Below are 1,153,433 nucleotides of genomic sequence, written 5' to 3' on the forward strand. Positions count from 1 at the left end.
TTATTCACTTCCAATTATAACCAGTTTTCAAATGTGTTGTACCTTCATTTTCTCATTGTTTACATTTTTATTGTACACATCTGTTTTAAAAAGTCAAAGAATTTGAGAAACAAACAAGTGTACTGAGGATTTTAAAAATGGATTACTTAATTTCCGTTCAGCAACTTAGATGGTTATTTTTGCTTCCAGCTCATGTGTGTTTGTGTTCCGCTACTTGACTTTCCCTTTATCTATCTTCATGCCTTCTCTAGTTACCAGATGCTAACACAGCCATGTGAATGCTGCCTAACTCAGAGCAGTAAACACAGCCACCGTGCTTGGAAATAAATACTTTGAATATTGTACAGGCACATATTTCAACAAAGACAAAATTATCAGGTGCCTCCCACTAGAATTAACAGATGACTTTTTTTGGATCTTTTTCTGAACACAGAAAATTTCTGAGTTTAACTTCTTCATTTAAAGAGCATACATTTTTGTAATGTTCATCTTAATATTCCTCATCTATTTGACTTGTAAAATATTGTTTTATATAAAATTTTACCAAATATAAATTATATGAATATTAACATAACTTATTTGTTTTTCAGAAACAATTATTAGAGAGAATTATTCATGGAACTGTAAAATATTTTGAAACAGAGGAATCAAGGGACTCTCATATTTATATATGAATGAATAATGCATATTTTATTTTTTCCAGTAAAATATCTCTTTCTAATGAGTAAATTACCAAATTTATTTGTAATACATATAACATTTCATAATTTAGATGCAGTAAATCAGAAGCTTGTGAAAACTGTTATTTTATATTCAAACAATTTAGAAAAAGAAAAAGCAATTTGAAGAATTCAACTAATTGGGTATTGTTTTTTTTTTTATAATTTGAGTCACTTATAAGTATTATAAACACAGAATTTGACATGCTTTGATATCACATACATAATACATATATATATTACATGTATGTGTATATACATATATATGTCATCTTTTATGGTGTATATATATGTGTGTATACACACACACACATATATAGTAGAACCTATTCAGATAATCTATGTGTGGCTGGACACACTTAATGCCCATTTTAATTAACGTCATTGCCATCTATTCTATGTTCTTAGAGTTGCTTCTAGTCTCTCAGGGCCTCAGGTTCTTTCTTGTTTGAGGGAGACACTTCACCAGACAATCTCATATTATCAAATGAATTAAAGTCACAAGAAAATAATTCTTAATTCTTTATAAAGAAAACTTTGTAATATATCAAACTAACCAATAATGGGTTATTTTGTTGTTAGAAAGAATATCTTGACCAGAAATATATCCAAACTGTCTAAATTATGGTATTTAGCTGTTAAATCTCTCTTCTGATCTCACGTTAGCCATTCAGTATTGCTCTATAAATGAGAGAGCTTCTCAATCTCAGAAGAGTTGGAGAGGTTACATTGCTGGTAAGTAGTCTGAACTCACAATTCTCTGTGACCCAAAACATATAAGATTAATTTGTTCCTCCCTGATCCTGATTTAGAAATCAAACAAAGTCAGTATATGAACTATACCTATAATTTCCATTTTTAAACTTCTCTCAAGACAATCATATCATGTCTGAATATTTCTTATAACTAATTTAAAGAAAGATAAAACCTCTCTTTCAAAAGTAAAAATTAAAAAAAAAAGAAAGCCCACTGATGCAATCTCTACAGGGAAATCTTTAGCAGAAGACATTTAAGTTTATATATTGACAGGGTCAAGGAGAACTGTAAACTACATGAAAATGCCAGTTTGGGAGCAGAATAATAAGGCAAAAAGATAGTTGAGTGATTTACAAATGAGATGTGAGATTAGATAATTTAGCGTATTCTAATAAAGAGCTCTCATAGACTTAGAATTAAAGTTTTACTTTGTAGGAAACCAGAGAAGTACAGTCACATTTCAGTGGAAAAGATGACATACTTTCAATGTACAGAGTTGATGATTTTCTTTTTACAAAAGCATTCTAGGTATGTACTCCAAACATGGTATCTAATATTCTGTGTGTCATATACTTTATTTCTATTTTGATTCTAAAATCTGCTATCTCTAGCCATGATTCTACAACTTATTTTAAATAAATTATTCTTTAGAATTGTATAAAAGTTTGAAATATTTAAAAAATAGTTCAATGCATGACTTCAGAAAATTATATACATATTATTTAGAGCATATCCTTTCAGGTTACCAGATCCTAGCCTTTTGTGGTCTTTGACTCAATTTATTATTTTGTGTAATGTGGATAATAGTTGTGGATAAGTGTTTTCTATAAACATACAAATAACATTGAGTTGGTGGAGTTTCAATTGACTTTACCACCTTTGATGGTTAACATTGAATGTCAACTAGAGTGGATTGAAGGATGCGAAGTATTGTTCTAGGTGCGTCTGTGAAGGTGTTGTCAGAGGAGATTAACATTTGAGTCAGCGGACTGGGAGAGGCAGAGCCACTCTCAATCTGGGTGGGAACCATCTAATCAGCTGCCAGAGTGACTAGGATAAAAGCAGGCAAAGGAAAATGGAAGACCAGACTGGTTGAGTCTTTTGGCCTCCATCTTTCTCCTGGGATGGATGTTTCCCACCCTCAAACATCAGACTCCAAGTTCTTTGGCCTTTGGACTCACACCAGTGGTTTTCCAGGGGCTCTAGGGCCTTCAGCCACAGACTGAAGGATGTGCTATCTGCTTCCTTACTTTTGAGGTTTTGAGACTCAAGACTAGCTTCCTGGCTCCTCAGCTCGTGGGACTTCAGCTTGTTATTGTGTGAGTCAATTCTTCTAATAAACTCCCCTTCATATGTTCATCTATTCTATTTGGTTTTTTTTCCCTTTAGAAAACCCTGACTAATAAAGATTTTGGTGCCAGAAGTGGAGCCCAAAAGAAGAGAAGGCCCTGCAACAGGTCCAGGCTTCTGTGCAAGCTGCTCTGCCACTTGGGCCATATGACCCAGCAGTTGCAATGGAGCTTGATGTGTCAATGGCAGATAGAGATGCTGTTTGGAGCCTTTGGCAGACCCCACTAGGTGAATAACAGCAGACACCTCTAGGTTTTTGGATCAACCCATGCCCTCTTCTGCAAATAACTACCCTCCTTTTGAAAGACAGTTCTTGGCCTGTTACTGGGCTTTGGTAGAAACTGAACTTTTGACAATGGGTCATCAAGTCACCATGTGACCTGAACTGCCTATCATAAACTGGGTGATTCTTAATCCGTCTGGCCATAAAGTGGGGCATGTATGACAGAATTCAATTATCAAATGGAAGTGGTATATACGTGATTGGGCTCAAGCAGTTCTTCTGGGCACAAGTAAGTTACATGATGAAGTGGCTCAAATACCCATGGTCTCCACTCCTGCCACCCTGTTTTCTTTCCCCCAGGCTGGACTGATGGCCTCATGGGTAATTCCCTACAATCGGTTGACAGAGGAAGAAAAGACAAGGGCCTGGTTCACAAATGACCCTGCACGATATGCAGGCACCACCCAAAAGTGGACAACCTCAGGACTATAACCCCTTTCTAGGACATCCTTGAAGAACAGTGGTGAAGGGAAATCTTCCCAGTGGGCAGAACTTCAAGCAGTGCACCTGTTTGTACACTTTGCTTGGAAGGAGAAGGAGACATAGGCAGATGTGCAATTACATACTGATTCATAGGATATTGCCAATCGTTTGTCTGGATGGTCAAGGACTTGGAAGAAGCAGGATTGGAAAATTGGTGACAAAAAAATTTGAGGAAGAGGTATATGGATGGACCTCTCTGAGTGCTCAAAAACTGTTAAGATATTTGTATCCCACGTGAGTGCTCACCAATGGGTGACCTCAGCAGAGAAGGATCTTAATAATCAAATGGACAGAATGACTCATTCTGTGGCCACCACTCAAGTTAATTTCCCAGTGACCCTTGCCATTGCCCAATGGGCTCATTAACAAAGCAACCATATGACAGTGACAGAGGTTATATATGGGCTCAGTAACATGGACTTCTGCTCACTAAGGCAGGCCTGGCAACAGCCACTGATGTGTGCCCAATTTGCCAGCAGCAGGAACCAACACTGAGTCCTTGATATGGCATCATTCCTCAGGGTGATCAGCCAGCTACTTGGTGACAGATTAATTATATTGAATATCTTCCATCATAGAAAGGGCAGCAGTTTGTCCTCATCAGAATAGACACTGCAGATATGGGTTTGCCTATTCTGTGTGCAATGCTTCTTCCAAACTACGATCTGTGGACTCATGGAATGCCTATCTACTATAATGGTATTACACATAGCATTGTCTCTGACCAAGGCACTCACTTTATGGCTAAAGAAGTGTTTCAGTGGGCTCATGCTCATGGATTTCACTGGTCTTACCATGTTCCCCATGACCCTGAAGCAGCTGGATTGATAGAAGGGTGAAATGACCTTTTGAAATCACAGTTACAACACCATCCAGGTGACAGTCCTTTGCAGGACTGAAGCAAAGTTTTCCAGAAGGCTGTGTATGCTCTGAATCAGCTTCTAATATATGGTACTGTTTCTCCCATAGCCAGTATTCACGTGAGAGCCAGACTCACCCTCAATCTGGGTAGGCACCATCTAATCAGCTGCCAGCCTGGCTAAGATAAAAGCAAATAGAGGAAAGTGGAAGGACTAGATTGGCTAAGACTTCAGGCCTCCATCTTTCTCCCATGCTGTGTGCCTCCTACACTCAAATATCAGACTCCAAATTCTTCAACTTTTGGACATTTCGACTGAAACCATTGCTTTTCAAGGGGCTCTCAGGCTTTCAGTCACGGACCGAAGGCTGACTATCAGCTTTCCCACTTTTGAGGTTTTGGGAGTCAGACTGTCTTCCTAGCTCCTCAGCTTGTGAACAGCCTATTGTGGGGCTTCACATTGTGATTGTGTGAGTCAGTTCTCCTAATAAACTGCTTCATATATGTATCTATCCTGTTAGTTCTGTCCCTTAGAGAATCCTGAAAAACACACCCCCTGAAAAAATTGACTCTTCCTTTGAGTTTTCTGAAACAATTTCCTCATTAACTATGTTTCAAAATCTTTAATGTGTACTTATTTTATATTTTGTGAATCATCGTCTAGATTTTGAGATTTCCTTCTATTCATAATGAAAATATATGGACTGCTGAATCTGTTTAGTTTCTATAGCAGATTCTGATAATACATTTCAATTAATAAGATATCATGGTTATTCATAGCTTCTATAAAACCATGACCACACATTACAAACAATCCCATCTATTGCTTCACTAGGCAGTTAATTGAAAAGTCTTTAATATTCAGCCATGAAAGTATAAATCAAGATCTCAAGATCTTGCCTTTATTTTGATTTATTGATATATTCATTTATTTTTATTTTTATTTTTTTGAGACAGTCTGGTTCTGTCCCTAAGGATGGAGTGCAGTGAAGTGCTCTCGGCTCACTGCAACCTCTGGCTCTCAGGTTCAAGCAATTCTCATGCCTCAGTCTTCGAAGTAGCTGGCCTTACAGACCTGTGCCACCACACCCTGCTAATTTTTTGAATTTTTAGTAGAGACAGGATTTCACCATGTTGTTCAGTCTGGTCTTGAATTCCTGAGCTCAAGTGATCTGCCTGTATCGACCTCCCAAAGTTATAGGATTACAGGTGTGAGCTACCGTGCCCAGCCTTGCCTTTATTTTATTAGTAAAATTATTCTTAAATAATTTTATGAGCATTTGTTTTAAGAAGATCTTTTCCAGAAAATTCACATAATTTGGGACTATAAAATATTTATTATATTATAGAGCATAGTCTCATAGACTTAGAAACTGGAAGAGAACTTTCTTTTGTACTCTCTCTGCAGCATATATACTACTGTGTCTTTCAAGCTATGGTTTAAGTAATGGTGTCAGTTACTGAAATGCTAGAAAGGACTAATGAGGCAGGTTAAACCAGGTATATCATAGCTGTATATCAATATTATTCAAGCATTTTATTTAAAATTGTTATTTTAAGGTTGTGCCATGTATGTGTGCAACCCAAATAAGCGGAGTTCTTTTTTGTACATTGCCTAATCTTATGCAATTTTGCAAGTTAGCAGAACATAAGATTTTCATGTGGAATTCATTATTGGGAAACTTTCTTGCCCCTGTGTTCTTTATAGTTGTCTGAGGAAACACCAAAAATTGAAGGTTGCTGAATTGAATGTATCCAGTCTTTAAATTCCTGAGCGCTAACCTCAGATGAGCCATTTATGTGGCTTGTTAATCTACTACATTTCCTTAGTCCATTAACTTTTGTATTCTAAGACTCTGCTTCATTAGTTCTTATCTCATGTCAAACCTTCAATATTTTCTCCTTCATCCTCGCACTCCATCGATGACCTCACTTCTCAATTTGCAGAAAAAACAAACAAACAACAGCATTTGACACAGTTGTGTCTCTCCTCCTAGAAACACTTTATTCTTTTGAATTTCAGTGTTTCATCCTCTCTTGATTTTGCTCCAATCTCACTGGCCTTTTTTTCTTAGTATTTTTTGATGACTCTGCTTCATCAACCTGACATTTAAATGATCGAATGCCTCAGAATTCCATCTTTAACATTTACCTTCTCTTTTCTAAATAGCACACATCATTGATGACCTCTTTTCATCATATGATTGTAAATTTTTATTATTATAAAAACCTTTAAATATTTTATAATATACATTGTAGTGCATTTTATATATTATGGTATATTTGATTTTATATAATATATGGTATTTTGTAGTTAAACATGTAGTTAAACATATATAATATATGGCATTTTGTAGTTAAACACTAAAACATGGTTAGTGTTCAAATTTAACTTAAATCATTCTCTTTACTTGATACTGCATAGGCCTTTCACATTTAAGATGTCTAAACTTAAATTTCTAAAACGTCTCCATTAAATCTGTCCACTGACATTCTTCCTCAGAAATTTAGGTAAGTTTGAACCCAATCACTAATCCATTCCCAACAATGATTACATAAAAAAAATAAATAAATAAAGCAAATAACATCATCCATATTCCAAACTGACAGAACAATAAGGAGACTCCATCAAAAAAAAAAAAAGACAATGTATTTTTTCACCAAACATTTTACTAATAGAATCCTGAATTTTGTTAAATAGCAAGATTGAAACAGCTCTCCTCAGATTATGTTGACACAGCTCATGTAGCAGTAAAGGAGGGAAGAGATGCTAGCTCTTCACATCCGTAGATTTCTAAGAGTCTCTTGTGTCAACCCATGTAATCTGAAGACAGAGAAGCAAAATTAATGAGAGGATTTACATTGACACGTTTCCAACTCTCTTCAATTCATCTTGTTTTCAAAAGAAATAGACTAATTGCAACAAAGTTTTGCTCCTGAAATAGTTTTAACCTTTTTGTATTAAAGCTAACATAAATAAAAATTCCAAATTAAAATGAAATGTAGAAAGGGTGTTCCAGGTTTAGCTAACTCTTTGAGCTTCAGATGGATGTCCTTAGGCAAAGCTCATAACTTTTTATGAAAGAAAAGATGAATCTTCTCTGTTTGTAGAGCAATTGCAAAGCAAATATTTGAGCGACAGTATTCTATGTGGGGTTGTTTTACCTACCTAGTTTTGTCTGAAATAGGGCAGATAAACATTTAAAAAATGTTTCTCTTAATATTTACTTGCCAGGTTTTTTAAATATATAACTGAATGGTAGCATACAAATATTTAAAAATCCATTTAAGTGATGCAAAAGGCAAAATACAGACTTGATTATCAATAAGTGGTGTTTTGTTTCTCATGGATGACTTACAAGTGTTCTGTGAGACAAGAATACAAATCATTTCACATTTTACATCATTCATCACGTGCTTTAGTGTAATGACCAATAGAAAGTCTGAACCAATGTTTCCTAAACTGTTCTCAGTAGCATAGTGTCCCATGAGCTGTTCATAGGTGTTCTGAGAGACTTAGTTTATCAGATAATTTCATAAACATTGAGCATTGTATTACTCCTTTTGGAATACCTCTAAACGTATTAGTATATAAAGACTTTAAAATGTCATGCTGTTTAAAAATGATATAAGATTATTTAACTTTGTGTGGCTATGTATATTATTTTAGGAGAGCCTCTTATAATATTACTGGTAGTCCTTTCTCCCATGTTGGGGCTAAAATAATGGGGACACACTCCATGTGAGCTTAGCTTAAAGAGGAATTGCTAGTGGTTGACCAAACCTGGTATATGAAGGAGAACCATATTTTGAGAAGAAATAAAGAGAAGGTTGAAATGGACCAATCATTTCCTTCCTGGAAATAAATTCTGTGAATTATTTATTGTGTTAATTTTCTATATTACATGACAAATTGCCATAGATTTAGGAGCTTAAAATGAGATGTGCATTCACTATCTCACAGGTTCTTTCAGTCAGGAGTCTGGATTTGGCTTAACTGAGTCCTGTGCTTAGAGTGTGAGAGGACTGCAGTCAAGGTGTTGACTGGTTCTGGGGTCTGATTTGAGGCTAAACCAGGAAAGGATCTGCTTCTCAGGTCTCCCAGGTACTTGCAGAATTTCTTTCTTTGCAGCCATAAAATCCGTGGCTTCTTTGAAGCCAACAATGGAGAAAAAGACTCAGCAAGATGGACAGTTCACTCTTACGTAATTAAGCATGATTAGTCATGTACATACTATCATCTTGCTGCATTCCATTAGTTAAAAATAAGTCACAGGTTCTACTTCAGCAGAGGATATCACCCAAAATCACAAATACCAGGAAGCGAGCATCATAGAGGCTGCTTTAAAACTGTTTGGCCACGTTAATTAATTGTATAAGATTCAAAGAAGGAAATATCTATAAAAATTTTTACTTTTTTTTTCTCAAAAGCAGCCATATGTTTATTTTTTTGTATTGAAATCTGTAAAATAAGAGCTTTGCTATCACCTGCCATGATTTATGCAGTTCATTAATATGCATCATAACACAATATATTATAGGATAGAATAGTCAGGTGGTAGTTCATCCTTGTTTTAGAATAAAAAACAAAACCGTGTCTCAGCCTAAAATCTCCTTAAGCTGATAAGCAACTTCAGCAAAGTCTCAGAATACAAAATCAAGGTGCAAAAATCATAAGCATTCCTATTCACCAATAATAGACAGAGAGCCCAATCATGAGTGAACTCCTATTCACAATTGCCACAAAAAGAATCCAACTTACAGAGGATGCGAAGGACCTCTTCAAGGAGAACTACAAACCACTGCTCAATGAAATAAAAGAGGACACAAATGGAAAAACATTCCATGATCATAGATACGAAGAATCAATATCATGAAAATGACCAGAATGCTCAAAGTAATTTATAGATTCAATGCTATCCCCATCAAGCTACCATTGACTTTCTTTGCAGAATTAGAAAAACAAACAAACAAACAAACAAACAAGAAAAAACACTGCTTTAAATTTCATGTGGACCAAAAAAGAGCCCTTATAGCTAAGACAATCCTAAGCAAAAAAACAAAGCTGGAGGCATCATGCTACCTGAATTCAAGGTATACTACAAGGCTACAGTAACCAAAATAGATATATAGAACAATGGAACAGAATAGAAGCCTCAGAAGTAACACCACGCATCTACAATCATCTGATCTTTGACAAAACTGACACAAACAAGCAATGGGGAAAAGATTCCCTACTTAATGAATGGTGTTGGAAAAACTGGCTAGCCATATGCAGCAAACTGAAACTGGATGCCTATCTTACACCTTATACAAAAATTAACTCAAGATGCATTAAATAATTAAACATAAGACCTAAAACCATAAAAATCCTAGAAGAAAACCGAAGCAATACCATTCAGGACATAGGTATGGGCAAAGACTTCATGATTAAAACACAAAAAGCAATTGCACTAAAACTGACAAATGTGATCTAATTAAACTAAAGAGCTTCTGCACAGCAAAAGAAACTATCATTAGATAGTTGCCTGATCTAACTATCATTAGAACAGGCAACCTACAGAATGGAAGAAAAGTTTTGCAATCTATCCATCTGACAAAGGGCTAACATCCAGAATCTACAAGGAACTTAAACAAATTTACAAGAAAAAAAACTAACAACCCCATCAAAATGTGGATGAAGGATATGAACAGACACTTCTCAAAAGAAGAAAGACATTTACGTGGCCATAAACACATGGGAAGAAGCTCATCATCACTGGTCATCAGAGAAATGCAAATCAAAACCACAACAAGATACCATCGCACGCCAGTCAGAATGGTGATCATTAAAAGTAAGAAAACAACAGATGTTGGAGAGTATGTGGAAAAACAGAAACGCTTTTACACTGTTGGTAGAAGTATAAATTAGTTCAACCATGGTGGAAGACAGTGTGGGAATTCCTCAAGGACCTAGAACTAGAAATACCATTTGACCCAGCAATCCCATTACTGGGTATATACCCAAAAGTTTATAAATCATTCTTCTATAAAGACACATACATACGTATGTTTATTGCAGCACTATTGACCATAGCAAAGACTTGGAACCAACCCAAATGCCCACCAATGTTAGACTCGATAAAGGAAATGTGGCACATTTACACCATGGAATACTATGCAGCCATATAAAAGAATAAGTCATGTCCTTTGCAAGGACATGGATTAAGCTGGAAACCGTCATTCTCAACAAACTAACACAGGAACAGAAAACCAACCACTGCTTGTTCTCACTCATAAGTGGGAGTTGAGCAATAAGAATATATGGGTGCAGGGAGGGGAACATCACACACCAAGGCCTGTTGGGGGTGGGGGGCAAGGGGAAGGACAGCATTATGAGAAATACCTAATGTAGATGACGGGTTGATGGGTGCAGCAAACCACCATGGCACGTGTATACCTATGTAACAAACCTGCATGTTCTGCACATGTATCCCAGAGCTTAAAGTATAATTAAAAAAAAAGAAAATGTAAATGTATGTTGCAAAAGGATATAGCTTGTAAATGAAGAGGTCAGAGTATCCAGCAACATGTTCTGTCTATAAAATAAAATAATGCTGCTCAGCATTGGCTACTGAGTATCATTGATCCTTCACCTGGTAGAATTTTATATCAATACAAGTATCACTCTATTTTTCTTTTAAAAAATAACATTTTATTTAATTTAGGTATAATTGCTTAATGAACTACCAATTTTGTGGAATACCTTAACTATAATTAGTTTGTATATTAATCATAATTATACATTTGTGTTTATAATATGTTGTTTAAATAAAATAGTATAAATAACAAGAATGTCTTTATTACATAAGAGTATCAGCTTGTCCTTCAGAATATATTCTACAGGACAACAGTATATTTTTGAGAAGGGCATGTTCAGCTTTCTTTTTCAAAATAAGATGAAAATTTGACAATAGAAAAAGAGACTTTCTAGTTGCTTGCACTAATTAATTAAGTAATACCTGCCTAGCATGTATTGCACTTGTCTGGGGCTATTTATGCAGCTAACTTGAGTACATGATTTACCTTTTTGGTGCACATTGAGTTAAACATTTATAATAGGAAAAAAGTATTAACACGTTCAAGAAATGGACAAGAAATATGTTTGGAGAAGAGAAGATGATTTTGTATCCAGATTTATTGTTCATTTGTATGAATTTTCATAGTCATTTTTTTGTTATGCTTCTTTTTCCATAGGTTTTAGTATTTCTTGACTTTCTGACTCCTTAAAAGGCAAGTTAGTAAAAGCATTCTGGTTGATTTTTCTATTTAAAATGTTCAACTGGGGGGCTCACTCTGTGATTCAAGTTTGGTGTTTGAGAAGAAACTAACTTGAAATCAGGCCAACTGTACTGAAGGGCTTCTGACCAAAAACGCCGTGCTCGTTGCACAGATGAAGGTTGAAAACTCACATGGTGTGCTTAGTGCCCACCAATCTTCTCCACTGCTCTTGTTACACCCTGCTTCTTGCAGTATAGACATTCAAAATTTTACATGAGAATATCTTACTTGGAGCAAATGCACGCCACATTTTAGCATATTACACGAACACAAATTCACAAAGATTGACTATGTTACATAACAGTTTTTCAGCTTTGACTTTTTTGACATTTTGAACCAGGTGGTGTGTGTGGAGGGGAGGGGGGAGACAGAGACAGAGAGAGAGAGAGAAAGAGAGAGAGAGAGAGAGAAAAAGAGATGGGGCTGTCCTGAAAATTATAGGACAGATAATTGGATTCTTGTCATCTACTTACTAGATGCCACTCGTGATTCTCAGTTACGATAACCAAAAAAAGTTTAGTCATTGTCAAATGTCCCCTGTGGAGAAAACTCCCCTAAAATAGAAAACCACTCTGCTATAGAGAATATGCTATTAAATATCTAAAATATACATACATCTAAGAAAAATGAAACTGAGAGTAAAGAGCTAATGGCTGGAAAAATGACTTTAATACATTAAAATGGTTATGATAAAATGAATAAAGTGTGTAAAAGTGTTTAATGCAGTACTGCTCAAGTAGGAAAGATTCTATCTATATTATTTGGTTGCAAAAATTAAAATGTTATAAGGATGAATACTATCTAAAAAATGCTAAAAACCTCATTAAAATAATAAAATACAAATAGAATTGTAAGATATCATGAAGTAAAGGTAAAATTTGTGAGTTACAGATCAAAGTGTTCATAATAGAGGGAGATGATGATGATTCATATCTCAGGATAAAGTGAATAAACAAACCCATATAATCCCTTTTTATTGTTGTTTTCAATGACTCAATTTCCAAGCAAGGATAATACTTTTTCTCTATATAAGTGATCTACCAGGTGAGGCTTCTCTTCATTTGTCAATGCTTTAACAAAAATGCATCAGCACTTTGCTTCATGGCAAATTTAAAATTGCTATCTCATTTACATATCATGTTTTACAATGTTGGATTATTTTTAGTTCAACAGGAGAGAATAAATTTCTCTTGATATGATTACTATTATTTCCTTGAGCACTTATGAAAATTTGGAGATATTTGATTCATTTTCACAGCACTTGCTCAGGAATGGCTAAAATTGATCAGAAAAAAATACGTTTTTTAAATAGGTATATTTAAATATATTACATTAGTAGTTGTGATGGTTATTACTGAGTGTCAAATTGATTGGACTGAAGGATCCAAAGTATTGATACTGGCCAGGAAAGGTGGCTGAAGCCTGTAATCCCAGCACTTTGGGAGGCTGAGGAAGATGGATCACGAGGTCAAGAGTTTGAGACCAGCCTGGCCAACCTGGTGAAACCCCGTCTCTACTAAAAATACAAAAATTAGCTGGGCGTGGTGGTGCGTGCCTGTAATCCCAGTTGCTGGGTAGGTTGAGGCAGGAGAATGGCTTGAACCCAGGAGGCAGAGGTTACAGTGAGCTGAGATTGTGCCACTGCACCCCAGCCTGGGTGACAGAGCAAGACTCCATCTCAAAAAAAAAAAAAAAAAAAAAGGTATTGATCCTGAGTATGTCTGTGAAGGTGTTTCCAAAGGAGATTAACATTTGAGACAGTGGGCTAGAAAATCCTTGCTTAATTTGGGTGGGCATCTTCTAATCAGCTGCCAGTGTGGCGAGAATATAAAGCCAGACAGAAAAATGTGAAAAGACTAGACTGGTTTAGCCTCCCAGCATACATAGTTTAATTAGATCCCATTTGTCAATTTTGGCTTTTGTTGCCATTGCTTTTGGTGTTTTAGACATGAAGTCCTTGCCCGTACCTATGTCTTGAATGGTATTACCTAGGTTTCCTTCTAGGATTTTTATGGTATTAGGTCTAATATTTAAGTCTCTAATCTACCTTGAATTAATTTTCGTATGAGGAGTAAGGAAAGGATCCAGTTTCAGCTTTCGACTTATGGCTAGCCAATTTTCCCAGCACCACTTATTAAATAGGGAATCCTTTCCCCATTTCTTGTTTTTGTCAGGTTTGTCAAAGATCAGATGGCTGTAGATGCCTGTCCTACAAAAGACCCTGCAGGAAGCACTAAACATGGAAAGGAACAACTGGTACCAACCATTGCAAAAACATGCCAAAACGTAAAGACCATCGATGCTAGGAAGACACTGCATCAACTAATGAACGAAATAACCAGCTAATATCATAATGACATGATCAAGTTCCCACATAATAATATTAACCTTAAATGCTAATGGACTAAATGGTCCAATTAAAAGACACAGACTGGCAAATTGGATAAAGAGTCAAGACCCATCAGTTTGCTATATTCAGGAGACCCATCTCACATGCAGAGACACACATAGTCTCAAAATAAAGGGATGGAGGAAGATCTACCAAGCAAATGGAGAACAAACAAAAAGCAGGGGTTGCAATACTAGTCTATGATAAAACAGACTTTAAACCATCAAAGATCAAAAGAGACAAAGAAGGCCATTATATAATGGTAAAGGGATCAATTCAACAGGAAGAGCTAACTATCCTAAATATATATGCACCCAATACAGGAGCATCCAGATTCATAAAGCAAGTCCTTAGAGACTTACAAAGAGACTTAGACTTCCATACAATAATAATGGGAGACTTCAATACCCCACTGTCAACATTAGACAGTTCAACGAGACAGAAAGTTAACAAGGATATCCAGGAATTGAACTCAACTCTGCACCAAGCAAACCTAATAGACATATACAGAACTCTCCACCCCAAATCAACAGAATATACATTCTTCTCAGCACCACATCGCACTTATTCCAAAATTGACTACATAGTTGGAAGTAAAGCACTCCTCAGCAAATGTGCAAGAACAGAAATTATAACAAACTGTCTCTCAGACCACAGTGCAATCAAACTAGAACTCAGGACTAAGAAACTCAATCAAAACCGCTCAGCTACATGGAAACTGAACAACCTGCTCCTGAATGACTACCGGGTACATAACGAAATGAAGGCAGAAATAAAGATATTCTTTTAAACCAGTGAGAACAAAGATACAACATACCAGAATGTCTGGGACACATTTAAGGCAGTGTGTAGAGGGAAATTTACAGCACTAAATGCCCACAAGAGAAAACAGGAAAGATCTAAAATTGACATCCTAATATAACAATTAAAAGAACTAGAGAAGCAAGAGCAAACACATTCAAAAGCTAACAGAAGGCAAGAAATAACTAAGATCAGAGAAGAACTGAAGGAGATAGAGACACAAAAAACTCTCCAAAAAATCAATGAATCCTGGAGTTGGTTTTTTGAAAAGATCAACAAAATTGACAGACCACTAGCAAGACTAATAAAGAAGAAAAGAGAGAAGAATCAAATAGACGCAATAAAAAATGATAAAGGGGATATCACCACTGACCCCACAGAAATACAAACTACCATCAGAGAATACTATAAACACCTCTACACAAATAAACTAGAAAATCTAGAAGAAATTGATAATTTCCTGGACACTTACGCTCTCCCAAGATTAAACCAGGAAGAAGTTGAATCCCTGAATAGACCAATAGCAGGCTCTGAAAATGAGGCAATAATTAATAGCCTAACAACAAAAAAAACTCCAGGACCAGACGGATTCACAGCTGAATTCTACCAGAGGTACAAGGAAGAGCTGGTACCATTCCTTCTGAAACTATTCCAATCAATAGAAAAAGAGAGAATCCTCCCTAACTCATTTTATGAGGCCAACATCATCCTGATACCAAAGCCTGGCAGAGACACAACAAAAAAAGAGAATTTTAGACGAATATCCCTGATGAACATCTATGCAAAAATCCTCAATAAAATACTGGCAAACCGGATCTAGCAGCACATCAAAAAGCTTATCCACCATGATCAAGTGGGCTTCATCCCTGGAACGCAAGGCTGGTTCAACATATGCAAATCAATAAACATAATCCAGCATATAAACAGAACCAAAGACAAAAACCACGTGATTATCTCCATAGATGCAGAAAAGGCCTTTGACAAAATTCAACAGCCCTTCATGCTAAAAACTCTCAATAAATTCGGTATTGATGGAACGTATCTCAAAATAATAAGAGCTATTTGTGACAAACCCACAACCAATATCATACTGAATGGGCAAAAACTGGAAGCATTCCCTTTGAAAACTGGCACAAGACAGGGATGCCCTCTCTCACCACTCCTATTCAACATAGTGTTGGAAGTTCTGGCTAGGGCAATCAGGCAAGAGAAAGAAATAAAGGGTATTCAGTTAGGAAAATAAGAAGTCAAATTGTCCTTGTTTGCAGATGACATGATTGTATATTTAGAAAACCCCATCATCTCAGCCCAAAATCTCCTTAAGCTGACAAGCAACTTCAGCAAAGTCTCAGGATACAAAATTAATGTGCAAAAATCACAAGCATTCTTATACACCAGTAAGAGACAAACAGAGAGCCAAATCATGAATGAACTTCCATTCACAATTGCTTCAAAGAGAATCAAATACCTAGGAATCCAACTTACAAGGGATATGAAGGACCTCTTCAAGGAGAAGAGGAATAAAAGGGGAGAAACAACTGCTCAGTAAAATAAAAGAGGACACAAACAAATGGAAGAACATACCATGCTCATGGATAGAAAGAATCAATATCATGAAAATGGCCATACTACCCAAGGTAATTTATAGATTCAATGCCATCCCCATCAAGCTACCAATGAGTTTCTTCACAGAATTGGAAAAAAACTGCTTTAAAGTTCATATGGAATCAAAAAAGAGCCCACATTGTCAAGACAATCCTAAGTCAAAAGAACAAAGCTGGAGGCATCACGCTACCTGACTTCAAACTATACTACAAGGCTACAGTAACCAAAACATCATGGTACTGGTACTAAAACAGAGATATATACCAATGGAACAGAACAGAGTCCTCAGAAATAATACCCGTGCAGTATTTTTAAAAGACAATTTAACTGTGAAGATGATTTTAACATCTTGAGTCCATTTACTATGTATGTTTTTTTGGGGACTTAATGATTAAGAACTTCCACAAACTTAGCAAGATTTGAAGATTTTATGTTTAAGTGATGAAATATTTGTCAAAGATTAATAATATCCATCTTCTTTTGCTACTATCCCCTTGAATATTTTCTTTTTTAATAGAATTCTTCTGATTGTCTTTATTTCTTCTTTATCAAAATAATACCAAGGGCATAATTTTAGGAGTCAGGTACTTTTATAAATTTATTATAGAAAAAAAGTAACTTCTATCCTTATGACTTTTAACATTTAATACCCATTTTTTTTTCTTGGCTGTTTTATCTATTTACCAACATATTATTTTTTAAAAAATGTTTATAATGTTAGGTCTTCATTTTCTGTTGTAGATATCTACTATTTTCCTACCAGGAGAGATAACGACTTACTTCTTTTTATCTCGTTGTTTTCACATTTCCAAAATGTTTATCATTTTTTGTTAATTACTTGTCAATGATTACATATTTGTGACTATATAAACAGTATTTCCCACTAACACATGATGTGCATTTTTTAAGCTCATCATTTAGTTTCTCTTAGAGTTCATAATTATCTCACTTTTCATTTTCTTTATAAAGCAAATAATTAACTCTTATGGAAGTGTAATTCTCCTTTTAAGACATTAAAATAAGGAAATATGTTAGTTTTATTTTTTGACTTGTAAACAACTCTTAGAACTCAAATTTTTCCCTTCCAATTTGGAGAGTATTATTTCTAGTTTTGTCTTCAGTTATTTTCCTAATCTTTCCCTTTATCTTCTGAATTATCTTCCTTTCTCTTCATTGTTGGATTCCATATCTTCCTCTAATGATTTGTCATTTTTGTGGAATACACAAACATCCAGCTACCAGAGACTTTGCATGTCTGAAAGGGACTTTATTATACCTTTCAATGTATTTCACCCATTTGTTATTGTTCATTTGTTGTGCTCTGGCATTTTTTTAGGTCTCTATACCAGTGCATAAGGGTTTATTCTTATTGGGCATTTGAGTGATATAAGTCTTGTCAATCAGCTCTGTAAATTTTCTGCTGTTATTACTTTGATAATTGTATCCTCTTTTTTTATTTTTTGTTTTAATTCTTTGGAGAATTTCAACTTTACCTTCCAGTGTTTTCATTGATTTAGTTTCAGTGATATTTTATCTTTCAGAGGATAATATATTTCTATACATAAAATTCTTCTAGTCCTTTTGGCTTTTTTCTCTGTGTTCCCTTTTCATTCTTAGGTTTATTCCATTGTTTTCTTGATCTATTCCATTTAATAATCTACTCTCAAATATCTGCATTCCATATATTATATACACAAACATCTGTGGGTACTATATAAAGAAATATTATATACACCACTATATATCTCTGTTTGCATATATAGAGATCACATTTTTATTGAAGAAAAATGTTACATGAATATGTAAATCACAATTGTATAGTTCACTGTATTTTCACAAGCTGAACATATTAAGGTAACCAAAACTCAGATGAAGAAGCAGAATTTTACTACTACCCTTGAAACTTTATCGAATGCATATAAATGAATTCATGAGGGAGAAGGCAAGATGGCTGACTAGACAAAGCCAGGTGGAACGGTTCTCACTAAGGGATGAAGATGACTAGCATGCTACTAATAGGTCTTCAGAGGGAAGGCATCCAGAGTGGATGAATCAAAGACACAAGATCCAGGAAAATGGGCGAGCTGAACTGGCAAGAAACAGCTAGCTCTGACCACACGTCTATGGAACTCTGGCAGAAGAGACCCCTCAACCGCCAGGGACAATTGAGTTGGCAGGAAGAGCTGCTTAGAGAAGTGGTAGGGGCAGTAAGCCAGCCAATATGGAGGAGCCCAGAAAGTTTTGTGTAGGAGTATCTGTAGTGGAGCATGGCCAGGGAAAGTCATCCTCCTAGTCCCTACTTTCTCCCATAGAAAACATCAGCCCTAGGGGAACAGCTGGTCCTGAATGCTCCAGGGCTATCTTGCAGATCAGATGGAGCTGGTCTAACCCGAGCACCCTTTGGTCTGCTGGCCACTCCCAGTGCTCAAACTTGGTCATGCCTGCTTGCAGGGTATCCTTTGGTGCCCTGGGAGTCCCCACCATAGCTTCTGCACTGGCAAGCAGAGAGCTCTAGCAGGACGGTACCTACAGCCATGCACCAGCTCGCCCACTCTGTCCCCATAATGCAGCTTCTTTTGAGCTGATGTTTTGGATTCTACTTTTAGATATAAAAATTGTGAATATCTTCTTTCAACCTATGAGATTTTTTTCACTAATTTTGTTATTTGTTTATATTTTAGAATAAAAAAATGTTTCTTGGACATGATGAATATCTTCATTCTCTGTTTTGGTAGTGAGGGTACAAGTGTGGCTTGCAGCCACACTGCAAAACTCCACAAGACACAAGTCTATGGAGTTTGAATTAACTGTGTGTTCTGGTAGCTATGGGAAATACAGTAAGCAGAAATTATGCCTTTTATTATAACAGCACTTCTCTTATTTGTTGAGTTCAGGGAAGCATTCCTACTATCTTCAGGGACACATTCCCCTATGTGTCTGTGTTTCCAAAAGCAGAGTCCCTGTATTCCAATAATTTCAAAAGCAAATTGTCATTCTTTTACTCTTACGAGGGACACCTGTTATGATCGTATATGTTTGGCAGAAAAGCATCTGGATTTCTAAATGCTACTTACATAAAACTATTAAACAAGTATATTTAAGTTCAACTGTCATGATTCTATTCCAGCTGTTAATGTTCCTGATAGTGTTAATCTTGTAAGCCTTCTAGTTTTCCACAGTAAAAATGCTTTTTATGGTTTTCTTCTTGCAGCAATGAGTTTTCAGTTTTTTCACTGAGAAACAAAAATTAATTCATTTTTTCTAATCTTAAAAAATCTGTTTATTTTTGTCATTTAACAGGGACTTAAGAGGAAAGAGCAAAATTCTCTAATGTTTATTTTTCAAATTTTTACCAATGACAGGATTACCATTTTTCCATTGTCTCTTGTTCACAACTGTATACCTAAATAATTATGTTCATTAGGAAAATATGTTTTGTATTACACACATATATATGCATATATAATTATATATATAAAACAATCTGCAATCTGCAGATTAGAATAAAATATCATGCTCTGAATTGTAGATTTAATTTTCATTTATATCTAGAAGTCACTTAAATATAATAGCATGCTAATATATTGACATATCAATAATTAGAATTGTCATTATAGCAATTTCGGGTACAAGCTGCAGAATAGTCACATGAAAGTTTAAGAAGACTCTGCCTGTTCTTTGTATATTAAAAAGTCCAGAGTATCTTTAGTTACCATTTACTCCATGAACGCATAGAACTCTTCCTATTTCAAAGGTAATTCTTCAAGTACTCTCTAAAAATACATTTCAATATGTAAAATATTTTAAAACGTGATATAATCTAAACTAATGAACACCTTTAGTTACTATATTATAGAAGGATACATAAACGTAATACATTAGAATTTTTTAAATAAAAAAACTTCAAAGATGCATCTAAAAGAATATTAAATGTTTTGTAAAAAGAGATTTACTTGGAGATCTGTGTTCTTATTTGCATAATGATTAACACCAAGTTTTATTTACAAATGCAATGAGTATGAAAGGGAAACAAGATATACAGTTTTATTATTTATAATTATATGAATATTTATTTTGAAACCAATGTAATGTCCTGCATGCCTCATATAAAGTATAAAATACCTTACTTTAAAAATAGACTACTTGAATCATCTTTCAAGATGCAAAATATGCTCCTTTGTGTACAATGAACGAAGCATCTCCATACCCTCTTATGTGACAAGATAGTTTTTTCCCATTCACACTATCTACATATATCCATATTAATGGTTATGGACATCCATTATATTTGTTTACTGCATACATTTGATATACTCAGGACCATTTTCCTTGCCCCTCCAGAGCAATGAGTGTTACAATGTAGTTGATGACAAGGTAGAACAGATTAATTCTCAGTGGGAATAAACATAGCATAAAAGGATGACTACGTGACACAGTGGGCTGTACCTGATGCAGGTATGGCTCTCACATACTTCCTATGTGTCACATACTGTTAGCTGATATCATCCCCCCTCCTAAATAAAACAACAACAAGAAATATTTTTTAAAAGTCATCATGGGTCCTAATATTCCTAAATTCTAAATAGTTTGACCTTACTGAATATGGCTACAACAGAAAGTCCCTATCTAAGACATATTATTTTTTTTAAAAAATGTTAATCTCCAAGGAATACAGAGAGAAACAGAGATAATAACGACTGTAAGTAGGGAGATATATTAATTACAATATGAGTTCCTACTAGGACACTAACAAAAATGAGAAGGAAGAACTAGAAATGATAGATATTATGAAGGAAGTATCAACACACTTTTAATCATTTAAAACAATAATAATTACAAGGAAATTCATCTTTTTCCAATGTGATTTCCACTCTTAAGATAAGTTCATGATATTTGTCATTTTTGTTCATGGCTAAATTTTTGGATCACACTCGATAATTTGTCATCTTAGTCATTTAATATACAGCTCTACACTTCTAGGTAGCAATGTTGTCAGTTTCAAATCAATTTCTAGTTTTTTTGGCTTTTTTATGGGACACTAAATTAGAATGTGTTATTGTTAGTAGTGTTGAACACTGTCAGGTTGTTGAATATCCAATGGTTTCTATTTAATGTTTCATTAAAATAAATTTTCTTATCAAAAAGACATCTTTATGAAGATAAATTGTCTCCATTTGTACAAGACATTTGTATATGATCTTATATATAGAAAACCCTAAAGACTCCAACAAAAAAACTGTTAGAAGTAATAAATTGATTCAGCAAATGTACAGCATACAATATCAGTAGACAAAATTTATAGTATTTCTATACATTAACAATGAAGTACCAAAAATATAAAAAAGAGTTTTACTTATTTTTGGTGCTATTTAAATAAACTTTATTTAAATAATGTCAAAAAATATAAAACACTTATGAATAAATTTAACCAAGGAAGCGAAAGACCTGAACAGTGAGAATCAGAAAACAATGATGAGAAAAAATAAGACACAAATAAATGGAAAACATCACACGTTCACAGATTAGGACAATTAATATTGTTAAAATGTCTATGGCTACCCAAAATTATATACAAATTCCATGCATTACCTACCAAAAATACAACAACAGTTTTTGCAATAATAGAAAAAATTCTGAAGTTTGTTTGGAACAACAAAAGGTTGTGAAAAACCAAAGCAATCATAAACAAAAAGAACAAAGCTGGAAGTGATCTTGACATATAATACAAAGCTATAGTAATTAAAACAGCATGATCCTGGCATAAAAACAGATATATAAACCAATGGAACAAAATAGAGAGCTTATAAATAAATCCATGCATGTACAGTAAATTGATTTTTGACAAAGTTACCAACAACACAAATGGAGAAATGGCAGTCCCTTAAATTAGTAGAACTGGGACACTTCAATATGCACATGAAGAAAACAATATTGGACCTTTTTCTCACCCCGTATACAAAATCAATTCCAAATGTATTGTAGAATTAAATATAAGACATGAAACTAAAACTATTACAACAATACATGGGGGAAAGGCTTCTTGGCATTAGTCTTGGCAAATATATTTTGCATATAATATCAAAAGCACAGTAAGCAGAGGCAACAAATAGACAATGAGATTGTATATTATATCAAACTAAAAAGATTCTGGACAGAAAAAAGAAAACAAATCAACAGAGTAAAGATAAACTACAGAATGGAAGAAAATATTTGCAAACTATATCTTCGATAAGGAGTTAAAATCCAAAATAAATAATGAACCAAACTACCCAGTGGCCAGAAGATATTCTAAAAAAATGAGCAAGGCACCTTAATAGACATTTCTCAAAAAAGAAATATAAATGACCAACAATTATATGATGACATAACCAACATCACTAATTAATCAGGAAAATGCAAATTAAAGCCACATTGAGCTACCACCTCTAACCTGCTAGAATGACTATATCAAAAAGACAAAATTTAACAGGTGTTAGTGGGGATTTGGAGGAAAGGGAACTCATACACTGTTGGTGGGAAAGTAAATTAGTACAGCCATTATAGAAACCAGTATGGAGGTTCCTCAAAAAATTAAAAATAGAAATACTATATGATTCATCAATCTAACTACTGGGTATATATCCTAGGGAATGAAATCAGTATGCCAAAGAGATATCTACACTCTCTTGCTTATTGTAACACTATCCACCATAGCTTAGTAATGGAAGCCACCTAAGTGTCTCTCAATGGACAAATGGATAAGGAAATTGTGCTATGTATACACAATGGCATACTACTCATTCTCAAAAAATAATGCAATCCTGTCATTTATAGACAGTAAGAATGAAATTAGAGGACATTATGCTTAGTGCAATGAGCTAGACAGAAAGAAAAATATTGCATGATCTCACTTATGCAGATTAAAAATCTGCATTCATAGAAATAGAATGATGGTTACCAGGATTGGGACAGGGAAGTGGCACAGGGAGATGTTGGTCAAATAATACAAAGCTTTAGTTAGACAGAAAGAATAAATCTTGGACATTTATAGTACACATTCCTTGACTATAGTTAATAAATGTTATAATTGAAATTGTTAAGAGAGTAATTTGAAATGTTCTCATCACAAAAACATAAGTATATGAGGTATTTGATATGTTAACTAGCTTGATTTAATTATCCACAATGTATACAAATATCAAAATATTTCATCATATACCATAAATACATTGCTTGTATTTGTCAATTAAATACAAAAATAAATTACATAGATTTCTATTACAAATTGAGCATTTGTATGTGACTTTGAACTAGTGTGGTCACTTTGTCTCTCATAATAGCCTTAGTTCTTTTCCTTTGAAAATAGGAGTAGGAATAATCTACTTCTCCAGATTTCTACCTCAATTGTATAAAATACTCCCTTTAATGTATTCAACATATTACCTTGGAACATAGATAATGTTTATTAATTATAGAAATGATTATTACCATTAATAATCATTAATAAGTTTATATTCCACAGCAACCCTTCAGAAAGGCTCTTTACACTGAATATTATTAATAATTTAAGAATATGATTAAAGTTGTATAGTCAAATAATTTTAATTTGAATAAAGTTAAAAAGAATTATTGTTAAAACCTATGAAGATTTCTAGAATCACTAATATGCTGAGATGTTGTGACCATCTATCTCAGAAGAATTTTTATTTGCAGCAGTTCCTAAACATATTTGACTACTTAATACTGGCAGAGGTGGGGGTGTTTATCTGAAGAATTGCATTCTATGGATTTATACTTCATAATATGCTGCTTCATAATTACTGTCCTCACCTTTTCATCCTAAGTACATTTCCCAGCTCAGGTTTAATTAAATGTGGACATCTTCAACTTATGATGCTTAAGGGCCTATCAATTCATTTATCATGTAAATTTAAGCTACTTTAGAATGGTTGTACATGGAGCATATTTAGTCATTTTGGCCAATTTATGTGAAAATTAACATCTTTATTCATATATCTTGATACATTTTTTCCACAGTTTTCATTATCTTTAACACATAAGCCCTATTTTAAGACAGTTGCAATAAAACCAATATAATGTTGTATATTAAATAAAAAACAGTTTTTATTCTCAACTAGAATTGAATATTGAGAATTGCCTTTTATAAAGCAAAAGCTCAAAGAGATGTGATTGTTCACTTTAAGAAACATTTATGTGCTAAATGTTTCACTCGAAACACCCTTTTAACTTTTTGGCCTCATTTTTCAAACCTCAAAACTATTCATCTTGTATATGACCACAGAGAGAGTGGCAATGAAATCACACCATTAAAACCAAGACCCAGTAATTAATTTTAAGTGCTTAATTTGTCAAATAAAAGTCACCATTGAATCTATAAAAACATAACTAAACAAAGATGAATTAACTTAGTTGTGAAGAAGTTTCTTGGAGGCAGGAAAGTGATTGTAACACTAAATCATCATTTAAAATATAAACGATTTAAGGATGTGTTCCAGTAAACAATGAAATACAAGTCCATCCTTAAGAATATTGTACAATTTCAAAAACACCAATATAGTGCTTTGTATTTGGTCCAAAATTATTACTCATGGTAGTATTTTTGCAATATCAGGTTGTTGAGAAAGAAAAAACAGTAAAAATAAACTGATGTTCATCCTGTATTTTCACCATTTAAAAATCCATGTGTCCCCAGCAATTTATCTAATCTCCGAAAGTTCAATTCTAATTATTTCTTTGAGACAAGGTCTCATTCTATGGCCCACACTGGAAGGCAATGGCACGATCAAGCTAACTATAGCCTTGACCTCCTGGGTTCAAGCAATCCTCTCACCTCAGCCTCCCAAATATCTGGAACTACAAACTCATGTCACCACTCCGGGTTAATTTACTTTTATTTTTTGTAGAAAGGGGGTCTTGCTATGTTGCACAGACTGGTCTTGATCCCTACCCTCAAACCTTCCTCCCACCTCAGCCTCCCAGGGTGCTGGGATTATATGCATGAGCCATCACATTGGGCTTAGTTTCTAGGAGTTGCAATAAATAACATATTTTCCATAAGGTGATTAAGAGATTTAAAAGACATAATCCATTAAAATGTCTAACATGTATCCTCTTACTGTGTTTCTTAAAAAATATATATAATTTTTGGAAAAAAAAGATTATGCATATCCACTTCACTTTTTATTTAATTATTTATATCTTTGATTTGAAAATTATGTTTATGAGAAAAGTTCAATTATTTAAAAGGGATGTAATAACTGTATGGTAGTAGAAATGGAATTTAGATTTTTAAATAATCTTCTAGGCCAGAGATCAGATTATGTATGAAAAAAAGGAAGTTGTAAATTAAAAAGGGAGTTTTATTATGTTTAGGGTCTTAACTTTTTGGAAGAATGCATTTAACTGTTTACTATGCGGAGCTTTTTAAAAATTTATTTACAGATATTTGTTTTTAAATTGTTTATCTTAAAGAATAAAAAGTTGAGTGCATTGTAATTTATGTTATTCAGAGGATTGATTAAATGGAAGTCTAGATGATTAGGTTACAAAATAAGCATTTCTACTTATATTTTCCATTTGTAGGTGAATATATTTCATACTAACACTGCTCTTTTTGTGCTTATCATAAATTTGCATTTTAAAACACTATAAGCTATGCCACCAAATGAAATGAATAAATTTTAACAAAGATTGCCTGTAAATGTTTAACTAAATGTATTATATAGTGCTTCCATAAGTGTTGCTTTTCAAAATAGAGAATTTTGTGATTTCACCATTTTAATAATAAAATGTAAGCTGATTGTACATTAATTTAAAGTGTATTTACTTAGATAAAACATTGCTATTTTTGAATAGTCTAATACTTTTATATCTCATTTTTCTGGCAAATTAATCAAGAAAGAGCCCAGTATATCTTTTCATTAAGGAAGATTATGTTGGAAATCAATTTTCTTAAAGTCCCACGATCTATTATTAAATATATTTGGGCCGGGCGCGGTGGCTCAAGCCTGTAATCCCAGCACTTTGGGAGGCCGAGACGGGCAGATCACGACGTCAGGAGGTTGAAACCATCCTGGCTAACACGGTGAAACCCGTCTCTACTAAAAAATACAAAAATTAAAAAACTAGCTGGGCGAGGCGGCGGGCGCCTGTAGTCCCAGCTACTCGGGAGGCTGAGGCAGGAGAATGGCGTAAACCTGGGAGGCGGAGCTTGCAGTGAGCTAAGATCCGGCCACTGCACTCCAGCCTGGGCGACAGAGCGAGACTCCGTCTCAAAAAAAAAAAAAAAAAAAAAAAAAAAAAAATTAAATATATTTGAAAATGTCTCTAAAGAATAGAAGAAATACATTTTAATGTGATGACTGCATGTATTATCAATTTTTTATTTGTTTTCTTCCTGCTCTAGGTAACTGTTGATGTAACTATAGTTTTAAAGCAAATTGTTACTAAAATGTTGGCATTTTAATAATTGCATTTCAAAATTGTGTTTCAAATGTTCATCGCTGTAGTCATTCTCACCTGTGGCCTTCAATGGAAGAGTAACAAATGCTAACTGTACAGGTTTTTATACAGGTCTGCAATGTAAAAAGGTAATCCAAGTTTTTTCAGTTCTGTATTAAGTGGAGAGTAGGGAAGAAAAAAATGCCGTTCTGTAAATCTGCATTTTTAAAGTATTCAGTAAAATGTTAGCTTTACTGAATCTCTGACTTAGAAGAAAAAACGAATAATGGGTAGGAGACCTACCCATCTTTTGTTCATTGGCTGAAGGCCCTATAACAAGATAGAGTAGCAGGAGAAAAGTGTGTACATATTTCTGACCTGCCCCTGAAGCAGGTCGTACAATTCTCAGGTGAGAGGTGTCCTCCTCTATACCGAGAGGAGAACAACATCCTTGTAGACAAAGACAAAGGAACACAGAGAGGAATCTGAACCAGCAATCCTTGCTAAATTTTCTCCAGTTTCCTACGCTTATGACCTTCTTCAGGGATAAGTCAGAAATTATTTTCTGCACATGCTGTTTCTCAGATTCCTTCAGCTAGCATACTCAAAATGTCAAGGTGCCATGCTTTGGGGTAGTATGTCCTGAACTCCATCAGGAGCATGAACATGGACACACTCCAGATGAGAAATAATCACAAATCATAGTTTTTATGGCCACAATTTTTATGCCAATCCCAGAGAGCAACAACTTACGTAGTTAAATGTCAGATATCTTTCGTGCAGTCATAAAATACTGTGGTTCGAAAGTGATTTTCAATATCAGATTCATGGTTTCCTTTAGCACTTTCATACAAAATTAGAATACTTTTTCTAATTTCAGTACGGTTAAAATTTTAGTAGAGGTTCTCCTTGACCGTAGCTTTTTAAATCTGTATTTTTAAAGTATTCAGTAAAATGTTAGCTTTACTGAATCTCTGACTTAGAAGAAAAACAAATAATAAAAGGGCAAAACCACTATTTTGCCCTTAAGGAATGACTATTCCATCAATAAGCAACAGATAAAACAAAACAAAACAGAAAGTATCACCAGAACACTATAGTACAATAGATGACATCTTTGTATGTCTGAGGAAATAAATACAAATGCAAAACTTAATTCACTGAAACTCCTGTAGGTTTGAAAAATTCATCTCAGATGCTGTTATCATAAACTTTCCTTTTCAAATTCTCACATTTAGAAAGCTCTTACAGACTAAGATGTGAGCCCTCTAAGAGGCCTAGATGTTCAGTACTTATTAAGACTGTCTTAATAAGAAAGCATCAATTTGTATTACCATACTATGTCTGTGAGAGTGTGTGTATGTGTGTGTGTGTGAGAGAGACAGAGAGAAAGAGAGAAGGAAGGAAGGAAAGAAGGAAGGAAGGAAGGAAGGAAGGAAGGAAGGAAGGAAGGAAGGAAGGAAGGAAGGAAGGAAGGAGAAGAAAGAAGGAGGGAAGGAAGAAAGGAAAGGAAGGAAGGGAAGGAGGGAGGGAGGGAAGGAACGAAGGAAGGGAAGGAAGGAAGGAAGGAAGGAAGGAAGGAAGGAAGGAAGGAAGGAAGGAAGGGAGTGTATGTAACTGTTGCTTCTTCCTGACATTATTATTTTATTGTTACTGTTATTCTTCCCCCTTAGTACACTTTCTCTGTCTGGGAATCTTCATTATCTTTTACAATTCATTTTTACCATTGCTACCCTGGAGACTCTTTCTCACCTTCTTTATTGATATTTACTACTACAGTATTTTTCTTAACATTTTGTTCATAATTACTGTGTTACTTAGCACATTGAATAGTAGTGATCTGTTTTATAGGTCTGTTTCTAACTCACACTCCCAACAGTGCTTGCATTAAAAGTATAGATTGCACTTTATTTCTGTATACACTCCACATAGCAAGGGCTTGACACATATTAGCACTCTAACTATATTCACGCCAGAGAAAACCCATTGTTCACATACTCTGTGATGCTCAGTTTACCCCATGTTTATTTTAAGGGAGGAAAGCAATATAGTCTTTTAAGGGTATTTTTCAACCAATTTGATGACATTCACACTTCTTTTCATTGAACACCTGCAGCAAAGGTCAACTGCAACATAAATTGAGCTTTGATCCCAACAATATCAGAAATCAAACTCTTCACTTTTTTACAGTTATAACTGGAAAACGTCTTAATTGTGATGTTGATTAATACACAACCCAAAGGGGAAAAAAAGTAAAAAATGCCAAATACTTCTACATCACAATTTGTGACAAAATCCTATAGGGAATAGAGATAAAATGAGATTAATTTATAAACATGAATACTCTGGGGAATAATCTTATTTCATGTTTATTACATGGAAAAGAAAACTTCAAACAAATCCCTGGTGATTGTGAGCAGTTACACTACCTTTTTCCATTGTGTCTTTTTCACCTAGCCATTTGTATGGCACTTCATCCAAATATACTAACATAAAGCATCGGACTTGACCACTGTTCATCCTTCATCATCTTCTGCAACCTCACAGAGCAATAAACCATTCATGATATCCCTAAAGTAGTTCAACCAGGATATCAAATCTTAAAATGGTAACATGGACAGAGTAACATGGTAAAATAGAAGGATCTGATGGCAGCTGAACAGTTTGGAATCATCTTTAAGTTTTGGACTTTTTAACTTGTTTTTTTTTTTTTTCTTTAATTTGTTGTTATACTTCAGGATGCAATATGTTATGAGGATTTCTTGGATAAATAATACTTGTGTTATTTTTATATACAAGACAACTTTTCAGTCAACTCAGTCACCTCTGTGACTCTAATTAAAAGAGAAAATAGGTTTCAGCAATTGGTATATAGGGAAGGTCACTTGATTTTTTTCACCTTTCTTCACTGCCTGAAAAGTAAGTGGCCTTAACTATATTTCTTTCCTCGAAATTTGAAAGTGCTTAATACTTTAGAAGTGTGCAAGCAGCATTTACAATTACAATTCTACAACATTTGTAATATTTTGTGTCAGCAGTTACATAGCAGACAAGATCACAGTTCCTTTGAATTTCACTAGCTGCTTGTTTCTTGCTCCAGTGCTTCCTTAAGTTCATATCATCAGCAATCTAAATGTATTTACAATAGCTAATTTTTAATATTAATTAAATTTTAAGGAGCAGAACATTTAGCATAGGGAAATAAGCATTATTTAGTGTTTCTTTAGCCCAATATAACGTCTTATGGATTCGGTTTAAGACTTTTTGGAATAATCTCATTCACCTCTCAAGACAATAGTGAGGGCAATGTGGAATTTTAATCTAAATGGCAAATTTGAGGCAGGTATAAAACTCTCACCATAAATAGACCCATCCTGGAGATAATCAGATTAATCACTAAGTTAAAAAAATAGGAAGTGAGAAACTCAAAGGAGTAAGAATATCATCTTTTAAAATGAGAATCTCTATTGAGATCATCAAATTGATAATAGAGAGTATTATATATAATAATCTAATACTGTATATAATCTAATATTCAGAAACATAGTATGTTCTTTTTAACGTGGCAGTGATTTACTGTCCATGTATATCCTGCTTAGAGTTTTTGGAGTAATTTTTACTCTGGAGTCTTCCTGGCATTTGCTTTAGTAAGTGAGATATTTAACAGTGTTGCTTAAAGGCCCACTCTACAGATCAGTGCGCCAGGTGAAAAAGCAGCATATGCAATAAAGTAGAAGACAGAGAACGAAGGCATATAATCAAACAAGAACTTAAAATAAAGTATTCAACAAATAATTTGTCTCCTGAGTTTGTAACTTACAGAAAAATAAGAATATGGTAAGGGTAATTAAAATGATTTGTTTTTTCTGTTTATGAAGGGAGAAGAGACTATAGTCCTCTCCTTTTTTTTTTTTTTTGGAGACATAGTGAATCTGAGTTTTTACTCTAACTCTTGGGATTGAAATAAATCTCTCTAGGGATTAAGACCAGTTTCCAGTTTTTACAATGAAGAGGTATCACCAAGGTCCTAGTTAAATGACTTATAGATTTATAAAAATGTATTTCCAGAATTAGCTCCTAAGTGTTTTAGGAATACTGCCACAAAAAAGAATCCCTTTGATTTGTTGAAGTTATTATTCTTCCTCCTATATTGCTATATGAAATGTGTGACATTTTGTTCTAGCTTTGTAGTTGCTTTCATGCCAACTTACATGCATATAAATCTGCTAGTGCTAGTATTAAACTGTCTTTTGTCTCCTATATTGGTATAGAAGGGTCTTCTGCTAGTAGGAGTATTTTACATTCTCAGCATACACACACTCACATACACACGTACATATACGCATGCACACCTAAGAGGACATAAAGGGGGAATCGTGGTAAATTTTAAGTTGAAATATTATAGAGATAAATACATAATTGCTAAAAGAACACAAATTGAATCTGCTTAGACTTAGATTAGCAATTCTCAAATTGTGTATCCTGAGATAAGGAGATTGAAAGTATTTCTATGATCAAATTATTTTGGGGGTGATTCCTTCCTTCCATTCTATATGTTTTAATTTTTACAATGTGTATTAACATATGAATATCTTTGCAATAAAGAAAATATTCCGGATCATTTTTTATGTTTATAAATATATTCACTACTGACACATTTTCTAAGCATATAGCCAATTTACATATCTTAGAAATGCCTTCTTCTGAATTACTTTTTTTGAAACACTGACCTTGCTAGAATAAACGAAGGAAGAAAGATTAATGCATGGCAGAAACTTCGGAGACTGTTAAGATTGAAAGAGGTATGGCGATAGCAAATGAATGTGATAGCCAATTCTAGGCAAGCATAAAACTCTTACCATAGTTTGAAGAGTGCAGGAAGATACGTCTCTTTCTCTCTGTCTTTCTCTCTCTCTTTCTCTCTCTCTCTCTCTCTCTCTCTCTCTCTCTGTGTGTGTGTGTGTGTGTGTGTTATAACAAACAGGCATATCCTGGAGACAATCAGATTAATCATTAAGTTTAAACAATGGGAAGAGAGAAACTCAAAGGGTTTTGTGAAGAAAATAATAATTAGAATAAGCTATACACTAAATGTAAAAAAATAAAATAAAAATTTCCAAATGCAACAGCACTACTGATGACAATGTCACCAGTCACTCAAATAGAGAAATGCTGGGAGAGAGGGGTGGGAAATGGGTATCATTAATGGAGACAAAAATATAGTTAGATACAATGGATAAGATCTAGCATTAGACTGCACGACAGGGTGACTACAGTAAGCCATACTTTGTTGTACATTTTATAATAACCAGGATAGTACAACTGGGATATTCAAAATACAAAGAAATGATGAATGTTTGAAGTGATGTATATCCCATTTACCCTGATATGATTATTATACATTGTATGCCTGTATCAAAATATCTTATGTACCCCCAAAATATATACACCTATTATCTACTCATATAATAAAAGTAGAAATTAATGGAGAAATTCTGTAACAGATTTAGATAACATTCATATATAATACATTTTATTAACAAATCTGTGTCATGATATCATTTTTTCAGACGTAGTGTAGTTGAATACAATAATTAAGCAAAAAGAGTAATCTTAAGAGCTAGAACTATTAAGCAAAACCTTAGAGAACTGTAGTCTCAGGCATTTAATCTATAAGGAAAGGATATATTTATTAAGGGACCTCTTCCTCTGAGTACTTTGGTTCTTTGCATGTCTTTTTTCATAAAAAATAGAGACGAGGTGTAGTGTAAATCAGTCAGTCCTAAGAGCAGGACAGCTCATAAGTTGTAGACTTGCTAATATAACAAAGATCTCTAATTGTAAATGTCTGTGAGGTTTACTATATTCACAGTTACTCTCAGCACAAATGAAATGGAAAGTAGGTAAACATAGAATTAAAGAAGTATTTAAATAGAAACTAAAATCTAAGAAATTTAAGAATTTTACTTAAGAATTTTAAGAAGTATTTAAATAAAAAAATCTAAGAAAATCTAAGAACATTGACTAAGTGCAATGATTGGAATGTGTTCCTACCAAAACTCCAGGGTTGAAACTTAATCCCCAGTGAAACAGTCTTGGAAGATAGAGACTTTTGGGAGGTGTTTGTATCACATAGGCTCTGCCCTCATGAATGGGTTAATGCCTTTATAAAAGGGCTTGATGGAAGTTGTTTGCTCCTTCTTTACCCTTGTGCCTTCTGCCATGTGAGGATCCAGCTTTCCTCTCCTCCACAGAACTCCTTCCTTCTGCAGCATTCAAAGCGCCATCTTCAAAGCAAAGAGCAGCCCTCACCAAACATTGAACCTTTCCTTGCCTTGATCTTAAATTCCCAGGCTCCAGAACTGTGAAAAATATTTTTTTGTTCTTTGTAAATTACTCAGTTTCAAGTATATTTTTATAGCAGCATAACATGGTCTAAGACACCAATATATTTAAATAGATTACTTATACTTTTTAAAAGGTATTTTTCTCATTAAAAAATTGCTAATATGGGTTGCTCATAACAGATTACTTGTTTCTCATTATGATGTGCTCTTGCCAAATAACTTATAAAATTAAAAATATGTTTCAGAATGATTTAAAAATTAAACTGACTTTGAATTTACAGTCACTAAATTTTTCAAAAGTATAACTTTTATATAAATGTGGACTATTAAAGTAAATTTAAACTCATATAAACATATATTTCTCTATAACTCTTACTACATGTATCTTTACTTTTTCATATGCTCTTAATAAATTATAGTAAACATAAAATTAGTATTATACAAAATTATTTGTTATTTAAATTAACCAAAGTAGAGGGAATATGGTGTTGTTAATGCTTCCAATCAACCAATCAAGATTCAATAAAGATTGCATATTTTCACTTACATTAAAGCAAGGTAAATTCTAGTTGATTTAAGAGCATATTGGTGAGTATTAGAATACACTTCACAGTCATTTTTTAAAAATAATTGTTCACTAATGGGGGTCATCATTCATTTGCAAAGGGTACTTGAAAGAAAGTTTTAAATTAGGTGAAGTTTTCTTCCAGTTTACAGAGCAACTCGTTTTGTAATTTATTCCCATTCCCTCCTTTTTTGTCCAGGTCACCAAGTACCCTCTTGCTGTCTTTAATGCTTCCTCTGCAAAATAACTCATTCTCTTGAGTTGCTACTATTCTTTTATTTTTTAATAGACCTTTATCCTTTAAAACCCGTCCTGTCCATCAGTGAAGTGTTACAGAATAATGTTAGCTGGGGTTCAAGGGGAAGGAAGAAATATCTAAATGGTAAAATCCAAGATATCAGAGGCAAGTTATTGGAAAATAATTTTGGAAATATGTATTAGGCTTTTCAGTTCCTAATAGATTATTGAATGCAGAGTACCCCAAAATCTTCCAGGATTTTTTAGTGTCTTTTGGGAGTTTGGGCAAAAAATGAAAACCATAATCAAAGCAGCTACCTCTCGGTGGTGTAATCTTCATGTTGAAGATTTTGGAAAGTTTCTGCCTCATTGATATTTCCTTTCACAGTAGATATGCACCATTGTCCTTGATTGCTTTTTCTGAAATTCTTTGATTAGAATTACTCCTAAGAGCTAAACCATGAATACATGCACCCACTTATTTGGAAGCTGTTAACAGCTTCCAGAAACAAACAAGCAAACAAGTAATCTGCTTATTCATAGTAGAGAAATTGTGCCAGCACCTTGTTGGATAATTCACTGGCTACTGAGGATATGAACACAAATATTCTTTAAACAACATCTCTCTATAAATACCTTTAAGACTAATTCATATTTGGCAGTCAACCTTAATGTGGACTGTTTATTTAGAAATCTAATTTCTGCTTAATATGTATATTTCTACATACAAGTCATAGTAATGGTGTAAAGCAAACAATTAATGTGAAACTTCTGCACAGACACTCATTAAAGACTTGAAAGCCATGTGCGTATTTTTTTTTTTTTATAGACAGGACAGGATGATTAAAAGAACAAGTAGAAATTCATTGACTGAGCTAATATCATTATTTTTAGGATGAAAGGTTAACATGCTATATAAGAAAGTGGTCATTTGCATGTGATAGTAACTGCAGAAGACAGTCCCTGTGGAGTTTGGCAGAATGCCTCATATTCAGAAGACATTTAGCTTTGATTCAAACTTTGAAAGAAAAAATGGGATAGCTCTTTTTTTTTTTCTCAAGTATGCTTCTTAACTATGGTTATTATCTTAAGGATGATTTACTCTGATCATAGAATACATTTTAGTAGCAAATTGGTTGATCTGAAGAGATGTTTTTTCAAGGTGGTTTATTCACTGGTTGGGGAATATTTCAAGAGTCAATCTGGAAAATATTCAGACCTTACATCTAAAGACTAGCTTAAACTCATCGCCTGTTAAAAACATAGAGACATAAGAATTTAGGCATTCTGAATTTTATAATTAGACTATAATATTTACTATTAGAAAAGTAATGAATAAAATTAATGACAACCTACTAAAATGCATGTAAATCAAACTCTCAGTCTAAGTTCTGTGTAATAGTGCAGTGTTTGGAAATTGAAAGCATCTTTGTTCATAATCTCACAATAATAATTTAGACACTTTTTTATAAAATATAGATACAAGAAAAATGGAAATAATGTTATTCTCATTGCTTTGTTTAGTTGAATTATATCTGAAAATGAAGCATACAAATATCAAATGTTGAGGAGAGACTCAGAAATGGTGGCACTTTAAAAACATTGTCAAGTTTCAAAGATGACTTGATGATGTAAATGGGTTCTGGGTTGTTATTTTAATAAAAATATCAAAATACAAGTTTTAAAAGAAAATAAGAGATTATATTTTCCCATTTCTTCTTGGAAGATTTTTTTTTCAAATTAGAGAACTTAGAAAATGTGGTGTTTGTCACTACATAGGCACACATACACAAGCAACTTTAAAATATTATTTTTCTTTGTTGTCTTTATAATGTGATGTATAGACTGTCTTGAATACTAACTTTAGAAGGCATAATAACATTGTACATACATTTAGTAACAATGATGCTTATGGTCAAGGCAAGAGGTGCATCCAATGCATTATAGAGTGAAGTTTGAAAGAATAAAACTGTGTATCCCCCCTCATGCAGCTTACCCCAAGTTTAATGCTACAAATACTACTCTTGCAACATTTCTCCAAAGTGTAAATTAAGGATTCCCAACAAATGAGAAAAGGGCCTCAGGACTGGTTCTTATTTTCATCCTTTTGGTTACTATATGCCCAGTGAAACCAAGGACAGGGTAGGAAAATGGGAGAATTAGCAGGTGTCTTTGATGGCTCTCCTAGTTTTGAAGACATAATAACAAAATAGTCCCATTGTTTGTGACTGTCTTAAAGGTTACTACAAGTGAGAATTTACTTCTGGGTATCTTAGAATTTCTGTAAGTTTTAATTGAGGTTCATTTGACAATATATATGCCCATGTTGTTCTGTATTTTATTCTCTGGGTTGCATTCTGGGGCAGTGGTACACAGAGCACACAAACAAGAAGTCTGTTTCTTAGGGTAGGTTAAACTTTTGTCTGTTTCAAAATGTTAAAGTTTTCTAGGATAAAATAAGTCAGAGGAGATGTGTGTCTTCTTACTATGAGTGACAGCAGGATTTGGATGTTTTCTCAGAAAAGCAACAGGAAATAGGCTAAAGGGTTTCTTTTAGCTCACCTTCAAGCCAGTCTAGAGAATGGCCCAAATAATCACACACATGTACATTTAATTTGTACCCAGCTACTTCAGCACTAGTTGACCCATGCTTAACAACAACCCAAGTAAATTAGACAAAGTAAAATGAATATATTGAAACGTTATACTCCCTTTACAGGTGCCTCTTATGTTGGTATTAATCAAATAATTTTAATATCTGTATATATACGAATGTATGTGTGTGTATATACTTGTGTGTGTGTGTGTATATATATATAGATATTTGCACATGAACTTAGCATATCAATCTATCTTTATGTTTCACTGGGTTGATGACAAAAATGTAAGAGAGACTGTTAGGGAAACACAGATTGTGTGAGTAATATGAAATTCTGCATCTGTAATCCTGTATAGCTGTGTTTGTAAAGGCAGGTAATTGGTTTAGGTTTTATTTGGTTTCCAGTTCAAACATCTCTTTCTGCCTTGAAGTTATTCTGAAATGATAAATTTCTTTATTTTGATTATGCTCTTTCCTAGCTAGAGTTGATATAAATCCCATATCCCCTTAAGAGCTAATTTTTCCAGAATTATATTAGCCCATTAATGATCTACACTTCTGGTTCCCTATGAAACTGATATCTTTAGAGACATATATTGAAATGACTGTATCACATAAATTGACCTGGTAATTTACATATTATTTTAAATTATTTATGCACAATTTTAAGACAACTGAGTAGCCCATTTTGTATTAAGATAAAATATATTCATGTTAATACTAGCAAAAATCTCTCAAATTTATCCATTTTGAAGATTACTTGTAAATCTATTGTACGTATGGATAATGAGAGAATGGCCACTATGCCATACAGTATGTTTAACCAGATTACATTTATGTTCTAGTTTATTACTGATTAGTTCATGTTCATTAGTTCATGTTATGTTCAAGAGTTTTAAGTCTATTAACTCATGTTTAAAAACACAGATAATCAATTTCAGTAAGCCTGAATTTAATCCTTACAACATTTATTCAGTGTTAGCACAAAGCTGTGGTTATGGAATTATATGTAAGCTAAAATAAAGAAGTTTACATTTCCAATTCTGACTATCTTACCTGGAAACTGAAAACAATGCACATTTCAGGTTCCTTTTTAAATTTCTTTAGGACTGCTAAATAGAGGAAGTCTATATATGCTTGGATACATTGACCCCAAATTTTGTCATTCTTCAACTTCCCTCTCTTTTATAGTCTCTCTCTCTATATATATTCCAAACACTTAAACATGCAAATTTGATCCTTGCAAGTGTCCAATCTCTGCTCTTCCTTCCACCATCACACCCATCTAAATTCAATTGATTATCAAATATTTACTGATTCTAAATAATACAAAATAATAAAACCTCTTAAACGTACTTGGTCTTTGGCACTGCTGCTTTTCCTCCTCTACAATTTTACTTACACTACAAAGGCCTCTTGATCAGTCTTTTTACATATAATTTATTTGATTCCTAACCCATCTTCTGCATGGTCAAGGATTATATTAATTAGGTAATATACATGTGCAAACAAATATCCTGGCTGTAATCGGCTATTCATACTTACCCAACATACCATATTGTGGTATCTGTTGTAATACAACATATTTATTCCTCAAAATCTCCCAGAATTATATCTAAAAACAATAAGTTGAAAAGTTGGAATAGCCCATTCAAAATGTGTGCCATTAATAATCAGAATACTAGCCCAAGCAACATAATTCTAATAAAATATTGATAGAAAAAAAGGTAAGGTACAATTACCAATAAAGAAAGCAGAAGTAAATATAATAATTTCATTTAAAAAGGTGACAGTAGCTTCATGAAGAGTATTAAAAAAGAATTCATGTCTTTGAATTGTGGAGACAATGGCAACATTCAGAAAAAAATATGTAAGATTTTGGCAAGATTCCCTACAGCTGGCATATGACCAATCGTGGCCAAGAGGAAGAATAGGATAAGTATGAATGTCCTGGCCCTGGAGAATTTTACTGGGTTAGAGACTCATTATCACTTGTTATTTCTTGATGTGAGAATCATAACTTCTGTGTTATGCTGACAAATTTCCCTCGTCTATCACTCATGAGCTAATTAATATTACAAGAATGTGCTATAGCAGAATGGACTGTATATCAGTACATGGTCTTCCTAACACCCAGGATTCATTTCCCCTGCTCTTAACCAGACAAAGATTTGTTCAAATGAATCTCTATGATGTCTTCATATATCTACAATAAAAATAGTATTTTCTGTGCATCCATTCATTTTTGTTACTCTTTTATTAGAATCAGCATATGTCACTTAAAATGTTTATTTGATAATTTTGTTAGATTTAAATTCTTGCTTATTAGGATGTTTTAGTAATTCTCAGTCTATGATCTCGTTGACTATTAAGATGCCTTCTACACTGGGAAAAATTCAGTGAAATGTAAATAAATTTTAACTCAACATACTTTAATTCTTTTAATAGACTGTCCTTTGTTTGTTGTTTTGGTTTCTAGCCATTTGCTCTATAAACCTGAGATCCTAACAGCTGACATTCTAAGTAACAATATCTGAGTTAATAATGACTCTAGGAGGAAGAAAAACCTAGCATTGTTTCTTACTGCTATAACTGCACCATTGAACATCTGAAGCAGCTGTTCATCTGCCAGCAAAGAAGGTATATACATATACTTCTTATCCAAGGCTGAAGAGTTGCAGGCCCACTGATGTGAAAACAGTACAGGATTCATTAACAATGCATTCAGCCCAAATTTTGGCAACACATCCTAAAATAACTATGGAGGACATTTTGTAATTAGAAAAAAATTTACACCAGGACCAGAGACAAGGTAGCATCGAGCAATTAAATAATTACTTCTGAAATCAAGGTACAGCAGAGGATTACTAGAGTTGAATTCTCCATGTTAATGTTGTCTTTAGCAAGGTATAAAACAGGAGGTACCCTGGCGATAGATAGGTAGGTGAGTAGAGTGCTTTTTGTAATTTTATATATCAATGTTTATTCATAAATTCTAAAACAGAATATTTTATCTATTTTCTCTAAAGCAATAGAAATTATAGCTAAATTAAGCTATCAGTCTGCAGCAATATGATATAAAACGTATCAAAGTTTAATTTAAGAAATGTTATTGCACTGAGAATACTGGCTATGCTGTATTTAAGATGTTTCTATTCTTGAAACTTACCCACAGTTTAATTTTTTGATGAAACATGATTTCTTCGTGTTTATTTTATAAGGAGGAAGTTGATATGAGGCTATAATGTCGATGTTTCAGAAGAGTAGAAAGAAAACTGAAAGAGGAAATTAGGTATAAGGGTCCAAACATTTCTTTTTCTTCTTTGTTGACAGATACTAAATTTTTCAAAAATTGAGAAAATAATTGTTAGATATTTACTGAAAATGTATCTGTTTCAAATAGTTTATGGGCATATCTGGCTGAATTCTAAACTTCACAAACTTACTATTTAATATAACCTCAACATTATGAGTTTTCTTTATGAAAGCAAATTTAAATGTTTCAAGTTAATATTATAGAAAGTAAATTTTCTAAATAAAATAGGTAGAATAGTTACTATAAGATATAAGATTACACAGAAAACTGTTGACTGAAAGAACAGAAATACATTTCACCTACATATTAACCTTTATATTTTTGTTTCTAATTTTTAATTTGCTTAATCATTCTCTGTATTTCATAATAAAAATATAGCCCGTTTATATAATCAGCATGGCCTAATTCATACAGGTTGAAATCATATTATCAAAGACATATTTTTATTTGTCCTTAAAAATAAGCAAGCTGAGATGTGTTGATTTTTCACTGAGTGTTTTTCAATGTCTCAACATATTTTCAACTGCATTGCAAGGCAGGACATGAAGAATAACTTCGCAGAAAATAAAGAACATCCAGTATAGTAATTATATTACTCAATGACAGAGAAATACAGGAGCAGTGGATAATGTATGATACTAGAAAAGTTGGTAATTGCTAGAGTATACTGCATTCTGTATATTTATTGGCTCAAATTCAAATATGACCTAGCTATCATAAGGAAGGATCTACATTTTAAAGTACTTTACAATCAACATAACAAACTTTATGAATTCAGTCCTTACCTATTTTTCCTCTCTTTGTAGCAAAGTTTCAAAGTGGCAGACCACAGAGCATATGCAGAAAAGAGGAAAAGCTATTTTACTAGAATTTACCAAGTAAAATGATTTTTTTATTACTCTTACCTCTCATCTGTTGTACTACAACTCTAACCAGTTTAGACATTTTTTGTGTGTGTTTGTTTGCTTATTTGTTTTTGAGACAGAGTGTTGCTCTGTCACCCAAGCTGGAGTGCAGTGGCATGATCTCAGCTCACTGCAACCTCCACCTCCTGAGTTCAAGAGACTCTCCCACCTCACCCTCCTAAGTAGTAGGGACTACAGGTGTGCGACACCACAGCTGGCTAATTTTTGTTATGTTTTTGTTTTTTGGTAGAGATGGAGTTTCACCATGTTGACCAGGCTTGTCTCCAACTCCTGACCTCAAGCAATTCGCCCACCTTGGCCTCCCAGAGTGCTGGGATTACAGACGGGAGCCACTGCACTCAGCCAGTTTAGACATCTTTCTTCTTTACTTCATTGATTTTTTTGAAATGTAACTGCAGTTTCAATATCCAAGAAAATTCATTATTAATATTTTTTTTTAGACAGGGCGTCACTCTGCTACTGAGGCTGGAGGGCAGTGGCATGATCTCAGCTCACTGCAACCTCTGCCTCCCGGGTTCAAGCAATTATCTACCTCAGCCTCCTGAGTTCTGGGATTACAATCGTCTGCCACCATGCCCGGCTAATTTTTATATTTTTAATAGATACGGGGTTTCACCATGCTGTCCATACTGGTGTTGAACTCCTGACCTCATGATCTACCCTCCTCGGCCTCCCAAAGTACTGGGATTACAGGTGTGAGCCACTGTGCCCAGCCAGAAAATTTTATTTGTTTATTGTTACTCTTGACCAGTTCATGACAATTTTGAAAAAATAATAAAGAGTTAATTCTAAAATGTGTATGGAATATTAAGGGACCCCAATATCCAAAATTATCTTGAAATAGAAGAGCAAATGTGGAGGACTCACTTTTTCTAATTTTAAAACTTAATACAAACTTACAATAATCAAAGTCATGTGATATTTGCACAAGGATAGACATAGATCTATGAAATAAAATAGGACAAAAATAAACCCTCATACATATGGTCAATTGATTTCTGACAAGGGTGCCATGAACATTCAATAGGACAAGGAAATATTTTTTCTTAACAAATGATACTGGAAAAAGTGAATATCCACATGCAAAAGAATGGAATTGAACTTTTTCTTTATACAAAAATTAACTCGAATGTGTTGAAGACTTAAATGTAAATGTTGAATTTCTAATACTCTTTGAAGGAAACACACAGGGAAACAGCTTTGAGATGTTGAATTTGGCATGGATTTTTAGGATATGACATCAAAAGCACATGCAATAAAAAAATGAACTTTATAAAAATTTATAATTTGTGCACTAAAAGGTGACATCTAAACATATCTAAAACATATATATATATATATACAATCTCTATTTAGCTTTAACAAAAAATAAAATTCTGATACATGTTGCATCAATGAACTTTGACTATATCATGCTAAACAAGACAGATACAAAAGGATAAGTACTGTATACTTCCAGTCATAAGAGGTGCCTAAAATATGATAGACAAATTAAAATAGAAAATAGAAGAATGGTTGGTCCCCAGAACCTGGGGACAAATAATAATTAGAATTATTATTTGATGGGAATGGAGTTTTAGCTCAGGATGACTAAAAAGTATTGGAGATCAATAGTGGCAGTGGTGGCAAAACAATATGAATGTATGCCGTTGAATTGTACACTTAAAAACATACACTACTAAGTTCTATATTATGTATATTTACCAAAATAAGATAATTGAGTGTTAAAGATAATAATTATATAATATTTGATTTAAAAATAAATATGCAATTAAAATGCATACTTGTATACTATTGCAGACTAATAATAACTAATGCATACTAATTATATGCATACTAATAGTAACTAATAATCTGAAAACAAACCAAATGACCTTTAATGGAAATGGCTAAATTGTGGTATATTCATATAATAGAATACTACTCAGCAATAAAAACAAATTTATTATCTATATATAGAATGACAAGCATAAATTACAAAGAAATTATGTCTAGTGAAAGAAACCAGAATAAAGATCATCCAACATGTAGAATTTTATTTTATAAATGCTAGAAAATGCAAACTAATCTAAAGTAACCAAAGGGGTTACTTCTGTTATCCCTACTCTTGCCTAGAGATGTGGCAGTGGAGTTCTGCAGCAGGGTGGAGTGATTACAAAGCAGCACAAAGAAATGTTCAGGGATGAAAGATACGTACATCATATTCATGGACTGTTAAAATTTAATGTACATACTGTGAAAGGAAAATATATCTCAAGACCCCAGAATCACTAAGCCAAATAAACAGAAAAGTCAGGCTGAAAACTGTGGAGGGCAAACCTCCCTCTCATTCTGTTCCTAAAAAAGATAGCTACAAATAAAAATGCTACATACTCTCCTTATAATTTGTCCACAAGGAAATTCCTTGTGGACAACATCTGATTGCCTCCTTTGGAAAGGCTAATCAGAAACTCAAAGGAATGCAATCGTTTGTCTCTTATCTACCTATGACCTGGAAGCCCCTCCCTGCTTTGAATTGTCTCGCCTTTCCAGACAAAACCAGTGAACATCTTACATATGTCAATTGATGTCTCATGTCTTCCAAAAATGTATAAAGCCAAGCTGTGCCCCAACCACCTTGGTCACATGTCATCTGGACCTCTTGAGACTGTGTCACAAGTGTATCCTTATTCTTGAAAAAATAAACATTCTATATTGAATGAGACCTGTCTTAGATTTTTTAGGTTCACAATACTAACTACATGGGGATATTCTGAAAGTATAGATTCTAACTCAGTTGGTCTGCATTGGGACCTGAGTTTCTAAATTTCTAATAATCTCTCAGGTTATGCCAAAACTGTTTCTCCTAACACTGCACTTTGAGTAGCAAGGCCATATTACAGTACTTCACAACCTATCTGAGAGAAAGGTCAGATTTTATTAAAAAAAAAAATTCAAACAATTATATACTGATACAAATGAAATAAAAGCAAAGATATAGAAGTATAAGCCCATGTTATTGAATGCGACAGAGATAACATATTCTGTCAAATTACCATTAAAATTTCTAATTCCATACTCAACATTTGTGCAGGTTAGTTGTGATGACAGTTTATGGTTGGATGTTAACCCATAGCCCACACTTTCAGAATCACTGCTCTATTGAGTGTTGAGAATAATGGTAATTTGTAGCACAGTATAATTTTTTTTTTCTTCCTGAAAGCAATCAGTATCCACATTAAGGTTAGAAATTATTTTAATGGTACACTATAAGTATTGCTTCAGGCTTTATGTTTTATCAGTGTGGCATCTGTGTCTCCTGATTCACAAAGCTAGCATTTGACTTGGTAAATATGTATTCAATAAATATTGGTTGAATTATTAACATTGCACAGTGACAGGCTAAGCTTGTCCAACTTGAGGCTCAAAGGCTGCATGTGATCCAGGACAGTGGCTTTAAATGCAGCTTAACACCAATTTGTAAACTTTCTTAAAACATATATATATATATTTTTTGCATTTTGTCTTGTTCTTTTTAGTTCATTAGTTATTATTAGTGTTAGTGTATTTTATATGTGGCTCAAGAGAATTCTTCTTCCAATGTGGCCAAGGGAAACCAAAAGATTGGGAAATCCTGGTGGTGTTATCTCTGGCAGGTATCTGAGTTACTGGTGGTGAATCCATATGGGTCTGCAGCAACCTCAATTCTTGCCTCCTCAGAAGAAAGGATTTGACTGAGAAGCATAAGGCAGTAGAGGAGATGGAGGCAAATTTTAGAGCAAGAGTAAAAGTTTATTAAAAAGTTTTAGGGCATGAATGAAAAGAAAGTAAAATATAATACACTTGGAAGAGGGCCAAGAGGGCATGTTGGAGGTCAACTGCCCTGTTTGACCCTGGACCTAGAGTTTCACATGGTGGCCTACTTCCAGCATCTTGCATCCCTTTTCCAGTGGAATGTCCCCAGAAGGTCATATACCAGTTAAACCCTGCTATTTTGCCTCTTAATGAGCATGATTGAGCCCAGTCGCCCAGTTCCTGAGGTTTTATTGGGAAGCTGCCAATCACCAGTTTCAGGAGTTTTTATCTATTGGGAAACTGCCTTTTCCTGTCACTGGCTGTGAACAGCTATTATTTTAGAGAAGCAGTGTGATTACTGCCTGACCATCACCTGATGGTGGCCTGACATTCCCACTGGGGTGGGGGTAGCCATCTCCTGCCCTGCTCATGCAGGGCATGAGTAGGACTATAGTAGGTAACCTTACTCAGCTACCTACTGTAACAGTGGTTGTGATACTGATACAGTAATTGAGAAGAAATTACTTAGATAGTAAGGGTATAGGAGTCCTCAGTAAGGCTTTTCTTTTTAATAAAAAGTAGTCCCAAATTATTTTTCTTTCTAAGCATTAAAGAGCAGCCTATAAAATCGAGCTGTACACATAGATACCAGCAGTTGTGCCAATCATGTTCAAGATGGTCACTCCATCCTCCCTTCTCTTTGTTGGCCACATATACAGTAAGAAGCAGACAGATGGCACTGATCAACTGGAAAGTCCATTTGCATAATAAGATGACCAGCCTTCTCCACACACTATGTAGACATCATACTTGATCAAACCAATCTGTGAGCCCCATGTAAATCAGACATCACCTTCTCTAGGCTTACAAAATCTTCTGCAGTCCACTGCCTCCCTTTTTTTTTTTTTTTTTTTTTTTTTTGGACGTCTCTCTCTCTCTTTCTTGCAAGGAGCTGCTCTCCTCTCTCCTTTCTTCTGTCTATTAAACTTTCCACTCCCTAATCCACCCACATGTGTCCATGTCCTGAATTCTTTCTCAGCATGTGACAGCATAACCCAGGGTATATACCCCAGATAGTATAGCTGCTTTATGATGGGGGGCACATTCAATATACCAAAGTAAAACATTCATCGAAACAGTGAGTAGAGGAGTAGACACCAACTTTGTCTCTTCATTCCAAGGCTCTTGGCCTCCATTTCAGGTCTTACACGGAGGACTTACCCATTGCGTGAGGCTGGAAGAAGTCCTGGGGCAACTGAGGTTTACTGGCTGAGACTACCCCCAGTATTATCCAAAGACTTCTAGACTGACCTGAGCCTCCGACTGTCCCAATGGGGTGTCAGCAACAGGATCTCCAACTTTCCTATACTAATTTCCTCCTTTCCTGATCATGACCATCATATCTCTTATCCTCTCTGTGTATGAAATGTATGGGAAGTTTTACAGTTCAGGGAAGTAATTTTGTCTGGCAAGTTCAGGGAATGTTGTAACTGGGTACATAGCTCAAGGGAAATTCTTTGTGAATTTCTAGAAACAGAGGACTCCCCCTGCCACAGTGAGCATCTCTCCCTCTCAGCCCTTGGCCTGGAGAGCACATGGCATGTCAAGGTAACTCTGCCCACCGTCTGGAGAGCACATGGTGTCTTAAGGTCAACTGTGCCACCTAGTGGAATAGGGATCCTCTCCATGAGGAACATTGTCGGTCCTTTAACAAAATACCCCAGCTTCAAATTTCTCTCCCCTGTTTGCACATTTCTACTGGAAACCAGGCTTCATGCTGCTTCTGTAAACGAGAAAATTCTATCTTCAACAATTAGGAGTAAAATATCCTCCAAAGCCAAATTTTAGTCTTGATACTGTCCCATCAGCAAGAAAATGTCCATTTGGTTTTTAAGTTCGTTTAAGGCACCCATTCTGCCTTTAACTAGAGTGGTACTCAATTTGGAAGTTAACTGGAACCATCTCTAAGGGTAAACACTTCAGCACAGGACATAATAGGAGGATAGAGAGTTCAATCTAGTATGAATCCTCCATTAAAGAGGCCTTTCCCAACTATTACATAGTTTTTCTTGAGATCCATTTTTTAGGGAGCCAGGAAGGTCACACAAGTCTAGGAAGTCAAAGGGAAATTACAGGCAGAGGACTAGAGCCACGTGGGTGAGCGTGAATAGCCCCAATTGCTTAGTGTCTCTAGTTCGATGGCTGGAGGCCATGCCTGCAAGCATGAGTGGCACATTCAACAAGAGGTCAAGACTCAGGAACCATGGAGGGAAAACATCAGGGGGAATGCCTCTTCTGTCTTCCTATCTACCCTGGGTCACACAAAAAGTAAGGAGACTAAAGGGATGCCATTTTCTCACTTATCTTTCTAGATGGATGCCATCTTCAGTCTGCTATTCCTGGGAGTGCATTATGAAGCATAAGGACTACTTTGACCCTGGAACATTGAAGAAAAGCCAGCTTTTTTTTTTTTTCCACAAGGACATGACATTTTTACTAGACCTTTTCAAGTGTTACAAAATCAACCCAGCCCTTTTAGCAATCATATAGGGCAGTACCAAAGAGAATAATTCCCCAAAATTAGAGAAGCAACTTCCAGGGGAACTATATGAGGGTGCCCCTTGTTTGGGGCCCCTTCAAGCTCCCTTGTCATTAAGGACCTTGGGTAAATAAAGGGAGACTTAGGCCGATTTTCTAATGACCCTGATGGGTACATAGAAGCTTTCCAAAATTTAACTCAGGTATTTCACCTCTTATGGAGGCATGTTACGCTTCTCCTAAGTCACACCCTAACTTCAGCTGAGAAGCAGGCAGATCTGCAGGTAGCAGAGAAATTCAGAGATGAGCAATATGTCTCTTACAGTAGGCTTAAAAGGAAAAGAGGAAATAGGGAGAGCAAAGAAATAGGGAAAACACCATTCCCAATAGGACCAGAGGCAATACCTCTTGAAAACCCTAACTGGGACCCACAGACTTTTCTACAGTGTTTTTCCTTCTTTAACAGTTTAAAATGGCTCTTTCATAATGATCTTCCAACCTGGGAAAAGTTAATTTCCCCAAACCTTAAAATGCTTGGCTTAGAGTAGAGCTAGGGAGAACGGAACCCAGAAGCCTGATATGCTGGCAAAAGGGTAAAAGTTTTTTATTGTTGTTGTTATTGTTTGTTTGTTTATCAGTCAATCTTTTGATTCCTATGTAAACTGGCAAAAGGGATAAGCAAGGACAGATTGGGGCTGGAAATAAAATGAATTTGGTTGGGTTGGATTTCTTTCACTATCTCAGTCACAATATTGTGATGATGGTTTCAAAAGCTGCCTATCAACCCTTTTAAAATACCTCATACAGTGGTAGTTAAATCATAACCTAATTAAGGCTTATTGGTTTCTCTTGTGAGGTTAGTTTTTGTAAAATTCAAAAGCTGAAAATCTTAACTGCTGGCATGGCTAAAGTCTAGTAAAAAAGGGATTTAAAAGGATTATCTTAAAGAGTGCTCAGCTTAATTAAAAGTGAATTTTGTTTTTCTCTTCTTGGATCTTTTTTTTTAATTCTCAGTTGACTGAATTATTTTTCTCCTTTTTTTTTTTTTTTTTTTTTTTTGGTCTTGCCACTCTTAATGCATGCATGAGAGGTCTTAAGATAACTTCTGTTAGCATGGAACTCCTTGGGAAAAACAGAGGAGGTGCCACAGACCCTGTTTTGGGGAAAAAAAAAATTGTTTCTCCCTTAAAACCCCAGGAATTAGATATTTGGTTCTCAGAATCAAAGGCTCTGTGTCTGTTTTTCATTGTGTTATAGGACCATTTTGAGTTTTGGAGTTATCAAGTTACTTCATAGTATGAAAGAGCTCTGGTGTGTAGAAAATACACTTTAAGGGATAACTAACAGTAGTTATAAATCAGGGAAGCATGCTGGTTGGCCATCTAAAAGATATTAAAACAGCCCCATCCCCCACTGAGAGATGAGAGTCCCATGAGGGATGGGCTGATTACAAAATTAGCTGATTGGCTTCTGGTTGCCTTTCTATGAAATACATGGTAGAAGCACTGCACTGTGTTCTCCCATAGTATCTCTCTACTTTTGGGGATCCAAAATCCAGTACAAAGAGGCGCCTTTAATTTTAGGGATCTGTCTAATTAAGCCCTAAAAATGCATGCTACCTGGCCCTATTCCTCCAAAGGCTCCACCTTGAAGTCAGTAATCCAATTAAGAAACTGGCAAATGAAAAAATCTTACAAGTGTTGAATCTTCTGTCTGTTTGTGTCGCTATATATGTGTTATGTATAATGTCTCTAAAAAGAGCTCAAATTGTTTGGTTTAAAGAAAAACACTTAAATAAAATGTTTTTAATTCACATGACTTTGTCTTTAAGAAATAAAATTAGTCTTAAGAATTATTGGTAAAATGCAAGTATAATCAAAATGCAAATAGGTGTCTATATTATACAACTTAGATACTAGGTTTGCTAAATGTTCCAAGGTTGTATACTGCCTGCTTTACAGATACATAAGTCTTGGTACAGGTGGGGTTAGACACTGGAAAGGGTCATAATTTATCTGTGCTTCTGTCTGGGTCCCAGACTCCACACCAGGTATATAATGAAAATTCCTTATTAACCAGATTTTTCATCAAAACTAAAAGTTGCTAAGAGTTAACACTGCAACATGTATTTGAGATCACTGTACAGTTTTATATGCAACGTATATGAAAAGAGTGAAATGCTTCTTTAGTAAAAGATTTTAAGAAAGCATAGAAATATACTTTTTGCCCAGGGATGAGGGATTAGGTTAAACTTTATAAGATAGAGCTGGAGGTTTAAGCAAGTTATAGAAAGATTGTACTAATTAATCTTGCAAAAATGTGTGAGCATTAACTAAATTCAAAAGGGTGTTATATGGTCTTTTCATAAGTTGAGCATTGAAATAAAAGCATAACAAGGTTGTCTTGAGATAGTAACCTGCCCTTTAGCAAAAGGGTTTGTAAAGATTTCACCTCATGGTCAAATTATTTAAGATTAAATGGAATAATCTATAAGGTTTCACTTAAACAAATTAGAGTTCACATAAATAAACTAATACAAGGGCAAAACTTGACTTTAAACAGAATTTTTATCTAATAGTAAAGGCTAATGAAAAGTTTTTGTCTTTTGAGTCATCATTTTGTAAAAAATAAATGATTGATGACAATTTGGAATTCCATTTTATAACATCACATGTTTTAAATCTCTTACATTTAGCAGGCATCCCAAAATCAAATGTCAAGTTTCAAAAGTTTCTTTCCTGATGCCTGGCTTTCTGAATGGTTCAGAGGGCCCCTAAAACATTCAGAAAAGAGGTGATCAGGATTATTTGACATGCTTAGTCACATGAGATTATCAAAATGATGCCCAATCTTCTTTAAGTTATATTTTGGTGAATAATACTAATATATGTTTCAAAATTGTATGGAATTTCTAAAATTCTAATGTCTATTATACGCTATCAATCATAGTTAAAAGTAAAGTTATTGTAAGCCATGGAGATAACTATTTTTTTCTGTCAGTCATGTTCTTAACTCTAAATACCCTGGAAATTTTGTCATTCACAGACAATTTTTGTATTGCTTTTTCCTTCTCAAAAGATGGGTTATAATCAAGCTATATTAAGGACTTTTATAGGTGTTCTCAAATGTAGGTTTTTAATAGCTTTGAAGATTGTAACATTGGAATAGAAAAATATTGCATGGGACTCATGAAGAACTGAAATATTCACAAATGTCAAGCAAAACAAGAGTTAACTAAATGGACTGTACTTGGGAGGCTGAGGCGGGAGAATGGCGTGAACCCGGGAGGCGGAGCTTGCAGTGAGCCGAGATCACGCCACTGCACTCCAGCCTGGGAGACACAGCGAGACTCCGTCTCAAAAAAAAAAAAAAACTAAATGGACTGCACTCAAAAAACTAAGGCAATATTTTTAAACTTTTTCTTGGCTGACCTTTGTTTTGTTTTTCAGAGTTAAGGAAATTTATTTTGAATTATTTATGAGCATTAATAACTAAGTAAGTAAGTAACCAAGTAAGTTAAGTTATACTGCCTAGAGCATGTTTATTTCTCTCTGCCTAGTTCCTCTAGAATTTGGAAACTATCAGTAAGCACTTTTAACTTATGGCAATATAGTTGTTTCCATCAGTGTAATAAGAATCCTTTTTTTTTTCAACACGACACAATTAGAAAAAATGGTCACTTCATCAAGGCTTTGACTGGAAGGGTATGCTTCCATTTAAGGAGTTAATCTTGACTTGCAGAGCTGACAAATGTCCCATGGTGTCAAGTGGCCTCTTACCTAGTCTACACAGTTCCCATACAGCGTTCCTAACCTGTGGTCAGAAAAGAACATCACTTTCTAACAGGTCTAGGATCTCAAAGTTTATCTTGGAATCTTAAGAGAAAAAGATCACCCAAATCACATTTATTTGAGTATAAAAACCCATGACTGGGCTCAACTGTAAGAAGTCTTATCTGAGATTCCTTGTAAAACAGAGTTCCATCAACGGCAATCCAAAAGACCTATGTAGAAATAACCATTCTTGTTGCACTTTAAGCAAATAATAAGGCCAAGTATAAGACTTAATTTTATTATACAAACAACCAAGTCCTATCATAATGTGTTTTTACCAAGAATGAGTACTGGAGAGAGAAATTATGTTCTAAAGCTTATCATACATTTGTCATTAAATCCTAGACTCATTAATTGTTTTTAAACTTTTTGCCTACCTTTTAGACTTATTCCTGTGAATTAAGTGGTGATCTCCTGAAGCTTGTAAGAAACAAAAAGGGATGGGTAATGCAAATATCTGGATCAATATGCTAGTTCTGGGCAATTATCCTGCAAATTCTGCCAGATAATGAAAGTGAATAGGATACCCATAAACTGGAGCTTTCTTTATTTGACAAATTAAAACCAGGGAACTTCACAGACCCCAAAAGGGAAATTGTATGTCTCAGCAAGTGAAATTTTAGACAGAAATAATCCACTACATCACCCATGCAGGAATTGCTACAGTTACTCTACTATTTGCAGTGGAGCTTTAGATGGTAGCACCTTCTAACTGATATATTGGACACAGAGTTTCCATTGCTGTAGTATTTTGCTTAATTATTATCCTTATAGCAAGGATAATAGTCACCAGCACAAAGGAAGCATAAAAGTTCTCCTATCACTGAGTCTGCTAGAATATGTTATTGGGTTTGCTAATATGTCACACCCTGGCTAAGCAAAGGAGATTATAAAAGAAAGAGATTTTATATAAGAAAGAGTCTTATATGGCAAATAATTTTCCTGAAGAGAATAGTTGGTTGTTTAAAAGAGGGATGTTTAGGACAAGTCAGAAGGTTTAAGCATGTCTCAGATGGTCTGTGGAAGTCATGAAGGGATTGATAAGTGGAGGAAAGATTTAGCCGAGGTTGACATTAAAGTTACTCTAGCCACCAAAATCCAATGCCTCATATTCTAAAAAGAATGTTACTTTTATATTAATGTTTCAGCAGCATCTGGTGGGGGCAAACCAATATCACAACCCATTTGAATGACTGAAAGCATTCAAATCAAACCCCAAATGGTGCTACAGACTGAATCACATATGGACACACCTTTCTTCTAAGGACCTTAGATCAACCCAGTAGGAACCCTAGCTGCTATTCCCCACACAACACCCCTTTTAAGCAGGAAGTAGTCAGAAAGAGTCATCATCCAATACCCTAAAAGCAGTTAAGGTTATCACTCCAGAAAGGGAATTCTATAGTGAAACAGGCAAGCATGCTAGGCCTTACAGAAATCTGATGGATTTGTTAATATCACATAAGGCAGCAAAGTGAGGAGAAGACACTCAACTTTTATTTCTTCATATAGCATTTACACTGTCTAGCTAAGAAAATGTTATTGTGAAGGTTTACCTCTTGTCTCCAGGGCCCTTACCCGGTAGAGTTACAACGATGGCCTCTATTCTTTTACACAGCCATTGACCATAGCAAATTTATTCCTAGTTAAGCAATCAATTAATAGTGGAGTAACAAAATTGATCACATTCAAAAATTATGCTATGCCTGGAGTAGAAGCCTGTGTTGCCCTTCCCTCTCTATGCAGAAATCTTGGTAAAGTGGGACCTTCTCCATTCCATGCCCAGGCATAATTCCAAGTACTCAGTGCACCCACTTGACTAGACTGGGAGCCTGAGCCACTCCTCCCTTTAGATGCAGAGATCTTGGTGCAGTGGCACCTTCTCTGCTTTACGCCTTGTGACATCTGCAGGCATTTGGAGCTCCACTCTTCTAGATTGGGAGTTTAGGTTACCCCCACTCCCTGGACAGAGAACTTGGAAGAGCAGAGGTTTAGCCACTCCACACCTTGGAACATCTCCAGATGCTTGGCAATTCCTCCCCAGAGCCTTCCTTTGAGCTCATGCTCATGCCTGCCATTGAGACATGTAGCTAATCCTGCCCAGTCCCATCCTGCCCAGCTTCATCCTAAAACCCCCAACTGGAACTTCGAAGGAATCTCAGACCACAGTGCATTCCACAGGACAGCCTATTGCCTGAGGCAACAGAGAGCTTTTCAGGGTAAACAAAGATCAAGTACGTACCTATCTGTGTCAGCAATAGCCGGCTCTTATCTGTAAGCACCACCTACTGGCCTGGAGGTTGAACTACATAATCCAATCAAAAATTCACTGACACAATAGGGAACAAGGTAAACTTCCTGAGACTGCTGCCACCGCAGCCCCACAGGAGGCAGTGAGTCTGCTCACATACCGGTACATCAATACTAAAACCAGAATTTGAGAAAACCCCCATACAAAAGCAGTTTATACCCAAGAAACATGCCATTGAAAGCATCCAGAAACAAAACCGAAGACTCTACACAACACATATTATAATCACACTCTAGGGGGAAATAATTCTCATCCAAATGAAAGTGAGTTTAGAATTAAGAAAAGAAAGTTCATCCAGATGCAAATAAGTCAGAGAAACAATTTTAGAAGTATGAAGAACAGTGGTATGACACCCTCAAGGGATCACTCTAGCTCTCCAGCAAAAGATTCTAAACAAAATAAAATATTTGAAATACCAGATAAAGCATGAAACATATTGATTTTAAAGAAGGTTAATGGGATCCAACAGAATGCTGAAAACTAACAAATACATTAGAAAAATAGTTAAGAATATAAAAAAGAGGTAGTTATGTTTTAAAAATATAAAACTTCTGAAAATGAAAAAAAAAAATTATTGATGGAATTACACAATACAGTTGAAAGCCTTCACAGTAACCAAGACAAAAAAGAAGAAAGAATTTTAAAGCTAGAGGACATGTCTTTTGAATTAACCCAATCAAATAAAAATAATTTTTTAATTCACAAAACTTTCAAAGAATATGGGATTACATAAACTGTCCAAAGCTATGAGGAATACATATTCCAGAGAAATAAGAAAGAATACAAAGTATGGAAATCCTATTTGAGGGACTAATTCAGGAAAACTTCCTTGGTCTTGATAGAGGTCTAGACATCCAGATACAAAAAGCTCAGATAACTCCTGGAGACATACTTCAAGATGAGCTTCACCAAGGCACATGGTTATCAGGCTATTCAAAGTCTACATGAAGAAAAATGTCCTAAAAGCAGCAAGAGAGAAGTGTCTAATCACTTATAATGGAAATCTCATCAGCCTAACAGTGAACTTCCCAAAGAAACTTTTTAAGGCAGAAAATATTAGAGTTTTATTGAGAGTCTTTTTATAGAAAAAAAAAAAAATGCCAGCCAAGAATTTTGTATCCTGATAAACTAAGCTTCAAAAATGATTGAGAAATAAAGTCTTTCCTAGACAAGTACATACCAAGGGAATTTGTCACCACTAAGCTAGACACACAGAAAATCCTCAAAGGAGTTCTAAACATGAAAACAGAAGGAAACATTTATCATCATAAAACATGTGAAAGTATAAAACTCACAAATCTTATGAAACAATTGCACAATCAAGACTACAAAGCATCTAGATAATAACATTATGACAGGAACAAAAACTCTCTTATTGATACTAATTTTAAACATACGTAATATAAATGGACTAAATACTTCACTAAAAGTTATAGGGTTGAAGAATGAATAAGAAAGCAAAATCCAAGAATATACTACATACAAGAAAATCATCCAGCTGGTAAAGAATTTTACAGACTCAAAGAAGTGGACAAAAATATTCTATGCAAACCGAAACCAAAAGTGAGTAGGAGTAGCTGTATTTATATCAAATAAAACAGACTTTAAATTGACAACAGTAAAAACACAAAGAAGATCCTTATGTAATGATAAAGAGATCCATTCATTAGGAAGATATAACAATTACAAATATATGTTCCCTTAATACTGTAGCAGTGAGATTAAAAAAAACACTGTAAGTAAGAAAAGAGATAGATAGCAATACAATAATAGTGGGGGCCTGCAATATGTCACTGAAAGCACTAGACAGATCATTGAAGTAGAAAGTCAATGAAGAAACTCTGGACTTAAATTGCACTCTAGACCAAATGGACATAACAGATATTTACAGAATGTTCTTCTTTACAATAATAGAATGTATATTTTTCTCACCTACAAGCGCAACATTTTATAAAATTGATCATATGCTAGACCACAAGGCAAGTCTTTACAAATTTTAAGAAAACTGGAATCATATCAAATATCTTCTTGTGACACAGTGAAATAAAATTAATGCTTAATTTAATAATAATAATAGTAATAATAAAAGTTATTCTATCCTAATCCTATGCAAATAACTTCCCAGAAAAAAATAACTAAAAACTGCATGTATCATAATATTTTCTGCCTTGGTAATGCCTACATGATGTTAAGTATCAAAATGGTCAAATGAAAAAGAAAATTAGACCAAGTTACAAAGATGGATACAGCTATTCCATCCTTAGCATCTAAGCAACTGAGGTTATAGTTAATAAAATGCAGTTATGGAGGTTTTTCATTTCACTTTGATATAAACTTCTCAACATCAAAATATGTGAAAGTAAATTTTCATTATTTGCTTTCCAGACAAAATATCTGAACTGAATACATTGTCACATGTCTTTTGTACTATAAAAAATATTTTTTCAGTTTCTTTTCTTTTTTTTTTTTTTTTCCTGAGACGGAGTTACGCTCTATCGCCCAGACTGGAGGGCAGCGGCGTGATCTACACACTGCAAGCTCTGCCTCTGGGGTTCACGCCATTCACATTCCTCAGCCTCCCAGGTAGCTGAGACTACAAGCGCTAGGCCACACCCAGCTAATTTTTTTGTATTTTTAGTAGAGACAGAGTTTCACCGTGCTAGCCAGATGGTCTCCATCTACTGATCTCATGATCCGCCCGCCTCGGCCTCCCAAATTTCTGGGATTACAGGCGTAAGCCACCAAGCCAGGCCTCACTTTTTTTTTTTTTTTTTTTTTTTTTAAGAATACTTTTTTTTATTAGTATTATTTTACTTTAAGTTCTTGGATATGTGTGCAGAACGTGCAGGTTTTTTACATAGTTATACATGTGCCCTAGTGGTTTGCTGCACCCATCAACCCGTCATCTAGGTTTTAAGACCCGCATGCATTAGATGTTTGTTGTAATAGTCTCCCTCTCCTTGCCCCAACACCTTGGACAGGCCCCAGTGTATAATGTTTCCCTCCCTGTATCCATGTGTTCTCCTTGTTCAACTCCCACTTATGAGTGAGAACGTGTGGTGTTTGGTTTTTTTGTCTTTGTGATAGTTTCCTCAGAATGATGGTTTCCAGCTCACCCCATCCCTGAAAAGGACGTTAACTCATTCTTTTTTATGACTGCATAGTATTCCATGGTTTTTTTGTGCCACATTTTCTTTTCTTTTTTTTTTTTTTTATTATACTTTATGTTCTAGGGCACATGTGCACAACGTGCAGGTTTGTTACATATGTATACATGTACCATGTTGGTGTGCTGCACCCATTAACTCGTCACTTACATTAGGTATATCTCCTAATGCTATCCCTCCCCCTTCCCCTACCCCACAACAGGCCCCAATGTGTGATATTCCTCTTCCTGTGTCCAAGCGTTCTCATTGTCCAGTCCATCAATGATGGGCATTTGAGTTGGTTCCAAGTCTTTGTTATTGTAAATAGTGCTGCAATAAACATATGTGTGCATTTGTCTTTATAGTAAAATGATTTATAATCCTTTGGGTATATACCCAGTAATGGGATTGCCAGATCAAATGGTACTTCTGGTTCTAAATCCTTAAGGAATTGCCACACTGCCTTCCACAATGGATGAACAAATTTACACTTCCACCAACAGTGTAAAAGTGTTCCCATTTCTCCACATCCTCTCCAGCATCTGCTCACAACATTTTAGAACCTTGCCTTGTCTACTACATTTACTGAGATATATTCTAGATCTATTCTTAGCTGCAGCTTTGATTTTCTATAATTCCAGTCTTTTCACATTTCCTTAGTTACTTAATTGCTCTATTGTGAGCTGACCAGCAGGGTAGTAAAATAAAGCATTTTACTATTTTATATATTTTTTATTTTGTCATTTTATCAAGATAATAGATGGCTTTAAAAAGCCAGCAAATTTAGAAAAAGAGTTAACAGTGTTCTTGCTCAGTTGTTCTTCAAAGATTTACATGTCATAAATTAATGACAGTGTCTAGTAGCAAGAAAGGAATTGTAGGACATATTTTCTTTTTCTATTAAGACAAATATCATGTAATTTAGCAAACTTTGTCTTACTCCACAGTATTGAGTCTCAAAAATTGTGGGTAAACTGAAATTTACCATGAAACTGGGATTATACATTTTAGATTGCAATTTATGTTATTAAATAACCAAATAGCATGCACGCTATGTTTCAGACAGTTTAAAATACTTCCTTTGCTTAAGATAATTAACAGAAGTCCTATAAAAGAAATGGAATAGAACAAATAATTTGATTGACTAAATATGCACATACGTATTCCTTACTCTAATATATATATATATACTTATTGTAATCATTTTTAGTGTTAATGTCTAAAATCAAAGAAAAATTTGGTTAAGATATTTCTTTGATAACTCCATAACTGTATTTTTATATTAGAGACTTAAAAGCTGTAATTACAGTTAAACAAATAGCATTTTAATTAATTAACAGTTGACACTATGCAAAATCTGTTCTGTTCATCGGTGGACCAAAGAGATGAGTTGTAAAATGATAGAGGACATTAGTTTCCTAATGCACAGTGTATATTGAATGTTTAATAGTTTGGAGGATGTTTTGACATTATTTTCGACAACATTGTAGCTATCTATTCATGCACTGACTCTCTCTTTCTCCAGAACCCTTTATTAGTGAATGTGCATAACTAAAAGTATCTTCCCATTTACTTTACTTTCTTCACATTTTCATAATTCTTCAACAAGTTACAATATTTATCGTAATTATAATTATTTTAAATATTATCTATTTTAACTATGAAACAAGTATAAAGAATATAATCCAACAATCACATAAATGGTCAAAATTAGTGAATATATATATATATTTATTTATCCTATTAACTTCAGATTTTGTAGTACACAGAAAAAAATAAAAGACATTTTTTATAACTTACCTTGATTCATTTTCATTCCTTCCTTTCTAACTATATTATTAATTTATTTAATGATATAGTATTATTTTGTAAGATTCTTCTTTAAGCTTATATCTATATTACGTAGTAATAATTTATATTACTTTATCTATATTTACGTTTTTGCATCTATATTAACACAGATGAATTTTATCTCATCTTTTGGATTACAATTTATTTTACTGGATCTCTCTTCATATTTCCATATTCCATCTAATGAACTTATAAATTTTTTTGTTTTATTTTTTATCATTACAAAGAGTGATCCAATCAACATTCCTATAAAAATTTTCTACTGCATAATTATAAAAGTTTATCTAGGTTATATATTTAGAACTATAAATAGATTCAGACATTAAAACATTTTAAATGATTTTAGATACCTCTAACATACTGCACAGTGGTTGTACCAATTTACTCTCTCACCAACAGGTAATTAAAGTTTCTATTTTCCCAAAAGCTTTCCAGGGTGGGCACTGTGGTGTGCACCTGTAGTCCCATCTACTCCAGAGGCTGAGGCAGGAGGATCGCTTGATCTCAGGAGTTCAAAGCTGCAGTGAGCTATGATGGTGCCACCACTCTTTCAGGCAGGGAGACAGAGCAAGACCCTATCTTGAAAATTTTAAATAAAATTTAAGAAAACAAAACAAAGACAAAAACTTTCCAATACTTACTATTTTGTTTGGTGTCTTACTATTGCTATACTTAATGGGAATAAAATTGTATCTATGTCAACATGTTTTTTCCACACCACTTTTCTAATGACTGAGAAGACTTGGCACCTTTAAAATGCTTATTTTCTGTTCCTAATTATTTTTCTGTATGTATTTCGGTCATATTATTTTATATTTGTCTATTGAATGACTTATTTTTAGGGATTTATTGGAATTCTTTATACACTGTGGATATTAATTATCTTCATTTTATGAGAAACCTACACTAAAAATCAGCTGTTATCTTTTAACAAAGATTAAAGTGTAACCTTTATTTAACAGACCCAAAATGTCTATTTACTGCTTTTCCTGCTATTGAAAAGATCCATAAAAAGTAGAATTATTAGTTTTGCTTGTTTTCAGGGCACTTTCACCAAAATTTCAACAATAGCTCCTGGATGCACAGGAATGAATTCATTGTGTACTAACTCTGCTCCACATCCTGTCTATAATCAGGTATGTAGCGGTAGTGGGAGGGCTCTGCGTTAACAGTTGTGGGAAGAGAGCACTTTAGAGGTTACCTGGATACAAGCCTTCCCTACTGAGCAGAAGTAATTGATTCTGTATTAGTTGTTTTATGAAGCTGTAGGGCATGCACCCTACCAACAACTCAGCTGTAACCTGGAGCTTTTCTACTTAACTTTTTCACATCCCCTATGTGTGGACTATATAAACATTTTCTTCAGTGAGTTCCGAAATGTTTTAAATACCTTTCTGAGTGCTGGAGTTTTATGGAAGCAGACACTACAATTCTTTTAATAGAGAATTATCTTATGACCTATTTGCCACATTGGTACACAAAGCTTCACAGAATATAAACAAATTAAAAATATGATTCATTTTAATTACTGAAACTTCAGTCACTTATAAATGTGTAAAAGTGATTTTTATGAAATTGTCCTAATATTTAAAATATTGTACTGCTTGGCAAATACAATTTTTTGTAAAATAAATGAAAGGAAATAGGTCAAAAGTGAGTACAATTCCTCAATTTATCTGTTCTTCTCTAACACATACGTAATGATTTGAAAATAGTAATAATAAAGTATTCTAGAATATTGACTAAAGAGAGATATTTTATCTGGCTGTGAGAGGATAAACTAATATGCTGTGATTGTGGAAATTACAGTTTTGTTTCTTGTGTCAAGGTTTTGCTTGAAAAGTTACTTGTAAACACCCTTTAATCCTCTGGGGTATGCTAGACTTTCATCCTTTCAGAACCTCATTATTGCCATCTTCTTCCATGTTCCAGGTTTTCTGCAAACGTTGAGATCAAATTGAATTACAATTTGAGACTCAGTCTACCAAAACATGACAATTTGGTCTCAGAGGTTTCAGACAAAATACATTAGATATTCTGCAGTGTGTTTTGTGCTGTCAAGTTAAGGCCAAATATTCCAGGGTGTTAAAACTCCATGACTAAAATATTGATGAGATTTCGCCTCCAAGTCCTTGTGTAACCATCTCAAATTACTTTGCCATTTCACTGTCTATAGAGTTGTCATGTGGTTATAGGACACTCTTTCCAGAACTTTCCAGATGACTTTTACCATCATGTTTTGGAACACAAAATAGTTGGATGCAAAGAGTATATGCTATTTCTTCATTATTGTAGAACAGTTATCTGTGCAACTTTCCATAGGAGGAGGTCAAAGAAGACGTTTCAACTGTTGTCATTGCTACAAGTATGTGTTATAAACTAGATATATTCAAATTTGGTTTCAACTTTATTATACAAATTTAAGTGTTTCCAATTCATTATTATTATAATTATTCATATATTCCTGAATTTTAAAACAAACTACTGAATCTTATAATAAGAAGTTGTTCTGTTCTTTGGCTGTGTGGTTTTTTTTTTTAACTGTTGTACCACTGACTGTGTTTTCTGGTTATTTTTTAGCAAGCATAATTTCTGTATGCTTCTACTTACATAATGATACATCCGTTAACTTTCTTCAAAATAATCTGATACATATTGAACAAGATAAACAAATTTAATATCATAGTGGGAATTTATTATTTGCTTGTTTAATATTTTCCATATTTTAAACAATGAGTCTGAACATTTCCATGTTCTTTGGTTCAGTAATTTTAGTTTAAAAATAAGAAAATTTTTTTATTATTATACTTTAAGTTCTAGGGTACATATGCACAATGTACAGGTTTGTTACATATGCATACATGTGTCATGCTGGTTGGCTGCACCCACTGACTCGTCATTTACATTACGTATTTCTCCTAATGCTATCCCTCCCTCTACCCCCAAACCATGACAGGCCCCGAGGTGTGATATTCCCTGCCCTGTGTCCAAGTGTTCTCATTGTTCAATTCCCACCTATGAGTGAGAACATGTGGTGTTTGATTTTCTATCCTTGTGATAGTTTGCACAGAATGATGGTTTCCAGCTGCATCCATATCCCTGCAAAGGACATGAACTCACCCTTTTTTATGGCTGCATAATATTCCATGGTGTATATGTGCCACATTTAATCCAGCCTATCACTAATGAGCATTTGGGTTGGTTCCAAGTCTTTGCTATTGTCCATAGTGCAGCAATAAATATATGTGTGCATGTGTCTTTATAGTAACATGATTTATCATCCTTTGGGTATCTACCCAGTATTGGGATTGCTGCGTCAAATGGTATTTCTAGTTCTAGATCCTTGAGGAATCGCTACACTGTCTTCCACAATGGTTGAACTAGTTTACACTTTCACCAACAGTGTAAAAGCATTCCTATTTCTCCACATCCCCTCCAGCATCTGTTGTTTCTTGACTTTTTAATGATCACCATTCTAACTGGTGTGTGATGGTATCACATTGTGGTTTTGATTTGCATTTCTCTGATGACTGGTAATGATGAGCATTTTTTCATGTGTCTTGGCTGCATGAATGTCTTCTTTTGAGAAGTGTCTGTTCATATCCTTTGACCACTTTTTGATGGGGTTGTTTGTATTTTTTTCTTGTAAATTTGTTTAAGTTCTTTGTAGATTCTGGATATTAACCCTTTGTCAGATGGATAGATTGCAAAAATTTTATCTCGTTCTGTAGGTTGCCTGTTCACTCCGATGGTAGTTTCTTTTGCTGTGCAGAACCTCTTTAGTTTAATTATATCCCATTTGTCTATTTTTGCTTTTGTTGCCATTGCTTTTGGTGTTTTAATCATGAAGTCCTTACCCATGCCTATGTCCTGAACGGTATTGCCTAGGTTTTCTTCTAGGGTTTTTATGGTTTTAGGTCTAATATTTAAGTATTTAATCCATCTTGAATTAAGTTTTATACAAGGTTTAAGGAAGGGATCCAGTTTCAGCTTTCTACGTATGGCTAGCCAGTTTTCCCAGCACCATTTGTAAAATAGGGAATTCTTTCCCCATTGCTTGTTTTTGTCAGATTTGTCAAATATCAGATGATTGTAGATGTGTGGTGTTATTTCTGAGGCCTCTGTTCCGTTCCATTGGTCTGTATATCTGTTTTTGTATCAGTACCATGCTGTTTTGGTTACTGTAACCTTGTAGTATAGTTTGAAGTTAGGTAGCATGATGCCTCCAACTTTGTTCTTTTGGCTTACAATTGTCTTGGCAATGTGGGCTCTTTTTTGTTCCATATGAACTTTAAAGTAGTTTTTTTCCAATTATGTGAAGAAAGTGATTGGTAACTTGATGGGATGGCATTGAGTCTATAAATTACCTCGGGCAGTATGGCCATTTTCACAATATTGATTATTCCTATCCATGAACATGGAATGTTCTTCCATTTATTTGTGTCCTCTTTCATTTCATTGAGCAGTGGTTTGTAGTTCTCCTTGAAGAAGTCCTTCACAAACCTTGTAAGTTGGATTCCTAAGTATTTTCTTCTCTTTGTAGCAGTTGTGAATGGGAGTTCACTCATGACTTGGCTCTCTGTTTGTTGTTTTTGATTTATAGGAATGCTTGTGATATTTGCACATTGATTTTGTATCCTGAGATTTTGCTGAAATTGCTTATCAGCTTAGGGAGACTTGTGGCTGAGATGATGAGGCTTTCTAAACATACAATCATATCATCTGCAAACAGGGACAATTTGACTCCCTTTTCCTAATTGAATACCGTTTGTTTCTTCCTCTTGCCTGACTGCCCTGACCAGAACTTCCAACACTATGTTGTATAGGAGTGGTAAGAGAGGGCATCCTTGTCTTGTGCCATTTTCTAAGGGAATACTTCCAGGTTTGCCCATTCAGTATGATATTGGCTGTGGGTTTTTCATAAATAGCTCTTATTATTTTGAGATACATTCCATCAATACCTAGTTTACTGAGAGTTTTTAGCATGAAGGGGTGTTGAATTTTGTCAAAGGCCTTTTCTGCATCTCTTGAGATAATCATATGGTTTTTGTCGTTGGTTCTGTTTATGTGATGGATTATGTTTATTTATTTGCATATGTTGAACCAGCCTTGCATGCAAGGGACAAAGCTGACTTGATTGTGGTGGATACGTTTTTTGATGTGCTGCTGGATTCGGTTTGCCAGTATTTTATTTAGGATTTTCGCATCGACATTCATCAGAGTTATTGGTTTAAAATTTTCCTTTTTTATTGTGTCTTTGCTATGTATCGGTATCAGGATGACACTAGCCTCATAAGATGAGTTAGGGAGGATTCCCTCTTTTTCTACTGATAGGAATAGTTTCAGAAGGAATGGTATCAGCTCCTCTTTGTACCTGTGGTAGAGTTTGGCTGTGAATCCATCTGGTCCTGGACTTTTTTTGGTTGGTAGGCTATTAATTATTGCCTGAATTTCAGAGCCTGTTATTGATCTATTCATAGACTCAACTTCTTCTTGGTTTAGACCTTGGAGGGTGTACGTGCCCAGGAATTTATCCATTTCTTCTAGGTTTTCTAGTTTATTTGCATAGAGGTGTTTATAGTATTCTCTAATGGTCGTTTTTATTTCTGTGGGATCGGTGGTGATATCCCCTTTATCATTTTTTATTGTGTCTATTTCATTCTTCTCTCTTTCCTTCTTTATTAGTCTTGTAGTGATCTATCACTTTTGTTGCTCTTTTCAAAAAATCAGCTCCTGGATTCATTGATTTTTTGAAGGGATTTTTGTGTCTCTATCTCCCTCAGTTCTGCTGTCATCTTAGTTATTTCTTGCCTTCTGTCAGCTTTTGAATTTGTTTACTCTTGCTTCTCTAATTCTTTTAATTGTGGTGTTAAGGTGTCAATTTTAGATCTTTCTGCTTTTTCTTGTGGTCATTTAGTGCTATACATTTCCCTCTGCGTACACTTTAAATGTGTCCCAGAGATTCTGGTACATTGTTTCTTTGTTCTCATTGATTTCAAAGAATATCTTTATGTCTGCTTCATTTCATTATGTACCCAGTAGTCACTCAGGAGCAGGTTGTTCAGTTTCCATGCAATTGTGTGGTTTTCAGTGAGTTTCTTAATCCTGAGGTCTAATTTGATTGTACTGTGGTCTGAGAGACAGATTGTTGTGAGTTCTGTTCTTTTACATTTGTTGAGGAGTGCTTTACTTCCAACTATGTGATCAATTTTGGAATAAGTGCGATGTGGTGCTAAGAAGAATCTATATTCTGTTAATTTGGGGTGTAGAGTTCTGTAGACGTCTATTATGTCTGCTGGTTGCAGAGCTGAGTTCAAGTCCTGGATATCCTTGTTAACCTTCTGTCTCATTGATCTGTCTAATATTGATAATGGGATGTTAGTATCTCCCATTATTGTGTGGGAGTCTAAGTCTCTTCGTAGGTCTCTAAGGACTTGCTTTATGAATCTGGGTGCTCTTGTATTGGGTGCATATATATTTAGGATAGTTAACTCTTCTTGTTGAATTGATCCCTTTACTATTATGCAATGCCCTTCTTTGTCTTTTTTGATCTTTGTTGGTTTAACAGCTGTTTATCAGAGACTAAAATTGCAATCCTTTTTTTTTTTTTTTGCTTTCCATTTGCATGGTAGATCTTCCTCCATCTGTTTATTTTGAGCCTATGTGTGTCTCTGCACGTGAAATGGGTCTCCTGAATACAGCACACTGATGGGTCTTGACTCTTTATCCAATTTGCCAGTCTGTGTCTTTAATTGGGGCATTTAGCCCATTTACATTTAAGGTTAATATTGTTATGTGTGAATTTGATCCTGTCATTATGATGTTAGCTAGTTATTTTGCCCGTTAGTTGATGCAGTTTCTTCCTAGCCTCGATGGACTTTACAATTTATCATGTTTTTTCAGTGACTGGTACTAGTTGTTCCTTTCCATGTTTAGTGCTTCCTTCAGTAGCTCTTGTAAGGCAGGCTTGGTGCTGACAAAATCTCTCAGCATTTGCTTGTCTGTAAAGGATTTTATTTCACCTTCACATATGAAGGTTAGTTTGACTGGGTATGAAATTCTGGGTTGAAAATGCTTTTTCTTTAAGAATGGTCAATATTAGCCCCCACTCTCTTCTGGCTTCTAGATTTTCTGCCAAGATATTCACTGTTGGTCTGATGGGCTTCCCTTTATGTGTAACCCAATGTTTCTCTCTGGCTGCCCTTAACATTTTTTCCTTCATTTCAACCTTGATAAATCTGATAATTATGTGTCTTGGGGATTACGCCTCTCAAGGAGTATCTTTGTAGTGGCCTCTGTATTTCCTCAATTTGAATGTTTACCTGCCTTGTTAGATTGGGGAGTTCTCTTGGATAATATTCTGAAGAGTGTTTTCCAACTTGGTTCCATCCTCCCTGTCACTTTCAGGTACACCAAGCAAACATAGATTTGGTCTTGTCACATAGTCTCATATTTCTTGGAGGCTTTGTTCGTTGCTTTTTACTCACTTTTCTCTAACCTTCTCCTCTAGCTTTATTTCATTCATTTAATCTTCAATCACTGATACTATTTCTTCCACTTGATCGAATCGGCTATTGAAGCTTGTGCGTGTGTCACGTAGTTCTCATGCCATGGTTTTCAACTCCATCAGGTCTTTTAAGGTCTTCTCTATGCTGTTTATTCTAGTTAGCCATTCTTCAAATCTTTTTTCAAGTTTTTTAGATTCCTTGCAATGGGTTCCAACATCCTCCTTTAGTTCCAAGAAGTTTGTTATTACCAATCTTCTGAAGCCTACTTCTGTCAGCTCATCAAAGTCATTCTCCATCCAGTTTTGTTCCATTGATGGCAAGAAGCTGCAATTCTTTGGAGGAGAAGAGGCATTCTGGTTTTTAGTATTTTCACTTTTCTGCTCTTGTTTCTCCCCATGTTTGTGGTTTTTATCTACCTTTGGTCTTTGATGTTGGTGACCTACAGATGTCCTTTGATGTGGATGTCCTTTTTGTTGATGTTGATGCTATTCCTTCCTGTTTGTTAGTTTTCCTTCTAACAGTCAAGTCCCTCAGCTGTGAGTTTATTGGAGTTTGCTTGAGGTCCACTCCAGACCCTGTTTGCCTGAATATCACCATAGGAGGCTGCAGAACAGCAAATATTGCAGAAGAGTAACTATTGTTGCCTGATCCTTCCTCTGGAACTTTGTCCCAGAGGGGCACCTGCCTGTATGAGGTTCAGTCCTCTGCTACTGGGAGGTGTCTCCCAGTTAGGCTACACAGGGCGGTGGGGGTGGTCAGGGACCCACTTGAGGAGGCAGTCTCTCCGTTCTCTGAGCTCAAACACTGTGCTGGGAGAACCAGTGCTCTCTTCAGAGCTGTCAGACAGGCATGTGTAAGACTGCAGAAGTTTCTGCTGCCTTTTGTTAAACTATATCCTGCCCCCAGAGGTGGACTCTACAGAGGCAACAGGCCTTGCTGAGCTGTAGTGGGTTCTGCCCAGTTTGACCTTCCCTGGCTGCTTTGTTTACCTCCTCAAACCTCAGCAATGGTGGACTCCCCTCCCTCTGTCAGGCTGCTGCCTCACAGGTCGATCTCAGACTGCTGCACTAGCTAGCAGTGAGCAAGGCTCCGTGGGTGTGGGACCTGCTGAGTCAGGTGCGGGATATAATGTCCCGGTGTGCCATTTGCTAAGACCATTGGAAAAGCATAGTATTAAGGTGGGGGGTGTCCTGATTTTCCCGATAGAATCTGTCACGGCTTCCCTTGGCTAGGAAAGGGAAATCCCCTGACCCTTTGCGCTTCCCAGGTGAGGAAATGCCCTGCCCTGCTTTGGCTTGCCCTCTGTGGGCTGCAAACACTGTCCAACCAGTCCCAATGAAATGAACCAGGTACCTCAGTTGTAAATGCAGAAATCACCCATCTTCTGCATCGATCATGCTGGGAGCTGCAGACCGGAGCTGTTCCTGTTTGGCCGTCTTGGTGAAAATTAATGTTTTTAATATAAAGAATTGTTGCTCCCTAGAGCAAGAATTGTTGAATATAGACTAGCGTATCTTCCTGCTTTATATCTATATTAATGTATGAAAAAATAAACAAAACAGTAAGCAAAATACTTCAGATAAGATTTCACAAGTCATAGTAGAATAATTATTCAGAGGCTTTTCTACCTGAACTGAGTGGTCTAAGTAGTTGTTTTATCAGTAAACTTAAAAGCTCTTCTAAGCAAGAAAACATGACAAATAATATAAGAATACCTGACATTTTCATTTAGAATTAAAAGATGCATAAATAGTAATTAATTAACCAGCCTAGTGGTGTGAAGTTTAGTCTTCACTTAGAATATATTTTGCATGAATAAGATTCTATCATTTTTTTTACAAAGCCCATAATTGCAATAAATGAGACTTATGACTTCTGGTCACAATGTCTAAAAAATAAATGAAAACTTAATTAATGAAACAAATTGTGTGCAGAATCCCTCATTTTTAAAAAAAATGTTTTAAAACTATCTTATTCTCCTTCAGTAGATTTTTGAACTGTTCACTTTTATTAAACATAAAACATTTTATAAAAAAGTGTGATTTCCCTTCATATATTTTATCATTTTTATATTAAATGCCATAACAATTATATTTAAGTACTATAATAATTTCAGGTGGCATAAACACATTTGGGTATAAATATAACTGATTTTTGGTAATCTTAAATCTGGTTCTTGTGACTATATGAATTCATAAAAGAACTGTAGTATTCCACTAACTACAACAGTGCATTGTCCTTGAGCACTGTCAGTGTTTTTCATAGGAACTTAAACTATATGATAATCAGAAGAGTGTTAAATAAACTGAATAATTATTTTTTGAGTATAGTACTCAATTTAAAAAAAAATGTATTTCTAGATTCATGAATGGCAGTTTTTTCCCAGGCATCAGTATTTAATAGAATTAGCATTTTTGTTTGAAACTGTTTAAAAATTTCATCAGGGCTAACCAAATTTAGTAAATATTTTCCACTATGCCAGTAGTTGCAGGAATGTGACCTTGTTTTATTCCTAGCAATTGATATTGACTGAAATACTCGGTGAACAGTTGCAGGAAGCATATTCAATTCTGCTAGGGCCAAAAGACTCTGGGGGATTAGTTCCCTAGCCTAAAAGCCCAGAGTGAGCAGGGTGTTACATTTCAGACTGTTGCCCCAAATCCCACATAAGCCTTTATACTGCCATGCTCTCATGAACTGCTCAACACTGATGATTTCTCCAGGGTTTGGGGTAAAGAGTCAGCTGCAGAACGTGTTGTCACATACAAATGGGAATAGCAAGATATCATGTGAGTTTCTGTTTGATACAAGAAGATACAGAGTGTTCTTTTGAACTTAAATACCTTGAAATTAATTCCTCTTATTTTTGAGGGTAGAAACAATGGTATTACCAATGATCATCTAATGATAATCTAATTTTATAGGCTGTTGTTCCAACTGGTTATCCTCAACACAACACTCTCAACATGCTTCCAGGGATGCCTAGACATGTTGTACACCTGCTAATGAAGAATTCTGGTCTATCATGGCAGAAAATAAGTCAGGATCAACTATAACGCCCTCCTGGCTATTATGACTTCCAACGGGGCATGACTGCTGCACCCCAGCCACCTGCTTGATACCAAATATTCCATTATATGAACCCTACAATTCCGAATGCTGGCACTTTCCACCAGCTTTGAAATGGGGGACAAGAAAAAAATTATTCCTACTGCTATAGTCTCTTATTTCAGTACCAAACAGTGCCTCTTTTGTTCCAGCATCTTACAAAGAGGATTTAGGGAAGCATATTATTCCATTTTTACATATAACCTTATGTATCCATGGGATTAAAGCATGAATCAGCTCAGAGGCTGACAATGGAGACAATCCAAATGACATGCAGCAAGTCATTCTGACAGCTGGCACTTTATGAATGGACTGGCCTTAAAAGGAAAATGAGAATCAGAGTTAAAAATTGGCCTGTATCTTTTAAGCCATCAGATGCTAGATAGTCCACTCACATTGATAATAATGTACCCAATGTGATGATAGATCACATTCCTTTATCCTAATGCCATTAAAAGTTCATTTTATCTCTTTTGTGCCTTTTGTGTAAGACGATATTAAAATAAAGCTCAAACTGGAAAGTACACATTATCACATACTTAGTACTGATTATACACTCATAAATCAAATTTTTAATTGTGTTTGCTTTCACGTTGATCTACTACAGGAGGCAGAGATTTTAGTTTAAGTGGTTTTATTAAATATAGTTCATATGAGTTCACTCTGCACATGCCAAAGTTTCTGGTACAAATTCTGAGAAGCACTGAGCCAGATTCTAGATTGTGCTTAACTAGACAAAGGCCAACATGAGAGGCTTCTTGGGAATTAGCCAGTGTTTCTTTGTCAGATCTAATATACTGAGTTTATTAATTTGACTGCTTCATTTAAAATTTTCTAATACCAGGTCTCTCATTATTCCTTCACATTGTGAATTTTATATAACCTGCCCTACTGGAAATTTGGAAGTCCATTGCCCTTTTACCTGTTTTCTTAATAGGTCCATTCCTTATGTCTCCATTGTACATTGGATTCAGGGATAGAAATAGCTCTGTTAGTTGACATTTGCTTTTGTAAAATTTGCTGGTGACTCTGTCTCTCTCTACGTGAAAAATCTTGACAGCACTTTTTGTTTTTTGAGATTCAGGTGAGTAATTATATAGAGACCCTTCTCTCAGGTTACCCTATGTAAAGGTGCCACAATTTACACTTAGGATCAGATGGATACTAACACATGAGCCTGCCATTTATTCCTTTCTCCATGGCTAACCAGCAAAAGTTTTAGAATATTGGATCTGCTTTTCTTATTGTTGAAATCCCTAGCTTCTTCTTTCTCACTTGAGTGATTTCATCTTAGAAATAGCCAGATAAATAGAAATAGCTTAGCTAAATTAGCCATGGGTGCTAATTTATCTCTCCTAATTTGTTTTTAAAAAAATGAGTTCTAGCTTCCAGAATAAAATGAAGATTTTGAATACCAAAAGAGAATTACATTATAAATAATTGGTCTTGATTTTGGACTCTACAAAGACCAAAAGATAAATGTCTGAAGGCTAAAAGATAAATTGCTGCATTTGAAGTCACAAGACCTAGGTTACAACAGTGGCTCTGTTATTAATGAACTGTTTGATGCTAGAAAGTCACTTTAACTCTCTAGAGCTCACTGATCTCATCTGTAATGAGGTTGGGTTCAAGCAGTATTTTTCAAGTCAAATTTTATTTTAGTGTGGTAAATGATTTAAATTATGTACCAGAAATCCTATGAGAGAAGTATTAATAGAAAAAAATGGAGATAAAAAAGAAGAAACATTTGTTTTCTTTGATTCACAGACAATGGGTAAAGAAGGACTAAACTACATAGTCTATTCAGCATTTTACAAAGGTAAACTAGAATTTTATGTCACTACTGATCCATTATTATCCTTTCATGCATAATAAATTATGTGAACGTCTATTGACTTACCCACATTCTCTCATATTCTTTTTTTAAACAAAAGAAAGCCACTTGAAAAAGACCTTTTGAAATCACCGATAATCAAGTTCATAATCATATAACGGAATATAAAATTCACACTGGTTTCAAATTCATAACTTTGTTCTCCTACACATTGTGTCTTAAATAAATAAGTCAATAGATAGATGGCCAAACTCCATTATGTGTAACATATTTTAGAGGTTTTATTAACAAGTATATTTGTCATTCAGAATTTTCTTTTCAGTTTGTTAAATGCAACACAAATTAAACACACATTATAAAATCTATCTGCAATATATCAATATTTACACAAGATGTTATAACACAGACATACTAGTGATTTTAAGAGATAAGATCTAAACAATGACTTGGAATTACACAGTCAATGTAATATCAATGACAATTATAATGATCCCAGGATTCCATAACGTATTCATTGTTCATATGTATTATAAACATTTCTGTTATCTTTTTGGGTTTTTTTGGTAGGGGCATCTGTTTTCTTTTGTTTGTTTTAGGTAGGGCATTAATATCTAAGTACGTTTATCCATGTTAATTTAGCTTACACAAGTACTCTCACTGCCATGGGTACTGATTTATCTCCTTAATTCACTGATCTTTTTCCATCCTTCCTATTTGTATCATAAAGACACCATTGAGAAAGCAATGTAAGCTATCAATCATTCTGCCTTGAAGAGAATATATTTTGTCTAATTGCAATGGAAAGTCTAATTGATTACTTCAGTGTGGATGCAGTTCATACTCAGTGAAATAGACATACATGGAAACACATCTCTAAGGAATCATTGGCATCACAATATCACCAGGGAACTTGGTTGATTGGGACTTTTGCTCATTGGCTATGGTGAGGATTCTGATTCTTGAACAGATCATTTTGATTCCTTCTGTCGTACAGACTATATACATAACCATTGCCAGTTAACATTACTGGGATATATAAATAGCAGTACTCACGAAAGGAACAGAAAGTACGCATGGATAGGTCAATGTAAATCTATCTGTGCTGACAGCAGATAATGAAATGCATATAAATTTTTAGCACCAGAAAGAGCTTTATATATCAACACCTTCCTCATTTTACAGATGAGAAAATTCAAATTTGGAGACACTGAGATACTCTTGGTCAGACAGCTAATTAGGGGCAAGAGCAAGATGAAATCCCTGGTCTCCTGATTCTCAGTCAGTTGCTTTTTCCACTTCACTTGCTGCATGTTTTATTGACAATGGATAAGAGGAACTTAAGTCTTAGCGTGTGAAGTAACACCTTACAATTAACCATGAGTATTTCTTTCCGGTTTTCTTTATTATTTAGGTATAAACATTATTAAAGCAAAATAAAGTTTTGGATGTTGTTTACAAACTAAATCACATAGAAAGATTGGGGACAGTCTTTTCTTATTATGTAGGCTGTTAAGTTGTACATAAATTCAAATCTTGTCGCTTCAAGAATACATAATTGACCGCGAATCTAGTCAAATGTTCAATGAACTTAATACAACAGTCTAATGCGGGATTCTCCTCTCTCTCCCTCCTGCTATACTCCACTCTTTGCTAAATTTCAGAGCATGTTGAAATACAGAATAATGTGGCCTTTTCCCTTTGTTTCACTAAATTATTTTCTTTGATCTTGGTGCCTCCCTAGCATTTCTCTCTACTTCTTATCCTCCTATTCTGGAGTAAGCAATGGAAGAGAATTACAAACTGGTGAATGTCCCAAGGCTCTTCCTGTTTACCTACTGCAAACTTGATAGATGCATGCAGCCAGAGTAGATGTCCTTTCCCGACCTCTTAAGTTGAGGAAGCTATACTTCCAGGAAATACAAGGTTCTTTTACACACTATGCCCTTCATCCCCCATTTTTAAGGATGAGCACATCTCCTGCTTAAAGGCTCATTTATGTTCCACTTTAGCTAGTGCAAAATTATTCTTTGGCTGAAAATTTGAAACAAATTATGATACAACTACTTTTCCCTGGAAAACAATTATGTCTGGGTACCTAATAAAAGGGTGTCTAAATGGAAAAGTAGCTGGCGAGGTTACCATACTTTTCTGCATCTAAGGTGTTGCATAAGCAAGAAGCTACCTTCCAAAGTAATTTTAATTATAGTAAGGTAGCTCATACCATTAAGTGATTTTCAAGTCTCTTGGGAAATCTCAGATATATGAATTTAAATTTTGTCTTTCCTTTTAGTTACTCTTTTGTCTTCCTTTTCTAATGCTTCTTATATCTGTTCTAGTTCTCAGGTGGTAATGGTATACAAAATATCCAGAAGATTAAATAGCAAGATTCCTTTACTGGAAAGACAATTTACCGTGTTTTTTTTTTTTCCTTCATAGTTCTTCTAATTTATTATATTTTTCTTTGCCACCATATATCCTTCTTCTTATCTCCTCGCTGTTTTCACCTTATTTCATTATTTTATTTCTCCAGTCCCTGTAATCACTTGTTTTACTTGCTTGGTTACTTTTTTTCTAAAAACCTACAAACTTTGATTAATACAAATAGGAGTGGAAAAACCTGCAGTGGCACTGAAAAAATGCACAAGTCCATTTTAGATCATCCCTTAAGCAAAGTTATTTTGTAAGAGAATTTAGCAACAATAATTAAAGATGTAGAATATTTCTAATAAGCCAAGAAATGAATGCCACAATTTTGGAAAATATATATATTTTAAATAATATTTCAGTTTTAAAAAAAATAAAATGGCATTTGAAGCTATTTGAAACCTGCTTTCAGTAGCTTCTTTAAAGATGACTTGGTAACAGTAAGTTTTCTTACAGCAAGGTGTGCTGAAACCCAGGCACTGCGTGCAGAAATGTATAACATAACAAATTAAAATGAAAAGTAGGATTTGAATATCCATCTGATTATACACAGATGAAAAATTTGTTTGCTGGAATATGGTAAGTATGATGCAGTCAATACAGTGTAAAATATATGTAATAAAAAAAGAGATGTGCATGCATAAGTACACAAAGTCAGAAAGGAGTCTCAGGAGCTTATCCTGAGGAAGTTAAAAGAATTCTATTTTCTATTCATTCATTGCATGATTTATTATAACCGTTCTATAGAGAAGCACCCAACAGAGAAACTGTGGTTAAAGTTAGCTTGTTGTTTCCAACGTGAATTCCCCGTTTTGAATGATTTATAACACTTTTGCTTTTCCCTGAAACTTGGCATATAGGTTCTTAAACTCTGAATCATTATTTCCTCAAGTTTAATTTACATAAGGTTAGCTTTTCTTTTTTTTTGCTATCAGACAGAGAAACACACACACAAAGAGTCACATGGGGATATCACAAATTCAAGTTTCTGTAAAAGGGCAGCTGCCAATGGGAAGCAGATAATGACTGTCATATAAGAATCCTTTTAAAAATCCCTGCTGGACAAAATGAGTTTGTGGAGTGTTCTAGGGCAATTTAGTTAAAAACCAGCTTCTGATTTCAGTCAATGGAGCATATTTCAGAACGAAATTTGCAGCACTGCTACAATAATTATAATTTAAGACATCTAGAACTACAAAAATAAAATATAATATTAATTCTCTCTCTCTAAAAATAGTGACTTGCTCAAAAGTTCAAAGTATTACAGTTCTTTTGAAAAACTGTGAGTTGACTCTAGTATTGTTTCGTTTACTTTGAAATGTTTTCTTATTTTTTTTCTCCAGAAAATTATGTTTCACATTTAGGATCATGTAGAAACAAATATGAATACAAATAAAAATTTATAAAAAAAAGATTTTTTTACTTTCTATTGAAGCTCAGTATTTTGCACAAATCAAGTGCCATAAGTGTATCCATGGAACTTACTTTTTATATGAATAAATGTATCTTAGTTAAAATACTTAATTAGATATTTATGTTGACTTTGAGAACTGTGTGTAGCATATTTTTACATGTAAATAATTTGAGATTATATAGTTGATAAGGTTACGCTGTGTCGCCCACCTACAATCTCATCTTGAATTATAATACCCAAGTATGGACCAAGTAGAGGTAATTGGATCATGGGGATGGTTTTCCCCATGTTGTTCTCTTGATAGTGAGTGAGTCTTATGAGATCTGATGGTTTATAAGCATCTGCCATTTTCCCTGCTTCCACTCACACTGTCCTGCTGCCCTGTGAAGATGGTGTCTACTTCTCCTTTGTCTTCATCCATAATTGTAAGTTTCCTGAGGCCTCCCAAGCTATGTGGAAATATGAATCAGACACCTCTTTCCTTTATAAATCACCCAGTCTTGAGTATTTCCTCATAGCAGTGTGAGAATGGACTAATACAATAAGGTTTTGAAATACATGCATTCCCTTCTACGAGTTGAACCACCCTTTTTCAGTCTCTGTTGCTGTCTTTACCTGTTGTGTCCCTTCTTTACATCTCTATTCTTAGAGCTGTCCTAGGCTCTCTTCTATTATTTATCTAACTGATCCTCTTGAGTAAGCTAGAGGATTGCTACCTTTTATTGATTTCTCTTGATATCTTAATATTGATAACTCCTGAATTTATGATACAGTTGGTCTCACCCTTGCATTTTATGCCACCATACCATGTGGCCTAATGTACACATTTATCTGAAGGGTCCATAGTACCTGAAACTCAACTGGATCAGAACTGAATTATTTATGTTTGTTCTCCAAAATCTACCCCACCACACTTATTTTTATAAGGTGTGTGAAAATTATAATTTTTCTTTCCTTTTTTTTTTTTTTTTTTTTTTTTGAGATGGAGTCTCACTCTGTCACCCAGGCTGGAATGCAGTGGCATGATCTCGGCTCGCTGCAACTTCGATCTCCTGGGTTCAAGCTATTCTACCTCAGCCTCCCTAGTAACTGGGATTACAGGTGCACATCACCACCGATGGTTAATTTTGGGTATTTTTAGTAGAGAAGGGGTTTCGCCCTGTTGTCAAGGCTGCTCTTGAACTCCTGATCTGAAGAGATCCACATGCCTTCGCCTCCCAAATTGCTGGGATTACAGGTGTGAGCTGCCATGCAGGGCCCAAATATATTTTTTTATTGTGTTTTTCAGGTTATTCATCTGAGCATTTCTGTTTCTGAGTAAATTTTCTATAATTAGAATTTAATAGAAAACATTTCTAAAATATAAATTAGTATGATTCTTTAGTATCTATGTGAACCTTGGCATACACCAACCTCACTATATCATCTTATAATTGAATATTTGTATATCTATCCATCTATATATATATGTGTGTGTGTATATATATACACATATATATATATATATTTCTGAATATATTCTGGGTGCCTAGAATGTACTCAATTCAGAACATATGCTCAAGAAATTTTTGTTGCATGAAAACGTTTAATATGAAAACATCCTAATAGTTTTAATTATATATTTAAAAACTTTTAATTGTTTCAGCAATTTTTATTAGATTTTATATTTGTCTACATGATTTATTAGAATTATTTTTATTTTTTACTATTTGTCAATGATATTAATATTTTATTGAGTAATAAAAAGGGAGTCATGTAAATTATGGCAACTCAAATTTATGAATGACTAAGTTAATTCTCAACAAAAACAATAACATTTTATTCTACTGTCCCTGTTATCTTATTCGAACCCTACAGATAACTAACTGCGCTTATTCCACTCTTACAATCCATTCCTCATTATTTCACCAAAAATATATATCTCCTTCTTATTTAGTAGAGATGAGGTTTGAATGTATTGATCTATTTTTAGAGAATTGACATATAGAAATATTACATTTTCTGACTTACAAACATGGTCTATCTATGGGTTTACTTGTTGTCTTTCATTTTACTCAGAACTATTTTGCACTGTGGAGATCTTTTATGTCTTCTGTCAGATTTTTTGCATATTCCTATTGTTTCTGGCTATTGTATATAGTACGACTTTTACAATGTTATTTTCTTTTTTCTTTTTTTTTTAATATTTATCTTGTATCCTCCAACATTGTTAAGCTCAATTATTAATTCTATTTTGTGGATTTAATTAATAAGTTATTTTTTGGATTTTTACAGATTTTTAAATAGAAGATTATATTGTTGGCAAAGAAAGACTTGATCTTCTCAGTCTTCTTTTAGAATTTGAATGCTTTTTATTTCTTCTTGCTTCATTGTACGATGTAACTGTCCTAGTATAATGTTGAATGGAAGCAGCATGAGTAGACATCTCTGTGCTTTTTTTAACCTTAGTTTACACTCAGTCTTTTACAATTAAATATGATATATGATACTAACTATAGAATATTTATTAATGTGATTTATAGGGTTAAAACAATTTTTTTATTCCTAATAGCTGCAAGTTTTAATCAGTGATAAATGTTGGATTCTCTAAAATGTCTTCATCTATAATGATGTCATTTTTAGTTTTGTAATATGGTGACTTACATTAATTTTTAAATTTATAACAACTTTTCATTCTTATTATAAAGGAATCTTGATCACAATATATTATATTTCATTTATTTTTGGATTAAAGCATTTAAAATTCTGTTAAGAATTTTTGCATCTATATTTAGGAGAGATATTGATCCGAAGTTTAGTCTCTTCTAAAAACTCTGTCTGCTTTTACATCAAGATAAAACTGGCCCCTTAAAATTTGTTGGGAAGTATTTAATCATCTTTACATTAATGGAAAAGTTTATGTATAATTTGTGGTATTAATCTTACACATATTTGGAAGAATTCATCAGTGAAATTTTTTGTGTATTGAGATTTTTTATCAGGAAGCTTTAGACTGCAAATTTTTTTAGCACATATTTGGCTATTTTTTTTAGTACATATTTTGCTAAAGATTATGTTTACCTTTTTTAGTGAGCTTTACTTGCTTTTGTGTCTTTCAAAGTATCTCTTCATTTATTCGAAGTTGTTAAATGTCATAAAGTTGTACAAAATATTCTCCTATCATTATTTTAATATCTGAAAACTCTGTAATGATTTTACCTATCTTATTTCTGAAATAAGGAATATTTGGAAAATATTCTCTTTTTCACTCCTCTCTCAGACTCATTAGAAATTGACATACATCGATTTTATTTATCTTTTCAAAGTATGGCTTTTGGATTTCATTGAATTTTCTTAATTACTTTTCATTTTCTATTTCAAATATTTCTGTTATGATCTTAATTCTTCTTCTGCTGCTGCTGCTTATATTGACTTTATATGCACTTATTTTTCTAGTTTCTTAAGTGAATCTTGATGTTATTGATTTGATAGCTTTCTTATTTTCTAGTAAAGATATTAAGTGATACAAACATTCCCCTAAGGTATGGCTTTAATAACACTCTACAAATTGTGATATATTGAAGTTTAATTTTCATTCACTTTAACATACTAATTCTCTTTCAAATTTCTGGGTTTTTTTTTCCCATAGACCATTTAAAAGAGTGTCATTTGGTTTCCAAATTTTTAGTTATTTTTTATGAGTATTTTAAATATATTTAACTGAATTTTATCTCAATCGGAGAAAAAATTTGTATAATTTGAGTCTTTCAAAATTTACTGAGACTTGCATTATGACCCCAAAAATATTTTATCAATGTAAATGTTCCATGTGCACTAAAAATAAATATATATCCTGCTATATTTGAGCGACGTGTTCTATATATAACAACTGAATCAAATTGATAGTGTTTTCAAAGTCATCTATATTGTATTTATTGATAATCTCATTATTTGTCCTATTAATTATTAAAGAAAATATATTGGTTAAAATTTCATAAAATTATTTGATTTGTCTATTTCCTTTTGCAGGTCTCTTCGTTGTTCCTTTTTAATTTTCTTGATGTTCTGTTATTAGGACTGTAGATATTTAGAACTGTTGTATCTTTTTAATCAATTACTCCTTATATTTTCATGCCATTATTTTCTTTATTACTGGTAATAATCTTACCTGTGAAGTCTACTTTGATTGATATTAACACAGGTATTCTAGTTTTCCACTGCTTCATGTTAGTATGGTAATATCTTTCCCCATCCTCCACTTTTAACTTATTTGCATTTTTTATATTTAAACCACAGGTAGGCAATGTATAGTTGATTCATCTTTTTTAACCAAACTGAAAATATAGATCTCCTAATAGAATGTTTAGATCATTTGCATTTGTTGTAATTATTAGTGAAGTTAGGTTAAATTTACCATCTTCCTCTTTTTGCTTTGACCCATATGAGTTTCGGAAAAAGAGGAGACACATAGAAACATGAATGGCATCTATAATTCCACCATCTAGTGAGAAATACATTTATAGCTTTGGTGCAATCATTTTATTCCTTGATTACAAGTATATACAGAAAAAATATATTCACCTTCGTACTACCACATAATTTTTAAAATTAAGTCCAAATTTTATTAACATAAATAATGCTACAAACAACAGTCTTTCATGTAATTTATAACTTTCATGTCTACTTATTTCTTAGGATAAATTCTTTAATGCTAAGTTACTACTCAAAACTTTGAACTTTCTAAATTGCGCAAGATTTATCTTTATTAAAATATAAAGAAGAAAAACAATACCTTCAGCATTTTGGGACATAAAATATCTAATTGTTTACAATTGTTTCTATTGTTTATATTGGCCATTGATAGATAGATGATAGATAGATAGATAGATAGATAGATAGATAGATAGATAGATAAATTCATGCTTTCCAGGACATTTTTTCTCTTTGATATTTTGACATATTTTTTCCACTCCAAAAATGTGTCTCATTAATTTGTTAAAACATTCAGAGTGTATATTTGCTATAAATAATTTACTGTTTTTAGCTTCATTTGACTACTCATTTTACTTTTGGCTCAGAAATATACATACATTATGCAATAATATATATTATTCCTTTATTACTTTTCCTCTTGTTTCAATTCCCTGAATGTACATTCCTATAAATGTAGCTCATAATTAATTCTTTTTGTTTATTTGTTTGTTTGTATTTTTTAATATTGGTAACACATTTTGCTCATAAGACCACTCTGAACTTAGTTTTAGTATTAGGTATCAAATAAAGCATAAATGTATCGACTGTATTTATTAATCTACTAACTAACCTTTTAAAATTGCCCTTTACTTACTAAAAAGCCTCTTTTTTCTTTACAATGCATGAGATAATTTTGATTTTTTCCAACAATTCTTAGTCAAACAGCACATATTTTATTTATTTGTAATTCCTTGTTAATATTAAACTAAAGCAGACTCAAGTCACTCTTGGACTTTTTGTACAATTAACCATATACTTTACCAACTATATTATATGTTTTTCACCATTTTCAACTCCTTCCTGGCTACAGTGCATAGTGTCAGATATCAATTTCAAAAGTGGTGAGACTGCTGACTCTATTTGAGGCTTAAGCTTAAGGATGCATGGAAAAAAATAACCAGTGGTTGTTATGAATATTCAAATCAACTATGAGATCTGGAGAAAGGAGTTGGGATGTGAAAATAATACAAGAAAAAAATATCTGAACTCTCAACTCTTCCGGGTCTGTACGCTGGAGGATAATCACTTTGTAAACCCTGATTTATCTGATTCAAGAATTCGCATCGGCATTCTTGTTATCCTCCATGGTCATTTTCTTAATATCAGTCTTCTACTTATTTGCAATTTTCTCAATCCTCTTAAATATATGGTTTCTTATTGCTTTAATCGGTAATTTAATAGCAGCTCATTTACAGTGTAACATTCACTATAGAATCTGGGCTCTGCATTTATTCTCCATCATATTCAGCTCACCTTCAAGGGCTTGAGTGATTTTACAGCTTACGTAGGTAACCTATTTAAAACCGTATTCTCGTGTTATTTCTTGAACTCCAATGACTAACTCTTTATGGCCACATTATGAACATTTAAAAAATATAGATCTAATATAAGTCTGGATCCACAGAATTATGTCTACAACTTCTCCATACAGTTCTCTATTGATGAATGATATGGTTTGACTCTGTGTCTCCACCCAAATCTCGTACTGATTTTTAATTCTCACGTGTCAGGGAAGGAACCTGGTGAGAAGTGACTGGATAATGGGAGCTAGTTCCCCAATTCTGTCCTAATGATAGTGAGTGAATTCTCACAAGATGTGGTGGTTTAAAAGTGTTTGTCAGTTCCCCTCTTGCTCTGTCTCTCCTGTTGTCACGTAAGAAGTGCTTTGCTTCCCCTTCACGTTCTGCCATGATTGTAAGTTTCCTGAGGCTTCCCCAGCCATGTGGAACTGTGAGTCAATTAAAACTCCTTTCTTTATATATTACCCAGTCTCAGGTAGTATATTTAGAGTAGTGTGAGAACAGACTAATACAATGGTGTTCTCTCTGCACTTATTTTTCAGTCATTGAAATTTTCTTTTCTATATTCTTTCCTGTTATCTGCTTCTATCACATTTTCTCTTACATTCAGCTTAAATTTTGCTCTATTTTCTGACATGATTCTGTGATACTCCAGCATCCTGGAGCCATTTTCTTTACTAGTCTCTACTTCAAGGGCCCTGTACCTATGCTAAACCCTGTTATTTGTCTCCTCTGTTCCTGTATGATGTAGAAATACAGTCAAATAGATAAATAGATTGATTTTTCATAGAGATACAGTTTCAAACATCAGCAAAGACTTCAATGCCAATTATCAACCTGTTTACTTTTCCTTGGTCATCCATGATATGCTTTCCCTATGATAATCATCCTAAACCTTAGTAAATCTTCCTAAGTGCCATATCTTATCTCCACTCTATCATTCACAGCAGACAACTGTGCTTTCTAGAATATGGAGAAAATTAGGAATAATAATGTTATCCTTTAATGTCCATCTTTGTATGCACAGAAAAAATATCAATTTTTCAGGCCCACTGCTAACCATCTTCTGCTCAGTGGGCATTTGCTACTCTACTTTAAAGGTAATCTGTGAGGAAATTGAAATCATATTTCTATGGATGATGTGAAATAGCTTGCAGTTCATGTGTTAGAATTGAAATATGGAAATAAAGGATACACAATATACTGCTAACAGTAATCTTTCTCTTCTCTTACATAAAGTTGAATACACAATTTAGAATTCCATATGCATTACCCATCTTATTTCTCATAAATGATTACAAAAGAAATATAATTTTGGAGATGAAGCAAGAAGAAGGAGTAGATTTGACTCAGCCACCCCACTGAGCCTCTCCAGATGATAGCCAATGTCTCAGGCCTTGATCCTCTTATGTAGTCAAGAGAAACATTCAGCTGGAATAGTCTATTGTTAGGTGATCCACCTTTTTTTCTCAAATCTGGCTGTAATTAATCGTATTTAGAGTTATTTTCTGCAAGGTAAGGAAGCACATTTAATTGTAGTTCCAAATTTATACTTTTTTCTCTTCGTTATTGCATATTTCAATGCAATAGTTAATGAAAGCAAACAGACATATTTAGCTTACCAAAATACAAACTCAGAAGTCAGAGATTTGTCCTTTAAGTTATAGAAAATGCAATTTTAATTTTATATTAATTTGCTCATACTAGTCTTTGGATGATCTTACTGAATCACCAGATAATTATTTATAATTATCAGTCATGCATTATTTATAAATAAAAGAAAACAATATTCTCAGACTAGTGTTACTTTAAGTAGAGTAAATTTAAGTAGATATTTGTTGATTCAGTTTTATATGGATTTATGTTCAATTTGATTTATTTATAGAATTAGGTAAAAAATTTATCATCCTATTTTTAAAAGACATTGAAACCAACCATAACTACTATTTTGGAGACATGTAGAATAGTGGCTTTTACAGAGATCCAGGATCCATATTCTGTTCTCAGCTGAATGACCAACCAACTATTACCTTAAGTCAAATGATCTCTAGAGAACTCTGTTTTTTTATGAACAAAATCAGAAAGTTACATGGAAAATCACTCTGGTCTTCTTCAGGTCTACTATCCTATGAATACATTGACTTAAATGTCCCGGATGTAATAGTACCATCAATACCTGAGGGCACTGCAAAGAATACAAGTGTTGTTTCCTGGCATCGCATCCAAAAACACAGTATAACCAGTTAAAGTGCAGGAGGTTTTGATTATGTGTAATATTTATTTTGTTTCAGTCATAAAGATTCTAAGTTTCTTTATTCTCTGATGCTGCTATAGTGATAGAAACTCAGAAATAATTTATTATGTTCTGCATTATTTATAGAAGCAATTTTCCTTTTCTGACTTAAAAAGGTAAAGGCTAAAAAGTACTACACATAATACTTAAGCACCAGTAGGAAATATCTAATGTCAAATCACTAATACAATAATTATATTTTCATTAAAATAAGCCTAATATAGAACTTAGTATCTAAGTTTTAGCATATTAATAACTTCTGAGAATTTAATTAATATTCAGTAATTTTAATTTGATTCATAAAATGCAATATTTAAAATACCTATATAACCAAGTAAACATAATATATTTCCAGAAGACAATCGCGTGATGTCATAGCATGCATAGGTAAAAGATGTATTCAAAATGCAATACAGGTAAAAAGATATCATAAAAGAATTATGAATGTGATTTCAGATTCCACATTGCAACCAATCTTTAGGAAAATATCACTTGTCAAAGCCAGCATAATATAAAATAAGAACACCCATAGTTATATAAACATATTGTTTAAATACTTCTCTCTTTTTTATACCTGTGTAATACTGAACTTTTTTTATACTATGCAACCAAATATATTGCAACACAATGAATGCATAAGAAATATGAGAATCTAGCTGTTATTATTAAGTCACAAATTAAAGAGATTTGTAAAACCTAAAGCAATGCCACAAAACATAAAATATAAAGCCTATAGTATTTATGTTAACGTGAAGTGAAATTATATTGCTTTATTTATTTATTTATTTAGAGACAGACTCTCACATCGATGTCCAGGGTGGAGTGCAGTGTCAGGATCACAGCTCACTGCAGCCTCAACTTACCAGTCTCAGGTAATTCTCCCACCTCAGCCACACAAATACATGAGACTACAGGAGCGTGACACTACCCCTGGCTAATTTCTTGTATTTTTTTGTAGAGACAGAGTTTCATCATGTTACCCAGGCTGATCTTGAGCTCCTGGGATCAAGTAACATGCTGGCTTTGGCTTCCCAAAGTGCTGGGATTACAGTCGTGAGCCACTGCACCTGTCCTGCTATATTTAAATGAATTAATTATGATATTTATAATTTTGTCATTTTTGTTTTCTAAATATTAATATATGATACTTATAGACAAAAGCTCTTGGATGATCTATGTTTTTTAAACAATATAAAGAGATCTTGAAACCAATAAATTTCAGAACCATTGGCCTTTATATTTTATATGTAGTGAAGTAGTAAATGTGAAGAGTACAAATCAAGGAGCCTGACATATACTTAAGGGTACCATGCATATTGCTTATAATTTTGAAATATATAAAAATGAATAAATAGAAATTTCACTAAGACGTTATCATTTGCTATCTTTGCCTAATAAGATTAAAATTTAATTACGTATTAAAATAAGCTTTGTTTATGGTTTTCCACATTTTCTTTTCAATACCCAAACGCCTTTCCACTGTACACAACTATGAAATCAGATAAAACATATGATGCTACTCTTTTCAGGCTGTGGACTACACCAAGATTCCCTAGAGAAAGAAATTTCATGTGACAAGCCCTGTGCCATTCAAGGCGTAGAGAACTGGTGGGTGAGTAGAGCACATTGGCCACACTGATGTGAAGCAGAAGTGTTCAGAAGAAGAAGCAAATGAAATGACCAGTCTCTGTAGAGCAGATAATTGAAATGGAAAGACCTGGTGATGAGAATACCCCAGATAGCTATGGAAGGTGTCTCTACAAATCTTTAGCAATGAACTGAGGCGTGCATGCCCAGCACAAGACCTCCCAAAGCTTATCAGATGTGTGAGGCTATGGGATTGAAAATGGAACAGAAATATGTGCGACAGTTGCACACGGTATTTGAGGAGGAACAGAGCTGGGGAACTTCCTAGCTCAGGGTATTTTGAGGTGGAGAAATATTCTCAATATCACAAAATAACTCTGGTATCCATCTGAGATAACAGCAAATCTGGTCTTAGGGATAATAACCACACCCTAGAATAGAACTTAAACTATACTGGCCCCAACATAAGCTAAAATCAAGCCTTGGCAAGATACATAAACAAAAGGTTAGAGATTAGTCCTGCCAAATTGGAAGGATTTAAGAACACAATGATTTCCTTAGATCTTCACTAAGAAGCACTAGGCATAAAACTAAAACTACAAACTTCCAAGGTAATCATCCAACAATTTAACTATTTACTGAGGTTAAGAATCTTCAGAAGACAATAACATAATCTAATCTCTATTGTGTATTAACTATAATTTCCAGTGTTCAATCAAAAATCACTATACGTAGAAAACAACTGGAAACTGTGAGATTTACAGGCAAGAAAAAATGTAGGACAATACAACTCATGGCAAAAGGCCTAATGTTGAATTTAGCAGATAAGAACTCTAGGAAAATTTTGTGGCAAGACAGAGAGAGAGAGAGAGAGAGAGAGAGAGAGAGAATGTATACATATATATATACACACACACACATACACACACAAACACTCCAAGTATGCGCATGCATATGTACACTCCAAACAGAATAAACAGAATAAAACCCCAAACAAGATCGTAATGAATCGAGCCTAGACAAATTAGAATATATACATATATATGCATATCCATATGTAAACACATGGAAACACACACATACTCTATTATTACTAAATATATTTATATGTATATATGCATATATAGTAAAAGTGTATTCAAAATAATAAACAAAAATTGTTTAATTGTTAAGAAATATGTTTTTAGGCCAGGCACGGTGGCTCATGCCTGTAATCCCAGCACTCTGGAAGGCCGAGGTGGGCTCAAGTTCAGGAGATCGAGACCATCCTGGCTAACATGGTGAAACCCCGTCTCTACTAAAAATAGAAAACATTAGCCGGGTGCGGTGGCGGGCACCTGTAGTCCCAGCTCCTTGGGAGGCTGAGGCAGGAGAATGGCATGAACCCGGGAGGCAGAGGTTGCAGTGAGACGAGATCGCGCCACTGCACTCCAGCCTGGGTGACAGAGCGAGACTCCATCTCAAAAAAACAACAAAAACAACAACAACGACAAAATAAAAAAATATATATATGTTTTTAATGAGTGCAGATGGGACATTTTAGCATAGAATTGTAAACTTCAACTACAAAAAAGAAACAAATTTTAGAAATGTAAAATGTCTAGAAAACGATAATGACAGTATTTGATAGGCTTCAAAACTTATTGAAGGTGATATATCAAGCATTTGAAGGAAGAGCAACATAAATTATCCAATTTGAACAACAGATTGAACAAGAAGATGTGAAGCCACAGGCATGTGTTTACAATATCAAACTTTCTAACATAGACAAAATAGTATCCTAGACAGAAAAGTATGTTTAAGAAAACATGAATGTTTGAATAAATAATATTCAGGGTCCCCAAATTTGATGAAAAACAGTAACCCAAAGACCCAAGAAACTCAGCAAACTCCAAATAGAATAAAAATAAAATGCATTAAGCCCAGACAGATTAAAAACAAACTTCTGAAAATTAAAGATAAGAAGACAATCTTCAAAGTAGCAAGACTGGGAGAAGAGCTCATTGGACATAAGAAATCGAGAATAATAATGATTACTGTTTTTCCATCAGAAATAATGGGATTTTGAAAACATCTCTATGAAGTGCTTTGGAGTAGACATTAAAACAAGATTCTGAATCAATGATATCCAGTAAAATACAAGAATTTGTCAGCAGCAGCTTACTATTCCTTTATTCCACTTACAGAAGAGACTTATTTTTATTTATTATTTTTTTCCCCCAGTATTCTGAAAACACTGCCACTGGTTTACATGGACTTTTTTCCTATCATTATTATTATTTTTTTTTTTCAGAATACAATAATCATGTTGACTACAGAGGAGAAAACTCCTCCTGATTAAAACAAGAAAAGGAAAAAAGCATGGCTATTTTTCCCTCACCACCATAGAGAATGCTATTCCCAATCCAAAGACAGAATTTGGCTAAATAATACCTCATTTCTGAGAAATATCTTTTCAGTCAACTGCAGTCAAGTTCATTTAACTTGTTTATTTAGGATCATAGACTGGTGAGAGAAATGTGTAGACTAGTATTTCTTTTTAGTAACTTTTGCTTGATTTTCTAGGTTATGAGAGTATAACATGTGTGAAATCATGAATACCACTCTAAAATTATTACACTTGTGTTTACATGTGAAATAACCATATTTTTCTGGAGGCTAAAAAGTATATTTATATAGTATGCAATTTTTAATCTTGTCAAAAATTTTTTGTCAAACTGTTTATATAGAGTATATATAAATATAAAAAGATATTAAACATGAAACAAATGTAATGAGTTTCACACCATTTTCAAAATTTACCCCAAATATAGAGGTTTACATTTAGAATTGTTTAACTTGATTTCTATTTTGATTAATGCAATAAGTTTATCTGTTGCTATATTTAAAGTGTTGAATACATATTATAGTTTCTAATTTTTTAAGCTTTAGCAATAAAACTTTAAATTTGAAAACAAACCAGTGGTAAGATATGAGAATAATACCTATAATTTATTCTTTTATATTATTTTCCTTTCAAAGTTTTAAAATTTTTTTCTGATATTTATTTAGTGCTCTATCAATACTCCATTTATGATTTTCCTTCTTTATAAGTTCATTTGCTTTAATTTATGCTTTGAATATTATGTAGCTGGATTTAGGTTTCACAACTATATAAAATGAAGTAAATCATTCAGACTCATCATGAGCTGTATGTTCATAGCTCATAGCTTGAGTTCATTTAATTCAAAACTTATTTTTTTAAACATATGGTGACTTGATTTTTAAAGTAATTTTTTTTGTCTATTTTATGGCAATGTTTAAATCAGTAAGCTTAAGTAAATTATCTGTAAATGCACCTCAACAAATTGAACTGGAAAATAAGAAATTCATGCTTTAAATAAACCATTTGTTAGATTGATAGTATTAGCCACATATCTATCAAGTCTCTGTTTTACTCTGTGCGCTTTAGACACAGCAATGCTGATTCATCATGGAAGGAAGAATATTAAATGCATTTCTTCTTTGCTGACAGGATGAATGTAACACTTTTTACTAGTTTTATTTAAACACATCAATATAGAGAAAATATTTCAATGGATTTTAGCTGTTTTATCTGCAAACGTTCTGAATACATGAGAGGTTGGGGTGGATAGGGCCCACTATGAATATTAGGTGAAAATGTCGAAATGTTGATTTTTTTTTTGAGGTGGCATCTCTTTCTGTCGCCCAGGCTGGTGGACAATGGCGCTATCCTGGCTGACTGCAACCTCCTGCTCCCCGGTTCAAGCGATTCTTCCATTTCAGCCTCCCGAGTAGATGGGATTACAGGCACCCACCATCATGCCTGGCTAATATTTGTATTTTTAGTAGAGACGGGATTTCACCATGGTGGCCAGGGTGGTCTTGAATTCCTGACCTCAGGTGATCCACCCACCTCGGCTCCCCAAAGTGCTGGGTTTACAGGCATGAGCTATCGTGCCAGGCAGAAAATGTTGATTTTGATGTGAGTGTGATCATATCAGCCCATTAGGATATGCAAACACAACTTACAGGGAAATTAAAGGCTGTTGATATGATAGACAAGGGTTCCTGATGCATTCTCTTGATGTTCTGAGAACTTTTAGTAATAACTGAAAGTGAAAAAGTGTTGTCAATTGAGATCTGAAGTAATAATCAAGACAGGGAAAAAGAGAAGCTTTTTTATTTTTAACTGAAAAGTCTATTAACTGGCAAAGCCAGATGCTATAGATTAAGCACACAGCTAGACTAAATCAGCAATTCTCTTTGTTAAAACACCTTCTCTTTTCTGAGCCCTTTTGCTAATGCTGTCAAAAACTTCCTGATGTTAAAAATTTTGAATAAATAATTACTTTATAGATTGTGTACTTGTAATTTATTTAGGTGACTGTCAGAGATGGAAGGGTTATGAATTTGTACCAAGTTATCCATCTGTTACCTTGTAGAAAACAGTATTTTTATTAGGCTTTTATTCTTCCAGTCCTTAATCCAAAACAATGTCATGACATCTCATCTTTCTCTGAGAAAGTGAATATCATGGACAATAGGAATTGAAATTCAGATCACACTTCCTTCTTGGCTTATTTAAGGTCTTCAGTTTCTGATGTATTTACTAAAATTTCTTCTCTCTTTTAGTTCACTAATTACCAGAGACTGCTGGGCTGGCAGAGCTTTCATGTGATTGAAAGATTGTTTTCAGTGGCAAGAAACAAACCAGTCAAGAGAAAGCTGGGTTTTGCTGTGACAGGCATTGTTTAATTTAGCTCTCTGTGGCTTCCAGAAAATTCTCCTTGTTCTGTTATGTTGTAAAGATTACCCTCCTGGAAACATGAGGGAGAAGGAAGGAAATTTCACTTCTGGTTGGTTAGTCTTCCACACAAAAAGTAACCTATACTTTCCTGGGTATTTGTTTTAGCTTGATTATGTGGCTTTTAAGTTACTGGTTTGATCTAAGCCTCCTTGATCTGATGGATTCATATTATTGATTTTATTCAAAATACAGCTGTGAGGCCTATGCATTCATTCACATGGGTAGAGAGAGAAAAAAAAAAGTCAGTGCTATAAAGTACAGTATAAACAGAAATACAAACATGAAGTAGATACATGTATTACTTAAGAAGCAGAATGGCAATTGCTTCCTTTAAAGGGAAGAGGTAGATAGAAGATTTTTATATTTCCATAGTTATATATATGTATATATATGTAAATGTATATATATGTATATATATGTAAATGTATATATATATATTTACAATTTTGAGTTCTTTGTGTGGAAACTTAAAAAACACAAACAAATACCTAAACTTGAAAAATCAAGAAAGAGAAGCATAATCATATTATCTAGACCCTTGGGGATAATGACTCAATAAAATCATAAATATTTAAGAGTTGGATAGAGATAATGAGTAAGGAAGGTATGATTAACTTTTCATTGACCTGTATATATTCTTTCACCAATATCACACTGTCTTTATTACTGCAGCTGTATAAAAATCTTGACATCAACAAGCACAAGACCTTCTACTTTTTTGTTGTTGTTGTTGTTGTTGTTGTTTTGTAGTATTGTATTGGTTAATCAAGGTTGTTTATCTTTCCATATAAACAATAGAATAATTGTGTTGGTATTTATAAAATAGCTTCCTAGGGTTTTTTGCTTACAATGCATTAAATCTATGGATTAAGTTGGAAAGATATACTGACAATATTGATTATTCTAATCTATGAATATGTACTATTTCTTATTTAAAGCTTATTTGACGTATTTTATCAGAGTTTTATAGTTTTTCATATATAAGTTTTGCAAGTGTTTTGTAAAATTTATGTCTGTTTCATTTCTTGGTGCATTTTGTAAATGTCACTGTACGTTTGTTTTTTACATTTCAAATTTTAATTTCAATTTTTATTGCTGGCGTACAGAAAAGTAATTGCTTTTTGTATAGGAACCTACATTCTGCAACTTCGTTATACTCACAGGATTTTTTTTTTTATTCTTTCTTTGAAATCCAAATAGCTAATCACGTCATCTGTGAACAAACACAGCTTTACTTCTCCTTATTAAATTTCATACTTCCTATTTCCTTTTCTTATTGCACTAGGTATGACTTCTAGTACAATGTTGAATAGAGTGATGAGAGAGGATATCCTTCCTTGCCTTGGTGCTAATGTTAGAGAGAAAGCATCTAATTTTTCACTATTAAGTATGATGTTAATTGTGTATTTTTCATAGACTCCCTTTAAGTTAAAGAAACTATCTTAACTCCTAATTTAATGAGGGTTTTTATTTTGAATGTGTGCTGGATTTTGTAGGTGTATTTTTCCATTAATTGATATGAATAGATAACTTTTCTTCATTTGTCTGTTTATGTGGTGAATTACAATGATCAATTTTCAAACTTTGAACCAGTCTAGCTGTAATATACATGTAATAAATCCTAGTTGCTGATAATACATACTTTTAAATTACATATTTATGTTTAATTTGCTATTTTTTGAAGATTTCTTCATCTCTATTCATGAGAGATATTTATCTTTTCCTTTTCGGTGATGTTTTTATCAAGTTTTACGATAAGAATAATCTGGATTTATTAATTGAGTCAAGAAGTTTTTCTCTAGTTTTCATTTCTTGGAAAAAAATCACATAGAATTGGTATCCTTACTTTTTGGTAAAATTCACCATTGAAATTATGTAGGCCTAGTGATTTCTTTTTCGAAAAGTTATTTGTTATAAATTAAATTTTCTTCATAGAAATAAGCCTATTTATATTAACTATTTATTCTCATGTGAATTGCAGTAGTTTGTGTTTTTGAAGGAATTGATCCGTGTCATCTATGTCATCAAAATTGTGAGCATAGAATTGTTGGTAGTATTCCTTGATTACCATTTTAATGTGTATAACATCCGAGTGATGACCACTTTTTTTCTGATATTTGTTGCTTTCATTCTCTCCTTTTGTTCTTACACCTGGCTAATGAAAGTTGATCGATTTTATTGAGTTTTTTTCAAAGAACAAGTTTTGATCTGTTGATTTTCTTATTTTTATTTTTTGTTTACAACTCCATTGGTTTCTGTTCTAATTTTATTATTTATTTTATTTTGCTCAGTTTTGTCTTAAATTGTTCTTCTTTCTGTAATTTCCTAAAGTGAAAACTAAGATTATTGATTTTGGATTATTTTCTTTTTTTCTCTGATATATACATTTAATACCGTCAATCTTCCTCTAAGCACTTTTTAATGAGTCTCACAGGTTCTAAAAACTTGGATCATCATTTCGTTCAAAATAATTGAACATTTTTTCCTACAACTTTTTGTTTGACCCATGTATTATTTAGAAATGTGATATTTAATTTCCATTTGGGTAGTTTTTCTACTTTTTTTTTAATTTTTGATTTCTAGTTTAATCATATTATAGTCTAACAGTATATTTTTATGATTTCTGTTCTTTTAAATTTGTTGAGATTTGTTATATGGCCTAAAATTGGTCTATGTTGGTGAGTGTTCCATATGCTTTTGTGTGCCTTTTAATATGCCTTCTAATTTTTTTGTTGACTTCCAGACATGATATATCAGAAAATAAGAGCTTAAGTAATTAGGCCTTTAGTGTTAGGTTTTATGTTTACTTCACTACAAATCAAGCTGCATTTAATATTTGCCATAGTAATAGGTGCCAGACATTTCAACCCTTTAAATTTTTCTAGTACCCTTATTTTTGTCTTCAGTACCTTCTTTGGGATTTCCTAAGAACTCCTCCTTACTTAGGGTCTGTCTCACAGGTTTTAAGTTGTAATCTACTGGTATGTTTTGTTTTGTTTTGTTTTGCTGTTTTGAGACAGAGTATCACTCTGTTGCCTAGGCTGGGGTGCAGTGGCACAATCTCGGCTCACTGCAACCTCCACCTCCCAGGTTCAAGCAATTCTCCTGCCTCGGCCTCCCAGGTAGTTGAAACTACAAGTGCACATCACTTCACTAGGCTAATTTTTGTATTTTTAGTAGATACGGGGTTTCACCATGTTGGTCATGCTGTTCTTGAACTCCTGACCTCAAGTGATCCACCTGCCTGGGCCTCCCAAAGTGCTGGGATTGCAAGCATGAGTTGCCACACCCAGCCTGTAATCCACTGCTATAGAACCCTATTGATGTGAGAGTATGATGTTGCGGGGAAAAAAAGTGATTTCTTATTTTAGGTAAAATCTCAGTTTTATAGAAGACTTGTCTACCTGGGCAGAGTCCTTCATAAGTGATTTTTTGCTTGGGTTTTTTTTTTTTTTTTTTTTAAGCTTTTTTTTTCCTTTTCTGGTGACACAGGAGGTTACAGGGGCTAAAGTCTTGTAACTTCCCTCTAGAGAGGATGAAGTTTTGGTAGAGACCTTTCTCTGGAGGGTACGCCTTTGTTGTTTAATAGCTCTCTGGATGTATTTCACAACCTTTCTTTCTTTCTTTCTTTTCTTTTCTTTCTTTCTTTCTTTCTTTCTTTCTTTCTTTCTTTCTTTCTTTCTTTCTTTCTTTCTTTCTTTCTCTTTCTTTCTTTTATTTCTTTCTTTCTTTCTTTTCCTCCTTTCTTTCTTTCTCTTTCTTTCTTTCTTTCTTTTTTCTTTCTTTCTTTCTCTCTTTCTCTCTGTCTTTCTTTCTTTTACCTTCTTCCTTCTTCCTCCTTCTTTCCTTCCCTCCCTCCCCCTCCTTTCCTTTCCTTTCCTTTCCTTTCCTTTCCTTTCCTTTCCTTTCCTTTCCTTTCCTTTCCTTTCCTTTCCTTTCCTTTCCTTTCCTTTCCTTTCCTTTCCTTTCCTTTCCTTTCCTTGTACCACATGAGGTATCTTACTTGGCTCTTCAACATAAGAAACTGTGAGGCTGCTGGATATAAATCCTTGAATGTGTGGTGATCCCTATGACTATAGCTTCCATCAGATTCTTATTCTCTCATAAGACCTTAGTCTCCAGCAATTTGTCAAAATTACCATTCAAGTGTTTCTACCACTTTATGGCCCCAGTTGTGCATGCTCACAGATGTTGACTCTGACTCTCTTCCAAATTTTGGCATGGTGATTTTAACTTGAGATTTCAGTTTTCCGGTGGATACAAAAGTCATTGTTCTGTTTTTATTATTATATGCATGGTATTAATAACTCTCAAGCTCTTTAAACAGCAGAAACCCCAGGTCTTAAAATAACTTTTTCTACTTTTAGACTACCTGATCTGTTATAATTTTATTTGTAAGAATACATTTGAAAGAGGATAAGTGTAACTACAGGATAAACAGATGATGTAACATATGTTTGGAGAGAGAAAGTCATATGAAAAAATATTGATAATTTATTTTTTGCTTCAATTTGTCCTGCATGTTATAGGAAATGTGTATTGTAGTCTTAGTTTTTCTACTGGTTATCTGTGTGAATTTCGGCAAGTTACAAAATATATCCTGGTCTCTGTTTTCTCATTTATAAAATGAGTCACTTAGATGAGATAATTCTAAAATGTTTTCTAGCTATAAATTTTTAGCTTATTTGATATATAAAAGAGCCATCACTGACAATATTTATTTATTAATTCATGTATTTAATGTGTATTAATTGATTTTTAATTCTGAGCTAAGTTAAACATCATCGTGAAGCACATTGTTTACTTAGAATGCATATTATATTGCAAAGAGACAGCACATAAAGAAGTAAAAAACATTGGGAGGGAGTTTAAGAAATTTTTAATTTACTTTAAAAACACTTTTAATTTTTATTTATTTATTTATTTATTTATTTTTGAGTCGAAGTCTCACTCTGTCACCCAGGCTGGAGTGCAATGGTGTGATCTCGGCTCACTGCAACCTCCACTTCCTGGACTCAAGAAATTCCCATGCCTCAGTATGCTGAGTAGCTGGGATTACAGACACCCACCACCACACCCAGCTAATTTTTGTATTTTTAGTAAAGATGGGATTTCACTATGTTGGCCAGACTGGTCTTGAAATTCTGACCTTGTGAACTGCCCACCTCGGCCTCCCAAAGTGCTGGGATCATAGGCATGAGCCACCGCACCAGGCCTAATTTTTATTTTTAATTGTAAATTGACATGTTAGTTTGTATATATTCATGGGCTAAGAAATGTTGTTAATACTTATGAATTTAATGTGAAGTAATGAAATCAAGTGAATTAACATACCCATTATATCAAATGCTTATCTTTTTTTGTGGGGAAAATATTTGAAATTTACTCTCTTGGAGATTTTGAAATGCACAATACAATACGATTTACTATATTCATCATGCTATACAATATATCTCCAAGAAAAAGAAATGTATTTTTTTATTTGAGGCTCTGTATCCTTTGACCATCATCTCCCTATTCCCTTTGCCTCCTGCCTCTCATAGTCACCAATGTACTCTCTGTTCTTTTGAGTTTGATGATTTTAGATTTTACAAAAAAAACTGAGAACCTGTAGTATATGTCTTATATCACTTAATATTATTCTACAATTATATCACTTAATAATATTCTACAATTCCATCCATGTTGTTTGTTACAAAGAACAATATATCTTCTTTTTTAAGAGTTTTAAAATACTTTTTCATTTTTTTTTCTTTTTTCTTTTTTTTTTTTTTTTTTGAGACAGTCTCGCTCTGTCCCCCAGGCTGGAGTGCAGTGGCACGATCTCGGCTCACTGCAAGCTCCGTCTCCTGGGTTCAGGCCATTCTCCTGCCTCAGCATCCCACGTAGCTGGGACTACAGGCGCCTGCCACCGCGCCCAGCTAATTTTTTGTATTTTTAGTAGAGACGGGGTTTCACCGTGGTCTCGATCTCCTGACCTTGTGATCCACTCGCCTCGGCCTCCCAAAGTGCTGGGATTACAGGCGTGAGCCGCCGCGCCTGGCCTAAAATACTTTTTCAAGACATATATATATACACACACATTGTATACGCATGCATACAATGTATTCATATATATACACACACATACGTACAATGCGGTACTATTGAATGTGAATATATACATAACACTACATTATATATATATACACATACACACACACACACACACACACACACACACACACCATATTATCTTTATCTATTTATCTGTTGATGGACACTTAGGTTGATTTCATATCTTGGCTATTGTAAATAATACTGCAAATAATGTGGGAGTGCAGATATGTCTTTTACATACTAACTTCAAATCTTTGCCTAAATACCCAGAAGTGGGGTTGCTGTATCACATGGTAATTTTATTTTTAGTTTTTTGAGATATCTTCATTAGTCTAAACTAAACTTCAAATGATTAGTTTTCATTAATGGCTGTACTAATTTACAATCCCACCAACAGTGTACAAGTCTCCCTCTTCTATACATTCTCACCAAAAGTTGTGATTTTTTTTTTTTTTTTTTTTTTTTTTTTTTGCCTTCTTGGTAATAGCCATTCTGACAGGTGTGGTATATTATCTCATTGTTATTTTAATTTGATTTTTTTGTAATGATTAGTGATGTTGAGCATTTTTTCATATGTCTGTTGGCCATATGTATGTCTTCTTTTGTAAAGTATTTATTCAGGTCCCTTGCCTATTTTTTAACTGGATAGTTTCTATTATATAGAGTTATTTGTGTTCCTTCCTTATTTTTTATATTAACCCTTTATCAAATGTATGGCTTGCAAATAGTTTCTCCTGATCTGTCATTTGTTTCTCCACTCTGTTGTTTACTTGCTGTGCAAAGCTTTTCAGTTTCATGTAATTCCATTTGTCTATTTTTGCTTTCATTTGCCTGCACTTTTAGTATAAAATCTAAACAAATTATTGCCCAAACCAACATCGTGTCATTTTTCTGCTGTGTTTTCTTCTAATAGTTATACAATTTCAGGTGTTACATTCACATATTTAATCTATTTCGAGTTTGTTTCTTTTATGATGTTAGAGAAGGGTCCTTAACTCTTCTGCATATAGATATCCAGTTTCTTCAACATCATTCATTAGAGTGTTCTTTTCCCATTTTATATCCAGGGTATTTTCAGTGAAGCTCAAACCATACAAATATATGTTCATTTCTATGATAGCTGTTTTTTCTTTGGTCAATGAATTGATGTTTATGGCAGCATCATACTGTTTTATTTTCTATAGCTTTGTATTACAGTTTGAAATCAAACAATGTGATTCCTTCAGCTTTGTTTTTTTTCTTTCTCTTATAATTTTCTGGGATATTTGGGGTTTTGTGTAATTCCATGTAAATTTTAGAATTATTTATTCTATATCTATAAAAAATGACATTGGAATTTTGATAAGGATTGTATTTAATCTGTTTATTGCTTTGGTAGTATGGATATTTTAATGATACTATTGTTTTTCAATCTATGAACATGGAATATCTTTCCATTTATTTGTATCTTCTTCAATTATTTTCTTTTTATTTTATTTTGTAATTATGTATTTATTTAATTATTTTTTGAAGGGGTTTCACTCTTGTTGCCGAGGTTGGAGTGCAATGGTGCCATCTCAGCTCACTGCAACCTTTGCCTCTGGCTCAAGAGATTCTCCTGCCTCAGTCTCTGGAGCAGGTGGGATTACAGGTGTCCATCATCGTACCTGGCTAATTTTCTGTATTTTTAGTAGAGATGGGGTTTCACCATGTTGGCCAGACTGGTCTTGAACTCCTGACCTCATGTGATCCACTCACTTCAGCCTCCCAAAGTGCTGGGATTACAGGAATCAGCCACTGTGCCCAGCCTTCTTCAATCATTTTCATTACTGTTTTATAATTTTCAGTCTACAGATACTTTACCTTCATGATTAAATTTATTCCTAAATATTTTATTCTTCTTGTAGCTATTATAGATTAGATTGTTTTCTTGATTTCTTAGAATTTTTTTGTCAGAAACACTAGTGACTTTCACATGTTGATTTGGTATCCCTTACATTTGCTGTATCTATTTATTAGTTCTGACAGGTTTTTTTTTTTTTTTTTTTTTTTTTTGGTGGAATATTTAGGGTTTGCTATACACAGAATCATGTCCTCTGCAAACAACAAAAATTTCACTTTCTTTTCTATTTGCATGCCTTTATTTCCTTATCTTGACAACTGCTCTGATGATGACTTCCAATATTACCTTGAATGGAAGTTGTAAGAGTAAATATCCACGTCTTCTTCTGGATCTTGGAGGAAAGAAATAAGTGAAAGCGTTCTTTTTCCAAATACATTAAAATGTCATATTTTAAAATATAGTAAATTCAGTGTGATACAATAATGCTTAATTGGGACAAGGATACAGATGTTCATTGATATCATATCATTTATATGATAATCTGGGCAGTCAAAGAAGCTATTACAATGGAGAAAAAATGTGGACTGAAGCCTACATGACAAGAAAAAGCCAGCAAGGCAGTTAGGAATACATCATACCTGACAGAAAGATCATCAGGACTAAAAGCTCCACCTTGGAAATAATTTTAATATTTTTTGTAAAACAACAAAAACAAAACAAACAAACAAATGAAAAGCAAAATTCATCTGGCTAAAAAAGAGAGAAATGGCAGAAAATGAGTCAAGATAAATAACCAAGAACCAGTTCATATATAACCTATTGTCCATAATATAAATTTGGTTTTAAATCTAGGTACAAGGGCGATCTATTGGAACAGACCAAAAAAAAAAAAAAAAAAAAAAAAAATCTAAGCTATTTTAGTCTGGGCAAGAGAAGACAGTAGAGTGAATTGGGGAGTATAAAAAGGGACAGCAAAATGTGAATGGTGCCGATATCAGTTTTAGAATTAGAGGATACAGTCATTTTGAATTTGAGTGATGAGGAAAGGAGAAGTGATAAATAATTTCTAAGTTGTTGTCTTGAGCAGTTTGGTAGATTCTTGTGCCATTAAATGAGATATGATGACAAGGAAGAGAAGTAAATTCGGGAGGAAATAAACTTCTGTTTGAGCTATATTCAGTTTGTGATTTCTTTAGACATCAAAAGAAAAATGAGAGCTGTGAAATCCGTAAAAACATTGGCAGCTATTTTACAAGGTGAGGTTGCCTAGGGGAAGAACATCAATGAGCAACAAAGGATAGAGGATTGTGATCAAAATGTAAAGATCTCTACTGTAAAAACATTTGAAATAAACATGAGGAAAAAATATATATTGCAAGAGCTCCATTGCAGAGAAGTGAAGTATAGGGCAGACGTGGTAATTATGCATGAACACAGCATAGATATCTGGGAAAATAAGATAGAACTCAGAACTAAAAGACCTAAAATAAAGACTGAACATGAAGAGGTAAAGGAACTGTTACTAAGCCAGAATAAATATGTTCAAGTTTAAATTAGAGTGGTATACAACCAACTCCAACAAATAAAAGAAACAAATTCAAAAAGAGACTAAATAAAAATGATTTACAAAGTTATACATAAAGCTACTGTTTTAGACAGACACAACTTCCTACTAAAAATGGCTACTTTGCCTCTTAAAATGAGTAAGGAGACTGAGGAAGTCACCCTGGATCTTCACAGAAAGAACCATGTGAGCCATTTATGGAAGAATGAGTTCACATTTGTAAAAAGGACACCTACGCTAAAAACTCTGTTACTTTTATCAAGCTTAAATCAGTACCTTTCATTCCTTAAATTAACATTTAAGACAACATTATTTCTTTCTCATGGCCACTTATTTACATGAACCTGATTTTGCTTCTCAGTTATAAATAAAGAAGTTTGGAATGTGTGAGGTAATTCACTGAAACACCTTCATTTTCTTAAATAGATCAGGTGCAAGGCAATAGCTGTATTAAAGTCACATAGCTAGTTAGTGGAAAATTTTATTTTAGGACTCCTAATTCACCATATTCTGACTCTTTGTACTAGGACCTTTTAAATATAGGAAAAATTAGAAAGAAAAGAAATTTGCTTATGCCCTTTATAAAAATGTATTTATACGAATCACTCATTAATATTGGTTTATACATGATTTATCTTATTTTTATTAAAATAAAAATCCATTTATATGAAGCAATAAGTCATATAAAATAAAAGATATTTTCTTTGATTAAAGGTTAATATTTAACTTTTAAAAAATGTTACTTTGATAAAATGAGTGGCTTAATAGTGCCATAATTTTCTAACAATCTATTTAATATGGTTTTATTTTTATAACTTTTTTATTGTGCTGGTATTTTTGAGTGAAGCATATATCTTCGAAGACATCTTTTTTTGTGGGTGGGTACTAAAATAAATCAATTGCAAGAGGGCACTTTTGACTTTTATTTGAAAACCTCTTTTTTGAAAACTGCTATTCTTTATTCTATATTTGATATTCATCAATACTTTGTGAAATGATTTATGTATCTAAGGCCCCAAGGATGGGATTCATACATACGTTTTGCTGAAGCAAACGGCAACTTCCTAAGAACACAATGTTGATGTATGAAAAATTTTTATCCTAACTCTATGAAACCTAGAAGGCAGAATTTTCTCAGACTTACTTCACCCCACAAAACCTGCACGTAATTTTCATGGTTAGGAATGTAGGAAGTGATTCATCCTGTCAAACCTATTGAGTTATTTTCTAGAAAGGCATGCCTACATCAGCTTGTCAAGCACAGCATATCTAAGTACTGAAACTGTTTATCCATGCAGTCTTTTGTGACAAGGGAAATTATGAGCATATTTTGTAAATTCTACTTTTAAATATTCAATACAGCAGAAATAGAGTAATTAACCATTCCTGGAATAATATTTTCCTTAGCACGTCAGTATTATGTTAACATTTTTTATTAATGAGTTACAGCCTTTATTTAATAAATGTGACTCTCATCATCCACAATACTTGAGATTGACTGGGTTGCAGCTTATACAGGGCTCTCCACTTTTTTAGGAAATTAATTATTATTGTGTGGTTCAAAATACACAGCTTGATAGCACTTTGTTTCTTTTATATTTATTTATTTTAGTTGACAATAAAAATTACATTTATTATGTGCCAACATTATGTTTTGAAGTAGATATATACTGTGGAGTGGCTAAATTGAGCTAACTAACATATCTATTACCTCATAAGCTCATTTTTTGTAGTGAGAACAATTAAAATCTACTCTCTCAACAATATTCATTAATACAATACCATTTTATTAACTATAAACACTATTTCTTATTCCACATAGTTCAAATTGTTACAAGGTAATAAAGGACTCTGGATATCAGTAGAATTATTTTTAAAAATGCATAACTTTTTTGTGGTGTTTATAGATCTGAGTCTATGTTTATGTTGTCTAAATAAGTTTCATGAACATGATAATGACAACAAAAGTTGTACTAGAATTAAAGTTATGTGACTACTAATGTATTAATGTGGCATCAACTATTGCAACAGGAGTTATTAAAGAAATTATATTTGAAGCTACACAAAGACTGAATGGGAGAGAAAAATAATTGGAGATAAGATAAATAGAACAATGAACATTAACAGTTCAGGGTATTTGTAGGTGTGCAAGAATTGTGAACACTTACATCACAGAATATTTTATAGTTTTCAAAAATACCTGGCCAGTGATATTAATCAAATAAGAAAAGTAATGTTTAACTAAGTATCAGGAGAGCAGATTCTAGTATTTCACTGCACTGAGATTATGTGCAGTATTATATGAGTATATGATCATGAGTATTATATGCATAGTCATCTAAAAAAAAATTTTAAAGGTCCTGCAAATGTCTAAGGTCTATGAAAATCTAAAAGTTTGCAATAAAAATGTTCATGTTTAACTTTCAAGAAAAATGAGTTATTTCTAGGAAGCCCTCATTCCCTTGAGAAAAATAATTATTGTGGATTCAGGCAATGTGGATATAGTCGTTCCAGGCAAAGACAAGGTCCTAGATTTCAGAAAGCTCACATTCCCAATTGCAAGCACAATTACATAGCTCATTATCCAGTTATAATTATGGGAAATGTTCCTCATTCATTCTCATTCAGTGTGTATATATTAAGTGTCTATTTTGTGTCAGACTCTTGGTCAGTGCTAGAGACAAAATGTTAAGCCAAAGCAAACATAGTTCTCATTTTCACTGAAGACAAAGACTAGTGAATTTGAACTGTATTAACCAGCTCATTACACAAATAAGCACAAAAATGCAAACTGAGTTGTTATGACTTAATGAAACATAATTTATAAAAGTATATTAACAGCAACAAAAGCAGAATGATAGTCTGTGGTGCTCAGGAAGTTTTCCTGAAGTAAGTGACACAGGCTGTATGATTAGATTTTAATGACACAAAGGTAGGGCCATTAGCAAAAAAATTGCAAGACTATAAGCAAAGTCCCCCTGATGAGCAGGAACATAGCACATTGAAGAAACTTGTAAAATGGCATTGGATGTGGAGGTAAATAATTTTAAAAGTAAATGTAAATGATATCAGAGTGTGAAACTAACTTGGTGGATGACATTGAGAGGGAGTAGCTTTAAATCAGTGAGAAAATGAATAGAAACATACAAATAACATTCCGGAGGAAGAAATAATTTTCAAAAGATTTGAGGTCTAAAAACACTGAATACATGAAAGAATGACTACGTACCTAGAACGGTGACTCCCAATCAAAATGATATGCTCCTCAGGGGACATTAGTCAATGACTGGGAACATTTATCACACCTACAGGGAATGCTACAGGTGAGGAGAGGCAGAGATGCTCTTAAATATTCTATGATGCACAAGATAAGCCCCGACAACAAAAAATTATCTGGTTCAAAACATCAGTATTTCTGAGGTGGTAAAACCATGATCTAGAAAGTTGAGAACTAGAGAAATATGAATAGGAAATGTGGCTGGAGAGTTAAGTAACAACTACATTGATATGGTCTGCCTCTCTGTCCCCACCCAAATCTTATTTTAAGTGGTAATCTGAATTGTAATCCCCACGTGTTGGTGGAGGGAGCTTATGGAAGGTGATTAGATCACAGGGGTAGTTTTCCCATGCTGTTCTCATGATAGTGAGTGAGTTCTCATGAGACCTGATGGTTTTATAAGGAATTTTTCTCCATTTCAGTATGCACTTCTCCTTCCTGCCACCATGTGAAGAAAGACATGTTTTCTTCCCCTTCAACCATGAGTGTAAGTTTTCTAGGACCTCCCCAGTCCTGCAGATTTGTGAGTCAATTAAACATCTTTCCATTATTAATTACCCAGTCTCAGACAGTTATTTATAGCAGTGTGAGAATAGACTAATACACACATAATTTTAGAATTTATAGTCAGTGCAATGGGAAAATATTGAAGAATAGTGTGTAAAGAAGTGACATAGTGATAATCACATTTTGAAACAATTTGACTAGTATTGGGAATGGATTACAGCAGAGGAAGATATGGACACAGAAATATTATAGCGTGTTGTACTAACTAATGCATGTAATAACTAAAAATAGATAAATCAAAATTTAGTACTAGTGGAGATGGAGGAAAATAGTCAGATTGAAAAGATATTTAAGAAGGTGTAGGGTGATCGGATCAGGGGCTAAGGGAGAAAGAATGACTTCCACGTTTTTCACATGAGCAGCTGGACAGCTGGTGCTGGTGTTTCCTAAACCAAGAATTCCAGGAAACTTGAATACCGGCTTCAAGGTAAGTTGGCCTGCTCATGTGCTTCTCTTGAAAACCTGGACAGATGGAAATAGAACAAAATAAAATTTTGTGCAGGCCATTCGGAATAGTCCTGATATGAATAATTCAACTTAATTAAGTTATAGCTCTTTTGATTTCAAGAGGCAGAAATTTACCCATGTTCATATACTTACTTAATTCAAATATCCAGAAATTTATAAGAGCATTTAATTTTTCTTCTACTTAAACTTTTTATTGCTGTCCCCAAGTCTCTTAAGTTTTTATGTCTATAGTTTAAATTGTTAATATGACAAAAATTTTAGTATCTGTAAACTTCAAACTCAAATTTTTAGGAAATACAATTTGATTAGCTAATTGTGAATAACTTTTTTACTCCTCACCTAATCAACTGTGGTTAGCATGGCTGGGTCATATAGAAAACACATAATTGCGGCAGTTCACTCCCATTGATGTAAATGTAGGTCTAAAAAGGGAAGATTCTGGGTTGAGTGGGTTTCACAAAATTATCCACTATAATATTCTCCATTGTCTGCCCAATCAACGTTTTTTTATATCTAGAGATAATTTGAACTTCAGATAACTGAATTATATATTGTGCAATGAAAAACACACTCTCCCTTCCCTAATGTCATTTCTATATATTGTATGCGAATGTAATGCCACAGAACCAGTAAATTCATATGACATCTTCCCTATATAATGCCCTGTATTTCCCGAGTTGATCCAGTTAATAGAAATCAGTAACAAGTGTGGTTAATAATATATATTTTAAATGTTTCTATCAGACCCTTGTTTTGTATCATTTCAGATCATCATGGCCACACTTCTCTCTTATCCTTATTAGGAATGAAGTGATGACTTTCATGGAGGCACAAACCAGCTACATGGAATTTTTATATACGACTGCACATGCACTCACATGCACCCTCAGAATAGATCATAGAAATGAATTGCATAGCACCTCTGACACTCAATTCTTCTCTGCAAGGAGAAGGACTCTTATATTTAGCTTCAGTCAGTTGTTCTTACCTGATACAGTCAACTGTAGACTAGGTTCTATAGTATAACAGGACTTCTGAGGCTTCTCATTTTGGAAGGAGCGGGTATGGAAATAGGAACAACACATTTCTCAGGGGGAAAAAAAGTCATCCTTTTCTGGGAAAGCATTCAAGAATAAGCCTCTAATAGCCCAGGATGTCAGAAATAGAATATCATTTTACTTAAACAAGCACAAAATATTTTATCTATTACATTAGATATTAACATATGTTTTTCTGCTCAAATAAGTGAGGACTGATTGTGAGATGTGAACTTAATTTTATTTTATGAAAATATGTTTAAAACTTGATTTAGGACATTTAGACAATTGTGTCTGATTCTACTTACGTTCAAAAATGTAATCAAACCTACAAATAAAAATAAAATTTATTATGTGTGTAGCCAATAATACCAGAATTATATAATAATATATTTTTTAATCCTAAAAATATTCATATGGGATGTACTTTGGAGTTATTATTTTGTAAGAAAAAACTAAAGATATATGTCAGGAGTTTTCAAGAGGAATGAATTAGTGCAAATTCTGAGTAGTAGTTTTGCAAGCTGGATCTTTGGCACTCTTTTTCTCTCATCACTTTTATTTGTATTATTTTATGCCCATGCAGAGATCAATAATTCATAAATGGTGCTGACACTAGAAATTTTTCAACTTTCATAAAACTAAGTGCTTTGTGCATGTTGATAACACAATTTTATAATCACCTGCCATATATTTTCAGATGTCCTAGTTAAAGACGTACTAAGTTGTTGAAAATTTTAGTTTCACCATGCACATCAAATATATTGAAATGTTTCACTATTTGAATTAGCTGTTTTGTTTAGATTATATCAAACTTTGCTCTATTTTTTTTAAATACAGATTTGACATAATTGGCTTTCTGCAGTCAAAGTTATACTCTGCAAAGTCAAATTAACCCTTATATTCTAGAAGAAAGAAGTATGCCGAGTGTGGTGTCTCATGACTGTAATCCTAGCATTATGGGAGGTTGAGGCAGGAGGATCTCTTGAGGCCTAGAGTTCAAAACCAGCCTGGTCAACACAATGAGACCCCCATCTCTACAAAAGAAAAAAGTAAAAGTTAGCAAGGCATGGTGGTGTGTTACTGTAGTCCTAGCTACTAGGAAGGTTGAGGCAGAAGGATTGCTTGAGCCTGGGGGTTTGAGGTTATATCGAACCCTGATTATGCCACTGCACTCCAGCCTAGGTGACAGAAAAAAAAAAAAATCTCAATTAAAGAAAAAAGAGCTCAGAAAACAATTTATCATATCACTTCTGGCTTGGAAGAATTCATACAATTTTCATATTTCATTGCTTTATCCAGAATCTTGTTTTCAACTGATAATAGTGAGTTTTGTTTTGTTTCTGTAGTTTTTTTACTGTAGCCTTGTCACTGCATTTTTAACTGAATTTGTTTTAAGCATATCACTGGTAGATTTAAAATTTTATCAACACTGAAAAAAAGCAGGAAAAATCAAGGAAGCATGAGTTGACTTCTTTATGGATGCAGAGAAAAAACCTAAGAACAGATGATCCTTTGGGTCAAAGCAGAAGAAAGGATTCACTCATGCCTTTGTGTTTTATAAAACAGTATAAATAGCAAGACTCTCTGTGATTTTATTGAGATCATAATTTATAAACACAAATATCTATTGAGGCCAAGTATGCACTATATTGAGGAAATTGAACAAGTACATGTGAGGAAGAAATAGCTAGCATCCTCAGAATCATGAATAGTGCTTGTCAGACGGAAGGACCAACTAGCTGCTTTCTTCTACTTGTTCTTGATGTGGTCATCTGTTTCAATATTTTCAAAAAAGACAGAAATTTAAAATTTTCTACAGCATTTATAGATTATAAATGCCAACTGTTAATTGTTTTCTTTTCCTTTGTTTTTCTTTCATTTTCTTATTTTATTTCCCCTTCTTTTTTCTTCTTTTTCCTTTTATATTTTCTCCTTTCATTCCTTCATTCTTTCTTTCACCAGTATGTTCCAGGCTAAACACAAAATTTATAACAAAAATGTAGACAAAATAATTCAGCAAAATATTTTGTTTAATCATTGAGAGAATTCAGTGTTGATCATTAAAACAATGAGAAAATTATATAACTAATTGTTCACACAATTTAGTTAAAAGTTGTGATGACAGCAAACATCAATACATTTTTTGTATGGCTTAAAGGTTTAGGCATCATGTTGGCCTTCAGTAAACACTCTAACAATTAATCACTAGGTGTTTTGCTTGTCTTGATCACCATTCAGTTCACAAATTATCTCTTTCTTACTTCATTCTCCACACTTCTCTTCGTTGCAACCAGAAACAAGTTTAAATTATCAGTCTTTCATTATATTTATTCCAATTAGTGTTTTGCAAATACCTCTGATTCAGATTCATTAAGGAATAGATAGAGAGCTCATATTTCCAATACTCACCACTGAGTCTACTCTACTTACTATAGTGGAAGCCCTAGAGATAGGAGCCAGGTTATTAGATCTAAAGCTCTTAAGAGCATTGCATGTGCAGGTAGGTGTGGGATCTATTTTATTAGAGAAGTGTGTTATTCTGGTCATCTACTGATGAATTACTTTATAAATTACAAATAAACTGTAAAAACCATATTCATATTTTAGCCCTATTAAATGTAATATATTACATTATAAAACAATAATTTTGAAAGAAAACAATAATAAACAATGAAATTCAACTTCTAGGAACACTGCAATGTACATAAATTAATGTATATTTTAGATATATTTACATATTTCTCAGATTTGTATAGCTATGTCCTTGTGGCATTTACAATTTTAAATCAAGGATCCTGAATATCCAAAACAACTCTGAAAAAGAAGAAGAAAGTTGAAAATCTCATATTTTCTTACTTCAAAACTTACTATAAAAGTACAGTAATCAAAACTATGTGGTACTGGTATAAAGACAGACACATAGATCAATAGAATAGATTGAGAGACCAGTAGGCTGGATAGGGTGGCTCATGCCTGTAATTCAAATACTTAAGGAGGCTGAGGTGGGCCGATCACCTGAGGTCAGGAATTTGAGACCAGCCTGCCAAATATGGCGAAACCCTCTCTCTACTAAAAATACAAAAATTAGTTAGGTGTGGTGGCACTCACCTGTAATTCCAACTTCTTGGGAGGCTGAAGCACGAGAATCACTTGAATTACTGAGTTGGAGGCTGTAATGAGCCAAGATGGTACCAAGAATTTAAAGACTGGATATAAAACTTCACATATATTGTCAAATATTTTCCACAAGAATGTCAAGATGATTATTCTGTAAGAAATAGTTTCTATAATAAATTTTCTTGAGAAAACTGCATATCTACATATAAAATAATTAAATTGGCTGCTTAGCTTATAACTTTTAATAAAATAACTGAAAAATAGATCAAAATCTAACATAGACAGCCCAGATATAGGCCTACACATTTATAGTCAATAGATCCTTGACAAAAGTACCCAAAACTCACAATAAATAAAGGACAGTATCTTCAGTAAATCGTGTTGGGAAAACTGGATAATTGCATACAGAAGAATGGAATTGAACCCCTATCTCACCTTATACAAAAATCAACTCAAAATGTATAAAGACTTAAAGCTAAGACCCCAAAGTATAGAACTACTAGAAGAAACATTGAGGAAAAAAAAAAAAAAAAAAAAAAAAAAAAACAAAACTTGACTTGGTGTAGGCACCTGATATTTTTGGATATGATTCAAGAAGCACAGGGAACAAAAGCAAAGATAGCTAAATGAGAGTATATGAAACTAAAAAGCTTCTGTACAGTGAAGGAAATAACCAACAGAAAAAAGAGCAGCCTAAGAAATGGAAGAAAATATTTTCAAACTATACATCATATAAGGGGTTAATATTCAAAACATATAAGAAGTTCATACAATTCAATATCAATAAACAAACTGATTTAAACATAGGGAAGATACCTAAATAGACATTTTTTTTTTCAAATAATACATACAAATAGCTACTAAGTGTATGACAAAATGTTTAACATCAGTAATGCAAGTCAAAACTACAATGAGATGCTGCTTTGCATCTGCTATAATGGTGATAATCAAAAACACAAAAGGTAAGTGTTGGTAAGGATGTGGACAAAAGATAACTCTTTTACATTTTTACTTGGAATGTACATTAGCACAGCCATTATAAAAAGGCAGCATGGAGGTTCCTCAAAAAATAACAATAGAATTAACATTTGATCCAGGATTCCCACTTCTCTGTGTGTGTGTGTGTGTATATATATGTGTGTGTGTGTGTGTGTGTGTGTATATATATATATACACACACAAAGAAATGAAATCATTATGTCAAAGAAATACCTATACCTCTGTGTTCATTGCATAATTCACAATAGCCAACATATGGAATCAATGTAAGTATCTGCATTAGTCTGTTTTTGCATTGCTAAAATGTATGAAAATAGATATTTATAAGAAAAGAGGATTAATTGGCTCATGGTTCCTCAGGATGTACAGGAAGTATAGTGGCTTTTGCTTCTGAGGAGTCCTCAGGAACCTTACAATCATGGTGGAAGGCAAAGGATAAGCAAAATGTCTCACATGGCCAGAGCAGAAGGAAGAGAGAGAGGAAGGAAGTGCTATATACTTTCAAACAACCAGATCTCATGATAACTCACTCACTCACTCACTCACTCACTACCATGAGAACAGAATCAAGAGTATGGGGCTAAACCATTCATAAGAATTATTCCCCCTTGACTCAATCACCTTCTATCATGCCCCACTTACACACTGGGGATTAAAACTGAACATGAAATTTGGGTGGATATACAGATTCAAGTGATATAATTCTGACCCTGGACCTTCCCAAAACTCATGTCCTTCTCACATTGCAAAAGCCAATCATACCTTCCTGACAATCTCCCAAAGTCTTAACTTATTTCAGTATTAACTCAAATTTCAAAGCCCAAAATTTCATCTGAGACAAGGTAAGTTCCTTTTGCCTATCAGCCTGTAAAATTAAAAACAAATTAGTTACTTCCAATATACAGTACAGGTATAGGCATTTGGTAGATACTCCTATTGCAAAAGGGAGAAATGAGCCTAAAGAAAAGGGTTACAGCCCTCATGCAAGTCCAAAACCCAGCAGGGCAGTCGTTAGATCTGAAAGCTCCAAAATAATCTTTGAGTCCATGTCCCATATCCAGGGCACACCTATACAAGTGGTGGGCTCCCGAAACCTTGGTCACCTCTGCTCCTCTGGCTTTCCAGGGTTCAACTCCCACAGCTGTTCTCAAGGGCTGGTGTTAAGTGCCTTTGGCTTTTCCAGGCACAGGGTGCAAGCTGCTAATGGATCTACCACTCCAGAGATAGAAGGACAGTGGCCCTTTTCTCACTAGTCAGTGCCCCAACAGGGATTCTGTGTGGGGGTTCCCTCCCTATATTTCCCCCCATCACTGCCTTAGTAGAATTTCTCTGTGAGGGCTCCACCCCTGCAGTATGGTTCTGCCTGGAGATCCAGGCTTTTCCATGCATCCACTGAAAACTAGACAGGCTCCTAAGCCTTAGCCTTTGTACTCTGTGCATTTATAGGCTTAAAAATATGTGAAAGCTGTCAAGGCTCACAGTTTTTACCATCTGAGCTATACCTAGGCCCCTTTTAGCCACATCTGAAGCTGGAGCAGCTGGGATGTAAGTAGGGTCCTAAGGATACATGGGATAGCAGAGCCCTTGGCCTGACTCAGGAAACCATTCTTCCCTCCTAGGTCTCTGAACCTGTTGTGTGACAGGCTGCCATGAAGGTCTCTTAAATGCCTTCAAGGACTTTTTTCCCATTACCTTGGCTATTAACATTTGGACCCTCTTTACTTATGCAAATATCCCCAGTCTGCTTGAATTACTCCCCTGGAAACTTTTTTTTTTTCCTACAACATGGCCAGGAAGCAAATTTTCCAAACTCTTATACTCTGCTTCCTTTTTAAATGTGTTCCAGTTTCATTTCATTTTTTTTGCTTATGTATATGAACATAGGTTGTTAGAAGTAGCCTGGCCACATCTTGAACTTTTTGCTGCTTAGAAATTTCTTCTGTCATATATTTTAAATCATCTCTCTCAAGTTCAAAGTTTTCCAGATCCCTAGGGCAGGGGCAGAATGCCACCAGGTTCTTTGCTAATGCATAACAAAATTGACCTTTGTTCCAGTTATCAGTAAGTTCCTCATTTGCATCTGAGACCTCCTCAACCTGGACTTTATTTTCCACATCACTATCAGAATTTTGATCATAACAAATTAAGAAATCTCTAGGAAGTTACAAACTTTCCCTCATTTACCTGTCTTTTTTGAGCCCCCCAAACTATTCCAATCTCTGCCTGTTACCCAGTTCCAAAGCTGCTTCCACATTTTCAATATCTTTAGAACTATACCTTACTCCTCAGTACCAATAATTTGTATTAGTCCATTCTCTCATTGGTATAAATAAATGCCTTAGACTTGATAATTTATTTAAAAAAGGATTTAGTTGGCTCATGGTTCTGCAGGCTGTACATGGCAGCTTACAATCATGGTGAAGGCAAATGAGAGTCAAGACATCTCACATGGCCAGAGCAGGAGGAAGAAAGAGAGCAGGCAGTGCTACACACTTTTAAAAAAATCAGATCTCATGATAATTTACTCACTCACTATCATGAGAATAGCCCCAAGGGGATAGCTCTAATCCTTCCGTGAGAACTCTGCCCCTTGATCCAATTACCTCCTACCCAGCCCTACCTCCAACATTGGAGATTACAACTGAACATGAGTGGGAACAGAGATCCAAAGTATATTAGTGTCCATTGATGGATGAATGGATAAAAAAATTGTGAAATATACATATACATACACAATGGATCTACCACTCCAGAGTCTGAAGGACAGTAGCCCTTTTCTCACTAGGCAGTGACCCAGCAGGGATTCTGTGTGGGCGTTCCCACCCCACATTTCCCCTCCTCACTGCCTTAGTAGAAGTTCTCTGTGAGGGCTCCACCCCTGCAATAGGGTTCTGCCTGGAGATCCAGGCTTTTCCAGGATATATACACTGAAAACTAGTGTGTGTGTGTGTGTGTGTGTGTGTGTATACATATATAAAAAATATAGCATATATATATATATATCACAAACTCACACAATGGAATGTTATTAAACCTTACTGAAGAATGAAATTCTGTCATTTGTGACAACATAGGTAAACCTAGAAGATATTATACTAAGTGAAATATACCAACCACTGAAAGACAAATACTGCATGACCTCACTAACATGTGGAATTTAGGAGTGCTGAACTTGTAGAATAAGAGCATAGAAATGTAATTTCCAAGTGTTGAAGTGGAGATATGAGCTGAAGGAAAGCTAAGAATGACTGATCAAAGAAAACAGGGTTTCAGTGAGACAGGATGAATATAGTCTGAAGATCTATTTTAGAGCATGGTGACTATAGTTAATAATAGTATATCATATTTAAAAAGTGTTAATATATAAGACTTGAATTCTAGCATTCATGGCAATGTGTGTATGTGCCTACAGCAAATAGAAAATATGAACTCTATTATTTAAAAACAATTACCTTTATTTTATTTTATTTCTCTCCTCCACTTCCTCTTCATTCTCCTCCTCTTTCTCCTCCTACTTCTTATATATTTTAATTATGTCATTTTTCCATATGTTAAAAAATAAATGAAGTAATGTGTTATTTTTCTACACACAAAAATTAAAATTTTCATTCTAAAGCACTGAAATTACACCCAGATAATACTTTTTATCATTAAGGGTATACAAATGTGATGGTATAATGATTATATTTTGCCTGTATGTTTTTACATTGAATGAAAATAGTATTTCATTGGATCAATTTTAATTATTTCCAATAAAAATTTCAAATCTCATGATTTTACTTACAGCACAAAGTAAAAATAAAAGGATTTTTGCATATCACCTTAACATTTTAATGTACTTTAATAAGGTTCTAATTTATTACTCAAGGTTTTGCTTTATAAAGTACCAAATGTATTATTGTGCTCTTAATAAAATTAGTGATTGTTGTTTGTAATAGTTTATTCATGACACTAAATTTGGTAACTTTATTTAGGCAATTACATTAACCTGCTTTAAATTGTATCTTTTTACCTTTTAACTCAAGTTCTGAATTTCTTAAGATATCATAATAAAAGAGAACCAACGAGTATGGGTTTTTCAAGACTCTTTTGGCTTTTAATCCAGAATGTGCCTCTTATTAGTGATCTTGTATCAGTTACTTTTATGTTCTGCAACTCATATTCTCCCTTTCCCACACATGTTCAAAGTTGGAAAATCATTGATAGCTACATAATTTTCAAGGGCGTGTTACATATATACAGTGATCTCTCAGTATCCATCTGGGATGGGTTCTAGAAGTTTCTGCAGATATCCAAATCCAGAAATGCTAAAGTCCCTCATATAAAATGGTGCCGTATTTACATATACCCTATGGACTTCCTCTTGCACAGTTTAAATCATTTTTAGATCACTTATAATGTCTCGTACCACTCTAAGTGGTATGTAAATAGTTGTTACACTGTATTTTTTAGGGAATAATGACAAGGGGAAAATGTCTGCCCATGTTCAATATAGACGTGTTTTTTAGAAACATTTTCTATCTGCTGTTCGTTGAATCAATGGATATAGAACCCATGGATATAGGAAATTGACTATTTGAGATTAGACAGCCTCTCCTCAGTATTCAAGAGACAAGATGGAGAAAGACAATTAAGGTCAAGATCAGAACCTTGATTAGCTAGAGAAGTATTCTTAAAGTACACCAAAATTAAAGCCTGGTCTATTTTAACAAATCAGTCATTTAAAACCAAGGTTAGAGATCATGGTTGGGTCAGGTTGAAATTCTTGAAACAAGCACATTTTTAAAAAGAAGGAAAAGATGTGAGATTCGCCACTGAAGTTAAAATGCTAGAAAAAGAGGGTGGAAATATAATTCCACATATATGTACATATTTATTAAAAACCTGTCATTCACAATGGTTTTACAGATTCCATGGGAACACATGGTTCTTCATTATAAGGAGCTTTAACCATATGGTGAATGAAAGGTTGAATCCAGTTCTTCAGCCTAGGGTATGAGAGATTAAGTAGCAGCCACTGGAACAGGCTATTTAAATGTCAAGCAAGATAAGACTTGGGTAAATGACTGGAATAATAGACAGGGGGCAGCAGTGAACAAATGGAGCATCACATTTAGCCAACTGCTCTCCATGTCTGTGAGTTGTAAGTTAGTGATACTTCAGGGTAAGTAAAGTGTGAGTTGGTTAGATAAAAGACAGTATTTTTTGTCTAAGAAAGGAACTGCTCGTAATATTTTCCTTTTAGTTTCTGGCACACGTATTAACATTGATATACATATATTATAATCCATGAATATGGATTTTTCAAGATTCTTTTGGCTTTTAATCCAGAACCTGCCTCTGGATTTTAGCTTATGTATGGCTAAAATCCTCAAATATATTGGATCATTTATTCTAACTTAGATGTCAAAAGAGGTACTTTTTATTTCTCCCCCATCCACCTTTGGGATTTTGTTAAAACAAGTTGGAGGACAAAAGTGTGTGTTCAGTTAACATTTTTTATGCTCTGTGTTTATATGCCCTTTTTCCAAAATTAGATAACCAAATTGAATTAAATGTATAACTATGCAATCAGCTTCTTCTGGTTATCCTCGCACATTCCCCCATGATCCAAATTTTCCTACATCTACATTTCTCCACTGATGTAATTCCACTCTGAAAATGAAAGCTGTATACCCTAAATGAAAACATGGTTCAACTGAAATAAAATAAAAATAAAATTCAAGTTAATAAGTGTAATATTGTTTTATTTCAAAAAAGGAAATATTTCTCTTTTATTTAATCTACCAATTTTTCAAGAAAAATAAAAATATTTAATATATTGTATAAATTATATACTTTTAAATATTTTTTCTGCTTCATCATGGTAACAAACATTGGTTAAACATGTATATATATGATGTGAAAAAAATAAAATTTAAAAGCTGTTGGAATCACAATAATCACTTTAAGCTTTGAGAAAAATGTTACTGCAATCTGTGTCACATGTAGTTAAAATTTCTATTCTCAGATTATAGATTAAGTTGTTTTCTAATTTGTTTTGTTCTGTACAATGACTAGAGGGAATTAAAAGAAGTCAAGGACGAAAACCTCCTATCTTCTTAGTTAGTAACCCTTGTTATAGATTAACTTTCCCTTTGTTATTTTACTTAGCTTAGACCAGATAACAGAAAACATATGACTATTACACTTTCTGTTAAATAGGTTAAATATACCCTTCCCAAAAAGAAACACTGCCTGTAACAAATCAAATTGCTATACGTATATTCCAACCTTGTATGAATAATGTAGCCCTGTTGAAAATTCTTGTTTCTGACTACATAAATGAAATTTTAACTTTTCTACTTTGAAACACTGATTCTTGGAGTAGTGTTTCCAGCTGGTCCATTCTCACACTTCACTTGAATAGACTCTCTTTGAATTAGATTCTGCTTCCTTTGATTATTTTAGGTTGACATTACACACACACACACACACACACACACATATACATGTTTTAACCTTGCTTCAGAATAGTATCCTTTGACATCCACAGGGGATTGGTTCCAGGAATCCTCATGCATACCAAAATCCATGGATGCTCATGCCCTTACATACATAAAATAGTATGTTATATGCATATAACTCAAGCACATTCTCTCACATACTTTAAATCAACACTATTATTACTTATCATACCTAATACAATAAAATGCTATGTTAGTATTTATACTGTGTTGGTTTTTAAATTTGAGTTATTTTTAATTGTTTTTTTAAATATATATATATATATACACACACACACACGCATATATATATATTATACTTTAAGTTCTGGGGTACATGTGCAGAATGTGCAGTTTTGATACATAGTTATACACATGCCATCATGGTTTGCTGCACCCTTCAACCTGACATCTACTGTCCCTCCCCTAGCCCCTCAAACCCAAACAGGCCCTAGTGTGAGATGTGTCCATGTGTTCTCATTGTTCAAGTCCCACTTAATGAGTGAGAACACGAGGTGTTTGGTTTTCTGTTTCTGTGTTAGTTTGTTGAGAATGATGGCTTCCAGCAAAGGACACAAACTCATCCTTTTTTATGACTTCATAGTATTCCATGGTGTATATGTGCCACATTTTCTTTATCCATTCTATCATTGATGGACATTTGGGTTGGTTCCAAGTCTTTGCTATTGTGAACAGTGCTGGAATAAACATAACGTGTGCATGTGTCTTATAGTAGAATGATTTATAGTCCTTTGGGTATATACCCAGTAATGGGATTGCTGGGTCAAATAGTATTTCTAGTTCTAGATCCTTGAGGAATCTGCACACTGTGTTTCACAATGGTTGAACTAATTTACACTCCCAGTGTAAAAGCATTCCTATTTCTCCACATCTTCTCCAGTGTTTGTTGTTTCCTGACTTGTTAACAATTGCCATTCTAACTAATGGTATCTCATTATGGTTTTGATTTGCATTTCTCTAATGACCAGTGATGATGAGCGTTTTTTCATACATTTGTTGGCCACATAATTGTCCTTTTTTGAGAAATGTCTGTTCATATCTTGCCCACTTTTTGATTTTTTTTCTCTTGTACATTTGTAAATTCTTTGTAGATTCTGGATATTAGCCCTTTGTCAGATATATAGATAGCAAAAATTTTCTCCCATTTTGTAGGTTGCCTGTTTATTCTGATGATAGTTTCTTTTGTTGTGCAGATGCTCTTTAGTTTAATTAGATCCCATATGTCAATTTTGGCTTTTGTTGCCATTGCTTTTGGTGTTTTAGATATGAAATCATTGCCTATGCATATGTCCTGAATGGTATTGCTTAGGTTTTCTTCTGGGTTTTTTTATGGTTTTAGGTCTTACATTTAAGTCTTTAATCCTTCTTGAATTAATTTTTGTATAAGATGTAAGGAATGGATCCAGTTTCAGTTTTCTGCATATGGCTAGCCAGTTTTCCCAACACCATTTATTAAATAGGGAATCCTTTACCCATTGCTTCTTTGTGTCAGCTTTGTCAAAGGTAAGATCGTTGTAGATGTGTGGTGTTATTTCTGAAGTCTCTACTCTGTTCCTTTTAGTCTATATATCTGTTTTGGTACCAGTATCATGCTGTTCTGGTTACTGTAGCTTTGTAGTATAGTTTGAAGTCAGATAGCATGATGCCTCCAGCTTTGTTCTTTTTGCTTAGGATGGTCTTGGCTATGCAGGCTATTTTCTGGTTCCATATGAAGTTTAAAGTAGTTTTTTCCTATTCTTTGAAGAAAGTCAATGGTAGCTTGATGGGGATAGCATTTAATCTATAAACTACTTTGGGAAGTATGGCCACTTTCAGGGTATTGATTCTTCCTGTCTATGAACGTGGAATGCTTTTCCATTTGTTTGTGTTCTCTTTTATTTCCTTGAGCAGTGGTTTGTAGCTCTCCTTGAAGAGTTCTTCACATCCTAAGTAAGTTGTATTCCTAGGTATTTTATTCTCTTTGTAGCAATTCTGCATGGGAATTTACTCATGATTTGGCTCTCTGTTTGTCTGTTATTGGTTTATAGGAATGCTTATGATTTTTGTACATTGATTTTGTATTCTGAGACTTTGCTGAAGTTGCTTATCAGCTTAAGGAGATTTGGGGCTGAGACTATGTGGTTTTCTAAATATACAATCATGTCATCTGCAAACAGGGACAATTTGACTTCCTCTTTTCCTATTTGAATACTCTGCATTTCTTTCCCTTGCCTGATTGCCCTGGCCAGAACTTCCAATACTATGTTGAATAGGAGTGGTGAGGGAGGGCATCCTTTTCTTGTGCTGGTTTTCAAAGGGAATGCTTCCTGCTTTTGCCCATTCAGTATGATATTGGCTGTGGGTGTGTCAGAAATATCTCTTATTATTTTGAGCTATGTTCCATCGATACCTAGCTTATTGAGATTTTTTAGCAGGAAGGGGTATTGAATTTTGTCAAAGGCCTTTTCTACATCTATTGAGATATTCATGTGGTTTTTGTCATTGGTTCTGTTTATTTGATGGATTATATTTATTTATTTGCATATGTTGATCCAGACTTGCATCCCTGGGATGAAGCCGACTTGTTCGTGTTGGATAAGCTTTTTGATGTGCTGCTGGATTTGATTTGCCGGAAATTTTTTGAGGATTTTCGCATAGATGTTCATCAGTGATGTTGGACTAAAATTTTCTTTGTTTATTCTCTCTCTGCAAGGTTTTGGTATCAGGATGATGCTGGCCTCATAAAATGAGTTAGGGAGGATTCCCTCTTTTTCTATTGTTTGGAATCATTTCAGAAGAAATGGTACCAGCTCCTCTTTGTACCTCTCATAGAATTCAGCTGTGAACTGTTCTGGTCCTGGAGTTTATTTGGTTGGTAGGCTATTAATTACTGCCTCAATTTCAGATCTTGTTATTTGTCTATTTAAGGATTTGATTTCTTCCTGCTTTAGATTTGGGAGGGTGTATGTGTCTTGGAATTTATCCTTTTCTTCTAGATTTTCTAGTTTATTTGCATAGAGGTGTTTATAGTATTCTCTGATGGTAGCTTTTATTTCTGTGGGATCAGTGGTGATATCCTCCATATCATTTTTTATTGCATCTATTTGATTCTTTCCTCTTTTCTTCTTTATTCTTCTGGCTAGCAGTCTACCTCTTTTGTTGATTTTTTTTTTTTTTTTTCTCAGAAAACCAGCTCCTGGATTCATTGATTTTTTTGAATTGTTTTTCATGTCTCTATCTCCTTCAGTTCTGCTCTAATCTTAGTTATTTGTTGTCTTCTGCAAGCTTTTGAATTTGTTTGCTCTTGCTTCTCTAGTTCTTTTAATTTTGAGGTTAGGTTGTCGATTTTAGATCTTTCTTGCTTTCTCTTGTGGGGATTTAGTGCTATAAATTTCCCTCTAGAGACTGCTTTAAATGTGTCCCAGAGAATCTGGTACGTTGTATCTTTGTTCTCACTGGTTTCAAAGAACACCTTTATTTCTGCCTTCATTTCATTATTTACCAAGTAGTCATTCAGTTATCCATAATTGTTTCAGTCTACAGATATGGATCCTGTGGATGAAGAGAACCAAATGTACCTACTATTTGTTTCCCTGTCCCACACACAAGGTAGCTGGTTGCCTACTTTTTCCTAACTATCACATTCTGAATGTATTATCTTATGAGCCTTTCAATCAAACAAATGCCTTTTATTTGTCCTACAATTTTCCAAAGGCAGAGTTTAAAAATATTTTAAAATCTCACTTGGAATTTCTTTCAGCTACAAGTCTATGGCTTTTAAAATGAAACATACATAGAAAATCATACTAGGAAGTACTGATTAGCTCTGTTAACTTTAAGACTGTGGTGAACTTATGTCTAACTATGAAACCAAGCCTTCTGGTATAGTATCTGTCAGTGTAAAAGGAATTTATTTTAGATATTTTTCTACATTATACTTAATATTATAAATAAAACAAATAAATGCCTAATCCCAACTATCCAACTTTGGTATACTTTCTTTTTTTGGTATATTTTCTTTTTTTTGTAAATTATTTTCTACATTATGCTGATATATGTGTTAAATACATAGAATCTAACTAGGTTTTAAAAGAATAAATGATATATGACATAGATGACTCAACCATGAATTAATTTTACTTTTTAAACCAATTTTGAGTTCACTTTAAGTTTCCTTTACATAAGTAGACATATACCTAGTTATCAAGGTAAATACAAATATACCAATTTTATACATCAATAGTGTGGGTACATTTCTGCTACAGTAAATATTTTATATAATTAGTAATATGTATTCCATGTGTATATTTCAAGCATTTTTATCCAAATTTATCTTCCCTTGGTCATCACTAATTTTTATACCATATACTTGTAACAAAAATGCTGATCAACTGGATCATTTTTCACAGAAGAAAGCTTCACGAGAAATTAGCATATGTTAGAAGAAGAAAAACAGAGAGAATACAATGAGGAACATTTTGTTTGTGAGGAAGATTAGAATTTAATTCTTCAAAACTGTCAGAGCCTCTACTCTATGGTAGCTTTCAGAATACAATTCGATTTTTCATTTATTTTAACACTTTTTCTACTCTCCTGAGAAAGACAACTATTTATATTTTTATATTCGACTAATATATAGTTCACAGACGTCATTTCTTTGAGGTTCTTCACGATGTTGTGAGTCAGGAAGCTTAACATTTTTGGCTACGTTTAAGTGATATATTGAAACTAACTTGTACTGACCTATGAACACAAGCTAAGGGTAAATAAAGCAGGACCTAGAATTATTATTATTTTATGTTTTGGCATAAGTGTTGAGTGATCTTTTCGTTTTTTAGCATTGCAGTGGAGAGTCAAGAATATAAACCACTAACATAATGCATCTCTTGCATGGTTTCAGGTACAAATAAGTAAAGTGTGTTGACTTTTTCTTTTTCCACTTCCCTTTTTAATCTTGCCTCCCAAATGGCTGTTAGGGATGCATATTTCATCCCTGATTCCACAGATCTTGTTCCATCATCATATTTACATTGCTGTAATATCTTGCTAACTGTACTGATAGCATTTTCCTCTTTCTTTATTTAGTCCATTCTTCACATTTCAGAAACAATAATTTTTTCTCACATTTCAATTCAGTAGATGTTCATAATTGGTATAATGAAATCCAACCATTCTCCCGAAATCTGAAAATATGTCTGTTATGCCCTTTAAAACAGATTGAATGTCAAGCAGAATATATCTATACAAACACACACAAGATATATAATATATATACTGCCTCCTCTAATATCAGTAGTGCTATGATTCTTTTCATGAAATACTTCTTTTTTTCCAACAAGTTTTAGTGGACAACCCATATACCTAAAGTTAATTCAAATTGTTTATTTTATATGACTTAGAAAAAATAGTTTAGTAAAAATAGAAAACTAAAATTTTATATTAAATATTAGATAAATCAGCATTGGAAAAAAAACACCGCATAGAGTTATTGGTGTAATTGTAATTACTCGTTACATTACATTATTCAGATTTAGATAAAATACATTTATACCTCCTGTGTTATGCCAAATATAAACAAGAATTTAAAATCATTTAAAAGGAAATAATGAATATTAGATTTATTGTGCAATGTCTTTTCTTACACACACAGTTGCAATAGCAATGACACATTGGTAAATTTCTAAAGCAATTGAATTTACTATACACAAAATAATATTTGAATATTTTAGAAAACCTAGAACAGACTATAATGACCAGTAAAGCAGTTCCAACCACTAAAGAAAAAAAAATACATTTTTGTTGAATTATACAGTGCAAGGCATTTTGCATTATTTTCCTTTAGAGACTCATGTCTAAGTTGCATAGATGAAAAATAAACTTCTGTAGCATCTGTCTGTTAGAGGCAAATATACTACTATAGTTTTTAATTTGTGAAACAACACAGCAGGCCAAAAATGTAAACTAGGTAAAAATTAAGAGTAAGATAAACTATTCATTCCTCTTACCCTTGATAGAATGAAATTGCAAATACATACATAAGCAAATGAATAGTTATAAACGTAAGATTGACTTTGTAAAAGATGAATATTTCTTCTGAAATCTATCCAAAATAAATATTGTTTTTAGTTTAGTCTCTGGAATAAAAATGTTTCAACAATTTTAAGATTTAGACAAAGCCATCTGGGCTCTTCTCCTCCCCTTTTTTTCTCCAGGAAGCTCTGCTACATAAACTTCTGTAGTGGACAACATGAGGTAACACCCAGATTGAAATTCAGGAGTGGTACACCCAGTTTCTACAAGGACAGCTCTCAGCTGCTAGCCTCTCCTTCAAATATAGATGAAGAAAGACACCTTGCCCAGGGTGATGATTTCTTCATGAGATGGCTTTCTTCCAATGAGTGATTAATATTGAGATATAAAAGCCCAACCTTCTTACTTCAACTTGAGACAGCTTTGAGGTATCATCCCAGCATCAGAGCTACCAATAAGCACAGCTGAGGCCCTTGTATGGGAGGACTGCAGCCCATACTGAGTCCTGCTTCCTCCGATCCCTTCCACAAGTATTTATACCTAGAACACGCTCCAATAAACTGCCTGCATACTAACATCCATCTCCTAGGTTGTTTCTCAAGAAGTCAAACAAAAAACTCACCCCTTTTTGTACATTCCTTCACATAGTCTTAGTATGCATAATTCAAAGAATATATATTTTAGAGTAAGCTAGTCCTTTAGAGTCCAAGCTCTGTAGGGCCTGCAGTAACATGCAGTTGCCCCAGAAATACTAAACTAATGAAGTAGTTTTTTCCAAAATGTATGGAAACTAACCAATAAAGCAATAGTTTTATTATAATAATAAGTATTATTCTCTAATATGGGACATCTGTTGCTAAGTACTTGAAAATCAATGTATTATCTATTTACTACTCTGTTAAAATTAATTGTTAGGATTAGTGAAGTACTGAGAAAACAACAAAAATCGGTTTTGTTTCTGTTTCTTTGAGACAGAGTCTCACTGTCGTCCAGTCTGGAGTGCAGTGGCAGTGATCCCAGCTCACTGCAAACTCTGCCTCTCTGGTGATAGCTATGCTTCAGCCACCAGAGTAGCTAGAATTACAAACTAGAGATGAGTATTTGTCATGTTGCCCAGGCTGGTCTTGAATTTCTGGCCTCATGTAATCTGCCAGCCATGGCCTCCCAAAGTGCTGGGATTACAGGTGTGAGCGACCACTCCCGGCCCAAAAGAGGATTTTAATTATGAATTTGTTACTAACTAAATATGTCGCCTTGGGCAGCCACTTAATTTCTGTAGATTTCAATCTTCTCTTTAATAAAATGAATGTTTAAACCAAAATAGTATGTCTTCTTTCAAGAAAAGTCTGGCAGGAGAAGGATAATCCATAATAAGAGATGAATACAAAAAAAAAAAAAAATACATCCACATGTTCAGACAAATGATAGTTTGTTGATTCTAAATATCATAAAAAGAAAGCTTTGATTATGGTTAGAAATAGTGAAAGTTTCCATGTGAGCACTGTGGTTGATATTCTATAGTATAGAACTGTCATTCAAAAGTAAAACACCCAGTTTCAGGATCAAATTCTCCAGTCTCCTGGTATCGAGGTTAGCTATGGAAGTAACTTTCCTTTGAGGAAAAGTGAAATATTGTATTTGTGGAATCAGATTTTAAGTATCTGTTGCACTTTCTCCAAATTTTCTCTTCTCTTCTGGCTAGATGAAGAGATTGACAAGGCCTTAAGGGAAGCTGGACCACACAATGAAAGGAGCTGGGATCCTGGATCATCGTGTGGATAAAGGCAGCCTGCCAACAAGACACTGATACTGTATTGTTAACTATGAAGTAGACTTTTCTTGTTACTAAACTACTGCCATTTTGTTCTGTGATAGTGATTATTCTAGCAACAGTCATTACCAGAGTGAAGTTTAATATTATTTATTTCAAAATGTTTCCCCTTCGATCCCTGCTTCCCTTTAGATTATACATGCCCTGAGATAGTTCATTACATAAAATAAAATTCAGCCGGCAATTATCTGTAAACTACCAAAATATGGCATTATTCTATTATTTTATATGCATGACAAGCACTGGCACCTTCTTGATCTAGTTATATCACTTATTAAACATTAGTGCCATATACCATTTTGTAGCATTTTAAAATCTAAATTATTGCAATCTGTCAATACACAAAAACTATATCATAATAAAATATGCACACTTTTCCATTCTGTAAATTTGTTAGTTTCCTTCTGAGATGTACATATTAAAAAGAATGTGATGAATTAGCAGAAATACAAGAAAATCTGCCAATAATATAACAGTTTAGAAATAAAACCAATCAGAAAATGCTTAAATAATTAAATTTTATTCCAATTCATTAGGGAAAAATTGGCTTGAGAGAAAATTTAACATAATATTAAATTACATAATAGATTTGATGAACATGATTGATAATAAAGTAGTTGATGAATTAAATGGAAATCATGAGAAATTTGATTTGCTAAATATTCTGCATTTAAAAATAAAAACAGTTGAACTTAGTGTTAACTAGCTTTTAGGTTTTAGAAATCATTAATTTCTCCTTTCAGCAATTAGTACTTGCTATGTATCAAACACTATGTTTATCAGTTGGAGAACAAAAATTATTAGACTTGGCCCCTGTCATAAACAGCTCTCATTCTAAGAAGAAATAAAATAGTAAGTCTATAAAATAGAAACAGGGGCTAAAGGTAGTTGAAAAGCATCAGGCAATCATCTCTTCTCTCTACCTTCCTGCCATTCCTGCATAACCCACGTTATTCTTCAGAATGATATTTTTAAAAGTTAATCACTTTATTTCATGCCTTGAAATACATCCCCTAATAATTAGTACCTAATTGTTTCTCACTGGGCTTAAAACGGTTTCAACACTGCTTTCTCTCTCCTGACAGCCTTATGAGATTGCTTCTGCCTAAGTTCCCTCCTTATCTAACACTATCCTCCCTCTTACCCTCTAGACACTTTGGGTTTCTTTCTGTTTTCACATACATCAAATATACCTTATGCTCTTAGGAACTGCTGTTTCCTCTGCCTGGGTTTTCCATTTCTCAAATCTTTGTATGGCCAATTGGTCCTTTAACTCTAAACATTAAGATGTCAGTTCCAATGATGCTGCACAGAACTATTGTATAGACCATCCTCTCTAAAGTTTATCAGTTTTCTAATGACCTTTATATTTTACTATTTTTAGATCTTTGTAGCTTTTGTTACTCTGTAAAAATATATTTATATGCATTTTTTTACTTCTTTGTGACTTGACCCTCTCTATTAAAATTTAATTTTTATGATAAGCAAGACTTGGTATCTATGTCTTACTGCTTTATCTTCAACAATGAGAATCATTCTTGGTGTATATATTAACTGCTTTAAAAATTGTTGAATTTTAAATGAATGAGTGAGGACAAAATTATAAACCAGATTGAGTATGGGTTGAGTCTTGAAGGGTGAGTAGACTCTAACCAAAAATAGATTCCTCCTTAGTAAATAATAACAATGCATCAATATTATTTTATTAAATGTTACAAACGCATTATACTGATGTATAATGTTAATGACAAGGTGAAACTGGGTATGGGACATACAGACACTGAGTTTATTGTATATGTACAACTGTTCTAAAAAGTAACACCTACTTACAGGACAGTGTCACATAAAAATGCAAAAACGATGTGTCACCGTCAGGATCCAGCCCAAGCTGAAGACCGAGGGGAGTAGGTGGATGAGCGGGGGCAACTGAAAAACACTCAAGGAATCCTAGAGAGTTTTGACATGGCTTTACTCTTCACCCCCCGCCCCCAATTCTTTTTTTAATTCACTTTTTTCTCTGCATGTAAGTCCAGGAAAAGTGTGAAGACCCATGTCAAAACTCTTTACGATTCCTCGAGTGTTCTTTCAGCTGCCCACCACTCATCCACCCACTCCCCTCAGTCCTCAGTTTGAGCTGGAACCCGACACTTGGTGTGGCATTTGGCGTAGTTGGCAGGATCCCAAGCTGGGTGAGCCTTCAGTCCTCACTGATTCTGGATTAACCATGTGGCCACAACATGGGTTGTGGCACCCCAGTGGCAGCTGTGCTGCAAGGATGGGTTCTGGTGGAAACCTCGGCGGCAGTAGATGGATCCCGCATGAGCATGGAGAAGGCGCTGAAGCAGCTGGAAGCACAGAGTACTGAGTAGAAGTGAGTTTTTGCCGGTGGAATAGGGTGGGGATTTTTGACTGCCCTATGAGAAATACACACCCAGTCCCTAAGGGATGAGCAGAGGTAAGGGTCTTCCAGGCACAGGAGGGGTTCCTGGAAGCCCAGCTACACAGCTCAGAAAAATAGTTAGAAGCTGCCATGAATGGAGACCTCCAGGTGCAGGTGGGGCACCTGGAGGCCGGGCTACAGAACTTGGAAAAAAAAAATAGAGGCTGCTGTGAATGCAGGCCTGGGGCCATTGTCTCTGCTGGAGACCTCCACTCGGTCTGATACTGAGGAGGCCATTGGCGGGAACAAGAGATCCGTGCCATAAAAAGGGAGAAGATACCCCAGCCACAGGGGGGCCCCCATGAGAGAAAATGGTGCCCCAGTGAGAGACATTCTCACAGATGTGAATAGATTTGATTTTGGCTGGGATGGACTAACAGAAAATCAATAACCAGGCCAATGAAGTATTCTTAACTTTGTGGAAACTGTTGTCTCTGGAGCAACAATTCCAGAAAATGCCCAAGGGGGAGAAGAACATTGCTGCATGACCCAGTCCCGCCTGGGTACTCCGGCTCAAAGACTAAGTGCTGCAGCCAGGCGGGGTTGTAAAGCCTTTCTGTTTGATAAGGGAACTGGTCAAGGTGCCCAGCTTGGGGGAACACTGGACAACCAGAGGGCACATGTGGAGTTAGCAATCCACTGATTCCTCACCAATGTACAGCAAGTGCTGGCACTGGTAGACATCAGCACAGGTATATTCTGGGAGTGGACATTTTACACGATTTGGAAGCTGTGCCGTCTATCACGGACTTGAGGGACCTGTTGATGACAGAATTGGGATGGTATCACTATGTGGTGGACTTGGCTAACGCATTTTTTTTTTCCTACAGAGCAAGGAACAGTTTGCCTTCATGGGAGGGCAACAGTGGACTTTTACAGCGTTGTCTCAAGGCTATGTGCATAGGACCACCATGTTATGGTCTTGCTAATGATATTATCCTAACCTCTGATTCTCTTGCAGATTTAGAAGTGGCAATGTTCCCCTGGCCTAGAACTAAGATAGTATGGCTGAGACTGCCTTCCTGGAAGCCAGATGGTCTATTCAGCAGGCACAAGCCCTACAGGTAGTTGACCAGGGGCACCCATTTGAGCCGGATGTGCCTGTGACCACAGATGGTTTCAGCTGGGGCGTGTGGCAGCACACAGAGGGCTTAAGAACACCAGTAGGCTTTTGGTCCCAGCTATGGAAGGGAGCTGAGCTCTGGTATTCATTAAAAGATAAACAATTGGTAACTGCATATGCTGCCTTTCAGGCTCATGAGAGCATGGCATGATGGGCTACAGTCATCGTGCGGATGACTTACCAGATACTGGGATGGGTGCATTGATGGATAATGACCCCTGGACTGGAAAAGCAGTTAGTAACTGCATATGCTGCCTTTCAGGCTCATGAGAGCATGGCATGATGGGCTACAGTCATCATGCGGATGACTTACCTGATACTGGATGGGTGCATTCATGGATAATGATCCCCTGAACTGGGAAAGCAGTTAGTAACTGCATATGCTGCCCTTCAGGCTCATGAGAGCATGGCAGAATGGGCTACAGTGGTCATTCATATGACTTACCCATTAGCAGGATGGGGGCGTTCACAGATAATGACCCTGTGGACTAGGGCACCACAGACATCCACTTGGGCAACATAGGGCACCTGCTTAGAGCAGTGAAGTACTCTGAATGCAAATCCTTTAGCAACAGAGCTGCAAGAGGTCTTGGGACCTGTAGTTTTAATGCAATTTAAGGCCATAGGGCCTAAGGCCATGGGACCTGAGGCACCCCTAGACCCTGAGCTTTCACCATTTAAGGAAGGGTGTCCCCCCATTCTCCATGGGGCATGGTACACAGATGGGTCCAGCCATGGTGCTACTGCTGCCTGGACCACTGCTGCAGTCGAACTTAGTACTAATTACCAAATGGTTTGAAGCTGGATGTGGACGAAGTAGCCAATGGGCTGAATTCAGAGCCATATGAATTGTGATCACGAAGGAGGTGACACCTATGTTAATCTGCACCAATAGCTGCGCAGTTTATCAAGGCTTAACCTTGTGGTTAACTACTTAGAAGTTACAAAAGTGGTTAGTCACTGGCCCATGTGGGGCCAGGACATGTGGCAAGACCTATGGGAGGAAGGATGAACTCCTTCAACCAGGTATGGGGACAAACAGTAAGCTTTTGTTGCCTGCCCCAACACCCCTAAAGGTAGAGGAACAAGAAACCTGGCTTAATATATAAAGTGACATTGGGGTAAAGTCACCATGGGGTGGTTGCTGACATATGTCTGACCTGTGTGTCTGGGGACTGTGTGTGAAGTTTGTGTATCAGGCCTGTGTTCCCAGAGCTTGTGTATCAGGTCTGTGTTCCCAGAGCTTATGTGTCAGGTTTATGCGTCAAGCCTTGTGTTGGGCCTGTGTGCCCAAAACCTATGTATCAGGCCTCTATGTCAGACTTGCGTGTCCAAGGCCTGTGTCTCTCTTGGCCTAGCGGTTAGAGTGTAAGAAAAATGGAAGTACTGTGGGCAGGAATAGGCCACGGCAGGCATGTGGTCCAGCATGACTCAGTGGGTTTGGAGTACAGGCACACAACTCTGCACATTATGTAACCACAACATGTGGGCACATTATGTAACCACACCACATGAGGTAAATTAGGTGATCACCCATATGAGCTCATGCTTGGCTCAGAGCCACTATTGTTTGTAGAAGGTACAATTACCCTGCCTTAGCTGTATATATGGCTCTCGCTCACGTCCATAGAGAAAGTGAAGTCATGTCGAAACCATCTGTGATTCCTTGAGTGTTTTTCCAGCTACCTGCCACTTGCCCAACAACTCCTCTTGGACCTCAGTTAGAACCTGATAGGGTGGTGGAAATACAGTTTCACAGCAAAAGATAAAATGATGTGAGGATATCTCCAACCACTTTGATACAAAAATCTCATGTTATTGGTTTATGCAGGTAAGAATATAGGCTGTTTACAGTTGGACTCCTCAGGAGTGGATACTGAGATGAAGGTTCATGTGATAAGGAGAGAGTAGGAATTATTTCTAGGATAACTAATAGTAGAATAGAGAAGCAGGACTGGGAAGGAAAGGACATAGAAGGGTGGATCATCAAGCAAAGTCTCCTGGAAGGTAAGTTTGACTCGATCCTGCAGAGAAGATGTGGAAATAATGTGGGCCACCTTTTAGAAGATTCATAGGAAAGGCAGCAGCTGAAATATTTACATGGCACAGCACTCAGTTACTACTTTAGCCAGACTTAGGTAAGATCAGGTGCTCTAAATTCCCCAAAATCTTCAACTAGGGTGAGGCAGGCAAGTCCTTGCAGCCTGAGTGCTCCTTCAGAGAAAGACATAGGGGCTGGTTGTTGGAAGTAGAAGCATTCTGAAAGTTGGAGATAGTAAAGGAGTCTAAACAGACCTTTATGGAACACTGAGACTGAGTTGATTGCTAGAGTCAAATCTCTGTATTAATTACTTTAATCCTGGTTCAGTTCTGGACAATGTATGTTATTTTAGGAGTAAGGTTCCTAGTAATATCAACTTGTTTAGGTCCAGTTGGTTTTGTCCTCTGAATTACCTTAGTTGTACAACTGTAGTAATACATGTTTATTTTGCTGAGTTAACAGTTGTTATATTTTAGAGTGCATCAGCTTGTTGTACTCTATTTCTTGAGTTTCTAATTTAGTAGAGTTAGGTTAAGGCCTAGAATTTGTATTTACAAGAGTTTCTCAGGTCATGCTTATGCTGCTGATCTGAGACATCACCATTCCTCTTTATATTTGGAAATATATAAATATTCTCAACATATGTTTCCTGAGTATTTTTCATATATGAACATAATCATCTTGTATATAGAAGATAATTGGTCTTTGTGAATTATGAAGTCTTAAAATGTTCCATCATATTAAATACTCATTTGATTTTAATCATCGGAATATATTTTATATTTTTAATATACTCTTAATAAATGATTGCTTATCTTTTTGTTTTATTTTTACAAATATCTTGTCATTATTTAAGAAACATAAGTAAATGTAAGAGCTAAATAAATACATTTGTCCTATTGAAAAAATGACAGACACTTGGGTTATATTTGTTTGCTCTGGTACACACATAAGAAAGCATAAACCAATAAGAATATACACCACAAGAAAAAGAAAGATTAAACAATTTAATTTTTAATTCCTCCTTGAAATTACAGCATCTTGATATATATGAATTTTTGTATTGCTCTATTAGGTAATACATTTTCGATAAATTCTTAGATTAGGAGAATCAGTGAATTCATGCAGCATTTCATTTGCTCTTGGAATATTGAGTAAAGTTCTGTTTCAGATCAAAAATAACACAGTAAACTGTAATCTGTGTATAAAAAAATTCATAAATCAAAATGCCTAAATATAATTGTCCACTTTAAAATATCCTAGGCTTCAGAGGTGAGATCCAATATTTCTTACAAAAAATTACTTAAACAATTCTACTTACTTTAAAATGAAAATGACTGTGGTGAGGCCGGGAGCAATGGCTCACTCCTATAATCCCAGCACTTTGGGAGGCCAAGGCAGGCGGATCACGAGGTCAGGAGATTGAGACCACCCTGGGTAACACAGTGAAACTCTGTCTCTACTAAACATACAAAGAAATTAGTCGGGCGTGGTGACGGGCACCTGTAGTCCCAGCTACTGGGGAGGCTGAGGCCGGATAATGGCGTGAATCCAGGAGGTAGAGCTTGTAGTGAGCCGAGATCGCACCACTGCACTCCAGCCTAGGCAACAAAGCGAGACTCTGTCTCCAAAAAAAAAAAAAAAAAAAAAAAAAAAATGTGGTGAACTCATCAATATATATTTGTATAACAAAGTATAACAAAACTGCCGTAGAGCTACATCTTACAGGGAGCTTTCCATGAACCTACGTTGGTTATTTGGGTATTAAGTTATTTTAGGTTAACTATGGGAATGATGTATATTTCATAAAGTAATCTTGTTCTTTTATTGGTCTGACTCATTGTAACATTTTCCTCTTCAGCAGTAGTTCTGATTATGTGGTCTATACTTACTTCAGTGGCAGGCTTTAATTCTTTTTTTATTCTCCAGAAGTAACTGAATACTGACATTTATTTTTATTAATGTTTATAAAACATTAATAAAATATATTATTAGTTCTGGTATATATTATTAGAATATCTTAGAATTGCTGTATGATTGCACTTTTCACCACAATTCCCAATATTTAACTTCAACTTTAAGTCGCTACTCTTAATTCTCTATATTATCAAACAGATAGTCATTTATTCTGAGGAGGCACTGATCATCCTTCAATGTTTTTCATAGGCGGAAAGAAACACAGTTTTAGGGAAGTACCACATACTACAAAGAATATTAGAAAAATAGAATTAACATAAAAATCATAATCACTATCTAAAAGTCAGTTTAAAATTTCCATTATTTAAATATCAATACTTGTGTACTCTTCAGCATTTAAAAAGAAGCTAGTAAAACATAAAAACGTAAGGTTTTTGAAGATCCAGGTCTATTGCACTAGAGGTAATCCAAGGAATCTCAGTGACCTAAAACACATTCCCAGCTAAAAGCATCAGCTCACGTTCTTTAGGTATACTGTCTGGCCCTGGACCGATATATGGATTGAGAGATTGCAATATGCATCAATTAGCAGGGTATCTTGAGGAAACTGCAGAGTGCATTTAGCTGCTACAGCTGGCAGAACTGACCTGTACAGCTTATTACCACAGTAGAGAAATTTTCTCTGGCCCCACTGCCCTCAGTGAGAAATGTCTAATAACAGGATCCACTTTGTTTCACTGAGAAATGAGGATTTTACCTATAACATACAAATATACACAGTAAATTCCTTCATGAGGAATTACAGAGAAAACCACCTCCATTCCAGTTTGGCAATCACACATTTGAACTTTGATTACACATTGAATATTGAATTGCAATGTTCCCTGATAGCCTTCTACCTTCAACACTTTGAAATTTAGACTTTTTCTTTTTTTTTCAATAACATACTCTTTTTTAATTTATTATTTATTTATTATTATTATTATTTTTTTTTTCTGTAACCCATGTCCTTATTTAGTCTGAATCTCTTCTTAACACTTATTGTCAAACCCTCCCAGTTTTTCCAAGTTACTAATTACTGCTCACCCTTCTGGCTTTTATTTTCAATATATATGGCTAGCCAAAGTTGCTCCTTCCCACACCCTGGACTACTCTTCTCAGCCCATCCCATCACTCATTAACCAATTACAAACTGCTTCTCCCTAGCATTATTGATATGATGTAAACTAGATCCAGATAGAAACATAAAAAGATTTTGATCAGGTTAGACAGAAGGATGTGAAGATAGGAGGCTTTCCACAGGCTACTTTGGAGACTGGGCCTGTGAATTTGAGCTAAAAAGAAAAACAAGTGCTTAGAAAGGAACAGAATATATAAAGAAGAAAGCAGTGCTTAGTTGAAGGAGCTCACATTGTGTGTTTTAATAATACTTCTTATTTAAAGGGTTGATCAATGGGCAAAAAGCTACAGTTAGGTAGAAAGAATAAGTTCTGGTGTTCTACTGCACAGTAGGATGACTGAAGTTAACAATATTGTATATTTCAAAATGGCTAGAAGGTTTTGAATGTTCTCAACACAAAGAAATGCCAAATATTTAAGATGCTGGTTATGCTAATGACTCAGATTTGATCACTGCACAATCTATACATGTATTAAAGCATCATGTTGTACCCTAGAATTATGTACAATTATTATGTAACATAGACAATTTTAAAAATAATAAGTTTTGAATTATATTCAAGAAGATTTTTTTAAAAGTTAGCCTTGCACGGTAGTATGCCCCTGTGGCCCCAGCTACTTGGGAGGCAGATGTGGGAGGACTGCTTGAGCCCTGGAGATTAAGGCTGGTGTAAGCTATAATGACACTACTGCACTCCAATCTGGGCGACAGACGCAGTCTCCGAAAAAAAAAAAAAAAAAAAAAGAGTAAAAGGTAGGCTTCTGTTCTCCATAAATAATCATTATTCATAATTTTCCTTGCTGCTTTGAGAAATGTACGGATATAGAAGTCTTTATTCTTTCAACAGGAATGTTGATGAAATTATAATACATATAATGTCAAACTAACATTTTTATACCCCAAGGATATTTTTATATTACTATATATACACATATACTGTATTCTATTTAATGGGTAACATGTATTCCATTATAGTGTGGTTCATAATTATTTAGCCAGTTACATATTAATAAGTTGTTTCTAGTTTTTTTTTCTCTCTTCAATAAAATAAATGCTGTATAGAAGATCCTTACCCTGAGCATATCCACAGAATAAATTCCTAGAAGCTTATTTGCTGGGACCAAAAATTATGTCTATTGCAAAGGACTTTATGATCGTTTACACCACTCAGATTTTCTCACAAATGGTCCTGGGCATTGAGTTCTCAGCTTAACATCACCCTCTCAGACCTTTATGAACAACATGGTAATTTTTGGTTCTCTGTTAATATGTTACTCATTGTCTTTTGTGTTTTCTGCCACCAGAATGTGGGTCCCATGAGAACAGAGACATTTTTAGACTTCTTCACCATCAGTAGGTACACAGTAGGCAGTCCAAAAATAGTTGCTACATAAGTAAACATTAATATTAGTATCATGATAACATTTCATGACATTTTGTTTACTAATAAAGAAACAATAAACAGAACTGTGGAGTGTTTTTGAATCTTGGTCCTTGGACCCGTTTATTTATTCTGTAAGTGACTTTATGTAGGTCTATTCCTTTAAGTAGCATTTATATGTATGTGACTCCTACAAACATATTTCTAACCCAAATAAAAATGATATCCCTTTAAGAATTCCTAAAGAATAAATTCTAGAATCTATGTAACCACTTCTTGTCACTTTCATTACTAATATGCTTGTACAAACTATAATTTCTCATCTGAGTTACTAAAGAGCCCTTAAATTAGTCTCTCTGATCTACTCTTATTCTTTTAAAATCTGCTCTGCTCTCGAATCAGCAACCATCAGATAATTTTTAAGCATAGGTCAAGTAATATCGTTCCTCTTCCAAACATCAAAGTGAACATTATACCAGTAATAACTCACATTGACATTTGTGTCCCTGGATATGATACTACGAGAAGGGCACATCAGCTCTCTCTTATTTTTCCCCAAAATTCATAACCTTGATCTAATAATGACAAAACACCAGTCAAACCAAAATTGAGTGACATTCTACAAACTATCTTACCAGTACTTACCAAATGTACCACGGTCATAAAAGAAAATGAAAACCAGACAAATTATTACAGCTTGGAGATGACTAAAGACACACAACAACTGAATGCAAGATGATATAATGAATTGCTTCCTGAAACAGAAAATACATATTCATTTAAAGATGGATAAATTGGAATAAAGTCCGTACCTTAGTTAATAGTATTATGCTAACAATAATTTCTTAATTTTGACAAATGTACTATAGCTATTTAACATTAAAAAAAAGGTATGTGGAAAAGTTCTATCTTTACAATTATTTTGTAAATCTAAATTTATTTCAAAACAATAATATTAAAAATAATTTTGTGCCTTTACTTTTCACTTATAAAAAGAAAATGGAGTCTCATTGCACCCACAGTTGCTGCCTCGCTCCACTTGCCTTTCCCCAGCATCTCTTACCAACCTTTTGATTCATTTCTCCTCACTCGTTTGATCACTGTGCTCAACCAACATCCTTGATTTTTTTTTAATTGAGAAATTCAGGCCTCAGGGCATTTGCACTTGTTTTGCGATCTATTTCCTCAATTTTCCACAAGGTTTTCTTTCTCAGATGTCTGAGCAGGTCTCTGCTGAAAAGTAACCTAAGAGTAAATCTTTCCCTGACTATCTTTCAAAAAGTACCTCGCCCAATCACTCCACTAGCAGTCACAATTTTACTCACCCTCCTTTATTTTTCTTTATAGCAACAGTCAATATCTAAATAGAAATTGATTTATGTGTATATTTATTGTTTTTTTCCCACTGTTCTGTGAGACCAATAACTTGGTTTAGTCACTACTATTTATTTTCACCTTTTAGAATTTTCTCTGGTATGTAATAAATAATAAATATTTGTTAAATATATAAGTAAAATAACAAACTAGTTTGGCTGGTAAATTATTGAGAAGAATAATACATTTAAAATTATAAATAGTTTTTTTTCACTTCAACATTAAGCATTCCAATTTATCTAGTAGATACATAGTTGGAAACATTCATTTTTCCAAAAGAGCTTAAAACATAAAGTTATATTTATGTCATATACCTAAAGGAACAATTAATATAACTAAAGGGTTCAAACTAGTGTCTATAGTATAATGTAGCTTTAATAATTATTTATAGAAAAAATGAGTGAATTAACAAATAAACTTTCTTTAAAATATTGGTACAATTTTTCTTCTTGAACTCTCAAGAGTATAATTTCTGGTCCATTTATTTATCTTATGTAGAGTTCTAATGGATAGGCAAATTTCAAAATGTAGGAAATAAAGTCAATAGCAACAGTAATTCATGAAAATTCTCTCTCATTAACAGCTGTTTTACTGCAGGTAAACATAAGATGCTTTTAAAATAATGTTTTTTAGGATGTCACTCTTAAGAATAATGTTTGCAGGTATAATGAACCAAATAATTAATTGTTTACCAACTTCTCTAGTTATTATTTTATGATCCCAAAGGAAGTTCTATGTCATCCTGAAAGCCAGTCATTGATCAGGATTTAAATAGTATGACATCACACTGGGAGGTAAAAGCATATTGTATCCGTAAGAGGTTTTAGTATACTCTAGAGTTACTTCGGGATCACAAAGTAATTAGCCAATAATGTTAAAAAGTTATGGCTAATTTAACTAATGGTTAATGGAGCCTAGTTAAACTGCCAGAGTGGATGAGCCCAGAGAGACTTTGTGCAGAAACACACATTAAAATGAGGGTCCTTTATCTCCTTCTAGAGTGTAATCGGTATCTGGAATGATGGGTTCTCATTTTAATAATATGCCAAAAATATGGTTTTTAAAATACTTTTAAAATGTAAGTGTGAATAGTTACTAACAAAAAGACAGAGAGTTGTCACTGAGTGTATCATATAGATCAAAAAACCGTTCTCAGGTAATCCCTAAGAAAGCATCTCTTTCTGTGACTACTAGGGTAAATGGAACACTAATAAATATAAATAAGATTCTTCTTTCCTCTACAGTTTTAATATAAAGCAATAACTATATTTATGATTCATGGAATAAAAGTAAAATGTAATTAAATGAACCAATGGTCAAAATGAAATGAAATGAAAAGGGATATAGAGAAGATAGATTTGCAGAAGTAAGGTTTCCAAAAAGGTTAGAAAAAATGGCAATGTCTTCTAAATAACAGTTTTGAAGATCCTATCTAAAGGGCAATGCACCATTCTTTATGAGCTTCATGTTTTATTCATTTAATGGTTTGAGCTTATAGAAAAAAAAATTCACAAAGCTAATGTTATAGAATAGATCCTTTACTGCAGGAAAACTCAGCTTCCTACTGTGAGAAATTCACTTGTTTTCAAAGTACCAAATGTAAGTAATGTATGAACAAATTGACTTACAGACCAAAGACAAAAGAAAAAACTCTACACAACAGAAAAAGCCTTTAATGCATCAGGCTATGTAAGCAAGTTTGGGATGATTCTAGTTCACCAGGAGGAATTTCTTATTATCCGTATGTGGAATACAACTTGACAAATTTATTATGATTAAAAATATTGAGAGCAACTAGCATAACCACCACATTTGAAATAATAAAAGGATCTGCTTGGGTCTCTAGTTTCCACCATGAAAATAGGCAATGACAAAACTTCAACTTAACGTATAAAAGGAATAGTATTTTCAATGACATGGCAGGATTCAAATTACAAATAGTAAATAAATCAGAACTTTTTCCAAAGTCATAATACAATCTTTTAAACTTTAATAGAGTTAGTCAAAAATAATTTTATAAAAAATGTAAAATACAAACAACATATAATTCATTTCCACATGGAAATCATATATTTATGTAGTCGAACTTTGCTGATTATGTACAATTAAAAAAGCTCTATGTCAAGCACTGTGGAGCAGTGGACAGTAATGTTTTTAATTTCCATTGTGGATAAGAAAAAATTACATATATTATAAAATTATAATGTAGTCATATAGATACATATATATTTTTACAAATTATACTATAGTAAGTTTAATATAGGGTCAGCCTGTAAAAAGTACTAATATGGAGCCCAAATTTGCTCTCAGATTACAGTTAAGGAGAGGTTGATTCCAACAGGGAGAAACTGCAAAGCCATTTAAAGTAGGTGGACTTTAAAGTAGATGGGGTAGGATTTTAAAAGTATAATATCATGGGAAAGATATATTAGGTTATTTGAACAACGTCTCATCCACTCATTCATTTAACAAGATAAGTAGGAAATGCCTATTCCTAGGGAGTAGAGTGTACACTAGAGATGCAAAAACAAATTAGAAAAGATATTTGCACTTAAAGTAATCATAGTTGAGAGAAAATGGCAGACAAATCAAAACTAAGCAGTGTGACATTTTCATTTCAATCATAAAATTACATGCAAACTATTACTAGTGGATAGAGGTGAAGATCATAACCAAGCTTCAAGATGTCTAATTAGATTTTCAGAGGATTAATAGGAGTTAGACAAGTTAAATAAATTGGTTCAAATACCAGGCAGAGGAAACCAAAGACACAGTCAGTTTAACATGATATAGTCAACAATGTAAGAAATCTGATGTTAATGGAGCAGAGATTATATGTCATGTGGCTTTGAGAAACAAGATGGGAGGGATAGGTGTGGGAAAGACCATCCTGTAGCTTCCTGTAGGTTAGTAGATGTGAGGTGCACAAGGATGCAAGTGCTCATTTAACATGAGAAGGTGTACAGTTTAGTTAGTCAGGTGAAATGCTCCACTTGATGCCGAAGTCAGTGTGATTCTCCAACACCACCTTTATTCATTAAATGACTATCCTGGCATTGGTTGTCTTTTGTACCCTTTTTGGATAAAAATTACAGTATCCACTGTGATTCTCAATAAATACTTGAGAATAAGTGAATATTAGTATAATAAACGCTGAGATATTAGTTGGAGTTGTTTTTTTTTTTTTTTTCCTGGCCAATTGCAGATGAACAAATAATTTTAAAATCTCAGTGATCTATAATAAAGCATTATTTCACAATCCTGGGGCTAAACACCAGCTGTGGTCAGTTGATCGTATCAGTCTTGGGTAGACACAACGGGTTTAAGGTTGGGTTTAAGTTGTGCCCTGTCAATGCAGACAATATTGATCCCAAGAGGATAAAAGTTGGTTCTTGGTTTGTGTGTGTAGTATTAGATATTATAATAATTTTTGATCTTCCAAAAAACCATGATATAGACACAAAGACATGGTATATCTATTAAATCAAAATTTTATGGGGTGGGGGCAGTGGGAAGGCAATTCAGAATTTAAAAAAAAAAAAAAAAAAAAAGATGTCCAAAATGTCTTCGTTGAGGGGAGGAAATACTGTAAAACAAGGTACAGAAACACTGGCTTAGGTTTTTCCAAGTAGCCTCATTCTATGATCCAAAGTGAAGGTGCAATGTCTACCCACAGCATGCTTTTCCTTCAGGCAGAGATCAGAAACACTGAAAAGCCAAGCCAAATCATTCACGCACACTGAAAGCAAGCTTCTGTGTGCTTTGTTTCTGCTCACTCTCCATTACAGAAAACAAATCACAGCCTGAAATTTAATGAAGTATGTTTACCCTACTTGTTCTAGTAGGAGACATTGCAAATTCAAAAGGCAAAGGCTGTGTGTGTATACTAGTGTTATAACCATGACTAGAGAGGGGAATACAATAATCTAATGTAACACAGATGAATTCTGAAGTTGTACAATGAGTATAAACAACCTACAATGGTGCCAATCTTTAGCACAAGTATTTGGGATAACAATCAAAAACTGAGGCTGAAATTTATAAAACAAAGAAGAGTTACTTTGAGCAACTTTTTCTCCTTGAACTTGCATTCTAACTCACTGAACAAATTGCTTGCTAGTTAGCATAGACAGCATTTTGACTTTATTGAGCTTTTATGTAAGATCTGAAACATTTGCAAAATCTCTGTTTTAAGCTGCACTAAATATTTAGGAGATAAATGACGTAAACAGAATATAAGAGCCCATGGAGCTTAATTTTATTAGCAGTTTTATTATTTAAAAACATATTATCAGAAAATGTCTATGGATAGTATGTTTCTATGGCTGAAATAATCATACCAGTATGGATAAATTACTATGAAATGATATCAGCAATAAAGTTACTGGATAGTTTGCTCTTGTATAATGGCAGTAACATCATCACTAAGTTCTTCATCAATAGGGTGGAAATAAATACTTCATAGTCTATAAACTATAAAAGACCAGTCAAGATGTATATATTAATGAAAAGCAGCTGAAAGAAAGGATCATTAACTTCACTTATAAAAATGGTGAAGCATTTTCACTGTGGACTTGGAAAAAGTCATTCATTATTAAAGTGAACATTTAAGCTATTCTAAATAAATATTAATAATGATAATAATGGCTACATCTACAATACCAAAGTATCTTAGGAATTAAAACAGGATGAAACTAAGAAACAAACAAACAAACAAGAGTAACTTTTGTTTCCTTCAAATAAACAGCTCTGATGGGGAAATTAACAAACTAAAAGTTCTTTGAAATCAGTCAATAGCTGTGAGTTAGAATGTGGTTAATCATGTAGGCTCTAATGTCATTTGCCTAGGTTTACATCTTAATTCTATTTAATTAGTCATGGAAAACTTCACTTACTTCATCTAACACTGAAGAGAAAGTATTCAATAAGTATTGTTTATTCTTATTTAATTGCTATCCTCAAATCTTCTGGAACAGATTTCAAAAACTGTCTCTGTGGAAAAAAAAAAAAAAAAGAAAAAGAAAAAAAACACATATTAAGTATTTTCAGCTTTGCAGGACACAGGGTTGATCACAATTACTCGACTCTGTCATTGTAATGTGAAAGCAGTTCAGCCAGCTCCGTCTGATGTTATATTTCAACTTCACTATAAATACTACCAGCAAATACTACCCTTTTACTCTCAAAATTATTGATTATTTGATTAGCAGCTATTCCCCCACCAAACTATCTTGTTTAGGTATGCTTAGTATTGTGCTTCAATTTTCCAAAGGAATAATTATTAAAACTAATTCATTGTATATTCCAGCAAGAAGTTAGTTGTTCTATGAAATATGTGCTCCCTCTTATATAGTGGAGAAAGGTTCCTGGAAAGAAGATGTCTAGTCAGAGATTATTTTTCTTCGCCAAGTTCCATGTGGACATACGATTGATTTTTAAATCAACAGATTGTGAATTCAATCTATGTGGGCAACTTACAAGGCTGACACATAAAAATTTCCTCATATACTTCTTTTGAAAAGTCTGGGTAACACATTCCAAGGTAACCCAGGAAAATACACTTGGAAGACTGCAGCACCTCCAGAGTCCAAATGACTGAGCAGAGCCTCTCTGCCAAAGGGCAGGAATATTCATATTGGACTATTGGATCAGTCAACAATATACTTTTATATTTTAAAACACCTGAAATTTAAAAGTTTATTTGTTACTACAGCACATATTAAAATAACTAATTGACAATTTACTACTGGGCAGTGAGCCCATTCATAATAAAACATTAATGTGTGTAGTATGGGCTTGGAAGTCAGGTGGTAGTCCCTGAAAAAGATCTAAAAAAATGTAAAAGATGAAGTGCCTGCTATGTGAGTAGCTCTAGAAGAAATAACTGAAAGCTATAATGTTAGTACATATTAATTACTTCCCATGAATTACCGAAAGACAAGCTAAGGCAAACTATTTGTTAACAGAAATGAAATTAAGTAGATCAACCAGAAATTCTGTTTTAAAAAATGCACTCTAAAAACTAACTGGCAAATCATGAGGTGATAAAAGGTGTTGAATTAAAAAAGAAAAATAAAAACACATCCTGTTAATTTTTTTCAGTTGGACAAAATGTTAAATAAATTCCACTTTTTTCCCAAAGTCTATTGTTTCAGATGCTTACAAGGTATCTGCTACTAAGCTACAGGCCCAAAGTAGCAAATAAATAATCATGCTTCAGAATTGTGTCTAGGAAAAGGAAAAAAAAAAAAAAAAAAAAGACATGAAGGATATAGAAACTTAGCCCACTTTATTGTTTTCAGTGACTAAGAATCAAGAGATGTTAATTACCACAATTTCAGCAATTACTCTTTACATGCATCTTTATTTTCATTACTGGTAAAAAGGATACCGACATATAGTTTATGATGTTTGGTTGTAATAAAGTGAGGAATTCCATTTTGTGATTATTTAGGAGATGAAGTTATCTGCTAGGTGAAGGAAAACAGTGGCTTAGTATATCTGAGAAGAGTAGAAAATACAGACATGACTACTATGTAGAAAAGGAGACAGTTAAATTGAAATAATAAAAATTTTAGCTCCTTATCATGGAGTGACTGGCTCTGATGTGAGGCTATGGGTTTGTGGAGATATCTTTATATTAATGGTGTGTGTTGAGAATCAACAGCCTCTCTGTCAGCACAGAAAAGGAAATCACTGGCTTGTTTTGAATTGGTGTTTTCCCAGGCAAATATGAGGAAAAAATGTGAGGCCAGAGACAAGAGAGCAGGGGAGATTGCAATGTTGACATAAAAATGGATCAAGTGAAATAACCCTGAAGTTGAAATTAGATACAGATGGAAGGGAAGATATGAGTAAATTTATAAGTAAGCAAGACTCAAAGCAGTCATAATTCTGTAAAAAGTAAATCATAATTCTGTAAAAAGTAAACAGTGTATTTGATACAATATAGAAGCTAAATGGAAGGATAAAAGATTGTGATCAGAAAATAAGCTTGGCTGATTTCAGATGAATAACATTTCTTTAATGTTACCCAAGGGTGTAAGTTTATGGATCTGAAAGTGGTTTGAGCAGAAAGAAAGGTGACCCCTTTCTTATATCTGTAGGACATCGAGGCAAGAAAGAATGAGCACCATGAGAGTGACCTGAGCACCCATGCTTTATTATTCTTCATCCCAAGAGTCAACTGATTTGACAGCATGAAATTAAAAATGATAACAAACTTACTGTAACAGAAAAATGAGTAAGAGGCATAACAGTAGATTAGTGATCCCCAAAATTTATGAAAGACACATATGAAGGATTTTTGCTCAATAGAAGAGACATGAAAGATGATTTCATGCACACGAAGGTGCTGTGGTTGAGGTGGGAGCCAATCTGACTGAGAGCTCATGTAAACTCAGTAGTTACATATTTGTTCTCTTCTTTGCCCACTCCCCTCCTCAACACTTCAATGCAGAGTGAAAGGCAGCCTGGCATTTGCATTTAACCCAGTCAAAACCCCGAAGGTATTAATAATTTGAAAGCACTGCCAAAAGAGAACTGGTGTTTCTGATAAAAAGTAGGTAATCCTGCAAAAGAAGACTATCTTCCCATCGAAACATTTGAAAAAGAGCTGAGATTAAATGATCTTACCAATATGCAAGACAGCCCTAGCTAGCCTTCTCTTCAGTAAGAGATGTATGGTGGGGAAAGACAAAAATACACAAAAGAAAAGGAAATCTATAAGATTTAGCCACAATACTCAGCATAGTCTGTCATTATTTAATACATTAGCAAAGAAAATAACATCTAAGAGAAAATAAAGATCATTTATTAAAAATAACCTATAGAAAACCAAATTAAATTTTACAAGATATTGCCTTCAAAAAATCGGGAGATTAACAAGAAAAAGGATAATTTAATCACAGGGCAAGAAAAAGCTCTTAAAATTAAAAACGTTTACTGAAAACATCAATATATGAGTTAACTAATAGTCATTTCACAATGAAAATGTACCTAGCTAGTGAAGTAGAAATAAAGAAGGTATGCTACACCTTAAAAATCTTATTTTTTTATAGTGAGAAGCAATAGATATTTTTAAATTTTAAGTTACAGTGGAAATAAAAATAAGTAAAAATTGAATTTTTAAAAAATAGTGTATCAAGTAAATCTAAAGAGCAGAAGGGTAGGTTTGAAGACTATCCATATCTATTATAAACATTTTTGTATCATTTAATAGAAACAGAATGGCATAGAGGACCTCTGTTGTCACACATGTTTTTTCTGAGGCCCTAAAGCTGAAGACACTGAGTGGTAAGTACCCATTCATATTCAAATTTTCATGAGATTGTTTAGTGATGCATAGGATCCATTGGATAGTTATCTGATTCTTAGCCCATCACCCACTTTCTGGTTAGGAGAAAAAGAAGATGAAAATAAAAAGCAATTCAAAAGTAAGGAGACTATTAATGTTCTTGTTGGACAGATGCATCCTTTGCAAATATTTTCTCCCATTCTGTAAGCTGTCTTTTCACTGTGTTTGTTATTTCCTTTCCTGTGCAGAAGCTTTTTAGTTGGATGTAATTTAATTTTTTCTGTATTTTGCTTTTGTTGTTCATGCTTTTGAGGTCTAATTCAAAACATCCTTCTCCATGTTATGTATTATTTCCCCTATGTTTTCTTCTAGTAGTTTTTTTTTTTTTTTTCTCATTTCAGGTCTTACATTTAAATATTGAATTTATTTTGAGTTGATTTTTGTATATGATGAGAAATAGGAGTCTAACTTCATTCTTCCACATGTGGATATTAAATTTTCCCAATTCCATTTATTGAAGAGACCGTCTTTTCTATATAGTACATTGTTGGCACCTCTGTTGAAAGTCAGTTAGTTGTGGATTTGATTCAGGACAAGGAAGCCCCCAAACTGGGACTTAGTTCAGATGTCTTGGCTTCTCCCAGGAAAGAATTCAAGGGCGAGCTGATGGCGGTGTTAAACAGCAACTTTCACTGAAGCGTCACTGTAAACAGAGGTACTGCTCCTTGTGGAGCAGGGCTACCCCATAGGCTGTGTGTCCACAGTAGCACTTCAGAGGCAGTGCTGCAGTGATATTTATACCCTCTTTTAATTACATAAAAATTAAGGGGTGGTTTGTGCAGAAATGTCTAGGAAAAAAGGTAGTAATTTTCAGGTTGTTGGGTCATTGCCATGGAAAGGGATGGGGACTTCCGGATATTGGCATGACAATGGCAAATTGACATGGCACACTGGTGGGCATGCCTTATGGGGAGGTGCTTCTGCTCTGGACCTGTTTCAGCTAGTCCTCGGTTTGATCCAATGTCAGAACCCCACCTTTGAGTGGAGTCCTACCTCCTACCTCAGATGTATTTCTGTGTTCTCTATCCTATTGCATTGGTCTATGTGTCTATTTTTATGCCAGTACCATCCTATTTTGATTACTGTAGCTTTGCAGTATTCTTTGAAGTCAGGTAGTGTGATGCCTCCAGCTTTGTTTATTTTGCTCAAGATTGCTTCTGCTATTCACAATCTTTTGGGTTGTCACCCAAGGAAAGAAAACCAGTATGTCAAAGAGATATCTGCACTCCCATTTCTATTGCAGCACTATTTACAGTAAGCAAGATATGGAATCAACCTAAGTGTCCATCAATATATGAATGTTATAGAAAAGGTAGTTATATATACCACATTTCCACATATAAACAAAATACTTTTAGCCATAAAAAAGGAGAAAATGTTGTCATTTGCAGCAACATGGATGAAACCTGAGATCATTACATTAAGTGAAATAAGCCAGGCACAGAAAAATACTGCATGATCTCATTCATATGTGGAATCTGAAGATGTGTATCCCATAGAAGTGGACAGTCATATAATAATTACTAGAGTCTTGGGAGGGTAATAGGAAGGATAGGGAGATTGGTCAATGTATACAAAGTAATTGTTAGATAGGAGGAACACATTCTGGTGTTTTATTTTATACTTAGGTTGACTATGGTTAGCAATGTTGTATATTTTAAAGTAGCTAGAAAATATAATTTTTTTAATGTTCTCATGACAAAAATATGGTAATTATATGATGTAATGGATATGCTAAATAATTTGATCTGATTCTTATACCATGTATACATGTATCAAAACATCACACTCTACCCCATAAATATATACAATTATCATGTGTCAATTAAAAATATTTTTTAAGTATGGGAATATCTTAAAGAATCACCAGCAGATCAATTCTTTTTTACAGAATTCTAGCATAAAATGTCTTCTCTCCAGGGTAGAAATATAGTGATGTTTCACTTCAACAGTTTAACTCAAAAAGAAGATGAGTCCAAGAGTTTGCTTAACTGAAAATGACTGGATTTGTCTAGCAAATGGGACTGGATTCTTGTCTCTGCATGGATGTTGAGCTGTAGAAACCTGTATACCATAATAATTTACTACCCTTGCTGAGTAGCTGAGAGTGTTTTAAGACTATTATTCATGCACCCTAGGCTTTGGAAGCTACTATGAGTGACTCTCAGTAAGAAAAATCCTAAAGATGAGAAGCTGTCTAGAGCTGCTGAGGATACTAGGTTAAAAGAGAAATCAGGAAAGAGCCTTACCTCTCTTTCAGAATTTCATCAATTTTGCAATGGACTTAGTGGACACCGGAGAAGGAAGCCAGACTGAGGCATCTTGACAGGAACCAACAAAAGGGCTGCCTAATGCGGTGAAGAAACCATGAAGAAAATGCTTCTGTGATTTGTGCTATTAGAGGCAGAACTGAAGAAGTATCACAAGAGGATATCCAGAAAATGTTTTTCCCACTTTAGGAAATGGTGCGATTATTCACTTACTATCCCTTACCAAGAGTCTGAGGAACCAACAAACAGCCTATGAGAGAAGGAGACAGCATTTTGGGTGGGAGTGTTATGTGGAGAACACCATTCAAGAGTATAGAATCACATGTCAAATGGGACCTCATGTTTCCCTTTTCCCTCTCTGTTCTATCCTGTTCTTGGGGGACCCAGAAGAAACTAGAACAGTAGGGGGAAAGGAATGAATGAACAGGAAAAAAGGACAGGTCATTTGATATTTATTATCACCATAAATTTGGGAGCCTGGGCCAGTCCAGAGCAGAAGAAGAAATGTGAAGATTTAAATGAGATATGAGATAAAAGTATGATTTACACTGGACTGAGTTTCTTCACACCTGAACGAGATCTAGAATTTTTTGATGGGACACAAGTTTCTTCCTTTGCTTGGTTGGTGTTGGAAAAGAGGGAAACCAAACAGTGATTAAGATAGGGTGTCAAACCCCATTTCACATCAAGTAACAGTCTTAGGAGTTTTATATCCTTTGACGATGAAGCAGCTTCTACATTTATAAACATTGAAACTCTGAAATCTTACATTTGAGTTTGTGTTGAACCATTTTGTTTCCTTTAAATGTTACTTTTGACTCTTTTGATCTTAAATACATTATTCATTCTCTAGATGTTTTGAGCCAGGCTTTGTATTTACATTATTCATAGCTTCCCAATTTATCCTTTTTTATCTTTCATATTCTTTCAATTAGCTGATTCCCTAGATTTATCATTCATCAAAATAGGAATAAAAGTGCTACATTGACAATTGTGTGTGTGTGTGTGTGTGTGTGTGTGTATTGTATTTGTGTGTTCCTAACTTTGAAAGTCATTCATGTGTTAGAAAAGATTTAAAGGACACTAAATTTAGCCAGCAATACTATTATAATTATTATTTTGATATCAATCCTTAGTTCTAACCGTTGTATCTCTCATCACTAGAACTTACTGTTGCATGTTTTCAGATCAGTTTTATTTATCTATCCATTGATTCAACATATATTTGGTAAACTTCTTGTCACCACATGTGATACCAGGTAAACCAAGAGAAACATTACTGCTATTATATAAAGGAAGTCAATAAACAAAAGGTAATAATTACAAACATGTTTTAAAAGAGTTTGTCATTTTAGACAAGAAAATAAAAAAAAAATTAACAAAACATTTTGAAGGCAGAAAACACATATATCAGATACTTGGTGGTTAGGGTCATTTTTGCTCCCCATAAGACAGATAATGTATATATTCAGCAAACACATACTAAGGGTTGTCTTAGTTTGTTTTGTGCTGCTGTAACAGAATACCTAAAACTGGGTCATTTATAGAACATAGATTTATTTCTTGTAGTTCTGAGTCTAAGAAGTCCAGGATCTAGGGACTATGTGTGGTGAGGGCTTTCTGCTGTGCCATCACATGATGGAAGGCATCACATGATGGAAGGCATCACATGCTAAGAGAGCACGTGAGAGAAGGAGAATACAGAATTCCTTTTAGGCAAACCCACTCTCACAATAATGAACTCCCTCCTGAGATATATTAATCCATTCATGAAAGCAGATCCCTTATGACACAGTCATCTCTCATAGGCCTCACTTCTCAATATTGTTGCTTTGGGGATTACATTTCCAACACATGCACTTGGGGGCACACATTCAACCTATGGCAGTGACTCCGAATAACTCAGATAGAAGGAGCCAAAACACAATGTGTCTTTCATCTTAGTCTATTTAGTCCCTATTTGGTTTAATTTTCTGACGAAAGAGAAATTGGAAATATACATTATTTATAACACAGTGATAATCCTGACTTTAGTGGCATTACTACAAGTCAGATCAAAGCCAATACATAGGAATTTCAAAAATAAAACATATTCACGAATTTTAAATAAAATACTTGAAATAAGCACAGTAGAATATGTTTATATTTGAGAATATTTGAGATCATGAACATTAAATTTCATCATATTTTTGGAAGGAGATATTGATCCAATTATTTATTGGAATAGAAGCCTCCTCCACTATTTGCTGATGTTCACATTTATAAAACTTGATCAAGCAGGTAGTAGTAAACACTTCCTGTATTCTATGTTGCACATGAAGTTTGTCTGAGCACATTTATCTAACCTTAATATATCTCCCATCAAGTTTATATTTTTAAAATCCAGATGAGCATTTTTGAAGGAATCAGGTCTTTATTTCCATTATTGAAGGAATTGGATCTTTATTTTTCTCAATCCCTTGGAAAGTTTAGGAAAATAATTTGCTCATATTTCCCAGATATTGACTAGTACCTTTCATTTTGCCTTTGTTTTTTAGAATAGTTCGGCCTTCTCTGATTTAATGTGGTTTTTACTCTCCTGCCTGGATGAAATTTTAGTAGTTTTTAATTTATCTGTTTTAATAATAATCATGGAGAAAACATTATTAAATATAACAAATATTAGGCTTATCTCCACAATAATTTAGCCATTTAAGCCATGCATATTTTGTATATTTTCATCTGCATCTCAGAAAATAAATCACTATCATAAAATCATATGTAGAAAAACACACAAGCATCTTAAATGGTAGTCATTTCTATCACAGTTTTTGAAAACCAAGAAAACTGAACAGCAAATAATATCTTTTGAGTTAGATAAACATATACTGCAGAAGTTTCCAAAATCTTTACCCTAATTTGAATTGATTTAAAATTTACAGTGGGAAGAACTCTTCTAATAATATACAGACTCCATGTAAAGGATGTAAAAAATGAAGTGAGTCCTATGAGTTCATATCACAATGCTTTGCTCTTTTAGTCTGCATTTGAGCATTCTCTGATAAATGGTACTAATTATGTTTATTGATGCACGTATATACTAATGAATATTATCTGTGGTCTTACACATACCTGGCATAGGAAAGATACTTCTTCCTACTCCTTACACAGAGGATTTGGTTTTACAAACTCGTGTTCTACACTGATGTGAGTAGAGAGGGCAGAACCAGTATTTCCTTTCATAATGGAAAGACACACGTGCATGTGTGCACACTCGTGCACATACACACAAACACACACATGCAAATACATATGCACACTTCATGATCAGTGTGATTGTCATTGAAAACATAGGCTGGACTAAGAAATTGAAATTTTCAAACCCAAATTTGTCCTCCTTGGAATGTTTTACCTACCGACTCTCCGTATTTAATTTGTACCTTAACCTCAGTCTATGTTCTCTCTTTTAAAGGTGGAAGATTAAACATGTAGACAAAAGGAAAAGGAAGTGGAGGAGAAGGAGAAGGAAAAATCTGAGAAACAGAGGTCTTATATCAGTGAGGTAAAATCTAACATTGCTTATTGTTATTTGAATAAAAAAGAATTGCGCAGAGTAACAAACAAATACAAAACAATTCAAAGCAAAATAAACACATTTGAATCCTCTTTCAGCCTCCTGGTACCCAAAATTTCTTCCTACCTTTAAGCACAGTTACCTCTAATTTTAATAAAAGCTAAAAATCACTTTGAGAAGTAGAAATATTCAAGTTCTATATCTTTACATGTGTATTTTTCTGTATGTATATTACATTTCACTATAAACTTTAAAGAAAACTATGTGAGACAGATTCTACATAGTGATATTATATTTAGTAACATCATTTCTCAATGTGTTTACAAATTCTCTCAATAATACTAAATATACATCGAATGTGTAAATTTTTTTAAAATTATCACTAAAACGTGTCCATGTATCTTATTATGTAGAATTTTTATCTACTTGCTTGTTACGTGTTAGTTTATTTCTACTTGTTTTGTGGCTTCAAAGTGTAAGTTCTCAAATTGGCTTCATGTAATCAGGAGCCAGAATACTCAGCTGACTACACTCTGTACTTTATAAGGTTTGCCAATGTTAAAATTATTATACGTGTACTTTTACCTCAATACATTTTAAATCTTCATTTATTTTCTAGTTTACGTTTCATCATTGGGATTTAGCAAGCTCCATGACTTGAAATAAATCACTGAGTCTCAAGTGTCCAAATAAAAGTAGAAGGAAAGATAAATTGCTTTCTTTTGATGTTAAGATGTTTCAGAAAACAGAGCTGCCAATTATTATTATTATTATTATTATTATTATTATTATTATTTTGACTCCTGTCCTAATGTGATAGATAGACACTACCACCTCAGCTTCAGGTGTAAGCCACTATGCCTAGCAAATATTATCTTTTGAATATTTGTCTTTCTTCCTGTAAATGACATAATGAGAACGTTCTCTGAGAAATTTAATTGGTAAACAAAATACAACAAAACTCATTCTCACAGGCAAATTTTTAACATATGTAAATAAAATCACAATTTTGTATGTCTCAATATAAACAATAGAGTTTCAATATTTGACATAATAAGATTAGATTTTCAAATAGCAAGAGAGAAATTCTGTTATTTAAACAATTTCAAAATAACGATTTATTCATTTTTAGTGAGCATGGAAGAAAAGATTAAACTGACTAGTTATCAAAAAATAAAAAGTAAAACTGTATCAATAGTAGGATATTAAATTTAAAATATTGCATATTTTTATATTATTGTGGTTAAAAGATACATATTTTATTAGTGAAAGTGCTAAGCCAATACAATAATTTTGAAAAGCAATTTTAAATTTGCATATGCAATTATATATTTTTTTAATTTCGCGCTAATTATAGACTTACAATAATTTTTTATAACAACTTGTAGCAATATATTTTAAGAGCTATCAAGTTTCTCTATGCCTTGATCCACTAATTTCACTGTATTAACATTTACCATTGGGAAATATAATAAGCAGAGAAACAAAATCAGTGAATATATCCATGCCAATATAATTGATAGTAGCTACAATTTGGAACACAAAGATAAGTGCAAAAATATACTTTTAAATAGATTCAATATATATGTAATTAAAAAAACAATTCTGAAGGCTGCAGAATGAGGAAAATTCTTATGATATATTAAGTATAATTTTTAAACTAAAATGACACTACTATTATCATAACAGCTATGGAAATATGCATAACCTAGGATAAGAATAGGACAGGAAGGTAAAACTATACACTTATTTGTTAGGTTCTTGCTTTCTTTTTTTTCCTGTAATATAAATTGCAAATATCATCAGAGACAAAATCTACTGAGTGGCTGTATTTTAACAAGTGCTATATTTATATTATAACATTTTATTGATGCTCAGCTAAGGATGAATATTAAAATTATAACTGACAACAGCTTGTTTTTTTCTTCCTTAATGGGATATACAATTCTGGTTAATTTTCAATTGATGGGAATTTGGATTAAGAGAAATATTGCCTGTGGTTTATTCATTATTTTTAGTAAAATAAGTGAGCCTCAGAATGATTTACTATTTTACGCAAGATTTCATAGTCAGTTATATGGCAGAAATGATATGTGAATCCAGTCATATCTAATTTCAAAGCCCTCTATTTGTCCACCAAGAACAACTGTGAAATAAATAAATCTGTGTAATAGATTCCATAGACTATTTTATCAAGAAGACATACAGGACCCGCCAGTGTGAGTGATATTTGTATCTGTAACCTTTTATCTGTAGGTCCGAGGCATTTTCCTCTCAGCACACACATGTGCACACACTTAGACACACGCAGACACTCACACACTAAATATACTTTTGTGCATATTTTAATCATTATTTTGAAGGCAAGTTGAGAAAAGTATGCCAGAAGGCTGCTGATCACACACATTTTTTAAAAATATTGTGTGATTCTTATTTATTTTATTCATTGCAAATTGCACATGCTCATACTTCCATATTTCTACTTATAAGTGTCTTAGTACTGCAATAATGCTATTTTTAAAAGCAAAACCCACTTTAAAGAATTGTCACTTAACTAATAGAGTATCTTCTTAAACATTGACTTTTTTATTTGTGTTTGCTACCACAGCAACTTTGGTATATCTTTATTAAGATATTTATAGATTTGAATCGTAATAATTATTTTGTCTATTTTTGTTTTTGTTTTTTTGAAGAGGGCGAAATGCTCACTCACCCACAAGCGATGACAGCAAAAAGATGCTCAATACATACAAATTAAGTGAAATAATAATATTAGATGTTAATGTGCCTAACATTGGACTGCTTCATGCCTAATTTCAGTATGATATTATAACCTCAACCAAATATAAAACTAAATACAACAAGTTTTGAAATTTATGTCTTTGGCGAAGTCTCTTAAAGGCAAGGATGAAGCAGAAATTCCGCACAACATACAGCAAAACTTTCAAAAAATAATATTTTCTATCTTGTTCCAAATTCCCACAAAGCATACGTGTTGATAATGATCATTTCTCTCTGGGTTAAACTCTAACTTACGCTATACTTTTCTCCATATAACTTAATCTCTTCCTGATTCATTATCCCTTTTGTGTGCTCTAGAAGAATCCTGCGTTTTTTAAAATGTAAATTAATCTAGTATGTCTTTCTAATTTTATTCTACCAAAACAAATAAAATAAATGTACTTAAAAAGTTTAGATAACCAGTAGGAAAAAAAAAAAAAATCTCAGAAATCTCTCAGTGTGTAAAACTAGAAATGTGCTAATTTTTTATTTATTTTTTCTAAGTCACAGAATGCATACCAAATAAATAGATTGTGCTATACACCTTTTATTTCCTTTGATTTTTAGTCCTAATTTGAAGGGATCTTATAAATTCATGAAAAACCCTAGAATATATTTCTTTTCTCTAACAAGGTGCCCAGTAAGGAGAAGTTGTCTTGTTCTATTTTGTTTTATATATTATTGTCGTCAATGTGGATTTTTATGGAGGAAAGGAGCTCTACCAGCTTTGGAAGTGACTTTGTTTCAGTAAAATTACACTTTAGAAGCCAAAAGCACAGTGTTTAATTATTTGAAAAACAGTGCAAAGACAATCTGGAACCTGAAAACTGAACTAATCGTTTTTAATATAGTAAATTGTGTTTATATGTGATTTCCGATATTAAACATTAGAAGTATATTTCTCTCCAAAATAGATTTGGACTAGACTACTGTTTTCGTTCACATAAATTTACATTAATTTTTAAAAACTCAAACATCTAACGATGTATTCTAAAATTTTAGGGTTACTGTATTTTGGGGCATGGAGTTTAACCACATCCTATAGCTGGATGTAAGAATGTTTGCTGATGTATTTATAATATATTTCTCCTGGCATCATAACTGTTAGCACTGTCATTTTTTACTCCTACTCCTGCTGGCTCTCAGATTGAAGAAAGAAAAGACGTTCTACCTCTGGAAAGTGAGTGCTGCATATAAGGCAAAATATGTCCAAGGGGCATGAGGGCTAGCCCCTGGACATTTCTTATTAGGCGGCATGAGCTAGCCCTCACATATAAAAACTTGTTCAAACTAATAAAGTTATAAGCCTAAGATTTTAGGGCCATTTGATGGCTTGTACTCTGTCATCTTAGCAAAACTACATTCCCCAAAATTCCCTTGACTGAATAGTTCTGGTTTAGAATTGGCAACAACAACAACAACAACAAAAATACGTGCAGGTCTCGGAAAGTAGAAGGAATTAGAAACCATTAGGCTATCAGGGTTGGTGTGGGCATACAATGCCACTGAAGTTCACACACATCTCTGATATACCAGTTTCAAAGTGACATGTATGCTCAGCTATGTGATAGAATTCAGGAACAGTTCACTCATTCCATCAACACTAGAGGCAGCTAGAAACCAATGTGGGTTTCAGGTTGTTTTTGCTCTCTCCAATTCATGTCGAGCTTTTCTTTCCAACTGTCAGCCATGAAGGCTTATTGCAACTTCAGCAGCAACAATCTGCCATGCTTTTCTTTGCCTATCTTTTCTTTCGTACAAAGCTTAATCTCTATAAAACATGCTTTCTTCCTTATCATCAGTGGTGGTTCTGCTTTCCTAATGAAATCCTGACTGGCATATGTTTGTGGGATAGTAGGACAGGCAGCTATGCTCAGCTTTCTATTTTTTATTGTTTCGGAAATTTATACAATGTTTTAAATATACAATATGACCTTAACAAAACTTCTAGGAAGTTAAGGGAAGCAGCTTGATTCATATGTGAAGTGAAAAGTACAGACAATTCCAATTGCCTGGAGTTAAAGGTTAAGAAGTTCTGCTAAGTGGTTTGATAGCTTCAGTTAGCAACATGGAGAGTTTATGAAAGGAGAGGCAATAAGAAAGTATGAACATAGATTTGAAATACCTATAGGTGCTTTTATTAGTTTTCTATTGATGCTATAAGAAATCACTACATATTTAGTGGCATAAGAAACAAAAAAATATTATTTTACAGATACAGAAGTCCTACACAGGTTTCACTGTATGGTGACACATCAAGGTATCAGCCAGGCCATGCTCCTTCTGAAGGCTGTAGGAGGAAATCAGTTTCCTCCCTTTTCAATTTCTATAAGCATCCACGTCTTTGGTATATTAGAATGTTCTTGCATTACTGTAAGGAAATTCCTGAGGCCAGGTAATTTATAAAGAAAAAGGTTTATTTGGTCTCACAGTTCTGTAGGCTGTGCATGAAGCATAGTGCCAGCATCTGCTTCGGGTGAGGGCCTCAGGAAGCTTACAATCATGCATGAAGGTAAAGGGGAATGCACATGTTATGTGGCGAGAGAGGGAGCAAGAGAGAGAAGAGAGAGTTCCAAAACTCCTTCAAACAACCAGACCTTGCATGAACTAACTGAGCAAAAACACATTTATTACCAAAGAGATGATGCTAAACCATTCATTAGGGCTCCCTCCTATGATCCAATCGCCCTCCCGCTAGGCACTGCCTCCAATATTGGGATCACAGTTCAACATGAAATTTGTAGGAGACAATATCCAAACCATATCACTTTCCATATGCCCCTCTTCAGTCATCTTCAAAGCCAGATATGTTGGATCTTCCTCTGACTTAAACCAGAAAAAGTTTTTCCCTTTGGAGCATCCATGTGATTAGATTGGCCAACCTGGATAAACTCAGATAATCTTCCCATCTCGAGATCTTTAACCTTGTTCACACCTACAGAGACCCTTTGCCATGTAAAGTAGCGTTTCTTCAGGTTTCGAAGAGTAGGATGTAGACACCTTTGGGGTAGGGAGGAATTATTCTGCCTATCACAGTGTTCAAAGGATTCATATAAACCATTTATGATGAAAAAAATCTTAGAGAAACGCTAGAATTCTTATCTGTCATAGAAGACTTATGCTTTGGATATACTCTGCTTTGAAATCTAATAAAAGTAGGAACTTAGACTTGAAAATTAACTTAAAAATTAGCAATAGTTGTTTTGTTTTGTTTTCAGGTTTTTTTTTTTTTCCCTAAATGGGGAGATATTTATTATTTTATGTTGTTTTCATTATTGCTTTAAGTGTATAGTGTAAACGTGCTTCAAGTCTTGAATGAGATTATAAAATCAGGGAAGTGAAGGAATTAAATGTTTAAAAATATTACCCATATTTCCATATAAAACCCTGTTTTATGTAAGTCAAAGAAAAGTAGTTAGTATTATCTTAATATTTTTGTATATTTCAATTATTTATACTTGTATGAACCTAGTTAATGAAAAGCTTTTTATTTGTTCTTAATTCAAGAGAATTAATATTGTGCATATATTTGTAAATTCTGGGGCATTAGTTATAATAAGAATGTTACATTCATAATGAGCAGTTATTTTTATAATCTGCTCTAACCTACGTTTGCCACTTTAAGGGGATAAACACATTCATCTACCAAGTAAATTGTAAGTCTTATATAATTTTGAACTCAACAGTTCTTGGATGATAACTTTTAAAACAAATGTATATATATCCCTCTTTAGTCAACAGAAAGAGTCTTAATTGAATTTCATAGTGAAGAAATGTAAAATAAATGTGATTTTAATTTAAAATTTTAGGTAAATGACATGCAAACAACTTCCAATTTTCTTTAATAGCATTCCAGAGTTTTGCAATCTCAAAAAATATTGGGTCAATCAATTATTCATGGAAAATTTCACTTTAAGTACTTTAAGACATATGATTTAAACTAACAATTCACAAAAATCTGAAACAACGCATTTGAGGCCTGTTATATTTTTCCAAATATAAATTATCTCTTTTATTTTTTTCCAATAATGCCCTGAGATAGGTATTAAATGCAACATTGTACAAATGATTACTATGAGACTCTAGAGTTTAATAAAGCTGTTCAGACCCAGAATTCTAATGACTTTAAACCTGGTGACTTTCTTCCCACATAAACCATTTTAATTTTTCTAAGGAGAATCTGTTATGAGCTGTCAGTCTGTAGCTCCTGCAGAGGCTTTGCTTCCTTTCTGGCATTCTTCTCTCATCCACTAGATGAAAGGAAGATGTATTTGCTTTCTGTTTATAGTATGTTACTCCTCTTATGCTATGTTTGTCTTCATCTCCAAATTACTCATTGGATACCTCTGGGTCCTGAGTCATCTAACAAAATACACTTTGTGTAGATAATTTTTTTTTTATCTTCTTAAAACTATTTTAATGCACATATTTAACTAAAAATTCCCTTCCCAGTGGATTTATAATATGCTACTGAGAGTTCAATAAATGAGAAACTTGCTATTCATCAAGGTAACTTAATTTTTTAAAATTTTACTTTAAGTTCTGGGATGCATGTGCTGAATATAAAAGTTTGTTACATAGATATACATGAGCCGTGATGGTTTGCTGCACCCATCGACCCATCATCCAGGTTTTATGCCCTGCATGCTTTAGGTATTTGTCCTAATGCTCTCCTTCCCCTTGCTCCCACCCCCTGAAACACCCCCATGTGTGATGTTCCCCTCCCTGTGTCCATGTGTTCTCATTGTTCTACTCCCACTTATAAATGAGAACAAAGGGTATTTGGTTTTCTGTTTCTGTGTTAGTTTGCTGAGGATGATGGTTTCCAGTTTCAACAATGTTTCTGCAAAAAACATGAACTCATTCTTTTTATGGCTGCATAGCATTCCGTGATATATATGTACCATATTTTCTTTATCCAACCTGTCCTTGATGGACATTTGGGTTGGTTCCAAGTCTTTGCTATTGTAAATAGTGCAGCAATCAACATATGGGTGCATGTGTCCTTATAGTAGAATGATTTAATATCTTTTGGTTATATACCCAGTAATGGGATTGCTGGGTCAAATGTTACTTCTGGTTTAGATCCTTGAGGAATTGCCACGCTGTCTTCCACAATTGTTGAACTAATTTACACTTCCACCAACACTGTAAAAGTGTTCTTATTCTCCACAGCCTCACCAACATCTGTTGTCTCCTGCTTTTTTAATTATCACTATCCTAACTGGCATGTGATGGTATCTCATTGTGGTTTTGATTTACATTTCTCTAATGACTAGTGATGATGAGCTTTTTCTTATGTTTGCCACATAAATGTCTTCTTTTGAGAAGTGTCTGTTCATATCCTTTGCCTACTTTTTGATCGGGTTTTGCTTTTTCTTGTAAACTTGTTTAAGTTTCTTGTAGATTCTGGATATTAGACCTTTGTCAGATGGATAGGTTGCAAAATTTTCCCCCTATTCATAGGTTGCCTCTTCACTCAGATTATAGTTTATTTTGCCATGCAGAAGCAGTTTAGTTTAATTAGAACCCATTTGTCAATTTTGGCTTTCATTGCAATTGCTTTTGGTGTTTTAGTCCTGAAGTCTTTGTCCAAGCCTATGTCCAGAATGATATTGCGTAGATTTTCTTCTAGGGTTTTTATGCCTTTAGGGTTTACATTTAAGTCTTTAATGCATCTTGAGTTATTTGTGTATAAGTTGTGAGTAAGGAGTACAGTTTCAGTTTTCTGCATATAGCTAGCCTGTTTTCCCAGCACCATTTATTAAATAGGGAATCTTTTCCCCATTGCTTGTTTTTGTCAGGTTTGTCGAAGATCAGATGGTTGCAAATGTGTGGTGTTATTTCTGAGGCCTCTGTTCTGTTCCATTGGTCTATATGTCTGTTTTGATACCAGTACCATGCTGTTTTGGTTACTGTAGCCTCATAGTATAGTCTGAAGTCAGGTAGTATTATGCCTCCAGCTTTGTTCCTTTTGCTTAGGATTGGCTTGGTTATACGGGTTCTTTTTTGGTTCCATATGAAGTGTAATTTTTTTTTTTTTTTTCTAATTCTGTGAAGAAAGTCAGTGGTACCTTGATGTGAATAGTATCAAATCTATAAAGTACTTTGGACGATATAGGAATGCTTGTGATTTTTGCACATTAATTTTATATCCTGAGACTTTGCTGCAGTTGCTTATCGGCTTAAGGAGTTTTGGGGCTGAGACAACGGGGTTTTCTAAATATACAATCATGTCATCTGCAAACAGAGACAATTTGATTTCTTCTCTTTCTATTTGAATACCTTTTATTTCTTTTTCTTGCCTGATTGCCCTGGCCAGATCTTCCCATACTATGTTGAATAGGAGTGTTGAGAGAGGGAATCCTTTTCTTGTGCCAGTTTTCAAAGGGAATGCTTCCAGGTTTTCCCCATTCAGTATGATATTGGATATGGGTTTGTCATAAAAAGCTCTTGTTATTTTGAGATAGGTTTGATCGATATCTAGTGTATTGAGAGTTTTTAGTACGAAGGGATGTTGTGGCCTTTTATTAAAGGCCTTTTCTGTGTCTATTGAGGTAATCATGTATTTTTTTGTCATTGATTCTGTTTATGTGACAGATTACATTTATTGATTTGCATATGTTGAAGCAGCCTTGCCTCCCAGGGATGAAGTCGACTTGATCGTGGTGGATAAGCTTTTTAATGTGCTATTGGATTTGGTGTGCCAGTATTTTATTGAGGATTTTTGCATCGATGTTCATCAGGGATATTGGCCTGAAATTTTCGTTGTTTGTTGTTGTTGTTGTTGTTGTTGTTGTTGTGTCTCTGCTAGGTTTTGGTATCAGGATGAGGCTGACCTCATAAAATGAGTTAGGGAGGAGTCACTTTTTCTATCGTTTAGAGTAGTTTCAGGAAGGAATGGCACCAGCTCCTCTTTGTACCTCAGATGGAATTTGACTGTGAATCTGTCTTGTCCCAGGGTTTTTTTTGGCTGGTAGGATATTAATTACTGCCTCAATTTCAGATCTTGTTATTGGTCTAGTCAGGGATTTGACTTCTTCCTGGTTTATCCTTGGGAGGTTGTATGTGTCCAGGAATTTATCCATGTCTTCTAGACTTTCTAGTTTATTTGCAGAGAGGTATTTATAGTATTCTTTGATGGTAGTTTCTATGTCTGTGGGATCAGTAGTGATATCCCCTTTATCATTTTTTACTGTGTCTGTTTGATTCTTTTCTTTTCTTCTGTCTTAGTCTAGCTAGTGGTCTATTTATTTTTTTCATTTTTTGAACCAAAAAAAACAGTTCTTGGATTCATTGATTTTTTCGAGGATTTTTTTTTTTTTTTTTTTTTTTTTGAGACTGAGTCTGGCTCTGTTGCCCAGGCTGGAGTGCAGTGGCCGGATCTCAGCTCACTGCAAACTCCGCCTCCCGGGTTTACGCCATTCTCCTGCCTCAGCCTCCGGAGTAGCTGGGACCACAGGCGCCCGCCACCTCGCCCGGCTAGTTTTTTGTATTTTGTAGTAGAGACGGGGTTTCACCGTGTTAGCCAGGATGGTCTCGATCTCCTGACCTTGTGATCCGCCCGTCTCAGCCTCCCAAAGTGCTGGGATTACAGGCTTGAGCCACCGTGCCCGGCTGAGGTTTTTTTTTTTTTTTAAATTTTTTCATTTCTCTATCTCCTTCAGTTCTGCTCTGATCTTAGTTATTTCTTGTCTTCTGCTAGCTTTTGAATTTGTTTGCACTTGCTTCTCTGGTTCTTTTAATTGTGATGTTTGTGTGGTGATTTCAGATCATTCCAGCTTTCTGACATGGGTATTTAGTGCTATAAATTTCCCTCTTAACACTGCTTTAGCTGTGTACCAGAGATTCTTGTATGTGTTATCTTAGTTCTCATTGGTTTCAAATAACTTCTTTATTTCTGTGTTAATTTTGTTATTTACCCGGTAGTCATTCAGGAGCAAGATGTTCAATTTCCATCTAGTTGTGTGGTTTTGAGTGAGTTTCTTAATCCTGAGTTCTAATTTGTTAGACTGTGGTCTGAGAGACTGTTTTTTATTATTTCCATTCTTTTGTGTTTGCTGAGGAGTTTTTTACTTCCAATTGCATGGTCAATTTTAGAATAACTGTGATGTGGTGTTGATAATTATGTATATTCTGTTGATTCGGGCTGGAGACTTCTATAGATGCCTATTAGGTCTATATGTCCATAGCTGAGTTTAAGTTCTGAATATCCTTGTTACTTTTCTGCCTCACTGATCTGTCTAATATTGACAGTGGGGAATTAAAATCTCCCACTATTATTGTGTGGGAGTCTAAGTCTCTTCGTAGGTCTCTAAGAATCTGGATGCTCCTGTATTGGGTGCATGCATATTTAGGATAATTAGCTCTTCTTGTTGCATTGATCCCTTTACCGTTATGTAATGACCTATTCTGTCTTTTTTGATCTTTGTTAGCTTAAAGTCTGTTTTATCAGAGACTAAAATTACACCCTCTGCTTTTTTTTTTTTTTTTTCTTTCCGTTGCTTGGTAAATATTCCTCCATAATTTATTTTGGGTCTGTGTGTTTGCATGTGAGATTGGTCTCCTGAATACAGCACATGGATGGGTCTTGACTCTTTATCCAATTTGCCAGTCTGTATATTTTAATTAGGACATTTATCTCATTCCATTTAAGGTTAATATTGTTATGTGTGAACATGATCCTGTCATCATGATGCTAGCTGCTTATTTCTCTCAATAGTTGATGCAGTGTCTTCATGGTGTCATTCGTCTTTATATTTTGGTGTGTTTTTGTAGTGGCTGGTACCAATTTTTCCTTTTCCTATTCAGTGCTTCCTTCAGGAGTAGTACTTGTTACAAGTGACAAAATACCTCACCATTCACTCGTTTGGATAAAATCATTTTTTCTTTTCTAGGAAACTCACAATGACTTTATATCACATTGTTAAAAAAATATGGATGCATTTTACATTACTCAAAATGTATTAGATTTAAATATTATATGAAATAATTTTAAATAAATTGGCAGATACATATAATGGAATATTATTTAAATTTTAAATAAACTGGCATATACATACATATATATATATGAATATTATTTAACCAAAAAATGAAATAAATCCTGACATTTGTGACAGCATGGGTCAACCTGGAGGGCATTATACTAAGAGAAATTTGTCAGAGTACAGGAAGACAAATGCTATATAATCACATTAATATGTGGAATCTAAAGAAGTCTAATTCATGAAAACAGAGAGGAGAATGGTGGTTTCCAAGGGCTGGGAGGTGGGGGAAAAGGGAGGTCTTGGTGAAAAGGCACACACTTTATTTAGAAGGTAAATAAATTCTGGGGATATAATATACAACATGGTGACTGTAGCTAATAATTTTGCAAAAAAGAAAATATTTCTTTTCTGAATCTATACAGAAAGTTTGCTGACCCTTATATAGTACTTCTGAGAATCAGTTAAAAGATAAAAGAACAAAGAATATGAGGCTTCAGTGGCATACAAAACTCCACATGTCTTTTGGAATAATAAAACATAACCTATTCACTCATCTTTTCTACTGGACTGCAGTCTACAAGCTAACATTTAACTTCATACCACATGAGCTTTAATCAAATAGTAAATTGCATTTCAAATACCCCTATCTACTCCTGAATTATTATCTGGTCCTTGGGTATTCTTATTAACCATTGCCTCAGTAGATCATTGAAAGAACGTAATGTACTCTTTTTTGATTTCCAAGTTTGGGATAATTTTTCTTAATGCCACTGAAGTAAAAAATTCAATCAATCTTGAATCTCAATCAAGATTCAATCAAATTTAATCTTCTGGTTTCTGGTTTCTACTCTGTTATCTAATCATATCTGTGTCCTAATTTCATTATAATTGGTTTTGAAGGCAGTTGCTAAGGCACATACCAAATGTATAAAACATAGTATCATAAAAATGTTCATAGACATGATTCTTTCTTATCATTTTACTTTTCCATTCCTTGGGATATGACACTACCTTTAAACTGCTGGCACTTATTTTATTCTTCATAATGTAGAGTTATTTGCTGCAGGTACGGTTTTCTTATTAGGCTGTAATACTTTGCATCGTAGCAGAGTCCACTATTGTTACTGATTACTGCTTATTAAATTAGGTAGATCTTTAATGCACACTGAATTAAGTTTTGTAGATTTTTTGGTAAATAATCCTGCATCATATGAAGTAGAGACTTCATATGACAATATGTCTCTACTTGAGAAGTAGAGACTTCTCAAGTCTCTACTTCAATTACTTTAAGACAAGGTTACATGTATTTGAAAAACTTTAACATCTTCCAAAGATATTTTTCTCTTATGTTACATGTAAAAATATTTTATCATCTTTGTGCTGCCTACTGAAGTGGAAACATTCTAAAAATGTCTTTTTAAATATCATACCTCTTAAAGCAACAGAAATCATATTTGACCCTCTTTGCATTGCTGAAGCAAATACTACTATATTAGTTAGTTTCCATATTGCTATAAAGAACTTCCCAAGGCTGGGTAATTTATAAAGATGTTTAATTTACTCACAGTTTAACATGGCTGGGAAGGCCTCAGGAAAAATGCAATCATAGTGGAAGGTAAAGAGTAAGCAAGGCAGCTTCTTCACAAGGTAGGAAGAAAGAATGCCAGCAGGAAGGAAGAATGCCAAGCAAAGGAGGAAAAGTCCCTTATAAACAACTACAACAACAAATCAGATCTCTTTAATATCATACATCTATTGAACTGATAATTCCTTCAACTGAATCTTCATAGGAATTTATTGGCCCATCCTATTTTCAAGAATAGAACCCCAAAAGTCAAATTATTTGCTTAGTTCTGTGGGTCAAAATGGAGAGCCAGAAGAACTCCTCTGTCATTTACCTGTGGTTCTATTTAGTATCGATGGAGGGTTAATATCAAAATTAGACTCTTTCTGAGGTGGAATATTAGGTCAGATTGAAAGAGAAAGACTAAATGGGTGTATCAAGTAAGAGGATATGTGAAATAAGAATCAGAAGCAAAATCTAGGCAATAAGACATGAGGGCTTGAAGAAACAGAGGAGAGTAGGTTAGAATAAGTAAATGCATGCGATAAACTCCATTGATGTGGAAAGGAGTGTGACACAGAAAGTTTAAGGTTTGCTATTTAGTCTGTATAGGAGGGGGGTGTGTGTGTGTGTGTGTGTGTGTGTGTGTGTGTGTGTGTAATTGAAATGGAAAACATTGTAATATTATAGAAGTTTCCATAAAAATATATCTTGAATTAGTGGCAGGGGCTAGGAAAAATAGCGGGGGGGATATTACATATAGTGTATTTAAAAAGAAAATAATCACATCAAACACTAACAGAAAGTGAACAAGCTAGAAGCAGAGAAGAGGCATCAATAATGTACTGAAGGAAAAATAAAGAACTAACCTAAAATTCTGTATTCAAAAAGTATCTTAAAAACAATGTCTATTTGATTTTCGAGAGAAACAGGTGCTACAAATATTTGTTGCCAGAAGACCTGAACTGTAAGAAATATCCAAGTAAGTTCTACAAGCAAAAATGGCATTGCACCCAACGAGACTCGAATCTACTCAAATAAATGAAGAACGCTAAAAGCTGTAAAAAGTGAAGGTAAACATCATGCTTATTTTAATTGCGCTAACGGATAACTGACAATCTAAAGAAACAAACGGTAATATATTTTGGGATTCACAGCATATAAACGTAAACTACATGACTGCCCTGGGTGTAAGTTTGTCCCTTCACTTTCTAACTGAGTAAATCTTGGACAATTTATGGAACCTTCCCCATTTCAGTTTCCTTGTCCTTCAAATGGAAATGAGAATGGTATCTACCTCACAGGACTATTGCCAGAATAAAATGAGTTAACAAATATGAATATTGTGAAAGCACCACTTCATGTTCAGTAAACTCAAGAAATTATGGTTTATATTAATATTCTTTAGTATTATTTTATTACAGGGAATAAAATGGGAGATTAAACCAAAGTATGTTGAAGACCATGTTATAAAAGTCATAAATCCTTAAATTCATACAGATTTTTCACTAAAACAATGGTTCTACTATTACCATGACTACTTGGCAATATTTTTTATAAACAGTTTTCAAGGCTCGACTTTCAGTGCCACTGAGATAATATGTCTAGGATAGAGCCCATTAATTTTTAAAACAAAACATACATAGTTGATTATAATGTAGTCTGCTACCATCCTTGATAAAACACTGTACTTCTAATAGTTAAGGACCATGTTGTTTGTTTTTTGTCATGTGTTCTCCAACTCCTCCCATAATTCTTGGCACAGAACAAACACTCAAAATTCTTCTTTAACTATTTGAATGAAAAGAGAGGTGGAAGGAGAAAGAAAAAGAGAGAAAAAATACTAAGATACATGTACAAATAAGATTGTGTACATGTAGAAAACTCAGTATAATAATATCAACACACTTTTGTCTATATGCTACCACTACCGAAACTGAACAACAGTTATTGATATGAAAAATGAATTTGCCAATTTACAATATCATACACTGGGGAGAATAGAATCAGGACTCAAGTGACCTTAAATAGGGAGAATAGAACCACGACCCAAGTGACACTAAATTAACTGGATTACTTATAAAAAGAATGTGCTGTATCTGTCAGTTAATAGCTAATGTAAAATTCATTGAAATGCTGTAGTATACTTATTTCCTTTGTAATTTAATCAGAAGTTATTTTTTCATATTTTAACAACAACAATGCAGGACACATATAGAGAATAAGGAACAGGTATATATTAAAGCAGTCATATTTCTTAGAGAAGCTGAGATTTAACAATAAATGCAATATTTATGTTATTATCATTTGGACAAACTGCATCGCCATTACCTGTAGAAGTAAATCTCTTGCCGTGATAGATCTTCCTCTTTTAAGATTCATTAGCACTTTACCCTTCTTTTGAAATCACTCATTTTACTTTAACAATTCTTTAAAAGATGTGTCATTTAACAAACTGCTAGTGAAATATTTATAGAAAACATAAACATCTTATTTGTAGCAATGTCCCTAGCTCTAACAGAGTGCTGGTACGTAGGAAACCCTAAATAAATATTTGTTAATTAAATAATTAACTAAATTAATTAACAGTCTTTGTGATTGGAATCTTTAGTTTTAAAAGTAAGGTCATACAATGTGTATGTGCAGTAGATTGACTTCATTGCAGTGACTTTTAGAATGATTCTGAAACTGTTTAGCTACATTGTGCTTCAGACCTAACTTTTTAAAAATGTAATTTCAAATTTTATTTTGTATTCAGGGAACACATGTGCAGGTTAGTTACAGGGATATAGTGTGGTGCTAAGGTTTGGGGTACAAATGATTCCATCATACAAGTAGTAAGCAGAGTAGCCAACAGGTAGTTTTTCAACCCTTGCCCCATCCCTCTCTACTATCTCTAGTAGTCTCCAAGTCTAGTAGTTTTGTTCCTATCTTTATGTTCATGTGTACCCAATGTTAAGTTCTCAATATAAGTGAGAATACGTGGTATTTGATTTTCTGTTTTGCATTAATTCACTTAGGATAATGGCCTCCATTTCCATCCATGTTGCTGCCAAGAACATAACTTTAAAGAGGATCTTTATTATTGTTCATAAACTTAATTTGGAATTAGACATAAGTTGAAGCCATTGACATCTTTTAGAGGGCTTTGATGTGTTTATAAATGCATGAGGAAAATTATATTGGAAGCAGTATTAGATGAGGATGAGAGGTTGATTTCAGTTTCCTGTGAATAAATCCAGTTCCTCAGATATGAGATAGAATGAATGTCAAGTCATAGGAATACTTTAGAGAGACCTGAATGTTTAGGCAATTTCATAAAAATTGAGGGAAACTGGCTCAATCCTCTGTGGAAAGTGTAGTGAATCTACTGCAAAACTGTTGATGAATGACCAAAGGAGATGTATGTAAAGAAAGAGAAAAACCTTTGTTTATATGTAGAAATGAAGCAGTAACAAACAGTAATGCAGGAATAGTGGAAGCTTAAGAATAATGGACTTTGATGTTTATTAAGTTACTAGTATTCAAATTCCTTTATTCATTTGGAAAATAAAATAAAAAATGATTGAGCTCTTATTGTGATTAAGGAACTGAAATTTATAGAATTAAATGCCATTAATATAGAATTAAATGCTATATGTATATTTACATTTTTTTAGAAGCACAATTCAAAGTAAATATATGTACCATCAGAAAATTGTACTACGGTCTGTGTAGATAAGAAGTAATGGAATTATTGGTGCATGTCATTGCGTATACTCCCCTGCAAACCACTCAGATGCACCTTTCTGTCTGCTTTTTTCTTGTTACAGGGAACTTCAGAAGTATCATTCAAGAACCAATTTATAGATTTATAAACTTTTATGGCAGGAATGGACCTTCGAGGTTACCCACTTCACCCCTTGGTTATAGATTTCTCTGACTTTGAATAGGCATCAATAAAAGTATCTGCTGGCTTTGCCTCTCTCACACTCAAATAGCACTCATGCAGTGGAGACCTGATCATTAAGAAACACATACATTTTGTCACCTCTTTCATGTGAAAGAATTTCAGCAATGCAATGTAAATGACCTTGAACAAAATGAAAATTTGGGAGAAGAAAATAATTTTGCATTAGCAATCTTAAACTATCCTTCCTCCGCACACTCAAAACAAAGAAAAATAGAAAACCTCTACATCAAAATCCCTAAGTATCCATATTGCATATGCCCTCTAAATTGAATTAGCTACTTTGCCATCATAGATAAAAATCTGCTAAGACTTTATCCTAAATTCCCTTTGGCACCAGATACTGATTACCTTGAAATAATTTATGCAACTTTTTTCTTTTTTTTTAATCAGTGACTGTAGTAGGAGGATATATTTTGCTCTTTTGGATTACTATCTGTGGTTATTTTTGTTCCTTTCAATAAAATTAGATACTGAGAAACACAGCATTTTTTAAAATATCATATGGATATTCTGAATTTAAGAATTAGTGATTATTTTAACTCTCCCTCCACCATCTCACCAGGAAGCAAATGTTCCTATTATTGACAGAACAAATTTGTGGTTTTGGTCACCATCATATTTTCAGGGAAAGCTCTCTGTGTTCTTGTATACCGAGATCCAGCATGTGAAAGTTCATGTCTGTACTACATTCTTCCTAATATACCAGAACAAAACCTGAGAAGGATGAAAACAAGTAACTTCTTAAAATTATTTCCTGAAATTCATTCATATTCTGCTAAATTTGGGTATACACCCAAAAGATGGAAAAACAGCAATTATTTATTTGTTAATTATATGACTCAACATCATCCAGGAGTATGGGGAATTAGTAATTTTAAATGTGCCCTTTTCTTTTAGAAGCACACTAGTATCTATCTTATTTCTCACAACAATATGCAAACCAGTATACATGTGAAATACAGTAATATGTAGAACAGGCATCTCCGTTGCTTGGATTCATCTCCTCCTTGGATTCCCACAAAAATAACCACAGTTAAAATATTTTTCAACTTCTGCCTAAATATCCTATAAATATTCTTTAAACTTCATTCATTGTACAATTTTTTTTTTATTTTTGTACATCCCTTGGAAAACCACATATTCTTTGTTATTAGGATTTGAATTTTTATCATATTTATATTCCTATGTGTCTAACATAGTGCCTGACATGTAGTTGAAAATGAGTTTGTGCTAGTGAAAAAAAAAATACATGAATTTATACTATAATGTTGTGAAAAGATTAATCTATCAATACCACCTGATTAGTTTATCAATGATCCCTAAAAAAACAATATTTCTTCCTGTCCAACATTACCTTCTCCCTGTGTGTTTTGAATCCCATTCATCACTGCTCCTCGAGAAATTTTTCTATGAAGAGCATACTTTCACACAAATAAATGATAAATGTTTGAGAGTATGGATATGCTAATTACCCTGATCTGATCAATATATATTATATGTACTGAAACATCACTTTGTACCCATGAATAAGTACGAAAAACAAAATTATAAAAGAACTCCCTCTCTCTGCTAGCTCTTAAATTGCTCTCTTTTCAGCTTAATCTTTATAATATTTTAAATGTTAATATCTTTTTTCATATGAAAGGCTAAGATGAATTGCAAAAACGAAAGAAGAAAGAAACAGAAAGGAATGATGAAAAACTTCTGGACGTATACTGTTGATGATTGCACAATGATGTATATATACTTAATGTCACTGAACTGAGCACTTTAGCATTGTTACAATGGTAAATTTTATATTATGCATATTTTAACACAATAAAAACAAGCCTATATATTTATTGTTATTTTTCATTGTAATAAAGCCAATTTGTTTAAAGTATGTATGGTACTGAAGAAGTTCCAGTCACTGTGCATGTCACTGAAAATCTACACATATTACTAATTGATTTCCAAAGAAGAAATCAGGTATATGGTTTTATACAGGGGTTTGAATGTGGCAAGAGTTTGATCTGGTTATATTGTTGGTGTTCACTTAATAATTTAAGAAATAAAGTAAGTACCTGAAGTCTGTCCAAAAGAGAGACACTATAATAATGAGAAAATTGCAAACCATGGCAGGGAGAAACAGCTGCAGTACCCCCATTTGATTACCCTGCCTTAGTGTGGATACGATGAATTGTCTTTAAATAGAAAAGTGCTGTCATGTGGAGGAATAATTAAACTTGACAAAGGTAACCATGCAGGGCAAAACTAAAATCAATAGGTCAAAGTTATGAGAGGACAAATTTTAAATCTCAGAAAATGAGGTGAGCTTCCTTAAGAACAGTGATTTCCTAATCACCAAAGAAAATGCAAGAAATATATTAAGCAAAAATGTGTTAAAGACACAATACATGCATAACATAAAAAGTAGGCCTGAAGATTCTCGAACAGACTTTCGTATCTGGAGATTCAATAGATCTGTGAACTTTCAACAGCTGATGATTTAAGCTTCTTTCCTCTGAAAAGAAAAGGCACAATGCATTTTACTGTTTAAAATTACTAGTTTTAAAATTTCATGTAAAATAAAATAAAAATAATTTATGCAAAATCCCTTTTAATGGATTTGAAAAATTTGTTTATACTGAATGCAATAATATCTGCTGAATACAGCATTTCGTTTTGCCCTGCTCCACTCTTAAACATGCATACATGTATACACACACATGCATATATACGCACATACATATGCACATATATAAAGGTAAACAGGGTAGTTAGAAGTTAATAATGTGGCCAGTTATACCTATTGGTGTAGAAGTTTCATTTAAAACTGTCCCCTGTTATCCATAAAAGATAAGTTCCAAGACTGCTAGTGATTGTCTGAAATCAAAGATGGTAGTAAATTCAATGGCCTTTATGTTTCTGCTTATGTTTTCCATCCATACATTTAATGTACTTTTCCTCTTAACTAAGTACTTACCACACACTGTGGCTATAACTTTTTCAGTTTAAGGTAGCAACAGCAAAACTCGCATGAATTTCTTTTTCCTTTTTCACAATTTCATGGGTAGAAGATTTGTTCCTACCACAGGTCTTAGCAACCTCAGAATATAATTTTTTTTTTCTTTCCTCATGAAGTCAAGAACCTTCACCTTTTCACTTAAAGAAAGCATTTTCTGGCTTCTCTTTTGCATACCCAAATTGCCAGCATCACTATTACTGCACTTTGGGGCCATTACTAAATAAGTAAGGGTTCGTTGAACACAAGCAGTGTGATACTGCAAAGGCCAATTTGATAATGGAGTCAGATACCAAGTAACTAACGAGTGAGTGGCATATACAGTATGGGTACTCAGAACCAAGGGATGATTCACCTCCTGAGCAAGACGGAGCCGGTCACTGTGAGATTTCATCATGCTACTCAGAATAGCGTGAAATTTCAAACTACTATGTTAATTTCTGCAATTTTTCCTATAATATTTTTGGACCACAGTTGACCACAGGTCATTGAAATTAGGGAAAGCAAAAAGTACAGATAAGGGGAAACTACTATATATGCACAATATCAATAACTATGAGAAAAGAATTAAGCTCTTTTATTACCAAAGAAAAGAAAAATGGATATTTTCTCCTAGAAAACACAGAATTTGGAGTTTCAATTTCATTCAGAGAAGACTTGGTAAAACAAAATGGCAATCGAAGCAATATTCAGCCTTCACCAAGAGAGTAGCAGTAACGTGGACTAAACCTGTTTTCCTTAGGCAACGTGTCTCAGTTGTTAGCTTAAGTACAATATTAAATGATGGCACTAATGTAGTTGTTCAGAATATCCAGTATGGATTCCTGGAATTGTCTAATATATCCAGTATGGACTATTGAAATTGTCCAGTATGTAATGAAAAACTAAAAACATTACATTGAAAGAGAAACATGCTGAAAAGTAATTAAAACTATAATCAATACTAATCTCCCTATTAATTGTCTGCTTAAGACAGGCAAATTACAAACAACTCATTTTTTTCAATCTCATTGAAAGTTGTATCTTTATGATTATGTCCCTGTAATATCTCACATTTACTTACACTTACAATTATTGTTGTTCTAATTTACTAAAATGACTTATTTCAGTGCTAGAATTAATTTCTTAAAGTTTACTGCAGCAATGCCTAATAACATTCTCATAAATCTAAAGATATGTTTGAACATTGTGTGTGTAAGGCTATTGTGAAAACATCAACTTAAATTTGCCAGTTTTAGCAGCTCAAAGATAATCTGAAGAAGGTAAAATAGGAAAAAGTTCCTCAATACATCTACATTGACTTCACATCAAAGGTCAGAATAAAAACCTGCATCATGAAAATTAACATGGCAAAATCAAGGTGGGAATTGCAATCTTTTCAGCTAGCAATCAATTTCTCTATAAACATGAAAAGAATGCAGAACAATAGAGCAGGGAGAAAAAATATTCTGGTCATCACACAATCTAGTTCAACATTAAAAAACAATAGCAATTCCTAACACTTTTCCAAACCATAACAATGAAGGAGCAGTCAGGAAATGTTCCTTGTTTCATGTTTGCAGCTACAGCAAAGCATTAGCCAGTGAAGCTGAGATGTGACAATAAAAACTTAAAAGAAGAAATGACAAGTATGATTTTGAAGAAATCATGTATTTGCCTAGAAGATAAAGAAGGATCACAATCTAATTTAAACCCCCATACTTTGAGCCAATTTATCATCATGTTTATTTTCCAAAACAAAGCATATGAAAGAAGTTCTCAAATCCAAGTGTTAGATTGAGTGAAATAGTAGATACCACAAAATTAGGCACAGTTTGAGGTTAAAATATTAGACAAATGAAATTTCAAGAGCATGTTAAACTGCAAACAGGAATCAACAATCTATTGCCCATAGTCAAGCTGCCTTTGTTAATACAGTTGCATTGGGATACAGCCATGTCCGTGTGTTTACATCTTGTGAACGGCTGTTTTTGATTATAGTAGTAGAGTGGAAGATTTGTGACAGAGATCCGACGGCCTGCAAAGCTGAAAATGTTTACTATTTGCCTCTTTAAGGAAATATTGCCTTCTACTTCAAATAATATCATTTTTTAAATGGACGTTGACTGACATGTATACAGATATATACAAGCTCACTTGTCTACTTATAAGAAAAGCATAACTTTTTTTTTGTTTTACACAGAGCCAGTGTATATTGGTTTACAGAGAACCAGACTACAGGAACATAGTAAGGACAATTATCCTTTTCCCATTGACTATTCAGAATTTTATAAATATCCACAGTGAAATTCCATATATTATGCACATGCCTTTAAACTACATTAGTAATGTTTGTTTTCTTCTTACTCTCCCTTATATTTGTCTCACATCTATGCACTCCTTATTTGTGTCTGAGTATTAGAATTAGAAATTGAGATACCTCAATGAATAGGATGGTCAAATCAGACTCACAAGAATTGGAGTCTTACTGAGTATCAATCTATGCTAATAATTTCAAGAATACATTTAATCACAAGGCACAGGAAGCGGTCTGGGATGTCAAAGTAGCTCCCTGTGCTCTTTTTTCCACATTAGAATATACTTTAGCCCAAATTAGCGTATGCAATCTGTAAGTGATGTATATAGACATCACACAGAAGGAAGCTATTTTGGTCAAAAAGCATCTGCGTTTTATACTTCAAAGTTTAGCTTTTGTGATATTTTCCAGGTAGTTGAGCAATAAATCCTGCTAAAAGCATATCCTATAGAGCAGACCCTCTACTGAAAAATTGCATAAGGCTTTTGCATTTTTGTGTTTACCAGAAAGTTTGTCAATGGCTTATTTAAAAAGATTTGACATTATTTGCTTTCTTTCTTGATGATCCCCCCCACAAAGAAGATAATGATCTGTAGTCATGCTGATAACACTTTGTTTATAACAATGTAAGCTATATTTATAGAACTAAGAGTATCATTATTTGGCTATACATATCAAATTTGGGAACTGAGATTGATCCTAGGAACAAACTTAAAAGTGAAACACACAGCACTGACTTCTTGAATTCTGATTCAAACACAAATACATGTAAATACACATATCTATAACTTTTTCTAGCAAACTTTGAACAGCATTTGTTTATTTAAAACAAGAATCCTTCCAGCACTCTGGAGAAAAGTTCAATACAAATTGGACCTAAAATCCCTAATAAGCAATGGAATAAAAACCAAAGGATTTCAAACAATCCTAAACCAAATGTGAGAAGCACTGATCATTTGTGCATGTCTAGTGTCCAATTTAAAATGAGAAATTGTTTTGAATCTTGTAGATATAGACTCAGCCATGAAAATAGCAGTTTTGCTCAATTGCCCTGAAAAAATGAAGAAATCACTTGAAAAAATAAAAGATTAAGCCAGAGTGCTATGAATAAATTGTTAATAATTGTTATGGGAATTGATTGGCTCATAAACGCTTCACTCTATCATATTAACCACTTACTTCTGAGGAAGGTTTAAGTCCCATAAAATAGTTTTCATTTAATTGCTAGAGCTAGTAAAGAAATAGGCTGGGAAGGCAGAATATATCTGGGAAGAAAAATGAAGCTTACTTTATGCACATTAACCAGGAAGAAGAAGCAGAAAGAGGAGGAAAAGAATGAAAGTGAGAAGGAAGGAGAGGGACACATTTAGCACTACACTGGCTCTTGGATGGTGGGAGACATAATAAATAATAAAAAAATAAAAACAAGTTTTTCAAAATTTTTACTATAAAATTTTAAAGCAACATTATAATATTTTATTATAAGATTATTCTATGAGATTATGAAGATATCACCTGCTGTTTTCTTCTGTTGCAATTATGTAACTTTAAAAAGATGTTTCTGAATATATAGCGTCTCTAGATTTCAGCTGGTTTTTGAATATAAGGTGTCACTGCTAGAGTTGCAGTTAAGTGTGAATCATCATTCTAGAGAAAGAGTTTAGACTCTATAGCCAATGTGTCCTGAAACATCACCTGATCTATCACTTACCTACTGGATATCCTTGATTTAATTTCTCAACTACTCCCACCCTCAAAATATGTTTCTCGATGAATACAAAAAGAGCCACAAGAAAATCCAGAAATAAAAACATGGCTGTAGGTCAAGAAACTTGGCCTAGAATTTTATGAAACTTGTAGGAACTAGCAAGCAGAAAATAAAGATACAATTTTGCACATGCATAGTTAAAATATTTTAGTATGCTTTTTAAAATTTTTATTTTTATTTTCCCAAGTTGTTAGATCAATGTTTATAGGTATCTCCTATAGCCTAAAACAACTTTAGTGTAGAAAATAGTATTTATGCCACCTAGACTAAAGAAAGGACTTAAATTTGCTTGAAATGAGTAACAGTATGCATGTTAAGAAAACAAGGGTAATAGAAACAAGATAAAAATAATAGCTCTTATTGAATGCCCTAGATAGTTATATCACTTATTAAAGAGGGTCACTAGATAACATTAGGAAAAGAAATATAGTGTTATCTATTTGTTAGAATTTATGATTACTTGTGTTTTCAAAATGATAAACACCTTTTAACAACATGAAACACAATGCTGTTTAGAAATCATTCAAATAATGATTTAAATAAAAATAATTATTTAAATATGACAGTGCCATTATAAGTATAACTGACTTGTCTCACTTTGTTATTTGGAATACACATATCAATCAAAATGAATCTAAATTTTCCTCTGCCTAGATTGGCAAAGGGCAGAGATCTTTATTAATTACAAAAGCTAGCCCTTATTATTTTTGTCTACAGAAGAAGTCAACAGGAGACTCTAGTTTCCTGACCAAACAGCTCATTTTCTGAAAAACCAGTCAAAATTAGCTCACTCAGCAGTTTGATGGAAGGTTCTGTTGCACCACAATAATCACTGTGTCATGGTGAGCTAAACAAACAAACAAGGATACAAACAAAATGGGAATTGCTTTGGTCAAGGTTTACTACCATCCCTATTTCTAAACATTTTTAAAAATTTTTAATCGGGAAGATGTCATTTTTCCCAGAGTTATATTCAACTGAGCTATTTCAGAATTAAACTGTATATGCGGCCCCGTGTGTCATTTTTATGACAATTTCTTCAACGTTGTTATTCCGAATCCATATTCTGCAAGTCATCCAAAGTGCCAAGATGTTTAGTTCGGAGGTATTTCACATCAATTGCATGCTTAACACATACCAGCTAGTCCTAGAACAATTCAAAGCCTAATGGTAGCTCAGTTTATTACTCGGTGATTTATATTCTTTAATTATGCTCAGCCCCTTTGCCTTTTTGTATTGATTTCAGAGACGCCAACTCGGGTTATGAGAATTCTTCTGGTCATTGGTGATTTGATTCTATATAAGGCTTCAATCATAGGTCTGAATAATGTATTTCTGAAAGTGTTACCTTAAGAATTTAGAATACTTTGGCAAGAAGACTCCAAGCAGAGAATACCGTGGATGTGACTGTTTTCCTTAGGCAAAGCTGTTTTGTAGTACCACTGCCATCATGGCATTCCCTCTGCTTTGGGATCTTTAATTCTGTGTCATCTGAAATAGTCTAGATTATACACTAAATGCTGGAACCCAAAATGCTTCAATAGACTCAAGAAATACTCTTGAAACTTTCTTTCTTGCGTGTTCCCTCAATTTTTAAACTGTGCAGATAGACTATCATGTCAACACCATCTGTATCTGAAAAGCTTTCCTTGTGTTATTTTAAAACTAATGATACAAACTGACACATTGTGTTAGTCCTTTTGGGTTGCTGTAACAAAAATACCATAGACTGGTTAGTTTATAAGCCACCGGAATTTATTTCTCACCTTTCTGAAGGCTGAGAGGTATTAGATCAAAGGGCAGACAGATTCAGTGCCTGGTGAGGGCCTGCTTCCTTGTTCATGAAAAACTGTTTTCTGTTTTCTGTGTCCTCGCATGGCAGAAGGGGCAAGGAAGCTCCCTTGTGGCACTTTTATAAGGGACACTAATTCCATTCACGAGGGCTCCTTCTTCATGACCTAATTATTTACCAAAGGCTCTATCTCCTAATACAGTAACATCGGGGGTCAGAATTTCAACATACAAATATTCAGGGGAAACATCCTATCTACATCATATGTTTTCCGTCCTTCTATTAATAGTGATACTTTAAGTCTAATGTCCAAAACAGACCACAATAGATAAGATAAACTGGAGTTATACCTAAAGACATTTCATGTAGCCTCTAAAAATGAGTGTATACCTGAAGGGAAAGATTAAGTGATTCCTGAATAAACACATTTTTAAAAACAGTCTGTTATGGTTCAAATGGAGCTTTTTACATAAACCAAAAGGCATATACTTGGTTTTGTTCTTACGATCCTGTCAGTTTTCAGCTTCACTCATTTTCTTTCACCAAATTGGTATTCAGTGGTCTCTATAATAATCCCATTCTTGTCATACTGTTTTCAGTTGTAAAAGACTGGCATTATAAAGCTCTTGTCTTATAGCCTAGGCTAAACTTTTCTTTAATAAATCACATGACTATATTTAAGGTTTTAATGAAAAGGCTAAAATACAAGTGACTATTGCCTCTTTCCTTTTCCAGATGAACAGAGGAAACGTTACATATTTCCTCATCAGGATTTTGTTTCTTTAACCTCCTTCCATCCTCCCACACTCAAGCACATTAGCCATGTTCCATGATTTCAAACGTGATGACTTGCATCCCCAGACTGCAGAGATAGAAAATTTTCTATCTTGTTTTTCAGAATAATTCTCTCTCTCTCTCTCTCTCTCTTTTTTTTTTTTTTTTCTGTTTTGTTATGTGCCTGAATCGCCACTATTGCCATGGTTAGTAGTGACTAGCTTTGCTGGTATAATTTTGTTGCTATTTTTTTTTCCCTTTATTCAATTGACTTCATTCCAATATATTTTTTAATTAGCTCTTTTCCATCTCCAGCTGCTTCTCCTGCATATTTTACTTTCCACCAAAAAGGGCTAACTTTCATACATATTAAATCCCAATATTTATTTTTACCTATGAAAAATTTCATACTTCATCTCTTGTATGTGATATTTGGGCTTTTAAGCTTATTGGTTCTTTTAGATTGTTTAATTCATTGCTCACAAATCGCATTTTTAATTACAAAAGATCTTTGTGCTTTTAGGTTTTGTTTGTTTGTTTGTTTATTTGTTTGAGACAGAGTCTCTGTCGCCAGACCGGAGTGCAGAGGCTCAATCTCGGCTCACTGCAACCTCAGACTCCCGGGTTCAAGCAATTTTCCTGTCTCAGTCTCCAGAGTAGTTGGCACTACAGGCACACACCACCACGTGCAGCAAATTTTTTTATTTTTTTTAGTAGAGATGGGGTTTCACCGTGTTGGCCAGGATGGTCTCGATCTCTTGACCTCGTGATCCACCCTCCTCAGCCTGCCAAAGTGCTGGGATTACACGCGTGAACCACAGTGACTGGACTAGTTTGATTGTTCATTTTTAAATTTTGAGGCTGATGATATATTGGAAAATTACGTTTCCCAAAAGCCTTGTCTCTGAATTAGACATACTTCAAAAAGAGCCTCCAGTATAACAAAAATAGATGCATTTTCAGCATAATATAATCCATATTCATTTTCTGACTTGAGCATTCTTTTTGATTAAATTGAGACAGGTGGTAACTTTAATCACTAGTCATTATATATTCATCACATAGTATTTCACTAACATTTTTGTAACAGGTCATGATTAGAAGTATTTCATTTTTTTTTTTTCATTCACAATTCAATAAATGTTACTCATCATTGCTCAGGGAAATATTTAATCTAAGAACAGTGTTACTCAATGAATAGATGAATGAGCTCTAATTTTGTTCATCATAATTTATTTGTGCATACTTAGAAGCAGGAAAGTACACATACACAGGGCAAAAAAATTACTTTAACATTGGACAATGTTACTTAAATGTCAAAATTCAAATTATGAAGGAATATCTAAAAAACTTATTGTGTAAATTATTTTTTGTCTGGAATTTGAGTAGTTATATAACATATGATAATAAGAAAAAAAGACTTATAAATAAAATGAATAATCTGAGGTAAACAGTAACAAGCTTCCTAAATGTATTTCCAAATACGCTTTCATAAAAATAAAACAGAGTGAATATTAGCTTTCCAGAATTAGTAATAGTGAATTAATAAAATTATCATTTAAATATACATAATTCAATAAATGCAAGGAAGAGTGTGGATTATCATAACTATTTGTAAGGTGAAAATAAAATAACAGAGCATCTTTATCATGTGATAACTTAGCAGCTTCCCTTTGATGCTAAAAGTAGAGTTAACTTCTCTTCTCCACTTGTATTTGAAGAACAAGTGAAGATAATACTGACCTTCTGATTTAGATGAGAAAGACTGAGGAGATACCCAGAGAGGAATCAAAGTGATCTCTCAAGTTTTTAAGAACCCATCAATTCCAAATCTAGGTCCCACTCTCAGAGGAAAGTTGAGGGATAAAATCAAATAAAAAAATATATATTAATAGCAACCTTCTTGTTAAATATATTTTTTCTATTCAAAATATTGGAAGTTTTCATCTTCTTTAAAGTGAAAAAAAATTAGGAGAAACAATATAGTTTTCACATTTTCTGAGGAAATGACATCTTCCTGGGTCACTCTTGGTATAAATGTATTTTGTTAAGTAGTATTTTAATCACAACTTAATAAGTCAAATGAATTGAAAACATATCTGATGTATGAAGTCACAATTAGGTTTAAAAAACAAAACATGAAAAAGGGAAGACTTTTCCAAAAAGGCATCTTACATTGTTTAATTTTTTAAAAAAATCACAGGTAAAAATATGCAATTTCTTTAAGCTAGCCACTTTAGTAATAAATGGCAAATCAATTTAGTGTAGAAACTAGAAATGGACCCAAACCGAAAACAAATAAGGGAACAAATGAATAATTTTACAGCACCATGGGACATCTCTGGAGTAGTAGCTACAGGACATGTTATATAAAATGTGTATTTTCATATAGCTAGTGGAATGACAAAGTGAGTAGTTAAATTAGAATCACATAAGTAATAATCTCAAAACACCAAGGGAGTATTTTGTTGCAATTAGTGATGCAAGTTCAATAATTGAGCAGGCATAAGAGTGTTAAGAAAATAGATGGGGAACATGCTAGTTCACCCTAAAGATCAAGTATGTCTAGCATTCATGGTGCTCTATCACAATATATGTGTTGCTAAGGATTTAAAGATATGGTAATTCATGGAGGATCTTATGTTTGATTGTACCATCACTGTGGATATTTTAATATTTAATGTAAGTTGATAGTCTAATATCACAATGTAAATGCCCATGTGGCAAGCATAGCAGATAATGTGGTTGCTTTAAGCTGCAATAGTAGTATGTATTATTCATTCTTTAATAGAAAAAGAAACAGTCAAATTATCTGCTTCTAAGGGAAAACTAAATGCCAGATAACATTTATCTTGCAAAACCTCTTGTTGAAGTGTGGCACAGAATTTAAGTTGCTCATTAGTCTTTTATTAGGGTAATCCAGGTTTCTTGCTATGGGGCAGACAACAGGATGTAGAAGTTTAAAAGACATTATTTTTCTATCACTAATAGACAAACACTTAATACATAATGCACTTAACATACAATGATTTACACAAATTACCCCCGGTTTCATTCCCAGCAGACATATCTTGGCATCTCATGAAAACAGAGATTGGAACATCTGCGCTATTACTGAACAAATCTCTTCCTAGAAGTTGCTCTGTAGCAATACCATATGGAGAAAATGTTTTCACATTTCTTTCATTCATTAGACATTACATTAAAAAATTTGTACAATTACTAAGAAGGAATACAGGATGAAACAAATCTGCTTGTAACATATTTACAGGCATCGTTCAGAGATATTGTAGGGTCAGTTCCAGACCACTGCAATTAAGCAATTATTTCAATAAAATGAGTCACAAAGATGTATTGTCTTCCCAGTGAATATGAAAGTTATTTTTACATTATATTATAGTCTGTTAAGTTTGCATTGACATTATATCTAAAAAGCAAGGTATATTCCTTAATTTGAAAATACTTCTATTGCTAGGAAATGCTAACAATCGTCTAAGCCTTTAAAGAGTTTTAATCTTTTTGCCAGCGGAGAGTCTTGCCTCAATGTTGATGGCTACTGACTGATCATAGTGGTGGTTACTGAAAGGTGGAGTGGCTGTGGCAATTTCCTAAAATAAGACAAAAATGGAGTTTTCCACATCTATTTACTTTTCCGTTTACAGAAGATTTCTATGTAGCCAGCAATGTTTGATAGCATTTTACCCATACCAGAACTTCTTCCAAAATTGGAGTTGATTATTTCAAATTCTGCCACTGCCTTATCAACTAAGTTTATGGAATATTCTAAACCCTTTGTTGATATTTTAAAATCATTCATAGCATCTTCCTCAGGAGTAGATTTCATCTCAGGAAACCACTTTTGTTTCTCATCTATACAAAGCAATTTATTTCCATTCAAGTTTTATCATGGGATTCAGCAATTCAGTCGCATCTTCAGGCTCCATTTCTAATTCTGGTTTTCTTGCTATTTCCACCACATCTGCAGTGACTTCCTCCATGGAAATGTTGAATGCCTCAAAGTCATCTATGAGGGTTGGAATCAACTTCTTCTAAACTCCTGTTAATGTGGACATTTTGATGTCTTCTCTTGAGTTACAGATGTTCTTAGTGATCTCTAGAATGATGTATCCTTTCCAGAATGTTTTCAATTTACTTTGCTCGAATTCATCAGATAAATCACTATCTATGGCAGGCATAGCCTTGAAAAACCTATTTCTTAAATAATAAAAGTTCAAAGTCAAAATTACTTCTTGATGCATGGACTGTAGAATAGATGTTGTATTAGCAGTCATGAAAACATTAATCTTCTTGTATATATACACAATGCTATCTATCTCTCTATCAATCATCTATTTAGCTACAGAGCTCTTGGGTTGCCAAATACATTGCCAATGAGCAGTAATATTTTCAAAGAAATCTTATGAGCAGTAGGTCTCAACAGTGGATTTAAAATAATCAATAAACAATGCTATAAACAGATGTGTTATCATTCAGGGTTTGTTGTTCCATTTATAAAGGGCAGGCAGAGTCAATTTAGAGTAATTCTTAAAGGCCTTAGGATTCTCAAACCAATAAATGAGTATTGGCTTCAACTTAATGTTACCATATGCATTAGCCCCTAACAAGAGAGTCAGTCTGTCCTTTGAAGCTCTAAGGTGAGGCATTGACTTCTTTCTAGCTTCAAAAGTCTTAGATTGACTATTCTTCACTATAAGGCTGTTTTTTTTCTATATTGTGAATCTTTTGTATAGTGTAGCCACATTCATTAGCTATCTTAATTAGCTCCTTTGGGTATCTTGAAGCTTCAATTGCACTTTTATGTTATGAAAATACCTTCCTTTTTTTTTTTTTTAATTATACTTTAAGTTCTAGGGTACATGTGCACAACATGCAGGTTTGTTACACATGTATACATGTGCCATGTTGGTGTGCTGCACCCATTAACTCATCATTTACATTAGGTATATCTCCTAATGCTATCTCTCCTCCCTCCACCTACCCCACAGCAGGCCCTGGTGTGTGATGTTCCCCACCCTGTGTCCAAGTATTCTCATTGTTCAATTCCCACTTCTGAGTGAGAAAACGCGGTGTTTGGTATTCTGTCTTTGCGATAGTTTGCTCAGAATGATGGTTTCCAGCTTCATGCATGTCCCTACAAAGGATATGAACTTGTCCTTTTTTATGGCTGCATAGTTTTCCATGGTGTATATGTGCCACATTTTCTTAATCTAGTCTACCATTGATGGACATTTGTGTTGGTTCCAAGTCTTTGATATTGTGAATAGTGCTACAATAAATATATATGTGCATGTGTCTTTATAGCAGCATGATTTACACTCCTTTGGTATATACCCAGCAATGGGATGGCTGGGTCAAATGGTATTTCTAGTTCCAGATCCTTGAGGAATCCCCACACTGTCTTTCACAATGATTGAACTAGTTTACACTCCCACCAACAGTGTAAAAGTGTTCCTATTTCTCCACATCCTCTCCAGCATCTGTAGCTTCCTGACTTTTTAATGATCACCATTCTAACTGGTGTGAGATGGTATCTCACTGCGGTTTTGATTTGCATTTCTCTGATGACCAGTGATGATGAGCATTTTTTCACGTGTCTGTTGGCTGCATAAATGTCTTCTTTTGAGCAGTGTCTGTTCATAACCTTTGCCCACTTTTTGATGGGGTTGTTGGGTTTTTTCTCTTAAATTTGTTTAAATTCTTTGTAGATTCTAGATATTAGCCCTTTGTCAGATGGGTAGATTGTAAAAATTTTTTCTCATTCTGTAGGTTGCCTGTTCACTCTGATGGTAGTTTGTTTTGCTGTGTGGAAACTCTTCCGTTTAATTAGATCCCATTTGTCTATTTTGGCTTTTGTTGCCATTGCTTTTGGTGTTTTAGTCATGAAGTCCTTGCCCATGCCTATGTTCTGAATGGTATTGCCTAGGTTTTCTTCTATGGTTTTTATGGTTTTAGGTCTAACATTTAAGTCTTTAATCCATCTGTAATTAATTTTTGTATAAGGTGTAAGGAAGGGATCCCGTTTCAGCTTTCTACATATGGCTAGTTAGTTTTCCCAGCACCATTTATTAAGTAGGGAATCCGGCCAGACGTGGTGGCTCATGCCTGTAATCCCAGCACTTTAGGAGGCTGAGGTGGGCGGATCACAAGGTCAGGAGATTGAGACCATTCTGGCTAACTTGGTGAAACACCTTCTTTACTGAAAATACAATAGCCAGGTGTGGTAGCTGGCGCCTGTAGTCCCAGCTACCCAGGAGACTGAGGCAGGAGAATGACGTGAACCCAGGAGGTGGAGCTTGCAGTGAGCCGAGATCGCGCCACTGCACTCCAGCCTGGGAGACAGAGTGAGACTCCATCTCAAAAACAAAAAAGAAATAAAGAAAGAAATAAAAATAAGGAATCTTTTTACCATTTTTTGCTTTTGTCAGGTTAGTCAAAGATCAGATGGTTGTAGATGTGTGGTATTATTTCTGAGGGCTGTGTTCTGTTCCATTCGTCTATATCTCTGTTTTGGTACCAGTACCATGGTGTTTTGGTTACTGTAGCCTTGTAGTATAGTTTGAAGTCAGGTAACATGATGGCTCTAGCTTTGTTCTTTTTGCTTAGTATTGTCTTGGCAATGCAGGCTCTTTTTTGGTTCCATATGAACTTTAAAGTAGTTTTTTCCAATTCTGTGAAGAAAGTCATTGGTACCTTGATGGGGATGGCATTGAATGTATAAATTACCTTGGGAAGTATGGCCATTTTCACGATATTGACTCTTCCTATCCATGAGCATGGAATGTTCTTCCATTCGTTTGTGTCCTCTTTTATTTCGTTGAGCAGTGGTTTGTTGTTCTCCTTGAAGAGGTCCTTCACATTCCTTGTAAATTGGATTCCTAGGTATTTTATTCTCTTTGAAGCAATTGTGATGGGAGTTCACTCATGATTTGGCTCTCTGTTTGTCTGTTATTGGTGTATAGGAAACATGTGATATTTGCACATTGATTTTGTATCCTGAGACTGCTGAAGTTGCTTATCAGCTTAAGGAGATTTTGGGTTGAGACCATGGGATTTTCTAAATATACAATCATGTCATCTTCAAATAGGGACAATTTGACTTCCTCTTTTTCTGAGTACTCTTTATTTCTTTCTCCTGCCTGATTGCACTTGCCAGAACTTCCAACACTATGTTGTAATAGGAGTGGTGATAGAGGGCATCCCTGTCTTGTGCCAGTTTTCAAAGGGAATGCTTCCAGTTTTTGTCCATTCAGTATGATATTGGCTGTGGGTTTGTCATAAATAGCTCTTATTATTTTGAGATACGTCCCATCAATACCTAGTTTAATGAGAGTTTTTAGCATGAAGCACTGTTGAATTTTGTTGAAGGCCTTTTCTGCATCTATTGAGATAATCATGTGGTTTTTGTCATTGGTTCTGTTTATGTGATGGATTACGTTTATTGATTTGTGTATGTTCAACCAACCTGGCATCCCAGAGATGAAGACAACTTGATCATGGAGGATAAGCTTCTTGATGTGCTTCTGTATTCAGTTTGCCAGTATTTTATTGAAGACTTTGCATTGATGTTCATCAGGGATATTGGTCTAAAATTCTCTTTTCTTGTTGTGTCTCTGCAAGGCTTTGGTATCAGGATGATGCTGGCCTCATAAAATGAGTTAGGGAGGATTCCCTCTTTTTCTGTTGATTGGAATATTTTCAGAAGGAATGGTACCAGCTCTTCTTTGTACCTCTGGTATAATTCGGCTGTGAATCCATGTGTTCCTGGACTTTTTTTGGTTGGTAGGCTGTTAATTATTGCCTCAATTTCAGAGCCTGTTATTGGTCTATTCAGGGACACAACTTCTTCCTGGTTTAGTCTTGGGAGGGTGTATGTATCCAGGAATTTATCCATTTCTTCTAGATTTTCTGGTTTATTTGCATAGAGGTATTTATAGTATTCTCTGATGGTAGTTTGTATTTCTGTGGGATTGGTGATGATATCCCCTCTATCAGTTTTTATTACATCTATTTTATTCTTCTCTCTTTTCTTCTTTATTAGTCTTGCTAGGAGTCTATCAATTTTGTTGATCTTTAAAAAAAAAAAAAAAAACAGCTCCTGGATTCATTGATTTATTGAAGGGTTTTTTGTGTCTATCTCTCTTTAACTCTCATGAACCAACTTCTGCTAGCTTTAAACTTTTCTTCTTCAGTTTGCTCGCCTCTTTCAGCCTCATTGAATTGAAGAGTTCAAGATTAGGCTTTGCTTTACAGAATGTTGTGGCTGATTTGATCTTCTATCCAGACTACTGAAACTTTCCCCACTTCAGCAGTAAGGCTGTTTAACTTATTTATTACTTGTGTGTTCACTGGAGTTAACTTCTAATTTCCTTCAATGTTTTTTTTTTTTTCCTTTGCATTCACAACTTTGCTGCTTGAAACAAAAGGCCTAGCTTTCAGCCTGAAAACTCAAAAAAGACTGAGGAAGGCATGTCAAAACCCTGTCCTGGCCTTCACATGCCCTCTTCAATAAGTTTAACCATTTCTACCTTTCACAATTTTGACTTTAATTTTTAGACAGGGTTTTGCCCGGTTGATAAAGCTGGAGCACAATGACATGAACAGGGCTCACTGCAGCCCTGACCTCCTGGGTTCACGTGGTCCTCCCAACTCAGTTTCCTGAGTAGCTGAGACCACAGGCGTGTGCCACCACACCCATTTAATTTGGTTTATTTATTTATTTATTTATTTATTTACTGTAGAGACAGGACCTCAGGTATGTTTCCCAGCCTGGTCTTGAACTCCTGGGCTCAAGCAATCCTGCTGCCTTGGCCTTCCAAAGTGCTGGGATTCATCATAAGCCACCACACCCAGCGCATTTCTAGCTTTTGATGTAACGTGTGAGACGTAACTCTTTCTGTCACTGGAACACTTACAGGCCATTGTAGGGTTATTAATTGACCTAATATCAACATTGTTATGTCTCAGGTAATAGAGAGGCCTGAGGAGAGGGAGAGAGACAGAGGAATGATTTGTTAGTGGAGCAGTCGGACACATTCAACATTTATCAATTAAGTTTGCCATCTTTAAAGTGCATAGTTTGTGGCACCCCAAAACAATTCCAATAGTAATATCAGAGATCACTGATCACAGATGACTAAAATAGATATAATATTAATAAATATGCCTGAAATATTACAATAATCATCCAATGTGACACAAAGACATAAAGTGAGCACATGCTGTTGAAAATGGCACTGATAGACTTGATCCAATGCAGGGTTGCCACAAACCTTCAATCTCTGAAAAATGCCATATCCATAAAGTGCAATAAAGCAAAGTGTAATAAAACAAGTTATTTCTACATCCATTTATTTTCTTGGTGTTAATATGAATAGGCTATCATTTTCAACACTTTTGTATTTATTATTTGCAAAAATATAGACTCTTCATGTCCAGAAAAAAATTACAAAATATAAAGATGAAAAGTGATATAACATCTGCTATGGGCCAAGCACTGCTCCAACCATTTTAAATATAATAATTCATTTAATCAACACCTGAAATAGGTAGTCATTTCCTCTCTTGTAACTATGTGGAACCTGAGGCATGCAGAGACTAAGTAAGCTAATAACCGAGAGCAACAGCAGGCAAGTCTATGTTTTTGACTACCATGTATTTGCTTGAAATTAATAGAATGTTAATAAGTAATCAAATGAAATTCATATTTTATATAAAATAAAATGAATTACCATTTTATTGACACTGATAAATACGTGTATGTATATATCTATCTTTAAAATTATATCATTCAATAGTAAATATTAAAACCCAATATTTTTTTACAAGTTATCTTCCAATTATTTGGTCAAATCCTGATTTTATTAAAAATTGCATGCATAAACTTATCTTCCTAAATATTTCTAGAATATGTAAGTATTTATTCATGAAGTCTATCAAAACATCTCTTTTGATGATTCAAACAATAACTTTATAGAGTGATTACATACAGTATAGAGTTGTGCTTAATTTGGCTTAATTAAAACAATGTTAGTTTTCACATTTCTGATGAGCAGTCTCATGCGTTAGAAGTATCAAAAGAAGCTTCAAATTATAATTAACCAATGTCTATAGTCTTTATGTTGGTCTGTGAATTAAGTTTTTCTTTGCTCCATCATTCACAAGTGAAAAAATATTTCATTGTCAATACTTGCACACAGTGATTTTTCTGTAGTATCTTTTAGCCATTATCTGCATCTGGGTATAGGCACATATGATAAAAGAAGGCATGGGTTATTAAAGTCTCTTCTGATAGCATGTCTATCTTGAACTTTTCACATCCAAGAGAGAATCTCTCAATAGTGTAAAGACTATGTTTCTGAATATGAAATTATTTCAGAGTGGTTTGAGCTGAAAATAAAATACAATGAGCAAAAGCATACATTGTTGGAAACCAATGTTTCTCACAATTCAGTGAAAACAATTTGATGAATATAAATTGTCTTTTGATAATTCAAATTACTGAGCTTTACTATAGACATTTGAAGTCATAGGACCATGAATCTTCAAGGATATCTTACAAGGATACCAGGTAATTCTGATACAAGTTGTCCAGGAACTATGTTTCAAGAACACTTCACCTGACTCATATCTCTCAGTATATGTAACTCCCTAGTTCCTGATTTTAATGATGCCCATATATATTGTACAGACTACAGTAAGTGTTAGATATTCCTTGATGCTTGAAATTAAGCCTATAACTGACTTTACCATTCCCTCACTCTTGATGGAATTTAGTGGAACATTATACTATGTGCTTAGTCTGACAAGGACAAAGTGGCAAAACTACGAGCCAAACAACTACCAAGTTATCGTAATGATCAATTCAGGGATCACAAGTCTTTATGTCCCCTTACTGCAAAATAACTGATTTCTGACTTCTCTTTCTGGTGTGCACTCTGGTGGCCATTTCTGGTAGCATTGATGAAAACCCAGCTTTCCCACCTGCAAATCCAGTAGCAGCATGATATTCTCACTGTAACAAATGTCTCTTGTAAGTAAAAGTAATTAATCTTCTAAATGACATGTGTTTTTGATTATTGCAATTGTAGCTGTTGTTGCCAGTATTATATTTATTTGTATTTGATAGGCCTAAAAGAAGAAAAATTTACCTTTTGTTCCAGAGAGGAAGGAATCAATAAGAATCTGAGATCCACTGAGTCTAAAATAGATAAATCTCCATTGTGAGCTTTCTAAAGAGGTTGCCAAATTGCCATCACATTGCCTATTTGTGAGAAATATTGTTCAAGTTTGCTGGAAATTAGCAAAAGCAATTTAATATAAATGAAAGAAAAGTAGGAGAAGTACATTTACTAGATTTTACTATTTTCAGAAATTATTTTTGGTGGGCAGCTCTTATTTAATTCAGAATTGTTCCATAGAAAAGAAACATAACTCATGTACATGAATTTGGAAAAACAAATTTTCTGTCTGTAACAAATATAAAAATTTAGAATTAGAAACATTGAATTGTAACTAAAAAGGCTCTTTGATTCTCCTCTTCCTCTTACTCATCATCGTAATGAAAAGGTAAGCCTAAATATCTCTAACTTAATTTGAGCAACTCTATGTATGTATGTACATAGGTAGATAGGTATGCATCTATCTATCTATCTATCTATCTATCTATCTATCTATCTATCTATCTAATCTATCATGTTTGCTTTTTCCAGTAAACATAATGAAGAAGGGCTCAATTTGTTCCTGGTTGTCATAGAATATTTTTTCTATTTTGGAAAGGAGTTAGACCTCTATAAGTCCCTTGTAACATCAACATTCTTTGGGTTAATGACCCTTCTCCATTCATGATCATACATCATTTGGGTCTTGCAAGAGTGTCAGTTAAACAGAGTGTATCAGTTAAGCACAATTAAGCTCAATAGAGCTTCCATAATTTCCAATTTCCTGCTTACCATCCAGAAATAAATATGATCAGAAATAACAGTGTCCCTCTCTCTCTGTCTCTTTTTTTCTCTCTCTCTTCCTTTTGCTTTAAAAGTTTATATATATATATGCATAATATATATGTATATATATTATGCATTTTACTAACAAAATCTTTACCTACCAAATATTTCTGTAACAAAATCTTTAAAAATTCAGATAAAGTTAAATGTATACTTGAAGAAGATACCTCCAGCCACCTCTCCCGTTCACCTTCACCCTTCTCTTCAGGATTTTTATTAACATTAACAACAAAGGTATTCTCATTATTCAGAGTCTTTTACACCTCATAGCTAGAGATTGTCTTGGGATAAAATTATCTGTTGCAAAGCATGTAGCCTATACTAAGTGTTAATCTTGTTTTCCCTAGTAAACAGGTTACTTTCAATAAAGTGAAATACTAAAGTTGAGTTACATCTGACATAAAATTTCTATAGAAAATGCACATTCTCTGAAGGATGTTTTATTAATACCATATGCTTATCATCAAAATCTAGGTTTGCCTTTGTTAGATTCATGTGTAAAGTTATGTAGGCAGAGGAAAGAGTGATATATACTCCTATACTGAAATATATCAGTTTTTGAAGAATATGAGAGATTGAAAATTGTGGTGTATTTGTGAATTAGAATTTTTGATTTTTGGTAATTTTCTGAGAGTGGGGAGTAGGGTAGTGAGTTCTAATTTGCATTTAAATAGCTCACCAAAAATAAGGTCACCTGATTCAAATTTATTTTCATTCAGTTCTATTATAAAACCAGACAGATCAGACCTAAATATTTACAGCTGTTATGATATTTAGAAAGCCACAAGTATTTTAAATGTTTGTAAAATTGCTATGCATCCTATCCCATACACATGTTAGTTTCAAAGCTAAAATAGTGATCTTATTTTTTTACACAATTGAGGTGACTATTTAATTATTGAATTGGTCCAAAAATAGATGGTTGAGTAGAACTGAGAATGACCTTCATGCAATCATAATGACTTAAGTGTAGTCTCAAGAAGGAAAAAACAAGAAAAATTAAAAAGAAAAATCATTTATTAAAGAATTACAATTTAATTAATATCATTTATTTTACCTGAGGAAATTTTGTTGATGGTTGGAATGCTTGTATAATCTAGAGAGCCTCAAAGAATAGTATCTCTGTTACTATTAGAGGGAAAGACCACTCAGTTGACAAAATATTTTGTTTTGTATATCTCTATGAAACAGATCCACATACATCAGACTATGGTGACTAGAGGGTAATTGGTATTAAGATTACACACAACCTTGATTGTGGTGATGGTATCATGAGTATTTGCATATGTTCAAGCTCATCGAGATGTGTACATTAAATGTGTAAAATTGCTGGAAATCTGGGGAAAAATATTTTCTAGTTTGTTTCCCTTGTTCTGATTCTATGGTTATCAAACAGGTCTTAGTGACTTTTTACTTACCCTTCAAGACAGAATAAGCTGAATAGAGACACAAATTGCCTAGTTTAGCTTTCATTTATATTTCTCACCCTAACTTAATAATCCACCTTCCAGTTTGTGCATTCACATAGTGTATGTCTGGTACATGAGTCAGTTCCCTTAAACTTATTAAACCCTGAGCCCATTGAATTTATAAATTTCTATGTCTGCTTTGAATGACTCAAACTAAAATTACCACATCCTGATCAGTGTCTGAGTGGCCAGCTGGTTTCTTTTTTAAGATCTTCATGAATTTCTCTCTAATTTTTACATAAGGTAGGTATGGAAATAAAAGGTCAGTGATTTGTTATGTCAGTACTATCTAAGAGTCTTGGCTCGACACAAATATATAGATTAATATCAGAAGGAATTTGGGCCAGAGAATAGCCAGATCACAGGGTTCAAAGAAATAATTGGTAAAAGGAGTTAAGAGCAGTTAGAAATCAGGGAAATATGTAGATACTGATAACAGGAAAAAAGAAAGTGAGCAAAAAGTAGATAAAACATCAGAGGTTAGGGAAAAAGTTATGGGCTGTAAGTCTAAAAGACTCCATCCTTGACAGAAGAAAGGAGAATGCTTATATTGAGTTAGAAAGTTAGATCTGAATCAAGAGTGATAGTCACCACACTAAATTTAGCAAAAATATGACTGGAAGAGGAGTTAGAGTGGGTAGTTTTCAGGGTAAGAGTTTCTTAGAAAGATGGCGTGTAAGTACTGGGGTTAAGGATAATATTTGTCTAAAAAGTGAGGGATGATAGCATCCACATATATTATTCATTTATTGCCATATTTTCCCTGTAGAAACCACTCATTCATTGATTGTACTGTGATGAGTACCTCCAAACCTCAATGTAGTTTAAGAGGGAAGAGATAAAGTGCCAACTCAGTGTTTTTCCTACTTGTGTAAGTTACAAATAGAAAAAATAGTTTGACCAAGAGCTAGAAATTAAAATCATCGCAAGATTAGAGATGAAAAGATAAAGAAAAACAAAAACTCAATGACATATCTGTCAAAAAATGAGCATTGTGATCTACTGTGATATGCTTAATCTTTAAATTGGAGTATTCTTTAATCTAAAGTAATCTAGCTTTTTATAATTGTGACCTTCAAAATTTACAGCTAGTTGAAACTTATTAATTTGTTTATTTATTTGATTATCTTTTAAAGTCAAGGTGTTAATCTCTATGATAGAGATTAAGGATATCAATACAGAGAAAAATAATTAGAGATTGTTGAATGTTAAATTTTTTACAAGACTTTAGGATTTGGTATTGAGGCATAAAAATAAATCAATGAGAACTTGAATCTGCAGTTTTTCCTCCATCATTATTCTAGCTAGCGTAGTGATTATTTTGAAATCTTATCATTTTATAGATAAATACATGAATTAAATGAACTCTCATATTTAAAAAGAAAAAGTGTTTTACATGTCATCTAAGGCAATAGTCTACACTCAATACTATCCTCTTCCTTCTCTAGACAGGCAATATCAAATATTCCCTGTATGACTCAACAGTTACTTCCTTTTCTCCCCATTGCTTTCTTTCACCTTTCCTTCAGCAAATATTTATTTTCTCTGTGAAGCGTGCTTAGTGTTGAGGACATAAATATAAATATCATATGGTTGCCATCATCAGGGATCTTAGGGCCTTACTGTAAGGGAAGATATACATACATATTGTAATAGTTACAAGAAAGAATGGGACAAAACTAAGAGAGTTAGTCATTCTACTTGGAGACTCCAGCAGAGGCCACAGCTTAGATGAGCTTATAAGTATGCTAAATATAAAATAGGAGATGACTTTTTTTTTTGGAGCAGACAAGAAAGCAGACAAAGGCCAAAGAAACAGGTGTGAGAGAGGATGTGTTCATTGAACAACAAATAATTGGTTTTCCTGAGAACAGAAGATTCCCAGAAGTATCTGAGAGATGAAGCTGGAAGTAAGCAGAAGCGTATGAAGGAGAGATCCATATATTCCCTGAGAATCTCATTTTACCCCTTACACCTTGCAGATTCAGTGACAAGTGTTAGGCATAGAAATGTCATCATCATGCTGTCAATGCTTAAAGGCTAATTTGGAGGGCCGAATTAAGGAAATCTGAGATCAGGGTCATATTTTCACAATTCAGGGAAAAGATGATATGGCTTGACCCAAAGCAGGCTTTGTAGCTTCCTATTTACCAATTCAAACTTGATTTGAACCTTTGAATTAATATGAGTTACTGCTATTTTTGGTTAATTCAATTCATTGACATCTAAATACATGCAGATTAAATAAGGGAAGAGTCAAGCTACAAGAGCTGAGGGCCACTTCAATGTAACTTCTGTTGATATTGTATTTTGATTTTCCCAGCCATAGATTTCCTCTGTCTTTTCATTATTAATCCCCTCTATGCCCCTGTATTCTGCCTTTATTTTTAATAACATAGGATTTTCTTCAACATATTTATATAAACAAGAAAACAAGGAAAAATATATCTTAAACTGAATTAATATTTCTTCTTTTTAAAAAACTGAGCATAAAGAGATTTGACAATTGCATTCATTCATGCACTAACCCCCGCAAAAGAAGATATAGACTGTTTCCACAACTCTAAATAATTCTTTTGTACCTCTTTTCAGTCAATCCTCTGAAAAGACAATTACATTCTGATTTTTCTAATATAGATTATTTTTGCCTACAGTTAGACCATCTATAAACTGAATCAGATGTGTATATTCTTTTGTATTTGACTTCTTGCATTCAAAAATGTTTTAGAAATTCATCCATATTTTCGCATGCACCAGTAAACACTCTTTTCTTGTTCAGTGGTATTCCATTGTATAATTATATCACAATGTGCTTATCCTTTTTTCTGATAATGGCCACATGAGTTAAGCTCTAAGATGTTATAAATGAAGCACTTTGGGACATTGCTGTACAAAGATGATATAAACATATTTTCATTTTATTTCTCTTGGATAAATTCCTTACATTGAAATTGCAGAAATAAAAGATGAATGTATGTCTAAATGCCAGAGAGTTCCCCAAAGTGATTGAAGCATTGTACACTACCATCAAAAATATATGAGAATTCCATTTTTTTCATATTCTTTCCATCATTTGTATTGTCATTTTTTTTTTCTTTTTAGACATTTTAATGGGTATAAAATAGTGCCACATTGTAGTTTTTACTTCCCTGAAAACTAATAATGGAACCTTTTTATTGTTAATTCTTATATGTTGCATATTTTAATTGAATTATTTGACTTTTATATTTAGGATACAATTTCTAAATGGATATATGAATTGCAAACATTTGTTCTCATCTGTGTCTTGCCTGTTAATATTCTTTACAGTGTTTTTTTAGAAAACTACCATATATAATTTTGCTGAACTTTAATGTATGCTTTTTCTTAATAACTCATGCTTTTGTAACCTAAAAATGTTGCTACCTCCTAGCTAGAATTTGTATTCTATTAAACATTTAAAAGTCATTGATTATTTCTCCTACTTTATCTAGTCTATTTTTAAATAAATTAAATATATTCTTCATTTCTGACATTATATTGTTTTATTTCAGACATTTCTATTTAGTTTTTTTTTAGAATTTTCATTTCTTCGCTGAGAGTATTTTGGCTTTCACAAATATTGTTCATCTTTTCCACTAGATCCCTTCATGTATTTTTTATAGTTTAAGGCAGGTGTGTCCAATCTTCTAGCTTCCCTGAGCTGCATTGCAAGAACTGTCTTGGGCCACATGTAAAATACACTAACTATAGCTGATGAGCTATTAAAAAAAATAGAATTGCAAAAGAAATTCCATAATGTTTTAAGAAAGTTTACGAATTTGTGTTGAGTTGCATTCAAAGCTGTCCTGGGGCACATGTGGCCTGCAGACTGTGGGTTGAATGAGCTTGATTTAAGGTTTTTCATTTATCTTTCTAGGTTATATTCTCTAGTTCCATTGAGTTACTTTTTAGTGAATGCTAAACATTGATGCCGTTTTTTTTTTTTTTTTTTTTTTTTTTACCAGACTCCCATGGTAGAGGAGAACTATTAATCTAATCTATCGTTGAGCTGGATCTTGGCTTTTTGACAACTATTTAGAAATGATTACCAGTGATAGTAAATGTTTCGAGGACACTATTAAGAGCTTCTCTTCGATAAGGCTTGGGATCTGAGTACAAGCTGGATTACGGAAATATCTATATGCTTTATAGTTCACCCGCAGCATCCTAAATCAGGAGAGAACTAGGCTTTCCAGCAAGACAGCCAGTTTTGATGGTCACCAGAATGTTCTCCCTGTTCTCCAGTTCAGCCCAGATTTTTTTGTCATGCTGTTTTGCACCAGGCTGTTGGAAGAATGTCGCTGGGTACTTGGGTAAAGCCAAGGGTCTCTTTCAGGGATGTCTGTCAGCATTCCTAGTCTGCCTTGACTTTTAGCCCACTATCCTCAGGATCTCTGTTAACACCAGCAGCAAAAAGTGGGCAGATTGGGTTCAGATTCACACTGTGAGGAGAGGTCGTTAGTATCCTAATTCACCAGCGCCCCAACACATGAATGTAAAATGTTTGTTAAAATTAGATTGCTCTCTCCTTAAACTCCTCTATGGTACTTTTCTTTTCTGTTCACCTCTCTGCCAAAAGTGGAGAGGTACACTGGGTTCTTCTCTCTTAGAAAGAGGTTGTCACTTTCTTAAATTTCATTTATTTATGTTTCCTTGCATTGATTCCTATTTGATTTTAAACATAATTTAGAAATAATGACGATGATGAGATTTACTCACTTTGTTCTAATTGTTAGTAGAAATGATGGTCTGTTAAAACTTTCTACATCCTAACCACAAGCCAAAGCCTGTTTTCTTTCATACCTGTATATTAAAAACCAATAAATAACTCTGTAGTGAATGTTAAGGAATAATTTGTTTCACAATTAACAAATATATACATTCATGTATTTGACTGAAGAAAACCTGTTACCTATAATCTATAGCAGATGTGTATAAATGCCAGAGTAATGCATCATTATTTCCATAAGAACAAATCTTCAAATTTTCTGTTTTCTTAAGAACAAGAACAATTTTCAAGGTGAAATTATGCATGTTATATGGCATTACATTGCAGCCAAAGACGCTGTGTACCTGTCAGTTGCCCTGCTAATACCTTCCGAAAAGCTGTCTATAACAACATTTATTTTGTTTTACAAAAGGAAAAGACAAGCAGCAAAGAAAACATAACATTAGTGTCACATTAGTGTAGGGTTTGCCATGCTCTTTCAAAAAGAGTATTTTATTTTCTAGTTAGAGACAACAAAGGGCACATATGATTGTTTTAATTTCACTGTGGAGAAAGTATGGCCTGGTCAGGTTACAGTACTTTCTCAAGGTCATAGCTAGCAGAAGGAGGTATAATAACAGGAATTTAAATAGTCGTAATTAACTCTTCTGAGACAGCCAAGTGAAGAATAAATGAAGGGAATCTGCAATGTTTAATAACTCTAAACATGATTTGTGTGTTTTAAAGGACTTCGTTTATTAAAACAAGTGAAAGTATTTCTGTTATTGATTTATATTTGGCTCTCAATCAGTAAACTTGTCTGATGGCTTTAATAGAAGAGATATAAGTAATTACCTAATGTGTTAGGAAAAGATAAATGGAAAAAAAATATGACTTCCTTTTCCTATATATCTATTGATTTTAACAATGAGAGCTATTTCATCTCTGTCTACTAATTGAACCCCACTCCAGAAGACAAGAGGAATAATTAAACAGAATAACAATAATAACAACAAAAACCTGTCAATACTACTACTCTGAATTTGAGAATTTTGAGTCATTTGAATGTTTGGGAGGCATGCCTAAAATACATAATTATTTTGTTTTGAGTAAATAGATTGATTATTATTTGAATTTATGCTCTAGATGTTTATTGTACTTTAGAAAGAGTGTATATGAATTATAAAATACTACTTTGTTCATAACTCTGTTTAGAAACTATATCATCACATTTTCACATTTCTGTCATTAACTAAAGGATCAGACTACCGATCAGAGATTACAAGAAGTTGAAAAAGGCCTAATCTCCTAGTAATACACTCAAACTATAGGTGTGTGAGTATCACTAAAATAACTAATAAATGACTATTACTTTCAAATAACATTTTTATAATGCATATGTACTAAGTTTATTTGAGATCGTTTTGTAAGGAAGGTGATTTTATTATTATCCTGGTTTTATAGAAGAGAAAACTGAGATACAGAATATAAAGTGAGTATCACTTTCATACAACTTGTAAGTTGAAAATTCAAGACTACTCCCATTTTTCTGATCCTAATTCTTGTTTCCCCAAAGAGATTTTACAAAAGGTAATACCACCTTTTGTTCATTGTGCTACTTAGACCACTTAATTTGCATACCATCCCTCTTCTAAACAAACTTTTTGGCAGTAAAATAACTACTTGGAATGTAGTTAGAGCATACCCTAGTTTATAGTAGTGCAAGTTGAAAAATACCTGAGAATATATATATATTTTTAATACCAATTCTGATATCCTAGAAACTCTGATTTAATTTAGTTGTGTTGTCTTGATTGCTGGCATTTTTAAAGCTCTGTAGGTTTGTTAACTTCAAGGAGTAGAGAGAGATGAGAACTATGGTTTAGGAGCCAGAAGTTAGTATCAAGTTTATTTCTTTATTTGTTGACTCTTTCTATCTATACGCAGTAATAGCTCCACTCACATAACTAGTCCTACCTCAACCACTTCATTTCCATGTGTGAAAAAGTAATAAATTACATATTATTTAATATGGGGACTTATTTTCATGATTAAGTACTTACATTATTTCTCATTGTTTTGGAAGTGTTTAAAGAGCAATTCCTTCTTTGATTCCAAGGGAGATATATTTCTGTTTTGGTTTGTTCTTATTCTTGTGCTTGCTAATACTTTGGGCTGTAGATTTTGTAGTTTATGTATGTGAAGAGAAAGAAAATGATGAAAAAAAAACATATTTCTAGGGGAATTAGGAAGGTCTAGATATTAAGTTATGAGGAAGGAAATGTTGTGGCCTAAGCCAAGGGAGCCTGAAAGATTTAAGTGAGATATCTGAAAGACTTACTTACAAGTCTCATTGTTTGGAAAATTTAGTAACACTGGGGGCTAATGAGATATTACGGTAAGGATTACAGAATAGTTGTCTAGACATTGCTCAGCCTTCCCTGGAGAGACTACCCTATCTCTTGTCCACAGCTATATCGTCAGAGGCCTTCGAACCAGAGCGACTCCATTTTGAGTGAGGGCTAGGAAACTGAGGCTGAGACTTGCCAGGCTGCATTTTCAGAAAGTTAGGCATTCCTAGCCTCTGTATGTTTACAGTTAAGGAAGCAAATTAATAACGGTTATAAACAAACCCAGTCTTGGGAGTGTGCAGGTATCCCAATATTTGGAGAAGAAAGGCATTCCTAATTTTGCTTTAAAGATAATAATATTAATTCTTGCAAAATATAGTAATTAAAAAACATTAAGCCTTTATCACAAACCCATGTAGCGGAACTCATCTCCCCACATACACAAGCATTGTACCCAGGGTAGATGCGTTCCTCCTCTTACTTTCAGAAACATCCTACTCTGTCTATGGAGTAGCTGTCTTTTCACCACTTTACTTTCTTAATAAACCTGATTTTGCTTTGCACTGTGGACTTGCCCTGAATTATTTCTTGAGTGAGATTGAAGAACTCTCTCTAGGGATCTAGATTGGGACCCCTTTCCTGTAACAATATTAGTTGATTTCCTTTTCTGCCTCATACAGTAAATTTACTTTTTATAATATCTAGTCCTTTCACTATTGATTCAAAATATAAAATGTACTGTCTAATTAAATATTACTGCAGTTCTGAAACATACATATTTTGTGGCCATTTTTTGGATAAGTAATCTAACTTGCTTAGGCAGATAAAATAGCTTTAAAAGGTTATGCCAATTTCATTGCGGATTCATTGACTCTGAAGTTCACTATCATTCAAACATATTAACATTACAAAGTTGTTTAAATTTTACTTATATTTTTAATAATTAATTTGTTATTCTACAATAGTAGAAAGCTTCCTCTTATTTTCAAACTTTTATTTTAGGTTCAAAGCATACATTTCCAGATTTGTTACATGAATAGATTGTGTGTTGTGGAGGTTTGGTGTACAGATTATTTTGCCACCCAGGTGATAAGCATAGTACCTGAGAGGTAGTTTTTCAGTATCCATTCTCTTCCTAACCTGAACCCTCAAGTAGGTCCTAGTGTCTACTCTTCCCTTCTCTGCATCCATGTCTAACCAATTTTTAGCTCCCACTTACAAGTGAGAATATGTGGTATTTGGTTTTCTGTTCCTGTGTTAATTTAATTAGGATAATGGCCTTCAGCTCCATCCATGTTGCTGTAAAGGACATGATTTTGTTCTTTTTTATGACTGCGTAGTATTCTGTCCTGTATATATACGAGATTTTCTTTATGTGGTCTACCACTGATGGGCATCTAGATCTAGATTGATGGCATGTCTTTCCTATTGTGAATGGTACTGCAATGAACATATACGAGCATCCATCTTTAGGGTAGAATGATTATTTTCCTTTGGGTATATACTCAATAATGAGACTGTTCAGTTGAATAATAGTTCTATATTATGTTCTTTTAAAAATCTCCAGACTGATTTTCACAGTGGCTGAAGTAATTTACATTCCTACCCGCAAGTTATGTGTTTCCTTTCCTCTGCAACCTTACTGGCATCTGTTATTTTTTCACTTTCTAGTAATAACTATTCTGACTAGTGTGAGATGGTATTTCATTGTGGTTTAATTTGCATTTCCTTAATGACTAGTGATATTAAGCATTTTTTTCATATGCTTATTGACCACATGTATGTGCTTTGAGAAATGTCTTTTCATGTCCTTTGCTGATGCTGTAATGGGGCTATTTGTTTTTTGTCTGTTAATTTGCTTAAATTCCTTACAGATTCTGGATGTTACAACTTTGTCAGATGCAGAGTTTGCAAATGTTTTCTTCTATTCAGTAGGTTTTCTGTTTACTCTGTTAAAAGTTTCTTTTGCTATGTAGAAGCTCTTAAGTTTCACTTGTCAAATTTTGGTTTTTTTGCAATTGCTTTTGGAGCCTTCCTTATGAAGTCTTTGCCAGAGCCTATGTCCAAAATGGTAGTTCCTAGATTTTCTTCTAGAACATTTACAATTACAGGCTTTATTTTTAAGTCTTTAATCCATCTTGAGTTGATTTGTCTATATGGTGAAATGTAGGAGTCTAGTTTCAATCTTCTGCATATGGCCAGCCTGTTATCCCAGCACCATTTATTTAATAGGGAGTCCTTTCTGCATTGCTTGTTATTGCCAGTTTTGTCTGGGTTCTTGTTATTGTCAATTTTTCTGGGTTCTCTAACCTGTTCCATTGGTCTATGTGCCTGTTTTTATATCACGCTTTTTAGTTACTGTAGCCTTGTATTATAGTTGAAGTCAGGAATATGATGCCTCCAGCTTTGTTCTTTTTGCTTAGGATTGCCTTGGCTATCTGGAATCTTTTTTGGTTCCAAATAAATTTTAGGATAGTTTCATATAGCTGTAAAAAAATGTCATTGGTAATTTGATAAGAATAGCACTATATCTATACATTGCTTTGGGCAATATTACCATCTTAGCAATATTGATTCTTCCTATCTATGGACATTGAATGTTTTTCCATTTATTTGGGTTATCTTTGATTTCTTTCAGAAGTATTTTGTAATTCTTGTTGTAGAGGACTTTCACCTCCTTGGTTAGATATATTTTTAGATGTTTTATTCTTTTTGTGGCTATTGTGAATGGGATTGTGTTCTTGATTTGACTCTCAGTTTGAAGGTTATTATGTAAAGAAATGCTACTAATTTTGAACACTCACTTTGTATCCAGAAACTTTGCTTAAGTTATTAGATCTAGAAACTTTTAAAAGTGCATTCATGGAACAATATTTTGTGGGATGTTAATTAATCTTTTGGGATGATTCTTTGGTTGTGTTAGAAATTCCCAATGCCTATAGCAGAGCTGTAAAATATTCCACAGTAAAAGGTTTTAATTTTGTTTTAGCTTTACAGAATATTGAATCACATTTGTAAAAAATAGTTTGGAAGCTTCCCTCAGGGGGAAAAAACATTTTTCTTTCGTCTTACCGTTCCTTGACAAATATGTTAGCCAAGTCTACTTCTGCAAGAGACAGTCTATCTAGTTCCTGATAGTACCTGGTGTTATAGTCCATCCAGCCTCCTCCTTTGTGATTAGATCAACATGGTAACTCCATAATAATTTTATTACTGTTATTGATATCCATTTGACTCCTGTCATCTTCTTTTACCTATAACTCCTCCTACCCATGGAGAGCCTTGAGATTCTCAATTTACTGACTTTTATTTGATTCTTTCTATGCTTTATGTGATTGGTGAGCATTTATTTATTTATTACTTACCACTATCCCAGATACTTTGAAATACTTGTGAGCTTAAAAAGTTAAAAACGTAAGGTTTATTCTATACAAAATAAAGGAGGTATAGTGGAAAAATAGATCCATTAAAAGACAAGAATGTAAAACAAGGCCAATTAAAACAGAGATTCAGTGAAGGCTTTGCAGATGAGGTAATGACTCAAACTGAAACTGACATATAAATTAAAATGCCAAGTTATAGGTTTGAGGAATATGGGTGGAGGAAAGAGAACAGAAAAGATAGATGAGAGAAAGAGATAAAGAAAAAGGTCAAGAGAAGGAAGGAGATTTTACTGTAATATAAATAAGTGGAATGTGGAAATATATGATATTTCAACATAAATATAGGAGTAATAGAAAGCAAGGGATAATAAATAATCTTGTTGTGTTATAAAGTGGACCTCTGAGATTTCTGTCTTTCTTGTATCTGTTCTTTTTGTGTGTGTGATAACATCACCCAGCTATCTTTTAGAAAATTTCTCCTCCCCTTTGTTACATCTACTAATTATGGAAGACCCTTCTACCCAGAAAACTTAAATCATGACAAACTATTTCCTTCTCAGTTATAAAGCAAAACATATATTATTTTCCTTCAATAATTTTGAAATATAAAGACATTATATCAGAGCTAAGTATAGCAATGATCTCTGGCACACAGTAAAAGCCTGGAAGAATGATGACAAAAATATTGTTAACACATTTTTTCCTTTCTATCATCATCATTATTATAATAAAACATAACAATAAAATCAATTAGTATTATTACTGGCACTAAATTGAATTTGTATTAGATTTATGTAACTTGGAATTAATGGTATCCAGAAAAACTTACCACACAAGGTCATAGTATTAAGAGATGGGGCTCATAGGAGGTATTTACGTAAAGGAGTGAGCCATCACAAATAGGATTACTGTCTTTTTAAAAGAGGCCCCGGCCGGGCGCGGTGGCTCACACCTGTAATCCCAGCACTTTGGGAGGCTGAGGCGGGCGGATCACAAGGTCAAGAGATTGAGACCATCCTGGCTAACACGGTGAAATCTCGTCTCTACTAAAAATACAAAAAACTAGCCGGGCGTGGTCGTGGGCGCCTGTAGTCCCAGCTGCTCAGGAGGCTGAGGCAGGAGAATGGCGTGAACCCGGGAGGCGGAGCTTACAGTGAGCCGAGATCGCGCCACTGCACTCCAGCCTGGGCGACAGAGCGAGATTCCGTCTCAAAAAACAAAACAAAAAAGCCCCAAAGAGTTCCCTGTTTCTTCTGGCGTGAGGACACAGTAAGAAGATAGTCATCTATGAACCAGAAAGTGAGCCCTCACCAGGCAGAGACTGCCAGCGCCTTATTCTTGGATTTCTCAGCCTCCAGGGAGATAAGAAATATATATGTTTTGTGTTTATAAGCCACCCAGTCTATGACATTTTGTCAAAGCAGCCTTAATGAACCAAAACAATGGATTAGAGAGTAAAATTGTAAACCAGATCCCTAAGACCATCTGATGTGGAAGATGGCTTCACTATTGAGCGTTATACATTGGGTATTCTAGTGACCCAGGATTGTCTTTGAAATTAAAACGAAAAACATGAATTCTATTTTTCTGATGCTGCCTTAGCCTAAAAAATACAATTGATACCTTTTCCCACGTACAACTTTTGCCCCTCAAGCTGCCAGACTCCAAGAATCCCACTCTTCTTAAAACAATACCCGATTTTTAAAATTACATTTCGGATTTGAACGTTTTCCTTAAAAAAAACTTCCTACCCAAATTTTAGAAGTCGAGAGACATTTAAAATTAGTCTATTTCCCCATTACACATTGGTAAATTATGGAAAACAATGCCTAAAAAATAATTGAAGAGAATTTTGAAATCAAATCATAAAGTGCCCCATAATGTCAATTTTCACTGTTTGCCCTCTTTACTAGATTCTATTTTTCCTCTCTAAATCTTGAATAGCCTTTAGAAATTTTCTCTTCACCCACTATTCCACAATTTATTTACTTAAAATAGCTAATAAGGAAGTTTACACATTATTTAATTTGGTTGAGTGATTAATTCCTTGACTTTTTAAATCTCCTTTTAAAAAAAAATTATTAAAACGAGCAGAAAGGATTGGACATACTATTTCTTGGGAACCTTCAGTCAATAATGATTATTTTTTCCAGTGAGGAAAGACTCAAGAGAGAAGGTGTCTACATGTTTTCTCCTTTTATAAGCTAAAATATTTGAACTATATATGATGAGGAATTGAGATTATTATTCTATTCCATCTTTAAAAATTCCATAGAAAGCTAGGAGAAGTTGTGAATATGTTTCTGGGGTTAGATAACAAATCATTACAAAGAAAGATGGTAAACTGAGGGTAAATATAACATTTTATGTATTTCCAAATTCCTGGTGCCTGTTGTTATGCACAGACAACATCTATTGTTCAATATAAATGTATTGAATTACCTTCATACAAATTCTAGACAAGAGTCTCATTACACATTATTTGTATTGTTCTAAGACTTCATAATATGAATAGAATTTCTGCACTAGTTATTTTAGTAGGTCTGTGCCTATTAACAATGATACTCAATTCAGTTTTCCATTAAATTGGTGACTCAAAGTTTGGTTTCCTCCCAGCTGTGCTTTCATTACATTATAATTTTACATTTCAATCCAGTTATCTTTGAATTTAATTTCTACTATACAACATTATAAAGCAGCATAGAACAATTTCATTTACAAATTAAAAAGCATCTTAAGGCGCCACGAAGATATGAAATTCTCAAAATGAGTAGAAAACATCTTTAATCAAATTGCAGATGATAGCAAATAATTTGTCCCAGTATCTTTTATACTTACAACACTGTTATTTCTAAAATGAAACAAAATAAATTAAATGAATGGCCTAAGAAAAACTTAATGGAATAAATAAATTAAAAAAAATTCAAACCAAAAAACTATACTTCTTATTGGATATTTTTATATTAACTATCAACTCAGAACTGACATGCTAGAATTATTTTAAAAATGTGTAATTCAAATAGACAATTAAACTAATTTCACATTGACTTTGCTTTTATAAAAATATTTTCTGTGTTCTATGAAATTCTTCCAATTAACATTGAAGAGTACAAGAAAAAAACAGACTGACTCTATAAATTTCAGATAATTAGTATCGTCCAAAATGCTGTGGTATTATTTATTGATCTCAAATTATAGACTAGTAAATAAAAGATTAAGATCCTGTTTTCATTTTTATTTATATTTGGGTTTCATATCTATGCCTTCAAACTGTATAAAGATTTCTACTTATTAAAGTCGATTTTAGGAGTATCTTATATTCATAAAACTTTCTCACACAAATCTGGTTTAATTATATTTATTCATATCTTATTCAACTAATGCTAAAAAGAGCCACAACGACAGACTAAAATCCTGCATATGCTAGAGCAGATCAATTATTCAGAATGTTGGTCTCCTTTATAGAGGAGAAAACTGTATATAAAACTATAAGAGAAATTATAATTTGTAGACAAAAGTGAGGTAAAAGAAAAAACTTATTCTCATGGAATTTAATCAGCAATCAGAGCAAAAGGAGGCAACAGATCTCTGTGTAAAGTAAGTGACTTTCCAGAAATCATGAAGAACAAGAGGAAATATGGGATTAGAGGATATTGTTTCTGCTACCCTATTAGGCTTACACATATAAAATTAGAACAGTGCTTCTTAGCATTTTATTATGATAATTCCTTTCTACTCTTAAAAATTTTAGAGGACCAGAAAAATTACTTCTTAATGTGGTTATATTTTTATCAACTAAAAATTGAAGAAATACTTAACCTTCTATAAAATTAAATAAATATAACTTATATTATATGAATATATAATAATATAAATACAACATAAATATAAATTAAATACAAATAAAGAAAATTTAGCATATTTATATACTGATTTATTTAAAAATAAAAGCAGTAAGTCCATTACATGCTTAAATACTGTTATATTTTATAAAAAATAATTTTTTTGGCTGAGTACAGTGACTCATGCCTGTAATCCCAGAACTTTGGGAGGCCGAGGTGGGATGATCATGATTTCAGGAGTTTGAGACCAGCCTGGCCAACATGGTGAAATCCCATCTCTACTAAAAATACAAAAATTATCTGGGCGTGGTGGTGCACACTTGTAATCCCAGCTATTGGGGAGGCTGAGGCAGGAGAATGCCTTGAACCCAGGAGGTGAAGGTTGCAGTAAACTGAGATCATCCACGCAGCACTCCAGCTTGTGTGACAGAGCAAGACTCCATCTCAAAAAATATATATATATATTTTTTTTTTTCAAAATTAAAAAATAGTTTGGAAATGGAGGAGTGGTGTTTTGTAGTTTTCTAAATCTGTTTAATGTCTGTATTAGTAGAAAATAACTTTATTATTTTACCTGCTTTTTCAATTTTCTGTGCTATGTGGCATGAGTTAGACTCTGGGAAACTCTATCTTATATTTGTCAAAAATGACTGTAAAAGGCAAAAATAAAGTATCAATATTATAATAAAAATAGTTTTTATCTATGTACCAAGGAAAGCATATAAAAGGAACCCCTAGGGGTCCCTGGAACACACTGAGAACTTAGATAATTGGTTTTCAACACTGATTGCCATGACAATTAGGAGTAAGCCTTGAAAAGATATAGATGCTCTAGACAATTCCTCAGAACAATTGATTTAATTGGTTTGCAGAAAGATCTGGACATAAGTAGTTGTGAAATCTCCAGGGAGTTTCTCATATGCAACTAGGATTAAGACTGATAAATTGTGTAATGAGACATGTCTTCATCTTAGTATTTTTTCATCTTTATAAATTTAGATAATCATCTATTTCCTCTTTAGGATTTTATTTTGTGGGATTATAGATATTTAAAATATACATTTTATTTAATATAAAATTAGATACTACTACAAACGTACTGGTGAAAGATTGTTCCAATGACACAATTGTGCTCAGTGAATAAATAAGAAAAAAATACTTTTTACAGATATAGAAATGAATGATTTGCCAGTCAAATAAAAAATCTAAAGTTTGTTCAGCATGGCCAGAAAAAATAAGTCAGACGGAAGTACAGTTCTTTCTTGTGATTTAAATTATAAGGATGTTTCCATGGCAGAAAAAAAAATGACAAGTAGCTGATAAAGACAATTGTGCGCTAGCATTTTCACTCACAGCAGAAAGAGGAAAGAAAATACATATTCAGTCCATGAGTCTTTGCTGTCTATTAGGGCCCATATTTTTGTAGATATATTCCAGCATGAGAGATAACATGTCTTTTGAATATAAGATGTAAGGTAGGTGCAGTAAAGCCATGATTTCTCTTTTCTAACATATACAATGATTAATTAATTATTCATAAGGTTTGTATACCTAAAAACTGAAGCATCATTATTAATCTGAATTTTCTATCATTATCAAAACACAGCATTTCTGACAATTAGTTTCTATTCCTTATTCAGACCCTGCCTCTCTGTAAAAGCAATTTTATTGATTCAGAACTCTTGTTCTCAAGGGCCTAAGAACATCGATGAATCTTAGTTGGTGGTGATCATTTTTTTCCTCCAGGGGACGTTTGTTATAAACAAAGGCATTTTCTTATGGGGACGGGGAAGGCAGCTGCTAGTGCATCCAATATGTAGAAGTCAAGGATGCTGCTAAACCTCCTGTGATGCACAGGACATCACCTCCACTTTCAACAAATCCATTACCTGTCCCAAGATATCATTAGTGCAAAGGTTGAGAAGCTTGCATTAGATGATATACTGTACTAACAATTCTTGTCTTGTCAGAAGTTCCTTGTGGACATGTAAAACCACTAAGTAGTTTGATTCAATAATATAGTTCAGTTCCATTCATTTCCAAGTGAATATGATAATTTAAAAAGATTATTAGAAAATGCTTAGAGATTAACCCAGTAGCAGTGACTTTTGGGGAAACTGAATGATATATTAGAGGATCATTCAAAGAAATATTTTCTTATCATATTATTTTAAACTTTGAGCTTTACTTAACAATACATTTCTTTCTATAGTACAATTGAATACTTTTATGTTATTAACTATTTTATAATTATATTGCAAATAGCAAACTGTTCATAATAGAGTGTAGGAGATATGTAGCTCTTTGACTTTCAAGATGAATTTGACTATAACTGTCTTCTACATAAAAATAATAAATAGTATATTATATACTATGATTGGAGAGACACTCAGAAACATGCCTACAAGGAAACTATTATCCTTGCAGTCCTGTTCTAAAAGTTGTCATTCCATTATTTTTATCAAGTATTTAACGGACCAGGCTTCCAGAATTTCCATATAATGGCAAGTACTCCACAGAGAGAGAGAGAGAGAGAGAGAGAGAGAAAGAAATGCAAATTTATTGTCATTTTATGATTGCTTAGATGGTCATCTACAAATGCCCTTGTGTAATGAGGAATAATTTTTCTAAATAAGTGCAAAGGAACTCTAGTAAGCTGGGTTAGGAAATGGAAGAGTAGAGACTTAGTGGACACTGATAAACACCCTTATCTACACTTATCATTATTTCAAAAGCTAAACTATTTTCCCTTCAGATAATACATTATCTTCGAGTCAAAGGATCAAAATTGGTGTACAGAGGATTGCTATTTGTTGAAAAAAATCATACATGCAAAACTCATTTGAAATTGATCCAATTAAAACTGGCAGAAATACTGTATGTGACAGTACACTCGAAGCCCTATTATACTATATATAGGAGACCAGCGATTAGCTGATTCAAGTAGTTAAAGGAAAGAACTATTAAAACTTAATAGGTATTGAAGTCATTTGAGATAATTAAGGTAGCAAAACGTTAAAAATTGGTATATATTTTAGACATTGTATTTTTTAAGAGCATACAGTCATGTTCATTCGCTATTCTTTTATGTAGTACCAAATCTTTCAGCTAGAGTAAAAATGAACCTGTAAGCTTTATGTCTTGAATAAAGTATACCCAAATGTATCATATACAATTGTCACTCATTTTTAAAAGTGAAATCATAATTTAAAGACACTTAAGAAGCAACTTAGTACAGTATTTTTCTAAATTTTCTTCAGTGTTTTTTCTAATCATTCTTAGTTGTCTAACCCATACTTTGATATTGATGTATTGATACTGATGTTATTCACCTTATTGAAATGGATGACATCAATAAACTTGAAGACCTATATAACCGACACTTGACAAGTAAAACCTCAAGTAGTCATTGCAGGGTTAGTGTATCTTAAAAAAATGATTAGTTTGTATTATCTTGGCAAATGAGTTAAAAATGAGGGTAAATTATATCATTTATATACTAACTTTTAGAATATAGAAAACATTAATGGTTGAGCTATTATGGGTTTTTGTATACTATATATAATTTATGAGATGTACATCATTTTTACATATTTTTCCTTTTAAAATATATCAACAGCCTTGTATGCAATTTTGATCAATTTTTCAGTGTCACTTCCAAAACTTCATGATATTTCTTGACTTTGATACAGATGTATATTGAATATTATATATTTACAACATCTTTAAATAAACTAAAAATTAAACATTTGGCAGACTGGATGGAGATAGACATGGGTCTGATTTTTGAGTGGGGATTCTATTGATCTGCAAAGAAGACTACACCCACAAGAAACAAAGACATGATAGTTACTCCACTTTTACCAGTAGTAGAAAACACAAGGTCAGACACAGTCTTCAAGCTTATCACTCAGCAAAAACGTCTGTTGTCTTACCTTCAGCCATCAGTTCATTTCTCATCTCTCTTACTTGGGTTTTAAGAAAATCCTAGAGCCCACGAGAATGGTGAAGCGTCATGTCTGAATGTGCAATGTTTGAAATGACAGCAAGTATCTTTCCGTCTTCAAAGCTGGGATGGAGTGGTTCAAGGGATCCACATATATGGACACTAAGAATGCCTATTTGAAAGAAAAACTGACATTTAATTATCCTTTTAGATGGTTATTAGGTGGCAGATTATGGGGGTCTGTATGTGTGCTACCATCAAAATGAGGCTAATCCTTGTGAGAGAGTTGTTGGAGCAATTGACAAATTGTATAGGAGTTTGGAACCTAAGTGTAGAGAAAGGTACTTTCTTCTTGACTTGAATTTTTGGACATGAAAAGGCTTTTGTGGCAGCTTACAGCAGAGAAAAAATAGTGTGTCTGGAAAGAAGACTTGGCAACTCTATGCTCTAAAGCCCTTAGAAATTTCAGAAGATGACTTCAATATTTCCCTGTGATTTCATACAAGGAAATACATAAATCACATGGCTAGGTAATAAGACGGAATAAATATAAATGCCCATATATTTTTTGTTATTTCAATAGCTTTTGGGGTACAAGTGGTTTTTGATTACATGGATGAATTATATAGTGGTGAATTCTTAGATTTTAGTGTACTCATTAGAAACTGTTCCTTCCAGAAAAGGGGCTGAGGTTATGTGACATGCCTGGGATTCATGAAAGACTTCATTTGGCTGGCTTTTTCTGAGAATGTCCATATTAGGGGTTGCAGGTAAAATAATAATAATAATAATAATAATAATAATAATAATAAAATCCTTAACACAAATATCCTAAAAAATCGTGCCAACCTTTAAATTGGCTAGTCATTTTGGAAGAGAACATTAGCTTCAAGTGGATCCAAGAAAAATACAGTGAAATCAAGAAGCACACCCTTCACCACCACAGTTAGCAAGAGACTTTAAGAAAATTCCTGTCTCCCCCTCCTCATCCCTATTTCCAGTCACAGAGAAGCACGAAGAAGGGCTTGTGCCAGAGAAAGGCATAAAAATATATCATTAGATATTTCACCTGAATTGTATGGGACTAGAATTTTCATAAATAAAATCAATACAAAGTTATATGAATTGTCTAGCTTGCTTTGTAGTGATTGAAAAGGGTAATTTGATAGACCACAGCTAAAAGCAGTAATTGTTGGAAAACAATATCATATTTAAATTATTTTCCCACTGATTTGAGAGTGCTTAATAAACCAATTACTAATTTCAGAGTTAGAAGAAGGGACATATTTTAGTGGAAATACATTTATAAATTCTCAGTTATTAGTGAGTATTTTTGTCTTATGGTGACTTTAATTTCCCTCTGTAATATCATAACTATGAATACTTTGTTAATAAACACTTAGATAGCATCAACCTTTGTTATATTTTGGGTTACTGTACCTGCCTGGATATTTCAGGTTACCATATTCATTGCTTTTCTCTTATTGAACCAAATTGTAGTTATAACTATTTACATTTTCATGACATTATTAGATTAAAAATTTAAAGGAACAACAGCTTTTGAAATTTTGATATTTTAGAGTGAGAAAATATTCTACCATACGGGATGAGTGGCGTTAAACGGATTATTTAAAATTAAGAAATGTGCTTCAGAATGGGTGCAATGGCTCACGCTTGTAATCCCAGCACTTTGGGAGGCCAAGGACAATGGATCACCTGAGGTTGGGAGTTCAAGACCAGTCTGGTCAACATAATGAAACCTCATCTTCACTAAATATACAAAAATTAGCTAGGTGTGGTGGTGCACACCTGTAATCCCAGCTACTCAGGAGACTGATGCAGAAAAATCCTTTGAACCTGAGAGGTGGAAGTTACAGTGAGCTGAGATTGTGCAACTGCACTCCAGACTGGGTGACAGAGCAAGACTCTGTCAAAATAATAATAATAATAATAATAATAATAAAATAAAAGGTGTTTCAGAGAATAAGTCTATGGTAAGTTGCAAATGTTATTGTTTATGTTCTCTAAATCATTACATGGTTTCATGGAGCATAAGTTTACAAATTTCTAAGTGACATTTAAACCAGTACAATTTACTGAAAATATTAAATTTTCTTTGGGATGTATCTTTCTATCGTAAGCATGAAACTGTATGCCATCCATCATCAACGTTTTTGGAAAACCTACTATGACAGGTACTATTTTAAACAGTGGTGATGTTATTGCTATCTAGAGGAAAGCCAGCAAAATAATGAATTAACTGAATATAGTTAAGTATATCCTATCAGAAAAGTATAATTAGAAACATAAAACCAGAGAACACATCTCAAACTCAGCCTTGACATTTTAGGCTTTGAGAAAAAAAAAAAAAAAAATGATGAGTTAGCTGAGTTTTTTTTTTTTTTTTTTTTTTTGAGACGGAGTCTCACTGTGTCTCCCAGGCTGGAGTGCAGTGGCGTGATCTCGGCTCACTGCAAGCTCCACCTCCCGGGTTCACGCCATTCTCCCGCCTCAGCCTCCCAAGTAGCTGGAACTACAGGCGCCCGCCACCACGCCCGGCTAGTTTTTTGTATTTTTAGTAGAGACGGGGTTTCACCATGTTAGCCAGGATAGTCTCGATCTCCTGACCTCGTGATCCACCCGCCTCGGCCTCCCAAAGTGCTGGGATTACAGGCTTGAGCCACCGCGCCCGGCCTAGCTGAGTTTTTAATAAGAAAGAGTTTGGCAGATAATTCAAGCTGGTTAAGGATTTTCCATTAAGCATGCACAAAGCTGGTAGCAAAGAGATTTGTGTGTATTCACAATACATGTGTTTGTTTGGATGCTTGTGTAGCTCTTTTGAGGTTTTAAATGAGAAGGTAGCCAGCTCATAAGTCTTTCCTGCTATGCAAAAATAAATCTCTTATAGCTCTTTATATGAACTTCTAGGAAAGTGTTATATATTTCTCTAAGCATAGTAGAAGAAACCATTATTGGCCAAGGAGGAGCCCATAGTCTCTTTAGCAGTCAGTAGAACAACTTTCAGCATGTGGAAATATTGCATGCAGGTAATTCCCTAGTTCAGGCTTGGCAGATTAAACAAATACTTTATTTGGAAGGAATACTTATACAGACAGGTAATAATCATCATCACATTCTTTATAGAATATGCTTTATCTCTGAGATGATTCATATTAATAACTTACCATAGGTCAAATTAATCATGAGAAAATATTTAGAGTATAGCCTTGTCATCTAATTATTTCATGTTGATGTAGCAGTACAAAAGATATGTGTTGTTATATTCTATAGTTTACACATTCAGCAAAATATCGGATATTATTATTTATCTTTCAAAATAGCAATAAGTATTGGAAACATATATCATGTTTTTGTGTATTCATTAATAAAATATATATTAGAACTTGTAAAATGCTACTTTGCTCTAGTTTGCCAACGACAAAAAAAGAAAAGTAAAAAAAAGGAAAGAAAAGGTTTTCTTATTTTACTTTTATATGAAACGAAATACAATTTTTTAGATATAAAAATGTTCTTTCCTTTATGTTAAAGAAGAGGTGGATATAGGGGTGCAAGATTTAGCAAATTAAAGTATAAGCATGGGCTATATAATATTTGGTGAATAGATACACTACAAAAATGATTCTTATTAGTCTGAAATTCAAATTTAACAGTGTTTTACCTAACAATATTAACAGTTTATATCAAAAGGGTAAATAACTTAGATTTTTGTTAATCATTGTAATGTGCTTTGAGTGATAAACCTGTTTTTATTTTTCCTTTCATTATCTACATTAGTTTCCAGTTTAACCCTAAAAGCAATATTTACATCAAATAGTTCAAAGTTTATGAAATATTGAAATTAAATCATTCATAATTTTTAAATATCAATACAACATATAATCAAATTGAAACATTTTGCTAAATTATTTATATATTTTTAAGTTTTATTTTTTAACCTTCAATATTTAGAAACTGCCTTTTCATTCAATTTTTGTGTAAATATGTAAAACATTTATGAGATGTTGAAGTCAAATCTATGAAACAAGATCTATTTAGAGTAGATTACTTTCTGTCTCTATTCCTTCAGGCGTAGTTCTTTCCTCTCCCTGTAGATAACTATATTTTTAATTAAAATTTTGCTTATTTCTCAATTAAAAATAAGCATTCTCACACATATACACACATATATTTATTTATATCCTTTCCTCTCTTTTAGACAGTTGCATATCATATTCACTTTTTGTTCACTTGTTTTTTTTCTATTAATGTGTCCTAGTTTAATCATTTAATGTCAGTATATGAAAAGATTACTTATTGTTGTTTGTTTTTAAAGCTTTATTCAGGCATGATCGGTATCTAAGAAACTGCAAATATTTAATATGTACATTTTAATGAGTCTGGACATATGCATAAACCAGTGATTCCACTGTCACAGGATCTTTCAGGTGCTGCTTTGCCAGCTGGAAACCTCTGTGTCTGGTGCCACCTCTGCTTGAGTTTCACTCACACTCACCGAGTTTGTTCCACCCACTTGGCTCAGCAGGCTGTGCTCAGCTCATGATACCAGCCCAAATCCCACACCCACCAAGGGTGAGCCAGGTGCAGAGTGGCAAGGGGTCTGTGAGTCAGCAAGCATGAGGTCCAGCCATTATGCACAGCCAGGGGTGCCAACTGCTATGGCAGGGGCAGGCAGCTCCAGGCACAGGCAAAGGTGCCAGCTCCATGCAAAGCTATGTCTGGGCCAGATGTAGCACAGGCAGCTTCTGCCATGGGCATTGACATTTGGACAAGGAAAATGTGGTTGTGCCAGAAAACTCAGAGAGGCCAGCAACTGTGGAGCCCCGAGGGGTGAGGGAGGACGTGTTACAACTCTCTCATTCCTGCTGCCCATAGCACAGTGAATTGAGGAGTGGGCATGTTTCAGTTATTTGTGTTACAGCTCGTTCACTCCCCCTGCCCCGCTCAGGCCCATGGCTCCTGGGCTAGCCCAGTCCTGCTGCTACTTCCTGTCATGTGGGGTGACTGCCTGATGCCAGCGGAGGGCCGAACGGCTATAGTGTTACACCTCTGGCTTGGGGAATTCCGAGGTCTGGGACTTCAGAAGTGTTGCTTGTCTTCACTCCCACAGCCTGACAAATGAGAGCGTGGCACCACCTGCAGCTCAGTGAACCAATCAGGAATGTGTTACAGCCCTTTTTGCTACCACCACAGCTCAGCAAGCTAGCAAGGAAGTATTACACCCCTTTTCACATTCACCATTTGGTGGGTTCCAAGTCCGTCCCATGTCCATTAAGAATAAAGTTGCATGGACAACTGGAGAGTAAGCAAGGCAGAGAAGAGCTTTATTGAGTGACAAAACAGCTCTTGGTAGGGAGGAGACCCAAAGTGGGTATCTCCTATCCACAGCCAGGTAGAGCTGATGTGTGGCTAAGTCCAGGGTTTTTATAGGCTCAGAATAAAGGAAGTTCATGCTGATTTGTCCTGGAATGGGTCTGAAAAAAGCACCATCTGACTGGCCAAAAGGCATCAAGGAAGTCCCCACTCTGGGTTGTGAATTCCACCCAGAACTGGCAGCCCTGCCCCTAGGCTTCAGGATATTACTGGCTTGAAAGTCAAGCTTCACCAGAGACCCACCCCTTTCTACCTAGGGACCTGTCTGCCTCCTACAGCCTTCATCAGTCTCCCCTAGGAAGAGGTATATCTAACTGCCCTTAGGATAGGGATGATGACCACTCTTAACCCCTTCATGCTGACAGGGTGTGTTGTTTTGAGAAAATAGCAGTCAGAGCTCTCTCAGAGGCCTATCTAAGGGTCCCTGGTAAAAAGAGCCATTGTCTGAGGCTGCACTTGCATAATCATTTGGAGTTTGATGACCTCTAGGCGAGAAGAAACAAATTTTACAAGAAGTTTAAGTATGCATGGACTAAATATGAGTATTATACCTAGAGGAGCTAACACGAAAAATCTGCTGCCAAAGATGACAGAAATAAAAAGTAAAATAGACTAAACATTCTGAAAACAATGTTGTGGCTACAGCGGTTTCACCCTGGTGAAATAAATTAAATCTTGTATGGGGCAGTTAAACTTTAAAAGAGAAATAACTGCATGGGGGAGTAGATAGTCCCTTGGGAGTTCATGACTAAGGTGTCCTTGACAAAGATGCCTTATGGTGAGGAACAGAACAAAGGTGAGAACAGCAAGCATAGGTGAGACTCTAAAGAGGATATCTATGGAATGTTAATTATTGGCACTTAGCTTTTGTAATTTTTAGCCTGAGGTCTCTGATTTCTTCTCATGGGTACTTTAGGTGCTCTTCTGGGTCAACAGAGGTAATTCTTTCAGTTTCCCAGGGATTTATTCAAGTACAATGAATCAAAAAAATGTATTTCAGTGATCTTTACTGTGGTAGGAGTAGAAAGAAATACAATCTAAAGTATCTCCCACTCTGAGCCTAGAGAGAGAAAAAGGGAGGGAAAGTGCCTTTACCAGTACTAAGTTCCCTGGTGATATGGTTTGGCTCTATGATCTCACCCAAATCTCATCTTGAATTGTACTTCCATAATTCCCCCATGTTGTGGGAGAGACCTGCTGGGAGATAATTTGCATCATGGGTGAGGTTTCCCCCATACTGTTTCTCATGGTAGTGAATAAGTCTCATAAGATCTGAGGGTTTTATCAGGGGTTTCTGCTTTTTCACCTTCCTGATTTTCTCTTGTCGCCACCATGTAAGAAGTTCCTTTCACCTCCCACCATGATTCTGAGGCCTCTCCAGCCATGTGGAACTGTAAGTCCAATTAAACCTCTTTTTCTTCCCAGGCTCTGGTATGTCTTTATCAGCGGCATGAAAACCAGCTAATGTAGTAAATTGATACCAGTAGAGTGGGGGCATTGCTTAAAAGATACCCCAAAATGTGGAAGCAACTTTGGAACTGGGTAACTGGCAGAGGTTGGAACAGCTTGGAGGGCTCAGAAAAAGACAGGAAAATTGGGAAAGTTTAGAACTTCCTAGAGATTTATTGAATGGGTTTGACAAAAAATACTGATAATGATATGGACAATGAAATCCAGGCTGAGGTGGTTTCAGAGGGGTATGAGGAACATGTTAGAAACTGGAGCAAAGGTGACTCTTGTTATGTTTTATAAAGAGACTGGTGACACTTTGCCACTTCCCTAGAGATTTGGAACTTTGAACTTTGAACCTGAATAAGGAATTTTGAACCTGAAAGAGATGATTTAGGGTATCTGTTGGAATAAATTCCTAAGCAATACAAAGCATTCAAGAGGTGACTTGGGTGCAGTTAAAGGCATTTAGTTTTGAAAGGAAAGCAGAGCATAAAAGCAAAAATATTGTAGCCTGACAATGTGATAGAAAAGAAAACCCAATTTTCTGATGAGAAATTCAAGCTGCCTGGAGATATTTGCATATCTAACAATGAGTCAAATGTGAATCACCAGGACAATGAAGAAAATGTCTCCAGGTCATGTCAGAAACTTTTGCAGCAGCCTCTCTCATCACAGACCCGGAAGTCTAGGAGGAAAAAAAAAATGGTTTTGTGGACACAGCTCGGGGTCCTTATGCTGTGTGCAGTCTAGGGACTTGGTTCCCTGCATTACAGATGCTCCAGCTGTGGCTGAAAGGGGCCAATGCAGATCTCAGGCTGTGGCTTCAGAGGGTGCAAGCCCCATGCCTTGGAAGCTTCCATGTGGTGTTGAGCCTGCGGGTGCACAGAATTAAAGAACTGGCATTTTGGAACCTCCATCTAGATTTCAGAAGATGAATAGAAATTCCCAGATGTCCAGGCAGAAGTTTGGCAGTGCAGAAAAGAAATATGGGGTTGGAACCCCCACAAAGAGTTTATACTAGGGCACCACCTAGTGGAGCTGTAAGAAGAGGGCCACCATCTTCCACGTACAGGTGGAATGGTAGATCCATCTACAGCTTACACCATGTGCAAGGGGCTGTTCTTTCTTTTGCACTACATAAAAATTAAATGTAAATTAACTTTTAGAACATAAACTATTGCAGAATAAGGAAACTCCTTAAATAACCCTGAAGATGAGATAAAGTAAAATTCTATGATATATGATACAGAAAGATAATAATGAAACATCACCTATGAAACCTAGATTAACCAAAAAAAGTTAACAAAAGCAAATCTATGTTTTAATTATTAAACAAGATATTATTGATTTAAACTGAACCAAATATTACAAGAAGGAACTAAAACTAATCTGTGAAAATTAGAATGTGGGAATTAATTAAGCTAAGAGAAGAAATTAATGAGTTATAAACAGAAATAAGGTCTAATGTGTAAGTGTAGTGAAGAACTTAATAAAAATCAACCATAAAAGAGTCAAAATTAGATGCTAACAAAATGGAAATTTAATTTTATAAAAAGGGAGACAAAAATAACATTGTTAAAATATAGAAATGTATTCTAATACATTTTTGTGAAGTAGATATTTTCTTAAAACTTTTGACATAATAACTAAGAAACCTAAACAGAAATATAACCACAAAAAGACTGCTTTAAAAGAAACTTAAAAAAGAATGTCAATGAGTGCTACTGAAGCAACTACCAGGTGTCTTAGTCAGTTTGGGCTACTATGACAAAAACATCATGGGCTGATTTGCTTAAAACACACTTCTCATGTTTTTAAAGGCTGGGAAGTCCAACATCAATGCACCAGTTTATTCAATTTTTTATGGAGGCTCTTTTCCAGTTTGCAGAATGAAGCCTGCTTGTCACAGATAGAGAAAACACTAGTCTCATTTTCTTTTTACACAGACAATCATCATGGAGTCTCCGGCCTTATGACTTTATCTAAACCTAACTACCTTCCAAAGACCCCACTTTCTAATATACTCTCTCAGCACCTTGGGAGTTAGGCTTTCGACATGAGAATTTGGGGGGAACACAAATATTCAGTCCACAACAGAAAGTAAATTATTTATCACAAAAAGTCTTTCTCTTAAGAACAGTTTACTCGTATGTTATAAAGTAGATTTTGACCTGAAAAACTGATAAGATTATGAATTAATTTTATGACACCAGCATAACAATAATGCCAGAAAATACATATATAAATTAGGAAAGCATAGAATAAACATTTTCCCTTATTTATAAATGAAAACAGATTCAAGGTAATCTTCTAGCATATTTAATATGCAGTATTTTTAAATTAAAATATAACAACATTAAATATTCTTTATTTTAAAAAGGTAAACCTTGTTGGGTATTGTAAAATCAGTTAATTTATTTCCACACAGCAATGGGCCACATAATTTTTTTTTTTCTTCAAACATGAGAAAAGCTTGTGGAATGCATTTGTATTTATCTAACATAATAAATAAAATATTCTTCAATGTAATAGACTATGCTAATATCTACAGGTAATTCCCTAGCATGATTGCCAGTAAAATATTAAAAATTAAGAATGTCCTTAATCACTCACATTATTCAACATTTTTATGAAAATCCTAGAATGTGATGTATAAGAAGCTCCTATATGTATTCAATATTTTTATTATGTATTTACTAAATATGTATTATTATGTTGAATATATAATATTGAATTTAAAATTGACTTTATAAATATAATATTGAATTTATAAATATATAATGTGTATTAATAAATTACATGATAAAATATATTATTGAATATATATTATATCTATTTACTATGTATGGTATATATAATACATATATATCTAACATATAGTATTCAATATATATTATTTTATATTTTCTTAATATATAGTAAATGTACATATTTAATATATATTTTGAATACAATTCATTATATAGAATATGTATAGAATATATATTATACTTTGAATATATATTTTGTGTGTATCTACACATATATATGGTAAACAATCTCACCTCACTGAAAAGTGGAAAAAATATTCATGATAATTTTGTGAAATTGGCTGCTTAGAAAGTATCTCACCACTAGTAATCATGAAATACAAATTACATTTAAAAAGGAATAGCATTTCACACTGATTATTTTTACACAATTTCAAATCTGACAGTAAAATTGAAATCTGGGGAGAGGTTCAATGATAAGAACCTTAAAACTTATTTTGCAAATGTAGTTTACACAACCATTTTGGAAAACTGAATGGCAATATCTAATAAAGTTGAAAGATATTGCATTGATGAATATATAGGTCCTACTGCTTACCAAACACAAAACATATCATTGACTTAAGTAAGAGTGCTTATTTTTTTCACATAACTATCCAGGCATAAGCAGCCTGGGGTCTGGATCACAGATTCTCTTAGGACTCCACCACTCCTCAGGAGAGGCCAACATCCTCATATTCCAAGATGCAGAAGATATGTAAAGCAACATATTGAAAACACTGGAGAACAGCCAATTTATCATGGCATTTTAGAGGGCAGCATCATATTTAACAAAATTTAACATATTATCTTAGTGTTAACTTTGGCTCACATTCTAGAATTTAACTTTAAAGAAAATAATTACCATTTTTATGTAGAATAATAAGAAAAGAATCCAATACAATATCCTATGAAGACTTTATGAATTAAAATTTTATGAATTAAAAAAATTGAATTCAATTTATCTTTTAATATCATAAGCACATATTCTTAATCACAAATATTATTAATTTGTTTTCTACCTCTCCATTTATATTTTGCTTTAATATCTAGCAGTTTAGTACTTTTCATTTTTAATTTCCCTTAAGTAATGTAATAATGGCAATATTAAAAATGCTGAATCATGAACTTGGTTGTATTAAATGTTAATTATATTAAAGAAATGAATTTCGTATTTTTAATATAATCACAATATTAATTTTCCTGACTTATTTTATTTTACTATTAAATTATAGGCCTTCTAGTTCAGATGTTATTGCAGTTTGAATATTGTTATGTCCTGTATAATTAGTTATGCCACAGAGTAGGAACCACTGGCTATATTCTTAATATATAATTAACCATTTCTGCTTAAAATATATTAATATGTATTCAAAATACATATATTATATTTTTATATCAAGAAGTTATTTGAAAACATCCAATTCATACCCAATATATTTCCAATTAGATCTTGATATTTTTGCATTAAATTCATTTATATTTTTTCTTAATACTATCTAAACACTGTAAAATATACATTAACATTTGCATCATAATACTATTTTTTATAAATAGCATTTTAAAAAGTTAAAGGTAATTTAACAGTGGATTAAATATTATGTAAAATTACATTTAGTATATTCTATAAGTTTTTATATCTTTCATTAAATTAATAAAAAGAGCTTATAACTAATATATAATTTAATGGTCTGTCACTTTTTTAACAGAGAAATATCAATAGGAAAACAGAGATTCTTTCTACACAGTCAGAATTAATTGTTTTTTGATATCAAGTTTTTGGAAAAATTTATTTTTCTTCTACTAAGTGACTCAGTTCTAAAAAATGTTAGCATGACCAGGTGGAAAAAGTAAAAAAAAAAAAAAAAAGAAATACTTGTTGATTTTTTTTTAAATGTCAAATAAACATTACTTATCAACAATACATAAATAATTAATTTATATATTTTGAAGCAGAAGTTTATAAATCCCAAATCTATGTTAAGATGTGCTCAGTACTGAGACTCTGGTATATCTGGCCTTGTCTGGTGGACTGCTTGGGCTAAGTATAGCTGGAAATTTAGGTACAGTTCCTATTTTATAGAAAACATCAAACTTAAGATTACAATATCTGAGTTTTTTAGGGGTAAGAATAACCTCAATACACCAGGCACAGTGGGTGATGCCAGTAATCCCAGAACTTTGAGGGGTTTAGGTGGGAGGATCCCTTGAAACTGGGAGTTTGAGACCAGACTGGGCAACACAGTGAGACCTTGTCCCTAAAAACAAGAAAGTGAACACACACAGGAATAAACTCAATAAAGCCTAGCAACTGAAGCAAGCAAAGATTCTTTACAAATTTAGAATTCATGTTTAAGGGAAGTAGTGGAGCTACAAATATAATACTAAGCATGTCCATGGGACTAAAATAATTGGGAAGCTCTGGAACACAAGAAACAGCATTGTTTGAGTACTTGCAAAGTGAAATTTAGACAGGAATGAACAATTTGTATTTTGCCACAAACGGAACCCATACACGTGCATACAAGTGTGTCTGTGTATATGTATGCATGTATGGGTATATGTATATACATATGCACATGTGTGTGTAGATACATACACATATGTATATATGTTCATATATACGTATATATGTTTGTAAACACACACATGCATAATATCATTAAATTTTGGCTTAAATAATCCAAAGCAACCTGGCTTGCAACATAAGTGATGATTCCATTCTTTTGTTGGTAGTGAGAAGTCAGGCCTATGTATGACTATTGTGATTGCAAATTAGCTTGTGGTGGCAAGTGGCTCTTGGCCTTCATGGATCAAAAAATGCCCAAAGAGAACATATTAATTAAAATAATCAGAGAAAAACAGGAAGGAAAAAAACCATAACATATAGTAGCTGAGAATACTTGTTTATGAAAAAAAAATTCTATGGAATCTCAAAAATGATTCTACAATTTTGATGTTCTTGCAATAAAGAACAGGTTGACAAGCTAGAGAAGTTATTATTTCCTGTTATGCCTTCCCTCCCCCTGCTCCATTACCCTAGTTATAGCCCCATTTTTCTTCAATGTAAATAAAGAAGAAAGTGTAAAAATCATAGCTTTAAGTATATGAGCTAATGAAGTGGCTGCTGTGTGTACTGGGGAGAGTGTATGAATATTAACCACTTCTAATGTGCTTATGATTTGTTAATTATTTCATTTGGCCTATATCTTTCGTTTTAATATACAAACAGGGATAGGAAATAATGTAATAGTTTGAAAGTTGGAAGTGAAACTTTTGCAATTGCTAAATGTCTTGAAATATTGTCTCATTAGCTGAAGTCTGGAGAAAGTATTCTGTTTAATGATACAAGGTGGAAGAAGAGGAACGTTTTATATCTGTGTCTGAGATTTGGATGGCAAAATAAATCCTCTGACAATGTGTGATGTTTCTAATATAGGTTTGGTGTTTGAATTCGTAATACCCCTGTAGCATAGGAACTAAGAGAAAAATAAACTAAAATTTAAAAATTGTATTTCGGGGGTGAAACTTATGAATGTGAAGAAGAAAGAAAGAAAAATTATTACAAAGAAAAATACAGTCAAACCAAGCTACACAGAATTTCCAATGAAAACACTTCTGTGAGTTGGATTACAAATAAATATAAAAAATACAGTAGGAAAACATTTACTTTTGAGTAAGATTTGCAGGTTATAGAGTTTTAGATGATAAAGCAAACTGTTAGAATGTCTGAAATAAGTAGGTGTAAATAAGCAAAGATATTTAAAAAGTTAGGTCCACAATAAAGACAAAACATTATTGCAAAATAAATAGAAAAAAATTGAGAAGTTACTAATAAACACAAAATAAAAAACTTCCGGAAGTGTGTTTGTGTGTGTGTGAAGCTATACAAAAATAAGCACTAATGCATTAACAGAAGTTATCTCTAGATAATGGACTATATGTTTTTATAGATATATTTGTATACTTTTGTATGTTCTAATTTTACGCAATCCAGTGCTTCTGTAATTGTAAAATCATATTAAAATGTACATTAAAGAGTATTTCATTTTCACGTGTTAAAAGTATAAAAAACGTACCTTTAGGAAAAAATAAATAGAACTAAAATATCAGAAGAAATGTAACATATAAGACCAAAGAGAATTTAAGCATTCTAAGTAGTGATGGGCAGGAGCTAGAATATACCTGCTCATGAGAGCCAGTTTTTCATATCTCTTCTCAGCATTCAGAGAAATAACATTGGTGGCTTAAAATATGTAACAGTGGAAATGTTTACACCACATACTTATCAGGGCTTTAATTTGTTTATGTATTTATTTATTGCAATAACATAAAAATATGAGTTTTTATAGATGGATTACCAGCAAAGTTCTAGGACAATGGCTTTTGGATTATTGTTTTTGGTAAAATGGGCTAAAGATATGGATTTACCCAAAACTTAATTATGATTCTAAAAGACCTAGAGTAAATGCTAAGTTAAAGATTATATATATATATATGAATACATATAATCACATACATATTTACATATATTCTCTCTATATGTATATATATTCTAATTTATTGGAAGAAAAAATACATTAGAAAAAAATTCAGTCAACTCAAATAAGAAAAGCGTGAAGTTAAATGAAGAAACAGAAAGTAAGTAAATTGTACTCAGTAAAATGATAGTTTTGTTTCAGAAATCACGATAAATATAAATGGACTAAACTGTCTCATTTTATAAAAGAAGTTTCCACACCAGATAATAAAATAAAATTATAAAGTGCAGCATTTATAATATTATAATATTTATAATAGAGGGACACAGATAGATGGATAATATGTGTTAAAAATTTTTACCAGCAAATATTAACAAAATGAAAAAATTAAAATTTTTTTTAAATTTTTTAATTTTAACAAAATTTTAAAAATCACTATATTTATAACACCAAAATGGGCAATAGAAGAAAAATGCTGCCTGAGACATACGGGATTATATCACAATGTAACATGCTTTGGTTACTGAAAAGGGATAATTCTTCTAAGTTCTCTACGTCTGATAACATGTGCTCAAATATATATAAATCAAAAGTGAGCACAATTACAAGGAAAACTGATGTCCAATATCATACTGTAAAAAATTATACATATCTTAATAGATTTAGGCTGACAAGCAATCATTTGTGACAGAGTCATTCTTTTTAGATTGGCAGTACAAATAACTAATTAATGCACACAAAAATGCTAAAATACTAAATATAAAAGTGAGATGAAAGAACATCAATGGGATATTAATTCTAATATCAAAAGTCTGGTGTGCCTATATTTTACCATGCAAAGTAAAAATCATTTTTGTGTTTAAAGAAGCATTTGTGAATTATGATTGAAAGAATGATTTACCAATAATATATAACAATTATAAATTTGTATATACATCATGAAATAGTCTCAGAATAAATCAAGCAAAATTTGAAAAAATATGAAATTATTTTTTAATTTATAATTATAGTGGGAGTTTTGAACCTATTTTCACCATAACTTATAGAGCAACAAAAAACTGTTAGTCTATGCAATGTGAATAGCATAATTATAAAGCATAACATAATGACTGTGTGAAGATCGGTGCAACCAATGCTTAGAAAATAACTATTATGTGAAAATACCCATAGGACATTTATATATTCCAGAGAAAGAAGAGGGGAGCCATGTGCTACTACTTTCAAACCCCAAGAATCATCAGCTATTTGGAAACTACCTGAAAGACAGAGAAAATAACACGATTACAAATAAAATAAATTATTCTGAATAAAATATTCAAGTAACAGTAAAGCTTTTTAAACAATCAAATTTTTCTTATTTGCATTCAGAGAGAGTTGAGAGGATAGCACCACCATACAAAATGTTGATGATTTGAAAATAAAATAATCAGTTAACAACAATGAAGACTATATTCAAAAGTTGACTCAATTAACAGAGGAGTCTGTGCAAACAGATTAGACAATAAAACTATTAGGATAATAAATAAGAGACAATTAACAGAAAAGTATTATACATAATCAGGGAAAATACAGTAGTACAATAAAATAAGATAGGAAAATATAAAAAGGTAAAAAAGTGGTTCAAGACAGAAAATAAAATAAGTATATGTTGCTCAGGTCACTTTTAATCAATATTTTTAGATAACTTTTTTTCATAATTTCAGTTATAAAGATAATATCTGAAATTTCAGTCCCCTCTTAGAACTTGAGTAAATATAAAGTTTTAAATATCTGAATTACTTAAATTTTATTAATCATTTTATTTGCAACAAAACGGTAAGATTTTTTATACTTATCACAATTCTATTGATTTTTAGAAGATAAATATTAGGTTTTTATTTTATGGAAGATTCTTTAAATTCTAAAATAAAATACTTACATGAATAGGTAAATTTTATTTCCAACCAGTATACAGTAATGTATTAACTTTTGATGTTTCTATTTAATATTTAACATTCAGAAAATTATTTTAAGCAAAATATATAATTTTTAGCTGCCAAAGGTTAATTTATAAGAAAAAACATTATCTATTTTATGCACTTTACATATGAACTTCAGTTATTACATTACAAATGACAATATCCTACAATTTCTATAGTAAATTTAAATGAGGTACATGAAATGCTGAAAGATTTTCAATTATATTTTCCAGATATTAAATTGAAAATGCTTATCAATTTCATTTAACCTTTGATCTGTATCTATCCTTAATGAGTGGTTTATTTGCTATTATGAATAGCAAAGCTACACTGAATTGAGCTATTAGTCTGTATTTATATTCAGGAAACTTAGTCATTTTTATATTTTTATAAAAATGATATAAAATTAATATATTTAAAAATATTTTGTCAACTATGTAGCTTTATAAAAGTGTGATTGAGTTCTCATTTTAAAACAAATAATCTTATGACTATAAGTATTATAGATTGAGTGCAATATAAACATTTAAATTTTTTTCTATTGCTATGCTAGTCATAACTCAACAGGCAATGCAGCTCTATTTTTAAAAAACTTAAAAACAAAGTTAAAAATGTAAAAATGTTTTGTGCTTCTTGTTTACTTAGTGACGAGGTAAGATATTTTACAAATTTGCATTTGACAACTAATTTTGCTTAATAAAATAAATATGCATTATCAATTCACTGTGTACACTGAAAACATAATTTCTCAATCATCATTTGTAAAACACATCCAACCATTTTAGATTGATTAGATTAGTATTTTAATAAGCAATTGTTCATTTAGGCACACAGTTCAAATGACAACAACAATGCTTCAGGAGCTACAATTTGTTTTGGTTTGTTGTTGATTTTAACTGAATTTTAATGTTTATTATTGAATCATTTACAGAATAACATTTATTTTTTGTTTAATGTAAGTACAGACTTTACTTATTTTCTACTTTTTTTGTATGATTTAAACTTTATATAATCTCTCAAGTGTTTCCCTTTTATTCTCTGTATTCCCTTTCTTATTTGTTTTTGAAAAATGAAGCTTTGTTCATTGAAAAAAAATTGAGGAATAGAAAAAAATCTTCTTTTGAAAAATTAGTGTATAATTAACTTATTTGCAAATTGAGACTGTTAAAAAACCAGGAGTTAGTAAAAAAACAATCTATGTTTTGAGTGTTTTTCTTTACTAAAATTTATCAGGAAGAAAATGAAAACAATAGCTAATTAAAAAGTAATGATTATAAAAATAAGTAAGCATTTCAATATATTTAATTAATTCAAGTTTCACAAAGGTTTAAAAATTAAAGACTAAATTTGCTCAGAGAGTAAGTAAAAACGTTGGCTTCTATTAGCTGGTGAGTAAAATGCTGTTAGCTCATCTTAATTGACAAATGACCTACTGCTCTGAGCCTGTGCTGTTAGGAACTAATGCCTTCAAAACCACAAACTTTTAAGAAAATATATCCTCAAATGTGTGTTATAGTTTTTGGCTCTATGGAAAAAAGACCACAATAATGAGGAATAGGCAATTAGCCATTAAGAACTTGGTTCTAGCTTTTCAGGTTATTACATTTTCAATGCATTCATAATTTTGTACCAACAATACTCCTGTTCACAAATTAGAATATATGTAAATGAGGTAATAGCTGGTATTCTAATAAAAGGAAGAGGAGTAAAATCACTCAATATTATCATCAGTTTTTTGGTTTTTGTTTTTCTTCTTTCTGGGATGGCAGGACAGAATAGTGTGTGGAGAGTCACACTGTGAACTTTTGAGGTTTCTAAACTCTTAGATTTCTCTTCTAAGCCAAGAACATTAATCATTCTTAGGTTTGGCCATTTTACATAATCCCATAATTCTTGCAGACTTTGTTCATTTCTTAAAAATTATTTTGTTTGTTTGTTTCTGTTTGATTGGGTTAATTCAAAACCTTGTCTTCTGGCTTTGAAATTCTTTATTCTGTTTGTTCTAGTCTATTGTTGAAACATTCCACTGTACTTTGTATTTTCCTAAACATGTTTTTCATTTCCAGAAGTTCTGATAGATTTTTCTTTATGATCTCTATTTTTCTGGGAAGTTTTTTATTTATATCATGATATTTTTAATTTATTTAAGTTGGTTTTTATCTTTCTCTAGTATCTCCTCGGGTACCTTAGTAATCAATTTTTTGAATTCATTATCTGGCAATTCATAGATTTCTTTTTCGGGAACACACAAATTTATGTAACAGTTACCACTAGACCTAGGAAAAGAGATAAACAGCAGCATAATAATAGTGAGGAAATTCAATACTCCACTGACAGCACTAAACAGATTATCAAGATAGAAAGTTCACAAAGAAACAATGAATTTAAATTATACCCTAAAATAAATGGACTTAACAGAACATTCTACCCAACAACTGCAGAATATACATTCCTCTCCTCAGCACATGAATCATTATCCAAGATAGACCATATGATAGGCCACAAAACCAGTCTCACTAAATTTTAAAAAAACTAGATTATATCAAGTACATTCTCAGACCACAGTGTAATATAACTGAAAATCAACTGCAAAAAGAACACTCAAATCTATACAGATACCTAGAAATTAAGTAATCTGCTCTTGAATTATCTTTGAGTGAACAATGTAATCAAGATGAAAACTAAAAAAACTTTTGAAATGAATGATAATAGTAACAAAATTTAACAAAACCTCTGCCATACAGTAAAGCAATGCTAAGATGAAATAATTCATAGTATTAAATGCCTACATCAAAATGTCTGAGAGAGCGCAAAGAGACAAGCTAATGTGACACTTAACGGAACTACAGAAACAAGAACAAAGTAAACCCAAACCGAGCAAAGGAAAAATAACAAAGATAAGAACAGAACTGAATGAAATTGAAACCAAAAAAAGCAAAAGATAATTGAAACAGAAAGCTGGTTCTTTGATAAGACAAACAGAATTGATAGACCAACGATTAGCAGCAACAAAAAATCCAAATAAGGGAAACAAGAAATGTAACTGAGATATTACAAACAATACCACAGAAATACAAAAGATCATTCAAAGCTACTATGAACACCTTTATGTGCCAAACTGAACAATCTGGAGGACATAGATAAATTTCTGAAAACATACAACTCTCATAGATGAAACCGGGGAGAAATACAAACCCTTACCAGACTAATAACAAGCGGCAAGATGGAATCAGCAAAAAAAAAAAAAAAAAAAAAAATAGACAACAAAAAAAGTCCAGGACCGGATGAATTAACAGCTGAATTCTATTAGACATTCAAAGAAGAATCGGTATTAATCCTACTGAAACTATTTAGGATTGTGATATTTTCCTGAAGGACTAGTCTTTTATCACTATACAATGTCCTTCTTTGTCTTTTTTAACTGCTGTTGTTTTAAAGTCCTTTTCGTCTGATATAAGAATAGCTACTTCTGCTCCATTTTGGTGTCCTTTGCATGGAATTTTTTTTCCACACCTATACCTTAAGTTTATTTGAGTCCTTCTGTGTTAGGTGAATCTCTTAAAGAAACCAGATATTTGGTTGGTGAATGCTTACCCGTTCTGCCATTCTGTATCTTTTATGTGGAGCATTTAGGCCATTCACACGCAATGTTACTATTCAGATGTGAGGTACTATTGTATACATTTAACTATTTGTTGCTCGAATACCTTGTGTTTCTTTTTCTTCCATTGTGTTATTGTGTTATAGGCTGTGTAAGATTTATGTTTTAAGGAGGTTCTATTTTGATGTATTTTGAGGGTTTTTTTTTCAAGATTTAGAACTCTTTCTAGCATTTCTTTTATTGCTTACTTGGTAGTGGCAAATTCAGCATTTGTTTGAAAAAGACTATATCTTTCCTTGATTTTTGAAGCTTAGTTTTCCTGGTTAGCAAATTCTTAGCTGATAATTGTTTTGTTTAAGGAGGCTTAAGATAGGAGCCTAATTCGTTCTATCTTATAGGATTTCTGCTGAGAAATCTGCTGTTAATTTGATAGGTTTTCCTTTATAGGTTACCTAATACTCTTGCCTCACAGCTCTTAAGATTCTTTCCTTTATCTTGATTTTAGATATCCTGATGACCATATGCCTAGGTGATAATGTTTTTGTGATGAATTTCCCAAGTGTTCTTTCAGCTTCTTATATTTGAATGTTTAGATCTCTAGCAAGACCTGGAAAGTTTTCCTCTCTTATTCTCTGAAACACGATTTTCAAACTTTTAGATTACTTTTCTTTCTTGGGAACACCAATTCTTCTTAGGTTTGGTCATTCAACATATCCCCAAACTTCTTGGAAACTTTGTTCTTTTTTTTTTTTTTTTTTTTTTTTTTTTTTTTTTTTTTGAGACGGGAGTCTCGCTCTATCGCCCAGGCTGGAGTGCAGTGGCGGGATCTCAGCTCACTGCAAGCTCCGCCTCCCGGGTTTAGGCCATTCTCCTGCCTCAGCCTCCCGAGTAGCTGGGACTACAGGCACTGGCCACCACACCCGGCTAGTTTTTTTTGTATTTTTTTTTTTTAGTAGAGACGGGGGTTTCACCGGGTTAGCCAGTATCCTCTCGATTTCCTGATCTCGTGATCCGCCCGTCTCGGCCTCCCAAAGTGCTGGGATTACAGGCTTGAGCCACCGCGCCCGACTCTTTTTTCTTTTTCTTTGTTGGATTGTGTTAATACAAAGGCCTTGTCATTTATCTCTGAAGTTCTTTCTACTTGTTTGATTCTATTACTGACACTTCCTAGTGTATTTTGTACTTCTCTAAGTGTGCCTTTCATTTGCAGAAGTTGTTTTTTTTTTTATTTATATCATCTATTCCCCTGTGTATTTTTCCATTTATATCCTGCATTACTTTTTACAATTCTTTACGTTGGATTTTAATAATTGACCTTCTGAGTTCTTTTCCAGGCAAATTATAGACTTTTTTTGTGGTTTGGATCCATTGCTGGTGAACTAGTGTGATCTTTTGAGGGTGTTTAAGAATCTTGTTTTGCCATATTGCCAGAATAGTTTTTCTGGTTTTATTTTATTTGAGTAGACTATGTCAAAGGAAAGATCTGGGGCTCAAGCACAGTTGTTCAGATTTTTCAGTCCAATGGGGTGCCCCGTTAATGTGTTCTCTTCTCTCTCCTAGGGATGAAGCTTTCTAAGAGACAGACTGCAGTGATTTTTATTGGTCTTTTGGATCCACTCACCCAGCGGAGCTACCGGGTTCTGTGCTGGTCCTGGGGAGTGTTTGCAGAGTCCTGTCATGTGATCCATCTTCATGTCTCTCAGCTATGGATACAGAACATGCTCTGTTGGAGGTAGCAGGGGAATGAAGTGGACTTTGTGAGGGTCCTTGATTGTAGTTTTGTTTACTGCACTCGTTTTATGGAATGCTGGTTGTGCTGGCAATGAAGTTATCACATGGACAGACTCAGAACCTCTAGTTAAATAGCATGTTACAGATGGTGGAATTCACTGTTGCTTTCTTTTTTTCTTGGAGGACCACTATTCTTCTTTCAATTGCTGTAATGGCTTGATTTGGTTGGCCTCCAGTGCAGAGGTGGCACTTTCAAGAGAGCATCAGCTGCAGTAGTATGGGGAGATACAAGTTTCTTCCAAGATCACCTGGATAAGTATTTGGTTTTCTCAGGTGGTGAGGAGGGCCGTAGATCTTCCATGAGATTATATTTTTGCCTTCAGCTACCAGGGTAGGTGGAGAAAGGCCATCAGGTTTAACCAGGGTTAGGAGTGTCTGAGCTCAGACTCAGACAATGGAATTACATACTCCTTTCCAAGGGGTATGTACGGAGGTCCGACCCCTTGCCCTGCCTGAGTTGCAGTTACCTTTTTCCGGGTTCCTAGAGCCAGAGTGTATAAAGCTCTTGGATCTCTGTGCATGCCTGAACAGCTGCTCTGCTCAGAGTACATGCAGCTCTATGTGTCAGACCAAAGGCCCTGGTAAAGTAGGTTCATGAGGGAATCTCCTGACCTGAGGGTTGCAAAGATCCATGGGAGAAGTGTGGTTTCCTGGGGTTGCCCATTCACTCACCACTTCTTTGGGCAGGTGGAGGTTTTCTTGGCTCCCTGTCACTCCTAGATGGGCCATCACCCTGCTCTGCTTTTCTCTGTTCTCTGTGGGTCGAGGTGTTTTCCTGATAAGTTGAATGCAAGTACCTGGATGTTTCAATTGAAGGTGCTATATTTACTTGTCCCTTTCATTTCTCTCCATGAGAGCCATGCACTATAGCTGCTTCTAGCCTGCCACCTTGGCCCCACTTACTGTATTCTTTTTGTGTCACTTCATGGGCATATCATAGCTGGCATCATATGAGAGGCTAGTAGGGGAGTTAGAGTTTATATTTCCGCTGCTAGGGGTCATAATGATCAAAAGGCTCATATAGTTCTCAGTATCCAAGGAAGTTAGGAATCTAGATTTAGAGATGAGGACAAGCAAATTATTTGAAATCTTGTCACACAGGAAAAACAGACTGACATAAATCTGAGTTCTGTACTCTTACACATGGCTTATCTGCTTTGCCTAGAGTATACGGTGTATACATTCCAATGTGTACACATTCCAAAATGTGTATAATCCTTAATCTTTAGAATAGTTAATTAGTTTCATATCATAGATAAAGCCACAAAAAGTTTCTACTAAGCTTTTCTTCCATTTACATTCATAACATTCTATGAAAAAAAAAAATTCGAGCAGCCACCATCAAAGGTTTGAAAGAAATTCTCTTGTTCTTTACTTTTATAACTTAAAATATACTACAAAAAATACCCAGTGATTGTAACCACATAAATCAGTCTCTAAAGAGATTTATTAATTTAATTATAATATTTAATAATACATTTAGAAAAATAAGCACTGATTTAATTGCAAGGCAATTCCTGTAGTGTGAATTTGAAGTCTGAGTGTTTTCAAACTCTTCTAGTCACACAATTTATTTCTAGAGCAAACATGAATTGAGTTCATATTAAGTTAGCCACAAGAAATGCCTGATATTTTTTCATTTTTGACATATAGAAATGGCAATTTTCTATTGTTAAACTAATGGAATGTGCTAGGTATTTTGCTAAATAATGAAGACAACAAGCCAGAAAATTATGACCCTTTACTCCTGGAACTCAAAAGTTAGAGGGGAAATAGACATGTAAATAAATCTTAACAACTACTTTCCAGCTGCTTCATTGCTCTTAAGGTTAGGAGGAGCAAGCAGGATCTGAAGATAATAAACTCTTTTTCTTTATTCTTATGCCAGATTTCAAAATATACTCTCGCATTATGCTTTCTCAATATTACAAAAAGAGAAACATCTCAATTAATGTTGCTTCATTCAGGAGATCATGTAGAATTGACAATGTTCAAAAAGATATGGATCTCTCACCACTTTTTCTCATCTCAATAAAAGAACCACCTTTCTGCTTTGCTCATGTCAATATATGGGGCTATCAATGGTTCTTTCTTTTTGGGTTATACCCAAGATAATACACTCCTATGAAAAATACTAGCAGAATATTTTCTGGGTACAATATCTCACCTCCTCCATCAGCACCACATTAGCACAATCTGCTAAATTTTTACTTAGGTAATTGCAATAACCTTCCAATTTGTCTCCATTATTCATACAAAAACCAAGGTAATAGTATAACTTTTCTGTTGCAACAATCTAAGAGATACCAATAAAACCTAGAATAAAAAGCAAAGGAGATGATCAGGGCCTATTAAAGGACACCCCTCCCACTTACTCCCTACACTCTAGCTATGCTGGCTATGTTTTTGTTTTTGTTTTTGTTTTTGTTTTTTTCTCTTCTCAAATACAACCGTGACTTTCCATTTGAGGAACTTTACACATATTGTTTACTCTGTTTAGATTACTCTCCCAAAAAGATTTGCACATTGTCTCTCACTTCACTAGGTTTCTGCTCAGTTGTCACATCTTCAGACCTGTCTTTCTAAACAGCACCTTCTATTGCTCTATAATTGCATTACAGATCAAAGATAGAGGACACCTAGTTTAATTTGAAGTTCATATAACCAATAAATATTTCATATCAAATTTTTGGTATAATTTCCAAGTGTTTTATGATAGGTTTATATGGCATGGGACCTTCTTATACTAAAAATTTAACATTTTTCTGAAATTCAAATTTAATTGTGAATCTTGTGGCTTGATTGGCTAATACTGGCATCTCAACAAAATATATTCTTTGTAGAATTTCACCTACATGATATATTATAAAGGTATTTGCTTAGGCAATTGTTTTGTTGCATTCTGAGCAAATGCTCAGAACCTAGAACAGAAACTATCACATAAGAAATGCTTGGCAAATATTTGTTGAGGCAAGGAAGAAATCATTGTGTCTGTGTGAGTGTGGTGTGTGTATGTGCGTGTGTGTGTGTGGTTGATTACATGTGTATGTTTCACATTTGCAAAAATGTCTAGAAGACGAAGCTAGAAAAAATATTTTCTTCCAGTGCAGACTAGGCAGTTTTTACAAGTGACTCATTGAGCTCTGTGGAAATTGAAACATGAGAAGAAGTAATTGCAAAAGACATTAGAAATTAAGCAAGTTAGGGCAGGTTAGAAAACTTTATAAGGATGCATAAAATAATCAGCTTCAGTAGGTGAAGACTTTGAAGCAACATTGCTTATGATTGAAGATGATTCAGAATGCAAACCTGGTTCCTTTAAGAAGTAACCGCTCTACAACTTGACAAAGAAATTATAATTTTTATTTTTTCCCAAATCTTTCCTATTTTCGATGATAGCATAATTTTAACTATCTGGACTTTAGCAACCAATATATTTTCAATAGTATAACCCCTGCTGGGTCGATTCTGTGTGATGAGTACAAATGAAATTCTGGCAACTAATAAAAGGCCTCAAAGGTGCTGGCTACATTCGGGTAAAGTAACCAGTGGTGATGAGATTTACTGGGTCCTACATAATGGAAGAAGGTAAAGAATATAAGATGTGTATTTAGATTAAACTTAATGATTTTCATGATTCAAACCACAAGTCTGCAATATAATTATATCTATAAAGCATTAAAATATATTTATTATATGTATGAATATTATACATAAATATATATTACTATATATTATATGTAATTATATTCTATATTACACATAATGGCATATATAACATATTATGATATAATATGTTAAATAGCAAAATATAATAATTATAATATATGTTAATATAATTATAGTATAACATTATAATTATAATATGTTATATATTTATAGATAATGTGATTACATATTATCATTATGTGGATTATTTAAAAATAATAAATATGTAATAGTACATATATGTTATATATAATATATATTTTAACTGATAACATTATATATATTATCTATATATTATCATCATTGTGCAGATTATTTTTAAATAATAAATAACCATGAAAAAAGTGCCCTCTATTGTATCTGTCATTCCCTGTGCAATAATAGCACCACAGAAGATGCTATTAGGAAACAGGGTCTGGGGAAAAAAAAAAATGACAAGTAAGAGGCAGGACTAACTTGCAGGTCTCACTGTGATGGACAGAACGTTGTGTGAAGACTCACGTTGTTAACTTTTGCTCCAAGAACTACTGCAGGAACATACCAGGACATCTGAAAGAATACATGGACCCTTTGAAAGAAGTGGCTTGTCACTGCAAACTCCACGTGACAGCTGAAAAACTGTAAGTGCCCAAAGTGTGAGAGGGAGAAAGTCCACCTCCAAACATACATTGCCTTTGGAGAACTTGAAAATCCAGATAATGGAAGAAGAATTTACCTAGAACTGGAATGAATTCAGAAAGCTGAGTACAATATAAAAGAAGCAGCAGCAATGGGAAGAGTAGGCACTTCCAGTTAACAGGAAAGCTCAAGAAGCCATTTCTGACTTTATCTCACAGAGGTCCTTGGGGAGGGCTACCAGTGGAATTAGGGAAGGCCCACAGGGAGATAGAAACTTTCACTTGAATGTTGTAACAAATTCGACCAAGCATGAATTTTTCTGGGCAGAGTCTGGGAGGAGGCGAATAGGAAGTGCAGATATCAGCTCAGAACCTGTGGCAGGTGGGGAGAGTGGAGCCTGAAAGTCCTGCTTGCTTTCTCAGTGGAGAGACATGTAGCCTGGGGCAAGGTCTCAGCCCTTCTCACCAGCTGTCTATAAATAAATTTGATGCTGTTGGTGGAACATTGTGAGAGTGAGACTGACCCTTGTTGCCTGGATGGGAGCTGGGTGAGACCTGTCACTGTTGGTTTTTCCTAAGTTCCCTGGTGATGTGGATGATGCAGTAGAGGGAACCATAATCCCCCCTGCGAACATAATTCCATTATTTTTCTTACAAGAAAAAAAAAAATCCAATGGTTAGCAACTTCAAAGACTGAGGTAGATAAACCCACCAAAATGAAAAAGAAAGGCTGCAAGAATGCTAAAAACTCAAAAAGCCAGAGTGCCCTCTTTCCTCCAAATAACTGCATTACCTCTCCAGCAAGTATTCAGAACTGGGCGGAGGCTGACATAGTTAAAATGACAGGAGTGGACTTCAGAATGAGGATAAAATTGATCTTCACTGAGCTAAAGGAGCATGTTGTAACTCAATGCAAGCAAGCTAAAACTCATGATAAAATATTGCAGGAGCTGACAGACAAATAGCCAGTATAGAAAAGAGCATAACCAACTTGATAGAGCTGAAAAACACAATACAAGAAGGTCATAATGCGATAAGAAGTATTAATAGCAGAATAGATCAAATGGAGAAAAGAATCCTGGAGCTTGAAGACTCTCTTTCTGAAATAAGACAGCCAGAAAAGAATAGAGAAAAAAGAATTTAAAAGAATGAATAAAGCCTCTGAGAAATATGTGACTATGTAAAGAGACTGAATATGTGACTGATTGTTGTACCTGAAAGAGATGTAAAGAATGGAACCAATCTGGAAAATATATTTCAGAATATCATCTATGAGAACTTCCCCAACCTAGCTAGACAGGTCAACATTCACATTCAGGAAATGCAGAGAACTCCAGTAAGATACTCCACAAGAAGATCATCCCCAAGACACATCATCATCAGATTATCTGAGGTTGAAATTCAAAAGAAACAAACAAACAAAAAAAATTAAGGGCAGCCAGAGAGAAAGGCCAGATCACCTACAAAGAGAAGCTCATTGGACTAACAATACAACTCTCAGCAGAAACCCTGAAAGCAAGTCAGAAGAGATTGGAGCACAATATTTAACATTCTTAAAGAAAATAATTTTCAACCCAGAATTTCATATCCAGCCAAAATAAGCTTCATAAAAGAAGAAATAAGATCCTTTCCAGACAAGGAAATGTTGAGGAGTCTGTAACCATCAGCCTGCCTTACAAGAGCTTCTGAAAGAAGCACTAAATATGGAAAGAAATAACTATTACCAGCCAATATAAAAACACACTGAAGTACATGGACCAATGACGCTATGAAACAACCACATAAACAAGTCTGCAAAATAACCAGCTAGCATCATGATGACAGGATAAAATCCACACATAACAATACTAATCGTGAATGTAAATGGGCTACTTGCCCTAATTAAAAGACACAGAATGGCAAGCTAGATAAAAGATCCAATGCTACGCTATCTTCAAGATACCTATCTCACATGCAATGATACACATAGGCTCAAAATAAAGGGACAGAGAAAAATTCACCAAGTAAATGAAAAACAAAAAAAAGCAGGGGTTGCCAACTTAGTTTCTGGCAAAAACAGACTTTAACCCAACGAAGATTTAAAAAGATAAAGAAGGTCATTACATAATAGTAAGAGGTTCAATTAAACAAAAAGAGTTAACTATCCTAAATATATGTGCACCTGACACATTCATAAAACAAGTTATTAGAGACCTTCAAAGAAACTTAGACTCCCACACAATAATAGGGAGATTTTAACAACCCACTGACAATGTTAGACAGATCTTCAAGACAGAAAATTAACAAAGGTATTCAGTACTTGAACTCGTCTCTGGATCAAATGGACCTGATAGATATCTACAGAACTCTCCACCCAAAACCAACAGAATATACATTCTTCTCATCACCACATGACCCATACTCTAAAATTGATTACATAATCAGAAGTAAAACACTTTTCAGCAAATGAAAAATAACTGAAATTTTAACATACAGTTTCTCAGACCACAGCACAATCAAATTAGAAATTAACACTAAGAAATTCACTCAAAACCATACAATCACGTGGAAATTGAATAACCCGTCCTGTATGACTTTTGGGTAAGTAATGAAATTAAGGCAGAATTTGAAAAGTTATTTGAACCTAATGAGAACAAAGATACAGTGTACCAGAATCTCTGGAACATAGCTAAGGCAGTGATAAGAGTGAAATGTATAGTACTAAATGCCCACATTAAAAAGCTGGGAAGATCTCAAGTTAACAACCTAATGTAACAACTAAAAGAACTAGAGAACCGAGAGAAAACAAATCCCAAAGCTAGCAGAAGACAAGAAATCACTAAAATCAGATCTAAACTGAAAGAGACAGAAACACACAAAACCATTAAAAAGATCAATGAAACTGAGGGATAGTTTTTGAAAAAAATAATAAAATAGACCACTAACTACACTAATAAGGAAGAAAAGAGAAGATTCAAATAAACACAATCAGAAATGATAAGGGGAGTATTACCACTGACACTGCAGAAACACAAACAACCATCAGAGAATGTTATAAACACCTCTATGCATATAAACTAGAAAATCTAGAACATATGGATAGATTCCTGGACACATACAACCTCCCAAGACTGAACCAGGAAGAAACTGAATTCCTGAAGAGACCACTAATGAGTTCTGAAATTGAGGCAGTAGTAAATAGCCTACCAATCAATAAAAGCCCAGGACCAGATGGATTCACAGCTGAATTCTACCACATGTACAATGAAAAGTTAGTACCACCCCTACTAAAACTATTTCAAAAAAACCGAACAGGAACGACTCGTCCTTAACTCAGTCTATGTGGCCCACGTCATCCTGATACCAAAACTTGGCTGAGATACAAAAATCAAAAAAAAAGGAAACTTCAGGACAATATCCTTGATGAACATTGATGCAAAAATCCTCAATAAAACACTGGCAAACTGAATCCAGCAGCACATCAAAAATCTTATCCACCATGATCAAGTAGGTTTCATTCTTGGGATGTAAAGTTGGTTCAACATACACAAATCAATAAATGTAACTCATCACACACACGCACACACATAAACTAAAGATAAAAAACACATGATTATCTCAATAGATGCAGAAAAGACTGTTGAAAAAATTCAGCAGCCTTTTAAAAACTCTCAACAAACTAAGTATTGAAAGAACATAAATCAAAATAATAAAAGTTATCTATGACAAACCCACAGCCAACAAACCCACAGCCATTTTTGCTGAATGAACAAAAACTAGAAGGATCCCTGTTGAAAAACAGCACAAATCAAGGATTCCCCTCTCTCATCATTTATATTTAACATAGTATTGGAAGTTCTGGCCAGACCAATCAGGCAAGAGAAAGAAATGAAGGGCATTTAAATGGGAAGAGAGGAAGTCAATCTATTTGTTTGCAGATGACATCATCTTATATCTAGAAAACTCCATTGTCTTAGCGCAAAATCTTCTTAAACTCATAAACAACATCATCAAAGTCTCAGGATACAAAATAAATGTCCAAAAGTTGCTAGCATTTGTATGGATCGACGACAGTCAAACCAAGAGCCAAATCATGAATTAACTCCCATTTATAACTGCCACACACACAAAATAAAATATCTAAAGAATACGACTAATGAGGGAAGTAAAAGATCTCTACAAGGAGAACTACTGATACAGGAGTTAAGAGGAAATCATTTAGGCAGATAGTAAGGGTATGGGAGTCCTTGGTAAGGCTTTTCTTTTTAATAAAAAGCAGGCCAAAATCATTTTCTAACAAAGAGCAGCCTGTAAAGTCAAGCTACGGACATAGACAAGCGAGCTGGGAGCTTGCATAGGTGAATGCCGGCAGGAACTAGAGACTAGAGATGTTGAAGTTGGGGGCTCCATCTTCCCTACTCTGCCAGCCATGTGAAAAGTAAGAAGCAGACAAGATGGCACAGATCAACTGGAAAGCCCATTTGCATAATAAGATTCGGGTGGAGTGACCAGCCTTTCCTGCATGCCATGTAAACGTCATACCTGATGTAACCAATCTGTGAGCCTTACGTAAATCAGACACTGTCTCCTCAAACCAGACTATAAAATCCAGTGCATCCACTGTCAGCTTATCCTTTCTGCTCGGAGAAGCAGCTCTCTCTCTAATTTTATTATAATTAAATAATTAATTTTACTATATATTTTTTTTCTCTGTGATATACTCTGATATGATAAATTTATCAATCTTTCTCTTATGAATGGTGATTTTGGTGTTAGTCTAGGAACTGTTTCCCTACTCTTAAAGTCTGAAGATCTTCTCTTAGGTTTGTTTTCTAAAAATTACATCATTTTACCTTTTATATTTAAATCTATGATTCATTTTGAGTCAATTTTTGTAAAAGTTGTGAGATTCAATGCAGTCTTTTGACGGTGGATATGTAATTTTTCTAGCAATCTTTGCTAAGACTACCTTTTCTTCATCAAATTATTTTTGTATTTTTATCAAAAGTCAGTTGGACATATTTCTATGGGTCTGTATCTCGGTTCAATATTCTGTTCCACTGACTTATATATGTGTCCTTTTCCTATTACTACACTGTATTAATTACTATGTTTTAATCTTCAGTGTTGGGCAGGGTGATTTATTTTACTTTCTTGTTCTTTTTACAAGATAGCTTTAGCTGTCCTAGGACTTATGCTTCTGGATATATATTTTAGAACGCATTTCAATTCCTAAAAAAAAAAAAGATGGAATTTTGATAAAAAGTACACTAAACCTATAAATCAATTTGGTAAGAATTGACATTTTTGTAATATTGTGCCTTCCAATCCATGCATATGGTGTGTTACTTGAATTATTTAGGATTTCTTTGATCTCTTTCATCAGAATTTTGTAATTTTCAGGATACAGATCCTGTACATATTTTGTTAGAATTGTGCCAAAGTATTTAATTTTCTTTAGAGAAACTGTTAATTGTATTGTTTTTAATTTTGGTTTTTATTTGCTTGTAAATAAAAGTTTGATTGTTAAGTGTATTGATCTTGTTATTGTGACCGAGTTAAACTTACTTATTAGTATTGAGATACTTGCTTTTGTTTTTGTAGATTCTTTAAGATTTTCTATGTAGACAATAAGTGACATCTGGAAATAGAGATCATTGTTATGTGTTTCTTTATAATATATATGTTTTTTATTTATTTTTCTTGGCTTATTGTACTAACTAGAAATTCTAGTATTATTTTGATAAGAGTGGTAAGAACAGACATTCTTACCTTATTCTTGATCTTAGGGAGTAAGCATTTAGCTTTTTACTTTTTTTTTTTTTTTTTTTTTTTGAGACGGAGTCTGGCTCTGTCACCCAGGCTGGAGTGCAGTGGCGCGATCTCGGCTCACTGCAAGCTCCGCCTCCCGGTTTTACGCCATTCTCCTGCCTCAGCCTCCCGAGTAGCTGGGACTACAGGCGCCCGCCACCTCGCCCGGCTAGTTTTTTGTATTTTTTAGTAGAGACGGGGTTTCACCGTGTTAGCCAGGATGGTCTCGATCTCCTGACCTCGTGATCCGCCCGTCTCGGCCTCCCAAAGTGCTGAGATTACAGGCTTGAGCCACCGCGCCTGGCCAGCTTTTTACTTTTAAGTATGATTTTAGTTGTAGATTTTTACAAAACACTCTTTACCAAGTTGAGATCATTGCCTATGTTCCTAACTTACTAAAAGTTTTTATCATGAGTGTTCAATTTTATGAAATGCTTTTTCTGAATTAATTAATAAGGTCATAAGATTTTTCTTCTTTAGCCTGATGTAAATTACAATGATTGATCTTTGAATGCTGAACTTGACATGCTTACCTGAAATAAATTACTCTTGGTCATAAAGTACAATTCTTTTTATATATTATGAAAATTAGTTTGCTATTTTTTAAATGTCATTTTTTTAATTCAAGTTTTGTTCTGGTTCCAAAGATTTATAAAACATATGATTGTGTTTTGTTTGAGTATTTTTCATTCAATTAAAAATGCATTAACGTCCTGAGTTTTATAATTGTAATGTGTTTTTTTACATCTGTAAGCTACATTTTAGACTGAAGTTCTGGTTTATGTTTCTATGGCACTTTTTATTTTGAAATATAAAACATTGTTTTACCTCATGTCTGAAGTTAAGTAATTAAATATATTTTTTTGATCCACTGCCTTTTGATTGTTCCTTTCTCCACCTCCTTCCCTTTTCTCTTTCCGCATGCCCTCCTTGCCTTATTACTTAAGTTGTTTCTATCATTCAAATTACATTTGATAATTGAAGCATATGTAAAATTATAGCATGTAAGGCTCAGAGCACATGTAAGATCATATCAAGAGTAAATAGGAAGTAAAACAAGACCATAGCAATTTAAAACATATCAAGAGAAGAATGTGCTTGCTTTTACAAAATTTATATATTTTTTATTTTACAAGTCTGTTTCCTTTTTCAGATTGCTGTCAACAGGATGGCCCAGAGACAGTAAGTGAATATATGAGAAAATATATGAGAAGAGACAAAAAGGCATAAAGATATTAATAGGCCAGAAATAAAATATATATTCTTCTTCAGCCTCACGTGGGCTACGGTCAGTCTGCTATAGCTTAGGGATCAGATGAAAGGTACAGAGATATCAATCTTGTTTTTAAATACCCTTACTTGCTCCAAGAAGTTCTGGCATCCATTCTTCAGTGAAGACTAAATATGTGACAAGTGTGAACTTTAAAAGCAAAATATTTTCAAGTTTTCAAGTGTATTAAAAATGTCTGAACAAATTCTAAAAGTTCAGCTTTAGATAACTCAAAATGACTTAATGAAATTTTACTAACCTTTCCAAATATTGTACCTCAAAGCTGAGAGGAGGAATGAAAAATTTTGGCTTAAAGGGTAATATTTCAAGAAAAGTATAAATGCTTGAAAGTAAGGGCTGTAAAAATGTGTGTATAAATGTTTTTTTCAAACATAGCTACAGTTGTCTTTCCAGAAGTATTTGTTAATTAATTGAATCCAAAACTATTAAGCTTTTTTTTTACATAAACATGGAATTTGTTTTCATATTGACACTTTATAAATGGTTTATTAACTGTTTAATCAGATATCTCAATAAAAGACGGATGAGGGATCAATGTAGTAATTTGTACTGCAATTAAATATTAATATTAGCTATAAATAGAATATTTGTTAAGAATAGTGTGATTACTATGTATAATTTTATGTTATATAAATAATAGTATATAAAAATTGCAGTCATGTGCCACAGAATGATGTTTCAGTTGATGATGGACTACATAAGTAACAACAGTCCCATATGATATAATGGAGCCCAAAAACTTGTTTGGCCTAGTGACATCATAGCCATTGTAACATCATAGAGCAATTACTTAATTTTTGTATACATTTAAGTGTAGTCTGAGTGTACAATGCTTACAAAACCTACAAAAGTATACAGTAGTGTCTTAGGCCTTTGCATTCATTCACCACTTAGCCACCAAGAGCAATTTTCAGCTTTGCAAATTTCATTCATGGTAAGTGCTCCATACAGGTGTACCATTTGTAAAAATCACTGATACCATATTTTACTCTACTTGTTTTATGTTTACATAGGTTTAGATACACAAATATTGATAGCAGCAGTGACCAATCTGGAACAGCCACTGCGAATATGCGAGCTGCAGTGGGGGAGGCACAGCCAGGGTTGCATGTTCCTCAGAGTCATAAGGAGCTGGGAACAGGCAAGAGTCCTGCCCCCTACCAAATAGGCAAGTCAAGATTCCCATGCTCCTGGGCACAGCCACAGACACCCAGCTTCAGCTCCAGACCCCAGCATCCCCGCACTTTGAGAGACCCAGGAAGCCCCTTGCCCTTGCCGCAGGCTGGAAAGTGCCTGCTGCTACTCCCCGGCCTCTTCCTGCCCCAAGCGCCCACTCTGATTTCAAAGCAAAGTTGTGGCTGAGCCCAGGAGCATGCGGCCCTGGCTGGTTATGCATGTGTTCAGGGCAGCCCCCACATGCCAGCCCCCTGCCGCCTCGGCCTCCTCCAGACTTTAGGTGTTAACAAATACGGGAGGGAGACCGAGGTGGGGGGGGTGAGGGTGTCTTGGCGTGGGCCTGCAGGCGCCCCTTGGAACAAACAGCCTGGGTGCCTGGATGGCATGTTGATTGCAGCAGGAGGCAGACAGGTTTCTGAGCAGAAAGGGGCAGGTTCCAGGTGAAACCTCACCTTTAATCCAGGGACGGCTTGAAGCCTAGGGGCAGGCTGGGCTACCAGTTCTGGGTGGAGTCCATGGCCTGGAGCTAGAACTTAGGGTGCTTCACGCCCCGCCCCCCGCCCATGGACCAATCAGCATGTGCTTCCTCCCTTCTGCGCCCATAACTGTGGACTCAGCCAAACTTGGATAAATGTCAGGACTACCAGCTGTATGAAGGAGCTACCCACCAGAAGTCTCCTCTCTGCCAAGAGCTGGATACTTGTCAGTATGATGTGCCTGTGGAAAGGAGCTACCCATTATGGGTCTCTTGAGAGCTGTCCTGACACTCAGTGAAGCTCCTCTCTGCCTTGCTTACCCTCCAGTTGTCCACATACCTCATCCTTCCTGGACACGTGACAAAAACTCAGGACCTGCCAAATGGCAAGACTGAAAGAGCTTGGACAACAAGAAGGAGAGAAGAGCTACAGCTCTACTGGGCACCCAGACATTGGCGCTCCCCGTGGCAGGGCTGTGACATGCTGTAACACAGTCTTTGGGACTTGCAGTTCCTGGAGTCTTTGAGCTTTTGGGCGTCATTTTGTTTCCCTTGTTCAGATGCTGGTGCCTGCAGCGAAAGCTGCTTGTAGTATGTCTGGTCCAGTGCAGCCTCGCATGAAGCTAGTGCCTGTGCTGGCGCCCCTGGTGCTGCCTGCCCCACCAAAGCTGGAATCCCTGGCTGTGTGCATTGGCCGCACCCCATGCTTGCTTGCTCACACACCCCTCACCACTCTGCACCTGGCTCGCCTTTTACTGGCATAGGATCCAGGCCAGTAGCACAAGTCAAACACAGCTTGCTGGGCCCAGTGTGTGGAACAAGACCAACGAGCGCAAGCAAAACTCAAGCAGAGGTGCCGTCAGCCACAGGTTGTAAAACAATTAGAAAATTAAAACATGCAATATTTTTGTTTCATTGAAATATTTTTTGTACTTATGTAGTCCCCATCTTCAAAGCCTCAAGTAACTGAAGAAAATTAAATAAATGCCAGGTCTATCTAATTTAAAATGAGTTCAATATTGATTAAACATTGCAATTCCATTAAAAATTCTAACTAGTCAAATACTTCATTTAATGAAAACTACAAATTTGGTAACACAATTAGAAATATCTATTTAATTTATCCAAGTTCGTTACTTGGATGCCGAGACCACCTCGGTCGGGGAGACCCTAACACAGCGGCCCTAGAGGAATTAAAGAAACACACAGAAATATAGCGGTGTGGAGTGGGAAATCAGGGGTCTCACAACCTTCAGAGCTGAGAGCCTCGAACAGAGATTTACCCATGTATTTATTGACAGCAAGCCAGTGATAAGCACTGTTTCTCAAGATTACAGATTAACTAAAAGTATTCCTTACTGGAAACAAAGGGATGGGCCAAAATAAAGGGATGGGCTCTGGATAGTCATCTGCAGCAGAAGCGTGTTCTTAAGGCACAGATCATCAAGTTATTGTTTGTGATTTAAGAACGCCTTTAAGCGGTTTTCCGCCCTGGGTGGGCCGGGTATGCCTTGCCCTCATTCCGGTAAACCCACAGCCTTCTAGTGTGGGTGTCATGGCCATCACGAACATGTCACAGTGCTGCAGACATTTTGTTTATGGCCAGTTTTTGGACCAGTTTATGGCCAGATTTTGGAGGCCTATTCCCAACACTTGGGGATCAAATTTTAGATTTTGATTTACATAACATTGAAGAAAAGATTCTTCGCTATCTAGTCTCCAGTTCCAGTCCTTCCACCTTAGTCCTGACCAACTTCTGAAATTTTAATAACCTTAAGATCAAACTTTCTGTCTTTAGACTATTCATGAATCATCTTTTAAACACTATTAATGGAGCTCTTTTAATTATGAGCCAACACTTACTGAATCTAGCAGCTATAATTTGCATTTTACTTAGCAAGTGATGTGCTGGAGCTAGCCCTAACTGAGTCATAAGGGATGACTTTGACATTTTTTTTCCAATTTTCCTATTTGGTGGCATGAAAGTGTGAACTTGAAATTGATCATGCTGAGGAAATTAACACCACAGACATCAGCAAATAGTACAAAACTGAGATTTTTGCCCACTCTCTGGTGAACTAACTGCTAAATATTTACTGTCACATCATTGCTTATAGCGCTTCATAAACTGATCCTACCACATTCACATCTAAAGTTGAAGATAATTTAGGATTTTGGTATGTATTGTAATTTCTTTATTCTTTGTGACTTGGGAAAAAATATAAGATTTCTTACAATTCTGCAGCCTATTCTTTGTTTTTGTCACATTGCTTTGCTGACTTTATCTCACAAACCACAGTTCCTTTCATTCCAGTGTTTGTACTATTGCTTCCCCAGTCCAAGAAGTTTAACATTTAAACTTACACAGATCCGCATTCTTACACATGCGCACACACACACACACACACACACACAGCCTGTCTGGTGTGCATGACAATACACTAGAAAAAGCTGAGATTTAGTGATCAAAATAAATTGAGTTTAAATCACTACTCTATCACATACTAACATAAATGTTGAAGATAATTCTATTTTTTATGAAAGAGAAATACAATTATAGGGTTAATAGGGTGGTTGTGAAGGACAAATGAGAGAATATATTCAAATGTCTTATGTGCCTTAATACTATCTGGCCCATGATCATTTCCAAATCATTTTTGTTATTTTCTCCTTTCGTTAACAATCAACAATATGGTATATCACTTGATATAGTTTGGATGTGTGTCCCCGCCCAAATTCATGTCAAATTTTAATCCTCAATGTGGGAGAAGGACCTGGTGGGAGGTGACTTGATCATGACAGTGAACTTCCCTCTTGCTGTTCTCATAATAATGGGTAAGTTCTCAGGAGATCTGATTGTTTAAAAGTGTGTAGCAACTCCCCCTTCTCTCTCTTTCTCCTTCTCCAGCCATGTAAGACGTGCCTGCTTCCCCTTCACCTTAAGTCATTATTGTAAGTTTCCTGAGGCCTCCCCTATGGAACTGAGAGCCAACTAAGTCTCTTTGCTTTATAAATTACCCTGTTTCAGGTATTTCTTTCTTTCTTTCATTTTTTCTTTTTTTTTTTTTTTTGAGACGGAGTCTCGCTCTGTCACTGAGGCTGGAGTGCAGTGGCACAATCTCGGCTCACTGTAAGCTCTGCCTCCCAGGTTCAGGCCATTCTCCTGCTTCAGCCTCCCAAGTAACTGAGACTACAGGTGCCTGCCACCACGCCCGGCTAATTATTTGTATTTTTTAGTAGAGACAGGGTTTCACCATGTTAGCCAGGATGGTCTCAATTTCCTGATCTCGTGATCCAATTGCCTCGGCCTCCGAAAGTGCTAGGATTACAGGCGTGAGCCACCGCACCTGGTCAGTTTCAGGTATTTCTTTACAGCACTGTGAGAAGGAACTAATACATCACCCGTCAATAACATAAAATTGCAATTTTTTAAAAATCACCTTTTTGAAAAAGTTTTAGAGAAACTTACACAAACATTTTCCAAGCTATGACACTTTATCTCTTTTGCCATTAAACATTTGGTTATATTAGTAGTAATCCTGACTGTTTTCAATCTCCACTATCTCCATCATGTATAGACATGAAAGATATTACTTCCTATAAACAAACTCAAAAGAGGAAACAGGTGAAAACAGCCTGTCATTATTGTGAACATAGGAATCTAGAAGTGATAATTAACAAATATTATGATCCAAATATACATATATATTTCTAAAGACATGTGCTAACAAGAAATCTTGTATAGAATGCATTGAATTCAACCTCATGTTGCAATCAGTTCTTCAAAACTATTGCTTTAATATAGACTTAGATTATCATTGTCAGCAGCTCAACAATTCAGAACATTTTCACATATAAGAATCTCTCTTATTTATTACAACCTCCTTTGAATAATATAATCGTTTTTCTTATAAGGAAAAAAAATGGTGCATCAGAGCTTCAGGGGTGCAAATAGCTAAGAACATAAGAACTAAAGTATCTTTTCTTTCACTCTTTTGCCTTGATATTTATTTTAAGAAATCGGGATTCAAAGGTAAAATTGATCTCTACTTCTTTTCACATAGCCAATTTTGATTTGTACAAAGACCCCATTCGATTTCTACATATACATACTGACATCAATTGCTAATGGTATTCTCTGCATATCCTTGGCACAATGACAATTTAATTGTCACAGAGGCAAGCACATACCTAAGCTTGTCATCCAAACAGCCAGGCTTCTCATCGGCTGGTTCTTTGGGGTTGGGACATATTAGGGAAACAACATTTTATCTTGCATACCAGATGCTGTCTCTTACAGAAATATGACAGCATCATTTCTTAAACTCAAAAGCCAGGTCAAGGTCCCAAAATATCATCTGGCTTATATTACCTTTAGTAAATGTTTTTCTTTTAACTATAGAACCTTAAATGATTAATCAATCTTCAAGTGATTACATTGGAATGCTGTCACCTGATATAGATGATAAGTCATCATAGTTGAATGAGGGAAAGGGAAGATTGCATTCAGAATATTTCCACTTAGGATATAAATATTTATCTGAGCTTCATCCTCTGGCCCCAATGGGGCCTTTGCCTCTATTCTATTTTTATGTTTATTTTGATAACAATACAACACAATACACTTAAATAATACAGTTAAATGATAGAGATTCTTCTAAATAGTTTAAATGTCATTCTCACGCATATTGGAGTAAAATTTTAAATCTGAAATACCCTGAATCTCCTGAGACAAATCCAAATTTGCATGAAAGTTCAGATGTCAGACTTCTTAACTCAGATAGAAGTGTTTCTACTAGGAAAGTTGTAGCAGCAGATAGAATTATTTCCAAGACACAGGCATCTTGAAAAATATCTTTGTATGTGAGAAATCAAAACCTTGTCTTTTGACCAAGAATTTACATTCTAGATTTATTTTACTCCTCTTTATGTTTTTAGATCACTTAAAAAATGATGTCATAAGTAACCTTAGTGACAGCCCATGTTGTTTTTCACCACAAAAGCAAAGATTTTGAGCATCATAATTTTCTAGAATATGACAGAATAAAACTGTCTTTGATGAAATTTTTTTGAAGAAGAAAACAAATTATTTTCCAAACAAACAACTTAAATCAAAACTTTGTGTAAGCTTTTATTTCTTTTTAAAACTTTAATGTAGAAATGTTGGGGGGTTACAAATGATGTTACCATCAATACAGTTATGAGTTTAATGTACATATTCTGTATCAGAATATTCAGAAATACAAATTTCAGTTCATTTGGCATTGGTTTGTGAAGTATTTAGGGATTCTAAATAATTTTATAATTTATAATTTTCATTTGATAAGTTGATGGTTGAGATAACAGGTTGACACTTTTATTTTAAAAAGATTACAAGTAATCTTTGTGGGGATATATCTCTGGACGAGTCTTACTCCAACATTGAGACATGTCTCAGGATGGCTATTTTTCATGCACCCCTGGGTATCAAGCCCTGCAGTATGCCAGTCACTGCACTGCACCAGTTGATATGGCTATGAAGTTGCAAACAAATGATGTTTCTGCCCTGCTAGAGTTTGCATTCTGTTGGAGATGAGGAGTAGATAATTTAAAAATAAAATAAATACATATTTTGTGACATAATTGTAAGTGCTATTGAGTAAAATGAGTTAACAAGACGTGAGGTGTCATGTCAGATTTCTAATTTATATAGGATGATAAGGGAGATGATACTGATAAAGATGGAAATTAAAGAGAGATAATGAATTAAGAGTGAGCTTTGTGATAACTGGAGGGAGCACCCACTAGGCAAAAGAATACCTCTAAGAAAGAGCCAGGAGGTCAGCTGTAGCTTGAAGAAAAAGAACATTGATGAGAGAGGTAGAAAATGCGGTCAGAGAAATAGCCAGGGTCCAGACAATATTGAGTCTTGTGCTCTGTTGTAAGGCCATAGGTCTATGGTGACAGAAATGATACTGTATGCCATTAGACATCCTAGAGTGGAATTTACTCCAAGTCCAAAATGACAACAACAAAAACAGTCATAGATTCAGGCTCGCTTTAGGGGAATATTATTGAATTCTTATAATCCTTGATGTGAGAACAGCCTTCTTATTTTGGTGGATGTGGAATGGCCAGTATTAACACAGGCCTGCTGTGTGCTACAGCAGTAGCAGTGTGAGTACTTAGCAGCAAGCATTACAGAGGACCTGGTGGGGGGCAGCAGGTAAAAGATAGGCGTCTCTGCCAGAGTAAGGAAGAATAAAGAATCTCAGAGACTTATTGAACTGGGATCTAGAGACAAAGACCGTGTTCTTAAGGCTTGGGCTGTACCTTCACAAGTAGCATGATAAAGGACAACAGAATCTCATTTATTTCATCACTATTGCAAATATCATTCAATTTTACTTTTCTATTAGCTTTGTCCTGGACTGAAGAATATTTAACTCCAAGTGGTAATTTTTCATTAATAGCTCACCTTAATATGAAAATGAATTATAGCTATGGCTTGGGAGGAAGGCAAAAATGTTTTTGCTAGAAATAATGCCCCATCACACAGGAAAAATCTACTAATATAGACAGCAGCAATGTCAGAAGGCACAATGTTCTTTGTTAACAGGCTCCTTCTTACCTGGTCTATTCACTGAGAAATAGCTTCTCAATTTCTGTGATATAGGCCTTTCCCATATCCCTTTTTACATTACCATTTTGGTGTCCACTTATTTAGTTTCTATTTATGATTTTGTTGTAATTTTATTTTAGTGTGATTCCTGCTGCTAGATGTTTTGGCATAGGCTGCCTGTTCCTTCCAGGAATGTGCCAGATTTTATCCAGGAAATCTCATTAAAGATTTCAACAATGGCAATTTGGTAGTTTTCAAAACTGAATTAAGAATATTTATAGATTAATTTTCTCTTCTACATCTAGGTCCAATTCAGTAAGTTGAATTTAAGAAAGAAGCATGGAAGAGAATTTTGTGGCTAATATAATGACAAATGTCTTCGATAAATGGTTCATTCAAAATCCTGCGCATTTTCTGCTATAACATTTTCTAATGTCATCAAGGCCTATCAACTACCTCTGTGGATAAATAAAGTTCAAAATTATCATTGTATTATTTTCTACAAAACAATATTACATACCATTTCTGACTTCAATAAGATATTCTAGAAAATATTTACATTCCTCCCCTTCACATTTATTTCTTATCATTTACTAAGGCCAACACATGCGTGATGAAAATAAGTCTTAGTTGTTAAAAAATTTCAAACATTTATTTTTATCAATTTATGTATATTAAAGCAGAATAAGGACTGACATCTTTTGAAGTTGGGAGGGTAAAACCTAACTATTGTAAAAGTATTGCTATTGTACACTAGAATCATGTGAGTCTACCACCTTTGACCTATATAAACTGTAATTTCATACAATTAAACCAACATAGAATAAAATGATGTGATAATATCAGTCTTATGCTTTTCAGTCTGGAATCCTATTTAGCATAGTAAGATGCTTTCATTAAGTACTAATCCAGGAATTTTTATGCATGTTTTATAGTAAGAACTATCTTTCAAAGGCATCTTACCTCCAAGACCAATAAATATATGCAACAGGGGTGCTGCAGTTCTCACAAAGAGAAACCCTAGAATCCTAATTGCCAGAATCTCCTTCTCTCTCTCTACTTAGTAATCACAGAAATGATTGAGGGAAGGTAACTTGAAATAATTTATCTAGTACTTTAAACTCATTTTACAAATTATAAGTGAGATTCCAAAGTACTCACTTGGAATCTGGTCTCGTCTAAATCTGGTCTAAAACTGACTAGAACAGATTTATAAAACATATCAATGGCTGACTAATAAATAAAATATAAGCTGGCTGGGCGTAGTGGCTCACACTTGTAATCCCAGCACTTTGGGAGGCCGAGGTGGGTGGATCAACTGTGGTCAGGAGTTCCAGACTAGCCTGGTCCACATGGCAAAACCCTGTCTCTACTAAAAATAGGAAAAATTAGCCAGGCGTGGTGGTGGGCGCCTGTAATCCCAGCTACTCGGGAGGCTGAGACAGGAGAATCGCTTGAACCTGGGAGGCAGAGGTTGCACTGAGCTGAGATGGTGCCACTGCACTCCAGCCTGGGCTACAGAGCGAGACTCAACCTCAGAAAAAAAAAAAAATATATATATATATATGTGTGTGTGTGTGTGTGTGTATACACACACACATAACCCTTATAATTTATTCACTAAATGTCTCAAAAGTATGTATCTCACAGCCATTCAGGTTTTTTCTGTTATCTGTAAATTTACATATCAGAATGCCAAGATATAAAAATACCCTTGAAAGACCATGCAGCCAGTTACAATTTGCATACTTTATTCTCATGTTGCTATTTTACACAGTGTTTGAGTACACTACCTGCTTATTTTTATTATCTTTTTTAACTTGGCAGTGATGAGTTGATGGTTTGGAAATATGTGTTATGAATGTTATTTCATAGTAAAGTATAGTTAATCATTGCAGAAGTGTGTCACCAAAGCTTTTTGAGAAATAATTGGTTTACAGCACTAGAAAATATTTCCCAAGCCTTGGAATCTTGAGATCAATTAGATTAGAAAAAGGTATCAATATATTTTCCAATTAATTCCCTCAGACATGAGCAGTTTAAAAGAGAACATGGGTATCATTTAAACTCAATCTGGGCATTGTATAAATTAACTTGGAAGACAGAATTGTAATATAACTCTAAAGAAGTTAAAAGAAAAAGATATTGACTTGGCTTCTAATCAAAGAGGCTACCCTCTAAACTCTTAAATATAGATAGTTTACTATATTAATATTCTGCTTGTATTAAAACAAAATCACAACAATTTGCTAGGTCTCTGGAGAGCTAACAAGCCAACAACCTGGGAGTCAATCACATTATCTTCTCTCCTTTATTTCAAACCTTTCTCTCTTTTCAGATAGTCTGTGTGATCTAGACTTTGTGTAAAGTAATGGAATACATATCTAAGCCACATTCTCAAACTTATGTTTACTGCAATAAATCTGATTACTATATTACTTCTATGCTGACTTTAAATATCTTTAAAGTTATAAGAGAGAATATGAGTGAAGAGAGAATACAATACAGAATTCCAAAGATAATACATGTTTTGTCTTGTAATTTAGTATATGACATCTATTTATCCCTCTCGTATATCAACTACATAGGAAATACGTTGTCTGTGAATTTCCCTAATAATATTTTGCCTTGTACAAGTGAATTCTACATATATTTGGATAATAATCAAACATTTACTAGGAAATATGCTACAAATACTTTAAGTACCCAGTGCCTTTTTTTTTTTTTTTTTTTTTTTTAGCATTTTTCTCTCTAAACAATTTTTTTTGAGGGGGCGGGGCATGGAAATCAAAGAAACAATCATCTGGAAAATGTGGTCAACCAAGCAAACACTATTTATGAAGAGATTCAAATTTAAGCACCTTTTGTTTGAAATCATTATCTGTGCACTGCACAGTCCTCTGAAAACAGTGATATCCTCTGCAGATATCCTTTTGTGACAAACCCCCTCCAAAGCTTTTGTTGCAGTGGTTTGGTACTGGGGTCCTCTCACCTGACAGGCCATCATCCGGTTTGTCAGGACACCTTTATGGCTTAACCCCTACCACTTCTTCTTGTCCCAGGAAAAACCCAAAGCCTATCTATTGATCTGCTGCCTTATTTCTTTCCTTTGCTTTTGTCTCCAGCCAGTCTCCTGCATTACAGAGGAAAGGCAGGCATCAGCTGCCCCCCACACACTAGGTCAGTGTTTCTCAAATTCTACATGGAGGAAATAACTAAATTTTTTCTCTTTTATTAAATTTCAAGGATCACAAACCATATTTATGTAAAATGCAATGAAAATAAATTACCAGAAAAATGAAAGGAAACATTAAAAAAGGTATCAATATAATCCTTATTCTTTATTACAATTAGACACAACAGACATTCTTAAATTGCCAATGTTTACATTCAATGTCTCTACTATTTAAGCAGTTCAGGGACCACCCTTTGGGTAGCACTGCTCTAAGAGGCAAATGTCAGGTCCTCCTGTGAACCCTTTGAATATACTACAGTGGGCTGATAGAACTCTGCAGAGTAGAAAGCATCAAACCTAGAGGTGAGATGACAATGACCCTTTTTTGTCCTCATTCTCTATGGGTGCTTCTCATCCCCAGTCCCTACTTCATGAAAGCATATCCCACTTAGTGGAAACCTCTGTATTTTGATGACTCTAATTCTCTTTTTGAAGTCCTGGTCTTTTGTGAGTTGGAAGTGGGTGATGCGGGGTAGTATAACTATCATTTAAAAAATTTAGCATGTATTGTTCCAGCAGCTTTTAATAAAGTGATGTTTCTTATCAATTTTCTCCAATTTGGAGCTTCTACAAAAGTCACAAAAATAAGATCACATTCACTGTCCAATTACATTAGTATAAAATTAAAACACCTTTAAAAAGCCTTCTTATCTCTACCCTCATTATGTCTTTAGCTAATCTAAAAATTTAGTTAGTTAAATATAATTTTTTTAAAGAAGAAAATAAGTGATTAATAAATACTGGAAACTTTACTTAAATTTGAAACATATGTGTACATTCTTTCATTTTTTTGGCATATGGTCAAGGCCATTCCTTTGATTATATGTCCACTGAGCATTATTTCCTACTTTCATTTTTCCATGACATTCAACCCTATAATTATCGAAAATATCTAATTACTGTAAGAATCACAAGGTTTGGAAAGTAAATTTATTTTCAGGTTAAAACTCCACTAGTAGAAGCGGTCATATATTGGCATCTAAAGAAAGGTCTACTTGTCAAATAGTTTGTATATTAGTGTTCTCTGAGTGTCATAGGTTTATTTAATATTGTTCTCATGAGATCTGATGGTTTTATAAGGGGCTTTTCCCCCTTTGGTTGGCACTTACCCTGCCTGCCACCCTGTGAAGAAGGTGCCTTTTTTTCCCTTTGCCTTCCGCCATGATTGTAAGTTTCCTGAGGCCTTACCAGCCATGTGGAATTGAGTCAATTAAACCTTTTTTCTTTATAAATTACCCAGCCTTGGGTATGTTTTCATAGCATCAGGAGAACAAACTAATACAGTAGTCCATCTTGGCATGGAATCTTTTCAAGCTGCCACCTTAGCTATGCCTTCAAAGGCTATTCAATTGTTATATTAGGCTGGCAACTTCCGGGTTCTGAATGTAATGGTTATGAGCCCATTGCTCCATCTTCTTTGATAGATATAATCCCTTATCCTGAAATACTGTGATTTAGTATATTTGTCAGGAGATCAAATACGATATTCCTTGGATTAGCAGTGCTGCCTGAGAAGACACACCCATAACCACAATGTCTGCAAATTCCAGTCAAGACAAATATCCACATCTCCCAAGATAGAAGTGCTTTAATATAATAAACTTTCCACCAACTTTTGGATGTCTTCCAGAAAAATGATACCTGATCAAGGACGCAGAGCTGGTCTCTATTATTGACACTGGTACATTCAGCAGCTATGGTATTTAGACCATGGTGAATAGACTACTCAACGGCCTGCTCCTGCCCAGCCTTCATCCCTGCCTACATGACTCCTCTGTTCATGCTCACCATACCAGAATGGATATGGCTGATGAAAAAGACTAATATCAAAAAAAATAAAAATAAAAATTTAAAAAACAAGTACATATGGTGGCTTGTGCCTGTAATCTCAGCAATTTGGGAGGCTGAGTCAGGCAGATCACCTGAGGTCAAGGGTTCAAGACCAGTGTGACAAACTTGGTGAAACCCCATCTCTATTAAGAATACAAAAATTCGCTGGGTATGGAGGCTGAGGCAGGAGAATCACTCGAACTTGAGAGGCGGAGGTTTCAGTGAGCTGAGATCGTGTCACTGCACTCTGGCCTGGGCAACACAATGAGACTTCATCTCAAAAATAAAATAAAATAATATAAAATAAGTATTACTACTTGATTGTCTGACACCTTGTGAAGGATGGATGATCTTTGATAAATATTAACATGCAGTATAGAATCTTCACACCTTATGCTCACTCCCACAGACACATTTACAAGCTTCTTCCCCAGACCTCAGATCTTTCTTTTTTATGGCCTCTAACCAACTAACCAAATTGTTTGCCATCCCTCATGAATCTATCTATATTTTTAACTAGGCCACTTCCCTTTCCACACACAGTAGATGATCATGTGCAACTGTTGAAGCCTGGCCCAAGGAGAGGGTTTTCTTTAACTGCAGAGCAACTCTACAGTAGGGCTACAGTTTAATCGACATCAGTTTTTAGCTGTTATACACGTACCTATCTGACTCATTTGAGAATCTAGCCTACTTCTTCTGTCAACTGGACATAAGAGACCCATCCATCTGAACATAGGTATGAACTGAAAGAGAGGCATCAAGTAGTGATGTGGTGGTTAGGGTTTTTTCTTTTGTTATTTATTTATTTTTAGCTGGAGTCTCGCTCTGTTGCCCACACTGGAATGCAGTGGCACGATCACGGCCCACTGCAACCTTCACCTCCAGGGTTCAAGTGATTCTCCTGCCTCAGCCTCCCGAGTAGCTGGAACTACCGGTGTGTGCAACCACATCCAGCTAATTTTTTGTATTTTTAAAAGAGACGGGGTTTCACTGTGTTAGCCAGGATGGTCTTGATCTCCTGACCTCATGATCTGCCCACCTCGGCCTCCCAAAGTGCTGGGATTGCAGGCATGAGCCACCTGGCGCAGTCGGTGGTTAGGGTTTTAACCTACACAGCTTATATGTGTCATCTGGCCTTAATTATGTTTGATCTCATACATATATGCATCTTCCAATAGATTTATGTGAGCCTACCCAACTTCCTAAATTCATGAATATTAGGCAGTTTTGCCTATGTGGTTATAATATATCCTGTGGTGAGATGCTCCATCTTACCAGGATCCAGTAGCTATCCAGGAACTCTTTTATGAATATTATATAGCTCCCCACAGATACTTTTAATACAGTAATTTTCAAACTTTTTAACCTAGAAACTCTTCACCATCTTAAAAATCCTCAAGAACACTAAAGAGTTTGTGTTTATGTGGATGACATAGTTATAGGCATATACATATAGATGTAGATGTAGGTATGTTCTTTTCATTAGAAATTAAAATTAAGAAATTAAAACATATCTATTCTATAATTAATTTAAAATAATGATAGCAAACTTATTACATGTTACCACAAATAATGGGTTCATGAAAAGTAACTATACTTTCCAAAAAAATTTAATGATATGAGGGGCCTTGTTTCACATTTTTGTGAACATTTTTTATCTGGTTTATTAGATGATAGTTGGATTCTTGTATCAGCTACTACATAACTCTGCTGTTATATAATGTCTTCATTAAAGTATATAAGAAATATCTAGTCTCACAATATTTAGTTCAAAAAGGAAGAATATTTTAGTGGTCTTTTCATATAATTTTGGATATTCTGCTTTGATCCTATATCAAAATTCAAGTTGCAGTTTTTCAAAGCTAAGTTGAAACATGGAGCATGGCACAATGTTAATGACATTCCATACATGGTTCTATAATGTTATGAAATGAGCACTTAGAAAAATAATAATACAATGAGTTATTTAATGAGATATTTCAACTGTTAAGATATTCCATTATACAATATAAAAACTCTCATTAATTCATATCATGATTGATCTCATTGGAAATTTTTTGGACTATTAGGAAGCTATCAAGTTCATAGTTTGAGATACAAATTTCACAAAACTCTTAATTTTCATTTGAACTGTCAATTGTTATGATTGTTAATAAGAAATGCTAATTATTTTTTCAGGTCTGAAAAATGTCATATGATAATATTAGTTCAAATGGCTGCAAAGTAATTATAATATTGTGTACATAGTTAAACAAGTTATAAGAAAGAGTTGTAATATAGGCAACTATATTTTAATACTGTTATTACATAATATATTTTTAAAAATCAAGAAATATAAGCAGTTGATATAAATACATTTAGATCTATAACATACAAATTCTGAATAAACACGTAATGTAGTTGAATTCACAAATAACTAAACAATACATGTAAATGTCCATCTACACACACACACATACACAACATGAATATGGAAGATTCACATACTGGTGTGAATTTTGAGAAAATTTGAGACTTTTAGAGGAATTAAAAAAAAATTGTTCCAAAGCAAGTTCAAAATTTGTGTCAAACTCTTTATTCAATTTGATCCATTGATTATTTGAAGAAGTCAATATATTAAAAATTTGACACTGTTATATTTGTTCAATATTAACATGAGAGAATATTATACAGTCTTTGGAAACATTACTTTTTCAGTAGGTAAATTGTTCATTGTATTTGCACGTATGTGTGGAAAATAAAGCACCTTATCAAATATCACCTCCTCAGAGAAATCCTCTGATATACATAACAGTCATCCATAACCAGCCTTGTCACCTATTTTATGTTTCTTCTAGTCAAAATGTGTTTCTCACCCAATGAAAATGAGGTGAAATATCAAAACATTTTCCTCGCTCAATTAAATTTAGTTTCCATGAAAAAATATGTTATGTATTTTTCACCCTGTTTACTAAGCAGACATTCAGAACCTGGCATATTGGGGTCATTCAACAGGTAATTGTCATATTTATGAATAACTGAAAATTAACAGGATATAAGGGAGGGATAAACTTTTCTCATGCTATCATTTTCTGAGGGTTTTTTTGGCAAATTATTCTTCCAATGTTTCCTATTGTAATCACAAAATTACATGTTTGAGGAAGAATAATCTGGAAAAGACATTCAGTATCTAAGGTTTTATTTTCTTCTGTTTTACTTTTTTACTTACTGTCAAATTAAAAATTATTCTAGCACTTAATGTAAGGGCTATTTGATAATACAGTGATTCCATATTCAAAATAGGCAATTAAAGTATTTTGGTGTTTACTCAATTTCTACTGTTTTCATTATTGTTTTTGTTTATTTTTTTATAGCAGACAATCCCTGTGGCATGAAGACAAGATTCTCTATAGCTCTAGAATTGACCTTCTCAGTATGCTTTCTAGAATGTGAATTTATTATTGATTGATAAAACTGTGCTAGAGCATTTTTACGACCTAAAGCACTGTTCTTTTTTACTGTGCTTTACGCTATGGTAGTTTTACTGAAAAAAATCCCAGATGGCACTGAGGCCCATTGTTAATTACCAAAAACACTGTCACATAAAGGATGAAATTTCACACAAATTGACAAGCATTCTTGTTTTAGCTGTCTGGTCAAGCGGGAAAATGTTCAGATTCGTTTGCTACTTTGCTATAATCATTTCTTTTAAGAAGATCACAAGATTATTTTTTAGTTATCATGAACACAAAATTCTACCCTTAAGTGTGTCTTCGATATCCAGAGCAAAGAAAAGAATGTCTCAAGTTTATATGGCCATCTGCCATTTCAGCATTCAAGTTTTGATCTGTTACCCCCTTTAGAACACCATGTTTCACTCTCCCCTAACTTCTATAGGAACCATAATTGTCCTGTATGTTAAGCTGCATGAAGTGGGGAAAATATCAATATACTAAAAGTGATCTGCCTCATTCCCTCCAGAATTTCCATCATTTTATGAGCTCTGAGTTGTGAAGACAATGAAACATAGTGAAGTTTTTGTCAATTCTAGTCAGTTGCCTTGGGAGTGTTTCTCACCCTTAGTCATATTGGCTTTTTTGTCCAGGTGATTCTTTTTTGTGGCATCTTGTCCTATGGATTGCAGGATGTTTAGAAGCATCTCTGACCTCTACAGATTAAAAGCACTAGCACTCACCCTCTTATGACAACCAGAAATGACTCTAGACACTGATTGCCAAACGTTCCATGAACGGCAAAATCCATTCCCCTCCAGTTGAGAATGGCAGTTTTAGGGATTAAAACAAAACATTCAACAATAACCATCATGACAAAAACATTTGATAATAACTAGATCCCCCCAAATAAGGACAAAAATCGCTTAAAAGAAGTGCCATTGCTATGTCTTAGCTAAAGCATTCCTCAAGCGACGGAACAAACTACAGAAACAAGCGTCCTGGTTTTTAAACTTTAATGAGCATTCTCATTATCAAAATTCTTTAAACCCCACTTCTAAGAAACTCTGACTAAACAGTTTTTTAGTGGAGCCTGTCATAAGGGTTAGAAAGACTCAAAATAAAGAATAATGAAGACAATCCCAGATAGAATGGAAGGTTCAGAAAAAAAAAAATGCTCTACTTTTGTGGGAAGAAAGAAGGCCTTTTTTTTTTTTTTTTTTTCTATACACAAAAATGTCTCAACAAATAGCTTTAGCCTGTATTTCTGTGGAATTAAATGCTTACTTACATCCCTGAGGTAATTTAGAAGTACAAGCCATGCACAAACAATGAACAAAATCTTTGTGTGGAAAATTGTGGCTGTTACCTCAAGTGGTAGTTTTAAATAAGGTTCTCTTGACCACATTGAAAATAACAGACGCTGAATTGGCTTTGATACAAAAGATTAGTTAGAAGCTATATCTAGTCATTGCAATGGATTTTGATGTTAAAAATGTGTAACTGAGTATAGCATTGGCCAAGTTATTTTTTTCCATAGGACATGAAACCTATAGAGGCTTTATATTGATTTTGCCTTGCCATTTTCAGGAAAACTTAACACTACATCAGGAAGTGTTCACTGTTCCTTTTCAAACCTCTGCTGACACAATCTCATCAGCTCTTTGCAAACAGTGATTGCCAGACACAATCATTTCTGTCAGCTGAATAAGGAGTTCTTTTGAAAGAAACATTACCCAAATTGTTCCTTTCATGCTTCTTTTTCAAGCAAATACTTAGACTTAAATTTCAACAAAGATAACCAAGGCAACACTGAAGTGGATTTTTTGTAAGATATTGGATGAAAATTGTAGGAAGTGTTTTCATTCTGCAAGGTGTTATTTCAAATTAGTAGTTTTGTTAAAAGGCAAACCCCATGAAGGCAGGGCTGCTTTTGATCTGTTTTGTTTACTGCTATGCCCCAGCAAATAAAACAGTTCCTAATGCCTGAAACATGGTGAATAAATATTTATTAAATGCACAAATAAACAGAAACTCAGTGTGTTGAAATTAAGATGAGTGAACAATTCAAACTTTTCCTCAAGCATTTCTGAATAGATATAACTATAGATAAATACATCTTGTTTTTCCCTAAGGCCAATCCTTGAATTTGTGCCCATCTCCTTCTCATCTACCCAAAACATTTAATTTCCCCTCTCCCTCATGCTTCAGCATTGTTTTTCCTCTCTAGTAGAACATCAAGCTGGCACACATATAAGCTTTTTTATGTCCTACTTGAAAAAGAAAACTGCTTGTTATAAAAACTCTCTTTCATTCTTGCTTCATTCTCCAATAAACTTCATTTTCTCTTTCTCTTTACAAAAAGCAGTGTCTGCATTTTAAATTTTAATTCCTCCCTGTCTATTTCCTCTTGAACCTTTTCCAAAAAAAATTTGCCCTATGAGTTCACTGAAAGTGCTCATGTTTAGGTCAATAAGGTCATGTTAAGGTCAATTAAGTTAAGGACCTTAACTGAATATGCAGTTCTCAATTCTCACCTGACTTGATTCATCAGAAGCATTTGACAAAATTGATTACTGTTTATCTAAAAACATTATTTATTTGACTTCTCATATGCAGAATTACTGTTCCTTACCTTTGGTGATTTCTTCTCAATCTTCTTTTCTTGATTCTTCTCATCTATTTAAACTGTTAGATTTGGAATGCCCTAAGTCTCAGTTCACGGATTTCTTTATTTATTTATTTGCTTTCACTCTTAAATCTCATCTATTTTCCTGGCCTTGAATACCACTGATATTGTCTACATTTTTATAAACAACAAAGATCTTCCTTATGAATTCCACGCTGCCTAGCGGGAATGCCCACCAAGAGCCTGCCTAAGTTCAGCTAAACTTTTGAACTCATAAGACCGTCTTAGCCTTCAGTTGACATCAGCCTACACAAAACAATGTAACACAGTTACCATAGCTTGCTATCAGGAGCCTTATTTCTTCCTTATCTGCAGATGTCCTAGTAGCAATTTTTTTTTTTTTTTTTTTTTTTTTTTTTTGAGACAGAGTCTCGCTCTGTCACCCAGACTGGAGTGCAGTGGCCCGATCTTGGCTCACTGCAAGCTCCGCCTCCCGGGTTCACGCCATTCTGCTACCTCAGCATCCCAAATAGCTGGGACTACAGGTGCCTGCCACCATACCCAGCTAATTTTGTTTCTGTATTTTTAGCAGAGACAGGGTTTCACCGTGTTAGCCAGGATGGTCTCAATCTCCGAACCTGGTGATCCACCTGCCTCAGCCATTTGTAACACTATCAGCATATTATTCTCACCAGGTTCTCAGGGAAACAGAAGTAGAGAGCAAAACAAAAGTCAAATTCTTTTTCCAAACAGGAAAACATTAGCTAACCCGTTTCTACAGTATCAGACTGCCTGCTTTACATTTCTCTCCGGAGGTAGATCACAAAGTTAGCTTAAACTTAACATTTCCAAAGTTAACATTTTTCCCCCACCAGAAAGTAAACAAACTAACAAACAGCTAAGCCAAACAAAAGACATAGCAACCTAAAGACTGCTGCTTCTACAGTCTTGCATACTGCGTTCACGGAAAGCCCATGCTTTCAGCTTTGCAACTTAAAAACTCAAAACCTCCTTGGTTTTCTGTTTTTCTCATAACTCATATTCAGTGGGGAAACATATTCTATTAGCTTTATCTTCAAAACAAATCCAGAATTCAATCACGTTTCATAATGTCTGTTTTGCCTGGATGCTTACAATATCATACTAACTGATCTTTTACTCCACCCTTCTCCTTCAGTGTGTTGGAGACATGGTGACCACAGTGATTACTTTATAGTTATCTCACTCTCCTCAGAAGGTTCTGGTCGCTTCCCATGTCACTCAGAGTAAAATCCAAAGTTCTAAAAATGACTTTCAAGGCCCTGGGGAAAAATGCCTTCACAATGTCTTTAGAGTTCTAATTTTGGCCATAATAAAGATTGAAATAATAGGGCTGCATACAGCTAATTAAAATAGAGGAGCCACTAGGTACTCTTTGAGGTCAGATGGCCTCATAATACATGTATGAATCATCTCTGCAGCCAAACTTGAAATATTTCTGAGAATACTGAGCGTACATTGCTGAAGATAGAATTTTATCTTGCGGGGTCAGCAATAAAGCTTTTATATCCACATGGTCTGTAAAGGTAATTTTCTGAGGGGCAAGCAGATTGTTTCAGCTTCTGATCTAAAACTAGGCTTTCTTCACATAGCAGAAAACAATGATGTATCTATGGGCTTCCATAGAAACCATGACATATTGTAAGTATGGACTCCATTATTTTCTGCATGTCGATCTTAATGAACTATTGCTGGAGAGAACACCCAGCCTCTGACAATCCACCTATGACTAGGTTACATTGTATATACTATATCATGAGCATTTTTCATGTCGATACATAAACTGAACAGTAGAATTCTACCTGACTGAACAATTCACTTGGTATGATTTGTTGTGACCTGTCTACATGAGTCTCTAGCAATGGATGTCTTAATGAGCCACAGCAAATTGGATGAGCCAATTCGTAGTTGTTTTCACTTACTGTACCCATGACCTCAATTAAAGTTATAGATTGCTTCTAAGCATTGCTCATTGGTAGTGACTCAAACAATAGCATAAAATGTCCTCATTAATCCCTTGATCAAATTGAGAACATATATATATATATATCAGGCATTTCTGCACTGAAGGTATTACTTTACCTATGGAGATATTGCATAATTTGATTGACTGTAATTGTTGCCATCTGCATTCAATTATCTAATTAGTAATTGCTACCACGTATGCTACCAATTACATTAAAAAACTAGCAGTGCTTTAAACCCTTCATTCAAAACTGTCACTGAATTTCAGAATGTTGCAGTGTTTACTTGAAAAACACATCCTCAATTGCTATATATATATATATATACCCTAGGATAAGTAATAATAAAAAAGTTAACCTAATATTTAGTTCACATAAAAGTATTGAAAACAAAAATTGAAAATAAAATTGGTAAAGAAAAACACATATAAAAATAAACTTTAAATCAATCTCAATGTCACATTAACAATCTATAACACAAAGGTTTCACCGCTTTTAACTATAAAAGAAAATTAAGGAGTTACTAGAATATCACGGTTTTATTTTTTAATCATTCATTTATTGAATGAAAATTGAGAACAATTTTATACAAAATACTGAATTTAAAGATCATAGTTAGAAAAGATAAAAGACAATTTTGTCTATAATATAGATGACTCCAATGTACACAATTAAGTTACAAACTATAATGTAATAACTTGAAAGAATTAGTGACAAAGATTCTCTCCTTGACTGAACTCTTCTTAGGTTCATCTGAACTATCTTCTCAAGTCAGCTATGACTTTTGCGCTTTCATGTTCACCTCTGCATTGTCCAATTTAAATCAGTTTAACAGGAATTTCTCATCTCCCATATCCAATCACCCTCCGTATCTAATCAGGTTTCTCACCCGCCACCGTTCCCCAGGTGATATCTGACCATGCTGACATGATTTTAGTATGAATTCTGTTGTCTATTTAGCCAGAATCCCCACTTACCCCTCATGTTTTATCTTGTGAATTTTCCATCCACGGTCCCTCACCCAGTTCCTTGGCTATAATTTGCCATTTTCCTTGCTGTTCAAAGTTGGGCCAGATTTTTCTTTCCTAATACAAAACTTCACAGTAGTTGTCTCCCTGTGTACCTATCACAATAGTCCTCATTAAATAAAGTTTACCTTCGCAGGCATTAACAAGTATCATGATTATTTTTTTTCAGCACTGCTAAGCACTATTATCATTATAGTAAAGATCAGTTTTAGTTCTGTAGAGAAATACACAATTAAACTGATGGTGCAAAAGTTCAATTCATTCTTGAAGAATACATAAGATTACTTAGAAATAGGGGTAAATGAAGGTTGCTCCATGCAGAGAAAATAGCAAGAACATGGGTGATCAGTTTACATAAGTGATAGTGAACCACGTGTTCAGGCCAACATCTTAACATGCCATTCAAACAATAAAATTTTGACAGTCTACAAATAAAATACTGATTGTTATAAAGGTTTCTCTTCTTTATTTACACAGTGTTTTGGGAAAATATGAAAAATACACAGTTGACATTTTGAAGTCCAGTACAATGTATAATACAAAACCTAATGATTGTCAAAACTCCTTGGGAACAGTGACATAGATTCTTTTTTATTTAGTTTAAATATTTTTTTTTCTTTTTTGTTGGCATCTACTTATATAATTCTAGTATATTATAGCTTTACTATTTGACTCCATTATTTCTCCATTCTAATACATATTTTATGCAACTTCCTGATTAATTATTTTGAAAATAATTTATGCAGATTATATTTATAGAAAAACTAATTATTAATCACCTACTGTGTGGCAGCTTCTTTGTTAAGTACTGGGAGAATCATGACCCTTGTGGACCATTTGTTGTGCAATTTGAACTATGCCAATTGTCCTAAGCAAAAAACCAAAATGGCTTTTTTTTTTTTTTTTTTTTTTTGCCTAGTGCAATATTTTCCAAAATGTATTCCATACTAAATCAGAATACTCTGGAAATGTGTATTTTTAACAAGTTCATTGAGTATCTTCCTAAAAGCATGTTGAAGAAAAATGCCTATTGGTTCTACTTCATTTACTGTTTCATCTAAATTAATATATATAATTCACTTATAGTGCTTTTTTAACTCATCTCTTCAAATCACTATCAAGGGGTGAAATACTTGTATGCACACTTCATTCAATCCAACCATCACAGACCCCAACCTTTCCTTTTTAATATTATTACCTAGTCTTCAAAAACTAGCTCAGGTAAAATCTGTTCATCATAATTTTCCTTACATAATTAAGGCTAAACTAGACCTTTGCACATTTTAGACTTTTATATACAATGAGGCATGACAATATGTTGTCTATATTAATAAAAAAAATCCAATGTCTGTATTGGTAAATGGTTTTAAAAATCAGTGTGTAAATTCCAGCGAAAGATAAAGGTGAAAGATGATGCTGAATGTCTTATATAGACAGGAATGATAGGACTGAATAGCAATCACTTGGTTCTACAACAAGTAAAGTTCTTATGCTTGATAATGAATATTAAATGGTAATCTACATTCTTAATTGGCCCTAGATTCCTAGAGCCAGTTGCTTTGCACAACAGCAAAACAAGATAGTACAAGATTAAATTCAAATAGAACCTTCTAACATAAACAGAAATGTATTAAACACAAAGCAGGAGAAAAATTAAAGGAAGCACTCCATTTGAGGATAATGAGGCAAAATTTCAAGTAGTCTGGAAGAGCAAAAATAGTGAAAAGCCTAAGGGCGCTGCTATGGATTTAACTGTGTCCTCCCGAATTCCTATTTTGGAGCCCTAACCCACAATGTGATTTTATTTGGGGAAAAGGCTGTTATGAGATACTTGGAATTAGACCTGGTCATGAGGGTGGGATCCTCATGATGGCACCCTCATGATGGAATCAGTGTCTTTTTGAGAAGAAACGGCAGAGAACATGAATTCCAGCTTTCACTCTCTCTTCCTGTCCTTCTCTACCTCTCTATTTCTCCCTATATATTTTTCTCTCTCTCTGCCATGTGAGGACACAGCAAGAAGAGGGTCTGCAAACCAGGAATAGGGACTTCATCAAAATATGACAATGCTGGCACCTTGACCCCGGACTTCCAGCCTCCAGAACTGTGAGAAAATAAATTTCTGTGGTATAAACTATCCAGTCAGTGAAAGCTTGTTATGACAACCTAGAAATAGTAATATAGGTATATGCAACTCAGGACATTCCAGGATGAGCCCCTATTTCAACTGTGCCATATGCTCTTTAAGATAAAATCATTAAACCAAAACTAGATAACACCCATAGACAAAACTACTCCAGACGCTGTAAGAAAAAATTATTACCTGAATGGAACGGGGAGAAAAAGTATCTCATTGGACATTAGGAGAGACACACTTTCAATTAGAAAGGAACTGCAGAAAATCATGGCGCAATGATGCTGTATCTTTAACATCAAACCAGAAAACAAACTGAAAATTCGTTTATACTCTGATAACAGATTAACATGTATTAAGTTCTTGAATGTTCTGCAGAAAAGTATTAGAATAAGAATATATTTGAATTGTCAATGTTTTTGCTCTTATCTCAAAGTGCAAACCACATAGTAACACCTTCGGTCAAGTTTTAATGCCTTTAAATTATAATTTAATTTGTGTTACTGAAATATTTCTTATAAATGACACAAGGTGCTATTTCCATTTATTTCTTCAATATTAGTAGGTTAACATTTGATGTTTAGTTTTACCTCTGAAACAAAACAGATGTTTGCTAAAGTGTACATAAAATTTAAAGCCTCATACACTGTAAGGAAATGTTGTTTTAATTATTATAAAACTGTTTTCAGAGGTAAAGTTGCCTTTGTGAGTAAAAATTACATATAACGACATCTAAATTATCCTACTTTTTCTAAAGACAAAGAGCAGCTTATGGTGGAAATCTTATGAAAAATATCTGAAGGTAAAGCACAAGATAATAAATGAGGCTCTAAAAATGCTATATCCTGATTACAACTTCTGATATTTTGCCCAGGATTTGAAAGAATCTAAAATATGCACAACCATGCAGTCAGCATTATTTCTTGCAGAAGAAATAAGTCATCTCCAGTTGGAAAAGTGATACAAATAAGTATAGGAGCTATAAATCATGTATTCTGTTAAGAGAAACAACTCTAGGGAGGCTGGAAATATACTCTATTTGGAGAGACAAATTAAGTGCATGGGTTGAAATAATTGATAATGTTTCTCCCATATTTAATGGGTTTATTTTTCACGTGACAATCCAAAGAAAATATGATTCCTTTTGGTCTGTTTTTTTTATACAGCATTTTTCATTTGTTGTAATCATGTGTGTTAGAGCTTTTCACCTTTATGCATCATGTCTTATGAAAGTGTATTGACTGGATAGTATCAAAATGAAACAAGTATTATGTCCATGAGTCAAAATAAATTGAATTAGAACAAATTGTGCTTGTTGAAAAATTGCTCATTCCTAAAGTAAGCGAGGCTGCAAAAGGAAAAAAGGGTAGTGGGGTGGGGAGTGTATTGTAACAAATAAATTCTACACTCGTGAATATGTTGAAGTTAAATTCTAAACTTGATGAATCTGAAAACAATGTTGGAACAAGTTACGTGGGAAATGACCTCTTGAACTAAATTATAAAAGGAGAATAAAGAGAGAGAAAATTATTAACATTGTATTTATGTAAACTTATTTTTACATTGATTTGTTCCTCCTTTCTAACTGGAGGCAAGTTTTAACTAGTAACTAGTAACGTACAAATATGAGAAGTCTAGTTTATTTATTTATTTATTTATTTATTTATTTATTTTGGCCCAAAGACACCCAAAGCTAATTATCAATATTTTGCTCTTACTCTGAGGTGTTCATTTTACTTTAGTTCAACACTTCACTGTCATTAAATAATGACCTGAATAATTCAAGAGCCAGGTAGATCAAGAAGTTTGTAAAAATTTTCTATATTTTGGCAATTAAGCTACCTCTTCCCCAGATTACACACTTGATTAAATCGTGGCAGAAAAACATTTTTTTCTCCAATTGATGAGGCCATATTCATGCTATATCTTTTATTATAAGAAATAAAATAATTATTTTTTAGACTAATGCGGTTTTCTGGCAAAGCTTAATAAAATTTTCTTTATCAACTACTTCGGCAAATCAAAAACATTAGAAAAAATCTGAGTAAAATTATAAAAAATTATCTAAATATTGCTTAATTGGCAGTGGGTTTGAGGGCAAGTATTGGTAGATGTGTGTGGTCCATGCATATTTGTGTATGTTTTAAAGAGGAATTAGAAGAAAAGAGGAAAACGACTTATGGAGGTATGTACTACTGAATACAATTTTAAAATTCAAATTTTTAATCACTTTATTTCATACATAAGAGGGACATAAATAGCTTAAACAACTTGCAGTTTGTAAGTACTTAGTTTTGTACTTAGTTTTCTACTCTCTAATGGTTTTCAAAAACAACTGAATTTTACCAAAACAATACTGGAAAAAGACCTCATGAAAAGCACTGTCTTGAATGAAGACACTTACCTAATATCCTCTGTCCCTAATGTATTTAAGAAAAGAAAAGATAGGAAAGTGGCTGGGCTTTGTTTTTTTTACATCAGCTTAACTTTGAAATAAATAACTCTTTTCATTTAGACTTTTAATTTATTTATTACAGTTTGGTTTAATTAACTAATTCTACAGGAACATTAAGGAATCATGACAGGATATTACTAAAAGTATCAGGGAATTACATATTGCTAAGGAATGATAGTAGCCACCATGAAGTGGCCATGCTCAAATCTCTTCCCATAACCACCTAATTTCTTTGCAAGGGGTTTTTGCTGTGTTTTATTTCAGTGCACTGACATTTTCAAATTTGCCACATAATATTAAATGACTGCAAGTTGCTTTATTCCTGATAAGAAAGTGTACCAGTAAATTAGGAAACACTGGGTTAAGAAACCATGTGAGGCACTTCCTAGCAATGCTTTATGCATCTGCTTGCTGCTGGAACTGAGTGGAGAGTTTGTAATCTCCTACACTAGTGCTTTACTTATTTTTGTCTTTTACATTGTTTTTATTATTGATTATTAAAATATATTCATTAAAATTCACTCTGTAGTGTATAGTTCTATGGGCTGGGCAAATGCACAGTATGTGCCCATCAATATAGGCATGATAAAAAAGAGTTTCATTACATTGAAAATTTTTCTGTGCATTCCATTTGCAGTCAAATGCTGCCCCTTCTTTTTACCGCTGGCAACCACCAATCTACTTTCAGTCCCTATAGTTTTGCCATTTTTAGAATGCCAGACAAATATAATCAGATGGTATATCGCCTTTTGGGTTTTGTTCCTTGCACTTAGCAAAATGCATGCTGGTGCTTGTATCAATAATCTACTACTTTTTATTGCTATAAATTATTCTAGTGTATGCATGTATCAGTTTATATAATCAGTGGTTGAATGACATATGGTTTTTGTGTTTCCAGATTGATTATAAATAAAGCTTCTGTAAACATTTAAATACAGATTTGTGTGTGTAAATATACATTTTCATTTTATCTCCAGCAAATATCCTGGAGTAGATTTGAGTTACATGTTCAGTGTGTATTAATTTTGCAACAAACTACAAAACTACTTTCCAAAGTGGCTGTATAGTTTTGCACTCCTGTCAGCAAAGTAGAAGGGTTTCAGGTATTTTGCATCCTTGCAAGTCCTTGGCATTTGGCTTTAGTCATTTTATAATTGTGTATTAGCATTTTATTGTTATTTGTATTTTTTTATTTTCCTAAAAATTTATATTGTTTAGTGTTATTGTGAGTGTGAGACTGATACTTTTCTAGCTCTCTGTTCTGATACATGCCAGAATTCTTCAAATGTTGCTTTTAACTGTTTTCTTAATGCAAAACATGACAATAAAGTTTGTGTAAAGAGAAGTTCAGCATTTAAAACATGATTAGACCTTTAAATTAATGTTGATAAACATTTAAACTGATAATATCATCAAGAGTCAGAAGGTTATGTTTTGTCATTATTTCTGATGTGAGGATATTTGTGATATACTTAATCTTATGTTATAATTGTTCATTTAAAAAAATTCCCCAGCTATAGCAAAAGTATACATGAGCATTTTACTCTGATAAAGAAGTTGAAAGTCACCAGATAAAATATGGCTCGGATCCAAACCCGGAGAGCAAGCCAAATAAACTACAAAATCAAAGTTAAAAAAAATCCATTAAAGAAAAACACAGAAACTTAAATGAACTAAATTCCAGGAAATAACATCCCTCTCCCAGGAAAGAACAGACCTGTGGCTTAATGATTGGAGAGGAAGGAGTTTGATTCTTCATTTAGAGAGGAAATGCCTGTGTACAGATGTTATTATTTCAGATCTTCAAATAATTATAAGAATTAGTAATTATTATTGCCAGGTGGCAGAAAATGAAGTCGGAATCCACAATCTTTGGCATTACTGTATTTTAGAAATAAAATGGAAAGTGAAAACAAATACCATTTGCAATAATTTTAAAAGCATATCAAATTGCTCTGAAAAATATAATAAAATATGTTCAAGATCTATGCACTAATACAACATATTGCTTAGAGATGTTAAAGAAGACCTAAATAATGCTGACTTACACATGGCATATGGGATGTACTTGGTTTGAAAGACGCAGTAAGTTTGAGTCATCCATTCTTCCCAGGAATATTTATGGTTTCCATGCAATCTCAATAAAAATACTAGCAGACTTTTGAAGAAATTTATATGCTAGTATTAAAATTTATGTAAAAATGTAAATATTTAAAGGAACCCAAATAATCCTTAAAAGGAACAAAAAGATGTAAGTCTTACTTAATCTAAGTTAAAAATTAACTATAAAGTTATAATAATCAAGGAAACTTATTATTCATGAAAGAATAGACCAAAGATCTATGAACAGAATAGATTCCAAAAATAAATCTGAAGATTTATAGTTAGCTAATTTTTGACTAAAATGTCAGGTCAACTTAATGAGGAAGATAAAGTACTTTTTAAATTTAGTACTGAAAAAATTGCCTGTCTCTAGTAACATAATAAATAAGCATAAAGTAAATGCTCTGTCCTGCTCTATACACAAAAAGTAATTTGAGATAGATTATAGTGCTAAATGTAAATACTAGAAAATAATTTTAGAATAAGCAAGATAATATATTTGAAGACTTTGGCTAGGCAAACATTTCTTAGATAAAACATAAAAAGCACTAAAAATTGATTAGATTTTATTAGAGTTAAAATTTTTCTGTTCATTAAATGACATCTAAAGGTAATTGAATAGAAAAATTATACACTGAATTTGTTTTCATAAATGCAACTTTTAAAACCCTTTAATCCATAAGATACGAAGAATCAAACTAAATGCCCATCAATGACAGATTGGATAAAGAAAATATGGCATATATACTCCATGGAATGCTATGCAGTCTTGAAAAATGAGATAATGTCCTTTGATGGAACATGAATGGAGCTGGAGGCCATTATCCCTAGCAAACTAATGCAGGAACAACAACAAGAAAAACAAATTCCACATGTTCTCAGTTATAAATGGGAACTAAATGATGAGAACACATGGACACAGAGAGGAAAATGGACATGGGGCCTACTGGAGGAGGAGGGAGAGGATCAGAAGAAACAACTATTGGATATTAAGCTTTGTACCTGGGTGACAAAATAATCTGTACAACAAACCCCTGTGACACGACTTTCCCTATGTAACAAACTGGCACCTGTATCCCTGAACCTAAAATTGATGTTTTTTTAAAAAAAAAATTTAAAAATTCTTAAAATGTAATGAGAACAAAAAATTCAGGTGAAGCTGGTTAGATTTAAACGGGCACTTTAACCAAAGAACTTGTATGAATGACAAAAAATTTATGAAAAGGTATTTTGTTATTTAGTTCATCAAGAAAATACAAATTAAAATCACAATGAGATACTACTAATCTCCTACTAGAATGGCAAACATAAAAAGGATAGACAATTTTTAAATGGTCTGAATTTTGAAATGTTTTCTAGAATATGGATCCACCATAACACTCATAATTTGCCGATGGGTATATTTCATTATGTAGCTATTTGGATAACTGTTTGGCAGTTTCTAATAAAAACAAACACGAATACAGCCAATAATTTATCAGTATTTACACCAGGAATTTTTAAAAAGTCAATGAAACAACTTGGGAAATAGTAGATACAACAGACTTATTTTTAATAGCACTAGACTAAAAACAACTTTAATTTGCATCATCAGGATGATGAACACATCCTGTTTTAGTCATAACTGAAATATTACTCAAATATTAAAAGGTATGAATTAATGTTACAAGATGAGTAGTTTCAAATATAGTATGTTAAGCAAAAGAAGCCAGACACAAAAAGCCAGATTGTTATTTCAAGGACGTTAAATCTAAGAACAGGCAAAATTAATCTATAGTTTTAGGAATATGAAATTATTTTCTTCTTGTAGAGTACAGAAGAAATAGACTGAAAGAAACAAGATATATCTCTGGGAATATGGAAATGCCCTATCTCTTGTTTTGAGTCGTGGCTACATTAGGTTATACAACTATTAAAATTTGCCAAACCAAAAGGTGAAATATGCATATTTTATTTTATGTATTTTAAAATATTTTAAACGTTAATGAAATAAAACATATTTGCAAAAAACAAAAACAAAACAATAATTGTGCTCTTATTAGCCTTTTGTTTTGCTGTTGTACTTCAATTTTGGAAATGTGTCTCCACCAGTAAGATTATTATCTTTAAATCTTATTTGTAGAGTGTTTCTGCGTATATGACAGATCATTATCTTCAACAGACCATCTTTGTAAAGTCTGATTTATTTTATGTTTTCTAGTTTTATTTTATTTCTAATTGGCAGATAATAATTATACATATTTATGGGGTACAATGTGATGTTTCTATACATGTATTCACTGTGGAATGATCAAATCATTAAGACATTTAAAATTGAGCTTAAAATTTTATTTTCAAAATTAACTCCCTTTAATCAATTCTTTACACAATTCCTTGGCTGGTGGGGGAGGGGAAGGATCAGAAAGTATAATTAGCACAATTTTTAGTTGTAGGCATTAGGATTAAACTGTTTCTTAAATCTGATTTAAATATTACATATTTTTCTTCTTTTTTTTTTTTTTTTTTTTGAGACGGAGTCTCGCTCTGTCACCAGGTTGGAATGCAGTGTGCAGTGGCACAATCTCAGTTCACTGCAGCCTCCACCTCCCAGGTTCAGGCAATTCTCCTGACTCAACCTCCCGAATAGCTGGGACTACAGGCTTGCGCCACCACACCTGGCTAATTTTTGTATTTTTAGTAGAGACGAGGTTTCACTATGTTGGCCAGGATGGTCTTGATCTCCTGACTTTGTGATATGCCAGCCTCAGCCTCCCAAAGAGCTGGTATTACAGGCATGAGCAACTATGCCTGGCCCATAATTGCAAACTTTGATTACCAGATTCACTGATTGAGTCCCTCTTCTAATGTTTCGTGTTTATATTTCTTTGGCTTGTTTCTTTCCCCTCACATCCTCAACTATACTCTTATTGATTATAGTGATAGTATATCAATTTCTGTTTCCCTTATTACCTGATCAGAATAAATGACATATGTTATAAGCTAAATTTATTTAGTGTTAAGTACTCAAGGATTTAAATAGAATAATGTAATATATGAATAATATAATATTTATCTATCTTCAGTGATTTCTTAAAAATTTCAGTGTTATCTTTCCAGGCATTTTTGACAATGGCAGTTTATTAATTTTTATTTTGATTGTCTTAGTGTAGAACACTTGGTCACAATGATAGGGTCTAAGGACTTGATGTTTCTCTATGAACATTTTATCTTAAATAAGTGTGTAATTTTATGACACATAGCATAGGATGACTATGTGTGTGTGTTGAAGAGGGTGGAATATGGAGATTTGTGAGGAGGGCAGCATTTGTCTCCAGGGTTCCTATGTTTTCCTGGCAGGGAACCCAGCTGCCTGCAGCTGTGGTCTTTACAACTTTTGGTCTAAAGTGAAAAAAAGAATAATTTTGAAATCCCATATGAACATGTCAGGAATAAATGATGACTGTACTAGGCCATATGATCTACCATTCTCAAAGGTCAAGGGGGTATTACTATGATTCATGTTCTTGCTGAACACACATAGCTTTCTCAAGGAGTAGTTCTGAAAGCAAAAGCATCACAAAGAAGAGTGATAAAGGAATCAAAAATACAGGAATCAAAAAAGAAGGATTGATGAGCAGATTAACCATGGATGTACACTATTAAGGATGTTTTCTAGAGGAAGCATCTGCTATTTTTCTGTGTCCTCTGATTTTTATTAAAATCCTTGTTCTTATGTACTCTGGCCCCTCTCTTGCCTTTTAGCTTCGTTCTACTTGGGTTTGGAGAAAACTCTCCTCTTCAGAGCTCGGTATCACTGGATTCCTGATAAATTTGGCCAGTGGAAGACACTGAGGGGGAATTGGCCAACCGAGGAAAGGGAGAAGACAGAATGTCTCTCCTTCTGTTTTTGCCTCTCCTAAACTCACTTCATCATCTCTGAGGCTCTGGCTTCCATGAGCAAGGCTTATCAAATTTCTAGCTTCTGTTGGATAATCTTGGCACCTGGGCATTAGTAACACTGCCTGACTTACTAGTTTCTCCATTCTAAAATGGTAGACACCTTTGCTGCCAATCTCACCATAGTTGTTAATCTCAAGATCACTTCACAGTCCCATTTGGTTTAATATAATAGTTCTTTTATCAAGTATAGTAATTTCAAAGAATTAAATGTCCTATTTTTCTGATTAGATTGTGACTTGCATCTATTTTATTCTATCAGAATCTTCACCATTCTTCAATGTCCACCTTAAATGCTTTTCTTGTTTTTTATTAAAAAAAAAAGTATGGCCGGGCGCGGTGGCTCACGCCTGTAATCCCAGCACTTTGGGAGGCCGAGGAGGGCGGATCACAAGGTCAGGAGATCGAGACCACGGTGAAACCCCGTCTCTACTAAAAATACAAAAAAAAAAAAAAAATTAGCCGGGCGCGGTTGTGGGCGCCTGTAGTCCCAGCTACTCGGGAGGCTGAGGCAGGAGAATGGCGTGAACCCGGGAGGCGGAGCTTGCAGTGAGGCGAGATCGCGCCACTGCACTCCAGCCTGGGTGACAGAGCGAGACTCCGTCTCAAAAAAAATAAATAAATAAAATAAAATAAAATAAAATAAATAAAAAAGTCAACTCTCTTTAATACTTTGTTCTTCTATTTATACTCAACAATCTCATATTGATGGTAGTTTCATACAAGCTTGTCTATTTTAAATGGCTATTTGTAGAGAACTATGTCTCATTTATCTTCGTATCTCCCAATGTGCAAAAATGTCGAAGATGTAACATCTCTCCCACTCTGCATTCTCACACGTATTATGTAACTGACAAATGTTTGTTGCAGTGAAGTAAAATAGATATACAGGATGTGCTATGTCATAGCTGAAAAAAATAGAAAAAAAAACACTAAATTTGGGATTTCTTGAAGATAGAGACAGTTATAAACTGGATTATGGCAAATTTTCCATTAATGTATTAATATAATTTGTACCATAATTTTGCCTGGAATATTGCTGGTTTATGCATATTTCCCTGTCTAATTAAGTACTTCATTTCATTCTCTAAGGTATCTAATTTTGGACAATAAAAGTATACATTATCAGAGTTATAACCTAGACTACCAAATACAATAAAAAAATAGTTTATATACACCAAATAATATATTTACCTCTTTTTTTTTTCTTTTTCTTGAGATGGACTTTCGCTCTTGTTGCCCAGGCTGAAGTGCGATGGCACGATCTCAGCTCACTGCAACCTCCACCTGTCAGGTTCAAGCAATTCTCATGCCTCAATCTCCTGAGTAGCTGGGGTTACAGGGCCCCCACATTATCCCTGGCTAATTTTTGTATTTTTAGTAGGGACGGGGTTTCACCATGTTGGCCAGATTTGTCTCAAACTCCTCACCTCAGGCCATCCACCTGCCTCGGCCTCCCTAGTGCTGGGAATACAGGTGTGAGCCACCACGCACAGCCTCAAATAATATTTTTAAAATCATGAGGCCCAGGACCAAGTTCAAGAATGAAGAATGAGAAAAGAAATGACTTATAGGGTTTCTTATTTGTTCTTTTTCAAGACTTTTGAGGCTGTTAAATAAATGAACCTGAGTAAATTGAACTGAGAGACTCAAATTATCACTGTAAATAATTCTTATAAAGAATGTCTCCTCATCACAGTAAGCTGGAATTGTGTACTTCCCTGACAAGTATATGGTAGATGATGACTCAGGCTGAGATGGAACATTGGAAAAATAATAAATAAGAGAAAATGGGCAGTGAGCATCAGACAATGGGAGAATCTGCTTACCTAATGAGGCATGGGTAGTCAGACAGAGGCAAGGCAAAGAACGGCAAGTGCAGGTACTCACTTCTATAAATATAATTACCATATTCAATAAGCTTCCTTAAGATGCACACTAATATTCTAGTAAAAACCACTATGTTACATTCAAGGTTTTTCTTTCACCCCTTAAGCTGGAAAGCAACTGGAGGCTCACACTTCCTGAAAATTAATCTTGAACTATCATCGCTGGGAATTAAGCAGATTTCAGTCATTCAACACAGATTGATTGCCTACAAAAAAGATTAGTATGATGCTAAATGCCTGGTATAGAGTGTTGAATGAAGCAGGCATGATATCTGCCCTTTTAAAACTTTACAACTCTTGAAAAAATAGTAATTAAACCAAAAAGCAAAGCAACATATGTGAATATAGAATGTTAAACTTCCCTTTGCATTTACTTTCAGTTTTTAACCTTCACAGAGCATGTTTAGAATGCCATTCAGATTTAGGGATGAGAATAATGAAATTAGAATCATTTTTCAAGCTAGTGCTACTTCTGCGTGGACCCAGTTTATTACATAGTTCCTTATTATGAGCTGTGACCTTGAGTTTACAGAAAGAAGGAAAGGAGAAAAAAAAATCATTTAGAAATATCCTGGCTGTATTACGAATTCACAGAAGGAATTAAAATCAATGAAAGTTATTGGCAAAAAAGAATACAGTGATAAAGATTTCCCAGGCTTCTACATGAAGTCAGAATGAACATTAAGAACAACAGCAGCCAACATCTGCCATGGTACTCCCTGGTTGTCTGAAGTCATAAAGAAACAGAAGACTATTTTAAGATACAATTTGATGTAAATAATATGTCCTTTGCTCAGAGTCAAAAATGATGTATCTAGATTTAAACAATAACAAGGAGACAGTTGTTTCAGGAAGCAAAGCTAATGAGAGATGATAATTAATTTTTATGCTTGTTACTAACAAAGTTAATTTTACCTTTATCAGCCTTCATCCCCACCCCCCTACCTTTCCACTCAAACATCAATCTTACAACTTCTAGCTTTACCAGCAAATTTCAGAATATCTGCAGGGCAAAAATTTCTGAATTTAATTTACTCAAGGCTATTCAAAGACAAACTCAGGGAGTTGGACCTCAAATCTCTCTTCTATTACATCTGGATGATGAGGTTTATTTAGAACTCCGAAAACAGAATACCATGAAATTAGATCCTGTGCTCTGAAAGTTCTGAACTTTTTATTGCCAGGTTAAAATTGGTAAGAGTTAGCTCTTGAGTACCAGATAAAAAGTGAATCTTCATGGATCTTAACTCAATTTGTATAGTTAGTTTCTCCACTGGATTATTCCACCCCTTTAAATCTCTTCACCCCTATAAAATTGTCTCTGACCATTTCATCCCACAGCACCTTACTTTGTCATGGATCAAGTAGCTAGTTTTTACCATATTGTATGGCACCTAAAATGTACTACTCATTTTGCCTATATATCATGTTGTACTCACTGCTGTTTCATATATGACAAATTAATTTCAAGTAAAATAGAACCCATTATTTCTAGTTTTTAGGCTTTCTGTTAACTTATTAAACAGGTGGATTAATATTTTTGCCCAGTTTTTGAAATATAAACACGAACTCATTTACTTTCCTTCTTCAAGTTTTACTTTAATCACTCAGAAATTGTACTAATTTCATCTTTCTCTGCATCTGATTTATGAAATAAAGTATTTGTTTTCAGATCTGACTTGATGTAATATAAGGATAGTGGATTAGTTGGTATAAACAATGATCCATCAATTTTGTAATCATATAAATAATTAAAGACATATTTATGTTTTATTGATAACTGTTAAGTATTTAAATAGCTGTGCTTTCACTTATTCGGCACATCTAAATCATGGTAATTTTTTTTTAGTTTTTTGGTACAAGAAAAGTTTTTTTTTTTTCTTTTCATTCTTCTTCCCAGATGAGAAATTGATTTGAAAGTATACATGGACAACTGTATGAAAGCATTGGAGAGACACATGAATATGGTCACAGTTTCTTCAACTAATGCAGAAATGTCAAATTTTTTTTTCTAAAAGCAAAGCAAGCAGCAAAAAGGAAAAAAAAAAAATTTAAGTTGTTACAGTCATAGTTAGCAACTAACTTGGCAAACACTGTTTATATCAGATGTTCATGCATGGTTGATCATGCAGATGTTCATGCATGATTTATGGCAGCAAATTTGCAAAAAAATTGTTTATTTGGCCTAAACTTGCTTTCATAATAATTTTCATGTCTAATTGTAGGATAGAAGAAGGGTGTTTTCTTGTTTAGTAAAAAATATTTTAATATATTTTACCTTTATTTCATTTTATTACTTTGCTACAATTACTAAATTTATAAAATGTCCAGGCCAAGCATGGTAGTTCATGCCTGTAATCCTAGCACTTTGGGAGGCATAGGCAGGAGGACCACTTGAGGTCAGAAGTTCAAGATCAGCCTGGGCAAAACAATGAGACAGCATCTCTACAGAGAATTAAAAAATTACTTGGATGTGGTGGTGTACTCCTAGGTACTTGAGAGGCTGAGGTGAAAGGATCATTTGAGCCCAGGAGCTTGAGGTTGCACTGAGCTGTGATCCTACCCCTGCACTCCAGCCTAGGACTCTGTCTCATAAAACAAAAAGTTTTATTCCATGGAGACATTTTGTTGTTACTAGGTTTGCACTATGAAGTTAGAATTATAAATATGTCATAATTGTACAGCATATTTAGCAGGATTACGAATACATATATTTAAATTATATTTTATTTATTTTGAGAAAATTGTAACTTACAAATGGATAGGTGCATGGGCTGGGTGCAATGACTCATGACTGCAATACTAGCACTTTGGGAGGCAGAGGCAGGAGGATCACTTGAGGCCAGGACTTGGAGACCAGCCTAGGCAACAAAGTGAGACCTCTGTCTCTACAGAAAAATAAAAATTAGCCAAGCAGGATTACCTGTGCCTGTAGTTCCAGCTACTCAGGAGGCTGAGGTGGAAGGATTGCTTGAGCTCAGGAGGTCAAGGCTGTAGTGAGCGGTGATCATGCCACTCTACTCCAGCCCAGGTGACAGAGCCAGACCCTATCTCAAAAAAAAAAAAAAAAAAAAAGAGTAAGCAGAGTAAGCAGGCTATTTTTTTCAGCACTTTTGCTGGAAAGGAAAATTTATGTTGAAATATGACAACCAAGAAAATCTGTAAGATTTTGCTCAATGGACAAAGAGCTCAAATGTCTGCTTGACATGATTTACCTTGATCCTTCTGGGTATCACATAATGGAGTGTTCTTAGTGCTATTTGAGCAGATTGTAAGCTTAAATTGTTTTTGTTTGTAATTACTCTCATCCAGCTGTGGATAATCAAAAAGATAACCAATGGGAGAAGGTGCCAGCTCTCCTAGTATAATTCACCCTGTAAGGAACAGAAATTGTATTGAATGGAAGGGTTGCAACATCCAGGCTATAATTGCATACTATTGAATTACAGTCTCTACTAGACTTCTTTTCCATGGGAGTTCATGTGATTGAAGAACCTCACTAGAGTTGACGAAGTTGAAGAATCTGTCCAGATTTCTTTACTTACATCCAAAGCTTATTGGAATGACCAGATGGATATTTCTGCATTTAGATGGGTCATAGTCTTTGGAAATGTATTTCACAGAATGTCATTCATTTTTTAATTAGTACTTGAGTGTGTTATATGTTTATGGGAAAGGATATTAGACACGCCTTACTAAATACATAAAACAAGCAAAGTATGGGTAACTGGAATAAAATATGGCTATCAGTTCACTAACTCATTTTGTTTTCCTTTTTTTTTCAACCTAGCAATCACTAAAATCTAGATTTACTAAATAACATTGAATTTTCTCATACTCTGGAGTAGATGACACAGTGGAAACCAAATCTTTCCAAAATAAATTTGCAAGCAAAAATAGCCATTAAGATTTTTTTCTACTAAAAACATTGATATATTGACTATTATATTCCACTCTTAAAAATCACAGCCTGGGATTTTCAACTCAAAAAAAAAAAAAAAAAAAAGCATTAACAAACCAACATAGTAACACTTTAAATATTTAATAAAGTTGAAACAACTAAGGGAGAAATTTTCTGGAATTCATTTCTTGTGTGTTCATTCTGGATTATAAACCATGATTATATAGTTCCATTTTAATTTTGAATTCCAGATTTAATGCAGGATTGGGTGATGCAGATATCAGCTGAAGATGAAAAAAATCATTTCTAACAGTAATAATTTATCTCAATGAACCTTGTTACTGCTGTTAATTTTGTGTATCAGTCTGGTATTATGGAAAGTTCATGAACATTGTTGCTAATCAGAGCTTAGTTCCACTTCTGGCTCTGCCTTTTTTAAAATGACTTTCCTCCTCCTCTTGTTCAAATTTTCTTCCTCATTACTGAGTTTCCCCAATGTGACATGGACATACTACCATCCTTTTTTTAAAAAAATATATATATTTTTGTAAAGATTAAATTAGATAAGGTATTTTAAATGTCAGATCTAAAATAGACTTTAAGCAAATAACAATGTCTTTTTGTGTTGTTTCTTTAAAATGTATGTGTATATTTAACAATTAAATTCAAGTCATTAGTTTGTTTCCAGATGTTGTTAGAGGTTAAAGTTTCCAATCAGTTTGTTAATGACCAGTGTAATTTATATTTAATAGATACATTTAAAAGTTCCCATTGTCCCTGGACACAGTTGTTGATATTCAATAGCTGCTGAGAAAACGATGCAGACAAGAACGGAGGAATGGGACATTGCCAGTCGGGAAGTGAGCTACGGTGTGTATAGGACTAGTGTCTCCATTGTAATGAAGGCATCGACTTATTCAGCTAATGTTAATAATAAATCCCAGAGAATCGGTATATTCAGAATTTTATGAATGAGCTTTGCATTTACATGATACTTCCATGCCTGAATTAAAAGTCATCCCATTTGTGAAAAAGGTGGTGTGTGGGAAGTCAAACTGTTGTTCTTTTTAGGTAGAAATCAACATTATTAACAACAACAACTGAATGTATTGGAAGTTTAGTAATTTTCCATTAAAGTGTAAAGCAATCAATGATCAAGAAAACTTGAGATTGAGCCAGTTAGGCTTTTTCAACATTTAGTTTGTTTTCCCTTCCGTAGCCCTTTTTTTATTCTGAGTGCATAGATGATGTAAGTGGCAGTATGCAAATCTCCTCCTCTGAGAGCTGTAATTCAGTGCAGTGTATAATTGCAGTGTCCATCTGGCACAGTCCCACAAAAGCACATGTAGCAGTTTAGTTATAAAAATGTTCAGGTGACAGAATGCCAGATGTTTTACATGGTTGTCATCTTTGAATTTCCTTTCATTTTATCACCTAACAGAACCTCAGTATAATGACCTTCGTGTTCATGAATTTTTTTACATTTTCTTTTGACCTCTGAAGCATCAGAAAAATAAGCACAGTAAATAATTAGGGTAGAATATGCATAAGTATAGGTATATATCCTACATGGTGTATAAATTATATAGAATATTACATTATAGCAAAGCCTTCTTTAATATTTTATTTTTGTATGTATTTAGCTATCATATTTAACTATGGTCTTCCTTAGATGAGGATGTAAAATGATATTCAATGTGGTAAATAGTTTCTCATGTTTTGGTTCACTCTTGTAAATCCATGTGAGTCTGGATAATCATAACAGCAAAATATAGAGTAAGTCTTGAATCTGGATTCTACGAAGTCCTCATTCTTTTCTTTTCACTGTTATTTTTGTGATTACTACAGAGGAATGTTTTATACCTTTGGCCAACTTTAAGAACCAGATCTCTGCAATGCTTACCACTCCTTAGTTAGTCTGAATCTTTGTGTCAGTCAGTAATGCATAGAGAAGGTTCCCTGAAAAAAAAAAGAAAAAAAAAAAAAAAAAAAAAAAAAAACTGCATTGTTTTTAATGGAAAATAACTAGCTGCTTTAAAAACAAGGACAAATTGTCCAACAATAATTGTAATCTATGGCTCTGGGTGTTTTGATCAGCAGGAATATATCTAGGGTATGTCTAACTTTAGAGGGTTTCCTAATTAATAATAGTGATGCAGCACTTTTGATAAAGTGTTTAATGCTGAAACTCTTGCTCTAAAATTAATTCTTCATTTGGACATAAAATTCAACTTGAAGGACTTTTGGTTATATAAAATTTCTGAATGTTTTTTATACCTTTCATTTCTTTAGACTGCAAATGGTGGCTGCAGAATTCACTGAAACGTTGAACTTAAAATGTTGTAGCAGTCAAAGAAAACACTGCTGAATTTACTGATTGTTTCTCAAGAATCTATCACCCTGAATATCAGATACTGGTTGATAAAAGGAGTTGCTGCTGCCCTATCATTGTAAGCAGAAAAAAAAAAAAAAAAAAAAAAGTTTTATATGCAATAGTCAAGAGCTTTAATAGTAGTGGACCGTGATTTTGTTCTTAGAGAGAAATATTTTAGATGAGGAGTTAGATCTTTCCTTTCTCTCATGTCCAGTAGTCAAACTCCTTAGATATAGAATCACTAGCTTCCTGGCGTATGAATATTTCTCTCACATTTCTCATTAGTTGCCAAACAGAGCAGAATGACTTGGGGAACTTGGGGAGATCAATTTGTCTACATATTGTGCTTCTTAATTTGAATGCTTACAATTGCCATGAATATTTGAAGAAAAATAATCCTTTGGTATGAAATACATCTCTGACCAAGTATTATTTCTCAAACAATATTTGTTGAGATAAATGCATTTATTTTTACATAAATAATAAAATGTGTCAAAATATTAATTAGCAGTTATACAGAGTATTGCAATAGCTTCCTGTTTTGTAAAATTGCACATTATATCTTTCATTTATTGTAAGAGTTAGTGTGTAGAGAAACTTCAACCTGGGGCACATGAATATTCACCCAGAGAAATTTCAATGTGGGCCAAATGATAATCCATTGTCGATTAACATGCTTTATGTACCTATAGAATACATTAGGCTAACACCCATTTGATCATTGTGAAACTGGAGATGACTGATTTTATTCCAATTAATAAAAACTGACTTTGTTATAGAAGTTGACTAATCATAAGTACATATATACTCTAGTACTTTCGGAATTCATCTTGAGAAAAAGACTGATTTATTCAATTAGAATAAAGTAGCTTTCAGAAGTATGTGACATGGGACAAAAATTAAAACCTAAGGAAGCAAAGGCTTAAAGCTTGATATTAGGGTCTTGTAAAGGATCAGTCCGACAAATTAAAAACAGAAACTTTTGGCCGGGCGCAGTGGCTCACCCCTGTAATTCCAGCACTTTGGAAGGCTAAGGAGGACAGATCACGAGGTCAGGAGTTCGAGACCAGCCTGGCCAAAATGGTGAAACCCTGTCTCTACTAAAAATACAAAAAGTTAGTCAGGTGTGGTGACGTGCGCCTGTAGTCCCAGCTACTGAGGAGGCTGAGGCAGGAGAACTGATTGAACCCAGGAGACAGAGGTTTCAGTGAGCCGAGATCGCACCATTGCACTCCAGTCTGAGCGACAGGGCGAGACTTCTTCTCAAAAAAAAAAAAAAAAAAAAAGAGAGACACTTTCTTCAAGGCAGCAGGATTGCCCATAAAGACTCTCCTGTTTGGGGCTAACACACAGTGTTTGAAGACTAAAAAGGGCCATTTTAAAGCATTATACATTTTACACAACAAGAAATTAAGAATCTAGAATATGTCCCCACTTGCCCAGATTACATAGATATTATTGATGGAATTAAAGTGGAGCCTAGTAAAACCAGTACAGATTCTAGTACACTCTCTACCAAAGTATACACTGTTATGTACAAAAACAAGTGAAGAAAAAAGAAATAAGACTCAAAATGGATTCATATCAAGCCTACTGTATGTAAGAGGTAACATTAAGTGTGGTTAAGGAATAAAGGCACAAAAAGCCTGAAATAAGCAACATTTGAAAAGGCAAATGAAAACTTGATAGGGTAACTATTAAAGTAACTCTTCATATACAACAAAAATCTTCTTACGACTGACCTGTAATATATCAGTTACCATTTGTCAGAGAAAAACAATATTGATTTTACTATTCCACATTCCTTTATATATGCAGATTGTGAGGACAAACACATCCCCTTTTCTCCAGGTATTTTCAATAAAATTTCCAGTGTTCACAGATCCACATAATCAAAAACAAATGTACATTCACTTCTTATAACATGCTTTTCGTATTATAAAATTATATTTTTGGTCTGGTTGTAGATGAATTCATAGCTGAAATTGTTTTTTACCAATATTACAACTAATGACTCTAGAAAGACCATAATTTCTTACATCTATTTATATAATATTGTGGCAAATATTTGTGTGTATGTAGGGGTGTGTGTGTGCGTGTGTGTGTGTGTGTGTGTGTACATGTTGATATTTCAAAATTGTTAACCTGACGTTCACTAAAATGTATTTCTTGCAGTTATATTGTATTTCTTTGGAGGCAAATAATTTTAAATATTGATATAGTACAAATATAGGTTAGTTTGAATCTTGTTAGGTGTTAAATATAGTTGAGAACAGTGTTGTCTAGAAACATAATTATGCTGAATATTAATGTATCAAAATTCTTAATCTGATTCATTACTGGGTGAAGAAAGAAAACTCATCAAAGTAATTTCTTTTTTCTAAAGAAAATGAAGCACAATCCTACAAGATTAAAAATGTTGTGTAAGAAAACACACAGAAGAATTTAAATCATATTAAATGTTTAAACGCGTTCAAACATACCTCAAAACATATGTTCTGCAATGAAATTTTGCATGTTTAAACAAGGTATAATCATTAAAATACAATTAAAATCATGTCATAACATAAAAGAAAAGCTACCATAAGGATATTGTGAGTAGTATTAGGTGCCAGATTTACCTGAAAAAATTCTCATCATTCTTTATCTTCAGCAGTAGAATATGGGCACTAGGGAAATTGCTATGTGTTTTTTTTCATCTGTCATCTAAACCATTGACACAAGGGCAAAATGTAACAAGTGGGAACACCTTATGGACTTGGAAACTTTGTGGAGTTTCAGTTTTATAAAGCTAAAAATAAATTGTTAGTGACACACAAAAGCATGACAGTCCTGTTTTTATTTGTGCCTTGTTTCAAGCAAAATTTAAAATGTAAGCTTAACCAAAGTACGTCAGTTAGCACTGTAACAAAAAGACTTTTCAAAGAGGTATTAATTTTGTTAGATTTAATTGTTACCTAAAGAAGTCTACTGCCATCATTCATTCAGCTTTCTTATCCTTATAAAATGAAATGGATAGCAAAAGAAAAGAGGATATAAGGAAAGAAAGAAGAGAGGGAGTGAAAGTTTCTTATTCCATTTGCACTGTTCTAAAGGAATACCAGAGGCTGGGTAATTTATAAAGAAAATAAGTTTATTTGGTTCACAATTCTTCAGACTCACCATGCTGGCAAGAAGCATGGTGCCAGCATCTGCTTCTGGTGAAGGTTTCCTGAAATTTCCATTCATGGTGGAAAGCAAGGAAAGCAGGCATGATTTGGCAGTGGAAGAAAGCAAGAGATGGGAGGAGGTGCCAGACTCTTTTTAACAGTCTGTTCTTCCAGGAACTATTAGAGCAAGGATTCATTCATTACCACAAAGATGACACCAAACTATTCATGAGGAATTCACCGCCATGATCCAAACACACCTCACCAGACCTCACCTCCAACGCTAGGTATTAAATATCAACAGGAGATTTGGAAGGGACAAATATCCAAACCATATCAGAAGGAGTAAGGAAGGAAGGCAGATTTAGCATATATGATTTGAGTAGGTGTCTTGGGGGAAACTTCAAAATCAATAACTTTCTAAGTCTAAGGTTAATACCAAAAATAGAGCATCAAGCAGACCTGAGGTTTCTGGTAGATTAAAATATGCATCTATCCATGGAAAGTGATTTACCCAACAAAAGTTTAAATTTGAAAAAGTAGACTTCTAAACATTATTATTACCAATGTAAAAACAAATATAAACAAACTGCAAGAGCCAAAACTTAAGCAAATAATAGAATGGGAAGAAAGCAAATTAAAAGGATCTAACCATGATCAAAATGCTTGAAATAATTGTCAAAAATGATTCTGAATGCCTCCTTTAAATTTAAAACTATTATATTATTGTGTAGCAGGAGAGATTGCATATAGGATGGGAAATACTTTCTGTGGAATCAACTACGTTCCCAGTTGTCTTGAATTTTAGTGAATCATTAAAATTCTTTTTGTTTTATGTTTTCAGATATGTACCTTTTTCATAGCTCTATTCCTTTGGTTAAAATGTGTCGTGAGAAGTCCTTTTAGTTTTAAGCTAGGAAAAATAAGTTTCTTGGAGTCATCAGCAACCCAAAAAGGTCTAGATATGAAGAGAATTGAATGAGGATTTCTCAGACAGTCATGAACACATTAGATTTATCAAACCTAGAACTGAATAATTTGAACAGCTTCAGAACTTGATTCTTCATCTAAATTCAGGATGTGGGAGGAAAATACTCATTAGTCTACAATATGAGTTAACTAGATGAATTGAGTGGCAGCATAAAATTAAAAAAAGCTGAAGTAATTTTAATATGAGAATATTTTACATGTAATTGAAGATGTGCTCTGCTCCTATTACTGTGAAGGAAACTGCCTACATGGCTTGTCCTATCAAGTATGCAGAATGAAAATATTTGTCAGCATTTGTCAACAAAGAGCACAAAATGCACAGACATGCATACACATTTAAGAGCAACACAAATTTGTTTTACTGATACATATTTCAATATACTTAAAATGTTTGAATCAGTAATTCTAAAAACCGATTTTTTATTGAATTTTATGGGAAATACTTAAATATCATATTTATTAAAAAATATAAAGTTTAACATTTAATTTTTCCACATATATGTACACATATGCCAATACCACAAACCTACACATACACACACACACACACCACACACAAAATACATTCACTTACCTTACAAGATCATATGCATCAATAGAAGAATTAGCAAATAGAGGGTGCATTTCTCTCAAACACTTTATCATAAATTCCAATGGATATATCAAACAAATGGGACTGGTTTGGTATGCTTAATTTTGAACATACAGTGCCATATTCAAATGGAAAGTGGCAAAAAATGAGCAAAATTCAGAGAGAAGCATTATTCATTGTGTTCTACAAGGTGCTGTGCTGGACAATATATTTATTATCTCACTGGTCCCATCATTAAAATATTGATAACTTACATTACAAGTCTGTTTGATTCTTCTGTATAGTAAAGACTACAATATTTTGATAACATCTGTCTTAATTTATTTTAGAGTTAAGAAAATGCTACATTCCATTTCCATAGTTAAAACAAGCTACACGTTTCTTGTGTTATATTGCATCAAGTTTTCTGAATAACAATAGTCCTAACAGATGCCTTATGGAAAAATTATTGGCTGTAGTCATATAACTTAAAAACATCATAATAAACACATTTCTTGGAAATTCAAAGTGAATATTTGTGTTTTGAAAGATCTGAGGAGGTGCGGTGGCTCACACCTGTAATCCCAGCACTTTGGGGGGCCAAGGCACGTGAATGACGAGGTCAGGAGATCGAGACCATCCTAGATAACACGGTGAAATCCTGTCTCTACTAAAACTACAAAAAATTAGCCAGACGTGGTGGTGGGCGCCTGTAGTCCCAGCTACTCAGGAGGCTGAGTCAGGAGAATTGAGTGAACCCAGGAGGGAGCTTCCAGTGAGCCGAGATCACGCTACTGCACTCCAGCCTGGGCGACAGAGAGAGACTCCGTCTAAAAAAAAAAAAAAAATCTGAGGAAATATGTTTTAAAATATTTATTTATATCATAAAGCTCTTCTTTGCGCTAATTCTTTCTTTTTTTAAAAAAAAAACAACAACATTTTAAAGATTCTTCAGAATAACTGTTTTAAACTGTACAAAGTTTGTGGACAAAGACATCATCATATTTATATATAAATAAACTTTTTCTTACATGGGAAATAACAGGTTTTAATTAAGCTTTTACTGAACAAATAGAACATTTAAATGACGCGTTTTATCTTCATGAAACTTCATGAAGCATCTATTACCCTAACCAGTCCTCACACATAATTGTGAAGCTCACCATTGTATTTCACACCTAGCTGTCTATTTTGTGATGCATCTTCTGTTAGAAATCTTCACCAATATCCTTCAACTGAGTATCATGTCATTTTTCTACATTCTAATGAAGCATCACTTTCATCTTTAAAGCACTTTTTGATAACTGCCTGCACCCTCTCACCCACAAAGTTTAATTATCTCCATAACTCTTTTTCTGTACTTTGTGGTATTCAATGCTTCTATGCCTACACACATACACAAATACACAATAGTTTATTTATTATTTACATATTTATTATTTACATATATATACAGACATATGTAGAGAAAAAAACTTTAAGAAATAAGATGAATAACAAATTTCAGATATATGTTTTCTTCCACATATTCTATATTTTTAGGTTTTACTGTACTATTATACTTTTTATTTCAGTTTTTAATGAGGTGCAAGGTATGGACAGAGATTCAGTTTTCTGCATAAGGATGTCCAATATTTTAAATAGGACTCACAATGACACATAACTATGCTCTGAGTTACTATCTTAACATTGTTGAAGCTTTCAATCTATGAACATGGTACACCTCTATGTTCATATGGGTCTTTTTAAATTTTTTTGTCATTAATTTTTAGTGTTCAGTATAGAATTCCTGAGCACATTTTGTTAGCTTATACTTAACAAACTCGTGTTATTCCAATATGTTATATAATTCAATTAGATTTATGATACTGGGAAAGAGTTAATATATAAATAATGCATTTTAAAAAATTAACTTCAATTGTTCATTGTTAACATAAAGAAAAAGTGTGTTTTCTTTATATTTGCTCTATATCAATGCCTACCTAAATTATGAGTTTATAGACATTTCTTTATTGGTTCCCATATGATTATCCACGTAGCTCTCTCTCTTCTACAAATAAAGACAGTTTTCTCTTTTCCTTAACAATCTGGAAGTTCATATTTTTAGCTTATTGGACATCATAAGAGTGTCAGTATAATGCTAATTAGAAGTGGTAGGAATAGATACCCTTGCCTTGTTTTCAGTTTTAATTATAAAAAGTATTTCATCTTTTATCAGTAGTTTTGATATTAGCTGTAGATTTGTGATGTTATTTATAATGTTAAGGAATTTCTATCCCTACTTTGCTGAGAGTATTAATCAGAAATAGTGTTGAGTTTTGTCAAATATTTGTATACATTAATTGAGACACTTATACCACTTTTTCTTTAATCTGTTCATATGATATTTTGAAGGCTTTCAAAAGTTAAATTACCTTTACATTACCAGAATAATCCCCATTTGATCTTTGTATATTTTATTTTTATACATTGCTGGATTCTACTTGCTACAAGAGTGTATTTGTTAGATTCTATTCTTTTCTTGATGATGTTTGCTTCCACGTTTATGAATAACATATAATTTTACATTTTTATAATTACTTGATTTCATTTTAAAATCAATAGTGGTTTCACAAAAACAGTTTCTGAAGAATTACTCTAATTTCTTTTCAAAATATTTTGTAGAATTCATTGGTGAAACGATCTTGCCCAGGAATTTTCTTTTATAGAAAGGTTTAGCTATTTTAGCTGTGAATTAATGACTTTAACAGACTTAAGACCATTGAAGTGCTCTCACTCGCTCTCTCTTTCTCTCACTTTTTGAATGAACACTCCTTTTCAAGAAATTAAACCATAGTAAGTTGTAGAATTAGTTAGCATAAATTATTTCATATTTTTTATGATCTTTTTACTCTCTATGGTGTTTGTAGTTATATTCCCTTTTTCATTTATTGGGTTCTTAAGTAATTGTCTTTATAATTTTTTTAGAGGTTTTGGTTGTAATCGTCAGTGAAATATATAGGCTGTGGTGAGCTTACCTCACCGTTTAGAAGCAGAACCACGGCTTTTAATTTTTATGTCAACAAATGTATCTGTTATTTATGCCTTTTGTGTTCCCATTGTGTTTAAGAAGTCCTCAAGAAACATAATTCAGCTCAACATTCAGTTCAGTACATTATTTAAAATATATGTTAAGTTAGCTAATAGATTAGATGAATACACATGAAATGTTTTCTAAGTCAAAAATTGCTTATGCATCTTTTTTTTCATTTAAGGAATAGTTTTTCTATAAATAATTTATATGGCTGTTTGAACCTATAGACGTTTTGAATTATTTTATATTTGTTGATGTAAAAACTGTAGTAGTTTAATAGATACAATTTAATTTTCTAATAAAAATAATATAAAATACTAGCTTTCTTAATATATCTGTGTCTATAAAATGGACACTTCAGAGCATTTAAAATATAAATTACTGGTCCCAAAGTTTTTAAAAATTTTTTATTGGATTCGTAATTGTAGATTCCAGGATGAGCCACTGGTTTTTCCAATATTTTATATAATTCAATTAGATTTATAATACTGGGAAAGAGTTAATATATTAAAATCTTTTTGATATCTTTAGGTATCATAATTCTATAAGTCCACATGGTAATTAACTAATTATAAGCTGTCAGCATATGATTGCTGACATTTGTAATATTTTGTAATTACATAATTTGGCATGATTACAATTATAAAAAGGATACATGGTAATTGACTAGAATTACTTTTAGTTTTTCAGAAACACAAAATTGTGTTCTATATTAAGACAAGGAATAAAATGTAGAACATTTGGTTCTATCTGAACAGCTATTTGAAAAAAAAATGATAGTACTTAAAATGTAGTTAATTAGATTTTTTATTTGTATTTATATAATATCTTAATATGTTTCATTTAATATTATATTTACCTGATTCTGTTGAAATATATGGAACATAATTATTTAATATAGAGGCAACATTATTCTTTGCTTTGACTTTTTTTATTTTAGTAACTAAGTTATTTTGCATCTTAGTGAAATAAATGAACCAAAAAAAGTGACAAAGAGTGAATTTCTGGACATAATTGCAAGTTTATTATTCACTGATAAAATTCAAAGTTCACTAATAATAAAACATAAGATTTCCTATACACATATTACCTGATCTTTGTTCTTATATGTTTGATGAAGGGGATAGTATGCTTTGTGAACAAAAGAAGTTAATATGAAAAAGCATGCTGTATACAAAAGTGAGCTTATAATTCTGACATGCAGATTTATAGAGACCAGAAATAGCAAAAATTGGTGATTTTACTAAAATAATACTTAATTCTCTTTAAAGAAACAAGTAAAAAACTACAGTATTTTATTTTTATAGAATGTTTTAATTTCTGATCAAAGTAATTATAACTGGTGTTCTTTTTTTCTTTAAAGGTTTATTGCAGCCAGTAAAACTGAAATTCTCTCTTAATCTCTCCCCACCATCAATCCTATAAATCACTCAAAAGAAGATGTAAAACTGGCATTTATTTAGCTCTTATTCTGTATCAGACAATATCTTTAGTACTCTGAATTCCTCATCTCAGTGACAGTAAATTCTTACCTTTTCCACTACACTGCCCTTCTTTGACCTATCACCTAATTCAGTAACGATTACAGAGGTATTTTTCATTGATAAAATTATACAGAAATTATATGCATTATTAATAGATATATAATAAAAATGTCATTTAATTTACATCACAATTCACTTATGTTGTTAAAGTCTAATTTTTAAATGTTATTCGCTAAGAGCATATATTTTATTTCATTAAAATTTTTAAAAATAGTTAAATATATGTGTGATGGCTGCAATGAATGAAACTGGAGCATTTTTCAATCTGTTGTTTTAAATAAACACTAGATTCATACAACACTCAATTGCACAATTATTGAATATAGCCAGAGGTTTTCAATTTAGAAATAAGGCAATTTTTAAGAATGCATATGAAAGTCAACTACAGACAGTGTTTTATCTTATAGTTCATAATAGACCCATTTTTTGATCTCAGCAATGGACTTAGTTTAAGTTATATAAGCAACAGAACCTTTTAGAGTAGATGAAAAATTGATCAGAGAAAACAATCATGACCTTACAATCCTCTTAAATTGCCTGCCTGTGTTTTCATTTGTTTGTTTTGTGTGTGTGTGTTTGTGGTTTCTTTTTAATATTTATTTAAAGGACAGAAAGCCCCTTTTGAGCAGCTCTGCTCCTGAAGGCAAGTCACCAAATGTGATGGTTGCTGGGAAACGATTGTATTAAAATTATGGTATTGAAAGTCAAACTTTCAGCCCATGAACACACAACAATAACAGAAAGAAAAATATAATACGGAATCCAGGGCTTCAAAATGTAAGTTAGTAAAAAACATAGTTTAATATAGGAGATTATTTTCTTTATTTTAATGCAGTATTTGTAATCTTTAAAACACATTATCTCTTGACAATTAAACAATTTTACCTTTTTTACTAACATAGTTATTGTAAAAGAGTTAATTTTACTGTAATGATGTCAATTAGGTTAATGAGATATTAATATCATAATTCTAACAAATGATGAATAATGGAATTGTTGAAATCTTTGTTTCCCTTAAAGGATAGTGATTTTATTGAAAATAGTAAAAAAAAGAATATTACCTCTAGAAAACTATTTTTTAAATAGTATTATAATTGACTATATGAAATTACTTATCTCATTTAGACACATTATATTCTAGAATATTTTGAATATGAAATTTTCAAACTTTTCCAGAGACTCTGCATGAATTTTGAAAGAGGGAACTGGTAAAGGAAGACAAGCTATACCTCTGTGATTTAGGTTTTTAGAAATAATTTTCTAATGTTGAAAAATGGGATTGAGACTTTTATTGGAGAAATGTGGAATAGATACAATATTTTCATTTTTTTAAATTTTTTTTGCTACATACAACGAAACTCCCCAGACATTTTACGTAAAGCAAGCAAAGCAGAAAATGTGAGACAAAATAAATAAATAAATAAATGCCTAGGGACCTAGAGAGAGCAGGACTTGCACAACAAGGTAGAGAATTCCCTGTGTTTTTATATTTTTTTCTTCATATGTTCCAGACTTGGATCTGAAGAAGTTGGTAACCTGAGAACATTAATAAGCATAGACAAAATAAGTGTCAACCAAAGGCTATTCTCTCTGACAAAAGGATCAGGAAAGAATTAGGTTAGCAGACACAAACGTTTAGACAATAACCTCTTTACGCTAGCCAACCACTGAAGAAAAACTATGGCTCCACCCACAAACACATCAGCAAAGATCAAACAGGGAACCTACATATTTACCCTTACTAAACTGTAATGACATACTTGAACATCTCACTGGGGCACTGTCAAAGAAGATGAAGTCTGGACTTTTATCTCCTTCAGTCAATAACAAGGCCACCATCAGTAGTGTCACTAAAAATCATGTATGGATCTTGAAATCCCACCATCAGTCATCATAATGAGGCTTTTCATCCCTCCTTTGAGGGGTGGTATCAAAGAAGGTCTAATCTAGAGTTAAGTCATTCAACCATTGCCCAGTTGTAATGGCTGCACACTCAACATAGTATCAGTGGATACTAAATGAGAGATAGTCTCCAATCTCTACCCAGTAATAATGAGGAGCCCCATATCTAAGAATCCAGGGCAGCCTAGTGAGGAGACGGGGCTTCTACCTCTATCTGGCAGGAATTATGTGGCATTTCCAATCTCCTGTTGAAGTGAGACATCAGTGAAGGTCAGCTACAAAAGAAGGTTTAATTAATACCCAGAATTCCAGAACACAATACACAAATCTCTGTGCTGCAATCAGAAATTACTTGTTGGACCAAGAATAAGAGAGTCTCAAAATCAATGTAAAAGGACAATCAACACATGAAACACCAAGAAGATAGAGATGTTAGAATTATCTGTCAAAGTTTTTAAAGTAGTTATGGTAAAAAATGCTTTAGCAAATAATTATGAACAGATTTGGGGTGGGGAGGGAAGCTTCAGCAAAGAATTGGAAAGTCTAAATAAAGCAATGAAAGATATAAAGAAAGATTAAATAAAAATTTTAGAACCCAAAACTATTTTAAAGAATAAAATGTTTGGTGGATAGGTTCAAGGGCAGAATACAGGTGATATAAGAAAAAAAAAAAAAAAAAAAAAAAAAAAAACAGAAAATAGAGCAATAGACATTACCCAATCAGAATAACAGAGAGAAAACAGACTGAGAACAAAATGAACAGAGCCTCAAAGAACTCTAGGAGTATAACAAAAGATCGATAATATATGTCATTGAAGTCACAGAAGCAGAAAAGAAAGACGGTGGAACTTTAAAAGTACTCTGAAATATAGTAAATGAAAAGTTTCCACATTTGACAAGCAAATCAAGCAACATATTCAATAAAATGAGTGAATACCAAACCCAAAGATAATCCAAACCAAGATGCCTCATAATTGAATACCTGAAAATAAAGATACATAAAAATGACAGACAAAATAGAGAAAAAACAATGTGAGTGATGGCTGACTTCACATCAGAAGCTATGAATGCCAGAAAAAAGTGGAATATATTTCAAGTGCTTAATGAAAAGAAATATCAACCCCAAAACATACACAAAACAAAAACAGTCTTCTGAAACGAAGGGGAAAGAAAAATATTGTTTTAGGAAAAAAAATAAAAACCTAAGATAACTTATTACCAACAGAATTATCCCAAAAGAATTGCTGAAGGAAATTAAACCAAAAATAAGTTAAAAAGAAGACAACTTAGAACATCAGTAAGGAAAACAGAACATGATAAGAACACTGCATTTAAGTAAACCTCTTGAGGTCTCTAGAGTACATTAGGTGTTTTTTGTTTTTTAGATTTTTTTTTTTTTTGAGGCAGAGTCTCACTGTCACCCAGGTTGGAGTGCAGTGGCGTGATCTCGGCTCACTGAAACCTCCACCTCTCAAGTTCAAGCGATTCTCCTGTCTCAGCCTCCCATGTAGCTGGGATTACAGGTTAAAGCAAAATTTTTGAAAATTGGCTAAAATAGTTCTAATTGATGTAGCAAAAATATTTGACAATTATTTTATAACCCGGAGAGGATAAAGGGATACAAAAAGAGATAACATTTTTACACTTCACTTAAATTGAAAATATGCCAATAACAGTATAGTGTGATAAATAATGTATATGTTTAACATCTAGGTCCACCAATAAACAAGCTATACAAAGAAATACACTAAAAACCTTATAAATAAATAAATATAAAATTAAAACTAAGTTAAATAAAATAGCAGACTTAGGCTTAATGTATGAATAATTACATTATATGTAAGTCATATAAATGCACTACTGAAAATGTGTGAATCATCAGTGTATTTTAAAATATCACCCAACGCTATGCTATCTACAATAAATTTACTTCAAATATAACACCATAGGTAGCTTAAAAGTAAAATGATGGGAAAAGATGTATCAAGCAAACATTAATCAAAAAGAAAAGAATCTATAGTAATAATATGTAAAGCAGAATTCAGAGTAAAGAAAATTACCAGAGGCAAAGAAGAATATTGCCTGTGATAAAAGGGCTTATAAAAGCAGAGCGTTTCTCGGCCTGACACAGTGGCTCAGACCTATAATCTCAGCATTTTGGGAGGCCAAGGTGGGCATATCACCTGAGGTCAGAAGTTTGAGAACAGCCTGGCCAACAAGGTGAAACCCCAACTCTACTAAAAATGCAACAATTACCCCGGCATGATGGTGTGCACCAATAATCCCAGCTACCCAGGAGGCTGAGGCAGGAAAATTGCTGGAACCTGGGAGTGGGAGGTTACAGTGAGCCGAGATCACACCACTTTATTCCAGCCTGGGTGACAGAGCAAGACTCCGTCTCAAAAGAAAAAAAAAAAAAAAAAAAGTGTTTATCAAGGGTTCAATGTGTGCACTAGAATACAGCACTGCAAAATATTTGAGACAAAAGCTGACAGAACTGAGAGAAAAGGCAGGTTCACAATTATACTGAATTGACTCTATATAAACTAACTTTCTTCTCTTAACAATTGATAGAACAGCTTGACAAAAGTCATCAGAAATATAGAAGAACACAATAGCACCATCAAACAACTGAATCTAATCAAAATGTATAGGACACTCCAACAGCAGCAGAACATATGCTCATTTCATATGCCTGTAAGACATTTACCAAAATAGACCTACCAGAGGCCATAAAACAAATTTCAAAACATTTTAAATAATTGAAATTATATAGCGTATGTTTGCTGACCACAAGTTAAGCAAACTAATAAAACAGAAAGATAATAGGAAACTCTCTAAACTCTTGGTAACTGAAAAGCAAAATTCTAAATAAAGGTTGAAAATCCCTAATCTGAAAATACAAAATCTGAAATGCTCTAAAAGCTGAAACCTTTGAAAGTCAACATGACACAACAAGTTGAAAATTTCACACTTGACCTCATGTGACTGGTCACAGTTAAAATTGTTTCATACACAAAATTATTTTAAAATGTTGTATAAAATTACTTTAAGTCTATGTCTATAAGATGCATATGAAACATAAATGAATTTTTGTGCTGAGACTTGGGTACTATCCCCAAGATATCTCATTATGTATATGCAAATATTCCAAAATATGAAAAACTCTGAAATCTGAAACATTTCTGGTCCCAAGAATTTTGGATAAGCGATACTCAGCCTGTAATCTATAGATTTAAAAAAAATTTGGACACAACTGAAGCAGGATTGAGAAGATAGTTAGAACAAAATTCATATATTAGAAAAAAACGAGAAGTCTCAGATCAATAATTTAAGCTCTTACTTCAATAATCTAAAAAAAAGGAAGAACATAAACTTTAAGCAAGCAGGCAAAGGGAATAAGATCAAAGCAGAAAATAATAAAATTGAAATCAGGCTGGGAACAGTGGCTCATGCCTGCAATCCCGTCACTTTGGGAGGCCAGGCGGTAGATGACCTGAAGTCAGGAATGAGAGACCAGCCAAACCAATATGGTGAAACCTGCTCTCTACTAAAAACACACACAAAAAAATGAGCCAGGCATGGTGGCTGGTGCCTGTAATCCCAGCTACTAGGCAGGTTAAGGCAGGAGAATAGCTTGAACCCAGCAGGCGAAGGTTGCAGCGAGCCTAGATCACTCCATTGAACACACTCCAGCCTAAGTGACAGCACGAGACTAAATCTCAAAAATAAATAAATAAAATAAAGCAGAAAAATATAAAGAAAATTAATTAAACAAAAAGACAATTCTTTGAAAAGATTAATAAAATTGACAAACTTCTAGACAGAGTGGTAAAGTAAAAAAGGGAAAAAAATACACACTGCTAATTATGAGAAATGCCTTTTTTTGGATTCTTCTGATTTCTGGCTGCTTCATTTTCTTTTCATGAATCATGACCAAATTCTACTGTTGATGTTTTAATGAGTCTGAAATTTGAACTTTTAAATGATTTAGGCTATAATATTTTTAATATTAATTCAGTCTTATGTCATTAAGTTGTATTCATTAAACATTTATATATTTTTACTTGTTTGCTTATATAAATAATACATGTGCATATAGAAATACAAATTCAAGCTGGGCGCGGTGGCTCAAGCCTGTAATCCCAGCACTTTGGGAGGCCGAGATGGGCGGATCACAAGGTCAGGAGATCGAGACCAGCCTGGCTAATACGGTGAAACCCCGTCTCTACTAAAAAATACAAAAAACTAGCCGGGTGAGGTGGCGGGCGCCTGTAGTCCCAGCTACTCGGGAGGCTGAGGCAGGAGAATGGCATAGACCCGGGAGGCGGAGCTTGCAGTGAGCTGAGATGCGGCCACTGCACTCCAGCCTGGGCGACAGAGCGAGACTCCGTCTCAAAAAAAAAAAAAAGAAAAAAAAAACAGAAATACAAATTCAAATAATATGTTACTATTCAAAATATATGGTAAAATTTCCCTCCCTTACCTTATTTCCCAATTCCACAAGTAACTTATCAAGAACAAAAAGAAAGAGAAAGGACTAGTTTTACTACACATCAACATTGGTTTTAAAGCTCTGGTAGTTGACAGTTTTCCACGTAGGTCAAAAGAGACCAAATAAGCAATAAAATAAAATAGAAAAAAGGTCCTCAAACTTTTTGATTCCAAGATTGATTTATAATTTTAGGACGTTATTGAGGAAGTCGAGGGGCTTTATTTTTACTTCTATATTTACTACAGTCTAAATTAAATTAGAAAAAATAGAAATAATTAGTTGCTAATTTCAAAATAAAATTAAAAAGTAAAATTTAAATTTAAAATGTATTTTTAAATAACAAAATTAAATCTATAATATTATCAGCAGCATTCTTATGAAAAATGTTTTCCCAAACAAGCAAAAAATCCAAACTAGTTTTAATGTTTCTGGTCTATTTAATGTCTAGCTTAATAGAAGGCAGTGGAATTTTTATATCGGCTTCTGCATTTAAAAAGTTTCTGTGTGTTGTTTTGTTGGACATATGTGAAGAATATCTGGGTTTACCATCTTATGCAATTAGAAAAAAAAAAGCTTTTTTCAGATATTTGAGAATAATCTACTTTGTAACCATAGCAAAATATGGCCAAGGGTAGTTTCTGAATGACTTAATAAAGTGTGTATCTTAAACTGTATGTTAGTATCTATCATAGTAGTGGACAAGTTCAGCTTGTGAAAGTTGTCATTCCTGAAGTAAATCACACATAAATACCTTCTCATTAGATTATCAGTTTCCTATCCAACCTGAAGATGAGCTCAGGACTCCTACAATTTCCATAATAATAGGAGGACTAAGACAATAAATAACTGAGGTTCAAGGAAGGTCTATAATGTGTCCAAAGTAACACAAATAATAAAAAGCTGCCATTCAAACTCAATTACATATCTCTAAATTCTCCCCATAATCACATTTATATTCTACCTTCTTGTAGCCAACTTGTTTCTAAATATTGCTTTAAAGAAAATCAGTGAAATAAAACATTTAAAAAAAAAAAAAAAAAAGAATGCATGCTCTGGTCGTCATGGTGAGGCACATCCCAGTAATCCCAGAACTTTAGGATGCTTCAGTGGAAGGACTGCCTGAAGCCAGGAGTTCACCCTAGGCAACATAGTGAGACCTCATCTCTACAAAAAGATTAAAAACTAGCTGGGCATGGTGGCATACTTCTGTAGTCCTAGCTACTTGGGAGGCTGAGGCAGGAGAATTGCTTAAACCCAGGAGTTCCAGGCTGCAGTGAGATATAATAACGCCACTGCCCTCCAGCCTGGTCAACAGAGTGAGACCCTGTCTCAAAAGACAAACAACAAAAATGCATGTTCCTCTAAAATTCACAAAACTAAGTTGAATTTATAATGCTGGAGTTACAAAATATATCTACAAATACAGGAAGACTTCCTCTATGAAAGGAAATGAGACAAAATTAAAGAAAAAACTGGAAGCAGAAATTTACAATACTGCAGCAGCCACTTCCATCTGGCTTGCAACTTTTCATTATTTGTGAAACAAAACTGGAGTGCTCTCACAGTAACTGAAATACAGTTTTTGTTTTTTGTTGTTTGTTTGTTTGTTTGTTTTGAGAAAGAGTCTTGCTTTGTTGCCCAGGCTGGAGCACAGTGGCACAATCTCAGTTCACTGCAACCTCTGTCTCCCAGGTTCAAGTAATTCTCCTGCGTCAGCCGTCTGAGTAGCTGGGACTACAGGCACGTGCCACCACACCTGGCTAATTTTTGTGTATTTTTAGTAGAGATGGGGTTTCACCCATATTGGCCAGACTGGTATCGAACTCCTGACCTCAAGTGATCCACCCACCTCAGCCTCCAAAAGTGCTGGTATCATAGATGTGAGCCACTGTGCTGGGCCTGAAATATAGTTTTTCAATATTTCCCTGTAACAGGTATATTCTGTAAAACAAAATAAACAGTGTTTAATAGATTTCCTATTTCAAAGCATAAAGAATTCTAAATTTAGAATTTTAAAGTAAAAGATTGACTAGTTCACCTTAATTGCCTCTAGATACATTTCTTGCCATTACTTAATAGAATGCAATTATTTTAAATAACATGACAGGTCCTTGTGAATTGTTAATTTCTCCCCTCTACTCAGTAACTATAACTTGCCTCTACTCTCTTTAAACAGGACATTTAGATTTACATTTCCACTATATTGAGGTGTATGTAAACATTTGAAAAGATCGGTGCCATCAGATAACATAATGTAAATCTAAATAATTTATTACAATATCTACACATACGCACACAATCATTATCACACTCATCCATGGAATCATTGTAAATCTTACTTCCTTTATATCTTTTGTAAATAATTAACAAAAAGGTAAATAGAACATGTATATTATATCTCATTTACTTTTACTAATATTTCTATGAAGTTTTAATATAATATAAACATTTTACCTTTTCAAACTTCTAGATACTGTTTCACTATATGAACCACATACTGTCAGTGCACAAATACATAAAGAGTACAATAGCATGCACAAACCTAATTCATTATTCATGAATCTGTTAATTAGCCAATCCCCAAACAGGTTTACGCTAGCACATTGGTGGGGCAGGGCTAGAGTGAAGTGGAACAGTAGAAGCAAAAAAAAAAAATTTTTTTAATGTAAGCATATACACATAGTATATGTGCGATAAAAATAATTTAAAATTACATACAACTGGAGTTTATTACAGTCAAAAACTAAAGCAACTATTTTTAGCAAATATGAAAATTATTCGCAAAGGTGATTTTACATGAATCATAATTACAGGTAAAAAGCTGTATTCATTCTCTGTCTAGCTCAGACACCTGGATGTGTCATTTCCATTACTTTGCTACCAGAGCCATCAAATCTCTTTGCAGTCACGCTTGCAAACAGAAATGATGGAAACTAGCAACATGACATGAGTATTATCTTTGTCAGAGTTCAATAAGAGAAACAGAGTAACTTGTGGCTCATTTAGTAACTGGACTTTGCACAGATGTTCCAGCTGGTTATGTGAGTCTGCATATACTACTGCTTCTATTTCTGGTGTGGGAAATGAGTACTGGCAAAGCAAGTGATCAGGAAGAGAAGATGGACATGAGGCAAGACAAAGAAAAAAAAAACTGCACTGTAAAGATAAGCTGGAAACAAAGAGGAAAAGATAGGAACCATATGGGTTTCTGTTTTCCTCCGGACCTCTAACTTTGATGATGGGGGCATCCTTCAAAAGAAACTCATGATACTCTTCATGGAGATAAAGGCATTGTTGCCCCAGAAGTAAAAGAAGATTAAGAAAGATTTAGCAGGTTCTGAGGAAGATACAGGCCTAGATGCTACCTCACACCAATAAAGGAAATTGACATATAAGTGTCAGTGTGTGAGTAGTACACTGACCTTCTGATGTATAACCGTTTTCATTCTACCTTTAAAATTTTGTCCAAAATGTATCTGTGGTTCATGTTAACACAAAATTATTGGCAGAAGGAAATGTGGGGAAAGAGTAGTTTCTACTTATCTAAACTGATACGATACAAACGTTAACATACTCAATTTTCTGTTTTACTACCTTATGCAGTGATAGCTGTGCACTGTGCACTGCAGGAAGAAACATCCGATGACATAGTTTGTGTGGCATGTATGGTGTCTAAACTTCACTGTGTGCCCGTCACCTTTATATCACTGGCCTCATTTATCTTTCCACAAACCCACAGAAGTTGTTGTTTCCTTTATACATTATTAAATTGTATGGACATTTTCCTCAACCCTACTTTCAATTCAACAACAACAGAAAAATGACCTTGATTGTTACTTTCTAAATGAAAAATGGTTATCAGAAATGAACTCAAATTTTCCTCCCCAGCACCTACAAACTTATCAATGTCTGGCAAATCACTGTATCACATCTTTCAGGAAAGTACCTTTCTTCTCCGGCTGAAATTTTATTTCTTGAGATTTTTTCCTAAAAATTTCATTCTTCTTTTTTTTCGAGTCTCTGATCTTCAGTTAAACACTACCAGTCCTGAATTATATCAATAGGGAATACTATAGTTGCCCTAGGATAACTTGCACTAGGAAATATATTTTTAATTTTTTTCATTGCCTATGCTCTTATAACACTATCATTTGTCAGAATTCAAGAATGCCACCTTCTAGCTAAAATATCTCTAAAGACTATCTGCTATTGATCAAGTTAAGTATAAATTACTCTGTCTGCTGCTTAGGACTCTCTACAATATTGCCACCACACAGGTTCATGGACTTCTCTTCAGGTGTATATTTCACACTTGCTAGTCAAAATAATCATGCTGTTCATGAGATATGGCTCATGTTTTTGTTTTGTTTTTCTCATCATTATCTTTGTTATTGCTATTGCTCCAAAGTTTATTTTTACAACCAAGAAATGTTTGAATGCAAACAAAGTGGTACATACTGCTGGGAATACAAAATAAACAGGACAAATATGTTGCCACAAACGAGGTAACTATCCAATTACAAGATATTTGTGAAAGCAGTTATTATTTGTAGGAATAATTGCCATCATATAAGTACATAATGGTGGGAAAAAAAAATACAGAGAAAAAGAAATGCCCTAATTTTCCTAGAGGGGAAGGAAGGGGTGAAGAAGGCTTAGTAGACTAGCTAACACTTAAGCTAAGTAGTAAGTGATAATTCTAGTTTAGCAAGCAAGCAAAGTGGTGACAGACAGATTAGTGGGGAATGCTTTTTCTTGTAATTTATATATCAAGTAATACTTACCTCAGGTGCTTTTTCCATGTTATCAATCCAATAAATATTCTGCCTATGTTGATCTCTTGTGGTTTGGTGTTTATGGTGTTTATATAACCTTTTAACATGTGGTACCACTTGTCTATCCTCCTACTTGTATTTTGGAAATAGCAAAGCTCCTTGTATCTATTACTGGCTCAAAAAAGATTTAATAATGGCTATTGTTTGGATATGATTTACTTGTCTCCACCAAAACTCATGTTGAAATTTGAACCCTAAGGTGGCAGTGTTGGAAGTTGGGTCTAGTGGTAGGTGTTTGAAACATGAGAGCAGATTCCTCATGGATGACTTGGCACTGTTCTTGCAGTAGTGAATTAGTTCTTGCTCAGGGGAGAACAGATTAGCTTTCTCAGAAATGGATTAGCTCCTGCAAGAATGAGTTGTTCTAAACCCAGGATACTCCTTGGGTTTTCTCTCTTTGCATGTATCTGTTTCCCCTTTGACTTTCTCTGCCGTGTTATGTCTCAACATGAAAGCCCTCACCAGAAGCCAGGGACATGTCCTCAAAGATTTTAGCCTGTAGAACCGTGAGCTAGATAAACCTCTTCTCTTTATAAATTACCCAATCTTCAGGTATTCTGTTGCAGTGTTAGAAGCAGATAATTGGTGTCGCCAAGAAAAGTCAGCAGGGAGACAAAGATCTCCCAGCAAGGCAATCCCGTGTTCCTTGCCAGCAGTCTTGCCACAAGAGCACACCAAACAAAGGGGGTAAAAATATTTATATCTGACACATCCGGACCATACTGCTGTGTCCTGATTCCATTGGCTGGAATAGGACCTCACAGTCTAAGCTGTACCTGGTTGGCTAAAGGTTTAAAACTTTTCTTAAAGAGATAATAGCTGAGAAGAACAAAGGAGGAAGTTGCTTATGAAAAGACTTAGAAAAGTAATAACATTCCCAAATAAGGATGGGGCATAGGCTGAGAGCTGGGACATGCCTGTGAGCACATCCAGCACAGATATCTTGATTAAAGTAGAAGGACATAGAATGTATTATGCGCCTGTGAGCATGTCTGGCATAAAGTTCGTCTTTAAAAGAAACGATTATTTCTAACACTTACCATTTATTCCTTAACAAGAAGGGAAACTTCGAAGAGGAACTTTTACTTTCTACATATAGGAACACAAAATGATTTAAAACAATACTGTATTTCTTTGAAAAATTTGCCATAATATTATTTTCAAATATCAATTTCTGTTTTATAAGTAAATTATGCCACGTGTGGAATGTAATCTATATAATAGGACTCAGCCCAAAGGTAATCTAAATTGATTACATTGCTCTTCCAGAGGTCAGTTAGCCTAAGAAAGACAACTTTGAGAGAGAAACTGAGAAGTACTTTAATGGAATGAGCAGAGTTTCTTCCTACAGCCTGGAACTCATAACATCAGGACCAGCCCTGTATGTCTTCATTACCCTTCAGAAGCTTCAATGTGAGAAAGCAGTGTTTTGTTTGCCTTGTTTCAGTACAAAATTCAGTAATAATCATTAAAAACTGCTAAATGTGTTTTATTTATTAGAGTTGGGTTTATAGAAAATTTGTGAAGGTTAAAGTTCAGCAAACCTTATCTAAATGGGGCTCTTGTCAATGTATGAGAATCCTTGAAATGGGTGTAAAGGACTATATATTTAAAAGCCCCGGTTGGTCAACATTGCTGTGTCTTTCCATCCGTATGTCCTCATTATCTAATTTCTCCTTAGAATTGGAAAGGATCACGTTTTTTAGGGATACGGCTAAAGATAATTTATGTTGGGGGTACATTTTGATGATTTTAGTGGGATATCCTTATGTAGCTCATGGTCACTTCAATGAGTAGTTACTGTCACTGTCACTTCAATGAAGTTACTGCTACTGCTAGTGAGATGGCTTCCAGAATACCCTTGCCACTCATCCAATCAGCTTACTCAGTATCTTCTAAAAAGGTAGCAGAGAATAAACGTTTTTTTTTTTTTTAATCTCAATATGTTCTAAATTTCATTTTAAGTATTTGTGAGTTGTAGAATAAACAAGATCTGAAAGGTACAGAGTCAATAACTAGCCTATGGAAACTTTTTTCCAATCATCAGGCATATAAAGCTGTAACAAGATTAGGTTCCCATCAAGACCTAGACAAATTGGAAGTTCTCTCCTGATAGAAAAATACAACTCAAAGGCTGTGTGCAGTGGCTCACGCCTGTAATCCCAGCAGTTTGGGAGGCCGAGGCGGGTGGATCACAAGGTCAGGAGATCGAGACCATCCTGGCTAACACGGTGAAACCCCATCTCTACTAAAAATACAAAAGAAATTAGCTGGGCGTGGTGGCAGGCGCTTGTAGTCCCAGCTGCTGGGGAGGCTGAGGAAGGAGAGTGATGTGAACCCGGGAGGCGGAGCTTGCAGTGAGCCAAAATCATGCCTCTGCACTCCAGCCTGGGTGACAGAGCAAGACTCTGTCTTAAAAAAAAAAAAAAAATCAGAAATGCAGTATATAGTACTGTGAACACACCACATATTTCTTTTCTTTTTCTTCGAATTTCCTGAAATAAAATGGGTACATTTCCCATGTTAGGTTACATATGGAGCAAAATATCACATAGTGATTATGTTGGTGTGTAAAGTTACATATTTTATGTAACCCAAGGTTTGAGGATTATTTTACAGTGTCTGAGAAATTTTTTTTCCTGATTAACTAGGATGATTATAGAAGACACACTCAAACTGTCATTGAGACATCAAAATGATCCAAATAATAAGTGTTCCACCCACAAGAAAACTTCTATGCATAATTACCAGGAATTCAATACATTATAATATTTATTTACGACTGGGCATTGTGGCTCAGGCGGGAAGATCACCATGTCAAGAGATTAAGACCATCCTGGTCAACATGGTGAAACCCCATCTCTACTAAAAATACAAAAAATAGCTGGGTGTGTGTGGTGGTGCATGCCTGTAGTTCCAGCTACTCGGGAGGCTGAAGCAGGAGAATCACTTGAATCCGGGAGGCAGAAGTTGCAGTAAGCCAAGATTGTGCCCCTGCACTCCAGCCTGGTGACAGAGCAAGACTCCATCTCAAAATATAATAAATAAATAAATAACTTCTTGTAATCCCAGCTACACAGGAAGCTGAGGCAGGGACAATTGCTTGAACCTGGGAGGCAGAGGGGGCAGTGAGCAGAAATCATTCCACTGCACTCCAGCCTGGGTGACAGAGCTAGACTCTGTCTCAAAAAATAGAAGAAGAATTTACTCTCAATAACTTAATACAATTCAGTTTAATTTTAAGATTCATTACCATTGTTCCTTTTAATTAATTTATAATTAATTTTGTATGCCTTTTCAGAATTATTTTCAGAATTCAAATATCAGCAAAATGAAGTATATGAGTGGCAAATAAATACATCTAAATGTAAAGAAAATCTTATGGTATTTTTCATCTTTGAAATATTCTTATTTTTTTGAATTCCTTTCACACCATAAAATAAGCATTCATAAATAGACTACTTTTATATTTTAAATTTTGAAGCATTTTATTCTATTTTCCTTTCCTTTTTTTTTATTCTGTGTGTGTGTGTGTGTGTTATTGTTGTTTGAGATAAGGTCTTACTCTGTCACTCAGGCTACATTGCAGTGGCAGGATGATGGCTCACTGCAGCCTCAACTTCCCTTAAGCGATCCTCACCACTCAGCCTCCTAAGTAGTTGGGACAACAGGTGTGTGCCACCATGCCCAGCTAATTTGTTGATGTTTTGTAGAGTTATATTCTCGCTATGTTGCTGAGACTGGTCTCAAATTCCTGGTCTCAAGTGACCCTCCTGCTTTGACCTCCTGAAGTGTTAAAATTACAAGCATGAGCCACTGCACCTGGCCCATTTTACTCTAAAAGAACTCCCACAAATTACATTAGCTGTAGTTCCACAAAATCTTAATCTGTCTCTGCCAATTATATATGTTTTCTATCCGGTATTTATAAAATTGTTTTTGTAAATTTGACTGACATGTTGGTTCTATTAAAATAGTGAATAAAAAGCTTATAGTAACCCCAGATGGTTAAGAGATGTTAAAGTATTTGCATATCAAATGGCTATTAATTCATTTGACAGATCTGATCATTATTTTTCTAAAATGCTAAGGAGAAAAGCAATCATAGAATGAAAATAAAAGAGAAACACATACAACTTTTTGTGTAATTTATCTGAATTATGTATGGGTCTTTAGCTTGATCTTAATTCAGAAAAATTATGTAAATCATAGTATTGGTTACTATTGAATGATCCTTAGAAAAATACTCTATTTAAAAGTTAAAGAAATATTATATATATATTAAGCAGGTAGAATATTAAAAAGTTAAAATGCTTGAATTATAAAAGGTTGAATAGATTATTTTTTCATACTATACTGGGCTTTTTATTTTATAATCAAGTATAAATTATTATCATTTTCATGCTTCCAATAAAATATTTTTCTCTATTCTTAATGTGAAAAGCAATGTCTAATTGTTTAATTTCTTTTATTTTCTATGAAACCTGAAGAAGCAGCTCACTTGATAGTAAAAATGGCTTAAGCTATGAGTAATGGGGTCTAATTTTCTCACAACTAAGACTTAGAAGGGTTAACAATTCAAAACTGAATCTGCAACTTACCAAAAATTGCTCATTTCTATTGCTCCATATATATTTCATTATGCTGACCTACTTATGACATCAACTTGAAGAAAGAACTATAAAAAAATACACCTATCCAGCAGAAAGAAGCATTACATTTAAAAGTACTATTAAGTTCAAGAAGGTTTTATCAGAGGAGTTGTAAGGGATAATTTAAAAATATGAAAATAGGTCAAGAATAGGACATTAAATAAAGATAACAATTCTTTTTTAAGAATGTGCTTTCATTGGAAGATTTCAAACTATGGCACACAGAGCAATCAAAGAAGTCTTTCAAAAATTAAATGTATTGAACAAGCATTCTTTAAAAATATACCTATCCATAAACAAAATAATCCAGACATCAATTATAATCTCAGCTGTGCTGCACCTACGTCTCTCTTTGTATCACCTCATTTATTGAATAACTTGTTACTCACTTCTCTGTCAGTTTTGCTTTTGATCCTGAGCATTTCTATAACACTAACTTTTATTGACTCCAACAATATCTAAATTTTCAAGGATTTAATTTTACAGCACTTACTGACTACTGTATTTTGTGACTATAAACGGCATCTTACAAATGGTTTTTCAATATTCATAATTAAATATGCAGTTCAGAGATCTTGACCCCCAGATATTATGCTGGAACTTGTCATGACAACACAAGTCATTTAACTCCTCCAGGTTTCAGATTCTCTCAAATGTAAAAGGAAAGTGTTGGCTTAGAACAGAAGAGACACTGTCAATTCTTTAGAAGACACATTTTTAACAATTTTAAATAGCATTAAATTATCAGTAAGTAAATTAAATGCTATCTATCAATCTTTGATTAATCATAAATCTTTCAGTTTACTGTTCTTCCTGCATGGTACCACTTGTTAGAAATCAAGTGACTAGACAAAAGTCTCTGCAATTTTTTACATGTGGCAGACATTATCAGTGCCCTGCTCAGATCACATCTAATCCCGTTTACCATTTTCTCAGACTCATTCCCCAGCTTAAGTATGCTGTCGTTACTGTTCTTGAGCTGAGATTCTTTTCAGAGAACTATTCCTATGCTCCTGTAGCCACTTAGCCAACAAAGACCAGAACCTGGAAGGTTTATTATTCTCCCTGCAGCAATCCAGTAAACGTGTATTCAGTCATTGACCAATCAATAACTGATATGATAGTCATTCTGCTACATCTCTATAGGAACAAACCTTAAGGAAAGATTTTCCTACAAAGATAGACTGCAGTTGATATTTTAACTGAAATGGAACCCTTGCTTTTTGTCTTCCTCCTTTTACTCTACTTTTTCCATTCTTCAACAGCTTTTCTTAAGGTAATTTATCTAATAAGTCAGTTACATGACACTTGTCTTAAGCTTTGCTTCTGAGCAATTTGAACTTAGTCACCATACTTTATATTCATTCATTTATCTCTTTCACTTATTTATAACAAATAGCTTAATCTCATCAAGCCTCTGGACTACAAACTTTCTGAAGACTTTGAAGGTTCAGATTTTATTACTTATGTTTTAGGACTTGCTTAAAGAGGTTTACCTGACAGTTGATCGTTATCAATACATTCTATTGCCATTGGTATTGTTATTGTGTTTTATTTGCACTTATATATTTTGTTATTTTTAATTTGTAGGTTATTTAAATTATAGAGTTAATTCTCAGTAAGAGTTGTAAAAACTGTGGGTATGTTATTTGGTCTGTATTTCAACTATGTAACTAAAAATAGTACTGATAATTGCATCGAATGTAAATGCAATGTGGTGGACACACACCAGAGAATGTTTTCAGTTATAGAAACAAAGATTAGGGGTAATGCACGGAAAGATGAGCAGATCTTAAAAACACAGTTGTTGAAAACAGAACAGAAAAAAACAAGATAAACAGACAATAGTAAAATAATATTTAGAGATTGATCCGTATTAAACAATACCTATTTTACAGAAGACAGAAAAAGACATGCAAATAGACATCCATTAAGATATTAGAATAATTATTTATGGGGTAGAGGTGGGAAGGGGAGAAAATAGAATTGATCAATCCATTAGCCAATCAATCAATAAAATAACAGAACAAATTATGCAGACCAGTGATAAAATTAGGTCATTAACTGAGTGATCTAATTAACTTAACTTTCTTCATCTGAAGTTCAACTGGACAACATTAAATCAGAGCAATTTGCTAGAGTTGAGGGGGGTGAAATAAAAAGACAATGAGAAAAATGCGATGAGAACAAAAAACAAGCATAAATTAATTTAAAATATATTTTCTTCAACTACTTGTTATGGTCTCAATTGTATCCCCACAAATTTGTATGTTGAAGACCTAACTCCCAATGGGACTATGTTTGCATATAGGGCCTTTAAATGATAATTAAGGTTAAATGAGGTCATAAGGGTTGAACCTCAATCAATTAATAGGACTGGTGTTTTTATAGGAAGATGAAAAGACGCCAGGAGCTCATTCGCAGATGAATGGCTAAATGGGGCCAAAGTAGACAGAAGGCAGCAATCTGCAAGCCAAGGTGAAAGGCCTCTTAGGAATCATACCCCACTTGCACCTTAATGTTGGTCTTCCAGTCTCCAGATTTGGGAAATAATATATTTATGTTAAGTAAGCCACCCATTCTGTGATACTCTGTTATGGAAGTCCTAGCTAACTAATATACCACTTAATTTCAAATTATTGCTGGGTCTTTTCCTGAACTCTCAAACTTTCTGATTAATTAGAATAAAATGAGGGTAACACTTTCTAAAATTATTCAGTTGACTTTTCTCTTTCATATTTCACCATATAATGTATTTGTCTTTCTCAGCCAAGATACCTATGTGCCTTAGGATGTAGAGTTTTTGGTGAGAGAAATGACATTGGGAGTGTGAGTGATTAGTCCTGATGTAACTAAAACACTAAGCAAAATAAGAATTAATGTTCGGCTTTTGTTTACTAAAAGAGTGTATTAGTGTAGAAACAGCAATCTCTTTGAAAGTGAAGCCTTATTAAAAGAACAGCATTTTCTGAATAGTATTACTACAGTTTCAATTTAGCATGCTGTAAGCTAGTTCTGCCTAGCTTGATATAACATTTTATGACACAAGAAAAAAATATGATTTAACTAAATAAATTACCTCTCCCACCCAGTTCTGTGGGACAGTGAAATGGGGATGGAAATAAAAATTGAGGCAATAAGTCAGGGGTACATATATGGCTACATGCTATAGGAGGAGATCCCAGAGACACAAGTGAGAAAGAGGGAGGGAACTGGACAAGTTTTTGTCTGGATTCTCATTTAAGAATCTTTAGGCAACTTTATTGAAGGCTTCCCCTTCACTTCTTCAGTGGTAGACAAACACCTATAGTATGCTCTGTGTGTGTGTGTGTGTGTGTGTGTGTGTGTGTGTGAGAGAGAGAGAGAGAGAGGTAGGGGGGAGAAACCAAGGAAAAGAGAGAGAGGAGAGAGAGAGAGATTACACAGGAAAGCCTGAGTTTTTTGTTTGTTTGTTTGTTTGTTTTTCCTTCATTTTCCAAATAGAGCAAAACACATTTACATGTTCTATGTGCTTGAAGGAACTATGCTGAGAACATTGCAGTAGAGCTGATTGTCACAGTGGCAGCTAAGTGACCCTGTAGCCTAGGCCAGTTGAGTATACCACCCAAGGCCAAAAAACAAATAAAAGTCCATTACATGTCAAGATCAGTTAAAGCTGAAGAAGTTCCATCATGTCCCAGATGATCGCCAATAGATCATGGAAGAGCTGAGAGAAAGACAAGATGAATATCTTCTAATTATGCAATTTGACTCCAGCCACCAGAAGAAAACCCATGAGTGAAATCTAAGCACCTCATGCAAGAGTTATCAACCCAATAAGCAGAACACTAAGGACTACGAAGTCACTTTCTAGTCCTACTCTCTTCAGTCACTGAATATTGAGAATTTTAACTAAAAAAAGATTGAATTATCTAAAATACTGTAGCTCTATAAAAAAACACATCAGATATTAAAAATAAGAAACTACATTTATTATACTAATTTGTGTAGCATATATGTACATTTCTAATTTCAGTACAAAACTTTTCTCAATTATTAAAGAGAATGCTATGAAAAACCTTCCCATAAGAAAAAAGAAGATATGAGCTACAAATGTAGAGAAAACGTTTAATTGCCTATACTTGTTTTACTATTATTATGATTATCATTGCATTATTATAATTATTTGGTTTTGTGGCTGAATGTGAATACACAAATCTCTTGGAAAAAGTGTCTGTTAAGTATGTAAATCCTACACAAAGGCACTCAGTTCTAAATTAGTAATGTAAATTTTACAAAAGAACAAATAATTGAATGGTTCACTAAAAGTATCTTGGTGTATATGTTGTTACTGGAGAAAGAGATTTGTTTTAGCTGAGTGCGAAGTGGGCCCTAAATAATATGGATATTGCTTCAATTTTTCACAGCCAAACAACTTTTAAAAATACGTTTATCTAAGACAAAACAAAAAAATGGTTAACAACAACAATAAAAAACTATTAGAACTATCCCCAAAGAGAAATTTCAAGTGCTTAAAAGTAGCTTTTAAATTACCTAACAATTATCCACAAAATAAGGGCAAATTGATGTTTACTAATTCATTTCTTATTATATGGCTATTTTAAAAAGATTCTTAATTCAAAAGAGGAAGCACATAATGTATTACAAAGGATGTCACTTAATTTGAGTACTCCCTGGGGAAGGTGGAGAGCATGATTATTCTAACAAGCAATTAATCAGACTATAATCAACTGTTATTTCATTTTAAATGTTGTAGATACCGTGTATCAGTTTATTATTTACTAGTAAATTGAAGGAGCTTTGAAGGATATGTTGATATTTTAAGTATTTCTCAATGTAACTGATTATAAGTTGATAGAATTTTGAATCCTAAAGGAATGTAGAGGACATTTAGCCTCTAACAACCTCACTATTGAGAACGTCTTCTTCAGAACTCCTGACAGTCATTTAATTTTGTGAATAACTCCGTTAAGTGGGATTACAGTCTTATCTCTTCATTTATCTGTTAGTTTGTTCATTTTTTCCTTTCTCCTTTTTTCATTCTTTCTTATGTATTATTTCTGCAAATGTATATTGACTGCCCTCTCTTTCAGAAAGTGACTAAAAATTAAATATGAAGATAAAAACTTATCTGGTTTATAGTGCCTTGTATTTTAGGATGCAAGATACAAAATACATCAAGCACATTCAAGACAAAGTAATGAATATTACAGGATGTCTAATTAGCAAACGATTTCCTAGAGTGTTATCTAAGTTAACCTCTAAAGATGAGAATTATATAGGCAAAAGGGAAATTAAAACTGTTCTTACTTTTTTTCTTCCTTACTACTCCCCAGAAATTATTTTTCCTTTTAAGCATCATAAAAGAAACAGGTATTCACTTTTTTAAGAAACATCTAATTTAATTGAAAAAGTCAGTTTGTAGATTTAATAAAATTTGTCCCTGGAAGCTCTTAATTCTCATTTTTTCTTATGGGATAATTCACAAATATGTGTACCTCTTAAGATGATACTACTTCAAATACTCAGTATCTTTGTCTCCCTATATTAGTTTGGTAGTTTGCCAGGGCTGCCTTAACAAAATATCATATACTGGATGGCTTAAATATCGGAAATTTATTTTCTTTCAGTTCTGGAGACGGGAAGTCCAACATCAAAGTATTAGAAGGTTTTTTTTCCTCTGAAGCCTAGTCTCTTGGCTTGCATGTAGTTACCTTCTTGCTGCTTTGTACTCATATGGTTGTTCCTCGGTTTGTGAGAATCCCTGACACCTCTTCCTCTTCTAAGGACACCTCTCTTCTCATATTGGATTATATCCCCACCAAGGAGTCTCATTTTAAGTTAATCACCTTTTCAGTGAACCCATATACAAATATTATTATATCTTGAAGTACTTGGATTTGAACTTCACCCTGTGAAATTTGGAGAAACATAGTTTATCTAATATCAGTCTCAATTTTCTTTCCTGCAGGTTACATCTCCATTTCTACAGTCATTTCTGTTAGGACTTTAAGGACTTTTTTTTTTTTTTTTTTTTTTTTTCCAATGCAGCTACTTCTTCTGGACACGTTTTCTTTTGCTGGTGTCTGATTTAGGCATAACTGTAGGCAGGAATCCGAACAAGAGTTAATGATTGATGTTGAGGGGGCATATAACCACAGGTAAGTGTTATGGGAGTAAGTGTATAGGCATGATTTCCGTTAGACTTGATTTGAAACATTTTTCAGCAAAAATAACACGTAAAAGATCAGCAAGTGAATTGGCTTCATCTGGAAAACAGCAAGTACAACAACATTGTATGGAGCACGTACTGATTTCATAATACCTGCATTTGTGCTTGGCATATCATGAATATGCAAAAATTAAGTACGTTCTTCTTTTCTTTTTCTCTAGTGTGGCTGCAAGTGTATCATGTTTTCCCTAATAATTAAGACAAAATCCTCTCATTCCCCATCTTATTTAAATAACTGTTTCCAAGTCAAACCTTTCCAAGTTTAAATATATTTCATTTTCTTTTGTAATTTTAAGGGAAAATTTTCTTCTTTAAAATGTTTTCACCAGTATTTTATATTAAAATTTATGTTGTATGTCTTTGCTGCAGTACTGACTAAAAATTACAAATTTATACCCACACATATGTCTGTACATGTAAAATCATGACCTAATTTTGTTCTCAAGATAAAATCCTTATGGCTTTGGACCATAGGCTGCCCTGAAAATCCAATTTACATTATTAATAATAGAGCTTTTCAGAGTTTTAATACAACAAAATGAAACTATCAAATCATATTGAAATTCTACCAATATTTTAAAAATATAATAATAATAATGTCTTTGTAGACATCCTTTTTTAAAAAATTAAGACATACAATGTAAAAGTAACTTTATAAAATACTTGGTAACATTGTTTTATAATACAATAAATTTGTTTAACAGATCTTGTGCTGGTTTTAATTTTAAATGTCATCTTATCAGAATGTTTCTAATTTTTAAATTATTATCACACCATATAATTTTGCCAGATATTAGCATCAAGTTCATTAATTTTTTTTTTTTTTTTTCATTTTGAGTAATAGAAGAAAGTTTGCATAATCTTGTGATAAAAAGTTATTTACGGCCGGGCACGGTGGCTCAAGCCTGTAATCTCAGCACTTTGGGAGGCCGAGACGGGCGGATCACGAGGTCAGGAGATCGAGACCATCCTGGCTAACATGGTGAAACACCGTCTCCACTAAAAAAATATAAAAAACTAGCCGGGCGAGGTGGCGGGAGCCTGTAGTCCCAGCTACTCGGGAGGCTGAGGCAGGAGAACGGCGTAAACCCGGGAGGCGGAGCTTGCAGTGAGCTGAGATCCGGCTGCTGCACTCCAGCCTGGGCGACAGAGCGAGACTCCGCCTCAAAAAAAAAAAAAAAAAAAAAGTTATTTACAAAACTTTTATAAAAGTGTTTTAATTCATCTTTCCTTCTTGACAATCTATTTCTGGTATTGCCTAATATTTGACTGTATTTTATTATTAATACCACTCTTTGGAGACAGAAGACATAAAGTGATATACAGTATAATCCTCCTGGATAACAATTCTTTTATTGCTCTGGGTGATGATAAGTTTTATGTGTCAACTTGATTGGGCCACAAGGTAACCACATATTTGATTAATATGATTATGTGCATATCTTTGAAGATGTTTGTAGATGAAATTAACATTCAAATTGATAGACTGAATAAAGCAGATTGTCCTCCCAAATATAAGTTGGCCCAATCCAATCTGTTCAAATTATGAATAAAAATAAAATGCTGAGTAAGAAAGAATTTGCTCTCTCTGCTTGTCTCTTAGTCAAGACATCAATCTTCTACTGCCTTCAGTCTCAGACCCAGCTTTCTATTTACCCCATCAGCTCCTCTGGTTCTTAAGCCTTTGGACTTGGAGTGGAACATATATAATCACTTCTCTTTTTACTCAGGGTCTTCAGATTCAGTTGGAACTATGCCATCAGCTGTCCTAGGTCTCCAGCTTACTGACTGCAGGCCTTAGGACTTCTCAGCCCGTATAATTTCATACAGCAATTCTTTATAATAAATATCTCTATATATGTTTTGGTACTGAGAGTGGTTCTATAGGAATATAATGTTAAAATAAATTTTCTTAATTGGTTCTGTGGTTTCTGGAATTGGTTCTTTAATGTGACTAGATTGAAAGATACCAATTACTCTATTTCAAACAGTGAAAAAAAAAAAAAGCAGTGATAGTCCATAACACAATCTGGCAATAGAGGAATAGAGATATGCAAAATATTTCCACGGAACATTCTTAATCCACCCTTATAAGCTTGGAGCTTGATGTCTGCATACATGATACTTGTGAATATTTTTGGAAAATGAATAAATATAGTTTGTCAATTGATCATATTGTCATTGAACAAAATGGTAAAATAAGAGAACAAGCTAAGAGATTTGAATTCCCAGCTCAAACCTTCCATAAGTAACCCGAAAGTTTATTTGCATGCCCTGAAAGGAGATCCTTATAGCCAGAGGGCTAAAATGACTGAAAATCAAATGCCAAATCTCATCCTATGACTGACTGAATAACAAAGTAACTTTAATTCCCAGCCTGGCAGGGTGTCTCCTGTTAAATGAGGACATTAATTGGGAAACAATGGGAACCTGTAAATCTCATTATGGGAAGACCTTGAAGAAGCTATAAGTTATTTAGAGAAAAATCACTACTCTCTGTAAATTGGAATTTACAGTAGTAAATAAGTCACTGAACTGATAAACCTAAATGAAGTGAGAACAATTGGATTCTAGGGTGGTAGGAGTCAGATAAAGGGACAGTTTTCAGCAACCAAAGGCGAGGTGTGTGTAGTTACTATAATGGGACAGCATAGTCAAAGCAGCAATCAGAATAGTCTGACTCAAACAGATGGACAGCATTGCCATATGGATATAGATAGAAAACCTATCACATAATACTTCATTTGTATAAACAAAAACTTCTAGGTCAAATAAACAAAAGTCTAGCTTGAATCAATAAAACAGAAAGTCATGGCCCCTCAATCAGTTTCTAGCCTTGAGCCGGAAGACTTAGCACCCAGAACCCCTTGAAAACCAGGAAGGCAACCTCCAACTCCCGAGTGTGGGTAGGCCTCATTCAATAAGTTTAAGATTTGAATACAATCAAAAGGTTGAATAAGGAGAATTCAGTTTTCCTGCCTGTCTTCAAGCTGTTTCATTGTTCTTTTTCCGCCCTTAGACTTGGACTCAGAGTGTAATATACTTTCTGCAACTACAGATCTTGAAACTGCTAAGGTTCCATAATTATCAGAGTGATTTCCTTGTAATAAACATCTTTATACTTATAGTCTATTTATCTATCATATATCCTATTGGTTCTGTTTATCTAAAGAACTCTGACAGCTTCTATTCTCATATTCTCAGGAATCTATGGTCTAACAAGCAACCAATAAAGACTAAAGTTTACTGCACAAGGGTAGTATCTAAAGATGTAAAAAAACAAGTTTAATGACCATTGAGAGACTGAAGAATTATTCTTCCTAGAAAAGACAGATGAAAGAGAAATTGAGTATTTATACCACTGTATTTTTCTATCATTTGTTAAAAGTATATATTCAAATCTAAGCATTTCCTATTTATTCTTTGTGCTGCTTCTTACTCCAAACATACAGAGAAATATTCCATAATGACTCTAACATCTTTTATGAATCTCATTTATTTAATAATTAAGCTTAAAATTGTTTTTCAGGGTTATGCTAATTTTTGTACCTATATGTGTTTCTATATTTCTTATTTTATTCTGAGAAAATAACTAACATAGTCAAATGAATGAGTTCCTTGGGGACCCACACAGGAAAGAACTAAGAAATAAAATATCATTTGAGCATATGTACATACATCTCTAAACACATTAAAAAAGTTTGATAGGAGAAATTCTAGATGACTGTAATATGCAATATTTTGTTTATTTATGCATAGAAGAAAGAAAAAAATGTAGTAATCTAGAATCCTGTATCCAGCAAAATTAACCTTAAAGCATAAAGCAAAAATAAAAGGCTTCTGAGACAAAAATTGACAGAATTTATTACCAGCAGAACAGACGTGAGCAACACCAAATGTTAAAATAATTTCCTTAGACAGACAGTAAATAATATAGAGGAGAAACTCCTGATTTTTAATCTATGTAAAAACAAAGATCATAATAAATAAAGGTAAATACATAAAGAAAGTAAATAAATAAATAAATAAAATAAAAGTAAATATACATGCACATAAATATATATACATATATGCAACTTTTAAAAATTTTTAATTGACTAGAAGACAACTGCTTATTTAAAATAATGTTAAAAACAAGGTAGTAGCGGAGGGGGGCGGAGCAAGATGGCTGAATAGGAACAGCTCCAGTCTCCAACTCCCAGCGCGAGCGACACAGAAGACAGGTGATTTCTGCATTTTCAACTGAGGTACTGGGTTCATCTCACTGGGGAGTGCCGGACGATCGGTGCTGGTCAGCTGCTGCAGCCCGACCAGCGAGAGCTGAAGCAGGGCGAGGCATTGCCTCACCTGGGAAGTGCAAGGGGGAAGGAAATCCCTTTTCCTAGCCAGGGGAACTGAGACACACAACACCTGGAAAATCGGGTAACTCCCACCCCATTACTGCACTTTAAGCAAACAGGCACACCAGGAGATCATATCCCACACCTGGCCGGGAGGGTCCCACGCCCACAGGGCCTCCCTCATTGCTAGCACAGCAGTCTGTGATCTACCGGCAAGGCAGCAGCAAGGCTGGGGGAGGGGCGCCCGCCATTGCTGAGGCTTAAGTAGGTAAACAAAGCTGCTGGGAAGCTCGAACTGGGTGGAGTTCACAGCAGCTCAAGGAAACCTGCCTGTCTCTGTAGACTCCACCTCTGGGGACAGGGCACAGTAAACAATAACAAAAGCAGCAGAATCCTCTGCAGATGCAAACGACTCTGTCTGACAGCTTTGAAGAGAGCAGTGGATCTCCCAACACAGAGGTTGGGATCTGAGAAGGGACAGACTCCCTGCTCAAGTGGGTCCCTGACCCCTGAGTAGCCTAACTGGGAGACATCCCCCACTAGGGGCAGTCTGACACCCCACACCTCACAGGGTGGAGTAAACCCCTGAGAGGAAGCTTCCAAAGCAAGAATCAGACAGGTACACTCGCTGTTCAGCAATATTCTATCTTCTGCAGCCTCTGCTGCTGATACCCAGGCAAACAGGGTCTGGAGTGGACCTCAAGCAATCTCCACCAGACCTACAGCTGAGGGTCCTGACTGTTAGAAGGAAAACTATCAAACAGGAAGGACACCTACACCAAAACCCCATCAGTACATCACCATCATCAAAGACCAGAGGCAGATAAAACCACAAAGATGGGGAAAAAGCAGGGCAGAAAAGCTGGAAATTCAAAAAATAAGAGCGCATCTCCCCCGGCAAAGGAGCGCAGCTCATCGCCAGCAACGGATCAAAGCTGGACGGAGAATGACTTTGACGAGATGAGAGAAGAAGGCTTCAGTCCATCAAATTTCTCAGAGCTAAAGGAGGAATTACGTACCCAGCGCAAAGAAACTAAAAATCTTGAAAAAAAAGTGGAAGAATTGATGGCTAGAGTAATTAATGCAGAGAAGGTCATAAATGAAGAGCCATTATGCAATTATAATTTAAATTTAATAAATTATCTAAATGTAAATAAATTTAAATTTGAGGAAACATACAAATTTAAAACATGGATGTGCCTAACATCAGTGTGTCAAAATATATGAGACAAAAAACAATAGAGTTTAAAGTAGAAGTAGACTGTTCAATTACTATTAATCTAGACTTTAATTTCCCTGTGTCAGGAATTGACAGATCAAGCATGCATAAAATCAGTAAAGATATAGATAAGTTGAACAGTACTATTAATCAACTTTAATTTTTAAAATACTCCACCCGACAATGGCAAAATTTACATTCTCTTCAAGCTCTCATAAAACATTAATTATGATAGACCATATTCTGGGTCTTAACTAATTTAAAAAGTAGATATCATGGAAAGCATGCTCTCAAACTACAGAAAAATTAACTATAAACAACAGAAATATGGCTACAGGACCCTTAAATATTTGATAATTAAGCAATTCATTTCTAAATAACACATGGGTCAAAGAAGTCTCAAGATAAATTTTTAGAATAGTTTGAACTATATGAAAACAAAATATAACTCATCAAATACATAAAATGTTAATCAGTGCCTAAATGGAAATGTAGCTAACTAAATGCACATATTAGAAATTCTAAACAAACTGTTAGCAAATCATATGTAACAATGTATAAAAAATTATATGTCAAAATCAAGTGGGCTTTAATTCAGGCATGCAAGGCTGGCTCAGGATATGAAAAAGCTTTGACAGAATTCAATAATTATTTGTTTTATACTTAGAGCAAACTAGAAATACATGGGAACTTGCCCAACCTGCTTAAAAATATATAGAAATGTAGGATATATTTTATCTATAGTTCTAACTATATATATTGTTTCCTATAGAAATATAAATATACATAACTATATACATAGTTACATACAGCAATATTTATAGTTATATATATAGATACATGAATTAGTATATATACATCTATTTCCATACCTTCTCAGCTAAAACACTTGGAAGCAACAACACCCCACTAATCATGACCACACCTAGCACCCAGAACTGTTTTCAATATATGTTTCAACAAAATAAACTGTGGCTCCTTGGAGGAATAGCTGATTGTAAGATTAAGGCAGGAAACACATAAAAAATGATTAGAGTATATTGCAGTGTCAGAAAGCAAAACAGAAGTACAGACACACACACTTACACACAAATACACACACAATAATGGGAGTATATCAAAAGTACACAGATGGGAGCCAAATGAATAAAACCTCTACATGGCTATATTAGTCTGTTCTCATGCTGCTCTGGAGAAATATCTGAGACTGGGTCATTTATAAAGGAAAGAGTTTTAACCGACTCAGTTTTGCATGGCTGGGGAGGCCTCAGAAAACATACAATCATGGCAGAAAGGGAAAGAAAACACATACTTCTTCACATGGCAGCAGGACAGAAAAGTGCAGAGCAAAGGGCAGAAGAGCTCCTTATAAAATCATCAGATCTCGCGAGAATGCACTCACTGTCACAAGAACAGCATGGAGGTAACCACCCCCATGATTCAATTACCACACACCAGTCTATTTGCTAAAACACAACAATCATCAACTTTGCTCCAGTTCCCAAGTTCCTCATCTCCATCTAAGACCGCCTCAGCCTGGACTTCAATGTCCTTATCACAATCAGCATTTCCATCAAAGTTATTCAATAGGTCCTAGGAAGTTCCAAACTTTTTCTCATCTTCCTGTCTTCTGAGCCCTCCAAGTCTCTATGAAGTTCCAAAATTTCTCACATTTTTCTGCCTTCTTCTGAGTCCTCCAAACTGTTCCAACCTCTACCTGTTACCAAGTTCCAAAGTCACTTCATTTTTGTGTATCCTTATCGCAGTGCTTCATTCGCTGGGGTACCAATTCATTGTGTTAGTCTGTTCTCACACTGCTATGAAGAAATACCCAAGACTAGGTAATTTATAAAGGAAAGAGATTTAATTGACTCACAGTTAAGCACGGCTCGCAAGGCCTCAGGAAACCTACAATCATGGCGGAAGTAATCACATCCTTCTCACATGGCAGAAGGAGAGAGAACTGCTGAGCTAAAGGGGGAATGTCCCTTATAAAACCATGAGATCTTGTGAGAACTCACTCACTATAATGAGAGCTGCATGAGGGTAACTGACCCAATGATTCAATTACCCCGACTGGGTCTCTTCCACAACATGTGGAGATTATGAGAACTACAATTTATGATGAGATTTGGTTCGGGACACAGCCAAACCACATCAATGGCCAAAGCTGGAACAATTTGGACAACAAAATAAAATGTCCATTAGTTTATATTGTTACTTTAAAAATGAACAAATAAACAAATTTTAAAAGAGAGAGGAGACAAATCTTCCATGTGGAAAAATCCCAAATAATTTATGCATACATCTCCCCTGAAGGAAGCACAACACAACCTTCCACTCTTCAAGTGTCAGTTGTGCACATTGACCTCTTTCCAAACAGTATAGTACAGAAAAGAACAAAAGAGTAATTTCACAGTGGAGCAACTTTTTTTTTTTTTTTTTTTTTTGAAATGGAGTCTCACTGTGTCACCCGGGCTGGAGTGCAGAGTGCATGATCTCAGTTCACTGCAACCTCTGCCTCCCAGGTTCGAGAAATTCTCCTGCCTTAGCCTCCTGAGTGGCTGGGACCACAGGCACACTCCACCATGCCTGGCTAATTTTTTGTATTTTAGTAAAGATGGGTTTTCACCCTGTTGCACAGGCTGGTCTCAAACTCCTGAGCTCAAGCAATCTGCTCACATGGGCCTCCCAAAGTGCTGGGATTATAGGCGTGAGCCCCTGTGCCCTGCCACAGTGGAGCAACTTTGAAACACTACCTCTGCCAGGTGATCAGGGTTAACATCAATGGTAAGAAGTCATGTTCTTGGCAAGGAGGAATGGGTATGATCTGAAAATAGCCTGCATGGTTCACTCTGACTTGAACCCTAGAAGGATATGCCTCATCTACCTGAGAATTACTGATTTACACAGAAACATATGCATATTTAATGAAAAGCAATTTAGTGCAATATTTATGTGTCTAGACTTTAGAATTGTGAGAAGTGAGGAAATTTTATTTAATTTCTCTGTCCCTTAGATTTCTGATCTACAAATGGGCATAGTAATACCACCAAAGTCTTTGAGTGTTTTGAGTATTAAATGAGTTCAGAAATACCAAATGCTTAAAATAATCCTTAGTATACAATGAGAGCATAACTATATGCTAATTCTATGTTGCTACCTCAATGTTATTCTTTTTCCCATTTATTCTGCTGTTGCTTCTTCATTTCCTAATTCTTTATTAAGATTATTTATTAAATACTTATAATATGTCCTACCCTGTACTATGCTAAGTGCTTTACATGTAATGGATCAATTATCTTTACAGCAACTAGGGAGGGTGTACATTATTATCTATATTAGGAAACTGAGGAACAGAAAGAACTTGTGAACATGTGAACTTATTTAATGTCATACATGGCAAAGCCAGATTTCTAACCTGGATCTCAGCAACTACAGGTCTATGAGATTACCTGTTATAATATACTGAAATGTGAATTTTGACAGGGAAAATAAAAAAGGATGTGTTCTTGTTTGCCTCTAAATAATCTGTAGTGTTTCAAAGTGAACTTAGGATAGATGGAATATATATGGCCAATATGTGGTCCCTGGAACCAGATATCCTGACTTAGCAAACATGGTCTACTAGTTCGTAGTCTGGTGATCTAGGGTAGGGCAATTTACTTCTGTGCCTCAGATGTCTTGCTTGAGGATTAAATAAGTGTATTAGTTCCTTTTGAAACTGCTGATAAAGACATATTCGAGACTGGGAAGAAAAATTGGTTTCATGGACTCAAGAGTTCCACGTGGCTGAGGAGGTCTCATAATTATGGCTGAAGGTGAAAGGCACTTCTTACATGACAGTAGCAAGAAAGAATAAGAGAGAAGTAAAAGTGGAAACCCCTTATACAACCATCAGATCTTGTGAGACTTACTCACTACCATGAGAACAGTACGTGGAAAACTGCCCCCATGATTCAATTATCTCCCACCAAGTCCCTCCCATAACACATGGGAATTGTGGGAATACAATTCAAGATGAGATCTGGATAGGGACACAGAGCCAAACCATATTATTCCACCCTTGGCTCTTCTTGCCAAATCTCATGTTCTCACATTTCAAAACCAATTATGCCTTCCCCAAAGTACTCCAAATTCTTAACTCACTCCATAATTAACTCAAAAGTCCACAGTCCAAAGTCTCATCTGAGACAAGGCAACTCCCTTCTAGCTAGGAGCCTGTAAATTCAAAATCAAGTTAGTTATTTCCTAGATACAATGGGAGTACAAGTATTGGGTAAATACAGCCATTCCAAATAGGAGAAATTAGCCAAAACAAAGGTTCTACAGGTCCCACGCAAGTCCAAAATCCAGCGAGGCAGTCAAATCTTAAAGCTCAAAAATAATCTTTGATTCTGTCTCACATCTATGTCATGCTGATTCAAAAGGTATGCTCCCACTGCCTTTGGCAGCTCCACTGACTTGAGATGCAAAAGATGGGCTCCCACTGCGTTAGGCTGCTGCTTTCACTGGCTAGTATTGAGTGTCTGCACACAATCCAAGCTGTGGGTGGATCTACAATTCTGGGGTTCCGCGAATGGTGGTGGCCCTCTTCTCATAGTTTTACTAGGTGGTGCCTCAGTAGGGACTCTGTGTGGGGGATCTGACCCCACATTTCCCTTATTGACTGCCCTAGCAGAGGTTCCCCATGAGGGCATCGCTTCTACAGCAAACTTCTACCTGGGCATACAGGTGTTTCAGTACATCCTCTGAAATCTAGGCGGGGGTTCCCAAACTTCAATTCTTTTTTTTTGAGACGGAGTCTCGCTCTGCCGCCCAGGCTGGAGTGCAGTGGCCGGATCTCAGCTCACTGCAAGCTCCGCCTCCCGGGTTCACACCATTCTCCTGCCTCAGCCTCCCGAGTAGCTGGGACTACAGGCGCCGCCACCTCGCCTGGCTAGTTTTTTGTATTTTTAAAGTAGAAACGGGGTTTCACCGTGTCAGCCAGGATGGTCTCGATCTCCTGACCTCGTGATCCGCCCGTCTCGGCCTCCCAAAGTGCTGGGATTACAGGCTTGAGCCACCGCGCCCGGCCCCAAACTTCAATTCTTGACTTCTGTGCACCAGCAAGCTTAACACCATGTAAAAGTTGCCAAGGCTTGGGGCTTGCATCTTCTAAAGCCACAGCCTGAACTAAACCTTGGCCCCTTTTAGTAATGACTGAAGCAGCTGTAACACAGAGCACCAAGTCCCTAGAGTGCACACAGCACAGAGACTCTGGGCACAGCCCACAAAACCATTTCTTTCCCCTAGGTCTCCAGACCTCTGATGGGAGGGGCTGCTGCAAGGGTCTATGATGTGCCCTGGGGTTATTTTCCCCATTGTCTTGGGGATTAACATTTGATTCATTGTTACTTATGCAAATTTCTGCAGCTGGCTTGAATTTTTCATAAGAAAATGAGTTTTTCTTTTCTATTGCATTGTCAGGCAGAACATTTTCTGAACTTTTATGCTCTGTTTCCTTTTTAAAACTGAATACTTTTAACAGCACCCAAATCACCTCTTGAATGTTTTGCTGCTTAGAAATTTCTTCCACCAGATACCCTAAATCATCTCTCTCAAGCTCAAAGTTCCACAAATCTTTAGGACAGGGGCAAAATGTCACCAGTCTCTTTGCCAAAACGTAACAAGAGTTGCCTTTGCTCCAGTTCCCAACAGGTTTCTCATCTCTATCTGAGACCACCTCAGCCTGGATTTCACTGTCCATATTATTATCGGCATTTTGTTCAATGCCATTCAAGAAGTCTGTAGGTAGTTTCAAACTTTTCTACATTTTCCTGTCTCCTTCTGAGCCCTCCAAACTGTTCCTACTTCAGCTTGTCACCCAGTTCCAAAGTTACTTCCTCACTTTTGGGTATCTTTTCAGCACCACCCCACTCTACTGGTAACAATTTACTGCATAAGTTCATTTTCATGCTGCTGATAAAGACATACCTGAGACTGGGAAGAAAAATAAGTTAAATGGACTCACAATTCCACATGGCTAAGGAGGCCTCACAATCATGGCAGAAGGTCAAAGTCACTTATTACATGGTGGCAGCAAGAAAGAATGAGAGAGACACGAAAGCAAAAATCCCTTATAAAACCATCAGGTCTTGTGAGACTTGTTCATTACCATGAGAACAGTATGGACGAAACTGCCCCCATGATTCAGTTATCTCCCACCAGGTCCCTCCATCAACATGTGGAAATTATATGGGAGTATAATTTAAGAGATTTGTCTGTCTGGGGACACAGAACTAAACCATATCAGTAAGATAAAACTATAAACACTCACATTGATGGATCGATATCTGTAAACTAATGGAGTGTGTGCTCAGCACAGAGTAATGTGGGCTATAATAAATATTATTAAATTATTAGTAGTATTATTTCAGATAAACAGGTGAAGAATCAATACACTCATCAGAAAATTGTCATAAGAATATAAATCATTCCACCATAAAGCACACATAATATTCATTGCACATTCACAATAGCAAAGTCATAGAATCATCCTAAATGTCCATCAATGGTAGACTGGATAAAGAAAATGTGGTACATATAACCCATGGAATACTATGCATCCATTAAAAAGAAGGAGATCATGTTTTTTTCGGAAACATGGAAGTAGCTGGAGGCCATAATGCTAAAAGAACTAAGGAACTCAAAACCAAACACCACATGTTCTCACTTATAAGTGGAAGCCAAACACTGAGTATACATGGACACAAAGAAGGAATAAACAGACCCTAGGGCCTACTTAAGGGTGAAGTGTACTAGGTGGAAGGTGATGGAAACACTGCCTATACAGTACTGATATAGTTTGACTCTGTGTCCCCATCCAAATGTCATCTCAAATTGTAATATCCATAATCCCTACATGTTGAGGGTGGGTCCTAGTGGGAGGTGATTGGATCATGGGGCTCAGTTTACCCCATGTTGTTCTCATGACAGTGAATGAATTCTCGTGAGATCTGATGGTTTTATAAGGGGTTCTTCCCTTTTCGCTATGTCACTCCTCTCTCCTGGTTCCTTGTGAAGAAGCACGTGTTTGCTTCCCTTTCCGCCATGATTGTAAGTTCTCTGAGGCCTCCCCAGCCATGTGGAACTGTGAGTCAATTAAACTTCTTTCCATTATAAATTATCCTGTCTCAGGCAGTTCTTTATAGCCGTGTGAAGACGGACGAATACAGGTACTATGTTTATTACCTGGATAAGGTAATAAAAAAATCTGTACTCCAAACCCCCATGACACACAATTTTTCTATATAGCAAATCTGCACATGTATACATGAACCTAAAGTTTAAAAAAATACAGAGTTGTCAAAACAAAAATGCTTTCTGCAGTCTGTTCCACATTTTAAACATATTTTTTCACTGTATAGTTGTGTGAATTGCTTGCCAATAAAGCTCACTTTCTGCCTATCTATACAAATGCTGATTTTGTAATTGTCAAGTCATTCTGTCCTGCTTTATTCAAAGACCATTTTATTCCATTTTCATTAATCTATTATATTCCTACAACACATATGGTCTAAATCATTTCTCATATGATAATTTTGAACTATTATTTGCATTGTTTACTGGTGATGAAACTTTTTAATACATTTGTCTTTGTCTTCTAATTTTAAATTAAGCACTTGGAAGACAGAATTTTCTCTCATCACCTACATGAACTTTCGGTAGATTGTGTATAAAAATTGATTGTTTGTAAGGTTAGACTGATAACGACTACATTAGTAAAATTTGATGACTGAAGTTTTATAAAGTGGCTTATTTATATGTAGTCTAATTTATTGTAGCATTTATTCCTGATATTCTTATGAAATAATGTCTTAATGAATGTAGAAAGTGAAATATTATTTCTATCTAATGTCAATAACAGGTGAAAAGTGTAGCAGAATAACTTTCTTGATACCCATCTAAAAAGCTTTCAGAGACTTGTTTTGCTACTGTCTCTGTGGGGCAAATCCCTGAATAGCCTTTGCCAACCCAGCTCTTCCTTTCTTGCTTGCTTGTAGTTCTCAAAAATAACTGTAGAATGTGCTGGGAATGCAACACCCTGAGACAAAAAGAAACTGTGTAGAACAGTCGAGACTCTGTTCTTGCTCCTCGTGGAACAGGATGTCCTGCAATGCTTTAGCCTAGAGTGCCAAATCACCCCTGGGGGATAAAATGCAGAGTGAAGTGGCTGTCAGTAACCTTCAGCTGTCAGGCAATGCATGATGCAGGCGCACACAAGACATTGAAAAATAATAATCTGTTTCTCCTAAGAAAATTCAGATGCATTCTATTAAATCCGTATGGTTATTAATTTTATAAACTAATTTCTTAAATGTGGTAATAACTTTCTCTCTATCATTGATGAGATACATTTTTTAATGCTTTGGTTAAGCTATAAAGTATCTTATAGAAAACAATATATTAGTTCAAATTTACAACTTAATTGGAAAATGCTTTCTTATTATGAAGAGGAAATTGCTTGAGATTTAAATAAAATAGCCCATCAACACTACTGATTTTCTCCCTGCTGTGACCCATATCCCATTATCATAGGATGATGATCAGACTAGTGTTGAGTCCTATTGAATAAAGCCTTTCAAAAAATTCTACATAATTGACTCTTTTTTATATCAACCCACAGGAAAAAATATTCATTAATTGTCTCTAAGGTGTTTAATACAATATCAACTTGATTGAATATACCATATAATCTGTTATACAACCCGAAGCATAATTGAGATAGACCTAGCCTCAAGCTAGTTGAAAAATAAGTTACCAGAATTACAACCCACTGATCCGCTCAGTAAGTCAGGCTTATTAGGTTGTTGACTTCCACATGAAAATACTCAGAGCCCCTGCCAAAAATAGCAACCTCCAAATCTGTATTTGTATTTTTAGAAGCAACAATAATTTAAAAATATATACTTTAAAATCTATAAAGGAGATTTTTTCTTGCTTGTTAGTGGTAACTGTAAATGCATCAGGTATGAAATACAACATAATACATCTTTAGAGAATATGTGGCCTTAGATAAAATGATTTTAGATGCAACACATTCATAGAGCTTATGTTAACTACATTTAGATAATCCTTAGTATACAAACTTTAAGGTATTCAGAGACTGATCATCACTCTGATCATTAAAATAATAGCTAGCCCCCAAGGGACTGTGGCTTTTAGAAGAAGAAACAGCCAAGTATGTAATATCTTAGGGGTGGTAGCAAGAAAATAGACCAAGACAGCATATTTTCATGCCATGTGATGCCTGATGAAATGTAAAATGAGTAATAAAGGCATTTAATGTTCACACATTTTCTACCCTCACTGCTTCTATTATATCAATGCTCCATAATAACTATCACTTTCACCCCATCCTTATTTAAAAATTAGTGTTGCTAATTTTTGCTCGAAGTTAATTGAATTTCAGTAAAATCAAATGGAAATAACTTGTAACTGTAACAGCTTCCACAGCAAAAGCTGACCTAAAACAGATTTTCAGATAAGGTTTATTATTCTTATACATCTACACTAAGGGTCTATCAGCTGGAGTCTTGATCAAGGGTACATATTTATGGTATTATAAGGTCAAAATAAGTGTCAATAATGGTCAAAGGCCAATTTAACAGAAGAATCTTAAAAAAATCAAAGTTTATTTTGATACAGGTTGATCATCTTGAGTAGACAAAATTTATTACGTGCACCCTAGAAAATCTATACTATGTGACACATTTAGAAGAAAACTTAGTTTTTAATTATTTAAATAGTGAAGAATTAAAGTAAGTGGCATAATTTGTAGATTCATGTCATTTGTTCTTCTACTTCTTATGTTCTGGTTCATAGGCATAATGAGAAAAAAAGATAGAGCTTAGATTAGTAACAGAGGCTGCTTTCTTGCATAATAACTTTGTTAACGCCACCTTGGATTCAGGAATAATAGAATCCCATTTCCTGGTGACTCTTGTTCCCATTGAGGAAGTTGTTATCTTTCTGGTTTGAGCAGTAATCTCACACCCATCCTCAGATACTGCCTGTGAAATCTCAGATTCCACCGGAGGACTAGACTTGCCAGTCTTCACAGCCTCCCCTAAGCGTGCAACCAAAACCTCTTCACAATTGCTGGGCTTTAAACACAGATGCTACACCACCCTATGGATCTAATTAGGCCAACTTTATAGATATTTACATATTCAATTCAACTGCAATTTTAGCTAATTGGACTTAGCTATCTAAAAGATGCATGAAGCAAGTCATTTCCCAAATGAGTTACATCATTTGAGTAAGTTCTCAAACTCTCTGAAATCCCCTCTTTAGATAACTCAGAGTTTTATGCTTTTGATGTGAGTAAAGGGGTAAAAGTTAGACCTCTGATGTTTTAGTTAGAGGAGATTCTTATAAGCACTTAGATGATAAATGCAAACCACCTGTACCGAAACAGTTTTCTGGTATGTCTTAGCCTTGGTGACTCAAATGATATTGAACTATATTCAGTGACTGATGCCAGGTTGTTAGTGTCATAGAGTTAAATCTTACATTAAAAAAATATTTGAGTTAACTCTAACACAAATCTATCAAGGAGATGTCTATAAAAGTAAAACAACAATGCCTTCTATTTTTCACCACTAAATGGAATCATGAATTAAATATAATATATCCAGGTATCAATATATTAATTAATTATACTCCACTTTTCAAGAGAGTATGCTGAAAAGTATAGTCATGCTTTAAACTATAGCATAAATAAAGATTGAGAACTTTGATGTAGAAATATAAGCCCAGTTTACAATTCTGTGAGCATGAGGTTCCTATTTAACTTCAGCCTGCCATCTAACATTTGTTTCTTGTAAAATCAAATGGCATATTTTATTATTTAGAAAATATGAAGAGGATGTTGAGATGGTAAGATAATAGTTTTAGTTATTTATTGGTGTGTAACGTACCACGCTAAAACATAATGGCTTAAAAACAACAATCATTTATTTGGTTCACTAATCTGCATTTTGAATAGAGTGTCCATTAGAGATGGGTTAGCTTTCAGCTGGGAGTTCAGCTTAGGTTGTTGGTCTTCAGGCCTCAGTTCTTCTCCTCGTACACAGTCTAATGGCTGGGTGCCAAGTGGAAGTGTTCCAGGAGCTAGAAAATGGAAGGTCCTATTTTCTTAAGGTCCAGACCTGGAAAGAAGAAGAGCCTCAATTTAGCCATATTTAATTGATCCAAATAGTTGCACAGGCTGCTGAAATGTAAGACAAAATAACCTAGCCCCACATCCAAGTGGGAGGAGTGCCAATATTTTATTTACTTCATCTTTAATTTACCTCAATTACTAGAATATATAATGCAGCTCATTTGTTTCCAGATTTTTTTTTTTTTTTTTTTTTTTTTTTTTTTGAGACGGAGTCTAGCTCTGTCGCCCAGGCTGGAGTGCAGTGGCCGGATCTCAGCTCACTGCAAGCTCCGCCTCCCGGGTTCACGCCATTCTCCTGCCTCAGCCTCCGGAGTAGCTGGGACTACAGGCGCCCACCACCAAGCCCGGCTAGGTTTTTTTCGTATTTTTAGTAGAGACGGGGTTTCACCGTGTTAGCCAGGATGGTCTCGATCTCCTGACTTCGTGATCCGCCCGTCTCGGCCTCCCAAAGTGCTGGGATTACAGGCTTGAGCCACCGCGCCCGGCCTCCAGAATTTTTTTTAGAAATGTAAGCTGAAGATTAGAGATTATACCTGATCATCTTTAAGTGTCATAGAGGTAAGAAATGGGGATGATAACAATAAATCACATTTTTCATCATTATTGAGGAATAATTGACAATTAAAAGTTGTATATATTTAAAGTGTATATTTTGATTTTCTCATCTACATATACATTGAAGAATAATCACCACAATCAAGCTAATTAATCACAAATAAACAAAAAACATTGAATTTTATACTTTAAAATGTGTAAAGTATATGGAATGTGAATTACATCTCAATAAAGCCACTACTAAAAACAAAAAACAAATACAAAATAACTTTTAGTGAGGATTTACTATGAACCAGAAACCATAAGGTTATTTTGTGCATATTAATGATTTAATCCTCATAGCAACTCTATGTGTACATATACATATATATATCCCTATATATCCATATATAATATCTCCATATATATTCATGGAGGATATGTGTATGTGTGTGTGGGTATATATATCCCTATATATCCATATATATATCTCCATATATATTCACGGAGGATATATGTGTGTGTGTGTATTTATATATATCCATAGAGGATATGTATATATGTGTGTGTATATATCCACAGAGGATATGTGTATATATATACACACATCCATAATATGTGTGTGTGTATACATATATAGATGATATATATATAAAAGTTGAAGCACTGAGATTAAATAACTTTCCCAGGTCACACAGCTAGTAAATAGAAGAGTGAGAAATTAAATACAATCAACTATAACACTCTGTTTCTTCTTGACCTGTGCCCTGAAAATTTAATTCTAAATAAATTTCTTACTAGCCTTCCATTAACCACATTGCCTATCCTGCTGTTACCCAGAAACTTTATAGTAATTTAGCATAATTTATCAGAAAATTTCAATTAGTTCAATATAATGTTATCTTCTTTGTAATGCTTATATAAGTCACCTTCTCTAAAAATGGAGATATTTTTTATTCTACCTTTAATTTTCAGATTTTTTTCCACCATAGCTCATTATCACACTGTTTCTCCAGCTACAGTGGTCTCCATTAGGACAAGATCTTTTACAAACATTCAATGTCATATACCATTTATTTACAGATGTATTATTTTTTTACATGTTGACCGTCTATAATCGCCTATAATCTAGAAATCTCAAATCTGAAATGTTACATAATTTGAAACTTTTTGAAACAATTTATGTTCTATAAATTGAAACTACTTGTGACATGATGCCACAAGTAGAAAATTTCACACGTGTCTGACCTCATGTGATGGGCCACAGTCAAAATGCAGTCAAAACTGTTTCATGCAGAAAATTATTTAAAATATTGTATAAAATTACAATTCCTGCATATGTGTATAAGATATATATTTTACATAATATATTTTGTGCTTAGATTTTAGTTCTATCTCCAATATGTCCCCTTATATACATGCAAATATTCCAAAATTTAAAAGAAAAACAGATTTGAAGCACTTCTGTTCCCATGTGTTTTGAATAAGGGATACTTACCATGTATCAGACAGAGTGCTATGCATTCATGACATCATTGTGATGCAAGTTGTAGATATGTTTTATTATGAAAGAAACAGAGATCAATATATGACATGACTAGGTTGGAAGCTGAGGTCTTCTAATTCTAATCACAGTGTAATTTACATTACTCTGTATTGTGTCAATATGTCAACAGCCAAAACACATATAATAAAATGAAAGCAAACTTTGCCTTATATATTGACAATAGAATTATTTAAATTTATGTTAATTGAATTATATACCAACATATTGGTTATATCATGTATTAATATATTGGCTATATTAATATTTATATATTATATATTATGGAATTATGTTTTATATGTAAAACATTTATTATGAATGAGACATGAAGGGTGTGGATCATCCTAGAGAAAAATTTCTCTCAATTTGTGGATTTGTGACACCATAAAACAAGTTATTGCCTTCTAAATTACAATTATGAGAAAGTCATAGAATGAACATTTTTATTTAAAAAAAGAAATGTTGGAAAGAAAAAAGGGATAATATGTACCAGTCAGGGCCAAAAGTCATAGGACACATTTCATTAGATTTTTAAGGCCTGAGAATAATCCTCTGTGGCTTCATAATCTGTTTTCTGGACCCACTGGAGCAGTGGTCTCACCCTCTGACCCCAAGGAGTTACCATCAGCCTAGGCCTCTGCGGCTATGGTTCTGTCCCTGGAGTAATTATTTTTCCATTTTATCTCATCTCTGACATTTCCAGTCTAAGCTGGCAGTTTTTCTGCTGATGGAAGATTTGCAAAATTCTTGGTCATTCATACAATTTACATGGGTTCATGCCATCAGAAAAAAGGGTCCTACACAGATCTTTCCTGGATGACTGCATTTCTGTTCCTAGCTTCAGCTGAGATTGTTGATCTTGTCCATGAGTCAAGCACCTTATATTTTTAATAACTAATTTTCCAGCCACACCTTAGACTTTGTTTTGAGGCTATGCTATCTAGATGGGCTGATGGTTTTCCAAATCATCAGTTGTTGATTCCTTTTTGCTTAAAAAATTGCTTTAAATTTTTTTTTTCATTTCTCTTGTATGAAATATAAGCAACAAGAAAAAAAATTAGAGTGTACCTTACAAATTTCCCTTGGAAATATTTTTAGCCAAACATTCTGTTCACCACAGTATATGTATTATTTATGGTAATTCGAGTTTTCTCTACTGCTCTCATCTCTTATTTCCGATCCTTCAACAGAATTGGTAGTAACATTCATATATCTACAAACGATCTCTTAAAGATATATATTTTTAAAATTATATATCATAGTTGTACATATTTTTGAAACACATGTGGTATTTTGATACTTTTTTCTATGTATAATGATAAAATCTGGGTAATTGGGATATTATTATTGAATACTAGAACTTATTTCTTCTAACTGTGCCCATTAACCAACTTCTCTTCATCCTCCTTCCCTCCTTGTCTTTCCACCTTCTAGTAACCACCATTCTACAATCTACCTCCATGAGATCCACTTTACTTAGCTCCCACATATTAGTGAAAATACGCACTAATTTGTCTTTCTGTGCCTGGCTTATTTCCCTTCACTTAATGACCTCCAGTTCCACCCAGGTTGCTGCAAATGACAGAATATCACTTTTTCATAGCTGAATATTATTCCTTTGTGTATTTATATCACATTTTCTTTATCCATTCATTTGTTGACGGTCTCTTAGATCATTCTATATCTTGGCGACTGTGAATACTGCTGTAATAAACATGAGTGTGTGGGTATCTGTAATATACCGATTTCCTTTCTTTTGAATATATACCCAGAAGTGGAATTGCTAGGTTATATGGTAGTTTTATTTGTCGTTATTTTTTGTTTTTGTTTTGTTTTGTTTTGAGAAACTTTCATACTATTTTCCACAGTTGCTGTACTACTTTGCATTCCCACCAACAGTGTATGACAGTTCCCCTTTCTCTTCATCCTTTGCCAGCATTTGTTATTTTTTGTCATTTTGATGAAAATAGCCATTCTAACTGGAATAAGATGATATTTCCCTGTGGTTTGTATTTAGATTTCTCTGGTGATTAATAATGTTGAATGTTTTTTAATAAACCTGCTGGCCATTTGTAGCTTCTTTTGAGAAACATCTATTCAGATCTTTGTTCAATTTAAAATCAGATTGTTTTTTGCTATTGATTCGGCTGAGTTCTTTATATATACTGATTATTAATTCTTTGTGAGATGGATAGTTTGCAAATATTTTCTTACATTCTGAAGGTCATCTTTTCACTTGAAGTGTTTCCTTTACTGTGCAGGAGCTTTTTAGTTGATAAAATATCTTTTGTCTATTTTTGCTTTTTTTTTTTTTTTTTTTTTTTTTGCCTATGCTTTTGAGGTTTTCTCCAAAAAATCTTTTCCCAGACCAATGTCCTATGGCATTTTCCAATGTTTTCTTCTAATAGATTCATGTTCTCATGACTCACATGTAAGTACTCAGTCCATTTTGAGTTTATTTTTATTTTTATATGTAGTGAAAGATAAAGATCTAGTCTTATTCTTTTGTGATATGGATATTTAAATTTCTCAGCATCATTTGTTAAAAAGACTGTCCTTTCCCCAGTGTATATTCCTGGCACCTTGTTGGAAACTAGTTGGCTGTAAGTGCATGGATTTAATTTTGGCTTCTCTATTTTGTTCTGTTGGTCTATGCATCTGTTTTTATGCCAGCACCATAACGTTTTGACTACTATAGCTTTGTAGTAGAATTTAAAATTAGGTAGTGTGATGTCCATAGCTTTATTCTTTTTGTTCAGAATTCCTTTAGTTATGTGGGGTCTTTTGTGGATTCAAACAAATTTTAAGGTTTTTTGTTTTTTGTTTTTTGTTTTTTTTTTCTGTGAAGAATGTCATTGGTATTTTGATAGGAATTGCGTTAAATCTGTAGATTGCTTTAGATAGTCTAAACATTTAACAATATTAACTCTTCTGTTCCTTTTTTTGTGTGTGTGGCCTATTCAATTTCTTTTTTCAGTTTTTGTTTTTTGGTTTCTTTGTTTTTGAGACAGGGTCTCACTCTTGTTCCCCAGGCTACAGCACAGTGGTACTATCTCAGACTACTGCAGCCTGAACCTCCCAGGCTCAGGTGATTCACCCAACTCAGCCTCCTGAGTAGCTGGGATTACAGACATGCACTACTATAATGGGCTAATTTATTTTGTTGTTATCCTTTTCACAGAGACAGGGTTTGCTATTTTGCCCGGGCTTGTCTCAAACTCCTGGACTCGAGCAATCCACCTGTCTAGGCCTCCCAGGCCTCCCAGAGTGCTGGGATTACAGGTGTGAGCCACTGTCCCTGGCCTTAATAGCTTTTTTTTTTTTTTTTTTTTAAATAAAGATCATCATCCACTTCTTTGGTTAAATTTGTTCCAAGATATCTTACTTATTGTAGCTATTGTAAATGGGATTGCTTTCTTAATTTATTTTTTTTGGATGATGACTGTTAGCATGTAGAAATTCTACTGATTTTTGTATGTTGATTTTTGTATCCTGTAACTTTATTACATTTATTTATCAGTTTTGAGTTTTTCATGGATTCTTTAGGGGAGTTTTAAATGTAAAATAATGTAGTCTGCAAATAAGGACTAATTAATAGAGAAGGCTGCCACACAGAACCACACAGGGAATTGCATCCAAGAAAAGGGTAACAGCAATCTGAAACTGTAAGAAGACGCTTATGTATAGGAAGTAGGTTGAGCTTAGCTAGGTTTAACATGCTTCTTGTAGATCGTTTCAGTAATTCCATGAGCCCAAAGAAAAAGAGGTCATCTTAGATGTTTGGTATCAGGGTTTTTGGCAGTTGGATGTATGTGTTATAATCTAGAATTGTTAGTATCTGATAAAGGAAATAGTTGAGGTATGAGTTTAGCAAATTGTCCACACAGGGGAAATTAAGAGCTTTTTAGCCATAATCTCAAAATAAGATTAATGCAGTACTTTTGAAATATTACAAAGACATCTATACTTTTTCTATCAAAGCCTTCAAAATTCAAACCTGTACCCATTACTCATTCCAAAGCCAGTTCTACATTTTTTATATATTTGTTACAGCAGCAACCCACCTTCCATTGCAAAAATCTTTACCAGTTTTCTATGGCTGCTGTTACACAGTATTACAAACTAGATAGCTTAAAACAATATAAAATTATTATCTCATGGTTCTGAAAGCTAGAGGTCCAAATCAAGGTTTCAGCGAGGTCATGGTCTCTCTGAAAGATCTAATAAAAAATGTATTTCATGCCTTTGTCTTAGAATAAACTGGAGCTTAGAGGTTAAAAATCCAAACTGGGAATGCCAGAACCTGGATTTAAGTTCTATATTCTTTATTTTCTACTGTTGTGATGTCAAATATGTTAACTACATCATAGATCCAATGTCATTACATCATTGTCAGAAACAAAAATGATATAATTTATCTAAAATAGATATTTAATGCCGAACACATAGTATTTAGTCAATGCATGTGAATTGTTATATGTCACCAATTCAATATTTTTAGATCATATTTGTGAAGAAATATTTGAAATTATTCTTAATTTATTTCACATTTCATTATATCTTATATATGTGTCTTTTAGGGTAATATTTGAGTGTTACATTACTTCAGTGGGATCATCAGTGATTACAATTTTAATATCCCTAAACGTTCTTAAGAAATATTTTTTGGCCCCTATAACATACAACTCCTAGACTTAAGCTTGAGACTATAAAAATATGTAAAATTAACTAGTGTAAGATTTATGTCTCTAGAGAGGATTAGCTTATCATGAGAATCCAACACTTCTATTAAAACAACTGGATAAAACAGATAAATTATAATAATCACATTTTGAAAAACATCATACTAGTATGGAGGGAAGAAGAAATGTATGGGCAAAAATTGTATACAACTTGCAGCCTTTCCCAGGTGAACTGATGATCTTTAGTCACTTTCTTTGTATAATTTTAAATCAATTTCAGATGTAGGCTAAGAACTGAGCTTAGAATATTCAGAAGGACTCTACTGATGGAAAAGAGAAACCAGCAGTGCTTTTGATGTTGGTCCAGGAAGGCATGAGGTATTAATGTACAGAAGAGCACACATGCACCGCCAGCTCTCTTTGTGGGGCATTTACTAAGTTTACAGCTTGAAAGGCTGAAGACCCTGGGTTAAAGCTTTTAAAGGTCAGAGTGAAATGTTCTGTACCTGTTTTGGAAAAACAAAATCCTGCTAAGAAAAGGTGCTTTGAAAAAACACAGTATTGGTCACCCTCTCAAGTTATACAGATGTTGAAGCCATATGGGTTTTGTAGGATAAAGAATGAACATGAAAATTACTGGATGGTACAACTAATATTCTGAAATCTTTCAGGTCTTCTGAGAAAGACTGGCCAGATTCTTAATAGGCTGAGAGGGCGCAAAACTAGTGATGAATGAAAAATAAACTAAGTCATACTAAAACAGAACATTTCCCTGCTTCCTGACACAATGAGGGATGCGTATTTCACATACAATATTTTGTGTGAATACACACACACACACACACACATATATGACAAGTGCATATATATGTGTGTACATATATATGCACATATACTACATGTGCATATATATACAGACACATATATATGCACATGTCATATATATGTGTGTATATATACATATACTACATGTGCATATATATATATACACGCAACATTTTAAATTAAAATTACAAATGTGAGTGACATCAGCAAGATGGGAAAATGCGAAGTTTAAGCTCTTGTTCCCTGAACAATAATATTGATTTTAGAATGGTATACAGACCAAAAAACTTTTATGGGAACTCCAGAATCTAGTTAAAACGTTATAGTAGTGCAGAAAATATAAAACCAAGAACATAGCATTGAAATAGGTATAAATATCAATTTTTACTTACCCACATTACCTCCTCATCCAAGAAAGCGTAAGTACCAGGAAAGACGTCTTAATCCATTTTGTGTGGCTATAACAGAATGCCACAGATTGAGTAATTTATAGTGAACAGAAATTGATTTCTCACCGTTATGGAGGCTGGGAAGTTCAAGATAGAAGAGGGTAGTATCTGGTGAGGCTTTCTGTTGCATCATCCATGGTAGAAGGAGAGAGAAAGTAACAGAGAGAGAATTAAAAGGGCGCTGAACTCCATATTTCATAATGAAACCCCTCTGGTAATAATGTCATGAATTCATTCACCTGTCCCTCATGGCCTAATAATTTCTTATTAGGCACCACCTCCAAACACTGTTGCATTGAATATTAAGTTTCCAAAAGATACTTGTTGGAGGACACATTCAAATAATTAGAGGGCATCTTGGATGGCAATTTCTGCTTTGGGGCAAGAGAGAAAGGGACATGTGTCCATTATCCCCAACATTTTAATACACTGAAGGAGATGGGTTGCTGTCTTGTATCACCAAGAGCACTGTTGGAACTTGCATAGTTTGGACACCTGGGAGTGACTAAAAACAAAAGAAAGAGGCTAGTGACTTGCTACAGCAAGAACAACTTTGCAAGGTTGGGAGAATTTGCAGAACCTGAAGCTTCTCCCCAGGAGGGAGAGGATTGCAGTGTGTCTAAGGGGGAAAATAGGTTAAAAATTATTACAAAATGATTTAATTAATGCCCAAAACAGTACAAAAAATGAAAATAACTAACAACAGCTGAAGCAATTAGAAAACATGTAACCAGATAATAGATGTTAATGTAGCTATGCCAGCCATTACATAAAGTTAGATTAAGTACACTGAATTAGAAACAGATTGTCAACCAATATTTCAAACAAAAATAAGACTCAATAACTTCTGACTCTTAAAGTTACACTTTAAGGGCAAAATAGATTAAAAATAAAAAGTTGAAAAAAGTATCACTTAACAATAACTTTAAGAAGTTGATGTGACATATTAGTAAAAGCAAAGTATTCTGTAAGCCAAGAGCTATTCAGAGTGATAAGAAGGTTATCTCATTTAATAAACAGATGAATTCAATAGAAAAATATGATATTTTAGAATTTTATGCAACTACTAAGAATGCTGAATATATATAAAGCAAATAGTTACAGGAGTAAAAGAAAGAAAAATAGATGAATCCACAGGCACATTTGGAAATATTAACTGCTATGGCAAGCAGTTAAACAACAAGAATATATAGAGATATCCTACAATGTAATCAACAGATTTATGCTATATAAGACTAACAACTGCAAAATACACATTTAAAAAAATAGATATGGAACAAAATGACTATATGTTGAGCTGAAAACAAAACCTAACAAATTCCAAGGGACTGAAACCATGAAAGATCTCTGATCACAGTGAAACTAAACATAAATCAATAAAACAAAGTTAAAAGAAAAATTCCTGGATGTTTGGAAATTAAATGGCACATTCCTGTGTAACCAATTGGTCAAAAAAATTAAGTAAAAATTATGAAGTATTTTGAACTGGATGATAGTGGAAATATGACTTATCAGAACCTGTGTGATGCCGGAAAAGTAGTATTTGATGACAAATTTATTGCATTAAGTCATATAAGTTATAAAATAAGAACCTTTAAAATTAATGTTCTGGGGTGCCCTGAGAACACATATAAAAAACAGCAAATTAAATCCAAATGAAGTAGAAAGAAAGAATCCCTAAAGCTAAGATCAGAAATCAATGTCATCAAAAGCTGATGTGCAGATGATGTCAGTTCCAACAGTGCTCTTGGTGATATAAGAGAAAAACAATAAAGTCAAAAGTTGATTCTTTGAAAATAAAATAATAAAATAAAACACAATTTACAATATCATCAGTGAAAAGGAGATATTATTACAGAGATGACAGACATTAAAAATACAATAATGTTATAAATAAAGTTTTGGTGCAGCAAAAGAAATAGCACTCGAATATAAAATTTTCTTTTTAATTCTCAGCAAGGCAAGTTACTTCTACAGAAGGGTGCACCCTTACAGATGGAGCAATGGTGAGCACACACTTGGACAAGGGAGGGGAAGGGGTTCTTATTCCTGATGCACAAGGCCCCTGATGCTGTGTCATTCTACTATTGGCTAGGGTTAGACTGCACAGGCTAAAATAATTCTGATTGGCTAATTTAAAGACAGTGACAGGGTGAATGGTTTGGCAGGAAAAATGGTTATGACAGAGCAGGTAACTGGAATGAGTCAGGGTGAAGCAGGTAATTGGAATGAGTCAGAGTGGAGCAGGTAATCAGAATGAGTCAGGGTGGAGTAGGTAATCGGAATGAATCAGGGTGGAGCAGGTAATCAGAATGGGACAGGGTGGAGCAGGTAATTGAAAAGGCTGCTTTATGAGGAAGTTAAGTTTAAAAGTAGAAGGTAAAGAATTGAACATCCTGACATATTGATTCCTTGAAAAGAAATTTAGAACTCATATCTAACAACTCCTCCTCTTGCATTTCCTTACAGCTCTTTCTTTTCAAACTTTCTAACTTGTCTTGGCTTAGTTGTTCTGCTTCATTTTCCAAAAGAAGAAGCTTCTCCAGATAAGATGGAAGATAGTTAAGGGAGGTTTCAGTAGTGCCATTTTTATAAGCCTCTTCACCAACCCACGGATGAATGGTGTGACACAGCTAAGATAAGAATAAGTACACCCATTACGGCTGTGAGTGAAGTAAGAATTGAGGCTAATAATCTTTCCATTTATCCAACCACTTTTCTAGCCATTCTGTAAAGGGGTCATTTACCCCTGAGTTGCTGGCGAACTCATTGAATAGCACAGTCAGACCTTTCAATGCCTCTGTTATACATCCATTGGGGCGGTGTTGTTTGGGATGAAGGTGCAACATTGAGTTTTAATCACGACAAACTCCTCCTCTTTCTGCTAATATCATGTCTAAGGCTATTCTGTTTTCCCAAGTCATCTGGCTAGTAGCCCCTAATTGCTCAGCTATTCCCTTAACAGCATCTCTTGTGTAGCTAATAATTCGCTGTTGGTTGTAATAGATGTAGTTTATCCAATCTAAATTTTTATAAATTGTCACCCACCATAATATTGACTCAAATCTTGCAGCTATTTGATTTTGGGCTTTAAATTGATTTGGCATTTCCCATCAAACTCCAATTGTGTTTAAATAGATGTGGGAGTCGAAAGACCCGTAAGACACTTCTCTCACTTTACGATGTCTTATTTTTCCTTCCTCTGGTTGATGAAATGCTACGGTGAAAGGGATAGCCAACTAGACTAAAGCACTAGTGCCACTCCAGTTATTCAGCAGAGCGTCCACTAATGGTCCACCACAATACCACCACACATCTGCTCAGGGATGAACAAGGTCTGACTGATTGATAAGTTGGCTCACTGCATTCCTTCAGGTCTTCAAGGAATACTGAATTTCCTCCCTGTCATGAGAGACACGATGGGAACTTAGTGTTGGGAGACAGAAGCTGGATGGCCCTCGGGGGCTGACCTGCGGGTGCCGGACTACAGGATATAGCAGAGAGAGAGAGTGTGGCACGACTTGTTACTCCAGGCTGTAGAATCGTGGAAAAGAGCTACCAGGCAGCCCAGGCCTGGTCGACTGGAGGACCACCCTAGTGAAAAGGGGACAATCTGGGCCTATGGCCTGCATGCACACAAGCATAACAATTGCTTTTGTTTAACATAACGATGGAATATTTTATCCATTCCAACCAGGAATTTGCATCTTGGTATCCTGTCTTAATTGCCAAAGTTTGTTTTAAGTCTTTAACTTCTATAATAGCTATCTTGGTCTTGTCATTAGATAGAGGAGGAACAACTGTTCCCTTGTGAGAGGTTTTGGAAGAAGACTTAGAAGAAGGGGCAGGTGGCAGGGGATCAAAGAAATGCATTTCAAAGAATCCAATATGGTCTGTCCCTGAAACCTCAGCCCCCATACCATAAAACCGGCTTAAAGAAGGGAACCGACTTAGAAAATGGGAAGAATTTTGAGGGCTTGAGGTAATAACGTGTATAGGATTGCACTGGTTTAGCTGATAGTTGGTGGGGGGGGCTGTCCCTCTAGTAAAATGAATGTATAGTTTTAGGAAATTACAAAAACTGGTTGGGGCAGTCCATCCTTGTTCATTAGTGGTCCACAGAACATTGGACCAACTATGGCATAATAGCTCTACATGGGGGAGCAAGACTCCTGGTTGACACCGTGGTCTTTATCAAAATCTCCCAGGGTTAAATGGTCCCAATTCACTAATGCCCAGTCTGAGGAGAGTCAGGAGGGACAGAGGTACTTTTCTGAAGTAGAGAGCTGTCTTTGACTTGGCAAATCCCCACAAGGTATAACAAGGCAAGCATTACGTGCAATAGTTTGAGGCAAAATTGATTTGGTATGTTAATGACTGGATGGTCAGCAATAGAGCAAGGAAAGAAGAAAGAGTAATAGAATAGATGAAAGAGAGTTAAATTTTTCTAACTTTAGTTTGGTAGAGTTTTCCCCTGGTACTATGGCGCAGGTTTTTCCAGGGGGTGGCGCTTTCTTGACTCAGGTGTGATAAGTCCATCCCCTTTTTGCTGTACAAACAGCAGTCTGAGTGGTTAGCAGCACAAGGTAGGGTCTTTCCCAGGCTGGCTTGAGTTTTCCTTCTTTCCACCCTTTGATGAGAACATGATCCTCAGGTTGGTGCTGGTTTACCAGAAATTCTATAGGTGGTACCTGTGCTAAAAGACTTTTAGTTTTGAGGGAAAGGAAAGTGGAAGATAAGCCCAGTATATAATTTCTAAGAAACTAACCTTTTGTTTTAAATGTGGGGACATCAGCAGTGGACTTTGTAGTCCTTGGTGCCTTCTTACTGAGAAATTTCCTTTAACATCTATTTTTATTAGTTTTTAGAACAAAAGAAAGCCAAATACCATTTTATATTTGACAATGATTCTTTCCATATGATTTTTATACCAGATAAGCTAAATTTCACCTTTATATTAGTGTGTTATTAATGTTAAATTTAATTTTAATAAAACCTTGTTGACATATTTATTCAATTTTTAAGATCTGACTGTAAGGTAAGATTTTTATATAGACTCTTTTTAACCTTTTATAATTTTTGTTAAAGAGCAGGTTAATGCTTTGAGAAAAAACTGTTGTGCTTTTATTTTAATATTCAGCTCACAGAAAAACTGGATGATAGCACTTTAACTTTAGCTAATATGTTTACACACAGAATTTCCTTTACAGTTAGTGTTTCAAAACTTGTTTAAACCTTTAAAACAAAATATTTTTTAACCTTTTAATGTAGGTAAAAATCCACATTCTTATGCCTCCTTATAATCCTTTTACAAAAGTTGTATTTTATTTTCTTTATACACGTTACATATAAACTGTTTCTTGAACAGTTTTACATTCAGGAGTCCTAATTACTTTTAAATTATACAACATTTCTTGCATAAATTCCCTTTTATAACTTTTTTTCATGACTTTCATAGACAATTCTTTGACATGTCTCAACTTGCTGACTTGTTGCAAACATCTCTTTCTTTAAACAACCAGTTAATTTGTTTTAGAGCAAGCATTTACTATATAACATTCCTTTTTATGTAAATTCTCCCCCTGCTTTTTTTTTTTTTTTTTAAGACGATAATCATTCTTTTCCAAAGTGAACTTCCTTCATGTCTGTGGACTAGACTGTTAACTTTTAGCAAACTTTACTTTTGTTGAAAAACTTGTAAGTTGGGGATTTCAATTATTCTTTGCTATTAATAAAACCTCGTTCAGTCCATATTAACTTAGAATCAGTATAGATGGCTTGTTCCTGATTCTGTAAGTATTTTAAGTCTTGGCTAAGTGCAAACAGCTCACACATTTGAACAGACCAATTATTAGGCAATTTTCCTAAGAATGCTTCTACAAGAGTTTCCTTATCACTTACTGAATACCCATTGTGTCTTTTTCCCTCAATCACCCCAATCACCCAGGAGGAACCATCTACTGTCCTGTCCTGAAGGGAGTTCCTCCTAGGTCTGGTTGGACCTTTGTATGGTAATTAAGATTTAGATCCCCTGTTAGGAAACCTGCTGGGTTAAGGAATTTTCAGTGGTAAATGTCAAATGATCTTTTTCTAACAGAATAATATTACACTTTAAGTACTTGAAGGTTCTTCAGTCAATGAGCTACCTTTTTGCTTTTTTTTTTTTTTTTTTTTGACTTAGGATAGTTTTGACCAGATGAGGGCTGCTCACAATGAGGTTTCCTCTAAACGTTACTTTTCTACTTTCTTCTGTTAGCAAAGCCTTTGCCGCTACAGATTGAATGCATTTGGGCCATCCACGGGTTACTGGTTTAAGGATTTTTGATTAGGAAGACTACGGGTTGTCAGTGGCCTCAGTGCTTTCGGGCTACTCCCTTGTTTACACTGACAACAAGGTGGTATTGGAGTGTTATAGGGTCACAGAGAAGATCTTCAATTATTAATTATAGGTTTTAAATTTATCCTGGCTTTTAAAGAAATAGGATACACTCTTTTTACTACTTCTAGCTCTCTCTCTCTCTTTGACTCTCTGTCTCTTTGATTCCCTCTTTGTCTTTCTGTCTCTTTCTCTCTCTTTGACTCTCTGTCTCTTTCTCTTTCTTTCTGACTTCCTCCCCCAGTTTCTCTTTCCTCTTTGCTGGTCTTTCTCTGCCTCTGCCAGCCACTTATGCTGCTGCTCTCCCCTCTCCTTCCCCTTCCTCTAGGGTAGGGAGTGGTGGGAGTGGAGCTACTCTTTCTTCCCCCAAGAAGAAAGGAAAAGGGAGTTCTGAATATTTTTCTTACTACCAGAGGTTTGTGTGAAATTTGTGGAAGGGTCAACCCCTCCATCCAGGGATGTCTCGTCTTGCTTGCCCCAGAAGCCTCAATCATTCAAACAAGGGATGTCTTGCCTTGCCTGCCCTGGAAGGGTCAGCCCTCAAACCCGTGATGTCTCACCATGCTGCTCTGGAAGGTTGACCTGCTTCCTCCCTTTCCCCCTCTGAAGGTACCTTGCACACTTCCCACTCGTGTTGTCCTCTCTGGTTGCTCCCCCAAAGGAGAATTAAGCACCTCTTAGTGTTAGCATGCCAGTATAAATCCCACAGCCGGATATGCCCTAAGCTGTATGAAGTAGCTATGGAACTGCAGAGAGGACCTACTCCCTCCATCCAGCAGTAGGACTTGTCACCATTCACACAAACACCACCACAAGTAGGGTTGTTTGTGATCATTCATGCACACACACATTTAGCCTTCCAGAATTTGACTACCAAGGAAATACTTTACCAGCTCCCATGGTTTCTCCTTTCTTGGTCTGTGCACAGAGTTGTTGTCACAGCAAGGTTTCTGGCCAGTTTCTTTCCGCATTGCTGAGAGCTCAAGTTATTTCTTGCACTGGGTGAGTCCTGATTTCTCACTTCTGAGGCTGCTACAAGTGGGCGGGGTTCACCTCCTCAGAAGAGAGAACTAGAGACCACCCCTGGAGGGGAATGTAATCCTGGACTAGCCCCCAATTGTTATAAACAAAGTTTTGTATATATAAATATAAAGAAATATCCAGTACCGAATTTTCTTTTAATTTTCAGCAAGGCAACGTACTTCTATAGAAGTGTGTACCTTTGCAGATGGAGCAATGGTGATCACACACTTGGACAAGGGAGAGGAAGAGGTTCTTATCCCTGACACACGTGGCTCCTGCTGCTGTGTCATTCCCCTATTGTCTAGGGTTAGACTTCACAGGTTAAGCTAATTCTGATTGGCTAATTTAAAGAGAGTGATGGGGTGAGTGGTTTGGTGGGAAAAAAGATTATGGCAGAGCAGGAAATTGGAATGAGTCAGGGTGGAGAATGAGCAGGTAGTCAGAATGTGTCAGGGTAGAGCAGATAATCAGAATGGGTTGAGGTGGGGTGGGTAATTGGAATGAGTCAGGGTGGAGCAGATAATTGAAAAAGATTACTTTACAAGGGTGTTAAGTTTAAAAGTAGAAGGCAAAGAATTGAAGATACTGACATATTGATTATTTGAAGAGAAATTTAGAACTCATATCTAACAGTGAAACTAATCTCTCTACTAAAACTACAAAAGGTATCCGGGGGTGGTGGCAGGAACCTGTAATGTCAACAATTTGGGAGACTAAGGCAGGAGAATCACTTGAACTCAGGAGGCAGAAGTTTCAGTAAGCTGAGGTCAGGCCACTGCACTCCAGCTTGCCTGGTAAAGTGTATCTCAAAACAAAACAAAGCAAACATCTTAAAAAAAAAAAAAAAAAAAAAACAACTACAGAAAACAATATATTTAATGACAAAATATTGAATATTGTCTCCCAAAGATCAGGAAGAGTATGTCTCCAATATTGCCACTTCTATTCAACATTGTTTTGATATTTTAGCAATTGAATAAAAAACAAAAAACAAAACTGCAATAAAATTTAAAGATTGGAAAAAAGTACAACCTTTATTATTTGCAAGTGGCATGACTGTGTACATAGATTTTTTTTTTTTTTAATTTTAAAACATAATTACTAAGTGAATTTATCAAGTTTTCCCAAGGTAAATACAACATAAAAAGTAATTGTATTTTTATATATTAGTATCAAAAATTAGAAAATAAAACAAATTAGTAAAATGAAAATAGCAGAAAAAATCATACAAAACGCATGACTTCATATCATTAAAGTTTTAAAGACATCTGTACTGTATACTTTACCAGTGAGGTATATTTAAAGAGACTTAGATAAACTGAGAGCTATACTATAATAATAAATTGGCATGTTGAATTATGTTAAGATCCATAACAGTAACATAGACTGTGTGGTGGTGTTGCATGGGTAGGCAATGACCAAAGTAAAGGATAGAGGGTGCTGAAATAGACCCATTTATATCTGATTACTGCTATGGCCTGAATGTATCTCTCAAAATTCATACATTGACACTTAATTGACAATGTGGAAGTCTTAAGAAATGAATATTTTTGGGAGTAATTAAGTAATGAGAGTGTAGTCCTCCTGGATAAAATTAGAGCCCTTGGTTAAAGGATTTGCGGCAGTGGGTTTGCTCGCTTCCTTTTTTGTGCCATGTGAGAACGAAGTGTTAGCATTCTTTTTGACTTTCCTTCCTTTCCACCACATGAGGTCAGCTAGAAAGTGCCATCTATGAGAAATAGGATTTCACCAGACACTGAGCCTGCTGGCACTTTGATCTTGGGCTTCCCAACTTTCATAACTGTTAGAAAACAAGATACTGCTCTTTAAAGTTTACCTAGTCTCATGTATTTTGCTATAGCAGTGCAAACAAAGATAGTTACTTTAATTAAATGAACACTTCGGCCAGAATTTAGTGGATTTAGATAATCATTTTAATAAATAGTACTATAGTCATTCCCTTCATTTAAAAAATTGAGCAGAATTGAGCAGATATCTATTTGAGAGTAATGCCAAAACTACATGTAAATGTAAAATAATTCAAATTTAGAAAAAATTAGGAAGCTTGTCTTCATAAACATGGGATTGAAAATTATATTTTTATTTTAAATTTTTGTGGGTACATAGTATGTTTATGTGTACATATTTATGGGGTACCTAAATATTTTGATACAGGAATAAAATATATAATAACCACATCAGGGTAAATGAGATATCTGTCACCTCAAGCATTTATTCTTTCATTATGTTACAAAGAATTCAATTATACTATTTTAATTATTTTTAAATGTATAAAAATTATTGTTCACTATAGTCACCTTGCTGTGAATATCAGATTATTCACTCTCTCTAATTTTATTTTGGTACCCATTAACTGTCACCATGTCCACCCCATCTAACCCTTTCTAGCCTCTGGTAACCACCCTTCTACACTTTATCTCCAGGAGTTTAGTTGTTTTAATTTGTAGCTCCCACAAATAAGTGAGAACATGCAAAGTTTGTGTTCCCATGCCAGGCTGAATTCACTTAATATAATCATCTCCAACTCCATTCATGTTGTTGCAAATGACAGGATCTCATTCATTTATATGGCCGAATTGTACTCCATTGTGCATATGTAACACATTTTATTTATTTGTTTGTCTGTCCGTTGCTTCCAAATCTTGGCTATTGTGAACAGCACTGCAATAACCATGGGAATGCAAATATCTCTTCTATATGCTGATTTCTTTTCCTTTGAGTATATACCTAACAGTTTGATTTCTGGATCATATGGTAGCTCTATATTTAGCTTTTTGAGGAACCTACAAAGTGTTCTCCCTAGTGGCTGTAATAATTTATACTCCCATCAACGTGTATGAGTATTCCCTTTTCTCAGTGACATTGACAGCATTTGGGATCACCACTATTTTGGATAAAAGCCATTTCAACTAGGGTAGGATGATATCTCATTATGGTTTTGATTTGCATTTCTCTGATGATGAATAATATTAAGCACCTTTTCATACACCTTTTAGTCATTTGTATGTCTTCTTTTGAGAAATGCCTATTCAGGTATTTTGCCTATTTTTAAATGGGATTATTATATTTTTTCCAGTTGAGTTTTTTGAGCTCCTTATATATTCTGATTATTAATCCCATATCAGATGAATAGTTTGCAATTTTCTTCCAATCTGTGGGTTATCACTTCACTGTGTGAATTGTTTCCTTTGTCATACAGAGGCTTATTAACTTGATATAATCCCATTTGTCCATTTTGGCTTTGGTTACCTGTTCTCATGGGGTATTACTCAAGAAACTGTTGCCCAGTTCAGTGTCCTGTAGAGTTCCCCCAATGTTTTCCTTTAGTTAGTTTGAGGTCTGAGACTAAAGTCTTTGTAATTCATTTAGATTTTATTTTTGCATATGGTGAAAGACAGGGGTCTAGTTTCATTCTTTTGCATATGTATATCCAGATTCCCCAATACCATTTATTGAATGAAGTGTTCCTTTCCCAATGTATGTTACTAGCACCATTGTCAAAAATAAGCTTACTGTATAAATATATATATTTATATATGGTATAATATAAATATATATAATATATAACTATATATTTATATATGATATAATATAAATATATATAATATATAACTATATATTTATATATGATATAATATAAATATATATAAATATAAATATATATAATATAAATATATCTATCTATCTATATATATATATATTTGTCACTGGATTCTCTATTCTGTTCCATTGGTCTGTGTGTCTGATTTTAGGCCAATACCATGCTGTTTTGGTTACTATAGCTCCATAGTATAATTTGAAGTCAGGTAATGTGATTCTTTCATTTTTTTTCTTCCTTTTTGCTCAGAATAGTTTTGACCCTTTCTGGGTCTTTTGTGGTTCCACATAAATTTTAGAGTTTTTTTTTTCCTATTTCTGTGAATAATATAATGGGTATTTTGATAAGGATTGCATTGAATGTGCAGACCACTTTTGGCAGTACGGACATTTTAACCATACATATTCCTCCAGTCCATAAATACCATGCTGGGGTGTGAAGGACAGTGGCCTTCCTCTCACAGCTACACTAGGTGGTGCCTGAGTAGGCACTCTGTGTGGGGGCTCTCACTCCACATTTCCCTTCCACACTGCCCTAGCAAAGGTTCTCTATGAGAGCCCTGCCCCTGCAGCAAACTTATGCCTGGACATCAAGGTGTTTCTATACATCTTCTGAAATCCTGGTGGTGGTTTCCAAAACTCAACTGTTGACTTCTGTGCACTCGCAGGATCATCACCACATGGAAGCTGCCAACACTTGAGGCTTGCACCCTCTGATGCCACAGCCCAAGCTCTATGCTTGCCTCTTTCAGTCATGGCTGGTATGTGAAGCAAGAAACTAAGTTGCAGCATACAGCACAGGGACCCTGGGCCCAGCCCACAAAACCACTTTTTCCTCCTAGGCCTCTGGGTCTGTGTTTGGAGGAGCTGCCATGAAGACCTCTGACATGCCCTGGAGACATTTCTCCCATTGTCTTGGAGATTAACATTCAGCTCATCATTACATGTGCAAATGTGTGCAGTTGCCAGATATCCTAAATCATCTTTCTCAAGTTCAAAGTTCCACAAACCTCTAGGGCAGAGGCAAAACGTTGCCAGTCTCTTTGCTAAAATATAACAATAGTCACCTTTGCTCCAGTTCACAACAAGTTCCTCATCTTCATCTGAGACCACCTCATCCTGGATTTCATTGTCCAAATCATTATCAGCATTTTGATCAAATACATTCAAGAAGTCTCTAGGTAGTTTCAAACTTTCCCATGATTTTCTGTCTTCTTCTGGGCCTTCCAAATTGTTTCAACCCGATTGTGAAGTCGTTTCCACATTTTCAGTCATTTATTCTGCAGTGCCCCACTCTATTGGTACTAATTTATTCAATTAGTCCATTTTCATGCTGCTGATAAAGACATACCCCAAAGTGGGTAATCTAAAAAAGAAAGGGGTTTAGTGGACTTACAATTCTACATAACTGGGGAGGTCTCACAATTATCATGGAAGGCAAGGAGGAGCAAGTCACATTTTATGTGGATGAGAGCAGGCAAAGAGAGAACTTGTGGAGGGAAACTCCCATTTTTAAAACCATCATATCTCCTGAGACTCATTCACTATCAGGGGAACAGTGCAGGAAAGACCCACCCCCATAATTCAGTCATTTCCCACTGGGTTCCTCCCATGACACATGAGAATTGTGGGAGTTAAATTCAATATAAGCTTTCGGTGGGAACACACCCAAACCATATCAATGCCAGTATTACCCCGATATCAAAACCAGAGACACATAAAAACAAAAAAAACCCAAAAAACTACAAGTCAATATCTCAGATGTACCTTGACACAAAAATTCTAAACAAAGTTCCAGCAAACAGAATTCAGCAACACATTAGAAAGATCATTCATTATGACCATGTGGGATTTATCCCTGGAATTCAAGGATAATCAACAAATATAAATTAATAAATGAGAATGAAGGACAAAAACCATACAATCATTTCAATTGATGTTGAAAAAGTATTTGTAAAATTCTAAGTCCCTTCATGTATAAAGTGCTCAAAAAATTGTGGGTAGAAGGAACATACCTCTACACAATAAAGCCATATGTAACCGACCCACAGCTAGTATCATACAAAACGCAAAAACTGAAAGCCTTCCCTCTAAGATAGGTAACTCAACAAGGATGCCCACTTTCACTGCTGTTGTTCAACATAATACTGGAAGTATTGCTAGAGCAATCACACTAGAGAAAGAAATATAGGTCATCCAAATTGGAAAGAAAGTTGTTAAATTATCCTTGTTTGCAGGTTATATAATTTTATTTTTGGAAAAACCTAAAGTCTCTATGAAAAAATTATTACACATGATAAATTTAGTAAACTTGTAGGATACAAAATCAGCAACAAAAATCAGTAGCATTTCTATATGCCAATAGACTAGAATCTGAGAATAAAATCAAGACAATAATCTCATATACAATACTACAAACAAAATAAAATACCTAGGATTTAAGTTAACCAATGAAGAGAAAGATCTCTGTCATAAAAGTTTTAAAATAGTAATGAAGGAAATTGAGGAGGACATAAAAAATAAGAAGATTTCAGAGGATGTATAGAAACATCTTGATGTCCAGGCATAAGTTTGCTGCAGGAGCAGGGCTCTCATAGAGAACCTTTGCTAGGGCAGTGTGGAAGGGAAATGTAGGGTGAGAGCCCCCAAACAGAGTGCCTACTCAGGCACCACCTAGTGGAACTATGAGAAGAAGGCCACTGTCCTCCACACCCCAGCATGGTAGATTCATGACAGCTTGCACCATGCACCTGGAGAAGCCACAGACACTCAATGCCAGCCCATGAAAGCAGCCAGGAGGGAGGCTGTACAATGCAAAGTCACAGAGGCAAAGATGACCAAGAGCATAGGAACCCACCTCTTACATCAGCATCACCCAAATGTTAGACATGGTGTTAAAGGAGATCATTTTGGAGCTTTAAGATTTGACTGCCCCACTGGATTTTAGACTTGCATGGGGGCTGTAGCCCCTTTGTTTTTAATTTATCCCAATGGCTGTATTTACCCAATGCCTGTACCCCCATTGAATCTAGGAAGTAACTAGCTTGCTTTTGATTTTACAGGCTCATAGGCAGAAGCGACTTGCCTTGTCTCAGATGAGACATTGGACTGTGAACTTTTGAGTTAATGCTGAAATGAGTTAAGACTTTGGTTTGGTTGTGTTCCCATCCAAATCTCATCTTGAATTGTAATTCTCACAATTCCCATGTGTTGTGGGAGAAACCCAGTGAGAGGTGATTTAATTATGGGGACAGATCTTTCCTGCACTGTTCTCATGATAGTGAATGAGTCTCAGCAGTTCTGATGGTTTTAAAAATGGGAATTTCTCTGCACAAGTTCTCTCTTTGCCTGCTGCCATCCACATTAGATGTGACTTCCTCCTCCTTGCCTTCTGTGATGATTGTGAAGCCTCCCCAGCCGTATGGAACTGTAAGTCCATTAAACCTCTTTTTTTGCAAATTGCCATTCTTGGGTATGTCTTTATCAGCAGCATGAAAATGTACTAATACAGGCATCATAGAATGAGTTTGGATGTATTCCCTCCTCTTCTAGGTTTTAGAGAGTTTGAGTGAGATTGGTATTAGTTCTTCTTTAAATGTTTGTTAAAATTCAGCAGTGAAGCTATTGGTACAGGGTTTTTTTTGTTGTTGGGAGACTTTACTATGGTTTTGAACTGTTTAAGTGTTATTGTCTATTCAGGTTTTAGATTTCCTTGTAGTTCAATCTTGGTAGGTTGTATGTGTCTAGGAATGTATCTATTGGCTGCATATAAATGTCTTCTTTTGAGAAGTGTCTGTTCATATTCTTTTCCCACTTTTTGATGGGTTGTTTTTATTTCTTGTAGATTTGTTTAAGTTCTCCGTAGATTCTGGATGTTAGCCCTTTGTCAGATTGATAGATTGCAAAAATTTTCTCCCATTTTGTAGGTTGCCTGCTCATTGTGATGATAGTTTATTTTGCTGTGCAGAAGCTCTTTAGTTTAATTAGATCCCATATGTCTATTTTGGCTTTTGTTGCCATTGCTTTTGGTGTTTTAGTCATGAAGTCCTTACCCATGCCTATATCCTGAATGGTATTGCTTAGGTTTTCTTCTAGGGTTTTTATGGTTTTTGGTCTACAATTTAAGTCTTTAATCCATCTTGAATTAATTTTTGTATAAGGCATAAGGAAGGGATCCGGTTTCAGCTTTCTACATATGGCTAGTCAGTTTTCCTAGCACAATTTATTAAATAGGGAATCCTTTCCCCATTTCTTGTTTTTGTCAGGTTTGTCAAAGATCAGATGGTTGTAGATGTGTGCTGTTATTTCTGAGGCCTCTGTTGTGTTCCATTGGGTCTATCTCTGTTTTGGTACCAGTACCATGCTGTTTTGGTTAATGTAACCTTGTAGTATAGTTTGAAGTCAGGTAGCGCGATGACCCCAGCTTTTTTTTTTTTTTTTCTTAGGATTGTCTTGGAAATGCAGGCTCTTTTTTGGTTCCATATGAACTTTAAAGTAGTTTTTTTTCCAATTCTGTGAAGAAAGTCATTGGTAGCTTGGTAGGGACAGCATTGAATCTATAAATTACCTTGGGCAGTATGACCATTTTCATGATACTGAGTCTTCCTATCCATGAACTTGGAATGTTCTTCCATTTGTTTGTGTCCTCTTTTATTTGGTTGAGCAGTGGTTTGTAGTTCTCCTTCACATCCCTTCTAAGTTGTATTGCTAGGTATTTTATTCTCTTTGTACCAGTTGTGAATGGGAGTTCACTCATGATTTCGTTCTCTGTTTGTCTGTTATTAGTGTACAGGAGCGCTTGTGATTTTTGCACATTGATTTATGCATCCTGAGACTTTGCTGAAGTTGCTTATCAGCTTCAGGAGATTTTGGGCTGAGATGATGGGGTTTTCTAAATATACAATCATGTCATCTGCAAACAGGGATAACTTGACTTCATCTTTTTCTAATTGATTACCCTTTATTTCTTTCTCTTGCCTGATTGTCCTGGCCAGAACTTCCAATACTATGTTGAATAGGAGTGGTGAGAGAAGGCATCCCTGTCTTCTGTCACTTTTCAAAGGGAATGCTTCCAGTTTTTGCCCATTCAGTATGATATTGGCTGTGGGTTAATCATAAATAGCTCTTATTATTTTGAGATACATTCCTTCAATACCTAGTTTATTGAGAGTTTTTAGCATGAAGGTCTGTTGAATTTTGTTGAAGGCCTTTTCTGCATCTATTGAGATAATCATGTGGTTTTTGTCATTGGTTCTGTTTATGTGACAGATTACATTTATTGATTTGCATATGTTGAACCAGCCTTGCATCCCAGGGATGAAGACAACTTGATCGTGGTGGGTAAACTTTTTGATGTGCTGCTGGATTTGGTTTGCCAGTATTTTATTTAACATTTTTGCATTGATGTTCATCAGGGATATTGGTCTAAAATTCTCTTTTTTTGTTGTGTCTCTGTCAGGCTTTGGTATCAGGATGATGCTGGCCTCATAAAATGAGTTGGGGAGGATTCCCTCTTTTTCTATTGATTGGAATAGTTTCAGAAGGAATGGTGCCAGCTCCTCTTTATACCTCTGGTAGAATTCAGCTGTGAATTCATCTGATCCTGGTCTTTTTTTGGTTGGTAGAGTATTAATTATTGCCTCAATTTCAGAGCCTGTTATTGGTCTATTCAGGAATTCAAATTCTTCCTGGTTTAATCTTGGTAGAATGTATGTGTCCAGGAATTTATCCATTTCTTCTAAGTTTTCTAGTTTATTTGCATAGAGGTGTTTATAATATTCTCTGATGGTAGTTTATATTTCTGTGGGGTCGGTGGTGATATCCCCTTTATCATTTTTTATTGCATCTCTTTGATTCTTTTTTCTTCTTTATTAGTCTTGCTAGTGGTCTATCTGTTTTGATGATCTTTTGATAGTTTCTGTATTAGTATCTATTTTGTGTGATATAAGTATAGCTAATCCTGCTCTCTTTTTGGTTTCCATGATATATTTTTTCATCCTTTTATTTTCAGTTTCAGTGAGTCTTTATAGGTGAAGTGTGGCAATTTTAGGCAATAGATCATTGTGTCTTGCTTTTAAAATACATTAAACGACTGTATGTCTTTCAGTTGGAGGGTTTTCATCCATTTACAGTCAGTATTATAAGTATAATTGATAAGTAAGGACTTACTCCTATCATTTCATTTGTTTTCTGGTTGTTTTGTGGTCTTCTTTTCCCATTATTTTTTCCTTTCTTTCTTTTAGTTAAAGTGATTTTCTCTGGTGGTATGTTTTAATTTGTTGCTTCTTATTTTTTAGATATCTGTTGTATATTTTTTGATTTGATGTTACCGTGAGGCTTATGGATATCTTAAAACCCACCATTTTAAACTTATGACAGCTTAACAGTGATTGCATCCACACACAACCTAGCAAACAAGCAAAGAGAATACTAATAAAAACTCTGCACTTTAACTTTATCCTCCCGCATTTTAAGTTCTGTGGTTTCTATATTTATCTTATTGTACTGTTTGTGTCATGAAAAGTTGGTATAGCTTTTATTTTGATCACTTCATCTTTTAGTTTTTCTCTGCAAGATAAGAGTAGTTTTTAATATTCTGTCTTTTTCTCTAGACTTACTATGACCATTGAGTTTTGTACCTTCAGATGATTGCTCATTTCCTCATTAGTGTTCTTCTATTTCAAATGAAAGAACTCCGGTTAGCAATTCTTGTAGTAGCCTCAGTTTTTGTTTGTATTGGAAAGTCTTTATTTTTCCATAATATTTCAAGAACACTTTTGCTGGTTATACTAAACAACATAACCTTTATATTATTACTTGTACTATGCACTACTTTGTATTTAATTTTAATGTACTTTCATTCTATTTTAATATTGTTATTCCCATGTAATTTAGAAAATAGAGGAAAATGCAGGTATATTTGATAAGAACATCAATAAGCCATTCACTTTCCATGCTATTTTATAGAAGGTCATTTTGCACACAAATTTTTATTTAGTATAACTTTTTAAAGAACTGAGAGCAAATACTCTTCATTAAAAAAAGGCAAATAAGATTTATGATATATGGATACATGAAGTGGTTCAGAGTATAACAATTATATGATTTTCGTTTTTAATAATATGTCCAGTATTCTTAAATTGAGAATTTGCTGCAGATAAATTGAGATACTTCAAATTGAATAGTTATTGGGAATATCTATGCTACTAATCTGTCAGCTCATTGCCACTCCCTATGTGTCGAGTATTAATTAGTCAGAAGTTTTAGTCACAATTGATCTTTGTTTGTGAGGAAAATGTATTAACAAGTGATTTTTTAATATAATTCTTAATTGATGTTTTAAAATAAGATTGAGTATATTTGAAGTAGATAAAAATATAAGGTGTATATTTGTTCCAAAAGGTGGCAAACTTTTGGATAAAACAAATAGGCATTGACCTGAATTACTTTTTATAGAATAATAAGCCATTATAATACATTATATATTGTAGCATGAAGGAAATGTGAGAGCACATTTAAGATCAGTATTTCTTACCTTTCTTCCTTTGGTGTCAATGTATATACTGAATAATTCATTTTGCTAATCTAATGAACAATGCTTGTTTTGCTTGAATTACTAGCTGATGAAAAAAATTGACTCTCTAGAATTATTCGATAAATTATCATTTCAATAACTATACAGATTATAAAAGTGAAAGGTCGGGCGTGGTGGCTCATGCCTATACTCCTAGCACTTTGGGAGGCCGAGGCAGGTGGATCACAAGGTCAGGAGTTCGAGACCAGCCTGGTCAGCATGGTGAAACCCTGTCTCTACTAAAAATACAAAAATTAGCCAGGCGTGATGATGTACACCTATAATCTCAGCTACTCAGGAGGCTGAGGCAGGAGAATTACTTGAACCTGGGAGGTGGAGGTTTCAGTGATCTGAGATCATGCCTCTGCACTCCAGCCTGGGCGACAGAGTGAGACTCCATCCCAAATAAAAAATAAATAACTAAAAAAAAAAAAAGTGAAGAATGAATACTGAAAACATAAGCATATAATCAAATTGTGTTTTTCCTCCCAAACTAAAAATTTTGCTTTTTTTGCATGACTATTTCTTACAAATGAACACTCATATTCTGTCTCATTAATGCTTCTGGGAATAATCTTGAGCCTTAAAATAGAGAATATATTGGTAGAAAAGACTGAAAAGAAGACATAGCACCTTTAGAAGTTCCATAATGGATTCTTAAACTTCACGATGAAGAAAACAATATCTAGTCCATTGAGCATACCTTTTTGCCCGCCATAGTAAAACAAGTCTCCCCTTCTATTTTTGATTGCTAATTGAGTGTGTAAACTGAGAAGGTCAGATGTTATTCCATATAGAAAGTCTAACAGTAGGGAATATTGAGATTTTTTGGAGGTTGTTTCTTCAATTTTAGTCTTTGGTTACTGAAGAGAAAGATATTTTAGTATTTTGTGTAAGACTTCTGTGCCTCATTTGGCTCAGCTTTGTTACCAGGAAACAAAGAGAAAGATTCAGAATGGTACTTGGCCCAGGAGTAATGTCTTCCTACTGTCTATGTTCTTCTGGCATAAAATCTCTCCATGATTCACAGGAGACCAAATAATTCTGGAGTGAGAAATCCCAAGCATTATATAAAAATACTTTCAAATAGATGATGAGAGAAAACATTGAAAGGGATACATTTCCTCAATTAGATTAAGATCCATGTCTATATTTTATTTTAAGAGTTTTCTGTAAAAATTTTGCTGTTCATATTATAGTTTATTGTTATCATCCCAGAATCACCATAAATGAATAAGCATTATATGCTGACAAAAAGGGAGAAATAGAAAATATCTCATTACTTGTTTTACTGTGTGTAGTAAGTAATGTGATACTGTCTTGGAATTTCAGGAAAAATTTAGGTATTTGTTTAATGCACAACTTCTTTGACATCTTGAGAGCTGTGAGAGGTGTAGTATGTGTTAGTACGTGTATTTTGTGTATGTGTGCACAACAGCAATGATCCAGGTCAGACACAGAGATATTTGAGGTAGTTATTTTCTCATCAGTGAGTTCATGAATTGGAAGATAAGGTTAGGGCAAAGATAGCATAGTTTCAGAAATTGACATTGCAAAACATCTGCTTAAAATCACATAACAATTTGGTTGCTATTTGGTATGTTTTCTTTGTTGTTGAGGTTCAGTAAAAAAGCTACTGTGTTACTGATTATCTATAATTGATATTTTTCCAAATCAAGTATTTATCATTGAGCAATAAAATCGCATGTTGAGGGTAAAACAATAGTACTTATATAGAAGTGTCCATATTACTATAACTATGCATATTTGCTGATGTGCATACTAAGGTTTGCTTGTCTCTTTGTTTTAAACTATATAGTCAATTGTCTTAATGACTTAACATAAAATTCCTGCTCAATTTAAGGAGTCCGAATGAGCCCACAGTAACCTGTTGATTTTTAGTTTTTTCTTATGGCTTCATGGAAAAAAAAAAAGTGGTTAAAATTTGTTGGATACTCCCTGATAGCCCAAGATAGTAAGGATCCTTATAAAACATAAATAATTTTCAAGACCTCTGAAATTCAAACTAGATTATCTTGTATTATAATAATTTTAGGCTAAGACTTTTATGATATTATATATATGTGTATAGAGATATATATGTATATTTTATATATATATTCTAGAGACAATATGTAGGTTTGTACAATTCTACATTGTATTTTGTGTCATCTTCAATTGAACACCATGTACACAGCTATGATGTTCTTAGACTGGAAGAGGATATGTGAATTTTGGAGGATAACTAGTAGTGTTTGACACATGGGGATCAACATTCAGTCTCTGAAGCACAATGGAAATAATAGTTTAAAATTAGTTCAAAATTTGACCAGTTAAAAATTAGGTGAGTAGTATCAATAACATGGAACTGTTGTGATACTTACATATTCTTGGCCAAAGTAAGTGCTCTGTAATTCATGGAAATCTTTGTTGTTGCTTAAGATTCATTTGATAATTTTTTAGTACTCTCTCAGCTTATCAACATTTTGTCATCCATGTATCATCTATATTTGTCTTTCATAATTTCATAATTATCCAGAGATCTTGAATATTCTTTCAAATATATGTGTGTGTGTGTATGTATATATATATGTGTGTGTGTATATATATATATATATATATAACCAAGTTTTTGTGGTTGTAACTTTCATAGTAAATTATATTTTGTCATTTAATAACACCTCTTATAGAAACCCATATTCCTGTGAGTTATTTTTATTGAATTATCTTTATAACATGCTTGCAGTACATATTAAATTAATAGAAAAATATTGTCATAATAATTTAATATTCATTGTCTCCACTTACTTATTCTAAGTATCTGAGTAAAAAAATCAGAAAACTGTAGAAATACATAAACACAAAAAAATACATAAATACATAAAAAAATAAAAAAAAAAACACAGAGAGAGAGAGACAGAGCAAGTGACTCAATAACATCATTTTCTTCAATGTAGTTTCATCACAACATTGATGAGGAATAAAAAGAACAACAGCAACAGCAACAAATTCCCATCAGTGCCACTGTCCGTGTAGAGCTTGGATGTTCTCTCCATCTCTGCAAATGTTTTTTCTTTGGATGTACCAGTTTTCTCCCACGTCCCAAAGATGTGTACATTAGGGGAATTGACTTGTCTACATTGTCTGCATGTGAGTGTGTGTGTGAGCGCCCTGGATGGGATGCATCCTGTCGAGACTTTGTTCCTGCCTTATGTCCTGAGCTGCCAGCATAGGCTTCATCCACCTGTGACTCTGAACTGGAATTATTGGGTAAATTATCTTACTTATTTTTATTAATGTTTTAAAACATATGCATAGCTCACATTTATTTCAATGTTTAAAATTAGAAGAATTTTGTTGTTTATTGTAAAGTTTGATGGTGTTTTTGTGTGCAGAAATATATGATAGGAATTTAACTATCATTTATATCAATTAGCCTATGGTAAAATTGGTTTCATTATACATCATTACACTTAAAGTGACAGTTTCCAAGAACCTATCAATGACATTAAGTGAGGACTTAAGTATGTGTGTGTATGTGTATGTCCGTGCGTGTGTGTGTGTATATATATATATGCACACATCATTGATAAATACTTATCAATGAAAAGCTTGACAATAATCCCTAGGCAAATAGGATGGAGCATTAGTTTCCTGTTGCTGCCACAACAAATTATCACAAACTTAGCAGCTTAAAACACCCATTTATTATTCCACAGTCTGGTACATCAAAAATCCAGGGATATCATTTCTCAGTTGGTAATTTGTCACAACGCCCTCAAGGTGCCAGCAGCCTGTGTTTCTTTCTGGAAGATCTGGGCATGAATCTACTTCCAGACTCATTAGAGGTGTTTGCATGATTCAGTCCCATTTTGGCTGTGGGACTAGAGTGCCCCTTGGTTACTGGCTACTGGTTTGGGAACACTCCAAGCTTTAAGAGGCAACCTACATTTCAAGGTTTATGATATTCTTTCAGCTTTAATAGCAGCAATGATTAGTCAGCTCCTCCTTATGCATGAAAAATCTATGATGTCCTCTTCTACCTCATCTATTTTCTGCCTTCCTCCTCTGTTGCATCTCTTTAAATTTTCTTTCTTTTCTGCTTTTAAGTGCTCCTGTGATGACATTGAGCACACCTGATAATTCAGAATAATTTCTCTAAATTTAAGGTCAGTTGATTGGTAAATAAAATTACATCTGCAAAGGCCCTTCATAACAGAGTCCAGATTTGTGTTTGATTGAAGAACTCGCAGTTGAGAAACTTGAAAGTGGTAAAGGCATCTTAGGAATTCTACCTATCACAAAAAGAAAATCTTTTAATTGTGTTATTTAAGTTAATATATTAATAAAGAGTCAGCAAACCATTCGCATTGTGAATACAAAGGAAACTGATCGGTTGCCTATGTCATTTGCCATAAGATTTATGGAAGCAAATTTAACAAATAGTGATGACTACAAACGGACATGTTTTGAATTTGTAGTTATAGCCTGTGGTATTAATTAACTAATTGCATTTTTTAGAGATATCAAGCTTCATTTACTTCCTTAAAGTAATGGAGCAATTTGCAGTATAATTCACATTTTCATTTTACATTTCACAAGTATAATTTTTCCTATTCTGACTATATGCCACTAAGAAAAATGCCATGATTTCAGAGATTAATCTTACTAAATATGAAGCTACTTTTTAATCTTATTCTAGAGATCTTAAGATTCAGTTAGTACTATCAACTTATTATGAAACTCACCCTCTAGCTCATTTTATCAAAATAAATCTGGGCCCCTGAAAAATTAATCGACTTTTCCAGGCTTATACAATGTGTTAGTGAAGAGACGGAGATGATGTTTGTACCTGCTTCTCTTTATTTCATCTGTTAGTCTACATTACTTAGTTTTAGAGATTTAAGTTCTTGCATCCATTTATCAACTGTGCTCCCAAATACTACATAGGCCTTTATAATAGAGAAAGCAATTTTCAAAATTTGCATTTTATTTTAGCCATTCCATTCACAAGTTAATGTAAGCTAACAACAATTTTTTGAAACCCATGTTTTCCATTTGCTTTTGTTTTCCTTTTGCTTAGAAGTTGTGATGTCCAAAAGGTTAAAGGCTTCACAGAGCTTCATTGGCATTAGGGCATTAACACAGCAAAAAGCTATTAAAAACATCAGTTTTACAGTATAAGCGGAAATAAATTAAAACATGATTAATTTTTAATGAAAAATTCATTGGCTTTAGAAATAAATAAAATATTCTAGAAAACATTTTTATAGTCATTTGAAGAATAATTTGATATATTAGTAAGGTAAAAATGCTGAAAGATTTGTATTTTGCCTGCCAAATATTTTTAAATAGCTCAATAACCACCACCGTTAACAAGAATAGCAATTATTTGCTTTGTATCTAATTTGTGTATGATACTTTTTGATCCTAACAATAAGAGATATTTACAAAGTTGGCCCTAAAAATTAAATGCTAAGATTATAAAGGTATAAATATGGAACACATACATAAAATTATTATTTTTTAACTCTTGAAATAGCTTTAGGACAAAGGAATGTTAAGTGTGACAATTCAGAGAAACTAGTTGTAACTCACAATTTGTTTAGAGAAGTGTCTCTCAAAAGTGTGCACCCAGACCATTCATATCACCTGGGAACTTGTTAGAAAGGTAAGTTACCAGGCTCTGTCCTAGAGCTACTGAATTAGAACTTCTAGATAGAGGAACAATTATCTGTGCTTTTATAAGTTCTGTGGGAGATTCTGAGAAAGCTAAAATGTAAAGGAACCATTCATCTGAGGGAAAGGGGGAAATAAAATAGTTTTTGAAAGCCTCGAATGCATCAAAAACAACTTCTTAAAAACCTAGTGAACTTTACTTTTTGAACTGAGAATTTTGACAGGTTACTTTGTATGGTAGGTTATTGGCGGGGGGGATTAAGAACAAATAAAGAACACAGATATTTAGATTATCTTTTAAGTTCCAAAAAATTGCATATTATTTGTAAAAAAGACAGACAACATTTTGAGAGTACTCTACTTGAGAATGAAGAGTTTACTCCTAGCAGATAATGTTGACTGAAAGGCAGAAACTGAGTAAGAGAATGATGATGAGATAGCAAGCAAGATAAGCAGTGGATTCCAACTTAATATGCAGGAGTTTATTACACACATAACCTTCTGTTTTTTCTATGGCAAGATAATTAAGAAGAAATAATTATACATTTATATAGGATTATTTCATTATGCCAAATAAAGGTAGTGAATCTATTTCTCCTCCAGCTCTTAAAGCTTCATTATATAAAAATATGTTGACCAGGTGCAGTGGCTCACGCCTGTAATCCCAGCACTTTGGAATGCCAAGGTGGGCGGATCACCTGAGATCAGGAGTTTGAGACCAGCCTGGCCAAGATGGTGAAACGCTGTCTTTACTAAAAATACAAAATTAGCAGAGCGGTGCAGGTCTGTAATCCCAGCTAATCACAAGGCTGAGGCAAGAGAATCACTTGAACACGGGAGGCGAAGGTTGCAGTAAGCCAAGATTGTGCCATTGCACTCCAGCCTGGGCAAAAAGAGCAAAACTCCATCTCAAAAAATAAAAAAAGAAAAAAAAAAATTCCCTTCTTGATATCCTTAAAGGAGTGACAACCATTTATATAATGATTGACAAACAGTATCTCATTTAAAGCAGTCTAGGTTATTATATGTCATTAAGTAAATACATTTTAGCTTATGTACTTATAAATAACATTTATTAAATAAATTTTAAGTGATTATTTTCATTTTGGATCTTATTTTTTCTCATATTTGTATTACTGTTAAAATTTTAAAAATACTTAAATTCTGGGCCATATATATGAGATATAAGTGAATTGTTTAAATCATTGCAGTAATGAGAAAAGTTATGGAAATTTTTGGCCAGGTATGGTGGCTCATGCCTGTAATTCCAACACTTTGGGAGGCTGAGGAGGGAGGATCGCTTAAGCCCAGGAGTTTGGGACCAGCCTGGGCAGCACAGGAAGACTCCATCACTGCAGAAACAATTATCATTATAGAAATTCTTATATAGAATCAATGTTTTATCAAAATACTCAGAATTAAAAACTTAGCATCAAAAAAGAAACATTTTGTTTGAGTTATCAGTTGTGGAGATACTATGTCAGTTTGGTGTCAACAATTTGCTTTATTTCAAGTGTAGCATACACAAGTTAATTGGTTATACCATGATCTAAATAGTTTGACATGCAATAATAATAATAATAAATAATGCAGACTTAGGCAACCTGTACAAACATTTCAAAACAGAAATTCCTGTTGAAATATTTTTCAGAAGTGAATTTTATGAAACAATTTTGGAAGCCTCAGAGAATATTCTCTGATATTTTATTTTATTACTATGTTTTATTTTGGGACAATCTTACAGGACATCAACATAGACTATAGAGATAGCAAAACTTCTTTAGTATGTTATTGTTACAAGATCAAGAGGTACTTGAATTTGTGTTTGTATTTGCAATAAAGCTGGCACAAACAAGCGGGTAAGAAAACAGTTGAGATGAATTTAATATGTTAATGATTACTGCTGTGCCAAGTAAAGCAGAACGAAACTAAAGGACACTGCTCTAAAGATGCCCTCCAATCTGCACAGAAATGGTGATGGCATGTGGAATATAAGAGAACACATGAAAAGCACTAATACCAGTATTTGAACGTTAAGCAGTAATTTCGTCAAAGCATATATGCATGTTCTATGCCACAGGGGAAACTAATAGCAAATATTTGTTGAGTGATTGGTGTCACAAATAGTTCTAAATGCTTAACATATATTAGATCCTTGGATTTTTATGATAATCTTATGAGGCGGGTCCACTTATTATCCTTATTTCACACATATGGAATCAAAGACACACAAAAGGTCAGGCAGCATATTTTAGTACACACAGCTAAAAGATGAAGCCAGACTTTAAAGCGGAAAAAATGTCCTGCTTGTGCTTATAATATTAATCACTGTGTTATATATGTACATATATATTAAATTGTATCCAATATTTATAGCAAACATTGTCATGATCACTTATACTCAATGATAATTTACAAGAACATTTTATCAGTTATGAGTAAAAATTAAGATTTTTTTCTCACTAATTTTCAAAACAGAAATTATAACATTTTATTTTGGAGTAAGATGGAAAGATCTCAAATGAGAGCAGAAAGAAATATCTTTTATATTCATAACTTTTGTGAATATATGACCATTCACCAAAAGGTATTAAACAACCCAGTGACTATTTGCTTTTTTGTATTAAAAAACCTGGAAAAAATGAAAGTCAAATTTCAAAGGGGATCTTTTTCTTTGAACTTAAAGATAATATAGGATCTTGATTTACTTTATTTTTTAACTAGATTGTTGAACATCACATTTTCATTTTACATTATGATTCCTTTAAAACTCTTGTCATGAATATAAATACTTCATTTTATACCTTTAAAGTTCATAATAATAACATCAGTAACGCTGTATATGAACCTATACATAGGTGTATATGTCCTGAGTATACCAAAAGCACTTCTATATTCAATTTTTAAATAATATGAGATACAAATTCTGGTCTTCTTATTTTCTTTGGAACTTCATAATATCCAAGGAATATTAAAATACCAACTTAAAAATCCACCTAACTCTTCAAATTTGCATTGCTAAAATAAAGAAACAGATTCTCGTTGCAATAAAAAGAAGAAATTATTAAATGTCTATTTTAAAAAAAGAAATCCCCTCTTAGAAAATCATTTGCAATAGAAACTTACTGAGGTAAACTTAATTTAAGACCCAATTTCTTTGACAGCTAAATAGTAATTGAATATAATGCAGGATATAATATATATAAAGAAGCATAATGAAATCCTTACCGATAACTTAATAAAACAAACAATATATCCAGATTATAATTGTTTTGTAGAAAAATAGGAAATGCTACATTGGTACCCACTTAAAAGGAAAGCATATATAAATTTTTTTTTAGAAAAACAGCATAATCAGATAGTAAATGCTATTTTGTTAAAAGTAACCTTGGTCTACATTTTCAAGATTGGCAATATGGACAACCACAGAAGCATGTGGACCACACATGTTTTCTAAACATGAGCTACCAATCTTCAGCATTATGTTTATGGATACATTAAGGAGTTTCTTTTCTTCTTTTTCAGAAATGTGCCTGGTTAAAAACCATAACTAGGCCGGGCGCGGTGGCTCAAGCCTGTAATCCCAGCACTTTGGGAGGCCGAGACGGGTGGATCACGAGGTCAGGAGATCAAGACCATCCTGGCTAACACAGTGAAACCCCGTCTCTACTAAAAAATACAAAAAAAAAAAAACAACTAGCCGGGCGAGGTGGCGGGCGCCTGTAGTCTCAGCTACTCGGGAGGCTGAGGCAGGAGAATGGCGTAAACCTGGGAGGCGGAGCTTGCAGTGAGCTGAGATCCGGCCACTGCACTCCAGCCCGGGTGACAGAGCGAGACTCCGTCTCAAAAAAAAAAAAAAAAAAAAAACCATAACTGCTCTCTAAACACATGATAATAGAATTTTAACAAAAGGTGCTTAAAATTATTTTCTTAAGCCAGGTGTTTTCTAGTTTCATAGCCATTCTGCTCATTATCCATTTTGAGTAACGTAAGAGGCCAAAATCTTTTAAACAGTAACAATTACTTACAAATATTTTATAGTTCAAGAAAACAGATTGAATGCCAGTTTATTTCTGTCTAAAGTGACATAATAGCTTTATTTTACTTAGCTGCCTTTTTTTGCTTAAATTTTATAGGACATTTAAATCATTTATAGGCATGTGCCTACCCGATTAGAGTGAGTGGAAGGAAGAGGGAGATGGAGAACACGACGTTGAGGGGTATTTCTGAACAAGTGATCCGTGCCAGCCAATTGAAATATTTGATTCAATCTCTCTTGAAGCTCTTGTTTCTTTGAAAGGGGAAATTGCTGTTAAAATGGAGAACTGATGCTGGCTGCTACAGTTAAAATAGTCTGCCCCTCAAGGCTCTTGGGGAAAATAGCTGAGGAATATAGAGTTCAAATGGGTTATTGCTGTTTCCATCGGAGTCTTAACATTTACTTGCTTTTATTGATCTAAGGCTTATTAAATAAGTCTAGTAACTTAGTATTGTACGGTCTAGTGATTTATGCCTATCGTCTTTAAATAGTGTTAGAGTCCTTGGAGAATGTTAAGCCTGAAGACTATTAATAATATTCTTAATAATTTGCTTTGTTCTATGTTTTCTAAATTATAAGGATGATGAGTATTTAAAAATATATAGCTTTGTCTTAAAATACATGATTAAGCATGGATATTCATTTATCTTAAAAAGATATGTAAAAAGATGTAAATCAATCTATTTTTGTGGCACACACTGTCATCTGGGTATCTTAATGTTCCTTCTTGCTTTTTTCCTTGACAACCCGGAGTTTGAGAGACGAGCTATGTACACCTTTCTAATTGCCTTACATATACGGTATACATTGCCATCACACCGTTAGAAATCTGCTGAGGTTTCTTCTTAAGCTGTGTTTTCCTGATAGAAAGGAAATGACATGAATTTTCCCTTATCCTCTCCCCTTTCTAACTTAAGGTAAACCTGATGCCTGACTGAAGCAGCTTTTAGGAAACAAGGAGATAGCAAATATGAGGAAAATAATCATAGAAATGTTAGCCACAATATCGTCGAGTTACTCAATCAGTAGCAGCCACTGGTTTTGCCTGATTGTATTATTTATTAAAAAAAGCACCTTGATTTTCTAAGAGGCAACATTAAGGCTTTCTGTTTCTTGCAGTTATAACTAAACTGCTAGTTATTTTTAAGGAAAGATGTTGATTGATGTTTAGTATGTATCCCATAGAGTCTACAACTGACATGTGCTGATAGCAGCTATTTTTTTTAAGCTGTTCCAATTTTATAGCTATAACATACACATGGATTCATTGGCTGTGTGACTACAGGAGGACAGGCAGGGATTTGGTGACCTTCTTGCACTGTGTGTGGTCTGCACCATGATGCTGCTACTGCTCTCTTGGCTTCTAACTATGTGATAGCATCCCAGACAGTCCCAGCAGCTACACTCAAATTTAGGGAAGAGTTGATAGCCTATGGCATGAACTTTGAATCACTGGGAAATAAAAGTACAGGCGAGGTTCAGGCAGATGAAGTCTCATCTCTTTCCTTGCACAACAGATTTGTTCAGAGACTCACTATTTCATACAGTTCTCTGAGGTTTCCTACTGAGAACTGTGTGAACCACCAACTGTGCTTGTCAGGAACTGAAGCTATTTCAGCAATGCATCTCTTTGTATCCTTGTATTTTCCCAATTTCCTTTCTGGCCTCACTTCCCTAATCCCCTTATATTGTTTCCTTGTGACCTCACTTCCCAATAAAGTTATAGCATGTAACTCTTGCCTCAGGACATATTTTTCTAGAGAATATGAACTAAGAAAACTAATTTTCTTGGAAAATTTTTTTCTGAGAAAAGACTATTGTATTCACTACAATATGTCGCAACTTTTCCCTCTTTAGATCTATTGTAGTAGTGAATTCTCTTCTCTCCCTAACCATATAGCCATTTTATTTATACAAATGTTCTGTGACATTCCTGGAGTAATGACTCCATCAGTCTATGGAGCTTCCTAACCCTGGTCCTCACCAATGTTAATTCTGAACACTTTCTTTGTTTTAAAGTTGATAAAGGTTTTGCTAACAGTAGGATCAGATAAATAGTTATCCATATTTTTAATAGTGCTTTATGTATTTTTAATCTACTTGGGTTTTATTGAGATAAAAATAAAAATTAAAATACATTTCTTAAAGCTAACTAGCATTTTTCTTAAAGCCAACTAGTACTAGTACTTCTGATTTTTCTTAAAATATTTTTCTCTAGCATATGCTGTCTTGTGAACACAGAATGTAATACACATACAAAATATGTGTTAAGCAATTATTTATGTTATCAGTAGGAATTCTGGCCAAATAAAAGACTATTCATAGTTATATTTCTGAGGAGTCAAAAGTTAAGTGCAGATTTTTGACTGCATGGGAGTCAGTTTTCATACCCCTCCATTGTTCAAGGGTCAATTGTACATATAAAGAATGTGTGTGTGTGTGTGTGTGTGTGTGTGTGTTGTGCAATACATATAATTTCTTGAATTAACAAAATTAATATTAGCATTTTTCTCAAAACCATTTTATTTGACCCCAATATAAATTTGAGTCCTTCTCCCTTAAATACAAAACAGTACACTAATTATTGTTAAGCTAATACGTACAATGTCTCCTAAATGTGTTTCCTGTCTAAGGTGTATAGTAGTAATCAGAAAGCAATCAGAAATTTAAAAATTAATTTCCCTAAACAGTTATCAAGCAGTGGGGGAATAATTCAAGGAAGGTGAAGCCTTTTCACATCTTGTAGGAGGTTATGAATAGAAATCTTTTCACAGAACACAGTTAATTTAATTTGAATTTAAAATCTTGACTCTTTATTGACCCCCTTATTCTAAAACAGTTGAACTAAAGACTTAATGGATTTTTTAAAGTTAATTAGAATCTGGTTTAAACTGAACACCCACTCCCACAAGGAAACCTTTTACAGGTGTAACAGATGAATTACTATTAAATATTTTACAATATAGCAGAAATATCTTACATACTGTGAATATGTGTAATAGGTCAAGTTTCTTGCTCACACTCCATTTATCAAGCTAGGAGATCTAATTTCCTAAAATCAAATCAGTCTGGAATGAAAATGCCTTTAACCAAACATCTATAGAATAGAAGGCAAGATACTGGAGAATAGTATCTGCAAAAAACTCAAGATTTACAAGGAATCTTAGAATTTATCAAGCCTAAAATTTATCTGACACAAATTTACTACAATAATCTCTTGAACGTCTTAATACCATCACATTAAGATACTGAGACATCAAATACTAATTTGGTGCTGATATAGTTAGATATTAATATTTTTGTATGGTTCTAACATGGTATGTTTCTGATAATTTTCTTTCTCCAATCCAAATAGAGTAAGTATTTTCTTTTTTACATGACAGCCCCATCACATATTTGAAAATTGCTGTTCAAAATAATAGCTAATACTGAGTACTTACTAAATGTCAGGCATGATTCCTAGGGCTTTATCTGAATCACGTCATGTATTTCTACCCTATAAGGTAGATAATGCTTTTAGAAGACAAAGAGGAGGCACAGAAAGGCTTAATCACCCTTCATTTTATCACTAGTCAAATTACAATCCACATTATTACAATCCACATTATGGTTCCTTACTCTGAGTTAAGTATGGCATTCCATGTCACCTCTTTCCAAAAAATCATTTCCCTTAGGGATTTTTCTACTTCTGTAGTCTAAAGAAGGTAATATGTTTAAAAACTATTAGGGAGTTTAATACAAAATAAGTATTAAGTGTGTTTATTTTCATTTCCCAATTTACATGTATTCATTAGAAAAATCATTAAAATCACAGATAAACCAAACTAAAAAACAAAGTTTTCTGTAATCTCACCACTTAGAAAAAACTACAATAGTAAAATGTTGTATATAAAATATTCTGTTCTATTCTAAACTAAAAATGATAGGTATTGTCAATTTATCATCAACCTCTCTGTTTCCTCTCTTAAAACTTCTTCTCATCCTCCATCTCACCCTCCAAATAATATTAATTTTACAAAACACTCTGAACAAATATACATTAAGATATTGTACAAATCTATTTGCATCATAAAAAATAAATAAATTTAACACAATGTCTTATTTTCTGGCACATTTCCATTTGGGAGTTCCTTGTTTCTCTCTTTTCTCTCAAAGCATTTAACTTTCATCATTGAACTAATGTCCCAATAGGAGGACACCACCCAACTTCTGATCAACTGAATGATCTAGTTGAGCTTATAGTTGCTATCGTTTGAATGTTTTTTTCCCTCTATAATTCATGTTGAAATTTAATTCCTATTGCAACAGAATTGAGAAGTGTGGCCTTTGGAAGGTGACTGAGTAATGAGGGCTCCACCCTTATGAATGGGAGGGCTTGCAGAAAGGTTATCACCCTTTTTGATCTTCTGCCATCTGCCAAAATCCTTCATTGGACACCATATGCTGGCATCTCAATCTTGGATGTTCCAGACTTCACAACTGTAAGAAGTACATTTCTATTCTTTACAAATTACCCAGTCTCACAAATTTTGTTATAGCAGCACAAAATAGACTAAGAAAATGTTGAAGATTATGTAACCATTCTTTATTCAAATATGGCCAAGAAATAGTTGCTTGTTTGTTTTTACAGCTTTATTGAGCTATTATTCAAATGCCATATAACCCCTATTTATGGCATTGAATTTAATAATTTTTAGTGTATCATAGACATGTGCAGTCATCATGCTAGTCAATGTTATAACTCTTTTTATGGCTACAAAAATAAACCCCATACACATTAGTTATCACCTCCTTATCCTCTCACTCTACTTCACAGCCTTTAAGCAACCACTAATTTGTTTTGTTTTTCTATGTAATACTCTATTCCGGACATTACAGAAATTATTTAGGCATCAGTTAAGGAAGAACCAGCTAGATTTCTAATTTCTAACACTAGATAATATTAAGTATAAGTTAAAAATAAATACTAACTGATAATTAAAATTTGCATTTAATTGTAAAAGGCATTTCTAGGTGAAAACTTGATTTAAGTTACTGTAGTTATAAAAAGTTAGCTAGCTAGTGAATAAAAAGGGACAAAATATAAATCACCATTTATCTACTATCATCAGTGTTTTATAAACTGCTATGTACTGAATATTTTTGTCCCACCAAAATTAATGTTGAAATCCTAACTCTCAAGGTGATGGTATTAGGATGTGGGGCCTTTGAGAGGTGATTAAGTCATGATGGCATAACCCTCATAAATTGCATTGGTGCCCATATAAAAGAACCCCAGAGAGTTCATTCTCCCTCCCATCAAAGTTAAAGGAAGAATAAAGCCATCTATGAATCAGGGAGTTGATCCTCGACAGACAACGAATCCACCAGCACTTTGGTCTGGGACTTCCCAACACCTCAACCTGTAAAATTAATATTTTTTTGTTTATAAGTCACCTAATCTATTCAATTATAACTGCCCAAACAGATTGAAACACAAAACATCACTGTAAATATCACATCTAAGAACTGAAAAAAAATTGCAAGCTTTTAACCCAAACTTAGCATATCTCATTTAGAGTACAGGATTTTTTAACAGAATTCAATTTAAAGGATTGAAATATTAGTTACAGAAGAAGAGTTGAATGGTAACATTTTTGCTTTCAGATAATAGTTTAAATGATCTAAGTGTATGCTGAAGATCCAAAGTGACATTTAAAACAGATCTATCAGTAACTTTTATTTATTCTCATATATTAGAAAACCAACGGTGTTCATGGCAAGACAGTTGGCATTGGCTCAAAGGTATTAGTATCTCCGCCGGGTCATGTGTTGACAACAATCTCCTGTTGCTTGTCCATTTGCTATGCTTGGCAAACTTCCAGAGTCATTAAAAAAAAAATAAAAAAAGAAAAAGAAAACACCAACAAAGAATGGTAGAAGAAGCAGTTCACTGTAAATACTTAATGATTATTACTATAAGAGTTATGAAGATTACTTTCAGATTATGGCATCTAGTATTTTTTAAAATTGTTCCTTTCAATATTTCTATCCCCATAAAACCAGAATCTTGTGACTGAAGGCCATGTGATTGCTGAATTGGAGAATACATAAAGAAATATCAAATAATTGTACACTTCTCTTCCAAAATCATTAGTCTAAAATGTCAAATGCTAATGTTTTGTTCTTATAGAGTATGAATTCCACAAAGCCTTTTAAGTTGGGAGATTCGGTTATCTATTCTTAATGTCGTGAGACATGCAAAGTACCTGGAGTTCTACATACAAAGTTAATGTTGAGAGATTTCTATATTATAGCACATAAATATCACTGCTGGGAGTAAATACACCTTTTGTGACTTGACATATGCCATAACAGTGGTTTTATTTACACATAGCTTTTACTGGCTTTTATCTTCTTAAACTGTACAACAAAATAGCATGCCAATGATATTAAGCTAGTAAAAAAAGAATATAGATTTGTTAGAGAAAAATATCAAATAGTCTTGTCTAATAAATGTACTAATATATTTATGTTTTAATTCATATTGTCAATGATAACACTATTTTTATATCTGTAGAAGTGTATTTTTCTCCTTCTTAAAAAACAGAAAGTTAGATTAATAAGCTCATGTAGAACCAATGGCATATAATAGTAATATGTATTTCTGTTTTCCTTCTTTAGTCAATTTTTATTGCATGTAGATGAATTTAAAAATTTTTGTATTTCAAATTTTTGCCACTGCCTAATTCATTGTAAACTGAAAGACAATGTTTCTGAAAGTACAGAAAGAATAATCATCCACAAAAAAATCTGTAATGTGTCAAACACCTCCTCCTCTATCTTTAGAGAAATATGCTAGAGTATTGATGTAAAGCATGTAGTTAAAAATTCCCTACATTGCCCCCATGTCATATAAATATTATGCAAAATAAACACTCAATATATTCTCAGAAATCATTTTATTTTTATAGTCATGTATGTTGACTCCATGAAATTAAAAAGCATTATATGGTCAATTGTTTGTTATTGCCTAGGCTTATTCAATTTTTTTGAAAGAGTTTAACATGTATTTACCTTATAGTATAGAACCAACAGTTTGACAGGCAAAGTAAGAAAATGCCTTAACACAGAATCTAATTAACAATGGTAGCAAAACTAATAATTACATTAGAAAATTAATATCTATAAGAACTTAAATATGCTAGGCATTTTCAAAGACATTTGAAGATACAAGGTATGTTCTATTATAGCTTAATTCAGTAATGTTCAGTTAATATCTAGTTTTTTAAGGGTTAACAAAATGAAGATTCAACACAGGCTATACATATAGCAAAGAGAAAAGAGTTAATAAAAATCCAGAATACAATAATAAAATTAAAATTGAACATTTATGTTAGATGATTATGTATCATAAACTCACCAATTAAGATAAATAGGTTAGAAAATAACCAAACTATTCTAGGGGAGAATCCAAAGAAAAACTGAAATTCTATATAATGGGCAAACATCTGAAATAGCATGACTGAGAACTATTGAAAAGCACAAATCTATGCTCAGACAAACGAGTTACATTCATACAAAACTAAAGATCAATTATATTATAAATTTTAAGTACAAAGAAAAAATATATAAATTATGCAATTGTAAATCCTGCTTTGTGTTTGTTTTCACCATTATGGGACTTTCTGGTATAATTCAACTAGATCTTGAATAAACTAATGATGAAAACAAGATAAAAACAAATATTCCATTCCACTGCAATAGAGCAACCCACAAAAATACAACAATTTAAAAAAATCACATTGCTTCAAAGATATGATTGGAGCTAGAAAACTTAAGGAAAATATATATCTATGATCAGAGAACAATAAAAACTATCTGAAACCTGAGCAAGGTCAGGAGAATATGCAATATTAAAGATGTTATATTTGTTATGGAGGCAAAGGCAAACAATAGCAGTGGAATTTGGAGAATAAACTTTGTGTTCTCAAAGAGAAAGAAAATGGTATTAAGTACAAGAAATGATAACGCAGGGTAACAATAAAGATATTTTGTCTTACTCTTTGAATCTCTTTAAAATATAATTTATGTTTAAAGCAATAATAAAAACAATATCTTGTGGAGTTTGTAACACATTAGTAATAAAATGCATGATACCCACCTCCTAAAACCGGGAAGGTAAAGATGAAATATAATATTGTAAGACTTGACCTAGTTGAAATGATATAATATCATTTGCCAGCAGACTAACAAATTATAAGTATATATGGTAAATCCTAAAACAAGTGCTTACATTACATAAATTATTGCACAGCTAATTAATCAAAAAAGAGATAATATGAGATAATAAAAATATTAAATTGGGTCAGATGTGTTGGTTCATGCCTGTGATCTCAACATTTTGAGAGGCCAAGGCAGATGGATTACTTGAGCCCAGGACTTTCAGACCAGTCTGGGCAACAGACAAAATTCCAGCTCTACCAAAAATACAAAACTTAGCCAAGCATAATGGCATGCCTATAGTCCCAGCTACTTGGTAGGCTGAAGTGGGAGGATCAACTGATCCTGGGAGGTAGAAGCTACAGTGAGCTGTGATCACACTACAGCACTCCAACCTGGGCAACAGGGTGAGACCCTGTCTCACAATATAATAATAATAATAATGATAAAAAAATAAATTAATTTAGAAGTAGGTAGTAAAAGAGGAAGAAAAGGACAAAAAATGGAAGAAACAAATATAAAACCAATACCAAAATGCATGATGTAAATAAATCCATTCATAAGAAAGTCACATTAAATTTAAATGATTTAAATAGCTATTGCACAGAAAGAGATTGTCAGGCCTAAATTCATGTACAAATATACTATGTTCATAATATGGTTAATGTCAGTTCTTCCAAAACTGATCTATAAATTCAACAAAATACCAATGAAAAAATCTCAGAAGCCCCCTTTTTTTTTTGTATAATCAGCTGATTTAAAAATTTTTATGAAAATGAAAAAACTTAGAATATCCAGAACAGCTTTGAAAAAAAAGAACAAAGTTAAAGACTTACACTACTTAAAACATTATTATAAAATTACAGTAATTAATACAGTGTGATATTGACCTCAATATGTACAAATAAATCAATGGAATAGTCTGGAAGGTGTATTTCTTATACCCATGCATACTGAATCAATTGATTTTTGACAAAAGTACAAAAGGAATTCAGTGGGAAAATAAAATATTTCTCAATAAATGGTACTGAAATAGATATATCTATATACTAAACAATTAAGAATCTTAAATCCATATGTCACAGCATAACAAAAAGTATCTGAAAATAGGTCATAGGCCTAAATGTAAAGCCTAAAACCGAAAAAGTTTATAACAAAACATAGGAAAAAAATCTTTGTGACTCTGGCATAATTCATTACAAAAATTAAATAAATAAGCACTATTAAAAACTTGGGCTCTTCCAAAAACTCTGTTAAGAGAATCAAAATACAAGTCACAGACTGGGAGATTTATAATATATCTAATAAAGAACTTCTATCCAGAATTTATAACACATTCTCAAAACAATAATAAGAAAACAAAAACCATGAACAGAATGGGCAGATTTGAGCAGATACTTTTCTAAGAAAATATGCAGATCACAAATACCTGCATAAAAAGTTGCTAATATCATTACCTATTAGATGAATGTCAATGTAAATTAAAATCACAGTATATTTTATTAAAATGTTTTTAAAAAGACAGATCATTGACAAGAAAGTGGAGCAAATGAAAGTCTTGTGCATTCCTAGTGGGAATGCAGAATAGCATCACGTTTTGGGAAACTGTTCATTTCTTATAATGTTAATGGTATATTTACCGTGTGATTCAACTCTTCTACCACTAAGTGTTTACACAGGATAAATAAAAACATATGCTGATACAAAACATCATATATGAATGTTCATTAACAACATTCTTTTAATAGCCAACATGGGAAAAAACCTAAATATCCACCAACAAGGGGGAGAACTCTTGCAGAGAGAACTAAGGAGAGAACTTCAACAAATACAATTTTTTTTTTTTTTTTTTTTTTTTTTTTTTTAGTTTTCAAGAGAACCTTGGATATAATATTTTTGCTCCTTCATGCTATCTTTTATCCAAGGGGAGAGGATTTGGCAATCAAATATTTGCAAGCTTGATATTCATCAAGGTTGCGTTTATTATGTGCTAGGATCTGTTTGTTGGCAGTCAGAGAGAAATGCACAGGCTTCTATTCCCTGATTCAGGAAGAGAGCCAAAGCTTTTTGAGGGTTTAAGGATGTCTGGGCACCACAGAGTGGCAGCCTGTGTCAGGATTCTGTTACGATTACTAACCAATTAACTGAATGTCCTAGGTCAACTTTTAGCTAGGCATGGGGCATACAACTGAGTTATTCTCAGCTCTTCTTCTGCCTATAATGGACAAGGAGAGGCAGGCTTGCTTTATTTGTCTAGGCAGCTGTTTGGGTTACTGGACTTTACATATACTGCCCATATTTGTACATTTTTCAGTTCTCTCTTCATTCTCATTCTTCTCTCTCTCTCCTTTGCCTGTCCAGACAGGTTCAGGAATAAGATTTAACTTGGAATTAGCCTTGAGTTTTTAGCAGGATGTAAGGTGCTTGCTGATTAGGTGAACTTCATTCAAAACCGTGGAAGCTCAAATGTTTATTGAATTGCCCAAGTTATTCCAATAAGTAACTGGAAGGATGTGAAATCAGAATTGTTTTATGTCTTTATGCTTGTAGCTATACAGATGAATTTTATTGTGCTATAGGGTCATGAAGATGCCTATTAACAGAATTTTTTAGTTGATACAAAGATGAGTGAGTTTTACTTGATGAAAGTTTATAGGTTATAAAATGTAACAATACATCATGTTTCTTCACATTTTTAAAGAATAACATTTTTTTACTATTCTAAGACATTTGTTATTGTCCATTCATAGTTTAAATTTAAAGTACTTTTTTAAAAGTCAACTGTTATTGTTATTATTATTATCATTATTTTGAGACAGGGTCACACTCTGTCACCCAGGTTGGAGTTCAGTGGCGTGATCTCGGCCCACTGCAACCTCTGCCTCACAGGCTCAGGAGATCCTCTGACCTCAGCCTCCCAAGTAGCTGGGACCACAAGTGTGCACCACCACACATGGCCAATTTTTTGTATTTTTGATAAAGATGGGGTTTCACCATGTTTCACAGGCAGGTCTCAAATTCCTGAGCTCAGATGATCCACCTGCCTCGGCATCCCAAAATGTTGGAATTAGGTGTGAGCCACCACACTGTCATGAAAAAGACAAATGTTATTTTTAAATGGCTATACCTGTCTTGTATTTGAAGCAATAAAATATTTGAAGCCTTTAAAAGCATAATATCTTCTCCCTTTCTAATACATATTGCAAATGGTTTTGATATTTCTAAAAATTCATTCAAATATGATTATAACCAGCTCTCAAAAATATCACACATGCATAAGAAGAGCAAATCTATAAAACAAATTTAATGGCATTATTTCTAAAATTTTATATTTGCCTTTTGGATCAATCTGGAAATATCTTTTAGGCTATGAGAAACATTGAATTTGGAAAACTGAATACCAAAAATGAATAATGGAATCCATTTATTTTAATTTGACTTATGAAGTATTCAATATTATCCAGGTTTACTGTCTTAACATTTGCCTAAATGTTCCTGTTACTATTTCCATGTTGGCATTAAAGACTTACTGATGGATAGATAATGCAGTTACGTTCTCTAAAACTTTGTTCAAGCTGAAGAGAACAAGTTTATGCCAAATCTTCTACCTAAAAATAAATATATTTTATGATTTGATTACAGAGACATGACATGTGGAAAATGCTATAGAATGATTATCTCATAATTGTTTTCACAATTATTACTGAAAATCATAAAGAGCAAGTAGAGCACTGAGTCTCATAGTAGATAAATGGTATCTTGAAAAATAATGGCAATTGTAGCATACAAACTTTATGTAGTTTGCCCATTTTATTATGTTAAATAATACTAGCTATGTCAAGTTTTCACTCTCTCCTAGGACTAGTAATCATGGGATCACTATCTTTATGAATAAATCCTTTTTATGTGTAGTTTTGTAATATAATTTTCCTACGGCCACTTGCTCATCTTTTCTTTTTATTTTGTACTATTTTATTTATTTATTTATTTATTTTTATTTTTTTTTTATTTTTTTTTTTTGAGACAGAATTTCACTTTTTCGCCCAGGCTGGAATTCCAGTGAAGTGGCAGGATCTTGGCTCACTGCAACCTCTACCCCCAGGTTCAAGCGATTCTTGTGCCTCAGACTCCTGAGTACCTGGGATTACAGGCACTTGCCAACATGCCTGGCTAATTTTTGTATTTTTAGTAGAGACCAGGCTTCACCGTGTTGGCCAGGCTGGTCTCGAACTCCTGATCTCAGGTGATCCACTCGCCTCGGCCTACCACAGTGCTAGGATTACAAGCATGAGCCACCGCTTCTGGCAAATGTAGAATATTTTTCACAGGATTGCATGGAATTTGAAAATTTAATCAAGAAGGCAAAATGTAATTTAAAAATAATTGTGAGATCTGTTAAAATGTTTCTATTTAAAACCAAAGCCATACGTTAATTTTGAAATATATTTATGCTATATCTAAATTACATAAAATATTATATTTCTCTGAACAGTTTGTTGACATACTTGAGTACAAATAGTTGCTGAGTTTGTCATCAGATGCTTCTCTCCAAATTAGACCAAGTACAGTGGTTCAATATTTTTTTTTAAATTTAAGGAAACTATCCAAACTTCAAAATTACAAAATTAAAAATGAAAATAAGACAAGATTAAACATTATGTTTATATTTGTGCTTATTTGTGTGTATGTGATTTCTGAATATTTCCCTCTGGCTCCATTTTCATAAGCCTGTAATTGAGAATTACCATCATAATAATTAGTAAGGAAACTTAGTATCATGATCATTCCTTTTAAATTATGGTTCCTCCTTACCACATTATGAGATTAATAATAGCTGCATATAAATAAAAGAAAGTAAAGTCCTAAAGTCCAAATGGAACCAAAACTATATCAATCTATTTATACACTTCAGTAATCAGCCAAACATTAGTAACAATATTTACTTTAAAAAACAAATAGCTATTTAAATCTTACTTTCGACCTAAGTATTCTAAAGTCAAAGCATCTGGGTTTTTGAAATAGCATTTGAATCTGTCTAGGCCACCACCTAAATGCCAAGGCCTAAACTGTAGAGATAAGTTTTATCTTAGGCCTACATTTTCCTAATAATATATTTAATATATAAATAATAAAACACTTCAGAATAGCCACAAGAAAAAGCCAAAAATCTCAAAAGTCAAAAAAATAATATTAGTTAGAAATTAGCACAAAAGGAAACCCCAAAGACTCACAAAGGTAGGAATAAGTTCTCAGACATTATTAATTTTAAAATGCAAATTGAAACAACAATAAAATAACAACTTGACATATTTTTTCCTGGAAAACATTCAAAAACCTGATAATGCCAAAATTTTGTGGAAATACAGTGAAATAGAAAGCTTCATGCAGTTTTGGTAGCAGTGCCGCCTGCTCTAAACTGTAAGAGTGCAATCTGGTACTCTGAGTGTACATTATTTAAAAAAAAATTTCCCAGAGGTCTATTAGGAGAATATAAAATAGATATTGAGTAAATATTTTGTAGAAATTATTCATTGAAGACAATCACAAGGAGATTGTCTAAGTACAATGTGATATATGCATATCTGGAAAACTATAATGTATCAGAAATAAATGAACTATCTAGATCACATATAAGGGTAATTTAAAGAGTGAATGAAAACTAAAAAAAAAAATAAGGTTATATAATTTAATGTCATTTATATAAGTAAAGATTCCTTGCAGATAAATTATCTGCATATACAAAAAATAGTTTATATATTAGAAAGATATTTTTATATAAAATATGATTTAGACTTTTATTTTATAAAAATGTTATTGCAAACTGAATAATTAGGGATAATTAAAGCAAGAAGAAACAAGAAAGGTGCCTTATATTGACCAAAAAGAATAATACATTTTGAAATGTATGAATAGTTCTTCAGTTCTTTTGCTTCATGCAGAGAGTGGGGAATGTGAATAAAAGAATGAATGCATATAATTGAATTGAGATTTTTGTTTAATTGATGAATGATGTGAAGATTTATATTCAGAAACTACAGCTTCTCTCATTAGGATTAATAGATAGAAACTTACCTTCAAATATTGTAGTACAGCTGTAGACCACTAAAGAAAAACAAAGATCTCAAAAGCAAGTCATGGAAAAATGCATTTTTTTAAAAAAAGTCTCTGAGATTAACATCAGACTTCTTAGCAAAAAGCCAGTGGAATGGTATTTTCATGGTGGTGAGAGAAAATAACTCCTCACCAGAATGGCATGACCACTTCAATAATAACTCACTGCCACTTCCAATTATCTTTTGCCTGGCAGGTAGCCAACACCTCCTCAACACACATACTGGTTCAAAACCATTTTCAGATTTTCCCCCAAAGTATATCAGTAAACAACCAATTTCTAAAATTAAACAACAAAGGACAGAGATTTCTCTTAAAATAAATAAATGCTAGATGAGGAGTTAGTTATTTAGATAATGTCAAAATTGGAATCCACACAGGAAGGTGAGGCAAACCAGACTGTGGCAAGAACAAGAAGCCTCTGCCTTCTCCACACACAACCCTAGAAGGATACAACTGAGGAGACTGTTTGCCTGAAGCCAGGATTCTGAGCCACTCCTCAGGAAGCTGGAGACTTCCTGGATACCTGACTGACTGAAGTTCAAACCGGGAAAGTAAGAATTTTCAGGTTGGCCGGGCGCGGTGGCTCAAGCCTGTAATCCCAGCACTTTGGGAGGCCGAGGCGGGCGGATCACAAGGTCAGGAGATCGAGACCACAGTGAAACCCCGTCTCTACTAAAAATACAAAAAATTGGCCAGGCGCGGTGGCGGGCGCCTGTAGTCCCAGCTACTCAGGAGGCTGAGGCAGGAGAATGGCGGGAACCCGGGAGGCGGAGCTTGCAGTGAGCCGAGATCGCGCCACTGCACTCCAGCCTGGGCAACAGCGTGAGACTCCGTCTCAAAAAAAAAAAAAAAAAAAGAATTTTCAGGTTGGACCTAAAATCACCATAATTTTCAGGTTGGACCCAAAATCACCATATCCATATATAAAATCAGAAAAAAGTTTAGAACATTTTTAATCATCATTGTTTCAATGTCTAATTCATAATGTATGCTGTTTGTGAATCTAAGTGTTTAAAAATTGGTACAGATATTTTTCTGTGTGAAATCATAGCCATTTCAGGTTTACAATTTTTCGAAGTTGGTTTAAATAAAATTTGTAAATCTACCTCTGCTCTTTTCTAAATTGTATGCCAACGAAGATCATGGAAAATTATTTCTGTAAAGGGCCAGATAGTAAAGATCTGCAGCTTTGTGGGAGATACAGTATCTGTTGCTAGTAGTCACATTTGCTATTGCAGGATGAAAATAGGCATAGACAATATGTAATTTATGGACAGAATTATGTTTGTCCTGCAAGGGGGTAAGATATAGCTTGTGCACTATAGTTTGCCAATATCAGTTTTAGAGTAAAGCTCCATTCTAATTATGTCTTCACATGTTCATCAAAGATTGTAAAACAAATTCAATATGCTTTAAAAAGATATGGACCATTGAAGATAAAGACTTATTTCCTTTGAAATGGTAAAATGTTTAAAACAATGAAAATCTTATGATCATTGGGCAACTCACATTCCTGGAAATTGATTTTATAAATATCTCAAGTGAATATGAAAACATTCAAATATGTTCAGATTTTTGTGCAAATGGAAAAATTCCGACAGAATGACACTTAAAAATTAAATAACAATTTAGTTATAAGATCCTTTGATTTGGAATTAACGTGTATGTTTCCATCTGCCTGTGAAATTGATAACCTGGAAATTAATTGAACTAAAGAAGAAAAGAAGAATGGAGGGAAGGATGAAATAGGGAGAAAAGATAAGAATAAAAGAGTAAGGAAATTTATAATTGAGCTTGAATGTGAAGATTTGATTCGGGAGGTTTCAGATTTTCCAAGTTTCTTGCCTTAGCTTTTGACCTAGTCATCATTATCCTCACAGTGAAGTTAATGACTCTTACCTAGACTCATGAAAGAGTTGTCCTAATTCAAAACTTTTCTAAAGCGAAAGAGAGAAAAAGGTGCAAGTGGTATGATTTATACTAGCTAAATAAAGAAAAAAGAAGCAAGAAAGGAGGAAGAAAGAAAGGAAGAAAAGGAAGGAAGGAAGGAAGGAAGGAATGAAGGAAGGAAGGAAGGAAGGAAGGAAGGAAGGAAGGAAGGAAGGAAGGAAGGAAGGAAGGAGGGAAAGAAGGAAGGACTGTATAAAGATCTAACAAAATAAATTCTAATACTTTATTGAATGACTTTAAGAAGACTGAAATAGAAAACTAATGTGTTTATCAATAAGAAGAATAAATATGATTAATGTCAGCTGCCTCCGTATTAATCTTTACATTTGATTCAATTCCATTGAAAACTTCAATAGAGCCCTTCATAGAATTTCAACATTGATCTTAAGTTTTATAAAGAAGAATAGACCAGGTGCGGTGGCTCACGCCTGTAATCCCAGCACTTTGGAAGGCCAAGGCAGGCGGACCACGAGGTCAGGAGTTCGAGACCAGCCTGGCCAACATAGTGAAACACTGTATCTACTAAAAATACAAAAAATTAGCTGGACATGGTGACAGGCACCTGTAATCCCAGCTACTAAGGAGGCTGAGGCAGGAGAATCGCTTGAACCCAGGAGGCAGAGGTTCATTGAGCCAAGATCATGCCATTGCACTCCAGTCCAGGCAACGGTGCAAGACTCCATCAAAAAAAAAAAAAAAAAAAAAAAGAAAAAGAAAAAGAATAAAGGACTAAAATTAGGACATCTTAAAAGAAGAGCCAAATGGAGGGACTTACTGTACCAGGTAACAAGCCTTATTGTAAAGTTATAATAAATAATACCAGGAAGGATTAGGAGGGGATAAACAAATGGTCAATAAAAGACAATTAAGTACTCTGTAGAAGAAATACATCTGAGGTGACATGAAAATCACCGACGAATGCTTAATACATGAACAGCAGATGCAGGTGCAGAAATTGGTCAATTACATGACAAAACAAAATGTAAAACTTAACTTCTAGCCATGCACAAAAAGTATTTTGAAATAAGGTAAAAAATTATATGTGAAAAGCTAAATTTTCAATTTTAGAAACAAATATAGCCAAGTAGATTTATGCCCTTGGTTTATGGAGTGCTATTTGGCAATATGAGGTGAAGTTGAAAATGAATATACACATACCATGTAAACATAAAGGTTTCTATTCATAAGTCTTGAGTAACACCTGCAAAAGAATGTTCATTGGACTGTGTCTATATTAGCAAAAATGTTAGAAAAAATTCCAAAAGTCTGTTGATGAGAGGATAATGATTTATTTTAGACAACAGAATACTATCCAGCATTGAAAATAAGTAAATGATAACTACGTTTTTCAACCTGGATAAATCTGACAGCATAAGTAAATGTTAGCCACATTTACATCCAAAAATAAGTAAATGTTAGCTACGTTTATCAGCCAGGATGACTCTCACAACATAATGGATATCTAAATGCATACATACATATGTACAAAGAAAAACAGAGAGCAAAACACCCATTGTATAAAATTAAATGTGTGTAAATATTCCTATTTTTGAAATATATTAATATATATTGACTGTATAAAATATAAACACAAATATGTGAATAATAAGCCAAGTGATTTGACCACTGATGTTGGTTATATTTTTGATATTTTTGGGATTTCTAAATCTTTTAAATTTAAAAAAATAAATCACGTTATTTTAATCACTTTCTCTGCTTAATATCCACAGTAGAAACCCTCTTCCTACTATCATGCCACAAATATAAGCATTTCCCATTTCTTTTTGCCAAGCTATTCTCTTTCATGTTCTGTGGCAATAAAAACTGCTCCCAGTGTGTCAGCTTTCAATTTTATGAAAATATCTTTCAAATATACATGTCTAGTCTAAACCACTCCCTCACTAATTCTGCATTTTCAATTTCCTGTTGGGTACTACCAGCTGGGTGTCCTACTAGCAACTTGGAGTATTTTATTGCATGAAGATCAAACAAGGTTTAGCTAAAGCTCATTGAACATTACTACAATTAGCAAACAAGAACATGTAACCTTTGTTATGTGCATTGTCCTGTAGCTATATTGATTTAGAACCTTGTTCATAATCTCTACATGTATTTATGAATCCTTTACCAAACTCCAAAATGGTAGGAAGGACTTCTTATAACTTAAAGAAATGGAATAAAGTAAGTTCATGTTCCAAATGGCCTAAAACGTTTTCATTAAATGTTTTTTACTTGAAAGAATAGAAACGGCATTTTTTTATATATATTATAGTATCATGACTTGAATATCATCAAGCAGGGAGCAGCTGAACTTATATGCATTCTTTTGGTCTCCCTGACTTTCTCTGTTTTGATCTTCAGTCTTTTAGTGTTGATCCCCAACAGAATAAAAACAAAAGCAAAATGCTTCACTTAATCTTGTTTCTCCAGCACGCTGATACCCATCACTTTTCATCCTTGGTTTTCTTCTACACTTACTGCTCTTCTTCCTCTGAAAATATTCAGTTCTTAACCGGTTGAATTCTCATTTCTGACAATCAACCCTGTATTATACTTTATCTGGTCCTTTAAATCTTTAATAATTTCTGAATTCAAAATTCAATTGTTTCTTTTGAATGTACATTTTATTCAATCTCTTTATCGAATGTAATGCCAATAACTATATATTTTTTAAAAACACTTGTTTTTTATAATTTTTTTTCTTTTTTGTGTTACTCTTTTATTCTGGAAACACTCCTGCTCTGTATATTTTTCTGTTTCTCTTATTCTGCCAGCTTCTAAAATATTGTCTCTCAGACAGACTTAAAATTTAGGGGGATTTTATTTTATTTTTTCCTGGGATCTAATACTGAGTACTATAATAAAAATGCACTTATGTTTTGATGAGCCATGCATGAAAAGAGACTTAATTGCAGACTATTTTAGACAGCTTAACATTTTGCATAAATATCAGCATAAAAATTAACCCGAGACAGAAGAGAATGGAATGCTGTGTGTCACACTAGAGTCCAGTGCCTTCTGAGCATATTTTATTATTACTGTACATTGTTGTGGACGTCCTCCTCTTTCCACTCTTTTTCCCTAGTCATCTTTCTGTAATAATGCTGTTTCTAGTGAGCTGTACCCCTCAACCCTTCCCTTGGAAGCTGCTATATCCATTAAAGAAAAATGGAATCCCAGTCTCTTGACAACCTTTGTTCTAGATAAAGTTTGGAAAGAGATAGATGATTTAAAGAAATAACTTTTTAGTTTTAGTTAGAATTTTTAGGAACTATCTGGGACTAGGGCAGTCTTTTCTGCTAAGGAAACATTTTCAAAGTAATAGATGGTCTCAGGACAAAGATCAAAGAAATCCGGAATACTGCCAGTAGAACATGGCCTGTGGGAATCCAGAGTATGGCAGAAAGGCCTTTGTTAAGACCTCAGAAAGATATGAAGCAGTTTCTCAAATGCCTTTTAAGTTCAGCAAAAAAATTCTCTAAGAATCTAAGAGCATGCCCCATTGACTCTCTTGGCTAGACAACAATGCTTCTAAATTCTTAAAAGCAGTGTTACTCCACTTCTTTACAGGGGTCTAAAAGAAGACGACCTATCTTCAAGATAATTGTGGGTATAGATTCTGTCTAATGGAATGAAATATAAACCTAAAGATAAGAAATTTAGAGCTAAGGACAATTATCATTAGGGATGGGGCCCTAATGAAGAAACTGGGAATACATGCCCAACTATTTTAGAATGTGAAGGACTGGTGATTGAATGCTTGCTTTTCCCCTTCAAGTTTAGAGGTGTCTATTACAGTTATTGTATACCCAGATTACCATTGTATGTTAAATGTGTATGGGAAAGATTATCAGCCTCTTTTCTCCTAGAAACAAAAGAAACCATATTCAAGTAACTAAACCAAAGATGAACATCTCTACTGTGCTCTCTCTGAATTCTGCACCTGTGAATTCATGAAGATAAAATATTTTTTGTTGTATGCCACTAAAGTCTCAGCAGGTTTGTTATGCAGCAAGTGTTAAAGGCACTTACATATCTTCTCTCTTATTTTCAGATTTCCTCCATAATCATAGATTAAGAGGATGGGAAAAGGGAGAAGAAATCATTCTCAAAGGAAAAAAGGATGAAAAGGTCTTACAGCAGAATTCACTCAGCATTTCAAGACTTGGAAACAAGACCAGAAACAAACAAGGACCAATGAGGAAGAGAGTAAATAATATTTTTCTAGTGCACTTCAAATGTTGATGCTTTATATAACTCACCATTAATTAAATTAACAGCCCCGAGACATAGACATTAAGCTCCCCCATTACAGACAAGGTAATGTGGGTTTGTAGAAGTGGCAAATCCAGGTTTCTAGTACAGACATATTTGACTATAAAGTTTTGACTATTTCACTTCACCAAAATATTAACATCCAGGCAGCAGCTTGCCGAAGACATCACTGAGTCTATGGGAATTCTGTGTCAGTAAGAAAACTGAACCTCCTAGAATAAAAAAAAAAAAAATCTCTTCTACCTGTCAACATAGAGAGGTAACCTTAGGGAGAAGTAACTTATGGATGACGAACCTGAAATCTTCTGCACCGTCAGAAATATGGTTCCCAGAGGACATCATACACAGAGGGTAGAAGCCAGAAATAATGGACAGTCTCTGATTTTATTCTTGAGGTAGCAAAGTTGAATTGCTCAGGTTGTTGTTGTTGATTATCTCTTTATGTCTCAAATTTTAACTCAGTATTTATCAATGCCTTACCATAGAGTCTATTGTCATAATTATATTTCACGAGGGATCAGTTCTAAGAACCATAATTCATTATCTTCCTTTTAATCTTAAGATAACTAAAATCATTATTATACTATATTTTCTTATAATTGATGCAGGATTTTTGCTCCTTAGCTCAGCTAAAACCGGGATTCTTGTCGCACGAGCAGAAAAAGTTAGGCACACAGAAACATTAAAAGGTGAGGAGAGCAAAATTTATTAAAAGAAAGCTCTTAGTGAAAAAAAGAGTCCTGCCAACAGGGTCTCACCTTCCAGATTGAATACCAGGTCACCACACACGCGTGCTGAAGAGACCACACTCCTTCCCACTGCACAAGGTACCATCTTCCCAGTGTCTCCACCCCACTCTCCCAGTGTGCAGGTGGGTCCCCCAGTTCGTTGTGGGCGTGCCCAAACAAGGCCCTGGGTGGGTTCCCTCATCTAGACAAAAGCATCTGATGTAAACACTTGCCATGCAGGTCAGAGATTCTTCAGGGACCCTCCCCCTTAACTGTCTCCTACATGTATCATTCCTCTCTCTAAAGAAGTACATCTAACTGCCATTAGAATAAGGATAGGAATGAGGACAAAGCCTGATCTTAGCTGCTTTCTGCTGACATGGGATACTGTTTTGGGAAAATGACAGTCAGATCTCCCTGAGAGGTCTCTCTAATGATTCCCAACAAAAGGGACTATCCTCCGAGGCGCTGGTTGCATGACCGTTTGGAATTTAATTGCCTGAAGGTGAGAAGAGACAAAATGGGTTATTAGAAAATATGTATCAAAAGAAGGAGGAGGGTTGGGACAGCTCATAAATCCCGAGGATTTTTACCAGTTTACACAGGGAGAGGGAGGGCAAAAGCCAAACTGGTAAAAAACAAAAACAAAAACAAAAACAAAAAAAACACTACCATTTTTCCAGCATGTCAAGCTTCTGGGTTTCCTTCCTCCAAGCCCTTTCCTAAGCCAAATAGTTAAAGGTTTGGGAAAATAAACTTTTCCCAGTTTGGACGATGCATCCAAGGGGAGTGTCTCATGATACATAGACATAATTACCTCTCATTGAAGAGAGGACAGAGGAGAAAAAAGGAAAAAAAAGGATAATTTTTTCCCAAAGGAGTCCCAGGGTTTCAGGATGCATTTAAAATGGGTACAGATTGAAGTTGAGTGGCTAACTATCTATATGGAGGCAAGCAGGCATCCCAGATTCCCTTCCCTTCCTGGCAAATAGCCCAGGTAAGTGAGGGAGAGAACGTGAGGCATCTCGTTCTTTCCTCCATCCTTATATCCCTGAATCCCAGCAACTGCAACAAGGTACTGCCCATGGGTGTCAAAATGACTTTCACCCATGTTAACAGGGGGCCCTAGCAGTTGGAAATATCCACTTTTACCCACATACACCTTATCTCCCCTGTTGTCAGTAGTCTTCAAATTCCCTTGACCTCATTTATGCCATGGATACTAGCATGAACTACTCACTGTCTCTCCCTCACCTTTTCTCTCCTCACCTCTTCTGTCTTTCTCAAGGTTTTCCAAGCCATCAGAAATTATCTTAGGACCTCATATGTATGCATTAAGCGTGGCAAGGCAAAATGAAGAAAAATAATTTTCCAGCAAAACAAGATCCAAGAAGGGAAAAATATAAAGGCCTTTTAAATATACCTACAACTTGGATATCCACTTTTAGTTAAGCTGAGAACTCTTTAAGAAAATAATTTTAAATCCTTTATTACCCAAATTTAGTCATGCAAAGTGGCTAATATTTCTGTTTTTTAGACTTTTTCTCAGAGAAAAGAAAATACAAGGTGGTTCAATGCGGGGAAGAGAATCTACAAATGGCAAAGGTCTCACAGATATCAAACAAGAAAGAACTCATTCACTAAGCCAGAATTGAACCCCAGCAGCCATTGTAAAATGGTAGAGGCTAAAAAAAAAAAACACTTCCATGTGGTTACAGGTCACACTTTCAGAGATGTAAAACAAAATGAAGGCCTGCAGCAAAGTTTGCTACTGACCATACAGAAAGCCATGCGAAGCACACCAAATTGGCTACAGCTGAAGACCAGCCGCACAAATTATTTTTCGAAATGAAAACTTTACAAAAAATATGAACAGTGGTAATTGTGGTCCTGGTCTAGTAAAACATCTTGTAAAAGGAAAAGAAGCGTCTTTCTTAATAGTTAATTTCTAACCTAGTGGAGTAAAGAAAAAAAAAAAAATGAGAGTGCAGGACTGTGTTAACAGCTGACAAGGTGGAGAAAAGAAAAAACAAAAAACAAAAAAAGAGCTTAAAGTGTAGAATTGGAAAGAACTTCTTCATATGTAAATGGATTATTTCAACAGGGAGAGAAACCTTTAATTGCTGTTTATTCCCTGGGGCTTGGACAGAGCTTGACCCCTTGGCCATGAGAGGCGGAGATACTGTGGAGGCATGGCTGATAACACCTGCAGACTGCTCTGTGGGACCTTTTGGCCATGTGCCCCAGTCCCAGCAGGGAGGGGATGTGAGAGGAGAGCTGCTGCTCACCTGTTAGTTTCAAAAAAAAAAAAAAAGAAGAAGAAGAAGGAAAAGTCCATATAAAGGTTGGGTTGGACTGAGGCTGACATTCACAACCCCCAAGAGCAACTGGGTTGGAGGCACAATTTCCTCTACCCTCAGAAAATGTCCACAAACAGAAAGACTCAGAAATGAAAGGGAAAAAGACTTTTTGGTCTGCGTCTTATGCACCTTTCCTTGTGTTCCCATAAAAGCTAACAAAATTGATGCAGGATTTTTGCTCCTTAGCTCAGCAAAAACTCAGTTATAGTCCCATGGCCTGAAAAACATTGAGAAAACTGATATATGTGTCAGGTCTCTGAGCCTAAGCTAAGCTATCATATCCCCTGTGACCTGCACATATACATCCAGATGGCCTGAAGCAACGGAAGATCCACAAAAGAAGTGAAAATAGCCTTAACTGATGACATTCCACCATTGTGATTTGTTCCTGCCCCACCCTAACTGATACAATATAATCTCCCCCACCCTTAAGAAGGTACTTTGTAATTTCCTCCCCTGCCCTTAAGAATGTACTTTGTATGCCTATCCCAAACCTATAAGAACTAATGATAATCCCACCACTCTTTGCTGACTCCTTTTTCGGACTCAGCCCACCTGCACGCAGGTGAAATAAACAGCCCTGTTGCTCACACAAAGCCTGTTGGTGGTCTCTTCACATGGACACACATGACATTTGGTGCCAAAGACCCAGGACAGGAGGACTCTTTCAGGAGACCCGTCCCCTGTCCTTGCCCTCACTCTATGAGGAGATCCACCTAAGACCTTGGGTCCTCAGACCAACCAACCCAAGGAACATCTCACCAATTTCAAATTGGGTAAGCGGTCTTTTCACTCTTCTCCAGCCTCTCTTGCTACCCTTCAATCTTCCTCTCTCGCTCTTCTTCAGTCTCCCTTTCCTTCCAATTCCAGTTCTTTTTCCTCTCTAGTAGAGACAAGGAGACACATTTTATCTGTGGACCCAAAACTCCGTCACCGGTCACGGACTCAGGAAGACAGTCTTCCCTTGGTGTTTAATCACTGCGAGGATGGCTGCCTGATTATTCACCTGCACTCCATTGGTGTCTGATCACTGCAGGGATGCAGTTAGATAAACCTAACTGACCCCATAAATTCTAAATCCTTTCCCCACTCCCCTTTCCATTCCTTAAAAAAAAACCCTGAAAGCTGCTTCCACACTAGCTCTCCCAACCTTTTTTATTACACACAGCCGAAGTGCAGGGCTGTGTGGTTGGAATTCTTGTACAAGAGCAGGGACCGTGCCCTGTAGCCTTTCTATCCAAACAACTTGACCTTACTGTTTTAGGCTGGACACCACATTATTCTGGATACCACACCTGACTCCCATGACTGTATCTCTCTGATCCACCTGACATTCATTCCATTTCCCCATATTTCTTTCTTTCCTGTTCCTCACCCTGATCACACTTGGTTTATTGATGGCAGTTCCTCCAGGCCTAATAGCCATTCACCAGCAAAGGCAGGCTATACTATAGTATCTTCCACATCTATCATTGAGGCTACCACTCTACCGTCCTCCACTACCTCTCAGAAAGCCAAACTCATTGCCTTAACTCAGGCCTTCACTCTTGCAAAAGGACTACATGTCAATATTTATACTTACTCTAAATATGCCTTCCATATCCTACACCACCATGCTGTTATATGGGCTGAAAGAGGTTTCCTCACTATGCAAGGGTCCTCCATCATTAATGCCTCTTTAATAAAAACTCTTCTCAAGGCTGCTTTACTTCCAAAGGAAGCTGGAGTCTTTCACAGCAAGGGCCATCAAAAGGCATCAGATTCCATTGCTCAGGGCAACGCTTATGCTGATAAGGTAGCTAAAGAGGCAGCTAGTATTCCAACTTCTGTCCCTCATGACCAGTTTTTCTCCTTCTCGTTGATCACTACTATTTACTCTCCAACCGAAGTTTCCACCTATCAATCCCTCTCCACTCAAGGCAGATGGTTCTTAGACCAAAAAAAAAAAAAAAAAAAAAAAAAAAATCCTTCCAGTCTCAAAGGCCCATTCTATTACTCTATTCTGTCATCATTTCATAACCTCTTCCATGTAGGTTACAAGCCATTAGCACACCTCTTAAAACCTCTCATTTCCTTTCCATCATGAAAATCTATCCCCAAACCGCTCCTTTTGACTCCCTCTTGAAGTGGGTAAGTGATTTTTGCTGACAGGACACACTCCAATACTTTCACCCTAATGAAGTCCTATTCTCTACTTTAATACTCACTCTTATTCTCGTTCCCATTCTTATGCCACCCTCTATCTCTCCCCAGCTATCTCCACCATGCTATCAATCTCACTCACTCTCTCCTAGCCATTTCTAATCCTTCTTTCACAAACAATTGCTGACTTTGCATTTCTCTTTCCTCCAAAATCACCAAGGCCCCAATTTACTCGTTGCTAAGAAAAGGGGGACTCTGTATATTTTTAAATGAAGAGTGTTGTTTTTATCTAAGTCAATCTGGCCTGGCATATGACAACATTAAAAAAAAAAAAAAAAAAAAAAAACAACTCAAGGGTAGAGCCCAAAAACTCACCAACCAAGTGAATAATTATGTTGGACCCCCTTAGACACTGTTTAATTGGATGCCCTGGGTTCTCCCAATTCTTAGCCCTTTAATACCTATTTTTCTCCTTCTTTTATTCGGACCTTGTGTCTTCCATTTAATTTCTCAATTCATACAAAACTGCATCCAGGTCATCACCAATAATTCTATATGACAAATGATCCTTCTAATACTCCCACTATATCACCCCTTACCCCAAAATCTTTCCTCAGTTTAATCTCTTCCACTGTAGGTTCTCATGCCACCCCAATCCCACCCAAAGCAGCCCTGAGAAACATCACCCATTATCTCTCCATACCACCCCCCAAAGTTTTCGCCCTCCCAACACTTCATCACTATTTGGTTTGTTTTTCTTATTAATATAAGAAGACAGGAATGTCAGGTCTCTGAGCCCAAACTAAGCCATCATATCCCCATGACTTGTACATATACATCCAGATGGCCTGAAGCAACTGAAGATCCACAAATGAAGTGAAAATAGCCTTAATTGATGACATTCCACCATTGTGATTTGTTTCTATCCCACTGTAACTGATACCATATAGTCTCCCTGACCCTTAAGAAGGTACTTTGTAATATTCTCCCCACCCTTGAGAATGCACTTTGTACACCTATCCCAAACCCATAAGAACTAATGATAATCCCACCACTCTTTGCTGAACTCCTAATTTGGACTCAGCCCACCTGCATGCAGGTGAAATAAACAGCCTTGTTGCTCACACAAAGCCCGTTGGTGGTCTCTTCACACTAACACATGTGACAATATGGTTTGGCTGTTACCCCACCCAAATCTCATGTTGAATTGTAGCTCTCATAATTCCCATGTGTTGTGGAAGGGTCTTGGTGGGAGATAATTGAATCATGGGGGCAGTTTTCCCCATACTGTTCTGATAATGAGTAAGTCTCATGAGATCTGGTGATTTTATAAGATGTTCCCCCTTTCATTTGGCTCTCATTCTGTCTTGCCTGCAACCATGTAAGGTATGCTTTTCACTTTCTGCCATGATCGTGAGGCCTCCCCAGCCACATGGAACTGTAAGTCCATTAAACCTCTTTTTCTTTATAAATTATCCAGTCTTTGGTATGTCTTTACCAGCAGCATGAAAATGATCTAATCAAGTAAATTGGCACTGCAGAGTGGGGAGCTTCTCTGAGACACCTTAAAATGTGGAAGCAACTTTGGAACTGGGTAACAAACAGACAGAGGTTGGAAAAGTTTTGAGGTCTCAGAAGAATACAGAATAACATGGGAAAGTTTAGAACTTCCTAGAGATTTTTTGAATGGATTTGACCAAAATGCTGATGATGATATGGACAATAAAATTCAGGCCGAGGTGGTTTCAGATGGAGATGAGAAGCCTATTGGAAAGTGCAGTAAAGGTGAGTCTTACTGTGTTTTAGCAAAGAGACTGGAGGCATTTATCCCCTGCCCTAGAGATGGTGGAACTTTGAACTGGAGAGAGATGATGTAAGGTTTTGGTGAAAGAAATTTCTAAGCAACAAAGCATTCAAGACATGACTTTGGTGCTGTCAAAAGCATTCACTTGTATAATTCAGAAAATTTGCAGCCTGACAGTGCAATGGAAAAGAAGATCCCATTTTCTGAGAAAAAATTCAAGCTGGCTGTAGAAATTTGCGAAAGTAACAGGGAGCCAAATGTTAATTGCCAAGACAATGGGGAAAATGTCTCCAGGGCATGTCGGAGACCTTGGGCAGTCCCTCCCATCACAGGCTCAGAGGCCTAGGAGGAAAAAGTGGTTTCCTAGATCAGGCCCAGGACCTTCCTGCTATATGCAGCCTAGGGACTTGGTGCCCTATGTCCCAGCCACTCTAGCCATGGCTTAAAGGGACCAAGGTAAGGCTTGGGCCATGACTTCAGAGGGTGCAAGCCCCAAGCCTTGGCAGCTTCCATGTGGTGTTGAGCCTGTGGGTGCACAGAAGTAAAAAATGGAGGTTTTGGAACCTCCACCTAGATTTCAGAGGATGTATGGAAGACCTGGATTTTCAGGCAGAGGTTTGCTGAAGGGACTGAGTCCTCATGGAGAACCTCTGCTAGGGCAGTGCAGAAGGGAAATGTGGGGTTGAAGTCCTCATACAGAGTCCCTACTGGAGCACTGCATAGCGGAGCCATGAGAAGAGGCCCACTGTCCTCCAGAGCCCAGAATGGTAGATCCACCTACAGCTTACACCATGCACCCAGAAATGCCACAGACACTCATGCCAGCCTATGAAGGCTGCAGATATGGGAGCTGTATCCTGCAAAGCCACAGGGGCAGAGCTGTTCAAGGCCATGGGAACCTACCTCTTGATCAGCACAGCTTGAATGTGAGACGTGGAGTCAAAGGAGATCATTTTGGAGCTTTAAGATATGACTGCTCTGATTGATTCTGGACTTGTGTGAGACCTGTAATCCCTTTGCTTTGACCAATTTTATTCATTTGGAATGGCCATATTTACCCACTGTCTCTACCCCCGTTGTATCTAGAAGGTAGCTAACTTGCTTTTGATTTTACAGGCACATAAGCAGGAGGGACTTGCCTTATCTCAGGTGAGGATTTTTGGACTTTTTAGATAATGATGAAATGAGTTAAGAATTTGGGTGACTGTTGGGGTGGCATGATTGGTTTTGAAATGTGAAGATGTGATATTTTGGAAGGGCCAGGGGCAGAATGACATGGTTTGGCTGTTTCCGCACCCAAATCTCATTTCAAATTGTAGCTCCCGTAATTCCCACATGTTGTGGGGGGTACCCAGTTGAAGATAATTGAATCATTGGAGTGGTTTTTCCCATACTGTTCTCATCGTAGTTAATAAGTGTCATGAGATCTAGTGGTTTTTATAAGGATTTTCCCCTTCTGCTTGGCTCTCATTCTCTCTTGCTTGCCACCATGTAAGATGTGCCTTTTGCCTTCTACCATGACTGTGAGGCCTCCCCAACCATATTAAACTGTGAGTCCATTAAACTTCTTTTTCTTTACAAATTACTGTTTCTCAGGTATATCTTTATCAACAGTGTGAAAATGGACTAATACACATACAGACTTGTTGAAAGGTTAGGAGGGCAAAATTTATTAAAAGATAGCACTCACTGAAAAAAAAGGAGTCCTACCAACAGTCTCCCACCTCACAGATTGAATACCAGGCCACCACACAAGCTGAGGAGACCAGGTTCCTCCCTGCTGCATGAGGCACAAACTTCCTAGTGACTCTACCTCATTCTCCCAGGGTATAGCAGGCCCCCTTGTTTATTGAAGGCATTCCCAAACAAGGGCCTGGGCAGGTTCCCTCATTTGCACAAACACATTTGATGTAAACACTTGTGGGTTAGGTCAGAGGTTCTCTGGAGACCCTCCCTCATCTGCTTTCTGAATATATCATAATCACAATTATATTTCCTTTTATTATAAAGTATGAAACATTTGCAAAGAATACGAGTAGTGATATGTTTCAGTAGTGTATTTGTAGTGGTATGAAGCATTATGATAATAATATTCATAGACACAAATCCATTTTTTTGACAATAAAATAAATTGCTGTCTTCATTGATAAATATATTACTTTATTTTGAAATTTTTAAACATGTAAAATGACCAGGGAAAATTAAACAAATTTTCTTTGAAAATATAACGAACCTTTAAGTTTTATAAATACCATTAAAATAACATGAAGATGTTTAAATGACTCCTTTATGTGCTCCCAGTCAGAGGCAAAAGACCATATTGAGAGATGATTTGTCAGAATTTTTCTTAGTTTTCTGTGGTACCTACTTTATCAAAGCTGTAAAACAGGATTTCTTCATTGATTTTCACTGTTGTTGCAGGTTGAATCCACTGGGAAGAGTCTTTCAGCAAAGAGTGTTATACTTATTATTATGTTTATGTGAGAGTACTCCTGGCACCAGCTCTGGTTTGGAGCATGGTGGAGGGAGACTGGGCTAAGTGAGAAGTCTAGTTGTTGTTCAGTCACCAGTAACACTCTCAGTTGACCCTACAGAAAGCTCAAGAGCTAAAACAGCTCATTAGAAGCATTCCAAGTACACTGCAATTAAAATAAGGCCTTTATCCTCTTGTATCTGTCTCTCCATAGATGTGAGCCATCCCCAATACGGTGATCCCATGTAAACCATCTTGCTGAAGTTGAGGCAGTCTCTGTGGCCATCTGAAAGCTATTTGTCAACTGCAAGGCCAGAACATAAGGCAATGTGATTTTCTTCAAAGGGTGTGCTGTATGGTCTATTTCTGTGCAAGAAAACTTATTTCACCTTGATGTAGAAGAGGAACTGAGAGAAGTGATTTGAATAAAGTTGTAAAGATATCAAGCTACAGAATCTGATATAAAGGAATATTCTTCTAAACTTTTTAAATCTCTCTCAAGGCATGGTAACTTACTCATGATGAAGACAGGTTCAGGCCCACAAAATTATTTGTAATAATGCAAAGAAAATTTGTCTTCTGGCTTTGCTTAGAAACATTCTGTATGTCTTAGTTTCCCAGTTTTAAACTAAAAATATATCTTTAATTTCCATTTTTTTTCAGGGGTTTCCAGATAGTTTGATTAGTTTTTTTAGGCAATAAATCTCTGATTCTGGAGCTATTACAAATTCCTAAACTTTAAAGAGATTTTGTCATGCTGGGACTATTCACATTGAAATAATCACAGAAAAGTCAGCTGTAAGAGTTATATAAGTATGATTACCATACAGAGCCTTAAATATAAAGCAACTGAAATAAGAGAATCTTTGAAATGATTTAAGGGTATCCAAGCTGTCAATGGAGATATGACCTTTTTGTGCAGAGTGAATGGCAGATAATAATGATCTCAAAATTTAATTATATAATGACCCATAGTAATCAAAGCCCTTGTTACAAAGGATCTGAAATGATGCATTGGGGTATTTCAAGAATGTGATGGCCTGCACCATTTGACTTTAACAGTCATCCCAGGGTATATAATGATAATTTTAAAAATATATATTGCTCCACAGTCATTAAGTGATCCTTTAAGTGAATGAAAATCCTAAATCAAAATCTTGATAGTAGCCGGCTTTCTTATGAAATGATTGTATTTTATATGGTGTTAGTTAATGCTAATAAAAATTAATACTGTTGAGTATTTTGAAAGTCGATAACATTTTCCTCTATTGTTAATGGGGGTTCAGGAGATATTCATTGGGACATCAAGGAGTTGGAAGATTACAACAAAGTTGATTGGAAGAGTCCATATACAAAACATTTTGAAGAATAAGAGATTTATTTAATTTTATTTTAAAAAGCCAGGTGAGCTTTTTTTTTCTTACATATCATAATTTAAGCCAACAAAAAATATGATAGGCTGAGCACTATAGCTCATGTCTGTAATTTCAACACTTTAGGAAGCCGAAGCGGGCAGATCACAAGATCAAGAGATCAAGAGCATCCTGGCTAACACGGTAAAACCCCGTCTCTACTAAACACACACACACACACACACACACACACACACACACACACATACAAATAGCTGGGTGTGATGGCACGCTCCCAGTTATTCAGAAGGCTGAGGCAGGAGAATCTCTTGAATCGGGAGGCAGACGCTGCAGTGAGCTGAGATCGCACCACTACACTCCAGCCTGGGTGACAGACTGAGACTCTATCTCAAAAACAAAACAAAACAAACAAACAAACAAACAAACAAATATATATATAATCTATATATACATATATACACATACATATATACACACACATATATATGATAAAATTATAGAGGCATCTTCATGTGCATTTCAGCTGTTTGAATTGCATTTATTTTATAGTGCTGGAAATGTCACTCTATAATCATCTTCAATTACTGGTATGTATGTCTTGTCAACAATTTTAAAGAAGTCACTGAAATAAGCACATCTATTGAGAATTTACAACACTTTACATGTTTATATGACATGGAGAGGGGGCAGTTACTCTGTTATAGAAAGGCATTATTTCCTCCTCCCCTCAATATACAATACCCAAAAACAAATCAGTGGGAATTTTATTGAATAAGGCATTAGCTTAATGTAGATGCCTGAGTCTTAATTGCTGCTTGAACATTTGTTTTACATGTAAAGTTAAAGCTGAATTCCATATAAAATTGGAAGCAGAATTCCATGGCAAATTTGGAGTTGGCAGGGAGAAATGAGCTTCTGAATCTAGCTTAAACTTCAGTGCTCCTAATTATAATTCTAAACTAAACTATCAAATGGGAGTATGGAAATATTTTTTAAAATAAATAAATTAAAAATCATGTGATCATATTTCACAAGGTATTCATAATAGTTTATATAGAGCATTTTAAAACACTGTGGTGTATAAATTTTGTGAGACAAACAGACTAAGACAAACAGACATTATAATGTAAAGGCTTCTTTATGTATAACATGAAAAATTTTAAAGTTTGAAATTAACTTCATTTCTAAATTTTTTTGGTAAATGTTTTTAAAGGACTAATATCATGCTAGATTATTGTTATTAGTGAATTTTTAATTTCTAATCATACACAGGATAGGATAGTATAAGAAGCTCTCACTCATCCTTCAGAAAGCTTCAGTAGTTATTATTATTTTGCTATTCTTGTCTCATCTATTATCTCACACATATTCTCTCTCTTTCTCTCTCTCTCTCTGTTTCTTCTTCCCCATCTGTTGGCTGTTACTGTCTAGCGTATCTTAAAATAAATGCAACTCTAACCAAAAAATTTTATTTTTTATATAAACACCATTCAACTAGTACAGCAAAATTAGCAATCCTTCCTTAATATAATCTATTGTTTCCAAGTTCCCTTGATTGTCCTAAATATGAATTTTTAGAATTGTTTAGTAAAAATAAGTATTCCAAAAATGTCTTCACATAGCATTTGATTGATATGTTTCATAAGTCTTTTCAATCTATAACTATTATCTCATTACTCTCTTTTTTCCATTGTAACATATATGATGAAAGAGAAACCCAGTCGTTTATCCTCTGAAATGTTTTATATTTTAGGCTGGGCACCATGGGTCATGCCTGTGATCCCAGCACTTTAGGAAGCTGAGGAGGGCAGGTTATTTAAACTTAATAATTGGAGACCAGCCTGGGCAACATGGCAAAAACCTATATCTACAAAAATAAAAAATAAAAAATAAAAAATAAATTAGCTGTGTTGATTTTACACACTTGTAATCCTAGCTTTGTGGGCAAGTGAGGTGGGAGGATCGCTTGAGCCCAGCAGGTCAAGGGCGCAATAACATATGATGACACCTCTACACTATAGCCTGAGCAACAAAGTGAGAGCTTGTCTCAAAAATAAACAAATAAAGCTTTGTCTTGTCTATATTTGGTTGAGTTGATTGCATCTTTGTACTATTTGCTGTGTTGTCTTATGTATTCCCTGTAAATCAATCATTTGACTCAGAGGCTTACTGACTTAGCTGTTATTTTGTACTTTAGTCACTTGTAGAAATAGTAACAGTCTCAGGGCAGTTACTTATTCAGAGGCATATAATGCCTAAGTGCCCTACTCTTGTTGTAGCTTTTGTAGTTTGGTGAGAGGTAGGGAATGGCACCCAGTAGGTTTTCCTTTTTCTCCCTCATTGTGGGAGGTAGGGTTACAGTGTTACAGGATTCATTCAGTGCCATTTCATCAGCTGGAAATCTGTTTGGCTGCTGTGACCTCTGCCTGGGAACTTGCTTGGGCCAACCAGGCTCACTCCACCCACTCAGCCTGGCAGGCTGCTCTCTGCTTATACCATGGCCCAGATCTTGCAACCACTGTAGGGTCTGTGCTTACCCCACAGCTGAACCAGGCATGCCATGAGTGGCTTCCATGTTGGGCACTGACATCTAGACAGTTACTTCAGATTGGTGATGCCTAAAAACTCAGAGATGCCACCCACCACAGAGCCCCCAGGGGTTTTATAGCTCTTTTCTGGGGAGTCTCAAGGTCTGAGCCCCCAAGAAATGTTACAGCTTTCTCTTATTCCTGTCTGCAGTTCAGTGAAAAAGGGCATGATACAGCTCATTCTTGTCACCTGAAGCTTCATGAGTTCCAGGTTCTTGTCCCATAACCAAGAGGACAAAGGTGTGTGGACACCAGAGAGTGAGTAGGGCAGATAATAATTTTATTGGTGACAGAAGGAAAGCTTTCAGTGGAGAGGGGACTCAAGAGCGGGTAGTTTTCTGTGTCACAGAGGGCCCGAAGCAGGTTGCAGTTTGTGAGGCTGAGTCTGGGGATTTTATGGGTTCAGAATGGGGGAGTGTGTGCTGGTTGGTTCATGAGTGGACCTGAAGAAAGCATCTTTTGATTGGCTAAAAGACATTGAGGAAGTTCTCACTCTGGTCGAGGACTCTACTGGAACTGACAGCTCAGTTTTCAGGATTTGAACTGTCTTTGTCTTGAAGGTTGGGTTTCACTGGGGACCTGCCCCTGTGTGCCTAGGAATTTGTCTGTCTCCTGTAACTATTACTCTTACTAGATGATAAGTGGCTTCCCATGTTATTTGATTCAATCCATCCATTATTAAATTCCCCATCAATTTTTCACCTAATCACTTTGGTAGAGATTGATGAGTGTTTCCTAGACTCATTATTTATTTAGGAAATATAAACTAATGAGGTTTTTTTTTGCGTAATTTTTCCACATCTTTTAGCTATAATTGTTTTACAAAGTGGAAATTTCCTTCATTGGCACATTTGGTCATTAAGATAAAATATTTACGGAAAATCTTGGATAAATAATTGGTACTCCTCCATTCTTTTAAATCAGTTTTCAGAGCAATGATTACTTGCCCAAGCAGTGGTATGACCAGTGAGATTATTGTTTTTTTTTTTTTAGTTATTTTGAAATGGGGTCTCACTTTATTGCCTAGGATGGTCTCCAGCTCCTAAGTCCAAGGGATCCTCTTGCACCAGCCTCTGGAGTGGCTGGAATCATAGGCAGTAACTGCCATGCCTGGTGTGATGGTTAATACTGAGTGTCAATTTAATTGGATTAAAAGATGCAAACTATTGTTCCTGGATGTGTCTGTGATGGTGTTTCCAAGGAAGATTAACATTTGAGTCAGTGGACTGGGAAAGGCAGACCTACCCTCAATCTGGGTGGACACTATCTAATCAGCTGCCAGTGCAACCAGAATAAAAGCAGGCAGAAGAATGTTGGAAAGACTACACTGGTTTAATCTACCAGCCTACATATTTCTGCTGTACTGTGTGCTTCCTGCCTTCGAACATCAGACTCCAGGTTCTTTAGCTTCATGACGAACTGGCTTTCTTGCTGGTCAGCCTGCAGATGCTCTATTGTGGGACCTCACCTTTGATCATGTGAGTTAATACTCCTTAGTAAATTCCCCTTTGTATATACATCTATCCTATTAGTTCTTTCCTCTAGAGAACACTGACTAGTACACCTGTCAATATTTTTAAAATATTATTTTGAAATTTTGCACTTTAGCAGTGATCGCCATCCTGCCCTCATCAATTAGCAAACTCCAACACCGTTACTCCTGTAATCCTCATTTTTCTTTTAATGGTAATTCTCTTAGGTTTCCCACTGGATTTAAGTGAGTTTCACTGCGTTTTGAGAGTTTTGAGTGGTAAGAAACCATTGGGGAAGCTCAGACATATTTATGATTAGTTGTCTTCTGACTAACCAAAAGACATTCTGAATGACTAACGGACTACAGTCTTTAATCTTGGAGATCATCACCCAGGTTAACAGATAGAATACTGCAAATACAGATACAAATACAGATTAGAAAAATACAGTCCTAGCTAAAAATTTGTAGATATGGTGAATACTATTTGAAAGTGTTAATATAATCAATAACAAAATAAAATAATGTGAATGCTATAAATTCCTCTCATGTACATTGAATGGCATCATCTACATGTATAGCAAGTTTTAATTAACTCATGTAGAATGAATCTAAGATCAACTTACATGTTCTTTCCTTAAACATATATTGCTACTGAAATAAATCAAATGCTGAAAATTCAAATTAGTTTATTCTTCTATCTTTTAAATATATCTATATATACATATGTATGGCTTATATTTGAATATCTCTAGAGTTTGTTCATAGAGTTTGAATATGTTAGTATATTTCAGAAAACTAGAATAATTATCATTTGGAACAACTAAAGGTTATAGGTAGGTTATAATTTATAGCATTTTGTTATCAAGATCATTCCAAACTATCTTATCTTTCCTATGTTTGAGTGCAAGATTTCCTATAGCACTATATACCATAAATGCCAAAGGATTAATGTACTTTACTCAGCATTTTATTTCCCTTATTCACATTTTAAGATTTAGTTTGAAATACGAATTTATTCTCTTTCCTCCATCCACAGTGATTAGCACTTTGCACACTCTTTGCTACTTCGTTAAAATATTCACCAACACTTCTTGCTTCCTCAGGGACCAAGTGCATTGAGAAAGAGGACACTGTCATAAACTGAAAGTTACTAAAATATACACACATTTCTATTGGTATTTCTTGCTGCATTTCATATTTTGACATTGAGAGCCCTTCTGGAAAAAATACTGAGATGCCAGAGGTATATCTGGATAACTTGAAAAGAAAATTATAGCTTGATTGTATACTTGTACCAGTTCTATAATGAAAACAAAACAAAAGGAGCAACTTTAGTAACTGATATTCCCAAAATCTGACCCTGTCTTTTACCATCAAGACAGTTTTTAAAAGATTCAAAAACTTCTCTTTGATTTAATAAAAGATATGCAAGAAAAAGTTACTAATGCTACAGAGTATTTAAAAATAAATTAATCATTTCATCTCCACCTCAAAAAAAAAAAATCCTAAAGTCTCTTTTAACACTAATGTTTTCTTTTCCTATTTATTTTAGCTTTTGTGTATTAGAATTCTATCCACTCCAAATTACATCAAATGTGGCAAATCAATGTCCATATTGATCTGAAATCTTTCTCAAGTGACATATACCACCACACAATAAAAGGAATTATTTTTCTTCTGATAACACAGAAGATGGGAATGCTTATCCTTTTATCCTATCTCAAATTTTATTTCCTACTTTATTTCTTACAATATTTTTTGTTAAGCACTATAAAATAATGTACTCATGGTACTTCCTTTTCTTCCTTAACTTTGAAAATAAATGCAGAATTTCCCATTGATGAGTATTCTTTCATTCTTATGGTCATCCTAAATCATCCTGGTTAGCAAAAATACACCTTAGACAAATGAATTTAATAATAGTTACAAAAGTTACTGTAGTACCTATTTTTGTATTAAATCAATGGCACATTACTATTATAACAAATTTTATATTTTTGAATCAGTATAGAATATAACATTTTTATATCTTTGGCTAGGAAATGTAATGCCACTTTCAGCATATACACAGAAAATATGTGAAGACTCACACAGATGGAAACACACACACATGCACAGACAAATTCCTATCTAGCTGACACTCTAGTTTTATACAAAGTTGATCTATTTTGGTTTTAGCTTTCAGCACAAAATACTTACCTTATTGCATATTGACCCTTGGCTTTTGTTCATACCAAAAATGTTTTCCATTCATCTTTGAAGAATTTTGAAATCTCCTTTTATGAGTTCTTTAATGTTGTGCCAAACAGAATGCCAAGAATGTTAATGATATTGCTATATTTTCCATAATTGAAAAATGACAAATTATCCTAACGGCTAAGCTTGTAATCTATAATCAGTCTACTTCATTGCTAAAAATGACAATGGCAAACAATAGGCTCTGTTTTATTACCTAGCTCATTTTATTAACTTACCTTAAAATTAATATTGAGTAATATTTTTATAATGTTAAATGCTGAGATTTATTATTTCCTTTTATGTGGGTAATTTAATGTAGTACACAATATATTATGTATGTGTAAGTTAATCAGCAGTGTTTATCTTCTTTAGCAATGTACTTATTAATCAAAAGTGAAAACAATTATTTATATTATATGAATTTTCTAATAAAGCATTCAGAACAAAATTTTTATTTAAGTTAGTTGAGGGATTACTAGAAGTTACACAAAATAAAATCCTTTGTTCTTAATGTACTTTTACTACATTTTTGAAGAGGAAAAATCACCTATAAGAGACACATTTTCAATGACAATTAAATAATACAACTACAAAGTGTTGATTTGGGATACAATTTAAAACCTTTAACTTTTAATAGAGTACATCTATGAGGACGGATTGTTGTGTGACAGCTTATTCCAGCATATCCTCAAGTCCCTTTGGAGTCACTGAAACACGGATCTAGCACATGGCTAAAACAGTGCTAGGTCCAACTCCAAATCAAACTCACAACTCTGTGAATGCTACCAAAATATACTGTTTAATACTTATGAAGAGCTGGAAGAAAGCTAACCTGAGGTAATGCATATCTTGATGGCAGCAAGATTACATTCCAGGCAACTATAATTAGGTTAATTTGGCTAAAAAATGCATTCTCATTTTGAAGCTCTTACATTTGATTATGTTGAAATTTCAACTGTATTATATTGTTTTATTTTTTAGACAATAGTTTTCTATTAGATATTTCTATGTTAGGTAATTTTGAAAACAACTTGTTATACAATCACATACATCACCATTATTGAAATATGAATGCCAAAAAAATTGATTTGTAAGTATTTTTTACTTAATGAAGTAATAAAATACATTATCTAGACTACTAAACTAACATAATTAGCTTTAAAAACTCACACAAATGTATATCTTCCAAGCAGATTTTATGTTTTATGGAAAATCTTTAAAGTAAATTGTTGAATTCAGATTTTTATACATTTTATACTGATATATTTAAGTAGGTTAAGATTAAGTGGCTCATATCAGCAAACAGCAAATACTTATTCTTATTAGTGTATACTGACTTACCACAAATATTTACACTGCTTTTATTAAAATAATTTCATCAAAAGGACTAAATATTATGTAAAAAGCAACTTTTATTACTATGCAATACAATACAGTTTACCATAAACAATAAATTATAAAATGTCAAAACATCTTGTTCCAGACAATTTTTAATAAATTAAAATTAAATAGTGAAATGCAAACTTTCAATGTTTAAATTGGATGAGCTTTTTTTTTTTTTTTTATAGACTGAGTTTTGCTCTCGTTGCCCAGGCTGGAGTGCATTGGCGTGATCTCAGCTCACTGCAACCTCCACCTCCTGGGTCCAAGCTATTCTCCTACCTCAGCCTCCCAAGTAGCCTGGGTTACAGGTGCCCACCACTATACCCAGCACATTTTTTGTATTTTTAGTAGAGATGGGGTTTTGACATGTTGGTCAGGCTGGTCTAGAACTCCTGACCTCAAGTAATCCAATACACTCATGAACCTTGCAATCATTACTTCAAATAATATGTGGAATTTTCTGTCACTCCAGGAAGTTATCTCAGCTTCTTTCTAGTCGACTCCTCCCAACTCTTGGCAATATGCAACCACCAATCTGCTTTCAGTCATGATAGATAAGTTATGCTTGTTTTAGAATTGTATATTATGAAATCATGCAATATATACTATCTTTGGTTTGCCTTCTTTTTTTCAGCACAATAAAATTGAGATTCCAAATATGTTTTTACTGTATCAGCAAACTTCTCCCCTTTTGTTATTAATATTTTATTGTAGGGATATAACACAATTTGTTCATTATTTGATGGACATTTGGATGGTTTCTAGTTTGGGGCAAATAATTATGAATTTACCCACCTATTGTGGATTGTAAATTTTCATTTTTCTTGGTAAATATTGTGTAATTGCTAGAACATAGATTAAATGAGTATTTTACTTTTTAAAATGTGCAAAATAATATTCCAATGTGTTTGTACTATTTTACACTTCTATAACAATGAAGGTAAATTCCAGCTCCTCTGCGTCTTGGCCAATATTATATATTGTCAGGCTATTTAATTTCAGCATTTTAGTGCATGTGAAAAGAATTCTTTTTGTAATTTGTCTTTCTCAGAGATTAATGATTTTGAGTATCTTTTCTCTTTTTCTTTTTTTTTTTTTTTAAGACAGAGCCTTGCTCTGTCACCCAGGTTTGAGTACAGTGGCATAATCTCGGCTCACTGCAAGCTCCGCCTTCCAAGTTCAAGCAATTCTCCTGCTCAGCCTCCTTAGTAGCTGGGACTACAGGCATGTACCACCAAGCCCCGCTAATTTTTTTTTTTTTTTTTTTTTGTATTTTCAGTAGAGACACGGTTTCACCGTGTTAGCCAGGATATTCTTGGTCTCCTGACCTCGTGACCACCCTCCTTGGCCTCCCAAAGTGCTGGGATTACAAGAGTGAGCCACCGCGCCTAGCCTTGAACATCTTTTCAATGCTCAAGGTGCCTTTTTTGTGTGTGAAATATTCCTTTAAATATTTTGCCTATATTTTATAGAACTTTTAAATTGATTATTGATTTGTATATATTTCTTATATAATCTGGGCACAGATTTGTATACTTTCTACTAGTGTGGGGCTGCTTTTTAAAAAAAATTTGTTTAGGAATATGATATGACATAATACAATAAGAGAATGTAATGTAAATACAATACAATAGACAGGTTTTATGTGTCCAGTTCAATGGCTTCTGAGTATTGTATACACAGTGTAATCAACACATAGGATGAGATAGTGTTTCTATTATCTAGAAAACAAGTGTCTCTTGTGCACTTTTCTAGTCCATTTGCATTTTCACAGTCAGCCTCATTATTATTCCTATAATAATAAATTATACTCTTTTATCATTTTATATAAATAAAATTATATGGTATATTTGTTTTTAGGTCATCTTGTTTCAAATTAACATAATGTTGATGAAATTGTGATGAAACATTTTTTTCTATATTCTTTGGGGGTGTGGTAAGTATAACATATTAACAATATATTAGTATAGAATAATTTCTATACTAATAAAAAAGAAAATACTGAAAGAAGGCAGGAGAGTAAAACAAATGAAGCACAGAAAGAAACCGTGTAAATCAAAAGTGTAAATTATAATGGTAGAAATAAATTCAAATATAGTTGCAGTTACAAGCAATGCATAGGAACAATTATCTCTACTTAAACATAGACATTGTGAAATTAGGTTGAATATATACACTATAATTCTTTGCAGTGTATCTCAGGGCATGGAAAAGTCAACAGTAAATGTGTGGCAAAGTAACTAGGATAAATAATAATAAAGAGAGCTTATGAAATTAAAAGAGAATGTCCTATTTCTATGTAGCTAGTGTATAAATCACTCGTTTATAAGGAAAACAAATAGGAAACCAATAAACCCCCCAAAACTCAAACAAAAACAATCATATAACAAGAAACGTAAAATACATAGCAGATAAACAAAATAAAATCATGAAAAACCAAACAAGTAGTATGAACCATATCAGTTATAACAAATTATATCAGTATTTTACTTCTATTAAAATGGAAAGAAAATTAGGATTCATTGAAATAATTAATAATAATAGAACAATACGGCCGGACGTGGTGTCTCACGCCTGTAATCCCAGCACTTTGGGAGGCCGAGGCGGGTGTATCACGAGGTCAGCAGATCGAGACCATCCTGGTTAACACGGTGAAACCCTGTCTCTACTAAAAATACAAAAAATTAGCAGGGCGTGGTGGCAGGCACCTGTAGTCCCAGCTACTCGGGAGGCTGAGGCAGGAGAATGGTGTGAACCCGGCGGGCAGAGTTTACAGTGAGCCGAGATCGCGCCACTGCACTCCAGTCTGGGAGACACAGCAAGACTCCTTCTCAAAAAAATAAATAAATAAATAAAAATAAATAATAATAATAATAAAACAATACAAATTATTTGCTACTCCCTAAAACATATCTAAAACAAATTGATAAAGATGTTTTAAGGCATAAGAATGGGCAAATATGTAAAAAGAAATAAGTAAAATTAAAGGTTGGACTCTATTAATTTAAGAAAAAAGTATTAGGGCCAAAAGCATTCAAAGTTACAGAAAACATCCTATCATATGGATGCAAGATACTATGCACAATGAAAATATCATAGTTATAAAATTTTATGAACCAAGTAACAGAGCATAAAAGTATATTAGGCAGCAGTGTTAGAAAGTCAGACACATATACAAAGTATACAAATGTACTGGATTTTAAAACATATTATCTGTCCATGAAACATCAAATAGTAAGAAAATAGAATCATACAACATTTGTACTATATATAACACCGAGATGTTACAGGAGACAAAGCTGAAGAACTGTGATGTAAATTTCCTTCTTTTCTTCTTTTTTCTTGCTTTTCTTTTCTTTTTGTTTTTTGTTTCCCCTTTTATTTGTTTGTTTATTTTCTCAAGGCATATATTCACTTACTTTAGAAGCATACTTTTGAGAATATGTGAGGTGGGAAATTAAAAATAAAGAGAATGACTTTTTAGTTACTCAAAATATTTTTTTCCATTCGCTGTAAATAAGACAATGGTGATACAATTAAGCTTAACTTATATGCTTCACTATGCTATGCTATGCTAATATGTGTATTTATGAAGAAAATTTAATGTAACATTATCAAGATTACATCCTTCTAAAGTTAGAAATATCTTAGCTCCACAAAACAGGAAGTTAGGTGACAAATGCTTTAAATTTTTGCTATTCTTATTGTGATATGTGTGCAGGTGTATTTTTTTTCCTCAAAGCTCTCTTAATTTGAGAAAATGCCATAAAAGAAGAGTTGGTCTTTTCTCCCTAATTCATATTGAATAATATACTATGAAAAGCTATTTTTAAGTGCTCAAGTAAACTCATGTTTGCTTGTTTATTCATGGTTTTTTTGTTTTTGTTTTTTTTTTTCAGAATTATTTGGGAATGAATCTACAGAAATTCTCTCTCTCTCTCTTTTTTTTTTTTGAGACGAAGTCTCACTCTGTTGCCCAGGCTGGAGTTCAGTGGCGCAATCTTGGCTCACTGCAACCTCTGCCTCCTGGGTTCAAGTCATTCTCCTGCCTCAACCTCCTGGGTAACTGGGATTACAGGCACGCGCCACCAAGCCTAGCTAATTTTTGTATTTTTAGTAGCGATGGGTTTCACTGTGTTGGTCAGGCTGGTCTCAAACTCCTGCCCTCATGATCTGCCCACCTTGGCCTCCCAAAATGCTAGGATTATAGGTGTGAGCCACCACACCCGACCTGAATCTATTCAATTATTAATGTAAAATACAACAGCTTTTAAGAAGAGAATGTCTTATCACAGCTTTGCACACTTTTTGACACTGTATTTTTTCCCCTTTTTGTTAAGATTAAATTCTTCTCTAACAGAAAAAAAAAAAAATAACAATGGCTCAAGGCAAAAGTTTCATTTTTTTCTCATACATTAAAAGTAGGTGGTTCAGGATGGGAGAGGGGATATGAACTCATTAGGGATACTAGGTCTTTATGTTTCCTTATTTGACTATCCGTGAAGGAATCAGAGGTGGCTGCTGAACTGTAGCCTTTCTGTGACTTCTTTTAGTGTTCAAATTTCTCTCTCTGGGCAAAACTCAGAATATGCATATGAGACATTTTCCATTCTAATGTCTACTTGCTTAAAGTCTGAGCTCCAGATGGGGATAAAGGACAAATAAAAACAAAACAAAACACCTTGCCCCTCCTTGAGTCCTGTGTTCCGGATGTGACCTAGAATGAACTGATCTTTAACTGAAGGGACACGGGCCTGACGGACAACTGAACATAGTGAACATGAATAAGTGATAGGTAGATTACTTAACAGATTTCAACAGTATAAGTCCCAAAGCCCTTTCTCAACCGTTAGAGGCATCTCCAAAACTGTGTGAGATTGAATTATGTACCAATTTGTTGTGTGAACACAGAATATCTGAGACAGGCAGGTCTCAATCAATTTAGAAACTTTACTTTGCCAAGTGTAAGGATGCACCTATGACACAGACTCAGGAGGTTCTGACAACATGTGCCCAAGGTGGTCGGGGCACAGGTCAGTTTTATACATTTTAGGGAGACATAAGACATCAATCTGCATGTTTAAGATGTACATTGGTCCCGAAAGGCAGGACTACTTGAAGCAAGGGAGGGGGCTTCCAGGTCACAGGAAACAAAGGTTGCATTCTTTTGAGTCTCTGATTACCCTTTCACTGAATACACAATTTACATGTGACAGGAGGGCAGAGGAGTAGTCACTTATGCCTTAGTCTGGCTTAGTGAAACAAAAGGGCAGATGAAGCAATCAGATAACGCATTTGCCTCAGGTGAACAGAGGACTGAATTCAGTTCTCTCTGTCCTTTGTCCATGGGAAATTTTCTTTGGTGAAAATTGTGAGGCAGGTATGTAGCTTTTTTATCTTTGCAGCAATCTTATTTAGAAATAAAATGGAGGCAGGTTTGCCAGATGCAGTACCAAGCTTGATATTTTCCCTTGGCTTAGTTATTTTGGTCCTGAGATTATTTTTTACATCTGACATCATTCAAAGTTGTGTTGAACGTGTGTGTGTGTGTATGTGTGTGTATGTATATGTAATATATAATACACATATATAACAATAGTAATATATAAAAACATATATATGAATAGTACCTAATAGTAATATATAACATAATAGTAATATATAGCATATACAATATATTAAAATTTATATAACATATAAATATATATTTATGTTATATTATAATTTATATGCTATATATTAAATTGTACTATAATATATATTATTAAATATGTTATAAATTTATATATTATATATTATAAATAACTATATTTAAATATTATATATAACATTTATATATAATAATATATAACTATATAACATATATAATATATAATATTAAAGTAACATTAATTACATGTTAGTATATTATATGTTAATATATATTTTATATATATTATGGACTGAATTATCTCCCTCCAAAATTCATGTGTTGAAGTTCTAACCCTTAATATGACTGTATTTTGTGATATAGCCTTAATAGAAGTAAGGAAGGTTAAATGAGGTCATAAGAAAGACACCATTACCTAATGGGAATGTGTCTTTATTAGAAGAAGAGACACTAAAGAGGTGTTTCCTGCTTGCCAAATACACACAGAAGAAAGGTTATGTGAGGGCACAGGAAGAAGGCAACGGTCTGCAAACAAAAAAGGGCTCTCGCCAGAAATCAAATTTGCTAGCAATTTAATCATGGACTCCAATAAACAATAAATAACTGAAAACAGATCGATGTTGTCATTATAAAATGACAAGGGTTATTTTTTTAAAACACTCAGTCCATAATATTTTGTTATGGAAGCCCAAGGCAACTAATACATATGAACATACTTATGAATAGTTGTGTGTATATACACACTCACATATGTGTACACACAAATATTTATAACAAAACTATTTCATTGCATATAATATTATGCTTCCATTGTCCATTTGGTAACTTATATCGTGAGATAATGTTTCATTAATATAGGTCTAGTCTGAAATAATGTTCTATTAATGTAGGTCTAGTCATTGATTCCTATGCAATTTTGTGGGTGATTTTTAGATAGATTCAGGAAAGTTTTCTAGGTAAATAATTATTCTGCTGGTTGACTACAAGTTCTAATCTCATAGATGCTTGTCTTCTAATTTTTTAAAAAATTTTGATCTACTGCTAGATTTACAGAGTAGTTGCAAAAGTAGCTAATACATCCTTCAATCAATCTCCTCCAGTGTTTATGTCTCACATATCTGCAACTTGACTATCTTGTAACCAAAACTTTTATGAAAATTTGACATAAACAATGCATTGTTGAATGCGTTAATGTTAACTTGGTTCTGTTTTACATTAATAGCAGTTGTAATAAATGCAATTTGTTATTATAAGATATGTGTGCCTATTAACTAGATTCTTACCTTTTTTGCTATTTTTCCCTATTTTTTCTTATTTGTTTATTCTGGAAAGTCTTGCCTATACTTGCTTTTGATACTGTAGACACTTTAATCGACAGACTGTGAGATCATAAACAAACAGCAGGAGAGAAAGAAAACTCCTCAAATATGACAAATTTAACAATTAGCAATTTAGGGAAGGACATAACCATAATACAGAACAGATAATTTAATTAATGTATTTTCAGAATGCATGTGTGAATTATATGACTCAATTCAAACTAATATGAAATCTCAGAAAACTGCGTCTACCTTATCTTTCTAAGCATTATCGGGGAGGAAAACACCAGAGATGCTACCAGCTATAGTCTACAGTCATCTGCAACATTCTTATTCTTACAGCTCATATTAGCTTTTTTAAGTAATAGCACTGGAAGCATCCATAAAACTGTAATCTCTATATGATATCAGATTCATAAAAGAACGCCAGTGGCTTACCATTCTCTACCATTTACATATGAAAAACACAGAACTGCTCAATCAAGGAAGCTTAACCTACTAAAGTAACTAGAAGAGTAACTCCCATAGTTTTCTCTCTTTTCTATTAAACTTATTTGAAAACATAACCAATATTAAAGAAATAATGGCTAGCAGTGAGGCACATCAATGTTCACAAGACTACAAAATTTGAAATCTATTATTTCATGTGGTAGAGTTCTTGTAATTATATATTTTATACAAATCCCTATCATGTCACCTGGGGTTCCCAACCCCCAGGCCACAGACAGTTGTTTGTGGCCTGTTGGAAGCCACGCTGCACAGCAGGAGGTGAGCAGTGGGCAAGCATTATCACCTGAGCTCTGCCTCCTGTCAGATCAGCAATGCCATTAGATTCTCATAGGAGGGCAAACCCTATTGTGAACTGCACATGCAAGGGATCTAGGTTGTGTGCTCCTTATGAGAATCTAATGCCTGATGATCTGAGGTAAAAGAGTTTCATTCCAAAATCATTGCCCACCCCCAACACCCATGCTGGTCCTATGGAAAAATTGTCTTCCAGGAAACTGGTGCCAAAAAGGTTGGGAGACTGCTGATATAAGTGACCAACCTGAAAAGTAATTGAGCTAAAGCTTCAACTTATTGGATAATATTTTATTATCCATGTGTTCTCTATGATATTTAAATGAACTCATAGCTTAATTAAATGGCTAAATTATATAGACTACAATTATATATCATTGCTAAATAAAAAATATTTTCTAATGTGAACTTAATTTTTGTATTTTGAAGTCTACTCACATAGAAAAAGATTGTGAAATTTAAGTGTGAGATACTTTAGATATTCTATTACTATCTACTTAACAAAATGTATTATTATTAATCTACACAATTCTGTGATTTCTTCTTTTCAAATTGCTTCTGAATGATTTCACTGAATTTTTATGCTACATTCATTATGTGGCAGTCAGAAAATTGCCCTTTCTTTGTTAGCAGAAATGAAATATGCCATTTTGTAACTTTTAAAAGGAAGCAGTAATAAACACATTTGAACTATTTGCAGCTTTAAATAGGTGAAGCAAATTATTATAGAATGTAAATCACTAAAGATGTAATATTTAAACTGCAAACTGTCAGTCCACAGACCCATTATATCACCATATGGAAGTGATATTTACTTATAAAGTGATAAGATTATAATTAATACATGTGTTTTTCACATCAGAGTTTGACTGTCTATAAATATAAGACAGAATGAGAAATGTATCAAACAGAATACAAAATAACCTGAAAACTGAGGCAAGGCAAGTCTTTCTCTTTTCTTAAAATTTGTGAAAAAAAATGACGCCTTGTTACAGGCTTACACTCAGGTTTTTATTTTGGGTCCTCTTTCAAGGATTCAAATACTATTACTCCATAACGTACAAGGGAGTGATGTCAACTTTAATGGTAGAATAGACGCTAAACAGAATCTACCCTGTTCTGCTCTGTTATACACTCGAGAAGCTGAATGTTCCACATGTACTCCTGGGATTCTGTGTCACAGTTGCCACGGATAAAGTTGAAGAATACAAGCAAATTTACCAAACTTTATGAAATATACATTTGCATAGTGGGGAGAAAAAAATAAGTAAACCAACATACATTCAAACCAAAATTTTATCTCAATTGTTCAACTCAGAGAGTGTTCTCAATCAATATGAATCATTAAAACCATACTGAATCTTCACATTTTAGCTGTTAAAAGGGCTGAATGAATGACTAGCATTGCCTTTCTGCAGCATACATTTTTAGTCACTTATAGCAATAGTCACAATCTCAGGGCGATTATTGAAATTAGCAAATCTGTAACACATTTGGCATAGTTTTGAAGGTAGTCTAATGAAACATAGAGTGTACAATCAATACAAAACAGCAGGAACAGAGTCATACAATGATTCTCAATCATACATTGTAATGCAAATTGTGAAGCTTGCTGTGTAATGCTTTCTATAAATCCTTACATTTCAGAAACTGTAGAAAATGGTAGGATTTTTTTTCCTTGAAAAGAGGAGCAACTAAAATTGTAGGCACTAACTTGAAAATGAAAAGAAGAAAATAAAATAAATGTACCTCTATAGTTTGGGGGTCATACTGTGCAATAATTTCATAGTAGATTTTTATTTTAACAATTATTTACTTCATTAAAAACAAATTTTCATTTTTTCTCTTTACTTTATTTGTTCTTTTTCTCATTGCTAGTGTTATACATCTTTCCCTTAAATCTCCTGGCCTATGCCTCATAAGTGTCACTGACACCTAATAGGACATTAAAGCCAAGGAAATATGAACTTTACTCTTCTTTTCACAAGAGCAGAAGCAACAAACAGAAGTCGGATTCCACCACAAAGTGCAAAATACTTTATTGTGCCCTTACTTAAATCAGTAAGGGTGATTTTGCTCCCTCAGGGGATATTTAAAAATGTCTAAAGACAATTTTGTTACAACTTCAGGAGGGTGTGGTTACTGGCATATACAGTGGGTAGAGGACTGGGGGATGCTGGCCAGGCATCTTGTAATACACAGGTCAGACCCCACAGCAAGGGATCACCCATCCCAATATGATAATTGCCTAGAGATTAAGAAACTCTGCTTTATATGAACATTAGTTTGCTTGTATGTTTTTCTGGCTCACAAATAGACCTTTCATGAAATTTGTTAAGACTTGATTTTTCTGTTCAACTTTAACTATGGCAATTTCATATTTTCTCCTCTTTCTGCTGTTGCCTTTATTTTCACTGTCTCTGGTAAACATTCTTTTGCTTGTTTGCTGTCAAGTGTTATTGCCGGGTGGGCTATTTTTTGCTTCAAATAATTATATATTGACTAAACTTTTCCTTTTTCCTTATATTGCTTATTATATTGCATTCCAAAACCTAAGTAGGACCTAGAAAGAAATATTTAAATTTAGTGATGTCAACTTTAATGGTAGAATAGATGCTAAACAGAATCTACCCTGTTTTGTTCTGTTATACATGTGAGAAGCTGAATGTTCCACAGGTACTCCTGGGATTCTGTGTCACAGTTGCTATGGATAAGGTTGAAGAATATAAGCAAATTTACCAAACTTTATGAAATATACATTTGCATAGTGGGGAGAAAAAATAAGTAAAGCAAACAAATTTAGGAGTTTTACTATTGAGCTATAGTAGAACTAAAATACTCTATGCATAGAGTATTTTATGGATAGATATGTGTTGGATACAGGAAAACAGAAGTAATCTCTCCTACTCTCTTGATCATTACAAACCTGAAAGAAACAATACTTTGAATAAATATTTTATATCCTTTATACTTTCAACTGAAGGAATTATCAACATATTTATAAATAGTGGCATACATGTTTGTGTTTATCTATATTATCAACATATTTATAAATAGTGGCATACGTGTTTGTATTTATCTGTAGGTATACGTATAAATATATGTATATACATACACACACAGGTATACACACATAATACACATAATAATGACTGTTATTTTAATAGATTACTACATTTCAGAATTATTTGAATATTACATCAAATTTATATAAAATTTTGATCTATTTTGATTTTTGTTTTGTAAACTAATTTTTTAGCTAAACTATTTTATACTATATTTGATAATGAAGTATGCTTATGCCACTTGAGTTTTTAATGTAATTCAATTCAACAAAATTGTATTACATGTATTGCAAGTGTTACAAAATAAGAAAGCTAAAAATTTGGAAATGGTGAGTAACTGGGATTTATGAAATTGCAATTCAAAGGCAGGAGAGTTTACATTAATAATAAAGGTCATTATATGGCCAAAGAAAAAGGGTTGAAAAAAAATAGAAAGGAAGAGCATTGGAAGAATTGGTCAAGAAAGCAAGAGGCCAGGATTTTGAATGGATCAGTCACAAAGATAAAAAGTTTGTCAAAATCTGGATTGTGAAGCAATTGCCAAGTTACTGAGGAATGATGGAGATTTACCAGAATGTTGCTATGTGCAAACATGAATGTGGCTATAGGACAAAATAAGCAAAATATATAAAGCTTGAGTAACATGGACTTGCTTATTTATTTTTATGTGTTTAGTTATTTATTTTTAAATTTAAACCATGAAGGAACAACGTTTTCAGAAAAAAATTGCTTAGGAAAATAAAGAGGAAAGTGATATTTTCACTCATGTTACTGTATATGGATTTGATAAAGTATCAAAATTCCGCTTGAGACAATTTCAAGAAAGCAATCCAATGAAGTACCAGCTTTAAGGCTAAACGTTACAGGGAACAGCCAGAAAAGATTTTAAGGATGTTGAAGCAGCCTATCAACTGCCTTCCACTTCTAGGTAAAAGGGAATTGTGAGCATCAATAAAAAAGTCATATTTATTTCTACTTACATATATAATTAAAATATGTTTGATTGTCTTGAAAAATAATTTTAAATTACTGAGTAGTTTTTTGTAAAGCAGGGACTGTCTTTGATTTCCAATCAGTTTTTCACTTGCCATTTTTATGGCAATAAGTGCTGAAATGCTCAATAAAAAATCCATATAGAAAAAAGAATCAAAACGCACATAGCTCAGTGTGATAAATAAGGGTAAGTTTGCGTCAAAGAACAACAGACTTCTCTAAGACTTGTTGAGTAAAATTCATGAAGCATCATTCCCTTTGTCCTTAAGTCAGTGAGGTCATTTTTGGCAAGGTCTGCTGCATTGATTTGCTGTCCATGTCAACCAAAAAAGCATTACAAATCTATGTTTCAATTTTGAGGTCATCTGAGCAAGAGTAACCTTCAACAATTTTCTTCAGGGTTTCCAAGTTTCTGCAGATTTCTGCCTGGAGATAAATTAAATAGGAGAATTTGCATAGTTGCCTTTCCCAAGTAACTTTAATACAGAGTACAGAGTACTAGCTAGGCCAAAAGCAGAATTCATAATAATGACTAGTAGGATTTTGATTTCCAAAGGCTTTTACTCACTCATACATTCCTAAAACTCTACCAAACAAGCCACACTATGGATTTACTCTTTATTTTTTAAATTATTATAAAAGTGGCTTTTTCTTACATTTAAAAGGAGATCTTTCTGCTAGATTTTGAATGAATTATTTTATTACATGCTTTATTAAACATTATGTAGTTGGGAAACTGCATTTTTCTCTTTGATTTTTACAAGTCCACTTGAAAAGGCTTTAAATTTTAGTTCATAGAGATATGATTTCATAGCTGTAGGTTTAAAATATGTAGTATTTTTCCCTTCATGAAATCCAACAAAGCTCATCAGTAGTGAAGAATCAAAAAAGTCTCAAAAGTTAATGAATTATCAAGAATTTTCTTTCAGTTGAGTTACTCTTTGACCAAAAAAAAAGGCCATCCATAATTTTAAGTTGTTCCCATTTTCAGTTTCTCAAGCAGGCGAAAATAAGAGCTAACTATCTTCATAGATGTTACTAGTGTCATTTAAATTCATTTAAAAGACAGTTATAGCATGTCTGTTTCCATAATCACCAATACCCAAAGAAAACAGGATATTAGGAAACAGGATTTTAATGTAGTTCAAATCATTTGACAGACACATGTCATTGTTTGATGTATTTCTATCATGTTTCATATTCACAAACCAGTTGAATATCTTGGTTTATTAGATGTCCCTCAATTTTATTGTTTTTTTTTTTCTATTTTAACAATATAATGATCAAGTACTTTATACTCAAATATAGATTTTATTAAGTTACGGATATCTTAAACTAATTATTTGTTCAAAACAAAGTGCTTGTATTTTCTAATTTATTTCTCTTTCTCATTCCCTTTGCTGCATGCATAAAAATATAATTTTATTTTTGGTTGTTTTTAAAATTCTCCTAAAATCAATTGCAATAAATCCAAAGGATATCTGCTTTTCAGTTCATTTATTTGCTTACATATTTATAGCTAGGCCTATAATTCATGTAAGGAAAGACCCATGTTCACATCCATAATGTTAGGATACTTCTTTCGAATTCTCAGTTATTGGTGACTATTGTAAAAATAGAGGTCATGTCCCACCCTAAATACTAGAAATCAGAAGGTACCTTAAAAAACCTAACTTGGGGTTCCAGGTTAAGAAGATAAAGACTTACTTTTTTTTGTCCTTATGAAATTTTATTCCAGCTATTGTAAGAATACTATTTTTAAACTTTTAACTACAATAATAGAGATTATAGGAGATATATGACAACAGCTACAAAAAATTATCAGTTGGAAAGAGATAAATGAAAGCAGCTCTGAGATAGCTGAAACCTAAACCAAAGTGGGCAAAGATGAGAAAATTCATGATTCCAGCTAAAGATTCCTAAAGAGGATGAGAAACAGGTGTCTTTGAAATTGGCAATAAAGGATTGGTGGCTAAAATAACAGGGGTTACTTGAAGGCTATTTATGAGTCCATTAAATTTCTACATCACGAACAACAAGCTGCTACAGAATTCCACTTTTCTCATCCCAGTCAAATTATGAAACTATATTCTCTGTTACCAATTACAGTTCAAGTATCCATGTGTAAAGCTATTTTTCCTCTTAAATAAACATATCAGAATTATGAAAGCAAATAAAAATATTATGTTTAATTATGAGATCCACAATGGTGATTTACTATGTCTAAAAATAAATAATGAGACCAGAATGAAGTATCTTTGATGTTTTCATTCTACAATCACCAGTTACAATAAAACCAAAGAACACCTGCTTTCCAGTTTATTTGTTTACATATCACATATTTACATACTTGCAAACATCAATGCCTGACTAAGCTTGAAAATTTTTTTTTAAACAATAACTTGACACATTTTCTAATGCCTACAAATAGTAATGCAGATGAAAACACAAAATTGCCAAAGTGACAGAATAATAATACATTTACAATTTGTATAGATTCCTGGCATTTGTGCAGACTCAAGAAGAAAATACAGAAAACAAGTATTAGTGCTTGCCTTGGAGAAAGAGAATTAAGTGGCTTGAGTAAAAGAGTTAAAAGGATACAATGGAAACTTATTGTGCACTTCATTTTGTGCTTTCTTAATTTTATATAACAACACATTACCTGTTTGAAAGTAAAGATACATATATATAAATGTAAATATATATATGTATTTCCCTCTGTCAATAAATAGATTGATTGATAGTCCATCAATCACTGGAAGATAGTAAGTTTTTAAAATTCAACAAATATAAAATATTTCTTACAAATAAATATTTTAAAAGGACTCAGAGGAAATCTTTGAAGAATAAAATGTTCTTTTATATTTGAGACATGAATTTCTTCAAGTTATTCATTAAATTTCTAACAATAGTATCAAATTTTAGAGATTACAATTTTTAAACCATAAATTTGATAGGTATGACTTAGTTCCACACTTCTTGTATTTTGTAGCAAGCACATTAACGTATGAGGCAATACATTTCTTTTATGCATCCCCTTTTCCCTCTGAAATCTGAATTTGCCTCTTACGTAGAACATTAAGAGGCAAAATAATGGAGCCTATGAGCAAAACAAATATTAAATTACATGATGCTAGTTGCTAGATGTATCTATTAGGGATGTTTTAGCTGCAAGTTATGAAGCATCTGACTAGACTTTCTTAAAGAAATAGGACTCTCTAGGATTTATTAGTATTACAAGTCTACAGGTAGAGGTTTACTGGTTTGACAGTGCAATGGTATCAGAAACAACATACCTGTGATTCTTTCGGCATCAATTTCAGAGTTGTAAGATGGCTCGGACAGACTGAGCCATCATATAACTATCTAACAAAAAAGAGGAAGGAAAAGATATAAGAAAAATTCCAGGGAGCTTTGGGTTATGGTTCACTAATAATAATTGGAACAAATGGGCATGCACATTGAGAGAGATAATGGTTAGGTAACATATTCTCAACAATAGTGGCAAGCATAAGAATATATAGGTTGGGTGTGCCATCCTGCTATTTCTTATACACCATAAACAGAGGCTACTATTTGATAAACTATTCCTTATCTTCGTGATGGTCATTGACCTTATTTTCTAGAATTTCTAAAATGAACTCAGACCTAAATAAATAAAGTAATATGTTTTGTTTGCAGAACTGGCCAGCACACTACCCTCCACTATATTTTTCCATCTGACATTGGATGTTGACTCTAAGTGACTCAGAAGTCATGTAGTGAAGATGCTGAAGTCTCCTGGATCTTGAATGTTTAGAAATACACTTTCTACCACCCACTAGAAACACGTATTTTACAATTAATGATAAAGAAAATTGTATGTATAAGTTACTAAAATTTTGAGACTTCTTGTAATAGCTAATTAATTAATACAGTATGTTAATTTCTTTATCACTATAGCATTTAACAAAATTTTAAAGAATCTAAGTATAAAGACTTCTCACTCAAATAAAAAAGTCAGTTTAAGAGATGTTTATCTTTTCTTTTTTTTAAAGTTTACCTATCCTCAATAAAATACTGAGCTATTGAAGTATTTTAATTTGAAAAGTTATACTACTAATTGTGCATTTTACAAAATTTGCTATGGCCATGGTGTAAATTTGCTGTATGTAAGACTGCAGATGGAAGGATATTCTCATACTAACTTGAGTAAAATGATGAGTTTCTAAAAGAAGAGATATACAGTGGGAAGGAAAAGAAGTTTATAGATTAAAAAATAGAACATTCAAAAATAAATTTGGGATTAAATTATTGGAAAGAAACATACAATTTCAAGAGTGTTGACCAAATTTCTAGTCGGGTAAATGTGTAGAGGTGGAGTTACTCACAAAAAGGGATCATGGCAGAAGAGGCATATTTGAGGAGACAATATATGCTCAGCTTTAGACATGTTAACTTTGAATTTCATGTCTGTGGCACATAAATGTATAATCATCCAGGTTATGGAACTTATTATGAAAATATAGATTTGAAAGACTCTGATGTTAATTCGGTACATAGGAATAAATAAAATAATAATGATATGAACGAGAAGAAAAACACATAAGATCATGCTTTTTTTTTTTCTTGAGATGGAGTCTCCACAGGCTGGAGTGCAGTGGCGTGATCTCAGTTCACTGCATGCTCCTCCTCCCGGGTTCTCACCATTCTCCTGCCTCAGCCTCCCGAGTAGCTGGGACCACAGGTGCCTGCCACCACGCCCGGCTAATTTTTATTTTTGGTGGAGACGGGGTTTCACCCTGTTAGCCAGGATGGTCTCAATCTCCTGACCTCGTGATCCACCTGCCTCGACCTCCCAAAGTGCTGGAATTACAGGCGTGAGCCACCGTGCCCGGCCAGATCATTCTTGAGGAAAACAAAAAACAGTCATCTAAGAGGAAGACAGTGAAGGATCAAGAAATAGAAAACAGAAAAGATAATTATAAGGAGTATAGAATGATCAATGATATCATCTGCTGTTTAGAGCATATGCTAAAACAGTCTACTAGTGATTTTAGCATGACAATCCTTCCAGTTTTTTGGGGTGATACTGGTCATGGTCAAGTTTCGATGTATTGAGGTAGAAGTGTTACATCAGAAAGAAGAGAGAGTATAAGTTCTCTGTCAAGCCGCTACAGGAAGAATTCCTATAAAACATAGGATTCAAAATTATTTAAAGGAGACATTGAAACATATTAATGCTAGATTAAATGATCACAGAGAAGGAGTAGGAATACTGGCCAAAAAAGGGAGAAATTGTAAGATTTATGTTTCTAAGAAAGCTAGGGATGAGGAGGTCCAGAGTGGTGGAATTACATTGATCGACTGTATGAGAAAAAATTTCTGTGATGGTTGTCAAAACATGAGAATGATGACAGTGTATTTTGAAATTTAGGTAAAGTAGACCAAAAGACATTCTAAAACCAGGCACTGTGGTGTGCACCTATAGTCCCAGCACTCCGGAGGCTGAGGTGGGAGGATTGCTTGAGCTCAGGAGTTTGAGGCTGTAGTGTCCTATGATTGCGCTTGTGACTAGGTAACACATTCCCGCCTGAGCAACATAACGAGACGCTTTCTCTAAAAATAAGAATAGATTCTTAATTGTATAGGGAAACAGAAAACTGAAAAATGTTGAGGGCTAAACTGGGGTCAGATAACTTGATACCAAATAAAGATGTAAAGCCTAAAGTTATAAGATATTTTCCATTTTTGTTTAGTAGTACAAAATAAATACGGAAAAGAGAGGGAGATAGACTGATCTAGTGTTAGAATTTTGCCAGACTTTGAAACATAGGATAATGGGCCAAGGAAGTAGTGACTTCAGTAAGGAAAAAGTTCTGGTGATTTATTTTGAAATCTACATTAGATATATAAAGAAAGTTGTATAATTGCAAATGACGAAGTTGGAAGCAAGTAAAATTTAGTGAGTTGTTATCTGAAAATTTTAAAGTATGTAAGTTCTGGGCTATAAACAGTGGGATGCTGGAGCAGATTAAGTATATCTCCGTCCAACTTACATTCAATGCAAGAATGTATTACATGTAAATCTACAAATCAGAATTTTTTTGTTTGTTTTCTGAGAACTGGCTGTTAAATAGTTATGACACACAGCCAACTATAAATTCCAAGACATGTCTATGGAAATCGGATGGCTGGCCAACATGAGTAAATAAAGAGAGATGATGAGTTATTACTTAGCTCATCCACATTACAATTTTAAATTCTTGATCATAATAGGAGGACTTGGTGTGGAAGAGTTCAGTGTCAATATTTTCAATAAATTAGAATGAACAAATATTTGATAAATTAAATAAATTTATTTAAATTAATTTACAGCCTACCAGATTGTAACTAAAGGTCTGAAGCTGGGTAGGGAGCAATAATGACTAGATGACTATATATACACAGAGAGACTATATATATATATGGAGAGTATCATGATTATAAAGAGAGTATTATATATATAAAGAGAGAGTATTAGGATTATATGGAGTGGTATTGTAAAGTGAGTATGAGTGAACTCACATATTGATACTGAGGTACATGGAATGTGGGTTAGGAGCAGTCCTGAGAAGTCACAGAGTAAAGAATCTGCCGAAAGGAAGGGAGATTTAACTGGGAATAATAAATGGAGTAAGTATGCAGTAATGAGATCAACTATGTGTAACAATATTTATCTATCAGAGAATAAGCTTTACAGATTGTTAAGACAGGAATTTAGTCTGTATGCTCATTTTGTTAGACGTGAAGTGGGGGAATGTGGGCCAAAGAGAAGAAGCCAAATCTATGGTAATGAGTGTATTAGATTATGAATGGTCAAAGAACTCTTACATTTTGGTGGTAACAGAAACCTCATTAAAGAAACATAGATGTAAAGTTTTTCAGAGGAATTAATCTCAAAAGCCCCAGTAGATGGAGATCTTAAGTGTCTCTAGAACCTTATTTAATTGTGTTTCTATAGCAATATGCAAAGGGTTGTTTGCTTCCTGAACAATCTGCATGCATTGAAAAGACAACTGTCTCTGATGATTGCAAGAAACACCGAGTTTTAGAAGAAGCCATCTGTGTCTTTAATTGATTTTATTCCCAAGGAAGTTATGGTCTTTGTTATTTTTTTAAAAAAAGCCAGCAAAGAAACTAAGTCATTTTCCATGTCTGAATATTTGCTCTAAGAAATGTGGACAAGCTCTACTGGAAATGTAAGAAAAGTAATTCAAAGAGATCTATCTTGAGTAGTAACTACCTGCTAGAACAAATGTTTCATAATGTGTGCCCTCTGGTATTTTTTCTGCTCACAGCCTCACAGTAGCTGCTTTTATTAACATTGTATTGTTTTGCTCTGCAAGTACACAGCCTACCCCTCAACTAAGAATTGAGGGAAACCCCCATACTGCTTTCCTGTGTCTCATTCTTTGTTGTTTTCCAAGAGCCCTATCTCCCAAATTCCAAATGCTTCAGCAGCCGCAAATTCTGATCCATGCCTCCTTAGTTCAACAGAATGGCAAAGTTTTGCTTTGGGAAATTGTTCACAGGCCATTGACTGGGGTAATCATAGGATTCACCTTATGAATTTGCTTTCTTTTAACAATTGCCATCTTAAAATGTCTGTTTCCCATGACTAAACACTGTGCCTCATATATTTTGCTATTTTTGTAGTTGTTGCTAGTAGGAAATTTAGCATAATAATTATTCTGTCATGTCTGAAAAAAGATGCTCTTTACATTTTATCTGCTCTTATACTATTCATTCCTAAAATGGAAAGATAAAATCTTGAATGATAATTATAAGTTTTATCTATTCAGTCCTGTACTTTGTCATTTTTTATTTTATGTTTGAAAGTTCTATTAGGCATATCTACTTACATGATTATTGTGTCTTTTAGAAAAATTGGCACTTTAATAAGAAAATGACTCTCTTTATCTCTAGTGATACCATTTGTCTTTAAATATACCTTTTCTAATATGAATATAGTCACATTTTCTTTTTTATAACTAGTGTTTCTATTACATACATTTTCCCTATCCTTTTACTTTTAAAGTATCAGTGTCTTTATATTTAAAATGGAGCTGTTGAAGATATCACAGAGTTGGGTCTTGCATATTTTAATCTACTCTGACAATCTTGCCATCTAATTTTGAATTGGGAGTAAATTTACATTTAATGTGGCTATTAATATGATTAGATCTATTTATACTCCTGTAATTTATTTTTTACTTGTTTCCTGTATTCCTTGTTTTCTTGTATTTTCTATTACTTTTGGTTTGCATGATTTTAAAATTTTTGGTATTTTTTTCTCTTCTATTGGCATATAGTTATGTGACTTTATTATACTGTTTAAATGACTGCTTTTTGAATTAAAATTAACAATCCGAAAGAAAAGGCAGCAATAAAAAGAAAGTAAAATAAGAGATTACCTAAATCAACTTTATTTCACATTTTATATACAAGTTTTATTTTCAGCAGAAATTTTACACTCAAATCATATCCATTCAGAACCTGTATTTTTCTTCAGTTATGATTGTAATTAAAATGTTTATTCAGTTTAAGGATCAAGCATAATTGGGGTAAGCCAGGTCTCTAAATCACAGAATTTACACTAAATAATTATTTAATCTTGGGCAAATATTTTAACTTCACTTGGTATCAGTATCCTCATCTGTAAAATGAGGATAATGGTATTTGGTACATACTTAACTTAATTTCAGTTCTCTTTTCCTGCTTATTTTGAATGATTAAGTTTTTAAAATCAATAATTCAACGAATTCAGTATTTTTTTTATCCTTTGTATGGACATACTACTATATTTATTTGCCTCCCACCATCAGTTGCTTTTCTAGGAATCACTATATAAATGAACTTTTCCCAATCTAATTTGAATTAATATTATACCACTTTACTTATCATATGCATATAATGTACTTATAAGAAACAACAAGTACCTCTGTTGATATCCATCAATCTCTATTCTATCACTGTCTTGTACGTCAATGTTTATTATAAATCTCAAAGCACATTTTTATTATATTTTATTAAATAACTCAATTTCTTGATTTTAAAGAAATCAAAAAAGAGAAAAATAGTTTTTACATATACACACATATTATTTTTGCCTTTCTTCTTATCTTCCTGTAAATCTGAATTTTCACTTGGAATAATTCTCTTCCAGTCCGAAGGATTTTTCTGGTATGTCTTATCGTGCAGGTCTGCTGACAACTGATTGTTTTTCTGAATCTGTAAATAATTTAACACATATAAGTGAACAAGATATATTCACAACAATGCCAGGATGCTTACATTTAGTATGAAATAAATAATATAATTTTTAAACCTTCACAAATAGACCATAGGAAATTATCAGGAATAGACAATGTAGGATATTACTAACTAATTCAGAAGGAGTTCATGCCAAGTTGATACATTGAACACATAAATATTTATGAAATCAGTCATTTATTTGGTGCTATAGGATTTAGCTTTCTATTGATTATGCCTGGTTATCTGTTATGTGTGTGACAATATAAAAATGTGCACAAGCTGTTTCTATTGATTTACTGTCCAATAAATAATTACTGTTCATTACTTATTGATTATATTATTTCATAATCATTTCACTTATCTCCTATTTGTGGTATCAGTGTCACTTTTAGAGCCTGAACAATTCACACATAAAAACTAAAAGTCAGTTTTACAGACAATATGCACTGTCACATCTCTGTCCTGGCTTGTCTATTGCATATGACAAAAGAATGTATTATTCTGGTTACCAGAATTAACTCTTCTGAGTATATTGAGCAAATCTCACTAAATAGGCAGCTGAGGCTATTTTAATTGGTCATGTGAGGTTTCAAATGGTCTCATGTCAGAAACACTTCATGACAAGAATCAAGATAAGGAACCTGGAGACAGAATACTCAGGATCCGGATTTCCAGGTGGAAAGGAGTCTAAGGAAGCCCTTTAGGCAGCTATTCATATATTTTTTTTAATTCCTGTTGGTGTCCCTAGTTGCTACTAGTGAAAATTACTGCTGGCACATGTTTTAGCCAATGAGAAAACAAGACAATGAAAAATAGAGAAAAATAAAATAATAGATGTTTACTCAATTATTATTTCCTCAAGGAAAGAAGCTTCATCTTTCTCTCATGTTATCACAGCTATTAAAGTAGAAGGAATTATTGACAATATTCAATATGTCAGTTTCCCCTAATGTGTTTCTCAGAATGAAGAAGTTTAAAAAATATATCAATTTAGGTGTGGATAATGGCTTTCATGTGAAGCATGAAATAATTCTGTGTGTTCTCTCTACAGGGATTGCTGGAAATCACAGGAAGAGAAATAATCATCCCAACAAGGGTTTCAGATGTATTAGTCTTCGTTTTCTTTCAGAGTAACTAGCAAAAATGAAAATAACTGGGAAATTTAAAAATGTCCCATGGGTGAAGTCAAAAGTAAAGATTTACTTTACCCGGATTTCTGTGAACACTGAGAACAATTGATTCTCTTCTGTTCTTAAAATGACAAAGAGATTAAAAAGTGCGTGCCACAGTACAAAGGCTTAACTGGTTTTATTTTTATTAGTATTTAAATAGTTTTAGGTGGTATTATAAGTAGTATAAATCTGAATAATTATACACAATTATTTATAGTATAAATATAAAGGATTATAAACTAGTGTCTATTTTTAAGTATTAATAGATGAATAAAAGTGTGTAACATTTGACATAATATCTTCAAGTTTGCTTGCTTTCAAATAATACATAAAAGTTACGATAAAAGTTACAGATAAAATTAAAAAGCAGCAAACTAAAAAGTTTTATTGCACACTTGTTTGTTTGCTTTTGTGACTGTAAAGATTTTTCTTTATACTAACTGACCAAACAAGAAGTCCTAATTAAATCAAATCAAATTTGACCTCAATGTCACAAAAACACTCCTATTACCACACTGTTTTATATTAAGTGAGTCTCCTTAGGAACTAAGATGTCTCCTACCACTTGAGTTCACCATAAAAAATAACTTGTTCATTCTGTATGAAGTATATTTTGCCAATATTATTAATATATAAACATATTAATAGATAGATGGATAGATATAATCAATTTGCCAAAATTATCTCTTTAACCTGCTTGTGTCCTTGGAGCTTCTTAGATCTGTAGTTTGCTGTCTGTCATTAATTTTGAAAAAATTTTACCTAATATTATTTAAAATATTGCTTCATTTTTAATCTTTCTTCTTTTTTTTTAGTATTTTAGGTATGGGTCTGTAAAACCTTTTAAAGTTGTCTCATAGTTTATGGACATCCATTCATTCTGCTTTATTCTTTTCTCTCCTGTCAGATACAAGAAAAAGTTCCTCTTCAAAGGTTTGGCTTGTTTAGTTTTCTTGTTATTTGTTCTCTACTTTCAAAGCAAAATGTTCTTGCTCTTTGTGCCTCCCTGTCTTGGTTTCAGTAAAAGACCCTTCCGTCGGTCCATATCTATGGAGTCCACATCTGCAACCCACGCTATAAATTACCCTTTCTATCACAATAGCCCTTCCCTCATGAAACTGTCCTTCACACCAATGTAACCACATTCCTGCAGTTTTCAAGTTAGCCAACCGAGTTTAGCTTAAATTGTGCAGTCCAACTCCAGCCAATGGATGCAGGACACAGGAGAAGGGACAAGCTGCATTAAAAATAAAAGCCCCTTCCCTCCTTTGTTTGGTGTGCTCTTGGGGTGACCAGATCTGCGAGAAGCACACTTCTGCAGAAGTAAATTTGTCTTGCTGAGAAATTCTTCATTTAAGTGCTTGTTTCCTTTGCGACTCTGAGCTTTATTTCCAACAACTTTGGGGGCCTGCCTGGGAGCCCATTATCCTCTGGGGTGGGATCTTTGATCATCTCTCATGAGGAGACACATCCCACTGCCTCATTGTGGTGGCTATAGGGGTAAGAGATCAAGACCCAACTGCATGACAAATAAACCCAGACTCTCAGCAGCACAGGAAGAGAAGGCCTACAAATATAACATAGTGACCTGGTAACTCTGTGCACAGATGAAGGTAAGAAAAGCCACAGGAGTGGTGAAATATTTATTGGTGAGGACCAAGGTAAGAAAAGCCACAGAGGTTGTGCAGTATTCCTTGGTCAGGACGTTTCAAGGCAAGAAAAGCCGTGGGGGCAATAAAGTATTCCTTGCTTGGGACAGCAAGATACCTCCAGTTGTGTGGGTTAAGCCTCTAAGACAAGGGAAGTCAGAAAATTCCTAATATGAGGGATTGAGCCTCAGACAGTCTCTAAAGAAGAGAGGGCAAGAAATCACTAATATGAGGAACTGGGCCTCTGCAGCTTTCAAAATAGAAAATACTCGAGGTAAAGTAGGAGATAAAAAGGGTCAAGGGGATAATAAAATTCCCCCTGACAGTCCTCTAGGCCTCATGCTAAAATATTAGAGAGTTAATGAAAGGACTAAACAAGAATAAAAAAAAAAAAAAAACAGTAAATGATAAAATGTTATTGTTTCATATGGACCAAATGACCCATCCTCAAACCTTCAGTTTTCTCGCCAAAGTTTGGGTCAAATGAAGATTGGATTTGTCAACTTTTTTTATTATTATTATACTTTACATTCTAGGGTACATGTGCACAACATGCTGGTTTGTTACATATGTACACATGTGCCATGTTAGTTTGCTGCACTCATTAACTCATCATTTACATTAGGTATTTCTCCTAATGCTATCCTCCCCGAATACCCCACCCCATCACAGGTCCCCATGTGTGATATTCCCCACCCTATGTCCAAGTGTTCTCATTGTTCAGTTCCTACCTATGAGTGAGAACATGTGGTGTTGTGTTTTAGGTTCTTGAGATAGTTGGCTCAGAATGATGGTTTCCAGTTTCATCCATATTGCTACAAAGGACATGAACTCATCCTTTTTTATGGCTGCATAGTGTTCCATGGTGTATATGTGCCACATTTTCTAAATCCAGTCAATCATTGATGAACATTTGGGTTGGTTCCAAGTCTTTGCTATTGTGAATAGTGCTGTAATAAACATATGTGTGCATGTGTCTTTATAGTTGCATGATTTATAATCGTTTGGGTATATATACCCAGTAATGGGATTGCTGGGTCAAAAGTTATTTCTAGTTATAGATCCTTGAGGAACCACTACAACGGTCGAACTAGTTTATACTCCCACCAACAGGGTAAAAGCATTCCTATTTCTCCACATCCTCTCCAGCATCTGTTGTTTCCTGACTTTTTAATGATCACCATTCCAACTGGTGTGAGATGATATCTCATTGTGGCTTTGATGTGCATTTCTCTGATGACCAGTGATGATGAGCATTTTTTCATGTGTCCGTTGGCTGCATAAATGTCTTCTTTTGGAAAGTCTCTGTTCATATCATTTCCCACTTTTTGATGGGGTTACTTGATTTTTTCTTGTAAATTTGTTTAAGTTCTTTGTAGATTCTGGTTATTAGTCCTTTGTCGGATGGGTAGATTGCAAAAAGTTTCTCCCATTCTGTAGGTTGCCTGTTCACTCTGATGGTAGTTTCTTTTGCTGCACAGAAGCTCTTTAGTTGAATTAGATCCCATTTGTCTATTTTGGCTTTTGTTGCCATTGCTTTTGGTGTTTTAGTCATGAAGTCCTTGCCCATGTTTATGTCCTGAATGGTATTACCCAGGTTTTCTTCTAGGATTTTTATGGTTTTTAGGTCTAACATTTAAGGCTTTAATCCATCTTGAATGAATATTTGTATAAAGTGTAAGGAAGGGAACCAGTTTTCTACACATGGCTAGCCAGTTTTCCCAGCACCATTTATTAAATAGGGAATTCTTTCATCATTGCTTGTTTTTGTCAGATTTGTCAAAGATCAGATGGTTGTAGATGTGTGGTGTTATTTCTGAGGCCTCTGTTCTGTTCCATTGGTCTATATCTCTGTTTTGGTTCCAGTACCATCTTGTTTTGGTTACTGTAGCTTTGTAGTATAGTTTGAAGTCAGGTAGCATGATGTCTCCAGCTTTGTTCTTTTGGCTTAGGATTGTCTTGGCAATGTGGCATCTTTTTTGGTTCCATATGAACTTTAAAGTAGTTTTCTCCAATTCTGTGAAGAAAGTCATTGGTAGCTTGATGGGGAAGGCATTGAATCTATAAATTACCTTGGGCAGTAAGGCCATTTTCACGATACTGATTCTTCCTATTCGTGAGCATGGAATGTTCTTCCATTTGTTTGTGTCCTCTTTTATTTCGTTGAGCAGTGGTTTGTAGTTTTCCTTGAAGAGGTCCTTCACATTCCTTGTAAATTGGATTCCTAGGTATTTTATTCTCTTTGTAGCAATTGTGAATGGGAGTTCACTCATGATTTGGCTCTCAGTTGGTCTGTTATTGGTGTATAAGAATGCTTGTGATTTTTTGCACATTGATTTTGTATCCTAAGACTTTGCTGAAGTTGCTTATCAGCTTAAGGAGATTTGGGGCTGAGACGATATGGTTTTCTAAATATACAATCATGTCATCTGCAAACAGAGACGATTTGACTTCCTCTTTTCCTAATTGAATACCCTTTATTTCTTTCTCTTGCCTGATTGCCCTGGTCAGAACTTCCAACACTATGTTGAATAGGAGTAGTGATAGAGGGCATCCTTGTCTTGTGCCAGTTTTCAAAGAGAATGCTTCCAGTTTTTGCCCATTCAGTATGATACTGGCTGTATCATACTGCTATATGTTTGTCATAAATAGCTCTTATTATTTGAGAGATGTTCCATCAATACCTAGTTTATTGAGAGTTTTCAGCAGGAAGGGCTATTGAATTTTGTCAAAGGCCTTTTCTGCATCTATTGAGATAATCATATGGTTTTTGTCTTTCGTTCTGTTTATGTGATGGATTACATTTATTGATTTGCATATGTTGAACCAGCCTTGCATCCCAGGCATGAGGCCAACTTGATGTTGGTGGATAAGCTTTTTGATGTGCTGCTGGATTCAGTTTGCCAGTATTTTATTTAGGATTTTTGCATTGATGTTCATCAGGGCTATTGGTCTAAAATTCTGTTTTTCGCGGTTGTGTCTCTGCCAGGCTTTGGTATCAGGATGATGCTGGCCTCATAACATGAACGAGGGAGGATTGCCTCTTTTTCTATTGATTGGAATAGTTTCAGAAGGAATGATACCAGCTCCTCTTTGTACCCTGGTAGAATTCAGCTCTGAATCCATCTGGTCCTGGACGTTTTTTGGTTGGTAGGCTATTAATTATTGCCTCAATTTCAGAACCTGTTATTGGTCTATTCAGCAATTCAGTTTCTTCCTGGTTTAGTCCTGGGAGGGTTTATGTGTCAAGTAACTTTGAAGCTTTAAAGCCAGACATTGACTTCCCCTCTATGGCCAGGAAAGTCCTATATGACACCTTCTTCCAATAGAAGGCACTTTTGTCTCCATTGAATAGTATAGACACATTCATCAATGATCTTAGTTAGATATTACGGGTTATTTTCTGTAGCTTCCATATCACTGCTTGCTGTTTCACCTAGCCCTTTAAAAAATGTTTATAGTTATATAGTAGGTGTATATATCTATAGAGTACAAGAGATATTTTGATACCAGCATATAATACATAATAATCACATCAGGATAAGTGGGTTATTCATCACCACAAGCATTTATACTTTCTTGGTGTTACAAACATTCCAATTATACTCTTTCAGTTATTTTAAATTGTACAATATGTTTTGCCTGTAATTACCCTGTGGTGCTATCAAATACTAGATATTATTCATTCTAACTATATTTTTGTACCCATTAACCAACCCCACTAACTCCTCCCAGGTCCACTACCCTTCCCAGATACTGGTAACCATCATTCTACTCTCTGTCCTCATGACTGTAATATTAAATATTAAAACAATATGCAACCCCCATAAAGGAGTGAGAACACATGAAGTTTGTCTTTTTCTGCCTGGCTTATTTCACTTAACATAATGACCTTTAATCCAATCCATAATGTTGCAAATGACAAGATCTCATTCTTCATTATAGCTAAATAGTATTCCATTGTGTATATACACCACAGTTTTTTATTGATTGATTTGTTGATGAACACTTAAGTTGCTCACAAATCTGGACTATTATGATTTTATATTATGGATATATCAGTAGGGCTGGATATTATGAGTAGGGCTTCAATATGATTATTATAAATAGGGAGTGCCGATATCTGTTCAATATATTGATTTCCTTTCCTTGGGGTATATACCTAGCAGTGGGATTGCTGGATCATATTGTAGTCCTATTTTCAGTTTTTTGAGGGAATGCCATACTGTTCTTCATAGTGACTGTACTAATTTACATTCTCATCAAGTATGTATGAGTGTTTTCTTTTCTTCACATCCTAACCAGAATTTGCTATTGCCTGTTTTTTGAATTAAAACCATTTTTACTAGGGTAAAATGATGTCTCATTGTATTTTGATTTGCATTTCTCTGATGATCAGTGATGTTGAGCCTATTTTCACACATGTGTTAGCCATTTGTATGTCTTCTTTCGATAAATGTCTATTCAGATCTTCTGCTTATTTTTTAATTGGATTACTGGAGATTTTCCTATTGAGTTTTTTGAGCTGCTTATATATTCTGGTTATTAATCCCTTGTAGATAGATAGTTTGCAAATGTTTTCTCCCTTTCTGTGAGTTATCACTTCACCATGTGGATTATTTTCTTTGCCATGCAGAGGCTTTCTGACGTGATATGACCCCTTTTGTTCAATTTGGCTTTGGTTGCCTGGTGCTTGTGGAGTGTAACTCAATAAATCTTAAATGACTTCTTCATGTTCAATTTGGATGTCTTTTATTTCTCTCTCCTCTGACTGCTCTTCCTAGGATTTCCACTACTGTGTTAAACTACAGTGGTGACTATGCGCATCTTGGTATTGATCCAGATCTTGGCAGAAAGGCTTTCAGGTTTTTTTTCTTTTTGGTATAACACTAGCTGTGGGTTTGTCATACATGGCTTTATTGTGGTGAAGTATGTTTCTTCCATAACCATTTTTAAGTTTTCATAATAAAGAGATGTTTAATTTTATAAAATACTTTTTCAGTATCAATTAAAACAGTTATATGGTTTTTGTCCTTCATTCTATTGCTATTATGTATCATGCTGACTGACTTGTGCACGGTAAACCCCATTTGCATTCCTGGAATAAACCTCACTTGGTCATGATGAACTTCTTTGTATAGTATTGTTGAATTTCATTTGCTAGTATTTTGTTGAAGATTTTTGCAATGTTCACTAGGGACATTGGCTTGTAGTTTTCTTTTTCTGATGTGTCTTTGTCTGGTTTTGTTATCAGTATAAAACTGGTCTCATAGAATAAGTTTGAAACTACTTATTCTCCCCAGTTTAAAAAATATTTGGGTTGAACTGGCATTATTTCTACTTCATATGTTTGATAAAGTTTGGCAGTGAAACAATCGGGTCCTAGGCTTTTCTTTTCTGGGGGATTAATTAATTAATTTATTTATTTTTATAACTTCTATCTCATTACTTACTGGTCTGTTCAGGTCTTGAATTTTTCATGTTTCAATCCTGGTAGATTGTATGTGGCTAGAGATATATCTATTTCTTCTAAGTTTTCCCATTCATTGGCATATAGGTGCTCAAAGTAGTCTCTAGTGATCTCTTGAATTTTGCAATATCAGCTGTAATTTCCTGTTTTTCATCCTGATTTTATTTATTTACCTTTTTTTGTTAATCTGGTTCAAGTATTGTCAGTTTTATCTTTTTAAAAAAATAATCTTTTCATTTCATTGATCTTTCGTATTGTTTTTGCTTCAATTTTATTTATTTCTGCTCTGATTTTTAATATTTTTAATATTTATTTTATTTTATTAATTTTGGGCTTGGCTTTCTCTTTCTTTTCTAGTTCCGTAAGATGTATCCCTAGGTTGTTTATTTGAAATTTATCTAATTTTCTGATGTAGGTGTTTATTGCTATAAACTTTCCTATTAGTACCACTTTCTCTGTATCCCATAGGCTTTCATATGCTCTCTTTCCATTTTCATTTATTTCAAGAAGTTTTAATTTTTTTTTCTTAATTTAATTATTAACCCATTGGTCATTCAGGAGCATATTGTTTAATTTCCATGTGTTTGTATAATTTCAAAAATGTCTCTTCTTGTTTATTTCTAGTTTTTTTCCCATTGTAGTCAGAGAAGATACTTTTTTTGAATTTTTTAAGTATTTTTTTTATTTTGTGGCTTAACATATAGTCTGCCCTTAAAAATGAATAATGTGCTGAGAATAATAATGTGTATTCTGTAACTGTTTGGGAAAATATTATTTAAATACCTTTTAGGTCTATTTGGTCCATACTGCAGATGAAATCTGGTGTCTTTGTTCTTGATCTTTTGCCTGGATGATGTATCCAACGTGAAAGTGGGGTTATTAAGTCTTTAGCTGTTATTATATTGGGTCTATCTCTCTCTTTAGGTCTAATAATATTTACTTTATATATCTGAGTACTCCAGCATTGGGTGCATATATGTGTATGGATGTTTGTGTGTATATATACACGCGCGCACACACACACACATATATATATATATACACACACACACACATATATATACAATTGCTACATTTTCTTGCTGATTTGGCCACTTCATCATTATGTAATGACCTCCCTTGTCTCTTTTTATAGTTTCTTTCTTGAAGCCTTTTTTACCTAATATAAATATAGCTACTCCTGCTCTTTTCTGGCTTCCATTTGCATAGAGTATCTTTTTTCATGTCTTTATTTTTAGTTTATATGAGTTTTTACAGGTGAAATGTCACCTTGCATTTTTATGTTATGGAGATTCAATGGTATGTTAACTCTTGAAACAACCTCTGCTATCATCAAACTTTTCTTCTGTATCTTTCTTATATCTCTCAGTCTTCACAGATTTAAAGTGAGTTAGGCCCTTGTCCTGAAGTGGGCTTTGGCTTAAAGAAGCGTTGTGTCTGGTTTGATCTTCTATCCAGACCACTCACTTTCTCCATATCCGCAACAAGATTGTTTTGCTTTCTTATAATTTATGTGTCCACTAGAGTCTCATTTTAACTTCCTTTGAAAACCTTTCTATTGCATGCACAGCTTGGGTAACTGTTTGGCACAAGGGGCCTAGCTTTTGGCCTATCTTATGTGTCTACATGCATTGCTCTCTAAGCCTAATGATTTTTTCAAGCTTTTGATTAAAGTGAGAGATGTGAAATTCTTTATTTTACTTGAAAACTTAGAGGCCATTAGATATTAATTTGGTTAATTTCAATAGTTTTGTGTCTCAGGGAATAGGGAGGACCAAGAAGAGGGAGAAATGGGAAATGACTGGTCAGTCCAACAGTCAAAGCACATATAGTCTCTATCAATTAAGTTTGTCATCTTTTATGGTAGAGTTTGTGATACCCAAAATAATTATAATAGTAACCTCAAAGATCAGTAATCACAGATCACCATAATAAATATAAAAACTTTTTAAAAGTTTGAAATATTGAAAAAATAATGAAAATGTGACACAGAAACACAAAGTGAGCATATATTGTTGGTAAAATAATGCCAGTAAAATTGAATGACACTGAGTTGTCACAAACCTTCAATTTTTTTTTTTTTTTTTTTTTGAGACGGAGTCTCACGCTGTTGCCCAGGCTGGAGTGCAGTGGCGCTGCCCAGGCTGGAGTGCAGTGGCGCGATCTCGGCTCACTGCAAGCTATGCCTCCTGGGTTCACGCCATTCTCCTGCCTCAGCCTCCTGAGTAGCTAGGACTACAGGCGCCCGCCACCGTGCCCGGCTAATTTTTTGTATTTTTAGTAGAGACGGGGTTTCACTGTGGTATCGATCTCCTGACCTTGTGATCCGCCCGCCTCGGCCTCCCAAAGTGCTGGGATTACAGGCTTGAGCCACCGCGCCCGGCCAAACCTTCAATTTGTTAAAAAAAAATTCAGTATATGTGAAGTGCAATAAAATGAGGTGTGCTTGTAGTCACTTTAGTAAACAGTATTGGAAAAACTGGGTAGCCACAATAAAAATTAAAATAGGACTCTTATCTTACACTATGCACATAAATCAACTCAAATAGACTATAGACTTAAATATAAGTCATGATATTATCAATGTTCTAGAAGAAAATCTTCTTAACATTGGTCTTGGCAATAGTTTGTTTGTATATGACACCAGAAGCCCATGTAACAAAATAAAAAATAAACAAATGGAGCTAGATCTAACTAAAAAGTTTGCACAATAAAGTAAACAACAAAATAAAAAGACAACCTATCAAAGGTCAGAAAATATTTTCAAACCATCTATCTGATGAAGGACTAGTATGCAAAAGACATAAATAACTCATACAACTCAACAGCAAAAATGAAAACAAATAAACCCATTAAAAATTGCCAAATGACCTGAAAAGCCATTTCTCAAAAGAAGACATACAAAAGGGTAGCAGATATCTGAAGAAATCTTCAGCATCACTATTCAGCAAGGAAATGCACATCAAATCCACATTGAGATGCCTCCTCAAACCTGTTAGGATGATTATTATCAAAAAAGTGAAAAAAAAAGTTGGTGAACATTTAGAAAAAAGAAAACCCATGTACACTATTGGTAGTATTGTTATTTGGTAGAGTCATCACAGAAAACAATATAGGGGTTCCTCAAAAAACTAGAAGTATTTCTATCATAAGACACAGAAATCTCATGATGTAGTATACACCCAAAAGAAATGAAATCAGTATTTTGACAACATATCTGCACTCATATGTTCATTGCAATATTACTCACAATAGCCATAATATAGAAAATTCTAAGAATTGGCCAATTAATGAATACATAAACAATATGGGGTACATGTACACAATGGAATACTACTCAGTCTTAAAAAAAGAAACTCTGCCATTTGTGACATATATAAACCTGGAGGACATTAGTTTAAGTGAAATAAGCCCGACATAGAGAGAAAAATATTGTGTGATCTCACCTATATGTGCAATATAAAAAATTTGGATTCATAGAAACAGACAGTAAATGGTGGTCATAGAGGGTAGGGAGTGAGGCATGTGGTTCATAGGATAAAAACTTTTATTTATAAGTGACTAAGTTTTGGAGACCTAATGTACAACATCATCACTGTAGTTCATAATAATGTATTGTACATTTGAAAGTTGCTAGGGAGTAGATGTTAAATGTTCTTTCCTTCTCTCCCTTGCACCCCCAAAAAAGAGAAATAAGAGATAGTTTACTTAGTTTGATTGGGAGTCCTTTTACAATGTACACATATATCAAAATATTGCACTGTATATCTGAAATATATGCAATATTCATTTATCACTCATACATAAATAAAACTGAAAAAGATTATATAATGTGGATAATTATAGTAGCTTATATTTGTGTTATATTTTTGAATTTGAAAGAGAAGTAAAAAGGGACTTGTTTTGAAATTAAGATAGCTTTTAATTCTTTGATGCTTATATTACTTTCTCAGACACAATATACACATTAACTTATTTTGCTTTTACCAAAAACAAGTATACAGTATATGCAGCTTTTGTATATATCATGGTAGTAGTGAGTGTACTTGAATTTTAAAATATATTTTTATAAAAGTTCATTGTGAATTTGATTAAAAACAACAGGGAAAGAATAAAAAGTATATACAAAAGTTGGTTTTCTTATAGGAAATAAGAAATTAAAATAAGTAATGTCAGGGATTATAATTAATGCAGTGACAGATAAAAGGATATTAGTTGATGAAAGAATGTTTTAAAAGTTTTCACACCTATATTTAATGATGTTTGCAAATTGGCCTTGAAGAAAAGCATTCAACTGGGGAAACAAGTAGCTTTTGCTGTTAATAAAGCTAATTCTAGAACAGTATCCATTAGGTATTTACACAGTGAATATTTGTCTACTATTTCCCTTAATGAAAATAAAGTTTCAATTAGAAAGTCACTAAGGATTTGTTTCAGAAAATCTAATTGGCTATATTTTTAAGTAAGTATTTAAACTGTGTGAAATAAAAGAAAGCTAGAAGAATGAGAAACATTAAAAGGAGGGAGAAATTAGGAAGCCAGAACTTGGAATAGGTAATGGACAAGATAATTTTTACAAAGACGTATTGTGAAAGGACTGCCTTGCTCTCTTCAAAGGCAGCTCAAAAATGGCAATTTATTATCGCCATTATTATTTTTGCAATCACTGTAACCACAGGCATGCACAGCTTTACAGAGGTACGAGTAACAAGGAAGATAATTAGCCACTCTTCTTTAGGACAATATTAAGAATTGGAAAGCAATATGTTTTCTCTTGTGTGAATAATAAATGTTCATAGATGATATTAGATTTATTTTAAAGCATCACAGATAATTCCAATGACAAATGCATTTCATTGCATCTTTTACACTACTTTCTCAATTAAGCAATTTAGAGAGCTATCTACTGTATATTTACTGCAGGATTAGGCAAGACCTCCAATTAACCTAGTGAAGCCGCTGGATGGATGTTAGCATTACCTTGGACAGTCAAATGGATACTTTTCTTATCCAGAAGGCTCTAGTTATTTATGGTAAACCCCAAATATTTGTCATGATGGGATGACAACAGACCAAAATGAAAATACCTAGTATTCCAACATATATATAGACTACAAAACAATGTTTTATAAAATACCCAGCACGATATGTCAGCTAAGGTGTGGGGAAAGTCCTTTACAGAAGATACCCCTAAATTATCTCTTCTTTTCACATAAAAAATCTTAAAAATAAATATGAGAGTTGTTTTAGAGGTTATTTATCTGTTTGTAGTGAAGTGTACCTCAAAAATATGTTCACTGAAACAAAGATTAAATAACAATAATAATAGTAAAACAGTTATCAGCAATGTATTACAATCAACTAAAAAAACACAACAATGTATCTTAGGCTCTAAGTTTAACTCCATAGAATGATAAAATTTTTAACTTTAGGTTTGTAAGTCATTTATTAAATGTTCATTTTTGTAAAGAAGAAAAGCTACTTACATTAGTTACAGAGGCGGTTAATTAAGAGGTAGACATGATGCTGTAGCTCTAATTTAGGACCTGCATGGGATAGGTGGGGACACTGAATGGCAAAGAGAGAAAATGAAAGTAGAAATGAGATTGAATCCATGTTGTGTCTGTTATAAGTACTTTAATGGAATCTAAATATTTATTTTATTTACTTTCATAAGCCAATAAACACCTTTATTACTAATTTTACAATGTTTACTAACATTCAAGATTATTTTGGAATTTTGTGGAAATATTTTACTATTGGTTAGAGGATAAAGATTACTATGAATGCAATTTAGATTTTTCTATTCATGACTTTAAACAAATTAAGGACCCAAAATTAACTCTGAATTTTCTCTATGTATATAAAGTTTAATAAACATATTTCTGTAACAATATATAATTCAACACATAAAGTATAATTATGTTCTTATTTCATATGGCAGATTTTTTCTATAAAAATTAATTTCACTCTTTTAAAATTACCAATAAAGAGAAGCAGTAAATCTTTACCCTGATTACATAAGCAAACAGTTAAGATTAAATTTATAATTTTTAACTAAAAGTTGAAAAAATGGGAAATCAGTTTGGATTTTTTCTCCAAAATAAAAGTACTATATTGTACCCAAGTCAAAACTTTTACAGCTCAGTGTATGTCAGCCAATAAGTCAAGGGACTAGTTGATGGAGCAAAGAAGTTGACTTTATTTAGAAAGCCAGCAAAATGAGAAGATGGTGGACTTGCATCCTAAAGAAGCATCTTAAGTTAATATGAATTTTAAATACCTTTTATGTTAGGGAAAGAGAAAAGAGGGAGGAGGTTGAGGTAAAGATAGGATTGATGACCACAAACATCTATGCAGCAGTGAGGGTCTGAAGATATTGTGAAACTTCTTTGTTCTTGATCCGGTCACAGTGCTCCTATAAAACGTTAGCGTAACATTTTTATTTGTGTGTACGCCCTCCTTATATCCTCAAGGTTTAGTTTGGGGAAAGGACTATTATCATTCTTGCCTTAAAGTTAAACTAAAATCTAAATTACTCCCATTGTTAGTTTTTCTTACAAGCAGAGATAAGTAAAAGGAGTTATCCTAAAAGTTATCACCACAGGGAGAGGAAGAGTTAGAACAAAATGGAGATAGTCATACTGGGCCCCCTTTTCACTGGTACATATATGGCTTTCTATGAGAGAGTGGGTGTTCTAAAAGTTGACTTGTTATTCAAATTTGTGTATTTCTTAGATTCTATAATACGTATTATTAGTTACATAAATTAAGACTTAACAACTTCAAAGTCAAGCTATGATTTTAATAGAATTCCCTGATGGAGCAAATTGCAACACAATCATATGCAACAGATCCAATATCTAAATATGGGAACCTGTTATATAAAATATTTCTATCCCTGTGCACTAAGTTGAATACAATTTTGGTTTGAAATAAAGACATACGACTTCTAAGATGATATTTTTTAATATGACTTGGACACATATTTATGATATTTTATTTATAATACTTATTGCTTCTGATTTGTACATTATGTATGTTCCATTTCACATTCACTTGAGGAATAAAAAGAGTATCAGTAAGAAAGGAACAGAAAGTATCTCCTACGCATATAAAGGTAGGTTATTGTAAATGTACACAGAACGCCAGGCATCCAATTTGAAGCAGTACAGTTGGAACTCCCCCAAAACTGGAAAGTGTTTAGACAGTGATCTTCTCTCCATGTCTGGGACTGCATGGCCTTTGTTTTCTATTTCTCTGTGTACACATACATCAATCTCTCCTAAGTATAACAATTTTTCTGCTCAGTGTTTGGTTTGAGTTTACTCAAATTTAACTTGCTCAGTGTTGGCATATAATGGTGCCAACGTCAGCTGGTTCTACTTGCTTTGCTCCCACAATGTCCAATTTGAGTCGAGTCACTCATTTCTCTATTTCTTATTTCAAATTACTGAATGACAGAGTTTGAATGTTTGTCACATGTTTCTCATGTTGAACTATGATCCTCAGTGTTGGAAGTGAGGCCTGGTTGGAGGTGTTTTTGGGTCATGAGGGTGGATCCCTTAGGGATTGGTGTTGCTTGAAAATAGTGAATGAGTTCTCATGAGATCCAGTTGTTTTAAAATTATGTGACTTCTCCTCACTGTCAGTCTTGCTCCCACTCTTGCCATGTAAGACACCGGTTCCCTCTTTATCTTCAATCATTATTGTAAGCTTCCTGAGGTCCTCAACAGAAGCTGATAGCAGTGCTATGCTTTCTATACAGCCTGCAGAACTATAAGTCAATTACACATCTTTTCTTATAAATTGCACTGCCTCAAGTATTTCTTTATAGCTATTCAAGAACGACCTAACACACCAAGAAAGAATGGAATAGGCTCAAACTTGGACAATTGTCAACCCTTTTTGATGGTTCTTTATTTTTGGTGAACATTTATTTTAGTTCCTCTTTACATAAGGTGGCAAAAGTCTATTTATATGTTTACAAGAATTGAAAACTGCAGAAGGAAGATATATCTCATTTTCTTAAAAATAGTCATAGATCAAACAGATTTTTCTATTTTTAAGTGAGAGAATGAGAATGAGAACAATTCATTTGGATTTATATCAAAATAACAACATATAGAGTTACATTATTAGATATTTTTTGAATAATTTGTTCTCAATTTTTTTATAATCAAATTTTCTAAAATATTCACAAATTGTTTCTTAACATCTCAAACTTGCAAAATAGGTGCTTTTTGTAATTATAACACATTCTTTGTAGTTTTTTCACATTTGAAAAAACCCAGACATAGTTGACAACTATTTTATTTAGTGATGAACAAAATGGAACTGCTTGCTAGTTAATGAAATGCATAAGCTATTCATCACACAAATTACTACCATACAGGAGAAAAAACATTAAATTTCATGAGAAAAACTAATGACAGGAAGCCTACACTGATAGCTGATTTTTGCTTCTTTATTAGAGTAAGCTACTATGATATTAGAAACAGAATGACATTGTTATTAGTAATGTATATAGACTCAGAGAAAAGAAAAGAGTTATGAATATCAGAATGAGTTTTGTTATTGGTAACTATGTTTGCTGTTATTTGATACCTCTCTCCTGGGCAGATACAAAAGCACACACCAATCAAATGTCTATCTAGGGTCTCTATTCCAATGTCTGTAGTTCTGTTTTGAGCTTATTTATGCTATTCTATTACGAATACACAGATTGTTAGATATTCTGGCAACCTCACACTACTAAACCTATATTCTTTGAATGCCAGTTTCAAAGAGACTCCTTAGAAAGGCTTCCTGGGTTAAATTTTTCCACTGATACTTGCTAATGGAAGAAGTCACTTTGAAGGTTGCCTCAGTTTATTCATTTTTTAAAAATGAGGACAATAGTTGTACTTATCTCAAAATTGTTGTGAAGATTGTATCTGACATTAAGTACTCTGTTTGTGTGAGCAATAAAGATGATGTTATGACAAAAATGAAAGGGAGAAAGATTTCAATACTAAATAATGTGGAGGGTAGAAGAAATCAGAGATATGCCATGAACTTAAGGAGCTAAAATATCATCACTAAAAAAGAGATAATGAAATAATTTTGAAACCTACTAAATTAAAATGTTGCTATTTCTATATTTGAGATTTACTGTGTGCAGTATTTATACATGGGATAAAAATAATAAAAATCAATATTTAAAGAAAAAATGTGTCCCATATGAAAAGTCACCTGCAAGAAACAAAATAACTTTCAGAATAGGGCTTAATCTCACATTAACCTATCTATATTTTCTTGAGGATAGTATTCTAAAATACTTTTGGAATTCAATAAAAGTACAGAATAATCATCTATTCATTCTTTTTATTTGAAATATACTATGTATAAGTTGTCATAAGTATCAATTTAGTTCTTACAAAGAGTATGCACTGGAGATTAATGTAAAATAAGACTTTACCTGTCTTTGAGATTAGCTGCACTAAAGAAGTAATTCTTAAAGTATGCACTAAAGGATGAATAGGATTTAGCTAGAAAACCAAGTAAGAATAGAAGTATTTCACTAAAAAAGACAGTATGTTCAAAGGCCAAGGGCAGGAAAGTTAAAGGAACTTTTGAAAAACTGTGAAAAGCGTATCATTAATAGCTGAAGAGAGAGTGATGGAACATAAGCCTGGAAAAATTTTAAAAAGTGACTGAAGTATTCAAGGCCTATTAGACCATGACAATGATTGCTGATTTTATTCTATGAATAATGGGAAGTAGTATATTTAAAAGCAGCAAGTGAAATAAAGTTTGAAATGATTAATACATACCAATGTTTATCAATATATCATTATGATCAATATATTACTATTTAAAATCAAGGAAATTCATGTACTTGTTTATGGAAGGAATGCATAATAAATAACAAGGTAGACCTTGTCTAAGAAGAAGAATGAGAGTAAATATTTGTAGTACTCATCTAAGCAATGTCCCAGGAAAAAAGATTCCAGGCCACCTAATACTAGGACTTTCCAGACTTATATACAGGACCGTTGTTTTGTGTTTGTCTGCTCGAAATTATAAAAGAGTGATTATTTTTCTTCCCATTGGCCAAATGAAATTTTCTAATTGTATCTTTAAAATGCTCTAGAATGTAATATTTTCAGTGTCTATTACATATTCTCAGTATTTTGAAGATTTGTGGAAGCATTTTTGTTGCTTGTATGACAAAAATTCGATGTGTCACATGTATATCTATATATCTATTTGTCTGTAGACCTATATATCTACATCTATCTACACATGCACACACTTATATTTAATATACATTCAATCCCTTCCAACAAAGTTTTCAATATGTACCTGAAGAGTACTATGCTTCTATGTTTGAGACACAACCAGTGATATTGTTGCTATGGGGCAGTATTAGCTTGAAGTTATTCGATATTTAAATTACTAAACTTTCCTTGATCTTATTCCATACTGAACAAATCATTTTGATTGTGATTTTGTTGCCCACGTACTTTAAGTATCAGTAGCAAAATCAATTTACTAACTACACATATGAGTGTTTAGGACTGTGTTGCAGTTATCAGCAGCTTTCCTAGATTCTATACCTGGTAAGCTGCAAATGAGGGTCTCTAATACTTATCTCTATGTAACTCTGGAGTCCATGTACTTAGAATCATACAGAACTGAGGCAAATGCCAGTTTACTATGGTGTTACTCATTCTACAGCCTCAACAAGTTACTTAAACTCATCACTAAAACAGGTAAAACATTATTAACCTCATAGAGTTGTGGAAAGGATTAAGTTGGATATATTTAGTGTTCTGCCTTGTACATAGTATGCATTTGATAAACTGAAATTTTGAGTGTTTTTGCTTTAGTTACCTGTGCATTTTCTATTCTTCCTTGGGCCCTGATAAGGATATGACTGGGCTTATACAACAAGCACTGTAGCATGAGGCTTGTCATCTTATCTGCTTTCTCTCAATGAGCTTTTCATAACCTTTGTTCATCTAATTTTTCAGGGAACACTTTCCTCCCATGACTTATGTTCACAGATATGTTCAGTAAGAAGAAGACAAGCGTATGTAGTCAAAGGCCCTATATATTTAAGAAAAGCTAAATATCTAATGAATATTTACTATGTGCAATTATAAGGTATAATGTAGAATATGACATATATATAATTACGGTGAACAAACAGTTCAGATTAGCCTTAATAACAATACTTTTTGAGGTTCAAGAGTAATAATTCACTAACATTATAATTGAAAGTGATTGGATTTCAAGGATTCCATTGATAAAACTTCACAAGTTAATTTAAAAAGTGTGAATGTTTATATATTGTTGATATTTCTTTTGGGAAAGGTTAGGAAAATACTGTCCACACAGCTACATATACTGTCAAAAAATATCAAATCAATTTAAACCAGTGTTCTTCAGCTGTGTTAGGAAGCAGTCATATTAGATACCCTATGAGCTTTTTCACAATATATGATGCTATCTACTGGTTTTCCAGCTTTAATCCATAAACCTCCTAAATGCAGGAGAGTCTCCAGAAGTTCAGAGTGAAACAAAGGACAGAGAGCGTGTGCAATTTGGGTAACATTCCCTATCACATTCAGAGAGGCATTTTTTTCCAGCCATTTCCAGGCAACCTTATGATCTCATCAATTTAATTGTCAAAGCATAAGTATCCAATCACTTATTTTCTATACAATGTATAGAAAATGTATATAATCTCAAAAGTCAGTAAATCTGAAATAAAATTTTGTTTCTTTTGTTCACCTATGTTTGGTAGTAGGTTAGGAATAAATTTCTGACTTTCCAAGAATGACCTTACGGCCATTTCTATTCTAGCTATCATGTTTTACACAGAAGGCTTCAGAAACTTTCTCCAAGACATACAATTAATTTGTGAAATACTCATGTCTGCTGACTTTATTAGTGTTATTTTCCAATACTTTGCATTTGAATGAAGCCATACATTTTGATCTTATCAGTATGTTATATATATAAGAGGAAAATCAGAATAACTCTCAGACTTCTTCCACCACAGGAAATATTGATAATTTTGAATAGTTTAAAAAGGGAAATTTAGTGACATATATGCTTATTTGGGTATGTTAAATATTGTTTTCTTCTAAAGTAAGTAACTCATTTTATTTGGATATAATATTTCTTTTTAAGCTTCACAAGTTCTAATTTTTTTGTTCCTCCAATATGATCCTGGTTAATGATATTCTTAATTAATTAAGGTGCCTTTTAGGCAGGCATACAAAGTTCATCATGTCAATTCTTTAGATAGAGCAGTCTAGAAGTCAAATAGAAGGATTTTTTAGTCTGGCTTCTGACAGTTTTTCTTCTTTCTACATTTGACTATGCTATTTAAATGAACATTTTTAGTAATATATTTACATGATTGCTCATAAAAATGTAATTATGTTCTTTGTCTTCTAACTCTACAGTTTCCTGTCCCATTAGAATAAGTCATGGGATTCATGCTTTCTTCTCTGAAACCACCGTATTGCCATAAGCCAAATATGATAAGTAGGAAATTTCTCTGACAAATGCATGGTGAAATTTCTGCCCACCAAACGGTTTTCAAATCACAGAATAAAAAGGAGCCTTGGGAGATGAATCTACAGATTTTGAAAGAAGCTCTTTTAAAATTGCCAGAATAATCTCCTTCATGGCCCAAAGCAACATGTAAATTAAGAAGCAATACACTATGAGTGTAATGGAGCATGTACTTATAAATTCACGGTTCCATTCATCTCATGTAAACAGCTCACACATCGTACCTCCCAGGAATAATTACACAACACTAAAGAGTTTGAAATTATAAATATTAAGACAGAAAATTTTCTGTGCACTTCTTTGTGGCATAAGTTGAAAATATTAAGAAGGACTATAATGTTTAATTGTTATAGTAGTTTCTAATTGCATACTTGATAGGGTGAATGTCAAATGAATCAAAAAAGCTTTGGGCAAAATCAGCAGGAGAGATGTGCCTGCTGTCAGTTCAAAATAAACGTTTGCCAGCCTATTGGCATGGCAGCAGTGTGTCTCATGACAAGGAGGGACTTTTAGCATTCAGGAAAGAACATGAGGCTTTTAGTGTTCAAAGTGCTAGAAACTGGATTCATTAAGTAGGTAAAAATTGACCTCTTCAGGAAAATAAACTATTAGCAGGAGACTGACTGAACAAAAGGTGTCTTGTACAAGAACAAAAGGTATCTTCAGAAATGCTACCAAATGCAAGCTTTATAAAGCCATCCAGAGTAGGTTGCTGAGGTTGTATGTGCATTTAGTGTAATTTGGGAAAGGATAACCACAAAAAACTCTGCAGAAAATACTGTGTAGAGGCCCAGAGGTACTTTGAACCTGAGAAATAGAATTATGTCTTCAAAGATTAGTTTTAAAAATTTTAGAAATATCTACGACATAAATCCCAAGAGACTAATATTAAATATATTGGAAGTGTAAACAATATATTTGAAAAAGTACTTACTAATTTTATATCAAAACAAAATATTTTATGACAATAGCTAATTAAATAGACCCAAAGCTGATATTCTGATGTGATCACCAAGACTCTGAAATATTTGAGATTACAAGGGTCAGAGATAAATGTCAGAAAATTAAACATGGCATATAGCCTTCATTTTAATGGAATAAATATACATTTGGAAAGTGGACTGCTAAGCCTAGTAGTGAGCATGAGAAAGGGAACACTCTAGAATAGCATGTTAAATTACTGTTTCGGATAATCATAAAAAAGGAATAAAAAGAGATAAAATCATATTTAATGTTGTAGCTTCAAGTCATATCAAAACCTCAGTAGTAGGTATGAAACAGAGAAAAAGCAAAGAAAGGAATATAGCAACTAATCTGTCTGCTGTCCTGCATGATGCTAAAATATTAGAAAAGAGCAGCCAATCTCAAATTTAAAAAGTTGATGTAATTCCTCCCCACCTCCCACCCCTTGCAAAGATGGTGAACTGGAGATAATGTTAGCAAGCCTCTGTCACTTGGAAGGAGAAAATAGTGTGTAGAAATTTACTTTGTGAACTGTTTTCCAAGAAGCAACTCAGAAACTTAACAGAATAACTTAAAGAAACCACTGACCCTTCAAAAGAAGCACAAAGCAGTAGCCTACATGATGAACCAGACGGAACACTGTATCTCCAGAGGGTGAGTGGGAGAGAGACTGCCTTCATTATGCACACTCCCACAGGGGAGCCAGGAAAACCTGGCCCCAGGGAAGACCTTAACCCTACCCAGTGCTGGAGGTGATTTAGTGAGCAGTGAAGAATATATGAGAAGGAAGGGCATCAGGGCATGCTTTGCATTCACTCCCAGACTAAAGCAGGCACAGAGGGAAGCCACTGCAGATCATACCTCACAGGGGACCTCACAGAACTCTGCCAACTAACTCAGGTGGTGGGCACAGGTTGACAGAAGCTCCCAACTGAGATTTGCAATCCAATATTGAATGGGAAGGAACCTCGATGAGCAGAATCAAGGGACAAGTAAGAAGTGTGCTATAAACATGGGTGTAGTAGTTGGTCACCTCTGCTTCATAGGCAAGTAGGGAGGGGTGTGGCCTGAAAGCCACGGTTTCTGTCTCCATTGGGAAAGCTTATGGCCTGAGGCAGTTTTGAGTTCTGAGCACAGGCTGCCTGGAACCCAGCTAGCTGCCACTAGCAGAACACTGGGTCTAAGACATGCCTTGTCAAGTGTGTAGAAGCTGAGTGGGGCTTACTGCGGTCTGCTACCACTCCCACTGTCTGTATGGATTCTTTTGTGCAGCAGGGGCAGCTGGATTCCTCCCTGGAACATTACTCCAAAGGCTAGGGAACTGCTTTCTGATCTCCGTTGGAGCCGCAGCTTGTGCCTGCATGCAGGCAGCCAGAGCACAGACTTACCTGGCCCAAACCCTACCTGGTCTCTCCACCCACCCTGGTAGGATAGCACAACAGGAACATTTAGGAGCTCCATGACCCTCCCTCTTGCCTGAGGCACCAGAGTATATCCCCTGGGTAACACAAGGAAAACACAAATTCCACTTCTTCCACCTCTACCACCACAGCTGGTGCTTTTTGCAATCACCAGCTCCTAGATGGAGGTCAACTGGCATAGCCCATTACAAAATTTGCAGGCACAATAACACAACACTAAAGAAAGAGAAAACTTTTGCACGATCTCAGCTATTTCCTTTGCCTAGATTACCCTGGCTAATCAGGAGGTCTTGAGTCCATGTGCCAGGTACATTATTACTACATTTGGCATCTGAGAAAGCCAATATACAAAGGCTATTTATAACCAAGGAAACCTCAGAGTCTATGTCATTCTCCTCCCTCTCCTGCTAGTGCTGATGCTGGTACCCACCGCTAGGAGATTAGAGGGGAAGTCACATCACTGGATCTCTTACAGACATTCCCCAGCACCATCCTGGATTGTGGCAGTCCCAGTCGGCAGCTAGACCCAGAAGAGCCCAGAAGAGCACAAGGATTCTCAGTAGTCTGTCCCTCAGGGACTGTTACTCCAAGGGAAAAGAGAAGTGCATCACATTAAGGGAGCACCCTATAGGACAAAGAAAACCAGACTGCAGGCCTGAGTCGCTGAACTCTTGACTTGTGAGAAGTTTATTTCAGCACAGGTACAGGTGCAGTGCTGGGCTCAGGGGGAAGTCCGCAGCTCTACCCCAACAATCAGGCAGACACAGTACTAGTGAAGGATTTTGGAGAAGGGGATTAGAAGTCCCCTTCTCCCACTACTGAAGACACAGCTAGGGCTGCTTCCATGGGAACATGAGATGAGTGCAATAGACAACCTTCTATTGTAGAAGGTTATAGACAACCTTCCTGGAACACTTCAGGGTGACTGCCTCACCTCAAGAGGAGTGCCCTCCATGCTCAGGCTCAGATAAGAGGTAGAGTCAAACTCGCTCTCTACATGGAACGTCAGCATTCCTACATATAAAAAGGGGTGTTAGTGTGATCTGAAATAGCTGGGACACTGGGTCAGGAGTGTGACTAGGAGGCTGATTGCTTTTCTACTGGCTTAGAAGGAGAGCTGGGGTAGCTCCCTTCCTTTCTTGTGAAAAGACTTCAGTGCATTTCAATGAGAGCTTACCCAGGCACCTCTATCAAGGCTGGGACGTCTTCCTAACATGGAGGTATTGGATTTACCCACCTGCTTTAGCTGCAGCCAGCTTTTACCCATGGGCACCTCCTACTCACCTGAAGCCTGAACTGCTCAACCCAGTGAATAAAATATTGGGGAAAAATTGAAAAGAAATAAAGTCTTCAAAAAATATGGAATTATGTAAAACAGTCAAACCCAAGTATTATAGTTGTTCTTGAGAGAGAAAAATATATAGTTTGGAAAACCTATTTGAGAAAATTATTGAGGAAAAGTACCCTGGTCTTGTTAGATGTTTAGACATCCAAAGGCAGGAAGTTCAAACAACTCCTGTGAGACTCATAGCAAAAAAGACATCAACAATGTATATAGTCATCAAGGTATCTAAAGTCAGTGTGAAGGAAATAATTCTAATGGAAGTGAGACTAAAGCATTAGGTAACCTGTATAGGAAAATTCATCAGCCCAACAACAGACTTCTCAGCAGAAACCTTATAAGGGTTTGGGATCCTAACTTTATTCTCCTTAAACAGAATAACTATCAGCCAATAATTTTATATTCAGCAAAACTAAGTTCCCTAAATGAAGTAGAAATAAAGTCTTTCTCAAACAAGCAATGCTGAGAGAGTTTGTCAATACTAGACCAGCCATACAAGAAATGCTAAAGCGAGTTTTACATCTTGAAACAAAAGCATAAAATTCACAAGACTTATAAAAAAACATGATGAAGAAAACAAAGTCACTAGTTAACAATCAATACTGTGACTGGAATAGCACCTCACTCTCAATGTTAATGTTGAATGTAAATAGTCTAAATACTTCACTTAAAATACATAGACTGGATTAAAAATAATTACAAACCAAATATATGCAATATATGCTGTCTTCAGTAGACACACTTAACATATAAGGATTCTTATAGACTCAAGAAAAAGAGATAGAAAAAACATATTCCACACATATAGAAACCAAAATTGAGCAGGAGCAACTATTCTTGGATCAGATAAGACTGAAATTAAATAAACAACAGTAAAAAAAAAAAAAAAAAAAAAAAAAGAAAAAAAAAGAAAAAGAAGAAAATAAGATAATTATAAAATGATAAAAGAATCAGTTCAACAAAATATATAATTGTAAATATACATGCACTCTGCTCCAGAGCGCCCAGATTCATAAAGCAATTACTACTGAACCTAAGAATAGGGATGCACAGAAGCAAAGTATTAGTGGGGGACTTCAACACTCCACTGAAGTACTAGACAGATCATTGAGGCCAAAGGTCAACAAGGAAACACTGGACTAAAACTGTACTCCAGGATAAATGGATCTAACAAATATTTACAGAGCATTCTACCCAAGAACTGCAGAATGTACATTCTTTTCATCCTCATGAAACATTTTCCAAGGTAGACCATACGATAGGCCACAAATCTCAATGAATTTTTAAAAATTACAGTAATATCAGATATCTTCTCAGACCACAGCAGAACAACACCTGCAATGAACACCTCTATGCACAGAAACTAGAAATAAATTCCAAAAGGAACCTTCAAAATCGTATAAATACAAGGAAATTTAAAAATTTGCTCCTAAATGATTTTGGGGTAAACAATAAAATAAAGATATAAATTTAATAACCTTTTCAAAATACAACAGCAGGAGTGACACAAGTTACCAAAGCCTCTGGGATAGAAGAAAAGCAGTGCTAACAGGAAAGTTTGTAGCACTAAATGTCTACACCAAAATGTCTCAAAGATCACAAATTGACAACCTAATAAATTGACAATGTAGAAACTTATTTCTCTAGTTTTTAGTCACACCTCAAGAAACTAAAGAAAAAGGAACCAACCAAATAGAAAGCTGACAGAATAAAATAAATGACAAAGATCAGAGCAGAACTAAACTAAATATAAAGGAAAAATTTACAAAAGATAAATGAAACAAAAAATCTGATTATTTTAGAAGATAAACAAAACTGATAGACAGCTAAATTAACCAAGAAAAAAGTAGAGAAGATTCAAACAAGTTCAATTAAAAATGACAATTGAGACATTACAACTGACGCCACAAAAGCACAAAAGATAACTCAAGATTACAATGAACACCTCTATGCAAAAAAAATGGAAAATCAAAAAGAAATAATAAATTCCTGGAAACATGCAATCCCTCCAGCTTGAAGCAGGAGAAATGGATATCCTGAGCATTCAATAACAAGCAGTGATTTTGAATCAGTAATTTACAAAACTACCACCACCACCACAACCACCACCACCAACAACCACCCAGAGCTGGATGGATTCATAGCTGAATTCTACCAGACATTCAAAGAAAAATTGGTATCAATTCTACTGAAACCATCCAAAAAGATCCAGAAGGAGACAATCCTCCCTAACTTATTCTATGATGGCAGTATCACTCTGAGACCAAAGCTAGAAAAGGACATAACAGAAATGGGAAACTACAGACCAATATCTTTGATGAATATAGATGCGAAAATTCTTAACCAAATATTGGCAAACTGAATCCAACAGCACAACAACAAAATAATTCACCAGGGTCAAGTGGGTTTCATTCCAGGGATGCAAGGATAGTTCCACAAATACAGGTCGACAAATGTGATTCCTCACATAAAAGAAATTAAAAACAAAAGTTATATGATAATCTCAATAGATGCAGAGAAAGCACTTGATAATATCTACCATCCTTTTATATTAAAACCCTCAATAAACTAGGTATGTAAAGAATACATATTAAAATAATAAATGCTGTATACAATAAATGCATAGCCAACATCATACTGAATGGGGAGAAGTTGAAAGAATTTTCCCCAAGAGCTGGAGTAAGATAAGAATGCCCACCTTCACCACTTCTATTCAACATAGTACTGGAAGTTCAAGGCAGAGCAATCAAAAAAGAGAAAGAAATAAAGGGCATCCAAACTGAAAAAGAAGAAGTCAAACTCTCTCTGTTTGCCAATGATATAATCTTATACCTAGAAAACCCTAAAGACTCCTCCAAAAGCCTTCTAGAGCAAATTAATTCAGTGAAGTCTTAGCTTACAAAATTACTGTAAACAAATCAGTAGCACTGCTATACACCAATGACCAAGCTTAGAATCAAATCAAGAACTCAATCTCTTTTACAAAAGCTACAAAAAAACTTCACACGCAAAGATTATGAAAAAACCTGGGAATATACTTAACCAAGAAGGTAAATTGTGGTTGTCTACAATGAGAATGACAAAATACAGCAGGAAATCACAGATGACACAAATGGAAATACACACCATGCTTATGGATCAGAAGAATCAATAGTGTTAAAATAACCATACTGCCAAAGCAATCTACAGACTAAATTCAATTTTTATCAAAAGACCAAAATTCTTTTTCACAGAATTAGAAAAACCAATCCTAAAATTCACACGGAATGAAAAGATAACCGACATAGCCACAGCAAATCTAAGCAAAAAGAACAAATTGGGAGACATCACATTATCTGACTTCAAATTATACTACAAAGCAATAGTAACTAAAACAGGATAGTACTGGTATGTTATAAAGGTAGACACATAAACAGAAATAGGACAGAATTGAACAGAATAGAGAATCCAGGAGTAAAGCCAAATACTTACAATCAACTGATCCTCAAAAAAGCATGCAAAATCATAAATTGTGGAAAGGACACTCTATTCAATAAGTGGTGCTGGGTAAATCAAATAGCCACATGTAGAAGAATTAATGGGAATTTTTATTTCTCACCATATATAAAAATTAACTCAAGATGGATTAAAGGCTTAAATCTGAGACCTGAAAACGATACAAGTTCTAGAAGAAAACCTAGGAAAAACTCTTCTGGACATTGGCCTAGACTAAGAGTTTATAACTAGGAACTCCAAAGTAAATGCAACAAAAAGAAAATAAATAAATGGGACCTAATTAAACTAAAAAGGCTTCTGAAAAGCAAAAGAAATAATTATCAGAGTAAACAGGCAACTTACAGAATGGGAGAAATATTTGCAAATTACATATCCAACGAAGGAGTAATATCCAGTATCTATAAGGGACTCAAACAAATCAGAGAGAAAAAAAATAAATTATCGCATTAAAAAGTAGACAAAGGACATGAATAGGCATTTCTCAAAAGAAGATATACAAATATCAAACAAGCATATGAAAAAAAATGCTCAACATTATTAATCATTAGGGAAACACAAATTACAACCACAACGAGATACCACGTTTACCCCAGCCAGGAAAAAAAAAAAAAAATTAAAAAGTCAAAGAGTAATGAATGGTGACATGGAAATAATGAAAAAGGCATGCTTATATACTGCTGGTGGGAATATAAATTATTACAACCTTAATGAAAACAATATAGAGATTTCTCAAAGAACTAAATGTAGATCTACCCCTCAATCCAGCAATTCCACTACTGGGTATCTAGCTAAATGAAAGAAAGTCACTATATCAAAAAGATGCCTGCACCTGTATATTTATTGTAGCACAATTCACAATTGCAAAGATACAGAATCAAACTAAAAGCCCACCAATTGATGAGTGGATAAATAAAATATAATGTACACACACACACACGCACACACACACACACACACACCATGGAATACTTAGCCATAAAAATATAATGTCTTTTGCAGCCACTTGGATAGAACTAGAACTCATTATTCTAAGTAAAGTAACTCAGGAATTAAAAAGAAAATACCGCATATTCTCACTTATAAGAAGGACTAAGCTATGTGTATGCAAAGAAATACAGACTGGTATAATGGAAATTGGAAACTCAGAAGGAGATACGGTAGGAGAGGGGTAAGGGATGAAAAACTGCCTATTGGTTACAATGCACACTACTTTCAGTTGATGGGTACACTAAAATCCTAGACTTCACCACTATAAAATTCATTCATGTAACCAAAAACCGCTTGTACTCTTAAAGTTACTGAAATAAAAAATAAAAATAAAAGAAATACAATAAAGTATTCCTTTGAATTAAAAACAAAAATAAAAAATAAATAAAAGTTGAATTTAAGTTCTCTGCTAATGATTTTCAAAGGTGTCAAAAACATGGTGATTTGGTGGTGGTAGTCTTACAACTAAGTTGTCTGTCCAGTTTGTAGGAGAACTTCTGTTGGAAACAAAACTTTCAGGACATGGATCTCAGCCCTGGGTGAAGTTGTCTGGCAATATGGTAGTATGAGGTCAGAATCATAGCCAAACTGGTTTCAGGGAAGATTAACATGTTCATGGAGTAAGTAAAATATTCTAAGAAACCTTCGAGAAAAGAAAAAGGATTGTAAAATATTGAAATAACAATATTAAAAATGATTTTGTACCTCGTTGAATTAACTTTGCTAATATTTTCTTCAGGAATTTTGCTCATGAGAAATATTGGTCTATATTTTTCCTTTCTTGCAATAACTTTATCTAGTTTTGGTGTTAGGGTAATAATGGCTTAATATAATGTGTTGGGAAGTGTTCCCTATATTTCTATTTTCTACAAGAGATTTTAATTAATGATTCACTATCTTTAACTGATCTAGATTTACTCAATTTATCTATTTATCCTTTCATGAGTTGTAATAATTTGTGTCTTCAAAAGGATTGCTTCATTACACATGATATAAAATTTATGATCGTAGAATTGTTCATAGTTTCCTTTATTGCCATATTAATGGCCATGAGATTGACCTCTCTTTTATTTCTAGTAATTAGTTCATTTTCTTTTTCATTGGTTAGCCTAATGAGAGGTTAATTAATTTTACTGATTTTTCAAGGAGTTAGTTTATGGCTTAGTTAATTTTCTCCATTGGTTTCCTGTTTTCAATTTCACTAATATTTGCTTTAATTTTTATTCTTTATTTACTTTATCTTGCTGTAAGCTTACATTTCTATTTTTTAAGTAGTTACCTAAGATGGAAGCTTACATTATTGACTTCAGATAAATTTTAGATCTTTCATTTTTTCCTATGTGTGCATTTATACTAAAAATTTCACTCAAAGCTCAATTTTACTATATTCTACACATTTTGATAAATTGTGTTTTAATTTTGTTCAAAGTATTTAAATTTCTTTTGAAACTTATTCTTTGACCCATGTCAAAGTGTGTTGTTTAATCACCAACTATTAGGGGAATTTCTAGCTATCTTTCTGTAACTTACATGGTTAAACGTATATATTTGATATACTTAAAAAATTAACACATTAAATATAACAGTAAATAAAAATAAATATAGACCATGACAAGTGGAATTTATTAAAGGTCTAAAAAGCCAGTATAATATTAAAAAATCAACCAATGTAATAATATAACACATCGGGCATGCAGAAAAACTGGATCACTAATTGCTAGTGGGAAATCAGCGTGCTACAATTTTGGAGGACATTTTAGCAGTTTCTTACAAAACTATAAATATGCACCAGCAATCACACTCATGAGTAATTGCAAAATTGATTTAAAAATTTTAGGACCAAACAAAAACCTGTACGACAATCTTTACAGCAGCTTTGTTTATAATCCCTAAAAATGAGAAGCAGCCAGTATGTCTTTCTTTACATTGATATGTAATAGTTGTACATATTTTGGGAGTACACGTGATATTTTGATACCTGTGTACAATGTATGATAATCAAAGCAGAGTAATTTGGTATCCATCACCTTAAACATTTATCTTTTCTTTGTGTAGAGATTATACAATGCTTCTTCTCTAGAAATTTTGAAATATACAATAAATTATTGTTACCTATAATTTTCATACTGTACTATCAAATACTAGGACTTATTTCTTTTATCTAACTGTATTTTTATACCACTTAACTAACTTCTGTTTATGCCCTCCTTCCTGCTTCCCTTTGCACCCTTTGGTAACCACCATTCTACTCTCTACCTCCATGAGATTCACTTTCTCAGCTCCCACATAGGAGTGAGAATATGTGCTATTTGTTTTTCTGTGCCTAGTTTAATACACTTAAAATAATGACCTCTATTTCAATCCATGTTGCTGCAAATGAAAGGATTTCATTATTTTTTGTGGCTCAGTAATATTCTTTTATGTGTATGCCACATTTTCTTTACTCATTCATCAACTGATGGACATTTAGATTGATACCATATTTTGGCTATTGTAAATAGCACTGCAATAAACATGGGAGTGCAGATACCTCTTCAATATACTGATTTCCTTTATTTTCATATATATACAGCAGTGAGATTACTGGATCATATGGTATTTGTAATTTTTGCTTTTTGAGGAACTTCCATAGTGTTTTCCATAATGAGTGTATTAATTTACATTTCCACTAACAGTTTTTACATAACTGTTGACTATTGGTATGTCTTTCTTTGAGAAATATCTATTCAGGTTCTTTGCACATTTTATAATCTTATTTTTTTCTTTTTTCTTTTTGCTATTGAGACGTTTGAGTTTTTTATATGTCCTGGTTATTAATCCCTTGTAGGAAGAAGAGTTTGCAAATATTTTCTCCCATTGTGTAGGTTATTTCTTCACCTGGCTCATTGTTTCTTTTACTGTGCAGAAAGTTTTAGCTTGATGCAATCTCATTTGTCTGTTTTTGCTTTTGTTGTCTGTGCTTTTGAGGGCTCATCAATTTTTTTTTTTTTTTTTTTTCCAAACCAGTTTTCTGCAGCATTTTCCCAATGTTTTATTTTAGCACTTTCATACTTTCACAATTTTAGGTCTTACATTTAGGTCTTTAATCCTTTTTGAGTTGCTTTTTTTGTATGTGATGAAAGATGGGGATCTAGTTTTGTTTTTCTACATATGGATGTCTAGTTTTTCCAGTACCATTTACTAAAGGGACTGTCATCTTCTCACTGGATGTTCTTTGCAACTTTGTCTAAAATGAGTTGACTGTGAGCATATGGATTTATTTTTGTGTTCTCTACTCTATTCTGTTGGTCTATGTGTCTATTTTTAGGCCAGATTCATACTGTTTTGGTTACTATTGCTTTGTTGTATAACTTGAAATTGGGCAGTTTTATGCCTCCAGCTTTGTTCTTTTTGATCAGCCTTGCTTTATCTTTTCAGGATCTTTTGTGGTTCCATACACATTTTAAGGTTGTTTTTTCAATCTCCATGAAGAATTTCATTGGTATTTTGATAGGAATTGCATTGAATCTGTAGTTGCTTTGAGTAACACAGATATTTTAATAATATTAATTCTTTCAATCCATGAACATGATGTATGTTTTCAATTTTTGTATCCTCTTCAGTTTTTTAATGTGTTTTACAGTTTTCTTTGTAGATATCCTCCACTGCTTTGGTTAAATTTATTCCTAGGTGTCTTATATTTTGTAGCTGTTATAAACGGAATTGCTTCTTTGATTTATTTTTCAGATTGATCATTGTTAGCATATAGAAATGCAATTGATTTTTGCATGTTGACTTTGTAGTCTGCAACTTTACTGAATCCACTTATTAGTTCTGAGAGTTTTTGGTGTATTATTTAGGATTTTCTAAATATAAGATCAGATTATCTGCAAACAAAGATAATTTGATTTCTTCCCTTTTGATTTAGATGTCCTCCTTTTTTTTTTTTTTTTTTTTTTTTTGCCTATTTGCTCTGGCTAAGACTTCCAGAGCTATGTTGTGTTCATACGAGGAATACAATACAGTGATAAAAGTAAATGAGATATTCATCCATGAAAAGACATTAATGAATCTTAAGGGCATATTTCTCAGTGAAGGAAACCAATTCTAAAAGTCTGCAACTGTGTAATTTCAATTATACAATGCCCTGCACATGCAAAATTATACACACTATAAACATATCAGTAGTTATCAAGGACCCAGGGTTTGAGAGAGGAAGCTTGAGAAGGTCATGTATCTAGGATCTTTCTAGGGCAGTGAAAGTATTCTGTATGATACTACGAAGGTGGACACGTTACTATGTATTTGTTTAAACCCATATAACTGTACATTGCAAAAAATAAACTTAATGCATGCAAAATTTAGAAAATTAGGAGATCCAGGTATTTCAGTATAGAATGAAAAAAAGCTAAGTATCTTAAAGTGTATAAAACAGCTTTACTGACGTTATGTGAGAAAAAGTGATCACTTAGGTCATTTTGAAAATGAATGGAATCTATGTGATTAAATGACATATTAGTACTGTACTGTTGTTGCTAATTTTTTCTGTGAAGATATGGGTTAACATTCTGACACTACTCTCTCTCTCTCTATATATATATATATACACACACATGCCTACTGGAGTTAAATAATTACATAGATGGCAGGTTGTGAGAGCTAGGTTTTTACTATTGGAGTGACTGATTACAGATCAGAAAGGGGAGGAGTGTAGAATCATCTAAGTGCTAAGGGAGTAGAGTGGAAGACATCAGTATGAACTCACGTTTAGCTTAATATAGGTGGTTACTCATAGAAATATATGCATATATATACACATATACATATGTCAGTATACACAGTATATGTCCTTGTTCTGCCATCTGAGAAGCCCTAGGTTTAATGACACTCCAGCAGCAATCATACCTGGAGCCTAGATCTTAGTTCCTAATACAACCTTTCAATTTAAGAAACCCAAGTTTCTTAAAGAAATGGTTGATTCCAAGACTAGGTCAGAGGATAAGCAAATTAGCCTAGAGTATCTCCTAGTGCTATATAAAACTGTTCAAAAATAAAGTTCATACAATAAATATAAATTATATAAACTAAGGAAAAACTTTGACAAACAAGATACCTTTAAAATTTTAAAAAATATAAAAGTGATGGGCTTTTAAGAGATTACTAACCATATTTTCTTTAAAAAAGATGTTTGTCCTTAAATTTGTTCTATATTTTTCCATACAAGTAGAACATATTACCTTTTTCTAAAATTATTATAACACATTTGAGATATAAACCAGCTTTACAAAAACTTGAATGATTAGAAATAAGAGTGAAGTCACCCTAAATTATATAAACTACTCCCATAACACCTCTGAAGTTAAGTAGGAAAAACTAATATGATCTTGGCATACTTAAAATCTTTCTCTTTGGCCTCCTCTTACACCACAATAGATCATTTAGACAGAAATGATTATTTTGTAGTTTAATCCACTGACGTCTTTCTTTTTAATAAGCATTCTATTTCTGAAATATAAAGAAAAATGTTATTATAGATGTTTTTAAAAACAGAATAAATGAAATTATGAATTTTTAAATATCTGACAATTCCAGCACCAAAAATATTCCTGTATTCCATCTTATAGCTCCACTTTAAAAATATGTATGATTACTCTTGTTTCAAAGAGAAAGTTTTAAATTACCTAGCCATAAAAATACAAAGATTTTTAGGACTAAAAGCTTTATTTTTTACAATTATATATACATCTGTATTTGTATATTTATATGTATATACCTGTGTTTATATGTATATATGTATGTATATTTGTGTATGCTACGAATGCATACAGGCAGGTTAATTATTCTTTGAGTATGCAAACTGCTAAATAAGATGGGACAGACTATTACATCCACTTTGACTGCTGCACTGAATTTGTATCACAATTTACATACAAATTTTATTTTCATCTATTGGCATATGACACAACCTTGTCATGAAACACCATCACTGCTTTTTGCATTAATGAATTTTTCTCAAAAGTCCTCTAACTCTGAGTAATACAATGTAGCATATTTTCGAGCAATGGGTTCACTTTTCTTACTCCAGGGGTTCCTACTCAGCCAACCTCCTAGATCATATTTCTCATTATAATAAAAGCATCACTACACTAAATAGCAAGAAAAGACAGATGCGCTATTCCTATTTAGCAGATCCAACTTTAAAAGGATGCACTTATCAATCTTTTAAGAATGGTTGCTACTGCTTTCCTCAAACTAGTGTTAGCATAGAGGTTCAGCAACTGGTAATATCAATGAACAATCAGGGAAATTTTCCTTCAAGAAGGACCTCTTCTTCTAGCTTCAGACTGTAGATTCCACTTACAGAAAAAAATCAAGGCAACTTCTCATCCTAGGAATAATTTTCCTTATTTATATATTCAAACCACAGAAAAAATTTTAAGATTAAAATTTTTTGAACAAGAAAAAAAAATCTCTTGTTATATTTAACATGGGTATGTATGTATTTAGAGCGGCCTTTAAAAATTTTTATATTTATAAATTATATGTTATCAAGTAGAAGCTGTGGAAACAAAATTTTAAAAATTATCTAGAGATAATAATAGTTGAATAGAATTAGAGAACAACAGTTGTTCAGGAAAATTAAATATTAATTTTTAAGTAATATATTTTATTGTGTATTATATACATGCATTTATGTTAGTATATATTAGTATTATACTGTATGCATGCATTTTTTTTTATAATTTCACTTAATATCTGTTACACGCCCTTTAAGATGTAATTCTTAATATTTTTATATTAGTCTATACTGTAAAATAGCTACAGACTTTATCTTAATTAACAAATTATTTGACATTAGAAATCAATATTATTTTCATTTTTCTCTACCATGACTAAAACTTCACAGAACAACCTTGAAAATATGTCATTGTATGGGCGTCTTATTAGTTTATGAAGACAAAGCAGTTAAAGAAAATTGGCTGGGACTAAATAACTTAGAATATTTAAGGGTTTTTCATGACATAATCTGTATTTAAACTTATAAATATTTACTTACACAGTCATCCTGGGGTACCTCTGGGGCACTGGTTCCAGGACCACCCCTTGTACCAAAGTCCGTGGATGCTCCAGTTCCACAGTAGGCCCTGCAAAACCCAGGATTATTAAAGTCAGTCTCTCGGTATCAGTGGTTTCCACATATCACAAACACTCTCTTTTATATATGGGGCTAGGTCAATATGGGGAGTTAGAACTCATGAATATCGAAAGGTGACTGTGTGTTATGCACACACACGCACACGCACACACACACACAGAAATGCACATGCCTATATACATATATTTGGTACTAATGTGAACTAAAACTGTATACATTTATATGAGTTTATGTATATGTCCATGTATTCATATAGCTTATACATACATGCACATATACATATAGCTTTAGGTACACATACCTATACCTATATGTATATGGATATATAACTATATGTATATGTGTATTATGTCTGTGTTTATACATTGATATACATTGATACAATTTAAATTAACTTTGTGGTATATAACAATGCCAATTTCTTCATACTATCAAAACCTATCCTATAACGTTTTATTTTTAATAAACAGATCATATTATCAATGGTGTTTTATTTTCATTTTTTGGGAGGAGGGTTATTTGGAATACTGAACATTTTCTGAACTTATCTTGATTACTCATATTTTAAAGGGTAATTTCTATTCGTGTTAGATTTTGCTTTCTGTTTTGAGATGTTTTCTTTTTTTTTTTTTTTTTTATCAGTACTTCATTTCTTTTTATTGCTGAATAATATTCCAGTATGTGGCTCTAACATATTTTCTTTTTTTTTTCTTTTTTTTTTTTTAAAGTGATTAATAAAGTGAACGTTTATTTTAAAGAAAAACCTTTATGCAATGGATGATAGATGGATGCAGATCTCGGCTTTTTAAGATAAATGGACATGACCGAGTTAAGAACACAGGTGACCTTTTTGATTTTCCATTTTTCTAATGTGTCTTTTTTTTTTAATTTATTTATTATTATTATACTTTAAGTTGTAGTGTACATGTGCATAACGTGCAGGTTTGTTACATATGTATACTTGTGCCATGTTGGTGTGCTGCACCCATCAACTCATCATTTACATCAGGTATAACCCCCAATGCAATCCCTCCCCCCTCCCCCCTCCCCATGATAGGCCCCTGTGTGTGATGTTCCCCTTCCTGAGTCCAAGTGATCTCATTGTTCAGTTCCCACCTATGAGTGAGAACATGCGGTGTTTGGTTTTCTGTTCTTGTGATAGTTTGCTAAGAATGATGGTTTCCAGCTGCATCCATGTCCCTACAATTAAAACTCAGTTTTATAAAATACAAAAAAGTGTTTACTTACTATGATTAGATGATAACTCAATTCTAGTAATTATATTTTAAAATGTTGTTCCATTTTGAAGGTCAGGATTTGAAAGAAACAAAAACAATGCAAGTTTAACCAACACAATTTTAAATTTTTCACTGTTTAAGAGAGATCACTCAAACTATTAACTTAGAAAATATTCAACAGAAAACAAATAATAGATCCAAGAAACAATTGCTTGTTATTATGAAAACTTTAACAATTGGAGTAAACTCTAAAGGGCATAAATAGCTTTGTCAATTACACCCAAAACGAAGCTGCAAAGCAAGAAAAAACAATAGTGTTTTGAAAGGTTTGCAATAGTTGGTTCAACTAATGCATAATGAAATCAATACAGTGAAGAAATTGATATACCAGAGGTCTTTAAAAGTCATTTTGAAAGAATGTTAGCAGGATAATTTGCCAAATCCAAATAAGAAAAATATAATGCATTTGAAAAGTGTTCAATGAAGAGTAACTGAGAAGTAAACACAATGAGGCTAAGTCAGTCAAGTTAATTACCTGATATGTAGAGAAAACATTGGCAATGATTAGAGAAAAAATTTGTAAATAAGAGCATACAATGTTATTTCAAAGATAGAAGTATTTTTATAGTCCCTTTTCTGAGTATTTCAGTTTATTTGCAACAAATTTGTTTAAAATGTTGTGTTTAACACATTAAATCATTATTGTTTCAAGCTAAACTGAATTGGTGATTTTAAACCTTCATATGAATCAGGCTTTGAGCTATATATTTTCAGGTATAGTTTTTAAATCCTTGATTGCAGAATGAAATATGCCACTACATCTTCTCTAACATATGACAAAACCATGTTTAGCTAGCTATAGATGGTGGCACAAAGTCAAACTCACAAAATGATTTACTTCATAGTAATGAAAACTATTTTTTTCAGTGATAGTAAGACACAAGAGGTATTGTAGTTTTGAAAAGATAGATGTTTATTCACAGATGAGTGGATGAAGAGAATATGGTGTACACATACAATGGAATTTTATTCAGCCTTAAAAAAGAAGGATGTACTGCAATTTGTGACAATGTGGATGAACCTGGAGAATATCATGTTAAGTGAAATAAGCCAGACCTAAAAGAACAAATAATGCATAATATTTGTATGTTGAATCTGAAACAAACTCCTAGAAGCAAAGTATAAAATTGACTAATATCAGGGGCTAGGTGGAGAGGGAAATGAGGAAATATTTGTCAAAGAACACAAAATTTTGGTTATACAAGATAAATTAAGTCCTAGAGATCTACTGTACAGCTTGGTGCTTATAGCTGACAATGCTATATTGAATAGTTTAAAATTTGCTAGGTCTGGTGTTGAATGTTCTTATCACACACATACACACAAAAAAAAATAAGAGATATTGTAGTTTAATAGGAAACTTATTTTAGTGGTAATACCCACAAGAGATTAAAGACAAAAGACACAAGGTGGGGGATGAGAGGCCAGGGAGCATTAAAAACAAGAAAGTGTTTTTGCAGGTATTTTTATTCTCTAGTGATCACTACTGTTGGAATTATGAAGCCAATATCACAAAAACCTGCTGAGGTAAAGAGTTTTATGGAGAGGAAGATCCATTTCGAGAACTTCCTTTGTGAAGCCTGTAAGTTATGAAATATGTGAGGAAACCATGAAATGGGGTTCTAGAGTATGCATTCTTCTGAATTCCCTGCCTTTGATTAATTAGCAGTAATGATATTTAATGAAACACCGTATTACATCTTCTATCTATTACTAAAGACTTGGTAAACAGTTTACGCCTCCTAATGAAGGTATTTGTATCCCCATTTAGAGATCAGTAAAAATTCTCAAATATGATAAATAATTGGTTCAAGTTACAAAGCTGGGACTGAAATGTAGGTGTGCTATTATGCCCATAATCTAATGTTTGGGTTCCCAAAGATAACATTAGCTTCCTAGTGAATGGAATTGGAGGTGAAGAATTATTTTTCCAAATATTTTAGTAGATAGTACAGTCAATAGTTAATACTTAACTATTAGATAAAATCTGTAATAATTTTATGATGGTGATTTTAAAGTAATATAAATGTACATAAACTACAAAAATCAAAATGGTAGTGTTTTTATGAAGAGTTATTTATGTGCTTTATTTTTTAAAGTTGCTGAGTTGCTTTATTTTTTCTGTTTTGAAAATCGAAGAGCATACTTATCTGGAGATATCTTATTTTAGAGACAAGAATCTCACTTCACATTGTAATTGCAGGTAAAAAATATCAAAACATCAGCTCTTCAGGTCTCTTCTATTACCTGTGTAGAACATCTCCTTTTCTTATGTTTTTTCTTGCTTTTTTATTTTTATTTTTTAGTGCTTCAACTTTGTTTAACATGGAGCTTAAGGGTTATTAATGTCATTGAATCATTTATCTGTTAAAAAATGTATTATTTTATTCAACAGATATTTATGGAGTGTCTACTGTTTGCAAATTCTGTCCAAGGCATTGCTACTTGGCTATTTGTTCTTGTTTAGCATAAAAATCCAGCTTGATGAACTGATATCTAATATTAATTTCAGATACTAACTGTGTTCCTAGAGGTTTAATGAAGAAGATGGATATGACTAGATCTGGTAGGGAGACATAGCTATTTCTATGTTGCCTGTTGAAATTCTCTCTTAGGCTGGAAAAATATTTTTATTCAACAGCATGATGTTTAATTATTACATCTAAAACATAATGTATTTTTTGTTGATAGTTTCCAATTACATGTAAGTACATATACTTAGGGTTTTTTTTTTTTTTTCTTTTTTTTCTATGGATTGAAATGTTTACCTTTAGTTTAAGTACTGATGAATATATAGCTTCCGTGAGTTAATTACAGAGGGAAATCTGGCTAATGATTTTTACAGATATAATTAGTCATTCCTAGTTGCCCACAAATGAGTTAAATGGGTCACACCACAGATGAAACTGTTTCAATTAAGGGTCACATTGATTCTAAGTTCTACTTTCCTTATGGCCTAAGAGGATGTCCACTATGGCATTTGGGACTGAGAGTTTTATATTCCATATAATAGCTTAAAGCCTTTTGACTTAGGCAAATAGAATACAACTGAACTCTTTTTCAGTCCCCTTCAAGTGGATGTGAGTCCTTTGGGGAAGATTTTGAGCAAATGGGAAGAATTACTGTGAAAACAGAATATGCAAATTGGTTTAGGAACTTTTCTTCATATTAAAGAAAATTACTGAGTCCATTTGACATATGACATTACTTCTCCTAGAGTCACCACACAATGGTTTCAGGTTTGTGTTGATAATCAAAGTCACAAGATATAACATACTATATTAACTTAGACACAGGGAGAAAATACAAGATACATTGCATCTATATTTACATTTTAAAATCATCTTTATGGAATTTCAAATGGACATGCAATACAATTTTACCAATTTCAAATGTGTGATTTATGAGTTTTGACAAGAGCATAAAGTCATGCCACTACTGCCACCATAATTTTGATATAGAACATTTCTGTTACTTCCAAAACATCCTTTTGTGCCTTTTTTGATGCCCTTTCTACACCGTGACCCTTCGCAATCACTGCTCCACCACTACATTTTTTCTACTCTCTAAATGAAATTAAACTGCATATACATTTTCGTGTCTGTATTATTTTACTTAGCATCACACTTTTGAGATTCATTCATGCATCGCATGTGCCAACAGATCACTCTTCTTAGATGTTGAGTAACAATCCATTGTTCAGGTATACCACAATTTATGATCACTACAGCAGTTGATAGAAATTTTCATTGTTTTCTATTTGTGATTATTACAAACGAAGTTGCCATGTTTTATTATGTTGTTGTATGAAATGATATGTCTTTATTTATCTTGTCTAGATACCTAGAAGTGGATACTTTGGGTTATAGGTAAAATGGAGTAAGCCACTGCAGCTTGTCTCTCCCACTGATTACAACTAAAAACATTGAGCAAAATACATAAAAGAACTACCTAAGGACTCTGAGAAGTAAATAATAGCAGACAGATTGGGGAAGGAAGCTAAAATTTGAAGAACAACAAAATGCTGGCAATAAGTTTCCTGGGTGGTTTCTTTTACTATCCCTTTATTCTCCGAGAAGAGAGCAGGCTAAATTAAGAAAATGCATGGCAGGTGTTAGGAAAACTTTGAAAAGGATTCTTTCCGGCCAGAGAGCTTGTGGAGAAAAGTTTCTGCCAGCCCTAGAGTGTAGGAAGAATGGCCATTTTTTTACTCTCTTTCTCACTCTCTCTCTCTGTGTGTATGTGTGTGTGTGTTTTCTCTTTTGTTTTCTGTCTTTGCCCTGAAGTAAGCATCAGTTATGGAATTAAAGTGCAGCTGTGCAGTTTGAAAAATGTGGGCACCTAAAACTCTAAGAAAAACTACTTGTCTCTCCGAATACAGAAAATGGGAGGCCTATTGTACTAAGAGTGTGAGAGGAATTCTTTCAAAGAAATTTTTTCTTTTAATGTATTTTTTTCCTAGATGCTTAATAGTTAACGTGTCCCATTTGTGTGGAAGCATGCAATGGTATGGGAAACTGAAACTCTGAAAGAAATCTGCATATATGGCCCATAATAACTGAGGTGGGGCCCTAGGAACTACATACTGGAGGTGGGGGAAGGGGAAGAGAAATACAAGAGGAAATATCCAAGGGAAATATCTGCCAGGGGATTACTAAATCTGTATGCAGACTGGACTTTTTCTAAGGAGTGCATGGGGGGAACACGCCCAAAGAAGTCCACAAAGACTTTGAGAATTAACTAGGATCTAAGCCATCATTCAAGTCCCAGATCAAACTAAGTGGCACATGTGAAGGAAAAACAAACAGTATAGCACAGACTTGGAACTAAACTGATATTAAAACTGATGTGAACAGAAGATGAGAGACAATTTGCAGACCAAATTTAATTTAATACTGGCTTACTACACTATAATAAAAACAGAACTGAAATGAACATTCTGAGGAGGATTTTAAGAAATTTTATGATAATTTAGAGTCTCATACCATAATACTGAAAATATTCAGGGCATGGCTGGGCACGGTGGCTCACGCCTGTAATCCCAGCACTTTGGGAGGCCGAGGCAGGCGAATAACGAGGAGATCCAGACCATCTTAGCTAACACGGTGAAGCTCCATCTCTACTAAAAATACACGAACATTAGCCAGGCGCCTGTAGCCAGGCGCCTCAGCTACTCGGGAGGCTGAAGCAGGAGAATGGCGTGAACCCGAGAGGCGGAGCTTACAGTGAGCCAAGGTGGCGCCACTGCACTCCAGTCAAGCAAGACTGCATCTCATTAAAAAATAAGAAGAAGAAGAAGAAGAAGAAAATATTCAGGGTCATAATGCAAATATTCTTGACATACCAAAAACCAAGGAAAAAAAAAAAAAAAAAAAGGATCAATCTCCTTCTTCTTGTCTTTTTTGTTTGTTTTTTGAAAGGGGATCTCTCTAAATCACCCAGGCTAGTCTCAAACTCCTGGGCTCAAGAGATCCTTTTGCCTCAGCCTCCGGAGTAGCTGAGACTACAGGTGCCAGCCGCTGCATCCAGCTTTACCAGTTCTTAAGGAGAAAGATGACCAATGCTAACCATGAGGTAACCTAGTTATTGTTATTAAGCAAAACGTTTAAAGCAACCACCATAACAATGCTTGATAAAATAATTGTTAATATACTTGAATTGTAAAAGATAGAAATTCACAGTAGGTAAAAATAAACTACATAAAAGAAGCAAATATAATTTTTGAAACTAAAAACTACAATATGAAAAATTAAAAAAAAAAAAGATGGTTTAGTAGCTGGTTGGTGATAAAAATAGTAAGTCTGTGAAGTTGGAAACAGATCAACTAAAATGATCCTACCTGAAGAAAAAAACTAAATAAAATTAGCCAACTCTCAGGGCCTATGGGACAATATCCAAAGGTCTAACCTCCATGTCATTGTAGTCTCTGAATGATTGGTTCAGCAAAGATTTTTCAAAGAAATTATTATGGAAAACTTCTCAAATTTGGTAAAATTAATTGTACAGATTTAAGAGACTCAATGAATTTCAAACAAGATAAACTCAAAATAAACCATAAATAGACACACCATTAAAATATTGTCCAAAACCGAGAAATTGGAACGCTTTTACACTGTTGGTGGGAATGTAAATTAGTCAAACCATTGAGGAAGACAGTGTGGTGATTCCTTAAGGAGATAGAACCAGAAATACCATTTGACTCACCAATCCTATTACTGGGTATATATCCAACGGATTATAAATCGTTCTACTGTAAAGACACATGCACACATATGTTTATTGCAGCACTGTTCACAATAGCAAAGAATTGGAACAAAACCAAAGATAGAGAAATTCTTAAGGCTTTCAGACAACAGTAATACATATTGGGGAACAACAATTCAACTGACTTGGAGAATTGTACGTTAGTAACCCCGAAGCCAGAGGAGAGTAGAATAATATTTAAAATTCTGAAAGAAATAGACTGTCAACTAGCAGTTCTATATCCAGCAAAAATATATTTCACACATAAGAGTGAAATAAAGATTTTATCTCATGGAGAATAATTGAGAGGATTCATCACAATAGGATCTGTTCTGAAAGAAATGCTACAGCAGGTTTTTTAGGCTGAAAGACATTTATAACAGAAAAACAAACAAACAAAAACAAAAACATGAAACTTTAGAAATTAATGAATTCTACTGCGTGTAAATTATAAAATATATTTACAACAATTTCTTAAAGCTCTAAGAGAGTATTGGGTTGTGCTGTAAGTGAATGTTTATGGAAGAAACTACTAAACTGCTTTCTGAAACTTGTGTACCATTTTACATTTTCTTCAGGACTCTGAGTTCCAGTTGCTTTGGATCCTCGTCCAACAATGGTTTTGTTAGTTTGTTTTAGCCAATCAAATAAGTATGCAGTGCGTGTACAACCTGTCAATCTTATGAACATCTTCAAAAGTTACCACATAATGCTGATGTTTGTCTCTTCAGTCACACAGGGCTCATATAACTGCCAAAGGACAAGGCTCCTACAGGTCACTTGGACATAGGTAACAAGGAACTTCACTTTTTATCAGTTTTTTCTATCATTGTAGTCAACTAGGTCCAATGCTAACATACTATTTCTCCCATCATGATGTGATTTTGCCAGGCATGGCATGCCATGCCTTTAATCCCAGGGCTTTGAGAGGCCAAAGTGGGAGGATCGCCTGAGCCCAGGAGCTCAAGACCAGCCTGAGCAATATACAAAGATCCCATCTCCACCAAAACAAAAAACAAAAATAATTAAAATTAGCCAGGCATGGTGATACATACCTGTGGTCCCAGCTATTTGAAAGGCTGAAGTGAGAGGATTTCCTGAGCCCAGGAGTTCGAGGCTACAGTGAGCCATGATTGTGCCACTACATTCCAGCCTGGGCTACAAAGTGAGGCCCTATTTAAAAAAAAAAATGTGGTTTCACTTATCAGAAGTTTTTAAATTACAAAGCAAGTAGTACACAATTTCTCACAGTCATCTTATTTCAATAGTTCCTAAAGGATAAGACATGCAAACAACATTATTCTAGGTTCTGTTGTTAACTGTTATTTATTCTATCGACTCTGTTTATCTGTTTAACTTCATCTGCACTTAACTTTTTATGTAGATATTCTTGGGCTTTTATGTAAGATACAATGAAGATATCTCAAAATCTTTGATTATTCACATCTTTAGGACTAATTTTTCTTGCTCTACTGCTAACGAAATACCTTTTAGAGTATGCTACCAAATAACCTGTGAATTGTGAAGTTTTCAATTCTTGCTAGTAGAAACATGAACAGTACCTGACTATTTTAGAGCCTTCGGTATTCTTTCCTTGCTCTTTTTGTCATAGGTGGTGATGGTAGTTATTCCCATGGCTTCACACAGTCTCTTGACACATATGTGGTCATCAGTACTCAGCTAAAGATTTGAGCAGAAACCTCTGATGACTGGCTATCCAAGGTTTCTTCTCTGTGTGGCAGCTTCCTCTCTTACACTTTTCCCTGTAAACTCAAGACACTTCAGTCTGTCTTGGCTCTGAACTCTATCTCTTCAAAATGTGGAGTCTATCAGCCTCTGACTGGGTTCACTCTTCCTTCTCTCTGCCCTGGAAACTCCCTCTCGGTGATGTGAGGCAATCTGGGGACTCTCTTATCTCTTCTTGAGAAACATCTTGCCTGATGACCTACTGCCTGAAACCATTGTTATATACACTGTGTTCATCTTTTTTGTTTTGGTTTCAAAAGTAAGTGTAAATTTAATACTTGTCATTCTACCTTGTCTGGGAACCTTGATCATTTATTTCTATGTGTGTTTATTAAAAGCCTGACAGTAAAGAAGATTAATAAGGACACTTAGGCATAAATATTTAAGTAAAGGAGAATTTCCTGTTTGGGAAGACACCCACTGACACACATTCAGAAAAAGGGAGAGTGATATATTTAGATAAATGGGCAAGAGATATATTTAGAAAACTATGACATCAGTTTCAGCTGGGGCTTGAAAACAATTGATGCTGCATTCCAATTAAGGCCACTTTGCTGGATTGCAAACTAAATGACAGAAAACCTGTCAACCAACATCTACACTTCAAAGGAGCTTGAAAAGGTTAAGAAAAGAAGCATACGTGGAGTCCATAATTTTTCTGTTGACCTGTAAGCTTTACTACTTTAAGAGAGGTAATGGTTTGTTGTTCCTGCTCTTCATCATACACTCAGTAGAAGGTACTTGACCAGAATCACTTAGACAGCTTGAAATTCGTCACCTGATGTAAACCTGTGTGTGTGTTCACCTTACAAATCTTAGAATAAGAGATTTGCAAAGCTAGCTGCTGAGGGATGAGCCAAATTTGAGATGACTGGATTCACCATCTTGTACTTTCAGATTTTGTTAAACAAACATTTTGTCTGTTTCCTCTGCATTTATATGAGTTACAGCTGATAGTCAGGATAAGATTCTCTAAAATTCCTTCTAAGAGCTGAAGTGAGTGTACTTCACCATAGAAAAGCTAGAGTTATGTTCAGATGCAGAAGTGCAAGTAAATTAGAAAGCAATGAGTCAGGATGACAACCATAGGAAATTGAAGGTAAAAGGTTTACAAGTGTCAGCTGATTTTCTGAAGAACACATAATAGCAGTCATAGAAGAGCATAAAAATTATACTGATTACAAGTCCGTAGAGTATGATGTCTGCCTATAACACTACCTGTTAACTCAGCACTTGACTGCCTATTTGCCTCCTCATGTTCACTATGCTCCAACTTTGAAGTGTTCAGAATCAAAGTTGGTGGAAGAAAAATAGAAAGACAAAAAACTAAAATAGAATAAATATACAACACCCCTTTCTTAAATGTCGACTGGCTTCCTAGTCTTCTGTCATGTGAGCTTGAAGGTGGGCAGGTTCAAGCAGGATGGAGAGGAAGCCATGACACTAAACCATTCAAAGTTTTCACTAGTACATTGGGTTGGATATTTTAATCCTCATTAGAGGAATCTTAATTATTTTAAAATTACTAAAAATACATGGAACTTACCAATGTTATATTTTTAGTAGAAGAAAATAATAATAAATTAAGCTGAATTTTTTAAAAATAGAAAACAATCCTTGAGGATTATGTCTTATAGGTTATCCTGGTTCACTAAAATACTTTTCCATACACATACAAACACATAAACAAAGACAGGGAGACAGAGCTTGGTTTTATAAATTTGGGTCTATGTTATAAATGACCTTGTCTGCCTGACTTACTGAATATGGCACTATTTATTAACAGTAACTCCAGTTGATGAATCATGATTTTGACCTTTTTTTTCTATTGTTTTATATCTAGGCTTTTTCCCCCTGAAATATTTTTTTTTTCTTATTTATCTGGATTCCCATGTTCTGTGGTAGGAGCCGTGCTTTCTCTATTGGGAAAACTGTGGAAAAAACAGTGGCAAATGGCGAATGTGGCACGAGTGATTGTCAAGGGAATGTCAGTGTCTTAGGACTGTGTTTAATAGGAAGCCACACTTGCCACCAAGTACCCTGTGAAATATAGCAATAAGCAGCAGGTTCAAGGGGAGTTAATTATTCAACAATATCAGTAGAGGCCACTTCACAACAAGGTTTAATGCGAATGATTAATGACGCTTAGCATCCCAAAGCTGCAGGACTAAATATGTAGATCAAGGGAAGAGTACACAAATGTTTTAGACACTTCATCAATTTTCTAATTTTTGTCTTGAATTGTCCAGTGACTACATCTATTAATAAGTTATAAATGCTACAAACCCATCTCTAGCTTCTAAATCGATGATCACAGGCAAGACAGCATCTCAGAAAAGCTTGTGTAACCTGCCACGAGCACCCACATCTTAGTTAACATGTCCCAGTAACGCTGACCCTGCCGTCTTTATATATTGGTTCCTCCAAGTTAGATCTTAGAAAATCCACCCAGAGAAAAGTTTGCATCTGAAGGTTTAACCATTTGTAAGGAGGAATGGCTCTGCAATGGCTCTTGGGCTCTCAGTAGTGTGTAGCAGAAAGAATTTGCCTGAAGACTCATCTCTAGTATGCAAAACTTAGCACACACCACTGGTTGGTTTACTATATGGAGGACAAGAGCACTCAATGACTATGTAAACCACACAGCAGTACAACTAGAAAGAAAATAGGTATATCCACATGCTTATGCCATTCTTGTCATCCTCACTATTCATTCTTAGGAATACATGAATAATAGAGCTAAGAGAAAGATAGAACTATACTTTCCAATATTTCTGAATATGTTAAAGTGATGGATGTTCTAATTTCATAGAAGGATAACAATAAGAAAGAATGAGACTGATGATCTCTACTGTCAGTTTTCTCAGATTCTACCAAATATTACCCTTGTTTTTCTCACAATTCCAAACTGCTGAAGTTTGTATGTTCATGAGGCAATGAACGACGTTTGTCCATTAACTGTAGATATGATTGAGCATTTGGAATGCTTTTGCCTCTTGGGATAGAGATCCTTAATCCTCAGTGGGTTTCTCTTCTCTTTGCTTGCATTTCTGTGGTAAAAATTCCAGAAGGTAAAACAAAATTTCTTTTTATTCCCATAGCCTTTTTATAATGTTGGAACACTTTAGACTTCAGATAATAGATAGATATTAGATAGATAGATAGATAGATAGATAGATAGATAGATAGATAGACTTGAAGGATAAATCTGCAGTGCTATGGTCTTCATGTTTGTGTCCCCTTAAATTCTTATGTTGAAACCTAATCACTATTGTAATGGTATTAGAGGGTGGGGCCTTTTTGGAGGTGATGAAGTTATAAAAGGCAGATACCTCATAAGTGGGATTAGTGCCCTTATAAAAGAGGCCCAAGGGATCTGAGCTAATTTGCTCCTGCCACCATGTGAGGGTACAGCTAGGAGACTCCCTCTACAAACAAGAATGTGAATCCTCACTAGATAGTAAATCTGCTGGTGCTTTGATCTTGGACCTCCCAGTATCCAGAACTGTGAGAAATAACTATATTTTATTAATAAGCTAACAAGTTTATCATATTTTGTTATAGCAGTTGAAAGGAACTGAGACATGAAGTCAGGCTATTACTGTCTTATTTGAACCCAAGCAATCTTCAAGAATTTAAGGATATTTATATATGTTGACTAATTTGTAATTCACCCACCAGTAAACCAAGGTCATATCATAGAAGGATGCAATAGTTAATACTGATGGGGATTGAAATTTCCACATATCATTTACCTTTGTTACACACATTTATATAATATGATATTAAACTGAACACTGTGTAAAATCATGCATTGTTGTGATATTATATACATATTGGTTTCCATCTACAGTTTCTGGATCATAACTCCCATAGCCTTTTTATAACGTTGGAACACTTTAGACCTCAGAAACATGCCTCAGAAAAGTATCTCTTTCTCTCTCTCTTTTTTTTTCTCTCTCTCTCTCTGACCTTCTCTCGCATTCCTGCTCACTTTTGTTTTTGCTTTTGTTTTTGCTTTACTTCTCAAGGCAGGAGTCTCCTCCCACATTTTTGTCTTGCACCTGGCCGTAAAGAAATTCCCCGACCTACCTTATCTGATTGAAGGTCATAAAACCTCAATTTCATAAGGCATCCTGCTCCATACCTGAGAGGAAGAAATGCTGCATAAAGAGACCACGAATAATATCAATAGACATGCCTTACTGGGTTCGCCATCAGTCTGTCAGTACTAAATCAGACATACCCCTTTGTCCAACCACATTTTGACATGGTTTTCCATGCATTGATCATGGCTATCCAGTGAATTCTTCATAAAACACCCAAGAGGACAGGACTCAGGGAGCTTCTGGTATAGCTGAACATGTGCAGGTTCCTGGAGGAAGGCATGCCTGGGGAGGGCATGGAAGCTCCACAGCATTTCCTGCATACCTCATACTATGCATCTCTTCATCTGTATCCTTTTTCATATTTTGTAAATAAACTGCTAAGTGTAACTAAATGTTTCTCTGGGTTCTGTGAACTGCTCTATCAAATTAATTAAACACACAGAGGGAGTCATGGGATTTCCGGTGAGTCAATTGGTCAGAAGTAGAGATAAAACTACCTAGGCCTTGTGATTGGCATCAGAAGTTGGTGGGGGGAGAGACAGTCTTGTGGAACTGACTTCCTCAACCTTCCAGGTCTGATGCTGTCTCCCAGTAGGTAACACCAGAATTGAGTTGGAGTGGAGGACACACAACTGGTGTTGGCTATAGAATTCATTGCTCATTTATTGGTGGGAAAAACGTCTTCACACATTTGGTCACAGAAGTCTTCTGTGTTGATTGTTGTGGTGTTAGAGCAGAGGGAAAACAGCTTGTGTTTTTATTTTCACTCAATTGCATTAGGTAGTAATTGATTTTTAATCTATATCTCCTAAACATGTTACAACTGCACATCAAAATGATCCCCGAATTGTTATTTTAATAATAGTGACTTCTAAAAAACAGCATTATTGAAATATAATTAAATTAACATACCATAATATATGCCCTTTTGAAGTGTATATGCCCTTTTGAAGTGTATCACCACTATTTAATTTTAATGTATTTTCATCACCTTCAAGAGAAAACCAATAAGCATTAGCAGTCACTACTCATTCCCATCTCCCCAGAGCACTACGAATCACTAATCTATTTTCCGTCTCTGTGAATCGCCTAGTCTGGGTAATTCATATACATGGAATCATAAAATATGTGGATTTTGGTGACTAGCTTCTTTCATTTATAATGATTTTAAGGTTTCTCCATGTTGTGATGCGTATCAGTACTTCATTCCATTTTCATTGCCAAATAATATTCCATTGTATGGATATGTATGGACACATACATTCCATATGTATGACCATTGTATGGACACATTTGCTTATTATTGCTGATTTAATGTATTTATTTAGTAAGTCCAACAACTGAGCTTCTCAGGGACAGTTTATATGACTTATTTTACTGTCTATGGATTATGCCTTTCTATTTTTTTATGCCTTGAATGCTTTTGTTAAAAACTAGGTATTTTATATAATGCAATTTGGCAATTCTTGAAATTCTTTCCCAAGATGACGTTGTTGCTATTTGTTGTTGTTTTTCTTGCTGTTGTTACTTATGAATTTAACACAAATATTTATTGAATGATTCAATAATTATGTGACTTTCCTAAATTCTGTAAAGTCTATATTCTTTGTGACATGTGGTCACTGAAATCTGCTCAGTTAGCATAGTTGTCAACTCATAATTGGACAGAGATTTCCTTAAGATTCTTAAAACAACATATTTTAGTTTAGTTTTGTGTTTTTTTCTTAGGGACTTCGTGTGTATTTTGTAGCATATTTTCAACATTCTGGCAGGCAATTTTTAATTTTTCTTTAGTGTTCATTTTCTGCTTGTGAAAGACTCTAAGTCAGGTAGAGGCAAAAGATTAGTGTTTTGTAGGTCATTTAGTCTGTCATTCCTGAGCATGTGCCTAGCCCTGCACATGCACGTGAACTTCCAGATTTCTAGGAATAGATCTCAATTGTTCAAATCTCATACAGGAATCTCAATTTTCGCTTTAGGTTTTTGTTTGGCCTTTTGTTTTGTTATCACACCCTAATAAGCTGTGATATTAAATAATTGTCACAGATTGTTATCAGGAAATGCCCTAGAAAAAAGGCTGTTTACACTGAACAAAATCTGGATTAGATCAATTAACACTAACCCCAAAAATCAGGTTTCCATAGTTAAATGCTCCTCAGATTGTTTTAAGCCCATTGTTAATATTCAGAGTTCTGAAAGTTGATTTTGATCATTTTTGTTAGCATTCTCATTGCTTTTAAGGAAGATGTAGAATCTTGGGGTTCATTAAAATGCCATTATGGAAGTACTTTGCAGTAGCTAATAAGATTCTTTGTTTGACCAAACTTTAGTCATTCTCCTAAACCCTATCCTCGTCCCATGTGTGCACTTCCTTGTAAAGACCAATTTTAGCAAGAATCCTCATTAAGTCTGTTTAGCAAGAACACCCCACCCTTTATATCTGATTATCCTCAATATCTGATCAGGTCCTTTATCCTTCACAATCTCCCTGATGATATCGAATTACTCCAGCCTGTCTTCAGCAAGAGTTCAGTCAGGTTATTTTGGTTAGAATATCCTTTATTATTGAGGCTTCCTCTGCAGTTTTCCATCTGCTGACCACCTCTCTGTTCCTTGGCTGTGAATTTCTACTGCCCTGTGCTGTATTTAGAGCTGAGGTCAATCTCTGTATCCCACAGCAAAATTCCATTGCAATGGTCCCAACACCGGTATCAATAGCCTTCATCACCCACCTTGAGTAAGTCTTCTATATGGTGCTTTAGCAAGTTTCACTGAATTTTTTTTTTCTTTAATACTAACTTAAACATCTAATAGATGAAATATAATACCTGAAGGACAAGATGTTTTTTCTTTTTTCTACTGATTTTCCTCAGCGATTATTGCCCGGTACATAAGACAGAATTCAATGAATATTTCTTAAAATGATTCAATATATTATGTTGTGTTGTTAAGTTGAAGGTCTTCACATATTTTAACTTTCAAGAAAAATAAATTGGGTATATGTACCATACTTAAAAGAATAACTCCATTATTTTTAGGTTGTGACTTTGTGCTAGCAATATGCCTATTGGCTATTCTCTCTGTGAGCTGTCACTGTCAACACTCTTCTCTGTCCTTCCTTTCCCTATGTTTTATGAATTATTTCTCTAATGCCTTTTGATACGACATAATATGACAAAATACAATGTGACATGGTATTATATAAGATAATCTTTGTTCAATTAAAATGTTCAATTAGGTCTGATTCTTATTTGAAATATTCCGATGACTTCCCATTACCTGAATTATAAATTCCAAACCATCTGTTCCATCATAGAAGACACAAATATACCCTCTTAGTCAGAATTGTTTATTCTTTTTTGCTACTATCAGCAAAAAAGATCAAGTGTAGTTTGATCTTTTTAGATCAACTGTAATTTGAGGCTACATGTTATTAAAGTTGAAAGTTAGGGCTTTGAAAGTTCATATTTTACCTCCAAACCCTATTGCTATTCCTTTTTAGGTGTGTAAACATTTCCTAGTAATGTCACTTTTATGAGTCTAATTTTCTTCATCTATAAAATGGAATAAATCATAACACTTTGACAAGATTATTAGAAAGGTTTAATGAGATAATGCATTTATTTAGCAAAGAATGAGTGACATAAGATGCTAATATCTGGTAGGAGCGCATTTATAATTGGTAAGTACTAATATTAGTAACTCAATATTGTCATTCTTATCATACAATGCTGATGATGAAATTTCAAGTAGCATTCCATACTTTGTGATATATGCATGTCTCCCTTTCTATACTGTAAGTTGAGAGAAAATGTACCATTCCCAGGAAATGCTTATTTATATCAATTAGCATAGTGCCTGGGGCAGATGACGTACTCATCAAATAAAAGTTGAATAAATGGATAAGATTAATATCTACTTATTTCAGTGTATACACATGTATTTTATGAAAATATTTGTTATTTAAATAAATGTAAATAACTCATATCAATAACAGAACCTCTTGAATATATTTGAGCTTATAAATTATCCAGATTTCATTTTGATAAATTCTCCTTTCTAAAATATTAAGACTAAATCCATAAAATGCAAACATAATTATTTAAATTATTCACTCAGGTTTAAAATCAATCCTGTGGTTTTTTTTTTTTTTAATAAAGTGACTGGGAATTCTATTAGTCTGTTTTCACACTGCTATAAAGTACTACCGGAGACTAGATAATTTATAAAGACAAGAGGTTTAGTTGACTCAGAGTTCTGCATGGTTGGGGAGGCCTCAGGAAACTTACAATCATGGCAGAAGGTGAAGAAGAAGCAAACACCTTCTTCACAAGGCATCAGGAGAGCGAACAAGGGGGAAAACACTATACTTCTTAAACCATCATATCTTGTGAGAATTCATTCACTGACTATCATGAGAACAGCATGGGGAGAATCCACTCCCATGATTCAATTACCTCCCACCAGATCCCTCCCCTGACATGTAGGGATTACAATTTGACATGAGATTTGGACTCAAAGCCAAACCATATGAGGAATTTAGTCAAAGCAATAAACCTGTTTCAATAAGTTGTCTGAAAAACGTTAAACAAATAAGCTGATTAAAGTAGATATATTAGAACTTTCTTGACATTTGATCAAAGTCAAATGAAGTAATATTATGTTTTGGATGAAAAATTAATACTTTTATTCTTCCATAAGAAATATACTCTGACAGTCTAAAATTTCTTTTTTGAGCCATAATCAGTTCTATTTAATAAATTACAGTTAATCGTTATCACTGAGAATATACATAATAAATTTACATCATAATTTTGTTTCATTACAGCCTCTTAAAAATAAAGAATCTGCTTAAGAATGAGGAGAGTGGGCATCTGTAACAGAGACACTACCACAAATGTCTCTGTTGACCCTAATAACACAACAATAGGATTAAAAGTACTTGCACGTTATAGGATTTGCCAATTATGAAAATATTTTAGATTCACATTCAATGATTTATAAAATCAAAATGGAATATTATATTAGTTCCCTTTTGCTGTGGTATTTTATTTCAAAACTACCACAAATTCAGAGGCTTGAAGCAATGTGAGTTTAGATCAGAAGTCTATCTATTGTATGGCATGGTGTATACAATTAATAATAATATATTTTATTCTTGAAAATGATAAGACAGTTGGTATTTTCACCACAAAAATGATAACTGTGTGAGGTAATGTACATATTAATTATATTTGACATTTGACATTATATATACACTTGAATCACGTTGTACGTAATAGATATAATTTTATGTCAATTAAAGCTTAAATTGAAAAATAAAAATTCCTCCACATTTTATTTTTTTCTGTTTTATTATTTTAATTTTTATTTTTTGTGGGTACAAAGTAGATGTATGTATTTATGGGGTACAAGAGACACTTTGATACAGGCATGCAATGCATAATAACACATCATATCAAAACTCATCTCAAAGTTCTGTGATTTGTCTAGAAAACCCAATCCAGAAGAGAATTGGATATGATTTTAAGAATATGTACAGAATCAGAGAAAATACAAATATATTTGCAGTAGTGGAAGAACTTTAGAGGGGACATAAATGCTGGTTGAGATGTGTTAAGAAATCTGAAAATATACAAGGCATAGATAATATCACATTATGTAAACGTGAAACACTGCTAATTTCTGTATGTTTGACAATAATACAGTGGTGTGTGTGTGTGAGTCTTTCTGTCTGTGTGCACACACACGCTACAGAAGTTTTGTGGGAAATTGGGTGAGATGACTACATACACAGGAATACAAAGGGACACTTAACCATGTATCTTCACTATCCTCATGGATCTCCCTCAACCATAGTTCTTGCTAGCTGCTCTCTCCCATATATTCCTCTTTCTCGTCCTTATAAGTCTTTTCTCCGTCTCATTAATCTAGATTTTTATTCTACCTGGGAATGTCAAATTGTTGATATTCTTTTAAAATACCTCTAATTTGAAAATACATTTGATGGTATCAAATTAAGGGTCTGGAAATAGTTCAGTTCATGAAATAACTCTGAAAAAGAATTACAATTAAAGGGAAAAAGGTTTAGCTACCATTTAAGAATTGTTTCAAGAGTATTTAGAAATAACACCATAATGTGGGAATAAATTTTTCTGGATTATAAAATACTTGATATTCCTAGAAATTGAAGGAATTGAGCAAAATTAAAACTGAAAAATTGTACATTATACCAAAATGTGCCAGTTTCTAAAGACAAATGAAAGTGATAGAGTATTACCTTTGATTTCTAAAAGTAGAAGTCTGGTTAGTTTCAAATAGGAAAACATATATTAACGCATCTAAAATAAATATTTAATTTTTTTATGTAACATTAGACTTGTTAGAATAACCCGTATTCAGAATATTTATGTGCTTTCATAAGGCACCACACCTAATGCATTTGCTATGAAACGTACAATAAAAATATTAACATTATCAAAAAGTATGTTTGAAAATTATGTGACAGTATATTCTTGTTTCCAGTCAAAATTTCACTTTATTTAGATTGAATATTATCTATTAGAACATAAAAAGACATAAAAATTTGAGAAAAAGGACCCTAAATAGATTAAATACAATGGCTCATTGTAAAATTAACTTCTATATGAAAATAATCCAATATTGAATTTTCTATGACACTTAAAACAGGTAGTACTGTATAAATTTTCTTTTTCCTATAAATTTGTGTAGAACTATAGTATTCAAGTATACATTGCCTATACTACTATCCACAGAAAGATCAGAGTCATCTACAAGGTTAGGAAAAGCAAGGAAAGTTTGAGAATGACATCGATTACTAGCTAGAAAATGAGACTAAAGTTGTCTCTTGAAGGTAGATGTTATTATGACAAATTAGAACAATATAATTATTTTACAGTACTAAACATAAAGATATAATATTCGTTTAAGATAAAATGTAAGAAGATTAAAGAACCCTTAACATAAAATCATGATTTAAGTTTAAAAGGTGAAACAATTACTTCATATAATTTTAAAAATATTTCCTTGCAGGATACTTACTGGGTTTTTTGTTTTGTTTTGTTTTATTTTGTTTCTCTTCAACTTTGATTTTAAGTTCAGGGGTACATACACAGGGTGTGCAGGTTTGTTACATTGGTAAACATCTACCATGGTGGTTTGCTAGACAGATCATCCCATCACCTAGGTATTAAACCCAGCATTTATTAGCTTTTCTTCTTGATAATCTCCCTTTCCCCACCCACAGGCCATACTCTGTGTTTCTCCCATGTTCTCATCATTCAGCTCCTACTCATAAGTGAGAAAATGTGGTGTTTAGTTTTCTGTTCCTGCGCTAGTTTGCTGAGGATGATGACTTCAAACTCTATCCATGTCCCTGCAAAGGACATGATCTCATCCCTTTTTATGGCTGCATATTATTTCATGGTGTATATGTGTCACTTTTTTTTTTTTTTTTAATCTGGTCTATTAATGATGGACATCTAGGTTGATTCCACATCTTTGCTATTGTGAACAGTACTTCCTTGCAAGACATTTCTAAGCCTCCCATATAATACTCCTTTCTACCATTGTGGGAGACATAATATTGTCCAAAGAGGAGATTAATTCTGCTGTCTCACCACTTATGTTCTTAGGATTTAATTTAAACCTTATTGATGGCAAAAGCAGGTCTAAGTACCACTAATGAAAGTCTAATGAATATTAAGAGTTAGAGAAGTTGAGAAGAAATTCATAAGGTTTAGAATCAGTTCATAGAAATAAGGGGGCAAATTATATTTTACAAGATGTTTTAGATTACAAATACTCATGCACTGCAAAAATACAAATTGAACTAGCTAGCCTACAATGAGACTGAAAGATGTAAGTAGTTAAATGTGATATTCAGAAGGTCAACATACAATTTTTTACTTCAAAATTATCTGTGTGACTCTCATTTTTTAATTTCACGTTTTCTATGTTGATATACTCTTATTTTAAGATACACGTCATATCAGGTAACAAAAACAATGGAGTGAGAGATTTGCCTTCAGAAATAGAATTCAAACACATTTGTGTGAAACTTGGTGTCTCTAAATGTGCAATATATGGGACAATATATGTCCAAAAATCTGGACAGAATCAAAGCAACATTTTAGAACTTAAGTCATGTAAAAGCATCCAGCAGGATTAGAGGTAATCTGTTAAATCATGAACACTGAAAATTTCTCCTAAAAAAAATCTAGCATATACACTCAGAGAGAAATGAGGACATTATATATAGGGGAATAACTCTTGGAGAAACAAGAAATTGATTTTCATTTAATATTTAATCTTTTTGTAAAATGGAAGAAACAATCTTTGGTGATTTGATTATATTTGATGTTTGCCTCTACATTGTGGTAGTTTGGAGAGTACAGTAATTCATTCAATGTACCCTGTATGTGTTTTACTAGAGTTGTTCCTACAGAGTTTGTAGTACTGCATACTATACAAACAACATGAAAATCGAGCATTGCAAATAACTCTTTTGATTAATATGCAGAAAATCATAGGCAATTCTGACATAAAAAATATTTATTCTCGCTCCTTACTCTCCATCAGCTACCAGAAACATAATGTCTCACGATAATCCTAAGTGTTCTTGAAGATAGGATAGTTCTTACAGAGACAGATGGTGTCATTTAAAATATTCACAACCACCTCAGTCGTGAGGGGTTGTCAAGTACTGTATAATAAGAAACTGGAGCAAAACAGAAAATTTAGGCTAATAGGAGATAATGGAAAAACAATGTTAATACAAATACTTTTAAAATGTCTTAATATTTAAATGTATCAATATTTACCCTTTACTTCCTCCAGCCCTCTGTCCTTCCCCGACACCTTCTTTTCTTCTTTTCTCTCTTCCTTTCATATTATGGTCTTCTAATTTAAAAAAATTTATCTGTGATTATTTCTTAGAAAATATGTCCCATTCGATTTTAAAAGAAACCTTAATATTTGTATTTTTTTCTGAGAAGGAAATGTGTTAGCAACATAGTATCCTGTGATGCAAAAGGACTGTTGATCAATGTATCACCAGTGCTTCTAAACGTGTTTAAGAAAAAATATCTATTTTAGTTAATCTATATATTTTTCATCATTTTTATTCTAATACTGCAAGCCATTTTATATGTGGACATGGTTAAAGCAATGCAATTCAAAATTTCCAATACTGCTGTACCAATATTTGCACATTGCCTATAATACAGAATATTGTCTGAGGGTTATTTGCCTCATTCTTCCTCAACAAAAGTAATTGAGTAAAAGCAATGGCTTCAGAATAATGTCAGACATGCACATATCTGATCTCAGTGTATAACCATTGTAATGTTTTCATGGATGTACTTTTACACCAAAACTGGACATTTGGTGAAACTCTTACTCCTCAGCTTTGATTCTCACCTCTGTATGACCATGTAAATTTTCCCCATCATCCTCCAAAGGCCCTTCATTGTTCTAGGGTAAAGTCTAATCATCCTTAGCATGGCTTATAAGGAGCTTTATGATCAAGCCTCTGTTGATCTACACCACACACACACGCGCGCACACACACACACACACACACACAGAGTCAACTCCTTAGTGCAATCTTCTCCAACCTCCTTATAGATGTTTAAGTCAAACAGTTAACACTGTAATTTTCTTGTATGATACTTACTAGAGTTTGTAAATGCAAAACTGTAACCTCTATGGAGCAGGGTCTATATTTGTTTTGCTCACCAATATATCTCTAGGACACTGCAGAAGAGAGCTGCTGTCAAAATAAGTATTTCAAAATTAAGGACTGGTTTGTTATATATTTTCATTTTTTTTCAAAAGCTCATATTTTTATGCTTTACTTTTTAATTATTTAATCTTTCCAGTATAATTTTGTATTCATACTTATATATAAACTTCTACTTATGTACATTTAAGTTATTAACTTTAATCCTGGCATTGTCAGAATTGGTCCTTTTCTTCAGAATTCTACAACCATTTTACTGCTCAGACTCTTGCAATTAAATCTAATTATTGTATCTTCATGTTTTCACTTGGAATAGTAGTTGGCTATTACCTGAGATTGATTTCAGGCCAGAATTTTCAAGATTTGGCTTTACTTGATTCCTGTTTCTCATGCTGCTCATTACATTTCTTGGTCTGCAATGACTTTGCCCGTTTGCTTCGACGGCCTGAGCGCTGAACTTTACTTTTTTTTTTTTTTTTTTTTTAGTGTCAGATTGTGTTAAACAGATTGGTGGGAGAGAGTGTTGGTTGAACAAGCTTTGATTAATAATGCAGTGACAGCCCCCAGCCATGAGTAGGAAGGAACTGCCTGAACAACATTCCTCAGGTTTGCATGACACCTGTGGTTCTTACGTCTGAGCCTGTAATGCCAGAAGAGAAGCACCTGTCTAGAAATTATTTTATTTTATTTTATTTTATTATACTTTAAGTTCTGGAATACATGTGCAGAACTTCCATTTCAATACAATGAATCAGTTTTCTCATTGTACCCTTTGGAACCTGTGGGTGGTTTTGAATCTCAAATATTGACAATCAATGATTGTCTTTTCATATATTTGATTTCTCTGTTGCTTTCCCAGTAATATGGGTCCTCTTTGACTTGAGTTTTAATATTCATAGCATTATTGACTTCAGCTTATCTAATTTTGCTTCAAACTCAACTCTGTTTTTGAGTGTGTGTTTCTTCAAAGTATATCATACACCAGCTTCCTAATATAGTTTAGATTTTATGGTAAAGTGAAATTTCCAGTGCCCTTAAATATGTTGCCTTTAACATATGGTGCCTCAATTTATTTTCCAATGTCAATATGTAATTAATAAACAAAAAATAAAAATAAGGGCATGGTGCAGTGACTCACACCTGTAATCCCAGCACTTTTGGAGGCCAAGGTGGGTGGATCACTTGAGGTCGGGAGTTCAATACCAGCCTGGCCAACATGGTGACACCTCATCTCTACTAAAAATACAAAAATCAGCCTGGGTGTGGTGGTGGGTGCCTGTAATCCCAGCTATTTGGGAGGCTGAGGCAGGAGAATTGCTTGAACCAAGGAGGTGGAGGTTGCAGAGAACCGATATCAAGCCATTGCACTCCAGCCTGGGCAACAGGAGTGAAACTCTGTCTCAAAAAAAAAAAAAAATATACGCTTAAATATTTTGTAAAGCATAACTCCTACATAGAAGTGTTGGATTTAGCAGATAAAACTAAAGTACACTTAATTAAGTATGTCTTAAATTACATATTCCTATATTTACTCATATAAAGTAGTATTTGTTATTTATCTGAAATTCACTTTAACCTGAGAGCCCTGTATTTTACCTAGCAACCTATTATCACACATTATCTAATATTTGTAATTTATACATTTATTTTTATTAATAGTTAAACCAGAATTGGCAGATATCAGAAACTTTAGATTTCAGACCTAGAAGGAAGTCTTTAGAATAATTATTAACTATTAAATGTTTTGCATATAAAGTATTCATTTTATAGAGCTATTTTTTAAATTTCAGGATTTTTTGACTTTAAACCACGTCTTTAAATGGGTGCTTATGTAATTACTTTTTTGAGTAATTTTTGTGATCATAATTTTTGTTCTTTCCTTTTATGCTTGTCACTATAACCTCTGCCATTTGTACTACATTTATTTTTTGTTATGTGTTTCTCTATTTCCTAAGTGGATTTTTCTTAATTCATTTTGAATTTTCAATTGCTTTCTTCTTGTTATCTATTCTTCCTGAAGAAATCCCATAAATCAGCTAAACACCTGAGTCAGATTAAAAACTTTATTAATTGATGTGCCAAGAAATATTTTAATGATATTTAATATTTAACAACATTAATGATTTAATAACTTTTATTACTGACCACAAAAAATAGGTAAAAATCCCCTGAAAGGTATATGAGAGACATTGAGCTTCTTAAATCAAATTATTAATATATGTAACGAACACAGCTGTACTTGTATTTTTTTGGAAAGAAGAGATTACTCAAGAAAATGCTTTTGTACTTAAATTATCATACAGAAGAATACATAACTGAAACATTTCCAAAAATTGAAGTATAATAAAAATACATTGCTGTGAAACATTTGCAAAGACATGCAGATTCGTTCAGGAGTAGGCCCATTTTAAGAATGTAAACATTTCAGGCACAACGGAAACAATTCCAGCAATAAGTCATTGGTTTGTCAAAGCCAGTCTAATAATACCCTTATTAACTATTTTGTGAGTGCTTACTGTGTACGAGCCAGGATTGCACTTAGCTAACATTTTACCTTCATTTCCATGTCCTATCTTTACTTTAACACTGTGAGATAGCAATATTCTTCTTGCTTTTTAGAAGAGAAAATGTATGGCTTTTTAGAACAGATTTTTTAAATTTCAAAAAATAAAATGTATATTAAGCAATTATATTTAAATGTGCTTTAACATTTAAAGGTAGGTAAAATAAAAATAGGTAACTTTTTTTTTATTTTTATACCATTATCACTATTTATGTTTTACTGGGGTAGAAACTCTCATTGCTCTTCACAAGGAAATAGACTATTGCATCTGAGACAATTGCATACTAACACAGTTACACCTCAGTTTCCACCCCAGTATGCTAAATGCTAGCAGTGATTTGGGGCAAAATACCCTCGGGCTTCATTTTCTTGTCTGTAAATTTAGATTAACAGTCACTGTATCACAGGGCTGCTGTGGCAATTAAATGAGACAATACATAAGATAGATTTAGTATCTGGCTCATAGTCAGTATTCAATAACTTCTGGTAATCATTAATTTAACTTATGGTAGACTAAATTTTTCCAGGTCAGGTTTTGTCTCTCTTGTTATCACGTTTTTCTTTAGTTTATATTGAGTCAAAATTGTCTTTTGGCAGTTTTCCTCAGTGTTTATCTCACCTCAGTTATCAGAGGTCCATTTTGCCTTCCTAAATTCTTAGTTTGTCTATTTTTCCTGCTTCTAATCAGCCAAACAAATAGACCATTCTATTACCAGGGGATTTTTCTAATCCAACACTCATTTTTCTATGTCACATTGCAGAAGCAGGAAAACAAAATGATCTGCTATAAAGCATGCATTTAACAATTTTTTTTTTGAAACCCTGACACTGAAAAAAAAAATCTCATTGCTTATCCCTTTAGAAGTAGGTTGGGGGTAAAAGGTGGGCAAGAAGGAACTCTCTGTCTTTACCATATAAGCAACTGCCTTGAATAATTGACACACTATATGAAATTATCTAAAAACTTTAAAACATGATAAAACTTTATTAGGTTTTTAATTAAAAAGTTAAGAAATGGTCATCATGCTAAGTCAAGCAAACTGGTGTTATGCCTATGTCCCTTCTTCTTAAGATAATCATACAATAGGAATTCAATTGAGTTGTTTTCATTTTTCTTTTTATGGAACCTTTAATTCATACAAAATTTCTCAACAAATTACATAATTACATCTTCAGAATTTATGTGAAAAATTATGAATGGATGTAATGAAATATTAGGCATAGATGCAAAACACATATATAAATGTCTATGTATATATAAATGAATGTATTTATTTTATATATTTATATATTTATACATAAACATATATCTCATATATATGTTACTGTCTGTGTTTATAAAACTGCACACAGATAAGTATGAGAATTTAATGGAAGTGCATTAAAATATTAATCATTTTGCAGTCGAAGGCCATAACCCTAAAAGAACACAGGAACAGAAAACCAAAGACTACATGTTCTTATTTATAAGTGGAAGCTAAACGCTGAGCGCACATGGACATAAACACAGGAACAGTAGACGCTGTAGACTGCTAGAGCAGGGAGGAGAGATGAAGTCCTGGGTTGAAAAACCACCTGTTGAGAGCTATGCTTAGCACCTGGGCACAGGATCTGTACCCTAAACCTCAACATCATGAAATATTCCCATGCAACAAACCTGCACATGTATGCTCTGTATCTAAACTGAGAGCTAAAATTAAAAAACAATTAATCATTTTATCTTGTGATTTTATTTCTTTTTATATGTGTAACCTGGTAGTTTCTGAATTTTCAAACATGAACATCTAATTATATTAAAATCAGATATAAGCAGCATCAAGAGAGAAAAGGAAATATAGACAAAGAGGGGAAGAAAAATAAAATCAGATAAAAAAAATTCTAAAAAGCATTTTTAAAAAGATTAAAATGGTTTGAAAAAAGAAACTAACACAGAAAAGAGACAGTGAGCACAAAGACAATTTCGTATTAAGCCTGCAGTACATGTAGCAGACGTCATCAGGATTTTGTATACATTTTTGCTTTTTCAAAGACAAGGCTAGACATAGACAACAGGAGATCCAGCATATTGAGAGTGGTGAATAGTTTTTAAGGGTTAATTATTTTCCTGTTTACTCCCCTTCTACTGCTTTCAACTTAGAGTCCGTGTTTCCAGTAGCAGAGAAAACTTGCAAGAACCTATTATATTATTTTTATTCCTAATGTTTTAAAGTAGTGTGGATTCCTCAAAAATAAAAAAAACAGAATTACCATATGACCCAGCAATTCCACTACTAGATAGATATCAAAATGAATTGAAGTGAGTATGTTGAGGAGTTGTCTAGACTCCCATGTTCATTTCATCATTCTTCAAAATAGTCAAGAGATGGAATTAGTCTAACTGTTCATCAACATATAAACAGATGAACCAAATGTGGTATATATACACAATAGAAAACTATTCAGCCATAAAAATGAAGAAAATCTTGTCATTTACATAATGAATGAACCTAGAGGACATTCCATTAAGTGAAATAAGCCAAGTACAGAAAGACAAATAAATACTGTCTGATCTCAGTGATATGTGGGATGTAATAATATTGAACTCACAGAAACACAGAATTGTGGTTACCAGGAACTGGACACAAGAGATAGGAAATGTTGGGGAAAAATGCTGGGGGGCGGGGGTGGTTAATAGTAAAAAGGACAGGCATTAAAGAGTGTGATTAAGTAAGCACAAATCAAATAAATATTTGGAGGGTTAAAGTCACAACCTAGTCACAGAAGCCACTTGTTGGCCTCTGATGGTGACATCTGCAATTGGTGAATACATTCTTTATTTGGCTCAGGCCAAATTCTAGGATGCCATGATCAGCTTTTAATTGCAAATATTTTCCCCCTCCGAGTTTACTGGCTTTAGGTCCTGGGTCCTGCCATGTACTCCCTTCAGCTTCCTGGCCCAGTGGTCCACCACTAATGTCAACTTTGTAACTAGTAAGTCCTATAACAGTAGGCTCCATAGCAAACTTGCTGGCTCTCAGTTTAGTGTGTCCATGCAGCCCTGAAAGAAGGAGAGGCTTCTGAATGCTTGCTAGTCTGTCTTTCTCTCTCTCTCTAACCAGCAAGTTTCTATTTTTGATTAGGCGTAGACGTCCCCATTTTGACACAGAACAGTGTATATATAGAACTCCTAATCAGAGTAGTATGCATTCTGCAATACCTTCATCTTTCTACCACCTGCACCTCAAACTAAAATCCACAGAAAAGAAATGAGTAGACATGTAAACACCTGATTCTGGTTCACTTATATGTTTCTCCTTTTTTTCACTATAAATTTCAGGAGGGAAGGGAATTTCCATTGTCTTCTTCCTATCTGAATAATTTTATTACATACAACTTTGTTGTCCAACTCACAAAACTAAAGTAGGAAGCACAGTTTAGAGAGTGTTTCTCCCATCCAAGTACTAACCAGGCCTGACCCAGTTTAGCTTCAAAGATCAAATGAGATCAAGCATATTTAGGGTGATATGCCTGTAGACTTAGACTATGTCTCAAGAAAATAGCCTTGTGATTTTTACACCAAAATTTTGAATGTCATCAGCTAAATATACTTTATCTTCAAGTTTTTATACCTAATCCTAATCTCTTGCAAGGTAAAGAGACAAACTGGTTGAGACAGAAAAAAAGTCATGTATTTAAAAAGGGAAAAAGGAAGTTTTAAATTACTACCCATTATGCATGTGTAGTAGTCCATTCTTATGCTGCTAATAAAGACATATCTGAGACTGGATACTTTATAAAGAAAGAGGTTTAGTTGACTCACAGTTCAGCATGGCTGGGGAGGCCTCAGGAACCTTACAATCATGGCAAAAGTGGAAGCAAATATGTCCTTCTCCAAATGACAGCAGGAAGTGGAAGAATGAGAGAAGTGCAATTCTAAGGGGGGAAAACCCCGTCACAAAACTATCAGATCTCATTAGATCTCACTCACTATCACAAGCATGAGGGAATTGCCCCCATTTTTCAATCACCTCCTGTGGGGTTCCTCTCCCAACATGTGGGGATTACAATTTGGATTATAATTCAAGATGAGATTTTGGTGGCTACACAGAGCCAGACCATATAATCCCACCCCTGGTCCCTCCCAAATCTCATATCCCTTTCACATTTCAAAACACAAGAATGCCTTTTCAACATTCTCCCAAAGTCTTATTTCATTCCAGCAAAAGTTCAAGTTCAAAGTCTCATTTGAGACAAGGTAAGTCCCTTCCACCTGTGAGCCTGTAAAATCAAAGCAAGTTAGTTACTTCCTAGATGAAATTGAGGTACAGGCATTGGTACCTCAATTAAATACACTCATTAAATACACTCATTCCAAATGGGAGAGATTGGTCAAGACAAAGGGGATACAGGCCCCATGTGAGTCCAAAATCCAACACGAAAGTAATTAAATTTTAAAGTTCCAAAACATCTCCTTCGACTCCATGTCTCATATGCAGGTCATGCTGACACAAAAAGTGGGCTCCCACAGCCGTGGACAGCTTGCCCCTGTGGCTTTGCAGGATAAAGCCCCCTCCCAGCTGCTTTCACAGGCTGGTGTTGAGTGTCTGCAGCTTTTCCAAGCACACGGTGCAAGCTGTTGGTGGGTCTATTATTCTGGAGTCTGGAGGGTGGTGGCCCTCTTCCCACAGCTCCACTGAGCAGTGCCCTAGTGGGGACTTGTGGGGGCTCTGACCCCACATTTCCCTTCTGCACTGCCCTGGCAGAAGTTTTCCATGAGGACCCTGCCCATGCAGCAAACCTCTGCCTGGACATCTGGGTGTTTCTATACATCCTCTGAAATCTAGGCGGAAGTTCCTAAACTTAATTCTTGAGTTCTGTGCATCCACAAGACCTACAGCACACGGAAGCTGCCAAGCTTGGGGCTCATGTCTTCTCAATCAATGGCCTGAGCTGTACCTTGGCGCCTTTTAGCCATGGATGGAGTGGCTAGGATGCAGGGCACAAAATCTTTAGGCTGCACACAGCAGGGGGGCTCTGGGCCTGGCCCTGGCATGAGAGGGGCTGCTGTGAAGATCTCTGAAATGCCCTGGAGACATTTTCCCCATTGTCTTGGTGATTAATATTGTGCTCCTTTTTTACTTATGCAAATTTCTGCAGCAGGCTTGAATTTCTCTTCAGAAACCAGGGTTTTCTTTTCTACTGCATTGTCAGGTTGCAAATTTTCCACACTTATGCTCTGCTTCCTCTTGAACACTTTGCCGCTTAGAAACTTCTTCCACCAGACACCCTAAATCGTTTCTCTCAAGATCAAAGTTCCACAGATCTCAAGGGCTGGGGTAAAATGCCACCAGACTCACCAGCGAGAGTGACCTTTACTCCAGTTTCTGACAAGATACTCATCTCCATTTGAAGCCACTTCGGCCTGGACCTTATTGTCCATATCACTATCATCATTTTGTTCCAAGTCATTCAACAAGTCTCCGGGATGTTACAAACTTTTTCACATTTTTCTTGACTTCTGAGTGCTCCAAACTGTTCCAATCTCTGCCTATTATCCAGTTACAAGTTTTTTTCCATATCTTTGAATATTCTTATTGCAGCACCCCACTCTACTAGTACCAATTTACTGTATTAGTTCATTCTCACACTGCTAATAAAGATATAACCAAAACTGGGTGATTTATAAGGGAAAGAGGTTTAATTGACTCACAGGTCAGCATAGCTGGGAAGCCCTCAGAAAACTTACAATCATGGCAGAAGGGGAAGCAAACACATCCTTTCTTATGTGGCAGCAGGAAGAAGAATGAGAGAGTTGCAGAGCAAAGAGGGGAAAAGTCCCTCACAAAACCATCGTTTCTGTTAAGAACTCAATTACGTTCCTGAGAACAGCATAAAGGAAGTGCCCCCATGATTCAATCACCTCCCATGAGGTCCCTCGCGCTCATGTGGGAATCACCATTCAGATTATAATTCCAGATGACATTTGAGTGAGGACACAGAGCCATACCATGTCAGCATATTATTATAGACGCCTTGAAAAAATCTCTTCAATAACTATATGCTATCCTGCAAGGGGGTTGTAACATAACCTATTTAAATGTCTCTATAGTATTCCAAATTTCAGTAAATTTTGTATTTTATATCTGCGTGTGTTATCTTTTTCCAGAAATTAATATACTAATATCATTGTTAGACAAACATTTATTCTAAAGGTGTTTTTATTATTATTCATAGTTCTTAGATTTGGGGCTTCTATATTTGGAAATATCAGCATTCAGAACAGTGAGATTACTTGTCAGAAAAATGCTAGAGGACATGTGAATTTCATTGTGCCTTTTAATTTACAGATTTTCTTTTTCCATGAACAACTGCCTTTTTTATTTGTAACTTTTTGTCTTTATGTATACTAGAAAATATCTTCAGTATCATTAATGGCTTTTCTTATTCATGCCACATAATTATATTTAATTCATAAGACAATTTGCTATAATCTTTCATTTTTAGAAAAGCAATGTGTGGGCTTTTTATATAAAAAATTAATATTTCATCGAGTATGAATAATTACCTAGTACTTAATACTTTTTATATAAATTCACTATGAAATTTTACTGCATAAACACACTCATTCCAAATGGGGGAAATTGGTCAATCCTTTTTCAGGGTTCTTCATAGCTGCTAAGTATTTTAAAGCTTTTAATTTATGAAGTAAAAATCTGAATTAGTCCAATTATTTTTGCTTAGTTATAATATTTTAAAACGTGTATTGGGGACCAGTTCTTTCTATAGTTACTAGGAATTCAAGTGTGATTATAACTTACTAAAGTGGGATCCATTTGATCTCATCCTCTGGAAGAGATTTAGGAAAAAGCTATCTAAATAGCATTAAAGCAATCCATTTTATTCAAGTAAACTCTAAGGAAAACACATTATTTATTTGTACTGTTTCGGTTAATTCCAATATAACATATAGTTTCGTTACAGGAACAGAACTTAGTAGTTCTTAAGTGATAAAGGAAAGTACACTAAAACAATATATTCAGAGTTTAGGGTGGAGGCTTGGAGCTCATATTTATCATTGCCTCAGCCTCCTTTAGTGTTTCAAACTCTTGCAGCTGTACACAAAAGCACTGATAACAGAATCACGAGCCTAGTACAATTTTAACAGCTTAACATACACACAATCTACTCAAATGCACAGTGTTCTAAATATTTAGAGAACAAATCTTAGATGATAAGCTTAAGTAAGGCTTTCTCTTCTCTTACCATTATAGATAGCTGATCACCCTAAAAAACTCTGCATCTACTTACCTTTGAGATTCAGGGTTGCTGAATAAGTAATACGTTTTCAAGAAGGAGAGATGCCATACAGATTCTACTCTGGGAAGCAGAGGGGTGTAAAGAAATCCACTTATGTGTCCTAACTTCAACAGGAGAATGTCCAGGCTTTTAAGTACCCTACATACTGAGCAGTAGAAATAGCAACATTTTCTCTTAAAACAAAAAGGTAAATATGAAGTAGACAGAGAAAAAGGGGTAAGGGAAAAATATTGGAAGTTCCCTCTCCATTGTGAATTTTTTGAGCTAGAACAGTAAGTCTCTATTGTCTTCCAAATCAAGGAACACCCTCAGACTCAGACTCTTTATGAGAACTAAATTGATTTATCACATCTATTAAGTTCTTATTGATCATTCCAGTTCCCTATAATAAAACTATTTCTTCAAACAGCATGTTTTTTAACTTTAGCAATTATATTGTAACATTGAATAAAACATAGATTTGGGAAAACTACTGTTTGCTAGCTCATTTTCTTCTTTCACATGAAAAGAAGTATACATTTAGTTTATTAACTATTGAATTAAACATAGCAATGTTACCGTCTTAGAAGGATTTTATAAAAATTAGATAATATTTATGAAAAGGTTTTATAAAACTCCAAAAGGAATAGAAATTTTAACTGACATTATAATTATTGGTAGTGTGATAAAATGTTTAAACATGTTTTGGACACAGACAAATAGGAACCAAATGTATTGTATATTTACTTCACAAATAAATATAGCAGTTATGAATATCAATCACAATATTCAGATTCAGTTATGTAAGAACTTTATTTTCAATAGCTCATATTCTCATATTTTCTTCCATGGAATTGGCAGATAATCTTGTTTCCACACATGCAACTCATTCCTAGAGATTATGCCACAATTCTGTTTGTTACAGAATGTAAACATTTGAAGAGAGCAGGGCAGATACCCAGCTCACATATGTTACTACAAACCCATCTCTCATGACTGCCTTGAAGGTATCCATCAAGTTCAATGAGTCTGCATAGTTTCCTGAGATATTTAAAATATTTAACTATTTTTCAAAAGTTGCTTATCATCTCATCTGCCTAAATATTTTATGCGGCCCAAACTCTCTCAACTTACTGCCTCCTTCTCATACTGCCAGAAGCTTAACCCTGTTCACCATCACGTGATGAACACTTTGTTCCAGTTTTCCAGGGAAATACTTTTCTTGTTTTAGAGGAAAAGTGGCACACATATAGATTCTTCCCCAAGATAGTATTTGTATGACTTCAAATATCTTCCTCCACTTCTATCCTTTTCATTGTCTGGCTTCCCAATATATTAAGCATTTAGGATACAAAAAGTAGAATGGCTTAATTCTATTTCTTATTTCTTCCCTGCATTGTACTTTCTATACAGCAGGAAAAGATATAATTTTCCCACTGCTTGAGTGCAGGTAAGGGAAAGTTAAATATATTGAGAGAAACAGGATATGTTATTCATTAAAAATATCATCCAGTCATATAGTTTAACTACATAAGTGTTTTAAGCAATCTTGCTTTGTGTTTGTGTTTGTATCAATCAAAATAAGTCAGGTTACACTGACATAACAAATACTCTCCAAACTTTGTGGTTTCAAACAATGAACACTTTTGTTTTGTTTTTTTCTTATTCATTTCATCGAAGATCATTTAGGGAGCCTTTTAAACATTACTGCTGGCCTTGCTCCAGGACCTGGGATACTATTTGGAATGTAGTGGTTGTAACAAAGGAAAAATAAAGGTCTTGAATTGCCAGTTAACTATATTGGTCTAGAAATAAAACACTACTTAAAAATTATTTGACCAGTACAGTTACACTCAATCCAAGATGTTGCTGAGGAGAATACATATTTGCAAATACCCCTAAAGGCTGCAACAGTTTTGTTCTTTAGTATTAAATACATTTTTAATTTGTTCTTGTTAAAAAGCATAATCATTCAATAAGAGTATTTAAAAAAAGTGCAAAGTGAATGATTTTGACATCCTCTATTTCTCCAAAAAATACAGACCAAGTTAAAATAGGCAACTTAAGTAAATCAAACTGTTTCAAAATGTAGAGCTGATCTTCCTTCTTGACATCACTCAATAAATTTTTCCAAAATCTTTATTAAGTGTTCATTTGGAAAGCACTATGCAATTTGCTGTGTACAACACCATGATAAAAAACATTGACCTTGCCATCAAGATATTTAAAATTTAATGAGGTAGAAAATGTACACAAATAAATTTTACCCTACAATTCCAATAAAACCACTCTTGTTAAAGTCACAGAGCCTACCTGGTGCCATCTCCAGGGGTTAATTCCCAACATATCCGTGACAGAGTTCTCTCCACTTTGTAACACAATATTGCTCTTTTCCTCTTTTAAAAGCACTAACCACTCCCTCACTTTTCTCTTGCCTTTTAATATTATTTTTCTTGTGGGAGATATAAATTAGCTTTTTTCAGCTACACTCATTTTCTTATCTCCAGACTTCTATATTTGACCATCTTTACATCACCACTTGTATATCTAATAAAAAGTTCAAAAATAACATGACCCAATTTAAATTCTAGGTTTTCCCTTAACCAAATACATCTTATACATTTGCTGCCCATTTCATTAAGAAACAGTACGATTCAGGTAGTACTAACAAAAATTTTTTTAAAATCATCTTTGCTCTAGAGTTTTCACACGCCCCAAATTTCTCATCTGAGGGCTCAACAAACTTTTCAGCCAAACATTTAACTGAATTCAACTACTTCTCAATAATTTCACCATTAAAACACACTACCAACTTTTAGGACAATTTATACAATAGCTATTGAGCTTATACTTTGCAATTTTGTCCCAGCTTCACAATGAATGTCATCATCTACATGAAAATAATTACTGAGTAGTCATTGTATATATCCAGGCTAGAGTCAATCATTTAGCTTTTTATTAGTTATTTGTTGAATGCCTAATATATGCAAGAAATTGTAGTAGGAACACAGGTGACACATTTTATGCCCTTAAAGACTAAATAGGTGAGCACAATTATGTTTAACGTAAGAATCTTTCTTTTATGTTGTTTTTAAACATATTTCTGTTCTGTTTAAGAGATTCTCATGGTTATTTTGATTATTGCATAATAACTAAGATTAAATTTCCAAGAATCTTTTAATAAAATTTGTTTCAAGCTTATTTTTTGACACTCTTACTAGTTTCATAAAATAAAAACTATTACTACATTATATGAAAAGCTCTGCTGTCAGTAAATCTTTCCAAATGAAGGTTCAAACATTTGTCATTGAGTCAGTATGTTTTAAAAATCTTCTTATAGAATTAACTCCACCATATAATTGATGGACCTTTTAAAAAATAGATTAAAAACAATATATATATATATATTTTTTTTTTTACCAATCCACTGAAATCTGCTAGTTGTTATGGTATTTGCAATTATCATATGAATTAAAATAACAATATTTGAAGTGAATTAAAGAAAAAATATCATCTAATATCATTAGTGAATAATTTTCTTATACATTGGTAAAATTAAACCAGGAAAGAAATCCCCATGCTTTTTCTGAAACAATTATTTAAAAATAAAGCTGTGTCAATACAAGAGTTACCTTTCTTTATATCTTTTTTGCTTCTTTGTTTGTTTTGTAGTCCTAGATTTCAAGGTACTCCTGGGATTTGGGGAGATAGTTCACCTCAAGGGATTCCTAGTTCAACACTAAGTTGTTTAAAATCTTCAAAGTTTGGTCTGTGCTTCAGTGCTAGGGATATAAGTATTGATGCTATATTGAAGTAGTTCATTTGAGGCACTTGTGCATTTCCTAACTGATTCTTTTGGAGATAACTGTAAATTGCATGTTTGGGCCTCATGATGACTTCCATGGAGTTTAATAGCTGATGGGTCTCCCTTGATGTATAGCTTGTCTGTTCTACTCTGAAGAGCTAAGGTGTTTTCATGGTAGTGCTATAAATTTGTGATTTTTAATAATCTTAAGGAAAAACTTGAGGCTAGTTTCCAGTGTTAATAACTCAAGAACACTTTCTATTTCTGTCTAAAAGAGATGTAGCAATCTCAAAAAGAATAGCACATGCAAATTATATTGTAATTTTCTGATCATTTGTGATGATTTAAAGAAGTTTCCATGTATAAAAAGTGAAGAGGACAATGGAAGAAGTTAGTAAAAGAAATATATATAGAATATATTAATTATAAATATGTTAACTAAATATAATTTAATATCTATGTAGTAATTTTTCTACTTGCCAGGTGCCTGAACAAAGCAAAAAATAGTAAAACTTTTGTGCCTAAATTCTCACCTGATTCAATGAGAATGTTTTTTCTGATACCTCTTGAAATGTATTGTCTTGCTTGATTTAAAAAAAGTATATCTTCATGTTTTTAAGAAATATCATTGAATATTTCAAAAGTGAGAATATAATTAATACTTGGTTGTTATGGTTCAAAATAAAATACTTTTTTATTGAGTTTTTAACAAATCTTTGAACCTGGCTTCATATTTACTGTTGCATATTCAAATTTATTAGATAAGTCTAGGTGTGCATTTAGTTTGTTTTTAAATTCTAATGAAGCATATTGGCAAACTTCTTGAAGAAATATGACATATCTTGGCCAAACAAAACCATTCCAGGTATACATTTAGTTGTTTTTAAATTCTAATGAAACATATTGACAAACTTGATGGAGTAATATGACATATCTTGGCCAAATAAAACCATTCTGAAAAGTAAATGGCTTATTCTTTTAATGTAGTTTAAAATTTTGTGTGTTGATTTCTATTAATACAAAAAATAATAATAAATAGATTAAACTCACGAGCTTTCCCATCACAAAAAATTTTCTACGAAGAGGAAAATTCTGCTCAAGGCTGAGAAATGTGTCTTGTGGGAGGATGTACAGTGTAGTTTGCCTCCATTTCTAAAGCGTGCATTTCTAATATGCTGCTAAAGGATAAAACATATCTCCCCGTAGAATACGGCATGATTCTCTTCACTGTATTTCATGCTTTCAATCTATTTCACAGATTTTTCAGAATGAAACCACCTTAAAATTTATTATTTCACTAACCTAGTTATTTAAATAAACTAGAAATGTGCTAAGACTCATCAGAGCATGAATAAAAATAAATATGAGGGAATTCTTCACAAGCCAGTAAGAAATAAACATAAAAATGATAACATAGTAATATTATGGGAAGCTACCAACAATTGTTTCATTTTTTTCATAAAAGAATTTAAGTGTCAAAATAGTGTTCTCAGAAGATTGCAGCTGACTTTCTTTAAATGCAAGCTATACTGCTAACAGGCACAAGTCACTAATGAAAATGTATAGACTATAAGGAGAGATATTAAAAAGTATTATTTTACTTCTGGTTTCTATTCAGCATGAAAAGAGTTTGCAATTAGTCATTTTTTGTGATGAAAAAAATCCTAAACAAACTGAAAATCAATTATTTTTCTTTCACTAATCAGAAAACTAAGTTTGGAAGGCAAACTACCATACCAAAATGTGGAAAGAAAGATGAATCTGGAGAGTCAAAGACAAGATCTGCTGACCTGGAGCAGAAGCCATAAACTGAGAAACTGGACTTCAATAGAAAGGGAGAAATAAAAACTATCCCTGACTCTGAAAGACATATGAAAGTAACTTCTTCAGGGAGAAGGAAAATGATATAGGTAAGTCATTCAGATCTATATAGAAAAGGGAAGAGAAGGAATACATGAAGGTAAAATACAACTATTTTTTATTAGTTTAGAAAACTATTTTTATGCCTAATTGATCTGAGACAACTGTTTGTTTAAAATAATAATAGTACATCTTGAGCATCCTTAATTTGAAAATCTGAAATCCAAAATTCTCTAAAATCCAAAATTTTTTGAGTTCCAACATGATGTTACAAGTGGAAAACTCCACATGCGATCCCATGTGATAGGTTGCAGTGAAAATGCAGTCAAAGCATTTTTTCAGGCACAAAATTATCTGAACTATTGTATAAAATTATCTCCAAGTTGCATAAAAGGTGTAAATGAAACATACTTTAAGGTTCACACTTGGGTTCCACCCCATAGACATCTCATTATGTATATACACCTATTCCAAAATCAGAAACATTTCTGGTCTCAAGAATTTCAGATAAGGGATAGTCAACCTGTAGCAAATGTACTGGATAGTTATAGCACATATTCTAAGTAAAATGAATGACAGCAGTATCATAAGTAACTGGAGGGAGAAACTGAAATACTCTGTTAAGAGGTCACGGCACTATATGTGAAATGGCACAGTGTTATTTGAAGGTAAATTAACATTAGTTGTATATGCATAATTAAAAATCTAGGGCAAAAACTAAAAAATATAAAAAGAAATATAATCAATATGCTAAGAAGAGAGATAAAATGGAAAAGCCAGAGGCAGAAAATGAAGTAACAAAAAGAGAAAAAGAAACACAACAAATAGAAAATTACTAAAACTTGAAAGTTACAAATCTGTGTCAATCACTTTTTCAATGAATGTTCTAAATATACCAGTTAACAGATATTGTAAGGGAGGATTTAAAAACAGACACAAATATGTGTTGCCTATAAGAAACCAAGTTGAAACAAAATTGTATTTTATAAATTTTATAAATATGGTATTTATAAATATCATACTTTTATCACCTCAGATACACCTTGCTGAGTAATCAAAAAAGTTGGACTAGTTGTATTAATTTCTGCTTTCTACAGGGAAATTTGCCACTGATAAAGTTGAGCATTGTGTAAATTTAAGGGGTCAATTCTCCAAACAGCAACATTAAATTTGTATGTACTAACATCAGAGTATCAAAAAATAATGAGTTTAAAACTGATAGAATTAAAAGGAAAATTACACATATTTATGATGATATTTGGAGACTTTAACACCCTTCTGTTAGTAACTAATGTCAAGCATGCAGAAAATCAGTAAGATTAAGATAATTTCAATAGAACTATTAATCAACTTGATCTACAATACCATAAATATATGGAATACTCTATCCAACAACAGATAATATATATCCTTCTCAAGCTCATATATAACATTAACCAAAATAGGCCACATCATGTGCTATAATACATAAGTATTTTATGAAATAGAAATAATATCAAGTTTTTTCTTAGTCTAAAACAGAATTAAACTAGATCTCAATAACATAAAGTTAGCTGAAATTTTTCCAAATATCTGGAAATTAAACAATATAGTTCTAAATAAATCACAAGTCAAAGAAGTTATCTCAAGAAAAAAATTTAAAATATTAAAAAATTTTCATTTTAAGGTAAATGGAAATTAAAATCAACTTACTCAACATGAAAAAGATAAATAAAAGCAGTTAATAGAGGGAAATTTATAGCATTAAATGCCCATATTAGAAAATAATAAAGATCTAACATCAGGTTTATATTCTACCTTATAGCAACTTAAGCATAAACCAAGCAAAATACAAGATGATAAAATTAAAATACTAATCAATTAATTTAGAAAAAGAAAAACATTTAAAAGAAACAGCAAATTCAAAATCTGGTTCCACAAAATTTAAATAAAGTTGATAAACCTCTGGTTGGACTTACTATGAAAAAAATTGAAGACATAAATTACTACATACATACTTCAGCTTTGACCACTGGACTTTGGAGGTCATATTTCCAGAACCCTCTACAGAATAATATGGAGGCATAAGTCTGATTGGAGTGGATTGAAGAGAGAATGACATTGAGCAATAGGAGACAAAAGTATAATCTCTTTAATATTTTGAAAAGTGCTGCTGAAAGATGGAGAGGAGAAAAACTGACCACTATCCAAATTGAAGTCAGCGAGTGTAATAAGATGAGAATAATACAGCATGTTTATAAGCTCATAAAAATGGTCCACAGAGAAGAAAAAATTGATGATGTATAAATAAGATGATAAAATTGCTGGCATAATGGCTTTTAAAAGAGTTAACATGGATGAGATTTAGCGCAGTTTAGTTAAAGAAACAGGACAGAAGAAGTGATTAAGGAGACTGGTGGGTGTTAGACATGGTGATGGTATTTTGAGTAATTCTTCTTCTGATTGCTTCAGGTCCATAGGAGAGTAGTAAGAATGCACTTGGGGTGATTGTTGAAATGAAATTCTTGAGCATTTGAGGAGAGAGGAGAAGACACGTGGTCACGTTTTAGAGGGGTTAGAGGATAATGGACAAGGAAAATATAGTATGATTGGCAGAGAGCATTAACTTTTGTGGTCACCACTTAATTTATTTCATTTGACTTTTAAAAAGTTTTTATGCTATTATTAGAAGTATTCTCTTACTATTTTAGTAAGCGGATAAAACCTAAACCGGTATATTGGCCAAAAAATATATATATATATATATACACACACACACACACACACACACACACACACACATAGAGAGAGAGTTTAGTTTTTAATAAAGTATTTAAGAGGTTTTTAATAAAATAGTGTTTTATTTAAGAAAGCAGACTTGTCTTAATTGAATTCTAAATCATTGATGTAAAATCCAGATACTGTATTAGGTGTAAATAAAATCATGTTGTAAGCGTGGAGCCAATCTAGAAAATTCAGGCAGTAGAACTCTCTTATATAGTAAGACTGGTTTATAAACAGTTCATATAAAAATTTCTGCATAAATTTTATAGATAATTTCAGACTGTTTTACTCCAGAATTTTGTCTTTGACAAACTTAATAGGGAATGCATACAAATGGGTTCTTATAAAAAGAAAGCCATAAAGTTTATATATGACCTACCTGTCGCACAGATTAATTACATCACAGTAGAAACATTGTGAAGCATTTACATTCCCTTTAATATATTATTGAGGGCTCTTTACAACTTGCATAATGACAGTGCTGACCATAAAGAAGCAGGTATATTCTTTTCACCATCACTTTATGTTCTAGATAGTATATTTTGTTAGGCTCCTGGAGAGAAAATTTATTTGAATATTTTTCTTATAATGTGTATGCATATTGAAACGTTTGAATGGCTTATTTTGCCCTCCTTAATGTTACCTATTTATCTATTGGCCATTTTGTGGTGTTCAATTGCTGCTTGATAATAAGTATTCACAGCAGTATGTTTTTTGATAATAGAGTTGAGATTATAGACAACCATGAATCAGAACTGAAAGTTAGTATCCCTCCTATTGAGATGAGTATTAAAGTTAATTTTTGTATTTCAAAATATAATCATGCAATCTACTCTAAATTAATTCTTCTCTGAATAATGGAATCATAAAATATTTTACCAGAGAGTGATAAACGATTTACCTATTTATCCTTATTTAGCAATGAAATATCTATTTTCAGAAATATTTTTAGAAGAATAAATTCACCTGTTTTAAAAATCACATCTTTTAGGTGTTGACTTCCGCCTTCCCTATAAATCAAAGCAGAGGGATGCAGCCAGGCTAAGTAGAATAAACAGTACAGCCATACAGAGAGAAAACTGTTTGTAAACCTGAGTAGAACAGCTTCGCTTGATAGAATTCCTTGGCTCTCAGTATTCTCATTCAACACACATCTACAGAAACAGCCATACAAGGTGAATCTGAAAAACAAACAAACAAACAAAAAACCTCTACTAAGCATCTTCTGCGAACAAATGGTTGAACAAAGCAGATACCCACTGTCCCTGACATGATGCTTCTGTTGGATTATCTATTTTAACTTAGTAGCACTCATATGTCATTATAAGTGATTTTTTTTTTTACTTTTTTCAGAATTTTATTTACCATGTGGTTCTGGATTAGAATCTAATGATAGGAGTGCTTTGTAGATATTTGAAAAATGAAAAAGAAAGGCATGTTATTTTCTGGAGACAGGCAGACAAGTGAACAGATGTGGAGTTTACTGAAGCTTCAAGGTGAGTCTTTCTAAAGTACCGTACGGCTTTGTTCTTGCATACTGAGATAGAACCTTACAAAATCACTGGAAGGAATAGGGTGGAGACTGGTAGAGAAGCTGTCACCAATGCTTTTATTTGAAGAGACAAAATGGGCTTGATGTGAATCTCCAGATCCTTTGTAGATTTTCTGCAACACCTTGGCTTACATGCAGTCTTCCTGAACCTGAATTGAACACATGGATAGAAAAATGGTATAGTGACAGTTTGACCCACCTTCATTGATCACTTCCACCTCTGGGGTGTGGAGCTGCCAATGCCAGAGGGTTTCTTGCATCTTTTTAAATTTGGCATGTGAAGCAGCCAGCATCATTGTGTTTTCTTGATCAAGAAAAATTTTCTTTTTGAAAATATTGAGAGACAGAGACTTCCTGGACAACTCAGCCATAAATGGAAAGGGACTGTCAGCAAACCTTTGCCGTTTTGCATTTGATTTTCATTAAAAGAATGCCCTTTAGAGTCTTGGGACATTCTTTAATGTCAATGAAGGAAAAATAGAGCTTCTATTTAATTGTATCTTAACTTTTTAAAATTTGGATTGTTGTCTATGGTTTAAAATTAACATAATAGTTCTAATATCATTTAACTTATGGAATACAATATTAATATGTATCTATTGTATACATAAACCAATAAAATGTTGTTGCTATTAGTTACAATTGACATTGAGAATAATTGAACTGCATAATATATTATCCATTGGTAAAAGAAAGCTATTGGTATTATTTTTTTTAATCTCAATATTTTATATTCTGTGATTTATAAATATAACATAATTTATATTCTTTCATTAAAAAAATGTGACACTGTCATTTACTACTTAACACCTATATTTTCAACCTTTTGTACAAGTGGTATGACATTGTTTCTCTCAGGTTGAAGCACTGCAGAGCTAGTGCCCAATGTTACAGCTTTCTTGTCTTCTCTGAGTGAATGAGAAAGACCTTGCATAGCTTTGAAAACCAAAATAAAAGTTTGAGAAAAAATGAAAAATAAGATTTCCAAATTGTTTTTAATTTTTAAATGTTTAATTAATAGATAATAGTGAATAAATTTGTCATATACAACATCATGTTTTGAAATATGTTTATACATTGTGAAATGGCTAAGTCAAGATAATTTATATATGTATTGCCTCACATAGTTGTCGTTTTCGTAATAAGAATACTTAAATTCTACTCTGTTAGCATTTGTCATTTGTCAACAACATAATATATTTTTTTATTAGCTATAGTCACTATGTTGTACAAGAAATCTCTTAAGCTTATTCTTCCTATTTAACTAAATTCTGTAACATTTGACCAGCATCTCCCCAATAGCCTACCTCATCACTCCATGTTCTGGTGACCACCATTCTACTCTCTACTTCCACGAGATCAACTTTTTTCGATTATATCAATGAAATCTTGTAGTATTTGTGCTTTTGTGCCTGGCTTATTTCATTTAATGTAAGGTCCTCTAGGTTCATCCATGTTGTCACAACTGACAAAATTTTCTTTTTTATGGCTAAATAGTATTTCATTTTGTATATTTACCACATTTTCCTTCTAATTCATAGGCTAATGTATTTATTTATTAAAACACTAATGCTTAAGAATTGTTAGCCTAGGCAGCAATGGCAAAACGCCATTCCTACAAAAAAATACAAAAATTAGCCAGACATGGTGGTGCATACCTGTGATCCCAGCTACTCAGGAGGCTGAGGCAGGAAGATTGTTTGGGTCCAGGCAGTTGAGTCTGCAGTGAGCTGTAATCATGCCACTGCACTCCAGTCCGGGTGATAGCGCAAGACCCTGCCTCAAAAAAATAAAAAGAAAAGAAAGAAAAATAAATGTTGCCACAACATAGAATTAATAGAAATGTAATTTACATTTAAAGTCATGGATGGATCTTCAAAAATTAAGAATGAATATCTTACTGATCTTCAAATAGGGAAATACTTCAAGTATGAGTGCCATAGAAGTAATTATGTCTCATCCAAATTCATATGTTGAAGTTTAAACACCAAGGTGACTACATTCATTGATAGGGCCTTTAAGGAGATAATTTAAGAGTAAATGAGGTAAAAAAAAAAAAAAAGGGAGCCCTAATCCTATAAGACTGGTGTCCTTATAAGAAGAGGAGGAGACATCAGAACATGTGCACTCTTGGGTTCTCCTCTCTCTCTCTCTCTCTCTCTCTCTCTCTCTCTCTCTCTCTGTGTGTGTGTGTGTGTGTGTGTATGCTAACAGAGAAAAGGCCATGCGAGGACACAGCAAGAAGGTTCCATCTGCAAGTCACAGGAGAAAAGCCTAACCAAAAGCCAACCATAATGAGACCTTTCTCTGAGACACTGAGCCTCCAGAACTGTGAGAAGATAAATTTCTGTTGTTTAAATCACCCAGCCTATGGTATTTTGTTGGCAGCCAGAGCACAGGTATATTGATTAATGAAAAAGAAAATAGAGGCTGGGCACGGTGGCTCACGCCTGTAATCTCAGCACTTTGGGAGGCCGAGACAGGTGGATCACGAGGTCAGGAGATCGAGACTATCCTGGCTAACACGGTGAAACCCCCATCTCTAATAAAAAGTACAAAAAAAAAATTAGGCGGGCGTGGTTGCAGGCGCCTGTAGTCCCAGCTACTTGGGAGGCTGAGGCAGGAGAATGGTGGGAACCCGGGAGGCGGAGCTTGCAGTGAGCTGAGATCTCGCCACTGCACTCCAGCCTCGGCAACAGAGCAAGATTCTGTCTCAAAAAAAAAAAAAAAAAAGAAATGAAAAGTTTTGACTGTATAAATATTAAAAAATTTTGTGCAGTAAATGCCTACAATAAACAAAATTAAAAGTTGAATGAAGATATGGACAAAATTTAACATAAATGGAAAGCAACTGATTTATAATGCAGATAATTGTATAAAAAATATAAAATATGAAAAGGGCAAAATCATAAATGGAAATTTATTATTTAAAGGTGTATATTATTATATTTCTATTTCTTCTATAGTCCTATACTTATTATTATAATAAATATAAATTAAAATATTATAATCTTTCACTTATCCAATATTTAAGGGATGTCACTTTAATGATATTTTCATTATAAATTGGCAAAGATCAAATTTTAGTTCTGAGTTATCTGTATCACCACTTCCATATCTCTCTGAGTATCTAGGATTGACAGTGGTGCAGTAAAGGGGTACTATAGTAATAATGGGGGAATAAATTATGCTGAAATCATGGTCTAAAAGTTTACTTCTAATGCAAGACAGTGATAGACCTCTTTTCCTCACAGTTGTTCTACACAATCTCTAACACTGCCACACGAAAACAATATTTAATAATTTGCCTTGTCAGGAAAAGAGTAGAGAAACTAAGGAACAATCAATTTGCCTGGAAGTAAGGCAAAGTCCTTCTATCAGAATATACTAGCTGAATCTAATCACACGGGCCTGCTCAACAGCCAAAAGGTCAATATAGTACAGGCGCCAGGAGAATGGAAAGAGCTGGACATTGCAAGTCTCCACTACAGGAATCAGAGAATGTAACAACAAGAGAATAAGTTTAAAGTATTCTGAAGAAAATTTAAAATAACATAATAATAAACTTAAAATGTTTGTTCCCTCGGAACCAGTAAGTTTTCTTCTTATAATTGATTCAAATAAATTGAGTATAATAAGCAGTAACATATTTTTAAAATTATTATATGCTAGGTATTCTGTAACTTAATTTTTATTCATAATCTCATTTAGTTCTCACAAAACAACCTATGAACTAGTTAGTAATATCATCTTTATTATGATTGACAAAGAAAATAAACATACAGAAGCTTTAGTAATTTCTACAATTTCACTCAACTAATAAATTTTGAGGCTACAGTTTTAATACAGGTAATATTATTCTAAAGCCAATGGTCTTAATTTCTACATGTTACTAATGATACCTAAAAAAATATTCTCAAGGAAGTTTACCAAAATATTTTTATTATTGAGTGATATTCAAAGGAAAAAAATAGCTTCCCAACTATAGAAGAATGGTTAAATAAACTGGATTACAGCCATATGATTAAACATAAATAGCCATAAATAAAACAAAAACAAGTATTTACAGTTATTTAGAAAGTACTTTAAAGTGATAGAACAAATAAAAATGCAGCATTCAAAGCCATATTCTATTTCACATTTTAGTTATTTACCCATCCATTAATTAATTTATTGAACTTTTTTTTTTTTTTGAGACAGAGTCTTGTTCTGCCTGTCACCCAGGCTGGAGTGCAGTGGTGCAATCTCAGCTCACTGCAACGTTAGCCTCCCAGGTAATTTACTGAACAAATATTAATTGTGCAAATATTATTTGCCACACACTTTACTCTGCTATTAAGGACACAGCAATGAAGGGAAAGTGATGAGACAGGAGTGTAGGGAGGAGGGGAGAGAGGGGTGAAGTTGATTTGTAGATGGTAGTCAGGCTACTCTGAAAAATTAATATTTTTGTTCACACATAAATGATCTTAGATCCTAATGTATCATAGTACAAAGAACATTCTGGAGAGACTGAAGAACCAGTGCAGTCATGGTGGTAGAAATCATTTAGCAGTTTCAGAGGCAGAAATGAAGCCTGTTTAGTGGAGATTTATTAGAGAAGGGGTGGATAGTATAGATGAAGCTAGATTTAAGTAAGATCCAGATCATCCAGGGACTTGTAAGTCAGACCAAGTCATCTTGAATTACTGATTGACTTTCCCCAACAGGATGGACTGGGAAGAGAGAAACAGATAAATGATATGATTTTGTCAGGAGTTCAGCTCAGCTGAAGACAGCTGAGCTGTTGGGTGTCAGAGCAGTCTTAAGACATCAAACCAAAATGAAAGTACCCATCGATCATTTAATCATCTACTGAGATGATATAAACAAGAGGCTGTAACAAAGAAAGTGCCATGCCTGCCTCTTCTGTCCTCTGCCGTTTTCCATAATGACACTTCTCACAGTAGAGAGCTAGGTATACAGATGTGGGGGGTCCTCTCACCATGAGGGAGACCCTGCAAAAAAGGCTTCTCCTGTTGTATGGATCCAAAGGCTAGAGAGCGAAGGGTGGCAGAAGTTGGAGAGAAAAGTACTGAAGATTAAGTAAGTGGAGAAAAATGCCTTCAAGTTACTCAACAAATTTCCTAATGAAAAAAGGTTTAGACAGTGGTACCTGGAGAAAGACACAACCTCAGGCCATTAATAAAACAGCCTCTGAACGAGGGTCCCAGAGCTAGCAATACAGGTATGCGTAAGAGGGTAGCTGGCCAGGGACAGTGAGTTCCTGAATCTGCCTTCACAAACTGCAATGCATTGACTCAGCACCAGGTCTGGTGTTGGGAGGTCAACTTCCCTGTGAGACCTGCCAGGTAATGTACTTGTTTGCCTATGGTCAGGACTGAAAAATCACATGGGTTTTGGGCCATGAGCTAGATCTCTCAAATTCATGTTCTTAAAGCTTGTCTATATAAGAAATAGTGTATATACATGTATATTAACATAATATTTTTATAGAAAAGTAACAAAAAGAAGTATGTAGATTATTGATCATCTTTGATTAATAAGATTATGATTAATTTTTGTTTTTCTTGTTGAATTTTTCATATTAAAACGATGATGTGAGTTTATGTGTACAAAGCCTGAAGGCATTAAGTAAGTTAGTGGAAAGAAGTAAGATTTGAGTTTGGCTTTGGATCATGAAAAGAAATCCTGGATCCTAAAGAAAGGAAGAATTTATGAAGAAACAGAATAATAAGTCAAAGCTGTGATACTGAAAAGTTTGGTATCTGTTTGAAGGAAATCTAATAGTTGTATTTAATTCAAAGAAGAAAAATTAGTATTGAATGGTACGGTGATAGGCATCTCAGTTTATATGCAATGCTACAACTAACGGAGAGTAAATTGGAAAAGGTTTGTATCAAATTGTGGAAGCAACTTTGAGCTCATCATATAAATTGTGGGTCATAACTTTTCAAGAAATAAACAATAGTAGAGTCAATTAATGTGAATTTTCTTGTGTCTCACTGAGAACTTGATTATAACATACACTTCCCTGGCCTTTGATTGCTTTACTTTCTCCTAGCATGTGTTCAATACCTGTGTAGTTCTGAGTATTTATCTGATCTCTTCATGTAGTAAAATAATAAGTGATTCCTGTTCAAAGACATGAGTTCAGATTCAAGTCAAAATAACACTTCTGTGCCATGTAAATTTCCCAGTGTCAAGTTACTTCTAAGTTTACAGGTAACGTCTCCTCCCACCTCCATCGTAAGATGTGAGCTTTAACTGTATTCGGAGAAGCTTACATTGTGAGCGTCATGACTTAGAGCTATGAATGAATGCAGCTTTTTGTTTTCCTCTTTGTTAAAAATTCTTGTCCAGAAAATCAAATTAGGACCTAAGCAGAGACATCTATACCCATTTTCCCAAAGTAGAAACATTAAGAATAACTCCAAAAATTCAGCCAGACAAACCGTCCTTAGTTGTCTAAAAATATATGTTATCCTAACTACATAAGGGCTCTATCAAATAGCAAGAGACAGTGTCATTAATGATGATCTGTAGAATAAGCTGGATTTTTTTTTTAAAGTGGAGACAATACGTTAGTTTGGGAAGGAGTTAATATAGATAAGAATCAGGAAGATAGAACTGGAAATCAAAGAACAGGGACAGATGGGGAAGAGTTTACAAAATGAAAATCTGTGGGATTTGGGAATTAATTGGTTGTGGAGAAGAGGGAGTGGTAAACAATTACTCTGAGATTTCAAATCTAGTTGACTGAACAAATTGTGGTGTTATCTCTCTATATAAAGTGCTTAGGCATGTTTCCCTGAGACTCAGCTGGTCATAGTTTTTATGATGTTTCCTAGGATTCAGCTGAGTGGGGTTTTCACTCAATCAATCCATTCGATAAACATGTCACAAACTGATATCACAGAAACAATGTAAATCTGAACCTTGGAAAATATATCTAAATATTCTGCATATGTGTAACTCTGTGTGTGTGTGTGTGTGTGTGTGTGTGTGTGTGTGTGTGTGTGAGATATGTGTGTGAAGTACAGCACAATAATAGTCTGTACGCAACCATTTATCTCTGCTAAGCACTGTTTTAATATGGCTTAATATGCATCAACTCATGAACTCACTCAAACTTCAAACAAAAATGCTATTTTTTGACTAGGTGCTATTACTAATTCAATATTTACAGAAAAGAAAAGTGAGATTTAAAGAGGTTAAATGATTTTCCAAGGGGCACAGAACCGGCTGACACAGAGGCTTATGTGAAGTCAATCTCATTCTAAGCCTTACAATAATTCCTCATAATGTGCTTCACTATCCAAACCTGGGGTGGTTGGGGAGAGTTGATATGCAGGTCATAGAATCTGGGATACTTTGGCAAAAACAGAAGGTCTTTGTTAGAAGCATGGATGAGGCTGCTTGTGGGGGAGGCACTGATACTCAGATTTCCTGAAGCATAGGATGAGAATAGCCATGCTAGGAGAGTAGAAGAGCAGGTTTAATTCATGCCCCATGGCGGGGACAACTCACTATTCCCATCAAAACCTCAGTCCAGAGCTGGATTATGTAAGGTTAGAGGAGTTGATCAATAAAAGGAGTTCACAATGTTGAAGAGGAATACTAGATAAAGAAGCCTGTATTTTAAAATGATTGTAAGATATTTCTTTCACCTTTACATTCTTCTCAAAATCCACTCATAAGGCTTTATCTATATTCAAGAATATAGCAGTGAAAAACAGGTCCAGACAGACTAAACAATCTAGACTTTATAATAAACTGAACAGACTGGCCACTGTATTTACATAGACTGACATGCTTGAAGTAATGACTGTGGATGACCCTTTGAGACCCTGAACAAAATGGACTACTATGAACATCATTTTACTGCCCAACAGTCATTATCCTTGTTGTCCTTCAGCCTCCACCTTCTGTTTAAGCAACCTTTGTAATTCAAGGGAAACTGCCTAATTTGAGCTTCAGGGCTTGATCCTGATTAAGAACAGTTATAGCAGCAATTCCACATTTTGCTGGTGAAAGGTTTAGGAGTGGATTCATAGTGCAATGGACTTAATGAGACAACATATTTTCTGAAAAGTTTCTAATTTTTTTGTCTGTTTGTTTCCAGGAGAAATTCATTCCAGATTCTGAAGAAATCTTAGTGCCAATTGCTCTGGCAGCCATATTATGAGCATGAGGCAATCAGCCATAGAAAGAAATACTCTGCATTATAGTTTAGAAAGAAGCAGGACAGAAACTTCTAGAGTTACATTGATTAATGGCTGAATCTGTGAATCCTGATGTCTGTCCTAACTTTTGATATATACTTATATGAGTAAATTATTTTCCTTATCAAAATCTCTTCTTGTTTAAGCCAGCGTGAGTCAAAGTTTCTGTTTTGCATAAACAAATGTCTTTTACTGGTATGCTGACAATCTGATTAAATTGAGCAATCCAGATACATAGATATGACCAGTTATGAATACCAGTTTGGTTTTATGAACAATTTGAGACCTTGGCTACTCCAGAAATAATAATACTCTGGAACTTTTGAGTAATACCAGATCAGGATCTCTGACTAAACCTGGTAGACAGACAGTTCAAGTACCCAAAAGGTTTCTGTTCTCTTGCCCAGCCAACATCTCAGGAAATCAGTCATTCATGTACAAAATGAGAGCTTGATCACCCTACCTAGGCTCTGTCATGCTTCTGCATTTAGCGGGTGGGTGACCTGAAGACCTGGCTTAGCTGGCATAGCTGGGCCTCTTTCTTTAAGTGATCCTTTATTCTAAGCTTTTTCTGTTGGTCAGGCAATAATGCATAGGACAGTCCAGATTCAAGGGAAGTAGAAATAAACCTAGATTTGATTGTTTATTTTCCCATAAAATTAAATTACAAATTATATAGCAGGGGTGCTAATAATGAATACCTGAGTAAAAAAGATTGCTTATTTGAGTTACCACGTAAAATGATTACATTCCTGATAGATAAATTTTTAGAGTTGCTATTTTTTAGTCACAATTTATGTATAGTACTTTGAATAAGTCATTCTAATGATTTTTAGGTTGTTTTTCAGAGGTGCCTTGATTTAAATATGAGAGGAGAGGTTGGGAAGAAGCACATAAAGCTAACCCTCAGCCCCCACCAGTCTTCCACATTCTACTCCCTAGCAATTCAACTTTATCTGTTTTGTGTATTGAGCATCTGGGTAATATTTTATTTGGAAAAATAATTCTATTCTTTTTGTTTAAAGAACTTTGTACATTCTTCTCTGACTTTATATAGTTTATCACATTTTAGCTATTTGGGATTGTAATAGAACCCTTACATAAAAAGTAAACCTGTAGTTCAGATCTCTCATATTCAACTACAGGTCATGTTTTCAGAATGACGTTGTGCACAAAGCTATGAATCTACTTAAATATTCATAGAGACATTTAGTATTATGAAATTGTTTATTACAAAACTAGGATTTTACCTGTTGCATAACTAATATCAACATTAGTATTTGATATTGTCCTTGAGGTTGACTAAGAGTAACAATATTTTCAATAAAATAGAAACTTCTAAATATATTGGCTATTTTAAAATGATAGTTTTTGTACTTATACATTAATCTAAAATTATTTTAATTACTATTTTATGTGACAAGGTACCATTAATTTTAAAATTGTTTGCCACATCATTTAAAAAATTTGATGACTTCTCTATGTCAAAACAAACATCAAGAAGGTCAAAACAAAGCAACTTTGTTTTATTAAGAACATAATTAGTATGTTGTAAGACAGTTATTTTTGTTTTAACCTCAGCTGTGAACAATAAAGCAAAAGGAAAATAGATATACATACACATATTTAGAAGTTTGATATAAGACAAGACTGAAACACTGTACTCATTCACTAAATTTATCCTCTTCCTTCTTAAGAGTTAGACTTAGGATGATGCACTTCTCTGTTCCATAAAAGAAATTTCTACTGAAAGTAGAAAAAGAATAACCTCTGTCTTTCATTATGACCCATCATATTATATCTTGTACATTGAGTAGACAGATGAGGTGAAATTTCTACTTCTTCTTCTTATCACAGTAAGTCAACTTTAAGAATGCCTATATTTTTAGACAAAGGTTTAGTAATTTTCAGTGCTGAAACCTTTAATCATTCATTGTGCCTGTAACAAAAAGATAGAACTTATTTCAAAAATAGCAGCCTTGTCATTTGAACTAAAGAGAGAAGTCTACAATGTTAATAGATCACTGTGACAGGTTTTGTGGTTAGAAATAGGACAGAGTCAAAAAAAGAAAGTACTATTTTCATTTATCTTTCTTAGTAGTATGGACGGTCAGAGAGAGAGAGAGACAGAGAGAGAGAGTGCATTTGAACATGCAGATATTTTACTCTGGCTAAAAACAATTTAAAACGTTTTCTATGCTATCCAGTGGTTTAAACCTTATGTTGACAGATAATAAAACTATTCTTTTTTTTTTTGTCAGCTTTAAAGAATATTTATTCATCCATCTAATCATTTTATCTTTTTGTTATTCATTTAACAAGTATTTATTGAACACTTCTATTAGTTTAAATACTGTGCTAGTTAATGCTTTTCTAACAGTGAAAAAGATACTATTTAACAACATACCAAAACAACATGAAAAATTAAAACATTAAACATAAAATTCAATAATTAGTTTTAGCCCAAACAAGTTTATATAAATATGTGGTAATAATTTCTGACAAAGTCCATATGCAGATTCTGCTAACAGAGTTTTCTATATGTTCCATTAGTTTAAAAATCGGACTACTGAATATTTTATAGAGGAAAAATTATATAATACAAAATCTTAAGAAATAGAAAAGAGAAATACTCAAACAGAAATAATGTTTTATTAAAGACTTTTAAGTATTGTTAAAAGAAAAACTTTAGATGAATTAGATTTAGCAGAGTATACCTGAGCAAAAAAAAATTCATGTATTAGGCAGCCCTCAGAACAAGGAGACGTTCGGAGATTTCCATCCAGCAATGTGGGCAGGCAGTATTTACAGACACAAAAAGGAAGAGACATACAGAAAGAGCTTGATAGGTTATAGCTTAACAATCACCTTATATGAATTTAGTGTGATTAGTTTGCAGCCTGTGATTGCTTGAAGTTTGGCTGCTGTGATTGGCTGAAACTCAGCTACATATTACAAAAATATGATTTTAGTTACGTTGCAGTTTGTTTACATACTAAGTTGCATTACAGTTTGCTACATACAAAGGCAGCTTTAGACAAAATTTAATTTAACAGTATAATGGAGTATTATATGAACACTTGTTTTTGTCTTGCTGTCTTGTAAGAGATAAAATAGCATATTTTTAAAAATTTTATTTAGGCCTTAGTGAATTTTTCTATGTTATTAAATATTGACAGACAGTATTTTAAATTCTAGATAATTCTATGCAATTATAATTTCCTTTAACATTTATAAGGTCCAATATCTTCAAATTCCATATTAAACCAACATTTATTATGAACTTTGCATAAAATACAGCATACCTTATACAAATATGTATTATTATTTTATCTTACAATCAAGTGATATGAAAGTTGGTGGTGAGATTATCACCAAACTCAATTTTAAAAAGAACCAATTAAAAAAAAACCTTATCCTTGAGATGCAACGATGAGACTTTTTAGGCATAATGTATTTTCAATTAAGCAACGATATAGTTCACATTAATTAATTCCTCCAAATTCTAGAAGAAAGAAAACAGTAGAAAATAAAAATTTGGCATAAAATGTATTGAGCATTTACTAGATGACATACATTATGGTTAGAAGGGAAGTGAGTTTGTTATTTTCACATTTTCAAGTGAAACCTGAATTTTTGAGGTTTAGAATCTCTCTTACTTTGTTCAACATATCTAAGACTGGGTAGATTATAACCAACAGAAATTCATTGCCCACAATTCTCTGAGATCAATGCACCAGCAGACCAGATGTCTCTGGTGAGGAGCCATTCCTCATAGATAGATGGTACCTTCTTACCGTATCTTCACATAGTAGAAGGGTGAGAGCAAGGTATCTCCTTTCAACATCTTTTAGAACGGTATTAATCCCAAACATGAGGGCAGAGTCCTCATGGCTTAATCACTTCGCCAAAGGCCTTACCTTTTAATACTACTACATTGGGTATTATGATCCAACATACGAATCTGGGGGTTGTGCCAACATTCCAACCATAGCATTCTGCCCCTGGCTCCCCCAAATTTATGTTATTATCATATGCAAAATGCATTCATTTTATTACAATAGCTCCCAAAGTCTTGTTACAGTACCACTTTACAGGTCTAAAGTCCAGAGTCACTTTTTTTTTTTTTTTTGAGACAGAGTGTCACGCTGTTTCCCGGTCTAGAGTGCAATGGTGTGATCTCAGTTCACAGCAACCTCTGCCACCCGGGTTCAAGAAATTCTCCTGCCTCAGCCTCTCGAGTGGTTGGGACTACAGGTGCGGGCCACCACGCCCAGTTAATTTTTGTATTTTTAGTAGAGACGAGGTTTCACCATGTTGGCAGGCTGGTCTCTAACTCCTAACCTCAGATGATCCACTTGCCTTGGCCTCCGAAAGTGCTGGGATTACAGGCGTGAGCCACCACTCCTGGCCCAGAGTCACATCTTAATATCTAAATCAGATATGGGTGAGACTTATGGTACAGATTATCCTTAGGCAAATCACTCTTCAAGTATTAATATGCAAACCAAAAATGTTATATACTTTCAAAACACAATGGTAGAACAGGAATAGAATAGATAGTTTCATTACAAAAGAGGAAGATAGGAAAGAAGAAAAAGGTAATAGGTCCCAACCAAATCCAAACCTCGACAGAGGAAACATTAAATTTTAATGCTCTAGAGTAATCTTTTTTGACAGAAAGAGATACCTTCTGGCACACTGGATCAGAAGCTCAGTCTTCAAGGCTTTAGAGGATCTCACTCACATGGCTTTGTTGAGAGTACATGCCTCAGTTCTCACTGTCTGGGTAGAGGCTTATGCTGAGCTGGACTGTATGTCAGTGGCTCTACCAGTCTGAGTTCATAGGATTGGCCCTACTCTCATAGCTCCGTTAAGCATCACCCTGGGTGGGTACTGCTTGTGGTAGTCCTAACTCCATGGTCCTATTGACCATTGCCCTAGTAGAGGATTATTGTGGTATGTCCACCATTTCAGCAGTTCTCTGCCTGAGTCCCGAGACTCTCTGGTACATCCTTTGTCATCAAGGTGGAGGGAGCAGATTCTTACAACTTGTGTATACTGCATCGTGGTAGAGATTGCACCACAAAGATGCAGTCAGGCTTTATAACTTGAACCTTTCAGAGAGGCAACACAAACTACACTTGGACTCACTTGAACCTCAGCTGCAGCAGCCAAGTAGCACTGCACCAGAATGGAGGCAGTGGAGCCTTGAAATTATTCAGTTCCCAAGTCTCCGGCAGTCTGGGACTGTGATGACTAGGACAGTCCCAAAGATCTCTGAAATACCTTTAGGATTTCTTCTATTGTCGTGATGAATAGCACCAGGCTCCTGCTCACCCATACTAATATCACCACCAGTTGGTCCCTTGGCCACACTCTTGGTGTTTTCTCCTGACCATGCTTTTTTTATTTTAGAACATGACTAGGTTAAAACATTTCCAAATTGAAGTTCTCCTTCTATTCTGTTATTAATTCTATCTTTGATTTGTTTCTCTCTTCTTACATTTACTATAAGCAGTCAAGAGAAATCATGCCACACACTCGACACTTAGAGATTTCTTCCACCGAATATCCTATTTCACTACTCGCAAAGAACTAAGGTGTAAACACTATTTAGGCAAGTTCTTTACCAATTTATAACAATGGTGGCCTTTCTTTTGGGTTTCAATAGCATGTTTCACACTTCCATCTGAGATCTCATCAGAATGGGCTTTACAGATATTTACAATTCTACCAACATTCTAACCATGACCACTTAGGTAATCTATAAGAAGACTGAGGCTTTCTCTACAGCTCTCTTCTTCCAAGCCCTCATCAAAATCAGCCTTCGTGGTTAAGGGCAATATAGACTTTTTCCAGCATTTGCCTCCAAACTCTTCTACCCTCTGCCCATTCCCAGTTTCAAAGCTGCTTTCTAATTTTGAAGTATTTGTTATATCAGCACCCCCTTTATCAGTACAAATTGCTGTCTTAGTCTTTTTTGGGTGACAATAACAAAATACCTTAGACTGGGTAATTTATAGGTAATAAAAATAAACTGCTAACCGTCCTGGAGACTGCGGAGCCCCAAATCAAGGCTATAGGTAAATTTGGTGCCTGGTGAGAAGCTTTTCCTCATAGATAAATGATGCCTTCTTGCTGTGTCCTCACATGGCAGAAGAGGGCATGGCAGCTCCCTTCAAATTCTTTTATATGAACACAGATTTCATTCATAAGGGCAGAGCCTTCATGACTCAATCACTATCCCTAATGTCCCACCTCTTATTATTACCATATTGGGTATTAAGTTCCAACATGTGAATTTTTGGGGACACCAATATTCAGACTATAGCAACATCCCAATCTAGAGTTGTACCTTGACCCCAAACCCAGACTTTAAAAAATATTTAAAACATGTAAAGTGTTTAATGCCCTACTGCTTCATTGCCATTGTGTGAATGCTAATGATAACCTTTAATACAGATTTTCACAAAACACATTTATGTAAATGGCAGAAGAATTAAAGCCAATATCCTCCACCTTCAATTCCAATACACTTTCACTATAACTTGTTGCCTTACTCAATATGACAAATACTAAAAATATTATACAACATGATTATAAGAAAATTGTTAATGTCCAAAAAATTGCTATCTTAAAAGAAAATAATGGCTGGGCACGGTGGCTTACACCTGTAATCCCAGCACTTTGGGAGGCCAAGGAAGGCACATCACTTGAGGTCAGGAGATCAAGACTAGCCTGGCGAACATGGTGAAGCCCTGTCTCTACTAAAAATACTAAAATTTAGCCAGGTGTGGTGGTAGATGCCTGTAATCTCAGCTACTCAGGAGGCTGAGGTAGGAGAATTGCTTGAACCCAGGAGGCAGAGGTTGCAGTGAGCTGAGATTGCGCCATTGCATACCAGCCTAGGTGACAGCATAAGACTGTCTCAAAAAATTAATTAATATCTTTCTGCATATGTTATAGTTAATCTTAGATTATATGTGTATTATTTTATCAGTTTTCTAAATTTAAGATATTTACATATCAATCTCTTAAACTTGGATAAATTAAATCTGTTTACCAAATTAATCTCTAAATGCCTCCTATCATTAAGAACATTTACGTGCAGCTTAGGACAGTCAAACTGTTAGACAGATTCTCTCCCAATCTATTTTAGGATGAGAAACTTATGTATCATTTACACTTCATCATATTTATGAGTCATTAGAATGGTGAGTGAAGAGGAAAGAAAAGAGGGAGAAGAAAACTCTTCCCCATGTATTAGTCCATTCTCACATTGCTAAAAATAACTACTTGAGACTGGGTAATTTATAAACAGAAAAGGTTTAATTGGCTCATGATTCCACAGGCTGTACAGGAGGCACGGCTGGGGAGGACTCAGGACACTTACAATCATGGTAGAAGGTAAAGAAGGAGGCATATCATGACCAGAGCGAGAGGAAGAGAGTGAAAGTGGAGGTGCTGCACACTTTTAAACAAATCGATATGATAAGAACTCACTACCATGAGAATAGCAAGGAGGAAATCCACCTCCATGATCCAATTACCTCCCACCAAGCCCCTCCTCCAACACTGGGAATTACAATTCAACATGAGATATGAGCAGGGACACAAAGCCAAATCATATCACCCACCACTGTAAAAAAATCACAAACGTAAGTCACCATAATTTTCTTGCTGGCATCTTATGACATATAAACATTACTTTATTTTTTTTATTTAAAAAATGTGTGAAAAACTCGCAAAGATTTATACACAATTTAGGAACATTTCTATAAGTCTTATAAGTATAAATAGCATCTTATATAATAAATTTTAAAATATATTTTATCATTTGCAAAAATCTAATAAAAGAAAAGATAAATATATTCACATTCATTTGATTATTAGAAAGACTGAGAAATATTCAATGAAAGAACTAACTTATCACTCTCAATCTTCATTTGTTAAGAAACACAATTTTATTTTAAAGTAATGATCATTGCTGAGAGATTTCTTTTTTTTCTTTTTTCTTTTTTCTTTTTTTTTTTTTTTTTGAGATGGAGTCTTGCTCTATCACCTATGCTAGAGTGCAGTGGCACGATCTCGGCTCACTGGCTCACTGCAACCTCCGCTTCCCAGGTTCAAGCGATTTTCCTGCTTCAACTTCCTGAGTAGCTGGGACTACAGGCGTGTGCCACTACACCCAGCTAATTTTTATATTTTTGGTAGATATGGGATTTCACCGTGTTGGCTGGCCAGGATGGTCTCAATTTCTTGACTTTGTGGTCTGCCCACCTCGGCCTCCCAAAGTGCTGGGATTATAGGTGTGAGCCACCGTGCCTGAATGAGAGATTTATTAAACAATGATGTTCCGCTTATAAGAAGATAATTCCTAAAGTAGAGTGATTTATATGGGGATATGACTGCTAAATCAACCTCAGCATTGTTGGTACTTGCAAGGGATGCCTTTTATTGATTAATATGCAGAATAAAATAAGTTATTTATTCTTAATGTCCATACTAATTCCAGAATCTCTCTGATGAAAACATATATTTTATGTTTAATTATTTGTATTATGTATTTTGTTGAAGGATACATTTTCCAATAATATGTGAGTTTCTTAGTTTTTATTGATGTAACAGAATATCAGATTGAGTAATTTATGAAGAACAGAAGTTTATTTGGCTCACATTCATAGAGTCTGGGAAGTCCTAGGTATAGCACCAGCATCTGGCAAGGTGAGAATGAGCTCTTCATACAGAAAGAAAAAGGTGGACCACACTTCCCTCTTTTATAATAAAATACACCAAAAATAATTGCATTAATCTAGTCGTAAGGATAGTGCTCTCATGACCTAATCACCTCTTGAAGTCCCCATATCTTAATATTTGTTACAATGGCAATGACAGGTCACATGAGTTTTGGAGGGCGCATTTTTTTAGTGGTGAGTTTTTATTAATATTTGTACAAACCATAGGTATAGACACAGTGGTTAAAATAACATAAATTCCACACGTTAGTAGTGTCAATAAGGCATTATATGTTATTGCCATTAAAAAAACACATAATACCTATCAGTTATCATCATATCACCTTGATATGGTTTGAATGTTCCCTCAAAAATGTGTGTTGAAATTTAATTACCATTGTGACAGTATAAGTGGTGGAACTATTAACAGGTGATTAGGCCAAGATAGTTTTGCCCATATAAATACACTAATGTTATTACTGGGGAGTGGGTTTGTTATCTTGAGAGTGAGTTTTTGTAAAGGCATATTCACCCTTCTCTTGCTGCTTGGCTACCATGCTTTATTTTTATCTTCTGCCTTCAGTTATGAGATGGCACAGAAATAAGATCCTCTCCAGATGCTAGTTCCCTGTTCTTGGACCTCCCAACTCCCAGAATCATGAGCCAAGTAAATGTCTATTGTTTATAAATTACTCAGTCTTTGTTATTCTGTAATAACAACACAAAATGGACCAAGACACACCTATACATCAGTAGATATTAGTATTTTATATGTTGCAAAGTGGCTATCATTTTGAAGAAAGACATACGCACTCCCACCGCCCCTCCTCAGAAAAACTTTACACAATAAATATTTTATTTAATGTCAGATAATCCATAAATAATTTATAAATTAAGTTGCCATAGATTAATATAATGATAAGCCACATATTAAACTCTAATAGCTATAAGACATTGATTATTCAATAAAAAAAAATCAGAAATTCGGCTATTTGAAGAAAAAGAGAAATTTTATCTTAATTCTAAACCTTAAATCAAATTAAATTTCAGTAGATTAAAAAGTTTTAGAATGTATGCTGTATTTATAGAACCTCTAGCTTCTTAATAAATTTTCTTCACCTTTTAAAAATCAACCTTGTTGGGGCATAATTTATGTACAACAAAATGCTCACAGATTTGTTTTGTCAAATCTATAAATCTCTGTAATCACTACTATAATAAATGGACAGAACATTTCTTTCACCCCACTGCTTTCTTTTATGACCCTTCACAGTGATTTCTTACGGTTTCTCCTCAGATTCAGGTAGCTACCGATCTGCCCTCTGTCACTGCAGTTTAATTTTGTCTTATATAGAATCTCATATGAATGGATTCATACATGTACTTTTGTATATCTGACTTCTTTCAGTCATCATATATTTTTTAGGTTCATCCATACTGTTTCCCATATGAGTAATTTATCTTCTTTTAAAATATAAAATCAATTTTTAAAGAAATATATACATATATAAATTTAACCAAATAGTAAATATATTTATGTAAGAAAGAATTAATATTAATTAAAAGGCATATGAAAATATATAAATATTTATATAGACAAAAAATTATAATTTGGGATATATATAAATCCGTTTGGTAAATATTTACTATTACATTAATAAAATGGATAGGCATCCTCATATATGTGGAAAGCTCTTTACTATGAATGTGTAATTGAAAACCTCCCAAAACATAAATTTTTATACTGAGACAACTTCACTGGAGAATTCTACCAATTATTTAAAGAAGAGTTTGACACAGTCTTTTTTAGAAAACAGAAGTGATAACACAATTCTACATAATAGTTTTCTGAAAATAGAAGAGGAGATAACTCTTCCGTTTTATTAAGATAGTATTACCTGGAAACAAAACCAGTCAAAGAAAGTACAAGACACTATAGCTCAATATTCTACATAAATATAAATGTAAAAGTTCTTGACAAAATATTACCAAATACAATTCTGCAATATGCATAAAAATGAGTGTTGGCATAGATGAAGGAGGAGGTGGGTCCTGAAAAGTAGTGAGTTCAGCAACTAAAGAACAACATGAAAGATTCTTATGGCAATGGAAATTTTTTGTTTGTGATATTATACTATATTTTGACAAGATATTACCATTGCTCAAAGCTGGTTAAAATGTACTTGAGATTTCTCTGTGTAGTTTTTTCATAATTTTATGTAAAATTTATATGAAAGAAAAAGTAAAGAAGAAAAAAACAAAGACACGATATTGAATTTAGTTTATATTTTATTATAATTTCAAATGCTACTTTAAAATTAACCAGTGAATTTACAGGTTAGTCCAATTGAATAATTTTATTTACAGTTTACATTGTCCAGGAGCTAGTGCCTGAAATGGGGGCCTCGTGACTCTGTCTTATCATATTCTAGTGTGACTGATCTGATATCCAAGAGGCAAAACAAATCCTCTTTATTCTTTGTTCTGTTCTCCTCAAGCAGAAGGAAAGAGTCACTTTTACTGTTGCAAGTTGCATTACTGGCAGCTGGGAGAGAGGTGACAGAAGTACTCCCTTGAGACACCCTGACTGGTGTCTTACTAGGTCATGTGCCGCCCATGTCTACTGCTCCCCAGCCCAGAAAAGCACTAGGACTTGCCTTTCAAACTAGATTTGGTTGCCTTTCAAGTTTATTTGGACTCCAGAGTACTTTAGCCTGCAGTAGTGAGGCTTACTGAAGCTCATATTCTGACCACCGGGATGGGTGAGTCCTCTTTGGCTAGGGCATGTCTATACACTCTCTCAGTGTGTGGGAATCAGCTGAGTTTAGCCTGGGTTTGCTTTCACTGTGACAGGGCAGCACTGAGTTCAATGCAAGGTCTTACAATCATGGCACTTCCTTCTCCCAAGCGCACAGATTCTCCACACTATATGGCTGCTGCCAGGGGGTGGGAGAGGGGTGGTATTGATAGTTCAAGATGGTCTTTCCCATCTTCTTCAGTGCTTCTTTTAGTAATATGAAGTTAAAATCACGTGCTGTGATTGCTCACCTTGATTTTTTGCTCATCCAATCAAATGTGATTGGCTTATTTGCTCTGAGACCTCATTAACTTAGAGCTTCAAAATTCTTGTCTGTAAAACAGACATAATGATAGTATTCTTTCTTTGGTTTGTTGTATTAAATGAGATGATCCATGTCAGGACTCAGGACAATGACCATTACTAGTGTCCCATAAAGTTGGAATGATAATAACAACAATCATGATAGTGATAAAGATAATTGCTTCAAGGTTTTAACGGCAATATTGAATTTATCTAAAAATAAAATGATGGATTCTCACTAAAAAGCAAAAGAAATGTAAATAATTTGCCTGAAGCAAATGCTGTATTGAGTAAAAAACCTTCATTCCATAAAATAACACATTTAGTTTTCTAATGTTCTGCCTGAATATATGTTGTGAAATAAAACTGGATGCTGCTACTATTATTGCTGAATCATCATATTTTGTGCTTTTAAGGCAGTTAAGTGGATATTTGGTTTGAATATAAAGCAACATATAAAGGAGCATTTTTTTCACTGAAAGCTATTTCTATACTCCAGCCAACAACAAAAATAGTATAAAAGAATATTGTACCCAGAAACTGGAAGGTTGAATATTTCATTTTGAAGAAAGTACTGAATGAATTCTGAGTCTACTCTCTCTTTGTATTTATTTATTTATTATTTGTTTTTGATTGAAAAATAGTAATTGCATGCCTTTACGGGATACAATGTGATATTTTGATACATGTATGTTTTGTGGAATGATCAAGTCAGGCTAGTTAACATATCCCTTAACACAAATATTTATCATTTCTTTGTGGTGAGAACATTTGAAATCCTCTCCTTTAGTTATTTTGAAATATACAATGAATATTAACTATAGTACTGTGCTTTGCAGCACAAACTAGACTGTATTTCTCCTATCTAACTGAAATTTTGTACTCCTTGACCAATGTCTTCCCTTTGCCTGTACTCATCCCTTCAGCCTCTGGTAAACATCATTCAACTCTCTGCTCCCTCAAGGTTGACTTTTTTAGATTCCACATATAAGTGAGATCATAGAGTATTTGTCACATTTGTCTCCAGTAAGTATTCCATCATGTTTTGATGTAGCATTTGGATATGTTTTAAAATATGCATTTTATTTATTTATTTATTTATTTTGGAGACAGTCTCGTTCTGTCACCCAGGCTGGAGTACAGTGGCACGATCTCTGCTCACTCTAACCTCCGCCTGCCGGGTCCAAGCAATTCACCTGCCTCCCAGGTAGTTGGGATTACAGGTGCCTGCCACCACATCCAGCTAATTTTTTGTATTTTTAGTAGAGATGGGTTTTACCATGTTGGCCGGGTTGATCTTGAACTCCTGGCCTATAGTGATCTGCCTGCCTCAGCCTCCCAAAGTGCTGGGATTACAGGCATGAGCCACTGTGCCTGGCCTAAAATATGCATAATAATATACCTGTATTTTGTGAAAATTAAAAAAACTTATTAAATGTTGAGAAATAATCCCTTGCCTATGGAGTCATTTTAAAAAATCTTCATATAGCTTCCTATATATTAAAAGTCAGGAATTTAATGCTCTGGTTCAATGGTTTTGGCTATTAAAGAAACAAATATATTTACAAGATTTCCCAGGGAGATTATTTGAAATCATATAAATCTTTTTTATTGTCTTCGTCATGTCAAAAAATAAAATATATATCTATTTTATAATTTAATTCCTCATTTCAGAAATTCACATGACCATGTTTAGTCACTTCTAGTAGCATTTGGCAATGAGAGAAGGCAGCCTTCTCTGTATTAAATAGTTCTCCTCAGAGTCTGTGGAGAAAATATAAACTGAGGGAACTGAGGGACAACGACTGGATGATAAATGATAGTTTCACCATTTTTTATATTAACTAAGCAAAATCAGGAGGCAGTATTGCCCTCAGCAGTTTTCTGTGAAGTGATACCATGTGGTTTAGCATGAGAAACAATTCATCTTTTTCATATAACAACACAATTTCTTTCATACATATAGGTGATATTCCCTCAATACTTCCCAATGCATCTTTTCACCCTATTTCAAGACTCAAATATAATCATAATGTACAGTGTCTCTCCTTGATATTTCAAGAGGTTTTAGTAATTCCCTCTAATGTCACTTATGGCTCTGTTTGCCAGCAGTGCTAGCCGTAGGGGTAACAACTTGTCTTTCTTATAGAATTCATAATTTTATACATAATTTTCTTTATTAGCTAATTCTCCAAAATCATCACAAACATCCATTTTTTTGAGGTAGATACAGGTTTGCCATTCTTTATTCATGTGCACATTGCTTTTTTTGCTTGTTTAAATAATATCCTAAATTGAAATAACTATAGTTTTGAATTAGTGAAATACTGTTCTATTTTTTGAAGTGAAAGTGTCATCATAAGCAAATACACACATTACCTAAAAATATGCTGTAAATTATGCAATATTACATAATGTTAACAAAGACTGACTTATGAAGATATCTTTTAATACATAGTTTCTAGATTTAAGAAGAAGCCACAAATGTATCCATAAAAAATGGCAAAGAACAGGGACAGAGACAGAAATTTCTCAAAGGTAAAGCCACAATGCAAGAGAAAAACAAATATGAAAAGACGTGTATTAGCATTAATAAAATTTAGCTAAAAATTAAAATGAAAACCAAATACTTAATGAACCACATTGAAATATTTGTAAAATTATCACTCATATTTAGCATTACTGTTGAAAATATAAAATGATACAAATAGTTGAAAGGCTATTAGACTGTGTTATCAAAAACCAAACATCTGTGCTTGCCCTTTGAGAATTATGTTCTAGGAGTTTAGTTTAAAAAAAAAGATAGGAGCAATTATTTAGATATAGTAATCTTGGCAGCAAAGGAACAAAGTAATGGTTAATTCAGAATTTTGAATATAATTTGTAACACAAACATGCAATGGGTATTATCAGACAAATGAAATCATCTTGGAAATAAATAATCTTATCAAAATTATCTGAATAATGCCAATTATAAAAATGTGCAAAAACATTAGTATATAATAAGATAAAATAAAAATGTCCAGAATTTACAGATAACCAAATATCTGTATTTCTATCTTTGCATCAAAAAAATGTATTGAACAGAAAATATACTTCTAAATAAATATATAGCAAATTATTTGTCTCTGAGAGGAATATTATTGATAGATTGTGTGTGCATATGCAGTGTTTTCTAACATGTCTTTGCACAACTGGTACATTTCTGAGTAATATAAATATTTAAAAATGCAATCTTTATTTTGTCTTTATTAAAATATGTGCTGAGTTTTTTATGTTAATATTATTTGGTAATGGACAGAAGGAACCTCCACATTTCCATTCCGATTATATTTAAAAAAGAAACATTTACTCTACCTTCACCTAGGGAAAAAAGTAGAAAATAAATAAAAAAATAAATAAAAATAGATATTTAAACAAATTAGGGGATAAATTGCTTATGATGAGTCTTTCATGGTAGAAAGTAGGTGAGATTGGAAAAATCTCTGACATGATTTGTCATTATGCTGGGGTAAGAAATCTGGTGAGCTAGTGGTTAACCCAGTTGAACAAACTGCTGCCCTAATAGGCAAGTTTTTAGCCAAGATGAGCAAATTGTCTGCCCAGATTAATTGGTTTCCCAGAAATTTTAGAAACAAGCAACAGTTATTTATTGCTTAAAAATCTTATTTACCTGGAAAGAATTGTACAGAACGAAGTCTTGTTGATGTAGTTGGTCTCATATTCTCAGTCCCAATAGTGAGTGATGTTGATATAGGTCATTTCAATTTCACGATGTTAGTTTCAAGTATAGGTAAAACTTCCTCCTCCGAGTGGTGCCAAAGTTTATTGTAGCATAGCTTTTGAAGTTGGATAGAGAAAATAGGTTTTCTGGTGTCGGAGTTTAGGAGATATGTAGAGGTTGAATGATAGTATTCATAAATTATCTTATTCACTGAGCTTCCACTATTGGGGGAAGGGGTCACCTATTTTCTTGTTACTTTCATGTTTCAATTTGCAAAGAGTTTAACAAAAGTAATACTCCTGACTGATGACTACCTCTTCACTCATTCTTACATGTGAAAGGGGAAAAATAATTGCAGTAAATTTTCTTTAATAATCATGTTTTAGTTTCCTGAGTTAAAGATTAAAGATTTTAGAAAATAGCCATGAAATTGTTTGAGTTGGATAAAGCTTAATATATAAAAATAGGTAAGTAGGTTAAAAATAAAATTATTCTGCAAAATTTCATCCCACATTAAATGATGTTTTGTTGATTATGAGTTTGTAATCCTTTATTACTGTCCATTTTCTTTTACTTTTCTCCTTTAAAAACCTTGATAATACTTTTACAGTTGTTAAGATAAATAATTACTAATTCATATATATTTTTAAAACTTTGTAATTTAATCCTATTTAATATTTTCAGTTTACTGCTCAGAATAAAATATTTTGGGCTGATTTTTGTATATGCACAGTAAAAGGTGATGTAGAGTTAAGCTTTGTGTGCATGTGCATATATTTTTATATCTGATACGAAGGTACATAGACAAACATTGGTTTATTATATAATGACTCAAAACTGTAAATATAATCATTAGAATTTTCTCCTCAAGAATAGTTATAAGAATGTTCTGGACATAACGGAAAAATATTTTCAGTCTATACAACTCAAAATGGCTATGTTTGCTTCCTTTTGAAAACATTCTAATTCCAGAATGTGAGAATATGAGTTAGATGCAATTTTATTTTTATTTTTCCAGGTGGAGTCTTGCTCTGTTGCCCAGGCTGGAGAGCAGTGTTGAGATCTTGGTTTACTACCACCTCCACCTCCTGGGTTCAGGTGATTCCCCTGACTCAGCCTTCTGAATAGCTGGGATTACAGGTGTGTGCCACCACACCCAGCTGATTTTTGTATTTTTAGTAGAGACGGGGTTTCACTGTGTTGGACAGGCTGGTCTCAAACTCCAAACCTCAGGTGATCTGCTCACCTGGGCCTCCCAAAGTGCTGGGATTACAGGCATGAGCGACCGCACCCAGCCTGAGTTAGTGGTAATTATAATGGAAGTGTTAATCATTTGAGAAAATTGTTACTTGTGCCTGTGCATTCAAATCTGGAGGGAGGAATTTTCAGGTTATTTGAAATTAAAATTTAACTGATAATCGTATGGTTTTCAGTCTAGCATGTAAGGGGTTTAGAAGTTCCCACTCACCGTAACAATAAGTAAAATGCTGAACAAACTGAAAAATCAGCAACTCTTCTTAGCTCTGTCAGAGAAGTAAGAACATGCGGAAAACCCCCAACCTAAAAATTATAGAGAAAGACATGCAATTACAGAGAATCACAACTTACCACAGCAGAAACCTATGAGAAGAAACCTCCGTGGAAACCAGAACCAGGGCAGGAAAAGCTTAACGGTAACTGACACATTGCTAGAGGCTCAGTGAGGATGAGTCTGAGAGTTGGAAACTCAAGCAGACCCAGTTATGTGAGAGATTCCTTAGTGAATTTTATCTCGAGGAGCTCTTGCAGGTCCTCACAGAAAATACCAGAAAAATCCTGTGTGCTTCTGGCAGGAGAAAGGGTAAAATAATGATTTTGAAATACACTACAGCATTCTGTTCTTAAAAGGTTTGCCTTCAGGAGAAGCTATTTTAGTAGAGCCTAACCTCCTTAGGTTTTATCAGTCTAACCAACTTGGGAAAGGAAAATCACAACTTTCTGACCCCTCCAGCCATTCTGGCCTACCTAAGCGGGGAAACAGTCTGGAAGAATTGGTGAAGTTCACATACCGAGAACACAGTATCACTCAAAGGACTGAGACCGAATCACAGGGCCAAAGAATGCTTCCCTTTCCTCCAAGCCTCACCATGACACAGTCAAAGGTTTATTTACCTAAGATCCTTTCACCGAGTGCATTATGTTCAGATTTAAAAAAAAAAAAGTTATAAGAAATTCTGAAAGGCAAAAACCAAAACAAACAAACAAACAAAACCCACATCTTTAAGAGACTTAACAAGCATCAAAACCAGTATCAGATATGATAGTGATGCTGAAATGATCAGACCAGGAATTTAAAACAACCATGACTAATACGCTAAGAGTTTTGTGTTTTGTTTTGTTTTTTGGGTTTTTGTTTGTTTGTTTGTTTTTTGATGGAGTCTCACTCTGTCACCCAGGCTGGAGTGCAGTGGCATGATCTTGGCTCACTGCTACCTCTGCCTCTCGGGTTCAAGCGATTCTTCTGCCTCAGTCTCCCAGGTAGCTGGGACTACAGGGGCCCACCACCCCACAAGGCTAATTTTTGTATTTTTAGTAGAGATGTGATTTCACCATTTTGGCCAGCCTGGTCTCGAACTCCTGACCCAGGTGATCCACCTGCCTCAGCTTCCCAAAGTGTTGAGATTACAGGAGTGAATCACCACACCTGGCTGCTAAGGGTTTTAAAGGAATAAATATATAACATGTAAGAACAAAATTACAATGTAAGCTACGAGATAGAAATCTCAGAAAAACTTAAAATAAAAAAAGCCAGAGATCAAAACCACTGTGAAAGAAATGAAAAATTCCTTTGTAGCTCAGAAGTAAAATGCATGTGATTGAGGAAAAAAATCTCTAAGCTTGTAAATATGACAACAGAAACTTTCTAAACTGAAAAGCAAAAGGAAAAAGCCTGAAAAAATAAAAAAAAAGCAGGCTAAGAACTGTGGAACAACTACAAAAGGAATAACTTATGCATAATGAACATTCCAAAGAAAGAAGGGAAAAAAAAAAAAAACTGAAGCAACATTGGAAGCAATAATAACATGATTTTAAAAAATTAATTCAGGCACCAAACCACAGATCCAGAAATGTCAGAGAACACCAAACAATAAATGACGAAAATAATTACACCAACGTACCTAATATTCAAACTTTAGAAAGTCTAAGATAAGGAAAAATATCTTGAAATAAGCCAGAGGGAAAAATACTTTACCTACAAGGGAGCAAAGGTAAGAATTAATCTGACTTTCCAAATACTATGCCAACAAGAAGGGAGTTGAGTTAAATATTTAAAATGTTGAGAGGAAAAAAAACCACCAGCCTAGAATTCTATACTCTGAAATTTCCTAAAAAAGTGAAGGAAAAATAAAGACAAATAAAAATTAAAAAAAAAAAAATGTTGCCAATAGACTTGCCTTTTACTAAATGGTAAAAGGACTTCTTCAGAGAGAAGAAATAATAGAGGCCAGAAACTCTGATCAACATAAATAAAACAAAAAGCATTAGAAAATAAATAAGTAAAAGTAAAATAAAAGCTTTTATTTTCTTATTCTTTCTTAATCTAACAGATAACATTCTGTTCAAAACGATAATAAAAATAGTGTACTTGATTATATATGCATGCTTATGAATGATAAAACTGATAACAGGGATAAAAGAAAGGGATTCAGAATAGTTTCTTATTGTAGGATACTTAAACTAGGCACGAAGTGGTATACCGCTATTTCAAAGTGTACTTGGATTACTTGTAAACATATACTGAAAACCCTAAGGCGACTACTAAACCAAAAAAGCAAAGAGATAAATATAAAAGATATGCTAATAAAGAAGAAAAAATGAAATGAGAAATGATTTTCTCAAAAGCCCTGTCCAATGTTGAAACAAAACTTCTTAAAGTTGTTGTTGAGAGGAGTAAGGGTTATGTCTTACAGATTTGTCTAAATCATCTAAATAAAAATCACAAAGTATAATCTTTATGTGGCAAAATTGTTTCTTCTTCATTTGTATTACTTATAGAAGTGAATCTTACTTTTCTATATTTATGCATTTTTAAAAACAGTTTAAATCTTTGTTAAAATGTCATTTATTAATCAACCAATCCATGTCACATTTATTGACAAAAACTAAAATATTTTTTCACCAGTAATTTAAATGAGGAGAAACAATTCCAGTTAGTACCAGTTGTAAAATCACTCTGAGAAATTATTTATAATATTGAAAGAATTACATAGTGAACAGAATGCTTAGATAGCACTCAGAATTTCTGCTACTGGTATATACATGATCAATAATTGCCTCATTTGATTTGGGCCAAACCTGTATTCTGATGGGATAGACACTTTCTTGATTTGTTCAAGTTGTAAGACACCAATGTTGAAATAGTTATTCCTATAATTATGTTACAGCAGACTAGCAGCCTAGACAGAAATTTTCTTGCCAGTCTTGAAGAATTAAATTGCTCTATTATAAAAGCAGTTATGAAGGGTACTGCATGGCAAGGGCATAAGGTGCTCTGTGAGGTTGCTAGCCAACAGCTAGCAAGAAAAATGGAGACTTCAAACTTATTACTGCAAGGAATTGTGCTCTGCCCACAATGTGAAAGTAGAAGAGGACCCAAGCCTCAGGACCCAAGCCTCAGAAGAGAGAGCAGCCTGAGTGGTTACCTTGATTTCAGTTGGTAAGACCCTGAGAAGAGGCCCTCATTAACTGATGTCTGGTTCCTAATTCGTGGAAACTGTGAGTTAATAAATGTTGTTTTAAGTCTTAAAATGTGTGATAATTTGTTATGTAGCAATAGATAACAAAAACAAATTATGTCAATTATAATGCATAAAGGTTTGCCACTCGAGTGCAAAGATCTTTTAGATTGATCTGGAGAGGCTGAGATAAGTTTGGCATAAACCTTTGAGTGAATTTTTCTGTGGGATAAAGAAATAGACTTTAAGACTTTGACCTAAAAAATAGCATTAATCTTAAAATAGAAGAGGAGGTTCTGAGTATAACATTGTATCGTCTAGGCAAATTTTTTTCAACTTGTCTTTTTTGTGTTTGCTTACTTAGAGTTGATTTTATACATAAAACAGTCATCATTATAGTAAGTGGCCATAGATAGGAACCATTTTTTCTTAACTCTACAGACTCTCCCGAAATCATTTTGAAATTTGGGGAAAAGCTATGATACAATGAGATTTTAATTAATTTTTTAAAAGGAGGGAGTGTGAGATCTAGATTTTCCCAAACCACTTTTCACCCACTGGCAGGTTTATACTGCAGATTCGAGGCATATATTATCATGTTTTTGAATTTTACTTAATAAGGCCAGGCCAGGGGCAACTTTTTCCCATACACTATAAAGTATATATAATGTCATCCTAACTGAGTATAATTTAGAGAGCCAAAGGAAATGTCACAGACTTATGCAGCCAGTAAAGGTCATATAGCCTGTATTCTCTTTCCTTTAGAAAAACGTATAACTAAATCTTCCCAGATGACTACTGAAAACACTCTTTGGTTCTATGGCCTCACTATAAATACATATTTAGGTTTTTCCCTTTGTGAGAAATGTCTTCTTCATATCTAGTGTTAATCACCCATACCTATTTGAGTATATTAAAACTTTGACATTAATGTGAGCTAAATTATTCATGTAAACATATGTTGAAGAATAATGCTATATTCTAATTCGTATTTAATTACATATAGGTATAGTTCTATCTTTACTAAATCACTTCATATATTTGCTATTGGGAAGGTAGTAGGAAAACTGTAGTAGGTATGATGAAGTCTATCTAGATATTCAACAATTTTCAGCTTCATTTGAACTTGGATTGGGACAAAGTAGATTCTGGCTAATAAAATGTGTGCAGAAGTGATATTCACTTTCAGGCTTGGACCAAAAAAAAAGAATAAATCTGAGCTATCTTTTGTGATGTATTTCTCCCTTTTTCCACCTGACTGGAAACAAGGGATTTCAAAATAGTAAAGCAACATCATTGAAAGAGTCCACTTTCTTAAGTCACTAATTGGAAGAATGTTCCAGAGAAAGATGCCTGATGTTAACTGATAATTTATGTAAGCAAGAAAAAAATTTCATGGTTCGCCACTGAGATTTTGGGGTTAAACAGATTTACCTTTTCCTAAAAGTGTAGATTTTCGTTATGGTAAAAAGTGATGATTTATGAATTTTAGATTTTATAATAAATTACACTTGTTTTTATATTTTCAGATCTTTGAATCTATAAAACTGATTGACAGATTGAATCATTCATTCAATCAACCAAATATTAATCAATTTAAGCGTCATTTATTCAACATATTTTTGTTATCTCTTTGTCATGTATAAGTTGTGTGCTTAGCAAAACTCAACTTTAGATTTCAGCTTTTGAGTGAAGAAGAAAACTACCTAATCACCATCCTCTGAATTTTTTTTTTTTTAATTTCTTGTCTCAATCATAAAGATTAGGGAATTTTAATTAATAAACAATTGAACACATGAATGGAGTTTGAGTAATGGGAAAAACCCCAAATATGGAAATGAGATTTTTGTTACTCATTATCTTCACTGTATTTCTGTAATAAAATCACCTGCCAAAGAATGCCTTTTTGAAGTTCCTTGTTAAATCTCTTACTATTCGTATAAAATGAGCTTGGCTAGTAAACTCAGTGAATTCCAGAAATCAAAGGTTATAACTACTAAATTTGTTTAATAAGTGGACTACCAGTGTAATAGAATATTCACTTATAGTGTGTTGCTTGGTAACTATTATATTTAATACCAAAAATAATATATACACATGAAATAAATCAAACAATGCAATCCTGCTAGCCCTTCTCCAGAGGACAGTTAAAAATTTTAAATATATTCTTCCCTGTAATTCCCCATGCCAATTAAACAGCTTCAAATTCAATTACACATGTGGGTATTCTAATTTCTCCATTCCTCCCCACAGCAGATGCTCTTGATGCCCCAGGGTCCCCACAGTCACCGTAGTCCATAGGAACCTGCATTCCTTGGCAGGTATTGCAGTACTTTGTACAGCACATTGACAATTTCTCCCTTGAATCATCTGATTCTCTTTTTTATCATTATTATACTTTAAGTTCTAGGGTACATGTGCACAACATGCAGGTTTGTTACATATGTATACATGTGCCATGTTGGTTTGCTGCACCCATTAACTTGTCATTTACATTAGGTATATCTCCTAATGCTATCCCTCCCCCCTTCCCCCACCCCACAACAGGCCCCAGTGTGTGATCTTCCCCTTCCTGTGTCCAAGTGTTCTCATCGTTCAGTTCCCACCTATGAGTAAGAACATGTGATGTTTGGTTTTCTATCCTTGTGATAGTTTGCTGAGAAGGATGGTTTCCAGGTTCATCCATGTCCCTTTTTTATGGTTGCATAGTATTCCAAGGTGTATATGTGCCACATTTTCTTAATCTAGTCTACCATTGATGGACATTTGGGTTGGTTCCAAGTCTTTGCTATTGTGAATAGTGCCTCAATAAACATATGTGTGCATGTGTCTTTATAGCAGCATGATTTATAATCCTCTGTATATACCCAGTAATGGGATGACTGGGTCAAATGGTATTCCTAGTTCTAGATCCTTGAGGAATCACCACACTGTCTTCCATAATGGTTGAACTAGTTTACAGTCCCACCAACAGTGTAAAAGTGTTCCTATTTCTCCCCATCCTATTTAGCACCTGTTGTTTACTGACTTTTTAATGATCGCCTTTCTAATTGGTGTGAGATGGTATCTCATTGTGGTTTTGATTTGCATTTCTCCAATCGCCAGTGGTGATGAGTATTTTTTCATGTGTCTGTTGATCACACAAACATCTTCTTTTGAGAAGTGTCTGTTCATATCCTTTGCCCACATATTGATGGGGTTGTTTGATTTTTTTATTTTAAATTTATTTAGGTTCTTTGTAGATTCTGAATATTAGCCCTTTGTCAGATAGGTAGATTGCAAAAATGTTCTCCCATTCTGTAGGTTGTCTGTTCACTCTGATGGTAGTTTCTTTTGCTGTGCAGAAGCTCTTTAGTTTAATTAGATCCCATTTGTCAATTTTGTCTTTTGCTGCCATTACTTTTGGTGTTTTAAACATGAAGTCCTTGCCCATGCCTATGGCCTGAATGGTATTGCCTAGGTTTTCTTCTAGGGTTTTTATGGTTTTAGGTCTAACATTTACGTCTTTAACCCACCTTGAATGAATTTTTGTATAAGGTGTAAGGAAGGGATCCAATTTCAACTTTCTACATATGGCTTGTCAGTTTTCCCAGCACCATTTATTAAATAGGGAATCCTTTCCCCATTTCTTGTTTTTGTCAGGTCAGGTTTGTCAAAGATCAGATAGTTGTAGATGTGTGATATTATTTCTGAGGGCTCTGTTCTGTTCCATTGGTCTATATCTCTGTTTTGGTACCAGTACCATTTTGTTTTGGTTACTGTAGCTTTGTAGTATAGTTTGAAGTCAGGTAGCATGATGTCTCCAGCTTTGTTCTTTTGGCTTAGGATAGTCTCGGCAATGCAGGCTCTTTTTTGGTTCCATATGAACTTTAAAGTAGTTTTTTCCAGTTCTGTGAAGAAAGTCATTGGTAACTTGATGGGGATGGCATTGAAACTATAAATTACCTTGGGCAGTATGGCCATTTTCACAATATTGATTCTTCCTATCCATGAGCATGGAATCTTCTCCCATTTGTTTGTGTCCTCTTTTATTTAACTGAGCAGTGGTCTGTAGTTCTCCTTGAAGAGGTTCTTCACATCCTTCGTAAGTTGTATTCCTAGGTATTTTATTCTCTCTGAAGCAGTTGTGAATGGGAGTTCACTCATGATTTGGCTCTCTCTTTGTCTGTTATTGGTGTATAAGAATGCTTGTGATTTTTGCACATTGATTTTGTATCCTAAGACTTTGCTGAAGTTGCTTATCAGCTTAAGGAGATTTTTGGGCTGAGACGATGGGCTTTTCTAAATATATAATCATGTCATCTGCAAACAGGGACAATTTGAGTTCCTCTTTCCCTAATTGAATACCCTTTATTTCTTTCTCCTGCCTGATTGCCCTGGCCAGAACTTCCAACACGATGTTGAATAGGAGTGGTGAGAGAGGGCATCCCTGTCTTGTGCCAGTTTTCAAAAGGAATGCTTCCAGTTTTTTGCCCATTCAATATGATATTGGCTGTGAGTTTGTCATAAATAGCTCTTATTATTTTTAGATACGTCCCATCAATACCGAATTTATTGAGAGTTTTTATCATGAAGGGCTGTTGAATTTTGTTGAAGGCTTTTTCTGCATCGATTGAGATAATCATGTGGTTTTTGTCTTTGGTTCTGTTTATGTGATGGATTGATTTGCAATGTTAAACCAGCCTTGAATCTCAGGGATGAAGCCCACTTGATCATGGTGGATAAGCTTTTTGATGTGCTGCTGGATTCAGTTTGCCAGTATTTTATTGAGGATTTTTTCATCAACGTTCATCAGGGATATTTGTCTAACATTCTCTTTTTTTGTTGTGTCTCTGCCAGGCTTTGGTATCAGGATGATGCTGGCCTCATAACATGAGTTAGGGAGGAATCCCTCTTTTTCTATTGATTGGAATAGTTTCAGAAGAAACGGTACCAACTCCTCTTTGTACCTCTGGTGGAATTCAGCTTTGAATCCATCTGGTCCTGGACTTTTTTTGGTTGGTAGGCTATTAATTATTGCCTCAATTTTAGAGCCTGTTATTGGTCTATTCAAGGATTCAACTTCTTCCTGATTTAGTCTTGGGAGAATGTATGTGTCTAGGAATTTATCTATTTCTTCTAGATTTTCTAGTTTATTTGCGTAGAGGTGTTTACAGTATTCTCTGATGGTAGTTTTTATTTCTGTGGGATCAGGGGTCATATCCCCTTTATCTTTTTTTATTGCATCTATTTGATTCTTCTCTCTTTTCTTCTTTATTAGTCTTGCTAGCGACCTGTCAATTTTGTTGATCTTTTCAAAAAACCAGTTCCTGGATTCATTGTTTTTTTGAATAGTTTTTGTGTCTCTATCTCCTTCAGCTCTGCTCTGATCTTAGTTATTTCTTTCCTTCTGCTAGCTTTTGAATGTATTTGCTCTTGCTTCTCTAGTTCGTCTGAGTCTTTCTTCTTTGGGGCCTTAGAGGCAGTGTTAGCATCATGAAAGTTTGTGTAGCCAAGACATTAGAAATCACAGGGTAGGGAGGTGAGGATTCTTATAACATAAAGAACAGAAATCTATGGATAAATACCTACAATTTTATCTCTGTCCTCCAGTGGAACCTTATGAGACACACTTCAAACTATTTCAGAGGGACTCTGACAGGTGTTTTCTAGGATAACCTTCTAAATAATCTACCTGCAGTCAACTTTTTGTCTCTGGGTTTGCTTTGAGGAAAATCCTAATCAACACTCCCACTAAATGTTATCATATCACATGTATTAATCTGAGACTAGATTTTTTCATACCAATAAGACATTACATATATATATACATATTTCTAGCTATATATTTTGTTTTATATATACAATTATATATTTATAGAGTTTATACAATGCGGCTACATATGTATGTTTGTGTGTGTGTCTATATATATATATATATATATATTTACTTTCAGTGCATTATTTTTATGGCTGACTAGTACTCCATTGTGTTTATACAATGCAGCTACATACACACACATATATGTAACTGCATGGTACAAACATATATGAAACTATATATGTGTGTGTGTGTGTGTGTAGCTGCATGGTATAAACTTTAATCTGCAATATGAGGTATGCATTAAATAGCCTACATGTATATAACTTCTATATAAACATATAATATATAATAGGTTTATGTAAAGTAAAATGTACTGAAATATTCACATATATATGTACATGTGTAATAGTATAGTTTTCTGATTATAAGTTTCACATTCATTATACTTGGAATCTCTCCAGTAGTGAGGGCTTATATCTTAGGTTAAATTCATGTCACAGTTTAAGTATCCTAGATATAGGGGATTTCTAGTTATTCTCACTCCCCGGTGTAATTATAGGCTAGCATGAAGACATTCATTATCTTCATTCTCTTGTTCTGCTCAATCCTATGTTGCCTTTAGGCCATGCTTGGCATATATATATATATATATATATATATATATATACACACACACACACACACACACACACACACATACACACACACATATACATACATATATATATACACATACATACATATATATATACACACACACACACACATATATATACACATATATACATATATATATATATATCCATTATCCCATTTAATATAGACACATCGCATCAACTAGATATTTTTAATTTCCAGAAATTGTGCTACTCCCTAATGAAACTGTCCAGAAGCAGACACAGTTCCTTTAACTTTAGGACCTATCAGAATCTTTCTTTTAATCTTTCTACACTACCTTTTTTTCTGGAAAGGGGAAATTCAATCTCATTCCTCTTTCAGCAAAACAGTGTCATATTTCATTTTTTATTACCATTTATTCAAAAAATCTGTAAACAAATTAACAAACATTTAGGTTGATTCCGGGGCTTATTTTTATATATTTATGTTAAACATGCAGTGATATTTGTTGATGTTTTCAATGTTCTCACATACTCTGGTAATTTCTCATAAGTTAAATGTCCATGAAATAGATAGAAATTGGTTACTTTTAATCTGAGTCTGATGTATTTATGAAGGTTAGATTGTGATTATGAATTTTTAAGGAATGTATTTTTCTCTGTATCATCCTTCAAGGTACTTATTATCACTTTATTCTTTAGCTTACAGGTGTTGAATTTTTTGTGTTCCTTCCAGAAAGTTGCTGAGCTTTCTCTCACTTTTCAAGGGCTCTAACCTTTACATATTATATTATTTCCAGTAATTATAGTAAAATTTTACACAGATGTTTATAGGCGATTTGTTCATAATTCCAAATACTTGAAATCAATCAATCATGGTATTCTTCACTAGGTAAATGAATAAATAAACTGTGGTACAGCCAGACAATGAAATATTATTCAGCACTAAAAGAAACTAGCTACCAAGTCCTACAAATATATCAACTTAAATGCATATTACTAAGTGAATAAAAGTCAATCTAAAAAGTCAATATAATTTATTATTTCAATAATAGGACATTTTGGAGAAGACAAAACTATGGAGACAGTAAGAAGATCAGTGGTTGTCTGTGGTTAGGACCAACGTAAGGAGAGTTAAATAGATACAGAGGACTTTTACGACAGTGAAAATACTCTGTATTACCATATTGATGGGCAAAAGTCATTATAAATTTATCCAAACCAATGGACTATACAAGACCAGAAGAGAACCCTAATGAAACAATGGACTTTGAGTGATTTTGATGTGTCAACATACTTTCATATATTGTAGCATGTGCCACTCTTGTGTGCGATGTTAATAATGTGGGTGGCTATGCTTGCCTGGGGATAGAAGGGATATAGGAAATCTCTGTACCTTAACAGTTTTGTGATGAACATAAAACTTATCTTAAAAAATTGTCTGAAAAAAGTTCTGTTTTATCTAGGATCCGCATTCCCTTAGGACATGCCCCAATTTCAGGTTGTGCTTGCCTTTCAGTATTCATGATTCAGTTTTGGATTGGTCTTTGAGGACTTTTTTTATCTTATTAGATAAGCCAAAGATTTAAAAAAATTATCATCTAGCCATGTTGTTGCAAATAACAGGATCTCATTCTTTTTATAGTTCTTTTTTATAGTCTGAATAGTACTCCATTGTGTTTCTGTATTACATTTTCTGTATCCATTCATCTGTTGATGGACACTTAGGTTGATTCTAAATCTTGGCTACTTTAAATAGTGTTACAATAACCAAAAAAAAAAAGTGCAAATATATCTTCAATATACTTACTTCCTTTCTTTGGGGTACATACCTGGCAGTAAAACTGCTGGACCGTATGTTAGCTCTATTTTTTTGTTTTTTGAGGAAACTTCATGCTCTTCTCTGTAGTGGTCGTACTAATTTACATTTCCACCAACAGTGTGTGAAGGTTTCCCTTTCTCCACTCATTTGTGAAAGCTAAAAATTAAAACCACTGAACTCATGGAGACAGAGAGTAGAATGATGATTACCAGAAACAGAAGAGTAGTGGAAGTTGGAGTGGGAAGTGGGGATGGTTAATGGGTACAAAAATATAGTTAGAAGGGATGAGTAAGATGTAATATTAGCACAATATGGTGACTATAGTTAATAATAGTTAATATAGTTAATAATAATTTATTGTACAGTTAAAAATAACTAAAGAGTATAATTGAAATGTTTGTAATACAAATAAATAATAAATGCTTGAGGTGATAGATATATCTACCAAAATATCTCATATACCTCATACATGTATGCACCTACTATGTACCCCAAAAAACTATAAACTTAAAAAATTATCTAATATGCAAAGGGTTTTGTAAAATATTAGAACCTCCTTGTTACTAAATCATGGAAATATGCTTAGAAAGTTCCTTCAGTACCAATTGTGAATTACATTATTAAATGTATATTCTCATTTGAGACGTTGGCAGGGTGCTTGGCTCTTAGAAGAGGAATGCCAATCAATTTTAAACTTAGAGTTAATAGAAGAAAATATACTAAATTAGATAATAAATGATAATGTGGGAATTTAGGTGAAAGTACAATAATTTGGATCTGATGAAATTTCGCCTATCCCTTCTCAAAGAGTTCAATCCTCACTGACAAGTGGAAGGGGTTAAAATGTCAAAAGCTCTGTCACTCTATCACACTGAATATGTGCTATGAGAGAAATATCAGAGTTGACACAAAGTCATTTAACCTGAAAAAGTAAAAGTTTAAGCTTATTTTTCTTAGATGAGTATGAAGGTGGGGAGGATGAACAGGTGTTTATTTTTTATGCAATGAGTTTGAGATGCCTTTAGATTTCCAGGCAGTTATGCTGAGAAAGCAGTGGGCCATGTTAATTTGGAGATATCTACATTTAAGCATACATTTGAGCATTTATTAGTGTATGGATAGTCTGAAAATCCATGACACTGATTAAAAATGACAAGGGAACAAGTGAGGAATAAAAAAAGAAGCTATACAAAAGCTTAGCTCCAGGCCAATGTAAATTTTAGAAAACCACAGTTCTCATACTCACAATATGTATCCCATCCTTTGAATATGCCTAGGCAGTCTACAGATATTGAGGTTTTCCAATGAGTTTTATTACATATACTCATATATTTAGAAAAAAGCCTTTTTCTCTCATTTTTGTAAACTTATTTTTAGATTTTGTTTCTGTAATGATCCTGCATTACCCTGATGTTTATTTCACACTCAGCATGTTAAACTATGGTTAACTTCAAAGGCACTTAATGCCAAAAGGAAACTACATCTGCAGTGCTTTCATTGGTTTTCTATGCAAACAGGTTTAACTATAATTTATTCGACATATAAATAGATTACTTTCAAAGATAAACCATACATATTTTTGCTTTGAGACTTCCTTTACTTTTGAGGCTGTTGAAACCTTAGCTCATTTGAGTATTTAAAAATTAAGGCTTTTGTTCATTTTGAGCAGTTGCCAGGTTCAATGGACCTAATCTGTTTTTGGTGTATAAATTTTTTTATGAAGAATTCATTTGTTACACAGTTTTTATTTTACTCAAAAGATTCCATTCTTTTGTACTTCTCTTTTATTGATGTTCTTTTGTGTTCAGAGTTGTTTTTTGTAATCCTGTCCTTGAAACTTGTTTTTAAGCCTAATCTAAAATGTAACTGATAACACACACAAAAAAACATTGTGGAACGCTGGTAAATATACACCATTATTAGAAAACCTAAGATCCTGTTCCAGCTACATTTTGTCAAGGAATAGAATATTACAAGCACCCCAAAAAACTAATCATGCCGCTTTCTAGTCATGACTCCCAGACAGAAACTACTATCTTGACTTGAAAATCATATACTAATTTTAGCTGTTTTGTGCCGTATAGCATTGGAACCACAGGGCAAGTGCATCTTTTTTATATCTGATTTTTTAATTCAAGTTTTCTTATGAAAGTCTCCCAAGTTGTATATAGTTATAGTTGCTGTATAGTAATCTATCATAAAGATATTTTCAAATCTAATTATTCATTTTTATCTTCATGGACATTTGAGAATTTTCCATTTCAGAGCTATTTCAAAATATTTAAATATGCATTTCAATACTTTCTGTGAATATATGCCGTATTTTCATTGGATATATACCAAAGAGTAAAACTTCTAGGTTAGAAGACAACATATAGTCATCTTCTGAAGATATTAATAAACGGTTCCCAAGTATAGTTGTGCCACGAAACTGCTCCTAGCACTTCATGAGAGTACCAATTGCTTTGTTTTCTTACTATCATTTGGAATTTTCTATTTTTTCCATTTTTGTTATTCTGATACACTTGTAGAATTTTATCAAATGTGGTGTTAATTTGAATTTTTTGGAAAAATAAAGTTTTGAATTTTTTTACATATTTATTGACCTTTATCATTGTATGTTTAAATGTTTTGTTCATTTTCATCAACAATTTTCTGTCTTTTATTTATGAGTTTTCAGGAAGGAGTTTATTATTAAACACACTTACTTTGCAGCATTGTGTGTCATCACCGTGAAGGCATCAGATCAAATTAATAAAAAAATTTAAAGACACAGGGCGAGTGTTCTAAACATAGGGGTGACAGATGAGGCCAAGGAAACAAATATACTATCATAAAGATAGTGTGGAGAATATGACAAAAAACAGAACTTTAAGGAACAGCTGGGACTAGGAAAAGAAAAAATACGAAATAAATCCTAGAAAGTAAACTGAATAAGAAGTAACAGGTTAGAGAGGCTCAGAGAACCCTGAGCCAGCTATTTAACCAGTCTTATCATTGCTATTGGAGTTCTATTGGAATGACCCACAAAAGCCCTTATTACTGCCCTCTACATGGCCTTTAGCTAACTCCCAGAGGAATTTTTTAAACTCTGTGCTTCTGTTAAGACCACTCCGTTATTCATGCTGCCTCACTACTACTCACAAGTTCAAAATCACAATTTGCATTAAGTGCCAACAACAGTAATCCCATCAGCCCCACCATTCTGCTTACAACAGTCACCACAGCAACAGCAATATTTCTAACTGGTCTTTCATCACCTGGACACTTACACCTGAAATGACTCACTCTTTGGACTTAACTCCCTTGGGGACTGATTCACATCTTATCTCTTGACATACTATATTCTAAGTATTATTTTAACTATTCTCAGACATATCTATAGCCATTTTCCCCTGAAAACTTCACTCACGTAAAAGTTAGTAAGATGATTATAAAGATCTCACACAAATGTTATTTTCCAAGCAAAAACATTGTATATTTAGAGAAAATCAGAAAATTTCCCATAATTTATTCCATTTAATCTCTCTTCTTCCACTCACATCTGCCTGAAGTATAAATAAGAGCCATGGTAATTGTACTGATATATAACATGTCATTTTATACCCAAATCTTTATTATAGCTTCCAATATCACTCAAAGCAAAACCTCAAACTCTTACCTTCTCCTTCAATATTTTGGTAACTTGTCACTTCCATGACCTACTCCTCACCCTCCTACTTCAATTTTCTAATACTCTTCGTGTTCATTTGTTTTTAGTCACACAAACATTTGTGATTTCTTTAAATGCCCAGTAGGTCTCTGAGGTTGTTGTAGAATGCCTAAACTCTATACCTAGAATTCATTTTTCCATATGAATATACAGATTTTATTTCTGTTCTTTCAGATCTTTGTTTAAATATTATATCATCCAAGAAGTCTTCATTGATTGTCTCATATGAAGTATCAACCCTATTTCACTCTCTGTTCACATTGCTTCACCTTCTTCACTCCAAAAATTATAAAATTAGGAGCTAAAGGATTTAATGTCAGAAAATCAGAGCAGAAGTTTGTTAAGCTCATTGAGTTAAGATGCAAGGAGGGCCTGAACTGAGGCATGGTAAGTAATATAGGAGATAAAACTTTAGATGTATATAAGACTTTGAACTAGAATCACAAATAACTAACTACAGATATGAAGCAAATATCGATGTTGGAAAAAGGAATCAAGGATGATTGGAATGATTGAATGTGTTTGTATTTCAAAGAATGTATCAACACTGATTCCAAAAACAGCAAATAATATGAGAAAAGCTTGTCTGAGATGATAGGGGAATGTAGAGGTTGGAGAGGGGCTTACAAATTGTAAACAGGGAAGACTGTTTTTTTCCTATGTCATTAAAACTATTTAACATCACCAAATTAAATTATTTCTCCCCAGGAAACTCTTAAATGTCCAGAGAATAGGGAAAATAATCTCATATAAATTGAACAATCTTTGACTTCAAGTACCTCAGTGTATTCTTATATAAAGCAGTTTTAAAAATAAATTTAAAAAAAAAAAACTCAATGGGAAAACTACAGGCATATTACCTAAATATATATATATTAAATGTTTATATCAATGGCATAGAAAAATCATATTTATCACTTATTAGGAGCTTCAAACATGAGTAAAATTTACTGTTTAAGTTCATAGGACTTTCAAGCACTATGGAACAAATATAAAATTTAACGTGGCCTAGAGAAGGTTTAGTTCATAAACTCAGACTGTAAAATTTGACTAGAACTTCATAAAAACTAAAAGGAACTTGACATCCTGATGTATCTAACACAATGTGGTATTCTAGAATACATTCCAGGACAGAAAAATAGCATTAATGGAAACACTAGTGAAATTTGCAGTCTCTAATTTAATTAATAATATTAGACTAATGTTAATTTCTAAGATTTGACAAATGAACCATGAAATATTAACATTAAGGGAAACTGGCTGAAGAGTATGCAAGAACCCCTATATTATATCTATACTATTTGAAAAAATGCAAAATTATTACAAAATAAATTTAATTAAATTACAAACATGAAATAAAGGTACAGTAATATAACACTTTTATAAAATATGAATATGTATTACAACTGCAGTTGTAATACAATACTAAAAATGTGATTGTGATTTTATTTTAAATAATATGATGCACATAAATAGACAACTAGATCCTGGCTCCAGATGGCTGCCTAGAGAAATTGGACAGTCATCCTCTCCAGAAAGAAAAACCAAAATTACAAATAGATAATTACTCCTCAAACAGAACATCTAGGAGAGAACACTAGAGTGAAACAGTGAAGTTATGGGGATACATTGAGGCATAGAAAGAGAAGGAAATAAATGGTCAACTCACCCACAATAGTCTGAGAGCCTTGAGGGATTCACTATTATGGGGAAAGGGTAAGTGAGAGAATTTCAGTGTTCCACATCCCCGCTGTGGGCTGCTGTAATCAGAACCATGAGAGAGCTCCACTACCCACACAGTCCCTAACACTAGTATGGGTAGTGATTTGAAATTCCCAAGAGAGCATTGTACCAGACAGGAAACACCTGCTAGGGCATTTACACTCTCAAGACCTAAACATCTGCAATAAAGCACCATTGTGAATGTACAGCCATAATGGGGCTGCATCCTGACCTGGAAACCACAGTCTCCATATCTCCACATCCCAAAATTCCTCACTAACAACCCCTAGTGTCTACCAAGAGGGCTACGGTGGCACAGCACTGGCTGGACAAAGGATGCTATGAGGTCGCCGGTACTCTAGCCCACAGAGAGTACTACTGTCTGGGGAAAGGACAACACAATGCATTAAAAAATCTGTCAACTGAGACAATGAAAACTAACACATTATGCTTCCCAGAGCCTGAGTGCTCCCTGTCGGGGTCTGTGAGAAGTGGCCCCATGCTCAGCAGCAACACAAACTCTGTACTAAGCCACACAAGCAGAGAGTGAGATCCCTTTGCATGGGCATAGCAGCCTCTAGGCTCAGACTCACGTGGAGAGAATGGGATTCCTTCTCCACATTTGCACACCACTGCAGGCATAGTTTCTGCTGCTGCTGACAAAGGCTGAGGTGGGTGAGCTAGAGGACTGTCTGGGGCTATGAGTGGTGACTGTGACTTCATTGGTGGTGTGACCCTTATGCTTGGCTTGTGTGTGAACAGTGGGGTCCCTCCTCTATCTGTGCAGTTCTGTAGTGCTGCTGCCATCAAGAGCAGACAAGTCTGAAAACTGTGTTTATGGGGATTTGAGTGACAACCCTGCATTGCTACTGCAGACAGTAGCATACATGACTCAGGATACAAAGGATCATCTCACCACTACAATTCCCATTGCCCACATTACACCAGTGCCCAGGAACCCAAGAACACGCTCTGCCTGTCCCAACACTGCCATTACCAGCATCCTATGAGGCAAACCAGAGTCCCAACAATGTGCCCACTCAATCCTGTGAACACCAGTGCCAGCATAAACCATCCTGGGTCCAAAGAACAGACACACTAAGCCCACTGGTGCCACCACTGGTGCCCCAAAACTGGCCAGACAGGCATTCGTTTTCCGAGCAAAACTTCATCATAGCCTCTGCTAATAACCAAACCCTAAACCACCAAGGAAATTGCATATACTGCTTATGCTGTTTACAGTTGAATAAATCATACATAGGCTGCACTACTGAACATACTCAACGAATGTTATAAATATATGCTCATGAAAAGTCTTTCTCTATGAAAGTAAATTCAAAAATTAAAAGAAGCCACTATTACACTAGATGTGCAGATTTCAACATGAAGACACGGGAGACATAAATAAAGCAAGGAAATATGACACCTCCAAATGAACAAAATAATTCTCTAGCGACAGATCCTAATCTAAAAGAAATTCATGAAATCCCAGAATATTAAAAAATACAAAAATCAGAAAATCATATAAGGATATAAATGAGAAATTTACCAAACAGATAGAAATCATAAAAAAAGAACCAAACAGAAATTTTGGAGTTGAAGAACTCCTTAAATAAAATACAAAATGGACCTGTAGGCAAAGAATTTTCAAAATCCGTTTAATGATATAGGTTCAAAATCTATTTAATGAAAAGTTTTCAAAATTTATTTAATTAAATAATAGATAAAATTTTTCCAAGTCTAGCAAGAGATTTAGACATTCAGATACAAGGGGCCCAGCAATACCCAAACAGATGCAATGCCAAAAGGCCTTCTTCAGGAAATATTATGGTGAAAATATCTAAAGTCAATAATAAAGTGAAAATTCTAAAAGCAGCAAGAGAAAAATATCTTGTCACCATAAGAGCCTCAAACAGCAGACTTCTTAACAGAAATCCTACAGGCCAGGATAAAATGGGATGATATATTCAAAATGCGGATAGAAAAAAAATCCAGTCAAGAACACTATACTCAGCAAAATTATCCTTCATAAATGAGGGCAAAATTTAGCCTTTCTCAGATAAGCAAATGATAGGGGAATTCTGGTTTTACAAGAAATGCTTAAAGAAGCTCTCAACCTGGAAGCAAAAGGATGACATTTACCAAGAAAATACACACACAAAGTAAAACTTACTTGTATTTCAAACACACAAATGAAGAAAAGATTCAAATGATACCACCACAGAAAATCAGCAAACCACAAGGAGAGTCAATAAGAAAAAGAAAGAAGGAAAGAATATGTACACCAGCCAGAAAACAACATGAAGAGAACAAAACCTTAAATATAAATAATAACCTTGAATGTAAGTGGCTTAAAATATATAAACTCACTGAATGAATTTAAAAATATGATCCAGCAATATGATACCTACAAAAAAATATACTTTAACTGAAAAGGCATAAATAGATTGAAAGTAAAGGGATGGAAAATGATATTCTATGCAAATGGAAATGAAAAGCGAACAGGAGTAACAATACTTGTATCAGAAAAAAACAGACTTTAATGGAAAAAAAGAAGATAAAGATAGTCATTATATGATGATAAAGAAATCAAACCAGCAAGAGGATATAACAATCCTAAATAGATAGGCTTCCAACACTGGAGTGCTCAGATTCATAAAGTAAATTTTATTATATCTAAGGAAAGACTCTAATTATTATTTAGATTACATATCTAAATAGACCACAATATGGTTATAATGGGGGACTCTTACAACAACCACTCTCAGTATTAGACAGATCACTGAGGCAGGAAATCTACAAAGAAACATTGTACTTATACTGGACTTTAGACCAAATGGACGTGACACACATTTACAGAACGTTTTATCCAACAACTGCAGAATACATTTTTTTTTTTCTCATTGGCACATGAAACATTCTGCAAGATTGAGCATACGTTAGGGTCATACAACAAGTCTCAACAAATTTTAAAAAGTCAAAACCTTATCACATCTTTCCAGATTACAATGTGATAAAATTAGAAATCAATACCAAGGGGAACTTTGGAGACTATACAAATACACAGAAATCAAACAGCAAGCTCCTGAAAGCCCATTGAGTTAATAAGTAAAATTAAGATGAAAATTAAAAAAAGTTTCTTGAAACAAATGAAAATGAAAATATAGCATACCAAAATCTGTGGGACACAGAAAAAATACTGCTAAGAGGGAAGTTCATAGCAACGAATGCTTACATCAAAAACTAAAAAGAATTAATATAAATAATTTAATGATGTACCTCAAGGAACTAGAAAAGCAAGAACAGACCAAACCCCAAATTAGGAGGAAAAAAGAGAAATAATAAAGATCAGAGCAGAACTAAATGAAATAGAGGCTTAAAAACCCACAAAGGATCTATCAAATATAAAGTTGTTTCTTTGAAAAGATAAGTATAATTCATAATCGGCTAACTGGACTAATGAAGAAAAAAAAGGAGAAAATCCAAGTAATCAAAATGTAAAAGGAGACATTACAACTGATACACAGAAATACAAAAGATTGCCACAAAGTTTTATCAGACAAAATACCAGATAAACATAGCCACAAAACTATTCAACAAAACTGAATCCAATAGCACATAAAAAATAATATACCACTATCAAGAGAGATTTAGCCTAATGATTCAAGAATGGTACAACATATGCAAATTATCAATAAACATGATACACTGCATCAATATAATGAAGGACAAAAAGCACATGCTAATCAATATGTGAGAAAAATAATTTAACAAATTTAACAATCATTCATGATAAACACTCCCAAGAAAGTAGTCATAGAAGGAACATACCTCAAAGTAATAAATCCATACATGACAAACCTATAGCTAAAATCATTCTGAATGCAGAAAATTTGAAAGTCTTTTTTCTAAGAACAGGAACAAGACAAGGATGTCCATTATCACCATTCCTATTTAACATAGTAGGGGAAGTCCTAACCTGAGCAATCAGGCAAGAGTAAAAATAAAAGGCATCTGATTTGGAAAAGAGGAAGTCAAATTTTCTTTCTTTGCAGACGCTATGTGTTATATCTTAAAATAAATTAAAAAAAAAAAAAAAAGGACTCCACCAAAACCTCTTAGAACTGAAAAATAAATTTGGTAAAATTTCAAGATACAAATCCAACATACAAAAATCAGTAACATTTCAATACACCAGTAATAAAGTAGCCAAAAAAGAAATCAAGAAGACAATACCATTTACAAACACTACAAAAGTAAAATACCTAGGAATAAATGTATCCAAAGAGGTGAAAGCTGTCTATGAGGAAAACTACAAAACACTGGCAAAAGAAATTGAAGAAGGCACAAATAGAAAGACGTTCCATGTTCATGAACTGGAGAACATGATAACCTTGAGATGACACACTGCCCCCTAAAATTAATAAATTTAAAGCAATCCCTATCAAAATAAAAATGCCATTTTTATAGAAATAGAAAAAACCATTCTAAAATTCATATGGGACCAAAAAAGGGTCTGAATAGCCAAAGCAAACTTGAGCAGAAAGAACAAAATGAGTCATCACACAACCTGACTTAAAACATATTACAGGGCTACAGTAATGTAAAAAACATGGTACTGGCATAAAAATAGACACATAGACCAGAAGAACAGAATAGAAAACACAGAAATAAATCCGCATATTTACAGCCAACTGAACTTCAACAAAGTCATCAATAACATACATTGGTGGACACCCTATTCAATAAATGGCGCTGGGAAAACTGGATAACCATATGCAGAAAAATAAAACTGGATCCTTATCTCTCACTATGTACAACAAATCAATTCAATATGTATTAAAGACTTAAAGGTAATACCCAAAGTGTAAAACTACAAGAAAAAAAGTAGCAAAAATTCTTCATGACATTTGTCTAGGTGAAGATTTTATGTCTACTACCTCAAAACCACAGGCAACAAAAACGAAAATAGATAAATGGGACCATATTAAACTAAAAACTTCTGCACAGCAAAAGAAACAATCAACAGAGTGAAATGACTACCTCTTGAATGAGAGAAAATATTTGAAAATTGCTTATCTGACAGAGAACTAACATGCTGAATTTACAAGGAACTCAAACAAATAAACAACAAAAAAAGACAAATAAAAAATTCCATTAATAAATGGGCAAATAACATGAGTAGGCATTTCTGAAAAGAACGCATACAAATGGTCAATATGGGTATATGAAAGTTTTCTCAACACCAATAATCACTGGGGAAATGCAAATTTTAAAAAACCAACAAAATATAATTTCTCCCCAATTAGAATAGCTCTTTTTAAAAATAAGAAAAAAAAAAAAAAAAAAAAAAAAAAAAAACAGATGCTGGTTAGGATGCAGAGAAAAGAGAAATCGTACACACTGTTGGGGGAAATGTACAACCATTTTGAAAAAAAGTATGAAGATTTTCCAAAAAACTAAAAATAGAACTACCATTTGATCCCCAACGATCCCACTACTGGGTATCTATCCAAAATAAATACATAAAAATAATACCTGTACTCATATGTTTATTGCAGCACTATTCACAATAGCAAAGATAATGCAATCAACCCGTGTCCATCAACAGATAAACTGACAAAAAAATGTTACATTTGTGTATGTGTGTATAACGGACAAATGGATAAAGAAAATATCTCTGTATATGTGAATATATATGTATATAGTGTGTGTATATATGTACGCATATATATATGTGTAGATATACAAATATATGTATGTATGTGTGTATGTGTGTATGTATATATGTGTGTGTGTATATATGTGTGTGTGTGTGTGTATATATATATATACACACACACACACACACATATATGGTGTATTACCATTTGACCATAAAAAATAAAATCATAGCAACATGGATGGAATTGAAGGTCATTATGTTAAAATAAGCCAGGCACAGAAAGACTAATACCTAATATTCTCACTCATATGTGTAGGCTAAAAAATTTGATTGCATGGGCATCGAGAATAGGACAATAGATATCAGAGACTTAGAAAGGTGATTAGCAGGAGGGGGGGATCAAGAAAAATTGATTACGGGTATAAACATATAGTTAGATAGAAGAAATAAATTTCTATGTCTGATAGACTAGGGTGACTATACATAGCAAGAATGTTATGAATATTTCAAGGCAACTAAAGAGAGGACGTGAAATGATATCAACACATAAAAATGATAAATACTCAAGGTAAGGGATACCCCAAATACCCTGACTTGAACATTGCAGATTCTATGCATGTAACAAACACACGTACCCCATAAATATGTTCATTATTATATATCAATAAAAGAGGGGGAATAGAGCAAAAGTAATTTATAACAAATTTTTCTGTAAAGATTTTTTTCTCTTTGCTTTGTATATGTAGTCACAATAGTTGGTGCCAGTGAGCAACTTTTGTAAGCCAACACACAACAAAGTCTCAAGAAACAAGATATGTGTCTACTAAAAGTCTTCTTAATCATGTATTTTCATAATAGGGAAACTAACAGGCTGTAAGTACAGATAACTACTTATATAGTCACATAAATAAGATCCTTAAATTTCCATACATTACTTTAGTTATTGGTTCCCATCCTTCAGGCAGGAGGTGCCCAGACAGAAATTGTGGCCTGAGCCTCAAAATATCTTTAAAAATCAAATTTTACTGCTTCCCTCCCCATATAGATAACTCTATGGTAATTCTAAAGTTAAATTTGCATCCACTTACTGCTTTTTCTAGTTACTGGGGGTTATTTTGGAGATGTTCTGTGCATAAGATTTTAAACAATTGGAGGTTTAGTTTTTTTCTTTTTCTAGAGCATTTAAAAGAAAGTACTGGCAAGTTGCTAATAAATGGGTATAAAGTTTCAGTTATACAAAATAAATAAATTCTAGACATCTGCTGTACAATATTTTGTCTATAATTAACAATTTTGCATTGCACGCTTAAAAATTTAAGAGGTTAGATATCATGATGTGTTCTTACAACAATAACATAATAAATAAGTATGTGTTAGTTTTCATAACTAATAAATTCCATGGCTTGCTCAAGCAACTACATTGAGGAAACAATCATCTGGAAATTTTTTTTTCCTAAAATTATGACTCATGTGTATTAATACTTCAAATAATAATCTTTGCTCCTAAAGGGCATTATTTTAAGGTGATTTTGGATAGTTAAGTTTCTCTTATTTTATCAATTCTTTTGGAAATGAAACATGAAATACATGAAATAGGTATTTTTTTTGTTTGAAAGCCTTCTTTCTTCATTAACATAGCACTGACTTCCAGAATTCATCCATTAGGATCAACTCAAAAAGACACCAAAGAATATACTTATCCATCACTCTCTATACTAGAAAAAAACCTTCAAACTTTGAATATACAGCATATTATCAATAAATCTCTTTAATAAAATTACTCTACTGGTTGACCAAATAATCTGTATAGCAAAGCACTGTGACAGGCAACTTACTCATATAACAAACCTGCACATGTACACCTGAATCTAAAATAAAAGTTAAAAAATAAAAAAGTGTAGTACTTTTTTAAAAGATCATTCTCCAAAAAACAAAACTACAACAAAAATATATATTTAAAAATGAAAAGTCTTTTTGTTTTCTCTTTTATTGAGTGCAGTGATCACTCAAAATCACTTCACCCTCGACCTCCTAGGCTCAGGCACTCGTGCCACCTCAGCCTCCCAAGTAATTGGGACTACAAGGATGTGCCACCAAGCATGGCTATTTATTATTATTATTATTATTATTATTATTATTGTAGAGACAAGATTTCACTATGTTATCCAGACTGGTTTAGAACTACTGGGTGCAAGGGATCCTCCTGCTTGTGTCTCCTAGTGTTGGCATTACAGGCGTAAACCACCATACATGGCATGAGAAGTCTATTGGTTAAATTTCAAATTTCAAGAAAACATTTATTTTTTATCACTATATTAATTTTATTGGGATCATAACCTTCTCTAGAATGTTTTACAAGTGCTGATAATTACCTACTTGACTATCAAAGCAGAAATTAACTTAACTTGAATGACCTGTCATACTACGCTATTATATATAGAGACAGAACTCTAAAGATTAAAACCCAACTAAATGTTGATATAATCTTATCACCTAAACTATAATTAAGTGAGGGTTGAATCATGAACCAATATTTTTAGGAGTATATAAAGATAATTGAAATAGATATTCTTATTCCTGCATTTGATGAAAATCATAGAAAGTTTGAGTTTATAACGAAATAATCATATGTGAATTAACTATTTACAGTCAAAATTGAGCTAGTAGCTATGGGTAGACACAAACTGAATATAGGAGAATACTGCTGATCCTTACATGAATTTTCAGCATTCTTTATCCATTTTTGATTTGTCACTTTAGCCTTTTATAAACTCAGCTTTATTTAGTAATCCTCTTAACCCTCTTCATATTTTCTGCTTTCATACTTGTCATATGACTTCTTTTCTTCACTGATACCTTTGGAAAAATCATTTTCTTACCCATCCATGTCATTTTTATTTCAGTTCTTAAGATTATTTCATAGTTGACTTCATTTTCTGTCTACAAAATATTCTCCTTAACATATACTGAACTATGAAATTCATTAAAAAATTTTGTGCTAACACTAAAAAGAATGAAGACCTTTGCTATAATGACAGAGCTTTGAAGAAAAGATTATGCTCTCTTCCAAATATGTACCATTTCTAATGTCCGATAATTAAATCTGTGCAACAAATAAGTGAGATGACCTTAGGAAGTAGCGATATTCATTAAAAACTTACCCAGAAATTTGCTAGATAATTATTTATCACAGCTGAAAGTATATGTGCAGATGTATAGAGTCCACCCTCAATGCAGGGTTCAGGTAAAATAACATGAAAGTCTCTTACAGCCCTGATATTTTGAAATATTTTAGCTACCTTTATGTAAAAATGAAAATGTTTGACTTCCCATCATACTTTATTAAATACAAACCATATCATTATTCTGTGGTCTGTTGTGTCTACTCTAAAATATTTTTTATCCCACTACCATACAATATTTTCTTTATCAATTTAATATTTGGGCAAATTCGGAGCTTTCTCATTCATGTTATTAAATAGACTTTTTAATCTCATCAAAACTTACTATGGCATAAAACTATACTATACTTAACATAATTCTTAATTACTGTGAATGATACTAGATGTAATTCCATTCAAAGGCTTAATGTTATGTGTCAAAATCACAGCAATCAGCATAGTTAACATAGATTCACTGTTATCTCAGTTTTACCAGCTGTAAAATCAAAGAGTAACTATCTTTGTTGTGAGTGTTAAATAAATTGCCAAATTTGATAATTATGTTAAAGGATAGGAGGGGAATAAATCTCCAAAGGAAGAAGTCCAAAGAATGAGTCACTTGGGGTGTAAGTCTCCAGGTGATGAAAGATAACACATAAGCTATAATTTTAGCACCTTTAAATTGTACAACATGGAAAGCATTGAGAATGGCGAAAAATAAAAAGACATGAATGAGGCGACGAGGATACAGAGATGTAAAAAATTGAGTAACATTTAAGGCCCTTGCAAAGTTTACTAACTCTTGGCATTTCCTGTGCATTTTAACTCTACAACACCAGGAGTGATTATTTTAGAACTTAGACATAAGTACCACATACATATATACTTAAACATTTTGTATGTCATCATATCTCCTGTGGAAGGATTAACAACTTTAACCTTGTATGAATACTTTCCAGTCTGGTTGACTGAAGCATAAATTATCACTTCACTATTGACTGTAACCAAATGGTTGTATATATACATGTATATATACAATTTTCTGTCTCATCAACATTCGCATGTGCAAAACAATCCTATTAGTAACACCTTTTGTAATAAGAAATAATGACTCTAAATTTGAAAGTCATATCAGCAAGATATGAATTTCTAGAGGTAGAGTAAGAGGTGTAATTGAAATGAATTACTAGCAGCTTTGAATTTACTTATACGAGAAAGAATCTCTCCATTAAACTTGAGAATAACCACTGTGGCTTCACTGAACAATTTGCTCAAGCGTATTGCAGTGCATTGGATATTTGCTTTTTACCCAATTGTTCCATTGCCTGTGGTGGTTTCCATCTTCTCTACTTAGTGATTCCCAAACCAGTGTAAAAATCACTCTTGTCTTGAAAATCTAAAAATCCTCTAGCGATCACTCAACAGCCATTTCATCCTGTTCGAGTGGTAACAATCTATTTTTTCTGTTGCTATGTCACTTGATACTTGTATAATAATTATTTGTTCATATTTCTATCTCCCCACTAAGCCCCTCAAAGTCAGGCTCATCTTTACCTGCTAGAACAGGCATAGTGCCTGATACACAGTGGCACCCAAATGCAGAAATAGAATTTTTCATTCTTTACTGAATTGGTTGAAATTCTAGCCCTCCATTTTATTTGTTAAAATTTACGCATTTTACTTTCCTTTTAAGTGCAGCTAAAAAGTAAAATTTCTGTGTAGCAGAATCTGTTCAAGTGGTAGTTCTTCCTGAAAGAAGTTATGATAGACAGAAAAGAGGAAAGAGATGTGGATGTTAATATGAAACTAAATTAAATCCTAAATTTAAAAGGTTCCAGGAAAAAACTTTTAAGATTAGACAATAAAAATGTCTATAAGAATTCAATCCTGTTTTCTTGTTCAATATGAAGACTTGTGTATATACTTATAACTTGCAACAATCCTTTTATGTTTTCTGTTACCAATATATTTGTGCCTTTTTTACTGCATTCATAATAAAGAAATCTCTCAACACTTCAAAAATTATTATTTCACAGACTATCACCTTTAACCTTTAATAATCTAACCTTTATCTCTGAAGCCCTTATTTACAAATTTTTAATTTAGTTGTCTGGAATAATAAATGATAATACAATTTGCATTCATTTTTCCAAAGATACACGTACTCTATGTTTCCTTTGTTATCCAGATGTTTCTAAATTTAGGTAAAATGAATTTATGGAATCAATAGATTATTTATCTTAAAACCGCATGTGTACATAATTTTTAATCATTTTACCATAGATATATTCATGAATAAAACATTTTCAATGACAGATGAGTGGATAAAGGAAATGTAGTATATACATACAATAAAATGCACTATTCAGCTTTAAAAAGAAGGATATTCTGCCATGTATGACAACATGTGTAAACCTGGAGGACATTATGCTAACTGAAATAAGTCAGGCACAAAAAGACAAATACTACTTGATTCCACTTATATGATATAGAATGACTGTTACTTAAAATATAAACTCATAAAAGCAGAGAGAAGAAAAATGATTTATACCCCTGTTTAAGGAGTATAAAATTTCAGTTATGCAAGAAGAATAAATTCTAGTGATTTTCTGTACAACATTGTGCCAATATTTAACAATACTGTGTGCTATCCACTAGAAAATTAGTAAAGAGGCTAGATTTTGTGTTGTGTTCTTACTATAATAATAATAATACAAAGGAGCAAACTATTTTATTTTTAATTTTATAACATAGAAGAAAATTAAAATGAAATATATGAGCCCACATAATTTACTAGGAAGATAAAAAAAGTGCAGGAACAGAATACCCTATTTTCTGCTGTGAACAGATATTGTTGTTTTCCTCGCAACTAACGCTCTTTGCATTACTTTAATCTATTTAGCTATTCTCTATCTTCTATCTACGTATTATCCATCCATCCATCCATCCATCCATCCATTCATCCATCTTTCTATATAATCCATTTTTGTCTGTCGTCTGTGAAGTTTTAATATTAAAATATTAAGAACAGTACTTTCTTCTTAAAATTACCTTATGGATTTAAATAACTTTGCTTTTTAAAATAAGATTATTTATCCCATGATGTATTAATCATTTAAAAAAGGATGTTTGTTAGTTTAAGATTTCTTTTAAACTGTAATTGTGAATAGCTGCACACAAACACATAGGCTATTTAATATTTATATATGTATACAAAAAACTATTTTTTCACAAAAATAAATTATGCAATAAACATATTAATATCTAACACATTATTTTTGAAAGCAGATCATTCATATTTTGTTGCTAGATGTAACACCTTTATATACCATATAATTTTGCAACAGACTATCGAACCCTCTGGTTTACATATCTGAAACTATTCCTTTTATCTGACTGTTTTCTTGATGAAGTTTGAAATCAGAAATTCATACAACTAACATAAAAATCATTATCATCATTTTTGACACCCTATAGAATTCCAGTAGCAGATTCTAAAGTTGCTTGGAGTTTATGAATCTTATGAAGAGTAAAGAAAAATTCAGCTGATTACTAGCAGAATTCACTAGTTGTTTACCCAGTCTGATTTTCATCAGGAAGAAAAAGATCTATTTCTTAGAGACAGGGTGGACTCTAATTTTTGTGCTTATTTCCAGTCTTTATGTGTCATTTAATTAATAAAGACCCATGGGGAAACAACCAATTTAGCTCATATTTAAGCAACTGTTTTAAAATTACCTGAACAGCAAATATAAGCAATTTTAAATGAGAAAATTTGCCTTAATGAAAGATTTCAGGTAGCCATTTGGGGATCGCTAAATCTATAGATATTTTAGAGGCAATATTAAGAGAAAAAGGATATGAATATTATACAATTTAGTGTAAATTATATCAAGGAGATGTGTTAATCAGATTGTTAGAATAAGACAAACATCCACAGAGCTTCTCAACATGCAAATTAAGGAGAAAATGTGTCAGCACTGACTTGTTTCTTGAAAAAGGAGAGTTATATATTTTTAATCTTAATTAGGCAATAGTTACATATTTCAGATTTATAACTATACATTTCAATTGAACTGTTGGTAGATTAATTGTACTGCCATTTTTATAAGCTTTAATTTTGAACTGACAATGTTTACATTGATGCAATGCAAAGGAAAAGAGAAACCATCCTTGTATTAGAGAAAACCTTTGAACAGTTAAAATTTTATGTAATTATTTAATTGTGTCATGTTCAAATACTTTATCATCTTTTAAGTCTAATTGATCATTTCTTTTAAGAAATATTTTCTCTGCTTTGTCTTCAAAATTTCCATTTAATTGAAAAATGTAGCCCAACATTATTCACTGAAACATTCTAAGTAACATTTATTCATTACTGCCAAATACAAGCACTTTACCCTTTATGCACTTAACAATGCAAAATTGCAGGATATTGTTTATTTCCAGAATGTTAAATTCTATTAGAGGTCTCAAGTCAAACATACTGACTATGAATGTAGGTACCTTAGACTGTAAATTGTATGAGCAAACTGAATAAAGTTTTGATGATTATACATGGGTGAGAAAGAAAATCTTAACTGAATGAGGAACATTTTAAAAGACATAGTGGTGGACAAATACTCACTGAGTGTGAGATACCTGAAAACACCACTTTGGTTTAGGTCAAATACATATGTAAATATATAGTGAGAAAAAGTTTCAAAATGTGTTTGCATTAGAAAGCCCTGATAAGGAGTTTGATAATTATCTAGCACACCAGAAGAGTTTAGAGCAAGAGAGTGACATTTTATTTTCTTCAAATATTCCGATTGTCTCCCAGATCAATTTTTAAAAATTGTCTCAGTGAAACGTCTGTGGACTTGGTTTCACAAACAAGGGTATAATGAAGAGAAGTGAAACGAAGAGAAATGAAAATAGCGCAATATCTAACAAGACAATTCCTGCCAAGAGTAGTCAAAGGACATGATACTAGGTATTTTCCAGCAGGCATCTTAATTTTATGATAACTGAGACAACAAAGAAATTCTTGTGATATTCTATTAATGAACATAAGCAAAATCAAAAACGGGAGCTCATTAGGTCTGAAACAGTATTGCCCAGAAGCATAATTAGGGTGAAAAGCCAGAATTTAAAGGATACTTTTATAAAGAAATTATAATAAACATCAGCACACATCACAATAAGAAAAATAATATGAATTCAGTTTTGATAGGTGTAAAAGAAAAACAAAAATAAGATGTCATCAGAACTCATCAAAGCTATATGTAGTGAATTAATAAAAATAATATGTTGAATAAACATCACTTCTGCCTAAATGTCATATATAAAAAACACAGGGAAAAAAGAGATAAGATGTATGTATTTATAAAGCTCTGCACTGGAGACATGATATTAGATTCTCATTTGTCTTGCACAACAACGTTCAATGTAGATATCATAACCTCCACAACTGAGATATGAATTTAATTGCCCAGAGTCTCACAGCATGGATTGGATATCCAAGGAATGGACAGGTATCCTATTTATCTTCCTCTGAAGTCAATTCCACAATATCATGATAATGTGTTATAGTTTTATGGGACATAAACTGCTAACTTCATCAAACAATTATAAAAATAAGTTAGAATTTATAAAATATTTTAACAATCATATTTGCCCCTTACAACAATAAGGGCATGTTGATGAAAGTAAGACATTTAGAGAATAAAAAATTTGAAAAAAGTCACAAATTTGAATATTTATTAAAATAAAGTATATTTTGTACATTGTAATGACTAACACTTTTCGAGGTTACTAACTTTTTCTTGTCTATTCAGTAAATGTAGATCATATTAAATTAAACTATTTGCTAAAGCCATAAAGACTTAATACACCTTTCCTGTTCTCTAAAATTTAATGTCCAGCTACTTAATTGCTTAAATCGGATTTAAATTCAACATATTACAGCAACTGACCTGAAATGTCTGTCTTTTTAATGCTTTTGATATCTAAATAGACAATAGAATTTTCCGAAAGGGGGGTAAAAGAGGGGTTATATGGCCATTGCATTCATCTCTTCAGCAGATTTGACATGACTGCCTTAGTTTGAAATTCCAGATATGAATTTACTATAAATTTTTTAATTTTTGGCCCAGAATACAGTAAACCCTCAATAACATGAGCACTTTAGAATATAAAATCAATTCAAACACCCACTTATTTCTTTCATTCCTGATGTAATCTTTATGTTTGCCAATTTGCTGGAGCCTTGCCTGACTTGCATATTGTATCCTTGGTGCTTGGCAGATTGTCTGATATAAAGAACTCAACAACTCTCTGTTACATAAAAGAATGAATAACCAATTGACTAATTCAAGGAATGAACCTTCTTCTTTTTTGTTTGTATGTCATCCATTCTTTATTAAGTGTATTTATATATAATATGTCCAATATTTATACATACACAGATAATCTTCCTTTGTATACTAACATTGCAATATAGTTATTATTATTCAAATTTTTCATAGAAACACATAGTGCTGAGAGGCATTTGAGAAGTTTCTCAGTGTCAAACAGCCAGTAAATAGCAAGCTATTTAGAGAAGGGTATGCATCCTTTAATGTTCATATTTTCAGAATAATAACGATATCATAGTGCAATAAAGTTAGTGAATACCGCTATGCTGTTTGTGTTGATCTATAATGATATTATCTAGAGGGTTAATAGAAACTTATAATAAAATTAAGTAGGCATCGCAAGTAGGCCTTGCCATAATCATCATCAAATCATGGTTTAGATTCTGTCTTGTGTTATGAAGCATAACATAGAACCTATGCAGGGGTTCCACATCCATGTGTTCAATCAAACATAGGTCAAAATTATTTGGAAAAAAATAACAATGCAACAATAAAAATAACACATTTTTTAAAGTGCAACTATTTACATATCATTTACATTGTATTCAGTATTACAAATAATCTAGAGGTGATTTAAAGTATACAGCAGGATGTCAATAGGTTATATGCAAATACTGCACCATTTTATGTAAGGAACTTGGGCATCTGTGGATTTTGCTATCTTGGTGGTCTTAGAGCCAATCCCCTCTGAATACTGAGGGACAACTGTATTTTTAATGTGTGCAACATGCTATTCTAATACACACACACACACACATATATATATACACACACATACATACACATAGTAAAATGATTGCTGCAGTTAAGCATATTACTTATCTATCTCCTTACATAGTTCCCTTCTGTGTGTTTGTTTTGGAGTGTGGTAAGAGCACAAATCAAAAATCCACCCTCTCCGCAAGTTTTTAGTATACAATATTATCAGCTGTCATCCTCGTGCTATGCATTGGATCTGTAGACTTATTCATCCTACATAACTGCAAGTGTGTACCCTTTGGCTAACATCTCCTCATTTCCTCCCCTTCTCTGCTACAAGCATAATTTTAATAAGTTTTCAATTTTAATGAGATTAGAAATATTTTAGAGCTGATGAGTCATATTATAAAATATTTATTAATACAAAATAATAGGTTAACAAGAATCCTTCCAGAAAATATGGTAAACAAACTTAACACTTACAACAATGCTTTTCTAATCCTGCAAAGGATTCTGAATAATTTGTATTGTATTATATAATGCATGTTTATGAAAAGGTAGAAAACTTACTGTTATTTGCAGGAATGCTAATAGGATCTTGAATAAATGGTAAAGAATAAATTTATTAAAATTTTATTTATTTGATAAAAACAAATTTGTTCTTACGAAGAATAAATTTTCCATATAACTGTGTTGAGAGTCTTTTAAGAAACAAGAAGAAGATGAGAGTCAACAGAATAGTATATACATCATTTATTGACTGTTCAAAAGCATAATGACCACAATGGGAAATTGAGAAAGGGGGACATTTCATTATTTCCTACATAGGAAATAAAAACAAGTTTCAATTTAGCTTTTAAACAGATAGCAATACTCATTTACAGTATCATCATGTCTTAAGGGCATATAATAATATAATGCACATGCTGAATAACACTGTATACTATTCTTATTTGTGAATATAAATGAAGAAAGAAATATATTCTGTCAGAGAGGTAATAAATATCATGCAGAGGACACAGCATTTTGTTAAGTAGCTCAATTTTTTCTTTACCAATCACTATACTCCAAATATTTGATCGACTAATTAATCCAAGGGATATTTTGAGAAATATTGAAAAAATAAAACACTGTATTTCTACTATGGACCCAGTGCTTTTCTCTACAGAATTCAAAATACATTATGAATTTTTAGGTTCATATAATCTATTTGCAAAGTTTTCTGAACAATAAGATACCTCAGAGCAGTAAATCTTTCCTACAGGATTTTTTCTACTATCAGAGACAATATAGTTTCAGCTATTTAAATCAGATGATAAATTACAATATTAATATAACTTCGGAAGTATTGCATACATTTACCTTAAGTAAATAATGCATTATGTGGAATTTAAAATTCTCTGGCAGAATTTGTTATTTCTAACATACTAGTTTAATTAAGACTTCAAAACTTACCTCTTTGATGAGGACTTTAACCCTGGTGAAATTTTCATTACCAAATTGAGCAATTAGATTGATCTAAACAATAAAAACGGAAACTAGTGACACTAAGGCTAAAGAGATCATAGTGCCTATTGTAGAGATATGGTAACATACTGATTAAATTAAAATATGTGTGATTAAAATCCATTTTCTTATTTATTAACAAAGGTTATACAAGGAATGCTAAGTGTACCTGACAGTGCATTGAAATATTTTATGGAATGGTAGAAGCCTGATATTGTCAGTTAGCATGAATATAAAGCCTTGTCAAAATAGTTAATAACAGTTTCTGATAACAATACGTTGATCTTTGTAACTGTGGTTAACTTTTCGGTAGCAATGTTTTCAGGATACATCTCAAGGTCCTATGAGCAGTTCTCCAAATAACAATGTTTCCTACTTTTTCATAAACATGTGTTATATAAAGAGATCTCATAGATACATCTCTGTTAATTAGCATGTTATGCTCTAATGAAATTATGGGTCCCAAAATAAAGGAATGGTTGTTGCCTCTATTTATATAATAAGCAAATTTAAAAATAAACAAAAAGAATAGATAATACATAGCTAAATTCAGAAGCACTAAGAGTTTGAGATGAGGAAATACATTTAAAGGAGAAAGTATACATATAATCACTAGTGAGTAGACAAGAGGGGAGTAAGAATAAGTTTATAGTGAAGACTAGGGGAATCAACTTTAGCTGATTTAATTAACTGTAAAGTCCTTATGTGGAACTTTTCTTCTACCATAGATCTATCTTTTGGAAATTTGAGAAATATCTTAATAATTTTATTCTATTTATAGTAGTAAATAACAAGAGATTTAGTGATGATTAAAAATGTTGCTGATAATTTTAATTCAACTTGCATAAAATGCAACTCAAGTATATTAGGCCAATGAGTACACAAGTGGTAGCAGGAGCAAATAATAATAATAATAAAAAAAACATTAAATATGTTTGGATCAGAACCAAAGGAGAAAAAGGTTGACAGATGAAAATATAGGGGAAAAAAATCTGTTATGCATTAAATCATGTCTCCTCAAAATTTCTGTGTTAAAGTTCCAAGCCTGAGTGCCTCAGAATGTGACCTTATTTGCACATAGGGTCTTTACAAAGGTCATGAAGATAAAATGAAGTCATTAAGGTGTGCCCTAATCCAACTTTACTAAAGTCCTTATAAAAGGGAACGTTGGAGGCAGACACAGACACAAAGAGAATGTCAAGTGGAGGTAAAGGCAGAGATCAGGGTCGTGCTTCCAAAGCCGAGAATACCAAGATTTGCCAGCAAACCACCAGAAGCTAACAGAAAGCCATTAAATAGATTCTTCCTCACAGTCTTCAGAAATAAATAAATAAATAAATAAATAAATAAATAAATAAATAAATTCTGTTAACACCTTGATCTTGGACTTCTAGCCACCAGAACTGTGAAATAATAGATTCCTGTTGTTTAACCTACACCACGGGTGGTACTTTGTCTTGACAGCACCAGCGAACTAATACAGAAACTGGATGCAGGGCAGCAAAATAGACATAAGCTTAAACTAAATTAGTGAATAAACTATCAGAAGAAATCAGCTTTTTAAATCTTCATCTGAAAGTAAGTATAATGTAGTTTTAGAAAGATAAGAATTTTTTTACATTTTTATTCAGATAGTGTTACACTATCTGATATGGTATGGGTCAGTGTCCCCCCCTCTCCAAAATCTCATGTCAAATTGTAATTCCTAGTGTTGGAGGTGGGGCCAGGTGGGAGGTGATTGGATCATAGGGGTTGTGGATCCTTTGGCAGTATTCTCATAATAGTGAGTGAGTTATCAAGAGATCTAGTTGTTTAAAAGTGTGTAGCACCAGTCCCTTCTCTCTCCTCCTCCTGCTCTTGGCCATCTAAAATGTTCCTGCTTCCCTTTCAACTTCTGCCATGACTGAAAGTTTCCTGAGACCTCCCCAGCCATGCAACCTGTACAGCCTGCATAACTGTGAGCCACTTTACCCTCTTTTCTCTATAAGTTACCCAGTCTTAGGTATTTCTTTATAGCAGTGTGAAGATAAACAAATATACTATCTTAACATTTTTTTTTTCTTTAAGTCTGTTTGTAATTTTGTTAGAGTGAGAGGTAAGTCCTTACCTTGTATGACGTTGTCTCTATGAACGCATTTTGTGGTCAATTTTGTGTTTGTCTGCTTATCAAAGTGGGCACATTGAAATTACATTTTTTTCTTTGTGTCAGAAAACACATGTAGAAAGTACAAAAAAAAGTGAAATCACAGATTAACAATTTATTCCTAAGCAAACAACCACATAGCAACCCAAATTATGACAATGAAAATTGCAAAAACCTGGAACCTCCTTTTGTGTCCTTAGCTAGTTACAGCCTCTATAATTCCTTCTTCAATGGTCATTATCCAAATTCGAGGGTAATAAGTTCTCTTTTCTTCATTATTGTACTCCAATGTATACATTCCTAAGCATTATTATTAAATATTGTTTGTAATTTAAGAGATGCTGATTTGAGTAGTAATATACTAGTTGTGAAAGCAAGTTCACTGTCTCCTGTGCAGCTGGAATGGCAAAGTTCTCATGAAGCTTATCTCATTCCTCAGTATTGTGCAATTTGAGAAAAAAAAAAAATTTCCCCCTGTACTTTATTCACTAGTGATGTGGTTTGGCGGTGTCCTCACTCAAATCTCATCTTGAATTGTAGTTTCCCTAATCCCCACGTGTCATGAGAGGAACTGAACAGGAGATAGTTGTACCATGGGGTGGTTACCTGCATGCTGTTCTCGTGACAGTGAGTTCTCATGAGATCTGCTGGTTTGAAAAGGGGCTTTTCCCCCTCAGCACTTCTCCTTCCTTACATCATGTGGAGAAGGACATGTTTGCTTGCCCTATCACCAGGACTGTAAGTTTCCTGAGGCCTCCCTAGCCCTGCAGAACTGTGAGTCAATTAAACCTCTTCCCTTGGTAAATTACTCAGTCTCAGGCAGTCCTTTACAGCAGTATGAGAAAGTACTAATACAACTAGGTTGAACGATTCAGGCTTCAAGCCAGTAGGAAGTGCCCACAGGTAAAAACTAGCTGTGGCTAAAGCAGGCCAGTAAATGCAATACCCAAATGGTGGGAGAGGTTCCATCCTTGGCATAGGTGGCTGGGGAAGCTCTCAATGAAATGCTCTGGGGTCTTCTCAGGGGGAAGAGAGGGAGCCACTACAGCTCTCTTTCCAAACCAGCAAGAAAGCAATCCACCTCCCAATTACACTCCTTACTCAGTGTTTTAGCTATTCAGATCAGACAAGCACCTCTTTTCATCTGCAAGAATGCTGGTGTTCTATGTTGTGAGGGGTTGCGAGGCTACCTCTCCTACAAGCCTGAACCTGGAGGGCATTCCTCCTGTGGGGAGGCTGGCACCCTGAAGTGTTCCAGGAGGGCTGTCTACAGGTTCATCACTCCAAGCTCCTGTGTGAGAAGTCCCAACTGTGTCTGCAGTGGTAGATGATGGGGAGAAGTCCCCTTCTGCAAGACCGGTCATGAGTACCAGGGCTGCCTGATTGTTGGCACACCTTTCCCATTGACCCCAGCAATGCTCCTGTGCCTCTATTGAAAGAAACTTCTCATAAGTGGAAAGTTCAAGGACTCAAGGCCTGCAGTTTGGTTTCTTTTGTCTCATGGGGTCTCCCTTAATGTTGTCTACTCTCCCTTCCCCTAAAAGTAGCAGTTCTTGCAGGCCAGATTTCTGTGAATCCTGCTGCCCCTCTGGGTCTATTCACTCAGTGGGGCTGCCATACTTATGATGGTCCTAGGAAATGTCTGCAAGGGATCCGGTGATGTCATCTGTACTCTAGTCTCCCAGTGGCAGGTACCAGCACCAGCTCTGATGAGGGTGGACGAGAAGTAAGTTTTCCTTGGTTGTAAATAACGTTATTGTGTTGACTTTCTCAAATGCCAACTTTAGTAGTATTGGGCATGTGGACATACTCAAGACCTCCTTGTTGGCTAGGGTAATGCAGGCAATGGCAGTAGCTGAGGTCACATAAACGTTTTCTCCTTCCTGAGCACTGTGTCATTTGTTTTCAGATGTTGTAATGGGATGTGCCAGTTGGCCTCCAGCCAGGAAGTGGAGCTTGCCAAAGAGCACCAGTTGTGGCGGTAGCAGTGGAATTTGTGCCTGCCTTATGTTACCCAAAGTAGATATTCTGGTGTGTCAGGCAATGTGCTGGGCCATGAAGTTCTCAAATGTACCTGTCCATCTAGGCTATCAGGATGGTTGGAAGGGCAAAGCTGGGTGTGGGTGGGTTCAGCAAGTTTGCACTCTGGCTCCCCATATGCAGACTCAAGCAGCGGCCCCAGTGGTGATCACAAGGCAGTTCTCTGACCTCTGGAATACCATTCTAGGGAGGAGTGCTGCTGTCTCCACTGCACAAAAGATCCACATGAGGAGCAGCATGGAGTAGGTGGCAGTAAGCCCACTCAGTTCCCAAGCACTTGGCAAGGCAGGCCTCACACCCATAGTGCTTTGCCGCAACTAGCTGGGTTCCAGGGAGCCTGCACATAGAACTCAAAACTGCCCCAGACCATAAGCCTTCCCAATGGAGACAAAAACTGTGGGTTTCAGGCTATGCCCTCTTGATCTGTCAGTGAAGTAGAGGCTCAGCTCCTGTGCCCATGGCTATAGCACACTTCCTGAATGTCCCTTTGTCCTGGCCAATGAGTTTTGTCCCCAGTCATGATTCTTTCGCAATGCTCAGTTGATGCTTCTCTCAACCTGTTACTACATCATGAGTTGGCTGGCAGATTTCCATGAGGTCTCCTGTGAGAAAGGATATGGAATGGCTTCCCTCTGTCCCACTGGAGTTTGAAAGTGCACGCAAATCTTATTGCAATGCTGCTGCTTCTCTTAGAGTCCCCACTGCTCATTAAATCAGCTCCACCACTGTAGTGGATTAAGACCTTCTGTGGCCTAAATTGCCTGACTCCCTTGTGGGAATGTGTGTTTCTCACTCTCTCACATGCTATGGAGACACACAGTTTTCTTCCGGCTCATGGTGTAGGCCGTTGCCCACGCTTCTTTCCAAAGGTCTGTGGTTTCTTTCACAGCATGAATCTGTACACACTATTTTGCCTTTTCAAGTGGGAGAGGCATGCTAAGAATGTCGTCCCACCATCATGGAAAAAGAGTATTTTTTTCTGTCTACAGTGGAAACACTCTTGCTTTCTTTTACTAGCTGTCTCATACTCATCCTGATTGTTACCTGGACCCATGTAATCTCAGCACTTTGGGAGGCCGAGATGGGCGGATCATGAGGTTAGGAGATCGAGACCATCCTGGCTAACACGGTGAAACCCCGTCTCTACTAAAAAATATAAAAAACTAGCCAGGCGAGGTGGCAGGCGCCCTGTAGTCCCAGCTACTCAGGAGGCTGAGGCAGGAGAATGGCGTAAACCCAGGAGGCGGAGCTTGCAGTGAGCTGAGATCCAGCCACTGCACTCCAGCCTGGGCGACAGAGCGAGACTCTGTCTCAAAAAAAAAAAAAAAAAAAAAAAAAAAAAAAATCAAATCAGATGTCTGCCAAGAATCCTTTTGAGGGTAAAAGAATGTAAGAAAACAAAATTGGATAATAAAGACAACACAATGCCTTATTCCATATGACAACTAGACGCTGGCAAGGTAGTGAGAAATGAGAAGTTTTTAATCGTAAAGACAGAGCAGAGAAACTACCTTTTCTAAAAAAAGTAAAGATCATAGGTTTACTACATTTCCAGTATGTTTGTGATTTGTTCAATCTCTCCTGCCTTACTCTAATAAGAGAGTTTCCCACACAATATTTAGGAGCATTAATTATAGAGCTTGACTCCCTGAGTTCAAATCTAGACTCCACCATGGGAATATATTAAGTTTTATTTATTTTATTATTATTAGTTTTTTGAGATGGAATCTCACTCTGTTGCACAGGCTGTAGTGCAGTGGTGCCATCTCGGCTCAGGTGATCTGCACACCTCGGCCTCCCAAAGTGCTAGGATTATAGGCATGAGCCACTGCACTGGGCTATATTAAGTTTTTAATAGATTTCTTAACATTTATTTAAGTGTCTTCATTACAGAATAATAGAATAGTTCCTCAAATCTTCCAGCCGATATAGAGTGCAAATAAATTTCAATTTTGTGAAAAGCATTTTAATTGACAAATAATTTCCATAAGAAGGAAATGCTATTGAAGTCACCTATTATTGAAAATTCTCAAACTCTATTGGAACAAAGTCCTAACAGGCAAGATTCTGAAATGAATAACAATCAATCCAGGGCACAATCAAAGGAAAGTGGGAAAAAAAATCTATTTTTGTACTTAATTCATTTCTTAACTCTAAATCACACAGGCTTCAATTATTAAGTACTATGTGGGTTAATGTTTTGAAATGAAGAATTTGCCTGTTAATGTGAAATCTGCAGTTCATCATAAAGTTGATGAAAGTAATGTTCTTGGCTTAGTTACTCTCCAGAGAAGCTGGTTCTCTTTTTGTGCTATGTGCTTGGCACATACTAAAAAGAGAATTTAAAAAAGAATGTATTTCCCCTATGAAAATATCACAGAATATTAATGGGTTGAAGTGCTACAGCTTCTCATAAAGCACTGAAGGCCAAACACTAATCATTTTGCTGGGAATTTAAATATTTTATATGGAATCTCTTATGTGTTTTAATTCTCACTATAAAACTGGAAACGTATTCTTAAAATAAAAGTCCCCTAAACATAATTGAAGTGACCTCAATAACAATAAAATATTCAAAGAACATAACCATAACCATAATGAGCCAGAAAAATAAAACATTAAATCAAAAGATATAAGAAACACTAAAATTCTCCCCATGAAGTAGTAACACTTTAAATAAGGAAAGATTAAAGCAAAATATATTTTTTTAATTTTAGCTAAAATTTTTGCATCCTTTAAATAATTAAGATTTATTACTGTCTTATTAAATGATACATATTTTAAAATATGTCATATTATGCTACATCCTTTTGTGAAATAAATTTGTGGATAATATTTTATTAAATGAGATACAGAGATAAATAGTTTAATAATTTTAGTGTGGCTAAATATCTTAACTATTTAAAAAATTCTTTCTCATATTTTTGTTCATGTAGCTTTTACATTTTCTTACTTGTACCATTTTGAGAACGTGGTGAGAAAGGAAAGTCACAGCCCTTTTCAAAAGCTTGGACTTTTTGGCTTAAGGTTGTAGTTATACCTATTTTTCCTGACATTTTGGTGCCTAGAAAACTCAAATCAAAAGTAATAGTGTGGCTGTGATGAGTAAAGAGGGCAGTCTGGTTAAAGATTAAATGGGAGCTAATTTAATGATCTAGATAATAGGATCTAGTCCAATTAGCCAGCAGATACCAATAGGCAAGTTTCCACAATAAAATATGCCTCACTGGGGCTATTCAGGTTCACAGAAATAACTGTCTCATGAATTTGCATCTCAGAATTCTTATAAGCTATTTTGATGGAAATGCTGTCCCATTCAAGTGGTAAGAGGAAAATGTTAAGTTCTTGTTTATGGGATGTCAGTCCCAAGCATACGTGGTAACATTATATATATAGATAGATAGATAGATATAGATGGTGTCTGGCTCTGTAGCCCAGGCTGGAGTGCAGTGGCGCCATCTCGGCTCACTGCAAGCTCCGCCTCCCGGGTTCACGCCATTCTCCTGCCTCAGCCTCCGGAGTAGCTGGGACTACAGGCGCCAGGCATATAACCAGCAACTCAAAGTGGGGCTGTAAGATTGTGCTATGGTAGAGTGAAGGAATGCCACTCTGGGAATTCTGCGATCCTTGCAAGAATGGAGAAATTATAAAAAGTGGAACATCTTTTGTGATGGGAAGGAACAGATAATACACAGTAAGGCTCAATATGGAAAGCTATGGTTGTGATGAGAGGGATTTTTGCATATAGCACAGGTGATGCTGGAGTGAATAGAGAAGGAGAAAGCAGCAAAGGTGGAAAATAAAAATCATGAGAATAGGAATCAGACAAGAGAATCCTAAGGGATGTTTTTCTAGCCTTTGAACAGAAGCTGATCACCTCATTATGTCATTTGCTTAGTCCAGAGCTCTTTGGAAAGTCTCCACCCATCTGCTTCTAGGGCCTCAAGAGAGTCTCTATTTAAGATCTCCAGTTGCAGTGGACTTCCAATTAGGGTTTTCCTTCTGTCTTTTCATTTGAAAAACATGAATCCAGTGTTAAATTTTCTGGAGTTTGGCAACAGTGTTGGTGGTAAGAGGAGATTGTAAGGGCTCTTCTAACAAGATTCAAGATTAATATTCCAGTGATGTCACCTCCAGAGAACCGTTTCTCCAATTTCCAGGTTGAAGAGTGGTTTTGATGGAAGAACTGGAGGAAAGGCAGCCTTGGCCTGTTGATAATAAGTTTGAATATAATTAACCAATCTCTCATTGTTTTAGAATGTCTGAATAACCAGGATAGAGTCTTTGAGAATCCAGATAGAATAGTGAATTTCCGTAGGCCAGATAGTTATTATTTTAGATGAGCACTGTTGGTGTGACCCAGGAGAGACAGAAGGGAATTAGGACGAAGAATAAAATCTTAGGCCATGGGAGATAAAATTTTTCCATTAATTTAGCAAGCTTTAATTTTAATAGTTCATTAGCTTTCTCTATTACTCCAGATGAGTGGAGATAATGGAAGAAATGTAATTTTGAATAAGAAAAGAACTCATGGGATTTCTTGGATGACTTTACCAGTGAAATGAACCGATTTATTTTAGTCACTTGAAAGAACCAGTAAAACTCTCCATGTGGGTAATACTCATTGTAACCCAATTTTAGCAGTTGCAGTTACCTCTTTAGAAGGGAAAGGTAAAAGCCAGAAAGAGAACATGCATATGGTGGTAAGAACACATTCCTATTCTTGAGATTTATGGAGCTGAATAAAATAGATCTGTCAACGAAAAAAAGGTCCTGCTAAAGGTAGTTATTTTCCTGCCCCTACCTTTTCAACTTGACCGGGGCTGTATTTTTGACAGAATGGGCCAGAAGACACACTTCTTTCAGATAGTCAATGAAGTTTCTGCATCAATATTGGTGAGCAGTTGATTTAGTTTCTTCCTTTCATTGTGAATATTTTTATGAAGGTAAGAGTACATCCAGATTTGGGACTGTGCAGGGACGAAGCAATCTTATGGGTGTCTCCAAAATACTCCCTGGTAGACAATACATCCAATTTGTTTCCCTTTGGTCTTTTTATGTTCAGAGGATTTGAATTGGGAGGTTTTAAGTTCCTAGATTAGAGCATCGGGTGGTTAAGTAGAGTAGATTTAAAACATCTTCTGAGAGTGGTGAGAGCTTTATGAAACAACTGTCAATTTAGCATATTTATCAACCCAGATGTTTTTTGTTTTTTGGGTTTTTTTTTTTTTGGTTTTTTGTTTTTGTTTTGTTTTCTTTGTTTGTTTTTGCTTCAAAGGTTTTTTGGAGAATATGAGTTTCTATTTTAAGTATGGCCATCTCCTTTGGCAATAAGAAAGCTTCTAAGAAGTATTACACCTGTTTTTCATTTTTAATTGGTGTCCCCAATGGTGTCACAAATCATTTTGTTTTCCATAACATACCAAAATTATGTGCTACTCACAAAGCATATCTACTATCTGAATAGATACTATGTTATCTTTAGCTAAAGAGCAGATTCTTGTGAGTGCCACATGTTCAACAATCCAAGCGAGACACTTATAATATTGGCTGTTTGAAAATGTATAATGGCAAATGATGCCTAAAAATTTCCTTCTGAGCTGCTCAGATATAAACCTTCAACAGAGGGTAAGTTCTGAATTTGCAAGTGGAATTTGTGAAAGTCTAGGCAGGAGATATAGAGTCTAGAATATTGAGTCTTGAATGGCCATAATACAATCATGTAGTTGTCTGTCAGTTGGGAGAGGGAGGAGAGTCGTACTGTCAGTTAACAATGATGGATAGTGAAATTAGAAGGTCATAGAAGAAGAATTTCAAGAAAAGTAAACTGAGGAGCTGTGAAGTTTTGAATGTTTTCAGTTAGAAGAGTCTGGACTGCATGAGATATATAAACGTTTAGACTCTGGCTTCATAGAAGGTCAGGCATGGCTTGAACTAATTTTTCAGTGGCTACTGTTGTTTAAAAGCAAGGGTGAAAAGCCTGTGCAACAGGATCTACGGTAAGACTGAGCTATCAAAAGGACCTTGTGATTTTCATTGTGTTTTTATGCAAGGACCCTCAAGGTGTGCTCTCTTTCCTAAACAAATAGAAAGAAAAGGAAGGGATAGTTAGGAAGCCCTAAAATGGAGATGGAGCAAAGGGATTTTTTAGAAATTCAAATGCTGTTATAGAAAATGAGTTCCATTTTAGCGATTCAGACATAATTTCTTTAGTTATGCCCTAGAAAGGGGATACTATTGTAAAGAAATTAGATATTCATACTCTACAATAGCCAAACAGTTCCAGAATCCCTCCAAACTGTCTCATGCATTTACGTAAGAGGTCATTAAGAATGGTTTTGAACAATCTGGGGATAAGGTTTTCCCATCGGGGAAATATGAGTTAAATAGTTCACTTGGGGATATGAAGCTGAACTTTAACACTTGAGACCTTATACTCCTTCCGAGGACTTTTAGTAAGTGTTGGTGTCTTGTAAAGAGTTGCTTAACATCATAAAACAAAGGAGGTCATTTATATATTGGATGAGGGTTGAATTGCAAGACCAGATGAAAATCTTCAAATTTACATTTAATGTTCATGAAAAATAAGCAAAAGCATCGACAAATCTCTGGGGTATGGATACTTAAGCATAATGTTAATTTTTCCATGTAATTTAAACTGACATTGAGATTTAGGATCAATGGATATGCAGATAAAAACAGAGAATAAGTCAACAATAGTAAAATAAATAGCATTGTAACATATGGAAATGAGGGGAGTATTGGGATTTAGGATGAGAAGCAATCCAGGTCTTAAAATTTTATTTATAGCACACAAATTGTAGACTAATTAGTAACTTTTTATTGGGTCTTTTGATAGGTAAAATAGGTGTGTGGCAGGGACTAGAAGTGGAAATAAGGATCCCCCTGCAGGGGGTCCTTCAATAATAGATTTGAAGACTTCAAATGCATCATGTTTTGAAGAATACTGAGGTAGTTTAGGGAGGGGCTTAGGGGAATCAAAAACTCTGCTTCCCAGATACATCCTACCTCTATAGTTCTTGTAGTTCAAGCTGAGTCAGGATTGGGAGTGAGTATGTCTATAAAGTTTTAAAAGGCTTGGAGAGCTGTGAGAGGGGCAAGAAAGCTTAGGCAATCTATTGAAATTGTCAGAAAGCAAAGATAGCAGAGTAAGGGTCTGCAACTTCAAGGGTTAGTCCTACAAGTGAACATTAAATATTAATATTTTAATTAGAAAGTAGGTCTATGATTAATAGATTAACAAAGGTTGTGGGTTTTAATAAAAAGCTTAATACCTCACAATTCTCCACTGAAATGCGAGAGTACACAAGGGATTCCAGATGTCATGCAGTCATCTGGATTTAGACTTGAATAATTTCTTCAGACATTTTTAAAGGTGCTGTATATAATTAAACTTTGATTCATTTCTTTGTTGTTTATATTTTTGAATCTTTTACCCATCAATTTTAGCACACAAAGGTTTGTGTTCTCTGAGGGATTATAGTGGGGGAATTGTGACATATTAAGGCTGGAGTAAGTGTTTCTGGTTTTTACCAGAAAGTGGTGAGGTGTTCCTTATTTGAGATTATTATTTTCCTTAGGGTATCTAAGGGTATTTGATGGCAAACATAAGCAGATTCCTTATGATAGAGTCACTGAGACTCTGATGTTGGCTTGTGTTTTTTTTGTTTTAATTTTTATTTTTTTCTGCCCCAATGGAGCATATTTTAGCACAATATTCTTTTCTCTTCAATATCTACAGATATCTCTACATATAAAATTTTCATTGAAAGATTGCCTTAAGGTTTTAGGGTGGTTTTCCTCAAGTCGTTTTAGTATGAGTTATAAACTTACAATGTGTAAACTTAGCATCACCAACCTGTACATCCTAATGGTGTTGTGCTAAAGCACTAGTTTCAAAACAGGCATATTTCGCCAATGAATGTTATGGTTTTTTGTTTGTTTGTTTGTTTTTATTATACTTTAAGTTCTAGGGTACCTGCGCACAATGTGCAGGTTTGTTACATATGTATACATGTGCCATGTTGGTGTGCTGCACCCATTAACTCGTCATTTAATTAGGTATATCTCCTAATGCTATCCCACCTCCCTCCCTGCCCACAATAGGACCTGGTGTGTGATGTTCCCCTTCCTGTGTCCAGGTGGTCTCATTGTTCAGTTCCCACCTATGAGTCAGAATATGTGGTATTTGGTTTTCTGTTCTTGCGATAGTTTGCTGAGAATGATGGTTTCCAGCTGCATCCATGTCCCTACAAAGGACACCAACTCATCCTTTCTTATGGCTGCATAGTATTCCATGGTGTTTATGTGCCATATTTTCTTAATCCAGTCTGTCACTGATGAACATTTGGGTTGATTCCAAGTCTTTGCTATTGTGAATAGTGCCACAATAAAATAAACATACATGTGCATGTGTCTTTATAGCAGCATGACTTATAACCCTTTGGGTATATCCCCAGTAATGGGCTGGCTGGGTCAAATGGCATTTCTAGTTCTAGATCCTTGAGGAATTGCCACACTGTTTTCCACAATGGTTGAACTAGTTTACAGTCCCACCAACAGTGTAAAACTGTTCCTATTTCTCCACATCCTCTCCAGCACCTGTTGTTTCCTGATTTTTTAATGATTGCCATTCTAACTGGTGTGAGATGGTATCTCATTGTGGTTTTGATTTGCATTTCTCTGATGGCAAGTGATGATGAGTATTTTTTCATGTGTCTGTTGGCTGTATGAATGTCTTCTTTTGAGAAGTGTCTGTTCATATCGTTTGCCCACTTTTTAATGGGGTTGTTTGTTTCTTCTTGTAAATTTGATTGAGTTATTCATAGGTTCTGGATATTAGCCCTTTGTCAGATGAGTAGATTGCAAAAATTTTCTCTCATTCTGTAGGTTGCCTGTTCACTGTGATGTTAGTTTCTTTTGCTGTGCAGAAGCTCTTTAGTTTAATGAGATCCCATTTGTCAATTTTGGCTTTTGCTGCCATTGCTTTTGGTGTTTTAGACATGAAGTCCTTGCCCATACCTATGTCCTGAATGGTATTACCTAGGTTTTCTTCTAGGGTTTCTATGGTTTTAGGCCTAACAGTTAAGTCTCTAATCCATCTTGAATTAATTTTCGTATGAGGAATAAGGAAAGGATCCAGTTTCAGCTTTCTACTTATGGTTAGCCAATTTTCTCAGTACCATTTATTAAATAGGGAATCCTTTCCCCATTTCTTGTTTTTGTCAGGTTTGTCAAAGATCAGATGGTTGTAGATGTGTGGTATTATTTCTGAGGACTCTGTTCTGTTCCATTGGTCTATATCTCTGTTTTGGTACCAGTGCCATGCCGTTTTTGTTATGGTAGCCTTGTAGTATAGCTTGAAGTCAGAGAGCATGATGCCTCCAGCTTTGTTCTTTTGACTTAGGATTGTCTTGGCAATGCAGGGTCTTTTTGGTTCTATATGAACTTTAAAACAGTTTTTTCCAATTCTGTGAAGAAACTCATTGGTAGCTTGATGGGGATGGCATTGAATCTATAAATTACCTTGGGCAGTATGGCCATTTTCACAATACTAATTCTTCCTATCCATGAGCATGGTATGTTCTTCCATTTGTTTGTGTCCTCTTTTATTTCACTGAGCAGTGGTTTGTAGTTCTCCTTGAAGAGGTCCTTTACATCCCTTGTAAGTTGGATTCCTAGGTATTGTATTCTCTTTGAAGCTATTGTGAATGGGAGTTCATTCATTATTTGGCTCTCTGTTTGTCTGTTACTGGTGTATAAGAATGCTTGTGATTTTTGCACATTGATTTTGTATCCTGAGACTTTGCTGAAGTTGCTTATCAGCTTAAGGAGATTTTGGGCTGAGACTTTGGGATTTTCTAAATATACAATCATGTCATCTGCAAACAGGGACAATTTGACTTCTTCTTTTCGTAACTGAATACACTTTATTTCTTTCTCTTGCCTGATTGCCCTAGCCAGAACTTCCAACACTATGTTGAATAGGAGTGGTGAGAGAGGGCATCCTGTCTTGTGCCAGTTTTCAAAGGGAATGCTTCCAGTTTTTGCCCATTCAGTATGATATTGGCTGTGAGTTTGTCATAAATAGCTCATATTATCTTGAGATACGTTCCATCAATACCGAATTTATTGAGAGTTTTTAGCATGAAGGGCTGTTGAATTTTGTCAAAGGCCTTTTCTGCATCTATTGAGATAATCATGTGATTTTTATCTTTGGTTCTGTTTATATGCTGGATAACATTTATCTATTTGTGTATGTTGAACCAGCCTTGCATCCCAGGAATGAAGCCCACTTGATCACGGTGGATAAGCTTTTTGATGTGCTGCTGGATTCGGTTTGCCAGTATTTTATTGAGGATTTTTGCATCAATGTTCATCAGGGATATTGGTCTAAAATTCTCCTTTTTTGTTGTTTCTCTGTCAGGCTTTGGTATCAGGATGATGTTGGCCTCGTAAAATGAGATAGGGAGGACTCCCTCTTTTTCTATTGATTGGAATAGTTTCACAAGGAATGGTACCAACTCCTCCTTGTACCTCTGATAGTATTCGACTATGACTCCATCTGGTCCTGGACTTTTTTTGGTTGCTAGGCTATTAATTATTGCCTCAATTTCAGAGCCTGCTATTGGTCTACTCAGGGATTCAACTTCTTCCTGGTTTAGTCTTGGGAGAGTGTAAGCATCCAGGAAATTATCCATTTCTTCTAGGTTTTCTAGTTTATTTGTGTAGAGGTGTTTATAGTATTCTCTAATGGTAGTTTGTATTTCTGTGGGGTCAGTGGTGAAATCCCCTTTGTCATTTTTTATTGCGTCTATTTGATTCTTCTCTCTTTTCTTCTTTATTAGTCTTGGTAGTGGTCTATCAATTTTGTTGATCTTTTCAAAAACCAGCTCCTGGATTCATTGATTTTTTGGAGGGATTTTGTTTTTCTGTCTCCTTCAGTTCTGCTCTGTCTTAGTTATTTCTTGCCTTCTGCTAGCTTTTGAATGTGTTTGCTCTTGCTTCTCTAGTTCTTTTAATTGTGATGTTAGGGTGTCAATTTTAGATGTTTCCAGCTTTCTCTTGTGGGCATTTAGTGCTATAAATGTCCCCCTACACACTGCTTTAAATGTGTCCCAGAGATTCTGGTATGTTGTGCCTTTGTTCTCATTGGTTTCAAAGAACATCTTTATTTCTGCCTTCATTTCGTTATGTACCCAGTAGTCATTCAGGAGCAGCTTGTTCAGTTTCCATGTAGTTGAGCGGTTTTGATTGGGTTTCTTAGTCCTGAGTTCTAGTTTGATTGCACCGTGTTCTGAGAGACAGTTTGTTATAATTTCTGTTCTTTTGCATTTGCTAAGGAGTGCTTTACCTCCAACTATGTGGTCAATTTTGGAATAAGTGCAATGTGGTGCTGAGAAGAATGCATATTCTATTAATTTGGGGTGGAGAGTTCTGTAGATGTCTGTTAGGTCTGCTTGGTGCAGAGTTGAGTTCAATTCCTGGATATCCTTGTTAACTTTCTGTCTCGTTGATCTGTCTAATGTTGACAGTGTGGTGTTAAAGTATCCCAGTATTATTGTATGGGAGTCTAAGTCTCTTTGTAAGTCTCTAAGGCCTTGCTTTATGAATCTGAGTGCTCCTGTATTGGGTGCATATATATTAGGGTAGTTAGCTCTTCCTGAGGAATTGATCCCTTTACCTTTATGTAATGGCCTTCTTTGTGTCTTTTGACCTTTGATGGTTTAAAGCCTGTTTTATCAGAGACTAGGATTGCAACCCCTGCTTTTTTTCATTTTCCATTTGCTTGGTAGGTCTTCCTCCATCCCTTTATTTTGAGCCTATGTGTGTCTCTACATGTGAGATGGGTCTCTGAATGCAGCAAACTGATGGGTCTTGATTCTTTATCCAATTTGCCAGTCTGTGTCTTTTAATTGGACGATTTAGTACATTTGCATTTAAAGTTAATATTGTTATGTGTGAACTTGATCCTGTCATTATGATATTAGTTGGTTATTTTACTTGCTAGTTGATGCAGTTTCTTCCTAGCATCGATGGACTTTACATTTTGACATGTTTTTGCAATGGCTGGTACCTGTTGTTCCTTTCCATGTTTAGTGCTTCCTTCAGGCTGTCTGGTAGGGCAGGCCTGGTGGTGACAAAATCTCTAAGCATTTGCTTGTCTGTAAAGGATTTTATTTCTCCTTCATTTATAAAACTTAGTTTGGCTGGATATGAAATTCTGGGTTGAAAATTCTTTTCTTTAAGAATGTTGAATATTGGCCCCCACTCTCTTCTGGTGTGGAGAGTTTCTGCCGAGAGATCTGCTGTTAGTCTGATGGGCTTCCTTTGTGTGTAACCTGACCTTTCTCTCTGGCTGCCTTTAACATTTTTTCCTTCATTTCAACTTTGGTGAATCTGACAATTATGTGTCTTGGAGTTGCTCTTCTCGAGGAGTATCTTTGTGGCGTTCTCTGTATTTCCTGAATTTGAATGTTGGCCTGCCTTGGGGAAGTTCTCCTGGATGATATCCTGCAGAGTGTTTTCCAACTTGGTTCCATTTTCCCCATCACTTTTAGGCATACCAATCAGAAATAGATTTGGTCTTTTCACAGAATCCCATATTTCTTGGAGGCTTTGTTCATTTTTTTTTTTTTTTTTTTTTTTTTTTTTACTGTTTTTTCTCTACACTTCTCACTTTATTTCATTCATTTGATCTTCAGGAGTTGAGACTCTTTCTTTCAGTTGATCGAGTCTGTTACTGAACCTTGTGCATTTGTCACTTAGTTCTCATGTTATGCCTTTCATCTCTATCAGTTCTTTTAAGGTCTTCTCTGCATTGATTATCCTAGTTATCCATTCATCCATTCTTTATTCAAGATTTTTAGTTTCTTTGCACTGGGTGCGTAGTTCCTCCTCTAGCTCTGAGAAATTTGATCAACTGAAGTCTTCTTCTCTCAACTCGTCAAAGTCATTCTCTGTCCAGCTTTGTTCAGTTGCTGGCAATAAGCAGCGGCTGCAGAAGATAGAATATTGCTGAGCAGCGAGTGTTGCTGTCTGATTCTTGCTCTGTAAGCTTCGTGTCAGGGGTGTACCCTGCCGTGTGAGTTGTGAAGTGTTGGTCTGCACTTAGTGAGGGGTGTCTCCCAGTTAGGCTACTCAGGAGTCAAGGACCCACTTGAGCAGGCAGTCTGTCTGTTCTCAGATCTCAACCTCCTTGCTGGGAGATCCATTCATCTCTTCAAAGCTGTCAGACAGGGGCAGTTACCTCTGCTGAGGTTTCTGCTCCTTTTTGTTTAGCAATGCCCTGTCCCCAGAGGAGGAGTCTACAGAGGCAGGCTGGCCTCCTTGAGCTGTGGTGGGCTCCACCCAATTCGAGCTTCCTGGCGGTGGCTTTGTTTACCTACGTAAGCCTCAGCAATGGCGGGCGCCCCTCCCCCAACCTCGCTGTCACCTTGCAGTTAGATCTCAGACTGCTGTGCTAGCAATCAGGGACGCTACGTGGGTGTGGGACCTTTCGGGCCAGGTGTGGGATATAATCTCCTGGTGTGCCATGGTAAAGCGCAGTATTAGGGTGGGAGTTACCTGATTTTCCAGGTGTTGTGTGTCTCAATTTCCTTTGACTAGGAAAAGGAATTCCCTTCCCCCTTGCACTTCCCAGATGAGGCAATGCCTCGCCCTGCTTCAGCTCTTGCTGGTTGGGCTGCACCCATGGACAAGCATCAACTGTCCAACATGCCCCAGTGAGATGAACCCAGTACCTCAGTTGAAAAATGCAGAAATTGCCCATCTTCTGTGTCGCTCATGCTGGGAGCTGGAGGCTGGAGCTGTTCCTATTCGGACATCTTGGGCACGCCCAGGGACTTGAATGTGGTGTTTTTAATAGCCTCTTTCAGTCCCGAACCAAGTCCATTAACAAAGGTGATAACTAAAACAGATGTCATGCAGTCATCTAGAGTTTCACATGAATAATTTTCTAAGACACTTTCTAGGTGCTATATGTAATTAGACCTTGATTCATTTTTTGTTGTTCAGACTTTTGAATCTCTTACCCATCAATTTTAGATGGGAAAGCCATCAGTGTGGAGTGTAAGAACTTTTTTTCTAATTTCTTTAGCTCAGTTATAGGTCTTAATGATACTCTAATTTATTCATAAATTGTTATTAACTCTAACCCAATTGGCTTTTTTAAAACATAAAAAGACATCTCTTGATTCTAGAAGGAGTTGAGTAAATTGGTAGAGATCTGGGAATCTCAGAGAATAAGCACTAAGACTAACCTAAACTGTGTAGAATTTTTTTCTATTTTTGTGTTGGTTTGAAAATCATTATAGCATAGAAATGGTATCTACTCAAAAGCTTTAAAATAATCTCTTGAGGAGAGGCTAAGTGGAACCCCATAGCTACTTATCCTCAGAGTCCTAATAGTGGAGAAACAGGATGGAGGTAACAGGTCACCACAAGAAATTGAGAAACTGATGGGGTTGGGATGGGATAATAGAGTAGAGAGTAAATACAAGATTGGTCAGAACAAGATGGAGGGGGAGACAGAAATGTGTTTAGAAGAACAGGAGGGAAAGGAAGGCCAAGTGTCCAGGGTAAGTGTATCTTAGATTTCGGGGGGAAACAAGGAGTAGCACTGGAGGAAGACTGGTGGTTTTTTAGTGAGTAAATAGCTTGTAATAAGGAAGACTGAGACTTTGGAAGGGGTTGCTTGAGATTTGATTGGAAAAAACATGAAAACATGAAAAAAAGATGGTTGCTTAGCAGAAATTCTAGACCCCTGAGATTCAAAAGCTCTTTAAAGATTAATTAACTTGGGGAGATCCCAAAGCCTCAAAGTGTCCATTGTAATTCTAAGTTACTTTTTAGATTTTTTCCATTTTGAAGATGTTGGACATAATTCATGTTATAGTGGTGAAACCTCTAGGCAACTGGAGTGATGGAAGGAGGGTGCCCAGTAGATTGAGAGTTATCTATAAGAGGAGTAAGATCAAGTGGAGAAGAAAGACAGGAGGAAAAAGCCATTCCATGCACAGTCCCTATCTGAAATCCCAAAGGGTCTCTTGCATGATACTTCTTAAGGAACTGAAGAACTTGCTCTAGGAATTCTCTGGAGAAGGAGTCCAGAAAACCATAAAGGCCAAAGAGCCAGAATTTCCCACTTGAGGGTCAAGGAGTAAATCTCCACTTGAAAAGAGATAAGAAAACTCAGGCATACTCTCTGTTTACTAGAAAAATTCCAGGAAGAATTCTGCTCAACAAAAAGAGTGAGAAAGTAAAACCCCACTCAGACAAAAAAGCCAAAAATACTTCTATATAGGAAGATTCTCAATCCATATAAAAGACCCATAAAATGTTCTGCTCAAACAGTAAAGAACCAGGACACATCCTGATCAGACTTTAAAGGACTATGAAGAACACCATTTAACAGAATTAAAGCAACTTCCTGTCATGTGATTTCAGTCAAATATGTCCAGAGCCCTGGATTAAGAGTTGTGACTCATCACCATGAGTCCCTACTTCCCAGGCCAGGAAGAACAAAAATGGCCTGAGTAGCTGGCGTAAATATTTGGGTGAAGACATCAAGGGCTAGGAAGTCATCAGCATTCCAAATGAGTCAAGACACCAGAAACTGTTAAATAAAAATAAATCCAGGAAGTGGGTTTATTCAGAAGAAAGACTATTGGAATAAGAAAACGCCTCCATTCTCAGAAGTCTTCAAGGCTCTCAAAATCAAACAGAATAAGAATATCTTCTTTTATAGGGTAAAGGAAGGATAATCAGAAACAAACAGAATATTTCCAGGAGAAGCTGGACAAGCAAGAGAAAATGACCAACAGGTATGATAGGATAAGAATTTTGCTGTGTCAAGCTGATTTTCAGAGGAAAACTGATAAAGGGGACAAATTTTCACTTTTTTAGTGTTTGCTCAGTCTTGGGAGAAAGTAGAGTTCAGGGACCTGTAGGAAGGAGAGAAGCCTACAATTTATTCAAGACAATGCCTAGGGTAAGAAAATAGCAACTATGAACACTTAGTCTTTATTATTTTTCTTTCTTTCTTTCTTTTTTTTTTTTTAAACTCTCCAGTTCAGTCAAAAGAGCCAGAACACTGTCTTTGTTGGCTTGTGTTGCCATAAAGGAATACCTGAGATTGGGTGATTTATAAAGGTTAATGTGGCTCACAGTTGTACAAAAAGCATGGAGCCAGCATCTGCTTGACTTTTGATAGGGCCTCAAGCAGTTTGCACTCATAGAGGAAGGCGAAGGAAGGCGGATGTGTGCAGATGCAGATCACATGGCAAGGGAGGAAGCAAGAGAGAGACAATGGAGGAAGTACCAGACTCTTTTCAGCAGCCAGTTAGCCCAGGAACTAAGAATGAGAATTCACCATGCCCTCAAAAAATGCTACTAAGCCGTTCATGAGGGATCAGCCCCTATGATTTCACCAGGGCCTACCTCCAACAGTGAGGATCAAACTTCAACATGAGACTCAGTGGGACCAAACAAACCATATCCAAATCATAGTACCAACTTGTGTAATTTCCATGGTTGCCCCAGTGAGGAAGAGCTGCAGCGAATTGCTCTCCAACTTAACACATGCTGGTCTACCAGCACCTATCATCAGGGGTGACGGATGTGTGGATTGTCTACGTAGTGATCTCATGAACAAAAAGGTCGTTTATGTGTCATCAAATATGGGAAAGCCCAATCTCCAAATCCCATCTACAAGTTGACTTTTCTGGAGCGTTTTCTAATACCATTGACTTTCTTAATCAGAGTACTGGCAGAAAAGGTGAAACACACAATTCATATTTATGTGTTATTTTAATCAACAGCTATTTATAGAGATGTAGGAAAATTTGGAGGTAACATAACAATGTGTATATTGACATACAGAGACTTGTAACATTTATAAATGTTACTATCCCTAGATATAAATTACCAAAGAGAATGAAAGCATGGAATTATGAAAATATCAGCCACTCACTGAAAGTGTAACAGAGATAATGAGAGAGGAGAAAAGAAAAAACTTTTTATTTTCTCCCACCATCCTCCAGATTCCTTTCTGTGCCCACTTCTGTATGATTCTTAAAAGAAGTTAGAGTGCAAGGGATACTGAAAGATGTAGCCACAGGTACAAGCCTCCTGGAGCATAAAGCAGGGCATAAGAGGGCAGAAAATTGATCTGGGTAGTTAGTAATAGAGAATACCAGCATAATGGAAAAATGCTTCATATTTAACTTGTCAATTTTTGCCTGACATATTATCATGAAACATTTTTAAACACAAAAGAGTTTCGAAGTATTGTAGTATGAACACCAACATACCCAACATCTAAATTCTACAATTAATATTTTGAGCTTTGCAATTTCTCACATATCCACCCATCCATTCATATTATTATTCTTTACCTTTCAAACAATATTGCAAATGTCAGTACATCTCAATACTAAACACCATGCTCAACTGTTCAACACTAAATAATATCATTAACTACAGATCAATGTTTTTATGTAAATTTACTTTTAATGAAAGAAACAAATCTTAAGTATACTAAACTATGGATTTGTAGAAATGTCTACACGGTGTAACCCAAAGTCTTACCAAGGCATAAAATAACATTACCATCATCTCAGAATTATTTCAATTGTTAATCTTATTTCCCTAAAACAATAATTAAGAAAAGAAATGTTATCAAGAGTTTAAAAAAAAAAAAAACTAAACAAAATAAAGTCGACTTTAGGAAAAAAAATGTAAGGTAGGCATCTTAAAGCAATAATATTTACAAAGATCAGTTGAAAATAAAAATAGTTCTTAATAATAAAAATCAAAGGAGTTTTTAATGTTGACCTAACAGGCCTGTAATGTTACCATAACATACCCTGTATAGGTCACATGGGCATAAAGTTATAGAAAACAAGAAAAAAAAAATAGCGCAGAGCACCTCAGTAAATTATCCTTTCTAGAGGTTAGTCATTTGCTTACTTTTATTGACAGTAATACAGGATGAAAAGGAATATGAAACATCATTACAATTATTTTTTAAATATGACTGCCTGTGCATGGTGAAGCAAAAGATTTTGTTTTTGTTGTTTCTTCTCCATTTCTCTCTTCTCTAAATTAGTAACTTTTCTTAATGAAGGAAATGGGCAATATTGATTCTAGACTTAGTAGCCTCATGTATTGTTAATATTCGAGGAAATACACTTTGAGCAATAAATAACTGAACGTTATAATCAAGAAAATAATCAGTACTTTTTAAATTACAATTTAAGATAGTAGATTTAAATTATTTCTCATTACTCAAAAATCAACAGGTAACTTTAACCATTTTCAATGAGATTGATGTTAAGGAAATACCATGTAAACATCTTCTATTTATCTTTGTTCTACATTCTTTTAAAGAGTAAACTAGATCACCCTGGATATAGATAAAGTATAGAAGGTATACATTTTTGACCAAATCAGTAAAATGTACACATAGATATCAATATTTCTTCATTCTCCCCATTACTATTTCTGTTAGGTTACTAGGGCTGCCATAACAAAGTACCACACTGGATGAGTTAAACAGTATGTTTATTTTCTCACAGTTCTGGATGTGAGAAGTCTGATATCAAGGTTTCAGAATGGTTGTTTTCTTCCAACATCTCTCTCTTAGATTGTAGATGATTATCTTCTCCCTGTGTCTTCACATGGTCTTTCCTCTGTAACTGTCTGTGTTTAATTTTTTTTTTTTTCCTGCAAGGACATCAATCATATTGGATTAAGGTCCACCCTAATGACCTCGTTTTAAGGTATTTATCACTTTAAAGACTCTGTCTTCAAATACAGTTACATTCTGAGGTACTGGGGGTTAGTACTTTTAAACATATGTATTTTTGGGGAATAAATTCAGTCCATAACATTATCTATTGCCATTTAAATCTTATGCCATTTACATGCAACAATAAATTAGAAAATACCAAGTAATTAATATTTCTGCAGCTGTTAATTTTCTAATGTCACCCACATGTATCTTGAAACTACTTCCCTATTATTTTCATTGCATGCACACATACACACACACTCACTCACACCAAGATATTTCCTGTTATTACCAAACAATTCCCTTTCCCAACAAGTTTTAAAGTTTTTAATGCATTTTCTGAAATAATATTATTAAAACTCAGCAAAAACATAATGAGGTTATTAAATAAATTGATACCAAGTAAATAATTAACAGAACTAATTAGAGAATATGGCCTCTAATTTAGAAAATTTATATTATAGAAAATTTCTTTCAACTTTAGGTTCACGAAGTTGAGAAAAAAAGCCCACTGTTTCTGTTATCAAGATAATTGATTAATTATTCACCAAAATTTGAATGTACAGTTTATGAGTTAAGCATCATCACATGTGAAAGAAATGAAATATCTATCTCTTGAGAGACTAAATAAAAAAACAAAGATATATATTTTCTTCTCAACTCATTGAGTTGTGCTGAGAAAATAATTAGACTTTCAGTTCTCTAGAGAAAAAATCTGTATGTTCTAAAAGGCATATGGTCGAAGTAATTTTTATGCTGAATTAGGAAGCAATACAAATCTCTAAAAACACTGGACCAACAAGATTGGATATGGTCTAACAGGCAGAGGGGACCCAAAGGTGTTATGCACAATATTTCTTAATATATTCAAACTACTCAAGCATTTGGCAATGATCAAATATTTGGAATGTGTTTTCCGTATTTAAAAGAGTAAACAACTACTTGGGAAAATCTTCTCTCAAATGTTTTATCTGCACAAAAATAAGCATCCATATAGAATTTCATAAAAAATCTCTAATTCTTTAGAAATACATTCATAATTTTACTTAGTGGTTTTTATGTATGGTTTTACCAAACTTTGGAAGGGAGCAATGTTATATAATTTCAACTTTTTCTTATCCTCTACCCCATATTATTTTAATAGATATTTTTCTAGAATAATAATTTATTTCTCCATGCCACCAATGTTTTCTCAGTTAATTATAAACAAAAAATCCATATTCCACCTCACCTATGTACGTCAAACTACCTATAGCATTTATCTCTATTGTTTGAAACAAAGAAATAATTCCATGCTACATTTTTATTTATTTTTGAGATAATTCTAATTTATTATAATGTACAATTATAGTTCTGAAATAATACATTTGTCTAAGTTGAATATTGCCTATGATATATCAAGTGTTTATTGTAAAACCAATACATGCTCTAAATCTTTAATTATTCATTTTCTAATAAAATATTTGGGCTAAATTTCTAATACAATGTTTTGGTTAATAGAGGATATTTAAATACAACTTTGTTAAAAATCTAACGATGATTCCTTTATTTTGCCTTTTAGTAAAACTTTTAATTAATGTAATAGAAACTATACTAAAATAGATTAGATGATTAAAGTTTAGTTCTTTAAGTTATAAAATATTAACTCAAATATTAAAGAAAATACATGAAGGTGAATTTCATATCAGTAAGGATTATAAGCAACTTTATTTTCATATTTTCATCAGTTAATTGTTATTGAGGGTTGGAGTGGACAAGGTATGGTAATGAATCAGAAAGATTAGGTCCTCAAATGCTAACTTTTAACTTATTTATCAATACATTTTTTTTTTGGCTCTTGGACAGAGATACTCCAAGAATACAGAACCGTCTATTAGTCTATTTGATTAGCTCCTTCTCGTTTTCATTTGCCTGGATGTTTCTGTCTACTGCCCCCGTGTGAGTAGAAGCCTGATTGTGTTGTACATGTATCTTTGGGTAAAGAAAGGACTTTTAAATTGGCAAAAGTAGTTTTAAGAAAATAATTTTTTAGATTCTTAACTTTCATTTGTAGTTGCTCCTGAACTTGAATTGCATTACAATTCTCCTGTTGTCAAAACTTCATGCATATTTTTCCCCATTCTCTTTCACAATCACCCTTCTCATACTCTGTTAAAGAAAATGCACCTCTCATTTGCCCTAAATCTTACTAGATTATATGGCTCTGGATTGTTAGTAAAACCTCAGGGTGCCAAACAAAAGTGAAATTCAAAATGAAAATATTCAGTTGGTGAGCTGTCAAAAATCAAGGCATCTAAATTTGTTCTAGGGATTCTTCTCATTCTCTCCATTATACATTTTTTTGTGTAAAGCGCAAACTAAGACTTTGGAAACTGGCTATTTTTAATTATTTTGGAATTTTGTAATTTAGATTGCCAAAGAAGTGCAATTTACATTTTAAAGTGGGGTGAAAGGAGTGAAGACAAGCTCTTCTTTTACGCATCAACTATTATTAAAGAATGTAACACTTGTCAGAGAGAGTCCCATGACAGCACTACATAAAACACTGTAAATAGTAAGGAAGGCAGTTCCTGTGCAGAGGGAGGAAGTTCCTGTGCCTTAACTATGTTAGAATAGGAGTATTTGTGATTTTGTTAAAAGACGAACTTGAAAAATAACACCTCTCTAATAATAATTCCACTCTCTTCATTTTTACAATTCTAAATAGTAAGTAAAAACTGACTGCAGGCTCTTATTTGCCCGTGTCTTCACCTATGTCTAATTTGCATGTTCTTTTTATTTCAAGGTGAAAGAAGTGAAAATTTTCATATATAATTTCAGTAAACCAACACTATAATTTTAAATGAAAATTGAACTTTATATAGATAGAAATAGATGACTTTTCATATTTATCAATAATAAGAAACATTTATATTTTCTTGAAAGCTTATTTAGATGACTAGCAGAGATATTTTCATAAAACCTTATCAAAAGATTATTGGATGCTGCATTTTCACAATCTTATTTTACCTGAGCATTTGGCTCCTGTTCAATGAAACTTTTCTTGGTTCATCATCTAGTCTTAAATGGAATTTATTTTGAGTTGTAATACCTAGTTTTTATGAACAAATGTAAATAACCCACTTTGACATAACTGGACCATTCTTTCCAAGAAGTGGTTCTGATTTTGGCCTCTGCCCCTGTCCAGTGAGCACTAAGAATGACATTCATGTCATTCTCTTTATTTTCCCTTGGCAATTGCTTTTATTTCATGCTATCAACCTGGGGCTTGTGGAGAGAATACAAATAATGAATACTTCTTCAATTTCTAGACTGGCGGAAGTAAAATTTAAAATACCCCATGAAAGACACATTTTGATTTACACCTTAGTAAAGATTGGACTAGAACTAGAAGAAATAAGATAGACACATTTAAAAAGGAAGGAATATGATAGATGTTTTGACAAGAAGGCCAAAATGATATTCATAGATTATCTGTCTATTGGTACCCAATCATAGGTACAGGCACAAAACCTCTCTTGGTGAGAAGTTGTAAAGGAAAAACTTTCTATACTTCACACTGTATCTACAGTTGCCTCTGGGCATCCATTTTATGCATTTATTTTTAATGTGCTTGTAGAAATTTGCACTTCATACCCCATACATTGGAAGAAAGTATGAGTGTAGATAATAAAATATTGTCCTCAAATGAGTAATATAATTACCTAATTTTATAGATATTTTTGGAAATATTTAAGAATGTATTTAAAATTTCAAAGGGATCATGCTTGATTACTTTTAAGTAAAACTGCTTTTCTATTGGCTATTTTCATAGACTGATATTTTATTTCCATAATGGTATAAAGATGCATTAATTGTGATAAGTCATTGAAGTGGACAAATTGTAAGAAAAGAAAACAGCACTGTCAAACATGATACTTTTGTGTGACTTAGCTCCTTTTTATAACATGGTTGTCCCCCATGTTATAAATGGCTGTGTTGTATGCCATTACTTTAAGGGGATCAGGATATCTGAATATTTTGCTGACTTTGAAATAATGTCACAAAAAATGAATTTTATGTTGTTTAATAATGATTTTCTACCAAATAAGGTTCTAATTTATATATTTTCATTTCATATACATACATATGTTTAGGGGTATGTGTGTGGTGTGTGTGTGTGTATATTATATATATAATATATATTTTTTATATATATGTGTGTGTATATAATCTCCTGTGACTTTAGGATCTGCCCTCTGGGCCTGTAGCTCATACTTCTGGGCCCAATTCTTTGCCCTCAGAATTCTTCTTACTTCTTTTTGAGCAGAAGCAGCTATTTGAACCCAAGTAGTTTAATCAGCCTGTTTCCTGCCCGAATAATTTGAGTCCAACAAACTTTTCCTTAATAGTTCTTTCCTCGATTTATCTCTTTTTTCTTGCATTTTATTGTAAGCAGCAAGAGTAAACATGGCTGCACCTTAAATACTTTGCCTGAAAATCTCCTCCATTAGATAACCAAGTTCATCACTTACAAGTTCTACTTTCCACCCAACTGTAGGACAAAATTAAGCCAAGTTTTTGCCACTGTATGTCAATGATCACTTTCCTCCATTTTCCAATAACACATTCCTCACTTTCCTCTCAACTCTCACCAAAAGATCCTTTGTGTTTATATTTTTACCAACGTTCTATTCAGGACTATTTATGTATTCTCTTAGAGGATAGCAGCTTAGTCTACCATACTCCTCACTCCTTATGAGCCCTAATTTATTATCCATTTCTAAAGCCACTTCTACATTTTTAGGATTTGTTATACAGAAGCAACCCACCTCTGGTAACATATTCTGTATTACTTTCCCAGGGATGCCATAAAAATTACCAGAGTTGGGTAGCTTAACATGACAGAATTTAATCTCTTGTAGTTCTGAAGACCAGCAATACAAAATCAGGATGTTAGCAAGGCTGAACTCTCTCCAGAGGCCCTAGGAGATAATCCGTTTCTTGCCTCTTCCAGATTCTGGTGATTGCAGATGTTCCCTGGCTTGTGGCCCATCATTTCAATTTCTTTTTTTATGTACACGTAGCTGCCTCGTCTGTGTATGTGTCTTCTCTGAATGTTTTTCTAAAAACTTTCCATCCCTGTTTCTTATCACAATACACGTAAATGCATTGAGGGCTGCAGCTAATTCTTATAATTCTATGTTGTCTCAGCATCCTTTTTGAACGCAAGTTTAACTCTCTCATATTAGAAGCAGGGGTTGGTCATCCTTGACACAGGTTTCCAGTTCTACACCACACTCCAATGACTCAAGCCAGTGGCCAGAGATAAGATCTTAGAGGCATCTCTCCAACCCAGCAGACTGGGCTCCTTGCTTTCCTGTTAATTCATTTAAGTTTACCGTTTAGGCATTTGTCCGCAAACTTAAAGTGAACCACAACCCATTCTCTTATACATACCACAAGTTGCCTGCCAAAAACTTCTCTGTCCTTGCCTGACTTCATTCCTGCCTCGTGTGACCCAGGGACCAACGACTTCTCTACAGACATATTGTGTCCTCCTTACCCAGAATCTGAAAGTAAAATATTTGAACTTCTTTCCTGTTGTGGTGCATTGAATTTGTGGCTTTCATTTGAAGAACTAGGGGCTACCCCAGGCTGGGTTTTCCCCAAGATATCAGGAAGAATACGAAGTCAGGATCCAACTGTCAGAGCAATGGTCAGACAGGATAAGCTGAACACAGGTCAGACATACACCACAGGAGTGTCTACCACTCTAGTGGTATACAAGTTTGCCACCTGACAGATCCCCGTTCGTGGTTTGGACAACTACCCATTAAGCTGTGTGCCAGGTAAAGGAACTTTCCTGTGATATGTACACTATAAACACCCATGTCTAGTTCCCCTGTGTTTCCCCGTAGGGTAGGATTGCTAGCTGCTCTGGTACTAGAACTGCCATTGAGCTGAGGGCTTTCAAAACAAGGGCTCATTGTGGCAAGGAAAATATTATTCTTGAAATATCCTTAACTTAATCACATCTTTTGTGCATATAAGGTAATAGTCAAAATTTCTGGAGATTAGAATGTGGACATATATTTTTCATGGCTATTATTTGGCCTAATACCAGGTTGTTTCACTCTGGACTATTTAAATGGGTTTTCAATTGAATGGACTAATTTATAAGAATGACACGTTTTCCTGATTAATTGCCCTGTTTCAAAGGAATAGTTCTTATTCTTACAGATTCTCTTGAGCTATCCTCTCAACCATGGAAACAACTAGTTTTTCACAAGGAAGAAAGAAAAAAAAAACAAAAAAAAACCCACTTGGCAATGTCTTTCTAAACATTCAAGTCTCAAATCCTATTTCCATTTGGAAAAAATAAATAAAGAATTTTGAAGGCATTATAGTTTAATTCTCTTTTCCCAGGATTGGCCCTTATTATCCCATAACTCATTCATGGACAGATAATAGATCATGTAATTCTTGTTTAACCAGGTATGTGCAGTCTAAGCTGTGATATTTTATAAGCATGTTTTTGTGTAGGTGAGGCAAAACTGCTTCCTCATAACAAGGAATAAGCATACATTTATTATTTTTATTGAAAAGATAGGTGCCTTTATTCTTTCTGGGAATATGTTGAAACATTTGAATATCACAGAATTTTTAAACAGAATAACACAATAGCATCTTCATTAAATTAAAAAAAATAATTAAGGGTAATGTTGAAAATAAGATGAGACAACAATTGAAAACCCATAACAATTATGTGTCCAAAAATAATTCTATAGGATTTATTTGTAAGTCACAAATATTTACAAATCTTGCTTTGAAATTATTAACCTCTAGTATATACATTATTTTTTGTATATATTATTTTTTTGTGGCATGACTAATATACAGGGAAATAACTGCTATACAACCAAGGATGCATTATTTTTGTTATGTTCCTTATCTCTGTTTCTGGAGTAATTTAAGGGATTTTACCTTCTATTGTCTGAGTGATTTAAGCAACTTAAGTCAATAAGTGCTTTTTTTCCCCTAAACTCATACCATTTATTTCATTTGCTTAGAATTTGTCCAAAGTGACCCAGACAATTAAAAATATCAAAAAAGTAAACACTATTTTTAATTTCAAATGTAAACATTTGGTATAAAAGTCTAAATTAGCTTTATATGTTTTCAGTGATATTCATAGTATGATTTGAATCAAGACCTTACATCTGTGTGCTTGATAATAGTCTGAAATCATACTCATTTCTGACACAGCAGGTTTTTGATAGCCCTGTAAAAACCAGAACATCATTACTTCAGGCAAGGTGACAGGGATAATCACTTTCTATAATTCATGTTTAATACCTGAATGCCAGGGAGGAATCATTATGTCCTTGATCCAAAATTTTTAACCACACTACATTATCTTCCCTCCAGAAAATATTTCTGAGAATTACTAGAGTGACTCTAGTACAAAAGACTGCATTAGATTTTTGTCAGCTTTTGAAAAGGTTGTAATTCAAAGTAATACTTGAACTGCTAACATGCAATACAGAGTTTATAGCTTCTCACAATAGTAAGTCTCTTAGGCAGTCTAGAAATCTGATGAGATCTTTTATCTGCACCTTTAGTCAAATAAAATGGCATCTCATGAAAAAGAATTTGGAAGCATTTAGAATATAAAATACAGTTATGTTATTGTTTAAAAACTAAATTTATATATATATATGTGTGTGTTTGTGTGTTTTCCCTTAAGTTTTTTTATTTTGTAACTGGTGATATTTTGTCTGAAATGATATAATGTAAATTAATGTGCACTATTTAAAAAGTTAAAAATGAGAAAGCCTCCAAGTGTAATGCAATCTTGCGTTTATTCTTTAATGTGTAAATACGATAGCTCCTGTCTACGTATAAATCCTTCTCTCACCACACAAATGATGCATCCTGCTCTTACCATTCAAATGTGCTCATGCATGTGGTGTATGTGTTTTGTAAGTCATATTTTTCTTATTTTCCTGATATTAACAGAGGAAGAAAATCATTATTCTTTTATTTATGGACTAACTTGAGCAATTATTTTGCTAATGGTTTTAGAAACTTTATCGGGTTTCATTAAAACTACATTATATTCATCCATTATTTAGCTTGCTGATGCCTATCTCTAGAAATTCATCATCCGGTTTACTTCTTTAAACTTCTGGCATTTGAGTTGCATATAGAGCGTAAGTGATTCAGGAAAGAGTTGTTCTTGTCCTGGCCCGAGATAATTGGACCCTCACTATTCCCAATATGAAATATACCCAGTGTGCTCTGTTGTGCATAGCAAATAAAGAACAAGGTCAAAGAATTAGTAATTATAGTTCCAAGAAGATTCATTTATTTATTGAACATTTTAGCTGCTAGAATATACCACATGTAGATACAAATGAAGCTTATATTTTTGTGAGATGATACATTTACAACAAATAAAGAATAAACACAGTAGTTTACATAGTGTAGTAGAAATTGATAAGTGCAAGGAAAGAAAAAGATAGAAGCAGTCTGTTGGAGAGAGATTGGGTGGATCACCTGAGGTCAGGAGTTCGACACCAGCGTGACCAACATGGTGAAACCCTACCTCTAAAAATACAAATGTAAGCTGGGCATGGTGGTCCATGCCTGTAGTCCCAGCTACTTGGGAGGTTGAGGCAGGAGAAGCACTTGAGCCTGTGAGGCAGAGATTGCAGTGAGCCAAGATCGCACCATTGTACTCCAGTCTGGGTAGCAGAGTGAGATTCCATCTCAAAAACTAATGCTAATAATAAATTGATGTGTTCTGGATTTTCATTACTAAGAAACTAAGAAAGTGACATTTGAGTCAAGAATAAAAATGAGGAGATAAACCATGCATATATTTAGAGAAACAGCATTCCAGGCAGAGAGAGGAGCCAATCCAAAGTACTGAAGCAGTACCAAGCCCGCTCTGTTATATGCGTATATACTTTGAGATATACATCTTCTATATATATATCTCTAATAGAGAATATATGTAAGAAGATACATATCTTCTCTCTATATATATAATAGGGCATATATATAAGGATATATATTTTTATATCTTCTTTATATCTTTTATATCTGACATATATTTTTATTTCTTCTATGTATATTTTCTCTATATATTTTAATATACATAAATAGAAACATAAGATAGGAAAATTTTAAATAAATAATTCAATATTTTGGCTCTAGAAAATAGAAATGTATAACAAAACAAAAATTTAGTAGTGAAATAAAATATTTAACAAATCTACAAGTAATTATTATTTAAAGTAAAAATAAATGAAGATAAAAATCGAAATAGGATGGCAGAAATGATTGGTGGTGTTTTTAGGGGTGTTATTTTAGTGTTTCAGCAGGACATGTACATAATAAAGTTTAATAGCACTTTCTTTTTAATACTTTTTGCTCTAAGAATAATCAATCCAAAGAAAAATGGAGTAGCCTGTCCTTGGCACTGAGAATTTTTCTTTCTTTAATTAGTAAGCTTTTACTCATCTTGTTATAGTAAGAGTTAAAAAAAAAAAAACAAAAACAAACAAACAAAAAAACATTTGTAACATGTCATAAAAGATGGGACATCTTCAATTTTAAATCCAGTTTTAATTTTTTAGGAAAACTAAAGATCACTTATTTTGAAATCTTATGATCTATCCCTGGATGTTTTCTGTCTACCAGCTCTAAATTTTGCGCTCATAGTCTATGCAGTCACTTAGCACATCATATGCTTTATGTTAGTCACTTCCTTAAGTCAGCATATACAATGGTGAAAAAGAAAACAAGAAAAAAAAAAAAAAACAGTCCCTAGTCTTCAAAGTTTTACATGTCTGTTTGAAGGTAACAAAAATACTCCCCAAAATCTAGTCCTGACAAATACCCAGTTGGAAATAAACTGGGACTAGATGGGGGATTCCTAGTTAACAAGTGGTAGTGAGACAGATCTCTCTGAGAAGCTAACGTTTTAGGAGACACAATATGAATATTTAGTGAAAGAATGTTGCAAGCAATAGGAACAGCCAAATTCAAGGTTTCAGAGGAAGAAACAAGTGTTGCTAGTTAGAAGAACATAAAAAATAATACTACAACTTGAGTGTAAGACTGCAGGAGAGGGTGAACAGGAGAGAAACAGAAAGAAGGACAGAGAGAAACAGAGAAAGAGACAGAGAATTGGGAAACAAAGCTAGATATGTAGGCATGATTTAGTTCAAACTGGTCTAATTTACCAAACAGAAAGTATAGATTTCATTCTAAATGTGATTGCTTAGAGAGGGCTAAATTTTATGATCTCATGCAAATTTTAAAATAGCATCCTGGGAATAAATTATAAAGATGGAAAAATAGAAGCAGAGAAAGCAGGCAGAGGACTGTTTCAGATGGTGCGTGATGACAGAGGATGACAAAAGCTTGGATCAGGGAGGTGATGTTAGCTATGAAAGCAAACAGGATATATTTTAGTGGTAAAATTAATAGAATTTGCTGATGGCTTAACTATGTGGGGGATAGAGAAAGATGTCACCAGCAATGATGCTTAAGTGTTTGGCTTGAGCACCTTGATGGGTTGTGCTGAAGGAACCCATCTGAGGTGTCTGAGGAAATAATGAAGACTTTCATTTCAATTAAAATAGAAATGCTAGCCAAATATGCAAATTCTCATTGTATTAACCCAAATCATCAAATTAAATAAGCATCACTTTCTAATTTTTTATTTATTTACTTATTTTTCAATTGTGGTTTTAAATAATAAAAAATATAATCCATTTTATATAGTTACATTTTTCATTAAATTCAATTTTTTGAATCTTATTAAAATAAAATCTGGCTAAATTTCTTGTCAAGAGTCTCTTTCCCTATCTGTAGAAGATGGTTATTGAAAGTATTACAAAGACCTGTGTCTGGAACTGAGTCACGCATAAAACAGTCTTAGAAAATGTTCCCCATAGACACTATTATACTGAGATGCAAGTTATTTCTTTTGGTAATTCTTGTAAAATCTATTCAGAGGAGAATATTTCAAAGTAATTCTGTAGCCATGCTGTGTTATTACACTCATTTCAGCTAAGAATACAATGTAGTGATTATTGTATTTTTATGATCTTGCATCCCTTTTATATGTGTTTAAATGTCTCTTAGAAGATGACTATGAAGATTGCCAAACACTTCAGCATAAAAGTCATACTCTTTCTATTTTATGATCCAGAAAATATCAACAGAGTATCATTTTTTCCCTCAAGATTAAAAATACCGCCCTAGATTGTCGAGCACAATCTAAGTTTGCATTTGTGAGAGTTTCTCGAAGTCCCAAGGGGAAAATCGTTATTATTTTTTTTTATTTGAAAAAGGTATTTAGTAATGAAGAAAACTTAGGGGGTCAATTGAAAATCACCACCACTTGAATATATTTTAAAAAGACATAAATGACTTGACAGTATATAAAACAGAAAATAAATAACAGGTCATACTGGTTAAAAGTAGAATAGGTTCCTGCAAATGTGGATTACATTATCAAGTGTCCAATAAATTTATAAGATCATATATTTCCACTTTATGCTTTTTAAGTCAAACTCAATAGCTCATCTTTAAAGGTGTCTTAAACATACAGGTGCAGCCATGTTACATTACCATATTTGATGCAAAATGCAAATTTACTACTGAAATAACTTTATTCCTATTTCACTGAAATTGTAATTATGACAAGATGATTTCTTTCTTCACATGCAATTAGAAAAATTAGAATAAATAAGCTAATAGAATATTTTAGCTCAAACGTGCTCATATATATCTCTTTTTAACTTAAAATGGATTTTTTCTGATTACTTATAATACAAACAGAAAAATTGTGTTAATATATAAAAGGTAAAGATTAAAAATAGTCAAGATACTCTTTTCCTATATATAACACTGCTATATAATCATATATATTCAGACTTTGTGTGCATATATAGATGTTTCTTGTTGCTATAATATCTAATCATAAAATATTTGCTATTTGGTAACATATTCTTTATTAAGTATTAATATGGACACCATCATGGGTTAACACATGCCCACATCATTCTTTTGGTTTGTCACAAGTAATTTACTTATAAATTATGTGACAAAATCTATTAGTGTTTATATTAACATATTGTATCATTCACTCTCTTTCATTCAGACAAGAGTAAGTGAAAATTACAAATGACTTTTACGGTATATGCAAGGCTTTGGAGGAAATAAATCTGCTAATGATATAATGTTCATAATAACTATTATGTATTGAGTACTTACCATATGCTAAATTTCTTTCTAAAACACTTTCTATGGGTTATAGTTGTATTATTAATCCCATTTTAAAGATGAAGGAATTGAGATGCAGAACGTATCTTTCCCATGGTTACCCAGCTAGGATTTCAATGCACAGACTAATACCAGAAACTTGGAACTACAGAAATACTGCATTATTGCAATGTGTTTGGATGATGTGTACATTGTCTATGATTCCATTGAACGTCATACATAATGGCAACATAATTTTTAAATTTAAAAACTGATACATTTTAATCCCGCAAATAACATTTTATTCATTGAAATAATGCTCAGCTTTGGACAAAGCCTTGGCCAAGGCTAAGATTCAAACATGGCTATGACTATTTGTTGTCCAGTGAAATGTTTTTGAATCTAGTTGATTTTTGCAAGCATTTTGTGTACGACAGTTAAACAAATGGCTACATCCTCTGAAGAGTGTTGAACTGAGAGCATAGGGTTTGTGTGTAAGTTGGGTTTCCTAACCCACCTCCAAGTGCTTGTGTCTGAGCCTTAGGGAAAGAGACATGGCTATAAAGATGAACAGAACAATCTGTGTGCACAAAAGTATTATATCTTTGGGTGTAAGAACAGCAATGCCTTGAAGCTGAAGCAAGAAAAGTAACCCAAATGGTGCCACAGAGGTCTGTTAAACAGCTATTTATTAACACTACATGAATATCTCTCATTATAGACCTCAAAACTGCAAAAGAGTTTTGGTTAATCAAGGTCTTCAAACAGTTGCTAATGACACCTGAGTCCTGAAAGTATTGGGGATTGAAGAGGAATAACCTTTTAATGATATAGCCCATTAGTAGAAGAAGGATGCTTAAAATCTGTGTCCTGGGTCCCAAGGACTTTAGAAAATGGTTGAGAGGAGAATATCACAAGAGTCAAAGGACCTGAACTGGTCAACAAAACATGGGTGATTAATGTCAACATGAAATAACTTCAAAATGTTAACAAATATGAACTTGCAAGACCTGAGACACATTGGAGTAGTTGGCAGTGTCTCTAGACAACCATTCATGTAGATGATTTTTGATGGAAGGAATATGTCAGACAGGAATTAAACTGGTTTTCAAAATCTCAGCCAACTTTTTCTCAATAAAAATGTCTTGCTTGCAGACATAATTTGATCTATTTTAAGCCAGGATAGTAAGTTTCCAACCCTGCCTCAATGATTAAATGTATGATATTGCACTAAAATACGTATGTGCCAATCTTTAGGTAAATAGTGACTTATGAGACTAGTAAAAGCTCCTATATACAAAGTGGTGCAAGTTAAAACTGGCTTTGATATTCTATTAATAGCTACCACCTGTCTTATACCTAATATAAATTACACCTGATAATAGTTCCCACCTAATTCAGCTGTTGAGAGAATTAAAGAATACAGGTAAATTGTACTAAATCGGTAAATACAGGTAAATTGTGAAGTCCTTAAAACATGCAAGACACTGTTTTAAGTACTTTATGTATAAATATTTTCTCATTAAGACTCTATAAAATATTATTAATAATTATACCTAACACAGTAAAAATGATAATGATTTTATAAAGCACTTACATGTGGTCCAGACACTGTTGTAGGTGATTAGCTACATTTCATAGAGAAGAGAACCTAAAACACATAGAAGTGAAGCAATTTTCTTAAAGTTTCCTAGGTGTTCATGAAAGAACCTGGATACTCACCTGGGAAGTCAGGCTCCTGCTGCCCGTTTAAGAAGAATTCCATGGTATCTTCAGAACAGTGCTCAACAAATTATTATTACTACTATTGTTATTGGATTATTGTTATCATATGCCAGACACTTTTCTCACATTATTACTAATCTCTTGTACAAAAGGAAACCCTGGTAGAAAATGTAATATATCTGGGTCACTCAGCACAAAATTATCAGCTCCTAGTTAATCTCGCTAATGGTCTATCAATTTTGTCTGTTTTTTCAAACAGCCAGCTTTTTGTTTCATTTTTCTGCTTCAATTTTATTTAGTTCTTCTCTGATCTTTTCTTCTGCCGGGTTTGGGTTTGGTTTATTTTGTTTCTCAATTTCTTTGAGGTGTGACATTAGGTTGTCTCTTTCAGACTTTTTGATGTAGGTGTTTAATGCTATAATCTTTCCATTTAGCACCACTTTGCCCTCTCCCAAAAGATTTGATAAGTTGTGTCACCACTATGTTCAGTTCAAAGAATTTTTAAATTCCCATCTTGATTTTATTGTTAACCCAAAGATAATTCAAGAGTGGATTAACATATATGTATTTATATAGTAATGAAGGTTCCTTTTGAGTTAATTTATGGTTTTATTCACTGTGGTCTAAAAGATACTTGATTTATCCTAGATAAAAAGAATAATTCCTAATGCTTAATGTTGAATACATATATGTGTGTGTGTGTGTGTGAATAGTGTGTGCATATATATACACACAATAAAAAAGTCAACTAGAATTAAGCCTATTTAAATGGTTTCTATTAGCAATTTTGTTGCCTTACAATACTTATCTCTTAGACAAATTTTCCTTTTAAAACAACTGATAATAGATTTTAAATACACATTAAAGCACATATTTCTGGTAAATCACCTCAGAGTAAAGTACAGTGTGCAACTTTAATGATAAGGCACCATTACTGTTTGCAAAGCTTAGTTGTCAGCCAGGAATCTTTCCATTCATCTTCAATGGATGGCTATTACTGTGGTCTTCATTAATTTCCAGACTGAACCTTTTCAAAGAGAATTCTATAAACTTGTCTGAATTGACAGTTGGATTATTAAATTCAGTTGGCTGGTTAAGTAATTAGAGGAAATAAAATGTCAAAATATGAGATACTTTATCTACCAGGTCTGTGCAATATGTAGCTAATATAGGTTTTAGGTTATTTACTTGTATTATGCTTCTTCCTCCTTGTCTAACATTTTTCAGGGTCAATATACTAAGTTCTGTTAAGATAATCATCTAACTATATAAAATTATATTCCTTTAGTTAAATACTAGTGATGTATCTTATCTACAAGATTTCAGTAGGAGTATTACCGGGTGTATGTGTTAAGATTAGAAGAGTCCTTGAATGTTATTAATATAAATGGATTCAATATTGAAGTTTCAGGTGTTTCTATGTTTGGATCGCTTCTCAGAATATTATGAATAACTTACAATCAAACATTGTGATTCAGACTTGGCACTATTTCCTTAGCTAGAGTTGGAACCCCTGGCAAACTGCTCACTACCCTTCCTATAACCCATCTATTAAATTAAAAAGCATTATCCTTCAAAGACCTTTCTATAGCTGTCTTTGTGCATTTATTATGCAGAACATCTCCTTAAAGCCCTTGATATTGTCAATAAGAAACTCTCAGAACTAGTATAAAGGCTATTTGAAATATTTATCCAGCCAGTTTTCTCTGTGTATTCCTCTAGAGACTCGCATTTGAGGGAATAGCATGAATGTAAATCTTTTATTGGTAGTGTCCTTGTTAAATCAATTGTGGTTGATAGATCTTCCCCTTTGAGACATTTGGCCTCAGAATCCCATATGAAGAATAATGACAATAATCATTTTTTTGTGATAGAATCACTGCTATCTCATGTGGCGTAATTAACAGCTCTGAGATATCTCTTTTTACTCTCAAAATACAATGTACTAGTCATATAACTACAATTTTTTTATTATTTAAGAAAATAGACTTGTTATTCCCATGCTGTTATTATTTTTATGTTTTAGACTAATATTTATATTGTTAACTGGCAAAGAAACAAGCAGTAAAATAAATTACCTGAACACAAAATATTTATGAGTTGTACCTTAATGTAATCTGCTTCTTAATAACTAAAATCTTTAAATTATGCTTGGTAATTCTGTGTAAGTTAAGACTTGAAATTTTTTATACCTGAAAATCATTGATTGGTTGATACGAAATTTAAAATGGGAATGCATTTCAGACATGATTTTTCCATCCAGATTTGCTTATATGTTACTGTAGATTAGAAATTGTCACAGTGATATTGTTTTCACACTTTGGCATCTCCATTTAGTGCCAATGTAGTCTGATTTATAAAAACTAGATATTAAATTATAAAAAGAATCTTATATCTCAGTAAACTAAGGGAGTCTTTATCATACCATATATATTTGTGAAATTGCATGAATTTAAATTAAAAATATTTGTATCACTAACTCATACGTATCTTTTCCTATACGCATTCATTTCTTCTTATCTTACTCCATGTTGTGCGATAAAAACAAGATAAGCAAAACAAAGAAAAACTTTAAAAACAAGTTTACAGAGGACAGTCTAGATTTGAGTATCTTCAAAGAAAATGGATAAATCCTTAAAATTAGTGTGCTTTGGTATTGTATACTCTCAGAAAAAATATCTCAAATCAGGTAAGCACTTCCTAAGAGAGAGATTAAAATATATCTATATAACAATATATGGTAAATTTCTTTCATCTGGTTAAATGGCTTTTGGCAAAATTGTTTAAAAAGAAACAGAATCCAAGGTTTGCTTCTTAGACCTATTTCAAAATAATACAATAGATCTAGATGTTGCCATGTTTACAAATATATTTCTTTTTTATTATTATTATACTTCATGTTCTAGGGTACATATTTCTTTAAAAAAACAAAAAAGGTATTTCCACTGTCTTAAACAAAAGTAAGATCTGCCAAAGCTTTCAGGTTGTTATCTCTAAGAGGATCCTTGAGTCATTAGGATGGTTACTCTGATATCTGCTCTTGTTTCTCCACCAGAAAAGATTACCTAACACATTAATCTTACAACAAGAGTATCAGACAGTAAGCAATCTATAATGCAAGCAGTCTCTTTTTTACTGTACTCTGTATGGACTTCACTAAAGGCCTGATTGGATGAGGAGTCCAGGCAGCATTCGGAACTATCTCCTGTTGCATTATGATAACACATGGGAGAATTTAACTACTATAGATATTATTTTAACTAAAGTTAACTACTACAAATATTAATTGAACTGATATTACTTTAACTACTACAGATATTACTTTAACTGAAGTTAACTACTACAGATATTACTTTAACTGAAGTTAACTACTACAGATATTACTTTAACTGATTCGACGTAACTAGTAAGGTAACATCAAAACAGTAGTCTAGGAACTTTAACTGAAGTGCTGAAGGTCTTACATTAACTCATAATACTGCTTACTTTACTTCTAATTCCCAGTCTAGGTTTTTGGATCAAATTCATTGTAAAAAAACAGTCTGTTTTCTCACTGAGATAAACAATGTCAAACGTAATTTCCTTAACACATTCTACAAAGGAATGCATGTTATATCAAAAAAATAAAAATCTATTTGATATTAAGATGGCTATTTAAAAACAAATGCAGCATGCCTCAGTTCGTTACTTGTATTTATAAATTTTGCTGCATGTTGATTTTGAAGTAACTCTACATATTTTATGTAATTCTAACTGTGAAGCTCCTGACCCTATACTGTTCAATCTTATAACTAGACAAAAACAAATCTAATATCTCTTAACATTTTTTATACTTATATCTTTTCTTTCTGTCCATTAATGTGATTATATTAAGGCATCAAAACATTTACTGTAATGCACATAAATAGAATATTGGTCTTGTGAAACAATAACAGTACATCAAATCTTGCATCTTCCGGTGTCCACCAACTATTTGGTTGTTGTTGTTAAAAACTGATTTAATATTGGCAGGGTGCGGTGGCTCAAGCCTGTAATCCCAGCACTTTGGGAGGCCGAGACGGGCAGATCACGAGGTCAGGAGATCGAGACCAACCTGGCTAACACAGTGAAACCCCATCTCTACTAAAAAATACAAAAAAAAAAAAAAAACAAAAACTAGCTGGGCGAGGTGGTGGGTGCCTGTAGTCCCAGCTTGGGAGGCTGAGGCAGGAGAATGGCGTGAACCCGGGAGGCAGAGCTTGCAGTGAACTGAGCTGGGCGACAGAGAGAGACTCCCTCTCAAAAAAAAAAAAAAAAAAAATTGATTTAATAGTTTAAGGGTTCAAGACATTTGTCTATTAGAAACTGAAATTTTAGAGATGAAAATTTTAACAATTGGGATGGACAACATTTTCATCATAAGTGGTTTACCATGTACACGTATTTCCCTAAATATGTTGCATGATAACAGATAAAACTCTTGACTAGAGTTGATGATATTTATTTTGGTCCTCTGTCTGGCTTCCATTTTTTTAAGTTCCAAGTCTTTTGGCAAATACAGATGTTAATATTTTAGTTAATTTTGTAGAAATCTACGTGAATCATGCATGTGTATATATCATATGTTTCAATATGTAAATACATACACACAAGATGCAATGTGTTAAATAAATGTATTTTAGTGAGGAAAAATGGCCAAGGGAGCATAACTTAAAAGAAAAGGCTTTGGTTTATATAACAAAAGAACATACACACAGAATTTAAGAACGTCTACTCTTAGGCATGAACTAAATCTCAACTAAAAATAGGTAAGTTGTGATAAAGGGACAAAGTTCAGTCATTCATATCATTACTACTAATTAAGTAGTACAAATATTAGGATAAGATTTCAAAATTAATGTTTTCAATTATATAGTTTAATGTTCAGTGAGGCATATTTAACTTGGCGTACTTTCCTAAATATGGAAAGTTATGCCCTGACATTTTAGCTTTTTCCCTCATTTTATAAATTGTGCTTTATAGAAAGACTTAGTTTAGATTCAAGAAAGAGCAAACTTTTAGCTTATTTTCTTCAATTAATATACTGAAATTCTACCTCTCAAAATGAGTCACAAGATGATAGTGTTGCATAAGCTGCTTGTCAAGAACACTTATTCTAAAATGAGTATTTTAGAAATAAATATCTTCTCTCATTAGGCATTTTTCTTTCACTTGTCATTATTTGCTTGGGGAGGAACTGGACTTTATAAAAAGCAGGGATGTTTTATACATAATATCAGACTGAATTGCACACTACACACACACATATACACATGTAATTTTTAAGATTATCTTATGGTAAGAGTGGTAAATTCCAGTCCAAGTCTTCTGTTTTCTCAATGAAAAAATAAAGTCTTCTATGAGAATAGGGGAAATTAAAGTCTGCAATATTTTAGGGCAAAATATATGTCTTTAAATAGTTGAATCAAAAATCAATGTACTGGGTAATAGTAAAAAAGTTTCCGGGCAATTTTATGTGTGAAGTTGAGGTTTTTAAACATGATTTTTAGTTGCAAATTGTCAGCTTAGTTTTCTTACTTTTTCTAGCAGTTATAGGCTATGTAATTTGGTTAGGGCAAAGGTGGACAGCTGAGTTCAGGTAGATGTGTCTATTCAAGCACATGCAATGGAAGGAGAAAGAAAACATGGTTGGGAGTATTGAATAGAAAATGATTAATAATGACAGACAATTGATCTCACATGTATAGAGATGCAAGTGAAAATTGGAGAAAGGTGGGAGATTAAAAATAAACAAACAAATTGATGAGGTCTGGATTGAAGTTCCTTGATTGAAAGTTTAGGTCAAATGCTTGACATAAAGTAATTAATGATTTTGTATAAATCTGATCTCATAGTTATTGTGGGCTCCTCCCTTACCCCATATGGAGAAAATCTTGGAAATCCATTGATTATGCAAAGCTAACTTTCTTGAGCAAGGGAGAGCACCAACTTGAGTGAGTGTTACTATTGTCTCAAAAGAAGAAAGTTAGGCAAGTGATCTTAAAGAATTTGGAGTCTGCTTTTAGTCATAGTTTCATGTAGAAGTTAAGTTTAATGTGAGCAGAGATTGGTCTGGATTTTTAAATAGTCACGGTGTTCTTATTTTTAAAACCCATAAGCCTATTTGAAGTTATGGCGTTGTAGTCTTGGGACATATGAGTCTGAAACAGCTAGTGTTCTTATTATACATAATTATTAGTTGCATTCTATATTGGCAACAAGATGCATAAAGAAAATAATGACTGATTGTAAAAGTTATATAAGTGCTTGGGATCAGTTATCGAAATCAGAAATGATAAAGACTAGGAAAATCTCTTTTCTAGAAGTCAACATAATTGTGTGGTGACCTGAGTAATTGTCCAGACTTTGTCTTAACTACCATTAAATACCTGAGCCTGGTTAAGATAATTCAAGGAGAGTAAAAATAATCACATTGCCCCAAAACTTTGTATATTTTAAATGGTGTCCTTTAATTTTAAGCAATTAAACCATACAATTTAATATTATTTTTTAAAATTTATGTATAAATGGTTCTGTGTTTCAATATTACAGCTATGAGAAAGCATATACAGACATATATATAATATCAAAATCTTTAGCTCATTTAGGGATGGCAACTGAAGATTCAATGTCAACTTTACTAATAGTCAGTGTTCATAATCCATCCATATATTTAAACTTGACTTATATTCTGGCTCTAATAGTACAGAAAGTAATTTGTACTATTTTGTAAATATATTCCAATAATTAAAAAGCTGACATGGGGTAAAATCTACTAACTGAATACTTATACTTTTGCTGCATCTACTTCATCCACGTAACCTATGTGCAGCTATTTTGGCATAGACATGGATATATTTTGCTTTTGAAACATATCACTAAAAATATCTTTTTAAAAAATCACAATCCTAATGGCAGAGTTTCTTGTGGCTCAGAGAAGACGTGAGCAAAGACAATATTAATCAGAGAGAGGTAGACAGAGGGAGATAGCAGAGAGACGGGGGCAGACAGAGAAGGGGAGAAAAAGAGAAAAGAATTTCCTCTGCTAACAGCTTGGAATTGTGTAGATGAGTAAGCCTCAGTGGTCCTATAAGTAATTGTAATGAATACTTAGGAAATGCTAGAAAATATTGAAGTGACATCATATTTTTTCTGACATAAATAAGTTCAAGAGTGTAGATAATAATAGGATTTTTTTCTTAAATTCTTTAGAATTATCATTTAAAAGCCAAGGAAAGACTGGCTAATATAATTGTGTTTGAAAGCACAGATAACCTACAAAAATTAAGCAAACATTTAAAAATTTAGTTTAAATTATCTAACTTGTAATCTGTGTAACATTTGCAAGACTAGAAATGAAACTTGCAATTAAAAAAGCCATTCTAAAGTACAAATAAAAGTAATTGACATTTTAATAAATGTAATTGTCTTTTATGTAGTATTTTTATTTATGAAGAAATGTTATAAAAATCTACTTGTAGAATGGCACGAGTGCTTTCATTAGTAATATTGGTTATATATTTAGTTAGTAGTTTTCAACTATGTCATTGTTCAGCTTCTCTTCTGCATGATTTTGAAAGTTAAACCACAAAAACTGTGAAAACAGGCCCTGAGTTTTTCTTGCTCATGTCTATATTCTCAGTGCTAAGTGAAATACATAGAATATAATAGAGACCCAATAAATAACCACCGAAGGAATGAATAAATAAATGAAGCAATCAATCAATCAATGAGAAGGCTTGCAAAGTTATGGTCTCCACACAATATCAATTTATCACTCTTGCCTGCTAGTAACAATCTCATTTCCAACTAAATTGTGATATGCATCCTGTATCCCAGCCATGCTATTTTACTTACATTTTCCTGGATGAGTTATGCCTCCATGCTTACCTAGCACATTTGACACTCTGAGTAAATCAGTTTTGTAGCTCTTTCTTCTGTATGACAAACTTATTATTAATTAAAATCATTTAATAATTAGTAACATTCATCATTTTGTTGATTTCTTACTTTGATGTTAAAACAATTAGAATTTTTCAAAGTAAGTAAATTGCAATGCAGAGATTTTGGTTAAATTTATCAAACTATTGTATGCATAAGTTAAATTTGTACTTTTCAAACAAAAAAGTTGTAAGTCATACTTTGTGTTCCTTTTCAGTATTCTAAAATGTGAACATATTTAAAATTTTCAATTGCTTATGTAGAAAGAACTGAGGTAACTCAAGTTCAGTTTTTTACTTTTCACATGATGAACTATTATTATTTTTTGAATCTACTGTTGAAAAGTAAATACATGTACTACACAGAATTGAAATCACTAACTGCATCTACATCTCACGCAAACCATACTATTGTTTCTGAACATACGCTCTTAATCATATATTTATTTGGAATTTTCCAAATTAACATCTATATAAAATAAAAATATTGGTGAAAGTACAAGTAATAAAATGTGCTAATCTGAAGTTTGTGTTTTTAAAAAACTTCAAAAGTAACCACAGCCCCAGCCACTGTTAAAATTCAATAAATGGCTCAGGTGTGGTGGTTCATACCTATAATCCCAACACTTTGGAAGGCTGAGGTGGAAGGATCATTTGAGGCCAGGAGTTCAAGATCATCCTGGACAACATAGCTAGAGACTCTCTCTACCAAAGTAACACAAAAATTAGCCGGCCATGGTGACATGTGCCTGTAATCCTAGCTACTCAGGAGGCTGAGGTGGGAGAATCAGTTGAGCCCGGGAGTTCAAGGCTGTAGTGATCAATGACTGTACCACTGCACTCCAGCCTGGGAGGCAGAATCAGACCCTTTGTCTAAATAAATAAATAAATAAAATGAAATATTTTGTTCTGAGAGGAGTATTTTATCATCAACATTGCTTAGAATTACTCACATATGCTTTTAATTAAAATAAGGCTGACTTTTAATTGGTTTGTCATTTTTTTTTTTTTTTAATTTCTGCAGAAAATGTACCACTTATGGCCTGAATGCAAGTCACCCAATGCAATTTTCTTTTTCTGCATCTGGTGATTCTCTCGCTGTCTTTGAAGACTTACCTGAAATCTAACTCCCTTATGAAGACTTTCTTAACGATTACCAGGCAACACTAAGTTCTGTCTTCTCACTGTTTATATAGCACACCTGTTTATACAATAGTTTGATTTATTTTACTTCTCACTGTTGTTGCTTGCTACTGACCACTCCACTACACTCCTGATTGTAACATGACAGGTAATGTGTATTTGGAGAAAGATGACCACAGAGCAATCAATTATGTTGGTTGGGCGCAGTGGCTCACGCTTGTAATTCCAACACTTTGGGAGGCTGAGGTGGGAGGATCATGAGGTCAGGAGATGGAGACCATCCTGGCTAACACGGTGAAACACTATCTCTACTAAAAATACAAAAAATGAGCCAGACATGGTGGCACACGCCTGTAGTCCCAGCTATTTGGGAGGCTGAGGCAGGACAATCGCTTGAACCAGGAAGCAGAGGTTGCAGTGAGCTGAGATCACACCACTGCACTCCATCCTAGGTAACAAAGTGAGACTCCGTCTCAAAAAGAAAAAAAAAAAAGAATCAATTATGTGATTTTCTCAGGAAACCATCCCTTAACAATTGAAATAAAAGCTACCAATATAAGGATATTTATCGTATGTTGATAATCTTTCAAAAGTTCTAAAATTAATGGCATAAATATGTTTTAATCATTTTATAATGTGTAAAATATAAAATTTCATTCATGACTTACACAGCCCCTTTTAATTTCATGACTTACACAGCCCATTTTAATTTCTCTTCCTTATGTGTTATTCTACCACAGGTTGCTACTAGAAGAATGAATGTGCAAAGAAGGAAGATTTTTAAAGTATCCTCTCATTCATTAATCCCAGTTTCTTGTAAGAGTATAAAAGAAGACAAGTAGAAACTTACTGGCAAAAATAAAGTGTACTAAACTTCATTGACCACATGGGAAACAATGTTGCTTTTCCAATCTTCCACTTTCAAGATTCTAAGAAATCATGTCCAATTTAATTATAGGAAAGAGATAAAAAAAAAAAAATTAAGATTGGAAGTTTCATTGAGGGGAAGGTTCATTAAAAAATCCAGATTAATGTGAAAATAATTCACCAACTCAATTACCTGGGAAAACAAAGATGGGAGCTTCTAGTGTTATTGATGACAATAACGGAAAAGAGAAAGGGAACAGAGATTTCAACTGAGTGTATGTGAAGAGACACAGCTGTGCTTAAATGAAAGCAAAGGTCAGATGCCAGGTTTTCCCTAAAGACATAGAGATTTTCTAAAGTATTTATTGGAAGAGAAATTCAACCCAGAAGGGTAAGCTAATATCTTTCATGAAAGCGAAGCAACTATTAATCCAAGGTTATGCAACTCTATAAAATATATTAAATAGTCTATAAAGCAGTACATTTTGTTTGTAATTTGTTTCTCTTCACTACATTTTATTCTCATTTATGAAGTTTAAATTTTACTCAGGGGACTAACTATTATAGGTGACATCTAGTACTGTGGTACTTTTACTCCTGAAGCTATAAGTAACTGCAGGGACAGATGCAAACAAAAAATTTCATAAGCACTTCTGTTTAATGGGAAGCAAACATTTATAGTTTCTATGCCCAAAAGTCCATCTCATGAGAATAAAGTAACCAGAATTTAAAATTATAACCCAATTAATTTAGTAGCTTCATATAAGCTAACACTATTTGATCATAATTTATTATACCAGTCTTCTATTCAAAATCATTTATTTTTTAATCATATATACTTACATGTTACAAAATAATATGTCTTTGAGAATATGTATTTTTGTATAATTTAAAGCATTCTCTTCATCAATAATTTGTGGAAATAAAGCTGAGTCAAAAGAATAACAAAGTTTTATTACAAGTAAAATAATAAAGTCTTTTCTAACCATAAAATCAACATTTGTTCTAGTTATCTGCTAACTAGGCAGGGGCGCGGTGGCTCACACCTGTAATCCCAGGACTTCGGGAGGTCGAGGCAGGTTGATCACTTGATGTAAGGAGTTTAGACTAGTCTGGCCAACATAGTGAAACCCCATCTCTACTAAAAATAAAAAAATAAATAAAAACAAAAAAGCCAGGTGTGGTTGCACATGCCTATAGTCCCAGCTACTCGGGAGACTGTGGCAGGAGAATAATTTGAACCCAGGAGGAGGCAAAGGTTGGAGTGAGCTGAGATCATGGCACTGCAGTCCAGCCTGGGCAACAGGGTGGGACTCCATCTCAAAAAAAAAAAAATTATCTGCCAACTATAAACCAGATATTTTCAACAGAAGTTTCTACAAAGATTGGAATGCTCTAGATCTTCACTTTCTAATATGTTATAATATATGGCTAATGAACACTCAAAACATAACTAATGTGACAAAGAAGCTAAATTTTCAGTTTTATTTAATATTATTTAATTTAAATTTAAATAGCCATATATGGCTAGTGGTGACTTTATTTGATTGCACAGACAGACAAATAGAAACTTGTTTTGTAACATATTATTTTATGTTGTGAAGGTTTATTTTCTTTAATAAATTAATTGATCAAATGTATTTTTTGTGAGAGAATTTTGTATATATGGTTTTCATCTATTTTTCTACTAGAGTCTTTCAGATTAAAACAAAAAAAAAGAAAAAAGAAAGAAAGCCAAATGAAAATCAAGGAGAAAAGAAAGAGGGTAAGAAAGAATAAAGAATAGATGGAATGATGGGAAGAAAGCAGGAAGAAAGAATAAAAGGAAGAAAGAAGGAAAGGAAGGAGGGAAGGAAGGACATAACTGGGATGTACAGCATAGCAATATAGATCCAATTTGGAGACTAAAATTAGTAAGTTAAATAGGAGATGTTTAATATAAATAATAGTTACTATGTAAAAGAGTAACTATAACATATAAAGTATCTCAAGTTTCTCTGTATGGTATTCTAGGGCTGAGGGAGAATTCACAAGGAAGGACAAACTTGGAAGAGAGTAAGATCTTTTTAAAGAATATTTGATTTGAAGCACAGGATGGCAAAGGAGTTGGCTGACTTTGTCAAATTGGAGTTGGTCTGGTGTTGCTCAGCAAACATTAGGTCACCTTCTAGAGTACAGGTGGAGAGCAGATCAACAACCAGTAATGTGGATGCAGTGAAAATCCAGGTGTCTGTGGAGCTGGAGGCCTTTAGAGCATGCCGCTGGGTGGAGGCTTGCCAAGGGAGCCCAGGGTGCAGCTGCAGCTGCGTGCAACCTGGGCAAAATTCAATTTTTCGTTTCTAGAGACTGCCGAAAAGTTACCACCAACCCAAGTCTGCAAGGTCACAGAGGGACTGCATTTTGCACCCACGATTGTTGAACATCCTTGGTATGTTTGTAAATTTTCCCTGCTTATAAATTTCTGTTCCCTGGAAAAGAAGCCAAAGAATATAGAGAATCTTTTCTAGCTACAGCTAAAGCTAATTTAAGTTTGTCTGAGCTAGGCAACTTCAATCATAATCACTTGTGCAGTCCTAAATTCAGAAGAATGCAATTTGATAAAAAGGACTCCCTGTAGATTTCACTTTGCTGGTGTTTGTGGCAGAGGATGTTCAAACATGGGGGATATTAATAGTTACAAAGTTGAGTTTCAGACACAAAGGAGGAATTTTTGTTAAAAGAAGCAGTGATTGTAATAAATCCAAGTCCTGACAGCAGAACCAACTGTATCATTTTTGGCTCCTCAGGCCCATTCTATGGAATTGCATTTACAGCCATTTTTTGGCAGCTTAGTCTTGAAGTTGCTTCTCTAGTCTCTAAAACTGTCAGTGAATTACCCAATGTTCTTTACATAGGATCAGCTTTTTTTGTTTACAACTAAAAACCCTGATCAAAACAAAAATGTGTTCTAGGAAAGGCTGCCAATAAAAAGCTTCACAGAAACTAAGCAATTCTGAAATTGGTTATGTGGACTTGTTGGGGAAGATGGACATAAAATCTTAGGTATTATTAATAGATAGAACTCTTGCTAACAGATGAAAAGTCATGGGGGAATGTTCACATTTTCTACTGTGATAAGAAGGTAGTCTTTGGGTAACCAGAGCCAGGTTTCTTGCAAGCTTTTGTCAGTTCCTATCCCCTCCATGCACCATAACTGACAGTTTCCAAATATAAAACTAGAATAAGATGCTAGCATATCCTAGGAATTTGTAACTCATGAGCTGGAAGAGATTACTCATTTATAATAGATGAAACCTGGAAAGAATTGTGGAAATGGGTTTTGAGGATGCTAAAACAAGAAAATCAAAATATATTTTAGAGGAACTCTATTTTTTCAAAACATACATTTACCAGAAATTATGGATTGCTTATACAAGTTTTGTTGATGTTGTTGTTACTCAGTGATACACCCTACAACCCTAAAAGAGTAGTTAATACTTAATCTGAACTCAATAGGTGTATTTGAAAAAGCATACTAGCTCTAGCAGCTATAAAATAGATGTGGTTATTTATCCTGTGAATTAGGTGCAGTGGGTATACTATAGTGTTACATGCTCAATAAAGTTAGGTGCACATAAGTGTCACCTGAAGTGCTATTTAAAACATACTGATTCCCAAATCTCCACCTCGAGAAATTCCACTTAAATTGTGAAGAAAAGCTCCAGAATTTTTATTTTGCGAAAGTTTCTCAGGTGATACAAAATAACAAATCTTAAGAATTATAAAGAAAATAATTCTGGAGCAGGTATATCATATGAGCCCACTTACCTCATACTGAAGCTCTCAAGAGAGCCCAAAATATAGTCATTTCTCCAAGGTGTTAGAAAGGATTAGTAAGTGAAGTATCAGTGTTATAGAAAGTGTTAATTTTTATTATTTATAGGGCAAAGAGGACCAGGGCTGCTGTTGCTGCAGTAGAAATTATTATTTTTTCAATGTAAATGATAGAAGTAAATGATAAAGTAAGTATGACTGCCCTAATAAGAGACAAACGGGAGTGGTCATCAAAGTGGTGTGGCCTGGAGGAATCCCTAATGGTGATTAATTTATCTTGGGGTTGCTCAGACCAAAAGAGATGGTCAGCCCTTCAAGTCAAAACTTAACTTGCAAAACTGAATATTTTCTAGATCTAGTGAACAGAGAGCTGAATTTAGCTATGAAGAGAGGACAGAGCCCAGTATACAGACATGGAGCCCCTTGAGGAAATTGGAGACTGGGAACACATAACCATAACACAAATACGAAACATAACTCTGTTTTTCACTTCTTACCTGGAATGCCTAATGCTAAGGCACGAATTATTTGTCCCACTGCCAAGAAGACAAAAGCCACATGTTAAGGATGATCCCACTCAAGGATAAGGGAAGCTTTGAGCCTTGATAGCATTGTCGACTAACATTCCGCAATACTTTAGTTGTTAAAAGCACAGATTCTAGCATAAGGTTGCCTGAGTTGAAATCCAGTCCTTGGGGCTTGCTTATTAGCTGTGTGACCTTACACAAGATACTAAAGTTCTCTTTACCTGTGTGTCCTCATCAGTAGTGGAAGTGATAATCACATTTAATCAGATGGTGCTAAGAATATGTAAAACACTTTGAATAGTGCCTGACACACAACACATGCTATGTGTATAGCTTCTCTTTCATAATAACAGTGCTTGTTTAAAAATGAAATTTTTATTGAATGAAATATATGAGCAACATCTTGCATAAGACATTGAGAAATGCAATTTCAATAACTCAATAATATAAAAAATAATATAGTAATTACCAAAGAAGAAGGGAAGTAAATGTGTATATTTTATATATAGGCATGTAGTTTTAAGTTATAGGCAGGCTTAATCTTAAGGGTTTAATTTTTAAAGTATTTTTACAAATATAACTGTGAAACCTAATTCAATTGAAACGTAATCTTTAAACTCTATACAAATCTACAAAAGTATTCATAAAAGAGATCAACTTGAATTATGATCAAATTCATTATGTAGTTCCTTAAATTAAAAAGATAATGACTGCTTAAAGTCTATTTAATATTAAACATTTATCACTGTGAAACAATAAACTATACATTTCAAGAAATCTGAAAATTTTTATAGGGCTGCCTAAAATTAAACTTTTTACAATTTGAATAAGAACATATCGAATATATTTGTTGTTCAAAATGGAGACAAATCTAGTTTCTTTTGAATATTCAATACAAAAGAATTAAAAATAAAGCCTAATAGCAAAAGTATAATACTTATACTAGAATAATATTGATGCTAGTGTTAAACAAAGGAAAACCTTGTGAAAAAAATCTGAATTGTTATAGCATCCTCCTTGAGGTAATCAAAAAGAACACAAACTCTTTAGCCCCATATATGTGACTGTAAAGAACAAACCACCAAGTGACTGATACTGAAGTTTGAAAGGATGCAATTTTCTCAACAATGAGCATATTTTATGTCTGAAGAACAAATGAACTTAGATGGAAATAGTTTCTTCATTTTCTTAGTTTATAATTGGAGTTTTTAAAGCCATTAAATAATGTTTTCCCCTCTGATGTTTATTAACATGTGGCAGAACAAATTGTCAGCATAATACCATGTTTGAAAGTGTTTTGACCAGCAAACTAGTCTGGTTTTGCAATGTAATTTAGAACCTACTATGACCACTAAGCCAATCAGAATTTTATTACAAAATTTTGGCCAGACTCAGTTTTCTGCTTAGCCATTTAATTCCTTATTTTTCTCATAAGGAAACTTGAATAATAAATATGAGTTTATGTAGATGAAAATTACATAAATTTACATACTATATGTAGGCTTCAAATCTACTTCAGCAAAGATCCTAAATGTTTTTTATGGTGGCCATATCAGACATGAATAGAACGTGGTTAATTTCTGCTTTATGTATTGATATGGTTTGACGTTCCTAACCAAATGTTATCTTGAATTGTAGTCCCATAATTACCATGTGTTGTGGGAGGGACCTGGTGGGACATAATTGAATCATGGAAGTGGTTTCTCCCATACTGTTCTCATGGTAGTGAATAAGTCTCACAAGATCTGGTGGTTTGATAAGGGGAAATCTGTTTTGGTTGGCTCTCATTCTCTCTCTTGCTGCTTCCATATAAGACGTGCCTTTCATCCTCCGCCATGATTGTGAGGCCTCCCTAGCCACATGGAAGTATAAGTCCATTAAACCTCTTCTTTTGTAAATTCCCCAGTCTCAAGTATGCCTTCATCAGCAACGTGAAAACGGACTAATACATGTGTGGTGGGGGATAGTTAAGAAATGATAGTTTTACCTCACAGAGCTGCCTGAATTTCAATAATTGTGTCAACTGAATTATGATTTCAACACCTACTCAATTCTACAAATTCTTAGATTTTTCTAAACTAAAACATCAATAGAACCTATCTTCTCTACCACCTGTTTCCACCTGAATGATTATGATAGAAGCTAATTATCAAAGAAAGTATCATAATTATCTTGGATATCCATAATACATTATTTTTGAAAACAGAATTCATACTCTTGAAAAACTTGGAATCTTAAATAAAAGTAATATTATTCCATGGTAAGAAGCATATAACACAGGAAAAAAAAAAAAAAAAAAAACACTGCATTTTGTACTACTTATAACGTATTGAATTTTTAAAAGCTATTTATTTGTGTCTCTGCTAAAATTACTGGCAAGATAAAACTTAAAACTTGCATTATCAGTCAAACTTATTCTCAGCAGTTGATGTGGTGAGGAAAAATAAGGTACTTCAATTTTTTAAAGAAATTAAAATGCACACCAAAATTCTAATAATCATTTAATTATTTAACAATAATTTCAACATTTCTTTAACTTTTGGACTATTATACCAACTTATGAAGGATAAGGTGACTGTCCCAGGTCCTCCATTAGTCCACACCTAACACTGGATTTACATCCTCTTAAATGGAAATTTTGTTTCTCCAATTCAGGTGCATAATATTGTTTATTAAAAATGTTATTATAGGTAATTTGGGATAAATCCTATGGAGTTCATTTTAATTGCATACCTTAACAATTTCAGTACTGGCTGACTTAATATGAAAATTAGTCAATCTTTTTTTCATATTCAATTAATTATTATCCTGTTTCATGTTGTGTTAGCAGTTTTATGAACTAATTAGCTTTGTCATTACAGTTCTGAGAATTCTTACCCGGTCCAATGGTGTAATTTTAAAGTTATCAGAAACCTGTATTTGTGAGTCCTTTCCAAGAATCTTCATGAAGACAAAACATGTTAGGTTTATTGTTGCTCTGGAAAGTACCAGAGTAAAGAATTAACTGTCTGTTAATAGGACTTAAAACGGTTAAAGTTGTGATAACACAATTGAAAAGGAATTTCAGTTTTTTCTGTTGTATACAGTATTTTAAGATAGTAACTAGAATTATGACTAATATACAAGAACTGCTAGATTCCTATTTATACAATGTGTAAAACACACATGAATAACACGTCCATAAAATATAACTTAAAGAAGGTTTAAAATTATGAATTTACAATAATTTTCATATAATATATAAATCTCTCTTTCTACATAGTGAGATATCCTTTTGAAATGTTCCAAGGACCCATCAGGAAAATTCCAAAGCTAATTTGAGGTAAAGAAAAATACTTGACCAGGCACAGTGGCTCATGCCTGCAATCCCAGCACTTTGGGAGGCCAAGATGGGTGGATCACGAGGTCAGGAGATCGAGACCATTCTGGTTAACACGGTGAAACCCTACTCTTCTAAAAATACAAAAATTAGTCGAATATGGTGGCATGTGCCTGCAGTCCCAGCTACTTGGGAGGCTGAGGCAGGAGAATGGAGTGAACCCAGGAGGCGGAGCTTGCAGTGAGCCAAGATTGCACCACTGCACTCCAGCCAGGCCAATAGAGCAAGACTCTGTCTCAAAAAAAAAAAAAAAAAAAAAAGAAAAGAAAGAAAGAAAGAAAAAGACTTAATTTAGAATTTGATTTGGGAAGCTTGTCAAAAATATCAAAGGTTTAAAACACTTCATCAAAATAGGATCACAGGGCACTGTGAACAATAGTCATTCATTTAAGCAAATTGATAATTAAAAGACTTAAAAGGTAAATACAGAAAGTTACACAGTTGTAGAAAACCTTAACTCTTTCATCGAGAGTGCTCAGGTTTTTAAAATAGATTAAAACCCAACAAGGAAAACACGAAGCCTAGAATATTAAATTAAAAAAACAGAGCATCTTTGTTTCCTAGACCATTTACCCAAAGGGTAAATAAAGACTTTTCACATTTTCCTACTAAGAGCAGACCAGTACTTTATAAAAGCCCTGTTGTTTGAATGGAGAGAACCAAGTTCTACTTTTGCATCAGTGTACTTTTATTAATGAGGCTCATTTTTTAGAAAAAAAAATATAAATAATTGTTTTCTAATGTTAGATGTTACCATCTTACACACATAAAATTTCTTTCATGAGATTTCTCTTCCACAAGCCTACAACTTTCTAATCAAGTCAGTTGTGTCATATTTTTTTCTCTTCTCATTTTGGAAAAAAAACATTTATTCTACTGTAGGAGAGAAATTTCTTTTTCTCTTAACAAAACAAAATATCCTCATACTTTATAGCTTTTTTTTTTTAACCAAAGAACATCTTATCTTTCTTGTATAGTTTCATATAGAGTTGTTGTCCTTATTATTTCTACTAATTTTAGTTACATATATTTCTTAAAATTCTTAAACCTTAATGAGTTTCATTTTCAGTGAACACTTGGCAGAAACCATGAACTGTCTGTTGCATCCATAATCTGTAGATTTGCAAATATATATATATCACATATATATCATACATATATCACATATATATCACATATATATATACACATATATATCTCTCTCTCTCACACACTTGTAAGAAGCATATGCTCTCCCATAGTACAATTTGGTAATGTGGCACAGAACATGTTTATGAATAGTCTCTAATATCTTTAGTATCACTATAATAAGAAACTGTAAAAGAGGCAAAATTATATTACTACCTTCCTGTGTTTATCTGTTTGTTCTTTGGCTAGAGCTAATAATTAAATTCTTGTTTGTACATATTTTCCTCAGCCTCAGTTTTTCATTATTGATTATAAATATGTTAAATCTTTCTGGTATAGAAAGCACATACTTTTCATGGAAATTGTATGTTACTAGTGTCTAACTCACTTATTTTTAACAATTATGCCTTGATTACTTGTAAAGAAAAGATATTTAACCACTGGACATCATTTCATTTTTCTTGTTGACAAATTTTGTAGTAAAAATATAATGTAGGCTTATTTTATCATTAAACTGAAGCAGAAAATAGGATACATCAGTATTATACCTAATACTGAAAACTTTGAAGACATGCCTGTTTTAATCAAACTGAAAAATATTCTTATTTACCAAAGATCATTCAAGCCCTATTGTTGTAGTCTCAGCAATCCACCAATATGTAACAGTCTCTTGTCTGAGATAATGCCCAGCATTCTTTTTCCTACCTCCAAGAAAATTAGGGAGTAGAGACAGAAAGGTGAGGTTAGCGCAAAAGTTTAATAAGTGAAAGAAGAAAGCTCTCTGCCGGCAGAAAAGGGGGCCCAAGAAAGGTGCCCCCTATGATGCTGGGGTCCAGGGTTTTTATGAACTGGGAAGGGAAGGAATGTACTTAGACTGAAGGCTGTCTTAAAGAATGTGTGACTCAGCTTGGCCCAGGATCCTGGCCCAGGACCAAACAGAAAGCTTGACCTGGAATCAATCAGGAGCTGAAATGATGATTCATAGATGCTCCTTAGCCTGGCCCAGGACGAATCAGAAACTTAAGTAAAAGCTCCGCATGTGACCTTGACCCAGGACCAATCGGGGCTGAAAGGATGATTCATAGAAGCCGGACTTACAATCCAAATAAAGGAAAGTAGAGTGCCCGCCAGAACCCACTGGAGCTTACCATGCCCATGCCCACAAGAAAAGAAAAAACTTTTTTGGGGGAACCTGATCGCTATACAAAGAACAAAGGCATGTCTATGCTAGGCCTTGTCTCTTTATCTGAGTGAGCTGGACATTTGTGCAAGTTTTTATCCAAATGGGCCGGAGTTTTTTCTGTCTGTACAACCAAGGGCATGTGTCTAGGAAGAACAACCTGTGGTAGTTCTCTCATTGGTGCCTGAAGCTTGATTTTTTCCCCAGGCTGCTTTTTTATGTTATATGGGGATGAGGCACTGATCCAAGGGCCAGGGGCTCCCTGGGGACCCTTTCTTTGCTATCTACCTAAGACAAGCTAACTAACTCCTTTTAGTCCCCCCTCAGGAGTGGAGACCCTAACTGCTGTTGCGGAGATTGTATGTTGATCTTCCTGGCCACTTCTTCCTGGAAAGGGGCATTTTTCAGGGAACAGCTGCTAGGATTTCCCCTAAGCCTGATTTAGAGGTCCTTGGAAGAAAGGCATCCATGCATGGTGTGGTCAAAATCTAGGATAAGGGTCAACCTTGACACCTCTCAAGTATTGTTCAATTAAATGTGTGTGTTTTTTTTTTTTTTTTAATTTCCTTTTGAACGAATCTTTGATGTGATAATCAGAGTAGGGAACAAAATCTAGTATCTAAATTTTATGTTAGTCTTCCTGTGTTACTATTATGTATGTGCTTCCTGCCACTTGTTTATCAGTAAAGGAAATAATAATCAGCAATTATAATAGTTATAGCAATAGTAATAATAATCACGTGTTTTGGCCAGGCACAATGGCTCATGCCTATAATCCCAGCACCTTAGGAGGGCAAGAGAGGCTGATCACCTGAGGACAGGAGTTCGTGACCACTCTGGACAACATAGCGAAACCCTGTCTCTACTAAAAATACCAAAATTAGCCAGGAGTTGTGGTGCATGCCTATAGTCCCAGCTACTGGGGAGGCTGAGCTGTAATCTCAACCACTGGGGAGGCTGAGTCTGGAGAATCATTTGAATCTGGGAGGCAGATGTTGCAGGGAGTCAAGATCAAGCCACTGCACTCCAGCCTGGGTGACAGAGTGAGACTCCATCTCAAATAATAATAAATGATAATGTGTTTGGTATTGCTCTTATTCTCATGTTTGGAGCAAGCCTGTGAAAAACTGAATTATTAATGTTGCCTCTTTATCTTTCATCCAAAATTCTCATATCTAGCCATAAATTTTCCACACAAGAATTCTTGTGTTTCTCCATAAATATTACTTGACTTTGCCTTCAGTCATAATGCTTAATTTGACGTATGTGGGCAGAAGTTAAGATCTTACCAGTTCTGAAGCTAGGACTTAGAAAACATTGTTATGTGTCAACTTGCTATCTTATGCCCTATTGTTGTCATAACAAGAATATGCCTCAGCGGGCTCACTGAACAAATAAGCATAAAGACACATAATTTAGACTACTTCCTCAGCTACATGTTGTAGCCAAGACCAGCGGAGCCTAGCCAAACACAGCCTGTATCTGCTTATGCCTACTGATCTGCAGACCTGTGAGAAGGATGGTTGCTGCTTTAAGTCATTGATTTTGGGGATGATTTGTTATACAGCAGTAACTAGCTTGCTCTCCTTCCTCTCTTTTCTCAATCACTTAGTCTTTTCACTTCAGAATTAATATCAGAATAATTTCCTGTTATGGTTATCCTTGTGGCACTTAACGATGCTTTGAATTCTGATAATCCAGTTCCACTAACAAATCAGGAAAAGAAAAAGTAGAATCTTACAGCTAACATAAAAAGCTTTCTTTTTCCACAGATAATGTGGTAACTTTCACAGTCCTTTTGGTAATTTTACTATTTGAGATTGAAAATGTTTAAGAAAGTCTCACAACTCTCGATGTAACAAATGGGAGCAACTTAGAGGATATTAAAAGAAAACAAATGTTGCTGTTTGTGCATTGAGTATATTATTGGATTTTGAATATTTTCAGCTCACTAGATTTTCAAATATTTAGCATTAGGGACAGAAAACAAATCTCTGAGTTTCCTAAAGCTCAAATAAGCCTCTACATTTTACATAACACTTCTATAAGATAGTGAAAAACTCCAGATAGCATTGCTCTATTCTTATTTTATTGATTAGAAAGGTAAGCACAAAACATGTTAAACAATTTTCCCAAACAAAGGAAGCAACCAGGGAATATGATTTTTTCAAAGTTTCAGTTTCAATTCAATGTCCACTCTGTACTATTTCTGGTGAAGTTGAATAATACTACTTTGTGCCTGTAGAACATTCAAAACATTTTATAGGGCTTTATAAATCTTTTTACTTCCCTATGAGATTGAAAAATCAAAATGTTTGATATATAGCACAATGAATCACCATGGTTGTACTACAGTTTCAAAATGCTTACACATCAAAACCATCCCCATGAATTTCTACTAACTGTCAGCATTTGCAAAACAACAGCATTTCTGGCTAGAAAGGTTTCAGTATTTCATAAGAAATTCAAACTTAACCCCTCATGTATGAATTTCTTTCCCTATTTGTTATGAAACAGCTGTACATATTTTGCAAGTTAAGCTATTGCATGTTTTTTAGAGCCTTATGAAGTTCTGTGATTTTATAATCAAGTCAATATATGTTTTAAATAGTAAATGTACTTAAGTGTCACATAGTCTGAGTCCTCTACAGACATAAAATAGTCATATTCAATTTCTCAAAAAAATGAGGTAACTTTGGGCCGGGCATGGTGGCTCATGCCTGTAATCCCAGTACTTTGGGAGGCCAAGGCAGGTGGATCACAAGGTCAAGAGTTCGAGACGAGCCTGGTCAATATAGTGAAACCCTATCTCTACTAAAAAATACAAAAATTAGCTGGATGTGGTGGTGCATGCCTGTGATCTCAGCTGCTTGGGAGGCTGAGGCAGGAGAATTGCTGGAACCTGGGAGGCGGAGGTTGCAGTGAGCTAAGATTGTGCCACTGTACTCTAGCCTGAGCGACAGAGTGAGACTCTGGGGAGAAAAAAAAAAAGTTACTTTAGTGTAAGCATCAAAAAAAAGAAGAAAAAAATTACGTAGCTTGAATACAATTAGGTCAACACACGATTGGTCATTATAAAAATGCCATGATCCATTTCTCATAGTTACTTCACATAACATATTGTGAAGTGTTAAACTTTATGAAGTATATCCTTCATCACCATTGTCCAAATTTATTATTGTTTCTTTATCAAAATGAAGTGAAATATTAAGTGCAGTAAATACTGACAATAGTCATAACAAATGTACAAAACAGACCTAAGGAATACTTGAAGATTTTATTCCCAGTTTTTATTACTTTAAATATGTATTTTTTTAACGTTAATAATCTCACAATGTATCCCATTAGAAAATCTGAGAGTGAGAGGCAGAAGATACTAGAGCAGATTTAAGAAAAGTGCACATCTCCAAATGTGCTGAAGTGGGGAATGGGTAATGAAGCTAACACAGCTTCCTAATTAGGAAATTTCTGTAGCACCCAGGAAATGAAGAAGAAGATGAATTTACGTTGCCACAAATTAGGTGTAAAAAAGGTGGTTTTATACTGTCTGGTGAATAACTTGGGTATATTAGTGGAGAAATTCAGGGTTATGCCTTTGCTTGACAGGTTATCTGAAAAGCAAGAGTGTTGAAAGTTTGGTCAAAAGAATTGAAGTAATAAATTCTTATATCTTGTTGGAAAATAATACAGAGCTAAGAGACTAATAGAAGAGAGAGGGTGAAATTAATGCTAGGCCACCGTGAATCAAGAAACAATGGTAAGAAGGGAATGAGAGATTCAGAGAACAAGAATCTTACTTGGAAGATGAAAGTTTAATATGTTGTAGTAAAGATGTTTGGGTGAGGATGAGTCTAAGGTGTAGTCAAAGAAGTAATCTTTTGATATGGAGCTGAAGGCAGGGCTATTAAATTTGAGCAAGAAAATACCATGAACATGCACATCAATAATTTAAAAACGATGTTGGCTTTTTAATATTAATTCAAGTACTTATGGCACCCTGCTGAAACCATATCTACCGTCAAATGTGGGATAAATATTGGGAAATTTATGCCATAGAAGATATTTGTCTTAGCTTTTTTTATTACTTGGTTGAAATGTATGCTTTCTAACTGGACCTGAGTGGGAACTTGTGGTGCCTTTTCTAGGCCTGCCCATGGCTGCCCATGGACCAACTGGTGTGCTCTTCCTCCCATCTGAGGCCCATAAAATCCCCAGACTCAGCCAGAGCTGCATAAATGTTGGGATGACCAGCTGCGGAGAGGAGCTACCCACTCCAGGGTCTCCTCTTTGCTGACAGCTGCAGAGACAATGGGGGCAACCTGCCTGCAGAGAGGATCCTCCCACTCCAGGATTTCCTCACGTCTAGGAGCTGAACACTCTTCATAGGGATACCCTGGCTGCTGAAAGGAGCTGCTCCCTTCAGGAGACTGAGCTGTTCTATCTCTCAATAAATCTCTTTGTCTTGCTCACCCTTCACTTCTCTGCATATCTCATTCTTCCTGATCACAGAATAAGAATTTGGGACCTGTTGAATGGCAGGGCTAAAAGAGCTGTAATACAAACAGTGCTGAAACATGTCCGTTGCTTGCCATGTTTCAGGCAAAGAGAAGGGGAGAAGAGCTGAGGCCCTTCAAGGAGCACAGACCTAGGAGGTCCCCAGGTCAGGGCTGTGACTCCCTCTTTGGGACCCTGTATTCCCTTGCATCTACAGGTTTCTGTGTGCCACCATGTTCCCCTGTGCCAGCCACGGAAGCTGCTTCCAGTGTGCCTGGTCCGGCTGCAGCTTCACAGAGAGCTGGTGCCTATGCTGGCACCTGTAGCTGCCCACGCACCTGCAGAAGCTGGCATGTCTGACTCACTCACACACCCCTCGTTGTTCCATGCTTGGCTCTCCCTTGGCAGGTGTGAGACCCAGGCCTCTAGGGTGAACTGAGCATAGCTTGACAGGCTGAGTAGGCAAAACAAGCCCAGCAGATCCAAGGCAAAATGCAGGCAAAGGTGCCCCTGGCTTCAGAGGTTTCTGGCCAGAAAAACTACACCTCAAGGATCATGTAACACTGTGACTTTATTCCTCTCTTTTAATTTTGTTGGCTACTCTGTGTTTTTCCCTTCCCATATAAATTTTGAATCAGTTTGTCAATGTACATAAAATAATTTGCTGGGTTTTAATTGAGATTTCATTGAAACTATGGCTCATTTTGGAAAGAACTGACATTTTAAACCTTTGAAACTCAACTACAGGAAAATAAATAATAAGAAAAAGATCAACCCAATTCCCCTCAACAATAAGAAAAGGAGCAAATTGAATTAAAAATGGGCAAAAGACATAAATGAAAACCTTACCAAAAATGGTATGTGGCAAATAAGAGTATGAAAACATGCTCCACTTCATAATGTCATTAAGGATTTGTAAATTAAAAAGAACAATTATTAGAATTACCAAAATCCAAAACTCTGAAAATAGTAAATGCTGGAGAAGGATTTGGAGCAACAGGAACTCTCATTCATTGCTGAAGGGAATGAAAAATAGCATAGCCATTTTGGAAGACAGTTTTTACCATTTCTTAGAAAACGTGATTAAAAAACAACAGTAGATTTGCCATTAAATATCCTTGGATTTAGTTAATAGTTTCAGATTGAATATGAAACCTCAGTTTTTATGGGTACCATATTACAAAATAAAATTTAAACACATCCAGTTATACATAAAAACGATTATTGATTTGGGAATTCAATAAGGTAGATAAAATATCTACATTTGTTCATCAGTCTTTTAATTGTGGAAAAATTTTCATTGATATATAAAAGCCAAAAAGTGACTTTTATTGTTTTAATCAAAATAAACATGTTGGAAATGATGTTATCTCTTCAAATGTGTATCTTCCATTTTTATTCATATCCTCCATGGTTGTAATATCTTAATTGCCAGACAATTTGAAAGGCATTGAGTTACAAGAATAAACTACATAGGTTGAGCCTAAGTTATGCCACCTAAGCTAATAATATTGCTTATTTTTGGTTATTTTAAAATTTTATTTTGGGGATATTTAAAATGAAAAATTAAACAAGTTACTTTTTTCTTCAAATTGTTATTTATTTTCTTCCAATTTCTTGAAAATGTAAAAAAGGCAAACTCTCAGAGAAACAGGTGCTATACACAGGATATTACATATAGCTTTCATTGACTTACATTATCTGACAGAACTTCAAATTCGTTTCACAAGACACTGATTGAAAATGTAATTTTTTTCTTCTACATCAGATGTATTTTTGTTGTTTTCACATATTTATAATAGTAACAGATGATGGTGTTCTTCTAAACTTCCCGGCAACCAAACAGTCAGGGACATTTAAAAAAGAAACAACTTTTATTTGTGTTGATTACCGATGTCAATCATTTCAGAATAAATTAGGCATGCTGTTATTAATAGGAAAGTATGTTACTGCTGATATTTTAAACTGTGATACATATAAGTTACTACAAGAATGCCAAGAAATCATTTCTTATTGCTATAGGTATAATTTTACTGAAAGAAAGACCATTAATATAAATAAGGTCAAGATATGTTGCTGGTAGCTATTTTAATGCCATTTTAGAGTGCATTATTGTTGATAATAAAATATGTTAAATAATATAATTCTTAACAAATATTTTTAATACTAATATTTAATACTGATATAATTATTCTTTCAACAATATTGTTTCCTTTACAGTACACAAGGATATAGCTTGTCATTTCCTAAACTCAAAGGAAATCACGTAGACAAGAAAAGATGTTTATAAAGGAGTGCACTAAGTGCCACAGTGACTGGAAGAATCTACCCTGAGCCTGTTATTTGAAGTAAGAAAATACCCTCCGAACCTGACCTGAATTAAGTCTTTTCTCATCGTTGTAATCTTTCTTTTTTGAAATTTAACATTTGTCGCAGTGCAGTGGCTCACACGTGTAATCCCAACACTGTGTGAAGCCGAGGTGGGAGAATAGCTTGAGCCCTGGATTTTGAGACCAGCATAGCAAATAAAGTCAGATACCATATCTGCAAAAAATTAACCGGCCTAGTAGTGCATTCCTGCGGTTCCAGCTACACGGAAGGTTGAGGCAGGAGGATCAATTGCCTGATCCCAGAAGGTTGAGGCTGCAATAAGCTATGCTGCATCTGCAGGCCAGTGACATAGTGAGACTCTGCCTCAAAAAAAAAAAAAAAAAAAAAAAATTAAATAAAATAAATAAAATTTAAAAATTAACATCGTTTCTAGTCTGCATTCACCACCACAAAACACGTTTCAAATTACAGTCTACTGTTATATGCCAATAGCCTTATGTAAGCTATTTTATTCAAATCGTATAATAATACATTTAAGAATATGATCTGTTAGTCTTACCTCCGTTTCATGATCAATACCCACCCAAATTTCATTTTGAATGGTATTCCCCAGGTGTAGAGGAAGAAACCTGGTGGGAAGTGACTGAATCGTGGGGGCGGTTTCCCCCATGCTGTTCTTATGATAGTTGAGTGAGTTCTCACGAGATCTGATGGTTTTATAAGTATTTGACGGTTCCTCCTTCACGCACGCGCACACACACACACACACACACACACACACACACACACACACACACACACACACACACGCTGTCCTACTGCCTAAGGAGGGGCCTGCGTCCCCTTCCGCCATGATTGAAGTTTCCCGAGGCCTCCTCAGCCATGTGGAACTGTGAGTCAGTTAAATCTTTTTCCTTTATAAATTACCCAGTCTTGGGTTGTATCTTTATAGCAGTCTGAGAATGGAGTAAAACAATGCCCCTAGCATTAAAATCTTTTTTAAAAAAGTATAGGGCCGTGTGCCACGGCTTAGACATGTAATCCCAGCAGCTTAGGAAGCTGAGACGGGTGGATCACGAGGTCACGGAGTTCCAGACGAGCCTGACCAACGTGGTGAAACCCCCTCTCTACTAAAAATACAAAATTAGCCAGGTATGGTGGCGCATGCCTGTAATCCCAGCTACTCAGGAGGCTGAGGCAGGAAAATCGCTTGAATCCGGTAGGCGGATTTTGCAGTGAGCCGAGATCGCGCCATTGCACTCCAGCCCGGCAACAACAGCAAAACTCCGTATCAGAAAAAAATAAATAAATAAGTATACACAGAGTCTTTCAGTATACCCTCCGAAAAAACAAGTATGCAAACCAAAAAAATGTAAAAAGCTACATCAGAGGTAAAAGTAGCATCCTTTATTGTGTCAGGTTACAAAATCAAAACAAGAAATGTTTTGCTCTAAACCCCTAACATCTAGCTTAGAAATATAAAATAAAATATTAGCCACAAGTAGAAAACATATCTATGAATAAAATAAACAAAAAATAGATAAAATCCATTAGACATAATTTTAATGTCATCTGAAGGAAAAAAATGATATAGGAAAAAATATTAATTGTGGAAAAAATAAAGCTCTACCTCCTTCTCATGCCTAACGTAAGTATGTATACTAATGGATTAAAAAACTTAAATGTAAAAAGGAAACCAAAATTATGCTGGAAAATGCAAATGTAAATATTTCAAAGTCTCCGGAGAGTGGGTTTCTAAGAAAACAAGATAAAATCTGTATAATCAAAGATTGGCAGAATGTATTGTAGGGAATATATCTTCATCAAAGTACTCATATACAATTTGATCTACTATGATTTCATAGAACAAACCGATCTTATAGGAAAATGCCCTTCTTATAAATTTAGTATCAAGTTTTTAGACAGGTGTTTTTCTCTGCTATCTTCTGGAAAACATTAATTTATTCCTGGTTTATTGTTAAAAGCGATAGTCCTTTGTGATCCAGCATTTGTTGGAGTATTCTGTTGGAACGTTGAGGACAGATACTGAGCTTTGTCTTTCAGCAAGAGTGGTAGTGAGTGCAGGGCTCTTCTGCCTCTGTTGATTCTCACTTTCACTTCGTTTTTGTCATCTATGAATTCTTGTATTATTGCAAACTCATCCCTATATTTACAAAGCTCTAAGCAAGGTTGTTGATCAGGGTATTTGTTTTGCCATATTGCAAGATAAACACTTGGTATTTGTTCCTTTAAAAGCAGACAAACAAATAGTAAAAACCCTTATCAAGGAATGTAAAAAGTGAAATTACATTAGAAATCAAAACTTTTTGCAACATATATAAAAAGCAGAAAGTTGAAGTACTTAATATTTAAGAGATCTTGCAAATCAATAACAGACTTTTCCATTCATTAGACATAAACATCAGCATGTAACATTTTCTCTTCCAACTATTGTATTAGATTTTTAATTGGGTATAGAGTATATTTAAGATTTAGAAAATTGTATTACTCTGAGTTTCTTTTTTATTGTGAACATTAAGGGAGATGATGACTATGGGTACATTTCTTGCAAGGTAGTATAATAACATATCTGTCCAACTTACCTAGTATTCTGAATAATATTGGTAAGCACAAATTATCTGTTATGTAGGTTTATGTAATTATGTAAGTTTATTTTTAATTTTAATTTAATTATCTCACCATGTTTGTGTAAAAATTATTTTCTGTATTTTAAAAATATGTATCATGATTTGCCTTTCCATGTTATTTAAATGTATTTTCTAATGGTATGTCATTGTTTTTAGTTCACATTCATTACAATCTGAAAATTTAAAGCTTATTGCTTCTTGTTACATTTTAATACAATCTTCATCCATAAATGAGACACTGTTATGCAATTGTTTTTAATGCAAAAATCCAGAATTATTATGAGGTTATACTTTCTCTCATGACAGTGAGTGAAACATTATATAACTTCCATTTGCTTTAAGAAGAACTGTGGCTAGCTGACACAGTTGTTACAATAATGGTAATTTGGTGCTGAATGAGAAAGACGCTACCCTGGGAGAGAATTTCCATAACTATTGCATCTAATATCAGAAAAGAAGTGATTTCCTCCCATACTGCATCCAAAATATTCTGTGAGTTCAGGGACAAGAAAATAGCATGTTTAAAATCTATATACCCACCATTAGCTTCTGTCATTCCTTTGTTTATCTAGTGCATTTTTGACATATTTCAATGATAAAAAATTGAAGAAATGTATAGAAATGCAAATCCATACCTTCCTAATTCCATCCATTAGAAATAATTTACAACCAGTCTGTCTCTGTCTCACACACACACACACACTCACACATGTACTATCATGGATACCTCAGAAAGTTTATTTGAGGATAGAATTTTCTATAGATTTAGTTAAAGACCCTTTGAATATTATATGATTGTCTTATGCCAAGTTTGTTTGGAAGAGTGTAAATGTACTACAGAGACATAATTATCTCAGTAGTTGTCATTTATTAAAGAACAATTTAGAAGAATATAAATCAGGTACTGAATTGACATTTGTGGAAACTGTTTGTAAGCTCCTTGGAATCTGGGAGTACCTAGGTATATTCTCTTTTCTCTCTTTTTAACTAGTTATACAGCGTAAGTTTAGACAAGGTTAACACTCATAAGAAATAAAGGTATGTATTAAGAAATATATATATTTTGTAGCAATACAATATATTGAAATATAGTTCAGAAACTTTTCTGTATTTTTGCTTTGGTTTTTAATTTTTGAAAATACATTTATTATTTATTTAATATATAAAAATGTATTGAAAGTTTGTTTCCCTCTGGTGTATTGTCCATGCAGTACTCTGCATATAAACTCAATCACTGGGTTTCAGACTAATCTCCCCACAAATACCGTCTATGAGTTGGAAAAAATACAAAACAGTTTTGAAAACACCAAGAGTATTCTAAGGCAGTCAAGACTTGAAGGACAAATATCTTGGAGATAAATGCTCACTGATGCAAGCCAAACTTCTCTGCACCTTTTTTTCCTGAGAGTGTTTGCTGATTCACATGAGAGCAATAAGCACTAAATAGAAAAAAGCATATATTATTTAATGCAGTTTCACTGAATTTAGAAGTGAAATATAAGGGAGTTTGGGTCTATAGAGGCAAAAAATGATTTCAAATGAAAGAATCCCAAAGAACAAAAGGACATTAAGAAGCAATCCCGGCATTCTGCAGGAATTTCTCCTTGGGGCATATAGTAAATAATATGCTAAACATAAATGGACCAACAGCAGAGGAAGCAAGCAGAATACACCTGCTAACTAAAAATAACAAGTGTAGATCTCAACATTCTTACAGTACTGAGAAGAAAACAATTTGAGTTCAAAGACTGCAAGTAGGAAGCAGCCCAGTAAACACTTCAAGTTTTCAACGGATATGTCTGAGGTAATTGGAGATGACCTAGAAATAAACGAAAAATTATTAATAGCCTCAAAGTACTTTTTTATTATCTTGCAGTCTTCTGCCAAAAAATAAATAAATAAATATAAGTAAATACGTCCTCTCTGATGGAAGACTACTTTATCCAGAGTCACTACAATTTGTCATATACAAACTCATACATTTAACGACAAAATAATTTGCCATGTTTACCAGGAAACAGAACATAGAAACAAATAATTAGAATTATATAAAAGTCAATAGAAAAAGATTTATAAGTAATAAAAATTATTAGAAAACATATTAAAACAACTATGGCTAAGAGTTTTAAAGAAAGGGACAATCTTTTTTAAAATTACATTTTAGGTACCAGAGTAAATGTGCAGGTTTGTTATATAGGTAAAATGCATGTCACGGGGTTTTGGCACACAGATTGTATTGTCACCCAGGTAATAAGCATAGTATGCAAGTCGGTAGTTTTTCGATCCTCACACTCCTCTGAATCTCTACTCTCAAGTAGGCTGCATTTTCTGTTGTTCCCTTCTTTGTGTTCATATGTACTCAGTATTTAGTTCCCACTTTTTAAGTGAGAACATGCAGTATTTTGTTTTCTGTTCCTGTGTTCACTTAGGATAATGACCTCCAGTTCCATCCGTGTTACTACGAAGGACATGGTCTCATTCTTTTTATGGCTCCATGTTATTCCAGGGTGTACATGAACCACACTTTCTTTATTCAGTCCACCATTGATGGGCATTTAGGTTAATTCCATGTGTTTGTTACTGTGAATAATGCTATGATGAACGTACATTTACGTGCGTTTTCATGACAGAATAATTTATTTTCCTTTTGGTATATATCCAATAATGGAATTACCAAATCGAGTGGCCATTCTGCTTTGAGATCTTTGAGGAATTACCAAACTGCTTTCCATAGTGGTTGAACATATTTGCATTCTCATCAGCAGTATATAAGTGTTTCCTTTTCTCTGCAACCTTGTCACCATCTATTATTTTTTGACTTTTCAGTAATAGCCATTCTGACTGATGTGGCATGGTATCTCATTGTGATTTTGATTTGCATTTCTCTTTATTAGTGATGTTGAGCACTTTTTATATGCTTGTTGGAGGGCCGTATATATTCTTCTGAGAAGTGTCTGTTCATGTCCTTTGCCTGCTTTATAATTGGGTTATTTGTGTTTTGTTTGTGGATATATTTAAGTTCCAGATTCTAGATATTAGCCATTGTTGGGTGTATCTCTTACAAATTTTTTTTTTTCATTCTGTAGGATGTCTGTTTATTGATAGTTTCTTTTGCTGTGCAGAAGCTCTTTAGTTAAATTAGGTCCCATTAGTCAATTTTTTGTTTTTGTTTCCGTTGCAATTGCTTTTGGCATCTTCATCATGAAATCTTTGCCAGGGCCTATGTACAGAATGGTGCTTACTTGGTTATCTTCCAGAGTTTTTAGAGGTTTAGCTTTTACACTTAAATCTTGAATCCATCTTCAGTTGATTCTAAGGAAGGGGTCCAGTTTCAGTCTTCTGTATATGGCTAGCCTATTATCCCTGTACCATTTATTGAATAGGGAGTCCTTTCCTCATTGCTTATTTTTGTCAACTTTGTTGAAGATCAGATGGTTATAAGTGTATGGCATTATTTCTGGGTTCTCCATTCTGTTCCATTGGCCTATGTGTCTGTCTTTGTTTGCTTACCATGCTGTTTTGGTTACTGTGGCCTTGTATTAGGTTGGTGCAAACATAATTGTGGTTTTTACCGTTAAAAGTAATTGCAGTTTTGCCATTATTTTAATGGTAAAACTGCAATTACATTTTCACCAAACTAATAGTATAGTTTGAAGTCAGGAACGTGATGTCTTCAGCTTTGTTCTTTGTGGTTAGATTTTCCTTGTCTATTTGAACTCTTTTTTGGTTCTATATGAATTTTATTTTTATTTTTTCTAATTCTGTGAAGAAGAATGTCATTGGTAGGTTGATAGGAATAGCATTACATTTTTATGCCATGTTGGAAAATATGGCCATTTTTATAATATTTATTCTTCCTATTCATGAGTATGGAATGTTTTTCCACTTGTTTGTGTCATCTCTAATTTCACTGAACAGTGTATTGTAATTTTTAAAGATTTTTCACCTACCTGGTTAGCAATATTCTGGAGTATTTTATTCTTTTTGTGACTATTGTGAATCAGATGGCATTTTTTAGTGTGGCTTTGAGCTTGAATATTGTTGGTGTATAGGAATGCTATTAATTTTTATACATTGATTTTATAATCTGAGAATTTGCTGAAGTTGTTTATCAGATCAAGATGCTTTTGAACAGAGATACAGAATTTTCTAGGAATACAGTAATATCATCTGCACACCGGGATAGTTTGACTTCCTCTCTTTGTATTTGGATGCCTTCTATTTCTTTCTCTTGCCTGATTGCTCTAGGTAGAACATCCAATACTGTGTTGAATAAGAATGGTGAAAAAGAGCATCCTTGTCTTGTTCCAGTTTTCTCTGGAAGTGCTTCCATCTTTTCCCCTTTAAGTATAATGTTGGCTGTGAGTTTGTTGTACACAGCTCTTACTATATTGAGGCGTGTCCTTTAATGCCTAGTGTGTTAAGGGCTTTTAAAATGATGGAATGTTGAAGTTTGTTGAAAGCCTTTTCTTCATCTATTGCAATGACCATGTGGTTTTGTTTTTGTTTATGTTTATGTGGTAAATCACTTGAATTTAACTAGAGAAGTAGAATTTATAAGAATCAAACGAAAATGCTAAAATGAAAAAAAAACTTTTACAAATTAGCAGCAGATTGAATACAATGAAACAAAGATTAGTGAATTGGAACATATAAGTATAAATTGTTCAGGTTGATACATAAAGCAAATGTATAAAAATATATTAATAAGCTTCAGACATGTGAAATGACACAAATTTTTGTTTGTAATTGAAATTTCTATAAGAGAAGAGAAAAAGGCTGGCAAACTTATATTTGATACATTACTAGCAAATTATTTTTCTAAAACTGATCTATATACAGTAAAAATCTCGAGAAAGGTAAAGGTAAAAGTTTTAATATACTTTCATTTAAAAGTGGAGAAATTTACATCAGCATATATGAATTATATGAAAATTATGAAAGTGGCTATTTGGGTAAAATTATTCCAAATGAAAGCATGAAAACTCAAAAAGAAATAAATAGCAATCCCTGTAACCCAAAATAATTATTGTCTTTGTCAACCAAAAATAATACAATGGTGAAGTTAAGAGTATCTGTAAATTTGAAAAACATGACAATAATTTAACAGAAGGTGAGATTAAAAAAAGAGATAAATTGGAAATACTATTTTTCTTTGTTTAGGAAGTAGCACAAATGATAATGCAAAGTAGTGTAACTTTTACTGAGGACACAAGTAAAATGTCTAAGATAAACACTGGATGCATAATAAAGACATGTATAATCATGAGCTAATAAAATAAAAAGTAAAAAAAAAAAAAACCCACAAGTTAATTGAAAAAGAAAAAGATAAAGGGTGTTTAAAAAAAAGAGACAAAAAGTTAGTAGTAAGAAGGCACAATCAGACCCAAGTATATCAGTAATTCCATTTAGTATATGTACAATAATGTTCCAATTACAATTAAAAGAACATCAGGATTGAGGCTCTAAAACTATATGCTGTTCAGAAAAAAATACTTTAAATCTGTGGAACATTTAACTTTCTTAGAAAAAGGATAAAAAACAGTGTTCTGCTCAAATTTCAACCAAAAGAAAGTTGCTGATGCCATATAAAAACTATAAGAATAGAAATACTAGAGGAGATGAAGAGGGCTACTTCATAATTATAAATAATCCAATTTAACAGGAAAATGTAATCATCCTAAAAGTTAATTACCATGTGGCATATTTGTAACATGTGTAGTAAAACATAAGTGACATTTATGTACCTAGCATAAAACATACACTACCATATATGTACCTAGTAACATAAGCAACCTATTTGTATAGGTTGAGAAAACTAAAATAAAATATAGAATAATTTACAATTACAGCTAGAAATTTTAACAAACCATGTAAGTAATAGCTGGAATACACACACATACACAAACACATACACACACAGACATACACACACATAAACTTACATGCAGAATTGGTAAGTATATAATCATTTTGAATAATGCAATTTGGATTTAACCAAACTGAAACCCAAATCGTGATAAATATTCATTTCAAATGAGCAAGGAGTTGTCTCCAAAATTTACAAAATATCTAAGGGCACGAAACAGACTGATAAATCTTCCTAACTACAGACATAAAATATCTTTGATAAAAAAGAGATTGACAGATGGCTTGAAACATGACTTAAAGCAGAAAGAAGGACTCAGGGAGCCAAACTGGGCCCTACTTAAGGACTATTCCCCATTTCTTGAGATCTGGAGATGTATGTGTGACTGAATTCCAGAGTTGTTGTGGACCAGTAACTGCTATGCGCTCTCGTTCCTCTCTATTTTGAATGAGAGTGAATCCTGCTGTTATCTTGTCCCTGTTTCACACTTGTAGTTTGGGAATTCAGAGGTATTAGTTCATAGGTCTGAGTTAAGAGGCTTCCCTGAGAAGCTACAAATGAGTGGGACTTGATCTACCTCATACACATTTGGGAGTGATTTAGATAACAAGATACTAAAACCTAAGCATGATTCTGATGTAGTAATATGATAAGAATTTTGGAGTAGACAGTGAGTATATGGGCATATGGGAAAAATATAAATATTTGTGTCCAGGGTGCAAGTGTTTTTAGATTGAAAATTGTGTGTAGTATTAATTCACAGGTGTGAGTGTTAATTTGAAAATATATATTGTAATACTAGAACAACAATTAAAAATTAAACATAAAGATGTTTAATGACATTAGTGAGAAAAAATAATTAACAACAACAAAAAACCAATTTACACCAAAAATTCAGGACAAGAGAAAGACAAAAACAAACAACACATGACAAAATTAAAAAAATATATTGAGGAGATGGAATCAAGCCCACCATTATCAATAACTACATTAAAAATAAGTTGTATAAGGTTATAAACAGACACTTTTCAAAAGAAGACATATATATGGCCAACAAGTATATGAAAAAAAGCTCAATATCATCAATCATTAGAGAAATGCAAAGCAGAACCACAATGCAATATCATCACACAGTAGTCTGAATGTTAATTACTGAAAAGTCTAAAAATAACAGATGCTGGTGAGGTTGCAGAAAAAGGGAACATTGTGTAAAGCAGTATGGCAGTTCCTCAAAGAGCTAAAAGCAGAACTACTATTCAACCCAGCAGTCACATTACTGGGTATATAACCAGAGGAATATAAATCATTCTACCATAAAGAAACATGTACGTTAATTTTTATTGCAGCACTATTCACAATAGCAGAGACATACAATCAACCTAAATGCTCATCAATGACGGATTTGATAAAGAAAATGTGGTACATATATACCATGGAATACTGCAGCCATAAAGAAGAACAATATCATGTCTTTTGAAGGAACATGAATGGAGATGTAGGCTATTATCCTTAGCAAACTAACAGAGGAACAGAAAATTAAATACCACATGTTCTCACTTGTAAGTGCAAGCTAAATGATGAGAACTCATGAAAACCAAAAGGGTAACAACAGACACTGGTGTCTGCTTGAGGGTGGAGGATAGGAGGAGGGAGAGGAGCAGAAAAATAAGTATTGGGTATTAGATTTAATACCTGGGTGATGAAATCATCTGTACAACAAACCCAGGTTACTTAAGTTTGCCTGTGTAACAGATCTTCACATGTACTCCTGAACCTAAAATTAAAAATTTTTCAATTAAAAAAGGCAGAGATTGTCAGATTAGATGAAAAAGCAGGAATCAAACATAGCTGTTTACAAAAGATACCCTTCAAATATAAACTCATAGATAGGTTAAAAGAAAAAGGATGAAAAAGAGATTTTAAAAAAACACTGACACAAACAAGCATAAAGTAATATATTCAAATCTTTAAAAAATATAAATTCTTTAAGAAAAAAATTCTAAGCACCAAACTATTAGAATATTTTTTCAATAAAAAAGTTTCAGTTTATCAGGAAACTGTAAAATCTTAAATGTAATTACACCATAAAATGGAACTTCAAAATAGACAGAACTAAATAATAAAATAGACAAGTCCATAATTATACTTGGTGATTTTAACATACATCTTTCTGTAATTAATAGAAAAGATAGACAGAAACTTGGTAAGGATGTGGAAGATTTAGTCAACACTTTTAATCCACTTAATGAAAATTCATAAAATATTTCAACTAACAACAGCAGAATAGAAGTTATTTACAATTTAACATCAAACAAAAACTTAGCCATTTCATAGAAAAAAAACAAGAGTGACTATGATCATATGAAAAGATACTAAATATCTTTAGTCATCAGAAACATGCAAATTAAAAACCACATGTTGCAGGAAGTCAGGGACCTCAGTGAAGAGACTGACTGAAGCCATGGCAGAAGAACACAAATTGTGAAGATTTCATAGGCACTTATCACTTCCCCAATTAATACTCTTGTGATTTCCTATGCCTGTCTTTACTTTAATCTCTTAATCCCATCATTTTCATAAACTGAGGATGAATGTCGCCTCAGGACCCTGTGATGATTGTGTTAACTGCACAAATTGTTTGTAGAGCATGTGTATTTGAACAATATGAAATCTGGGCACCTTAAGAACAGGATGACAGTGATTTTCAGGGAACAAGGGAGATAACCTTAAAGTCTGGCTACCTGTGGGCTGGGCAGGATAGAGCCATATTTCTCTTATTACCGAAAACAGGTAAGAGAAGTATTCTTGAATTCTTTCCCCAGTAAGGAATATTAACAATTAACAGCCTGGGAAAAGAATGCATTCCCAGAGGAGGTCTCTGAAATGGCCGCTCTGGGGGTGTCTGCCTTATGCAGATGTAGATAGGGATGAAACACGCCCTAATCTCCTGCAGCACCCCAATGCTTGCTAGGATTAGGAAATTCCAGCCTCGCAATTTCTAGTCAGACCGGTTTTCTGCTCTTGAACCCTGACAATGCATGCACAGAGGGACATGGAGATTCATTAGTGAGTCTAGTTTTGCCCTGACCTTCTGCCGTGTGATCTTTTGTCACCCTTGAAGCATGTGTTCTCTGTGACCCACACCCTATTCGTACACTCCCTCCCTTTTGAAAATTGCTAATAAAAACTTGCTGGTTTTATGACTCAGGGGGCATCACGGAACCTGCTGACATGTGACGTCTTTAAAATTTCTCTCTTTTGTATTCTTTCCCTTTATTTCTCAGACCAGCTGACACATAGGAAAATAGAAAAGGACCCACGTTGAGTATAGGGGGTGAGTTTCCCCTGATAACCACGCACCCATTAGAATTGTTAAAATTAAAAACTTTACAAGCAAGTATTCATAATAAGGTGGAGCAATTGGGATTCTCATGTCTTGCTGACAAGAGTGCAAAATGGTACAATTGCTTTGGTGATATTTGGCAATTTCTTATAAAATTAAACATACAGTAAGCCTCACTTAACATTATTGGTAGGTTTTGTAACTTCAAGCAAACTGATGTAGAGCAGGTCCTCGAATAATGTAAACTCCAACTCCTTGTTTCCTTATAATATTGATGAGAAAAAAATTGGCTTTGTTATGAGTTTTGCTTAACATTGCAGTTTTCAAGAATCTCTTGATGATCTTAAGTGAAGACATACTGTATACATATGCTATGGTCCAACAATTCCATTCCTAAGTATTTACCAAGATAAACAAAACAAAATTAAAAAAAAACTACCCATATCCACAAAACACTAGTTTAAAAATATTCATAGCAACTTTATGATAGCACTAAAATATAAACAACTCAAATGTATATCAATTTTAACCAGAAATATTTCCCTTTTTTCCCACAAAAAATGGTATGTCATAACAGCCTTATGCAATATTGCTATATGTTATATTGCTATACATGTGTATATATACATATTGCTATGTAAATATATGTACACATATAGCAATATATGCATATGTGCCCATATAGCAATATCAATATATATAAATATATATTTATATATTTACACATATTGTACATATTGTATATATTGCATATACACATGCTGCCATATGCGTATATGTATTTATATAGCAATATATCCACATATGCAGGGAATGGATAAACAAGATTTTTTACATTCAAACAAAGGAATACCAGTCATCAACACAAGGACAGAATACACACACACACACAGACACACACACGTACTTTATGAAGTAATTTCACAGACATTGTGTAGAAGGAATAAAAAAAGTTACAATATCATCATGTTCAGTATGGTTCTACTTCTAAGTAAAGGCAAAAACTATCTAGGATTCTTAAAAAATCAGAAAATGGTTTCCTGTTGTTGTGTGAATAGGGGGTGGCATGTAGACGAGAAAGGAACTTGAGGGAAGTTTCTGGGTAATGGAAATTTATATCTTGATTTGTATGATGGTTTCATGATACATATAGTCAAACTCATTGAAGTGGACAGTTCAGATATTTGTGGTTTTTATTACATAATTTCTACCTCAAAATATTAATTTAAGAAAAATATATCCCTCCACCTTCTTTACATTTGTCCCAGCTAAGATAACGCTATTGAAATACATTACAGTTATGAGCACAAATAAAAAATTATCAGATGATAGTCTATTTTGTTGCTTATATCAAATGAAGAAAAATGCAACCTACATAAATGTAATAAATTCCAATCTCCATCTTCCCTCAGGAATGATTTCTAAATAGCTATAATATTATGATAAATATTAGCTTGTCTAGAAAAAATCAATTAGAGAACCCGCACTTATGCCTCTACGTAATAAATAAGATCATGGAATTTCACATGATTAAGGTAAAATTGGTCTATTTGCATAAATATTTCTTGACCAGGACAGCTATCAGTACACAAAAGTGATTTACACAGCTCATAAGTATAGTACACTAAACTGAAATTGAATGAATTCGGTGTTCTCCCAATTCAACTTCTTTTAGTGGCGTCACCTAAATTTTCATGTATATTCAAATGAGAATGATCAATTTTTATCATTTTACTGAGACTGAGTGACTTTGAAAAAAAATATTGATTCACAAATACATTGAGGAGAATAGTTTTGTTTTGAGGATAAAGCAATGAAATCACAGATTGAAACGACAGTTTTAAAACATACTTAAAGCTGGACATTGTGGATCATATCTGTAATCCCAGCACTTTGGAAGGCCAAGGTCAAAGGATCACTTGAGCCCAGGAGTTTGAGGTCAACATGGGCAAAATAACAAGACCACATTACTACCAAAACAATAATAATATTAAAAAAAATTAGCCATACATAGTGGTGCCTGCCTATTGTTCCAGCTATTCATGAGGCTGAGGTGGGAGGATCGCCTGAGCCCAGGAATTTGAGGTACATATCACATTGGGAAATTATTATGAGTATTTTGAAAAAAATACAGAGTGTCAGAAATTTTCGAAAGTGAAACAAAGGAAGAGAAAATGATCAATCCAAAATTCTACACACTTTACACCACATTATACTAACTTGATGTGTCTGTATTTGTTCTCTTCTAGTTGTTTTCAATGTGTAAGTGTTTTTCTTGAAATTAACAAAGAAAAATAGCATTGTCTCATATAACTTTTATAATGATATTTCCTAATAGATTTTAAATTCCCCATTTTTGAGACTAGGCATGTGTAGAGATAGTATGTATGTGGGATATATCTGTATCTTCCTCTCAGTCTTGCTGTGAACCTAAAGTTGCTCTAAAAAAAAAGTCCTTAAAGAAAACCTCTGTTTTTAAAATACAATAATTTAGTTGGTTATTAATGACCAATTAATGGCTAATAGTCATTAGCCTTTGCTTACTGAGTTACTGGGATCTTTATAGTTTATTATTTGCAATGTTAAAATAATTGATGTATTAAATCACAAATACATTTCCTTATATATTATTTTCCTTTTAAAGTATTTTTTAGAAATATGGTCTTACTATGTTGCCTATGTTGGCATGAAACTCCTGGGCTCAGCTTATATTTTTAATTTAAAAAATATAACAATTTTTTGTTTTGACACTTTTTTCTTTTCAGCAATGTCCTGATCTTTACACAACGTATTTATCTTTCCTAAATAACTCAGAAATTGATACAACACCCCCCTCCAAAATAAATTATTTACAGGTTTAAAATAATCACTTCGGTCCCTGAAATGACTCCTGCTGTTTATTGACATATATACAGATGTAGATTCATTTCAGGTATCTTATAGGATCAACTTTTTAAAAATAAACATTTATTTAACTTCAAAAAATTAATTTATAGAGATTATTTTATTGGAAATCAAGAGGAATATTTCTGAAGTAATCTTTCTTAATTGTTCAACAGTAATATCAATCCTATATTCCAAATAATTATTACTTTCTGAATAATTGTTACTTTCTCCATTGACAAATAGTGCTTTTTTTTCTTTTTATTTTATGTTAGTTTTGAAATCAGCTGTAGAGTTTAGTTTTGGTTATTATGTTAAATTTCTTCATAAATTTAATTTCTTCTGATGTAATTCAAAAATTACATCAGAAGAAAAAAATGGCATTTTCACCCACCATTTTTGACAAAAGAAGGTCTCAAGATCAAGTGAGATGCCATTAATGTAGAAATGGAAAATACTGCAAGAAGGTAAGACAGTGAACAATTGGAGAAAAAAAAAAAATATATATATATATATATATAGTTTATTACGCCAACTTTTAAGGCTATAGCCCAGATCCTGATTCTGTAACTACATGGCCTGTGAAGGCTAATTTAGCCTTTCTGGGTTTCAGCTTCCTTATTATAGTAATGAGCAGATAATCAACAAAAATCAATCAAACAATATGGAGACTACATTTAAGTGCTAAATTAAAGAGATAGTTGATTTTCCTTTTCTGCACCTAGAAAACATCTACACTGATGATAATAAATACTTTCATTTATATGTTTAATTTTTATTCTTTCAATCTCATTTCCAAACCTTCTAAAACAATAGTAAAATTAATCTATACAAGGAGAAGAGGAAGCAATTTAATCCTATCAATCTGAGAAAAGATTTGGTCCTTTTTGAATTATTTATATTGCCCCTAAGATTCTTTCTTTTTCTTATAATTTTTTGACATGGAATGGTAATTTGATTTAGGGACTTTGTGAACTCTTTTAACGTATGTTTAGTATTCACTTTATAAATATAAAATTATTATAGCTGACAAATTTTTCATTCTGTGATTTATACTTATTTCTACTCAGTTCTTTATTAGTGGAGATTGAGAGGAGTTGGTCACTCTCCTGAATGCAAGAATCTTTTTTTGTTGAAGCTTTTCATTAGTCAGTTTCTTTAACATTATCTTGTAGCTCTTTTTTGACTCATGAATAATCACTACCACTCTTCTCTGAACCTTATTTACATTTCCACATATTTTTAAAGTTCTGAGACAAAGAGAAGGAAAATACTCTAGTATTCATTTACCTTAAACCGTTTATTGGAATTTAAATTTATTTGGTCATCATATAAATCTAAATCAATAACTTGTACAATTTTTTTAAAAGATGGAAAAGTGAGTAAATAGAATATATTAATAACCAACAGTGTAATCTTCTAGGTACAGCTTATTAATTGAAGATATATGCAAATAGAAGAGAAAATTCTATATGTAAAAAAGAAGACTGTTAGCCATCACCATGATTACACCTCCTTCCAAATATAACATCAAAAATATGTTTGTCCTGTTGGTTAGGGAATATCATGATGACCTTTCTCTCATATCTTCCAATAATTCACAGAAATACTAGAATATACAACTAATTTGACAATATGAGTAAATGGCTTCCTTTCCACTGTTGTTTTACTTCATTGTTATTTACCTTTTGTGAATGACAATTTTGAAAAAGGATTAAAAACATGAATGTCAAATAGAATTGACTTGTCAGCATCCAGATTCTATAATCTATAAATATTTTACCTTTGACAATTATTTTTTCTGTGAAAAACAGGGATAATAGTAATATTTTTCTCAGAATGCTAAAAGCAATAAATAAGACACATAAATAATTAAGCAGTAAATTAGACACAGTGTTTAGCAGTGTGTCACAGAGAGGAAATATTTAATAAGTGTTACCTGTGATTATCTAATGAACTCTATGAGAATTATCAAAATAAAGAAGTACCTGTTTCTTTTATACTTTCCATATTTCTTAAATCAGGGCTCTTCTTGAAGTAAATATATGTTGTCAGAATCAAATTTCTCCAGATCCTAAGGAATCTTAACTTCAGGGCCCTATGTTTGCATTCCAGATAGACTGCTTGTAGTTCATATTTTTGTTTTTCATGGCAATTGGCATTGAGAGTCTGTGGAAATTTTATATTTTCAATTTTATACACTTTTTTAAATTAAAGAAATAATCCTCCTACAACATGTAAAAGGAGCCAGGAACAGGAAATGCTGAACCCAGAATGCCTGGTAAATTGTTCGTATTATTTCTACTTCCTGATGAATTAATGTGGATGTTAGTATTAAAATGTTTCAAATGTTTCTCAGTAAGTAACATTATTTATTTTAACATTTATGAAAGAATTATTTGTATTCATTTATAATCATTTTTCCATTAATTCATATTATAGAATTAGATTAAATGAAAATTTTATAACTACACTGAGTAAAAAAAAATTTCTGAATATGCATAGATATGAAAATTCAGTACTGTTTTCTACCATTCATTTAGGATCAATATTTCTATGCCTAATATAACAATTGCTAAAAATATTTATAAATTGCTACCAAACCATAGTAGTTGTTTAACCAAGGAATATACCCCAATTTTATAAACTTCAAAGGATTAAAATCTCCCTTGTGTCTTCCCTGAATCATTTACCCACTAGAGCATGGACACATTCCACTGTTGTATCAATATAACTAGCAGTGGAATAAAAGCAAAATGAATTACATCATTGATTTTAACTCAAATAATTATTGAAAATGGTAATCTGAGTCATAACTAATCAAAATGTCATTTTTATAATTTTAGAAATGAATACTCTTTTTCATCTCAAGAAAATGTATTTTATATTTACACATCTATTTAAAAATCTGCAGTACTAAAATCTCAGAGAATGTATTTTTATAAACACATAATTTTTCTCTTTGAATAGAAGACAATTATCTTTCCATCATTTCCTTAAACTTACTTATGACAGAGTTATACGGTGGCATTTCCTGAATACATAGTACTGGGAATACAATGCCACCTATTCATCTGTTTCTCATCAATAACATTTGTTCTGTTTGTGGTGATTTAAGAATTCTCTAGGGCAATTTAGGTTTTCTCTACCATGCTCTTCACTTTTCTGAAAGTCCTTCCCAGCAGAGTTTTTAATGTCCATATTTCTGATAACAGTCTGTTAAAAATCATCTAGACATTTTCTATCATGGGCTCCTCAAAAGTATTCCAATTTCTTCCCCCTGTTCAATTCCAAAGGCACTTACACATATTTTAGGTGTATGTCACAGCAGAACCTCACTCCTCGTACCAAATCTGTATAGTCTCCTATTGCCATAACAAATTACTACTAATTAGTATTTAAAACAATGATGACTTGTTATTTAACCCTTCCTATGGGTCAGAAGTTCATGCTGCTGACACTCAGATGGCTTCTCTGCCTTGATTACCCAGGGTCAAAATCAGTAGATCCATTGGGCTGATCCATTATCTGAAAGCTCTGAAGAGGAATATTCTTCCGGGCTTATTCAGGTTGTTGAAATTTCATTTCCTTGTCATACTTTGCATGTTGTATAGGGTCTCTTCAAGCCAGAAACAATAAGCATAATCATTGTGCTTCGAATTTCTGACTTTTTTCTTCTCTTCTCTCTCCTTATTTTTAAACAGCTTATAAAGAGATTATACTTAAGGCAAGTCCTGAAGTTTGGGCAGTATAAATGCTAGAAAAAAAAGTTTTGTGAATAACTATCACTCTGTGCAAACTTCTTGGAATAGAATATCCTGGATTTTTTGGGAAAAGCAGCATAAAATAAGGTTGGAATGAGAGTCAGGGGCCAGATTATAAATAATTCCAAAGTACAGCAAATATATTTTGATTCTGATCACAAATAATATTGGAAATTATTCTAAGTTTTAAGTTGTATATGTGTGTGTGTGTGTGTGTGTGTGTGTGTGCCTGTGCCTGTGTTTATGGTATGTGTTGATTGTGAGAAGCACAATTAAATTTGTTGTTGTATACGCATTTCTAGGAATTCCTTATATATTCTGTATTCAATACCTTTTCTAGTTTTTGTCAACAATCTAATCTTCTGGCTTTATTTTTTGTCAACTATCTTCTGTCTGTGTGTCTTCATGTTTTACCTTCTCAATAGTGTCTTTAATTAACAGAAATTCCTACTTTTAACCATTTTCTTTATGCCAGTGATTTTTGGTCCTTTTGGAAGATTTATTTTCTTGCCACAAATTTGTTAAGGTATTTCCTTATGTAACCATTATTGTGCTTCACATTTAGATCTTCAATTATCTAGAATTGATGCTTGTACTTAATGTAAACTGAGTCGTTTCATTTTTTTTAATACAAATGATACAGTATCACCTTTTGCAAAGTAGTAGTATTTTGAAAATGTTTGCATCTAAATCAAAAGATACAGTGATCACCAGTTGTTTTGTTTCTTGTGAAGTGTTTGTCTAGTTTTGGTATAAAGATAAGCTTGACTTCAAAAATGAGACAAAAAATGTTCCCTCATCTTCCATTTTTTCACAACAGTTTGTGAAGGACTATTGTTAAATTTTTAAAAAATATTTGGTAAAATTCTCCAGTGAAGCTACTGGGCTCTTTATTTGGGGATTTTTTTTATTATGATTTCATTCTTTTTGTTTACTATGTGTCTAAGCTTTATTATATGATCTTGAATCTTCAGTCTTGTTAGCACATATCTTTCTAGAAGTCTATAGATTTACTCTAGGTTATCTAATTTGTTAGTATACCATTGTTCATGGTATACTCTTGATTTTTCTTCTTTCCCTGATAATGTCAGAGTGATTCTGATTCTTCCTAATTTTTCTAAGTTGTCATCTCTCTTATTTGATGAGTTTAGACAAAGTTATGTCAATTTTGTTGATCTTTCAAAGAATCAACTTCTGATTTGATTGATTCCTTTATTTTTTATCTGTTTTATAATTTCCAAATTTGTCTTTAAAATTTCATTCCTTCTGCTCGCTTTGAATCTGTACTGCTCATGTGTCACCCTAAAAAAGGTTTGCCAAATTTTGTCTTCCCTCTCAATGTGCTAGATTCAGTTTAGTTTTCAGTTTTCTCATAGTTGCTTTTTATATTTTATTCACAACTGTAGTAATAATAGCAGGAATGTTAGGTCGTGGTGATTATACTGTACTTTGACTAACAACAGAAGTCTTCTGTGTTTTCAACTTAACCTGGATAAATATTATTATTAGTTCTCCTTAGGAGAGAAATTCATGATTTCTTTTTTCTTAGCTCAGGATATGGACAGATGTATGACTTTATATAAGAAAGTCTCAGTTAAGCAGATATTTTTAAACCTATGTTTTAATGTAGTAGAAAATCACATATTTTAGTATTATAAATTCTGTGAGTGCTCTATTATCTTTAGATCTAGAGTTATTGATATTCATTGGTAGGATTCTTAAAATCTACCCTTCTGAAATTTCAGGAACTGTAGTTTTTAGTAGTCCATAAAAGCCACTTAATTTAAGATATCAATTTGAGAGTTACATTTGAGAACAATTTATGAAAGAAAAGGAAGCTCTATAGTAGGCATTTTATATTGGAAAGCAATGCTTATTGTTTTATTAAAATATAAAAAATTCCAAGAGAATGGTTAACATAAAATGACATGTAGCTGAAAATGTGCTAATGTTACAACTCCCACAGCCTATAATGAAAGAAAAACTTTTGGTTTCCATAGTTCCTCTAATCTACTGCATGTCACATTCTTTTGTCCGTTTTAGCTAAACTTTTATAAAAATTAAAGGTGTCAGAAGCTAAGAAACAGTAGGCCAAAATGAAAATACTTATCAAATCTGAAGGATGATTATAGTCAACCATAAAGCATAGGAAAGTTGTGATCTGACTATATCAGCAATTAGAGGAATTAAGCAATAGTTTTAGATTTTACTTTAGACACAAATACAAAGAATCATATTTTTATCACTACACACCAAAAAATGCAAAGTAAAAAGTCAAACCACAAACAGGGTGAAACTATTTGCAACACATATGTCAGAAAATGTCACTATATCTAAAACACATAAAAGCCCATTATATAAATAGCTTGATAAAAAAGGGAGAAATTACTGAAATCAGAAAAATAAAAAAATAAGCTATCCAAATGTCTTCTGAACATGTCAAGAGATCACCAACGTCATTAGTTGTTTGGGAAATGCAAATTAAAATAAAAATCAGATATAATACACATACACCAAAATAGTTAAAACTAAAAATACTGATAACAATAAGGGTTGGAAAGGATGTAGAACAACTGGAACCATAAAACCTCGTTAATAGGAATAAAAAGATTCTCAAATTTGAGAATTTATTGGTAATTTCTAATACATTTGAGTATACAGGCTGAGTATACTTTATCCAAAATTACTAAGACTAGAAGTTCCTTAGATTTCAGATTTTTTGTTATTTTGAAATATCTTGGAGATGGTACCCAGTCTAAACATAAAATTTATTTATGTTTTACATATACATTTTTACACATACATTTTTACACATAGCAAAAGGTAATTTATACAATAGTTTAAATAATTTTGTGCGTGAAACAATGTGTGTATACACTGAACCACCAAAAAGCAAAAGGTGTTACTATCTCCTTCACCTCGTGGAAAATCTGTGGTTGTTTGGTGTCATTCCTGACCCCAAATTTATATGTAACCCATAAGCAAACATTTTTAAAATTTTGTCCATTTTTCGTATTACTGTTTTAAAAAAAAGAGATCCCATCTCTACAAAAAAAAAAAAAAAAATACAAAAATTGGCTGGACATGGTGGTATGCACCTGTAGTCCCAGCTACTTGAGAGGCTGGGGTGGGCGAATTGCTTGAGCCTGGAAGGCAGAGGTTGCAGTGAATCAAGACCGTGCCACTGTGTTCCAGCCTGGATGATAGTGATACCCTGTCTTAAGAAAAAAAGCGAGAGACTCTTGTGCTTTCTTCAATATGTCATTGCATTGCATTTTCCAACTCCAGAATTTCTACTTGATTTTTTAAATTATTTCTAATTCCTTGTGAAATTTACCTGCTAGGATTTGAATTTCTTCTCTGTGTTATTTGAACTTCCTCTAATATCCTCAAAATAGGTATTTTGAATTCTCTGAATGGTCACATATCTCTTGTTTCTCTGGGTTTGGCACCTGGTGTCTTATTTAGTTCAATTGGTAAGGTTATGATTTCATGAACGGCATTGATACTTTTGGATGTTTGTTGGTGTCTGGGCATTTAAGAGTATTCACAGACTTTTCACAGTCGGAGTTTGTGCTCACACTTCTTGAGAATGCTTTATAGGTGTTTTATGGGACTTAAGTGCTGTAATTCAAGTTTTGACCGCTGCGTTCATATCTGCCTTAGGGGCAAGCCAATCCCAGTAATGCTGTAGTTCTTGCAGAATCATAGAGGTACCACCTTGGTGTTCTTGGATAAACTCTAGAAGAATTATCTTGATTACCAGGCAAGGACTCTTGTTCTCCACTCTTATTTTCTTTCAAACAGTGTCATTCAGTTTCTCTCTCTCTCCCTCTTTGTGCTGAGCTGCCTGGAATCAGGGTGGGGTGACACAAGCGTCCTTGTAGCTACTACCACTGGGACTGCACTGAGTCAGACCCAAAGCCAGCATAGTACTGTATGTCACCCAAGACCTGCTGTAACCGCTACCTGCCTACTTCTGAAGGCCCTATAGCTGCACAATCAGCATGTGGTAAAGCAAGCCAACCTATTTCCTTTCTTTCAGTTCAGTAAGTTCTCCAGGACTCTGGGAACGTCCTTCTTTTGAGAAGCGGCTATTCATGTCCTTTGCCCACTTTCAAATGGGCTTGTTTGTTTGTTTGCTTGTAAATTTGTTTAATTTCCATTTAGATTCTGGATATTTGACCTTTGTTAAATGTATAGTTTGCAAATATTTTTTCCCATCTGTAAGTTGTCTGTTTACTCTGTTGAGTAAAATTTGTTTCTTTTACTGTACAGATTTTTAATTTGTTGCAATTGCTTTTCACATCTTCATCATAATATCTTTGCCAGAGCATATGTCCAGAATGGTACTTATTAGATTATATTATAGAATTTTTATAGTTTTAAGTTTTCAATTTAAGTCTTTAAGCTATAGTCAGTTGATGTTTATATGACATAAAAAGGGGTCCAATTTCAGTCTTCTGCATATGGCTAGCCAATTATCTGAGCACGATTTATTGAATAGGGAGTCTTTTCCCCATTGCTTGTTTTGGTCAACTTTGTTGAAGATGAAATGGTTTTAGGTATGTGGCATTATTTCTGGTATCTCTATTCTGTTCCATTGTTCTATGTGTCTGTTTTTGTGGAGTTATCATGCTGTTTCAGTCACTGTAGCCTTGTAGTATAGTTTGAGGTTGGGTAAGAAGATGCCTCCAGCTTTGTTCTTTTTGTTTAGGATTGCTTTGGCTATTCGGATTTATTTTGGGTACTATTTGAATTGTAAAATCGGTTTTTGGAATTCTGTGAAAAATGTCATTGGTTTTTTGCAGTAGTTTCAGAAGGGTGGTATCAGCTCTTCTTCATACATCTGGCATATTGTGGCTGTGAATCTGTCTAGTCCTGGGCTTTTTTTGGTTAGTAGGTTTTTTGTTTTGGTTTTCATTTTTTTTTTCTTTTTCACTGATTCGATCTGGAACTTTTTATTGTTTTATCCAGGGATTCAATTTCTTCCTGCTTCATTCTGGGGAGGTTGTAGGTATCCAGGAATATTTCCATTACTTCTGTATTTTCTAGTTTATGTGCATAGAGGTGTTTATAATAGCCTATAGGGATTAAAAAAAAATCTGTGGTGTTATTGGTAATTCCACTTTGTCATTTTTAATTGTTTCTATATGGATCTTCTGAGTTTTTTTCTTTATTACTGTAGTTAGTGGTCTATCTTATGAACTTTTTTTAAAGAACTAGTTTATGGATTATTTGATCTTTTGTATAGTTTTATGTCACAGTTTCCTTCAGTTCACTTCTTATTTTGGTTATTTCTTGTCTTCTGCTACTTTTGGGGGCATAATTTGCTCTTGTTTATTTAGTGTCTCTATTTGTGATATTAAGCTGTTGATTTGAGATCTTCCTAACTTTTTGATTTGGGCATTTAGTGCTATAAAGTTCCCAGTTAACATTGCCTTAGCTGTGTCCTGAGAGATTCTGGCATATTGTATATTTGATTTCACTACATGCAATGTTTCTGCCTTAATGTTCTTGAAATGATTTGACTGTGTCCCCACCCAAATCTTATCTTGAATTCTCACCTTTTGTGGGAGGGACTTGGTGGGAGGTAATTTAATCATGGGGGCAGGTTTTCCCATGCTGTTCTCGTAATGGTGAATAAGTCTCGAGAGATCTGATGGTTCTATAAAGGGAAGTTTCCCTGCACAAAATCTCTCTCTTTGCTTGCTGCCATCCCTATAAGACATAACTTACTCCCCTTGCCTTCCACCATGATTGTGAGCCCTCCCCAACCATGTGGAATTGTAAGTCAATGAAACCTCTTTCTTTTGTAAATTGCTCATTCTTGCGTATGTCTTTATCAGCAGTGTGAAAACAGACTAATACAGTGCTTACTTACCCAAAAGTCATTCAAGAGAAGATTGTTTAATTTTTAAGCAATGGTATAGTTTTGCGCAATTTTCTTGATATTGATTTCTACTTTTATTGCACCATGGTCTGAGAATGTCACTGGTATAATCTCGTTTGTTTCATTTTGTTTTTGTTTTTTTTAATTTTCTGAGGATTGTTGTGTGGCCAATTGTGTGGTCAATTTTAGAGTATGTGTCATGTGGCAGAGGGGATAATATATATTCTGTTGTTTTAGGGTGGAAATTTCTGTAGATTTTCATTTGGTCCATGTGGTCAAGTATTGAGTTCAGCTCATGAATTTTTATTTTTATTTTTTTAAATTTTTTGCCTGATGATTTGTGTAATACTGTCAGTAGGGTGTTGAAATCTCCCACTATTTTTGTTTGGTAATCTTTCTCTTCATAGGTCTTTCAGAAGTTTCTTTATAAATCTTGGTGCTCCTGTGTTTCATGCATATATATTTATAATAGTTAGATCTTTTGTTGAATTGACCCCCATACTGTTATGTAATGCCTATCTTTGTCTCTTTTATACCTGCTAGTTTAAAGTCTGTGTTGTCTGAAATTAGGATAGCAACCATAGCTTTTTTCTCTTTTTCATTTGTTGGGTGATATGCTTTGGCTCTGTATCCCCAACCACATCTCATGTTGAATTGTTCCAAGTGTTGAAGGAGAGGCCTGGTGGAAGGTGACTGAATCATGGGGGTGGACTTCCACCTTTGCTGTTTTCATGATAGAGTTCTCACAAGATCTGATTATTTAAAAGTGTGCAAAACCTCCCCCTTCACTGTCTCTCTCCAGCTCCACCATGTGAATGTTGTACCTGGTTCCACTTCACCTTTCATCATGATTGTATGTTTCCTAAGGTCTCACCATCCATGCTTCTTAAACAGCCTGCCAAACTTTGAGTTAATTCAATCTCTTTTCTCCATAAACTGCTCAGTCTCAGGTATTTCTTTATAGCAGTATGAGAACAGACTAATATACTTGGTAGATGTTTTTCCATCCTATTATTTTGAATCTATGTGTGTTATGGCATGTGAGATGGATCTCATGAAGACAACATAACCACCGGGCCTTGCTTCTTTATCTAACTTGCCACTCTGTCTTATTTAATTGGGGTATTTAATCCATTTACATTCAAGATTAGTATTGATATGTGTGGCTTTAATTCTGTCATTGTGTTATTAGCTGGTTATTATGCAGACTTGTTTGTGTGGTTGCTTTTTAATGTTACTGGTCTGTGAACTTAAGTGTGTTGTTGTAGTGCATGGTAAGGGTCTTTCCTTTCCTTATGTAGCACTTTCTTCAGGGCCTCTTGTAAGACAGATCTAGTGGTAACAAATTCTCTCAGATTTGCGTGTCTGAAAAATATCTTACTATTCCTTATTGTATGAAGCTTAGTTTGGCAGGATATAAAATTCTTGGTTGGAAATTCTTATCTTTAAAAATACTGAATATAGGCCCCCAATATCTTCTGGTTGTAGGCTTTCTGTGGAAAGGTCCACTGTTAGCCTGATGGGGTTCTCTTTGGTTGAGTGACTTACCCCTTCTCTTTAGCTGCCTTTGACATTTTTTCTTTATTTTTACCTTGGAAAATCTGATGAATATTTGCTTTGGGATGGTCTTCTTGTGCTGTGTCTCATAGGGGTACTCTGCATTTCTCAAAAATAAATGTTAGCCTCTCTAGCAAGGTTGGGAACGTTTTCATGAATAATAACCTGAGATATGTTTTTAATGTTGCTTGCTTTCTCCCTGTCTTTTTCAGGGATGCCCATGAGTCCTAGCTTTGGTCTCTTAATTCTATATTTCTACAGATTTTATTTGTTCTTTTTTCTTTATTTTTGTCTGTCTTAGACATCCAGTCTTCAAGCTCTGATATGCTTTTCTCAGCTTGATCTATTCTGCTGTTAATACTCATTATTGCATCATTAAATTCTTGTAATGTGTTTTTGAGCTATATATGATCATTTATACAGCTTTTTAATAATGACCATTTATCTGTTACCTCCTGTATCACTTTATTGTAAACCTTAGATTTCTTGCATTGGGTTCAACTTTCTCCTGAATCTCAATGATCTTTGTTCCTGTGTTCTGAATTCTGTTTCTGTCATTTCACCCATTTCAGCCAGGTTAAGAATCATTGCTGGGAAACTACTTCAGTCATTTGGAGGAAAAAGGTATTCTGGCTTTTTGTGTTGCTGAAGTTCCTATGCTGATACTTTCTCATCTTTATGTGCTGGTGTTCCTTTAAATGAAGTGTAAATTGAGCACAGTTATTAGACTTCTTTTATCAGTGTTTTCAGAGTGTGAGGCTTTGTGCAGGGTCTTTATTTGTAGCTGTATTATTGTCCTTGGTTTCACAGGCTGGGTTGGGGTTATATTAGCAATGTATTTTTGGTGTTGAAGCTTTGGGCTGTGATCCAGTAGATGATGCTTAAGCATAATGGCATATCTGATACACATCTGATATCCAAAACTCTGAATAAACTTATAAAATATTCTTTAACTTTGCAGACTTTTTCTGGTATTATATTCCATACAGTAGCTGTTAAGAGCATAACTTCTGGAGCTAGACTACCTGTGTGGAAATTCTGACTCTTCCTGTTCCAGTTTCTACTACTGTGTAACATATACTTTAAAATTTATCTGTTTAAGGCAATTACAATTGACCCATGAACAACACCAGTTTCAGCTGTCTTGGTCAACTTATATGCAGATATTTTAACCTAGCTATGGATCAAAAATACTGTATTAGAGGGATGAGAAAGCTGATTATGCAGAAGATCAACATTTTTTATATTTTGTGTATTGAGTTTCACAGAGTCAACTGAGGGATTTGAGTATGCATGGATTATGGTATACAGCAGAGGTCCTGGGACCAATCCCCTACATTCACTGAGGGATGGCTGTATTTTATTATGCTCATGGGTGCAGTGGGTCAGTAATTTGGACAAGACACAGTTAGGGAGACTTGTCTCTGCTCTATGAAATCTGAATTTTACGTGGGCAAACTCGAAGGCTGGGCATACAAGAGTTGGTGGGGCCAGAAACATATAAAGACTCATTCACTCATCTGTCTGGCATCTGGGATGGTAGAACTATTAGACTAGAGTTAATGCAGATCTAAATGCCTACATTTGGCCTCTTCTAAGCTGTTATGCACAGAATGGTGTTAACTACTCACAGTCCTAATCAGGACTCCAAGTGCCAGTGTTACAGGAAATACAGTGGCAGTTGCATCACTGTCTTAAACCTACCCTCCTCTGAAGGTATACAATATATCTTTTATCATCTTCTATTATTATGAGTCACCTAAATTTCCCTTTGAAGAAATGTTACTGAATTCTCAGTCATTCTTATGAAAATTGCTACAGTCTCCTAGAGTTCTCTAATTTTGAACAAATTGCCTAACTTTATTACTTGAGTTTTTTAAACTATAGAAGAAATATAATAATAATAATTACCTCATCGGTTTTTGTATTCAGTGAATTAATATGTGTAAACTATTTGGACAGTCTATGGCATATTGCAAATGTTCAATAAGAATTTAATAATTATTTCTATTATCACAATTATTTTAAGAGAGCAAGTAAACACAGTGGAACCCACCTCTGGGAGGTTTGCTTTCCTTAGTATTGTTAATTCATTAAAAATCTATTAATATAATTAAATAATGAATAAATATAAACAATATTTATTTATATAAAAGGAATGTCTAAGAATAAAGGAAATGAATACTTCAGAAAAATATAAAAGATGTAGATTTACAATAACAGTATATTAGACTACTATTAAAGAAGTTTTATAAATGCACTATTCCAAGTAATCATTTTACAAATGATAAGCAGCATTCATGAGCAAGCCTAAATGATTTGCCTTAAGTCAGTGGGAGAGTAAGGATGGGAACCAAGGTCCCTAAGGCCACTGTAGAGTGGCTTATCCTTTACACTACAGTGCTGCAATTTTAATTAATATTTGTGAATTTTTTAACTTTGAATATCTGTGAATTAAAAGAAGAGGAAAGAACAAAAAGTGGAAATAAATTTACTAGTTTTAAATTCCTTTAGCACATGAGTTCATCACTTGTTAATAACTTACAAACTTTCTTCTAACAAAGAAAAGAACTATTTTTGTAACAGAAACTACCAGAAGTGGTTATTTTGACACATTGTTTAGTATGTGCTAAATATTTTTTAATATATTACATGTAAATAGTATCCTACTGCAATAATTCAAGATCCACTCTCGAAATATCTTGCTTCATAATATCTGGACTTCAGCTAGGCAAACTCAATGGCTGGATATCCAGGAGTTGATGGGGCTGAATTTCTTATGGGAGAATATTTTTATTTACAAAAATAGAGTAACATCGACAAAATTTAAACATTTTTCAAAGCAATAACTACAGTCAATGGTCAGAAATATCCTTTCACTGGTATGAAATATCTTTAACACAAAATAGTGATTTAAATATAATGAAAATTATTGGTCTACATATTTACACACATGAAAGTTTGTATTTGACTGAGAAATAGACAATTTAAGGTAACTTTATTTTATTGCAGTTACTGACTTAAATAAATTGCCAAGGTTATAAAGTTACAAGCATTTTATATATTTTGTAGAAGTTGACACCTATTACACTAGACCTTTATGTTTGAATAAGCACAGAAAAAGTGATACAACCACAGGAATATAAATATTTATTGCAAAATCTTATTTTGCTATAGAAAAAAACTAATAGACATTTTATTTCTACATTTGCTGAGTATGCTAAGTTTTCATTGTATAAATCATGTTTTTGCTTTAATCGTATATATCTGCATGTCAATATCGTGACTGAACTTATTCATGGTAATTTAAATTAGACATACATATTTAAATATACTTATGAAAAAATACCATCTTTTAATAATGGTCACTTATGACCAATAATTCAAGCAAAACTCTTAGGTAATCAAATACATGATTACTTTTTAAATCTTAAAGTATAAAATACAGAACTCTTTGTGATTATCTTATATAGCTTCAATGTTATAGATTGAAGATATTATAGATATTAGATAACCTAACAAACACAAGTATGCATACCACTTATGACCTACTATGTAACAGATGTGCTCTAATTATTTCTTTAAAATGCTAAGTAATCATAAATATATGTTGGAGTAACCAGAAAAGTTATCAGGTGTATACTAGTTAGACATTTTTCTCTCATTTTTTACTTTCTAAGATGACTGAGATAGATGAAGTCACTTCCCAATCATCAGATCATGCAAGTTGTCTGCTGGGAGAGTGGTAAACCTGGGCAGAAAAGTAAGCAACATTCTAAGAGAGAAAGGACAGAGATCACCAAGCATTTCCCTTTTGAGGTAAACGTGGACCATGTGGGTGATTATTTTGTTAACCTAAAAAACAAAAGGGGCTCTCTAATATTTTTTAAAAGCTACTTATTTGGAAATAGGGTACTGCAATGGGGATACTCCTGCCATAACAAACTGTACACATATTCAGAGAGTAAAGAAGACAAAGGTTTTTTAAATAAAAAATGAGGAGGATTACATAATTGTTTTAAAATTGTTATCTTTGGATTCAAAGAGGAATAATAAGGGTGACAACAGTTCGTGGTTGGACAGACAGTTGCTCAATAGATGTCCTTGCAGAAGTATTTTTTTAGTAAGGTTGCAATGCTCTTTGCAAAAGATTGTGTTTTTTGCAGTTTTTTGGTAAGAGTTTTTGTTATCAATCATACAAGCATAAGAACATTCTCCTCATAGCCTTTCTGGCTCCACTTGCAAGAATAATTTTAACATTAATGACTCCATTTTAACTTTGACAACCTCCCAAATTTTCAATAATAGCTGTGATAAACCCAGCCTAAGTTCTTTTTGATGCGAGTTTCCTGCTCTGACATATGAAAAGTAGCTATAGAAAGACAAATGTCTCAAAAATAACTGTGAGTATAGCTTTACAAATATTTCATCTAGAAATAGCTCAAAGTATTATTGAGGGAGGCTTACCAGCAAAAACAGAACCATTCTAGGGTACAGGAGGTTAATGGTTCAAATTCCATAAACGTCTCTGGGTCCCCAACTTTTTACAGGTAAAAAAGCTGGCTGAGAAAGCTATTCAATGGACTGGGCAGCTTCTTTTATAGAGCAGTATAGAATAAATGCCCGAGGCTCCAATTGTATAGTATAACAAGGTCATGGTTAAGGATTATTTACTACTTCTGGAGTAAATAGGTCTATTGCAGTCATCTTTTTGTATCCTTTGGGGGACTACTTCCAGAACCCACCTCCCTCCCCCAGGTACCAAAATCCACGAAAGCTCTAGTACCTTATTTAAAATAGCATAGAATGTGCATATGATCCACATCCCCCCACATACTTCAAATCATCTCCAGATTACTTATAATACGTAATACAATGCACACATATTAATTCATTGAATGGCAATGTAGTACTTGGCAAATGGCAAATATAAATTTTGTTTTTTTGAAATTTTGTGGATTTTTTTCTAAATATTTTTGATCCTTGGTTTGTTGAATTCATGAATGCAGAACACATGGATATGGGGGCCAAACTGTATATCTAGCGGGTTTTCAGAATTGTTTTGGAGGAGTGATTGCTGTATACCTTCCATTCTCCCTTCTTTTGAATAGGGGGGATTGTGATAGCATCTCCCTTTCTCATTACATGTTGAGAATGTGTGGGAAGATGGCTTGCATTTTGAATTCACAGATTTATGAATTAAGAGAGAAGCTGCATTTTAGAAGTTTATCTCAACATGAAATAATACCAAGATTTTGGACTTTGAACATGATACCACACTTACATAAGACTTTCAGGGCTCTTAGCGTGGGTGAGTATATTTTGCATGTAGCAGTAATGTGATTAATTACAGCAAACTAAGAGCTATCATGTGTTGCTTGTACCAATGGCTGTACTTATTTCTCTTTCCACATGCATGCTACTTTCCAATATGATTTTGTAGCTCCTTGCATTAAAATTCTGGAATCACCTTCTCATTCACTTTGATCAATAAAATTATGTGGAAGTGACAATGAGCTGGTTCTAAGCCAAAGCCTCAAAAGCTATGACTATTTCCTCTCCATCTTTTTGAAATCTACACAATCACATAAGTTGAAGCCAACGCTAACCTACTGGATTATAAGTGGTACATGGCTCAATCACCTCCATCATCTGAGCCATCAGTCATCTTAAGAGTTAGAAAACCTACTAATATGCTGTTGACTTCACACATACATATGAAGAAGCCCTGCTGAGGCCAGTTTAAATTTTAGACCAACAGAATCATAGGCTAACGAAATGGATGTTTTAAATCACTAAACATTGTGATAATTTTATTTTCAGCAATATTGACTGATACTGATAGTGACTGACGGATTGAAATCGTTTCAGATTAGGTGTGCTCTCAGGAAGGGGCACCGGAATGAATAAAACTCATCATGAGAATAAGTAATGACTTTGCTGGTGACCTAGGTACAATAACTGAGCCAATTATTTTAAAGTAAAGTTAGTTGTGGTGGCAGAATGTGAATGAGTTCAGCATAGTTTTCCCTCTGGCTATCCTGACATTACTGAGCATGCTGTAGAAATGTAAATAAAAAGCTGAAAAATAAAATATGACATTATTTAAAGTATCATCTAATGACGGCACAAGGCTTAAATGTTACCGTAAAGAGAAAGGCCTCCTCCTCTTCCCACTTCCCCATGAGGAAATATGCTGACCTCACTAACTTGGTCATTACTAGAATAAATAATAAAGTAGGGACTTGTGAAAACTTTCTATTTATGGCAGCAATAGCATATGGCAACAACAGCATTAAAATGACAAATGTTAGGGGTAATTATTAGACCTAACTTCAGATGTTCTTTCCTTGTCCTATGGGCACTCTTCCCTGTTCCTCCCACTAAGTATAGTATAGTATAGTACTTCATGAGAGAAACAGGCAAGAGTGCCCATAAGACAAGTAAACAGAATTTTAAAACTTTAAAAGGAAAAAATCAAACCACCTACTTGTATTTGTTCATTGCTAGTCTCACCTCAGCTCCTTGAACTGAATCTGGTTATTAGCTTATATTCCAAAAATATTTGTTGAATGAATAAATACATGAGCATTAAAAAAGTGATATGATCTTTCTTTGAGTTTCATACTGGTGAGATAAAAATATTAATTGTAATAACAATATGCAAGTTATGTAAGGCTATAAAAATACTCAATTGCTTTCCTAAAACAATAAAAATAAACAGTTTTTTATACTTGATACTTTGAAAAGTACCAAAATATACGTTGCTAATCCAATTATAAATGAAATTATATTAAGTATCCAACACTATGTCAAGAAATATATATTATTTTCCCTATTTTAAAAACAACACAAGTTAGAAGAGATTAAGTCATTTACTCAAGGGCAAGTAATTAGTCATGGATTTTGAACTCAGATCCTGATATGGTTTTGTTCTGTGTCCCCTCTCTAAATCTCATCTCAAATTGTAATCCCCATGTATCAAGGGAGGAACCTGATGGAAGGTGATGGAATCGTAGGAGTGGTTTCCCCTATGCTGTTCTCATGCTAGTGAGTGAGTTCTCATGAGATGGGATGGTTTAAAAGTGTTTGGCAGATCTCCCCACCCCCAATACTGCTGCCAAGTCAGATGAACCTTACTTCCCCTTTGCCTTCTCTCATTATTGTAAGTTTCTTGAGGCCATCCCAGGCATGCAGAACTCTGAGTCAATTAAACTTCTTTTCTTTAAAAATTACCAAGTGCCAGGCAGTTCTTCGCAGCAGTGTGAAAACAGACTAATACAGAAATTGGTACCAGGAGTAGGGTACTGCTATAAGGATAAACTGAATATGTGGAAGCGACTTTGGAACTGGGTAACAGGCAGAGGTTGGAATAGTTTGGAGGGTTCAGAAGAAGACAGGAATATGTGGAAAAGTTTAGAACTTCCTAGAGACTTGTTGAATGGTTTTGACCAACATGCTGCTATGATATTGACCATGAAGTCCAGGCTGAGGTGGTCTCAGATGGAGATGAGGAACTTATTGGGAACCAGAGTAAAAAGTCACTCTTGCTATACTTTAGCAAATAAACTGGTGACATTTTGACCCCACCCTAGAGATCCGTGGAACTTTGAACTTGAGAGATTATTTAGGGTATCAGTTGGAAGAAATTTCTAAGCAGCAAAGTGTTCAAGAGGTAACCTGACATTTTCTGAAAGTGTAGTCCCATATGTGTAAACAAAGAGGCTATCTGAAGCTGGAAATTTTGTTTAAAAGGAAAGCAGAGCATAAAAGTTTGAAATATTTGCAGCCCGACCATACAGTAGAAATGAAAAAAACATAGTCTAGGGAGAAATTCAAGTCAGATGCAGAAATCTGCATAAGTAATGAGGAGCTGAATGTTAAGATAATGGGAAAAATGTCTCCAGGTTATATGAAAGATCTCTGTGGCATCCCCACCCATCACAGGCCTGGAGGCCTAAGAGGGAAAAAATGGTTTTGTGGGTCAGGCCCAGGGCCTGGCTGCTCTGTGCAGCCTCAGGACATGGTGCCCTGAATCCCTGCTGCTACAGCTCCAGCCATGGCTAAAACAGGCAAAAGTACATCTCAGGTCGTTGCTTCAGAGGGTACAAGCCCCAAGCACTGGCAGCTTCCAAGTGGTGTTGGGCCTGTGGGCATGCAAAAGACAAGAGGTGATCTTTGGGAACCTCTGCCTAGATTTCAGAGGATGTATGGAAAGGCCTCAATAGCCAAGCAGGTCTGCTGCAGGGGCAGAGCCCTCATGGAGAAATTCTACTAGGGCAATACAGAGGGGAAATATGTGGTTGGAGCCCTGACAATGAGTGCCCATTGGGGCAGTGCCTAGTGGAGCTGTGAAAAGATGGCCACCATCCTACATACACCAGAAAGGTAGATCCATTGACAGCTTGCACTGTGCACTTAGAAAGACAGCAGACACTCAATGCCAGCCTGTGAAAGCAGTCATGGGGTATGTACCCTAAAAAACCACAGGGGCAGAGCTGCCCAAGTCCCTGGGAGTTCACCCCTTGTATCAGCATGCCTAAGTGTGAGACATGGAATCAAAGGAGATCATTTTGGAGCTTTAAGATTTAATTGCTGCCCCACTGGATTTTGGACTTTCATCAAGCCAGTAACTCCTTTGTATTGGCCAAATTCTCCCATTTGGAATGGGAACATTTATCCAATGCCTATACCCCCATTGTATCTTGGAAGTTACTAACTTGCTTTTGATTTTACAGGCTCCTAGGTGGAAGGGACTTGCCTTGTCTCACATGAGAGTTTGGATTGTGAACTTCTGAGTTAATGCTTAAGGAGTTTGGGGTACCAGTTGGGAAGGCATGATTGTTTTGAAATGTAAGAGGACATGAGATTTGGTTGGGGCCAGGGGTGGAATAACATGGTTTGGCTCCATGTCTGTACCCAAATCTCACCTTGAATTGCAATTCTCATGTGGCAAGGGAGGGACCTGGTGGGGAGGTGATTGAATCATGAGGACAGTTTCCCTCATACTGTTCCCATGACAGGAAGTGAGTTCTCATGAGATCTGATGGTTTAAAAGTTTTTGACAGTTCACGCCTCAGCCTCTCCAGCAGCTGGGACTACAGGCGAATGCCGCCACGTCCAGCTGACTTTTTGTATTTTTATAGAGACAGGGTTTCACTGTGTTAGCCAGGATGGTCTGGATCTCCTGACTTTGTGATCCGCCTGCCTTAGCCTCCCACAGTGCTGAGATTATAGGCGTGAGCCACCTCGCCCGGCCTTACTAGTTTTAATAGTTTTTTTGGTAGAATCTATAGTGTTTTGAATATATTAAATCATGTATTCTGCAAACAGGGACAATTTAATTTCCTCCTTCCCAATTTGGATGCACTTTGTTTCTTTCTCTTGCTTGGTTGCCCTGTCTAGGACTTCTAGTATTATGTTGACTGAAAGTAGTTTCTTATTCCTGAACTTCAAAGAAAAACTTTCAACTTTTGCCCATTCAGGATGTTGGCTGTGGGTTTGCCACATAGGGCCTGTATTACATAGATCTTTACAATAGATCTTTACTACACCTAATTGGTTGAGAGTTTTTAATCATGAGAAGGTGTTGAATTTTATCAAATGATTTTTGTGCATTTATTAAAGTGATTATGTATTGCTGGTTCTTGATTCTGTTGATGTGATGTATCATATTTATTGATTTAAATATGTTGAATCACCCTTGCATCCCTGTAATAAATTCCAATTTATTATGGTGACTAATCAAAAAAAAAAAGTGTTTGACAGTTCTTTTTCTTCTCCTCTCTCTCTCTCTCTCTCTCTCTCTTTTGCTGTCTCTTCTGCCACCATGTAAGATGTGCCTTATTTCCCCTTTAATTTCTGCTGTAATTGTAAGTTTCCTGAGGTCTTTCCAGCCATGCAGAGCTGTGAGTCAATTAAACCTCAACTGGACTAATACAGATCCCTTGCTGTTCTTATCACAGTAGCCCATAAATGATGAGAGAAAATAATTTCTTATTGAAAATATCTAGTGCTTGCTGTTTAAAGTTGACAAATGATAGAGCACAACTTGATCATTTATACATAACATTTAAGAAAATGTGGTAATTTCAGTTTTATGTTGAACAAACATACTCTGGGTAAGCAATGAACCTGCATTTTGGATTCAGTTCTCCTAAATATAATTAAGTAATAACAATAAGTAAACCACTTAAATTTTCTGGAATACCTCTTTCCTCATCTTTAAAATGAACAGATAAAGTTTTCAACTCTAGCTTTTTACACACAAGCTTATTTAAAATTACAATGTGTAAAACAAATAGAAATATATATGCTATGCTTGAAGGCAGCAAAGGAGAAGAAATTTCTAACATAATCCCCTTATTACAATTTTGTCAGGGATGACTACAGCATCTACAATGAACCAGGGTTCAGTTGGACCTATCTTAAAATGGTCATAACCAGGGATCTTCTAAAGTTCATTTTAGTCATAGGTGTGTTTTATATGGTAGTTAAATCACTGCGATATCTGTATTGGTCATGTATTGCATGTATTGCTGCATGATAAATTATCTCAAATTTAGTGGTTTAAAACAACAAAGACTTAGTATTTCACAGACTATGTGATTCAGGAATCTGGGAATGGCTTAGCTGGGTATATTTGGCTCAGGATATCTCAAAAAGCCATAGACAAGCTGTGGTCCTGGGCTAAATTTATTAATATCGCAGGGCTTGATTCAGGCTGGAGGATCTGCTTATAAGCTCATTCACATGGCTGTTAGAAGGTCTTAGAATGTGTAATTCCAAACTTACTCACATGGTTGTTACAGCCTTAATTCTTTGCCATGTAAGTTTTTCCATAGATTATTCAAGTATTTTTATCACATGGCAGCTAATGATTTGAGTGTGTGGTGGAGAACACTTAAGGTGGAAGTCAAAGTGATGGAAAAATCTAATTTCAGAAGTGAAATTGTATCATGTTCACTGTATTCTAGGCACCAAACACATGCCACTAAGTCCAGCCCATACTCATAGGGATGAAATCAAAATTTCACATCTTGAAGGTACATGCATCAATGAATTTGTGTACAACTGTTTAAAACCATTGAAAGACCTGATGGTGAGTTTTATTGGAGGCAGCTACATTCCTAGCTGGTATGATTATAAGCAAAAAAAGGTCAAGCTTTATGATATTGAATATGAAAGTAAATAAATGTTACTTATATTGTTTCATGACGAGATGCCACTTGGACTAAGCCAAAAATGCAAAACCCCTATTCACTCTCATGCACAAACTCACCTGATATCCAACATATTATGTTTAAATGAATATCAATTAAAATAAGATTAATTTATCATTACTCAATCCTACTCAAACTATTCAGAATCACTGAATTCCATATAGAAATATCTCAAGATCTGTGTATTATATTGATGCCACATTACCTTTGAATGCTAAATCACAAATTAATCTTTTCCTAAATATCACTTAATACTTTGCAATATATCTGCCCTGCTATTCAGTAATCAATATTTTAAGTAATCCCTAGTATTTTAAAAAGTCACACAGCAATGGAAAAATTGCTTTCCTTAGGAATCTTAGAGGTGAAAAAACTGAAAAAAAAATGAATTATATTAAAGTTTTGAAATGTGTTTCTCTTGATGTACATATGAGTCTCTATCTTCTTTGATACATATAAATGGCAAATGCAACGTAATATATATTATGCAATTTCTGTACTACTTTTGTTTTTATTAAGTACTATTCAAAGTGCAAAAATAGCAATTTCAAACATAATTTATAAGGTTATATATACAAAAAAATCGTAATTTAAATAGTTGAAAGGGAACCATGAGCTCATATTTTATATTTATATAACAATAAAGTCTCTTAGGATTTATTAGTATTGGTATCCTTGTCCTTCAAGTCCCAGTTAAAACGGTAATCCCAGCACTTTGGGAGGCCGAGACGGGTGGATCACGAGGTCAGGAGATCGAGAGCATCCTGGCTAACACTGTGAAACCCCGTCTCTACTAAAAAAAATACAAAAAACTAGCCGGGCGAGGTGATGGGTACCTGTAGTCCCAGCTACTCGAGGGGCTGAGGCAGGAGAATGGCGTAAACCCAGGAGGCGGAGCTTGCAGTGAGCTGAGATCCGGCCACTGCACTCCAGCCTGGGCGACAGAGCGAGACTCCGTCTCAAAAAAAAAAAAAAAAAAAAAAATGGTAAGTTCCTTATAGAATTTTCTTCCCAGTATAATTACTTTTTTTGTACGCTCTCTCATCTGATTTGTGCTTCTCATTGCAATCCAGCACTCACTAGACTACAAATTTTGTGAATGTTGAGAATGTGTTCTTATATCTCTTACTTTAATAACCATAATACAATTATTTACTTACATATCTTCAGCTCTATCTTTGAAGTTTCTGTGCAAAACTAAGCTAATCACCCAATAAATTTAAGAATAAAATTACCAGATAAACTATCCATAGTTGTATTAGAATAAATTAAAATTCCTTGTTGTAACAAACAATCCCAAATTCTCAATGGCTTAAAGCAATGAAGGTTCATTACCTCTTCATTCCACAAGTCCAGTGCAGATCTAAAGGAGAGGTCAATTTATTGTTATCAATACGGGTGATGGAAGCTGCTGGCATTGCAGTACAAGGTTTCAGGATTCATCACAGCTGGGTAAGAGAGCATGAAGGATCACTTATCAGGTATCAAGAGCTTCCACCCCCAAGTGACACACACTACTTTTGTTCACATTGCAATGACCATGAAACAAATCAGATATTCACAGCTAACTTCAAGACACTGTGTGGCCAGAATGAAGAGCCAAAATCCTGATGACCAGTAGTGATGGCCTCCACAATAGTCATTACATAGTATGGTATATAATCTGTACACAAGGGGTCACACAAGTTAATGAAGAAAGTAGTGAGTAATGAGCCAGAGCATACATGATTAATATAAGTCATTTGTATGAAACTTGGATTACTTTAAAATAATTTATCACAAATTTTATTGTTTTAACTTGTATTATCACATTAAATGTGTGTATATAATATATAAATAGTCATCATTTGAAGAAAATAATTTCAGAACTATGACATAGAAAATATAACAGTGTTTTATAGTAACTATTTTCTGCACTCTTATAGTATTACAAATATCTATTTATCTAATCTTTAAATATTAAATTTAAAAGATTCTTTTAGCTGCCCTTCTTTTTCTAATTTCCTGCCTCTGGTTTATATTGGATCACTGGTCCTGCCTAGATACCATTTCATCATTTCTCTGATTTAGGTCTGCTTTTTCAACCATATTCAAAGAATTCTTGTATTTTCTAAGTAACCAGTTACAGAAAAAAGTACTATAAATTAACTTAATTAACATATTCACTTCTCACATACATGTACAAATGTTCATCTTTGTCTTGAAATTCATAAAAAACATTTTTCAAAGCAAAAAGGAGTTATTTTGAATTGTGAAAAATAATGTCATGATTCTTAGTTGTTTTTGTTTATTGCATTAACTTTTCGTTATTTCTCTTTAGTTCATAATAGATTCCAATTTGACATGATGAACATTATACCCACTATTGAATTGTGGTGAGAAAACTTATTTTCTTGGCTGTGAGTAAAAAACAGAAAACTTTGTATAATGTAATACACTACCATTGAATTCCCATGACATAATATTGATAGTATTTATCCTAGAATTATTGAAACTTTTATCTGCCTTTAAAATAAAGACAATAAATATATTGTCTATATATATTGTCTATATAAATATGAATACATTGTCAATATTTATTTTTGTTTCTATTTATTCATTTATTTATTAAAGCCTAAAGTGTTTAATTTATATATTATAAAATATTAGCATGGGTTTACCATCATAAAGGTTTGAAGACATTATTAAATTTAAAACGCAAAAAAATACTTTACATAAAATAAATTACTCCTTTTCAAAAATTGCATTCCAGTCAGGTTTTTGTCCTTTCATGTATAGTTCATATTAATATCTTGCTAACCTAAGCCACTGATGCCCCAGTCACTTCACGTGATTTGACGACAATCCACCACCCGCTACACACAGAGCAGCTTTCTGGTGGTCATATTACCTAGTCTTGGACAATTACATTTTCTACCCCATGAATCATAGAGATTGCTTCAAGGATGGATAACTGACCCAATATGTTTAAGTGATTTTTTTTTTAACTACTGAGAAAGTACAGTTCTGTTTTCCAAGGTAAAGAGGTAAGATATTAACATAGCATTAATGGGGGGTCACCATTATAAAAATAACTTGCCTGAGAATAAAGCCAACACAGAGATGAAGAAACCAAAATAATAATATATTTAATTTCCTGGATCCAACTAGGGCTGAAGTTAATTTTATCCTTGGGCTTTTAAGTTGCATTAGTCATTGAATTCTTTTTATTTCTGGATCAGTGTGAGTTTAGTTGTTATAATGTGTACCATGAAGTCCTTATGAGTTCTGCATTTAAACATCTCTTTATGAGATGTCTAGAAGGCAGCTGGACAGGTGACAAAGCATTAGAGATGACAAACTCTCTAAAATTTTTATAAAGAGTCTGTTAAAATCTAGCACCCAATGCTTTTGACAATGGTTGGAGTTTTACAGATTCTATGTATAATTTAACCCCATAAAAGAAGTAATTTTTATTCATTGTAAGCTTTTCCAATATTATCATTAAATAGAGCAGCTGAGTCAATATTATGAAAATTACTTACGGTAATATTATACTCTATAATATTAATGAAAATCATTTAATTATATATTTTAATTATAATTAAAATTAAACAGTTCAATTTTAATAGATATCTAGTAAGATGAAAAAATATTTTATTTTCAAATATTTACTCCTCTTTTATATTATATATGTAATGGAAATAGTTAGACAGTCCATGAAAGTGAATATTATTGCCATTTCAGACAATAAAATGATTTCAAAATTAACACTGGAAAATTCAATGTTATTCTATTTTATATTTGTCTCTCATTTTCTATACAAATTGAACCATGAACATGAAATGTGTTTTAAAAGAAAAACAAAACTTCCAATAATTTTATTATTTGCAGTTCAGTTGCAATTCTAGAAGCTCGACTTACAGAAATACACATAGTGAAAATAAATTTAAAGCATTAAATATGGCAGAAAAATTTTCAAAATGCATAAAGTATTAGTAAAATAACTGCTAAGAAAATAAGCCATTCACAAAATAAAGTTAATATCTATATAATTTTTTTCAATGATTATTACTCAATCTGATCATTATAAATTGTCAATAAAAATTTTTTTCCAATTTTAACTATATTTTAGTTAAATTTAATGAGTTGAAAATTAATGTATTAATTTTATTAATGTATTACCACATTAATATATTAATATAAAATGTATATAGAAATATTTATACTGATCAATCTACATATAGAAAATGTAATATTAATTGAGAGAAATTTTCACCTAAAAATTGCTCTGAAAGCTAAATATTGATATATTTTCTTCCAGTTTGTTGAGATTAAAATGTTTTTTATTCACAAATATATTTAAATACACCCTTAATGAGAATTGAAAGTCTTACTGATTCATTCTAACATGTATCCCTCATCTCTTTTTTTATTTTATTTTACTTCCATTGGGATTTTTTTTCTAGTTAACATTTCAGCTGTTTCATTTGGAATGAAATATGCTCATCTTCATCAGTCTGTTTTATAACTATTTTACAAAGGAGATTGATATTCTTCAGACTTTGTCAGCTATCTTGTTTCTGTAACATACTGTTGCTTAAAAACATCCATGAGATTTCCAGGATCCTGAAAAAATACTTAAACCTTATACACCATGGAATACTATTCCGCCATATAAAAGAGATTATGTCCTTTACAGAGACACAGATGGAGCTCAAGGCCATTATCCTTAGCAAACTAACGCAGGAGTAGGAGACCAAATATTGCATGTTCTCACTTATAAGGGGGAGCTAAATGATGAGAACACACAGATACACAAGAGGGCAATGACACACACTGAGGCCTGTCAGAGGGTGGAGTGTTGGAGGAGGGAGAGGAACAGGAAAAATATCAAGTGGGTACTAGGCTTAATACCTGAGTGATGAAATAATCTTTGCAAAAAAGCACACCATGACATAAATGTACCTGTATAAGAAACCTGCACATGTACTTCTAAACTTAAAATAAAAGTTAAATAAAAAATGAATAAAGTTTAATCTTACTATGCAGTTATCTAAATGTTAGACATAATGTCTAGTATATGTTATATAAGTAACAAAACAACAAAATAAGCTTTCCTCATTTTATAGATGCTGAAACTGAGTAATAAATTATTTAAATAATCTTGCCCAGTCTCTTCAAAATCATTCCAGTCTGGTTCCAGGATCCAAGGTCTTTACTGTTCTGCATACTGTCTCTCACTCCATGGTGGTATTTAGTTAAGTGCCTAACACTTTGTAACTGCTCAGAATCTATCTGTTTATTATTATGTATGAAATGACTGAGAGAATGAATAAGGAATATGAATAAATTTCTAATGTCTGCAATGATTTAGACAAACTTTGAAAACATGTAAGTTAATCAAATTATTTTAAAAATGCTTAAATCTTGTCTGTTTCATTAATCTATTTTTTCAATAAAGTTATAGTGCTGTATATTAAGCTTTTATTAAGAATGAAGACATCTCTTTAACTCTTTCAAAGCCTATATGAACTTTGTGAAAATTAATCTTGAAGTTAGATTTTCTGAATATTGCTCATAACAAAATTAAATACTAATTGAAATGAGACCCAAGGAAAACATTTAATGCTTATAATTATATTTGGGATTTTTTTCAAATGATAGAAATTTCACATAGTCTAATGCTTCTTCTTTCTGTAAAAAAGTATATTTCAATGAAAGTTAGGTGCACATAAATATTTAAGATGTGACTGAATATGTAAATGGATAAGGGTAAGACTATATATAAAAATAGAATCCACACCCACAACCTGCAGCAATTAAGCCAACATCCTATCTCCAGAAACCACCTGCAAAAGCTATTCTACTGTCTATAGTAACTAGTCCAGGAAGCCAGACGATTATCTCAGACAACCAATTTAGGAAGACAAACAATAACCCTTGTAACAATAAGCTCTTAGTACTTGTCAGCTTCCCTAATATTTGCTCTTATTTAAAACAGGACTAACCAGAGAAACCCAATTACAGGGATGCCCCACTTCTGCTAGCCTGCCTGCAACTCGTCTATGTCAACAGCTTCCCATCAGGGCATACCTGAGGCTGGCTGTCTTTATTCTGCTATATACCAAAATCAAGTGGTGGTAGCTGATTTCCCTGCTATAGCAAGGTCTGAATAAGTAGCCTTTTCTTGTTCTCATTTGTCTCGGTTTCATTTAGTTTTGCCAATCTTGAGTCTAAATAGACTTAAATATATTTAACTATTACAAAACTTTCAAATGATCTATTTTATCAGATGGTTTTTTATTATTGTGTTATAATTGATAAGTTGAGATTAAAATATATCCTATAAACATTGTTTAAACATATTTATTATGGTGCTAGCAAAATACATTCCAAACAGAAAAACTTATTTGATTTTTGGAAGGAAATCTAAAAATTTCAGAATCAGCAAGATTTATTTTGATTTATTTTCTTTGGTTTGATTATATAACTATGGTGATGAATACAACTTAAAATATATTAATGCTCAAACGCTTATTTAAAGGTCAATTAGAGTGAGCTTTCAGGTGAGATTAAAACACTTAAATTTATCACTCATTTTATTCTCTGAATTTTTGTAAAAGACTTTAAACAATCTTTAGTTCACACGTAGTTCCTGTTGTTGCATTTCTTTGTGTTGTTTCTACTAAGTGTTAATTACTTTTCTATTTTTCATATATTTAATAGAAGAAAAAACTGACATAAAAAATGATTCAAATGACAATAATGGATTGTAGATCACTTGTGAGAGATTATAAGACAACCTGATCATATTGACCAGTATGCTTTATCTGTAACTATGTTAATCAAGACCACTTCTGGCTGGGCGTAGTGGATCACGCCTGTAATCCCAGCACTTTGGGAGGCCGGGGCAGGCAGATTACAAGGTCAGGAGATTGAGACTGTCCTGGTTAACACGGTGAAACCCTGTCTCTACTAAAAAAAAATACAAAAATCTAGCCGTGCATGGTGCGGCACGCGCCTGTAGTCCCAGCTACTCAGGAGACTGAGGCAGGAGAATCGCTTGAACCTGGGAGGCAGAGGTTGCAGTGAGCCGAGATCATACCACTGCACTCGTCTGGGCAACAGAGCAAGACTTCTTCTCAAAAAAATAAAAAAAAAAAATAATAATAATAAAATAACCAAGACCACTGCTAACACCAAGTGAGCAATATAATATTGGAGCTTATAAAATCTGGCCACAGTTTGTTCTCTAAGAGTCAGTTTTGATGTCATACCCTGTTTTCCATAGAATTGATAATGGCATGTTTTTTCAGTCAACAGGTTTTGATTTGCTGTAAGTTTCCAGGATATTAGGATCATTTCTGCTTTAGAAATAATTCTGGTAATTGAAGTAAAATTGTGAATAATTTTTAGTATGTTTTTAGTCCAGGATAAAACTTTAAAACTCTTTAAACTTCTCTTTGACTTTGGCAACTCTAACTTTTCAGAACACTATGTTAAGATTATTCTCTTTCAGACTGCAGATTGTTTCTAATTACATTTTCATCTTTTGCTTGTTTTTCTAATTCTTCATCATACCAAAGTTACTTCTTTATCCCATAAAATTACCAAATGCAAATCTTAGGAATTTTATGGATAATAATTGAGTAGATGTGAATGAAAGAAGTAATCAAATTATTAGTTAATATATAAACACATTATAGAGAGAAGTAAAAATCAATGCATTGGTTTCTGAATCAATTGAGAGTATACTAAATTTTCATTTAATTATTTTAATACTAGTTATTTATTATTGAGATGAAGGACATACCTTTAGAGCCTCCTTTGGATTTTTATTTCTAACATTCAACTTCTCTCTTTTCTTTCTTTTTTTCTTATTCTCTTCACATATGTCATTTATATTCCTCTTCCTCTATTCATATACCAACATATGTAATATTCTTGGGTAGAATGGTTAGAATGTGTCGGGGGACATAAACATTGTGGATGATTCTGATTTCTGTCATAAAGCAAGACTCAGTTGAGACAAACAGAAAAAGCTAATTCATTGCAAAATCTACAACCTTCATATTTCTGACCACAGATATGAGAAAAAGGGGCTAATAATTCACCTAAAATTATTTCAGCGCATTCAAACTAATTAGGTCATATTTTCGTGTATTACCCAGGAGGCAGTGAAGTTATGCTCAGGCATATTGAAAGAGAATCTGTGGCTGACTTGTAGTATACCTGGTAGGAAAACCACTCCGATATCCCCTATATGTGGTGTAGGATCAATTGTAACCTCAGATTTCTTACAGCATTTCCTGCTGTGCTGTTAAAGTAACGGAAAATCTTTAATTCCAATCTTTTAAAAATACTATGTTTTTCTCTTTTGAGAAAAGAGCAAATAACATGTAACTCAGTGTTATGTCCTGATAGTCCCAATGTCCACTTTAAGCTCACTTTTTCAGTTGTTTTTGCCTGTAAATTGGTTAGTATGTTCACGATAGTTTTCTTTTTCAAAAAATAATTGAATTTCTATTCTCTGTGGAAACATTTGGCTTGCAAGCTGCTTTCTTTATTTCTTTATAATATTTCAACTAAAATGTAACTCCTGGTAATTATGAAAGCAAACAAAACAGAAACAGTATGTGAAAATATGTTTAGATTCTTTCAAAATCTCCTGTTTTAAAAATCTAAGCAATAACCTTGCTGTTTTTCTTGATCCAAATGACAATGAACATAAAGATAGCTATGTTAAATTTGATATCTAAGCACTTTCAATACATTTGCAGATAAACTATAGCAACATCTATTAAATATAAAAGGTACCTATAATAAAAATAAAAATGGCTCTTGTTAGCAGGGTCAGTGGGTCAAGAAACTAAATGTAATCCATTGTGACAATTTGAGATTAAAAAATGGTTCCATGTGAGATAATTATTTCATAATGATTACTGAGTATAATTATGGCTTATGTTTTGCAGATAATTGTCATTTAGTAGTTCCAGAGAATTTAGACTTTCAGAATATTTAACATGAAAATTCTATGTTCTCAAAGTTATAACAGCCTTGACTGTCGAGATGTACAACCTAATTTAATCAGGTTTAATGGCATACTGAAACTTTCATTATTTAGAAATTTGTATAAAAACATCATTTAACTTTTCATTTATTAGTGAATACAGGCATATACAAAACATCATTATGCTGTGATAAGAGTCTATTTTTTCAGTTCTTGTGAAACCAAGACTATTTTAAAACACACATATATTGCACTGCGTAGTGACCACAGTTAAAAATACTGTTGTATATTTTATATTATTAAAAAATAGATTTTTAGCATTCTCACCACAAAAAAAAAAGTTGGTAAGCAAATATGTGAATTTGCTTGATTGAATCATTCTGTGAAGCATACAGAGATCAAAACATCACACTGTACTCAGCAAGTATATACAATTATAATTTTTGAACTAAAAATAAATTTTAAAAAATACACATACTTGACATCTGCACCTAATTTTCCATGTAATATAAAATATTTAAGTAAACGTTCTTAGAGTTTAATTTTAGTGTTATACAGTAATTATTCTTGCCTTTCTCAGTATTTATCAAGTTAGTAGAAAACTATATTTGTTAGACTTTGATATATAGTTATAAGTTGAGACAGCTTGCTTCTGAGATATAGATCTTTTTTAAAAAATATTTTATTCAGGCTCATAGTCTACTGGGTGATGGATTGTGTGCTGATAGGATGAGATTAAGTTGGTATCATTTCAACATATTATACTTCATCTTACATTTGCTCAAGGTGTCAAACCTAGTGGTCCTTGAAAAATATGTGAGACATTTACTGAGAGACATTTATATTGGCCAAACCTATCAATTCAGCCATAAAACATGAGCTTTCTGACCCTCATATCACATATGGAGAGATTAGTAACTTGTCTCAGACTGATTTTCATTACTTTGACTGATACACCAGAGTATTCACTGAATTTATACTTTTATCTGGTAAGATCCATGTCAATATTCCCAACATTCTAAATTTAACTAAAATAGCACAAATGATTCTCTGCATGTGTAAAATATGTGTTATATGAGCTCTTTGGATTTGAAAAATTCATCTAGATTCTTCTGTCTTTGGGGGAAAATCTCTTAAATCATAACTTAAATGGAAGAATGGTAGTGTAGAGAAAGCTTCTTCAGCTGTTTAATTTCAGTTGTTTCAATCTGTGATCTCTGGGTTTGAAAAGTCTGTAGGGCAAACCAAGGAAAGCATACTTTGCTCCTCACAACCAGTTCAACCTAAGAGAACTGAATCTTAACTTTGGAAAAGCACACATATATGATTGAGGGCCAAGTGCAGTGGCTCATGCCTGTAATCCCAGGCATGTAATCTCACTTTGAGAGGCCAAGGGGGAGGATCACTTGAGCCTAGGAGTTTGAGACCAGCCTGAGGAACATGGTGAGACCCTGTCAATACAAAAAATAAAAAATTAGTTGAGTATAGTCAACACATTGTGGTCCCAGCTACTCAGGAAGCTGAGGAGGAAGGATCTCTTGAGCTCAGGAGGTTGAGGCTTCAGTAAGCCTTCGCTGCATCGCTGCACCCTAGCCTGGGTGACAGAGTGAGACTCTGTCTCAAAAAATTAATTAATTAATTAAATGTTTAAAAGATACGATTGGAATCTGAAGTAGGGTGGCTTAAATCCTTAAACAAGTATAGCGTTGCTTCCAAATAAAAAAAGAAAAAGTGGAAGTCTTGGATAGAAAATAAGATGCTAAATATTAACACTTTTGTTAGAGTAAGAGCTATGAGAAAAATCACGTTTCCTTGGCTATACATATTATAAGCAACTGTATTGTAAATTCTAGAGGCCATCAGGTACTTTTACCTTTTTAAACAATCAGAAACAGGTATCTAGAAAAAATTATATTATTAAATTTAGATTTATTTTATTCAAAAACTATTATTTGGTTTGACACAAGCAAACCAAAATAAAACATTTTTACATATTATTTGGCTGTTCATATTATCAATATATTAGATAATACTTATTAACTGAATAATTAATTACCACATTTTTATTAATAATCTTTAGGTGCTAAGGAATTCCCTATGTCATAGGTTACAATGATGCATAAGACGGTCAAGACTTGGGTACCTCTAAACGAGGTGAGAGGCTATAAACATATATAGAAAGGCACAAAACATACAATATAAGAAAAGTGAAATTAAAAGGATTATACAATATAGAGAGTAACTGATGAGTAGAAAGTATTTTAGATAGTATTTAGATTTGGGCAGGATTCTGAAAGATGAAAAGGAACCAACTACTAAGTTCTTGAGGAAGTACATTGTTCGAGACAAAAACTGCAAAAGTGATGGAGTAGAAATGGGCATGGTAAGTTTGAGCAACACTGTAGTTAGAGCATTGTAAGCATGAGAAGATGCATGCGAGATGGAGTTGAAAAGATAGGCAGTGTCCTAACATGCAGGGCCATGGTGACTTTAGCTTTTATTACAAACTCAATGAAAAGCTCTAAAATGCTTTTCCACAAAGTAGCTAATACAATCTATTTTACATTTTAGAAAATAATAAGCTAAGAATGGTTATAACAAACCAGTAAATTTGATGGTGATTTGGAATAAAAGACCAGACAAAGAAATGTGAACATAATTGAGCTTTTGGAGTTAGCACCAATAAGAATTGTTGATGGCTGTGTTTTGCAAATGTGTGGCACTTTAAATATACTCATTACATATGTTAACTTGTATCTCACTTTACTACATAGGATATACTTTTAAAGCAAATGCAAACTTCTTATCCAAGACTTTTGAGAGAGAACATCAAGCTGAAGTTGACTTGCCTATCCCCGACGTTAAGCATCGATTTTGATAAAATTATTTCAGCTTATGGATCATCTCATTCGTTTTGAAACTCAGGCCATTTACCTTTTCTTCATTGATTTTGGCTTAAAATGAAGGAATTAAAAAAAAGTCCACTATAACTTATTTTTCAGTGAGTAGTTTTGAATAACCAGCAGAGTTTATTAAGTTGGATAAATGAAGATGGTTTACATTAAATTAATATAAGCAGTTTAAAATGTCATAACAGCTCCAAATTTATTTTGACCACTAAACTACCAGAAATCTTTGCATATTAAATCACACAGTGCATACCTTTCTCCATCTTTAAATCTAGTTGAAACGTTTTCTTCCTCTAACTCTCCTTTTCCCCACCCTGTTGTTTAAAATATAGTTACCCAGACAACTAATAATTTTTCTAATGTTACTATGCATACATGTTTACTTACTTCAAATTCCTCCTCTCGATTCAGTTCCTGGCACACTTCACATATTCAAAGCCCATGGGAGAATTTAGATGAACAAAATGGCCATATATACCATACCTTTCATGAAGAATAGGCAGAGACCCTGAAGTTGACTTTATCAAGGTTACATTTAACCCATAAAATTAAATAACAAAATATAAAATCCTTAGAGATTGGAGTCTAAGGCAAAAATTAATTTTGAAAAATCAATTTTCTTTTTCTTTTTAAATTTAACATGTAAAATTAAGCAGCAAAATGAAATGCTAAAAAATACAAATTGTGTGTGTGTGTCCTTTATTCCACAAACAAACTTGTGTGGAATATAGGGACGATAAAATGGAGACCACCCCACCGTTTCCATTAAAGGATATATTTACTGTCCAATAAATCAGTGGCTTCAGAAGGAACTTGTTTTAGATATTTTACAATTCAAGATCCAAAAGATTGGCCAGGGGCCCTGATTTTCCTCTATGGGTCCATTGTTAAACTCTTAATTTTCAGAAAGATTAAAAAGAAATAAAATAATATCTGCCTAACCCCTTCATTGTAATACATGAGATATCTGCATTTTACTCCAATATAAATTACCTAGCTGCACACCAGTAATTTGTTAGTATAATATTGAACTTACCATTGCTAACACATTTTGAAAAGTAGTTGATAAGAATATGTAATTTATTTATATATTCAAAAATCTCCTGAAATAGATTATAAGAGAAATGGGTACATGGACAAGTAGTGCTTAATTGATCTGCTGTTGGACAGTCTTTTACTAAATTGTGTTTTACCAAGTTGTTGTATATATGGTAGTAACAGATACATTTCGCTTTGTTTTTTTCTTACTCTTCGGGTCTATGGATCTGGGAGTGGAGCTAATAAAGTGTGGAAATTATATCATGAAGAATTAATATTGGCAAGAGAAAAGTCTGTTTCCTTAGCACATGCTTCCTCAGTGGGATGTGATATTGCCTACAATAGATGAAAAATTGGTTTTAGGGAATGGGGAGGCAAACAAAAGTACTCTTTTATGTACAAACCAGAGATACACATGCAACACATAAAGAGATATACAGTATATCTATACTATTAAAATTTTCTTTATGGGAGGGACATTTAGGAAAAAATTAGAAAAATATCAAATTCTCTCCTTAAATGGGCAATAATGAAAAAAAAAAGTTGAGAAATACCAGTCTCTAATATACGTTCAACCTGAGAAATAAACTCTTGAGAAGTATAGGGAAACACCACTCTAAGATTTCACTCTTGCATTCACCAGCAAGTGTGGTTCTAATTATTAGATTCTTTATTCTGTACAGATTTTCCAAGGCAAACTTGTAATTTGTGTTATAACAAGAAGTAGCCTTATGAGTCCCCCAGGCATTTTTACTAGGTGGATTATTTTGAGAAAATTAATTAGTTACATTACATAATGTTCTCATGTTGAAAATGTTTCAATGAAACATTGACCTGGCCTCAATGCTTGTAATAATTGTTCTCCTGAGTATCTGTTTGGTTGTCTTATGAAACTTGTGAAATCTATTTCCCTCTTCATATTGGCTAACAGAAAACACAATAAAAATTTTTTACCCAGTGTGAAGTATAGAAAAGATTGAAAATATGTATATATGTAACCTCATATTGGTTGTTATATCTTGCTTTCCTGCATTTTTTGTTTTATTATTTTAACCTAGTTTTAAATGTATGTAATTTTACATGAATTGTCTTATGGCTTATGCTATCTGCAATTACATTTGTAACATAAAAGATATAAATGTAGATAGAATGAAAGAAAGGACAGTAGCTTTTACTTAAAAAAAAAAAAAAAAAAAAAAGGCAGGGTTTCAAATTTACTATGGACCCTTCCAGTACTAAAATTCCAAGTGAGTAAACTCATAAGTGAATCCAACCCTTTAACCCATGTTATTATTCAAATGTGAACATCACCCTTTGTGATTGTTGAGAATGCAGTCTGAGTGTTGTGTGTATGTGTGATGAATATGTTTGTGGCCATATTGTGAGGCATGGAGACCAACTGACATTCAGCAAAAAGAAACCTAAAGGAATGAAAAATTGTGTACTTCCAACCCCTTTTTATTTATGGAACACAAACTAACAAACAAACAAAAAAAATAGCAAGTAGTCCTCATATAATGCAAACTCAAATGTATGGAGAACTGTGTTTTCAATTATATTAGGACAAACTTACTGGAGCACTGATGCATTATGACTTAGCGTAAACTCAGCCTATGGAGATCAATATCTGTTCGTGAAGATATTTCTGTCTCCTAAATGTTTAAAGTTAAAATAAGACAGGTGTGAATAAGCAAGCCCTTAATAAAACCCCACAGAATCCAGCACATGGATATTCTTGCTTGTACAGTAAAGTGCCTATCTTTGGATCAACAAATGTCATTTAAATACTTATTGTCACAAGACCCTATCTCTTTAACTAGATTGCGTGAGAAGTGGAAGGCTCCAGGGGACATACAAGAAGGGGCAGACGTTATGAAGATCTTGAAGTATTAAAGGAAAAATAAAGCCTTTTCAGTGTCCCTATTACTATATTAGAATTAGCAAAGATACAAGTGATGTTGTAAGGACTAAGTTTATTATTTTTTTCACCCCCAATCAAACTGATGTTTAGTTATATGTTTTTATGAATTGTAAACCCAATTGATTTTGTCTAGGCTTTTATTTAGTTTAGTTGACTGGCAGTTTTCTTATTTAAAAAGTCTAGAACCTTTAGGCAGGGTGCGGTGCCTCACGCCTGTAATCCCAGCACTTTGAGAGGCCCAGGAGGGTGGATTAAGATGTCAGGAATTTGAGACCAGCCTGACCAGCATGGTGAAACCCTGTATCTACTAAAAATACAAAAATTAGCCGCGTGTAGTGGTGTGTGCCTGTAATCTCAGCTACTCAGGAGGCTGAGGCAGGGGAATCGCTTGAACCCAGGAGGTGGAGGTTGCAGTGAGCCGAGATCATGCCACTGCACTCCAGCCTGGGCAACAGAGCGAGACTCTGTCTCGGGGGGTGGGGGAGGGGGAAAGTCTAGAACTTTTATACTTCCCTTATTTAATAGGAAAAATTTCAAGGAAAATGTAAGATTTCCAAGAGCCAAAGTTGCTAAATTATATAGATATTTTTAGATTACTGAATATTTAATTAATCAACAATAGTGTTCTATGTAGCATTGAGTGATGTCCTCCAACTTAAGACACACGTTCCTTGCGATTCAGAAAGGATTGAAAGAAACAGATATACTAGTTTCAATTCATGTTAGGTGACTAATCACAAAAGTCCTCTATTAAAGTAGAAAATAGTAGCTGTGCTTATGGGAAGAATACACCAAAGTTCAGCTCAAATTGCACAATATGTATGATACATGTGAAATTTGTTTCGAATCCAAATTTTGAATATCAGAGTAATATTTTAACAGCAGTTCCTAAATCCTACTTGGTAATCATGTTGCAGTTACCTTCAGAATAGATTTTTGATGTCTGTTGCCATTTTAAGTAAGATAGCTTACTGATGTGATTCTCCTCTGAGCTGGTAGAATAAGGAGAACAACTTCGCATTTCTATTTCCGATTTAGTAACTGGTAGTAACTTTTACCTCAATTTTTGTAGAAAAATGTCATGTCTCCTTAAGCCTTAAAAATACCATTCTAAAAATTCTCTAATACTTTAATGTTTGAAGAAAATCTAAAGTTTTATTCATGGAATGGAGCTTTTATGTCATGCAAAGATATAAAATGTTTTGATAGTACCTGTTCTCTCTATTTTATAACTGAAATAAACTCTGCTTTGCTGTAAAGCCACCTAAAATGGTAACTGGATAATAACTCTACTTCTAAATATCACAACCATGAAAAAGTAGTGATTTTGCCTTTATGGTTTAAAAAATAAGGAATTAAAATATCAGATTTCTAACAATGCTTTATTTGAAGAAGAAAATTTAGGCATTACTATTTGAGGAACTTATATGTAGTAATGTATGAGAAATAAAGACACATAAAACTGAGAAAGTTTGCTTCTGTGGTTCTACATATTTTCATATATATATATGTATATATATTTAGACAACTAGAATCTGAATTTTATAAAGATATAGTAAAATATTCTCAACCTGATTTCATTTTAGTTTCAGCAGATTTAGAAGAACCTATCACAGAAGTACAAAGTTTCCAGATAGTCTGAGATCTAATCCTTTATCCATTGGTAAGCCTCTGCCTTTGTTTTCAGTATTAAGATAACAGTGTCTCCAATAGTGTCTGCTCAATAACTACCAGTTTTTTCTTTCTTTCTATATTAGCAGTTTACTCAGGATGCAGCTGTTGGACTTCTGGTGTATAATTGGCACCCCAATAAAACCATGCATAGAATTTTCCTTTAGTCTTGAAAGAAAAAGAGAAAAGGAGTCCTTTACAATATGATTTAATTATTTTAACTAATCATTTTATTGAAAATTATATGTAGATAAGAGACATATGTAATATTATGTGTACATGTTCTAAATTCATAACAAAATTATTTTGTTTATGATATACCTCTCCTGATAGCAATGTCAGAGCCAAAGGAAGCTCCTCGCATTGATATAATTTGGGGGGTCAGAATCAGATTCTAATTTAAGGGTTCCATTCTAGTGATTCAAGCAAAGTGACTAAATAATAAGTAGGTGAGGAACAATGATACAGGAAAGTAAAGGCAGCAATAACAGGTGGGCTATTAAGCCAACTATGTAGTGGAATCTGGAGAATAATCCAAGGAGCAACTCTGAAAATGTAAAAACACAAGCCTCTGTAATAACAGACAAAGTATTCGGAAGCTATTATACCATTCACTGGGTGGTCAGTGGTTAAATCTTTCCAATATGATAAACATTAACTTCCAAACATATCCAGCATCTTGAGGACAGATCAAGGGAAATCAGATTGATTCTGGCTCTTTGAGGTCAGCCTCACATAACATAAAAGTATTTAGAACTTTTGGTACAACCATAATTCCAACTCTATAAATGTTATTTTATTAAAAACCCATTTATTTAAAAATATAAATGTAGATAATTCCTACTCACAATAAATTTAATTTAATGTATTACACATTTTTTAAAAACTTAGCTAGATGAAACATTTTATTACTCAACTATGAGGAATACATATTTTATTCAAATAACAGAATACAAATTATTTTTCTTACTACAGAACAAATGCATGCTTATTTCGTAAGATTAGAAACTATAGATGAGAAAGGTAGGTAAATTAAAATTTCTGAATATAATAAATACTATGAAGACATAGGTACTATTAACTTTTTGAAAATGTTAATTTTTTCCTGATGCATAACCTTATTGCTAATGATGTTAGGATAGATAATAATATCTAGGATAGAATTAGGATGGATAGATAATACCTACCCTGCATTAATAATGAATATTTATTTTTATAAAATATTTGACAGAAAGTAAGAGAAAAACACTTCCACATTGGGAGAATATATTGGTCATGAACTAAGCATGGGTGTGCATGGATTTTAGAGTAACAAATAATAAGCCTTGTTTATGTGTGTGGGTGTGTGCACATGCATGTATATGCCTAAGTAGTGTCAGGTAAGGTATGCCTGCTTTTTTAATTGTTTGGTTCTCTTAGAGTACACAAATGTAGGACCATACTAAATTAATGCATACACTTACACTGAAGAGTGGCTTCTCTGCATAACATATAAAGGAGAATGATGATGCTTCATTCTAATTATCTTTATGGTCAGGCTAACATATAATACACAACTCTATAACATTATTTGGATAAACATATATATTTCTAAAATTATGTCAAATTTTATCAAATCTGACCCTACTAGAAACTTAGATGAGAATATCGTATTTTTATGAGTTTCTTAACATAGCTTTGGTTCTATGTGAAGTGATTTATGTAAATTATGAGGTGTTTTCCTGTATAGCTTAATTCAGATCTCTCACTCCAATTTCAGCTGTAATTTATTATACAAAATTTATGTAATTAACTTGCTTGTTTATTCAGCAAAGTACTTAGACACTCACTATAAGCATTATGGTAGTGGCTAGAGATAGTCTATCAATTAGTTTTTAGTGCTTTCAAAAACCCCAAAACTTAGTGATTTAGCACGAAAATATTCATTATTTCTTTCAGTTCTGCAGTAGAGTCATTATTTTGTTGTGTGTCAGTCTCTCTAGTATCTGTGTTATGCCGGTAGCTCAGCTGAGACTGATTATTCTAGGATGGCCACACTATGTATCTGGCATTTGGCAGGCTATTTGATCTAGACCTTTTCTAGGTCTAGGCTATTTTTTCTAGGCTAGAACACTTTACCTTTGTCCCATGAAGTTCTCTTTCCCACTTACTGACTAACCCATGCTCCTCCAGTTGGTAATATCAAGGGTCCAAAAAGCTGTGAGAGACAAAGTGCCCATGCGCAGACTTTTCTCAAATTGCTAATGTTTTCTTGGACAAATCATAAAGCCAGCCCAACATCAGTTTGAGAAGCTACAACCAAAGAGACTGAATAGGGAGAAGGGAATACAATATTAATATTATAAAATACTATGCTGTGTAATTTCATGTAACATTTGTTCTGAAGAAGCTCACAGTTTGGGGATGGAGAAAGAAACATAAACATATTTTTAAAAGGTCAGTGAAAATATAATTATTGAAACTTACCAAGATGACCTTAATATTGCTTTTCACTGGGCTAAACCTTGATGGATTTATTTCTGACTGTGAGCTCCTGACCTCACTTTTCTGAAAGCATTACTTTAGAAAACTTACAATTATAAATTCTTTCTCTGCCCCTTTGAGATGTAAATATTCTTTCACTTTCTTGCCAGTTTTACAATCCAAGAATGTCTTTCTCAAGGACCTTGAAGCCATCCCTTTGGAATGCAATCATTCAGAAAGAGCTCTGTCTTAGCCCATTTTCTGCTGCTACAACAGAATACCTAAGAATGGGCAATTTACAAAAAGAAAAAAAAGATATATTTCTTACAGTTCTGGAGGCTGGAAAGTTCATTATCAAGGTGCCAGCATCTGACAAAACATTTCTTGCTATGTCATCCTGTGGCAGAAGGTGAGAGAGTGAGAGAGAAAGGGAGAGAAAGAAAAGTAGGCCAAACTTATCCTTTTATAAGGAACTCCCCCTCCGCCGTGATAATTACATTAATCAATTGATGAAGGCAGAGCCCTCAAGACCTGATCACCTCTCATTAGGCCTCACCTCAAAACACCATTGCAGTGGGGATTAAGTTTTCAGCACATGTTTTTTGGGGGAACATCAAACAATGGCAAGCCCTTATCTTTCAGTTTATATGTCATAGTGAAAGCCTAACTTCCATAGGCACCAGTTATTAATACCTAACACAAATGGCCTAATTACATTAGCCAATATTTCCCTTAACTTCCTCTAATTTAATTTTTTCACTGCTCACCACAATGCTAAAAATACTCTCTTACCTTTTGTTTTAGGAGAGTCTTTCTCACCAATTGAAATAGTCTTGAACAAAGTATTCCTTGACTGTTTAACATGTTCAATGCAATTTTTCTTTGACAGAAACAAGAGGGAGATTTAACCTGTCTTGGACAGAGCAGTAGAGTAGGAATCAGGGGACAGGACTTATGTTGGTATTATCTAAGTTAACTGTCCTTATTATGAACTACTTTGTAAACAAAACTTGATTTTTTTCTTCAAGGGACTTTTAGATAATTTCTGGTTTCACTATTATTTTGAAAGAAATAAAAGTGATCTGGAGTTTAAAGAAAATATTTCTGAATTCTATCTCAACATGTTTACTCAAATCTTCTGAATTTTTTTTTTATTTTCAAGAGTTATTTTGACACAAGCACTGGTATATCTTCAAAAGAGTACATTTTTTAATTTCCCCCAGCTTTTATTATAAAATTAGACATTTATATTCTGGCATTTTCATTATGCTACTGTATGTAACTTTTGATAGTAAGAATAAGTCAGAATAAATCTTTAATAATTCTAGAATAGTTGACTTCAGAGAATGAGACATTTCTTGAAAGAAAGAATCTATCATTTAATGTGAAGTTGAGTCTCATTTCCTGATAGACATTACTTTTGGCGTTAAGAAAATCCTCAATACTCAAGTTGCTAAATGTGTTTTTTTAGAAATATTAGTAAACTTAAAAAGAGATGTGTATTTTTATTTTATCCACCACCCTTTAAACATACTATTTCTGCTTGATATATTTATGCCATTTCTTAGTTTTGCCAAATTCCTGTATTCTGAAATTAAATTTTAATTTCTATGAACTATTATAATACAATGGGGGGAGTTTATTTTCTGTTGTTATAATGAGTAGATTTTATGTTCATAAGTATACATAATTGATTCATAAATTTTTATGCTAATTTTCATCTTTGAGCTTTAGTGTTAGATCAACATTGTAACATACAATAAATTTTCCATCACCAATTTTCAATAAGTAACAGTTCTTTTCAAATTTCAGTATATCAGAAATTCATCTAAATGCAAGCACATTTATCTTAGTTATGTTCCCAGTTTCTCTTATAATTATTGTCCCATTATATTTGTCATCTTTATATTCCTTAAATCAATTCTATTAACCTATAGTTTTTGAAAAAATTGTACACTGATAGAATAAATTATTTTCGTATAACTCAGTGTTTGTACACATCCTACTAATATCACCCATATTATGAAGAGCAAATAATCCATTATCTTTCATACCTACATATTATAGAGAAGTTATAAATCACTGTTAGCTACAATTCATGTGTAATGAAGCATTCAGAACAGGCAGAGGCATCCACAGGGCATGATGGTTGAGAGAGCTGGGTGTAGAGTTTTATGGAAAAGAGGAGAGGAGCATGGGACCAACAATGGTAGAATATACATAAAAATTACTTCAGAATTTCCCTAAGTGGAAAAATGTGGAAAATAATCTCAGATCTGGTACTTTTAAGATACTGGCTACTATGGAAATCAAAAGCCTTACCCTGAGAAGGCATTACTTCTAGGAATGGGGGAGATGACTTGGAAGGGATGACAGCCTCTGGAGGATTCAGTTTGTTGATGGAAAAAAGAAAATGAAGAGAAAAGTGAAAATTAAGAATCTTAGAAAAACTGAAGAAAATTAGAAAGTCAGAAAAGGCAAATTCCTCCCTTCCCTAAATACCACCAATATATTACTTAAAATGCAGTTCACTTTATATGCTCACTGTATATGATCATTTTCCTGAAGAAGAAAATTATATGACATTTTTAAATGGAAAATTGTGGATAATATCTATAAAGAGATAGTAACTGAACAAAAGATCAAAATACTCTGGCTAATAAAAATATTCAATAAGAAAGCAATCCTAGCCAGGAGCGGTGGCTCACGCCTGTAATCCCAGCACTTTGGGAGGCCGAGAGTGGCGGATCACGAGGTCAGGAGATGGAGACCATCCTGGCTAACATGGTGAAACCCCGTCTCTACTAAGAAATACAAAAAACTAGCCGGGCGAGGTGGCGGGCGCCTGTAGTCCCAGCTACTGGGGAGGCTGAGGCAGGAGAATGGTATAAACCCAGGAGGCGGAGCTTGCAGTGAGCTGAGATCCGGCCACTGCACCCCAGCCTGGGCGACAGAGCGAGACTCTGTCTCAAAAAAAAAAAAAAAAAAAAAAAGAAAAAAGAAACAGAAAGCAATCCTAAAGAAGAAAAATAGTGTAACATATTATTTCACTTGCAGAATAAAAGAAAAGAAAAACAATATTTAAAATCCAGAATAGAAATAAGAAAAACATAAGAAGATGTGAAAAAAAAAGGTGACTAAATTCGGGAAAGAAATTAAAGTAGGTGTGGGATAGAAATTCATCCCAGAATTGAGACTAAATCTAAAATACATAAGAAATAATACTTTTCACTAAAGACAAAATACATCGAGGAAAAGAAAAGAATAAAAAAAATTGTTTAAATAGTGGAATTAAGAAGTATAAAGGATTAGAGAAGTAATGTATTTAGATAATAAACAAACCAACTTCAACATACATACAGTTAACATCTCTGGGGGAAAAATAAGACAGAAATTATATTCTAAGTATAACATGAGTAAAATTTCCAGAAAAAAAAAAAGAGACTCTTAAATCTACCAATAAAACAGGCTCATAATGTAACTGAAAGTCCTGATCCTAACGACACACTATAGATCTGTACCAGTGATGTTACTTGAATCCAGGAAAAAGGATTGAGAAAATGGAAAGACAGGTAGGTTGTTGAGAATACTCAACAACAGGATACAAATGAGATGGCAGTGAATAATATTTTCAAAAATCTCAAGAAAATAAATTATAATCCATGAGTTTTATATGGAGCCAAGCTATTCTTCAGATATCAAAGCTATTGTACTAGGATTGTTAACACATGAGATTTCAGGAATAATCATACACACAGGGTCTTTCAGGTCATCCTACTACAAAAAGAGCTTCACCCAAATAAGATATGACTGGGGGTATCTTTGCAAAAGTTCTGATAATGAACATCGAATATGTTTAATCATACAACTAAGACAAAATAAAAGTAAAAATGAGTGAAAGAATAATAGTCAATGTTCTATGTTCTGACCAAGTAGACATAACGTAACTAAATAATTTGGAGAAGGGAGAAAGACTGAAGTAGAAGAAGCTCATTGATAACTTCGAAGGAAATAAATAGAAAAAATAATAAAATGTTAGGGCATTTAATGCTAACAAAAGAAACTAAATGATAAAATAGGTCACTACAAAAAATATGAAAGGCATAATTATAAAGAAAATCACTAAAAAATGCAAGAGAAAATAATGAAAAATAGTAATAGAAAACCAATTTTGAAAAGTTTACAAACCATGTAGACAAGTCAATCATTATAAGCATCCACAGTAAATATGACAATGTCAGCTACAAGTTTATCTTCACAGGTACAGAACAAGACCAGAAATCATCCTTCTTCTTACCCTGAGACTGATGCATAATTGACTTTTCCTCTACTTCTTCTTTTCACATGTTTACCTTAACTAATATAAAAGGTAGACTTACTGAGGGCTAATCAGAGCCTCGATGGAATGTAACCTTTGGCTTACCTGCCCACCTTCCGTCCCATTTTCCCTTCTCCTTGCTTTTTCCCTTTATTTGTTTTTATTTTTTAATTAAAAATTACACAGTTAAAAAAAACAGTTTTTTTCTTTAAATTCTGAGTTCCCAAAACCCTCTTTAGAAAGCACAAGTCACAGAAGTTCCTGTGACTTGTGATTTTCCCAAGAGCTATATCAAACTTTGGCTCAATAAAACTCCATTGATTGAGACTCTTGCGTCAGTCATTTTTCCATTAACATATGTATGAAATTTTAAAGCTGCAATAATGAACAATGTATCTACTCAAGTTCTTATAGGACATTTAAGAAAATTGGCCACACACACACACACACACACACACACACACACACACACACACGTATGTTTCATAAACTAGAAATATCATGACAAAGTTATCCGGTAATAAAGGAACAATATCAGAAATGTTTAATGAAAGCAAAGGCACATAAAAGTTGTTCTAGCTAGACTTGAAAAGCTTTTTATTAAAAGGGGTCTTTGGTGAAAGGAAATATAAAGACACATAATCATTCATTACATTAACTTTTCAAATCCCTCAAGGAATATTGTGTTATACAGTATTCTCTTAACATTCTTATTTTCTCATATAGACGTTTAATACAATTTTTCTATTTCAAATTTGAGAAATGGATGTGTTCTTTTTGTGATCCTATTGAAAATATGAATAATGAATTTTTTTTATAGATTGAGGTTGTCAGATTTATCAATTCCAGTATCTACATTTTCACATTCATTTATTACTTGGATTTAATATTTTTTTCTTCTGGCTTTCCAGGAAAGAATAGACATTTCAATTACAAAGTATTTTGGAATGCTGTAGTCAAAGAAAATGTACACAATATATTTTTCTATTATTGAACAACGATGTGCAGTTTACAAGAGGAATATCTCAAACAATACTGCGAGGGGTCAAATAAAAGAATAGATTACGCTGCTCAAATAACAAATACAAAAACTGATCTATTAATGTGAGTACATAGGTTTAATAAAGACAAATTATTAGAAATAAAAAGGTTACTTTGTAACCTAAACAGAAAGATATATAAATTAAAATTTAATAGATATACAAGATAAAATAACAAAGCCAAAATTGTCTTTCATCTTAGCTTTTCCTGCCTTTTTTTTTTAAAAAAAAAAATCATTTTTGGTTTTCTGTCATAAAATGTATCTTTTGGTTTTTTTAGTAAATTATCCTTAGGGGTATGTTCTTTATTTCAAAGATATATTTATCACTGTGTGTGCATTATATAGACACAGGCTATGGCATTGCTTTCTGTTTTTTATCTTTAGTGAAAGCTATTTTGATCTGGGAAAAAAGTGCATTTTTTAATGTTGATTTCCAACGTTTCATACACCAGTTTTTGAAAATCGTACTTTTTCTCCAAGTAACTAAAATTTACCTGGATCTAAGATCTCCTACTATATTGTTGCTTTGGATGGCATACCATACAAAGGAAAATTATTTGGCATGAATAATGAAGTATGAATGTATGCTGCAACTTGGATGAACCTTGAAAACATGATATCGAATGAAAGAAGGCAGTCACAAAAGGCCACATATTACATGATTCTATTCATAAGGATTTTCCAGAATAAGCAGAAGGTAGATTAGTGATTGCTGTGTAATGAGGCAGGGAGAAATGGGGTGACTGCTAATGGGTACAGAGTTTCTTTTGGAATGACGAAAATTTTCTGAAATTAGATAGTGGTGATGGTTACATAACCTTGTAAATATACTGAAAACCAGTTAATTATACACATAAAAAGTGAATTTTATGTCAATCATATCAATTATATTTCAATAACACTGTGTGTGTGTCTGTATGAGTGTGATTATACAATAGATGGAACAGCCAAATAGGAAGAGAAGTCTTATGTCAGTTTCTGCAATCCAAAATTACATATCTTCACAATGCATATTTGGCTGAGTCTCCTGGAGCAAGAATGTTGCAACACTACCTCGAATACATACAATAGATATTTCTTGAATTAGTTAAAAGAAAAAACAACAACAAAAACAAACCAAAAAAGAAAACAAAAAAAACTTCTACCCATTTAACAAAATACATTGGGGAAAGTTCAGTAGCCAGACATATTAAGAGCTATTACATACAGTATCTGTGCTGCCTCAGTTTTCCATATGATCCCTTTATTAGAGGTAAGTTTAGGGAAGTTAAATCCTGGCCCAAGTCTATTGTACAGTGAGTCCACTAAGTGTGTGGTCCTCCCCTTGGTTATTATTGCCTTTAGCCTCTGCTGCAATGAAATATGTACCAGGTGGCAAAGATCACACACAATGGCTATGTGACCTACAGATAATTTGCCTTATGTAGAAGCTTGGCCAAGAGGAAACCACTAAAATTACCTCTCTGTCTGTATTCAAGATTATAAATAAGAAATTATACTTTATGCCTGCAAGAATAAGATAGGTCATCACTTTTTTTTTTTTTAACTTTAAGTTCTAGGATACATGTGCACAACGTGCAGGTTTGTTACATATATATACATGTGCTGAGTTAGTTTGCTGCACCCATTAACTTGTCGTTTACATTACGTATTTCTCCTAATGCCATCCCTCCCCCATCCTCCACCCCACGGCAGGCCCTGGTGTGTGATGTTCCCCTTCATGTGTCCAAGTGTTCTTATTGTTCAATTCCCACCTATGAGTGAGACCATGTGGTGTTTTGTTTTCTGTCCTTGGAATAGTTTGCTCAGAATGATGGTTTCCAGCTGCATCCATGTCGCTACAAAGGACATGAACTCATCCTTTTTTATGGCTCCATAGTATTCTATGGTGTATATGTGCCATATTTTCTTAATCCAGTCTATCATTGATGGCCATTTGGATTGGTTCCAAGTTTTTGCTATTGTGAGTAGTGCCACAATAAACATACGTGTGCATGTGTCTTTATAGTAGCATGATTCATAATCCTTTGGTTATATACCCAATAATAGGATCGTTGGGTCAAATGGTATTTCTAGTTATGACTCTTGAGGAATCGCCACACTGTCTTCCACAATGGTTGAACTAGTTTACACTCCCACCAACAGTGTAAAAGCGTTCTTATTTCTCCACATTCTCTCCAGCATCTGTTGTTTCCTGACTTTTTGTTGTTGTTGTTGTTGTTTTGTTTTTTTGAGACGGAGTCTTGCTCTGTCGCCCAGGCTGGAGTGCAGTGGCACAATCTCGGCTCGCTGCAAGCTATGCCTCCCAGGTTCACACCATTCTCCTGCCTCAGCCTCCCAAGTAGCTGGGACTACAGGTCCCTGCCACCACGGCCGGGTAATTTGTTTATATTTTTAATAGAGGCGAAACACAGTTCCACTGTGTTAACCAGGATGTTCTGGATCTCCTGACCTTGTGATTCACCCGCCTCCACCTCCCAAAGTGCTGGTATTACAGGTGTGAGCCACCGCACCTGGCCTGTTTCCTGACTTTTTAATGATTGACATTCTACTTGGTGTGAGATGATATCTCATTGTGGTTTTGATTTGCATTTCTCTGACGACCGGTGACGATGAGCAATTTTTCATGTGCACAACATGCAAGTTTGTTACATATGTATACATGTGCTGAGTTGGTTTGCTGCACCCACTAACTTGTCATTTACATTAGGTATTTCTCCTGATGCTATCCCTCCCCCATCCCCCCGCCCCACGACAGACCCAGTGTCTGTTGGCTGTATAAATGTCTTCTTTTAAAAAGTGTCTGTTCATATCCTTTGCCCAATTTTTGATGGGGTTGTTTGGTTTGTTCTTATAAATTTGTTTAAGTTCTTTGTAGGTTCTGGATATTAGCCCTTTGTCTGATGAGTAGATTGCAAAAATGTTCTCCCATTTTTTAGGTTGCCTGTTCACTCTGAAGGTGGTTTCTTTTGCTGTGCAGAAGCTCTTTAGTTTAATTAGAAACTGTTTGTCTGTTTTGGCTTTTGTTGCCATTGCTTTTGGTGTTTTAGTCATGAAGTCCTTGCCCATGCCTATGTGCTGAATGATATTGCCTAGGTTATCTAGTAGAGTTTTTATGGTTTTGAGTCTAACATTTAAGTCTTTAATCCATATTGAATTAATTTTTGTATAAGATGTAAGGAAAGGATCCAGTTTCAGCTTTCTACATATGGCTAGCCAGTTTTCCCAGCACCATTTATTAAATAGGGAATCCTTTCCCCATTGCTTGTTTTTGTCAAGTTTGTCAAAGATCAGATTGTTGTAGATGTGTGGTGTTATTTCTGGCCTCTGTTCTGTTCCATTGGTTTATGTCTCTTGTTTTGGTACCAGTATCATGCTGTTTTGGTTACTGTAGCCATGTAGTATAATTTGAAGTCAGGTAGCATGATGCCTCCAGCTTTGTTCTTTTGGCTTAGGATTGTCTTGACAATGCAGGCTTTTCGGTTCCATATGAACCTTAAAGTAGTTTTTTCCAATTCTGTGAAGAAAGTCATTGGTAGCTTGATGGGGATGGCATTGAATCTATAAATTACCTTGGGCACTATGGCTATATTCATGATGCTGATTCTTCCTATCCATGAGTTCTTCCATTTGTTTGTGTCCTCTTTTATTTTGTTGAGCAGTGGTTTGTAGTTCTCCTTGAAGAGGTCCTTCACATCCCTTGTAAGTTGGATTCTTAGGTATTTTATTCTCTTTGTAGCAGTTGTGAATGGGAGTTCACTCATGATTGGGCTCTCTGTTTGTTATTGGTGTATAAGAATGCTTGTGATTTTTGCACATTGATTTTGTATGCTGAGACTTTGCTGAAGTTGCTTATCAGCTTAAGGAGATTTTGGGCTGAGATGCTGGGGTTTTCTAAATATACAAGCATGTCATCTGCAAACAGGGACAGTTTGACTCCCTCTTTTCCTAATTGAATACACTTTATTTCTTTCTCCTGCCTGATTGCCCTGGCCAGAACTTCCAACAATATGTTGAATAGGAGTGTGAGAGAGGGCATCCCTGTCTTGTGCCAGTTTTCAAAGGGAATGCTTCTAGTTTTTGTCCATTCAGTATGATACTGGCTGTGAGTTTTTTTATAAATAGCTCTTATTGTTCTGAGATGTGTTCCATGAATACCTAATTTATTGAGAGTTTTTAGCATGAAGGGCTGTTGAATTTTGTCGAAGGTCTTTTCTGCATCTATTGAGATAATCATGTGGTTTTTGTCTTTGGTTCTGTTTATCTGATGAATTATGTTCATTGATTTGCATATGTTGAACCAACCTTGCATCCCAGGGATGAAACCAACTTGATCTTGGTGGATAAGCTTTTGGATGTGCTGCTGGATTCGGTTTGCCAGTATTTTATTGAGGATTTTCTCATCAATGTTCATCAGGGGCATTGGTCTAAAATTCTCTTTTGTGTGTGTGTATGTGTGTGTGTGCCAGGCTTTGGTATCAGGATGATGCTGGCCTCATAAAGTGAGTTACAGAGGATTCCCTCTTTTTCTATTGATTGGAATAGTTTCAGAAGGAATGGTATCAGCTCCCCTTTGTACCTCTGGTAGATAAAAACCACAAAGATGGGGAGAAACCACAGCAGAAAAGCTGAAAATTCTAAAAAAAACAGAGTACCCCTTCTCCTCCAAAGGATCACAGCTCCTCGCCAGCAATGGAACAAAGTTGGATGGAGAATTACTTTGACAAGCTGACAGAAGTAGGCTTCAGAAAGTCGGTAATAACAAACTTTTCTGAGCTAAAGGAGGGTGTTTGAACCCATCTCAAGGAAACTACAAAACCTTGAAAAAAGATTAGACAAACGGCTAACTAGAATATACAGTGTAGAGAAGACCTTAAATGACCTGATGGAGCAAAAACCATGGCACAAGAACTACGTGATGAATGCACAAAAAGCCTCAGTAGCTGATTTGATCTCGTGGAAGAAAGGGTATCAGTGATTGAAGATCAAATTAATGACATGAGGTGAGAAGAGAAGATTAGAGAAAAAAGAGTAAAAAGAAATGAACAAAGCCTTCAAGAAATATGGGACTATGAGAAAAGACCAAATCTACATCGGATTGGTGTACCTGAAAGTGACAGGGAGAATGGAACCAAGCTGGAAAACATTCTTCAGGATATTATCCAGGAGAACTTCCCCAAACTAGCAAGGGAGGCCAAAATTCAAATTCAGGAAAAACAAAGAACACCACAACGATACTCCTCAAGAAGAGCAACCCCAAGACACAGAATTGTCAGATTTACCAAGGTTGAAATGAAGGAAAAAGTTAAGGGCAGCCAGAGAGAAAGATCGGGTTACCCATAAAGGGAAGCCCATCAGACTAACAGTGAATCTCTCAGCACAAATTCTACAAGCCAGAAGAGAGTGGGGGCCAATATTTAATATTCTTAAAGAATTTTCAACCCAGAATTTCATATCCAGCCAAACTAAGCTTCATAACTGAAGGAGAAATAAAATCCTTTACAGAGAAGCAAATGCCAAGAGATTCTGTCACCACCAGGCCTGTGTTACAAGAGCTCCTGAAGGAAGCAGTAAACATGGAAAGGAACAACCTGTACCAGCCACTGCCAAGACATGCCAAATTGTAAAGACCGTCTGTGCTAGGAAGAAACTGCATCAACTAACGAGCAAAATAACAAGCTAACATCATAATGACAGGGTCAGATTCACACATAACAATATTAACCTTAAATGTAAATGGGCTAAATGCTCCCATTAAAAGACACAGACTGGCAAATTGGATAAAGAGTTAAGACCCATCAGTGTGCTGTATTCAGGAGACCCATCTCATGTGCAGAGACACACATAGGCTCAAAAGTCAAGGGATGGAGCAAGATCTACCAAGCAAATGGAAAACAAAAAAAGGCAGGGGTTGCAATCCTAGTCTCTGATGAAACAGACTTTAAACCAGCAAAGATCAAAAGAGACAAAGAAGGCCATCACATAATGGTAAAGGGATCGATTCAATAGGAAGTGCTAACTATCCTAAATATATATACACCTAATACAGGAGCACCCAAATTCATAAAGCAAGTCCTTAGAGACCTATAAAGAGACTTAAACTCCCACACAATAATAATGGGAGACTTTAACACCCCACTGTCAATATTAGACAGATCAATGAGACAGAAGGTTAACAAGGATATCCAAGACTTGAACTCAGCTCTGCACCAAGCAGACCTAATAGACATCTACAGAACTCTCCACCCCAAATCAACAGAGTATCCTTTCTTCTCAGCACCACATCACACTTATTCCAAAATTCACCACATTGTTGGAAGTAAAGGACTCCTCAGCAAATGTAAAAAAACAGAAATCACAATGAACTTTCTCTCAGACCACAGTGCAATCAAATTAGACCTCAGGAATAAGAAACTCACTCAAAACCGCACAACTACATGGAAACTGAACAACCTGCTCCTGAGTGACTACTGGGTAAATAATGAAATGAAGGCAGAAATAGAGACGTTCTTTGAAACCAATGAGAACAAAGACACAACATACCAGAATCTCTGAGACACATTTAAAGCAGTGTGTAGAGGGAAATTTATAATACTAAATGCCCACAAGAGAAAGCAGGAAAGACCTAAAATAGATACCCTAACATCACAATTAAAAGAACTAGAGAAGAAAGAGCAAACAAATTCAAAAGCTGGTAGAAGACAAGAAATAATGAAGATCAGAGCAGAACTGAAGGAGGTAGAGATACAGAAAACCCTTCAAAAAACCAATGAATCCAGGAGCTAGTTTTTTGAAAAGCTCAACAAAAATGGATAGACCGCTAGCAAGACTAATGAAGAAGAAAAGAGAGAAGAATCACATAGATGCAATAAAAAATGATAAAGGGGATGTCACCACTGATCCCACAGAAATACAAACTACCATCAGAGAATACTGTAAATACCTCTATGCAAATCTAGAAGAAATGGATAAATTCCTGGATGCATACACCCTCCCCAGACTAAACCAGGAAGAAGATGAATCCCTGAATAGACCAATAACTGGCTCTGAAATTGAGGCAATAATTGATAGCCTACCATCCAAAAAAGTCCAGGACCAGACGTATTCATAGCTGAAATCTGCCAGAGGTAGGTCATCACTTTCTTCAAACACAAAGGACACAGGGGAGATTGTCTCATCCTTTTAACAATTAATTGGCATGTGTATTCCTTGCACAAATCCAATTATTGTGGGTGAGATGCACTTCCTTAATCTTGTGCCCCTTTAGTTAAACAAATTAACAAATCCTCTAGCACTTGATATGCTGTTGCTGAATTGAAAAATGTATTATTTCCAATTTCCGCCATGAAAAAGGATAAAAAACCAATTACTTTTAGGTGGAAAGAACTACAGTACAAATTCACCATCTTTGCTTTATGGCTATGGTGACTCTCCTATTCTCAGAAATAGCGTAGTCCCAGGAGGCTTAGTTATGTTATGATTCCTTTGACTTTCACATTGGTCTTATATTATTAATATCATGCTAACCAATCCTGGAAACAGGAAGTAGATTAGTATTCTGAATGCCCTTGGAAGTATGTGCCTTCTGTGGCATTGAAGATAAGCCTTTGATGCCAAACCACTGTGGATAGCCGTAATAATCAGCAACCCTGCTCCCTGGTTACTTTGAGCAATCTGATAACCAGTAAATACCGTAATGAATAGAGTCTTTGATTCCAATTATTTTCAAGGGAAGTTTTCTGCAACAGAATGGAAATAAAAGAGTAGTGTATATATATACATATATGTCTTAAACTCAGAGGACTCATCTTTTGCTTCATGGCCTGTAATAAGCTTGTTTGGGTATTTTCAGCAACCATACCTGGCAGCAAGGACAATGAAACCAATAGCTCAAATCTTTCAGGTATGGCAGTCTGGGTCACTCCACAAGGTTAGCATTCTAGATCAGCTGAAGTATTCACTGGAAGTAAAGGAAAGCTAGTAAGTATAGTAAAAGAAGGAGATGCTAAGACAGCTTCTGTAGAAGATTAATTTGTTACAACAGCCTTCTTGAATAAGTATTTTATTGAGATTGTACCTGACCACTGTTTTGAAATTTTCTAAAGAGGAGATTTAATTTGGGGCACCAGAATATGTGAGTAATTATTGGGATGGATTTTGATTGATGTTTTGGGCTGCCCAATATCACATCCTTTTGACCACCAGTAACTTTGACCTTTAATGCATTGAAAAGTTCCATGTTAACATGAACTGAAGTTGGTGGTATCTCACCTGCATTGTTCCGTACAGATTTCAGATTTCAGATTTCTGCCACAGGACTGTCTCTAAAGCAGTGGGAGTCCACTAAGCGTGAAGGCATGAGAAGTCTGTCACATGTGGGAAAGTTGATTCTCCCTGGGGCAATCTTCAAAAAATGTGGATGAAAGCTGATGGATAAATGATCCATTCTATCTTTTCAACAGACAACTATAGGAACCATTCTTTATGTTTCTCTGAGTTCCTAATGGAGTAGAACTTGTACTTGCCACAAGAGTAATGTCAATAGAGTTTTCTCATTTTGGCCTTTTTGCTTTTATCTCACTTCTTGCTCCTGGTCCCTGGCAGTTCCTTCCAAACATACTGCGTGCATCTAAGCATTTTTCTTAAGCTTTTCCTAAGCTTGGTTAACCCCAAAACTAAGACAGCTGGTATTAATGTATAATTATTAGTTACATTATACATTTATATATCGTACATTTCCCTGGAAGTGAATTTCATTTCATAATTTTAAAAAGATTTTTTATTATTGTGTAATAGGAATTCATTGAAATGACTTAATAAATGTCATGAAATGATTGATTTGTATTTTAAAACATACAGCTTGGCTGCTGTGTGAAGAATAAATTAAATGAGGAAAGAGTGGAATGCAGGAGACCAATGAGTGTTACTGAAGTTGTCAAGATGAGAAGTGAAGTTGATGCCCGCAAATATAGTGACTGTGGAGACAAAGAGGAATCAATGGATTTCTGATACGATTTGTAGTTAAATGTTTATGATATAGTGATGGGTTTAATGTCACTATAAGTAAAATATGTGGCTTTTTAAAATATACGTAACACCCATCTTTCATTCAAAACCATTCTTTAAAATTACTCTAAAATATTCATTATGGGTTTAAAATGCTGTTACTTAATGGTTAAGAAGAAAAGAAAAACATTGAAGAAATAGTAACAGATCTATTCTAAAATAAAATCAGATAGACTTTGAAAGATTTTTATTTACTATAGAACTGAGAAAAAATGGTAAAAAAAAAAATAATAAAACCATGAAATTTTATTTATTTATTTTTTTTTTGGAGGAAGGAGAGAATGGTGTCCAAGAGCAATTATTTTCAGTAATTGGTGCTTCCAAGTACAAGGCAAGCCATAAGCAGAAAAAAAAAATTTAAGAAGTAGCAAACAAAGATAAAGACACTAAAAATGTTTTTAAATGTTCAAATTCAATTCAAAGATGTGAAGTCTGGCAAAAGTTCAAATTTGAAAGTTTCAACACATAAAAAGGTATTTTCTGATATAAAACACTTTTTAATTAAATTTAGAATATTGGACTAACGAGAAACACTGCTTATAGTTAGTTAATTTTAATTAATGTATTTTAATTTACTCATTCATAAACATAGACATAGACATTGAACAACAGTTTATTTAAAAGATAATAATGAGAGCTAGCATTAATTGAATACTTACTATATGCTAAGGCTTTCCTTTTTTTTTTTTTTTTTTTGAGACAGAGTCTTGCTCTGTTGCCCAGGATAGAGTACAGTGGCACACGATCTCAGCTCACTGCAACCACCACCTCCTGGGTTCAGGCATTTCTCTTTCCTCTGCCTCCTGAGTAGCTTGGATTACAGGTGCATGCCACCACACCTGGTTAATTTTTGTAGAAATGGGGTTTGACAAATAGGTAAATCTGGTCTTGAACTCCTGACGTCAAGTGATCCACCCGCCTAGGCCTCCCAAAGTGCTAGGATTTCAGGCTGTGAGCTACTGCACCTGGTCGGTAAGCCTTTTCTTATCATTCAACATGTATTAGCTGAATTTTTCCCTCAACTATTCTAATGAGATACATATTATTATTATTGTTTTATACAAGTAGAAACCAACTAGAGTAAGGTTAAGCCACTTCTGAGGGCTACAAAGCAAAAAGTGCTAGAGGTAAGTATTAAAACCAAGAATCGTATTTTCACAGTTCACATTTTTAATAAAGTCAAAATAACCATGACTTGACTGTAATTTTAATTGTTTTAATGATTGTATACTTATTACAGAAAATTATTTTATTTTTTCAGCTATCAGATTGATACTCACATTTGTATATAACTAAAATTATAACATGTATTAAAATAGATGTATATATTTAATTTGGCCTTTCTTTTATTGAAGACCTAAAATTAAATGTGTGGTAAATCTTACATTACATGACATTTTGTAATCATGACCAGATGGAAATCTATATTTCCTTGTTTAATAATAAATGGAACTAGTGATAGCTATATTGAAATTTTTTTTTCAGATAATTTTGTTTAGTACCAACTGTAATTTTAATAGTAATTTTAAAATGAAGTATTCTATTAAAATTTAGAAATAAAAAAATCTTTATATAGATTTTCTGTTCATGTCATTATTTGTGAACACATTGCTTGAAATGAAAAGGTATTCTGTCTTAAATTAAAATTCAATCAAAAGAGTAAACCCTTTCATTACAATTGATTAACCTCATTTCATTAACCAATAGCTCCATCCTCTTTCTCCTCTAATTTGTTTAATAAGACTGGTAAAAGATCCAGTCTTATTAAAGTTGAGTTTCACCAACTTTTACTTACTGAAAAAAATTTACCTATAGGCTGGGCACTGTGGCTCACACCTGTAATCCCAGCGATTTGAGAGGCCAAGGTGGGTGAATTGCTTGAGCCCAGGAGTTGGAGACCAGCCTGGCCAACATGGCAAAACCAATCTCTACTAAAAATACGAAAATTAGCAGTGTATGGTGTCTTATGCCTGTAGTCCCAGCTACTTCTGAGGCTGAGATAGGAGAATTTCTTGAGGCCAGGAGGCAGAGGTTGCAGTGAACCCAGAGGGCACCACTGCACTCCTGCTTGTGTGACAGAGTGAGATCCTAACTTAAAAAAACTATATAATCTATATAATAAAGCAGCTTCTGCTTTATCAATCTTTTGAAACCTTTTTCTCTCTGTAAGCTCTTCCAAAAGAGGTCTCAAGATATCAGTTTGCTTCTGACTCATTTCCTGGTAAAATGGACCATAGGATGTAGTTAATATAATCAAAATTCCACTGACTTTTCTAAATTATTGCATCAGCTAAGTGAGGTGGCTGCTTAAAATTAATGTAATCATAAATAGTAAACATATTTACAGAGAGTGGATTGATGCATGAGAAAGACTCCACACAGGAGTCCCAGGTATCAATGTAGATGTCTTGGCTCTGCTCCCACAAGTTTCATCTGAAAAATAAGAATAATAATAACTCTTGTTTATATTATGTACTGATATGGTTTGGCTCTGTCCCCCTCTAAATCTTATCTTGAATTGTAGCTTCCATAATTCCCATATATCATGGGAGGGACCTGGTGGGAGGTAATTGAATCATGAGAGTAGGTCTTTCCCATGTTGTTCTCATGGTCATGAATAATTTTCATGAGATCTGATGGTTTTATAAACGGAAATTCCCTTGCACAAGCTCTCCCTTTGCTCACTGCAATGTAAGAAGTCCCTTTGCTCTTCCTTCATCTTCCACCATGATTGTGAGGACTCCCCAGCCACATGGAACTGTGAGTCCATTAAACCTCTTTCCTTTATAAATTATCCAGTCTAAGGTATGTCTTTATTAGCAGTGTGAGAACAGACTAATATTAAAGTAAATTGGTACAAGGTAGTGGGCCAATGCTATAAAGATACCTGAAAATGTGGAATCGACTTTGGAAGTGTGTAACAGGCAGAGTTTGAAACAGTTTTTAAGCCTCAGAAGAAAACAGGAAAATGTGGAAAAATTTGGAACTTCCTAGAGACTTGTTACATGGCTTTGACCAAGTGCTACTTGTCTCAGATGGAGACAAGGAACTTGTTGGGAACTGGAGGAAAGGTAACTCTTGGTATATTTTAGTAGAGAGACTGGTGGCACTTTGGCCCTGCCCTAGAGATCTGTGGAACTTTGAACTTCAGATAAATGATTTAGGATATCTGTTGGAAGAAATTTCTAAGCGGCAAGTTGTTCAAGAGGAAGCAGAGCCTAAAAATTTTGGAAATTTTGGAGCCTGATGATGCAATAGAAAAAAAAAAATGTGGGGAGAAATTCAAGCTGGCTGCAGAAAATTGCATAAATAATGAGAAACGAAATGTTTATTGCCAAGACAATGCAGAAAATATCTCCAGGGCATGTCAAAGACCTTTGTGGCAGCCCCTGCCATCACAGGCCAGGAGATCTAGGAAGATAAATGGTCTCATGGGCCAGGCCCAGGGCTCCCTACTGTGTGCAGCCTAGGGACTTGGTGTCCTAAGTCCCAGCTGCTCTAGCCATGACTAAAAGGGACCAACGTACAACTTGGGCCATGGCTTCAGAGGGAGTAACCCCAAGACTTGGCAGCTTCTATGTAGTGTTGAGCTTGCAGGTGTACAGAAGTCAAGAATTCAGGTTTGGGAACCTCCACGTAGAGTTCAGAGGATGTATGAAAACACCTAGATGTCCAGGCAGAAGTTTGCTGTAGGCATGGAGACCTCATGGAGGGCCTCTTCTAGGGCAGAGTGGAAGGGATATGTGGGGTGGGTACCCCCACACAGAGTCCCCACTGGGACACTGCCTAGTGGAGCTATGAGGAGAGGGTCACTATCCTTCAGACTTCAGAATGGTAGATCCACTGACAGATTGCACCATGCACCTGGGGACAGCTTGCACCATGCGCCTGGAAAAGCCACAGACACTCAACGTCAGCCTGAGAAAGCAGTCAGGAAGTGGACTGTACCCTGCAAAGCCGCAGGGACAGAGCTGCCCAAAACCATGGGAACTCACTCCTTGTAGCAAGATGACCTGGATGTGAGAAATTGAGTCAAAGGAGTTCATTTTGGAGTTTTAAGATTTGGGTGACCTGCTGGATTTTGAACTTACATGGGGCCTGTAGCCCCTTTGTTGTGGCCAATTTCTCTCACTTGGAATGGGTGTATTTACCCAATATTTGTACCCCCATTGTATCTAGGAAGTAACTAACTTGCTTTTGATTTTACAGGCTCCTAAGCAGAAAGGACTTACGTATTCTCAGCTGAGACTTTAGACTGGAACTTCTAAGTTAATGCTGAAATGAATTAAGAACTTGGGGGACTGTTAGGAAGGCATGACTGGTTTTAAAATGTGAGAACATGAGATTTGGGATTGGCCAGGGTGGAATAATATGGTTTGACTGTGTCCCCATCCAAATCTCATCTTGAATTGTAGCTCTCATAATTCTCATGTGCAATGGGAAAGACCTGGTGGGAGGTAATTGAATCCTGGGGGTGAGTCTTTTCTATGCCATTCTTGTGGTAGTGAATAAGTCTCAGAAGATCTGATGGTTTTATAAACTGGAGTTCCCTTGCACAAACTGTCTTTGCCCACTGCCATGTAAGAAGTCCCTTTTCTCTTCCTTTATCTTCCACCATGATTGTGAGGACTCTCCAGCCTTATGAAACTGTGAGTTTATTAAACTTCATTTCTTTCTGAATTACCCAGTCTTGGGTATGTCTTTATTAGCCGCATGAGAACAGACTAATATATGTACTTTGAAAACTAATATATTGTGTCAATAATTTTAATAGAATTTAGGGATCTGTAAATTAAAATTGTTGCATACTGTAAAAATGTAAGGTAACATGATTACTAATCTCGTCCTTCAACATAATCATCATTTCATATTGTATTTACTAAGTTAAATGCAAACAACAAACTACTGATATACTTTAGCTGCTTATATTTTATTTCTGCATTAACTTCACTTTCATATTTATCCAGAAAAAAAAAAAAACAGGGCATTAACAAGTGCTTCTTTGATTAGCTGTCCTCACTCAAATGATTATTTACATTATATAGATAACATATATAAATGAACATAATATAAAATATATATTTTTACATAATATAAACATATATACATAAGTAAATATATATGTTTATATATAAAAATATGATTTAGATATAATTTGAAAGTAAAATTTATGAATTTAATATAAATATAAAATTTTTATATTTTACATAAATATAAAAGTAAATATATGAATACAAAAATAAATATATAAATGTATAATACATTTTAAACAACATTAGATAAATATATATAATTACTTACAAATTCAAATAGTCCAGAAGATTATACATACATTCAGTGTTTAGTTATCTCTTGTTAACTTTTCACACATAAGTCTGTTAACTGTTAAGAGTCAACTCTTGTGCATTATCTTATACTCATGCATTTCTAAAGAGAAATGCATCATATGCACATTGAACTGCATTGCTGCTAATGCTGCTTGTACTGAACTTGCTCATACTGTGTCACTGTTATTTTTCCTGACTTCACTGTCCTTCCCTTCATTGGATCCCACCTGTGTCCTAGCTTTGTTTACCGTGGCCATTACCTGCTAGGAGCCTTCAAATCTCTGTGTCTGTATCCCAGACTATAGCAAGGTAGTTCCCTAGCTTTACCATCATAACTCTCAATCTTTCCTTCTCTGCATAACAAAGGATTAGGAAACTGTACACCTGAAACTTTGCTAATGCCAATGCACATCTCTGATTCCCTGACAGAATACTATTGAAAGAATTATTCTTTGTGTCATCTTCCTTACTCCAAGAACACAAATACACAAATGGTTGATTTTCATATACTTATTTCATTACTTTCAATTTCTCTCAGCTAAAGCCACAGTTGACAGACATGTATTTACCTCTACTCAGGAAATAACATATAATATTTGATAGCTCTTGTCTCAGGTACAGGGACCAAGAAATGAACAAATTAAAAGGTTGGGGTAGGGTGGAAGCAGTTAGTACTGAAAGAAGATTTTTTTAAAAAAGTTTAAAAAATGTAGTATATTCAAGTATTTGGATAATCTGGCATTTACATGCTTATGATTAAAGAAAAATAATTAGTTACTGATCTTTAAGACCTATGATTACTGCTATTAAAAATAATTCATGGAGCCTCACATTAAAAGTTCTCCATGAAAAGGCGTCGAATTATTTTACCAATGTTATAGTTTATTACTTTTCATTTCATGCTCCTGCCATAATGAGTTATTTTCTTTACAATTGCCCTACACTTTACTGTTTGCCTTTGCCAATCTGTCCTTATTGAGAAAAATGCCCCTGTCTTCCTATGACTTCTGAACATGCAAACCCTGTCTGCTTCTCAAGGGGTCTTCAATGCTCTCTCATATGCAGAGTGTTTCTTAATCCCTGAGATGGAACTGAGCTCTCCTGTAACTACCCAAGTCATTTTAGCTGTGTCTCAGTTTTGAGCTTATATTTTTGTGTCTATTGTGTATGCACTTAAAAAAATACCTGGTCTTATGTGATAATTCCTACTTTACTCTTTATATACTCCTACTGTACTCTTTAAGAGAGTATCTTTACTCTCTATAGTGCCATGCCTGGTGCTTTACATGATAATTGACAGGGTGGACATATAAAAAAGGGATTCAATTAAATTTGCTGAATAATGTCATATTTAACTGTACCAATATGATATAATAATCATGGGTAAATTGTATAAGAAAAATTCCAAGTGAAATTTTCATTTCAAAATTGCAGTACTATTTCCTAATCTTAATAGTGAGCTTCTCAAAACAAGGTTAAATATCCTTTAGTTCATGTGGTATGACATAAATTGCTATGGTTCTACCACAGAAAATTTTTGCTCTTATCACTCATTTAAAAATATGTTTTAAAAATTAAATATTGGAAAAGCAGCATTTATACTACAGAATTTCTAAGTATGTTCAGTAAACATCAAAACAACCTTTCAGAGTCATATTAAAATCTTCTTCATTATTTCCTTTTTGTATAACATTTTAAACATTTAATATTAACATCATTTTAGTATGAAAGTTTAATATGAAAAGAATCATGTTATATGTACTGAACCTGGATCTTCAGGCTCAGATATGGAGTAAATTGGGATGAAGAAACATATAGATGGAAAAGAAAAAGGTGGTAATGGAACTCAGTTTGTAAAAATACTAAAACTTGGGTGTATATGTTGTGTGAGGGGATAACCAGCAGACTCAATGTTGGTGGTGAAACACAACTATCATGTTTAATAGAAAACATCTTCAAGAATAAATTTCAGCACAATGGTAGGCTTTTGTTTCTCAAAGCTCACACATTATTTGTACCATATTTATCCATGTGGAGCAGGACTAGTGAGTGAAAAAGAGGAATGCAAAGATTTAATCAGTGTATCAGCACTGTAATAAAATGAGCTATAATTCAGAACTTTCACAGCTGTGATTCAGATCTGGAATGCAGTTAGATTACTGAGGTGGAAGCCCAATTGTATTATCAAACTCAACTGGCTTTAGCTGGATGATGGCATTTAGAAGACATGGAACTATCTTTCCATCTCAAATAAGGTATTTGGACAAAACGTTAACTCATTCTATCCTTTGATATCCTTTCAATGCAGGTTTAGCTTACACATTGTTCTGGATGTGTTAACACTGTATGCAGAGACTCCAGTTAAACTAGACTGAGAAAAATGGGCTCTTTCAATATACATCTACCAAGCTCTAGCATCATTCTGTGGAGATTTATATTTTCCTTTAGACCTCCTTTTTAAACATTGTATCATTAATTTATTAATTTTTAAGCCAATGGGGTCTCATTCCATTGCCCAGGCTGGAGTGTAGGGGAGTGATCATAGACCACTGTAGCCTTAAACTCTTGTACTCAAGTGATCCTCTTACCTCAGCCTTCCAAGTAGCTAGAACTATAGGCAGGTGCCACCATGCCTGGCTAATTATTTTTGTTGTTGTTGTTGTTGAGATGGGATCTCACTCTGTCGCCCAGGCTAGCCTCAAATTCCCGGCTTTAAGCCACCCTCCAGTCTTAAAGGACTAGTCCTGTTTTTTTAATGCTGTACAAAAAAGAAATGCTGTTTTGTTATTTGACACATTAAAATTACCACTATGAGCTCTTTGTTAGAAATAATATATGGCAATACATTATGTATTACATATAAAGTATACAATACATTATATGTAAAATATATATATTAGATAAATATTACAGTATTAATATGTCATATCAGATTATATTATTACATAATATATTGTAATATAACATATATTGCTCTGTCCTTTAGTAGTCATTTTATCTGTAAACTGTTTTTACATATACATATTCTTTGCTATTCACAACTTCATTAGTACCACCAAGGGGCTGGATCTCCCATAAGGCATCTAGCCAATGATTGATAAACTTGGCTTCTACATTTCCATTATCTTTTCATGCTAACACATCAGGAAGGAGGCTGACATGGAATGTTGACAGCTTGAGGAAAAAAGTACATTTCATAAGAAGGTATGGTGCTATGATTGAAAACAGAAATATCCTCACAATTCCTTCAGGTTTACCTATCAACACTGTCACTCCAATGAGAAGCGAGGGAATGTGACCACTCTGAGAGGCACAAAATAGATAGTATTTTAATTATGAGTAAACTAAAGCTTAAAAGTTTAAATCATTTGGTCAAGCCTTTACATCATTTAGAGAGATGGTAAAATATTAAAAACTAAACCTTTTTAAGGCTTTTCTATCAATCATTAACTCAGAGAAGATGGAAGGCAGTATTAAAGTACAAGATAGCATGGAATAACAAGAAGTCAAAAATGAGACAAAGAGAATGCTGATGGCATAGACACAATTAAAATTTGATGGAGACAAACACACTAAATTTAATTTCAACATGTTACATATCTTTAGAACTCTAAGTAGTCTTAGAGATCAGCAGAAAGCAATTTGATATGAATTTTAAAAACCTCAGTTTAAATCCGAGGTGTTTTATTGCATTCGCACACTATCTACATTTTACATGTGTTTTTTTTTTTTTATTTTCTTTACCTTGGAAATAATAACATACACTTGCAGGTGGTTGGGAAGATTTCATGACTCAGTGTTTAACAAAGTGCCTGTCTCAGTGCTGATTTCACAAGAAGAGTATAGTAAAATATTAGATGGTGATAGTGATAATGATGATGGCAGTGACAAAATTGATGGCAGTGACAACAGTGAATAAAAATAAATAACAGAAATCCAAGTAGGGTAGGAGACATCTCTAAATACATATGATTATTTGCTTTTGATAATTCAGTTTTTTATTTATATTTCAATTTTTATGCATTGTTCAAATGACCCTTTGTTTCTGATTCAGTTTTATAGGTTATATTTGGAAAATAGGACCTCTTAAAACCTTTAATTGGCTTAAATTGACCATAGTTTATAAATTTATGCCAATAGGGATTTTTAAAATTACATATTTTGTCTAAAGGTGTAATATATGTAGATTAGTAAGTGGGAAAGTGAATTACTCTTTGTCTGAAAAAGATGGTGTCCTTGGCTCTAGTAGAGAAGAAAAGCAATGGTGTGTTAGTGAGTTTTGTGTCACAATAAAGGAATACCTGAGGCTGGGTAATTTGTAAATAAAAGAAGTTTATTTTGGATCATGACTTTGCAAACTGTACAGGAAACATAGTACAGGTATCTGCTTCTGGTGAAGCCTCTGGAAGCTTCCAATTATGAAGCCTCTGGAAGGCAAAGAAGGAGCCAGTATCTCACATGGTGAGAGAGGGAGCAGGAGAGGTGCCAGGCTCTTTGAAACCACCTGCTCTCACGTGAACTAACTGAGTGGGAAATAACTTATTACTATCAGGAGGGCACCAAGTCATTTTTGAGGAATCCATCCCTATGACCCAAACACGTCCCACCAGGTCCCACCTCTAACACTGGGAATCACATTTCAACATGAAATTTGGAGGGGACAAACATCCTAAATATATCAAATGACAAGTTCCCTTTCAATCTGATAATGAAATCATGTGACAAAAGTGAGATTCAAAATTCATGTAGTTATAAATGAAATTATCAGATAATTCATACCTATGTATTCAATTTTTGTCATTTTTCCTTGATGTATCATAAACAGAGCTTTATACAATTTAATATCTTACATATTTATAAGCTATTCAATGGGATAGAAATAACAACTTTTAACTTATTGTGTATTTTTTTCTCTCTTTTTTTAAAGATCAGAAAATAGAAGTGCATATTCTGGATAAAACTGCCAATATAGGCACCTTAGAGTGGTATTTATGTCTTCAACCACATAGTTAACAAATGCTGGTGCCTTTACATCCCTTAAGGCATAATTAACAATCAAAAACACTTTTCTATGGATCCTGCTTTACTAATAGTTCTCTAAAATCTTAAAATGTATTAAATCATTATCTATAACAATCAGGATAGCTACCAGAAAGAGTTGCTATACCTCTCAATGATAAGTTAGTAAGACCCCCAGATGTTCACAGGTGACACCATGTTTGCTTAGAAAGCTAATGTGGTTCTGGTATTAGAGAAAATGCTCCCATTCTGGATCTAAAGTCATCTAAACATAGATAGAAAACCATTCTAGTTGAGAATAACATGCTTTCATCTGTTTCTCCATGAACCCAACTTGGCATCAAGAAATATCCAACAAAATAGAAAATGTTCACTTCATGCTTTTTTTCTTTTCCTTTTTTTTTTTTTAATGTGACAAATGGAATGAAGAGTTGAGATCACTGACCAGATAATTTGGGGGGAAAGTGTTACTGATTCAAGCTATAACCTTAGTGATTATATGATTTTAAACGAACTAGGCATTAATTAACAAGGCAATTATTTTAAACTTTCTTCACATTGTGTTTTAAATTAGATAGAAAAACTAAACATATTTGCATATATCACATAATTATTATTTCTAGTTTTATTGTTTATATTAATTACCTGTAATATTTTATATTAAAATTTCTTCTACCTATAAACTTGGATGATTCTTATTTTATCTGGGAGATAACCAATTATATAGAAAAACTAGTTTCATATAAGTTACAAGAATTGCTTTCAATTTTTCTGAAGAACTACCTAAATTTCACCTTTTGGGTGGGAGAGAATATAGATGAGAAAAAAAAAAGAAAAATCCTTACTCTAACTCTTCAATGAGAGGCAAAAGATGGATTTCTATAGTGGTCATGGGCTTCCAAGTGTTCTGTGAATGTATTCCTTGGTATTAACACTGAGAAGTGTTCTGTAAAACACACCTCTATTACCGCTGCTTCTCTGTTCTTTGAGGAGACACATATCCTCAGACTTGCAGGAAAAGATACTGTTCAACACTTTAATAACACCAGAATCTAAGGTTTCAGAAGCTTAATTACAGGATGAATATTTAATCAAACTATTTCAAAAAGTTTCCTTTTCATCTTTATACATACCTTTTTATGGAAGTACTTTTCTGAAAAATTACTTATTTTAATTTTAATTTTGGTTCTATCGAGTACTACAGTACTAAGAGTCTGCCCTTTACCAATGTTTATAGATCTGGGAAAGCATTAGAGACTATGTAGTTAGTGCTCTAGTTTTAAAAGGAGAAAATACAGGACCTAGAAGATTAAGTAAGGTTTGGTAGCTACACTATTAGAATCAATATGCTACAATATTGCATGTATTTTGCAACCATTTGATGTTTCCAAAAGCAGAAAAATAATGAAAATTATAAGGGATATTTTGTAAATAAAGCGATGTTTTTTTTTTTTTTTTTTTTTTTCCTTTCACTGGAAATAATTCATTGTTGATGCCAGGGACATGAAGAAATCATTTATACATTTTGCATATAGGAAATTACTAGTATGTAGTGAAAACAATTACAAAATTTAGGGTAAATTTCATAAAGCTATCAAGAAAATAACTTGCTTTGCTCACTTAAAAATATTCAGTAATTCACAATATGAATCGCATACAAAAGTATTTCCCATTAAGGTTTACTTAGAAGTATACAAATATCAATGCCTATTTTAGAAGAGCATTTTGTAAATTCAGAACTGTTATGGACTAAATGTTTGTGTCTCCAAAATTCATATGTTGAAGCCCCAACCCCCAATGTGGCTGTATTTGTTGATGGACTTCCAAGAAAGTAATTATCTTTGTAACAGTGGGCCTCTGATGTAATAGGATTGGTGTTTTTAAAACAGATGGGAGAGCCAGTGCCCTCCATTGCTTATGCTTGCTTGCTTTCTCTCTCTCTCCATTTGCAAGTACCAAGGAAAGCTCATGTGAGCACACAGTGAGAATGCAGCTGTCTGCAAACCACAAAGAGAGCCCCCACCAAAAACCAAACTGGCCAGAACCTTGATCTTCGACTTTGAACTGGGAGAACTTGAGTAAATAAACTTCTGCTGTTTATTCCACCCAGTCTGTGATTATGGCAGACCAAGAACACTAAGACAACCACTTTTTGAGTTTTGAGTAAGTCAAGGTCATACACAATGTTTCGTTAGAAAATAATACTCTAAATACACCGATTTTAAGATGATTAAAATGTATTTTGTAATAAGATTGCAAAAAACAGAGTGGAACAAATTGGAGGAGTTGGTAGTTAAAATGATAGAGCACATTCACTCAAAAAAATATTCAATAAATTAAAACATTTTAGGTACTAAAAACAAATTTTCAGAGTCCTTATTATATATTTAACTATTTCATAAGACTCAAAATATTTAATACATTATGGAAGAATAAATCTGTTTTAAATACATTTTAAGAATGTTAAGAAAAGGCATCTAGCTGATCACCAAGACCATTTATTGTTCCTATTTATAAATGCAAGTATTTCCCAGCCACCTACAGTTAGATTTGGCCAATGATTAATTTCTAGTCAAATAAATGTGGATAACAAGGATGGGCTCACTTCAAGCTTGGCCCAGAGATACTCTCAAACATGTTTCTGCACGTCTTTACTTCTGTCTGACTCAGTGTGAATTCCTCTTCCCGTGGTGCTATTTGGAGACGTGTTGAAGATTGTGGAACCACAAGACGACAGAAACCTGGGTTCCTGTGTCACCACTTAGAGGAGATCCATCCAACCAGGAATACCCACAACTGAACTCTTATATGTGTAGTACCTAAACTTTATTTAAGTAATTTATTGAGATTACAGAGTTCAGCATCTAGTGTTATTTTCATTACATGAGATTGTAATAAAATTGCATTAGGTAGAGAAGATGGCAAAAATTTCTTGATGTTTTGTGGTTACTGATTTTTATTCAAAATAGATCTGTATAATATAGAATTTCACCACTTTAGGAAATTCATGTCTATTTTCAAAAAGGAAAGAGAAAAAGGTTTATTTAAATTACATTTTACTACCAATTTGATATTTCTAAGAACCTGTGGAGAATTATTTCCCAACTGCAAGTTAACTTAAAACAATTACAGGTCACAGGTTGGGTGGGTTTCTTTCTTAAACTGAGTTTAAAAGGTGAAAACTAAAACTATAATTTGTAAGCTTTCCCTGTGTTTTATGTGTATTATACTGACTACTCAGGGAGACTCCACTAAAGACCAAATCCTGCCTACGTGCCTTCTATTTGATCTCTGTGTTAATACTTCCAGTTTGTTGTTCTTGAAACATATAAGCCATTCTTTTCCTGGTTGTTGAATGCCAGCTGGTACTGTCAGCAACCATTGTTTCCCAGCTGTCTGCCTTGATACCCCATTGCTTCAGGATGCCTGAAAGAGTCTCCTTGAAGCACATTATTTGACCTCCTTATTCCATATTCTCAATTAGTTTATCACAGGTACTTGGAATACTTGGTTGTAAAATCAGTCTACTTTTTCATGGTATAAGAGTTGATATATAATATATATAAATTTGCCTCCTGAAAATATTTGGTTTACATGTTAGTCCTGTGGTCTCCAAAGTTTTGGTTACTTACTCCTATCAACAAATTTTCTAGCACACAAACCAAATATATACATAATATATGTATTTAATTATATAATATGTGTTCACAGGTACACAAAGCTAATATATGTTGTGCAACTTGCATAAGCCTATTTCTAAAATATTTTTATTTTATAATTATAGTGCCTATCTTTGCTCATGTTAGAAATTATTTGTAAAAAGCTTTTTCTATTCATTTTATTTAAATACATAGTTTCAATGAATGCTGTCATTGAAAAGGCTATGTAGGCCATATTTTTTAAATGGTATATTAACCATAAATCTCATGATAGGCATTTTACAATCAGATCTGCCAGATATGTAAAAGCTATGTTGTAATTTAGCTGGTAAGTTTCCACTCATTTAAAACCAGTGAGATATTTGTTTCCTTTTTCTTTTTTCTTTTCCTTTATCTTCTTTTCTTTTTCCTTTTGAGACTGAGACAGGGTCTCGGTCTGTTGCCAGGGCTGAGTGCAATGGCGCAACCACTAGCTTACTGCAGCCTTGACCTCCTAAACACAAGTGATCCTCTCACCTTAGCCTCCCAAGTATCTGGGATTACAGGTGCTGGCCACCACACCCTGTTAATTTTTTTTTATTTTTCATAGAGACAGGCTCTTGCTTTGTTGCCAGGGCTCCTGAACTCCTGGACTCAAACGATCCTCCCTCCTTGGCCTCACAAAGTGCTAGAATTACAGGTGTGAGCCACTTCACTGGGCCCAATGAGGTATTTTTGAAAACTAATCAGATCCTATAGCATTTTTATATTTTTAAAAAATGGTTCAAAAGCACAACAAATATCAATTGGTATATTTTTGAAAAAATCAGTAAAAACTTCTGTCTCCTATTGTATTCATTAGAGACATGTTTGAGTGTTTTTACAAAATCATATAACAATAAAGACATGGCCAAAATATCACTTTTTCACTGACTTCTCTTTACTCAGAGTTTCTTTTGAAAAATAATTTTACACTCATTATTAAAATGTCAAGTTTACCTTGAAAAGAAACATTGAGGGTGATGTTTTGAAGTTTGTAAGTAGCAGCTTAACAAGTATTTGTGAAAAATGGAATGAAATTGATGCAATGATTTTTCTATTATACCAAATTATATATTTTTATTCATTCATCCATTGACTTATTAAACTAATTTGTGCACTATTTGAGTCAATGTGTTCTCCTGTGTCTTTTATCAAACTATACTTGCAGAATCCTCAGATAGTAATAATTCTTGTTAAGTAATCATTCTGTGAAATGTTCCTTTTAGGTGTCCCATATTATATATATTTTTGCTTTGAAATATATATACACACACAAATATATATGTATATATGTACATATATACACATATGCGTATACACATATATATGTATATGTGCATATATATACACACATATATATGTATATGTGTGTATATATATCTCAAGAGGAAGTTTATTAAGAAAGTAAAGGAACAAAAGAATGGCTACTCCATAGACAGAGCAGCCCTGAGGGCTGCTGGTTGCCCATTTTTATGGTTATTTCTTGATGATATGCTAAACATCAAGGGTGGATTTTTCATGTTTCCCATTTTTAGACCATCTAGGGTAACTTCCTGTTGTTCTGTTGTTTCGATGGCATTTATAAACTGTCATATCACTGGTGGGAGTGTAGCAGTGAAGACGACCAGAGGTCACTCTCATTGCCATCTTGGTTTTGGCATTTCTTTTTGAGATGGAGTCTTGCTCTGTCGCCCAGGCTGAAGTGCAGTGGAGGGATCTCGGCTCGCTCTGGGTTCAGTTTTTGTGGGGTTTGGCCTGTTTCTTTACTGCAGCCTGTTGTATCAGCAAGGTCTTTATGATCTGTATCTTTTGCTGACCTCTAATCTCATTCTGTGACTTAGAATGCCTTAGCCATCTGGGAGTGCAGCCCAGTAGGTCTTAGTCTCATTTTACCCAGCTCCTATTCAAGATGGAGTTGCTCTGGTTGAAACGCCTCTGACATTTCCCCACTCCCTTTTACAAGAGAACCCTTAATCCTAAGGATTGCAGAGGGCAAAGATGAATCTTCTGTAGCTTCTTCAAGCTGAATAGGGGTGATGATATTCCTGCCTGACGAATCTTAATTCATATAATATTTGAATTAAGTTTAGGCACACATTTTTTTTTCAAACTCAAATTTAAATATAAAATGTTAAGTGCTATTAAAGTGTACTTTGAAAATATATAAAATACCCCCTGTGTATGACGGGCATGCAAGAATGTATGTATAAAATTGTAAATACTATACATTTAATTCAGCTATTTTCTTCCAGATTTTAGTAGCTAATTAGAGATACCCTTGCCTAAAATTATTTAAATAGAAAATGTAGTGATTCTGGACATAATTCTTCCCTTTATATGATCCATGTTTTATGCAGCCTGCAACATTATGGGTTAGTTGAATCTTGAATCTGTAGTTTCATACCTGTTGAATAAAATGTTTAGTCTGTGCAAATCTTCTTCTTAATATACTAACATAAAGGTATATCCAAATCTGGAATATATTCATTCTTTTATTGTTTTTGTAGATATTCCTGATATAAGCCCATTCTATCCAGAATGACTTCCATTCTTCTGCACTTTACCTGTGTTAATCAATGGATTTCATCATTCAGTCTTTGATCTGTGCTTTTCTGCTGTGGAGAAGGGGTTTTACACATCTCTCTGCCTCTTTGTGAGAGACAGAAACACCCATCTCTTCAGAAGTCACTGAATTTAGTTTGTTATGTGTTGATTTAGCAAATGTCACTTCCTGCCTACTGGCTATAACAACCAGAGCTTCTTATACTTTCTTAGTTCAGAGTAACTAGATTTAGGAAAATAGAATCATGTACTAAATACTGCTAATAATTACAAGAGAAGCTGAATATTTTCTAATGTAATTTCAAACTATTATTATTTAGTGAAGTCAGAAGAATAATTTTAAAAAAGAACCTACACAATGCATTACATGCGGTATGCAATAAAATGGCTGTTGATTTGTAAACAGGCATGCATTCCCCTCCATTCTCACTTAGAAAGAAATAGATCTAAGACATTCTTTTTTCAGAAATCTCTTGGGGTTTGTGAAGTTAAAACTAGAGAGTAGGCTGGGTGCGGTGGCTCATGCCTGTAATCCTAGCACTTTGGGAGACCCAGGTGGGCGGATCACGAGGTCAGGAGATGGAGACCATCCTGGCTAACACAGTGAAACCCCGTCTCTACTAAAAAATAAAAAAATTAGCCAGGCGTGGTGGCGGGCGCTTGTAGTCCCAGCTGCTCGGGAGGCTGAGGCAGGAGAAAGGCATGAACCCGGGAGGCGCAGCTTGCAGTGAGCCCAGATCACGCCACTGCTCTCCAGCCTGGGCGACAGAGCAAGACTCAGTCTCAAAACAAAACAAAACAAAACTAGAGAGTAAATAAATACACATATATTAAACACTAATGTTTATTTTATGCATCTAAGCTTTTTTATGTGATTAATATTGTGTATGAGGTACTATAGCCTTTAAAAATATTAGTTGATACATGAAAGTGGTCATTTTTTTGCCTTCAAATGTTTTAAATCATAGGATATAAAAGTAATTCACTATACATGGTAAGAAAAATATTTTGTTTTACAGGTTTCTATATTCAAATTTAATTTTAAAAATATTAATGGTAAGTAGAGTCTTTTAAGACTCTTGAAAAATGCTGAGAGTGGTTATAAGTGTTCTCACTGCAAAAATGATAAAGCTGTCAGATAATGTATATGTTGATTAGCTAGATTTAGTCATCCCATAATTTACACATACTTCAGAACATGTTGTATGTGGTAAATATACACAATTTTATTTGTCAATTTTAAAATATAAAAACTAAAAATTATTTTTTAAAAGATGTTATATTGTTATTCCACCCCCCAAGTTTGTAAGGGGAAAAAAAAAAGGAATTAGAAAGGCTACGTGAAATACTGATAGTCTGAGAAAAGATAAAAATAAATGGATAAATGTTCACAAAAAGAAAAAGCAGAAGACAGTATAGGAGCCATGTACTTTGACCTAACTTCAAATCTCAATGATAAAGGTGATTTAAATTTTGACATTTAGCTTAATTGCTCCTTTATTATCTTTGAAGTATTTGCATACATATTTTATATATCTAATTTGATACAGTTTGCTTATTTGTCGCCTCCAGATATCATGGTGAAATTTGGTCTCTGGTATTCCAGATGGGGACTAATGAGAGGGGTTTGGGTTATGGGAATGGATCCCTCATGAATAGCTTAGTGCCATTCTCATGGTAATAAGGGAGCTCTGACTCCATTAGCTCCCCAGAGAGCTGATTGTTAAAAACATCCTGCAAATTAAAACTGCAATGAGATACCACCATGTTATCCCAGTCAGAATGGCCATTATTAATAAGTAAAAAATATATATATTAATAGGTGTTGGCATAGTGAAGTAAAAATGGAATGTTTATACAACATTGGTGGGAATGTAAATTAGCACAATATCTTTGGAAAATGGTATGGAGATTTCTCAAAGAATTAAAGTAAATCTAACCTTTGATCCAGCAATCTCACCACTGAGTATCTACCCAAAGGAAAAAAGTCATATCAAAAGGACATCTGCCCTTGTCCACCACTCAGCCATAAAAAAGAAGGAAATAGTGTATTTTGCAGCAACCTGGATGGAACTGGAGGCCATTTGCCAAAGTTAAGTCACTTAGGAATGGAAAATCAAATACCAGACATTCTCACTTATAAGTGGCAGCTAAGGTGTGGGTACACAGGCGTCAGAGGCATGTGAACCAGAGCAACTCCATCTTAAATAGGTCCTGGGTAAAATGAGGCTGAAATCTATTGGGCCGCATTGTCAGATGGTTAAGGCATTCTAAGTCACAGGGTGAGATAAAAGGTCAGCACAAAATACAGGTCATAAAGTCCTTGCTGATAAAACAGGTTGCAGTAAAGGAGCTGGCCAAAACACACCAAAACGAAAATGGAAATGAGAGTCACCTCTGGTTGTCCTCACTGCCACACTCCCACCAGCGCCATGACAGTTTACAAATGCCATGGCAACGTCAGGAAGTTACCCTATGTGGTCTAAAAAGAGGGGGCATGAATAATCCACCCCTTATTTAGCATATCATCAAGAAATAACCATAAAAATGGGCAACCAGCAGCCCTCAGGGCTGCTTTGGCTATGGAGTTGCCGTTCTTTTTTTTAATTCCTTTACTTTCCTAATAAACTTGCTTTCACTTTGCACTGTGGACTCGCCCTGAATTCTTTCTTGCAAGAAAGCCAAGAACCCTCTCTTGGGTTCTGGATTCAGACCCTTTTCCTGTAACACAGGGGCATACAGATTGGTGTAATGGACACTGGAGACTCAGAAGAGGGTATGAGAGTGGTAAGGGATGAAAAATTACCCATTGTGTATAATTTACACTATTAAGATGATAGGTACAACTAAAAGCCCAGACTTCACACTATATAATTTACCCAGGTAACCAAAAACATCTGTACCCGTAAATCTATTTCAATTAAAATTTGTATTTAAAAAAGAGCCTGGTTTATCCCTTTGTTCTCTCTTCTTTCCTTCCTGTCTCACCATGTGTTGGCTCTCCTTCACTTTTCATCATGAGTAGAAGCAGTCTGAGGCTCTCACTGGAAGCAGATGCTGGCACCATGCTTCTGGTACAGCCTGCAGAACCACGATATAAATAAACTTATTCTTTTTATAAATTGCCCGGTCTCAAGTATTATTTTATAGCAATGCAAATGGACTAAGACACCATTTAAATCTGTCTTATGTTTCAAAGAGATTTTAGTGTCTCTTTTCTAGACTAAATTGTGAATATCTTTTGTGAAATGACTTCTTTTAATGACTGAAATTCCAAAATTTCCTTGCACTGTATCAAAAATGTGATTGTTTGTTTCATTTTTCTTCCTAGTCCTCAGATGCTCAAAACTGAGTTAAAAATCTTCCTTGGGACGCCTTACATATTACTATCGTTCTGTTTTGTTTTATCATTTGTATTTCTATTTATTTATTTTTTTTAACTTCAACACCAATCCATATTCCATTCCTTTCCTTCTCCAATTATTCATTGATATGATAAGTTAATGGGACTTGGTATCTGAATGATATTGTTGAGGTGGCATACAGTAAATATTATGAGTGGCACATAAAGTTTTCTATAATATACTATATACATTTCTGTTTTCAAATCTAAAATATTTACATATGTCTTGCCAATTCAATATATTAATTTGAATGTGTGTTCTAATGCTTTTGAAACTTTTTGGAAAATCATGATAGTGCAAACTTAATTATTAGGGACTACTGAACCTCTGAGAATTTGGGGTTTCATATAAAAATTTTCTAAGATCAATGTTTAAAAAATGAACTATCACTAAACAAAAATGTAAAAAAAAAAAGTGAAAAAAGAATACATTTAAATACAGTATGACCATTTAAATACAGTATGGTCATTCTCAAGACCAGAATGCAAAAGAAGTATTTTAAAATCCTTGGTAGATGGTATTTGTCTATACTTTGTCTAAATTATCCAATTTAAAGTGCATTGGCTTCTATATAATATAATACGTGTCTTCTATAATGCATTATCTGATATTCTCTTAGAGGAAAGTATTTTTGTCTATTTTACAACAGTTTGAGCAAAGGTAAGAATTTAGTTGCAGAAGCTACATTCTAATTCTTTTAAAGCAAAAAAAAAAAATTAAAAATTAAAAAAAAAATAAAGAGAAAAGGAAAAGAGAGAGAGAGAGATCTAACAGGCAAACCATAATTGGAGGCCTGATGGAGTAAAGTCTAGAATGGGCCTTCCATTTGGCTGCCCATCACATTACAATCAGGAAAGTGGGAAAATACAAGGCTACCCAACAATACAAAATTCAGGAAGCCGATAAAACCATCACAATTTTATCTTGCTCTCCATAGAGGGGATACCAGGACACTAGAAACATTGCTTAAAGAAAAGAAGGACTATAATTACCAGCAAGGGGGAAAAACAAAAAGCAATTCTACTTTTGTCCCACTAAACTCCTAAAAGTAGAACAAATTGTCAGAACTTAACCGATATCCAGAACCTCGGCATCAAAGGATTCCAGGAAATGTACTTTTACAGAATTCGAAATGTTAGAAGAAACAGTAGAAGTGTGTGTGTGTGTGTGTGTGTGTGTGTGTGTGTGTGTGTGTACGTTTTTGTGAGTAATGAAAAATTCTACTCATAAAAAAATGTAAAATTGCCATGGTTGACATAGGAATATAACAATTCATGAAACTGCGGTACGATGTGAGACTGTTGGATGATATATATAACAAAGTCCTTTGACGTGTGTGCCTCACTTCTAAACTCTCAGATAAGAAGACCTCTACTAGAAAGAATAGAAGGGATATAACATCTGTGAAATTAAACAAGGGGTTAGGATATATTAGCATAATAGCATAGCGGTGTAAATAGAGAAACTAATGAATTACAGAATGTACATACCAAGAGTTGCTCCTGTTCCTAACACTTTAGAACATGCTAATATTACTTTTTCTTATCAGACTTTTTCTGGGATAATCTTGTTTTAAGGAACTGTAATAGACACATGACAATTTTTCTTGAAAAAAAAAAAAATCCACAGAGTAGAACTTTAAAGATGGTAGCTCAAGAGTTAAAATGCATTAGAATTGCCCATACCCTTCAAAAAAGGAATTGCTGTCCTCCTTCAGGGATCATAATTAGCAGTTTTCACTGGCCAGCTCCTCCTGAATCTTCCATTGTCACATAGACTTTCCCAGAGCAGCCTGCATGATATGCCTGGATGAGATGAGAGTGTAGAAACCCAACCATTTTGTCATGATGTGGGACTACTCTGACAGGTAACATTTGCTTCAAAGCTTCCCACTGGGTTAAGCGAAGTTCAATGGATCTGCAATGGAGATTACTTCTTCCTCCACACAATTCTTCTCTCTCACTTTCCTTCAGAGTTATTGATTGCTAAACAATATTTTGCTTTTCAAACCCCATTTCAGTATCTGCATCCAGAGCACCCTTCGAGGGAGGACTATTAATAGGAATCATACTGCAATGTATTGAAATATATCAAATCTTTATTAGTATATCTTACCTTTCCCATATAAACTGTATCACTGGGTATGCAAGTATTTGATGAAAGAAAGTTCTTCTGTATAGAATAATCCTAGCCAAACAATGAAGAAGGAATAATAGAATTTTAATTCCATCATTTTGTAACTTCTAATGAATTCATGGATTCACGCATTGTATTTCAAGGAGTGCTAACATCACAACAAAGATATCAGAATAATAATGTGCCTTTTGGTGGGAAAAATCAATACCTAGGAAGTAGTTTTTCTACCCTTTCATACTAAATAGAATCTGAATTTGATTAACCTTCCCTACATAAGTGCTAATTTCCAGGAAATGCAGGGGAAAGAAAAACAAGTGAACTTGATCATGCGATACAATTTCCAAAATATAGACATTGGTGAACTCCATAGAAAGGGTAACTCAGTTTCTACAATAAATAAGTTATAAAAAGTCAAAAAGTAAGAGATGAAGGAAAATGTGTAAATTTAAAATACTTTAATAATACTATTCAACTGTAATATGAACTTTATTTGGGTCATGATTTCTTTAAAAAAACTCTTATAAATGTAACATTTGTAAGATATTTATTAATTTGAACATTCATTTGGATATTCAATACTATGATATTTTTATTTTTTACAAGTTATAATGATATTAGGGTGGTGTTTCAAGATGTCAGTACTTTTGTCATTCAGAGGTAGATACTATTTTTTTTTTCACATGGAATTAGGATTTGCTCCAAAATAATATGGAGGAAAGAATGGGATGGAGTATAAATATATCAGATTGTTTATGAGTTAATAATTGCTAAAAGTAGCAAACAGGTACATAGGCCTTAATTATACTCTGCTGTCTGGTTTTGTGTCTATCTTTTTGAGGTTTTTTTTTTTAATAATACATAAAAATTTGTAAATATGTACTGAAAAATAGCAAGAGAACCATGACATTGGCACAATCAGAGCAACTAAATGAATCAAGACACTGTCAAAAGAGATTTCTTTTGGATGTTTCAGTGGGAACTATACAGAAAGGAGTCACCTAGAGGAGAAGGGGTTGTATCCATAGACATGTTTTATGTAGTTTAACATAGAAAAGCGTAAAACATATAATAGAGTGTATCATTATTTTCTGTTAGTAATCTCTTCTATTAGCAAAATAATGATACCAGAAGAATGTGTGCCAGAGACAAATGAAGCATATTTATCTATGCTTCATCAGGGAAATCCCTGTGGGCAACATCACTGATTGCCCAGAGTAGTTTCTAACATGGCTGACTTTGAACTCTTCTTCAGACATTTCTTCAATATAGGCTTTTAGTCGCTGCCTTGAATTCATTCAAGTTACTGCTTAAGATGAAGTATAATCTACATCCACATTCAATGCACATTTTTTCCTCAATCAAAAGCATTAAGAAACACAGTGACATCATAATTTTGTTTTCAGTTATCAATTTGGAACACTATTACTGGAATTTCCATTAAGGAAATTCTATTATTTCATGTAATTTGTATTTCAAAACATACTTAGATACCAACCTGTGTTACACCAAATTACAGTTAATTTTTATGATAGATTTCTTCAAATCCAAATGTTAACTTAGAAGGCACTCTTCATCTCCAATACAAGAGAAGATGCACATTTGTAATAAAAAGTATAATTCTGTGTTGACAGTTATTGCAAATTAATCAAGATATTTTTAAAGAAAAAGTATTTAGATATAAATTTATAGGATATTGTTTCAGAATTTGTTAATGCAGAAGAGTAAAAATAATATATTTTATGTGATGACATGTAAGAAATAGTTAAAGATCAGGTTTGTTCAGTTTTAAACTCAATCATAGTGATGGTTCCAATTATTCATGTACATTATTTTTTATTTGAAATGGTATTAAAAATAAAAGTGAACATCTTTCAGGTAACTATTATTACTATTCCAGGTGGCCATTATTCCTGTCCTAGTGATATCTGATAAATATGGAAAACAATAGTTTTTCTAAAAGAAATGTGTTACCTTACTATATCATAAATTTCTCAGCAGATTTACCAGAGTCAACAATCATTTCTTATTCTTCCACAGTGTTAAGTGCAATATCTAATACGTTGTAGGAACTCTAGATATATTTTTGAAATTAATAAATTTATATATGTTTAGAGATTAGGAATATTTTTAACCTGATTATTTTTGTTTGTTTTCTAATTTAGAAAATAAAGGCTCTGAAATATTTTTAGATGTCTCATCAAATAAATTTTAAAATCACTTGATGGCAAAAGGCATCACATTTTACTATGTGGACTAAAAAATCTGTGCTTTTAAACTATATTTATCATAAAAGTAGCATATTTTGAATTTGATATTTACTAACCTGGATGATAAAAACTTTAATAAATTCTCTTAAATATAGTAAACAAAATGGCATTATAGAGTCATTCTTAGATAAGGAGACTGTAATTTCTGGAAGTTAATTTGTCCACGATCAAATACTTAGAAATTGGAGGAGTTGATCTGAAACTATGTTAAAAATTATCTATAAGATTGTACCTTCCATTGTACACATAAAATATTGCAGCAAGTATTCAAATATGAAATTACCAAGATTTTGTGTTATTTGAAGTTAGAAAAATCAGGTAAACCTATGATCAATAATTTTAATTAGATTTGCTTATGTCCTCCAACTCAGCACCTTAAATTAACAAGGACAAAGAGTAGTGCTATGATGTATAATCTATAATGGATACAGATCATTAATGTGCACTCCACAAAATAGCAACTGGACAGGAGGGTGAAGAAGAGATGAATGGATTGAGTAGACTAATTAGCAAGCTGAAGTGTAGGAGTTACTAGCAGCAATAATGTGGTAGGAAAGACACTGCAAGCAATGTAGTATAAATAATGACTAAAATTGTAATAAAAATAACAAGTATTCTGGGAAACAAGTGCTACTGCAGTTTTATTTAAGTAAATTTCTTTGACCGTTACTAGATGTACTTTCGAAGGTGCAAATCAGTAAATAAAATTAAGACAAAATTTGACTACATCACACAAAGTGGGAACCATTTATGAGAAAGGCATTGTTGCAGTTCATTTGTATTTATTCTTATCACTGATTTTCTTATTTAAAAACTTCAAATACCGCATGTTCTCACTCATAGGTGGGAACTGAACAATGAGATCACTTGGACTCAGGAAGGGGAACATCACACACAGGGGCCTATCATGGGGAGGGGGGAGGGGGGAGGGATTGCATTGGGAGTTATACCTGATGTAAATAACAAGTTGATGGGTGCAGCACACCAACATGGCACAAGTATACATATGTAACAAACCTGCACGTTATGCACATGTACCCTACAACTTAAAGTATAATAATAATAAATAAATTAAAAAAAAATAATAAAAACTTCTGTTTAAATACTACCTAAAAAACAGTAATGCTAAACACCTTACATAAAGAGCTAGATTTATGAAACCAGATGTTTTTGAAAATTTGTAGTGAAATGGAGTAATTAGATGTTGGTTGTTTTTATAATCTCACCATAAATTTAATGTACATATTTATGAACATAATTGTGTGTGCATAATATATTTGCAATTATACAAGGTTGAAATTATTATAAAGAGTAATTTGACCTACATAAATGGATATTCCATATTGCCTAAATTTCAATGCATTTCCAATTAAAATCAATTTCTATAAGAAACTGAAAGATTGTCAGTGAAAGACTAGACCGCAAAAATTAGTAATGTATATTTTGTCAAAATGTGACATAGTTCTTAAACATTTAAGACTATTGATATTTACAAATATTTGTTATTGGGCATCAGTGTCTTATGTGATTGACGCCAATAATAAATATTTGAAACTGTAACTTTGGTGACATTTAACGTTTTGTGTAGAATTTTAGCAGCGCTAAAAAATCAACTGAAAGAACTATAATAGAAATGGAGGTAAAAAACAGAGTTAAAGTTAAACAATATTTAAGTGAATCACAATAAAAATATATCACTTCATAACATGCATATTCATTGTTACATATTGCTGAATCTCAAAAGTCTTAAACAAGTTATTTACAAAGGGAATCACATAAAATATACAAATACACATACACCTTAGAAGTTTGTTCAGCTATAAAATGAGCAGCAGATTTCAATTTCCTCCACTGTCATCCCATGAAAAATGAGTTTTATTATGAAAAGTGTTGTAAACCTTAGCTTACCAATTTAAAACGCATGTTTATTTGGCTGTCTCAAAATATAAAGTACCCATACTTCAAAATCCCATTTAAAAATAATAATAAAGTAGTATGTCCAGATTCATTCCCAAGTTCAACAACTTGGAATACAGTATTTAATGAATCTATGAATTCCTAGCACTGTGCTGGTTTCTGATAATAATATTGTATTAGTTTCAAGTTGTATTAGTTTCAATATTTGAAACTCTATGCTCAAATGTTCATTTAAAAATGATATATTTAAAATTGTTACCATGCACAATAAGTACAATTTTATTACAATTTAATCTTAGCTCTTGACCACTATTATAGTAAAAAAGACATTCTGTACTACTAATAAAAGTGTGTCAATAGACACAAGTTCATATATTTATTTTTACATTAATACCTGTAGATATATATTGCTATGTAATCCCTTATTTTTTGTATTTTAATGAAAACAAAACGTTCATAATATTTATACTTAATTTTTCCAGAAAAAAGAGAATTTACATATTGAATATTCTAGGTAAATTTTGTATTAATAAAACAAATTTTTAAATATATCAATAAACATATTTGGGTAATATTGCCTCCTACTTATTTAAATATATATCTATATCATTTATATATTCAATTATGTTTTTATAACTATGCATATATTAATGTTTTATTTTGTAATGTATCTGCAGAACACTGTTCTATATACAAAGTATTTTAACACTAATTTTTTCATTTGATACTTAAAATAGTCTTGTGATTTGGACAGTACTGGTACAATTATCCCAGTTTATTACAACTAGTAGAGATAACTTGGCCAAGGTCATTTAGCCACTAAGAGTCAATTAGTTCAAATATCTAGCAGGTGATTGAACTAAAATTAAAGTTCACAGTTTTTATTTTCTAATGAATAATTATTTTAAATAAAGGACTCAGCCCCTCTAAAATAATGCATGGATTGGTTCTGTACCATTGTATTAGAACAAATAAAATACATCTCTGTATTCTCTGCAAAGATTCAACAAAACAGGTTTTTCCTTTCCTTTGCTTTTCTTTTTAGGGAAGTGTAGTGGATTTATTGTTTTTGTTTGTTTGATTTTTATTCTATCAATAAACGAGCATCTAAAACTTGTATTGGAAGAGCCATATCGTTAGTGGTTGAATTTCCCCAGTATCGGATCAATTAGGCATGCACAGATTTGAAGCAAAACTTGGAACAGTGTTCACGTGTGACCCATATGTTTCTACACATTTGCTAAAGAGGTTTGAAAATTGGTAAAAAAGATATTCTATTAATAAAAGTTATTATTTTTCAAACCGATGTTACCTGGCAATGCACTGATGGCTATGGAGCCATTGTTCTCAAACTTTTTGGTTCCAAGGAATTGAAAGACATTTTGATCAGGAGGGTTTTTTTTTTTTAATTTTTTATTATACTTTAAGTTGTAGGGTACATGTGGATAACGTGCAGGTTTGTTACATATGTATACTTGTGCCATGTTGGCGTGCTGCACCCATCAACTCGTCAGCACCCATCAACTCGTCATTTACATCAGGTATAACTCCCAATGCAATCCCTCCCCCTTCCCTCCTCCCCGTGATAGGCCCCGGTGTGTGATGTTCCGATCAGGAGGGTTTTATCCAGTACTGTGATAAATATTTAACAACAGGCTCTTGGGAGAGGAAATGAGTGAACAAACCCTTATTTGTTGTGTTTACTGATTGTTGTGATGTCAATACTTCTACCATTTTCAATGTCAGGCTACCAATGTGATATCACTGAACACACAATTGTAAAGACGTGTGCACAATTAGCTCTCACAAGCCCAGGCAAGCTAGTTCCAGTATACCACTGATTATATCTATGAATATTTATCATAAAATAAATTAAATCAGAATGTTTAAAAATAATTATAAATTCATTTTAAAATAATAATAATCTATTTCTTATCTGTTAACAAAAATAACATGATCTTGATAAACAATAATATTTTCCAAACAACAACAACAAAATGTTAGAGGGAGAACTGGCCTTGTTTTTTTTTTTTTTTTTTTTTTTTTGAGATGGAGTCTCGCTCTGTCACCCAGGCTGGAGTGCAGTGGCCGGATCTCAGCTCACTGCAAGCTCCACCTCCCGGGTTCACGCCATTCTCCTGCCTCAGCCTCCCGAGTAGCTGGGACTACAGGCGCCTGCCACCTCGCCCGGCTAAGTTTTTGTATTTTTAGTAGAGACGGGGTTTCACTGTGTTACCCAGGATGGTCTCGATCTCCTGACCTCGTGATCCGCCCGTCTCGGCCTCCCAAAGTGCTGGGATTACAGGCTTGAGCCACCGCGCCCGGCCAGGCCTTGTTTTACATATTCTCAAATTACTTTAATATACAACTTAATAGAAGACTGCTGGGTCTTCATATCTGAGAAAGCATTCAATCTGGTATAAAATCACATTAAGTGTCCAGTGGAAAACTGCACTATATATCTGTACAGAGACACAAATAAAGAGAACATGTTAGTATTACAAAGATATCTCATCTCACAGACCCACATAATAGGTCTTGAGGACTCACTGCAATCCTTGAATCACACTGTAAAAAATGCTACTAAAGAGAAATAGTTGGAACCAAAAAATGGCCTATGTTGAAATTATCTAAATAAAAGGAAAGCAAGTCACCATGACTGTGATTTTTCTTCTCTGAGAAAAACAGGTGGTAGCATTGCAAGACTTTTCCTTAGTTCAGCTAAAGACAGGGTCCTTGTCACACAGCCATGAGAAATTAGGCTTGCAGACAATTTGAAGGGTGAGTAAGGCAGGATTTTGTTGGGTGAAAAGGAAGAAAAGAGGAAACAGAGACTCTTAGTAAAGCGAGAGTATGTGTTTCTCTGCCAGTGGGTTTCCAGCCTCACAGATTGAAATTCAGGTTCCACCCAAGAAAAGGAGGGGCCAGACTCCTCCCCACTGCAAAAGATGTAAAGTTCTGTGGCTACACCCCAGTGTGAACTCTTCCCAGTGTGCAGGCTGGTTGGAGTTTCTCTGGGAACCCCTTCCCACCTGGCTGTCTCAGTGCGGGAGAGAGAGAGACAGAGAAACCGTGAGGCACTATACTAATGTTATAGTTTATATATCATAAACTTCACCAGGCAATCTGTGATCTTCTGAACAAGGACCAGACAATGTGAGGAGCTGAAACAAATTGAGATTTTAAAATATCTGAATTGATTAATGTTGTCCTACTTTTCTGTGCTTTCTACATTTGTAGGAGGTATACTAATGATCATCTATATATGTAGAAAGTCCTATGGAATCTACAAAAAAAGTTATTAAAATGATTATTTGCATCTTGCAAAGTTGCAGTCAATTAAGTCAATGTAAAATTTCAATTGTATTTCTATATGTTAGAAATTAAGAATCAAATTGAAAATTTTAACTATATGGTATTATAAAGCATTCAAATAATTAGGGACAAATCTGACGAAAGATGTGCATTCTCTGTGTACTGAAACACTAGAATATTGCTGAAACAAATGTTAAATGATCTAAATATATGGTGATAGATACTGTGTTTATTGTTTGGGAGACTCAATAATGTTAAAAATTCAGTTCTCTGAATATTGGTCTCTGGATTCAACACAATCTGAAAACAAGTATCAGCATTTTTGTTTTTTTGTAGATGTTAACAAGCTGATTCAAATATAGATATGGAAATGCAAGGACTAAGAATGCTAACACCACTTTGAAACTGAACAGCAAATTTAAAAGACTTATGCTTTCTAATCCCAAGAAAAATCAGTTTCAATGAAACTACACTGATTAAGACTGTGATATTTACATAAAGATTAGATTAATGGCCAGCAGAGCAGAATTGAGAGTCCAGGAATAGACCCAAAAATGTATGGTCAGTTGCTTCCATGGGATTTATAAAGAATAGCATTCCTGACCTGGAATAATTTATTTTCACCTCATCAGGATTAGCAACTTATACCACAAAAACTCACACTCTGATGGCTGAAGAAATGTATCCTGAGTACAGACCAGAAAAAGCCATTCATCTCTTCCCTATTTCTCTTGGAGCACTCTTCTTTGAAATGCAGTCACCAGGTAACAAGTCTGATGGCTCTGAAATGTCCATACTGGAGAGGCCATACCTCGATGCTTCCGTAAATGGTATCAGCTGAACTCTCGGCTGACAGCCAATATAAACAGTCAGGCAAGTGTGAGAGCCATCTTGGATGCCCAAACCTGTTGAATTTTCACCATAGCTAACATCTGACTTTAAATTGCATAAGAGACATTGAGAACTTCCAGTCAATCTCACTAAATCCTTGTCCCACAAAATGGTGAACAAAATAAGATGCTTGTTTTAAACAGCTAAGCTTTAATGTAATTTGCAGTGTAGCAAAAGGTAACTGGAACATAGCCTTACCATAACATGCTGCAGAATTGTCCTAATATGTAATCATCATCTGCCTTCTATTTTACTTATTTCCCCTTTAAAATTAGAATTTTTATAGCTCTATCCATCATTTGTCTTTCTATTAACTGTCTTCTCTACTATTCATTTTTCTTTCTTCCAAATATCTTATGCCTATATGATTTTTAAGTACCATGTAGATAAGTTATTTTCAAGGTATGCCTTTCTCTAGTTTGATACATGTATCAGGTTACTATGGAACAGTCTTTAAAATTCCTGGAAGCTTTTTTGCCTAGTTTAGAAGATCTACAAGTTAACCCCCAGTAAATCTTTCAAAAATATTTTTAAAGAACTTATAGCCACTCCCTTGATTTAATTTTATCTCATAATTTCTTACTTTAAGGATATTTGCTTTTGAAAGAATGGAGATGAAAAAGGTTTTAATCTACATGTAGGCAAACTCTGGAGCTTCTATATTTTCTCTAAATTCTGCTTGCAGACTGTTTTCTTTCACTCATGTCTTTCTTCCCATACAATGTTACAATATTTTGCTGAGAAATAACCTTAACAAGGTCTACATGTCCATTAGAATTTTTCCATGTTCCATGTTACCAATAGGGTACAATTTTCTAATTTTTTCTCTATTTCATATGAGATACCATACTTTTAGCCTGTTTAGATGTTTCCTCACTACTTTTTCACATTTACTAACAAAGTTGTCATCATTTTCCAGTCTTCTTAGAGTTTCCGCATTGCTTTTTCATCCTGTTCCAGCCACCATGTCAAATCACATGCCATTATGTTTTAGAATTTTGGTTATGTAGTACCTCACTTCCAATTTCTGTATCAGTTAGCTTATCCTGCAAAACAAGATATTCTAACTTTAAGCAAGTTAAAGCATACAGATTTATTATTTCTTCATGATTCTGTATACTGTTCTGGCAGTTTTTCAGTTCTGGTCCAGGTCAGCTGAGGCTGGAGAGTCTAAGGTACCTCAGTCATATGTCTGTGGGGGTTAGGAGCTGGAACGTCTGAGAAGACTAAGGGCCTCTCTCATTCTTCTAGCCCAGTCTTGTTCATGTGATGAATGAAGAGTTTTTGTTATCAACAGAAGCTAAGTACCAGTGCAAAGGAACATTTCAAGTCCCAGTGTGCATCATATTTGCTATCTGTCATTGTCAAAATCAAGACGAAGGCCAATGCCATGAAAAATGACTCTGAAACATCCGTGCTGGAGAGGGCATACCTGGGTGCTGAAATAGACAGCACCAGCTGAATTCTCAACTGACAGGCAATATACACAGCCCAATGTAAACATGAAGAATGGCAGTGGCCTTTGAAGACCAGTGATGATAAAGAATCGGACTTCTCTTTAAATGGAAAGAGTGTCAAAGTCATGTTATATAGAAACTCTATTGAGTAAACACATCCCACCCCAAATGCATATGTTGAAACCTAATTCCCAGTATAAGGTATTATGGGGGTGAGGTCTTTGGAAGGAGATTGGATCATGAAGGCTTTTATTAGTGGGATTAGTGTCCTTTAAAAAAATAATCTCAGAAGGCTCATCTACTCCTTCCTTGTGTGAGGACACAGAGAAAAGACAACCATCTGTATACCAGAAAAAGGTCCACAAAGACTCCAAATATGCCAGCATCTTGATCTTGAGACTTCCTCAACTCCATTACTGTGAGAAACAAATTTCTGTTGTTTGTAATCCATTTGGTCTGTGGTGTTCTGTCATCGTAACCTGAATGACCTATAAAAAGGGTCATAGATACAGGGAGGCGTGAACAAATTGATAGTCATTACTGAAATAGTGTAATAGTTGAAATAGATCATATTAAATTGGGTCATCTTTGGACATTTATATAAATGAGAATAGACTTGTTTGCTGAGCAGCTAATAAATCAAATGTAGTGAGCTACTATTAGAGGGTTTGCAAAGACTATGCACTTCTTTTTAAAATAATTCCAGAAGCCACTTATGCATTTAATGTGACATAAATTTTAAATTTTATTCACCTAACTGCAGATGAATAGGTAAATTTAAACATAGGTGTAACCAATCATATTTTCTTGCTCTACAATTTGTGAGACACACGGAGGACTAGTATAAACTAAGTTAGATCAATATTAGATAGATAAAGGTTATAAAATTGCATCTCCCTTTTTTCTTCAGTTCTCGATTTGTTACTGATCAATATTTTCTATTTCTTTGAAAAACTCCAGGGTTCTTTCATAAATTTGCCCTCAACTTAATGTATATGTATATGTTCGGGTAATTAGAATGGTTTGCAGTATTGCTCTGAAGCTTACAATCAACAATATTGTTCAAGGCAATTACTTCAGTTAGGATCCAGAGAGTGGTATATCTGATTCTGAAACCTGTACCCTTTCCACTGAATCATGCTGCCTCATTGTTTTGTAATGGCTTTTAGGGGAATTGAACTTACTCTGCTCTGCCTTTCTCCTAGGCTTTGCTTCCAAGGAGAGAAGATGAAAGCAGAATTACAGAAGACTGTTATGGCAGATAAACTGATTATAATATTTGATAAAGAAATGATGGATCAGCATTTATGGTCTTGCTCTTACAAGTTTGCTACTACCTATTTTTTTTTTTTAATCTTTGCTTTCTAACAAGCAGCTTCTACTATTACACTCACAACTCTGTTTCTTTCTATACAGAGATTCTTCATCACACTTATTAAAGTTTGTTTTATTAGTATTATTATGCTTTAAAGTTATGTAGTTCTTTTTTTATTCCCTGTAAGTTGCTATATTCTGTGAAAGTCCAAGAAGGAAATGTACTGGGAAAGCTTATTAAGGGAATAAGGGAATAGCCATTTAAATTCAATTAGCTGATGATAGTATCTAGAAAGTTTACTGGGTATACTTTTTAAAGATATTGGACCAGGAACCAGTTTTCAAAGATACAAAAACTCCAGATATCTTTAGAAAACATCAGGGCAGCTAACCCAGAGTGGGATATAGTGTTACTGCTACAACTTTTTCAGGCCACGGGTAATACAATAAAAATAAAATCTCTTTCCCTGAAAACTGGTAAAATTTGCAAAAGTTCTTACTCAACTCTTTACATAAAACATATATTAGTTAACATTTTCTTTCATTAAGAAGAAAGTAAAGGCCAAAACATAGTACAATAGCAATTAGTTCTAGTAATGAAAAAGTTTAAATTCATGACTCTATCCTGTTTTTCTAATCTTTAGAGTACTGTCATACAGAATATTTTTTCAGCCTGAAAATATTACTGAATGAGTGTTTCTGCCATGGGATGATATACTGAACTCATTTCTGCAGCCTTAACAGCAATCCCTAGCACTGAGATTTGTATATCTCCTCAAAAATCCCCTTTCAACAATCCCATGTGGCACTTGCTCCAATTATCACAAACAATAATGTCATAAAGTTAATAATTCCAAAAGTCAAGATGGCTTTTTGATGTATCAATGTCTAAAACATATCAATAACTCAACAGTAAATATTTGTTTAATATATACTGTATGTTAGAAGAGTGCATCAGCATTATCTAGGGTAAATATCGTAAAAACCAAAAACAGGGTGTTGTACAAAATACACATGTTTGAAACTACCCCAGACCTACTAGGAAAACTTGTGGAATTGAATCCCAGCATAGGTTTCATTTTTTGTTCTCTGAATTCAGAAATTTTACTGCATTTTTCTCTCCTTCATTTGTGAAATAGGGCTAGAAGCAATCCTTCTCCTCATATGAGTTGTAAAGCTCACAGTGTAGAAGTCAAAGGTTAGCTTTTACTATCATGTTCTTCAAAACCATCATCATGATCATCATCAACAATCTTATGTTTCACAAGTACTGAAAACTTAATATCACTTTGCTTCTAACAAATTCTTTTCTCTATATTTTTACACAAATTAAAATGAACCATTTTTTTTATAAACCAATTCATTACATTGCATGATGTCTATTTCTATTACAAGTAACAACATATATATCAGAAACAACACATTCAAATAAGAGAGCAATACATGAAGTATAGTCATTAGAACATAGAAAATTCTGGAAGAAATTACTGAAATATTATTTGTACTTAAAGACATATAAATCAAATTTCTGAAAAGCATAGATAATATTAAAATTTATTATTTAGTATTTGTAAAAACAAAACTCATTTTGGTATAAGTACATATGTTTTTTTATGAATAATACAGAAATCTATGTGGAAATTTCCATATCTACTTCCTCAGATTCCCTGTGAGGCAAGAATGAGTACACTATTAAACAATTCATTCACTCAAACTAATGAACCTTCATTTCTCAGGACAATTGGAACTCTGTCAGGTGGCTTATTTTAAAATAATCATAAAAGTACTCAGTAGGTTTAGAAATAATTAAAATGACTGTATTATTTCTATGTTACAGTATAATGAGTTGTTAGAGGTGCCTAGAGGATTAGAGATTGATATTGGAAGACTTTAGTTTTTTCAAATTGGAAAAATGAACATGTATAAAAATTCATGTTTCTGCTAAAATATTGTTTTTGATGTATAGCTTATAACATATTTCAATACAATTATTTGAGATTGTGAAAAATTAAAGATCTTACCTTATATTAAATTATAAAAACTCCTTTCTCAAATTATTTCCTGTATGAACTACTATATACAAAATTACTTTGAATCATTTAGTACACTAATGATGTCATTTTCATTTTGAAATAGTTTTCTTCTTATTCCTCTGAATCAAATAAATTCAATATTGAGTACACCATTAAATGTAATAAACCCAACATGAACTCCCTCTAAATATTTGGAAATTGATTTCAGATAAATTTATTATATAAGTGCTGAGGCCTTTGTGAATCAGGAATTGTTCCCGATGCTATATACCACCATGCAGAAAACATATAACAGATGATCACAGAAGCATATAATGGAGGACACCAGGCGGGATATATGAAAATATAGCAGGGATATCTTAGTTGTCAGGTGAGATAAGAATTGTAGTGATACTACAGAATTTAAATTTTTAAGAATGTTTAATAAAACAATGATTCTGAATATTCTTTTTAAAACTTCATTTTAAAATAATGTTAAAGTTACAGAATACTAGAAATGGTAACGCAGAGTTTCAAATATGTTTCACTCATCTTTAATGTTAAAATTTTACATAAATATTATATATTTTATATATAATATATATTTAATATATTATATATTATAAATTATATATTATAGATTATATATTATATATAATATATTAATTATATATTACATATTATATATTAATTATATATTATATCATTATATCTAATATATATAATTATATATTAATACATTAATAAATATTATAGGCCGGGCGCGGTGGCTCAAGCCTGTAATCCCAGCACTTTGGGAGGCCGAGACGGGCGGATCACGAGTTCAGGAGATCGAGACCATCCTGGCTAACACGGTGAAACCCCGTCTCTACTAAAATACAAAAAAAATTAGCCGGGCGAGGTGGCGGGCGCCTGTACTCCCAGCTACTCGGGAGGCTGAGGCAGGAGAATGGCGTGAACCCGGGAGGCGGGGCTTGCAGTGAGCTGAGATCCGGCCACTGCACTCCAGCCTGGGCAACAGAGCTAGACTCCGTCTCAAAAAATATATATATATATTATATATATTTTATATTTATATATAAATATTATATATGTTTTTATATATAAATTTATATATATATATAAATATATATAAAATAAACAAAGTGAAGAAGGTAACATTGGTCCAATCCTGCCAACTGAACTACAGAGTTTATTCAGATTTACCAGTTTTTCACTAATGGACATTTCCAGGATTCAATCCAGGATTCTGCATTGCATTTAGTTGTCACGTCTCCTTAGTTTCCTTCAATTGGTAAGAATTACTCAGTCTTACCTTACATTTCATGAAGAAACATTTTTCAATACTGGTCATGTAGTTTTTAGATTGTTCCTTAAATTGAGTTTCTTTGAATTTCTCTTGATTCCACGGAAGATATGGATTTGGCGGAAAGATATCAGAGAGGTGATATGCCTTTCATATCACATATTGAGGACACATGATGTCAATATGTGTTATTACAGGTGATGCTGATCTTGATCACTTGATTATGGCAGTATCTACCAATGTTCTGCAGTGTAAATTTACCACTTTCCCCTTTTCGTACTCAATTCATTAGAGGTGAATTTCTATATTCAACCCACACTCAGGAAAGGACTTCTGCTCCATCTCTTGGAGGGAGAATAATCTGAGAAGGTTGTATGTATGTTAAAATCACCATAGTAATTACAGACTATATCCAAAAGTATGCTGTGGGTTATGCAAATATTTTGTTTCTCTTTAAAGTTTTAGTCAGTAATTTTAGTAGTCATCAATGGATCTTGCCTATTGCAATTATTACTGCAATTCTGCAGTCCTGATCTGTTTCTCTCCATACTTACACATTCATGTATTTGATTTTTTTCTGTAAAGAAGAGTTGTCCCTTCTCCACTGCTTATTTATTTACACATGGATATTTATTTTATTTCTTGATTTATAATGAATACCATTTTTGAACATTATTTTATACACTTTTATATTATTTATATTTGCTTTCTTTTGGCAGAATTGGTTATATTCTAGTACTATTTCTGAAGATACTTCTTATATGTACTTTTAATTAGCTTTTCTTTGCTGTTATCCAATTAGTAACAAGTACTGAAAGAAAACTAATTAATTTTTCAAAGGAACTATAAATATATAATTGCTGTTTATTATACCCACTACAGTTAATATATATGATAAATACATATACATGTGTGTGTGTGTGTGTGTGTGTATATATATATATATACACACACATTCTTAACCAAATAATCAAATATCAGTCTCACTATTTTCTTTAAAAATCAATCTTCAACTATTGGGGTATCTTTCTCCTTTAAAAACTTCAGCTAATAGAATTTTAATGGACTATCTTATAATAGTCCTGATATTGATCATTTAAAAATCTAATAAAATGGAAAATTTTAAAATCTAGAATAAATTTTGGTATTTGTTACTTTGCATTGTAATTTTATTTTTAACTTGCTGTTTTGTCTAATATATTCATTCAATCCTGAGGCAATATTAGTTGTTAAATAAATAAAAGTTGGTAAAAGGTTAGATAATCACTCAAAAATAAGTAGAATGTGTATTGAAATGCAGGATGGTATACAGCATGTTCTAGTGACATTTATTACTCTTGCAGCTAAAAGCGACTTCTGGCTTATGTAATTCAAAAAAATTTATAGCACATTCTTTCATTCCCCATTCTGCCACATCACATGCTCCTCTACTTCCTCCTAAAATTCTTCAGTGTCTATGGCCAATATTATAGCAGAGATTGATAAACAAAAAGTGAATACATAGATAAATTACTATTCCTTCTCCTTTTCCAGAATTATTTCAAAATATCATATCTAATAATTGAAAAGAAGATTTGGAACATATAAGGAGTAGGAACACAGCATTCTGAAAGAAAATAACAAATATTTATTTCCCTTATAAGCTTGATAATGTCTTTGTGTTTACAAACTAAGGTAAGTTTGGGTAGAACAGCTCACTGAAGATCATATCTTACTTATTTCATAATATCAAGCATGGTGAAAATTTGAAATCAATGTGTATATCATTTATATACATTGCAGCCTTTAATGTTTTAAATTAGTGTCAAAATTACTGACAATGGACATGCATATTGTCTCTTCTAACAGGTTATCTCTTGAAAAAGCTTTCTAAAGCTTAAAATACTTTGGACTTGGAGTTTTTATATTAGAGTTTCATGACTTGGATTTTTGGGGGCTTGGTTGTCATTCTATATGAAAGATACCTATTCTGAATCCAGCACTCACAGATAGGCTGTCTGTTACCCAGAGTTAGGAAGCCCTAGTCCAGTGTGTGTTTAGAACATATCAGTTTTATTACTATGTTCAATGGGAAAGTGTACATTTTCTTATTTATAGGAAAGACAGTAAGATGCACTTGATTTTAGAGAAATCAGTTCTCATATAGATAAACATATAGATAAGCTTCTCTCTCAGGCATAATTTGTCTAAAATAATAACCATAACATTTGTGTAAAATTTTTTTGTAACAGCTTTCATGAATAATTCAGTAATAATTTGTTTTGTGAACCCCCAGCTAAATTGGGGTTCTGATATCAAAGCAGCTAGCAGCCCTTCCCTAAGGACAATGAAAAAGAACTCGATGTGAGTGTTTACAGTGTGCCTTTCACAGGGTACTGCTTTTATCTGGCACCCAGCCTAACATGTAGTTATACAACCCATGACCAGGGGACCCCTCACATGGCAAACTTGTTTATCCTGGAAGATGCCTTTGTGGCTCTTGTCTGACCCATGTTCAGCATATGTCTGCCTGACCATTGCTCTGAAGCTGAGAACCTGATGCTGTATTACTCCTAGCACCCTGGGGGTATCTCAGCCTGGGGCATCCTCTAGTTCTTTAGATGGATGCCACAAATTCAATGCACCAGCACAATAGGAAACACGTTCAAAGATTTTACTTTCAGATTCTGGGCAAGGAGGGTCCAGTGAGTCAGGAAGGCAGTACTTGGTATCCAGGCCATATGAGGCAGGAATGAGGAATCAGCAGGGAGAGAGAAGAGCATGTGGCAATTGGCAGTATAGAGAAGGGAACAATGTGTGGGTCACTTTAAGAGTCTGGGCAAATGCCTCAATGGTCAGCTTAAAGGAAGCTGTGGGAAAACAAGGAGCCCAGTCAACTAGACTGGAGAGATACCTGTAAGTTCTTACATCTGCCCACTGGCTTGAGATAGTTGAGTAAGGCATAGAACTGAAAACTGTGTCAAGAGAGATTGACTTCTGTTTGTGGTACAACAAAGACAAACCTGTATTCAAAATGATTGCTGAAACAACATAAAATTATAAGAATCTACTACATACTTATATCAAATGTATATAAAATTCAAAAAGATATATATGAAACCAAGTTTACATGAAAGAACAATCAAATTCAAGAGAATATCATTGATATTTGTCTGTGGATGATATTTGCTTGCATGTATACATGACTAGTGGTAATTTATTTGGCTTGAGGTATTTTTAAGTACTCTAAAACTTAAACAAAGAAAGAAACCCCTTAAAATGGGAGAAAAATAGAAGTTCAATTTCCATTACATTTTAGACAGTACGGTAAAATAACACATTATTAAATTATTAAATTTTGAGGTAAATTATTTAAATATTTCTGAAATAATTTTAAATCTATAGGGTTTTAATAATTGTCTTTGACCATGTACTCCTAGAAAACTAAAAAAGTTATAGGCTCCTTCTCCAAAAAAAATACTGTTCATAACCAGATACTCACACACAATAACATGTACAATTTTAGACATTAGCTCCTCCTTTGAACCCCACTCATGGAATCATAGCTTTCCATATCATCTAGGTTATACCCTTTTGTTTTAAAGGAATGAAGATAACAAAATACTAGAGAAAGTGAACAGATAATGGGGAAGAAGAAAATAATAAAGGTTTTGACACTAGTGTTTGAAATACCATATTCACAGAAAATATGACTTTACTAGGGTTTTGAGACCTATAAAATCCTTTCTTTAATAAAGTCTATACCTAATATTATACCTTGGAAAGAAAAGAATGTGGAAAGAAATTTACAGGACACTATCATAGGGAGAGTGTCACATTCCCCAGGTACTTCACTGACATAATAACGTGAAGCCAATATAAAGTCTTACAGTTAGATGAGAACTGTTGATTTCAAGGAAGGGATGAACTTGACTGAAAAACTGTCACTGAAAACTAAAAAAAAAAAAAAAAAAAAAATTGATAAATACTTCAGTTACAAAAGACAGGACAGGAGACAATGTATTTCATTATTTTCTGAATTGACTCTGTCAGTGTTATTAATTCATATGTATCTCTTGATAATCTAAGTTTTTGTATTAATAAAACTATGGATCAATGTATATGCTCTGTCTGATATTTAATAACAAGACATAACAAAAATACAAACAAATAATACCTCAATGAGATTTCTTCATTATCATTTTTAAAAAAAACTTTTATTAATCGCATAATAATTCATTGTCTTCAAAAATCCAAAGGAACACTAATACATGTAGAAACAAAATTAAGTCTGACTAAAAAGAAAATAATTTATTTCCAGAGAAATAAGAATAAATAAACAAAACCACAAAATATCAGTAACAGTAAAATAGTTACAAATAGGGTGCTAAAATATTCCTTTTGTATAACAATTCAGTTTCAGATGGCCTCAATATACATTTTAGTTTGACTCTTCTCAGAATTATAGAGATGTATAAGAGATAAATATGAAAATGATTTACTGCTTTCTCATTCAGATAAGTATACAAACTAAAGCTTTAGCTCTATAATTTAAATAATTTTAGCTGTGCATTTCATATTTCATCTTCTTGAAGATTGAAAAAAGCATATTAAAAATATGCTTTTCACACAGAATTTTTCTTTATAAATTGCCTAGAGAGACAATCTGTTGATCTCCACAGGCCTATTCCTAGCTACTCTTCCCAAAGTAAAACTGACTTTTAAAGAAAGTAATAGAGTAGCTGTTTGAATGACCTCTTTATTATTTATTTACATTTTATTTCTTCCGCATACATTTGAGTAACCTTTACATTTTATTTTTTCTCCGCTGATTGATACAGCCAACTTGATCCCCTCTAGAGGCCACCAAAGCTAATTCCTGACTCAGCAGCACCCTGATTTTGTTTTAGTCCTGGCCAATTAGCAGAAAAATCACCAAATTATGATGTATTGAAACACAATTCAGAAAATGACCAATTCACTCAAAGCAGATTTGACAAAAGAAAATTCCTTGAATGAATGATTCTCCAAATAAACATTCACTGAATTATTGAGATATTTTCCAGAGCTTTTGGTTTGCCATAGCTGCAGCTGCTTTGCAATAGCCTTTGCAAGGATTATTAGCCCAGCTGGGTTGATTTTCAGATTTGTGTGTTTTACATGTGGGAAAGCTCCAGGTTGATATGTGAACAGTAGATTTTCTCTACGACACCTGTTTCCGCTCTCTTATTCTTTGTCCTTACACCTTCTTTGCACTGACTTTGCTTGTGCTACAGCATCTCTCCAGTGGCCAGGTTTTCCCCTGCTCCCATATATCTGTATTATCAGGATTCTCCAGAGAAACAGAAATATATACATATATGTGTATGTGTGTGTGTGTGTGCACGCACAGGCACATATACATCTATAGCAATACTTTTTATATATTTATATATATAAATATATAATTATATGTAAATGTATACATATATATTATATATGAAGTCAAGGGGCTGTATATGTATACATTATGTAATATACACATACTGTATATGTACACATATGTATATGCATACATATTATATATGTAAATATATAAATATATAATTATATGTAAATGTATACATATATTTTATATATATATAATATATATATATGAAGTCCCAAGATCTGCAGTTGGCAAACTGGAGACCAGGGAAGGAGTGTCAATAGTGTAAGTTCCCATTTGAGTCTGAAGGCAAAAGAAGAACATGGTCTTAACTGCAAGTTGGTCAGGCAGAAAGAGCAAATTTCCCTCACTGAACATTTTGTTCTATCAGGCCTTTACCAGCTTGAATGAGGCCCACTCACATAGGAAGGAATCCATCTTCTTTATTCAGCCTGCAATTTAAACATTAATCTCATCCAGAAACACCCTCATAGACACACTGAGAGTGTTACCCTAAATATCTGGGCACCTTGTGGTCCAGTCACATAGACACATAGAATTAACTATCATAATACCTTTCTGCTCCTGCCTCCAAGCTTTAATAGACTGACCAAAAACTGAATGAGGATAGAAAAGTGTGTTGGGAGAGTGAGTAGCCTTGAAAAGTAGAGAATATTTTAAATGATATGAGCTTTTCTCTAAGATCCTTTCATTTTCTTTCCTCATAGCATCAGAGGTTACAAAAATCTGACAATTACCTATCTGAATCTAGAAATAAGTCATCATTAAAAAGAAGTGTCTCCCTACATCTGGGGAGAAGGGTCTATTTCAGTCTACTTTGGAAGCAGTAAAGTTATTAAACATAAAGAATGCTCAAGAAAGTTTTCTGGAACATTCCATAGAAATAAAAGAATGTAATGAAAAAGCCAAAAATCTAGCGCACCAGCATAATATTGTTGCCTGCTAAGTAGCTTTTTAACCCACTTGACTACTTCTTTCTGCAGTAATTCCTTCTTTAGCAAGGAGAGCATCTTCACTCCATCTTGTGTAGAAAAAAATAAAAACTGTATATGTCAACAGAGAGGTCACTGAAAATTTTCTATTTACTAGAAATTTAAATACCATAAATATTCCCATATACATAATTTTTATTCATGGGTCATCCGTAAACCTTGGCTCTAAGGATTGCTATATATAACCTAAGCTTAGAATAAAATGAATAAATGCCAGCAGAGTGTTCATCAAACATTTTCACCACCATTATCAAAATAATTAATTATAGGTTACAACCCAAATATATTTAGAATTATTTGATGTCTGACAGAATAATGCCAATGACAAAAAATATGAGCAGGAATTTATCAAATTTTTATTTTTTATTTTTATTATTTACTTTTGTGAGTACATAGTAGGTGTCTATACATATGGGATACATGAGATATTTTGATACAGGCATACAATGTGTAGTAATTACATCAAGATAAATGGAGTACCCATCACCTCAAGCATTTATCCTTTCTTTGTGTTAAAGACAATCCAATTATACCCTTAGTTATTTAAAAATGTACAATAAAATTAGCCAGGTGTGGTAGTGGACACCTGTAATCCCAGCTACTTGGGAGGCTGAGGCAGGAGAATCACTGGAAGCTGGGAGGCTGAGGTTGCAGTGAGCCAAGATCATGCCATTGCACTCCAGACTGGGTGTCAAGAGTGAAACTCCATCTCAAAAAATAAATAAATAAATACAATAAATTATTGTTGATTATAGTCACCCTCTTGTGCTATCAAATACTGTATGCTATTCATTCTATCTAAGTATGTTTCTTTATCCATTAACCATTTAACCATCCCCATTTCCCCCCACTCCCACTACACTTCCCAGCCTCTGGTAACCATCCTACTCTCTATCTCCATAAGTTCAATTGTTTAGCTTTTTAGCACCCACAAATAAGTGAGACTATGCGAAGTTCATCTTTCTGTGCCTGGCTTATTTTACTTAACATAATGACCTCTAGCTCCATCCATGTTTTTGCAAATGACTGAATCTCATCCTTTTTAATGGCTGAATAAGTACTCCATTGGTATACGTACCACATTTTCCTTATCCATTTGTCTGTTGATGGACTCGGGTTGCTTCCAAATCTTGACTGTTGTTAACGGTGCTGCAGTAAACATGTGAGTTCAGATATCTCTTTAATATACTAGTTTTCTTTCTTTTGGGTATATCCCTAGTAGTAGGATTACTGGATCATATGTAATATGGTTTGGTCTGTGTGTTGTGCCCAAATCTCTTGTTGAATTTTAATCCCCAATGTTGGAATAGGGCCTGGTGGGAGGTGATTGGATCATGGGGGCAGTTTCTTATGATTTAACCTCTTGGTGCTGTTGTGGCAATTGTGAGTTCTTGTGAGATCTGGTAGTTTAAATGTGTATGGCACCTCCTCCTTCTCTCTCTTCCTCCTATTACAGTCATGTGAACTGTCTTGCTCCCCCTTTGCCCTCTGTCATGATTGGGAGCTTTCTGAGGCCTCCCCAGAAGAAGCTGCTATGCTTCCTGTACAGCCTGCAGAACTGTGAACCATTTAAATCTCTTTTCTTTATAAATTTCCTAGGCTTAGGTATTTCTTATAGCAAGAAAAAAGTAATATAATAGGGTAGTTCTATTTTTAGTTTTTTGAGGAATCTCCAAACTGTTCTCTATAGTGGTTGCACTAATTGACATCCCCACCAAGAGTGTAAGAGGGTTACTTTTTCTCCACACCCTTTCCAGCATTTGTTACTGCCTGTATTTTGGATAAAAGCCATTTTAACAGGAGTGAGATGATATCTCATTAGTTTTTAGTTATTTTTCCCTGATAGTCAATGATGTTGAGCACTTTTTTATACACTTGTTTGCCATTCGTATGTCTTCTTTTGAGAAGTGGCTATTCAGATCATTTGCCCATTTTTAAAGCAGATTATTAGATACTTTCCTATAGAGTGATTTGAGCTCCTCATATATTTTGAATATTAACCCTTGCCAGATGTATAGTTTGAAAATATTTTCTCCCATTTTGTGGGTTGTTTCTTCTCTTTGCTGAATGATTTCTTTGCTGTGCAGAAGCTTTTTAATTTGATATGATCCTATTTGTCCATTTTGCTTTGGTTGTCTGTACTTGTGGGGTATTATCAATCAATTGTTGCCCAATCCAATGTCCTGAAGAGCTTCCCCAATGTTTTATTGTAGTACTTTCATAATTTGAGGTCTTATACTTAAGTCTTTAATCCATTTTGATTTGATTTTTGTATATGGCGAGAGGTAGGGGACTAACTTCATTTTTCTGCATATGGATATCCAGCTTTTCCAGCACTGTTTATTGAAGAGACTGCATTTCCCCAATGTATGTTGCGGAACCTTTGTTGAAAATGTGTTCACTGTAGATGTATGGATTTGCTTCTGGGTTCTCTATTCTATTTCATTCGTCCATGTGTCTGTTTTTATGGCAGCACCCTGCTATTTGGTGAAGAAAGTCATTGATACCAAGTTCTTAAATACCAACAAGTCCTGACCTTTTTCTTCCTAACCCTGCCTCACTCATCGCATCATAATGCTAGTCCTAAATTAAACTATTAAACACTCTATAAATAAAATATAGATAATAATAGAGCATTCCTAATTATGCTGTTTTTAACAAATGACATAATCTATTTAAAGCCATCCAGTATACAATAGGTGTCAAAAATATTAGATATTATTGCTGTTTTTGTTGTTGTTTTTGTATTATTCCCAATCATGCCTAACTTTGTCTGTATTCAATCTTGCATATTTAAAATTTTCAAACTTTCTCCTATGACCTCATTGGTGAAAGTGATACACACTTTGGATAGGTAAATATGTATTAAAGATCAAACCCTGTATTTATTCTATAAAAGTATCTTAATCAATAGTTGTTGAATGAGTAAATGAAAGGGTAAAATAACTTTTTGTGGCAAGCCATGGTCTGCCAATCCCTGTAAAAAATGACATTTCTAAGCATCTCTTTTCTTAATTTCAGGGAGACAATTTTTGGTGAATGTCTTGTGAGTCTGTATGTTTTCCATGCACAGGCATTTTAACCTGTGCATGAAAGATATACAGATTCAGGGCTATGTTTTCAAGTATGACTGTATAGCATGCAACCTTGGAACAAGGTACTGTCTCCCTCCAGTGAAGAAGATACGTTTGTTTGTTCACCAGGACAAGATTCAAGAAGGTTTGCCTGCAACCACTTAAAAGGATTGGAGTGTTACTAGCTAAGGTTTCCTCATTGTGATGGATATTCACCGCTTAGGCAGCATTTTTCTGAGTCCTGAGTCTCTCTGTGCTCTGCATGACTCTGTGAGACTTGGGGGATAAGGAGAACTAAAGCAAACATAAAATACATGCTGCCTGCTATGTCATGATGAGTGAGGTCCTTTGTCTCCGACCTGAGAGTCTCATATCTCCTGCCAGTGTTTATGAAACTGTGGCAGCCTAAGTCATTACACTGTAACCAGGGTAAAATCTCAGACCTAAGTTTTTGACATTGGTAAACATTTTGTATAGTAAATCATGAAGAAGATGAATTTTAAAAGTGCATACTTTGATTTACAGGAGCTTTCAACATGAATGTTGACTTTCAAAGTTAGTGACATCTGGAGTTTCAGCTGAGGAGGAAAAATATTTCCATTTATTCAGTCATTCAATTCATATTTTTATACATATAGGCCAAGCATGTTACTAGTATCTTAGAATACTATATTACTTAGAATAGCTAAAAATAAGCTGTGGTGAATAAATTTTAGCCCCAAAATATCAGCGATTAACAAACAAAGGTAATATTTTCCTCATTCTAGATATTTACAAAGGAACCCAGATTAATAAACATTCTGTTATCTCACACACATGTACCCCATGGTGGTCATTCCATGGAAAAAAACAGAGCATTTGCTGATTAAGCTCAGAAATTAAAAGTATTATTTAGGTATTATAGTCCAGAAACAGTCACATGGCTATACTTTACCACATAAGATCTATAATCTTGTATGTGTCCAGAAAGGAGGAATAGAAAATAAGCTTTGGTACACCCACAACATTGTACCACAGATTGAATGAAAAAAAAAGATGTGCTTCTTCTATTCACAATAGCAAAGACTTGGAATCAACCCAAGTGTCCATCAGTGACAGACTGGATTAAGAAAATGTGACACATATACACCATGGAATACTATGCAGCCATAAAAAAGGATGAGTTCGTGTCCTTTGTAGGGACATAGATGCAGCTGGAAACCATCATTCTCAGCAAACTACCGCAAGAACAGAAAATCAAACAGCGCATGTTCTCCCTCATAGGTGGGAATTGAACAATGAGATCACTTGGACACAGGAAGGGGAACATCACACATTGTGGCCTTTTGTGGGGAGGGAGGATGGGGGAGGGATAGCCTTAGGCGATATACCTAATGTAAATGACAAGTTAATGGGTGCAGCACACCAACATGGCACACGCATACATATGTAACAAACCTGCACATTGTGTACATGTACCCTAGAACTTAAAATATAATAATAAAAAGAAAAAAATAAGGAGACAGCCAAAAAAAAAAAAAAAAAAGAAAACAAGATATGCTTCTTGCATTAAAATTATAATATATTTAATGAAGAACCCAAAGTAAAAACCTGGAAAAAAAAAGAGGTAATTATAATAAATAATAACAAATTTTGTAATAGCTGTACTCCCCGAATATGTATAACCCAACTCAGTTTGGGGTTAGAGATATCTTCTCATTACAGGAGGCATCTAAGATGAGACACACAAGATCACCAAATATTAACCAGAAGAAAGAGAATGTGGTAGATTCTTAAAGCCTCATTAATAATACATTTCACTGTTCTAGCATCTCATGCAACTGATTAGGTATGCCTAGCCTTGATAACTTCTATCTCCATCACCTAATAAAGAAGACATACATATCGAACAACACAAGTACAAGATTAAAGAAGTTGTTATTTGTAAAATATATATGCTTAGAGACACATGGAAATCACTGGACAAATTGAGTATTTTCAGACTGGCATAGTTTCGATCTGGAACAGGATATTTGTTATTATTCCTAAGAGGTACATCCCCCAAGCCTGAAGAAAAATTTCCTTGTAGAATTTATGTCAGTATTTATTCATAACAAGCTTAAATTCACAACTAAAACCAGCATTTATGAAAGCAAATCATATCTCTGCTTAGAGAGTGGTTGGGGTCCTAATCACAGCTGTGTAATAATGGTTAATGGGGATTGTCTCTGAACATGGATCTGCCAACTTAACCCTTCTGGGAGTATGAGAGGTGAAAACAGTAACATCAAAGTTCTTCCATTTAGCTTAGGTCTCAGTGACACAAACTTCTGTCTTTTGTTTCTTTGAGTAGTTTTAGCACAAAGAATCTGAGGATAAAGTACAAAAAAATAAGTACCAGTTAAAGAATCTATCATTTAAAAAGTTAGCCATAAGTAAAAACAAATTGATCTGAAGTTAAACTCAATCTAAATATTAATGTTAAACCATTATTTTCAGTTTCTTGATCTTGTAAAAGTATTAAAGTTATTTAAAATGAAAAGGCCACTTTTTAAGAACAATTTGCAAAGCAGCAGTTTTGTGTCAGTTTCTTTTATTAAAAAAGAGGTAATTTTAAAATAATCTGCTTTTAGTTAGTCTATCCTAGTTTCCATGGTGTCTACTGGGGCAAAGTGACATGCCAATTCAAAACTGACTTCTAAAGGACTAAATAAAGAAATCTTCCCAATGAACAGTGAGAATTGCTTAGTAAATGATAATTGCTAATGACATTGAACAAACAGGTTAATTGACATTGGGAATTTGAGACATTTTGTGTGTCATTTTCTGATAAAGGTGATAATATTCCTCATTTTTTCCTTAACAGTATTCACTATCCTGCCATATGGGAGGCAATTTTCCTAGTCTGAATCTCTCCTTATGTGCACTGAGCTCATTTTCATATCAGTTAACTCTGAATGAAGACAGAGGTCCATGCCAAACAGTAATGAAAGGGAGATCTACTACTCCTATGGGGGGTTGGGGGGGTGGAAGGGAGGGAACATTTATGGCTGTTGGATTTATTTCTAGTGTTCAACATAGGCTGCCTATTTGACACCACAACACTCAAACTGATAGCAAAATTTCAAAACTTACACATACTTTGAGCTCTCCCTCTCCCCAAGTTGCTCCTCTTCTAGTCTTTTCTATTCTGATAACAGTTCATCTGCTTCTACCCAACTGCTCAAGCTACAAAACCAGGAGTCACTATTGAAGACACTTAACTCTATTTTAACACCCATCAACTTTCACCAAATTCTACTAATGTACCTCTCAATATATTTCAAATCTAACTTTCTTAATCTCTGGGCACCCTAGTAAATCTCTTTTGTAGATTATCACCAAACAGTCATGCATGGTTTAACAATGTAGATATATTCTGAGAAATGTGTGGTGAAGTGATTTCATCATTGTGTGAACATCACAGATTGGGTGTAACAAACTTAGATGGTATATCCTGCTACAAACCTAGGCTAGACAGTATAGGCTAGTTACTATAGCCTATTGCTCCCAGGCTACAAATCTGTATAGCATGTCACTGTCTTGAATACTGTTGACAAATGCAATGCAAAGGTAAGTATTTGCATATCTAAACATAGAAAAGGTACAGTAAAAATACAGTAGAAAAGATTAAATAAAATAGTCCGCTTTTATAGGAGAGGCTCCATCATCATCTTACAGAACAACTGTCTTATATGCAGCTCCTCATTAACCGAAATGTTGTTATATGGCACATGACTGTACGTTTTAAATAAAGCTGGGCTTCTCTTTGTGTCACTCAGAAGGATAGTTTAAAATGCAAATACAGCAGTATCAGCTGGCCAAAAATCTATTTGGGATTTCTTTTGCATTTAAGAAAATATAGAAAATATATAACCTGTTTTCCAAAGTTTGCATCACTTGCTCTAAATCTTCATTTCTAAGCTTGTTTCTTGCCTCTTTCATTGGTTATCGAACACTCTTTCCCCCTTTCTTTGCCTGCCTAAGTCTATGAAACCATATGCAACTTTTTGCAGTGAGATCTTCTCTAACCTTTCCCTTTTATATTTATCTGAAAATTCCATTTTAATATAGCATTTACTAAAGATTAATAATTATGAATTTAATTTTCCATTTTTTAAATTAAATATTTTCCCCACTAGGTTATAAGCCATACATGGACAGGAACAATATTTAGTTCATTGAACACCTTGTATCTGTAGCCTATTCAGAAATTAGAAAAAAAAATAGAATAAATGAGCAAGAACTTTTAAGTTTTATTTTGGTTTTGTATTGTATAACTGCAATTAAGATAAAGAAAGCTGTCAGTCCAATCTATGACTTTATACCTATGTTGTCTTTTCTTTTTCTTCTCTTTTTTTTTTTTTTTTTTTTTTTTTTTTTCTGAGATGGAGTCTCACTCTGTTGCCCAGGCTGGAGTGCAGTGGTGTGATCTGGGCTCACTGCAACCTCTACCTCCTGGGTTCAAGTGATTGTCATGCCTCAACCTCCTGGGTAGCTGGGATTACAGGGGTGTGCCACCACACCCGGCTAATTTTTGTATTTCTAGTGGAGATGGGATTTCACCATGTTGGCCAGGCTGGTCTTGAACTCCTGACCTCAGGTCATCTGCCTGCCTTGGCCTCCCAAAGTGCTGGGATTACAGGTGTGAGCCACTATGCTTGGCTATACCTGCATTTTTTACTAGTATTTATCCTTCAGTTACAAACCTATTTAAGTTCAATATCCCCTTTAGTTAATGAACAGACTTTCATGGTCACTTTATTCAATCAAAGAAATATCTATACTTGTTTTGCCAGAAACCATTTATTTATTTTTAATGTTTTTAATAATTAATTCATTTACATAACTTCAGAGTTTTTATTTTGCACAATGAAAAGCCTCCCTCTCATGCCTGGCTCCCAGACAGTTAGTTTTCTTCTAGTTGACAACTCATCTTACTGGTTTCTGGTAGTTGTATTGCAGATATTCTATATGGTTACATGAAAAATATGTTTATAATGCCTCCCCTTCTTTCTTTTTCAAGTATTAGCTCATGAATATTAATTCTATACCTTGACAATGTATCATGGAGGTGGTTCTAACTAAACAAGATGGCTACTTTTATACATTGCCAAATCTAATGTGTAAAATATTTCCTAATAGCTGTATTAAATATACTATTCTGTGATTTTAAAACATATCCTGCTATTGTATCATCAGTAAAAGTGCTATAAGAAATAACTATAAGAAGCCCCTCTAGGGAAATGTTTAGAAAAATAAACTGGGAACAGAGAAATGAACTCCTATATCTAGATTAGGGTTCAAGACAGGTAATGGTAGTTGTAGACGAGGAAAGAAAATGGAGAAATAAAGAAAGCTGGATGTGAAAGGAGACTTGACCTAAGTTGAACAGGATTGAAAATATGAGGACAATTAAAGGTGAGTCAGACTTCACCCTTCTGTATATGTGCCTATATGTGCATATGTGAATTTCTGTATGTGTAGAGAAGGTAGAATACACTATACCTAGGATATATGGTGCATAGATTAAAATTCAACTTATAATGAAAATTGTTTCTTTTTATTAAAAATGAATCTTAAAATATGTTTTTAGTAGAAGCTCAAACAATAACTCCATGTGACATCTTAAATTAGCTAATGAATATTTTCTGAATATATTATTACAAATATATAAATTACTGGTTTGGGGCAAAATGTGAAACCTCAGACACTAATTTAACCTTGGAATAAGAACAGTTAGGTGAAATTCAAATGCCTTCTGGTGCAGTGACTGAGCTGGTACAGTGATTTAACTTGATTGAACAAATTCATCTCTTACAGATGGCAGAACTGAAGCTGCTTGAAGTCATTTGGGCTGACAGTATTGAGATAGAAAAGATCCTTGAATTTCTATCATGGAAAATGTGCTGTACACAGAAGTAGCTTTCAAAGCCATTCAATGAAAAGAAGTTGCTCAGTCAAATTCAGGCAGAGTCTATTCTCTTCAAAGTAACAAACAAAATTAAGGTCATGATCTACAGAATCAGCCTATGTCAGTACTGATTTGAGATAGCTAGACCTGCTCTAGAGAAGTGGTCTAACTTGGTGATTTGAAACAGGGGAATGGAAGATGGCCATTCAGGGATCTTTGTCTCTATTGGGGACTTTTACCCTCAGTAGAGGCTTCTTTCAGAGCAATTCATAGTTTAAAGTGACATAATATGGATCTTAATCACTCTTTCAAATGAAGGTGAATTTCCTTCGGTAATTCTAGTTTACCTCCAAGCTGAAACAGCATTCCTAAACCAAAGCACTAAACTTCTTAAGTGTAACACTTAAAGTTTAGTCTTCAAATTCATAACTATGGTGTTTCTCTAGTGTATGTGAAATTACAATTTTGTTATCTACTTTTATTCTTTGTTACTTTGATATTCTTCTATGGAGTAATGTAGGCTTTACTTAATTAGCGATACTGAAAAAGGATTAACACTTTGAATCAAAGCATGAATAGAAAGATTATTGAGATAATTTAGGTTTAGGGTAAGTAGCCACCGTAAACTAACAGGAATATCTGTTGATGTCCTACTACACAATCTAAAAGTTCTAACTCCATTTCTAGTGCTATATTCAGTGCCTTACAGCCAACATGTACATGTAAAATTACTATGTGAATTAGAAGTTATCATGCATCTATCATTATTATCACCCTGAGATATTTCATATAAAATTATTACTCAATTACCACTTAAATCCTGGAGATCTTTAATTTACTATTTTCAGTTCATTCAGATCACTCCCTCGCACCCCAGTACCATAGAACATATATGATCAGCTGCCTACTGGGTGTTCCATAGGTAGTTTTATTACACATATTCAATTTTGAGTATACGAAATTCCCCCCTAAATCTGGCCCTCCTACTTTATCCTCTCCCCAACCATTCAGTTGCCTAAGGCAGAGTGACACCCTTGTCTTCTCGACTTTTACTTATCACTAACACCCAAAACTATTGTCAGTAACTATGGATTCTACCTCTGAAGTATCTTTCATAATCATTTACTTGCCACCTTCAATCATCTTATTATTTCATCTCAGCACATCTTATTTTTTCATCTGGATTACTACAGTAGTGTTCTACTTGATGTCCTTTTCTACACATGTCTTCCAAACATTTTTCCTAAATAGAAAGTGATTTTCTATTACCAAGCTGTGAATTTGTCATAACATATCATTTCAGTAATGCTTCTTCTCTTACTAGGTTTTATCTCAAAAGCAGAACCTCAAATAAGGATTTATATTTGGGAGGTGATCCCAGGAAACAAATACAGAAGACCAGGGAATAAAGGCAAGGAAGGGAGGTAAACTAAAAAGGAATCTGTTAACAAGTCTGTTGCCTTTGCATGCAACTGAAGATTTCGTTCTCCTTAGAAACTGAAAGATAATGTAGAAAATGCCTTGGAGGTTTGTTCAAATGAGCAGTGAAAACACCTAGTGTTTTCATTATGAATGACTGTGTAATAACCCACTAAAAATGTGGAAGTACAGACTTAAAACAACTTTATTTTCTTCTGTGATCTTTTTCAGTTTACTGGACTCAATTGGATGATTCTTCAGCTTCATGTCATTTCCCCTGTATTCTATTGGTTAGGGAAAATTTCAAAGCCAGCCTAGATTTGAGAACAGGATCTCATAAATGTGAGTACCCTGGGAGATCTGCATCATTGGTGGTGGGGCCAGGACTGGGGTGGGGGCGGCAAGGTATCAGTGTAGCACACCAGACAGCCTTGATAACAGATTGGATTATCTTTTAATCAAATTTCCATTCATCACATTTTGATAGCTGTTTCTGAGGAAATTAACCTCAGGAACTCAGATTTTCTGGGAGAATGGAATAACTTTGTCCTGAGATCAATAAAGAATAACAAATGCCCCTCAGAAAAGAGTTAAAGGTTTTTGTAGTATACCCATTTAGTGTGTAGAGAAAAATGCTGTGTGAATATGGGCAGCTTACTGATACAATCTACGATAAAGCTTAAAACATTTTTAACATGCCTTACAAACTCATGATGTTTTTACCTTTAGAGATTTTTCTCAATGTGTTGATGCATTGAACCATTGACTACTTCTAATTATTTTTATTTATTTTGAACTGCTTCTATTTATTTTTATTTTGCTTTTATAGTTATACAAGTTACAAGTCTACAAAAAATTCAACCCGTCTTATAATGGAAAGCAGTAATCTCTGCCTCACTTCTTCTCACTCATATTTCTATTCATTACCAACAATTACTTTCGAATCATTTGGCTATTTGAAAATTTTTGTTTCATTACAATTTAAAATAACTAAAGTGTACTTTTGTTGATTTTTACATTCTAGATATCACTCATTAACTCCTTCTTCCCCTCACCTCACTTGCCTTTCCCTTTCTATTTAATTTTTGGGTTAAATATCCAGTACTTAACATTATTAAGATTATATAGGCTGAGTGCGGTGGCTCACTCCTGTAATCTCAGCACTTTGGGAAGCCAAGGCAGATGGATCACTTGAGGTCAGCAGTTCGAGACCAGCCTGGCCAACATGGTGAAACCCCATCTCTACTAAAAATACAAAAACTAGGCAGGCGGGGTGGCATGTGCCTGTAATCCCAGTTGCTCTGGAGTCTGAGGCAGAACTGCTTGAACCTGGGAGGAAGAGGCTGCAGTGAGCCAAGATTGTGCCATTGCACTCTTGGGTGACAGAGTGAGAATTCATCTCAAAAAAAAAAAAGTTATATAAATAACACTAGCAGTTATGTAGTATATTCTTATTTTATTTGTTTTTTAAAATAAAATCTTGATTGTTTTTGCCCAGAAATGAACATCTTATTCGTTCGATTATTTTTTCAGTGTACCTATGAATTAATGCATCTCCTTGAAATACACTCAAACCAATCAGATCATCTCCAATTTTATCCTCTTCTTGAAAGTGTCCCTTCTGCAGCTCTTTATATTTTTGCTCCAGTCATGGTTATGTTATCTACCAGACCATGGCACAGATCTTATCTGTGGACTTTTCGTCACCCTAAATTATCCAGAAAATTTCTTTTGCCTGTTTTCTGTGACAGATCCACTATATTGTGCATCACAGATCTTCCTCTGTATTCAAATATCTCCCTTGTTTTGTTGGAACATAAGCCACAGCCTCCAGTCATGCAATAGAATATTAGTTTCTAATAATTTGTATGCCTGGGAATGTCCTCCAAATCTTACCCATGATTAGTAGTTTATCTGGGTATAATTCTATGTAAAAATAACTTTTCTATTGAATTTTGAAGCCATTTTCACTATTGTCAGATGCTAGTATCCAAAAACTAAAATGTCTTTGCTTTGTTTTAGTTTTTGGATGACAGTATCCAAAGACTAAAACTTTTTTTCTTCTTTTTTTAAGAAACTCTTTCTGAAGTCATTGGCTTTACTTTTCATTAATGTGGCTGGGTCATTTCAGTATTATAAGTTTTTTCTTTTGTCATAGTCAGTTTTCCCAAAGAGTAACCTGATAAACTCCTGCATAGGTTGCATAAGCCCAATTTCTAGTGTTCCTAGAGTCTGGCTGGGGAAAGAATTAATATTATTATGCCACTTAACTAAATAGACTTTTATTTAATTCATCTTTAATACAGTACCTATGCCTCCTTCTGCTGAACCTAGATTTTCTGAGTCCCAAATTAATCTGTTACACTAGATTGAAAAAGAGAAAATTGTCCAAATTGTCAGGCTGGGAAGAGGATTGGGGTGTCTAACTGTTTTGTACAGAGAAATTTAACTAAGGCACCTTTTTTCTACCTTAACTGAACTGCTACTCTCAGAGAAAATTTCTAACCCTTTCTGAAGTATATTGTTTAAGTCTGTTTTGGAATTTCTCTCAATTGTTAGTTTAAATTTTAGGTTTTTGATTTCTGTTTAGTCTAGTACTACACTTCTATCTTTATAGTTTTTCAGCACATTTTCCTTTTGCTGCATTCTTTCTTCCCATGGGTTTATTTTTAACTTTACACTAGTAAAAGTTCAGTGTGTGAATATATATATTCAATATATATTTCGATTATATATATATATATATATATTTCAAAATATTTCATGCTTAACTACAACCACACTATTCATTCATAAAATGTGTTATATGATAATTTATATGATGACCTTCAGGGTCACTCCTTTTATCTCCATGACTGGACTAATAGGTGTCCTCCTACAGGATATCTTATTAGACTATAACAGCCACCTGATTACTTCTCTGTATCTTCGGCTTACTGCAAGCCCTTTGAGAAGGTAGATAATGTCTTCCTTATGGCACAGTGTCTATCATGACATAACACTCAATAAGTACTTGTTAATTACTGAGTGATTATACTATGATACATCGGCCCTCCACATTCTTATCATTGCACTCTTGAGTCTGTTTATTAAGATCAGAGCTATTCTCATCTGAACTATCTTGAAATACAATCAAACCATTTTTTTTTCATTGAATTCCTTAATTTTTGCCCGTTATTGTCAAGAATTCAAATGTCAGCCAGGCACGGTGGCTCACGCCTGTAATTCCAGCACTTTGGAAGGCCGAGGCGGGTGGATCACGAGGTCAGAAGTTCAATATCAGCCTGGCCAAGATAGAGAAAACCCCTCTCTACTAAAAACTACAAAAATTAGCCAGGCACGGTGACAGGCTCCTGTAATCCCAGCTACTCAGGAGGCTGAGGCAGGAGAATCGCTTGAACCCAGGTGGCAGAGGTTGCAGTGAGATGAGATCACGCCACTACACTCCAGACTAGGTGACAGAGTGAGACTCCATCTCAAAAAAACAAAGCTAAACAAAGCAAAAAAAGAATTCAAATGTTAACAGACACAAATTAGTCACTGCTTGTTAAGTTAAAATAAAAAAGAAATTGCCCTCTTGGAGTTAAATTTTAATAAGGAAAACTGGACATATTCATAAATGATGATAATACCATTCATTTGTTATTCCAATTTTTCATTTATTCAACAGACAAGACTGGGTGTGGTGGCTCACGCCTGTAATCCCAACATTTTAAGAGGCTGAGGTGGAAGGATGATTTGAGTCAATAGTTTGAGACCAGCCTCAGCAACACAGTGAGACCCCATATAAGCAGAAAAAATTAAAAATTAGCCGAACATGGTGGCACATGCCTGTAGTTCTAGCTACTCAGGAGGCTGAGGTGGGAGGATCACTTGAATCCAGCAGTTCACAGCTGCAGTAGAGCTATGATTGTGCTGCTACACACCAGCTCAGATGACAGATTGAGGTATTATTTCAAACAAAGAAACAAACCAAATATAAATAAATATTGAAGAATTACTCTATGCCTAGCCTAGCCTAGCATTGTTTTAAGTACTGGGCATACAGGGGTAAACAAAACATACAAAAATTACCTTCATGCAATTTATGTGTGGCAGAGGTAAAGAGAAAGTAAATAAATATATAGTTACTCAAATGGTGATAAGTCCTCTAGATAGTTGTATAGCACGTAAGGGTATAGCATATGCAGGGGGTGGCTTACTATTTTATGTAGGGTGGTCTTCGAAGGTCTCATTCTTAGGAGACATTGAGCAGGAGCTGAAAGAAGAAAAGTAATGAGTTGTGTGGATGTGAGAGGGATGAGAATTGTCCTCACTGAGATTGCATGTGCAAAGGTGAGCTGGGAACTGTTCACCCTGCTTTATGAATAGTGAGAAGTCCTCTGGCTAGACGGCAGGAGCCATGGGGTGACTAAAGGATGAGCAGCTCTTAGGGAGAATGGAGCCTGATTATATAGGTCCTTACAGGTCATTTAAATTTTTTACCTTTGTGTTAACTGAAATAAGAAGACTTTAGATAATTCTGAGTAGAATTACAACAATATCTATTTGATGCTATGAAAAAATGATTCTTTCCTCAATGATGGAAGCTTGAAAGAGGGAAGTGACGTAGCTGTGGGAAAGGCACAGAGCCCTACTCAACACAAAGGGGAAAATGTTTTAAGCCGCTTAGGGAAACAGCAAATGTTATCACGTCCAGGATACAGGTAAATTTAGGTTTTAAATATGGGCAAATTTGCTAATGCAAGTTGATAACCATCATCTTTAAAATCCTGAGGTTTGGTCTCCATGGCATTATTTACCTATCTTAAATTCCCAGCTTTCTTGAGCCCAGTGCCTTATATTCATGGAAGCTTTGAGACAAAGTTTGCTGATTTCTATGACATGGGAAACATTTGAAATTTCAATGGTGATGGTAGAATATCTGTCACTTATCTTGCACATATGTGATATATTAAGTTTTCCAGATACTCATTCTAGGGGAGAAAAAGAGATACTTACCAAAATTATCACAAGATAGTAGACAGCCTACAATCTTAAGGCTGTCATGGTCTATTAAGTACAGCAAACATGCATGGGAAATACTGCATTAGTTTCCCACAACTAAAATATTTGATTAACCCCCCTTTTCCTCTCCTGGCTAAAAAGTCAAAATTGTTCTTACTTACCTCCTTGTTTATTCTTACACAAACTTCAAATCTTTTGGTTATTTTTGCAATGTCTCTCTTTACTCCTAGTTATTACACAGGTTGTAAAATCCAGAACCCAGTTCCAGACAGGTTATAGTACTTGTAAGTGTGGTAAAATGATTATGTTATTATTAAGTTCCAGAACTTTGAATAATGTGAAGGAGACTGTATGTGTGTTTTACATTTTATTATATTAACTAACTTTTAAATTGTGATATTTTATTGATACCCACTGTTTTCTCATTCTTACAATGAACTAAAGGAGTGAATATGACTATACCTAATAGTGATAGGGACCAAACCATATTGTCTAGTTCTTGTGATATTTTTGAGACAATAGGTAATTTTTTAATTTCTTATTTTGCTATATTTACCAAGATACCTATTGCTACAAATAGGCACATACAAAGTGAATGGTTAATTCTCTTTCACTTAATAGGTGTAATTTGTGTAATTAACTGTGGTTTAATAATCATCTCATCATTTTCTTAGTGCTATTGTCTCTATGAGCACCCACTGATCTTAACAAGCCACAAGAATCACAGTATTATGCCCTCGGTACAGTTCTACATTACCCTGCCCATTATAGGCCTATTATCTTTGCAACATAAATAAAACTGTTCCACACAGAAAAGTACTCTCTAGAATAATAATATTTTTACATAGAAATGCCTGATGTAAAACAATGACACAGAGCAGCATTCATGTGTTTACTCTGAAGTCAGTAATGCATGAGACTGTAGTTTCCAAATGGATGCCCTTGTTTTATGACTTACCCACTATAGCCAACTTGGTATCCAGGCCAATTTAGCTACTCTGGGTTTAGCCTGATTCAAATAAAGTGAATGGTGTGTTCAATTTCCATATGGGATACTTAACAGTTTCAAGAAAAAGACTTCAGCATCCTTAAGTGGCAATATAATTGTGGCCAACCATTTCACAGATGTATGTATATGGTCACCAGAGAATGAGATAAAACGAAAGATTTACAACACAAAGTTACTGCATTATTTCGGTGTGGCAAATTCTGTTCTAAATTACAGGGGAAACAAAGCTTATACATTTGTTACAGTAACCCATTGGAGGTAGATAATATCATTATTCCTTTTCCATAGATGAGGAACTGGAGGAACAGAGAAGTTAAATCAACTATCTCAAGTTATAAGACTAGTAAGGTATACAGCTGGGATTTTAACCCTGGAAGTTTGGCTTAGATAATGTAACATATGACACTAGCATATCCCCAAGTAGTCATGTCCATAAGTCTTATTTTTATGAGGACATGGATATAACTGGCCTTGAAGAACCTTGTCTTCACTCTCTTCCAAGTTGACATTTTAATTACTCACTAATATCTCATTTTAAATATGTTAATAATTTTAAATATATATATTTTTAATATTGTTCTTTGGAAATGCATGAGAGCTACCATGCGCTAAAATTATATGATCAGTTTTAATTTTGTGTATTTAAAGAAAATTGACTATAATTTGTAATTGCTAGTTCTATAGGACTGAGTCACCTAAAATATGATAAAAGCAGTAAGTAAGGCATACATTGAACAGATACCAAGACTTTTCTAAAAAGCCTGATGTTAGGCTGGTTGGCAAAGAATATGGATCAGTGACTATTTAATACACACTAGTGATAATTCACCTAATAGCACAATTGGATATTTTTAGAGTGATAGGAAGATGCCCATTGATACTTCATAAGGAAATAATGGGTCATCACAGGCTATACTTAAAGTACTCACAAACATATGTAAACATGTATAGCTAGCTAGATAGATAGAGAGATAGATTGCTAGATAGATAGATACATATATACATACATAAATAGATAGATAGATATGTGAGGGATACATCATTTGAAATGTAAGTCAAACTGCTTCAGCTAGTTTAAGGAAAGGAGAAGATTGTGTAGTTTTGTATCTTAAAATCATGTGAAGTCAGGAATAGATCTGACCTTTTTATGCATGTGTTACAGAGTGAAGCACTGATGACCCTTGGTTCTAAACACTTATTTCTAGAATGTTTGTATAGTGAACAGCCTTGGAAAATGGAGATAGCGTCTCCCTCTAGAACAAGGATAAGGCATGCTTAGGACCATCATAAAATATTTGTTATTCCTAAACTTGGAGTTCCTGTTATGTAATGTCACCTACTTGCTTACAGATATAATCTGGTATTCTTCCTATCACCATAGGGGAATTAGGACTTTGAGAAAACATGCAAAAATGATGATTCTGTGACCACTGCTATTGCTCTGAGTAATACACTGCCCTTTGTCTTTAATCCATGAGTCTTGTATATTATACCAGCATTCACAAAACTGGCAGGCTAATTCATTAGCTTGCAAATTTGGTAAAATATCAGACATCACAGTTGTTTGCACTGAATACTAAAGAGGTTTATTTCATCCAGATTCAAATATCCAAAATATTTCTTGTCTTTCTCTTCAAGGTTTTGTTCATATTTCACATTCTCAGTATGGTACACACTTCCTTTAAATTTGAAATTTTCTGTTTCTCTTCAGAATATCCTACCTTGTTTCCTGATTATTTTTTTCATAACACTTCTCTCTGTCCATATGTATACACATATGCATGTGAATGCACACACCAACATATATGTACATATTTTAATTTGTATCTGCATCTTCTCACAAAAATATAAACTCCCTGAGGATAACAATTTTCTTCATCTTTATTAGCAACTGCTATGTGCCTAGGGTACCAAGAATGTTATCTTTAACATAGTGGGTACTAAAGTGTTTAGTGAATAAATGAGTGATTTCACTATATAAAATATCAGAGAGTTTGACATACATGTTATTCGCAGCCCAATCATCTTGCTCAGATAATTTGAAAAATATAATTATACGAGTCTGGATTACCTATCCCCTGCTATGCTCAGGAAGACAGCTGCTATTACTGCAAGAAAGGTGGAGATGAAGCCTAGAGGTAAAACCTATAAACTCACTTAAGAAATAAGCAAGCAAACAAACAAATAATAATAGTAATAATAATAATAATAATAATAATAATAGAGTGGTTCTCTGGTTGTCCCTTTGGAATTGAATTCCATAGAGTTTTATATATTTCCAAAACATATCCTGGCATCTCACATAAAACAGCCCCACATGAAACTGCAAATAGTAGTCTTCCCTTCCCAAGGGACATGCTCATGCGTAACTACTGTATACAGCTGTGAGTAGAGAACTTGTGAATAAAGAAACTCCTGTTTAATCAAACTTAGGTGTGCCACTTTGTGATACATCTAATTAATCCAAACACAGCTGCCTAATCTACACATGAAAGTGCAAACTTTACTTTTTCTAAAAATGACAAACAGAGTTTTATAAACCTGTATTGGTCATTTCATGTAAGCTGTAAAGGCCATTTCTTGGAAATATTGCAAACAAGAACTTATCCAAATGTTCAGCATTTTGTCCAAATATTGTTAGCCAGTCAGCATCACTCTGAGACTTTGTTTTATAAACATGGGACAGAGACTGTTTGTTTGTTTCTGCTTTTAAAGAACACACTCTCTTTTCATCCTTCACCCTCATCTCATATACCCTAATCTGGGTTTTCTACTTAACAGTAAAACTTTCCCCCAGCATTCCATCTTTGGACCCATAATTTTTATCTTCTCTTGACATGGCAAACTATTTAACAAATGACAAAATTTTCCACCACAGAACAAAATGCAATCATAATCATCATACAATTTTTATACAAAAATTAAGGAATTAGGAAGCAATATAATAGGCAGAAAAAATATTCCATACACTGGCAGATATGTGACAGTACATCCATTTTTTAATCATGTTCCTGGAGGTGGAGAGAGCGCTAGGCTGAAAAGTTTCTTTTAGCTGTGTTTTCCTAGCTTGAATGTTCTTTCATGTACTGTCCACGTAACACTAAACAGAACAACAGATTCTTATTTCTAAAGTAATATCATGTAGATGTCTATGTTCCCATGAAACAGTTTTAAGCACGAAGGTGATGTGTTATGTGTTGACAAATATTGGACTTGTTTTGGCCGGAATTGAGGTTTCTCAATACTTGTCCCTTAACACTTAAATGACCATCTGTCATTTTCAATCTGGAGGACTCCATTGCCAAACATTCAGTATTACACTTCTTGCTGAGACAGCAATGCTTGTGTCTGGGTACTAAACTTGTGATTTTCTTCTTTCCAATCAACCATACATCTTTCTAATCAACAGTTTCTCTCTTGGTTTCTACCACAGACTAACATGAAACAACACACTGCCTTGGAAAAACAGTATTAATTGGCTTTATGTCCCGCAGGATACTTCCAAGTGGATTTTATTTATTGAAAGAATAATTCACAAGGGAATAGCTTAAGAATAAGTCTGGAAGAAATAGGTTTCCTCATATCCCTCTGGCTTTCCCAAACATCACTATTTCTAGTCTCCCCACTTGTCAGCTATCTAGAAGCATTGACCAGTGGCAAAATAACCTTTATTAGAAAAGTGATGTAATTCTCTCTCTCTCGTTTTTGCTTTCAAATGGCCTCCTTAAGTTGAAGCCTGTTGTATTATTGTACATTACTTCAGCTCACAAAGGGTAGCAGACAAAATTCAATCACCATTTTTCTACAAAGTTTTCCAAATATAATTCTTTTTAAGAAATGATGTGTAAGAATGAAATGAATAAATATATAAGGCTACAAAAGAAAATAAAATAGAAACTGAAGGAATGGAGAGAATATATTCCTGGTTGTGAAGATTTAATATTATAAAAGCATCTATTGTCACCATAGTAATTTATAAATTCAACACAGAAAACCTTTTAAATAACTTGTCAAGCTGACTCTAAAATTTAGCCAAGAGAAAATATTAAGAATATTTTTTAAAGTGAAAAAGAAGAATGGTGGAGAAATGGTCATAAAAAATATTTGTATAAATATGCATAAACATATCTATCAAGTACAAAAATACAGTAGTTAAAACAATTGGTATCAGCTGAAGGCAGGGCAAAGATAAAGCAGACAATCGAAAAACAAAACAAACCTAAATATATATGATATTTAATATATAACAAGGTTGTCATTTTGAAGACATAGAACATTCTATTTAACCAACTGCATTAGACAATTGTCTATACACATGGACTAAATAAAATTTGAGTTCCACATTACATATAAATAATATACTTCTAGGTACTCTAAAGACTTAAAAATAAAACATAATTAATATAGTGTAAATAAGAGGGGAAAAGATTAAACCACCATGCAGTCACTGGTTTGAATCCCTTGCAGAGGACAGAGAGAAGAAACTTATCTTTCTAGCTCAGGATCTGTCAACTCTCAGGGCCTTAACCCAAGCAGTTTCACATTCCGTGATGCGGGTCTTGCAATATTGCTCAGGCTTTTTCACCACTGAAAAAGAGAATGGAAATGGTATTAAGAATAACAGACTCGAGTGACACAAATGTTGGAAATCTCTCTTTTTCTGTCTCTATCTCTGCCTATCCCTTTTTGTCAACATAATTTTCCACTACTATGCGTGCTTTTCTCTTTATTACGGGGACCATAAAAATATGCAGGATCCGTACACTGTAGTGATCCTAGATAATGAAGGATTATTTTTCTATGTTTTGGTATATAAAATTCCAGGGAAGGACTCAGATTATCCTACTTCTGTTTCATTGTTCATATTTAACTTATCATCAAGACCAGATATATGAGATATATATCACTTAAATGTAAACCAAATAATGCTGCATAAAGAACCAACCACATCTCAATACACCAGCATTTATTAAGCTCACAAGTTCAAAGGGCAGTTCATCTGGTCTAGTCAGCTCAGCTCTGCTCCCCACACATCTATCAACCTCCTTCTAGCTTAGATATGCTTTTTTCATGGTGATGGCAGAGTCACAAGATGGCAAGAAGAAACATACAAGGCTTCTTTGGGTCTAGGATTCTATCTAGCACACTGTCTATTCTACTTCATTTTATTGATCAAAGTAATTCACATGGTCACATGACTAAATCCAAAGTTAAGGGAAATGATAGTAAATATACTGCACTTCTTTAAGATCCTTCTTGTAAAGGGACTAAAGGATCACATAGCAAAGAGTATGAATCCAGAAGGAGTAAAGAATTCGAGCCAGTAATGGAATTGAATCCAAGAAACATGAATGGTTCCACTGAGATTTATGCTTACTCTCATGATCTTCAAATAAGAGCCTGTTTTCAGAAGACGGAAAAAAGAGGAGTTTGATAGAGCTAACGCTAACTTGACCACATACAAAATCATGTATGTAAACTAGTTTCACAGACAGGTTTAATGGCATAAATACGAAATCCTTTAAAGAAGAGAGGTCTTTTCATTTTAAAGTGTATAGATGTCCACAAATCCTTCATTCTCAGTAACCTCTTCTTTCTTCTAGACTTTAGTGTACTCTGCATATTAGAAAGGAGTAAATAGCAAACCCATACCCTGCTGTTATCAGAGGGAATATTGAGCAGTATTACAGAGAAAGTGCCACAGAATTCATATTTCTATTCAACTAACTGAAACTGAAGTTACTTTTTCACCAAGTAGTATAAACTCTTTTGCTGCTACAGGGATTGCAGAGAACACAGATGAACAAAAGAAAAAATCTGTGGAAAGCTATATTATCATAAAAGTGAAAAACAATGGGTTGTTCACCAATTATTATTAGTTTTAGACTTTTTTTTTTTTACTGGATAGAAGCTCTAACAATACAGTGGAATAAATTTTAATAAACTGTGGCCTGTTTCTATGTGTGGCAAATTGTAGATAATTTTAATAAAATGTGTAAAGCAACATAGAAATAATATTATTTTAAAATATTAATGCAGGCCTAATCCAAGGAAATGATATCCAATACAGAACTATAAAGGGACAAAAATGTATCCATGTAACATAGGAAAAATACAGAAAAATAAGTGTCATATGTCATTAGTGAAAATTAATATCACTTTAATTATAAGCTTTTTAAGTTCTTACTAACTTTAAACACATAGTTTTGTTTTTTTTTAAAACATTTAAAAATATTGAAATTAAGGAGAAGTTCTTTCATTTATTGTTACTGATGGATGTCTGGCCTGTTAGAAACAAGATACTGGTTAACAGTACAGACTTTTCATTCAGACATCTTGGTATATTAACTAGTACTCAACTACATACTGTCTGTGTGCTGGAGCTCTAAAAGGAGTCATCTTCCCCTGTGACCAGTGTTTGAATGAGGTCAGGAGGTTAGATACTGGGGTTATATGGAGGTGGAGTAACAGAGTGGATGATGGATGGGCAATTAAAATATATTATCCAATTTATGTTAAACACTATCAACCCATTAGTTTCTGTTAAATTCCTTCATTTTAGGTCCTTCATGCCACTTACTAATATTGTTATTTATTTACTTATTCTATTTATTTTTAACCCCTACTAATTATAAGCCTTATGACGACGGGAAATATATGCTATGTTTCCTGCTGTATCCCCAGAGTATAGAATAGTGTAGGATCACAGTACACAATCAGTGTACATTTGTTAAATCAATTTGTTATCTACTCTTCAATCAGGAAGTGAACAAAGAAACTTGGTCAGAAGAGAACAGGAAATTTGGAACCTTGTTATCTTACATTCTCATTATGTCTCTGTGTGTGTGTGCATGTGTGTGTGCATGTGTGTGTGTGCAAATTTATACATGCTAATATGTCTGCATGAATTAAAGTCCCACTATTCTCTCTTTTTAACATTTCTTTCATGGATATTATGTAAACTTGGCCTATGTCAACAACTAATCATGACCTGCAAACATTACTGTTGACTCAAAAATAATTCAATTCTCGCAGGAAGTAATTTACACATTAACAGAACTGACTCTCTTAGGAAGTCATTTTTACAATTAATGTAAAACTGTCCTTGATCATACAGATCGATAAGTCCAATTTGCCTACATCTGTAGGCTTTACCACGTGTATTATTGCCTTTGATGCATTGATTGAAGAGGAAGGAGTTAATATAGCTCCAAAAATGCACTATATATTCTGATCCAAGATATTAAGGATGTTTTAGATTCCACCAGGGAAAACACTAAAACATAAATAGAAATGAATTATGGTGTTATTTAATTAACTGGGAAGTTCAATGTGCACTAGAGACAATTTATTACAATAAATAGAGCATCCTATCCTTGCAGTGCATTGTAATGAATATAAATCAAGGATTTTTTTTTTTCCTCAAAGAAAAACATTCACCAATTTCCTATAAACTGTACCTAAGGGCCTCATTAAATTAATACTTCACTAGAACGCTTCATTATTTTGGCAGACATTATGTTATGGGGCATCTCTGCCACATTCTACATCATTCATCACTCATTTCTCTGTGAAACACTCCTCTTTTAGCTCACATGAGATCTGTGCTCTCCTGCTTTTCCTCCTAACTTTCTATAACCTCTCCTGTTCAGTTCTTCACAGCTTCTTCCAACAATCATCTCTTAACTGTTGAGGGTTCCCAGAGTTTTCTTCATGCCACAATTTTCTCTAAGCACAGCATACTGAAAAAGTACTTATCTTTTCTCCTAAAATTAATTTCAACTTCAATAATTAACATTTCATTTGGTGGCATGGTTATTCAGTCTGTTATTCAAGCTAGAATACTTGAATTCACCTCTGACTCATTCCTCTCCTCTTTTACCACATCCATTTAATCTAAACTTATGTTCTCTTTGTCTCTACCATGTATTTCAAGTCTATCTTCCCCACTTCAATCTTACCATGGATCCAATTAACACACTTGTTTATTTCATTTGAATTGCCTCCACAGTCCTCTAGCCAATTTTGCTGTCTCCCAACACAGCCAATGGACTGAGAATTTAAATTCAAATTCATCTTTTGCAGTTGTTTTTAAAATATCTGGAAAAAACATAAAGATTATGATATTAAGTAATCCTGTCATATTTGTACTGAATCTTTGCCTATTAGTTGCATATTCTCACGCCAAACTCACAGTATACAAAAACTACCAATATCTGGGATAGTAAATGATATTCAAATTAAATTGCTTTACCGCATATCTAGAGAATAACAATCAACAGGATACATAATCCAGAGAAATAATACATGACTATTACAATGCTCAGTTCTTCCTATGAAACTGATTCTTTTTAAATTGTCCTAACAAATATTTTTTCATCATGCCACTTAGTCAAAAAATTTTAATTATTGTTCATTGCTTTTAATGTCATGTGTAAATTAGTTAATTATTTAAAGCATTGTTATTTTATCTCACTGTATCTTTTAAATTGTGGCCTCTACTACTTCCTGAAAAAGACTCTGATTTAATCAGTTTTTTTAAATGTTCAAAATATTGTGCACAATTTTGACTTTGCACTTCTCTTTTAATAACATCTGTTTGTCACCACCATTCAACTTCATTGTCCAAACCTATAAATCTTTCAAGGTCTAATTGAAGTCCAACTACTTTCCCTGAAGTCATTCCAGAACTATTTAGTTCCTCGAGCTATTACCATTCTCAGAGAATTATTGCCTGAAATTTTAATTAGTAAATTAATTGTATATGGTGCAATCTTTTTAACTCTTTAATATTTTTAATTTTAATATTTTATTTATACTTGATGCTACATTTTATTTCTGAGAGCAAATACTCTGTTTCATAACTATTTATAACTTATTGAATGTCTTCCATGATCTATAATGGCCTTGAATTTTATTTTAAAGATAAAGATTTAACTTAATCATCATATTATTATACTAATGTACTTGTCTCCTCAGATTTCATTTTTGCCCAATAATACAACAGTTTAAAAATATTTATAGATCATTTAAAAAGTGCTTAAATAGAAATTATGAAAATAAAATTGGACAGCGTCTCTACCTCTTGTATTGATTTTTAAAAATGTAACTTTTTTTGAGGTAGAATACATCAAAATTATTTTACACAATCATGCTAATTTTTAATTTTTATTTTCTTTTATCCAGTAAATAATTTAAAAATAATTATAAAATACTATTAAGTTTATCCACCACTGCTGAAATAGTATAAAGTGTTCTTTATGAGACGCTGAAGCAAAATGTATCAACTTGCTACATAAATACAACTTAAAATTTTTATTATAGAGGCAGGCATGGTCAACTGATCTGTATATCACAATACAACCAGTAAATGAAATAAACAAAATGGAGTATCACAAATCAATTTTTCAAGCTTCTACCAAAATAGCTGAAATGGCCTCCTCATAAATTAAGAACTAAGGTAAGATGCTCAATAGAATGTAAAACCTTAGATATAATTTTAATTTCAGAGATTCAGAATGCACAGAATTTTTTTTCTTCATTTTTAATAGTCTTGGGTAGTTGGAGAATTGCAGAATGAAAACAGTAGGCAAACAGCAGTAGAAATATTCCTTTGCATTTTTATGGTTGTAATGAGTTATAACGTAGGCTTTTTTGAGCTTATTAAATGTCCCTGTAGGATCCTGGCAACTTTCATTTGGAATACAATAGAATGCTTGCACTTGAGCTACATATCTTTTGAAATTAGCAGGATACAAGGCAGCCCTGATATTCAGACTGTCCTGTCAGTAATTTCTATTAAGATTAATGTCTAAGTATATTTAGGAATCTGGCTGACAAGAGGCATTTAACGAAACTTTTTATGACCCACCATTCTTTTTTGTTAAATGAAAACAAAGAGATCTGGACATAGCACTGTTATAGAGAGTAATTTATAAATTTTTCAATTATTAAAATGCCTTTGTCTAAATGAGTTTCAGAACCATCAAACATTGTACTTTCAAAACTACAAACATTGTAAGTTAAGAAGTACCATTTTTCTTAGATTGGCAGGTCACTAATAATTTTTGAACCTAAATTTTGACCATACTTAGAGTCTTTTAAAGTCAAGAAAATTGTTGAAACGACAATGTTATAAAAAGTATATAAATACACTCTAAAAAGCAATCCAAATATTCTGATACAAGATGGCATATATTACAGGGAAATACATATAATAAAAGAACAATAAAACTGAGTGGAGACTAAAAGCAGAGGTATTTGAATTAAAGTATAATTCATTTCCTCAATAGGTTCTTTGTTGACAATATGGTACTAATAATTCTATATAATTAAATTCATAGATTAGAAATTTGTACCAGTTAAAGATGATGTTTTCTTACGTATTAGAAACCAACCTGATACTTTCTTGCTGGTAACATTATTGCTGTCCACGAAGATAAGATCACCAGTGGTGAGAGTCAGAAGTCATGTTAGATAACTAGAATTTAACCACTTTTTATTGCAATTCACCTTGACTTGAGAAAGGCAAAATATAACTAGAGTTTCTTATATAAACATATATAATGTATCAAACTTTGAATAAAAATGTAATTATCAAAGCAAATAGAATGAAATCATGGGAAAGAACAACAGCATGTATTTCTGAATCAATTTGGTGTCCTAGGTCCCTTTGAAAATTGATGAAAGATATGGACCCTCTATTTAGAAAAAGTAGATGTTCACTTAAACAAAAATATAATGATAAATTACAAAAGTTTAATGAATCCTGTAATACCTGACCATGGACTCAAAGAGGTCCATGAAGACCAAAGTTATTATTCTGTGTTAATCTAATGCAATTTTGAAATGCTAGATAGAATGCAGCAATTTGATGTAAGATAAAAACAAAAATTATAAACATACTGCTTTAAATCATTTGAGTATGAGTCGAAAAGGGGAAAATAAGGAAGAAAGGAACAAACAAAGAGAAAGGAAAAGGAGATTAAGGCATTCCCACTTCTCTGATAAAAATTCAGCTTCTAACATCACCTCTGTTAGAAGTTGCAGGGGTCCCCAATCACTGAGCCATGGACCACCAGTACTGGTCCCTAGCTTGTTAGGAACTTGGATGCATACCAGAAGATGAGAGGCCGGCAAGCCAGCATTACTGCCTGAGCTCCACCTCCTGTCAGATCATCAGCAGCGAAGACAATAGGAATGTGAACCCAATTGTGAACTGCCCATGTGAAGGATCTAGGTTGCACACTTCTTATGAGAATATAACTAATGCCTGATGATCCGAGGTGGAACAGTTTCATTCCAAAACTATCTCTCCATCCCCATTCGTGGAAAGATTGTCTTCCATGAAACCAGTCCCAGTCTAAAAAGGTTGGGCACCACTGTCCTAAAGTATAATTATAATAAAGAGAGACAGGTACAGTATACACAGTTGTGCCAACTGATCAAACGATCTGAGAAAATCATAATTCATTATAAAAGTTTTGCTTAGATCCCTTTAGTCATGCATACATTTGAATGGCATGTGCATCTAAAAAATGTTGTGATTGAAGACAAAAAAAAAAAAAAAAAAAAGAGTGCCTTTTCCTGACCTAATATTTTTAATTAACATTTAGAGTAGTTTTAGGTTCAGAGCAAAAGTGAACAGAAAGTTAGTACAGAGAGTTTCCACATCTCCTTTCCTATCTTCCCTGCTCCAAAACCCACAGAGACAGCTTTCCCATTGAACATGTTGCACCAGTGTGGTATATTTGTTATAAAAAATTAACCAACCCTGACACATCACTACCACCCAAAGTCCGAAGTTTACCTGATAGATCCTTCTTTGTGCTGTACATTCTTTGGGTCTTGACAAATGTGTAATGCCATATGTACTCCATTTTAGTATCATATAAAATAGTTTAACTGCCCTAAAAATCCTCTGTGCTCCACCTATGCACCCCTCCTTATCCTGAAATCTCTGCAAATCGTTGCTTTTTTTTTTTTTTTTTTTTTTTTTTAGTTTTTGTTTTTTACTGCCTTCATGGTTTTACCTTTTTAAGAATGTCATGTAGTTGAAATTATTAAGTAGGTAACCTTTTCAGATTGGCTTTTAAAGTTCCTTTTTCTTGCAGTATCACAGTTCATTTCCTTTCAGTGCTATAATATTCCTTTGTCTGGATATACTACAATTTATTTGCTCATTCACCTACTGAAGGATATCTTGGTTGCTTCTAAGTTTTGGCAACTCAAATAAAGCTATTATAAACATTTGTGTGCAGGTTTTTGTGTGGACACAAGTTTCAAGAGTGTGATTACTGGATCATACGGTAAGAGCATGTCAAGATTTTAAGAAAATGCTAATCTGTCTTTTAAAGTGACTATACATTTTGCATTTCCACCAACAATATAAGGGAGTCCCCGTTGCTCCACATCCTCACTAGCATTGATGTTGTCAGTGTTTTGGATTTTAGCCATTCTAATAGGTGTGTAGTGGTATCTTACTGTTATTTTAATTTGAAATTCTCTAAATACATATGATATTTACATGCCCTAATGTTGAAAAATATTAGAAATAAATTGTATTTGCTTCACTTATTCTTCTGGGAAATCCTTCTGACACAGTGAGATGAATGATAAAAGTTCTCCAATTATATCCTCTCGTTATTTTTGATTTTTAACTCAACAAACAATCTTTGAATTGCCTTAATGAGCTTCTTGAGATAGCAAATTTCTACAATCTCCTGATGTGACCCCGTGGAAAATTCAAAAATTTTCAGTCATGTGTTTGTAAGTTCAGATGTGGGCTCTATTTTTCACATAATATATTACCCATATCATTAGGTGCATCCAAAGTTGACCAGAGGAGAATATGATTTCCACATAGATGAAACAATAATGTTAATAGCCTTTCAGTAATTGTCATCAGATTGAAGCAATTAATAAGTGTGCAGTGTTAATTACATTTATTTTTCACAGGTGACTTAAAAATTTTGTCGTGTCTTTTGTTTCTTTTTTTGGGGGAGTCTTAAAAAACAAACTTTATTCCAAATTATCAAAAAAAAAAAAAAAAGGTGTTAACTCGGAAACATTTAACAGATTTTATTTAAACTGATATGGTCATAAAACTCAAACTATCAAACAAAAATAGCATTGTGCATTTAACCACTTTTAATAATGAACCTTTAAGAGGAAACATGTAGAGACTCCCTCACAATTTGGGAGCCATTAGGCAACACATATTTAATATTAAGCAAAGATAGCATTAAAAACTAAAAATCCTCAAAGTTCAAGAGAATGCCCGATTAAGTCTTTAACATGCATTTGTACATGAGAAAATAAATATTTTAATTTAAAAGAAACCAAGTCTGAGTGTTTACCCTTTCTTCAAATGTAATCTCCTGTCCATCCTTCATTTTATGACTGCATACCCCTCACTCTACTTCATCTGCACTGAACCAGTGTTAGTTCAACATGATTGGCTTCACTCAAAGCCCTCTAGATCTCATTTCATATATCCCATTGATCACCATTATTCCCTTACATGTTTGCACAGCCTTATACTGAGTATTACATTGTAACCGAGCTTGGGAATTTCAGGTATCCAAAGGTAATTATGTACACACACGATTCTGTTTTATTGCACAGTTCACAATATAGCTGGTGATTATACAGCCAACCACGTTAGGATGAATATTGACTATTTAGATGAAAACATCGATTTTGTCCCCAAACACAAATGAAACAAGAAAGACAAACATATTCGCCACCATATAAAGATTGTGTTTACTCTGTGGTGCAGTCCTGAGGGCTCATACCACTCTCAGTGTGTTAAACACAGAATTCGTAACATTTCTGGTGGCATCAGACATGAAGTATAAGACACAAGACCATAAGTGTCCTGCACTCATGAGCCGTTTGTGCCACATACGTAACAGAAAGGCCACTTTTAAAGTTATTCAGATATTCAATCATGTTTGCCTTTTTAATTTTTTATATTTATTTATTTATTTATTTTTTGAGACAGAGTCTCACTCTGTAGCCAAGGCTGCAGTGCAGTGGTGAGATCTTGGCTCACTGTATTCCCCGCCTCCCGGGTTCAAGTGATTCTCCTGCCTCAGCCTCCCAAGTAGCTGGGATTACAGGCATTTGCCACCATGCCCGGCTAATTTTTTGGTTTCACCATGTTGGCCAGGCTGGTCTCAAACTCCTGACCTCAAGTGATCTGCCCACTTCGGCCTCCCAAAGTGCTGTGATTACAGGCAGAAGCCATCGCGCTGGCCTGCCTTTTCAAAATTTTAACCACACTAGTTCACATTGAAGGTAAAAACAATAGTTAGAATCTCTTACTAACAATACATTTTGACTTCAAGTTCAGACAAAGCTGTTGGTTACAAGTTCTGTAAATTTTTTGTCAAACTTAAGAAGTCTATAGGACAACACAAAACCATCCCTGGTAATGCATTTGCAGTTTGGTCTTCAAAAGCTGTAAAGAGTGACAACGAAATTAAAAAATCTTTATACTGAGTTAAAAATTATTAAAAGTATTTATTAATAATTGTTTTTAAATGCTACTTATTTGGGATGGCAGAAACCAAAGCATTTTCCTTAGAATTCTCACTTAGCTTGTATTTCACAAAAGTGCTTTAGAACTCAGATTTCTACCATCTGTATGGAGTGTAAAGACAAAAGGAAGCCCAACAAAACCAAAGGCCCAATGGTATCTATTTCCAGGGCCAAGGTATTACCCCAGGCTAACCCACCTGCCCTGTGCTGAGTAACTGGACATGCCTGTCAGTGCTCGAAGTCACACACATGAATGAGTGGGTCAGGCACCAAGGTGCCTTTATTCATTCGTTTCTCAAACTCAACTCCCTTTAAATCCTGACTCTATTTAATAGGCCAAAGGATGCTACTCATATTTATTTGGTGCCAAATTATTTGTTTAAATCTTTACATCTACAACCTGAATGTAAACTGCAATATCCAGCACAACATTGTCAGACAGAGTTGCTGTATGGTTATGTAGCTTCATTACTGCCTCGCTAATGCTTAACATGCTTCATCCTTTACAGCTGAAAGAAGGATGTTCACTGTATTTAACCAGCCATACTGCATTTAGAGGTAAACAGCTTTTATGGACTATTTGCCCAGACAGTTTCAGTAAACTACCAACTTGAGGCCCTGATTTTATTTTGGTCAGTATGTGCAAATATTCACATGCAATTACCCAGAAAGAAGAAAAACTGGTTAACAAGAAACCTACGATCATGTCAGATGCTGGAAATCAATCTTTACATACTTACAGAAAGGGTTTTAAGATTCATAATCCACTTTTTCAGTCTGTCTCTTACATTTCATTAGTCAGTTGGAAGTGGCATATGAATCATTTTGCTTTATCTGGAAAAAATATTTTCACATTTTCCAATTCCCTTGACAAAGAAGTTTTTGTCTACTAAGGGATGAAAATGCTATTTGGCTATTGCCTACTTTTAGAATTCAAACTAACTCTTCAAATGTCTTCATTTAGAGCATATGCTCTCAAACTATCTTACTGTTTTACTAACACAATGGTAAAACTGGGTTCCCAAAATGTGAAAACCCTAACGGAGTCTCTATTTCCAAGGGTAAAATAAAAGACAGCCAACACTGCAGGATGAAAACTATCCTGAGCCTTTTCCCCTCTCTGTAACATTTAGAAACTAGGAGGGAAAAAGTGGGATTACATTAATAGACTTCCAAAACAAAATGTTACGGAAGTGTTTATTTTTTAAAAGGAGAGTTTTAAGAGAACAGGATGCTTAAATATGACCAGCTCCTACTCAGGGGAAAAATAACCACAGACCTTTGCTGAGATGGCCCCAATAATTCAAAGAAACCACGCTAACCAGAGTTTGATCTATTCAAAATTAATATGAAAATTTTTTAACAGGATGGAACACCTATAACAAAATTTAAGTCCCTTCATCTTTTGGCAATGAAATAAGTGAAATTTACATAAGGATATTTTGGAAGGGTTGAAAGTTACAGTCAGAATCAAATAGAAAACTTCAAACCTAGAAAGCAAAATGGGAACTTTCATAGCTCCTTAATCTACCATATCTTAATACAAATAGTATAATGACTATCCCATAGGTACTTAGTTCCAAAACTAATACAAGCAATTTATCATGAAAAGCCTATACCTAATAAGCTGTTTTTCTTCTCTGTTCTGCCCCATTGTCATATGCTTGAGCTTAATGAGGACTATCCTCTGCAGCTGCTCCTGAGGGCAGAGAAGCAAGTAAGGGAGTAACAAAGGAAGCCTGAGGAGCCCCTGGCCCCTGAGGACCTTCTCTCTGGCTGGTCACAGCCACTTAGGTTTCAATGCAGAAGACTTCAAGACTGGTTTGAGAAAATCTTATATTGGGGATTAAGTTCCCTGTCAAAGGCCATCAGATGGACAGCTACTTACCAGGCAATTAGTCTAAAGCTCTTAGGTAATGATACAAAAACAAAACAAAACAAAACAAATTCCTTATATTTTCCTGTTGAAACCTTTTATTCTGTTTTATTGAGGCATAAGCAAAATAGCTTTGCCCATAACTCACTGTGGCCTGGAGTTATGACACCAGCTTGTATTTGGCCAATTAACAAAGAGGTCAAACTGCATTCTTCTTAGAAGGTCTATTTAGTTGATAAATGACACTTAACTGTTGTTTTTTTCATATAATCTTTACTTATAAGTTGCACTGATGATGCTCCAAGACATAAGGGACCAATGGTAATTCAAATGGGCACCTCTGAAAAGATTTATCAGTTTTCTGTCCCGTTCCAGCCAGATTTTTTGGAAAACCTTGGGAAAGACTGAAATTCCCCACGAATCTGAGACTGTATGCGAGTTTTTGCAACATTAATTGGAAAAAAATAAGAATCCCAACATGGCACCCAATAGACCTTCACAGATAAAATCATTGACCAAATGAGCACTGTGAGTCATTTCGGTAGGCAGATGCTCCTTAATGGGACCTCAAAGGCCTCAAACAAGACATTACTGAGTTCATTCAGGAAAAGAATGGGCACCAGGCCTGGATAATACTTTCCAATTCCATTATATTTCAGTGCCTTGAAGGTCTGATAAGTGTTGGTGAATTTGTCATGATGCTTGTGGTCTCGAAGCAATGTCTGAACTATTTCCAGGGGAGTGAAAATTGCTTCTGCTGTTCCTGCAAGCACTGCCGCCACGCAATAGGTTGCAAACTCTGGAGTACTGACATGCTTGTGGAGAAGGCAGGATAAATCCTCATAGAGACCAAACATAAGTGCAAGTGTAGTCGTCGTCTGCATTAATAGGGGAAGGATTCCAGGATACAAGTTTCGAAATCCATCCCTTCTCAACTGAAGTATTGCATCCCGTGTTTTGATGCCATACAGCTGTTGTCGAAAGAAGACCTTCTGAATGGGAAATGTGATTGCGACGTTGTTGAAGGCTGCGCAGCCGCCACACAAGTAATGCTTCATTTCATCAACATTTGCAATATGAGGTGATATATCTTGTTCTGAAGACGTTCGTACTGGTGGCCTCTTTTCATAGGCTTCTGAATCCATCGTGTTGCTTAAGATCTTTCGTTTTCATGAAGGACTGACTTTTTTTTAACCTGTAACACAATCTGAGCCTGGAGTTTGGCATGATGATGCTTTCTGACAATGTTCTCAATTTCTTCCATTGTTATTGTTCTGTTAGTTTCTCTCTTCTGGAGTCAATCTTGATAACTGAATTTCCGTTCTCCAGGCGCCCATTTCCCCAACCCGTGAAAAGCGGGGAGGGGCTTGGACAAGAACACTAAGTCCTCCTCCGTCTCTGACACTCCACAGTCAGGGGTCCCGAGCTCAGGAGGCCGAAATCAGTCTCCCGTGGGAGGTGGGGTGCGCTTTGCGCGGTGCCAGCCCTGCTCACCCCGGGCGCAGGCGGAGCTCTGCTCCTCCCCGCCCCTGCGGTTTCTGCGAACCAGGGAGGAGCCTCCCCAGCCCGGGGCGCTCCGGAATGAAGTCACACCCTCTTTCGCGGGAAAGGTCGCCCAGCAGCTGTATAAACACGAGCCTTAGGCAGGAAAGCCGGGAGCCCAGGAGGCTCAGAACTCATTCGGCGCGCGCCGCCTGGGTGGGGCCAGCAGCGACTGGGCCAGGGCAGCCAGAGCGCGCAGAGGACTGGGATGGGACCCGAGAGCGGCCGGCTGCCCCGACGGGCCCTGTTGTGTTTTTTCTAATGCTCTTATTATGAACAAACCAGTTCGTTGTAGGGTGAGGTAAGGTAAATTGCTTTTACCTTTCTCTCGTTGTGCATTGGATCACAAAATATTGGTGTTTGGTTTTTACTTTGTGTCAAATGCTAGGATAAACTTTCAACTTTGTTGGCTCAATGCTTCATTTGCTGCCTAAATTAGACAAGATCTCATTAAGATGGAAAATGTGTGCCCCTCTCCTCAAAAAAAAAAAAAAAAAAAAAAAAAAAAAAAAAAAGGTTATGAAGCTCTAACTCCCAGCATAAATATATTTGAAGATGGAGCCTCTAATTAAGTAATTATGGTTAAATCCTGTCATAATGGTAGGACTGTTTCGACAAGATTAGTGGCTTTATAAGAAAAGACACCAGAGAGGTTGCTCACTCTTTTAGTGCACTGAGGAAAGGCCATGTGAGGTTACATAAAATGGAAGCCATGTACAACTGAGGAAGAGAGGCCTCGTCAGAAATGGAATAAATAAGCATCTTGATCGTGGACTTCTAGCCTCTACAATTGCGAGAAAATTGATTTCTTGTTGTTTAGGCCATCCAATCTGTGGTATTTTATTATGACTGCCCAAGAAGACTAATAGGATCAGATGGGCTTAAAATACTATCACAGGATCCTTGGGGTGTCACTGCGCCAGCCAGAAACCTGTGTGGGCTGCAGCACCTCTGTGTGAGAATTGCTTTCGTCCTCTGGGCTCCTTCTGCCCAGCCCACTAGGCCTAGCAGGCTGCGATCCACTTTTTCTACCCGCCGGGATCCCACGCCTGCTGTGGGAGAGCCAGGCACAGAGCGACAGGCGAGGGGTGAGTGGGTGAACAAGCACGAGGTCTGGTCACTGCGCACAGCCAGGCATATTTTAGGAAAATCATAAGTTAATTTTAGTCAAATATTATGCTCTTACCATGGAGTGACCATGGAAGCCAAAAATAATATTATTGATAAAAGCCTTGTGGATATCACAGTTAATTGGTATCAGTACACATTATAAAAAGTTAATTTATCAAAGAGGAAATAATGACATATATAAGAAAATAACAAAAATAATAAAGTGTAACAGATTTTTAATCTCTGAAATATGGAGACAAAGAAAAAGGTTTTCTATGTTACTCCTATAGACAGATAATAAAAAGGATTTCCTCATGGGAGTTTTCTCTTTTGTGTTCTAAATTGAAAAATCATCTTCAGATCAAAATATTCCTGAACTTGGCAGTGTATTTCCAAATTGTTCTTGGTGAAGTTATGTCAGTTAGAGAGATGTGTACATGAATTAAAACAGGAAGAACACTCTGTTTGGCTGAGAGACTAATAAGACTTTAAGAGAACTGCAGCAGGTAAAAATGGTGTTTGTAAAATCAAATGTCTCCAGAATCTGGCCAAAGACCAACCATCACCAACTGTAGTGCAATGAAACCTCCAGCACTGAACAGAGGCAACCAAGTAAATTCACAGCCATACACATAAAAGAAAGGTGTGACCCACAGGCTATAATGTGGCAATTCCTGATCTAGACAAAGAGAAAACAAATAAACAAATACTAAACATAGGAAACTCTTCATTGAGTTTGAAATATTAAGGAAGACAAAATTTACCTAGTAAGGATTAACACATGATAAGACTTTTTTATCTTATGAGCACTGGGACCATCTTAAGGGGCAGACTTCTTGGACCTATGCCCACTCTATAAACTCCCTCTTAAAAAGACTCAAAACAAAAAGTGACAAGGACAAACCGAGAGAAAAGTTAGAGTGTTGCTACTGACACGTTTTTACCAAAGATAAGAGTTTTCAATTCATGAATACATAAACAAATGATTTATAGAGGAGTGATTCCCCCATTCTCAGGAGATAAACTCAGCCATCAGGTTTGAAATAAGAGATCAGTAATGTTGTCTCTAAAGGAGTAAATAGTAAATATTTTCCGTTATGGTGATCATATTGTCTTTGTCCTATCTGACTCTGCTGGTGTGGCAGCAAAGAAGACATAGACATAAATGAACAATTATAGCCTGTAGGCTATAACTTATCTAGACAATAGAGATCATAGCTCAGGCTAAATGTGGGGCATAATTTACGATTGTGATCAGAAAGGTTCCCATATAGGATACTTATTAGATGACAGGATAATGCACTGTTTCTGAATTGAGGGTCTTCAACCATGCCAAGAAGATCTTGAAGTGATTTCCAGAATGGATATCCACAAACCATCAAAACATCTGTTGATTAAGGAAATCTTTGTTTATTAAATTTGTGCAACAACAAAACACACTACCTGGATATAGCCTCAATAGTGTCTCAAAGACAGAATGTTAGTGAAGGGCATTTATGGGATTTTAAAGTACCAGCTCAAGTGGCTTAAAGTGGGTCTTTAGAGATGGGGAATGTTTTGGAACTGGATAAAGTTTTTACACAATAGTATAGGATTGCTAGACAGAGAAGGGTGAAGATTTTGAAGACTAGATGGAACTGTTGTCATAATAACTGAGCTGTTTCTTTAGGTGTGAAAAATGTCTGACAGTTGTTTGCTCAGATGTGAGCAAATAGTTTACTCAGATACTTTTGTTGCAATAATTTCTTCAAGCAAACAGTAAAGTTATTTATTAGTTCACAATCCTAACTTCTTGGATGAGGATTTATTGGAGTAAACATTAAATTTATATAGGCACAGGGGCTTTTATTTTTAAGGCAGATGGAGGCAGGGACACTTTCCAGAAGAGAAAAGTTCCAGCTTAGTAATAATATAAATGTTCACACTGCAATATTTTTATTTCCTGCCTACTTCCACTCTTGCCAACTAGTCAGTGGACTCTATAGAACCAGAATATGTATTTTAATTTGTAGATCCTTAATAATGATAACTCTATTAATTTTAAGGATACTTTTACTTAAAAGGAAAAGAAAATAAGTAAATATGGTAGAGACTATAATATGCCACCCAGATCTCTTTTCTCGCATGAAGGTGTCATTCTAGCTACCTACTCAAATTTTGCCAATTAACAAGTCTTCACTGTAAGCTCTCTTTCACATTGTCTCAGCTGTAGAAAACTGCTTTTCCCAATATCATGAGCAGACCCCTCTAATGACCTAACAACATAGAAGTATGAAAGTCCTCCTCTCAATTTAGGACAACTCTGAAGTGTATCCTAGTTTCAAAAATCCTTGTGGGGTCAGCTGAGGCATTTGTTGCAACTGAATAGCACTCAAAGTTTGTATATTCGTAATCCTCATACCTTTTCCTCCATTTCAAGAACACTGCTTCCAGCAGCACTCTCTATAAATTTCCTGCATGCTTGTCTATGTGTCATATTCCATTTCCTTTGTAATTCAACTTGAATGTTGAAGTCAGAAATGATCGAACAAGGAAATTTAAAGTTAAATTTTGGAGTTGAATCACTTGCTGCCTTGACAGTGAGAAAACTGTCATTGCAGGTAGATGAAGTATAGACAGTTCCTGAAAAAAGATAGCTATGTAATTTATAAAAGTTACCAGTGGTAAGCTTTATGAACTAGTGGTATGGTTTATTTGTGGAGAAAATATATTTGCTGTGTTTAGATGAGAAGAATAGTAGAGTTGAAATAATGACTGTAAGGACAATGGAATTGGGTGGCTATAGCTAAGCTGTCTTAATAAACTGAAAAAATGGGAATAATTACTAATTAAAATTAAGTATGTTTCTGCTTATAAATGTAGATAGCAGAAAAAGGTCACTTCATTATATAATTTTAAAAATCGGGTCAACTTTAAATTCAGATTTTATTTTTAGACTCCTTGCATAGCTAAGGAGGCAGAACAAGAAACTGGCCAAAATCTAAGGATAAAATACTTTTCTTGGAAAACAGTAGATGTGAGTACTTGCTCATCTGGATAACAAGCCACTGGAAATCTATAAAAAGAGTTCAAATAGAATATCTGAAAAAAGTTTTAAAAGCTGAATGTGAAGTGGTGAACAGTATAAACCTGTGGCCTGGGAGTCACAGAAACTGGGGAAGTTCATACCCTTTTGCAGTCGTACTTACACAAACTCTACTCTCAGATGATATCAGAAAGATCCCTAAAAATTTTGCTTGGAATGCAAGGTGGGGTTGGGTAACAGAAGCTGTATAAAAGTGCAAGAAATTCTACCCAGATCTTTCTTGCATACCCTCACTGTGAAGCAAAAGCCTTAGTAGGTAGGTATAAGAACAAAAAGCATTGTTTTTAAGGCATTGGTAAGGACTAATTGCATCTGTGGGAAGGAAAAAGGGGAAAGAGGGGGGCTGTTCTTAGGAGAAGGGCAGGATAGGTACTCTGCCCACAACTACAGTCGTTGGTGGGTGAAAAAAGTCAGCCTACATTCCTGAGACTCGGGAACATAGTCATACCTAAGACAAAAGTTTAGTCCAGAGCCGCAGAGAATGGACTCCTCCAACTGCCCTCCTCATGACCAATTTAACAAGTTTTGAGTAACAATCAAAGGTATTTTATTCATGAAAAAAGGACAGAAGGATCAAGAGAATGCAAAGGACCCTTCATGAGGCAAATATAAACGGAAAACCTAAATTTTATACTCCAACCGACATTGCTCCAAAAACTCAATCTGTACCATAAACACATGATGTAGCTATAGGAACCTGTGGTTCACTGAGGGTACTCATAGCAACCAAAAACGAAACAAAACTAACATCTAACCCAACCCAACTCCTAGTTAGATTACTTAACACCTTGCACTAAAGGCCCAGTAGAAGAAAAGTTGTGGCCATTTTCAGGAGTCAAGCTGTTTTACTCAGCACACACAGGCATGATACTAATATTCGAACTGTCTGACAGAGAATTTAAAATAATTGTGATTAAAATATGTTAATGATGCTAATGAAAAAGTTGCAAGATCAGATAGAAAGTATCATAAATAAAATGAAAACTGAAAGAAAAGTTAAATGAAAATGATATAAAAATTGTAAGAAAAATATATTTGGAAAAATGTCAGAATCTTCAATAGACCAAAATAATTTCAATATGAGGTCGTTAAAAATTATCCATACTGAAACATAAAGAGAAAAAAGGAGAAAGAATAACAACAGTATTTTAAAAGACCACCAAAAGCTATGATTCAATGTTAAACATTGTAATATATGCATAATTGTGTCTCAAAAAAAGGAGAAAAAATATTTCAACACATAATGGATGAGGATTTTGCAAAATTATAATAAAGAGCCACCACAGATTCAAGAATCTCATCGAAAACCAAATGGGATAAGTAAGGGCACCCCACCAAAAATATCACCTAGATATATCATATTTAAACTTCTACAAACAAAGAAGAAAATCTTGAAGAAAGCTGTCGGGGGAAAGGGATTATTATATAAAGGAGAAAATTGTGAGAAATACTAAAGACTCTTTTTCTGAGACTATGTAAGTCAGAGGACAATAGAATGATATTAGTAAACTGGCAAATGGAGTTGGGGTTACCCTGAAAACACATAATCCACAATTCTATTCCCATCAAAATGAAAATAAATTGAAATGCTGAAGGAATTAAAGATGGCATGCTGTGCAAAAAGAACGCATAAAGGAAATGAAGTGACTACATTAATTTTATCATAATAAGTTTTAAAAATATGTTACTAAAGACAAATAATTTATCATCACAATTAAAATGTTTATTATCAAGAGATAAAAATTGTGAACATATAAGCATGTTAAAACAGACCCCAGGAATATAGTAAGCAAACACAAAGAATTAAAAGAAGAAATAGACAAATTTTGAGTGACTTCAGTATTCCATTCTCAATGATAGATACATTTACTAGGAAAAAAAAAAATCATCAAATATATAGAAAACATGAACAACAAGAATAAATAAAAGACTATAGTAACATATAACCAAATAGGGCATGCTAACCAACTTCTCACAACTCTCTGGGATGATGTCTGGTTTGCAACACCAAATAAGCCCCCAGAAGGTAAGGGGAATTAAGAATATACAGCAGAAGATGGAAATGATTATTGTTCTGTTGTGGTCCTGAGAATAGCTGCAGAAGCAAGGACTGGAACTTATTCCATTAACCTTAATCTTCTAAGTACCTCAGCAAGAGAGGTTCACTGTGACCCATGAGGAACTACCCCCAGACCTCATTCAAGTAAGGGGACTATAATTGACATTATGATAAACTGATTAGATGTATTTTCATGCATGAACTCCCTGTCTTACCAACACACTAATTGTGAATTCTGCCCAAAGACATTTTTGCATTTAAGCCCTGTTTTTGAATTGTTCCTCTGAAGAAAATTACCATGATCCACACTATTACTCCTTCCAATAGTAGCCTCACCCATGGCTCACCAAAGGAAGGGTAAAATGTCTTGGTTATGTCACTTCAACTTGAAACAATTCTGATGGGCCATGATATCTCCAGAGTACTCCCAAAGGGTACCATTTTGGTTGGCAGTGCATTACAACTCATCTTTGTCATTTGTTCAGTTCTTTATTTCTGTTCCTTCCACAGATGATAATCCCAAGAGAACTCCACAGCAAACATTCTTCAGGCTAATGTATGTCTCAGAATCTGTTTTCTAGCACCTGGGAACCCAACTGGCCATGGTAAAGTGGAGAATTATTTTTCTCTTATTTTCAATGTAGAACAGTACACCATCTTTTCTTATTAGTGGGAACATTCTTTTTATTTTTCTTTTTTGACTCTTAATATTGTAACATACATTTCTTAGCCTTTATCACATGTCAAGTCTCAGCTAATGACCGAAAATGTTTCACAATTTTCTGTACATAAGCTTTTAACATAACCAGTAACTTGAGAAACTACGTATATGTTTTAGGTCTTGTCTAAGAAAGAACCTTTTTTCCCTCACTGACATTGCCTCGTATTATCAAAATTTACTTACCACATTTTTTCCATTCATTTTAAACTGTAGTCACACCTAAAGGCTTTTGAAATTTTATGTTATATTTTTCATGTTTTTGAAATCTACTTTCTTAATATCTTGTGTTCAAATCTGGCAACCCTTTACATTACTTGTCTATTTCAAACACTAAAATGAAACAGCCTTTTTTCTACACTCTTTCCACATCATAAATCCATTTTTTTAAAAAAATTGTCACATTAAAAAAAGAATAGCTATATCCATTGTCACTTTTACTTTCAAATGTGTAAAGTACTCCTATTTTTCCTTCTGCCAGTGAATTATATCTGACAATACAAAAATTAAATATATTACATATTTCTATAATGTATTAAAAGTCATGAAGTCATTCAACAGTTTATTTTTATTTTTATTATGAATAAATGGCCACAATTTATAATGCCTGCCATAAAAAATTTTACATACTGCTTTATTTTTATTTTTAAGTTCTTATGTACCTATTTTTAATGAAACTGTAAACTGTCTTTTAAAAACATGACTAGTGAAGAGAGTACATATATGGACAAAGTGGTAAACATTTTGTTTAGTTTTCCATTCATCTATTCCTGTTTTTAATCAATATTTTTTAAGTACCTACAATTGTCAAATGCTGTTAATAGGTAATTGGGATAGAAAAGTGATGCAAAGAACAAAAAAGACAAAACTTCTGTTTCCATGGAATTTATAATCTGCTAAGGTGAGACAGACAATGAACATCATAAATAAGTGAATTATGCAAAGTGTGGATTGGCAAACTTTTCTGCAAAGGACCAGATATTATATACTTCTTTAGGCTTTGCTCACCACGGGATCTCTCATACTTTTACAAACTGGCACTGTGGTGACAAAGCAATCCCAGACAATAGCTAAATATATGGGCATGGCTATATGTCAATAAAATTTTATTCGCAATAAGTGCTATAGAGAAATATTAAGTAGAATGAGGAAGATGGAAAGTATATGTGCCATTTTAAATAGGATGGTCAAAGAGTAGTCACTGTAAAGGTGATAGTTGTGCAAAGATAAAGAAGATAAGGGAGTAAAGTCACTTGGATATCAAAGGAAGAATGGTCCCAAGAGTAAGAATCATGTCAAAGATTTCTACTAATTACTAAATTGTAGTGTGACCTACAAGGGGTGATATTTTGTAAGTTTGCGCACAAATGATTGTCCTTTTCTGTTTGTCAAAGCTAGTATCTGTTCTGTGTCTGTACGGTACAAGTTATTAAATATTCAGATATCACCAAAACTTACCACATAAAAAGCATATACCTCTACTTTGGAGGCTGAGGCAAGAAATCACTTGAACTTGAGAGGTGGAAGTTGCAGTTAGCCTAGATCCTATCACTACACTCCAGCCTGGGCAAAAGAGCGAGACTCTGTATTTAAAAAAAAAAAAAAAAAAAAAAAAAAAAGCATATAAATATAAAACATGAGTTTGGAAATTTGGGAATTATAAGTTTAGTAAATAATTCATTATTATATAATTATGTACCATTTACATACAGACTAATTCACATATATAACATTGACATACTATTTATATGCTTTTTAAATATTAAAAATATGAAACATTGCGTGAGGAAGAAATTATATTCTTATTGATAACAGAATTTTCTAGGAAAGTAAGCTAAGATGATTACCAGAACTATTTCATTTTATTTATATATTTACTTTATTTTTATTTTATTTTCAATTTTTATTTTAGATTCGGGAGTACACATGCAGGTTTCTTACATGCATAAATTGTGTGCCATGGGGGTTTGGATTATTTCATTACTAAGGTAATAAGCATAGTATTTGATGGGTAGATTTTTGATTTTTATCTTCCTCCCACCCTCGGCTCTCAAGGAGACCTTGGTGTCTATTGTTCATTTATTTGTGTCCCTGTGTACTTGACGTTCATCTCGCAAGTACAAGTGAGAACGTGCAGTATTTTCTTTTCTGTTCCTAAATTAATTCACTTAGCATAATGGCCTACAGCACTATCCATTTTGCTGCTTGATTTCATTCTCTTTTATGGCTGTATAGAATTCCGTGGTGTATATGTATCACACTTTCTTTATTCAGTTTACCTTTGATGGACATTTAGGTATATTCCACATCTTTGCTATTGTGAGTAGTGCTGTGGTGAACACATGTGTGCATGTGTCTTTACAGTAGTATGATTTATGTTCCTTTAGGTATATAACCAATAATGGGATTGCTAGGTTGAATGGTAGTTCTGTTTTAAGTTCTTTGAGAAATCTCAAAACTGCTTTTCACAGTGACTGAACTAATTCCTCTTCCCACTAGCAGTGTATAAGTGTTTTGTTTTATCCACAACCTCACCAGAATCTCTTATTTTTTGACTTTTTAATGTTGACTATTCTGATTGATTGGTGTGAGATAGTATCTGAGAGTGGTTTTGATTTACGTTTCTCTAATGATTAGAGATGTTGAGCGTTTTTCCATATGCTTGTTGGTCATGTGTATAACTTCTTTTGAAAAATGTCTGTTTATATCTTTTTCTCAATTTATAATGGGGTTGTTTGTTTTTTGCTTGTTCATTTGTTAAACTCCTTATAAATTCTGGATATTAAGCCTTTATTGGTTGCATAGTTTGCAAATATTTTCTCCCATTCTGTAGGTTGTGTGTTTACTCTGTTGATAGTTTATTTTGCTGTGCAGAAACTTTAGTTTAATTAGGTCCCTTTGGGCAATTTTGTTTTTGTTGTAATTGTATTTGACATCTTCAGCATGAAGTCTTTGCCAGGGCCTGTGTCTAGAATGTTTTTTTCTAGGTGTTCTTCAAGGTTTTCTATTGTTTTGGGTTTTACATTTAAGTCTTTAATCTATCTTGAGTTGATTTTTGTATACGGTGAAAGAAAAGGATCCGTTTTTAATCTTCTGCATATGACTAGTCATTTATTTCACCATTAATTGCATAGGGTTCCCTTTTTTCATGGCTTGTTTTTGTTGGCTTTGTCAAAGATCAGGTGATTGTAGGTGTGAGGCTTTATTTCTGGGTTCTGTAACCTGTTCCATTGGTTTGTGTGTCTATATGATGTTTTGTTTGCTGTATCCTTGTAGTATAGTTTGAAGTCAGATAGTATGATGCCTTCATCTTTGTAATTTTGCTTTGGATTATCATAGATATCTGGGTTCTCTTTTGGTTCCATTGCAGCTTATAGCTTTCAGTGAATGCTAAGAATGAGTACTTAGACAATTCCAGCTGAGTGGGGCGAGGGGAAGCTCTTCTGAGAAAGTGCCCCCCAGAATCCATCCACCAAGTATTTATTGAAAAGGCTTGCTAAACTACAGACATCCGCCAGATGGCATTTTGCTGTCAGGTCATGAGATACATATGGCCCTGTAAAAGCAGTTACACATTCTTAGGAGACTGTTTTCAGCATTCCGTAACACACACTCAATTAAAAAAAAAGTTTGCGGATCCACACTTTGCATAATTCACTTATTTATGATGTTCATTGTCTGTCTCACCTCAGCAGATTATAAATTCCATGGAAACAGAAGTTTTGTCTTTTTTGTTCTTTGCATCACTTTTCTATCCCAATTACCTATTAACATTATTTGACACATTGTAGGTACTTAAAAAATATTGATTAAAAAAAGGAATGATGAATGGAAACCTAAACAAAATATTTGTCACTTTTTCCATATATTTACTCTCTTCACTGGTTATGTTTTAAAAGACAGTTTACAATTTCATTAAAAATAGGTACATGAGAACTTAAAAAAATAAAAATAAAGCAGTATGTAAAATTGTTTATGCAGGCATTATAAATTGCAGCCAATTATTCATAATAAAAATAAAATAAATTGTTGAATAATTTCATGACTTAATATATTATAGAAATATGTAATATATTTAATTTTTGTATTGTCCTGTTTTCAGGGTCAAGGAGTTATGGTCTCATGCACAAAAAACGTACACACAGTGCCTCAGTATTTTTCTTTCTTTTTTTTCTTTTTTTTTTTTTTTTTTTTTTTGAGACAGAGTCTTGCTCTGTAGCCCAGGCTGGAGTGCAGTGGCAGGATCTCAACTCACTGCAAGCTCCGCCTCGCGGGTTCACGCCACTCTCCTGCCTCAGCCTCCCGAGTAGCTGGGACTACCGGCGCCCGCCACCTCGCCCGGCTAGTTTTTTGTATTTTTTAGTAGAGACGGGGTTTCACCGTGTTAGCCAGGATGGTCTCGATCTCCTGACGTCATGATCCGCCCGTCTCGGCCTCCCAAAGTGCTGGGATTACAGGCTTGAGCCACCGCGCCCGGCACCTTAGTATTTTTCTATGTTCCAACCTCAAATGCCTTGTACATAAACTTGAATATATTGCCATGCAATCCTCTACATCCATATAAATTTTAGAATATATTTTCCTAATTCTGTGAAAAATGTCATTGGTAGTTTGATAAGAAGAGTGTTAAATCTGTACATTGTTTTGGACTATGTAGCCATTTTAACAATATTGACTCTTCCTATCCATGAGTATGGAATATTTTTCTACCATGAGTATGGAATATTTTTCCATTTGTTTGTGTTGTCTCTGATTTCTTAATTCAGGGTTTTTAAATTCTCTTTCTAGAGGTTTTTCACCTCCCTTGTTAGCTGTATTCCTAGGTATTTTAATATTGTTGTGGCTATTGTAAATGGTATTTTGTTCTTGACTTGGCTTTCAGCTTGGATGTTGTTGGTGCATAGATATGCTAGTAAATTTTGCACATTGATTTTGTATCTTGAGATATTGCTGAAATTGTTTATCAGCTCTAGAAGCTTTTAGACAGAAACTCTTTTTTTTTTTTTTTTTTTTTTTTTTTTTTTTAGGTATAAAATCATGTATGTGAAGAGAGAGGGCTTGATTTCATCTCTTCCTATTTGGATGCCTTTTATTTCTTTCTCTTGCCTGATTGCTCTGGCTAGGACAACCAGTACTATGTTGAATAAAGTAGTAAGAGTAATTCTCTTCTTCCAGTTCTCAAAGGGAATGCTTCCCGTTTTTGCCCATTCAGTATGATGTTGGCTGTGAGCTTATCATTGATGGCTCTTGTCATATTATTTTGAAGTGTGTGTCTTCAATGCCTAGTTTATTGAGGATGTTTAATGTAAAGGATGTTGAATTTTATCAAATGCCTTTCTTGCATCTATTGAGACAATCATGTGTTTTTTGTTTTTAGTTCTGTTTATGTGATGAACAACATGTATTGATTCATGTATGTTGAACCAACTTTATATCCCAGGGATAAACCCTACTCGATTGTGGTGACTTCACTTTTTGATGTGCTACTGTATTCAGTTTGCTGAATGCAGTATTTTCTTGAGGATTTTTGTATCTGTTTTTATCAGGGAAATTGGTCTGAAGTTTTACTTTTTCTGCTGTCTTTCAGCCAGGATTTAATATCAGGATGAATTAGGAAGGAATCCCTTCTCCTAAGTTTTTTGGAATAGTTTCAGTAGGTTTGTTACCACCTCTTCCTTATACATCTGGTAAAATTCAGCTGTGAATCTGTCTGGTACAGGGCTTTTTCTGGCTGGTAGGCTTTTATTATTGATTCAGTTTCATAAGTCATTATTGGCCTGTTCTGGGTTTTAGTTTCTTTTTAGTTCAATCTTGTGAGGTTGAATGTTTTCAGAAATTTATCCACTTCTTGTAGGTTTTCTAGTTTATGTGCGTAGAGGTGTTTGTAATAACATCTTGTCTGAAGGTTTTTGTTTGTTTTTGTATTTCTATAATGTCAGTGGTTATATCACCTTTCTCATTTCTGATTGTGTTTATTTGTATTTTCTCCTTTTTTATTAGTCCAGCTACCAGTCCATCAATCTTACTTGTTCTTTCAAAGAACTAACTCTGGTTTCATTGATCCTTTGTATGGGTTTTCATATCTCCATTTCATTCATTTCCGCTCTGATTTTGGTTATTTCTTTTCTTCTGCTAGTGTTGGAGTTGTTTATTTAGTTCTTCTAGGTGTGACGTTAGCTTGTTAATTTGGGATCCTTCTAACTTTTGAGATGGGCATTTAGTGCTAAAACTTTTTTTGTGACTTTTCTCATAACACTGCTTTAGCTGTGTCCCAGAGATTCTTGTATGTTGTTTGTTTTCATTGGTTTCAAAGAATTTCATGATTTCTGCTTTGTTTACCCAAAACTCATTTAGAAGCAGGTTGTTTATTTTCCATGTTATTGCATGGTTTTGAGAGATCTTCTTAGTACTTATTTCTTTGTTTACTACACTGTGGTCCCAGATTGTGGTTGATATGTTTTTGACTTTGTGAATTTGTTGATTTTTTTTTTTTTATGGCTGATTTTGTGGTTGATTTTAGAGTATGTATCATGTGCAGACAAGAATAATGTATGTTCTGTTGTTGGGTGAAGTGTTCTGTAGACATGTGTTAGATTCATTAGGTCAAGTGCCAAGTTTAGCTCCCAGTTATCTTTGTTAGTTTTCAGCCCCAGTGATTTGTCTATTACGGTCAGCGGGGTGTTGAAGTCTCCTACTATTAGTGTATGGTTATTTAAATCTCACCATAGATCCCTATGAACTTGTTTTATGAATCTGGGTGCGCCAGTGTTGAGTGCATATATATTTGGGATAGTTAATTTTTCTTGTTCAATTGAACCCTTTATGTTATGCCCTTATTTGTCTTTTTGATCATTGTTTGTTTGAAAAAGTCTGTTTTGTCTCAAATTCGAATAGCAATGCCTGCTCTTTTTTGTATTCTATTTCCTCAGTAGATTTTTCTCCATTCTTTTACTTTTAGCCAATGGGTGTTACTACATGTGAGATTGGTCCCTTAAAGATAGCATATAGTTGGGTCTTGCTTTGTTATCCAACTTGTCACTCTGTGCCTTTTAATTGGGGCATTTATTCTGTTCACATTCAAGGTTAGTATTGATATGTGTGGATTTGCTTCTGTCATCTTGTTTTTAGCTGCTTATTATGCAGATTTGACTGTGGTTCCTTTTTAGTGTTAATGGTCTGTGTACTTAAGAGTGCTTTTGTGGTGGCTAGTAACAGTCTTTTACTTTCATGTATAGCACTCCCATAAAGATTTTTTGTAAGCAGGTCTGATGGTAACAAATTCCCTTCACATTTGCATGTCTGAAAAGGATCTTATTTCTTCTTTGCTTATTAAGCTTAGTTGACTGGATATGAAATTATTGCTTAGAATTGTGTTTCCTTAAGAATGCTGTATATAAGTCTTCAATCTCTTCTAGCATACAGGATTTCTATTGAAAGATCTGCTGTTAGCCTGATGGAGTTCCCTTTGTTGGTAGCCTGTCTCTAAATGCTTTTAATATTTTTTTTATTTCACATTGACATTGGGAAATTTGATGATTATGTGTCTTGGGGAAGGACGTCTTGTATAGTATCTCACAGGGGTTCTCTGCCTTTTCTGAAATAGAATGTTGACTTTTCTAACAACATAGAAGAAATGTTCATTGACAATATCATCAAATATTTTTTCCAAGTTGGTTCTTATCTCTCCCTCTCTTTCAGGAATGCAAATAAATCCTAGGTTTGGTTTCATGTATAGCACTAATCTCACATTTACACATTACATAATCTCACATTACAGAATCCTACATTTCTTGGAGGTTTTGTTCATTATTTAAATTATTTTTTCTTTATTTTTGTCTGACTGTGTTGATTTGAAGAACCAGTCTTTGATCTCTCAGATTATTTCCTCAGTTTAGTCTATTCTGCTGCTAATATTTCTAATTTTATCAAATTCCTTTAGTAACTTTTTCAGCTCTATCAGGTGGTTGTTGTTGTTGTTGTTGTTTTCCCTCTTAAAATGGCTATTTTGTTTTTCAGCTCTTATATCATTTTATTGGATTCCTTAGATTGGGTTTCAACTTTCTCCTGAAGCTTGATTATCATCCTAATCCAGATTCTGAATTCTGTGTGTCTCATTACAGCCATTTCAGCCTGGTTGAGAACTGTTGCTGGGGAACTGGTACATCATTTGGCAGTAAGAAGACACTCTGGCTTTTTTGAGTTGCCAGACTTCTTGTGTTGGTTCTTTCTCATTGGTGTGGACTGATGTTCTTTTAATCTTTGAAGTTGTTGTCGTTTGGATGGGTTTTTTTGTTTGTTTGTTTTTATATTATTTGATGTCCTTGAGAGTGGTATAAGGTGGGTTCAGTTGACTAGTTTCATTTCTGGAAGATTGCACTGGGCCAAGGCTCAACCCAGCACTCCTGGGCTGTATGCTGTAACACTTGGGGGCTGGTACCTGGCCCATGGCTTTGTTCTCTAGCCTCTCGAGGTTGAGCACCTCCTGCCCTGGAGGGGCCAAGGTGTTCCTCATTCATTAACAATAACACTCAGTTCAGAAGTACCAGCCAAAGTGTTTTATCATGGTGCTGATAAAGTGGGATCCATGCTTGTACACATGTGTTAGTGGTGGTGGTGGCAAAGTGGAATCAGCAGTGGGGTCCGTGCTTGTGTACATGTGTTAGTGGCAGTGGTGGTGAAGTGGGGTATGTGTGTCAGCTGGGGTGGGGCAACAGCAGAAGTTGGGTGGCAGGTCTGTGTGTGCACATTCGCATCAGTAGTGGTGGTGAGGCAGAGTGCAACCATGCTAGTGGAGGCAGGGTGGCAGCCATAGGTCTGCATATGCATGTGTGAGTGGCAATGGGGCAGTGAGTTCTGTGTACCTTCTTGCACCAGCAAAGTGGTGCAGAAGTCCATGAGCAAATGCATGCTGTCAGAGCGATAGGAGGAGGCTGTGGATGGGTGGGTGCCCATCAGTAGGGTCTTGTCTTTTAAATCTTTTCGATGATTGTGCTTGGTCTGCTGGCAAAGGAGCTATAATGTCAGCTGCCAAGAAACTGCCCCACACCCCCTCAGGCATCCAAGGCTGTGCTGCAAGTAGGCATGACCAGGCAATGACTGCAATGACCATGTCAGAGGCCAGCACACAGTGGGGCACTCAGAATAGACCTTCCCATCCCACAGGTAATACCACCCTGCTGTGTCCAGGTTCAACAGTCAACAAAAGTCAATGCCCCCTAAAGGAGCATAGTGAGCATTGGGGGATAGATGTCTTGGTCATGTTCCATGGCAGCTGTTCCCATGCCAAACCCTCTTGGCTCTGCATAGGCTGGCGTCTTATCCCTATCACCTCTCCAAGCCACTCTCCCTGTTAGCTCAAATGTCCATGGGGGTCATAGGGTCTCCTGCAGCTAGGATTCTGGAGGTCTGTGATGAGAATGGGTCACCCCTCATCTATTTAATTCACCTCTTCCCCCAAACCCTCTCGGGGCCAGGAACCAGAGTATACTCATCCTTCTTCATCATCTGATCTCTGTTGGAGATGCTCTTCCTGGCTGCATCTAGTCATCTATCTTGGCTCCCAATCTATACATTTTATTTAAAATGCAATGAAAAGACTTCAAAGTTTCCTTTTCTAATTGAAATCCTTTATAATTCATTATATTCATTAATAATTTACAATTATGCAATATGTTTAACATCATGAGAAATTAAACATCTCTTAGGATCTTTATCAGTTTTTTAGAAAATAAGAAATAGTTTGAATTAATATAATATAATTTGGGCTGGTATGTTCTTATTTCTTCTCTGTGCATCAGGGAGGGATTTGAAGTCACTATTTGAGACCCAGGAGGGATTTGAAGTCACTAATTGAGACCTAGGTTTCATGATCAAATAATTATTTTTTATTTTATAGCCTTATGTAAAATTGTCCAATATTTCTTAACATTCTTGTTATCAGGTGTATGTCAAGCACTGTGTTGAGAAAAAAAGGAACACATACAAACGTTTGGAAAAGATAGTGGCTTGTTAGTAATTTTCATAAACTTGATATAATCAGAAGCAGCATCCAAATCTAGGTGAGACTTTTATTTTGTGTATTAATTTTAACTTTAAAATTACCAAAATGAGACTGGTTAAAATTCCATTGTACTTTAAAATTTAATTATAGAAATCAAAAGATACTTATGACATACAGATAATAAGAAAATAATGCAGTATGTCATAAAATGCTTACCTTAAAACTGTAAATATTTTAGTTGGCTTTGACGAAAAAGATAAATTACATGTCCTTGACTTATATTCAGAAAGTAAATTGTTGTAGAAAGGTGTGAAATGTATTCTATGGTAGCAACACATTATCTGTACTTGATCATTGAAACTATCAAATTTATTAGTGATGCTACTTCACTAGACTGGCTTTTATACCAAATACATTTTATTTAAATGTTGGATATATAAAAACATGGAATAATGCATAATTTAAAATGTTAGCAGAATATTTTTAAAATTTAGTATCATCTTGTCCCACCCCCATTTTTGTGCCATGTGTTATTAGGGAAAGATTAGCAGTTTATAAAGTTATTCTCATAAACATGTTGATTGATACCTTATAGTTGATTAATGTTTTTCATCTTCTCTCTCTGTCATATTCTCTCCTGCCAGAATTCTACCTTCCATGTATAAGCAAAAATGCCCAATTCCATTGTTGACATGACTAGCAAGAGAAAAACAAATAGGACATTCACAAATCACAACTTGCATTCAACACTTAATTCAGATATTAATTTTTGAAGAAAATTGAAATAGAATTTTGTCAAAGCAGCTACCAGGTGGCAAACTTGAAGGATATTTAATTTTTAGAGTTCAAAATGCCTTTCAAAATTTAAAATAAAATGACTATCAAATCAAAATTATTTTTACGTAAAATATATGCATTCTTTGTATTGTTAGTGGCGAAGAATATATACTTTTTAGTCAGGTTACCTGAATTATAATGTGGATTCCAGTACTTAATTGACATGTAAGTTTTTACACTTTTTAAGACTCTCTGTGATTTTGTTTCATCGTCTTTAAAATGAAGTAGTAATAGTATTTCTGTTTTTTTGTTTGTTAGATTTATGGAATTACTTAGTACTGGTAAACAGGGTTTGGTACTAATTATGTGCTGTGTACATGTTTAAGAACTGTTTTCTGGAAATTAGGTACTATTGTAACATACTTCAGTAGTATCAATACAGAAGACTTCATTACTAATGGAAAATGGTAACAAATATATGTGATTCACTGTCACACCAAGTACAAATTTAAATATAAGTATAAATTAGGGGATGGTGTCATATTCATAATTTGTTTATCACTGTACATCTTACATAACTAGCCAGAAACTGATGAATTTAGTGATCAGATTCTTTAAGCCTGAAGACATATATTTGTGAATACATAAATATCTGGACACATTAAATTTACCCCACCTTAAAGAAATAACACTATCCCAATATTTCATGTAAAATAATCACACACACATCATTCCATATTATTGTAATAACATTACCATGTCACAGAATTTGAAGGTATTATTAACTACACTTCACTGATAAATAAAATCTCTAAGAAGTTTGTAGCAAGTTAATGACAAATTAAAATTCCCAATTGTTTCCATTACATGTTCATAATAATTTCATTTACACGTACTTCTGAAAATTTATGTGATTGCCATCTTCCAACATATTTCTTGAAAATGAGAGATAAAAGGAGTTTGAATTGACATAATTTTATTATTAGAGAATAATAGAGGTTATATATCTTCAGTATTTTAAATCAATAGAGATAGAGACTTAAATGTAGAACAGATAAAATAGAGGAATAAATGAGTATGTTCTTAAAGCAGAATTGTCTCAGATTCTTCTTGATCCAGCAGTTTTTCAATGGGGGTTGATAGAAGAGAAAGAAGTGTAAGAGGAGGGGCAGAAAGACAGTCTTTCCCCAGGAGGCATTTTTGACCCACACAATAAATGCAGAGAATACAGTGTTAGGTAGGTGGGATCCAGAAATGTCAAACTTTTGCAAGAAACAGGGCAACTGCTAACTCCAAATTATTGTTCCACTTAAAGTTCAGTAATAGCTCAATACTGGTAAGGGTCTTTTTTCTAACATATTTTAAGGGATATGAGTATTTCATCAGTTAGGAATTGTACAAAATATATTTTACTGTGCATGGTGGCTTACTGTGTTCCTCAAATTATTTATCACAAACAAGTGGAAAACTTATGAATTTAGATTAAATTTCTTATAACTTTTTGATAATTCAAATAACTGGCAATACCTTCTGCCATAATTCCCCCCTCTTTAGTTAAAGTAAAAGAAAAACAATGTTTACATATAGGAAGGGGTTTTACTGAAAATTTACCAGATTCTATGACGCCATTGTCAAAATCATTTTTATCTGAGTTTGCCTCTATCAGAGTAATGAATCAATGTGTTAGTCTATAAGTAACAGAAATCAGTAAATAATTCTTTATTATTATTATTATACTTCAAGTTCTAGGGTACATGTGCAAAATGTACAGGTTTGTTATATATGTACACATGTGCCATGTTGTTGTGCTGCACCCATTAACTCGTCATTTACATTAGGCGTATCTCACAATGCTATCCCTCCTCCCTCCCCCCACCCCACGACCATCCCCGGTGTGTGATTTTCCCCTTCCTGTATCCAAGTGTTCTCATTGTTCAATTCACTCCTGTGAGTGAGAACATGCGGTGTTTGTTTTTTTGTCCTTGCAATAGTTTGCTGAGAATGATGGTTTCCAGCTTCATCCATGTCCCTACAAAGGACATGAACTCATCCTTTTTTATAGTTGCACAGTATTCCATGGTGTATATGTGCCACATTTTCTTAATCCAGTCCATCATTGATGGACATTTGGGTTGGTTCCAAGTCTTTGCTATTGTGAATAGTGCCACAGTAAACATACGTGTGCATGTGTCTTTATAACAACATGATTTATAATGCTTTGGGTATATATCCAGTAATGGGATGGCTGGGTCAAGTGGTATTTCTAGTTCTAGATCCTTGAGGAATTGCCACACTGTCTTCCACAATGGTTGAACTAGTTTACAGTCCCACCAACAGTGTAAAAGTGTTCTATTTCTCCACATCCTCTTCAGCACCTGTTGTTTCCTGACTTTTTAATGATTGCCATTCTAACTGGTGTGAGATGGTATCTTATTGTGATTTTGAGTTGCATTTCTTTAATGGCCAGTAATGATGAGCATTTTTCATGTGTCTGTTGGCTATATGAATGTCTTCTTTTGAAAAGTGTCTGTTCATATCCTTTGCCCACTTTCCTTTGGGATTTGTTTTTTTCTTATAAATTTGTTTGAGTTCTTTGTAGGTTCTGGATATTAGCCCTTTGTCGGATGAGTAGATTGCAAAAATATTCTCCCATTCTGTAGGTTGCCTGTTCACTCTGATGGTAGTTTCTTTTGCTGTGCAGAAGCTCTTTAGTTTAATTAGATCCCATTTGTCGATTTTGACTTTTGTTGTCATTGCTTTTGGTGTTTTAGACATGAAGTCCTTGCCCATACCTATGTCCTGAATGGTATTACCTAGGTTTTTTTCTAGGGTTTTTATGGTTTTAGGTCCAACATTTAAGTCTTTAATCCATCTTGAATTAATTTTTGTATAAGGTGCAAGGAAGGGATCCAGTTTCAGCTTTCTACTTATGGCTAGCCAGTTTTCCCAGCACCATTTATTAAATAGGAAATACTTTCCCCAGTCTTGTTTTTGTCATGTTAATCAAAGATCAGGTGGTTGTAGATGTGTGGTATTATTTGTGAGGGCTCTGTTCTGTTCCATTGGTCCATATCTCTGTTTTGGTACCAGTACCATGCTGTTTTGGTTACTGTAGCCTTGCAGTATAGTTTGAAGTCAGGTAGCGTGATGCCTACAGCTTTGTTCTTTTAGCTTAGGATTGTCTTGGCAATGTGGGGTCTTTTTTGGTTCCATATGAACTTCAAAGTAGTTTTTTTCCAATTCTGTGAAGAAGGGCATTGGTAGCTTAATGGGGATGGCATTGAATCTATAAATTACCTTGGGCAGTATGGCCATTTTCACTATATTGATTTTTCCTAGCCATGAGCATGGAATGTTCTTCCATTTGATTGTGTCCTCTCTTATTTCCTTGATCAGTGGTTTGTAGTTCTTCTTGAAGAGGTCCTTTACATCCCTTATAAGCTGGATTCCTAGGTATTTTATTCTCTTTGAAGCTATTGTGAACGGGAGTTCAAAATGATTGGACCCTCTGTTTGTCTGTTATTGATATATAAAAATGCTTATGATTTTTGCACATTGATTTTGTATCCTGAGACTTTGCTGAGGTTGCTTATCAGCATAAGGAGATTTTGGGCTGAGACAATGGGGTTTTCTAAATATACAATCATGTCATCTGCTAACAGGGACAATTTGACTTCTTCTTTTCCTAATTGAATACCCTTTATTTCTTTTTCCTGCCTGATTGCCCTGGCCAGAACTTCCAACACTATGTTGAATAAGAGTGGTGAGAGAAGGCATCCCTGTCTTCTGCCAGTTTTCAAGGGAATGCTTCCAGTTTTTGCCCATTCAGTATGATATTGGCTGTGGATTTGTCATAAATAACTCTTATTATTTTGAGATACATCCCATCAATACCAAATTTATTGAGAGTTTTTAGCATGAAGGGCTATTGAATTTTGTCAAAGGCCTTTTCTGCATCTATTGAGATAATCATGTGGTTTTTGTCTTTGGTTCTGTTTTTATGCTGGATTATGTTGATTGATTTGCATATGTTGAACCAGCCTTGCATCCCAGGGATGAAACTCACTTGATCATGGTGGATAAGCTTTTTGATGCTGCTGGATTTGGTTTACCAGTATTTTATTGAGGATATTTGCATCAGTGTTCATCAGGGATATTGGTCTAAAATTATCTTTTTCTGTTGTGTCTCTGCCAAGCTTTTGTATCAGAATGATGCTGGCCTCATACAATGAGTTAGGGAGGATTCACTCTTTTTCTATTGACTGGAATAGTTTCAGAAGGAATGGTGCCAGCTCCTCCTTGTACCTCTGGTACAATTCAGCTATGAGTCCATCTGGTCCTGGACTTTTTTTGGTTGCTAGGCTATTAATTATTGCCTCAATTTCAGAGCCTGTCATTTGTCTATTCAGGGATTCAACTTCTTCCTGCTTTAGTCTTGGGAGGGTGTATGTGTCCAGGAATTTATTCATTTATTCTAGATTTTCTAGTTTATTTGTGTAGAGGTGTTTGTAGTATTCTCTGATGGTAGTTTGTATTTCTGTGGGGTCGGTGGTGATATCCCCTTTATCATTTTTTATTGCATCTATTTGGCTCTCTCTTTTCTTCTTTTTTAGTCTTGCTAGCAGTCTATCAATTTTGTTGATGTTTTTAAAAAATCAGCTCCTGGATTCATTGATTTTTTGGAGGGTTTTTTGTGTCTCTATCTCCTTCAGTTCTGCTCTGATCTTTGTTATTTCTTGCCTTCTGCTAGCTTTTGAATGTGTTTGCTCTTGCTTCTCTAGTTCTTTTAATTGTGATGTTAGAGTGGCAATTTTAGATATTTCCTGCTTTCTCTTGTGGGCATTTAGTGTTATAAATTTCTCTCTACACATTGCTTTAAATATGTCTCAGAGATTCTTGTATCTTTGTGTCTTTGTTCTCATTGGTTTCAAATAACATCTTTATTTCTGACTTCATTTCATTGTGTACCCAGTAGTTATTCAGGAGCAGGTTTAGTTTCCATGTGGTTGAGCGGTTTTGAGTGAGTTTGTTAATCCTGAGTTCTACTTTGATTGCACTATAGTCTGGGAGACAATTTGTTATAATTTCTGTCCTTTTACATTTGCTGAGGCGTGCTTTACTTCCAACTATGTGATCAATTTTGGAATAAGTGTGATGTGTTGCTGAGAAGAATGTATAATCTGTTGATTTTGGATGGAGAGTTCTGTAGATGTCTATTAGGTCTGCTTGGTGCAGAGCTGAGTTCAATTCCTGGATATCTTTGTTAACTTTCTGGCTCGTTGATCTGTCTGATGTTGACAGTGGGGTGTTAAAGTCTCCCATTTTTATTTTGTGGGAGTCTAAGTCTTTGTAGGTCCCTAAGGACTTGCTTTATGAATCTGGATACTCCTGTATTGGGTGCATATGTATTTAGGATAGTTAGCTCTTCTTGCTGAATTTATCCCTTTACCATTATGAAATGGCCTTCTTTGTCTCTTTTGATCTTTGTTGGTTTAAAGTCTGTTTTATCAGAGACTAGGATTGCAACCCCTTCCTTTTTTTGTTTTCCATTTGCTTGGTAGATCTTCCTCCATCCCTTGATTTTGAGCCTATGTGTGTCTCTGCATGTGAGATGGATTTCTGAATACAGCACACTGATGGGTCTTGACTCTTTATCCAATTTGCCAGTCTGTGTCTTTTAATTGGGGCATTAGGCCATTTACATTTAAGGTTAATATTGTTATATGTTAATTTGATCCTGTCATCATGATGTTAGCTGGTTATTTTGCTTGTTAGTTGATGCAGTTTCTTCCTAGCATCAATGATCTTTACAACTTGGCATGTTTTTGCAGTGGCTGGTACTGGTTGTTCCTTTCCATGTTTACTCCTTCCTTCAGGAACTCTTGTAAGGCAGGCCTGGTGGTAACAAAATCTCTCAGCATTTGCTTGTCTGTAAAGGATTTTATTTCTCCTTCACTTACGCAGCTTAGTTTGATGAAATTCTGGGTTGAAAATTCTTTTCTTTAAGAATGTTGTGGCCGGGCGCGGTGGCTCAAGCCTGTAATCCCAGCACTTTGGGAGGCTGAGACGGGCGGATCACGAGGTCGGGAGATCGAGACCATCCTGGTTAACACGGTGAAACCCCGTCTCTACTAAAAAATACAAAAAACTAGCCGGGCGAGGTGGCAGGCGCCTGTAGTCCCAGCTACTCGGGAGGCTGAGGCAGGAGAATGGCGTGAACCCGGGAGGCGGAGCTTGCAGTGAGCTGAGATCCGGCCACTGCACTCCAGCCTGGGTGACAGAGCGAGACTCCGTCTCAAAAAAAAAAAAAAAAAAAAAAGAATGTTGAATATTGGCCCTCACTCTCTTCTGGCTTGTAGAGTTTCTGCCAAAAGATCTGCTGTTAGTCTGACGGGCTTCCCTTTGTGGGTAACACCGTCCTTTCTCTCTGGCTACCCTTAACATTTTTTCCTTCATTTCAACCTTGGTGAATCTGACAGTTATGTTTCTTGGGGTTGCTCTTCTTGAGGAGTATCGTTGTGGTCTCTGTTTTTCCTTAATTTGAATGTTGGTCTGCTTTGCTAGGTTGGGGAAGTTCTCCTGGATAATATCCTGAAGAGTGTTTTCCAGCTTGGTTCCATTCTCCCCATCACTTTCAGGTACACCAATCAGACGTAGATTTGGTCTTTTCACATAATCCCATATTTCTTGGAGGATTTGTTCATTTCTTTTTACTCTTTTTTCTCTAAACTTCTCTTCTCTCTTCATTTCATTAATTTGATCTTCAATCACTGATACCCTTTCTTGTAGTTGATCAAATCAGCTACTGAAGCTTGTGCATTCATCACGTAGTTCCTGTGCCATGGTTTTCAGCTCCATCAGGTCATTTAATGTCTTTTCTACACTGTTTATTCTAGTTAGCCATTCGTCTAATCTTTTTTCAAGGTTTTTAGCTTCTTTGCGATGGGTTCAAACTTTCTCCTTTAGCTTGGAGAAGTTTGATCGCCTGAAGCCTTCTTCTCTCAACCCGTCAAAGTCATTCTCCATCCAGCTTTGTTCCGTTGCTGGAGAGGAGCTGCATTCCTTTGGAGGAGGAGAGGCACTCTCATTTTTAGAATTTTCAGCTTTTCTGCTCTGTTTTTTCCCCATCTTTGTGGTTTTATCTACCTTTGGTCTTTGATGATGGTGATGTACAGATGTGGTTTTGGTGTGGATGTCCTTTCTGTTTGTTAGTTTTCATTCTCACAGTCAGGACCGTCAGCTGCAGGTCTGTTCGAGTTTGTTGGAGGTCCACTCCAGACCCTGTTTGCTTGAGTATTCACATCGGAGGCTGCAGAATAACGAATATTTCTGAACAGCAAATGTTGCTGCCTGATTGTTTCTTTGGAAGCTTCATCTCAGAGGGGTACCTGCCCCTGTGAGGTGTCAGTCTGCCCCCATTGGGGGGTGCCTCCCAGTTAGACTACTCGGGGATCAGGGACCCACTTGAGGAGGCAGTCTGTCCTTTCTCAGATCTCAAACTCCATGCTGGGAGAACCACTACTCTCTTCAAAGCTTTCAGACGGGTACATTTAAATCTGCAGAGTTTTCTGCTGCCATTTGTTCGACTATGCCCTGCCCCCAGAAGTGGAGTGGACAGAGGCAGGCAGGCCTCCTTGAGCTGCAGTGGGCTCCACCCAGTTCAAGCTTCCAGACAGCTTTGTTTACCTACTCAAACCTCAGCAATGGCGGGCGCCCCTCCCCCAACCTCGCTGCTGCATTGCAGTTCGATCTCAGACTGCTGTGCTAGCAATGAGCAGGCTCCGTGGGCATGGGATCCTCCCAGCCAGGAGCGGGATATAATCTCCTGGTGTGCTGTTTGCTAAGACCATTGGAAAAGCACAGTATTAGGGTGGGAGTGACCCGATTTTTCTGGGTGCTGTCTGTCACCGCTTCCCTTGGCTAGAAAAGGGAGGAATTGCCTGACCCCTTGCACTTCCCGGGTGGGGCGATGCCTGCCCTGCTTCAGCTCACATTCGGTGGGCTGCACCCACTGTCCTGCCCCCACTGTCCGACAAGCCCCAGTGAGATGAACCCGGTACCTCAGTTGGAAATGCAGAAATCACCCATCTTCTGCGTTGCTCACGCTGGGAGCTGTAGACTGGAGCTCTTCCTATTTGGCCATCTTGGAACTGCCCCAATAATTCTTAAAATAAGTTAGGAACTCATACTTCTCTTAAATAATGAGATGTATATTGGGCAGTCCAGACATAAAGTAGCCACTCGATGACATTGATTTCCCATTTGTTTCCATGTATGCGTTCTGCCATCTTTAGGGTACCATACTTTAGGTGCCCTATGTTTATGAAATAGCCACTAGGATGCCCACCATCCCATTTGCCTTTCGGTAGAAAAAAAAAAAAAAAAAAAAAAGACAAAATGGCATATGCTAGTTGAGTCCTAACCCCCAGCTCCCTTTAAGATTCCAGTTGTCATGACCAAAAACTACTGTTAAAGGTCTTTAGCTGGGACTAACCAGTTATAAGGCTAGTCCCACTTGTCTAGGGGGCCAGAAATTGCAGTTTTCTTTGCCAGTGCATTTCATTTCCAGTAAAATCAGCTTTCTGTTGTTAAGGAGAAAGACAAGAATGGATAAAATATAGGCAAATAGCAGTATCTGCCACAAGGATTAGGGACAATAATTAGGTAAATCAGAATAAATGATAAAAGAAAAATATTTGTGGAATGGGGTAAAGGAGATTAGCTTACTTGGCATGGAGTTCAAGGCCTCTGATGGCCAAGATATGTACAGACAGGCGAAAGCAGTAGCTGGGCAGGTCTGCCAATTTGTTGATATAATCCAAGCAAATAGGACATTTTGGTAGAGGAAATATTAGCTCTAGAAAAGACCATGTTTGCTGTGCTAATGTGAGTAGTTCAGTTTGAGATGATAAGAATCTGGTCATGGAATTTTATTCCCTGTGCAGCTAGTAACTTACTCCTCATCATAATTATATTTATATCTTATTTTTTATTTTAATTTTTTGTCCAGGTCCAGAGGAAACTAAAACATAAAAACCAAATTTTTCATTCAGGAGTTATTAATAAATTTGCTATGAAGTTTTGGCATGTTTTCTAAAAGTAAAATGAATTAAACACATTTCCTGAAAAATTATTTACCATCCATCCACATATAACAATGTTGCTCAATTTCAGACGTATAAGTAACAAAGACAAAAGTAAAACCCATTTATCTTTCAAGCCAAGTCTATGTATTTACCCACTAAACTATACTAAAATCTCTTCACCACTTCACTGTACCGTGTCATTAATGGGTATGAAATGACTAGACGAGTAAAGTGGGTCAAACTAACTGCACATGACTAGAAGCACATGGAAAACCATGTTTAAACCTGGGCAGTCATCACTATGAACATTATTAGCAAACTGCTAAGCAATTCAGATGGAAAAAGGTCTTAAACTACAAATGTATATATATATATATATATATATGAAGACCATTTGTGAAAAAGCAAATAGAATTACTTGGCTTGTCTCAAATGACAACTGAGTTTGGCTACTGATACATTAGCTTGACACTTAAAATCATCAGTGGTACCCTGGGACATCATGAGTATTTGTCTGGGGTTATGTAAGCAATCTAGACAGTTATCTTTATTTATATTGAACTTTGTTTATTTATAACAAGAGTACATTTAAAGGATTAGGTGTTAGGCCAACTCCTCACATTTTCACTACTTTTGACCTTATACCATTTCAATAAAATATCTAGTTGATTGGCATTTTCAGAGCTTTAGTGAGAACAGAAAGTATGCTATAAAGAGTGGTGCTTTCAAAGCATGGTTATCATTCCACTGTCACCAGGCTCATATGGGTGCTTGAAACAAAAGCCAGTTAATAAACCCTGGTCTAAATATACTAAATAATAATATCTACAAGTGGACACCAGCAATTTGAATTTCTCACAGCTCACAAGATGATTCTTAGTACTCTAAAGATTGAGAAATGTTGGTATTAAGGATGGACATTCATCTGTTACTTGTTCATTGCCTTTACATGATGGCAAATATGGGCATTCAAGCCCCTTTCCCAGTCTTGCACACCAATAGGCAGTGCCACTAGTTAACATGGCACCCTTGACTACTGAACTCAGGTTAAGTCTTAGAGTCCTTTTCAAAACTATACTCTACTCATCATCCCTTATATGTTGGTACATGAGTTGAATCATACCTGTCAACTTAACGCTGATAGTTATTAAAAAAAATATTGATAGAACTTGCCTAAATAAAATGTCTACTGTGCACTTACATTCCTTTGGTGAAGGGTACAATTATTAAGCTCTTTAATAGTCTCCAAACTTAAAGAGATGAATAAAGTTTTAATTTTTATTTTATTTATTGGTAATAAATGAACATTTACCCCTAGCCTAAATGTTGAGACTAAGCTCATTGAAACAGCTGTAGCCAGTTGTCAGCTAAATTATCTTTACTATTAATCGGAAACATGCTCCTGAGTCTGTGGAAAGTAGACAGTGTTAGACAAAAGTAAAACTTCTATATTAATTAAAGTCAGATAAGCCTATATAAGTCTTTTGATTTTAATAGATTAGGTAATTTCATTGCTACTGACATGTAAAATAAATATACACAATGGGATATATTTGTCGTGCTTTGAGAGATATGACTCTAAAAGTAAATTATGTGATTTTGATACCTAAATATCAGTTATATTAATTTAAAGCACTTAAGAGCTTGAAATTGAATAACATAATTCTTCTCAACAGATTGTGAAGTAGGAAACCTAAGCGAAGTCAAGGTCAACAATCAATATGAATTATTTATCATCCTCCATACTCATAATACAAAGAAATATCATATTGCTCAAGTTTACTTTATACCAACTGCATTTAGATTTTTAGGATTATTATTATTTTAAATGTGCAACTTAGGAAATGTCTAAGACTTATATGTACATCAAGAAAAGACTTATATGTACATTAATAAAAGATAGGAATAATATTATTTTGAAAGTGTTATTTTTTAATATCTCAAAAATACATTAAAAAATGACAGATCTTAGATGTATGGTGGTTCTTTCATTTGTGCCTTACTCCATTTCTATAACTGTGTACCTAGATAATAAGTTCTATGGAACTTTTAACAGCTTTCTAATAATACTTTCAGCAGAAATTATTAGGTTGGTGCAAACATTTTTGCCAAGGGCAAAAACTGCAATTATGTTTGCACCAACTTAATAGCAAAGTTGTTTTATGCGGTTCGGTATTAAGAATGCTAACTGCTACGTTTCCATCCCCATTCTTTTAGAACTCACAAATTCTTAGTGATTGCCCTACTGTCAAATCCAGGAGTGGGCCTTGGCTTATGCTGATTACTCGGTCCCAGGGTACGTTATAGGTTATAGTGGTTGGTCACATAAGAGTGTGTGGTCCAATATGACCATTAAGAATAGCAATAGTTTTTTTGTTGTTGTTGTTTGTTTGTTTTTTTTAACAAGTTATCTACTTGCTCTGGATATAAAGATTTTTGTCATCTACTTTTATAACACTCTAGATAAAACTTGAGGAAATAAACCATCATTTAAGATAAGAAACATAATTTATAATTTTATTTTGGAGTGAGAATATGTTAGAGTCTGTATTAGTTAATATTCTAGGTTCTACAACAAAGTAAAAAAAATGTATGTATTTTTGTGTGTGTGTGTATCTGTGTGAAGTATGCTTTGTTCCGAATAGTGACAGGTGATGGAAAAACTAGGCTGGAAATGAGTATAGGAAGTACAGGCAGAATTAATCTTTAAATGGGGGTATGAGTCAGATGAATTTGGTCTCGGCAGGCCAAAAATTTTACTACAGTAACTGGAAAAGAAAATAATAAATTGTATAAAAAAATGTGTTTCTAAAGACAACAGAGACTAAAGGAAGCAACAAGGACTTAATGAGTTAAAATTTCAGAGAAATAAAAGTCTTTTGAAATGAGCTAATGATTGCCAGCTATTTTTTTCCTCCATTTTCTAGATCAGCTACAAGCTATTTCTATTCGCCTGAGTAGACAAACTGAAAGGAAATAACAAGATAGTAGATATTTGGCCATCTTGTGGGGCTACCTTCACACAGTGGAAACTCAAAATTCTGGTAATTCATTTCTTGGAAATGAATCACCCCAATATTTGGTTAAATTTAAACTTAATCTTAAAATAGAAGCAATAATTTTATTTTCTTTTATACTTTTATTGGTACATTCTGGAAGTTTTCAGCTTGGTGATTCTGGCCCAGAGTCCCTCAGTTGGCTGCAGTCAGCTGTGACTGGAGCTGCACCAGTGGAGAGATGGAATAATTGAGGACTAGATCTCTCTCTCTCTCTCTCTCTCTGTCTCTCTCTCTCGATCCATGGATCTCAGAGCTTCCCCAGGTCATCTCTCTCTATGTGGTCTCAGGGCCATCAGATTGCTAGCATGGCAGCTGAAGGGAGTAGAAATAAAAGTATACCAGCAAGAAAGGCAGATGTTGAGTCACTTTTTATGACCTAGCCTTGGAAGTCAGTGGCTCACTTCCATCACAGTCTGTTGGTTGAAACAGAAGCTTACACGGTTTGTAGGGAAGGGACATAAATCTTAGCTCTCAATGGAAATGATAAGAAAGGTTGAATGAAAGCCCCCAGGGAGTCACTTTAAAACCAGGGACTACACTCAAACATTTTAACTGAAATGGGAGTTGGGAGGTTGACTGTTTGGAGAACCACACTGGAGGCATTGTTAACTTCCCCTGGTTATTTTAGGCCATGCTTGGTGCTCCTGCAAAATTGTCAATACCATTTTGTATATACCATATACAATCAGGGGGCTGTATTTTCTATGTGTAACCAGACATTAACTTGCTTCCCTCCCCAAAACATGGTGATCTGAAACTTAGGGTGGTCATAAGAGACCACCCTAAGGAAACACTACCAGTAAATCATACATTCCTCAAGACAACCTGAGTATCTCTCCAAAAGACAGCTGCCGTTGGTTCCTATAGTCCTAAAGGAAGACTCCTAGAAGAATGTGTGTGTGTTCATGTGTGTGAATGTGTAAATATCAACCCCTTCTTCTCCCATTCTCCAAACAAAACTCTTAAAAATAATTGCTTGATTACTTGGAGCTTAAAACACATTCTCCTAGAAACATGCTATTAAAATGATAGTCACAAAATACAAGACATGTATCCATTGAAGTAAATCAGTCCCTACCTAATACCAGGTAACTTGGTTTGTTGTGGTCAAGGAGCCCTGTTGCATAAAGGAGAGAAAACGATGGAAAAGGTTATTTTCAGCATCCTGAATGCAAGACGGGCCACTGAAAAGAATTCAAAATATATCCAACTCATCTTTAGCACTCAGGACCAGGAGAAAGGTGAGGCAAATAAGACACAAAATTTAGGAGCTCACCAGAAAATGTAGTAATCAAATAAATAATAGTTATTGTGATATTATTATTTTAAGGAATCATATTGGCAAACTAATCTGACACTTGTTTCACAAAGTGGGCTGGACAGTTGTTTTCATAAATAAAATTTATCCTAACGACATGCATGCATTTCTTTTTCATCTCCTGAAAGCCAAATATTCTGTTTGTTTAGCATTTTATATTGTTCTAATAATTTTACTAGCACAACTGTTATTGGAGGGTAATGACTAAGAAATATTATATTTATGCACCCCTTTAATTACTTTAATATTTGGACTTTGCTGGATATCAAATTGAAGTATACATTTTAAGACATTTTCAGAGGAAGATAGATTTCCCCTGGGCCTAACCAGTGGAATAGGAATATTTGGATTTAAGCACATAGAGAAGTCAGTCCTACCTTTGAGTCTGTACATTACTCAATGGTTCAAATTATTTTTTCAGGTTCTAATACTTTCCAGCTGCTGTTTCTGAACTCACCTACTTTCTAAAAACAGGAGTTCATGTGTGAGTTGTTGTTTTGTTTTCAGCATTTATCATGACAAAGGCAGCAGCAACATCTCTGCAGTGAGGAGTGAGAAGAAGGGCATGGCATGAGTCATGGTTGGAGATGACTCTTCATAATTTAGGAGTTTATTTGGATAAGGCCTATATACAACATCCATTTCTACTACAGTTCAGTGGGGCTGAAGGAGTGTGAATTATTGAATGGAAATCCACGTTGATGTTACTTATGTAGACAATCCAGTGAGTGCAGGTTTGCTGTACAGTATTTCCATTGTAAAACTAATATTTCCTCCATGGCTAATGACACAGGCAAGAAATGTCATGAAATGCTGCTTGGCAAACAAAAATGAGAGGCCTTATATTTCTCTATTACTAAAGATTTGTTACTTTCAATACTAAAAGAGTTACTACATTAATATTAGGGAAATGATATCCTATGAGTTCTTGTTTCTAAAATTGTCAGAGCCTCATACATTCTTACTCAGATTATTACATTTATATTGGATTGTAAAATAACCATCCTGGAGACAAGTGGTAAAATAATTTTTAAAGTGCAAAGACTTATATTACATGTCAAGTGATTATTTTCAGGGAGCAAAAATCAAATTCTATCTGCTGCGCAGCAGGATAGAATTTTATGATAATAGAAAACACTTGCAAACAAATCTTACTATAGTTTTAAAAAATTAGACAGTTCTCTGCCTCTGAACATTGCCTTTATAAATGATCCATGAATGGCTGCTGCCAACATCCTCTTTACTGACTTCTCTCATCCTCTCATTTCCCTTTCTCATTTTCACTTAATTTCAGCTGCTTATGATGTTTATAAGATGTATAGATGCTGTAGCTCTTGGAAAGTGACATATCTGGAACACAGACTAGAACAGTGCACATCCTTGAATTACATTATTTTGCTCACCCTATTCCAGTGGCTGAAACTATAGATTGGAAAACAAACAAACAAAAATTCCCCAGTTCTAAAAAAATTCGCAGGGCAATTTGTGAAGAGACACAGCACTCCCCATTGAGGAAGTAGGGGTATTTCATGTTCCTAGAAACGAAAAACTTGTATCAGACCAAGAAAACAATATTAAATGTTTGTAGTTACTTCTTAAGATGAGTGAAAATGAAAAACTCCAGTTAGTCATAGAAAGCAAGACCAAGCAGCCAGGTAGGGACCAGCAACATTAGCCTCACTTAAGGATCTGGGGTTGATACAGTTGTGACTCAGTCTATCACATCCCCACCCCCCTCTTGCTAGGAGTAATGCTTTTCCCTATCATCAGATTGCCCCTTGAATTAGTCCAGGGCTGTCGTATGTGTGTGTCTGTGCAGAGGGCCACAGGAACAGGGTAGATTTCATTAGAAGGAGTAGATAGAAACTCATAATTACTTGGACACAAGAAAGGACCTTTCCTAGTTCACTTGGTCACAGTGAAGATGAACATTATAAGGCAGTCTGCACCAGTGAGGATTTTTATCCTATGGAAGGAAAGTTAAGAAGGGTCACTAAGTCAGGGAATGATGACCCCATATAAGAAAATACTTGATAAACAAGGCATTCTAATCATTCATTCAGCCAACAATTAATTGTTAAGAAATTACTGTATTTCAAGCATTTTTCAGGCCCTAGGGTATTAACAAAAGCAGCAAAAACAAACAAAAATTCATGCCTGTTGAGAACTTTCATTCTCTCATGGGGAAAAGATATTTTTTCAGAAATCCTTTTATACATGGAAGTATCTGTATTTACAATAAATTTCTTGACAAATTCATTTACAGTAGAAGATATATTACAAAAATATCTAAGTTCTGTTAACTGAGAGAGAAGGAAAGAGAAGTAAGACAGCTTTTGCAAAAGATTGTCTGCATTGCTATCCCAAAGACCTTTTAACATTTAATATAGTCCAAATTTCACTAAATGTTTCTATGTGTGTAGACTTTTATTATGAAAGTCAACAAAAGGACCAAGCTTTAAATCTGGGTGACATAAAGAAAATCTGAGACAACCTATGGCTACCAGGTTACCCATGAACAGGTGACTAAACTTCAAAATCGAAAAAGCACAACTGCTATAGTGGAGTCCATCTGCCCACACAGTAGTATCAGGACAATGCCTTTCCCTGATGAGTTGGATGACTCACCAATAAAACATTTTAGGGCAGACTAGGTCAACTCTGCTTTAGTCATCGTAACTACAGCACCATTGTCCCCATCCCACCATGTATTTTGTTCAGTAATTCTTCAAAGATATTGAAGTATTGTGACCAAAACCTTTTCTCTATTTTAGGGTATATGTGTAATTACTGTTACAGAAATAAATTTTATTGAGTATATTGAAGGTATGCAATATAATGTTATAAGATACCACCATATATATATAGTAACACATATATATAGTAAAATGAAACAGTGAAACAAACATTTCCAACATCTCTCCTAGTTACCCATTTCTCCCCCTGTGGCTAGAGCAGCTGTAATCTACTAATGCAGCAAAAATCCTGATTACAAAATGTAATTATTAACAATAGTCTTCATGCTGTACAGTAGATCTTTTGGTTTGCTCATCCTACAAATATCTACCATTTCTTAACTTGTAAAAATATTATTTTCAAATATTAAGTTTTCCATAAGCTTCAGTGTAGTTTTCTTCATACAAATGATAGAAATTTAAAATTAGATTCTTTTGACTAAATAGCACAGGTGACAATTTAATCTTCTGAAGAAGATTAATCTTCCAAAAGAGATGAAGACCTTTTGGAAGTAAGGCAAGGTTTTAGGTTTTATACATAATGTGATAGACCTACAAATTACTTAAATATTATTTGCTCATTTGTAAAAAGGTATATTTTTATTATATTATTGTTACTACTTCTGTCAGGATTTGAATTTGTCTTTATTGTAAATACAGGTTCTCTGACTCTGTTCTCAGAAATCTGATTTTGAAAGCTTAGGATTATTCCTATTAAGAAATTTCCCAATTAATTTATGACGTAGGTAGCTTTAACACAGTTCAGGCATACACAATTTAGATATACAGAAATTCCAATGATTCACTTAAAATTATGAAAATGCATATTAGGCCGGGCGTGGTGGCTCATACCTGTAATCCCAGCAATTTGGGAGGCCCAGTTGGGCGGATCACGAGGACAGGCGTTCAATACCAGCCTGATCAATACGGTGAAACCTCGTCTCTACTAAAAATACAAATGTTAGCCAGGTGTGGTATAGTGATGCATGCCTGTAATCCCAGTTACTTGAGAGGTTGAGGCAGGAGAATCGCTTGAACCCGGCAGGCGGAGGTTGAAGTGAGATTGTGCCACTTCACTCCAGCCTGGGTGACATAGCAAGACTCCAACTTAAAAAAAAAAAAAAAAACAAAAAAAAACAAAAAAAAACCTTCAAAAAAAAGAAAACGAAAAAATAAAAATCTTAGAGCATTAGCAGATGGAGAAAGAACAGTGGAAACAGCAGAAATAAGGACAGCATAAACTTCCAATGAGTTATATAAATTATATTTGATGATTGAAATAAACTGTAACACCATCTGATGGTATTAAGTAGGGAAGATAAAGTGACTAAATGCAAGTGATAGTTTCATATTTCACTTGAAATTGTAAAAATACCAGTAGAGTTTGATAAGCCACATGTATATAATATATTACTAAAATCAACAACTACAAAAGCAATGCAAAGAGAAAAACTCAAAAGCACCATAAATTAGTTAAGATCAGATTCTAGCAAATGTTTGAGTAGCCCAAAGAAAGGCAAGAAAGAGAAACAAACATAAAGCAAATAATAAAATTGCAAAATTAAGATGCAGAAGATCAACAATTATCTTTAATGTAAATAGTCTAAATACACTGGTTAAGAGACAGATATGCATAGTGTTGACTAAAAAGTACTCACCTATATGTTGTTTATAAGAAACTCTTCAAATTTAATGATATAGATAAGCCAAAAGTGAAAGGATGGCAAAAGGTGTATCATGCAAACATTAATGAAGAGGAAAGCACAATTGGCTATATTAATATTTGATAAAGTAGATTTCAGAGGAAATAAAATTACTAAAAAAGAGGGACATTATATAATTAATAAAGAATTAATATGGTATGAAGACAAATAATCGTAAATGTGTGCAAAACACAGAGCTTCAAAATGTATGAAGAAAAAAACTGACATAAAATGACCTTACCGTCAAAAGCAATCTATACATTCAATGCAATTCCCATAAATACCATCACCATTCCTCAAAGAACTAGAAAAAAAAAAATCCTAAAATTCATATATAACTGAAAAAGACCACACATAGTCAGAACAAGACTAAGCAAAATAACAAATCTTGAGGCATCATATTGCCTGACTTCAAACTATACTATAAGGCTATAGTTACCAAAACAGCATGGTACTGGTATTACAAACAAGCACAGAGACCAATGAAACAGAATGGAGAACCCAGAAACAAAGCCAAATTCTTACAGCCAACTGATCTTCAACAAAGCAAACAAAAACATAAAGTGAGGAAAGAACACCCTATTCAACAAATGATACTGTGATAATTGGCAAGTCACATGTAGAAGAATGAAACTAAATCCTCGTATCTCACTTTATACAAAAATCAACTCATGATGGATCAAAGACATAAATCTAAGTCCTGAAATGATAAAAATTCTAGACGATAACATTGTAAAAACTTTTCTAGACATTGGCTTAGGCAAAGAGTTCATGACCAAAAACCCAAAAGCAATTGCAACAAAGATAAATAGATGGGACTTAGTTAAACTAAAAAATTTCTGCACAGCAAAAGACATAATCAGCAGAGTTAACACACAACTTACAAAGTGCGAGAAAATCTATGCATCCAACAAAAGGCTAATATCCAAAATCTACAAAGAACTCAAACAAATTATCAAGAAAAAAAAAATCCCATCAAAAAGTGAATAAGTACATGAATAGATGATTCTTAAAAGAAGATACACAAATGGTCAACAAACATGTGAAAAAATGTTCAATGTCACTAAATATTAGGAAAATGCCAGTCAAAACTATATTTTGATACCACTTTACTTCTGCAAGAATGGCCATAATTTAAAAATGAAAAAATAATAGGTATTGGAGTAAATGTGATGAGAAGAGAGCACTTTTATGCTGCTGGTGGAAACTTAAACTAGTACAACCACTGTAGAAAACATTATGAAGATTCCTTAAAGAAATAAAAGTAGAAATACCATTTGACCCAGCAATCCCCACTACTGGATATCTGCCTAGGGGAAAATAATTCACAAAATGAAAAAGGCACTTGCACATGCATGTTTATTTATAGCAGCATAATTCACAAAATTGCAAAAATATGGAACCAGCCCAAATTCCCATCAACCAGTGAGTGGATAAAGAAAATGTGATATATATACATACACACACACACACACACGTATCAACAATTACAAAATCACAATCAATAATATGTGATATATATCACATATATATCATATATAAATGTGAAATATAATATATAATTTATATATATAATATATATTATATAATCATCTTTTCTTTATCCAATCCCTGGTTGATGGGAATTAGGGCTGGTTCCATAGCTTTGTAATTGTGAATTGTGCTGCTATAAACATGTGTGTGCAAGTGTCTTTTTCATTTTATGACTTATTTTCCCCTAGGTAGATATCCAGTAGTGGGGACTGCTGGGTCAAATGGTATTTCTACTTTTATTTCTTGTTGACTTTTTAGAAATAGCCATTCTGAATGGTGTTAAACAGTACCCCATTGTGGATTTGATTAACATTTCTGTAATGATCAATGATGTTGAGCTTTGTTTCACGTGATTATTGGCTGCATGTATGTCTTTTAAAAATGTCTGCTCATGTTGTTTGCCCACTTTTTTATGGGATATTTTTGTTGTGAATTTGTTTAAGTTATGAATGCTGGTTATTAGACCTTTGTTGAATGTGCAGTTTGCAAAAGTTTTCTCCTGTTCTGTAGGTTTTATGTTTACTCTGTCAAAAGTTTCTTTTGCTCTGCAGAACCTCTTTAGTTTAATTACATTCCATTTGTCAATTTTTGCTTTTGTTGCAATTGCTTTTCACATTGTCTTCATGATACCTTTGCTTGTGTATGTCCTGAAATGTTATTCCGAAGGTTGTCTTTTGGGGCTTTTATAGTTTGGGGCTTTAAGATTAAGTCTGTAATCCATCTTGAGTTAATTTTTGTATATTGAGGAAAGAAGGGTCCAGTTTTTATCTTCTGCATATGGCTAGCCAGTTATTCCAGCACCATTTATTGAATAGAGAATCCTTTCCCCATTGCTTGTTTTTGTCAGATTTGTTGAAGATCAGATCATTGTAGGTGTGCAGTCTTATTTCTGGGTTCTCTGTTCTGTTCCAGTGGTCTGTGTATCTGTTTTTATATCAGTAGCATGTTGTTTAGGTTACTGGAACCCGATAGTATAGTTTGAAATCTGATAGCATGCTACTTCTTCTAGCTTTACTCATTTGACTTAGAACTGCCTTGGTTATTAGAAACCTATTTTGGTTCCATATGAATTTTAAAATACTTTTTTCTAGTTCCATGAACAATGTCAATGGCAGTTTAATAGGTATAGCATTGAATGTATTGATTCTTCATATCCATGAGCATGAAATATTTTCCTCTTGTTTTTCTCATCTCTGATTTCTTTGAGTACTGGTTTATTGTTCTCCTTTGTAGAGATTTTTCACCTCTCTATTTAAATGTATTCCTAAGTATTTTATTGTGTGTGTGTGTGTGTGTGTGTATGTGTGTGTGTGTGTGTGTGTGTGTGTATATATATATATATATATATATATATAAATTTCTGGGGTACCTATGCAGGACATGCAGGTTTGTTACATTGGTATACATGTGCCATGGTGGGTTACTGCACCCATCAACCTGTCATTTACATTAGGTATTACTCCTAATGCTATCCCTCCCCTAGCCCCCCACCCCTGACAGATCCCAGTGTGTGATGGTCCTCTTACTGTGACCATGTGTTCTCATCATTCAACTCCCACTTATGAGTGAGAACATGCGGTGTTTGGTTTTATGTTCTTGTGTTAGTTTGGTAAGAATGATGCTTTCCAGCTTCATCCATGTCCCCTCAAAGGACATGAACTCATCCTTTTTTATGATTGCACAGTATTCTATGTATATGTGCGACATTTTCTTTATTCAGTCTATTATTGATGGGCATTTGGGTTGGTTCCAAGTCTTTGCTGTTTTGAACAGTGCTGCAATAAACATACATGTGCTTGTGTCTTTATAGTAGAATGATTTATAATCCTTTGGATATATACTCAGTAATAGGATTGCTAGGTCAAATGGTATCTCTAGTTCTAGATCCTTGAGGAATTGCCACGCTGTCTTCCACAATGTTTGAACTAATTTACACTCCCACCAACAGTGTAAAAGCTTTCCTATTTCTCCACATCCTCTCCAGCATCTGTTGTTTCCTGACTTTTTAATGATTGCCATCTTAACTGGCATGAGATCGTATCTCATTGTGGTTTTGATCTGCATTTCTCTAATGACCAGGGATGATGAGCTTTTTTTCATATGTTTATTGGCTGCACAAATACCTTCTTTTGAGAAGTGTCTGTTCATATCCTTTGCCTATTTCTTGATGGGATTGTTTGTTTTTTTTTTTCTTGTAAATTTGTTTAAGTTCTTTGTAGATTCTGAATGTTAGCCCTTTTTCAGATAGATAGATTGCAAAAATATTCTCCCATTCTGTGGGTTGCCTGTTCACTGTGATGATACTTTCTTTTGCTGTGCAGAAGCTCTTTAGTTTAATTAGATCCCATTTGTCAATTTTTGCTTTTGTTGCCATTGCTTTTGGTATTTTAGTTATGAAGACTTTGCCCATGTCCTGAATGGTGTTGCCTAGGTTTTCTTCTAGGGTTTTTATGGTTATAGGTCTTACATTTAAGTCTTTAATGCATCTTTCATTAATTTTGTATAAGGTGTAAGGAAGGGATCCAGTTTCAGCTTTCTGCATATAGCTAGCCAATTTTCCCAACACCATTTATTAAATAGGGAATCATTTCCCCATTGCTTGTTTTTGTCAGGTTTGTCAAAGATCAGATGGTTGTAGATGTGTGGTGTTGTTTCTGTGGCCTCTGTTCTATTCCATTGGTCTATATATCTGTTTTGGTACCAGTACCATGCTGTTTTTGTTACTGTAGCCTTGTAGTATAGTTTGAAGTCAGGTAGCGTGATGCCTCCAGCTTTGTTCTTTTGGCTTAGGACTGTCTTAACTATGCAGGCTTTTTTTTGGTTCCATATGAAATTTAAAGTAGTTTTTTTCCAATTCTATGAAGAAAGTCAATGGTAGATTGATGGAGATAGCATTGAATCTGTAAACTACTTTGGGCAGTATGGCCTTTTTCAGGATATTGATTTTTCCTATCCATGAGTATGGAATGTTTGTTTTTCCATTTGTTTGTGTTCTCTCCTTTTTCCTTGAGCAGTGGTTTGTATTTCTCCTTGAAGAGTTCCATCACATCCCCTATAAGTTGTATTCCTAGGTATTTTATTCTCTTTGTAGCAATTGTGAGTGGGCATTGACTCATGATTTGGCTCTCTGTTTGTCTATTACTGATGTTTAGGAATGCTTGTGATTTTTGCACATTGATTTTGTATCCTGAGACTTTGCTGAAGTTGTTTATCAGCTTAAGGACATTTTGGGCCGAGACGATGGGGTTTTCTAAATATACAATCATATCATCTGCAAACACAGACAATTTGGCTTCCTCTTTTCCTAATTGAATAATCTTTATTGCTTTATCTTGCCTTATTGCCCTGGCCAGAACTTCTAACACTATGTTGAATAAGAGTGGTAAGAGAGGGCATCCTTGTCTTGTGCCAGTTTTCAAAAGGAATGCTTCCAGTTTCGTTATATTCTGTATGATATTGGCTGTGGGTTTGTCATAAATAGCTCTTATTATTTTGAGATATGTTCCATCAATAACTAGTTTATTAAGACTTTTTAGCATGAAGTGCTGTTGAATTTTGTCAAAGGTCTTTTTTGTATCTATTGAGATAATCATGTGGTTTTTGTTGTTGGTTCTGTTTATGTGATAGGTTATGTTTATTGATTTGCCTATTTTGAACCAGCCTTGCATCCCAGGGATGAAGCTGGGTTGACCCTAGTGGCTAAGCTTTTTAATGTGCTGTTGGATTCGATTTTCCAGTATTTTATTGAGGATTTTTCCGTTGATGATCATCGGGGATATTGGCCTGAAATTTTGTTTTGTTTTGTCTCTGCCAGGTTTTAGTATCAGAATGATGCTGGCCTCATAAAATGAGTTAGGGAGGAGTCCCTCTTTTTCAATCGTTTGGAATAGTTTCAGAAGGAATGGTACCAGCTCCTCTTTGCACCTCTGGTAGAATTCAGCTGTGAATCTGTCTGGTCCTGGACTTGTTTTGGTTGGTAGGCTATTAATTAATGCCTCAATTTCAGAACTTGTTATTGGTCTATTCCGGGATTCGACTTCTTCCTGGTTTAGTCTTCGGAGGGTGTGTGTGTCCAGAAATTCATCCATTTCTTCTAGGTTTTCTTGTTTATTTGCGTAGAGGTGTTTATGGTTTTCTCTGATGGTAGTCTGTATTTCTCAGGGATCGATGGTGATATCCCCTTTATCATTTTTTGTTGTGTCTATCAGATTCTTCTCTCTTTTCTTCTTTATTAGTCTGGCTAGTGGTCTATCTATTTTGTTAATCTTTTCAAAAAAACAGCTGCTGGAGTTTTTTGAAGTGTTTTTCATGTCTCTATCTCCTTCAGTTCTGCTCTGATCTTAGTTATTTCTCATCTTCTGCTAGCTTTTGAATTTGTTTGCTCTTGCTTTTCTGGTTTTTTAACTTGTGATGTTAGCATGCCAATTTTAGATCTCTCTTGTTTTCTCTTGTGGCCATTTATTACTATAAATTTCCCTCTACACACTGCTTTAAATGTGTCCCCTGGTACATTGTGTCTTTGTTCTTATTGGTTTCAAAGAACATCTTTATTTCTGCCTTCATTTCATTATTTACCATATAGTCATTTAGGAGCAGGTTGTTCAGTTTCCATGCAGTTGTGCCATTTTGAGTGAGTTTCTTAGTCCTGAGTTCTAATTTGATTGCACTGTGGCCTAAGATACTGTTTGTTATGATTTTTTATTTTATTCTTTTTGTGGCAATTGTGAATGAGAGTTTATTTCTGATTTGGCTTTCAGCTTGATGGGTATTCATGTATAGGAATGCTAGTGATTTTTTTCACATTAATTTTATATACTGAAACCTGCTGAAGTTGTTTATCAGCTTAAGAAGCTTTTGGGCTGAGACTATGGGTTTTTCTAGCTATAGATCATGTTGTCTGCAAACAGAGATAGTTTGACTTCCCATCTTCCTATTTCAATGCACTTTATTTTTTTCTCTTGACTAATTGCCCTGGCCAGAACTTTCAATACTATGTTTAATAGGAATGGTGAAAGAGGACATTCTTGTCTTGTGCTGGTTTTCAAGGAGAATGCTTCTGGCTTTTGCCCACTCAGTATAATGTTGTCTGATATGTTTTGTCATACATGACTCTCATTGTTTTAAAGTATGTTCCTTTAATACCTAATTTATTAAGAGTTTTTAATATGAGGGGATGTTAAATTTTATTGAAAGCCTTTTATGTGTCTATTGAGACAATTGTGTGGTTTTGAACTTTAGATCTGTTTATGTGATGAATCACATTTATTTGCATGTATTGATCCAACCTTGCATCCCAGCATTAAAGCCTACTTGATCCTGATGGATAAGATTTTTGATGTGCTGCTGAAATTGGTTTGTCCATGTTTTGTTCATGATTTTTTCATTGATGTTCCTCAAAGATATTGGCTTGAAATTTTCTCTGTCTCTCTTTTTTTCTTATCTTTGCTAGGTTTTGGTATTAGAATGATGCTAGCCTCATAGAATGAGTTAGGGGACAGTCCTTCTTCCTTAAATTTTTGGAATAGTTTCAGTAGGAATGGTACCAGCTCTTCTTTGTATGTCTGGTAGAATTCAGCTGTAAATCCTTCTGCTTGTGAGCCTTGGTTGGTAGGGTTGATAGGGTATTTATTACTGCCTCATTTTCAGAGCTCATTATTGGTCTTTCAGGGATTCAGCTTTTTCCTGGTTCAATCTTGGGAGGGTGTATGTGTCCAGGAATTTATCTGTTTTTTTTTTTTTTTTTTTTCTAGATTCTCTAGTTTATGTGAATAGAGGTGTTTATAATATTTTGTGATGGATGTTTGTATTTCTTTTGGGTCAGTGGTAATATACCTCCTTCATTTGTGATTGTGTTTATTTGGATTTTCTCTCTTCTATATTAGTCTAGCTAACAGTCTATTTTATCATTTTTTTTTTTCAGAAAAACAAACAAACAAACAAACAAAACAGCTCCTGGATTTGTTGATATTTTGAATGGGTTTTGGTGTCTCTATCTTTTTAAGTTGAGCTCTGATTTTGGTTATTTCTTGTCTTCTGTTAGCGTTTGGATTTGTTTGACCTTGGATCTCTAGTTATTTTAGTTGTGATGTTAAGTTGTTAACTTGAGATATTTGTAACTTGTTGATGTGGGCATTTAAATGTGGGCATTAACTTTTTTGCTATCAATTTCCCTCTTAACAATTCCTTAGCTGTGTCTCAGAGGTTCTGGTATGTTGTATCTCTGTTCTCATTAGTTTCAAGGAACTTCTTGATTTCTGCCTTAATTTCATTACATACCCAAAAGTCATTCAGGAGTAGTTTATTCAATTTCCATGTAATTGCATGGTTTTAAGTGAATTTCTTAGTCCTTGGTTTCTAATTTGATTACACTGTGATCTGAGAGACTGTTATTTCAATTTTTTCACATTTGGTGAGGAGTGTTTTACTTTTGATATGTGAACAGTTTTAGAGTATGTGTCATGTGGTGATGAGAAGTGATGAGAAGGATGTATAGTGTGTCATTTTGGGTGGATATATATATAGTTCCATTTGATCCAGTGCTGATTTTAGGTCCTAAGTATCTTTGTTAATTTTCTGTCTCAGTGATCTGTCTAATATTGTCTGTGGGGTGTTAAAGTTACCCACCATTATTGTTTGGGAGTCTAAGTCTCTTTGAAGGTGTCTAAGAATTTGCTCTTTGAATATGGGTGCTCCTGTGTTGGGTGCATATATATTTACAATAGTTAGAGATTTTTCTTTGTTGAATTGAACCCTTTACCATTATGTAATGCCTTTCTTTGTCTTTTTTGATATTTGTCTATTTCAAATCTGTTTTGTCAGAAATTAGAATTTCAATCCCTGCTTTTTTTCTGTTTTCCATATACTTGGTAGATTTTTCTCCATCCTTTTATTTTGAGCCTATGTCTGCCATTGCTATGATTTGGGTCTCTTGAAGACAGCATGTTGATGGGTCTTGATCCTTTAGCCAACTTACCACTTTGTGTCTTTTAATTGGTACATTAAGCCCATTTACATTTAAGGTTGATGTGATATGTGTGGATTTTATCCTGTCATCATAATGTTGACAGGTTATTTTGCAGACTTGCTTATGTGGTTGTTTTATAGTGTTACCGGTCTGTCTGTGTACTTCAGTCAGTTTTTGTAGTGGCTGGTAACGATCTTTCCTCTCCATATTTAGTGATTCCTTCGGGAGCTCTTGTAAGGAAAGTCTGGTGGTAATGAATTTCCTCAACATTTGCTTATCTGAAAAGGATGTTATTTTTCCTTTGCTTATGAAGTTTAGTTTGGCCAGATACGAAATTCTGGGTTGAAATTTCTTTTCTTTAAGAATGTTAAATATTGACCCCCAATTATCTTCTGGTTTGTATGATTTCAGCTGAGAGATCTGCTGTTAGTCTGATGGGTTTTCCTATGCTGGTGACCTGGCCTTTCTCTCTAGCTGCCCTTAACATTTTTTGTTTCATTTGCCCTTGGAGAATCTGATGATTATGTGAACTGGGGATGATCTTCTCATAGAGTATCTTATTGGAGTTCTCTTGATTTCCTGAATTTGAATGTCAGCCTCTCTAGCTAGGTTGGGGAAGTTCTTATGGATTATATCCTGAAATATGTCTCTTCCAAATTGGTGCCAGTCTTCTCATTTTTTTTCAGGTATACCAATCAGTCACAGATTTAGTCTTTTTACATGATTCCATATTTATAGGAGATTTAGTTCATTCTTTTTCTTCCTTTTTTCTCTATTCTTATCTACCTGTTATATTTTAGAAAGGTAGCCTTCAACTTCTGAGCTTTGTTACACTACTTGGTGTACTCTGTTATTAATACTTTTGATTGCATTATGACATTCTTGTAGTATGTTTTTCAGCTCAATGGGTCAGTTGCATTCTTCTCTATACTTGCTATTCTGTCAGCTCCTGCAGTGTTTTATCATGATTTTTAGCTTCCCTGCATTGGGTTACAACATCCACCTTTAGCTCAGTGAACTTCATTTCTATCCATATTTTGAATTCTACTTCTGTCATTTCAGCCATCTCAGCTCAGCCTGCTTCTGAACTCTTGCTGAAGAAGCAATGCAGCCACTTAGAGGAAAGAAGGTACTCTGACTTTTTGAGTGTTCAGTGTTCTTGCACTGATTCTTTGTCATCTTTGTGGGTTTATCTACCTTCAATCTTTGAGGCTGCCAGCTGTTGGATTTTTTTTTTCTTTTATTCTATTTGATGACCTTGAGGGTTTGATTGTGATATAAGGTGGGTTCTGCCACTGGGCCTCATTTCTGGAAGATTTTAGTGGGCCAACATTCAGATCCCAACTCCTAGACTGCATGTTCTAACTCTGGGGAACTTGTTTCGGGCCTCAACTTTGTTCTCTGGCTCTTTGAGAGTGGGAGTCTACTGCATTGGGGGGACCAAGGTGCAGAAGCCTGCAGCTGAGTGCTAGAGGATGTTGGGGTGCCTGCCTCCCTGCAGGCATTCACCACAGTGTCAGAGGCAAAGCAGTTGGTGTGAGGGTTGGGAGTGGAGGACACCTGCTGGAGAACTTGTATGCTGTTGCATTGGAGGTGGTGTTGGTTTGGGGTAAGTGCTGGGCAGTGCGGGTCTGGGTGCCTTCTCTGTGCCTTGCAACCAGGAGTGATCAGTCGGCGTGTGGGAGGATCCTCTGTTCTCTGTGCAGTGTTAGCACAAGTGTGGGGGTACTGGCAGGGCTGGAACTTGCTGGCTCTGTACCAATCAAGGCTTTGTCTGCAATGGCAGTCAACAAGGGTCAGGGATTGTACTGCACTCATACTTACTGGTAGGGCAAGTAAGGCAAAACCTGCTTGTGCAGACACGTGCCAGCAAAGTAATGTAGGGAGTTTCTGAGGGCTCAGGAGAAGGTGCAGTATGGGGTTGGAGTGTGCAGGTTGGTGTGCAGCTGGAGGGGTCAGTCCCCTGGAGTTCCCCACTGGTCAGGCATGATCCAACAGCACAGAAGCAATGGTGTGGACCCCCAGGGGACCCAAGACTGTTCTGTAAGCAAGCATGGCCAGGCTGAGGACCCAGGAGAGGCCAGCAAACCAAGAGTTCTCAGGTCAAATCAGCCCTCTCTGATGTGCAAGACTACCCTGCAGAGATCAGGTCTGAAAATTCCCCTAGGGCTAAAGTCTCTTATGGTGGGAGCAAGTCAAACCTAAAGAGTTGGCCATCCCTAGCCATGCTCTGCTGCAGAAGCTCCTGCACAAAACCCTGTGGGTTCCGCATCAGCTGGCCTGCTGCTCCCCACCTTTGCTTGTCTCCTTAAGGGCTCCACCCTGAAGAGATGTGGGTCAGCAATTGCTCAGTGCAATAAGCCCAAGATGCAGAGTCTGTGCTGTGAGCTCAAGACTGGGGTTCTCTGTCTGATGACAAGCAGTGAGGAGTGTTTGGGACCCATGGAAGTCAGACTGGCCTCCTATCCTTGTGTTGACTGCAGATTGTTGGAGGTGTAGGTAAGGCACTTACGGTCTTTGCTCCTTTGTTAGTCTAAGGGTAGCAAGGACAGTTCCACTGAAGAGGCAGTGGCAGAGAGGCTTTCAGTTTCCCTAGGAGGCTCTGTCCATTGAGTTGCTGATTTGCTACTGACTTGATAGGTCTGGCAGAAGGTGGCTAGAGGCCCAGGACTGGAGGACCTGAGCATTGAGGAGATATGGAAACAGGCAACCACAAAACAATCTGGCCAATTTTCTGTAGGACTGCTACAGAATGCTGGGGGTCTGCTGCAGTCCCTAGTCACCTTGGATTTTCTGGTACCTAGAGGTATCATCAATGAAGGCTACAAAGCAGCAAAGATGGTGGCCTGCTACTCCCTCTGGGAGCTCTGCTCAGGGAGTATGGGCCTGTTGCCAGCATGAACTCACTTGTAGAAAGTGGCTGAAGACCCTAGTCAGGAGGAACAGGATTGGGGATCCACTTTAAAAAGTAGCCTGACCACATTTTGGTAGAGCAGCTGTGCTGTGCTGAGAGTCCACTTCAGCCCTCAGTCACCTAGGCCACTCCAAAGCCTGAAGACTAAAAGGGCTAAGTTTCCCAAACAGCAAAGCTGGTGGTTTGCCCCTCTCCCTGGGCACTTCATCCCAGGGTGACAGGTTCTCTGTCAGCTGGAGAACACTGGTAGGGATGTCCAGAGACCCTGGTTGGGAGGTCTTGCCCAGTGAGGAGCAACGGTATTGGGAACCCATTTAAAGAAGCAGTCTGGCCACGTTTTGATAGAGAAGTTGTGCTGTGCTGGGGGATCCCTTTCACCCTCAGTCAGTTTGGACTCTCCAAAACCTGAAGGCTAAAACAGCTAAATCGCCCAAACAGTGAAGATGGCAGCCTGCCCCTCCCCCTGGGAGTTTCATCACAGGGAGGCACAAGGCTGCTACAAGTTGCTGGCTGGAATTCCAAGCCAGTGGGTCTTATCCTGTGTGGCCTATGGAAGTGGGGCCTGAACATCATTGCTGATAGGCCCTTGGATTCAGCCTCTTTCCTAGGAATATATACGGAGATCTTACATCCTTCTTTGCCAAAGTTGCAACTACTTTTGTTAAGACATCCAGATAGCTGGGGTATCTAAAGCTCTTGGGTCTCTGTGCATGCCTGAGTGGCTGCTCTGCCGAGATTCCACGCAGCTCTGTCACACTGAAGGCCTGGGTTTAGTGGAGTGACATTAAAAGGAGATCTCCTGACCCAAAGATTGCTAAGATCCATGGGAGAAGCATGGGTTCCTAGAGTTGCACATTCACTCACCGCTTTCCTGGGTTGGGGAGCTTCCTTTGCTCCATGTCTCTCACAAGTGGGCCATTGTCCTGCCTTGCTTTTCTCCATTCTCCATGGATCAAATTGTTTCCTCAGTTCATTCCAGTGTGAGTAGCTGAATGTTTGAGTTGAAGGTGCTATATTTATTTGCCCCTTCTGTTCCCCTCAATAAGAGCCACACACACTAGCTGCTTCTAGTCGGCTGTCTTGAAAAGTCATCTAAAATAATTCAAATCATACAAAAATGTGTTCTCCACCCAAAATGGACTCTAACTATAAATCAATAGCAGAAAGACAACAGGAACATTTCTCAACACTTGGAAATTAAACACTTCTAGATAATCCATATGTCAAAGAGTAAGTCTCAATGAAAGCTCTTAACATTTACATAAAATAGAATGACAAGGAAAATACAATATACCAAATATATATATGGGATGCAGCTAAAGTAATGCTAACAGGGAAATATACAACATTAAATGCTTACATTAGAAATTAGGAAAACATCAAATGAATAGTGTATCTTTACAGACTAAAAATTGTAAACAAAAATAACCCAACACAGAGAAGGAGGAAAATAATAGGAGTAGAAATTATTGAAATTGAAAATGAGAAAACAACAGAGAAAATGAGTGAAATATAAAGTTGGCTCTTTGAAAGGTTAATAAAATTGAGAAACTCGTAGCAAGTCTTGAAACAGTATATATTTTAAATCCTCAGAAGCAATGCGCTTCAAAAATACTTTGGATTACGTTAACCAAATTCAGTCTAGAAAAGTTCTATAGTTAACTCAGAACATGAAGATATATACCTTCTGTGGTTCTTTGGAAGAACATCGGACCAAACTTTTAAAACACTATCTCTACAGCAAAGTCTACTAAAATATTTGACTCAATTCAAATTATATGTTATCCACATTGTAAACTGCAAGGATATGGTAAAATGTGTAGAAATTTATACTTTTTTTTTCTGAAAGACTAGAACATAATCTATGAATAAAATATTGAAGTATAAGAAAATCAAAGGCATATGTGCTGAAATGTTCAGAAAATTCAGGAAAAAATTTTGCAGGAAATGTGTACTTGGTTAGTTTATGTCATTTATCTGCAATATTATGCACACTGCAGTCTTTTTGAGAACAGATTCTTACAATATGTCTTTTCTATTTGAATTTTAAAATATATAGGTTCATTTATCATGACAATTATTATTAATATAAACAAATTATGTAAAAAATTAAATTACGAAGGGAGCACCCAAGATGGCCGAATAGAAGCAGCTCCAGCCTCCAGCTCCCAGCCTGAGTGACACAGAAGACTGGTGATGTCTGCATTTTCAACTGAGGTATTGGGTTCGTCTCACAGGGGCATGTCAGACAGTCGGTGCTGGTCAGCGGGTGCAGCCCAACCAGCGAGAGCTGAAGCAGGATGAGGCATCACCTCACCTGGGAAGAACAAGGGGGAAGGGGATTCCTTTTCCTAGCCAAAGGAAACTGAGACACACAATACATGGAAAATCAGATAACTCCCACCCTAATACTGAGCTTTACCAAGGGTCTTAGCAAACGGCACACCAGGAGATTGTATGCCACACCTGGCCCAGAGGGTCCCGTGCCCACGGAGCCTCCCTTATTGCTAGCACAGCAGTCTGAGATCTAACTGCAAGGTGGCAGTGAGTCTGGGGGAGGGGTGCCCGCTATTGCTGAGGCTTAAGTTGGTAAACAAAGCTGCCAGGAAGCTTGAATTGGGTGGAGCCCACCACAGCTCAAGGAGGCCGGCCTGCCTCTGTAGACTCCTCCTCTGGGGACAGGTCATAGCTAAACAAAAAGCAGCAGAAACCTCTGCAGATGTAAATGTCCCTGTCTTTGAAGAGAGCAGTAGTTCTCCCAGCATAGAGGTTGAGATCTGAGAACGGACAGACTGTCTGCTCAAGTGGGCCCTGACCCCTGAGTAGCCTGACTGGGAGACATCCCCCACTGGGTGCAGACCTACACCGCACACCTCACATGGCTGAGTGTACCACTGAGACGAAGCTTCCAGGGCAAGAATAAGACAGCAACACTCACTGTTGAGCAATATTCTATCTTCTGCAGCTGCAACTGCTGATACCCAGGCAAACAGGGTCTGGAGTGGACCTCAAGCAAACTCCAACAGACCTGCAGCTGAGGGTCCTGACTGTTAGAAGGAAAACTAACAGGCCGGGCGCGGTGGCTCAAGCCTGTAATCCCAGCACTTTGGGAGGCCGAGACGGGCGGATCACAAGGTCAGGAGATCGACACCATCCTGGCTAACATGGTGAAACCCCGTCTCTACTAAAAATACAAAAAACTAGCCGGGCGAGGTGGCGGGCGCCTATAGTCCCAGCTACTCGGGAGGCTGAGGCAGGAGAATGGCGTAAACCCGGGAAGCGGAGCTTGCAGTGAGCTGAGATCAGTCCACTGCACTCCAGCCTGGGCGACAGAGCGAGACTCCGTCTCAAAAAAAAAAAAAAAAAAAAAAAAAGAAGGAAAACTAACAAACAGAAAGGACACTCACACCAAAACCCCATCAGTACGTCACCATCATCAAAGACCAAAGGCAGATAAAACCACAAAGATGGGGAAAAAGCAGTGCAGAAAAGCTGGAAATTCAAAAAATCAGAGTGCATCTCCCCCTCCAAAGGAAGACAGTTCATCGCCAGCAATGGAACAAAGCTGGATGGAGAATGACTTTGACGAATTGAGAGAAGAAGGCTTCAGTTTGTCAAACGTCTCAGAGCTAAAGGAAGAACTACATACCCAGGGCAAAAAAAGCTAAAAATCTTTAAAAAAAATGGAAGAATGGATAACTAGAATAATCAATGCAGAGAAGACCATACATGAACTGATAGAGATGAAAACCATGACACGAGAACTACATGACAAATGCACAAGCTTCAGTAACTGACTCGATCAACTGGAAGAAAGAGTATCAGTGATTGAAGATCAAATGAATGAAATGAAGCGAGAAGAGAAGTGTAGAGGAAAAAGAGTAAAAAGAAATGAACAAAGCCTCCAAGAAATATGGGACTATGTGAAAAGACCAAATCTACGTCTGATTTATGTGCCTGAAAGTGATGGGGAAGATGGAACCAAGTTGGAAAACACTCTGCAGGATATCATCCAGGAGAACTTCCCAAACCTAGTAAGGCAAGCCAACATTCAAATTCAGGAAATACAGAGAACACCACAAAGATACTCCTCGAGAAGAGCAAGTCCAAGAAACATAATTGTCAGATTCACCAAAGTTGAAATGAAGGAAAAAATATTAAGGACAGCCAGAGAGAAAGGTCAGGTTACCCACAAAGGGAAGCCCATCGACTAACAGCAGATCTCTGGGCAGAAACTCTCCAAGCCAGAAGAGAGTGGGAACCAATATTCAACATCTCAAAAGAAAATAATTTTCAACCCAGAATTTCATATGCAACCAAACTAAGTTTCATAAGTGAAGGAGAAATAAAATCCTTTACAGACAAGCAAATGCTGAGAGATTTTCTCATCACTAGGCCTGCCCTATGAGACATTCTGAAGGTAGCACTAAACATGGAAAGGAACAACAGGTACCAGCCATTGCAAAAACATGAAAATGTAAAGTCCATCGATGCTAGGAAGAAACTGCATCAACTAGCGAGCAAAATAACCAGCTAATATCATAATGACAGGATCAAGTTCACACATAACAATATTAACCTTAACTGTAAATGGACTAAATGGTCCAATTAAAAGACACAGACTGGCAAATTGGATAAAGAGTCAAGACCCATCAGTTTGCTATATTCAGGAGATCCATCTCACCTGCAGAAACACATGTAGGCTCAAAATCAAGGGATGGAGGAAGATCTGCCTAGCAAATGGAAAACAAAAAAAAAAGCAGGGGTTGCAATCCTAGTCTCTGATAAAACAGACTTTAAACCATCAAAGATCAAAAGAGACAAAGAAGGCCATTTCATAATGGTAAAGGGATCAATTCATCAGGAAGAGTTAACTATCCTAAATATATATGCACACAATACAGGAGCACCCAGATTCATAAAATAAGTCCTTAGAGACTTACAAAGAGACTTAGACTCCCATACAATAATAATGGGGGACTTTAACATCCCACACTCAACATTAGACAGATCAACAAGACAGAAAGTTAACAAGGATATCCAGGAATTGAACTCAACTCTGCACCAAGTGGATGTAATAGACATCTACAGAACTCTCCACCCCAAATCCACAGAATATACATTCTCAGCACCACATCGCACTTATTCCAAAATTGACCACATAGTTGGAAGTAAAGCACTATCAGCAAATGTAAAAGAGCAGAAATTATAACAAACTGTCTCTCCGACCACAGTGCAATCAAACTAGAACTTAGGATTAAGAAACTCAATCAAAACTGCTCAACTACATGGAAACTGAACAACCTCCTCCAGAATGACAACTGGGTACATAACACAATGAAGGCAGAAATAAAGATGTTCTTTGAAACCAATGAGAACAAAGATACAACATACCAGAATCTCTGGGACACATTTAAAGCAGTGTGTAGAGGAAAATTTATAGCGCTAAATGCCCACAAGAGAAAGCCGGAAAGATCTAAAATTGACACCCTAACATCACAATTAAAAGAACTAGAGAAGTAAGAGCAAACACATTCAAAAGCTAGCAGAAGGCAAGAAATAACGAAGATCAGAGCAGAACTGAAGGAGATAGAGACACAGAAAACCCTCCAAAAAATCAATGAATCCAGAAGCTGTTTGTTTTGAAAACATCAACAAAATTGATAGACCACTAGCAAAACTAATAAAGAAGAAAAGAGAGAAGAATCAAATAGACACAATAAAAAATGATAAAGGGGATATCACCACCAACCCCACAGAAATGCAAACTTCCATCAGAGAATACTATAAACACCTCTACGCAAATAAACTAGAAAACCTAGAAGAAATGGTTAATTTCCTGGACACTTACACTCTCTCAAGACTAAACCAGGAAGAAGGTGAATCCCTGAATAGACCAATAGCAGGCTCTGAAATTGAGGCAATAATTAATAGCCTACCAACCAAAAAAAGTCCCGACCAGACGGATTCACAGCCAAATTCTACCAAAAGTACAAGGAGGAGCTGGTACCGTTTCTTCTGAGACTATTCCAATCAATGGAAAAAGAGGGAATCCTCCCTAACTCATTTTATGAGGCCAACATCATCCTGATACCAAAGCCTGGCAGAGACACAACAAACAAAGAGAATTTTAGACCAATATCCCTGATGAACATTGATGCAAAAATCCTCAATAAAATACTGGCAAACCGAATCCAGCAGCACATCAAAAAGCTTATCCACCATAATCAAGTGGGCTTCATCCCTGGGATGCAAGGCTGGTTCAACATACACAAATCAAAAAACGTAATCCAGCATATAAACAGAACCAAAGACGAAAACCACATGATTATCTCAAAAGATGCAGAGAAGGCCTTTGACAAAATTCAACAGCCCTTCATGCTAAAATCTCTCAATAAATTCGGTATTGATGGAACGTATCTCAAAATAATAAGAGCTATTTATTATAAACCCACAGCCAATATCATACTGAATGGGCAAAAGCTGGAAGCATTCCCTTTGAAAACTGGCACAAGACAGGGATGCCCTCTTTCACCACTCCTATTCAACATAGTGTTGGAAGTTCTGGCTAGGGCAATCAGGCAAGAGAAAGAAATCAAGGGTATTCAGTTAGGAAAAGAAGAAGCCAAATTGTCCCTGTTTGCAGATGACATGATTGTATATTTAGAAAACCCCATCATCTCAGCCCAAAATCTCCTTATGCTGATAAGCAACTTCAGCAAAGTCTCAGGATACAAAATCAATGTGCAAAAATCACAAGCATTCTTATAAACCAGTAACAGACGAACAGAAAGTCAAATCATGAATGAACTTCCATTCACAATAGGTTCAAAGAGAATAAAATACCTAGAAATCCAACTTACAAGGGATGTAAAGGACCTCTTCAAGGAGAACTACAAACCACTGCTCAATGAAATAAAAGAAGATACAAACAAATGGAAGAACATACCATGCTCATGGATAGGAAGAATCAATATCGTGAAAATGGCCATACTGCCCAAGGTAATTTATAGATTCAATGCCATCCCCATTAAGCTACCAATGCCCTTCTTCACAGAATTGGAAAAAAATACTTTAAAGTTCATATGGAACCAAAAAAGACCCCACATTGCCAAGACAGTCCTAAACCAAAAGAATAAAGCTGGAGGCACCATGCTACCTGTCTTCAAACTATACTACAAGGCTACAGTAATCAAAACAGCATGGTACTGGTCCCAAAACAGAGATCTAGACCAATGGAACAGAACAGAGCCCTCAGAAATAATATCATACATCTACAACCATCTGATCTTTGACAAACCTGACAAAAACAAGAAATGGGGAGAGGATTCCCTGTTTAGTAAATGATGCTGGGAAAATTGGCTAGCCCTAAGGAGAAAGCTGAAACTGGATCCTTTCCTTACTCTTTATATGAAAATTAATTCAAGATGGATTAGAGACTTAAATGTTAGACCTAAAACCATAAAAACCCTTGAAGAAAACCTAGGTAATACCATTCAGTACGTAGGCATGGGCAAGGACTTCATGTCTAAAACACCAAAAGCAATGGCAACAAAAGCCAAAATTGACAAATGGGATCTAATTAAACTAAAGAGCTTCTGCACAGCAAAAGAAACTACCATCAGAGTGAACAGGCAACCTACAGAATGGGAGAAAATTTTTGCAATCTACTCATCTGACAAAGGGCTAATATCCAGAACCTACAAAGAACTCCAACAAATTTACAAGAAAAAAACAAACAACTCCATAGAAAAGTGGGCAAAGGATATGAACAGACATTTCTCAAAAGAAGACATTCATACAGCCAACAGACACATGAAAAAATGCTCATCATCACTGGCCATCAGAGAAATGCAAATCAAAACCACAATGAGATACCATCTCACACCAGTTAGAATGGCGATCATTAAAAAGTCAGGAAACAACAGGTGCCGGATAGGATGTGGAGAAGTAGGAACGCTTTTACACTGTTGGTGGGACTGTAAACTAGTTCAATCATTGTGGAAAATAGTGTGGCAATTCCTCAAGGATCTAGAACTAGAAATACCATTTGACCCAGCCATCCCATTACTGGGTACGTACCCAAAGGATTATAAATCATGCTGCTATAAAGACACATGCACACATATGTTTATTACAGCACTATTCACAATAGCAAAGACTTGGAATCAACCAAATGTCCATCAGTGACAGACTGGATTAAGAAAATGTGGCACATATACACCATGGAATACTATGCAGCCATAAAATAGGATGAGTTTGTGTCCTTTGTAGTGACATGGATGCAGCTGGAAACCATCATTCTCAGCAAACTATCACAAGAACAGAAAACCAAACAGTGCATGTTCTCCCTCATGGGTGGGAATTGAACAATGAGATCACTTGGACACAGAAAGGAGAACATCACACACACCGAGGCATATTGTGGAGAGTGGGGAGGGATAGTATTGGGAGATATATCTAATGTAAATGACGAGTTAATGGGTGCAGCACACCAATATGGCACATGCACACATATGTAACAAACCTGCACATTTTGCACATGTACCCTAGAACTTAAAATATATAAAAAAAACAAATAAATCCAATTGCTTTCCTATGCTATCTGATTCAATAGAATGGTAAAATTAATTTTATACTCTTCATTACCTAATTTATATAAGAACCATATATATCATCTCTCTCTTAGAGTTTTCATATATATAAAGGCTTTTAAAAATATATTTGTACATCATCTAAAGCAAGCTAAATAAAAGTATAAGAACAATTTAGTTGCAAACGTCCAAATTTTGAAACATTTACTATTGAAAAAAAGTGTCATTTTATTCTTCTGGGTAAACAAAAGTTATGTGTCAGTACAAACCATCTGTAATATAATCATATGAGGCCAGGAAGAGTACAATCTGAAACCTGAACAAGTTGCCCTCTGGTCAGAAAACATCACTTTTTTTTTTTTTTTTTTGAGTTGTAAAGGAAGAATAACTTTTGAATCTCCACAATTAGGAGACTCCAGTTGAAATTCTACAAGGCCACGTAGCCTGCAGCTTTATTTTTCTCCTTCAGTTAACAAACTATAAGAAATAACTCACAGATTTTTGAAGCCAACTTGTAGTGTGAAATGTGTGCTTTCTCTCATCTGTGGATTGTATCATTTTCTGTATCATATTTTTTTTTAGTCTGTGTTCTGATGACTGATTTATAATTTATAGAAGCTACACATATCTCCACTTATGTTCAATGCTGTGCAACACTGTGTTTTCTGTAAGCAATAATGCTATAGAATGTTTCTGGTATTCTTGTAATATTTTTGTAACATAGAGTTAGAGGTCAATATACTTTATTCCACATTCAGCAATGGTTTATTCTACTTTAAAAAAGGGCTGTTTCTTTTTTTTTTTTCGGTATTTGAAGTTAGAAAATGGTCTTTTTATTTATTTGTGTAATAGGAAATGAAAACCTAGTAGCTTAAATTGAAAAAAAACAAAAAAACAAAAAAACCAGAAACCTTCTTTGTATAATCAGTGATTTCTGCATCACAAGTTAACAATGAAGAGAAAGTCATGAATACAATTTTGTTATGAATTTTAAGTAGGTAATTATTTAGCTGCTTATATGCCTATTTACTTTCCTGATTATTGTAGTCAATATAGAACATCTGCTTATTTTTAATGGTAAGATTTTAGCAATAATGGAAAATATTAAATATTAAGCTCAGTAAAAGGATTATGATTTGTATTTTATAGTTCAATATATTCTTTTTTAAATTTCATAAACAAAATTAAAAAAATAGCAGCTGTCTGTTAAATGTATTTGAACATTAGATCATTTAAGTTTTAGAAAGGTGATCTTGGGAACTTAGGAAAGATGATAGGATATAGGAACTGGAACATGACGTATTATGTATGGAAATTCTACCACATTTGCTAGCATAAACTAACTAATGTGGTCAATTCAATGCTGCTTATGTATTTATTTTCTACTCCTACTTTAACACTCTTGTCACAGTGAGACCTTTCAGGCCAAAACGTGTCTGAGACCAGGCTGAACAATTTAGCAGCTTATTGAATGTTAAAGAATAAAAAAGAATAAAAAATTTATGAAAGATTTCAATATTTGGCAAGTAGTACATAACCTAATTTTAGGTCTTAGAATTTCCCTCCTATCCTTGTGAGAAACTAGAATGTGTACAAATTGTGGTAGAGAAGAGTAGCTTTTCCTATAGTGCAGAGTTTTGGAAGAAGTGGCTGTTGAAAATGAACTCTATTTCCAAGCTTTGCATCTAGTTGGGGCCATTTGGCTAAGGTTTGATCAATAGCAACTAAGAAGAAAATACACGTGCCACTTTTAGTCGTGGGCCTATAGATATCTCTCCAAATACTTTCAGTTAGTTTCCATCTAACACTGATCTCAATCCATCTATAGTCTCTTCTAGTTAGACTCGGAATGTTGCTCATTGGCATAATCTGCTCTTGCAGCCAGTATTTCCTTGTGTGATTAGGTCATTATAATATGATGAGAGGTTTAGTGTCCTCATGTATCTTGTTCAGTCTGTCTTGAAGATCAATACAAAAACAAAACCAAGGGTACACAATGATATCAAGCTTTTGTGGGAGAAAAAGTATACTAAGACACAGATTTTCACCCCCTATTTTATTATAAAGTTCATTAATCCATATCTCCTTTTACTGCCCTTGTTCTTGTGATTCTGAGAATGTGTGTGTATGTGTGTATGAATGCAATACACACAGGCCAACAGTTCTGTCATTTTCTCTCTCTCTATGTATCTCTATATATACATAGATACATATATTTGCATTATATACTAATTCAATATGACAATTATAAGGAATTCCAAAATTCTATTATAACAAATTCTATTGTAAGTCTAATTCTAGTAAGACATATATATATGTATTATACTCTAATGTGTAAATTTGAATAACATTTTTGTGAATTTTAACATCAATCATTTCACTCTTCCTACAACACACCAATTCCTTTTCTTTGCAGCCTTCCTCTAAGGTAAACATTTCATCAGGTTTCATATAGATTTGAATAATAATTCCTGAATTATTATATCTCTCTCTACCACATACACAGCATCTTCAGAGAAAATTATCTGTCTAAAAGTAATAGAAAATGATAGCAGAGCACACACACAAAGAAATGTTCAAATGTTTAGCTTCTTAGATGTTAAACTACACCTTTCATAATAAGGGAAACTTTTATAAAACAAAAGAGTAATCAGGCTGGATGCAGTGGCTCACACCGTTAATCCCAGCACTTTGAGAGGTCGACGTGGGTCGTCAGGAGATCAAGACCATACTGGCCTACACGATGAAACCCCGTCTCTACTAAAACTACACAAAATTAGCCAGGCGTGGTGGCGGGCGCCTGTAGTCCCAGCTACTGGGGAGGCTGAGGCAGAATGGCCTGAACCCAGGAAGCGGAGCTTGCAGTGAGCCTAGATTGTGCCACTGCACTCCAGCCTGGGTGCGATAGTGAGACTCCGTCTCAAAAAAAAAAAAAAAAAAAGTAATCAAGTCCTTATTGATTTTATCTATCAGAAAACATGTTACCCATATTGAAAATAGGAACAAAAGGTTGTTCCTATTTTATCATTCCCATGAAGGCTTCAAGAATTTTTATATTTGCTTGCTTTATGGTAGGAGGTTATATTTCTGTGAAATTAAACATATAATCATACACAATTCACTGTTTTCTGAACAATTTCTGCCATGATTAAGCAGTTCCTTATGTGTTACCTGAAAAAATGTTGTGGAATGTTATCCTCAAAACTTTGAAGCAACTTCATTTCTCCTTCCCTTCGTAAGCTAACCTTTTTCTTATTTCATTTGAATGTGTAAATAAGTTTTCATGAAGTGGTGCCTGGCCTATTGTGAACAAATATACAACTGGCCTGGATTTTCTGGCACTTCTGTAACTCCTTAAAGGAGTATCATCAGCTTACATTGGATCAATTTTACAGCCATTTCCCAGTGCCAACTTTGGTGCTGCCTAATCATACAGAACACATATGCTAGAAAAAATTTATTGCTAAAGGAATGTCACATGTCATGGCATTAGCTCAATGTTTTTTTGGTGGATTATTCTATTGAATCATCAATAATAAGTCCTTAGGTCTGGGATTCTCTTTCTCCTCCTCAGGGTAACTTCCTACCAAATTGTGACTCTGCTTTTACAATTCGATTACCTGTGGTTAAATGTATCAACACGGGGAAAGTTGTAGAAGGAAAAAGTTCATTATGCTGAGTACATCCTGAATGCTTTCATTTCCTGTTGCTGCTATAACAAATTACCGTAAATTTAGTAGCTTAAACAATAGAAACTTCTTATATTACAGTGTTGGAGGGCACAAGTTTTAAAAGGAAAGTTTCAGAAAGACTGTTTTCTGTAGGTTAGGGGAGAGTATATCCTTTGCCTCTTTTAACTTGTAGAGGCCACCTGCATTCCTTTGCTCATGATCCCCTTCTAGCAATGACATCCTCTGACCTCTGCTCCATCAAATGTCTATCTCTAATTTTGACGCCCTTGTCTCTCTCTCACAAAAAGACTTGTGGTAGTATGAGATCCACCAAGATATCCTTAGAAAATCTCTCCACACGAAGATCCTTATCTTTACCACATCTGTCGAATCCCTTTTGCCATGTAAGGTATAGTAGTTTGTTCTTGTACTGCTATAAAGAAATAGCTGAGTCTGGGTAATTTATAAAGAAAAGCGGTTTAATTGGCTTTCAGTTCTGCAGGCTGTACAGGAAGCCCAGAAGCTTCTGCTTCTGAGGAGGCCTCAAGAAACTTACAATCATGATGGAAGGCGAATAGGAAGCAGGCATGTCCTAAATGGTCAGAGCAGGAAGATGGGGCAAGGGAGGGGCAACACATTTTAAACAACCACATCTTATGAGGACCCTATCATGAGAACAGCACCAAAGGGGGAAAATCTGCCTCCATGATCCAGTTGCCTCCCACCAGGCCCAGCATTCAGCATTGGAGATTACATTTCAACTTGAGATTTGGGTGGGGACACAGATCAAAACCGTATCTTAAGGTAACATTCTTAGGTTTTATGTATTAAAATTTGGATGTCTTTAGGTGATCATTATTCTCTCTACAACATGAGTGAATAATGTTTTTGCAATATCTATTAGACATCCTGGTAGACATGTTAAGAGCTACTTGGATGTACAAACCTAAAGTTTACTGATAAGGGTGGAGAGTGAAGTTATATGTGTGAAAAGTATAATTACCTTTGTGATTTTCCTGTGATTCTTTTTTTTTTCTATCTAGGAGAGGGGGAAAATAGTATTACTTTATAATATTCTAGTTAGAATGAATACAAAAATATAAATACTAGTTAAGGGCTTTTATTATAGTTAGAAATTATAGCTATAGATGTAGTGTATTAAAAATCTTTAAATTCCAGAATTTATTTGGAGGAGGGTAAGGATATGTAGAATCAAGAAAGTAGAGCAAAGTAAGAGGAAAACCAGGACCAAACAAACAAACAAACAAACAAAAACTGGTCTCCTGGCAGAGTAGAAAGTATTTCAAGACTCAAGGAGGGAAAGACTGTATCAAATGTTATTATTAGAGAGTTCATTTTGCTTTGTTACATAAAGACACTTTTTTTTTTTTTTTTTTTTGAAACAGAGTCTCACTCTGTTGCCCAGGCTGGAGTGCAGGAGTGCAATATTGGCTCACTGCAACCTCTGTCTCCCAGGTTCAAACAATTCTCAATTCTTGTGTCTCAGCCTCCTGAGTAGCTGGGATTACAGGTGTGTGCCACAAAGCCCAGCTGATTTTTTTTTTTTTTTTTTGCTAATTTGTTTTGTATTTTTAGTAAAGATAAGGTTTCTCCATGCTGGCCAAGTGGTCCTGAGCTCCTGACCTCAAGTGACCCACCTGCCTCAGCCTCCCAAAGTGCTGAGATTACAGGGATGAGCCACCATGCCCATCCATAAAGATACTCTTGAAGAAAATATTTCAATAGAAAGTTAGGAGCAAAGATTGTCTGAAGTGGGTTCTAGGGAAAACAGGAGGAGAGCAAGTGAAGACAGAAAATAGAACACTCTCATAAGGAGTTTTACTTTAAAACAGAGTAAAGAAATACAGAAATATCCACAGCTGATGGAGATATAGATAGATAGATAGATAGATAGATAGATAGATAGATAGATATGGAATATATCAGAAAATATTTGCATACTGTTGAGAATTGTCTAATAGAGAATAAGTTTGTTCTAGGAAGGAAAAGTGAATGATTTCTAGGGCAATGGCTGTAAAAGGACATTTGGTTCTAGTGTTGAAGTGGAAGTACTGGTCATAGGAATATAGACAGTTTTCACCATAACTCATGGAAAGACAAAGTATGAGCATCCAGATGTGATGCAGTGTGGCAGGCACAGTAGTTGGAGCATGTAAAATTTCTTGTCTGATAGCTTTTATTTCAAAATTATACAAGAAGAGAGAAAAAAGCATGAAATGGTATTTTCATAGTGATGGAGCCTAAATTGTCTATGGAAATATTATCTTATTATGAAGCATATCTGATAACTCATTTGAGGTTGTGGTCATAAATTTAAAGGTGAGCTATGTAGCAATACTGACTGTTTTATCAAACAAAGTAAGTTGTTAAGAAGTTCTGTCATGGACTAAGCAGAAAATGGGGTTTGCCATCGTTGGGATATTTAAATGTAATAAAAATGGAAAGAGATTATGGATGGCTCTAGGAGAGCAATTGAAATGATGTACACTAGACCGTAAGATGAGTAAGGAGGGATGTGATATGAGGCCAATGGAGTTAGTGAAAAGTGGTAAGGTCAAACGTTTATATGTTTGATTTGTTTTGAAAAAACTGTTAAATAGTCATTTTAGTCTTCAATTTATAAGAAAGTTAGTAGAACTCTCACTTGAGTTACTATCTCACCATTCCCTGATCCTGCTGTCCATCTGGTCACTATGGTGCTGCTGACAGTCTCAGGGAGTCAACTCTGTGTGTGATTTTGTACAAAGCTTGCATGTTGCAGTTTCTTTCAATCTTTTGGTTATTTCAATGATCCTCACATTTTCTCAAACACAAAATAAAACCTGTTTCACAGACTTCTGGACAACTTCACAATTTTGATTGTTGTTTTTCTATTCTCCCAATTCATTCTACTGTATTAAATTCTGATATTTTACTCTTGGTAATATCATCCTGTATGCTTTTAATTGATGTAAATTTAAGGGGTACAAGTAGAGTGTTGTTGCATGTTATTGTGTGATGGTGAAGTCTGGGCTTTTAGTGTAACCATCATCCAAAGAATGTACATTGTATTCATTAGGTAATTTCTCATTCCTCAACACCCTCACACTGCCACCCTTCTGGTTCTCCTTTGAACTATTATTCTAGACTCTATTTCCATGTGAATACATTATTTAGCTCCCACTTATGAATGAGAACATGAGGTATTTGAAATTCTTGTTCAGAGTTGTTTCATTTAAGATAATACCCTTTAGTTCCATCCGTATTGCTGCAAAAGACATGATTTTATACTTTTTATGGCTGAATAGTGCTTTATTCTGTATATATACTACATTTTATTTATCCAGTCATTTTTTAATAGATGCTTAGATTGATTCTCTATATTTGCTGTTGTGAACAGTGCTACAATAAATGTATAAGTGCAGGTATCTATCTTTTTAATATGATATCTTTTCCTTTCTGCTTTCCATGGATATTGCACTAATTTACATTCCCACCCACAGTGTATAAGTGTTCCCTTTCCTTGTTATCCTCACCAGTATCTTTTATTTTTTGACTTTTGACAATAACCATTCTGGCCAGTAGAAGACTACATCACATTGTGGTTTTGATTTGCATTTCTCTGATAATTAGTGATGTTGAGCATTATTTTTCATATGCTTGTTGGCAATCTGTATGTCTTCTTTTGAAAAATGTCTATTTATGTCCTTTGACCACTTTTTAATGGGTTTATTTGTATTTTGTGTTGTTGTTGAGTTACCTGTAAATTCTGGATATTCTGTTGTTGAGTTACCTGTAAATTCTGGATATTAGTCCCATGTTGGATGCAGAGTTTGCAAATATTTTCTCCCATTCAGCAGGCTGTGCCTTTACTCTTTATAATAATAATGATTGATGATCATGATTATTATTATTATTGTTTGTGGCACAAAAGCTTTTTAGTTTAACTAAGTGCCATTTGTCTATTTATATTTTTATTTTTCAGTGCAGAAGCTTTTTAATTTAAATAAGTCCCATTTGTCTATTTTTAGTTTTGTTGTTGATGCCTTTTAGTTCTTAGCCATGAACTCATTTCCTAAACCAATGTCCAGAAGTGTTTGCCCTAAGTTTTCTTGTAGTACTTGTATTGTTTCAGGTCTCACATTTAAGTTTTTAACTTATTTTCTGTTGATTTTTTATATGGTGAGAGATAGTGTCCAGTTTTATTCTTCTGCATGTGACAATCCAATTTTCCAAAATTTCTCGACAAAATACTAGCAAATAAAATCTAAAATCACATTGAAAAGATAATACACCCTGATTGAGTGGTTTTATTCCAATGATGCAAGGATGGTTCAGTATACACAAATCAATAAATGTGATTCATCACATAAACTGACATTAAAAACAAAAAACTTGTGATTATCTCAGTAGGTACAGAAAATACATTGGATAAAATACAGCATTTCCTTCATGATAGAAAACTCAATGAACTAGACATAGAAGAAACATTATCAAGCTGAAAACAAAATCAAGAAGACAATATCATTTATAATAGCTATAGAAATTAATAAAATACTCTGGAATGTGTTAAACAAAAGAAATAAAGGATCTCTAGAAAGATAATCACAAAACAAAGATGAAATAAATTTTAGATGACACAAAAAAATGGAAAAATATTTCATGCTAATGGATCAGAAGAATTCATATCTGTTAAAATGACTATGTTGCCCAAATCAATATATAGATTCAATACAATCTCTATCAAAATACTAGTGTCATTTTTCAAAGAATTTGAGAGAACAATCCGAAAATTCGTATGGAACTGATAAAAGAGCCTGGATAGTCAAAGCAATCATAAGCAAAATTAACAACACTGAAGGAATCACATTACCTGACCTCAAATTATAATACGAAGCTATGGTAACCAAAATAGCATGGTGCTGGTGTAAAAGTAGACACATAGATAAATGGAGTACAATAGAGAACCAGAAATGAAGCCACACATCTATAGTCAATTGATCTTTGACAAATTCAACAAAAATATGCAGTAGGGAAAGGACATGTCTCCCTACATTTTTGCTTCTGCATTATTCCACTGTATCATCTGTTTTATCCCCTTGAGGAAACAGCCATTCTTTGATCCTTCATACTTTTCTAAATCTATTATAGTCTCATATCTCATAAAACAAATAACCTTTCCTTCTATCTGAGGAAAATCTTATTTCTTGTTTCTCCAAGAGCTTCTTCCATCAGTTATCTCATCTATTCTCTTACAATATCTCTCCATGAACTTAACTGTTTGTCAATAAACAGTATCAAGTCTTTCTCATTACCCTTTCTGTCAAAATATTGTTATACATTCCTTCTCATTATTAGCCAAGTTTCATAGAAGCTCAGTTTTATACTATGAGTTTACTTGGCCTTCACCCATGTCTCCTTCTACATCAGTCCAGCACATGTCTTCTCCTGCCACTATTTATTAATTCTTCCTGGTCAACCTCACCAATTTCTTTCCAGTTGCAAAATCTAATGGGTAAATTTCAGTCCCCTTATTTTGGTGAAGTTCTTTGATGTGTTTGACTCTGTTCATACCTACTTTAAATAAATTTTTTTTCTATCTTTGATCTTTATTCACCGGGTTTCTTTTTACTTTTCTGATCATCTGTTCTTATCAACCTTTGTATAAATTAAATATGTTTTTATTCAGACTTCATGGTTTTCTGTTTGATCCTGCCCCAGTGCTTTTCTCTCTGAATACTAATCTTGGTGATTCTTTCGACTGCATTTATTTTAACTCTTAAAGGTTTTCAAATGTCTCTATTTTTGACTTTGTCTTCAATTTTCAGACACTTATACACAAATTTCTTTTGCATAGACCACATTGCAGAGTTCAGAATCCATAACTTTCTTAGATTGCTACTAATAATGTGTTACAGATCTTTTAGTGGTATAACTATTTATACAAAACATAAACTAGAATGCTAAACCATGAAATCTCATATTCTTTTTCCGTATCCATAGCATAATATATTCTGACAGAAATGTTTTCTGAATATTTCTTTTAATGTTTAATGTTTTTCACTTCATTTCTATTTCTACTGCTTTTGTTCAGATCTCATCATATCTCTTTCAGAACCATTTATTTGCCACTATATAGAGTTAAACCAAATTTTCACAAGAAGAAAGTTTGAGTTTATTTTTTTAAACTGAAAATCAATCTTTGTTAAGGGTTACATGTTTGTTTTCCCCAAAAGCACATATATTAATATTTAACCCCTAATTATATGGTATTAGAAAGTCAAATATTTGAGAGATAACTGAGTCATGAGGGTGGGGCCTCATGATGGGATTATTGCCCTTATAAATAGAGATATAACCTTGCCTCTTGTTTTGCTCTCATATAGAGATATATAAGAAGGTATTAGAGGGGTGTATAAGCCAGAAAGCAAGCCCTCACCAAACACCAGACCTGTCATTCCCTTAATTTTTTATTTCCCAGCCTCCAAAACTCTGAGACAATGTTAATTTTGTTATAACAGCCTAAACTGACTAATATAATGCATGTACAACCTGACCCCTATTTCTCTTTGTGTGTACATTTACCCTGATTTCTGCTCCAGTAATACTGAAATTTATGCTGTTCATTTACATACCACTTTTTATCCACTGTGTCTTTACTTGTGACTTTCTCTTCCTGGAATGGTCTCCCTTACTTCATTTATCTTGCCAACTTTCATTCTTCATTACTTATTTCAAGTAACATTCCCTTCATCAAACCTTCCCTGAAAGCTCAGATCGTTGTAAGTGCTCTGTCAATCTCACTTAAAAATTTCTATTTATCTATCTCCCACTCCTTCTAGTAGTTGTCTTACCTTTCTGGCAAAACTATGCCATTCCTACAACAATTGACCATCTCAGAATATAGCATAGCACCTGAAACTGTATGAACTAGAAATCATACTAAGTCAACTGAATAGGACTACTTTTGCAGGGTCTTTCTGTTAGTAAAGCTGTACCTATCAATAGCCAATGATGTAATTTCTGTTTATGATAATAGTTTATATTTCTTGAATATTCACTGTGTGACAAACATGCTTCTGAGATTTTTTATATTAATTGTTCCTTCAAAGTGATCATTATTTTTGTTTTTCTTATCCCTATTTTCTCAGGTTGAGAACTAGGGCACAGAGAATTTGAGGTATTAATGATCACAAAATTAGTAAGAGGAGAAGATTGAGTTCAACACTTAAAAGTCTTGATCAAATGCAGTTGCTCTGAATCTCTACTCCTGTGTGGTGAATTTTCAACTTCAATTTTCTGAATGGAGATTAAAATAAAATATATTACTTTTATTTACTTAGAGGCCAAAGTTAGGTGAGTGATGGGTCTACATTTAGCTATGTATACCTATATGTCAATATTAATCTTAAAAAAATATAACTATATCTCCACATACAGATAGAGTAATAGTGATCTTTAATTACCTACATTTGAAATACATAATACCAATAAATGAGTCTCAAAGAACAAGCACTGTGGCTGCAAAAGGTTATTCAGAGGCAACATCCCAGCAGAGACAGCAATCCAATAATGTCCTTACATTTTATTGTTGTTTAATGCATAAGCTATTGTAAGATTGCACGAGGAGAAGCCGAGACAGTAGGATCCAAGAAAGGAAGGTTCAGTGACAAAAAATGGATAAAAAAGTAGGTCCAGGGAATTTAAAAGAAGGTGGTCTGAAAAGGCTCAGGCATAGAAGGTCAGGCTTATACTACACAGCACAGCACATGTGGGGATGCTCATTGGAATACCCTAGATCCCATATGATCTTTTCATTATGAGTGTTAATTATGGTTTTAAATCAATTTTATATGGGGTTTCCTTTTGAACTTTTAGGGAATTTTGGCAGTTCAAACTGAATTTCCTACCGGGAAGTAAAAATCATTTTCCATTTTTAGACAGACATCCTCTGTTACCTGATATACATAATAATTCAAGTTCATGGGGACCAAAAGAGAAGATACAGAGATCACTCACACTCAGCTTAGAAGTTTTGTTTTGTTAAATAAAGTAATACTCAAATATTTTTAGGTAACCTTTATGCTTGCTATTTTATTACAGTCATGGAGTCGAATATTGTCCATGAGTCCTATTCCCTAAATGGAACCCTGAAAAATTACCTATTGATAGAGAGGTCATAAAGCTCTACAAATAGCAAAAGTGGGCATTCTTTCAGGGGAGCTCTAAGCACATTGTAACCTCATTTGTCTGCCTTTGAACTAAAGATGTCTAGCAGAAGAGACCTGGGGAAGTGATATTGACAACACTTAAGTGCCACTCTCCAGGCCATGCAGCCTCTGAGGTGCTTTCACTTGTCTCTCCTACACAGTACATTTGAAACCAAAAAACAAGAGAAGCCCTTCCTTAGCAATGTTTGGATGTTGGTGTTTAAGAAAAGCCAACTTTAGCTTATTTAGGTTTACTCTGTAAAATGTGAAGCTCATAAGGTCTTAATACTCATTTTCTTCATTTAAAAAATGTGTAGATTCTCAATTTGTTTCTCAATTCAAAAGTTTCTTTTACTGAAAATACTGAATAGAGTGAGACAACAATGCTACATGTTTTTGGCTTTTTTGGACGATGCTTTAACCTTTTAACTGCTGAATATAGAAACAATAAGTAGCCAGGAATGACCATCTTCAGCCATATTTAAATTCTAATCATCACTCATCTAGCAAGGGATTAGACAGAAAATGATATGAATGCCTGTTGCTGTGTTGCTTAGCACAACATTCTGTGCATGCTTTTAAAATACTGTAGATCACATTACAGATGTTATCTTCTTATCAAAACTTTCCCCAAGTAGCTTACTCTATGTGTTATAACTTTTGTTTCCTTGTTAAATGATTATTGAATCTCTGCTATGTAATACATTGTAAAACTGGAGACTTTCTCATGAGTCCCCCTCCTATTTGGCTGAATATAGTTGGTTTTTTTGGATTAAATAACACTAATAATGGTAACAGTGGTGACAAGCACAAACAGGCTGGTGCCTCTTTGTACACTTTGCCACTTGTCACCCAATAAGTGCTTTGATGTATATTTATATCAATCTGAGGTATATATTATAACATTACCCATATGAACACACTGAACCTTATAAAGGTTAAGTGTCTTGACAAAGTCACAAAGCTAATAAACCGTGGAATCAAAATCCAAATTGAAGCTGTCTGATTGCAAGGCTGGATTTTTTTTTTTTTTTTTTTTTTGAGACGGAGTTTCACTGTGTCACCCAGGCTGGAGTCAAGTGGTGTGATCTTGGCTTGCTGCAACCTCTGCCTCCTGTGTTCAAGTGATTCTCCTACGTCAGCCTCCCGAGTAGCTGAGATTACAGGCACCCACGACCATGCCCAGCTAATTTTTATATTTTTAGTAGAGACAGGGTTTCACCATGTTGGTCAGGGTGGTCTTGAACTCCTGACCTCAAGTAATCCACCTGCCTTGGCCTTCTGAAGTTCTGGGATTATAGGCATGAGCCACCACACCCGACCATCTTTAACTCTTGTTAAAAATCCTTAGTATACATATGTAACAAACCTGAACTTTATGCACATGTACCCTAGAACTTAAAGTATAATAATAATAATAAAAAATAAGATAAAATAAAAGTTTTTACATTTTCAAAAATAAATAAATAAATAAAAATAAGAATCCTTAATTCTTGTAAAACTGTATCCATAAATCTAAACTCTTTATGCAGTTTGGTAAATTATGGTAAGGTAAATGCACCCACTTCACTTGATTCCATTATGTTTACCTCAGTTTTCTTCCACCTCTGCTCTAATGACATGAATATAACATGCACTCATTTTTTTTTAATTTCAAAATTTGTCATTGTCTGTGCTCAGAATGACTTCCTCCCCTTTGGCTTTCCTTTTCTTAAGCTTCATCTCTTTCAGGAAGCTTTAAATCTTCCAGGTTGTGATTAGTCTCAAAATCTCAGAACATTTAGTTTATGGTTGTGCAACAAAAGACTTCAAGAGAGAAAGAATATAGTTTAAACTTGCCAGACTCTGGGTTAAGGAGCCATTCAGACAAAGGAGTGGGAAGGCAGGCATCCAGCAGTGGGTATGCTATCCCCAGGCTGAACCTCCCTTTCTAGAACTCACTCAGCTCTACTCCATGGGGAAAAAGCAAGAGGATCAATTTGCTTTCTGTCAATCCTTCTGAAGAAGGATAACAAAAAGATCTACAAAAACAACCTTGGGCTACACTGAGATATTGTCTGGCCTGAATTATTTAACTGGTCAAGAATGTTTTTTATAGAGTCCAGAGTACAAAAGAGTAAAGGCAGCTGCTGTTTTACTGTCAAAGGAGGGGGAGCAGGAATATTACAACTGCAGGTAAACTGGGCCTGAAGTAGTGAATCCCTAAGACAGCAGTGCAGGCACTGATACATAAGACAGCAATAGTGAGTCTTTAGCATAAGTGAGAATAACAGCTCTGGAGAAGCTTTGCCTTGGTGGCATCAGGGTCATACCAATGTGGCATTTATCCTTGGTAGTGCCAGTATCAGTGGTAGGAGGTCTCCAGCTACTCTGAAGCTGCTGGACTCTATCTAAGTACAATGGAAACTAAGAGACCTCGAGGATGTGAAAATTCTGAGTTTACCTTTCTCGGCCCCACAATTTTGGAGGTAGAATTTGAACTAAGCTAAGTCTAACTGCCACTATGCGATATTAGAAAATATTTATTGCTTTTTTTAAAACCTCAACTCTACCTTCAGACTGATGTAGTCTTATTGAGAACGAAATAAAACCTTCTACTGTTGCTGATTAAGTTTATATGACTTTTGAATGTATTACTACCCCTTGACAAATTTTCTTGTAATTATAAACATATTTTATTTCTTTAATCAATAAATATTTATTGAAGTACTGCAATGCTAAGAACCAGGCAGACGTTGTTGACGTGTCTTCTGTATTTATGGAGCTTAAAGTGTAGAGAAGAATCAGAGTGAATAAATAAACAAACAAATATATAATTACAAGTTGTGATATGACAAATGAAGAAAATGGATAGAAGAAGGGGCGAGCAGTAATGATACAAGAAGTTCAGGGGGTATTTGGATAAGGAGATAAGGGAAGTGATATTTCGGCTGAGATTTGATGAATGAGAAGGCCACCAAAAACATGTACAGGGCTGAAGGGTGGTTGGAGAGCATTAAGCCCTTTAGGTGGTAGGATGAGGAATCTGGAGTAGCTGGAGCACACTAGACAAGAAGAAGAACTGAATGAGATGCAGATGGAAACTTAGGCAGGGGCTAGGTCATGGGGAGCCATGTAGGCCAAGATGGGGATATTAGATTCGGCTTGAAGAGGGGTGAAGGTCATGGACTGAAACCAGACTTGGTGAATAGAACCCAGCTTGTAACACTTACTAGATATTTGAACTTTAGAGAAGTTTATTTATCTTTTCTGTACCTCAGATTTCTCACATGTAAATATGGGGATAATAAGCATCTAATTCATAGGTTTTCTTTGAAGAATATTTGAGTTAATGAATGTGAAGTGCTTAGATGAGTATCTTGTTCTGTGTGTGTGTGTGTGTGTTTGGGGAAGGGAGAGCTCAAGGGTTTTAATCAGGGAGATGATATGGCCAGAGTTCAGTTTTAAAGATATAATCCTTCCTGCCTGGTGGGAAATAGGAAAAGGAAAATTTGAAATGGAGAAGACAAATAAGACTGTTTTAGGGTTCTGATAAAGTACTTTGACATTCAATACTATTCACTAATTCTGCAATACCCTCTGTTTGTCCTGTCACTTTTCTATTTTTGAATGCCTTTACTTTGCTTGACTATTTAGTATGAAAGTCATGTGTTAGTGGCACAAATTATCTTGAGTGGCTATATCATCCCTCAGAGAACAGTTGCAAAGTCTGTTGTTTCTTTTACTTGTAAAAATATTGGGAATCAAATTGTTTTTAGCCATAGGCAGAAAACTGAAACTGGACCCCTTCCTTACACCTTATACAAAAATTAACTCAAGATGGTGTAAAGACTTAAAAGTAAGAACTACAACCATAAAAACCCTAGAAGAAAACCTAGGCAATACCATTCAGGACATAGGCATGGGCAGAGACTTCATGATCAAAATACGAAAAGCAATGGCAACTAAAGCCAAAATTGACAAAAGGGATCTAATTAAAGTAAAGAGCTTCTGCACAGCAAAAGAAACTATTATCAAAGTGAACAGGCAGCCTACAGAATGGTAGAAAATGTTTGTAATCTATCCATCTGACAGAGGGATAATATCCAGAATCTACAAGGAACTTAAACAAATTTTCAAGAAAAGAAACAACCCCATCAAAAAGTGGGAGAAGGATATGAATAGACACTTCTCAAAAGAAGACATTTATGTGGCCAACGAACATATGAAAAAAAGTTTATCATCCCTGACCATTAGAGAAATGCAAATCAAAACCACAATGAGATACCATCTCACACCATTAGGATAGTGATCATTAAAAAGTTAGGAAACAGCAATGCTGGAGAGAATGTGGAGAAATAGGAATGCTTTTACACTGTTGATGGCAGTATAAATTATTTCAACTATTGTGGATTGTGGAAGACAGTGTGGTGATTCCTTAAGGATATAGAACCAGAAATACCATTTGGCCCAGCAATCCTATTACTGGGAATATACCCAAATGATATACATCATTCTACTATAAAGACACATGCACACATGTGTTTACTGCAGCACTATTCACAATAGCAAAGACTTGCAACCAACCCAAATGTCCATCAATGATAGACTGAATAAAGAAAATGTGGCACGTAAACACCATGGAATACTATGCAGTTATTTAAAAAAAGGATGGGTTCATGTCCTTTGTAGGGATATGGATGAAGCTAGAAACCATCATTCTCAGCAAACTAACACAGGAACAGAAAACCAAACACCGCATGTTCTCACTCATAATTCGGAGTTGAACAAAGAGAACACATGGACACAAGGAGGGAAAAATCACACACCAGGGCCTGTCAGGGGGTGTGGGGCTAGGGGAAAAATAGCATTAGGAGAAATACCTAATGTTGATGCCAGGTGGATGGGTGCAGCAAACCACCATGGAACGTGTGTACCTATGTAACATACCTGCACGTTCTGCCCATGTACCCCAGAACTTAAAGTATAATAAACAATTGTTTCTAATTAATTCATTTATTCAACAGACATTTATTAAAAGCTAATTATGTGTTAGAGATTGTCCTAGGGGTTTAAAATATATAAAGAAGCAAATTATATTATGTTTTGTGAAATTTATATGTTACTGGGTAAGGCAAAGTAGTTACATGACATAGTTGAAAATTCTATACCTGAGAAATAGTTACTCAAAAATATAAAATAAGGATGAATTCCATCACAATCTTTTTTTTATATCTGTCCAAGGCAACCTTAGGGTTCCTCTTAACTTGACTATGCTTCAAAAGCATTTCTTTCTGACTCTAGGCCCTGACGTCCCTTTTCCTTGAGCATTTGCTTTAGAAAACTTGTAACTGTAAATTATTTATCTGCCTCTTTGAGAGTAAATCTTAAAAGCCTTTTGCCAGTTTTATGACCTAGGAATACGACCTGAAAGTCATCCCTTTGAAATCTTCAAGGAAGATTGTGCCCTATTTCCCAGTTTCTGAAGGAGGGTAAGCATCTAATTTCTGGTGGCACCTATTAGCTGGCACAGATACCCTAATCACAGAGAAAAACATTTGCAAACTCAGGAATAACTCAACGCACTCCACACATTCCATTGGTCCCCCCTCAAAATCCTCTAGTCTTTCTCACTATTCACCCCAGAAATTAAAAACCTTTCTTCCTTTAATTTTAGGAGAACTGAGTTAAACTATATTCTGCTGTCTCTCCTGTGTTTAAATAGCCTAAAGTCTTCCTTAACACTTTAATTTTGCCTTCATTAACACTCTAATTTGGGGGCAATGTTTGCTTTGGCATGGGTATATGAAGCTATAGCGCAGTTTACCGATAGTTAATAAAATGCAATTTTGTTGTGGAGTTTAACATAATCTAAAGAGAAGGAAAAAGTGAGTGTGTGTGAGCATGTGGGTGTGTGGCTGTGTAAAATATGTTTTCAAAAACAGCATCAATGTAATCAAAAATTAATATCTAAAATTTTTGGAGAAACAGTCAAAGTTCAGAAGTCTTTATTGTTTTTAGTAAGATAAAAAATGTTCCAAGAATCATTAAAAACTAAATTTAAAATATCTGAAAAAATGAAAACCAAGAGAGATTGATCTTAAAAGAGAAGTGCCTTGACAGTATATTCATACATGCAACTTATGAGTACGACTTTAAAAGATTTATGTCTTTAAATGTCAACGTACACCAAAGCATATTGGAAGTGCAGTACATAAATTATGTTAGTCTGGGCATAAGGTATCTCTAAGTAATGAAGTAATTTTAAATCAATGCATTTGTCCAACAAGTAGTCAGTAGTCAATGGGGAAATTTAATTGTGAAATTCATGCTTATTATTTTAACTTAACATGAATTCTATCAACTAGTTTGAGCCAAATTACCATATATATTATACGTATTCAGGTGGTAGATAAAAATTACATTAATTTGGGTTTTGAGAGAGACTTGCAAGCTTTAACATTTTAAGATCAAGAAATGAAGGAATGCATAATTGTAACATATAGTCTAAGTGATAATGAGTTAATGAGTCTCAGTGCCTTACAAAAAAGGATCTAAGCCTTCAAATAGTATTCCTCACCTTGGACATGCAAGCAGTTGGAATTTAGCTGGTACTAGCTAAAGAAACAAAAATATACACAAACAAGTCAGGAGCCAGAGTTTTTCCTTTTAAGTTAAGTGAGATGACTTGGCAGCTGACATCAGTGATTTAATATCTAACAAACATTTCAGTAGCCCTGATGATTTATCCTATATATCACTGAAGAGTAGAAAAATAAATGTACATCACATCTGCATGACAGTGATAAACACAATTCAATTTCTGAATCTATGACAAGAGCAGAAAAACCTACTTAAAAGTAAATTTAGGCATATATTTAGGCTATTCTGCCTGTAAATATCATGTGTTAATTTACCTTTGTTCAGAGAACCTTTTGAATTAAATTGTAATGGAAACAACTTGTGCAAATATTTCTACCTTAAATAATTTGTGTTCTGATGTTTAAACAGTATTTACTATACCATCAGATTATCCATTAAAGAAAAGAAAATATTCATGATATCATTAAAAATCACCAAAATATACTAAAAGCAAGTTTTAACTGAACTTTTCCTGATAAGCTAAAATTAAATATAAATATACATACATTGATGGGAAAACTGAAAGAACTTAGCAATGGTATTCTGTTATCCCTATTACATTTTTCAAGGCTGTTATTTTGCAAGATTTTGGCAAATTCATTGCATGTTTTGTTAAAATTAAAATGTACTAAGAAGTCCAATAATAAAGATCCCCCTATGCACATATATACATATCTGGCTACGAGAAAAACTTTTCCATAATTAATTAGTTGCACACAAGTTAAACTTTGTTGCCCGCTATGCACATATATACATATCTGGCTACGAGAAAAACTTTTCTATAATTAATTAGTTGCACACAAATTAAGCTTTGTTAATCTAAGGTCTGCTGTAGCTTTAATGTAGGCAAAGAAAGAAAGACAGATTTGGAGTATGAAGAATTGCTTGGGATGCATGTGCCTCAGTAGGAGAATGCATAACTAGGAACAACCTGAAGGCTGACACAAGGACAACGGGGAGATGGCTTGGGATGATAAAAATAATCACAAAAGGGGATGAAGGATGAGTTCACAGATAAACAGGACTCGCTTAAGACGCTTAATCATTTTCTCAATATTATTGTCTAATTAAATAATTTTTAACTTTTCTGTTTATGTTTGTTTGGTAGAGAATCTATAGTTTGTCAAAAAGATTACACAACTAGCTGTGTAATTCATACATCCCTGACACAATAGGAAAATATAAACTTCATAATTTTTAATACAAAGGATAGAAGTTGTCTCTATTTTTGGTAGAAAAAAGTATTCAAAGTAAAAGTTAAAAAGTTTCCTCAGGATCTTGTGAATATGGTTTGTATTTGCATGGCTGGGAAATCCCAAATAAATGCATTCTGGCTAGAGTCCAAAGGAACCTAAAATTGTATTTAACACATATTTCTCATTAATAAAAAAACAAAAAAAAAAACAAACAAAACAAACAAACAAAAACTGTTCCAATGAAAATACACAGATATCTCTAATTATTTTCTTTTTCTTTCTATATTAGTACATAAACATACTTTATTTTTTTTTTTTATTTTTATTTATTTATTTATTTTTTTTGAGACGGAGTCTCGCTGTGTCTCCCAGGCTGGAGTGCAGTGGCGTGATCTTGGCTCACTGCAAGCTCCGCCTCCCGGGTTCACGCCATTCTCCCGCCTCAGCCTCCCAAGTAGCTGAGACTACAGGCGCCTGCCACCACGCCCAGCTAGTTTTTTGTATTTTTAGTAGAGACGGGGTTTCACCATGTTAGCCAGGATAGTCTCGATCTCCTGACCTCGTGATCCACCCGCCTCGGCCTCCCAAAGTGCTGGGATTACAGGCTTGAGCCACCGCGCCCGGCCCTATTTTTTTTTGAATTTTTTTGAGACAGAGTCTCGCTCTGTCGCCCAGGCTGGAGTGCAGTGGCATGATCTTGGCTCACTGCAACTTCTACCTCCCAGGTTCAAGTGATTCTCCTGCCTCAGCCTCCCCAGTAGCTGGGACTACAGGCATGCACCACCACACCCAGCTACTTTTTATGTTTTTAGGAGAGATGGGGTTTCACCATGTGGACCAGACTGGTGTTGAACTCCTGACCTCAGGTGGTCTACCTGCCTCGACCTCCCAAAGTGCTGGGATTACAGGCGTTAGCCACTGTGCCTGGTCTAAAAATACTTATAATAGAGTAATTACTCCATTATTACTGGAGTAATGAGCTTTAACTGTTGATGGCTATTATGAACACCAAGATGTCTGTGATTCAATGCTTTACAGTATAATGCGACTGAATAAAACAAAATTTTTCAATGATTTTCAGAAATAAGGTATTTTTATGAATTAATATAATGTTTAATTTACCTTTATCATTTTTGTAGAAATATACTTTGATCAATATTTAATGCAGAGCATTTATTTTGTACATGCAGTCTTAGTTTACTTATAGAAAGTGTCACACATAACATACATTAAAGTATTATCTCAGTGAAGTAAATTTTATTAAGTACAACTTTCTCTTAGTCATCATTACCTGAATGAAAAACGTGATCTCCTCAGTGAAGTCATTCTCAATACTTGAGAATCTGGGCTAGTTAAGATCAAATATTTAACATCATTGACTTGAATACTCACTTTTCAAAGTTTAGGTCTAGAATGACTACTTAGCTTTTAGTGAATTAAATTTAATAAAGTTCAGAAGGATTTTATTATATAAAAGGCAGTAAACTACTTAAGACAAACACAACTCACTGATATTATCTAGGAAATTGAAACAATTAGTTGAAATAGTAAGAAAAGTGAGTAAGAAAAATGGAAAAAAAAATAACAAAAGTCCTGTTTGCCAATGAAAGTAGAAGATACTGAAAGGCTTAAGTAAAATGACAGTAAATAAAATAAAATATTTTTTTCATAGAAATATGGGGAAATTTATAATCTATGAACAATTAAAAATGTAGTAAAAAGTAAAGCAGGAGACAGGAGCAGTTGCTTCAAGTACAGGCTATAGTAAGAGATATTTCATGGTAGCAAATGGTTAATTAAATGTAGTTTAATAATGGCTAATATTCAGCTTTGAGTTGCTGTTTATACAGTACAATACTCTCAGTTTTCATCATTTTCCTTAAATCACCAGTAAAATATTCCACAAATACCACAGTGTCATTTTAATGGTATTTTGAAAAGTCAGGAGTTGGGGTAACATCTATTACTGATCAATATTGTCTGGAAATGTAACACCAATAGGAGTCAAGAGCAAAGATGCAGAACTTGGTGGAAGTAAAAGGCTGGAGATTACAGAAGAAAGGCATAAGGAATCATAGTAGCCTCACTCCCAACAATCCGAGAATAAATTATAGAATATACTTGTTCTCTCAATATATGAGGGTTCATGTTGTCTTAATAAACTATTAAAGAAGAGGGATATCATCTTGTAACAGTCAGAATGGCTATTATTACAAAGTCAAAAAACATAGATACTGGCGAGATGACAGTGAAAAAGGAACACTTATACACTGTTGGTGGGAGTGTAAATTAATTCAACCATTTTGGACGACAGTGTGGTGATTCCTTAAAGACATAAAGACAAAAATACCATTTGACCCAGCAATCCCATTACTGGCTATATACCCAAAGGAATATAAATCATGCTGTCATAAAGATACATAAACACATATGTTTTGTATCATTAGTCACAATAGCAAAGACATGGAATCAACCTATATGTCCATCTGTATAAAGAAAATGTGGTACGTATATACAATGGAATACCATTCAGCCATAAAAAAGATCAAGATCATGTCCTTTGTAGGGATAAGGATGATCTGGAGGCCATTATCCTTAGCAAACTAATGTAGTAACAGAAAACCAAATTCCACATGTTCTCATGTGTAAGTGCAAGCTAAATGATGAGAATATGTGGACATATAGAGGGGAACAACACACACTGGGGTTGATCAGTGGTTTGAGGGTGGGAGGAGGGAGAGGATTAAGAAAAGTAACTAATGGGTACTAGGGTTAATATCTGGGTGATGAAATAATCTGTAAAACAAACTCCACGACACAAGGTTACCTATGTAACAAACCTGCATTTGTATGCCTGAACTTAATGTAAAAGTTAAATTTAAAATAATAATAATAATAAAACAAAAAAGAAGGTGGTTATAGCAATAATTTGAAGAAACTTAGTACCCAGAGGCAACTGACATTTTGTTTCCAATTACATATATGTAATGTATTATACTAAGATTAGTGACTGTTAGATATCTAGTTCTAAAAATAATACAGTTTTATCTTTGTTGAAGTTTAATCATTATGACTACTAGCTATAGCTATTCTTGTGTATAAGTAAAGAGTAATAGAAAACCAAGTATCTTTCAAAAGTTATCTTAACAAAAAGCATGAAAAGTATTAAACTTGGAAACTATTTCATAGAAGTGTGTGTGTGTGTATGTGTGTGTGTGTAAATTCCAGTGAAATTTCACAGGGACCTTTCACATATAGTGTATTTTTAAAAGCCTTTATCAAATGATTTCACTTGAAAAGTTCATTCATCTGTCTGCTTAATACCCATTCTTATACAAATATCTGTATTGCATCCTGTGTGGAAATTTTCTTAACCTTTTTTTACTATTCTCATAGGTAAGCAATTGATTCACAATTTCAAATAAAAAAATGTAAACAACCCTGATTTTGGCATTTGTTTTTGAAATAAAAAGCTAAATCCAAATTTATACATGATAAAAACAGCAGTAAATTCTAAATCAGCAAAAAAAAATTTATTTATGATTTATATTATTTGTATGTACCCCCAAGTAATACAGAGGTTGTTAGAAAATTAGTTTTTGTTGTTGCAATTGCCTAATACTTATTTTTGTGCCCAAAGCAAAATATTAATGTAACAATGTTTAAATGAATAATTCTCATTTTCAATGTCAGAATCACCTTAAGCATTGCACATCATGTGTTTTCAAAAATATGGATAACACTACATACTTTGCCTAAATACAATAAAATATATTCTTAATATTTTGTAGGACATGCATACAGTCAATTAACTTCTTTATAAAAATGATACTGGAATTTGAGTGTGAAATTCTGTAGTGGAATATACTAGTAATAAAAAAATAGGGTGCAATTTGCAACTACTAAAACTTGATCAATAAATTTTTTTAGACTGTGTTTATTAAAACTTCAAATTTGGCTCAATTTTAATTTAAATCATTGCAATAATTAGTAATCTCTAACTCTCTTTTAGTAAGTAAAATAGTTGCTTTTCTTGGCAACGTGGAAACTTCAGTAAAGGTTTATTAGATATGTAACTCTGACATTCAGTTTCTCTGAAAGGATGCTCAGGTTAAGATGTCACAACCTTTTTACTGAAAATGCCAAAAGTGTACACTTATTAAAACAGCCTTCAATTTCCCACATGAAGATAATAAAACTTATGTTCTCTAAAGTTTACCCATTTATTTGACAGGCAATTAATTTTTAGATGAATTTTATTTACCTCTAAACCACAATGTAAATGCATGTTTATTGTTGGTGTATGTATTAGTCTGTTCTCACACTTTTGTAAAGAAATGTCCAAGACTGGTGGTAAAGGAAAGAGGTTTAATTGACAGTTTCACATGGCTGGGAAGGCCTCAGGAAACGTACAATCATGGCAGAAGGGGAAGCAGGCATATCTTACGTGGTCGCAGGAGGGAGAGAGAGATAAAAAGTGAGAGAGAAAGAGTGTTTGAAGGAGGAACTGTCAAACTCATGAAATCATCAGATCTGGTGAGAACTCACTATCACAAGAACAACATGGGGGAAACCGCACCCATGATCCAATCACCTCCCACCAGGTTCCTCCCTCTACACTTGGGCATTTTGAGGATGACAATTCTAGATGAGATTGGTGTAGAGACACAGAACCAAACCGTATCAGTGTAACTAATCGCAATTTTAATAGTGTGTATGTGAATCTGATAAATATAGGCTATACAACTATACAACATGTTACTATAATGAATATTGTAGGCAATTTTAACACAATGATAAATTATTTGTCTACCTACACATATCTAAAAATGAAAAAGTACACTGAAAATATTGCATAAAAGATACAATACGGTACACTTGTATAGGGCACTTACCATAAACTGCACTCACAGGACTGGCAGTTGCTCTGGGTGAATCAGTGAATGAGTGGTGAGTGAATGTGAAGGCCTAGGACATTATTGTATGCTACTGTAGACTTTATAAACACTGTATACTTATACTACAGTAAATTTAAAAGATTTTTTTAATAAATTAACCTCAACTTACTGTAACTTTTTAGTTTATAAACTTTTAAATTCTTTTTTAACTTTTTGACTCTGGTAAAAACACTTAGCTTAAAACAAACACATTGTACAGCTATACAAAAATGTATTATTTCTCCATATACTTATTCTATATGTTTTTCTCTAATTTTAATTTTTAATATATTTTTACTTTTTAAAGTTTTGTTTAAAACTAAGACAGAAACACACACATTAGTCTAGGCTTACACAGAATCAAAATCACCAAGATACCACTAGGTAATTTGAATTTTTTAGCTCCATTATAAACTTATGAGATCACCATTGTATATGCAGTTTATTGTTGACCAAAATTTTATTATGTGGTGCATAACTGTACTTACTTTGTAAAGTTGCTATTGTCAAAATACAGTTGTATATTATGTGAAAATGCTAACATCAAGCATGACAAAAATCAGGTACTCAAAAATATTCATTTTATTTGTCTTCTTTCTCTTTCTTTTCTCTTGACCATTTTGATTATTGTTTTTTCTTTTTAATACACTTTAAATTTTTCAAATATTTCTGATATTAATGAGTAGTTTAATTAGTCACAGCCTTTTTATTGAAATTATTCTCCTTAATGCCATGATTATTAATATATGGATAATGAATCATTGTCTTCAAATGTTGAAGTCAATAATTCTAAATCTAGATCTTGAAAATGTAAAATTTAACTAATTAAAAAGGAGGGTGCTTTGCAGTTGTATTAGTTTGTTTTCATGCTGCTGATAAAGACATGCCTGAGACTGGGCAATTTACAAAACAAAGAGTTTTAATAGTTTTACAGTTCTACATGGCTAGGGAAGAATCACAATCATGATGCAAGGTAAAAGGCACATCTCACATGGTGTCAAACAAGAGAAGAGAGCTTCTGCAGGGAGACTCCCCTTTTTAAAACCATCATATCTTATAAGACTTATTCACTATTACAAGAACAGTGTGAAAAAGACCTGCCCCCATGATTCAATTACCTCCCACCATGTTCCTCCCACAACATAGGAATTCAAGATTAGATTTGGGTGGGGACACAGCCAAACCATATCATTGCCCCTCAGGCTCATCCCAAATGTCATGTCCTCACATTTCAAAACAAATCATTCCTTCCCAACAGTCGTCCAAAATCTTAACTCATTTCAGTATTAATTCAAAAGTCCACAGTCCAAAGTTTCACCTGAAACAACGCTAGTCCCTGCTGCCTATGAGCCTGAAAAATCAAAAGCAAGTTAGATACTTCCTAGATTCAGTGGTGGTGCAGGCATTGGTTATATACAGACATTCCAAATGGGAGAAATTGGCCAAAAAAGGGGCTGCAGGCCCCATACAAGTCTGAAATCCAGCAGTGCAGTTAAATCCTAGAGCTCTAAAATGATCTCCTTTGACACCATGTCTCATGTCCAGGTCACACTCATGTCCAGGTCACTCCCACAGCCTTGGGCAGCTTCACCCTTGTGGCTTTTGCAGGGTATGTCTCCTCTCTCAGCTGCTTTCATGGGTTGGCATTGACTGACTAACTTTTTCAGGCACACCATGGAAGCTGTGAGTGGATCTACCATTCTGGGGTCTGGAGAATGGTGGCCCTCTTCTCACAACTCCACTAGGCAGTGCCCCAATAGGGACTCTGTGTAGGGGCCTCACTTTCATCTGCCAAAGGCAGGACTGTAATCTCAAGACCCTCATGTCGGAAGGCATCCTGCCCCATACTCTGAAAGAATGAATGCTGCACAGAGAGACAAAGAAGAATCTGAACAGACAGACCTTCCTGGGTTTCTCCACGTGGTCTATTAGTGTTAGATCACACCTCTTTTTTCCAGTTCACATTTGTATGTGGTTGTCGATCATGCTTATGTGATGAAGCTTCCATAAAACTCCCAAACCTGGGTTTGGAGAGTTTCTGGACAGCTGAACATGAGGCAATTTCTGGAGGGTGGTACACTGAGTGAGGGCATGAAAGATCTTCACCGATTTCCTGATACCTTACCCTATGCATTTCTTTATCTGTAACCTTTTAATATCCTTCATAATAAACTGATAAACATAAATGTTTCCCTGAGTTCTGTCAGCCATTGTAGCAAATTAATTGAAGCTGAAGAGAGGGTTGTGGGAACCCCAACTGGAAGCTTATTGGTCAGAAGATCTGGCGGCCCAGACTTGTTACTGGTGTCTGAAGTGGGGTGGAGGGTGTGGGGCAGTTTTGTGAAACTGAACTCTCAACCTGTGGGATCTGTTGCTGTCTTTAGGTTTCTAATGTCAGAATTGAATTGGAGGTCATCCAGTTAGTGTCCACTGCAGAATTGATTGCTTGGTGGTGAAGAGAAACCCCTATACATCTGGTCACAAAAGTCTTCTGTGTTGACTGTTACAATCAAGTGAGAGAACAGAATAAAACTCTTTTGAGTATATTTGTTATGCTCAGTGTGTATGTGCATGTGTGTGTGTGTATATATATATCACATATATAAAACATATCTATCTATATGGTACCATAGTATATATTTACATGTGTGTGTGTGTATATATATCTTACATATATAAAACATTATCTGTATGGTACCGTACTATATATGTACGTGTATGTGTGTATATATATTATATATATATACAGAGAGAGAGAGCGCTCTTACTATGAGTTCTGTTTCTCTAGAGAACCCTGGCTAATACAATGATGTTTTTGGCAGTTTTAAAAAGTATTTATCAAGTTATAATTTACATCCAGAAAAATATATCATCTTTAGTGTATAGTACACTAGTTTTGATAAACACATATAGTTGCATAAACACCACTTAATCTAGATATAGAGCATTTCTAAGACCTTGAAAAGTTTCCCTCATCTGTTGGTAGTTAACCCCTCTGTTTTCTGTTTCTACAGTTTTGTCTTTTCCAGAATGTGATATAAATTGGTCAGTTTTACTTAAGAATAATATAGTATGTGAAGATGAGTGGAAAATAAAACTGAAACAAGATTTGAGGCCAGATAATGAAGTAGCTCCGTTAAGGAATCTAGAAGTGGATTCCTACCTTGTCTTGGAAGTGATATAGTTCAATAGCAAGTGTACAGATTTTGAAGCCTACAGTTTCTGAGAATGAATCAAAAGTTTTGTGGTCTTTACACATTCTGCTTAATTTTCCTGACATTCATTTGAGCAATGGGAGAAAATACCCACTTCATTAGATTCCATTTGTATAAAAATATGACAGTATTTGCATATTATTTAATACAACAAAAAGTATTGCTAGGGTCTGAATATTTATACCCAACCCCCCACCAAAAAAAATGTATATTTTGAGATTCTAACCCCCAAGATATTGGTGTTAAGAGGTAGAGTTCTGGGGAGGTAATTAGATCATAGGACAGAGTCCTCATGAATAGGGTTAGTGGCCTTTTAAGAAGCTAAAGAGACTAGAGTTCTCCACTTCCACCATGTATGGATATGACAAAAAGGCACTTTCTTTGAACCAGGAAAGGAGCCATCACCAGACACTATATCTGCTGGAGCCCTAGACACTGTATCTACTGGAGCCCTGATCTTGGACTTCTCTATCTCCAGAACTGCAAGAAATAAATTTCTGTTGTTTATAAGCTACCCAGTATATGGTACTTTGTTATAGCACCTTGAACAAACTAACAAGTAGTGAGCATGTGATTAAGTTATACCACAACTAGTATTAGTTTGCACAGGCCAATAGAAGTTTTTGATGTGGGAAACTCTGACCTCATCAGAGGTGTTTTTGTTTTTGTTTTTTTAATGTGGAATTTATTTGAAGTTCAGGTACTGGAAAAATTACCAGTTCAGAAAAAAACTCCCCAATAGGTAGCATTGATCAAATGACCTTCTTGGTCATTTTTATGCCTACAGTCATGCAAGAAGAGGACTGAAATCAGGGACATGATGAGAGCCTGTGAGTAGGTACTTAGAAAATAAATGAAGAATTGATATTTTTAATAAAGATAAAAGTGTTCATTAGAGGCTGGATGTGCTGACTCATGCCTGTAGTCCCAACATTTGGATGGTCAAGGCAGGAGGATCACTTGAGTCCATGGATTTGAGACCACCCTGGGCAACATGGCAAAACCTTATCTCTACTAAAAATTAAGAAAAAAAAAAAAAATAGGTGTTCATTAGAGCCATGTAAAATTTGAAATTACAAGCCTAGATTTTCACAAACATAAATAGGTTGATGAGAGAGAGAGAGACTGGGCAGAACTGAGGGCCAAGTCAGTACCATCCATTGTCAATCCACTACACTTTGTAGTCAGGAGCGCAGGGCTGGATCAGTGAAAGAAAGACAAAAGAGTAACAGAGTGTGGTATCAGAGCAGCCACACAAACCAAAATTTTCAGGGAAGAGGCCAGAGTCAAAAGATTTAAACAGGCAAAAGGAAGACAGAATGAACAGAGTCAGAAAGAAAAATCCCATTTATTATATTGGGTGCTTTCAGAAATGTTTTAGAGTCTTCTCTTTACAACCAATCTGAGAAGTAAAAATCTGAGATTCATATAATTTTAATGGGTCGACAAAGGTCATACAACTAGTAAAAGATAGAACTGAAATTTAATCCTAGATGTTAGAAAAAGAATGATGAGGCCTTTTAAAGTAGTAATAAGGAGGTTACCGGTCACCATCAAGAAAGTTATTTTAGGGGGATTGTGGAAGCATAAGAGAAAATTGAAAGAGATTTAAAAGTAAGCAGATAATGAGAAAAAGGGGAACTAGTCTTTCAAGTTTTCAGAAAAAGGAGACAAAGATAACTAACTCAAGAGATTAACAGTGTCAAGAGGGAGATCCCCAGGGATGGAAGGAATTAAAATTGCTAGTAGGCAGGTTGCAGGGAATAAAGTTTCAAGAGCTGTAAAACATAAATCTCTGCAATGAGTTGCTCTGAGAATTGAGATAGTTATACTTAAATATTTTTAGTACATGAAATGAGAGAATGGTCTATTGTTTTAGTTTTTTACAGTGCTCATTGTTATTTACAGTATTTTATTTATTTTGAGAAATTGAACTTTTTCTGATAACAAAAATATTCTTTATTTTGGAGAATGTTTGTGGAAAGTTTAGGTAAAGGTTCCACTGAAGAATGTTGATGTTTGAAACACTCAAGAAATAAATGGGATCCCTAATTTTTAAATGGCTAATTTTGTTGTGTGTAGAGTCACGTTCTTGAATTCCCCTTATGTGCATCTTTGGTAAATGTTTGTAAGTATTGTAAGAATGTTTAAGTGTTTAAGAATGTGTGTGTGTGTGTTTGCCTATAGGTCCATGCCTTTGATTTTGTTCAAGAAACAACTGCAAAATATCAAGAGCAAAGAGTAAATGAAGACAGAAAAAACATAGAGACATATTTTCATCTCACACTGTCATGAAACCATAAGAGCATCTGACATGACGATGTGCAGCTCTGGCCATGAATTTGGAATAATACCAGTTAAAATATGTGGGACAGTAGCCATGTGCTAAATACTTTTCATGTGCTTTATCTTTCTCTCTAGTGTGTGTGTGTGTGTGACATTCATTGATTTGTGATCCTCTTAGCAGTCCTCAAATATAGGCATTACTATGATATTAGTTTTATAGATACAAAAATTTGTAATTTTCTTAAGGTCACATAACTGGTAACTGGAAGAGCCAGGTTTGATTCAAGGTCCTAAGGGCCCAAGTTTTCAACTATACTCTATTGTCTCTGCAAAACCCAGATATTGGGATAATCACTTATTGTCTGATTATTGTTGTTGTCAGGAGCCATGAGATAAGAAAATTCCCTACAAATAAGTGAGAAGGTTTTTCAGATATGAGTGACTGTTTTTAAAGATCTGAAAGGAGAACAACATTGGCATGAAAAATTAGGTTTCGTTGTCTAAATTCCCAAACCCCACAGGATAGATCTGTGTAGCACATCAAATCTGTGACAGGGTGGGCTAATTTTCTCAGAGGATATATTCACAAACTTTAATACTGTAACTTTCCCTTGACCATCTTGAATGGAATGTGTGGGACAATAAGAATTGTCTCATATAGTCTCTAATAATAATTCTATAATAATATATTCTCTCACTAATAATGTATCAAATGACACTTAAAGAAAACTAAGTACTCAATGGCAACTGGCAATTTTGGGTATGGGGAAGCTTATAGTTCCAAAAACTCAATCCATGAATAAAGGAGAGGGTATTTAGAGAGAATGGAGTTTGAGGAATAATTTTTTTCCCCTTGCTTTCAGGCTGAGAGTGTTGGGGAAGAAAATAACTTCCTTTTTAAGTATAGGAAACTTAGACTAGGAAGGATCTGTAGTCTTACTCTCATCAAGAATTTTGAGAGATACCTTCCTCACCTCATAGGTATTGAGGTATAAAGTAGAGACAGTCACACTGGATGCCAGAAACAGAGAAGCCTGAGGTAGCCCACTGGATCACACTTCCTTGGACTGTTGTGGCAGAATGATGATTCTCATTTCTTCAGCTACACATACAAGTTATATACTTGAAAATGCCTATAGTCCAGTGTTCTAAATATTTCTCTGCAGTATATGGCACAGATTATCATTCCTTTCTTGAAATGTTTACTTCACCTGCCTCAGGGACTTCATTCTGTCTTGTTTTTTCTTCCACTTCAGATAGTATCCCTTTGCACTTTCATGTGCTGATTCTTCTTCATTTTCAACATCTCCAAATTTTGCTGAAATCTTCTCTAGTCCTATAGCTTTATGAATAATCTGTGTGTTAACAACTCCCAAATGTTTATCTCTAACTTGGATCCCTTGTCTGAACCACAAACATGGCTATTTACCTACTTTCATAGTTTCATCACTTGCATGTTTAATAGTCATCTCAAACTTAAAGTGCCAAGTGCTAATACTTGACTTCCTTTCCCACTCCACCCCAAACCTACTTTTTTCATATTCTTCCCCCACTTGTAAAATAAAACTTGACTTCTCCATTATCCCAGGTCATAAGACTTATAGTCATTATTCTTTCATTTGCTTATTCAGCAAAAAATTATTGAACACTTACTAAGTGGAACACAGTGTCCTATGCAACTGTACATGATGGAAAAAAAATAAAGATCCTTAGACTCTTAATAATTTCAATCAACAGGAAGAATGACAACTATACAGTACACATATTCATAAGCAGTTTAAATAGTATCTCAATGGTGACATATTCCGCGCAAACTAAAATGGAACTGGGTGGAGCAGATTGAAATGAGAATAGCAAGTTGTAATATTTCGTGGAAAGGTTAAGGTAGGTATATTCTGGAAGGTAAGGTTACTCATACACTTGAAGGTGAGACAGTTTACCTGAGTCAAGATAGTTGAGAGAAGAGTGTTCTGAGAAGGGTAACACTGAGAAAAGAAGCTAAAGCACTAACCTCCTTGCTGTCTCTGAGAAAAAACATGAAAACTAATATGTTTGGAACAGGGTAATCAATAAAAGAAAATCAAAGAGGTAACAGAAAAACAGATCCGGAAAGGCCTTTCAGGTCCTTGTTACCACTCTGCTCTGTTATTCTAAGTGAAATAGAAAATAATACAAAGTTTGGTTAAATATTTGCCACTATATATCTTAATTTTTAAAAAGATCACTGTGGCTATTCTCCCAAAAATAAACATGGGAAGAGGGAGGTGGGCAAGAGTGGAAACAAAAAGATCTATTAAAGGACGTTTGCATTAACTCTTGGGATAAATGGTGATGGTTTCAACCAGAGTGACAGCAGTGAAGATAATGTACAGTGGTTAAATTTGTGATATCTTTCTCTTTTTTTCAACTTTTATTTTAGATTTGGGAGCACATGTGCAGGCTTGTTACCTGGGCACATTGTGTGAAGTTGAAGTTGGGTGTAAGAATGATCCCATCACCCTGGCACTAAAATAACCCAACAGTCTTTCAACCCTTGCCTCTCTCTCTCTCCCTCCTTCCTCTAGTAGTGTCCAGCATCTGTTGTTGCCATCTTTATGTCCATGAGTGCCCAGTGTTGAGCTCCCACTTATAAATGAGAACATTAAGAATTTGGTTTTCTCATTCTCATTAATTCACTTAGGATAATGGCCTCCAGATGCATCTATCGTGCTGCAAAGGACATGGTTTTCTTCCTTTTTAAAAATAGATTCATAGTATTCCATGTTGAATAAGTACTACATTTTGTTTATCCAGTCCACCATTGATGGGCGCCTATGTTGAGTTTGTATCTTTGCTGTTGTGAATAGTGCTGAAATGAACATGTAAGTGCTTATGTCTTTTCAGTGGAACAATTTATGTGCTTTTGTATATATACACAGTAATGGGATTGCTGGTTCAAATGGTAGTTCTACATTCTTTGAGAAATCTCCACACTGCTTTCCACAGTGGCTGAACTAATTTGCATTCCCACCAGGAGTGTGTAAGCATTCCTTTTTTCTCAGCAGCCTCACCAACATCTGTTGTTTTTTGACTTTTTAATAATAGCCATTCGTACTGGTATGTGAGGATATCTCATGGTTTTGATGTGTATTTCTCTGATGATCAGTTTTTCTCTGATATTGGGCATTTTTTCATGTTTCTTGGCCTTTGGGATGTCTTCTTTTGAGAAGTGTTTGTTTATGTCTTTTGTGTTTTTTTTTTTTTTTTTTTGCAAATATTTTCTCCCAATCTGTAGGGTATTTGTTTACAATGTTGATAGTTTCTTTTGCTATGCAGAGGCTCTTTAGTTTAATTAGGTCCCACTTGTCAATTTTTGATTTTATTGCAATTGCTTTTGAGGTCCTAGTCATAAATTCTTTCCCAAGGCTAATGTCCAGAATGGTGTTCCCTAGATTATTTTCTAAGATTCTTGTAGTTTGAGGTGTTAAACTTAAATTTTTATAGATTTGGGATATATTTCTTTCATACGTCACAACAAATTCATCATCTCTTCTCTAAATTCTGTTCAAATCTATATCCAGAATCCAACATTACCTTCATTACTGCCAACTTGATCCAAGCCACTGCTAGCCTGTGTCTGAATGGATATAATAACCTCTAATCTGGTTTAGCATCTTCCCATTTCCACACACCTCTCACTCTAGTCACCACAAAATTAAAGTAATGCTTTAATTGACAATCAAGTTGTATATTTTCTCTTCTCAACACCTCCATGAAATTTCCATGAGATAAAGTAAAAGCCAAAGTCCATAAAATGAACAACAGGGAGACGTCCACATTCTGATTTATCCTTTATTGCTTTAGCCTCTTGTCCTGTCATGCTCCCATTTGTAGTTTCTACTCCAGTCATCTCTGGCCTACTTTAGGATATTTGTAATCAGTGTTTTCTCTATCTACATATCTCCTCCACAGATGTCTTCATAGTTAAATTTCTGTCTTGTTTCTTTTTGTTCTTCTATCAAATGTCATTTGAAAGTAAGAAGGAAAGGGACCAGGCGTGGTGGCTCACACCTATAATCCTAGCACTTTGGGTAGGTGGATCACTTGAGGGCAGGTTTTGAGACCAGCCTGGCCAACATGGCAAAAACTCATCTCTACTAAAAATACAAAAATTGGCCGGGCATGGTGGAGGAGGCACCTGTAATTCCTGCTACTGTGGGAGCTGAGGCAGGAAAATCACTTGAACCCAGAAGGCAGAGGTTATAGTGAGCTAAGATTGTGCCATTGCACTCCAGCCTGGGTGACAGAGTGAGACTTGTCTTCAAAAAAAAAAAAAAAAAACAAAGACAGCAATAATTAAAGGGGAGAGGGAGAGGGAGAGGAGGGGAGGGGTAGGAAGGGGAAAGGGAGAGGGAGAGGGAGGGAAGGGGGAAGAGAAGGGGAGGAGGGGAAGAGGAGAGGGGAGGATGATGGGAGGAGGAGAGATGGAAGGGAAGGCGGATGGAAGGGGGAGGGGAGTGGAGGGGAGTTGAGGGGAGGGAGGAGGGAAGGAGATGGGAAGAGGAGAGGAGCAGGGAGGGAAGTGGGAGGGGAGGGAAGTGGGAGGGAAGGGAATGGGGAGGGGAGAGGAGGGAAAGGGGAGGGTTAGCGGGGAGGGGAAGGGAAGGGAAGAGAAGGGGGAGGGGAGCTGCAAGGGAAGGGAATGGGGAGGGAAGGAGGAAGGGAAAGGAGGAGAGGAGAAGGAAAGGGAGGGAAAGGTGATGGCAAGAGGGGAGGGGGAAGAGGAGAGGGGAAAAGAGGGGGAAGGGAAGGAAATGGATAAAAGGAGGGAGAAGGGAAGGGGGAGGGGAGCAGAGGGGGAAGGGAAGGCAACGGGGAAAAGGAGGAGGAAGGGATGGGGGACAGGGAGCAAAGGGGGAAGGGAAGGGAATGGGGGAGTGGAGGAGGGGGCGAAGAGGGCGAGGAGGGGGAGGGGGAGAGGAAAGGAGGGGGAAGAGAAAGGGGAGGGAAGGTGAGGGGAAAAGAAGGTACACAGGGAGGGGGAGGGAAGGGAAGGAGTGGAGGAGAGGGGGAAGGTAGGGGAAAGATACAAGAAAGAAAGAAAGAAATAATGGGAGATGCAGGAGAAAGAAAAGTGAAGAAAGGAAGGAAGAAGGAAGAGAAAGTAACAGTAAGAAAGATAATGTAAAGAAGGGAGAGAAAAGAAGAGAGGGAGAAAGGGAGGAAACTTCTACATCTTACAGAAGCAAAATATAGTAGATGAACTGTTTTCCAGATAAAAATGGATATGTGCATCATGATACTATGTTATGTTCAGCGTAAATTGTCTTGGGAGGCCACAATGTATAATCATGAATAACTCATTTCCATGAGTCAACAGATAAAAGTTCTTCACTTTAGATAACAAAATGTTAGTAGCATTTTGATTCATGAAAAATGTGTAAATATTATATAAATTATATTAAGAATAAATCATATTAAAACATATACACATATGTATAATTTTATTTATTGCTACAAATAGAAATAGTTTGTCTACAGTGTGATTTTAATATTTTAAAATATTTCCTTTCATTAGGAGATTGATTAAATATATGTTTCACACACTGCAGGATCAAGTATAATACAAACGATTTATGTTTAATTTAGTAATTTGAAAATATAAAGATACTATTAAAGCCAATGTCCAACTGGGACTGTGGGTTCAGGATATACTAATAGAATCTTAATTTGACAAAATTCTAACACACTTAGTAACTGTTCTTTCTATAAACTCACAGATAGAGGTGAGATTTCATTTATTCTACCTTTCAATGGTATAAATTTCTTGAGGCTTTCTTTGTTATGGTCCCATAATTCTCCTTTAGAAAAAGATAGATTCTGTATTATTTCTTTTATAAAGATCATCATGGAATCAATAAGTAACATACTAAAATCATTCTTCGCATCAGCAGGCCCCCTTTCTGTTCTCTTACCCTGACAGCCTTTGCTGTACAACACCATCGGAGGTTGTTACTAAACCTTCAGCATCAGGTTTCCCTAGCAACAGAAAGCCTTTTTCTTTCTCCTACTGTCTGTATCTGAGTTTAAAAAAAAAAAAAAAAAAAAAAAAAAAGTAATAATCTCTCAAAACACTAGAAAGCATTCAGACTGAGACATATGAAGTTAGCAATGAAAATTGTGAGTTACAAATAAAATAGGGAATAATTAAATTGTAGAGAAGTATTTTGTTTATGGATTTACACAAAGCTCCAGATGGTGATTTGCTATATTCATCTCCAGATTAGCTAAATAAAGGCCAGGCCTTATGTCAGCCTGCACATGGCTTTAATGACTTTACCTTTATACTGCAAAAGGTTAAGGCTTTTAGTGCTGTGTTTCAGAAGCCACATATAAAGGAAGCTTTATTGGATTAGGCTTCTGAGAAACAAAGTGATACATGCTAGCAGACATTAACCGTAATCAGAAGCCTCCTAGGGTTGCAAGCTTCCTTGGCTAATGGTTGGGGTAAGTTATACTTGATTCCACCTAGAAATTATTTTTCTGTTACTAGATAAAAACACTGCCTAGCTGAACACAACTACAAAGATCTCTAATTGTAATCATAAGCATTTCTTTAACCAGTTATTTTTACTTATTCTCTACAAAACATTTTCACTAAATTTTCTGTCATTTTCTTAAGGATATTCATTCGGTTTGAATCAAGAACAACCTGTGCTTATACCTTATACCTCCTTGGATGTACAAAGAATATAATTTTCACCTCCTTTGAGAAACAGGATCTGGGGGATTGCTAGAGAATCTTTATTTAGTCATGAAGTACTTATGATTGCTTTTGATTTTTAAGATTTTCCCCCATTGTCTGCCAGCATATACATAGAGCCATGAAAAGTCAATTGCATATGAAACTGTATGATTTTTCAGTTTGTTTAGAAAAGTTTTGGCCATAAATCTAGAGATACTCATACTAGTTTTGTTGGATGTTTATTCTCATGTTAATGATCAACATTTTTTTCCTCCTCAATGGCACTCTGAGGATAGTGTTTCCTTTGGACATGGTTGTTTATTTAAGATTTCTTACAACTGATCAGATATGATGATTTTTAACAGCTTTATTGTGATTTTTTATTTTTAAAAAGAAAGCGTAAAGGTGTTTCACAGGTACAACACTCTTATTAATACACTACCAATCTTATTTTATTATTTAGGAGATTCATGGTTCAATAAGATTTATTAGTTCTGTTTAATTCTTATGATTTTAATGAACTTAAAAATATTATTTAAATCTTTCAGAAATCATGTATGTTGAACTATTTGTAATTACTTAGTATGCAATATTAAAATAAGGGACTATTGCTTACCTTAAAGGTTAATGTTATTTTCAAAGTTAATTACATAACATTAGAAACTATTAATATATATATACTAGTGTATGCATATATACTCATATATATACTTATATCATCTATATGATATGAGTATATGTCTATCGATCATTCTGCCTAAAATTATTAAGTGTGATTTCATAAAATACATACGAAATGAATATTGAAGCATGCAACATACTGATATATATTATTTTGTCTTTAATTTTCATATATATTATGTTGCAGTTAATTTTTGTACTATATTTATATTATTCTAACAAGTTTTTATTTAAAACTTAATATTTAGGTAATAATGATGCATTTTATGTTATTAGCAGGATTAAGAAAATACAATATTGCTAGTGGATAAAGTGTGTTTTTATTATCAACAACAATTGCAATTGTTAATAATTCAGATTTTTAAAAAATAATTCTCAGTTTTTACCTTAACAATTTTAATTGGCCTAAAAATGACCCTTTTAAACAAAAGTGTTTGCAACACTTTACTATTTAGAAAGGAAAAGGGCATAGATATTGATTTAATCCTAACTATACTCAATATTCAAGAACTCAAATGCCAAACCATGAAGAGACTTCCATGTTTGCAGTTGCCATAAATAAATGACACACACAGTTTGTATAATTTTCTGCATTTTAACCAACTAGAGAATAACTTGTGAGCATAGGGAATAAGCACAATGCCCCTTTTCCCATTAAATTACCAAAACCTAATACCAAGCTTTGATTTGGAGGCATTCAACAAATATTGAGTTAATACGTTAAAAAACAAAACAAAACTACATTGACAAACTTGGTTCCATTTTACCCTTCGGTAGCATCCTTAAAACAATAACAAAAAAATCTTAGGGAAAACAAAAAAGAGGAAAGGAACAAAATAAATAAAACATTTCTGGTGAAGAGTGGCCAAAAAGCCCTGAGTACATTAAGCTATGCTTAGCTGTTCCCTGAATACATTTTCCTCTTACACAGCCCAGATTCTTTGACTCTGGCCAAGCTCCTGCCCTAAATGGCAGTAGCCAAAGAGTTAATTGCTCCCCATGAGTGCCCTAAGTTGTCAGGAGGCTAACCACTTAATAATCTTGATGAAAATCATGTATGCTTGCAGAGGCTCATGGTAACTTTTATGGTGCCCATATAACACTGGAGAAGGTGGTCTAATCATATAAGTTTTTGCTACCCCAACTGATATAAATGAATGCCTATTATACTTCTCTATTATTGAAATAAAAAAATGAAAAAAAAATACCATTTTATGAAAGGCCATGTGTTCCTAGAGGAAATTCTATTTTTAAATATAATAAAACTAACACTTCAGAAAATAACCCTGGAAAATAATGCTGAAGAAACAATTTTCATCCTTGAATGAACTGGAAGAAATAAAGATTAGAAAATGTGCCTCAGGTCATATTCGGGGTTTTGCCCCAAGAGAACTCAGAGAGAGAGTGCATCGCTGCTGTGTAAGATTTGGTGCATTTTACTTTCAGGGTTATGCTTATTTTCACCAAGTGCATTTTCTAATGATCAAAACAGTATTTACTAAATTCATGGTGCTAACTAAATTTCCTGATGAAATAGACGGTGTCTATTCATGAGTTGTTATGTTTTATCTATTTTGGAAAGCTACTGAGAAATCAAATATAACCGAATATTAAGTTATAAATGTGTAACAGTCTATTATTTTGTGACAAGAAATAGAACCACATCAAAGTCTGAAGAGGTATATTCTCCATCAAGCACACATTCTTTCTTTGAACAAGTAAATGTAAACCTGAATTTTAATTGTAACTGAACTTGTTGAATTTAGAATCTGAATCTGGAAAAGATTAGCTTAGCAGAGTAATCGAGCATAGCCTGGGAAGTCAGACACACTGGTTTAAGACTATTAGTTTGTCACTCATTAGCTCTGCAATTTTTAGCAAATTTATTTCATAAAATGGAGATAATTTTTATGAAATGGAAACAATAGTACACATCTCATCTAGTTGAGTTGAGGCTTACATAAAATATTGTATGTAATGTGCTATGAACAGGATCTGTGAGCTGAGAACTCAATACATATTAAGGATTATGAGTTATGTGATTTGCATGCTTTATTACACAAAGCAAGTTCAAAGCACCCACATGCACAATGATGGCATATTTAATACTGGGCTTGTTCCAGTGGAGTTTTTTATATCAGCGTTTACTCCTCCTTAGAATCTGCTTGAAGACTCTGCCTAATATTGCTTCCATGGCTCTTCTTTTCACCTTCCTTCTCAGGGACCCCCACTTTCAATTCACTCAGTCGTTCTCCAGACATATTAATACTGTGTTTATCAGATTACAGCCAGATCTGACAGTCTTGGACAGCATCTTTGAAGTGAATTTGTAGCACCATGCCAATCCATTACATAATGATTTTACAGTTAATTTTCAGAAACAATTCATTTTTCTCTCCTCAAGGTCTTGGGGAGAGAGAAGGTCATTAGATGTTCCAAATATCAGTAAAATACTTTGAGATAATGTGAATTTCTCACAATGTTAGTTCAAAATATTAATCAGATTTCTTCTAAGAGCTTTCTTTCATTACTTCTAAAGTATTAATTTATCATTTGTAGAATTGTAACTTCAATGTAAATATAGACAAAAAATAATTTTAATATTAAAAAATGTAAATATAAATTCAATTTTTATGTGTAGAAAATAAACACACATGGAACCAATGCACTTTGCTCATTCAGATTTTTGACAGGAATATATTCTCGATAAAAATGTAACATTAGCATAAAATCTATTTTATAAGTTAATATGCAACTATTAAAATGGTTTATTCAATGTATTATTTACATTTTAGGATATAAGTTTGGAAATTAGCAACTAACAATTAAATTTATAAAAAAAGAATTATTGCTCACATATTTTTTTTATTATATATCTATCCATGTATCTTTCTATGTATCTGTTTATGGTTTATGTATCTATCTGCCTGTATATATGCATGCATTAGTCAGAATTCTCCAAAGTAGCAGTATCAATAGGATGTGTGTGTGTGTAGGTGTATGTGTTTTATGTACACACATTCTATTGGTACTCTGTGTGTGTGTGTGTGTGTGTATATATGGAGAGAGAGAGAGAGAGAGACAGAGAGAGGAGAGGGAGAGAAGAGAGAGAGAGAGAGGTACTTTAAGGAATTGGTTCACGGGATTGTGCAGGTTGGCATGTCTGACATTTGCATGGCCAGTTGCTGAAGATCTAGGGAAGGGTTAATGCTGCAGCTCTAATTGGAAGGCAGTCTAGAGGGTGAATACTTTTCTTTTTTCTTTTTTTTTTTTTTTTTTTTTTTTGAGACGGAGTCTTGCTCTGTCGCCCAGGCTGGAGTGCAGTGGCCGGATCTCAGCTCACTGCAAGCCCCGCCTCCCGGGTTCACGCCATTCTCCTGCCTCAGCCTCCCGAGTAGCTGGGACTACAGGCGCCCGCCACCTCGCCCGGCTAGTTTTTCGTATTTTTAGTAGAGACGGGGTTTCACCGTGTTAGCCAGGATGGTCTCGATCTTCTGACCTCGTGATCCACCCATCTCGGCCTCCCAAAGTGCTGGGATTACAGGCTTGAGCCACCGCGCCCGGCCGAATACTTTTCTTTTTAGGGGACCTCAGTCTTTTCTCTAAAAGCTTTAAAGTTATTGGATGAAGCTCACTCACATGGTGGAAGGCACTTTTCTTTACTCTAAGTCTCCTGACTTAAATGTTAATAACATCTAAAAAATTACCTTGATAGCAACATCTAAACTGATGTTTGACCATAAAGGGGATACTATGGCACCATGGCCTAGCCAAGTTAAAACATAAAATTAATCATCATTTTACACACATACACACACACACACACACGTGCACACACACACGTATCTATGTATTTATAGATTGCCTTATATATTTTATTTTATTATTTATTTATTTATTGACGTGGAGTCTCACTCTTGTCACCCAGGCAGGAATGCCCTGGCGCCGTCTCTTCTCATTGCAACCGCCACCTCCTAGGCTCAAGCGATTCTGCTGCCTCAGCATCCCAATTAGCTGGGAATACAGGCAAGTGCTACCATGCCTGGCTAATTTTTGTATTTTTAATAGAGACAAGCTTTCACCAGGTTGGCTAGGCTGGTCTCAAACTCTTGACCTCAAGTGATTCGCTCACCTGGGTCCCCCAAAGTGCTGGAATTACAAGGCATGAGCCACCGCACCTGTTCACCTTATATGCTTTATAAGATAATCTGTTTTCTTGGTTATTACAGAAAATAAGTAAGCCAATGTTTATCAAATTAGTATAAATACTGTCAGTAAGCTTAATGAGCTTTTTTGGTTGTTCATAAACTACAACTTATTTTGAAACACTGAAAATTAAAATAAAATTAAGTAGCTTCAGCAATTAAAAATAAAATGTAATGAGAAAAAAAGATTCTTTTATTTTTGAAAGAAAATAGTCAAAAAAACAAAGTAGAGAAATATTCTCTCCAAAACATGGAAGAAATAACTGAGAGCCAATGAGGATATGGTAGGGCAACAAACTGATCCTAATCATCTCTCTACTCCGTGGCGATGATGACTTGTTAAGCATCTGTCAGTCATTACCCCACAGGGCACAACATGTTGAGATTAGCTCATTAAATATAAGTTTGGCTTCAGCTTGATGGTTAAATGTCCAATATTACCTTTGTGGGTTTGCACTGAGGTCAGAGAAATATGTTCAAGTATTAGAAGAATATAACTCAACACCTTATGAAATATTTCTAAACTGTGATATTACAAAGCATATATATATATATATATATATGCCCTTTTATTTATTTATTTATGCAACAAATGCACTGTTATATTCCCTGCACATTCTAGGTCCCGAGAAAACAGTGACAAATTAGACAACAAAGTTTGTGAATTTTGTTAACCTTTTATTTCTGGAGAGGTGTGAGAAAACAACCAGCAAACAAATAAGCAAGAAAAGAATAAATAATAGAAGCTATCCAGATAATTCAAATAGGGTGAGAAGACATTACCTGGGAGGGTATTTTAGACTGGGAGGTCAGGAAGCATTGCAGTTCAAGTTAATGTTTAAACAGATTTTTATAACAGTGCAGGAATATTATTGGTCAGTTTTAAAATAATCATTTGGCAGTTGTGTGAGGAGACCTGACTGCTGAGAGATGAGCAAGCATGAAGGAGGACGGTAATAGGGAAGCTAGAAAAATGGACAGATTATTTTCAATTTGCCCATGTTCTTTCTCCCAGTATTAATATGACTTCATTTCTTCTCAATGTTTGAATATTTATCCATCTGTGATTTATTCTGGCATAAGGAGTAAAATAGACATTCGTCTTATTTTATGCACATAGGTAGCCTGTTGCCGCAATCCCCTTTATTCAATAATGGGAGAATAATTTTAAATATTTTTATATTCATCGTCAAATAAATTTTCCAATACTCTTTGAGGAAGAAATATATTTAAAATGTACAGGCAAGGATTCCTCTCCTGGATACATACTCCTGAGAAATTATTGCAAAGATCTATACAAGGATGGTGTATATGGCAATAGGGAGTTGAAAGCAACCTGTGTATCCATCTCCAGAAGAATGGATAAATAAAATACAGTAAATCACACTATGAGATGCTGTATAGCAATATGAAACAATAAACCAGATATGTGACATGGATTGGTCCCCAAACAAGCCTGAATGAGTAAAGTAGGACAGAGATGGGATTTACAAAACCCTTAATGGAGCTGAAAATACACAAACCCACACTACGTTTTACAAGACTGTATCTATGCTGAAGAACATACGGCAAACACATTACAAATGGTTTCCTTTGACAGGAAGCAGATGGGATGGGGATTAAGAAATAAGGGACAACCCAGACATGAAATGGGCTTTGTGTTGATGATGATATGTTAAGAGTAAGAAATGTAAGGTGCATTCCAATTTCAGACACAATAAATGTAAGAAAGTGTGCCTGAGGCTTAATGAATATAGTAAATATTATAGCTCAATATTATGCCTCAGAAGTTTAATTTAAAATATGAAAGAAGGCCGGGGGCAGTGGCTGACGCCTGTAATCCCAGCACTTTGGGAGGCCAAGGCGGGCGGATCACGAGGTCAGGAGATCGAGACCATCCTGGCGAACACAGTGAAACCCCATCTCTACTAAAAATACCAAAAAAATTAGCCGGGCATGGTGGCGGGCGCCTGTAGTCCCAGCTGCTCCGGAGGCTGAGGCAGGAGAATGGCGTGAGCCCAGGAGGCAGAGGTTGCCGTGAGCTGAGATCGCGCCACTGCAACTCCAGCCTGGGTGACAAAGCGAGACTCCGTCTCAAAAAAAAAAAAAAAAAAGAAAGAAAGAAAGAAAGAAGATAAAGAAAAACATTTAGATCAATACTACCATACATATGTTTTAAAAGTTAAAATAACTTTTTGGCCGGGCGCGGTGACTCAAGCCTGTAATCCCAGCACTTTGGGAGGCCGAGACGGGCGGATCATGAGGTCAGGAGATCGAGACCATCCTGGCTAACACGGTGAAACCCCGTCTCTACTAAAAATACAAAAAAAACTAGCTGGGCGAGGTGGCGGGCGCCTGTAGTCCCAGCTACTCGGGAGGCTGAGGCAGGAGAATGGCGTAAACCCGGGAGGCGGAGCTTGCAGTGAGCTGAGATCCGGCCGCTGCACTCCAGCCTGGGCGACATAGCGAGACTCCCTTTCAAAAAATAAAAAATAAAAAAAGTTAAAATAATTGAAGTGTAACAGAATATTTACCATATGTGTAGCCACAGTATCTCCATTTAACCTTTGGATAGTTCTGCTGTAGTCTACTTGATTCCTGGGCTTTGTTGTTTCCCAATTGTCAAAAGCTTTTGCCGACTCTGTTTCCTAATATCTATCATTAAAATGCTTCCCCTTTTTTTCCCATGCCACTGACACGGTCTTAGTTTCTAAGTCCTGATTGTCTTTCACTTGGATTATTGCCATGGTTTCCTAATTGGTCTCCCAGGGTCCAGTCTTGTGAGCAGCTATGATGCCATATGATCTCTCCAAAAGTGAAAATGTGATTATTTAACTCCCTTTCATAAATCCTTGTGATGTTTTTATATAGTTTTAAGGGAATAATCCAAACTGAGCTTGGTTGGTTCATGGCCTTCATTAATAAGACTTTGATTAGAACTGTCCCTTTCCATATTTCACCATTCACTTCCTTCGCCCAGTTACTCCAGCTCTTGGGCTTCCTGTCATTTTACAGAAGAATGTTCATGTCTTCCCTCTCGACTCTTCACTGATGAGCACCCAATCAGTTAAAAATCTCCATGCCTTAAAATGAATAGATTATACACACCAGGTTATTTTGCAGCTACTATACATGCTCATGTCAGACTTTTTCTGTGAAATTGGGTACATGACTACTACTTACATCTGTTGGCTTATTTGATTCCCTACCTCTTTGTGAACTTGTTCAAAGCAAGGTCTGCATCTGTCTTTTTTTGTTTTTCTTTTCTTTTTATTTTTGGAATTACCATTGCCCAGCATGAACCATAATATTGAGTGAAATTTGACAAATATTTATTCAGTAAGGGAAATTCATAATTTCAATTTTCAATTATAAGTAAAATAAAGTTTCATATTTTTGATAAAAATACTTGTAAAGAAGAATAAAATTATGTGAAACTTCAACTTCATTATAAGCACAAATAAGCACCCAAAATATCATATCCAACCATAGTAAAAGTAATAAAACAAAAATATAGACATGATCTAAAACGAATAAGTATGCAAGTAGAAGATAATAAAATTATTTTCACTTGGCAAGAATCAAGTGCCGTTGTTAACATTGACAAAATGGTAAGAAAAATTGGGAGAAATATTTACATAGAAAGTAAATTTAATTCATGAATAACAAATGAAGCTCGTGCCGAATCAAATGTGAAAACTCTGGTGATTTTGTTTTACTTATTGACTAGTTTGAAGAAATACACATTATGTTATATCAGTTTAGAAAAGTAATTTGTAGGAAAAGTGATCTGTTTTGAATACTATTAGGAAGGCTGATTCTTTAGTTTTTCTTATGGTGAAACAATTCATGTTTAATGGTTTCTGTGGAGAATTTTAGAAAAAAAATAAACTTCTACAATTAACTAGCAAACACTGTGCTGATGCAAAGTCGTAGAATTTTAGTAAGGAAAGGTGTATGAGGAAGTCAAAGGATAACACGTATAGACAACTGCAGCATGGTAAATGTTTTAGCAATTCATGTAATAGGAACCAGAGGTGCCATGAAATTCACAAAAAACAGTAGTACACACCACAGTTGTGGGAGAACACTCAGAGGAAGATGTGGTATAACATCTGAGTTAGATAGAATACAATTTCTAGGTGCATTCTTCATTTTTTAGCATCCTAAAAGTAAGTGTGGATAGTTTTCATCAGCTCATATCTCTTGTCGATTTATAATTCAAGAAATATTCATATATTGTTGAGATAACCTATAGTTCATATTTAATCTATGCATTAATTATATAGAACCCACCAGTATTTTGAATTAGCTAAAAAAACTTTTATTAGAGAATGTTGAGAAATGTACTGCATTATGACAAAAGCTTCATTAAATCTCCATGCTATTAATATTCAGAGATTATGCTTTCTCAATTAAGCAATACAAAATTTATAAATTTTAATGCAAGTCATCTATCTACGTACAGAAGATAAATATTTATTTGTGTCAGTGCTTAGGAAGGCAACTATTCATTATGTATAATGATGCACCTTTGTCAGACAAGTAAGTATTTCCCAGATATCGTATTTGAAATAATACATGCCTTCTCCCAGAGTCTGACCTAAACCATATCCCCGCTCCCTCCCACTCTGACACACATAAATATTACCTGACGTAAATATTACCTGACAATGTTTCATAGGAAGCTCATGAGCTAAGCAAGTCTTTAAGCCACTCTTTGTGAAATAAATGTCGTATTTGTTACTTTGTACATTTTCCACTAATTGCGGTAGTACAGCAGTTTTGAAATGTCACATATTGTCTTCATTTGTGGATTCTGAAAATGTCTTCTTGTGCCTTATAAACTGTGACTAGGGATACAATGTACTAGGCAATCAGCATACTGAGAGGCTGTGACTAAGATAGATGAAATGCCATGATGATTTCATGTCTTCATTAACATATGCTTGTTATTGGTTCCATAGTCTAATTTTATAACTTCACAAGCCAGGCTCTTTCTACATTTAAGTTAGTTGTTTTTAAATTCTAAATGCCTCGGACCCAATCATTTGGTAAGAATTCATAAAATGAAGAAATACTGTTGTTATTTTCTTCTATTTTTAAGCTTGATTGAAAAGAATGCTTCTGTCAGAAATAAAATGCAGACCTGTCGTGTTTTCTCTGTGGGCCTGCAAACATTTAGTTATTTTGTTTACAATGAATCTCATAAGATTAGAAAATCAAATTGACAGATGATCAATGTCAGATCTACTGAAAGACTACCTGCACAAATAGAATACAAGGTCAAACCTCAAATGGTCACTCAAGCCTTGATGATCATGTGTACATTGTAAAGCATGCCTGCAGTAAACACTTAATGTAAAAGTCACTTTGGTGTGAATATGCCCTTAACATGAATTTCACATTAGCATGTGAAGAATAGTTTTAAAACATCTAAAGTATGCATTATGAAGTAGCTATACATCATGATAAATATACACTGAGAATTGACTTTTTAATCTATATCATTTTAATTATTAGAGACTGTTAATTATAATAATTTTAAAGCTAAGAGAGAAAACATACCTTTTTATCCAAAGTGAATTTATCATTATATGTATAAGTGTACACACACAGAAACACACAAAGTCATATATGTCAGAATATATGTGAGATATTAATGCCTCAGAATATATGTAATCTGGCTGCTGTTTGAATTTTTTAACTATCAAATCTTTTCATGCCTTTGGTATCCTAACAAAAACCCGACTAAGCTTATGAAATTCAATGTGGTATATTTTAAAAGTAAAGACATATACTGTTCGATAGCTCTTACCTTTATCAGGAGAAACAATATAGATTAAGAATTCTATATTATAAGTACTCTGGATGATTTTTAATGTTCTTAGAAACATTTTTGTCAATGTATTTAAGGAGTGCATAAAATAAATTTCAAAGTTTAATATTTCATTTACAATCGCTTAAGTGATCTTTGAATTATTTATCATTATTAAAATAGCATTTCATTTTTAGGATGTGCAACACTCAAGTACTGCCTTACCTTACCAGTGAGATAACTTACACGATACTTTTATATATGTTATATAATTGAGGATTTGAAGAAGTTTCCATATTCTTAGCTCCCCCTATATTTTCCATAAATTTTCCTTCATTTAATAATCTAGCTTATCAAAAACAGAGAAAGAGGTTTGTAATATTGATAGCAACTAAGAAAATCAAGACTACCATTAAGAACAACCACACAAAATGAGTAAATGTATACATAGTTTACTCCCAAATAAATGATTAAAATCAGCTCACAGTTACTAACTTTAAAAATTGTCTAATATTCTTATAGCATATTTATGTAATACAGTTTGAAAACAACGAATCATATTTTAGAATCAGTTTGCATTTTTAACCAACTATGGTAAAATAAATAAAGATGTTTAAATAAATATATAGAATTTTTTAAACCAGGAGTATGACATTTTTAAATATATCTCTGAGAATTTGCCATAAAATGTTTAATCAGAACAGGCATATTGGCTCAGGAACCAGTCAGTCGTTTTGAAGAATACAGCAGAATCTTTAACTTTTATCTCAGTGTTCACTACTGCAGGCAGAGGAACTTTTGTCTTACAGGATTGCTGAGTAGGAAAGAGACCTATTCGATTAACTATTATAAATTCTCCTGCCAAAACAAGATAGATCATTCCCTCTAATCCCAGCTGAATTCTGGGATTTCATATGACTTTAGAATAATTATTTTAGATCAAATTTGAGTAAAATGCCCAAGCTGCAGTTAGCTTGTCATTTCTTAACACTATAAATACAGAACCATGTGTGTTTCTGTATGTGTTTGAATATTCACAGGATATAGAATAGCCAAATGGCTAGTTTGTAATTATTTAACTATGTTTATATAGCTGTATACTTGACTACAAAGTTAGTTTTCTATAAAAGTCAACAGAAAATCAACTTTTTGACAGAGCTATATTACCTGTATGTGCAAGTATTTACAAAATGATATTGTAGAAATAGTTACATATAGATATAACATTGCTAAGGCATGCAAAGTAAAAAGAATAACAATTATTGACTCCTTGATCTTTAGTATGCATCAACTTAATATGGCTGTCACCCAACTTCTTCTCCCTTTTTCCTTCACTGACTTCTACCATTCTCCTATTTTCCCACTGAAAACTTTTCATTACATGATATATGAAGAAAAATCAAAAGATTACGTTGGATCTGAGGTATATATCAAATTAAAATCCAATAAATGTATTAGAATTTCTGAGAACACCTGCAGTTTAATAACAGAATTATGTTTTAATTCTACTCTTTACTAGCCATATACCTTTTGAGAGTTTCAGGAAATATTATTAATCCTACTGTAATATTATTTGTCATAATCTCTCCAAACAAGGGTGATAAATACCATGAGTTGTCTCTTCTAATTTTGCAATCAATATTTAACTTTTCCCAGAGGTTGGTATTTTTAAAATATTGCACACATAACTCTCTGTTGAAAATTTCTCAGTGGCGCCTAATCATTTAAGCAACAAAATAAACACTTATTTCTATACACATGGACACCTATTTGCCCTTGCATATTGTATTTCAACATTACTGAATGATAGGTAGTTTTCTTGTAAAATTTATATTTTTTGCAAATTATTGCCTCTGCTCTCTTTCAACTCTTCCTAAGCTTTCAGGTCTCACCTTAAATTCTCCTTCATTTTGAAAATTTTTATGACTTTATTAGGGAGATTAAGGAATTTTTCTCTGTCATTTAGTCATTATATCAAATTCTGTATTTTTATTAATGATTTTTCTTATGCAATGCTGTCTTTTCTTGAGATTATTAAACACTTTGAAGGAAGAAAATGAACATTTTTCTTTTGTCTTCTCAATCTAACATAGCAGAGCAAACTATTGGTAAATATAAATGGCTAAGGGTTTTACAAAATTTTCTTTAAAAAAAAAAAAAATCCACAACAAGCCAGTGGTTTGCCTTGTTGCTAGTTAACATCATTTTGCACAAGTTCATCAATTTGCAGGTGAAATAACCAGTCAGTGTTAGGTCTGGGATTCCAAGTGAGGCAGGCTGACCCCAGAAAATACATTGTTAACTGTATTTATAGTTTTAGTTACCTGAGCCTCTTCTATACTACTGATTACACAAGGGCAATCTCTGCTTAGAAATTATAATCAAGAAGGAATAATTTAGTTTAAGTGGAAATATTTGTCGTTTTAAAAATACACCTGAAGATGTTTCTTTTAACAATCACCAAAAACATTAAATTGCATCACAACTTTGAGACAAAATATATATATATATATGAAGAATCAAATAGCAATATGATTAAGCTCCGTAAGTTACTAAATTTAAAAATATTTACATACTAATGTATGCAGAGTGCATATGCATATGTGTGTGTGTGTGTGTGTGTGTGTGTATATATATATATATATATTTTAAGATAGAGTTTTGCTCTTCTTGCCCAGGCTGGAGTGCAATGGCACAATCTTGGCTCACTGCAACCTCTGCCTCCCGGGTTCAAGCAATTCTCCTGCCTCAACCTCCCGAGTAGCTGAGATTACAGGCATGCGCCACCATGCCTGGCTAATTTTATTATTATACATAATTTTTCAACAATCATGTTCAGTTATAGAACAAACATTTCAGTCTTTTTATTGATCTTTGATATTGTCTACTTTCTTCATTCTCCTTGTGGGGATTCTGTATTCATCAGGTGACTATAGCATCAAAATCAGGGCATTCTTAAAAGTAGTAAACACTAAAGTAATTGAAATGAAAATAAAGGTCTAGGACAACCCATAGAAACCAGCAATGTACTGTGCAAACTGAGGTGGGTGCTTAGATTTATCTATTGACCATTTCCTCGGTGTCTTATGAGCCATTATTACATAAGACACATAAGATCTTCCATATCTCATTGCATTTACTTCATGTCCTTTTTAAAAAATTCAAATGGATTTTCTAAACTCAGATGCATAAAAGCAAGTTCTTACTCCTCCTGTTATCCTTTCCTAATTTTCTCTGTCATTATCTTTATACTTAAAATTCTGTACTTTTCCAAATCTTAATACTTCTCTAATATTAAATATCAAACTAGTGACTTCTGCAGGTTTTATTGTAAAAGATTTTTTAATAACCTCATGTTAAAAATCAGGATGGTACTAGCAAATGTGTCCCTAAAATGCCAAACATCCTCCTTTGTAAATCACCACTGGTACAGTTTTGTTGTAACTATGGCTCGAGACTTACAAAAAGAAAGAAAGAAAGAAAAAGAGAAAGAAAGAAAGAAAGGAAGGAAGGAAGGAAGGAAGGAAGGAAGGAAGGAAGGAAGGAAGGAAGGAAGGAAGGAAGGAAGGGAGGGAAAGAAAGAAAGAAAGAGAAAGAAAGAAAGAAAGGAAGGAAGAAAGGAAGAAAGAAAGAGAAAGAAAGAAAAGAAAGAAAGAAAGAAAGAAAGAAAGAAAGAAAGAAAGAAAGAAAGAAAGAAAGAAAGAAAGAAAGAAAGAAAGAAAGAAAGAAAGAAAGAAAGAGAAAGAAAGAAAGAGTTTGCTTTTGAGGGCAGTGTCGCTATCAGAGCTCTCCTACATGTTTTCTTCATTTTTACAAAGTTACAAGCTATATAAACTGTAACTAAAAATTATACAACATAAATTCATTGTAGAATACATATGGAGAAAAATGAGAGAGCAGAGAGAGGAAAAAGGGAGGAAAGAGGGAAAAAAAACAGAAGTAAGGCTGGAGAGAGAAGAAAAGAGAGAAGGAAGGAAAACAGGAAGAAAGGAAGGAACCAATAAAATCTATTTGATTTCTTGTTATTATTAGGAAATTTGATAGAATGCTTTATATTATTTTCTTGCATAGTGCTACTTATGAAGACCATTTTACCAAGCTATGTCTCACCTTGTGGTGTATGGTATTTATTTATTTATTTACTTAATAGATGTCTGAGCATCTAGATATCTCAGGAGCCAAGACCATATAAAAGAAGGGATGAAAAACTTACAATGTAATGGTGCGATTATTATTTCCAAAATTCTAAAAAGTAAAATATAAAGCTTCTCTATGAGTTCAAAATTAGCCTAGACTCTATATCTTTCAAATAAAATATAATGCAAAGCGCTGGAAATTGCCTTTCCACCTTTTTTTAAACTTGTAGCAATTTGAAAACATATTTTAAAGAATGGCTTTCTTTCTCCAGAACTGGATAGTTCTACATGTTTATAAATATTACATGTTGTGTTAGAACCAAAAAATTATATTTTTTAGTCTGTTTGTAGTTCCTTACGGAAAACGATTCTTAGAAATGATTAATTGGAAAATTATATTTTTCATTTATATTTATCATTGTAGTAACATCTTTTACAATTATAATATCACAAGGAAAAATGTATATCCACTTTTTTCAATACCAGGAAACAAGTATGAAAGGATCTTCTTTTAATAAACTAAATACCTCAAATTAATATTTAGTGTTTTCTATGAATTATTTCGATTTTTTCATATTCTGTTTCTTTTTAATTTTAATTTATTTTTATAGTTTTAGGGAGTACAAGTGTGTTATTATTATATGGCTATATTGCATAGTGGTAAAGTTCACTCCTTCAGTGTAAGCGTCACCCAAATACTGTACTTTGTACCCATTGGTAATTTCTCATCCATCACCTCCCTGCTTTCCAAGTCTTCTATGCCTATTATTCCACTCTCTATGTTCATGTGTTAGCATTATTTAGCTCTTACTTACAAGTGAAAATATGCAGTATTTGACTTTCTGTCTCTGACTTTGTCACTTGGTATAATGGCCTCCAGTTCCACCTAAAAGACATAATTTTATTATTTTTTTTTTATTCCTGAGTAGTATTGCATGGTCTGCGTTTATGTGTACACATTTTCTTTATCCAATAATCCATCGATGTACCCTTAAGTTTATTTCATGTCTGCTATTGTGAGAAGTGCTGCCATAAACATACAAGTGAGGTATATTGTACTGGTGCCAAAACAGAGATATAGACCAATGGAACAGAACGGAGGCCTCAGAAACAACACCACACATTTATAACCATCTGATCTTTGACAAACCTGACAAAAGCAAGAAATGGGAAAAGAATTCCCTGTTTAATAAGTGGTGTTGGGAAAACTGGGTAGTCATATGCAGAAAGCTGAAACTGGACCCTTTCCTTACATCTTATACAAAAAAATAACTCAAGATGGATTAAAGATTTAAATGTAAAACCTAAAACCATAAATCCCTAGAAGAAAACCTAGGCAATACCATTCAGGACACAGGCATGGGCAAAGACTTCATGACTAAAACACTAAAAGCAATGGCAACAAAAGCCAAAAATGACAAATGGGATCAAATTAAACTAAAGAGCTTCTGCACAGATAAAGGAACTATCATCAGAGTGAACAGGCAATCTACAGAATGGGAGAATATTTTTGTAATCTATCCATCTGACAAAGGTCTAATATCAAGAATCTACAAAGAACTTAAACAAATTTACAATTAAAAAAAAAAACCTGTCAAAAAGTGGGCAAAGGATATGAACAGACACTTCTCAAAAGAAGACATTTATGTGGCCAACAATCATGTGAAAAAAAGCTCATCATCACTGGTCATTAGTTACAGGCAAATCAAAACCGTGATGAGATATCATCTTACGTCAGTTAGAATGGCAATCATTAAAAAGTCAGGAAACAACAGATGCTGGAGAGGATCTGGAGAAATAGGACCACTTTTACACTGTTGGTGGGAGTGTAAATTAGTTCAACCATTGTGGAAGGCAGTATAGCGATTCTCCAAGGATCCAGATCCAGAAGTACCATTTGACCCAGCAGTCCCATTACTGGGTATATACCAAAGGATTATAAATCATTCTACTATAAAGACACATGCACATGTATGTTTATTGCAGCACTATTCACAATAGCAAAGACTTGGAACCAACCCAAATGCCCATCAATGATAGACTGAATTTTAAAAAATGTGGCACATATACACCATGGAATACTGTGCAACCATAAAAAAAGGATGAGTTCATGTCCTTTTCGGGGACATGGATGAAGCTGGAAAGCATCATTCTCAGCAAACTAACACAAGAACAGAAAACCAAACACCGCATGTTCTCACTCATAAGTGGGAATTGAACAATGAGAACACATGGACACAGGGAGGGGAACCTCACACATTGGGGGACCAGTTGGGAGGTGCGGGGCTAGGGGGAGGGATAGCATTAGTAGAAATACCTAATGTCGATGATGGGTTGATGGGTGCAGCAAACCACCATTGCACGTGTATACCTATGTAACAAATCTGCACATTCTGCACATGTATCCCAGAACTTAAAGTATATATAAAAAAGTAGATTTTCTAAAGAAAGATCGTATAAAGTTGAAAACATGATGAAGTAGTAAAATACTTATGTTATTATTAAACATATCTATATTCATATATATCACAGCAACTCAAAATAAAATAGGATAACTTTTTCTACTTTTCAATTTATCTTAATTTTTACACATAATCTTTATCTGTTTATGTTTAGAATCTTTCTCCTTAGAGGTTTATTTACTGCTGGAAAAGTGAGGTGGTAATTTATTACAAAAGGCGGAAAAGTATTTGACCTTGATATGTCCCTAGATTATTCAGATTTTTTCTATTGTCATTCACTTCAGCATATGTCATATTTAAAGCTGGAAATTTCCAACTGGACTGTTACGTTTATAGACCTTGAAATATTATCTTGAGTTTATTTTTTTTCTTGCATATATAACCTTGCATTTTTAGTATGTAATTTTTCAGATAGTGTTGTATTCTTTTTAAGTAGTCTCAGTGCTACTGCTCATAAATTATTCAGTTGCATTTTTTATGCTTTAAAGATGTATAAATTTAAATCTGAATATTTCTTGGTTTCAGAAACACAAGAACAACAATGATATGGCTAATGCATCATTTATCACTCATGCGTGAAACTAGTCTAGGTATAAATGTGTGACTAAAGAATATATTATCCTTTTTATTTCTATAGAATAATTATACTTCTAACACTTTAAATTAAAAATAACATTTTGTATTCTAATAGAATCTATTTAAATAGCTAATAACATTTAAAAAAATCTCCCTTTCAATTTTTCATGTTGTCACCAAGCCCCATCAATTCTAGCTTCCAATGAGTACCTCTTAACTTTTACCATTGTCAATACCCAGCTTCAGGTATTCATCATCTCTCACCTCATGTGTTATAATAACCTTTGCATTGGTCGTCTTTGTGTATACAGCACATGGCTACTATTTGCCTATTAGGAAAAAAAAAATCAGATGATAGTACTTTCTCTTGCTTTAAAAACAACACATTACCCAAAGGATAAATAAGAATTCCTTAGAATGATATTTTAGAAGTTCATTTGTATTTATCTTTCATTTTGTGGTTTGTTTAACAAACATATGAATCCCCCATCCTCCTCATTTTTGTGTGTGCATATGTTGTTTATGTGTGTTTATGTATTCGTGTGTGTGTGTGTGCTAGCACAAGCACAGAAGCATACACACGCATAACCACATAATCACATCGATTCCACTCTGTAGGCCTCCTTACTGTATGATCAAGGAGCCATCAGAACACCACAAAGAAAATAATAATTACTAAAAAATGACATTGTAATAAATGGCTTTTGACCTTGGTGGAGGACTTAATTTCAGTCTTTTCTGTCCCGTATTAGATTTTTCAAGATGCAGAGGTAGACATTAGTATCAATTAAGGACTCTTAGCATTGTCCTCTGTGGAAGAGCCAGGAAGAACACCAGAGAAAATGTGCTTTGATACAGTCTGAATAAAGACCTCTAGAGATGTCCCTTCAGGTTTTTTTAAGTAGAAAAGAAAGGACTCGGTTTTCAGTCTGTTTGTTTGTTTTATACCTGCATCTGGCTATCATTAGATGTAGGATGACACTGGGAAGAACATGATCTTTGTCAAGGCAACATTCTTCAGGTAGAACAATTCCTGAAGTTGAGGAAGAGCTGGAAATAATCTTGCAATGCACTTCCAGTAGATAGGGGAATGAGTTTTCCAGTCTTGAAACAGGGTCTGGGAAGCACACCATATGGTCTTCTGTACTTACTTTAGAACAGTGACCAAATATATTTGATACATATTTAATGTTTAGAATATTAATTTGAGGATTGAAGGCATTAGAATTTTTAAGAGAATATATTGCAACATTGTTGTGCCTTCTAGAATGTGAATGACTCATTCATTACATAAAAGATACAGATTACAAAGGAAAATATGAAATTTGGACATATTAACTGTCTTCTTTCACATACGCTCACGGAGACACACATTTCACTGTAACTGAAATAAAAAGAGGTTAAAACATAACAAAAAGAGAATATTAAGGCAAATATGTCAGATGATTAATACTCTTGCAACTGGTATATTGAACAGGGAATGAAGGTTGAACTCTTATGTGATATAAATAGGAAAATAGTTTTCTCCAGACCCTGCCTTCAGTTATACTCTAGTAGATTCTTTTTGCTGAACCCTAAGTCTGTCTATTGGCTTTCCAATCAATTTCAATTAAAAGAAAAATTTTATTATGGTAATTCTGACACATTCAGTCATTAAAATGTCTAATTTATATAAACAAAACTTCAGTTTGACATCATAGTCGCAGCTTCTTTCTTCCCAGCACAGACTTGATTCTTGATTCTAGATTTAAGAAACAATAGAGGAAGTGAGCAAAGGGATTAGAGAAAAAATGCTGCTGAAATATGGCCATTGATATCTCTATGTGTCCATCATTCAAACTGAGGTTCTTCTTCAGGTATCAGGCTTGCTGTCTTTTGGAAGTGCTACAGGACTTTGTCCCTACTCACCTGTCTAGTTAGCCCTTATAGAGTGACCCATGTGAAAACATTACTTCCATATCTTATTACCCTCACTCTAACCCTATTATGGGTTGGACTACATAAAAATAACAGGAGCCAACCCATTATCCGTATTGTCTCCTCGGGTCATAGAAGTCCTATACATCCTTAGGCTGCCAAGTGATATAAGAAAACCAAATATTGTCTGTTTTCTTTCATAAGTTGGAGCTAAACATTGAGTACACATGGACACAAAGAGGAGAACAACAGACACTAGGGTGGAGGTTGGGAAGTGGGAAGAGGGTGAAGATTAAAAACAAAAAACAACAACCAAAAAAACCACAAAAGCCAAAAAACAAAACTACTTGTCAGATACTATGCTTATTACCTGGGTGATTAATCTGTACCCCAAAACCCCATGACACACAATGTGCCCATATAACAAACCTACCCATGTACCCCTTAACCTAAAATAAAAGTTGAGTTAAACAAACAAACAAAAAAAAAAAAAAAAAAAAAAGGACACATGTTTAACTTCTGACTCCTGTCTCCTCACCTTACCGTGGGAAGTATCTCAAAACAGACTGTTGCTTTTATACTTCTCCAGTGGAAAACAGTCCGTTGGTTGATGTATATTACCAAATTCTCTAGAACACACACAAAAGTGTATCAAAAACTCTCACGCTACACTCCATTTCTGTACCATATAGTGTCTATACATTTCTGCAGCTCAGCAAACATTGTTTGAGAAAAAGGTGCTGGCGGGTGTCCTCTCTGCATTCTTTTGAACATGCTCCCATATTTAGCTTTAAGAAAAGCACCCCCCTCCCACCATCTGACGGAGGAAGTGCCACAACTTTCTTTATAGCCTATTAATTCCCTTCAAATAATCCATTAAAATGTTATTATTTTCCTGTAGAGCTTGGGGAGATAAGAGGATTTACTATTTTTAACTAAATCCTGCATGACTGTGTCTTGGACCATTCTTTAACATAGCAGAATGTCTCCTATTGTTTTCAATCCTGGTTTTATCAGAATTTGAAGACAATAAATCAGTCCTTACTGTTATCATGTTACCTATCCACCAAACAAATTGCTTGTACAACAATTGATTGGCAAGTATCATGACTTTAATAATTCTGAGGCAATGAATATTAATCTATAGTCCACTAAAGAATAAACAGAAACCAAAAGGAAAACCAGCTTTTTCTCCTTTTAACAGTGATGATACCCTTTGCCAAAAACTATGGTCCAAAATTAGCATTATTGCAAAGAAAATGAAGTAAAAACATAGTATAGTTCATTTGCACTGGATCTATTTAAATTGCTTGGCTTCAACAATACGTGGTTGAGAGAGAGAGTGGATACATTCAGATAGGGTTGGAAATGTTGCCTGCCATTCTGCTGAGTATACGTCCTAGACCCAGTGGATTGTGGAAGAAAATATGAATCTGTTGCTCTTTCAGTCCTTGTGAGTTCCAGCTCATTTCCCTGATACTGTGGGCTTCAGTAAGCACTGAATATGGTGCTAGTTTTTAAAAACACAGTACTTACCTTAGTAAAACATGGACCCTAAATATAAGCCACTACTTCATCTGATATTTCCATCAAGGCATTGTAAACTGTTTCACCATGGAGAAAAAAGTGGTGTTGTTTTTTTGAAAGTCAGATTGTGGATCTTCAAAATGGCACCTTTATCAGAAACTGACAAGGATAATTTGCACCTAACAGTTAAATAGGCAAGCAAACTTTATTCAATATTATTGCAGTAGTAGTTAAGACTATTGCAGTAGGGGAGAGACTGAACTTGACACCACTGAAGCAAAAGGCAGGAGAGTTTTTAATTGCTGGAGTAACCTAGTACTTTGAAAGACAGTTTGGGGATCTTTTTTTTTTTTTTTTTTTTTTTTTTTTTTTGAGACGGAGTCTCGCTCTGTCGCCCAGGCTGGAGTGCAGTGGCGCGATCTCGGCTCACTGCAAGCTCCGCCTCCCGGGTTCACGCCATTCTCCTGCCTCAGCCTCCCGAGTAGCTGTGACTACAGGCGCCCACAACCGCGCCCGGCTAATTTTTTGTATTTTTAGTAGAGACGGGGTTTCACCGTGGTCTCGATCTCCTGACCTTGTGATCCGCCCACCTCGGCCTCCCAAAGTGCTGGGATTACAGGCGTGAGCCACCGCGCCCGGCCTGGGGATCTTCAAAATGGTACCTTTATCAGAAACTGATGAGGATGATTTTGACTTTAGACTATTTTTCATTGGATGTGCTAACTTTAAAACTAAATTCTAATTAAGATATAATGCTTCTATAAAATATTTTTTGAGAAACAATTTGGCAATTTTTATCATGAGTGATAAAAACACATCAAAAATATTTTTGAAATGAATACACCATGGGTAAAGAAGGTTTGGAAATTTATATTCCCTGTAGTTAATTCAAGACTATGACAGTTTCTAATAACAGTGTCTGTGTAGAGTATTGCCTCTCTTTTATTCAAATCTGAACATAGTACTGTTCTGCATAAAATGCTTAAATGGCATCACATCATTTACAAATATAGCCCAGCTTATTGATAGTGGCCTAAACTTTTCTTTCTGACGTGACCTCATTTATTTTTCCAGGTAATCCTAGCCACTCTCATATGGCATTTACTGTTCCCTCAAATACTCCATATTAAAGCCATTTTATCTTCTTTTCTTTCTTTTTACTATGTACATGGCCTTTCTTTCTCCTTGTCTGATCAATTTAGCATCACCTCCTGAAACTCTGTATTTGTCTCTGTGCTCTGTCTCCGATTTCTTTGAATGTGGTACACAACTAGAAAATTATTTAGCTGCTATTTGTAGCTCCTGGAGAGCATGAATTTACTGTATCTTATAGCTCTTGATCAGAGCATGTGATATATATTAGGCAGTCTAGAAAAATGTTTGTGGAACACTGTATTAAATAAATTAATATGTGATTGAATAATAAAAAATATTTGTATTTCAAGAAATAAGTATATTTTAATATTTTCAAATTATAATATACCAAATGAACAAACATTTATTATGTAAGTATTAACTCTTAGATATAAAATTATTTATGATATATGTTAGGATAGCTAAAAGCCTTGGAAGATACAGAAAAGGTTTCCTTTTGGATCAGAGACAAGATTTGTCTCCTTCCTAATCAGGATAATAAATACCATGTTTTCTTCCCACTCCGTGGTAAAGATTGGACAGACTTGCTAGCAACCCTCTGATGAAACTGGAGTTTCCTATGCTTGTATTTCTCAGCAGCGACATAAATAAACTATTACTGCAGCTTCTACCTGGACCACTCTTCACTGCTCCCAAGGGACTTCAGAATTCAAAGAAAAATTGCACCTTACAGTTAAACAAGGAAGCAAACTTTATTTAACATTATCGCAATTGTAGTTAAGACTATTGCACTAGGGGAAAGATTGAACTCAACACCACTGAAACAAAAGGCAGTTTTTAATTGCTGGAATAGCCTACTGGAAAAGTATTGAAGACTATTTGTTAGGTAGGGGTCAACGTGATGAGGCTAACTGTGTTTGCTGATTGGCACTTACCAAAGTCAGGGTCCTACTCTCTCGCGGAGCCTGACAGGTAGAGGCACTATATTTCTTAATGATTACATGTTTACAAGGATGACTCTCAAGTTCTTAAGACAAATATACATGAGCTATAAAACTAGCAAAAGGCTCAGAGATGATTTACATCTCAAAGGGCAAAGAAATAAATCTGTAATTGCAAGTTATCAAAAGTAAATGCTCAGAAAGTCAGGGGCCTAAAATAAAAAAAAAAAAAAACAAAAACAAAAACAAAACATCTTTTTAACATTTACTCAAGCTGAAGGGAACATTAAAATTGTCTTGTTCAAAAGACAGGAGAATGATATTTATACTGCCTCTTATGCCATAAGTAATAAGGTCTTTTGTCTCTGGCCCAGGAGTCTCATGTCTTCTGCTAGCATAAAACACATTGTTCATGTCTAAGGGGAAAATTTAAATAAAAGCTTGTAGCCTACCATTGTAATTCAGCTCTGCTGTATCATGAAGAACATTAACATAAAGTAAAAAGCTAATTCCTTTGTTAAATTATCTTCCTCACTCAAGCTTTCCACCAAAATATTAATATTGATTTAATTTCGCTTGCATTTTTCTTCAAAGGATGGTATTATGAAATATATATTTGATCTTTGACCCCATTTCTTGGAATACAACTCCTAAAATCCTTAGGCTCTCCAAAGTCTTTTAATATGGTAATGAGTTGGGTGATGGCTGGTAGCCCCCACAGATGATGACAGTTGTTCTCCAGATAGACCAAGGCTTTACGGACGAATTGGGGCTGAAGGTCAAAATGATCACCGATGGCCAATGGGAGGCAATCTCATGAAACTGAGCCTTCAACCTGTAACTCAGTTGCTACTTAGAGGTAGAGTGTGAGAACTGAATTGAGTTAGAGGACGCCCAGCTGGTGTTTCTGGAGAATTGATCACTTCTTTGCTAATGGTGAGAAATCCCCACATATCTCCTGTCAGAAGAGAATTGTGAGGATATTTGTTATTAGATCATTTATAATAGAAAGCTGAAATTGAACTCAGCATATATATTAGAGTCAATCATAGGGCTAACCTAAACAAATTGCAGTATTTAAACCATATTTACATTTTTAAGTCCATAATAAAAGAATTTCAAAATATTAGTTTAGCCATATAAATGATCAATTTTTCTTGAATCTTAGAAAACAAAATAAACTAGTTTGCTGTCATTAACAGACTTTCAAGTTCTTATGTTATTTTCTTTACTGTAGAATGAATAAAATGCCTATGATGCTTTTAATAAAATTCAAAACCACCAATTCTTTGCTTTAAAAAAATTTTTTTTTTGCTATTTTTGAGGTTGAAAACAAATAATATGATTATCAGGATCTTATGTAATGTTGAAAGCGGTTGGAACTTTCAAATCTAGTTCATATTGTTAAGGAACTTTGAATAATTTTACTTAATTTTCTAGATCTGAAATTAGTATGGATTATCAAGTGTGATCAGTAAGATTAGAAGAGTTTAGTGAAGATACGTGACCCTCTTTGAGTCAAAGTCAAACAATGAATTTAACTTCAATATAACTTATCTTGATTAAGAATATTTGCTCTGTGTGTGTGTGTGTGTGTGAAAATTTAGGAGCTCATAATATATATGAATATAAGCTTTCATATAAAGCAATGTCACAAGTTTTATGTATATAATTTTCACCTGGAAAGAATACTTAAAATACAGATTCATGTGTACCATCCAGCGTAACTCTGATTCAGTAGGTCTGGAGATGTTCTTAGATACCAGAGTTTTTATTCTGACTGAAGGCTACTGCAGACCACACTTTGCGAGAAATTGGTAGAAGAAACAAATTGCTATTGTACAACTTGAGATTAATAACAGATTACAACATGATCACAGGTAATTCATAAATATTTCAGGATGCAGTTTTCATTACTATACTGTAGTGATTTTCTTGCTTTTAATTTGTCATAACAAGGAATACTTTTTATCATGGTAAAAAATCTCACGCAACATGAAATACATCTTATTAGCAATGTTTTAGTTATACAGTACAGTGTTGTTCACTATATGCACTTTATTGTAAAAAAGGTTTCTAAAACATCTTTATCTTGTATGACTTAAACTCTGTACTTATTAGACAGTAACTCCTCATTTCCCCATTTCTTCAGACTCTGGCAACCAACATTCTACTTTCTGTTCCTATGAGTTTGACTGTATTTTGATGACTCATAAAAGTGGAATCATGCAATATCTGGCCTGGTGATTAGCTTTTTCCACTTAGCATGACGTCCTCAAGTGTCATTTATGTTGTTACAGATGACAGGACTTCCTTCTTTTTTAAAGTTGAATAGTATTCTATTTTATACATATACTTACACACACACATGCACACATATACACATATATGTAACTTTTTAAACATTAATCTGTCAATAGCCATTTATGTTTTCATTTCTTGGATTTTGTGAATAATGATGCAGTGAGCATGAAAGTGCAAGTATCTCTCCAAGATCCTGCTTTCAGTTACTTTAGATAAGTATGTAGAAGTAGAATTTCTAGATCATAAAGTAGTTCTATTTTTAATTTTTGAGATGCCTTCACACTATTTTTTATAGCCCCAGCACCATTTTACATTAACACCAAGAGGGGATATGGGTTTCAATGTATTTACATCCTCTCCAATACTGAATTATTTTATGTTTTGTTTTGTTTTGATATCGGCCATCTATAAGAGGGATGAGTTGATATTTCATTGTGGTTTTGATCTGTCTTTTCCTGTTGATTATTGACATTTAGCATTTTTTCATGAACATGTGGGTCATTTGTATGGTTTTTTTTTTTTTTTTTTTGGAGAAATATCTTTCCATGTCCTTTGCCCATTTATAATTAGGTAATTTCTTTTTTTCTATGGAGTTTTAGAAGTTCCTCATATATTTGGATATTACTCTTTATTAGACATATGGTTTGTAAATATTGTTTTCTATTCTACAGGTTGCCTTTTTACTCTGTTGATTTTTTGCTTTGCTGTGTTGAAGTATTTTAATTTGATACAGTCTTACTTGTCTGTTTTTGCTTTTGTTTCCTGTGCTTTTTGTGTCATATTCATAAAATCGTTACCTGCACCAACATTATAAAGCTTTCCACTATGTTTTCTTCTGGGAATTTTATAGTTTCATGTCTTATATTTAAGTCTTTACTCTATTTTGAGTTAGTTTATGTTTAAGCTGTTATATAAGAATACAGTTTTATTCTATTGCATCTGAATATCTTCGGCATGTGAAAAAAATTCAGGTTTTCCCAATAACATTTATTGAAGATACTGATATAATTTTAATGTTTGTCCCCTCCAAATCTCATGTTGAAATGTAATCCCCAGTGTTGGAGATCGGGCTTGGTGGGGAATGTTTGTCTCGTGGGGGCAGATCCCTCATTAATGGCCATTACTGTAATAATGAGTGACTTCTCACTCTGAGTTCACATGAGATCTGGTTGTTTAAAAGAGCATGGTACCCCGCATCCCCTTGCTCATGCTTTCATCCTGTGACAGGCTGGCTCGCTTCCCTTCACAATGATTATAGCTTCCTGAATCCCTCACCAGAAGCAAATGCTGGAGACATGTTTGTACAGCCTGCAGAACCATGAGCCAACTAACTCTTTTCTTTATAATTACCCAGTCTCCACTATTCCTTTATAGCAACACAACAATAGACTAACACAGATACTATACTTTCAATATTGTGTGTTGTTGAAGATCAATTGACTATATGTGCATGGGCTTATTTCTGGACCCTCAAATTTGTTTCATTGGTTTATATGTCTGCCTTTATGCCTGTACCGTGTTATTTTGCTTACTGTAGCTTCGTAGTATGTTTTTAGGTTAGCCCTCTAGCTTTGTTCTTTCATGAAATTGTCTGGCTACTGGGGGTCCTTTGTGGTTCTTTATGAATTTTAGGATTATTTTGTCTATTTCTGAAACATAAAATGGCATTGGGATTTTGATGGGATTGCCTCGACCCTATAGATCGCTTTGGGTGATACTGACATTTTAACAATATTAAGGCTTCCAATATTAATACAGGATATCTTTTCATTTATTTGTGTCTCCTTCAATTTCTTTCATCAGTGTTTTATAGTCATTCATTCCCTTGGTTAAGATAATTCCCAAGTATTTTTTTTTCTTCTTTTTGATGTCATTTTTCTTCTTTTGATATCATTGTAATTGGTATTGTTTTTAACTTATTTTTCAAAATTGTTCTTTGTTAATGTGTAGAAACACAACTGATTGTTGATTTTTTGTACTGGAAATGTTCTGAATTCATCTACTAATTCTAACAGTTTTTATATGGGATCTATTGTGTTTTCTACATATAAGGTCATATCCTATGTGAATATAGTTGATTCTAGCTCTTCCTTTCTGAGTTGGTTGCCATTTATTTCTTTCTCTTGCCTAATTTCTCTAGCTAGGACTTCCAGTACTATATTGAATAGAAGTGATAAGAGTGCACATTCTTGCCTTATCCCTTATCTTACCACAAAAGCTTTCATTTTTTTTTTCACCAATGACTATGGTAAAGCTATGAGTTTTACATATTTTACCTTCATCGTGTTGAATTTTTTTTTTTTCAATTTCTAGGTTTTTAAATTTTTTAAATCATAAACAGTGCTGAGTTTCGTCAATTTTTTTCTACATCTATAAAGGTGATCAGGTGGTTTTCACTCTTAAATCTGTAAATGTGCTGTATCATATCAATAGATTTTCTTATGTTGAACAGTTCCTTCATCACTGAGAGAAATCCCACTTGGTCATGGTATATGATTCTACTAAGATACTATTGAATTTGGTTTGCTAGGAAATTTCAGAGGATTTTTGCATCTGTGTTCATCTGGAATATTGGTCTGCAATTTTTTTCTGGTGTTTTTAGTCTAGTTTTAATCTCAGAATAAGGCTTGCCTCATAAAATGATGTTGGAAGTATTGTCTCCTCTTCAGTATTTCAGCAAGTGGAGAAAGATTGACATTAATTCCTCTCTACATATTTGGTAGAATTCACCAGTTAAGCATCTAGTCCTAGACTTTATTTCTGTTGAGAGGTTTTGCGTATTGATTCAATTTTCTTACTAGATATATGCCTGTTAACTCTTTCTATTTCTTCATGATTTAGTCTTAGTAGGTTGTATGTGTCTAGGAATTGATTCATTTCTTTGATGTTATTCAATGTGTAGATGTATAATTTTCGTAATACTCTTTTATAATCTTAATTTCTGTGGGATCATTTGTAATGTCTCAATTTATAATTTCATTTCAATACTCCCGCTTTTTGTCTTAGTCTAGCTGAGGTTTTGTCAATTTTGTTGATATTTCAATAAACCAATCTTATTTTTGTTGATTTTTAGATTTTTAAAATTGTTTTTCTCTTTTCTATGTTATTTGTTTCTGTTCTAATCATTAAAATTCCTTCCTTCTGCTAACTTTGGTCTTATTTTGTTCTTCATTTTTTTGGTTTCTTATGGCATAAAGTTAGGTTGTTTATTTGAGATACCTTTTCTTTTTTAATATAGGTATTTATCACAATGAAGTTCTTTCCTAGTGCTGCTTTTGCTGCAGCTCATAAATTTTGGTATGTTATGTTTTCATTTTTGTTTATCTCAGTACATATTCTGATTTCTCTTGATTTTTGTCTTTGACCCATTGGTAGTATGTTACTTTTCATATAACTGTAAATTTTCCACTTCTCCTTCTTGTATTGATTTCTATTTTTATTCAGTTGTGTGCAAGAAAGATACTTGGTATGATTTCAGTTGTTTTAAATTTCTTAAGACTTGTTTTGCAGCCTACAATGTATTCTTACCTGGAGAAGAATATGTACACTTGAGAAGAATGTTTATTCTGCTGGTTTTGTGTAGACTGATTCTATGTATCAGTTGGGTTCAATCAGGCTATAGTGTTGTTCAAATTCTCTTGTTCCTTATTGGTCAACTATCTGGTTTTCTATCCATAATTAAAAGTGGAGTATGGAATTTCCTGCTATTATCATGTTACTCTCTATCTCTCTCTTCAGTTCTGCCTATTTCACTTACATATTTGGGTGCTGTGTGCATAGATATTTGGTATGCATTCCTAGTGACTTCACCCTTTTATAATTATAAGATGTTATTTTTGTTTTATGACAGATTTTGACTTAAATTTTATTTTGTCTGATACAAATATGGCTACCTCTGCCTTCTTTTGCTAACCACTTACATGAAATATCTTTTATTCATCCTTTCATTTTCAACCTATGTGCATCCTTAAAGGTAAAGTGAGTCTCTTGTAGGTACTTACAGTTAAATCATGGTTTTGGTTTTTATCTTAATCTATTTAGCTACTCTATATCTTTTTATTGGGGATTTAAATTTATTTATATTTAAAACAATTATTGATAGAGAAAGACTTATTATTGCCACATTATTCATTGTTTTCTTTCTTTCTTGTAGCTTTTTTGTTCCTCTTTTCCTCTCTTGCAGTCTTTTTTTCCCCTTGACTTTTTTACTGTCTATGTTTAATTGCTTTCTTATTTTCTTTTGCGTATCTCTTATAGATATTTTCTTTGCAGTTATCATGGGGCTTCCATAAAACATCTTATAATTATAACAATCTATTTTAAACTGATAACACATAATTTCAATTGCATACAAAAAACTTGATGTGTCTACTTCCTTCTCCACACATACACTTTGTTATTGATGTCACAATCATACTTTCTTATATTGCGTATGAATTTATCTTAGTTATATTTTTATACTAATACTTCTAATACTTTAATTATACACCAGAACTAAAAGTGATTCATATGCCACCATTGTAGTATTACAGGATTCTGTATTCATTAAATATTTACCTTTGCTACCAGCTGTATACTTTCATATGCTTTTTTTGTTGCTATCTATCATTCTTTTGTTTACAATTGAAGGACTCCATTTGGTATTTTTTTGTAAGGCAAGTATAATTATAAACTATCTCAACTTTTGTTAATCTGGAAATGTCTTTATTTCTTTTTCATTTTTGAAGGAGAGATTTGTTCCATATGGTAATCTTGGTTGGCAGTTTTATTTATTTATTTCAGAACTTTGAATATGTCATTCTCATTCTAGTCCTTCTGGCCTGCAAGGCTTCTGCTGAGAAATCCTGTGTTAGTTTTATGGATGTTTTCTTGTATATAATGAGTCACTTTTACTGTGCTGCTTTTTTTGTTTGTTTGTTTGTTTGTTTGACGGAGTCTCACTCTGTCACCCAGGCTGGCGTGCAGTGGTGTGATCTCGGCTCACTGCAATATTGTGCTGCTTTTAAAATCCTCTCTTTGTCTTTTATTTCTGACAATGTGATTCAGTTTATGCCACTGAACTTCTTAAACGTGAATGTTCATTTCCTTACGCCAATGTGGGAAGTTTTCTGCCATTATTTCTTCCACTAAGAGTTTTACCTCTTTTACTGTTCTCCTAAAACTCTCATAATGTGTATTTGTTCCCTTGATGGAGTCACATTAATCTTTTAGGCTTTCTTCACTCTTCATTCTTTTTCTTTTTGATTGCCTGGATCATTTCAAAAGTTCTCTGATTTTTTTTTCTTCTGCACAATTAAGTCTGTTTTTGAATTCTTCTAGTGAAATATTTAATTATATAATATTATTCTTTAGTTTCAAAATTTCTGTTTGTTTATTTTTATTATTTTTGCACCCCCTGCCTTCCCTACACATCAAGCTTGGGGATTTGCCCCTGCCCAGAACTGGCAAATTGAGTTTACTCACATGCCCCAAGTCAGGAAACTAAAATACCTCTGGGTCTAAGTAGACAGTTTCACTGGATGGGTAGAGGCCTTTCCCACAGGGTCTTAAAAGGTCACTGAGGCCATTTCTTCCCTTCTGTAAGACATAATTCCTCAGTTTGGCCTTCCCACCTCTATAGAGTCCAATAACGGACTGGCCTTTATTAGTCAAATCACCCAAGCAGTTTCTCAGACACATGTGACAATTTTCTGTGTCTATGTTGATATGCTCATTTTATGTATGTATTTATTTTCTGTATTCATTGAGCATTCTTTACAATGGTAATTTTGTATTTTTTCTTGAGTAATTCATATATCTCCATTTCTTTAGGACTTATTTCTGGAGATCTTTTTTTTTTTTTTTTTTTTTTTTTTTTGATACTCTGCTTGGTTCATATGCCCAACTGTTGGTCACAACAGTTTCCTCATGTTCCTTGTTACTTTTTGTTGGGATCCATGCATTCTCCCAGTATTTCTGGACTGGCTCCAAACAGGAAAAGTTTTTCATGAAATGACCCAGCTACATATTTTGCAGGCCTCTCAAACTTTTTCTGTGAATTTGTAAATTCCTAATTAGGGAGATTTTACTGGCTTCCTTTTTTAGAAGCTGAAATTTCCTCCTCCTTGTGGTGTCTGTCTCCACTAATGAAGATCCTTCGATGTTACTGTAAGCCACCCATTTCTTTTTCTCTTCATTGACCTCAGGCATTTACAGTATGCCAGCTCCTGTTTGTGCTCTGAGACGAGCAAGGAAACAACCAGTTTTTCAGGCAACTCCCCCGCCCCACTCCCCCCCACCGCCCCCCCCCACTCCCCGCAAAGTCAGACTATTTGACACACCTTTTATTCTTCCCTTTTCCCCCTAAGGGACAAACTGTCAAGTTGAATCAACCTTTGTCTGCTATACTGTAGGTCCTCTGGAGCTCTTATGTTTGTTTTCAGTATCCTCAGGCATCTAGAGTATTCAAATTCCTGTCAGTACCCCAAGTTAGGTAATACTGTTATGCTGAGCTGGGGAGAAAGATGACCATAACTGAGTGTGTGCTAGTTCAAAGGTCTGCCTCTGTTTCCATTGGTTTCTTGTCTGACACCCTTTCCTGTCAGCACTTAGATTCAAACAAGGAAGAAATCAGTCTCTTAGATAGTGCCCTCCAAATCTGAACATTAGACGTCTGTTCCAGTCTTCTATTTCCTCCCCAGGGAGAAGTGAGGAGTTGGGATCTTCCTTCCGATTGCATATTGCTGACCTAAGGGCAGGGCTTTGGCAAGAGGGTGTCGCAAATTTTCCCATTAACTTCAGTGTGGCTGGCATGATACTTAGGTTACAGGAATCTCTTGGCTGGTCTCTGGGTTGCTCACAAAGGAGAATGTTTTGCATATTGTTGAATTGGTGTCCCTTTTGGAGGAGGGTTTGGTACTTATTCAGCCATCTTCCTAACTTCACCCCCCCAACAAGGAACAAAATTTATTCCTAGTATTACTGTGTCAAGAAAGCCTGTCAGAATTTTTTTTTTCGATTAGTTATGTGAAATATGACAGTATTTTATATTTGTTTTCTTTTGTTCAAAGTTTATTATTATTTATTCCTCTTTTTATGTAAACTAATTTGCAGAACACAAGTGTTAGTCAACCAAATTTTAGAACCTTACAAAATAAGATTAGTAGAGAAAAAAATTACTGTAATTTACCAATGTAATGTTTATAAAATACAACTCTTTGTTTTCATGTAAAATAAAATAATATCCAAAATAGAAAAATTTACAAATTTGATCATTCTGTTTCATAATTGAAACAAGAGTGGAACTGATTTTGATTTAATGATCATACTACCATCTGGCATTTGCAATTTTGTTATCTCCACAGATGCCCTACGATTTTGGAGGCTGGAACAGGAGAAACAGAAAGTGGATGCATAAAATTAACATATCACATAGCATAAAATCTTAAATTTTAAGTATGCAATTACTACAATAAGGACTATCTGAAGTTATAATAATCAGACAAATCAATGTTTAACAATATTTGAAAAGACATATTTCTGAAGGTTTTCTACTTTCTTTGTGCTTTAAAGGATGGGTTTTTAAATGTGTCTCAGTGAAAAGAAATATAGGTGCCATTTATATAAAATGTGTTTTCTCCTCTGTGAGATAGCTATAACTGTAGCCAAGGAAATAAGGATAGTAATTAACTTGCTCTTTTTATCTTAAATAAATGTTTTTAAATATGGAATTATGAAGAGAAAATATTCTAATGTCGAGGGTAAACTGATCATTTGAAATGGCATTTATTTTGGAAAAGAAGAGAAATTAGTTACTAAGGTAAGTGTTTTGATTTGATTTAACTTAATTTAGGAGAGCTAAGTAATTAAACATGAGGCCAAAGTACGTAAGAAAGTGGCAGTCTTTTATTGCAAATATGCACACAATCTTGGGCGAGGTTCTCTGGTCGTCAGGTGTGGGGGGCCAGGGAAGTCGCGCCGGTGCTCTCCGGTGACTCCGGTCCACAAATGCGGGGGTGAAGAAGTCACGCTGGCTCCTGCCGGCAGCAGACTTTTATGCATTGGTACTGGAAGGGGGAGGGCAGTGGGCAGGATAAGGGCGTGATAGGGGCGTCTCCATAGGCGTGGCTGGGTAAGTTTCGATCTCTTCAGATTGACATCACCTGGCGCATGCTCGGTTGATCTGCATCTTCCCGGTGGGGGGGGGGGGCGGGGGGGCTGCATTTTCCCGCCCACGGGAAAGTTGGTGAGGAAGAACCCGGAAGCAACATGGATTATGCCTTCTTGTTCACCTTCCTCCATCTTGTCCTTTCTCCTTCACCTAAACAGTAAGTAACGGGGCTTTTTTCTTGAAATAGGGTCTTATTGTTTGCTCCTGTTAGTCTTGAGTTAGCATTCATTATCAATTGTTCAAATTTCTCAGTATCTGACATGTAATAAGCTATTAACAGAGTTTGGATGATTAACCCTGAAACTGTTAGACTAACACTTCTACTGACTCCATAAAGATGATAGGCATCTGTATCAGTCATGGTCTTGACACAGAACAGTAGCACCCAGAGTTTAATATGATATTTCAATGAAATAACTATTTATAGAAGTGTGAGCGGAGTGAGGAAACCTAAACAGAATGGTGAAATACCTCTTGCCTAGTAACAATGGGAATCCCTTACCACCCCTAAACCAAAGAGATAAGGGAAACCAAAAGGTCGATCCATGGAAAAGGAGATAATGCAACAGAAGTTCTTTGGTTCCATAATCGACTTATAATGAGAGATTGTTTACATTACAAGGAAAGATTAAGAACATAACAAGTAGTTGAACAATAAATAGCATTCAATTAGAAGGCACTGAGAGCAGAGGACAGAGAGAAATGGTCATTATATAGAAAGAAGCCAAGCCTTCCATTGAAAGATGAAAAAAGGAGAAACAGAAAGATGCAGGGTTAATCTTGTTGTATTTGTTCTAATTTCTCAGGTGAAAGAGTACCATGTGGGTTACATGTTGGAAAACGATGATGAGGAGGAGGAGTCAGAGAGTCATGATGGAGACAATAAATCATTTTTATTAGGACTAACTATATGCTACCACAAGTATATGTTATAAACATTATTGTCATCATTTTACAGGAGAAAAAAAAACTAAGAGATGGAGAGTTTAACCCATTTTTTCCAGATCATGCCATTCCTGTGTGACAAAGCCATAGTTGACTCGCATACATCCAACTGTGCAGATGTTAATAACTATTTGACACACAGTTTGTACATAATGATAGTAATGAGGGAAACAGCAGTTTACAGAAAAAAAGAAACGAGGTGGTCTTGCTATATTAAGGACTCATTTAATGATGATGACCTTGGATTTAATGTGGCACTGATATGCTTAGCTCTTACATTTCTGGCCTGCAAATCATAGTTGTCTGTGTATAAGTGAAGAGAAGCTGACAGAAAGCTTTAAGAAGAGATCAGAGCAACCAGCGAGGGACAGTTGTTGACATCATGAAGGACAAAGCATTCTCTAATGATTGGTATTATTTTACTCTGATTCTAAGCTATACCTAATGTTTCTGGAGGGCCAAAGAGGCCAGAAACCCTACTACAGAAGGAAAATTTCAGTCTTTTATAATCCCTACTGTACAGAGAGTCTGATGCCTTTACATTGATTAAGTGTTTTTATATGAATAAATCTTATGCCTCTAGAAAAAGCAGAGGTCCAAGTCAGATTCATTTTAGCATGACTGTATCATCTACTTTGTTTATATATGAGGATTCACCAATGAGTCCACACACACATTCATTGTCTGTAGTTCAGAAGCAGGTACCTTAAGAGCCTCTCTTTACTTTGCATGGGTCAAAAAAAATTTTATTGCAAAATGAGAGACCCTCCTATCTGCATGAATGATTATATACCAAGAAATTCATAATAAATGTACTTTAGATAAACATCATAACCATAACCATACATACTTAAATAAACATCATACATTTAAATTTTCTTAGAATTCATAGTTTATAACTGTGTAGGTACTAAGTCAACAGTCTGTGTGCTATAGCTATGGGCAACAAATTGCAAATCTTATTTCCAGGTGCAAAATTAGTTAGCAATGGCAGTAATTGCCCACCCTTTTAGTGAAACTAATCATTTTTTCAAAAGCTTAAAGCAGCATAATCTACTGATTTACACTGTGGTTTATTGGCTTCCTGCTAAATAAGGTAACTTGTCAATTAACAGTTTTATTAAGAAACTAGTGAAAATGAAGTAATGTCTGTTTGCCAATGTCTTCAATGTTTAAAGACTAATAAGAGATCTTGAAAGGTAAACTTTATATTGTATGGAAAGGGAGACAGATATGACTCAATAAAGCTGATGGAAGAAAATGAGTTGAATTTTATATAGTTTTTAATCTCTATAAAACAGTGGTTTAAAGTAGGGACAAGGAAACTTTCTGATAAAGGACAGATAATACATATTTTTTTTTGCTTTATTGGCTGTACAGTCTCTGTTGCAGTGATCCTGTCATTGTAGAGTGAAAGGAATCATAGACACTAAATAAACAAATAGGTGTGGCTGTGATTCAATAAAATCATGTTTACAAAAACAGGTGGCCAGCTGGATTTAGTCCAGGAACCACAGTTAGGCAAGGTCCAATATAAAATAATAAGGTGCTAGGTTATTGCCTATTTAATGTGATAATGAAGTACAGTTGAAAGATATTTTAGAAAACAGGCTTTTACTTTAAATGAATTGATTTTAGGGTACTTTTAAATACATATGTGAAGAAGCATGTTAATTACAACAGTGATTTCTACTAATCATTGATTCAAGTAAGACTAAGATTCACATTATAAAGACAACACTTAATTAGAAGACAGGAAGGAATATGATAGCCCAAAATAAAGTGGCCAAAGGGGATCGAAAGAAAGAGCCAAATACGAAACTTATGGAAGAGTTAGAGTGTAAACTATTTAGTGATGAATTGGCTATGTATATTACTTATACTTCTTCAATGGTGCATTTCCTGATATTTCTGTTCACACTTAATGTTTTTAGTGTGAACATTAATGTCACACTTAATGTTTTAATGTTTAAATTGCTGTTGTACAATACACATCAACCACTCACCCCATTACCATTGAATATCTTTTCCAACACTTTTTATTCCAAATTTATTGATAAAATTCTGTTTGAACATCAGCATTTTCATATTAGCATATCAGCAAGCTTCTCTTTTGATTTATATCATTTTATTCATTGATTACATGAATATGTATTGTGATACTGAAATTTAGGAAATATTTTTCTGGGTGGGAGAAATGTACTAGTGGAAAAAGCCAGCAAAATCCTTGGTCTCAAGGAGCTTGCAATCAAGAAGTAGGTGAATGAAAAGATAATTTCAGAGAACAATCATGTTAATATGCTACAAGACTAATGTGATTGACAATTAACAAAGGTATTGGTGATAAGGATGGAGTTTAAATAACAATTGATTTGGTAGTTGGGAAAGGCCTCTGAAAAGAGGCATCAGTAAGTTAAGATCTGAATTATAAGAATATGGCAATGGTGCTAACATCTAGATCCGAAGCTTTTCAATCATAGGAAATGGCAAATACAAAGTGTTTCTGCTGGAAATAAACATAAATGTGTTCCAGAAATAGAAAGTTATAGGTGAAGCCGAATAAGTGAGAAAGATGATGGTATGAATTTAAGTCAGAGCATTAGGCAAGGAACAGATTACATGAGTTTTGTAAACAAAGGTGAGGAATTTAGTTGCATTTTAAGCACAGTGGAAGAATTTGAAGAGTTTTAGCAAAACAGTCACATAATCAGTTTCATGTTTTACAAAAATTGCTCTGACTACTGTGGAAAAAATAGAATAAGTAAGAGCAAAAACAGAAGTAGAACAACAAATTAGGAGATAGGGCAGTAGTCAAAGCAAAAGATTAATTCTGTGTTTGCATTTTTAAAATCACTTTCAACAAATCTCTTAACAGGAAATTCTGATTTGTCAGTACGTATAACTTATCATTTCCAGGCATACGTCATATGTATTGATGGAATTTAACAATTCAAATCTTTTTTATTTTTTACATTAGGTGGCAATTTAGATTTATGTTTTTATTTTATATATATATTTTTATTTTTTACTTATTTTTAATTTTTGTTATTTTTATGTATTTTTCAAGGGTATTTATCCTTAATCTTTCTTAGCTTAATAAAATAAAACAAAAATAACAGATAAAGAACCTTTTTTATTCTATGATTCTAGAAGAAGATGTCTATAGGATGTCTATAGGATTCACATATGGTTTCTATAGTCTCATGAACCCAGCAACTCTATATTTTAGAATTTTTTAATATGTCAGAGAAAAGTCACAATTTAAATTCTCAAATATTATATTTAATCAATATCTGTAGAACACAATGAAGAATATTAATTTCTGTTAAGAATATTCTTAATATTCTATTAAGAATATTAGTATTGACAACCACAACTTACTATTTAGTACAACCACATAATATTTATTACCCGACAGGTACAAACTTTAGTTATGCTAACAATTACTGCAGTCATTAGCAATTTAAATATGCTATATAAAGCATATGTATAATTATCTCCATTTTAAAATTGAGAAAACTGAGACAAGAAATTTTTAGACTTGTTGGAGAACACAGCAAATAAGAAATGGAGATGGGAGTCAATACAGATTATTCTGGTTCCAAAGTCCCTGTTTTTAACTACTATTGCTTCTACATTACTATAAAATAGTAAGTAAATATTGGCCAATGTGTCTATGGATATTTTATGAGAATAATGTTTGACAACCTATTATATAGCTTGGAGTAGTGATTTCTTACATTTTTACACACACATACTATTCCTTTTTGGCTTGGTGTGATGGAATCTTACCTATAGGGAAATGAAAATGACAACAATGACTTAGTTTTAAAGAAACATAAATCTAAATTACCACCCAATGTTAAAAAGAAAAAAAGATTTGAATTGTTAACATAAATTCCATCAATATGTATGCCTGGAGATGGTAAGTTCTATGTACTGACAAATCAGAACTTCCTTTGAAAACTGGAAAAAAATATTACCATGTTTTGAATTGGAAACCATCAAGCACAAGAGAGAAGTTTGACACAAATAACTGGAGTGTATATGATTATGAAGAAATAACCCACACTATTATTGTTATTTGTATCTTAAAAAGAGAAAGTTTACAAAGTTTATCCATACTTCCATACTTATCTTATTTAGATATTTATTTATCGTGGTTATGTAAATTTAGATCGGTAGTTATTTGTTTCAGTTAAAAAGTACAGATTCCAAAGTTTTGTTTCATTCTCTAAATCTTTTATACAAATCATAAAGATAAGAATGGAATATTATTTAAAAATCTATTAATTGCTCACTGGACACCTTTACACATTTTTACTACTATGTATTAAGAGACAGCATATTTACAAATATACACAATTTCATAATATAACATCAAGGATAGCTAAGTAGCATAGACTGAATATTTAGTACATGCCATGCATGATGTTAAGCAATGTTTCTGCTATAATTCTCATAAAACCTTGTGCCATTTTTAAGAAAATAATCTGATTTTACTGTGTAGGAATTCATAGTTTCCCACAGTTTATTGGCCATTTCTTGAGGGGTCACAGCTATTATGAAACAAAGATAAATTGAAACTCAGGCCTTTAGCTCCTTCATCTTAAGACCGAGGTTTAAGAGATAAATGAAGAAAGAAAGTATACTTCCTGGTGCAATTATGTGAGGGATTTAAGAACATCTTATAGCACAAATAAGACTGCCTTTTCTATTCTTCAGTTCTCATACCTTAACTTCTTATGGATTTTTGATATTTGAAGTTAAGACATTATGACTTGTATGTCCCTAGTTAAAACTGAACTATAACCACAGACCTATTCCATTAATTTTAGATTGTAAAAATTTCTCTCAATGTCTCTATGAAGATTTCCCTTAAAGAACGCTGATACCTAAGATCACACCACTGTAGGAGGAAATTGGGTATATTTGACTGCAGAAAAGGTTAGCCTGGATTATTAAGAGCTGTTTTCCTGATGGGCAGATCACAGAGACAGAATTGCCATGTCCCATCTTGTCACAGACCTTTTGCCATCTACTGGGATGCAAATATTGAAAACTGAAGGGACAAAACAGAAAGCACAAATTATTTTAACTTCAATATTTTGCCTATTAAATAGGTGATCTGATATCTTAGTTTGTCTAAGTTTTGCACCTGTTGTCACATCATAATTATTAAAAGGATCTCTGTTTACTCCCTCTGAAAGAAATAATATGAAAACAAATTATTATCCTACCTGTTTAATTGTGAGCATATTAAAAATGAATAACTTCCCTAGGGTGAAATAATTTATAAGTGGAGAAATTTCATATTGAACCCAGAGAATCCTTCTCCTCTGCCCACTATCCTCTCTAGCAACTTTCTCATATATAATAAGTGCTTATTAATGTCATTGTCTTCTTTTCTCTATCAAATTATATTTCCCTCTGACTCCTCTCAGACAATACTTCTTTTGTAACTCCTCTCTTCAACTTTCTTTAATATGTTTGCTTTACTTAGCTCTCATATTAAAATATTCACAGCAGTAAAAATGCATTATCTGAAGTTATCCATGGGTTTTGTATGCTGGATTGATGTTCTTCTTTCCTTTACTCCCTTCATTTCCATAACACTCCTTGAACCCCAATAATGCACATTCATCTCAGTCTGCCCTTTCTTCTGTGTGCATGGTGTGCTTTTGCCCATACCATTTGAGACTGAACCTTTGGTGAAGATTGCCACTTTCTGGTTCTTTTATTATTAGTAGTCTGTTTTTCTAATTTTGGTTGAAATATATACAAATTTATGGACTGGACGGTGGCTCATGCCCGTAATCCCAGCACTTTGGGAGGCCGAGGTGGGCGGATCATGAGGTCAGGAGATCGAGACCATGCTGGCTAACACGGTGAAACCCCGTCTCCACTAAAAATACAAAAAATTAGCTGGGTGTGCTGGCGGGCGCCTGTAGTCCCAGCTACCTGGGAGGCTGAGGAAGGGGAATGGCGTGAACCCCGGAGGCGGAGCTTGCAGTGAGCTGAGATTGCGCCACTGCACTCCAGCCTGGGCGAGAGAGTGAGACTCCGTCTCAAAAAAATAAAATAAAAATAAAAATAAATAATAATAATAAATAAATAAATAGATAAATTATGATCTTATCTACTAATGATGTATCTACGTAAGTTTAACTTACTTTTGTACCATGATCCAAACCATGACAGATGCATTTCAAAGCTATCTTTCTGCCCACTTTGACCAATCAACCCATTTGGTTTCCCTGATGGCTCCAGTAAGGGTAAGTCCAAGATGGTATATTCTCATTATATTTGCTAATGACAATTCTGTTCTTTAAGTTTCTTTTCCTATCTCTTGACTATATTTAGTTTTGCTAATTACCCGCCCCCACCCCCACCCCCGCCTTTTGGAAATGGGACTACAGCCTGATGAAACTCTACTCTTATTTTTCTATGGTGTCTCCTGTGGTCCTATTCAAATTCATGGCTCTAACAATCTTTCTAAGGGTTTGACTCCTGAGTCATATACTCTTAGGACTGGTTTCTCTGCTGAGCAACATTTCCAGATCTCTTCCTGTTCTCTAGGTACCTAAACATAGAGACACTTCTAAACTAGCATGAATTTTTACAGTATCTAATTGCTGGAAAGAATATGCCTTCCTAACGTGAAATTGATAAACAATGGCAACTTATGCTCTTATGCATAAAAGAGCATAAGAAACATTGGCCGGGCGCGGTGGCTCAAGCCTGTAATCCCAGCACTTTGGGAGGCCGAGACGGGCGGATCACGAGGTCAGGAGATCGAGACCATCCTGGCTAACTCGGTGAAACCCCGTCTCTACTAAAAATACAAAAAAAAAAAAAAAAAAAAAAAAAAAAACAAAAAAAACTAGCCGGGCGAGGTGGCGGGCGCCTGTAGTCCCAGCTACTCGGGAGGCTGAGGAAGGAGAATGGCGTAAACCTGGGAGGCGGAGCTTGCAGTGAGCTGAGATCCGGCCACTGCACTCCAGCCTGGGCGACAGAGCTAGACTCCGTCTCAAAAAAAAAAAAAAAAAAAAAAAAAAAGACACATTGTGATTATCCCAGTATGATTACTTTGCTGCTTCAAGAAAGAAGCTGCTGCTGCTTTGAGTTATCAAAAATAGTTTTAAAGTATTATTTTCAAATATGTTTCTGATATTTTAGGGGCCCTCCCTCTAAACCCTAACACATGCTTAGCCTAACCATCATTACATTTTAGAGTAGATTCATTTTTTTCTTATGTATCCCATTTTGAGTATTATAGTGCCAATGTTCTAGTTTGCCAGAAGTAAAATTTTATTAAGTTGATCTAAATCATCACATTTTATAACAACCTTGACCAACTTCTTACTTTTCTTCCACCTTCCCTTTTATTTTTTCTCTATAATACTGTTTCGCATTCCAGATAATGCTAGCAGATATTAAAGATAAACCTTAAAAGTTTAGTGTTTATAACAGAGCATGTAGCCATTTCAACACAGAGGTTCTTGACATGCTGCCTTCTTCAATACAAGGTTTCCACATCCACCCTGAGCACGGATTATTGAACTGAAAGATGGGGCAAAAGATGTGGAGCACTCTTTTATTGAGGAGAAATTCCATTTACAAACAGTTTTATGGTAGATTAAAATAAAGCAAATACTAATTCCAACTGTATAAGTATGTAGCAGTACAAAATAGATTGTTCTAAATTCTTTTGTTTTTTATTTAACATTGATGTCTCCCTTGCCTTTGAGAGAAAATATTGCATTGCAAAGCTGATGGATGTTTGAGTGAAAAAATATATATCAAGCTCATCCTTAATGTAACCTGGTGATCATACTTTGGCTGATATGAAATTGGACATTAGCTTGGTGATGAGCCATTTTATTAAGCCGCAGTGACCTCCTCTCTTCACTAAATTTGAGTGGAAGATAAACTTCTTCCAGAAATTAAGTGGTAAATTTTGGGAATGTTCAGAATCGGTACCTTTTATCTTTTTATTCTGTTGTTAGATGTATATGATGGGTTGCAAATAATTTATTTACTTTTGTCTTTTTTCATCCTTAACCTTTACTTCAAGGAAGTCTAGAAATATGGTCCAATACTGTGACCAGGAAAAAAAGTAAAATGAGTGTGGTGAATTTGCATCCAGTTTCTTCCCTACTGTCTCATCTCTGATGATTATTAACTTTTCGTTAGCTGTAGCCTTTTAAGTAGCCTCCTTCTTGCCTCTCCATCCTTTCATTATGCTTCCATTCAAAACTAACACAGAAAGATCCTGTACACATAACTAGGAATTCAGAGTTTTATAAATCAGCCTAATATGCATTTTACAAGAGTAGCTGCCATTTTGTATTCTATTCTCTAACCAAAGCAGACTGTGTATGGTTCCTTGTGCAGGCAAAGATTTTTACCATCTTCATACATTTGCTCATATAATTCCAAAACTGCTTGGAAGAAGTGGTACAAATGACCACTCATGAAATCATCCCAAAGTTCCAGGTAGGATTTGCCTTATCCTCCTTTCTGTTCACATAGCAATATGTCTGTAACTAAATTATGGAAATAGTGTATAATGCAATTCCTTTCTCTTCCACGAAAGTAAAAGCCAAGAATATCTTATTCATTCAAAATTTTATTATTATTGGAGCCCAAGTGACTTTATTTATGTTTATTATCATGAGCTAAGTAGGAAAATACTTTGTAAGTTATAAAGTTCTGTGAAAATATTTTAACATTGTAGTATAGCCTTGTGCAAATTTACTCTGTTTAAATTTATATAATCTTTTTAAGCCTCAGTTCCCTCAAGATGTGTATAATAATGGTCACTACCTGGAAGGGGTATAGAACAAAGCAAAAACAAAACAAAAACAAACACCAAACAAAAAATTTCTTGCTTCTGATATAGCCTAGAAAAAGTTATCAAAAGATGCTTATTGTTGTAATTAATATTTTTCTGTCTCATATATGGTGGTTATATCAACCTAAGTATCGTTCTCTGGAGGTGAGATACATTCCCTAGGTCTCAGAAAGGATCTAAACATTCCTTTGGTAGGGAAGATCATCTTTCCACTAATATCACTTTCTGAATACATTCTGGAAAGTGTTTAGGAGCTGCAGAAAAACAAATAAAAGACTACCTACTTATAGACCAAGTTATTTTGAGAATTTAGCATTTAAGCTCTGTAGACTGTATTTACAGCTATTTCAAGGTACAATTTGTATTATTAAATATCACTTTTTTTATCATTATCATAATAATCATTGTCACACTAGTGCTACATAGTAGAGTATTAAAGCAATTACATAAGAGCAGTGTGTTACAAAGCAATAAAAGAAGGACACTATGAGTCCTAAGGTGCTTTCTAATTGACTTTTTCAATTTTGAAATATAATTACAGGTTTACAAAGCTTCACATGTGAATAAAATGAATTATCAAGAAATTAAGGTGATCACAGTACCAGAAACTTAATATATCAATTTTCCATAAACATTGCATACATCTGTTATTTCATGTTATATTCAAACATAATAGAATACTAAAAATATATAAATGTGTGTGAGTGTGTTTGTGTGAGTATACATATATTTCCCTTGCCATAGAAGAACATTTTTTTTTCCCAAAAATGTAGAATTCAGGAAATTACAGTACATATGGATATCTGTCTTTAGATGTTCAATTGTTTGTCCTTACAGGTTTCAAAAAGGCATTTAGTTATGTAAATTTAAGATTAAAATAAAGAGCCATGAAACACTTTTCCACTCCTCACCTATGACTAAGTGCTACATGAGGAACTGTCCCCTCATCATATTTCATTTATTTTAAGGTATATAAATTAAATAAATACAAGAGAAAAGCAGAAACTTAAAAGGAGAGATAGTACATGCAATGGTATACCAAAGAAGAGACAATAGTTTAAGATTATGGATTCATACTTAAAACAAGGGATCACTAAGTTACCAAAAGGAAAATAGTATTTATTCCCTAATTCTCACTACCCCTATGCAGGACCAGCTTCATGATTTTTTACATTTGCACAGGACTCAATGCTTAGAAGGTTCTTGCTGTTGGTTTCATGCTCTTTTGGTACCATTTTAAAATTCTGAATAATTTTTTTAATAAGCAGTCCTTTATCTTCATTTTGCACTATAACCTGCCATATATATAGCCAGTCCTGTCCCCAACTATAGTAGAAACCAGTTTATGTACTAGTCAGTTCACAAAAATTTCTCTAAACTCATGAACACCCTCCATACTTAGGGGTGGACGTTCAAGAGCTGTTATCTGCAATTCTGGCTTCTTGACTACAATAATTTGATTAGTCATAACCTTGTGTGAATTATTTTATTAACCACTTAAAAATGAAAGAAAACATACTCTTCATTGTATAGTAATGGAATTCTGTATATAGAATAATAATAATATTAATTAGTAAGTTCATAAAATTAGTAAATTTGTTTGAAAATTCTACTGTCTCAAAAAAAAAAAAAAGAAAGAAATAGGAAGCATAGCAGCTAAGAAGACAGCAAAGCATTTTTTCATAGTATATGAATTTAAGGATATTTATTATCTCCTATAAGTCAGTATTTCTAGTTCTGCTAGTGATTCTTTTAACTTTTATCAGCTCAGGTGTTTCTAAAAATTGACCAGGAACAGTATATATACACCAGTAGTGAATTCAACAACGTCATAAGTTTTATGAATCTTGATGGAAATCTGAGTTTGGTCTCAATCATTGAAATCACAAAAGGCAGGCTGGGCGCGGTGGCTCACGCCTGTAATCCCAGCACTTTGGGAGGCCGAGACGGGCGGATCACGAGGTCAGGAGATTGAGACCATCCTGGCTAAGACGGTGAAACCCCGTCTCTACTAAAAAATACAAAAAACTAGCCGGGCGAGGTGGCGGGCGCCTATAGTCCCAGCTACTCGGGAGGCTGAGGCAGGAGAATGGCGTAAACCCGGGAGGCGGAGCTTGCAGTGAGCTGAGATCCGGCCACTGCATTCCAGCCTGGGTGACAGAGCGAGACTCCGTCTCAAAAAAAAAAAAAAAAAAAAAAAAGAAATCACAAAAGGCAGAGATTTAACACAGGATTCCTTATTTTATATTCCAATATTTTACTTTCTAGTATATTTTCTTATAGTTTTCCTTCATAAAGTGCTTAATATGTGAGTGTCATGTAGTTGTATTTCAAATAAACTTGTATTGCCAGATAGTACTCCTGCACAATAAAAATTGTTGAAAACAAAGTTTCCTTTTGTTAATCTTGGAAAAAAATACTGAATATAATATATGTTGTATGTGGCAGAGCAAATAATAAAGGAAGTTAAAAAAAATATCTGCAATACTTTATTTCCTCCTTAAAAATAAAAATCTAAAGGAACATTTTCAAGTTGTTCCAGTATATTGATATGTAAGGCTATAAATTAAAGAAATCAAGAGGATTTAAATTAACTACAAAAACAATAGGATCTAGATAAACTAAGAGTGAAATAAAGCTGCACCCATGTGATCTTCAAAAAGAGAAAAAAAAGATTCTGGGGAGTATGAGAATAAAGCTAAACAAACTTCTAGACCTTTCATTAAAAAAAAAAAAAAGAAAAAAAAAAGGTTTAAAGAATTTTTATAATGCTTGCTATATGAGATATAATGTATTTTTCTTTATCCCTATCCCAAGACAATATCTGTAAACACAATATGATTTGCCAATGTGCTTAGAGTTGGGTTAGTGTTGGAATTGTCAAGTAGGTAGGTGGAGATGCTCCATATTAAGTTAGGAAAGGCTGCAGTTCAATTCCATATACATTTCATGTGTATCATAATTTAAAATTTAACTTTACTCATTTACTTCTGAGCCATATTTTACTTTTAAGTATGTTTCCATTAAAGAAACATTAAATTCCAAATATATTGAATATCTGTGTAGATTGATCACTCAAAATATAATCATGTTAGTCATAGTTATCATTATTCATAGTTCTTAGGGAGTTTATTATTTTAACTATATTTTACTAATCTAAGTTTTTAAAAAATAAACTTTTCATTTTATAATAGTTTTAAGTTTATGGAAGAGTTGCTGGAATATTAGTCTTCTCTTAAATTTCACACCTAGTTTCCCCATGATACATCTGTTGCAACTAATGAACTGATGTTGATACATTACTATTAACAAAAATCCATACAGTTTTCAGATTTTTATAGCTTTTATGTCATTTCATTTTTCCATTATAGGATCCTATATAGGATGTTATTTTGCATTTGGTGGTCATATCTCCTTGAGCTCACATATACTGTGATAGTTTCTCAGACTTTCCTTGGTTTTGATAATACAGGCGTATCTCATAGATATTGTGAGTTCAGTTCCAGACAATCTCAATAAAGTGAATCACACAAGCTATTTGGTTTCCTAGCACATATAAAGATTATGCTTACACCATACTGTAATCTATTAAGTGTGCAATAACATTATGCCTAAGAAACAATGTGTATATCTTAAATTAAAACTACTTTATTGCTAAAAAATTCTAATGATCATCTGACTCTCCAGCAAGTTATGATGTTTGTGCTCGTGGAGGATCGTGCCTCAATATTGGCTTTTGCTGACTGATGAAGGAAGGTTGGGATATCTTTGACAATTTCTTAAAATAAGACATCAACAAAGTTTGATACATCAATTAACTTCCTTTCATGAAAGATTTTTCTGTAGCACAGAATGCTATTTGATAACATTTTACCCATGTAGAACTTCTTTCCAAATTAGAGTCAGTCCTCTCAAACCCTGCCACTGCTTTCTCAACTAAGTTTATGTAATATGCTAAATCCCTGTTATTTCAATGCTGTTCACAGCATCTTCACCAGGAATAGATTACATCTCAAGAAACCACGTTATTTGCTCGTCCATAAAAAGCAATTCTCATCCCTTCAAGTTTGATCATGAGATTACAGCAATTCAGTCACATCTTTCAGCTCCACTCCCACTTCTAGTTCTCTTGCTATTTCTACCACATCTGCAGTTACTCCCTGCACTCAGGTCTTGGATCCTCAATGTCATTTATGAAACTTGGAATCAACTTTTTCCAAACTCCTATTAATGTTGATATGTTGACCTCCTACCATGAAACACTAGTGTTCTTAATGGAATTTAGAATGGTGAATCTTTTCCAGAAGATTTTAAATTTGCTTTGCCCAGATCCCTCAGAGAAATTGCAATCTACTGCATCTGTAGCCTTATGAAATTTATTTCTTAAACAATAAGATTTGAAAGTAAAAATTACTCCTCACCATGGACTACAGAGGGATATTTTGTTAGCAGGCATGAAAGCAACGTGAATCTCCATTGTATTATTAGAATACATTGTACTCCATTGTATTGTACAATGTACTCCATTGTACTATTAGAACCCTTGATTGACCAGGTGCATTATCTATTAGTAATATTTTGAAACAAATCTTTTTCTGAGCAGTATGTCTCAAGAGTGGGCTTAACATAGTCAGTAAATCATGCTGTAAACAGATGTGCTATCATTGAGGCTTTGTTCTTCCATTTCTGGAGGTCAGGCAGAGTAGATTGAACATTATTCTTACAGGGCCTAGAATGTTCAAAATAGTAAATGAGATTTGTTTTCAACTTCAAAGTCACCAGCTACATTAGCCTCTAACAGAAAGTCAGCCTGTCCTTTGAAGCTGTGAAACAAGACATTGACTTCTGCTCTCTAGCTATGAAATTCCTATTTGGATCTTCTTCTCATACACATAAAACTGTTTAGTTTCCATTGAAAATCCATTGTTCATCTTAGTCATCTTCATCAATTATCTTAGCTAGATCTTCTGAATAACTTGCTACAGCTTCTACATTAGCACTTGCTGCTCTACTTTGCAGTTTTATATTATAGGGATGACTCCTTTCCTTAAACCTCATGAACAAACATCTGTTAGTTTCAAACTTTTCTTCTGTAACTTCCTCATCTCTCTGTCTTCACGGAATTGAAGAGAGTTAGGACCTTGCTGTGGATTAAACTTTGGCTTGGGCAAATGTTTTCGTTGGTTTTATCTTCTATCCAGGTCACTCAAAGTTTTCACGTATCAGCCATAAGCCTGTTTTTATCATTCATATGTTCACTGAAAGAGCACTTGTAATTTCCCTCACAAACTTCCCCTTTGCATTCATAACTTGGTTAACTGTTTGGTGCAAGAGGCCTGGCTTTCAACCTGTCTCAGCTTTCAACGTGCTTTCCTCACTAAGCATAATCATTTCTAGCTTTTGATTTTAAATGAGAGATGTGCTACTCTTCCTTTCACTTGAAGATTTAAAGGCTATTGTAGAGTTTCTAAATGGCATAATTTCAATATTGTTGTTTCTCAAAGAATAAAGAGACTGAGGAGACGAGGAGGAAAGAGGTAATCGCCAGTGGGTGGAGCAGTCAGAACACATACATTTGTTGATTAAGTTTGCGATCTTAAATGGGCACAGTTTGTGGTGCCCCAAAACAATTACAATGGTAACACTAAAGATCACTAATCACCTTAACAGATATAATAATCAAAAAGTCTGAAATATGGTGAGAATTACGAAAATGTGACCCAGAGACACGAAGTGAGAACATGGTGTTGGCAAAACGACACCAATGAACTTCTTTCAAAATTAGAGTCAGTCCTCTCAAACCCTGTGACTGCGTTCTTAACTAAGTTTATGTAATATGCTAAATCCCTGTTATTTCAAAGCTGTTCATAGCATCTTCGCCAGGAACAGATTACGTCTCAAGAAACCACGTTATTTGTTCATCCATAAAAAGCAACTCTCATCTCTCTAAGTGTGATCATGAGATTGCAGCAATTCAGTCACATCTTGCTGGACACAGTTACCACAACCCTTCAATTTGTTAAAAAAACAAACACACACACACACACACACACACACACACATAAAACACAGCATCAGCAAAGCACAATAAAACAAAGTAGGCCTATTTTAAAAGTGTTGAGGAACATGATGAGATATTTTATGAAAAAATCCTTAAGTCTGGGTTTTTCTGATGTTTTTCTCATGGCTAGACAGGGTTTATCTATTTCAAGGAAAATAAACAAAGAGGTAAAGTGCCATTTTCATTGTACTATTTCAAGGGGATACACTATCAACATGTATTTATATACTATAAACAACAACTTATTAATGATGTTAACCATGATTAACTCACTAAAGCAGTATTTTCCAGGTATCTTGATTGTACAGATGTTATTTTTCCCCTTATTTTCGTACTATATTCTTTTTTTTTTTTTTTTTTTTTTTTTTTTTTTTTTTTTTTTTTGAGACGGAGTCTCGCTCCGTTGCCGGGGCTGGAGCGCAGTGGCCGGATCTCAGCTCACTGCAAGCTCCGCCTCCCGGGTCTACGCCATTCTCCTGCCTCAGCCTCCTGTGTAGCTGGGACTACAGGCGCCTGCCACCTCGCCCGGCTAGTTTTTTGTATCTTTTTAGTAGAGACGGGGTTTCACCGTGTTCGCCAGGATGGTCTCGATCTCCTGACCTCGTGATCCGCCCGTCTCGGCCTCCCAAAGTGCTGGGATTACAGGCTTGAGCCACCGCGCCCGGCCTTTCGTACTATATTCTTTAGAAGGAAGTCACTATATGCATCTCATACTTAAGTGGTGAGCAGTTATGCTGTATCTACTTGATGGGGGAGTATTTAAATAAATTATTGAGAATTCTCTATAAATTATTGGGAATTTTTCTAATAATGAGTTTTCAACATCATGCAGAAACTTATCTCTAAATCCAATTTCATTTGTATTACACAAAATTAATAATACATTTTAATTATAAAAAATACATTGAATTACTACAAATTCCTGTATGAATAGAAAATTAATTCTCATGGAGATACTTTATTCCTGCTCTAAAATCTTGGACAAACTTTTTTTTTTTTTTTTTTTTAATGAATGGCCCAGACTCTTCAGGGAGACAAACACATTATAATTTGGACATATTTCCATATGTGAAACTTTGACTTACCCGTTTTAGAGTATCTTTTAAAAACAAATAACCATAGTTCTATATAGTAAACTTAATGAGCTGGTCTCTGGTGCTACTTTGTGTCTCTCTGTGATATGGTCCTAAATCATTTCTTTCGGCGATCTCATTTTTGTCAGGTAATTCTCAGGAAAAAAATTTAGTTCTTTTTCTCTTTTATTGAGCATTTCTTGACTCAATTCAGTGAACAATACTTGTGAGAACAGAACTGAGTGACCTTTTTCATGGACTCTCACCTGGTATAGAGATGTCTCTATAACCCTTTGACACGCAGTACTATGTAGCTCAGAATCTTTAACACTTTTGATATAATTTCTGAGATCTATCAGTTTTGAGGAAAACCAAATTTAAACCTTACAGTGGCAGGTCAAAAACTGGGAAGTCATTACCTCAGATGCTGGAAAAGAAGTTTCCTCAAGAGTAAATAAGATAATGGTCCATTTATTAACCATTTGGAAAAATCTTTGAGTTTTCAAAGAATAACATCCAAGCCCAAGAGTTGTGTTTTCCTCTCCTACAGGATTTCTTATATTCAATCTTATTTATTCCAAGTAATAAAATAAGCCAATTACAGAAGCTCAGGTCTATGAGTAACTATTACAGAAAGGCAAAGGAAAGTGACACATACACTGTGAATTCATAGACTATCTCTGGCTGAAATAGTTTCATGCTGCCTTTTTTAACAGAAACTTTCATACTTTGAGAAAATTGTTTTGAGAACTAATAAATAATGAAAGGAGTAAAGTCGAGGGGTTGTCTTGTTAATTTATGACTAACTCTGAAGTATTTAGTGGGCATGCTAAAAACAAAAATAAGTATAAATACTTCTAATAATCCTGTAATTTTTTGTATCAATGAAACTTAATTGTCTTCAGTCTGAAGGACTGTCAGATATCCATGGCAGGAAATGAAAATGGCAGCTCAGGTTGTGGTGGCTGTGTTGACCTAAAAAGTGAGAGCAGAAGGTACAGACGTATTTTTATTTCTGGAAGTTGCCCTCCTATGTCCTTATAGATGACACAAAGGATGTGAGCTGTAGAGGACACTTGGACTTTGCCAATGCATTAAACCTGCTAGTAACTGGTTATTTCCTAAAAAGCTCTTATAAGAGGAAATAGAGTTCTCTAAAGTCACCACTCTTCAGCTATGTCAAAAATCTGACTCTATTTGCCTGTCCTTGAGATACAGCGCTGAACATAAACAGATCCTGGAATGGGAGAGATGACAAAGCAGTGCCGTTCAACATGGTGTTGCTGTAAATCTAGAAGATTTATATAAGTCAGAATTAAAAGTTGGATTGCCCCCAAATCAGTTTAAATGTTGTGAATATGGCAGTGACATGATAACGGACCTGAAGTGGGTGCCTGTATGAAATTAAATGGGTTCTGAAATTTAATTGTCTCAGTGGCACCAGTATCCTAATGGGGCTCTGAAATCAGTGTATATCAAAGCTAGTTCTAGGCACAATTGTTTGGTGGCAATTTATCTTAATTGTTAGTTTATATCTCTAGATTCATTCTTTTTATCAAGTTATTTAATAATTTGGTCCCCCTTACATATAAACCATGCCCATCCTGGGTGTGTTTGGCCAATTATTTGTTCTGTTCTTGCTGTGCTCTGTGTAACAGGGGTGATAATCTTGTATTTTCTGGGCAACCCTGTCATCTGCTTCTGGGTGGTTTAGGACAAAGGTAGGCACAGATAAAAATTAATTAAAGAAATAGAAAACACACGGTATTTCTCTCTCCCTCTCCCTTTCTCTCTGAATTGGGTAGTGTCCAGAATCTGTGTATCCTTTGTGGCTCCCACTTTTTCAGGACATGTCCACAAGATTGTAGCTTCTGCCTGTTAATGCTATCTTCTGGCTTAGGTTAAACCTCCTCTTCGTTTATCCCTCCTAATTAGTGTTGGTAGTGGCTTCCTACTGTGAGATATTTGGCTTCTCCACCATCTGTGTAACCAAACCTCTGCATTACAGTCCTGTTATGGAAAATACTTGAAATGATTTATTATATCCTGAATAGTTATGACTGATTCAAAATATAGTTATTTAACATAAATACAATCTCATGATTCATTAAACTAAGCTCATGTTGATATAGATAACTCATATTTCATCTGTACCCTTCCTGCCTTAAAGATCTAGACAACATCAGCTCAAAATTTTACTGTACTTTCAGGGGAAAATTCAATATTCTCCCTAGTATGTCTTTAGATTCCTGCGGTTCTCTTTTTTTGTAGTGACATCTAGCTCAGAGTTCCATCTTCTTCTAAATTATTTATTTATTTATTTGTTTATTTTTTTTTTTTTTTGAGACGGAGTCTCGCTCTGTCACCCAGGCTGGAGTGCAGTGGCCGGATCTCAGCTCACTGCAAGCTCCGCCTCCCGGGTTTACGCCATTCTCCTGCCTCAGCCTCCCGAGTAGCTGGGACTGCAGGCGCCCGCCACCTGGCCCGGCTAGTTTTTTGTATTTTTTAGTAGAGACGGGGTTTCACCGGGTTAGCCAGGATGGTCTCGATCTCCTGACCTCGTGATCCGCCCGTCTCGGCCTCCCAAAGTGCTGGGATTACAGGCTTGAGCCACCGCGCCCGGCCTTCTTCTAAATTATTTAACCTTACTAATTTTCTTTTCACTGAGTAGGTACTCTCTGTATTTACACTAACCACACAGAAGTAGAATCAGTCCTTTCTGTGATCTGTACATACATTAAAAATTTTCAAAATATTTAAAAAGTGATACAAACAAGCCATCCAATGCCACTACCATTATACTTCTCTGGGATATTTTCTTTCTCTTTCTTTTTCTGTCTTCTCCTCCCTATCCTCCTTAACTTCAGCACATTTTTTCCTCCCATTGCCTCAGCAAATATCTAACTCTTTTCTTCTCTTTTCAAAACAATTTTCAAAGTCACCTACAAAGTTACTTCTGCATCTATAACTCCATCATAGTTTTCAGTGAGCAAAAAAATAAATTATTTCATAAGATGTATACCCTTTAGTAAGCAGTTTTGTTTGCAAAAAACATTTTTCTTTTATTTCACATGAATCAATTCTTTGATTTCATTTCCCATTTTCCTTCCTCGAGCCATTCCAGCTTCTCTCTAGTTTGAGCTACACATTTTTATAGTTGTTTTAATAATTGATGTTTTGCTTTTTTTTTAATTCTACATACATCAGAAAAATGGAGTTTCTATTTTGTCTAATACCATCAAAGTGAGGTGGAGTCTAGGGATTTAGTGTAAAACAAGGAATCTTTTATATATTTTTCTCTCTTTCCAGGAGTTCTCAATTTAGTGTATTAGTTATTTATTGCTGCATAACAAATTATCCCAAATAACAATGGTTAGTTTATTTTTTCAGTATGACTGCTAATATAGCACTGAAAATATACCTTGGATTAAAGAGATTGGTTACACAACTACAGCAAAAAATTTGACTGGATAATAGGACACTTAGGATTTTTTACAGAAAAAGAGAGAGAGAACTTAATAGCTTCAAAAGTAAATATGAAAATCAGGACATAATGAGATAAGATCTATCTTGCATCCTCTAGTGGTTGCTGTATTTTTCATTCATTTACAAAGAAGGAAGAGCTTTGCAACTGGAGAGGGGAAATAATGTCTTATGCTTTTAAAAGTTTAAGTTTGAAATATTTATAGGAGATATACATGAAGATATCATAAGATTAAATATAAACCTGAGACTCAAAGAAAGTTATAGAAGAGATAATGGCAGTCAATATCAGATATATATGTACAGAAACACTATTGTATTAATGTAAACATTGTCTCCAAAGAAACTGAAGTTTCTAAAATTGAAATTCAAGCTCTCTTACAAGCCTATATTTTCTGACGGTAACATTATATACACACACACACACACACAATATATATATACACACACACAGACATATTAGACCATTCTTCTGTTTTTTTCATTTATTTTTCTAATCTAAAAATTTAAACAGTTCCTCTAGGTAAAAGCATGCAAGGTCATTCCCTGGAAAATGATCAGCTTCTATGATTCCCACCCATTTGGAGTAGCTTTCTCTAGCACAATTTGTAATTGATAATATTAACATGTCCCTGAATTCTCTAAGACTTTTGTCACTATATAATTTAATAGACAGTAGACATTTTATTATATGAATAAAGGTTTTCATATTTAAATTTGTTGGAAACTGCTACCTTGTTATCCAGCACTTTCATTTTCAAAACATAATTGAATTCAGTCCCATTTTCTTGCAGCTCAACTCTCTGAAGCAAACTAATGTGGTAAAATAATCCCTGTTATGGTGTTGACGAATGATAATGAAGTCAGAGGCACTCCCATTTAGTTATTTTATTTGCATTTTAAAAGGAACCTCCTAGATATATAGGATCTGCAAAAATAAGATAAAACATTAATAGAGATTAATAGATGGGCAAATGTGAGGATATAAGCAGGACACTCAGCAGCTAGCGCTGTTTTTGCTCTCTATTTACCCTCAGTCTGGACTGCTGTGAACGTTGTTTCCTCAGAAGAAAACATCCTCCCCAAACACTTGTAAATTTGGACTTCAACAAAAATTGTCTCAAAATGCAAGAGTAGAGGAACAATAATTTATCATTCATCTTTGCCTTTGATGTCAATGATTGAACAGAGAATCCTGTTTACCTTTAACAAAAGTGACAGTAAAGCCACACAAAACAATCATTGCAATGTTTCCAACTCACTTGGGATCTGGCAATACACTGCAGGTTTAAAATCAAAATGAAATAAAATAAATATGTGGTTACTGTGCTATAACCCAGACTGGCATGCTATAACCCAGACTGGCATGGTAAATAGTATTAATCTCTTCAAGTCTAGACTTTAGCTTAATTGTGAGACTGAGAATCCGTTATTAATATAGCCTTATAACCCTCATGCCTCAAAGATAGCATTGACTGCTGAGTTGGAAGAGCTGTGTTTGGGTCCTTATTCAGCCTGTAGATATGTAACAAGGGGCTAATGTTTTCTATTTAAAGTGTTATATGATATTGATTCTCAGTCTTTTCTCTGTATTTTGCCAGCCTTCATTCAGAAAAGGTTATATAGGCAATAAGAATGCTCAGATAACCCTGCGAATACTCAGATAAAAAGCTGCTTTCCCTTCATTGACAGAAAGTTATGTAAACCATTACATAATTCAGATAAAACACTGAAAACGCAAGCATCCTATTCCTGTAAAATATATCCATTTTAATGTATTTAGTGCTAGTTTTAGATCACTCTTAAGTAGTGTATATTTAATATTTTAGAATTCATTTTTAATGAAATTTTGTTCATGAATTTTAACCCTTTTGATACTCTCTATGTTACTATGTAAATTAAATGTGTTTTCTTTCACCCATTGTTATCTACGAGTGACTTTTGGTTCATCTTTTGTGTCATTTTACCACTCTAGTGACAGAAATGTGGGGCTCCATGAAACATCATTACATCAATGCTATTCACACCTATAAAAAAAAAAAATTCCTTCATACTGAATTTGTAAAAAAAAACAGTCTAAATAGTTCTGATCTGGAGAAAGGAGAGAACTCATCAATGGTCTAATAAAAAAGAATGGGATATTACTTTAAAGAAATTACAAATGGAGTTCAATTTGCATGTATCAGCATTTCATGGATCAAACCAGTTTTGCCAAATACTGGTAAACAATCCTGTTTTCTGGCCTCAAACTTATCTTACAAAATCATTTATTTTATTTATAATTTAAATGGATATTTGATGATTATTATATGTTTGATGAAGAGGAAACAGTAAGGTTCATTAGATTCTTAGTAATCAGCTTCTTTTAGTTTCAGTTGTTACAAATGCACATGGGTGTGTGTGTGTTTATACGTGTGTGTGTGTGTGTAAGATTGGACACACTTTCAGAAAAGAACCTATACTATACACATTATGCACAAACACATAGGTTAAGGTATTTGAAAAGGTGTCAAATCTTAAAAACAAAACAAAACTCATACAAAACCCTTGCTAGAATAAAGGAAACCATAGAAAATCCTTGGATCTTGCAAGTACTGTCAATTTTTATTATTTAACCTTCCTTTCCTCCCTCCCTCCCTCCTTCCCTTCCTTCCTTCCTATCTTGCTCTGTTGCCCAGGCTAGAGTGCAGTGGTGTGATCTCGGCTCACTGCAACCTCCACCTCCCGGGTTCAAGTGGTTCTCCTGCCTCAGTCTCCTGAGTAGCTGGGACTACAGGCACGTGCCACAAGGCCGGCTAATTTTTTTTGTATTTTTAGTAGAGATGGAGTGTCACCATTTTAGCCAGGTTGGTCTCTATCTCCTGACATTGTGATCCGCCCCCTCCTCAGCCTCCTAAAGTGCTGGGATTACAGGTATGAGCCACCATGCCCAGCCTTTTTAAAAATCTTTTCTTCCCTTTCTTACATGTGTAAAAGCCTAGGTGGAATAGTGCATTGTTCAGCCAGCAATTTCAGTTAAATGTGAATGAGGGTTATTTTACTTTTTCTTCCCTTTTCTCTGTTTGTTTTATAAATATGATTTTTTTTTTTTTAATTTCAATAGGTGTTTGGGGAACAGGTGGTGCTTGGTTATATGAATAAGTACTCTAATGGTGATTTCTGAGATTTTGATGCACCCGTTACCCATGCAGTGTACAATTGTACAATGTACCCAATGTGTACTCTTATACTCCTCACCAACCTCCCACCATTTCTCCCAAGTTCCCAAAGTCTATTGTATTATTCTTATGCCTTTGTGTCCTCATAACTTTGTCACTACATGAGAACATACGATGTTTGATTTTCCATTCCTGAGTTACTTCACATAGAATAATAGTCTCCAATACCATCCACGTTGCTGCAAATACTATTATTTCATTCATTTTTATGGCTGTGTAGTATTCCATGGTGTGTGTGTGTATTTATAGCAGCAAATTGTGCTGCTATAAACATACACACACACACACACACACACACACACACACATATATACATAGTTTGTTTTTTGTTTTGTTTTGTTTTTTTTCTTTCTTTATCCGCTCATTCATTGATGGACATTTGGGCTTATTCCTGTTTTTTTTTTCAATTGCAAATTGTGCTGCTATAAACATGTGCATGCAAGTATCTTTTTGGTATAATGACTTATTTTCCTCTGGATAGATACCAGTGCTGGATCAAATGGTAGATCTACTTTTAGTTCTTTAAGGGATCTCCACATTGTTTTCCATAGTGGTTGTATTAGTTTACATTCCTACCAACAATGTAAAAGTGTTTCCTTTTCACCACATACATGCCAACATCTATTATTTCTTATTTTTATTATTTTTTTATTTTTGGCCATTCTTTCAGGAGTAAGATGGTAGCACATTGTGGTTTTGATTTATCTTTTCCTGATAATTAGTGATGTTGAGCATTTTTCTATGTTTGCTGGCCATTTGTGTATCTTATTTTGAGGATTGTCTATTCATGTCCTTAGCCCACGTTTTGATGAGTTTTTTTGTTTGTTTTCTCACTGATTTGTTTGAATTATTTGTAGATTCTGCATATTAGTCCTTTGCTGTTAATCTGATAAGTTTTTCTTTACAGGTTACCTGATGCTTTTGCCTCAATGCTCTTAAGATTCTTTCCTTCGTCGTGACTTCAGATAACCTAATGACTATGTGCCTAGGCAATGATCTTTTTGTGATGAATTTTCCAGGTGTTCTTTAAGTGTTTTGTATTTGGATGTCTAGATCTCTAGCAAGGCTGGGGATGTTGTCTTTGATTATTCCCTCAAGTATGTTTTCCAAACTTTTTGATTTATCTTTTTCCACTGAAACACCAATTATTCTTAGGTTTGGATGCTTAACATAGTCCCAAACTTTTTGCAGGCTTTGTTCATTTATTTATTACATTTTTGTCTTCGATGGTATGGGTAATCGAAAGCCTTGTGTTCAAGCTCTGAAGTTCTTTCTTTTGCTTGTTCTATTCTATTGCTGAGGCCTTCCAGCACACTTGGGATTTCTCTAAGTGTATCCTTCATTTCTATAAGTTGTGATTGTTTTTATTTATGCTATCTATTTCACTGAAGGTTTTTCTTTAATAATCTGTATCATGTTTTTGATTTCAAGTTGGATTTCACTTTACTCTGATGCCTCATTGATTAGTTTAATAATCAACCTTCTGAATTTTTTTTACGGCAATTCAGAGATTTCATCTTGGTTTGGATCCATTGCTAGTGAGCTAGTGTGATCTTTTAAGGGTGTTAAAAAACCTTGTTTTGTCATGTTACCAGAATTGTTTCTCTGTTTTCTTCTCATTAGGTAGATTATATCAGAGGGAATATCTGGGACTCAAGAGCTGCTGTTCAGAATTTTTTGTCCCACCAGGTGCTCCCTTGTTGTGGCATTCTTCCCCTCCCCCTAGGGAAGAGCTTCTTGAGAGCTGAACTTCAGTGATTGTTTTTGCTCTTTTGCATCTAGCAACCAAGCAGAGGTACTGAGCTCTGGGCCGGTACTGGGGAGTCCTCTGATGTGATTCATCTTCACGTCTTTCAGCTGTGGATACCAGTACCTGCTCTGGTGAAGATAGTAGCAGAGTGAGGTGAACTCTGTGAGGGTCTTTGGTTGTATTTTTGTTCGGTGCGCTGGTTTTGTGTTGGTTGCCCTCCAGGCAGGAGGTGGCACTTTCAAGAGTGCATCAGCTGTGGTACTATAGGGAGGATGCAAACTTGCCCTAGGAATGTCTGGTTAAATATTCACGTTTCTCAGTCAGTGGACAGAGCCATAGAGCTCCCAAGAGATTATGTCCTTTATCTTTGGCAACTATACTGATTAGAGAAAGATCACCAGGTGGTAGCAGGGATAGGCATGTTTTAGTTCAGGCTTTCCTTGGGTGGGGCTTGCTGCGGCTGCTGTGTGTGGAATGGGAATTTGGTTCCCAGGCCAATGGAGTTATATTCCCAGGTGTATTAGGTTGCCTCTGCTGAGTCATACAGGTCACCAGAGAAGTGGGGGAAAGTCAGCAGTCACAGGACTCACCCTGCTCCCACACAGCCCACAGTCCTAAAGGCCAGTCTTACTCCCACTGTGTCCCCCCAACAGCACTGAGTCCATTTTTAGGCAATTAGTGACCAGGGCTGAGAACTTGCCCCAGACCACCAGCCTCCCTACTGAGAAAGCAAGTACACTCCCAATTTTTTGGCATCTCAGGGAGCCTGCGGTAGCAATCCAATTCCTTCAAAAGGTCAGAGAATTCTCTCAGCTTTCCTGGTATTTTCCTGTGGTATTTCTTGGAGCAAAATTGTATGATGTGAGTCTCCACACACTGCTCTGTCTGTCCAAGCAGGAGCTGCAAGCTAGTCCTGCCTCCTGTCTGCATTCTTAATCAAAACTCTCTAAATTATTCTGAAAGTTATTTTCTGGAGGCTAGATGTTTCCCATAATGGCAGGATTGTTTGTACAAACACTTCTATTAAAAACTTCTAAAAATCTGCATAACATATATTTAAAAGTATCTTCTTAAAATCACTGCAGGTCTTGTAAGAAAAGAAATAATTATTAGACTGAAATCAAAGGGAAAGCTAGAACCAGTAGAAGTATTTGTTAGTTACATAAATGTGAGTATTTATATTGACATATGTATAGTTAAAAAATATAGAACAAAATGAAGAGTCTAACAGGTAAATGTCGCACAATATGTTGCTACCTAATACATTTTTGGGACAAAGGTGAATAAAAAAAATAAAATGATTGGCTTTCTTGAAGAATTGTAGCCTAATTTTAAAAGTCTGGAGCCTTCAGTAATCTAAGGTATTCAAACTGTTGAATGTGACCGAGAACAAGTAATGCCCCCAATGACTGAAACAAACAGAAATCCTCTCTGGATGAAGGCTTTCCTTCATCTCAGTCCTCTAATTATTCCTACAAATAATTATGCAATGCTTAATTATGCTTAATTGTACAACTAATTATGTATAATGCTTAGCTCAATCAAAGATAGCCAGGTACATAAAGTAAAAACACACCAAAAGCATGTACCCACCGAAACACAAACAACAACAAAAATAGACCCAGAAGTACATCCTATTGAAATCATCAGGAAGAGCACAAAACAATTCTATCCTTTTTTGGCCATGCTTTTATTCAACAAATATGTATTGAGTACCTCTCAGACACTCAGAGCTCCTCTAGGTCCTATAAATTCAGTTATGGATAAAATAAGCAAATCTGTTTTTTATAAGGACTTTACAATCTAGTGTGATGTTAAACAAAGAGAACTTATTTATTACTTAGGAACTGGTCTAAGCTGTGGTTTGAGCTCAGTTGTTTCTAAATCTTTTCATGGATCACTCTGTGAGATTACTAATTCCAGGCCAGAAAGACCACTAGAGCCCAGGAGTTCAGGGCAGAAGAAACTCTTACGCTTTTTAAGTTAAAGAAATCAAAGACAAAAGTAAAGGATATCAGCAGAAACAGGGAAATAAAATGTGATGTTACAGGTGTAAAAAAGGATACAAAGAATGTAAAGGACTCCAAAATTTAATAAATTAAAAATTCACTGCATAGACCTCATAGCTAATTATATACAAGAATGTAAAGTTAGTGTTCTAAAACGAGTGCAGTGAAACAGTACACAGTACAGGCAAAGTTCAACCACATGAGCACTACCACTGTTAAGTAATGCAGAATAGGACTTGATTATAGCACTAACATTTTAGACAACTGCGCAAGACACTGGGTAAGTAAGGGTCAGAATGAGTGAATTAGAGGAACAGAAAAATTTGTTCCCCTCCTCTCTGAAGAACCAGTAAGGGTGGACAAATTAGAACTTGCCAGAGACATCAGAAACCAGGCATGGCTGACTTGCCGAATGGGACCATTACGGAAAGCTGGTGGAGACATCTGTGTCAGGGTATTGCCTTTCCGTCTGAGATGGAGTGGGCCTGAGGTCACTCTTGGTCAACAGGGCTAGCAGGTCAATACTACAAATGCAGAGTTGGGGAGAGTATGGTTAATTTCGAATTTGCTTCTCTGAGAGTGGCTGCTTCTGGTTCTCACAGCCTAACACCAAAACAGCCAACAGAGGTTATGACTGTTGCTTCCTCTCCACTTTCTAAATCATTTACAAACTTCTATTTTGTCCCACTATAACCTGGAAGCATATAGGGAAGCACATATGGAAAACATATTTCTAGCTAAGCTAAGTTTACACTGTAAAAAACAAACAAACAAACAAACAAACAAAAAACACCACAAGCATGGGAGACAAAGAAATAAAAGGAAAATACAGCAAGAGAATAAAGTATATACAGGACAGAGTGAGAAAATGTAACATAATTTCAACTGAAATCCTAAGAGGAGAAAAAAAAAAAAAAGAAATAGGACACAAATAATAAATGTTACCAGCCAAGGTTAAAAAAAAAAAATTGTGGCTGATAATTTTTCAGAAATGGTCAATAACAGAAATCCATAGAGTCAAGGATCCTAAGTAATTTCAGGAAAAAAAGAAATAAAAATAAATCCACAACTAGAAACATAATGAAACTGTACCTCATCAAATACACCATAAAAAAATTCTTAAAAATGGCCCAAGGGAAAATATTAAGTTGAAAGGTGACTCATCAATAGCAGTAATAAAAGTCAGAAAACAGTAAAATGATATTCTCAACATGCTGAATAAAAACCCAAAACAACACAAAAAGAACAATAACAGCAACACTCCCAACCTTGAATTCTATATGCCTCAAAAATATCGTTCAAGAATGAAGATGAAGTAAAATACTTTTCAGAGAGAGGAGTAGCTGATCTTGCTTTCAACAGCAACTGAAGACATATACATATTTCATGGATAGCCTCTGTATTAAAAAATTGCCTAAAGAAAAAAAAAAACTTTTTAATGTAAGAATTATTTTTGAAATTCATTTAGAGATACTCTTATGAAAACTCTCACTATGAAAATACAAATATGATCCTGCATATAATTTGAGAGTTATCCTGCTAAGTTGAAGCCCTTTCATTGACCCACTGAATTACTGCTGACATTTCCCTAACATTTCTTTCCAGTATGGCATTTGGGTTCATAGTTTTAAAATACAGTGGAATGGGAAAAGCATTAGTCTATAAATAATGTACTATTTTATTATTTGAACTTACTTTTATTTGTAGAATTTTTGTATGTCAATTGCTTTCAAAGACTTTGTTACAGCTATACTCTCCGTTTTGAAAGTTATTTACCATCTTATTTCTCTCATTAATTACACAGACAATAAATGTAGGACCATAGCTAAAGGTAGGATACTGGCTAATTTGAAAAGAGGGGGTTATGTCCCTCCATGAGATGTGGGAGAGCTTAGGGATGATGAGAAGAAACTGAAAGATAAAATAACTTTTCTTATTTCTTTTTTTCCAGCTTTGTGTCTCACTCCTCTCTTACACCTGGGGAGTCAAGTCTGGATCCTCTGCTCCATATTTATTTAGCAAATAAAATACTGATCTCAAATCTCAAACAGAAAGGGAACCTGTGTACTTCAGGTAAGGATAAGAGTCCTGAGGAAAAAAATAGGTTCTGTGTTTTTATAATCTTGCCTCATTCCCTGCTTTCCATGGCAATTTTTGCTTCCATATTCAGATTCTTTCACCATTCATTAACATCCTACTCTAGAGAATTTCAGGTTTTATCGTTTTTGACTCTACTAAATGGTTCCTACCTCTTAAACTCACTTTAGATCCACTAAAAGTGGGCTGAAATATCTCAATTTTTATAGTTACAATTCTATGGGTTTTCACATTCTTGGTGTTACTTTGTCATAACATTATTGGGGCCTTGGGAAGAGAAAGAGATGCATTTAATAATGGATTATTTAAATGAATCTCTTTCTCTTTCAAGATGAAAGGGTTGACTTTTTTTTTTTTTAGTTAATAGATAGACATGCATAGGTTTTTATATCTTCTAGAAATGACCCTTTATTACTTCCCTAATAACTTTTCTTATTCTTTCCGACTGGAAAATTCTTCCTGAAACTTGACTTAATAGAGTTGTATTCCCTTCCTTTCTCTACTCCTGCTTCTACTGACAACTAGTTTTAAATGTAGTATTTTCTCAAATTGATATTATATTAATCATGCATTCTCAGCTTTTTTGTTCTCTGTATTTTATTATGAGCTTATTTACTTTTTCTCTTAGATATGACAACTAAGAGGATATTGTTCTGAAGTAGCTTGATATCTGCTTGTTCTAGTATCCTGCCAATCTCCATTTCAATCATGTTACTATTTGTTTTGTCTGAACTTTGTTCTACAGAGTGGCTAGGAGGATATAGAGCATGGTAATTAAGAGGGTATTCTGTGACTTCGCAAAGTTAAAGTTAAAATCTTGGCAATACTACTGTCTTGAGTTCCTTAGGGTGTTGCTTTTCCATCCGGAAACCTCTGTGACCAGTGGCATGTTTGCCTGAGTTTTGCTTGGGCCCACTGGGCTCATTCTGCCCAGTCAGCCTGGCAGGCTGTGCTTGGCTTGCGCTACTGGCTAGGATCCCACGCTGACCAAGGGTAAGCCAGGCACGGTGTGGCAAGGGGTATGTGAGAAAGTGAGCGTGGGGTCCACACACTGTGCACAACCAGGCATGCTGGCTGCTGCAGCAGAGTGGACAGCTCCAGTCACCGGCACAAGTGCCAGATCTGTGTAAGGCTGTGGCTGGATCAGATGTACCACAAGCAGCTTCCACTGTGGGCACCTGTGCCCGGATGAGGGGAATGTGGTGGCACCCAGAAGCTTCCAGACACAAGGAACCACAGAGCCCCAAAGGGGGTATCAAAACCCTGGCTCGGGGAGCCTCTAGGTCTGGCATCCCCAAAGGACCTCTTCAGCTCTTCTCTCCTTTCACTGCCCTCAGCATGGCGATCAGGGGGGAGTTTCAGCCCTGTTTGTGTTACAGCTCTTTCATTCCCACCATTCAGTTGGTCCTGACTTCTTGTCCTGCCTCTTAAAAAAATGAGGTATGCGGACACCTGGAGGGTGAGCAAGGTGGAGAAGAGCTTTATTGAGCAACAGAACAGCTCAAAGGAGTCCCCTAGTGGGTCGCTCCTTTCTGCAGACATGTCATCCTTATGACACCAGGAGACCTGAAGTAGGTAGTTCCTTCCCATAGCTGGTAGTCCCGACATATGTCCGAGTCTGGCTGAGTGCAGGGTTTTAATGGGCTCAGAAGGGAGGAAATATGCTCTCATTTGTCCATGAACTGTTATTGACAGGCCCAAAAAAAGCACCGTAAGTTCTCACTCTGGGAAGTGGACTCCAGCTAGAACTGACAACTGATAGCTTCAGGCCATCCCTGCCTTGAAGGTGGGGTTTCACCTGGGATGCACCCCTTTCCACCAAAGGGCCTGTCTGCCACCTGCCACCTGCCACCATCAACATGCTGTCCACAGTGCCCACGCTGTTTGTGCTGAGGGGTGCCACAGGCCCACGCTGAGCCACTCTCACCACCCACCCCTGGCCAGCCTCCCTCCTGGTGCCCGAAATCTGGAGGAGGTTGAGGCAGCAGGAAGCTGGTATGTCAGTGCTGCCCTAAGTGCCCGCACACTTGGTCGAGCTACAACAGCACCCAGGCTTGGTCACAACTTTGTCCCATGCTAGAGCGGGTGCTAGAAGTGGGGAGAGGCCAGGGAGCAGGAGCAGGTACCTTCAAACCTGCGATGGTGAGGAGCTTCCTGGGTCCCTGAGAGTGCAGCGATGCTGGAGTCCAGAGCCAAAGCTGGGTGGCTACAGCTGTGCTAGGGAGCACGGGCTTCTGCCCCATCAACCAAGTAGGGGTCTTGGCTCTAGCCTGCTCCTAGCTCCTACCAGCACTGCAGAGCACACAACCCTGTCCATGTCTCACGCTCTGCAGCCAGCGTCCTTGCAGTAGCTGCTCCACACTGGTCATCACTATCATCACTACTCACTGGCAATATGATTAATGCCCATTATTTTAAATATAGTAAGTTTGAGTTTTTCCTTTTTTCTGTGGAGGAAATAATTCATTAATGTGAGGATTAAATGAGAAAATGCATGTTAAATTCTTCACCAGAAAGTTACTAAAAAAACCGTGGGTTCTCTACAAATAAAACAAACAAAATGTCTGCCCTTGTCATTTTTAAATTGAATTTAGGAAGATATATAGTAAATAAGTAAACAAATAAATATGACCAGGTGTGGTGACTCATGCCTTTAATCTTAGCACTTCGGGAGGCAGAGGTGGAGGATCGCTTGAGCCCAGGACTTAAAGACCAGCCTGCACAACATAGGGGGATGCCATCTCTACAATTTTTTTTTAAACAACATATCCAACTGTGGTGGTGTAAACTGGTAGTCCCAGCTATTCAGGAGGCTGAGGTGGGAGGACTGCTTGAGCCTGGGAGGTTGAGGCTGCAGTGAGCTGTGATTAAACCACTGCACTGCAGCCTGGGTGACAGAATTGAGATCCTGCCTCAAAAAATAAATCACTAACTAAATAGAAGTAAAATATATACTATTATAGAAGACATAAGAGCTAAGGAGAAAAAGCAAATACTTAAGAGTAGTGTATATTATAGTACGTAAATTATATATCATACTAAAAAGTTAATGATAGAAATAAAGCATGGAAGATTAGAGAATATAGGAATGGGAAAGGAAAGTGGATAATCTTTTGTGCTTTTATTTATTTTCCTTTTTCCTTTCCTTATTCTTGCTGTCATCTTAAGGGAAGTGGTTAATAGTTGGCTGTTTTATACAGAATAGTTGAGGAAGAGCTCACTGAAGTAATCAAATTTGAACAGAAATCTGCAGGAAAAGAGATATCCATGTAGCTATTTGGGTGAAGAGCAATGTGAACAAAGAAAACAACCAGAGTAGACTTCCAGGCAGGAGAATGCTTGGCATGTTCAGGAAGACAAGTAAGCAAGAAAATGTAGCCAGAGGACAATGAATGAAAAAGGCTATAATATGAGATGAGGTCATGAAAATAACAAGGTAGGGTTGGGCTGGAAGTGGGACTGATTGCAAAGCATTTTGTAGGTTGTCAAATATTTTGGCTTCTATTTAAGAAAAATAGCAAATCATTGAAAAATTTTGAGCAGAGAAATGACTTTGTCTTCTTTTCAGTTTTACTGGGTCATTCTGACTAAGGTATAGAGAATAGACCAAATAAGACAAGAGTAGACGTATAATTGCTTGATCAGTTCTTCCTTCCCACTGCATAAATAAAGACCATAGCATTGCGCTAAAGAAAAGTTTAATTCACACAAGGCGCGCCATACTACACAGAAGATGGGGTTGTTACTCAAATCAATCTCATCTCAGGCTTTTAGGTTAGCATTTTTTCAAAGACAGTTTGAGGGAAGGGATGGGGTGGCCAGGTAATGGCTACTTGCTGCTGATTGGTTCAGGCAGAGATAAAATTGTAGGAGGGCAAAGCTATCCTCTTAAGCTGAGTCCTCCCATGTGGAACCACAGCAGCAATCAGGTCCAGGTTTTTGACAGGCAAAAACCTGAACAAATATCTCAAAAGGGCAATCTATAGTAGTGATGTTGTGATCAGACCACACCTTAGCTCCTCCCCCTAGCCTGATAATGTTTCATTAGATTTACAAAGGTGGTTGAGTCGTTGGGGAGGCCTATTATCATTTAAAACTAAATGTCATATAGACTGGGTACATTCTCATTCCTGTAATCCTTGAGGTTTGGGAGGCCAAGGTGGGAGGATTGCTTGAATCCAGGAGTTTCATACAAACGTGGGAAATTTATGGATACCTCATCTCTATAAAAATAACAAAATAAAATAAGATAAAAGTCATATAAATGAAATGTCTCTCAAAGTTAGCTTAGCCTAAGCTCAGGAATGTTGAAGGGAAATGCAAGATTGGGGGGAGCAGGTAAATTAGATCTCTTTTACTGTCATAATTTTTTCCCTGATATAATTTGCAAAGGTAGTTTTAAACCCTGCTTTGGGTTCCATAGCACCTTACTCTTAAGGTGTTGGCTATAAAGATGGGAAAAGGCTGATGATCACTCTAGCTTCTTCCTGTTGACAAGAGGCATAGTTGGGGGTTGAGATGGGTTATTCACAAGGGAAATAAAAATAAAACCACTTTGCAGCTGTTTGCATGTACTCATGGAGTTCCCAGTTAGTATTCCTAGGCTTATGTGACAAAGATGTTAATATCCTTATCAACAGTTTTAGCACAGCACTTAAATGAACTGCAGACTAGTCCTGAAACTAGATCAGCTCAGTTAAACAGCTGTTTCCCATATCACGAGATAGCATCTTAGATGGTCTTGACTTCTGTCTGTGATGAAGGCAAATTGATTTTTAATAAGAGGTGTTTCTATAGAGACAGAAGAAAAATGAAGTTTAATGTTGGGCACAATTTATCCAGATGTTAGACTCAAAGAACCTTTAGTTATAGAGAAGGAAGGCACTGGCGACCTGACATATTCTTCTCACCTGTATAACAAGGAATAAGCTCAGCTTGCAGGGCCTCAGGAAACAGGTAGTAGCAGTTTCATCGAGTCTAAGTCATAAAAAATAGAAGAAAAATTTGAAAGCAATAATTTGGGACTTGTAGCCTAGAAAGATTCAGAATTCAGTTCAAATTTCAGAAAATTATGTAAACTCAGGAACGATGAACAAGACTAGAATCTAACAACAGATATATTATAGTTTTTTTCTGAAACCTAATTTTTCTCCCTCCAGTCACTGGTTTTACTGAACACAAATCATAGTAGGACAAAATAACTTGCAAAATAAGTGTTAGTCTTATTATACTTGACCTGAATATTTGCTTAAAGCCATAAAAGCAAGTATTTGCCATGCAAGCTCTTTTTTAAAAATGGCTTTGCTGGAGCTTTATTACATAAGGAATCTCAGATTAGACTTTCTAAAGTCATGAGCCCAGCCATGAATTTAACTGTGCTTACAAATATCTGTACAAATTGGGAGTATTCCTCACCTCGAGGTCTCAAGATAACTTAGGGCTCATGGACCTGTCAGAAAGTTACATTCCTTACTTACCACAGGTCAGGAACCCTCTACAGGAATTGCATGGACAAGGTATGATGTCAGTTTTTCCAGGGGCATTTTATTGGCTCCATAAATCAACTTTTATTCCTTAAAGCAGTCTGATAGTATGCCATTCCAGTCAAAGCCTTGGTAAAATTAACCAGTGTCTCCAATGGTGTCCTGTTACAAAAGAAAACAGATTCTTTTTTTTTTTTTTTTTTTTTTTTTTTTTTTTTGTTGAGACAGAGTCTTGCTTTGTCGCCCAGACTGGAGTGCAGTGGCCGGATCTCAGCTCACTGCAAGCTCCGCCTCCTGGGTTCACGCCATTCTCCTGCCTCAGCCTCCCGAGTAGCTGGGACTACAGGCGTCCGCCACCTCGCCCGGCTAGTTTTTGTATTTTTTAGTAGAGACGGGGTTTCACCGTGTTAGCCAGGATGGTCTCGATCTCCTGACCTTGTGATCCGCCCGTCTCGGCCTCCCAAAGTGCTGGGATTACAGGCTTGAGCCACCGCGCCCGGCCTAAGAAAACAGATTCTTAATGAAGTTATGCAAATACCTATACTTTCATAAATAAGTATACTTAAAAATAGTTTTCAAATTCTGGAGAAATCATTTAGAAAGAAGTATGCTCCATATTTTGATCACAGAAATGTATTTTACCCAATTTTTTATATTTATATATAACTCAAAAGAGAAAAGGTTTTCTGGACTTTGAAAAACAGACAAAAAAAAAAAAAAAAAAAAATTAGCAATGTTTCAAACAAAAGGTTATGAAGGGATTATGTTGGTTTTCCATTAGTTCAATCCAGATAATTAACTCCTGTTCTGCTTAATGTTTATAAACATTTCAGCTCCCATGAGAGTCCTGGGAGTTTTTTTTTTTAATTATATTCTAATGTTGCAATCTCTAAAGTCATCAGAAACCTGCCTGCAAGAGCACCTGTCAGAGTCCTATAGCTGATTATAAAAGTCCCTTTTGGAAAGGACAAATGTAAAACAATTGTGGATGACGAAAGTCTGAGAACAGCCACAGTTAAGGTCTGGACATCTATGTGGCACACAGTAATTTAACATAACAGTCTTAATTATTACTGTTAACATGTATTGAGACCTATCAGAATTATAGGAACCTTATACAATTTTGGAACACACACCAATAACATATTTATTCAAATATAGACCAAAGAAAGTCAAACATTATTTTATACCCTACATTGCTTCCTGTGTGATTTTTATATACCAAATAATCCAAATACATCTCTTTTGAACTTTAGGATATCTAATAGCTAAAAGGCTAACCAGATTATTTTTTAAAGCTTAATTTAGAATTTGACTTTGGAAAGTTTGTCAGATATCAAAGTTTTAAACACATTATATTACAAAATAAAATCCCAGGTCACTTTACTCACTGGTAGAGGGGAGACTCAGCATTTCAAACAGGACCAATAAAGACAGCGTAAGGCAAACAGAATCTGCCTCCTCTCTCTGTTCTCCTTTATTTCCTGTCATTTATTTAAAAGGTAAACAAAAGTCTTTTATTATCTTTTAATATTACACAAAGATCTTGTTCAAAAGAGAAAGCCAAAATTTACCTTGACATTAGTGGTACTATTAACATTAAACAAAATTCTTAATAAAACTTCATAAACAAATACATCATATCTTAGTTTGAATATGAGGTAAAATTTCCATAAGCATTTTTATAATATTTTATAATTTTCTGTTAAACAGCAGACCAACTGTCTAAGAAAACCTTGTTAATCAGACACATGAGCCCATATTTGAGGCTTGCATCAGTGTGCTTTTATTTCAATATTCAACCTATGGTAAAACTAGATCATTTCCTTTAAATCTTAGCCAACTAGCTCATACTCACAGAACTTTCTTTATAAGATCCTCTTTCACAAATTGTTTACAACTTGCCTAAACCTTCAGTTTTGTCCCATTCCTTTTTTTTTTTTTTTTTTTTTTTTTGGACAGGACAATCTTTAAAATCCTCAGAACTAAACAAAGTTATCTTCTCTTTAACAATATTTTCATGCTTTCTTATTTGCTTTTACCAAAAACATTCTACTTTCCTTACACACCTTGCATGTATAATTGTTTCTTCAGTAGTCTCAAGTACATGTTACAATGCCAACTTTCAGCAACTTTTATTTTGGTTGAGGAACCTTGTAAATAAGCAATTTTTAACCATGTATCAGCTTGCAGAGCCCAGTACAAGAACAGAGTTGTAATGTCTGACTCTTCCCAAGCTAGTTTAGCAAACCTGGCTAACTCTGTATGTCCCCAGACCTTACCTAGAATATATGACTCTACAACAGACAAGTCAAACAATTAGAAAAAAGTGATAGAAGTAGTTTATGGCCTTAAAATTCTAACAAAGACAGTATTCAACCTGCCGAATTTGGACCAAACGTCTAAATGTTGAAGACATTTTTCTTTTACTTTACCAATAGTCTTTAAACTGTCTTTATTGTCTAAAGATTATTAGAGTCACATGACCTAAAGGCATGAAAGTTTATATTTTTTTCTGGCAATATATTTGTTTTAAGTTCTTATTTTTCTTTAAGCCAATTAATTATAGTTGTTTCATATAAACATCACACACACAACACATAAACATACACAGAAACACATCTGGTAGTGTGATAAAAAAATATTAGTTATAAGAGAAAAGAGGAATAGACAGGGGAAAACTGAGACTCAAGGTAGAATTTCATCAAATGGGAAGTTTGCAGAGGGAGAGCAGGGGCTTTAAAACAATAGCTGTAAAGACAACCTCCTGCGTGAAATAAGTAAGCCTTAACTGATGGTATTGAGAAGTGACAATGTGCTGATGGCCCTCACTCTCAGCGCCTCCTTGGCCTGGCGTCCACTCTGACCATGCTTGAGGAGTCTTTCAGCCCGCCAGGGCACTGTGGGAGCCCCTCTCTGGGCTGGCTGAGGCTGGAGCTGGCTCCCTCTGCTTGTGGAGAGGTGTGGAGGGAGAGGCATGGGTGGGAATCGGGGCTGCCGCCAGGCTCATGGACCAGCACGAGTTCTGAGTAGGCATGGGCTCGGCAGGCCCTGCACTCGGAGCTGCCCGCAGGCGCTGCTGGCCCTGGGCAGTGAGGGGCTTAGCACCCGGGCCGGCAGCTGCAGAGGGTGCGCAGGGTTCCCTAGCACTGCCAGCCCACCGGTGCTGCGCTTGAATTCTCACAGGGCCTCAGCTGCCTCTCCAGGGGGCAGGGCTTGGGACCTGCAGCCCACCATGCCTGACCCTCCTCCCACCCTGCTCTGGGCTCCTGCATGGCCTGAGCCTCCTGGAGGAGCGCTGCCCCCTGTGCTGTGGCGCCCGGTCCCATCCACCACCCAAGGGCTGAGGAGTACGGGCGCACAGCCTGGTACTGGCGGGCAGCTCTGCCTGTGGCCCTGGTGCAGGATCCACTAGGTGAAGCCAACTGGGCTCCTGGGTCTAGTGGGGAATTGGAGCAACTTTATGTCTAGCTAAGGGAATGTAAATACACCAATCAGTACCCTGTGTCTAGCTCAAGGTTTGTAAATACACCAATCAGTACTCTGTATCTAGCTAACCTAGTGGAGACTTGGAGAACTTTTCTGTCTAGCACTCTGTGTCTAGCGAAAGGATTGCAAATGCACCAATCAGCACTGTGTCTAGCTCAGGGTTTGTAAATACACCAATCCGTACTCTTTATCTAGCTAACCTAGTGGAGACTTGGAGAACTTTTCTGTCTAGCACTCTGTGTCTAGCTAAAGGATTGTAAAGCACCAATCAGCACTCTGTGTCTAGCTTAGGGATTGTAAATGCACCAATCAGCACTCTGTCAAAATGGACCAATCATCTCTCTTTAAAACAGACCAATAAGCTCTCTGTAAAATGGACCAATCAGCAGGATGTGGTGAGATCAGATAAGGGAATAAAAGCAGCTGTCCCAGCCAGCAGCAACCCTGGTGGCTTTCCACATGGTAGAAGGTGTGTTCTTAGCTCTTTAGGGTAAATCTTGCTGCTGTTCACTGTTGGTCCACGTGGCGTTAAGAGCTGTAACACTCACTGCTAAGGTCTGCAGCTTTGCTCCTGAAGCCAGGGAGACCATGAACCCACTGGGAGGAATGAAGAACTCCAGATGCACCACGTTTAAGAGCTGTAACAGTCACTGCAAATGTCTGCAGCTTCACTCCTGAAGTCAGCCAGACCACAAACCCACCAGAAGGAAAAAACTGTGGACACATCTGAACATCTGAAGGAAGAAAATTGCAAACACACCAACTTTAAGAACTGTAACACTCACCGCGAGGGTCCCGGACTTCATTCTTGAAGTCAGCGAGACCAAGAACCCACCAATTCTGGACACAGTATCACTTAACCACAGATGCATAAGATGTCTTCAAAAGGATTATAAGCAATGTTTAGAAGATCTAGAATCTTCGCAAATGTTGCAAACTCAGAGGCTATTCAGGAAAGGGAAAATAATCAAGAAATGACAAATGTCCCAAAAGTATCAATCCACAAAGGATTGCTTCCAAAGCCAAAAATTGAGTCCAGGCCACCATTGTGAATGGGCAAAGCCTTAGCAACTGATCTATAGCATACAGTGCGTGCAATTCCTTTTCCCAGAAGCAGTCTAGAACATTTTCAAGCTTGCAAAGGATTTACCCTGCTCAAGAGAACTTTCTAAGTCCAGCCATGTTGTTATTACACATCCCTTTTTTAATTTAACTTTTTTTTAATTGTTAAGAATTAGAGATCTCTAAAATCCCTTTTCTTTCACTGATGTACTTAGTCCAATAGCGACTCAATCCAAAAGCCTATAAAAGTCTGGATAGCAATTTCTCAGGTTTTTAGCATATAAACATATAAGGTATTTCTAGAAAGGCGACAGAGGAGGCATCTCTATGATCTCCCAGAATTCACTATTGCAAATGGGCTTAAGATAGCAAAAGATGACAAAGGCCCCATGGGGCAATACTTACTCAATATCTTAATGTGTTTGGGATGAAGAGTGTGCTGACTCCTCTCAGACTCCCAGTCCTCTCAGACTGACTTCCTGAAATGAACCCCCAAATCTCTGCCTTCTGAATGATGGAGACCAAAAGATCGTACCCCGATGCAGTCACAAAGTCATGCTCTCAAGAGCATAAAGGAAGATGAGAGGGGAACCCTCATTTGGTTTTCGTTTTAGAGATGCACAGCAAAGTTTGTAACCAGTCTGCCAGAATGGCTTGAATATCCGGCTTAGAGGGGTCCTAAGCCCACATTTTATACTGTGTTAACCCTCTTTATGACAGAACAACACAAAAATACAAATTTATAGCACAAAGTACACCAAATTTGCTACAGCCTGAGACTAGCCTCACAAATCCTTTTTCCTATTAATCAAAACCCTGCAGAGGAGACAGCAAATTTTATTATTTATTCAAGTAGTTCATACAGAGAGAAAGAGAAGCCAGAAGCCTGACTGATTAAATAAAAGTTCTTACTCTTTTGCTAGCATGCCAGGTTTATGGTGTCCCTTTCCCTGCGTGGCCCTGGGGATCCTGTTTGCCTTAACATAGCTTTAGGGGCAAAGCTGCAATACAAAGGAAAATCACCTTATTCTATCTCATGAAACCATATGCAAAAGCCTTTTAATTTTGCAAGATACTACCCAATGGGCTGCTTATGGGAACCGAATTAATGTTATCCATTCCAGCTGAAGAACATAATGTAACAAAACAGACACAGAGGTTCTCTGAGTTAGTCTTGCTGAACTTAATCATCAATTCTTTCAGAGATCCCCTCCACATATAAAAACACACACAACAAAGATAAGACAAAAAAGGGGGAGGGGGGCTTCCAAAGCTAGTTCCCTAACCAATAATTTCCAAGAGTATTCCTCCAAACTAACTTCCTGTTCTCTGAGTAATCTTCTCAAGGTCTCCCCAGTTGAGGAGAAATCTCCTGAAGCAAGGCGCCTCCTACTATTCAGGGAGAGCTAATCAAGACCCCTAAGGGAGTTGAATGCATCAGGAGAAAGAAAATGTTGGCAGCTCCTAGAATACCTGCCAGACCAGTCTAAAGTTGTCTTAGATGGTGTTTAGTTAAATGTGCAGCTGTGAGAGCTCATCTCCAGGTCTGTCACACTGGCAGGGGACTGAAAAACCACAAGCAACTGTGATGGTGGGTCCCTGACAAGACTCCAAATTTAAGTGCTTACTTTTCACTTATAAATAGTGAAAATTTTACTTTCACTTTTAAATGGTGGTTTCGGGAAGAGCCACCCGACAGGTTCGTTCTGACTGCTGCATAAATAAAGACCATAACCTTGCAGTAAAGAAAGATTTTCATTGATGCAAAGCCAGCCATACCACATGGGCAATAGAGTTATTACTCAAATCAGTCTTATCTCAGGCTCATAGGTTAAGGGTTTTTCAAAGGCAGTTGTGGGGAAGGGATGGGTGATGGATGCTTAGCTCCAATAAGGACTCAATTCAAAAGTCAGATAATGGGTGATTGCTGCTAACTGGTAGGGGTAGAAATGAAATCATAGGGGATGGAAGCTGTCCTCTTGAGCTAAGTCCCTCCCAGGTGGAGTCACAGGAACAATCGGTCCAGGTGGATCCATGGGGGTCAGGCTTGCAAAAAACCTGAAAAGATACCTCAAAAGGCCAATCTACAGTAGTAAAGTTGCACAGGTAGTGACCAGCCTACACGTTAGCTCCTGCTAGCCTAATGACCTTTCATTAGCTTTCCAAAGGTGACTCAGTTTTGGGGGAGGTCTATTATCATTTAAACTATGAACTAAATGTTTTCCAAAGTTAGCTTAGCCTAAGCTCAGGAATGATTAGGGGAAAGGCAAGATGGAGGGTGGGTTATATCATATCTCTTTTACTGTCATAATTTTCTCACTGATATAATTTGCAAACTCAGTTTTAGGAGCAAAGGGAAGAGTTAAGAGGCAGTTGCAATAATCTGTGCAAGAAATGACGGTGGCTCGGATAAGGGTGGTAGAGTAGGAGGTGCTGAGAAGTGCTGAGATTTTTGGATATATTTTGATAGGGTTACGACTAGATTTGCTTAAATATATAATGTAGGTGGCAGACAAAAATCAAAGATGACTCCACAGCTGTTGGCTTAAGCCTTGAAACATTAAATTACTACTAACTGGAATGGGGAAATCTTCAAGAGGACCAGGTTTTGCAGATGTCAAGTTTGAAATGCGGATAAACTTCCATGTAGAGTTGCTGAGTAGCTAGCTGAATACATGACTGGCCTTGTGATAGAATTAAGATTAATCATCACATAAACACAGTGTATATTCATGAGATTATATAAGATCACTAAGGGAGTGGGTGTAGATAAAGAAGTAAAATGCTGAATCCTAAACTGATTCAATATTTAGTGGCCTTAACATGGAAGCTAACACGATTGTTATGACTCAGTAAATGACAGGATTTTGAATGCATCCATTATATTTTATTTGTTTATTTATTTATTTATTTATTTATTTATTTATTTATTTTTTGAGACAGAGTATCCCTCTCACCCAGGCTGGAGTGCAGTGGCGCGATCTCGGCTCACTGCAAGCTCCGCCTCCCGTGTTCACGCCATTCTCCTGCCTCAGCCTCCCCAGTGGCTGGGACTACAGGTGCCTGCCACCATGCCCAGCTAATTTTTTGGTTGCTGTTTGTTTGTTTTAGTATAGACGGGGTTTCACCGTGTTGGCCAGGATGGTCTCGATCTCCTGACTTCGTGATCTGCCCGCCTCAGCCTCTCAAAGTGCTGGAATTACAGGTGTGAGCCACCGCACCCAGCCAATTTTTTAAAAATTATAATCAAGTAACATTACTATCAGTGTGTTTAATAAGTAGATAATTCTTTATAGATCCACAAAGTCCAGGGCTGAAGAGGTTGCTCAGAAATGTAATTCGGCACCCTGACTCTTTTTTCCTTCTGTCCATCATCATTTGTTCATATGTTTGTCTCTTCATCGATACAAAGTAACTACTGCAATCCCAGATATTGTTCACAATAGAGGTTAGAAGAAGCAAATATAGGAAAAGGACAAAGAAAAGAAGAGCCAAGCCAGTCAAGTCTGTTTATTTTAAAAACATTTCCCGGAAACATTACTCAGAGATTTCTGTAGTTTCTGAAAGAATAGCTGCAAGAGTCTGGAAATGTACGTTAGCTGTTCATATTCTATAGCAGGGGTCAGCACACATTCAAGGCAAAGTCCAAAAAGTACTGAAGACTTTGGGACCATATGACCTTCCTCCCAACTACTTACCTTTGCCATTGTAGTGGGGAAACAGCCATAGACAATATGTAAATGAATGACTGTGGTTGTATTTTAATAAATCTTATCTACACAAATAGGAAGGACTCTAATTTGATCTGTGGGTTTTGGTTTGCTGACCCCTGCTCTATAGAAGTGTGATAAATGGGAAAAGGGCTAGTGTGTGGCTTTGAGGGTAGGTATTTTATAATTATAGTAGGTATGTTCTAGGCAGCTACTATTAAGTAACACTGATTATCTCAGAAAACTGTAGAGGGAGAAGCATAATGGAGAGCTTCACCATTTAATACCACTGTGAACTCGGGCAAGTCAGTTATTCTTCCGATGCCAAGTTTTCTCATGTATAAAACAGAGACATTAAAACCTACCTCACCTACCTCTACAGATGAGTGGGAGAATTAAATGAAATAATGTGAAATACAATGAAAATGCTTTGAAAACTCTCTGGTATTCGCAAGTAATGTGGTACTTCAGACTTGGCACAAAATACATTCTGTAAAATACATTGAGCTTTTCTTTCCTCTTTTTTAAAGTGTCTTTTGATATAATTACAAAATGAAATATAGCACACTGCAAGAAGGTAAAGTGTTACCTTTGTAGCCTAACCCTGCTGAGACAAGTGATGGGAGGAAAGTGAACTCCCAGATGTGAATTACTAGAAGATCTAAGTGAGATAGGATTAGTTATACAAAAGTTAGAAAAAAAAAAACTCACGATGGATAGTTCAGAGAAAACACAACTCTAACAATGCAATGATTACATTAAGAAAAATACTTTACATAGTGTCTTTATGTAAGCCAACCTTTTTGACTCCTCATTTACTATTAAAAATGCTATTTAATAAATTTCTGTAGATAGACATATTTGCGGTGTAACATTGAGACTTTTATTAATTACATAAGCTATGTGGAACATAGATCCAAGGGCCCTCAGTTATGGTCCTCAATGTATCCCTATATACTAGTATACTCTGAAATTCAGGGCAAGTTATTTAACTTACGTGGGACTCAGTTTCTTCATCTATGGAACATAGAAATTAAATTAGGTATCATAAGATAATCTAGTTTTTCAATTCTTTCTTTCTACTTGAGAAAATATAACTTACCTAGTGGTATATATTACATTCTTATATTCATCCAAGTAGCATAATAAGTTATTAAGGAATAACTAATAGATGTATAACACTGTTCGGAGTGCATATTTCTTCTGCTCAAAAACCACACAAACAGCAACAATGACCTTTCAATAGAAAATGAGTATGGCAGTTGATATGCTAACCTGTAGTTAAAATGAAATTGGAATATGATAGAGCATGAATAATAACATACTTACCTGCGCTGAGGGAGCCCTTTATACTACAGGAAAAAAAAAAAAAAGAAAATTTAATATATATTTTATCTTTATAGAGTTAGTGAGTACAAGTGCAGATTTCTTTCTTTCTTTTTTTTTTTTTTTTTTTTTTTTGTCTTTTTTTTAGAGTCTCGCTCTGTTGCCCAGGCTGGAGTGCAGTGGCCTGATCTCGGCTCACTGCAAGCTCTGCCTCCTGGGTTCGCGCCATTCTCCTGCCTCAGCCTCCTGAGTAGCTGGGACTATAGGCACCCGCCACCACACCCGGGTATTTGTTTGTTTGTTTGTTTGTTTTGTATTTTTAGTAGAGGTGGGATTTCACTGTGTTAGCCAGGATGGTCTCCATCTCCTGACCTCGTGATCCGCCCACCTCGGCCTCTCAAAGTGCTGGGATTACAGGCATGAGCCACCGCTCCTGGTCCTAAGAGCAGATTTCTTACATGCGTATGTTGTCTAGTGGTGGAGTCCAGGCTCAGAAAAAAATTTATTAGACATTGATTTTGAATTGTATTCTAGTATTTACACTTCCAAAATGTATTAACTTGTCAAGTGGAAATCAGGAACATTTATCTGCCTACTGATGAATGAGCAGAGAAAATCTGGTACCTATAAAGCATCCAGATAAGAAAATAGGTAGAAAGCATGAAGTTGCTTTGCATTCAGCATTGTAACAGGTACTTTCTTAAACTCCTCATGAGCTCACTTTGCCTGCTTCTTATTGGTTCTGTCCATACAACTTTCAGGACTTTATTATTTATTTATTTTTTTAACATTTTTATTTATTTATTTATTTATTTTTTGGCAGTTAAAAGTATTGGGCTCTGTGGCAAGTTTGAATCCCACCTCTATTACATTGACAATTGTGTTACCTAAGACATATTGTTTACCATAATCTTTCTGTAACTGAATTTCCTCATATATAAAGTAGGGAGAAGTTGTAAGAGAATAATGGGTGATGTGAGACATAAAGAGTGTCTTCCACATTGTAAATATTCAGTGATTTTAGTCACTAACTTAATTATAACCTTCCTTTCCATTAATTATCTTCTTTTATGCTTGGGAACTCTAACATCCACAATGATGGACTTTCGAAAATTTGGCCTCACATTTCCTTGAACACCTACTAGTAAATTTTACTTATACTCTATTCAAATTATCCATAGGCACATTAGAACTGCTGACACAATCTTATTTGCATGTTAAAAAATTTATTCTCCCTCGATGGAAAGAAGACTTGCAGATTATGGACATGAAAGAGAAAAATCAATTTTAAGTCTGTTATAGTATATCAGAGATGACAGTTTTTATGCTTGTTCAGTCATAATGAAGTTGTAGAGAAATAGTAGAGATCAGACTAGATTTTTCAAGTAAAACTCACCTCCCACTTGCCTCAAAGAGGGAAAACAACACAGGATTTTTTGTTTTGTTTTGTTTTTCCATTCATGTTAGGTGTCCATTATAGCCCAGTAGTTCTGGTGTATAGGCCATCCTTATTCAAGGACCAAAGCTAATATTACTTTTCACAGTAGCTGGAGGAAGTACGACACTGGAGGATATCATAGTGGATTAAGTACTTTGGTCCAGAAATGATGTACATTCTTCCACCTACACCTCACAGACTGAAATTCACCACCCAGCCCCATCCTCCAGACAGAATTCAGGAAGTGCAGCTACCTTGTGTCCAGAAGTTGGGCTGAAGAATGAGGATATTTTTCAATAGCACAAATAATGGTCACATCTGTCTTCATTATCACCAAAAAACTTGGTTGATCCTCTTTTTTACAGGGATGTCCCATTAATCACAGTAATTTACTCCTGCAAATTAGAGGTTTGTGTGTGAAAATACTAACAGGTAGCCTATTTCTTAATAATTTAAATGAAAAGAATTCCTAACGAGTTACATATCAGTCAAATATTTACAACCAATATATTACTCTTAAAAATGCAGTAAAGAATACACATTATGAAATATTGCCTCAGCATGTAAATTGCTTACGTTTTTGTTTCTTAACTACCAAGCAATTAATATGGTTGTTAACAAGTAGTTCTTTTGCATTCAGTAAGTTTTCTTCCATTAATATAGCTTTTCTCAATAATTTTATAACCTTTTATACAAATTTCTTTATTGTTTGGAGGAATTATTTTACTATTTTAGACAAGTATTGTGGAAATATAAAAAGTAATGTGGCAAGATGTTCAACACAAGTACAAAGTCACAGAATATTTTAATTGACAATGACACTGTGATGTGCTTCATATAAGAATGGTATTTCTTTTGTTGATACTCTCTAAGTTTTCAAAATATCTACATATGATTTAGAAGTTCTGTCAAATGTATTTGTTATGCAACCTGAGACTTTCACATATACCATTTTTGCTAAAATATTGCTATTGAGTTTTTGAATTGTTTAGATGAATATTGGTCAAAAATTTACATTAAGAAATATATAAATTCTACTAAGTTTAGATATAAAAAGCAGAAAAATGCTCTATCAAGAAAATATTAATGGAGAAGATGTTCCATAAGGTGTAACTGTTTACTTCTTCTGTTTCCCCGGGAGGGGGAACACAAAGTCCCAAGCAATCTTAGTATCTAACTAAAATCTAGGAATCTAGGTAATGTGATAGTCTCTAAATGAAGTTTGGATGTGATTCCTATTGACTTAAGTGTCATGATCCCCTTCCCCTACCAAATATTCCATAATGAAGCAGACACAAGACAACCACAATGACCATTTTGATATGGGAAGAACAGGAAATATAATGGTCATTGTTCAGCAGCAATTGTGAAATCCAGCTGTGTTGAATTTATTAGGTGCTTTTAAACTGTATGTGTATTCCTTGATTAGACCCTAATTTCACTTCCTGGGATTAGCAATCCAGTACTGTACCTTAGTCTCCCTCATCCATGGGATTGACCTTTGGGAGTTCTTTAACTTTCTATTATCCTTGTTTTCACTTAAAGAGGGAATTTGAGAATTTGTCTTCTCTGGAGGCTGTGCAGGATTTTTTTATAGCCTTGTTTTACATCTTTAGAATATTGAGGTCATTTTATGTTTTTTAGTCCAGAGAGATGGATTACTTTGTGGCATTATAGCCTCAAAAGGTTCATTGCCCATTGCCCTACGTACAAGATAAATCAATACACCAAGACATCAGGTTGCAGCAGAGAAAGAGGTTTAATTGTAGGGCTGCCAAACAAAGAGACAGGAGGAAACATGAAGGCTGTCTTCTCCAGGAGTTTGGGGTAGGATTTTTAAAGGTTTTGGAGTGGGCTGATGTGTGGAGATTGTTGATTGGTTGAAGAGTGCAGGGTGCAGTCATGAGACATGGAGAAGAAGAAACTGCATCCTCATGCTGATTTGATTCTCATATGGGTTTTTTCGGTTGGCATCAGCTGTTCTGCTGGAATTCAGGATTCTTAAAAGTCTTAGGATTCTAACTTCAGAGATCCTACCTATAAGAACAATGGACATGCAAATGGTAGATATCTAGTGACTTTGACTTTGGTTACAAGGAAGTGGGTCAAATTGCAGCCTGAGTAATGTGTACTTGTAACTATATTTCTGTGCAGAATTCTTGTTTACCCTGCGATGACAGCTTCAGAACAACCCCTTAAAGTTTCAGGTCTTGTGTGTGTGTGTGTGTGTGTGTGTGTGTGTGTGTGTGTGTGTGTGTGTGTGAGATAACTTCTGGTTATCAAACCTACTCTTTTTAATGATAAGACTCTTCCTTTAGATTTAATTTTGGGTACCTTAATCCTGCCAGGTTTCTGTAGAACAGTCTCACCTTCAGTCTCATTTCCTTGCACTATTTGTTCAACTGAAAGGATTGACTGAGTTTCATCTTAAACTACGATATAGTATTAACAGGGAGTGTGATAGTCACACCCTTGACTTTACTGTGAATCTGAGTTTTGATTGACCTTTGCTGATCAAATCATTTCTCAATTTTGTTTTTTAATGTTTGTGGTTAAAAATGTGTTTCAACCCTACACACCCCTAAAATTCTAAACAATGCCATCATATTGTTGCATGAAAACCATTGAATTATTTTCCAAGCTCATCTCTTTCCTATAGTACCATTACAAATGTAACCATCATACATTCTCTTTGTTAAACTTGTTCAACTTTTGACCTAAAGCTACAGGTTCACTGGGATATTTTCTCTCTTTCGTGGTATCACAAGTGACAGTTTTATGTTTCACTGTTGCATAATACAAATTGCCATTCTTACAGCCTCCAGTAAGAGTTCCCTTGCTGTTTACTGCCCAGACTTAAAGTAAATGTTATGCATTTTATTGTCATTGTTACAGTAGTACCAATTTCAGGTAATCAATATTTATATTAAAGATAAACTGGGAAAGGAAAGAGAAAAAGAGAGAGGAAGGAAGGAAGGAAGGAAGGAAGGAAGGAAGGAAGGAAGGAAGGAAGGAAGGAAGGAAGGAAGGAAAACCTGAAATATATTGGTTTTTAACAAGAAGCGTTTTTATGTTTGGTTTGTTTTGTTTTGTTTTGTTTACATAATATGCCCATTTCCATTGAGCCAGGGGCTCTCTGTTCTCATGAGTCCATACAATTACATAAAACACTGCCCGGCACACACATAGTCAATATGTATCTATTATTATTATTATTACTAATTACAACTTTGAGGCTGGGATATTTGTTACTATGTTTATATTTGTTATTTTGTAAATTAGTCATTCCTTACTTTTGACTTCCTTACTCCATCCCTATTCTGTATTCTAATCTACTCCTTACTAGGGTCCATGGCTTATTTTAGGTGTACAAAAAAAATGATTTCAATGGTCAGAGGAGTTTTAATTTAAAAATTAGGGTTTGTTTGACATAGATTCAATTATACAAGGAGTGGATTAAGGTTTAGTTTATTCATTGTATCTATCCCTATATACACTCTCACCCTTATCAAAGGGATCATGTGAGTTCCACAGTACATCACCTAGGCTTTTGAACATTCTAGACTTCCTAATAATATGAGATTACTAAATGCATATAGAAGATAACAACAGCAACAGGAAAACAAAGACTATGATCGTGGCCTTAGAATTCAGTCAAACTCGGCCGGGCGCGGTGGCTCAAGTCTGTAATCCCAGCATTTTGGGAGGCCGAGACGGGCGGATCACGAGGTCAGGAGATCGAGACCATCCTGGATAACACGGTGAAACCCCGTCTCTACTAAAAAATACAAAAAACTAGCCGGGCGAGGTGGCGAGCGCCTGTAGTCCCAGCTGCTCGGGAGACTGAGGCAGGAGAATGGCGTGAACCCCCGGGAGGCGGAGCTTGCAGGGAGCCGAGATCCGGCCACTGCACTCCAGCCTGGGTGACAGAGCGAGACTCCGTCTCAAAATTCAGTCAACCTCTAGGTAGTGGCTCTGTTTCAGCCCCTAAATATGGCAAAGTCTGAGCCAGAAATGAATTTGATGAACTGTGTGACTTAATGAACAACAAATACAAGAACCAAATAATCACTGTGAGACTTTAGACCTCAAATATCTCCCGGGACTGAATAGTCTGACTATAAATGATTTGTGTCATAGTCTGGGAGGCTCAAAACGTGTACAGGAGATGATATTTATGGAACATCTTAGGGACTAATAGACTATACATCACTACACAGGCTCCAGTGATTTAGATCATGATTGCTACCTGGAAGCTGCTATCTGGAAGCTACATTTGAAAAATCTGCAATTAAAGGAAGAGAAGGAATAATTTCAGTACATCCACAGGAAAGTTCAATAAATGTAAAATAGTTTTGGTAACTGAAAAATATTACATTTGCAAATGATTATTGCAATGTAGAATTCTAAGAGCAATTTTAGATAGACAATTGTTACATTTAACTTCAGGGACTACATTAGGAACCTTTTCTTGAGGAATTTGTCTTGCTTAATGGCTTTAGAGCTAAATGGAAATCATTGTCAGTGTAATTTCAACTTTAAAACAAAACAAAATAGTTAGATTTCAACTAATGATGCAAGTTCTCAATTTGCATATAAGCAATTGTGTTTAATTTTCAGAAACTTAACTCAAACTCTTTAAATTTCATTTATTCAGTAAACATAAAAATAGAAAATATGTATGTTATAATTATATGAGAATATTTCACAACCTCTTTTTGCCTAAAATATGTGGTATTATATTAACATTTTCACATCAGAGCTTTCCTTTTGTTAACTGAGGAAAGTCACAAAATTAACATGTTTTTGTTGTTCATATTGGAAAGATCTAAAAGGAAGCAAATGAAAGCTGGATAAATTTGTAATTGTCTGAATCCCCCATTATGCCTGCATTAGTTTTCTATTGCTATAACAAATTGCCATAACCTTAGTGAAATAAAACAACCAAATAGATTATCTCACAGTTTCAAGAGGTCAGAAATTTGTGATTTCAGCTAGTTTCTCTGCTCCAAGTCTCCCCAGGAAGAAGTTGAGGTGTTGACAGAGTACCATGGCTTTTCGGGTAATATAAGATAATCTGTTTCCTTGCTCACTCAGATTGCTGGCAGAATTCAGCGCATTCTGATTTTGAGATTGAGGTCCCTGTTTTCCTACTGCAAATTGGCTTGAGGTCTTCTCAGCCTCTAGAGGTGGCCCACTTTCCTTATCTAATACCCTACTTCCTCTAGGTTGAAATTTTCTCAGGCTTTGAATTTCTCCTCTCCCTCCCTTTTTCATATTATCTATATTATTCAGGGCTCACTAGAGGAACAACACTAATAGGATAGATGTATATATAAAGGGGAGTTTATTGAGGGGAATTGACTCACGTGATCACAAAGTGAAGTCCCACAATAGGCTGTCTGCAAGCCGAGGAGCAAGGAAGCCAGTTCAAGTCCCAAAACTTGAAAAGTAGGGAAGCCAACAGTTCAATCTTTAGTCTGTGGCCAAAGGCCTAAGAGCCCCTGACATACCACTAGTGTAAGTCCAAGAGGTCAAAAGCTGAAGAACTTGCAGTTCAATGTTAGAAAGCAGGAACCATCCAGCACAGAAAAAAGATGAAGGTGGAAAGACTCAACAAGTCTGCTCTTCCACCTTCTCCTCCCTGCTTTATTCTAGCCGCACTGGCAGCTGATTAGATGATGCCCACCCAGATTGAGGGTGGGTCTGCCTCTCCCTATATACACTGACTCAAATGTTAATCTCCTTTGGCAACACCCTCACAAACACGCCCAGGAACAATACTTTGCATCCTTTGCTGCAATTAAGCTGACACTCAATATTAACTATCACAGCATCTTTCTTAATTCAGCTGAAAAAGGCTCTCCTCTTTTAAGGGCTAGAGTGATTAGACTGAAACTGTGGAGATAAGCCAGGATCGTCTCTTCATCATACCTTTCATCACCTTTGCCAAGTTTCTTTTAGCATGTAAGCTGACATATTCATAGGTGCAATATCAAGGGTGTGAAGATTAAAGAGACAAAACTGCCAACCACAATACTAAGTCATTTTAAAATGCAAGGTTTAATGTAAACATAACATTCCCATACTGATAACTATCAGGGGAACTTTCATTGCTTTTGTATAAGTTTGAGATTTCTATATAGCCACTGTGTGTGTCTCTTCTATGCCTAATATCATTATTTTAGAAAAGATTTTCTCAAATTCTTGAACTGTAATATGAGATATTGAATTAATTTGTAATGTTTAATTAAATTGCTGTTTGAGAATATCTGCCTGTCTGCTTGTCTATCTATCCATCCATCTACCATATACTTACTTACCTGTAGTTAATTATTTAGGAATAGGATACATTAATTCCTGAAAGCAGAAATTCTTCCATGTGATTACTCCCTTGCTTCCCACTCAACATGAGCATATGTTCAAGGAAGGTGAGTTATGCTAGGTTATATGAGAGAGAGAGAGAAAATACCAATTCTCTTCTGTCTCACTCTGTTCCAAAAGTAAACATTATGCACCATTTATGACTCACTGGATGTCTACTGCATGTTAGACATCATCTAAGAAATGTACATACATTACTTTTAATTCACAAAATAATTACATGTTTATTTAACAATGATTCAGATTTACATGCTCAAGACCCTGAACTGAACTGATTAAATGGCAAATCCAGGCTAATCTATTATCTCTTCAATTATTTTTTTTTTTTTTAAGTTTTTACTGAATACCTATTATGTGTTAAAGTTTCTCCTAGGCACACCAATACTATACTAACAATTTGCAAGTATAAATTCATAAAAATTATGCCTCTCAGCTGTCCTTTAAAGATAAATTGATTTATTATAAACAATTGTTAAAAATTATCCAAATTATTTTGAGCTGAAGGCACCTGAAATATCTGCATTAAATTTTAATGTAGTTCATTTCAAGGCATAAACATTCATTTTATATAAGCGGTTTAAAAATTAAGGCAAATGATTTTAAAATAATAGTATATCTGCAAAGTGTTTTTCATGTTAGTTCCTCCTGGATGATGACTTTGCTGTCCCTTGCTTTCTACCAAGTTCCTACGAAAAAGGGAAATTGAGAAAATTACAACCATGTCTTTGGAGGTTATCCAACAGGACATTGTACCTCAGCTGCATCAGCTTGTGTGCCCAGAGCTCGGACTCTTTCTTCCCTCCCAATTCTGTAATTAGAAGTAAGGTCTACTGCTTTCCTGGCCACATCTCAAATTAAGGTATTTAAAAAGGAGGATGGCCAAGTGCAGTGGCTCAGGCCTACAATTTTAGTACCTTGGGAGTCTGAGGTGGGAGAATCACATGAGCCCAGGATTTTGAGACCAGCCTGGGCAACATAGACAGATCTCACCTGTACGAATAATTTGAAAATTAGTCGGGTAGTGTTGTGCATGCTTATAGTTCCAGCTACTTGGGAGGGTGATGTGGGAGGACCACTGGATCTGGGAGGTTGAGGCTGCAGTGAGCTGTAGCTGTCCCACTGCACTCCTGCCTGGGTGACAGAGAGATACTGTTTCAAAACCAGAACAAAAGAAAGAGAGAGAGAGAGAGAGAAGGAAGGAAGGAAGGAAGGAAGGAAGGAAGGAAGGAAGGAAGGAAGGAAGGAAGGAAGGAAAGAAGGAAGGAAGGTTATTCCTATATAGTAAGAGATATTCATTAAAAATATGGTCTTATGCTTGATTAACTCAAGAAATGCAACAATCTTAACAATGATAGTCTGCTTTGAAGTACATTTTTCTCCAATGCAATAATCCAAACCAGGTGTCCTAAATACTTATTATTCCAAGAAAAAATAATTTTAACATCACCATTCCTTAAACTGTCATATAGATCTTAAACCAGAAAAGATATGCAAAGTGCTTACCATAATTAAATAATGTGTAAAAGAATGTAGCTACTACTATTATTTTACTACTAATAATATTATAATAATAATGGAAAACATGTCTAAGGAAAATTTGATTAATAACAGAAGTAATTTTGAAATCTCTAAACCAGAAAAGTTATAAAAAGTTGATGTATTTCAAGGTAATTTAAGTTGGTGCTCTGACTTACGGGTAACCTGATACAGAGCAAGTGTTCAGTGTAGCCTGTAGAAATAAAGAAGAAAAATATAAAAGTTCAAATTTCTCATCTCCAGTGGTTCTCCTCTGTTTCTAACCTGTATGAAGAAAACAATGGATTAACCAACTGGGGAGAAGAGTGAGCCCCAGAGAGAGTCAGCTGAGAAGGACAAACGATTCTGCCTCATTCTGGTCTCAGTTTAGATATTCTTTTATTGCTGACATAAACTATACAAGTTGTTCAGTTAAATTTACAGGCATCTCTCTCTTGTGCTTGGAGACTTGGGAACTGCTTGTTTTTAGTTTTGTTTAGTTTTATTATTTTTTTCTATAATGTGCCACAATGTTTGCCACAAGGAAAGATTAGTGACAGCATAACACCACGGTTTTATAAACATCTGTTGATTAACTCACTTAACTTCTCTTCATTGAATGCTATGATTATCTGTATTTGGTGATTCATCATATTAGAACTCAGCAAAAGAGACACATCAAGGAAACATTTAAAATAAAAATTACAAATAATACCATATGAACTTATTTTGGTAATTTTATATAATTTTAATTCAGGTATCATTAAACATTTACCAATAGATACGTGATAGGATAGTTTTTAAAGTAGTAACAAGTGTTTCTTTTTCTCTGTTAATTTGCATTCTGAATGTCACTAGTAAACTAGATATTTTAAGTCCCTCATAAGTAAATTAATAGCTTCATTCACAAGCTCTTGTTATATTATCAACCTGCTCAATTAATATCAAATATAGATCAGAGGTGAAACAATCTTTTTTTCTCCAAGTCAACATTTCTTAGTGATACATTGGTTTCTAACACTCTTTATGTTTAATGAATATCTGCAGAAACAAGCACATTAAAGTTATTTAAAATCACCTGAACTAAAGATCAGAGAATGTATAAAAATATTTCTCCTTTTCCATAAAAACCCATATCCTAATGTTAGAAATAATTTGTTGTAACTGCATATGATGTTTAATTTTTATTTGTTTTAATGTTTATACACATGTTCAATACTTAATTAGTATAAATAAGCCAGGGAAATAATAACATTTTTAGAAGCTTCAGTGTATTAATTAGTCATAGTGATCAGTCACCAATTGAATTAAAAATATTGAACAAAGATATATACATATTTATTTTTTCTTAGTTTTATTAGAAAATAAAGGTTTCCTTTTTTTTTTGTTTTGTTTAGAGACAGAGTCTCACTCTGTCTCCAGGCTGGAGTGCAGTGGCGTGATCTCGGCTCACTGCAACCTTCGCCTCCCAGGTTAAAGTGATTCTCCTGCCTCAGCCTTCCGAGTAGCTGGGAGTACAGGTGTGTGCCACCACGCCCAGCTAATTTTTGTACTTTTAGTAGGCATGGGGGTTTCACCATTTTGGCCAGGACGGTCTCAATCTCTTGACCTCATGATCCACCCACCTTGGCCTCCCAAAGTGCTGGGATTACAGGCGTGATCTACTGTGCCTGGCCTAAAGATTTACTTCTTAAATCATATAGGAAAATAATGCCATATTAAATTCGCTGGTTCAATAAAATTAGTCTTAAAATTGGTCTAACTTATAGGTTTACTATTTGAAGCAAACAAGGCTGATTAACACATCAGTTGTCTTAAACAGTGATTTGATTATTTGCAAGAGTAATGAATTTCTACAAAGTGCACAAATAATTCTGAATGAATTAAAACAAACTCAGAGAAGACTTAAACACAAGAATTAGTGAAGAAACTCAGAGCAGAAACATTTTATATGACTATTAACACCAGAAAAATGTCATTACGTCAGAAAAAAATGAGTAAAACATGTAGAATAAACTCTGGCTTTAAAAAAATGGATGTCAGCCTTCCATTATCCTAAAATATATAATTTAATAAAACTACTTAAAACTGAAAAACTGTAAATGTTTAATACTTGGCGCTACTGCATTAGCATGTTCTTCTAACTCTTGATACAATTTTGTGTCAAGAAGTTCACATCAAATTAATTTGTGTTATACTATTTGCGAATTTTTCTTTTCTTTTTTTTTTTTTTTTTTCCTTTTTTTCTTTTTTGAGACGGAGCCTCGCTCTGTCACCCAGGCTGGAGTGCCGTGGTGCAATCTCGGCTCACTGCTACCTCCACCTCCCGGGTTCACGCCATTCTCCTGCCTCAGCCTCCTGAGTAGCTGGGACTACAGGCGCCCGCTACCACGCCTGGCTAATTTTTTGTATTATTAGTAGAGACGGGGTTTCACCGTGTTAGCCAGGTTGGTCTTGTTCTCCTGACCTCATGATCCGCCCGCCTTGGCCTTCCAAAGTGCTGGGATTACAGGCGTGAGCCACCGCGCCTGGCCTAGAACTTTTTTCTTTTTCTAAGTAACCACATCTGAGAAGTATTTGTATAGATGCCCTGGGGAAAAACATACTTTAAAAATCAAATAGATATATCTGATCTCAAGAAAACATAATATTTGAAAATTTAAAAATCATATTATCCAAAAGACAGTAAAAATGTGGCAGAGTAAACATCATTTAGCTTTGTGTCTACATAGATAATATATAGTATACATATATATGTATTAAATACACACACACACACATATATATATAATGAACTCGGATTTGAATACTGGGATAACTGAGATGAATTATTTTCCTCAGATTATTCATTTAAATCGGCCAGTGCTCATTTAATACCCACTACTTGCCAGTCTTGTTTAAAAGATGAAAACTGCAAAGTATTCTAGACTTTGTCTCAAGCAAGGTATTGGTCAATAGTAATATAGATATAAAATTAAAAATGAAAGGACAAAGTAATTTGCAAAGTATTTAAAAATAATTATTCGAATTAAATTAAGCAACCTACCTGCAGACAAGTCACTAAGCAACATTTTTCAGATTTTTAAAATAGCAAATAAGATGATTGAATTTCACCTTTTGGTATATTCTAGAAAGTTTTGTTTGATTCTGCACAGTGTAGCAGTAAGCTAGTGGTTTTGAATAGATAATGAACAATGAGAACATACCTCTCATCTTTTGCAAGGACTAGCCTTTGTAGTGTGTGTACATGCACACACAAACATGCATGTATATATTTATATCTACAGTCTTTATTGATAATCTTTAAAGATTACTACAGAATATGCATAATTGTATTTGAATATTTACAGATTTTATTTAAAAGGCTGGCATATAAATACAGGCTGAGAAGTATTTCATTAACCATTTTGCCACTAGAGGATTTAAGAATAATGACAACTAAAAAAACAAATACTGTCATTTATTTGCTATAATTGGTGCAACACCTTTCTCTATCTAATAATGTAAATGTTTTTCTTGCCAAGTATAGTGAACCTTATGTAGATCCATTTTAAATACACCTAGTTCATTTTTATGCATTTCATAACAAATGTACATTTTATAGAGACAACTGGTCATCTGTGGGGAACATGGTTTATTGTACTTTCTTCTGAGTCATGACACTCATTGGACTACATCCAACATATATATGTTATTAATACAAGATATTCTGGATCATTTCACAGGCATAGATATTGCTAGGTGGCTAACTTTTCTGGAGATATCCATAGATATTACCATTTTTACCAAATATACAGACATTAAGTGAATTAAAGCTTTGACCCCAGACAACAAGATTCTTTCATTAGACTGTAATCATTAGCTAGTCCCATGTATTTTGGTGAAGCACAGTGTACCAGGAGTAATTTTTATATTGTAGTCTAAATTTTCAGCATCTCACCATCTGTTTGGGGGTCCATATCTCCAAAAATACTCATAATGTGCATTTATATGGGATTTCAGATTTAGTTATGAAATGTGTAGTTATTATCTGTAAAATAACATAAACCTAAAGTTAATGGAAAATGAAATAAGTAAAATTTGAAGACATGTCCTATTGTATATCCCATGTGCCTGGTACTTTCTGAATAATTAAATTTTGTACTAATCATGGACATCATGTTACTTGTAGTTACTAAATTGCTTTTTTTTTTCCAGTTGTTTAAGTATGCAAACGTTTCCAACTTTATTAATTTAGGCTCTTTTATTTCATAATCTAAATAAATAATTTTGCCTAATAACCATAAACCATCCATATTGAAGTTATCAAAGTAGGAAATCATATTACAAGTGAAAACATATATTATGTGAAGACTGAGGTAGTGTGTTTTTAATCACTTTATCATAATTCATCATAATTGAAAAAGGTCAATACTCAGTTAAATGAATTGCCTGGATCTTTACATTCTGTTGTACACATGGCTTACAGTTAAGACAAAGTTATCTGCTAACTTTTAGTACCTGTAAAATACTACCCTAAATCATGTAAACCCAATCAGATCATGTATTTGAATTCCTGCTAATGCTCACACACAGTATATTTCAGGGTTCATTTATTTCTTTCTTTTCCACTTAAAAATGATCTTACCCAGTGTACCAGACTTAAAATTGTACTTCAAATTCAGGTTTCCCACACTCCAGATATTTTTCCTTTTTATGTTTATAATTACTAGGATGAACAGTGAATTATTGACAAGATTGCTTGAAGAATATTCATAGAAAGGGTTCAACTAGGTCTCTCACCTTATCCATAGAGAAGTCACCACCATATTAAACAATAAGATTAATTTAGTCAACAAATATACCAATATTCTGAACATCTATTGTATGCCAGACACAGCTAATTTAATATGTTGATTTCTCCAATACTAAATAATGTGATTTTGCATGTACTGTTATATTCATAAGAAAAACAAGAAAATTAAAGTTATAAGACAGATATATATCTGTGCAGTAGAAATAGTTGAAGCAAAAACCATCTATAAACTGAGATGCCTGTAGATGTTTCATTTACAGAGACTTCTGGGGTGGCTAGAAAAAAGTTAATTTAACTTTTAAGATTGTTATTTTCTTGATATATTTATCTTGTTTACACAATAATGCTCAAGAAAAATTCATACCTAAACAGCTTTGATATTTTTGATAAAACTGATGAAATTCTAATAAGAAAAAGTAAAATAAGTACAGAAAAAATACTTAAAAGGAGGGAAAATATGAGGAACAATTATATGTTTCCCCTAATCAACTGACATAAACTATCTTAATTTATATTAAACCTCTTGCTTTTTTAAGTTATAATAAATTACACACCAGAATAAAGATTAATAATATTCTATAAAATATATGAAAAGGGCCGGGCGCGGTGGCTCAAGCCTGTAATCCCAGCACTTTGGGAGGCTGAGACGGGCGGATCACGAGGTCAGGAGATCGAGACCATCCTGGCTAACACGGTGAAACCCTGTCTCTACTAAAAAATACAAAAAACTAGCCGGGCATGGTGGCAGCACCTGTAGTCCCAGCTACTCAGGAGGCTGAGGCAGGAGAATAGCGGGAACCCGGAAGGCGGAGCTTGCAGGAGGCTGAGGCAGGAGAACGGCAGGAACCCGGGACGGGGAGCTTGCAGTGAGCTGAGATCTGGCCACTGCACTCCAGCCTAGGCGACAGAGCGAGACTACGTCTCAAAAAAAAAAAAAAAATATATATATATATATATATATATATATATTTATTTATATATATATATATATATTTTTTTAAGATAGTTTATGTCAGTTGATTAGGGGAAACATATAATTGTTCATCATATTTTCCCTCCTTTTAAGTATTTTTTCTGTACTTATTTTACTTTTTCTTATTAGAATTTCATCAGTTTTATCAAAAATATCAAAGCTGTTTAGGTATGAATTTTTCTTGAGCATTATTGTGTAAACAAGATAAATATATCAAGAAAATAACAATCTTAAATTATATATATATATATTTATATATATATAATATATATATACATATATATATGAATGAAAAGAAAACTTCTGTGATTAATACTATAGAATGAGAGATTATGTAATACTAATATCCACAATATATTTTAATTAAATGATATTAACATTTCATATTGTAGAATGTTTAGTTGTTGCTTAGTTAACTCAGAAATATAAATATTTAAAATAAAGTGTTATTTTTCCAGAGGGTTAGGAATTTGTTTATGAGAATATTTTTATTCGATAACACAGTTAATAAATACAATTTAATTTATAGCTAGCAAGAATTATTTTAGTCAGTGCATAATAAATTTAGTATTACCTAATTTAGTCAGTTCATAGTAAATTTAGTGTCTGTGTTTTTCTTTAAGCAGTAATCAGATAGATGGACCAAACAACAATCTGAATCAGTATCAAGGAAGTTCAATTGATCATATTTCATGAACTTTGGATTATATTTTGATAGAAGTAGTAATGAATCGGATTATATGTCATGCACAATAAATATATATATATGACATACATATACACACATATATATCATATGTATGCATATATATATACATGGTTTATATTCAAAGACGCATGCCAGTACAAGCAGTTACATTATTTTAACATCTTGTTAGTGGTTTAAAATGCTGACTATGTCTCAATAATTTAATATATTTTTATACCATTATGAATGTTCCTTTTGGAGTTTGCTAGTGAAATTGTTAAGATAATAAGTATTGTCAAAGCCATTTTAAATGGCTTATATATGCAAATAATGTTTTCTGTATTACTAGATGAATTTTGAGAAATGTGACAAATTTAAAGGGAATGTCTAGTTTGCACTTTAGACTTTATTCTTCTGTTGATATACCTTTTCAGGAATGTTTCCTAAGCTTGGCTCAAAATGGAAGTTCTTGGGGAACTTTTAACAATCCTGTTGATCGGGCAGCATCCTAGGCCAATTAAGCCAGAAGTAGTGGGTTTGAATCCCATTTATTAGTATTTTTTTAAAGCTCTATGGGAAATTGCCGTGTTTAGCCAATGTCAGAGAACCATACTGTAAAGGTCTAGAAATCTTGAGATAAATCACAAATGCCATACTATTACAACTTTATGTGTATGAATAGGACATTTAAACAGATTGGAATTTGTAAATATAATATTTAACTGTCTCAATCAATATAATTTTTACAATAAAATAATTTTAATTCTGGATCTTTTCAGTCTTTCTGCTGATCATGACTTAGGGCTTTAAGGAATTTATCTATAAAAAGAAAACTAAACATAAAACTAAGAAAATTAAGATTTCATGAGAAAATAAGAAATAGTCTTCCTTACTCTTATTATATTCAAACTTAATGTATGCTTTATACTGATTTTCAAATAATTTGCTTATGTTATCTTAGAGTTTCACCAAATGAAACTCTAACGTGTTATCTTAGAGTTTCACCAAAACCAGTTGGAAGCATGCTGCTTAAAGTTTTAAATTGCAATTATACAGAAAATGAACTTATGTAGGTTGATTTCTCTCAATTCTTCATAATAATCAGTGAAGAAGACATGTATATACCAAGAAAAGGTAGCCAAGAAGAAAGGAAGCTTTCTTTTTTTCTTCAATATTCTGATTATACCCACATGATTATTTGATTCAAGAAATAAAAGAGAAAAGTCTGCAATAAAAAGTATGCATTATTTCCTGGGCATTAATATATTAAATTATCAAGCCAGAGACTAATAGTGCCATTTGGGTCAACAGGCCATTTAAGCATTTAGTTAAATTTATATGAATACATTGCTTGAAAGATAATTGTAATCACATAAAATGATTCAGTTCAATGATTCCAGTGTGGCATAAAGATAATGAATCTTTTGTATCATTCATCCTGGGAATATTAACATTATTGAGTCCTATGACTACTAATGAGCTTTTTGCTGGGAGAAAGAATAAGTTACGGCCGGGCGCGGTGGCTCAAGCCTGTAATCCCAGCACTTTGGGAGGCCGAGGCGGGTGGATCACGAGGTCAGGAGATCGAGACTATCCTGGCTAACATGGTGAAACCCCGTCTCTACTAAAAATATAAAAAACTAGCCGGGCGTGGTGGCGGGCGCCTGTAGTCTCAGCTACTTGGGAGGCTGAGGCGGGAGAATGGCGTGAACCCGGGAGGCGGAGCTTGCAGTGAGCAGAGATCACGCCACTGCACTCCAGCCTGGGAGACACAGCGAGACTCCGTCTCAAAAAAAAAAAAAAAAAAAAAAAAAAAAAAGAATAAGTTACACAGAAAGATATTTTGATTATTATAAACATGATATTTTAAAAAGTAATTAGTATGCTTGTGAGTAAATAGAATTAGCTTTGATCATAAGGAAGCTGAATATTGCAAACATCATAATCATCCTGTGAAAATTAATCCCTTAATAAAACTAGAAAAGTTATAGAAGTTTTAAATAAAGTACAGTTAGGAAGACTTAGAAATACTGCCAGAAACAGAGGACATATGTCAAATTTGAATAATTCGCTTTATATATAGGATGCCCCCCTGTAGTTATGGCACATAGTTTAGAACATTTACAATGAAAAAATGGACCTCTTGACAAAGAGAAGTAGAAAGTCTGGAATTTATGGCTCCAGAAACTTAAAAGTATCATAATAGGAAAATATAAACATAAAAATGTATCTAAATGATTGAACAAAATGTATCTACATATGCTTCTCTGCTCTCACCAATTTAGATTTCGTTGTTAGCAATCAATGACTAATGAAGGTAAATAATCCGTGTACATCTATGAGTTTGGAAAAATTAAGTCATGCAAATCTGAGTAGACAAACTCTGATATGCTAAGAATAGTTGAAAAAGAAAAAAGAAAAAGAACAACAGAACACAAACAAACAAACAAACAAAAAACACCAACAAAAAAGGAATAGTTTAATAGGCCGGGCATGGCAGCTTATATTTGTAATCCCAGTGTTTTGGGAGTCTAAGGGGAAAGGTTCACTTGTGGCCTGAGTTTGCTTCAAGTCTGGACAACTTAGTGAGATACTGTCTCTACAAAAAAATAAAAATAAGAAATAAAAATAAAAACAAACAAACCAAACCAAAACAAAAAAACTAGCCAGGCATGGTGGCATGCACATGTAGTCCCAACTGCTAGGGAGGCTGATTCGAAAGGATACTTGAGCCCAGGAGTTCAAGGCTGCATTGACCTCAAATTGCACCATTGCACTCCAGCCTGAGCTGGATATTTTTATATCCAGTTGTAGGAACTATATCTCAAAAGGTGAAACACAATGCATTCAAAAAGATAAATTTAGATACATGAAATGTGGCTTATATATTTTTTAGTGGCATAACAATTTAGTTTTATATAACTTGTTTATGAACATGATACATATTCATATTATGCATTTGATTCAGAGGATTAAATGTATTTAGAATACCTTTAGAGAAACGGATTGCTTAAAGAACTTTTTGTCATTGGTTTTGCCTGCAAAGAAATATGAACTTGAATTTCCATGTTAGATATCTGATAAAGAGTGAATGTAAAATATGATATTATAATACACTGCCAGGTGGCAATTTAAAGCTCTCCAAGTGTGTGAGATAATGCAATAAATGAAATAAAAAGTGATATTTAGTATAAGTGAGATTATATTATACTGAATGAGAATGTCCTTTTAAGATGATTTGAAATTGTGATTATATTTTTCTCATCTAGAAAAAGGAGAGTCAGCTAAGTGTTAAGAGTAGCAAGTGTATATTCTCTATTTTAAAAGACTCATATAATTTTAAAATTAAATTGTATACAGTTCTTATGATGTTAATGCTAGATTTTTTTTTTTTTTTTTTTCTATCTTAGATACATACAGTTGTACACCAGATAAAGTTGTTTCAGTCAAGGATGGACCACATATGCTAAGGTGTTCCCATAAGATAATAATAGAGCTGAAAAATTCCTATCTCTTAGTGATGGTAGTCATGGTAATGTAGTAGTGCAATGAATTACTCGCGTGCTTGTGGTGATGATGGTGAAAACAAACCTACTGCTCTGCCAGTCATACAAAAATATAAGGAAATACAATTATGTGCTACTTTATAATAAAAGATTACATTATCAATTTATGTATTTACTATGCTATGTTTTTAATCATTATTTTAGAGTATATTCTTCTAATTATTAAAAAAGACTTAATTGTGAAACAGCCTGAGGTAGGCCCTTCAGGAGGTATTTCAGGAGGAGGCATTATTATCATAGGAGATAACAGCTCATGTGTGTTATTTCCTCTGAAGACCTTTCAGTGGGACAAAACGTGGAGGTGAAAGTCAGTGATATTGACGATCTTAAACTGTGTAAGCATAGACTAATATGTGTGTTTGTATCATAGTTTTTAACAAAAAAAGTTTAGAAACTACAAACTAAAATGATTTTTTTAAAAATTTTATTAAAAACCTGTGTAGTAAGGATATAAAGGAAAAAGCTTCTACAGTAAAGATATAAAGCAAGAAAATATTTTTGTATAGTTGTGGAATATTTTTGTATTTTAACCTAAGTGTTATTATAGAAAAGTCAAAGAGTTGGCCGTGTGCAGTGGCTCATGCCTGTAATCCCAGTGTGTCCAGAATTGGTGGGTTCTTGGTCTCACTGACTTCAAGAATGAAGCTGCGGCACTTGCGGTGAGTGTTACAGTTCTTAAAGATGATATGTCTGGAGTTTGTTCCATCTGATGTTCAGACATGTTTGGAGTTTCTTCCTTCTGGTGGGTTTGTGGTCTTGCTGGCTTCAGGAGAGAAGCTGCAGACCATTGCGGTTAGTGTTACAGCTCATGAAGGCGACATGGACCCAAAGAGTGAGCAGCAGCAAGATTTATTGTAAAGAGCCAAAGAACAAACCTTCCACAGTGTGGTAGGGGACCTGAGCTTGTTGCCACTGCTGGCTTGGGCGGCCTGCTTTTATTCCCTTTTATGACCCCACCCACATCCTGCTAATCGCTCCATTTTACAGAGAGCCGATTGGTCTATTTTAAAGAGTGCTGATTGGTGTATTTACAATCCCTTAGCTAGACATAAAGGTTCTCCAAGTCCCCACTAAACTCAGGAGCCCAGCTGACTGACTTCCCTAATGGATCCTGCACCTGGAGGCAGGCAGAGCTGCTGGCAAGTCCTGTGCCCTGTGCCTGCATTCATCAGCCCTTGGGTGGTTGATGGGACTGGGCACCACAGAGCAGGCGCTGGTGCCTGTAGGGAGGCTCCGGTGGCACAGGAGCCCATGGCGGGGCGGGGCTTGGGCATGGTGGGCTGCAGGTCCTGGGCCCTGCCCCGCCTGGAGGCAGCTGAGGCCTGGTGAGAATTTGAGCGTGGCAGGGGTGGGCCGGCAGCGCTGGGGGACCCGGTGTACCCTCCGCAGCTGCTGGCCTGGGTGGCCTGGGGCCGTTACGCAGGCTAGCAGCTCCGAGTGTGGGGCCGGCAGAGCCCACGCTGGCCTGGAACTCACGCTGGCCTGTGAGCGCCTTGCCAGCCCAGGTTCCTGCCCACACATTTCCCTCCACACCTCCCCACAAGCAGAGGGAGCCGGCTCAGGCCTTGGCCAGCCCAGGGAGGGGAATCCCACAATGCAGGGGCAGGCTGAAGGGCTCCTCGAGTGCCACCAGAGGGGACGCTGAGGCCGAGGAGGTGCTGAGAGCGAGGGCTGCTAGCACGTTGTCACCTCTCAATCCCCCCTCTAAACAGGACACCCAAACTGCTGTTGGGAATATGGCCGATGACTGCTCTAACTACTTCCTGCTGGATCAGGGCAATGTAGGGGCCCTGCAGTTGTAGTGTCCTCCAGAGGGGAGCTCTCTAGGCCAGTGAAAATGCCAGTGGGTCGGTCCGGGGTCCTCAGTAGAAGTTGTTAGTTGAGCTCATTTGGGGTTCCATTTGGAAGATCATCTATAGCTTGATGGCCTTGCTTCTAGAAGAAACCAATTTGACAAGAAGTTTAAAGATACAGGGCCCAAAGGCAAGTAACAGCAAGATGGCTGCCACGGGACCTAGAAAGAAAAGAAGCCATGTTGCCCAGCTACAGAGGTTGGTATAAGAGTTTGAAAGGTGTCTGATTTCAGAAGGCTTTTCCTGTAAACACCGGGTGGCATCTCGTACTGTACCTGACTGGTTAGTGTAAAAGCAACACTCTTCCCCTAAGACGTTGCATAGTCCTCCTTTCTCAGCAGTGAGGAGGTCTAGCCCTTGGCAGTTTTGGAGAGTCACTGCTGCCAAAGAGTCTGTTTGGGATTGTAGAGTAAGGATCAATTTTGTTATTTCTTGCAAACTGTCTGAGAGGCAGATATCGGTTGAAGTTCCATATAAGAAGAATGTGCCTTGGCTGGGTAGACTGAAATTTACCCTAGCTTTTAAAGGAATAGGGTACACTGTTTCTTTACTACTTCCATCTCTCTTTCTTTTTGACTTCTTCATCTTTCTGACTCTCTCTTTGTGTCTCTCTTCCTCTCTTTCCTTCTGCCTCCCTCTTTGTCTCTCTCTGTTTCCTTCTTTGACTTTCTGTCTGTCTCTTCCTCTCTCTCTTTGACTCCTCTTTGTCTCTCTGTTTCTTCCTCTCTCTGTCTCTCTCTTTGTCTCTCTGTTTCTTCCTCTCTCTGTCTCTCTCTTTCTCTGACTTACTGTCTCTTTCTCTTTGTCCTTTCTGCTGTGCTGGTCTTTCCCTGCCTCTGCCAGCTGCTTATGCTGTTCTCCCTTCTCCTTCCCCTTTTTGATGGCTTTGGCAGTGTAAGACTGCCACCTCCTTGGGTTTTTGCACTGCATGTAGTAACTCCATAATTTCCTTGTGGCATTTAATGGGGTTTTCCCCAGAGGGTAGGAATGCCCTTTCTTTCCATATTGCAGCATGGGCATGTAGGATTAGATAACCATATTTGCTATCTGTTTCCACATTTATTCTTTTTCCCTTTCCCAGTTCTAAGGCTCGGGTAAGTGCCACTAGTTCTGCTAACTGGGCACTGGTCCCTGGGGAAAGAGGTTTACTTTCAAGTACGGTTACATCACTAACTATGGCATAACCTGCCCTTCATATCCTGATATCCACAAATGAACTTCCATCAATGTATAAGTTAAGGTCAAGATTAGCTAAGGGGACTTCTAAGAGATCATCTCAAGCGACATAAATCTGGACTATAATTTGTTGGCAGTCGATTGGTTCCCCATCCTCTGGGAGAAAAGTGGCAGGGTTGAGGGCTATGTGCATATTTGAAGCACCGGTCCCTCAAAGAGTAGCGCCTGGTATCTAAGTAGGCAGTTGTCTGATAACCATAAACTTCCTTTGGCACCTAGTATGCCATTTACATCATGAGTAGTCCAGACAGTGATATCCTTTCCTTGTATTATTTTGATAGCCTCTGGCGCTAAGATGGCCACCGCTGCAACTACCCATAAACAGTGAGGCCATCCTTTTGCTACTACATCAGTTTCCTTACTTGGGTATGACACTGGTTGTGAGGTTGTCCCACGAGTCTGAGTAAGGACTCCCTGCTCTCTCTGTGACGTATAAAAAGAATTTTTGTCCTGTTGGAAGGCTTAAAGCTGGAGCTTGTACTAGGGCCTGCTTTAAGGTTTTGAAGGCTGTTTCTGCCTCTGGTTCCCATTCTACTAGATGAGTATTTGCTCTCTTGGTTTCCTTGTTTAGAGTATAAAGGGTCCTTGCTATCTCACTGTATCCGGGGATCCATAGTCGGCAAAAACTGGTCATTCCAAGGAACCCCCACAACTGTTTTAATGTCTTAGGGTGAGGGTAAGCCAGTATAGGCTGTATTCATTCCTTGCTGAGAGTCCTGGTCCCTCTGGCTAAGATTAGGCCTAGACTAGATATTTGACCTGCTGTAGGCAAAGCTGGGTCTTCGACCTAGACACCTTGTACCCTTGATTAGCTAGAAAGTTAAAGAGATCTAGAGTAGCCTGCTGGCTTGAGGTTTCTGAACTGGTAGCCAAAAGTAAATCATCCACATACTGAAGGACCAGAGTGCCTGGACTTGAGAAGTGGCCTAGATCTTGGGCCAGTTCCTGACCAAACAGATGAGGACTATCCCTAAACCCATGGAGCAACACCATCCACACAAGTTGGGACGTGTGGTCTGTGGGATCCTCAAAGGCAAAGAGAAACTGGGAGTCAGAGTGCCAGGGAATACAGAAGAAGGCATCCTCGAGGTCCAGAACCATGAACCATTCTGCTTCCTCTGGTATTTGAGAGAGCAGGACATAGGGATTGGATACAACTGGATATAGAGGAATTACTGCCTCATTGATGAGTCTAAGATCTTGCACTTGTCTCCAGTGACCATTCGGTTTTTGTACTCCTAGAATTGGGGTGTTGCAGGGACTGCTGCATTTCCTTACTAAGCCTTGAGCTTTTAAATGTTTAACAACATTCTGTAATCCTTTATGAGCTTCAGGCCTTAAGGGTTATTGCCTTTGATAAGGAAAAGTGGTGGGGTCTTTTAACCTGATTTTGACTGGGTGGACATTTTTTGCCCTTCCAAATTGTCTTTCCAATGTCCAGAATTCAGGGTTGATTCCCTCCTCAAGTAGGGGACAACGAATGGGTAACTTATTCCCCATATTCTTGTAGATAATAGCTCCAGCCTTGGCTAATATATCCCTCCCTAATAAGGGTGTAGGACTTTCAGGCATAACAAGAAAGGCATGTGAAAAGAGTAAATTCTCACAATTACAGCTGAGAAGGTGGGATAAATACCTGGTTACAGGCTGTCCCAGGATTCCTCAGATGGCAACGGACCTTGAGGACAATCATCCAAGACAGGAGATTAACATTGAGAAGGCTGTGCCGGTGTCCAGGAGGAAGTCAATTTCCTGGCCCTTAGTGGTTAAACATACCCGGGGCTCAGTGAGGGTGATGACATGAGCTGGTGCTTGCGCCGGGAACCCTCCGTCCCGTGGTTGGATCATCTGGTTGGGGGCTTTTGACCCAGAGAACCTTTGCCCTCTGGGACAGTGTACCTTCCAGCGATTGCCTTGGCATAGTGGACATGGATGAAGGGACAGCTTGTTTCTCATTGGACAATCTTTTTTAAAGTGTCTTCATAAACCACACTGATAACAAGCCCTACTGGGTGATTGGCCTGCTCCATTTTCTGTCCTCTCTGAACCAGCAAGGTTTGTTTGTCTGAGTGCCATGACTAAGGCTGCGGCCCTTCTCTGATCTCACTTTTCCCTTTGGACCTGTTCCTCTTGGTCCCTATTATAGAACACCGAGGTTGCCACGTTTAATAATACCTCCAAATTTTGTTCAGGGCCCAGGGCTTGCTTTTGGAGCTTTCTCCTTATATCTATGCCTGATTGGGTAATAAACTTATCTTTTAGAATCAATTAACCCTCAAGTGATTCGGGTGATAGGGGAGTATATTTTCTTAGGACCTCCCATAGCTGCTTGAGGAAGGCAGAAGGATTTTCTTCCTTTCCCTGAGTTATGGTGGACATCAATGAATAATTCATGGGCTTTTTCCTAATTGTCCTTAGTCCTTCTAGAACATAGGTCAACAGATATTTATGACTCCAGTCCCCGTGATCTGAGTCAAGGTCCCAGTGGGGATCCATACTGGGGATGGCTTGGTGACCATTAGGGAATTTGTCCCTTTCTTCGGCTGTCATTCTATCGTTTACTTGACTAAGATACCATGTATCTCCAAACTCTTAGGCTGCAGCTAAAGCCGCATTCTTTTCATTAAAGGTCAGGGTTTGATCTAACAGTAGCATGACATCTCTCCAAGTGAGGTTGAAGGTTTGCTCTAGGCCCTGTAGACATCTATGTAGCTATCAGGATCATCTGAAAACTTCCCCAGGTCTGCCTTGATCTGTTTTAAATCAGAGAGAGAGAAGGGGATATGTACCCAGGTTGGGCCACATTCCCCTCCCACTACAGCTTGAAAGGGACATAACCGATAGCCTGGGGTTTTTTGTGGTCCTTTGGAGATTTCTTTGCTTATTTCCTTTTGGACAGGGGAGATTGGAGGATTATCATTACTAGGAAGGGGAGCTATAGGGAGTCTAGGATATGGGGGTAAGCTGAGAGGTCTTCCTGTGGGATGTAAACTGTAAGCTTTGAATAGTTGTGTATTCTCCCTCAATGAAAAGAAATCTTGGGCATAAGGTGTTTCACTCCATTTGCCTTCCCTCTTACAGAAAAGGTCAAGCTGCAGCATAGTATTGTAATTTGTACTTCCCTTAGGTGGCCATTTTTCCCTATCAGAGAGAATATTGGGGCCAAGCCATAGTGCAGAAAAATATGAGCCACCTTTATTTTCAGGGGTTGTGGGTCAAATTGGTCCCAATGGCATGCATTCCAAGGGTGAGCCTGTTGATGCCTGAGTGTTTCCCATCTGAAAGACAAAACCACCTGCAATTTTGGTTTGTTTTGTTTCTCCCCCTGCCTAAGAACTCACAATGGTCCCTGGACCCTGCTGATTGGAATGGTTGCACTCACTGTCACAGCAGCAGAAACACTAGTTTTTCTCCCAGACCACAAGGATGACCGAGGAAGGTCAGATTTAGCAGCCCTCAAAAACCTGCACCCTTGCCTGTCCTCCTAGACCACAAGGAAAACCGAGACAAATCACATTTAGTGGCCCTTACTGACACATTCTCAAAAATCTGTTAGAGTCCTAAGCATTCTCCTGTTAGTATTGGGACTTTACCCCTGTCCTATAAAGATGTTATGCCCCCAAAATGAAGTGGAGGGCCATATCTTGAGGGAGGGAAGGGATCTCCAGAGTTGGAAGAGTGACACCTTTTGTCTACACTTACATGAATAGCAAGGATACAATTGCTGAGGCTCCCCATATCCTAGCTTCAGAAATAGATTTTCTTAGGCCTGCTAGTCTGAGGAGTGATCCTAAAATTCCAGATAGTACCCCCTACAACAGGGCTTTGGGCAAAAATTATGTCTTTCTGATTGGTGAGCCTGGGTGCCTAAAGAAGGTAACAGAGTCCTGGAGTTTATACTAGAAGTCATTCTTATAGGAGAAACTAGAAAAGCACCAGAGACAGGGAGTGATTTTTAGAAGCAGGACTAACCTCGTAGAAGAGAGGCATGAAGAAGTTTGTCTGACAGGCATTAGGACCCAGAGGACAAGGGTCAGGTTAGATAGGATAGATGGGTGAGTCTCGCATGGGCGACATGCCTTTGAGAGTTCCACTTATGGCCACAGGGTCAACCAACTTGTTGTCAGGACCCCAGAGCTCAATGGCTTTCCTCCCTATTGATCCTCAGCTCAGCCCAGAAGTACAGGAAAAGTGGAAACTAGTTCAGGCCAACCAATGTTCCCAACTCCAGTGAGTTGAGGGTTGTTAGAGAGCCCTTTGCCAGAAAGCCTGACACCTGCCAGAAAGTCTTTAGTCCAGCGGCCACGCTAGTCACTTTTAACTAGTCGACAGGTGCCTGATATTTAGCCCTCAAATTCTAAGGAAAAATAGGATAGAATAGCAAGCAAAAGGGGTCCGTTGGTGCTCACTGCTCGGAGATAGTCAATGTCCCACCACTTGGCTAAAGGCAAAAGTCTCACCGCATGGTGATAGGTGAAAGTCCCATCTGCATCGCCAAAATGTGTCTGGAATTGGTGGGTTCTTGTTCTCGCTGACTTAAAGAATGAAGCTGTGGGCATCTGCGGTCAGTATTAGTTCTTAGAGATGGTGTGTCCGGAGTTTGTTCCTTCTGATGTTCAGACGTATTCATAGTTTATTCTTTCTGGTGGGTTCGCAGTCTCACTGGCTTCAGGAGTGAAGCTGCAGACCTTCGTGGTGAGTGTCACAGCTGTTAAAGGTGGCGCGTCTAGAGTTGTTCGTTCCTTCCATCCGGAGTTGTTTGTCCCTCCTGGTGAGTTCATGGTCTTGCTAGCTTCAGGAGTGAAGCTCCATACCTTCACAGTGAGTGTTACAGCTCATGAAGGCGGTGTGGACCCAAAGAGTGAGCAGCAGCAATATTTATTGTAAAGAGTGAAAGAACAAACCTTCCACAGTGTGGAAGGGGACCTGAGCAGGTTGCCACTGCTGACTTGGGCAGCCTGCTTTTATTCCCTTATCTGACCCCACCCACATCCTCCTGATTGGTCCATTTTACAGAGAGTTGATTGGTCTATTTTACAGAGAGCTGATTGGTGCATTTACAATCCCTGAGCTAAACACAGAGTGCTGATTGGTGTGTTTAAAATCCTTTAGCTAGACACAGAGTGTTAGACAGAAAAGTTCTCCAAGTCCCCACTAGGTTAGTTAGATACAGAGCACTGATTGGTGCATTTACAAACCTTGAGCTAGACATAGGATGCTGATTGGTGTGTTTACAAACCTTGAGCTAGACACAGAGGGCTGATTGGTGTATTTATAATCCCTTAGCTAGACATAAAGGTTCTCCAAGCCCCTACTAGACTCAGGGACCCAGCTGGCTTCCCCTGGTGGATCCCACCCTGCTGCCGCAGGCAGAGCTGCCCTCCAGTCCTACACCATGTGCCTGCACTCCTTAGCCCTTGGGTGGTCAATGGGACCGGGCACCTGGGAGCAGGGAGTGGCCCTGTCAGGGAGTCTTGGGCCACGCAGAGTCCATGGGTGGGGCGGGGCTGCGGACCTAGGGCATGGCGGGCTGCAGGTCCCCAGCCCTGCCCTGCTGGGATGTGGCTGAGGCCCAGCAAGAATTCAAGTGTGGCACGGGTGAGCTGGCAGTGCTGGGGAAACTGGTGCACCCTCCGCAGCTGCTGGCCTGGGTGCTAAGCCCCTTGATGCCTGGGGCCTACTGCGTAGGCCAGCAGCTCCTACTGCTCGGAACTCATGCTGGCCTGTGAGCCCGCGCGCAGCTCCAGTTCCCTCCAGCACCTCTCCCTCCACACCTCCCCACAAGCAGAGGGAGCCGGCTCCAGCCTCGGCCAGCCCAGGGAGGGGCTCCCACTGTGCTGTGGCGGGTTGAAGGGCTCCTCATGTGCTGCTGGAGTGGACACCGAGGCCAAGGAGGTGCCAAGAGGAAGGGCTGCTAGCACGTTGTCACCTCTCACCAGCACTTTGGGAGGCCAAGGCAGGTGGATCACGAGGTCAGGAGGTCGAGACCATCCTTGCTAACGTGAAACACCATCTCTAATAAAAAAGACAAAAAAAAAAAAAAAATAGCAGAGCATGATGGCAGGCGCCTGTAGTTCCAGCTATTTGGGAGGCTAAGGCAGAAGAATGATGTGAACTCGGGAGGCGGAGCTTGCAGTGAGCCGAGTTGGCACTACTACGCTACAGCCAGACAGAGCGAGGTTCCATCTCACAAAAAAAGAAAAAAAGTTAAAAACCTTAAAAATTAAATAAACCTAATATGTTATGGTGAGTTAATTTATCATTGAAGAAATAAAATATGTTTTTAATGAATGCAGTGTAGCCTAAGTGTACAGTGTTTATAAAGTGTAAAGGGTTTATAAAGTGTCGTGTTTATAAAGTGTACAGTGTTTATGAAGTATACAGTAGTGTAACGTCCTAGGCCTCCACATTCACTCAGCACTCACTCATTCACTCACCCAGAGCAACTTCCAGTCTTACAAACTCTATTTGTGGCAAGTGCCCTATACAGTGTACCATTTAAGATCTTTTAAACCGTATTTTTACTGTACCTTTTCCTGTTTAAATATATTAAAATACTTATCTTGTGATACATTTGTCTCCAGTATTCAGTACAGTAGTAGTATCCCATACAGGTTTGTAGCCTAGGAGCAATAGGCTATAGCATGTAGTCTAGGTGTGTAGGAGGCTATCCCATTTAGGTTTGTGTAAGTACACTCTGTGATGTTCACACAATAACAAAATTGCCTAATGATACATTTCTCTGAATGTATCCTCATAATTAAGTGACACTTAACTATATCATCCTAAAACTTGCTGAATGTGCTTCCTCCACAAAATCAAGAATTTTTAAGATTAGAATATATTCTTATTCTTTAGCAATGTAAAGATAAAAATATAAAATATGAATTTGAAATTACAATTTTAAAGTGTTTTGCTTTTGCTGCTTTCTCACATTCCAGGGAAAGCTAATTTGCTTCTCTGTGCAGAGATTGACCCATAAGATGAAATATAATTTTCTAACAACTGCATTTTCCAACTAAACAGTAAGAGTGACATTTTATTTCTGTGAATATCAACTCTGAAAGGAGAAAATTCTGCATAATGTATGTGTGTGGTTTTACATATAATTGATTTTTCACTCCATTCTTTTCACTGAGATAATGAACTTTAAAGCACAAATTTTTTTCTACCATATTCAAGCAGATTAATTATCTCAGATAACAATGCATATTTGAAGGAATGTAAAGTAAATGTAAGAAGAGTTTGATTAAACATACCTCTTAAAAATAAAAGTATTTATTTTTCAAAAAGCAATTAAAAGAAGCAATAATATCATAGGGTGACTCTGTTATAAAAAGTACTGTTTTAATAAACAGACAAAAACTAATAGAAGGCGTGAGGAAAGTTACAGCAGGAGTCTTATTAGTTGTATTGGTTCTGTTACAATGAAATTTGCAGAAAAGTTGTCAAGAGCACAAAGGGTAAAAAAGTTGAGAAAGAAATAACTTTAGAGAGAAGTTACTATGGTTTCTGTCAGATGTGACAGTATTTTACTTTAAAAGTGAATACCGAGGAAAATAAATGTAAAGCAACTGTTTTGCCTTGCCAATTTTGTGCAGAGTGCCAACTTTTATGACAAACTAAAAATGTGATCCAGGGTGAAATCTCATAAATGAGATTCTGGAAGGAAGTTTGAATATCACTGATGCCTGATAGCTAATTAATTAAATTGCAAGTGGTGGAGAGAGAATTTAAAGTTCCCTCAAAACATTAACTTCAAAAGTTTCACAAGAAATTATGTCACAATATCTAAATTAAGCATATCTGCTGAAAACATTTTTATTAGTTATTGGATTTTCATAAATAAATATCTGATATTTCATTCCTGTTCTTAGAGTTTTATATACTCTCCTTATTCCTGCTTAAGACATTATATCCCATTATTATTTCTTCATTCATTAAAATAACAAGTAAATTCAAAATTGCAAAAAAAAAAAAAAAAAAACTTTGGAAGAGACTAATTTAACTCAGATATTAGAAAAAAGTAAACTGGTAAACTTCTCTTTTTTACTTATATGTGTCTATGGTTATATTTCTAAGTTTAAACTTGTTTAATTCATGTTTAGATACAGAAGGATAGTCAAGCTGATTAAAATTTTGAGTCAATAACTTCAAATTTTACTTTTCATTTAAGCAATTTTAAATGTATTAAATGGTTCAGATGTTGTAAAGCCAGTTGTATCTGTTTTAGAATTTCAGTTTTCCATATTTTGAGTTGCTCATCATGTCGAAGGCTGAGAGTAATTAATCATGATGGTCAATGTCCAAAATTTATCTAATTGGGGCAGAATGTTGCTACATTCAAAGGAGATTTCATTTCTTCTTCAAACTCATAAATGATGATGCAATCTAAATGTTATTTATAATCCTTTTCAAAAAAACAAAATTCGGCAAATGTATCTTAGAATTTCATTTTACGAAAATGGTATTTTATTTATACAAATTCATATGCTTTAGGCAATTAGAATTATATTTTAAATACATTTTAATATAGCTTGGACTATGTAGTAAGTAAACATAAAGCAATAAATAGTTTTACTTTGCTCTGATCATTTCACACTTGTGTGTATAGAATATTAATGCACATTTAGAGTGGTTAAACATATTTTTAAAACTATTTTTGAATACTGGTTCTAAATATGTGGAAGGTAAGAAATATGTATTCTCTATATTTCTTATTCTCTGTATTTCCTAGAGCCTACCATTTTGTCATGTAAATAAATATCGTTTTTAAAAATTTGCTGATGTTGGTAGTTTTTTAACTGTAAGAACTCAGCACATTAAGAATATTAATTATTTGTTATATCTGATGTGAGATATTTCCTCAAGTTTTGATCTGTAAATGTTTATTTTTACTTTTCAAAATACTGAAATGTGTAAAAGGAAATGTATAAAAGGAAAGTACACATCGACCACAATATGACATTTCCAGAGATAGCAAATTTTATTTTATTCTACATTTTCATTTATTCTTTTATGCATACAAACATATATATACACACACACACATACACACATATATATTCAACATAATTTTTCATAGCTTGCCTTTTTCACTCAAAAAAGTGTGGCTATATTTTTGTGTTCATAAATATAAATCTATATCAGTGCTTACAATACAATAAAAAATTTTAATCATATTATTTATGCCAAATGTATTTAATCAAATAATTTTGCTAAATATGTAGGTCATATACTTTCAATTTAATAAGTATAAACTTTTGGATGTATATCTTTGCATTCAATATTTCAATGTTTTATGAAAATACATTCCTAAAATTTGAACTGCTGCATCAAAGGTAATGTCATTAAATTTATTCGACACATATTCAAAAGGAGTACTTCTAAAAGACTGTACAAATTTACATTGTATATAATTCTCAACACCCTCACCCTCAAAAACCTTGTGTATTATAATTTATTTTATTATTTAAAGACATAAGAGAATAAATATCAATTTAATTTTACTTATGTGATTGACAATGAAGTTATGCATTTTTTCATATATGTTTTGTTCACCTGTGTGATTCTTTTAAATTTTTTGTTGATAGCATTCATGTTAATGCAAAATTTAATTGGTATTCAGTTGCATTATATTATTTATTAGAGATCATCATATGGAAGTTTTTCAACATTTTATTATGAAAATTTCAAATGTGCAGTGAAAGCCTGTGTGGTGACCCATGCCTGTAATCTCAGCAATTTGGGAGGCCAAGGCAGGAGGATTGCTTGAGTTCAGGATATCAAGACCAGCCTGGGAAAAATAGTGAGATCCCCGTCTCTCTAAAAAAAAATTAAAAAGCTGGGCATGCTGGGGTACACGTTTAATCCCAGCTACTCAGGAAACTAAGATGGGAGAATAGCTTAATCCTGGGAAATTGAGGCTGCAGTGAGTCATGATTGTGTCACTGCACTCCAGCCTGTGTGACAGAGCAAGACTCTCACTGAAAAAACAAAATGTGCAGTGAAGTTAAAGGTCTTTTACGATGAACATCATTGATCTACCATCTGCATTCTAGCACTAATATTTGTTTAAACTTGTGGCATAAATCAATCCATATTTCCTTCATCCTATCCATACATTATTCTACCTTATTTTTGGATGCAATTTAATATACTTTGCAGGGATCAGTATACTTTCCCTTAAATACCTTATTACTAATATCATTAACTAGAGTTCAGATTTACTGATTTTAACATAAAATTTACATATAATAAAATGCACAAACCTTAAGTGTACATTCCAAATTTTGACAAATATATACACATGGATAACTCAAACCTTGATATTTTAGTACTCATATGGATAGTTTGTATTTCATGGCTTTGCTTTTCCCTTTTCTCTTTTGAACTCTTTAATGTGTTTCCATATGACTTTTTAAATGTAATTAGTAGACTGAATTTTCCCTTTTATGTTTTCTGTGTTTTGAGTGCTCCCTAGAATGGCCCATACATCAACATTTTAAAATTACTTATTATTAGTCTTCTGGTATCTAATCCAAGTGTGATCGGAAGCTGATTTAAATTATTCCTGTTTTATAGCAAAGCTGAGAGAAATAATAAATAATTACCAACATTTACTGATAATAAATAATTACCAACATCAACTCCCTCCCATATTTAAAAAAGAGGGGAGAGCAAACACTTTGTTCATGGCTATTAATCAAAACAGAATTAATTCCAACCAAACTATGTAAGAGAAAATTGGAAATCTCCTGGTATTTGTTGAGAGGAGGCTTTGAGGCCATAATAAGTCAGTAATCCTATTTTTTCTGCTTCTGTTGCTTAAAAAATACAATTTGAAAATAATTCACCTATAAGTACTTCGAAAGAAAAAAAAAAGTCATTCAAATCAAGGAAAAAAATCTAAAACCTGAACAAAGATAAAGTTTGCAGGTGATATTCTGTATGACAATTTTTCAACTTGCTGTTTGAAACAAACAAACAAACAAAAAACATAAGCAGTTTTATTTTTAAATGTGAAAAATCAAGAAAGTACCCCAAACAATCATAACCTGCTAGTATAATTTTATACAACAGGTTATACTCAGAAATTTTTTTGAAAGCACTGAGGGAAATAAAAGGAATAGAAACCTAAAATGTATTTGTCTTATTTAAAAGATTTTTCATAATGCTCATTAAGAAAGCTCTGGGGTTTACAAAAAAACAGGTAATAAAGCTCAAGTTTAAAATGAACAGAAGAGTATTTATTTAAGAACTCTTCAATGTGGTATGTATTATAAAGTGTTTCCAGGTTAACATATTAAACCTCTATTATTTTCATTTCAAAATAGATTGCCTTCTCAGGTAACAGGGAGTTCAAAGAAATATTAATAGATGGAATTATAAAAATATATTTCTATAGAAAAAATGTAAGCAATTTTTGAAGGAAAATTATAGTTTTCATTCATCAAAGTTAGGACCTCATAAACCTCCAGAGATATTATCCCAACTGAGAAATGACCATCATTCACTTCTAAGTCTCATGTCCGGAGTCCTTTACTCTGTGAATCTTTTTTGTTTTTGTATATAGTTGAAATTCACCTCTCTTTCCTTGGTAATCCACTTACCCATTGCCAATTACACTAGGATTCCTGTAGCCCTAAGTTATATGTATGTGTTTATTTGTCTGTCTCTTTCAAATGGGCTGTGAGCCTCTAAAGCAGGAAGTGGTATATCATTCTGTTATTTGAACTTCTGAGTCTTGAATGCCACTTATTCTGTGAATAGATAAGTGACTTAAATACATGAATGGAAAAGATTATTTAGATTATTTGTATCAAATATATCCACATTTCTGGATCTCAGTTACTATCTTACCAAACCTGCTTCAATGCTTACAATCAGTCTCCTACTTTACCTTAGTCATTCTCCTAAATATTTGAGTGGAGCAAAGGCTACTCTGACAGACTGTTAGGACAACTGTAAATTAAAACTGTCTTAGGCAAACTTAAAAGTGTGTCACACCATGGAGTTATCACTTCAAAAAGGCTTCCCTGTCTTTTCCCTACAATGGGCCTTCATACATTATTCTGTATCACATCACTTTCATTCAGATCTTTACAACCTGTTCTTCCCCTGTTGACTTATGTGAATAGTTTGCTGCCTGCTTAACCACAAACTGCAAATGTCACAAAAATAGTTTTTGTCTTTCTTATTTAATATATAAAACATGAGCATAAGTACCACAAAGGCCAACATTTAGAATGTTTTTATTTATTCATGTGTTCTTGCTTCCAAGAACAGTGTCTGGCATATTTCAAAGCTCAATAAATATTTCTGGAAATAATGGATAAGTATTTTTCCATAGCATAAGGTGCATGTGGAGAAGACATTTATTGAATTATACATTATTTAATTCATTAATGTTTATATTTATTTAAAAACTTCAACTAATCAAATTTAGTAAAAAAATAAATTTCATGAGCAAAACATGTTTTTATAACTCAACTTGAGCTTGTGTTATACATTTTTACATGTATTACATGTGTTTCTATTATAATCCAATAACTGTAATGGAGAGAGTTCTAAACTATAGTTTCACATTTATAATTTATACTAGTAGACATATTTTGTGTACATTTTGTTGAATCAGTGACTCACTACTTAATTTTAAGTTTTGGAGGAATGGAAAAAATAAAACATTGACAAGATATTTTAAATTGTTGAACTTCCCCAAGAAACATGTAATTATATCCTTAAAAATATCCATTCAATTTGATAACAAAATTATGCATCCACACTGCAGAAGACCCAGACCAATGAGAGATTAGATATCTGGATGTTTTTGTCATGCTTTGTTACATAGGCTGTAACAACAAAGCTATTTTTATTTTCTTCATATCAACATTATAAGTCCACTATGAAAGCAAAATACAACAGATAAATAGATATTTGTGTTTAATTAACCAAAAATTTGAAATTAATTATATGTTTTGATATTTCTATTTAGAAAGTTTAAAAACTGCCACTATTTCCCACACTATTATTCTCAAAGTTGACATGTTATTACTTTTAATTGGTCGAGAAAGAAAAATATCTCACACTTGACATTTTCCCACATATTCACTTCTTGAAACAGCTGCAGTTTTACTAATCTGTGTTTCAAGAAAGATTAACAATCAGTTCTATTTTTATTTCATGGAGAAATTCATTTCAAGCTATTATTCCATCTTAGATCTCTAGTATTTGATAGGCTCACAGTGAAAAAGGTTAATATTGTCTCCTGGATAGAATTAGCATCCTTCAGATGCATTGATTGGACCCATTTATTATTATCAGTATTTTGAGATATTCATAAAAATCGCTGCAAGAGACAGAATAAACTGTTCTCTTATTGGTGCTGGTATCTGTGTGGGGGAAAGAAGCATAATTGACTGTAGCCATGGGGATTCAGACAATTGTATGGGGACTGATAAGAGAGATTTATACAAGGTTTCATATTTCTAATCTCATATGGTTTCTTTGTAGATATTATCAGACTTATTGTGTAGCTATTGTTACAGTTTTTTGTTTGTTTGTTTTTTCCCAAATGAAAAGATATGGCTAATGTATGTACCAACGGAATTAAAACTACTCTCAAATTAACCTTAATGTGTTTAATCTTAATGTAGTTAGTCTATGCTTGAAAGGAAAGCACTAATAAACTTTCTTCCATGAAACAATATAAATGTCCCTATATAAGCTACCTAATTTTAAACTGGAGTATTAATCTATGAATTCTGCATTACTTAACTTTAGTATTCTTAATAAACAACTTGTATTTATATATATATATATATATATATATATATATATATATATATATATATATATATTTATTTATTTATTTTTGAGACGGAGTCTCACTCTGTCCCTCAGGCTCGAGTGCAGTGGCGCGATCTCAGCTCACTGGAAGCGCTGCCTCCTGGGTTCAGGCCATTCTCCTGCCTCAGCCTCAGACTTAGCTGGAACTACAGGCGCCCGCCACCACGCCCACCCGGGTAATTTTTTTTGTATTTTTTGTAGAGATGGGGTGTCACCATGTTAGCCAGGATGGTCTCGATCTCCTAACCTCGTGATCCACTCACCTCGGCCTCCCAAAGTGCTGGGATTACAGGCGTGAGCCACCGCGCCCGGCTTATTTAGATATGTTTTTAATCTATCATTATACATAAATAATAGTTTTAAAGGAAAATAATAATTCACATATACAAATAGACATGGAAACTGAGTGACATGAGTTGTATTAAAATCCCAGTATCATTGTTTTCTTTGCAAAACAGATAACCTGATGACTTACCTAAAAAAATAGGGAAAGAAATTCCACAGAATTTCTTTCTGCCCATGAAAGTAGATAGTACTACCGATAAAATTGCCACTGTTGTTTTGATTACTATGTGTCCTATATTTATCTTGGTCAAAGTCATATTTTAGAAACAGATTTCATACAACATAATTATATAACTACTAAAAATTTTTATGTTTTAATTTTGAAATCAGAGGTACAATTTCAATGCACAATATTTATTCTCCTGACTGGGATTTGGCTTTTTTTTTTTTTTTTTTTTTTTTTTTTTTTTTGAGACGGAGTCTCGCTCTGTAGCCCAGGCTGGAGTGCAGTGGCCGGATCTCAGCTCACTGCAAGCTCCGCCTCCCGGGTTCACGCCATTCTCCGGCCTCAGCCTCCCGAGTAGCTGGGACTACAGGCGCTGCCTCCTCGCCCGGCTATTTTTTGTATTTCTTAGTAGAGACGGGGTTTCACCGTGTTAGCCAGGATGGTCTCGATCTCCTGACCTCGTGATCCGCCCATCTTGGCCTCCCAAAGTGCTGGGATTACAGGCGTGAACCACCCCGCCCGGCCTATTGTATAGCTTTCATTTACTTGAGAATAAGGATGGAGATGATGTCAGAGATAATACTTAATAGTTGACATTGAATTTAGGATTATATAAGAATATGAGAGCCATCCTTACCCATGAGGTATGTTACATATTATATTGAAGGAATAACAATGAGGAGAAAACTCTTGCCCATAGTCCAGGAGTCTGGGATGAGGTTCTTCTTGAAGGTTTACTTGAACGACTAGGGGCTCAGCTATAATTACTTAGTAATGCAACAGGTCAGGGAGAAAAGGCCCTATGTTGTAGCCTTTTGGAACCACCCTTGGTTCCAGAGTTAAACAGGATTCAGAATTTACCAAGAGGCTGATGGGAGCACTGTATGGAGTCAGAGGTCTTTGCACAAAGAGTTAGGAATCACTACCTCCTATCCCCCAGATGAAGAAAAATGAAATTATAGCGAGACTTCGTAAGTGACAGGTGCAGTGGAAGCTGAGATGAAGCTTCCACTTGATCAAGATCACTTGATCACATGATCACTTTTACATTCTTTCTAAGCTGAGAGACTCACTTGATACAGAATCAGCAGTGATCACTAGCAGATGTCAACAGCACATAACCAATTCTATGTCAACAGCACATAACAAATTCGTTGGAAACCATAGAAGTCTGAGGACATAGCACTGAAGGTCTTTATTTGCCATGAAACCTTATAAAATAAGTTCCATTTATCCCCCCAACCCCTTCCCTATGAATAGGCACTATCTTAAAGAGACAAAAACTGAGAAGGAAAGGTGTCTGAGAGACTAAACATTTTTACCCAGAAGACACTGAAAACCTACATTGGACTACATTTTTATCTGAATAAACATTTCATATTTTTTAATGCTAAAAAAAAATGGGTAGGATCCTCTAAATTTAATAGAAACAAAAAAAAATATTTTTCTGAACATCTAGTAATAAGAGCTGGTTTTTTAAACCTGCTATAAACAAGAGAGTTTGAATCAATTAAATTCACAAAGATGGATCAAGGACCAGGGACATCTACAAGTCAGTGAAGTAAGAGACAAAGATAATACAAAGTCTTGAACCTGACGGTTGGGATAGCAAGATGAAGAACATAACCTCTGTGAATCTTCTAGATCAGCCAATAGAGGTAAATGTGGGCCCACACTCACATAAAAATAAACAAGCAAAGGAAGAAATCCTCTGCGTCCATGTCTTCCCAAATGGAGAGTCCAAAAGAGATATACAGTTTACCCTTGAACAACATGGTTTGAACTGGGCAGATCTATTTATATGCAGATTCTTTTCAATAATTACAGTAGGCCATTATTATCGCTGGATTCCTCATTCACATTCATCTGCCAAAAGCAGATAGAAAAATAGTATTTGTGGGAAGCTAAATCTGCATATACGGAGGGCCAACATTTTGTATCCATGATTTCCATAAAGCTGACTGCGGAACTTGAGTATGCATGGATTTTGATATTTGTGGTCAGTCCTTAACCTAATCCCCTAAGGATACTGAGGGATGATTGTATAAATATAGATATATAAATATAGATATAGATATATACACCACACAGCTGTTCTAAGTGATGCATATATTAACACATTCAATTTAATTGATAACACATACTATTACTACTCCCTTTGATGACAGTTTTGGAAAATAAGGCAAAAGGGTAAATGATGCATTCAAGGATAGAGTTAGTAAGTGACAGAGCGAAAATTTGAACCTAGATAGTTTGGCTCCAGCTACTGTGTCCTAACTGCCATAATACTATTTCTCTTGCTCCAGATTTTGGTCAATGGACATTGTACTGGAAAGCCTATAGTTTACTCAAGTATGGAACAGAAACTAGGATGTAATTTCCACAAAGGAGCTCTAAGAAACAGCTGAGATATAATTTAAAATTTCTCTGAAATAAAGTATGTTGGCAAATGGAGTAAACAAGATATATGTGAATTATGTTTTTGATGAGTTATTCAGATCAGTCTGCTTCATGTAGGCAACACATCAATGCAGATATTGTGTGATTACTTGGTTCATACACTTTATTTGATTGACTGTAATCCAGGGGATGCTGGATAGTATAAATATTGGTTAAAATCATTGAATTATATCTTCAAGAAGCAGTCTAAAGTTCTTATCTCTGTGTGTGCCCTTTGAAAATCCAAAACTCATTGAAAATAGTATATCAGTTTTCCTGATAAAAGAGAAAGAAAGAAGGGATTACTAAATACCTGGAGAGAAAAGAATTTTTGTTTTTTCTTTTTTTTGGGGGGGGGTGGGTGGGTGGGGAGGAGGATCTTCTCAATAGCAGGAATCTATTACTACTACCCTGTGGTAGAAAAATGTGTAAATTTAGCAATGAGGACTTAAAAATAGAGTGTTTTTTATTTGTTTGTTTGTTTTGTTTTGTTTTTGTTTTTGTTTTTGTTTTGACAAGGTTTCATTCTGTTGCCAGGTTTAGAGTACAGTGGCCAGATCACAGCTCACTGAAGCCTTGAATTCCCAGGGTCAAGCGTTCCTCCCACCTCAACTTCCTGAGTAGCTGGGACTACAGGTGCATGCCACCATGCCCAGTTAACTTTTTTATTTCAGTTGATACAGGGTTTTCCCATGTTGCCCACACTGGTCTCGAACTACTGAGCTCAAGTGATCTGCCTGCCTTGACCTCCCAAAGTATTGTGATTACAGGTGTGAACCACTGCGCTTTGCCATTTTTGCCAGTCTATGATGATTTCAGTACCTTCCATCTGAATAGAAGCTGCACAGATGCCAGCTTTCAAGGAACCTAAATAAGGTCTTGGATAATGTTGATATTCTCCGCAATCATGACAGATTATTCTTGAGTGGAGGGTCCTTCCTTTGATCCTGTGTGCTGTTACACAAGCCTCCAGATTTCTGAAGTGACCTTGGATTGAGATGCTGGTGGAAAGATGAAGAGAAATAAATCATTATTTGATGCAAGACTACAATTGAAAATACTATATGCATATAGCTAATACTTTCAAACTTACAGTTTGGGGGTATCTATCCATTCATTCATCAGTAATTTCTTAGCAAAAGCCTGCAATGTCAGTACTGTACTTAGTACTGGGAATACACTGAGAGTGGCTAAAGGTGGTTCCTGCTTTCTTGTAGCTTACTGTGAACTCTTTGAATTATGATACTTAAGAGTGTTCCTCATTTATTGTTCCATGGAACATTACTCTGGGCAAGGCTAATTGTTTAGCCTTCACAAAAATTCTCAATGCTCAAATGAAGGTAGGAAATGCTGTTTCTTGGCTCACTCTTAGAGATTAATCGTGCCTATTAGTAATTTAAAGCACAGGAGAGTCCTACAATTAACAAGACTCTCTAACCAGCATTTTTTTCTCAAATGTATTTGAGCATGAATCATTTTTAAAAATATTATAACTGCTTATATATTATTAGGTAAAATACCAGTTTGGGATGAAATGGTCTCTAATATAATGTTCATATGCATTACTATGTTTTGAACTTCTGATCCTTTGTGAATCTGTATCAAATTTGAGTTACTTCAGTTCTCTGGCTTCTGTCTTGGTTGAAAGCAGAGGTGCATCATTCTAATGATGTTCTTGAAGGACTATCATTTCCCTAATTAATGACTTTGTTCTATTAGAACTGCTGAAACAAAAATCTTATCATCCCATTAAATAGTTAGAATAAGATATTAACAATGCTTTTTCATCCATATCAATTTTATATGCTTTGTTATCCAAACCAATTTTTATAATTGTAATGAATATTTCTAGTTTTATAAATAAAAAGTTTGAAAATGATGTACCATTCCTTATTTTTTATGGAAAACCTACTGACATATTTGGCATTAATAAGGAGAATTATCAAGCACCTTTATTTAAAAAAAAAAAAAATTCTTCCTACATTTAACCTAGAATATGCTGTGGAGAGTTGTTCTGTGTGAGAAGCATCCCTGTACATGAAAACATGTAATTCATAGTGCCTGCTACTGTCTTTCATTTCAGGATTCATATTGCTCACATTTTTGTTATCTGTACGTATGGTGCATTTACATAAAAATCACATCTTTCCCAATATTCAGTAATGTAGGCTTTTGTTTTTATTTGGTTCTATCTGCATACATTTCTGATTGAAGTTTATGTGAGGATTCGAAAATGGATTTTACGTATACGACATAAACAAAATATAAATTATTAGTTTTCTATTGCTGCATAAAAATGTATCCCCAAATGAAGTGCCTTAACAAAAATCTTATCTCACAATTGTGAATGTAGTTCAGTTGTGCTCCTCTGGCTCAAGGTCTCTAAAGAGGCTGAAGTGAATCAGCTGGCCACAGTGATCTTAAAGCTGAAGTGGGAGACAATCCACCTCCAAACTTGTCAAAGGGACTGACAGCAGGCCTCAAAAGACACTCTTTCACACTCACTCACTCACCTATAGGCAGGCCTCAGAATTTTACTGGCTGTTGACGAGAGATATCAGTTCCTCTTCAGATGGACCGCTCTCCTCACAGGGCTGCTCACAATGGACTGCTTTTTCCACTGAGATAGGGGGTTGGAGAGAGAAATAGCAACACTCAGAGCTCAAGGCTAAAGATACTTTATTTTTATACCTTAATCTCAAAAGTGATATCCCATTATTTCTGATATTTTCCATTCATTAAAAACAAGTCTTTAAATCCAACCCAGACTCAACAGTAGGAATACCAAGAGGCAGAGATCATTGGCCGCCACCTTAGAAGCTGCCTACCACACCTATATTCTGTATTTGGTGAAAAGACAGTAATGTTGCAATTCTGGATGTTTTCTCCCTTACATTTCCCAAAGAGATAAACTGTTATTTAACTAAACTGATATTTTTTTTAAGAATATCAGGCTAAGAGATATTAAATAAGACAGACACAAACATATATATATGTGTGTGTGTGTGTATATATATACACACACATATATATAGCGGCTCTAAATACTGTACAAATTCAATTCCATTCAATTAAATAAATAATAGTTTACTGCTGTTTGAGAAAACTATTATTAAATCCTTTACAAGATACAAAATGAAAAAGAAAAAGGCCATTGTTTTAACTATGGGGTTTAGTTCAGGCTCATCTGCTTATTGATTGGGTGACTGAAACAAGTTGCTTACAACAATAAATGTTCTCATCTCACAGGGATATTGTGAGGTGAAAATGAAATAAAGCATATACAACCATGTAACTATGTAAAGTTCTTAGCATTATGCCTAGTACATGGTAATCACACAGTAAATAATAATACAAACGATCATAATGATAATAGTAAGGTAAGCAATTACTTAACACTTGCCAGAGCTGTTCTAATTGTTATATGACTATTAACTCATTATTTTGTTATTATTAGTCAAGCACCATGCTGCTCTGGGGTTGTATCATGTCCATGCTACCTAATAGCTGACTGATTTTTAGTCAAGTTATTTCACCTTCTCTGTGCTCCAAGTTCCTTGTTTGTGAAATGAAGATAGTAATAGTGCTGTAGACTTAGTATTGGAAAAGTTTTTTGGAACACTACCTGGTACATTCTAAGTGTTTATTAATTTTTAATGCAAAATATTATTGTATTATAATTAGAAAGTAAAATAATTACAATATCTGACAGAAACAGTTTCCAAAGAGAAGGACAAAATATAATTAGAGTACTAATGACCTCTTTGTAATGTATATGTATGGGGAGAATCAAGAATTAGTATCATGGGAAATACATGAAATTTGCTATGGAAGAGTATGTAGAAAAATGGGATTTTAAAAATAGACTTTATTTATTTAGGTTTCTTACCTCTTAAGAGTAGTTTCCAATAGCATATGCTTATGAGAAACACCTTGAAACTTTTCAAACTCTAAACATTTTGGTACCATCCAATTATAACTTAAATGTTCTGAGGTGTGCTGTCAGCTTTCACCTGAAGTGTCAGAAAGAAGAAAAACAGAGAAGTAATAAAATATTATGGAGAAGCAAAAGGTCTCGATTTGATCTATTATGAATAATATTTTGTTTCTGAAGAATATGGATTTTTTTTTCCATTTATGTTTAACAAATATCCTATACTACTCAACTATGTAAAGATAACTGAATAGGAGTTTGTTTAAAAGACAGTTTTTGGAAAAATAGAAGACATTTATGTCTAGAAATGTTACCTAAGTATTTCTTAATAAGGTACATCTTTAATGGTTACGCATCAGAGACCAAAAACAAACAAAGGATTTACTGGACTGTATGTTAGAATAATTTATGCTCTTTCCTAGCCGACTTAGGGGTAATGTTGAATTATTAGTGATTTATTTGCATATTATCTTCAACATTGACTCCTATTGCTGGAGTTACTGGAAACAGGAGGCAGAATTAAAGATGATTCTCATGCTGTTGTCCATAATGTTGTGCTATGTGGTAGAGAAGGATGCTACCTGCAGGAATCATAGAAGGATAAAGCCAATGTTAAGTTTCATTAATTTTAATTATAAACCTGTCGTACTGCTCAGTGGCATTAGGAAAGGGAGTTTAATAAAACCAACCATTCTTCTTAGTTTTATTTCTCCTGCTTCCACAGATAAATTTTAAGGATCTGTGTAGTTTAACTTTAAACTGTGTTTAATGCAATGAAGTCATGGTGCATCATGGTAGGGCCTCAAGCATTTGAGTTAAGCTCATTTTTTAGAAATGGATACCTAGGTATGACTATTGTTTCCTCATGTCTAAATGAGAATAGTAGCATTTACCCCTCTGGGTAGTTGTGAGGGTTACATAAGATAGCATATGTCAATCACTTATCTTATACCTGCTCATGATAAATGTTAGCTGTGAGTTTTGTTGTTATTATCTGCATCCTGTATTTCACTTATTTATTTATTTAAACTAAATAAAATGCAATAAAGTAGGAAACTTTGAAATATAGCAAAAAAAATCTGTTTTGTAAAAGTTACCAGATGTTAAATATTAAAACTTGAATTCAATGCATAACTTTGTAAATATCTAACATACATAAAATTCAGTTATATACTATAATTTGGCAATTTCTAACTTAACTAAATCCAAAATTAATCAAATTAAGTTGCCTTTTATGCTGAATGCTGTTAGAATAATTGATAGTGCCTTTTTTAAAGTTATGAAAATGTTCATCTTTTAGAAAACTTTAATTCAGAAAAGTGAAAGCTATAGAATAGCAGTGTGTTTTGAAAAAATGATCAAAATTAGCTAATACTAAGATGAACATACAAATTGGTACAATGATGCTAAGTATGATTAGCCTAGAAATACCACTTTAAAAATATTTGATTATGAGGTACTGCAGTTATCCATCACATGCTTTTGTGTATCTATTATGTTCTCATCATAGCACTGTGCTTTCCTGTGACAAGATATGTTGGAGACAATGACACATGGTGCTTGTTTTTAGATAGCATATGGCTTAATGGTGGATACAGAAATGCCTTATTAAATATAAAATAATACTTTAATTTTCAATTTTTGTTAAGAATGAAAAGAGTTAAGAATGCAAATTATGAGAGAGTATTTAAGTCCAGGACCCAACTCAGATGGGATACAAAGAGATTTTCCAATGCAAAGTCATGTCAGTCGATAGCTGAAAAATCGGTAGTACATAACCAGGCAAAAATCAGGGGAAGGATTATTCCAGACAGACAGAATGGTGATCTGCATATAATGTGTGGGTGAATATAACAAAAGAAGTTAAATTAGTAAATTCAGAAGAAATTTTTGCATTTTTGGAGCTTAAAAAAGTGAGTCAAAGATTTAGTCTAAAAAGGCAAGAAAATGAAACAAGAACTAGAAAGAGAAAGAAAAAAGATAATATCTAGGACTATGAAATGGGTTGTTTTCTTTTAAATGTATTGTGTTTACTGTAATTCCGGGGACCTTTCCAGTATGTTCCTCACATTATGGAAAGGCATTATGAGAAACACACACAGGCATACACATACACACACACACACAGAGAGATTAAGTATCTAGTAAGTGGCTACTTAGGAGGCTGAGATGGGAGGATTGATTGAGATGGAGGGGTCAGGGCTGCAATAAGCTGTGATGGCACCACTGTATTCTAGCCTGGGTGACAGAGTGAGACCCTGTCTCATAACAAACAAACAAACCACTGTAAAATATCATCTCACCTCACCTGCAATGGCTATTATCAAAAGACAAAAATTAACAAATGTTGGAGAGGCCGTGTGGCGAGAAGGGGGATCCTTAACACACTGTTGGTGGGAATGTAAATTAGTGCAGCCATTATGGAAAAAAAGTATGGAGATCCCTCAAATAATTAAAAATTGAACTTCAATATGATACAGCAATCGCAGTACTGGGTATATATTCACAGGAAATGAAATAAATATGATGAAGAAATATCTGAACTCTAATATTTATTGTAGCTCTATTCACAATAGCCAAGTTATGGAATCTAAGTGTCCATCAGCTGAAGAATAGGTAAAAAAAAAAAAAAAAATGTGGTATATTTACCCAATGTAATATTATTCAGCCATAAAATAATAATAATAATAATAATAATAATAATAATAATAATAATAAAATAAAATTCTGTGTTTTGAGGAAACACGAAATTGCCTGAAGGACAATATGTTAAGTGAAACGAGCCAGGCACAGAAAGACAAATACCACATGATCTCATAAGTGGAATCTTAAAAAGTTGATCTCCTAGAATTAAAGAGTAGAATAGCTGCTAGCAGAGGCCTAAAGGGATTTGGAAGTGGAGGAATAAGAAGAGGTTGTCCAGTGGCTACAAAGTTACAATGAGATAGCAAGAATAATGTTTAGTGTTCTGTTGTACAGTTAGGTGACTTTAGTTAACAATAATATATTGTATATTTTTAAATAGGTAGAAAAGAAAATTTAGAATGTTTGACCATAAAGAAATGTTAAATGTTTGAGGTTATAGATATGCGAATTACCCTAATCATTACATATTTTATACTTGTATTGAAACATCACACTGTATCCCATAAATATGTATAAATATTATGTGTCAGTTAAAAATTTAAAAAGGAAAAATTTTGTGTTAATATGTTTATGTGTATTGTAGGCAGCAGGATATTCTGCTTCAGGTTGATGGAGGCTCTACTATCTGTAGCACATTGTTTCATTGGTTACTGTGGTAGTGGAAGAAATAACTAGAAGATTCCATGCTACCTCTTCCTTGCTTTTGCCTAGAATTGACATTCATCTTGCTACATATTCAGAATCATTTTACAATTGCACTTAATAGTAAAGTGGAATTGTGGGAAAACGCATAGAATTGTATTAAGCACTAAGGTCTCTACTATGGTGCTATAATCCTTTCTTTCTTTCTTATATGTTTTAAAAATATCCAACATGTTCATTTTGCCAATGGTTTTGCTTTCAGCATATGATTTTTTTAATTATAAAGATATATTTAATGATTGTAAACATTATAAAGACATATTTAATAATTATGGAAATAATTTATTTCAGAAGTAACACATATTAATAAACATTGAGACAAAGTTAAAACATAGGCCATTATTACCCCCCAAAACCTTTAACATTTATTTCTAATACATTAGAAAATTGAAATGTTGGCTAATGGTAAAATGGTACATTTATATAAAGTATTTTTTCTTAGTTTTGAATTATTAGAAATATTCATATGTACTTTTAAGATATAATTTAATTTTTTAAGCATACAATCTAGTTTGGTTTTCTAGGCATTCTAGAATGTAGCCAATTTCTTTTAAAAAAAATAATGATCTGGGCCTTCAATACAGCGATAAGTCCAATTGCAGTTTATATATTGGCTGTTTGAAAAATTTTGCTACATAAGAGTATAAGCAGAATTCAAGACAAGAATCAACCATTTCTACCTAGAGAGTGAGTGTGTGTACAAGTGTGTGCACTTAAGTGTGTGTGAGTATAATCATTAAAAGGAGAGAGTATTTAAAATAGATATTGAAATAGAAGTAAAATTTCAACTGGAGGTAAAGAAGAAAGAGATAATTGCAGACTGATGAAACAGGCTGAAGTAGGGCACTGAATAAGGATAGTCAAAGAGTCACATGAGAGGAATTAAAAGCAGTGTACTCTGGCCAGAATGCAACATGGAGAGTGCCTGGTGCTTTCAAGGGTTGGTTGGAAGTAGAGTACAACGTGTGTACAATGCTCTGCTTAGGGTCTTGGGATCAGAGAAAAATAGTTTCCACTCAGGGATAGTGACTGTAAGCAAATCCTGGTAGGAAGTCATAGGGCATGAGGAACACACCATTATTCCTTTTGGAAGTTAAGAGGTTACTAGAAATTTGAGTGGTGTGATACAGGAGAAAATAAACTTAATCAGGAGGCGAAGAAATGGAAGTAGAAACTTTTAAAAAATGATGACTATTATATAATAGTCTCATTTGGTTTAAAAAGTTAATTTAGAGGTTTCAAAAATATAAAAGTCATTGATTTGCCTCTAAGATCATATATGTTTATTTCACTTTTTAAAAAGAAGGCCTGATGTATATATCCTATTAATATATCAAAACTATCAAAATTATATATGATCCCTCTTGAATACATTGGCATGCCTTCTGCAGAATGTTAGTTTAAGGGTTATAGAATCCTGCAAGAGACACATAATTATGATAAATACCATTTCATTTATTTTTGTACAAATGTGTCAATGTAGCTCTCTGAAAGGCTTCTTGGAGGAGCCCTTCCCTTTGCCAAAAATATAGGAGTGATCTTTCTTTGAGAAAGTCTCATTATTTTCCTGTGAGTAGGTATTTTTAAGTAAAATTCTGTGTCTAGTAATACTATATTTTTAATACAGAGGAACAATATGGGCAGGGGGAAGGTTTAGAAATAGCTTAAAAGAGATCAGTGAAGGAAACAGACAGGTAATTGTAACTGATGCCAATTCGCTAAGACCTCAGAGGCATAAAACTGCTTCTGCCATCTCCACAGTCTTAAGAGGCTCAGCAGATACTCTCCCTGTCACATGACAGACCCACATCTGGAGATACCTCAAAGGATAAAGTGACATCTCTTTCTTTATGTTAGCCTGTTAGATTTTGTATTAATGGTATTTGGCACAATAAGAATAATGATGTGTGGGAGGAAAAAAAATCAGTAAAAATGTTAAATGAAGTGGATAGAGGTTTATGGTATAGAGAAAAAGAAAATAAACATAAAAATATGTGGCAAGAGAATTTATTCAGTCATGGCATGTGATACACAGCAGGAAATTTCATTATCTAATTTCATACTCTTAATTCCCTTTGGATCAAGGATTTCAGAATTTAATCATTGTCACAAAATTATTTTTCTAAACATCTTTCTAATAGTAAATCTTAACACTATTTTCTCAATCTTTTCTAAGGGGAAAAGTAAACAACCAGCTGGGTACCACTCTCTGAATGATGTATTGTTCAAACTTAAGATAATTATTATTACTCTGCCATCTTTAACTTTGATAATAAAAGCTGAGTAATTTCAAATCTTGGAGCTTCATCCACATGTTTTAATTTATAAAACTACAACTATAAGAAGTTGTTTATGTCTCACACAAACTTATGCTTACAGTGAACTTTTAAAAATATTATTGCATATGAAAGTGTAATATCATATGCTGTTTTATTTTTGAATGAAGATTTACAGTTCATCTTTTTATGTTTTCTTTTTAACTCTTAATTCCAAATACTGTTGTCTCAATAGAGAGGGATTTATGTTGGCCTTTTATATTAGTCCATTCTGACACTGCTAATAAAGAAATATCTGAGACTGAGTATTTATCAAGGAAAGAGGTTTAATTGACTCACAGATCTGCAGGGCTGAAGAGGTCTCAGGAAATTTACAATCACGGCAGAAGGGGAAGCAATCACCTCTTTCTTCACATGGCGGCAGGAAGGAGAAAAATGAGAGCTGAGGGAAGGGGGAAGCCCCTTAAAAAACTATCAGATCTCATGAGAACTTTCTCACTATCATGAGAATAGCATGGGGGACATGGCCCCCATGATTCAATTATCTCCCCTGGGGTCCCTCCCATGACACCTGGGGATTATGGGAACTACAATTGAAGATGAGATTTGGGTGGGGACACAACTGAACCATGTCACCTTTTAACACCATCACATTAAAAACTTTTGTTAGTACTCTTCAGCTATATTCAATAAGTAGTAAGTTGAGCTGAAGGATTATAAAACCAATGATGATAATAGTGTTATACATGGCAGCAAGGATTGTACTATAATCTAAACAGCTAGCTGTTTAGAATAGTTTGATGATGAGTCTTATCAAATGTTGCTTAGAGAATCATCCTCTCAATGGTAGCCTAAAATGTGGAACATTTAATGCATAGACTTTAAGATATTTTATACTTGAACACTCAGATTTTAATAATCTTTGTCTTCTAAACTTTTGAAATAAAATAAAAACATGTATTTTGAATTAAGAGATCCAGAACTTGAATTTTAAAAGATGTTTGACATCTAAGAGAAAACATCATACTGAAATATCTAAGGCATTTTAGTGAAAAGAAAAAATACATCTAGTTAAAGATAAACTGTCTATCGTAGAAATTATAGTGGTCCTAGATTTAGACTTGCCTACAATAGAATTGGACAGGGAATGTACACACTACTACTCAATATATCAATAGGTTTATCTTTTACTTTAAAAAATTTCTTTATTCCCTCTAATAACAAATATTTTCCTATCAAAATTTTATTTCCTTTACTTTTTAAGTGCAATTCTTATGCTGTAGTGGGAATGAACACACTTCTTTATACATTTCATTCTTAAGTTGTTTCAACCTAATTGTCAGTTTAAAAAGTATGTTGCTACTCAAATGTTCCACAGTTCTGACAAATCAGTTTTGCCTCTAATGAAGAACTTGACAAGAAACAAATGCAGGTATGTTCTACGTTTAAAAGTGCTGTCCTAATTCCACAATGACTACATCCCTTAAGATAAGATACCCTTAATCTCCAGCATCTCAATAGTTGCCTCTTTTGGTTATAAAATTATTCATAGAATTTAATTACCTAAATTTCAATTTTAGTTTTTAATTCTTGTTTTAAATTAATTTAACAAGAGATCAGTGTAACAGCAGTGCATATTACCATGTTAATTTGAAATTATCTACCTTTGTTGTTGTTCTATAAATCCCTCTGTTCAGTTAAAAACCTCTTCTGAAATTCTCTATGTATATAGTTACAAGATAAACTACTTTGATTAAAGTAAAATGAAGAAATTACATCCAACAAAACAGCCTCTCCCCCAACCTCTCCTAATGCAGACATTCCTGAAACCATAAAGAAACTCTAGAATTCCCTAAAATAGAACCTGAAACCACCAAATAATGGAGTGGCCACATAACACGGAATGTTAAATTAAATATTGATTTTCCTCCTTGTATGAATAGCTGGGTGCACAAGCAATTGCTGTTTTTGCCTTTAAAAGTAATGGTAAAAGCCACAATTACTTTTGCAACAACCTAATAATAAAATATTTTAGTAACAGGCAAATTCAAATTGAGTAGTTATTAAACCTTTTAGTATTTTTTTTCTATAAGTGAGGCTTTTATTTTAGCTCTTAAAACAATAACTGTAAGGCTTTCATATAGTTTACTTTTATTAAAATCTTCTATTAATAAGTCTTTTCTAGGTAAAACTCATTCTTCATTGAAATATAATATACAGTAACATAAATGTAGTCTCATATGCCAGACAATCTTAATATTTGGAAAAGATGTTTAAAATTGTCTTCTTATTATGACAAAGCATGTTATAGTATTTCTGCTTCAAAGAGTACAGTAAAAATTGTTATTGAAATAATATACTGAATTGCATTGTGTTATTTACTTTTAACAATTTTATATCACTTCAAATTCTTTATGTGAATAATAATTGAGCTTATTTTAAAAATATTTTAATGTATGTTTTTGATTATTTTAGTTTCAAAATTATCAATTTTTGTTTATAACATCTAGATTCATGAATTGAGGATTATTGAAGCAAGTATTAAATTCCTTCAGTCAGTCGCCCATGAAAATGAGCCAGTCTGTTTATTTCTTTTCTTCATTTATTTAAATAAATAACTGTGCTTTGTCAGAGATGAATACATTAGCAATAATCATTCAAAAGAGCTATAACTTTGGTAAATACAGAAAATTATGACGTGAAATGGTTTATGTGACTGTTCATGCATTTATTTTTTACTGTGTTCCATTTCATATACTTATATTGGCATTCTTGAATTGTCAAATTAATGCTTAAATGTAACTATTTTCTAATAAATTAGAAAGTATTTTCCTGGTGGTCTTAGTACTATTTAAAATTTGGAACTTTAGTAAGGCAAATAGCAATGGACTACACTTTTATCTCATAAAATATCCTGCAGAAGGATGAACAGAAATGTAAGATACAAATACAGTTTGAACAAAATTGTACTTTTATTGAAGATTATAAAATCACAAAATTCGGGGACAGAGAGATTAAAAATATAATATATATAATATTCCTACAGTGCTAACTTCTTAATATGTTTATAAGTAAATTGTATTTGTGTGTGTACATGCATGTGTAAAAGACATATATATTATTCATGCTTTAGAAGTGATTTAAATGGATTATAAAGATACATATATCATTCATAATATTCATATTATAGTTATATAGCAATGCAAGATATTATTGTAAGACTGGATAAATAAATGCCATTAACTTTGGGTGGGGACCTCCACCTTGAAAAGTGAAAGATTAGTCTTAACATAGTATTTTTAAAAAAGATTCTTTTGAAGCTATTTCATAGAATATTCTGGATAATACAGTTTGAACTCTAAGTTACTAATTCTTCAAATTTTTGTTTGAGAAAAAAAAAAAAAAAAAAAAAAAAAAAAACACCTAATTGGTAAAAAGGCATCTCAGCCCCTCACTCTACCTCACATTCCCCAATTAACTCTAAAAAACTCATCCTAAAATCCCAGATATAGAAACCATAAATACCACCTGTTTAAGGGTCTTCTAATGTTGACATTACTGACCTTTTAAATTGGATAATTTTCTGTTGTGTGGAGCTCTCCCGTTCCATTTTACCTAGTAGATGCCAGTATTTCCAGCCCTAACCCCCTTCCCACTGTTGTGATATCAACAATATCTTCAACCGTTGCCACATGTCCCATGGGGATGCAAAATCATCCCAGCAAAGAACTATTGATCTAATACAACCTACCTGTTTCCAGGTAATAGGACTATGATGCAGAGATCTTCCATGAGTTATTACATTCACGTAGCTAACTAGAGACATAGTATTAAAGAGAGATGGTTGGGGTTCTTTTTCAGTTGTGTTTTTCTCTATTTGTCATAGCTGGCTGAAATACATTTCCTATTCACCGGTAGAATTCATCCAGTCAACAAAAGTTTCTGCTTTAACTTTCTGTAGTCTGAAATTATTTCTTTTTATTTTAAGTAATATGTTCATAAGATATGTTAGGTTGTAAGATATTTTAAGTAATACATTCATAAGATATGTTAGGTAATATGTTAATATGAACATATTAACATTCTGTCACTATCCCTATTTTGTGTAAAACATAAAACCAAATATCATATTGTCCCCTCATGTCAACTATGAATAGAAATGCACTTGTATTTTAAAAAATAAATAACTTGATTATTTAAAGAAAAGAATAGGAAGGTCCAATTGCATCAATTGATTTCTTAAACAGAGCAGCCACTTTAGGTCATTACAGGAGCAGATTCATTTATGAATGTATTAGTTGTTGATTTGTTAGAAGTTGAAGCTTTCTATTTTCCACTTTAAAAAGTGAAGATATTAATGCAAATGGGAACCCAAACTTTCTTTTTCCTCCTATCAGTGACCAGATGGAGTTCAAAACTATTGAAATGAAATGGCAGTCATAGAATTAAAGATTCTTTGTAGTCGAATATTGGCTCAGACTTGCCATTTTGTTTTACTTTTGGCATCCTTAAGGTGTATACAACACTACAAGCAAACTTCTACCACTTACATAAAGTAAATCATACTTAAGGAAAAGCATAGTCATTGCCTTACTGAAAATGTGACATAAATATACCATTAAAGTAAATTATCCTCTGCATTTTTATATTTAATATTCATTTATAAAATTCCTTTTATGGCAAATTAGTTTAAGAGAAAATAATATTAAATTATTTAGACTTGAGCCTCCATTTTAAATCTGGGTTGTTATAACCTAGATTTTCTTCCAGAGCAGAAGGGAATGAAAAAGATTGTATAGCAGTATTATATAACAATTATAACAGTACCTTTGAGTTATAAACTTGGAATTCAAATTTCTTTTTTGTCACTTATGTAACTTAAATTTTAAAATAACCTTTAAAATTGTGTTATAGGGATCAATATTACAATCCGCTTGCCATTACTGTGATGAAATGAAGTAGTAGTATACTACTGTTACTGTCAGTGATTAGTAACATGAGTGTTAGCTACTATTGTTATAGAGTCACTGCTAGAGTTTCCAAGCAAGATACTAGGCATAAACATTTTAATGTGGTTACATCTTTCAAAAAACAAAACAAAAAAAGTACATAAAATAGAGAGAATTATAACATTTCTTAAGTGTATTTTTCTGTCACTTATTACACATATAATCTGTCTTGTTTGTACAAGAGTATTCCAAACTACTTGGTTATGGTATTCTAAATTTGTGAAACCCCTCTGTTTGGATAGGCTAAATGAATTTATTTATTTCTGTAGAATCATGATGGTGTGTGGATAGTGACGGGGGAGTTGTATGTGTGTTTGTTGAAAGTAAAGAAAGTTCATTTTATTCTGTTTTCCAATGATAGCAAAATATCATTTAATTCTCTCAGTCAAAAGTGAAGATGAGTTTTGTCCATTTATTTGGTTCAGAATGACATGCAGAAATGAATACAGTTGACATGAGAGCTAGCCTTTGTTCTTTGAAAGCTAATCTGCCTAAGCCTCTATAAACAGGACGGAGGGGAAATTTATAAATTGATTAGACAGCCTTAAAACTGAATTTCTCTTTATTAAGTTCCCTGGTCATGACTGTGGGTGATATCTTAATACATAACTCCAGAAATCTGTGAGATAATATAAAGTATTCTCTATAAATGAAATAACTTCACACCTGCTTTTCCAACAAAATTTTGGTAAAAGATAAAATATTCTTAGAAAGCTTTTATTTATTTATTTATTTATTTATTTATTTATTTATTTATTGAGATGGAGTCTCACTCTGTTGACCAGGCTGGAGTGCAGTGGCACAATTTTGGCTCCTTGCAACCTCCACCTCCCAGGTTCAAGTGGCACTCCTTCCTTAGCCTCCCAAGTAGCTAGCTGGGATTACAGGTGTGCCCCACCATGCCTGGTTAATTTTTTTTTTTTTTTTTTTTTAGTAGAGACAGGCTTTCGCCATGCTATCCAGGATGGTCTCAAACTCCTGACCTCATGATCTGCTGGCCTCAACCTCCCAAAGTGCTGAGATGACAGGTGTGAGCCACCATGCCTGGCCAAACTTTTAGATTTTAAAATTATTTTGAAAAAAATCACCAATAGTAATCTCAGTGCACTAGAGACTTGGATGTATATATAATAGAGATATAATTAATTTATCTTGCTACTTTTTAAAAAATTTTATAGATATTTATTTGTCATTTTTATAAATGATTTTCATTATTTACTAATGGGTACTAATAAAAGCATGATGTGTATCCACATTTTTGGTTAGGTGAATATAGGTATGTATTTAAATATTACAATAATTTTGGTTAATAGGAGCATTGCTAAGGGACCAAGATCATACAGTTTACATAAAGCAATTAGGAACATTAAACATTAGAAGGGATTGTTATAAAGCAACATTTTTGTTTCCCTCATTGACTGGCACACCAAGTATTGAACATTGGCAGTTATTGTGTTTCCCTGGCAAAAATTTTACTTTGACATTCCTGATGCCTACTGAGAATAATTCTAGCCATTATAGATGAAAGATAAATATTTATTAATGCTTTCTGATTGTATAGAAATAGAACAAATATAGCCTTAATTTTTGTAAAGTGGCTTGTAAAACATTTGCTGTACAATAAATCAGTTTTTCTTTTATATCTTTCCTCCATATCACTTTATAAATCACATATTTGTAAAATTCTTCAACCAGTCCTCATCTGCATGAGCCACTTTTTTCCCCTCTATATTTAATAAAGGATGGAGTGGGTGTAAACAATGAGTAAATGAAATATTACTGATTAGACCCACAGCAAAGTTGCAAAGAAGTCCCACATCAATTTACAATTTCTTTGATGAAGCCATTAATAACATGTATTAATTTCTAATTATAGATAATTCCTTAAGAGATCCTTTATGAGAAATTCACCTTTTAAAATGTTGAAACAAAGTGCAAAATTACTCATTGCAATTGAATAGATTAAAATATGTCAAATTATATTTAGCCACAAAATTCATTAGATGACATTTTAATGCTTACAATTTGAAATATTAGAATATTAATATATTATCTATATTTCAGATATATATATTAATATATTATCTATATTTTTTACCTTGAGATAAAAAATGGCCTTTAATATCTCTGTCTGGGGGAGACATGACACTTGAAGTTTTAGGATGAAGTATTTAACATTATAAATTTCTGGTTAGAACATTAGCTGTATTAAATTGAAATAGTAGCTTTATATAGAACAATGGAATCAAGGTTAAAATTGTATCCCATTATGCATTATGCCATTTTGAATGGACTGTGTCTCATTTAGTTTTAATTTTTATACAGAACTATGACATTTAAATAACAGCACAGAGTAAAGTATTAATCATTAATAATTGCTTCAAAGAATGCAATGTGTAGAGTACTTACAAATGCTATTTTTTTCTATGACTGATTAGTTACATTTTAAACATTCTACAGAATTAGGTTTTCAATTAAAAGAGAATTTCTTACATTCATCGTCCTAAATCTTCTTAGTCTCTTAATTACTTTTGTAATTTGTTGTCTACAAATCTTATTAATTTCAGACTAGTAGTTACTAGACCCAATGAGTTCTGTTTGGATTCTAAATCTTGAGTAAGCACGCCATATTTTTAGTAACTTTATTGATCGTATCCTTAATATTTATAGTTGTTTTCTCTTTGAGTTGAATTAAGTTTTATTTCAGAGCAATCTTTTCTCCAAATAGAACATTTGCAATTTTACTAAATATACTACAATTTTGCTGGATTAGTCTTGGAATATACTCGTTGATTTTGAATAATATTTTAATGGGCTGTTCCTTCTTGAGGATACAGATCTTTTTCTGTGACATTTTCCAAACCTAACAAAGTACTGATGCATATGTCTTAGGTCTGTAAAACAAAATTATTAAATTAATTATATTCTGATATATTATTTAGTAAAATGCCATGGTAATGGAGATACTTAATATTTACATGACCATGTAGATACAGTAACCCTATTATTTAAATTTTGTGTAACTTACCTTTCTGAGTAAATTTCACATTAACATTTCAAATTACAAAAAAGTAGAGTGAGAAATGTCTCCTTCCCTTTTTTGTCTCCTGACAATGCAAATTATCTCCCTGGAGACATGGTTCTACAGACTGAATTTTGTCTTCTCAAAATTTGTATGTTGCAACATTTACCCTTAATGTGACGGTATTTGGAGACAGGGCTTTTACGAGGTAATTAACGTTACGTGAGGTTATAACTGTGGGTTTCTAACTCAGTAGAATGGGTGACCTTATAAAAAGAAAAAGAGACAGATTTCTGTCTCTCTATCTCCATAGCACACACATAGGTAAGGCCATGTGAGGACTCATGGAGAAGGTGGTCATCTGCAAGGAAGAAAGAGAGGTCTTACCGGAACTTCACCATGCTGGCACCCGATCTCAAACTTTCAGCTTCCAGAACTGTGAGAAAATGGATTTCTGCTGTTTAAACCGCCCAGTCTATGATATTTTCTTTTGGCAGCCGAGCTGGCTAATACACGAAGACCTTTACCGTCTCTGATGTATATTTCCAGAAATATATTGTAAATATATGTATTTTCTGCGCAAATATCAGCATACTGTTTATATCTCCAACTTTCTCCACTAAAATTCTACTTTGGAAATCTTTGTATTTCAGTGTTTATAAAGCTGCCTCATATTTCAGGCTACTAAATCTAATATATGTTATATCTTCTAGATTCTTGTAACTGGCCTATGTTTTTTAAGTACTTGCTATGTTCAAGTATCCTTAAGTTCCCTAAGAAAGGAACCAGAAAACACATGTACACAGGAAAATGAATAATGGTCAAAAGTTTCTCATTAGTCAAAATTGAGTTGGTCATTAGGTCACTGCCATATTTGAAGAAAACTTAATCCAGTCAGAGCAAAAGTGGGTAGACAAAATGTGTGTGTGTGTGTGTGTGTGTGTGCGCGCGCGCGTGCTGGATTTATTCTTACATGGCTTTGGAAAAAATTTAAATTAGAAACATACATAAACAGAGTTTTAATTATCTAATTAAATGCTGTGACCAAAAGAGAAGGGGTACATTGTAACCTTTGTGCTTCTTTAATGCCTCAGTCAATATGCAAGAACATTTTATAAAAGAATTAGTAAATTAATTATAGTCCTTAATTTGTTATGAGGTTATTTTGTTGGAAGATTAAATTAAATGTGTGGAAGATGGGTCTAATTTCTTTTCTGTTTTTATAAATTTAATTTTTAGTTAAGTAAAAGTTTATATATATATATATATATTTGGTACATATTGGTATATGTATTGATATACGTACAAATTGTGAAATCACTGAACCAAGCTATTTTACCTATGCATTATCTCACATACTTATCATTTTATTATACCGAGAACACATCAAAATCTATTGCTTTGCTATTATTTATTTATTTATATATTTATTTTTATTATACTTAAAGTTCTAGGGTACATGTGCACAATGTGCAGGTTTATTACATATGTATACATGTGCCATGTTGGTGTGCTGCACCCATTAACTCATCATTTACATTAGGTATATCTCCTGATGCTATCCTTCCCCTCTCCCCCCTCCCTCCTCCCCACAATAGACCCTGGTGTGTGATGTTCCCCTTCCTGTGTCCAAGTGATCTCATTTTTCAGTTCCAACCTATGAGGGAGAACATGCAGTGTTTGGTTTTCTGTTCTTGTGATAGTTTGCTAAGAATGATGGTTTCCAGCTGCATCCATGTCCCTACAAAGGACAGAAACTCATCCTTTTTTATGGCTGCATAGTATTCCATGGTATATATGTGCCACATTTTCTTAATCCAGTCTGTCACTGATGGACATTTGAGTTGATTCCAAGTCTTTGCTATTGTGAATAGTGCCGCAATAAACATACGTGTGCATGTGTCTTTATAGCAGCATGATTTATAATCCTTTGGGTATATCCCCAGTAATGGGATGGCTGGATCAAATGGTATTTCTAGTTCTAGATCCTTGAGGAATCGCCACACTGTTTTCCACAATGGTTGAACTAGTTTGCAGTCCCACCAACAGTGTAAAAGTGTTCCTATTTCTCCACATCCTCTCCAGCACCTGTTGTTTCCTGATTTTTTAATGATTGCCATTCTAACTGGTGTGAGCTGGTATCTCATTGTGGTTTTGATTTGTATTTCTCTGATGGCGAGTGATGATGAGCATTTTTTCATGTGTCTGTTGGCTGTATGAATGTCTTCTTTTGAGAAATGTCTGTTCATATCCTTTGCCCACTTTTTGATGGGGTTGTTTGTTTTTTTCTTGTAAATTTGTTTGAGTTCTTTGTAGATTCTGGATATTAGCCCTTTGTCAGATGGGTAAATTGCAAAAATATTCTCCCATTCTGCAGGTTGCCTGTTCACTCTGATGGTAGTTTATGTTGCTGTGCAGAAGCTCTTTAGTTTAATTAGATCCTATTTGTCAATTTTGGCTTTTGCTGCCATTGCTTTTGGTGTTTTAGACATGAAGTCCTTATCCATGCCTATGTCCTGAATGATGTTGCCTAGGTTTTCTTCTAGGGTTTTTATGGTTTTAGAGCTAAAATTTAAGTCTCTAATCCTTCTTGAATTAATTTTTGTATAAGGAGTAAGGAAAGGATCCAGTTTCAGCTTTCTACTTATGGCTAGCCAATTTTCCCAGCACCGTTTATTAAATAGGGAATCCTTTCCCCATTTCTTGTTTTTGTCAGGTTTGTCGAAGATCAGATGGCTGTAGATGGTATTATTTCTGAGGGCTCTGTTCTGTTCCATTGGTCTATATCTCTGTTTTGGTACCAGTACCATGCTGTTTTGGTTACTGTAGCCTTGTAGTATAGTTTGAAGTCAGGTAACATGATGCCTCCAGCTTTGTTCTTTTGGTTTAGGATTGTCTTGGCAATGCAGGCTCTTTTTGGTTCCATAAGAACTTTAAAATAGTTTTTTTCCAATTCTGTGAAGAAGGTCATTGGTAGCTTAATGGGGATGGTGCTGAATATATAAATTACCTTTGGCAGTATGGCCATTTTCACAATACTGATTCTTCCTATCCATAAACATGATATATTCTTCCATTGTTTGTGTCCTCTTTTATTTCATTGAGCAGTGGTTTGTATTTCTCCTTGAAGAAGTCCTTTACATCCCTTGTAAGTTGGATTCCTAGGTATTTTATTCTCTTTGAAGCAATTGTGAATGGGAGTTCATTCATGATTTGGCTCTCTGTGTATCTGTTACTGGTGTATAAGAATGCTTGTGATTTTTGCACATTGATTTTGTATGCTGAGACTTTGCTGAAGTTGCTTATCAGCTTAAGGAGATTTTGGGGTGAGATGATGGGAATTTCTAAATATACAATGATGTCATCTGCAAACAGGAACAATTTGACTTCATATTTTCCTAATTGAATACCCTTTATTTCTTTCTCTTGCCTGATTGCCCTAGCCAGAACTTCCAACACTATGTTGAATAGGAATGGTGGGAGCGGCATCCCTGTCTTGTGCCAGTTTTCAACGGGAAAGTTTCCGGTTTTTACCCATTCAGTGTGTTATTGGCTGTGGGTTGTCATAAATAGCTCTTATCATTTTGAGATGCGTTCCATCAATACCTAATTTATTGAGAGTTTTTATCATGAAGGGCTATTGAATTTTGTCAAAGTCCTTTTCTGCATCTATTGAGATAATCATGTGGTTTTTGTCTTTGGTTCTCTTTATATGCTGGATTACATTTATTGATTTTCCTATGTTGAACCAGCCTTGTATCCCAGGGATGAAGCCCACTTGATCATGGTGGATAAGCTTTTTGATGTGCTGCTGGATTTGGTTTGCCAGTATTTTATTTAGGATTTTTGCACCAATGTTCATCAGGGTTATTGGTCTAAAATTCTCTTTTTTTGTTGTGTCTCTGTCAGGCTTCAGTATCAGGATGATGTTGGCCTCATAAAATGAGTTAGGGATAATTCTCTCTTTTTCTATTGATTGGAATAATTTCAGAAGGAATGGTACCAGCTCCTCCTTGTACCTCTGGTAGAATTCGGCTCTAAATCCATCTGGCCCTGGACTTTTTTTGGTTGGTAGGCTATTAATTATTGCCTCAATTTCAGAGCCTGCTGTTGTTCTATTCAGGGATTCAACTTCTTCCTGTTTTAGTCTTGGGAGAGTGTAAGTGTCCAGGAAATTATCCATTTCTTCTAGGTTTTCTAGTTTATTTGCATAGAGGTGTTTATAGTATTCTCTAATTGTAGTTTGTATTTCTGTGGGGTCGATGGTGATATCCCCCTAACCATTTTTTATTGCCTCTATTTGATTCTTCTCTCTTTTCTGCTTTATTAATCTTGCTAGCAGTCTATCAATTTTGTTTTTCTTTTCAGAAAACAAGCTCCTGGATTGATTGATTTTTTAGAGGGATTTTGGGTATCTATCTCCTTCAGTTCTGCTCTGATCTTAGTTATTTCCTGCTTTCTGCTAGCTTTTGAATGTGTTTGCTCTTGCTTCTCTAGTTCTTTTAATTGTGATGTTAGGGTTTTAGATCTTTCCAATTTTAGATCTTTCCAACTTTCTCTTGTGGGCATTTAGTGCTGTAAATTTCCCTCTATGCACTGCTTTAAATGTGTCCCAGGGATTCTGGTATTTTGTATCTTTATTCTCTGAACAAAGAACAACTTTCAATAAAGATGTTTCAAAGAACATCTTTATTGCTGCCTTCATTTTATTATGTACCCATTAGTCATTCAGGAGCAGGTTGTTCAGTTTCCATGTAGTTGAGTGGGTTTTGATTGAGTTCCTTAGTCCTGAGTTCTACTTTGATTGCACTGTGGTCTGAGAGACAGTTTGTTATAATTTCTGTTCTTGTACATTTGCTGAGGAATGCTTTACTTCCAAGTTTGTGGTCAATTTTGGAAAAAGTGCGATGTGGTGCTGAGAAGAATGTATATTCTGTTGATTTGGTGTGGAGAATTCTGTTGATGTCTATTAGGTCTGCTTGGTGCAGAATGGTGTTCAATTCTTGGATATCCTTGTTAACTTTCTGTCTCATTGATCTGTCTAATGTTGACAGTGGGGTGTTAGAGTCTCCCATTATTATTGTACGGGAGTCTAAGTCTCTTTGTAAGTCTCTAAGGACTTGCTTTATGAATCTGGGTGCTCCTGTATTGGGTGCATATATATTTAGGAGCATTAGCTCTTCCTGTTGAATTGATCCCTTTACCACTATGTAATGGCCTACTTTGTCTTTTTTAATCTTTGATGGTTGAAAGTCTGTTTTATAGAGACTAGGATTGCAACCCCTGCCTTTTTTTTGTTTTCCATTTCCTTGGTAGATTTTCCTCCATCCCTTTGTTTTGAGCCTATGTGTTTCTCTGCATGTGAGATGTGTCTCCTGAATACAACAAAATGATGAGTCTTGACTCTTTATCCAGTTTGCCAGTCTGTGTCTTTTAATTGGAGCATTTAGTCCATTTACATTTAAGGTTAATATTGTTATGTGTGAATTGATCCTGTCAGTATGATACTAGCTGGTTATTTTGCTCATTAGTTGATGCAGTTTCTTCCTAGCATCGATGGTCTTTACATTTTGGCATGTTTTTGCAATGGCTGGTACTGGTTGTTCCTTTCTGTGTTTAATGCTTCCTTCAGGATCTCTTGTAGGGCATGCCTGGTGGTGACAAAATCTATAAACATTTGCTTGTCTGTAGAGGATTATATTTCTTCTTCACTTATGAAACTTAGTTCGGCTGGATATGAAATTCTGGGTTGAAAATTCTTTTCTTTAAGAATGTTGAATATTGGCCCCCATTCTCTTCTGGCTTGTAGAGTTTCTGCCGAGAGATCTGCTGTTAGTCTATGGGCTTTTTTTTGTGGGTAACCTGACCTTTCTCTCTGGCTGCCCTTAAGATTTTTTCCTTCATTTCAACTTTGGTGAATCTGACAATTATGTGTCTTGCAGTTGCTCTTCTTGAGGAATATCTTTGTTTCGTTCTCTGTATTTCCTGAATTTGAATGTTGGCCTCCATTTTCCCCGTCACTTTCAGGCACACCAATCAGACGTAAATTCAGTCTTTTAACAGAATCCCATATTTCTTGGAGGCTTTGTTCATTTCCTTTTACTTTTTTTTCTCTACACTTCTCTTCTCGCTTCATTTCATTCATTTGATCTTCAATCACTGATACTCTTTCTTCCAGTTGATCGAGTCAGTTACTGAAGCATGTGCATTTGTCACGTAGTTCTCGTATCATGGTTTTCATCTCTGTCAGTTCGTTTATGGACTTCTCTGCATTGATTGTTCTAGTTATCCATTCTTCCATTCATTTTTCAAGATTTTTAGTTTATTTGCGTTGGGTACGTAGTTCCTCCTTTAGCCCTGAGAAGTTTTATCGACTGAGACCTTCTTCTCTCAACTCGTCAAAGTCATTCTCCATCCTGCTTTCTTACGTTGCTGGCGATGAGCTGTGTTCCTTTGGAGGGGGTGATGTGCTCTGATTTTTTGAATTTCCAGCTTTTCTGCACTGCTTTTTCCCCATCTTTTTGGTTTTATCTGCTGTTGGTCTTTGATGATGGTGATGTACTGAAGGAGTTTTGGTGTGGGTGTCCTTTCTGTTTGTTAGTTTTCCTTCTAACCGTCAGGACCCTCAACAGCAGGTCTGTTGGTATTTGCTTGAGGTTTACTCCAGATCCTGTTTGCCTGGGTATCAGCAGCAGAGGCTGCAGAAGATAGAATATTGCTGAACAGCGAGTGTTGCTGTATGACTCTTGCTCTGGAAGCTTTGTCTCAAAGGTGTACCCAGCCGTGTGAGGTGTGAGGTGTAGGTCTGCACCCAGTGGGGAATGTCTCCCAGTTAGGCTACTCAGGGGTCAGGGACCAACTTGAGCAGCCAGTCTATCCTTTTTCAGATCTCAACCTCCGTGCTGGGAGAATCATTGCTCTCTTCACAGCTGTCAGACTGGGACATTTACATCTGCACAGGTTTCTGCTGCTTTTTGTTTAGCTATGCCCTGTCCCCAGAGGTGGAGTCTACACAGGCAGGCAGGTCTCCTTGAGCTGCGGTGGGCTCCACCCAATTCCTGCTTCCTGGCGGCTCTGTTTACCTACTTAAGCCTCAGTGATGGTGGGCGCCCCTCCCCCAGCCCCGCTGCCACCTTGCAGTTAGATCTCAGACTGCTGTGCTCTCAATGAGGGAGGCTCCATGGGCATGGGACCCTCCGAGCCAGGTGTGGGATATAATCTCCTGGTGTGCCGTTTGCTAAGACCCTTCGTACAGCACAGTATTAGAATGGGAGTTACCCAATTTTCCAGGTGTTGTATGTCTCAGTTTCCCTTGGCTAGGGAAAGGAATTCCCTTCCCCCTTGCACTTCCCAGGTGGGGCAATGCCTCGCCCTGCTTCAGCTCTCGCTGTTCGGGCTGCACCCGCTGACCAGCACCAACTGTCCGACATGCCCCAGTGAGATGAACCCGGTACCTCAGTTGAAAATGCAGAAATCATCCATTGTCTGTGTCCCTCATGCTGGGAGCTGGAGGCTGAAGCTGTTCCGATTCAGCCATCTTGGGTGCCTCGCCCTGGAATTATGCCTGCTTTGCAATTTTTAAGTATACAGTATATTGTTATTTACGGTGGTCACCATGATGTATAATAGATCTATTAAATTTATTTCTCTAACTGAAATTTTGTGTCCTTTTACCAACATCCTCCTGAGAATTCCACCCCAAACCTCTGGTAACAACCGTTTTACTCTGTTTCTATGAATTTGACTTTTTTAGTTTTCATATGTAAGTGGGATTATGCAGTATTTTTCTTTCTGTGCCTGGCTTATTTCATTTAACATAATGTACTCTAGGTTTATCTGTGTTGTCACAAATGATAGGATTTCCTTCTTTTTAAAGGCTAAATAGTATTCTATTGTGTATGTATGTGTGTGTGTGTCAAAATTTCATTGTCTGTTCATCTGTAGATCTACACTCCTGCTTAATACATACCTTAGCTATTGTGAATAGTGCTGCAAAAATTATAGTGTAGATATATCTCTTCAGCATAATGATTTCATATTATTTGGATATATCCCTACTGGTGAGATTGCTGGATCATTCAGTGCCCCTATTTTCAGTTTTTTTGAGAAACCTCCACAATATTTTTCATAATATCTTTACTAATTTATATTCCAATAAGTGTACAGTTGTTCCCTTTTCTCAACATCCTCTCCAGCAGTTATCTTTCCTCTCTGATAATAGCTATTCTAACAGGCATGAGGTGATATCTCATTGTGGATTGATTTACATTTCTCTGATAATTAGTAATTTGAGCATTTTTTCATATACCAATAAGCCATTTGTATGCCTTCTTTTAGAAAATATTTATTCAGTTTTTTTTTTTTTTTTTTTTTTTGGTCCAGGTTTTTTAAAATAGGCTTTTATTATTATTAATATTATTGAGTTGAGTTCTTTATATAGTTTGGATATAAACTTCTTATCAGATGTCTGGTTTACTAATATATTCTACAATTTGGTAGATTGCCTTTTCACTCTGTTGATTGTTTCCTAGTAAAGAAACTTTTTAGTTTAATGTAATCGACTTTGTCTATTTTTGAATTGTTGTCTCCTTGTTTGGGGTTATATCCAAAAACATAATTTTGCTGACCTATGTCATGGAGCTTTTCCTCTATGTTTTTTTCTAGTAGTTTTATAGTTTCATGTCTTATGTTAAAGGCTTTGATCTATTTTGGGTTGATTTTAGATAGAAATGGGAGTCTGACTTCATCCTTCTGCATATGGATATCCAGTTTTCTCAGTGCCATTCATTAAGGACTGTCCTTCTCTCATTCTGTGTTCTTTGAATTTTTGTCAAAAATAAATTTACCATAAATGTATGGATTTTATTTTTGGGGTTTCTCTTCTGTTCCATTGGACTATGGTTTTTTTGTTTGTTTGTTTGTTTTGCCAGTACCATGCTCTTTTGATTACTATAGTTTTGTAATAGACTTAGAAATCAGGTAGTGTGATATATGTGGCTTTGTTCTTTTCACTCATGTGCTTTGGCTATTGGGTTTCTTCGTGTGTTTTCATTTATTTATTTTTTTTTTTTCTATTTTTGTGAAAAATGTCATTGAAATTTTGATATAAAGTGCATAAAATTTATAGATTGCTTTGGGTAATATGGACATTTTAACAGTATTAATTATTCTAATTCATGAAGAGGAGATTTTTTTCATTTATTTATGTTTTTTTCTTTAATATCTTTCATCAGTGTTTAGAGCTTTCAGTATACAAAGTCTTTCACTTCTTTGTTTAAATTTATTCCTACGTGTTTTGTAGCTGTTGTGAATAATCCTGTTTTTTGACTTTTTAAAAATAGTTTGTTGTTAGTGTATAGAAACACTAATCAATTTTGTATGTTGATTTTGTATCCTGAAGCTTTACTGAATTTATTTGTTTTAACAGTTTTTGGATGGAGTTCTTAGGGTTTTCTATATATAAGATTATGTCATCTAGGCCGGGCGCGGTGGCTCAAGCCTGTAATCCCAGCACTTTGGGAGGCCGAGACGGGTGGATCACGAGGTCAGGAGATCGAGACCATCCTGGCTAACCCGGTGAAACCCCGTCTCTACTAAAAAATACAAAAAACTAGCCGGGCAAGGCGGCGGGCGCCTGTAGTCCCAGCTACTCGGGAGGCTGAGGCAGGAGAATGGCGTGAACCCGGGAGGCGGAGCTTGCAGTGAGCTGAGATCCGGCCACTGCACTCCAGCCTGGGCGACAGAGTGAGACTCCGTCTCAAAAAAAAAAAAAAAAAAAAAAAAGATTATGTCATCTGAAAACCAAAGCACTTTCACTTCTTGTTTTCTAAAGAGGATGTGTTTTATTTATTCCTCTTGACTAATTTCTCTGGTTAGGACACCCAACTCTAGTTTGAATAGAAATGGGGAGAGTGGGCATTCTTGTTTTATTCCTGATCTTACAGGAAAAGCTTCCAATTTTTTACCATTTAGTATAATGTTAGCTATGGGCTTTTCATATATGGTCTTTGTTTTGTTAAGGTGCATTCTTTCCATATTTAATTTATTGAGAGTTTTTATCATGAAAGAATGTTGATTTTTTTTCAAACTTATTTGATGCACGTTTTGAGATAATCATATGGCTTTTGTCTTTTATTTTGTTAATGTAGTGAATCACATTTCCTGGTTTGCATATATTGAATTATCCTTGCATCCAAGGATAAATCCTCCACTTGATCATAGTAAGTGATCCTTTTAGTATGCCATTGAAATCTTTTTGCTATTATTTTGTTGAGGAGTTTTACACCTATGTTCATCAAGATTATTCACCCGTAATTTTCTTTTGTGGTGGTGTGCTGTCTGAATTTGGTAGGCCCCATAATTTTCTTTTGTGGCAGTGTGCTGTCTGAATTTGGTAGTTGGGTGATACTGACTTCATAAAATCCATTTGAAAGTATTATCTCCTCTTTAATTGTTTGGAGGAGTTTGAGAAGAAATGGTATTATTTAAGTGTTTGCTAGAATTCAGCACTGAAACCATCAAGTCTTGGACTTTTCTTTCATGAAAGAATATTCATTACTGATTTAATCTCTTTACTTGTTATTGTTTTGATCAAACTTTCTTTTTCTTTGGAAAATGGTCTTGGTATTTTGTATGTATATAGGAATTTATCCATTTTATCTAGGTTATGCAGTTTGTTAGTATATAATTGTTTAAAGTGGTCTTGAGATCCTTGGTATTTCTGTGTTATCAATTGTAAATATCTCCTCTTTAATTTCTGGTTTCATGTATTTGAGTCTTTCCTTTTTATTTTTCCTAGTTGGTCTAGCTAAAGGTTAGTCAATTTTGTTTAGTTTAAAATAACACTAGTTTTAGTTTTGTTGATTTTTTCTGTTGTTTTTCTCATCTCTATATTATTTACTTCTACTATAGTCTCTCTTATATTATTCCTGCTACTAACTTTGGGTTTATTTTGTTCTTTTTCTAGTTCCTTGATATGTCTGTCACATTAGGTTGTTTATTTGAGATCTTTTTCTTTGACTTTGTAGGCATTTATTACTAAACTTCCTTCTTAGTAATACTTTTGCTAAATATTTTAATTTTGAATATGTTGTGTTTCCATTTTTGTTTATCTGAAAATAATGTTGTTTTTTCTTTTAATTAATTATTTTTATTTTATTATTTATTTATCATTATTTATTATTATTATTATTATTATTATTGAGAGGAAGTCTCACTCTGTCACCCAGGCTTGAGTACAGTGGCATGATCTCAGCTCACTGCAATTTCCACCTCCTGGACTCAAGCGATTCTCCTGCCTCAGTCTTTGGAGTAGCTGGGATTACAGGTGTGCAATATACACTTAAACACACACAAAAAATGTATTTTTAGTAGAGATGAGGTTTCACTATGTTGACCAGGCTGTTCTCGACCTCCTGACCTCAAGTGATCTGCCCGCCTTGGCCTTCCAAGTGCTAGAATTATAGGCCTAAGCTGCCACGCCCAGCCATAATTTATTCTTGACCATTTGGTTGCTAAGGACCATGCTGTTTAATTTCCAAATAGTCCTATTCTTTTTTGAAATTTCTCTTATCATATATTTTTAGTTTCATAACACTGTGGTCAGAAAATATATTTAATGTGATTTCAATCTTCTTAAATTTGTTAAGACTTCTTTTGTGGAATAACATATAATCTATTCTGGAGAATGTGTCATGTGCACTTGAGAGAAATTTGTTTTCTGTAGCTGTGGGATAGAATGTTCTGTATATGTCTGTTAGACCATTTGATCTAAAGGATATAGTTCAAGTCTGGTGTTTCCTTACTGATTTTCTGTCTGGATGATCTGCCCTTTTGTGAAAGTGGAATGTTGAAGACTCCTACTATTGTTGTATTACAATTTATTTCTCTCTTCAGATATATTACTATTTGTTTTACAATCTTAGGTGTTCCAATGTTGGGTATATATGTACCTGACAATTGTAAAAGTGTTACATCTTGATTAATTAATACATTTATCATTATATATTGCTCTTCTTTGTCTTGTTTTAAAGTTATTCACTTAAAGTTTATTTTACTTGATACATGTATGCCTGTTATCTTTTAGTATCCACTTGCATAGAATATCTTTTCCATTTTTTCACTCTCCGTGTATGTGTCCTTACGTGTTATGCTTTTTTTCTGTTGCTACTTGCAGGATTATCTCTTTGTCTTTGATTTTGGACAGTTTTATTTTATCATGTCTTTGTATAGTCTTGTTTGGGCTGAATTTGATTGGAGACCTTTGACTTTCCTGTTCCTAGATATTTGTTGTAGCTAGTGACTTGCTTTTGGCACTGGGAATGGCTTAGGGGCCCACTAGAGGTGCCAGTGGCACTGATGTCTGGGTGGCACACATAGAACAGTCACAAAGCTGAGGACTAAAGAATGAGAATGTGTGGAGAAACTACAGTTCTGGGAACTGAGGCAGTAATAGGACTAGTGCCTAGGGTGCAGGGACTCCCACTGCCATGGAGTTACTGTATGTGAGGCATGGATGATTTTGAACTAGCCAGAGTGCCAAGAGTGGCAGAATAGACATGCACAGTGTTAGAGCAGCTCCAGGGCTGGGCTACTGCTTAACTCTCTAGGCAGCTGAGCTAGTGCCTGGGTCATAGAGGCTTACACTGCCACATTAGTAACAGTGTGCAAGGTGATCGTGAAGCAGTATACTTGTGAAATAGTTGAGAAGATGAGAATGGGAATGCAGGTGTGTGCAGGTTTAGAGCAGTTTCAGAAACAGGGCAGGGCCTAGCTATTTATCAGAGCTGGGCTGATGTTCAAAGCATGGGCATATACTGCAAGAACTTAGCCCTGGAGCCTATGTGTGCCAACTAACATCTTATGGCTGTGGTTCCAGTATCTGAAAGGTAGATTGTACCAGTACAGCTACAGAGTCTGGGGCTGAAACATGGGCACTTACAGGGAGGCTGGGCTTCAGGGTCAGGGTTTGCACAGAATACCTGAATGAACGTATGCACGCATCTGTGGCAGTTCTTTTCCAGAAGAAGCTTCTTTCCTGAGGTGACTGAACAGCAGCCAATTCTTGTGTGGGAGAAGAGTATACAGTGTCATCTCCCTCTCTGGGTTCCTCAGCCAGGATAGCTGTTGATTACTTCAGTGACAAAAGATGCTGGTCTCCTTTGTAGAGCAGACTTGTGGGGATCACAGTGGTTCCAACCATGTAGCTGATATCAATAGCTTTTATGTTTCTTCTTTGCTTGTACTGATATCTTGAGTATTCTGATCTCATCAGTGATCCTTTCGATGTACATATATTCCATTTTTGTTTCAACATGTTATAGCAGATTCATTAATGAGCTCTTGAGCCCTCTCTGGCCTATTTTTGATTTTTGAATAGCTGTCTATAGTTTTTTTGCAGGGGAGATGAGAGCTGCTATGCCCTCTCCACAATCTTTGTGACATCACTCCCAAGTTGAATTTCCTGATCCTCATTGCCTATATTAACATAATCATAAAGGCTAAATTATAGATGTTTCAGAAGCACACATATTAGATCTTTAAGAGCTCCCATGGAATTCTCTCCTCAGCCCATTGAAGTAAATCATCAATTGTTTTGATAACATCTATAAAAAAGCAGGTATAAACTGCCTGGAGAAAAATGTAGTTTTGTTTAATGGAAAGCATGAAAATAGATTTTTCAAATGTTTGATCATGTTTTTTAGCAATTTTTAAAATAGATGTTCCTGTATAAAACATAAAATGAATGGGAGAATACATATATAAATATATTAATGTTTTGCTTAGCAAAACGTATACATTCTGAGAAATGCATTATTGGACAATTTTGCTATTGTATGAACATCCAAGAGTATACTTACACAACTGAGATAGTATTGAGTACTACATACCTTGACTACATGGTATAGCCTTTTGCTGTGATCGCCATCTTATATATGGTTCATTACTGACTGAAATACTGTCATGTGGCACATGATTGTATATTTTAATTTCATTTCCCCTGTATATGATAAAACTAATAGAAAGAAATATAATTTATCCTTCCCCACACTGACAAAAATATCTTCTTCTAATTTGTGACTTATCATTTAATTTTCTTTACTTATGATTTTTATTTACTGAGACTTAACATTGTTTATTATTATTTTTGGCTTCTGTGCCTTTTTAAAGAACAGTTTCTCTATCTAGAGCCAAGGCATATATTTTTAAAGTTTTTAACATTATTTTTCACATGTGTGTATTTAATTTACAAGAAATTGATTTTTGAATATGAAAGACTGCTACATAATTTTGTATCTCTGTGTGGATATACAGTTGTTCCAGCATGATTTATTGAGTGATCTATAATTTTCCAGCTTGTCTACACTCTCATATTTATTCAATAATTAAGCTCTATATTCTGTTTCATGAGTTGATTTAAAAGGATTTAATGGAGTAAAAATTATGGTATCTTACAAGCATAGCTTTTCATGTTTTGATATTCACCAGAGAAGGTTTTCCTTTCTCATTTTAGGTAATGTTCCTTAAAAATATATTATTTAGTGTTTGTAACTTTGGGCTTTTGCCTTATGCATCCCATTACATTCTTTTCAAGTTTTACAAATGATCGCTGAAAATTTGAAAGGGATTTCTTATAATCTATAAATAAATTTAGGCATAATTGACATCTTGAATATATTAAACCCTATATCCATAAACATATGTATTCACTGATTTGGATCTTCTTTACTGTTTCTCAAAGTGTTTCTTAAAAAAAATTTAATAAAAGCTTTCTGTATAGACTGAATTTGTGCATTATACATTTTTATCAAGAGCATTTGAAAAATTTCATTATCGAACTATTGTTGTTTAGAAATGCAACTGATCATAGTACGTGGAATTTATATTATAGTGGATCTGAATATGTTACCCAGGACTATGGCTATAGGAGACCAGACTATATCATCCCAAAATAGAAAATACACTTTTTTTTGGCCTATAAGATTATTTTGAGAAAGAGCAGATATAATAGAAACTCTAAAACCAGAGTAGAAATTATACCTTTATTAGGGAAATTTACATTTGTAAAGGAAATTTGTATTTGTAAAAGTCTATCCTTCTCTGTACCTGAAAGAGTACATGACTCTAAATCATAAGATCATTTTATCTATGGAGAAGGCACTGATGTAAATCTGCAAAACAACTTTTATTCTTGTTCACCTTGCTTTTCATGGTCACCTTGCCATAACATACCTCCCAGATATCCTTCTCTTTTTTTTTTTTTATTTATTTTTTATTTTTTTATTATTTTAGCTGAAGATGGTGTTTAAGCTTAAATGCTGAGCTACCCCTTTGAGAGTTGATTGCCTTGTCTTTTTTCTCAAAAATATACATGTTTATTTTTCTCTTGTTAATCTGTCTTTTGTTACAAATGCCCCAGCTGAAAACCTAGAAGGATAGAATGAAAATGATTGTTTTTCTAAAGTGTAATATGTGTAATATATATTCTCCTGCCCCATCAAAGCAATTATTCAGTACTTATGGCAACCTTATGGAACATAACTGATGTAAAGAAACAAATGTACATGTGTAATGGAGTTTCTAAAGCATATTGCCTCCAAGTAAATTTCTTTTAGAATATAAACAAAGGAACAAGTAAAAAATACATTGAAAAAAATCTTCAGTTACTTTTAATCTACTGAAGACATTCATTTTAAAAGGTATTCACTTCTATTTATTTTTAAGGCTGAAGTTTCCAGAAGCAGTCCAAACAATAATGCAAAAGGAAAGGAAAGAAAATAAACAAACCCTTCTTTTTTATTGAGACTTTATTCAGTTTCCATTTCTAGATATATTGCAGAAAGAGTCCATCTCTGTTTATCTTAAAAGTTATTGGCTATTTCTTGTTGACAGTTTTAACAGATTCACTTAGAGGAACCTAACTAGACTGCTCTGTGACAGTATCAGCAGGCGTTCTTGTTATGCCCAGACCGTTTATTCCCCGAAGAAGACCACCAGAGTCCAGAGTCAAAGCTAAGCAGCAAGGATCTTTATTACAGGTTCGAACCTGGAACTCTCCCTCGCTCGTGAAACGAGACGGGCAGGAGAGCTCCCCCACTGAGCTCCGAGCAGTGTTATATAGTCTAAGAAAAGTGGGCATAGAGTTATTATACAAATCAGATATATGATTGGCTAGTGTTTGAACAAGGCGATTTGGCTAACTATGATTGGTTCCCGCCATTTCTGATATTTTGGTTCAAACTTTGAGGCGGGAGAGCAGGTTTATGGCAGCAAGAGTTTATCTTACTTAAACACGTCTTGTGACCTTGCCTCAGAACTTACAAAATCTCTGGTATGTGCAAAACAAAATCTCTGGTACGTGCAGAAAACCAGGTACTCACAGAACTTACGAAATCTCTGGTATGTGCAAAGATTAGAGAGCAGAACAAGGGTGTAGCGGGTGGGGGGCGGGTACACATCTATCTTTGTGTCCTTTCATTCTCACCCCCAGTTCAAGCAATCTATAAACCCAGCATGAGAGATCGTGATAAAAATCAGTTGTGAAACTCATACAGTGGGTGAAGTAGATAGTAACTCTGCATTTTTCATGAATTTTGAGGGGAAAAATGGCACAGTAGTTAATCACAGCATGATAACTTCAAAATGACTTGCTGATGAGTTCCCAAAAAAAGTCCTAGTAAATCATTGAAGAGTATGGAGAACCTATTTGCTAAGCATAATTTAGCATGTTTTCTGCATATGCTATTTATAAGTATGATGCTAATTCATTACCATTCTTGAGAAAGGTCTAGGCTCTTCTTTCTTTACAACTCCATTTATTTGGTAGGGAAATTGTTCAGTAATCTCAAGTATACTGGCAGAATTGGAGGAGGAAACCTATCTTCTTGATAGGTTCTTGAATACCTTTTACTTTTTCCCTAGAGGAAAATAACTTTTTTAAAATTTCCATCTGTCCCCACACACCTAGAGCTGAAAACCTGCCAGGCATTGAGGTTGGAATGAGTCCATATTTAGAATATTTGAATCTTTCTTTTGTGGCTGACTCCTCTTTCCCTCACTCCAACTCTCTTGTCCTCCCACACCAATGTAACCACTCAACAGGTTCGTTTTGCCTGCTGCCTAGATTGAGCTGATTTATCAAGACAAAGGAATTAAAATAGAGAAAGAGCTTAATTCACACAGAGCAGTCTGAAAGGAAGACCTGAGTTTTATTATTACTCAAATTAGTCTCGCCCCAAATTCACAGACTGGATATTTTTGAGGATAATTTGGCAGGTAGGAGGCCAGGGAGTGAGCATTGCTGATTGGTCGGGTTGGAGATAAAATCAGAGGGAATCAAAGCTTTCCTTTGCGTTGAGTCAGATCCTGGGTCTGGGCTACAAAACCAGATGAGCCAGTTTGTTGATTTGGGTGGGGGCAGCTGATTCATTGAGTGCAGAGTCTGAAGAATATCTTGAGCACCAATCTTAGGTTTTAAGAGAGTGGTGTTAACCCTAGGAACAATTGAAGAGGTTCAGAATCTTGTGGCCACCAGCTGCATGACTCATAAGCCATGCTTTATAATCATATGGCTAATTTGTTAGTCCTACAATGGCAGTCTGGTTCCCAGGCAAGAAGAAAATTTGTTTTTGGAAAACTCTTATTTTCACTCCTGTCCGTGTAAAGAGACCACCAAATAGGCTTTGTGTGAGCAACAAGGCTGTTTATTTCACCAGGGTGCAGGCGGGCTGAGTCCAAAAACAGAATCAGAGAAGGGAGATAGGGGTGGGACCGTTTCATAGGATTTGGGTAGGTAAAGGAAAATTACAGTCAAAGGGGGTAGTTCTCTGGCGGGCAGGAGTGGGGGTCACAAGGTGCTCAGTGGGAGAGCTTTTGAGCCAAGATGAGCCAGGAGAAGGAATTTCACAAGGTAATTATCATCAGTTAAGGCAGGAACAGGCCATTTTCACTTCTTTTGTCATTCTTCAGTTACTTCAGGCCATCTGGATGTATACTTGCCAGTCACAGGGGATATGATGGCTTAGTTTGGGCTCAGAGGCCCTGACAATTATCATCTTTGTCTCAAAGTTAAACTATAAACTAAGTTCCTCACAAAGTAAGTTTGGTTTATGCGCAGGGATGAACAAGGACAGTTTGATAATTAGAAGCAAGATGGACTCAGGTCAGATCGCTTTCACTGTCATAATATTCTCACTGTGATACTTTTTGCAAATGTGATTTCATCAATGTTTTGTATACGTACATTTGTCTCTAATTCTTCAATTTTGTATTCTTGAGATAAGTCACGAGTAACTTTTGTTAATTAGAAAAGACAGGCTGACATACACAGCACTATTTCTCAACTGCTTCTCCTGAAAAAATCAAATAAGTGAGCCACTTTAGAAACAAAAGCAGCTTGGAGGACATGACCACTTAGAAATTACCTAGTCTAATTTTGTCATTGAGAAGTCATCCTTAACTCTTTTGCTATTATTTTCTGTTTTTAATTTAAAGTATAATTTTCACTTGTATAAAACATTAACTTGTGTTAAAAAGTGTATTTAATTCTTTAAATAGCCAATGAGGGGGCCATGGGCTCTTGGTCCCTTAAAGAGTCACTGAAAAATCCCTGACATGAGGCAGATAGACTAATAAGAAAAAATGACATACAGATGTATTTAGTCTATATACACAGAAGCCTTTAAAATGAAGACCCGACTTTCCAATGAGTTATGAGAAAGCTTATATACCATCTTGAGGTTACAAAAAACAAAACAAAACAAAACAAAACAAAACGGTGGGAGCTCAGATTCTGGTAAAACAGGTTATGGGAGAGGGGAGAAGAGGAATTCTATTGAGGGACAATAAATGGTTTCTAGGGAGGAATGAATGGATATGGATCAGGAACAGAGATTAACTTATAAATAGTTCTCTTTGGGATTTAAATGATCCTCAGAGACAGTCGTCATAATTGTAAAAGGGATTGCTCAGGTGTGGTTACTCTTAGTCTTCTTTTCTGCAATAATGAGATAATAGGGAGGGGGAAGAAAAAAACAATTGTTCGTATAGGTGGGAAAACAGAAACATCAACATCTGTGGGAGAGACAAGGAGAGGTGGGGAAAAATCAGAGAACTTGAGATTCATCTTCAGTTCAGCATGTCAAAATGCCATATTTTGAGGTATTGTTTTCTGAGCCACAACACTAGCAAGCCAGTTAGGCAAGTACGAGTTCACTTAAGGACCCAGAAACTTGGGGGCAATATTCAAAGATGGTATTTGAATAAGATACCTAACTTAGAAAAGTAACTGGTTAAAGTCCTGCATAACTATAAATCCGCTAGGGGTTATCTTATGTACTAGCAAAATTTATTTTAATTGGTCCAAAAACTAGAGGTTAACATATAACTTCACCAAGTGTAAGGCTTTCATTAATAACAAATATCAAAATAAAATAATAATACATTTCCTAGAAACCTAAATAATCCTTACTGGACTTGAATTTTTGAAGCAATCCTTCAGTGGAATATTAGAAGACATTCAGCCATCATCTGGCCTTATTTAAAAAGCTGCATCATTTTTATTACCTAATCTTTTCAGACAAATTTGACAGCTTAGAATGTTGACTAATATATATTTAATAAACATCAATTTATAACTTAAAATATTTTACTTCTTTTTATTACTATACAAATATAAATACTTTATCATTTCATTTGGGTCACCATTTTAGAAAACGTATCTGTTAGAACAGAATACCACAGACAGGTAACTTATATTTAATATATGTATATATTATATATATATGTGTGTGTGTATATATTTTTTATTCATACACGTATATATTTCTGACAGTTCTAAAGAGTGGGCATTCCAAGATTGAAGTGCCTGGATCTGGTGACAGCCTTCTTGCAATGTTTTCTCATAGCAGAAGGTGGAAGGACAAGAGAGAGCAAGAGCAAGAAGGGACTGAGCTAGTTTTTATAACAATGCATTCACACAATAACAACATTAATCCATTCATGAGGGCAGAGCCCTCATGATCTGAGCACCTTTATTTGGCCCCACCTACCAACACTTGAATTGGGGAGTAAGCTTCTAACACATGAACTTTGGGGGGACACATTAAAATCATGATGACTTGCTAAGTAATTTAACTGATGTTTTTGTGGTAAACTCCTTTTCTTTGATTTTTAAAAATGCAGTCATATTGTTATTTTGAACTGTCTGTTGATTTCTGAACAAACTCTTTGGATATGATTTTTTAAACTACTAAATCGTGTAAACCTAGAGAAGAAGGAAACTCTGAAGTCATTGTGTATAATTTTCTTACTTTTTAGATGATGAAATTTAGTCTCTAACAAGTTAAGTTAGCTTCTTAAGGTCATAGAGCTAGGCTGATAACACCATGATAAAATATAGAAGTTTTTAGTTGTTTGTTTTTGTTTTTTAACTTTTATTACTGGTGGCAAGTCTGGGTAGACTGCAGTCCTCAATTGTTGTCTTGTTGAGAGAAAGAATTCAGCCAAGACACAAAAGTAGATTTAAGGCAGAAATGAGAGTCTATTGATGCAAAGAAAAATACACTTGGAAGAAACCAAGTGGGCAACTCAAAAGATTGAGTGCCCTACCTGATTGTTGGTTCAAGGCTCTTAAAGAATTGCTATTTCCTGTTCTTCTTTTATTCCAAGTCTTATCCCCTCATCCTTTCCCTTATATGGGCTGTTGGCTAATCACTGAATGCTCAGTGACTTGCCAGTATACTGGAGGAGCTGCATGTGCCATTTGGTGGTTGAAGTTACAGACATGCTCTCTTGGGGAAATTTTTCCCTTACCAGTCTAATGCACCTGGTGGAAGGTCAAACTCCACGAATTTGACCCTTACTGTACACACCTGTACATGTCCCCAAGGAAAGTCAAATTCCACCATTTTACCATTTACTGCACATGCCTGAACAACTTTGCTCAATTCTTCCTTTTCTTTTCTTTTCTTTTTTTTTTTTTTAATACTTTAAGTTCTGGGATACATGTGCAGAACGTACAGGTTTGTTACATAAGTATACACGGGCCATGGTGGTTTGCTGCACCTATCAACCCATCTACATTAGGTATTTCTCTGAATGCTATCACTCCCCTTGACCCCCACCCCACAACAGGCCCTGGTGTGTGCTGTTCCCCTCCCTGTGCCCATGTGTTCTCATTGTTCAACTCCCACTTATGAGTGAGAACATGCAGTGTTTGGTTTTCTGTTCCTGTGTTAGTTTGCTAAGAATGATGGTTTCCAGCTTCACCCATTTCCCTACAAAGGACATGAACTTGTCTTTTTTTAATGGCTGCATAGTGTTCCATAGTGTATTTTCTTCATCCAGTCTATCACTGATAGGCATTTGGGTTGGTTCCAAGTCTTTGCTATTGTGAACAGTGCCACAATAAACATACATGTGTATGTGTCTTTATAGTAGCATGATATATAATCCTTTGGGTACATAAACAGTAATGGGATTGCTGAGTCAAATGGTATTTCTGGTTCTATATCCTTGATGAATTGCCACACTGTCTTCCACAATGGTTGCACTAATTTATACTCCCACCAGCAGTGTAAAAGCTTTCCTATCCCTCTACATCCTTTCCAGATATTTTTAATGATCACCATTCTAACTGGTGTAAGATGGTATCTCGTTGTGGTTTTGATTTGCCTTTATCTAATGACTAGTGATGGTGATGTTTTTTTGATATATTTTTGGGTGCATCAATGTCTTTTTTTGAGAAATGTCTGTTCATATCCTTTGCCCACTTTTTAATGGGGTTGTTTGTTTGTTTTAAATTTGTTTAAGTTCATTGTAGATTCTGGATATTATCCCTTTGTCAGATGGATAGATTGAGACCAATTTCTTCCATTCTATAGGTGGCCTGTTCACTGTGATGACAGTTTATTTTGCTGTGCAGAAGCTCTTTAGTTTAATTAGATACCATTAGTCAATTTTGGCTTGTATTGCCATTGCTTTTGGTGTTTTAGTCATGAAGTCTTTGCCCATACCTATCTCCTGAATGGTATTGCCTCGGTTTTCTTCTAGGGCTTTTATGGTTTTAGGTTTTATGTTAATATCTTTAATCCATCTTGAGTTAATTTTTGTATAAGGTGTAAGTAAGGGGTCCAGTTTTAGTTTTCTGCATATGACTAGCCAGTTTTCCCAACACCATTTATTAAATAGGGAATCCTTTCGCCATGGCTTGTTTTTGTCAGGTTTGTCAAAGATCAGATGGTTGTAGATGTGTGGTGTTATTTCTGAGGCCTCTGTTCTGTTCTATTGGTCTATATGTCTGTTTTGGTACCAGCACCATGTTGCTTTCGTTACTGTAGCCTTGCAGGATAGTTTGATATCAGGTAGTGTGATGCCTCCCACTACGTTCTTTTTGCTTAGGATTGTCTTGGCTATATGGGCTTTTTTTTGGCTCCATATGAAATTTAATGTAGTTTGTTTTTTGTGTTTTTTTCTAATTCTGTGAAGAAAGTCAATGATAATTTGATGAGAATAGCATTGAATCTATAAATTACTTTGGGCAGTATGGCCATTTTTTTCGATATTGGTTATTCCTATCCTTGAGCATGGAATGTTTTTCCATTTGTTTGTGTCCTCTCTCATTTCCTTGAACAGTGGTTTATAGTTCTCCTTGAAGAGGTCCTTCACATCCCTTGTAAGTTGTGTTCCTAGGTATTTTATTCTCTTCATAGCAATTGTAAATGGGGGTTCATTCATGATTTGGCTCTTTATTATTGGTGTATAGGAATGCTTGTGATTTTTGCACATTGATTTTGTACCTTGACACTTTGCTGAAGTTGCTTATAAGCTTAAGGAGATTTTGGGCTGAGACTATGGGGTTTTCTAAATGTACAATCATGTCATCTGCAACATATTTGCTCAATTCTTAGGATTTTATTGGGAGTTGTGGCCCACAATTAAAGGGCCACCTGACAATTGCAAGACAGTCACCTGACATTACTTTGGGGCCCTATCCTTCCCTACTATTGTCTGCCTATCTACTACTCTAACTTCATAGCAAACTTGAATCTGATTCATGGTGTTAAGTGTCATAAATTAGTTAACTAAATCTGTATATTCTCTGTGTACAATGTCATAATGGTTGTCAATTGGAAAGTGGGGTTTTCTTTCGAAAAAAAAATAACTGCATAATTAACTTTTGGAGATTGTTAGTCTTAATTTAGTTACATATTTTAAAAGAGATACTATGCTTTATAAAATATTGCTGAAATTGAATGATTTTCTATAACAAGTTTTGATCATAAATGAAAATGTAGCTGAATATTAAATTAGCAAAAATAAAAATATAACATAATTTTATATTATTTTTCTCCTGCAAATACTCTGTAATGTGACTACATATTTAGTGAATGAACTTGAAGAATTATTGAATATTCTACTGAGTTTCTGAGTATTTTGATTTAATTTTGCAACTGGTATAATTGATAATGAATTACTGTATCCTTTTCACTAAAACTTTGGCAGCGTTTTGTGTTGAAATGAGTATGTACTAAACTAGGAAGCTGGAGACATAAATTCAAGTTCTTCTTACAAGCCAGGGCTTGTTATATAATTGTTTGAACAATTTATTCAAATTCTGTCAACTGTAATTTCTTTATCAGTAAAATGAAGCAGTTGGATGAAAGGATACTTAATTCTTTCTAGAACTAACATTGTATGAATTCTGTAAATGTTGATGAAAAAGTGGTACTATAGGGCTCCCTGGCTTAGAATTCATTCAGGCAAAAAAAGTATCATTTTATTAAACTTGATGCATCAATGATCAGTATCAGCTTCAAACCACCTACAGATATTATAATTGCTTTGGAAGTCTTAGCCAATTAATACCACATTTTTACAAAATTATTTAAACTGTACTTCATGCAGAGGACTGTTAAAATCACAGCACATTTTTAAAGTTACCAAAGGAAACTTTTACAACTGGCTATTGAAATAAAATTAACTGAATTAGCACAGTATTTATTTCATTTCATTTCAGTCAGGCAAATTATATATAAGTCATACCTACTGAAGGCATTCTGTCCCTGTGAAATTTAAAATAAAATTGACTCAAACTTTATATATTTTGGGAAATTGAGAGCCCTGACTAACTATCTCCAGAGTCTTGCTATGTGGAGGTCCAGGGAACATGGTATACCTACTTCAAGATTCCTTTGTTTATTAAATTTGGAAGATTTCTGATATTTCAGGGTTTTTTTTCACTTATTTCATTCTTTCTATGCTGTTCTTATATTAACTACAAATTTTGGATAACAGTATGGGAATACACTACAATAAGTTATAGGTGACTATTAAAATATGTTAACTATGCCTCTTAAAATTGTTTGGCTATGACCCCATGGATGATATGTACTCTGCTATGTTTTCTTATTAAGCTGCCTCATTCGAATTTGATGTTTTCTTGTCTTTTGTTAGCTCACATCTGATTTTTGTTCCTGATATTTGCTGATAACTTTTTGCAAATATAAAATGTCAAATTGTCTCTTGAACAAACATAGCTTCTTCCAGAGGGAATATAGTAGTCAGATAGTAGACTAATTTTTTTTTTGTATTTACTAAACATGCATGCTATATGTGTATATGGTGTATATGGTAATTTTCTATAATTATCATATACAAAAATTATTATATACACATATAGCATGTTTATATAATATACAAAAATTTGTGAGAAAGTTGGTGCAGAAATTACGATATTGTAAAATATTTACATTAAAATACTGTATTTTTATAACCATTTAACTAATTTAGAAAATTACTTTCTGATAAAAATATTAAATGTTATATAAAATTCTGCTTATTAATGCTAACTAAGTACTATTCATAGTATGAATCAGCACTTTCAAGATTATAATAACATGTATTTTAAAAGATTTGTAATAGAAGTAGTGGTTTTCATTGTTTTTGCATTTCTAAACCCAAAAAGTATTTTGAAAAACTATTGACAACCCTACATATTTTTAAGATGTCATCTAAAATTTATTAGTTTAAATATTTGGAAGGTGGTAATTTCTAAAACATCGTACATATTGACACTTAAAAATAAAACTGTTGCATTACCTTTTGAACATATCTAAAAGATACCATTTAATACATGCCATTACCCATTTAGAAAAGCAAAATAAGACACACAAACATGACATACCTGGAAGTTAACAATTAGGTCAATAAAAAATGTAAGAGATAATAAGGATCTGAATTCAATGGCAAATGAAATAGAAAAGGGGGACTGCACTATAAATATTTGAGAAATAGAACTAATAAAGGGAGTCTTGAGAGAGAAGTAAATGGTGACTCAGGAAGTCTCTTCAGCTAATTGGGACCATTAAAGGTTTAGGTTTGGTTAATGGAAAGATTCATTTGCCTAAGCAGATTTTGTGTTATAGACCGTAATGTTAATAGTAGAGCTTACGTAAAAATATGCAACATGAAGTTTTAAATTATCTCTGCCTATGGATGGCAATCTAAGATGTGGGTTCCAACTTGCCTATAGAAAAATAAATGCCGCTCGAGGCAAAGTTGATTGTCAGCCTTAGCAGGAGATAACATTGACGCTCTGGGTCTTTCCAATCACATTTTCATTAGTATTGTCCGCAAGATAAAGAGTAAATTCAAGAGCAAACAACTTTTAATCTGAGAATATCTGTGAATTATCCAAGGTACCAACAATCAAAATAAGAGATAATGAAAAAATAACAAAGTACTAACAGGTCTTTAAAAAAAAAATCTTCAGGCTTGAAGATTATGGCTAGACCATTGGTTGTCAAATCTCTCTGCAACTTAGAACCACCTGAAAGCTTTAAAAAATATAATGACATGGATGTACCCATAGAATAAGAAGATACTGTGTATGGGCCAGTATATATAATATGCATACTCATACTCTTTAATGTAAATGTGCTTTGTATATTCATTATATTACACATATTCATTGTATATATTCATTTAATACACTTTAACTTAAAGGTTGTGTGCTTTTGGATGCTTCAGAAAGAATAAAAAATGTGAAAGACATCAGAATTGTGTCTGCCTATGAATGGCAGAGATGCATGCCATCATTTCAGTGCACGTTGAACAGTATTTTCTATACAATGAGTAAAAGTCTTGCTTAAATACACACACATACATCGCATACACACACGTACTTCTGAAGTGAAATTTACAAAATCATGGACACCAAGAACAGTCTAACACCTTTTTTGTGTCCTGCAATAGATACAAGTTTTGAATATTGTTATTACATAATTATATATAATTATATTATATATAATATGCAATATATAATAATGTATTATATGTTATATGTGATATATAAATAATGCATTATTATATGCTATATTAATAATATATTATATATTACATGTTATATTAATAATACATATTATGTCATATATTATATATTATAATTGTATATAATTATAATTATTATATTTTATAAAACAATATAAATATAAGTATAAATATTTTTACCAAGTGTCATAGTGATTGATATTATCTTAGTATGAATGAATGAATATTAGCATCTTAGAATATTAGTAAATGCAGCTTATAGTTTGTCAATGTTTTGAGTAATAGATATAATGTAGGATATGATCATTATAAATATTTGACAAATATAAACTACAAAACTGAAATACATTGTTTAATATCATTTTAAAAAGTCATCAAAGTGTTTGATATATTTTAAGGAAACTAGAAAGTATTTTAACTAACACTGCAATAAAAATCTTTGAACTAAGTTTTAAAATTTAAAGGACTGTATATTCCAAATTAATGCTGTTTGAAAGGTACAAGTTAAAATATACATCAAAAATTAGATATAAAGTAATTTTCAGTACCATAAATTCAAAAATTGGGCAACATTATTGGAAAAGTTTTATAACTATATTATTTGTGTATCAAAATATCTAGAGATATAATTAATGAAATAAACATGGTATTTAAATGATAATTATTCAGAAAATTGCTCAACTGTATACTTTATTTGGTAAACTATGGTAAAAACATAGTATTTCATCTTGTTTTATTAACAGTTAACTGAGATTGAGTTCTTCCTGTTTGGGTGTGGATATTAAGACGCAAAGATGAAAAATTATATTTACGCCCATGAAAAACCTTACGGCCTAATCTTGGGGAGTGAATATGTAGCAATCATTTCTGTACCTGCAGAAAAACAACCCAGTAGTTACATAGAAAATCTATTGGGAGTGACCAAAAAACAAACATTTTTCTTTCCTTTCTTTTCTTTTTTTCTCTTTTTGAGATAGTGCTTACTCTTGTACAGGCTGGAGTGCAGTGACGTGATCTCAACTCACTGCAACCTTGGCCTACCAGGTTTAAGCAGTTCTTGTGCCTCAGCCTCCAGAGTATCTGGGATTACAGGCATAAGCCACCATGCCAAGCTAATTTTTATGTTTTTAGTAGAAATGGGGTTTTGCCATGTTGACCAGAAAAAAACTAAAGACTGATCTCAAATTCCTGGCCTCAAGTGATCTGCCCGCATCAGCCTCTCAAAGTGTTGGGATTACAGGGATGAGCCACTGCACCCAGCCTGCTTTTATTTATTATGCTTAGGTTTTTATTTATTATAGCTTCTCTCTTTATTCTATTTCATTTATTATGGATTTTGTATAATATCAACTTTGATGTTTCTAAACATAATTTAAAGAACTGAAAAATCTTCCATTTCATCAAACTCTCTCTTATTATAATTAAGGAAACTAGGATATGGTGAGGTTGTGACTTTTCTGGAGTTATGGAGCAAAAGTGTTGGACTAACCTAGATTTGCTATTGTCAGAATTATCCTCTGTGTGTTCTCCGCACATAGGCCAGGCTGATGCATTTGCAGAATGAATGACACGGCAGTGCATCTTGGGGTCAAGTAGAAAGGTAATTTCGTTCAGTCCCATTTTTCTTTTTGCTATATCCGAAGTTGTGTTTCTTGCTATATTCTTGTTATTCGTCTTCTTGGTGGCAGTGGTGGCTCATCTGGAACAGCTACTACGCGGAAGCCAGATGCATCAGAGGAGGCTTGACTGGGGATGTGCAATCTGTGGAGCTGGTAGGGGCTGGGAACAAGCAGGAGTCCAGTATTCCCCGGTGCAGCGGCAGCCACCCAGCTGTGACTCCTGACCCAGATATCCCTGTGCTCTTGTGGGTCTGGGAAACCCCTTACCCCTGCAGGTTCGTAAGTGCCTGCTCCTGCCCTCTGGCCTCTCCCCACTCCCAGCTCCTGCTTCAGCGTAGAGCAAAGTTGTGGCCAAGCCTGGGCACCTTCGTAAGCCAGCCTGGTGTGCACACACTCAAGGCTGTGCTGACATACCACCCTCCCTGCCGCCTTGACCCCTTCCAGGCTTTGGGCGCTGGTGAGCTTGGGAGGTTGGCCAGGTGTCAGAGGTCAACTGGGTGCTGGCCTTCATTTGCCCCTTGGCACTGACAGCCTCGGTGCCCTGGATGGCATGTTGATGGCAGCAGGAGGCAGACAGGTTCCTAGACAGGAAAAAAAGGCTCCAGTGAAACCCCACCTTCAAGCAAGAGCAATGGACAGCCTGAAGTCTGGGGGCTCGGATGCAGGTTCTGGATGGAGTCTGTGACCAGAGTGAGAACTTAGGGTACTTTTCCCAGGCCTTCCCACTGCCATCCATGAACCAATCAGCATGGATTTCCTCCCTGGTGAGCTCATAAAAACCCCGGGTCTCAGACTCAGCCAGACTCAGACACTCTTCTTGATGACCTCCCTGCAGGTAGGAGCTACCCACTTCAAGTCTCCTCTACACAAAGACCTGTCTGTGGAAAGGAGTTACCCATTTTGGGTCTCCTGAGAGCTATTCTGTCACTCAATAAAACTCCTCTCTGCCTTGCTCGCCCTCCAGTTGTCAGCGTAACCTCATTCTTCTTGGATTCAGGAAAAGAACTCAGGACCCATCAAACCTCAGGAGTGAAAGGAGCTCTAACATGTTCCTGGCTGGCTTGCTGAGCTGTAGGTGATTATGCACTTCCAGACTGTAACAGTGAAGAGTGGCATTTCTTCTGAGAGCCCAGACCTCAGAGCTCCACGAGCCAGGGTTGTGGCATGTTGTAACACCCTCTTTGGGGCCCCACAACTCCTGGCATCTCCGAGCTCTCAGCTGCCACTGTGTTCTGCTCCTCTGGATACTGGTGCCTACAGCAGAGACTGTTTGTGACTTGTTGTACATCTAGTCCAGATGTAGCCTCACACAAACTCGCACCTGTGCCTGCGCCTGGAGCTGCCTGCCCCACTGCAGTAGCTGGCGTGCCTGCCTGTACGCGGTGGCTGGACCCTGCACTCGCTCACACACACATCTCTCACCACTCTGTACCTGGCTCAGCCTTGGCAAGTGTGGGATCTGGGCTGACAGCGTGAGATGAGTGATGCCTGCTGGGCTGGGTGGGCAGAACAAGCCTAGCAGGTGCCAGCAAATTTCAAGCAGAGGCTTCACCAGTCACAGAGGTGTCTGGCTGGTGAAGTGACACCCGAAGGATCTTGTGACATTGTTTTAATTCTTATTATAATTTACTTTGGAATATCAACAATTTATCATAACTATACCATCTGTACATTTTTAATGACTAAAGTCTCTTTATATTGATTTCAAAACAGTTCTTAATATACTGAAACCAGATCTATGACATATATTATTACCATATGCTGTTACAATACAAATAATAGTATTTGTTTTCTGCTTTTATTATCCAAATTTTCCTAAGAATTAAATATATGTGATATTAGAGACAATTTTAAAACACATTAAGAATTATATTAATTAAGTTATATGGAATTCATATGAAAAGATAATAACAATGGACAAGATAAAAGTAGCAGCAGCCTTAAGTGAATTGTTGCAAAATTAAGTCAAGATACACCTGAAAAAACTAGACATATTACAATAAAATTTTGAGGATATTAAAATTTATAATGCCCATGGAGCTAATATTGCTAATATTTTTTTCTGAAAATAGCTACATTATTATTATATGATATTTTAAAGATTTTATCAATTAAGATAATATTTTCTTTAGAGAAGTGCATACTGGATAAGTTACTCAATCTTCCTTAAGATTCTTTCTCTGTCTGTAAAATAGGAATGATATCTCTCTTACATGGACTTTATTTAATTAAAATGAGACATCTCATGTAATATCACTAAAAGAGGATCTGACACATGTGAAACCTTCAAAATTCTCTCTTAGTCACACATACACACACACACACACACACACACACACACCCAGCAGTCTCCCTCCACATATTAAACAGTAAAGCTGAAAGGGAAATTTTATGAATTCAAGTATACATATTTAAAAAGAAATAAATGGGGTTTTTCTGTGTTGCCTAGGCTGTCCTCAAACTCCTAGTCTCAAGCAATCCTTCTGCCTCAGCCTCCTGAACAGCTGGGACTACAGGTGTGTGCGCTGCACCCAACTTAATAGTTTAAGTATTATAGGTTGGTACCAATAATGTGAAAATGACCCCCTAAAAAAGTATTTTTTTTTCAGGTGGAAAAAGAAAATAGTTAAAGATATAAAGAAAAATGTGGCAACAATATGAAAAAGGACCATTGAGCAAAGCCAGAACAGCATAGACCAAAGGAAATATAATGTGAGCCACAAAGGCAAGCTGTTTATGCAACTTTAAAATTTCTAGTAGCCATGTTAAAAAAAGTAAAAATAAAAGTAAAATTAATTTTAATTATATATTTGATTGATTCCAATATATTTTAAAAGTTTCAGTTGCCTTATTGAGATATTTTACGGTATTCACCTTTTTACTGTTTTTGAAAATCTGTATTTTTAATACTTACAGCACACCTGAATTTGAACTCTTCAAATTTTACATGTCTAATAGTGACTATTCATTATTGTCTCAGACAGTTCATTTCTAAAATGTAAATTAGAGTCTCAAAAACTAATTACAAAAGTAATAAACAGTCATTAATTTGCCAACAAAATTTGGCTAGACTACAATGAAGTGTGAGTGTTTTAAGACTAAAAAATATTTGAACCAGCTTCTGTGAGTAATCACAAGTTAAAAGTAAAATTAAATTACAGTATAAATGCTTTCAATAAAAGTATCAAATGCAGTTTTATGCAAAGCAAAAATTAAATATATAAACATTATTTTTTATTGAATAAATGTATAATAATAAAAATATATTGCTAAGTAATATGAACTAACATATTGTGAAAAAATAAAGTAAAGGGCTAAATAGATCATTTAAGCAGTCGTATGCATTGTAAAAGATAAGAGAAGAAATAAAACTCTAGGTGGTAAATTTATTTCTTACTACACCTTCAGGAATGTTATTTGGCAATTTATAAATCTATTAAAGTGGAATTGCTAGTAATGGTGTGAAGTAAATTCAGTTTATTTCACAAAGTAGAATGAATTAGTTTATTTCATGGTCGTTTTAGGTGTACCATAAAGATAATGAAAACATAAATTTTATTATTTGGTCAGAAATCAGTTTTATTACTTTTGATTGATAGTGACTATAACTATCAAATTCTATAGCCTGATGATCATCTTGGGTTTGTGCTCTGAAATTTGCTTTGAAACAGTGTTTGGAATATAATTACACCAGGTACAATTTGAATTGTTTCTTTTTTTTTTTTCCTTGTGAAAAGTTACAGTACAAAATCAATATTTTTATGATCAAGAAGAAATTGAAAACAATATATGAATGCTTAATTGTGCAAATTAAGAGTTTTGTTGTGAAATATATGTTGAGGTCCTGGGATATTTCTAACTTTAATTGTGGTGCACTGTTTGCACTGACTTAAAGCCTTCTACTCCTTCTTGGCTAGACATTGCTTTCTGTAATTAGCCTTTGTGAAATTTTATGAATCAGGAAACAGAAGGCCATTATTCACTTAGTAATCTTTCTGATAGGGCATTGCTATTTTTAACTGAGAACTTTATCTATTCAACAAATAATTGAGTATCTGCAAAATGTGAAGTACTCAGTCTTGTATCTGGGGAAAATGGTGAAGAGGACAGAAAGCAAAAGTAGTATATAGTAATTACTATGGAAGGCAGATAGATAAGTAGGCAAATATGGCATAGCATGACAAAGTTATGGAAACTGTAATAGAGTGAACATACAGGAAAAGCATCTACCAAAACAAGATGGACTAGGAAAGGATTCTTAAAAGAAAAGGGAATATTTTCTTGATTGATATCAGTATAAAAGCAAGCCAAAAAATAAAGAAGGAGGTTGAGAGAAAGTTCAGGAAAGGGATTGTTGAATTAATTTCTTGTTCAAGGATACAATAATAAAAATGCAGTCAAATAATTTCTTGGTAGGTGTTAGAAAATACCATGTAGATACTAAATCTTTGAAAAACCCTTACAGGAAAGGGAAAGTGCCTTTGTATCTTTGGGCTGCTATAACAAGTACCATAGCCTGGGTGGCTTATAAACAACAAAAATGTATCACAGTTCCAGAGGCTAGAAGACAGAGATCATCGGGTGGCAGGATGATTAGAACCTGGTGATGAAGTGCTTCAGATTGCCAATTGCCGTCTTCTCATATCCTTACATGGCAAAAAGAGAACTAGTGAACTTTCTGGTGTTTCTTCCATAAAGGCAGAGCACTCATGACCCAGTTACGTCTCAAAGGTACCATTTCCTAATATCACATGGGTGATTGGAATTTCATCTTGTGAATTTTGGAAGGACACATATTTTAAGTCCATAACAGAAAGGTATCTTTCCACTGACATATTTTTTAAAGATTTTATGTATTTTGATTAATGTATATGATCATGTAATAATAAATAACTTCCTTTATTTAAATGTAAAAGTCAGCCTGAGATTTGGACATTATCAATTGCTTAAAAAGCAGTACAGAACACCACATGTTCTAATACGTTGGCAAAAATTAACTACATATAACTCATCATTATTTTATAAAAATTATTGTGGTGTTTAAGTTTTTGTTTGTTTTGTTTTAATTTATTTTTAGAAGCAAGATTTCTAAGTGTTAATCATAATAAGGAACTGGTAAATTTTCATCAAATTAACAATAACAAAAGTCTCATAGGTAAACCTTTTGTTTCCTATTAATATAATTTGCCTCCCTAGTACAATATCACTCTAAGATATAAATCATTGAATTCTCTGTGCTTGTTTTAGACAGAAGTACTGACAGGAGCATAATCCAGATTTTTGTTTTGGACGCTGGACATAGCCTCCTGTTTATCACTTTGCTTTCATGTTTCTACACAGTTTTACATTTTCCTTTTATTGAACAAAACATTAAGATCTATCCTATATCCCATGAAAGGAACCTCAGTGATATATTGTGATCTTCTGTTGCCTACAGTGACTTTTCTAAACTGTTTCTGATTACTGGATCCTTTTCACATTACAATATGCTGTTTCAGATGAAGCCGCTTGGCAAAAATAAAACATGTCAGGTTATCATTTTAGGAGGATATCACTATAGAGGTGAATTTATATTTTTCTAACGATTTTTGTCAGAATGACTTCAGTAGAGCTGTGGACATAGAAACTTAAAAACAGTGAATTAATCTGCCATCACCTGCATCATATAAATTCAGGTGAGATTCTAATTCCAATACCTTGTTCCCAAAACCAAAGTGCTGATTTGAATCAATACTTCATTTAAAAGACACAAAAAATAGTGAATATATTTTTCATTAATGCAATTTCCTCAGTATTTGGCTTCATTTTTTAAAATAAGTACCTTAGAATTGAAAGGATTTTGCCTCTGATCACAAATTTGCATCTCATAATTTCTGGCAATTTTCGTTATTCCTTTTATTTTGAATCTTAGGTATAATATTAAAGATAATTATATTAGTATTATCACAGTTTGAGAGTAAATTAAATTTTAAAATGTTTTGAACCCCTTGTGAGAAAGATGCCACATTCCCATTAGTATGACACATAAACATCTTATCCATTTGTTCCTGGGCATTAAATAAATTAAATTGCCAAAGAGAATGCATCTGCACATGATTAATAAATTGAAAATTTATTCAGCTTCAGCTATGTGTATAGTGTCATTCTGGACATATGAGAAAGTCAGCAGGTCTTCAAATGTTACCTACTGAATTGGCAGCTTGTGCAGTATTTGAAAAGAAAATTACAGTTTAAAGTAAAATTATTTAAAATAATTTGAATCATCAAGTCAATTTCCTTTTCGTGTTAAGTATAACTATTACAAGATTTTTAAAAGCAAACTCCTGTTAAAATGTCTTGAACCACTTGAGAGAACAATGTTTATTTCTTAGTTAGTGGATTTTTACTTCTAATAAAGATGGATCACTTTTGCTTAGGGTCACTGAAAAAGTTCCAAATAAGTGTAAAAACAATCTTTAAAGACAGCATAAAGCTAGCAAAGTAGTCAAGACAACAAGTTTGAGATGCCATGAAAGATAAAGGATAAGAAGTAAGTCTGGACTCTGAATCCATTTTGCCTTGAGGTTTTTCCCTGATCAGAAAGATGTAGTAGAGTCAGATGTTAACTTTTAACAGGCTTAGGGGAAAAACAGGTTCAGCTACAAAAGGGCTCAGTGAAAAATGATGGATGGGAGTGGGCAAAAAGCTTCTGCCTAGTCATTTGGGGAATTCACTGTACCATTGCTGGTGCTGGGAGGACAGTTGCCACCTTGGCCTTCCCTGAGACATTTCTGGCCAACTCCAGAGCCCAATCCTCCCTGCATTCCAGACCAGGACATCTGCATGGTGGAACCTGGATCTCCCTGACTAATGTAATCTGTAGCTGTTCTGGCCAATGGGCGGCAGCCATTGAAGCACCAGATCAGGAAGGACAAGGATAGGCAGACAGGGTTGACTGGGAGCAGCTGTCAGAAAAATTCTTCCGGTGGAGAAAGGGAGGTTGGAAAAAGATATGAGCTGACACATTAAGCCCCCAGTATATCATAGATTGCCCCAGCAGACTTTATGAACACTAATTCAAAAATAAATATTTTAAGAATTTCAACAATGTAATTGAAGAAAATTAAACCTTAAATATAAGCCCTTCACTGTGTGGTACCCTGTGGGACTGCACTGGGCACATGTTCATAAAGACAGCCCTAGGAATACAACAGAGAAGGTCTTTATAGCAACTACACAGCTACAAGCACAAAGGCAGAGACACACAGCAGTAATGAGCAGGGGTGTGATCTCATAAAATGTTATTTACCAAACAGGAAGGCAGGCATATATGGATTCAAGCTACAGTTTACCACATTCTAGTATAGAGCATAACAAAGTAGAGCCAAAGTATTTTAGAATAGTTTATAAAGGAAACATACTGCATCTCTAACTCTCCCCACGGGCATTGTGTGATGTAGCTTTAAGTCTCTGCATTAGATTTAGTTAATACATTGTCTGCTATAAAATTAGTTACAGATGGTTGTAGTAAGATCTATTAGCCCGGGAATATCTGCTACAGCAAGCATCCTCAGCCCCCAGAGCAGGGACAAGTACCTGTTTTTATCCATTTAGGAACCAGGCCTCATAGCACGAGGTGAGGGGAGGGTGAGAGAGCATTACTGCCTGAACTTTGCCTCCTGTCGGATCAGGGGCGCATTAGAGCCTCACTGGTGTGCAAACCCTATTGTGAACCGCACGTGTGAGGGATCTAATGCCTGATGATCTGAGGTGGAACACTTTCATCCTGAAACCACCCTCCTCTCCCATCTGGCGGAAAAATTGTCTTCCAGGAAACTGGTCCCAGGTGCCAAAAAGGTTGGGAACCACTGGGCTACAGAACATCAATAGCACAACTCCTTCCTCGGGCATAAAGCTGAATTAGTCTTTGAGCAAGTTTGAGTTGAATTGTCCGTGTATTTGTATCCAGAGAATGCTGAAGCAGGGCTTCACAGGGTGGGTTTAATACTCAGCAAATCTTATACCATGGAACAGTTGCAGAAAATTGAATTGAGTTCATAAGGAGAGGCATGAATTTAGATTATTGGGTTGAAATTGAAAAGAGTACAATCATAGACAAGAGGTGGAGCTAAGAGCCAGGAATCAGACAGATACGGAATTTCTTGGAAATGGATTGGGACAAAGGAACAGATTGAATCGCTATGGAAACGTCCATTGGATAGTTCCTTTGCAGTACAACTTAAAAATGTACATTTACTTTTCAAGAGGTACTACTGTGCTGGGTCTATAGCAGTCTGCAGTTCTTATGAAATGACTTAATTAATTCAGTTGTTAAAAGCTTTGACAAGTTGCAATTTTTTAATGTCCTATAAAAATAATAATGAGAAAAAAAATTGCCATAATTGATAACCTAACTGATTCAGTGAATACAGGTTTATGGAATTTACCTTCAATTTAGCAAACTAGAATTCAAATAATCACAAATAATGAAAATATATTTCATTTCCTAACATAAGTATCTTTCTTTATCAGTAAATTCTGCATTAAGTATGATGATGTCACATTACTTATTTGTAGAATAGTTATTTGGACATTTTCACTTTTGTAGTTTGTTAATAGCAGATAGCACCACTATTTTTATAATTTAAGAATAAAATATCTACCAAAGTCTGAGTCAAAGTTCAGGGGCCTGGGTGAAGGAGAGAAGTCTGACTAAACTTTGATTAAGTTTTATCTAAATTTGTCAGTGGGGAAAACAGTTCAACCAACCATTTATGAGATAAAGAATGGGAATTTGAAGAGTCTGTCTAGCCTTGTCAAGGTAAATAAGGAGGCCTCTGTATCTGTTTAAATCATATTGGAAGAGTGTTTCAGAAGCTGTTGCCCAAATCACAAAATGATTAGGAAGATTTCTTGACCTTCTCTGTTTCAGGGAGTCATAGGGCTTAGGCAAATTGCAACATTGTCACTATAACCAATCACATTTGATTCCCTCAACCTGAAAAGAACAACAACAACAAAATTCCAAAAGATACAGACAATTTTCAAAGTAGAAAGTTCTAATGGCACATAAATATATAAAATATTTTCCATTTCGGTTATTGCATAAATACAACTTTTACAAGTGTTATATTTTGTCTATCATATTAGATAATACAAAATCCAATAATCCCAATACAATACAGACACTATGTACACTAATATTAAAAGTAGGCATGCAAACATACACATACATACACACATACAAGTAATCAGAAACATATTTTATCTACATAGATCTAATTCTAAAAGTAGTATAAAACATTCATTACTGTAATATTATTTATTAAAATTTATTTTGTAGTTTAATATGGTATGCATAGTGCTGGTCTCAGATCAATTTAAGATAGCAAACACTTAAATACCTTCTATGACCAACATTAGAAGAGGGCTTAGGCCGGGCGTGGTGGCTCATGCCTGTAATCCCAGCACTTTGGGAGGCCAAGACAAGCAGATCACAAGATCAGGAAATAGAGATCATCCTGGCTAACACAGTGAAACCCTGTCTCTACTAAAAATACAAAAAATTAGCCGGGCATGGTGACTGGCACCTGTAGTCCCAGCTACTGGGGAGGCTGAGGCAGGAGAATGGGGTGAACCCGGGAGGCGGATCTTGCAGTGAGTGGTGGAGATTGTGCCACTGCACTCCAGTCTGGGTGACAGAGCGAGACTCAGTCTCAAAAAAAAAAAAAAAAAAAAAAAAAAAAGAAGAAGAAGAAGGCTTAAATAGTTTTTAGTAGATTCATATCATGCAGCCATTTAAATATTTCTAAGGATTTCCTGATGATATGAAAATATCTGTGGAAATAGTGAAATTTAAAATTGTCTATACTAGATGAGCTCAACTCTATAAAGAACATGTTGCATAAGAATATGCATACAGTGACAGGAAGTAGATAAGACCTATAAAGAGGAGTGGGAGTTACTGTCAGCAAAATTTGTCAGACTTGAAACAGGCAGAAGAGACGACTGGCAGTTTTTTTGTAGTGGCATTCTGGAAACTGTCTAGTGAACCTTCTGATTCTATAGAAGTGTGTACCTTTAGTTGTTTTAGATTGATTAAGCTATTTATAACTCTGAAGGAGTAGTAGAGTTGTAGAAAACTTATGGCAAATGCTGCCTGCTCCTAGCGATGAAGATACTTTTTCTTCATTAAAGTGCAAATGAATGGCTGAGTGTGGTGGCTCATGCCTGTAGTCCCAGCACTTTGGGAGGCCAATATGGGTGGATCACTTGAGGTCAGTAGTTCAAGACCAGCTTGGCCAACACGGTGAAACCCCATCTCTACTAAAAATACAAAAGTAGCTGGGCATGGTGCCAGGCACCTATAATTCCACTTACTTGGGAGGCTGAGGCATGAGAATCTCTTGAACCCAGTAGGCAGAAGTTGCAGTGAGCCAAGATCTTGCCAGTCTGGAAAACAGAGCAAGGCTCTGTCTCAAAAAAAAAAAAAAAAAAAAAGGAAAGGGAGAGTTGCATTAAAAAAATTAAAAGAAAAAAAAAATAAAAATGAATGCTGTCTAGTGGAGAATAAAAACTCTTTGTAAGTCAAATTCTCATTTGAATTGACTTATTCGTATTCCCATTAATCAGTGAATTAAATAAAATGAGTGACATATGTTTATTTAATATTTACAGAGTCACAGTTTTACCATTTTGAAAATTATACCTTTTCAATGTAATTAATGATCAGAGAAAAAACTTAGAATAAAAAAAAAAAAAAGTGTAGGCTGAACTTTGGGAGAATCCCAGAATTTTGGGAGGCTGAGGTAGGCAGATAGCTTGAATTCAGGAATTTAACAACAACCTGGGCAATATGGCAAAACCCTGTCCCTATTTAAAAAAAAATATATAAAATAATAAAATAAAAACAAAACAACAACAACAACAAAACTAGACAGATGTAGTCGCGTGCTCCTGTGGTCCCAGTTACTCAAGAGACTGAAGTGGAGGATTGCTTGCGCCTGAAAGGTAGAGGCTGCAGTGAGTCATGATCATGCCACTACACTCCAGCCTGGTTGACAGATTCAGACTCTATCTCAAAAAAAAAGTTAAAATAATTTTAAATTAATTTTTTTACAAATATAAAAAGGATTTCCAAGATGCTTATAAGTTTACTAAATAATATAAATACTAAAATGGTTCAATAGCAATGCCAGTGTATACAAGTTTAACTATTTCATCAATCAGCATCAAACTTTGTATAAACTTGCATAATCATCTAATCTTGTATTCAGCACTGGATCTTCCATTATAGTCATGAAATAATTAGTCTTTGTAAATTTAATTTGATGGTCTTTCTTAACTATTAAATTTGAAGATATTCCATATTTGTTCATTGCTTTTAATCCTTTAATCCCTCCATAAATACGTAGCTTATTTTGATTTAGCCATTTGTATTGAAAATTGATTAGATACTTCTTTATCAGTTTGTATTATTACATATACAACACGCATATTGACATTTAAAACAGCAAGTTGTAATTCTGTCTCTTGTAATTATAACATAACCCAGATAATACACTCTTTGATCCCACTTTCTTCATTGACATTTATGGGTTGAAAGATTATTTACATTGACATGATATTCTTAAAACAAAATTCAATTTTGAGATCATTGACATGTGATTTTGTTACTCATATCAAACTCCATAAAATCACTTTAAAAAGTGTATAAAAATGTTGGTTAATATCTAAGTACTAATTTAAAATCTGTAGCACTAAACCAAGCACCTATTCACAACCAGGCATATATTCTAACTAAACAATATTTTATTTTAATATTTAGAGGCAACAATGATCAGAGAAAAAAAAGTAGAATTAAAAAAAATCTAGGCTGGGCATAGCGACTTGCACCTGTAATTCCAGAACTTTGGGAAGCTGAGGCAATTTTTTAGTTTAGAGTCAACTTTTTTCTTTTTAACATCTTCTTTCTTTAAGCTGATGAATATTAGAGTACTGAGAAGTCTCTTTCCCAATGTATTTTCCAGTAAAATGTATTTTTTCGTCATTTTTAAAGCAAAATTAGATTCAATGCCTAAGTAATGTGCTTAATACTTTTGAATAAAATAACTTTTTTCCATAAAACTTTAAAAACTATTAGTAATCTTTCTTGTGATTATCAGTTCTTTAAATTGTTTTTTAAAGAAGATTTTTGTAAACATGTACTTTGGTTAGAATGAATTATGTCAAAATAATCTATTAAAATACTCACATTAGTTATTATTTTGCCTCAATGAGACACCAAGAGAGAATTTTCTCAAACTGTCATGGAATTCACATTTAAAAGCTTTACATTTAAAAGTTTTAGATCACTGGCATGGAATTTCACATTTAAAAGTTTTGATGGCTTTTATTTTTACTTTTCTATATATAAAAAATTTTACTTAGTACATATTAGTCCATTCTCACACTGCTGTAAGGACCTACCTGAGACTGGGTAATTTATAAAGGAAAGACGTTTAATTGGCTCACACTTTTTCAGGGCTGGGAAGCTTCAGGAAACTTATAATCATGGCGGAAGGTGAAGTGAACACATTCTTGTCACATGGTGACAGCAAGGAGATGTGCAGAGCAAAAGGGGGACAAGCCCCTTATAAAACCATCAGGTCTGTAAGAACTCACCCAATATCATGAAAACAGATGAGGGAAACTGGAACTACAATTGAAGATGAGATTTAGGAGGGGACACAGCCAAATCGTATCATAGAATATACAAGATACTTCAGTCAAAAAATAATTTTAGCCAAAGTTATCTGCCAGCTATGCAACTATTGGAAAATATGCACAAAATGACATTCTGCAAGAATAGACTTAAATGAATTTTTAAAATTTGGTTTTCAGTAAGAACTTCACACGTTCTCATGAGTAATGAGCTACTGCTATAAAATACAAAGTGCAATGACAAACAATATCCATATCCAAGTTACAAACCAAAGGCCACACTGGTCATGAAATTGTTAAATGGAAAACAAAAACAAAAACAAAAACAGATCTTCCACATAGGGTCTGTAAAGAGCTCTCTCTCTCTCTCTCTGTCTTTTTCTCTCTGTCTCTCTCTCACATGCACACACACGCTTTCTCTTTTTCAATAATACGTGGGAAAGTTTGATTCTGTGCTCACACTGAAATTTCTCAGTCTCAACTCAAAAGCAAGGTCATCTCTACTATGCTCTCTCATACCCTTCACTCCATCTGTGATAGAGAGAAGTTGACCAATTGCTATTCACTGCAGCAGAGTATTTTTATGGAGCAAGGATCGTTCCACTCAAAGTCATCTGTTACTTTGGTTTAGAAACTAACAAATTGTGATTCATAATGTTAGAGCAAAAGCAAAAAGTATCATGGTCATGACTCTACTTAAATCTGAATTTTAAGCAATTACAGACTCTGGTGCAATCAGTGCTGACTATGGTTTTAAGTCATAGGGAAAAGATTAATGAATAACAAAGATTGAAGTGATTAAAAGGCAAAACAATAAAATCTTGAAAACACCTGGTCTGAGAGGTTCCCTTTTCTATGAAGAGAGAAACATTTTATCAATTCCCATATGGCAAAACTATTTGAACTATAATGTAATTGTATACACACACACACACACACACACACACACACACACACACACACACACAAATTATGTAATATGTAAATAGTATACATAATATATAATATATTATGTATTTACACATAATATGCATTTATATATTATATATTTACATATATAATATATAATATATAAATATTTAGCAAAACATAATTAGTTATGTAGAAAAATACCAATGTAAAATAATGTAAAAAATAAAACAGCAGGCTGTGCACAGTGGCTCACATCTGTAATCCTGGCACTTTGGGAGGTCGAGGCATGTTGTACATCTGAGGTCAGGAGTTCGAGACTAGCCTGGCCAACATGGTGAACTCCTGTCTCTACTAAAAATATGAAAATTAGCCTGGCATGGTGGCAGGTGCCTATAATCCCAGCTACTCTGGAGGCCGAAGCAGGAGAATCACTTGAACCTGAGGGGCGGATGTTGCAGTGAGCCGAGATCACGCTACTTCTCTCCAGCCTGAGTGAAAGACTGAAACTCTGTCTCTAAATAAATAAATAAAAGTAAATAAAATAGCGAACTGTGGTCACATTCTAATTATATAATTGACTGTCCAATTTAATTTTTCATGTGGTTTGTGCAATTCGTTCATAGAAGAGAGATGTTAGTATAAACGTTGGTGCTTTTATTCATGTTATCCAAGTAACAGTGGAGATAAACATATTGTGTAGAAATATATTTGAATGCTTAAAATATGTATGTTTTTACAAAAATTCAAGTCATTAGTAGATTTGCTCATAATGGTATTTACCAATGTCATTTTTAATGTTGCCAATATCAAGGTTTATCAAGTAGCAGGTGTTTATGTCATTGAAATAGAGTTGAGTTTATAAATCATCTTTGAGCCATCCCTTAAGTAACTTAAGATCTAATTAATCAGTTTGTAATTTTCAAACATAATAAAAAATGGAATTTAGAATATGACCAAGGTTGCTGTCAAGAACAAATATTCTGATTTTTTAATGCAGCCAACATATGATTGGTGTGACACATATGCTTAGTGTTTCCAAACATAATGAACACACACACTGACACAGACACACACACACACACACTCACACACACAACATTCTATTATGCATAGCCACAGTTATTTTTTTTTAAGAATCTCAATATGAAATACTATTTGGAAAAGAATATTAGATATTTTAAAATTTGATAGACTAATAGTTATGCAATGTTTACTCAAATACGAATTTAATGATATATTGTAAAATACTTTGTAAACTTTCAAGTCTGAGTCAAATCTAGTTATTATCAGATGATAGATGCCTCCTATACCTAGTTGATTTTATGAAATATTTTTTGTAATGCATCTAAAACCAATTAGGATTAAAGAAGTGCCTGGAAATAATCCCATAGTTGGATATAATCTTAGAATTCATAACCTATTCAATCAAAACTGCTAAAAAGTCAAATCTATCTATATATTTAGAATAAATGAAGTTAAATATTTGCAAAGTGTGCAGTACGATTCCTTGCACATTAATGCATTTATGTCATGGATAATTATATCAATTTAAATGTTATTAATTTGATTTGTATAAGCTCTGTTTAAGCTTTCCAACCATGCTGGAAGTTTTATGCTTTACTAGCCTTCTAGCTTATTAGAAAATCAAATCTTCTATCATTCCAGGTTCCCAGGTAATTGCATTCCATCCTCCATGATGGTGAGAACTTGGCTAATATACAATCACTTGTTTCTTAAATGTTCTGTAGGCATTCATTAAAGGAATCTTATTGGAACACGTTTTCATATTGAGCAAAGAGATAGCTGATGTATCTATTTAAAGCGGTATTGTTGGGCAGCATACAAGATCTGACTATAGTTTCTAATAAATGCACTATTATCCGCATGGGACGAGGGTAGGCTAATTTGTAAGTCAGCTTGTATCAAACCTTGGGGAAAAATGTTATGCATCTAGTAATTAAGTCTTGGCAAGGCAGATAGTTTTTTGATGGGAAAGTTAACATTTAAAATTCAAATTAAATTAGCAATTAAGTTGAAAGATGTGTTAAAATATAGTCTGGATTATAACAAAATAATAGGTAACATTGTTGTGATTTTGAAACACAAGAGATTCAGAATTAACCTCCAAATTCAGTTTAAACGAGATGGCTTAATCAGCTCAATGAATCTTCTAAAAAAATACAACTTGCATAATGGCCAAATATTGATTCATGAACAAACGTTCGTAAACTTCAATAATCTCTGAAATCAAACTTGTTTACTCAGGAAAGAGTCTTACTCATCAGTGGTTATACACTATTAATGGCAATGTTTAAATTAATTCAGAGTCTCTTACAATCAGTATACAATTTGTATATTAAAGGAACATAGCTTTGAACTATTTAATGTACGTGTGTGTGATAAAGTGGCACCACCTAACTTTAAGGGCTATATTTCCAGATTTTGCTGTAAGAAAATTTGCAGAAAAGGACTATGAGGCCAACAGAAACAAAAAGTGTCAGCAAGATTGAAGATGTGAATAAATTTATGCAAACTATATAGGCAATTTGATTTACTAAAATGAAGGAATAAATATAAGTACTAAATACAAATAAAAAAATATGATACTTATGTCAGTTTTACAGTAGTGATTTTTAATTACCTTTAAGGTTTTTTTTTTTTTTTTTTTTTTTTTTTTTTGAGACAGAGTCTCACTGTGTTGCCCAGGCTGGAGTGCAATGGCGTGATCTCGGCTCACTGCAACCTCCACCTCCTGGGTTCAAGCGATTCTCCTGCCTCAGCCTGCCAAGTAGCTGGGATTACAGGCGTCCGCCACTACACTCGGCTAATTTGTTTTTGTATTTTTAGTAGAGACGGGGTTTCACCATATTAGTCAGGCTGGTCTCGAACTCCTGACCTCAGGTGATCCACTCGCCTCAGCCTCCCAAAGTGCTGAAATTACAGGCGTGAGCCACCGCGCCCGGCCACCTTTCTCGAAGTTTTGAAAGAATATTGCTCCCTACTATATAAAAATATGTGCTCACATTAGTTTTGCTTTAATATTGGTACTTAAACGTATGCTAAGAATTTTATGTATGTTTGGCATCAGCTAAAATAATTAATTCCCTTCTAACATTACCTCATTCTGATCAATAGACTTTATAATTCTTGTCTCTAGAGGCACAAATTGGCTTTAAAATGTGACATGTTTTTATCTACTTGCATTTAACAAATACAGCATCGCTGAAGAAGTTCTAAAGCATCAACTCTGAATTTTGATATGTCTCCTTTCTCCTCACCCTCTTTATTTCATTTCCTTTGTTGCCCACAAAGTATTTATGCCACTAACACTAGATAGTGGGGCAGGTTAGAGGGTTCGTTCCATTTTCTTAGAATACAGTGTGCTTGTATCTTTCGAATAATGGCTTAATGGAGAAAGCATTGAACTGGGGACAGAAAACTTCCATCCAAACCCAGCTCTTCTCTTATATTCTTTCTGGATTTATGATTCTGTTAGTAAGACTGATGAAAAACTAAAATAAGATTCCACTTTACTACAAATGTGTTTAGTGTGTGCAAAGACATGGGAATATATCAATCTAAAGTTTTTTATGCAAAGATAAACACCCACTGAAGCAGTAATGTTAAAACAAGGCTTCACAGATGGCTGCGTGCTGTAGTGGCAGCAAAGCGTTATGAGCTTTCCCCGTTTGCTTTTCATGGTCTTGAGCTTACACATCTGGTTGGATGAAATGCATGACAGAAGATGTTTGAAGGACTATACTTCAGAGAGAATTTGATCAATAGACAGTTCATGAATATTTTTAATACTTTCAATATTTAAATTTTCATTCATCAATTTTACTTCAAAGAACATAGTTTTCATCTTAATTTTTTACAGCAAACTGCTATAATTATTTATTTATATTGAAAAGGAAGCTTCATCTGACCATGATATACTTTCAAACTTTTGTTTTATGTCATTCTTAGTGCTAAAAATACAACACATATTTGATATATATAAGAATCATTTTAATGATATATGCCTACCTATAAAAATTAACATGATGATTCAAAGTATCATTATAATGCCATGATTTGCAAATGTGATTCATTATAAACTATGTTGAGTGTTATCATTCTGTTTACTTCTAATCATTCTCAGTGAATCAGTCCAGTGTATTTATACCGTATATCATAGCTTTCTCAGAAATTTCTATCCGATTAATCTTCTGTAAGTTTGTTTTCTTAGGAAATTTTGCTGAATGAGAACTATGTCTTTAGCTTACATAGTGTTAAAATTTAAATCAAAGTAAGGAACAAAGATGGCAGAAGAACTTTGTCTCCTACTGTATTTCCAAAAATGTTTCTGAGAAATATTATTCTATGAGATGTGTTCTGAGGTCAAATAATTTTGGAAACTATTGAATCTCTTTAGTGATGCAGTGATGCATATTTTTGTGCACCAACAAGAAGACTGGAGAAGCAGAATTAATTCAGTTTCCATTTAGATATTCTCTAATCTTCAGAGTTTATATATTTTGCAGTGAAATAAAATAATAAACACTTTAAATACAATGGAGAATAATTTACCTTAAAGACATAATTATTAATAAGCTCTCTATTTCTCTTTATTAATTTCCATTTAGTTCACTTATGTTTTAACTACATTAAACTTGTTGCCAGAGTATTAACAGAAACTGTTTTCAGCCCCTAAGATTGGCATATATCTTTGCAATATTCAAGGTAGCAACACTAGTGTGACTGGAATGCAGTGAGTGAAGGCAGGGGGATGAGGTCAGAGACTTAGCAGGATGCCAAGTCACGTTAGGTTTGTAAGGCTTATTATGGTATGGAATTTTGAATACTAGGAGGAGTCATGGAAGGGTTTCACACAAAAAAAAGTCTCCTTAAACTTTGAAAGAGTTGTTGCGACTATATTTTAGTGTTTGAATGGATAATGGGTCATTATTATCCATATGGATAGTGTTCGATTATCCATTCAAACACTAAAATATAGCAGTGGTCTATTCATGACATTCTCTGCTTAACTACCTAGTTTTTTGGGAGATACTCAATATATGTTATATTTGTTAAGAAGGTGAACATGGAAGTATTTGTTTTGTAAATAGAAATTTTTAAGGGTTAAATGAGGTAATATTTGTGAAGCACTTAACAGCACGATCTGGTACAAAGGGAATGCTAAATATAAGTATGGCCTGGATACTTGTAAATCATCTTTTTCTGTGTGTAAGTATGATAATGTAATGCCAAGCAGTTTGTTAAAACATAGATTCTCAATTGCCAACCTTTATTGGGCCCTTGGAACTGTCCAACAATCAAATTATATTTCCTTATTATTATTCCTTATTATTTCCTTCAACCACTCTTCTTGCTTTCTTAATTCTCCTAAAAACATTTACCTTTTCTTTCAACTTATATCCTTACCATTTACTGTGGTAAACAAAGGTTTGTAGTAATTGTTGACCAATACTAAACACTTATTTTGCTAGGAGTCTTTAAAGTCCATTTTATTAGTCTTCTTAACAACTAACCTGATCAGGTTATAGTTTTTAATGCTATTCAATAAAATGAGGAAATTGACACACAGAAAGGTGTAAGTAACTTTCCCACGGTTACACAGCTACTAAGAGGCAAAGCAGGAAATTCAGATTCAGACTCAGCCTGACCAAAGGGTTTGACTCTTAATCATTCTCAATACCAATTTGAAAATCCTCTCAGCATCAGCACTTACTGCAGGGATCCTGCTTTCAGCAAAGTCCAATCTGTCTTCATATTTCCTGGATTTTGATTCTTCTATTATTCATCTTCTGTTTCTCCAGCTCTCCCATGCTAATGGCTCATCTTGTGAATATTCAAGCATGTTCTAGTATTTTGCATATCTGCAAGTCTTTTCTGGTAGCAATTATTATCAGAGATAATAATTTCTGTTTTCTTTTGAAATGAATTTTTGATTTTCCAATTAATAATAAATACATTCATAATTTAATGTTTATCCTCCCAGATCTCTCTGTCTTCCTCTCTCTCTCTATATATATATGTGTGTGTGTGTGTGCGTGCGTGCGTGCATGTTATATATATAAATATAATAAGTGTGTTATGTATACATAAACAAGTCTTATTTAATTATTGTTTATATATAAATGTAAGTAAATGTTAGGAAATATTTAATATTTAGGATTTAATTTACAAATACACACACTTGAAGGGTATGATATTCCACATAGCATGGTCTTTTATAATTATACTTTAAGTTATTGGATACCTAAAGTATAATTATACTTTAAGTTATTGGATATGTGCAGAACTTGGAGGTTTGTTTCATAGGTATACATGTGCCATGGTGGTTTGCTGCACCCATCAACCCGTCATCTACATTAGATATTTCTCCTAATGCTATTCATCCCCTTGCCTCCTATTCCCTGACAGGCCCCAGTGTGTGATGTTCCCCTCCCTGTGTCCATGTGTTCTCATTGTTCAACTCCCACCTATGAGTGAGAACATGAGGTGTTTGTTTTTCTCTTCCTGAGTTAGTTTGCTGAGAATGATGGTTTCCAGCTTCATCCTTGTCCCTGCAAAGGACACAGACTCGTTCTATGTCTATGTATTCATATGTGGCTATATAAATCCATACATATCTGTTTAGTTATAAAACTTGTTTTGGTAATTCTTAGTTATTAGCCTTGCCATATGAGTTTAAGAATAAGATTCTCAGTTTTTATGAAAAAAGTCCAATTTTGATTTTTATTTTGGGTGCCTTGGATTGAAATTTGTAGGTTAATTTAGAGACATTTAACAACCTGACAATATTGAGTCTTTCTGCTCACAAGCATATTATATCTCCCCAAGGGGTTGTGTGTGCTTTATGTCTTTTATAAGGGTTTATTATCATTTTCTTTGTTGAGGCCTTATATAATTTTTTTTTAATTTCTGGCCTTCACTACTTTCTTCTATTTTACACCATCTCAGAGAAGCATGTAAAAAATATTACTATCACATTTTTATAGCACTTTTAGATATTATCCAAATAGATAGTGTACTATAGCATTAAAACCAGAAGTTTGAAGGCTCTGCAAACCACATCAGGCTGGCTTTTGCTTGAACTACTCTATAGAAACTGCCCTTGATAACTCCAATAATGACCTCCATGTTGTGAATATAGTTGTTAATATTCATTCAACTTATTAGTCTCTCCAGTACCATTTAATAAAGATATCACCTAGATTTTGTAAACACTTCCTCCATTTGTTTTTCAAGACACTTTATTTCCTGTCTACCTGAAAAAAAATATATGTATATCTCTACTACTCCTTCTCAACCACTTGCCCTATATTATCTTCCTATCCGGCCTCTAAATATTAGAATTTCTGAGAACTCAGGTCTCAGTGCTATTTTTTTTTTTTTTATTTAACTATAGTCTTTACCAAGTTCTCTCTCCTATCACCATGCTTTGCTTGTCTTCTACAGTCCTATGATTCTCAAATTTATCTCTTTAGTGTCATTGTCTTCTTCTTCCCCATATTTACTTGAATATATCACTCTATCTCAAATTAAATGTATCTGAAGTAAATTCATCATCACATCACCACATTTAAATTTCTTCCACAATTTCCTCTTTTTCCTTATCTCAGATAATTTGACTTCATGTTTTATATTGTCTGTTGATAGCACTGTTTCCACTCTTTTCTGTGTGGTAGGGGCTAGAAACCTATATATTACAGTGATGGTTGATTTTGCCTGTCAACTTAACCATGCTCTGGGCTGCTCAGATACTTGGACAAACGTTATTCTGAGTGTTTCTGTGAGGGTGTTTTTAAGTGAAATTAACATTTAAAGTGGTAGACTGAGTAAAACAGATGGCCTTTCCTAATGTGGGTGGGCATCATTTAATCAGTTGAAGGCATGAATAGAACAAAAAGTTTGACATCCCTGAGTAAGGAACAGCCTTCAGACTGGAATATTGGCCTTTCTTCTGCCTTTAGACTTAAACTAAATTATCAGCTCTATGTTAGTCTGTTCTGTTGATGTAAATAAAAACATACCCGAGACTGGGTAATTTATAAAGGAAAAAAGATTAATGGACTCACACTTCCACATGGCTGGAGAGGCCTTATAATCATGTCTGAAGGCAAAGGAAAAGCAAAATCGCATCTTCCATGGTGGCAGGCAAGAGGGCTTATGCAGGGGAACTCCCATCTATAAAACCATCAGATCTCATGAGACTTATTCACTCTCATGAGAATAGCACAGGAAAGACCTACCCCCGTGATTCAATTACCCCCAACTGGGTCCTTCCAAAGACAAAATGGGAATTATGGGAGCTACAGTTCAATATGAAATTTGGGTAGGGACACAGCCAAACCATATCAAGCTTTTTCTGGGTCCCAAGGCCACTGACCTTTAGACTGGAACTACATCAGCATTCCTGGTTCTCAGGTCTTCAGACTCAGACTGAGACTAAACCATCAGCTATCCTGGGTCTCCAGTTTGCTAACTCACCCTACAGATCTTGAGATTTGCTGGCCTCCATAACTGGCCTCCATAACTGGAGGAGCCAATTCCTTAGAGTAACTAACAAAATATCTCCTATTGCTTTTGTTTTCCTGGAGAACTCTGACTAATACAAGCATATTTTCCAGACTGTCTTTCATCAGGATGATTTTTGATTAAATGAGATGCATGTGAAGGAATATTTGAAATGTGAAAACAGAAACATCATGTTTTCCAGCAGCAGCTAAATCAGGTAGATGAGTGTAGAAATAAACAGAAACCACCCAATGAGAAGCAAAAGTTGTTTATGGAGTCAGAAATTATCACTTGTATTTGGCAGAGACTTAAAGGCAGGCAGTGGAGTGTGAAGCTTTAGGGTGGAAAAGGGGGAAGTCTTCAGTTATGCCCTGATTGGAGGCTGTTGGCATGGAGAAGATGTAGATAAGCTAACTAGAACCAGGACATCCAATGTGATTGGTTATGTGTGCGTATTTGACTTTCTTCATTTGGTCCTAAGTTGCAAGCAGACGCAAATTTAAGGAAGCTGTCAGTCAATGAAGTCCTGGCTGTTTTTCAGCTGGTAGCTATGGGGTTGTTTTTTGGCTTTCTGGACTGGTTGCTGTAGAGGTGGGTCAGAGCTCTACTTTCTTGTATGGTCTGGCTATTGTGTTTGTATATCCTGCCTCTTAGTCACTCCTTTTGGTCATTCTCTTACTTTCAAGAGGTTAGCCAATTCAAGGAAAACTGGAAATCCAGCTCTTTACCACTCAGAGATTATTCAGTAAACTTCATATAAAACTGTATCACAAAATCTTCTTGACCTTTTTGTTGTATTATCATAGTGATTTTCTGTCTAGAGAGCAGATGTGCAGAACTTTTAAAAATCTACATAGCATGCAGCATCATGCCACTCTTACAAAGTCAGAATAATTAATAGTTCCTATAAGATGTTTTGGAACCAGGAACCCCAATTGCCAAATCAAGGCCAAAATAAAAAATTTGATAGGCCGTGAAAATCAACCTTAAAGAGCCAAATAGCTTATACCTTAAAACAATATATAAATAGTTTCAACTTGCTTGTTTCTTTGATCCAAGTACAAGAAGTATGAGCAATGGCACACACACCAGGATGACTAAAAGACAAAAAAAAAAAAAAAAAACTGGGCTAATATTATCGTCTATCATTACACATGCCAATAAGTTGAGATTGAGCTGTATTTCTACCTAGGACAAAGGCAATATCATCAATAACTTCTGCCAGAGTGAGTGTCTTAGTCCATTCAGGCTACTGTAGTAAAATAACATAAATTGGGTGGCTTATAAACAACAGAAATGTATTTTTTTTTTCAGTTCTAGAAGCTGAGAAATTCAAGATCAAGGTGCCAGCAGACTCCATATCTGGAGAAAGCCTGTTTCTCATAGATGACATCTTCTATGTGTCCTCATATTGTTGAATTAGTGAGCAAGCTCCCTTGGGACTATTTTATAAAGCCACTTATTCATTAGAACAGAAGCCTCTGACCTAATCATCTCCCCCAATTCCCATCTCTCAATACCACCACATGAGGGATTAGGTTTCAACATAGGGAATTTCTGGGGACACAAACATTCAGGCTATAGCATTAACTGTTGGTTCGTTTACAGCCTTTTCTACCTGCATGATTGCCACCAATGGGAACAATGCTCTGATTGTGTAAACAATGAAGCAGTAATTCCTCCAGATAATGTGCCTGTACAATCAGCAGTTACTGTACTTCGGAGCTCATATCTGAGTCAGTATTTCCAGCCCTAGCAATTTATAGTACTAGCTGGGTTACGTATTTGGATCTCTGTCAGTCTCTTTTAGGGTTTTGGTCAATTGCCCCATAAAGGTTGTTGAATTCAACTTTAGAATTACCTAGGGTCTAATGAATACAGCAAAATACTACCTAATGGGTGGATTGAACAACAGAAATTTATGTTCTCATAATCCTGGAGGCTAGGAGTTTAAGATTGAGATGTTGGCAAGGTTGGTTTCTTCTGAGAGCCTCTCTCCTTGGCTTGTAAGTAGTCCTCTTTTCTCTGGGTCTCCACATGATCGTTCCTCTGTGTGTCTGTGTCTTGATCCCCTCTTCTCATAACGACATTGGTTATATTGGACTAGGACTCACCCTAATGACCTCATTAAACCTTAATTACGCATTTAAAAGCGCTGTCTACAAATACAGTCAAATTTTGGCATACTGGGGATTAGGACCTAAACATTTGAAGGGATGGAGAGAGCACAGTTAAGTCATTACTACCCAAGTGAGAACAAACAAAAGCTATTTATTCAGAATATGCTATACAGCAAGGGAGTTGGGAACAAGCACTTGTGTTTGGCCTAGACTCAAAAGCAGACGGAGGAGCGGGAAAGCTTTATAGTGAAAGAAAAGGGAAGACCCTGATTGGAGGTTGGAATGAAAAAGTCATAGTCTTATTTGGAACTCTGAAGTTTTATAGTTTTTTTTTTTTTTTTTTTTAATCCTTTAAGTTCTAGGGTACATGTGCACAATGTGCAGGTTTGTTACATAGGTATAATGTGCCATGTTGGTTTGCTGCACCCATTAACTCATCATTTACAATAGGTATTTCTCCTGGTACTATCCTTTCCCCATCCCCCCAACCCACGACAGGCCCCAGGGTGTGATGTTCCCCACCCTGTGTCCAAGTATTCTCATTGTTCAGTTACCACCTATGAGTGAGAACATATGATATTTGGTTTTCTGTCCTTGTGATAGTTTGCTCAGAAAGATGGTTTCCAGTTGCAGCCATGTCTCTACAAAGGACATGAACTAATCCTTTTTTATGGCTACATAGTATTCCATGGTGTATATGTGCCACATTTTCTTAATCCAGTCTATCATTGATGGACATTTGGGTTGGTTCCAAATCCTTGCTATTATGAATAGTGCCACAATAAACATATGTGTTCATGTGTCTTTATAGTAGCATGATTTATAATCCTTTGGTATATCCCCAGTAATGGGATGGCTGGGTCAAATGGCATTTCTAATTCTAGATCCTTGGGGTATCACCACACTGTCTTCCACAATGGTTGAACTAGTTTACACTCCTACCAACAGTGTAAAAGTGTTCCTATTTCTCCACATCCTCTCCAGCATCTGTTGTTTCCTGACTTTTTAATGATCACCATTCTAACTGGTGTGAGATGGTATCTCATTGTGGTTTTGATTTGCATTTTTCTGATGACAAGTGATGATGAGCATCTTTTCATATGTCTGTTGGCTGCATGAATGTCTTCTTTTGAGAAATGTCTATTCATATCTTTTGCCCACTTTTTTATTTTTATTTTTTTCTTGTAAATTTGTTTAGGTTCTTTCTAGATTCTGAACATTAACCCTTTGTTAGATTAGTAGATTGCAAAAATTTTCTCCCATTCTGTAGGTTGCCCGTTCACTTTGATAGTAGTTTCTTTTGCTGTGCAGAAGCTCTTTAGCTTAATTAGATCCCATTTGTCTATTTTGGCTTTTGTTGCCATTGCTTTTGGCGTTTTAGTCATGAAGTTCTTGCCCATGCCTATGTCCTGAATGGTATTGCCTAGGTTTTCTTCTAGGGTTTTTATGATTTTTGGTCTAACATTTAAGTCTTTAATCCATCTTGAATTGATTTTTGTGTAAGGTGTTAGGAAGGGATCCAGTTTCAGCTTTCTACATATGGCTAGCCAGTTTTCCCAGCACCGTTTATTAAATAAGGAATCCTTTCCCCATTTCTTGTTTTTGTCAGGTTTGTCAATGATCAAATGGATGTAGATGTGTGGTGTTATTTCTGAGGCCTCTGTTCTGTTCCATTGGTCTGTATCTCTGTTTTGGTACCAGTACCATGCTGCTTTGCTTACTGTAGCCTTGTAGTATAGTTTGAAGTCAGGTAGCATGATGCTTCCAGCTTTGTTCTTTTTGCTTAGGATTGTCTTGGAAATGCGGGCTCATTTTTGGTTCCTTACAAACTTTAAAGTATTTTTTTTTTTTTTTTCAATTCTATGAAGAAAGTCATTGGTAGCTTGATGGGGATGGCACTGAATCTATAAATTACCTTGGGCAGTATGGCCATTTTCATGATATTGATTCTTCCTATCCATGAACATGGAGTGTTCTTTCATTTGTTTGTGTCCTCTTTTATTTAGTTGAGCAGTGGTTTGTAGGTCTCCTTGAAGAGATCCTTCACATCACTTGTAAGTTGGATTCCTAGGTATTTTATTCTCTTTGTAGTAATTGTGAATGGGAGTTCACTCATTATTTGGCTCTCTGTTTGTCTGTTATTGGTGTAGAGGAAGGCTTGTGATTTTTGCACATTGATTTTATTTTTGCTGAAATTGCTTATCAGCTTTGGGAGATTTGGGGCTGAGACGATGGGGTTTTCTAAATATACAATCATGTCATCTGCAAACAGAGACAATTTGACTTCCTTTCTTCCTATTTGAATACCCTTTATTTCTTGCTCTTGCCTGATTGCCCTTCCAACACTGTGTTGAATAGGAGTGGTGAGAGAGGGCATCCCTGTCTTGTGCCAGTTTTCAAAGGGAATGCTTCCAGTTTTTGCCCATTCAGTATGATATTGGCTGTGGGTTTGTCATAAATAGCTCTGATTATTTTGAGATATGTTCCATCAATACCGAATTTATTGAGAGTTTTTAGCATGAAGGGCTGTTGAATTTTGTTGAAGGCCTTTTCTGCATCTGTTGAGATAATCATGTGGTTTTTGTCATTGGTTCTGTTTATGTGATGGATTACGTTTATTGATTTACATATGTTGAACTAGCCTTGCATCCCAGGGATGAAGCCCACTTGCTTGTGGTAGATAAGCTTTTTGATGTGCTGCTGGATTCAGTTTGCCAGTATTTTATTGAGGATTTTTGCATCAATGTTCATCAGGGATATTGGTCTAAGATTCTCTTTTTTTTGTTGTGTCTCTGCCAGACTTTGGTATCAGGATGATGCTGGCCTCATAAACATGAGTTTGGGAGGATTCCTTCTTTTTCTATTGATTGGAATAGTTTCAGAAGGAATGGTATCAGCTCCTCTTGGTACCTCTAGTAGAATTCGGCTGTGAGTCCATCTGGTCCTGGACTTTTTTTGGTTGATTGGATATTAATTATTGCCTCAATTTCAGAGCCTGTTATTGGTCTATTCAGAGATTCAACTTCTTCCTGGTTTAGTCTTGGGAGGGTTATGTGTCCAGGAATTTATCCATTCCTTCTATATTTTCTAGTTTATTTGCATAGAGGTGTTTATAGTATTCTCTGATGGTAGTTTGTATTTCTGTGGGATCAGTGTTGTTCATTATAATCATAAATACTTATTTTCTATTTAATACTGGCAGTAAATTACACACAAATAGAACTTAGCAATCTTTTAAAGCAGCTAATATTAGTAACTTTTTTTTTTAATTAAAAACAAAATTTATCCATTTTTATTTTTTCATTATTAGCAAATCTATAAAATTGAAAATTGCAAAGTTAAAATTAAGGAAGCAATTACAATTAATATATTCTAGAGAAATTTTTAAAGATCTCAAATCAAACTTCATTAGAAAAGAAGATATATAGAAACTTCAGAAAACAGAAGTGGAGATTATACCCTTTAGTTTATCTAAAAATATACTTGCCATATATATATTATTTTGTTGTTGGTAATGTTTACTCTAAAGCTATTTAGTATATATCCATCTAGGGAATGTGGGAAAGGGAAGCATTAGAATCATTTCTAATCTCTCTTATTTGTCAGACCTGTGCTCCAGGACAGCAAAAGTGAGGAAATATTCCTGATTGTCCTGCTGTGAAATCTAGGCTGCTTTGCTGGAATTTTCACCTTTTCCCCTTTAAATGTAAAGCAATATTTATACATAGCTTGATAAAACAGTGACAAACGTGATATTACATTGCTTCTTGAACTAACAATGCATCAGGGACTGTAGCTGTAATACTTAATGTTTTGATCTAATCTTGAAGAAAGGCTAAGTCAGAACAAGAAGAATTAGACATAATTAATTCACCAGACCATGGCAGAACAAAGCAAGTATTCTAACATCATGTACCATAATATGGATATCAAACAATTTTGGATCAAAGAAAAATATTATGACTTGAGATCATTCAGATTGAACAGAAATATGAAGGCTTTAAAATATGTCCCAGAGTAAGTATAGACTCTCTTGTGTGTAGAGTTATAATACTGTTAGAGATTTTGTCACCACTAGGCCTGCCTTACAAGAGACCCTGAAGGAAGCACTAAACATGGAAAGGAACAACCGGTACCAGCCATTGCAAAAACATGCCAAAATGTAAAGACCATCGAGGCTAGGAAGAAACTGCATCAACTAGTGAGCAAAATAACCAGTTAATATCATAATGGCAGGATCAAGTTCACACATAACAATCTTAACCTTAAATGTAAATGGACTAAATGCTCCAATGAAAAGACACAGACTGGCAAACTGGATAAAGAGTCAAGACCCATCAGTCTGCTGTATTCAGGAGACCCATCTCACACGCAGAGACATACATAGGCTCAAAATAAAGGGATGGAGGAAGATTTACCAAGCAAATGGAGAACAAAAAAAAGCGGGGGTTGCAATACTAGTCTCTGATAAAACAGACTTTAAACCATCAAAGATCAAAAGAGACAAAGAAGGCCATTACATAATGGTAAAGGGATCAATTCAACAGGAAGAGCTAACTATCCTAAATATATATGCACCCAATACAGGAGCACCCAGATTCATCAAGCAAGTCCTTAGAGACTTACAAAGAGACTTAGACTCCCATACAATAATAATGGGAGACTTCAACACTCCACTGTCAACATTAGACAGATCAACGAGACAGAAAGTTAACAAGGATATCCAGGAATTGAACTCTTCTCTGCAGCAAGCAGACCTAATAGACATTTATAGAACTCTCCACCCCAAATCAACAGAATATACATTCTTCTCAGCACCACATCGTACTTACTCCAAAATCGACCACGTAATTGGAAGTAAAGCACTCCTCAGCAAATGTACAAGAACAGAAATTATAACAAACTGTCTCTCAGACCACAGTGCAATCAAACTAGAACTCAGGACTAAGAAACTCAATCAAAACCGCTCAACTACATGGAAACTGAACAACCTGCTCCTGAATGACTACTGGGTACATAACGAAATGAAGGCTGAAATAAATATGTTCTTTGAAACCAATGAGAACAAAGATACAACATACCAGAATCTCTGGGACACATTTAAAGCAGTGTGTAGAGGGAAATTTATAGCACTAAATGCCCACAAGAGAAAGCAGGAAAGATCTAAAATTGACACTCTAACATCGCAATTAAAAGAACTAGAGAAGCAAGAGCAAACACATTCGAAAGCTAGCAGAAGGCTAGAAATAACTAAGATCAGAGCAGAACTGAAGGAGATAGAAACACAAAAAACCCTCCAAAAAATCAATGAATCCAGGAGTTGGTTTTTTGAAAAGATCAACAAAATTGACAGACCACTAGCAAGACTAATAAAGAAGAAAAGAGAGAAGAATCAAATCAACGCAATTAAAAATGATAAAGGGGATATCACCACCGACCCCACAGAAATACAAACTACCATCAGAGAATACTATAAACACCTCTACGCAAATAAACTGGAAAATCTAGAAGAAATGGATAATTTCCTGGACACTTACACTCTTCCAAGACTAAACCAGGAAGAAGTTGAATCCCTGAATAGACCAATAGCAGGCTCTGAAATTGAGGCAATAATTAATAGCCTACCAACCAAAAAAAGTCCAGGACCAGATGGATTCACAGCCGAATTCTACCAGAGGTACAAGGAGGGGTTGGTACCATTCCTTCTGAAACTATTCCAATCAATAGAAAAAGAGGGAATCCTCCCTAACTCATTTTATGAGGCCAACATCATCCTGATACCAAAGCCTGGCAGAGACACAACAAAAAAAGAGAATTTTAGACCAATATCCCTGATGAACATTGATGCAAAAATCCTCAATAAAGTACTGGCAAACCGGATTCAGCAACACATCAAAAAGCTTATCCACCATGATCAAGTGGGCTTCATCCCTGGGATGCAAGGCTGGTTCAACATTCACAAATCAATAAACATAATCCAGCATATAAACAGAACCAAAGACAAGAACCACATGATTATCTCAATAGATGCAGAAAAGGCCTTTGACAAAATTCAACAGCCCTTCATGCTAAAAACGCTCAATAAATTCGGTATTGATGGAACGTACCTCAAAATCATAAGAGCTATCTATGACAAACCCACAGCCAACATCATACTGAATGGGCAAAAACTGGAAAAATTCCCTTTGAAAACGGGCACAAGACAGGGATGCCCTCTCTCACCACTCCTATTCAACATAGTGTTGGAAGTTCTGGCTAGGGCAATTAGGCAAGAGAAAGAAATCAATGGTATTCAATTAGGAAAAGAAGAAGTCAAATTGTCCCTCTTTGCAGATGACATGATTGTATATTTAGAAAACCCCATTGTCTCAGCCCAAAATCTCCTTAAGCTGATAAGCAACTTCAGCAAAGTCTCAGGATACAAAATTAATGTGCAAAAATCACAAGCATTCTTATACACCAGTAACAGACAAACAGAGAGCCAAATCAGGAATGAACTTCCATTCACAATTGCTTCAAAGAGAATAAAATACCTAGGAATCCAACTGACAAGGGATGTAAAGGACCTCTTCAAGGAGAACTACAAACCACTGCTCAGTGAAATAAAAGAGGACACAAACAAATGGAAGAACATACCATGCTCATGGATAGGAAGAATCAATATCGTGAAAATGGCCATACTGCCCAAGGTAATTTATAGATTCAATGCCATCCCCATCAAGCTACCAATGAGTTTCTTCACAGAATTGGAAAAACCTGCTTTAAAGTTCATATGGAACCAAAAAAGAGCCCACATCTCCAAGACAATCCTAAGTCAAAAGAACAAAGCTGGAGGCATCACGCTACCTGACTTCAAACTATACTACAAGGCTACAGTAACCAAAACAGCATGGTACTGGTACCAAAACAGAGATATAGACCAATGGAACAGAACAGAGTCCTCAGAAATAATACCACACATCTACGGCCATCTGATCTTTGACAAACCTGAGAGAAACAAGAAATGGGGAAAGGATTCCCTATTTAATAAATGGTGCTGGGAAAATTGGCTAGCCATAAGTAGAAAGCTGAAACTGGATCCTTTCCTTACTCCTTATACGAAAATTAATTCAAGATGGATTAGAGACTTAAATGTTAGACCTAATACCATAAAAATCCTAGAGGAAAACCTAGGTAGTACCATTCAGGACATAGGCATGGGCAAAGACTTCATGTCTAAAACACCAAAAGCAACGGCAGCAAAAGCCAAAATTGACAAATGGGATCTAATTAAACTAAAGAGCTTCTGCACAGCAAAAGAATACCATCAGAGTGAACAGGCCACCTACAGAATGGGAGAAAATTTTTGCAATGTACTCATCTGACAAAGGGCTAATATCCAGAACCTACAAAGAACTCAAACAAATTTACAAGAAAAAAACAAACAACCCCATCAAAAAGTGGGCAAAGGATATGAACAGACATTTCTCAAAAGAAGACATTCATACAGCCAACAGACACATGAAAAAATGCTCATCATCACTGGCCATCAGAGAAATACAAATCAAAACCACAATGAGATACCATCTCACACCAGTTAGAATGGCGATCATTAAAAAGTCAGGAAACAACAGGTGCTGGAGAGGATGTGGAGAAATAGGAACACTTTTACACTGTTGGTGGGATTGTAAACTAGTTCAACCATTATGGAAAACAGTATGGCGATTCCTCAAGGATCTAGAACTAGATATACCATATGACCCAGCCATCCCATTACTGGGTATATACCCAAAGGATTATAAATTATGCTGCTATAAAGACACATGCACATGTATGTTTATTGCGGCACTATTCACAATAGCAAAGACTTGGAATCAACCCAAATGTCCATCAGTGACAGATTGGATTAAGAAAATGTGGCACATATACAACATGGAATACTATGCAGCCATAAAAAAGGATGAGTTTGTGTCCTTTGTAAGGACATGGATGCAGCTGGAAACCATCATTCTTAGCAAACTATCACAAGAACAGAAAACCAAACACCGCATGTTCTCACTCATAGGTGGGAACTGAACAATGAGATCACTTGGACTCGGGAAGGGGAACATCACACACTGGGGCCTATCATGGGGAGCGGGGAGGGGGGAGGGATTGCATTGGGAGTTGTACCTGATGTAAATGACGAGTTGATGGGTGCTGACGAGTTGATAGGTGCAGCACACCAACATGGCACAAGTATACATATGTAACAAACCTGCACGTTATGCACATGTACCCTAGAACTTAAAGTATAATAATAATAAATAAATTAAAAAAAAAAAATAAAATAAAATAAAATATGTCCCAGAGTAAGTATAGACTCTCTTGTGTGTAGAGTTATAATACTGGTTATAATCTTGAGATCTTTATTTTAATTTTTAAAAATTTGTTAAGCACATGATTATATATAATTTAGCAAGTAGTTGAGTTTATTAGCTCTTTTAAATTCAAATAAAAAAGACCACCTTTTAAAGTATTTAAAACATTCGTATTTCATTTTTGTACATTTCTATAATAACAGCAATAGAAATAATAACAATAATTTACATATGTAGAGTATTTAATAAATGCCTAGTAGAATTATAAGCATTTTAATATATATTATCTACATCACATAGTAACTTACACAGAGTTAACAAATTCCCTTCTAGGTTCAAAGAATTTACATCACCAAACAGATCTTATGAATTAGGTTAATGAAAGATGTTTTAAAAATCAAGATGTTCTATATATTACTGATGAAACGAAAGGTTAGTGCATCAGTTGCTTCTTATACTGGCTCCTAATTAGATAATTCTATCTTTCAATCAGCATTTGTGGGCACCTGTTGATTACTGCTCCCGGCTTTGGCACCCAGCCCACAAATTCATACCAACATTGTTTGCCCACATTAAGCAGTGTGCATAAAATGAAGAGGAAATAGATCCTGCCTTGACTTTAATTTTTATGCTGCTCATAGCGATCTCCCTATCCACTTAAAACTCTGAACAAAGGGTCCTATGTGCATAGTAGAACTTGAATGTTTCATTTCATGTAGTCTGACTTTGGGGATTGGGCTTTCTGTTAGTTATACCTCTCTGGTTTTATCAGATTCTAATGAGGCCACACTGTATCTTCTTTCTTGACTAGTGTTCTAATTAATCCGAGAATCCTGAATGCTGAACATAACACAGACCTTTGTATTTCACTCATTTATTCATTCAGTTATTGAAAAACGTTTATGAAGCATTTTCTATATAACTCATGTCATGATAAATGTGACAAATACAATGATGATAACATAGGCATTGCCTCTTAAAGCCATTTCCTTTAAGAAATAAATGCCTGTTCATTTCCCTCTTGCCTGGAGAACATTAATTTCTATAAAATTTCCTATCCTGGACTCTGTGGCATTCCTTGTTTATTTCCTGATCAGAGATTATCAGGTATCATGGATCAAAGAGTTTTAAAAGAACTGAATAAGTAAATTTCAGTAAGGTCATCCACACTTTCCAGTGTGTCACAAAAATTACAGATTATTCATTTTTATTTCTACTGTAAAGGAGATCTAAATAAAACAAATTATTTAATTTATTACCATTTTTTTTAAAGGAGAGAGTGATTGTATTAACTATCATATTAAAAATTTGTAGGCAATCTAGTTTCTTTATTTTTCTAGAAAAATATGTTTATTGGAGCTATTTAAAGAGAAAAATATGGGGCTTCATATTTTTAAATGCAAGCACAAGGAGCAAAAACTATGCAGACCAAATGGCCTTAAAAACTTTTGACCATACTTAAACACTGTACATACATGATGTCCTTTAAAATTCAGTGGAAATGTATGTTGTCTTTCCACATTCCTTTTCATATATGAATTGAGGTGTAAAGCAGTTAACTAACTTGACTGAGGTTAACTAAATGATTTTGTCAAGATGGCAGGTATATTTTATTACAAGAAAAAAAATGAAACATGAGAACAGAGAGTATGAATCCAGTTTAATTATTGGAATGATTAAAAAATTATGTTTTTATAAGCTTCTTTAATAATAATAACTGTTGACATTTAAGCCAGGGGTTCACCAGCATTTCTGTTAAGGTCTAGATAGATATTTTAGACTCGTTGAGCCATGCAATCTTTGACACAATCCTGATCTTGTAGCTTAGAAGTCATAGACAATATTTGAACTAATGTGCATTATTGTGTTCTGAAAAACTGTTATGTACAAAGACAGGTGATGGGCTGAATTTGGAGGCCCATGGGCCATAGTTGGCTGACTCCTACTTTGGAGTTGGGCCAAATAGTATGTGAATTTAGAGTTTGATAGACACTGAGAAATTGCTCTCTCTAGAAATTTCACCAAGTAGGCTACCAAGCAAAATAATTGGCAATATCTTCCCATTTAAAATACTGACAAATGGTAAGCTCATTGTTGATGATCTCATTATATTAACCTTAATTTCTTTATTAAAAAATCCTGACATGGATTTTAATGACTTTTTTTTAATCTTATTTTACTTTTTATTTATCATTATTATTTTTTGAGATGGAGTCTTACTCTGTCGCCCAGGCTGGAGTGCAGTAGCACGATCTCGGCTCACAGCAACCTCTGCCTCCTGAGTTCACGCCATTCTCCTGCCTCAGCCTCCCGAGTAGCTTGGACTACAGGCACCCGCCACCATGCCCAGCTGTTTTTTTGTATTTTTAGGTAGAGACGGGGTTTTTGTATTTTTTAGTGTTAGCCAGGATGGTCTCCGTCTCCTGACCTCAGGATTCGCCCACTTCGGCCTCCCAAAGTGCTGGGATTACAAGCCTAAGCCACCGCGCCCAGCTGGATTTTAATGATTTATTATAGGATACAATCCCAAGGTTGAGACAAATAAATAACAAAAATATGAGACAGGTAGGGAAATGTAAAAAGCAAACAAAAGATAATTTTTCTTCATCACTTTGAGCTGATATAACTAAGTAACATAAACTGCATGGCTTCTAAACAACAGAAAATTATTTCTCCTTGTTCTAGAGGTTGGACGTCCAAGATCAAAATGCCAGCATTGTTGGGTTCTAGTGAGGGTCTGCTTCCTCATTCATAGACAGCATTCTCACTGTGTCCTCCCATGATGGAAAGATCAAGGGAGCTCTCTGGGATTTCTTTCATAAAAGCATTAATCCCATTCATGAGGGCTGTAATGATTATTACATCATGATTTAATAATGAAAGCCCAACACTTAATACCTTCATCTTGGGGATTATGATATTGGCATGTTAATTTTAGGTGAACACAAACATTCAGCCTATAATAATGTGTTATCAGGCTGGTTGATATTTCATAAAGAACATGTGTTTCATGCTTCGAAGACAACTCTGAGGGGAATGTATATAAGAAATTATTGCCTCGGGGGAGTAATAGAAAGATAATTTATTAATCAACTTCCTCTAGTGTATTGTATTTCATCTGTCAAAATTTGTTCCAGGAGATTTTAGTCCTCCTGTACTTCTGAATTGTATCACCTAGTATCTTAAGCAGCTTCTGGGAAGCCAGATCTTTCTTCATATTCTTTGGTAATTCATCTGAACCCAGAGACTCCAGATATTTGCTTCAGGTGATACACACATATAGACCTCAACAGAGTGGGTTACTTACACAGAATTATGAGGAAGTAAGCATCCAAAAGGCAGGACATCATGAGGTTGAGATAATTTTAGGTAAAGCATAAAATGTGTCACTCCTTGCAACATTCACAATTGCTTGAAATGTCATTACACCAAGATCCATACTTTTTATTTTTATTTTTATTTTTTTAAGAATAGCAAGCCCCCAAGAGGAAATCTAAAGCCTCATCAGTCATAATATCCACTTCAAGATGGTGGCTAATTTTGATCTTCTAGAGAACGTAAAACGGTTAAAGAAGTCATCTATAATCCTTGCTTCTGCATCTCCTCTTGAGTAATTAATTGATATTTCTTATCTTTCTCCTGAATCATCCATTCTAGATTTCTGAAAACTTGCAAAAGACTTTAGCTTGTCTCAGAGTTTGCCAAGAAAAAAAAACCTAGAACTTTGTTTCTTAAGGGTCTGGACCTTTAATTAACATGCTGTTATTGGTTTGTTATTATTGAAATTTCCATAAAGAATTTTCAAAGAACATGGAATAATGAGTGAATTCTCTCTACTTTATGTGTAAATAAATTTCCCCAATTGATTGGTTAATGTCTTAGTCTGTTTTGTGCTGCTATAACAGAATAGTCGAGACTAGGTAATTTATAATGAATGGAAATATATTCGCTCATAGTTCAGGAGACTGTGAAGTTCAATATCAAGACACTGGAATCTGTCAAGGGCCTTGTTGCCGGGCCATAACATGGCAGAAGGCAAGAGGGTGAGAGACGCAAGAGGGGGTCAAAGTTACTTTTTTACAATGGAACCCATTCCTCTCAGGAGGGTAGAGCCCTCATAGCCTAATCAACTCTTAAAACTCCTACCTCTTAATGCTGTTACAACAGCAATTAAATTTCAACACAATAAACATTCAAGTAGTAGATAACATCAATCATAGATCCTCATTATAAGCAGGACACCCAGCCTTCACAGTAAATACATTTTGTCTGCTTATAAATAGCATTTGAACCTAGTTGGTCAGATTATAGTTATAAATTCTATTTCAGTGAAATTTTTTTCTATGTTCCCTTGGAGAAGTGTTGCTCCTAACAATCAGAAACATAGACCGAGTTTATGAGGAGAGAATTCGACAATATGACCATTTTGAAATATAAATTATTTCTACTCTCACCCTTATTTTCTTAATTCATATTAAGTCACAATCCCATTATGTTGGCCATTGTTTCAACATATGTGCTGTTAGCAGAAGGACAGTGTCTCAACCTTGAAAGTATAGTGCTTGAGCTGATGCCTCAGTAATATTTTCAGCCATTCAGTTAATAGTTTTTAAAAACTGATCCTAGGTTATTGCACATGGCACAACCAGTGAATCCAATAGTTGTGAGCCTGTTGAACCAACTCCTTTGCCATTAAATGAGCTTCTTAATTTCAGACAATGTTGTATGGATTATCATGTTGATGGACCTCCCTTAACTAAAGCTGTTTAGGGAGGTCCCATGTATAGAAAATCAAACCCATATCTACGCAGTTTATCAAGTCTGCTGTGGATGAATGACTTTCATTTTGTGTCAATGCATTTAATTGTAATAGGTGTTTGCCTGGTCTCCCTGAGTAAGAGTGTGATAGCAAAGACAGCATCCAATTATACTGGTAAGTCAGACATAGACTAGTGGAAATAACTAGATCAGTCTGGATGAGAAGTCATCTGTATTATTGGGCCTGTGCATAACCTCCTTATCTGCCACCATGACATTTATGGCTTTTCTGTGCTAACACTGGGGTGATCTGAAGAGAAACTGTATGACTTTTAAAAGGTATATCATCTGTTCTGTTGAAAGGTGTGATCAATTTAGCACTCAGAGATCTATCCCCTGAGAGGATTTCTGTTTTCCATCATGCTACTGAGCTGTCCTGTGTGGGCCTCATAGCCATGAAGAAGATGTGCCATTTTGAATAGTGCTATCATAAAGCAACTCATACGTGAGTCATACTCCAGAGTATTTCTCTACCATTAGTTAGTCATAAGGAAACTCCTTTTGTGAGTATAATGTGAATTAGGGAGGTGATACAGGTATCTGTAATTTATAATGTGTTCTGGAGTTCCTTGAAGTTGACCAGAATATACTCCTCCTAGGCCACAATAGGGTGTTGCTGAGATTGACCAACCTTTATGTACCTAAGGACAGGCACCTCATTGAAAGTCATTCTGTCTGATGGACTCACACTTAGTTTTTAGTATGGTGCAGTAACAGACATGGAAATTGTTTAAGTGTTAAGAAAGAGAAAATGGCTTAACCTTTCTCCAGAAACCAAGGGACTCATCTCTCTGGACTACCAAAAGCTCCACACACTCCTGTTCCAGCACAAATTCCTATAGCTTTATAAAATATACTGAATTATTTGGGCTGAGTGTTAGAAAAGCTTAAACCACCACCTGGACTTTATGTAGTGCCCTCTCTTTATTTGGATTCCGCTCAAGATTAGAGGCCTTTTGAATTAAAAAAAGCAAACAAACAAACAAATAAAAAAACAGGTTGGACCAGTGTTTCCGAATGTTTACTAGCTACAAATCTAAAGAGACTTATCAAGTGTTGTGCATTATATCTGGTGATGAGAGGAGAGAGGAGTGATGGCATCTTTTAACATAAAATAAATATTCTAAGATATTTAAGATCAAAGGACCTCAAAATTTTACTTACAATTGGCCTCTGAATCTTCATGTTTTACACCTGCTGTGGTTTGAAATTTTTCCATAAATATCATGTATTGAAAACTTAATTCTCCAAATCATATGTTAATGGGATTCAGATTTGGTGCCATTGGACGATAACTAGGATTAGATAAGGTCAGTAGAATGGGGCCGATAATGGAACTGGTGGCTTTATAAGAAGAGGAAGAAAACCCTGAATTGACATGCTATTGCTCTTTCGCCATGTGATATCCTTCACCATGTTATGACACGGTAAGAGAACTCTCACCAGATACACCTCCCTGAGCTTGGACTTCTCAGTCTCTAGGAACCAGGACTAAATAATTTATTTTCTTTATAAATTACCCAGTCTCATGGTAATTTATAATTATAGCAAAAGAAAATGGACTGAAACACCCCAGACTCACTGTCATGTATGTAATTACTAGAACATTTAAGACATTTCTTATTTTGTTATCAGTAGTCTAATTAAGAGAATATAGTCTATAAATGGGCAAGAGTGCTATTTTGTGAAATTCCAAAATAATCACGACTTCTGAACTACTCTGTTAGACAAAGTAGGAGCACTCATTGCCATGAGGCAAGACTCAAAGATATACTATTGTTCATTTCATCTAAAAGTAACCTGCTTTTGATACTTCCTGTTTATGGATATGGAAAACAAAAGATTCAATAATTAATTATTTCATGTCATATACCATACTCTGTGTTGCTCATCTCCACTTACAATACCTTTGTTAGATTAAGTTCTTTGAGAAACAAACAATAAGACAGGATTAGTCAAAGATTTTATTAGAGAGATGCCTGTGAGAGTAATTAGTGGTGGGCAAGGGGAATCAGAAAGCCTGGGAAAACTGGGAGATCATGAGTTAAGTTGAATTTTCAGATTTGAATGGATGGCCAGGGACTTGGAAGTGACTTGATTGGAAAATCAATGTTAAGGAGTGTCAGGGAAGACATGTGTATAATGCCCTTTCTGAATGGGCAAATAATGTGAAGATATTTGTTTTTCATCTGGATGCTTGCTAAAGAATGACTTCTACAGAAGATGATTACAATAATCCAGTTGATAGGATGACTTCTTCTGTGGATATCAGTCATGTTTCTCCAGTTTTTTCAGTGACTTCTCAATGGTTTTATTGAGCCCCATCTTCAAATGCTACGAACATATGAATTTAAAATGGATTTAGAAACCACCATGGCACATGTATACTTAAGTAACAAACCTGCACGTTCAACGTTCAGCACATGTATCCCAGAACTTACAGTAAAAAAAAAAAAAAAAAAAAAGAAATCGATTTAGAAACAGTGGACATGGTGGCAAGGATGGAGATTATGCATGGACCCAGCAATGTGAATTTCCAGTCACTGTGGTTGACATGGCTAAAGCCATTACTCGATGCTCAACCTGCCAGCAGCAAAGATCCACACTGAGTCCCTAACATGACACTCAAAGGTGATCAACCAGCTTTCTGGCGGTAAGTTAATAACATGAGACACTTCCGTCATAAAAGAGCAGCATTTGCTATATTACATACTTTGGACATGGATTTGTATTCCCTACATACGATGCTTCTTCCAAAACTACCATCCATGGGCTTACAGAATACATTTCTATCATCATGGTATTTTGTACAACATTGATTCTGACTAAGGAATTTATTTCATGGCAAATGAAGTGTGGCAGTGAATCCACGATCATAGATTTCACTGGTGTTTCCATGTCACCCATCATCCTGAAGTAACTGATTTGATAAAACAGGGAAATTGTGTTTTGAAGAGCTGGTTACAGTACCAGCTAGGTGGCAACATCTTGAAGGGCTGGGAAACAGTTCTCTAGAAGGTTGTATATGCTATATATATATGACATGTTTCTCCCATTGTTAGGATTCATGGTCCAACATGTAAGGAGTGGAAATGAAAGTGGCACCACTCACTGTTACTCCTAGTGACCCACTAGCAAAATGCTTACTTCCTGCTCCTGTGACCTTGTGCTCTGCTGGCCTAAATCCGTTAGTTCCAAAAGGGAGAATGCTTCCACCTGGAGACCCAACAATGATTCCATTGAAACGGAAGTTAAGACCACCATATGGCCACTTTGGATTCCTCATACCTCTGAATAAACAGGCAAAGAAGAGAGTTACTGTGCAGGCTAGGGTGGTTAATTCTGACTGCTATGGGAAAGTTGGACTTCTGGCCGGGTGCGGTAGCTCAAACCTTTAATCCAAACACTTTGGGAGGCCAAGGCAGGCAGATCACCTGAGGTTAGGAGCTCGAGACCAGTCTGGCCAACATGGCGAAAACCCGTTTCTACTAAAAATACAAAAATTAGCAGGGCGTGGTGGTGCGTGTCTCTGTAATCCCAGCTACTCGGGAGGCTGAGGCAGAAGAATCACTTGAACCCAGGAGGCGGAGGTTGCAGTGAGCCAGGATCTCACCATTTCACTTCAGACTGGGCGGCAAGAGCGAGACTCTGGCTAAAAAAAAAAAAAAAAAAAAAAAAAAAAAAAAAAAAATGGACTTGTATTCCACATTGGCTGTAAGGAAAAGTATGTCTGGAATATATCCTTGAGAAACACTAATTCAGCAAACCATCCATATGGAGCACTTGTCCTCTCATAATGTAGACTACCCCTGACGTAGCTATATAATTTCCAGTATATAATTATATACTGCCATCTAGCAGTATACAAACATTTAAACTTGGTTTTTAAAAAGTTATTTTTTAATAAAATTGGGCATATTTAACGTATACAGCACAATTTTTTATATGCATATACATAGTGAAATGATCACTTTACATTAGACATCTAGACTTACTCATCTTATGTAGCTGCAACTTTGTACTCTTTGCCCAACATTTCCCCATTTTCCCACCTCGTCATTCTTCATAACAACTGTTTGCTCTCTGCTTCTAAGAGATGTGCTGTTTTAGATTCCACATATAAGTGAGATCATGCCCTATTTTTCTCTCTGTGTCTGGCTTATTTCACTTAGCCTAATGTCCTCCAGATTTACCTATGTTGTTTCAAATGGCAAGATTTCTTTCTTTTCTCAGGCTGAATAAGACGCCGTTCTGTGTCTCTCTGTGTTTGTGTGTGTGTATACCACAATTTATTTTTTTAACTGTCACATGGTTAAGTGTTTTTATAATTTACAGTATGATGTTTTGAGGCATATATATGTTGTGGAATGGTAAAATGTAGGTAATTAAAGAATACATTACCCCATAATGCATTTATAAAATGTTAGTAATAAAAATCATAGACATTTAAAAAATCATATGTAACAGGCCTGCTTTTGGGGTTTGCATGTCATATGAAAGAAGTGTTATTTTTTTCTTCTGTTAATCTATGCATTTGAAGATTCTGTTTACATTTAATTGTACATATAATTCCAACAACATCATCAGATATTAAATTAAAAATGGAAACTATTTGAACACAAAAAATGTAATATCCTACATTTAACTTCATTTTCATGTTTTGTTGTTTTCTGGTAATTCTAATTAAATGTTAAATTGTTCATAGAGGATCAAGGAAAAGGTTAAAAAGCAGAATTAGCCATAAAATATGAAAAGTTCAGTTATTATAAAAATTTTCAGATGCATTAAGATTTATATCACATCTGCATAAAAGCTATCAAAAATGTGAGAATACAAGGAAAGATAAAATTAAATCAAATACATATTCAATAACTTTCAGAGATTAAACTATATATAATATGCAAAATGCATAATAAAAATTAGCATATAGGTCGGGCACGGTGGCTCATGCCTGTAATCCCAGCACTTTGGGAGGCCGAGGTGGGCAGATCACAAGGTCAGGAGATCAAGACCATCCTAGCTAACACTGTGAAACCCCGTCTCTACTAAAAATACAAAAAAGATAGTTGGGCGTGGGGGTGGGCGCCTCTAGTCCCAGCTACTTGCGAGGCTGAGGTGGGAGAATGGCATGAACCCAGGAGGCAGAGCTTGTAGTGAGTTTGCGCCACTGCACTCCAGCCTGGGCGACAGACCGAGCCTGCGTCTAAAAAAATAAAAATAAAAATAAATAAATAAATGAATAAATAAAAATTAGCATATAATTTGGAAGCAAATTGCATTGAAATTCTTAAAATATTTATGCTTGTATGTGTTTTGATGCAAAAATATGCATACATATTTCAAAACTTAGGAACACTAACACCCCAGCCTTGATGACAAATCAAGATTCTCTCAAAAACAAGCTACCCACCTCCACCCCACTCCACACACAGACTTAAGAACAATCCACAAAAAATACTTTCACTATTATTTTTAATGTGCGGACAGTGTCTCACTTTGTTACCCAGGCTGATCTTGAGCCATTGTTTTCAAGCAATCCTCTGGCCTCAGCCTCCCGGAGTGCTGGGATTACAGGCATGAGCCACTGTGCTGGCCCACTAATTTCTCATTTAATTTACAGCTATAAAAAATATGTTCTACTATTACAGAGGAATATATTATTCATTTCAGAGATCAGAATATATAGAATCTTATTTTCAATTTACCAGAAAATTAGTCTATCTACTTTAGATAAATAATTCAAGTAGAATGAAATCTAAAGCTTACATAATAGATTACGTCAGAGTATTTTTTAGAAGTACTAAATATTTTTGCAAGTGCTAAGGAAAGTATAACATGTCACCAAGATTTGTTAGAATTGTTAGAAATGTTAAAACTGACTTTTTGTAAGAAGAGACCCACAGGAAATTTGAAGGTAAAATTTCTCAGAATCTGAACAATAAAATTATTTATGACTAAAAATGAATTAAATTATCATTCACTTACATTATTGACTATTAATCAAATAAAATATTTTTAAAACATCCATTATATACCAAGAACCCCATGAGACACTGGGAATAATGAAGAGTAGGAGAGATTAGAATCTCTGCCCTTCAGAATTTGAGGACCCTTAATACAGTGTGGCATTAATCAAAAAATTACATTTACAATCTTCTGTAACTCTGCTAAGTGTGATAAAAGAATATTGGAAGAAGTGGATACTTTAAATATAGCCATTCAAACAAATTACTTTCTTCCAAAATAATAAGACTTAATTCCATAAGAAACCTTATTCAAATTGTCTAAATTTTCTTAATATAGATTTTTGGATATGAACTGTCAGACATGTTGAGCTATATAAATTAGACTAAGATATGCGATACAGGGATTTTTTTAACAAAACCTGATTATGGACTTCTTCACACATATACTATTTCACTCAAAGTAACAAATTTACTAACTTTTCTATCTGAAAGGTCTGAGTTCTCAAAAATATTTTTATGATTTATATAATTTAGTCCTCACAATAATTTTGTGAGATAAGAAAGAAAAGATAATGACCTTCTTTTCACAGATGAGGAAACTGTGTTCAGTAATTTATTCAGTATAAGAAAAGTAGAAAGCAAACACACCAAGATTTCTTACCCCAGGGTTTTTGACTCTAGAGCCTCTGTACTTAACTGCTGCAGTGATTTGATACAACACATATATATGTTGAGCAGATGGTCATTCTCTATCATGATTTCTACATCTCTAAAACAAAAGTTTTATTCAGCATCTAATTATGTGAGAATAAAAATTGATAAGCTTGAACAAACTATATTTTTCTCTTAATTGCAGCAAATGCATCCATATAAACTTGTTTGGAATGATAGAAATTGTAATAATTTTTTGGTGTCAACCTTGCAAACAGCAAATTGGAACATATGAGTCTCATCCATCAGCAGTCACAATTTCATATTTGTCCTCAAATTTAGGGTTTTGAGAAGATGTTTGTTACTCTTAATTTTTAATGGCCTCTCAAATTGCAAAGAAATATACAATCAAGCACTAAAATTGGACTACCCTTTGTCCAGTGAAATTCTCACTCTGTAAAATCCATGATTTGTGTTGTTAATAAAAAAAAAAGATAGAGGAAACATTGCAAACAAATACATTGGTCTTGCTTAGAAACCCTGTAAATAGGGTAGACATAGCAGTAACTCACAATTATCAGTCAATCCTTATTCTAGTCTATTCTTGATATATACATATATGTGTGTATATATATATTATATTCCTCTATGATATATGTGTGTATATATACACACATATATATGTATATATCAGGAATAGACTGTTATATACAGGATATATATGTGTATATATAATTGTACCTCTTCAATAACACATATTATGTAACATTTTTACTTCTTGTGTTTCTATATTCTGCCCTATATTATGAAAACTTAGACATTATAACTTCAGATTTTCTTAGTGTTCAGCACAAGACCTAATTCCCAAGAGGGGCTCATTGCATCTTGAGGAAAATTAGCCAGTTGAACCTATGTCTTGTTATCTTAGCAACATCTTTATTACACTTATTAAAAATAAACACATTTTTAAATGTCTAGAACTATAAATTTTGTGGAGATCAAATTGAGTTTCTTTTTATCATATATAAATTATTTGTGTATCTTATCTGATATCAAAAAGTACAGTGACCAAATTCAGAAGTATTGGCCCCGTATGTTTTCTGAGTTTTCAAATTATAATGGAATTATTTTGCAAGTACGCATTTTCCACATAACACAATTCTTTTATTTTGGGTAGCCAGAGGGGCTAATGTATATCAATTACTACTGAAATACATTAAATATGTTGTACATATTTGAAAAGTTAATTTAATATGCAAAGTAAACTTAAACGGTGAATCAATAGAGAGTAAAATTAATCTTTAAAGAGTGAAAATCCATATATAGTTTAGGAAAGTATTGATTCTTAGGCAACATGGTGAAACCTCATCTCTACAAAAAAATAAAAATAAATAAAAAAATACAAAAATTAGCCAAGTGTGATGGCATGTGCCTGTAATCCCAGCTACTCAGGAGGATTTGGTGAGAGGATCACCTAAGCCTTGGGAGGTTGAGGTTTCAGTGAGCTGTGAGCACTCCACTACACTCCAGCCTGGGCGACACAGCGAGACCTTATCTCAAAGAAAAAAAAAAAAAGCTTCATATAGTTATTACAGTTTCTGCAAATGTTCTCAGTTACCTGGCCAAGCATATTATAACAATGAATGCAGACTAATAGAGACCATAACAATTAACTGTGTTATTTCATGGAAAACATCGTATTCAATCACTCATTAATTCAATTATTTAATTTAGTATTCTACATATACATATTAATTATCTACTATTTGGTATGCCTTTGTTTAACATTTAATTTAGATGTTAAAAAGTAATATTTAAGGTAAAATCATAACTTAAATATTGATACACGATAAAAGTTTTATTTAACTAATCAATTGAAGAGGAAACTAGCATAATGTTAAAACTCATTTAAAGTTTAATTTGCTACCACCATCACCACCCCCTCAACACACACACAGAGGCAATAATATACATTGAAATGAATGTACATATAGATGCGAAACTGATAAACATCCACAATCCTATAATCAAGTGTATCTGCATTGGACACAAATTGCATGTCAATGACCAAGAATTATTAGCATTATTAATGATATGCTACAATTTACAGAATTGTAAAACAACTGAAACATAATGAAAGAGAGAGAGATCCCAGAAGGATGTACTCAATAGAACACACGAGAATCATTTTTCTTCATTTCAAAGAATTTCACAATGTATTTCTTTCTGACATGGGCATTACACATTTATATGGTTTGGCTGTGTCCCCACCTAAATCTCATCTTGAATTGTAGCTCCTATAATTTCCTTGTATCACGGGAGAGACCTGGTGGGAGTTAATTGAATCATGGGGTCAGGTCTTTCTCATGCTGTTCTCATGATAGTGACTAAGATCTGATGGTTTTATAAAGGGGAGTGTAAGACATGATTTTGGTACACCTCTGCCTTTTGCCATGATTGTGAGGCCTCCCCAGCCCTGAATAACTATGAGTCCATTAAACCTCTTTCCTTTATAAGTTACCCAGTCTTGGGTATGTCTTTATTAGCAGTGTGAGAACAGACTAATACACAAATATTGCTATACTTATAGCAATGAACAAGAAAACACAATAATTTTTGCCCTCATGGGGTTTTTATTCTAAGCTTAAGATGATACTGCAATTTTTCGCTACCTAAAGAAAATAAATAAAGCAAATCTTACCTTCTTGATTAGATAATGTGTTCAGTAAATACAGAATACACGTATTTCAAAATGCCTATTTCCTTCTTTAATGTTCATGGAAACCTGTGACACTTTAATACATTATTGAATATTTACCTTGTGTTTGCCAACTTGCTGTACTAGTGAAATACACATACAAAAATTGAGATGTATTCCATGCCCTTTTTGGGGAAGAGATGAAGGTGGAAAGTTGGAGGTGAAAGCCATATTTTTATAAGATATGGGTAATGCTGCAGATTTTTCATAATATGTTTCTTAATTTTATAGAAGTTTTTTTTCGCTTTTTTTTTTTTTTTCTTTCCAATTTACTCTACTCTAGGACAGTAATTAAGGACTCAGGCACTGGTAACAGAATGCTTGGATATAAGTTTGGATTCTGCCAAATACGAACTGTAAGACTTTGGGAATATGACTTATCTGAGACTCAGTTTCTTCATTTATCAAATAGAGGTAATACTGTTACCTCTTAAAGCTGTTGTGAGAGTTAGATAATGTATATATGTTAAGCATGTTAAAGAAAGTATGCCTATTAAGAATCATGTCATTAATTATTATTATTATCCTTAGCTTTTTGTTTATTTATTTATTTTTTTCTATCTAAACATCAAGATTGTTGACTGCAGGAACCACTTCTAAATCACTGGAAACTCTTACAGATAGAACATGTTTAGAATTGAATGTTCACTATCCTACTTCAAACTTACATATTTAAACTTGTATATTCTTGAAATTTTTATTCCCTTTAATGATTAATATCTATAATTCACAACAATGGTAATAATCTATCATTGGTGTTATATATGCCTGTACTTACCTTTAATTGGTTGAAAAAATTAAACTGTAATTTCATATCACTGTTTTTAAACATTAATTTCCAAACGTAAAGTTTGTTTAAGTTCTTTTACTTTAAAAACATTAGTTTTATTTAGCACAAATAAGTTGATAAAAAGTCCCAAATGACCTGCCCAATCGTAGACCTCATGAGGATGTAACTACAGCATCATTTTTAAATAGTTTATTTATCCTTAACCTAACTTTATATATTGCTTCAACTATAGTTTTATTAGCATGGGTGTAAAGGCAGATGAATTCTTTGTTAGAGATTTTAACAAAGAAACTGGTTTAAGGTTTGGGCTTTTGTTTTTATTTTTATTTTTTGAAAAAACACAAATTCCGAAATACTTTTGTTACAGACAATTATTTTTATTTAAAAAAATGGGATAGAAAATAAGCCATTAAAATATGAGGTATAAAAGATCTCCTAGGTTTATAACGGAAAATAAAATAATATGATATAGTTTAGATATATAGATATATAAACATATTATATATAGATATATAAACATATTAGATATATAGCACTTCCACACTTCTACAGCTCCTTTGGTTTAAATCCAATTTCTATGTTCCAAGAGCAAGTATTTTTCATTAGTATCATGTCATAGCTAAGGAAACTGAGGCTAAGAATTATTTGCAAATGGGTAAATAAATAAATTAATGTAATAGACATTGAGAGCACCATAAATAATAGAGCTATTTTCCACATACTATCTTTTATTATCATTTTACAAGAAAAAATAACATCATACAGTGTTACAGTCAAAAAATGTGTGAGTGTTAACTTTAAACTCTTTTTTCCCAGTGAGAGATTGTGTTCTTTCACTAGTAAGTGTCAGAAACTAGAATAGGCCGGGCGCGGTGGCTCAAGCCTGTAATCCCAGCACTTTGGGAGGCCGAGACAGGCGGATCACAAGGTCAGGAGATCGAGACCATCCTGGCTAACACGGCGAAACCCCGTCTCTACTAAAAACACAAAAAATTAGCCGGGCGAGGTGGCGGCGCCTGTGGTCCCAGCTACTCGGGAGGCTGAGGCAGGAGAATGGCCGGAACCCGGGAGGCGGAGCTTGCAGTGAGCTGAGATCTGGCCACTGCACTCCAGCCTGGGCGACAGAGCGAGACTCCGTCTCAAAAAAAAAAAAAAAAAAAAAAAAGAAACTAGAATAGAATCTAGTTTGTTTTCTCATAAACTCTTCTTTCTTTTGCATTGTATTTTCTCTGAGAAAAATTTTTTGAGGATATTTGAGAGAATTTTTGAGAAAAGAGGAGTTAGTAATACCAGGCATCCTTGTGTCTTTGTACATCCTTATGTAAAATGGATGTAAATAATATTTGTACTAATTTCAAAGATTTTAGATTAAAAGAATAAAACACACACCAGACACGTAGCATAGGGTCTGATGCAGATTAAGCCCTTAATAAAATGCTAACTCTTGTCCTGATGTCTTTAAGAAATGTTCTCACTCTGTACTGAAAATTCTATTTGTCCATTTCCCTGTATTTTCTCCTGAAACATAAACTACCATTCATGCTTCTATGATATATTATCAGTCCTAATTCTAAATAAGACTTCTGAAAGTTGTTGACATGTCATAATTTCTCCTTTCATTGTTAAACTCACATTTGTAGGGACTTTAAACCTATCATAATTAAAAGTACCTAAATAGCTATGAAGATTAGCAGTGGTCTTTGTCTAGCCATGGGCCTAAATGCTTAGAAGTAAACAGATTTGCATGATAAATATTGGCTTTCACATATAGAACATGCAAGTATATAAATAAAAGGTTTATTTATATACATGGGCAGGGAACCAATTTGTCACATTATACAAAAATTAACTGAGAACCTGCTATGTGCCAGAATTATTATACATGTTCTCTTTTAATGGTTTCATCATCCTTATGCTTTACACCTTTCTTATTTCTTTCCTTCCTTCCTTTCTTTTCCATTCATTTTCTTCCTTTATTTAGCTATTCTATAAATATTTTTTAGTCTTAATATGTGCCTAGGGGATGTGGATTACATATATAATATTTCCCAAAAGAGTTTTAGTATATTGAAGAAGCATTTTTATAATTAAAATTACTTTACAATGTAATTATTATATTAAGAGTATCTGTAAGGTAGTAATGTCTAAGTGTGTCAGAAAGTTAGGGAAAAATTTCACAGGAATGGTAACCTGACAGTGATCAACATATAGAGTTAGACACTACGTTTTGAATCCTCAATTTCAATTTATCGTATACAAGTTATATGATTTTAGATGAGTTATTTGATTTTTTTTTTTTTTTTTTTTTTGAAACAAGAGTCTTGCTGCATCACTTAAGCTGGAGTGCAATGGCATGATCTCGGCTCACTACAACCTCCGCCTCTCAGGTTCAAGTGATACTCTTGCCTCAGCCTCTCAAGTAGCTGAGATTACAGGAGTGTGTGCCGTCATACCCTGCTACTTTGTGTATTTTTAGTAGAGATGGCCTTTTGCCATGTTGACCAGGCTGGTCTTGAACTTCTGACGTCAAGTGAGCCCCTGTCTCAGCCTACCAAAATGTTGAGATTATAGGCAGGAGTCACCATGCCTGTCCTGAGTTATTAGATCTTTTTGACACCAATTTTGCTAATCTATAAATTGGAAAAAATAGTACCTACCTGGGAAGACTAAAACAACAATTGAAAAAATACCTAATCTAGGTTAGGGCAGGTGGATTCCACAATACACATCATATTATAAGCAGTTTGCTTATAAGACTGTGTGATAAAGCATATGCAGAAGCATGTAGATGGGAGATGAAGCAAGCAAAGAGAAGGTTACATTGTTAATCTTAGGTCCTAGATAGGTGAGTATTTAAGTCTGATTTCTATACTTTAGGAGTTCTGACAGACTTTCATCTTGTAAAAATATTCTGAATACATGCCACAATTCCATCTGTCTAACTCTCTTTTCTCTCTCTGTCTCTCTCTGTCTCTCTCTCTCTCTCTTTCTCTCACACACCACACACACAATGCATTAACATTAAGAAGTTAATAGTTTTAATTAATAATTTTATCTGTTTTAAAACAGAATTATTTACATAATCTTTAAATAATAATTTCTCCCTAGTAGATAAAAAACATATACCATTAGTGGGAAAAGAAGCAGGTGTGCTATTTTCGTACAGCTCTTTTAAGTAATGTCATGTATAATGTATTCTTATTGCAATAAGATAAAAGAAATAGTCTAGTTACTGTTTGTCAATTTTATTGCATGACTGTGAGAATGGAATTGGAATCTCTGTAGGTGAAACTTAAAAACAAATATATCCTTAAGGAATTAGTGAGAAAGTATCTCCTATTCACAAATTCTTCACAAATTAACACTCGCCTTAAAATGTTGTAAGTACAAAGAATGCTTTTGAAGTTCAGCCTCAAAAAGAGCAAGAGGCAGATAGAGAATATTATGTGCATCATCAAATGTTGCACCATATTTACCAATGGAATAAGAAACCATTGAATGAAATAAATGCCTTGAGTAATACTATTTTAGAATTAAATAACAAGTTTCTAAATTAACAGTAACAACATACACACACACCTTGTTTTGATACATCTAAATGAATGAAAACTGACACACTCCAAGTCTTAATCACTGAAAATCTTTTAACAATAGAGATAAGGATTTTTGAGACAAAAACATACCAAAAATAAGGTCATAATCAAAGGATTTGAAGTAAGAATAACAATGGACTTTTACATCAAAAAAACTGGAAGAGATGAAGAAATACCTTTCCTACAGGAAAATGATCTTCAACCCAGCACTCAACCTTCAGTCAAAAAATATTAATCAAAAGTGTGAATCAAATGGTATTTTTGAGATATTTGAAGTTTTAAAAATGTATATCACATTTCCCCTTGCTGAGAGACCTATTGGAAAATGTTCTCCAGCAAAATGAGAGATTATAACAATAATATGTGTGGTCCAGGAGACAAGTATCCAACAGAGAAGTGAGGCAATAGTAATAGGCAGAATGATGCTTATAGGAGGTTTCAGAAGTACAGCTGGGTTACCATCTAGAAAGAAATCACTTCACATTGCAGCATTTCAAGGTGGGAGTCTACAGGGGGGAAACAAATAAGTAAGCAGAAAGGAATTACTTGCTGTATTTCACCGTATTGACAGGAGGTGTACATTCAAGTTTGAAAGCACTGAGAAAAATTATTAATTGGACATTATCAAATGAAAATCTTCTCTTCTTTAAGAGTTACTCATCAGAAAATGAAATTTTAATCCATAGATTGTTAGAAAATATTTGCAAATCATATGTATAGCATAGAGTTTTCATCTAGAATGTGTAAAGCACTCCAAGCACTCAATAACAAAAAAACAAAAAACCCAAATAACAGTAGGCAATATGTTTGAATAGTTATTTTACCAAAGAAGATATAAAAGTGGCAAACAAGGGTTAAAAAGATGCTTGACAAAATTGATAATTAAATTAAACCACAATAAAATTTTTTTAGTTTAGCAAAAGTTAAAAAGACCACCTATAACAAGTATTGGAGATGATATAGAGTAACTGGAACCCTCAAAAACTACTGATAGAAATGTGTAATATAAACCATTTACGATGAAAAAATCTTAGAGAAAAGCTAGAATTCAACACCAACCGTTAAATTTTCTAGAATTCCACACCAACTATCTTAAATTCTCTAAGGAGAATCTGTTATGAGCTGTCAGCCTGTAGCTCCTGCAGACGCTCTGCTTCCTTTCTGGCATTCTTCTCTCATCCAATCAATGAAAGGAAGATGTATTTGCTTTTTGTTTATAGTATGTTACTCCTCTTATGCTATGTTTATCTTCATCACCAATTTACTCATTGGATACCTCTGGGTCCTGAGTCATCTAACAAAATACATTTTGTGTAGATTTTTTTGTTCTTCTTAACAAAAGTATTTTAATGCACATATTTAACTAAAATTCTCTTCCCAGTGAATTTGTAATACACTACTGAGACCTCAATAAATGAGAAGCTTGCTATTCATCAAGGTAACTTCTTTTTTTTTTTTTTTTTTTTTTTTTTTAATTTTACTTTAAGTTCTTAAATGTATTGCTGAAGACCAAATGTGGATTAGTGTGAGGGAGAATCTCCCCCCGGGGCTACACTACAGTCTTAGGTAGGTCCCCACACTTTCAGGTAGGTAGGTCCCCACACTTTCAGAGGCTTTTCCTCCAGGATTTTTCTCCAAGTTCTTACTGTAAAGATCTGAGAATGATTCTGTAGGATACAGGGAGTGGGGAGAGGAAGAATTAACCTTTTAAATGAACCCAAATATATATATATATATATATATATTTTTTTTTTTTTTTTTTTGAGACGGAGTCGCTCTCTGTTGCCCAGGCTGGAGTGCAGTGGTGTGATCTTGGCTCACTGCAAGCTCTGCCTCCCGGGTTCAGGCCATTCTCCTGCCTCAGCCTCCCGAGTAGCTGGGACTACAGGCGACCGCCACCACGCCTAGCTGTTTTTTTTTTTTTTTTTTGTATTTTTAGTAGAGACGGGTTTTCACTGTGTTAGCCAGGATGGTCTCGATCGCCTGACCTGGTTATCCAGCCGCCTGGGCCTCCCAAAGTGCTGGGATTACAGGCGTGAGGCACCATGCCCGGCCAAACCCAGACCTTCTTTGTAACAAAGGCCTATTCTCCAGTGGGGAGAGTTTGGCCAGAGTCATGCCAGGATTGTGAGCAAGGGCATTTGTCATACTCCAGCCCCCTGTATATTTCCTATCTCAATTAAAATGGGAAATTCATATAAGAAGAAACATTTCTTAAGGCTACAGGCTAGAGACACAGACCCAATAAAAGACTGAGATTTAATTGGAGGATCATAGACCATAGATCATAAATTATATCATTTCCGTCTCTTATACATTACCATCAAACCCACAGAGTGTCAGTACTATAAAAGACAATAGTTGAAAGCTGCAAATCATAGACATTCTCTGTAGAGGAGTACTTAGGAAAGTCCAAAGCAAAAGGGACAACAAAACCAGACACTTAAGGAATTTGAAATCAAGTCTTAGACACCTTTAGGTACAGCAAACTCTAAATAAAGCCAAAGCCCAGCGACATTAACAGAGATCCTCACTTTAGAGGCCTATTCATATCAGTTCCTATTACCCGATACGGTATGCTTGAATTTCAACAAAAATTTGCAAGGCATACCTAAAGGAAAAAAATAATAAGCTGAAGAGACCAAGTAATCATCAGAACCAAATTCATACATCACAAGGATGTTGTAATTACCATCTAGATAATTTAAAATAACTGAAAAATATGTTAAGATATCTAATAAAAAAAGGATGACAGAATGCAAGAACAAATGAGTAAAGTAAACAGGGAGATGGAGACTCTAAGAAAGAACTGAAATAAAATGCTAGAAATTAAAAAAAAAAATAGAAATAAATGTCATTGATCGGTTCATTAGAGAATGGACATAGGTGGAACACTAAGGAAAGATCAGTGGGCTTGAAAATATATTAACAGAAATTTCCCAAACTAAAACTCAAAGAAGAAAAATAAAATAAAATAAAATAAAATCACAGCAGAATATCTAAGTACTGTGGGACAATTTCAAAAAGTGTAATATGTGTTATTATAATATTAGAAGGAGAAGAAAGAGAACAGAGTTGAAAAAATATTTGAAAAAATAATTGCTAAAAACTTTCCAAAATGAGTGACAGATGATTCTCATGTCCTAGAAGTTGAGAGAACACTAAGCAAAATAAATTATAAAGATAAAAACAAAACAAACAAACAAAAAATTTCTCTAGGCATGTCATATGCAAACTGCAGAAAATGAAAGACAAAGGAAAAATCTTAAATAAAGCCAGAGGGATAAAAAACACTTTTTCTATACAGAAACAAGGGTCAGAATTACAGCCCACCTCTTATCAGAAACTATACAAATGAGAAGAGTACAATGATATACCTTTCAAGAGAAAAAAAAAAAAAAAAAAAAAAACTAACCTAGAATTCTATACCTAGTAAAATGATACTTTAAAAGTGAAGAAGTAAAGACTTTCTCAGACTAACAAAATCTGAGAGATTTTAATGTAGGCAAACAGGTCATGCAAGCGATATTGAAAAAAAGGAGAGTGAAATAATATAGGCCAGAAACTCAGATCTACATGAGGAAAGGAAGACAACAGTCAGAGAAGGAATAAATAAAGGTAAAATAAAATGCCTTATTTTCCTTATTATTAACAGTTATAGAAATAACTTGAAAGTAACAATGATAACCATATATTGGGTGATTGTAGCGTATGGATAGGTGAAATATCAGTCATGTCAGAAAGATCAGGAGGGATAAATTAGGAATACTCTGTTACAAGGTACAGGTGCTACACATGAAGCAGGATACTGTTACTTAAAAATCAAATTACATTAGTTAAAAAAGGATATTGTGGCTGGATGTGATGGCTCATGCCTGTAATCCCAGCACTTTGTGAAGGCAAGGTAAGAGAATCACTTGAAGCCAGGAGTTCAATACCTGGGCAACATAACAAGATTTTGTCTAAAAAAAGAAAAAAAAAAAAATCATACTCTAGTCTGGTGACATGTGGTGGTAGACCCTGCTACTCGGGAAGCTGAGGCAGAGAATTGCTTGAGTCCAGGAGATCAAGGTTACAGTGAGCTATGACCAAGCCACTGAATTTTAGCCTGGGCAACAGCAAGACACTGCCAAAAAAAAAAAAAAAAAAAAAAAAGAAAGAAAGACAGATGAAAGAAAGAAAGAAAGGAAGAAAGAAAGAAAGAAAGAAGGAAGGAAGGAAGGAAGGAAGGAAGGAAGGAAGGAAGGAAGGAAGGAAGGAAGGAAAGATAGAAAGAAAGAAAGAAAGAAAGAAAGAAAGAAAGAAAGAAAGAAAGAAAGAAAGAAAGAAAGAAAGAAAGAAAGAAAGAAAGAAAGAAAGAAAGAAAGAAAGAAAGAAAGAAAGAAAGAAAGAAAGAAAGAAAGAAAGAAAGAAAGAAAGAAAAGAAAGAAAGGAGGGAGGGAGGGAGGGAGGGAGGGAGGGAGGGAGGGAGGGAAGGGAGGGAGGGAGGGAGGGAGGGAGGGAGGGAGGGAAGGAAGGAAGGAAGGAAGGAGGAAAGAAGGAAAGAGAGAAAGAGAGAAAGAGAGGAAGGAAGGAAGGAAGGAAGGAAAAGAAGAAAGAAAGAAGGAGCGAAAGAGAAAGAAAGAAAGAAGGAAGGAAGGAAGGAAAGAAAGAAAGAAAGAAAGAAAGAAAGAAAGAAAGAAAGAAAGAAACAAAGAAATGAAGGAAGAAAAGAGAAAGAGAGAGAAAGAAAGTTGTAAACTTCAGGACAATCAATACAATCATTAAAAGAAGTATAATTGATTCTCTAAGAGAGAAGATAAAAATAATCATGTAAAGTACCCAACTAAAACCAGAGCACATAGAAAAAGAGGAATATGGAAATCAATGAAATACAGTTAGGAAAAAAAAAGTGCTTCTCAGATGGGAGAAAAACAAATAAGCAAACAAGACCCGCCTATAATCTATTTACAAGAAACGCTTTAAATATAAAGACTCAGGTAGGTTAAAAGAGTTGCAAAAAGATATATTACGCTCCCACTAAGCAAAAGAAATCTGCAGTAGCTCAAGTAATTTCAGATAAAGCAGACTTCAGGGAATCAGTTCCGCAAGCAGACATAACAATCCTAAATGTTCATGTACCTAGCAACATCATGCCAAAATATATTAGACAAGTGATAAAACAGAAAGGAATAAGAGAAAACCCACCATTATAGTTGGATACATTAAATACCCCTATTTGTAACTGATAAGCCAAGCAGGCAGAAACCTCATAAAGATATGATTGACCAATCAGCAGTATAAAACAGTTTGATATAATTGGCATTTATAGAATCCTCTACCCAACAGTAGGACAAATTCTTTTGAGACTGTGTGGAACATTTAACAAGACAGACCACATTCCAGACCATAAAACACACCTGAACACATGAAGACAAAATGAAATCATAAAACATATATCCCCATGCCACAGTGGAATAAAAGTAGAATTCAGTAAAAGAATGATACTTGAAGAAATGTCAAATTATTTGAAATTTAACAGTGTACTTTTGAATAGCACATTGGTTAGAGAAGTCTGAAGAGAAACTTAAAAAAGTATTTTGAACTAAATGAAAATGAAGCTGTAACTGGTCAAACCATTTAGATCCAGAAAAAGCAGTGCACAGAGACAAACGTATAACATTAAATGCATATATTAGAAAATAAAATCTATAATCAATCACTTAAGCTTCCACTTTAAAGAGTTAGAGAAATAACCGTAACTTCAGTCAAACTAAGCAAAAGAAGAGAAATAATTAAAATTAGAACAGACCTCAGTAAGATTAAAAATAGAAAACCAATAAAGAAAATAAACAAAAACAAAAGTTATTATTTGAAAATATTAATAAAATTTATAAAGACTCTAGTCAGGCTAATCAAGGGAAAAAAGAGAGAGGGGACATAAGTTATTAATATAATAAATCAAACAGGAATTTCCATTATTGTTCCTATGGGCATTAAGAGGACATATAAAAGGATACTAAAAACAACTTTCTGTCTCAATATTTGAAAATGTTGATAAAATAGACCAATTTCTTGAATAACACAAACTATCAATACTTGCGGACAAAAAGATCATCTCAATAGGCCTACATGTATTTAGGAAATTGAATGAATAACTAATGCTCTTCCATAAAATAAATCACCTCTCTCAGATTAATTCCCTGGTAAATTCTACCAAGTATGAAAGAAAGAAATGATACCAATTCTTCATAACCCCTTCCAGTAAAATAGAAGCAGCTGGAACACTTCCTAAGTCATTTCTTGTGGCTAGCATTACCCTAATTCCAAAAGTAGACAAATATATTAAAATAAAGGAAAACTACAGACTAATAATTCTCATGAACATAGACACAACATTCTCAACAAATATTTAAACTTGAATCTAACAATAAGTAAAAGGAATAATAAATAATGAAAAACAGTATTTATACCACAGTGCAAAGTTAGCTCTCCATTTTAAAATTAATTATTGTAATCTACCATATCAATTCTCTAAAGGAAAAGTATTTTATAATTATATAAACTGATACAGAAAAAAATATTTTACAAAATTTAACAACTAATCTGGATGAAAACTCTCAGAAAGCCAAAAAATAGAGAAGAAAAGCATCAATTTAGTAAAGAATATCAGTAAAATCCTACAGTTATGCTAATTAGTGTAGAAAAATGGATACGTTCCTCCAAAGGTCTAGAACAGGGCAAGAGTGTCCTCTCATCACTCCTATTCAACAGTAGGAAATTCTCGCTAGCACAATTAGAAAACAAAAGCAAGAAAATGTATGCAGACTAATAAGAAAGAGATAAAATGGTCTCTATTCCCAAATATTAAACAATGCCTTAAATAAGTCAGTATAGCATGTGTCCAGGATAAAATTTAATACTGTATACAAAAGTCAACTGCTTTCCCATGTAATAGCAATGAACAATTAATATTTAAATGAAAAATAATACCATTTGTAATAGTACCCAAAATAAATAAATCATTGGGTATATACCTATAAAATTATGTACCGACCTATACATGGAAAACTAAACTCAGATAAAAATCTAAATAAATATTATAAATAAATGGAAAGAGATTCCATGTTCATTAACTGGGAGCCTCAATATAATTAAGATTTCACTTCTTACCTGTGTGATCCATAGATTCAGTACAATCCCAATCAAAATTACATCAAGCTATTTTGCCAATATTGACACCCTGGTTATAGAGTTTTTATGGAAGGCAAAAGACTAGAATAAACCACCACGATACTGAAGAAAATAAGGTTGGAGAATACACTCTGCCTCATTTCAACATATAACCATTAAGCAACAATAATAAGGTAGCCTGATATCGACAAAAGAACAAGCATGTATATCAATGGAACAGAATAGAGAGTTCAAACATAGGACCACACAAATGTAATCAACTAATATGTGATGAACAATCAAATGCAGTTCAAAGCCAAAAGTATAGTCTTATTAATTGGTTTTGGAAGAATTTGATATTCATATGAAAATAAAATAAACATAGGCATTGAATTTACAACTTATACTCTCCACAAAAATTAGATCAAAATTAATTACATACCTAAATGCAAAACACTTAACTACAAAATTTCTAGGAGAAAACATAATATAAATATAAAATAATATATAATATATAATAAATATAAACATAAAATAAATATAAAATGTAGATGACCCTGGGCTTGGCAATACATTTTTTGATACAACACCGTAAGCATAATTCCATGACAGAAAATGGAAATTTGGACTTTATTAAAATTAAAATCTGCCTTGAAGTGACATTGTTAAGATAATAAAAATAACTACTTGGAGAAATATTGGCAAAACACTTACCTGATAAAGGATTTTTATCCAAATGTAAAAGGATTCTTAAAACTCAATAATAATAATAAAACAAAGAACTAATTAAATGTGCATAAGATCTGAATAGACAATTCAACCCCCAAAATATATAGATGGTAAATAAGCATATAAAAATGTGTTCAGCATCATTTGTCATTAGAAATTTAAGCAAGCAACAATGAGATATCAGTAAATACCTATTTAAATGGCTAAAATCCAAAGAACTCACACTACTACCGCTGGCAAAGATGCAAAGTAATGATAACTCTTGATTAATTGCTGGTAAAAATTTTTAAAATCATGGTACCACCACTTTGGAAGACAGTTTAATAGTTTCTTCCAAAACTAAGTATAGTTTATTACATTCCAAAGCATTCGTATGACAATGGAGGCAGGGTTAAAAGGGTGATAGTGAAACTTGACAAATACTACCTCAAGACAGGTGATCAAGGTTAACATGAATGGTGACTACTTATATTCCATATGATGTGATGAAAATGACACTTTACTGCTTCACTTTTTAAAGAAGATTTTACTTCTGTGATCTTTCTCCCCAATACGCACTACTTTTATACAACAATGGAAAAGAAATCAGATGAATCATAATTGCAGGGTGTTCCTCTACAAATACTTAACCAATAGTCCTAAAAAATGTCAAGGTCATCAAAACAAGGCAAGTAACAACCAGGAAGAACCTAAGAAGATATGACTACTATATGCAATGTAGTAGCCTGAATAGGATCCTAGAAAAGAAAAGGGGACATAATGTAAAAACTGAAAAAGTCTGAAGAAAGCATTGACATTAAGTAAAATTAATTAGTTAGTTAATATACTATTAACTCATTAATTATGACAAATGTATTATACTAATATGAAACATTAAAAAATCATAGAAACTGGACAATATGGTACACATGAGAACATTCAGCACTCTCTTCCTAATAACTTTGTAAATTTAAAACTCTACTTTTTTAAAATATGCATTCAAAAGTTAATATAATAAAGATCCCTGTGCAGTATTTTCTGGGATGTAATTTTTCAACTTCTTTGAGTTAATACCAAAAGTATGATTTGTGTGATTTGAGTATGATTATTGGATCACATGGTAAGAGTATGTTTAGTTTTGTAAGACATCCTTATGCTCTTTATAGCAACTTTATTCATAATTGTCAAAACATGGAAGCAAAACATTTTTGTCTATAAGTCACATATAGCCTTTGACTTTGTACATGCTTAAGCTATCTGAATTTCAACGAAAGGTCAATGTTTAAACAAATAACCTTTTTTTTTTTTCATGAAAGCTAAAACATATAGACAATGGAAAAGAAGTTATACTTAATTTTTTAAAAAAATCAATAATCTATAAGACCATATGTGGAGAAAGGAAAAGGAAGTACAAAATAAGGCTTAATTTATTTAACATTTTATTTTATAAAACCAGCTCTGTTTGTTAAAAGCAAATATTGGTAAAGGTATGATGCTATTATCTCATCCATTTCTGTTTAATGATAGTATTTTCACCCTCTAGTTAATGGCAAAGTTGTCTAGATAATATTTTTTAAGGTAAGCTTAAAGTGTTTCAAAAAAAAAAAAAACTAATTTCTTGCAGCATATTTTAATATGTCAAAAATAATCTATATGCTTTTTTATAATGTCACATATGGAAATATATTTTGATTAAAATTTAACCACAAACTAAAGAAAAGTTAATACAAAATTTATAATTGCAATTGAAATGATATCTTGAATGGTAAATCATTTATACTCTGTGAATCAGTGAGTTACTAAGCATCATTCATTCTTCACTCCAATTACAATATATTGATGTTTCTTTCCATTTCTTTACCACTTTTAATCCATATACTGTAGACCAACTGGATTATGGTAACTATAATTTAGGTGTTTTTCTTAAATGTAGTTTTTCCTCATTAAAATGAAAATATTCTAGAAAAAAATTATCTCTGTTCAGAGATAAGAAATATGATCTTAAAAGAGTTGAATAATGAAACCTCGATGCAATCATTTAAATTCTCATTTTAATCATCTACAAAAGAGAAATAACTAACAATATCAATATGCTGTGATGACTCAGATTGAGATGAGGCTGCATACATCTCCCTTCTCCCACACACACACAAACGCACATGTATGCATGGACATTCACAGATATACTGATACTATTATCAATTATTTTCTATTCTAGATTACTTACACAAAACCAATTTCACTTCACAGAAGACAAACTCTGTTTCTAATAAGTACTCTTTAATACAGCTATTTAAAATTTCTGAGGCCTACTCATAGAGCATGTGAATTAAAAAGGAAAATATTTAAAAAAAATAATGACATATTAAATTTAGTCTCTAAACATTTAAGCATGTTAAAAAGCATTATAAAATTATACATTTGTAAGTAGCTGAGTAATGAGCAAACAGAAAGTTCTGACCTTCCCCCCGCCCCAGGCGTCATCCACAATGCACTTCATTCCTTAGCTCATCTGTGACACTCACAGTCTTGTGGCTCTTTGTAACTCCTGACATCACTGACCCCTGCACATTCCCTACAATCACTTCATTCCTGACTGTTTATTCAATTTAGGATAATATAAACCTGGGAGACAGAAATAAGAGGGAACTGATGAAGGTACATTTCTGCCTATTATTTCTTCTTCAAAAAGGATACTATAATGTGAAGGCACTTGTAGAGTGGTGCTCAACCTAGAGATCTGAGTTTAAACACCGCTTTATGAAGAAGTTGATGTAGTAAATGAGATTTTAACTCTATTTTGGCAACTTGTTTACTTAATTCTCTTCTTCCACACACAATTTTTTCAAATATTTTTCTAAATTTGATTTTTCTCTCCCTTAATCCCACCATACCACTCAAATCTACCTGCTCTTATAGCATCAACTGACCAGTTACTGAGTTTACCACCTTTATGATCATCAAATATACAAAACTCACTTCATAATTTAAAAAAGTGCCAACTCTAAAAATTCTGAAAACCTTTCTCTTTGTCTTTCTTAACAAAATCCAAGGATAATTTGAGATACCTTCCTTCACTTCTCTCTTGAATATTATTGTTCCTCAGGATTCTCAGTCGTCTTTTGCCTGAGCCACTTTGTTTAATGCTACGCCTTATTATGCCTTATTGGCAATCATGTTGTGAATATTCTTTCTCCTAAATTAGCTGCGTCCTTTGCCTCAGAAACCAAACTGGGTGTGCGCATTTGTGTATGAGACGGTAAATGTGACTGAGAACATGTGTTTTAGAGTCAGGTCAATCTACACACCACTGCTTATTGATTGTGTGAGCTTGGGCAAGTCCTTAGTCTTTCTGTGCTTCACTTTTCTCGTTTTATTTCTTTTATTTTTTACTCTTTTTATTTTTATTTCTTCAGACACTATGGTGACTTACGTTTTCTCATTTTTAAAATGGGGCTGTGACTATTTACCTCACAGGATCATTGTCATAACCAAGACAGTGGACTAAAGAAGGATTGGTGTCTCCCACATAGTAGGTGCATAATCGATAAAGTCAGTCACTACTCCCTTCAAAAATAATGAATAAATCAGCTGTCTCTTCTCCATTACTCTATCTCAGTTTTATTTTAAAATTTAGCATTTTTTCCCTTTTCTAGTCTCCTTGCTAAAATGTTCATCATTCATACTGCTGGTAGCTATATTAGCATTTCTGAAACACACATTTTCACTCCCCTCCTATAATTTTAGTCCAATCTGTGGTAGGTAAAATTTGTTATTTACTTTCTAGAGAACAGGCATAAATTATGACAACTTTTGTATCTGTTAATTTTATCTCTTCTAATTTTCCTCATTGTATATGTTTTGAAAGTACAATGTATAATTCATACAAATAAAAAGCTGCTTATTGTGGAGGTCATAGTCCTTAAAGAAGTGAAACATGAAAAATATCAGGTATATAGAATCAACTACAAGCTTATCAAAGGCTTCCATAGTTTATAATATTGTCTGTTGAATGCAAATAAAAATAAATTACATCTGTCATCTCCAATATTTACTCAGCTATCTTTAATTGAATGTCTGTTATATGCCAACTATTATAAGGAGCATGTTCTATTCAAATTATTTTTTGGCTTATATAAAAATTTATGGCCGGGCGCGGTGGCTCAAGCCTGTAATCCCAGCACTTTGGGAGGCCGAGGTGGGCGGATCACAAGGTCAGGAGATCGAGACCACAGTGAAACCCCGTCTCTACTAAAAATACAAAAAAAAAAATGAGCCGGGCGCGGTGGCGGGGCGCCTGTAGTCCCAGGTACTCAGGAGGCTGAGGCAGGAGAATGGCGGGAACCCGGGAGGGGGAGCTTGCAGTGAGCCGAGATCGCGCCACTGCACTCCAGCCTGGGCAACAGCGTGAGACTCCGTCTCAAAAAAAAAAAAAAAAAAAAAAAAAAAAAAAAATTTATTTGTTTAAACCTATTTCCTTATTTTTTGAAAGATGTCATTTAAGATGACAGCTATTTGTTCATGTTTTCTTAACTACTGAATTTAAGTTGGGCTTTATTTGTTAGAATAACCTAACTACAAAGGTACTATAAAAGTGATACAGTTCATATTCATCTGAAATTACACATATTTTCCTGTGAAATATTTTTCTGGTAATGTAACCTGTCAAGTGATGTTATGGTTGTAATTATGTGCAATGCTGTCAATGTCTCCATCATAGTTCTGGGTTTCTGGACTTCTTGGCTCAAGAATTTATAAGATATTAATGGTAATATCACCTGGGATAAAATTACTTCCTCATTTTAACTCTTAAATATATTATAATCAATATGTGTGTTTAGAATTGAGGAGAATACCATTTGGCTTGCCATTTTGACAGGGTTTGAAGAATGTCTTTGTAAATGAAAAGCTGAGACACATAACATCATACCTTTTGGGTCAAAATTACATCACATTTTTCAAATTTATAATGTTTATATTACTCTAGTTCCCAATAAAATCCAAAGCATTTTGTATTCAGCATGTATAGAAATACAGTGACTTCACAAATGTTTTTCTGTTAGTGTTTTTTTTTTCCTTTGCTGCTATTTTCATTTATTTAAATTTTTACCAGGCGGAAATGCAATGCATCAAGCCACTTTCTCTTTGAAAACATAAATGCACAATAATTAGAGACCCAGCGTGCTCTAAGAAGCATGGGATTAGCCCTACAATAATGCGAGCTCACATCTGCAGTCAGTCTAAAAATGTCACACAGGCCTAATTTTGCTTCAATGCAAATGTAGTTTGTTTCCTCGCATTTACATGTGGAAATAAATTTGTGACTGTGTTTAACTCATTTGCTATTTAATCTTTAGTGTATCCTTTTCAACTAAGCTACTGGGAAAATAATACACCTGTGCAGGTTGCTACTACTGTAAATTTGTGATTTACAGGTACAAAAGTATTTCAGTATTGCCTAGTGATTTGTATCTTTCTCTAAAACTTCACTTTCTCTCTTGTGATTTCTGAACATTTCTGCTAGAAAATCACTCAGATAAACCTTAAATTGAGTGTATGCTTAAGTGAATCAGACTTCTCCCCTCTTCCTTGCAGTCTTATTGCTCCAACTGGTCTTCTTGGATTTCCTTCTCTTTCTTTAGGTCAATAGCCTTGGAGATGTAGTAATTCTACAATTTCAATATTTGTGGACTCCCACCAGTGTTATATTTGTATTGCCTCTGTACTAATCAGTCTTCATTATTGTTTCACAGAGTTAATGGAGATAGCCGGGAGACTATTCTCTTTATTTCCTTTCCTTCCGCACACCTCTTCCCTTTGATACTGATATTTTAATACTTAAAACTATTTGAGAGTTGCGATATAACTGCTATTTAGATCTCTTGGCTCAAGGGATCTGCCCGAGGCCAGCGCAGCCACAAGCAGGGGGTGAAGGGGCATCTCCCCTACTGGATTTCAGACTTGTATGGGATCTGTAGCCCCTTTGTTTTGGCGAATTTCTCTCATTTGGAATGGCTGTATTTACCCAATGCCTGTACCCCCATTGTATCTAGGAAGTAACTAAGCTGCTTTCAATTACTTTAATGTTGTTGTCTCCTCCACAAGTGTCTCAATTCTTTTAATTGCACTCACCAATATGTTCCTCACCTTGAAACTAGACTAATACTATTAAATTATAGTGAGTTCTCAATGTAGTTGACAGGTTCTTCAAAATTGTGACTTTAAGCAAAACGACACACAACACGTTGATCCTCAAATAACATCTTTTCCTCCTCTATCTTTTCATTATAACATTGAAGAGAGAACAAAATTGATTTGTCATATGTTGTTTTGCATGAAGTCGCAGTTTCCAAGAACCTATGGACAAAGTTAAGTGAGGATTTATTTTATTTTTTTGTTAATCACCTGTATGAAATCTTCAAGAGGCTTTTCATTGCTCTCAAATAAAATATGAGCTCCTTTACTGAGAATGGCTGCTACTTCTTGATATAATCTCTTCCTAAATCGAGTGCTTATCTTTAATTGTAATTCCTTTTCCCTCTTTGATGAGAAAGCTCCACTTCTCTTACATCCTTAAAGGCATACAGTGTCACATTCGCCTCAAAATCTTTAGATAGATGCTCTCTCCTGGAACATTTTTCCTTTGGCAATTTTCCCAGGTGATTCAATTTCATCATTTTAGCCTAAATTTTGTTTCCTAGCTTGGATTAAATGTCCTTGCTACATGTCTCATAGACCATTAGACTACTTTGTTGATAGCAATTTGATGATGTTGCTTGTCTAATGATCTGTCTCCTTCATTGAGTTCTTAATTCCTTCCATTGATACCTTATTCCAACTGATTATTGATGAATCCTGGTACTGAGCATATTGCCTTGCACATAGATTGAGCTCAAATATACTTGTTTGAATTATTTTTTAAAACCTTTAGCAAGATTAATAATTTAAATCTATAAAATTAACAAGGTGATTAATATATTCGAAATTAACGTGATTATGTAGAACGTTTAATCATGTAGAAGTTGTATTTTATCTTTCTATATGCATATTTGTGTTATATGTCACATATGAATGTATATTTCATAGATTTCTAACATGTAGAACTGAAATTGCAAAGAGGTAATTTATAATTAAAATTTGATTTCTGCCTAATCTAGACTACCCATTAAGATATTAGACTTACCATAAAGATTTGATATGAATTAACAAATAAATTATATAATGGCATAACATAATTTAACAACATTTAATTGATCTTTATGGTACAGTAGAAAATGCCGACATTTTGAATCTGACAAACCTGAATTTTAATACAACATATACCACTTACCTGTTGGATGAAATTGTACAATAACAAAAATAAAAGTTACTATTTATTGAGTGACTCATATATGTTTACATAGTCATTCAATCTTCAATCTTACCTTGTTAATTAGCTGTACTTCTCCCCAGTGTACCTATTTGAAAGTAGAGATAATTAAATCTCAGGTTGCCTAAAGACATTAAATGAATGAATAACATAACTGACATCCAAAGAACACGTTTTTTTAACTGAACTTATTTACTTTTCTTCTCAAAATTTGAGTTTTATTGCGAGGATTGCAGTTTATTTGTTAATCAAGTAGTAGAGTGATTTGTACAGAGAAAACTTTCAATAATTGGTAGTTACCTTTAAAGAAAATAGGTCAATATATTAAACTCAGAAATCCTTTATGTTTTCTTGCCCTCTGGAACAACAGAATTGATGGACTGACTCCTCCTTTCAGTTACTACCGTTTTACTTATAATATTTTCATTACTGCTTTGTGACCTCTTTTTCCCTCTTTATCTGACACCTTCCACCATTCCTACAGAAGCTGATGAAGACTCGTTCCAGGTTTAGTCATTTGCACAACAGAATTATATATATATATATATATATATATGGATATATATATATATATATATATATGAGATCTCCCATCCTCTGGATAAAAGGAGCATGATTGTCACTATCAGGCATTTTAAGGCTTATTTTTATATAAAATATTACATTAAAAATATATTTAAATGATTTTTACTCTTCTATGATTTAAAGGTGTTTTTTGAAAACTAATCAGAAGAGGAATGCTTAGATCCCAGGAAAATTGAAACCATCTGTAAACAAATCTTGGCTGTGCTGTGTTTCGATTAGATTGAAGCTTGGTGTAAAGAGAAAATACAAAAGACCGCATTAAGTTGCTGACTAAATTATGTCATGAAACCAGAACTTTTCAAAATCAGGTGACTACATAAAGCTTGACCAGATCAGCATATCTTGATCATGTTTTTCTTGGCCTTCTTTCCCAAAGAAGGTCCCTAGCTGTTGGTGACATCTTTGCAATGTAGGCTCTTATTAAATCTACAGAAAGAGCTAGCATTTTCTATACTATTAAGTAATTTAGGGAAAACGTCACTAACAATGTATGTTTTTTTCTGTTTAAAGGAATATTTACAACATTCAAATTCCTCCGTTTCTCCATCAAAGCATATTGCCATCAAAGCTACTTTGGGGACAGAAAAAAAGCCAATTCCATTTCCCAGGAATCCCTAACAACAACTTTGCTTGGAAATTTCCAGCAATACTTAAAACACCATTTTTGCAGCAATTCTTTACGATAAACTGTAAAATACAGTTGCCCGAAAATGACTGACAAATCAATCATCATTCTGAGCCTCATGGTTTTTCACAGTTCTTTTATAAATGGAAAAACATGTAGACGGGAATTGGTGGAAGAATGGCATCCACAACCCTCATCACATGTGGTAAATTGGACACTAACAGAAAACATCTGCTTGGACTACTACAGAGATTGCTGGTTTTTGGGTGTAAACACTAAAATAGATACTTCAGGCAATCAAGTTGTTCCCCAGATTTGCCCTTTGCAAATTCAATTAGGAGATATCCTTGTAATTTCTTCTGAACCATCTCTTCAATTTCCAGAAATAAATTTGATGAATGTTTCTGAAACATCTTTCATTGGCTGTGTGCAAAATACCACAACGGAAGATCAGTTACTTTTTGGTTGCAGACTAAAAGGAATGCACACTGTTAATTCTAAGTGGCTGAGTGTTGGAACACATTATTTTATCACAGTTATGGCAAGTGGTCCATCACCTTGTCCACTGGGACTTCGACTAAATGTGACAGTGAAACAGCAGTTCTGCCAGGAATCTCTGAGTTCAGAATTTTGCTCTGGTCATGGTAAATGTCTTAGTGAAGCTTGGAGCAAGACATATAGCTGCCATTGCCAGCCTCCATTTTCTGGAAAATACTGCCAGGAACTTGATGCATGTTCCTTTAAACCATGTAAAAATGATGGCAGTTGCATTAATAAAAGAGGAAACTGGGATGAGCAAGGATATGAATGTGTCTGTCACCCACCATTTACAGGTAAGATTGTTTAAAATATATAATTTTATTAAAATAAACACAACAAATTTATAAATGGTTACTTAACAGAAATCAAACTGCATTTTAAAAATTTTAATAGATTCCTTAGATTTGGCTAAATATAGATTCTGGACATACACAAATCCTATCAGGGACCCTCCAAAATAAGCTTTTTGCTTAACTGAAAGAGGGCTCTTAGAAACATGTTTAATAGTGAAATATCTATATTTATATCTTTCCCAACATCCATTCTTAATGTCTCATACATTAAAACATAAGATTATCAGAATAATATAAAAGCTTTTAGTCACTGAATGAATTCCCAAGATCATGGTATTTAGATAGGTGATAACTTGATAATGAAGTATGCATCTGAGTAGAGGAAGTTAAGGAACTATGGTTGAAGGGAAGTCATTGAAATTGCTTGGCAGAATTGGAGAGGAACAGATAATTGTGAGCCAAGAGCAATGTTTTAAATGGATGTTGGTATGGCATCCAAACCTTGATTTATAGCTGATAGTGACAAGGATGAAAATAAGATGTTATAATTAATAACCGGTTGTGATAAGCACAATAAGAGGCAATAATCAGGAAAGGTTGTAAAAAGATGTTTGGTGAGTAATTAAGCCAGAGGAAAGACAATCTAAAAAAAAATGTAAATGATGCTGCCTGAGGCTAAAGTGAGGTTTGAAGGGAATAAAACTCTCTCTACTTGAGAATACACTAGAAGAATCTGGGGTCATAGAAGGAAAGTGCGGAGAAACATTGAAAATATGTAGGGAACATTTAAACCTTGGAAACTTGTGAAAGAATTTAGAGAGTTTGACAGAACTGGCGTGGAGAGTTACAAGTGAAATAAGACCACGATGATCTAACAAACGGAAGTATTTGACACGGCTAATAATAATAGTATAGGAAAAGAGCAGATTGGTATGTATTTTGGTCATAAGAGGAAGGAAGGTTAGAGCAGAGATATGTCTAGAACAGATCACCTGCAGAGATTTAACTGTAATTGTGTTAGGCAGGCTTTAGGGGGATTCCTTTTCCCATGTGCCTGACGCTGACTCCATAGGAGCCAAAGGGGCTGTGTGGTAAGATGTAATGGGGGCCGACGGGGAGGCGGCGCACACTTGTAATCCCAGCATTTTGGGAGGCCGTGGTGGGCGGATCACTTGAGGTAAGGAGTCAAGACCAGCCTGGCCAACATGGTGAAACTGCGTCTCTACAAAAATACAAAAATGTGCTGGGCATAATGGCGGGTGCCTGTAATCCCAGCTACTCGGGAGGCTGAGGCGGAAGAATCCCTTGAACCCGGAGGTGAAGTTTGTAGTTAGCTGAGATCGCACCATTGCGCTCCAGCGTGGGCAATGAAGCAAGACTCCGTCTAAAAATAAAATAAAATAAAACAATAACAAAAAAAGATGTAATGGAAGACCTCACTAAGCCATTGTAGGCTGTAAAAGTCACCTAATCCAATCTTTCAAATTCTCATTTTGAACTTGATAGCTCACTACCAAGATCATTAGAGAAATTAATACCAATGATAGCCACTGAATATATTGTCTCTATAACGTGGATCAAATTATCATTTGACTGTACTGGCATTGGTGATAGAAGGTGCAAGTTATACCTCTGATTTACACTGGGGTATATCAGGTGATTAAAGTTAAGGCAGACTAGAGAAAATGTGAAAACACTCAAACTGCTGATTTGGAGTCAATGACAAAGCAATTTAATAGACAGTCTTTAAAGCATACATTTTCACCCGTCCAAAGAGTTTTAAAGAATATTTGGTCAGAAAATTTCTACCATGTGTCAGAATATTAATTTGCATGTATGCATTCATAGTTCATGGGATATTATTTTAGTGCTTTTATTATAACTGCATAGAATGGTTTGCTTCTTACTCAAGATTTCCTTCCTTCCTTCCTTCCTCCCTCCCTCCCTCCCTTCCTCCCTTCCTTCCTCCCACTCTCCCTCCCTCCTTTCCTTCCTTCCTTCCTTCCTTCCTTCCTTCCTTCCTTCCTTCCTTCCTTCCTTCCTTCCTTCCTTCCTTCCTTCCTCTTTCTCTTTCTTTCTCTATCTCTCTCTTTCTTTCTTACTTTCTTCTTTCTTTCTTTCAGCCATAGGTGCTTTAAATCATTAAACTTTGAGCACTATAAAATATCTAAATAATGCTTACTTATTTTTGTAACATTAAGAATACTCCACTTGCCACTTGAATTATAAATAATTACTTCAATTTTAAAATCAAAGAAGATAATGAATTATGTAGAATTGTGAAAACAATTGAGAGTGCTCGCTGCATTATTTTGTTAGAGCTGTCATAACAAAGTACCATAGACTGGATGGCTTAACTTATTTTCTCACAGTAGTAGATGCCAAAAGTCAAAGATTGGCAGGCATGTTTTCTTCTGAGATCGATTTGATTTGGCCACAGACTGCTATCTTCTTCCTGTGTCTTTACATTGTCATTGCTCAGTATGTATCTGTGTGTAAATATTCTCCTCTTGAAAGCAGACCAGTCACGTTGGATTAGGATGCATCCTACTGACCTTATTTAACCTTAATTGTGTACTTCTCTAAATATATTGTCTTCAAATATAGATACTCTGTGATACTGAGGGTTAGGACTTCAACATATGAATGTGGTGGGGTTGGGTGGGCACAATTCAGCTCATAAAACTCACTAAGTTTTAATTAGGGCATGGCCTATTGAGCATTATACTGTTAATTTAGTTTTTATGTTTGGAAAACATTTTGAAACATGATTTTTATTTATATTTTCATTATTTATATTTTCATTACGTTTAGGGTTGCTTGGAGGCAAATGAAGAAAAAAGAGTTCTGCATTAGGCAGGGATGTCAGTATATAAGGAATTTCAAAGATATCAATGATAATGGCAAAAACTGCTCATAAATTAAATTAAGAGCTTAATTAAACTGAGGAAAAAAACATATTGCCAAATTACATGCTGTTGTTTTGTAACATTTGTCCACTTGCTATGCTTGGGATTTCCAAAGCACATTCCTCTACTAAGAGTATTATAAGATGATTAAATATGCATAGAATGAGTACGTTATGGAAGGCTATGTTAACTGATGTAGTGGGACCACAATAGTATGTGTAAGTGAGATTTTGAAAATTTGCTATGGCAGCAAGTGCAAAGAAGTGTTGAATTTGCAAGTTTGTGCACATATTCTGAGAATCCAGGCAGCCATTTCTCCTTTTGAATTGTTCCCTTGGCTAGGGGGTAAGGCTGAGACACAATACACATTTGAATGTGTTACTTTGTAAATTATCATTGCAATACTAACAGTGTATGTTGAAAAACTGGTACTTTTATGTATTAATATTATCTACCATGAAAACACAATTAAAATTTTAAAATATTACATACATAAAATAAAGCTCAAATACCACTAGCCAGAAAAAAATATTTGGATATTATAGTCTGGGGTCAGAAGATAAAAAACTTATGTAAAGTGCCAAAATTAATTTTTATTTCAATTTAAATGCATCATCGTAACATGGTTTCATAACTGAAATTGCATTTGTCAGAATTTGATATTTTCATTATTAAAGAATCGAGGGAAAACTGATGGTTATGATATTGATATGCAATGTAAAAAAACTTTTTTTCATTGTTATAGGAAAGAATTGCTCAGAAATAATTGGCCAGTGTCAACCACATGTCTGTTTCCATGGAAACTGCAGCAATATTACTTCAAATAGTTTCATTTGTGAATGTGATGAACAATTTTCAGGTAAAATATGCATATATATACATACATATACACAAATAACTTTAATTTTGTCTATGTATTTCAAATTAAATGTGAAATATTTCATTTCTTTTTGAAAAATACAATTTGAGAAGTTATATATACTGAATACTTTTATGGTAAAGTTTAATAAATCAATTTGGCTAATACAATTAAATCATACCACTGCTAAATGTTTTATAGCACAAGAAGAGTTTGACCAACAGTTCATATGCTTTTCACCATAAAATGACTTACATCTTTCTTCAAACTTGTATTTATGACCAATGAATTTGAAATTGTTCATGTCCTTATTTGGCACTTCTTGACCCTGAAATTTTAGATTATGGACATTTTCACTGGACACATGTTGAGGTTTCTGTTAATTTCTTAAAAAAAAAGTCTGCTAAAGGAAGATATTATTAAATCTCTTTTTGATATACAATATGCAGATAAAATATATATATTTTTAAATTATACTTTAAGTTGTGGGTTACATGTGAAGAATGTGCAATTTTGTTACATAGGTATGCATGTGCCATGGTGGTTTGCTCACCCATCAACCCATCACCTATATTAGGTATTTCTCCTAATGCAATCCCTCCCCTAACCCCTGACCCCCGACAGGCCCCAGTGTGTGATGTTCCCCTCCCTGTGTCCATGTGTTCTCATTGTTCACCTCTCACTTATGACTGAGAACATCCAGCATTTGGTTTTCTGATCTTGTGATAGTTTGCTGAGATTGATGGTTTCCAACTTCATCCATGTCCCTGCAAAGGACATGAAATCATCCTTTTTTATTTTTATTTTTATTTTTTTTTTTATGGCTGCATAGCATTCCATGGTGTTATATGTGCCACATTTTCTTAATCCAGTCTATCATTGATGGACATTTGGGTTGGATCCAAGTCTTTGCTATTATGAACTGTGCCGCAGTAAACATTCATGTGCATGTATCTTCATCGTAGGATGATTTATAATCCTGTGGGTATATGTTCAGTAATGGGATTGCTGGGTCAAATGGTATTTCTAGTTCTACATCCTTGAGGAATCACCACACTGTCTTCCACAATGGTTGAACTAATTTACACTCCCACAAACAGTGTAAAAGCATTCCTACTTTTCCACAACCTCTCTAGCATCTGTTGTTTCCTGACTTTTTAATGATCACCATTCTAAATGGCATAAGATGGTATCGCATTGTGGTTTTGATTTGCATTTATCTAATGACCAGTGATGATGAGCATGTTTTCGTATGTCTGTTGGCTGCATAAATGTATTCTTTTGAGAAGTGTCTATTCATATCCTTTGCCCATTTCTTGATGGGGTTGCTTGCTTTTTTCTTGTAAATTTGTAAGTTATTTATAGGTTTTGGATATTAGCCCTTTGTCAGATGGATGGATTGCAAAATTTTTCTCCCTTTCTGTAGGTTGCCTGTTCACTCTGATGACAATTTCTTTTGCTGTGCAGAAGCTCTTTAGTTTAGTTAGATTCCATTTGTCAATTTTGGCTTTTGTTGCCATTGCTTTTGGTGTTTTAGACATGAGGTATTTGCCTGTGCCTATGCCTGAATAGTATTGTTCTAGGTTTTTGCTCAGGTTTTCTTCTAGGATTTTTATTATCCTAGGTCATATGTTTAAGTCTTTGATCCATCTTGAGTTGATTTTTGTGTAAGCCGCGAGGATGGGGTTCAGTTTCAGTTTTCAGCATATGGCTAGCCAGTTTTCCCAACACCATTTATAAAATAGGGAATCTTTTCCTCATTGCTTTTTTGTGTCAGGTTTGTTGAAGATCAGATGGTGATAGATGTGCGGTGTTATTTCTGAGGTCTCCGTTCTGTTCCATTGGTCTATATATCTGTCTTGGTACTAGTGCCATGCTGTTCTGGTTACTGGAGCCTTGTAGTAAAATTTGAAGTTAGGTAGCTTGATGCCTCCAGCTTTGTTCTTCTTGACCAGGATTGTCCTGGCTATGTGGGCTCTTTTTTGGTTCCATATGAAGTTTATAGTAGATTTTTCTAATTCTGTGAAGAAAGTCAGTGGTAGCTTGATGGGGATAACACTGAATCTATACTTTGGGGAGTAAGGCCATTTTCACGATATTGATTCTTCCTATTCATGAGCATGGAATGTTTTTCCATTTGTTTGTGTCCTCTATTATTTCATTGAGCAGTGGTTTATAGTTCTCCTTGAAGAGTTCCTTCACAAAATGAAGGCAGAAATAAAGATGTCCTTTGAAACCAGTAAGAACAAAGACACAGCATACCAGCATCGCTGGGACACATTTAAAGCAGTGTATAGAGGGAAATTTATAGCAGTGAATGGCCACAAGAGAAAGCAGGAAAGATCTAAAATCGACACCCTAACATCACAATTAAAAGACCTAGAGAAGCAAGAGCAAACACGTTCAAAAGCTAGCAGAAGACAAGAAATAACTAAAATCAGAGCAGAACTGAAGGAGATAGAGACACAAAAAACCGTTCAAAAAATCAATGAATGCAGGAGCTGTTTTTTTGAAAAGATCAAGAAAATTGATAGACCGCTAACCAGACTACTAAAGAAGAAAAGAGAGAAGAATTAAATAGATGAAATAAAACAGGATAAAGGGGATGTCACTACCAATCTCACAGAAATGCAAACTACTATCAGAGAATACTATAAACATCTCCATGCAAATAAACTGGAAAATATAGAAGAAATGGATAAATTCCTGGACACATGCACTCTCCCAAGACTAAACCAGGAAGAAGTTGAATCTCTGAATAGACCAATAGCAGGTTCTGAAGTTGAGGCAATAATTAACAGTCTACCAACCAAAAAAAGTCCAGGACCCAATGGATTCACAGCCGAATTCTACCAGAGATACAAAGAGGAGCTGGTACCACTCCTTCTGAAATTATTCCAATCAATAGAAAAAGAGGGAGTCCTCCCTAACTCATTTTATGAGGCCAGCATCATCCTGATACCAAAGTCTGACAGAGACACAACAAAAAAAGAGAATTTTAGGTCAGTATCCCTGATGAACATTAATGTGAAAATCTTCAATAAAATATTGGCAAAGCTAACATCAGAAAGCTTATCTACCACAATCAAGTCAGCTTCATACCTAAGATGCAAGGCTGGTTCAACATACGCAAATCAATAAACACAATCCATCACATAAACAGAACCAACGACAAAAAACACATGATTATTTCAATAGATGCAGAAAAGACCTTTGACAAAATTCAACAGCCTTTCATGCTAAAAACTCTCAATCTGGGTATCGATGGAACATATCTCAAAAAATAAGAGCTATTTATGACAAACCCACAGCCAATATCATACTGAATGGGCAAAAACTGGAAGCATTCCCTTTGAAAACTGGCACAAGACAGGGATGTCCTCTCTCACCACTCCTGTTCAACATAGTGTTGGAAGTCCTGGCCAGGGCAGTCAGGCAAGAAAAAGAAATAAAGGATATTCAAACAGGAATAAAGGAAGTCAAATTGTCTCAGTTTGCAGATGACATGATTGTATATTTAGAAAACTCCATCGACTCAGCCCAAAATCTCCTAAGCTGACAAGCAACTTCAGCAAAGTCTCAGGAAACAAAATCAGTTTGCAAAAATCACGAGCATTCCTATACACCAATAACAGACAAACAGATAGACAAATCATGAGTGAACTCTCATTCACATTTGCTACTAAGAGAATAAAATATCTATGAATCCAACTTACAAGGTATATGAAGGACCTCCTCAAGGATGAAATATTTTTATAGGAGTTCTGTATTTTACTTATTCAAAATCAGTTTGTTAGATAACATTTTCCAAGATAATCATGAAGTAAATGCTTTCTATTTATTATTCTTTAGAATGTTTGTCTAAATTTAGATGCTGCAAAGTTGTCAACCCTCTCAATTTATTTCCATTATGCTCTAGTATGTAAGTTTATCCTTGAAATTTAGGAGCCCTCCTCAAATGCTTCCCACAAATTCACCTATTCCAAAGCACTGTTACAATATTTAAAATCTTGTATACTTTTGAAATCTTATTAAATTTGCTAAGTGTCTTTCTTGAATCATGGAGAAATAAACTTCAGTGTTTTATTTAAAAAGTGCAACTTACTGTAATGTTCAAAAACTGATTTCTTTGGTACTTAAATTATTTTAACGGTTTAATTAAATTTTTGAAACTGACTTGAGCAAGATGCAGCTAAATGTAGAGCATTCTGTTACTAAAATGTCAAAGCTTCTGTGCACCCTTAGATTCATTTTCAAAGTCATTCTTTGGAGACTTAAACATTTCTAAAATTTGAATATTGATGAAAAGAAGCAAGAAAAGAGCACATTATGGCATGTTACACTTTTTTCAATAGTAGTTTTGTCACAACAAATTAGTTCTGTTACTCTGTGAGTATTTAAAATTATTTGTGAATTTTGCAATTACAGTTTTTATTTTAGTTGTGTGAATATCATGACCAATTTGTAACAAAATATGAACTATGTGTGAACTACAATACATTTCCTATATTTTCGGCTCCACATTTTTCTATATTTGATCAAAACAATGTATTATGCCACATACTTAACAAAATGCCACATACTTAACTTATTTAAAATTTCAGCACAGGAACCAATAACTTTAGTTTTGAATATGTTTTGCAGAATTCACAAATTCCCAATAGCACTACCAATGCTGTCAGATGTCTTGCCTTTGACAGAATAAACTTGCAAAACTTTATTTTAATTTAATGAATTGAAGGGAAAAAGCAAACCATTATTGGAATTAACTGATTATCAATTTGAAGTTTCTGCTTTTATTAATATAGCTCTCATTTTTTTAAAAAAAAAAAGTATTTATTTATTTTTTTGAGACAGACTCTCACTGTTTCACCCAGGTTGGAGTGCAGTGGTGAATCTCGGCTCACTGCAACCTCTGCCTCCCAAGCTCCAGTGAGTCTCCTGCCTTATGCTCCCAAGTAGCTGGAATTATAGGCGCATGCCACCACAGCCGGCTAATTTTGTATTTTTAGTAGTGACAGGATTTCCCCATGTTGGCCAGGCTGGTCTCGAACTTTTGGCCTCAAGTTATCCACTTGCCTTGGCCTCCCAAAGTGGTGGAATTACAGGATGAGCCACCACGCCCAGCTCAAGCTGGCATTTTTTAACTGTAAATGAAATTGTCTACTAGCTGAGCTGATAGTTTGACAACTATCACTTTACTTTTTGCATGCACACAGGAACTTGCATTAAAAAATGAGAAAAACAATTTTGGGACAGTCATTTGATCTAAATGAAAAGACATGATTCACAGAGTGATCTGTAAGAAGACCTGCTTATGCACCTAAATCATCATCAGAAGACAATCTTCTAAAATACTTACTAACATTTTAAAAAGTAGATGCTTATGATTGCTCAACTAATGTATGCATTCTTGTTTCTGTACAGTCAGTAATGTCACTAATATCTTACAGTGGATCATTAATAGTGGCACAATTTAGGGGCAACTACATGTTCGTCATCAATTTTCTAGGGAAACAAATTTGAAACTTAATTTTATTAATTGTAGAATAAGAAATGTTCATCAGTACATAGTAAAATATGTAAATAGTTGTAGATTTATACCAAAGGGTGCCAAATTTTTCTGTAAAGGGTTAGATAGTAAATATTTTAGACTTCTTGAGCCATATGGTCTCTATCACAATGATTCAACTCTGCTATTGAAGCATGAAAGCAGCCACAGACAAACATAACTGTGTGAATTTCACTATATCAATAAAACTTTGTTTACAAAAGTAGGTGGAAGGTCTTATTCATCTTACAGGTATAGTTACCACTGTTTTGTACCATACAATAATTGACCAAACTTCTATAGCAAGAAAATACAGGTAATTATCTATAAACCCTATGAAAAAACTAGCAGCCTCAATTTTCCTCTCATATATAACATAGACATAACTCATAATTTCCTGTGGTTCCTACTGACCAAGCTCACTGGCAGCCTGGAAGCATTGTGCTGGAAGAGTAGCATTATTAGTAACCTTCTCAGCATACCAACTGAAATAAGGAGGAATTACCTACTTTTGTCTGCTTGGTTCTTCAGAGTCCTACAAGCTGTCCTTGATTGATTGATACAATAAAATTTGCATCTGGAAAGCATTGCAAAAGAGAGGTGGGATATCACTGGTTATATTACCATATTATCCTCATGTGAATAATAATTTTCTGCTTTTGTATAACTCTATATCTCACACTCCTGGAAAAGAAGATGGCAGAATATAAAATACCAAGTGGTGATTTATGAAACCCATCCCTATTTGTTTTAGTGCAACCATAAATAATAGTATTTGTTTAAAACATCCAGGACAAATGGCATTTTAATATTTGGAGAGAACTGAAATACTTCAGCAATATACTGTCTTCTACCCCATGAGCATAAACTGGTGCTATCCTGAGCAAACTGGAATGATTACCCTGTGAAGGTTTGGTAACTATAGTAGGGTTCTTTTTGTTTGTTTGTTTTTGTTTTTTTGCAGTATTTTGAGATCTACAGCCTGTGCCAAAAGTGTATAGGAAGCATCACATTTAAAAGATGTATAAAATATGTCTATATCTATCCATCAGTTATGGCTTAACTGTGCCCCCATCTTGAATTCCCACGTGTTGTGGGAAGGACCTGGTAGGAAGTAATTGAGTCATGGGGGCACGTCTTTCCCGTGCTATTCTCATGATAGTGAATAAGTCTCATGAGATCTGATGGTTTTAAAAAAAATGAGTTCCCCTGCGCAAACTCTCCGTCTTTGCTTGCTGTCATCCATGTAAGATGTGACTTGCTCCTCCTTGCCTTCCTCCAGGATTGTGAGGCTTCCACAGCCACAGGGAACTGTAGGTCCATTAAACCTCTTTCTTTTGCACATTGCCCATTCTCAGTTATGTCTTCATCAGCAGCATGAAAACGAACTAATACACCATCTATCTCTATATTTCATACATATTTTCTTATATTTTATTATTGGTTTCTTAAAAACTCTTCAGAAACCAATATATGTATATTTTTCCACCATGATCAACTGTGCATATTAATATATATATTACTGGATATATGAATCTGGATTCATAATCAACATTATGTTCCAATGAGCCATCATAAAACTACAGAAAATATTTTTAATGCCTTATCAACCAGTGATTATTATAAAATTAGCCTTTATGTCAAGTTCTCATTTCTCTTGAATTTCATTCCAAACAGAATTTTGGAATTCATATCATTTGGAATATTATAGTTGTCATACCTAAAGCAGTTTAATAACCCACATCTAATGCATCCAGACTGCAAATAAGTATGGTGTAGAGTATGCCAATCCTATTTCAAAACTAAAGAGCCATTAGAAAACCAAATTCTTGATTTTTCAGATATCTCAAATATTGTGAAATAGAGTATAAATAAGAATCATTAGCCATAAGGTCAAACTTCAATTTCAAACATTATAAAAGTAAAATTAAGAATTAAAATCTAATAGAAAACCACAAGAAAATGTATTCTTAATTGTAATACCAAATTTGAAACATTACACGAGATTTATGCATCCATTAGAAAGTGATTTATTCAAATTTTATAACTATAAGATTTATTGCTAAATTTTTAAATGTGTATTTTTGATCAATGCAAGGACATGTCAAAATTATTATGCTATACATTATTAGATAATGACACATTTTCAGATGTGAATTTGATGTAGAAACAGGTGATTGTCAAAAAATAAATTGTTTTTAGTTTGACTAAATTAAAGCTACCATAAACAAATTTAGTTTCAAGATAGGAACGTTTATTTGTAAGGATGTTGGGATGTTTGAACCCAAGATGAGTGATGTTAAAAAGGTTTTGCAATGGCATTCAGTGATGGTAACTTCAGCTACCATTTTGGGCATATAACAAGAGATCCAATCTGACTAGTAGATAATAGTGTAAGACATTCAGTTAGCAGTTTAAATCAGAGGGTAGACAGAATATTTTCCAATGTAAAGTACATATTTCTCCATTTGCATAATCCTCACCAGTGGGTAGAATTTATGAAGAATAGAATTTTGTTCATTGAAAGAAAAGCAGGCAGGAGCTAAATCAGATATAACTTTCTTCATTATTAATAATTGAACTTTAATCCTATTTTGAAATTCAATTCTGATAGAGGTTGGAAAATTAATCTCTGTCAATTTAACCCTATCTCTAACATAACCCCCTGCCATGTAGAGAATTGAACTAGTCCTTGCTCTCGTAAGTGGAATTTTAAAAAATGATGGAGTTACATGAGCTGATAAGCACACATGTATGGTCAGTATTAAGGCTTAGTATGTATAAAATTTGGAATGATAATTTATGGCAAATGTTTAACACATTTAATAATGTGAATAATTTTTTAGGCATTGAATTGGTAGGAGTTTATATAAGTTTGTTCTGGGTTGCTATTAGTTTTACATTGTCAAACTGTATTTTGTAGCATTTTTCTTCTTGATTCTCTAGTCACTATGATAATTACTAGCATTGATGGTGACTGTTCTTTCCAAACACAGCATAATCCACAATAACACAACATTTAAAAGCAGAGGCTCTGTATCGATTACTAACATGAACAATTTCCTTTGCTACCATATTCCATCCAGATAAAGAACTAAATCTTCCTCTGAACCTTCCAATTAATTTCTTCCATTGTGATGAATCCTCCATAGATTTATTGGCAAAACATTATTTCCAAGTGTTCTCCACCCTACTATAAATTGTCTCAAAATAGTTTATGTGTCTACCAACAAGGTAGTGTATACTATGAACTTAATAAATAGTAATTACTGATAATTATGAGATCTCAAGATGCTAATGAAACTTTATTGCTTGTATTGAGAAATGAGAGTGTAAATTGATTATAAAATGAAAAGACTTGAATGCTCAATAAAGCATATAATTTAGCTAAAGTTATTAAACAGATATACATATCTGCCAATTTGAATTACTTTTTATTGTTCAATGTATAGAACACTTATTTTTTCCTTTTGACTTTTTTTGGTTGACACTTAATAATTACATTTATAGGATACAGAGTGATATTTTGATATATCTATACAATATGTAAGGATCAAATCAGAGTAATTAACATATCCATCACTTCAAACGTTTATCATTTCTTTGTGTTGTGAACATTCAGAATACTCCCTTCTAGCTTTTTGAAAATATATAGTAAATTACAGTTAACCACATTCACCTTACAGTGTTCTAGAACACCATGAATCATTCCTTCTATCTAGCTATAATTTTGTATCCATTAACCAAACTGTCCCCATCCTCCTTTTCCCTACCCTTCCCAGCATCTAATACTCACAATTTTACACACTACTTCCATGAGCTCAAATTTTATTTAGTTCTCCCATATGAGTGAGAACACACAGTATTTCTCTTTCTGAGCCTGACTTATTTCGCTTAATATAATATCCTACAGGTTTATCCATGTTGCCAGGAATGACAGGATTCCATTCTTTTTATGACTGAATAGTATACCATTGTGTATATAGACCACATTTTCTTTATCCAAGCATCTCTCGACGGACATCTAGGTTGATTCCATATATTGACTATTATGAATAATGCTATAATAAATATGGGAGTTCAGCTATCCCTTTGGTATACTAATTTCACGTCCTTTGGTTATTTTTAACTACTATTTAATATGCACCTTTCTTTTTCAGAAAGTCCATAAAGTAGTAAATAAAATAGTTAATCTCTTCTCTATTTTACCATTTGAGGAAACGGCAATTTGGAATTATTTGAAGAATATATATTGAGAAATATAATTTGGAATTATTTGAGTCCAATGATTTGATCTTAAATGAATATAATATTTTGCTTCTCTGGTTTATTCATGAAAATGTCAATGAAATATTTAATAATGTGGTATTATCTGTGTATATTTATATAAGGCCCATAATATCCTGTATTCATTGAAAGCCAATATGGCTCACTCACTCTGCCATTTTTAAGTTATCTTTTTATTAGTGATATGTAGAAAAGCTGTATATGTCCTGGATAGAAGTCACTTGTCATGTATGCATACCATACAAATAATTTTTTTCTGACTCTGACTTACCTTTTAATTAATTAATTAATTAATTAATTAATTAATTAGAGATGGAGTCTTGCTGTGTCACCAGGCTGGAGTGCAGTGGCATGATCTCAGCTCACTTCAACCTGTGCCTCCTGCTTTCAAGCGATTCTCCTGCCTCAGCCTCCCAACAGCTGGGACTACAGGCATGTGCCACCACGCCCAACTAATTATTTTTTTTTGTATTTTTAGTAGAGACAGGATTTCACCATGCTGGCTAGGATGGTCTCAATCTCCTGACCTCGTGATCCACCCGCCTTGGGCTCCCCAAGTGCTAGGATTACAGGCGGGAGCCACCACCGCATTCAGCCTACTTAATTTTTTTTTTCCATGTACTTTGATGAGCAAGAGTTTTCAATGTTAACAAAATAAATTTATCATTTAAAAACACATTTTGTATGTTTTGTGCCTTTTTTAGGAAACATTTGCATGTTCCAGAATCCCAAAGAATTTCTCCAATGTGTTCTTCTAGAAGACTTATAGTTTTAGCCCTCTGTTTAGGTTTATAATCTACTCAGTTATTTTTTGCATTTCATAGAAGGTTGGTTTGACTTTTTAATGTATGGAAATACAGTTCAGCACCATGTGGCACTTTTCTTTTACCCATAGATTTGCTTGGCATCTTATCATAAATAAATTAAACATATATGTGTGTATGTCTAGTTCTGTAATCTCTATTCTATTCTATTGGTCTATTTTTCTTTCCTTAGCCAATACTACTGTTTCTTGATTAGTGTGTATTTATATCAAAACTTGAGGTTCTATAAAACAAATCCTCCAGTTTCTTATTTCTTGAGATTGTTCTGACTATTCTAGATCCTTTGCATATACATATAAGTCTTAGAAACTACTTGTCAATTTATTTTAAAACTTCTTCCAGAATTTTAATTCAACCTCTTTGATATTTGCCAAATATATGCCAAGGAGTTATTTGCCAAAATGTCTCTTTCCTTTCCTTCTACAGTTACATGTATGGTAGACTCAGAATTCTCCTACTGGTCATTGAGGCTCTGTTCATTTTAGTTCAGCCATTTGTGGTCCTCTCACTGTTCTCCTGATTAGGTGATTTCTTTGGATAAATGTTTGAGTTTACTCATGCATTCTATTTTTGCCTGGTTTTGTTCATTCTTAAAGGACTTTGTGCAGATTTCTGTGTGTTTTTATGCAGATTTTTTGTAGTTTTCAGTGACAGAGTTCATCTGAAAAAAAGCTACACCACCAACAGAATAGCAAATTTCAATGTGGCTTTCTCTCTCTCTTTTTCTTTTTAATTTTCAGAACTTTTCTGTGTTTTCAATGAAACAAGCAACTCTTCAGTGATTCTAAACAGGGCCCTTTCAAGTAGAAACAGTAATTTGGGACATTTAACTAAAATCAATTATATATAATTAGTCATAAAGCTCAATTTCTTGTAAAGTGGTCCTGACTTCACTATAATTTGGTAATTGTTTAAAAATGAAATTCACTAATATAAATGAGGAAACCAGTAAATGGAGCACTGTCAAGAGGGTGAATTTAAGGGGAAAGGGAATTGAGTAGCATTTTTCATGTGTTTTTCTTAAGACTAAATGAACCAATTCATGTAAAATACTTGGTGAGCATTTAATTAACTTTAGTTTTTGCTACTTTTGTTATTGTTTGGCATAACAACTTCTCATTCAATTTTTTTTCCACCATTTTGTGAATACAGTCAAATCCGGTATCCTTTTTATGGCATTCAGGTGTTTATGTACGTTATGTCTATCTACTTTTATAAACATTTTTTCTATATTTTCTTAACCAATCTTTTGCTCTAATCAACTAGTCTTAGTGATTGTATCATGAACAAGCCATATATACTCATATTTTCTCTGCTGTCACTCATATCTTATATCTTCTCTAGAATAAAGTCTCTCTTCTCCTTCACTTCTGCAAATATCCACTTCCTTTACTCCTCCTACTGATTTGCAAAGTTCTTGACAGCAAAGCCTGTGATCAATTCAAATTTACAGCCCTGTTTTATAGCACATATAAGGTATTGAATAAATGTTTGATAATGAGGGAGTACAAGATTTGGGGATGTTCTTAATCTTAAAAGAAGTTCAAAGTATTATCATTCTCTTCTGACAGACATATTTGAAAATAGGTATGACATAATTTTTTAGTCTGAAATCACAGAGTTATATTTGAGTATTGTACATTCTTATTGCCATGTGTAGAACAAAAAGAATCACAGCTTTCTCTCCATGTTTTATTAACACAGAGAAAAAAAGATTGAAAAATACATCATTTCTCAAAAGTGAAATGTATGATTTGCTACAAATGGCCATATGGAAAATGTGATACCTGCTTATTTTTGACTCAGAGTGTATTTAATTTTTATACTAACTGAAAATTACATGATTGCTTTCTTTGTTTTAAAAGTGAAAAAAATGTAATAACTGCTTTTAGTCTTGTAGTATTGAATGCATCAATTGGCTCCCCTTGTAGAATGTTGAATTGGCTATCACTGGTGACAGATGTTCTATACATCGCAGTAATACTGCTTATATAATTGTGATAATTTTCCACTTCTAATTTGTCATTTTTAGTGATTTAAAAATCACTTCATGACTGCCTGAAAAATGACTGACGTTTTTCCTATATTAAGTAATTTCTGCTGGTAAAGTGCAAGTCTTTTAATGAGTTCTTGAATTCTGTTGAAGTCTGCATATTTTCATTCTTTGTTCAACTAAACAGGTGTGACAATTTATAGAACTCCATGTAGAAACATCTCTCTAATTACTCCATCTTGGGACTTAGAAATGTGTTTTATGGGGAAATGCCATAAGCTTATTTTTTAGATACAGGAACATTTCTGAACATATGGCTTCAACTTTTATTTAGTACAAAAACTTGAAAATGAAAATCTAGAAAGTTAAATTTATAAGGCATTTTACCTTTTCTCTGTGGGTAACCTTATTATTGTATCTTGTCTGTGATACTCAGTGATATTACGGTTTCAGAAGCTGGCTATAAAAGCACAATACCATAATTATTAAAGTGTCATCATCTTTTCAATAGATATCATACTGGATTTCTTAGAATGTTGATTTGATTCGCGTGAATAAAAATTCTAAATTTTTACAACCTACTTCATCATGTCCAGGCTTACCTTAATAACCCAATCAAATTCTTATTGTATAGGTTTAAAAGCAATTTTAGGTTGGGCACTGTGGCTCATGCCTGTAATCCCAGCACTTTGGGAGACCAAGGCACGTGGATCACAAGGTCAAGAGATCGAGACCATCCTGGCCAACATGGTGAAACCCCGTCTCTACTAAAAATATAAAAATTAGCTGGCCTGGTGGCACGTGCCTGTGGTCCCAGCTGCTCGGGAGACTGAGGCAGGAGAATCACTTGATCCTGGGAGGTGGAGGTTGCAGTGAGTCGAGATCGCAACACTGCACTTTAGCCTGGCGACAGAGTGAGACTTTGTCTCAAAAAAATTAATTAATTAATTAATTAAATTAAAAAAAAGCAATTTTAGAAATGACGTGTAAGAAATGAACGTTTCCTGATTCAAGATAAAGATTTGGAAACGATTAATACATTTTGAACTCAAATGTATGCCACAGTTCAGGGGAATTTTCCATCAAGCTTAAAAGCAAATTTAAAAATAATCTGAGATAGTTAATTAAATTAAGATGTACATATAAATATCTTAATGAGCAATCAATTTTGTAAATTTGGGGAAAAATGTAATTTATTTTTCTGTCTTTGATGCATTAGATTTTGTTTGATTGGTATTTGTTAGTCTATCTCTGGTAGACCAACTCTGATGGCAGGGTATACTTGAAATAACTTTTATGGAACATCTTTAACAGAGTTTATTCTGTTTGATAAAACAAATATCATGCATCATGGCAGATGAAGCCACCATTTGTTGTTTAGGACCCAAGGTTTCACTTCAGGAGCAGGGTCGCTAAAAACTGGTTTCTCTAATTCAATCATGCCTTTTTTTGGCAAGTTACTTTTTTTTTTTTTTTTTTTTTTTTTTTTTTTTTTTTTTTTTTTTAATAAGAGAGTAATCCTCCTATCTTCTCCCTGACAAAATTTTGTTTAAATAATTGCTCTTAAGAGGTGTTATACTTGTATAATGAAGAATATCGTTGAGATAGTGAGAAATACAGAGCGAACGTCACTCTTGGCTTACTGGAATCATGTAATCGGTTCTGTAATATTCCTTATTTATTATTTTCTGAGTCTAAGATTTTAAAAATGGAATAAATTTAATTACTCCATGAAGAGAAAGCTGGGAAAAGTGCTATGTCTCTCTCTCTCTCTCTCTCTCTCTCTCTCTCTCTCTGTCTTTATCTCTCTCTCTCTCTCTCTCTCTCTCTCTCTCTCTGTGTGTGTGCGTGTGTGTGTGTGTCTGTCAGGGAATATAAAAATTAATAAAATGAGTATATACTTTAGGTAAGGTAAACAACATATATCAGATGATTTTTATTTCAGTTAATTTAAAATAGTTATTGACTAATGACTTTCTGATTCAATCTCAGATGTTAATTTTAAAATGGTGCCTTCTTATACTTTTCAGAATATTTTCATAGAAAAGTAATTATCTGGCTACTTATCATTAACTAAATATAAAATTATTTTCAAATAGATATCCTTGACCGCACAGAATTTCATTAGTATAGCATTATGTGTAAATTTATCCTATAATTTTGAATTTTCAGTTTGTTTTAAAATTTTGAAATATTGTTAATAAACTCATTGTTCCACTAGGTATATGTAAAGACCAATGCTAGAAAGATTCAATAAAACCATTATTGAATAAATGAAAAGCAGTGGTTCTTTTATCTCACCTAATATAGTTTGTTTTTATGAACCCAAACCAAGAACTACTTGTATATTTTTAGTATTTTGAACTCTGTACAATGTTTTCATACAAAGATGGCGTTCAATGATTTTAACTATGAGAAAATAAATACAATAACCATTAAGTACTCTCTCTCTATGTGTGTGTGTGTGTGTGTGTGTGTGTGTGTGTGTGTGTGTGTGTATGTGTAGACAGTTGGACCAGGAGGTGGTTACTTTTCCCAAAAGAGACACTATAATTTTCTTAGTAAATTTATTTTGAATGCTGATAAAACACTTTTGTCTGAAAAAATCTGACTTTTATCAAGAGCTGAAATTCTGGGATTTTAGTCTATATTGCAAGCATATTTTTTCTCTATGCCTTTGATCTATGTTCTTCTTATCCTCAGCCAAAATGCAAGTCTCTCTGGTTTTGACATTCTCAGCAGCTCTCATTTCTTTCTTAACTTTTCCTCCTCTGTTGTTCACGTCCAGTTCCTTCAGCACTTTTAGTTCTTAGTGCTCTTTCATCTTCACTACTCAAAGTTTTTACTGGTCATCTATTTCTGTGTAATACTCTAACCCTAAATTAAGTGGTTTAAATCAATGACAACCTTTATTTTCATAAATCAGCAATTTTATTTTGATTTTGCTCTGATCATTGTCATCACGGTGGGTATTGCAAAGACTGGGTACTAGAATTATCTAAAGATTGTTTCCTCACAAATCTGGAAATTGATGCCAGCCATTGGCTTAGATGTTAGCTGATGCCATCTGTTAGAAGACTTACGTACTGACTTTCTACATGGCATTGGCTTCCTTAGACATGGTACTAAATTCCACAATAAGCTTCAATAGAAACACTGAGATGTATTAACTCTTATGACTTATCTTCAGAAATCATGCACTGTCATTCTCTGTATATTATATTTTCTGAGGATTTTATAGAAGCCCGTTTAGGATAAAGGGGTGGAGAAAGGTCTGGAAGATCAATTTTGGTTGGAAATTTTGCTGAAGCAATTTTTGATAGTCTACTACACGGCACATTCTTTTTTCCTCTTTCTGCAGCTTGCTATAGAATGATAGAAAGTTATGAATTCTACCATGTACCATTCCCCATGGGGGTCATTATTACTTTCTCTAAGTTAACAATTGCATTTATTAAACTATTGCTTTAGACATGTTATTCAAAATCTGCTCCTTCTTTGAGCTCCATGTCACCTTGTATCAGCTTTGCTACTGCTTTTAGCTTTGTCTTTTACTGTCTTCTTGGTTTCTCCTCATTAATTGATGGATACACCTACTTGATAGCCTATCTTTTCAAATACAAAGCTTGTCGTCAGCATTTTAAAATCTTACTTCAAAATTTTTGATCTCCTAAACTGCAAGGAAAATCACAACCACTTTAATGTAACAGTTCATCCACAAAAATGCCAAGAACCCCATCATTACTCTAAAAAACACTGGGCCTTGGGCCTTGTTATCCTTCCTTCTCTCACTTTCAGAATCATTCTACATTTCCTTTTTTTTTTTTTTTTTTTTTTCTTGAGACACAAATCCCATAACCAACAGTATTGTTTTTCCTGTGGAGGAAATTGTGTTTTCTGGGAAAATATTTCATTTTAAGTTCAAGGACTTCAATGTCACCCCATACCTGCTGTTTATTAATCTTGTCCAAAACATTTAACTTTTCTGAAGCTAATTTTTTTCATGTGCAGTAGTTGGGTAAAAAACAAGAGCATTATTCTGAAGTTTAGTTAGATCTTGTATCTAAAATATAAATATTGTGCTTAGCCTCTAGATAGTACCAAATTATTAATTATTGTTTTTCTCTTGCATGTTCGTACTTTCATAACTAACCAAAATCCAGGTGTCACAGTTACTGACCACAGTTGGTGGAAATCCCAACATTTTTTAAAGTTTTAAAAATACAATGACCTATAATCTCAGAACTACTGCCAATACAGTATTTCCATCTTTTCTTAGGTATTGGTACAGTAACCTCTTTAATTGTCTATTACTTCTTTTTCAAATTCTGCAAGATTTTTGGGTTTGTTTGCTTTTTGTTTAATTTATCTTTCCTAGTTTTCCTTACTCCATCCTCATCAAGGAGATTGTTTTTATCTCCTACACAGAAATGACATATCAACTTTATTATTTATCAATTTATTCTTAACCATACAGTTGCTTACCTTTTTTCTCTAGTTTCATTTGCTTGAATCTGTCTACATACAGTAATAACATTCTGACCTGAATTTCTCTCCTTACCGATAGCCTTATGTAATATATTCACATGAATTTAGCACCATTGGATTCATTATTTGCTATATATTTTTTAATGTCTGAGAACCAAGGACTTAATTCCATTAGATTACTTGATAGAAATAGACTACCTATGAGGGTAAATTGTTTCATTTCATTAAACCGGTGCCATTGCTTGTGAAAGCATAACCTAGGGACCTTAGGAATTTGGACCCAGGGAAAATTATTTAGATTTTTAGCACACAAGAGAGGATATACCAAATAAGAGCACATTATTTAAATAAATAAATAAATAAATAAATAATAAATAAATAAATAATTTAAAAAAACCTGTAAATCTTAGGAGAGAAACAATTTTATAAAATCAATATTTACAAGAACGAACCTAGGAATTAGGTAAGAAAAATAGTGAGTTTTAAATAAAATATACCTAAATATATAAACCAGTTAATGAGATGGAATGATGGCTCTCAAATACAGAAATATAAATTGTTTAGTGTTTGACTTCCCCTCATTTGAACTTTATCTCATCGGTAAATTTTTCCTGTCAGTAAAATCACATTTTTGTACAAATAAGACACTTTATATTTCTGTTTATGTGCTATATGACTGAATCCTATATTCTAGTGAATTCCAAATAATTTGTAAGTCATAATGAAGAGTTGTTCAATAAATTCAAGGCATGTTATTCAAAAGCTCATCAAATTTGTAACTGCTTACATTAAAAAAAATTTAAGTTAAATTTGTTCCACAAACTTTTCCATAAGAATATGTATCTGACATTTTAATGATAGTGTAAATATGGAAAATATAATTCGTAAAATAATTATAAAACATCTCCCATTTTGTTATCATCCTAACATACTACCTTCCAAGAGAAAACATAAATCTCCCAAACATATCCATATTCTTCCATGATGGTTATGTTTACTAGACATAAATGGCATTCAGACTTACAAAATATTTTGTTTTAATTACATTTCATCTTCAACATTGGTATACACTTCTTTATATTCATCTTCCAACTCTATGATTTTGTTTTTGAGAAATAATTAAACAAGTACATATTCCAGTGTATCACATGATCCCCTTCAAAGTGCATGGAAACTGACAATATGATGTTAGTTTATGTCCAAAATATACGTACTGTTTATTCAGGCACTGAGTAATGTGAATTAAAGCAAGATGAACAAATGCAATCATGTTCATATAGACTATATATAGAAGAGTTTAACAGCATAAGACATAGCATAATCTAACCAAATTTCTTCTCCCATTTAGGTTCTATATTTAGTTTTTAAATATGTCTCATTTAAAGCTATAATGCCATGAACATGTTATTTAATATAGTTTAACATGACAATACCATCTTATCTTAAGGTTAAAATATCTTAAATATTTTATTAGAAATAGAATAGTAGTGGTAATTTACATAATCACATGATTTGTATTGTGACCAAGAATACAAATCATTATGATTCATAGAAGAGAAAAAATTAGTCAACTAGTATTTTCCATAGCATTTATTTTACAGTAAGGAATATTTGTCTTTCTAATGGCTCTGGATACAGAGGTAATGAGATCATATTCTGAATTTTCAATTATGTCAACATAAATTACAATGATATCAGAGTAGGAGTTAGTGTAAAGCTGGTTGTGATATGCTAAGTAATTTGTCCACGATCTGAAAATCACTGGTTTTACTCTCTTGTACTAGTACAATGTACAATCCCAGTATTCATTGTCATTTATCTTTATGTTATTAGTTGATTTTATAAACTTGTTTTTGTTTTTGTTTATTTGTTTGTTTCTTTGTTTTCGTTTTTGAAACAGGGTCTCACTTTGTTGCCCAGGCTAGAGTGCAGTGGCATGATCTCAACTCACGGCAGCCTCAACCTCCTGGGCTCAAGTAATCCTCCCACTTCAACCACTGAGTAGCTGGGACCACAGGCACAATTTTTTTTTTTTTTTTTTTTTGTAAAGATGAGGTCTCACTATGTTGCCCAGGCTGGTGTTTTTGTAAACATTCTATGCCATCCTTTATTTTGTTTTTGTTTTTATTTATTTGTTTGTTTGTTTTTTGAGATGGAGTCATGCTCTGTCACCTAGGCTGAAGTGCAGTGGCACAATCTCAGCTCACTGCAACCTCTGCCTCCTGGGTTCAAGTGATTCTCCTGCTTCGGCCTCCAAAGTAGTTGGAATTACAGGTGTGTGCCACCACGCCTAGCTAATTTTTGTATTGTTAGTAGAGACAGGGTTTCACTATACTGAACAGGCTGGCCTGAAACTCCTGACCTGATGATCTGCCCTCCTCACCTCCCAAGCCATCCTTTTTTTTATAGCTTCACCTTTGATTTTAGAACTAAACAGTATATCCACATCCATCTTCTTAAGTGGATTTGGCATGTAGGTAACAACTTCTTTTCCTGGTATCACACTTAACAACTTACAAGTTAATGTAGATGACATGTCAAATTCCAGAGATTTACAGTTAGCTCTCTTTGATTATAGTACCAACATATAAACATCAGTTTTATATCAGCTTGGTTACTGAAAAATTACAAATTATTTTCATGTCTTTGGACTGGCTAACACAGTACTAGCCGTATGTAATAATTTAAAGTTTAAATGTGATATCTGTTATATAGCATGGTTAGTGACAATATATTGTATTCTTGATTAATGAATATTGCTTTTAATGCAAAAATATTAGAATGCATACTTAGATTGGTCAGGCTATATCAAGGACATCTAGCTTCATAAATTTTAAAACCAATCTAATATATTAAATTAAAATTGAAATTAATTAAAAATAATAACAAGTTCTATTTATTGAGTACTTGCTACATGTTAGGCAATGTGTTCATTGTATTTTATGCACTATTTACATTTACTCTTCAGAATGATACCAAATAGTATTTGCCACCTTACTTACCATTGCACACATTAATTAGAGAAAAGAAAGCTCAGAAGGCTCTCAAGAGTTTTAAAATTTCTAAAGTCTATACCTTATTAGTGGTAAAAAAAAAAAAAAGGTTTTTAAACATTAATGATATTAGCAGATTTTTCTCCTTCATTCTCAGTCAGAGACAGTATTTTAATTGCTGGCATATACTCTTCTTTTGCTTGCTATCGGTTCTTTAAAGTAAGCACATTTTAAGGAAGATGGTATTACCATAAAGTCTTCTAGAAACATCCTTTTCCTGAGAAAGTATTATTTTGTATCTAATCTCTAATATACACAATTTTAAAAAGCCATACATAAAATTTAAAATGCCATGTGGAGGAAGCTTGTGCATTTTTCTTTGATGTGATTTTAAGTCACAGTGCAATCTGGCAATTGCTATACTTAGGCTAAAGCTAGGGACTTAAAATCTTTGGAAATTTACTTACATCATTTCCTCAACAGATGCTTGGCAGAATAGATGCCTATGTATAGCTGAGGAAGAAAGTTTTTTGAGGATAGTGAGAGATTTGTTGAAGTTTGAATTCCTCTGGCTTTTTGTGACCAAAAAAAAAAAAAAAAAAAAAAAAAAAAAAAAAAAAAAAAAGAGCTGAATGGTATTCACCAGTATTAATGGCAAAATGTCCCCTTTTCTTGAAAAATATAAATTTTAAAGAAAATTAAAGAAATAAAAAATACAGAGAAGAATAATTTTAAAAGAAAAACAACATTTGATTTTCATGAAGTTCATGTGACTCATAGATGTGAAGGTGTATATATTTTCTTTCATACTTTGAGTTTTGATCCTATTTTTAGATTCACTGACTTAAAATATTTGATAAGAGAATATATGAAAATATTATGTCCTTGAAATTTTTAATGGAAAAGAAATACATATCTATGTATATTTACTAGATTGAAAATTCAATCTAGTAATTTTTTATGAAGATTTTTAATGAAGATTCAAAAGTATAACTGAAAGAATTTCACTGAATTTTTTTTTGAAAACTCTCTCTGTTTGAAGTACTCATGACATTATATGTCAAAAAAATTGGTTGTTAATTCTTCCAATTTAATGCTTAACAAAGTTTATGAACTCATAAAATTTGATGTATTACATAAAGTCACTAGAATTGGCAAATAAAAATGGGAAAAATCCAGTTAAATATGAATTTCAGAAAAAGAATGGATATATTATTATATCTCATATCTTGAATGGGAAATATTTATACTAGAAAATATTATTCTATCAGAAATTCAAATTTAATAGTGTATGATATATATTATCTGCCAACCCTAGAAGCGAAATTGAACTTTGATTTTATTTCTTCTTTGCTTCAGAGAAAATTTAATTAGATCAAAGAAGTAAAGTATTTAAGTAGAGAGCGCATAAAATGTTAAAAAGAGTGAGATATTCCTGATACCATATCTCATAGAATCTTAAAGTTTTAACATCTGCAAAGGACATTAAAGATATCCTTCATAGAAATGAATGAGACATTTCTTTGGAAGAGAATAGAGTTTCAGTTTTGGTTTGTTTTTATTGAAATGTAATAATCACCAGAACTTAAATTGCTCTCTCAGAATTCTTCTATTGGGCTTCCATAGAACTTATACTACTTTGCAATCATAGGTATATCAAGGTATATGTTTTTTATTTGTGATTTCCTTAATAGGTAACCTTTGTCCGAATTAACCAAAGGCACCCAAATACTTAAAAGGACTCTGGAATACAGAAGGGTCATAATGAAAAAGGAGGTTATATTCAGCTCCTGACATGCAAAATAGGGCCATGCATCAAAAATAAATAAATAAATAGATAGATAGATAAATAAATAAGTTTAAAAGACTGGCTATTACGTTGTAAGTCCATCCTGAAGCACTCAGGTCATAGACTTCTCCCTCACTGTCCATAATATTCTTTAACTAAATCTAATGTAGCTAATCTAGCTTAGTGGGAATAATAGCAAAGTCCTGGAGGAATTAAGAATCAAATTTCCCCTATTCTTGCCCCAAAAAGCGTGAGAAGAAGGCTTTGAAAACAGAAAATAGCAAAAAGAAGTTAGATAAGTGTCATTGTCTCTTCTTCTAGCTTTGGCTCTGAGTAGGAAGAAGCATCAGAACATTTCTTGCCATGATTCCCCATTTAAGGTTCTGGAAACAGAGCATTTTGTTACTTTCCCTTTAAGGACAACGTGTCATAGGAATGCTTAGGAGGTTAATTTTCCTGAGCTGCCCTTAGTTCTTCTCTGGTATAAACCCAAGAGAGAAACCACTGAGAGTCTGACTGGAGACTCTGGGGAAAGGAGCAAACGGGGCATTGGAGTTTCCATAGTCAGCGATGTGACTTCTTTATTTTCAAGAGTAATGTTTACATGATAGTAATTAATCCTTTCTAGCTTGGAGACATTTTAGGTATATCTCTCAATATATTATCTTTATCTGTGGCTTTTATTTATTTTTTTTCAAAAGAGCTATAATCAAAATCTATACATTCTTCTTAATATAATTCTGTCATGGATTTTGATTCTGTCTGAACAATTACCCCACACTATTATTTTCTAGTGTTAATCTATATTTGTGGCTCTTTTTCACTTATGTATTTTTAAGTAATGTTGTTAAGCATTATTAAATATGTAGTTTAATTTGGTTTAAATTAATAGGATAATTTGGAGAGGACAGTATACTGTTAATTCATGAAATCTCATGAAGTGACATGTCTCTTCACTTATTCAGATTTTTAAATCTTCATTATGATAGTTTCTGTCATATGGGTCTTGTATGAATGAGTGTGTGTGTGTGTGTGTGTGTGTGTGTGTGTGTGTGTGTGTGTGTGTGTGTGTTTAAATAGTCATGTGTATCAGATAGTTTTGTCATTCTAGGGAATAACATATTATTTCTGATTTTTTTTTTATAACTGTTAGTCTTTTGGTAAGGAAATGGCATTGAATGTTGGGCATCAATCTTGTATTCTGCAACCTTTTGGAACTCTTGAATTCATTCAGTATTTTACCTATCCGTTCTATGCATTTACTTGCTAGATAATCCAGTTTCTCTGCATATGGTTAGAATAACTAATCTTCCAATTTTTAAATTTTGTTATATAAGTGAGGCAAAAAGGCCTCTGTGTTTTGGCTCCTACATTGATATTTCTTCATTACAGGATGATATCTGTTAGCTCAAATGCCAACTGGTACCACACTAAAATTTATATTTATATATATATATATATATAATTATTTAAAAAATAGTCCAGACAAGAAGATTTTTAGCTATTAGATTGGTGCAAAAGTATTTGTGCTTTTGGCCTTTACTTTCAATGGCAAAAACCTCAATTACTTTTGTACCAACCTAATATTTAGAGCCTGCCTACTTTATATAACCTGTAAAACTACATATAGCGTCTGCTGGGCATTGATGAGCTAGAGCTTTGTAGTGATAAAGCCTAAGCTGCTACTGCCCTTAAGAGCTCTCTGACCCAGAAACTTTTGATGGTGCTGCTTAGTTATCATTTGGACAAGTAAGTCTCTCTCTGATTCCCTTTAACCTCAGGAGTTTCCTTGTGTTCCTTCTCTTCTGGATGGTGGCCTCCTCACAATTAGTGTCTGAAGGTCTTAAGTTAGAGAGACGTCACCTCTCATGCAACCTTGTCCAAGTGCCACTCAATGAATTTCCGTGTGTTCTTGTCTTTTTTGATCACATCGTTTTTACTTGATCAATCCTCGAATCTTTCCAATCTCCACATATCTCTTATTTCCATTTTGTTTTTCTTTTTGATTTGACCAAGACCTCTAGGACAGGAGTAAATAGTTGTACCAGTGAGAATTTTAACAATGTTCCTCATATTAAAGGGAATTAATTTATTTTTTTCCATTTCATATGAAATATACATTGTCCAACATACTCTCCTATGGTTTTATTTGTAACTATCCTAAATGAATTTGTTTCTACTAAATGGTACATATTATATTTTATTTTGAGGATTTATTTCTTTCAACTCATTTGCTTAATGTCGTATTTTATATTCTAGGTCTAAGTGTCAACAATGAAATTTTTTTTTTTTTTTTTTTTTTACTGAATCCCTTAATAAAAACGTTATATACAAAATTATTCAATAAAATATTATCTTATCTTTACTGCTTCCATTACCTCAATACCTTTCCTAGTTCCAATCCTTAGTTTTGGTAGTATTTTTTGAAATCATATATACATTATAATATAATGATCCAGAACAATTATTAAAATTTGTTACACTATTATACATTTTATATTGCTGAGGGCAATGCAATTTCTAAATTGTTTTGCTAATTCTCTGTCCCATTAACATTTCTTTCTCAAAATTGTAGAATTTTTTTCTCTTATTGATTAATTGATTGATACAGGGTCTTACTCTGTCATCCAGACTGTAGGGCAGTGGCACAATCACTGCTCACTGCAGCCTCAATTTCTCAGCTTCAAGGGATCCTCCCACCTCAGCCTCATGAGTAGTTGGGACCAGCTAACACGCCCAGCTAATTTAAAAAAATTTGTAGAGATGGGGTCTCGTGATGTTGCCCAGGCTGGTTGTGAACTCCTGGGCTCAAGTGATCCTCCTGCCTCAGCCACCCAAAGTGCTGCGATTACAAGAGTGGGAGTAAGTGATCATGCCTGGCCCGATTTTGTTCTGATATTAGAAAGTTCCTCCAATTTGTATTTTAAAAATATATTTATTTATTTCAATGTTAATTGTGCTTTTCTCTGATTCTGATATAAATTTAATTCCAATTTTTTTTTGTTTATAAATTCTAACTTATGTTACCCTTCTCCTTTTCCATTTCATTCTATTATCTATCTTTTTTTGTTTGGTTCGTTGGTGTTTGTTTGTTTGTGGCAGAGCCCCACTCTGTCACCGAGGCTGGAATACAGTGGCACAGTAATGGCTCACTGCCACCTGGAACCCCTGGACTCAAGTGATTTTCCCACCTCAGGTTCTGAAGTAGCTAGCACGGCAGGTGTACATCACCACACCTGGTTAATTTAAAAAAAAAAAATGAGGGGAGATGAGCCCCCATTATGTTGCTCAGGCTGTTCTCAAACTCCCGGCCTCATGTGATCCTTCCTCTTCAGCCTCCCAAAGTGCTAGAATTACAGACGTGAATCACCACAACTGGTTTCTGCCGTCTTTTTATGTCATTTTTTTTTTCCTCTTGGTGTTCTTCTCTTTTCATTTTATAGGAATTGTGTGTTCTTGAATATGGCAAAAGTTTTTTCTTACTAATGTAGTATACTATAATCTAAATTATATTTTATTTTGGTATTCAGGACAATGATTCTCTTCTCTGTTTTTGTAGAATTTATCTATAAATATTGCTATTTGTTTTATCAAAATTACTTAAAGAAGTGAAAGCTACCCCAATTCAGAAATTGTTAGTAATTAGGTCATGTGGATCCCTTTAATCCTCATCTCTATTCATGGAGTATGGCAAAATAAATGTCTCAGTCCCACATGTGGAACACAAGGTAAGTTTCCAATCTAGTCAATGGTTCTTGTTGAACATCTACAGATTCTCTAGTCTACTACAGTGGATTCTGCTTCTATGCTCTGAATCAATGGAAGCATGAAAAACTAAAGTTTCCAGACTCTCTCCTGTGTGTTCACTTGGAGTATTGTATGGAGTTGCTGTTTCAGAATAGATGCAAAATGAATGGGGAGAGATGGTTTAGAGGAGATAGGGCTCCAATTTATTAAAAGGCGGCATGCAACTTGGGTTTTTATTTAAGGGGGCAGATATTGGGAGACGGATGATGAAACTTTGTACTTTCTTTTTTTTTTTTTTTTTTTTTTGAGACGGAGTCTTGCTCTGTCGCCCAGGCTGGAGTGCAGTGGCGCAATCTCGGCTCACTGCAAGCTCCGCCTCCCGGGTTCACGCCATTCTCCTGCCTCAGCCTCCCGAGTAGCTGGGACTACAGGCGCCCGCCACTGCGCCCGGCTAATTTTTTCTATTTTTAGTAGAGACGGGGTTTCACCATGGTGTCGATCTCCTGACCTTGTGATCCGCCCGCCTCGGCCTCCCAAAGTGCTGGGATTACAGGCGTGAGCCACCGCGCCCGGCCTTGTACTTTCTTTTAGATGATGATAAGACAAAATATTTGTATGTTGATTACATTAACTTTGATGTTGGTAGAGATTCAACTTTGGCATTTAGTTGTGTTACAAACTTTAATCTTACTTTCAGTTTTCACAGATATATTTGACATACTTTGGGAGATATTTATCATGCACTACAACTCAGACATGCTTCAAGCCAGACAGTATAATTTGCTATTCTGTAGTTAGCAAAATTTAACTACCTTCATGGTACAGCCAAGATAAATATTAGACATATCTACCCCCTGTAGTTGTATATCTAATCTTACAAACTATATCCAAAAAGTCTTCTTTGCTTCTTATCTCCTGTGTCTCCTGTGATCTTGGTAGTATGTATGAAATAGCAATTAAAATATATGAATGTATATACTTTTGAATGATCTCTGCATTAACTGGGGACTGAGTAATTGTGTAAGATTAGATTACATGACAATTTACATCCATTTATCAGAATCCAATAGATAGAAGAAAATTGAAAACATAACTGAAATTTGAAAAAAGAAAATAGGTAGATTTTTGTTTAGGATAAAGATAAAAGAATCAAATCATGCATTTTTATGAAATTAAATATATTAAAATTAGATAGTATCACAATATATTAAAATTATATACCATCACAATTAACCCATTTATGCCTGAGGTTGCAATTTTTTGAATTTTTGCAATCAGACCTTGGTGATGACCTTGAGCAGTAGGATATAAATAACTCCCACATGCTTAACGCTCCAATAATGGAACACTAGGCATAAATGGGTCAAGAGGGAACTTGAAGTATATCTCAGTATTTACGACTGAGTGGTCATTTACATTATTATATTTTATTTTAAACTCAGGGTTTATTTTTCTGACAAATATTTTAAGGAGACAAACTATACTTTTTTAAATAAACATATCAAACAATATTTGATCATGAATTATTTTTATATGCATACAGAAAATAATTCTTGCACAAATTAATTTATAAATTATTCTTCATCACTGAACAAATATGTATTGATCACCTTCTGTATGTCAGGCACTGTATTAGGTACTTGGAAAACATAAATAATTTTATGTTAATATATGATAGGTTAATAAAAATAGAAAACAGTAAAACAGTGTGAGAAAGTCAGCAAATGCTAAGTGAATAGGTTTACCAATTTTATACCAATTGTTTACAAGGTGATTAAAAGAAATCTCATCGAGAAAGTGATATTTCATCTAATATTTGAGGGTGTAAGGCAATTAGCAATGACAATTGTTTGGGGAAGAAAGTTCTAGACAAAAGAACCAGCTAGTGCACAACTAGGAGTGTGTCTGGGATGCAATTAAAAGAGTAGTAATAACAGGGAATCATGTCAGATAAGCAAGTAAGAGTCAGAATCTCAGATACCATCTGAAAGACTTTAATTTTGACAGGGAAATGGGGAACTAGTGCAGAGTTTTGAGCAAAGGGGTAACACAGTCTGACACATTTGGAAACAGTCATACTGACTGCTGTGGTGAGAGGGAAATACAGCAGAGATGAGGGCAGGAGTAGAAGCAGGAAAACCAGTTAAATATCTTCTCCAGTCATCCATGTAAGAAAAGAAATTTTGCATGAAGTAATATTATTTTGAATACCTTGGAAATCGAGAGAAAAAGCTTGATTATTGAAGTATTGAAAAAAATTCAGCCAAATAAAATGTAAATTAGATTGAAATGCGTACATGTTAAAAATTTGACACATTCACAACACATATTAAGAACCATAAAAAGTATATATATTTAAAATGCAAGCCATATAACTAACAATTTTACATATATATCGTGAGAGAATGAATAGTTTTAAATTTAATGACTCTATGAAATTATACACGTTAAAGTTCCTGTAAAATTTAAGAGTAATGGTGTGGGCCAGGCGCGGTGGCTCAAGCCTGTAATCCCAGAACTTTGGGAGGCCGAGACGGGCGAATCACGAGGTCAGGAGATTGAGACCATCCTGGCTAACATGGTGAAACCCCGTCTGTACTAAAAAAATACAAAAAACTAGCCGGGCGAGGTGGCAGGCACCTGTAGCCCCAGCTACTCGGGAAGCTGAGGCAGGAGAATGGCGTAAACCCGGGAGGCGGAGCTTGCAGTGAGCCGAGATCTCATCACTGCACTCCAGCCTGGGAGACAGAGCAAGACTCCGTCTCAAAAAAAAAAAAAAAAAAAAAAAAAAAAGAGTAATGGTGTGATATCAAAATACAGTGAAAATAATAATGGAATATTTCAACAGTTGCTTGTATGTTGTAGTAAAGACATACACAATTCTAAGAGAAAATGTACTCTAAATAATACACTAAATAATACATAAAATATACTATAAATAATAAATATAATTCTAATATTTCTACTTCCAGTTATTGTTCAATGCAAAGACTTAAATGTAACTTGTTAAAGGAGCATACCCAAAATTGATTTTGTGTGTGTGCAGAGTTCTATGAATCTTTACACATATAGATTTGTGTAATCACCATTATAATTAGGATACAAAACATTTCCATTCACACCAAAACTTCCTTCACACTATCCCTGTGCAGCCACACCCTCCCTCACTTCAAACCCTGCCAATCACTCATCTGTTCTTTGTCATTATAGTTTGACTTTTCAAGAACATTATATAAAAGTGTCATACATAACATGAGTTCTTTAGGTTGACTTCTTTCACTCAGCATATATTTGAGATTGATCCAAGTATTGTTTGTATTTATAGTTCACTTATTTTTATTTCTCAGTAGTATCCTATTATACAAATGTCCCAAAATTTGTTATGCAATGGCCAATGTAAGATATTCACTCATTTAAAGACATTTGAGTTATTTCTATTTTTAATGATTATGAATAAAACTGCTATAAACATTCATGAATAGGATTAATGTTTCATTCTCTAGAGTAATAGGTTTTCATTCTCTATGGTAAATACCCAAGAGTGGCATTGCTAAGTCATATGAAAGTATATGTTTAATTTTATAAGAGACTGATAAATCATTTTTCAGAATGGCAATACTGTAATGCTACTTCCTATCAGTAAAGTATGAGAGTCCCTGTTACTTGGCATTTTCATTAATAATGGTTGTTTTTACTGTTCTATTGTTTTACTTATTCTAATAATTGTGTAGCAGCACCTTGTGATATAAAATATTTTAACAATTATATTTAAAGTTTATTCAGTAGCCTTAAAACTTGAAAAGGTACCCTTAAAACTTGAGGGTTTCAGGCTGATCAAGGAAGAAGGCATGATTATGAAGTGGCAATAGCATTTAATTGTGTAGGTTTAGGATTACGTGGGAGGGGCATACACAGCAGATGTTTCAGGAACAGAAGCAGAAGTCCAGAACTCAAATAGCAGAGAGGGTAAAGGAGCTCCAGGAAGAAGGGAATGTGAGAGTGAGCTTATACATCTGGGTGATGTGTCTCAGCACTATAACTGGAAGTTGATGAGTTGGAGAACTCCAAAGATCAACAGTCGCTTGGTGTCATCTGTAGCCTCAGAATGTGTCTTATCTATGACTAACAAATGTTGAGTGAAGTTTTCCTAGATATGTAGTGGAACTAGGCTCTAAACTGCTGAAAATAATGCTTATCAGGAGTATGTTTAAATCAATTGCATCTGTGAAAATTAGTGTTTGGCACCATTGGGCTTTTGAGATAATGGTCTTAGCCTTCTAAGAAGAAGTAAACAATGGTAGAGTTAATTTACCAAGGCCATTGTTGCCTCATTTATATGACAGAAAAAAGTACAACTATATATGGTGTTTGATCCAATCAATCACATCAATTGAGTAATATAATTTCTCAATAGAGAATCATAATATTTTATCAATATCTGGATAAACCAAACTTAGAAAATACATCTTTGGCAATTTATATTTTAATGCTTGATATAAAAAACAGTATTTGACCTTCATGTATGAAGAATATTATGGATCATTTAGTAAACTTCTTTATTTAGAAGTAGAGTTGGGAGCATGTTAAGAAATTCATATGTGCCAAATCTTTTATAGTAATGAATCATGTTAATGGAATAGTTTTTCAATTTAATAATGTAGTGTAAAGTAGTCAGTCTGTGTTTGTATGTGAGCTAACCGATCTATATTTTAAGTTTATTTGGCAACTGTTGTGTTGTTTGTAGTAATCTATTGATTTGTTCAGGCCAAAACATCACTAGATATTACTGGAATAAATGTTCATATGCTTGACTGAAAAATTGCCAAAGGAAGACTGAATAAACTAAAGCTGGCTTTTGGCTCTAGGTCAGCATGAATCTGAGCTAAATAGAACTAATTTTGCTTTAATCTCATTTCTTCCATCATTAACACTATCATTATTTTCAACTGGCCTGGTCATAATATGCAAATTATCAGGTCTGATGAGATGAGCTAAACAGTTTCACAACTATGGAGAGTTCTTCCTTTCTGTACCATGTGTTCTCAAAAGAGAAAATAATTAATCAAGATGGAAGAACAAGGGAACTTTATCTTCTTAGATATTTGACAGAAGTTATATTTTTATCTGCATATTAACAATGCAAACATTTATAGTATGGCTAGTGTAAATTTCTATTTTATATATAATACAGATTATTGCCTATTTCTTACATTGTGGATTTATTAATTTATATGTAAGTTTAGAAAGATGTGATTATCTCTAGGGAGGAAACAGTAGATACCATAACTCATGATGTCTCTCTGTATAATTCCTTCTTTCCTTTTATTTTTTCTTTCTCCATTCTTTCCTTTCTCTTAGAGGAGATTTTATGTGTATGTGTGTATGTGTGTGTGTGTGTGTGTGTGTGTGTATACACATATATATACATATATACACACATTAGATATACATATATACACACGTATCAGTGATATATATTATATTAATATATACAATAAAATTATATATAATACACACACACACACTCACGCACCAGAAAAAGTATAGATAAAGAAGAAAAGAAGATACAGTAGTAATCCTTTTAGATAATTTCTATTTAGGAAAAACAACCAAAATACAGTGACTACTTTGTGGGAATGAACAATTAATTTATCTTACTATGACTGTAAACATATTTTCAAATATTTTAGTTTGTTTTAAATATTTATGGGTTTAAAAATAGTTGTTTCTCCATATAAACAGATATTTGAGATCTCTTGAACAGTCTTTTGTTCAAGACTCTCTGTGAAACTCTTTTTTATCCATTCATTCACTTAACAAATATTTATGAAACATTTACCAGGTGTCAGGCACTTCTCGCCTTAGCATCTTTGGTATAAAGTTGTATAATAATATTTTATTTTATCTTTTTCATTTATTAAATTGTCAGATTTAAAATATCATGTACTCTTCATTATAGGTACATTCATATTATTTGCATATTCTGAATACTGATTTTGAAAGTTATAGTAGGTTCTTTAGTCATTTTGTTTCACACTTAAACTGTAATGTTCTCTAAATTTACTCTGCTTACTGTGCTAAATAATGTACAGATAATGACAGCAATTATTCAGAATTAATATCACTGGCATTTAAAATATCACTAGGAACATCAATTGCTTCATCTTTTCTAATAAGTGAAAATATTAATTGAATATCCCCAGTCTCTGTGACATATTCACTCAGCATATTCTCTTTCTCATTTTTTCATATGCTGTTACAGCTGGCCTTTCAAATCAGCAGGTGCATCTTGCTCAATTAATTTTAGCAAAGTTCACTTAGCAGGAGCCATCTTATCAGATTTTAATGACTGTGTGTATAATTCTATCATAGCAAAAGTGTTTCTCTCTGATTTTCATAAAGAAAATATAAAAGTGATGTTTAGAACAAATCTTATTAAGCATCAACAATTTTAAAATTATATAAATTTTAATTAATTTTTTTGTAAGATCATTTTGCAAGTACATTACAAAGTTGTGAAAATAAGTCTCTGTATTACCTCTCTCTTTCTCTCTAAATATATATATGCTATTAAGATTGCAATAGTACTGGCAATGATGTTTTATTTGAAACATTGCAATTTCTCCTCATTGTCTGGCAAAATTCAATATTTTTAGTAGGCAACCAAAAAAAAATGTCTTTGTCTACCCAAACTGTTTTCACAATTATATAAGATAAATGTGTATGTGCCTTGCAGGCAAATATAAACAGGTAGCTTAGATTGGGTATACCCTAAATTCCAAACTTTTAATGCATTATATGCACTTTATTAAATTATGTAAATCCTGAACTTAACAACAGAAACTTTATTTCTGAGCAATTCTGTTAACAGAAATAAGTGATATTACTTCAGCTTTGAAGTGATAAATAGGTATCGGAAAATTAGTCATGAAGTTCTGGAAACATTTCTGACAACACCTTATTTGAGTCAGCATAAATTATGCTGTTTTTAGGTATTAACATTTTGTTTTCATTTGACAAATAGGATTCCCATGGTATATTCCCTGAGGTTAGGCTGGGAACAAGTATAAGATGGGTGAGGGAGGATTGAGAACTGAGACTACAAAGATGAATCCATAGTTTCTGTCCTCAAGGAAGTCACAGGTCGGTGGAGAATGAAGACAGAAATGTATACAAATAAATTATGATGGAAGATGTGAAGTGCCATGGTAGAGAATATATGGTTGCTATAACAAACATTCAGTAAAGTACTTTATGCATGATCAGATTTGAATTTTACAGTGATATCTTGAATGACAAGAGTAGGGGATAATTCAGAGTTTGGGAGGTTGCAACTAACCTCGTTATATTCCAAAGATGCTGGTCCAAACTTATAGTGCCAACAAGGAAACAGACAATGATAGATACATGTTCAAAATCCACATGGTTTTTCCATATAGGATTTTATGAGTGGTGAGGGATGAAGAGTTAAGAAAGAAGATTGCTTCCTGGTTCTCCCTGGATAAAATTAGGAAGACAATATAGCTTTGAGGGTAGGCAAAATTTTGTATTTGCTGAGCTTGAGCTACTACTGTGGGCCATTTAAAAAGATGAGATGACTAATATTTGAGAATTTTTACCAAACTTGTGTACATCTAATTGTGTCTAGGAACATATGTAAGAATGTTTAAGCTTGATTTGTAAGTGAATATTAATTATCTTTAGCTTTGTAACTTTCAGCTTGATTCCGTGACAATGTAGCATATTGGGGTAAGCTTGATTTTTTTTTTTTTTAATTCACCAGAATGTGTAGATTATTTTAGGATAACAAAACAAATAATAGCATTTATTTAGAACAACAAAGATTTATTTCTTACTCATACAAGGAAACTGCAATTTCAGATGATATTCCAAGGAAACCATCAAGCAAAGAATAGTTCAACTTTGCAATTCCAACATCAATTCCAATCAAGGATTGCTGCTGCACTGAAAGAGAACCTTAGGCCAGGCACAGTGCCTCACACCTATAATTATGGCACTTAGGAAGGCTGAGGTGGGAGGATTGCTTGAGGCCAGAAATGTGAGACCAGCTTGGGCAACAAAGTGGGACCCCATCTCTACAGGAAAAAAAAAAAAAAAAAAAAAATTAGCTGAGCGTGGTGGTGCATGCCTGTGGTCCCAGAAACATAGGAGCCTGAGACACGAGAATCACTTAAGTCCAAGAGGCTTCAAGAGCCGTGTTTGTGCCACTTCACTCCAGCCTGTGTGACAGAGGGAGACTTCGTCTAAAAAATAAAAATAAAAAAACAAAACACAAAAAAACAAAAAAAGAGAGAGAGAAAGAACCTTGGAGAGGCTTCCATCAGCAATTAATTGCTTCCATCTTTAAGTGACATATGACATATGTTCCATCTGCATAGATTTATTTAGCTAAAACCACTCATAAAACCATGCCTAAACTCAAGGGGGTAAAGAAGTTCTATACTGACCCTCATGTGCTCAGGATTTAATGGTAAGCAGCACTAATGTCTTCAACAGTTTTGAAATCAGAAACACTTGAATTTCTCTACATAAGATCATATTGTCTACAAACAGGGACAGTTTTACTTCCTCCTTTCTAATATGGATACGTGTTATTACTTTCTCATGCCTAATAACTGGTTAGAACTTTCACTACTATGCTGAATAGAAATGGTGAAATTAGGCATAAAGGTACATACTTTGAATTTGCTGTGAGTTTTTTTTTTTTTTTTTAAATCATGAAGGAATGTTGTATATTGTCAAATGCTTTTTATGCATTTATTAAAATTATATGCTTTTGTCTTTCTGTTAATGTGGTATGTATCACATGTATTTATTTTATGCATGATTTATTTTGTACATGTATTTATTTGCATAAATTAAAGCCTCATCGCATGCCTGGGATGATTTCCACTTGATCATAGTGAATGTTCTTTTTTTATAATTATAAATTAATTATACAAGAACAATGGTAATGAATCTTAAAATTAAATCTGAATTGTATTAAGTTATTAAGTGTAATTTTTTTTTTTTTTTTTTTGAGACACAGTCTCATTCTGTCACCAGGCTAGAGTGCAATGGCTTGATCTCGGCTCACTGCAACCTCCACTTCCCAGGTTCAAGCGGACCTCCCGCCTCAGCCTCCTGAGTAGCTGGGACTACAGGTGCACGCCACCATGCCCAGCTAATTTTTGTATTTTTTAGTAGAGACGGGGTTTCACCATGTTGACCAGGATGGTCTCGATCTCCTGACTTGGTGATTAGGCTGCCTTGGCTTCACAAAGTGCTAGGATTACAGGCATGAGCTACCTCTCCTGGCCTGTTCTTTTTAATGTACTGTAGGATTGAATTTTTTAGTATATTGCTGAAATTTTTTGTATCTGTGTCCCTCAGAAATATGGCTTGTAGCTTGCCTCTCTCTCTCTCTCTTTTCTTTCTCTCTTTTTTTTCTTTCTTTCTTTCTTTCTTTCTTTCTTTCTTTCTTTCTTTCTTTCTTTCTTTCTTTCTTTCTTTCTTTCCCTTCCTTCCTTCCTTCCTTCCTTCCTTCCTTCCTTTCTTTCTTCCTTCCTTTCTTTCTTTCTTTTTCTTTCTTTCCTTCTTTCTTTCTTTTTCTTTTTCTTTCTTTTCCTTCCTTCCTTCCTTCCTTCCTTCCTTCCTTCCTTCCTTCCTTCTTTCCTTCCTTCCTTCCTTCCTTCCTTCCTTCCTTCCTTCCTTCCTTCCTTCCTTCCTTCCTTCCTTCCTTCCTTCTTTCTTTCCTGCATCCTTGTCTGGTATTAAAATCAAAGTAATGCTACCCTTGTAAAATTAATCTGGAATTATTTCATTCTGTTCAATTATTTGGACTAGGTCGAGGACAATTGCTATTAATTATTCTTTAAATTTTTGGTGGAATTCAGCAGAGAACCCATTAGGCCATGAGCTTCTCTTTGATGGAAGACTTTTTGTTACTGATTCAGTTTTCTTACTAATTTTTGGTGTGTTAAATTTTGTATTTTGACAAAATTTAATCTTAGTAGAGTGTATGTATCCAGAAACATTTAAATTTCTCCTATGTTATCTAATTTGTTGGCGTATAGTTGTTATTAATAGTCTCTCATCTTCTTTTGTATTTCTGTGGTGTCAGTTGTAATGATACATTTTTCACCTGATTTTATTTATTTGAGTCTTCTCTCATTTTTTTCTTAAAGATTTGTGAATTTTATCTTTTCAATAATCCAACTCTTTATTTTGTTGATCTTTTAAATTGGCTTTAGTTTCTTTCTTAAATTTCTTTATAGAAAACCTTAAAGATTGTATCAAGAAAAACTGTTGGAACTAATAAATTCAGTAAAGTTTCAGGATGTAAAATCAACATACAAAAATCAGTAGTATGTGTATACACTAATAGTGAACTATCTAAAAAAGAATTCAAGAAAGCAATTTCATTTATAATTATCTATAAAAAAAAATAAGATACATGAGAATCAACTTAACCAAGAAGGTGAAAGATCTCTAAACTGAAATGTATACAACCTTGATAAAAGAAATTGAAGAGGACAGAAATAAATGGATATATATCCCATGTTTACAAATTGGAAGAATTGGTACGTGGCTGTACTACCCAAAGCAACCTATCCATTTAATACAATCCCTATCAAAATACCAGTGACATTCTTCACAAAAGAAAAAAACAATTCTAAAATGTATATGGAACCACAAAAAGACACTGAATAGCCAAAGCAACCCTAAGCAAATGTAACAAAGCTAGAGGCATCACATTTCCTTACTTCAACATACACTACAAAACTAAAGTAACCAAAAGAGCATGGTACTGGCATAAAAACAGAGACATGAATCAATGCAACATAATAGAGATCCCAGAAATAAATTCACACATCTACAGTGAACTGATTTTCAACAAAGGTAAGAAGAATACACATTGAGAAAAAGACAATCCCTTCAACAAATGGTGCTGGGAAAATTGGGTATTTACATGAAGAAGAATGATATTAGACCCCAGCCTCTCACCATATACAAAATCAACTCAACATGAATCAAATATTTATATGTAAAACCTGAAAATATGAAACTATTAGAAAACACAGGAGAAATGCTTTACAACATTGGGTTGTACAAGGATTTTTTTTTTTTTTTTTAATAAAACTTCTAAAGCACAGGCAACAAAAGCAAGAATAGGCTCATTTGATTACATGAAACTAATTAGCCAAGTTGAAGAAACAACCTACAAATGAGAGAAAATATGTGCAAATTCTACATCTAACAAAGGATTTATATTCAGAATATATAAGAAACTTAACAGCAAAAGAACAAATAATCTGATTTAGCAATGGGCAAAAAAAAAAAATAATATACATTTCTCAAAAGAAGACAAGTGATCAACAGGTATATAAGATATACCCAACATCACTAGTCATCAGGGAAATGCAAATCAAAACCACAATGAGATACCACTTTACTCTAGTTAGAATGGCTATTATCAAAAAGACTAAAGAAAACAAGTTGTTGGCAAGGATATGGGGAAAAGGGAACACTTACACACATTGTAATCTAGTGGAGGCATTATGGAAAGAAGTATAGTAGTTCCTCATAAAATGAAAAATAGAACTACCATGTGATCCAGCAATCCCCCCTGGTTATATATCCAAAGAAAATGACATCAGTAGGTCAAAGAGATATCTGCACTTTCATACTTATTACAGAACTATTTATAATATCCAAGATACAGAATCAACCTAAAAGTACAAAAAGGGATGAATGGATAAAGAAAATATGGTATTTATACTCAATGGAATACTATCTGGCCATCAAAAAGAATGAAATGCTGTTATTTGTGGGAACATGAATGAAACTGCAAGATATCATGTTAAGTGAAAGAAGCCAGACACAGACAGACAACTATTGCATGATCTCACTCATACATGGTATATAAATAAAAGAAGTTGGTATCTTAGAAGCTGAGAGTAGAACAATGGTTACCAGAGACTGTAGAGGGGAGGGGAGAGGAGAGGTTGGGGAGAGGTTGGTCAATAGATACAATTAGATAGAAAGAATAAATTTTGGTCTTCTATTTCACAGTAGGGTGACTATGGTTCACAGTTTAGTATTGTATGTTACAAAATAGCTTTTGACTATTTTGTAACATACCAGATAGACTTTTGAATGTTCTCATCACAAAGAAAGGATAAAGGCACAGAAGTGACAGATAAACACTAACTACCCTGATTGGATCATTATGCAGCATAGATATGTCTTGAAACATCAAATTGTACTTCATAAATATGTACAATTACAATGTATCAATTAAGAAAACAAATAAAATATTTTTAAAATAAATTTGAGTTTTAAAATCAGTTCTAATTTTTAAATACAAAAGCTGAGAATATTGGTGTTCCTCCTAGAATTTGGAATAAAATTCCAAAACTATCTAAATGTTCTAGCCTATTCCTCTATACATGGTGCAATTAGAAAGTACAGTTTGCTTGAAAACAGTATAGATGTTAAATACATAAACAGTATAGAAGTTAAATAGTTAAATACATGCTATGTGTACATATGGACTTTGAACAATAAACCTGCCCATACATACCAACCACACGTATGTCCATGAAAATTTGTTCTTTTAGGGTATATTAGAACATCTATCTTGAAAAATATGAACAAACAAGTAATCAACTTCAGCCTGTGAACTTATAAAGGCTTCCCTGTGCTTTGTAGATAAACTTGTTTTTTGAGAACCTTATGGAGCTTGTCTGTGATCTAATGCCCTTCATGTCTTTCTTTAAAACGAAGTCCCCTTTTAGATTTCTCATTATCAGATCGATTGTCTGTTACAGTTTATCGGTCAGTGGATGTTTGTTCATATTTGTAGTCAACAAATTGACATCTTCTCTGATTGTTGATATGGGCCAACTACATGACATGTGCAAGTGCAATGATTTATTACTTGCCCATATATAAGAAGACCAATATCTTAGACTGTATTATACTTGCTAACATAGTTCCCTCAGGCTGGAATAATGCACAAAAAGCTCTTCACTACAACACTTCCTTGAGGACTTCCTTAGGGACAATGTCCATTGACTTTAACAGTAGTCTGCAAATCTTCTAAATGACATTTTGATTTTAGGCAGATGTTGGTTTCAATTACATAATATTTTTATTAGGAATATAAATTGAAAATTCCCAGTGAAGTCAACTAATTACATATTATTATCTTGAATGAGGTAATACATTGCAAACTATAATTTAATTAATCCTACCTTAGTGGCTTCTATACATATGTCTGATACACACTAAAAAACTTAATTATTTTAAGCAGGTAAATATGGTTCAATATTAGAACATTGTATTTAATTTAGAAAATATTTAGTTTTGTAAAAAAAAACCAAAGTTTCCATGTTCTTACTTCTGTCTTTAAAATGTTTTTCATGTTTTATTAAAATCAAAATACATTGTTTTCTATAAAAATGATATAAATATTCCTTAAATTTTAGACTGAAAATCTTACTATTAGAAAGTTTTATTACACCCTAGTTATTTGTTTGGTTACTTGCTGTTAATAAGAGCTGACCTCCATTTCACACTAAGTGTGAGGTCATAAGGTACTATTAAAGGTACTATTACAAGTGTATGACATATATTAACTCATTTAATTAAATTAGTATTAAATTCTACTAATAGTTGCATGTAAATATATTAAAAATTAAGATTAGTAAAACAAAGTTTCTGTGAATAATTTTCAAATTAAAAATTAATTTTCCATTAAAACATTTAACAAGGCAAAAGATGTAAAATTATTTATTTTAAATGAATTGTTCCAGTAACAGTTGTTCATTGATAACATATCATTGAACACTTTTTTAAAAATTATACACTTTAATTTGGAATCAATGTATATAATGATAAAATGTTAGAATATGCATTTAATAAAAAGAAATAAAAAGTATAGATCAGTGCCTATATTTAAGAAGAAGTTCTCATTATGATTAGAAGTTTTCACTGTGGAAGTAGCAATTGAAAAAACAGTGTGTTTCATACTCAAAAGACTATATGTTTACTAACTTTATTTTTTATTGTATTTGAGCAAACTCTTTAAGCTAATGACAAATCCAAGTTATGTGAGTTTAAAATGTGACAATACTAGATATCTCTAAAGTACTATATATCCCTAAAGTATTTGACAATACTGTATATTCCTAAAGAACTCTTAAAGATCTGTGATTATGTATCTTTCAGATATTTATTTATTGAGAATTTACAGTGAAAGAAGAATTATTAGATGCTAAAGAGGCATCTGAGTCATTACTAGAGTGTCAAATAATACATTTTGATTGAGTTAGTAAGGACATTAATTCTTTGAATTAAACAAATGAAAGCATGGTCAAAATTGTGTGTGTGGGGGAGGTGTAAATAAACAAATTAATGGTATTTTCTCATTTATCCTCAAATGTGCTACTAGTAAACACTACAAACATGAGTCTTTATTATCTGTGTCTACTTTGTGTCACAATTAAAGGCTCTATTATTCCTCCAACTTAGAATTGACTATAACACTTATCTGCATGCATTTTTTTCTATCAATCTAGAAAATAACAAAGACAAGTGAAGAATAAATGATAACAACATTAATACCAATAGTTTATAATTGTAAGTGCACCAAAGGAAAAATAAAGCAAAAATTAAAAGAACTATGTGAGTACAAAGCAGGTATATACAGCAGTATTTCTGACCCATGAATAAAAATTAAAAGGAAGATGAATTATATTTGGATAAAATGAGTAATACCAAACAAGTGTGAGTTTTGAGTTTGTCAGAAATTTTCGTATTAATGATGAGCTAAGAAGGTATCATATTTTAAAATAAAATTCTTCAGCAAAAGTCTAGGTTGTTAAATGTTTCTTAGGTGTTGGATGTGGAGATGGGTCACCCACATTTCTCGGGCAGTATCCTATTGCCACTGGTTTTAGGAGTGTAGATGGCAGGAAAGCTTCAGAAGCTTAAGGGATTGCCTGAGTTGAGGAGCTGCCTTGCCCAAGGTCACACCCATTTCCAGGGCAAGGCACATCTGCATATCTGTGACTGACAGAGGGAGGGATATAAAGGCCTAGACACTTCCACTTCAAGCAAAAGAACTCTGATTGGTCATTTTTAGCTTCATAAATCACGGGTCACCTAAGTTTCTGGTCACTGTGTGGAACTCCACTTCTACCTCTGTCTGGACTACTTTTTTTCCCCATTGGTTCCACACACTAAACTCTGTCTCAACATCTGATTCCCAGAGAATCCAATCTGTAACATCTGATTCCCAGAGAATCCAATTTGTAACATCTGATAAATACAATGTAACTTGAAAAAAATAATGATATATAAAATTGCACTTCATTAGAATGACTGCTTTTCCCCCATACCTAGGATTAAGTTACATGTATTCATTGCTGATTTTCTGTAGAAAGCATGAAACAGACATGACATAATCCAGAAGAAAATGCTCTAAAATCCGTGATAACTGTGTTGTATTTGAAGAAATGAATAGGCCAGGATTCTGATGACAGTAATCACCCAAGCCAGAACCCAACAAAAACCTGGTTTGTTTTCAAACTGTGTAAGAATGTCAGAATTAGACATGCACTGTTAAAATAAGTGTAAAATTTAGACACATGTCTTGTTTTTCACACTTTCTTTGAAAGGCAGCGGAGTCTCTAGTATCTTCTGTTTTACACACTAAACTATTTTGAAATCTGCCTATGATCACAGAATTTTTGATGTGCTGAAGTGTTTAAAATACTCAGCTTTTAAAATTTCAATTAGTAAGTGCTAATTAGCATCTAAAATGAGGAAGACGTCCCAGAGAGGCTGTAATAAAAACCAGGAAGATAAAAAGTTGAGGAGACCAGTTAAGGAAGAAATTACTTTAAAACAGAGAAGGGTAGAATTGAAGGACAGAAGGTGGGAAATTAGAGAAAATAAAGGAAATAAAATATTCTGAAGAAAGGAAGGAAATGAACAAGGTCTTTTCTTCGCAAGGCTTACTTTTCTTGCTTTTGCTTTAAAATTAGATTCCAAAACTCATCTTTGTATACTTGAATGAATTGTTTGATTTTATTTGATTTTATCTCACAATTGAATCTGACCAAAATGAAATTCCATTCAGCTACTAGTAGTTTTCTATTTCCAATAGTTAATAATTAGGGCAACAATGTATACTAACCTTACTCTCAGTGTTGTTCTTTTGTTTTAAATTGTACATATTTCAATAGAAACTTATAAGGTTTGGGAAAGATAACAACCCAATGCATTTTTTAATAATAGAAATTTCAGAAAAATCCCCTAAGAAATTATTTTATTCTATGAATTGACAACTCAAATATTTTAATTAGAAAGTTATTTGTGTGTCTTATATGCCTTCCAATAAGGCAAAATGTCAAATGATTGGCCATCTATTCTACAGGCAGCTGGAGACAATTCTTGAAATTCTTACAGGAGGGAGCCAAGATAAACATCGGTAAAACAATAGGTCACTGAGAACATCAACAAAACCATTCTTTAGTAAAGGAAAACAACAGAAGCCTCAGAAGGCAAAAATAGAGCAGATGGCCCCAAGAATCTTTTGGACTAGGTTATTTTTGTGCTCAGGCCATAGCTTATGAAAGACAGTGAATAAAGTGGGAACAAATTAAACATTGCATATGGATGTGGGCGTTATTTTCTTAAGGTGAGAACCAAATTCACAAACCTAACATTAAATCAGAACTGTTGTTTCTAACTAGAATGGTATGCTGTACTGTTTACAGATAAGATTATGTAATCATGTTGAAATAGTCATATGTTGTGGACACAGCCTTCTTGAATGAAATAATTTGGCTGAAACATAAACTGTGTTTATTTGCTTTGACCACTATTTTCATCAAGTCTTAAGTTGATTTTTGTTTTCATAGTTTAATTGCTAAAAACATTGCATTTGATATTGCCAAATTGTTAAAAAAAAAAAAAAAGAAAGAAAAAAATTTCAAAGAAATCAAAAATTTATTCTTCAAAAATACGTTTGTAAGAGCTTTATAAAGCAGTGTATACAAGTGTATGTGACTGTGTATGCATATGAATGTGTGTGCCAATGAACAAAATATCCTATTGTATTTATCTTTGAAGGCCATAAAAAGTGTTAATAGAATAAGGACATGTTCTAATGCAGTTTTGTGTCAATAAAGCAGTAATGGACAAGTGGTAAGTTATCATAATGCGAAAACTAGCACATTTTATAACTGCAATCCTTTTTTTTTTTTTTTGAGACGGAGACTCGCTCTGTCGCCCGGGCTGTGCAGTGGCCGGATCTCAGCTCACTGCAAGCTCCGCCTCCCGGGATTACGCTGCCTCAGCCTCCGGAGTAGCTGGGACCACAGGTGCCCGCCTAGTTTTTTGTATTTTTTGTATTTTTTTTAGTAGAGACGGGGTTTCACCGTGTTAGCCAGGATGGTCTCGATCTGCTGACCTCGTGATCCGCCCGTCTCGGCCTCCCAAAATGCTGGGATTACAGGCTTGAGCCACCGCACCCGGCTATAACTGCAATCTTAATGAATTTTCATAAAACTTTTCACAGTTTTAAGAATAATTTCAGCTTTCCTCTAACAGTTTGGACTAATCATATTAAGGAATTAAAATTTGAAAATTATAAAGCATAGTACAATCATGTTAGTTATCTAGCATCTTCTTTATCTTCATTTGTCATTGAATATTGTCCAAATTCCTCAGTACTCCACATTGGCCCTTATTGCCACGCAGTATGTATATGTGTGGGATTACAATTCCTGATGGAGGCACTTGGAAAACAGATGGGAGAAATGTGTGAGTTGGGTTTATATCAGCTTGTTACAAAGACTAGGGAGTACTTGGAATTTAGTGGATGGGACAAGTGATGTTTAACATCCCTCAAGTAGTATGTCTGAACAAAGAAAAAATTGTCCAAATTGCCAGTAATACTTCTGCTGAACAGCACTTCATCATAATCTGACTTGACCATATTTCTGCTAGCTTAGATTCATTTCATTCTAATTCACACACTACATCACAGGCAACCTGAGCATCCTATCTTCTATAACCTGGGTCTTTGTGCATTGTTTCCTTTTCCTGAAATGCTTTTCCTTTCTTCCACTCCTTGCCAACATGAAGCTAGACAAGAAACTACTTTTCCCTGTTTCAGCCCACAGGTGGCTTCCTTAGCAAAGTGTTCCCTAGCTCCCTCATGATTCATTAGTTATTTCTCTCTCTGCATCCGCAAAACACAAACCATTCCACTAATACTATGTGTGCACCTGTTTGTCTGATTTAATGTTGTTTGCATGCCGCTGCCTTCAGACAATGAATCACTTCTTACTCATCTTTGCATATGGAGACTCTAGCACATTGAAATCTATGTGTTCATTAAGTGCCCAATTAATGTCAAATGAAAAAAAATATATACAAAGAGCATATGAAAAAGTGAATCTATCTATGCAAAAAGTAAATACATGCAAAGACATGTTACAATATTTGATCTAGGAAAGTGCTCTTGTTTTGAAAGAAATATCGCACATATACACTCAAAAATTATGAAAGATTTATGATACAGTACACTAAATTTATAATTCTAATTATATATAATTATATACATATATTTATATACATATATATACCCAGAGAGAGAGAAAGAGACAGAGAGAGTCAGGTTCTGTGAAAATTGCTGGAAATTAGAAGTAGAAAGGCCAATATTAGTATGTACCCTCACAAATATTGCAACATTGGGGAAGATAGATGATTAAGCAAATGAATAAAACAAAGTTTAGTTACTGATTTGAACCGTATTTAAATTCTTACTTCTGTGTAACCTTTAAAAACGTACTGAATATTTTTGAATTTTAGCTTACAAGATATATAAAATTTAAAAGGAGACACGTTCTCACTTACTGGTGATTATGTTATGAGGATTAAGATAGATTATATAATGATCTAAGACAATGTCTGGAATGTGAGAAGTCTTTGATAATTGATAACTAATCTATGAAAACTATAAAATTATTAGAATGGCTTTTTCTGTGCCTTCTCTTTTTCTCATAAAATTTTAAGAATTAATATTTCATACTACATTTTACACTCAAAAACATAAAATTTGCTTACAGTATTTTATATGTTTTCTCAATTTTTATGTAATAATATATTAGTTATTTATTTCATAGGCCAGTTTAGATTTAGATCCCACGAACACTCTTTAATATGGCTTTTGACAATTTAGCATGAATTCAGGAATGTATCAAAGTACAATCAAGAACAATGTTTTACTTTTTCTTTGCTTTTTGTTAGTGTGACTTATTTCCCTCTGGCTTTTTCAGCTTTCTCTCAAGTTAATACTTTCTCAACTCTTAGATGCCTGATATCTTGTCTTGCCATTAATCACTGTGAAGTTAACAGCCAGAACAACTCTCAGTATTATCTTGAGTTTAATTCTGTCTACACAGCAATGAATCAAAGTCATGAAAACAGAGGATTGTACCTCTTCAAATCAAAGCATTTAAAAACATTTATATCATTTAAACTTTCAGGCTTAAAAATACTTTTAGTTCTGACGATTTTCTCTTTGAACTTAATATACTTTAAACACACTATCTGGTAAAATTTTACTTGAGGAAAAATTATTAATTAGGTATAATTATTGAAAGTGATTTTGCAAAAAAAAAATCATGGTTTCATTAAAAGTATTAACATATAGTCATTTTTTTTCTAAAACTAATGTTTCTGTGTTTATTTCTCAATATTGATGTATTATATCTTGTGTCTTAACACCCTTTGAACAAATGATTAACTGTAAATTTGCTACATATATGATAAAACAAGTGATCAGTTGGGTCCACTAATTGACATTAAACAAAGTGATTGTCTAATGTTTTTGAAAATGTTTTTCTATGATTGATTAAAAAACCTCTGGGTATAAATAATAACCATATTATTTATACTATGAGAATTTTCAAACTCTACTACTTTTAGTTCAAATTTTATTTCTCCTAAATTATGAGTAGTAAACATGAATCTTATTGCTATTATAAGCTAATTGGGAAATTTTTATGTGGAAAATTATGTATCATAAAATTATGGAAACAGTTTAGACATTTAAACATTCAGTACATATTAACTTGTTTCTAAAATATTATCTCTTAAAAAAGGAAGTTCAGAGAACATCAATAAAGTAGAATTGAATTCAAGATTTTCCATTCTGGTTAAATATGAAAACACTATATATTATTTCCATATAAAGGCAAATATTTTAAAAGAATACCTTTTTGGTTTATTTCTGCACTGTTGAGACTATGTCTTAGCACACATCTCATCAATCAGTCATACCCATGATTTTGCTATCTGTTTGAATACATGCTTTGGCTGTGAGGTAATTTTTTTCCTAATCAAAAGTAACTTTGAATAAACCTAAAATCACATGAAGGAGGAAATCATTAGATCCAAAAAGGGCTACAAGTTTAGCAAGTTAAAATATAAATTAGCAGGCAAATTTAATTTTATGCTTTTATGTTTGAAAAAAATGATAAAATTTTATTCAAAATAATTATCACTCTGATTTTTATATACTTAGGAGAATTTTAGAGTTCAGTTGTTAAAGATGAATATTATTATACTTCCCTAATAAACTATAGGCCTGAGCAAAGCAAGCCTTAGGTATTTTTATGTGATCAGTACACAGGATTAATAAAAGCAATCATTTTCCATCTAGTACAAAAAGTTATAAGAAATATTCAATCATGGTGGATTGCTGAACCCAGACCTTTGGCTTGTCATATTAGGAATAGTTAAATAAGCATAAAAGTAATTATCAAAACGTTAACAACCCGAACTATCCAAGGAGTTTAAACGACATTTTTTTTTTCCAGGTACTAACTTGGTAGGCATTAAATTCACTTTCATTTGTTAATGCAGCATTTATTCTAGAGATCTTTTATCAGATTAATCAAGAAATAAATGCTATGCATAACATATTTGTATGTTAAAACTAAAACAAGATAAGGTCTTAGGTGTAGACAGGTAACAAGCTAGTGAAGACTTAAAAAGTGTGAATTAATTGAATACATCAATGAGAAATGGAAGAGCAATATATTGATCTTGCTTCCAGCATCTAAGTATAGATATAATCAAAGAGTTGATATAGTTCATTACTTTTCTAGGAAATAAAGGAATTTGTAAAGATGGCCTATTAGGATCTGTAGCGGAAAATGTCATAATTGCAACTAATAATATTTATACTAAGTGTTAATCTTGGCTAGAATAGAAGTTCCTAACATAGAAGACCTAAGGTAGACTGCCTAGCAGAATGTTTACCTGGTATCAAAAACACCCAATATTTAAAAAGAGGATCAGAAATACTTTATAGTTGGCCTAAAGTCACATAGCTTGTAGGTGCCTTACAGGATTACAACCCAACCCTCTCCAAAGACTGACCTTTCCACTAAGCTACCCAGCATCCTGGTCTCCTCATATTAGTAGGCCTTGTGGCAAAATAAACACCACTTGTTTATGTTCTTTTTATATATCCTTCCTTGTGAAGGAGGGGAGAATAAATCAATTAAATCATCTTTAAACGAGATGACTTTGAGTCCCATTCCGTACTTGTTTAAAGTCAAAAGTTAACGCTGTGTTGTTGTATTTTAAATCCACAAAAGTCAAAATTTAGTCTGGGAAGATTTATTGAATATAAGATTTTGAAAAATAGTGACTGAAGTTAGTAAAAATACGTATTTTGAGACTATATTGAAGAATAGTGACTCCAGTGTACAATGGGAATATGTGGGTTAAGGAAATTGATTACTCTGGTTCCTTGACAGCAATTCTCAGTAATATGCATATAAGTAATGTCCTAATAAAACTGCAGTCTTTAAATTTCAGACACAGAACAGGGACCTTATTTTTAACCATTAGAACCATGCTTTGATAATTATTATTAAAGTCTATTATTACTATTATTATTACTTGTTCCATCCAGCTTAGGTTAACTAAAGTGTTCTTCTGATCTTATATATATAAGGAAAAAGGTATAGGAACTAACATGAGGATTAGCTTAGACTTTTTCATTTAATTTAGACTTATGTTTGATTAATATTCTTAACAGTAAGGGAATATTACTACATCTATATGTGTATATACATATATGTACATATGTATATGTGTATATTATGTATATATGTGTATATATACATATATGTGTGTATATACACACACATACATATATATATATACACATATTTTTTAAAAAATTTTCTTTATTTTTTTAATGAGACGGAGTCTCACTGTGTCGCCCAGGTTGGAGTGCGGTGGCACCATCTCGACTCACTGCAACCTCCACCTCCTGGGTTCAGGCATTTCTCCTGCCTCAGGCCCCCAGGTACCTGGGACTACATGCACGCACCACCATGCCCTGCTAATTTTTTGTATTTTTAGTAGAGACAGGGTTTCAGTATATTGACCAGGATGGTCTCATCTCAATCTCCTGACCTCATGAGCCGCCCCGCTGGGACTCCCAAAGTGCTGGGATTACAAGCATGAACCAATGTGCCTGGCCTATTCATTTTTTAAATTTATGAAAAACAGTAGTTTATAGCAGTATGAAGTAATAAAATTGCCCTACCATAAAGTGAATAATAAAATTTCTAAGTTCTTAAACTTTAGAATGTGTAAGAATATTCAAAATTTAGAATTCTAAGCTCATGTAATTCAAACCCAATAATCTAAATCAATAGTCCTGAGGTGAGACCAGGTACTTAATATCAACTATAAGGTATAGATATTTAGATAGGAAGTAAAGCATCAGGTATTTCAGGAGTCATTGAGCTAGAAATTTTCATGTATAAGGAACTCTAATTATTAGAAAAATTATAGTCACATATTTTTTAAAGAAGAAAACACAAATAACTACACGGTCTAAATAAAATTACTATAAATTCTAACGGGGTGTATGAAGTAAATAAACCAGGCTTTCAGTTACAAAACAGTCATATTTGGGAATAAATCATGTCACAAAAAAAAGAAAAAGATCTCAAGAAGGCCTCTATGAGGAAATGACATTTAATTCTTCAAGAAAGCAAATTTAATGGCTTCACGTATGACTTTGGTCTTGAACTTGCTATGCCATTCCTTGATATATCTGAGCAGGATTTAGAAAACAGTACTTCTCAATGTCCTTGCAAAGGTCAGTTCACTTCTCTGGTTCTCAGCATCCTCCTCTGAAAGCAATAGAATTTGAAGTAGATATATGTTTAGTCCCTTCGACTTCTACAGCTCTATGTTTTTAGGTTGACTTTCCTTACTTTACCTATTTCATAGACCCCACATTTAAATGGTGCTAAGGAAAAGTTCCTGTGTTCCTCAGAATAT

The 1,153,433-nt window shown here is 34.4% G+C and overlaps 1 protein-coding gene and 1 pseudogene across 3 annotated transcripts in view; one reads left to right on the forward strand and one right to left on the reverse strand.

Annotated features, from left to right (window-relative positions):
- Positions 1 to 775,184: 775,184 nt before the first annotated feature.
- On the reverse strand, positions 775,185 to 776,136 carry LOC714343 (mitochondrial nicotinamide adenine dinucleotide transporter SLC25A51-like; annotated as a pseudogene).
- Positions 776,137 to 1,099,848: 323,712 nt separating this feature from the next.
- EYS (EGF-like photoreceptor maintenance factor) overlaps positions 1,099,849 to 1,153,433 on the forward strand; it is a 1,786,799-nt gene continuing 1,733,214 nt past the window's right edge. For all 3 annotated transcript variants that reach the window (XM_078001263.1, XM_078001264.1, XM_078001265.1), the window contains exons 1-2: positions 1,099,849 to 1,100,596; positions 1,104,251 to 1,104,364. In XM_078001263.1, the coding sequence (XP_077857389.1) occupies positions 1,099,849 to 1,100,596; positions 1,104,251 to 1,104,364 (862 nt within the window). The remainder of the gene's footprint in view (positions 1,100,597 to 1,104,250; positions 1,104,365 to 1,153,433) is intronic.

This window comes from Macaca mulatta, chromosome 4 (assembly GCF_049350105.2).
Source record: "Macaca mulatta isolate MMU2019108-1 chromosome 4, T2T-MMU8v2.0, whole genome shotgun sequence".
Classification (NCBI taxonomy): domain Eukaryota; kingdom Metazoa; phylum Chordata; class Mammalia; order Primates; family Cercopithecidae; genus Macaca; species Macaca mulatta.